Below are 1,153,433 nucleotides of genomic sequence, written 5' to 3' on the forward strand. Positions count from 1 at the left end.
TTGGCTGTAAAATTATAGCACAAATACTTTTCATTGATCGCAATTTAACAGCCAATCAAGGCACAGCTTTATCCCCATGATTTCACTGTGCCTTTACAATTGAGAAGAATAGCGACTATAATGGGTACTATTATGGCCATTGTGTTTCTTCCAGATGAACTCTGGGACGAAGCTGAAGCTGGACAAGTTATATAAACGTCTGCAGCTAGGACGTTACGGAAAGCATTATATAACCTCACAGGATATAAAGATTTTCCATAACTTTGCACTGCCTGGAATCCCCTCTAGCCCATAAAACCTGTTGTACCCACAGAAGACTCTTTGTAACAGAATACTTCTTATCATGATCCTAGTTTTCAGAGCCAAGAAATAAAGTCTGAGAAAAGGGAGAAAATGAGGTCTTGAGATTAGAAGTTGGAATAGTTTATTTTTGAATAACTAGGTTTGAGTTCGAAAGTGCATTTCAACTTTTCCATGATTAAAACCATGAAACTAACTCTGGACATTTTTTGAGACCCCATCTTGATGCATTTTTCCCCCAGGAGTCTGCATTGTTAGTTAAGCACTGGCACTTTGTTGATCCTTTTCATCTTTCAGATTTAACCGTCCGTTTCTACCTTTGTGAGTAGTCAAGTGATTTAGTTATCTGTTTTTATCATTTGAACTCTCAACAGTTCTGTTGGGAGAAAACACCAAGTTCCCTGAGGATTCAAAAATATAATATATAAACCTCACATTCCATATGCAGGGAGCATTGAGGTATTACTTTTTAAATTTTTATTGAAATATGATTGATTTATGATGTATTTGTTTCAGGTGTACAGTTTTACATATATAAAAGCATATGTGTATGTATTCTTCTTTTTGCATTTTCTTCCATTGCAGGTTATTACAATATATTGAACATATTTCTCTGTGCTATATAGTAGTTGCATGCAGGTTATCTATTCATATATGTGTGCTTAGTCACTCAGTCATGTCTGACTCTTTGCAACCCCATGGACTGTAGCCCGCCAGGCTCCTCTGTCTGTGGCAATTCTCCAGCAAGAAAACTGGACTGTGTTTCCATGCCCTCCTCCAGGGAATCTTCCCAATCCAGGGATCATGGCAGGCAGACTCTTTACCATCTGAGCCACCAGAGAATAGTAGTATGTGTATTTTAACCCCAAATTCTTAATTTGTCCCTCTCCTCTTCCCCTTTCGTAAACACAAATTTGTTTTGTCTGTGAGTCTATTTCTGTTTTCTAAGTATGTTCATTTGTATCATTTTTTTAGATTCCACATATAAATGATATCATAGGAAATTTGTCTTTCTCTGTATGGCTTACTTCACTTAGGATGATAATCCCTGGGTTTACCCATGTTGCTGCGAATCACATTATTTCATTGTTTCTAAGATTGAATAATGTTCCCTTGTATATATGTGTGTGTGTGTGTATGTATATATCACACCTTCTTATCCATTCATCTGTTGATGGACACTTATGTTGCTTCCATGTCTTGGCTGCTAGTGCTGCAATGAACATTGGCATACATATATCTTTTCAAATTAGACTTTTCTCCAGGTATATGCCCAGGAGTGAATGGCATTACAGGATCATATGATATTAAGTTAATTAAACAAGGAGGTCATTGGATGGAGGTGGTTCAAATACTTTAGCAGCCTAGTAATCAAATCTAAACCTCAGGCCCCCATGCCTCAAGGTTAAGAAATCAAAGCCTAAGGATAACTCATCACAAAGAGCCAACTCGGCTTTTCCAAATAAGACAAACACTTCATCCACAGCCAGTCAAGTAATTTCCCTGCTTTACTCTCAAATCTGCTCTTTAAAAGATTCCGCCCCCCGCCATGTCCTGTGGACAGAGCCCTCCTAACCACTTCCAATTTGGCCCTGCCTGATCTGGATCTATTTTTGCCCAAGTTAACTCTTAAAATTTTGATGCTTCAGTTTATCTTTTAACAGAAGCAAATGTGCTTAATACATAGCAATGTCAAATAAATTACTTTAATACTTTCTGGTAGTTTACTTCATTTTGGGGAGTTTTATTTTTACTTTTCTCATCCAACAATGGTTGGTGTTACATTCCAGCCATTTGGATGAGCATATCATTGAAAGTGAGGTGCTTTTATAACACTGGCACACAAGAAATTAAGAGTGTTCTGTTCTTATTTCCTCGTTACAGATATGTGTTAGGAAAAACTCCAAACCGTCAAGCTCCCATCACTAAAACCAGTGAATGTATGCTCTGGCACCAGATTCCAACTGCTAAACAACACCAGGTGGGCAATCCATGCTAACTCTACGCAACCAAATTGTCTGTAAGACAGGCTCCGCCAGTCAGAATCCAACTGTCTCCTCCACGCTTACTGCAGATATCCAAAAAGTTACAAAGCAACCTGCGCTAATTGAATCAAAGACGTCTCCAGCCTCTGTTCTTCCTCACATGTTTCTTTACATTGGAAATTGACATTTAGACTAAGGACAAAGATGTCCTATAAGATTTCTGCCCTTGTGCCTCCCTCTCTTTCCTAAAAGACACCACCATTCACATAATGATCTTAAAGTGAATATTTGACAAACTTTACTTCAGACACATAACCAATCAGTCCTGGGTTAAGTAATTTAGCACTATGTTGTTGATTAGACTTTGTTAAATTCAGAAGAGATTTCATAGGCCAGTGTCCCAAACTAATGAAAACTGAAGTAGGTGTAATGAACAGAGGAAGGGAGAAATTACTTCAAATTACATGAGATATCATGGTGGAAGTGACACTTGATCTGGGACTTAATAAAATTTTAAATGCAGATATCAAGGGGAAGGCAATTCCAGGGGAGTTGAAACAAATACAGGAAAGGTGGAGACATGGAGAATGTTGGGTGTAGTTGTAACAAATTAAGACCAGGTTAACTGCTCTTTGGGGTAAAGAGAAGTAAAAAATGAATTCCAGGCTGTATTTGGGGAGCTGGTGACAATGCTTCTGAAAAGATTTTTCTCACCCCTCCCCAGTCACCATTACCCTTGGCTAGAATTTTGTCCTTTAATTATGAGCTTACACTCTTCCACCCAGTCTCTTATGTAACATCCAAAGGATGCTTCTAATTCTGCTGCTATCATTCAGCCTAAACCTGGACCTGCAGGAGCCTCCTACAGGCTCTTCCTGTGTCCCTACTTTCTCCATGTTCATATGTGTGTGTGTGTGCTGAGTTGTGTCAGACTTTGTGACCCCATGGATTGCAGCCCACCAGGCTCCTCTATCCTTGGAATTCTCCAGGCAAGAATTCTGGAGTAGGTTCCCATTTCTACCTCCAGGGGATCTTCCCGACCCAGGGATCAAATCCATGTCTCCTGCATTGGCAGGTGGATTCTTTACCAATGAGTCACCTGGGAGGACCCCTTCTCCACAATTATCTGCAAACAGACTACTGATCATATCAACTCCTCTTCTCCCACCCCATAAAAACCATCATTGACTCAATGGTTTTCCCTTGCTCTTAAGATAAAGACCTAAATCCATTCATCCTCCACATAAATCTTCTTCTCCCCACCTTACCACTACCACCCTTGACTCAACATGCTGTGTTCTACTCTTAAAGGGCAGACCACACTGGCTGCTTTACTTCCCTGAAATGGAAGCCTCTTGCCACAGATTTTACCCTACTTATAGTCCCCAGCCTGGAAGTCTCCTCTGTAGCCCTTCCCCACAACCTTCCATTCCTCTGCTTTCATTCAAATGTCGACTGAAAGGTCACGTCCACATGGAAGATTTCTCTGATCCCCAGACTGGCTCTGGGGGTATGGTTCCCTTCAGAGGTTCTGTACTCTGAGGGTTTAATTGATCCTCGCAAACAAAGAAACACTGTCTGTGTGTGTGTGTGTGTGTGTGTGTGTGTGTGTGTGTGTGTGTTAACTTCCCACTCTGAGGGCTGCAAGGATAAATATCTCATTGTGCAGATGTAATCCATCAAAGCAGACCCTTGGGGAAGCCCTGCTATGGAGGTTGATGGAATTGGGGCTTAATTCTCAAGCAATATGGAGTCAGAACTTTCCATTTTTAAATCCTCTCACATCTGGTTTCCCTTCTCCAGTTTTCACTGATGACATTTGCAATGATGTAAAATTATATGAATAAAGTTTCTAATCCTGACTCTATACCTATCCAGCTCTTCATCTTTGGGGGGAAAAAAATAGCCTAATCTCTTTACAGCTCTTTTTTCAGACTCCACCCAGATTTAGATTCCTCCCACAATGTACCTCTAATGTTTCCAGTGGAACCACTGCATACCTACAGTATAATTTTAAGGACATCATTCAACCTTTTAAATCCTTACTTCTCTCATCTGTAAAGTAAGACCATTGCATATTAAATGAGGTAATGTGTGTCAAGAACCTGATATAAGACTTAGCCTGTAGCTGGTAACCAGTCCATTTTCCCCTTTTCTGCCTAACCTTCCAGATGCGTGCACTACTGTGGCTAGTCATGAATCCCATGATTCAGCAAAGCTCCAGAGAGCTGGGTTTACGGTGATCATGGCAGTCATATCTGTCCATGTGTCTTGGGACAAACTGGACCCAAATCTGCCCATCTTTTCCTCCCCTCCTTCACCACCAACCTCTTTTTCCTATGGCTATCTTGGCACCCAATACTAATACATACTTAGAGAATCCTTCTGTTAGGGTTCATCAGCCCTGTGCTTCCTCATAGACACCATTTGTTGTTGTTGTTTAGTTGCTAAGTTGTGTCCAACTCTTTTGAGGCCCTGTGGACTGTAGCCTGCCAGGCTCCTCTGTCCATGAGATTTCCCAGCCAAGAATACTGGAGTGGGTTGCCATTTCCTTCTCCAGGGGATCTTCCTGATCAAACTCAAATCTCCTGCATTGCCAGGCAGGTTCTTTACCACTGAGCCACCAGGGAAGCCCTCATACCTATAATTCACTGATTTTAGTATAAAATCCTTCCTACCCTGCTGGACTCTTTTATCCATTACTGCAAAACACACGGTATAGGGATTTAGTCAACAATTATTGAGTGTTTACTTATTTCATCACAGACAGCCCTCCTTTATGACACCTTCTCTGATTACCTGTCTTTCACTGATGTTGTCCCATCTCAGATAACTGATAGTTCTTTATTAACAATTTGCTATTTTCTGCTCTGCATTAGCATTATAGTTATCTGTGGCGTGTCCTCCCTCTTACTTGATAAACCATGAAGTCCCCATCAGGACAGAATATCACTCCTTTGTCTTCACACTGCTTCAACTATGTTTAAACAATAGCATATTCTCAATAAATGTGGATCATTGAGTAAGCAAAATGAAAAATAAATAACTTGTCAAATGTAACAGTTCCTTACCTAAGGCATGTCATCAATCCTGGGAACACTCCTATCATATATTCCAGTAAAGAAATGTTTCTGTTCTTAATCATCCAAAGAGCATTGTTGGGATTACTGATTGATATCAAATTAGAATTCAAGTACTATTCAAGTTTGAAGTCATAGGTCCCTATGAATTGAGTCATGTGGGAGAAGGATGTCCGGGAAAGAGAGGGGAGCTATATACCGTAATCCCCCAAGCGCAGTGACTCTATGAGACAGGATGCGCTGTGGCTAGCAGGATGCAAAGAGCCGATTTTTCACTTCCGAATGTAAACAGGTGCAATCCAGGTATAGTTATTTCCCATGGGAGCTCCCTAACTATTTTAACAAGAGAACTGGAACACTGAGGACAGAAAATCCAACACTGACTTCCAGGGCCTAACTACAGATAAAAAATTGATTACATTTTTGTTGGTATGAGAGGTTTCCAGATAACAATTTTTTAATTTCTAAACTGCAGAAGGCCATTGAAATTGTAAGCTGCTATAATGCCACCTACATGGCAGCAAAGGAACAGAGCAAAAATCAATAGGCTCCATCTCTTCATTCACATGGGTCTGAGCATGTAGATAATGAAGTGTATTCATTCAGGTATAAACGGCTGCCAATAAATAATGGGTCTCAAATAAGTTTGCACTGCCCAATAGTTTGATGATATATGACATTTTAGATAGGTCATTATATTGCCAATTATGGAGCAGAGCTGTATTTAAATAGTAAAAAATAAATAAATAATAGAAGTATTCAGATTGGGAGGCATAGTGCAGAATATTGCGTCCTATAATCTATCTTTAGCAATAATGCTTCACTGGTAGTCTGAAATGCCTACTTATACATTTTGCCCTGTGTCCACAGCAAGGTATGTGCTCAAAATATATAAATTTATTTTCTTAAACAGCTAGATGCCTGCCTACATCTTCCCTTCAATTCATACAGAAATTGCATGTGGAAATGGGATACATATCAGCAAGCAAGTGAGCAGCTAGGAAGCTGAATGTATATTGGTATGAAATTTGAAAACACACGTAGATGGGCTCAAGAGCACTTCTTTTTCCACAAACCGCAAAATGGAATTCTATTATAGTCACCTACCGGATATGCACAAGTGGGTGTATTTGCTTCTCAAGGCTGATGATTGTTCATCAGCAACAGGGTAACATGCCCCGTCATCTTTCTTCACTAACAGGGGAAGGATCTTCTAGATGAGATGTGTGAACACAGACCAGGGAGTTTGTACGAGCATGTAAGCAATTTCTACGTTATGGAGGGGGAAAAAGAATCCACGCCAAAGATTTGACATACAGCGGAGAACTATTCAATCTGAAAGTTACTGTTGATGTGACTGACAAAAACATCTTGACATTTGAGTCTTTTAACTGCCCGTCTATCACAGGATGGCTCTAGTGATTAGTTCACTTGAAGAAGCTAGCAAGTAAAGTTAAAGAGCCATTTTACCATTCACATGGCTCAGAGACAAAGTTAGAAACACAATACATGTACTTAGAAGAAAGGTGAGCTTTTAAGTGGGGAATTTTGACCATAGAACATTTATTTAAATTCAAAAACACCACTACACAGCAAAGTGGATTATTTTTTTTTCTTTTGTCTATGCTGGGTCTTCACTGCTACACAGGCTTCTCTAGTTGCGGTGAACGGGGGCTACTCTCTAGTTTCTGTGCATAGGTTTCCCATTGCAGTGGCCTCTCTCGTTGCATAACACAGGCTCTAGAGCCCACAGGCTTCAGTAGTTGGGACGCATGGGCTTAGTTGCTCCCCCGCATGGGGAATCCTCCCAATCCAGGGATCAAACCCATGTATTGTGCACTGGCCAGTGGACTCTACTACTGAGCCACCAGGGAAGCCCCAAAGTGGATTAAATAACATACGTTTTACTTCCTAAAGCAAAACAACTTTTTTCTTTTCTTTTTTTTTTTTTAACCAATTATTTGCCACATGTAACCTCAGGTTGGTTTTGATTTTGTACAGTCCATAGTACTTAGATATGTTTCACAGTTATCCAGGGTTCAGGTGTCTGTTAGTGTTCAGGAATCTGCTTGTGTCTGTATTTGTGGCCAATTGGCTCAATTGTGCTGCACTAGGCTCCTTACAGAGTTAGAAATTCCTGGTTCAACCCCATCATTGACCAATTAGCTTCCTGCGCTGCTACTGAAGAAAGATCTTATTTTACTAATACCTATTTCAGTTATAAAGATCTGGCAGAGTGAAAAATGACCCCCAGAGGTGTCGATTCTTTCATTCCCTGGGATCTATAATTGTTATCTTATATGGAAAAAGGACCTTTGCAGACATGGTTCAACTAAGAATATAGAGATGAGGAGACTTTCCTGGATTATCTGGGTGGGCACAATGTAATCACAAGGATTCTTACAAGAGGGAGACAAGAAAGTCGAGGACAGGGAGGCCCTATGATGACAGAGGAGTGACTACAGTGATGTTGCCATGAGCCTCCAGGACCTGGAGGCTGAAGGAACAGAATGTCCCCTGGAGCCTCCAGAAGGAGCCAGCCTTGCTGACGCCTTGATTTTAGCCCCTTAGAACTCCATTTGGGCTTCTGACCTTTAGTGCTATAAGAGGGCAAATGCGTGTTATTTTCAGCCACTAAAGTAGTGGCAATTGGTTACAGCAGCAATAGAAAACTAATACAAAGGGGGATGAAGAAAATGTTAATAAGTGAGTCACAGGGATTCCTAACCCCCTCCAAGGAGAGAAATAGTAGGGTAATTCATATACAAGGGAACGAACACAGGATCCATGGGAGAAGAGCAATGTGCTTTAAAATCAAACAGAAGCAAGTTCAAAAATCACTTTCCTTGGTCACTAGTTATTTGACCTTTGCAGAGTTAACCTCCGAAACTCAGTATCTGCAACTATGAAGTGGCAACAACAATGGAAGCTATGCAAGAGTATTGCAAAACAACAACAAAGGCAATTTCTGGCACATCTGGCACTTCGTAAACAAGAGCAAATCTAAGTCATCTTCCCACTCTATATTTTTTTGGCTTTTCTGGGTCTTAGTTGTGGCACACAGGGATCTTTAGTTGTGGCATGTGGAATCTAATTCCTTGACTAGGGATCAAACCCAGGCCTCCTGCATTGGGAGTGTGGAGTCAGCAACAGGACCACCACTCTGTTTTAAAAATCCAGAACTATCAGCCTTCTCACTCAAAGATCCTGGATTTCGGGAGGAAAAAAAAACTATGCTATTATAGTAGATTTATAATCAATACATATTTTTGTTGATTATTATATTAGTCATAGAAGACCCTCCACTTGGACCTTGACAATAATGAGATCATTGAGAGGAAAACTCCCAGCTTATGAACCCATAAGACGAACATGTACATGTAAATGAACAAGACATAGTAATAAAGTGATATAACATGTAACTGAGAATCCATGAAAGCACAGAGGGCAAAATTATCGATTCTGATTAGGGAACTCAAGGATACCAACCCAGGAGCAGTGGCATTGGAAGTAAGCTTTGAAGAAGGAGCAGTATTTCCTCAAGTAAAATGTATTTGGAAAGGTCTTAGATTAAAGGAAGAGACTATGTAAATCTAGGAACCTAGGATATTCAGGAGCAGGCAAATAGTCCCGTGTGGTAGGAATTAAGAAATTTAGGAAGTCAAGGTACAGCTCCAGTTTTCTCAGCTAGAATGACCAGATAGAAATATCACCAGAGAGACTGCTAGAGGAGGGATGAGTTATGAGGAAAGAGAGGATAGAAGAAAATGTGTCCAAATTTGGATGATTGGATTTTGGGAGGCTGGCAGAAACACCATATGGGGATATGCAGCAAGCAGTGAAGAATCTGGAGTAGGTTGAATTATTTTGACTCAAGCTATTTGTCTGCCAAACCAAATGTCCTTCCTATAACCATATGAATATGCACTACAGAATATTTTAAGATAACAGCCTTCAAAATTGAAAGAATCACTTGACAGGCTATTTTTCTACCCAAAGAGTTGAATACCTTCTTCTGTAACTATTCTTATTTATGTCTCTTGTGAATATTTCACAAGCTTTTACTATTACATTTGGTGTACATACCTGTTTCAGCATTGAAAAATTCATCATATAGTTCTCAATTATGCCCCACAAAAGTGATAATTAAGGCTCTTTCTAGATACACTGGTTCCAACATTTTGGCCAAAAAGCTCTTTTGGAATGAACTTATGCAAGAATTATGTAAGTACTTTCCACATCAAGAAAATGAGTTATGAGTTAAGTAGACCTGCAAAATAGTGTGGATTTTATTGTCCTGAACATCTGAACTGTGGATTTCCTGATCCTCAGAAAATTAGATTGAGACTGGTTGCATACGAATGTTTAATGTTGAAGGCAAACATTATCTTTAAATGATGGTTGATTCCTCTACCCTTAAAAATATTTATTTATATTCTGCTGAGTGAACATATTATTTGTTTGTTTCTTTTTTCCTATTCATTCTAACCCCTAGGAACTAAGAGACCTAAGTCAAAATGATACAAAACAGACCAGCCAGTTTGGCTAAATAAGTGTCCTAAAAATTTCTTCATAGAACTGTTAGCTTTTTTTAAAGCTTTGAGATATAAAAACTAGAAACGCTAACCTTTTTTTACCAACATCTTTTCAATATTTATAGAGAATTTCAGGTCATTGTTCTAGAAATGAGAAAACTAACATGAATACAATATTATGAGTTTTTTTTTTAATAATTGCTGCTTTTAACTCTAGGAAAAAAATTGTCATAATTTATAGCTGCCTAAGACTGCTTCAGGACATACATGCTAAAGCATAGCAGAGAGATGAACCTAAAATAAGTTCCTTTGGAAAGATGAAACTTTTGTGCATATTTTAAAAAGCATGAAATAGAATGGACTCTTGGAGGTAGTGGCTTTTCACTTTCTTTCCACTCTGAATGCCAACTTATCTGTCTTTGCTGTGTCCAGCAGATTCTGGGCTTGTAGGCACATGGGTCTCATTAAGGCTTGTTTCTCCAGATGAGGGTGCAGCTGGGGTCTTGGTCCAAAAAGGTCAGGTCAGAGGCTGGAGACCACTGTCGGTGTGCCTTTAGCACAGATCAGAACAGGGGCAAGCAGAGGAGCTTGACTCACCATGATGAGCCTACATAGACAAGCCACATTAAATAGTCTTCCTGATCCCAACAAACCAAGGAAGTGACCACTGCACCCTCCCAAAGCAAGGAAGTAAAATGCTAGCATGGGAATAGTGACTGCTCCAAGCCCACCATGATAGAGAATGTTCCAACTTCCTTCTCTTGCAAGACAGGCACTACCAAGTCACATCAAACTGACAAATTAAAATATCAGTCATGTACTCTGTCTATTGGAGACAGTGGGGCACATGCGGCCAAAGAAAACAACAAGCCTCCACAACTGTCTAGAAAAACAAAGCTCTTGGAGGAGACAGACCACAACTTAAGAACTTAAGAAAAATATGAATAATCACAAAATCAAGCACAGTACCCAAACACGAGACAAACTGACAACAAAACTAAACAGTAAACACACATGAATTTTGTGCCTTACAAATCTAGTAGATTGATTGAAGATAGGCAGCTTTGAGGTCTAAACTAGATCTCAAGTTTTTTTTATTTGAAACCCAAATCCAACATCAGTTCAGTTCAGTCTCTCAGTAGTGCCTGACTCTCTGTGACCCCATAGACTGCAGCACACCAGGCTTCCTTGTTCATCACCAACTCCTGGAGTTTGCTCAAATTCATGTCCATCAAGTCAGTGATGCCATCCAACTATCTCATCCTCTGTCATCCCCTTCTCCTCCTGCATTCAATCTTTCCCAGCATCAGGGTCTTTTCCAATGAGTCAATTCTTTGCATCAAGTGGCCAAAGTATGGGAGTTTCAACTTCAGCATCAGTCCTTCCAATGAATATTCAGGACTGATTTCCTTCAGGATTGACTGGTTGGATCTCCTTGCAGTCCAAGGGACTCTCAAGAGTCTTCTCTAACACCACAGGTCAAAAGCATCAATTCTTTGGCACTCAGCTTTCTTTATAGTCCAACTCTCACATCCATACATGACTACTGGTAAAACCATAGCTTTGACTAACCAGACCTTTGTTGGCAAAGTAATGTCTCTGCCTTTTAATACGCTGTCTACGTTGGTCATACTTTTCTTCCAAGGAGCAAGCGTCTTTTAATTTCATGGCTGCAGTCACCATCTGCAATGATGTTGGAGCCCCCAAAAATAAAATCTCTCATTGTTTCCATTGTTTCCCCGTCTATTTCCATGAAGTACGGGGCTGGATGCCATGATCTTAGTTTTCTGAATGTTGTTTTAAGCCAGCTCTTTCACCCTCCTCTTTCACTTTCATCAAGAGGCTCTTTAGTTCTTCTTTGCTTTCTACCATAAGGGTGGTATCATCTGCATATCTGAGGTTATTGATACTTCTCCCAGCAATCTTGATTCCAGCTTGTGCTTCATCCAGCCTGGCATTTTGCTTGATGTACTCTGCATATAAGGTAAATAAGCAGGGTGACAATATACAGCCTTGACGTATTTCTTTCCTGATTTGGAACCGGTCTGTTGTTCCATGGCCAGTTTTAACTGCTACTTCTTGACCTGCATACAGATTTCTCAGGAGGAAGGTAAAGTGGTCTGGTATTCCCATCTCTTTAAGAATTTTCCACAGTTTGTTGTGATCCACACAGTCAAAGGTATTGGCATAGTCCATAAAGCAGAAATAGATGTTTTTCTGGAACTCTCTTGCTTTTTTGATGATCCAAGGGATGTTGGCAATTTGATCTCTGGTTCCTCTGCCTTTTCTAAATCCAGCTTGAACATCTGGAAGTTCATGGTTCACATACTGTTGAAGCCTGGCTTGGAGAATTTTGAGCATTACTTTGCTAATGTGTGAAATGAGTGCAAATCCAACATACATACATGGAAACATGAGGAAAAAGTTAAAAGAGTAGAATGTGAGATCCCGAGTATCAAATGCCAGTGTTCCAAAGAAGGAAAAGGAAATCAGTGTGAGAGAGAACTATGAAATATATATACACAGATTTTTACATATACATTTTAAGTGGGTATATGTGTATACATAAAAAAATTCCAAACATGCATACTTTATTTGAGAAAAAATACAAATAGCAAAAAATACCTTAATACTTATTTTAGAGTTGAGAATTTTGCAGGATATTTTCTTTGGTCATAAATAAAATTATAAGATGATTTATAAAAGATGACACCCCCCCAAAAAAAATTGGCCCTTTTCCCATATAAAACATTTGAGATTCAGTAGCATTGATAATCAGAGAGAAAGAAAGGAAAGGAAAGAAAGAAAAAAGGAAAGAAAGAGTGGGGGAGGATAAATGCAGAAAGGAAGGGACAGAAAAGAAAGAAGGTAGAGAGGAGGAATTTAAAAATAGACAGAATACAAAAATTTAGAAAGGACCAAAGTACAAAGAAAAAAAAATCTAAGAAAATTTGGCAAAGTTAAAAACTGATTCTAGAAATATGAAAAAAAAAAGGAATAAAAAGCATCTTAAGAATATGCATAAAATAGAGACATTCCTCAAGAATCTGATTAAAGAAAATAAGGAAAGAAAGAGAAACATACCTGTTAAAGGTTAAATATTATTGAGGCACAACCAGGGATGCAAAAGGGATGGGATTAAAATAATATCATTGTTTTGTTGTTGTTGTTTAGTCACTAAGTTGTGTCTGACTATTTGGTGATCCCATGGACTGTAGCCCACGAGGTTCCTCTGTCCACAGGATTTCCCAGGCAGGAATACTGGAGCAGGTTGCCATTTCCTTCTCCAGGGGATCGTCCATATCCAGAGAACAAACCTGCGTCTCCTACATTGGCAGGCAGATTCTTTACCACTGAGCCACCAGGAACCCCTCAAATAATATAAAAGGAATGTAAATTCTACTACGGCAGTAATACGAAAGCATAGGGGAAATGAATAATATACTAGCAAAATGAAAGTTACTTATATGACCTCCCCAAAATGCAGTCCACTTGAAAAGTGAAGATATTAGAAGAATACAGAAGATTATTAGAAATATAATCCACCTCTTCTTTGAAGATGGACTTGAGGTCTTAAAACTCCAGCTCTCTCCAGGACAGAGAGCTTCTCTGACCCCACGCCTGAGATACCAAAGGCTGTTTTTCTCCCAGAAACTGCAGATACACTAGGGGATGCTTAAATGAAAATTTCAGAAATTCAGATTTAGAACATCTACATTGAAAACCAAATTTGTCTCTTGAGTGCACTTTTGAATATGTGTCTCACGGCCAAAATTAAGTCTTGAGAAACATTACAACTGTGAAAAACAAACCTGTGAAAACCCAGCCTTTTCAGAGCTCTTCCTCAGAACAGCATGCTTTACGTTGCTATTGGAAGGAAATAACATCAATGTTCCGAGATAAAATGTGTCTCAGTAAATGTGTTCCTAAAAATTATGGGTAAATCAAAATTTGTTCATTCATATCTTTCCATTGATTTGCATTATCGCTTCACAGATGACTTATTTTCATTGCAAATTTTTTTTTTTTAATTGGCAAGGCCTGTTAATATTTTTGTTTCAAGTTTCTCTCAGCCCCTTTGTTCGTGTGGGTAACAATCTATAAAACATTTCCACTGGCAGGAGACTTGCTGATCTATTGTATGCCCTGACTTTTCAAAGCAGTTGGTTGGTCCCATCCTCAGAGCCCTGCTGGAAGCTCCACCCTTCCCAACAGCGGGTCAAACCCTACACAGATAAATCACCAAAAGCAAACCCTTATTCCTCCACTCACTTGCCACTTGCCACACTGGCATTTTCTTTGTTTAAATCCTCTTTTACTTAGATTTGGAGTCAAAGCAAACCTCCGCTATGTATGTCTTTGTGCTCTTGAATAATCCACTTAGCCTCTCTGAGTCTCAGTTTCCTCATCTAAGAAATATGGGTTATGAAGCCTGTCCCTCACCAGATAAAATGAGATAACATTTTATCAGAAATATTTTTATTGAAATATAGTTGATTTACAATGCTATGTTAATTTCTGCTATACAGCAAAGTGATTCAGTTGTATATATTCTCTTTTATATTCTTTTCCATTGTGGTTTATTGTAGGATACTGAATATAGTTTCTGTGCTATGAAGTAGAATCTTGTTTATTCATTCTTTGTATAAAAGCTTGCATCTGCTAACCCCAACCTCCCACTCCTTCCCTCCCCCAACCCCCTTCCCCTTGGCAACCACAAGTCTATTCTCTGTGTCTGTGACTGTTTCTTGTTTCATAGATAGGTTCATTTGTGTCTTATTTTAGATTTCACATATAAGTGATACCATATGTATTTGTCTTTCTCTGACTTCACTTAGTATGGTAATCTCTAGATCCATCCATATTGCTGTAGATGGCATTATTTCATCCTTCTTATGTCTGAGTACTATTCTATTGTGTGTATGTACCACATCTTCTTTATCCATTCATCTGTCAATGAACATTTAGATTTTTTTCATATCTTGGCTATTGTGAATAGTACTGCTATGAACATAGGGGTGCATGTGTCTTTTTAGGTTAAGTTTTGTTTGGATATATGCCCAGGAGTGTGATTACTATATCATATGATAATTCTACTTTTAGTTTTCTGAGGAACTTTCATCCTCTTTTCCATAGTGGCTGCACCAACTTACATGCCCACCAACAGTGCAGGAGAGTTCCCTTTTCTCCATGTCCTCTCCAGCATGTGTTATTTGTAGCATTTTTAAGGGTTTCCCAGGTGGTGCCAGTGGTAAAGCACCCGCCTGCCAATGCAGGAGACTTAAGAGATGTGGGTTTGATCCCTGAGTGGGGAAGATCCCCTGGAGGAGGAAACAGCAACCCACTGCACTCTTCTTGCCTGGATAATCCCATAGACAGAGGAGCCTAGGGGGCTGCAGTCCATGTGGTTGCAAAGAGATGGGCATGACTGAAGAGCTTTTAATGATGCCATTCTGACCACTGTGAGGTGTAATCTCATCGTAGTTTTGATTTACATATCACTAATAATTAGCAGTATTGAGCATCTTTTCATATTCCTATTGGCCTTTTGTATTTCTTCTTTGGAGAAATGTCTGTTTAGGTCTTTTGCCCATTTTTTGATTGGGTTGTTTGGGTTTGTTGCTGAGTTGTATGAGTGAGAGCCATCTAGTAAAGAAGGCTGAGACAGCTCCTAAGTCTGAAATCACTACCCTTAATTATGCTTTCTTGATAGAATAGTTAGGGCAGAGTCTCCCACACTGGTCAAATAATTTGTGTCCTAGAACAAGTCAACATTTTCTTTTCTTTCTTTTTTTTTTTACTAACAGGAAAAACAAATTTTACTCTTCTTAAGAAGCAAAAAACTCCAATAATTTGGGATATTTTTATTTCATCATACACTTTCACACTAGACTAAGTATTAAAAAAAGAAAATTCTCCTTTGTCACCATAACTAGGGGTAATAGGCACATTTAACTGTAAATGTTCTAAAAACAGTAGTTTGGGACAATGTACCCCTCAATATCAGCCTTAATCATACTGTTTTCTTTAAACCAGGTGCCATTGCTCACAAAAGCATAAGTTAAATATTTGCAAGAAAAATCTAGCAATCCCACAGTGAAAACACCGCTGCTATAAATATTTTCATGTCTAATGGGGACCTTGGGGTCTTGTTCAACAAAACAATATCCCTTTCTTATGTACCAGAGATAGAAAACAGGGGGTTTGGACCTTTTTTTATTGGTTTAGCTTTTTCTTGAATGCCAATGTCAGCACATGTGTTTCAGTGGATCATGTTTTTCCCTTAAGTATTTTATATCATTGCTTTTTTTTTTTTGACTCTCCCCTCCTGTCGAATTTTATACCTATTCAACACAACCTAAATTTCAAAGGTGGTCAGATATAAGTGCATATGTTAAAACTTTCAAGAAAAATGGAATATAAATAGCCATTGCACTGTCATCTTGTTTCAGGTTTCCTGCTTGGGCAGTACTGTCAATCATATAGAATAGACAGGCCTTCCCCCATATTCTCTCTGAAGTACCTGGATAAAAGTATTTGATGCAAATTTGCTGAGTTGTTTTGCAGACCTGAAAACCTCCCCCCGTGGAAGATGGTAACTATTTGATTACCGTGAGCACATAGCCCCAGGCTTCCTGGAACCTTGTTGTTCAGTTGCTAAGGTGTGTCCACTCTTTGTGACCCTGTGGACTGCAGCATGCCAGACTCCCTGTCCTTCACTATCTCCAGGAGTTTGCTCAAGTTCATGGCCTTTGAGTTGGTGATGGTATCTAACCATCTCATCCTCTGCCACCCCTTTCTCCTTTTGCCTTCAATCTTTCCCAGCCTCAGAGTCTTTTCCAGTGAGTTGGCTCTTCACATCAGGTGGTCAAAGTATTGGCGCTTCAGCATCAGTTCTTCCAATGAATATTCAGGGTTGATTTCCTTTAGGATCGACTGGTTTGATCTCCTTGTAGTCCTAGAACCCAAGGATTGATAAAGTTAACTGCTAGTTCACCACCTTGTTCCTTCATTATTGGGCAATCAGAGAATTGTTCATGATCTGATCATGTACCCTGTGACCCTCCCTCCCTCACCTGGCTTTTTAAAATGCTTTGCTGAAACCCTTTGGGGAGCTCATGGCTTTTTAGGATACAAACTACCCATCTTGCCTGGCTTTGTAATAAACTGTTCTCTGCTCAGTATATGTAGAATATTCCTGGAGGACGCTAGGATAGACCCACTCCAGCCACTTATAGGTGGCAGTGTTCAGGGTGCTGGAGAGAGCCTCGTCTGACAATTTCCTTTTTCTCATTTCACAGGTGGGCCTCACTGGGCATCCTTCTATTCTTTGAGCAAGTTCTGTGCTTTCTCCCTTCAGTGTATTTACTCAGCACATCTCAACTAGCTGATATTTGAGGATTCCCCTTCCTCTTCCATCCTTCCAGCCTGGCTGAAATGCCACTCACTCCTCAGAACTCTTCAAGTTCCCCAAGGAAGAAATCATCTCCCCTCCTTTTGAATACACTCTGGCATCTTGGCCCAGTTCTCATTTTATATTCTACCTTAGAACCCTCTGTCTGTAATTAGATTCCTTGAAGACACAACTCTGTCTTAATTAGTCCTTAAAATGCCATAGCACCTAGCCCGGTGCTCAGTACCAAGGAACACGGAGTAAATATTTACAAATTGAATGAATAAATACATTTGTAAGCTCCACTTACCTGTTTGCAGCAGTCTTGTTAAATTTGCCAGGAACTGGTTAGGCATGAGAGATGTTTATACAGCTGCTGCATGAAGAACTTAAATGGAGTAGCAGATGTATGTTGCCATAAAAATAACTCATAGAGACTGCAGGAAGCGACCAACTTAATGAAATGAATCTCTTGAGGGCCTACTAGGTGTAGATTACTCAGAAGATTTGGTCCAAGCACCAACAGATAACGATAGTAACTCACGTTGATAGCCCTTCCCAGTTTCTACAGAGGTTACTCAGACCTGCAGATCTTTTCTGATTCTCTGCATACTCAGTTACACAGCAGTGGTATGATCAGGAGTGTTTTTGAAAGCAGAGGGTAACAATAGATAATGTTTTTACCATTGAAGTGAAATGTTTGTTCAGAATTCTTTTTATACATTTTAATGAAAATTATTTTGGTTAGAATTCTTCTATACATCTCCTTATATGAGAGCTGAAAACCAAGAGAACTTTACTTTGGTAAATGAACAGGAAACTAGAGAAGGTGTATTATTTTTGAAACCACAAATGTCACCCCATTAGGTTTTTTTTCCAGGTCTTTGATATCTTAGGAGATCTTTCTCCCTTCCCCACAGCCCTTACTTCTGGCTGTTCTCCAAAAATGACTTGTCAGTGAAAATTTGCTCACACAGTGAAATAAAAACCCTAAGCAGATAAAGAAAAAGAGATAAATCACTTGCCAAGCTAAATGCCTTAATAGTGAGTTTATTACCTCTTGGTTTTCTTTAATACCTTAAAAATTCTCAAACTTTGCAATAGAGACTGCATAATTGATTGGACTTCTTTTTCTTTTTTTTTGAAAAAGTATTTTAATTTAGAGACCAAAAAATGGAGGATTTTGCACTCTTAAATTTTAAAGGGAAGAGATTTATTAACAGAAGAGATCATCACTAATATTTGTAATCTTTATATTTTTGTAATTTCAAAGCACAGTGCATTTCTTGAATTGGGCTCCTCCAAAAACTAATTTAAGACATAAGTAAAAGCTTTTTGTATCCAATTAGTCTATTCATTATCCATATTGTTCAGAATGGTAGTTTAATGTATGTTTTCAGTTTTCCACTGATGCTATGTAAGTCAAGAAATCCAGCTTCCAGTCTTGACCACGCAGCTTAATGTATAAGCAGCATGTATAACACTTGCAGAATGCCCTTTGAGGAGAAGGGAGTAATTTTTTTTTTCAATGCACTTTTGAATTTAAGGCATCTACTTTTGGCAATTTTGAAAGTTAACTGTGGTAGCTCTTAGGAAGTTCGAGGTTATCCAAGTCTGATTTCAGGAAATAAAAGGGGAGTTCTATTTATCATTTCTTGACTATGTCAAAGTCTTTGACTGTATGGATCACAACAAACTGTGGAAAATTATTAAAGAGATGGGAATACCAGATTACCTGACATGCAAAAATCTGTATGCAGTTCAAGAAGCAGCAGTTAGAACCAGACATGGAATAATGGACTGGTTCCAAATTGGGAAAGGAGTACATCAAGACTGTATATTGTCACCCTGCTTATTTAACTTATATGCAGAGTACGTCATGAGAAATGCCGGGCTGGATGAGGCACAAGCTGGAATCAAGATTGCTGGGAGAAATATCAATAACCTCAGCTATGCAGATGACACCACCCTTATGGTAGAAAGCAAAGAGGAACTAAAGAGCCTCTTGATGAAAGTGAAAGAGGAGAGTGAAAAAGCTGGCTTAAAACTCAACATTCAGAAAACTAAGATCGTGGCATCCAGTCTCATCACTTCATGGAAATAGATGGGGAAACAATGGAAACAATGAGAGCCCGTATTTTGGGGGGCTCCAAAATCACTGCAGATGGTGACTGCAGCCATGAAATTAAAAGATGCTTGCTCCTTGCAAGGAAAGTTACAACCAACCTAGACAGTGTATTAAAAGGCAGAGACATTACTTTGCCAACAAAGGTCTGTCTGGTCAAGGCTATGGTTTTTCCAGTAGTCATGTATGGGTGTGAGAGCTGAACCACGAAGAAAGCTGAGTACCAAAGAACTGATGCTTTTGACCTGTGGTGTTGGAGAAGATTCTTGAGAGTCCCTTGGACTGCAAGGAGATCCAACCAATCAATCCTAAAGGAAATCAATCCTGAATATTCATTGGAAGGACTGATGCTGAAGCTGAAACTCCCATACTTTGGCCACTTGATGCAAAGAACCAACTCACTGGAAGAGACCCTGATGCTGGGAAAGATTGAATGCAGGAGGAGAAGGGGATGACAGAGGATGAGATGGTTGGATGGCATCACCAACTCAATGGACATGAGTTTGAGCAAGCTCCTGGAGTTGATTATGGACAGGGAAGCCCGGTGTGCTGTAGCCCATGGTATCACAAAGAGTCAGACACAACCGAGTGACTAAACTGAACTGAACTAGCTGTCCTGGCAACCCACTCCAGTATTCTTGCATGGAAACTTCCAGGGCCAGAGGAGCCTGGCCGTCCATGCGGTCGCAAAGAGTCAAACACATCTGAGCAACTGAGTTATAGCAGTCCTACGTAATTCAAGAAAATATATTTTTCAGTATTCTATCTAAAATGAGTTATTCTATGATTATTAGCTTTCATTAAAGGATGATATATATGTAAAGAGTAAGTAAAAGGCATACCATCTAAGAAAATAGAAAAAAAATAAAATTTTCAAAATGCAGTGTAAGGATTCTCTGAAGCAGATGAGAAGGGATTCACATTTTGTTTCTTACATGTGATATTCAAAGTCTGAATCCAAGCGAGATGGCGACTCTGTTTCCTTGACAGGGAGTAAATGTTCCCATTGGAAGGCATGAGCAAACTGTCTATGAAATGATAGTGTTTGGGTAACAAATTATTCACCAGTGATCATTCTCTTTAGCCAGAGCTGGAATAAGTAGGAAGCATCAAATTTATGAATCTTCTTTCCAGGACAGACCTTAATTACCTGTCTTGCCTTCTCCCTTACTCCTCTGTTTGTTGCTATTTTGGTGTTTTTCTCTGCCTCTCCTCTGTAAAGTTGTCATGAGAGAGTTATTGTTCAAGTATGTGAACCATTCATATTGAGATCCTCCTCCCATCCAAAAGCATGGCCTTTTTAAAGTAACTTCAGAAATATTCTATCAATCAGAAATTTGCTTTTTGAGTAGGAGTTGCAAAGGCATCAAGAGGAAAATAGTCACTTAGATCTCTGTTTTGATTGGCTGAACCCCTCTAAATAATTTATATATGACTTGTAATCACAATATTTCTTGCCTGATGAGCTTCTATCTTTGAATCAGTGATGGGGAAAAAAACCAATACACTAAGTTATTGAGAGTAACCCCTGAGGAAAAGATTTCTCTATGAAAGCATTCTTACTGTAACTATTGGAAATCTGGAAATATAACAAAAAAATTGAAATTATGAAACCACTGAAGGAAGCTATTGCTTGTAATCGCAGTTGTCTCCCTCACAGCTTGACTCGATGACAGCTTCAGAGTTTATTGCAGTTGGCATTGGATTGTTTTGGCTCACTAAATGGCAGGGATCTCGTCTGCCCTTCATTGTGTTCAAATTAATCAAAGGCTTTTGAAGAGACGGCTTCTGCGTATGGGGGAAGCCACCTCACTGTGAAGACAGTTGCATCTTAAAAGGATGCAGATGTATGAGGACATTTTAAGATACAGATGTATGAGGACATTTAAACAGAGTTCCTGCTGAGTGTGCTGCTTAGCCTTTCTTACAAAGGGACTTCTGTCTGGGACTTTTTCTCCTTTTTTTTTTTTTCTGATAACATAATCTATTAATAGTGCTGCAAATTTATTAGCCCAATATACACACTGCTAAGAGAGTTCTCTCAGCCAACATTTTCGGGGTACCATAAAACACAATGTAAAATAACAACCCTAACAGTCTGTTTCTAAAACTAGAAAAGGATATATACTTCTGCATACCGGCTTTCCATTTTTATGTCATGAGGGGAAAAGTGAAAAGTAGTTATATCATAACAGCATGAGTTGCTGATCAGGGCAAGTCTTAATATTCAAGGCACTTGTAACAAGTGGAAATGAATCAAAATTACTGAAAAGCGATCCTCTAACTCACTGAACTCACTTATGCTCAGTGCCCTAACCATGCTTTGACAGGAAGTAGATGGATAAGAGAGGTACATTAGTTATTTCAGGCTACGAGGTTACAACACGCTAAGACCACTGGGCGTTAATTGACATTTGAGGACGAACTGAGTCACTTAGCATATAGAGTCCATTTGATTGATAATTATGTAAAGTTATGGGTTACCTGTCACATTTTTAATTCAATTCTCAGAAATGACTCTAAAGGCCTGAATAGTATATGTTCCTGTGTGTTAGAGCATAAGAACCTGTGGTTTCTACTAGCAATAGGAAGATACTATCAAAAAAAAACAGATTCAGGGTAGTTAATACTTACATTTTTCCTTCAGAATATAGTGGGAAAAACTCTATCAGCTATCTATCCACCGTTTCATTGGTACACAAATGGATATACAGTGTTGTGAAAAGGCATTTGAAGTTGTAGTAATAATCAAGTGAAAAAACTGGAAGAGGGATTATTAGAGTTGAGATATTAGGTAAACTTCAGAAAAGAAATCTAATTCAGCAAATGTAATATCATATTTTATTGATAGTAAAATACAAAACATACAGTTAACATAATAAGTGTTTTCAAAAAAATCCAAAATGATTCATGAAATTACATTTTATTTTTTTGCATGAAATGTGGAAAACATATGCCTTAGAACTCAGTGAATATGGTGATTTGGAAACTCAAGACCAATGTATTTTTTACTAAGAAATGTTTTACACAGACTCAATTAAAAAAAAATCAATTTCCTCCTTGAAGTCTGTCTTCTTCTCTCCTACTTTTTTATATCTGTACCATAGTTTTTCTCATAAAGAAGGGTCCACAGCATATGCCTCTCTGTGATTCCAAAACCAAGCACAAAGATTGGCACAGAGATAAGCTTGCCAATTAACACATATTTTAATGAGTTTCATACAAGAAAAACAAGGTATTGTAAGATAATTTTTAAATACTAAGCACAGATTTGTCAATAGTAGGTTAATTTTTAAAGAAATATAAAAGCATTCCACTTATGTATACTTATTCCTATCAAAGTGTAACTAAATAATTCCCCCAATGAATGGGATATATACAAAAGCTAATTACTAAGTTAACCTTAAAATGAATAAAGCTATCCATAATTGTTTGAAGAAAAATATAAGCAGGGGAAAACCAACCATAGCTACTTAACAAAGGAAATCAGTGATTACGTGTTGATAGCAAAGATACATGTTAATTTCCTGGTCATCAATAGTAAAATGATTAAGGTAACATAATTAAAAGGTGTGAAGGGATCAGACTGCAATTTCTTTACCTTACACAAGGTCTGGATTGATAGCTCTGCTGTCGGTAGAAGCGTTCTCTGCAGGCAGTAGAGGTGTTTCTTTACCATCTCATCTGCCAGTCAATCTCTACATAAACACGAATTTCCACTAAGGACCAAGGCCAGGGCCTCTCTTCCAAAGCTGCCAGCCAAGTTGCTATTAGGATTTTTCATTGTTACACTCCCAAAGTGGTTTAAAAGTGGAAAAATGCAATCAGTGTTCTGTGGATTATTACTCTAAGGCAGTGAATTTTAACCCTAGCCACACATTAGAATCATCCAGGGAGCTTTTGAAAAATACAGATGCCTAGGTCCACTCCAAGAGACTTAGATTTAATTGGCTTGGGGTAAAGTCCCAGAAAAGATATCGTTTAAAAGCTCCCCAGATGATTTTAATGTGCAACCAGGGTTAAGAACCACTGCCCTAAAGGAAGATAAAATTCACAAATTCCTGTGTTCACCCCAACGGGAAAGGGAGGACTCCAGCCACTCAGACAATCTTCGTCTCTCCCAGGATGGAAGTGTGATGTCAAAATGGCATAAAATTGGGAATCAGGAGACCTGGCTCTGATCTCGTGTCTGTCATTTCCTGGCTGAGTAATTAACATTGGACAGACGAGTCCTGTATAGAGAGGAATCATAGTGATGCCTCTCTGCCTTACCTTCCAGGATTTGGGGCAGAATTAAACAAGACAAGCAAGGTCATGTCGAAGAAAGCCTGAGGAAATGGCACAGCTGTGATTAGCGTACCAGGCTGGCCATGCCTAGTCGGTCCTTGCAAATAGAATATCACTTCAGCCATCACTGGCTCTAATTGGCAGGTGTATGTATTAGGACCCGGGGAGACCAGGATAACCTTGGAAAGTCAGTAGTTAGTGACTCTTGAAATACAGTATTTTGTCACATCTTCGCACCCTCTGCCTATTAATTCAGGGCACACTTGTTTGCAAAAGAGAAAGAAAGTGTGTTGAGTTCAAGTTCAGATCCAGCCTTCTCTGCAAACAGCTGGGAGGTCTCAGCAGAGACAGAAGCAAACACTGCTCCTGAACGTCTAGAGGTGTCAAAAAGTATCCTGCCCAGAGGCGTCTCTGGCCCTGGACTAGCACTTTTTCCGTGTGAGATGTTCACTTAGCACAACCAAGCTCTGCTGATGCTCCTTCCTCCACAGAGAATACTCCAGCAGATCAAGCAGTGCTTCCCAAAGCTCTTGTGTCTCTAACAATCACGACCACACACAGAAGGTCACTTCCATTCTCAGCTATTTAGAGAGGACTTCCAGGGTGACCCATACCAGGCTGGGCTCTGCGGCTGAAGGAGGGACCGCCGAGGTCCAGTGTATCACCCCAGGGGTGGGGAAATCCCATCCAGGAAATGAGAGCAACCCCAATAAAACAATTCAAGAGCAGGACAAGGCCTACCAAGGCAATAAAGTCTTCTGCAGAGAGAGGAAATGTGAGAGTGGTCACAAAGAAGACCAGCTGTTTTCACATTGCTTTTTCTCAGGCACAAACACAGGGAAAACAGAAAGATGGAGCTGACGTCTGGAACAGTAATTAGAACCTACTTGTTCTGAAATAATGATGAGACCTCTTCCTCTGACTTCCCTGGAAAAGATATTTGCTGTGGTCTTGATGCCTCCAATTAGGCCTCCAGAAGGAGAGTACTACTTGCTTTTAGGAACCTAGGTCTCTGCCTTAAACCTTTCTATGAAGGAAAAGGGACAGGGCCATTTGTCTCACTAAACTGAATGTTTACAGTCTCCTTGATTTCCAGAGAGAAAGTGAAAGGTAGGCTTCTCCTGACGTCACATGCCTTTGATGTGCTCTTTTAATAAATCCCTGATTTGCAGTCCTGTCCACCCATTGTGATGAAGGGACTTCCTGGATGGTCCAGGCCAGAGGCTCCCACACCAGGGAAGCCCATTTGGTTTTGGTATCCTGAGAATATTCAATGGCATCCATACTATGTCTTCCAATACTAATGGTATTTGAATAGCACTTTTGTGTTGTTGTTGTTCAGTCACTAAGTCATGTGTGATTCTTTGTGACCCCATGGACTGCAGCACAGCAGACTTCCTTGTCCATCACCAACTCCCAGAGTTTGCTCAAACTCATGTCCATTGAGTCAGTGATGCCATCCAGCCATCTCATCCTCTCTCGTCCTCTGCCTTCAATCTTTCCCAGCATCAGGGTCTTTTCCTATGAATCAGCTCTTCACATCAGGTGGCCAAACAATTGGAGTTTCAGCTTCAGCATCAGTCCTTCCAATGAATATTCAGGGTCTGTTTCTTTAGGATTGACTGGTTTGATCTCCTTGCTGTCCAAGGAACTCTCAACAGTCTTCTCCAACACCACAATTTGAAAGCATCATTTCTTTGGCACTCAGCTTTCTTTATGGTCTAATTTTCACTTCCAAACATGATTACTGGAGAAACCATAACTTTAACTAGATGGACTTACTGAAGAAACCATAGCTTTGACTGGACAGACCTTTGTCAGAAAAGTTATATTTCTGCTTGTTAACATGCTGTCTAGGTTTGTAATAGCTTTTCTTCCAAGGAGCAAGTGTCTTTTAATTTCATTGCTGCAGTCACCATTTGCAGTGATTTTGGAGCCCAAGAAAATCAAGTCTGCCACTGTTTCCACTTTTTCCCCATCTATTAGGCATGAAGTGATCAGATCAGATGCCATGATCCTAGTTTTTTTAATGTTGCGTGAATCCTCAAGAGATCCCAATGAAGACTTTGGCTCCCAGAGTTTCCCCAGCATTGGAAGCTCTGGGCATTTGTGGTGATAGCTGGTTTGTTAACATGCCTCTAATGTTTGTATTCTGTTCCTTTCTTTCTGATGATTCTTTCATCTCCCATGTAAAGCACTTAAACTTGAATTGTTGTCTTAAGGTGTGCTTTAAGGGGGCCAAGACAGAGTCATTTCCTTCAGGGACCTAGTGGGAAAGAGAACAGCACCAAGATAATTTAGATGCCAGGGACAAGATCTCACACATGTGAGCAGAGGGTCCTATTTGATGTTAAATAGCATCTTGGTCTTCGGAGAATGCTGTTTATATGAACTTTCCAGGAGTCTACGCTTACATAGTGGGTTTCTTCATTATAGATATTTTCTATAGGAACAGAGGCATCTAGCTTACATCCTGTTCTCTCATTCTCTCTAACCTCAGTTCTTTCACCTATAAATTATGGAAAATAACATTACCTTAGAGAAAAGAGATAAGGATGGGATTGTTGTTAAGTCACTAAATTATGTCCAACTCTTTGTGACCCCATAGACTGTCGCCTGCCAGGCTCCTCTGTCCATGGGATTTCTCAGGCAAGAATATTGGAGTGGGTTGTCATTTCCTCTCCAGGGGATCTTCCCAACCCATGAATTGAACCCACATCTCATGCATTACAGGTAGATTCTTTACCACTGAGCCCCCTGGGAAGACTGAGGATGTGATTAGATCATGTTGTATAAATTGCCTTGCATAGTACCTGGCACATAGTAAACACATAACAAATGTTTAATAACTATACCCTTCCCAAATAGACTCAAGTCTCTAAATTAATTTTATTGTCCTGGAAAGATTCCTGGGACATGTGGCCCTATAACCTTGCCCCAGGCAAGGCCACTCCTGCAGATGTTAAGCTTGGATAGTTCACTAATTGGAATTGTTACTATTTTCAGTTTCAGAATGACAGTTCCCTAATTACCTAAATTCTGGGGGACTATTTTGTTTAACTTCTCATATACATATAATCTCAATTAGACATCAGCCTCCTGGGAATAAAAACTATTCTTAAAAATCATCTTAAAAATGTTCCTCTGGACTTCCCTGGTGGCCCAGGGGTTAAGATTGCCTTCCAGTGCTGAGGGTGTGGGTTCAACCCCTGGTCAGGGATCGCACATGCTTCATGGCCAAAAAACAGAACATAAACAACAGAAGTAATATTGTAACACAGTCAATAAAGACTGAAAAAAATTTTTTTAATTCCTCTTCCTCCCCCAAACTCATTTTTCATAATCTATGAAAACATTTGTTTTTCTGATTAAATATTACATTGGCCAAAAAGTTCGCTCACTTTTTCCATGTTACAGAAAAATCCGAACAGAATTTTTGACCAACCCAATATATATGCCATAAAAATAAACAATAAACATTTTCCTTTTTTACATTTAAAAATAGATTGTGGCCTAAAGACAACTCTCTTTCTTATCCTTTGCTCTCCACAAATTTAAAATATTTATGATTAAAAGTCTCTACTTTTTTTCCAACTTAACTAAAGGGTAGCAAAAATTGAAAGGTCATTTTGTAATCTGTAGGTGTAACTCTAGTAAGTCCATTTTTGATAGTTATTTCTGCCATTTGATTTTCTGCTATGCAAGTGAGAAAAGCCAAATGGTGTATTATTTAATATTATTACATCAGTTATTTGACCCTTAAAGCATTAACCCATAATTTTAATTACATATATTTAATGTGCAGTAAAGCTGATTTTTGAGATTTGAAAAAAACCAGATATAAAGGAATATTGTCTCTACTATAAAATTAAAAAAAAAAAAAAAACTAAAATCAGATAGCCCATTTTCAAAGATCACTGAACTTAATTTCCATATTTTTTCAAAATATGTGGAAATGTCATAAAATCTGCTTTCAAGTACATCAATCACAGAATATTGGGGAAGAAAGAACAAAGCTTGTAGAGAACAGAATCTGTGATGTTGGTTAAATTTATCAAGGAAGTTTGTTTGTCTTGAAACCAGCCAATATTTAATCAGTTACACAAGGGATAAAATAGAGGTTGTGTGTGTGAGCTCAGTCCAGTCTGACTCTCTGACCCCATGGACTGTATCCTGCCAGGCTCCTATGTCCGTGGAATTCTCCAGTGAAGAATATGGGAGTGGGCTGCCCTTTCCTTCTCCAGGCTTAGGCTTCCCGACCCAGGTCTCAAGCCCGTATGTCCTGCAGCTCCTGCTTTGGCAGGCAGGCCTTTACTGCTGTACCACCTGGGACACCCACAATAGGGGCTACTCAGAGGATAGTGCAGTGAGTGAGAAGTTACTCACTGGAAGCAAGAAACTAACAGGTCAAAGGATTTCCAGGGTGGATTCAGCATGTTCTATGCTGACTCTGTATGAAGTATGAGTGATATATATTAATGTTCAGATATAAATAAAGGTGACCGACACATACCTGCTCTTGGGTCATTCATGGTATGGAGGCCTTTGGTGAAATAATAGGAAATAATTGACAATTTTGCAGAAGACTTTGTGTACCTTTCCTATACTCTCTGGATACACAATGCCTGAACCTCTCTGCCTCGCTTTCAGGACCCTCAATCTTATTTCTGATGCACCCTCCCACCCCCAGGTGGTAGATGCTGCTTCAGATAAGCCCACCTTCTAACTGCCTCAAAAGCATAATATGCCTCTTGTTTCTCTCCCTCCCTCCACTGTAAATGTTTTCCAGTGTCTCCAAGGTCAGTCCCACTTCGCTAACCAGTGTGACTGATTAGCCTCAGTAACATTCCTCTGTAACACTTCCTCAGTAACATTCTGATTAGCCTCAGTAACATTCCTCAGTACTGATTAGTGTCAGTAACATTTCCTCCACTGGAAATGTTATCCGGTATCTCCAAGGTCAGTCCCACTTTGCTGACCAGTATCTCCAAGGTCAGTCCCACTCCCAGGTCAGTTGCACCCAGCATCCCAAGGTCAGTCCAACTTTGCTAACCCTGTCCCTCTCTGAACAGCCATGAACTGTCCTACGTTGTTTGCAAAGTCTAGAGGGTATATTGTGTGTGCTTCTTGTCTTCCAAACTACACTATGAATTCAGAGTAGACCAATGCATTTCTCCTTCATTTATGTTCTCAGGAGTGGGTGTCAGAGTGCTGAGTGTATGGCAGATTAAAATGTATCTGTAAAGAACCTGAAGTAATGAAATAGGAGACTTAAAATATGGTCTTTGCTTTAAAAAAAATAAAAAAAGAAGCCTGACATCATTGTGTTCATGAGAATACAGTATGCAAGGATGTGGTTCCTTCGTGACAGAAAGTGTAAGTCTAACAAATCTGAAGCATGAGAAGATGAGTTGGTTCACCAAAATGGCAACAGGGAAGTGATCCGTTGACTGCCGTTTTTCTCCCGACTCCCCTTGCCCCTCATGGTCTGAGCCCTGCATCACTAGCTCTGTCCATTCAAATGCTAAGTCCCTTTCCTCTCCCTCCCCTGGTGGTTCTTCATCTCCACGGCTGCTGCTTTCACTCAGGTTTCCATGTATTCTTGTTCAGCTGGGGCTGCTGTTTTGACTTCCAACTGGACTCTGCCTCCAAGCTCCCCACATCACCCTAAAATGTGGAGTTATCTTATTGGAAGAAAAACCAGATCTGAACCTTGGCTCCATTTCTCACTGTTCTTCAGGATCAAATCCGAACTCATGGGCACGCTTGCCAGGTCCTTCAAGGATGGCCCCAGCTTCCCCTGCTCTCTCGTCTCTTTCACATTCAAGTGTGATGCATTCACACTTTGAACAGGGAGGGGAAATCTTTGCTTTTACACCTCCACGCATTTCATTTTTCTCTCCTTGCTGTTCTTCCTTGCCCCTCTACTGCTTCTGGAAACTTTCTTCTTCACCATGACACATTCAGTGACATTCTTAACAACTAGCAGTGACCTGTGGATTAAATTAGATTGGAATCACTTGGTTAGATGCCTCCTTCATGTCTAGGCTGTTGCTTCTCAAGGGCAAGGGGCATCCCTCTCTATTTGACTCCAAACACAACACTTGGCACCTGGTTGAGAACTTATTAAATCTTGGTTTTAAAGTTAACTCATTAATTAAGGCAACTCCAACTTGGAGAGTATTTAAGTACAGGAACTTTTTTGAAAGTCTGCTTTGAAAGTCTGCAAGCCAATTGCACTTAGAGTCATGCAGGCTGGAGGAACAAAACTAAACTTGTAAGAAAAAATAAATTTGCTAAAACAAACGGAGGAAGAAGGGAAGGGGATTTTGATTGCCCATAGCATCTGCCCCTACTGCCTCATTCCTGGTCACTGCTCGACAAATTCTTATTGAATCAAACCTTTTATTCTCCGACTCAGACATATGGCATTTTCAATAACATATCCCTGTGTCATGTTTATTTGTTGTAGAATGAAAAGAGATGCCCAACTCATTCAACTAAATCTGCTGCTATTTCAAACATATTGTTTCCTGTTCTGTCAGTCACAGACCGTTTTAAATATGGACCTCATCACCGGTATTCCAGGGGGCTTGCCACAACAGGGAGTTGGGATGCAGGAAGGTTCAGAATCTCAGCAAGTGTGGATCTGGACTCAGAGGCACCAACTGGCTTTCGAGCAGCCTCCAGCTGGCATGCAGCTGCACCTGGGATGCAGGCTCCCCAAGACAAGCTCAAGTTCCTGCCCTTGGCCTTGTCACGGGTCGGGGAATAGCTGGCCTCGTAGCCAACTTGTGAATGATCTTGTCAGGTATTCAGGTACCAATCACTCTTTGTGAGGTGGACTAAGTATCAGGCAGGTGGTTATCTTTCCATCAGAGAAAAAAGGCGCATGCCCTCCCTCAGGTAGCCTGTTGGGGACAGATTTGGGAGGCTGGTTTCAACTGGATTGTTTTTCAAAATAAGATCTCTAAAACAAAGGATTTCTTATTCCTTTTATTACTTTTCCAGTGTCACTTTTCAATTCTAGGATGTTCAGATAAACTAAAAATTTGGCATGTACCTATATAGAAATCAATGTAGAAAGTTCTTTAACTTAAAAAAAAAAAAAAAAAAAGCGTCCTTTTTGACCGAGCACTCTGCTTTGGGAAGGACAGATACAGAACTGCAAGGGAGAAAGGGGACACCCAGCAAGCCAGTAAGATCAGTTAAAAAAAACACTGGTGATCAGTGGGGTGGCTTGTCACCACCAGGGTCACCCTCAAATTCTAAAATGTGTCAACCATTAGGTCACCTTTATGAATTAATTTATTTTGGACTCAAGAAACTGAACTAGATTTTCCAATTTAGTTCATAAGAGAAAATTTACATGTAGTCTACATATTCACTTCTATATGGTTAATTATAACTAAATTTATCTAACCATGGACACAGTATGGTTACAGTCACTGCTCATGTGTGTGCTGTACTGATATTCTAATCTAGGTACTAATTTCCTACTTTTAACAGAGAATGAGTTTCATTTTCCATTTTCTATACTGTCCTTTCATGGATGCATATTTACACTTGTTAGTGAATTAATTTCACATATTTAGACTTCAACAGTCATTAGTGTCATAATGATTACAGTAATTATGTGAATAATGAAGCTCAAGTGATCAGAGAGAGATAACTTACTGTACATGATGGACAAAGTCAGCCGACTTTGGCGACCAGTGTAATCAACTCCAGGTTGCTTAGCATGAATTTAAAGATGTTTTCCTGTAATTCAGGAAAGTATATTGTTTATTCACCTAAAATTTGACAGATCTAATACTCCACTTATTTAATGAAGAACGTGATGAGGCTTGCATGTTTACTAAACCTTGTTATTTTCTAGTTATCAGTAGTAAAACCATTAAGGTACATAATTAAAAGAATTAAAAGGATGTGTATGTAATTAATATAAATGCCACAAGTTATCTTATTAAGTAGCCAGACTTGGTTAATTGTCTGATTAAAAATTCAGAACAATGGATACTATTATTTGCTTCAAAAATGATGCCATGTGAAGTTATATCTTCAGGGATACATTCTAGGTGATCCCAAATCCTTTGTCTTTTTGATCTTTGTATCTGTAGTTCACTTTCTCTGGAGTCCTTTCTATATAGCTTTCGACTGTAGGAAAGCAGTGATGGCAAAAATAAGCAATTAAGTCCCATGAATATTATCTGATGGACGGTGAACTCCTTGAGGACAAAATTGATTCTCATTCATCTTTTTCTTCCCAGAGTCTTTTCCAAGTAATGTTTGTTACACTGTTTTCATACACACATACCCTACCTCCTCTTTAAAAATTGTCTGAGTAAGAGGGAGGGGACACATGTATGCTTATGGCTGATTCATCTTGTTTGTGGCAGAAACCAACAGAATATTGTAATGCAATTATTCTCCAGTTAAAAATAAATAAACAAATAAATTTATAAATTCCTTTAATGTTAATTCTAGTCTACAGTACTCATATTCTTATTGGCTGACTTGATATGTTGTTGTTAACTTGAAATATTTATCTATTTATAAAGTGAAATAGCCATTTATATTTTAAACATATATACCACTCCTCACTTCTTCCATAGTTCAAGGTCTGTTATTATGCACCACAGGAATTTAAATTTTTAAAATAATATATGTCATTTATGCATTTAGGTCTTTCAACAATCTGGGATGGGTGTCTGCTGTGTCTAAGGGAGGAGTTCAATTCTTTTTTCCATAAGAATCATATGAATGCTTCATCATGGCATCACTTATTGAAAGTCCATCCTTGTCTCATTCATTTCCAATATCACCTTGACATTTATCAGGTGTTCATCTATACATGGCTCTGATTCTTGGATATAATTGTGTTCCATTGTCCAGTGTGTGCAAATATCAAAATATATCAATACTCCAGCTCATGATATCTAATATCTGGTAAACCCAGTGCCCCGCCTGTTTTTTTGTAAGATTTCTTAGCTATTCTTGGATTGTTATTCCATGTACATTTGGATTTGGTCCATTGAGTTATAACATTTTTTTAAAAAATGTCTTTCTTTGGGAAAAGGGAGTTTAAACTAAATCCATAGTCCAACTTGAAGGAAAATTGACATCTTTAAGTCACCGATTTTACTAATCTTTAAATATGGTCTGTCTGTACCTTCATTGAGGATGATTTCAATGTCAACAAAGTTTTATAATTTTTTCATAACAATCTTACACACATTTTGTTTATAACAGGAGGTTTTGGATGCTGCTATGACTGGCATATTTTAAATTTATCTTCTGTTTACTGTAACATAAAAAAGCAAATTATCTTATATAATAATTAACTTTCTGAGAACCTTACCAAAATCTCTTGCTCATTCTAACAGTTTGTCTTTATATTGGAAAATATGTAGACCGGCATAATATTTATTAACAGGAACAGTTTTGTCTGTTGCTTTCCAGTTTTTAAACTAGTTTGTCTCTTGTCTTATTGGACTGTCTACAGCTTCTAAAATAATGTTGAATAGAGGTCATATTAGCAGCCACTCTTAAAGAGTGATCTTAAAAAGAGTATCTTCAGTGTTTCACTATTTTGTATGATAATATCCTTTTTAAAATGTACTTCAATTAATATTTCAAATTTTTAAGAGTTTTTATCATGAATGTATATTTTATCACATCTATTTTCACATATATTTAGTTTCTTTTTCTCCTTAATCTGTGAACGCGGCAAACTTCATTTAAAGATTTTTCTAATTTTAAAACCATGTTATTAGTCAGTGTAGGTTAAGCTGTGCTGAATTAGTAAGCATGCCCTCAAATCTCAGTTAAAACCAATAATTGTTACATGTCCAGCAAGAGACTTATGCTTATTTTAGTCACTCCAGGACCTGAGCTAATGGATGAACCATCTAAACGCATGCTTTCATGATCACTGTAACACAGGAGCAGAGCATCAAAAGGCCTTTCTTTGGCAGTGAAATGCTCTAACCCAGATGTGGCTCGTGTCTCCTCTGTCCACAGCCCTTTTGCCTGAACTACTTATATGGATGTGGAGAGATGAAACTCTGCCATGTGCCCAACAGAAGTGGAGATTCTGAAATGGGGGTACATTAGGAGCCTCTGCTACACTTGCATTTCTAAAGCAACTTAACTCTGTCCTAAGAGTTATATTTCTCTGCATTACTGGATTTCTTTTGCAGCTATGTTCCTTAGTGAAACTGTTATGATATTATACTTTTTTTTCATATTTTCACTGATGTGTTTCAGAGATGAAGTTTTAAAATGTACATACATTTGGAAATCTTCATTTACAATTGTTAAACTCATCAACTGAATTTTTCATTTCAGTTATTATATGTTTGATATTGAGTTCTTTCTTCATAGTTTTCTTTTTTATTTCTTGAGACATTTTAGGCATACATATTTTATATTCTGAGGCTGATAATTCTAGTATCTGAACATTTGATAGACTTACTGCTGTTGCTTCTACTGACTCTTGCTTGTGATGTCTTATTTTCCTTGTATGTTTTGTATTTGTTTATTGTTTTTACTTTCTGGATTGCAAACTATTTTTATATAAATGTGGAGAACCTTTAAACAAGACTAGAATTAGATTATTTTTATGTTATGTAGACATGTTTACTTAGCAGCTGAAGTCTATGTATTTTCAGTTTAGAGTCTTTGTCTCTATAATTACTTTCAGCTATTTGACACTGTATGTCTTAAAAAGGGAGACTCTTTTTGCTATTAGTGAGCAAGAATATTGTGCACCTTAAAAACAAGTTAAAATTCAAGAGACAGGAGCGTGCAATAACTTTTAAAAAACTCTATAAATTCACATTCTGAAATTGCATTTCTCAAAGTGCATTCAAGGGTCAGCTGCAACAGGGCATCTAAGAAAGGTAATTGAAAATAGGTATTTTTAGGCATCTCCTCAGACCTGTTGAATCAGAATCCCTTTAGTAATAGCAATAATCTCCATTTTCAAATAAAGAGTGCTCATAATTCTCATATATCAAAGAGTTTGAAAATCACATGCTAAAGTTTGTTTTAGAAATACAGATTTGGTTTTATATATTTGTTTTTCTAGCACTTATGTTCATCCCACACTGTAGAGCATTTCTCTGCTGTTTCAATTCTTTTATATTTTTTGTTTTTTAAGTATTCTTTAATACTATTTCATCTGAAATTGAGTTCTTAAGTGTTATTTAAAGCAATAATAATATACTCCTGACATTTCCTCTGTCCATTTGTTTTGTATATACAGAAAATGTAGCATAAAGCTAATTTGGAGACTTCCTTCTTTAGAGAGCCAAAAAACTCTATTAATTTATCAGTTAAGTTTATACACCACTCACCAAAGAAAAAAATAAAAAAGTTGACATCTATAAAAATAAGGGTTCTTGAATGTTAGCAGCAATCAGAGTTTATTAACTGTTGAAATCTAAGGTTCAAAATCAACTTTAAGAGAATTTCTATAAAGTAATGTTGACTTTCAATGCATTAAATACAAATTTAGTGATATATGTGAATTTTTTCTTCATTTTTCATATCTAAATATATGTTTACTAATCTCTGTAACTTTTTTTTTTTCTGAGTTGGAGACTACTGATCACAAGCGACATTAAGAGAATATGTTCTGCTGATAACATTTATAAAAATTTGTTACTAAATAAATAAAAAACCTTGTCAACAATAAACCTTGTAATAATTTAAAAATTGCAAAAGTAATCAGATAGTAGATAATAAGATTGGTAAAATCTGTTATCTACTACAATAGAAAGACAACGGAAATGAATTTTAAGTATCATTTTTCTGTTTATTACCTATAAAAATCAAGTCAGAAACAAGCTACTTTTACCTGTTTATCAGTGGTCATATTATACTTTTATTTCATTAATTTCTATTTTATCCTAGGCCTCAATTCTATTTTAAGCATCTAATTCTCCATCAATCTGTTTAACCCATTCTCTTGTTTTATTTTTATAATAAGTTTTCTGATTAATAGGACTTAAGTGCATAATTAACCAATTCCTCATATATGAATTTTATAATAATCTCTGAAACAAAATATTTGTACCACATCATAAATATTTCTCTGCAACTCCTTCTTGGCTAATCCATTTACCGTTTAATGCTCAGTAGCAAATCATATGCATGAAGCAGGTGTGCTCTGACTGAGCATCCCATAGTTTGTTCAATTAGTCTAAGATATTAAGAGGTCATCTGAGCATTATCACAATTGTTTTATGACACACCATGTCCAGACATCTCCAAGGTGAATCACATGGTATATAGTATTAAGTATTCTTCAAATTCTCTTTTTTGAGGAAATGTTAACATTAAAATTGTTTATATTGATGGTATTGATCACTAATGTATCACGAACAATATGATGGATGGACACGGAATACTGGTTGTATTTTTCCTGAGTGAGCTGATGGGATCAGAATTCAAAAGGAAGCTCATAGATGAACCAATGAGGATAGAAATAAGTGAAGGACAAAGCTCTATTTTTACTCACTCTACATCCCCAGAGTGTTCTGTTACAAACAGATTCCATCTTCTCTAAGTTCCTTTGACTAAAATCTTCTCTTCACTTTTAGGGACTATATTAGATGAACTCGTTATTCTATTCCCTATTGTATTAGCTAAGCTTCTCCTTCAGTAGCAAAATTTATTTTTATCTCAAAATTAGTAGCAGCTTTATGACTTTTGACAACTTCATATCACCTTCAAACTCTCATCCTTACACTCACCTTTAGATACAAAATGTTCAAATTCAAACTATTTTCTCTTTTGAAATACCAATTAAATCTAGAGGTGATATTAAGGTAAAAATGAAAGTAGAAAACACCTGAGCTTTACTTAATAATGTTATCATCAATCTCTATGCCTGGGGACCAACTTTTGGTTGGAACATAGTCCTAACAAGTTCCTTCTAATGTGTTCATAACTTATTTCCCTTGAATGGAATCCAAGATGTCCCTTCCATATACTAGCTTCTTGATGATATTGAATCTTGTCAGGATGGAGCTCCAGTATACTAAGAACTTAAGTCTCATCTTTTAGAATATTTTCAGCTTTCATTACATTACAGGTGCTATCTATAGAGTGAAGGAAGGGATTTTTAATTATAGCACTTAGAGCTTGAATACCAAATAGAAGTATGCCACACAGGAAAATTCCAGATCAAATGACCATTGTTCTGGTGATTTCATGGAAACGCCTCAAAATAATTTTATTTTTTTCAACTCATAAAACTGGTGTAAAGAATACAGGTTATCTAAACAATATAAGTTTCAGAAGCAGATGAAAAATCATGACCATCTCCCAAGATGCTCTTCAGAGTAAGTGGAATCTTCTCAGGAACCACTTTGCAGATCAATCCGTCCTGTCCATAAAAACACATTTAAATTGCCCTCTCTGAGCCTGCTGCTCATATTTGTGCTCTTACATTATGTATGAGTCTTTGCTTGTTGCACAAACTGCATTGTGCTCCATTAGTGATTTTCCATTTCATGCTAAGCTTTGCAATTTATTAGTGTTATTTAGGCTAATGTGCTATTATTTTGCATATTTTATATCATTTGTTATTCATGCAATGTGATACTTAAGTATTGGGGATCAATGAGTCTTTTACACAGTTTATAAATTTGTATGATTAAGGAGTAAATCAATTAAATACATTACTGCGTTGAATCTGTTTTGAGAGTTGTTTTCTAAGAAATGTAGCCTATCCTTTTCAAAACTTATGACTATTTTTTTGAGTAGCAGAATTTTTAAATATATTAACACAAGTATTTGGATGGCTGCATTTAAGCTCTTAGTAATAAAATATAATTTGCTTTTGAATTATGAAATGCTAGTGATGAGAGTGAGCTAATTTGGTCCAAATTTTGCTATTAATCAGGAAATCTATAGAACACATGTACTTTGTATTTCCTTATCATTCTAGTGCTTGTCTTAAATGTTGGAATGTAAAATTGGCTAGATAGATCTCTGTATTTTTTAGACTACAATGCAGTGGATAGAGAAGGGAATATCGATCATATATTACTACCTGTTATATATATATATATATTTATATACACACATATATATATTAATATAGAAATAAACACAATGTTGTAACATAAAACCAAGTGTTTGAGAAACATTCCTGTCTAGCAAACTTAACTTGCCTTTCTTCTGTATCAAGTATGTGGAAGGGTACATAGATCTAGTTATAGAATCTGTAACTGTAACTTGGTCTTAGGACCAAGATTTATGCATTTATTAATACTCTGTCCCTAAAAATAGGACTTGTTTCAGCAAGAAATTGTGTTAGTACCACATTAATGATAAACCATTCCCTGAGTTTACTGCAAAGAACATTAATCATTACTACAGGTTTCATTTTGTGTTCTTGATCCCTAATCACTGCTGCTGCTGCTGCTAAGTCGCTTCACTCATGTCCGACTCTGTGCGACCCCATAGACGGCAGCCCACCAGCCTTCCCCGTCCCTGGGGTTCTCCAGGCAAGAGCACTGGAGTGGACTGCCATTTCCTTCTCCAGTGCATGAAAGTGAAAAGTGAAAGTGAAGTCACTCAGTCGTGTCCAACTCTTAGCGATCCCATGGACTGCAGCCTACCAGGCTCCTCCGTTTATGGGATTTTCCAGGCAAGAGTACTGGAGGGTGCCATTGCCTTCTCCGTCCTTAATCACTAGAAAAGGACAAATCTTCACTCAGGGAAGAATTATTTAGTGGCTGGAGCCTCTTGGTCTGTCCTCCTGGGATACTGTTGCTTTCTTCTTTTCCTTGCTTACAAACTTTCAGAGTCTGCTGATTACTATTCATAGTAAGCCTTCCTATCATTTCTGAAAAATCCTCATAAACTCTCTACCTTATATGCACACTCTCTTTCACCACTGTGCTTTTTATTTTTGGGCATTTAACATCAGTTTTCTATATTATTTTTACTACATTTCAGTTTTTCTTTCCTGTTTTTACTGTTTCCCTATGTGATTTTCTATAGATAATTTTAACATGTTATAACTACTTCAGTTCAGTTCAGTTCAGTCGCTCAGTCATGTCTGACTCTTTGCAACCCCATGGACTGCAGCACGCCAGGCCTCCCTGTCCATCACCAACTCCCGGAGTTTACTCAAACTCATTTCCATCAAGTCAGTGATGCCATCCAACCATCTCATCCTCTGTCATCCCCTTCTCCTCCTGCCCCCAATCCCTTCCAGCATCAGGGTCTTTTCCAGTGAGTAAACTACTTATTGTACAAAATTCCTGAGTCACTTGGAGTTCGTCTATAAACAATTAAAAAATAACCATATATCCAAAAATTTTTTAAAAATTTAAATGCTTTCAACTTTTTTTTTTTAATCTAGCTTTGGGAAGTTATAGAATATGGCTAAAAATTTAAACTTCTCTGTGGGAACATTGCAGAAAAAACTTCTAGATTGTTTAATAGAATATATCTTTGTAAGACTGTCTCCAGGACACATTACTATCAAATAAATTTAATTTTCCCATTGACTCAGCTTAAAGATTTATTAGGAATTTCCTTTGAATTATTTTAGTCCAATTTTTTGAAGATGACTAATAATAGAAGGACCATTTTACCTGGGCTTTCATTTTTTCGGTAGTGTTTCCCTTTTATTCCAGAGTAATGGATCTTATTTTCTAGTGTTCATTAATTTTTCTTCTGAACAACTATCTATTGACTGACCACTGTGTTTAAGACTCAGACCAGATGCTATGGACATGACGAGGGAAAACCTCACACAAGGTCTCTGCTTTCAGCATAGCTTGGAGCCCAGGAATCTCTTTACAACCACCACCACAGGTGACAGTGATGCTTATGGAACATGGACCACATATTAGCAAACAATATGATAGTGTACAATCCCAGTTATGTATAGAACTGGTCAGTTGTGCAATGAATGAATGAATCCTTTAAAGAACAGTCACTATATGAACCAAAATGACAGTTAAGATGAAAACTGTTTTGTTCACAGCAGTATAAATAACCACTGTTCTCCCCGCCCACACGTCCCGTGTCCCAGGGTGCAGCCCAGGTGGGGTTTGCAGGGTCCTTGCTATCCTGTGGTGAGACAAGGCTGCTTTCAGAACACCAGCAGCTGGAAGCTTAGTGGCTACATTGGGAGGAAAGTCATGGCTCCAGAATCTCCATATGGATCTCTTTTAGATATGAAAATCCTATCCATATGGAAGGCATTATAACAGAGACTACAAGTGAATTAGTAATTTCACAGCTTTACATACCTAAACCTTTAGCATTAAGGTAATTTTCACTGGTTACATTTAGAAAAAAGTAAACCTGCCTTGTTATTGAGGTTCAATATCTCCTTTTAAGCAAAAATGGGCATTGTGCCATAATCAAATGAAAGGTTAAGGGATAATCTGAGTAGGTATTATTTGCACCAGTTTCTCTTCAATCTGTCCCCAACCCTAACCTTCACATTGGCATTATGTGACCCATACTTTTTTTTAAAGAAAAAGCTAAATATCCTTAGTAACCAACATCTTTGTATTTGTTTCTTATCTTTTCACCTCTATTTTGGTTGAATTAATTCATTAGTATTGATTATGGCATATACATTAATGTATTATAGTCAGACCTTAAAGATATCACAGGTTCAATTCTTAAAGACCATATTAATAAAGCAAATATCACAAAAAAGCAAATCACATGGCTTTTTTGCTTTCCCAGTGCATATAGAAGTTATGCTTACGCTACACTACAGTCTGTTGAGTGTGCAATAGCATTATGTCTGAAAAAAGTATATACCTTAATTTTAAAATGTATTTAATTACTTTATTGGTGAAAAATGATAATCATCATTTGAGCCTTCAGCAAGTCTTAATCTTTTTGCAGTAGTAACCTCAAAGATCACAGACACAAAGTCAACATACTCTATTGGAAAAATGGCACCAATAGACTGGCTTGATGCAAAGCTGACACAAGCCTCCAGTCTGTAAAAAACATAGTATCTGTGAAGTGTAATAAAGAAAATCACAATAAAATATGGTATGCCTATGCATATATAGAATATAAACATGTAAACAAGTTGTATATATGGTTATATGCTGACTGTATAACATATACTAATAATTATTTTTGATAGATATATTGATATTATACTATAGATATATTTTACATACATATATATGAGGAGGGCATGGCAAACCACTCCAGTATTCTTGCCTGGAGAATCCCATGGACAGAGGGGCATAGTGGGCCACAGTCCATGGGGTCATAAAGAGTTGGACATGACTGAACAACTATCATTCTCATTTTCATACATATATATATTGGTTCAGTTCAGTCACTCATTCATGTCTGACTCTTTGCAACCCCATGGACTGCAGTACGCCAGGCTTCCCTGTTTATCACCAACTCCCAGAGCTTGCTCAAATTCATATCTATTGAGTCAGTGATGCCATCCAACCATCTCATCCTCTGCCATCCCCTTCTCTTTCTGCCCTCAATCTTTCCCAGCATCAAGGTTTTTTCCAATGAGTCAGCTCTTTGCATCAGGTGTCAAAGCATTGGAGCTTCAGCTTCAGCATCAGTCCTTCCAATGAATATTCAGGACTGATTTCCTTCAGGATGGACTGGTTGAATCTCCTTGCAGTCCAAGGGACTATCAAGAGTCTTCTCCAACACCACAGTTCAAAAGCATCAATTCTTCGGCACTCAGCTTTCTTTATAGTCCAACTCTCACATCCATACATGACTACTGGAAAAGCTATAGCTTTGACTAGATGGACCTTTGTTGGCAAAGTAATGTCTCTGCTATTTAATATGCTGTCTAGGTTGGTCATATATATATATATATATATATATATATATATATAGAGAGAGAGAGAGAGAGAGAGAGAGAGAGAGAGAGAGAGAGATGATATTTACATATGCAAAACAATGACTTCTAGGACCTTAAATAATACAAGGGATCCTGACCGTCTTGGATACAAGAATGTCAGTAGAGAGTAGGGCTGTCATTAGGGAAACTGTGAGCTAATGAGACAATTCCAAGAGTATGCCTGCAGATTCCCTATAGCCAACAGATTGGAACATATAGAACAACGCACACATCTAGTTGTGTGAGCCCCAGATGGAGAAGCGGAAAATAACCCTTTGGCAGTAAAATTTACATTTCACTCCTAAACTGTGCAACCAGGGGAGGCCTCCGAGCTAATTATTAATAAATCAGCACTAAAACTATCATGAGGGGGAAAAATAGGTTAATATCTGAGTCCATAACTAAAGGGGACACATTATTCCCCTAATCCATGAATGGAAAAGAAATGAATGTAATCAAAATTCCTGATAAATCAAAATCTTATTTTAAAAGATGAAACCACAATGACTATCTTAAAGATGTGAGAGTTCACAACCATATCAGTTAGGCTGTTAATTTCTTTTGTAAATTTTGAGAACAGAACTAATTAAAGTGTGTACACATTTTCACAAAATTATACTGTTGCCTCAACTGAAATATTTTCAGTGGTGACAAGCAAAGTCATGTCTCTATTGTTGTCACAATAGTTGTCTTTAAAAAAAATAAATCTCTAGAGAAAATGATTAATTAGATTTCAATTATGCTGCAGGAAAAAACTGTACTTTACATACTCAACACACTAAAAAGCATTATAGTGTTTCTTTAATGTGTTTAAAAATTCAAAAATGTTTTTAAAAGCCACTTAAAAAGTCAAAGCAAAAGCAAGCTAATGGAATATGGTGTCATCCTTCAAGTTGACATCTGTTGAGTTTACCCAGGTCCTTTTGTGTGACATTATGCAGACATTATTGGAATTTTTCTGAATTATCTTTGAAAATTCTGAAATACCCATTATGATCTGTTGACAGACACAAAGATAATCCCTCTAAATTTTGCCTTGACTTGCAGGAAACTGAAATAATGTTACACCTATTTAAGAAGAAGGTATATTAGCAAGACATAGCTGCTGGTTTTCGTTTGCTTGCATTTTGAAATTAAAAGTACCTGTCCTTCTCCCTCTCTTATCATTTCATTAATGAAGTGTGTGTTCTCAAATTTCACTCCCATTTCTCCTTTCATGCCTTTTTCTCTCCCTCCCCCTTCCTCTCCCCTCCCCTGCCTTCTCCTTTCCATATTTCCCTTTTTTGGCTTTTTTCCCCTGCCTTTATGACCTCTTCTCATCTTTATTTTTAGCTTACTCTTTTGTATTCCCCTCTTAGTCCTGATTCTCATTGTGTCTTTTCTCTCAGTAATCCTTTCCTCATCTAAGTAGAAATTACAAATGTTTCTAACAGCTTTAACTGTATTATGTTAGTCAGTATGCCTTGATTAAAAAGAGATTTTTTTTAATAGCACAGACTAAATCATCTTACATGCTTTTGATAGAAACTTGATACATTTTTGCATCAAATGTGTCTAGAAATAAATTTTGATATTTACTTTTTTCAAGTGACATTTAAAATATTTTTAAATGGCATTTGTTTGAAAAGCTACATAGGAAGCTTACATTTCTCAAAATTTGTTTTCAAAGTTTAACAAAAATCCATATTTCTCCAGTTTAGTAATACTTGTTATATTAAGAGATTTTTAAAAATTATAATGCTTACCAATCTGTAAATCATATTACTGTTATTTTTTATATATTATTTGATGAATGCATATACTCTACCTAATTTTCAATAGGTAAGTTATTGCTGCTTTTGTGAAATGTATATTCTACATCTTAAATGTTAGTATCAAAATATTCAAAAGTACAACAGGTGAAATATTTTTCTTGGAACATTTTCCCTATTACCCTAAAAAAATCCTTTGTTTTTTAATGTGTGTAAGAATGGCCCAGGTTACCTTTCTTTTGATACAATTTTTGAGTATATCAAATTCATTGCCTGTTATTTTCAATTTTCTCCTTCACTCCATTCCACACAGCCAAAATTATTTAGTTTCCAAATTATATTGCCACTGGCAGTGAAAGAGTTTCATTTCAAATGGCCTGGTTAGCTAGAGAGAAGAGACAGGCTGAACCCAAAGTCAGAACCACTACTAGGAGTAAGGCAAACTGTATTTCCAATCTTGCCTCATTCTGGTGCCAGTGATCCATGGACTACTGAGATGTTCCTGGACCCCTTAAAGAGACACAGGTGAGACCCAAGTGTCAGCCTCCTTCCCCACTTCAAGGGTTCCCTTAGATCAGCTCTCCTCTCAATGTATGGCAAAAACCACCACAATATTGTAATTAGCCTCCAATTAAAATAAATAGATTAACTTTTTTTTTAAGTACTTCCTTTTACAAACTACCGTAATGTGACATTCTAATGCCCCCTACTATCCAGTGAGTCTAATTTATTTTAACATTCATGCTCTATACCCTCCCAACACCCAGCAGCGCAACCCACAGAACACCATCAACCACAGTGGTCATGTCCCAAAGCCCAGGTTATCCCATCTGGAAATGTGCCTTGAGAGCATGGGGTGGGGCGTTTCCCTTTCCCAAAGAGAAAGAGTGAATCTCAAAGAATTAAAAGAAGCAAGAGCCCGCAGTCAGTCCTGGAGGATCTTAGCAAACCGGAATGCTGAATAAAGGCTTCAGATAAGCAAGTCAGGTGACAAAGCAGTCCCTGTTCTGTGTTTGGAGTAGTGGAGAACTTGAGGTCAAAATTCTAGTATTTTAATTCATCCATTTATTTACAGACATTTATAATTTCATACCTCCTGAGTGCTAAGCGCTATGTTCAGTTTATAACTCTGCTTTTCGACTGTGGGACCTGGGATAAGTGACTTAACAAGCTTTCAGAGATTCACTTTTCTCATCTGTACAATCAGAAAACAGAACCGTGTTTTATTTGTTACCTGAGATTTTATGGTGAGATTCTAGGGTGATATTTGTGGAAGCATTTGTAACACTAGAATTTATTAGAAAATCAATTTAAATTATTCTATTGTGAGGTTCTGGTAAGGATTTTTGCCCTCAAAAGAGTTAATGTCAACATTAGAATAAAACAGTCCAAGCTTGGAGTATGTAGCTTAGCATTTCAAGTATACCAGGCAGGCTTTACAAATATCATAGCATCTAATTTATTTCTAACAAAAACAATGTGAAGTTGCTACTGTAATTATCACCTTTTTTCTTTTATAGGTGACAGATAGTAAATAAGAAACAGCTTAAAAGTAATGAAACTGGACATAATGGTGAGGGTTGAAGAACATTATGAATTCACTGAATGCTATTATACACTTAAAAATGGTCAACACAGTGTATTTTATGTTCACAGTAAAAAGAAATCAATAATAAGGTAATGAAGCCAGGAACCCAGATTAGACAGTACAAAGACAGCACAAGTTGAGATAATTGAATGGTAGTGTAGACTAGTAAGATAGTATTACTTCAGAAAGAAATGGAAGTTTGTAGATAACAATTATAGTTTTAGCTACATGAAACAAATATCTGAAATATTCTATTTCTGATTCTAATCAAAGTACTTTGCTTTATGTTAACTTTGTTAAACTCTCAAGATGCCAAGCTAGAATTATTTGTGAAATTCTTTCAACTGTATTTGGTTGTATGTATTTAAACCTTATTCTAAGAAAATATAAGTGATGCTATAGCATTTGCAATCTAATCGTAATTCATTTTACAATGGCAATCTCAAAACACATTTGTTAATTTTATTAAATATATCACTGTTGTTGACCTTCTCAGCTCACTTTCACTTTTGGTGAAGAGATACTTATGACATTTAGTGTTTAATGTCATTAGCTTTTTTTCTGACTTAGGATGAGAATATTGTTCATCAATTTTGTGTCTAATAGGAGTAAGGGCAGGATGTGAATGTACCTGTTGACCATACATGAGCTGAAAATCATGGTCATAAATAAGTAACTGTGATCTAAAAGGGAAAGCAAGTATTCCAGGGGAAAATGGTCCAGAAGGGTTAAGGGGAGGTTCTTTGGCAGATTTCTTTGCCCAGTGTGCTGTAATATCTCTTTCCAAAGCATATTGGCAAACTACACTGAACAATCTTGATAAGAAGGATTTAATTAAAATGCTGTAAGCATAAAATCTTTGCCTTCATGCTATAGAAGATTTTGTCAAAAGAATTTTATTACAAACCTAGCAGGATTGTTTCAATGTTTTATTCACTTTCAGCCATCCCACTGATTACGGCTGGAAGTATAACAAAATCAGTCGGTTCTTAATAAGGGCTTTTAAAAATCACAGCATGCTTTTCAGTCCTTCAGTGTAGGATGAATGTGACATCGGGGACACAAATATCATTACCTTGATAAATTACAGACAGCGTAATGATTATGGAAATCATCATCGACTGATCATCAGTCACAATTTATTTCAAATCAATGTCTACAATTTGTAGTCTGGATGGAAATTTTCTCCAAACCCCCTCTGGTATACTACAGTTCTTCTCAGCTAACTTCCTCCTATGAGCCTTACAGCTTTGTCATGCATCGTGGGCTGTTCATGAATGGAGCCCCCTCACTGGTTCCATGGCCACAAGCAATCCAAATTAGTCAGGAGAACATTGGGCCACCACATACTCAGAGACAAACTTGTTCAGAAAAGCAGTTTAATTTAAGAATCAGCAAATGTGCCAAACTACAGAATCCCTCCCCAGACACAGAGCTTTCCATTTTTTTCCTTCTTTCCAATTGGCAATAAATGGTAATGTTTGACTTTACTATGCTGTTAAATTGCAAATAAATTGTTGCAGATTCATGACACAATAGGCATTTGCATCTTTTAAAACAACTTTGTAACAGGAAACATCATTTGCATGCCTTTGTCTGAGTCAGTATTTTTCTGTTATTCTTCTTCCAATACATTTAGCATTTCAAGTAATTTTATGTTGGTGGGACCCAATGAATCAATTCCTGTTGTCTCATTACATAATATTTCTCTAATTTTTAGGTTAGTCATCACTCATCAAGGATTGCAAGATGGTTAAATGTCAATGCTAGTTGATGATGAACTTATACAAGGAAAACTTTGTCCCCAAAAGACTGTTTTCTCAGATAGACATAGGCTATAGACTATACTTTTACTAGAATGGAGGTTTGATTTGAACATAGACAGGACTTCACTGATAGCTCGGTCAGTAAAGAATCCGCCTGCAGTGTAGGAAACCCTGGTTCGATTCCTGGGTCGGGAAGATCCGCTGGAGAAGGGATGGGCTGCCCTTTCTGGTATTCTTGGGTTTCCCTGGTGGCTCAGCTGGTGAGGAACCTGTGAGCAATACAGGAGACCTGGCTTTGATCCCTGGGTTAGGAAGATCCCCTGGAGAAGGGAAAGGCTACCCACTCCAGTATTTTGGCCTGGAAAATTCCATGGGCTATATAGTCCATGGGGTCGCAAAGAGTCAGACACTACTGACTCTCACTTTCACTTTCATAGACAAGACTGGATATTTTAAATTTATTTTTCAGTTGAAGTATAGTTGCTTTACAATGTGTTAACTTCTACTGTACTGCAAAGTGATTCAGCTATACGTATATAAGCATTCTTTTTTTCTTATATTCATTTCCATTATGGTTTGTCATAGGGTATTGAATATAGTTCCCTGTGCTATACAGTAGGATCTTGTTATCTGATCTATATATAATAGTTTGCATCTACTAACTCCAAAGACCTACTCCACCATTCCCAAATCAACCAGCTTTATGACTTTACTGTTTCCTTTCTTGCTTTCCTCAATATCTAACAAATGAGTGTATATTGTTAATCTGTTTTTATAGTGAACCACATGTAGCTGTTTCCCTTTCCAGACATTCCCTTCATTTTCCATACACATTGGGCATAAATGCTGAGTTGCATCTAACAAATGTATAAGTGTCCCCATCAATAAGATGTGATTGTCCCTCCAGCTGATTCTTCGGCAATACATTTCCCCATGTAGGATGAGGTCTGAGTGACAGGCTACACTCCCTGGATAGACAGGTCTATTGACTTTCTGTGGTGTCTTCATCTTGGATCTAAGATTCCGTGTCTGTAACTGCTGGGTCAGCTAGCACTCAGCCCCAGGATGGTGAATGCGGAAGCTTGTGGCACCATCAGCTCTGGACAGGGTGGGTGGCGGCACCAACTGGTCACAGAGATGGATGTACTTGGGTCGGGACTAGTTCTGTCCCTTCCTAGCTATGTAACTCTAGGCAAGTTTATTAATCTGACAAATATTTATTGATCACATGCTCTATACCAAGCAGTTTTCTGATGACAATAATACAACAGTGATCAAAACAGACAAGATCCTCAGCTGAATGGTATTTACTTCTAGGGAAAAGAGATAGACATAAGGCAAGTAAACAACTAAATAAAGATTATTTCAGATGCTAGTAGGGGCTGTTTTGTTTTGTTTTTTAATAAGGTGATGTAATAGAGATTATGGTGAGGGAGGGGGAACTACTGAATTTAGATGTCGTCACAAGAAAGATCTAACTGAGGACCGGTATTTGAGAATGGTTGTAAGAAGCCTGCCAGGCACAGATCAAAGGTGGAGTGTTTGGGCTGGAGAAACAGTGAATGCAAAGACAGAGGACCAGGAGGAAGACCAGGGCAGCTGGAGGGTGGTGAGTGAGGGGAGACTATGGAGGATGAATTTAAGCAATAGACCTTATAACTCATGAAAAGATAGTGCACTTTATTCAGACGTGATGGGGAAGCCATAGGCAAGGTTGAAGCAGGGTAGGGACCTGATCTGATTTTCATTAGAAAACTATGGCTCAGTCTGCTGGGAGAAGAATTGCTGGCAGAACAGAAGAGGAAGCAATGAACCCAGTTAGGTAGGTGTAACTAGAGTCCTTTTCTTCAGCCAAGCCATCACACCAAGAGCCACAACTGGATCCAATAATTCTGACTGCATCCTACATTCAGCTGTGTTTGCATATCTAAAGCAGTTATTATTTACATATATGAGAATTATTTAATTTTGCCACACATTTGAAAATATAAGTTAGATTATGGATTTGAATTTTTTACAAAGTCAACCCAAATACTTTGAAAAATGTATGTGTTTTACTCTCTGCCTTACTCTCACCTTGGGGATAGTTACAGAGAAATTTGGAGTGGGAGGGACATCTTTTTTTTTGGTAATGGACCAGCTATTTCTAAATGACACTGGTGAGACAGATACTAGGCTATTACCTTGTGTATTGTAGTAACAATTGTTCTATCAATCGGTACCTCTTTATCCCGTTGTCTCCATCCTGTGCTAACAATAGTGGGAGATGCAAAGGAGAGACACAGTAGTGTAATATACACCTGCCTGGCCTTCCCAGCTGGAGTTAGTGGTAAAGAACCCACCTGCCAATGCAGGAGACACAGGTTTGATCCCTGGGTTGAGAAGATCCCGTGAAGGAGGGCATGGCAACCCATTCCAGTGTTCTTGCAGGGAGAATCCCATGGACAGAGGAGCCCAGTGGGCTGCAGTTCATGGGGTCACAAAAAGTCAGACACGACTGAGGCAAATGAGCATGCATGCACTGCTTGCATGGAGCTTGCACTCTCACACAGAGCTGAGTTGCATTTGCTGAACAGGTAACCCTACCTGGCCATGTATGCTGTGATCCAAAGAAGTGCTTCAGGATGTGGCTGAGTAGAGCAAAGGAATGGCGGAGCACCCGGGCCAGTGAACAGCTTGAGAAAAGAACAAGAAAAGAAAAAAGCAGGGAGTCTTTTCAAAGGCATTGTGTAGACTGGAGTAGAGAATTCACAGGGACCACTGTGTTGTAAGAGAAGAGTGGGAAATGAATCAAGAGAAGAAAATTGCAACCAGATTGTAGAGAGGGCTTAATGCCTGGGCCAAGGAATGTGGACTCTGTGCTATTGGTATTGAGCAGCTATTGAAGGATTTTGAGCAAAGGAGTGACATGATAAAAAGGTATTTGGGAAGATTAATTTGACAGCTGTGAGTGGGGAGGGAGGTCAGTCTAGAAGCAGCTGATATAGGTGATCTGCTATTGAGCCACATTTTGGTTTCCTTGGTTCTGAGTTTTCAAACTAAATAACTTTACTAATGGGTCATAAAGCCCCCTCATTTTTGCTTAGATGTCTGCACTCTCTGATGATGTGCTGATTTTATCCGGAGGTATGCTTTCTGGGTCATTAAAATGAATATTCCACTTCTTGAAGAATTATTTGCCCTTTTCTCCATTCCCTTCCAGATTAATAGTGACAAGCTAACTTAAAAAGTGACAGGGAAATAGAGAAAAAGTAGGAAATAATGAAAACAAGTGAATGTTTTGCTAAGGAAATGTTTATTACTGTGGTTCTCATCATTATGAGTTAATTACAGGCTCTCAGCAAATATCCCATTGTGAACTCAGAGGTGCAATATGTTTTATTTGAAAAAGTGAAATAGTGTTTTCCTTTCCAGTATTCAGTTGTATTTCCTGCTATTTTAAGACTACTCAGTGGTACCAATGTACTTTGACAACCAATTATCCCAGCATGCCTGTGCTATGTATTTTAACTATAATGCTTCTTAAAAGCTTGAATTGCAAAAACAAAATTCTATCTTAATTGATCAGATGTACATCGAGAGTTGTCTGAACACTATCTGTATAATGTCTGAATAACCCAGCTGACTTACAGGAGCAGACAGAAACACCTGTTGGAATAACACATGCTTTCTTCAAGGTTCATATTTTACAATTTTCCCTCCAGATTTTCTTTTCTCTAACATTTTCACTCTTGAGGAAGGATGACATGTCATACCTGAATTCTGGCCATGCTAAGAATAAAATACCATAGTCCATCTCTAGGAGTTCATATCCTGATTTATCGAGGATAGTAGCGATCTGACTATCACAGTTACAAGTATTGCCAATCTCCAGCTTTGCTCACATCATCTTATTCTGGCAAACCTGGTTTGAAGCATGGTGTGGTCTCCATTCTACAAGCAAAAGGCGGCTTTGCAGAGTAAGAATTCTCCATGTTAATGTTGCCCTAGCCTGTTAACTACAATTCACTGTTGAAAAGCTGATGTCTGTGATTGATTCAGGCATAGCGCCATTGTTTAATTTACTTTGGTTTGATTTTTTTTCCTTCACCCTCCCAACTGGCTGCTCTAGAGGAGGAAAGTCAGACAGTAGTTACTGCTTGGGAAAGAAAAGATAAGCTGAACACTTTGGAATGCATTTTTCTAATGCTCCTTCTCCAAGTGTTACATGACTGTATCAAATTTCTTTTAGACTTTGATAATGAGAAACAGACAATTCAGTAGAAAATACAACTGAGAGATTTGCAGTAATAGAGGATTTTAGAAATGCACATGGTTCTAAATGGCACTGAGATTATGTGCTTTAGAGTTCTGAATCTTTTATTTTTTCCATGTTTGAGTAGGCACTATGGTTGATTATCAGGTTGAGGAAGGGCAGAGGGCTTGTCTGCTCATTATAAATGTGCATGTGTGTAAAATTTTCACACATAATATAATATTTCAAAGTTATTTTTATGGAGACTCAGGGGTCTCAGAACTTAAACAAAACTGCTGATCATTGGCTCCAAGAAATACTTAGAAGGAATTATAGTTTTTGTTTTCTTTTCTTTTTTTTTTTTTTTTTTACATCTTATGGAGTCATTTGCAGACTTTTGGACTACAGATCGCATAATGTTTATTTATTCAGCTGGCTTTGGAGATTTAAGCAATATTTGGAAACACACAAGTCTTTGCCTTGCTTAATAAAAAGAATACTCAATGGTATAGGTACAACATTTTTATATACAAAATGTCCTTGCAAACAGAGGTTAATATTGACAAAAATGTAATTTTGAAATTAAAAATAAACAAAACAGTCCCAGAAAAAATTTGTCTGGTATCATCTTTCTTAAGGAAATTTTAGCAAGCCTTAGGTTTCCTTTACTATAATGCTTGAAAATACATTATTAGGTTTTCAAAGAATACTGTAAGCAATGCTTGCATTATTCTACTCTGATCAACTACAACAAACAAGGTCTGGGTCACCTTCTAAGAATAATCACTTACCAGAAGTAGTGTTATTTTTTTGGTATTATTAGTAAAGATTTATATCACAGAGTCAACTCATTCTTGTCTATGAGAGAAGGTGGAATAAATATTTCATACCTGCAGCTTTTGAGGAACATTCTGCCTTTCAATCCTGAGGCAGGCTTTCAACATAGATGCCAATCAGAAGTCTTTAACAGATGTAAAATGCATCTTGCTTTCTTGTCTTTGAAAAATATAAGGATCTCAAGATGCACCTGAAATATTCATTATGTGGACAATATTCCAAGCAGAGCTGGAACTTGCTGAGTGTTTCAGTCACTGTTTATTTATTCAGGTTTTTCTGTCTTTTTCCCGCATATTGCTAATACTTCCTAAGTCTATGACTTGTCAAAATGTCTTTCCTTTATAGTATACTTACATGACTAAATTTATTGATAGCATTTAACATCACAAACAGTTTCGTTTGGTTAGCTTAACAACAGTTTAATTGAAGAATATATTTGTGCCATGAATCATTTCCTTTTACTTCTATTTCTCTCTTCCTTTTTGCCTGCCTCCTCCATCAGTTTAATAAAGCAGAGGCTTTATTGAAAAATCAACCTTTCTATGAGTTTCTTTGTTAACGTCTGATTAGTAGAGATGAATTTCATTGTCAGTAAGATGACAAATTTGTACAGTTTTCTCAGTGGAATTTCTATATATGTTACTACAATAAAAGAGCTTAGAATCATAGAAGACCACACACATACCATTTTGCCCTATACTGGCTTCCCTTGCAGCTCAGTCAGTAAAGAATCTGCCTGCAGTGCAGGAGACCCGGGTTTGATCCCTGGGTTGGGAAGATCCCCTGGAGAAGGAAATGGCAACCCACTCCAGTATCCTTGCCTGGAAAATCTCATGGACAGAGGAGCCTAATGGGCTGCGGTCCATGGGGTCGCAGAGAGTCGGGCACAACTGAGCAACTAACACTTACTTACTATATTTCTTATGAAGTCCTCATTGGAAGGACTGATGTTAAAGCTGAAACTCCAATACTTGGTCACCTCATGCAACAAGTTGACTCATTGAAAAAGACCCTAATGCTGGGAAGAATTGGGGGCAGGAGGAGAAGGGGACGAGAGAGGATGAGGTGACTGGATGGCATCACTGACTCCATGGACATGGGTTTGGGTAGACTCTGGGACTCAGTGATGGACAGGGAGGCCTGGCGTGCTGCAGTTCATGGGGTTGCAAAGAGTCAGACATGACTGAGTGACTGAGCTGAACTGAACTGAACTGAAAACATTTAAATTTACAGTGTATCATTTCCATTTATCAGATGATGTACTAAAACATATTTTCAATTCCCCTTTTCCATCACCTTTTACCAATATCACTGTTTTCTTTTTATTTCAATCCAAGTTTTTTTTAAACTTTATAAATGCCTTCCTTCAAGAAAAAATACTATACATACAAGTGTATATTGGATTGGCCAAAATATTCATTCAGGCTTTTCCATAACATCCTACAGAAGATGTTATGTGCCATATATATATGCCAAGCCTCCTGTCACAGTAAAAATGATGGCAAAATGAGTTTTTCAGGACTTATTATGTTCCAGGCACAGTAGTAGATAGCTTCCTTTTTACATGTTTTCTCAGTTTAAATGGAATAAAAAAATATGTGTTTTTTATTAATTGCTGCTTCATTATATTATATGTAAAACTGTACTGTTTCCTTTCTTTTTGTTACTTGATGATTTTGATGACTGAACAGTCATATCCAGTTTAGATCAATAGATCTCTGTGTCCAGAGGAATAAAATATATGAAAACATCAAATAGATTTATTTTGTCTGTAAAATAGTATATCCCATTAGAAGTAAAGATGATCTCAGGTCCCACTGCAGTTGTCATTGGGACTAAGTAGAGATACAATCAATACATTTTTAAGCTCAGACATTAGGAAGAATTTTCATGTGAACAATATGTTTCAGAAATATGAAAAATGTTGGCAAGTTTCTGAAATCTTTATAGAAAATTGTAAAAGTGTATCTATGGGCTGATTTGTATATATTCTCACCTACATGACTTTTTAAAATATACTACTGTGAGCCTAGTTTCATAATTTAGGAACCTGAAAAGAATGGAGGTCAGAAAAAAATTAACAGTTCAGCTAAATATGTTAATTTAAGCAGTACAAAGATGAATTAGAGTGTGTCTATGACAGTGTTCCTTTATTTGATTCTTTTTAGCTGAGCATTCATACTTCTTCAAAGAACTCTAAGCAATGCATTTTTAACAAAATCAGAATGACTTTGTTACTTTCATGAAGATTTATTAATACTGACTACTAGATAAAAATGTCAAAGACAGTAAATATCATGCATAAAAAGCATAAAGAAATGCTACATTGGTTTGAGGACAAATAGGAAATGTAATTTACAGTCTGAGTAGAAAATGAATTTCTAGTAATGTTAGGCAAAAAGCAAATTAAGGGCAAAAAAAGTGAATGGTTCTCGTGATACCTGGATAAAAAGGCAAAATTGAAACAAATTTGGATTCTCCGTGATATACAAACAAGGCTGACCCTGAGCAAGACTGTGAAGTGACTGCCTATTCTTGACTTTGTGTCCTAGGTACCTAGCCCCCCAGAGCCTTTCTCCTGGATCCAGGCATCTCTGAGTACCTGGCCACAGACAAGAATTATTATTTTAGGTTCCTACTCATGAAACCTTTTCTTTCCTGACTTCCATTCTTTAATGGCAAAGGTTCTCAAACCACTTTATCATGCTTCTCTTAAGGATTTATATATCCCATTCTATTTTTACTTTCCAGTTGAAAAAGACCCCATGGTATTTAATAAAAAGTGCTTGAGGAAGAACAAAATACTAATTAAAGTATTACTAACATAGCAATTATACACCAAGTCGAGTAGTGAACGATTATAAAATCTAATAGTAATGTTACAGATACATTCATTCATATACATTTGTCTGCAATCATGATCAATTCAAAGCAGCAATAATAACCATGTGCCCTTCCCCAGATTTCAGCAATTCTAACAGTTTCCATGTGACTCTGAATAGCAGGAGCATTGCAAAGCTCCCAAGTGTTGAGTAGCTGTCAGATGTCTTTGTAGAATACGGATTTAGAGTTTTCAGTTAATTCTGGTAACATGCTAATATTAGTTTATGAATAGCACCTTCCAGCAACTCAGCAAAACTAGTGAGTATCCATTAACCTCTAGAAATTGCATATTATTCAACTGTAAGAGTCAAAGATGAGTTTTCTGTCCATCAGGCTGAACTTTGAAGTTCCACAGAAGTCCATAGGGCATGCTTTGAGCTGTAGGGACCCAGCACAGCTCACTGATAATGAGCTGATAGGGTCTGAGGCTGTTCCCAGATCGAAATTACATTTTCACCCTTGTTCTTTTGGGTGCTAATGACTATAAAGTTGAAAACCCCAGGCTAGCAAGAAAAAAAGAAAAAGAGAGAGTTATATCTCAGTAAGTTGCAGAGATCTGTCTGACCTTGCAAAAAATCACCTTTTAATCAGGCCCTTGTGTGTGCATGTGTGCGTGCTAAGTCACTTCAGTCTTGTGTGATTCTTTGCAACCTTTTTGACTGTAAAGCCCACCAGGCTCCTCTGTTCATGGTATTCTCCAGGCAAGAATACTGGAGTGGGTTGCCATGCCCTCCTCCAGGGGATCTTCCCAACCCAGGGATCAAACCCAGGTCTCCCGCATGGCAGGTAGATTCGTTACTGACTGAGCCACCAGGGAAGCCCAATATTCCAATTACTTTGCACAGATGGTTTGACATGTTCAGACAAGTAGATGTCATCAGAGCCCTAAATGAGTCATAGAATTGACTCGCTACAGAGCAAGTGACAGAAATAAATGGAAGATGCTGCCCACTAATGTGACACTGATAATTCAAAGTCTTGGGGAATAGGAGGAATACTGGGGAATCCTCAATGCTCAGAAATCCCTTAAGTGGAGCTTTCTGTGATTAAATGGCTCTCAGCCACCTCAGTCAGCATTTTCCAAAGGATATCCACCATTTTTCCAAGACTTTGAATGGTGGTGCTATAAGTGGTGCTTATAGATAAGAATGATTACATCAACTTCACCTGAGCAATGAGATGGACTCTTCTGGCTGTTGACTAGTGATGAGCTGTTTAGGTATCTGCTTGGACCACGGGACTTAAATCTTACTAGCTATTGTGGGGAGTTAACCGTTATTCCGTTGATAAATACTTCAAGGAAAAGCTTTGCCCTGAACCATTTAGATGGTCTTTCCAGGGAAGCCAAGGACAGGTGGGAATGTGGTTACTGGTTCTTTTCTCTTTCCTTCTTTCCTATTTTCTTTTGTGGCTCTCTTTGATGACGCTGGTCATCCTGAAGGAGACAAGCAGGCAGGAAGACATAAAATGCATTTTTCACAGTGGGTTTTAGACACTAGGTTTTCTGATAAAAATTCTAGTCTGGTTGACCTTCCATACTCTTTGTGTTTGATCATGGACACCCTGACAGTAGGGTCATCCACATGCCTACACAGAGGATGGTAAAAATGAGGGGGTGAAGCCTTGCTGAAGCACTTTCCTCATTGATAAAATTGGCAGTGACCTTAATCAGTGACTCTCTAAGCTTTTTAGCACTGACAGAAATAACTCCTTTTTTTCCACTCTATTTCCATCAAACGCTTTTTTCCTCTGATCTTCAGATAGGATATGTGTCCCTGGGTTTGTTGAGCTTTAGAAATCTAGTCACTTCACTCTTCTTTCATTTGTATTATGATTCTTATCAGAATCCTCCCAAATACATCTTTAAGGAGACTTGATTGGAGAAACCTCAAAATTGTAGAGATTTATTTATCTATAAACATAGAAATTCCTCAGTGTAAGGCCATTTTAGATGATCAGTTACCACTGTTCATAAACCTGAAAAGAATATAAATTGCTGTTATACACTGTATCCATTTTCTGTAAATCTTAGTTATTTTCTAAATATTTCCAAGAAGTATCACATTACCACAAGCTGAAAATAGTTTTTGCAAGAGTGGAGTTAATAGCAAATGATTATTTTAATTCACTTAGTATTTGGAAAACATAATGTTGATTGCATGGCTAAACTCAGTAGCCCCCTCAAGTAATCACTTTCTATAAATTAACATGCTATTTCTCTCTTCTGTAATTTTCGAGAAATCAAGCTATGAACTATAGCTAGATCACCCAAGTCACAGTCATTCTAGAAGTTTCTAACATGCTTGTGTTTAACTATAATGTGATCAGCTGTGTGCCAGTCTAATTCATAGTTAGGATGGACTGAACAAACAAACCTCTTTACTTTTGGGGTGTTTATCTTCTCTAGATGCTGCCTTGGGTTGTTTTGTTCGCATAAAATTACGCTTTAATGAAAGTCCTACAATTTTGAAAGATTGAGAAGTCACTGACAATGCACATTTACAACTGATAACTTTAGGAAGGATTATTGTTCTAATAATTTACTCTAATGTTTGACACCCAGGAAGGTTGAGTCCTGAATCATTGCTTAATATTAAAGATCTCTTAGATAGAGGGCTGCTTTTTAGGAAAGAGAAATATAGTTCACCAGGGACATTAACTGCTATGAATTTTTAAGCAAATATTTAGTGTATTCTCTAAAAGCATATAATTATAAGCAATGAAGGACAGTTGTTATCATTATATCAGGGCTAAACAATTACAATCAAAAGCTATTGTGTTTACTTTGATATTGGCAGGCCTCTGAACTGATAATTCTTTATTATGGTGTTTGGTTAATTAAAATAACAAATGGAAAACTAATGGCAATCACAATTAATATTAAAATATACGTGTTTATATCCCCCAGAGGTTATAGCAACTACAAACAGTAAAATCTTCTTCAAACATGATTAGCCAATGACATCTTTGGCCATATGATGGTGCTGGCCATTAATTATAAAGACCCACTGATACTCATTGGGAATAATGAAAGAATCTTGATGAGAAAGGAAACTGACAGAGGTAACGGAATAGTACTCAAGGTTGCAAAATGTTTTGTGCAGAGCTGCAGACAAGAATTCTCATCTCTGAAGAGGCAGCATGGTGGTCTGGTACAGAAAACATGTTTCTCAAGAGTCAACCAAACGGGGCTCCCATTCCCCTCATCCATGGTGACTTGCAAAATATCTAGCTGCTGGTCTGTGCACACGCACAGATACAGATGCTGGCTGTAAAACTCCATGCTGATGGTCATGTGTGATGGGCAGATTTCAGGTCAGCCCCACCATCCCACAAATTTTTCTGTCATCATCTTTGCGTCTAAGTCAACAAACAAATAACACTTTTCTACTAACCCTACTTGAATTTCAATGGATTCCACTCTTGATCACAGCCTCCTCCATATACCTTTGATCTCTTGTCTTTCCCTAGACACTTCTGAGCCTCCTTCCTCCTCTCTGACCTACCCCCTCGCTTGCTTTTCCCTTTCCCGTGACTGTGAGGCTGACCCCTGTCCCTCCCTCTTTATATTCCACACTTGCTCCCTTGGCCATCACATATGACTCCATTGCTTTAAAATGATCATGTCTCACAGCCTCTAGCTTCTTTTGCCTTTGATCCTTGGACCAGACGGGCTCTTCTGCTACAGATCCCCAAAGTAAAGTCTGCTCCTTATCACAGATTAATATGACCTTTTGTATTGGTTTGTCCTGATAAACTGGGAACTTCACAAGGACTGAGCTCCTGTTTTCCATATTTTGTGCTGAGCCCCTGGGTCTAGCATAGAGCTGGGAAAATTTGCAAGTGACTCAACTTCTAGCCCACAGGTTGCACCAGAATTCCAAATCCTCTGAAACTGTTCTATAATGAAACTGAAATGTATCCATCGCCCCCCTCCCCTTTTCCACTGTGTTCAATGTTTGTACTGTGGTTACTTGTTGCATTTACTTGGATCACCCTCTGCATCCCACCCACCATTTTTAAGAAATCATACTCTTCATTCTCACCTGAAGTCCATCCTTGCCCATAAAGCTTCACCCAGTCTTCTTGTTCAAAGTAACCCACCTCCCGATTCCCGTAATATTTGATCTACACCTCCTCCATGGCACTCAGCAATTTGGGATGTTTACTACACTTAACTTACCTAATTTCCTTAGGGAAAATGTAGTGAATTATACGTTACCTGTCTCCTGTACCACCTGGTAGATGCAAGGATACTTAGCAATCGTTTGTTATATGAAGGATTAAGTGAATGTTATCATTTTATAATTATGTAGATAAATGCATCATAGTACAGTGAATATAGACAGTTATAGTAAAATAAATACAATAAAACAAATTTCACTGTAAAACAGTTTTTCTATTTTGTACTGTTTCTCCAGGCTTGGACCGCAACCAATAGCTTCATTTGACTACGCTAAAGCACAAACTGCCACAAAATTGAGGGAGAAGACAGCTTTTTGGTAAGTTGCATGTACGTTTTAAACTCTGATTATAATCAAAAAGTCTCCATTTTGTTTCAAGCCCTATTTCATAATTTTTTTTGATGTCCTACTATGTTTTCTTAGAGATTAGAGGGAGTAGATGGAAAGAAGTTTTCAAGAAAATGATTATTTCTTATAGACATTATCATGAAACCTTTCAATTTTTGACACAGTGCTGAGGTAGTTGTATATGTTTCTGAAATGAATTTATATCTTGTGTATGTTTTATTGAATATAACATTCAGGAAAATGTGTAAGTTTTAATTGCACAGAGCTCAATGCGTTTTCACTGAATGAGCACACTTCTGTAACTAGGACCCAGTTAAGAAACAAAGTATTACCAGTCCCCCCACTCATTCCCCCAACCGCTGTGACCCATCTAGTCCCACTCCCTCCCCATCACCCTTTTCCACCCCATCAGTATCAGTTACAGCAATGACCTTCAAAACTACAAATTACTTTCCCCTACTTTCAAGTTTTATGTGAATGGAAGGACTATCTTTTTAAATGGCTTTAAACTAAAGACAAATTTGGAAAAGTGAACAGGAAAACCAAGTGATGTTCTATTTATGTAACAGCTGTTTTGCCCGATAATTTGACAGCTAATTGGAGTCGTATTGCTTGTATTCTTAAGCCCAGAAAATATCACCTGTTTTAATTGGAGGTCACTGCTGATTAAGCACTAGACTTGGATTTTTTCCCCTCATTTTTGTGCTTAATAAATTATAGCCTGCCCAAGATCAGGAAAGGTATTCATCATGTCAAATGTTTATAGCAACTGTCTTTTATAATTAGAGCAAAAGATTTTCTTTTAGCATTGACTGATTAAATTGGTAATTAACATAAGATGAAAATTTTGCATGGTTTCTCAAACAAACCAAGAAAATAGATACGGGTACCCATAGATCAGGTAAGGCTTAATAATACATTTGTTAGAGGCTTTATTGTATTTAGCTTAGTAAATGAGTAAAGAGATCACAATCTTTATTTCAAGATGAAACTGTCTTTCCAGTTATCTATTCCAGAGAAAGCCTTACTAAGAGCTTCTTAATTTCTGTTAATTTTTTAGGCATCTTCCCAAGAAATAGCAATTAAGCCCTTACACTTCAAATGCTAACTTAATGATTCAGATAGTATCTTATTGATCGAGATCCTGGGGAGAAAGATATTAGAGTTTCTATTTATTCTCAATTTCCAAAATAATTGTTGCTGCCCAACTCCTTTTATACTGTTATTAAGTGTTATGACTTCTTACCCTACTTTATTAATTTTCATTTTGAGATAATTGGCACCTTTCTTAAAAATAATTTATTTTATCCAAATCATCTCTTTACATCTAGTGTAGTTAATGATCTGCAAATCACAGGGTAATATTTTATCTGATCTTGTCCATTATTATTCATCTATTACCCAGAGAAACTTCTTGACTTAGCTCCTAAATTTTAGGATACAATCCACTTTAGAGACCCACAGCCCTCTCTATATATTGCATCACTCCAATACATTCCTGAACTTGTAGTCAATCATCTTTAATTATGTGAATTTTATATACAAGGAAAACAAAGTAATATTTCCTAATCAAGTTATATTTAAAACTACTCAGTGGGATTCTATTTATCATAAAGAATATGATGTTTTAAAGCATTTACTGAATTGGAAGATTAAAATTCGTATTAAAACATATAATGCAACAATATTCCACTTCTTTCAAATGTTAGGAATTACAAAATAGCTACTTGGAATATATTCCATCCCACTATTAATATGTGTCAGTGTGAAAAACAAGGAGTTTTTTCTATAACAAATTGTGTCAACCCCTAATGACCCATGCGCCTTACCCAATAGACAGCCACTGTTCTAATTTCTACCACAGTGATTTGTTTTACTTATCCTTGCACTTCATTTAAATAGAGCTCCTTAAATGCAGTGTGTCCCATTTTTGCTTCTGGCTTTATTCATTCAATATAATGTTTTTGAGTCTCATCCTATTCTTGACTACAACAGAAATTAACCTTGTAACAAATCGACATTGCTTCAGAGTCTGTGGTCCACTTTAACTCAAACCAGAAATGTATGAATGTTCCATTTGTCCCAAATCTTCACCAGCATTTGATGTTACTACTCTCCTGGGTTTTAGCTTTTCTTATGGACCTCTCTGTGACTTTAACTGGCATTACCCTTATGATTAATGATTCAAGCATATTTTCTTGTGCCATTCACATATCTCCTTTTTTGGAAGGTGTCGATTTAAGTTGTTTGCCCTTTAAGTGTGTTTGCCTGATTTGTGGGAGCTTTCAAAATATATTTTGGTTATAAGATCTTTGTCAGATTTTATGGCTTATGAATATTTTAGTTTAGTCTGTGGCCTGTTTATTTTAACTATGTCTTTTTTTAAACCAGTGCTTTTATTTTGATGAACTCTAATTGGTTGATTTTTCTTTTATGGTTAGCGTTTTCAATATCCTCTCTAAGAAATATTTGCCAACAACAAGTATGAAAACTTCTATAGTTTTGATTTTTGCATTTGGCTCTATTGTGATCTGGAGTGAATTTTTGTACATGGTTTGATGTCAGGTTGAGATGCATTTTCTTTACATTTTATGCAATTATTCTACCATAATTTATTGAAAAAAGATTTCTTTCCAAGTTGAGTTGCTTTGGCATATTAGTGAAAATAATTGCTCTTGTAGAGCTATTCCTGAATTGCTTTTTTCTATTTGATGGATCTATTTGATTATCCCTATACCAGTACCAGTCTAGCCTGGCTATGGTAGTCTTGAGATCCAGATAATGTACATCCTTGATCTGTGTTCTTTTTCATTATCGTTTTAGCTAGTTCAGATCCTTTACATTTCCATACATATTTTAGAATTCACTAGTCACTTTATACCAGAAAAAAAAAACAAAATCCTGTTGGGATTTTGACTGATATGGCACTGAGCCTATAGTTGAATTTGAAGGACTGTTTTAACAATTTTGAGTCTTCCAGTCCATGAACATGGGAGCTTCCTCCTTTCATTTAGATTTTTTCCCCATATTTTGTCCTTTTCAGTGTAGAGCTTTTGTACATCAATTAAGCTTATTCTGAAATATTTTACCTTTTTATGCCTTTATAAAATGAATGAAAATTTATCCATTTCCCATTTCATAGTTTGCTGCCAGTAGTAGAAATACAATGGATTTTTAAAACATTGACCTTGTATCCTGCAATCATTCAGATATACTTACTACTTCTAGGACTTTTTTTGTTTCCATAGGTTCCCTTGAATTTTTATGCAAAAGGTAATTTTGCCTATAAGTACAGAATTTCACTTCATCTTCTCCCATTTTCATGCCTTTTCGGTATTTCTCTTTCCTGTTGTACAAACTTGGACTACCTGATTAATGTGGAATTTCTACAAAATATCTGGGGTGGGAACAGATATTTTGCTTTGTTCCCAATCTCAGAAGAAAGTGTTCACTGTTTTATCATTAAATTGATGTTAAACTCTAGGTGTTTTGTAGATGTCTTTTCAAACTAAGGAAGTTCTGTCTATTCCTAGTTTAAGTGAGTTTTTGTTTTCTTCTTTAATAATGAATAGGTGTTGAATTTTGTCAAAAGCTTTTCTTCCTGCCCATATTGAAATGATTATATGGTCTTTCTTCCTTTTCTGATAATATGATGGATTAAGTTGATCTTTTAAGTGCTAAACCTATCTTTCATTCCTGGGATAAATCCCCATTTGGTTGTAATGTATGACCATTTTATGTAATCCTGGATTTGACTTGGTAATATTTTCTTAATGAAACTTACTTAAGTCTATATTCTGGAGTAACACTGGTCTCTGACTTTCTTTTCTTAAAAATTTTCTGTCAGGTTTTTATTATCAGGATATTGCTGGCATCTTTAAATGAGCTGGAAAGTGTCTAAGTATTTCTTCCTCCTTTCCTTTCTTAAATAACTATGTAGATTTATGTATCTATAAACTTTTGATGGAATCCACCAGAGACTCCATCTTGGCTTGGACTTTTCTTGGTTGGGAGTTTTTAATTACAAATTCAATTTTTTAAGAGAGTTATTCACAATTTTTTTTCATTTTTTCTTATGTCAATTCTGGTAAATTGAATTCTTCAACATATTTACTTCATCTGAGTTGGCAAGCATTTTCACACAGATGTTCATAATGTTCCTTTATTATCCTTTAAATTTCTATATGAACTATGGTCATATCCCCTCTGTCAATCCTTATATTGGCAATTTGTTTTTTAAATTTTTTTTCTTGATCATTTTTGCTGAGGTTCACTACATTTATTAGTCTTTTCATATTACTAACTTTTGAATTGTCTTTTTTTTCCTGTATTTTTTATCTGTTTCTAGCTTGAATTTTGCTCTTATTTTTCACTATTTCGTTTTTCTTTCTTCAGTTTTAATTTGATCTTCTTTTTTAAGATACTTAAGGCAGTAACATAGATTATTAACTTTAAAATGTTCTTCTTTCCCAAATATTTTTAATACTACAAATTTCCCTTGAATCACTGCTTTAGCTGTATTTCTCAAATTTTCATTCACATTTGCATTGTAATTAACTTGAAAATATTTTCTAGTTTACTTGAAAATAAATTATGATTTATTCTTTTACATTGAATTATTTAGAGGTGTAGGCATATACTGTTTTAATTCCAAATACTTGAGAATTTTTCTAGAACTCTTATTCTTATGATTTCTAATTTAATTCTACTGTCATTAGAGACATACTTTGTGAGATTTCTGTTTTTTGAAATTTATTGAGACATTTTATTTTTTAGTCCAGCATCAGCAAATATATCTTGGTGAATGTTCCAAATGCTATGAAAAGAAATGTATACTGTGAAATTATTGGATGTGGTATTATACAAATATTAATTTATTCAGTTTATTTAACCATGTCATTGAAACTTTATCCTAACAATTTTTATCTACGTATTTTACAAAACACTGAAAGAGAGGTGTTAAAAGTCTCAAGCTATACGTGGGTGTATCATGTTCATTTGTTCTGTCCATATTTGCTTTACACATTTTTCAATTTCTGTTATTAGGTAGGTACATACACATATACCTGTGTTAGAGTTAATATAAATTCCTAATGAAATAACCACTTTATCATTGTGAAATATTCCTCTTTTAATCTAGCAAGAATCCTTGTCTTCATATCTGCTTTGTCTGATATTAACAGCAGCACATGACCTAACTTTCACCTCTTGTTTTCATGGTATATCATTTGCTAGTCTTTTGCTTTCAGTATGCCTGTATTTCATGATGAAGTTGAATTTCTTGAGACAGTGTGTATTTAATTCTTCAATTTTTTCCGGTCTTCCTTACAATCAGAATTTTTAGCTCATTGCATTTAATAGAATTAATATTGCAGTTGAAGTCTGTAAGTTTGCTATTTATTGGATTTGATTTGATTCCTCTATTTTCCATTTCTGGCTTTGTTTTGGGGTTCATCAAATTTGGTTTCAATATACATGCTAATTCTTCCATTCAGTCTCTTTAGTTGTACCTAATATAATGGTTACAGTATGAATTCTTATCACAATTTACTATGCGTCCCATAATATTTTAAAACCATATATGAGTATAAATTACAATTGTTTCCTCTCTCCTGTGCTAATTTTATCATACATTTTAATTCTATACACATTAAGACACTGAAATATTATAGTATTATGTTTCCTTAACAGTCATTAAAAAAAAAAACAGGGTATATTAGTTAGCCACTATTGCTGTAAGAAAGTACTTGCTGAGTGTATTGTGTGTGTAACTCTGTGCAACCCTATGAACTGAAGCCCACCAGTCTCCTCTGTCCATGGAATTCTCCAGACAAGAATACTGGAGTGGGTTGCCATGCCCTCCTCCAGGAGATCTTCCCAACCCAGGGATTAAACCTGCATCTCTTATGTCTCCTCCATTGGCAGACAGCATCTTTAAGGTGGGTTCCTTACCACTAGCACCACCTAAGAAGCCTCCTGAGTGGCTTAATAAATGGAAATTTATTTTCTCACAGTTCTAGAGATCTGAAGTCCCAGATCAAGATGTCATCAAGTTATGCCCCCTCTGTAGTAAATGCTAAAGAAGTCTCTGATCTGGGCCTGTCTCCTAATTTCTCATGTTTCCTTGGCTTCTGACAACATAACTCCAGTTTTCGTATAGCACTCTCCCTGTTTACATGTCTCTGTGTCCAAATACCCCCTTTTTTATAAGGACATTGAGCATATTCAACTGGGATCCACCAGATGATCTCATCTTAACATGACGGCATCTGCACAGACACTGTTTTCAAATAAGGTCACATCACAGGTCCTGAGGATAAGGACTTGACCGGATGAATTTTGGAGAAGCAAATGGCAACCCACTTCAATATTCTTGCTTGGAGAATCCCCATGGACAGAGGAGCCTGGCGGGCTACAGTTTATGGGAGTCACAAAGATTCGGACACGACTGAGTGACTGAATGAACATATGAATTTTGGGAGACACAATTCAACCCATAATACTAAGAAAAGGAGGGGAGGAGTTTATATATATCCCTGTATATTTACAATTTCCCATGTTCTTCATTCCTTCCCATAGATCAAGTTTCCATCTGGTATCATTTCCCTTCAGCCTGAAGATATTTTTGTAGCATTTCTGGCAGTGCAGGTTTGCTAGTGACAAATTTTCTCAGCTTTCATTTATCTGAAAATCTTTACTTTAGGTCTATTTAAAGGATATTTTATACTGGACACAGAAGTCTGACTTGATAAATTTTTTTCCCTATCACTTTGAAAGTGCCACTTAATTGTCTCCTGGCCTCCATTGTTTCTGATGGGAAGTAAGCCATCATTCGTATTGTTATTCTTTCATATCAAGATGTCAGCTTAACACTTTTTTATATCTCAAGCCATGTAATTCTTTGCTGTGAGTGACTTTCCTATGCATCATAGCATGTTTGGCAGCAACTTTGGCTTCTACCAACTAGTTGCCTTTGGCACCCCACACCTACCTCCACTGTGAGAATCAAAAGTGTCTCCAGTTGTCTCAGATACTCTGTTCAGGGTTATCATTGCTAATGGTGGGAGAGCCTGGATATTTCCAGTTATTCCCTTGGCCACGTGTGGAATGTTTTCTGATTTGCCATAATGTTTAATGACAGACAAAATAATTGCAATGAATCTATGTTTTCATTTTTGGTATTAATAGAATTGAAGGACATGCCATCATCTTCAATTCTATTAATACAAAAAATGAAAACAAGATAAAGAAAATATACCCCTATCTCTTATGAAGTAAACACATCTCCTGGATTCTCTATCATAGTATCAGCTAATACCTATTATTGAGAGCTTCTCATTTCGCTTTCAAAAACCTTCTAGTTTTTACACAACATCATGAATCAACTACATGTCAATTAAAAAAATAAAACATTCTAGTTTTGGACATAATTTCCCTGCTTGCCCTATTTATACATATTAATAATAATGATTTTTGGTGGGAGAATCCTATATAACCCAATGTAATCATTATGTGATAATTTTTAGTATTAATTTTGTACTTTCCAAACTTAATATCTTTATTTCTTTTCATTAATAACATTTTATTTTACCAGTATGTAAGTCTGCATACAACCAACCTCTACATTTGCTAGTGCTTTGAAATAAGTTTAAATGTGGTCAAAATGTGATTTAAGAAATAAGCTGCATAACACAGAATAGACTTTTAATAGGATATTTCTCATATAGGAAAAGAAATATATCCTATTTGCTCATAGATTGCTCTTTGCTTAAAAGATTTTTTTTTTTAATTGTCAAGAGACAGCAAATTGCTCTCATGGTTGATTGAATTAACTCTATGGTCTCTGCAACCGGACTCCTGGCTTGCTACAAGTGTGGTGATGTGACAGGAGGCATTGATGTATGACTGGGAGGAGGAATTAAGACATGTTCTTAGGTTTTGAAGCTCTCTTAGTTCCTCTGACAGTCATGCACGTTTTAGCTATCATGACCTTCCAAAAAACACCCTTTAGAAAAAACTATTTATGCAGAGAAAAATGTCTATTTCCTCACATTTGGAAAAGCATGAGTTCTTTAAAGAAAACAGTATTTGAGAGTATATGTTGTATCTCTGGCCATCAATATGACTCTGCTGGTTTAAGGGCATTGTATTCTCTGAATATTATTTCAGGCCAGGTACTCAATGCCTTGGTCACTTAGTAAACATAATGTAAGGCAGATCCACTTGTTTATTATTTATTTCCTTTGAATGTATACCTAGTTAATGCAAACTGACAACTTGAATAGTTAGTTATTTTTCAATCACCCAGTGGTATATCATGTTGAAGATAGTAATGTATTGAACTTTCAAGTCTTATGCAAATATGTTGTATTTCTATCTTTCTCCTGTTTAACAATTTATTATTTTTAGGTTTTCATACTGAAAATTATTCATAACCTACTTAATGTCAGACTTGTACCTACAATGAAATACAGAGAACACCTTTCATTAAGTAGAAGCTTTTCTTTTATGATAGTCCTTATAGAAGATTCAAATTGTTAGTCAGAGGTACTTATTTGGAGAGAATAGCAGCTTGGGGGCTATAATATGTTTCTTCTGTTTTAAAACATCCCAAAGAATGCTGTCAGCTCTAAGTTTCTATACCTAGTATCTTCTAAATCAGATCAGACCATTTTTATATAATGGTTGCAAATGTGGTTTTTTTTTGAATGTTAAATCTGCTTCTATTTTTCAATCAATTTAAAATGTGTAGGAAAAAAAGTGTTCTGATTGTATATTATCCAATTTTCATCAGCTGCCGGAAGGAAATGCTGTGAAAATCTGTGATTTAAAACCCTTAAAACTTCTGCTTGAAATGCATGTTTTGTTAACAACATTAGAGATGCAAAGTATCTTAAACAGAATTTTGATGTCTTTATTAATAGCATTTAAAAGTTTTAGGATTTCAGATATTTGTAGATTTGATTCTCCTTTATTTACAAGGACATGTATTGTGACCTTTCTATTTCTCCTTTTGGAAATCATTGGAACTATGAAGGAAAATGGTAAAAGAAAGAAAAAGAATTGCATTATTAGAAAAACTACTATCCTTTCTAAGATTTGATGGAAAAACATATTTTACATAAGATATATAAATGACCATAAATAACAATAAATACTCAAAACCCATTGTGTATAAATCACTTGCCTGTGAGCTGAGTGAAATACAAAGATCTTGTCTTCCATGAGTTTGTAATCTAGTTAAATAAATAAAAATAGAGCATGCCAGAGAAGTAGTAGACTTAAGTGGTATAGGGATTTAGAAGAGCATAAATTCTTTTTCCTTCCTCTAAGACATCATGGCTGAAGTGGGATTTGAGTTAAGGAATGGAAGTAATGTCTAATAGTAATTCATGATGAAAATACTATTGAATACTAACAAATTTAAATGCAACATGTTTTTATTAAACCTCAGCAACCTATATTGAATATGAAAAATAGTGAAAATATGATATCAGATAGAACAGTTGATTTTCTTTTTAATAACTTTCTTTGGTTTCAAACTAATTAATAAGAACAGAAGTTCTGAAACTTGGTGTTAATCTGTATTTTATTTAGTTTTTCATTTTTGGTTTTACCTGGGCTTCCCTGGTGGCTCAGAGGTAAGGAATCTGCCTGCACTGCTGGAGCCACAGGAAGACGTGGGTCTGATCCCTGGGTTGGAAAGATCCCCTGGAGAAGAGCATGGCAACCCACTCCAGTATACTTGCCTGGAGAATCCCAGGGATGGAGGAGCCTGGCGGGCTAGTCCATGGGTCGGCAAAGAGTTGGCCACAACTGGAACACCTTAGCACGCACATGAGTCAGTGTTTATGTTCACCCAGAAGTAAGAAGTAGCCCAAAACTATGATACAAACACACACACACACACACACACACACACACACACACACACACAGAAATGCATTTTCTCACTTAAAACAATCCAAAGATTATGATAACTCCATAATAGTCATTAGGGATTTTCCTCATCATTCACTATTCCACCCCTGTGGTATTCGATCAGGTCCAATAGACCTGCTGGAGTTCCAATCATCACTTCCCTCTTCCAGGCCTACAGAGAGTAGAATGGATTAAAAAAAGATGCCAACCCTTCCTTTAAAGAGGCTTCAAGGAAGCATCACATTTCACTTTGTTTATATATCAGTGGCCAAAATGTAGTCAAATAAGCAAATCTACTGTAAAGAATTTAGGAAATGTAGTTAACATGACTACCTAGACTAAAGTTAGGGATTTTTGTTGTTGTTGTTATGTGATTGTTATAGAGAGGAAGGAGACATCAAAGACTGGGATAGGCAAATACCAGTTTCTATCATTCCTACTAAACATTTTTTCATGTCCATGGTGCAAAATCATGATATTACTAAGTTGAAATGAGCCTGACTAACATCACATTCTTACATAAAGGATATTGTTTACTGGGCTGATATTCTAGGCAGCCCCCGTGCTGGTTGCCAATTATATGAAGATCATGAAAAACTTCATCAAAAATGTCTAAACCTCGAATGAGAGTGATGAATCTCTGGCTGTGTGGTTAATATTTGCAAGCATGTGTGTATGTGTCATATTGGATAGATGGATGGATGGATGGATAGACGGGGATGTATACAGGTAACAGGTTGTGTCGTTAGGTTGACAGAAAACTGTAAAGAGGAAAGAAACTGATGAGGCTGGAGAGACATGAGGAGAAGAGGAGAGGAACAAAACTAAACTAATGAATGGAAGAGCATTCTTAACCATACTCTAAAGATAGTCTGGGCTTTCCTGGTGGCTCTGCGGTAAAGAATCCACCTGCCAATGCAGGAGATGTGGGTTCAATCAATGGATCGGGAAGGTCCCCTAGAGAAGGAAATGGCTACCCACTCTAATATTCTTGCCTAGAGAATTCCATGGACAGAGGAGCCTAGCAGACTACAGTCTATAGGGTTGCAAAGAGTTGGACACAACTTAGAGATTAAATAGCAACAAGGATAGTCTAGTCTAACCAAAATGTACATCTGTCTGTGTTGACCCATTCTGTGGGTCATCTTCTTTGTGCTTCAGGACTTTCTGCTCTGGGGTACTGTTTTAAGATCCTTGTTATTATTTGCAGATATTCTTTATTTCCACACTTATAAATGTGAGTAGTGTACTTCAGTTATAGTCCTGAGGAAACTTTTTTCTTCTATGTTGATATCCTGATGTATTTCTTAATGAGGGAGTAGCTCTATCCACGTATCTCCTCTGAGTGCTTCCTCCTCTGGGTCTGCCTTCTAAGTCACCTCCAGTGTTGCCTCTGTCATCTGCAGGCTATCTTTCCCATCAGGTGGAAGTTTACTGCCTTAGCACAGTTAACAGCTCCTCACATAATCTTAGATGAAAACAGGACAGGTGTATTGGGAAGCTTTGTGATACTGTGTATGCTATCCCATTAAACATCTCTCTGCACTCAAGACATTGTTTCACTATGACGCATTCAGAAACATGTGGGCCAAGCTAGAGAAATCAACACTGCTTAGTGACCTAAATTCAAAAAAACAACAATCAGTACAATTTGAACAATGAGCCCCTGTCTTGATACATCGCAGGCAAAAAAGAAAGAAAGAAAAAAAAAAAAAAATCCCCAAGGAATTTTCAGGTGAAAGAGATTACCTCCAACCACATTAAAATTGCTTACAATGACTCTCTTCACTGAGTTAGAGGAATGTAAATGCCCCGTCTCTCCCAGCAATATGACAGTCTCCTAGAAATTAGGTAGAATCAAAAGAAGGTGGAGCAGTAGTAAAGAAAATCTGCTGCCAACTTAGAAAACAAGATGCTGAGTGACCAAAACGGCTTGTAATCTATTCTCATGGGAGCACATCTATAATAATACCTGCAGTACCATTTACACTTGTGAAGACATTATTTTGAAATTTCAGTGTATAGCAATAACAATAGTTAAGAAGACACACTTTGGTTTTTCTTTAAAATACCTATGCTCATCTAAGGGCTTCCCAGGTGGCTGGGTGGTAAAGAATCTGCCTGCCAATGCAGAAGATGTGGATTTGATCCCTGGGTCAGGAAGATCCCCTGGGGGAGGGAATGGCAACCCACTCCAGTATTCTTGCCTGGAAATCCCATGGACAGAGGAGCCTTGTGGGCCACAGTCCATGGGCTCGCAAAGAGTCAGACTTGACTTACCAAGTAAACAACTACAACATGTTCATCTAATTCATTTGGCATCAGAGATCACTGTGTGGAAACTCAGATGTGCTTCTGATGCTATTTAGCAGAGGCCTTTAAGTTTTAATCCCTCTTATAAAATTAGTAGACTCACTTGTAGCACTTGGTTGATTGCACACTCCAAAGTAATCTGTCAATTATTGGCACCTGCAGCGTGCCTTCATGCACATTCTAAAGTTAAGGGGAAAAAAATATGGTTTTTTTTTCATGTTCAGATTGGATTTTAAAAATAAAATAGGTGAACTGCTTTTTAGTGTGTCTAAGTTAATTTTTCAAATTCAAGTCTTGCATAGTCAATGGGGAGGGGATAAATAGGATGGGATTTTCATTTGCATTGCCCTTCCTCTTCTCTGAAATAATTTATTATAATTTTCATGAGACTTGATAATATTATTCATTCACTTCATAATTGAAACGTTAAACGCTGCCTCCTGTTGATTCCTGACCTATACCAGCCAAAGGCACCTTCCTCTCCTGCTCTCCTTTCCGACAAAGGAAGTTAGCAGGTTTGATATGCAAGTGTAACCTACACTGATGATTCTGGACTCATTTGTTTATAAAATGGAGGTGAAATTCCTGGCTTCTTAGAAATAGGTGGTAGATCGATTGAAATGATTTGAAATTTCAAATTTTACACAAATATTAAAAATTGTTACTGAAAATGTGTGTATAAACAACAAAAGATACTGGATAATTAAAATGTGATCTTAATTTTATCAGTAAAATTTATCATTCTGATTGGCATGAAAGATTATTTAAAAATAAACAATGACAACTTCACGTATTCAAGTTTAATATCCAATTTTTAATAAGGAGTGAAAAAGGAAGAAGAAAAATGAATGATACAAGGTCATTGAATGTCAGGGACATTGTCAGCAACTAGAGCAGTGCCTGGTACTTAGTAGGTGCTAAGTAAAAATGTATTTAGTGAGATCTCTAGACTTTGAAAGCAGATTATGAAAAATAAATTTCTCTTGCTTTAGTAAAGTTTCATATAAACTCAGAAAAGAGTTCTAGTTTGCCTGGTATTTGGACAAAATCAGTAAAATCTATAAAGCATTGCTCACATCTCCTACAATGGACAAATTCCAGTGCCAGCCTAAATGAGATTATAAAGACTAGAGTCAGGTCAATACTTCTGTCCCTAAAATATGAGACATGTTTTATTTCATCTTATCGTTCTGTTGTTTTATTCAGGCTAAGTTGGGTTGTAATGAGAATAACTCATTGAGCTGAAGTGAAAAGTGAAAGCCACCCAATTGAGTCCAACTCTTTGGGAGCCCATGGACTGTAGCCTGCCAGGTTCCTCTGTCCATGGAATTCTCCAGACCAGAACACTAGAGTGGGTAGCCATTCCTTTCTCCAGGGGATCTTCCCAAACCAGGGATCGAACCCAGATTTCCTGCATTGCCGGCAGATTCTTTACCCTCTGAGCCACCAGGGAAGCCCAAGAATATGGGAGTGGATAGCCTATCCCTTTTCCAGAGGATATTCCCAACTCAGGAATCCAACTGGCGTCTCCTGCATTGCAGGTGGATTCTTTACCAGTTGAGCTACCAGGAAACTAGTATATGATAACAATCACCTTGAACTAGAAGCTAGGATTCTAGGGGAAATCCTATGTGTGTAAGTTCTCATCCATACTCTTCCAGTTTAGGGACAATCTGACTACTTCTGCTCCATATTCCCAGAAGGAGCTATTTCCTGACCACTGCTTTAAAAGGGTAGCACAATTTAGAATACTGTTTTGGGAAATGAAAGCTAAAAACTCATTCATAGAGGCAGGTGTAATGATTCAACTGGTTATGTTATTTCTCAATAGTTTTCTAAATTAGACACCAGTAAGATCAAGGAGACTTAGTGGAAGTAATTAACAGAGGAAAGTTAAAGGAAAGGAGTATTTTAACAGACTAAGTTTAAACACGTTAGTTCAAAAGGCAGTTAAGAGGGACACAAATAAATATATCATTCCAGGGAAAAGTAAGATTGGAAACCAGAAAAAGAGGGTGATATTATTGATCACATACTATGTATGAAGCATCATTCTAAGTCCTGAAATATATCCACTTGGTCTTAAATTTTTACTTCTCTTATTAGCATTAGTAGCACATACTAAGATGGCCCCAAGTCAATGAAACAGAACAAAACTGTGTATCCTGGAAACTCTTAGAGTTACAGTCCATACAATGCCAAAAACTTACTATCAGATGTCCACCTTTGGGCTGCCTAGGTTTTCTAAATTTGGCAGCCAAGTGAAGTGCTTGCAGGAACTGTAACATATAAACCAAATAACCAATATATTTCTCTCCTTGACGGGCATATGGACCATAAAATTAGCCTCATTTTTTAGCTTCAGGCTCTTGATGATATTCTTCCCAATTAGAATGATTATCTTTCAAATGACTCCTCACATTCATGTAACTTCTATGATTCTGTAGACTTTTGCTTGAGAGGAAAATAGGCACACAGGACAGAAAGTCAAAAATTGCAGGGTAAAAATACCCTCGTGTAATTTTGAGTTAATTCTGGAAGTTCAAGGTTTTCATTGGAAGAACATATGTTTCAAGGACTTCCACAGTCCCCCCCATTCACCCGCAGAGTTGAGGCTGCAACACCCTGGCTCTCCAGGCTCCAACTTCATTAGGAGGAAAACCCTTTGTAAAGGGCATCTGCTCAATGCTAATAATACATTTTAAGGGAGGGACAGAATCAAAATGAGAAGCAAATGGATTAATTATTCCTCTACGTGGGACCTGGGAATTCATTCATTACGTTTGTTCCTCGTCGCGTTGTGTGCTCTTGGGCTTCTGCAGAAAAGAAATGTTAAATGAGAAATGAAAGGAGGGAGCTTTTTTTTTTTTTTTTAGTCAGAGTTGAAATTTCAATGTAAGTATTCCAGAACAGAGAGCTATTCCTAACACTGGGACCAGTACATAGTCTGTCACATATGGCTTTCTCTTGGAATTGGAGTTTGAAGACTGATTAACTCTGGTGTCCATTCTCAAGAATATCATTGTCCAAGTGAGAAAACAAAGCTGGGGGGAAACACCCGGGTTTTAATCCTGATGTTGGCTCTAGATAATTATTATCACTTTGGACAAGTAACGTCAGAGACCTCATTTGCAAAACTGGAGGTTTAGAGCCAATTATTTCTAAATTCTCCTCCACTCTGAAAATTTTATTATAGGTTATTAGAGATTTCTATTGTTGGAAAAGACTTAGAGATAATTTAGAAATTCACTCACCTCATCCAACACTTTCTTCCAAATTGGTCTGATAGGTAGGTGAAAGCTAAAAATGGCAGATGTGGTAAACATAGAGCTGATTACTTAAAATATCAAAATGAATGAGCTCTCAAACAATATGATTAAGGGAAACAGAGAAAGGGTACAAAATGATTTCAAAACAACCACCCATGTCAAATCAACCACCTTGTAAATTGTTAACAAATTTTTTGATCTTGGATCTTTAAATATATGTATATATTTATTAATACATATAAATATGTATATATTTATTAATATGTATTAATATATATACACACACACATTCCTGGGGATTTGGACCCTGTTCAAGGTTTATGGCTCATGTGGTATTTCATTGGTATTTGTAAGCTATTGTGCTTATTGTATTCTTTTTTTTTGCAACTAATTTTTTGTTTATCACACTTCTAGTTCATCTAACATTTCAAATGGTGGGTACAAAGCCTGTTTCTCTAATCAGATTGTAAGTTCCCCAGAGGTAGAACTTTGTGCTAAGAACATGTGTGTCTATTTCTTTGAGTGGAAGCAAGGTGCATCAGTTCCCACTAATCATTCATGTTTAGCATGTTCTGAAAATTTAATGAGAACATCTCCAATATTGGATTCCATGCCATTGATCAAAATATTTTTACATTGTGATTTTTTATAAAGAATTTGAGACACTATTCAATTTTTCCTAAAACCTATAGAGGAATAATAAAACTATAAATAGAGATAGATTAGGACCAGGGACAAGGACATAAATATGCCAGTCACATGAGTCTAGTTGCTGAGCATCGTATTTTGTTTGAGATTTCTGGTAGCCAGAGGAAATAAATAGAAACATGTTCAGTTATCAGGTTCTCATTAATGGTTAGGAGGAAGCATGCAGCTCCCTCAGGGGAAATAACACATTTTGATAAACACATTAAACAATTGTATTCTTCAGACAAAATCCTGTGGAACTCTTCTCATTATATATACTGAATTCCAAATGAATTTATTTTTCATGGCATGCGGACAGGTTGATCTACCAATTGGACTTCATAAGAAACTTTGCTTCCCAGATAACCAACTAGTTACTAGGCTACCATGGTTAATTCAAAGTCTCCTTTAACTTGAATATAGGAAGAACAAGGTTAAACTTACTGACTACAACTCCTCAGTTTTCCCTTTCTTTTATTTAAAAATGTATTTTTTATTATGGTTCAGTTCAGTTCAGTCGCTCACTTGTGTCTGACTCTTTGCAACCCCATGAACCGCACCACGCCAGGCCTCCCTGTCCATCACCAACTCCCGGAGTCCACCCAAACTCATTTCCATTGAGTCGTAATGCCATCCAACAATCTCATCCTCTGGCATCCCCTTCTCCTCCTGCCCTCAATCTTTCCCAGCATCAGGGTCTTTTCCAATGAGTCAACTCTTCACATGAGGTGGCCAAAGTACTGGAGTTTCAGCTTCAACATCAGTCCTTCCAATGAACACCCTGGACTGATCTCCTTTAGGATGGACTGGTTGAATCTCCCTGCAGTCCAAGGGACTCTCAAGAGTTTTCCCCAACACTATAGGTCAAAAGCATCAATTCTTTGGCGCTCAGCTTTCTTTATAGTTCAACTCTCACAGCCATACATGACTACTGGAAAAACCATAGCCTTGACTAGATGGACATTTGTTGGCAAAGTAATGTCTCTGCTTTTTAATACACTGTCTAGGTTGGTCATAACTTTCCTTCCAAGGAGTAAGCGTCTTTTAATTTCATGGCTGCAATCACCATCTGCAGTGATTTTGGAGCCCACAAAAATAGTCAGCCACCGTTTCCCCATCTAATTTCCATGAAGTGATGGGACCAGATGCCATGATCTTTCAAGCCAGCTTTTTCACTCTCTTCTTTCACTTTCATCAAGAGGCTCTTTAATTCTTTGCTTTCTGCCATAAGGGTGGTGTTATCTGCATATCTGAGGTTATTGATATTTCTCCGGGCAATTAAATTCCAGCTTGTGCTTCAGCCAGCCCAGCATTTCTCATGATGTACTCTACATATAATTTAAATAAGCAGGGTGACAATATACAGCCTTGACGTACTCCTTTTCCTATTTGGAACCAGCCTGTTGTTCCATGTCCAGTTCTAACTATTGCTTCCTGACCTGCATATAGGTTTCTCAAGAGGCAGGTCAGGTGGTCTGGTATTCCCATCTCTTTCAGAATTTTCCACAGTCTGTTGTGATCCACATAGCCGAAGGCTTTGGCATAGTCAATAAAGCAGAAATAGATGTTTTTTCTGGAACTCTCTTGCTTTTTCGACGATCCAGCGGATATTGGCAATTTGATCTCTGGTTCCTCTGCCTTTTCTAAATCCAGCTTAAACATCTGGAAGTTCACAGTTCACGTGTTGCTGAAGCCTGACTTGGAGAATTTTGAGCATCACTTTGCTAGCGTGTGAGATGTGTGCGATTGTGTGGTGTTTGAGCATTCTTTGGCATTGCCTTTCTTTGGGATTAGAATGAAAACTGACCTTTTCCAGTCCTGTGGCCACTGCTGAGTTTTCCAAATTTGCTGGCATATTGAGTGCAGCACTTTCACAGCATCATCTTTCAGGATTTGAAATAGCTCAACTGGAATTCCATCACCTCCACTAGCTTTGTTCATAGTGATGCTTTCTAAGGCCTACTTGACTTCACATTCCAGGATGTCTGGCTCTAGGTGAGTGTTCACACCATCATGATTATCTGGGTCACAGCTATTTGTAAGGCCTCCTCAGACAGCCATTTTGCTTTTTTGCATTTCTTTTTCTTGGGGATTGTCTTGATCCCTGTCTCCTGTACAGTGTCATGAACCTCCATCCATCATTCATCAAGCACTCTGTCTATCAGATCTAGTCCCTTAAATCTGTTTCTCACTTCCACTATATAATAAGGGATTTGATTTAGGTCATACTTGAGTGGTCTAGTGGTTTTCCCCACTTTCTTCAATTTAAGTCTGAATTTGGCAATAAGGAGATCATGATCTGAGCCACAGTCAGCTCCTGGTCTTCTTTTTGCTGACTGTATAGAACTTCTCCATCTTTGGCTGCAAAGAATATAATCAGTCTGATTTTGGTGTTGGCCATCTGTGATGTCCACGTGTAGAGCCTTCTCTTGTGTTGTTGGAAGAGGTTGTTTGCTATGACCAGTGCGTTGTCTTGGCAAAACTCTATTAGCCTTTGCCCTGCTTCATTCTGTACTCCAAGGCCAAGTTTGCCTGTTACTCCAGGTGTTTCTTGACTTCCTACTTTTGCATTCCAGTCCCCTATAATGAAAAGGACCTCTTTTTTGGATTTTAGTTCTAAAAGGTCTTGTAGGTCTTCATAAAACTGTTCAACTTCAGCTTCGTCAGCATTACTGTTCGGGGCATAGACTTGGATTACTGTGATTTGAGTGGTTTGCCTTGGAAATAAACAGAGATCATTCTGTCATTTTTGAGATTGCATCCAAGGACTGCATTTCAGACTCTTTTGTTGACTCTGATGGCTACTCCATTTCTTCTAAGGGATTCCTGCCCACAGTAGTAGATATAATGGTCGTCTGAGTTAAATTCACCCATTCCAGTCCTTCTTAGTTCACTGATTCCTAGAATGTCTACATTCACTCTTGCCATCTCCTGTTTGACCACTTCCTATTTGCCTTGATTCATGAACCTAACATTCCAGGTTCCTATGCAATATTGCTCTTTACATAATGCAAAACATACCATGTTAACCATTTTAAAGTGTGCAATAAATGGCATTAAGCACTTTTACAGCATTGTAACCTTCTTTACTATTGCCAGAATTTTTCATCATCCCCAAAGAAACTCTGTACCCATTAAACTATAATTCCCACTTCCCTCCCTCCCCCCTACTCCACTAACCTGTATTCTACTTTCCTTCTCTATGAATTCCCTATTCTGTGTACCTCATATAAATGGAATCATGTGATATTTGTTCATATGCATCAAGCTTATTTAACTTATAATTTTTTCAAAGTTCAACCATGTTGTAGGGCATATCATAATAGAATTTCATTTCTTTTCAGCTGAATATTTCATTGTATCTTTTCCTTTTTAAAATATAATTTTACATTTTCACTTAAGAGTTTTTTGACCATTCTCTGAGTTCTCAAAATACTAGCAAATTCTAAAATATCAATTAATCTTTTGGGACAAGGTGGTATCACAGGGGTTAATGTTATCAGTCCTTAGGCTCCAGGAGGCCTGGGGGTGTATGCTCAGGGTCCTCAAGTAGCTAACATCCTCCATTTGGGGGTGGTGGTTTCCCATCTGCAAAACAACTTAGGAAGTATGTATCAAATACTATTATCTAGGTACTTCTGAGAGGAGCTAAAGCAGAGGATATGGGGGAAGGCCTGTCCCAGGAAGGCCCCATAGGGTCCTGCTTGGTTACAGCTTTCATTGACATTAATTCTTATCTATTATATTTTGGCTTTAAAAGAAAATATTGTTTTTCTCTTTATAACATTTTTGGCACCACATGTGTGGGTTTTCCATGCCAAGCAGTTCTCTATATCTCTGCAGACACCAACAGGGTGTCCTACAATTTAACTCAATTCTGATGCTACCTACCTAGAATTATAGTACAGACCCCACAAGTTAAGAGTTCAGTTCCATAAACATCCCTCCATTTCAGATGTCAGTGGGTCCCCAGGTTACCCACACGTCTACAAATCAGGGTTTCCCATGACCCTTTTCCAGATTTGATACTTTGCTACCAAGACTCACAGAACTCAGGGTAAATCTTTACTTACTATTATCAGTTTATTATAAAGGATATCATAAAGGACACAAGTGAACAACAAGATGAAGATGTTGATCAGGTGAGATCCAGGAGAGTCCTAAGTGCAGGAACCTCCATCCCTGGAGTGTTTAGGGTATGCCACCCTTCCAGCACATATATACCTCACCAACCTGGGAGCTCTCTGAACCCCACTGTTTTGGGGTTTTATGAAGGTTCCATTACAGAGGTGTGATTGATAAAATCATTGACTGTTGGTGATTAACTCAATCTCCTGCCCCCCAATCCTCTCCCTAGAGGTCAAGGGTTGGACCTCAAAATTCCAATCCTCTATTCACGTGGTTGGTTCCTCTGGCCACCAGCCCCCATCCTGAAGCTCTCCAGCGACTTTAGCAACCAGTCACCTAATTAACATAAACTTACAGAGAGTTGAGTGGACTTATAAATCACAAAAGATGTTCCCCTCACCCTCCTCACTCAGGAAATTACAAAGGTTTTAAAAGCTCTGTGCCCAGAACTAGGGACCAAAACCGAATCCATATTTCTTGTTATATCACCATATCACATACTCAGATATTCTATTGCAAGGAAATCTCTCTATAGTTTTTCATGGACAAAATTTTAAATCCTAGTTTTATTTGCTTATTTTTAAAAATTTCAAAATTTCTAGATCTTTGTATCAAAGGTGTTCTATGTGACATTTTTCTTAGTACTCTTCTTCAGTCAGTATTATCAAAATTTTTATGTTGCCCTTTGTATAATTTATACCCATGCATGCATGCATGCTCAGCTACTCAGTCATGTTCCGCTCTTTGCGACCCTTTGGACTGTAGCCCATCAAGCTCCTCTGTCCTGGGATTTTTCAGCCAAGAATACCGGATGGGTTGCCATTTCCTCCTCCAGGGGTCTTCCTGACCCAGGGATCAAGCCCTGGACTCTTGCATTGCAGGAGTATTCTTTAACTGCTGATCCATCAGGAGGGTCCTGTATAATTTATAGGCAGTGTATTATAGGTTGTATTTCTTTCCCCCTTGAACTGGATATGGAGAAGGCAGTGGCACCCCACTCTAGTACTCTTGCCTGGAAAATCCCATGGGCGGAGGAGCCTGGTAGGCTGCAGTCCATGGGGTGGCAAAGAGTCGGACATGACTGAGTGACTTCACTTTCAGTTTTCACTTTTATGCATTGGAGAAGGAAATGGCAACCCACTCCAATGTTCTTGCCTGGAGAATCCCAGGGATGGGGTCGCACAGAGTCAGACATGACTGAAGTGATTTAGCAGCAGTAGCAGTGAACTGGATAACTACTTTCTCCCCAAGAATGTCTGCTTGTTTTGGACATTGAATGCTTCTGTCTCATTCCTACAGTCTAAGAAGAAAGTCTACAAAGTACAAAGAACCTGGAAGTTCAAGATTTTTAAGCCATCGATCAAAATTTAAGCAATACAACCTCAACATGGGCATGAAAAAAAAAAAATTCAGTCCTATAGCTATGCCCCTATTTTATTTGCATCTTGTAAAACTAATGCATAGGGACCAAGATGTATCAAATAACAATGTTTAACCAAGTTGCAACTATAAAATGCACACTGAGGAACTATATGTAACTTTGTTCTATATTTTCCAAGTATTCTATAAATGTATTATCATACTTCCATAATTTAAAAAAATAGAAAAGAAAGAGAAAAAAACACATTGAATCCAAATTAAAAAATCAAATACTGCCTGTGAAATATTTTTTCTTCTTAGGTATTTTTTATAGCATGCTAGCATGTGATATATATTTTCACTGAACCCTTCTTAGAGATAAAATATTTGAAGGGCAGACTTATTGAAGACTAGCTTATTGTTCTAAATATGGATTTGAAATTCTTTATATATATTTTTGAGCCAAGTCTTCTTTAACCTGAATTCTACAGTGGATAGAGAAATCTGCTGGGGAAATCTCTTGCTGTATCTTCCTCCTATAACTTTGGCTTCATTATGGTTTGCCAATAATTTTGGAAGTAACTAGAAAGTAAATAAAATGTATTCTAATTTTGAAGCAAACTTTTGAAAGAATTATTAGTCCAATATACATGAAAATGCATTAATTGAATACAGTTATTTAAATCTTGGATTTATTTCTGGATTCTTGGATTTTTCCTGGATTTTTTCATTTACAGGAGTAATACTTTAGTTTCTATGTGATCTATATATATATATAACTAATACATATGATACAAATAAAGTACATTCTGAACATGTACTTAACATAATATTTAGCTATCCATTACCATTGTTAAGGAATCTCTTAGATGTATTATCTGATTTCACATGCCTTAATTTCATATTCAAATTAAATCTTTAGCATAATCAAAAAATCTGGCTTAAAAATCTTACATTATTACTGGCTTAATTTTGATATTACACCTTGCTAATAAACTTTTGGTTGGTGATCAGTTTTAATTCAGTTTAATTCAATTTTAATTCAGTGATATTTCTAAATTGGGTAATTAATATCTGACATTATTCTTAGTGCCTGACACCTGCTTGAATGTCCTTTACCATGAGGAAAGTTTTCCATTGAGCCAACATAAATAAAATCTGGTAGCTAGAGAAAATAGCTACCTTAAAGAAATTTGGCATGTAAGAATCCAGAAAATACTTGAAATACTTCCCTGTTTCATTTCATCAGTCCTTATACAGTACTTTAAAAGTTTTTCTTCCTGCTCACCTTATTTACCCTAATGCCAGTCTAATAGATTCAGTTATAATCTCTGTTCTGGACACTAGACTCTAAGCCTCAGTTACGGTTGGGTCTACCCAATTTAAATAACTATCTTTACATGTATCTAAGTGACTTAAATAAGCACAGAACATTTTACAGCCAGAAAAAGAACTTAATATATACAAGATGGATTAATACCTAAGTCTGGTTCACAAGGTTGTAAACCTAAGCATAGTGATACACTCAACAAAACACAGTATGTTTCTAATGAGTGTTTTCAGTTTCTCATCATTACCCTTAATATACCCTTTAATCTAGATAGATACATATCTACCCTACTTCTGTACAGGCTCTCTCTTTTTTTATTTTACTTTTCGTCTTTCCTCTTCTCATTCTATGCCCTTCTATCAAATCTGCACTGAAAAGGAAATTTCCTTGAATCCTGCTTTAAATCATGCCTGCAATGGCTTAAAATATTTCGAAGAATATTTGCTTTCCTCCAGTATACTTCACTCCCAAATCCCAAGTCCAGTGCTTAACACCCAGAATGACGTGTCTACTTTGCCCACTCTCTGATCATCCTCTCAGACTCCAGGGTGCGCTCGGTTTTATACTCCTTGACTTTCTGAAGGTCAGATGCCACTTCAAAGTTGGGAACAACTTGAAATAGGCTACCACGTGGTGCAGAAGTCCTGAATTCAAGTCGTTCTTTCTCTTTTAAACTATCGAGCACCATCCATTGATTGGAGGCCCTCAGGGATCTGACTTTCATGCCTATGATATATACACTGCATCGGTGCAAGCGAGGAAAAGGCAAGCTATCAAAATCACACAATAATCCTAAACAGCCAAGGTTGAACTTTAGTTTGTCGTTTTTCAGTCTTGCTCTCTGACAGAGCTCAGGCTTGTCAGATATTTCAATAGATAACCCATAAAAGGAACAAGTTCAAATCAAATCAAATTCACTGCCTTTTCATGGTATGTATTTGGGGCATTTGCTAGCATCCAATCAATGCTATTTAATCATGGTAGTAGTGATGGTAGAGAACAGGTATGAACAATTGACTTAAATAGGTAATAATTGGAAATTTATCCTAAAATTAGTGATGTTGCCTTTGACTCTGCCAGCTATTGAACAACAAAGACACATAAATCTATCCCTTTTGAGGCTGTGATCCCCATTGTCGTATTTTCTGGCTGCACTTCTGAAGGACGCTAAAATCCTTCACTTCTTTTACTCCAACGGAATCTATGTATACAAATGTTAAAATTACACTCCGGTAATGATAGTAATTTGCTTTTATTTTTCTTCTTCATTATTTTAATTAATTTGGATTTTCCATATAAACCAGAAATCTGAACTCCAGTGGCTCTTAATGAATGATACAGGAAAATATAATTTCTACTCGAATGTTAGGTTGATTGTAAAATGTCATCCTCTGACCTTCTCAGCCTTGCTAATCAAGGGAAGACCTCAGAGGGACTCTTTGTTAGATTAAACAGGCTAGGATCCATTCGCTATCCCCTTTTATTTGTTTAAATTACAGTTTTTGTCAGGCATCAGGTTTAGCGTATCTTAGGAAAGCCACACCACATGGTTGAGAGTGTCTACAGCCATGTCACTTGTAATTGGATAGTGTGCTGAGATTCACCTTATGCTGTTTTGAATTAATGCAAGACATCAGCCACTGGCTTTAGGTGGTTTAATTATCAGAATTGTCACATTTTAGTGATCAGCCCAAAGGGTGCATGCTGGGGTTGATTGTGAACATGTGGTACTACCTGATACAGGTTACCCGATGGCCAGATATGGGTCACTTCAGGAACAGTCTTAATTTAAAGGTGCACTCTCCCTTGATTTTAGAAATCTTTATGGATGGGAATCAAATTTCCAAAGAAAATGGAAAGACCAGTTAAATACAAAACTGTTCAATGGGAATAAGAAAAAATCAGATACAATCTCAGTTTCTTATATATAGGGTATATGTTGATATTGAGAGGTTTCTAAATGTCATATTCAATGCAGGGTGTTTTGCTTTTGTAGTTTTGCATTTAAGTTTGTTAAACTCCAGCCACATATTCTAATGTGTAAAACTAACCCATGCTCTAGTCTATTATTAGGAAAAAAAAACAAACAAAAAACAATTCTTTTCAAAAGTCTCTACTCTAAACCAAGTAGAATATAGTCCTGCCCATTATTCTTACTTAAAGAAACCTGAACCATTTATCTGGAAAATCTTCAGTGTCTAAAGAGTTGGTGCAGTTTTCAGTTCTATGTGTTTAACTGCATTTTCAGTGAAATTCTATAGTGAGGACTACAGAGCTCAGTATCCCAATGACCATCACAAAACTCTCAATTCTATTGTTTCCCTGGATGCTATTGCTTTCCTGAAGCATCAGTAAAATATTGGAACTAATTCTTCTGAATCACTGCACCCTTATCCCAGTTCAGTTCTAATAGTATTGACTACAATCTAAGCATTTTTGCTTCACTCAACACAGCTCTTAAAGGGCTTTCCCTTTTGAAGGCATACTCTCTGTGGGTGGTCAATACCCTTATGAAATTGTCAGACTTGAAAGTAAGATGGATTGTTACTGGAACATTAAGTAGGACAGAGAGCAGATGAAATTTAAATACAAGGTTGCAGCTGTTCATAAGCTCAAAAACTTAAATTAGTTCAGCCGTACTGCTAAATTCCAGTAAGAAACAAACTGAGAAGTGAGTTGGTTTACTTATTTCCCTAATAGGAGAAAAATGCATTGAAAATATAAATTGAAACCTTGCCATCTTAAAAGATTAACATTTGTGCTAAATGATCTCTTCCCCAATCAACCCTTTTAAGCTATTTTTTTTTTTTTTTACAATCTCTCAAGGACAAATAAGGAACCTTAAATCCAGACAGCGTTTCTTTATATTCCCCATCCTTGCAACTTCTGACAAAATGACCATCTTGTTCTTAGCTATCTCTTCCTTGGCACCCCTTAGCTCTTCAAATATCTTTCTTGTTTTTCTCTTTCTTTATCTCCAATTTTGCTTGTCTTTCTACTAGTTCTCTCTTTTTTTCCTTCTGATTTATTTTATTGAAGTATAGTTGATTTACAACGCTGTGTTAATTACTGCTATACAACAGGGTGATTCAGTTTTTATATATATATATATAATGTTATTTTTAAATATTCTTTTACATTATGGTTTATCACAGGATATTGAATATAGTTCCGTGTCATACAGCAGGACCTGTTGTTTACCCATTCTGTATCTACTGTAAAATTCCTAAAGGTTAGATTGATCAGCTATTCTTGCCACTTATGGTGGCTTATGTGGTCACTTATGTGCTCCTACTCAAACTTTTACCCTTAACTTATTTTCAGTTATTCACAGAATGTGTCCAATCAGGTGGTCAGGTTTGTGAAGTCAAGCTTGAGAGTATGCGATCATCAGAAACAAGTCCCTGGTCAGCTTCTCATTTCTGTTCATGGCTCCCATGTTACCCCGCTTCCCTGAGTGACATCATTTGCAGTCACCTCTATCGCATCTCTTTCTCACCCCACACCTGTTTAGCTACTAAGACCTAATATGCATTCTCCATAAAGGTCCTGTTGGTTTCTCTGTTCCCACATTATCTGAGCACCACTCTACTCTTGCATTTTCTTGAATTTATCTAATTATAATCATAAACTGTTCACTGTTTTTTCTTCTGACTTCTTTTGTTAATAAGTATTTAAGATTCATCAGTGATGCATAGAAGTAACTCATCTCTTTTCTTATTTTTGGATGTGCCACTTTTAGTTTTTTCGTTCAGCTTTTTTCTGAGTGTTTAGGTTCTTTCTGGGTTTTCACTGTTGAAAACAAAGCAGCTACCAACAAACAAAAAAACTTTGGACCATCACCACTTCATTTCTCATTTTTAACATTTGACCACCTGGTTCCTGAATGTCACCATTTTATCTCATGCTGGTATCCAGGTTCGCAATGCAGTCCTGTTTACTATTAATATTTATTCTCTTTGCTAACCATCTATATTGGCTTCTTTTTACATCTGGAACAAATTTAAAACCCTCCATCCAGCCTTGGGGCTTCCCGAATGGCTCAGGGGTAAAGAATCCGCTTGCCAGTGTAGGAGACGCGGGCTCAATCCTTGGGTTGGGCGGAAAAGGCAGCCTCCTCTAGGATTCGTGCCTGGGAAACCCCATGAGGAGCTGGTGGGCTACAGTCCACTGGGTGTCAAAGAGCGGGACAACACTGAGCTGAACAGAGCATCCAGCCTCAAGGACCTGTGTGAATAGGCTCCATTTACACTTTCAATCTCAGAGTGTTCAACAGAGAGCGCTTTGCCTCTGCTCAACGCTCATGGCCAGGTTCGCCCTCTGATAAGCTGACATTTATCTTGACTTCTGGTCTTCTTCTTCCTGTCTCTACTAATGACAGTCCTACTCATCCTTAACACTCACAAAATATGCCCCCTCCATGGAGTTTGCCTGAACCAACACCAGCTCGCAACGATTTTGCTCAGGTTCCAAATTGCCTCAGAATGACACCTACATCCTTCAGCTCTCAATAAATTATATAGATTGCTTCCAAATTGTTTTCTAATTTATCATGAATATATGAATTTCCTCTCAAACAAGATTTAACATTCCTGAAGAGGAGGAACTGTGAATTGTACCATTTAAAAAGTGTGAATTCTACCATTTAATTTAAAAATAACTATTCCTCATTTCTGGGATGTTTCCTCAATTCAGTTATTTCTAATCCCTGTGTGAGTATCAGAGGAACTAGATCTTTAATGGCATAATCAGATCCCATGTCAAATAAATGACATTAAGAGTGTTATTAATATAATTCCGTATTCCCAGAGATGTTCTGGAAGGTTTATATGTACTCTCATTTATTATAAATACATTGAAGCATGCTAAAATGAAAAGGTTGAATAAAAATGAATTTCAAATGACAAAAAAAAATGTTCTATAAATGTAAGAATTGATGTCTACATTCTCATGTAACTCAAAGTAAATACATAGAGCAACTCTAATCCTATTGATTAAATCACACTTTGAACTCATTTTGTGTTTTTCTGTCCCCAACAATTGTATATCTGAAGGCAATGGCACCCCACTCCAGTACTCTTGCAGGGAAAATCCCATGGACGGAGGAGGCTAGTAGGCTATAGTCCATGGGGTCGCTAAGAGTCGGACACAACTGAGCAACTTCACTTTCACTTTTCACTTTCATGCATTGCAGAAGGAAATGGCAACCCACTCCAGTGTTCTTGCCTGGAGAACCCCAGGGACGGGGGAGCCTGGGGCTCCATCTATGGGGTCACACAGAGTCGGACATGACTGAAGCAACTTAGCAGCAGCAGCAAAAAAGACTTGAACATTTCCCCACAATAATATCGCTAATGAATTTTAGACATCTAGAACACATTTGGAAAAATATGAAAGCAGACATTATTTACCTCTTGTTTCTCTTGGGACCCATCAGTTATTTGGAGGTTCCAAATTAAATGCCAATGTATGCAAAAATGTTTGCCACTAGCAGTTTCATTTTTGTGTGTGTGTTTTCAGTTGTATCCAGCTCTTTGCAACCCCATGGACTGTAGCCCACTAGGCTATTCTGTCCATGAAATGTTCCAGGCAAAAACACTGAAGTGGGTTGCTATTTCCTACTCCAGGGGATCTTCGTAACCCAGGTATCACACCTGTGTCTCCTGTAACTCCTGCATTGGCAGGCAGATTCTTTACCACTGAGCCACCTAGGAAGCCCACAATCTGCATCATATAAAATTCATTGACATTTATATTTGTGATTTTATGAAACTAATAACCCTACATGAAGTGGTTTTGTGAACACAAAAGGGAAAAGCTTTGGTTCATATTTGGTCTTACTTCTACAATTGATTTGTATTAGGCTTGATAAATGCTTAATCAGAATAAGAAAGCAGGCTATAGGTTAAAATAGTTTAGCAACACAAGTCAGTCCCACATAATGCAAACCTCTCCCTGATGTTTCATTAAAACTTTTGAAATACTTTATCATTTTTTACTCCTTTAAAAAATATGTAATGTACATAGAGGAAAGCATGTTTATTGCTTATAAAATGCCAATAAAGAAGCATAAAATGTAACATATTTTAAATGTAGCAAGGAAAAAAGGCTCATTAGTCCTGCATACATTTTTGAGAAGTTAAAACAATAGATTTTAGCAGATTGCAAGAAAGTTTTTAAACTAGAGATCCTACAAAGTAAATGCCACCAACTATAAATGTCTTAACACTTTTGGCTAATGAGATGATCTCAGTTAATCAAACATGAGCATTGGTCTCATTACCAATTTCAAAGCTCCTGATGACATAGTAACATCACCCTTTAAGCTTAAAAATGGACTGGTCATCAGATTAAGAAGTAACACATCGCACCCTAAGTATGTAAGGGCTGAGGAGTTCAGGAGCTAAGTCATGTTCGACTCTTTGGGACAAAAGCATCAGGGTGGCTCCAATTCTGTCAAATGTCAGTGCCATGGAGACCTCCCTGTGACATGCTCAGGCTCCACACACGCAGATGTTCATTTACAGGCCTGGCATGACTGGCTTCACCAAAATAGTTATCCGCTATTTGCTGGCAGCCGATAAACCCATCAAAAGGTAACCAATAAGTAAGAACTTATTTGAAGAGTGACATTATCTTACTTCTGTCAGAGAGTATGAGCCAAATAGTCATGGGTTTATCGTATTTACAAAGAGAAGGGGGTTTGGAAGTAGAACTTTTTTTTAAGGTTAAAATCCTTAATCCAAAGCTGCAGAAGAAGATTTGATGTTTCGTAAATGGGTGGTTTTTATCTGGGATCTGGTTAGGAGCTTTGCCAAGTCAACAGTCACCAAGTCAGTGGCAGTTTCAAAAAAGAGGAAAATTAGAACTTTCCCCAGTTGAAGATAGAATGATCTGTCAGAATTCACAGATGCCGAAGACTAGGTAACTGAGGATTATTTGCATCTAATTACAGGCATCTCTCGTTTGTAAGGCATGAATCTTTATACCCTCAGTTGCAAACAGGGCTGATGTCCACAAACGTGAAACCAATTAGAAAATTCATTCATTAGGGTCATTTGTACAATTCCATTGTCAACTTTAATCACTTGTTTCAATTGATATCTCCTTTAGAAATTCAATCCACAAATATTTATTTACTCAGCAAGAATATTGTATGGGGCTCTATTCTGCTTGACCTATAGTGTAATTTCTAATAACACACTCATTTCATCCTAATAAGTGGGAGGTTAGGTTTCACATAGTAACATAAGCTGTTAAATTAATAAATGCTTATTAACTGTGTTAGATTTCATTCCCTGTCAGTGGAGTCCGTGGAAATAAGGTGGATGCATTTTACAAGTGGGTGTCAATCTGGCTACTCTGTGACCTTCAGGGAGAGCCTGAACAAAATGAGCATTTTTACAAATTTTGACATTTAAAAAGGTTTAAGTCATTCCCAAAAAGAAAATAATAAATGTCTTTACTGAATCAAACTATAAATAGGATCCCAATTAATTAATTTATTATTGTCTATTCTGCTTGGAAATAACTCAGCACACACAGCCATGCAGCAAAGTCTAAACAACATCATTTACTACACACTCATCTTCCCAGACACCCAGTATTTTGTTCCTGCCTGTGTGACATTCCCTATCAGACTATATTCTTTATATCTGCTCTCGTGGGCAGGCTGTGTGTGTGTGTCAGTGCCTACCTCAAACTCTGATTTATTTAATCATGACCCCATTAGCAAAATCTGTTACATACCCCTGCTTTCTTTGGCTTGTTTATAGGTAGTTTTTTCTTCATAAGCTCACTCCTTGACCTTCTCACTGCAAAATTGTATTTCTGTCATTATTCCTGCTGTGTTGAAAATGTAAGCAGCATGGAAAGGAGTATACTCTTCACTAGACTCCCCTCCCCCTTCTCCTTAGAGCCAAATTCTGGATCAAGGGGATATGGAGCAGGAAAGACAGCAAGCTTTGAACTTGGGGAGATGAAGTGAGTGATTTGTTAGAAAGTGAATTTTAAAAAACTAGTCTTCTTTTTTTTTTCTTAATTTCACTCAATCTAAAATCTAGAGAATTAGTTCAGGACTTTTTTTTTTTTCCACTTTTATGAAAATGACCTAAGGCAAGTCACTTAATCCCTCTAGACCTCGATTTCATTGCCTATAAAATGAAAGTATTGAATAAGCTCATTGTGATCCCTTTTAAAATTAAAATTCGTCTTTCTGAACTATCACATGAGGATTTTTAAAAGAACAGAAAAGTTTCACTGACATGGAGAACAGTGTTCTCAAAAACACCCTGATATTTCTGATAATTAAAATTTAGCTTCTGTTTTTCATCTCAAAAAAAATGGCAAGTTCCAACTTTGCCCCAGATGTATCTCAGAACCAGATGGGAAAATATTGCGTGAACATTCTGGAGCCCTAGAACATGTGAAATACACACATGAAGAGTGAAGGTCCTTTCAAAGGGCAGAGAGGCCTGTGTTGTCTCAAGTTAACTGGAAGCTGAAATGAGTGGAAGACTAAGATTTATGGTTTCCAGCTCCTATTCGCTGCCACAGCAGCTGAGTTTGGCTTTCTAGAGGAGTGCAGTCTCTAAACAGACACCAGCTGATCAGGTCCTCTGCTAGAGTCAGCCTGCACGTCTTCTCTCCTCCATGCCGAAGGACCCTGCCTGGCGGTAATAATTTGTGGGTCACAGACCTGTTGGATGATGAGTTCCAACTGTTAAACACCAGCATAAGAGACCCCACATCCATGGCCATAATGGGGGAAACACTCTTCCTGGAAGTAATCTTTCAGAAATGCAAATTCCTGCTAGTGCACCTTGGGCAGCTTTTGTTCTTCTCCAGGACTCCTTCTTTCACCCTGATATCCTCCTCCTGAACAGTTCTCATTCTTCCAGAGGGTTTCACTTTAAGTTCATAGTTCCTTCTCTCTTTCTGCCTGGCAGTGTCAAAGCTGGTTAACTATTTTTAACTAGTTCTGTTCCCACATCTGTAGCCTAGGATTTCAGTGTACAGAATTCAGCATTTCAAACAAATTATTTTGACACACATGAAATGTTTAAGTGGAATGGTTCTTCCCAGCATCTCCCAATATTCTCCCCATTTTCCCCATAGATCTCTGTTTCAGCTTTGACACAAATATTAGTTCAGTTCAGTTCAGCCGCTCAGTCATATCTGACTCTTTGGAACCCCATGGACTGCAGCATGCCAGGCTTCCCTGTCCATCACCAACTCCCAGAGCTTCCTCAAACTCAAGTCCATTGATTCAGTGATGCCATCCAACCATCTCATCCTCTGTTGTCTCCTTCTCCTCCTGCCTTCAATCTTTCTCAGCATCAGGGTCTTTTCCAGTGAGTCAGTTCTTCACATCAGGTGGCCGAAGTATTAGTAGGAAGATACTAAAGAACAGGGGATGCACTATTAGTCAAAAGAAGAGCTCCTCCATCATTATTCTTAGCTAAGTGAATCCAGGAACATACTCATAAGCAACTATGTCCTATTAGTCTCTTCTGAGCTAATTCATAGGAACCAAACATATATCACATCCATGTTTCAACTTAGCATTCCTATGATACTGATTCTTTTTTAAAATTCAGAAGCATCTTAGTTTTCTCATGGCTTTGCTTGTGCTTCAAGAACAAAATTCATAACTTTGATTGAGGACTTTGATTCTTAGAGCTGATCATCTAAATCTGAAAATAGCAAGGTCACTGGAGACATTAAGTATTACCTTCTTTCAAGTGTTTGAAGAAGCACTACTGGACAAGGAAAACTGTGCTAGTCAAATATTGGCCACACTTTTATGCTACACAGATATCACTACATTTTTGTAAAGAACATATTTAGTAACCATATTGATTTTGGCATATTCTAATGCTTTAATGTGTGCATGCTCAGACATGTCCAACTGTTTTGTGACCCCGTGGACTGTAGCCCACCAGGCTACTCTGTCCATGGGATTTCCCTGGCAAGAATACTGGCGCAGGATGCCATTTCTTCCTCCAGGGGATCTTCCTGACCCAGTAATCAAAACCATGTCTCCTGCATCTCCTTCATTGGCAAGTGGAGTCTTTACCACTAAACCACTTGGGACACTCTAATGCTTTCAGCATTATCCCAATGATGAAATTTATTCATTCTTTCCCCCACTTTCATCTTTTATCTTACCTTAGTCAATAAGCATATGGTTATACTTTCATCAAAAATGGGCTTACAAGACTTTCCCTGACCTTGCACACACTTCCGTCAAAATACTTACCAAAATTATCATTATATTAGAGCTACTTGGTGGCCTTATGACTCACCAACAATTCTATTTCTCTAAAAGTGCAGTCAATGACTGAGGATCCGTTAAAAATTTGTCCTTCCTCTGCTTCCAGCTGATAAAATCAAGTAAAGCAACTTCATTTTCTTCATGCGATCCAACTTCACTGAAAGGAGAAAATGGAAAAGGAAGTTGATATGAAAAATATTCAGTGATACAGCATCACTTGTTTTTAAATATAATCTTTGAAAAAGCAGTGGAGGATAAGCCAATTTGTCTATGGTTAACCACCCCCCCCCACACACACACATACATGCAGTTTTATCAATGGCTAATATAATTGCTACCCAATTCCAATGCCTCAATTGAGGTTTTTCACTGGGTTTTTTTTTTTTTTTTTTTTTTACATTTTTCTCATCTCTGCAATATTTTATATAAAGAAAAGAAAGAAATAAAGTGAAATCGCTCAGTCGTGTCTGACTCTTTGCGACCCCATGGACTGTAGCCCACCAGGCTCCTCCATCCATGGAATTTTCTAAGCAAGAGTACTGGAGTGGGTTGCCATTTCCCTCCCCAGGGGATCTTCCTGACCCCAGGATTGAATCTGGGTCTCCCGCTTTGTGGGCAGAGGCTTTACCATCTGAGCCACCAGGGAATCCCTAATTTTATCTAAAGCCTGTTGATATTTTTTTTTCCACCCATTAAACTTCTTTGTATTAACAAGAAAAGAATGGGAAAGGCTTGTGACATATCATCTTTTCTAATACAAGTCTTCATAACTGGTAAAATATTTTCTAGTCACATAGAAATCTATCTTGTTATAGGTTCCAATCAGGAAACTCAAAACTTCCAACTTATTCAGCTTGTTGGCAATCTTCTTTCTTAATTGAGAGGTCTAAAGGTTTTCATATAACCCAAATGATATCAGAACAAACTTACTACTAAATTTCTGTTGGGGAAGTAAATATTCTTTGTGGTGCAGTTGTGCTGTTTAGTTGCTCAGTCGTGTCTGACTCTTTGCGATCTCATGGACTGCAGCCCAACCGGCTCCTCTGTTCATGGGGATTCTGCAGGCAAAAATAGTGGAGTGGGTTGCCATGCCTTCCTCCAGGGGATTTTCCCAACCCAGGGATCGAACCTGGGTCTCCTGCATTGCAGGTGGATTCTTTACAGACTGAGCCATCAAGTAAGCCAACTCTTTGTGGTAATCCTACTTTAATGTTTTTCATAGGTCCTGTGTATACGGTTCCAAGTGCCAAAACTTGGCTTATAATATTTCAAAATAGTCACCACTAAATATATTTTATTTGCATATGTCCAATACAAGTAGTGTTTTGAAGACACTGAAATGACTTATTTTGTTGTTTACTGATTCAAAGGAATGAACATTCAGCTGAGAAGATGAAGCAGTCACTAAGTGATCAGACGCTCTTTAATGTGTCATTTAACTTTTATTCCTTAATCAAAAAGAAATCTCTTCTGTGAGGTTACATTGCCAAAAAAGTGATGTAGCAACTTATTACTTTCACAGTATTTATTGTAAGTGAGACTTGGTTTTCTACATGTTTAAATATTTATGCTGAATAGTTTCAAAGGTTTGATATAAAAATAATGCAAGTTATGGGGCTATTATTTTTCTAAGAAAATAATTAGAAATTTGTGAAGTTTTTGTAAGTTACTTTTTATACTGTTTCTATTCACCTCATAATAATTTTTTATTATTTTTGTTTAATTGAAATACAGTTGATTTACAATACTATATTAGTTTCAATTGTCTTACATAGTAATTCAATGTTTTAGTGATTATTCTCCAGTTATTACAAATAATAGATATATTTCCCTGTGCTGTACAATATATCCTTGTAGCTCATTAATTTTATATGTAGTAGTTTGTGTGTCTTAATCTCCTACCCTCTCTTGCCGCTACCCATCCCTCTCCCTACTGGTAACCACTGATTTGTTCTCAGGAGCTATAGGTCTATTTCTGTTTTAAAATATACATTCCTTTGTTTTATTTTTTTTATTTCATATATAAGATAACATAGACTACTTGTCTTTTTGTCTGACTGACTTCACTAAACATAGTACTTTAAGTTCATCCATGTTATTGCAACTGGTCCCAGGCTTTTATTTCCTAGGAGTACTTTTATTACAAATTCAATTTTACTACTAGTGATCAGTCTGTTCAAATTGCGTTTCTTCTTGATTCGGTCTTGGTAGGTTGTATCTTTCTATAAATTTGTTCATTTCTTCTAGGTTGTTCAGTCTGTTGGCATATAACTGTTGGTAGTAGTCTCTTCTGATTATTTGTGTCTCTGTGGTATCAGTTGTTATTTCTCCTCTTTTATTTATTACTCTGTTTAATTGGATCCTCTACCTTTTATTTTTGATAAGCCTGACTAAAGGTTTATGAATTTTGTTTATCTTTTTTAAAAATCGGGTATTAGTTTCATTGATCTTTATTCTATTGTTTTGGGAGAGGGGGTCCTCTATTTTATATATCTCCTCTGTGATTTCTATTGTTCCCTTCCTTCTGTTGGCTTTGGATTTTGTTTATTCTTATTTTTCTAATTCCCTTAGATGGTAGGTTGAGTTGTTTATTTGAGATTTTCCTCATTTGTCAAGGTAGGACTGTATCACTAAAAACTTCCCTCTCTGAATCACTTTTGCCATATCCGGTAGATTTTGGACAGTTATGTTTCCATTTTCATTTATTACAAAGTATTTTATGATTTCCTCTTTGATTTCTTGTTGATCCCTGGTTTGTTTTTAATAGCACATTGTTTAGTAATGACATGTTTGTGGTTTCCAAATTTTTATTTTATTTGAACTGAAATTACTAGATTTATTAAAAGACAAATCCTAGATCTGCGTGATATCTGAGAAGTGAGAAATTAGGTATGGAGGAACATATATGTGTCTTTAAAACAAGTAGAAAAATTCTATTTCCCCTTTAGTAGTCATTTGCTTACAGATTCAAAAACAGCATTTAATAGCTATCAGAATTAGAGAAATACATAAAGAAAAATATAGGGTAAAGTGTATAAGACAAAAATAACAAAATTCTTTAAACAAATTTTATTTAATTCCTTTTCTTTGTATGTAGGGTTCTAATGGTATTTCATCAATGACCCTGCATATTTTGTTATAATAAAATCTTATTTTTCCCCACTGACCTTTTAAAAAATTTAGAGCAAGTTTTCCAGTATTTCATTTTATATTGGTTATAGTATTTATTCCTATAATTAATTTAGCTAAGAGATGTCCTTACACACTCACAGTTTTATGAAAATAACAACTATCATGTTGAAATTTTTCATATTTTATCACAACCTAAATATGTTAATCTTCAAAATCTGAGAAAGATTCTAATCATCATAGATTTATGGGAACATTTTAAAGAAGCCTCTATTTTACCAGTGCAAAATTATTTGGGCATTTTAAATTAATTCAAATTTAAATTTATTGGATAAAATTTTCCCATTAGGAGTCATAAATGATTAAAAATACATACCATTTTCTATCATTTTTCCTAGTTCTCATCTTTCCAAACTTCATAAAAATCTAAAGGAAAATAAATTTGGGCCCAAGGTGTGTTATAATAGTGTCATGGTTAGAAACTAGCATTTTCTTTCAAACATCATATATAAATGGTTCATGGTATTTCACTGAGCAAACCAAATGTTCAGCAGTTCCAATAGGTGTATTTGTTATTTGTTTCTCATTCAAGATATGTATCTCCATTGCCCAACAGACAAATCCAGAGATTAAAATTTTAGTCTCTGCTTGAAACCAAACCTCTTGCAGTATACTCTTGAAGGCTCCAAGTCCCTTGAGTCCTCTTTTCCCTTCAGAGCAATTCAATAAATTCAATTCCACAGGCATTAATTGGGCTTCTGCTCTGTGTAAAGCACTCAGTGTGAAGCACAGCCAGGAATCAGCTTCAGTCCTTCTCCTCCAATATTTTAGCACACGAGAGGTGTGCTCCCTTTTTTCCCCTGGAGAACCAAAGCTGCCAGTAGTATCACTGGGAACAGAATTACAACATCTGGATGTTGCTAGCTTTTTTTATTCTCTTTCAAGTGGAAAATCACCTCCCTGAGTGTGCATCTATTTCTGCCTGAGTTTTTGTGCACCTGCCCATGTATACACATACACAGTTGTTTCATCAGATGCTCCAAGGCAAGTGGGCTTTTAGAAAATGTTCTTTCAAATAGTTCTCTTCTTTTAGTTCACCAGATATTTCTCATTTCTCTGGTCGTGAAGATTCATTTGAAACACTCTCCTCACAAGTTGGGATTAATACATACACACTACTATATATAAAATAGATAACCAAAAAGGTCCTACTGTATAGCACAGGGAACTCTACTCAATATTCTGTAATACTCTACAAGGGAAAATAACTCTAAAACAAATATATGCATAACAGAATCGCTGTTCTGTATGCCTGAAACTAACACAACCTTGTAAATCAGCTGTGCTTCAGTAAGAAAAAAAATATTAAACAAAACACTTTCCTAATATATCAGCACAATGAAAAGCAACTTTCAATAGTTTGGAAAAACAACCCACAAACACTCTATATACGATGACTAGTTGGACTAAAGAAGAAAAAAGAGTAAAAATTAAAAGTATCAGATGCCCTCAAAGAAATACTAGGGTTGACATTCTTACAGCCTGAAAATTAAGATGTTTTCTATATATTATTATTGCTCAGTAGCATAGTAGAAAACCAATTTGAGTTAAGCTTGCCATAACTGTGTCAATTTTGCCCATGTTTTTATTTAGGGGCTTCCGGGTGGCTCAGTGGTAAAGAATCTGACTGCTAATGCAGGAGATGCAGGAGACGTGGGTTGGATCCCTGGATCAGAAAGATCCCTTCAAGGAGGAAATGGCAACCCACTCCAGTATTCTTGCCTGGAAAATTCCATGGCTAGAGGAGCTTGGTGGGCTACAGTCCATAGGGTCACCAAGAGTCGGCATGACTAAGCATGCACGTGGGCATGGTATTATTTAGGGTACATAAGATGCACGGTGCCAACAGAATCTTTTATATCCCACTTGGCTGAGTGCAGCTCAGGGCATTCACTTGAAATATAAAGAGGGTTTGATTCTGATAATATCCCAAAATGGTGGACAGGTAGCTCATGACCAAGGCATTGCCTTTCGGGCACGGACACTGTTCGGGGAGGGAGGCTTTGCCAGGAGAACCGGGCAGCAGCTCACGTCTGAGTACTGAGAGGACCAGGGAGGCTGAGTAGAAGCATACATACCTTCCCAACCAAGACTAGGGCAGGAAGCATTGGACACTCAGCTTCCCTTCCAGTCACAGCCCTTCTTTAACCAAGGAACTTGTACCGTGGTGACAGGTCACCTATATATTCTCCCTCTGTGCCAAAACTATATAAATCTGCCTGTAACAGTGACTCAAAATTGTGAGCTGGGACAGAATGCCTGGCTGCAGTGACCTGGTGAGCTTGTTCATTTAGTGACCCCCATCTGCCATGGGCACCATCCTACTAAGAATCTGGGAACAAATTTTAGAATTCCTTGGCTGCCAAGAAAATAAAATGAAAAAAAAAAAAAACAACCTCTTCAGCTTTTTCCCTGGGGCCACCCAGAATATGATCTACTTTTGAGGCTAAATCCAATATTTGATTTCCCAAATGAAAGGAAGAGGAATCAGTGTTAGCCAAAACAGTTCTTTAGATGAGCCACCCGTGCTGTCTATGAGAATTATTTTCGAGATTCCCCATGAAATTCACCCATTAGGTGGTGAGAGCCTACAGCTTTATGGTCTGTCTCCCACAGTATGTGCACTATACGGTTTGCAGATAGTTAGCAAAAATACTCACAGCTGAATGCTCCTCACACACCCCTCACGTCAGCACACACATTTGCACTCTCTTTCCAGCTGCCCGCTATATTTAAAATCAAGGAATTTTACCACAATGTTTTCCCACTTTGGGATCTTGTTTAGTGTAAAGTCATGAATTAAAATATAAAATACCACCAAAAATACTGGTTATGTCAGAGCCATCCAGTTATTACTATGACGTGAATTTTTGTGTGTTTCCACCAAGTTTTCACATCCTTCACTCCCCCAAAACAAACTGCAAGGGGATCATTATAGCATTTCTTTTTTTCCTCCTTAAGCTAATGGGAATTCTCACTCATAGGAGTTAGATAATATGTAACAAAGAAGCACACCACAAGACTGGATAGTTTTCATCAAATGTGAGCCATATGATGCCAGACAGAAACGTATGGCTTGGCATAAAAATCTGCAAGTCCATATGTTCTAGATAAAGAGGTAAATGTATGTATGTGCCTATGTGAGTGAGTGTGTGTGTGTATACATATACACACGCGCACAACACACACACATATATTTAATTTGAATATGCTGTCATTCCTTAAAGTCCCAAATGTTTTACTTCTTCCTTCATTTTTGACAGTTTAGATCTGCTTGATGTTTAGGGACTAACATAGATTTTTATGACCACATGTATAAAGTCATTCTCCACTGTGAAAGAGAAGCAGTCCCTGTGAGTCATAACTAAAAATTGAATGGACTTTAAAAAGCAGCTGTGGCCAAAAAATTTAAAAAAAAAAAATTAAAGGAAAGAAGGGATGGAGGAGGGAAAGGACGGGGGAAAAAAATAAAAAAATTAAAATAGTGATTATTAACTATTAAAAAGTGATCCTCAAATGTAGCCATCCTCAGTTTCTGTCAATGTCATTGGCTTCCAAGCCCAGCGCCCTTGCTGTATTATTCAGGTACACTTGCATTTAGGGACTTGAAGCATGTGCTCCAAGAGGACAGAGAGGTCTTCACATGATATGGTGTGATAGAATGAAGATTAATTAAAAGTCGTCATTCATATCGCATATTTAAGAGCATTTTGCTTTACAATAGGTATTAATCTTAGCATCACCTGCATGAATGTAGCTTCTCAATTTGAAATTCTTGGAAAAGTTCTATGTCTTTTCAGTTTGGTTGCTTTATCCCATTAGTGGTCTCTTACTGAGAGCAAGCAGAGCACCTAAACCACTATGGATCTGAAAATGCATAACCTCAGAGAACAAGGGCCTTCCTCGCCTAAGAGGATGTGAACACAATCCTTGGCCTGATGGCCACGCTCTTGGCTTTCTTCCTTCTGCACCTGCCACTCTTTCTTCCCTTGCTGAAGACTCATGCCCACCCCTGTTTTTTTCATTCTATACTCAAGTCCTTGATGATTTCAACCAACTCCTTGACCTTAAATGCCATGTCTATAAGATGTACATGCTAAGTTGCTTCAGTTGTGTCCAATTCTTTGCGACCTCAGGGACTGTAGCCCCTCAAGCTCCCCTGTCCATGGGCAAGAATACTAGAGTGGGCTGCCATTTCCCCCTCCAGGGATCTTCCTGACTGAGGGATTGAATCTGTGTCTCCTGTGGCTCCTGCACTGCAGGCTGATTCTTTACCGTTGAGCCATAAGGATTTCCAAATTTTCATCTCTAGTTGCAATCAATGCCTTGAACACCAGACTTACATGTGCTTCTGTGCACTGCGCTCAGTCTATCTGACTCTTTGCAACCCCATGGACCATAGCCTGCCAGGCACCTTTGTCCACGGAATTCTCCAGGCAAGAATACTGGAGTGGGTTGCCATTTCCTCCTCCAGGAGCTAGACTTACACAGAACTGTCTTTTCAACATGTCCTCACAATGCTTTTCGAGCATCTAAAACTTACTATGTCTAGAACTGAACTCTTGCTATCCATTCCTACCCTCCCTCCAAGCTCCTGACACTCATCCAGTGTTCTAAATCTCAATCAATCTTACTGTTATCCAGCCAGCTTCTTCAGTCAAAACCTGAGAGTCATCATTTGCTCTTTTCATTTGCATACACCCCACACCCACCAGCAAAGCCTGCTGCTCTAATAATGTGACCTTCTCACCCCCTCCACTGCTACCAACTCTAGTCCCTCACATGGTCAATGGAAACACCCTCCTGATGGGTCTCCTGCTTGCCTGGCCTCTGTACCATGGAGCAGCCTTTCAGGACAAGGGACATCATGTAAATTATGTGATTAAAATATTCTAGGATTTTCTGATCACATCAGAGACCTAAGTGCTCATAGATGACCTCCAAGGCCCAGCATGCTGTGACCGCCCCCTGGTAAACTCTCCCCCTCCCCATCTCCCCTCACTGGTGGTGGTGGTAATGATTTGGTCACTAAGTTCTTGTGACCCCGTGGACTGTAGGCCGCCAGGCTCCTCTGTCCATGGGATTCTCCAGGCAAGAATGCTGGAGCGGCTTGGAATCCTTGGCCACTTGTCAGAGCACTGGGCCAGCTTTCCTGCAGGGCCCACCCATGCTGCCAGCAGTTCTCCCCATCACGAGCTTTCTTAGCTCTCTCCCTCACTTCATTCAAGTCCCTCCTTGAATCACATTTCTTTACTTTACCATATATAAAGTAGCACATGCCTCCATTTTTTCTTGAGCCCTTTGCCTAGCCTTATCACATATATCATCCCTGAAATAACATTGTACATTTATTTTTTTAGTATTTATTTGTTTCCTCCACTGGTATGTAAACTCCATTAGAGCAAAGAACTAGGTTTGCTTTGTTTGCATTATAAATACCAAATATTGAGAATAGTGCCAGGTACAGAGTAGGTGTCTAATAAATATGTATTAAGTCAATGACTTGCAGTTTTCATTCATGCCTTCCACCCAGCTGGGCAAATCCAACCTGAGCCACTGAGGCCATCATATGTGAGAGCTCAGTTCAAAAGAATTTCTTAACTTTAAACATGGGAGGGATAGTAATAATATTTATCATTTACTATGGGCTCACTATGTAGCAGATAATGTGCTAAGTGTTTATTATTTATTTACTTTTCTTAATCCTCAAAAGAAAACTATCTGGGATTACTTCCACTTTTGCGATAAGAGATCAGAAGTATGGGCTTCACAGTTAATAAGTGACAAAGCAGAGATCAAATCTCAAGGCTTCCCAAGGCTGCACAGACAATGTGCTCTTAAGTTTCATACTTCTCCTCGAAGTCTAAACTCAAATGTCTGCAAAGGCCAATCCATATTGAGAATTAGGGTTACAGGTTGGAAGCCATTCAATGACCTCCTTGCTTTCTTTTGTCAACTCACTTGTGATGGAGATCTGGGTACAGATAAATAGTCTTCTGCCGTTTAAAAAAAAAAAAAAAAAAAACGGCAGTCAAGGGACGTCCCTGGCGGTCCAGTGGCTGATTCCACTGCAGGAGGCATGGGTCCGACCCCTGGTCAGGGACTAAGATCCTACATAACGTAATACAGCCAAAAAACTTAAAGCAAAAACAAAAACAAAAAAAAAACCTCAGTGAATTCCTGATGATGCTTCAAAGTAGAAGTGTATCAGAAATAAAATTTTAAAATAAAATTAAAAAAAAAAAGAAGTGCATCAGAGAGCAGGAGGACAGCTCCCATTGGAGCACCTGTGCGCATCCTAAAATGAGAAGCCACTCTCCACCCCAGCCAACTTTTGCCATGAAGGAGTATGAATCCAGAGTCATCAGATCTTCTAGTTCATCTAAAGAAACTAGAAATTCCAAGTTTTAAGTGAAATTTCCCAAAGTTTGAAATGTTAGGTAAACGCTGTCATCTTCTGTCACCCCCTTCTCCTCCTGCCCTCAGTCTTTTCCAGCATCAGGGCTCGGCAGAGGATGAGGTGGTTGGATGGCATCACCAACTCAATTGGCATGAGTCTGAGCAAACTCCAGGAGGCAGTGAGGACAGGGGAGCCTGTTGTGCTGCAGTCCACGGGGTCGCAAAGAGTCAGACAAAACTTGGCAGCTGAACAACAAGCACTGTCAAGCACTAGGAACCATACAAAGCGTGTCCTGAAGAGAAGTTCAGACCACAGCCATCCTTGTAAATCCTGACCAAAGTCCCATGCCAGGTGTCATAGCTGAGGGGTGAAAGGTGGGTCAGGGGAGAGGGGAGGGGATGAAGGAAGATACAGCTCAGAGATACATCCTGAAAGGAAAGAAAACCTCACACGAGGCAATGCCATCGCCGTATGAGATAATTAACCCCATAAGCTTTCAGAAAAAAGGGAATTACACCCATCTGGGGCAGTCACAGAAGGAATCACAGAACAAGTGGAATTTGAGCAGACTCTGAAAGCTGCTTTGTGTAAAGAGATACTTCTACACCAAAGTGAAAAGGTACTTGCATCAGTGTTGTGAAGTACAGATAAATAATGAATTCCATGTAATGCTCTGGAAAGCATGAGGCATGCTACACATTTAAATAAATTTTTCTTAACTACTAGTAGAACTGACATCGTATGAAACAATTTATATAAAATCAAATTCTTGCCCAGAATGTTTCTGTGACCATCTTATAAGGGTAACATGTATTTTCAGGTTCTTAGTTTTATCTGTATTTTAAAACTGGGGCATTAAGCCACACAAGTTCGCTTTTTAAATAAAATTGTCATGAGTTTATATTTTATACCTGGGGTGAAAGAGACTAATTTGCCTTATTCCTCCCTTCCTTGATTTATTTACAGGTTTTTTTAGCATTTAAAAATAATATCAGTTGATTCTTGTTTTGTTGGTGACACGGAGGCAGCTTTGAAAATTCAATGTGTCCATATTTTTGAAAGTTACTTTCAGGGATTAAGAACTGATTTGAAATGTTCAGAAATGATAGTTTTGCCCTGGTTTTCAGCAACTTTCCTATCCTCAGTCTGATTGCTGAAGGTTTGGGGGTTTGTGGCTTTTAAAGTGATATGAGAACACATATTTCTGCCTGTGAACATCTATTCACCCCCATAGCCCAACTACACTATGCTCATGCAATTATAAATTAAATAATAATTTAATTTTAAAATATTTAAACTTAATATTTACATTCCATATTGCGCAATAGATTTTGAAGACAGCCATTTTCTGATGGATGTTTTTAATTTTAAGGCCTCTGATATAAGAAATAATAAAAATGACATTTTAGACTATTCTGAATTTAGGAGCATAAATAGGAAATCTCAGAACCTCGTTTTCAAGAGTAGATGCTAACAGGCTAAACAAAATTAAACCTGTCATTATGCAAAAATGTTTTGCACCCTGAGCATGATGTTTTAATATGCATTTTATGGGGTTTGCGGAGAGTTTAATCTTCAGGTTAGAATAAAAGATTGTTACACAGTACAGGTGATAAATCAGGTTATCACAGTTATGTGTATGACCCTTAAAAGGTGAGCAAACTAAGTACACCTCAAAGGCAGAGCAATTAACCTTAAAGTGGATCCCAGAGTTGATACGTGGGGCAAGGTTCAAGCAAGGTGTAGAGGTGTGTGTTAACACTCCCACTGTTTGGTTAGGACTACTATTAGAATATTTGAACATAATGCATATGGGCTTGCTCAATAGAGTATGTGGAAAAATTTTATCTCAATACTTTTTCAACTCAGTTTCTGCCTTTCCATCCTGAATTTGTTTGCTACTGTCTTACTGCTAATACCTAGAAGACTTGATTTCAACTGCCTCCACAAGCTTTCAGCCAGTTGTTTCCTACACACACCTTATTAATTCCCACTTAAGGATCTTTGCTCCTATTATTGAGATTATGAATAACGGGGTGAGTCAGATATGAGTTTAAATTCCATTTCTGCTGTATATATAAATTGTATCTTTGTGCAAATGATTTAATCTCTGAGTTTCAGCATCCTTATTTGTAATACCAAATATAATATATATAGTTACTGCAGGAACTGAACCAGGTAGGTATTAATAACATCATAACAGCAAACACATAATTCATACCATAGCTCATTAAGGTTGATACCTTCTTTAATGACGCAACTCAAAGCTTAACTTCTCAAAAATCCGCTGGTGAGTCTGCTTGACCACAGAACATAGACTGCTATAGACAAGACATCACACTACACTGGGACAATCAGACACATAGTCAGTGCTCAGTCCATCTAGGTCATTCTGGAAAAATCATCGAAATGCCCTGGGTCTAGCCACATTAACTGACGGCTCCAGGGGCAGACTCGGAGGCCTCCTTCAGGTTCCAGAGTCCGCTGACTCTGTTCCAGTTACTCTGCATTTCATGAATATTTCAGCCCAGCTGGAGAGAATATTCCCGTATTACACTGTATCACCTCGTAGTGATTTTCAGATTTTAAAAAAATAACAAAATGCAGTGAACAATGAGATGCCTTCTAAACCTTTTTGTGCCTGAAAATTAGGCATGTGAGAACAAAGAGGGGGAAAGTAGGTGCTCAATAAAAAGGAGTTGTAAAAAACTCCCCCCACTTTCAGTTAATGGCATTAACCTGGCCGATGCCACATTCCTGAAAGCAGCATATCTCGTAAACTTAATTTATTTGAGTCTGCTACTGAATTTTTATATCCTTTGTGTGATAAAACAGTATTTTATATCAATAAGGCCACTGGAATTTTATTATTTTTTATAATTCATTTGTAGATAATAGGCATTTGTTGCTTTAACAATCATATACAAAAGAAAATCAAAAAGTTCCATTATTATATTGTTCATGTAACATTCACTGTTATTTTACAAAGAAAATAAAACATGGACAGGAGTAGAGAAGTATAACACACAGTGATGACACCACCCTCAATTATTTTACCCCAAATTGATCATTTTTTCAGCTTTTTTGTTTCGGTCCAAAATGCTGATGTGTATACCAGCTACATGTATGTGTTTTCTTTTATAATTTACACCATGTAATGTATTGTACAAGGACTCTCTCTGTTTTTACTCTTAAAGCTACTTCTTAGAAATATTTCCTTATGAGTCATGCAAAACTATGTGACTTTTTAAAAGTGACTCTATATTATTCCATTATATGGATATTTCATAATTTACATTTCAACACCCTGTTAATAGACTCCTTTCATTTTTTCCAGTTCTTTGCTACTAAGAACAATGCTGCAGTGAACTTTGCTTTATAAATATTTCTATTTGTACCAACTTCTTTGAGTATATCCTCAGCTCTGTGATTGAATTCAAAATGTATATGAGTTCACTCGCAACTTGTTTTAAAAGATTCCTTATTTTTCATCTTTAACCCTCTCAAAATCACTGCCCATTTTACAGATAAGGGAAAATGGGGAATTCATTCGGAACACTTGATTCGTAAGTGTAGAGACAAAATTAGAATGTATATCTCCTTGCATTCTTCATCTCTTTCTGTCACCTCAAGCTGAATTTTCTATGAATTTCAAAGAAAAGGACATTTGGAAAATTGAGTATCTTCAGCAAATGGATTAAGGTGGTGGTTGATAAACCTTTGAAGAACTACATAGAAAGAGATGCAAAGAAAGACATGCTGGGGTTTCCCCCCCAAACACAGACTGAGCTCTTTGGAGTTACAATAAAGCCAAGCTTTTCTCTTTCCTTGTTTACCAGGTTCTCTAAAAGAGAATAAAGAGAAAGATATTCCTGTTGATGAAAATGATGACAGATAAAATGTGTTTGAAAGCTATAAAAGCTTCTTACATCTGGAGCAGCTGGCAGCCTGGGATTGGACTCTGAGGGGAGCTCATAGATATCTAATTTGAGCAATGGTTAAAAGTAAACTTGGGAACAGCTGATTCAGTGCAGTTATCTCTGGCTGTGATGTTCAGAGACTGGCACATAAAAATCCACATGACACATATTTGCTAAGTCTAATACCTGTATGAAAATGAACATGGGTGATTTACAGGAATATATTAGACACAGCTGTTCTTGTATAAACCAGGATATAGCATGCTATAACAGGTAATGAGCCACTAAAAAGGGGAGAAAAACCTGGCTAATGGTTCAACAATTACATGTATTAAAATGTACACATGCCAGTGGCATAGAAGTCAGTCAGATTAGATAGGTTGATGGTCACTTAGCAAATATCAATGTTTATGATCCACCAAGAATAAGGCATTTTGCCAAAACCCCAAAAGATAAAGTCATTGTACCTCAGTTTTGGGGGTCGCACACCAGAGATACTGTCTCCCAAATGAAACAACTTAGTACTGTAAAGGGACAGAATAGATGGAGGGGCCATCTCTGTATCAAGGTCGTCTAGTCACAAAGTTATCTTTTTTCCACCTGAGCTGTACATTAGGTTCTTATTCGGTATCATTTTATGCAGAGTGTGTGTGTGTGGCAGTCCCATCTCCCAGTGTATCCCCCCTTCCCCTCTAGTCATACATCAGCTTGTTTCCACCTAGTTATAATGCACGCCTCTCTAGCCCTCCTGCCTCTGGATTTTAGCATATTCTGTTCCCTCTCAATGACTCTCAATAATTCTTCCATTGAGAATGCCTGCCTCTCACTCTCTTTCAAATCTCATCTTACACATCACTTTCTTAAAAGAGATTCTTCCCTAAGATTCTAGACAACATTCATAGCCTTAGTTATAGTTCAGGGCAAACTATCTTTTCCAACATCAGATTTCAACTGTAATTCTATATAGAGAGAATTACAAGCAGTGTCAAACAAGTAGTTAGATCAATGCAATTCAGTCACTGAGTCATGTCCGACTCTTTGCGACCCCATGGACTGCAGCATGCCAGGCCTCCCTGTCCATCACCAACTCCAAGAGTTTACTCAAACTCGTGTCCATTGTGTCAGTGATGCCATCCAACCATCTCATCCTCTGCCGTCCCCTTCTCCTCCTGCCTTCAATCTTTCCCAACATCATGTTCTTTTCAAATGAGTCAACTCTTCGCATCAGGTGGCCAAAGTATTGGAGTTTCACTTCAGCATCAGTCCTTCCAATGAACACCCAGGACTGATCTCCTTTAGGATGGACTGGTTGGATTTCCTTGCAGTCCAAGGTACTCTCAAGAGTCTTCTCCAACACCACAGTTCAAAAGCATCAATTCTTTGGCGCTCAGCTTTCTTTATAGTCCAACTCTTACATCCATACATGACTACTGGGAAAACCATAGCTTTGACTAGACAGACCTTTGTTGGCAAAGTAATATCTCTGCTTTTTAATATGCTGTTTAGGTTGGTCATAACTTTTCTTCCAAGGAGTAACCATCTTTTAATTTCATGGCTGCAATCACCATCTGCAGTGATTTTGGAGCCCAAGAAAATAAAGTCTGTCACTGTTTCTACTCTTTTCCCATGTATATGCCATGAAGTGGTGGGACCAGATGCCATGATCTTAGTTTTCTGAATGTTGAGTTTTAAGCCAACTTTTTCACTCTCCTCTTTCACTTTCATCAAGAGGCTCTTTAGTTATATCACAACTTGTTTAATGCCTGTATCCAAAATTGAATTATAAATGCCATGAAAGCAGGAACCATGTAAAACCCTCAAATCTAGTGCACACCAAAAAAGTAATACATTAAATGGTTCATGGCTATAAATTATTGGAGATGATTTATTTGATGTAAAAGACTAGAAATGAAAAGACAAGGACATTTTTTAAATGTCTAGGAAAAGGGTTGCTAGAGATGTGATACTAATAGAAAATGAGAGATATGGTTAAGAGATGTTTGAAGAGTAGAAGCAATAGGTCTTGGAGATTTATTGGATGGGTTATGTTTAAGTAATTTAAGAGTCTTCATAAAATATATTTAACGGTTCAATTATATCCCCTGATTTTGAAGCAGTCTTTTCTCAAGTCTTCTACAATATCTTTCAATATTGCAGTCACTTTTTTCCTACATATTCTTTAGAGGAAATTCTACAAATATTTATTGAGTACCTACTATATACCAGGCACTCTTCTGGGTACTTGATGAGCATGTGAGGAAGCAAAGATTCCCTACATTCATAGAGCCTACATTATTTTGCAGAAAATGATAAGTAAACAGTATATACCAATATATTATATCGTATGGGAAATGGAAAAGTAGATCAGGGTAAGAGGACATCAATAGAAATGGCCCAACTGGTACTAGACCAGTTATCTATAGCACATAACATATAATAATTTTTAAAACTTTTTTCTTTTTTTTACTTTTAATGAAACCCAGAAGCTTTTCATGAGTTATAATTGTTCTTTCTTTTTTTTTTTTTTTTTTAATCTATATCCTGGAGATAAAATGTTCAGTTAGGGAGAAAGTTGGCCAAATGCTAACTTTGGCATTCCCATAACATTCCTGTGGCAATAGGAAGATAGCCTCTTTGTCAGTGCTGAGGGTGGGGAGAGGGCTTTGGGTGGTGAGGAGTCCTCTGCCTGCCCCTCCCCTGCCCTTAGGAAAGGAAGAGCCCCCAGCAAGTCCCTACTTTTAGCATCTTCTCTCACACTTCTGAAAGACTCCTTTATTTTGCCATCCTGAAAATGCTAAATATTTTCTTGGGCTTCTATTTATTGCATTCTTCAGTTCCTTCTCTCTAAAATCTATTATGGCTTTATTTACTCACGGACAATGTATTTTATTTGTGGATTAAAATTTTTTTCAAATAACTAGCTTGTTAACATTTAATTTTTCATTCATGAATTATAATTTTTTTCATGGCTTTCTGAATAACATTAATAAAATTTGCATATTCATCATAACAGTAAATAACACAATATAAGATGATAAATATTTAATAGCCTTTCTTCAACTTTTAGAGAACAGTTGGGACAATTCAAACTGTTGAACACTGTTTATTTAGAAACTGATCTTCTTGAAACAGAAGGTAAACATTTTAATTTTTTTTCATAAGTTAAACAGTAATAAAAGAATAAATTAACCCCTTCATTAAGGTAGTCCACCAAAAGACTTTTTTTCTGCTGAAAAAAGCAATTTGATAAGTAGATTCCAATTATTTAAATCAATTAAAGCTTAACCACAACAAATGCAAAAGTGAAACATCTAATTATTTAGAAAGATTAATTATTAAATAGGCATATTCCCATTATTCCTATTCATGGAGTGATTTTTTTTCATGTTAAATGTGCTGTTTGTTTTGGTTTTTTTATTTGTGCAGATATGATTTTAATGTATCTATATGCCTTCAGTTAATAAATCTATCAGTTGCATAAAATTTGAGACTTCTGGCTTCTCCTTAAAAAATAAAGAAAAGGAACCTCAATATTCCTTATTTCCTTCTATTTGTATTACTTGTTACTATAATCCTATCACCCCTCTGTCCTGAGGGCATGTAAATTGATAACTCCAATCCATTGATTAAAAAAAAAAAAGTATAGGTGGTCTCTACTTTCTCAAAAAGTTTATAACATAGTAAGAAAAAAATTAATAAACTCAAAAATAATTAAATTCAATAAGACAATTTTCATAGGATTAGAAACTGTTTCTGCTGCTTATATCAAAGTTTCAGAAGAGACACCTCCCCTCCAAAAAAGTTTCAAAAATAAATAAACCAAAAAAATAAAAACTGAAATCAATGATACAGGTGCCCAACTACCTCCAGAGTATAAAAGGGAAATTGAAGATTGATCAGATTAGAGAAGGTAGGTTTCTTTTCGGAACTTGATGACCATGGTACTATGACACTGGGTAGGAGTGTATTTTCCATAAACATTACGCAATTGAGGAGAACTTCAAGACAGTCACCTAAAACTTTAGCATGTCTCTCCTGGGGGTTGAGTAATCCAGAAAACACTGTCTGACTTTTTTGAGAAGTCTAAAACCAAAGGGCAGTGAGAGTGACCAAGCAGTAGGCCAACCCAAGGAGAAAATAGCTGAATTGGGAATGCCCTGCCTACCCATCAGAGAAGACTTTCCCAGCCAGCAAGGAGCTGGAGAGACAGATGCTGAGCAAAGAACCCCATCATACTTCTTCACCACCTTAGCTTTTCCAGTTTAAAATAGTCCCTAGTGTGTGTGTGTGCATGTGTGTGTGTGTGTGTGTGTGTGTGTGTGTACACATATACGCACACCAGTGTGTTGAGAAGAATAAGTTAGATGTAAAGTTTTGGTTTTACATTGAATTTACCTTTTAAATCCACACCTAATTTTTTTAACCCTAGAGTCATTATTAAAGATGACTTGAGATCCTACCCCGCAGCCCAGAAGCACAGTTTATTGAAAGTAAGTTGAAAGACAGCAGGAGAGGGATATAATAAGGCTGTTTTCTTTAGGGGTCCTTCCCGATGAAGTTACATTGCATCCAATTTGGCACAGGGGACCACCACAGCTGCTCATCCTGAGCACAGAAAATCAATTCAAAGAAAGCAATCAGTGTGCCTTGCAGAAGGACAACAAAATTTTCATGAAAGAGGTGAAAGGGTTGGAAAAGAGTTGGGCACTGATTATATATATCGTTTGAGTTTGGACATTATGAAGGCTCTGGCCACATCAAATGGTGCCGCGTGGCCTAAAGATGTCAATGGATCGCTCTGCCTGATTTACGATAAGCTTGTTGTTGCTTATTTGCTAAGTTGTGTCTGACTCTTTTGTGACCCCATGGACTATAGCCCACAAGGTTCCTTTGTCTTTGTGATACACCAGACAAGAATATTGAAGTGGGTTGCCATTCCATTCTCCAAGGGATCTTCCCAGCACAGGGATCAGACCTGAGTCTCCTGCATTGGCAGGCATATTTTTTTTTTTCACCACTGAGCTAACAGGGAAGCCCAACGATAAGCTGGAGATGATCATTAGGTGCTTCTACAATCCCTCTACCTTACAATATACTTATATCAAGTAAATCAAGATGTGAACAGACAGGTGAAACTACCATTTCAGTAGTTCTAAAGTGAAATTAATAAGGTCAGGTGAACTGAAGACAGGAAAGGAACTGACATGATTAAATAGTTCAGTGGAAGTGACAGACTAGAAGCAGGTCATTTGCAGAGTGAATGCAACCCATTCAGAGTGCATTCAGAGATGCGATCCATCAAAGGGGGAACTGTCCCCAGAAGTTTCTTATGCCATTTTTAATAATATTTAACTAAACATACAGAGGTAAGCATGGTCCTGGGAAGAGTTTTGAACTTGAAGCCAATGGACAAAGGTTGTCTTTTTATCTCATTGTACACCAAACTCCTGAAGATGTTTATACTGCATGTTGGGAAAGAAAATCCTCTGCAGGTCTCGTGGACTTCTTCATGTCTTGCTAGGTTTGTCAAGAATGCAGAGCCCTGACTGCATTGAGGAATGACCATTCCTCAGGATCATGTTGACAGAGAGCAACTTTGAGAGATGATGCAATGTCTACCTCTGAAACAAAGGGCAGATTTGCTCAGTGCTTGCTATAAAAACGATGGCCTCCTCAAGTTGAATGTTCCTCAGCTGCAGGATGAACCCACCATGTGTAGAGCAACCATCTGCACCCTTCTGTATCACCCCCATGCAGGGATGAGGGAAGCCAACACTCACACACATGACGATGCTCATGATACTTGTTGTGCTTTAAGTGACAGAGTCCTTTGCCTCTGACCTAAGAGTCTTATGATTTCTGCCGGCTTTCATGAAAATTAACAGGCTAACTTAGTTTGCAAGTCAGATAAGATCTGTGACCAGATAATCATGACTAACATGTGTAACCTCTACCTAGTACATAACTTTCCCTTCTAGGGTATTCTCTGTACTATATTTGACATGGTTTCCCAGGTGGTAAAGAATCCCCCTGCCAGTGCAGGAGATGCTAGAGACATGGGTTCAATCCCTGGGTCAGGAAGATCTCCTGGAGTATGAAATGGCTACCCATTATAGTATTCTTGCCTGGGAAATCCCATGGACAGAGGAACCTGGAGGACTATAGTCCATGGGGTCACAAAGAGTTGGACACAAATGATCACACATGAATATTTGGCATGCTGTTATGTTACTAATGTAGGCATTCCTTAATTTTTAGAGAACTTTGTTAATGCCTCAAGACAAATTAATAAATGTATATACCTGGATAGGTCAGAATACTTTTCTTGTTTTTTTAGTACTCATCTTTATATACTTATCTTTATGATAAGTTTCAACATATTTTAAGTTCAGGTCAGCAAGTTCTTGTCATCTTAACCTTCCAATTCTTCCCCATCTGACCAACTTTTGCTACTTCTCTTTCTACTCCAGAGACCTGTTTGCATGCGTTTGCACAAACACACACAATTTGAATTAAGGGCAGGAAGGTGGTCTTTTGATGTCTCCTATGTCAATTTTGTGACATTGATTGTAACCTGGATATGTCAAAGCATTACCTCAACATTATAACAATATAGAATATAATAAACAGATATGGCAATACATAAACTATTGTTATCATCTTTAAATGGCAGGCTGCAGTCAGATAATTATGAGGAGGAATAGTATTACTAATGTCAAATACAATAGTATTTTCAATAAACTTGTGACAAAGCAGCTTCTATTCCTTTGCAACCAATATTGAAGACTTGTGCAGATATGAACTTTTTCTCAGATTCATAAAGGCTTAATAAGAGATAGTGACATAATTATAATTATATTAAGAAGCATGGTTGATTGACTGTCAGCACACTTTACATTTAACAGTCCTGGGTGTTTTTACATGATAATGGCAGAATGACAGTAATGAACTTGGAAGTTATTCCTAGCAGAGTATCACGGCAGAGTGCAATCGATTTCCACACAAGCTATAAATGCAATCCCCAACCTTATAGGTTATTGTAAATGCAAAGCACAAATTCTCATTCATAACTACTTAATTAAAGAACATTATTGGTTTACCTGTAATTGCTTTAATTTATCACAGTGTTACAATTTATAAGTAATGTGTATTATTCTTCAGTAGTTTTATTGTAATTACACATAATTTACAATTCACACTACTGGATTTCTAATTAGCCCCTAAATATTCTTGATTATAAAAATGAAAATACTATTTTAAGGAGAATAAGATAATTAACAATGTATTAAATCTATTGGCTATCAAGCATTTACCAAACAATAAAGTCAACTAATTCAGGCTATTTAGTTGACAAGTTATAAAATTTTATAAAGTTATGGAACATGACTTAGTCACTCCTTGATGTGCTAACAGTAATAAGTCTCTGTTTCAAATTAATCTTGGTAGCAATTTGGGTCACATTCTATTTAACAAAGCAACATACTTACCACCTACTTGTGTGCTGGGGTGGCTGGCACTGGGGAGATGCACAGGATACTCACCTATCATAATCTCCAAGTTACGAGATTAGTAAATTGAACACTGAACAGTCCAATCAGTGGAATGTTTTGTGTTTCTGAGGTTCAGGAAAGATAATGTGGTAGTTTAGTAAAATCACTGTTTTGAATTTTGGTTGAAGCTTTTTTTATAAGCCTTGTGATGGCACAAGGTAATTATAAACCAAAGTCACATGACCTGGCCCTTTTTCTTAAAGATGGTTAATGAAAGACATATGACTGGCTCTAAACATTATATAAAGCGTGCAGCCACCTGTATGGTTTGTTTTGAAAGTTCTTCAGATTTCAATACCTCCTCTAAATGAACCAGAAATTTCTACCATTAAAGACAGTACTTTGGATTAGGCATTTTTCCAGAAACCTTCTGTAAATGAACATATACTATGTGGCACAGATGAAGCATTAATCTTTGGTCCTTATTATTGAATTCATAGGAATTTATTTTTTAAACGAGATAGTATCAGGCAGAAGAAGGGACTAAGAAAATACTAAATTGGGAAAAGAAGAGAAGAGTAATAATAAATTCTGTTGAAGACTAAAGCCTGGACAAAATAACATAAAAAGAGTATGTATGGGAATGAAAGGAGGGGAGGGAATATATATTCAAGCACCCAAAGGGCCCTGGGAAGCTTCAGTGGCCAGGATAGGATAGAAGATCACTGAAAAGAACTGGGACTGGCATCCAAGACAAACATCCCTTGCTGGATAATTTTTGCCTAAGGCCAACCATAAAATCACCCTGCTAAGATTTTTTTTCATCTCAGCCCTTGAAGCTATTGTACTTCCTTACCTTTAATGAAAATGAAGCCTTCCATAATTCAGAATAAAAGTAATTGATTATAACTTTGTAAATGGGATCAAAAGATAAAGTCCTATAAATATAAATTTCACTTATAATTCAAGGCACATCATCATAACTATCAATCATCTACTAAATTCATCTGCATTGAAACTTGGTTGTCATGAATAAAACGGGTCCCCTTTCAAAATACTACCCCAATTATACTTTCAGCCAAAGGCAGACATGAACTGTTAATAGGACAAGTTTAGTCTCTGGATTTTTGTCTTGTGACATTGAAAATACCCATGTTCCCACCCAGCATCATTCTATATTCAGAGACCTAACCAAAGATCCAAAACATTGTGGCCATTTCAGGCGCACAGAGTTAAAAGTCTGTCTGGGCTCTTACATTAGTGGTGTCATTGTGATGAAATCAACAAAGCCCCATTCTGAAAACTTCCAGGACCAGCTTGGAAGCCTTTGGTGATAATGATGCTCATTGTAACTGGATTTGACCTGTGGTTAACTCATAGTAGCAACTAAAAATTTGTGCATTTAACCAGAGAGTGTAATTCTAGCCCAAACCAAGGTTTTACTCAGCCTACTAATGTCACCAAAAAAGTACTGTGGATCGCTAGTTGCGTTCAATTCACTCAATATATATTTTTGTGTATATTTTAGGCAAGAAATGTGCAATTATGATGTGTGGGCCATGTTTCCTTCTCTTCCAGACTGTCTCTATATGCTCAAATTAGTCATTAGCTTAGATTATAAGTGGGTCTCAATTTTTCCTAGAAAGAGGTTGATGAAGTTGATTTTTCAACAGTAAAATTCTCCTTTCTTTCTAAGTGCATGTATGTGTGGTTTTAAATCATCCTTTGGACATATATAGGACTATCATGTTGGAAGTCTACGCTAATCGAAGCCAAGAGTTTAATGGGCTCCTAGAGGTAAGGACATGCCATGCCCCAGTTGATTGCTTCTCAATTAGGACGCAGGACGTTGCCCCATTCTTCCTTTTGGGTACGACTTGAGTCTATGTGGTGCAATCCATAAATGATTTTCCATGACTTTTTAAAAGACTGTGCATATTAATATTTTAAACTGAAGTAATTGCTTCTTGCTCAGCAATGGTTTTCATTTATGAGTGTTTATCCTCAGCAAATGGAAAGTATGGTTAATCTAAGTTAAAAATGGGTTCTTTAAATAGCTCTAATTACATTCTGTTTATATTTGTATGTATAAGACACTTAAGATTTAATCGGTAGCAGTTCTAACAAACCATAATGTTTATTAGCTGGTTTTAAATTATTGTTATCGATGGCAATGGAACGAGAAAATAAATGACTTATCTACTATAAAACACAGTAAATAAAAGATGGATCACAGTTTAAAATGATGAATTTTTACCATATCTTCAAATTTTAAATGAATTTATTCCAAAGAGGTTACATAGGCAAATTCTTTCTAATCTTTCCTTTTCATTTAAACTTTAAAGGTACAGAAGAAAGGTAGTCTCTAATATCAAGCGAGTTGGATTTTTATTTTCAAAAATTATTAAGAATCACTGTTCGAGTGTCAGAACAGAAGGGACTCAATTTTACATTTTAATTCATGTTTATTTTACTAAGATAGTCAAGAAAAAAGATAGAGTTCTTTGTTCTTTATAAAAAGAAAATTTTACTAAGAAGAAAGATAAACATCAGAAATAATAGGTTGATTTTTCTTAAATGTTAAAACCCATTTGTTTTAGGTTGATGTCATGCTAGCTTAAATCAATTTAATTTGCTTATACTCTGCATTTTGATCAAGCAGAAAAGGCTTGCTTGGATAATGCCTCCTTTCTCTGAAATCTGTGAAAGGTCTTCACTTATCTTTAGGGAAAACTTCTGAATTACACATGAGTTTTACTGAGTGAATTAAGAGACTCACAGGCACTTTATTGACATTTTATTTCCTATTCATTTTATGGGGATTTTTAAGATCTGGAAAATAAAGTACAAAAGACAATTTATTAATAACAACACCTTTATCTCTGTGGAATTATTAGTATAAGCATTTATATTATTTAATTACCAGAAATTTGTGAAATTATTAGTGTTATTTTATAAATAAGGAAGTAGTGACAGAAATATTATGACTGCCCTCCATGGTCTACAAGTACTATAAAGAAGGGAAAACACAGTTTACACCACGCTTTCTCACTGTTGTTCCGTCGCTGTCATGTCCAGCTCTCTGGCATCCCCGTGGACTGCAGCACACCAGGCTTCCCTGTCCTTCACTGTCTCCTAGAGTTTGCTCAAATTGATGTCCATTTGAGTTTGCTCAAATTCATGTCCATTGAGTCACTGATGCCCTCCAAGTATCTCATCCTCTGTCGTCCCCTTCTCCTCCTGCCCTCAATCTTTCCCAGCATCAGGGTTTTTCCAGTGAGTCAGCTCTTCACATCACACAGCCAAAATATTGGAGTTTCAGCTTCAGCATCAGTTCTTCCGATGAATATTCAGGGTTGATCTCCTTTAGGATTGACTGGTTTGATCTGATCTCCTTGCTGCCCAAGGGACTCTCAAGAGTCTTCTCCAGCACCACTATGAGAAAGCACCAATTCTTCAGCACTCAGTCTGCTTGATGGTCCAACTCTCATATCCGTACATGACTACAGGAAAAACCATAGCTCTGACTGTATGCACCTTTGTCAGCAAAGTGATGTTTCTGCTTTTGAATACGCTGTTTAGGTTTGTCATAACTTTTCTTCCAAGGAGCAAGCATCTTTTAATTTCATGGCTGCAATCACCATCTGCAGTGATTTTAGAGCCCAAGAAAATAAAATCTGTCACTGTTTCCACTTTTTCACCTTCTATTTGCTGTGAAATGATGGGACAAGATATCATGATCTTAGTTTTTTGAATGTTGAGTTTAAAGCCAGCATTTTCACTCTTCTCGTTCACCCTTATCAAGAGGCTCTTTAGTTCCTCTTCACTTCTGCCATTAGAGTGGTATCATCAGATGATACCACACTTTCTTACTAGCAAAAGTTTAATTAGAAAACAATGTGGGGACTTCCCTGGTGGTCCAGTGATTAAGACTCCAAGTGTCCACTGCAGGGGGCACCAGGTTGAGAAACTAAGTCCTGAATGCCACACAGTGTGGCCAAAAAATACATAAATAAATAAAAATTTAAAAAGAAAGCAGTGTGGCTTCCCTATCAGTATAAGTGGAGTAATAGGAGTACCTACCTTATAAAGTTAGCAGAAGTCAAATAGAGTCAGGTAGGAAAGCACACGGAGCATGCTGCCCTATACACATCATGTATTCATAGTGTATTCACTTCATCATTCCCTCTAGCTCTGAGCTCTGTCCCAAGAGCTATCCGCCACCCTAGTCTTCCAGTTCTTTCCTTGCACAGTCTCTTATTCTTTCTTTCTTTTCCATCCTGATTGCTTCTTTCTTGAGCTTGCTCTGGAGACCTCATGCCTGAATATTAAACTTCTCAATTGCAATCCAGTCTCTCTCCCTAGCCAGCTTCAGGGCTCCTGTCCTGTATTTGTCTCCTAAAGCACCCACAGTCAGGCCACCCCTCAACCTCAAACCTGCTAAAAGATTCCTCTCCATTGAATACAGCCCCACATTCTCACCTCTTGTCTGTGCGGGGAACCCCAAACTCTGGGCCCATCACCTTCCCCTCCTCTCTTATTATCTCCCAGGGAGCTGCAAAACTCCCACATCCCAGCCAGTGCTCACTGCTCAGCTCAGCTTTTCCTTCCTCTCCCCTGATATCTTTACGTTGTCCTCCCCATCCTTCAAGACTGAGGACAGTCCCTTTCCAAATCTGCCCAAGTCTGGGTTCTAAACATTTCTTTTTTAACATTCATATGCTACTTACCCTGTTGCCTCCTAGCATAAACATTCATAAATCTGCCTCCTCTCTTCTGTTATATCATATTCTTATTCATATCTTCAGCATGTAACTCAGGCCTGGTGCACAGTAGGTTCTCAATAAATATGTGTAAATGAATATTTTTGCATGACTAAGTGAAAGCTGCTCATGCTGGATGCTGTATTGTATCTTCCACAACTAAGCATCGGGGTGGGAGGGACCACAACGGGTAATACATGTATTAATTCATTCATCTGTCAGTCAATTACTCTATAAAAATTGTGAATGCTTTATCTCTTTGGCCCACCCCACATTCTTTCTCAATGACTATTTCCCTCTATAAACCATTTCCTGATTTCTTACTACATGTCATGCATGATGTTGGTGCCCATGATGTCAGGGTGAACAAGACAGCAAATGTCACAACCAATAAGAGTCTTCGATAATAACAGGGAGGCCAAGCACAGGCAATCAGCACAGTGAGGTGTGAAGGTGTTACAGCAGGGATTGTGTAGAGGGTTATGGAAACAAAGAACAGGGGGTCTGACTTAGGCTGGGGGTCACAGAAGAGCTCCCTGAGGATGAAAATTTTAAACCAAGCCCCAAGCCCAGGGTAAGCCCGGCAGAAGGGAAGGTTGGTAAGCCAGTATCATTACTGGGGACCTTGCTGGGCTTTAGATACAAAGAGAAGAGAGGAAAAAATTCCCTCCCCCAGCAGAGCTCATAAATAATAAAACGATCTGGGAGCAGTACTATGCAGAAAGTGAGCAGTTGTTATAAAAAGGTAACCCGTGGAAGCAATGGCATCTAACTAAGCATGGTGGCTGGAGCTTACCTTTCCAAGGAGGTACCATTTAACACGAGATTTGTAGGATGTGAAGGAAGCAGACTTGGGAGCATTTGACGCAGAGGGGCCAGTCTGTGCAGTGCTCTGGGGGTGGAAGAACTTGGACTATGCAAAGAACAGAAAGAAAAGTCTCCATGGCTGGAAAAAAGTGGCATGATAAGAGGTCACCAAGGTGGACTCCTCACACTACAGAGGGCCTTATAAGCCAAGAGAAAGAGTTTGCTTTTCATTCTAAGTGCACTGGGCATCCACTCATGGTCTATAAGCAAGAGCGTGGTGTGACCCAATTTATATCTTAAAGAGGTACTTTGCTCTCTGCACGAAGATGGTTGCTAGGATGGGAAGAAAAGAAACAGGACATTCAGGGTGATGGTGACTTAGACCAGGGTAGTTCTGGTGGAGATCAGAGTGAAAGAAATCTCTTAGAAAAACAGTGAAACAAGATGTGTGGATTAGATGTGGGGACTACGGAAAGAGGAATAAAGAACGTAAGGGCAGGAATGGTTGCTATTGTGTGAAGTCCTTTCTGCTAATTCCATCCTCCTGGGTCTTTTTCTTTGGATTTGGAGTCATTTCTCTTATATTGTGGCTCTACTACAGAACAGAGAAGTTTCTTGGATTCTTTATTATATGTTTAGCTCTTAAGACCTTAAAACAATCTTGAAGGAAAAGGATGTGAACTTGGATCAATCTCAATGTGAACTTCAGTCTTGAACCTGACTTCTCAGTTACCCCAGTCCCCTTTCTCCCAAAGTGGAAATATAAAGGCGCCTCTTCAACCTGCCTCCATCCCAGTAAAAAGACCATGACCCCACTTAAGACGTGGTCCTCAGGTGAGCGTGAAGAGTGCCTTTGAATTATCTCTTCTGTGTTCCATCCAGATCTCCTTCAAACCCTTCCTCTGTTATGCAGCAGCCAAGGACAGCATCTGGGCTGCATTTCACAGTCTTGCCTTGTTAACTGTCAGTCCCTACCACGGTTTCAATCTGGTTGTGTAAATAAGAAGATCTAAGTGACTTCTGATGGGACTAAGCTAGCTTTCCTTGTGTGCTGCTGCACGAAGCTATGCTTGTATTCTAGACTTCCTAACATTTTATAGCTAGGAGGTCGTGTTACTTATTGCCTTCATTATATAGATGGGAAAACAAAGATATAGAAAATTAAAATAACTGGAAGGATACTATGCTACTCCAAAAAATCATAACCTTTAGAACCAGAAAAATCTGGAGTCTAATTCTAACCATATCTCTTTAGCTGAGCAAATTAATCAATCTCTGAATCTTCTTTCAATGTCCTCATTTTTAAAAAGGGATAAAAATTTCTATTTTGAAGAATCATCACAGGGGTTAGAACAAATGTACATAAAACTCGTAAGTATTTGATAAATAGTGTCTATTTTAATATATTCACTTTCTCTTGTCCATGGCTAAAGAGCCGATAGAAGCCTAGAATTCATGTTTCCCTACTTAATGATCTTTCTCTACACAGTGTACAACCTGATAAAACTTTTCATGGGTCCATGGATTCTCACCAGGTCTATTTGGAAATAACGAACAAACATATCCCCCTCATACCCACTTCAGGCCCTTTGAGACTTTTCCATGCCCTGAAGAATCAGGTACACAATTTGTAATTTTATTCAGCAGTGAAATGCCACTGTGGTAACACACACACACACACACACACACACACACACACACACAAAGCTAAAGCAATATTTCAGCTCTAAGCACCAGGTCTGGCACCCAGAATAAAAGACTCTTTTAATAGGAAGAATAATCTATCAATTTTGTGAAAGGGCTGTTGGAAAAGGCTGAAGCCCTGCTGCAATAGAAAACATAAATGGTACGTTGTCCTAGTTTTTTGCTGAAAATTGTATGTTAGCACTAAAGAACAAAATTTCTTTTGCCTCAGCCTGCATTTCTGGAATATGCCCTACAGACAACTCTGTGTTCTAAGGGTTAATAAATGAAATCAGAAAGACAGAGAGTGTGGAGCAAATGAAGATAACACTAATAATTATACTAACAGTCTTATGCATTTTCACATTTAAAATACAGAACAAAACAAAATAAAAATCTGTTTCTGCCCATGAAAGAAAAACCTCTCTCCTTATTTTTATTGCTTTATGAACTTTATGGTGTTTTATTATTCTAAGATATGGTTACAGTCCTAGTCCTGTAGTAGTGAAGTCATGTCTCACCGGATGGAGGTCCAAGGAGATCATTTCTGGTATCAGCCACTTGAGTGTGCTCTAGAATAGGCATGAAGCCAGTCTGTTCACCAAAAACATAGCAGAATTCTAGGAAAAGCTCCTGGAGGTTTTTAAGTGATATCCTCCGTGGAGAGCAAGCCAGGAAGACGTAAGAATTCCAGAGCAATCTTTCAGCCCAGAGTATAGTCACGGCTGCCTGTAAGCCAAGAGGAGAGTTAAAATGGAAAGACTGGAAAGTTGCACTCTAACAGCAAAATCGTTTTGCGCTTCTTATGTGTTCCATTTATTTCCCCCATTTTCTTTCCCTGCTATATAAGAGCTCCAGCCATCTCAGCTAAGCTAAGAGGGCGCTGGTATCTATTCTCAGGCCAGATATGTAAGGGCTGGATCTCTGGTGTGAGTGGAGATTCAGCTTAACTAGAGAACCTGCAGGCAGACGGGTACCTGCTGCTTCCTTAGTGATGAATTTTTGAGAGTCTTGGTTTAATTTTATTAATTTGTTCATGTAATGTTCTTCAACAACTGGTATTTCACTTCAGTGATCTAAGCTATATTCTAAATATTCCTTCATTTTGCCTTGACCTTAATAATAAAAGCTTTCAAAACAAAATAGCAAGCAATTGACCAGGTAGATAAGTGTAGATTATTGTTAGGAATCAAAGCAGAGCAGAGTATCTTATGCAGATATTCTTTAAGTTCTAGTTTAGACTTCCTAGAGATTTTCGTTGTACTCTTTTGAAAAGAAGCCACCAATAAAAAATAAAAATTATAATAATTTTTAAATACAATTAAAAGATAACACCCCTGAATATATAATTTTTTTTAATAATATAAAGTTTGGTGTGTTCTTTATAAGAACATAAAATAAATGGTGTCTGTCCCTCTCTTACTCATAACCTTAGTGTTAGGATTATTTTTTAACTTATGAAATTTAAATTAGCTTTCCTAATGAACTATTTCAAATATATGGGAAATACAGATGTCCTCTCAACTAGCTCATTCCATGAGCACATAGTTAGCTTTTCTAGAATTACTGATTCAATCAGTTATCTTTTGAGTGTTTATTATATACTAAATCCCGCCTTCCTGAACAAAAAAAAAATTCTGTCCAGTACAGCATATATTCTGATAGGGAAAGCCAGATAATAAATAATAATCATAATAAACTATAGTATCTTTAAAAATTTGATAGGCACTATAGAAAAATAAGGCCAATTATAGGAAAGTATAGGGGCTTCCCTAGTGACTCAGATGGTAAAGTATCTGCCTGCAATACAGGAGACCTGACTTCGATCCCTGGGTTGGGAAGATCCCCTGGAGGAGGGGGCTCTTGTTTTAAAATATTCACTTGAGCTGCTTGTGTTGAAAATAAGGTAGAATCTATGATGAGGGTATTAGCATAACCCAGGCAAAAGTTGATGGGTGTCTTAAAACAGGGGGTATAGCAGTATTTCTGTTGGAAGAGGTCGAAGTCTGGAGGTATTTTGAAAACAGACCCATCCAAATTTCCACATGGATTGGATATGGGGTTTGAGAAAAGAGAAATCAACTATGACTTAATAGTTATTGGCCTAAAACTAGGAGAATGGAATTACCATTGCTGAGATTCAAAAAACTACATGATTGGGAGTGGGAGGCAGAATCAGAAGTTTAGATGTCGCAAATAACCTCTCAACGGGATTCCAAAAAATTTACACGCCCACCAGGCACGCGTGACACTGTGCCTTGTGTATATCCTTGCATCAGTGTTAACTCCTGTGGTCCAAGAATTTGTTTGATTCAATTCTGGGGTATCTGTAACTGTAACCACTATGACTCAACTACCTATTCCCCATTCTCTCCTCTTTTTTTTCCCCCAGAACTTTTATTGGAAATTTCTATATCTATTAAGCTCTAGTTCATCTTTTATCTCTTTTAACTTCTCTATGCTGTGTTTTGAGCATCATTTCATTAAATACATCTTTTAAATTTCATTAAATGTGTCTTTTAAATTATAGTTCTCTTTACCTGTTGCCTGATCTGCTATTAAACTCATTTAGTTTTTATATCAATGACTATAATTTTCACTTAGAAAGATTTTATTTGGTGCTTTAGATCCAAGCACTCTTTTCTGTATTGTAGTAGAATAACAAATTCTACTATTTGTTATTATGATGGCTATTTTAAGCAAAATTATTTTCTAATTTCTTTGCATTCCATTCTCTTGATTACTTGAGGTGCTGATTCTTCTTTTCCTTATATCGGCTTACTCTTGCTCACTGTGAATGATTCCCTTTGGAATTTTCTAAGTTTTTGCTATTGCTGTGAGGTTATCAAAAAGACAGATGTCCCCAGTGCCCGGGTTGTTGAAATGATTCTACAGATTTGGTTGGCCTTTGTTTCACTGAAGGCTCTGGTGGCTTCACAGGTCTGAGATGAGTGTTGGAATTTCTGTACCCTGAGTAAATATCTTAAACCTCCACACCTGCCCTTTGAGGAGGCTCAGAGTCAGAATTTCTCACTGGAGCCTTTTCCACTAGAGCACCAAAAAAACAACAGACTTCCTTGCCTCTTTCCTGGAGACTGCGCACCATTTGTCTCAGCTCTTTTTCACGAAGTTGCAGTCCTTCCAGTGCCCTGCTTTAGGCTGTGCCTTTGGCTCCCTTCCCCTTCCTGTGTGAGGACACAGACTGTAGATTTGTGTCCTTCAATAGACAGTCACCTCTTCATCTCTAGGTACCCATCTGCCTTCAAAACTCCCCAGAGGACTTTGGCATCAGTTCTGTTTCTTTTGTCTAGTGATTCTCCGTTCTTTATTTTGAGCTCCATGTTTTTTGTTTTTCGATATATTTTTTTTAATTTATAAATTTATTTTTGGCAGTGCTGGGTCTTTGTTACTGCATGTCTTTTTCTCAAGTCGCCGTGAGTGGAGGCTACTCTCTCATTGCGGTGCTCAGACTTCTCATGGCAGTGGCCTCTCTTCTGTAGAGCATGGGCTCTAGGGAGTGGTCTTCAGCAGTTGTGGCTGGTGGGCTCTAGAACACAGGCTCAGTAGTTATGGCACATGGGCTTAATTGTTCCATGACATGTGGGACCTTCCCGACCCAGGGATCGAACGTGCATCTCCTGCATTGGCAGGCAGATTCTTTACGGTTGAGCCACCAGTGTAGCCCCTTGAGTTCTATGCAAATGTGGTGTCTTTTTAAAATTTCTTCTTATTTTTTCTCCAGAATTCCTATCTGTTCGGAGTTAGAAGTCACTAAATAGGATTCATGCAGTCAGTGGTGATATTTAACAGTCTGTAGGACACATAAGGTCCTTCAGGGCTCCTAAATGTGTCAAGCATTAGTGTATAACACACCCCTTAGTTTCTAGATCATGGAGAAGCCTGGCATCCTGGGGAGGGACCAGGGTGATGGTTAACTACTAACTCATCCCCTAAAACTTTTAGTATTTCAGACATCAATACAGCTAAATGGGTGTGTATCTGCAAATATCAAATAGCATATAACTGAATGTTTTCATTGTTCTCTACACATAATTCATATTGTCATTTATAGCAATTAGATAATGAGCTCAAAGGAAAAACAGTACTCCAAGGGACAGAAGACTTGGAAAAATATTTGGTCATTAAATTATTCAAAACTATATGGAACTATCTTTAAGTCTATTTGATTGCTTTGTTTCTTGAAATAACACAGAATGGGAAAAATAAAAAACTATTTTAAGTCTGAAAGTCAATTTCATGGACTCATTCTGATGCAAAACGAAATACACAATTATAAAGGTATTTAGGATTATAGTTGCTTGCATTTTAATTAGTTCAGGCACTTCAAAATTTAATCACAATAAAAGAGTTATTAAGTCCAGACTTTTGAAAATAGGTTAATAATGTTGATAGTGGTGCTAAATTTTTTTTAGAAATTATAAAGGCAGTTTTAGTATGTTCGAAGAATCACATGGATTGTACTTGTAAGAACTGTCAAGCAATTTGGGAGAAAAACATCTCAGATAAATTTTTGTTTAATGTCAACAAATATAATTTGTAGGACAAAGTAAAGATTTTGGTGTGCAGGCTCTTCTACATACAGAAAGTTGTGTAGTACCTGGGTCCTGAGTAAGCTGTTAGACCCTGTATATATAGGCATAAAGGCTTTAAAGGTCAATGCCAGTGTTCTTGGTGATACCTAGAGGTGGGCACTGTGTTTGCCTTGCCTTAGAAATCCATTAAAAGAAAAGCCTGGCCTGTACAAAATTTCAGTTCTAAGCTCTGAGAATCTCATATATAGTATGGTAACTATAGATCCGTATTGTGTGTTTGAAATTTGCCGAGAGTAGATCTTAAGCATTCTCTCTGTCTCACACACACACACACACACACACGGTGATGGGTGTGTTAATTGTTATCAACTTTGTGAAAATCATTTCACATTGTGTATGTATATCAAATCACCATGTTGTGCACTTCAAATATATTACAATTTTATTTGTCAATCAAACCTCAGGAAAGATAGGAATTTTTCATTTTAATCTGTCCTGAATCGTTCCTGCTCTTCAATGATTTCCAGCCCTCAGCCAACCAGGCATTAGACCAGAAGGTTGGGTTCATTCAGAAATTGCCTGACTCCGACGATTATTCTTCTAGCATTAACTGTATATAAAAACAATCAGGGGCAGAGATTTTCTATGAATTCAGTAATTATGATGGGTAAATTTTTACTTCAGTGCAAATTCAATATATATTTGAAAAGTAGTGGCATTTGCAAGCCATTATTAATTAAACCTATTTAATTAATCTATTTCTTTGGTGCATAAACAGATTCTGGAGATTCCGTGCATTAACTCTTTGCCTTCCAGAACCTGGAGTGAAATGTTGAAAACTCCTCTTTCATAGCATGTAGAAAAAAGCTGAACAAGTTATGTAAGGGCTTTGTAATTGATAGTTATCTGTGGTTCAACTTCATGGTAGCCTGATCAACTGACACTCTGCAAGAGCCATCACCCCAATGATTCAATTATTTGGTATAGCAAGTTTCTCCAGGGCCCACAGCCTGTGGCTATGTATGAAATAATGACAGCCATAGTGACTCAAATTAGAGCTCCTTCCTCATTCTCATCTCACAGAACCTCAGCCTCCTGTACAGTGCTCCCCAAGTTTCTGGGAGTCTCAAGTTGGGCCTCTCTTATGCCCACTAAGCAGCCCCAACCCACAGAACTTTGTCCAGTTCTGTCCACTGGCTGTGCCCTCTCTAGGAATAGGGGGTATCTCATTCCTCATCAGTTCTGCCCTATGAAAGGCCAAGCTGATGGCTGATATACTAGGCCTGCCAAGTTTCCAATTTCCTCATCTCTAAAATGGGCTTAATCATAGCTGTGCTACCTGCAAGATAATCATTTATTTTCACAATTTTTACTAGTTGTCTAAGCTTTCCAGGTGGCTCAGTGGTAAAGAATCTGCCTGCTAATGCAGGAGACACAGGAGAGGCAGTTTCAATCCCTGGGTCAGGAACATCCTCTAGAGAAGGAAATGGCAACTCGCTCCAGTATTCTTGCCTGTCAAATCCCATGGACAGTGAGAGGAGCTTGGAGGGCTACTGTCCATGGAGTCAAAAGAGGCGGACACAGCTGAGCATGTACACATTACATTACATTAAAATGGGCTTAATTATAGCTGCTACCTGCAGAATAATTTATTTTCACAATTTTTACTAGTTGTCTACACCTAGTAAAGTCAGGTACAGAGGAAATAAATATTAGCACATTGTGGGAATTATATGAGACAGTGTATATGACTATGCTTTTAGAATAATAAATTTAATTTTTTATTGATGTATAGTTGATTTATTGACTTCCCTGGTGACTCAGAGATAAAAAAAAAAAAAAAATCTGCCTGCAATACAGGAGACCAGGGTTTCATCCCTAGGTTTGATCCCTAGGATCTTCCCAGGGAAGATCCCTGGAGAAGGGAATGGCTACCCACTCCAGTATTCTTGCCTGGAGAACTCTATGGACAGAGGAGCCTGGTGGGCTACAATCCATGGGGTAGCAAATTTTCATAGTTGGTTTACAAGGTTGTGTTAGCTTCAGGTGTGCAGCTAAGTAATGCATTGCATATATGTGTATATATATATATATATATATATATATATGTACTCATGTATATATTCTGTTCATATAAAATAATAAATTGATGTATACACATAGGGAAGTATTCTTATACATTTGTGGTAGTTTGTGCACCTTAAAAATAAGGATTTAAATACATGTTTTTACTGAAAAATTGTATTCCACTCAGTTCAGTTGCTCAGTCGTGTCCAACTCTTTGCAACCCCATGAATCACAGCACGCCAGGCCTCCCTGTCCAACACCAACTCCCAGAGTCCACCCAAACCCATGTCCATTGAGTCAGTAATGCCATCCAACCATCTCATCCTCTGTTGTCACCTTCTCCTGGGCTCAATCTTTCCCAGCATCAGGGTCTTTTCAAATGAGTCAGCTCTTCACATCAGGGGGCCAAAGTATTGGAGTTTCAGCTTCAGCATCAGTTCTTCCAATGAATATTCAGGACTGATCTCCTTTAGGATAGCCTGGTTGGATCTCTTTGCAGTCCAGGGGACTCTCAAGAGTCTCCTCCAACACCACAGTTCAAAAGCATTAGTTCTTCAGTGCTCAGCCTTCTTCACAGTCTAACTCTCACATCCATACATGACCACCAGAAAAACCATAGCCTTGACCAGATGGACCTTTGTTGGCAAAGTAATATCTCTGCTTTTTAATATGCTATCTAGGTTAGTGATCACTTTTCTTCCAAGAAGCATCTTTTAATTTCATGGCTGCAGTCACCATCTGCAGTGATTTTGGAGCCCAAGAAAATGAAGTCTGTCACTGTTTCCACATCTATTTGCCATAAAGTGATGGGACAAGATGCATGATCTTAGTTTTCTGAATGTTGAGTTTTAAGCCAACTATTTCACTCTCTTCTTTCACTTTTATCAAGAGGGTCTTTAGCTGTTCTTCACTTTCTGCCGTAAGTGCTTGTCACCTGCACATCCGAGGTTATTGATATTTCTCCCGGCATTCTTGATTCCAGCTTTTGCTTCATCCAGTCCAGCGTTTCTCATGATATACTCTGCATATAAGTTAAATAAGCAGGGTGACAATATACAGCCTTGACATACTCCTTTCCTATTTGGAACCAGTCTGTTGTTCCATGCTAGAAAAGACAAAATTTTTCTTTTTGTATTACTAGCCAAGTTTTACAATGCACAAACTAGGTATTATCCATGAGTGTTTTTGGTTCAGGGACCTATATGAGCACAGGTACTTCTACAATCTGTTTGTGTTGGTGCCATTTACTTTTTTAATTAAGTCATTCATATTTTAAAGATTGTTGATAAAGCAATAAAACTGGTACATGGTATTACCATTTTCTTCTTTATATATTTAACATTTCCCTATATATTTGGAAAATTTTATTTATAAAGTTACAGCAATACAAAGTTAACAAAAAAATAGAGAAGAAGATCTGAGAGATATTTGTACCCATTTTATTAGGGGAGTCTTTGCTTTTAAAGTTCTCAAGGGAAAAAAATGCCCTTTTCACTCTAACGTGTTGACCTTTGAGTCTGAATTAGTGCAGTATCAGTGGCATAATCTGAACTGTAAAATGAATCTGTGAGGATTAAGGGTTTAGCTGTTGCATGGCTAAATGGGTCAAGCTCTCTTAACTGATGGATTTAACCGATGCCACCCAAAAGATGAAAAGTTTAGATTCAGACAAACCTGCCAGCTTTCAGTATCTCTACTATATCACACTTTTTCACACAAGACTCACAACCTCTCAAGTTTTGGAAAGAAAAATAAATAAATAAATTCACACTTGCAACTTCTCTGTGAAGTCAGACTTATTAAAAGAAAGTGAGCCCTTATTCTCATAATACCAATCAGTTCAAGCAGGCACAATTTTATTGGGTAACCAAAGTTTGAAAAATATTTAATATAATCAGTACCACTAATCTGCCTTCCACCATAGAACAATTGATTCCAACTTCTAGGAATGCTCCAACATAGGCTTAACTTGTAAGGAGAGTATGAAGTTCTTCCTTTGCCAAATTTGATTCACAGGGGGGAATAAGAAGTAGAGACCACAGTGCTTCTATTAATCATAAGCAGAACATTTTAATAGGATAAACAAGGATAAAGTGAATTCAATTTCTTGTAGCCTTAAGACTAAAGAAATGCTTAGACACATTTATCAGCTGATGTAAGATCTTAAAAAAGCAAATCTCAGACTCAAGTTTTATTTCTAGAGCTTACACGACTGCCTATATAATTCCAGTAGCTGCTTCACAGATTTGTCATCAGTCTCACTCTTCTCTTAATTGTAACTGCAAAGCCTAAGAAGTCACCCCAGTCTTATTGATACACCCTTCAGTTCTCTACTGACGTGCTTACAGTGAAAACTAGAATGAGATGTAATGAACACCATCAGTTTTTCTAAACAACCATAGGTAAGCATATAACTCTGAATAGACTGGGAAAACTACCTTTGTAAAAGCTCTGCTCTCAAGAGAACTGGCTTCTCTGGTGGCTATGATGTAATCCCACCCTCCACCCCTTGCCCACCACCATAATGTAAGTGAAAGTGTGGATGAATGCAGATTTTTCCAGTTAATTTCCACAGAGTGTGTGTTCTCCTGCCTGGGTTTACATTGCCGCCTAATGAAATAATCAGCTAGTACGAGGTGGGGGAGTGGTAGTGCAAGAGGGGAGGAACCATCCTAAAAGGTCTATTATCCTGTCAATATGTACACAGAACTCTCATTAATGTTAATTAGATTTACCCGCCTGTATGAAGGGGAGGCTAGACCTTAAACAGCAAGTTTGAAAAAAAAAAACCTATCGAGTAATGCAAAACAAAGGGGAAAAAAAATTAGAAATCATTCCTGCCTCCAAGCAACCTTAACTCGTGTAAAAGACATTTATGTGGTCATTAACCCAAGAAGAAATTGAACTTGTCAGCATCACACGCAGAATATATATAAGGGTAACTGTTCATGAACAATTTCTCAAATGAATTAAATACAAACTGGATTTGTTTCTACACAGTAGATGTAGCCTGTCCATCATCTTCTCAATAGAACAACTGCAAGAGGTTTAGACTTTCTAGCTCTTTTTTTTTTCCCCATGCTTGCCTTTAAGGTAGAAGATGAGACATCAAAGAAAGAACTGCTGTTTAAGATTTGACTAATGAACAAAACCAAAGATCTAGGGTTATCCCTGTCTTCTCTCTTTGTCACATCACCCATTTCCAATCCATCAGCCAACCCTGACATTTTCCTTAAAATAAATTGATAGAATACTTTTCTTCACCTATGCCTCAACCACATCAGCCCAGGGCAACATATATCTCACTCTGATTATAGTAATAACCGTAACTTGGACCCTAACCCATCACGTGAAGGCCAGAATATCCCTTTTAATATGAAAGTCAAAGGTTATCCTTATCTGTTTATGCCCTTCAATGGCTGACTGTCCCATTCAGAGTGAAAGCCTTACAGTGGTCCTGAAGGTGGGCACTCATCCCTCTCTGAACCCCCCATCCTTCAGCCTGCCTTATTAACCACATGTCTCAAGTGGCGCTGCCTCCTTGGAGTTCTGTAGACATGCCAGGTCATCTCTGGACTCAGAATCTTTCTACTCACCATCTCCTTGACCATCCTGTATGAAATAGCCACCTCTATCCCCATCTCCTCCTCGGCCTTCCTCTGTCTTATTCTGCCCCATGGGTTATATATCACCATAATTGCACACATTTGTTAATGTATCTGTCTGCAACTGTCTGATCTGTTGAATGTAAGCTCCATGAGGGAGCATCATCTGGGTTTCTGCTATTGACCCAGCACCCCCCGACAATGCCCCAAACACAATAGACACTCAACAGAAATTTCTTGGGGAAATAAAGCTGTATGTTGTCATATTAATTAAGAAGACATATTCATTCTCAGTTACTAATAGAAAATAAACTAATTTTTTTTGAAGCATCTGAAAATTCCTCCATGCTGCATAAGAGATTATGCAAGAAAATAAAGCCATAGGTCAGCTTTGGGTACCCTAATTTGAGTAACACTCCTTTTTCAGATTTTGGATTTCAGATTCACATGGATGCTTGAAAATATCATAAGTACTCAATGCCTTTCATTCTTGAATATCTTACTGGAAGCCCACATGCATTTTTTTTTTTTTCCATTCTAAGTTCATGGAACAGAAAACTACATATAGCTGATGGCCTCTTTTCTTTGTTTTTGTTAACCCTGGACGAGTTCAGAATCAGAGCTGCAAAGAGAAAAGAACCCATATCTTACCCATATCTTACCCATAATCAGAAGTGCTGGAAACGGGATCTTTAGCAGGAATGTACAGACTTGAATTATGCAACCTACCAGGTTTTGTGTGTGACATGTTGACAGAGGTTGACACTTAGTGGGTGAGTACTGTGTAGTTGTCAGCTGGCATTAAGACTTGCAGTGCATTCTGCAGTCAAAATAAAGGAGGAATGACAAAGTCCGTATCTGAAATCTACACTCCAGCACAGTGGCAGCCTAAAGCATTGTTGATTGTGCTGTAGAACCCAGTCTCTCTCTGGTTTGCAGAGCACGAAGCTGGACGCATTTAAGCTTAAACTGGCTACCTACTAACTAGTCACTCCTAACTGCATTTGGTGGTAATAAAAAATACATTTCATCATCAAAGTTTTATGTACTTTAGTTGATTACACTCATATATACCAGAAAATATGAGAGAGGAAATCAGAGGAAAAAGATAGCCAAAACAAGAGAGGCTACCCATTATTATTTTAGTAGTTCAGAGAAACATAACAGAAACCTGTAACACTAGGGTAAAAGAGTTCAAGGAGTAGGAAATTATCTTTATATTATTGAGGGCTTTTCACAGCTTGCTACTTGCCTAGTAGGATATACTCTGTGTTTTTAAAGATATATATTTAAAAGTCTACAATATTACCCTATTATACTGCATGGTGTTATAGTTACAGAATTAGACTTTAGTAAAAAAAAAAAAAAAAAAAAAAGCTGTGATTCATTCCATCCTTGTCATAGTGCCTGTTGTGTGTAAAGCAAGCTTTTAAGCTCATAAATGTAATTAGGGATGTGATCAGTGGAAATACTTTTATATTGTTATAAAGCTATTTGTGTTGCCTTTCTTTGGGAACTGAATTACTATGTGTTTCTAAATTGGGATTTCCTCCTTCTTCCTCCTCGTCTTCTAAATTGTAGAGGTTGTACTTTCTTTGTGTGATGAATAAGAGCCTTATCTGAAAACTGTTGCATAAGCCACACACCATTTTAGGTAGACTTAGAAATTCAGTTTCTTCTTTCTCTTCTAATTGAATGAATAGACTGAGGACATCTTCTACCTGTCTGACAGTGGTAATTGAATTACTGTACAACACATTAAGTAAAGAAAACGCAAAGCAGCAGCAATTAAATTATGTTCTCATGTTCCAGAGACGAAGCTCTTTACAGACAGAGAATGAGGAGAGAAAATGATGTAAAATGATGTACATTAATATCAGGAAGGGAAGAAAGCAGACATTTCACTAGGCTTTGAGCTAATCCCACAAAGGACTAAAAAGAAATAACGACTCAGACTTGGCTTAATTTGTTTCCGCCTTGGGGTACTTCCAACTCAGCCGACACACAGTACACAGGATACTTAAGATCAAGATATACATGTGTGGAGGTGGTTTTGTAGGTTTTCCTAAAGAAGGACCTGAAGTTTGGAACTCAGGAGTTTGCAAAAAGTGAGCAGTCAGCCAGGCAGGGCAGTTCAGAGCACTTAGGGTCTTTACCTGGACCTCTCAGCTCATCAGCACTCTAGAGCCTTCGGGAAAGGCCTTTTTGTTCTGGGCTACAGCTGCATTTGTTTACACTGGCCATGGCCTGACGGCGCTCCTCATGCTCCTGATTTCACATAAATAGCTCAACTGAATTCATTTGACTCACACAGGGATCTTGAAAGGTAGACTTTGTTTTTATCTTGATTTTACATATAAATTTATGTGAAATACAATGGGTGATGTTGGATCAATAATGGCAGTACCACAGATTATGTATTGGCTAGTTGGTAGTTACTGTCCTAAGCACGCTCCATATGCTATCCAATTTCATTCTCAATGTAACCCCAAGAAGTGGATGCTCTTAACATTCTGTGTGGTTTGGATGGTGATGAAAATGATGATGATGCTGACAACCTTTGCAAAGGTCAAGATACCATACATAAGCACCTGAACACAGAATGAAGATATTTTATACCCACACTCCTTATATACATGTATGATCATGCATGCACGTGCAAACATCACACACATACACAAATACACACACACACACCCCTCCCCCACCACTATTATATCTTCTTGCCCAGGCTGTCCTCCCAGGTCCATGAATATGGTGAAATAGCCAACAAAGTCATACCTATTTATACCTAGACCTGCATGCATAAGGTAGCAAATAGTGTACATGAAGGAATTTTATAAACCATGAATGGCAATATAAACTTTGTACCTTTTTCAACTTTTTAATCAAGGTTATTAAGGTGTGACTTACCTATAATCAATTCATTCAAGTGTATATTTCAGTGAATTTTGACAATTTATACACCATTTAACCACTATTACAATCAAGGTAGAGAACATTTTCACCACCCCCAAAAGTTTTCTTATAAGCCTTCCCAGTCAGTCCTACCCAACCATTCTCCAAGGCAACCAGTGATCTGCATTCTGTCCGAAGAGATTAGCCTTTTCTGGAATATCATGTAAACAGACCTGTACTGTGTATACACTTTTGTGTCCATGTGGTTGCATATGTCAGTAGCATGTACCATTTTATTACTGAGTAATAGTCCATTGAATACATAAAACACAGATTATCCCTTTATGTGTTAGTGGGTATATCAGTTGTTTCCAACTTAAGCTACTGTGAGTTGCTTTGATCACTTGTGTACAAGTCCTGGTAAGGATGTAAGTTTTCATTTCTTTGGGACAAATACCTAGAGAGGAAATTTTTGAGTTGTATGGTAAGCATATGGTAATTTTCTTTAAAAAACTAGAAAACAGTTTTTTTAAGAGGTTGTACCACTTTATCTTTCTGGTAGCAATTGATGAGAATTCTAATTGTTCCGCATCCTCACCAATACTTGATATGGTTAATACTTTTAATTTAGACATTGCAGTGATATTCACTATGGTTTTAATTTGCTCTTCACTGATTGCTAATGATATTGAGCAATCTCATGTGCTTATTGGCCATTGGTTTATCTTAATTTGCAAGTGTCCCTTCACATGTTTTGCCCTTTTTAGTTGTTTGCCTTTTATTTGTGAGTTAAAAGCATTAATTAATATCTTAAATACTAATCCTTGGCCAGTGACTTCACTTTCATGTTCTTTTTTTTTTTTTTTTTCGTTTATTTTTATTAGTTGAAGGCTAATTACTTTACAATATTGTAGTGGTTTTTGCCATGCATTGACATGAATCAGCCATGGATTTACATGTGTTCCCCATCCCAATCCCCCCTCCCACCTCCCTGCCCATCCTGTACCTCTGGGTCTTCCCAGTGCACCAGCCCTGAGCACTTGTCTCACGCATCCAACCTGGGCTGGTGATCTGTTTCACTACAGATAACATACATGTTTCGATGCTGTTCTCTCGAAACATCCCACCCTTGCCTTCTCCCACAGAGTCCAAAAGTCTGTTCTGTATTTCTGTGTCTCTTTTTTCTGTTTTGCCTATAGGGTTATCATTACCATCTTTCTAAATTCCATATATATGTGTTAGTATACTGTATTGGTCTTTATCTTTCTGGCTTACTTCACTCTGTATAATGGGCTCCAGTTTCATCTAGCTCATTAGAACTGATTCAAATGAATTCTTTTTAATGGCTGAGTAATATTCCATTGTGTATATATACCATAGCTTCCTTATCCATTCATCTGCTGATGGGCATCTAGGTTGCTTCCATGTCCTGACAATTATAAACAGTGCTGCGATGAACTTTCATGTTCTTAATGGTTAATTTTGACAAATGTTTGTTTTGATAAAGTTCAGTTTCTTTTATGCTTTCTTCTTTTTCTGTCCTAAGAAATATTTACCTGTGCCAAAGTCCTGAGGATTTTCTATGTTTTCTTCCAGAAGTTTTATAATTTGAGTTTTTGTATTTATGTAGTCTGTTTTGAGTTAATTTTTCTTTATAGTCCTGGCTAGCATTCAGAACATTTTATTTTCCATATGAATATATAGTTTTTCTAGCATCCTATTAAAAAGAGTATTCTTTCCCTCTTGAATTACCTAGGCACCTTTTCGAAAATCAATAGATTTCTTATGTATAGTTCTACTTCTTAGGCTGATATTTTTAGGTAAACATCATACATAAATATTGGACAAGATTTTTGTTTTTTAATCTCTTTAACCATTAACCAAGAACTTTATCTCATAGGTTATGAGAAGGCTAAACTCAGCCATGAAATTAAAAGATGCTTACTCCTTGGAAGGAAAGTTATGACCAACCCAGATAGCATATTAAAAAGCAGAGACATTACTTTGCCAACAAAGGTCCATCTAGTCAAGGCTATGGTTTTTCCAGTGGTCATGTATGGATGTGAGAGTTGGACTATAAAGAAAGCTGAGCACTGAAGAATTAATGCTTTTGACTGTGGTGTTGGAGAAGACTCTTGAGAGTCCCTTGGACTGCAAGGTATCCAACCAGTCCATCCTAAAGGAAATCAGTTCTGGGTGTTCATTGGAAGGACTGATGCTGAAGCTGAAACTCCAGTACTTTGGCCACTTCATGCAAAGAGTTGACTCATTGGAAAAGACCCTGATGCTGGGAGGGATTGGGGGCAGGAGGAGAAGGGGACAACAGAGGATGAGATGGCTGGATGGCATCACCGACTCAATGGGCATGAGTTTGAGTAAACTCTGGGAGTTTGTGATGGACAGGGAGGCCTGGCATGCTGTGATTCATGGGGTCGCAAAGAGTCTGACACGACTGAGCCACTGAACTCTCTGAACTGAACTGAAACTAAAAAGCCACCACCATTTTCTTATCTTAGGACATTAATAAGTACAAGATTAGGAGGAATTCTTATTATCCACACTTGCAGATAAGCAGAATTCTGCTGATTATCTCACTGGGGAGGGGAGGGCAGAATTTAGCACGGACTTGGAAGCATTTCTACTTTCCCTTCTCACATTCTTCTGTGGTCCCTATCACAGAGGGTGTAGCTATTGAACTGATTGAGCCTGATGCCGAATCCTCTCTGAACAAGTGACATCTGGGTCCACACTTAAAAGGAGAGACTGAGCCTGGAAATTGTCTGGAAGGCCCAGTCCCAGGCAGAAGGACAGAAAGTCTTATCAGCCTCAGAGGGTTTCTGCCATGTGATTAATAGCAGTGAGACTAAGCCTGATAGAAAGAGGCTGATGACATAAGGGATTGTCTGTGTATAAAACAGGACATGGGGAGAGACAGAACAAATGTTTGGAAAGACCCTGTGGAGGCAGATTATGAAGAAGCTTGACTACTAGACTCAGCAGACTAGCTTAAATTGGCAGGCATTGAGAACCACTTAACTAAGGGACACCATGATAGGAAGGGTATTTTACAGACAGTAGTTCAAAGTTATCTTACCTATGTTCACCACTCAACAATTAACTCTTTAATTAAGTTAATTTTCAAAGTGAATTTGAGTCAAGACTTGGGTGGTACCACCTCAGGCGATTATGACAGTAATGCAGAATAAAATGGTCTCCATAGAGACAAAATGAAAGGAATCAAACAAGGCGGTATTATTGGGTTGCCCAAAAAGTTTGTTTCAGTTTTCCCATTATATCTTACAGAAAAACCCAAATGAACTTACTGGTCAACCCAGTATATACATTCAGCATCTTGGTAACTAAAATATAGAAGCAGTTCATATCATCATAATATCCCACATGTCTTCTTCAATGGACACCCATGACAAAGTTTGTATGCCCATCTCTCCTGTGTATCTATATCCTTCTAATGTATGGTCCATGAGGGCAGGGTGTTTGTTTGTTTGTTTTATTTGGTTCACTGTTATATGCCCGAAAACATCTATTTCTGCTTTATTGACTACGCCAAAGCCTTCAACTGTGTGGATCACAATAAACTGTGGAAAATTCTTAGGGAGATGGGAATACCAGACCACCTGACCTGCCTCTTGAGAAACCTATATGCATGTCAGGAAGCAACAGTTAGAACTGGATATGGAACAACAGACTGGTTCCAAATAGGAAAAGGAGTACGTCAAGGCTGTATATTGTCACCCTGCTTATTTAACTTATATGCAGAGTACATCATGAGAAACGCTGGGCTGGAAGAAGCACAAGCTGGAATTAAGATTGCCGGGAGAAATATCAATAACCTCAGATATGCAGATGACACCACCCTTATGGCAGAGAGTGAAGAGGAACTAAAGAGCCTCTTGATGAAAGTGAAAGAGGAGAGTGAAAAAGTTGGCTTAAAGCTCAACATTCAGAAAACTAAGATCATGGCATCTGGTCCCATCACCTCATGGGAAATAGATGGGGAGACAGTGGAAACAGTGTCAGACTTTATTTTTTGGGGCTCCAAAATCACTGCAGATGGTGATTGCAGCCATGAAATTAAAAGATGCTTACTCCTTGGAAGGAAAGTTATGACCAACCTAGATAGCATATGAAAAAGCAGAGACATTACTTTGTCAACAAAGGTCTGCCTAGTCAAGGCTATGGTTTTTCCAGTGATCATGTATGGATGTGAGAGTTGGACTGTGAAGAAAGCTGAGCACTGAAAAATTGATGCTTTTGAACTGTGGTGTTGGAGAAGACTCTTGAGAGTTCCTTGGACTGCAAGGAGATCCAACCAGTCCATCCTAAAGGAGATAAGTCCTGGGTGTTCATTGGAAGGACTGATGCTGAAGCTGAAACTCCAATACTTTGCTCATCTCATGCGAAGAGTTGACTCATTGGAAAGGACCCTGATGCTGGGAAGGATTGGGGGCAGGAGGAGAAGGGGACGACAGAGGATGAGATTGCTGGATGGCATCACCAACTCAATGGGCATGAGTTTGAGTAAACTCAGGGAGTTTGTGATGGACAGGGAGGCCTGGCGTGCTGCGATTCATGGGGTCTCAAAGAGGCGGACACGACTGAGCGACTGAACTGAACTGAACTGAACTATATTCCAAATATCTAGAAGAATACAAAGCACATAGTAGGTATTCAGTACATGTTAGATGAATGAAAATATTCAGAAGATTCATCTGGAATCAGAAAAGGATACTAAAAACTGTAGAATCTTCATCACTGTGTCAGAGGGTTATAGTATGTTTCTTAGATCATTTATAAACAACCAAAGAAATCATCACTTGGCATCCCTCAGGTTCCCAAAGTTAAAAACATATTGAGGAAGTGCCTGATGTCCAAGCAAAAAAAAAAAAACAAACCAAAAGCCACATTGCATAATAGATCTCAGATGTTCCAGGCCTTTGTTTTATGAATAGTCCCACAGATGTGTTGTATTTATCTGGACCACATACATTTCAGATCAACAGGCCACAAATGTTTATTAATTTAAACATTTTCTTGTTTGAAGAAAGCAAGTCAAGTTGTGTCAGTAAAGAGAGCTACTGCTCTAGGATAATATCTAAAACAGCAGAAAGAGATGGTGAGTTTCTTTTAAATGTTAAGTGTTTGTGTAACTGTAAATCATTCTTACTAAAATACTGGTATTTGAAAAGTGATATTTTTTTTTGCTTACCAGCTTCAGTTGGCATTGCTGGAATGAGCAACCTCCTGTGTAATCTGACACGGCAGTTCTGGATGCCAACGTCCACACTGCATTATGAATGTTTCAGATCGTTTGCTCTAGTGTGAATCCATGTAGACTGTGTAAAGATGCTGTTCTGCATAGTTTATTTTGTCTCTCGGCTGTAGAGCACTAAGCCCTGGACATTACTGTGTACAATGGGTTTTGAATTCCATGCCTGTGGACCACGGCCAGCATCACACACAGAAGTTAATGACCGATTGTTATCTTAGTCCATAGCTTGCATTCCTTTTGATAAGACTATTTCAGCAAGGGGGTGGATCACAAAGTACAGGATTAATTAAGGTCAAATCCCAATGAAACGTGCAATCTATTTTCTCAAGGAAAAGAACTTGGAAGAATCACAGGGTGAATTTTATATACCAAAACCCAATTTTTAAAATAATGTTTAATTAAACTTGAAGCTTAATTTCCTTCTTGTTTAAAGAGATGGCATAGTAATGCAACATAATTTAAATGTGCCCATAGATCAGCAGACGGGGAAACATTTATCATTGCTGTGAACTACTGTCATTTACAATGGTGATGGACCACTCTCAACATCCTAACAATCCAAGCACATCTAAATCATCTAACTACGCTGACACTAGTTTATTAGCATCTGACAGTAAAAATTGGTCTCTGGGAAACCATTGAATTTAGGTCCAGTGGTGTACTGTTATTTAAAAATGTGGATTTTGATAGAGAATGATCAAGGAAGTCAGCCTTGTGGCTCAGTGCACTAATCATTCCAGTTTTAATGCACTGCAAAAATTCCAGTCCCTACTGGGATTCTAACCCTAGATAAGATTGTGCTGAATTTCCAGATCTCCTGTAAGATGTGCTTTTCTTCCCAGGCTGTAATGCCATTTTTTTCTTAATTGTCTCCTGATAATTTTTCCTATCATACTATGAAGTCCTTTAGAAGAAATTAGCTTTCTTTGTTGGAACTCATAAGTAAGTTCTGCTGAGTTAAAGTCCTTTGTATATTTCAAACTTTCTCTTAGACTATTAGAAAAGGTAAATTATACTTAAAGACTATACTTAAAATAAGAACATTATGATGAAAGTTGTCTTCTTTCCTTCCTGAATATAGTCTCATAATCTTTCCTGCTCTGAATCTGTCTTTCCCAATATGAGTAGCTGCAAGGATGATTAAGCATCCCTGCCCAGAAAGTTGAGTGTGGAAGAAGTTCGAAGATAAATTAAATGACAGGTCTACAGGTCTTTCTTCTTCTTTTTGTTTTTTAGGGCTCTGTCATCAAGCAATAGGCATTAGTCTTTCTAGTTGGTGGGTGGTTTGTAAAACTATGTAAACTGTTTGGAACATAAATATTATTCTAAATTAAAGTTGGATTAATTATATCAATAATACAATAATGATCTAAATAAATAAACTCATTCTCTTCTGCTTCAAATATGATTTTTAAATAACTTGATGAAATTTTCAACTTTTTTGAAGTTGGGAAAGTTTTTTTTAGCATTTATCGGCTTCAGTTTCTGCTCCTGAGGATTCAGTGTGCTGGTAACTGTCTCACTGTCACCTCTGCTGACCTCAAGCCAAGAACGCATGGCCCTCCCTCCCTTGTGTGCCAAGCTACCCCGAGTTTACCCCCAAGAGAAAATTTAGCACAGAGATAGTCATCCTCCTTGTGTGTCTACTAGATCGTATGTTCTAGAAGCCAGCAACAGATGCTCCTTAATATCATATTCCCAGAAACTAGCAGAATACATGTTATGACACAGAGAAGAAAATCAATCAATATTTATTAAACAGAGGAATTAGCTCGGCAGAGCACAAAGTTAATAAATGATTCACTAGGAGAATGTATATGCAGGTGTTTGTTTATAGAAACAGTGCATTAAATTTGTTAACACAATTATAAAATTTTATTCAAAATACAGTCATACAAGTATAAGGATCCTTTGGGGTAAGAATCAGAGCTGTGGAGGTTTTGCTTTGTTTTCGGATTTGAGGTTTTGTTTTGTTTTTTGGTTATGGTTATCAATTTTTACTTCAGAACTAAGCATAGAATCCTCCACATATTATATCTTCCAAAAAAAGTGTCACTGTTGTTGTTTGGTAATCGTTGTTGATGTTTAGTCACTAAGCCGCAGCTGGCTCTTTTTGCAACCCCACAGACTGCAGCCAGAAAGGCTCCTCTGTCCATGGGACTTCCCAGGCAAAAATAGTGTGGGTTGCTATTTCCTTCTCCAGGGCATCTTCCCAACCCAGGAGTTGAACCCAGGTCTGCTACATTGGCAGACTGATTCTTTACTACTGAGCCACCAGGGTTGCTGCTGCTAAGTCACTTCAGTCGTGTCCGACTCTGTGTGACCCCATGGATGGCAGCCCATCAGGCTCCTCCATCCAGGGGATTTTCCAGGCAAGAGTACTGGAATGGGGTGCCATTGCCTTCTTCGGAGACACCAGGGTTAGCCTTGGTAATTGTTGTTGCTTAGTCACTCAGTCGTGTCTGATTGTTTACAGCCCCATGGGGTATAACCCACCAGGCTCCTCTGTCAATGGAATTTTCCAGGCAAGAATACTAGAGTGGGTTGCCATTTCCAACTCCAGGTGATCTTCCCAACCCAGGGATCGAACCCATGTCTCTTACATTTCCTGTATTAGCAGGCAGATTCTTTACCACTGCGTCACCAGGGAAGCCCCTGGTGATAATCATGCACTAAACTAAATACAAATGTCATTTCTTCAAAGACTTCCTCGACTTTTCATCTAAATTGTTTCCTAGTGTACTCACTCATGGTCCCAGTGGGTTTTGTCCTGGCTCTTATCTTATCACACTTGGTAATGATGAGAATTTGTGTCTGTTGAGCATGGATCTTTCTCACTGAATGACTAGTTCCTGAAGATGGGGACAGCCTCTGTGTTAATAACCCCAAGGTCCAGCTTCTGAGACAGTTCCTGTTACAACAGGAGCTGCTCAATACCTTTGAAAAAAGAAGGAAGGAGAGAAGATAAGGGAGAGAGCAACAAAGGAAAGAGAAAGGAATAAAAGTAAGTGCTTAATTTTAAGTTCAGTTAATAAACTTAATAAATCCAAGGTTCTATGAAAGCAACAAAGGGCATCCAGCTTTTTTAGTACATCACCTGTATATCAGCTGCCTCTCATGATTTTCTTCTTTTTCTCTCTTTTCATGTGCTAGTGTGGGTAACTTACATACCATGAAAAAGTTGAAAGAAAAAAAATTAATACATATTACAGATTTTGTATCTTTGGTAATATATTCTCATGTGAAATAATCCAAATAGAATTGCTTAAAAGGCTTCAGAATTTAAAATATATGGAATTTGTGTAGGTAATAGATGTGAGCCCCATACAACTTAAATTGACCCTGAAACTGTCTGTATAAAGTGGGCATTAAAAATAATAAATGCCTAGCTCCTAAAAATGCAAAAACAAAAATAAAACCTATTGCTTATATCCTTTAAACTGTAATCTTGGACTTTATATTGCAAAAGCAAATAAGAAGTATCCAATAAAGTTCAAGGGCAAGTTATGCAAATAGAAAATTAATGGCTTTATTTTTCTCTGTGTTAAGCATCATTTCCTAAATATTTGAAGCAAAGTGTATATTTAAACCACAGTTAGATTTGTCTTTGACATATTTTTTAAAGAAAAATAGGAATTAAAATGCAATTTGTGTATATTCTTGTACTTAACATTTTTCCCATCTATTTAGCATTAATGTAGGGAGAGCTATTCTTTTAGAAAATGTCAAAAAGAACAAATTACTCAAAATGGTACTGTTGATTATAAGTAGGCTGTTTTGCCATATTCTAATGTAATGAATTCTATCAATAACAGGACTTATTTTTCCCAATTTTTCAAGATAATTTTAGTGACTCATGATTGAAAAAAAAACTGAAGGATAAGGAGAAAGCGATCTCAATGGAGAATATTTCAGTACCCTTATATACCAGCCAGCTATTTCTCGAGGGCAATTTTAAATCTAAGTCAAGTCACAAATGGATTGAGACTGGTGATCTCACTCTCCCCTTTGGAAAACTATGCATATCACAAAATCGCTATACATTTTGACATAGTCGGCAGCCGTTGCTTGAAATAGGCCCTGAATCAACTGAGCATGGAAACTCAATTTGCCTGAGGATATACTGGCCTTTAAATAAAGAGGGTTGTTATCAACTTCTGATAGAACAATGGAGAAATCTCCCAGCATCTATAATTTTGTGTATACTGTAACTGTAACAGACAGCCTTGGTTTCAAGTCATCAACTGCTCATAAAATGATTATATATACTTTTTAGGCTAGAAGTATAATAAATGGGCTTTTAAACTGACTTGAACACATATTTTTTTTTAAGAGTACTGATTTCATTAAATATTTTCTTTTATTTCTCCCAGAAGGTTATTTTGGCATTATCTCTCCAGCAACCCTGGTCATGCAGAATACCCCCTGCTGATCACAGAGCTCTGTGACAACCTTTGCATATTGCTAATGGTAACAGCCCATATGTGAATAGATGACTTTGGATGCTTGATTTAGCCCAGGGGTGCAAAGGGCCTGCTTAGAGGGGTATGATGAAGCTACTTAGGAACAGTGAGACCCAAATTAGGAATAAGTAAATGTGTAACCAATTATCCATGAGCACATATTACCTTAAAATAATTGGAGCCACTGTGTCCATTGCTCAAAGCTTCCTGATGCTTGCTTTCAACTTCTATCCTTGCTTCTGTGCTGGCACTGAGCAAAATTCAGGAGAAAAGGTGAAGCTCCACCACATGTGTAAGCCAGACGTCCATTGGAATGTATGACTATTTTCAGCACATTTTTTTTCCTTTAAAAAAAAATATTTAGTTGGAGGATAATTGCTTTATGATGTTAGCTTCTGCCACTGTTGTTGTTCAGTCACTAAGTTGTGTCCCAATCTTTACGACCTCATGGACTACAGCACCTCAGACTTCCCTGTCCTTCACTATCTCCTGGAGTTTGCTCAGATTCATGGTCCACTGAGTTGGTGATGCCATCCAACCATCTCATCCTTGGTCAATCCCTTCTCCTTCTGCCCTCAATCTTTCCCAGCATCAGGGTCTTTCTGAATAAATCGGCTCTTCGCATCAGGTGGCCAAAGTATTGGAGCTTCAGCTACAGTCCTTCCAGTGAATATTCAGAGTTGATTTCCTTTAGAATTGACTGGTTTGGTCTCCTTGCTGTCCAAGGGACTCTCGAGAATCTTCTCCAACACCACAGTTTGAAAGCATCAATTCTTTGGTGCTCCGTCTTCTTTACGGTCCAGCTCTCACATTTATACATGACTACTGTTGAAACCATAGCTTTGACTAGATGGACCTTTGTTGGCAAAGTGATGTCTCTGCTTTCTAATACACTGTGTAGGTTTGTCATAGTTTTCCTTCCAAGGAACAAGCATCTTTTAATTTCATGGCTGCAGTCACTATTTGCAGTTATTTTAGAGCCGCAGAAAATAAAGGCTGTCACTGTTTCCACTGCTTCCCCATCTATTTGCCATAAGTACACATATGTCCCCTCGCTCCTAAACCTCCACCCACCCTGACCCCATCTCACTCCTTTAGGCTATCACAGAGTACAGTGTATTTTATTATTTCTACCAGTTAAAATTGAGTTGGATCATTGCACTCAAAGTTGGATGGAGAAAAAAAAGAATTAGTTTTTCAAGTTTTCAAACATAATTTTTTTTAAAAATTGTTTTTCAGGTATTTGAACCATGATTTTCTAAAAAAAAAAAAAAAAAAATCTTTTATTTTCTCCAGGATTTTCTTTTTAAAAATCCATTATTTGGGATATTTCAAAAGATTGGTTCATACAACTTTGAAAGAGTAAAAATCTTGCTTGCTCCATTCTTGGCCTCCTGCTGGTATATTAAATGGTTACCTATGAATATTGGTGTGGAAAGATAAAATTTAAATTTTAAGCCAAAATCCTTATTAAAAAAAAAAAATTAAAGCCCAGAACAGATTAAGAGAGAAACAGTGAGATTGAGGAATAGCATAAAGAAGGAAGAAATAGGAGACAGCAGTGGGGTTGGGTGTGGAGATAAATGAGGAATTTGGAGTTAACAGATACACACTACTGTATATAAAATAGGTAAACAGTAAGGTCCTACTGTTCAGCACAGGGAAATATATCCCGTATCTTTTAATAACCTAAAATATAAAAGAATCTGAAAATATATATATGTGCATAACTGAATCCCCTTGCCATACACTTAAGACCAACACTACATTGTAATTAACTATACTTCAATACAAAAAGTAAGAATGAAAGAAAGGAAGAAAGACACTAGTTTACTGACATGGTCAGAGTATAATTTTCACAATAACTATGTTATCACTCAGTTTAGAGGCAGGTTAAACTATATTAAGGTGATACTCCAATATATATATAGCTAACATAAATTAGACACAAGCAAGGCACCTAAAATACTCATACTGTATTTTAAGTTATTCTAATTGCCTCTCCCACTCTAATTTTAATGCATCCAAATCGTTTTAATCATATAAATGAAGTTTGAAAATGTCAGCCAAAATCCGAATTCCAGAATTTTCTTAACAGCAAATAGTTGAGTAAAATACTTGTAAGATGGGTAAGCAGAGCTGAAGCCCCTACTCTCTATACTGTGACTTTGTATCTGCCTTATTATCTACGTTATGCGATCACATCCAATAGGTGGCAGCCTGTTGAGTGACTGGGGGTTGTTGTATGTGTTCCGTGTAGTGGACAGCATGCAGGAAAGTCTGTTCCCCAGCTGAAGGGATTAAGGAAAGGAATGTTGTTTAGATAAAACAGGTTGTATCCATGCCAAACAATATCCAGCTGTACAACCTAAGAGCCCATTATCTTACATGTGATAAAACAAACCAGCCTAAGTTGCATAGCATGATGATTGCCTTTAAACACACACACACATTAGCTGCTTGCTCTCTGCCTTCAACGTAAAGCTTACAGTCACAGCTAACGGTATAGAAGATAGTCAAAAGATGCTTAAAATAAGTGACACTTTTTTTCTTGCCAGGTTTTTAGCATCTCAAAATTCAAATGCCAGTGCTCAAATACCAATTTCCTGATCAACCTGTAGACTAAAGGAAACGAAATAAAACTAAATAAATGATATATACAGATTTTTAAATGAATCTACATCTATCTATGGAGTGATTAGTGATTTTCTTTGATATTGAACTGTGATGTTTACTCCAATGAGTGCATTTCTACCTTTTTAATCTCAACCCTTGATTTCAAATGTATCTCAAGACTTTCCAGACAGGGAACTTTATTTTATTGACTGCTTCAACGTGGATTGTGAGCTGGTTTCTTTGAATATGTTTTAGAATCGATTTCTTCTGAAGATACAGCATATTACCACTGTAGCAAGAGAAATAATCAGATTTGGCCATAGCAGTTGTACGAGAGCTGTCTCAAACAGACGGGGAGCTCAATTCTTCAATAGCTCTAAACAAATAAAATTCTAAACAATGCTATATTTCAGGAAGACAAGAAATACATTAAAATAAATCAATGACTAGTTGAATATAAAGAAGATTCTAATTGCATATTTTGTTTTCTAAACTTCCCTCTTACTCTCATTCTCTCTCTCTCTCTCTTAGTCTGTTGTATAATCCTTTAAAGCCAGTGCCTGCATAAGGCAATATATTTTTGTTGTTGATAAATTTCAAAGCTGAATTTGTTCAGAACAAAGAAAGCTGTTTTTAAACTTTGATATCATCAAGTTCCCATTCTAGAAGGTATATGGACACTGCAGGCCAAATTTGGCTCTGGTTCCCTAAGACAATATAATAATTGGAATTCAGAGAGAATTGGAATTTTTGCATGTAAAAAGAGTGTGTTTGCCTCATAGCTTCAGTCAACAAGCTCTGAATCTGTATGGGTCAAAGTAAGTCCTTCAATCAACTGTGTATATTAAATCTGACTCTGTCTTCCAAGGCCCCTGGCAGTGGGCAGAACACAAAGATGAAAGGCTTGGTTAGAAGAGATAATTAAAACTTAATGGGTGCTTGTTGTATGAGTAGGTGCAAAGAAAAATGATCACTTTAGGTATTCACAAGGAATTTATAAAGAGTTCTGTGTGTCATGAGTAATTCATTTTGGATCGTTAACACTAGGAAGATGACCCCTAAAAGACACGGGTCAATGCTAAATGCCTGACTCTCTCTTCTGTTATGTTTTATAGGGTGTTTTACAGTCAATGTAAGAGAAAAACACTACATCTAAGACAGCCAGGGAAAATCCAAGAGCTCTGACCTCTAGAAATTTTGTATTGAAGCAGATTAAAGCAATGACCTTTTGACTTTATGATGTCTCCCCTAAAAGGCCTCTAAAGATTGAAGGGTAGGATATGTACCTTGGGTTGGGGGTGGGGGGATAGATTGATTAGACTGATTTGGGCCTTTGGCCAGTGGTTTCAGGAAATCGAAGTCTCTCTTGCCTGAACTGGTGGCCACAGAGGCATTTGCTCCATGACACCCGGCCACAGTCTCTCAGGAAATGATGGAGTCACCAACAAGTAAGACATGGACTTGGGCTGTCAGAAAGATGGGAACTAGTTTTGCAAAGCTTTCAGAACCTCCATCTCCGGTAAGCAACAGTGTCTACCCCGTGGCAACAACTTTTGTGTGTGTGTCAGATGACTCTAGCTTGAATGAGCTTTTTCATACACATTCTGTTTGAAGAGCAGTCTTGCTGTGTTCTTTGCTTTTGTCATTCATGTGTCTGTACAGGACTGTAGCCCTGCTTTCTCCCAATGCCGCCCATCCCTCCTTGATTCTGTTCTTCCTTTCATCATCTCTTTCCCAAGCCCCCCAGAACTCTAAGTTTCCTAATGTGGTTAGGGGGGAAAAAAAAAAGCATCATTCAGATACCAAATTGTGAGTATGTAGATGGAGTTAGTCTCTCCTTCTCTATCTGATGTTATTTGTTTATTGCACACACTGCTGAATATTGTCAACATATGACAAGTACCAGCAGGAACTCAACTAGAAAACATGCATTTGCCACAGGTGAGAGAGTAAACAGAGATACAGGGGCAAACATTGCAGAAAACAAACATGATAATTAAAATGGAAAGGAAAAGAGAATGTGGGATAAGATTTACTTTGATTGGTTGAGTTTGAGGAGTCTCTGTTTGGAAAGCAAGACCTCTTTCATTAAAAATGTTCAATGTGGTGTTTGTATAAATGGCCTTTGGGGTTTTGTTTTTGTTTTTGTTTCTTGACAGCCTGAAGTCTATAAGCCAATGAAACCTATGAAGAGGTCTTAGAAGATTTATAGTCAGAACATAAAGTTAAGAGTAAAATTCTCAAACTTAAAAAAGCTTACCTCTTCTGTTAAATATTTAAAATATATCCTGATACAATTTGGTTTTTTAAAAAATGTAATTATGAAACTATGAAAATAAATTCACTTCCAAAGGTAGACACAGGTCATAGTCGTTGCTTGCAATTGGAGGAAAAAGTGAAATGTTACTTTTTACTAAAAAAGAGGAAAAAGCAATCACAGAAGTCACCTTCTGATCTCTTGATCCTTTGTCTTCCCTCTTCTCTCCATGGATAAGAGGCCCCAGGACTTCTTACTTAGAGGGGTGGGTACTTTGAACAAGATGATAAAAGGCATGAAAGTTTTAAAGTTTATTATAGACATTCTCAGGTATAAACAAAAGTAGTGAGTACATTTTGCCCATCTTGTTTCATTTATTCCCTCTACATTATTTGTTACGTATTTATTGCTAAAGAACTTTAAAGCAAGTAATTCCATCTGCATATACTTTTAAATAAAGTGTTAAGGACTTATCACTTTGTTTTTATAATACCACCATGCCATTATCACACCTCACAGAAAATACATGCCTAACATCAGCTAACATTCAGTCCGTAGTGAAATGTATCTAACTGTCTCAAAAATGTTTTTTTCTATAGTTCAAGTCAGAATCCAAACAAAGGTTAAGCAGTTTTGTTCTTCTCTATCTTGTGTATCCTATAATAATATCCTTCCCTTTTATTTGTTGGTGAGATCCAAAACTTTTTTTTAAAGGCAAGAAATTCCATACAGATGGTGCTATATAATCTCTGTGGCATCTGATCCCTTGTCTCTGTGAGGCTAACACTGGTTGGTGGGTTCAGGTATTATCTGCCTTGTTTTCAGTGCTAAGTCTGGTCCCTCCCTTTTAAAGTTCCCTGTCCTTCCACCTAAAGCCTTAGCATCCTGAGATCATCATTGCCTAGAAATATTCTACAAGGGGTGACAGAATAGTGACCTTTTGAATCTATCCTTCTTTTTCATTAAAATGCCTGCCTGTCAATTTGACTGTAAAGCAGCAGCCATGTCACTCTTTCCAAAGTTAACAACATAGACTACAAATGAAGCCAGAGACCTCATGAGAGGTCACAGCACACAATCATCAGAAGGGTTGAGACCAGACATTGAGGAGAGTGAGGTAGGCAAGGGGATTTCTTCAATAGATACCAAAAATGATCTCTGTGTCATTCAATTTTGGGTGGTGGGGACAGGAAAAAAAATGATGCCCCAGTCATGAGTCTATCGTTTAGACAGTTGGCAGAGGGCCACGTGGTGGGGTTTCTTTACATAATATTATAAAGCTGTGGGCCAAGCCTTTCACAGCTCTTCTCTATTTGATTCTCTCAGAAGGCCCCAGCTGACGTTGAGCAGATTTCTCACTTTACACAGAAGTCAAGCAGGCAGAGCCTGAAAAATCCATCAAGATTTTACTTGATGTCTTCTGTCTTGTCCAAATCAAGCTGATCCAGGAGACTAAAAAGGGAACTGAAATAAGGTTGTCTCTCAGAAGGCTGGAGGGCAAAGGGTAGGTCCTCCAAAGAATTAGTAAATGCTCAGAGAAGGAAATGCCCATTACAGACATAATTTGAAGGCATTGTGAGCCCACACCAACCTCATCCCTGAGAAAATAAAAACAAGTCCATCTTTGAAATGTGCATCTTCTCCACAAAGGCGAGGAAATTGACTCTCAGTCCCACTGTGCCTGGAGACACAAAAGTGGAAGAACATTATTTTGAGCTGACTGATGGAGTCTCTTCTCTGACCCACGTGTGTCACCTGAGCATTTGAGGAACACAGAATTGTTTCTCTGGCTCCTGCAAAAATGACTGTGAAGACTGAATTTCTTTCTTCTCTCCCCCTCCCTCCCTCCATCATTTCTTCTCCTCCAGCTCATGTTCCCTTGCCACACCAACCGTTTTTTTTTTTTTAAAGGATTGTGGTTTTTCTTAAAGATTTTTTTTTTTTTAATGTGGACCATTTTTCAGAAAATCTTTATTGAATTTGTTACAATACTGCTTCTGTTTTTTTTATGCTTGTGGTTTCTTTTGGCCACGAGGCATATGGTATCTTAGCTCCCAGATCAGGGATCCAACTCACACCCCCCTGCCTTGAAAACCAGTCTTAACCACTGGGCTGCCAGAGAAGTCCCCACACCAACCGTTTTAAAATGTTTTTAATGCAGCTGTTTCAGTAGCAGACACTTGGAATGAAAAGCTTCCTTCCGTACCTGGTTTGTCCAGTAGTTATAATTACAGAGGTGATTTGGATATTTGGGCATACCATGCTCTTCCTAACTTTGGGATCTCATTTGAGATACTCGAAGCATAGCAACAGGCAGCATAGGCTTTGGAAACAGGAAGAGTGAGTTTTCAGTACGGGTCCAGCCGGCCACCTGCCAGTCATGGACCTTACCCAGTTTCCTTTTCTATAAGATTGAGATGGTAGTATTTGCTTTTCAGGGTGATTGTGGGGGCTCTCAATTCTGTATATGCTGTACCTAGAGCAGTGCCTAGAGCGTGGAGGAAGCCCAACAGATGTTAGTTTCTGTTTTCTAAGTCATGTTACTCTAAGTCATGTCCAACCCTTAGTTTTTCCATAGATGTTAGTTACTACTATTACTTTTAGAGGCTGTTTCATTTCTAGAACCAATTTAAAACCTATCAAGTTTCTTTTCACCATAAAGAAAATCTAATCTTTAAACAGGACCTTCTGCCTTCTCCATGCTCACTTTCCAGGAATACGGTCAGCTGCCTGTTCGTCATCCCTTTTCCTACTGCCTTGGACCTTGTCACATGCTCATGACTTCTCCCTAAGAGTAATAAGAGAGCCAGGTTAAATTCTCCCACAATATAGCACAAACACAAACCTGAGAAACACTTCACTGCTGCTCAGTAAATAAGGGGAGGTAGCATTCTGTCTACTCAGAGGTGTTGAAAAGCCTAAGCCTGCTCAACTCTGGACTAGGACCAACATGATTTAACCAGTCTGGGCTTCCAGCCTGCCTTAGTCCCAGCACATCCCTTGATGTAAGTGGAATTTTGCTGTGTTTTAAAGCCCAGATTCATCCTTTCCAGAGACAGAGACTCTACCTTATCCTCTCCTGCCCCTTTGCAAAGACTAGGGCTCTCCTCCTTAGCGCTAGTCCCTGGGTTTGTGCCTTGCTACATACCGACAGATTCCCCTCAGGCCCTGGTATTCTGGGTACCAGAGGACCGCTCTGGTCCTTCTGCCTCGCAGGCCGTAAGAATGGTTGGAGGACATCCAGCCACCTCACCCCCATCGTGTGTTTGTTCACTTAGATGGAGACCTCTAGCTGCCATACTTTGGAGAGATCTCTCCTGGGCTGAAATATCCTTTGGCACCTATCAGCAAGTAAGAGTGGTTGCCCAGAGCCTGTACCACCCTTCTGGGCTGGCAAGTACCAGGCTTGGCCCTCCCCAGTAGGTCCTGTCCAGTCATACCTGGGTTTGTCTTGGCTATTGCCACAGGTGAAGGTCAAGTTGAGGTATGGTGGAGACCTCTGAGTTAGGAATCTCTTAATGCAAGGTGGCTCCTCTGCCAATGGCAAGAAGCAAAGACAGAGCCTCTCTCGTTCCTTTCTTCTTTGCTTTCCCTCAAATATTTTTATCTTGGCTCGTGCAACAAAAGCTCATTGATGAAAAGCATCTAGACTCTTAATAGTGCAGTTTAACCAAAAAGAAAACCACAGATGATACAGAAATTATGTTTTAATGAAAGGAAAAATGGCTAATAATCACACCACCAAGAGGTAATCTGAAGTTACTACTTCAGAATATTTTTTTTCAATTCAACAAGTGTAAAATTTCAGATACATTTAATGATAAGTCCTAGACATCTGCGAAACAACTTTGTGCCTATAGTTAAGAATACTGTTTTATATACACTTACAAAGTTGTTAAGAGGCTAGATCTCCTGATAACTGTTCTTACTGCAATTTAAAAAAACGTTTAGAATCATTACCTACACACACAACACAAACACACACATGCATATTTATTTCTTTATAAAACTTGGTATTAGCTTATATATTTCTAACTTCAAAACAAGGAATAAGTTACACACCCAGAAAATCCAATTACACATATTTTTCCTCTGCTAATATTAAAAGCAATGGCTAAAATTGATATTTATTGATAATTTCTTGGAAACTATACCTTGATTACTAGTAAAAATCAGCAAAGTCCTTTATGTTTTATAACAATTCTTGCTAATATTTGATTCTTTGAAAGCTCTTATAGTTAAGGTTAGAAACTTCTGGTTTACTCCTTTCTATGTCATATGACCTGAGTCAAATTATTTAATGTTTCTGAATTGCTCTTTAAAATTGGGATGTTGATATATACTGACAGGCAATGGCACCCCACTCCAGTACTCTTGCCTGGAAAATCCCATGGACGGAGGAGCCTGGGAGGCTGTGGCTCATGGGGCTGCTAGGAGTCGGACACGACTGAGCAACTTCACTTTCACTTTTCGCTTGCATGCAGTGGAGAAGGAAATGGCAACCCACTCCAGTGTTCTTGCCTGGAGAATCCCAGGGACGGCGGGGCCTGGTGGGCTGCCGTCTATGGGGTCGCACAGAGTCAGACACGACTGAAGCGACTTGGCAGCAGCAGCAGTAGTATAAGGTGGTTTTATCAGTCTTTCTCAACTTGTTGCCGGGTAAAAAGCATGACATATAACATTTTTTTCATGTATGACACATACCATGAGGATTAGCCGTAATACCTATCTTGTCACTCTCACATAAGACTTTACAATGCAAATAAATTCAGGATACTTAGGTATGTAAAATAAGTAATATTTTCTGTTAAATCTACCAGTGTTTCACAACAAAGATACTGTTATCTATTGTGCTAAAATACACAATGAATTTGTAAGCACCAAACTAAATAAGGTGCTATTATTTCAGTAACTACATTAAAATGGAAGGTATATTTCTCACTTTGCAGAAATCTCACCCAGGTGGGTAAACATTTTGCAAGTTTGAATACCACCTGACAAGAAACAATTAAGAAACTCAGTACTTAATTTGTTAATTTGTTACCTGATTTAAATAAAAGATAAATTAAGCTGTGTTCTTTATTTATAAGCAAGAGTCAATAAACAAGGTTTAGAGAAATAAATAGAATTGAGCTTCTTTGTGCCTGATTTTAATTATAAAATAACTTTCAAAAACAGCTCTTCAGTTGTTCCACTTAGAATAATTTCAGACAGCATATCTCTGAGTTACAATTGATAGCTTTCAGTTAGCACCTTTATCTCAAACACTTGCTTATTATAAAAACGAAATAGTATTCTTCTAGACATTTATTCTGACTTTCTTTGATTCTAAAATCTAAATTACCATTAGTCATTTAAATAATAATGAGCGTTAAAATGTGTGTATAAATAATTGCTATAACGGAGATTTCCAATATATGTAAAACCAATTTATAATGAATGGGAATGCATGTCACTGTCTGTGGCATATTTATTAAAAGGCTACACAACAGTATAATTAAGCTTTTGAACTACCTAAAATTATTTTCATCATTGCTCACCTTAGAATTTTTTGACAGAAACTTTATCCCAACTATCAAGATAAAAGAAAAAAAATACTCTTTTGTCTATCATCTTAAAACTTTCACTTCCTAGGGTTCAAACCAAAAGATAATGCATCTGCTTAACATCAAGCAGTTTTTAGAACTCTCCTTGAGAATTTTTTTCCACCATCAGTGATTCGTAACCACCTCCTTTATGTGGTCGTATGATATATCTTTTAAAGTCTACATTTTAAAGTTATTTCAGGGGCCCACTTAATCAGAGTCACAGAGGCCCTGTGGGTTGCCTTTATCTGCTCCCCGCTTGCATTTTGTCTCAGCATTTCTAGGCCTTGTCTGCTGCTGGCAGCTCAAATCATGGTTTGCCAACATGCCTCTGACCAAAAGAATAGCTCTGGGTTTGCTCCATGCCATGGTACTTGGATAATTTAAAGTAAATAAAAATAAACTTTATTTTTTGTTAGCTGCAAATACATACCTTACAAGAAATGCTCAAAAAAATTGGACTGGTGAGGTGAAGTATTAAAGATTTTTTTTTTAATGCCAGTTTCATTCTTTTTCATTTTTAAGGAGCCTAAAATAATTGCCATAGAATAAGCATTTATTATGCACCATAGCAGGTAGTATCTTTAGATAGGAATGGAATTCTAAAGAAAAAAAATCAAGCCCTGTAAGAACAGAAATTAGGTCTGTTCTGTTTGCAGCTTTGTTCCCTCTACCTAGCACAGTGCCTGGCATGTAATAGGCACTCAAAATATATTGATTAAATAAATAAACACATAGGGATGAGGGGAGGAAGAGGAGAGAGTGGGAAATAGCAAGAAAATCAGAAAATTTTATCCTCATCCAAAGTGATGAGGCAGCCAATCTGGAAGAATTCAAGGCTGTTTGCATCAATTATGGTCATAAATATCTGGTGGTCTTAGCAGAGGATAAGGAAAGATAGGATTTTTTTTTCAACATTATTAATAATTGCATCATCACCACATCCTCCTTGGGCTTCCCAGGTGGAGCTAATTGTAGAGAACCTACCTGCCAATGAGGAGACGTAAGAAACGTGGGTTCAATCCTTGGGTCAGGAAGATCCCCTGGAAAAGGGCATGCAACCCACTCCATTATTTCCTAGAGAATCCCAAGGACAAAGGATCCTGAGGGGGCTACAGTCCACAGGGACGCAGAGAGTTGGGCACGACGGAAGTAACTTAGCACACATACGCATCCTCCTATTGTGTTATTTACTTTTCCAGCCAACCTGATATCTCCGCCAAGCAAGGTCCCATGCAGAAATCCTAAAACCAAGAAGGAAGAAGTGGCCTACCTGTCAGAACCCCAATATAAAATTCAACTGTGAAAGTCACTGGGGCAGGAGGTGTCTGGGAACACACCCTAGTAGCTGTAATAGTAGTTTTATACCTAGTAGTCTGTACCTCTTAATCCCCTAATACTCAATGAAATAAACCAAAGACAAATACCAGATATTTTCACATATAGGTGAAATCTAAAATATAAAACACAGGAATAAATATAACAAAAGAAAAACAGACTCACTGATACAGGGAACAAAGTAGTGGTCACCAGGCTTCCTTAATTTTAAAACTGGAAATAAACATTTTAGGGGATTATGTCCTGCTATTGACCTGCAGTGGAGATCCAACCAGTCCATCCTAAAGGAAATCAGTCCTGAATGTTCATTGGAAGGACTGATGTTGGAGCTGAAACTCCAATACTTTGGCCACCTGATGTGAAGAGCTGACTCATTTGAAAAGACCCTGATGCTGGGAAAGATTAAAGGTGGGAGGAGAAGGGGACGACAGAGGATGAGATGGTTGGATGGCATCACCGACTCGATGGACATGGGCTTGGGTGGACTTCGGGAGTTGGTGATGGACAGGGAGGCCTGGCGTGCTGCGGTTCATGGGGTCGCAAAGAGTTGGACATGACTGAGTGACTGCACTGAACTGAACTGACTGATTGATCCAAGAACCAAAACCAAAAGCAATCACTACTAGGATAGGTGGCATCTCAGATGTAAACATAAGATGGTTTAGGGAACATTGGTTTAAGATCTTCTGGGGCTAGTATCTTGGAAGGCAGAAGGTGTGTGGCATCGCTGGGAGAGGTGCAGCAAGGCAGACTCTAGGCTAGTGGAATCTGCTTATTACAGGTACTGTGTGTGATGTTTGAAATCTGGCATCTTTTGGTTTGGGTTTCCCTAGAAATAGTCCCTGAGGCAAGCTTTAAAGGGTTTAATTGGAAAGGGCTGCCAGAAAGACCTTGGAGAGAAGTGGAAAAAGTGAAGCAGAAGGGAAGAAGGAAGCAGAAAGTTCAATAAAGAGGTGTTAGTTTGTGGACCTTCAGAGGCTTCCATGGAATCTAGCCTCTGAGAGACTGCATGGAACAGTCCAGAGTCGTTCTCACCCAAGGGGCAAGGAAGCTGGAGTGCTCGTCCCCCACCTCCCCTCTGTCACTGGTTCAGGGTTCCCCGGGTGCCTCAGCTTCGTGGTGTTTTGGGCCTGTCCTGCCGGTTTTCCTGCCTCACCTCTCCAGCCAGGCACCCGCCTCGGGCAAACGGGAAGGGGCAGGTGAGGTGAGAAACCGTGGAAAACAGCAAGTGCCCAGGAGCGTGTGGGCAGAGCAGAGGCCCTGCTGGCGCTTCCAGCAGTGTCGTTTTTCCACTTTTTACACCTGCGCTTGGTGTATAATTTCCTCGGCTTAAATCAGCAAACCTTTGGTCACAGAGCAACATTAATAACAACAAGCCCCATGTGCACATCTGTAGGGGCTGCTTCTCTGACAAAGTGATTGCCACATGCTACTCTTCACGCCTATGTCTGGGCACCCTCCTTTCTCCTGCCTGGCCCTCCTTGCTGCTTATGCTCATCTCTTTTCTTTAATTTCCTGTTTTACTCTGCTCGTGGCTCTCCGATCCGCCCTTTATCTTCAGGCGGTGCTCACTTTCACCTGGATTGATTGTAGTCACCTACCCGTGGTCGGTCGTCAGGCTTGCACCAACCCCGAGCACAGCCCGCCTCAGTGCAGGGTCAGCCTTCTGAAAGCTCAAGGACAATCACGTACCCTTTTCCTCCCCCGGCATGTACAGGGCTTTCTTGTGGCCTATGAATTAGCACGAACGTCTCTGGCTGGCATTCAAGGTCCCCCAGCCCCTACCAGCTTCCCTTTCTTACCTCGGCTTCTTCCGCAGGCCATCTCCTGCGAGCCAGGAACCACGGAGAGACCCCTCACCATGCCTCACTCAGAGTCGTTTCTCCATCTCTGCTTCCCCAACCAGGCCCGGGATGCCTCCCAAGTTCTCCCCCTGTACCTGCTGAGAGAAACTGTATTATACTGGTTTTTAAACTGAGTTTGGTTTCCTAAGTTTTAGCCATATCCTTTTATTAAAACAGACCTTGTGTCTCCCTTTAGTACAGTCCTTTTAACAAGAAGCTAGGTGAAAACAAGGTTGGAAATGTTCAACGAGAGAGCTGGTACTTGCTGACTTAAAATGAGCAGCTCACAAGAAAAAGGACCTGCCCTCTGAAGAGTGCGCAGGTCCGAGGAGTTGGCCTAGCTGCTGAGAAGCTCGTAAGCCGGATCTGATTGGAGTAGTTTGATCATGGCCATAGCAGCAACTTCTCTGCTACCGTATGGGTAAATGACTTATGGTTCCATTCAGAAAGATCACTTAGCAAACTGGCATCATTCTTTTTTCTCTTCATGCTACAGAGGAAATGGAGATAAAAGGTATGGGAAGTACTTCCTAGAGACATAGCAGAAAAAGAAAACAGCATCATCCCTCCTTTCTATAATAAAGAAACTCATTACTCCATCATTAGAAGGAGAATCAATTATTGAAATGTCAACATTGAAATATTACTTTGTGGGCTTCCCTGGTGGTTCAGAGGGTAAAGAATCTGCCTGCAATGCAGGAAACCCGAGTTCAATGCCTGGGTCAGGAAGATCTTCGAACAATGAACTCGTCTCCCTAAAAATTCTCAAACTCCATGTCACAGAGACCTGAAACCTAAGACCGTGTGGCCTGGGGTTGTATCATAGACATGTGTCCAGTGGTGGTAGGGACCTCCCCAGAACCTTCTTGCGATACTTTGACCTCAGGCTTCAACACAATCTTGGCTGAGATAGAATCCCCTGACCACAAGGATAGCACATTTTGAATTCAGAATTAGGCTGATATGCAGAAAACAAGGAAATGCAGTTTCCTATCCTCAGTGGAGTCTGTGGATTGATTTATATTCATTACACATGATCATACACATTGACTGATTCACCTGCTCTCTACAAAAAAAAGAGAAGTTGGTTCTGCCAAAAAGCTTCTCTGACTGGATGGGAATGTGTTGGTACAAATCCAGCCCATTAGTGACCCAAGTGGAGTAACATTTTTATGGACCAAACTATAATCAAAAGCTATAAATGGGCTATAAGAAAGGCAGTCTAGGCTGTTGTGTGTTGCAATATCAACAGTAATGGTGCAACATCAAAATTAAGAGCCTGACATAACTGATAAAATAGCAGTTTATTTTTAGATCCCTCCTCCTACAGCATATGCAGTAGTGTTCTAAACATATGTGCAAATCACTGGAATATACCAATTTAAAAATGTTGTTAACTTGCCAGCATGGGTCTAGGTACTGGGACACGTCAGCAACAAAAAAAAAAAAAAAGAAGAAGAAGAAGAAGAAATTTTCCACATGATTCTGGAAGGTAGAGAAAACAAACCATAAACATAAGAAATAAGTAAATCATAACAAGTTAGAAAGAAAAAAGTGGGAAACAATTACAAGCAGAATGGAATTACAGGATCAGAACAAGTATGATGGAGGCAGAATGCTGTTTCAATGGAGGTCGGGAGCTTCACCAAGAAAGTGACGTGTAAACAAAGATGTGAAGATGAAGATGGAGTCAGCCTAGTGGGTACCTGGAAGACAAGCATTCTGGGAAGAGGAAAGAGCAAGAACAAATGGGGAAATGCCTATGGGGAATAGAAGTGAAGCCAGGTGGTGCAATGGTAAAGAATCCGCCTGCCAGTGCAGGAGACACAAGAGATGGGGGTTTGATCCCTGGATCAGGAAGATCCCTCGGAGAAGGAAATGGCAACCCACTGTGGTATTCTTGCCTGGAAAATCCCATGGACAGAGGAGCCTGGTGGGCTACAGTTTATGAGGTCGCGAAGAGTCAGACACCACTGAGTGACTGACACGCAGGCAGGAGGAAGAGGGAAGACTCCAAATAACAGTGCTGACCTGACTCCTGTGAAAGGAGAGAGGGAAGGATGGGTTCACAAGAGCCTCACGCTGTCCTGTACATCTGAGCACTTTTCAGACAGACTCATGGGAAGCTTGTGAGCAAAACCTCTCAGGGGAGGAGTTGAGACGCAGAAGGAGGGACTTCCCTGGCAGTCCAGAGGTTAAGACACTGCGCTTCTACTGCGAGGAGCTCAGCTCCATCCCTGGTTGGGGAACTAAGAACTCACTGCATGCCATGCAGCACAGCCTAAAAAAAAAAGAAAGATGCAGAAAAAAAGATGCCTGGCTTGAACACACCTGCCTTGCACAGTCCTTGACTGGGTGGGAGTGTAAGACACAGCTGGGAGCTGGGAGACAGGTTCTTTTGAAGGGCAAAAGGCATATGTGGTGTGTGCAAATGATGAACAGGAGTTGCTGGGACTACAGCAGAGTGAGTAAGAGCGGCGATCAGACACATGCCGGAGTCAGACCATCTAGGGTCTCTTGAGTTATTGTAAGGGCTTCAGCATTTTAATCTGAGTGGAATAAATTAATGAGTGGAAAATACTGAGTGGTTTTGAGCAGAAGTAAGTGACATGGAGAGTTGGACCATAAAGAAGACTGAGCACCAAATAATTGATGCTTTTGAACTGTGGTCCTGGAGAAGACTCTCGAGACACCCTTGGGCAGCAAGGAGACCAAAGCAGTCAATCCTAAAGGAAATCAACCCTGAATATTCATTGGAAGTACTGATGCTGAAGCTCCAATACTTTGGCCTCCTGATGCAAAGAGCTGACTCACTGGAAAAGACACTGATGCTAGGAAAGATTGAAAGCAAAAGGAAAAGGGGGTGGCAGAGAATGAGATGGTTAGATAGCATCACAGACTAGTTTGAACAAAGTTTGGGAGAGGGTGAAGGACAGGAAAGCCTGGTGTGCTGCAGTCCATGGAGTTGCAAAGAGTCAGAAAAGGTTTCAAGACTGAACAACAGGTAGCACGAACTCACTTCTATTTTGAGAGCATCACTCTGTCCTATAGAGAAGATCGGTAGGAAAGGGATGGGATAAGAGCAGGGAGATTAGGTAGGAGGCTACTGCAGGGACCCAGGGAAAGGTGAGAGAGGCCAGGCACTGTGGTATCAAAGGAGGTGGTGAGAAGTCCAGTTGTGGATGTGTGGGGAAGGTAGAACCAAGGAGATGTGCTGTAAGATTGTCTACGGAATTAAGACAGAGGGAAGACGGAGGCTATGCTCCTTTCCTAGGGCTGCTGTCACAAAGTGCAGCCAACTGGGTACTTTAGAGATTTGAAGGCTGAAAGCCTGAGATCAAGGTGTTGTCAGCATTGGTCCCTTCTGCTGGCTGTGCCGGAGAATCTGCTCCACATCACCCTCCTAGCTTCTGGGGGCCTCGGGGTTTCCTGGGCTTGTAGATAGCACCCTACCTGTGCACCGGTGTCTTCACATTGTCTTCCCTCTGTTCATGTCACTCTGTGTCCAAATTTCCATTTTCATGAGGATGCTGGGCATAGTGGACTAGGACTCACTCCAGTGGCCTCGTTTTAACTTGATCATCTGCGGAGAGCTTACATCCAAAGAAGGTCACACGGATAGGTACTAGGAATTAGGGCTTCAATATCAGTGAGGGTTGGACAGGAGACACACCTCTACTGTAACAGAGGATAAATTCAAGAGGTTTACAGTAAATAACTGAAAAGCTGGAATTACTATTGATTGAGAAGGGGGAGGCTGTGGGCCGAACAGATTTGGATAGAGTCAGTTGGAGATGTTTATTAGAAATCGAGTGGTAATGTCAAGGAGGCAATTATATCAATATGAAGCAAAGCTCAGGAGACGAGGCTGGGCTAAAGATGAATTTTGGAGTCGTCCCCATACAGATGGATAGGATTGAAAGTCGTGATCCTGGGTGAGACGAAGGCTGGGCTAGGCACCAAGTCCTCTGGCGCCTCAAAGTCTGAAGAGGAGAGAAGAGAATTAGCAAAGATGACTGACAGGGGTTGAGCCAGAAGAGAGTGAACAAGGGAGCTACCATTTGCCATGGATTGGAAGCTGATTAGGGAACAGACACTGTGCTCCATGTTGCAGACACATTATCTCTAATTCCTACAACAACACTACAAAGAAAATGTCATCCTCACTTGTGCCGATTATCCAGCTCAAACTCAGAGAGAATTACTTAGAGGCAGAATGGGATTGTGCTTTAGGACAGTGGTCCCCAACCATTTTGGCATCAGGGACCTGTTTCGTGGAAGACAATTTTTCCACAGACAGAGTCAGGGGATGGTTTCAGGATGATTCAAGCACATTTATTGTGCACTTTATTTCTATTATTATCAACTCTGCCTCAGTTCATCAGGCATTAGATCCCAGAGATTGGGGACCCTTGCTTTAGGGCATGAACTGCATGGTCTGGCTTTGAATTCCCATTCTGCTGCTTAAATAGCTCTGCAGTCTCCTACAGGTATTCTGCTTCTCTGTTCCTCAGATTCCTCAGCTGTTAAATGGCAGAAGTATCTGTCCCTAGGATGGTTATAAAGGTTAGATAAATTAAGACTCTTAAAAAAAGTTAATGAATTATTTTTCAGGTTTTGTGACAACCTTGGTAGGTAACACTCTAACCTTACCTGTTAATTCAGTAAACTGGCTACAAGTCACACTTCTCCAAGCAGCAGAGAGAGGATTTGAACCTAAAGATGTTCTGCATTCAAAGCCCATCCTGTTTCTATCAGATCACAGTGAATGTGACTCTTTCCTGATCATTAGCACAGATTAATTCATTCAATTAGAGGAATTGATCATTTGGAAAAAATGGAGAGACAGTTTTGAAAGGCTGCATTAAATATGTTTTACTAAAAGAAAACGAAGTTTTGAGAGGATAAAGTATTTAACTGTGAAAAAAAAATACAAGAGAATCCTCAGAGGGCCCAAGGCACCTGAGTCTAGGGTGGGACAGGCTGGCTTTATTAGGGTCTATTTCTCAGAAAAGAGAGTACTTGATATAAGTGTTCCAGGGCAACTAAGAAGAGAAAGGATTTTCTTTTTCTCCTGTCTCTCCTAAGCCTGATCCTTTCCTTCTGGACTCTTCCCATCAAGGGTAGGATGCCCAGGAATATCCGTTTAAAGTTCACATTGAAATAAGTAATCAGAATTAGGACAGTATAATGTCCATAAGACTGTAGCCATGAAATTAAAAGGACACTTGCTCCTTGGAAGGAAAGCTATGACAGACCTAAACAACATTAAAAAGGGAAGACATCACTTTGCCAAGATCTGTGAGCACAGATGACATCAGTGTAGACTGGAGGAGTAATCTGGCAGAGTGGAGGGCGTGAGTCTTTTTAGAGCAGCTGAAAGTGAAAATGAAACCAATGAAAACAAACTTATAAATGTTTGGGGCTGGAAGGGCCCTGTGGCATTATCTCCTTGAATTGTTTCAATACAAGAAAGAAACCCAGGCTAGAGAAGGCCAATGACATGCCCAAGTTCTCCCAATGAGTTATTGGAAGAACCAGGATTTGAAAGAGCTAGATCAGAAATGAAGGATCAATTTTGACAGGTGTTTTTAAAGAGGGAAAGGAAATTTACTGACCACTTTGTCTTTTTAAAAGAGAAGAAAGAATGGAAAGCCTATATGGAGGGGTCCAGTGGGAATTAAAAAGCAAAAGGATACCTCCTATCTGAACATAGGAAAGTGGGAAATAAAGGACCAGAAATAGCAGATGGAAGCAGGAGTCGTGTTCCCTCTTTCTGTGTAAAAGGACCTAAGACCTATGAGAAGAATACCATGAGTGAAGGGTTACAAAATTTAATATTTGGCAGTGGGGAGACTTTGAAAACTGTAGATTACTTCAGCAAGTTAAAAAAAAAAAAGACATATGATAGTTACCTTATTTGCAAAAAGAGAAATAGTGCAAATATTTTCTTAAGCTTAACTATCCCACATTTTTTGTTGAAGAAGCAAAATATACACTAAATTAAGCCTGATTTTATAAAAAAAATTCCTTGGATGTCTACCATGGTAGGGACTAGGGAATTCAGCATGAAATTTATAGCACTTATATAGAGTTTTTTCCTCCGTATTTCTTATGTTTGTATTGCAGTAATGAAGAAATATGAAAGCCATCTGGTGACCAAATAATATCTGTAAATTCCCATGGATAAAGCCTCACCTTTATATTTCAAAGTTATTAAGTTCAAGTCCTGTTATGGTTCTACTTTTATTAGTTTTTTCCCCATCAATGCAATTATTGATTGATTAATTCTTATTGGCTTTCTAAAGTAGAAAAAAATTATGGCTGAAGTAAAACCCTTTATAGAAAGGAAAAAGTCAAGAATATAGAGAGTGGAAATCCAAGCAGGGTGGTAAAAGCTTTATCCTAGCCAGGTAGCTCTCTCAGAGTCCAGAGAGGTTTGGACGGACTAGAGATGCTTGTGTGGGGCCCGGTGTTGTTTCTCAGGCTCTGGGCCATGTGATGATGGTCAGCGTTGGCACAACCCCTGAGCGATGTACAGTGTACACAGAGCTCTCACACCTCTGCTGTCAGCCCTGCCACCTGTGAGACAGACATGATGGATGGTACCTTCTAAGAAAGCAGGCTCAGTGATGTCAGCTGACTTGTTTTATGTGCATATACATCTGTTTAGTCACTCAGTCTTATCCTACCCTTTGCGACCCCACGGACTGTAGTAGCCAGGCTCCTCTGTGGAAGTCACCAGGCAAGAATACTGGAGTGGGTTGCTATTCCCTTCTCCAGGGGAATCTTCCCGACCCAGGGATCAAACCCGGGTCTCCTGCATTGCAGGCAGATTCCTTACCATCTGAGCCACCAGGGAAACCCTGACTTGTTCTGTACCACGCGGCTGAACGTGACTGATGCAGAATTCAAGCTGAAAGGGTCAATGTCTCCTTTTTCTCTTCTTTTTCCATTTTGGGCACAGCCCACATGATGAGTTTACTGATAGGTAAGCTTGAGGTTCTCTGGGAATATGTGTGTGTGTGTGTGGGTGCGCTCCATAGCGCCCAACTCTTTGTGACACCATGGACTGTAGCCAGCCAGGCTCCTCTGTCCATGGAATTTCCCAGGTAAAAATACTGTAATGGGTTGCCATTTCCTACTCCAGGGGATCTTCTCAACCCAGGGACCAAACTCTCATCTCTTGCATGTCCTGCCTGATCTGGCAAATTCTGTATCTCAGGCAAATTCTTTACCACTGAGCCACCTAGGAAGCTGCTGTGGGGATAGCCAGTCCACTAGTTACCATGAAAGTCGGGTAGATTGAAAACTTCTTGAAGAAAGTTGCTTGGCCACAAACACAAGCTAGAAAGCATTTTCCTGGAGGTCCCAGGTCTGACTTACTAGCTTCACCCTAAAGGCTGCCAATTTTTTGGCTTTAAGAACTAACTCTTGCATTTAACAATGGGGGATGTGGGGGTGTCAGTTTCCCAACATAAAAGGCAATGTTTTAATCTCCAGCATAACTTGGTATCTGTGTATGTTGATCAGGTTCTTTCTCAGATGGTGGTCTTCTCCAGGGGCACGCATACCTCCTCGAAAGCTGTGGTTGTGTCCTGGGTAACTCATCTTTCTCTCACATGGAAACTTCCTCCTCCAAGGCCCTAGGTCACCTGGGAAATGGGGTCTGGAAGGGCAGCCCAGGCCAAAGCTGGAAGAAAGCTGCAGCTATAAAATAAGTACCCAGCATGTTTATTTGAAATGGCTAGGCTGAACCATATGAAATTACAGTTTGGAGGAGATCAAAAATGGTTGAATCGTGGCAATTTCATGTGTTCAGCCTAATAGTACCATGCACCGTCATCTCATGTAGGATGTTTAATAAATGGTAAAGTTGGGCCAAATCACCTTATTTACATTGTCTTGTAATCTTAAAAATCACAGCTCTTTGTCCAGATATCAAGTTTCTAATTTTTAAATCCAAAATACCCACCTGCCATTTAACAATAACTAGAACACAAACGAACATGTTGACATTGAATTAACAAATGAGCATGTTGACATTGAATTAAGTAGGGTAATTCCTTTACTGTGATGTAAGGCAACATTGGATTTGGGCTCTCTTCTTCAAAAAATCCTGAAACTTACCCTTATCTTTTTTCTTTCAAAATTATTTCTCCTCTAAGGAATTATATATACTCAAGAGAAATCTACTAAACTAAGCATTAAATGGTTATTTCAAGAAACATGGAGAAACAAGATAAGAATTGACAGATGCTGAGCATGTCCCATCATTGTATAGAGGAAGCCCATGGCCCCAGTGCTCTGGGGTGTGCAAGACTAATTTCACTCCATTCCTTTCCTCCTCAGACTGCTCTTGTCTCCTTTAATGATCTCTGCTGCCCATCCAAATCTCATTCATAAGTCCCAAATCTCTTCATGAAGTGTTCTTTTATTATTAGAGCTGATACACTGTGCTGTCTTCCTCAAAGTCTCTGTATACAGTTTAGCACCAGCTTCTCCCTAGGTAAACTAACTGCTTTAGGCTTTCTACTGCCCCTAATGGGCTTCTCCAGTTGCTCAGAGGTAAAGAATCTGCCTACAACGCAGGAGACATAGGTTCAGTCCTTGGTCAGGAAGATCTCCTGGAGAAGGAAAATGGCAACCCACTCCAGTATTTTTGCCAGGGAAATTCCATTGACAGAGGAGCCTGGCAGGCTACATATTCCATGGAGTCACCAAAGAGTTATTTAGCAATTATACAATAGCAGCAGATACTATCTCTGTACCTTAAAAATTTGTATAATACTGGTCAACATAACTATTCAAATCTATCAATACCAAAACATACAAGTATTAAAAACAAAAGGCCATAGGTAGGCTATGTGAATATTATATTTGATTTTTTAAAAATATATTTCTGGGGACTTCCCAGATGGTCCAGTGGTTAAGAATATGTCTTCCAGTACTGGGGCCATGGGTTCAATCCCTTGACAGGGAACTAGGACCCCACACGCCTCAGAGCAACTAAGCCTGCTCTCTGTAAGTACTGAGCCCATGCCCCAAAGAAAGATCCCTCATGCAGCAATTAAGACTCAAGGCAGCCAAATAAATAAGAAAATATTAAATATATGTATATGTGTGTGTCTGTGTGTGTGTTCAGAGTAGATGTGTAGAGAAACGAGTTTTTCATCTAAAAAGAAGAAGTACTAAATGACTTTCATGTAGTCAGGTGGAAGTTGGGCTTTGGTAGGTTTTTGGAAAAATGGGTAAGCAAAATAAGAATTTATCATCAGGCATAAAAGGAGAGTTAATAAAAACAGTCCATAGTGACACAGAATAAAAAGGAGTAGGAGCATTCACAAGAGACTATCACAAAGATAGGCGAAGAAAAAAAGGGAAAAAAGGAATGCATCATAAACCCCCTGGCTTTATGAGGAATGGAAAGTTTTCATATTATCATCAGAGTGGTAGCTACTCCAGGCTGCTGACTGACGCCCTGTGGCTGGAGAAGAAAAGATGTCATGAGTTGATCCAGGAGATGGGCTTCATATGTTTTCATTATGTCCCAAACTGGTGGTGAAACACCGCACTTCAGATAACCTATAGACTCGGATTGAATTTGAGGTGGTATAAAGAGGGAGGTGGTATAAAGAGGGAGGTGGCCGGCTATCTGGAGGTCATACCCACAGGAGATCATGAACTGGGAGAGATCGATCAAGCCCTGTGGTCATTTAGATGTCACATCAATGGGAGCAGACAGGAAAATAATAGGAATGAAAGAAGGCAGCTATCAGAGAAGTAATAGGAAAAGCAGTAAGGGATGACTTCAGAAAAGCGATTAAGCAGAATGAAGTCAATTGCTCCAACATAACAAAAAGACCACGTTAAACAAGAACTAATAGCTACTGTGATTTTTTTTTTTCCCGCCCAGAGAAAAGGGTCAGTGAAAACTTTTCCAAAAATAAACCTTTTCTCCAATAGAGAAGAAAAAAGAATCCCAGGTTCTTAGCATATACTGTACATTTTGGGGACGGAATGTGCAATATTGAAAAGGCAGGTAACTTTAAAGAAATTCAAAGAATAGCTCCTTTTACAGAGAAGGATGAGGCACAAGCCCTTCCCTTCAGTCAGATGCTCTCCCCAAGAGGAACTTTGGCACTTCTAGAACTACATTAATCTTTTTCAGTCCCCAGAGCACCATTAAGTACAGGCAGCAGTAATTTAGTAAATTGCATACTCGAAGCCTGAAAGAGTTAACGCGGCTCCAGAAGTGCCTAACATTTACCCTGGGAGTAATTTACACACTGGAAGCATCTGGCTGAATATGGATTCAATTGTTTACTGTACTGCGGGTCTCCCAGAAAGGAGGTCACATGCTTTCTCTTATTGAAAAGTTCTGGGGAACAATTTCTTTCATTTAAAAAAATATGCACCTACTGCCGCATTTTCCTTTGGTAATCTGTTTTCCAGGTCCTGAAAGGAAAGATGGTTGCAGGAAATAAACTGAGATCCTTTGATTTGCCAAAGCAAATGACTTTATTTTAGTTTCACCTTTTTTACCCAAAGGTTTGAGGGCTATAGGGTTGGAGTGATGGCGAGAAACTTGTAGATTTGGAAATCAGTCTTTATTTCATCTCTGGAATAGGTCATGCTGTAGATTTGTACGAATGTTTGTATTTTACCTCTCAGCATGCCAGAACACTTTAGCACAGTACTGTTTAATGAAGAATAGAAGAATAGGAAGATATTCACACATGAATCAATGCCAAATTATTTTCAGCCAGCGTGTCAGTATACGTGTTCAGGAATACTCTAATGTCGACAGAAGCATCTGAGTAGGTATTCATTTTTGTTGTTGTTCCTTCTGAATGTTACATCCTCAGCACCGTGGACAGTACATTATAGAGAGGGAACTCTCACATGAAAAGATCTTATGACCTACGGGCGGGGATACTAATAAACAATGATAGAATTTGAGATTGTATAGGATACACATGGAAGATAGTTCTAACTGCCAGGATAATCATATCCTTTCCCAGAATGACTGAAATCTAAGGTTTAGTGTATAATTGCTTATACATCTCAAGTGGTTATATCCACAATCAACATCTTCTGTCTCCACAACAGGAATGTGTGGGCAACTTTATTAATATCGTATCCATTTGCTTAAAATCTCTGGGGTTGCTAAGTCATATAAATTTTCCATATTTATATATTTATATATATATAAATTCCATATTAAATTTTGGCTCCCTATTTAGGTCAAAGTTTATTAGACCTTTTCAAAAGACTAAGTACAGTTATGAATATAAGCAGAGGTAATGTTAGAAGATTCCATTTTTTTAACCATTTTCTGTTACGTGTCAACTATATTTCCTACACAATATTCTGTTTCCATGTACTAGTCTGATATCAACTGGGATTGATTTTTTTCCAGCTAAGATAATGTTGATTCTTTAAATCTACTTTAAAATAAAATGTTACGCAGAAATACAACACAGTTGAATTCGGTTTTAACATAATGAACTCTCAAAATCCTAAATCTTTGTACTCTGTATCTGTGCAGTCAAAAAAAGAAAAAGACAACAAAGTGTTTTTAAAATGTGATAAGACGCGCCCTTGACCTCTCCCTCTTGAAAAGAGAAATCATATTTTCACTCTGATTATCGTCGTCCTTATGAGAATAAATTCTTACATATATTGTGAGTGGGATTCTGTTTTTTTGGCAATGGAATAGTGCTTCCCATTGCTACTTTCATTCTTCCCACCCCCACTTCTCTCTCTGTCCCTTTTTTCTAAGGGACTCCTAAAGCTTCCTGGAGTGTCTTTAATCCTCCTCGGTTCTTTGCATTTTCCTCTGATCTCAGAACAGTTACACAGCACCACTTCACTCCTGACAGCCCCTGGGCCACCATTCTCTCATCTGTGGCTCACATGTTGTATTTAACACAGACACGAGTAAATAAATGTATGCACCAAAATTACTGGAGCCCGAATCATATTTGCATGTTCCTTTGGCCATGAAATCCAAAGCAATTTATAGGAAACATATGCCTATAATAACCCTTGAAAGTAAATAAGGGCAGGGATGCTGTTATTTTGTTTTATGGATTTTTAGAAATTTGCATCCAAAAAGAAAAAGTGACTTCCTTTTTCCTCCCTAAAAGTCTTGAGTTGTTCTAGCTTGCTTTGAATCATGAATTCAGAGTTATTTGTTCACATTGTGTATATACATGTGTTCCAGTTTATTGGGTATTTGAAAAGAAAAAGAACTTTTTGCAAAGGATTGTGAACTGTATATTTGCCTGTTAACCTGAAGTCAAAAGGCTCAGAGTAGCATGTCCTATAGCCAAGTAATCTCTAATAAATTGTGGAGTAACAATATTTGGCATCACTATTATATTAATACACTGAGGCATAAATTTAAAAGAAATGCCAAAATCTCATAGGCTTTTTATGCTTGCTTTCTGGTTTGTTTTTTTTTTTAAGTGGTATGTGGCTGCCTTTAAAGCAAAGAAATAATTTTGACTTTAAATGTATACACTGCTGTGTGAAAGTAAAAATAATTCACTAGAGATAATGATTAAGGAAAAGCCTTATAAACAGTACAGAGAAATAGAATTATTCTGGGGGAAAAAAAATGAAAAGATCACTCAATAATTGTTGCACTGGCCAATAGTAACTGCTGCTAATGGGAAGACATCAGATACAATCTTTAAAAAAAAAAAAAAAAAGGAAAGAGAGAAAAGAAAGGAGAAATGCTCATTCATTCTTATGTGTCTTGATTTTTCACTCATATTGTGGCTCATTTCTTTCACAAGTGTAGCATCTTAATACACGAAACATGTACTTTGCTGCTTTGAAAATTTTTCACTATAGTAAAAGAATCTTTATAATTGCATCGTTTTACATGGTAGCATTCATAAAAGAAAAAAAAATCAAGCATGCTATAAAATTCCATGCCCCTAGTATATCACATACCCTCTGGAAACATCCCAAGCTTTTATTGGAGCAAATAAGCTAAGGTTCCCATGGAGGAAAAACAATGCACTAATATGGGAATCTCAGGACACGTACTTTTTATCTGCAAGAAGCTGAGACTGATTTACTGATATCAGGTCATTAATCATCACTAGGTAAAATAATCTCCATCTCTGAAATAAGCACAGATTATTCTCTTGGTTTTATGAATGAGGAGAATAGATCAAGGTTTAAACAGCTCACAGAAAACCACATGTGCAGAGCCGGCAAAGAAACTGATGATCAACTAAGTCCTAAATATATGCATGATACACTCTTGCTTTAATTTGTACATAAACAGAACAATAGGAGAGGTCTGTCTCAGAAAAATGCTTGCAAATTGAATTTTTTTCCAGACAATTGTATTTTATTTTAAATAAACAATGAGGATAAGAGAGAAAACAGGGTTGGATTTTTCCATAACGCAAAGAATCTTTTTATTCTGTAATGCAAATAACGTACATGCATGCATATGTACGTGTGCATGCATGCTCAGTTACTAAGTAGTGTCCAACTCTTTGTGACCTCATGGACTGTAGCCCTCCTCTATGGGATTTCCCAGGCAAGAATACTGGAGTGGGTTGTCATTTCCTTCTCCAGAGGATCTTCCTGACTCAGTGATCCAACCACATCTCCTACATTGGCAGATGGGATCTTTACCACTGAGCCACCTGGGAAGTCCAATGTGAATAATACTTCATCATTTATCTGTTTACACCTTTTGAGTTTGATATCATGGTTGCTTTTAAAGCAAGTGCATCCTATAATTCAATACTTTTATTGTTCTTCTAGTTAAGGTCACCTTTTCTCTTTCCTCACCTATTTCTAATTACCTGCTTTTCTCCTTTATGCATTTTTCATATGCCTCAATCTAAGGCAAAGCCCATAGTTCTGACTCTACCCAAATACCTGGCAAAAGCCACTTGTGTGTGTGTGTGTGTGTGCGAGCGCGCACACGCACGCATGTACACTGCACACTCACTTAGTCATGTCATACTTTGTGACCCCATGGACTGTAGCCCACCAGGCTCCTCTGTCCATGGAACTGTCCAGCCAAGGATACTAGAGTGGGTTGCCATTTCCTTCTCCAAGGGATCTTCCCTCTAGTCAAAGCCAGAATGCACCAATTAGATGGGTTACAAATTCACATCCTTCTATATGGACTCTGATTGGCTGGATGACCACTGGTTTGGATTTCTGTTGATTGCCTAAAATGTTTTCCAATGTGGCTCTTCCACTCAGCCAATCTCTGTCAGCCTCTTCTGTTCACTGACAAGATAAAGGCACCAGATTTCCTTCATCTTGCCTCTGCTGTGCTTCGAAAATTGTTTCAGCTCACTTCTTCCTTTCTCTCTCAAAGGACAGAATATCCCCACTGCTTCCAGAGGCCAACTTTTCCATTTCATCTTCCACCCTGCTTCATCCTGCAACCCTCACTATGTTGCTTCATCCATATCCCGCTTCTCTAGCAAGTTTAGTCTCTTCCAAGAGTTTCAGCTCTGTTTTATGACTTGCCAACATTTTAGGAGCTCATTTGTTCCCAGCCCCAACCTCATCTGTTTCCTGGGAAACACCCTCATCTCAAAATCCAGTGGAGGTTTTCTATGGCATGAGTCCCTGTAATCCCAAACTTCCATTTGTCAAATCTACAACAAACACCATGGGATGTTCACTTTCCCATCTTGTTCCAAACACCTCTTCTTCCCACCCTCCTCCACATTCCCTCTCCTTTCTCCTATCACACATGTCCTCCCTCTGTATGCTTTCTTGGGAATCATACTCACCAAAGGATTAATAGAGAACCTGAGGTATATGCAATCATTAAATGATGGCATAGATATATTGATATATCTGTAGACACAAAAATGTGTTCATTACATATTATTTAGTGGGAAATATGGAATAGATGCTATAAAGATATTCACTGAAATATGAACAGCAGTTATGGTGCAAAGATGAAAAAATGAATATATGTCATTTCTTCCAAAGTTTTTGCAATGCTCATAAATTCTCTAAATTCATGTCTCTGATTACAATACATCTTCCTTGAAGTCCCAACAGAATTTCAAAACCAACTCATCTCAAAACAAAACTTGTCAGATTCTGGCCAAAACCTGGTTCCCTTCTGGTGTTGACTATTTTGCTCTTGACCTCAATCTACTCCTCTGACCATGTCCCCATCTTTCCAAGGTCATGGAGTCAGTAAATGGCAAAGATGGGAGTGGAATCTAGGCTGTGTGACTCCAACTGTCCTGCTCTTTGCAATGTCCCAAACCCCTGGCAATCAGGAAACATGAACAAAGCTTCCTTTGCAATTGTGTAAGGCAATCTGATGAGAGAAAAAATTTAAAAAAAACCAACAAGCACCCCTGAGGGAGACATGAAAGGCCACCCCCGCTCTGCATCATGCACTTCACCTGACTGTGGGGCTAAACAATCTTTTTCTCAGTTTCACACAAATCCAAAGAAATTGTGCTTCCCAGTTTCTCTGGTTGAAAATCCTTTTACACAGCCTTGACCATTATTCACTGGATCCACTTGGTCCCCGGTTGCAACTGAAACCTAAAGAATTAGAAACCCACTCTATAAATATGCATCCAGCACGCTGTCCTTCAGCTTGCCATTTAAAATGCAGAACTCTGGCAGAATCACCTTTTGGTTTAGTTATTTTTCTAAATTTCTGTCAGACAACAGCATAAGGAAAATGTCATAGCTGAAGTACACATTTCCACTTCCCTTTGGCTTAATGGTGCTGAGCAAAATATATATATGTTTATATAAATAAATAAATATACATATATATATTTCCCTCAGGATGAGTGACAGTGTTCAAGCAAATGTAATAAGGAGGAGGAGCTCTTGGGTTAAGGCATTGGTACCCAAATGTGGGAGGAGAGCAGAGTGATATCATTGGAGAGACTAGAGAAGGATGCTGAGCTGGAGGAAGACAAAGGGGAGAGCTAGAAATGGAAACATGAGTAGGTTAGTAATTAAATGGGGTAGGGGGTTAAACAAGGAAATGGATTTTTAAAAAATGAGAGTCAAAAGAAATTAAAACTCCCAGCCCAATTTCCAAAAGAAATAGGATCTCTCCCTTGCTTCTTGTCCTCATGCCCCGGGTATCTCTGCAGCCTTCCTATCTCATTTCATCAAATGCCTTCCTTCACTATCATATCTTTTTACTTCTTGAACTTCCTAATGTTCTCTAATTCCTTTTGCTTTATTTTATTTTGCCTGTATCATATTTCCTGCTGTGCCATCATTATGATAGCCTAGTTCTCTCCACACAATATAACATATCACCTTTAATCCTTCCATTTTTAATCATCATCCTCTCCTAGTAACTAACCCCTTTCCTATCACTTTTGCTGATCCTCCACTAAGCTGCAGTTATTCACCCATTTGGGGCTTTAATTCAGTGTCAACAGCCTTTCTGCTTCCCTCTGACTTTGCTTAATGCCGTCTTCAACGACCAGTTGGTAAAGATGCAAGCCAGGACTAATGCAGTTGTCTTTATGAGCACCATTTCTCTTACAGTTGATGACGATGAGAATGATGATGGTGGTGGTGGTGGTGATGGGATAATGATAATAGTATCAAACATTAATCTAATCTGATTAAGTACCAAGCACTCTTCTAGATATTTTGCATAATGTATTAGATATAGTCACTTAAACCTCAGAATCTCCTTCTAAAATAGTATCCTAATTACTCCCAGCTGATGAAGAATCTGAAATACAGATGAGTTAACTAACTTGCCCAAGGTCACACAACTCTGTTTTTATTACCATAAATATAATTATTTATTAAGCACCCGAAAGGGAGTCTGCTCTTATTGTTTTTAGTGCCCACTCTTGAGGAAGTTGGGGTAAGTTGATCAGTACTAAATCAAAGTACCAGACACACCTCTCCATGCCCCAGGGTATCAGTATCCTAGGACTGGACATATCACTAGTCATCATTTCCTGCTCAATGAAGACCTCCCCTGTAGTGATTAGGACATCTTTGCTTTACTTTCTTTTTTTGAGATTCTAAATCCAAATCCTGACCTAAAGATCACGGATCTCACTCATTTGTTTGTTAATTTAATAGAATTTACTGGAAGCTATTTATGTCCTGGTCCCTGTGCTGACTTGCAGAGATTATGACCGTGCTCTCAAGGAGATCAGAGTGAAGAAGACCATTGAGGGGAGTGGGCACTGCCCCAAGAAGACAGTTTCCAAGGAAAGGCAACTGTCCTGAAACCCAGAGAAAACAGCTCTGTGTCCTAAGGCACAAAAAGAAATGGAAGGAGGGTGCAGATGGCATTTTCATGAAACTATATTTGGAGGAAAGTTTGCTTCAGCTGTTGGCCAAAAGGTGTACCTCTCAGCCTAGGCATAAAGACTGAAGTAGTAAGAATGAAGTACCTATTAGCAAGTGTGGATTGGTTTACAAGCTGCTGACAGATCTTTAGACTTTTTCTCTAACGTGTCTATAACGCCACCTAGACTAAGAGTTTTCAAAAGGATGATTCCAACATGCCAGTAGTATGTGCGAATCTTAAAATCACTTATGGCATCTCACTTTAATCAACTTTCTTTCTTTTAATTTCCCCTGACTAAGTTTTAGATGATTGTGGACATAAATAGATTAATGTTGAGTCCAACTGGTTGTCTGTGAACATTACATGAGAGGACTACCACGCCATCAATCAGTTCATGTTAGCTTATTCTGCTTATTAGCAATAATCAGTCTACTTGAATTCAGCTATTGGTATTAAGCTGCCAGAATGTTCTGAGACCTAAGGCATACATGATCTGTCCCATCAAGGTTTATCTTGTAGTGCATACATCTGAAAAAAAAATCAACAAATAAGTGATTGGAATAATTGAGGAGCAGGTTGGACTTAATTAGATGTAATATGATACAGAGATAAACAGTATTTGTGAAACATTATTAGTTTCAATTATAGTAGTGCACTTGCTAAAACTAGGCTAGCTGAGTCATATGGAGGAATATTTTTGCTTTATTATATGTATAAAAATAATTCATTGCCAAATTATCAGTATTTTCAGAGTCTAATCAGGGGTTTTGTAACCTCTACTTATTACACATGCAAATATCTTCTTTAGTATGAAGTGCACAGTGGTAAACAACCACAAAAAGGCAGATCCTTCTAAGCTTATACACATTTCCTCTATAATAGTGTATATTCTATTAAAGATACTTTTAAAGTATATTCTTTAGGCTTCATCCAACCTCATCATACATTATAAATGATAAAGAAACCTAAGGATTCTTGGATGTACAGCCATGGGCCCACTGGCACAATACAAGCAAATTCAGAGTGACCGTGAATAAACCACATGTATACAATTATTTAATAAATATATATCTTAGAATTCTTAAAAATCTTAGAAATACTCTTAAACTGTGTATGTCATTCTGAGTTTCCCTGACTTGAGTTATTTTTTTTTTTTTAATTCCTTGAATAGCAATCCAGTATCCTCAATCAGGTCTCACAGATGAACAGCATATTCCAGCCAACAGATTTACAGAAACCGGAGCCATATGTCTTTGAACCTGAAAAGATTACTGTTCTGAGTCAAGATATTTGATTCTACAGGAGTGACGCAGAACCACTCTAAAGCCACAGGGGAGAATTGCATGTAAAATCCCACTGAACTGGATTTCCCCTTTGTATAATCATAAGCAGCAGGCAAGGAGCCATTATGAATAGATTGCTACTGCTCACAGAAGCCCACCCACAGCCTACTCCCTGAAGTTTACAGCTAAAGGAACCTGAAAATTAAAAACTCATAATAATAAATAAACATCAGTATTCAGCCTTGCCATAGACAGCCAATCAGACAGTTTGAAAGAACGGAAGGAAAGAAAGCAAAATATCTGAATTATGGCATAGCATTATTGAAAGAAAACAGGTTCACAAAATATTTTCTAAACAGACAACAGAGCAGTAGAAAGCGACTGATTCCATGAGGTAGAGTGCATATAAATGAACAAAAAGGATATTCAGCTGACTGTTAACAGTAGTTTATTATCTCTGTGGTGGAATTATAAGTTATTAGGGAGATTTCTCTGTAATTTCTAAGAATGTAGCATTTAGCATGATTTACTTTCATGATTAATAAATAATTTTAAGGCAAAAGGACATATATATTGAATGAACTATTCCACAAATTTTTTTTCACGTTAAAAAACTCCTGCTCTAATTTCTTCTTTAAAAAAATTGAGATGCTATTTTCTTCCTATCTTTCAGTGTAGACTGATCCTTTTCCTCTTTTCCTAGTAAATGGGAGTGTTGACTCTCGGCTTCAATATTGATTCCCCTAGCTTGCTTTTTCCATTTCAGTGATCACGGTGAGCAGAGCAGTGGAAATAAGTTATGTAAAAGGTTTCCGCCTAGTTGTTGTTTTAATTAATCGGGGTCCGTGAATGACACACAGGCCTAATCGGGTGGTATGGAAGCTGTCGCAGTTAAGTAATTGGTTTGAACCCAAACGCAGGTTGTGATCAAAAGTTGTCACCATCCAATGGCTACTCATTGGCCCATGCGAAATGGGTTGGTGGTCTCAGTCTAATTCCTTATGGACCAGTGTCAGTCTCATGAAAAGCATTACATAAAGTAGCACTAATTGGTTGACATTCTCAGCGTGAAAGGGTGAATAAAGAGACTGAACTCTAGAATAGCCTTCAAAGTTAGGCCAAGGATAGCAAGGGACAGGGCAGTGTTGAAGGTATGACTGTTTGCAGCCATGATGCTGTGACGGAAAGACAGATGTCTCTTTCCAGAAATCTCAGCCCAAGCTCTATTTTCACAGACAATGGATGCCGAACCTAAGGAAATCGAAACTTTTGTAGACTTCTAGAATTCTGTCTTTTCCCCTCACAATCCTGCCTTTTACTTAGTTATCTCTAGGGAGATCTGAGCAAAGATATTTTACCAAAAGGCGACAGGCTGAAACTGACTTTGCTAAACCTTTAAAAAATTCTCAAAAGGAGATCTAGCTTCATTATTACCAAACAGTGTGTGTTCATCACTTTAATTATAGGAAAAATCAATAGGGCATATAAAAGTACATGGCATATTTTACCTGACATTTGTGCTCGTTCACTTTATTAACCATGCCTTTCTGAGCAGAAATAACAGGCTAGAGTTTACCAAAAGTCTCAGTATCTAAAAGCAAAGATTTCTCTTGCACTCAATTGCCCTCCTGTATGGTGTTTTTACCATTTCCAATGGTGTGTTTTTAGTCAACGAACATGAAAACAAATTGAAACAGCAATAATAGATGCATTCTTCCATTAGGGCATCCAGGCAGATTACTAATTCACAAATATTGAAACTAGCACTGATTGAGATGAATGAATTTCTCATAATTTAATAATGCAAATCACACTAACAGCAGAGACCTCCGGTAACTAGTAGTGCTAGAAGAATTACTACAAATGCCAACTGATAAATGTAATGTTGATAGAGCTATGTATCTTGTTGCTTTATTCAAAAATGCTTCTGCCTTTTATGATATTTATTATTTACTCTGTGTCTCTTTACCTTTTATATGCTATAAATGACTACTTTCTTCTGAAACAGATTAGATGCCTGGAATGATGGCAGCTAAATTTTGCAAGCTAATAATTTTGAATTTTTTTTAATCAGATGTGTTTAAATACCTAATGCATTGGAGAGTCAGCAGCTGTTTTAAATGTGTAGTAAACATTACTCAAAGCTTTTTTTTCAAAAATTACCTTACAGAAAAAAAACAAAAAACTGGCACATCACTTTATCACACACACTCAAAAAAAGCATGAGAAAAGCAAACCTGTTTTTGAAGGAAAAATATCCAGTGAATGTTTTTATATCTAGAACTTCTTGACAGATAAAATGTACTATTTAAGACATAGTTTAAGTAGCTCTATAATTCCAAACTTCTACCATGAAGCTTCATTAAAGTATATAAATTAGCACTACTGTCAGAAATGGCATTAAGTATTCAATAAGGCTAGACTTAATGCAATTAATAGCAATTAAAATTATACTTTTATGATGTCAGCCACCAGCATTGTAAAGACATAATTGCCTGTAAGGACTTTTGTACCATATTTATCCTCTAAAACTGTCCAATTTATATGAAAAATGCCAAAAACATATCCCATATGGGTACCATTATCTTCTCGGATTTTTAGAAGTAATCTGTCTTATCCAGCCTGTGCACATTAGGCTAATTTGCTTTAATTAGATTTTTTCTCATTTTGTTAATAGGCATGTTGATGTTACATTTTTATTTTGGAGGTACAGATGCTAACTTTGCTCATTATGTTCCTATTAAAGGGTCAGTATACTTTGCAATAAGCTTGGACTTACCCACTTAAATAGCATCTTTCTTTGAAATATTAGATGATGTAGCTTATTGAACATAAAAACTATATTGCTCTTCTAGTAATAGTGAGCAACTTGAATTCCCACTAATTAATTAGTAGTTAAATATGAAAGAACAGCTTTGCTGTTTCTGCTGTGGCAAGGCATTTCTGGATGGACATAATAAATTAGATAAACTAAAGAACTGATTTCAGAAACACAGCCGTTTGTGACTCCTCAAAGCAGTCATAAGAATTACCATGAATCTATACCTGTGTCTTGCATTTGAGCCAGGAGGCATTAAAAATAATAAACTCTTTTACTTCCTATACTTCATTGTGTCTCACGCCACAAACTTTGAAGGCGTTTATTTAAAGTTGATCTAGTCTAATAATTTTCTTGTCATTACTTATCTGTAAAATTTTCTAACTGAACTCCTATAAAGAAAACTAATTACTTATATGCAAAGAGCAAAACATATAATTAAAAGTTTTGTCTGTTGGCTCTCAGAGGACAGAATTTTTTTTAATATAAGTAATTTAGAAGGTTCAGCGGAGTCCCCAGATGAAATTTAGAAAACTTAGAAATATTCATAGTGGGTTTGCTTTTTTCCTCCACTTGATAAATAGATTTAGCTCCAAGTTTGATATGTATTTATATCATGAAAGAGACTCATTATAGTCACATGATCATTTTCTGTTCTTAGCTTATGCTTCAATTTTTTAATAAGTTTATGCTGTCTTCATGAAATAAACTATGCAAAACCCTATAATTGGACAATTGTAAGATTGTAATAAGATCATAGGGTTTATTTCAAATCAAAAGTACACTGTGTTACAGTAAGCCATAAAATAATTATTAGGTTAGTTCAGATAAATTTCTTTCAGGAAATCTCCCATGTAAAGAGTGCAAGCTGGGTGGTAGAAGAGTTCATCAAGGGACTAGAAGGTAAATTATTTAGCTACTCTGATTAAGAAGGAAATACAATAACAGTTTTGTTAAAACATTATTATTTTAAATGTCATATGGTAGACATATTTTATTCTCAATATAAAGAAATATATTTATTCACATATATGTCAGTAAAAAGACATGCTCTCTGAATAGTATGACAAAATAGAATCTTCCTGAGAAAACACCTTCTGTTAGGATTTTTGTTTTCCTTTTTGCTTTGTTTTTTGGTAAACTCAATTTGCACTCTATTGGCCTTGAATTGTCTTCTTGAGGCAGCCAATAATTGTATTGATAAGATCTATGCTTTGAACATTTTCATGTAACTAAAAGAAATAATTAAGAAATCAAAATCGTAAAAAGGAAAAATTCAATTGCATGCTTCATCCTTTTTAACTGTTTGTCTCCAAGATTAAAGCAGCTTTCACAGGCAAGAACGTCTCACTAACAAAAAACAGAGTCAATAGCAGAAGTAGAATAAATGAGGATGTAATGGTCCTTCACAGCCTATCACATAAGCCTTTCAGATACAATTTGAATGTAACAAGTTCTTCTGTATTCCCTTTTGTCTCTGTTGTATTATAAAGCATAGTGATTACTATTCATCAGAATTGAATTACTCTTGTTTATATTTAGTTTCTTGTTTCTAAGAAAAATAGAATAAATTACACATCTGCCTTTGTCCCATTTGTACAGTGAACATACACTCCAAGTCAATTGTTCTTTAACAATGGGATGAGTGCTAGAAAAATAGGACCTTGAGAAAATGTATACATAGAAGCAGCCTGGTAACAAAACATAAGCACAAATACTTTTCATGACAAGTAATTCTCAAAGTGCAACCAGGTTGTATTCCAAAAGGCATTTATATGGAAGTCGGATGTTTAGGTATATAATTTCCTATAGAAACTATTTTAAATGGTGGTTCTGAGCTTAATTAACCTTGAATATAATTGAATTCAAAAGCAATCATCTGTGTGTGGGATGGGGAAGGGGAAGAGTATAGGAGTTTCTTAATTGAGGACATGCTAGAAATTAGCCTCTGTATTGAGTATTTTATTGTTGTTGTTGTTGTTCAGTCACTCAGTCATGTCCCACTCTTTACCACCCCATGGACTGCAGCATACCAGGCTTCCCTGTGCTTCACCATCTCCCAGAGTTTGCTCAAAATCAGGTCCATTGAGTCCACTATGCCATGCAACCATCTCATCCTCTGTCACCCACTTCTCCTTTTGCTTTTAATCTTTCCCAGCATCAGGGTCTTTTCCAATGAGTCGGCTCTTTGCATTAGATGGCCAAAGTATTGGAGCTTCAGCTTCAGCATCAGTCCTTCCAATGAATATTCAGAGTTGGTTTCCTTTAGGATTGACTGGTTTAATCTCCTTGCTGTCCAAGGGACTCTCAAAGTCTTCTCCAGCACCCCAGTTCAAAAGCATCAATTCTTTGGTACTCAGCCTTCTTTATGATCCAGCTCTCACATCCATACGTGACTACTGGAAAAACCATAGCTTTGACTAGATGGACCTTTGTCAGCAAAGTGATGTCTCTGCTTTTTAATATGCTGTCTAGGTTGTCATAGCTTTTCTACCCATTTACAATCCTATGAGATAACATAATCACACCCACTTTACAGATGAAGAAATTGTCATCTATTTCAGGATTCAAAACCAGATCCATCATCCTTAACCCAGATATTACCCAGACTTTAAAAATAAGTAGGATTCTAGGAGGAAGCTGCTGTCTCTTCTGGCAGGTCACAGATGACCCTGTAGACACATACAGTTTTTGGTCCCCACCGTGACACCTCATTATACCTTCCTCTCCTCCACTAAGAAGGAAGGCTCACCCTAAAGTGGGCTCCCTTCTTCATCAGGTGAACTTTATCACCCAGAGCAGCTGACCATAGCTGGGTGTTCAGAGGAAAGCACTGTGGTGGTGGATGAACACTGTTTATGGAGCACCTCCTTACTATAGAACATCTGCTTACCATGTACCAGCTTCCACTGGAGAAAACACTGTGTTAAAACAGAAGATTCCTGTCTTCAAGTTTACCTCCTCCCATGGGAAGAAAGACATGGACAGAAACAAATAAGCTGACAGTGACTGGTCAGAATTATGCTGAAAAGAAAAGGGTGAGGTGACTGGTGGGGATGGAGAGGGTCCCAGGAGAAGTAGGAAATCCAGGTTAGCTGGTAGAGTTGGGAAAACCTCCCAAAGAGCTGAGTTAGAGCTGAGACTGAGTAATGGAGAGAGACATCTTCTAGGATTCAGGGAGGGGCTTACAAGCTGAAAGCGTCAAGCACAGAGGTCCTAAGAGCAGAAGAGCGTATCACCAGTGCAGCTGAAGCAGAGAGGGAAAGGAGAAAAGGAGAGGGAACCTGGTGGGGAGAGGAGCCCTGGTCCCCATGGGAGCATTTTTTAGGAAAGAGATGCTGACTTGATTGGATTCAATTTTCTTCCCCACCATTCTGTCTGCTGAATGGAGAATGAACTGGAAGGGCACGTGGTTCAGAAAAGGGTAGAAGAGATAGAAGTCAAGCTGAGAAACAACTGTGGCAAGTTTATTGCAATGGTACCTAGGAGAAGTGTTCAGGTCTGAATGTTTTGGGGGGAAGAATTGCTGTTTAGTCGCTAAGTCATGTCTGAATCTTTTTCAACCCCATGGACTATAGCCCACCAGGCTCCTCTGTCCATGGGATTATCCAGGCAAGAAATACTGACGTTGATTGCCATTTCCTCTTCCACGGTATCTTCTCAACCGAGAGATTGAACCTGCGTCTCCTGCATTGCAGGCGGATGCCCTGAGCCCCCAGGGAAGCCCAGGGGAAGAATAAACAGGGATCAGCAGTATTTGAGACTGCACTGGGTAAGGGATCAAACCCAGGCCACTGGGTTTGTAGTCTGAGAAACAGGATTCTGAAGGCGGCACTGACAGAGACAAGATCTGGGGAGGGGCCAGTCTGGACTGGCTCTTCTGAGGGTAACACACAGGGAGTGGATGACTGATGATTCTGGAAGTCTCCTTTGCAACCAGAAAGTTTTGATGGACAGAAATGATTTTTGATAGATTTTAGCCATTATGACTGCAAAGTAAAAACTATAGCATAGCAATTTGGGGGAAAGGCCAAGGAAAATGTTGGGTGAGTCACATTTGCTATGTACATCAACCCTGCCATTCTTTTCCAATTGTTTTTACTTGTTTTCTTCAAACAACATGAATTGTCTAACATCTCCATCTGATTTTTAAATAGCCAGCTTTTATTGGTGTCCAGTGGAGCAAAGGGATCAGTGGCTATTTCATCTTGATGGCTTATTTTGTAATTCAGACCTCAGTAGGTGAGTTGCAGGTTGCCTATGCAAAGGTGATGCCTTCCCAGTGAGACAAGAAACATGGACTACCCGAATGAAGTGGGCGGGTGTGTGCGTGCACGTACTTGCTTAATGTTCCTGGAGTGCTATCAAGATGAAAGTTTCTGGTTACTATCATGAGATTATTCCTGGTCTTTTGTTCTCTGAAGGAGAGCAGAGATGCCTAGGAGTCTCTGTGGAGGATCTCTCTCATTTCAGGGAAGGCCGTATCAAAATGCCAGGCAGGAGATAAGTAGAATTGATGCATGTTTGCCAAGAGTATGGAGGTAAAGTCAGTGACAGAGCAGCTCCCCGAGATAATCCACAGCCCAAAGAATGCATTACTGGGGATTTTGGTACCAGCTACAGTGGAGATGTAGTAAGTGATAATGTAAGTCATGAACTCCAAGTCCCTCAGTTTGTTTATCTGTGAAATGGAAACATTAAGACTCCCCTGTTGCTTTGCTGTTCAGTTGCTCATTCATATCTGACTCTTTGCGACTAAGTCATAGGAATTCATATTTAAAACTAATTAATTAAAAGAAACTAATATATTTCAAGTGTATCTGTACTCTGATGACCTAAAGGGGTGGGGCGGGTGTGGGGTGGGAGAGAGGTTCAAGAGGAAGGAGATAAATGTGTGCATATGGCCGATTCACTTCTTTGCACAGCAGAACCTAACCCAACTATATTCCAATTTATTTTTTTAAGAGATTAAACTAAAACCCCTGTTATTGCTGCAAGAATCAGGTTTAGGGACTTCCCTGATGGTCCAGTGGTTAGGACCCTGTATTTCCAATGTACGGGGTGTTGGTTCTACCCCCTGGTTGGGGAAATAAGATCCCACATGCCGTGTGGTGTGGCCAAAAAGAAATTTCAAACTAATATATTTTTTAAAAAAGAAAAAGGCTTATAATCTGGTTTAAACAATTAGCTTAATTTTCACAGGAATTCTTCTTTGCCTTTTACTTGAAAAGTTATGTAAGATTTCACATCAGGGCAAGAAGATCTGTATAGATTCTCATAGTTAAAGGAATTGGTAGCCAAAATAATAGACAACTGGTTTCTACAAGTTTTTTAAGTATTATTATTTGCCACTAAAATTCTTTAATTCACTGAAGTGCTCTGGAACATGTGATCGTTTTCTTTTCTTATGAACATCTGATGAGAGTCACTGTCATTTCCAAATTATGGTCCTTTCTAAAATCATGCACAAAATGCAAAAGTTTTTATTAGCTGATGATTGCCTACTGACCCGTGTGTTAATTGGGAGTGACTTGTGCTCTGCTGGCAATAACTTTGCCAACCTACAAGGGATCACTGGTACAGGTAGGATTTATATTAACATCATCTGCAGAAGCTAGTATTGAACAAATTGAAAGAATTAGAGTAGGAAGCTCAAAAAGCTGAAAAGGTAGGCTTTGTTCTCACCCCTACCCGAATCCATTCCTGACCCCAGGATATCCAAGAGAGATACATGATTTTCCCCATATCCTAGCTAGGAATTGAGACTAAACCGTACTTAAAGAGCCTAACTGGATAGCGTTTCTCCTAATCATGTGTGATAAGCTGCCTGGTTCCGTCCTCAGTAATTCCTCCACTGCCAAGGTTCTGGGAGACTATTTTAAGCCAGACCTGGTGACCCAATTCCACCTCATGGTGAGACCCATTCCGCCACATAATCTCAGGGGACTCACTCAGAACTCACCAGACCCTCCTTCATCATTAACTGCCTCGTGTTAGAACTTCCTACCCTCATTCCACATAACTATATTTTTGCCTTCTTTGTTGTGCAAAGTCTTAGGCCGTCTAGAGGTATCTAGAGGCAGCATAACATACTGCTTAGAATATAGGCTTGTTGATCAGATTGACTTAGTTAGATTCCTAGCTCCAAAAATCACTAGTTCTATGAGCTTGGGAAAGATATATTAATAGAAACTTTCTAAACTTCAGTTTTTTCAAATGTGAAATAGTCACAAAAACTATCCTTCATTCACTTCTGGAAGAATTAGAAATACTCTGTGGAAAGCAGCTAGCAGACCTCTCTCTTCATAGTTCATTGCTAGTTGCTATTTCAGTTCTTTTGGCAGGATGTGTGTATGTGTGTGTGTGAGGATGAACTTTATTTATTTATGTTTTAAACTTTTTATTTTGTATTGGGGTATAGTCAATTAACAATGTTGTGGTAGTTCCAGGTGAACAGTGAAGGGACTCAGCCATACATACCTATGTATCCATTTCCCCCCAAACCCCCTCCCATCCAGGCTGCCACATAACATTGAGCAGAGATCCCTATGCTATACTGTAGGTCCTTGTTGGTTATCCATTTTAAATACAGTATGTACATGACCGTCCTGAACTCCATAACCATCCCTTCCCCTCTGAAACCATAACTAGGGACTTCGTTTTGATTTCCTGAGTCCTTCCCTTTAACCCAAAATTTTGAGCCCCTATAACACTGGTCAGATTTTCCTAGCACCAGCAGTCTTGTTTCTCATCTTGTTACAGGATAGGATTGGTTTCATTGAATATTCTGTAGTTCCCGTCTACTGAAAAGAGACTTTACAATTGCTTAGATGAGCGTGAAAAGAAAAATCAGAATTTAAAGACTAAGGAGGTACTTCAGGGCACCATGGCAGGTTGTTCTGGACTGTCCAGTAGGTAGATGGGACAAAAGAACCAGAACAGACAGGCAAAGTTCTGAAGTCAGCCTAATGTATTATTTGCTGATTCACTTGGGCCAACTACCTCCTGGATGAAGACAGTCTGCTCACCAGTGAGTCTTCAGGTGACTCTGCAAAGATGATAAAGAATGTTACATGTGTGCACAACTTGTGAAGCAATGAGAACATGGTGTTTCCATGGAATACAGTCAGTGACGTAACATTTCTGAAAGGAGTTTTCATTATTAGCATGTGAAAGTGACAGTATGGCATAAGCTCCCAACCAAATGTCATACGGAACCTCAGAAGTAGAATGGGAAAAAACCTCCAGGTTCTTCAGTATAAAAACAGCTTATGTCCCTCCTCAGATTACAAGCCATTCACACTTCTTATTGTTATTATTAGTCATGAAGTCATGTCTGACTCTTTGTGACTCATGGACCGTAGCCTGACAGGCTCCTCTGTCCATAGGATTTCCCAGGTGAAAATACTGGAGTGGGTAGCCATTTCCTTCTCCAGGTAGTCTTCCCAGACCAGGAATTGAACACACGTCTCCTGCATCTCCTGCATTGGCAGGTGGATTCTTTTATCACTGAGCCACTTGGGAAGCCTTCCAGATGACAAGAAAATCTAAAAAGATGTTTTGTTATTATAGAAACACTCGTAGAACAATGCTTTATTCAGGACAGGACATAATGAGGGATTCATTTTCAACCTCAAACTGGCTCGTCCAATTTGATATAAATTCATTATGGAAAAGAGCAGCAGTTCATTAACTCCTAGAAACTTTCCGCTTATTAAGTAATTAATGAGTTTAACCTTTATGTTAAATATAAAATAATAAGAAATGCCATACCTTCAAAACCTGCAATAATCCATAGTTAGTTTCATCCATTTGATGGAAATTATCACCTATAAACATCAGAGATATTAATTTGTTGAAAATCTAGTCTGTGCTCTGGTTGTGGGCTGTCCAGTGGCTTGATTGTTTCTCTTCAATTAGATGGGATTATTTCATTTCCAAAGACTTTTACACAGGTGGTGTAGCTGTTCAGTGAAATATAATCCAACTCAGCCCCTTCTGTATCCAATAAAATCGTCAGTCAGTGCTGGGGGAGCAATCATGGAAATGATGAAATAGCAGTAGTCCTGAAAATAAGCAATGGAAAATTCTGCAAAAGCTAAAATTATACCACCGGGACTGCCTTGATCACCACAGCCCTTGTCTGGCCGAAAATCAGTTCTCCCTAAGAATTGAGAACCTGTCCTTAGAAAGGAAAGTGTGCTCGTGTGGTAAAAAATCACCTTCCTGGAGAATATTCCCTTAGTATGACTCTGTCTGGTGTTTATAAGGCAGGCTCTACTTATCTCATTCACATTATCAAGTGTTTGCTCTTGCTTTTGTGGTGTGATTGCTGTCAGAAGTATTGGGTTCTATGGGTTATTTATCTAAGGCACTAGGGTCTGCTTGATCATAGGCCATTCTTAAAATGTCTAAACCAGTACAAATGAGGCATTAGAATAAATACATAAGAAGCAATATATTCTAAAAGTCTGAAGTATTTCTTGCTTCATCAAAGAGAGTCTACAGCCAATTTGGGAAGAGTGGAAAAGGTTATCATTTGCTGTACTGGGAAAAAAAATAAAGGAAAATCAGCAAAAGTTAGACTCTGCTAGAGCTAGCTATTAAGTCCAAAAGACCACTATCTTGACTCAATTAGGGAAAAGAAGTTGAAGGGTGACTGTGTAACAAGAAAGCCTAAAGTAATAATTTTGAAAATGGGAGTTCAAACAAGTTGAAAAAAAAAAGAGCAACATCAGGAATGTTTTGAAGAATTAATTAAAAGTAGTCTGAGCACTGACCAAAGCAGAGGACAGGAGTTTCCTCTCTTCCTTCCTTTTTATTTTTTAAAATAATCCCTGCAGAAGAACCAACCAGAAACTCTTGTTTGTTCTAAAGCTTCAGAACTACCATCACCACCACCACCCACCAAGTTATTTTAATTTAAACTTCTGTCTGAAATGTCTTGCTTTCATCCTGTTATATAACCTATTTGTGGTCAACCAGTTCAGCATTAGGTAGTTCAAATATAAGATCTGTTCCCTAGCTTAATGGTGTATTTAAATATATATTGTTTTTAAACTATAACATTGGCTGCACAGAGAAGAAGCAAAATAACACAGCAAGTATGGGTGGTCTTTTGAAACTGTCATTTGTCTTGGCATAAGAAGTGGGCTCTGTCTCTCGCTCTGAATGTGCCCCGACGCTGAATGGAAGTGAACTTCTCTGGGCTTCTGTTTCCCTGTCTACTAACCAGAAGCCACCTCAGCTTGAACACAGTCTCTCACACCAAGTTATTGCTCAGGAACTAACCACACAGGATGAGAAGCTGAAACTCCTGTGAGAAGGTTGTTTCTTTTAGGAGCTAGAATTTTTCTTTCAAACCAATGGAATAACACTTGGTACATTAGAGCTCTGTCAGCTACAATTTTTGCCATTTGCCTCCTTTGAACGAAAATAAGTTCACCATGGTGCTCCCTAAGCTCTTAGAGAATGCAGCCGTGTGTCTCTAAAGCGTGCTGAGTTCCTTAAAAGAATGTTAGCGTGTATATTTATATTCATTAAAAATTCAGGGAGAGAAGCAACATGTAAACATTTAGAGAAAGAAAAACAACCTTTTAAAAAAGGCCATTTAGGTAGATTTTATTCTATATGCAGGGCCTGGAGGGTTTCTCAAATGAAGGCAAAAAAGAGACTAGTTAGATCAAGCCAATTGGCTTCATGATTGTAACTTCGTAAATTCCATAAATCATTCAGCCCAGAACTCTGAGTTAACAACCTATACCAGTAGAGGAAGTTTTCAAATAGACTTTTAAGTGTCACTAATGTTTTCCCAAATTCCAGTTGAACTTGTTGTCTTGTCTGTCTTGGTTTCGGGTTTACTGACCTCACTATCAGTAATGGTCCTTGCATTGGGGCTTTTCACTCTTCATATCTATGGGTCTCAGGCCACCTGTTCTTTCCAAGGACATACCCCTGCATCTGTGCTCTTATATGCTTTTCCTTAAAGCAACTGAAACTCGACTTTATTATCATCTCCTACTTAGCCTTCTTCCAAAAGCTCATGTTGGTCCTGACATTTGACTTATGTCCTAGAGCATTATATTAAGCCTGATACCAGTATCAGTAGACCACTTTTTTTTTAATATAAACTTTGTCACTGGATCAATTGACATATTATATTTGTTAAAGTGAGATATGTTGGTTATTTTTTTTTTTAATTGGATGGCCACTAGTGATTTGAATAATGGGTATTTTTGGAAATACAAATGGTAGAAGCACAGCATGCAGGTAAGTTAAATACAAACTCTACCTGAGGATCAGCAGGTATTCTTGATGACTAAGTATCCACATTTACTTTCTGGTAGTTCAGCATCTCTCTAATTACAAGTATATTTCATGCCCATCTTATCAGGATTCTTAGAAGAGAATCCTACATACAAATTAGTGTAAGCAGGAGCTACCAACATTTTCTTGTAGTTCAGAATACTATGATCTAAGCATACAACCTGCACTTCCTCCCAGTGCTCCTGAAGTTAGACAATTCAGTATAAAGGCTTGGAAATAAAATTAGGCCTAATATATTATACTCATGGGTTGCTGGCTTAAAACTCCCTAAACATGCTTCTACTGCTGCTAAGTCATTTCAGTCATGTCCGACTCTGTGTGATCCCATAGATGGCAACCCACCAGGCTCCCCCGTCCCTGGGATTCTCCAGGCAAGAACACTGGAGTAGGTTGCCATTTCCTTCTCCAATGTGTGAAAGTGAAAAGTGAAAGTGAAGTCGCTCAGCTGTGTCCGACCACAGCCTACCAGGCTCCTCCATCCATGGGATTTTCCAGGCAAGAGTACTGGAGTGGGGTGCCATTGCCTTCTCCGTACATATTAATCATTTTGACAAAGTAACTTATGTTTCATTATAAGAATACATTTGAAATAAGTAAAATTTGGTTTTCCCATAATTATTTGATTTTTTTTTTAATTTTTCTTTGGGAGTTGACATATTACTGTTATATGCACAATGACATGCTGACTTTGTTATCTTGTTATTTAGTCCATTGTATCCTTGAGGTTGATGAGGACAATTGTATGTCACTAATATTTATCAGTCACTACATTTGCCAACTGCCCCAACTTTTTATAAAGCTGTGATTAGATTTACAGTCCTACACCCTTTCTTGGCCATGTGCATGCAATTCTTTTGAAACTACTTTAGCTTATAGGTCTTTGACTTGGAAAAATATTTCTCAATGCATGCTGTTCCACTAAGCATTTTAAATATAACATATGGTTTCATTTAGTCAAACCATTCATGAATATTGAAAAAAATGAATCAGACCTTTTAAGACTTAACCTATTTTCTTACTCTCATTATTTTAAGGCCAGTGGAAAAGCACATTCATTTTGCAAGTAAATAGATATGAGGAATATTGGATTTGTAACCATATTGTGGTTGGCTTATGTTAAAACTATTCTAGTCTTGATAAATAGGGCTCTTTATAAAAGTATAATGAAGTATTACTTTGTTCCCTTTAATTTAGAATCATTGAATTCAATTTCATTCTGAAAAGGAAAACATTCATGTAGTGCTTAATAGTCTCTCTGCATGCATACAAAAATACATGCATACCCATATATATGTAAATGTCTTAAAAATTGACCAACTGGACATGGAAATATGCTTTAGAGAAATAATCAGAATATGGTTGAAGAATACTTTATATGTTCATGTATTTTAAGCATGCATATTCTAATACCTACAGGAGTTTCTAGTTTAGAAATAATTTTCAGCTGATGTGTTATAAAAAGTGCTATAGGTGAAAGTAAAGTAATTAAAATTTGACTTTTTAAAGAAAAAAAGTAGTATTAATATGGAATATGTTCCTGAGGAAAGCTTTGATATTCGATACTCGACATTGAAACATTCTCTCTCTTATTTTCTGATGCCTTTAGTGAAATAAGTAATACTATACTTCATATAGCAGAGTATTATATTATGTTTTATGAAATGCGTACCCCCTTTATATTTTTAGTGTGAAATATTAAAAAATTATAAACAAAACTTTTTAGTTCATTAAGCAGGATCCTATATCTCATGGTAAGAAGTTGTCTTATCCAGAATGAGCATGTTTAGACCTCATCTGATGTAAACTCTTATTCTATGCAATTGGTAACTATGGGTCTTTTCTTTTGGCTCCTCAGAGACCACTCTCTTCAGTTTCCCTCTAATTTCTCTGCAGCACCTTCCCTAGTCACTGTGCAGAACTGCCTTTCTATTTTCAATCAACACTCGGTATCAAGTGTTTGCATCCTCCCAAGAAAATCCTATCTCTGATAGCAGCTATAGCTACCACCTGTGCTTAGATGACTCAAATCCAGATTTCCAGCCTGGCCTCTCCTTGGACACCCAGCCTATGATTCCCACTGCCCACCAGAACATGCCCAGTCATCTCTCTCTCTGAAGCTCAAAGCGGAGCTCAGGCTCTTCCCCCCAAACCCTGACGACCTTCTGGTGCTCCCTACTGGGGCGACACCCACCCCTATCCTCACAGCGGCACAGCAGACGATGGGAGTCATTTTTCCCACCAGCCTCTCTCACTCTTCATATCCAGGTCCGTTTGATTTTGCCTCATGTATTTCTTAAATTCGTTCTGGTCTCTCTATCTCTTGCCAAATCCCTGGTCCAAACCCACCTACATCCTGCTTTGTTCATCACCCTGGTTTCTTAATTAGACCCTTCACATCGAATGTTGCAACTTTCCCGTCCATTCTCTGTGCTGTAGCAAACCAGAGTGTCCTATTCCCATATGTAAACTTCCTGATGACTTCTCATGTGCTTCAGGGGGGAAAAAAGACCAATATTCTTTTTCTAACTTTTTATTTTATATTGGAGTGTAGCCAGTTAACGCTGGGATGGTTTCAGGTGGACAGGAAAGGGACTCAGCCATACATGTACATATATCCAATCTCCCCCAGACTCCCCTCCCATCCAGGCCACCACACCACGTGGAGCAGAGTCCTGTGCTGTCCAGGATGTCCTTGTTGGTTATCCCTCTTAAATATAGCAGTGTGTACATGTCAGCCCCAAACTTCCTACCTCATCCCCCTACTCTTCCCCACTAGCAGCTGTGTTTGTTCTCTAAGTCTGTGAAGGACCAATATTCTTAATGTAACATCTAATATTATGAATAGGCTTGATCCCTGCCTACCTCACCACCTTCGTTTTGAGCCACTTTCCCACTGGTTCCTGCCCTTCAATTACTGCGGCATTGTATTTTCTTGAAATAGCCACATTTCTATCTCTAGACTCATGCTGTTCTAGAACTTCAGTGTTGACCATTTTCCATCAAGAAGTGGAGTCTGTTCATCTAGCCTTTGAACTCAAGCAGGCTGATGACTGCTGTAACCAATAGAGATTAAGGCAGAAGTGATGCTGTGTGACTTCTGAGGCCAGGACATTTTAGAGGAATATAGCTCCCTCCTGGCTCCTTGCTCAGATAGTCCTACTTTGGAAGATGAACCACAAAGTTGTGAGGAAGTCCACACCTCACTTATCCAAAGAGACCTTGTGGAGAGGCCAGGATAGGGATGAACCGAGGCCCTCAACCAATAGCCTATGAATGACCGGCCTTCTGACTATTCCAACCTCTAGCCTTTATGTTTACCAGTCAGATCCCCAGAGCTCATGAAGCAGAGACAAGCCCCCCACGCTGTGTCCTGTCCAAATTCTTGACCCTTAGAATCTGTGAGCAGCCAATGGTGGTTTTATGCTGTTAATTTATGGGGTGATTTGTTTTACAGAGTTAATCAGAACCATCACCCTGGCCTTTTTCAGGCCCTTGCTCTTAGACGCCATCTCCTGTTTTAACTTTTCCTTCTCCTTTTCTACACAAATCTTCACTAACCACTCAATAATTAATTTTTCCTTATCCTTCAGAAATTAGCTCATATTTCAGCAAAGGGCAATATAGTTATAAAGAATACATGACCAGAAGCCCATGTATCCTGTACCAAAGGAAAGAATGGTAGAATTATCTGACTTGTCATGACCATCAGACACATGGCCTCAGGCATCCTGGAAGCTAAAAAGTTTACTAAAATCTACAAAAAACAAGAAGGAGGTCAACCCATATTTCATGCCCAGTATTATGTGCAGGATAACACATTTTCTATCATTTTTAAGTTTTTAGTAATTTCTTAGCTCTTGGTAAGAAATTCTCACTCACTTCAGGTCAAGGTTAGAATAACTACTGTCAAAATGGCTACAACTGTGTTTCTCTCACCATAGTCTAGGGAATATTCTACTAGGATGACAGAACATGGCAGAGCTGTGTTAGTTTTAAAGAAAATTGGGAATAAACTGTGAGGAGACACAGGACCACTTTAAAAGTTTTTATGTAATTTCTAGATAGTCTGTTTTAGTCCTAGTTTTGCTTTCACAAATGTTTCCATAAGCATGCACTGTTTCTTCTTTCAGGGCCAATAATTCATCAGAGCACTTTGCCCTTATACCTTTATGATATTTTAGGCATTCCAGACTCTCAAATAACCCTCCCACCAATTTACTGGTTCATTATATCATAAACTCTCCACTTTTATTTGAATGAAGGGTAGGCTGGCAAAGAGACAAATGGGTATGTTTGATCTTGCAACTGCATCCAAAGACACTGTCTCAGCTTGAGCCCAGCAGTTTGTCTTATTACAGATTATTGTGGTTATGAAAATGAAGCTTTGGGGTTTGTTTTGTTTAGTTTTTATTTCTTTTTTATTGAGGTAAAATTGGCATATAGGATTATATTAATTTCAAGTATACAGCATCATGATTCACTGTTTGTATATATTATGAAATGTTCACCACAAGTCTATTTAACATTCATCACAGCGCATGGTTATGTTTTTCTCCTTGTGATGAGAACTTTTAGATCTTTCAAATATGCATTACAGTATTATTAACTTTAGTCATAGTGCTGCACATTATATCCCCATGACTTATTTATTTTACAACTGGAAGTTTGTATCACCTTTTCACTCCTGCACCCATTTCACCTACCCCACATCTCCCACCTCTGGCAACCACCAACATGTTCTCTAAATCTATGCGTTTGGGATGTTTGTTTGTTTGTTTGTTTGTTTTAGATTCTATGGTAAATGAGATCATATGGTATTTATCTAATTTATTTCATTTAGCATAATGCTTTCAAGGTACATCCATGTTGTTACAAATGGCAAGATTTCATTCCTCTTTATGCCTTTGTAATATTCTATCGGTAAATACACAGCATCTTTTATAACCATTCATCCATCAGCAAACACTTAGGTTGTTTCCACACCTCTGCTATTGTAAATAATCCTGCAATGAACACAAGGATGCATTTGTCTTTTGAGTTAGTATTTCATTTTCTTCAGAAATGAAGAATGTCTTCCCAGAAGTGGAATTGCTGCATCATACGGTGGTTCTATTTTTAATTTTCTGAGGAACCTCCATACTTGTTCCCGTGGTGGCTGCACCAATTTACATTCCCAGCAGCAGTGCACAGGGCTTCCCTATTCTCCACATCCTAGCCAGCACTTAATATCTCTTGTCTTTTTGACAATAGTCATTCTGACAGGTGTGAGGTAATATCTCATTGTGGTTTTGGCGTGTGTTTCTCTGATGATGAGTGACATTGAGCATTTTCATATACCTATTGGCCATGATCTGTATGTCTTTTCAGATACAGAGTTTGCAGGTTCTCATTTCTTTTTGCAATTACATGAGTAGATACACTAAAGCTTATACCATCAAACAAGTGTGCGCCTCTAAACTAGTTCCCTTGAGAGGCCCCTGTCTTATCAGCCCTGTTTACCCTGATTCAATGTGAGTTGCAGTGGCCACCAGAGAGGACCTTCTGGTCAAAGAAAAATATCAGTTTCATTACTTTGGGTCCGTTGGCCACTTTTCCTTGTGCCAGCATATTTTCCTTTCCTACTATTTCCCCTTGATCCCACTTTAATCTGTGCCTCTCTTCCTTCTATTGCTAAAGTCAGCAGCTCAAGAAATTGTAGGGACCAGTCTAGAGCTGAGGAAACTCCTCTAGAAAGAAAAGCTATACTGTTGAATTAGTATCTAAGAATGCCAAGGATACTCTGAATATGACCAGAAAAAGTCAAATTTTGCCCAAAATTATATTTGCATTTTAGTGAGAGACCTAGGCTTTCTCTGTGAGCATTCTGTGTGTAATTCTGAGAATTTTGGTTACCGTAAGTTAGTAAAATCTACACACAGACACCACAGGCCGCCGTGCCGGCTTGTGCCTCGTCATTCAGTCCTGCACGACTCTTTGTGACACCATTGCTTGTAGCCTGCCAGGCTCCTCTGGGGATTCTCCAGGCAAGAATACTGGGCTGCCATGCCCTCCTCCAGGGTTTCTTCCCAACGCAGGGATCGAACCCAGGTCTCCCACATTGCAAACAGATTCTTTACCATCTGAGCTACCAGCAAAGACCAGCAGGCAGCTACCTACCATTAAGCTCCTGCTCTATGAAATAGAGGCAAAGACAGCAAATATGGGGCCATTTTTGACCCCGGGGGGGGTGGGGGGGTGGGGGGGGACATCACTAATCAATCATAAACCCTTTCCCACGACCTAGAGTAGACTTCTCTATCCTCACCAGAGCCATGGAGGCAGCTACTACCAACCATCTAAGTTGAATCAGAAAATGCAATTTATGTACCATTTCACAAATAGAAGAGAGCCCATTTTATCCAGAAATTTGTTATGAAAATTGAGATCTCATGAGGAACAGACGATGCCAGCAGGAGAAAGAAAGAGGGACCTAGAGGTAACCCCAGGACACCCCTCAAGTCTGCTCACAGCAGCATGAGACTAAATTAGACTGATGGAGTTCGTTAACTGTCATGTTGGAAGGCACAGGCAAGCTGATCCTGCGATGAGAAATAAATCAAGTAAGTTGCAGCAAGGACAGATGGGATGCAGGACAGTATTCAGCCTCACTAAACTTCAGGCCACTGGTGCTAATGAGGTACACTGTGGTGGCAGTCCGGACAGAAATCTCTGAGCTCCTGAGCGCAGACCTGGGGGACAGAGACCCACCCTGAAGGGTCAGCCTTTCCAACTGATGTATAACAGAGATGAACGGAATCTGTAATCAACGGTAAAGTTCATTAAGTCAATTAAGCCAATCCCAGCTGTATTAGCTATAAAAACAAAGTCTAGCTTGAGTGGAAATACCTATTCTTACAAATAATCAAGATGAGACATGGGGTTTTAATTTAAAGGACATAAGACATGACCCATTTTCCCAAAGGAATTAAACTGCACTCTACTTTTTCTCTCTACTTTGTCACGACAACCAGTGTTCTGGGCCAACTTTCCAGTGGTAGCTGGTGCCAGCCGCTGTCCAGGGGCTTCTGTGAGAGCCTAGGCCTCCTCCAGGACCACCCACCACTGCCCCCACCCTTCAGCGAAGGCCATTTCATTGTTAAGGATGGCTGAGGCCTCAGCTCTGCATAATGGCAGACAGGTGGTCTTGCAAGTCCTTAAATCCCCTTCCTCTTGTTAGAATGTTCTTAGCAGGGAGAAGAGAAAAGTCACACTTAAAAATAGCGTCCTGAACATCTTTGTTTTTCTCCATTTGGGCTTCCTTCTAGATTTCACAGAACGGCAGCTATCACCAAATACAGTCATTCCTTGTGCAGGTGTTCAAAAACCCGAGTAATTTCATTGTTTCATGGTTTCTAATTCATAATTTTCCAATTTCAAGGTGACCATTTTAATCACACTTTGTCTCTGGTGTCTTAGAGATAACCTTCATTACCTTAGAAACACAGAGTTTGTTCTTGAAAAATTTGGGGAATTTCTAGGCTTGTATCAATGAACTATTTCATAAATCAATCAATCTTTACTGGTTATTTTGGAGACCTGATATTTTCAGCCAGTTAAAATACCAGAGTGATTAAAGATCCGACTCTGATGATTCAATTTAATGTGGGGTGAGTGGTTCTTTTTCCTGCTTCAGAGACATTTATCCTTCAAGGTGGTATTACACAGATGACTGAGATAAATAAAGCACTTTGCAGAAATGTGCTCAATAAAGCAAAATTGTATTATATCCATTTTTCTATTTTTCTTTCTTTATAACCTTGAATTTCTCAAGTTTTTGTTGCTATCAAGGCACTTGAGGTTATCTGACCCACAGAAGTTTTCCAAGCAGTGAAACTTTTTGCCCCATTTACAAAAATATGCTTAATTCTAAATCTCAAGTAGGAACACAGTTTGCTTTCACTTCCTTGTTAGCATGACGTGTTTTTGGTTTTAGGTTTTTACCTAACATCTTGTTTGTAAAAGCAGGTTTCACAACAGCTTTGTCCTCCTCTCCACAGATGTCCCCCACGAAGGTCTCTGAGAAAATCCTTGTTCTGTGGGACCTCTGAGTGCAGAGCAGTTACAGAATTAAGATGTAAATAGAAAATGTGATGCGATCCATTGGCCAAGCTATGTCTCTAACATTATCCACAAGCAAAATATATTTGCTTAACAGAGTATTGGAAATATGTGCTTAGGTTCAATATATACTCATAATATCATTAGATAGTCACATCATAAACTAAAAATTATTTCTGTGCCAATGAACACAGGCCATTAACATATGCAATTTAGATATTTTCTCTTTTTTTGTAGTTTCTTAAAATGTGTTATTAGTATACATTTTAGACTTTTTCCAGCATTGATTTGTTTTATGTACACAATAAGGGGCTTCCCTGGTGGCTCAGATGGTAAAGAGTCTGCTTGCAATGCAGGAGAGCTGGGTTCAATCCCTGGTCAGGAAGGAAGATCCCCTGGAGAAGGGAATAGCAACCCACTCCAGTACTTTTGCCTGGACTTTTGCATGGACAGAGGAGCCTGGCAGGCTACAGTCCCTAGCGTTACAAAGAGTAAGACCAACTGAGTGATTAACACATTCACTTTCACAAAATAATAGTGACAGTCACTTTTAATATCAACATATGAATTAACTGACAAATACAGCAGCTCTCGCCAGCTATCCACTTTACTCATGGTAGTGTTTATATGTTGATGTTACTTTCTCCATTGCCCCACTGTCTCCTTCCCCCACTGTGTCCACAAGTCCATTCTCTACATCTGAGAGTCCATTCCATCCCTGCAAATAGGTTCACTGAGTTTTGCAGTCATTAAGATTAGCATTGTAGTGAAAGAGGTATCATTGTTTATCCTTACATGCAATATTTAGCCTGTTCTACTTTGAAAGGAGAATGATTTTTGAGAATCATTTTTTCCCTACAAACTCTTTATTAATAAGTTTAATTGTGTCAACATTATAAAATTCAGATACACATGTGAGGTGGGAGAGAGTTTCAAGAGGGAGGCATATGTATACCTATGGCTAATTCATGTTGATGTATGGCTGAAACCAACACAATATTGTAAAACAATTATTCTTCAATTAAAAATAAATACACAGACACATACATACAATTCATTTGGTTACAAACCTAAGAAATATAGTACCATGGGGTAAAATAATGATATGTGCTTTTTAAACATTTTTTCCTTCTAGTTTTTAAACATTATTTTCCTTCTAGTTATTACTTGCCTTACATGAGGACCATATGATGGAATGATAGAATCCTATAAATTGTCACAGCATTAATTTGCATGCCAAACTTATATCAGTACTTACAAATGGAGCGTGTTATGAGCTCGTGAGCATGTTCAGAGAGATTGACTAATATGACTTTCTCTTGCTCTTTTACAAACTTAAGGGATCACTTTAAGATTTATTTGTGATGTCTTCAGAGGGAAAATAAAGAGAAAAGATGTCTTAAAACTTCTGAGCAATGTAAGGAGCTTATGATATATCAAATGATAAAGCAAACCATGAAAAGTTTATGGTGAGGCAGGAAAATATGTTGCATGTTTGCCTAGAGCTGGAAATGTTGTGGATATTTGGAGTTAGGGAACATCTAATTCTGAATGTGTAGTTATTTTGCTTGTACCCCTAGATAAATTACTGTTTATTTCTATGGGAGTAATGATTTTGTTTGTTTGTTTTGTTTTGTTGTGGTGGTAGTGGTTTTTGTTTGGCTCTGCCCATGGCATGTGGGATCTTAGTTCCCCAATCAAGGATCAAATCTGTGCCCCCTGTAGTGAAAGCATGAGTCTTAACCATTGGCTGGTTGTTCAGGCGCTTCAGTCATGTCTGACTCTTTGCAGCCCCATGGACTGCAGCATGCCAGGCTTCCCTGTCCTTCACCATCTCCCACAGTTTGCTGACACTCAAGTCCAGTGAATCGGTGATGCCATCAACCTTCTCATACTCTGCTGTCCCCTTCTCCTTTTGCCTTCAATCTTTCCCAGCATCAGGATCTTTTTCAATGAGTCAACTCACCTCAGATGCCCAAAGTATTGGAGCTTCAGCTTCAGCATTAGTCCTTCCAATGAATATTCAGGGTTGATATCCTTTAGGATTGACTGGTTTGATCTCCTTGTTGTCCAAGGGACTCTTAAGATCTTCTCCAACACCACAGCTCCAAAGCATCAATTCTTTGGCACTCAGCCTTCTTTATGGTCCCACTCTCACATCCTTGCTTGACTACTGCAAAAAGTCCGTAGCTTTGACTATATACAGACCTTTGTTCGCAAAGTGATGTCTGTGCTTTTTACTACACTGTCTAGGTTTGTCATAGTTTTTCTTCCAAGGAGCTGACATCTTTTAATTTCATGGCTGCAATCAATGTTCACAGTGATTTTGGAGCCCAAGCAAATAAAGTCTATCACTGTTTCCATTGTTTCCCCATCTATTTGTTATGAAGTGATGGGACCAAATGCCATGACCTTAGTTTTTTGAATGTTGAGTTTTAAACCAGCTTTTTCACTCTCTTTCACCCTCATCAAGAGGCTCTTTAGTTCCTCCTTGCTTTCTGCCTTTAGGGTGGTGTCATCTGCATATCTGAGGTTATTGATATTTCTCCCGGCAATCTTGATTCCAGCTTGAGTTTCATCCATCCCAGCATATCGCATGATGTCCTCTGCATATAAGTTAAATAAGCAGTAAATTAACCCCTGGACTACCGGTGAGGTCCCTCTTTTGGTTTTCTTTTTTTTTTTTTTCCAGTGGGTTTTGTCATACATTGATATGAATCAGCCATGGATTTACATGTATTCCCAATCCCGATCGTGCTGTGGTACATATACACCATGGAATATTACTCAGCCATTAAAAAGAATTCATTTGAACCTCTTTTGGTTTTCAATGTTAATTCATTGAGATTGAATTGTTAACTTCCTCCTGGTTGTCTTGTAAATTTCTGTAAGAGAATTCTCAGCCGGTCCTTCTCTGCAGCCATTTGCCCTGATTAGCCAATGCCAGAATGGCACAGACTTGTGCTTGTGTGTTTGTTTGTTTGTTTGTTTTCATTAACTATTTACTTAATTTGGAGATGTGACCCGAATGGAGAAAACCAAGAACAAAAAACGAATTGGCTGAGTTGTCATCATTTGGCATGGCTGAAATGATTTAAATGGATGGGGATTTTTTTGCTTCAGAGAACTTTTGTCTAACAGTTTTCATAGGAGCCAGGAGAGCCAGAATTGTAATCTCAAATGCTGACATTCCTTGACAAGTTACTTTAGTTCCCTGCATCCCTCTGACCTTTATATAATGAGGATAATAATATTTATCTAGCTTAGATGAAATCTTCCATTGCATTTTTCAGAATCCTTCACATTGATAAAGTGATATTCCCTTTAAGACTCTTTGCATGCTTCACAAATATGAGTCATCTAACAGTTGTGCATGCGTGCTAAGTCACTTCAGTCACATCCAACTCTATGTGGCTGTATGGACTGTAGTCTCCCAGGCTCCTCCGTCCATGGGATTCTCCAGGCAAGAACACTGGGGTGGGTTGCCATTTCCTCCTCCAGGGGACCTTCCCGACCCAGGGATTGAACCTGTGTCTCTTATGTCTCCTGCATTGGCAAGTGGGTTCTTTACCACTAGTGCCACCTGGGAAGCTCCTACTTAACAGTCCGTGCTTCCTGTTATTAATACAAATATACATGTATCAACCAAAAAAAAAAAGAGAGAGAAATTGCATTTCACCACATTTAAATACAATAATAAATAATATTTGTAAGCAGTCACCTTGCATCAGACATTGTACATTATCCCATTTAATTCAAGAGTAATCCTGTGCAACATTTTCTTCCTATTTTATTGTAGAAGATTACTATTGTAATAGTGCTACTTCAGTGGTTAAGAATCTACCAGCCAATACTGGGGACATGGATTCAATCCCTGGCCTAGGATTAAGTTAATTAAGTTAATTAAGTTCTCCCATGCCATGGGACAACTAAGCCTGGGCACCACAACTAGAGAAAGCTGCAACGAAGACCTAGAGCAGCCAAAAGTTAGAAAAGAAAATATAAAGACTGCTTAAAAATAATAAAGTGGGAGTGTCCAGACCATGGTACAAACATCTACAACTTCCCAGGATTACCAGAAGCAAGCCATGTGAAAGTCATATCCCATTGACATATACATGAAACTAGCTCATGGACACCCCAAAGCAGAATTCAGTTGTCCTCTTGCCTGAGCTCATTACCTGGTTTAAGTGTAGTCCCTTTAGTGAATATTTGGTGTTTCTCGGCTCCCCGTGTTGCACGCTGGGAGCAACCTCTCCTCCCAGTTTGTGGAGATCTGCCCTCCCTCTCTCCAGATTGGAGTGGAACTGAAGTAAAATTGCAAATCTCCTCCCAGGTGGTACCAGTGGTAAAGAACCCCTCTGCCAGTGCAGCAGACATAAGAAACGTGTGGTTCAATCCCTGGGTCGGGAAAATCCCCTGGAGAGGGGACTGGCAACCCACTCCAGTCATCTTGCCTGGGGAATCCCATGGACAGAGGAGCCTGGCGGGCTACAGCCCTTGGGGTCTCGAAGAGCTGCTGCTGCTAAGTCGCTTCAGTCGTGTCCAACTCTGTGCGACCCCATAGACGGCAGCCCACCAGGCTCCGCCGTCCCTGGGATTCTCCAGGCAAGAACACTGGAGTGGGTTGCCATTTTCTTCTCCAATGCATGAAAGTGAAAAGTGAGAGTGAAGTCGCTCAGTCGTGTCCGACTCTTAGTGACCCCATGGACTGCAGCCTACCAGGCTCCTCCGTCCATGGGATTTTCCAGGCAAGAGGACTGGAGTGGGGTGCCATTGCCTTCGTGCGAAGAGCTGGACAAGACTGAAGTGGCAGCACGCATGCTCACTGAGTCATCTAAGCCGTATCCTGCCGCCTCACACGAACTGGCTTCAGCACCTCTGACCAAGCTCCCTCTGGCCTTCTGCTTCTTGCATGTCCCACCTGAGGACTGAGATGAGATATTGTGGACCGGCTGTCGTTCCTTATGTGTACACAGAATGTCTGCCCTTCCCCAATTCAGCTACCTAGATTCATTTGCACAGTATTTTTTGCTGAATGGTCTTGTTTGTATGTACCAACGCTGATATGAAAGGATAAAACCAAAGTAAAACTTCAAACATACTAGACATTTTTCCTCCCGACCAAAACTGACCTGTAGTCTTGATTTCATTTCTCTTGGAAATGTTATGCTAGAAAAAAAGATTGAGTTGAGCTTTTTCTCTTTTGTTACGTAAGGCTCAGCGGACTAAAGGAAGCCAATAAATTGCTCTGTTTTTATCACTGCCCGGAGCCAAGAATCTCTAGCCAGCTCCATTTTAGGAGTATCCATTACTTCCACTGGCCATTAAATGTCTGTCTCCTGACGCTTTAGGAATATCTTAATTTTATCTTAATGTGCCGTAAAAGTAATCATTGAAAGTGACTATTTGAATTGAATCATGTCACTTCCCAACCTAAAAACTCTAGTGGTTTTGCATCACTAGTAAACACAAATCATCGTCACCGTGGGTTTCAGGCAGCGTGGGATCCAGCTGCTGCCCTGCTCTGCTGCCCCGCCTGGCACCGTGTCCTCTTTGGCGGTCAGTCCTGCTGCATCTTGACCCATCAGCAGCCTGCCTTCCCAAGCTTTTGCACATCCTTTCCTCTCCTTCTGTTTCCTACTCCACCTAATACCTCTACTATTTGTCCTGTTTCCTACAGGAAAGCTTTCACATACACCCAAGGCTAGAACTGACCCACTATTAAAAAAATTAAAAAATAACAAAAAAAATAGATTGGCCCTTTGTTGTATTCTTCCAAAATACCAGTTTTGTTTTTGTTTTTGTTTTAATAACACAACTTATCAACAACAGAAACAGACTCACCAACATAGGGAATAAAATGTATGGTTACTAAAGGGTAAGAGGGGAGGTGGGGGAAGGATAAATTAGGAATTTGGGATTAGCAAATGCAAACTATTAAATATAAAATAAATAAACAGTAATATCCTATCATATACATAGGAAACTATACTTAATATCTGGTAATAAGCTATAATGGAAAAGAATATAAAAAAGAATATATATATAAATATATATCAGCAACCCACTGTAGTATTCTTGCCTGGAGAATCCCATGGACAGAGGAGCCTGGAAGGCTGCAGTCCATAGGGTTGCTAAGACTTTAGTCATAACTGAAGCAATTCAGCAGCAGCAGCAGCAGCATGCTTGTGTATATATATATATAACTGAGTCATTTTGCTGTATAACAGAAATTAATACAACATTGTAGATAAACTATACCTCAATTAATTTTTAAATTTTTTTAAAAAGTGTCTGATTTGTCATTATAATGCATTTATCACTTGTGTAAAGGTCTTCTAGACTTCTCACCCTATGAGGGCAAGAGTGGAGCTTGCTTTGTTAACCACTGTGTCCCTTATTATCTAGGAATATTCAACTAGGCAAAAGTTGAACAATGAATATTTGCTGAATAAATAAATGTAAGTGGGAAAATGTTATTTTAAAATGTCAACAGTAGTCAATCTCTTACTTTCTCCTTTAAATGTTTACTTACTGAAAAGAATGTGTACCATCTTTCTAACCAGGGGAAAAAAAAGTTTCCAAAGGAAAAGAAAGAAAAAAAGAAAGAGCTATTTACTGATTTGATAAAATCTTGACTCCAAGAAAAATAAAAATACTCTAAAAATTCATTTCTGCTAATGAATTCATATTTTAACATATATGAATAAATGTAAATATGAATATAACTTCTACCATGGTTTTCTCAATTCATTTTTTTCCTTTGTATTTCAGTGTCTAGCTTATTCACAAAGCATTCCAAAGAAGGGAAAAAATTATATCGCTTTCTATTTCTTAAATATCATCATAAAATGTCTAAATTTGGGCTCAAAGTCTGAATCAGAAAATTTTAAACACCCTTTAAGAAAGTATAATAATAATAACAATAACCCTTTTTTAGTTTAAAATTTTATAGCATTTCTGTCCCAAAATGGATAGTGGGTAAGACTTGGGTAGGGAGAACCTCTTCCAGTTTTTTTTTTTTTTTAATCAAATATAAAAACATCTCCAGCCTTTTTTTTTTTCTCCAAATAAAAAACTTGTCCTAAGCAGATACATTTTTCACAGTGCTGTCAAAGGCAGGTCTAATTGCTTTTCATGTAAATTAAGAATGTGCACCTTTGTTTAAACAGTAATCTAGGTCAAAATGAGGGAGTGGTTTATTTGTTTTAGCTTATTTGGAGCTTTGAAATAGCACTGAAAGCATGGCAATAAAGTTCTTCTCTCCTTCTATTTATTTAAGTAAGAAAACACTCCTCTTTAAACTTTTTCCTCCTACTTTCCACTTACCAGTAACAACAATCCACTGCACTCGAAGGCATTTGAAGATATTCATCAGCTTGGTTATTTTAAACACTTTGAATTTGGGTTTGCTGTTGTTTATTTTTAGATCTTTTATATTTGTTAAAACTTGATGAATCTGAGACTATGTGTAGAGTGGAAATATGGCTTTTGAGTTTATCTCAGTAAGAATTATAATAGGTTTCTCTTTCCCTCCTGTATACAGACACATTTGGGGGTTTCATCAAAAAAGATACAGACCTACCATGATTATCAGACAAGGTTTGAACATAGATTATATCACAGGGAGGAATTTCTGACTGGCCTTTTCTGGTTTATGGCACCAGTGAATTTAAGTGTGTGCCACCCATCACTGGCCACCTGTGTGGGGAAAAATTGTATCTCAGCAGGCTTTGCCTCGAACCTGGTGAAAAGGCTGTTCATTTGTTTATGTATTTATTTTAAACATTTCCTGACAGGAGAGAATTTTGTAGACAATATGCACACAGAGGAAGCTTATTTTTAAAGATCAAAGAAATGTTTCTTCTCATTTATAAAATTTGTAGTATTAGCATAAGGTATTGTCTCTATGAAAATCTACTGTATGTGCTTTCCTGGTGGCTCAGTGATGAGGAATCCACCCACCAGTGCAGGAGACACGAGTTCTGTCCTTGACCCTGGAAGATCCCACATGCTGCAGAGGAACTAAGCCCCTGTGCCTTAACAATGGAGCCCATGCTCTAGAGCCCAGGAGCTGCAACTACTGAAGCCCAAGCGTCCTAGAGCCAAAGACAAACCCTCGCACCAGAACTAGAAAGTAGCCTCCACTTGCCATAACTAGAGAAAAGCCTGTGCACAGCAAAGAAGATTCAGCCAACCCAAAATAAATAAATAAATAATTTACAAATCCACTGTAATTGCAATGCCTTGGTTGTCATACTCTCAAGCCCATGATGCATAAATGATAAAATAATTTAGAAGCAATCCAGGCCTGTAAAGGTCATAGAGCTCCATGCATTTAAAATGTAGGCACTTTCTATAGAGGGACCAATTCCTTACTGCCAGTGTACTGTCAAGCTATTTTATTCCACTGTAAGAGTAGATTACAGTAATGCACTCATGATTATACATTTCATTTTTTAAATGTGTCGTTACTAATGCAAAGATATTGAAAGTAAACTATGCATTGAGGGGGGAGAGCAACATTTAGAGTATTAACTATTGGTCAGAAAAAAGCAAAGGCAGGATTCTAAGAGTAATATTTTCCCTTAAATAGCTAAAACACTTCTTTACAAAAATAAGCATCAATAACTAAGGCAGGTATTGTATTTTGTATTTGTTTTGATTACAAGAAAGTGGACTTTTCAAAATGTCTATACTAAATCCATCTATCCATCAAGAGTTAAATAGTGAAGTTGGGGGGAAAGAGAGTGAAACTAAAATGCTGTAGCAATTTATGTAGATTATAAAAATATAAAATGTTTACTACCTGTTGGGTAGGTGGGGTAGATCCTAGTGGTTGTTTGTTCATGAAATATTTACACATGTATTATTCACTGATACTCTAACTTCTTTCAAAAATGATTTAAGGCGACTGAATCTTGGTTTAAGGCAGTTAAATTTATAAAATGAACTGTTATTTATGTTAGTAAATCTGTGAGATACATATGGACCATTTAAATAGTCTTCATATTATCCTTATATTGATATGAAAAGGAGACCTATAAAAAGAAAATATATTGCACTTGGATATTTTTAACTTTTGAAATTCAAATAAATTAAGAGAATTGTAGAGATGAGTCATAGAATATTGAGATTTAGTTGGATTGGTCATAATATCCAACCTCTCACATGCTTTTTATTGGATAAATATTCAGATTGGAGGAAGTTGGTTCACAGACTCCCCACACCATTTAAATTTTAACTTCGTATTTGGCAGAAAACACCTTTCAAAAACATCTTGTGACATCATGAGATATTCTATAATGATATTTTCCAAAGTCTTCACTATCAAAAGAACTGAAGAGCTGTTACTATCAGAAATGACTCAGCTTGTTATTTATATTATTTCATTTTGTATGTTGAGTCCAAAGTTGAAATTGCATTACTGCTGCTTTCATGCAATTGAAAGTATGATAACAACAACTCAAATGAGTGGCTTGAGCTTGTTATCAAAAAAAAATAAAAAAAGATAAAGAAATTATCTATTTAATGAGGTCATGACTGAAAAATATGTAAACCATGTTATTTTGATCAGCAAAATCAGTAGCATTTTTTGGTCTTGCTTTCCATTTTAATACTAAAAGACCCTCAGGACAGGCAGAAAACTTATATGTATTTGAAACTTTAGAATTTATGAGAACATAAATTCTGGAACTCACCAGCAGTAGAATTTGCAGAGCTCTGAAATGTCATGATTATGATATTTTCTATTGACTAATACTATCATTTGTTGCTGTTCAGACGCTGTCACATCCAACCCTTTGTGACCCCATGAACTGCAGCATACCCTCCTAAATCTCACTCGAATCCTCTGAATGTTCTTCAGCTACCTGGGTGCCTCTCACTGGAGTGTTTCTCTTGCTTCTGCTACACCTATTACCATAGTTCCTGATGAATCTCTGAGCTCTAGTCACGGTACTCAACACACAAAACACGACCACTCCATGTCTCCTGCTTGAGTCCCTTTGAAGCTGTCCCTCTTGGCCTTAGGATAACTGTTAACATCCTTAACACGCCCCACTGTGCGCTGTGCAGGCCGGTCCCTTCTTGACAACCCAGCCTCCTCTGCACCCCTGAGCCCGTGCCCAGGATTCTGAGCCCCTGGTGCCTCTCCAGTCTCCAAGTTCACCAGTCTCCCTTCCACCCCAGGGCCTCTGGCCGAGCTCTTCCCCCAGTCTGGAAGCTGCTCCACTCCTACGTCTCTACGTCTCATGCTTGCTCCACTGAGCCCAGATAAATCACATCATCTCCTCAAAGAGCCTGCTCTGGACCTCTCAGGTCTTTCTGTGTGCAGTCTTGAGGCGCTTACCATTGTCCAATGTGTACAGCTCTGTTTGTGTGATAATTTGATTAATATCTGTCCCAGCTATATGAGGACAAAGGCTGACTCTGTCTTTGCTCATCTTTATCCCTAAAACCTTAACAGTGCCTGATGCATAATCATAATATGCACGTAATTATATTTGCTGAGCAAATGAATATACGTATAACTAAGAAGCTGGTGTTCCCAGTAGCAAGTTTTATCTTCTCATCACCCAAAGACAGCTTGAATGAATTTTTTAAGTTCTTTGTATAAAAACCACTACTCTTGCTTTTCTCGTGAGTTTCTAATGTTAAAATGGCAAGTGAGACCCCAAAAATGCTATTAATTTTGCTGATTAGAAAAAAATTGCTTAGATATTTCTCAGCTATAACTTTATAGAACTAGTTTTTCATGCTGAGATTTTTCATAACAAGCTCCATTTGCTTTTTGAAATGGTTTCAACATCCACAGACCTCTGTCTTTTGTTGTCAGCTTATCTCTTGTTGTGTTAAAAACCACTCTCTTCTCCTAAAGTGTCTTCTTGTACATTATGTATTTTCATAGTCTTATGATACTTATATGTAATTACAGGATATAAAAATAAAGCATAAAAGGGCTCTATATATCTATACTCTGCTTCTGTTGAATTGTAAATAATTATAAATAATAATTGTAAATAATTCAAACTATCTTCATCTCCAAATTTAACTCTAATCTGTACCTTCTTCTGTGGACTCTATTACCAAACTTTTCTATCAGTCATATTTTCGTGGTAGGTAATTGCCTGGTATCAGCAAAATTGGGTTTAATAATTTTTCCACATGAGTCAACTGCCACCTCAAGAGCAAGGCAGTAACTTTTTTTGAATGATGTTGTTTGCCTGCTTCCATTGGCATATTTAAATTTTGTTGGCATACATTTTTTTTTCCTATGGTGTTAAGCTAATCAATTTACACAGAAAGAATCTGCATCTTATTGTTTTGCACACTGCGCTTTGTTTCCAGATAAAATTGAAACTTGGTGGGGAGTATAGGATATATTCACTACAAAAAACACACTGAGGATTTATGAAAATTTTAATCACCCTAAAAGATGAAATCTAGTGACAAGAAATTATCACCATGCTTTCTCTGCTTTGCCTGATTTTACATGAGCATGTTCAGCAGTTGTTCCCTCCCGTATTGGTTGTTTCGGGGTGGTCGATACTAACTGAAAAGTTAGCTGATTCTAGAAGAATGTCACTATTTTCTTTCTAAAACCAATCAATCCAACATCCCTTGAAAAACATCTATTTATTTATTTTTTAATTGGGGTATAATTGCTTCCCAGTGTTGTGTTAGTTTCTGCTGTATGATGAAGTGAATCAGCCATGAAGGTAAACCTTCAGTCGTGTCCGACTCTTTGCGACCCCACGGACTGTAGTCCACCAGGCTCCTCTGTCCCTGGGATTCTCCGGGCAAGGATACTGGAGTGGGTGACCAGTCCTTCTCCAGGGGATCTTCCCGACTTGGGGATTGAACCAGGCAGCTTCTTTACTGTCTGAGCCACCAGAGTAATGTACACATATAAATAATAATTATAATTTAGACTTAAACAGCATTTTAAAGTATTAGCGAGCACTCTAACTGCTTGCAAATATTAATTCATGTCATCCTGATAAATGTGTGGGAAGGTTTCATTTTCTTCTCACATTTTTAAAGGCGAGGTGATGAAGGCACAGAGAGACTGTGTGTCTCCCTCAAGGTTATACAGACACAGTGTTACGTGGTGTAGCTGGAGTTCATTCACAGGCAGTTGGTCTTCAAAACCTGCCCTTTCGGCATCTTATGAATGTGGCTAGCACAAGTAACACCAAGTGGAACAGTAACCCTAAGGGTGCTGCGAGAGCGTGCAGGGTTGGTGTCAGAGCTACTCTGAGCCCAGCCTGGGCTTTCCCGAACCCGTAATGTGCTATCGCGGGGCTCACCCATCCACAATTACATAAAGAAACATCCACACAAACTAGAGTTCAAAACCAAAGCAGAGCTATAAACTCCTCAAATATCTGCAAGAAACTGAAATATGCATTTTACAAGATGAAATTCAAATCCTTTCAGGGAACTCTGGAACACCCTCTCAAAATCTGGGGTTTCCAGGAGCGGTGTGAAGTCCCCTGGCCCCTTTGGTAGCTCATCTGGAGTGGAGGACTGTTCCCTGAACTTCAGAGCCCCAAGCATTCACCCCACCACTCATTTGCTCTTCAGTGCACAGTGGCTCCCATGCAGAGTCCATCAGATGTTCAAATCCTGTTCTTTTGGTTAAAAAATGCTTTTTTTTTCTTTCAGTAAAGAAATACTGATCAGTCAGCATAGATTGCCACATAGCACAGTTGATTTACTTTTTAAAATATATATATATATATATATATATATATATTTTATTGATTTGGCTGCACTTGGTCTTGGTTGCAGCATGCAAATTCTTAGTTGTGGCATGTGGGATCTATTAATAGTTCCCTGACCAGGGATCCAACCTGGCCCCCCACCCTGGGAGCTCAGAGTCTTCACCACTGAACCACCAGGGAAGTCCCTGAATTACTTTTTATTCCCAACACTCTGTGCATAGATATTTGCTCCAGTATAAACCAGCTTCTCTGTATCTCTTAGAGAATGACATCCATTCCTTGACTCCCCACACTGTAACTCAATACTTTCAATAGACCTTCATCTGGCCCCTTGAGAACAAATGCAATAGCTTTCTTTCCCTTCACTTTCCTTTTTCTAATGATTATATCAATTATCTCTTCAACCAGGTTCAAAGCCTAAAAGTGATCTCTGATCTATCTTTGTCTATCTTATATCCTCCATGTATTTTTGTTTCTTTTTTATTTTCATTTTTTGGTAAGAAAAAAAAGAAAAAGAAAAGGGAGGAACAGAGAGAATCAGACTCATAGTTTGACAACTGGAAACCATTGCAAAGGTTTATAGTGCTAAAATGAAAGCTAAATGCTAAAGCTCAAGGAATGGATTCAATTGATTAATGGATGTGATTGCTGCTTAAAATTACTAAGTAAAATGCAAAAACAAAGAACCCGTGCATTTTTTCCCCTTCAACAGAACCAGAAACAAGTATTTGTAAATTTACAAAATGGTAAACATAATTGTGGGCTCTGGAAATACGGTGTGGCCTAAATTTGTCCTACCCTTAATCTGATTATTGTCATTTGTGATCTTGGAATTAGCAACAGGGAACAAGTGGAAGGAGCTTTAAACAAGACGGAAAGATGGCAAATCTTAGATAAATTCACAAACATTTCACTCTTCATAAAGATGGATATAAGTTTTTTGCTTTTACTACTAGAATAAGTAGCAAAAAGACCCTAAGTGGACTCATCAAATAAAGTTCAGCTTAACACACTGCTGGGGTAGACTTTTATGATCATTAAGATTTTTTTTCCATGTAATTGTTTTAGATCAGCAGTAATCCCTTGGCCCGGTGCATCTCAATTTTTTTAGAGTTTCAGAATTAAAATTATACACAAAAAATATCAGATCAAGTTTTTTTTCCAGTTTACATATCTCATTTATTTTGTTTTAGGGTTCCTACTCGTCTAAGACAAAGTGATTTCAAACTTCTGTGCATCCAAGAAAACTGAGGAACTCTCCAAAGAAGAGAAGGTAAGTCCTAGGGACAACACTGTCTCCAGATCTATCAAATAAGACAAAAAGGGCTTCTTAAAGTGTATAACTTGTTCATCTTGACAAAATACGACACCTGTGCTAAGCTGCAGTGTACTTGGTTGTTGTTGTTGTTCAGTTGCTAAGTCATGTCTGCCTCTTTGAGACCCCATGGACTGCAGCACCCCAGGCTTCCCTGTCCATCACCATCTCATGGAGTTTGCTCAAATTCATGTGCATTGAGTCAGTGATGCCATCCAACCGTCTCATCCTCTGTCCTCCCCTTCTCCTCCCGCCTTCAATCTTTCCCAGCATCAGGGTCTTTTCCAATGAGTTGGCTCTTTGCATCCGGTGGCCAAAGTATTGGAGCTTCAGCACCAGTCCTCCCGGTGAATATTCAGAATTGATTTCCTTTAGGATTGACTGGTTTGATCTCCCTGCAGTCCAGGGACTCTCAAGAGTCTTCTCCAATACCACAGTTCAAAAGCACCAAGTAATGTGTACTTGGAAGCACGTTACGAATTCTGCTATCCTCCATGAAGTCACTGTCAGCAATGATTCCAAAAAGTGGAGTTAAGCTAGTTTTATGCTGTTTCTGATTAAATGAAAGCAATGGCATTTCTACAGGTTTTTTTTTTTTAATTAGCTGGATGAGGACATCCTAAAATATATAGAATCTCTGCTTTTTTAACTAGAATTTCCTCTCAGAATGGAATAGACCAAACACAATGGATTATAGTGTGTGTGTGTTTCCTCACTTCATAAGTGATTTGGAAGCTCTCTTGTTCTCAGAAAGTCTTAATCCTTTCTGAGCAGCACTTACATGGCAACCTTAGAGAATTAAACTTGTACCTGGTTATTTTTGTTCTCTTCTGGATATAGCTCAGTGCGTTTTCTCAATGGTAACCATGGTCGAGTAATTTAAAGCTTTTGAACCTTGCTAACAGTTTCATTTAAAACCATATTCTGAGGGATTTCCTCAAAATGAAAAGTGTTTTCTACTAGAAAGCTATAAAAGAATTTACAATAGAAAACCTGATAAGTGTCCTGCTCAGGATGTGTATACAGTGGCATGCCTAAAAGATCCGGTTTCCTAGAGTAAATCACTCAAAAAGTGCCTGACTGTTTGCCTTACTGGGTTGAGTTCTTTGAGTTTCTTTGACTTCACTTGATTGATGGCTTGTTTCTTCTTATAATACAAAGCTCAGTAAAATTTTCCTTTGGAGAAAGGGATTTTCAAGATTATGAAATAATTATAAAACACAAATATGTAAGAAAGACAACATATTTACGTTGGAAAACTTGAATTACTTGCACATATTTGATACTCTCTTCAGTCAATGATAATATATGTTCTTTTTTAAAATGAAAAAAGAATCATTGAAAAAATTTAGAGGTTAAGTGCCTACATCTTGAATCTATGACAATAACTGCAGTTGTGTCACTGATAATTTTATATCTAGGTTGCTAGATTTGAATTAATTTTATATCCAAAACAAGCAATCTTTTTTTTCCCCCCTCCATTAAAACTGACACAAATTTAGTACTCACAGAAGAGTTTTTTTCTTTTCAGCTTAGAGAAGGGCAAATAGAAAACAGAAGGGATATTTTTTAACATGAAGTTATGGTCTAATTAGTTATATGTGTTGCATATAATAGTAGCACATACTGTTGTTTTCTTTTAATATTCCTTTCAGGCATTTATTTTTTTGCTTTTCGGGTAAGGATATCTCAAAGAACGGTGCCACAAGAGTCCTTTAATGAAAGTTCTTGTGGACGCACATACACATTTACATACTCAGTAATTAACCAAAGCGGAAATAAACTCTGGAGTAAGTAGCTGTTGTGTTCCACCTCTTGCATGCAGGATAATTTTCTCCCTTGATCTCAGTTTAAATAGTGGTGAGATTCCTCTGTTAAGATAAAATATACATATTTATATGTCTAATGCAAAATAAATGGACATATTTATGTGTCTAATACAAAATAATTTATATGTCTAATGATATAAAATAGACATAATTTCGCATCGTGCATTTTCCTCAGTAGCTGTTAAGATTCTCTCTAAGAATTTTAGCAGTATATTTTGCACAATCCATGAAAACAAAGACCCTTGGAATATATGTGCGATAGATAGACAGACAGACAGATTAGACAAGAAGTGTTTTATCTAAGTTGCTTTGCTGACATCTTCCTCAAATTTTCCTCCTGACTTTTCATTCACATGTGAACCATGACAAAGGCTGTGAAGAACTCCCCTGCAGTTTGATAACAGACTTCAAGTAAGTTACATTTTTAGGATAAATTGTCATGGAAGTATTCTGGAATTAGGTGCTTAGCTCTCCTTGTTATGAATGGGAGCTACACCCTTAGTTTCAGACACCTTAAGCTGAAATGTAATCATCTATGTATTTTTTCCTATAAAAAGATAACTCAATATTCAGGGCAAAAGCAATACTTGTTTCTCTGAAACCCACCATCGATGAGATTCCTTCAGATCTTCCACATTTCACCCTAGAAAAAGCTGTTTCTATGGATGCCTCTATCATAAAGCAGGTCAACCTCCCCTTGTCTTATAAGTACCCTCTCTTCAAACCCTTCTCTTATTTCATGTAAAGCACTTTTCCCATTTCAGGAGGTTCTCAACAACAACCATTTAGTCTTTAGTAGCTAACATATAAACTCCAATGTTTAGTGCTCCTCTGAGATTCACAGTGAATGAGAACTTTTCAAGGAGATAGTTGCTGCTATGGAGATAGGCCGTTGCCTTAAAAACACATGTATAAGCATGTATCTTGATGAAGAAACAAAAGGTGTCTTGTACATACTCCCAAAATCTTCCTAAATCAGGCAAACCAACTACCTATTTTCTAACCTGGGAAAGACACCCAAACCAAACCAAAACAAAACAATTCTAAAAGAGTCTTTCTAAACTATATTCACCAGAAAGAGTTTTTCTGTTCTGATTTAGACAAGATATCATGACTATGCTTTAAGGCATAGATTTTAGCTAATATTTTTCAGTGTGATTATAAATGTACTTAAATGTCCTTAGGTTCCCCAGATATTTTTTATGAAACCCAACAAGGATGCATAAACATTTCCTAAATTTAAAAAATTAAAAAGCAATGTTTTGCAAAAAGAGGACACGTAAATATCACATAATTTCCCCATGCAGAATCATGCTGTTAATTAAAAGTTGGTAAGAAGGATGGAAAGCGTGTAAGATGTTAAGTGGTCCATTTTAGAAGTGGAAACAAGGCATATCATAAAAAAAATTGAAATCCAGTTGATAAGCCAAAGTTTATCATTTTTTAGGCAGTAAACTCCACCCTTTTCCATGGCTTTAGAAAACTGAACTCAAAATTCTAAAACCTTGGACTTGTATAAAATTTTTATTATAATTTTTTTGTGCTCCATCAATATTGACCAAAAGAGAATGAGGAAAAACCAAGAACCCACATTATATTCAAATTGAATATTCCATCACTGTCCCAACTGGGATGGGCCTCAGGTTATATCACCATTTGGCAGATAATCTAAGAATTCAATGGAATGAAAGAAACAGCATAAATTAACAATGTCCAAAAAAATCGTCGTAAGCTTTTTAGAAGATTGTAAGTATCTCTGTGCGCATTGTTTTTTGGAACAAAGGTCATCATGGCTGACTGCAGGTTTTACTTTTCATCTGAGTGGTTTGGTATTTTGCAGACACAGCATTTGATGCAAGAGAAATGTTAGGGCTTAAAATTTGTGAGATACTGGTAACTTTTCACCATGCTTCTTGGTCCCTTGCTCCTACATAAGAAGGCTTATCCCAAGCCTTGACCCCAGCAGTGTGGTTCAAGCTGTCCTGGTTAGCCCAAGACTTGGGAAAGAATGATAGAGCTTTCTGAAGCTGCCAGTCTGATTTGAAAATCTGGGCAGGTCTGTACCCAAGGGAGCATTCAAGCTTATTGAGTTCTTTGACCATTCGTGTTTGCATCTGACTTTATATATGCCAAGTACAATGTGCTTGTCTGTCTTCTGTGATATTGCCAAGGTGACACTTGGCTTCAATCTAAAAAAAGGGGGGGCATAAACAAATTTTCTTGTTAAAATGTATAACCTATGGGGGAAAAAGAACAAAAGACAAAGTGGTTAGAAAAAAATTTTCCATTTATTTAGGTCACTATCTTTTTTAAACCGTGAACTAAAATTGAATAGTAATTTATTCTATTACAGAGAAAGAGCAAAAACGGGTTTTGGGGGGCTGTCCCAGGGCTAGTGAAAAAACAGAAATAGCTAATAAAGAAAATACTTTGGCAGACTCACTTGAAAACTGGCTAGAGAGCACCATTCTGAAGTTGGTTATTTCAGTTTCATCCTATATCAGCTATAAAGCATTGCTCTCACAAAGTTAAGGTTGCTGGATATTTCAGGGCCCTTAAAAATATCACAGTGTAATTATTTTTGTACCTAGATAGGGGCCATAAGGTACGCTGATGTCACACATCACTTTCTCCACAAATGTGTGGCCTGGTCATTGTGTCCTGAGTTTGCATTTACATAGGTTTGTACCAACAGGGTTTCCCTAGTGTCTCAGGTGGTAAAGAATCTGCCTGCAATGGGGGAGAGCAGGGTTCTATGCCAGGGTTGGGAAGATCCCCTGGAGGAGGACATGGCAATCCCGCTCCAGTATTCTTGCCTGGAGAATCCACATGGACAGAGGAGCCTGGCGAGCTACAGTCCATGGGGTCACAAAGAGCTGGACATGACTGAGCAACGGAGGCCACACAGCATGACAGAATGCTGGATCCCTGGAGAACACCAGGGCGTGTCTGTGCCGGTGCTGAGACATGTCTTCATCCCCAAGAGGGTTCATTCTTGTCCCAGTTTCTCCTACCACCAAAGTCTTGGCCCCACAGGATTCTGAGTATCCTCTGCCTGTGGTAAAGCCATGGTTGTGGAAATGCACAGCCTCGTATAAAGAGATGACCCTCTGCTGAGACCAGACCACTCGCATCACAGCTTGTGGACCAACCCACAGGGATCCACCCAACAAACTCGTCACATCAATAGACAACACTTAGGAGGGAGCCCAAGCCAGATGACTAACGGCAGAGGAGCAAATCTTCTGTTTATTAACTCAGGAATCAGAAAATATCTCCCCAGGGATTACATGGATATTGTTTTGCTAATAGGTGGTGCCTTCAGTTTTACAATCAGGATAAATAAATAAATAAATAAATACAGTGCTACAGAGGATGCAGTTTGATGTAATGATAGACCTTAGAACTGATTAACTTAGGTTAATTTAGATTAACTTAGGTAAATTTTTATTCTATTCCTTCTGACCTTGAAAACTTGGCAGTGAAAATTCACTTCGCAGTTTCTTAATCTGTAAAATGGAAATAATAACCGCCCCCCCACCGTTATTTTTGGGCTTCCCGGGTGGCTCAGTGGTAAAGAATCCGCCTGCCATTGCAGGAGACACAGGGTCGATACCTGGGTCAGGAAGATCCCCAAGAGGAGGAAATGGCAACCCACTCCAGGGTTCTTGCCTGGGAAATCCCATGGACAGAGAACCTGGTGAGCTACAGTCCATGGGGATGCAAAGAGTCAGACTCGACTGAATGACTGAGAGCAAGCGAGTGACTATTATTTTATGATGAGAAAATGTGGCTAACATATCAAGGTAGTACCTATATATACATACATATATATAATGCTCAATAAGTTATCTGTTCCTATTATTTAAGGTAATTAGTTTACAAAAGCCATGTGTTCTAGAACAAGTTTCTGTTTTGAACTTCCTCTTCTAAGATCCATTAGTTAAGGGATAGACTGCAGATATTTTCGACCTTCTCATATTTTTATCATATTTATTGACAGAGAAGAGATGAAATCTAAACTTAACAAGTAGCAGAAAGAATAGAAATAGGCGATGCTGAGAATATTTTTTTACTAGAGCAGCCACATTCAGGCAAGTCTCATCCCACCTCTCGAATCAGACTGCAAAGGGAAGATTTAGGGAGGTGCAATGAATGTTGAAGGTTTTACCTCAGGAAATGTAGCCAATTGCCAGTGTTCGCTCGGGGCATATCTTTCTTGTTAGGTTCTGAACAGAAGGCTCTGCTGTATGGAAGACTGCCAGGAGTAAATAAGCTTGACAAAGAGGAGTGTTAGAACAGCTAGCCAAAAAACCTAAGTGTCCGTATCTAGCTTCAGAGAGCTCCACCACAAAAAAAGGCGGGTATCATTCTGCGTGCCGCTCTGTCCCTCACACTGGCCAAATACTCTGTGTCGATACATAGTGAAGGTTCCATAAGTATGTGTTGAATGGATGAATAAATGAACAATTTTCCTGGGAAATAATATTCTAGGTGGTCTCTCTTCTAGGAGCTCAGAGATGACTTCCAGCGATCACAGCATAGTCCTAACCTTGTGTGGAAGCATCCACTCGGCATATTTTGACCTTGACTGTCCATGATTATAGTTCTAACTTTGGACACAGCCACTCAGCACGCTTTGACTATGACTATTAATGCCTTTGTTCTCCATGCTCTCGCTGTGTGTGTCTATCTCCAGACTGAGCCTGATTAGAATAAATGTACTTTGAGATCTTTCGATGGACGTCCTTTACAACTATGAAGTTATTTATAAGGGGTAGTTTTCCATAGCTAATGCACTTCTTAATTTGTGAGCCTGACCACGTAAGAAATGTCATAGCAATGATTCCAGCAATCCATGAAGCCAGCAGTGGCCCTAAGGAATAGTCTATGTGAGATTGTGGTTGCCACTCAGATATGACATAAATAAACTTCTTCAAGGCACCTTATAAGTCACCAAAAGTTTCTCATATCAGAATTTATTTAATCATGTTGGATGTTATAAGCTAAAAGTAACTTCTCATAGATGTTCCCCCAATTTTAGCAACTTTTTATTGTACAAATTTAGATATTCAAGAGTTTAAATGGTAATAACTATTAAACAGTGATAAAATATGATTGTTCCAGAAAGGGATTGTTACCCAATATCAAAATATTTTTAACTAGTAACTATTACAAGTATAGGTGAATAATCAAAGAACAATACCGATGTCATAAATGTCTACCTATTTCTATACCTTCTTTTTTTCTTTTTGTTCATTCCCCTGAGAATAGTATTTCCCTAGTTCCAGATTTTGTGATGTTTGCTTTATTCAAATACATAGATATCACCAGATAATCACCTTCTTTGTTGATATGCAATACCTAAATGATACTAATAGTGATAAATTGTTTCAATACAGCAATTTTCTACAAGAGTCAGATGTCAAAAAAAAAATCTGACTTGTGAACATAATAAAACTTAGCTGAATTAACAAAGGTGACTTCAGTTGAATAACATGTTCAGGGTAAAAGATATTTTTTGTACCTCTATAAAGGGAGCTTTTATCTTTTCACACGTATATCATTTAAGCACCAAAGGGAAAAAAAATCCCTCTCAGACACTGTTTATTGAAGAAAAAATTTCATGAGAGCCAATCTAATTTTTCCAGCAGTGACAGCAACCTACCATTCTAAAAGGGGAGCAGGTGATACTTTTGAAAATACTGCCTGCATGTTGCAACACGTTTATTTAAAAATACTGTTTCTATTATTCTTGAACACCTCAAGTAAAACCTCATTGTCAATGGTGTGATCACCAGGCATGGTAAGTTGTTTTCATGCAAGCAGTTCAAACCCTCCTCTGATGTGGTCAATTAGGGGAGCTTTATATAACTCCTTAAGACCAACTAGGGAGACTTTTGCTGTGATTTTTTTTTTTTTATATATAATTGCGTTCTCATTCCTCCTGACCTACTTAGCATGGGGGAGTCAGCCCTCAGCTGGTGTTTCTCACATTCGCTCAAGGAGACTTGAGCAGTGCAGACTGGCAATTTGTGTGCCGGCCTCTGTGTTCATCTATTTAAAAGTCCAGGTATAGATCTACCCATCATCCACTCTCTGTTCAGTTACTCACCATCGACACACTTCTCAAACAAAAGTTCTTTGGTGCAAGCATGATCTTAGACTAGATTTATACAAAGTGCCATAGCCCTTGATCTGAAGAATAAGGTGTGTAAAGAGAACCCTGGATCAGCACTCTATCTTCTATATCAGACTTGACCTCGAGACCTACCTTAATATAATTTGTAGCCAGTTTGAAGAGCTCCTTTCCTCTCTCCTGGAAAGGGACCATGGGAGGCAAGCAGAGAAAATGCTCTGGCTATTCTCTTCAGAGTGGTCAGCAGCCACAGTGTTTCTTGGAATCGTCCCATCATCCTCCACTCCTGTTCCAACACCACCCATCAGAGTCAGCCAGAAGTTCAGCATGCAAAGTGTGAGCATACAAAGTATCTTACGTATGTGAGTTGTATGGCTGCTCTTGATGGATTTTTAAGGTCACAATTATATTAAATGCCACATCTCAAAATCAAGGTAGAGTGGCACTCAGAGAGAAATCTGATGACTACTTAAGAGAAAAAAGGAAACTCTGAGAAGGATTTGAGTGTCAGTAAGAGATGACTGCATCTTAGTTTGAATTGTGTTTATTTATCTTTCCTCTGTGTGTGAGATAGGTGAGTATATATAAATATCTCTTGGGGAGTAACGTGGGTAGATCATGGGACAACAGAGAAATGGTATTGGTCCTTTTAGACTAATAACATTAAAACTCAGACATTGAAGAGAGTGGCATTTTTATTAAAAATTAATTGAAGTACTTTTGATTTACAATATTGTGTTAATTTCTGCTATATGGCAAAGTGAGTCAGTTAAACACATGCGTATTGTTTCCATGTTCTTTTCCATTATGGTTTACCATAGGATATTGAATATATTTCCAGGTGCTAAACAGTAGGACCTTGTTGTTTATCCATCTTAGATATGATAGTTTGTATCTGCTCCTCCCAAACTCTCAATATTTCCCTCACCCATCCCAGAGTGAAGGTTTTGTCTGGGGGGCTTTTAAGAACATTTTCTTAGAGGAGAAATTGAGTCTTGAAAAGGCCAGGGCACACCCTTAAAAGCAAGTTGATTTATTGTCCCATGGCATTGCCCTGTGTCCTTGAAGGGATACAGAAAACGCATCAAGCAGTAGCAGTGTCAGTCACTTAGTCATGTCCAACTCTTTGCAACCTGCCAGGCTCCTCTGTCCATGGGATTCTCCAGGCAAGGATACTGGAGTGGATTGCCATTCCCTTCTCCAGGGCATCTTCCTGACCCAGGATCCAACCCAAGTCTCCTGCATTGTAAGGCAGATTCTTTACCATCTGAGCCACAGGGAAGGTCTAAATGCATCAAACAGGTATCCAACCTGAACTGTCACGAGCTTTCAATCTGTTAAGGGAAGTAATTCATAAGCAAAATATACCAAATAAAGTGATTCATTGACACAGTAGAGGTTCACCTGACATGACATGGGGATTAAGAGGAAGAGGGGATCAGTGTAGAAAGAGAGTTCTGTTATTGAAAGCATTTGCCACAGGGATGTTGAAACAGTCTGCAGAGATGACCTTCAGCCACCAGAGGTCACAGTGGCTGATGGAGGGAGCTAAAATGCCCACATTTTGTTGTGGGCTTAGTTCATGTCTGTGCTTGGCACACCAACTGGTGTCACAGAGAGAGGTATATTGGAAGACTCATGAGGCCAGAGTTAAAAGCAAATGAAGCATTTTTTTCTGTTCTTAAAAAGCATCATTTAGAGAAAATTGTAATTCCAAAAGATACGTGCACCCCAGTGTTCATTGCAGCACTGTTTGTAATAGCCAGGGCGTGGAAGCAACCTAAATGTCCATCAGAAGATAAATGATGAAGAAGATGTGGTACATACATACAGTATATCAGTTCAGTTCTATCACTCAGTCGTGTCAAACTGTTTGCGACCCAATGACTGCAGCGCACCAGACTTCCCTGTCCATCACCAACTCCCGGAACTTGCACAAACTCATGTCCATCAAGTCAATGATGCCATACAACCATCTCATCTTCTGTCATCCCCTTCTCCTCCTGCCTTCAATCTTTCCCAGCATCAGGGTCCCTTCTAAGGAGTCAGTTCGACTGGTTGGATCTCCTTGCAGTCCAAGGGACTCTCGAGACTCTTCTCCAACACCACAGTTCAAAAGCATCAATTCTTCGGCACTCAGCTTTCTTTATAGTCCAACTCTCACATCCATACATGACTACTGGAAAAACCATAGCTTTTACTAGATGGACCTTTGTCAGTAAAGTAACGTCTCTGCTTTCTAATATGTTGGCTAGGTTGGTCATAGCATTTTTTCCAAGGAGCAAGCGTCTTTTAATTTCATGGCTGCAGTCACCTCCTGCAGTGATTTTGGAGCCCAAGAAAATAAAGTCTGTCACTATATCCATTGTTTCCCCATCTATATACTCAGCATTTTTTTTAAATGTCATTTGCAGAAACATGGATGGGCCTAGAGAGTGGTCAGACACAAGAAGATAAATCATATATTGCTTATATATGGAATCTAAAAAAAAAAGTGGTACAGATGAACTTGTTTACAACACAGAAGCAGAGTCACAGATATAAAAAACAAACATGGTTACCAGGGGATCAAGGGTGGGGGCAATAAATTGGGAGGTTGGGACTGATGTATACACACAACTATATATATAATGGGGTCTTCCTTGATGCCTCATACGGTAAAAAGTCTATCTGCAATTCTGGAGACCCAGGTTCTATCCCTGGGTCAGGAAGATCCCCTGGAGGAGGGCATGGTGACCCCCTCCAGTATTCTTGCCTGGGAAATCCCATGGACAGAGGAGCCTAGTGGGCTGCAGTCCACGGGGTTGCAAAAGACAGACATGACTAAGCGATCAACACTTTCACTTTTTTTTTTTTTCATATATAAAATAGATAAGTAATAAGAATCTCCTTAGAGCCCACAGAATTCTACTTTGGCCTATATGGGAAAATAATCTTTTTTTAAAAAGAGTGGATATACATGTGTGTGTGTGTATATATATATATATATATATATATATATATATATATATATATATATACTTATTCACTTTGCTTATCCACCTTAAACTAACACAACATTGTTAATCAACTATACTCCAATCTTTTTTTTTTTAAGAGACAATTAGGGAACTTTGAGCACTGAATACAGATTTGATAATAGTAAAAAAATTGCTAATTTCATGATATTTTACATTATATCATTACTAGGTATTACAATACCATGGAAAATGTATTTAAAAGTTTAAAGATCTAAATCTTTATTTTAAAAAAGTCATTTATTCACTCAAGTATTTTCTAAAGTACCTACTTCTGAGACATGTCAAATAAATATGTTATTGTTTAGGCAAATAATTTATAGTTATAATAAAGGTCAACCTGAATAGTACAATTCGATCATTTAAGATTTTAAAGTTTCAAACTTTGAGTACTGAAGATTATTGGGATAATTTTGTTACCTCTTCAGAAAGTCATGTCAGAGGTAAAGCACCAAGTGAGTGAATTTACTCAGTCGTGTCCGACTCTTTGCAACCCCATGGACTGCAGCCTACCGTGCTCCTCCATCCATGGGATTTTCCAGGCAAGAGTACTGGAGTGGGGTGCCATTGCCATCTCCAGAGGATCTTCCCGACTCAGGGATCGAACCCGGGCCTCCCACATTGTAGGCAGACGCTTTACCGTCTGAGCCACCAGGGGAGTTTAGCCAAGGGTTTGGCCAAAGCACCAGTGGTTATCCTAAAATGTCAGCCTGTGTATTCGCTCGGGTCATTGGTCCCCAGTGGGGACAGTTTCGCCCCTCTGGAGACAGTTGATAATTTCAGGATACATTTTTGGGTGTCACGGTCTGGGGGGTGGGGTAGGGTGGAAAGTGATGTTGGCATTTACTGGGTAGAGGCCAGGGATGCTGCTAAACATTTTTTAATGCATAGGACACCCTTTAGGATCACAAATTAGTCAGCCTCAAATGTCAATTCTACAAGGTTGAAAAACCCGGACTTAACTCCTCCTTAAGTCATTAATTTCAAGCCCCAGAAACAATGAATGTTCTGCATGGAGAGACTTGATATTCATCTGCCCCCTATAAAGGAACAGGTACCCCAGAAAGATAATCAGGGGACCTGGCTAGATTTCAATCATGTCATTGGAAGCAAGAGGAAGTTGTCCAAAAGTTGGAGGCAAGAAGGAGGAGATAAGCCAGAATGTAGACTCCACTGGCTGGAGCAGTGGGGAAGCTGAGACCCCAGTCAGCCAGCTTGATGTGGGCTCCCAGACATCAGCGGGCACATGAGAGCTGCATTCGAAGCATCATTTCTCAAGGGGCAGCTGTGCTGGTAGTGGCTTGCCACCCATTGCCGCCTGTTCATTTGCAGCAAAGACTGAGAGTGTCTTCTTTTCCAAGCTGCCAAGCACGCTTCTTTGACACTTCATGCTTTCACTCAGACCTGCACCCCAGAGCCCATGCTCTGAGGTCTACCCATTGGTCCTGACCCCAAGGCCCCATGCACCATATTTTCTACCCTGCTTGGCCTTCCCCCAGCCGAGATCTCTGCTCTGGGCCACTGAGTCACCATACGGTCACAGGTCTTATTACCAGCGGTGCATTGGGAGCACTGAGCTTCTGTAAACCAATGATGGGGATGTTTTCCCACACCCATGTTTGTATTCACAGTGATCAGACTCTGGTTCCACTAGGACGTGTGTGCATGCGTGCTAAGTCGGTTCAGTTGTGTCCGACTCTGGGCGTTAGGACATTATAACACAAATAGGCTTCTATAAAGTATCCTGGAAATATAAATGAGTCCTTGTGTTTGTACATTTCATTGTATTTTTAAGTCTCAAAGACCAGGTTTAAAGGTGGCATTTTACAGAATTCCTTGGCAGTGCAGTGGTTGGGACATTATGCTCTCACTGTCAGATGCCCAGGTTTGATCCCTGGTTGGGGAACTTCAAGCCACATGTTGCAGCCAAAAAATGAAATAAAGATGGCATTTTAACGAGATTTCCTATAACCACATGATACAAAACACCCCCAGGCCGCCTCAGGCAGTGTTATGGGCTCTCCTACCAATGAAAAGGTAAAGGGATTTATGATGAAGAACACATTTCCCTCTCGTTAGCTCATTTGTTTCTCATATGAGCCCAGGAAAGTGGGGGCTCTTTCATCACAGAGCCTGGCATTGAGTGGATATATAATGGAGTTGATAAATGAACAAATACCCAATGTTTTCAAAAATGATAAAGCATTCAGATTATTAAAATGACTTCACCCATGAGTCACGGTTTCTTAGTGATGGATCCAGAGCCCTGGGCAGCTGATTCCTCATCTGGGGCTCTTTCATGTGACATCTCTGGACCTGTCTCAAGAAGGACAGACACACAATCATAGTATCTACACTGGGGACGAAACTGTTTCCTGGATTCCAGAGTGACCAAGTCACTTCACAGAGAGCACTCTCTAAGAAGTGGTTCTGGATACCTGAGTTTGCTTGATTGCCTTGCACACCTTCAAGTGGGGAGGTCGTTTAAGAGCAACTCCATCAGAGACAGCTCTCCTGCTCTTCAAGGCAGGGGGATCCTGCCTTTGATTTATTTTGTGTCTCACCACAGCGCTGAGCACACCCTAGGGGCATTTAATCTGTTGACTTGAATTGTTCTTGGATGCTGGGCTTGGCCTGATGTGAACTTTCACACTGTAGGACTCAGCAGGTCATTGGAACTGATTTTGGTTGAAATCCAAGGCCTCTGACAGCTCGAAGCACCTCTCTCTGAGGTCCGTGGGTCTGGTCAAAAGATCATAGCTTTGACACTAGAGGCTGTTAAAGCAAAGACATGCTCTTCCTTCAAAGTTTGTGGGTTGAAGACACAAGATGATCTAGTGGCAGTTACATTGATCTGCTTGAAAAACAGTGTTACCTAAAGAGTAAAGTGCAAAGTCTATAGCCCAGTATTCTGATCCTAAAATTTACCTGTTTAATTTTTCTCTTAACACTCATCTTCATCTTCCGTGTGCTTCAAGCCAAGCTGAACCATTTACGTGACTCTTTGTAAGAAACTCTTAGCATTTGCTCTCCCAAAAATAGCCTGTCTCTCTCTCTCCCTCCCTCCTGCATCCATCCATCCCATCCTTTCTCTCCTCCTTCCCCTGCTCCCCAGCCATCCCTATATAACCCACTCCATCTGATTCATTCACTCTCCTGCTCAACAAATATTTATTATGTATCTACTATGTATCAAGCAATAGACACAGTTCTGGGCATACAGGACTGATCAAGAGTCAAGGTCACTTATGGAGTTTAAATGCTTCATCAGCAGCTTATATGAAACAAATTAATTAATTAAATACTTACAAAAGTGTGATGTATTGTTAGGAGGGACATTCACAGGATCCTATGACAAAATAACAGGAGACCGTTAGAATCACGGGCAACTCTGAGAGATGCCATTCAAGCTGAGAGCTAGGAAAGAGCAAAAGGCAGCAAATATGACTCCGGGGAGGGGCGGGGGGAACTCCACCTTTCAGGATGTTTCCATGAACAGCCTGAACAGGTGGGCTATTTTCCCACTACCAAGCTGCCCACTCTAGCCTTCAGTTGGAAATAGCACTTCCTTCCTTGAATTCCAATGGACCATGTCTGTTCTTCCCTTGTGATATGTCTACTTTCATTTGTCTCATGCCCCGAGGGCAGCATGCATGTCAAATTCACACTAAAAGTCCCCCATGACAGAACCACGATGACCCTCACCTCTTTATGTCCACTTTGCCACACACATCAATATTCTCAAAGCTGATTCAATAGAATGGAAGCTCAACACTCAACAGAGGCTGAAGAACTTTCTTTGTGGGGCTGGCAGGTAACATGATCCATACTCTATTCTTTCATAGACAACAGTCCTAATTGCCTTATCATTTGGTCAACTGTCTTGGTCAAGTAGGAAATGACATAATACTGGGATGTTTTATAGAATTGAAAAGTGATAAGCCATTTGCCACTCTGGTAATCAAAAGGACATAATTCTAGGGGTGTGTGGGCAAGGGTTATAAACCCATATGATCTAAGTTGGAATGCTGAAATGTGTGTATATAATATATGTGATTAATGAAAGCAGAAAGTATTGAAGGAAGACAAATAGAACAAGTGTGTTTAAAAATTCATGCACAGGATAAGAAGGCAGGCTTTGTGAAGCCATTCGAAGTTACTGGTAACTAAAAGAGTTAAAAATCATAGCATGAAAATTGGTTTCATAAAAGCACAATTGCCTCATTATGATACTGAATTCTACTTGAGTAAATTAGGAGTGGTGTTCTCTTGTTTAGCTGTCATTAAAGAACTCAGTGGTAAATGTCAGTCTCCCCACCAAGATCCCACTGAGTTTTGTGAAATTCTCCAAAAACCTCTCCAACAGGAGAATTTATAAGCTCTGCATGTTCGACCATCTTAATGTGTGAAGCTGACTGAGAGATCTAAGACTAACTGTACGCAGCTCAATTCCAATTTGTTTGTTTTTTAACAATGTCTTTGACACGTTACATTATGTCACGTTCCAATCAGAGGGAAAATTACTTCCTGTGTCCAACAAGAAATACATTTTAGGAAGCGTGCCAACTACACTGTCATTTTCCTTGCTGTTTTCAATGGCAGGCACTTTGCCACATCTTCTGTCTCCAGAAGATCATTTATCAGAAACAGAGGTTGTTCCTAGTAAAACATCCTGGCTTAGGCTGGCATCCTTACCTGCCCACCTCTGTTCGCAGATCAAAGTGTTTTGCATTTTGCATTATATTATCAGCCTTAGAAACACCCCACAACATGAGACCCAAGAGTGATATTGGAAAGTTTGCAAATATTCTTTTGAAGAAAGGGACATGATCCTTCTCTGAGCTAAATGCAGGTAACTTCATGCCACATCCTCTCAAAGCAGCGAATATCCTGGTGTTTCATTTGTGCCCCTCCGTGGGGTTATTCACAGTTAATTTTTAGCAGCCTACTGCAGTCTTGCAGGAGCAGAGAAACTTTGTTCACCTCAATCAGTGAGCTGACAGGGGAGGAGGAAGAAGGGCTGCGAGGAAGAATAGAAATTCTTTACAGAAGTTTGGTAATATCTAAAAGGGAGTTGGGGTCCTAGTGGGATTCCTCCCTCTTTCAACAACAAAGTGTGGAGTAAAAGAATATGCTCGGCTTTCTTTGTCTTCCTATTTTCTTTGATCGGAAAGAACAATCATATTTGGCTGATTTCTGAAGACTGCTCAGAATAGAGAGATCTCAGGTGCCCCCGCCATGGCCATCCTTGTCAACAGGAAGCATCCTGGTACTGACACCAATACCTGAGAACACTCAGATGCTTGATGCTTTCTCTTTCATTTTAAAATCCACTGCTGGGAATTCTCTTTACACAATACATTGGATGATAAGTGTTTAGAGTTCAGGAATGGATCCTGAAGGAGGATAAAGCATGAACCTCAGAGGCTGTGAACAGACATGGGAGGAATCAAATATTTTAAGTTTAAAGTCGAGCAGTTTATCCAGGGTGTGGAGAGAGATGTTGAGAGGAGCTGCAGAAAGAAAGAAAGTACCTTCTGTCCACCTGAGTCCACATCTCTCCTTTGACCTCTGGTTGATCCCGTGGCCTCTCCCTACCAGCTAGATTCACTAGGTAATCAGATAGTTGGACAATAAAAGACAATATCATTAGAAGAACTCATCACCTCAAAGGATTCCAGGACAAGCTGCAAATCCTCTTGAAGTATTCTGCTGAGAAACTTAGCACCTTTGTATCCCAGATAAAGGCCTCAAGTTTTATGGGATAGTCCAGATTAATCGTTTTTTAAAAATCCGTTTTTAAAGATACTAATGTCACTGACTATGTTAAATATTTATAAGAGCCGTCTTAACTAAAGCGCAGGATGGATTGCATGCATAATAAAGTCATAGAACAGGTTATAAGGACTTCAGACTTTGCAAATTCTTAATTTAGTGGGAAAGTAATATCTTAAAAGTTACCTCCGTGGGTCTTTTGATAATATGGTAAGATGGGTTTGTTTTATTTTTAAGCAAAAACACAATTCCATTGGAATACATTTGATTTTATCTCCAAATAGGGTGAGTTCTAGGGTTGTAGAGTGTTGTGTGGTTACCAGTTAATTGCATGTGAAAAGCAAGATATGGTATATTTCCAATTTAGAGCTGTATTTAGTGAAATATAAACTGCATTTTTTGAAATGCAAAAACTAAATTAGAAAAGGATCGAAAAGCCAATAAGATTTTAGGTCTTACAATGACCGTACTTTATTTTACTCAATTCAGCAACTTACTGAATATATTTAATGAAATTCAGGTTTGGTTTTTGAGAGACTTGCTAGGAAAACAGTAAAACTGGCCCCAGATAGAGGAAAAAAAAGTCACTATACTTTGAATATTAAGTAAATTGGTCACTAGCAAATGTGCTCTTGTATTATTTTATAAAGAGAGCACTATAGTAAAAATGATAAATATATACTACTTCTAGTATCTTTTTTATATCTGTGATTCAACTCTTCAATTATGTCTAAAGAAATAAATCAGTCCAGTTTTGAGTTGGTGTTTTCATTCTCTAAGAAACTAGTTAAAGTTCCTAATCTTTGATTATTAAAATTTTCCTTTCCATTTATGAATGGCAACATTTAAATCTTTGAAGTAGCAGAATGATTCTATGATTAAAAAGCAGATGATGGAAATTTGAAATCATTTTTTCCCAGCTTTGAAGGAGCAAAAACAAATTCATTTATTTATTTATTTTTAACTGGAGGATAATTGTTTTACAATATTGTGTTGATTTCTGCCATACATCAACATAAGTTGGCCACAGGTATACATATAGCCCCTCCCTCATGAACCTCCCTCCCATCTCCCATCCCATTCCACCACTCTAGGTTGTTACAGAGCACCAGTCTGAGCCCCCTGCATCATAGAGCAAATTCCCACTGGCTATCTATTTTACATATGGTAATTTATATATGTCCATGCTACTCTCTCAGTTCTCCCTCCCCTCCTTCCCCCACAGTGTCCACAAGTTGCTTCTCTATGTTTGTGTCTGCACTGCTGCCCTGCAAATAGGTTCGCCAGTACCCACCTTTCTAAATTCCATATATGTGCATATTTATATGATATTTGCAAAAAACAAAAATTTTGAGGAAGAAGTTGTAGCACTTCCTTGCTTTTTTTTGGAAGCTTGAGTCAGCTATATGAAATCAGAAATAGTATCCAGAATCCGATGCCGAGTGTCTGGGGCAAGATTAAGGCAAAAAGAATTGTGAAGAAGTAGGATAAAAAAGGATGAAAATGGAAAATTTAGTCCATTTTATAGGCAACTCAATGTACTCTTCATGCTACAGATGCAATTTTAACTAGTATGACTTCAATTTATGATCTCCTGGATTGTTAAGAACAACAAACTTGATTACACTTTTTACCATATGATTTCTATAAGCTTTGTTCTGCCCTTACCCAAAAATTTTGAATCATTACAGTATTTGAGAAGCACTGTGTCACCAAAAGGAAGTCCATGTCAAAATTCCTAACTAGTTTTACCAGAATGCACATGAGGAATCACAATATTTTTTGTTATTGCTGAGGTTGCTTTTTTATTTCAGTAACATTTCTGAAACAGATATTGAGTTAATTTTACATAAAGAGGAACAAAGGTTTTGGCACCCAAGTGGAAGGCAAGTTCAACTAAAAGTATAAGTTACTGCACACAAGTGCAACTATTCATTTTGAGGAAAATATTCTGATACAATACTATGGTATTTTTTAGGAGTAGCCTGTGGGTTACCTGGGCTTCCCTGGTGGCCCAGCAGTAAAGAATCACCTGCCATGCAGGAAATGCTGATTTGATCCCTGGGTTGGGAAGATATCCTGGAGAAGGAAATGAAAACCCACTCCATTATTCTTGCCTGGAAAAATCCCACAAAAAGAGGAGCTTGGCGTGCTACAGTCCATGGGGTCACAAAGAGTCAGACATGACTGAGCAACTAAACAACAATAACAAATGGGTTGCCCAGAACCATCACCTAAATACATTTTCTATAGCAAATCCCATGTTTTCAAAGTTCAACTTGCTACACACACACAGAAAAACTAAAGGTGAATTTTAAGATATCATACAGCTAAAATTGCTGATGTCAGTCAACCAAATGTTGCTGATGCTCACTTGCTATGGAATTAAAATCTCCAGAAATGGCCTTGAAATATTAGAGGTCATATATACCTAAACATTAAGAAGCATCTGCTGCATAGACACATGTATGCATTACCTCTGCTTGTGACACCTGCAATTTATGGCATTTAAACACATGTTAACTCACTAGCTGAGGGTCAGATATCCATGTTCCAACTCTGAAAGCTCAGGATATAGTTCAAAATGTGTTTCTGAGGTAAAACTCACCAAATCAGAATTTCACTTGCATAATTCAATAAAATAGTCATTTTCTACAAGATGCCTTATTTGGGTTGCTCTGAGTTGCAGACCAGATCTCTTTCAAGGAAAGAGCAAGGCAGCCGTTGGAGATGGTATTGGAGCTGATTTTGTCCTTTGGCTTATTCTGGTCACCCCTGGTTCCTTACACAGCTTTCAGATCACTACTGATGGGGAACTGGGTTCCCAGTGAAAAGCAATGGCTAAATGGTGAAGGTTGGTCCCTTCTGATGATGTGCATGACTTTGGTGGCAGATACAGCGATGGGCTAGGGATACTCGGGCATCTGGCTGCTCACTTTTTCATCTTGGTGCACTTCTGCCTTCCATCATCTGAAATTTAAAAAAAAAAAAAAAAAAGAAACAGCAAAGTTATTTAAAAATTTCTAAGTTGTTGGCTTCTTTTTCTTTCTCTCGGGCTATCGCTTTAGACCTTGTGTGAATTTCACACATCAGCTTCAATTACCCTCCATACTGTACCATAGGTCAATAAGTCATATCGCCGTACTTGATGAGTATGTTTCAATTGTATTTTTAAAATACTTGTATTTTATACTTGCATTTTTTAAAAATTTTTATCAGAGTGTGGTTGCATTACAGTTTTGTGTTAGTTTCTACTGTACAACTAAGTGAAACAGCTATACTTACACGTATGTCCCCTCTTTTTTGGATTCCCTTCCCATTTTGGTCACGACAGAGCACTGAGTTGAGTTCCCTGCGCTATGCAGTAGGTGCTCAATAGTGATCTTGTTTATCCGTAGTATCACTAGTGTATATATGTCAGTCCCAATCCATGGTTCTATTTATTTAGTAATTGGCATAGGATTATGTGAAATCTTTAAAATCAGCCTCTTAGATTCTTGCATACCTTTAAAGTAAAAAAATTAATAATAATTATAAAATAAAATATACATAGTTGATTGTAACTAATCAACAATACTGTGTGGTATACTAGACTGCACATTATATGGTATGCAATACAATAGTATACAGTATTGCATGGAAGTGTACACGATATGGTACAATTTGTTAAGAAGGTGGATCTCATGATAAGTGTTCTAACTATAATAGAATGAAATTTTTAAAAATATTTGCAATGTTGGAGATTTTGTTAGCTGATTTCTAAAAAGGATACATATCCCTGGGTACACAATTATGGGGTTACCATTTCAATTCACTTCACTGAGATTCTCAGCATGTATTTGCTTTTGTGTCCTAATTTATGCCAGGCTTTTAGGCTAACATGCATTTTGCAAAATACATATCACATAGTCAGGAACTTAATCTAACCTAATGATATCTGAACACCTAAAAGAGGACAAGCTCAGCTTTTGTAAATGAGACCCCTTCCCAATTTGGTGTTTGTGTACACAGGTTAATGGTATGGCCAAAAACATCTATGTCAAAACAGAGCTGTCAAATTTACATCTACTTTCTATTTTAGCCATAAAGTCAGTCAATACATGTCCATGCTGATTCCTTGGGAATGACATTGATTTACAGGCTGTCTTGTTTATTTTTCACACGATGACTAAAATATCTATGCATAGTATTACTTTTATATGTAAAGTAATACCGCGTTGATGGATTTTGTAGTCTTTTTATGACAAGGCAGTATAAAAAAACCTTTCTTTCCCTGACTACCAAAGAAAGCATTGGGGTTAAATGACAGCTCTCCCCTAGCTATTTGTCTGTCACAGAGAACAGTAAATTGCAGCCTGTCTCAAAGTTGGTGTTTAGACACACTTTGAGATTAATGGTTTTGCATAGACATATGGGACTCCAAGTGATTTTGAGATCAGCTCTATCAAGACTATCCTCTGGTCCAAACTAGGCAGAAAGGCTTTTTGAAGTTTAGTACCATCAGCTCCATGTATATGAAATTTTATTGGTAATCAGACTACACCAATGTTTAAAATTCCATAATGTTCTTTATAACCAAAACAAAACAAAAAAAAAAAATGAAGAAAGATCTTTAGCTAAGCCCATGGTAACTGACCCCATTAATATCCTGCTTTTATAAATCCAGACCAGAAAGCTATTTTCTTTTTCTACTGAACATTTTCATCAAGCCTGTGCTTTTGTACTCAAAGAAGCAGATGTCCAAAGAAACTTTTGATATGATAAATGAACAATCACAAAGAAAAAGTTCGTTAAGTAGTGTGAGTCACATGAGAAAACAATTCTGCTAAGAATGTGCTGATTCATTTATTTTCAGTAACATCAGTTTATGTTTAGTGCTGCATTCCAACCTGATAAGTGTTCTTACAGCTGGTGAATTTGAACACCTTAAAGGTGATGAACTGAATATTGAAATATGCAGAAGTCACACAAAGGAAAAAGTGCATAGTAGTTTTAGGCTTGCAATTTTTAGCGGTTATGCTGACTACTTCTATAAATTAATTTCTCTATATGGACCTATCATGAAACTCTGGAGAATAAGAGGTTTAAAGTAACAGATTTACAAAGAGTAATTTCTTTTCCCTTTAGTCTCAATGTTGGTTCAAGTAAGCACTTGGATAAAAATAAGTTTTAGCACTTAATATTTTAAGCACTTTAGTCATATGTTAAAATTAGGAATACTTTACTAATGCTCACTCTATTTGTTTGGCATTCCCAAAATATAAAAAAAAAAAAAAAAAAATTACATTTTTGTAAAAGAGTGAAGAGGTAAAATCCAATTTTATGAAGAACTTTTAACAAACAATTCCATAAAAAATATTTACCTGGCAGGTAATCTATGAGAATTATTGAACAAATAAATAGTTATTGAACACCTATTGTGAACCAGGCATTGTGCTAGACAAAGTCAGATACAAGTATTAAACATGGTCCCTACCCTCCTTAGCACTGTCACATTAGAACAATGGAGAGAAACATGACAGAGAAAGCAACAGACAGAAAATATTTGCTGTCCTATGTGAGTTCAAATGCGAAGAAGGACCCTTCCAGCCTTCAGAGTCAGGAACATTGATTGGCTCATTAGAGAAAAGCAGCAGAAGACAGTGGAGCTGGCATTAGAGATAGAATATAGGAATCCAAGACAGGAAAGATAGGAAAACAGAAAAGTAGAAAGCAGACTCAAGACCTAAAACCATGGGCTTGGACACCGAACAGACCTGGATTCAAATCCCAGTTCTGACCTTCATCAGTTGTGTTATTGACTGACTCTCTCCAGCTTATTTTCCTCGCACAGTACCTGGCTTTTTACATGCATGTGTGCATGCTCAGTAGTGTCTGATTCTTTGTGATTCCATGGACTGTAGCCCACCAGGCTCCTCTGACTGTGGGATTCTCCGGGCAAGAATACTGGAGTGGGTTGCCATTTCCTTCTCAGGGAATCAAACCAATCCAGGGATTGAACTCACATCTCCTGTGTCTCCTGCGTTGGTGGTGGATTTTTTACCACTGAGCTACCTGGGAAGCCTGAACGTGGCTTGCTGGGCACTGTCAAATATAAATGAGATAATGTATGTAGAGCACTGAGCCTTCAACAAATATGTAATAATCCTTTAGTAAATGTTATGCTTTAGCTAAAAGTATTAATTTTATTAAGTAGCAAAGAGTCGAATTTGGCCTCACAAAGAGATATCATGGGAAATATGTCTAAAATTTGACTTCATTGGCTCACCATCTATTAGCAACCCATTCAAAAAAATTTTAATAGGGAGGAGACATCACAGAAGCAGTATTTAGAAACCCTAGTAATGAATCAGGCTGCAGTTTTTTTGCCTGAAGTGGTGGTGGGGGAGAAGACTGGACAAGAGAAGCTATTCTAGACACAAAGTGAGGTGGTTCTGATGTAGGGCATGGGAGTGGGGCTGGAACAAGAGTGTTTGGGGAAGAAATCGTGCATTGTGGATTGAGTTAGAGAGAACTCCCTAGGACGAATTCTACTTACTAAAGGCTTGCTCTGCCTATTATTGATGTAGCAATCACTGCAGAAAAATTGTACCTTGATGGTGTGCCTTTTTTGAGATACATGTTGTCAGATGAGGAGAGGTGGGGAAAGCTAATGGGAGTTGAGCTTCTCAGACCCATTTGTTCAGAAATTTCCCTCAAAATTTCCTTCCCCGGGTTTTTTCCCTTCATTTCTCACATCTAACATCCCTCTGAAACTGAATACTGGTGGAAGATTCTATAACTCAGAGAAGGATGAAGCAGACAGATCTTAGCTGTTTTGCCCACTCTGTTACTGAATCATTTTTCTTACTGGCTAATTCACTACTGACTGATAAGCAGATGGTCTCCTACCCTGCTGGTTAGGACTGTGATTCCATCTGATATGTTAATGGCTAAGGGCTCTTGGTAGCAAGTATCTGCCAGCTAAATCTGACCAATGTGTATTGGTCATTTTATGCCTTCCTCAAAAGGTACATTCCTAGATTTTCCATCATTTATAAAGTTCCATTCTGAATATAATACCACATTTCTTCTGCTAAAAATAATATCTACTTCAATGGAAATAATACTTGAATCATCTGAAAAATGGGAGAAATCATGCCCACATCATAGGTTTATCATAGAGATTAAATGATTTCAAGTAGATTTTAATTGAGATAAAATTCACAGTAACACAACAATAACCATTTTAAAATGAACAGATCAGCGTCACTTGGGACATTCACAACATACAATCACCAGTTCTATCTAGTTCCAAAACATTTTCACAAGCCGAAAAGAGAACTCAGTCTCCAGTAAGGCATCAATCTCCATTCCTCCCTCCCCCAGCCACTGGTAGCCTAAAATCGAGTTTCCGTTTCTATGAATTGAGCTATCCTGGTTATTTTATATAAATCACACATTATTTGATCCTTGCGTCCACCTTCTTTCACTTAGCATAATGTTTTTGAACTCCATCCACATTGTAGCATGCATCAGTATTTCAGTCCTTTCATGACTAAATAATATTCTGTTGAATGTATATACCATATTTTGTTTACACGTCATGTATTAATAAGCATTCAGGTTGTTTGTGAATAACACCACTATGAATATTTGTGTACAAGTATTTGTTTCAGGACTTGTTTCAATTGGGGGGGGTTATTATATTTAGGAGTAGAATTGCTGTGTCATACATTAATTCTATGTTTAACTTGCTGGGGAGCAGCTAAACTGTCTCTAACAAGGGTGTATGTCATTTTATACTCCCACCAATGATGCACCAGGGTTTCAATTTCTTCAAATCCATGCCAATACATCTTTCCCCCATTTTTTGTATCATAGCCACTGTAGTGGGTATAAGCTGATTTCTCACTATGGTTTTTATTTGCATTTTCTTAATAACTAGTGGTGGTGAGCATCTTTCCAGTGCTTCTTGGCCATTTGTATATCCTCTTTAGAGAAATATCTATTCAAGTTAAGTCAAATAGTTTTATGTATACAAAATAGTAAGCATACTGCAAAGGAAAACAATAAGCAGTTTATAAATTGTTGTTATTCAGTCACTAAGTCGTGTCCGACTCTTTGCGACCCCATGGCCTGCAGCACAATAGGCTGCTCTGTTCTCCAGAAGTTTGCTCAATTTCATGTCCATTGAGTTAGCGGTGCTATCTAACCATCTCATCCTCTGTCTTCCCTTTCTCCTTTTGCCTTCAGTCTTTCCCAGCATCAGGGTCTTTTCCAACATGTCAGCTCTTAGCATCAGGTGGCTGATATACTGGAGCTTCATCCTTAGCATCAGTCCTTCCAATGAATATTCAGGGTTGATTTCCTTTAGGATTGACTGGTTTGATCTCCTTGCCATCCAATGGCCTCTCAAGAGTCTTCTCCAGCACCACAATTTGAAAGCATCAATTCTTCTATGCTCAGCCTTCTATAAATAGCAGTAGTCTATAAATAGCAACTGGTAATAATAAGGTTAATATTAGCAAGAACAACAATAATAATAAATTTGGATTTTACTGTAGGTTCCATCACAGCCAAAGTTTGTAACTTTAGCTGAGTCCATTAGGAAATAAATATACAAAAAGAGACAGAGGAAAGTCTTGACTCCCTGACTTGGGCTCTTTTAATTTTGTCGACTTTTAGCATACATCAAGATAAAGATTATAGTAAAAATATAAGCTTGAATACAGAGGACACATTCACAGAGCCAGACACATTTTTCAGTGGCACTGTGGAAGCCCCCCTTTCATGGATCAAGGCTCTGCTGGGACCTGCTGTGGCTATCTCTGCCCTGGGAGCCTCCTTATCTCCAATCCACGCAAAGGGTCCTTTCTGTCTTTCTTCCTCTGACGTCCATCCCCCCTTCACATCTGCAGCCCCTCAGACCTGAAAGGAGAGTCAGAGTCCAGGGATGAGTGGCCGGCAGCCTTCCATCTAGGAGCTTTCAGAGATATTACCTTATCTGTTCATTGCTGAGTGATGCTGAAATACAACTGCAGAAACTAGATATGACATCTGTTGCAGAGAACTGTCTTAGATGAATGGAGTGTTCATTAAAGGACCCGATGATGCTGTCTTGGACTTCAGCAGCTGATTCATGGCCACAAATGAGTCCTCCCCCCTCTCTTCCTAGTGAAGGCTATAAAGACATGATTGCATGGATTTAGTGTGAGTGTGAGGCTGAAATAAAAGCCACAATGGCTGTATCACTGCCTTACAGTGCACTTGACCAAAGCTTTGGAAGATACAACCCAAAGCAATAATTAAAAAAGAATCTTCCTGTCTATATTCAATCCCAGGAGTTGCAGAGGATAGAGGAAACCCCTGGTGGGCTTTTAAGAGCTCTGCGTTACCTGGAAAAACTCCTCCTGAGATGGAGCCAGCTCCGTTTTGGAATCTTGGTGATTTCTCCAAGGCCCTGCCGATGGAGTGAGATTCCCTCGCTTTGCTGAGGGACTCACTGTGGCTGGTCTCTGCAGTATAGGACAAGTTTAATCTACTTACTTTCAAACATGTTTTAATTATGTTTTAAAAGTTTGTGCTTCCATTAACTGACAGTCTGATTTCTCTATCTAGGAGTGCTTTTTAGGGTTATTTTTACCATGATTTTAGCCATCATTATAAACATGACATTTGTTGTTGTTCAGTCACTCAGTTGTGGCTGACTCTTTGCAACCCCATGGACTGCAGCACTCCAGGCTGCCCTGCCCTTCACTATCTCCCAGATCTTGCTAAGATTCATGTCCATTGATTTGCTGATGCCATCCAACCATCTCATCCTCTGTCAGCCCCTTCTCTTCCTGCCCTCAGTCTTTCCCAGCATCGGGGTCTTTTCCAATAAGTTGGCTCTTTGATTAGGTAGCCAAAGTATTAGAGCTTCAGCTTCAACATCAGCCCTTCCAATGAATATTCAGGACTGATTTCCTTTAGGACTGACTGGTTTGATCTTGTAGTCCAAGGGACTCCCAGGGTCTTCTCCATGGCACTAGGGAACTTGTGATCTCTGCCAGGGAAGGGAAGCAGACATTTCTGGGACGCCTTCTGTGTGACAGGCCATGCTGAGTATATTGTTCCCGAGACAAATCCCTGAGATCGGCGGTACCATCACCCCCACTGTCTGTGAACGCGAAGGCTCAGAGAGTCCCCGGAGCTCTGCAGTCAGCGGGTAGACGAGTGGGCTTATGAAGGGACCTCTGTCTCACACGAGCCTCTGTTCTTGCCACCACACTCTGTGCAGTAGAACCGGAACACGTTTCTAAAGGACTTGCCGTGAGAGCCAGCTGGGCAGAGACGCCCATATTTGTTTTTACCCACTTGTAAAGGTCTGAAAAGTAAAGAGTTGAAAAAGACAGTGCAACCTGGTAAAAAGCTTCTCATTCTTGAGAATAATGAGAATAGAGAATCTTTATCTTTAAAAATTAAAAAGGAAACACTACCTCTATGTGGAGTTTCATTACCATCCACACTTTTTTTAAACCTAGATTGCTTATACCATGCAATAAACACCTTTTGGTCCCTAGAATGAGAATTAAGGAAATTTTTCATTTTAGCAATTAAACTGTCTAAATGCAACTGATAAATGGGGGAAAAAAGGCAGAAATGTAATATATTTCCATACTTGATGAAAAGAGCTTCAAATATTATATTCTCAAATGAATACTTAATTAACTTTTGGATAGGCCTATGAACCTTACTTTTCTTTTTATTCTAAGTTTTCCTAAAATATTTTGGTAGTAGGTCTTTCCTACCTACACACATGCACGGTGGTGGTATAAATAAAAACACATTGCTTGTGATGTGTTTTAATGAATCCTGCAAAACATTTGACTAATGATCTATAAACATGAAGAACTTTGGTAGTGAAAGATGAAAAAATGTATTTGTGATTGGCATTAAAACTTCATGATATGCATTATCTATGAGTACAAATATTAAAAATGAACAGTTTCCAGTATACTGAAATAAATGTAATATATAAATCCACACAAATTAATAGGTGTTAGATTTTATACAAACCTCATGGAAAATGGATTTAAAGATTAGAAGACTATGAGAGGAAAAAAGTAAGACAAAATAAAACAAAATACAAAATTAGAAAACCTTCTAAACTTGTAATTCAGTGCAAGAAGAAACAAAAGTGCTTTGAGAGTGGGGTTAAAGGTGATGAAGCAAAGATGAAGTTCCATGTCAGTAAGAGACCCAGTAATAGGCAGCAAAGTAAAAAATGGATTTAAAGACTTTGTAGAGGTAACTTTGAAAAAAAGAGTATAATAAATGAGGCTGCAAAACTATAATTTGTTTCACAGGGAGCCGAATATTCCAATTTCATTTATGACATTAAAATACCAGCATCCCATTGTACAGGATTTTGATATTATATTACACTGCTTTGTATCATAACATCATAAAATGAATTCAACCATTTCCAGTACATTCTTTCTCAGGCCTTTTGCTTGCTCATTATAATTGGAGGAGACTCAGGAAAGACCTGATTAAACCAAAGCTCCAGGAATTCCTCCCAGCTCCCTTCTGTGTTAGATCACTGATGCCTCCTTTTGGAGCTCTAAACTTGAATATTCACCTTGTATTTGTTTATTTGTCCTTTTATCAGACTTAGTCCAGTGTGTAAACTTTATATTCAAGATTTGCCAGATGTCTTATACACCAGGTAGATGTTAATTATTTCTTCCTATTTCCAAAACCTGGGACATCCTCTGGGAAATACTATGTCATGCATGTAAACAACTCACACACACAGACACACACACACACACACATGGCACTGACACTTAAAAGATCAGAGAATCAGAGCATGACAGCCCCCCCTCTGCTCAGAAAACGTGAAAGACCTCCCAACTTGAAAGACCTTGAGAGGGTCTAGTATCTGCAGACGCTAGGACTACAGATAAAGACCAAGTTTCTGCCCCTTTATCATGAAGACAGACCATTGGAATGCAAGGCATTATAATAATACAGAATGAGAGTTGAGATCATTGACATCCAACTAGGATGTCAGTGAAGGGTTCCCAGAGGTTATACTTGAGGTGAGTGTTAAGTAAAGTTTATTAAGACAAGGAAGAAGCCAGGAGTGTTTCCACACAGAGGTTTCAGACTGTGTGGAGATACAGAAACACAACGTGGCCAATATCTCGTGGACTGCCAGGCGTTCGGGATGAAGGTGCCGCAGGCCGCAGCTGTGGGCAGGGAAAATCTGCTGTTATTACTTACGCTCATAGCCATCCTCCCGTGACTCTAAATGCTTTTTGCATAAACATAACATCCTATTTGTTTCTGCGAGCTCTGCAGTCTCAGATAATGCCTTACAAAACAGAAGGAATTGAATTGAAGATTAAGAATGTACATACACAGGCTAAAAATATAGAATGAGGAAAATACTTTAAAGCAGTGAAAGATATCAGTCATACAAAAATCTAAGATCCAAGGATGGAGAAGAATCAAGATTAATAAAGTACAGTTGGTATTCAGTTACTTCTAAGTGAAAGTGAAAGTCGCTCAGTCTTGTCCAACTCTTTGTGACCCCATGGACTATACAGTCTATGGATTCTCCAGGCCAGAATACTGGAGTAGGTAGCCAATCCCTTATCCAGGGGATCTTCCCAATTCAGGGATCAAACCCATGTCTCATTGCAGCTGAATTGTTTGCCATCTGAGTCATCAGGGAAGGCCAAGAATACTAGAGTGAGTGACCTATCCCTTCTCCAGGGGATCTTGCTGACCCAGGGATTGAATTTAGGTGTTCTGCATTGCAGGCCAATTCTTTTATCAGCTGAGCTACCAGGAGAGATGGTACCTATTTCTCATGATTCCAATAATTGTGGAAGGTGCTCTCCAAAAGATCAACTGTGATCATGGACTGAGAATATGCTCCCACAATAAGCTCCCCTTCTATGACTGGAGGGTACCTTTCCACTGTTTCTATTCAGCACCTCCCCAAACTGCTCTGGGTTCCTTTGAGACAATCCCATAACCCTTGGTTCTGCTGGAATGGTTTGCTCTCTGCTTCTTGCAAGAATCTGAACCTCAGACCTCCTTTCCCTTTCATTCCAATTCATGCTCTGACTTCCCCTTGATGGTGAAACCAGAATCCTCAGGACCCACTTTCAAAGTCTACTACTGACACATCAACTGGGAAAAGCATTGATTCCTTTCTCCCAAGAGAATAAAAAACCTGTAGAAATATAAATTCAGGAAGAGTATTCTATTCAAAGAGTCTTGATATATTAAGGTACATGGCTATTTTACCCTCAAAGCATGTTCTTCTTTTACCCAGTGCTAGACACATTGATTGGCACTAATCAAGCTACTCTGAACATTGGTGGTTTTGAATCATTTCAGGAAAAGCTCTAGGTATCACCAAAGGTGAACAATTGTGTTTTGTCTAATACCTACCTAGTTACAGGCTTCCCTTGTGGCTCAACTGGTAAAGAATCCGCCTGCTGTGCAGGAAACCTGAATTCGATCCCTGGGTTAGTAATATCCCCTGGAGAAGGGAGAGACTACCTACTCCAGTATTCTGGCCTAGAGAATTCCATGGACTGTATAGTCCATGTGGTCTCAAGGAGTTGGACATGACTGAGCAAATTTCACTCACTCACTGCTTAGCTACTGCCTGAAAGTGTGAAAGTTGCTCAGTGGTGTTCAACTCTTTGTAACCCCATGGGCTATACAGTCCATGGAATTCTCCAGGCCAGAATACTGGAGTGGGTAACCGTTCCCTTCTCCAGAGGATCTTCTCAACCCAGAGATCGAACTCAGGTCTCCCACATTGCAGGAAGATTTTTTATCAGCTGAGCCACCAGGGAAGCCCTGGGTCCTGCCTAACCATGTGTGTAGATTGCAGTTAAGAGTGTGCCTAGATCTTCTGTCTGTCCATTCCTGTTATCCAAGACTTAAATAGTGAACACCCCTGATGTTTCTTCGTAATCACTTCTCTTTTTCCGACAAGTGTCATATTTCAGGCCTTTTCAAAGGTGGTTTCATAGATGCAGAAACCTTAAGTCACATTCAAAAAAAAATTGTAATTAATTAGAAGCCTAAAGAATATAAATGTTTTAGCCAGTGTCAAATCATAGGAACGTATCCTTACTCATCGGGAGCTGATTTCAGCAAAAATGATAGATAATGTTATCAATGTCTGATTATCCATATACAACTCAAGGACATTTCTGGCCACCCAGTTGTCCTGTCTTCTTTCTGTGAAGATATTTCCTGGGGGTATTTTATCTATTTTCAACAGATCTCAATCTGTCTCTGTCTCTCAGTCTCTGTCCCTTTCAGTCTTTCTGTTTCTCTTTATATAGATACAGGTATAGGTGTTAGTATCAATGTAGATTTAGCCATAGATATATGCTGATTGGCAATATATTTATATACATATACAATATAAGTACATGCATGCAATATAAATATATTGCAATATATGTATGTGTATGTGTGCTTGGTTGCTCTGTTTTGTCCGACTCTGCAACCACTGGGGATTCTCCAGGCAAGAATACTGGAGTGGGTTGCCGTGGCCTCCTCCAGGATGTATGTGTATATATATATATGTACCTATGTTTCTAATATTTCTCCCAGAATACAGTAGCACAGACATTGCTCATCAAATCAGTTAGCAGGCCTCAGATGAGCTCTACACTTTCCAATGCTGTGCCAAGCTATGGGTCGGAACCTGCCTGTGGAGCACGAGCTATAGGGCAGATGCAGCCCATCAAGAAGGGGTACCACTGCGCAGCATCCTCGGTTACCCCATGTGGGATCCAGCTGCTCGCCACTGGAAAGCCAGTACTCCAGAGGCCAGGTTGGTGGAAAGGAAAGTTTGCTTTATTTTGGAGGCTGACAGCTGGGGTCAGGGGGCAGACTCGTGTCCAGAGGCCAACTCCCCACTGACAAGTAATGGGCAGACACTTTTAAAGGTAAGTTTCAGGGGTACACAGGCGGAGGGAGGGGGCTCCATGCAGAAACAGCACTGTTGGCTCTGACAGTCATCGTGAAATTGGTCATGAGTTGCCTGACAGTGTCATCTTGATTGTATTAAGTACAGTTAAGCTTCAGTTCCAAAATGGATCAGCTTGTTCCCATTTCTCTGAGTCCAACTCTTGGAATTGTAATGGCTTATGTCATGGCTACAGCCTGTGGTCATCACATTCTCCACCCAGTAGGGGTTACAGTGTCTACAAGACAGCTCACAGGATATAGCTCAGAATATTTCCTATAGCCCTTGAGAAGGAACTAAAAGTCCTCAATTCTACTTTATAACTAAACTATTATTATTTTTCTCTGTTTGACTATTTGCATTACTTCTGCATTGTCTCACTTCTCTGATTCAACTTAATCTTTGGCTATAGGTTTTCTACAAACAAAACGCAGGTGGAGGACACGGCGGGGAGGACCAGAGGGTCCTGCTCCATTTCACATTTCACCTCTACCCAATTCATTTTGCTTGACCTAGAAAAGCAAAGGAAGTCTAGAATCCAAATACATTTCTAATTATTGATAACAAAGAAGTAAATGATTTAAACAATATTTAGAGAAATATACACACTACTGTAGGCACAATCAAGTCTTTTACAGAGCAAATGTCATATTTATCAACTGCTGCATAATCGTCTCCTTACGGGACTATATGATGCGTAAGGAGTCTTCCTTAAGGGAATCCATTCTTTGGGTTGCAAATGTGGTTCCAGATGGGGCTCTGAAGTGGGCCTCGAACTTTTTGTTGGTGTTTTGCTGTGTCATTTCATTTTATTCTGTTTCTTCTTCACAGCAGCCCTTTAAGGGAGATGTTATGGACTGAATTGTGCTCTCCAAAATTCATATGTTGAAGCCAAAGCCCCCAGTGTGACTATATTTAAAGCTGAGACTTTTAGGTAGTCATTAAGTTTAAATGAAGTCATAAGGGTGGGGCCCTAACCCCATAACACTGGTGTCCTTATAGGAAGAAGAAGAGACGCCAGAGGAAAGTCCACATGAGGCACACATTGAGAAAGTGGTCATCTCAAAGCCAGATAGGAAGACCTCACCAGAAACCAGCCCTGATGGTACTTTGATCTTGCACTTCCAGCCTTCAGGACCATCAGAATATAAACTGCTGTGGGTTAAGCTCTCCCAATCTGTGACTTTGGTTGGAGCAGCCCAAGCAAACAAATCAAATAGGTGCCAGCCTCTTTAGTAGAAGAGGAAACCTAAAGGCAGAAGAACTGAGTAAACAATATGGGGTTGAAGAACTCAAATGGGGACCTTAGTCTGTCTGAAGTCAAAGTCCACACTTTTCCCCTTCATCACACAGGCTTTCTGTGAATGCACTCAGTCTTGCCCCTTCTCAGTCCTTACCCCAGGGAGAAGTCGGGGCTTTCAGCACCTTCTTGGTCCATGCAATTTGGCTCGAGCATCATGAAAACCTAGCTTCTCGATGGGCAGGCACAGCTCCACCAGCCATCTCTTAACACACAGGTCAGCACAGAAGCGCCTAAGGATGATCATCTATTCTAACCTCTTTCCTTAGGCAGAGGGGAAGTGAAGGTCATGGAATTAGGTTTGTGCCTGGCCTTTCCAACTAGGGATAAGATCTTGACTTACATTTCTGGTATTTAATAGCGTAGACATGCTATTCTATGCATTTCTTAGAAAATACTAAAAAATTAGTTATTAAGTCTTCTGGCAGGATCCCAGCTGTTGCAGCCTGATTTTGACACAGATTTCTGGCCCAAACTGCTTTTCAAGGACCAAATCATTTTTCTTAAAACATAAAACACATGTAACCAGATCAAAACCAGGCTGTAGACATGGATGTGTATTGACACTTGCTCAGCAGAATCCCGGATGGGTCTGCTCCCTACATACGGAACAGGGCAACAACAGTGTGTTCAGAGTCCTGGGAAGGGGCAACAGGGAGGCACCCCAGCTTGGCAGAAGTGCTAACAGATTAACTGCCATATATAGCATTTCTCTCGCTTGGAATCACATAGCATCAGGAATTACATTGAAATGCATTGTAGCCTATTTTTAACATCTAGGCAAAACTAGAAAAGCATTGTATGAAGGATTTTAAAGAACCCTCTTGGGACTATAACACAAGCTACCCTTTTAAAAAAAAAAAAAAAAAAACCTTCTTGGGAGAAACAGCTTTTGTTTGAGGAAGAATTAAAAATAAACTCTAGTCAAAAGCCCCAGCCAAAGCTGTTGTGGTTCTTGAAGTAAGAAGGAATAGATGGAAACTATAGTATTGGGAAATGGGACTAGAGGGCCAGGATGTTTGCTTTGCAGGTGAGACATGGGCTCTGAGAAGTTATTGAGGGAGAAAAAAGAAAGACATGCCATGATGGAATTTAATCAGAGGTCCTAACCCCGAAGCAGAGGTTCACCTGTGAGATCTATGATACTCTAAGAATCTAAAGCACACAGACACACACACAATCTCCAGTGTTCAAAAAGAAAACAGGTGGATCTTCAGAAAGCTTCAGAAAGAACAATCAGTATAGCCAGACACTCTGATTTTTAAAGAAACCAAAGCAATCGAAGATTTTTATGCAAAATATCCTTTCATAAATGCAAACAGCTAGTTTTTTGAGATGTTCAAATACCACGTGGACAAAGAAAGACTTTTCTGTGGGCTAAATGTTCTCTCAGATCTACAATTTCTTCCACCCTCTTCAACAGACTGCCTTAGTTCGTTCCCCAGATTCTCTTCAGTTCCAAGTCATCAGGCTCAGCATCTACACATCAATGCCCTTTTTCATGGTTTTTCTCTTGGACAAGAGCCTTCCGAGTCTTCCCATAGCCTCCACGGTGAATTCTGAATGTCTCAGCCTTATGTTCAAGGCTCTCTGTATAGTTACCCTGGCCTCATTCAATCAAGTTTTCACCTTGTGCTCCTCAGTGGGAATCTGTGGTTCCAACTGGAAGTTCTCTCTGCTTGAGAGCTAAGTCACTTTAGTCGTGACTGATTCTTTGTGATTTTATAGACTGTAACCCACCAGGCTCCTCTGATCATGAGATTCTCCAGGCAAGAATACTGGAGTGGGTTGCCATGCCCTCCTCCAGGGCATCTTCCCGACTCAGGGATCAAACCTGAGTCTCTTACAGCTCCTGCATTGGGAAGTGGGTTCTTTACTACCAGCACCACCTGGGAAGCCCCCAGAAGTTCAGTATATTTTCCCCCAAATAAGATTTGCACATTCCTGCATTCTTACCTTAGTTTTTAATGTATCCTCTTTTTCCTTCTTATATTGCTTTATGATCAGATTCTTCCTGATCATCTGGTCCTTCAAGGCATCGCTCACATGTCCTTTCTTCTGGGCTCCCTTTCCTGACTAATTGAGCACTTCCTCTTTCTCAACTCTTCCATGAAGCTTCCAACATGTCTTTTCTAAGTCCATATACTGTGGAATTTGTATGTTTTATAGCTGTCTCCCCCACTCAAGCCTGAGAGTTTAACTCAACAGTTAGCAAACCTTTTCTATAGAAGGCCAAGTAATAAATATTTTGCATATGATCTCTGTTGTAACTACTCAGCTGTGCTGTTGTAGTTAAAAAAAAAAAAACAGCTATAAACAAAATGTAAATAAATGTGGGTGACTATGTTCCCACAAAGCTTTATTTTCAAAACCACATGCCAACTTTGGCCTGAGGATTATAGCTTGCCAACCCTCAATCTGCGTGTGCAAGGATTGCCTTATTCTTGTTATTTTATAATAAAAAGTTAACAAATAATTTGTTAGAGAATGAATTCCTCAAAACTCAATTGCAGTTTACTTCTTCCATCATCTCTCCTTGACTCTCAAGGACACAGCAGTATCTTTCACCTCTGAACTTCTGTAAGTGCCTGTTATCCAGACACCTCGTGGGACTGCCACCATCACTGTGTGATAGTCACTTAATGCCACTATGCTGAGTTAGGGTTGATCTATATAATTTCTAGGCTTCTTTGTTCTCAAATTCTGAGTCAATCCATCATCTTGTACTGCCACCTGCTTGTATATTCTGGCCTTTTCTTTCCTTCTGATAAAGCATATGCTTCTAGAGAATAAGACATACCTAGTTTTTCTTTAGAACTGCTAAAACGCCTAACATGTTGTTATTGGCATTATACACTTAATCAGTGCCTATTTTAGAGCAGTATGGTATGTGATGCAGACTCAGAAATAAACAGAATGGAAAGGGTTCTTGTTCCCATTAAAGACAAAGTCTATTGAACCAATGACTGTATGATCCAAAATTGAGATAAATGCTCTGAAAGAGATTCATGGTTTTATAACAACATTTCATAAAGAACAAATCCTGGAGAAAAGTGAGGCGGGGAGGGACAGGGACATCTTCCCTGAGGAAGTAATTTTTGAGTCAAAGTTCACTTATTCAAACTATTATGTATAAAATAAGCTACAAAGATATATTTTGCAATGCAGGGTATATAGTCAGTATTTTATAATAATTATAAATGGAGTATAACCTTTACAGTGATTGTGAATCACTATATTGTACACCTATAACTTACTTAGTATGGTACATCACTATACTTATTTTTTTTTAATGGTTAAAAAAAAAAGATTCACTTATTCAGCCAATATTTATTCAGTGCCTATTATGTGTTAGACACAATTCTGAACTTGGAATGTAGCCGTAATCTAAACAGACAGAAATCCTGCCTTCATAGAACTTGTTTTCTAGTGGGATCTGCAGAATGAATAGAAATTAGATAGAAGGAAAAGAGGATTTTAAAAAAGTATAGCTGGAAAAGAGGAAAAGCATAAACAAGGATCCTAGGTGGGAGAGAACATGCATGACACACCCCAGGAACTGCGACCACAGGAAAGATCCAGCTACAGAGGTAGATGGGGCCAGTTGAGAAAAGGTAATATGACCATTTAAGTTTTTTTTTCTTTAGAACAGAACACTCTTGAGAGTGACAGGAGCATTATTAATCATTACAACAAGCAGAAACTGGCTGTTCCAAAAAACCAGATTGTATGGATAGCCTACTTATAGGTCACATAAACTTCTTCCCTGACTACACCAACACTTTTTAAAAAGATCACTTTGATTACAGTGAATACTTGCTTTGGGGAGGAACCATGTCAAGGGTAGGAGGCCAGTGGCTATGCTATTGCAGAAATCAAACCATAAGTGAGCGCACCCTCACCCAGGGGGTGGGTAGCAGTAGACACGCAGAGAGAGAACTAGATTCTGTTGGTGTTCAGGAGGCAGCTTTAAGAGGGCTCAGTTCAGTTGACTTGCTCAGTCGTGTCCAACTCTTTGCAACCCCATGAACTGCAGCACGCCAGGCCTCCCTGTCCCTCACCAACTCCTGGAGTTTACCCAAACTCATGTCCATTGAGTCGGTGATGCCATCTAACCATCTCATCCTCTGTCGTGCCCTTCTCCTCCCACCTTCAATCTTTCCCAGCATCAGGGTCTTTTCAAATGAGTCAGCTCTTCGCATGAGGTGGCCAAAGTATTGGAGTTTCAGCTTCAGCATCAGTCCTTCCAGTTCTCAGTTGACAGTATTTGTTGTAGAAATGAATGAAAGAAAGGATGGGAGTGGGGAGGAATGGGAAAATTATACGGGAGGAAGGGCAGTGTTTAAAAAGAAATTCAGACGCCAAGACCGACTCTTGGCATCAGCAGCAGCATCCCAAGGGAGTGTTTTGAATGCTGATCCTGATGAATCTGAAGATTGCCATGAGGACCACAGCTTCCATTACTGGTTATTAGTGAGAGTATAGTGGAGGCTTTGATCCTGGAGAAAGGTTGACAGAGTTAAGTGTTCTCCACTGGAAAATGAGTGCCAATTTGTGCTTTCGTCAAAATTGCAGACAGAGTTTGTGGACTTTGAGGAAAATTGGCGATCTTGGCAGCCTTCACAGCACAAGACAGAGAGGGAAGACTAAGCTGGTGGAGGGTGGTTTAATATTGACAGTTCAATATTGGGCACCAGCACACCCTGGTCCAGAATAAAATATAATAGGAAATGACAACCAGACCTGGCAAATTAGCAAGAGCCGTGATTTGTGGATGTTGATGTTTCAGAGATATTTAGCTGAAATACTCAACCCAAACTATTATATATTTGGAAGCTGAACTTAATACATAATTCAGAAACCACCTTCACTCACTGAAGTTTTAAATGAGATGTTGAAAGGGTCGTCCAGTCCCAGCTCAGAGTGACTCTTCATCAGTCATTTCTCTGGCCATCGTGGGCGGCTCAGGTAGGAGAACTGTATTTAGTTCTCTGAAAGCTGTCAGTCAATCTGATTGCATCTGACCAGGGAGACCTCGGTAAAGATGTCACTTCACATTTTACCCTCGGGCAAATCAGGGAGGCAAGCAAAAGAAACTTGGGTGACCAAGGCTTTCCACTAAAGGTCAAGAATCCTTTACCCCTTCCTCCTAAGGCTTCACACCAACCTCATTGTTAGCGAATTATTTTACCCCTTTACCTGGGGGCACCTATTTACAAAACTGTTGTATGTATATTTGCTTGTCTTTACCATGCAAAGATACTGAAGAGAAAAAGGCAGCATAAAGAGTGAGTCTCCATGTGTGCATGCGCTACCCATGTTCTTGATATTATATATAACCTGATGACCTCTCACCTTTGCATAACCCCCACTTTGAAACCCTCTAGAAATAAATCTGTGGCAATCATTCCACCTGAGATAAGATGTGAAATTCAGATGTGAATTTCTGGGTACTGTGAAATGTTGTACCTTGACTTCTCGCAGAATTTCTCTCAAAATATTCAAGTATGCGCCCATTCAAAGAGATGTTATAGAAATGCATTGCAAGACTCTGGAAGATGTTTATGACAAATTGTTAGATCAAATATTTGTTGTAAAAGAACATGCTCAATAGAAGTGAATGAATTCTTATTCTTCAAACAGGTATAGAAAAATGACTATAAAGACTATAAAGAACATCTTAAAAGTAGTCATCACTAGGTAGTGAAATTAGTATCAATTTTTTTACTGTTATTCCTTTTTTATCACGTTGTGTTAGTTTCAAGTATAAAGCAAAATTGTTCAGTTTCCCACCTGTATATAGATATATATATTTTTCAGATTCTTTCCCATCATAGGTGATTGCAAGATATTAAATTTCCTGTGCTATATAGTAGGTTTTTGCTGTTTACCTATTTCCTATTAAGTGAAGTGAGTCAGACAAAGACAAATATCATATGATATCACTTATATGTGGAATCTAATAAAAAATGATACAATGACCTTATCTACAAAACAGAAATAGACTCACAGGTAAAGCAAACAAACGTACAGTTACCAAAGGGGAAAGCAGGGCAAGGAGAGATAAATTAGGAGTTTAGGATTAACAGAAACACACTTCTGTATGTAAATTAGTAACAGTTTTCATTTTATTCCTTTGGATTATTTTTATCATCTAAATTGTTAACAATTGCCCACTACTTGTGTTGCATCTTGAGGTCTTAACGTCCAGCAGTCAGTATTCATCAGAGTGCGTGGGCATCTCACTATTACGCCACCCAGTGGGGAGACAGGCCGTTTCAGCGTGTCAGGTGTGACAAGGCCAGTTGAGTGTACTGGTTGAGAACATTAACTCCAAAAACTGAGCAGCCTTGCTTGCCACCTTTGGACATTTACTGAATCGCGCTGTGCCTTGGAGTCCCCTTTATAAAATGGGGATCCGATAGTTGCTAACTTTAGAGTCATACAAATAGATGAAAAACATATCTATGAATTGTTTAGCATATAGTAAGCTCCCAATATATATTAGCTAACCTTACTGTTACTGTACTCAACCTTATACCAGTCTTGAATAGGTGCCAGGAAGGTTCAACAGTGGAGCGCTACATTTTGTGGACAAAAAGTGCTTTAAAGAGAGTTATTTCCAGTGACTGATGCCAAACAGATTGTAAGTACAGTGGTTTCTGTGAAGCTGTGAGCCACAGGGCCTGACATTCTTTGCCCCTTGCATGCAATTATCTTGCAGCCTCTGTGATATTTTTAAGCAGCTCTGGCTGCCTGCAGATTCCTAGTCTATCAAGTGCAGAAATCCCAGCACTGAACCTGAGGAACAGACTTGATACCATTCCAGGGTTTTTAAGGTCACTCCAGACACTAAACCGAGGCCTCTATTTCTAGACTGTCTAGACTTTTTTAAGGACAGTGATTGGCAGTAACAGAACATTTTTGAGAGTGCCATTTTATCAGCACTAAAGAGAATTTGGGGTAACTATGTATTCCTGGGAAGACAATTTCATGTTTTGGGGAACTGTGTTCAAAAACAAATGTATTCAGTGAAAAACAATTATACAACTTACCCCCTTTAGTTGAGAAAGTATAGGAGATTCATCAGTCTTCCCACATGGTGCTAGTGGTAAAGAGCTCACCTGCCAATGCAGAAGTCCTAAGAGCCACAGGTTCAATCCCTGGTGGGGAACCCTGGAGGAAGAAATGGCAACCCACTCCAGTATTCTTGCCTGGAGAATCCCTTGGACAGAGGATCCTGGTGGGCTATAGTCCATGGGGTCACAAAGAGTCGGTCATGACGGAAGTGGCTTAGCACACACAGACACACAGGAGATGCATCTGGGTTTAGCCTGTTTGGCTGAGTCTTATCTTTGACCTCTTTGAAGTATAACAGCAGTTGCTTGCCTATATTCCTACTGTGGGCTCCTGAATACTGACAAACTCATTAACTACACATTACATTAAGTCGCTTCAGAGGTGTCTGATTCTGTGTGACCCCATGGACCACCAGGCTCTTCTTGTCTATGGCGTTCTCTAGGCAAGAACACCGGAGTGGTTTGCCATGCCCTCCTCCAGGGGCTCTTCCCAACCCAGGGATGGAACCTACTTCTCTTAAGTCTCCTGCACTGGCAGGCGGGTTCTTTACCTCTAACACCACCTGGGAACTACACATTAAGAGCCACCAAATACACAGCGTTTAGATGGGAACATGACATCATACATTATTTTTAATACCAAGGGCACACAGTAGCCAACCTTTACAAGAAATTCTACAGCATAAACATGTCTGTGAATATTCAATTCTCAACCCACTTCATTCTGTGTAACCTTAACAGCCTTTTTAAAGGTGTATCTTATGTGGATTTTATGTGATAGAGGGAAAAAAGAAAAGAAGAGTTCCACTTCTTGACAATGTAATATGCTAGACCAGCTCTCTTTTTTGAGATGTCAAATATCTACTTTATTATAGTGAGAAAGTGACAGTCAATTTAAATCAAAATTTATGGAGAACATTAGGAGCTGGAAGGACTTTGGCTAATCACTGTAATGTCCCCAACAAATGGTAAATGAAAGCATAAGGAAATTGAGTTAACACAAGTTAAAAGTTCACATACTTACGGAATTATATGAGAAGACCTACAACTTAATTAAATTATCTGAAACTGCTCATTTAGCTTCTATTGTGCTAGTGAACATTTATGCAATTTTACTGTTAGATATATATTAAGTAATAGGTTTGGATTGGGTCAAATTGGGAGAACCCTAATGAGACAGAACAGGGGAAAGGTTAATCCATCATGAAACATCATTCTGAATCTTTATCTTGTATATTATTAGGCAGAGATTTCCCTGGTTAGTTGGTTAGTCTCTTGTATCTATCATTCTGACATTTTGAATAATTGAGAAATCAAACAAGAATTTTATACATGGGAAAGATAATCTGATGGAGAAGAAACAATTACCTCATCTTTGATTTTTTTTAAACTCATATTTGCTTTATCAACTGTAGAAGCTCAAGTGGTAAACGTACAGAATTTTAAAAATTAAAGACAATGTCAATAGATTTTACACAAAGGACAATTTCATGAGATGCAAAAGATAAATTTTACATATACAGTCTCACAGTTAGTATTTGTATCTCTGTTTTGAATTCACTTAAGGTCAGTGAGTTGTTAAATCCAAGATACCATGCTATAGAATTACTTTCAAAATCCTTCTAACTCATACTGCCAGGTACTCGATACTTGAATGTATGTGACATTTCTTTCTTGTATGGTTATCAATTTAACTGTGTTGAGAAGAGTAGAAAGGCTTCAGAACTGAGGTCTGCCACAAATTACACGCGGATAACTCTTTCTGGGGTAAGCCCAGATGAATCTGCAATCTCATAAAGAAAATGCCAAAGCAACTGGAAAACTTGTGTGCAATGAAAAAAATGGAGCCTTTTAATTCACTCCTTCATATACAACTTAGATGTAGAACTAAAATGATTTCTAAAGTCATAAAACCTTTGGGGAAATTCTGCCATTTTTTTTTTTCATTCTGATGGAACTACATGTAAAGAATAAATTAATTTCTGGAATACTTGGTAACATAGACATGCACACACTAAGAAATAAATGAGAAGAAATATGGCCTCCTGCAGACTTGTTTCTAGCTGCTTGCTGGGGGAAAAAAAATAAGCTGCCTCCTCTCCACTGCATTTAGAGAATTAATTCTCATATGAAATGAAAGGTCCCGTCCAATCCTATTTCACGGTAGCTTTGAGTGCTTGACTGTACCCAAGCAAGAGACTCCCCTTGATTGTTTCCTGTTGACATCACTTTACACCAGAAGGTGACAATTGTTTTAATAATCACACTAACAAATCTGTTTTGCCATCAGATCAGATTTTTAGAGATAGTGTTCATTTGGTTCTTGTCAAGAAGATGCCTTTTAAAATTAGTAGCATTCCCTCGTAGATTTCTTTCTCAAGATGGTTTTACCACTCCCGTTAGCTGGCTGAAATAGTGTATCTCTTCTAGGATAAATGTAATCTGCACTTTTTCTCTGTTTCTCCATACTAACACCTTGTTCTTTCACCTAAGACAAAGAACAGGATGCCATGTAAGGGGTCAACTCTAGTGATGGGATATCATGATAAAGTATAAGTACATAATATCATGACAATTATGAAGAATGCACTTATTTTCTTCCTTACAAAGGAAACTGGTGAAGAATTTCTTCAGTTGACTATAATAGCTAAGAAGTGTAGTGTGCTCATAAGATTCATGTCAATACACAATGAAAAAACTGTTCACATATAAATCACAAGGCATTTTACGTCTAACTTACCTTTTGAGGTGGCAGAATTCCATCAATTCCTCAATTAAAACTGAGTGGAAGGTTAGAGCCTTCTTGAGTCTCAGCAATTCACCAAAAAGCCTATCCGCCTCCTTAGCCATGTAACAAAATGCACAGAAACCTCCAAATCACCAACACACTGGAACTGCCTGAGGATTTATCTCCTGAGACAGTTTTCCCAAATCTGTCATCTGAACAGTTTGCCATCCATAAATAGAGAGGAAGAGGAAGGGGCAGAGAATACTGTCGTCTCTGGGAAATCACAGCATTCGTTCCAGATGGTCTCTTTTTTTCACAGCTTAGGTTACCTACATGACAAAAGGCGGAGAGGCCAGGGGTGAGCACTCTTTTTTTTTTTGTAAAACTGAGAACTCCAGACATTTGTCATCCAGAAAAAATGCCTGCCTCTCAGCAGGATAGATTTTTTAAAATTTTTCTCAGTGCCTGTCTCTAATTGGGCTTCGTCAACTTTCCACACATTCTCTCCCCTACAAGTCCACAGAAGCCAAAGTTCTCCCACACCTCATCACCAGTAGCAGGACCATAAATCTCACAGAATTGTCAAGAATTGTTTTTCACATTATGCAATTAACACCCAGAACACAGCAAAACATTATATAGTATAAAACATATTAAAGCCATAGGAAACAGCATGTCAGATTTCTTGTTAGTAAATTCTAATAATGACTAACATAAAAATGGAGATATCTATTAATATTTGTTCTTCAATTCACATTTAAGAGAAAAATATTACAGTGTCTTTCAGTATCCGTGCAATGCTCATGTCGGAATTTATTATACCAAAGTGATCTGGCATGCCTAAACGAGCGTGAGCAGTATGAAAATTTAAAGATCGCTGAATGCCCATTCTTTAATTTTACTAAAATAATGAAAATCATATATTATTTGGGCTCACTAAACATGTAAATACTAACTCAAATGAAGCATCTATTTTGTATGTATATATTGCGTTTTTCTACTCAGTATTAAAAACCATTTCTCTTGTAATGCTTTGCTCGCTTATAGCCCCTAAATGTAAAAAGAAATAGGAATCTTGAAAATCATCTGCCAACCTGTCACTTTTAGCAAACTTTTCTCTTTAACTTTGAGGATTGCTAGAAGTTTAAATGTGTAATCTCAGGCGTAGCTTGTAAATTTTAATAGCATAAGTAGAGTAGCAATAAGTGCTGTTCCTTTGTAATGGGTTGGCATTAATGTTCGGGTTGTCGTGGGACTTTTTTATTTTTCAGAAAAAATTAGATAAAAATATTAGACCATACAAATGGGACTTCAAGCTTTTGCCTGCCAGTTCCTGGCCTCACTCTGGCTTGGGCCTCTCAGCAAAGCCTACTCTGGAGTTTCTTCCAAATTGTAACACACCCAGGTGGGCCATCTCCCAGGTATGGCAGAAATTAACACTCCATCCTCAAAGCCTCAGCCCTGCAAGAAGCTAGTGAAAACACCTCTGAGCAAGGATTAGCATTTGCAAATTCTAAAAATCTCCTACTACAAAAAAAAGAAAGAAAACTTGTCTACCTTCCATGTGTCTGTCCACCTCTTGCCGCATCCCTCTATCTGCCGTGGTGCACAGGCCCTGAATATTGCATGACAAACAGGGAAGCGAACTATGGCTGAGAAAGAGAGAAGGAGAGAGCTCTGAAACAGACGTGTCAGTTTTCTTTCAAATTCATTTTGTGGGCTTTTTATAGGAAAGTGTTTTTCTCTTCATTTTTTTGCTTTATTTTTGGCATCAACTATGTTGGAGTTTGCTTTCGAGTGAGAAAGATTGAATGGAAGATTAAGGGTAAGATGCAGCAGTAAACTGCAGTGAAATTAGGTTATGGTTGTGAAAACCTCTATCCTCTTTTGTTTTGTTTTGGGGTTGAGCACGCTCCAAGATAAAAAATGGGTCTCTAAATCACAGATTATGGCTCTGGGGAATTGAAATAATATAAACAATCCTACACTATGAGGCAGAGGACTTAGAAGGTACCATTGTTGCCAGTTACTCACTGAGTATTTTTTAACAAGTCATATAACCTCTGCGGGCCTCAATTTCTTATTTCTAAGATTATTCTAACACCATCAGTGACTATTTTGAGTTCTCCCAAAGTGTATTCACTACAAAGAAGAAATACAACACATTTTTTTTTCTTTAACTTGTGTTTCACAAAGAAATTCATAACAGAATATTTCTTCAAGTCCATGGGCTGCCTAGTGCTGATGGGTTTATGGTTCCCATGATTGAACTCAGAGAATACAAATTATAATGGACTAATTAAAAGAAATGCTTATTTTATGCAGATTTACACAATAAGTTCATTTCTACACGCTAAGTTGTTTTCATTTAGGGTTATTGCAGGTCCATAGATATGAAAAGATGCTTAAAAGTTAAAAGCATATACTTTTAATACTATATTATTTATTTGCAAATTGCTATGAGAGTAGGTCTTAAATGCTCTTATCACAAAAAGGAAATGGAAATATGTGACATAAGGCAGGTGTTAACTACCAATATCGTGGTAATCATTTTTCAGTATTGAGTAAGTCAAATCAGCATGTACACCTTAAACTTACACAATGTTAATATTCAATTATATCTCAGTATAGCTGGAAAAAATAATTAATTTTAGTTTTCATCACCAAAAAAATTAAAAAGCACACTTTTGAGGGAAACACATGAAATCATGATCGAATAACTCTGAAAGGAAATTCCTCTTCATTGGATAAAAGTGAAGGCACATGACATAATATGAGACCATTTGGTGCATGATGTCAGTGAATATATGATAAGGAACCATCCGAACTATTTCTCTTGTATTAAGCTTTCAGGCTGCGTCGTGCCAACATGCGCTGGTTGAAGACAGTATTAATATTAATGAAGGGTGGAAGTCTGAGACCTAGGGACTTCCACTTCCCGACCCCCACCTCACTTCCTTTCATGCTAAATCCATTAGTATAGACGGATAGACATTAATAAACAAGAAGGACCAAATAGCTCTCCATCCAGGGACAGTTCTGCATGACCCGTGGTCCACCCTGCCTATACACAGCTGCAAGATGTCTGACCTATTTGGTGGCATTTGTTTATTGATTTATTTATTCTTTGTGCTTCAAACCAATTTTTCCTTAGGTAGGTCACATTTCTTACACTCCAAATGTATTAAAAAGTTACAATCTCTGACAGGGAAGACTTCAAGAATAAATTGAGGGGAGAGTTTGTCATTCATGTTTGGAACTCTTGGGAGATACAGACAGTTTGGCACCGTGACCTTCACACAGTAGGTGCTCCATAAACATTCAGTGGAACCGAATTGAATTGTATTATCAGATTCTGAACTGTTTCACATGATCTTATTATCACCTTTCCATCCCTCTGTAGTTATAGAAACATACCTGAAGACATAGATGTACATATATATTTCTGAACATAATTTTACACCAGTGAATCCAGATAGAACTTATAGCAAATGTTTTCATAGTGAGTTGATATTGAATAATTTAAGCCTTATATTTACAAATTATTTTTGTTATAAATATGAAAAGAATCATAGGGTTTTCTGGATTGTAAAAGAACTGGAGGTTAAAACTATCTTATAATTGGAAAGTAGCATCATATAGGTCATCTGACCTTATGGTCTTCAAAGGGTATCCCTTGTCACCCAAGGGTTTCTTCAAGTACCCTAAGTGCTCACAATAGGCAGGATGGCTGATAAAAGGACACAGACCATCCCATCCCTTTAACCGAAAAGTCCACTTGCGTGTGTTTATTACAGTAATACATTGGGCTTCTCTGTGAGAACGCATTTGAACAACATGCCTTGCAAAAAAAACTACAGCTACTAATCTTTAGCATAAAAAGAGTGAGAGGAAAAGAACTTTTTTGCAAACAGGAAAGATTAGGCACAGAGACCTTTGTCAAGGTCATATCACATAACTATGGAGTACATTCATGAGTCATGACCAGAAAACAGGTCTGCTGACTCCCACTGCAGTCACAGCTTACATGGGTAACAGAAAAATGGAAAGAGGAAAATAGATTAGTCTGGGTCACCCCAACATGGATCTCTACAGCAGCAACCACAGGAAGTCAAAAGGAACTGAAAATCAACCAACAATCAACTAAGACACTAACATTGACCTACACTCCCCACTAGTCACAATAATTTGCAAGAGGCTAATGCCTGGTGAGGCTTTATTGACTTTTAAAAACTAGCAGACTCTCTCTTCTACTGCAGAAGACAAAAATTTCTCTGCTTGTTACCCGCATGGCTACTAAAAAATAAATATAATGATTTGTTTACTTTGGGGTGCTAAGATCCTGGTTTTAGTTCATTCCCATGATACCCCAAATACACATATTTGCTTAATTTGTAACTGAGCCCTTCAATTTCATGTTACTTTTATATGAGGTTTTACTTTCAAAAATCAGTATTACACTTACCTATTTATCTAGTGCTATACTAATTGCTAAGAGTTTTTAGCCAATGCTACTAAATATAAATTACACTATATAGTATTAGCTATAAATATTTTTGAGGAAAAGATATGGTTTATTATTTCATAGCATAGTTTAATACTTTTAATACACTACCATATTCATAAAGGCAATATTGACTCAGTCCAACTGGTTCTGTGCTCCAAAAACAAAACAAAGCAAAAAATCATTTTCATTATTAACCAACTGAAATCTCATTAGACTTTAAGACTTTAAGTATCTGGAGAATTATTTCTTTGATGATCAGCCTCGTGCTTTTAAACTCAGAACCACTCAGTGGTAGCAAATTCTAAGTTTTCTATATAACATCTAAGGTTAACTAAGCTATACCTCCTGATTGCTCGAGGTGACATTATTTTAAAGACAACGAAGAAATACCTTTTAAGTAAAACATTCCCTCGATATCTGGGAATATGTAGGATGTACTTTTGCGAAGGACAAGCAAAAGCAATAATGTTTAGCAACAGACCACCCCATAGTGGGAACTGCTTTTCAGCCTGGTTTTTGTCAGACCAACAGCTGTTCCATCAGTCAATTAATGACCAGGGACAAAATGCATTTTTTTAAATCAATTAGCAGCCCCTCCAACTGAATAAAGATCCCTGGGTATGCTTTTCAACAAGAAAACAAGAGCTAGGACTGAGTAAAGCTAAGAAGATCATAAATTCTTGGAAGTAGAGTTCTAAAAGCCAAAAAAAAAAAAAAGTATTGGGGTTAGTAGGTCATACCATGCCCTTGGCAGGACTCCAATAATTCATCCTAGGAAGACAAGAAATATATATATATACATTTTTCAGTACATCTATATTTATGTGTGTATGTGTATATCTAGTGTGTTTGTACATATGCAAAGAATAAGATTCCCATTATTTCTTATTAACTGATTTTACTAACAACCTTCCCTGCAAACAATCTATTGTTATCCAGCCTCTATTCTGCATTCAGTGGCAGAAACATAGTCACGTGTCATCCCAAAATGGGTATTCAGTTCAGTTCAGTTGCTCAGTCATCTCCAACTCTTTGCGACCCCATCAACCACAGAACGCCAGGCCTCGCTGTCCATCACAAACTCCCGGATTCCACCCAAACCCATTCCATCGAGTTGGTGATGCCATCCAACCATCTCATCCTCTGTCGTCCCCTTCTTCTCCTGCCCTCAATCTTTCCCAGCATCAAGGTCTTTTCAAATGAGTCAGCTCTTCACATCAGGTGGCCAAAGTATTGGAGTTTCAGCTTCAACATCAGTCCTTCCAATGAACGCCCAGGACTTATCTCCTTTAGGATGGACTGGTTGGATCTCCTTTCAGTCCAAGGGACTCTCAAGAGTCTTCTCCAACACCACAGTTCAAAAGCATCAATTCTTTGACGCTCAGCTTTCTTTATAGTCCAACTCTCACATCCATGCCTGACTACTGGAAAAACCATAGCCTTGACTAGATGGACCTTTGTTGGCAAAGTAATGTCTCTGCTTTTTAATATGCTGTCTAGGTTGGTCATAGAATATCTATTCATTATCTCCCATAAAATCAGTCATAATTTTAGTATTAAACATCCTTTTCTGGCCTCCTTAGAGAAATAATAACAGTTTACTCAATCTGCCTTCATAGGCTATATCTTCCAATCTCTTTGTCCTACTTCTAAAATATCATTGTTACCCTAAATATAATTTTCCTAGCATAATGGTTTGAGTACATTAGATGGTGGAATCGGGTGGAGAGGGAGGTGGGAGGGGGGATCGGGATTGGGAATACATGTAAATCCATGGCTGATTCATATCAATGTATGACAAAACCCACTGGGAAAAAAAAAATAATAATAATAAAAATTAAAAAAAAAACAATATTGAGTTATTACAAGAGGAATTAATAATTTCCCCTTATAATAATAAATTTAGTATTCAGATATAGGTATTTAAATACTTTTGTTAAGTACATATCAGTTAACCAAGTTCCAGTATATGTGAAAATGAAAACCATAATTCCCACTGAAAAAAAAAAAAGGAAAGGCATGCACCCTCCCTTAAAGCCAACATACCAGCATACATTCACTTAAAAAAATGTGGAGCAGACCAATTTGAGAAAAGCAGCTGAAAAATAAGTAGAACTTGCAAAACAATTTCAAATAACGAGTCAAAAAAACAAAAATTATACTAGGTATATAGAATGGAACAAACTTCATACCAGGCATTACTTGGAAGGATGAAAGAGTAAAGAAATAAAGGGATGCTGACATAACCTGGGTATCAGTAATCGCTAGAAACACCTCCAGCCCCTAGGGCTGGGATCACCCAGGTGTTATAACAGTAATTGTAGAAAGGAGCTTGCAGCCCTACCTCAGGGGAGTAGAGCTGAGATTTCTTCAGCCTGGGAGCTGGAAGGAGGGTCCCTGTGTAGTTGGTACTGAAGCCTCTGAGGTCAACAGTGCATGGTGCTTTGATGATGTCTGGGGGCATCATCAGACAGGGCATGATGTCTGTTGATGGTACCTGAGGGGCATGGCATAGCTGGTGCTGACAGTGCTAGCTTCCAGTGTAGGCTGGCACTTAACTCTCTTCTTCTATTGGAGTACTGCCAACAGGATCTCGGAACAAAAATTAAGCTTTTATTTTCCTTCCTCCTGCCTTCCAGTTGCAGAATGTTACAAGATGCCACATGCAAGGGAGTGTGGGAGATGTAGTTTGCAGTCTCCCAGCTCTAGCTGTGTGAAGCAGACTGCCGCAGGATGGACTGGAAACCTAGAGACAAACTTAAATAACCAAAGCACCGTTATGCCTAGACTAGCTTGTTGAGACCTGATTTTGTTCTTCAAAAGACAGGTCATAGGACGTTTCCAGTTCTGCATCGCTCGTTTGGCCTGGCAGTGGTTAGAGTGAAATAGTTGACTGCATTTTTGAGGCTACACAAGAATGTCAAGAATCAGCTGGCATCTGCACATCATGAGACTTTATCTGCCCACTAAGTGTTTTAGGCAACCACCCTTCCAACCCCCAGGGGTGGAAATGCAATCTTCATTCAGTACAAAATACAATTCACTACAACTCAAGGTTAAAGTGGAAACCCTTTGGTTGACACAAAGGCTTTTCAAGTATGTAGGACACTCTGAAGTTTGGCCAAATTCAAAATTTATGATGTCTGGTTCATTCAAGCCTTCCTAAGAGTCCCGCCTTGTCCGCTGTATACTTGGAAACTCGATCTCCTTCAGATGTCCCAGCTTCAAAATCACCTATCTCCACCTCTCCCTCATCTCTTGATGCCACTCAATGGTAAGCCAAGTTCTCTGAAAACCATTCATTCCAATGTATGAATAGCTACTTACTATCCTGTAACCATTTCAGAGATAACCTGTAGCTTAAACATTGCTGGTCATCTCCAAATCAATCCTCTACTGTTAGAATTTTAGGAAGAAGAGTATGTTGGGAAGCAATAGCATCTCACCTTGGATTTTTCTGGCAAGTGAGGAGGCCCTCCTGAATTATTGAGTATGGAAGTGTATTAAAAGCCCAGAGAAAGAAAGATGGCAGCCACAGCAGCACAGTTTTTCTGTCTCTAAATCCACACATAAAAACAGACAGAACTCATAGAAAGCAAGACCGAAACTCCCTGGACAGTATTTACAACAAAGCTGGATGACATGCACACCAAAACAAAGCAGGTAGAGATGAGCCACCAGCAGTCAAAGAGTCACACAGTATCCATGTATGTGTAGGAGGATGGTACCCGGGGAGTGTGAGAAGCCCACAGTGTCTGAAAGGGATTGGAGCAGTGGAGCCACTAAGATGCTCACAAATGACCCTGGGAACACTCTTCCAGGACGGGACCCCTCCAGCGTGAAGCTATCCCTGGGCATACTAGCCACAGTGCCTGGGGCCTGTTGGTCTTTGGTGGACCCATGGAATGCTTACATTTCTTCTGAAATCAGAAGGAAAAATGCACTCTTAGGTCAAGGAAAATGTCTTAATATATTCATTTTAATATCAACACAGTCATAAAGTATAATTTTTAACATTTTGAATGGAGGAAGGGACCCTCAAGAGCCTAGGACTCACAGATGCCATGATATAACCTGGGGTCCCTGCAAAGTGGAAACAGCCGGGGGTGGAAGCAACCATGAGCAGGATGATGCGGACAACAGCGACAAAGTCAAGGGGAAATCCAGAGTCAGCAAAAGAGGGGAAGACAGCCAGGAGATCCAGGAAAGCAAGTCACTGCACTTTCACGAAAAGCAACAGAAGAGGGAGCCCTGTGAAATTAGAAAGGCTACCCAGAATCCAGCCTCATTCTTAAAGTTCAAGGAAACTAATTTCATATAGAAAGGAACAACAGAAAAGTATTGAGGTCAAATCTAGACAATGTTATGATGAGAAAAAGAGGAAACCAAGCAGAAGAATAACATCCCAACAGACAATGGAAGCACACCAGAAAGACGTGTCCTCAGAAAAGACCGAGCCACCAGCCTGCGATTCTAAAACAAGCTAAGAAACATCAAGAAAATATTCAGAAAATGATACAATACCTGAAAGTGCAACATAAATCTGTTAGAAAATCTCAGAGACAAAGTGACAGACTTCAGGAAAGAATAATAAATTAAAAATCACTTTATTTAAAGTAAAAATCACTTTAGCAATGAAGACTAAACCAGAAGGAATACCAGTGCTTACAGACACAGTAGGTAATGTCTCAAGTGAAATAGAAAGCAAAAAGGAGAAATTTTTAAACATCCAAAAGAAATGAAGAAATAGGCAAAAGGGATTCGAGAGAAAATGATCAATATTGAAGGAAAGAATAGGAAATCAAACCAATGATGAATAGGAGTTTCTGCTGATGAAAACCCAAATAAGAGAACAGAATAAATACTAAGAACAACAGCTCAAAATTCTGAGTTCCCTGAACTAAGGATTTAGAGCTACAAATTGAAAGTGTGCACTGCATTCTTGAGAATCCAGAGCAACCAGCATTAACACTAGTAAAAATTACTGGACTCTAAATGTAAAGGATAAGTTGGGGAGCATCGTAAGAAAAAAATTCATGACCTCTAAGAAAAAGGAAGTTCGATTATCATCAGACTTTTCAACAGCCATGCTTTATGCCAAAAGAAAGTAGAGTAGCAAACATATAGAAAATGTTAGCCCAGGATTTGCTATCTAACAAAACTGACTTTCAAGAATAGGGGGCACAGGTAAACTGTTATCAACATTAAGAATATTGTTCCCATGAACCCTTTCTAGTAGAGACTGAATTTATGCCTAGAAAGACATTAAGGTAAGGACTGGTAATAATAAATTAAGGACTGGTTTAATACAGTAAGGACCCATAATAATAAATAAGGACTGGTTTAATAAATTATATTTACCTGTAAAAGTAAGAGAAAATGAGGGTTAAATGGCAGAGAGTACGTTATATAATGGTTATCAGCTCTGACAATGTAGTTATAACTATTTAAAAAATGAGAGGAGAGGGGGGAGAACATATATAAAAAGCTGTTTTTGAAAGTTTTCAGCTATCATATTGGTAGTAATATTTGTACTTTTATTATGAGACTGTTGTGTGTGTGATATGAGATAAAAAAAAAGATGTATCATTATGGGATTTTCTTATTTTATCATTTTTGTTCCTTAAGAATTAAAATTCAGTGTTTTAAAAAGTAGGGGGGGATAAGGTACAATAGAGATGGAACTATGGAAGGCAGGAAGAGATAGTGATGAAACAGAGAAATTAAGTAAAAGCTTTTATAATCTCAAGCTTGAATTAGAATATAAACAGGAATTCATGAAATAGTTTATCTTTAAATGTATATATATATTTCTGAGCTTTGTGCATTTAAAAGGACTAGAAACAATGACCAACCTTTTTTCTCACTAAAAGAAACAAGAATTTCTGGGAGAAATGGCTAATTCTATTTCTAGGGCAAAAAATATGCAAGAGGAATCTGGAACATCTGATATTATAATAGAATGTGGCAAAGAAGCTATCAAAAACTAAAGTCACGTCATGTCAAAATGATTCAGTAGCCAGCAAAGAGGCTCTACCAGCCAAAGACTAGACAAATCCAACTCCATAATGATAATCATTGCAATAGGTTGTCTGCAAACCAATGGTTGTTTGCAAACCATTGCAATTGTCTGCAAACCCAGACAATTTGTTTAAGTTCATGAGTTCATAATGATACTGTTTTTTAAATAAGCATTGATGACCATCACAAGATAAGGAATCAATTCATTATCTCCATGAGTGGAAAATAAAGAACCCACTGAGGAGCCAACTAGCAGATGAAGGAGATGTCTATTTATATAAGTATTTCACCTAATATGGAAAAAGGAAACACTAGAATTAGAGCATCACTGTGTTTGCAGCCTTCATAAAGGAGCAGACGTGGGCATTTTGTATCAGTGGCTGGTAAGAGAGAGAATGAGACACTATGCTTAGTCGCTCAGTCATGTCTCACTCTTTGTGACCCCATGGACTGTAGCCCACCAGGCTCCTCTGTCTATGGGGATTCTCCAGAAATACTGGAGTCGGTTGCCATATCCACGTAAGTATTTCACCTAATATGTAAAAAGGAAACAATAGAATTAAAGCATCACTGTTTTCTTCATAAATGAGTAAATGTGGGCATTTTGTATCAATGGCTGGTAAGATCACAGAAAGTGAGAGAACGAGATGCTGTGTGCTTCAAATAGTCCTGCCAATGCCAAAAAGCATTGTGGAAATGATGACTAAACTCGGAGGAGCACTAGGTTGTATAAAGATAACTTGCATGTCTCCGAAGGGATCAAACCTGGATTGGATCCAGTCTTTGGATTCAGCTGTCACTTTGCAGGAAATTCAAAAAACAGAGGAACATATTGATCTGCACTGAGAGCATCACGTTTGCAGGATACAGAGAATCGGAAAAGCTACAGTCCAGGTGAAACCACCCAAGCTCTTCAGTAAAATGGAAAGAAATGAAAGGGATCTGGGAAAAACCTACAAATTAAAAGGGACTTTAAAAACAAATCAATTTTTTTTTAATGGGCAAAACTAAGCTGCCATTTTTAGGAATGCACATTAGGGGGATGAGACTATCAGAAGAAAAACTCAAAGAAGAGATTACTCTAAAAGTTAGGATAATTGTTAAGACCAGAGGGAGGGGTTATGCCTGTGATGGGTCAGTGGAAACGGCTTCTGTTAGGCAGTGTTCTCTTTCCTGACCTGGGAGGTGGTTGCCTTATAATAACTTACTGAGCCACACATTTGCTTTAATTTTCTGTGTCTCTGGTTTACAATGAAAAGATTTGAAATCTAACAAGCCCGGAGAGCAGCTTTGTCCCTGTCACTTCTCTTCCTGAAACAACTTGTTTCTCTCATTGTCCTTGCCTCTAATCCTCCCTAGGCTCCATCCTCTCACTTGTTTTTTCTTTCTTCCTTGTTATAGTAGATGATCAATGAATATTAGTCATGATTACAGACCAGAACATGGTGATTTGACAGCTTGCCCTGCCCACATACCCCTTCTGAGTGAGCAAAAACCTGGAATTCCTTATATCTAGGTCACTGTGCTTTGTCACATGGTTTTCATCTAACCCCACCCACAGGTGATAAAACTAAGGGTCTATGAAAGTGAAAGTTGCTCGGTCCTATCCAGCTCTTTGCAACCCCATGGGCTATAGAGTCCATGGAATTCTCCAGGCCAGAATCCTGGAGTGGGTAGCCATTTCCTTATCCAGGGGATCTTCCCAAGCAAGGGATTGAATAGATCTCCTACATTGCAGGCAAATTCTTTACCAGCTCAGCCACCAGGAAAGTCCTATGTAAGGGTCTATAGATTCATGCAACATATACTTGCCGCAGTTTATGCCACTTATAAGTGCTGGAATCTGGAATGTAAACTCAAGCCATTCAGTGTCAGAGCCCAAGACCCTAAACATAACAACTAGCTAGACCAATACATTCCTCCCTGTTGGAAAGTATGAATAACTTTCATATGAATTTGAATTAAGAGAAGGATCCAGATCAAGGATGGACAGACAGCCTTCAGGCCCTATGCAGCCACACCATCTATTTTCACATGGCCCAAAAACAAAAAATATCTTTTTACATTTTTAAATGGTTGGAAAAAAGTAGGAAAATACTTTGTGACATGAGAAACTTACATGAAATTCACATTTCCATTTTCATTAATAAAGTTTTATTGGCACAAAGTCACACCCATCCATTTATACATTGTCTATGTTTAGACTTCCCTGGTGGCTCAGCTGGTAAAGAATCCAGCTGCATTGCAGGAGACCTGGGTTCTACCCCTGGGTTGGGAAGATCCCCTAGAGAAAGGAAAGGCTACCCACTCCAGTATTCTGGCCTGGAGAATTCCATGGACTGTACAGTCCATGGGGTCACAAAGAGTCGGACACGACTGAGTGACTTTCACTTCACTGGTTGCTTTTGTGCTCCAGTAGCAGAACTAAATAGCAGAGACTGTGTTGCCTACAAAGCTTAAAATATATACTATCTGGCCATTTAGAGAAAAAGTTGAGTGACTTCTGAGCTAGAGAAGAAATGAGTGAACTTCAAGAGAGAAAGGAGAAAACAGCAGTAATCCGAAGCCCCAAGGCAGTGGAAATCCATGAGCAAACAGGAGCTGTGAGCTGAAGAAGAGAGCAGAGGCAAGCTGCCTGGGAGTTGTAGAAGCAGGAGGCAAAGCCAGAGTGACTGAGATACGGTGATGTGAGAGGAACACACGGCACTTCCAACGCTGGTCCCAGGAGACGTGTTCTATGCTCGTCCCACAGTGGTGCCCTGTCTGAGCTAGTGTTCTGCCTTATTTCTTTATGTTCCCGTGTGATAAACACCCATCACCTGGGTGTGAGTAGAGCACAGCTCTGCTTCGGCTAGCCTGAAAAGGTCTAACACACAGCTTGGCTTTCATTCTCTTCTCTGACCCCAGGTTCCCCTCAATCTGCCACCATGACCACCAACAGCAACAAATGACTTGAGCTCATGATTGCAGAGCTTAATGAAATGCTTACAAATTCTCTAAACTCTAAAATCACAAGTCAACTTTTCCATTCCAATGCTTTTACCAGAGAGGAGACGTTACCACCTCAGTTTAAATTATCTAAACATCCGCTTCTTCTTGTATCTCCGCACTCAGGTCCCTACTCAGGGGATCTTCCTGACCCAGGGATCAAACCCAAGTCTCCTGCAGCTCCTACATTCCAGGTGGATTCTCTACCACTTCAACACCAGGGAAGCCCCCTCTAAGCAGCAGTGATTAGTAGACAAAGCTTGATGGTTTGACTATTTCAGATTCCTTTCAACACCATGGCCAAGACTCAAAATGCTCTTTTTAGGAATTTCATCTCATTTTATCAAGTGATACAAAACAGCTCTCTCCCAGGAACTCCTCAAACTGTGCTACAGTTATTTCAGAATCACGTGTATATGGTGAATCAATTCTGGGATCATTCCTTGCTGTGTCTTGTCTGAAATCTTAAGACCAAATAGGAAGAGAGTTAAGGAGCACAGCCTTGGGTAAGAGACCATATAGGTTGGCCCTGCCTCTGCCTCTTAGAATCTGTTGACCTTGGTCAGTTTCTTAGCCCTTTTAAACTGCAAGTCTTCTTATCTGCAAACTAGGATCAGATTTGTGCTTATCTCCTAGGGATAATGGAGGATTAAATGAGATAAAGTACATCAAGTACTTAGAAGAGCCTCTGGCACTCAGTAAATGCTCAATAAATGTTCCTTCACCTCTCAACTGCATTATCTTCTGAACCAGAAAACCCTATTAGCAGAGGTGATTTAAGAAAACAGTATTAAAGTGAATTAGCTTTATGAGAAATTGTGACCATTTTTGTTCTTTCAGTTAAAAATAGAGAATTTCCAAAATAAATCTTTTTACTAGACTAAAAGTTGACCCCCTTCAAAAAATGTTTCACCATGGATGAGAGGCTTACACAGAATTATACTAAACTGATATTTACAAAATGTCTATAAATATATATATATATATATATATATATTAATCTGAACAATTTATAAAATTAGACTCACCATCTAAAAAGTCTCTGGACATATACCTAGTGACTTCTTTCTAGAGAATTAAAAAGTTAACCCAACTAAGACACACTTCTAATAATGCCCAAGGTATTGGATAAATATTTTAAAAATGAAAATCTGTTAAGAATAAAAGTAGAAATCAATTTTTCATTCATTTCACCTATAAGACTTTAATAATTAAGTGCAAAAAAGTTGAATTTTACATTTTCTGACAGCGTTAGTTTGAATTCAATCAACTGACCCAATAATGAAATTTCTTAACTCAAATTTTTAAATTACAATGAAAGATAAAGTAGAATGGAATGCCAGTGAATGTACAACACATGGCTCGCTTACATCTTCACTATTAGATGAATCCCAGCTCACAAAGAGCTGCCATCCAAAGCTACCCATCACTTGTCACGGTCCCTTTTTTCCACTGACAGCAAAACCAAAGAAAAGGAATTCTCTTCAGTCAACTTCAGAAAAACCCCCTGTTTTGAAATCAAAGCCTGGCTGTTATGGCTCTTTTTAAACCAGTATAGATGTACCATTCTCATAATGGTTATGTGAATACGGGCTGACAAATAACACTTGATCTCCAGATGACCCCTTCCAAGTTTTCTGTAATGGCACTCATAAAATTAAGATGAACCCTGCCTTTCACAGATTGACACAGATATGCAAATGACCTTTATGGTATCAGGTGTCCTTTTTGTTTTGTTTGCAGATACTATACTCTGCATTCTTCTGGAGTCGGATCCAGGTTTTTGAATGTCAATCACAGCTCTCTCAGTCAATGCAGGTACAATAAAAGGATGAGAAAATATCACCATCTCCCTTCGGTACCAGCCCAGGCTGGCACCAGTGAAGTGCCGGTAAATACTTAACAACCAGTGGGGCTGGGACCGCGTTTGAATAATGTGCCCATTTCTGTGGTGTAAATTGACCCAATACTGAGCACCTTGACGGTTGGCACATGAGTGCCATGTAAAAGTCTGCTAATATTAGTATTGTAAGTATTAGCATCAGCTGTACAAAACTGCCAGAGCTGGTCTACCATATGTGGAAGTAAAACCAGCACCATAACCCAGCTCAACTGACACCAAGGGTGAGATAATACCCCAAGATGAAAGCTGAGAGTAGGGAAAAGCTAAAACTGAGGTCCCTGCTGTAATACAGTCTCAGTATGGTGAGATTTGCTCACACTGAGCAGCGACTCGGACCGTCCTTCTTAGCTCACTTCCAATTCTTGCCCCATTTCATCTAGTCTGCTGTTGTCTGAAATACACGCTACATCCAGTTGTCTGTATCTTTCCCTGTTGAAGCGTCACTGCCCCTTTGCAGAGACTCAGCTTATATTCCAGTGAAGGCTAAAACACATCCATGGAATCAGCAATCTCACAGCCTTGTAAAGGAGGGCAGGCACCCAAAAAATTTTCCTTTTTTTTCCCATTAATGACACTTTCTGAGTGAGTTGATGAAAATCTGATCGGAAGCTGCTTGATTTGCTGAGTACTCAGGCTTCGCTTTTCTTTCTTAGAATGCTTAACTTCAAGAGACAGGTTCAGTTAGAGCCACTGGATATCTAAAGGGCTTATTTCCAAATAGTTTCACAGTCCTTAGAATATTTAAGTCATTACTTTACCCATTTTTTAGATAGGTAAGTGCAATACAATAAAATGCTTAGCATTTTCAAGGAGCATAAATCAAGGTTCTTAAAATCACTCTAAGTTTGTTTTGACACTTTCTGTACTTTGTCACAGTCAGAGAAGCGCCACATATGTGGTATTAATAAAACAAATGACATAACCTTGTACGCCCTGATTTAACCCCTACAGCAGCTTGAGTCTCCATTCAGACCAGTTGGTACCCAGCTCACTTTGTAGCATCAGCAAATGTCCAGCCTGTGCGGGTAACGCTACCATTGCCCAAGACCTCAGTGATGCACATCTTTGCCCTCACCCAGGGCTTCCCTCATAGCTCAGTTGGTAAAGAATCCGCCTGCAGTGCAGGAGACTCCAGTTCGATTCCTGGGTCAGGAAGATCCACTGGAGAAGTAATAGGTTACCCACTCCAATATTCTTGGACTTCCCTTGTGACTCAGCTGGTAAAGAACCCGCCTGCAATGCAGGAGACCTGGGTTCGATCCCTGGGTTGGGAAGATCCCCTGGAGAAGGGAACGGCGACCCACTCCAGTATTCTGGCCTGGAGAATTCCATGGACTGTATAGCCCATGAGCTCACAAAGAGTCGGACACGACTGAGCGACTTTCACTTTCACTTTCACAGGATCATAAGAAGTCACAGAAAATCTTTCTTATCTGCTGTTAAAATATCCGAGGCTGTGGCAATCCACATTTAGATCTTTAAAACGTCTACATTATGACGTCTTGATGGTAAGGCTCTAATAAGGGAACTTCAGATATATGAGGTTTTTTCCTTTGTTTCCTAGAAGCTCTCAGGCCAAGGCAACTGAAACAGAATCACCATTTCCTGTCTATAAAGATAGAATAGGGAAACAAATGTTTCCCTAAACAGATGAGATGTCTTTTTGTAATTAATCCAAACAAGTTGATTCACAAGATAATGCAATGCACTCATTCTACAAAAATGCATTAAGCATTTACATGGCTGTAGTAGGCATTTTGCTCATAACTGGGGAGTATGAAATGAACAGGACACATTCCCTCATTTCTAAGAGCTAGGATGCTAATATGGGGTGGAGTGGTGGGACCGTGGATGCAAATAATTCCAAAGGTATTGGACAATTGCTATACAAGTGAGTTAAAGAGAAAACCAGGGAAGCACACAGGGTGGAAATTATAACTCAGAAGATTATCTCCAAGGTCTTACTGTTTTTGTTCCCCTTATTAAGCAACTTGGGGCTTCCATTATTAATTATTTAAACTAAGGCATATTCTTACTTTATAGTGGCATAATAAAATAGAAAATTTATCATCAAAAAAGCCTATGAATAGTCCTGTTTAACTCAACTTCTTATGCCTAAAGTATCTTACTATCTACTGTGCTCAGTTGCTCTGTCATGTCCAACTCTTTGCAGCCTCACGGACTGTAGACCGCAGGACTCCTCTGCCCATAGAATATTCCAGGCAAGAATACTGGATTGGTTGCCACTTCCTACTCCAGGGGATCGTCCCAAGCCAGGGATCGAACTTCCATCTCTCGCATCTTCTGCATTGGCAGGCAGATTCTTTATCACTAGCACCACCTGGGAAGCCCCTTATTGTCTACTAAGATTTCTAAATCATTAGCATGCCAATTATATCAATTTTAGAATCTGAAGTTAATTTACATAGCCAACATAGTAGGCCCCATTCTACAACCTACCTATTTAGGAAACAGAATTTTGTATGATTACACCAATGTTTTGATAAAACATTCATATCAAGTTCATGCAAATATTGTGATTATGCTATACTCTATATAGAATCAGTGAGAGTTGGATAATATAGACAAATAGTTTCAGATACTGATTCATTCTCACCATGACAGGAAGAAAAATATTACACTTAACTTTACACAGAACAACCGAAGTGATTAAAATGTTCGAAAAAAGAACTTATAAGAAAATCAATGCCTTTCAGCATAAAGACAAGGTGAGCAGGACACACCATTGCTTCCCAGGTATGTCTACAGCAGTGCCGTCCAGAACAATTCCTGTCCACACATCTCAGCTATCCTGGTTTTGTGGCTGAAACTGGGATGCCATACTGATATCTGGTTTTCACTTCCCCTCTTTGTCCTCCAGGCCTGGTTACAGAAAGTATCTTATGAAATGTGCTGATGATTGATAAAAGAAAGTGAACTAAAATTAACTCTCTCCCCTATAATAATATAGGTGGAGGAAGCATCCTTACAACAGCATCTTCCAGAACAGAGGTTGGCAAACTAGGGCTTGTGTGCTAAATGCAGCCTGCCGCCTGTTTTCTGTACAGTCCATGAGATAAGAATGGATTCTACATTTTTAAATGGTGGAGGAAAAAAGAGAAGAATATTTCCTGACCTGTAAAAATTATAGGAAATTCAAATTTCAGTGTCCGTGAATAAAATTTTGTTGGAATCCAGCTATGTTCACTCATTTATATCTGATCTATAACAGCTTTCATGCCGCTATGGCAGAGCTAAACAGTTGCTATAGAGACCCTATGGCCTGCAAAGCCAAAACTGTTTACTATCTGGTGCTTTAGAGAAAACATTTGCCAAACCCTGTTCAAGAATATAGGTATTTGAGCTGCTCTTTTAAGGATCTTGATGGAGAAGGAAATGGCAACCCACTCCAGTATTCTTGCCTGGAAAATCCCATGGACTGAGGATCCTGGTAGGCTATAGTCCATGGGGTCGCAAAGAGTCGGACACAACTGAGTGACTTCACTTCACTTTTAAGGATCTTCAAAGCCTAATCCAGAATTAGGGACCAGGGTTTTCAATTTTGGCAGGGGGGTTGATAGTAATAAGAAAAATCTTCCCATATGTGATGGCACTATGACACCTGATGTGCTTTCAAACTAAAATAGTGGAATTCTCTAAAGATGTAAAAAGATTGAATAGACTCTCAGCAATTTGGCATAATTTAGATTTAGGCGTGCTTGAAGAGATGGGGCTGAATCTGAGGACCAGATAGATCATCCGGAAGAGAGCAACTCTAAGGCCAATATAACTTATTTAGAGTAAGTAACTTTTAGACTATGATTTTGTGAAAACGTATTATCCAATTTCAGGGCCCTTGAACCAGCTAAGAAGCAAAAGTGATATTGTTAGCATTTTGAAAGCTTCCACATCATTTTTTTGTGGGTATTCTCAATGTCTTTGTAATCTAAACCAAAAGATGTCAACCCATAATGGAACACAATTGGTTATGTATAATTTTCCTCATAGTTTCATATGAAAATGATTTAGACTTTTATTAAGATGTTTGGGATAAAAGGACTCAATCTTTATATAAGTTTTCTTTTTGTAATTAGCATTCTTTCAGAGCCAGTTTAGTCTGTCAGGTAAATCAGGATTTAGGGACTTTTATTGCTCAGACGCTAATGCCAGCTTCTCTTCACATACACTGTAGTATTCACTCCCAGAAGCAATAAACCATAATGGTCTCACTCACCAAGGCCTTTTAATTCATGCATCATAGACGTGATAAATCATAAGAACTCCTCTGGTGCCCTCTTGTCTAGAATGGCCTGATTCTTGCAAGCCAAATGCAGAACACCTTTTCAGAGGGCATCTACTCAATTGAATAAGAATATTCACATTCAAGAAGAGAGATCAAGTGTTTATGTGTAATAGAAGGATAATACACTTTGAAGTGAATGTTGACCCCTAGTTTGCTATGCTTCTATGGATGACAAAGGAGCTTTTTCCTAACATACCTTTGAGATTCCACTATTCATCTCCTAAAGCCAGTTTCTGCATTTCAAGGAGGCAACTGCAGGAGACTAATTTTCTTCCTTTGATAGAAGATGTTTTGTTGTTGTTGTTTTCCCACCTTTTCTTGAGATATAATTGACATATAATATTGTACAGTTTTATGGCGTATAGTGTGATGACTTGTATGTATAATTGCAAAATTATTATCACAGTAAGTTTAGTTAACACCTCACTTTATCCATCACCTCACATAATTATCTTTTGTGTCTGTGTGTGTGTGTGTGTGCATGGTGAGAACTTTTAAGATCTCTTAGCAATTTTCAAATATATAATACAGTATCATAACCTATCATCACTGTGTTGTACATTGCATTTTGAACACTTAGTCACCTTGTAACTAGAAGAGTGTATGCTTAGATCATGGTCACCCATTTCCCCTTCCCTCCTGGCAACCACCAGTCTGCTCTCTATTTTTATGAGTTAAGTGTTTTTAGTTAGTTCAGTCGCTCAGTCATGTCTGACTCTTTGCAACCCCATGAATTGCAGCACGCCAGGCCTCCCTGTCCATCACCAACTCTCGGAGTTTACTCAAACTCATGTCCATTGAGTCGGTGATGCCATCCAGCCATCTCATCCTCTGTCATCCCCTTCTCCTGCCCTCAATCTTTCCAAGCATCAGGGTCTTTTCCAATGAGTCACCTCTTCGCATGAGGTGGCCAAAGTATTGGAGTTTCAGCTTCAGCATCAGTCCTTCCAATTTTTTAAGAGTCCACATATGAGTGAGATCATACATCAGTATGATGTATTTGTATTTCTCTGACTTATTTCACTTAGCCTAATGCCCATGCTTTCACAAATGGCAAGATTTTCTTCTTTTAATGGCTGCATAATATTCCACTGTGTATATTTGTCATATTTTCCTTACTATTCACTCATTGAAGGACACAGGTTGTTTCCATATCTTGGCTATTATAAAAAATGCTGTAATGAACATGGGGGTGCATATACATTTGGAGTTTAATGTTTTTATTTCCTTACCCAGAAGTAGAATTGCTGGATTATATAGAAGTTCAGATCTAGATGCTTTTTATTTATTTTTCTTGGCTAACTTCTCTGGCTACAAGTTCCAGGACTATATGGAACAGGAGTGATAAGAGTGGACACCCTTGTTTTGTTCCTCGGAGGAAAAGCTTTTCAACTTTTCTTCATTGAATATGTTAGTTGTGGGCTTATCATATCTGGTCTTTATTATGTTGAGGTATGATCCTATAGTCAATTTGAGAGTTTTTATCAAAAAAGGATTGAATTTTGTCAAATGCTTTTTCCGCATCTATTGAGATAATCATAGACTTTTAATAATTCATTCCATTAGTGTTTCACATTTATTGGATCACATTTATTGACTTGTATATGTTGAACCATCCTTGCATCCCAGGTGGATGATCATGGTATACAGAACTTTTAATGTGCTGTTGAATTATGTTTGCTAGTATTTTATTGAGAATTTTTATATTTATATTTATCAGGAATATTGGCCTATAGTTTTGTTTTCTTGCACTGTCTTTATTTGGTGTTGATATCAGGATAATGTAAACCTTATAAAATGAGTCTGGAAATGTTCCCAATGGAAAATATCTTGGGGAAAATATCATGGCATAACTTAGGACAGGGCAGAATTTCCAAGTTCTCTTTGTTGTAATAAACAGCCCCAGGAAGGCTGGAGTCATAGAGGAAGGACCAGCTGAAAAAACTACTGTCAATAGAATTAACATTTAATTCAGCTTATCTTCTAGAGCACACAGACCCCAGGTTGGGCCAAAAGTAACACACATTGTCTCGATGCTCAGAGTTCTGTCTATAAATTTAGAAAAATTCTAGCTATCACGTACAATGCCATACTTCTTTTTCCTTCTTCTAGTCTTACACTAATAAAACTCCTGTCTTTTTCTCCTTCCTTCCAAGTAACTGACCATCTATTGACATGACTGTCAATTGAACTCATCCCAGAAAAGCTGCCTTAGCCTCTTCTGGAGCAGCTTCTTGGAGCCATATTCATCACCTGATGCCTCTTCCCTCCTTCATCACCACGTGGGGATCACAGATTTTTGTACACAACATGCATCTGACAAGGTTCTTCAGATGAATAAAAAAAACAATAGCCACATCAGTAATAGTGTTTTAAAATATTCTGACCCTTTGTAGCATCAAAGTTAATGTTCAGTTCAGTTCAGTTCAGTCACTCAGTTGTGTCTGACTCTTTGTGACCCCATGAATTGTAATGCTCAAGGCCTCCCTGTTCATCACCAACTCCCGGAGTTCACTCAAACTCATGTCCATCGAGTCGGTGATGCCATCCAGCCATCTCATCCTCTGTTGTCCCCTTCTCCTCCTGCCCCCAATCCCTCCCAGCATCAGGGTCTTTTCCAATGAGTCAACACTTCGCATGAGATGAACAAAGTATTGGAGTCTCAGCTTCAGCATCAGTCCTTCCAATGAACATCCAGGACTTATCTCCTTTAGGATGGACTGGTTGGATCTCCTTGCAGTCCAAGGAACTCTCAAGAGTCTTCTCCAACACCACAGTTCAAAAGCATCAGTTCTTCCATGCTCAGCTTTCTTCACAGTCCAACTCTCACATCCATACATGACCACTGGAAAAACCATAGCCTTGACTAGATGGACCTTTGTTGGCAAAGTAATGTCTCTGCTTTTTAATATGCTGTCTAGGTTGGTCATAACTTTCCTTCCAAAGAATAAGCGTCTTTTAATTTCATGGCTGCAATCACCATCTGCAGTGATTTTGGAGCCTAAAAAAATAAAGTCTTACACTGTTTCCACTGTTTCCCCATCTGTTTCCCCATGAAGTGACGGGACCAGATGCCATGATCTTAGTTTTCCGAATGTTGAGTTTTAAGCCAACTTTTTCACTCTCCTCTTTTACTTTCATCAAGAGGCTCTTTAGTTCTTCTTCACTTTCTGCCATAAGGGTGGTGTCATCTCCATATCTGAGGTTATTGATATTTCTCCCGGCAATCTTGATTCCAGCTTGTGCTTCTTCCAGCCCAGCGTTCTCATGATGTACTCTGCATATAAGTTAAATAAGCAGGGTGACAAGATACAGCCTTGACAAACTCCTTTTCCTATTTGGAACCAGTCTGTTGTTTCATGTCCAGTTCTAACTGTTGCTTCCTGACCTGCATACAGGTTTCTCAAGAGGCAAGTCAAGTGATCTGGTATGCCCATCTCCTTCAGAATTTTCCACAGTTTGTTGTGATCCACACAGTCAAAGGCTTTGGCATAGTCAATAAAGCAGAAATAGATGTTTTTCTGGAACTCTCTTGCTTTTTCGATGATCTAGTGGATGTTGGCAATTTGATCTCTGGTCCCTCTGCCTTTTCTAAAACCAGCTTGAACATCTGGAATTTCACAGTTCACGTATTGCTGAAGCCTAGCTTGTTAGTTTTTAGAATTTCATTGGGTCTTCAAAAAGAAAGTAATCAATGACTATTGACATCCTACAGCACAATAGGTGTTAGATTATAGTGTACTGTTGTGTGTCTGAAAGGATTTAATTTTACTCTTTTTGAAGGGGAAAAAAATCATCCTTCAAGTTCTGGTTCCCACTTTTTTCAGTGTTCAATAAATATCAAATATAAAACTGTATATGAATTTGAACACATTTGTTTACATGATCTTTTCATTTTTGTGTTTATGCTAATTAACATCCCAGAATCTCCACTCAGTGAGTTCTTTAGAATTAGCTGGTAAGACCTCGGAGTTTCAGTTCAATATTGATTTCTTTTTGAATAAATGCTATTCACACTTAGTAAAAAGGTCAATATTATTGCTAGTTAAGGAACGGCTAGGAAGCCTGTTCTGATGCTGAGAATCTGTATCCAATCTGACATAACATGTTTGCAAGACTTTGTTAATTCTGTATTTAACAGTGTTGTGAAATAAAGCCTTGCTTGTCTTCCTCATCTGCAGAGGAAATGTGTAAGACAAAATGTGTAAAGATATTCAGATTTTAAAATCTGCTCTTACGAAGTTTAAGACATATGTACGCTTATCTTTAAAAAGTCATAAAAATGATTAAATGATGTGCAAAATAGTTGGTGCACTTTAATAAAGGACAATCGACTGTTTTATGTAAGTGACCCACACTTGCAGAGACAATATTTGAAAAATCATCCAGTTTGCTTTCTTTGATAAGTCATTAGAGATTTTATCTGTTGTCTTAGTTTTAGCAGAGGATTTAAGATCATCCTGTGCTTTGCTTTTTTTTCCCTTTCTCCTGGGTTATTTTTCTTAAGGTCAGTCCACAATGGAAATGAGCCTACAAGAAGGGAAAGGAAGCATTGCTTTCTTGTAAAGAACTCAGAGTGGAGATTGAAAGTTGTGTTTTGGGACTAGGAATAGATTTCATATGTTCATTCTGTCCTTACTCTCTATTACCAGAGATAATTGAGAGTTGACTGGACTTAAATGAATAATGAGCATACACCCAGTGCATCTTTTAATATATCTAAGAAAATGTTAGATTACTTTTAAGGAACTAACATCTCTTTGTATCTGTATTTTCTTAAATATAAGCCCACCATTGTTAGCAAAGTTAGTCTGAAACAAATCAGACACCAAAGAAGTATTACAAATAAAAGTAAAGTGTGTGTGTGTGTGTGTGTGTGTGTGCGCGTGCATGTGTGTTTAAGGGAAAGGAGGGAGGAGGGAGAGAATGAGTGAAAGGTACATTTCTAGACTCTGGAAACATCAGGAAGTGATTCATTCTTGTAACTTTTAACCATGGTGATGAAGTATTACCTGAATGAACTGTTTCCAGATTTCTTAACCAGAATATGTTGAGGATATACACATAATTTGCCCTTCTCCTAATGATGCAGGTCCATCATTATAACTATTGCACGGTGACTTTCTTCGACCATCAGTTCAGTTCAATTCAGTTCAGTTCATTTCAGTTGCTCAATCGTGTCCAACTCTTTGCAACCCCATGGACTGCAGCACACCAGGCTTCTCTGTCCATCACTACTCCTGGAGCTTACTCAAATCATGCCCATTGTGACCATTCCATCCTCTGTCATCACCTTCTCCTCCCACCTTCAATCTTTCCCAGCATCAGGGTCTTTTGAAATGAGTCAGTTCTTCACATCACGTGGCCAAAGTATTGGAGTTTCAGCTTCAACATCAGTACTTCCAATGAATATTCAGGACAGATTTCCTTTAGGATTGACTGGTTGGATCTCCTTGCAGTTCAAGGGACTCTCAAGAGTCTTCTCCAACACCACAGTTCAAAAGCATCCATTCTTCAGTGCTCAGCCTTCTTTATGATCCAACTCTCACATCCATACATGACTACTGGTAAAACCATATCTTTGACTAACAGGACCTTTGTTGGCAAAGTAATGTCTCTGCTTTTTAATATGCTATCTAGTTTGGTCACAGCTTTTCTTCCAAGGAGCAAGCATCTTTTAATTTTATGGCTGCAGTCACCATCTGCAGTGATCTTGGAGCCCCCCCCCCCCCCACAAAAAAAAAGTCTGTCACTGTTTCCATTGTTTCCCCATCTATTTGCCATGAAGTGATGGGATGGGATGCCATCATCTTAGTTTTCTGAATGTTGAGTTTTAAGCCAACTTTTTCATTTTCACTCTCCTCTTTCACTTTCATTAAGAGGCTCTTTTGTTCTTTTTCATCTTCTTCACATCTGAGGTTATTGATATTTCTCCTGGCAATCTTGATTCCAGCTTGTGCTTCATTCATGCAGTCCGACATTTCACACAATGTACTCTGCATATAAGTTAAACAAGCAGGGTGACTATATAAAGCCTTGACATACTCCTTTCCGGATTTGGAACCAGTCTGTTGTTCCACATCCAATTCTAACTGTTGCTTCTTGACCTTCATACAGATTTCTCAGAAGGCAGGTAAGATGGTCTAATATTCCCATCTCTTTAAGAATTTTCCAGTTTGTGGTGATCACACAGTCAAAGGCTTTGGTATAGTCAATAAAGCAGAAGTAGATATTTTTCTGGAATTCTTTTGCTTTTTTGGTGATCCAGTTGGATGTTGGCAATTTGATCTCTGGTTCCTCTGCCTTTTCTAAATCCAGCTTGAATATCTGGAAGTTTACAGTTCACTTATTGTTGAAGCCTGGCTTGGAGAATTTTGAGCATTACTTTGCTAGCGTGTGAGATGAGTGCAAGTGTGTGGTAGTTTGAACATTGTTTGGCATTGCCTTTCTTTGGGATTGGAATGAAAGCTGACCTTTTCCAGTCCTGTGCTGTTTTCCAAATTTGCTGGCATATTGAGTGCAGCACTTTCACAGCATCATTTTTAAGGATTTGAAACAGCTCAACTGGAATTCCATTACATTCACCAGCTTTATTCATAGTGATGCTTCCTAAGGCCCACTTGACTTCACATTCCAGGATGTCTGGCTCTAGGTGAGTGATCACACCCTACTTCCCCTTTATATCAACTGAAGCCAGACAACCCAGCTTTTTTGAGTACCTCTCTCTACTTTTAATATTTTTTCAGTCAGCATTTTGCTTTTCATGCCTACATATAGACTCTGATATTCTGTGTCTAAACCACTACACATTTCAAAGCCATATAGTCAAGTTTGTTAGAATTATATACAAAGTAATAGTTGCTGAGAAAGAACTTAGACGTCCCTACAGGTCAAACCTGTAAACTTTAGCCTGAGGACTTTTGATTAGTTATTTACACCACTCAAAACAATTCTTCTTTTTTTTCTTTTTTTCTCCTTCCATTCTTTTCTTGATCATAGTCAAAAATGGCCATACCACTGAATTCCATATAAGAAGGTGTAAATTAAGGACAGAATTGAGAAATTTGAGTGAAGATTGCTTGCATAACATGTGCATATATAAAATAATTTCCCTTGGAAAAGGTATTTCTATATATACATGTATACATGTATAGTGTATAACTGGTATATAAAAACATTTTCTATTAGGTAAAATTAGTAATGATGAGAATGAGAATAAATGAGAGTTCCTGTTGCTTCACATCCTCACCTGCATTTGGTGTTGTCCACACTTTGGATTTTGATCTGTGTAGTCATATCTTGTTTTAGTTTACATTCCTTAATGACATATGATTTGGAACATCCCTTCATATATTTGCTTGCCACCTGTGTATTTTCTTTGGTGAGATGTCTGTTCAGGTTTTTGCCCATTTTTTAATCTGGTGGTTAATTTTCACATTATGAGTTTTAAGTATTCTTTGCATATTTTAAATAACAGTTTCTTTTTAGACTTATCTTTTGCAAATATTTTCTTCATGTCTGTGGCTGCACTTCTCATTTTCTTGATATTGTCTTTCACAGAGTGGAAGTTTTTCATTTCATTTACTCCCTTTGTAGATCACGGTTTTGTTGTTGCATCTAAAAAGTCACCACTACATCCTAGAATATTAGGTTTATTGCGATGTTACCTTTTAGGAGTTTTCTAGTACTGTGTTTTGCATTTAGGTCTATGGTCAGTTTTGAGAACATTATTTTTGAGAAAAGTGTAAACACTGTTTCTAGATTCACATTTTTGCATGTGGATGTTCAGTTGTTCCAGCACCAGTTGGTGAAAAGACCGTCTTTGATTTCCTGTACTGCCTTTGCTCCTTCGTTGAGGATGAGATACCTACATTTACGTGGACCTATTTCTGAACTCTCTATCCTGTCCCACTGAGCAATTTCTCTGCTCTCTCTAAAGCCACGCTGTGTTGATGGCTGGAGCTTTATGGTAAGTTTTGAAGTTGGGTGGTGTTTGTCCTCCATCTTTGTTCTTCTCCTCAATATCATGTTGGATATTTGAGGCCTTTTGCTTCTCCACGTAAACTCTAGAAACAGTCCATCAGTATCCATAAATAACTTGTTGGGATTTTGATTGAGATTGTTCTGAATCTATAGATCATGTTGAGAACTGACATCTTGACATTGAGTCTTCCTGTGTATCAGCATGGATTGTCTCTCCATTTATTCATTTACTTTTTCTTTATAGTCTTTCACCAGTTTAGAATTTCCCCTCCTATACACACAGATTTTTTTTAATATTTATGTAGACTTAAACCTAATTTTGAAAATAGAATAGAATATACAATAGAGCAGGGTAAAGGAGATCGGAAGTTACAGTGGATGGGGCAAGAGTCATTTTCAGTTTTATTTATTTATTTGGCTGTACCAGATCTTTAGTTGCAGCATGTGGGATCTAGTTCCCTGACAAGGGATGGAACCCTAGCCAACCCGGCCCCTGCATTGGGAGCACAGAGTCTCAGCCACTGGACCACCAGGGAAGTGCCTCATTTGCAATTTTAAATAGGTCTATCAAATGAAACCTCACTGAGAAAAAGAAATTTGAATGAAGACTTAAAGTAAATTTATCTGGTGTATTTAAGGAACAGCAAGAAGTTTGCAGAGTGGAATGAAAAGGGAGAATTCCAGAAGTTGAGGTCAAAGATCCTGCAGGACCTCAGAAATCATTATAGGGACCATGGCTCTTGTGCTGAGTGACAGGTGGAACTATTGAAGGATTTCCAGCAAAGGCGTGATTTTATCTAACTTGTATTTTGAAAGGTTCAGTTTGTCCGCTGGGTTGAGAATACACAGTTAGGGGTGGATGAGTGCAGATCTGATGGCTCAGCAGTAAGGAATCCACCTGCAATACTGGAGACCCAGGTTCTATCCCTGGGTCAGGAAGATCCCCTGGAGGAGGGCGTGGCTACCCACTCCAATGTTCTTGTCTGGGAATCCCATGGACAGAGGAGCCTGGTGGGCTACAGTTCATGGGGTCACAAAGAGACAATTGAAGCCACTGAGTTCACATGGATGAGTACAGATAAAGAGCATAACTGGGAGGCTATTGCAATAATACAGCAAAAGATGGTTGTAGCTCAACACAAGAGCAATTAAAGTGGAGAAAAGGTCAGAATCTGGATGTATCTTTAAGCTAGAGCTAAAGAAGGGTATCTTCTGATAGATCAGAAGAGGGAGATGAGAGAAAGAGGGGTCAAATATGACCACCATGGATTTTGGCAAGAGTAACTGAAAGCGTTGACACCACCATTGACTGAGATGGAAAAGATTGCAGAAGGATTTTAAAATTCAGAAGCTCTGGGTCACACATATTAATTTGAAATTGTCTCTTTATACAGTCATGTAGACATGTCAAGTAGATTATTTCCTATATGAATTTGAATTTAAGGAGTGGGAAAAATAGATCTGAGGTGGAAATATAAATATGGAAAATGCCAGCACATAAGTGGTTCTGAAGCTATGAGACTGGAGAGTTCACCAAGGGATGAATCCAGAAAGAGAAAGAGGAGAAAGGACTGGTCCTGGGGTCCAGTCATCAAAAGGCTGGGGATAAGAATCCGTGAAGGGCCAGAAAAGAAGTGGTGAGTGAAGTAGGAGGAAAATCAGAATACAGTGTCCTGAAAGCCAAGTGAAGGAAAGGGTATCCTGGAGGAGGAAGTGATCACTGTGTCAAATGATGCTGCTGGAAACAAGTGAAATGAAGACTGAGGTGGACCTTGGGATTTAGCAACATGGAGAGATCTTGGTCTGCCTTGACAAGAGAGGTTTCTGTGGATGAAAGCTTGATTAGATTTAAGGAAGATGGGAGTAAAGTGTTTGAGTACATCAAGTATGGGTGATCCTTTAAGGATTTTTTCTGCAGGGAAGGTAAAAATAATTAATTAAATTAAAAGAGTCAGCAGGTGGCAGAGAAGTTAAGATAAAGCTTTCTCTTTCTCTCTCTCTCTCTCCTTTTTTTTTTTTTTTTTTTTAAGATGAAAGAAATAGCTATGTGCTTGGGGTAATGGCCAAAAAAAATAACCAGTGTGATAATATAGATGAAGAGTAAAATTATTGATAGCAAATGTGATAACATATTTTAGGGGGATTTGAAAGGCCATGTATAAAATACATATGTAAATTAACAAGTAACAAGTAATATCTAGTCTTTAAATTCACCCTTTTGCATCTCATTCAAAATTCTGACCCACTGTACAATGATACAGGCCTATCTTGATGTCTTATCTGATTAAAGTAACTAGTACTAGCCTATGTATTAGGTTTAACATCCTATCTAAAGCCAATTATATACCAAAGAATTGCAATAAAATGAATCTCTAACTGGAGGTATGTTGGGTGACTTTTTTTTTTAACCACTTGTTTAGTTCAGTTCAGTTGCTCAGTCATGTCTGACTCTTTGCAACCCCATGAACCAAAGCACGCCAGGCCTCCCTGTCCATCACAAACTCCCAGAGTCCACCCAAACCCATGTCCATCGAGTCAGTGATGCCATCCAACCATCTCATCCTCTGTCATCCCCTTCTCCTCCTGCCCCCAGTCCATCCCAGCATCAGGGTTCTTTTCCAGTGAGTCAGCTCTTCACATCAGGTGGCCAAAGTATTGGAGTTTCAGCTTCAACATCAGTCGTTTCAATGAACATGCAGGACTTATCTCCTTTAGGATGGACTGGTTGGATCTCCTTGCATCCAAGGGACACTCAAGAGTCTTCTCCAACACCACAGTTCAAAAGCATCAGTTCTTCCACGCTCAGCTTTCTTCACAGTCCAACTCTCACATCCATACATGACCACTGGAAAAACCATAGCCTTGACTAGACGGACCTTTGTTGACAAAGTAATGTCTCTGCTTTTTAATATGCTGTCTAGGTTGGTCATAACTTTCCTTCCAAGGAGTAAGCGTCTTTTAATTTCATGGCTGCAGTCACCATCTGCAGTGATTTTGGAGCCCAGAAAAATAAAATCAGCCACTGTTTCCACTGTTTCCCCATCTATTTCCCATGAAGTGATGGGACAGATGCCATGATCTTAGTTTTCTGAATGTTGAGCTTTAAGCCAACTTTTTCACTCTCCTCTTTTACTTTCATCAAGAGGCTTTTTAGTTCTTCTTCACTTTCTGCCATAAGGGTGGTGTCATCTGCATATCTGAGGTTACTGATAATTCTCCCCGCAATCTTGATTCCAGCTTGTGCTTCCTCCAGCCCAGCATTTCTCATGATGTACTCTGCATATAAGTTAAATAAGTAAGGTTATTATTTAACCCTGGACAGAGGTTCGTGACATTGTACAGGAGACAGGAATCAAGACCATCCCCAAGAAAAAGAAATGCAAAAAAAGCAAAATGGCTTACTGAGGAGGCCTTACAAATAGCTATGAAAAGAAGGGAAGCGAAAAGCAAAGGGGAAAAGGAAAGATATACTCATTTGAATGCAGAGTTCCAAACAATAGCAAGGAGAGATAAGAAAGCCTTCCTCAGGGATCAATGCAAATAAATAGAGGAAAACAATAGAATGGGAAAACTAGAGATCTCTTCAAGAAAATTAGAGATACCAAGGGAATATTTTATGCAAAGATGGGCTCAATAAAGGACAGAAACGGTAGGGACCTAACAGAAGCAGAAGATATTAAGAAGAGGTGGCAAGAATACACAGCAGAACTGTACAAAACAGATCTTCACAACCCAGATAATCACGATGGTGTGATCACTCACCTAGAGCCAGACATCCTGGAATGTGAAGTCAAGTGGGCCTTAGGAAGCATCACTAGGAACAAAGCTAGTGGAGGTGATGGAAAGCCAGTTGAGCTGTTTCAAATGCTAAAAGATGATGCTATGAAAGTGCTGCACTCAGTATGCCAGCAAATTTGCAAAACTCAGCAGTGGCCACAGGACTGGAAAAGGTCAGCTTTCATTCCAATCCCGAAGAAAGGCAATGCCAAAGAATGCTCAAACTACTGCACAATTGCATTCATCTCATACGCTAGTAAAGTAATGCTTAAAATTCTCCAAGCCAGGCTTCAACAGTACATGAACCAAGAACTTCCAGATGTTCAAGCTGGTTTTAGAAAAGGCAGAGGGACCAGAGATCAAATTGCCAATACCCACTGGATCATCAAAAAAGCAAGAGAATGCCCATCAGCAGATGAATGGATAAGGAAGCTGTGGTACATATACACCATGGAATATTACTCAGCCATTAAAAAGAATTCATTTGAACCAGTCCTAATGAGATGGATGAAGCTGGAGCCCATTATACAGAGTGAAGTAAGCCAGAAAGATAAAGAACATTACAGCATACTAACACATATATATGGAATTTAGAAAGGTGATAACGATAACCCTATATGCAAAACAGAAAAAGAGACACAGAAATACAGAACAGACTTTTGAACTTTGTGGGAGAATGTGAGGGTGGGATATTTCAAAAGAACAGCATGTATACTATCTATGGTGAAACAGATCACCAGCCCAGGTGGGATGCATGAGACAAGTGCTCCGGCCTGGTGCACTGGGAAGACCCAGAGGAATCGGGTGGAGAGGGAGGTGGGAGGGGGGATCGGGATTGGGAATACATGTAAATCCATGGCTGATTCATATCAATGTATGACAAAACCCACTGGAAAAAAAAAAATAATAATAATAATAATAAAAAGTAAAAAAAAAAATAAAACAGGGATATAATTTAGTGATGTGCTGCAGCTGGCTTGAAAAAAAAAAAAGCAAGAGAGTTCCAGAAAAACATCTATTTCTGCTTTATTGACTATGCCAAAGTCTTTGACTGTGTGGATCACAATAAACTGTGGAAAATTCTTAAAGAGGTGGGAATACTTGACCACCTGACCTGCCTCCTGAGAAATCTGTATGCAGGTCAGGAAGCAACAGTTAGAACTGGACATGGAACAACAGACTGGTTCCAAATAGGAAAAGGAGTACACCAAGGCTGTATATTGTCACCTTACTTATTTAACCACTTGAGACCTTACTTATTACATATTTTCATTTTCAGAGAATAAAATAAGTTGAATTAGTATTGTTATCCAGAAACAAAATGCTCGGAACAGAATCCTAGATCCAAGAAATGGACAAAAGTCTTTATAAAGTAGAAACATTGTTCACACCTCTTCCTCACCACCCTCAGTTAAACCCATACTCACCATAAGTGACAAAGAACAGGTTCTCTCCAGAGTCCAAAACCACAAAAGCAGGGTCTATTTGTAACACTGGTGAGTCAGACTGGAAATCGAAATTGAGTGGTCTATAGTGAAGAATGCGCTAGCTGGGAGCCGACTTAGGCAGCTAGATTCAGAAAGCTTCTTATTAAGCTCTCCAACAGAGAATAAAGCATCTTCAGTCCAAAAATATGTTTGTCCTCGAAGTTATCTTCCGCTGGAGAAGGAGATGGCAGTCCCCTCCAGGATTCTTGCCTGGGAAATCCTCTGGTCAGAGGACCCTGGCAGGCTGTGGTTCGTAGGGTGCAAGGAGTTGGACACAACTTGGCACAAAGTTATCTTCTTGCTTTACCCTTGAATACCTGTTGGATTCCAAACCTGATTTGACTGAGCCTGAAGCAATATGCACTTATATAAAATGGTGACCCTTTCCTCTCTCATCTGAAATCACGTTGTTTTAGTGCTTGTTGACTAAATTAACCATACCTGCTGATGGTGCTAAATCTGAAAAAAGATCTCCAAATAAAACTTTGCTGGGGGACCATGCCTATGACCCATGGATCCCATGGATCCCATGGGGTAAGAGCAGAAGCTCTAACTCAGGACTTGACACTCCCAAGTTCAGACAAAGCCAAGAATTACCAACTCTCACCTTATTCTTGGGCTTCCCAGGTGGTTAGTAGTGGTAAAGAACCCACTTGCCAATGCAGGAGACCTAAGAGACACAGGTTTGCTCCCTGGGTTGGGAAGATCCCCTGGAGAAGGAAATGGCAACCCACTCCAGTATTCTTGCCTGGAGAATCCCACTGACAAAGGACCTGATGGGCTGCAGCTCACAGGGATCCAGAGAATCAGACCTGACTGAAGCAACTTAGCGTGCATGCACCGTATTCTCAGCTCAGACACTCTGAAAGAGAACGTTCTCCTGGACAGAGTAGCAATAGCATGGCATTTTAAATTTCAGAGCCCAAATCCATCTTTGCAAAGGGTGGCTTTTTAGACAAGGAGTAGCATACATACGTTTAAACGCACATGTGGACTTAAATGCATGATAGGATGAGTTCAAGTGAATTTATTTGTAGGACACCATATGCTCCAATTATGCTTAAAGTCATGAAAAATCAGGGACTTAGCATATCAATAACTAAGTAAAAATGATTTTTTAAATATTTGCAGAATTTTTAAAATATTTTTAAAATATTTCTGTTTCTTAAGGGGGTGTGCGTAAAGGGTTAATATCATATATAAGGTAGACGTCTAATGGATAAATTTAAAAGCAGCTAAGAACATAGCATCCTGTGTATAACTTTCATAATTGTGCGTTCCTCCAGAGATAATGGATATCATTATCAGCAGCGCCTGTCCTAGGAAACTTGGCAAGGTTATGATTGTTTGTTACAGCTTTGGTTATATTAACATACACATTAATATTTATAAATATTTGATGTCATGTTAATTTTTCATATAAAATGATTTATGTAATGTTGCTGTGCCCTGTTAGAGGGCATTTGCAATATGCTTCAAAAGGGAGCTGAATTGATGCATGTTCTTTAAGGGGACTTGCCTGTATATCACTGTTCTTACAGTGCATTATTCTGAACAAAAGTGTTTCCAAATAAATTATGTGAATTGTGGATTTACTCCATTAACATTTTAAATAAAACATAAAGGAAAAGATCATGCTGAAACTATTTGCTGCATTTTTAAAAGGAGCTCTGTTCTCTTGAAGCAGGACAAAGTTTACTGAAACACTCTTTTTCAAAAATGAAGTCAGCAAGTAAGCAATCCTTTTAAAATTTTGTTTTAAATTTTATTTAGTCTACATAGCATGCAAACTAGGATATTTAGAAAAGGATATTAACTTGGGATGAGGAAAAATTGAAACTCTCTTGTTTATCTTTGTCAAATTTCTTTTGCTGATGTATATTTTATTGTGATCAAATTTGAATATTAAGGAAATTGAATATAAATTAGGCCAGGTATGTATTATAAATCAAATATAAGTTACTAAATGAATATTTGCTTTGGGTGAAAAAATTAATTTGTTTTTAGAAAGCTTAAGCTGCTTTAAGCAGAAATTTAGTTTATATATATATTTTATAGTGACTTAAAGCTAATAATATGGAGTATAAGGAATTATAGGTTTGTTTAGTAATTAGAGTTGACTTTTCTATGTAGTTCATCAGTCTACATTACCAAATACTATTGTTATAATGCTCTACTTTTTCATTTTGGATCAAAAGAGCCACAGAATAAAATCTGAAAAAAAACTCAAAAGCCCTATTTTATATGGTAATTCATCTCTCTGTTATGATAGATGTTACCTTTTAAAACTTTTTTTCTGTGTAGAAACTTTTTAGTGTAGTCTGTAGTTATGCTATTAGCAAAAGAACTATTAATAAAATTTGAGTTTTGGTGTACTTTTTTCTTTTTCAACAGTTTAAAATATCCGTTTAATTGTTCCTTTTTCCCTATTAAAAGAAACTTGAGATTCACATTTTCTTTAAGGAGAACAATTCAGTATTAACTTATATTTATCTTCCTAGATATCCAAAATGAGATGCCACCCTATGGTATAACAATTAGAATCTACCCTGTAAATTTTAGAATTTTGGAAATCCTCATTTAAAGTATATCTATATAAGCCTTGAATTAAATATCTGTTCTTGCAATTTATCATCAAATCATAATTGTTACTTTTTAATTCATCCCTTACACTAAATTAAGCCCTTAAAAAATTAAAAAATCAACTCAAGAAAGTAGCTTTTATTTGACATTCTAAATTTTAGTCTGCTCGATATCCACTTTCACAAAACTAACAATTAATTTGAGTTTAAATGTAATGACTTTTTCCCTCATATTTTCATATTCAAATTAATTCTGTCATCACAATTATTCATATTACAAAAAAAATTACACCAGGTCATGAGGGAGGAAAATGCCTTAATTTAAGGTTACAGGGAAAGATCTGTGGCAACAAAGCATGTGGAAAAAATGAGAATAAGAGTTGCATTCCCAAATGATAGCTAGCATTCCACAGAGTATATCACCGTCAAGTCATTTTGAATTCACATAATAAATACCATGTGAAAAGGAAAGTTGCTAAGGCAAATAGTTTTTAAAAAGCAGTAAGTAGTAGATAAACTGTGTTAAGCATACATAATATGAGCTAGCACCTAAATATGCTGAGCTTAGAATATTTGTATTACAGATGTCGAAATCTACTTCTATTCCATAATGTACAATATTAGACAAAGCAAAGGAAAATATGCACATAGGTATGTTTACAAATAGACAAACTTATATCATCCAATTTTAATCAGAATTCAGCCTTCAAAATTCTTGCTTCCTAAAGAAGTATTAAAAATTTTTGAGGTATAATATTGTTTATGATCAAAAAGTTACAAAATAAAGTAACTGAAATTGTCAAATGCATCAGCAGAACTACTTTGTTTGAAAGAGTATGATGTATCACCAATCAGGGAAAACCCAGAAAAAAAAAGAGGGGGGGCTCTAGGTATAAAAAGATAATCTGAAAAGGATAATCAGAGAATGAATCCCACATAAAAAATGGTATTATACTTTATACTGCTGAAATAAGCCTTTTGACAACTGAGATTTGTAGATTAATCAGACTGAAAGTTTTCTATGATGCACTGATTCTTTTATAGATATAAACATGTATTAAGAAAATAGTAAATTAAGAAAAATAAGGTAGATTCTTATTTGTATTATTTTTTAATCATCCGGCAGTGTATGCTGCCAAGTGACTGTCTTAACTTAGTTTACTTTAAAGCAAAGGCAAACCATAAAGCTATAATAAGAAATTTAGATATAAAATGTAGACATCTATCTATCATCTATCTATTCATCCATATACATAAGTAAACACACACACCAATATGCAGATATATCTGTGGGCATCTCCAAATATACAACTCTATATTGAGTTAGCTAATAATTTTCCTACTGTAAAGTTTCTAATCTAGTCATAATATTGCAAAGAAACAGAACCATAATCAGAATAGCTCACCACTCCAAATTAGATTGTATTATTTTTCTAAATTTAGGCAGAGCAAATGTAAGTATGCTTTTTTCTTAAGTATGATTCAGAGAGAGAGAGTAGCCTATGAAATCATGATTACAAAAATAGGGTACAATTTAATTGAAATCTAGGATTTTATATTTGGGTCCAGTGTAAGTTATCAAAATTAAAGAATCGATGACCCTTCCAGATAAACATTTAACTGAATTGAAATACTAACCTGAAAAGCAGTTTGTCTAGATAAACATAATTCCACTCGTGGTATTCTCACCAAAATTTGATATCAGAAAAAGATAATTATAGAAAATCAACACTAGTAAGATGAAATGGATTAAGCTCATACACATACAAATCACATTTCTTTTTATACCTGATTAATCCTCAGTCACATAGTGTTTGGTAGTTTAGTCGATCAGTCATGTCCTACTCTTTGTGACACCATGGGCCATAGCCCACCAGGCTTCTCTGTTCATGGGATTCTCCAGGCAAGAGTACTGGAGTGGGTTGCCATTTCCTTCTCCAGGGGATCTTCCCAACTCAGGGGTTGAACCCAGGTCACCTGTGTTGTAGGCAGATTCTTTACCAACTGAGCTACGAGAGTGTTAACAGTCACCAGATTACTCCACCATGGGTTTGAGGAGCAGTGTAATAAATTAGGGCTTTACATCAACCACCTCAGAGGGCACTTTTTGAGAAATCTGCTTCCCCCATCTGATACAGTGAACTTGGTCAATTTGCACATTTTCTTCACTATTTAGAAGTAGTTATTGAATGGGCTCAATATAATGTATCACTGCAACAAAAGAGAACCCCTTTAGCAATCCTGTATACCTTTCTTTCATCTTTGGATCTGTGCAGATAGTATTAAATAAATGTTTAAAATTAAGATAAAGTTAGAAGACTTACAGCATCACTTCACAGAAATGATCACATTAAGCCTAGGACTAAAATACTTCATAATTCATTTTGGTTTTTACTACATAAGTTGAAGTGTAAGAACAATAATTGGTTAGATAGATGAAAGATATTAATTATAAACTCTATGGAAAACTTTAGAATTTTTAGATGCTATCTCATTTGATTCTCACAATATTATTATTGGGACATAATAATAGATAATGCAAAGATTTTCTATTCCTTCTTGTGTGGAATTTAACCCAAAGGAAGAAATGAAATTGTTACTTGACAAGCAGTTCAGTGTGTTGGCGATGACAGGGCTCTTTAGTGTATGAGGTGTATTCTTGGCCAAGGCCATCTTTGTAAACTAACTAATTCTTTCAATAACTCTCTATGACATGAACTGTTTTGACATAAATGTAAAATCTAAAGGTGGTGGGAATTGGTGGCAACAAAGAAAATGTTTCCTGTAACTTAACACTCAACATATGGCCTGTCCATACATGTGAAATTAATGCACCCAGTACAGTCAACCATATAATAGTTTATTGGTCATTATAGAGCACAACAAAATATATTTTATCTGTACTCATATGCATACATTGTAAAGTAAACCAAAATTATAAAAGTGAGATCAGGCCAAGTTCACTTTTTTAAATTTATGAATATGAGTCTGTTCTTTCATTAAGTCCTTTCTAAAATAACTTTTCCATCATAATATAGCCATAAAGAAGCAAAGATAATGGGTTTATTTTTCTACCCCAGTTTCTGTTATTTATTTTAAATTCTGTCTTTGGGAAGAGCTATGGGTAATAATTTAGGGTTGATCTGCCACTGCATGATTAAGTATAAAAGAAAACCATTCAAAAATCCCAAGAGTGAAAAGTAACAGGACACACGAAGAGTCGATAAGGATGTGTATTTCTTCCTTCCACTGTGATCTACTGCTATTCAGAACAATTGATTATACAGGTTCATTATTGTTTTGCAACCACACATAAACCATTATTATCCATATCTGCTCCCCAAGGTGTTCTCATGGACAAGTTTTCAATGATTTGTAATTTTAAGTAGCAGCAAGCTTACAACTTGCCTGGCTTAACTTTCCTGGTCCTCTAAAGAGAATTACCAACGTCTACAAGCTCAAGGCCACTGGAACAGTTACAGCCTTCCCAGAAATTTTTCATCAGAGTCACAAATGTTTATCATTCAAAATGTTCACTATATCTAGACCTTAGACTAGTGACTTAACTCTACCCTGCAGAGATTATTTATTGAAGAGAGAATCATCATTCTGGAACTGAAATCTTCTGCAAGTGTAACCTTAAGCCATCATATTTTTTAATGTTTATTTTTATTTAATTATTTGGCTGTGCCAGATCTTGGCTTCAACACGAGAACACAAGGGATCTTTGGTTGTGGCTTGTGGGGTCTAGTTCCCTGACCAGGGATCAAACCCATGCCCCATACACTGGGAGCGTGGAAGCTTAGCTCCTGGACCATCAAGGAAGTCCCTTAAGCCATTATTTTAATAGAGTAATATGTGCCAATGGTCCCAGTAACTTTAACTCAGATGAAGGAATGACATTATAAAATATGTTATATTGGGGGCAGTTTTTATTGTAAATCTGTTTATACATAAGGAAAGATGAATAATCTTATTTTGGAACAGGACTTAGAAAGTCTTGTCAAGTTCATTTTTTTCACATCATAAAATAGTTAACTTTTTGCAAAAAACAGAATCAAGCAACAGAAAGTGGTGTTTTCTTTCTGGCATTCTCATTCGGGTTGTCTTTCTTTTAAGAGACATGTCTCTCTTTTAAGAGACATTTCTTTCACTAAGCTTGACTTTGTATTTCTGTGTGTACATGATTTTGTCTTTGTATAAAAGCTAAACTAACTTATGGTTCTATTCCTCCTGTTTCTAGTAAGGAGGAAATACGTGTCATCGTTAAGTGTTCGGGCTTTGGAATCAGAGTTATCAGTCCTGGTTCTTCCACTTACCTTGGACAAATGACTTACTTTTCAATGAACTCATCTTTAAAATAGGAGAAATAACAGTAATTATTTTTGAAGTTGTTAATGATGATTACAGGAGATAATGCATGTTAGGTACATTATCTGCAAGAAAGAGGTTATATAGGCAAGGGGAAGGGGGTGGGAGGGGAAGTGGGTACAGGAAGGGCTGAATTTGAGCCAGGTATATTCATGATACTTAATGAGTAGTTAACACAATATAAAAACAGTTATTTGAATGTTTCCCCCACTATTCACAATAAGGACTTTAAATATGAAAGGTAAGAGAAAACAAGATCACATCCTCATGTTTAACAATAGTACTTTGTTGAAAGTCACATCCCTCAGAGACAAGTAATTGCAAAAGAAGGAAGTGATGATAGGGTAAAGAGAATGATTTATGTTAAAAATTTAAGGGCTTTTGACTTGAGTGCTACTTCTGAAAAACCATTATCCTGGAAATAGCCTGGGATGCTGATCTATAAAATGCCTGGCTTCCAAAGACAGCTCATAATTTTTTGGATATACTTACTCTTGATTTCTGTTAAAAGTATACATGTTGAATGAGTCCCATTCCATCTCACACAAAGAATTCTTTAATTTTTTATAATAAATTGAACTAATACATATTTAAAGGTTCATTCAAACTCTATATAATTTTAGAATCATACATGTACTATCAAACAATGTGTTCAACCAAAATTTGTACTCAGTAATCCAACCATTAACATATATAGAAAATATTATCTTAATTTATAACTTACTGACTTTACTAGTCTTAAAAAATGATTCAAAATCCAACTTTGATGTTTTACTGAATTTTCAGCTAGAATTTCTTCAGACATTCTCACCTTCTTCATTTTGTGAATTTGGGTTTGTTCCTTAAACAGGAATGTGTCATTTTTGAAACTACTTCCACTAGATTTACTTGCAATAACTTCTCTTGACAAGTGAAGTCTCTCAGTCATGTCTGAATCTTTGGGACCCCATGGACTGTAAGCCTGTCACACTCCTCTGTCCATGGGATTTTCCAGGCAAGAATACTAGTTGCCATTTCCTTCTCCTCTCTTGAATAGGCTAATGATAAAAACTGAAATACCTAGTTGCATTATGTAAAGCATTTAGCCCAGGGCAACACTTTTCAGACACCCCTGTGCACTGGAATGCTCTGGAAGTCTTATTAAAAATGCTAATTTATTGGTTCCATCCTTGGAGATTCTGATTCCATAGAGCTAAGACAGGGCTCAGGAATGTGCATTTTATTAAGAACTCTCAGGTGATTCTGATACACGTGGTCTAGTGGTCACAATCAGAAAAGCATTGGTCTAGGACTACTACCGATTTTGTCAGCCTGTTTATCAAATTTTAATATGGAACCTCTTCATTATCCAAATCTTTGAAATACTATAAAGGTTGATTTCTTTTTAAAAAGAATTTTGTTGAAGTATAGTTGATGTGCAATGTTGTGTCAATTTCTTTTATATAGCAAAGTGACAAATACATATATTCTTTTTCATAGTATTTTCTATTATGGTTTAATCACAAGATGTTGAATATAGTTGTCTCTTCCTTCCAGCATCCTCCAGGTTTATCTTCAGTTTAAGCTCATTGTTCCTTCTCTTTCCCCTAACTCAGATTCTCCCTCTGCCAATTTCCTCTCTCTTTATAGACTCTTAGCTCATAATCTTCTCATGGCCTACTTTTTTTCCTCCTAGATATCTTATCCAAGGATAAAGGAAGGGAAAGGTACATCTTGGTCTTTCATAGATTTGGGGGATAAAAGTGCTGGATTTGGAGGCAAGGGCTAGCAAAGAAGTGACCAGTAAACAGGACATTTACTCTGCCCAGGCCAGATTCTTCTTTCTCCCAATCTTCTCTAGAAATGCCAGGCTTCTTCCATTTTCTCCTAAAACCCAACAAAACTCAGAGCTCCATCTTCATCAGAGAAATGAAAACTTAGATCATGTAGCCTGTCAGAAGTTGCTTGATTCCAACCTGAGTCCTTTAGTCTTTTCATGGCCTTCCTCTACCACTCCCCTCTCTTAGGAATTTATTACCCTCCAGAGCAAGCCAGGGTCTGCTGTCCTCATGCAGTGAAGCAAAGCGCACCAAAGTTTCAGTCAAGAGACTACCTAAGATGTTAGAAATACTTTTCCACGTCCCACAAGGGCAGCTTGTACTCTGAGAGTAGCACTGTTGAAAACCAACTATTCCACAGCCCATGAAGATGATGGCTGAGCCTCTCAGAACAACTTCATGCAACTGTGATTGAATTTACCTCTGAAATCCAGATTTATGAATGATCCAGTTTCAGAAAGAAGTCAGCTGGAATCAAACACAGGCTTGGAGTGAAAGCACAGAGTAAAAGATCAAAATCCCGCATGGCTCTGAAATTTTCTAAAGTCTTGAGGAAGTCAGTTTTCTCACCATCTCCATTTCAGATGGGTGCAATGGTCCTGTGACGCGCTTGGCTATTTTGAGGAAATAGTATATGAGCATGAATTAGAACACATGTGTTGATTGCAATGGTCTTGTTGATGTAAACAGCTCTTCTCTCCTGGCATTTGCAGACAAAATTTTGACTTCTTCTCAAATCAGCCTCACACACACCACACACACTTGTGGGCAAGATGTGAAATCCCCCCTCTGCCTCCCTGTCTTTAGTTGATATTTCACAGACAAGAAGTTTTCTGTGACTGAACCCTAAATGATCTGTTAATGATTTGGGATTTTAAACAGTTCACTCTGAAACCTGGTTCTTGTAATCAAGTTTGACATGAAAATAGTACTATCATTAAATTCAAGGAAATACCATCGTTTAATGCTTAATCACATTAAATTTAAGATAATTTGTATGTCATGAAGTGCTATTTTGGAAACATGAATTTGAACTTCAGTACTCAGCAGACCATATATCTACACAGATGTCAGACTCAGAGTGCTCTGGTACTGAGTTGTAGTTTCGGGAAGTTGGTATAAAAAAATACCTAATTATTAATTATACTTCAACACTTTAGAGAATACACACATGTAATTAAAATGCCAGTGATGACAAACATATCATGATTAATTTCTTATAGAAACACTGTTTCTTTCAAGGGGAAAACTCTTACCCTTTCACCTGTCTCATGAGTTCCTAGGAATATTCCTAGCCTCCAATATGAAGCGCGTTATTGTTGTTTGTTGTTTTTTCCCCAAGCAGTTCTGATTGTTTGTCCTACACGTTTTTGTGTGTAGATGTTGTCTGGTTGATGGAGGGGTAGGCATTGCTTTGGATTTCTTACAAGGTCGGTTTACAAAGTAAATTCTGAAAAGGCTAAGCAGAAGATTTACATTTTTAAGCTACATCATTCAAATTATATGGTGAGTAATATGTATTATAAGGGATATTAACATGTACCTAACAGGTCACCCACACCCACACGGGAGTTTTAGTCCTTTTTAGTAAAGTAAAGTAAATTCCATTTACTTGACACAAATGATTTTGTATGACTGCTGTAACCTATCACAATACCTTGAGCAAAACCACTGATGTCATTCAACAAGGAGTTAGGATCCATTAAAGAGAACCCCATTATAACATTTTATACAATCTACAATGCAAATGAGAACAGTGTTTCAACATAAAATGGAAAATCTGAACGAAGCTAAAATATTTTTTAAATCAGAAAGACCTTAGACTTCACTCCTCAGGTTTCTTAAATATGCTTCCAAGTATCCACTCAAAATTGTGGGATACATCTCTCTCTTCCCAGCCTCCGGATTCAAACTTCTCATAATGCAGAGAAAGATCTTCCAGGAGGATCACCTCCCCCAGTGTTGCAAGGGTGTGTTAAACTCCATCCAACTGCACAGCTCATTCTTATGCTTCTTCAATTTTACTGGATATGATGTTTTTATTGGGGTTCAGGGAAGCATGGCTAATGGCATCAGCAAGCTTTGTAATTTCTCACTGCCAGTTTTCTACACAACTTACACTTTTTGTCAGTCAAACTGCACCAAATTGCTCCAACAATTAATCTTAAAGCGCAGGAGTAGGGGGACTTTTAAATGGACCCCTTCTTGGGATTTTGTGTTTAAAAACAGAAAAGTTCCCATGGGTGAAGAGGGTAAGTTAGCTTGTCCAGGCTCTGCCTCTGCTTCACTCTTGGCTCCCGCTCCCCCCACCCACCCAAAAGGAATGAATTACATTTCTCTTCTTGTCCTTTAAATGAATAGCATAGTTTGGGTGAAATTATCGGGCAATTGCATGCCTTTTATGCAGATAATGCTATTTGATGAAAGCGGTGTTTTGATCTGCTAAGGATAATACAGATCCAGGGTTGGATTCATTGGTAAGAGTAAAGCTGTCTTCTGTGATAACTTCATCTCAGCATGAGGTCAGACGGGGGAAAACTGGGATGGGGGATTAAAAAATGACACAGTCGGAGCAGAATTCAGTTCCCTGCTGCGCCCCTCGCTGCACACTATAGCTTATGTTTCTGATCTGTTATGGTATTGTCTGCCTTTCTCTCTCCGAGCAGAAAGAGATTGCTTAAAACTTTTCTTTTTTCAGCTACAGGGATTAGTTCTGTGCAGCTTTTTTAATTAAAGAAACTGTATCTTTTTCAAGGCAATTTAAAGCAGTTAGGAAAGGACCATCAACATCTATAACTTGGTACTATTATCTATAACAAAGTGGAGGCTGTAAATTTTATATTCAGAAGGAGGCAAGGGGAAGCCTTAGAGTTCTGTTGTGTTTTTAACCTTCCGTGATGGCTCGGATCCCTAAACGAAGACTAGTAAATAAATTATTTTATAAAAGTCCTGAATCTGTTTCCGTAAAAAGTAACTTCCAGCCGCTTTGCTTTTTAGCTTAGCTGAGCTTGCTTAATTAAATCTCCCCGATGAGAGCGAAGTGCACTTGAAAAGAGGTAAGAGGAAACAGATTTGCCTCTATATCCTTTTCTTTACCCAGAGATCATTTTTAAACATTTCCATTCGGCTGCAAGTGATAACAGTAGAAAATGTCTGCTTAATATGGGTAATTTGCATTTAAACAGTGCAAAGTACAACATTATGGCACTTTATCACCACGAACCTTTGCATTTGTGATAAGCGGTCATCATCTTTATTAATCTGAGGGGAGCATGGATTGAATCTCTCTTCAAGTGATGATGAATTTGTCAAGATGTATACATTTGAGTAGAATTTATAGCTCAATTTAACCCAGGGTAATGTTGAAAATCCTCAAATGTTTCAAATAAGGCCCGTATGGTTATCAGTTTACAAAGCATACAGGATCTCTGCTTCAGTTGCAACATACGCATCTCCAACTAAATTCCATGCCAGATCAATTAGAAACACTCCCCCTGAGAAGACAGGAACAAACAGAGATTGTTTCCCCAATACCAGCTGAACCCTTGTCTAGAAGAAATGAGAAGCAGTCATCTCAGGCTCCTCACTTCTTACCAGTAAAAATCCAAAGGAAATTCAGAAGACAATAAAGGGTTCATACATCGTGCCACATTTTATAGAAAATTCTTAAGAGCATCTGCATATAATAGGTTCTTACTACGTTGTTCCCCACATTTCAATAAATGCTGCATCTTACTGAAAAAGAAGAAAATCAAATTGGCCTCTGCTTTTCCCTATTATTTTTGCCTTTACTACTACTTATGTTTCCGAGCTAAGTCCATTAAGTTCAGAGCTAAATTCATGTGACTTGCTCTCATGACTCAAATGGTTAAACTATGTGCCATTACAAAACAGATGGGCAGGAAAATAGACAAGCATACTTAGTAAATATATTTTCAAAGTCAATTTTTTATCGGACATTTTTTTAAAAAAGAAAGTCAGGATGAGTGAATACAAGGAACATATTTTACCCATGCGCTCACTCATTCATTCAACAACCATTTCTTGAGCATCTTCCACACGACAGCGCTTTGTGCTGGACCCTGTGGGTTTGAGGAGGAATAAAGCCCATGACTGATGCTCCAGGAGCTCTCTACTGCTGGGAAAGGCCCTTAGCAAAGGACAGGGCCATCACTTATTACATACATACCGAGGAAGAGCTCCTTAGAGAGGAGGGCATCATTAATCGGTGCTTTCAGCTTTCATAAGTAGATGTGCCAGCGGGCTGACAGTACAGTACATTCCAGAATTAGGAAGTCAGCTAAGGGAGCGGAGGGGAGACCACTGCTGGAAAAGGAGATTTCCAGGGGGTCTGATACTGAATTATAACCATGTGATTGCTCATTGTTTTTAGCCTATGAAAAAGTGAAAGTGAAAGTCGCTCAGTCCTGTCGGACTCTTTGCGACCTCATGGAACTCTCCAGGCCAGAATAATGGCATGGGGTGGTCTATCCCTTCTCCAGGGGATCTTCCCAACCCAGAAATCAAACCAGGGTCTCCTACATTGCAGGATTCTTTACCAGCTGAGCTACCAGGGAAGCCCTTTTTAACCTATGCTTACAAGTTAACTCACAGACTGGATTCTGAAATAGCTAACGAACATTGTATCATGAACAAAATTATCCTGTGTTGCTAATTTGTGATAAATCTTGCTAGAGCCTACCTTAAATACCCTATATACTTAAACCTCGAATACACTATATACTATATGTATACCTTAAATACAGTACATATACTACTTAATAAAAAGTTTATAGAAAACATGACAAATCCATGGAATGACAAGGCGTTCCAGGATAACTATTAATGATAAAGGACGCATCTTTTAGTGTGGAATGATGTGCATGCTTAGTCACTCAGTTGTGTCCAACTCTTTGTGACCCCATGGACTGTAGTCCACCAGGCTCCTCTCTCCGTGGGGTTCTCCAGGCAAGCATACTGGAGTGGGTTGCCAGGCCCTCCTCCAGGGGATTTTCCTGACCAGGGATTGAACCGGGGTCTCCTGTGCTACAGGCAGATTCTTTACCATCTGAGCTACCAGGGAAGCCTGTGGAAAAATGTAGAAGGCTGTAAACCCATACATGGAGTTAACCCAAAATGTGAAAAGATGCCTCTGTGTTCCAAGTCCTTCATAGAACCAGATCTTTTAGGTGGCTCAAGCAAAACCAAGTCAGCAGTTGGATTTCATTCCACAGCTGTGTTCCCACCGAAGGTCACAGGCACTTGCAGGCTTGGTTTATGCAGTGGAACATAAACTAATGTCCCAGAAAAACAGGGTCCCATTTAAAGTTTGGTTTGTCTGGTCACCAGGTCACTCAGTGGCTCCAAAAGGCATGCGCCTTAAGAGAGGCCTATCTTACTTAAATGAAAGGTAATGAGCATATTTTCCACTACAAACAGTCATTTAATTTTATGACTTTGTCACTGATCAAGTTAGAGTATTTGTGTTGTGGTTTCCCTCAATCCAGCAATCAAGGGACTAGGTCATTTATTTTTGCAAAGGGGGGAAAACAGAACACCTGATGAGAACGTTAGCACTACCTGACACTTCTGTGTGCAAGTCCAGTCCTGGTGATGTAGATTGTTCCAGATTAATTGCTTGCTACATGCAAAGTGATTTGTTTTCCTCAGTGACTAGCAGCCCCAGCCTCTGTTTCAAGGGAGTCGTCACTTACTTGTTCTCAGTTGAGACATGTGAAGTATGTTAGTCGCTCAGTTGTGTCTGACTCTTGGGACCCCATCAACTGTAGGTCACCAGGCTCCTCTGTCCATGGGATTCTCCAGGCAAGAATACTGGAGTGGGTTGTCATTTCCTCCTCCAAAGGATCTTCCTGAACCAGGGATGGAAGCTGGGTCTCCTGCATTGCAGGCGGATTCTGAACCGTTCAAGCCACCAGGGGAAGCCCCAGTTGGGACCTAACCTTCCTATGCATTATTGACTTTCCTGATCTATTCAAAGAGGAGCTGGAAGGTCAGGTGCGCAGGCATTTCCTCCCCTTCTCATCATCCTTTGGAGTCTGATCAGTGAGAGAGAATGCAACCCAGGCAACTCCCCCATCTGAGCACCCTGATCAGGCCTCTTCTGCCTCAGCTCACTAGAGCAGCTATAGTGATCCACAGAATACCTCCAGACCAGTGGTATTCACAAGCCTCGGTGGAGAGCCTCCTACCTGCCTGTCCAGCGCTCTCGTTCTGCACGCCTGAAAGCCCCCCTGTCAAAGGAGGAAGTGGCTTGCAGGGGGACCGTCTGCTCCCCACGGGAGGGAGGCAGGAACAGCTGCCACCCAGGCCCTATGCTCCAGGCTGGAGCTTTAGGACAGAAGGAGGAAACTGACAGCCCCCAAACAGCAGCCTCCCTCCTGGGAAGGTTCTGTGAAGCTTGTCATGATGGACAAGCATCACCTTCGGGTGGGAAGTGGCTGGGGCCTCAGAGCAGGTGCTGGCAACCCTGCCTCAGCAGAGGGGCAAGAGACGGTTCCCCCACCCCCACCCCCACCCCAGACCCAAGGGCACGGTCAGACCCTTCCTCACGGAAAAAAGAGCTGGAGGATCTGCCCACTGGCTTCCTCCCCCAGCTCTTTTCAGAGGCTTGCAAGGGCCAAAGGCCTGCATTTCCAGGGGAGACAGTAGGGGCTAAGAGGAGGGGAGCGTGGCAACATTTTTTTCTTCCGGAGAGCTGCGTATCAGTGTGACAAGGGGGCCCCATGGGAGGGCGATGCCGCCAGCTCCGTCGCATTATCCCCCGCACGACCGGCTGTGTTAACCCGGCAAAGTCACCCGCAGCAGCTCGCCAGAGTTTGCAGTGAGCGACCAGAGGTTTGCAAAACAGACAGCGCCGTCCTGCATTTCTCCTCCTCGCTCGCTAGAGTTTTTATTGCAGCCGAGGGCACCGCAGTGAGCAGGGGCCCCGTCCTGGCCCTCCCCCGACAACCGCTCAGCGAGGCAAAACGCCTGATGGTCACGTAGCAAGCTGCCTGCTTTCCAGGGATTCATTTGGAGGAGAAAGCGTGCGCTGGAGTTTGGCAGCGCACAGCACCAGCTTTTCCTAAGGGCCTCAAACGACGGAACTTCTTTGTTAGGGAGGGAAAAATAAAGGAAGAAAAGGCGAAGCCCGAAACTTAACACGCTGGATTGCAGGCTGCGCTTCCTTCCTCAGGCTCGAGTTCGTTGCTCAAGACACCTGCCTGCTTTGTCCACCAGGACTCCTGGCAGAGAGTGCAAGGGGCCCGTATTAATGAGTTCTAGAGTCTTCTGTCTGCATCCAATTAGTGTGAACGTTCAGCATCACCTACTGAAAAACTCTGAATATCCTGTATCAGGGAGCTGAACTACGGACAGGCTCCAAGATTTATTGCCATTTCTAAATTTTATGAGTTCTGTTGTTTCCTGCGCTTATTATCAGCATTAGCTCTAATGAGGGTTCTGGGGGTGGGGGGAAGAGCTGAAAAGGAGAAACACTTACCCCAGCTCCCACCTGTCCTACCAGTAATTTAGCTCTTCTAACCCCTTTGGGATGGGTCCAGGTGTCTTTTCCATGTCTGTGTCTGTTCTGTGTGTGTGTGTGTGTGTCTGTATTCCCAGATAACAAGGCATGAAAGAACTAGGGTGGGTGTAACCTGGATACCCTAGGAAAGTTTTGAACACTTAATGGAACTGGACTACAAACAGTGATTTATGGGTCAACTTGCCAGTTTCCTTCTGATCTCGTCAGGGATGCAAATTTTATGTTTGCGCGGTTGTCAGTCACATCTCCAGTGTACCTTCTTAACTGACAAGTTTTCTTAAGAAAAGGAGAATGGCGAGAACGAACGGCTAGTGATCTGCTCCCACCACCTTGTCGTTGCTATTTTGTTTTTTCAAATGTGAAACACACGTGGCAGGAAGGAGGCTGATCCACCCCCAGAGTGACTGCAGATTCTTCCCTCAAAGATGTGTTTGTGGTGCTTAGCATCACTGGTGCCCGGGGAGGCCCGGGAGCCAGTCCGGTTGCTCAAGAATGATTGCTACTTCTTAACGCAATGCGTGGCAGTGCGCGTGGTCACTTAACAACTTCGGGAACTCAGACTGGGGGACTCGATACACTAATTCAAGTTCACATATTCTTCTTGTCACTTGGATCCCCAAACTTGGGCGAAACTTTATCCTAAAGGTTCAGGCTTTTCTAGGAGGCATTGTTCTTGTTTTCCGAGGGCTAGTCTGTGTCTGATTCTGCACGTGGTTACAAATGTAAGTATGTTTCCTCTGGCCCAAGGAGGGTTAGATGCAGGTCGGTGGAATTCTCTGCTCTGAAGTTGAGCGCGTAGGTGGAAGGACAAGGCTCCGGGGCCCCTCTGCCGCGTTTCTAAGAAGACATCTGGGTGGCGCGGGACACTATTCCTCAGCAGCGCCTCGCCCCCCATCCCCAATACGCTAGCGCGCCCCAAGAGGAGCCACGCACGCTCCTGTCCTCCCGGAGCAACACGTCCAGATTTGGCCACCGCCGGTCCGGAAACCAAAAGGTGCCCGCCGATTCTCGGGCGAAGAGCCTGCGGTCTGCTCTGCTACGGTCTCGGGCTGGCTGTTCCAAAACTCCGGAGCAGACTGAACTTCAAGCTACCCCGGGAGAGAGCCCTGTCTTCCTGCTAGGGAAGACTGGGGCGGAGAAGCCTTGAGTTTCCCGGGGAACTTGAGTGAGTAGAAAGTGACAGTGCCTAGTGCACCGCAGTAAACTTTTTTTATTTCTTCCCAGAGCAAGCATCGTTAAGGCAGGGGTGGCCTTCGGTTGCTAATTTGAGGGGAGAAGAGGGAGAGAGAGAGAGAGAATGATTGCGGATTGTGCAGCCTCTGGAGGACTCCAGAATCCGTGCCCGGACCGGGGCGCGTTTGCAGCAAGTCCTAGAGCCTAAACCCCAGGATGGACACTTGTTCTCCGGCAGAGCCGCGTCGGGGATGCTGATGAAACCTGAGTATTTAGAGACTCAGACTTTCCCTGCCCGAAGGTCATTTACACTTCTCAGCCTCGGACGAGAGGACACTCGAGAAGGGAAGGCGCAGGTCATTTTCAGAGGCTCTGTGAAGGACGGGCCGCCTACGGGGGGTGGAAATCCTTAATTACACCCTTCTGCCTCGAAATCTATCTTCCCGGCAGTGTCTTGCACTCCCACCTCCTCGGGTGACTCAGCTGACCTGAAATGCCCACCCTACGAAAGATCAAGAAAAGTAGTTTTAGAAGAAGGTTAGAAGTTTGATTACACAGAGAAGCGTTTACACTTAGGTCCAAAGCAATTACCGCCCCCTCCCCCTGCTCCTCCTCCGGGCCCCTCGGGGAGGAGAAGGACAGACCCCCACTCCCTCCCCACGCGCATACCCCGAGCAGTTTGCTGGTGCGTGTGAATTTCAGTGGGCGCTGTTTAAGTTCGTTAGTGTTTGCAATCAGCGGCCGGCAGACCCCTCGTCGGAGCCGCAGAGCCGGCCAGAGCCATTCATCAGCGTGAAGTGTTATTCATGGATGACCCCTAAATCACGGCCGGAGTAGTAGATGCCCTGATTGGTCGCAGCATGGGAGCCTCGGTGCTTTCCCGAACCCGACGCGGCCGGGAGGAGGGCGGGAGGAAGGGAGGGGCGGCGAACGTGGTTCAGTCCGGCAAATCCCATTTGACAGAAAAAGGCAGTAAACGGGGGATCTCTCTTTCCGAATAAAGGAGAAGGAGAAGAAATTAAGTACCTGTCATCTTGACAAGTGGCGGCGCGGAGGAGTCCGGGATTATAAATGATCGCGGCCGGTCCGGCTCGCCCCGCGATTGGGCTCTCCCGCGAATCCGCACGGGGAAGCGCATGGTAGGCTTCTCGGTTCGGCTCTTGCACTCTCTCTCGCGCACACACACACACACACACACACACGGACACGTGTACGCGCCTGGGGCCCGGGCACTCTCGGCCCGGCGCGTCTCCCACGTCACCCCGTTCAGGGCCTGGTTGCCGCTCCCGGGCCCTGCGCCCGCCCGGCTGGCGGGCTCACCTCGCCCGCTTCTCCGTTCTCCGGCTCCCCCGGGGGTGCCGAGGACCGAAAAACTCCGGTCCGGGCCTCGCCGGCCGAGGAGGAGGAGGCTGGAGGGGGCCGGCGGGAAGGGAGAGAGGGAGAGCGCGGGGGAGAAAAAGAAAGTGAACTCATTGGCGCTCCGCGCGCGCTGCCCTCCCCTCGCCGCGTCCCTCGCTCGCCGCGGCCGGGCGGTGCGCAGGGAAGGAAGTTGTAACACTTGCCGAGCCCCCCTCCCCGCCCCGCTCTCCCGGCGGGGCCCCCTCCCCCGCGCCCGGCTCCTTTGAATTTGGCCAAGTGCGGGGTGTGTGTGTGTGTGTGTGTGAGAGAGAGAGAGAGAGGGAGAGAGTGTGTGTGTGTGCGCGCGCGCGCGCTGCTCGGGTGGACGCGGCGGCGGCGGCGGCGGCGGCGGCCGGGCAGCGAGCGGGCGGCGCGGCGAGCCGAGCGCGGTAAGTGCGGCGCCGCCGCCGGCGCGCCCTCCTTCCTTTCGGGGGTCCTAGTGCCCGGGCCGTGGCGCCCGAGCCGGAGGGAAGGCTGGCGGGAGGCCGGCCCGGCCGGCGGCGCGGTTCCCCGAGCCGCGCTGGGTGGCGCCGCCAAGTTGGCCAGCCCCGGGGGCCCCGGAGCATCTCGGCAGCGGGCAGGCTCTCCCCTGGGCTGGCCTCCCCGGTCCCGGCCTCCCCGTGCCCGCCCCTCCCCTCCCGCCTGACACCTCGGGCTGTCAGCTCAGGTGGGAACTTCGCGGGTTGCCTATCGCCCGAGGATCTGGGCGCCGCGCCCCCCTAGATCGGGGAGCCCCGGGCTGCTTGATTCCCCGGGAAAGGCAGCCGGGCCGGGGCGCTCGGTGAGGGCAGGAAGCCCAGCCCGCCCTGCTCTGGTCGGGGCGATCCCCAGTTTCGTGGTGCGGCCCCGGGTCTTCTGTCTGAGTAGGAAGGAGTCTCGCAAGATCCAGTGGGGCTTCCAGCGAGTGGGGAGCCTGGGATGTCACCCCTCTTCCGGGGAAGTGGGACATTGGCTTCTCCAACTCTCGGGGAGCCAAGTTGGGAAGAAGTGGAGGCAGAAAGGGACTGGGGTCGTGTAGGGAATGGTGGGTCTAGACTGCAACTTGAGCTGTTTGAAACTCCGGATGAGGCTGCAGGCAAACAACCAAATATCCCGAACTGGGCATTTAAATGAGCACAGATTTCTGAGTCTGCAACTCGGTCTCAAGTCTGTATCGTGTTTTACAACAGAGTAGAATATTTTTACAATAGCTTCAACTATCTTAGATGGAGGTGGGTTCGTGTTCGTCCGATCTCTGCTGAACACCTCATGCAGTTTGAATTCCATGACTGCCTCGCCTTTAAGGTGGTTGCAGTGGTAACCTGCTGCTAATTCTTATTGCGGAGGAAGGGTAAGGAGTAATTTTACCTTGTGCTCCAGCAAATACTTTTTTGTTTACTGAAGTCATTGTAATTTAAAGCTAGAGGAAAGTTTCCGGGGGACTTTGGGGTAAGTGCAGTGGAAGTGGAGAGCGAGCGCTGTCCAAACACTTTTACAGGGCCCCAGACAGCCGCGATAGCGAGGACAGGACTGTCTCTTCATAATACTCTATTTCTTATCTCCTGACAATGTATTTGTCAAACATTTGCAGGCTCTGGCAGAATCCACTGGGTGGTCTTTTCACTCGAAATAGAAATATGTTCAGGCATTACCTTTCCCTTCTGTTGTCAGAAGGGGGAGAAAAAAAAAAAAGGCAGGACTGGCGTCTTTCGAGAGCTTGGAAGAGTATCCCAAAAGATGGTATTGCAACCGAACAGAACTTGGTGATTTGATTTCTTTCGGGAGTTTGTTTAAAATGCCATGCACACACACACCCCACCTCCAAGTTGCCTACCTGGAGAAGTACTTGTAGTCTTTTTAGTGTATTAGGAACAGAGTTTAGAATTAAGACTGTGTAATTAAAATTCATGATAGATTTTCATATTTCAGTTGAAACAAAAGATTTCACAAATATGCCAACAGTCTTGCTTTGTGCATTCCTTAATGCATTCTTAATCATCTAAAACTTGTAGCTTGTATTTCTTAGTATATGAAATTCTTGGAAGAGCCTTGAAACTTTCGATTTGTGATTCTAAATGCAGAGCAAATATTTAATTCTTGCTCTAAGAGTGACAGGTTAGTTCAGTAATAAGACTTGCTAATCCCACTTTAAAATGTCATGGCATTCACAAATTATTCCTAAATTCTTTAAGTGGGGTGGAGTTATAATGAGTTAGTTATTCTTTTATGTATTTCAGGATTACGTGTATCACTCTTTCCTGTTGCATTTTTCTTAACAATCTTTTCTCTTTCCTTACATGAATTTTAGTATTCCTCTTACTCCAAGGTACTATTTTTTGTTAGGAGTAAGTATTTTTAATTTTTAAACAATGTATTATGAGGGAAAGTAGTTTCTTTGAGTAAGACAAATTTATTATACACATACTACACAGTTTTAATGAAAAATGGGCTTATATACTAATAACTATAGCAGTGCTCATATATTTGGAAAATCTGTTAGCATCCTGTGCCAAGAGCATCAGTGTTAGCAACCCATAGATAGTGAACATCGACCCTAATGAGGACTGCTTGGTTATTTGAGATAACCCAGATAACTTTGTAGTAGAATTCTGACTATTTATTTTTTGAAATTGAATCATTTTGCATGGCTGTGTTTATTTTCTAGAAAGACATGTTTTAGGTAAATTATAGAGGCTTTTCTTACTGTGATCTTGGAGGCGTGTCATGAGTTTGTTGGGTTAGAAAAGAGAACCTGCTTTATTAGGCTGAAGACAAAGGGAGATAAGGATGCTTACCTCTGAATAGATGAAAGCACTTAAATAGAGTGAAAAGTTGTAAATTTATTTGGAAAGAGAACCTAGCTAAACAATAATAATCCAGTTAGCAAGTTCAAGCTGGTCCTTCTTATCTTTGCTTCTGGGAGCCAAGAGTAATTATTCTCTTTGTAAAAGAGTCGAGCAAATAAGAATCCAGACAAAAGTGTGTGCCTATCATTGTGAGTTGAATGAGCTATCAGAAATACCTGATCAACTTTCAGCTGGATTTACAAGAAATTATATTTTTGCAGTAACTGTGAAAGTGTGCTTGTAAATGCTGAAGTTTATCCTTTTAATGACAGTACTGGTAAATAAGTCCTGAGGATGATCAAAGTCTGATTGAAAACCACTAGAAAGACAACTTTATTAGTTTACTAATATTGGTTATATAAATATATTTACCTCCTTTCTGTTAAGCTTTATTTTTCACTTAAAAAGACCTGGTCTCTAGGTGGCTGAGGAATGTCATCCAGGTATTACACTTATGTGAATCAGTGTCTTCAGCAGCATTAATGAATCATCTGCCCTTTTCTTGAAGATGTGCTGTAGAAATCTGTTAAGCATGTTCAGTTATGCATTACTTATCTACCAGTGTTTTGATAGTCAAATGTCCATTTTGACTCTTAGGACAACCCATGTAGATGGAGAATAGCCGGAAAGAATACAGTAATTTGCTATCAAACTTTTACTCTGATCTGCAACCAATTATACATTCCTTTGAATTTTCCATTACAGTTATATTTGTTTTATAAAGTGGGATGAGAGTGGAGAAGAATTTAACATGCATTCAGAATAAAGAAGTGCATTGCAAAGCTAGTATAATAATACCACGCTACTGAAAACTTTCAGCAACTGAGTCTTAGAAATTATCTCATGGAAGCTTCTTTGAGGACACATTCAGAACCTGATTTTGGTGATACCAGCTATTTTAAGAGTCCTGATGGAACTTTTGTGCGTAACAAAAGAAAAAAATTCTTACTTTCAAAACTGATTAATTGTTGTGTCTTATAAAAACTGATTTATTTCGTACTTTTTTATACCGAACATTACCATTATGAAGCTCTCCTTCTAATTGAGATTAATGTTTCTGAGCAAAGAAGTGGTTTGGAGGGCTGCATTCATTTTGAGTGCTGTTGTAATCAATTTTAGATACAGCATTCCACAATGGATCAGTTTGCATCCAAACCTGCCTTATTATATAGAATTAACTTGTTGGTGATTGATAGTAATACTTCTATATCCTGAGAAGTCATTTGTTTCCAAACAAGTGTGATGGCTTGTACAAGTCTCAAAATACTGCTTTTCATAATTAAAACATCCTTTGAGGGAGCTAATTTGAACTTTTCTCTAAGAACTAGGTAAAGCATAAAGAAGCAATTCATTAATATGTTTTCAAATAAAATAGCCTCTCCCCAATACAGTATGCCTCAAGGTGTGTTTTCTTGCTCATCAAAAGGTTTTATCACTTTTGGGGTGTAAGTGGCAAACATACATTTAGGTTATTTCCTTTTTTGTTTATTATCAATATTCTAGTTGAGTTTTTGAAGAATTTCTTAGAATTATAGATCTATGTCTCATGCATGTGTTATAACTTATTTCACAAGGCGGTAGGTATAATCCTGACAATGAAAGGTAATGCATGTGGAGGTAATTCTTTATCCTCTTTGGAAACCTGAAAAGATGGTGAATGGTATTGTCCCTACTGTGATATTTGCATTTGTTTCTTAGTTGTGTCTAGCCAGTCTCAGCTTTGTCAGCTTTTCATTCTTTTCTGAAAGACCACATTAAGATTTTCTTGGGCTTTGGTCCATGTTGCATTGCTTACTGTGCTACATGCTTGTGGTCTCAATAAAATAAAATATTAAAAGCATAGACTATAAGATTAACACAGATAAGAATTCTAATATAGCCAGAGTGTGCACGATTTTTAAATAAAAGTGGAACTGCTTTATAGTTTCATATGAAGTTCTATAGTGGCATAGTCCTTGGTTTTGAGGGGAAAAATACTTGGTAGGAAATATGTTTGTTGTATTTTCATTTTCTTCTCTGTATTAATGGATTATTTACATTGCATCAGTGTTTTTCCAGTTAAGGACATTCATTAAAAACAATTTTAACACTAAACTAATGCCCTTAAATAGCCATTTTCAAAACATTCTTCTAGCTAGTCATTAGAACATAGACTATCAAAATGCAGAAACATGCTCTAAGATGTAGAGATGTTTCGTATACCAAAACCACAATAGGATTCATTCACTGAAAGAATTTTGTTGAAATTGTTTTGCTAGTTTTGATTCAATAACTTATGACTGGCTAGCTAGAGCAAGCTACATAGTAGTCTCATAAAAGGCAGCATCCATTCAAACCTGTTTGTTTCTACTTTAAATAAACCTCTGTACAAATAATGTCAGTATCATAGAATGTACTCTTAAACCGTGTGAGTAAAGAGCTGAAACTGTATCAGATATCAGATGATGATGATAATGTTGAAGAGACTTTTACTGCCCTGTTGATACTTTTGCAGTCTTGGAAGGGCTACTCCTGACTTTTCAAACAAATCTGTGATAGGTGGCAGTCTTAACTGAGTTCCATGACTTCAGTGATGACTCTAATGCAATAAAGAGCATGTGTAGGATGAAATGTATCATTCTATCAAACTATACTATAGTTGTGTTCTTTATTGTAGATTAGGAGTTGATAACCACTTATGGGGATATGGCAGTTTAAAAGTCCTTTTCTGCACATTTGTAGTCCTCTGGCTTACCCTAGGGCATGCAAAACAGAGAGCATCCTTTTTGAAAATGAGGTGTTTTGAGAAAAATCGGTGCATATATTCCCACTTGGATATACATGTTCAATTATAGAAAAGTTTATGTGAGATGCTATTTACTGAGAAAGTATTTTTCAAGTATTGTACAATACTTTTCACTTATATTAGAGACACTGGGGAGAAGGGGGGATGATGTGATTTGGGTTTCCAGGGGAGAAAATCATATTACTTAATAGTAATCATATTATCACATTGTTTTATAATAATAATTTTATAACTGGGTCTACTGGATCTCTGCCTCAAAACCAAAAGAATATGCAGAAAGAGACCCGAGGGGAAAATGGGGGTTGAGGGGGGAGGGAGGGAGGAAGGGAGAAGGGAGGAGAGGAAGAGGAGGCAATATGATTATGAAAATCTGTTACAAAAAGTGACGGTCTTTTGAGCACTGTCTGTGTTTAGCAGCATATTTGACAGGAAAAACAGTCTATAAAGGGCATATTTGGTTATTTAAGTTAATTGGGTAAGTACAAGAGAAAATTAACTTCTAGCTTTTTTTTTCACTTTTAAGTATGTGCATTTTAAGTCCCTGCATGGGAATATGAACTTCATTGTCTTTTTAAAAAAATTCATTCAAGAAATTCTAAATATTGTATGTGGTTCTTCATATTGTTGAGGAAAGGAAGTGTATTAACAGCTCTGTTTTATAAGGATACTTTCTTTGTATATGGGACTTATCAGTAACTTATAATTTAATAATTATAAATTTTATGTAGAGATGTATAAGAAACATTCCGATTATTTTAAAGGCTCATTTAGGAGGCAACTAATGAGATCACTTATCTTTGAAGATCAGGCTCATAACCAATACATTTCCATCATACTGCCATTTCTTCGGTGATCAGTTACACTTGCCAGAATTGTTGTGATAATTCCTCTTGAGATGGCCATAATTTATACAGAAATAACGGCGTGGTGACGACTGTCTGCCTTCAGTCCCATTCTAAGCACCTCTGAATAGTGGGATGATGTGAATTTGTGGTCCCTGCTTCGCCCAGGAAAAAAAGAAAAAGAGAAAAGCTATTCTCTTCTTAGAATGGATGATTTCACCTCAGGTTAAGCTTGACGAATCTTTTATGATTAGAACTGTGGACCCCTATCGGTGTGGGGGGTGCGGTATCTTGATCACAGGGGCGTTTCTAAGGAAGAGGTCCTTCTTTCCTCAAGAGCATGTTAGCACCTGCGCTGTGCTCAGCGTCTGGCTTCTCTACTGGAGAGGCATCTTAGGACAGCTCATGAACTTGGATCACACACTGGAAGGTATGTTCTACAGTCATAGGACAGGATTGAAATGACCTTCGTGTAAGTTTTAATTTTTCATGCAACATGAAATTCATGAAGTATTTTAATGTATTGGCAGGAAGCACATGCAGATACATTCATGTTGGGATGTGTTTACTTCGGTAATTATCATAGTGAACCTATTGAAAAGTATACTTATGGTTTATTCTCATCTGCCAAATGCTCTTTTGAAGTATAGCATCTCTGTTAATACTTGTATCAGAGAATTTGGAATTTGTCAACATAGAAGTAGGAAAAATTGGCGAGGAACTGGTACTTTTAAATAGCTCAAAAAAGAAAAAAAAAAGCTGGCACAGGGCTTGTCATTTAAAAGAATTATGAAAACCAGGAGAAGACAGATGTAAACTTTATTTCTTCAGAATTTATAATAACTTCCAGCTAAAGGAAGCTGTCAGTCCTATAGTTCTAGAAGAACAAACATGACTCTTTTTTTCCCTCTGAAGAACAAAAAAAAAGTATCTTGAACAGCATTATTACATTTTTATAAGCAAAAAATGAAATGAATGTTTGAAAATGTAAACTCTTTCCTCTTGCGTTTTGTATAATAACCAGAATAATAAAGGTAGGAAAAAACTGCAAATAGTAACTAATCTAGTAATTCAAATGAATGGAGAAAAGTGACTCACTGTAATATCATAAAGGAATAAAATCTATAGTGTAACCAACCATATTTTGTCTCTTGATTGGCACAAATTTAAGGCATTCTTCTTACAGGAATGTTCCTAAATTTTATGATAGCATCAGTAGTAGTTGGAGAAAAATTTGATATAATCAAAGATAACTAAATCTTCACTAATACTTTAAGAAATATCCCTAAAGAATTAGAATGCTTTTGAAAATAACCATACCTTCTAGTAAAAATAGAATATGTTAGTTATCTTACAAAGCTGTTGATGACTTTGGGTTCAGCAAGGGGTGAAGGCTGAAGTGAACTTCTTGCCTGATATAATTTTTTTTTTGCCTGATATTATTATTCAAATTAAAACAGACATTTTCCATCTGTAATATATTTCTATGTTTATATTTCTACTTTGAGTTCATTTTCAACTTCTCTTTCTCCTGTGAAGCTGCTAGTATATTTCACATTTAAAATAAATTTTCATTTAAACAAAAATGAAAGTTCTGACACATAGGTAAGATATACCTGTCCGTTGTTGTTGTTTAGTCACTAAGTCATGTCTGACCAGAATTCAGTCCTCACTTGGAGTAACTTTTATATTTCTACTTAACTTTTTCTAGCCAAATATGCATAGAATAGCCTGTTCTATATTTTCCGTGATTAAAAAATTAAATAGAGCAAACTTCTTATTTAGTGATTACTTTTGCCCCACAATGTTCAGTCTCTGAATGAGAAGATTCTTGCATCACAAAAATTTTGTCAACAGTGTTGGCTTCTTGATTTGCCAACAAAATCCTGTTTCTTTGTAACCAACTTTAAAAACTACATGTGTGGCAGGGCCTTTGAATCAATACTTTGCTAAAGATTAAAATACTTTAATATTTGTTGTGCTGTGTTTTGATGGTGGTACAATTTTTTATATTGTTCTAATGTGTATATTAGGTGATGGAGTATATGTATAGTGTTATTACTTTCAAGGCAAATATATCATTGCAAACAATGAAATTTTACAACTAGATTTATTTTAAAAGTTATTTATGTAAAGATTTGAAGCATAATAAATTGCAGTTTAAAATACAGCCTCAAACAGAAAAGTCCTCATTTTATACTTTTTCAAATTCAGATATTGTTTTACTAATGTATGTGTGTGTAAATGAACCTTAAATTTAAACTATTTAAACTTATGGCTTTTATCTTTTATGTATTTCCACTAATCAGAACCTCAGATTTGTGCTTATATGGGTATTATGCTCTATAGTCTATAATTAAGAAATTTTAAAATATTAGGAATCAAAACCTTCACTAGCTCCAGACTAAGTTCTTAAAGAAACCTCAAAGGAATTAAGATGACCAGATAAATCTGGTGTTCACGAAATCATTAAAATACTTTGATTTAACAAATACCTCATTTTACATAATCTGGACACTTGAAGACTATTTGTTAATACATATATGTGCAATGTCCACACAGATAATGAAAAAAGTTACTTATTACAAAAATGAAAGATGATTGATGTGTTTGTATTATTGTCCTTCAGTTGCCCAGCATGAATTTGTAAAATAAATGGTATATTTTAAGATATATCATTTACTGATAGTCTGGTTTCAAGTTGTTTGCAGTAAGATTCATATAATCCTGCATTTCATTTAAGCATGATGTCAGTGAATTGGATCAACCTTGACTCAGTATAGCCAGTACAGAAGTCTAATCTCTTTTTCTGGACGTTTTCTATAAAATCTGCACCTTCCAACAAATAGTCCTGTTGCACTGTGCCAGTGTTTGAGATCTTTGACGAACGAAAGATATATAGGGGAGGATGAGCGCTTGGTTTGTAAGGGGCCATCGATTAATTTCACATCTTCTGATGAAAGTAGCTTTTAAAAACTGCATTGTGTTTCAGATAGGAATTGTCACAGATCAAGGTTGGTGAATTTTCTATTTAGCTGTTAGCAAAGGATAATGTGAGTTACTTAAGACAGATCATTAATGTATCACATCTTAAATATATTTATCACATTTAAGGTATATGAATTAGTTGTGTAATTACTGCTTGAGCTTTGCAAAGTCTGTAACTCACTTTGGAAATTTTAAATGTTGACAAAAAGCAAAATATTAGCTCTTAGTCTTGGCGATTGTTACTAATATCTTTGGGGGACTGTTTTATTGTTTATTGTTTTGTTTTTCTTTTTTTAGAAAACAGTCATGTCATACCTTCTAGGGTATTTCTTATTTAATTTTAAAACTGAAACATAAGCATGTTTTATTTAGAGATAGATATAAATTATTTGTGCACATTAGACTTTATCTCAGTGTGTTCTGGGTGAAGTTTTGGTTCTTTTAGGATTAAGATTCATTGGTATAAATGGCTAATTTCGGTTGAGGAGTGTTACATAGTTTTTAAGTCCTCGTTATTACTTTTAAAAGAATATCCCATCAGGAAGAGGAAGCTTTGGGATAAGCTGCCAGTCTTTGATGAAGGATTATACATTCTCCCCTAATTCTGTGATCCCAGAGTCTATTACATAGTGGTTCTATCAAGTAGCACTAGACTAGCCTGGCCAGCATTTCATTTCCTTTAAAAAGTTAATTGGTTCCTTTCCTAAATCTAATATTTATGTAGAACTGTAGTCTAAACATGTGTTTTAGGCATTGACAGATTCAACTCCTAAAATCCAAAGGTTCATAACCTGATGCAAGATAATGAAGCCCCAGAAGTTTGGGAAGGTGCCTTTCCCTTCTACCAGATGACCGGTGAACTGATTATTGCCTGGTCCTCAGTCCTGTAAGTGGTTTGCCTCCTCAGTGAAGTTTTCTGGGTCTGTGACCAGATTGAAGTTCTTTGTAAGCTTTCTCCTTGTAAGTAATAGTGAGGGCGACTTGAGAAAGAAGTAAATGCATATAAAAATGAAGCTGTCACATATTACAAAGGTTATAGTTAATTTTTTCTGAATGTTTATGTAAAAAGTGAGCATGTTTTGGTCAGAGATTTTTTTTAAAGAAAGAATTATCCTCTTATTTTATTATATTCCCATTTAGAATGAACAATTCTAAAGATAATTGTGAGAGAAGGGTGTCATGTTCAAAGGAGACCTTTTTTGGTCATAGAATACATTAAATTGAGTAGTCAGGCAGGACAATTAGTTGTATTTATATCTGTATTAGTTTTTACTCAGTGTCAATCATAGAAGACCATTTCATCCTGTTCAAGAATCAAATATGAGTTAAGACATTTTCGTTGTAAAACATAAGTGATGCCACCAAAAAGGCACAATTTATTATAGACAATTAATTTACCTTAATAAATAGGTTCATATTTCTGAGCCTTATAGCTTCTAAACATTTAATAAGAGTAGCAAAGTTTACTGTAAAAATTGAAAAGTAAAGAAGCAACTTTTTTTTTTGCAATTAAAATAATTCTGGTTTTTCTATACTTATTTAAACATATTGTATAAACTTCAGATAACTTTATAATGTTCATATCCTATTCTGAGTTATTATCCTTATAAGATTTTATGTGTAGATAAGTATATATCCATTCTGAAAGATATATGACTCAAATATTTTCTATTTTTAGATATTAAATTGAAAGTATTTGTAAGGAAACTAATAATTATCTTTCATGATCACTTTAATATGACAATTGCTTTTTCAAGCCTTTATAAAAGATTCTAGACTTTTATAATTGGAATAAATATGATGTTAAAAAATAAATACTACCTAAAACTAGCAAGAGGTAAAGAAGTTTCAGTTAATAAGATTTTTAGAAGAACAAGAATTTAAATAAAATTATAAACTATTTTATATAAATATTGTCCACATGTCCAATTTGTTATCAGTAAGGCACAGGTTTAATATATTTTTAAATTAATAGCCTGTTTGAAAAAGAATCTTCAAGTTTACCATTTCTGATTCTTACAGAGTATTTCTGTTTTCATTTTGCGTATAAAGTAGTACAGATTAAGGATTTTAAAGAGCAGGCTTTCTTTCTATCTTTCATCAGCTCTGTAGCTGAACCCTGACAATCCCCTTCTTCATTATTCTAAGCCACTATCAGATTCTAATCTTTGCTGTCTCCACAGCTGTTTGAGGATTTTTTTTTTGCAAATGTAATTACAAATGCATGTGTTTTGTGCACCTCACTTCCTATCAATGTGGATAAAGAGAGTAGGACAGTGGTGTGTGTAGGTTCATGAATGATTCTGTTCCTTTTCAGATCTTTATGTTAATGGTTATTAGAAAGAATTGCAAGAATTAGAACACAATGACTTTGACTTCACTGATACTGAACAATAAAATAAAAATCACTGAAAATTTAATAATTTCTCCAGAACAAGTATATTTTTATGGACTTATGCGCCACTAAATCAAGTGGTTACACATTTCCACGGGTCATTTTTCTAAAGTGATGGTCACAATTTAAGCAAAACACTATAGTTCTTTTTCACTTTTTAAAAACCCATTAAAACCAATTAAAATATGACATTGTAGAAAGAAATTTATTAATCTCTTGCATTTATTTTGATGTACACAGTTGGGGAATGATTGATGTCACATGAGCACTTAAGAAATGTACAGTGATTTACCCACGTAGATATTAGAGAGAGTGCTTTTTGAAAGAAAATTCAACATATTTGCTTGCATTAATATTATTTATAGAACAAAATTGGAAACTGTAGCTATATATAGCCTTAAGTCATGTTAAATTTAGCATCTTTAGAGGACAGGCTGTTTTTATCTGTAATCTCTCTCTGTTATATAATATCAGAATTATTTCCCATCTCTGAGTATAGCAGGATCGCTGATCTCTAGGAATATGTACAGGTACTTAACTGAGATTAGAAAAGTGTAGAAAGTCATTGAGGTCACTATCTACAGAGATGTTGTGTATATACATAATTACTTTTGTTTCTTTCTTATTGGGGATTATAGAGAATATCTGTTGCCTGGTGAAAATTCTTTGGGGTACAAGGAAGGCAGGATGAGGTATGGGTAAGTCAGGCATCTTTTGGAGAAGATAGACGTCGTGTGTGATCCATCATTTTTCAATTTCTTTTCTTGTATGCCTCCTGAGTGTGGAAAAAGGTATTAAAATCATGAGGCCAAAATACGGAAAATGCCTTGTTTCATGTTTAGTTTACCCTCAAGGAAGCTTTTAATAATAGTTCAAGGAAAGAATTGTACTATTTACTGCTCAAAATGTAAAAAAATTTCCCCTTTTATATTTAGTATATTAGAAAGCAATAATGAACCACTGCCATCATACCTATAAAAATTACGAGGGTATATAAACTCCATAAAGCTCTTCCTAAATTTGAATATCTCTCTTCACTTTTAGATTCTGCACAGGGGCATTTTTCCACTGCCAGTTCATTTAAATCAAACCCCCTGTGATTTGTGAGTGTTCTGTGTCCAAGCGACTATGTTCTAGGGAAGGTTAAAGGACATAAGACATGATCTTAGATCCCTAGAAAGTTTTCACTTCGGGTTGGGCATGATATAAAAGGCAACAGTCATTAAGGTTGTTAAGGTTGTTAAGAAAGCCAAAGGAAGTGATGAAAAGATTACTACTTTGGTCAAATTGTACCATGAAAGTTTGAGATGCCAGAGAACTTAAGGGAATACCGAAACTTAAGAGTTTCTAGCACGGGAAAGACCGTACAGACCTTAGCAGTACCTTGAAACTTTGTGGGACATTAGAAAGGACCCCGGGAGATAACCACTAGCACACATCAGAAGTGCCAAGGGGCTCACAGATTCTGAAAGGAATAGACAGATGAGTGAATCAGAACAGAAACATTCTCCACCCCACACACGCATGGCCACCGATGCCCCAAAAGAGGGGGTTTCGGGAGCCAGTGACCTGGGAACAGCAGAGGTTGGCCATCTGCTGCCTTCCCTGTGGAATCATCTGGCAAATTGTTTGTCGCACACTTGCCCACACCAATCCCATGAAGACGGAGACCCCCTGTCCTGGGCTCAGCACAGCCGCAGCTTGGAGCACAGCGCCCGGCCCTGAGGAGGCCTTCAGTAAATAATTGATACGGGATTGGAATCTGCCCTCACTCCACATCAGTGTCAAATGTCCTCACTAGCGAATCACTCCCGTTTCCGAAAGGCTTGTGGCCTCTAAACTCAGGTCACCCTTATCTGGGACCACTCAAGTCCCGAAAGGGCACGATTCTCTTATTTTCAGATTGCCTGCGATTCCTCTTTAACCTGTAGTGCCAATGAAGAGGGGTCAGCCTTGAGGTGGGAACAGTAGAAGTGGCTGCGGCCGGTAGAACTCCAGAAAAAGACAGGCGTTGATGTACAGAAGTCAGGGGACTCCAGGAGAGGGATCCAGAAGAGCAAAGAGAGATCAAGAGATCAACACCCTCCAGTGCCGGCAGGTAACCCGGATGAGTGCCATGGACCGGGTTATTTGCATATTAAATTGTCAGGTCCCCACAGATTCCTTCTAGTATACTCTCTTCTATTCCTTAACGTATGTAGTTCTCTGTGTTTTTTTTTTTTTTTTTTCCACTTTGCAACGAGATGGAGGGACAGTGGAATGTTTCATTAGTATGAGAAAAGGCAGCAGAGTGAGTTTGATAATAAATGGTATTGACACAGCCCCAGACTCAGAGACGCTGGGGGTGATGGACTCTGTGCGCTGCAGGGCGCGGGCTTCCTCGGAGGGGGGACACCCCGGTGTACCTCTCGACTCATTGCTGCTGCCGTGTGGAGGTGAAACAATGTTGCCAGATTGTGAGATTTTTCAAGAAATGCCAAAATATGAATTATATGCAATCTCTAGATTTTTGAATGCTGGCTCATAAAAAAAAAAAAGAAAAAACAAACCACAAAACACACAGATAAAACACAACATGGCTGAGGCTGGGTTTGACAGTTGGGCCACCGTTTTGCAACCTGTGATGTGGAGGCAGCACTCTGTATATGTATCTGTTGGGGGGGGCGGGTACCATGGGTGAGCAGAGGGTCTCCCCGTGGAGAAATCTGCCATGAGTTTGGAGAGAGAGCTGGGGTCCAGATTGTGGATTATCTTAAATGTCATCCTCTTCTCCCCACTTTGGAGTAGAACACGTTTTCAGTTTGCAGTACACTTTTCCCTGCTTTAAAACAGAAACCCGGGCTGCCAGCAAGCCTTCTGCAAGTGTTTCTTCTGCCGAGGCAGCAAAGGGTGGAGTGACAGGAACCAGTTAGGCTTGGACCCTGTCTACCCACTACTTCACACCCTTCTCTCCTGCATCTAGTCTTCTTCCCATCAGGAACAGGATAGTCTAGGTCGTGACACCCTTAACACACCTATACTTTGGGGAGAACTCCAGGAGCCAGCTATAGCAAATGTGTTGATGTTCAGTCGCTCAGTCATGTCCAACTCTTTGCGACCCTGTGGACTGCAGCACTCCAGACTCACCTGTCCTTCATTATCTCCCAGAGTTTGCTCAAACTCATGTCCATTGAGTGGGTGGTACCATCCAACTATCTCATCCTCTGTCACCCTCTTTTTCTCCTGCCCTCAATCTTTCCCAGCATCAGGGTCTTTTCCAATGAGTTGGCCCCTCGCATCAGGTGGCCAAAGTGTTGGAGCTTCAGCATCAGTCCTTCCAATGAATATTAAGAGTTGGTTTCCTCTGGGATTGATCCTAAAGGTAATCCTAAAGGAAATCAACCCTGATTAGCTAATCCTAAAGAAAGTAGCTAATGTCATTTTTTTTGTATTAAATTTGAATATGGCTTGAATCCAGATTCTAAAATCTGTAGGAAAAGGAAAATCCAAAGTTGGCATGGTATCTTGGGTTAGGTGGTGTCCATAGTCTTCCCTGAATAAAAAGAACACTTAAGATTCCTATGGCATGGTGTTTTTTTTTGTCTTGTGGTTTCTGAGTTGGGCTCTGGCCCTATGCAGTTTGCTTAGATCTCTTTTCTGTCATTTATTTGCTCTGTGGTCTCGGCTCCCTCCCCTCCATCTCTGAGCTTCACGTCCCCACCTGACCAACAGGTTGGTAAGAAGGGCTGATGACATTTCCGTCATAAGGAGCCTGGCAGGTGCCCTGCACTCAGACCATGCCAAGCGGTGGTGACTTCAGTCATTGGAGTGGTTTTGGAGCCAGATTTGGAGACCACAATTCAAGCCCCAACTGTGCTGCTGAGCTAGTTTCACCTTCATGAAGCCGAGATGCTAACAGCATGCCCACGTGCAGGCTGGTCGTGAGGATGAAGTGAGACCAGCCCGTGGAGAGGGCTCACGCAGCGTCTGATATGTTGTGAGCCCTGAATAGCCCGTGGGAGTGTGTGTGTGTCTCAGGAGAGGGCCACGCCCTTCTCCAGCAGCCAGACTGGGCCAGCGTTAGCTCTAAATTAGGTAAAAAGTAACAACAGAAGCAGTCATGGGCTACTTCTGTTTACTTGGCCCCTAGAATCCTACTGTGAATTAATGAATAACTTGATGGTGACAATTCTGACCTGCCAAGTTACCAAGGAGATGTTGTGTGTTTAAGGGGAGGGCACTGGCCTGTGGATGCCCAGAGAAGAGACAGCATGCGTGTCTTACCCAGGGGGTGACATACCCAGCGCTGATGAGAGCCGTGGTCCAGAGTCACTGAGGGAAGGAAAGGGGACAATGCACGTGCCACATTTTGCAGATACTTACCGAAACAGGTGAAGAGATTTTTGACATTTCAAGGAGTGTAGGGTTCATCTTTAAAATTTACACGTCTCCTAATAATGGCAGACAATTGGGATATTTTATGGTGGAAAATAACTGTCTTGACAGGGTCAGCATTTTAAGTATATTCTGGTTCATTTTTTTAAAAAATGCAACTTTATGATCACCTTTTCCACCTTACCTTTGGGATGACCTAAGTATCTACTGTGTTAACCACAATCTTTTGAAGATTTCAGGAAATTTTTCCTTGGAAATTGGTGGCCAGCAGGACTTCCCTGGGGGCCCAGTGGTTAGGGCTGCACCCTCCAGCGCAGGGGGTGTGGGTTTGATCCCTGCTCGGAGAGCTGAGCCGCTCGTGTCCTTTTTCAGCTCTTAATCTCTTCGTTGAGTTCTGTTTATTAAGCATCTCTACGAGTCCAGTGTCAGTTTAGGCTGAGAAAAGAGTGCAAAAATATAGAAGGCGTATATTTTAGGAGTCCCAAAGGAATGCATAATAATTAGACAGTAGTACTAACAACATGGAGCTGTATTAAATTGGAGGATGTAACACAGTCTCTATACTCCACAGGAAGACAAGGAAGAGAGAGCAACACGGAGGGTGGGGTTAGTTCAATGGCACCTCAACTCCATCATTTCCAAGACAGTATTCCTGATCTCAGGCTCGAGGAGCCAGGCTGCCCCTGCTGTATTTGCACCCTCTTGAGCACAGATGATAAGTGTAAGAACCATCTCCTGACAACCCTGTTCTTCACTGCTCACGTGCGATCCGTCAGCAGCTCCTGCCGATTCTCCCTCCTCTGGGTTTCTGAAGCCGCCCTGCTTTCCCCCCTCCCCACCAGCTCCCTCGTTCGGCTCTCATCATTCCTCATCTTGATGGCACAGATAGGTGTCTTCTAGCTGGGCTTCCCGCCACCAGTCTCTCTAGTCCGTTTTCCTAGATTGCCCCGGAGAGGATTCTTCCTAATCTTCTGATCTAAGCGTGTCACTCTCCTGATCTCACACTGGCTCCTCTTTACCTGCAGGAGGAAGCCCAGATTTCTCAGCATGGTCCTTGGGGTACACTCTGCATGCTGTGGCCAGGACCCTGCTGACCCCACCTCCCAGTGGGTCTCTGGTGCCCAGTGGGCTGCACAGAAGTCCACTTGCTCTCTTCCCAAGCACAGGACAAGCCTTCCCCCTTCTTTAGGTACCAGGCGAAACATTCTCTGTGAAACTGTCCCACGACTCTCAGCAGAATTCCTCGTTCATCTCTCTCTTTCTCTGCCCCTACAGTATGGCATTTGTAGATAAATGCTATTTATCACTTACCTCATTCTACACTTTCAGTTTATTAGATTGAAAGGGTTCTAAGGAAGGAATGTAGAGATCATACAGGGAAGCATCTTATTTTAAAATGGGACAAAACCAAGGCTGAGATAAATAAGTAGCCAGGTAGCTCAGTGGTTAAGAGTCCATCTGCAAAGCAGAACACTCAGGTCCAACCCCTGAGAAGGATCAGGAAGACCCCCTGGAGAAGGAAATGGCAACCCACTCCAGTATGCTTGCCTGGAGAATCCCATGGACGGAGAAGCCTGGTGGGCTACAGTCCATGGTGTCGCACAAAATTGGGCATGGCTGAAGTGCCTGAGCACAGCAGACTGGCCATGCATGCCTTTCAGTCATCCTTGCACTTGATCTCTGCAGCATCCTCCATGAAGGGCTGGCTTCCCTTTGCCCTGTGACACCTTCCCCTACCTCTCCCTGCATCTTAGCTGCTCCTTCTCTGCTGCAGTAGTGTCCTGGCCTCTTCTAGTTGGCCCGCAAATACCAGAGTTCCCCAGAAACTAGCCCTTAGCCCTGCTTTCCCACTGTGTCGGTTCTCCAAACCACCATGGTCATTGATTCCCGTGGTTTCAGTGCTGACCCACAGGTGGACAGTTTACAGTGATTCCACTCAAAACATCTCCTAGTCAAAGATCTGTGTGTCTAGGAGACCTTATAATTTATCATCTGAATGTAGATAATTTGCGGGTGAAAGTGGGCTGGAAATGGTAAGATGCCAGCAGAGTGGGCACACACTGAGGCAGTCCTGGGCCAGCACATCCCTGGTCATGCTGGGCACACGGAACCACTCGGCATAGGCTCTTGGGGGTGTCAAGTGCTCCCAAAACGAACATTGAGAGCTGAACTTGGGATCTTCCCCTGAAAACCTCAGCCTCTCCCACTGACCCCAAATGCCGGGGATGATACGACTGTCTGCCTAGTTATCAGAGCAGAAACCTTGGCCATTTCCTTCTCTACACTCTCTATTCCAGTTCATCACAGTGTCTAGTTTATTCTTACACGACTTTCTAAATGCTTCATGAAACGATATGCTGCTTTTGTCTCTACCACCTTGCTAATCTGGGGTCCTGTGACATCTGGATGGGAGCCCTTCAGCAGCTTCCTGATTGGTTCGTTGGCAGTCAGTCTGGACCCCTCTCCAGCTCACTGTCTACATCACAGCCAGAGCGCTCTTTTAAGCATGCAGAGAGGATGCTATCATCCCTTGCTTAAGAGAACGCATAACACAGCCCTCATTCTGTCTTTCTTTCCCGCTTGATTGTGAAGCCCATAAAACCAGGGACCTTGCCGCTTTGCTTTCCCTGCTTTATCAGTCACATGACGTGGCACGTCATACATAGTCCTTGATAGACACTTACTGCTTAAATGGATAAATGAATGAAAGACCCCGCATTCTAGAACCCGACTTCAGACTGCTAGTTGTAGAGTCTCTATATTCTCCGCGCCGCCCCCCCTCACCGCCGAAGATTTTAACAATCTTGAATGTGGAGGCTGGGTCATTCTATTATTTACTATTTTATTCTTTCTCATTTTGGAAAATGGAACCTTCCTGTCTACCCTGTGTTTATTCAGTAATTTTTAACCATAACTACACCCAAGAATCAGCTGGGGAGCTCTCAAAACACACCAGTGCCAGGATTTCACCCCAGACTGATTAATGAGACTCTCTAGAGCTGGGACCTGGTCATAATCAGTAAGTTTAAAGAGTTTCCCAGGTGTCTCTAAAGCCCAGTCAGGATTGAGAAATCATTGATTTAAATCTATTCAGCCTTCAAGTTCCATCTCAAACACGATCTCCTCCAGGGAAACAGGGGTCTCTGATTTTTTTCTAAAGACTTACTAGTGTGTAGTGGAGCAATTAAATGGTCAAGACTTAACTATTTTAAGATTTCTCTTCCTACCTGAAGCTGAGATTATGCATATATCTAGGAAGCATCTGATGTGGGAGAAGTTACTTTATAATTTCCTTTTATTTGATACATGTGCACTTGTCATTTTGCAAAAAGACTTAGGAGTCATAAGATCAGTCTTTATAAACTGATTTGGGATTCAGGGCTGCCACTGTGACTGGACATGACAGCATGTTTTCTACATATTCCATCTGATTCCTGACCCTCTGGTCAGGTGTCTTGAGTCACGTGGTCAACTGAGGCCCAGATACACGTGGTCCATGTTCATTTTGGAGGAGCAAGCTAAGCAGATGTCTTCTTAAACTACTTAGAACACCAGCTTTCTGTCAGGATCTCCGAGACCTTTAGGAAACGTTCTTACAGCTGCTTGATTCTATTCTGTGTTTGCAGCGTGCCGCAAGTTGAATAGAAACCTAAAAGCAGGCTGAGTGAGTCATCTTTCTCTCATCCTTTGTGGGTGGGGCAGGGGCAGGTGGAAAGGCAAATTCTTACACTTATGCCTGTGGTCATTAATCTGGTGATTCCACTGACCCCACATTTAGCACTGCTAAAGGATCTTACATATATCGCCGCTGCTTTGCAAGAATGTTTTCCCACAGGCATAATACAATAGCAGGTTTTTAAAACACAGCTTCTTCAGGTTCAGCAGCAACTTTCTACAGGAAACTAAAAAGGCAGCTAACTTCACAGCACCTTTTCTTAAACTTGTTCTCTTCAGCTTTGGTGCTGCTGTTAGAACCGAAGGTAGAGGAAAGAGACCCCAGAGTCAGCAGCCTTTCAGCACCAATGAATCTCGAAGCATCCTTTTTAGGGGCATCATCCCGTGGAGCCAATTTTGCCATCATTTTGCAGCTTCCTAGGGAATCTTTGCGACAAGTCACCCCCAAACCATAAAACAGTTAGTAAAAATGCCCAGACTATGAAAGTAATTTTGAGTAGTTTTCTGGGGAACTTTGAAATTTATTTCTAATTACTGCTGCCTTTAAAAAAAAAAACCCAGATGTTTACAGAGGTGTCATTGTTTATTTAATTGCTAATTTAAAACAAAATATCAACAAGGTAGAGAGAAGCATATTTTGAACTAAGTTGGTTTAGTGGATGGCATTCCATGTTGGCTTTAGAATGGGATATTAAAATGAATTATCTATTAAATGGAGCTAATCAAATGTGGGCTTTGGGGTGCTCTGTATGCTTAGCGATGGATCCACAGAAGCTAAGTGGACTTCAAGTTCAGTATTTATGTAAAACCACCAAGATAACATCTCACTGTGTCATCTTTGCTGGGGCTCAAGCTGACTGACTACAATGGCTGGCATTTTCACTGTTCTCACACTTATAAAAATAAAATCAGAAAGCAGGAGAGGATACAGAAAGACATCTGGTAGTACAAAATGAAGGCATTTATCAGAAAGGATGCCTTTTTTCCTCTTGAAAACTACAGAAAGTTTGTTTCATCCAATTATGCTTAGAAGTATAGATTTCACATAATTAGGAGAAAGTTGAATGAATAACGGGAAGTTGAAATACATGGTTTGTCTTGGATAAAATAAGAGTTTAACTTTATTTCTCTGTTAAATAGCTTGCCTCGATATATTGATTATGCTAATTCACAATCTAAGTGTATAATTAGCTTCAGGAAGTATATCACAGGGGTAGAATTTGATAAAGAATAGAGGGACACACAGAATAAAGAATTCTTGTGCTTACCTAGGGAAATGACTTATTACTTCCCTTGTAGAGCTACACTTGTTTTATGATATGGGTTATCAGTACGCGCATTAAATTTGGATAATAATATAACGATATTTAGTAAAATGGACAACCTTGATTTTTCCACTCATACTTCATACCTTTCAGAGCTAGGTGAGTTATAGATAATTATAAATTAAAGAGACTAGATTCAGAAGCTGCACATGAAATTAACCACAGCATCATCTTACTGTCCTCTTTCAGTATTTGTAAGTCACTGTTGTGAGTATATTGTTGTGACTAACCACTGCCCTCTCCCCCAAATAAAGTCATCGTCATAAAGGCAGTATGCCATATATACAAGTTTGGAATGTAGCTTTAAATGTAACACAGAGTGTATGTGTATGAGCTTGTTCTCTTTTGGGTAATTTGTGCTGAATTTTCTTCTCTAAGCTGATGCCTTTTAGTGCCTCAGTCAATCTTCTGATTTTATCTTTTCATTTGTGTGGACAATTTTCCACTTATTATGTGTTCTGAAGAAAGAATACACTATGTACAATTACTCATGACATTTGTCTGATTTAAAAAATATTTCTTTGTATGTGTATTCACAAGCTTAAAAATTATTCATATAGTTCATAGTGATTATGGTTTAAAATGATAATTATATGGGGGAAACCCATATGTATTTATATGTATAATATACAATATATATATTTATAATATATAAAAATACATTTATAAATATATATAAATGTATATATGTGTGTACATGTATGCATATTATATATGTATATTTTCATACTATATATAAGTATGTAGCATACATATGTACACATATGTACATGTACACACATATACATACTTTTGTGTTGATGAATTTCACCTCCAAATGTCTGTACATTTGACTACCATTAATCAATGCTTCTTGAAGATTAATTAGATTAGATTAATTCATAAATCAAGTGATTGAAGCCTGAAGTCTAGCTAGTTAGGTTGGTTAATTCTTTTCCCTCAGATAGATTAACTGAATACAAAATTTGCAATGCACCATTTCAGATGACCCTGCCGATTCTATCATCAGCTTTAGACATTTATTGTAAAGATTATTTTAAAGTCTAATGGAAGAGACATGAGGACTGTCCCCGAAATTCAAACCTGGGTGCAGTTCAAATCTGCATCAGGAAAAAAAGTCTCTTGAGACAGCCTTAATTCTTTTGAAGAAAAAAATATATAATTTACTAACATCTAAAATATTGATGAAGATATATGTGAGGGTTTTTAGAAGAGATTTTATCCTACATTTAGGATATGAAATGTATGAAATACAGCATCAGAAAATGCTGTATATTAAAATCTTTCTTTTGCCCAAATCAAATAGAATTTCCAGTAATGATGAAAAACTTATGATTTTGGACCATCTTGTTTACCAAATGTCTAGTGTGAGATATCTCTGATGGAATAATCACTTCCAGTGTAATTTACTATAGGTTTGTTAACAGCAAAAGACTTCTCTGTTGGGGGTTAAGAATATTTAATCCTTTAAAGCTGACATATATAACATGTAGCTATGTCAGCTACAGCTGTTTCTAAACATCAGTAACAAAATTATAGACAGGTTTTGAAGCTTCTGTGGTGGGAATGAATACATCTGAGGATTCAACTTGCTGACAGTGTTTATGTAATTTAATCTTACCATCTGGTAGAAAGTAAACATTTTTTTTATAAAATTAAAGTTTATAAAGTGAATCTCTTATACTTTCCAATGGTTGTGAGTGACACATTTAAATGTAGTTTCTGGAAAAATGAATGGAGATTCCATATCCACTATTTTGAGATGAATACTGGATTGCAGTTAGTGTTGCACTTTCATCTGCATTAGCTCCTTAAACGGTAAACAAATGGGTACTTCAGCTAAAAAGCCTGTTTCATGCTACGTGCATTCCTCTAAGATAGCGTGCATGTTTTTCTTCTTTCCATTTCACACAAAAGAAACCAAGATTCAGCAGTGTTTCTGAGATTGTGTCAGTGATCTCAGAAAAACTGATGCCACAAATAAAATACATTGCTAAACTTAAATGATTTCTTCTCAGCCTTCCCTGATTTTTCCCATTACAGAGTAATAGTTATATAGTATGCATTTAGCCATGATGTGAGTGGCATAATCCAGTATGTTCACTTTGCAAGTAACCCCTTTCCCCTTTTGTAGAATTCGGCAAATTAGGAGATTTGTGAAACTAACAAATTAGTCTACCAACCCTGCCAAGTTCAAACTTTATAAATCTGACCTAGACATTTTCCTTGAAAGAAATACATAGGCTGATGGACTTTTGTGTTTATAGTTGCACCCTGTGTTAAATTGAAAGTCTATACTCTATGTTGATGTAATAAAATTTAATTAGTTGTAAGTCAGGTTTTGGTTTAGTGGTAATTAGTTTAGTGTATAATTATTACATCTAATAGCAATCTGAAATCTGCAAGCATTTTGATCTTTTTCCAAGTTAAGGGAAAAAACCCTGAAAGATTTATAACAGAAATAGCAATAATGAAATCACATTAGCTAATTTCATTAGACCAATTATGGACAATGTTAACTGGCAACGTAAAATTTTGGTGATGACATACATGTATCATGCTGAGCTAGTACATAAAATATTTTTAAATGAATTTTTTTCTTATTAAACAAATCAATCTAATGTGACTTTTGATGTTTCTTAATTTTTAAAATGCATTACCTATAATTTTACATAACAGAATTTAATGTTATTCATGTAAAAACTATAGTATTATGATTGTCAGGCTTTACAAATCAAGGAAGTTTTATTAAAAAACTTGAAAATCATCTTTAATTTATTGAGTTCTGACAAATATTCCCAATTTTACTTGGACGTATTGCTTACTTTCAACAGGATACAAAGTAGTTTGCAGCGGACAAAATAATTACACAAAAGTACACTATTTAAATAAATCTTCACAAACTTTTTAAGTTAGTAAGTTAAATAAAGTTAAAAATGTAATAATGTCTCTCTGAATTACATAGGTAGTATTATATTTAACTGATCTATTTGTAGCAAAGACTAAATGGAGGCCAATAATATTTACTTTTGCCATTTTCTTACCTTTTTCAATCCCTTTCTCCAATAGGAGCACCATTTTTTCATATATGATCCAAGTACCATCTCATTTCAATTTTTTAATCATGTTTAAAACCTTTTTTTTCCTGCAAATTTATTGTTACTTTTAAAATTTACAACCCAGATAAATCTGTTGTAATCCACAACGCAGTTCAGTACCAAGTGTGTTTTCCACATCAAAGATCATGTGTCTCATTGTTAATCTGTTTGAATTTAAAATGTTTAGCTTAAAGATGAGAAATTCAATAAATAGCGTGTATTGTGAAGAGTGCCACCTCTATACAAGTGGCTGAGTTGGTATCAAAAGGCTATTATATATATAGTTTTAAATGAATTTTTATAGCTCACTAACTGATTTTTATAGACAGAACTGAGGTTTACTACAAGTGTATGGAAAAGAAATTTTCGATTTCTTTGATAATATTTCTTTCTTCTTCATTCTACTTTATTAGTAAAGGGTCTATTTTGACTTCAAAAGAGGTCTTATGATCATTTCCATTTGGCAAGGAGAAAGAAGTGATTTGAAATAAAATATTCATGAACTGACATAATTAAAAATATTAACGGAGACATCTAAATTGGCTTTACAGTACACCATTATAAATATTTATTTAGATCATTGCAAAATGTCTGTCGTGATATACACGTTTTACATAGGCTATCATTTCAGTTTTTTTAAATTTGATTTTATATTTACTTAAGTTGAGCTTATATGAACACATGCTCTTGTGGCATTAATGCTGAGTCTTTATACAAGAAGTATTTAAGGCAGACCTAGAAGGTGAACACCCTGGAAGAGGAAATGACAGCCCACTCCAGTATTCTTGCCTGGAGAATTCCATGGACAGAGGAGGCTGTCCATGGCAGGCTCAGTCTATGGGGTTGCAGGAGTCAGACACAACCGAGCAACTAACACACACAGTTAGCGAACAACATAGAACCGAGGTGGGTAGAAAGGATGCTAAGAGGAGACCCCCCACCCCAACCAGCAGACAGTCTTCAGTGTGAGATACATGCTCATTGAAGTTAGCAGTACAAAATATTATATAATCAGGGGCCAAGTGAGAGGGATTTAATAAAAGATGAAGTTGGATTGTTGCTTGAGGCTATTTCTCAAGAGGTACCATCCATTCTTAGCTTGATAATCAACCTTATAGAAATTTGACTTCCTCCTTTCTCTGGCTGTGGAACCAAATACACAAGGTCATCCTTAATAAATCCATGATCTGTTTACTAATTTACACTGGGGAATAACCTTGTGTCCAAAACGTTTTTATTGATTACTTTGAGAATCTGGCAATCAGAGCACCCAAAAAAACTGAAAAAACTCTAGTCATAAAGTTACTGGGTAAATTTAAAACTTATTCCTTTGTCAGTTCAACAATAAGTTACTGGTTGATTCCTACTATGTGCGAAGATTCATGTTAAGTTCAGTGAGAAATGGAATACCTTGGTGGCTGCTGCCATCTAGAAACATGCAGAGTATTAAGATATATCTGTAGAGTCCAGACTCAAAGTAATAAACCTGATGTTTTAGTGAATATCTTACCTGAGCCATACCAGAACTTGGAGAATCCTTCCTGTGATATTATAAACTGGATGTGCCTGATGCGCAATGTATTTTAAAATTCTGTTCTGTGTACCCATGTGAATAAACACCAAAGAGTTGACTTTGTAACCATGTGAATATGAATGAAAATAAGAATCCAGAGAAGATTCTTACATTTTTTTTGTCCTGGGTCTTGAGAGTAAATGTTTAAAAAAGAAAGAAAAAAAAAAAAAAAAACCCAGCCATTTCTGTTTCCAGTCTGACTCTCTAACGCTTATGATTCTATCAAGAGACAGTGGAGAATGACAAGCAGGTTTGGTTTTGGTTTGTTTTTAATTTTTTATTTGAATATAGTTGTTTTACAATGTTGTGTTAGTTTCTACTATAGAGCAGTGTGAATCAGCTATATGTATATACATACATATATATGTGTATATATGCACACACACACACATATATATATATCCCCTCTTTTATTGGAGTGGTTTTTAAAATATATGTTTAGTCAACAAATCTTTATGATGTGCCCTGAGATCAGAATTCAGCACCTAGGAAACAGTCCTGGAGGGTCAGGGGTGACCTGGCTCCTGCCCTCATATGCGGTCGGTGGCAGTGGAACAGCAGAGGAAAAGTTCAGGAGGAGCTGAGAATTCAGGGCAAAAGGCTGGGGAAAATATGCATTCAGTGACATGCATTTAAAAATAAGTCTTAGTTAAACCCTAACGATTAAGTTGTCGCTGGAAATACTGGCTTCCTTGGTGGCTCAGTTGGTAGAGTCTGCATGCAATGCAGGAGACCTGGGTTTCATTCCCAGGTTGGGAAGATCCCCTGGAGAAGGAAATGGCAACCCACTCCAGTATTCCTGCCTCGAGAATCCCACAGATGAGCCTAGTGGGCTACAGTCCATGGGGTCACAAACAGTCGGACTCGACTAAGTAACTATCTTTCTTTCTGGAAATACTTGGAAGAGGGAGGGTCAGAGGCCTCCGATTTAGCAAAGTGTTCAATATGGGAGCAATGAAATGATCAGAAACCAGTCCTGGGAATGGAAGTTACCATTAGGAAGTTTGTAAAATTGTCAAGGCCGTGTGCAGAGACATTGGCTGGTGTGACCAGTAGTTTCAAAGAAGAAAGAGTGGCAGATTATATGGGAAGACTCTGAAGAATGACGTTTGAAGGAGAGCCAAAATTGATTAGGAGATGAGTATCATTTGCCTGTAGACGCAAGGACATGGTGGTGGGAAATGAGACCTGACATGTGGGAGACATACAATTTGTTACACAAATCTAACACAAGAGGAATTCCTACAGGAGGTTTAAAAACAATCTGTGGGTGAATATTAGACCAGTGCCTCTCCCGTGTAAGTCCTCCTCAGCTGTATCTGACCAAGATTTTTAATGTACCTTATAAATGTGGACTCTGGGATTACTTCTTTGTTGGTATCAAACAGAAAAGTTGCTATTTTTTTTAATTAAGACTATGTTATAATATATAGCATAAAGAATATAGTTACTTTTTTGTAAATCATAAACCATCATTTAAAAAACAGACTTATATACATTGATTACTAAAACATTACTTTTTTTTTTTCCAGAAATTAAGATTCATTTACTCAAAGATTGTGATTTAGGTATCTAATTTAACTTGATGGTCCAAGTATGTTGTCTCAGGAAGTTTCTCTTTATCCATTAACTAAATAAATTTTGATGCTAGGAGTTAGATTGGTTAGACTAAGAATTGTTTCCTAAATTGATAGTTTCATGTAAATAAAAGCAAACATACATCATCTATTAGGAATTTAATTTACTTACAATATAAAGTCAGAATTGATTCCTTATTTTTCCTCCTTATTCTTTTGGGATTCTGGAAACACATATGTAAGTGTCTGTGGATGCAAAGCAGCTCTGGATAATTGCCTATTTTCATTTCATAGCTGGCATTGTTTTTGTGTTTTTGTTTTTTTTCCCCCTGCTGCTACTGATTTCATCTGAAGAAAGGCTTCTTAGCTAATTCTCTCTCTCTCACACACAGTCACACACACAGTCACACACACATACACACACATATTTTAACAAGGAGGTTGTACCCTCAAGATCAGATTAACTGAGTAACCCATGATAGTGGAAAAAGTCAGTTAAATACTTAAGGGGAGTAGGAGTCAGATTAAGTCCCACCAGGGAAGGAGGGACAGTTGAACTAATATTAGGAAGTAGAGAAAATAATTGAAACTGGAGAACTCTAGTCCATTAATCTGGAGGTTCCTTGTATAACCAATGAGCTTTAATATCCAATTTAATGAAAGATGCTTATTTCACTTGCCAGAGCAGAAAAATTAATTGGTAGCTATAATTTAAGTTTGGTCTCCTTTCTAATTGAAAGAATGTCTAAAGGGAGGGGAAAAAAAAGAAAAACATTTTCATTCCACTCATTTTCAATTTTTAATTTCTTTTTTTTTTTGAAAAGTTTTATTACAAGTATTGACATTTTCATTATTTCAGTTGGATATTTAATTTGTTATACACTGTCAGTAAGTAGGAAAAGAAAAACCTCTTGAAAGACAGCAGACAGTTTAATGAACATGAAGTCTATTCTCTGAGTTTGCAGGGTGTGAGAAATCCACCTGTCCAGAAAGAACCAGGCATGTGACAATGTTTTGGGAAGTACACGTTAAAGCAGATACACGGTCATATATAGTTTATCTTTTTATCATGTTAGAAATTAATTTTATTAGTGACTCCTCACAACCTACATTTTTTTTTTAAGAACATCATTGGCAGCTGGCTAAACCCTGGTGCTGTATTGAGTGACTGATGCTCATATTTTGGGCTGTTTCTCATTTACCTGTATCACCTCAGGCCTCTGGCCCTCCTAATTTAAATATAATTATATTAATAAATATAAGTATAAAGTATTTGCAAACCACAAAGTCTGCGTGTTAGTGAACACAGAAATATTTCACAGTTTTTATGTCTTTCTTTTCGTTACTACTCTGCATAATTCTAAAATCAAGACAAAATTCCTCCGAGTGAATGCACAGAAGAGCCACCAGAATAAAGAGGCCCAGAGGAGTGTGGCCTATTTAACACATCTGAAAATAACTTAAAGAAGACCCTCCTACTTTTTTTCCTCTGCTGAAGAGACAGGGGCAGCATGGGAAAGCTGACGGCTGAGTAGGAAAAGCCAGCAGAGCTGGGAAGCCCTCCATCAGCTTCCAGGTCAAGCCCACATGCTTTTGCCTGTTTTATGCAGGTGGGGTCCCATGGATGTTTATGGAATGCTGAGGCGATGCCTCTGTGACCCTGGGAGTAGAGATTGGTCTACACCATTGACATGACCCATTGTCCGACAGTGAATGAACTGCTCCATGGTAAATTCAACCATTATGTGTCATGTGGTGAATGACTTATGTGATCAAACCTAACTGTGCAAAATTTAAATATCTTAGTGAATGAACTAGGTCTTATGAAAGGTACAGGATAAATACCTGCGTCCATGTAGAGACCAGCATCTTGACACAATAGCCATGATGCTTAGCAGAACAACTGGTTTCCAGTTGACATGTAGCGGATGACATTCAGACAATGGAGGATGACTTAAATGACACAGTTAGAAAATAATCTAGCATAGTGGTTAAGAGTGTGGGCTTCAAAATGAAACTACCTTGTTGACTTAGGCTCTACCACGTACTGCCTTTTGATGTGGGGCAAATTATCTACTCTCTATATAGATAATTTGGATTGCATCATCCACTCAATGGACATGAGTTTGAGTAAGCTCTGAAAGTTAGTGATGGACAGGGAAGTCTGGTGTGCTGCAGTCCATGGGGTCAAAAAGAGCTGGACATGACTGAGCAACTGAACTGAACTGATCTACTCTCTGTGGTTCACTGTTCTCATCTTCGAAGTGAAGATAATAATAACATGTACCTCATATGTTTGTAGTGAGGCTGAAAGACTCAAGTAAAGATATTAGACTCATGCCTGACACATATTAGCACTCAGTAAGTGTCTTTTATTAGTAGCAGTATTCAATAAGTGAACGCATAGGATATCCTTCAGTTTGGAAGTGAATATTCTTCTAGAATCACAAGTTCTAAAGTAAGCTGCTGCAATTATCTTTTAAAATAATCCCTGACATTCAAATAATGTTTTAGATTTGGCAGGACTGTTTTCATGTAGATCTGTAAGATTTGATTCACTGTTTTGTCCAAGCCTTAGGAGATGGGCAGGAGAGATGTTGGAATTTTAGAGATGGTTGGTTTGAAGTGACCCTTAAGACAAGATGACCTATGAGTCAATGATAAGTGAGATGAGGCCTGGATGGCCATTGCTGGTAGTCAGGCAGCACTTAATAAAGGATCCTAGTTTCCCTTTGCCTCATATTTACCATTCATCATCAAACTGTCATCATCAGAGACACAATCACAAGCTAAATTCTTTTTAATGAGCAGTTAGGATGATCCAACATTGAGCCAGATGAAGTACTCCCAAACACTTTCAGTCTCTCAATCTGAAAAATACCTGGAGTTCCTGTCAGCATCACACTCCAAGCCCTTCACAAGAACCATGTCTCCAGGCCCTGGTTCAGCTATGGTTCTTTGGATTCATCAAAATTATGCTTCTGAATCACACTATTTGGGGAAAATTTCTGCTATGGACTTCAGTTCAGTCTCTCAGTCGTGTCCAACTCTTTGTGACCCCATGAACTGCAGCACGCCAGGCCTCCCTGTCCATCACCAACTCCCAGAGTTTACTCAAATTCATGTCCATTGAGTCAGTGATGCCATCCAACCATCTCATCTTCTGTCGTCCCCTTCTCCTCCTGCCCTCAATCTTTCCAAGCATCAGGCTCTTTTCAAATGAGTCAGCTCTTCACATCAGGTGGCCAAAGTATTGGAGTTTCAGCTTCAACATCAGTCCTTCCAATGAACACCCAGGACTGATCTCCTTTAGGGTGGTCAGTCCTGGGTGTTCATCCACTCTGAAAATTCCCAAATGAGGTGGTTACAGAATTATCTTGGAATCCAGATGGAAATAAAAGAGAATTTTATTTCATTTAAGTTATCAGGGCTTCCCTGGTGGCTCAGTGGTAAAGAATCTGCCTGCCAATGCAGGAGACGTGTGTTCGATCACAGACGTGGGAAGATCCCATGTACCACGGAGCAACTAAGCCCCTGTGCCGCAACTGTTGAGCCTGTGCTGGAAGCCTGGGAGCCACAGCTACTGAGCCCATGTCCTAGAGCCCACGCGTCACAAGACAAGCCACTGCAATAAGAAGCCCGTGTGCTGCGATTAAAGAGCAGCCCCGGCTTGCGGCAACTAGAGAAAAGCCAACACAGCAACGAGACCCAGCATAGCCAAAAATAATAATCAAAAATATTTTAAAATGATCAAATATTTGACATGTTTTCTTTTGTCTACTCTCAAAACTACTGAAATGCATGTTGCTTACTGAAAGTTTCAAGGTTCAGATGAGCGGACAGTTAAACTGCTCGACAGAAGTCATAGGATTTAATGTCTGAGCAAAAGTTACAGATGTCTGTACAACGTTTTATACATTTTGACATGAAGCATTTGCTCCCGTAAAAGTTAGCTCCTGTTCAAACACTGTGTGTTTGATGTATGCAGAATGTTTGTATCTTCTTAGTAGAATCTAAGCACCCCAAGGGCAGGAATGGTGTTTTGTAATTCTGTTACATCCTACAAACCAGAGCATCACATTTAATACCTATCACCTAGACAAAAGATAGATGATTGCATTGTACATCCATAACTTAAACTTCTTTGCCTTTAATAACCCCGGATGTCTCCAAGATTTGTGGCAGCTGAGAGCATTCAGATAACTAAATTGCCCACTTTTATTCTTTTAGATAGATGGCATCAATTTCTACTGCCTCACCAAAAAATTATGTAGGCCAAGGATAGAACTTTCCTTATAAATTTTACAGCCAGCTCCTGAGAGGCTAGAGAAAGATCGTTGCCTTCACAGCACTGTTGATCTTCTCTGTGGCTTTTGTCGTGATTCAAACAATGTGACAGAAGCCGTCCCCCAAGGAGGAGTTTAATAGAATTCAAGAGAGATGAACCTACAAATATACATACTAACTCTCCATAAAATCCATGTCTTGCATGTTCAGGAATTCTTTTTTTTTTAGGCCTTATGATTTCTCATAATATGTGTTTCCCTTCAAAATGGAACAGCAAATTTTGTTAGTTGTGGAATATTTTAGTTAAATGGTTTTAAAAATTAACAAGTTGAACTCATTACTTAATTATTTCTTAGGGAAAAAATAAAACAACTTCATAATCATTTTCCTATAATATCTGTGAGGCTTCCAACTTTTCCCAAACAATTATCATTCTGTATTTTACCCTGGGACCAATTAAGCTTTCTAAAAATTTTTTTCTAGTTAATTCCTTTATATCAGCTTCTTAAACAGGTGATGTTGTTATTAGACTTCATCTATACATCCCTGTGAATTTTCAACCCAAATATTTCAAAGCAAAAGTCAGTATTGGAATGAAGGAAACCAGAGTCTGTATTTTAGAGCAGGAAGTGAAATCATTTGTTTTTAGTCCTTTCCATGATTTTAACTCTTAACTATTCACTGATTGGTTTTGTGTCTTCAAGGTGAGAATTTTTTTATATTAATAATCAAAATAAACTTTTAAACTTGCAAAGCAAAAACGTTATCTAAATCTCACATTTAAGTTAGATTTAATTTTGAAATGCTTTTAGGGACCCCCGTTACTCATTCTCTTGGTGGTCTTTCAAAAGCCAGGTGTCTGGGATTGTCTCCAGGCTGCTCTAAAAGCACCCCGGGATTTGGATTAATACACGAGAGCTGCCTTTTATTTCAAGATGCCTATTTACATAATGCCTGTTCATTTAGACTCACTCGGAATGTGTGACCAGGATGAACCCAAACCAGAGTGGGTCAGCAGTGCACAGTCTTGTTTTTTCATTGAATTAATTTTAAAATATTTCTCTCTTCCAAAGCTGGAATGGGAAAAAAAAAAAGTTACCATGGAGGCATTTGTTAATTCAACTGCTATATATCTCAGTTTCAGAATAAACCCTGGATACTTTATCACAATACATAATAGAACAGCAATTTTAAAAACTCAGTGTCTATTATTAAACCCTTCAGTTACTATAACGTGTTAGAACTTATATACAGTACAACAGAACATATATATTGCAAACCTCACTTCTTTTGCAGAAAATACATTTCCTTAGTCCTTTGATTCAACTTTCAAGTTCAAAAAGCATCTTGGTGTGTGGAATGTGGCTGTGTGGAATATGAAGATTTTTCATGTAACTTTTGTCTTCTAAATATTATTTTTAAATACAGTAAGTCAAATGTAATATTATGGGATAAGATGCTTCTTTAATATTAGACTTTGACATGAATTTTGAATATGTTAGGAGCTTAGTTAAAAAAGTCTTAACCTTTGTCATTTTGTTCAGACCTCACATTCAAATCCACTTTTGTGTTCTTTCTCCGGAAGGTTAGGCGGTATCAGCCTTGTGTTATGGGCAGGGATCCACTTCACTAAATTGCAGCCTGGTTTAAGTATTTACTTAAGTATTTGGGAGACTGAGGGCCTTAATAGTTGCAGTTGCACGCACACCAGAAATATAAATAAAGCCTGCTTTCAGAGTAAAAAAAAATTTTTTTGAAGGATTTTCTTCTTAAAATAACGTGAACTTTGAATTAGGAGAATGCTGCTTTAAGAAGTTTATTTTCATTTGCAACATTTTAATGCTTGTTTTTCCTTGTCTTTTACCAAATGACTTGAGCTTGAAAATGTTGATGTTTAGTTACATATTTATAGAGGATGCTAATCTCCCCCGTGTGTCTGGATTGCTTGCTTCTGTGTTTCTCCCCTAGAGCAGAGTTAATGTGATGTTTATCTGCTGTTACACTTTCGCTATCTTTTTGAAATCCTACTTTGACATCTTTCTTTAGCATATATTTATGCAGTGATTAAATCTCATCTTCCTTTATAGCATCTCCAGATGTTGTATAGTAAAAAGAGCATTTTTTTTTAATTCTTTAAGTTGGATAAGTTTCAGAAAGTCATTCAATGTGAATAAATGGCTAGGCCTTTTCTATTTCAATACTATTCAGTATGCATGTAACCTATAAATTAGTTTTATTATGCTTCTGGATAAAAGTTACTGGTTTCTTGGTAACAGCATTTTTATTGGGAACCATATTTGTTAAATAACACTTTATTTAGCTTTATTTTAATAGTTTCTCATTGTTCTTCCCCTTCACAAATCACATCCATTCATTAATTTTAATTTTATTTCATTTATTAGATGATTATTATTATTATTTCTGGCTATCATCTGGCCCCATAAGACTTCTTAATGAAATTTTGAAATTTTTAGCAAAGATGAGTTCATTTTTTTGTTAATAGCTGTATGAATGAGCCAGCTCTGTGATGTTTAAAACAGATCAAAACCCAGCAACCAAATAAAGGAACAAGACAATTAAGATTTTGAAAGAATGAAACAACTTGCTCGAGAATTGCAATCAAGTAGTCTATATACATAAACTCATCAGGGCTGTTTCCTTTCTTGCTTTCCTATCCCCCTTGAACCTTGAACCTAACAATAGGAAATAATGGAAAACCAAAGCCGCGCTATGGCTCACTGACACCCTTAAAAGGCATCTGACTATGACTGGATGTGAATGAGTGTTCCCCAAATCTTTTGCTGAAAGATGGGGCCTCCTGCGGGAGTCTTTAATTGTTTTCCCCTTTTTTCTCTGCAGGAGCCACAAAGCTCAGATTAACAAAACCAGTATTAGTGAGGAGATCAAAACCAAACCTCTAATGTGGTCAGTATTTGACCACCTTTTTATAAACTTAATCAAACCTGTTAAGAGAAAAAATGTAAAGTAGCAGAATGTAATATTCTGAAAGGAAATTCCAGAGTATAAAATTCTAGCAATTTGACCCTGTAGCAGGTACTTAAAGAAAAAAAAAAAGGCCAACTGATTTTTTTCAGCGAAGCCAATTGGTCAGTTGAGATAAAAGGGTTACTTCATCTACATGTAGATCTGCTTTATAAATCCAAGTCAACTGTTTACAAGATTTGTATCAGATTGTGTCAGATTATTTATATTCAGTGTTGCTTTCCTTTCATATCCCATTTGGCAAGTGTAAAAAGATAGTGGGATGCATTATCAATCACCAATAATATTTCATTAAAAATGAATCAGTTGTAAGTATCCCATTATAATTTTGGCTGATGTTTTGCTAGCTTGTTTAATTTGATTGTAAAAAGGATTTTTTTTAAAAAGCTTTAACAGTGTGTCCTTTGACTTTAAAATATAAATCAGTGGTCACAAGTCTGTATGATCACATGTAAACTCTTATCTGACTGATGTAAGGAAATCCTAATATAAATGTGTAAAATTAATTTTCTCCTTTTGTTGAATCATTGCTGATGGAAAACACTGCACCATCCAATTAGATACTTTTAACCCCCTTAGGTCATTGATGAAAAAGGGTAGGAAATTTTTAGACTTGGCTCTAACAAAGGGCAGGTTGTTTTGGATGTCATATCATTGAAGGGCAAGCCCTTGCTTCAAGGATCACTTCTGTTATTCCGCAATCCCTAAATGATCCCAATCGTATTTCATTTCTATTTGCCATGAATGAACTACTCCCTATTAAAATGTTAATATCTCCTGGTCATTTATATATCATAACTTCTGGTCACTTATTTCTAAGCTTGAACTTTTACATATCCAAATTTGTCCTGTATGAAGGAGAGAACACGTTCAGAGTGATGAAGTCCAAACAACAGGACAGCCCGGATTTCCCGGTGTTGGTGTAGAAGCTCCAGGAGGTGGGGGAAGGGTACTAGATGGAAAAGTGAACGGTCTCTAGATTGCCCTGAGAGAAAACTGTAATTCGTGAAGCCCTTGAAAAGCGTCAGGGACAGGCACAGTGGATTTCCACACGGGCAGGATTATATACATCTCTTGGTGATCTGGTTCTTCCAAATGGCAATGTTATGAGCTCACCTGCTGACACAGTGATGTCCAGGAGCATGACTCTGACCCCCAACTCCTGGTTCTAAGCTCAGCTCCACTCTTTCCTAGTGTGTGTTCTCAGGCAGGTAACTGCTATGAGCCTTGGTCTCCTCCTCGGTAAAATTCCTCCCTGCTAGAACTTTTGGGAGGATGAGGTGGTAAGATTGAGTGTGTAAAAACAACCCACTGGCCCATGGTTTGTTCTTTTAAATCACCGACTTTTAAAAGTATCCAAATGTTGCAAACAAGCAAGCAATTTATAATCAAAACCCAACATACCACTAATCTGTTATGATTAGCTAAGGAAGACTCAGGACAAATCCCTTGTCACCCTTTTTCATTAAATTATTCTAATTAGGAAAAAAAAAGATTAAACTCAAAAAGAAATCAAATAAGTGTGATTCAAAGTGAAATAACTTAAAATCACAATCATATATTGTGATACATTATGCTGAAATATTAGATTTCAGAATATCTTAATGGACAAACTAGCTCTCTGGTTTCAGCCCTCTGGGAGTTGCTAACCAGAGGTTACTGTGTTTAGTTAGCTTCGTTTCAATTTGTAGCAGTTTTCTTACTCCCATGTAGATCAGGATTCATTGCAGAAGTAGATGCTGTCGTCTTCATTTTTATTAGTTAGAATCTATTTTCTTTCCTGATTGTTCATCTAAGTATCATTATATACATTTTGATGGGTTAAATAAAGTAAAAAAAGAAATCAGTGGCACAGTCACATTTCTAAACTGTACATATTTAACCAAAACCCTCCTAGAAGCAATTTACTTCTTGATGTTTGACTTACTGTTTCCTCCAAAATGTTTGTCTATGTCAAGAGACTAACAAAGAAATAGTAGTAATTGCTATAGTGGAAATGTCAAAAGGCTGTGGAATTTCGACTAAAACTTGGATGGTTAATTTTTGTTGTATTTGGGAAAATGAGATAAAATGAATAAAACATGATTTATTCTGAATCTTCATTCCAATTAAAAGGCATATGCATCAGTTTGATAAGAATATTAGATGAGACTTGAACAATTAACATTTTGACAAGGGAAAAAATATGGGATTGCAGAAAATTAAGGGTGAAATTAAGTTTTTCAAAGATGAGAACTGGAGTTTAGAGGTTTCTGGGAAATACTGAAAGCTACCTCCGACACCACAAACCCACCTAGTGGATACTGCGTTGTTTTTATCAAGTCCATGCTCAATTGCTTCAGTCTTGTCCGACTCTTTGTGACCCTGTGGACTGCAGCCTGCCAGGCTCTTCTGTCCATGGGGATTCTCCAGGCAAGAATACTGGAGTGGGTTACCATGCCCTCCTCTAGGGAATCTTCCTGACCCAGGGGTCAAACCCATGTCTCTTATGTCTACTGCATGGGCAGGCACGTTCTTTACCACTAGCGCTGCCTGGGAAGCCTGCATTGCTTCTAACTGATCATTTCAGCTTTTTTAAGCCTTCATGCTCAAAAAGAATCGAGATAGAGGTTTTGTCCTTATTTCTTGCTTGTGGAAAGGACCTTGATTATAGTTCATTAATATGCACTTATAGAACCAAGGATAACTTTGGTAGAAATAATTTCTATTCGCATGAACTCAGGGGAAGTCTCTAAGAACGATAAGGAATGGATTGGGAAAGGATAATTTCCTTACCTTCTTTTCTAGTTATTTCAGCTGAAATTTAACATAGTGAGAGACCAGATAACACGTGTCCATTTTTTATCAGCATTTTCATTTTTACCATGTCCTGAACCAAGTGCCTATTTACCAAACCGTCCTGAGCATGCCAAGCTTGTAGGAGTTATTTCTGAAAAAGCAGCAAACCTTATCTAGATCATATTATATTAACACAACATGCATTTATTTTACATGTTTGTTTTCTATTTTTTCTCATTCAGGTATTCTAATTTACTTGATCTTTAGTGGAGGAAAAAAAAAAAAAAAAACATGTTTCTTCCAGTACCTAATTTAGTAAAGTTGAAAATATATTCCATATTAAATTTAAAAATGTAGTTTACTACATTTATATAAAATTCAGCCTTGATATACAGAGTGGTAGTTCTATTATTCAAAAGTAAATGTTTTATGTATTTTATAAAATGCTGACCAGCAGTTTGATTCCTCAACTTCGAAAAGTTCAATATTATAAGAAATGATTTGAAATGACAACAAGAGTGCTTCAGGTTAGACAAGCAGAATATTTTGGTACAACAAAGATTTTTAAACAGCCTCTGTGACAAGGTTATTACATTCATTCCCAGTAGATCTCTAGATTTCTAAGACTGAAATTTCTGGGATAGAAGTTAATCAAATCCTTTGACTGAGTGTGCAAATCACTTTCCTGTGCCTCTGGGGAGTTACATAGGATGTTTCTTTCCTTAAAGAGTTTACAATTAGATGAAGAAGCAAGATAAAATTATAATCATAACCAAATCTCTAAAATAACCATTGTCTCAAAAGACTTAACCACTTAATAAAATATATTTCATGATGCTGAAAATATAATTGCAACTATAAAGGGATGCCTGATTATTTTTTAGATAAGGAGTGGATTTCCCATGGCTTGGATGCAAATTTTTAGTTTCTGAAAGAATTAAAGCATCTTTTTAAAATTTAAACAAACATTTTCAAAATAAAGAGAGCCAGTCTATTTCTATTAGTTGTCACATATAACTCAGTATTCCTGGTCTTATTTGGGGGGAAATATAAACTGAAAAACTAGCTAATCCTCACAGAGATGGAATGGTGTGTGGTCTTGTGAATGGAAGGATGGATCTCTTCCTTCTTGATTTAAAGTGTTTTGTTATAATCCCATGAAAGTCATCTATTTTATATAGAGTTTGGGTAGTAGCACAGAAGCTGTCCAATGCACGTTCTCAGTATGGTTTGGGTATCATCCATCAGTCCTAAAATCATTTCATTGGCTCTTTATTATGTCAGTTTAATCATCCAAGCAATATAACCTGTTTTCCCATCCCCACTAACTTCAGTGCCATTGTTGGCTTCTGATCAGCTGTTGAACAAAGTTCTCGGTTGATGGCACCGTAGCATAAACAGAGAGTTCTTTTCAAACACTTTAACTCTGATTGAACAGAGACTGTTTTACATATTCTTTACAGTGATCTGTTATTTTGACTATATTGGAAACCTGATCAAAGCCAGTGTGAGTCACACTGAATCTTTGACTTTTCTGAATTTGAGGTCAATATTGGAGTGAAGAACTCAGGGGGAAAAAAAAAAAAAAACACCTTTCATTCTTACCTAGACAACAAAGGCCTTCTAGCCATTGCTATCTCGTTAGTCTTTTCCGAGTAGTCTCACCAGACAGAGAGCTAGTCGGTTATAATTCCATCATTACTCTTTCTAACAGCCCTTCAAGCCTTCTGCTCTTCAAAGTGGTACAGAAGAGCACAGAGCACTGTAGGCATTTGGACTCAGCACTCAGAGCAGGGAGCTGAAGCAAAATGATGCCAACTGACTTTAAGGCAATTTCCTTCCCTCTGTGGAAATTTCTGCTTCTCATATTGAATCGATTCAGTGAGTGAAACTTGACCTCTTGTTAGAGTGCATACACTTTGCAATGTGCTCAAGTAATTCAAAATGAAATACCAGTTGTATACAGAAAATACAGGAACCTGACTATAGTGTGTCCAGCTTATTTCGAAAATGAGCATGTCTTTAAAAATCTGCTTTTCTATTAAGAGAGCTACATTTACCACACATTAGATTTTTCTGCTCATTGTAAGATAATTAAAGTAATGGATTCTAGCCTGAATTATCATTGTAAGCACACAGTTAAGCTTTCTTTATATATGGAAGCTGAAAAAGGAAAATAGCACAATTAATTAAAAGGAAAAAACAAGACTCTCTTTGTTAAGTGGGTATGTTTGACCTCAAATATTATGATGATCAATTTCCTACATGTGTGTGCACACCCATGTTTGTGCATGCATGTGTGTGTGTGCATGTGTAGATGGTCCATGGGAGATGAAACACTCATATTCATTTTTCGTCAGTATCAAAAGGTAGGGAAAATTAGTAGATTTATGAGTGCAAAAGATACTATTTGGATGAAATTGGTATGTAATCACTTCTGAAATGTGTAACTGTTTAAATTATTCCTCTTACAAAATTTGCCTTTGTCAAACATAACTTCTGGTATTTATTGATCAATGCCATTGAATTTATACTGAAGGAAAATGGACTTATGTTGTTAATAACAGAAGCCCCCTTGCTTGTTTTTAATAACAGCTCACTTATTTCACTGGAACTTGTTACATTAATTACATATTCTTAGTGGGGAGTAAAGTTAAGCCACGTCTACATGCACAGAATGAATATATTCCAAAACAGCCGATTTTTTGACTTCTTGATTGATACTGATGACTGCATTTGTCTTAACTGAGTGCCAATTTATGGCAGTGACATGATTTTTTTTTAATATGTTTATATGAACTCAAATAGCTTGGGGTAAGAAATATACTAACATATCTTATAAATATTATATGTATATGTATATAATTCTATTTTGTTGAATAATTTGTGTTAGGCATCTCATTTCTCCAGATTTTCTAATATTCAGGCAGTTGGTGTGAGGGTGGAAGTAGGAGGTATTGGCAGAGATACTAGTGCTTCTTCAGATCTTTAATAAATGTAATTAGTTGAGTTTTATGCCTTGCCTTTTCTTTTTAATAGTGAAGCAATTGCAGTGTAAAAAAGAGCAGTTGTTTGACTATATTATTTAATTAAACAGACTTTCCTCCCTCATTCTTTCAAAAGAAAAGCAGATATTCAAAGCATAAAGAGGAAAAAAAAGAGATTAAAAATAATGGCCTGTAAATTTTGCAAAGTATATAAGGAAACCTCATTAATTCTGGATATTTAAAATATAAACAAAATCAAAAATAGATATGAGAAAAATATAAGAAGAGAAATCTTTTGAAGAAAAACATGTAAAATTCATTCTAGTTCTTTTTCTAAAACACTTTAAATAATAAGGATAAACAAAAGCAAGACTATTATCAGAATTCATTAGTAAACTAATAGCAGATGATTCCCTGTGGGACCAAGTTTGTGAAACTGTGAATATCTTTTAGAGGTTATATTTCTCTGTTTATGTACACTCGCCATCTTTGAGTAGCAGAAGATTTAAGTTTTTGTAGGGACTAGTAATTATCTGTCAACTCTCCTTAAATGAAGAATAACACCTAAAGTATCCTTTTTAGAAACACTTTTGTCTTTCCAGCCCCTATTTTTTGAAGAGCAGAGCTCAGAAATGGGCTTGCTCATTGCATGAAGGCTTTGCTCTGGTAGCAGAAGCCATTAAAGGAAAGAATTCTTTGGTTGAACAGAAATTAATTAGGAAAAAATGGGGATGAAAAGGAAAGCTCTTAAGTCAGTGCCTTAAAAAAAAAAAAAAGGTTCTAACAGCTGTAATATGAGAGAACATACGAACACATTTTTTAATATAATTATATGAAAAAGACATTTTTATATTTCCCTCTTCTGGCATAAAAAGAGTTTTTTGTCAAGCACTAACAATTTATTCCTTATGGAAACTGCTGTATTATTGTCTGATGGCCGTTTTAGATCCATAAAACGAAATGGATTAAAGAAAATTAAACAGTATTTTTAAGTGTCTACAGCTTGTGGCATGTTAACAACAATCTATGTGAAACAGCACCAAATATGAAGCTTGTGTTTCCAAGACTTTTTTGTACTGTAATACTGATACAGTCCTTATATATTTAACTCTGAAAGTTTGTTTCAAAATATAACTGTGAAAAATCTCAATAATTTGGAGGAAGTAAAATGAGATATGACCAAATGTAAGCAAATGTATGTTAATTGTGTATATTATATGTATATATATATATATTTTTCATTCTGTGACACAGAATTATTTGTATAGGTATTTTCAAGCTTAGATAAATGAAATGAGTACTTTCTGAGAGTGAGTAAAATTGCATTCTAACTCAGAATTGTCATTGAATGTGTGATTTTTAGCTAAGCCCACTAAACTCACCAGCCTCAGTTTCCCTGTTTGTAGATGAGATTGGATACCTCTTTTAAAACACTCAGGAAATCTCATGATCCTGTAGTCCTCAGATCATCCTCTGACATTAAGTTAAACACCCAGAAGTGGCTCAGTATCGCTCAGCCCTAGCAAAAGCTGTGTGGTGTTCCCTATCGGTGTGAAACCTGCTATTGGTGGGCCTTACTTCTGGACTGCAGAGTGGCCAGAGGTCCTTTTTTTGAACTGGATTGAGTATGAGTTGGTGAGCTACTGTGCTTTTGCATATAATTAAATGAGTGAAGACAAACAAAACTGACAAGGAATGAAGGATAAGGCTTGGCAGGATCAAATGGCCAGGGTGTCAAAGCTCTAAGTAATTGCAAAGAGGGAAGCGTGATTCCTCTAATAATTGGAGCCCCTTGGAGCCAGGCCAGCAGCCTTCTCCAAAGGATCCTGACCTGCCGAGCGCTTTAGATGTGCAATGAATGTTTGCTGATGGACTCATGTCCACCTTGGCGGTTGCAATCTCTGTGTCCCCTCAATGTGAAACTTCAACTTCATTGCTTATAATTCAGCATCTTTTAAAAACCTGTATGCTAGAGTTGAGAAAGGATTATGTTAAATATTTATACAGTAAAGCCTACTTCAGGGAGAGCTATAAGACGGAGGGAATGAAAGTTAAGTGGAGAATTTTTCAAAATTAAAAAAAAAAGCAGAATATTAAAATGAATCCAGTTCTGTGATGGAGGTGTACACCCACTGAAATTTATGGTGAGATATCAGCGTTGTTCCTCTCGTGTGTCACCTGGTAGAGTGTGACAGGTGACGTTGAGGTCTGATTCTTGGTGGCCCTCTTTCTCCCTGTGCTGGAAGACAGTCGTATAACTTGAGCTCAGTGAGACAGCTTTTCTGGATTAAGTGGGCATGACCGATCAAACGGTACCCCTTCATCCATGCTTTGCACCTGGGTCTCATACCAAAATAAAATTCTGATGCATGATTCAGTAATGAGTGGGGGATTTTAACTCTAGTCTGCTTGTTATGGTACAGCCAGACACACTAAGGTGTACACTTTTTAGATGTGTTAACGTCTGCGTCAGAAAGTTCAAAGTTGGACCAAAGACCCTTTAGGAAGCCAGACCTTGAAACCATGTAGCATGGCCCCTTGAGATGAGAAGACTGGTTTCGTGGGTGGCATGTCGTCTCGGGCCTGTCCCAGCTTCATTCTGGAGGATTTCCTAGGCGTCCATCTGGGTAAACATGGTTTCAGTTCACCCCCATGTGTCCCAAAAGTTGTTGCATTTGGTGGTCTGGAATATTTCCAAAATGGTGTGGACTGCAGTTTTTGAAGAAGCATAATTAGTCTTGCCTATAAATCACTAAGCACCTGTGTGTGTGTGTGTGTGTGTGTGTGTGTGTGTGTGTGTGCGCGCGCGCACCAGCCTGAATGAGTGTCCACATATAGCCTACACTTATGTAGGCCCATAAGAGGGACTTACCAATTCATGCTTAAGTCCTCGCTGTCTAGAATCATCTCATCTGCTTAGAGCCAGATTCATGGGTAGGGAAGGCAGGTATCTGCATCTTTGGGTACAGTTTGCTGTATCTTACCATTAGAATACTTTCTTTTTTTTTTTTTTTAAGGACTTTAATTATTCTTAGAGCTGTTTTGTGGTTTCCCTTTTGAAAAATCTAAAATGACTAAAACTAAAAATTAAAAATGACTAATGAGTTGGGAAGATTAACAAGTGTTCTGAGTTTTATAGCACATTTGTTTTCTATAAATACATCATTATATGCATATGCTTTTATTAATAAAAATTGAGTGTAGTTGCAAATTTAAAGAAAAAGAAATGTATCATTTCCTCATTTGGATACTTAAAAATTTTCCCCTAAACATTAATTCCATGGACCCTTAGAATGAGCTGAACAAATACTTTCTGAATTAATTTGCTCCAACAGTACAGACATTCTTAAGTATTTCTGGTATGGCTCTGACTATGTCAGTAATTTTGATAACTACAGAAAACAGTGTGAAAAGTCACACAAATATTCAAACAAACATTCATCTTTCTTTGTGTGCACCTGACCTCTGAAAGCTTGCTCAAACACCTGGACACAAGGAGACTTTCTAGCCCCTCATTTGATGGTCTTACAATTGGACATCCTCTAACGTACCTCATTTCATGTTTGTAACAGCGCCTTGCTGTGCCAAGGTTCATAGGGCACTTGAAGCCAATTGTCCATTTATAACTATACCCTGATGAAAATTAGCATTCCAGTGAATGTTTGAGAACTTACCTGGAGGTGTCAAGTTTAAATGTCAGGATTGTTTTTTATTTTTTTCTCATGTGCCATGTCTTACAAACTGAAATTTTTTATTGAAAAAAAGTGTATCATCAGCAATATAACCCTAGTATAATTCCAGTTTTGCCCCCACAAATAATACATTGAAAAGGGGAGCGGGAGAATGTATTGGAGGCTTCCGAGTTTTCCTATAATACTGAAGAAAAAAAAAATTCCTTTAGTGTTGCTTTAACTTCGGAATCCAACTTGATCTCATTTGCCTGACATTGGCATAGATCCACAAGGTAACATAAAATTATTTACCTATTTATTGAGCTCCTGCTCTGAGTGGGGCTCTATCCTATGCGACCATGTTAACCCAGTGTTATAAAAGTCACATTGATTTTTATTCAGAGCAGTGGCAGAAGGATTTTAGAAAGAAATGTAAGGTCTGAAATGATTTTATGAAAATTTTCATTTTGTGATTAGAGTATTATTGAACTTGAGTTATAAAGATTTCAGCTTTGCTAAAATTTCATTTGTATAATAAGAGCTTGAAATTCTTGGCCTTCATCTGCATAAAAATTAAGTCCCAATTTTTCAAGCCACATTCAAAGCCCTCTTTAATATGACTCAATCCTTATTTCTTTTCTGCTACCCCCTCATCCCTCTGAGGTTTTCTGAAGTCTCCTTGACCTCTGGAAACTGTATACTTCCCACTCCTGCCCCTCTCCCAAGCTCTGTCCTCCTCTTAGAATGTCCCCTTTTTGCCATTTTCACTCAAGTGCATGCCTGAGATTAGCAAACCATCCCAAAGGCTGCCTCTCTTAAAATATCATGACAGATCATCCATTGGAAATTCTCCTTCCCCACCACATGTTATATCACACTTGGGACACTCAGTGCAGTTGGTTTTATCTAGAATTCTTGCAATGACTGTCTGTTTAACCTTTTAGGATCATTAGGTCCTAGATATTAGGAACAGTGTCTGCTAGTTGCCCCTTACATCCTATTTACCAATAAATGCCTCAACATTTTAGTTGAAACCAACATGGATTTCTGGCCTCCTGGACTGAAGTTTGTCCTTCTGAATACTCCTACTCCAGGGATTCTGCTGTACATCAGAGATCCGGGCCTTTTTTTTTTTTTTTTTTTTTGTATCAGGATTTCCTTCCAACATTGCTGCTGGAATAATTGTTTTGTTTTCAAATAGATTAGAATTCTGTTTTAGATTGGAAACTCTAGTCTACTTTGGCACCCCTGATTGGTTACAGTTTGTGCTTCCTGATTGTACAAGTAGAAATTATTATAGTCATTATTACATAATTATTTTAGAGGAAGATTTAGCAAACTGGCCCACAGACCAAGTCAGGGCCCCCTATCTGTTTGTTTGGCCTGGGTTCTAAGAATTTTTCTTTTTTTTTTTTTTACATTTTTAAGTAGATGAAAAGAAATGGTAAGAATATTACTGAATGACACGGGACAATTATGTGAAATTGTCCCATCTTTGGTGTCCATTAATAATTGTATTGGAACTCAGCCTCCTGGGTTTGTTTACATCCTGCTGGTGGCTGCCCTATGTCCTGATGACAGAGCTAGACAGTTGTGCCTAGGACATGTGACCGGCCCCAGAGCCTAATTCCCATCTGGCTCTTTACAGAAGACGTTTTTCAACTTTATTTGAGAGTAGCTGAAAACATATTTTTTGTAAAGATTGTCAGCTCTTTGAAGACAAAGTCCATCTTTGTGTCTCCTCCTCACCCTCCAAATGTATGGCTCTTTGGCACTTCTCTAAATATTTGTTTATTGTTTGGTTTGTTGCTATTTGCCGGGAGTCGGGTTAGAGCATCATGAAACAGCAGACAGGGCGATTTACATCAGTAAGATTTGTGCCTTTCATTAGTGACTGGCATGCAGTGAAAGTCAGCAGAGACTCCAGTCATTTTTGGCCGGCTACGTGTTGATTATTATTTGGCTACTTCGGCCCGTTTCCTGACATGTCGTTCTTTCATGTTTTACAGAAAACACGAGTTCTGCCTTTACAGTGTGGTTTCCATTTATTCCCAAGGGTGTTTCTGCATTAGTTTTTGATTAATGGAATGTTTTCTCCTTTCCCAAGATAAGTGAGGGGGGGAGTGCAAACTATCTAAATTGCATCTGGTGTGTGGATAAGGGCTGGACAACTCCTTTGTGAGCTAAGCACAGTTAAGTCCATGGATTTAGGTTTAAAAAAATAAGTAAATAAACAAAAAGGCACTGGCTCTTTTTTCTTTATGCCAGCCCCAGAGCTCTCTTAAAACTTTTCGCTGTCGCTGAAAAAATAAAGACCGAATTCTTGTGAAATCTTGTTCTATTTCGGCATATGTGCTGAACCAGGAATTACTCACCCAATCCTTCTATCATTATCATATTTTGTTTGCTTGCTGAACTTTAGCGATGGGGTTTCTGATGCTTCTTTCATCCTGACCTGAAGGTAAGCATTGTTGGTTCCTGTGAGAGTATTATTCAGCATTAAGGACACCATCACGGGTTTGAAATTTAAGGGCCCTAGGAGAAGACTCTTTTTGAGAAGTGCATTTCATTGATAAACAAGGGTCTGAAAAATGAATGGGGGAAAAAATGTCAGGAGTATAAAAAAAAGAGAAAAGTGCATAACATTCATTAAAGTGTTTGTTAAATAATGTATTCAGTCTGACTATGTTTCCCAGCCTCTCCTTGGCCCATTATATGTTCTAGTAAATTAAAGCTCGGAAATCTTTGTCAGAGTTATAATACTCAAACTGACATCTAATTCCCCCAGACAATAGGTACAAGCCTGCCAGCCTCTCTAATTCTTTCTAGTCTTTACATTTATTGATTCTTTTGTAGACCTGTTTCATTCAATCTATTACAAACACACTGGTTAAAAAGTGTGAAGTTTACCACATTTGACTGGAGGCATATTAAAAAACAATCGAGTCCCAACATACGTGCCACCCGTCCCGGGGGTGTAGCTCTTAATCTCAGCAACATTTTTATCTATAATTACTACATTAGATTTCAAGTGGCCAGCTTGATTAAAAAGATTGGCATGTTTATTTTTTGGCTAACCTCTTTGGGTAGATGTGGATTTGATTTCTCTATTGTGTGTGACCCTGTATTACAAATATTTTATTAGTTGAACAAGAGCCTTTTTTTTTTTTTGGAAGTTACCATATTTGATCAGAGTCCCCTCATTACAATTAAGCAGGAGCTTGTGTGTGCCTGGATTTTCACTAACCTAGAAATTATAAATTGGTTTGTATTTCGGAATGCTTTTTAGAGTTTATGATTATTGAGATTGTTGTTGAAATATTTATAAATACTGCTTCAGATGGCCTCCACGTCTTGATGGTTCATGTTAAGCTTTTACAGAATTAACATAATATGCTTCTTACTGTGTGCCATTCTTCAGGATTATGCCTCTTCTACACATCTGATGTTGTAAAACATACTGTGTAAATAATTGATAATAAACAAACAAATTCTACTTTTGCCCTGGTGTACTTCACCAGTTTCAAGACTTTGAAGTCCTGTAAATAATTTATGGCCCTTATTAGTGCAGGCAAATCAAACGGTACCCTTGATCCGAGCTGCTTTTTGTCCTCGTCGTTTCTGAGCAGAATTGTTAAGCGATGCTTCTGATTGGTAACTAAACGGAACACCCCTGAAAATCACTGTGGCATGCCTGCTGATATATACTGATGCACACAGCGTTGCCAAGCCATTGGTATTTACACTAATGGAATTTGTAGACTTACCAGAATATATTCTGAAACCAGGCCTTGCTATATCTTTTCAGCGTGCTTTTCGTTTACCTATGACTTCTTCCCCGGTGCATGTTAAGAAGTGGATTTTCGCTCAATATGCATTCTTTGGCAAAGATACAAGTATGCTGAAAAACATGAACTGAAATATCAAAAGACAGATTATATAATCTTTTTTTAACTCCTAAAAGCTTAGGCAGTATGCCAACTAGCCAGACTAAATAATCCACAATGGTACAATAGTCTTTCTTGGGTGTGGAAAATGCAAGCATGTAAGAGTGAAAAGTGAAGTTTCAGAAGTTATGAAAGATTTATGACTTAAACATTTTGTTCTCCTCGTGGTCTGTGTTATTTATAATTACATGAATCTTAACCAAAAGTTCCATTGATTTCATAATGAATTCAAATAAAGATTTTAGTTTCTGAGTGACCTTTAAAGGTTAGACTGGTTCTTCATGTTTTTTCTTCTAAAAGTTTTCTGTTGTGATGAATTTTTTTTTCCCCACCCTGGAAGTATTCAGACATAACAGATAGGATTACTTCAGACTGTGGTTATAACTGCAAGGCAGATGAAATAAAATGTAACTAATACAGTTGCAGACACACACATTTATATATTCAGGACTTCTTTATAATTGTTTCACTCAAGCTGTGTAAGGAGAAATTTTGTCCCCTTTTAAGGGGACATAACAAGAGCAATGTATGCTGTGTCCTCTTTTATGATATTTCCCATCTCTTAGAGGGGTTTCATTTGCAAGAAAGTCCCATAGAAAGTGTTTTTCCTACACACCACCGTGCCTGAGGTGTCTCCCCTCTGTGATGGGGATTTGATTACTGGCGGGGGTCAGCTGGTCAGGCTCTCCTTTTGAAGTGGATAACAGAGAGTATTTTAAGGCATGGGTCCCTGACCTCTGGGATCTAATGCCTGATGATCTAAGGTGGAGCTGATGTCGTAATAATTGAAATAAAGTGCAGAATAGATGTAATACATTGAACCGTCCCAAAACCATTCCCAACCCCCCATCCTCCGACCCGCCGACCCCAGTCCGTGGAAAAATTGTCTTCCATCAAACTGGTCCCTTGTACCAAAAAGTTTGGAGACTGCTGTTTTAAAGTACAATGCCACACTGAGAGGTAGCTTTTAAAATGTATCTTTTAAAACTCTTAAAAAGCAGCATAAATACAGCCTGTTGTGTGCTCAGTCACTCAGCTGTGTCCAGCCCTTTGCGACCCCACAGGCTGCAGCCCGCCAGGCTCCTCTGTCCATGGGATTTCCCAGGCAAGAATACTGGAGCAGGTTGCCACGCCCGCCTCCAGGGGATCCTCCCAACCCAGGGATGGAACTCTTGTCTCCTGCATCTCCTGCATTGCAGGCAGATTCTTTGCCACTGCACCACCTGGGAAGCCCAAAACACAGCCTTACTGCATTCTGAATATTAATTCATAATCATGCTGAATATCAATTACACTCATACAAATTTTGAATTATAATTACTAACCATAACCCTAAATTATCATGTCAATATGCTGTGCATGACATTTAAAACGAAATGCAAATGTCACAAAAATAAAAGATTTGCCTCCATTGTAAACGTTAACTCAAGTTAACTTCAAGCACTCATTATGACTTTTTATGAAGGAAACCACAGCTCTCCATTAGATTCTCAGAAAAAAAAAAAAAAAAACTCTAACCTTGAAAACCTACCCGAGGCCCTGGCTAGACCTCAACTCCTGCAAGCAGCTTGTCGCTTCGAAATCAATAACCCTTCTGGCAACTTCTTTTCAGGGCCAAGATTAACTGCCCTGGAAAGAGAGCTTATCTTGGATTGAACTCCAGGAAAGAGCCCACAATCCTCTTTGGGTTCTACTTGCTTGTGTCTGTCTGCTTGGAGTCTTCTAAGAATTGCCCCTGAATTTCAGCACTGGAGAACAGTGCTTTCACTCCAATGCCATCCCCTAGGTCCTAGCGCCCAGGAGGAGGGAATTTACTTGGACTGTGCTAGTTGGTGGCGCTACTGGTAAAGAATCTGCCTGCCAACGCAGGAGACACAAGAGGTGTGGGTTTGATCTGTGGGTCGGGTAGATCCCCTGCAGGAGGAAATGGCAACCCACTCCAGTATTCTTGCCTGGAGAATTCCATGGACTGAGGAGCCTGGCGGACTACAGTCCACAGGGTCACAAAGAGCTGGCCACGACTGAGCTCAAGCACAGCTCTGACTGGATTAACTAGAGCCACGCCACTGCTTTCCCAAGCCAAGGCCGAGGATCAGAGCTTAATGAAAGGAGTTCCTGTAGATCCTCTGATTTTTAAGCGGTTGAGGATGAATTGTCTGTCACGTGTCTCGGGGCAGAACGCATTGGCAATAGAGAATTCAGGAAATCAGTGTGGGGTTGCCAGTTATCAAGGTCAGCAACTCCCCAGGGCCAGATGAAATACACCACATGGGAAAAAGGAGCCTCTTCTCAACGATCAGTCTGAGCAAGTTCTGGGGTGGCAGGAGGTGAACCTGGTCCTTGATGCCAGCTTCTTGGCCTTCATCTATGTTCATTGTCATCACACCATCCAGGTGGAAAGCTGATGGTGGAAAAGGAATAGAGGGCCTGTCCCTGCTTCCGCGGAAGATTTCCAGTCATTCTTTTAGCTATAGCATCACTTTTGTAACGAAAGTTCTGATCATTGAAGACATTTTTTTTTTCTTTGTTGTATCATCTTGTACACATTTCAAGGGAGCATGTGAGGAAGTTTTAAGACAGGCACACCTTGCTAGCCCCACTTCTCTGTACCCAAACCAAAGACCTGTAGAGCAACCCTGCTCTCAAATGAAGCACCATACTTGCCCCAGGCCTTTGTACGTCCCCTCCTCTCCCCGTGAAATGTTATTTATCACTCTGGTCATTCTGACAGTGACAAGGGGACTCAACACCTGACTCATAAGAATTCCTCTTTTAACCTTCCTTCACTCTCTTTTCCATCCTCAAACCCCCGACTGTAACTTTATTGACCTATTATAAATTTAACAATATAAGCTCCTTCCAGCAGCTTTCTGTGTCTACCTATTACTTTATTTGTGAATCTATTTCCTATACAAATGGCAAGCCCCATTTAAAACTTTTGGCTATCTTTTGAATTTCACTGTCTTGATTCTTTTTTATTGATGTATAAGCATTAGTCGCTCAGTTGTGTCCAACTCTTTGCGATCCGTGGACTGTAGCCCACCAAGCTCTTCTGTCCAGGCAAGAATACTGAAGTGGGTTGCCATCTCCGTCTCAGTTACTGATGTATAGTTGATTTATAATACTATATTAGTTTCAGCTCTATAACCTAGTGATTCAATATTTTTATAGATTATACTCTAAAGTTATTTACAAAATAGTGGCTACATTTCCCTGTGCCGTACAGTACATCCTTGCTACTTATTTTAGACCTAGTAGTTTGTATCTCTCAACCCTCTACTCCTATCTTGTCCCTCCCTCTCTCCATCTCCCCCTTAGTAGCTACTAGTTTATTCTCTGTATCTGTGAGTTTGTTTCTATTTTGTTATATACATTCCTTTGTTTTAATTTTAGATTTTACATGTAAGTGATAACTTAGAGTGTTAGTCTTTCTCTGTCTGACTTATTTCACTAAGTATAATACCCTCCAGGTCCATCTATATTGCTACAAATGGGAGAATTTTATTCCTTTTCATGGCAGTAATATTTCATTGTATATATGTACCACATCTTCTTTATCCATTCATCTGTTAATGGGCACTTGGATTGCTTCCATGTCTTGGCTCCTGTAAATAATACTGCTATGAACTTTGAGTTTGCATGTATCTTTTTCAATGAGTGCTTTCATTTTCTTTGGATATATACCCAGCAGTGAAATTGATGGATTATATGATAGTTCTATTTTTAGGTATTTGAGGATGATTATCCTAGTCTCCTACAAGATTTTGAAAGAGAATTACACTGAAGAAGCAGACATTCAGTGTTTCACTTTTGTTAGGTTGGTTTCCCTAATTGTTCGCATCTGAAGTCTAGGCCTGTGGTTAATCCCCTTACTACTCCACATCTCCTAGCAGTGGGTTAAAAATGGCGCCATCACAACCCTCTCCATCACAGGGGGAGCCTGGCCCAGGGAATAGCCAGTTTCATCCCGGAGGCTGCATTCGCAGCTCAACAAGTGCAGTTCTGTTCCTCCCTCTGAGGGTTAATTTCACCAAAGGACACTATCCACAGGATAAGGAAGTTCCTCACCACTGTTTTGATGGCTTAATAAAAATTCAGTAAATAATTATTCCACTATGGAATGGGCTTCCCTGGTGGCTCAGAGGTTAAAGCGCCTGTCTGCAATGCGGGAGACCTGGGTTTGATCCCTGGGTCGGGAAGATTCCCTGGAGAAGGAAATGGCAACCCACTCCAGTATTCTTGCCTGGAGAATCCCATGGACAGAGGAGCCTGGTGGGCTACAGTCCATGGGGTCGCAAAGGGCTGGACACGACTGAGCGACTTCACTCACTCACTCACTCATGGTATAATTTAGGGAAATAAGAAGTTGTAGCTCAGGAATACAAAAAAGGTATAAAATGCCATAAACATGTACTGTGTTGAGAGTAAGCAGCTTTTGCTTATAAATGGTTGAAATATAGTGACAATAAATTTATTTAATCCAAGAGATTTAGAGCAGATGCTTGCTTGTGCATAACCTGGAGTGGCCTTCGAATAGGGATTCAGAGCTGCTCAGAAATGCACTGCTGGTTTGGGGAGCTTGCTCTCCTGTTTGACAGGGAAATAAAAGCTCACTGGGAAGGCCTCGAGTAGATTCCTGACCCAGAAGGCTTACCCTGTTCCATAGCAAGCCTGCAGATTAGGGATTCACTTGCACTAATGAACTCCTCACGTTCCCATCACTTAGTTGTCAGTCGTTTACACTTTAGTGTGTCCTGCTTTCCTCAGGAAATCAGATTACCGTTGCTGAGGGAAGAGGGGTGTGGACTGAAGGTGCGGCAAGGTGAGCGCCATGGGAACTCGGGGCAGTAGGACGGCGGCACCGCTGGGAGGAGCGCCAGGGTCAGAGAGGCTGCCACGTGGGCCCCGGGGGCCTCGAAGACCCAGCCGGTCCTCTTAGACACTGGGCTGGGCCTGGCAGCATGTTGCTGACAGCCTGCCACTTCGGTGAGAGGGGAAAGGACAGATGGCACAGGCCTTAAACGGCCGGGGGTCATGCATGAGGGGCAGTTCGAATGAAGCCAGCAAGCAAAGTCAGGGCGGTGGGAAAGGGTGGGAAAGGCAGGCCAGGGTCAGGCGGCGTGGGTCGGATGGGGGGTCAAGGCTGGCTGCCTGGAGACTGAAGACTCCGTGACGAGGGACAGAGAAATGGGAAGAAAGGAGTAGTGATAAAAGTGTCAGATGAGATCCACAACTGTGATCTGGGAAGTGCTGGAAAGTCACAAACGGGAGCGGGCGAGGCGCTGGCTGGGGTAAGATGGATGGGAAGAAGCCAAAGCAAACTGTGACCACAGAAAGCTCTTAACTCGTAAAGGAAGGTGACGGGCCTGCCTACTTCGCTTTCATCTTGTTCTCCAAACCATACGAAAGTATGTATCAGTGAGATTCGTACAGAAGTGTAAGTGTATAGTGAGTGTTGGGACACACAGCAGAAAGCCAGGCAGTAGAAACGGGGCTGTAAGCCTAGGCGGAGCCAGCGTGTTTAACGGTGGTCGACCAGGGCTGTGTGTGAAGAAGCATTGCAGGGTCTTCCCTGGTGGTCCAGTCGTTAAGACTCTGCACCTCCACTGCAGAGGACAAAGCTTTGATCCCTGGTGGGGGAGCCAAGATCCCACAGGCAGCGGAGTGTGTCAAAAAAAAACAACAACAAAGCTTTGCATTTGCACATTTCATCATTCAAAATCTTAGAAGCAAAAAGTAACTGGTGGTTAGTGAGGAAAATTAAACTTGCAAGGACAAAATTTTAAATGAGTTCAAAACTGACTGACGCAGAAGTGTTTGTGTGTGATTATATTTGTTTGTTTCTTTGTAAAAAATAATACCGATAATAGCTTAGTATCCACATTTACTACAGGTGTGAAAATCCAGGTGCAAATCTCAAATCACTGGATGTGTAGTACTAGTGTCTGTGTACCTGCATACAGAGACAGCTTTTATAGAATAACACTGCATATTTTAACATATCCCTTGCTTGTGTTTTACCAGGAGGCAATGAGTCATTTAGTTTATGAAAAAAAAATCACATTAAATGGACAAAGGTTTCACAGGAAGAGTTATAAAAGGTCCAGAAATGGTACATATGGAACAGAACAATGTAAGAAAATATCAACATATCTTGTGTAATCATAGAAAAAGGATCAGTTCAAATGGACCAATTTTTTTTGGTTGGAAATACATAGTACAGAAATAGAAACTTTAAGTATTAGAAATAGTGTTATTGAGCTCTATTCATCTTGAAAACTTATTCCACTAACTCCGAATCAAACACTGAGAATAAAGGGTTTAAAGTAAAAGAAAATATATCCAATTCACACTTGAGGAAAATGAAAATACTACAGACCAAGAGAACATTCTTATAGAGCTTTTTTTTTTTTCTTTTTTTTCCCCAATGCTCTCATTTTAACCAGCTGGAATTATTTTTAAAGTACATCCAATTCAACCTTTTAAAATGACAGATTTGCCTTTTAATGGGAAATGTGTATTTCATCATAAAGATGGAGCACAGTGTCCTTGGCTAAGTTATTCTCTGCAGAAGGATGCTCTCTTTTCCTGCTCTTACGCTCAGCCTATAAGGAAGAGCACATATTATAGAAAATTTGCTCCTGGTGTGGGAGATTAGAAGGATACAGACAGACTGATAAATACGCATTCTCCTCTCCACATCCTGACTTCCTTGTGGTCATGTGGATAGTTATGTAATGAACAGTCAGTGGGAACTGAAACCAGGGGAAGAGCAACCTTAGAAACCAGAGTTCTTTTTTATGTTTAAAGAAGTGACAACAGCAACTTGAAAGAACCAAACAGTACCTTAGGAAAGGTGTCTCCCAAGATCCTTTATTTGGAGGTGTTACTTTCCTACTCCAGGACATCGTCAAGCTATACTCATTACAATTTTTTTTTTTTTTTTTTTTGGTAAAAAAAAAAAGCATCTCCATTTTCTGAGGAAAAACAAACAGCTGATAACAGTGGAGCGGAATTAAGCTATCTCGGGGTTTATGTTAGCAAAACTGACACATTTTCAATGAAGATTGACATCCCTGAGACGTGAGCATGACTGATGCTGTTTGACAGAATGGGATCCTTGAGAGGAGGGTAAATATTCCAGGACTGTGGACACAGAGAGGGCTGAGGTCAACCAGAGATGCTTGTCCAGAGGAGGACAAAGGGGCTGGGGTCGGGGACAAGGGCTGTGCAGCTGAAACGGGGGGCTGGCGAGGTCCAGCAGCAGGAGGGTGTCTGACATCACCCCAAGGGAGGGTCAGAGGTCTGGAGGGGAGTGCAGTGCCCTGAAAGCCTCCTGCCCACTGGAAACAAAGAGGTAACCGGTCTCATCATAGGGCCCTTAATAAGGGGCTTATTTCACTGCCTCGAACCACCAAACATGGAATTAGGATTTTTAGCATTAGGCATACTGTCTTATTAATTTAAGTACTAAAATTCTGTGGAAGGAAGTAACTCAAGGGTCATTTAGGAAATTGAATGATAACTATGCATTTAAAGGTATTTTGGCCGAAACGCCAGCCTGAAATATTCTATTTGCACTGTCTCCAATGCTCTGGTACAATCATAGAAAATAAACTGCATCACTACTTACAAAGGTAAACAAAGACACTTGGTTTGTGTGTAAGTCATTCATTCATTCGTCAAACAAAGCAATTGTTGCTCCTTGTGCCAGTGCTAAAGGTGGTAGGTCAAAAGTGAAATCAGACCCAGAGCCTGATCTAACTAAAGGATTTGGTGGAATTTGACGGCATGGCACCTTTGCAAGCTCCACTGGATGGCAACATGCATACCTGAAGCAACTCACTTTTTAAAAGGGACTGGGAGTTCCTGGTGAAATTCTGGATGCCCAGCCAGAGTGTGTGTTGCGTACTTCTCTAAAAAAATCCAAGAGCCCAGGTTTTCCTTCTCAGGGCCCCGAACCCTGCTGGGCAGTGGGGCATAGAGGCTGACCGTGCCTGGGAGAGAGTGTTGATGGACTCAGTCAAACTCACAGCCAGGCAGGTGAACGGGAAGCCCAGGGGGCAGATTCAGGGAGTCGGGGCTGATGGAACCAGGCAGTGAGGTCAAAGGCCAAGATGATGTGATGAAGAGGGTGTCTGGAAAGCCTGCATGACCTTCCTAAGCCAAGGGAGACGGTGGCATCATTATTAAAGTGGGACCAAATATAAGGGCTGGTTCCTTTTCCTGCTTGCACTTAACCATCCCATCAACTCACACCTCAAGTTCAAGGTGAGAGGTAGCTTTCCCTGAGTGTGCTTCATGCTTAGGGTGTTGATGAGAAAGAGATGCTGTGTGCTTCCTCCAGCCGCTCTCCCAACCTTGAACACTGGTAGGAGAAAAGACATTGGAAGGGAACTTCCGTGGCGGTCCAGTGGTTGGATTCCCCTTCCAACGCCGGGGGCGAGGGTCCCATCCCTGGTCAGGGTGCTCAGATCCCATATGCCTCGGGGACAAAAAAACCAAAACATGGAACAGAAACAGTATTGTAAAAAAAAAAATACTCAGTAAAGACTTTTTAAAAAAAGACATTGGAAGGAAATGTCCTGAAGAAGAGAGAGCAAAGAACGCCTCGTGGTTTCCTAAGGCCCGAGCACTGCCTTAAGATCTTCGATAAATGACAAGGGGGTTGGGAGACTCGAGCTCCTGTTTCCGGCCAGGCCTTGGAGCCAAGAGACTTGGCTCTGTACTCCCACTCTGCAGCTCTGCCCTGCCCCCTCCCCTCTTTCCAGCCACCCCCTCCCCAGCCCTCGAGCAGGGGCTTCGGTGGCTGCCCTGGAGGAATCCGCTGCAGTTCTTGTTCCAGTGGAGCCTCTTTGGCAGGTGGCCTCCCGTCCTGGGCACAGCCGACAGCCCCTCCAGAAGGACATCTGCTGCTCAATTTCACCATTGCCCAGGCATATGGCCTGCAGTCCCCCACCCCAACACGGTAGAAGCCCAGAAGACCTCCTGAGGTCATGAAAAGTTTTAGAGCCCAGGAATAACAGGGAAAAAAAAAAAATAAGAGCCATGTTTCAAGAAAATGAATTTCATCCACAGTGCAAAATGGATTCAGGGAGGTGGTCCAGAAGCCATTGCTATCGGAGTTAAACACTAATGAGGCATCAGAGCCCTGATAGTGATGAGTGGAGGGCAGAGATAGTGACGCATCAGAGCCTTAACGGTGATGGGAGGGGAGCAGAGATATGAAGGAAAGTCAACTGGACTCAGTAATTAGTGGGCTGTGGGGACAATAGAAAGAAAAGCGTCAAAGCTGAGGTTTTGAGCCTCAGGATTCCAAAAAATTAAGGAATACAGAGACAGCTGGATAGAGTCTGAGAGTGACAAGGGGTTCATTCTGACACAGATTTCAGGTGGTGTTATTCTCATGCCGACTGTCAGGGTGTTATCTTTAGGCCCAGGTAAGAGTTCAAATGGGCTTCCCAGATGACTCAGTGGTAAAGAATCTGCCTGCTAATGCAGGAAACTAGGGTTCAATCCCTGGGTGGGGAAGATCACCTGGAGAAATGGCAACCCACTCCAGTACTCTTGTCTGGAGAATCCTGGAGAATCCCACGGACAGAGGAGCCTGGGCTACAGTCCATGGGGTCGCAGAGTCAGACACGACTGAGTGACTGAGCGTGCACACACATAAGAGTTCAAATATTTTCAGAATGTGTAAGAATGTTATTTTAAGTGTGTGTGGTACAGTAAATTGAAAATGTGTAAAACCGTTTAGTCCAAACTAATTCACAATAGGCTTTACCTTCTTCCTTCATATTTATTTATATTTTCTTTGAAAGAGTGAATGATTCATAATGAGTATATCTTGAAAATACACTTGAAATAAATAAGTGATCACACACATTTGAGTTTCCTCACAGGAGTCTGTTAGATGCTCTGCACACAGCTCTGTTTGCAATTCACCATTTCTATTCAAGTCGGGTTATCTTAATCATTGTGTCACAGGCTCTGTTCTGCTCAACGACTCCACATAATCAACACACTACAATCTTTGCATTCACACATTTACTTTCCTGGTCATTATTTTAATGAGACGCAGGAAATGGCTCTGGCAGATTCCTGAAAACATTCTCCTACAAGGCTTATACAGAAGTCCAGTGTTAAACTCACTTTCATAGAAAATAATATTTAAATGCAAATAGAAAGCATTAAAAAAAAAAAGAAGCACATTTTTCTGTTCAATTAAAATTACTGCCTTTCTCCTCCTTGGTACAAAGCGAGATGTCTGCGTTAAATGATCTGGTGAGAGATGTGTCTATAAAGTACATTTTCACATAAGCTCTTCAGGAACACTGAGTCTGACTGGTTCCCACTCCCCAGGAAGCTTTGGGACTTTCCAATTTCAGCTTCTTTCTCCAATAAGATTCCCCCTCTTGTTCATTCTCTCCAGCTTTCTTGGATTGAAAATCATCCCATCTACAGCAAAACACAGTCTACAAACAATTCTCTTAACGCTCATTGGGTCATTTAATTCCCACTTCAGTGGTAACTCTGAAAACACAATGTGGCCGCGGCTTAAAAATACAAATGTTAACACTTTCACTCCTTTTTGGCTCACACCCTCCTTCCAATCCTGCCCTTTTCACAACTCTCCTTCTCTTTGTGCATATCGCTCTCCTAACTAAAACAATTCACCTCAGCGAAATAGTCCTTTACATTTAATTAAGAAATCATCGAATCCTAAACTGAGCTCTTTGCATCATCACGTATGGAAAGGCGGACCTCCAAAAGGCTAACGCGCCACTCCGGGTCCTGCGGCCTGCCTCACACCTCTCACGAGTGCCTCTGATAGACCCCGCCTCTCGATGGGACTGGCCCCAGGACCCTGGCGCCCTGGCACGCAGGATTCCCCCGGAATAAATTTCTTCCCAGCTGCAGTGGAGTATTTCTATGACTGACTTACACCCAGTCTTTTCCCTCGTGGGTGCCCCCCCCCCCCCAAATCAGCAGGCAACATCTGGCAGCCTAGCTCATTCCAAAGCTTCACTTTCGTTCATTGTGCCCTTGGCGCGTCATTTTCCTGTAGATGACGCCGTGAACCTTTTATTTATTTGTGTATTTATTTATTTGCAGATTCCTCTTCTCACACTCGAATGCTGTCTTCCCCCTGTGTAAATTTCTTTCTCGGAAGCTCAGGGGAGCGTCCGCAAGGAGTCCATGTGGCTGCTTTCCATTCACGTCAGGTTCCGAAGCCCCCTTCTTGCTCTTGCACACCCTTAAAGTGGATTAGGCAGAATATGAAAACGTTCAGCAAACCTGCGATTAATTCTGAGAAGTCACGCTTCTCAGCTTTGAAATGTGGACGGGCCTCTCGTCCACCACTGGGTACTCTGTCCTCCCAGGCAGGCCAAAGGATGTCAAAGCAACTTGGTAATTTAAACAGTTTGCCGAAAGAAGGAATATTTAAAATGAAAACAAAAAGTCAGCTAAACTAATTTTGGCATCAAATAAAAATTGTTGCTTTGCTTTTTCCTCATTTAAAATGTCCACACTCGAGAGCCTTCCCTGGTGGCCCAATGGTTATAACCCTGTTCTTCCAATGCTGGAAGTGTGCTAACTCGCCTCAGTCGTGTCTAACTCTTTGTGACCCCATGGACTGTACCCCCCAGGCTCCTCTTTGTATGGGATTTTCCAGGCGAGAATACTGGAGTGGGTTGCCATTCCCTTCCCCAGGGATCTTCCCCACCCAGGGATCGATCCAGCATCTCTCATGTCTCCTGCATTGGCAGGCAGGTTCTTTACCTCCAATGCCACCAGGGAGCACGGGTTCAATTCCTGGTCAGGGAACTAGGATCCCCCATGTCCTATGGCCAAAAGATATAAATAAATCAATAAAGTATGTATTAAGCTTTCAAATAAAATGTCCACATTCCTGTTTAGAAAGGAGACTTCAGAAAATAGAGCACAGATTAACTATAAGGTAAAGTGATGAGTAAATTACCCTCCATCCTCAGAATAGGCTTTCTGAGCCCTTGCTCCACTATAAGTCTGGTTTTTCTCCTTTTCTGTGGATGGCCTGCCTCACAGAACCTCAGGACTGCTCTCCTTCTTAAAATGGTAAATGCTACTGCCACCCTGATCTTCCCCACTTAGAAGCATCTCAGATTCAATCGTGGCCCAGTGCTGTGAGAAGAAAGCCAGGGGACTGCTTACTACCTGTGATTCGAGAGAAAGTCTCCCTCTCCCCACGTTCGAGGCTGGAAGTCTTGACACTAGTGAGCGATTCCTTTATGAATGCCTCTCTCCCGTTCCTAACCCCTGCTATTTTTTGAGAATTCTGCCAACATTCTTTATGATGGCTCTATTTCCCATATGTGTCATGGACTTGGATTCATTCATCCAACAAATATTTGTTGAGAACCTTTCATTTTCCATCCTTGCTAAATGTCAGTTGCTCCCAAACCTAGTGATTTCTGCTCTTTTCTTCCTTCCTTGCAACTCAATTCCAGATTCTTTTGTCCTGCCTCCCTTCCCAAGAAGTCAATTTCAGGTTATTTGCTCAAGGAATAAAAAATTAGCAGGAGTGGCTGAGGATTCAAATTTGGGGAGTTTCTGTTAGAAAAAGAATTTGGCATATCTGTCTGAATTCTCTAGAGCTCAAAATTCTGAATCCTTAAAAAAAAAAAAAAATTCTTAAAACACCACTCTACTATTATTATCTCTAACTCCCTGCGTGTTTTCTTATGTGATGCATTCAACCTACGTGTGAGCCTCTCAGAAATTTGTTTGCTAAATCATCTGGCAAATGGTCTTGTTGATGTCTGCTGAGCGGCTCAGAGCCTACAGTTGTTAAGTACTTATTACAGGAATCCAGCCGGGCAAATTAAGAAAGCTACGTGTTTGCTTATTATTTTAGGACTATTATGCTATCTTCTGAGGGGACTCCATCTTGGACCTTCTGACCTGAAAGGACTCACTGTTCTTTAGCCAGAGGTTGCTGCGTGGAATCTGAATCTTTGACCTGGTGACAATAAAAATAATTATCTTTATTCAAGGAGGGGAAATCTCCTCTTGTTCTTTTCATAGTTCAGCCTGCTGGAAAACACTTATTTAAGCAGCTCGAGGTTCACTTGGCGTGTCATAACTAAGCTGGAAACGTTTTCTACTTACAAATGAAGCTGTTTACTTCGTTTTTGAAATTAAGTACCTTGTATAAAGAGTACTCCACACATGTGCTCTTTGTTCAAGGTGACCATCTCTCCCAACCTGTATAAAAAGATCTACACAGAGTGGCAGAGCTGTTTTGAAAAGTATAGCTGATATTTCTGGTGCTTATTCGGAAAGTCCAGATTACAAATTGAAGCTGCCACATAAGTAACTTACACATCTCATAAAAAATAACAAGGAAGAAGCTTTTTCGAGGACCATTATTAAAGCAGATGTGTGTGTGTGGGGGGGGGCATGTCTGAAAAGTTTCCCTTTATGTTAAAGATTGGAAAATATGATCAGAAATCCTTTAAGTAAATGAACTGTAGGGTCCCTACATATGCCAGATTTCTAAGGCCCAGGCATCTGTATTATGGTCTACCCAAAGCTTTGCCTTTGGTACCCGCTTCCTGTGTCAGAGGCATCACAGCTGTTGTCGAAATGCCTCCCCAGCAGTGTCAGTGTTGCTCTTACGCTCTTCCTAAATGTTCATCTGGTTAAAGATGCTGATGCTGACATGGTTGGGAAGAAAATACCTGTGTCGTAGGAGATTAGTGTGTTTCCCCAACCATTGCAGTCAGTTTCACCAGCTTTAAAAATGTAAGTGATGCGAAAGAAAGTTGTCCTTTCCTTGTCTACTGGAGGTATTTTTTTTAATAATGCAAGCTGCTTAAGCACAGAGTTAATGTCTAACATGCCTTTTCTAGCAACAGACTTTGTACTTTATAAATGCTTTATGATGTTAAATATTTGTGAGGAGTAAAGGAACTTGCCTGTTCAAAATAAAAAGCATTGGACCATCTTGCAGCAATCACATCGTTAAGAAGTCAGATGCCAAATCTAGACGTACCCGAACACACCGTTTTCTGTGAATCTGCCTGTGGTTCTCTGGTCTGGGCAATAAAAGTTACTTCTTAATCAAGATGCTAAGGCAGGAATCAACAGACTGATTCTGTAAAGGCTGCTACTGCTGCTGCTAAGTCGCTTCAGTTGTGTCCGACTCTGTGCGACCCCATAGATAGCAGCCCACCAGGCTCCGCCATCCCTGGGACTTTCCAGGCAAGAGTGCTGGAGTGGGGTGCCATTGCTTTCCCCATCTGTAAAGGGACAAATACTAAATATTTTAGGCTTTGTGGGTCAAGAGTCTAGATCAGGTGCTCAATAAGAAAGAAAACAAACTTCTACAGGTTTTTTTTTTTGCAAGACGGTAGTGTGCCTCTCTTATAAATTGGATTTTCCTCAAGTGTGGTCTTGGGGCCATCTGATGTCACATCACCGAGTTGGTTTATTAAATGATCAGATTCTTGGGGCTTCCTCGCATATTCTTAAGCTTGTCTGATTAGCCTTACCCTGCTGTTCTTACAACCTTGGTTTAGCTGGCAAAGTGCATCCCCTTTCTTTAGGAAATCCAGCACTTTCCTGGACTTTTTCCCTCCAGCCTTCAGATAGGCTCAGCTCCCTCCTTTTAAAAGTAAACATTATTTTGACTCTGCTCTGCTCCCACCAACCCCCCATTACCTGCTTCAAAGTCAGGCTCTTCAAATGCGCCCCCTTGCCTCCACCGCCACCAAGCTTTCACATCCTTCTACAATTTCGTGCTTGTTCTCACCATCTGTCCAGGGTACACCCCCCAGATTGCCATGATACTCTTTCAGATCCTCAGTCTTTGTTATCTTAAACACCTACCTGTCATTTGTCACAACTGGCAGCTCCTGTTCCCCAAATACCTCCACTTTGTTTTATGAACAAAGTGGGATCTGGGGAAGGTCCTAGAGAGAATCGTTACCTGGTCCAGTAGATAATTTCTTCAGATGCTGTTAGTCATTTTGCAACTTCATCTTATACCATCAGAAGCAAGTATTAACTAGGCTTAGGAGTCCAGGAGGTAAATGGGTCCTTACCTGGGTCCGGAATCTATGGCTGTGAGCGGGCCTGAAGGCTCTGCAGGTACAAACGAATCAGCCTGCCTGTACGTGTGGTGTTGAGTACTGAGAAGATGGGACGCTCCGAGCTAGGGCTCCGTTTCTCATGGTGAGATGCTGGGGGGGTGAGGTCACCTGAGGAGCAGGGGGAGATCTGGCTGACTTGCGTCTCCATCTGTACCTGCTCCACACCCCGCTGGCCTGAGACCGAGTGTGAGGTTGTTCAGCAGCTGCGGTGCCCGCGACGCCCTGACTTCGCTCGCCTCCACCCTCCACCAGCAGCCCTCCTGTTCCCTTGGGGCGTCTCCCCCTCCCCAGCCCCAGGCTGCAGGTGCCGCCAGTAGGCGGCTGTGTCTGCCCGTGGCCTTCTGGCTGCCGGCTCCTCCGACCTGTGCGCCCACCCTGCGTCTGCCCTCAGGGCTCACCTTTTGAGTTTACTGCTGTGTCTACAACTGCAGTCCCGACCGCTCATGCTCAAAAAAAAAAAAAACATACAAACCTCATTCTCAGTGGTCTGAGATGCTAACCAACTAACTTCACTTGGATTCCCAGCAGTTATCTCATTCGACTTATCAAAATTGAAAATAAAAAAAATTCCTTCTAAATATGCTTCTCTTCATCCATTTCTCTGAACCCATTTTATTCAGCTGCTTTCCTATGAGCCCATCTCAAAGCTACAAGCCTTGTAATCACGCTTTATTCCCCTTTCACTGTATCCCAGTCCTTCAAATATTTTATTGTTATTTTAATTATTTTACTTGTATTCCCATATGTGTTTATTTTATAATCATGGGGTTCATCTGGCTCCTATGACGTGGTGGGTGTATACACAACTTTTTAAAGTAGTCTTTCTGCCTCCCATTTCTTCTCCAGCTTTATTTTGTGTATCGTTGTCACAGTCTTCTTAAAACTCCTGGTTCATCGAGCTCTCGGCCCTACTAAGGCTCCCTACTAGCTGGTTGGTAACAGAACCTGTTTTTAAGCTTATTTCCTGCACTCTTTATTCCACCAAGCAGATCTTCTGACTCGTCCCCTTCCGTTTTCTGCACTTTCCCCACACCTCTGATGTCACTCATGCTCTTTCCTCAGTCTGGATACCCTCCCTCCATAGATGGTTCCTAGCAGAAACAGTGACCTTCCTAAGAGAGAAGAACTGAGTTTTCACCTAGGAAGTCTCATGCGTGCATCCTTAGTCGCTCAGTCATGTCCAACTCTTTGCGGCCCCATGGACTGCAGCCCGCCAGGCTCCTCTGTTCACGGCATTCTCCAGGCAAGAATACTGGAGTGTGTTGCCATTTCCATCCTCCAGGGGATCTTCCCAACTCATGGACTGAACCCAGGTCTCCTGACCTGTAGGCAGATTCTTTACTGTCTGTGCCCCCAGGGAAGCCCAAGGATGTCTCACCTAATTGTAAATGCTTATTGAACTCTACATGATCTCAGGAATAGGGCTTCCCAGGAGACGCTAGTGGTAAAGAGATCCACCTGGCACGCAGGAGACACAAGAGGCATCAGTTGGGGTTGGATCCCTGGGTCAGGAAGATCCCCTAGAGTAGGAAATGGCAATCCACTCCAGTATTCTTGCCTGGGAAATCCCAAGGCTACAGTCCATGGGGTTTTAAGAGCTGAACTCAGCTGAGCGACTGAGCACACAAGACGTCAGGAATGCCATCACCCGCTGTCTTTACTCCTTCCCCTCCCCCACAGGTGACCTCTGAGAAGTGGGGTGACGGGGTGAATCAGGACCAACCATAGTCATCACAGGCCCTGCCACTATCACTGCCCCTCAAATCCCATCCTTAGAGGAAATGTCAAAACAAGCCACAAGGCATAGTAGCAGGCCTCCTCTGAAAGTTTGTTTCTCCCTGGAACAAGGACTAGAACCAGAATTCTTCTGAAAACTAAAGATAATACTCATCGAGCTCAAACCCATGAACAAAGGATGTGGTACTTGTTTACAAGCATTATAAATACAGTGCCCACATTGTTTATTATACTTTTGTCTTTTTTTCTGGTTGAAATTAAAGATGGCATTTTGGGGGAGAGCACACATAAATGAGATTCATATGAGCTCCTATGATTAATTATGCCATAATTAAATATTAACCACTCCAGTATGTCTTATATTTATGCTGTGTCTCCCTTTTCTATTTGAAAATCACTTAATTACATAAAGAAATATGTCAGAAATATAGGCTATATTCTGATTCTGAATTTGAAAAGAAATTTAGTGTGTACATGAAAAGAAATCCACAATGTTAACCACTTAAGACTTGGTAGATTATTCAGATAGTAAGTCTACTGCTACCTATAAAAAATCATAATCAAATAATTCAGCTTATTAATTTGCTTAAAGGGTCCTAATTCCTTGCATCAGGAAAATATCCTGAAATTAATTTTTTTTTCAATGCTTTCAGCATTGAATCTCATCACCGTGAGGCATACTGTGGTTCATGCTACTGAAATACTTTCTGATTTACAAAAAAATATATATTTTAAATACATATTGTTGTGGTTTTTAATTCTTTGAAAATTGCTGCTTTACTCATCATGTGACTTTGCACAGATTCCTCAATCCATGCAGGGCCCTTATTTCATTCATCTGTAAATCAGAGACATTATAATTCCTGGCAGGTTTGTCACTAGGATTAAAAAGGTTCTAATATGTCAAACATGTAGCACAGCTCCTGGCACACGTGAAATACAGCAAATGGTTGTGCTAATGTCTATTTAGTAAGTTGATTAAAATGTACAATCCATATCTCTCAATGGCTGTGAATGCATATTCCTTTCTTCTCATTATTAGACTACTTTTAGACATGGAATGGGAGATATAAATGCATAGGGATTCCCTTATCTCTTTCATAAGGTTTATACAAGGTTTTTACATTTTGCAAGCAAAGCTGAGATGCATAGTGAGTTGTGCCTGGCTCCCTGGGAGCCCGCTGTGATGTGCTCCTTTGCAGTTAAAATCCAGACTTGACCCCCACCCCCTCTTCAGGGCCTCCGCATGGTTTCCAGAGCTGGAAATCAGACACCAGGCACATCGGGAAGCAAGTGGAACAAACAAGTGGAAGGGGAGGCGGCAGCTGCAAATATTACACAGCAGCTAAGAGCATGCTTGGGGTCCCCGCAGGCGCCCCTAGGCCGCCTCTGCTCAAGTGTTTGGGGCTCCAAGTAATAATAAAAGGTCAGCCATCAGAGACTCTCTTTATCTCAACTATTTGAAAAAAAAAAAAAAAAAACTTATGTCAAGTGAGCACTTTACATGTTGTTCACCCACTTAGCCCGTGCTCCGTCTGAAGCTGAAATAGATTGCCTCCACTGTCTTCTCACAGTGCTAGCTCCCCTTAAAGCTGCCGCTGCCTAATCCTTTGATCCCTGTACCACTGAACTCTTGGAGAGTGTGTAACCGAAAGGACGGAGTTGAGATTTCAGTGTGACAAGTGGAAGAAAATCAATTTCGACTTCCCAAAGATAGACCTAGTGGTGCAAAAGATCACCAGTCACAAATAGATGTTGATCGTGGTCCTGGGTAACTGGAGATGCTGGACGGGCCAGATGCAGTGCCAACCGGAGGAGGCAGGTTTTTTCTTTACTTAAAAATTGAAAGAAATAAAGTCTGATGTGGAGACCACACCATGAACATTAGAACCCTATCCATCCTATGATTCCTTGTCTTTTTGCTTGATGTTACAGATCTGAAGCACGCAGGCATTCCACTAGAGGATTTACACATTGATTTAGCAGTTAAAAGCATTTGTCTGTAAGTTTAGTTGGAAAACTGTTTCCTACTCCAGGAAAACTAGACCTTCTCTGTAATTGGCAGTCCTGTTATAAGTGGATATTCTGTTAAGCTTCCAAAGAACTTCTAAGAACTTATTAAGTAATTGAATAAAGCAGAGTGCATTTAGTACTATAGTTGCACCATATTTCAGAATATCATATAACCTATGAGTCAGTTCAAATGTTATATGGAAGTGATAAAACATGGGATAAAAAGCAAACCGAAAAAAAAAAAATGACATGAATTACCATACCACCCACTAATACATTCCAGAGCCATTTAGTCATCTTTTTCTCTAATTATACTGTTAAAGATTTGGCTACAACTATTTTTATCCTCAGAATGAAGCTATTATACCCCAAAAAAGTGTAAAGAAATTAAGATAGGCTTTTCATAATTCATAACGAACATGGTTGTTTTGAATGGGCTTAATTATTATCTCGATTCAATTCAATACAATGGTGATTTATTGCCTTCTGAGAGCTGTTTGTGAATGTCTCATTAGGAAGAGTTACTAAACGATACAGTACAATCCATATGAAGGCATATTTAATGTCATCTCAGTAATAGAAACATTGCTTCTTAAACTCTATTTGCATGCCAAAAATTCTAATCAGCAAACAAACCCTACTATGATAATAGCATTTAAAAATTAGTCTCTCTCTCTCTCTCTCTATATATATATATATTTTGGCTATTGTCTAGAGAGAAGAAATATAGCTTTTCTTAGATGAGAGGGAGAAATATGTGCCATATAGGTAACTAGGGTTTAAATCTACACAGAAATTTGAGTGTATTAGGGAAGCATAGTAGATCACTTGTTGGAAATAAGAGAGATAATTCTTGTTTCTCGACTCCTAGTGTTTCTTAGATATGTGCGTATTCTGGGGTCCCCAGTTCAGTTCAGTTCAGTCTGTCATGTCCAACTCTTCACGACCCCATGGACCACAGCACACCAGATCTCCCTGTCCATCACCAACTCCCCGAGTCTGCTCAAACTCATCTCCATTGAGTCAGTGATGCCATTCAGCCATCTCATCCTCTGTCCTCCGCTTCTCCTCCTGGCTTCAATCTTTCCCAGCATCAGTGTCTTTTCAAATGAGTCAGCTCTTCGCATCAGGTGGCCAAAGAAAGTGAAATAAATTTAACTATAGTATAACCAGTAGATTTCTTTGGCCCAACATCTGGTCTGTAGGTTAGCCATATCCTTTGAAAATTTGAAGAACTGGATTGATATCATATTGTAATATATGAAGATCTTTAAATATGATCTCTTTAATCATATGATCTCATTCAATCATTATAGAAGCTATCAACAGCATTATCTTTCCCACTTTACAGATAAGGAAGATATGGCATAAATATGCCATAAGATAGGAAGATTTAATTTCATTCCCTTCTTGGTGAGAAACACGTATTTTGGGGTGTCCATAATAAACATTCATTTCAGGAGCTTAAATTCTATTTATCATATTTATTTTTTAAAACACCCCTCACGAGCTCTAGGTAATCTTCTCTAAATGTATATAAAGTGTAGCAGAAATAGCATAAACAAGGCGCTTAAACTTGGACCGTGATTGTATTGTTAACATCATAATGTTTATGAATAAAAGGCAGTCTTACTTACAATTAACTTGATCTGTAGAGTTAGAGATTTGAGGGTAATGAGGGTTGTAGATGTCATCAGTCTGTAAGAATGCATTGTAGATTTTTCTAAGTTATCCACATTCTTGAAAACAAAACAAATACATTAATTTTCTATTGTATCACCCTTTCACTAAATCATGGTACACAAATGAAATTCCAGCTAGAGATAAGGAAGGTGTCTGCAAGAGTGTAATCATTTATCTTGATAGCAGGCGTGAAACTCTGCTGGTGAAAGGACACATCAGAAACTTTTGAAGAAGTAGCTCTGAACTAGAGTGCAAATGAAGTGCAAAGAGCTGCCTTGTCACATGGGCAGCGGGGTTGTAAATGGTATTTTCAAGAGCTTTCCTAGTCGACAAGAACAGGCACTTAGTCTGGTTGACTTCTGAGAACAAATGTCATTAAAGCAAAGTGTGGTGCAAGTGACTGACTCAATCTTTATTAATGAAAAAAAGAAAATATGATGCCTCCAAAATGAGGAGTTGAATTGTGTTGAATTGTGGCAAGCTCCATCTTCACTAAATGACCACTTGTCTAGCTTTTTTAAAAAGATGCAGAGAAAAAAAAAAGGTCAGATAGAGATTTCTGTTGAGTCCTCCTTGTACTACTGTTTTGCTTTTTAAAAAAGGTTCTGTGTTTTAATCTATGTGATTAAAAAAAAAAAAAAGAGTTTCCCAATTTCCTAGAGCCAATCAAAATTTATCAAAAAGATCATTGTATATTCTTTTTATAATGGTAGCAGAGTCATGGAGTAGAAAATTTGAATCAAGTTGTCTGTAGACGGTAGGGTCACGGAAATCTATGGATTCTATAGGCTTCAGGTACCAAAGTAGCTTTTCCTTGATTCTCTAGGATATTGATTTTCACAAGCAGATCTTGTTTTTCATACCCTGAATACACAACAGAGTAATCTTGACTGCAAAGGACACTAGTTCACTTTTCGCTTCTCACTCTCAGTCAGATCTCAGATTCCATTGATCTCTAGATACTTTTCTAAGACTGGGGGTCTTTCTTCAGAAATCCCCTCTAAAAACTCACCTTTGAAAGTAATAAAACATTCACTGGAAATGAACACTTAATTGTGAATGAGGGAAGGAAAGCTAGAGCTGGAGGTGAGGATGCAGCTTCAATCCCTTCAAGCCTTTGGGTGGTCTGAGTCTATGAAGTTTCTCTTCTCTGCTGAAAATCCCTTCTTTGATTTTTTTCCCCTAGTTTTTTCTTTCTCAATTACTGTTGAGTTCTGAGCTTCTGGTTCTGTGTCTGGCGTGTAGTTGGTGTTCAATAAATGTTGAACTAAGTGGTGATTCCTATTAATAGCATTTAGCCATCTTGTTCAGACAGTGCTGCCATACTTAAATTCCTGTAAACAATCCAGATCTTTTCTAGAACAATGACAGACTTGCATCCTATTAAAGAACTCCACTGATCATCTTTGTAGCCAAAATCCTTTTGCAATGAAAATGGGTGTGGTTCAAACACCTATTTTTTTGTGTATATACATAATCGATGTTTCAGTGCATTTTTAAATTTCATTGTCATCTCAATCCATAACTTTTCTGCAAAGTGATTATCTGAATGTCACTGCCAAAGCAAAGACATGGCCTGTGCGAGATTCACCGTATAAGATAAAGTACCATAAAGTAAGATTATGGCACGTGTCTTGGTATTCTTAAAGTGACATATTTAATGTGATTGTCTAACTTACTGGGCTTACTATGTGTTAAGTACTTGTCCAAAGCATTTTACATGCATTAACTCTTTTAAACTTTATAATCCTTCTATAAGACAGGTGACATTATTATACCCATTTTACAGATGAGGAATCTGGGGCTCAGAGATACTAAATAATTCCCCAAGGCTACAGAGGCAAGATGTGGTAGAACTGAGACTTAGATCCAGATAGTCTGGCCTAATTTTTGTGCTTTTATTCAATCCATAATATAATTAGCTATTATTTTGTGATATTATTTGGAATAGCCCTTTTAAATCATTCTTTATATATCTGTGGCAGAAAAAAAATTTAATAATGTGATAGGTATTAAAAGTCCCATAAAGAAGAAAGTATTCTGCCTAAGAAAAATATTTTTAATTAAATATGGAAAATATGTCAGGGGTGATAAAATTGTTTCCTTGGAGTTGAGTCAAAAAATAAAGAACTTGAGTAAGAGAACCGTCACAGTAACAGTGAGTAACAGGGTAGCATTTGCGTGATGTATTCTATATGGACAGCAATGTTTTAAGTGCTTTCATTGCATTTTCTTACATGTATTCAGTCTTATTTTATGGACGACCAACTTACTTGTGCAAAGTTACGTATATTAAAAGAAGCAGAGTAGGGGTCCTAACCCAAGTAAATCTGACATCCAAATCTATTTCAAACAATATCCTCTGATTATGGCTATCATCTTGGATATATGGAAGAAAGAACATATTTGGTGTTCAGATGAACCCTTTAGTCTTTGAAAGGTGTTTTAACTGAAATTCCAATTGAATGTGTTATATAAGCTACTATAGCACTTCCAGTTTTTGCAGTAATTTCTGACAGCTTCCTGGGTGTAGGTCATTGTGCAAATTCATACATTATCTCACTTAACTGCCTGCTGACCCTAATGAGTAAGTATTATTATTATTCCTATTTTCTAAAGGAGAGAATTGAGGCTTAGAGAGGATAAATTGTTTAAAGTCAGGCAGTAGGTGACTTCAAAGCCCATGACTTTTGCTGCCCCATAGAGAGTATTCTACCAAAATAGATTAAGCCATTTTGGTAGGTCAAAAAATGGTCCCCTATTGGCAATTTCACATTACACAGTCTAACTAGTGAATGACAGTTGATTTATCATTTATCATTGAACAATTCTAATTGTTAAATGCATAGAGGGAACACCTCATATGTTTGCAAACATAGTGTTGTTAGTAACTGTGCATAAGGAAAAAAAAACATGAAAACTTAACAGTAACAGTGCCTTGATTAGTGTAGGTTATTTTAAAATTCATTTTCTTCATTCATGTAAACTATCTGGCATTGTATTTTTTAAACTAAGATATATTTTGAATAGAAAGTAGTTGAAAATGAGGAAACAATTCATTTCTATTAATCTGAATATTGTCAACAAATGCATTTGTCAAAACCATATTGTGAAAGTTAAAATCGGAAAGCTTCGAATGGTGGCAGTTGAAATCCAACCTAAGAAAACACATATGATCGTGCTTCTCCAAAATCCATTTTTAAAATATCCAAGTGATGGTTTAAAATAATTGTTTCAGTTTACATTGCAAACTCATGCAAATTGACATTTATCAAGTTCTACTGTCACTCAGTCTAACAGTAAAGTCTGCTCACTCTCCTAAAAAAAAAAGAGAGAGAGAGAGAAAGAAAAGAAAAAGAAACCCCTGATTTGAAAAATCTCGTTTGTATTATTTGTCAAGATTTTTGCTACTTTAAATGGAATACTCAATATACCTCTGGACAGACTGGGTTGTTCTATTTCCTGAAACACATTTTAGAGAGCTCGAGTTGAAATGTGACTGGATTAAATGAAAACGAGAACTCAGAACCCACGTCTTCTGGCCTTTAGGAGCATCTTTCATTTTGGTGGCTTGCGAAAAGTCAGCTTGATAGAGAAGAGCAGTGGCTGGGCTCAGTTCTTTGCTGCTGGAACAGTTTAGGGCTCTGACAGCCGGATCTTTTCCTTGCTCTTCCCTTCTTCCTGCAGTCTCTTCTGGGATCACTCAGAGCGCAGCCATTCCAAGCAGTTTCCCAATGTGGGAATATTGCCCTGGAGCCAGAGCCCCCTTAGATGGACAGTAAACTGCGTCGGAAAAGGTTCACGCTAGCTGCTAGCCAGAGACCATTTGACAGGTAGAAACGTTTACTTCCAAGTCAAAAGGTTAGGTAAAAATCGTAGCTTTATGATCACATTATGTGATATTTTTTGTAATTACCTAATAGCTAGCAGATGGTGCAATGTACATTCTATGAGTATACCAAGACCATAATTTCCCCCATTTTTAGTTTTCCTTTAAGTAACTGGTAATGAATAGTGTGTGATAGAAAATAGTAATCTGTGGCTCTATGTGGGGTATCACATGAAGAATGTTTTTCTTCTTTTTATTCTTGGGAAATTATTCTTATATGGTGTTATTTAGGATAAGTTTTGAGCTCCCATGTGAGAGACTGGGAGAGACCTCTCTTTAGTGAATAGAAAAATTATATCAGTGGATTTTATCTCCCAGAACCATCAGAATGACAATGCTTCAGAGTGAGTTAGCTTCACTCTCTCTGCGTATCTTTTGGCAGAATTTTGTTTTACCCCTTCACTTAATCAAAAATAATGAAGATTTATGGGTGTCCAGTTACTTAGCATTCTCAGTGAAAGGCACAGTTGTTCTGTACCTAAGTACCTTAGCTCAAATCCAGTTACACTGCTGCAGAAACATGTTAACATTTTTAAGCAGTTCTTGATTTCATTTGCACAGATCTTTATCAAAATAAGGTGGAATGGGGGAAAGACACTATGCCTTTGTTCCATGTAGTAGACAAGCAGTTTTCTCTTTAAATTTTCTTTTTCAAGAACAAATTTTCATTTTTTCTATTCGCTGCTAAAAGTTAGCCAACTTTAAGCTCAGAGAATCAGGTGAATAATATTAGAATATTTGATCTTTTAAAGGATTTGCCATGACATTTATTTTTTAAAGACCAGATATTTTATTGAAATTGAACTTTAGCAAAGTGGGCTTCGAACTGTGTTTCTGTCCCCAAGATGAAGAAATAATCTAGGAATTAATATAAGGTGGCCATAACCCAAAATCTGGTGGTGGGCCACATGGGAGAACATTTTAGAATAAAAATACCAGAACTAAATTCATAAAGATTCTGGCAACCTAACAGTTGAAACTATATTGGTAGCTATATTTCCAACATAGGCTGTGTAATTAGCAAATACTGGTCCAACCACTATCCTATACATGCTCCATCCTTGTTCAGAGGTCATAAATTTAAAATTCTAAGAATTTGCTAATAGGTGAATATTTAAATTAATTAGAGAAAGACATCAAGAAATATTTTTCCATCTAAAATTTTCAATCTTTTTTTTTTCCTGGCGTTTGATGTCATATAGACTCAATCTACAAGCAAGACATTTTCAGCATATCATCCGTTGTCAGCACATATTGTATGCAAATGTCATCCTCGCTTTGAAAACACCTTTTGTGTTTTAAGCAAGATCCTATTTTGACAGTTCTTTATGCTTTTGGGGGAGAGTGCTTCTGGAGAGTTTAAAAAAAAAAATCTTGATTTTTTCGCCTTGACATATTCATTTTAATGTTCTCATTTCTGTTCCATCACAGTTAACCCCTCACTTAGGTCACCTGGAAGCCCTTGTTAAAGTTCAAGGCTTCCACCAGCCCCCATCAGTGATTCCAAGCCGGAGGTTTATACCTGTTAAAGCACCAGCATGTAAGTTCTTCTTCAGGATTGCCCTGGGGAGTTTCCTACTGCATTTTTGCCAATTGAATTATGATATGAGATGGCATGAATATTGATCACATTTCCAAACTGAATTTCCCAATTTTAAGACTGTGGTGTAAACGAACCCACAGGCTGTCATAACCAATTCAGTATGTTTTTAACAATAGTCACTGAAGCATGGGGGTCTTTAAAACTCAACAAAATGTACAAAATTATCTGCACATAGGCTTTCAACAAACCTCCCTTAACTCCTTCCTGTCTGCGTTTCAAACCAACAACAAAATTCGTAGCCAGGAAATGAATTGGTTAGTGTTTCCGTGTGTCTGTGGCTTGTATGTGTATTTTGCTTTTTGCTTGTGGCTTTGTCTTTCCTTCTCTCAGTCATATATATATATATATATATATATATATATATATATATATATATATATATATGGAAATATGATGACACTGGGGAGAAATGCATTTATATACTTTGTGAACACAGACGCATCCTCCAGTATATGAGTAAAGAAACTAGTATTGTACCTCAAATGGTATTTCATCTTTGCAATGTGAGTGTGTTTCCTCTAAAGAGAAAAGAAATCATATGTCATGATGAGGTTTCATTTTAAGGGGCAGATTACATATTTTACATTTCTGAAAAGTTTCTGAGTTTTTCCCATTGTTCTAATGTTTAGTTCTTTACTTTTTAGATTAGTGGTTTTAAATTTATAGGCAGGGGTGGAAGGAGCATCTTCCACAGTTTCTGCAACCACTCTAGAGAAATTTCTTGAAATCAAAGCATGGATTTGGGTTTCTTTCGAGTCATGATTAAGGGGCCTGGTCCTCGTCTAGCCTGCTGTGACCTCAAGCCCACCCCTGAGAGAGCTTTTGGAAAGCCATGCTCTGGAGAGGGTCCAGCCTTATTTATCTTCCAGACCTCCTCCCACTGGTTGATCCAGAACAGCTTGGCCTCCAGAAATGGGAAAGGAATTTGGACTCTTTGGGTGGTTTTTCTGTGCATTCAGCACCTTGGCAATCAACAGGAAAGAGAAAAAGAGAAAGAGAGATGGGAAAAAACATTTTTGAGCGGATAGTAGGGGAAAATAAGATGGAAAAGATGTAATGCCTTCCTTGTTAGTAAATGGGGTAAAGAGTCCACCTGCAATGCAGGAGACTCAGATTCCATCCCTTGGAGAAGAATGGCAACCCACTCCAGCATTCTTGCCTGGAGAAGCCCACAGACAGGGGAGCCTGGCGGACTGTAGTCCATGGGGTTGCAAAAGAGTCAGGCATGAATGGAAGACTAAACAGCATCCTTTTTCCTGCCCATACATGATTCTGCTCTTGTCTTCCTCATTGACTTTCATCTTTTCTTCTCAGACTTGATTTGGGAAAGAGAATAGCACAAGATGTTAAATGTATGCAAAAAAATAGTCAATACTAGATTATATTCTAAAACAACAAACATATGTTAGAGATTTTTAAATTATATGGTACTGTTAATGATGCTGCTCTGCTAGGCACGTCTATGCTGGCATAGAAAACAGGATTGAAACCAGTTTAATAATAATAATGTATGTTTTATAACATGCTCACACCTTCCACTTTATAACATGCTTTAGGACACCTGGCAGGACTGCAATGGTTCCTAAAATCAAAAGCCCTTTTAAGAAGTCAGCAAGTATTATCTCCATTATATAAATGAGAAAACTGAGGTTCAGAGAGGTTAAGTGCCATGAATAAATCTTCATAGTTGCCTTTGTACTGTTTCTGTATATTGAGTGTGTATGCTTGGGCATGTGCATGTGAATATAATCATAGGACCTGACAACAAATGGAGAGAGATTGGTAAAAGAAAGAAATTGAATCAACTGGTAAATTATTAGGACTTCTCTATATGACTTGGCAGCTAAGGGATTACCCTCAGTGCGTTAATATAAGCAGGCAAATGTCTAACAGATCATTTCAATCCAATTAAAGTGATCTGTTGTGACTGTATTTGACTGGAGACAATGGAAGAAAGATGGCGAAAGCATCCTTCCAAGATTATCCTCCTTTCAAACCTAAAACATGGATTTCCATCTGAAAACTGAGGATAGCATGACTTCTCTTATGTACTTCACAATATAAAAATGATCATCTCATAAACGAAGCTGCTTTCTGAAAGACTTTAATTTTTCAGTTAAGTAAATTTCTTTAACGTTTTAACTGAAAAATGAAGCAACCATTTCTCACAGCTTTTATTTCTGATAGACCCATGAGATCCCTTAAATAGTGAATCTGTTCTTTTTCTTGCTGAATATTCTCGTGAACAAGAGTAAAAGCAGCAAAATTAGACAACGTATGGAAAAGGAACTCCTGGCTTGCTAGTTTTACCAGGGAGAGTAGCCAGATCCTATATTTCTGGCTGGAATCCTCAAATGGGAGAAAAAAAAATTTTTTTTTTCCTGGCATGAATTGTATAACAGTTGTTTATGTACCTTGTAGCCTGGAAAACTCTGTCCAAGGTAGTTTTCCCAGTGAAATAATCCTCTCCTTTCAAAGGTGAAAATTATGGATATCAATTTTTGCATTTTATTTTTTCAATTTTTAAATAATTTTTGTCAAAAATACATATATTACATTTTTATATTATATAATTAGGCATATACACACACCACTTCCTGGGCCAGGTGAGACAAGGGGAGATATTAGCAGCTGTGTACACAGCTCGTAATAAGCCACATCCTGCTAGGCTTATTTCTGTAGGAAGCCATCAGAGCACAAAAATTAAAGAATTTTGGAGGCAGACAGGCTTACTAGTTTTGAGACCTTGGGCAAGTTGTTTTACCTGTCTATCCTGACTTCCTTCTTAGGTTAAATGAAGATGTCTTGATGGATTTAAATGAATCATCCATCATTTAATCCAATCCATCAGCAAATGTCTTGAGGATTAACTGAAACACACTCTGAATATCATGGAGCTCCGTGCCTTGTACATCCTCTTTCCATACGCAGTGACAGCAGTTATGGTTGTTTTTAGTCTCAGGATGTATCTAGCATTTAAGTTTTGAAACAGACCCTGAGAATGGGTCTTACTTGGATTTGGCATGGAGATAGGGGCTAATAGACATGGGAAAGCTTAGTGTGCTGGGGAGATGAAATGTGGCTTCATCTCTGGATGCTGGAATGTGAGCTGCAGGCTGTTAGAGGTTTGCTTTCAAGACAGAGTGATCATGAAGTCCACAGAGGACAGCAGGCAGGACAGCCAAGCTCACTGAGCGAACCTGCCCCCATGACCGGTCCCCGAGATTTCCAAAGGTGAATGATGCAGTAACCAGGGAGCTGGGGCTATGGTATGTGGACTGTTAGAACCTTCTGGGGTTGGAGCCATAGGCAGTCAGAGAAGAGTGGACGCCTTGTAGAGATTTACACAAGGTGTTTTAAGGCCCAGGGAAGGAATCTTGGGATGGTCCTTTGAAGGGAAGAGTGTCCTTCTACAAAGAGGGAACATGGGTAATCACTGGATTTAAAAGGACCAACTAGGGAGATGTGAGATGTTTCTCCAGAGTCAATGAAGAGCTGTTTGTTCCTCAAGGGAAAAGCTCTAGGGGTCAGGAAAGAGAAAGGCTTTCTTGCCTCTGACATCCATGCGTCTGACAAATGGGTGGACTGGGTCTGGAGTGAAGGTTAGAGCACAGTGTCTCACAGGGCACAGAATTTGCTAGTTTGCAGCAGTGGTGCCTTCTAATCCACCATCACAGACCTAAAACAGCTCAGCTCAGTAACAGGCACCATTTAACAGAGACCTTGAAATATCTTCCAAGGAAGGGACTTTCAGGAAATATAGACCAAGGACAATTATGCTGAGTATTCTGTAATACACTAGAACCTTTATAACTTACACTGTTGGTGGGGTTTGTTGTTTTATCCCTCTGCTTGTTGATGAATACAGTCCTCATATGAAGAAAGACGTGTGCCTGTTTTCAGAGACAACAAAGACAAAACCTGGGTAGAATGTCTTACTCCATAACTGGGCCAAGAGACAGGAATATGGGAAATTGTAGAAGCTAGAGACCTAGAAAGGAAAAGATAAGAATAAGACCGAGTTTCTGGGAGACTTGTCTAAGGATGAGAGGAATGCACAGACACCCAGCCCTTGAAGGAGTCGTTGAGTCCAAGGGCAGATCTATTTGATTCTTGATTGCCTCAATCTAGGCACCAAACTTGGACAAGAAAGATGACTAATGCAATTCAATGCGTTTCTATTTCAACAATGCCCAAATAGGCTCCTTTAACTCGGTTCATCAAAAACAAAAATATTAGTTCAGGAAAACAAAAGTAACATGAAAATCACTGGAATCAAGCCACCGATTCTGAGCAAGCTTAGATATGTATGTGTAAATAACTGCATTGTATAAAAATGCAGCTGTGGATCTTGAGAACTGTCAAGCCCTATTTGATGACTAAAGGGTGGACAGGCCGTGTCTCCAGCCTTCTATCTTGAGCAGAGCCGCAGGCCACCTTGATTCTGTGCTAGCCTGCTCTACTGCAGTGGCCGGGTGCAGGCTGTGGTCATGATGTATCTCTGCAAGTTACCAGCATCTTCCTGAGTTACTTCATGGTAGTTTAAAGCTTTCTGTCTTAACTCATCCTTTCAACCATAATTCTTGCTAATGCTGTTCTTTTCTATTGATCTTCGAATTTGTACATTTGAATATTGCACTAGAGGGCTTAAGTGGTAGACCCTTTTTTCTATGGAATAGGGACATAATTACATAATGACCTTTTCTATGTAAAAGGGACAATGGTCCCTTTTCCTGTAATAGGGACTTTTTCTTTAAACTTCCCCACTTTGCCTCTGATGAGCTTGGTTTCACTCCTGCAGCCTCAAAGGGCGGGCAGTATAGTCCTCATTGTCTGGTTTTCCCTCTGGTTTCTCAGAGCAGCCCTTTTCTGGTCTGAGAGTGTAGGTCTGCCTTATCCCGAGGCCCTGGAGGCCCACTTAGAGTCATGTGACCACAGCATCCTGTCCACAACTTTCAAGGCCTGAGGCCCTTCCCTGATCGCAGGGATCAGCTGTGGGCCACAATTAGACCCCTTCCTGAAAGTGTCCCTGATCCCTCCAGCTCATGCTCTTAGCACCTGATCTTTGAGTGAGAAGCAGTGGTTTCTGTGAAACTAACTACTCAGAAATCTAGCTTCAGTCTAACTTTTTTCCTTTGTGCATATGTGTGCAGTTTTTTTTTTAATCTTTTTTTTTTTTTTTTCAATTTTGTTTCCTTTCAAAATATTCCTTGTTTCATGGCTTCAGGGCAAAGAAAAAAAGTCATGCATCCAGACCACTCCTGTGGACAGAAAGTTCTTTTTCAGCACTTTGAAATCTACTTTTTCTTGTTACACTAGCCCTGAGGTTTAAAGCTTTCGAAATGTTCTTTAAAGGAAAGCATATTAAGGGGAAGGGGAATATCCCAGTACTCTGGAAGAATAAGTGGAGAAGCAAAAGGGGACCTTCTAACTTTGAGAAAATCACTTTACTTGCAACACTGCATTTAGGTTTTCTTATGAATAAAATGAGGGTGGACCTGTTGTTTAAGACCCATCGCAGCTCTAAAATCTTTAACTCAAAGTTTGCAAGGTCAAAATTGGACAACTGAGTCTTTAAGATTAGAGATTTCCATTCACATCCCTTTCTATTGATTTCTCTCCTGGTGACTCCGCAACGACCAGCCAGGTCCTAGCGTCTCCAGGATGAGCATGAGCAACGGAGTCAGCCTTGTCACTGCTAATTGGTGTCTTCTACAGATACATTATCTAGTTATCAGGTGTCTCTTCGCTAGATGACAACACAGCGTCAAGAACATTTGTTAACGAACACATAGACAATGTGTTCTTATACACGTTCTTATACACTTTTAGGAGGAACTCTCAAGCTTTAGAGGCATAGGAGCAGATTTCAGACACATAGCATTGTGGTAGGGTTTCTATCTTTGTCTATTCTGTGAGGTGAAATGCCTTTGTCGACTTGAGCAAGAAGGTATCCATCGCTCCTTCTTTGTAGTTCAGAGGCTTCCAGTTTTGTTGCAGAGACACGTCACAGTGGTGCACGTTCAGAGATCATAAATGAGCTGTGCTCAGGTGGACTGGGGGGTAACCCTCACTGTCCTGATCTCCGACTAGCTTGAGACTTGCCCCATTCCATGGGGCAGGTTGTGTAAAGATGTTTCTAATAATGTTGATGGTGACTTCAACACCCACATCTCTTTGCTTTCTATTGTTGCCTTGTGCTTCAGAAAATACGCTGTGCAGAGCAGCTTGATGGAATTTCATTGAGACTTCCTTGACATTACACCAGCAGCATTTTTATTTCAGCTTTAGCCTACTTAGTCACTTTTTTTTTTTCCCCTTTTTGGTAAACAAATACAGTGCCTTATGTTGAGGCGAGGATTTGGGAGGAGTTTCAGGAAAATCATTCTTCACATTTTAGAGGTTGTTTGTAATAACTTTGCTTATGCTATAAAAATGTTAATAGCTTTTGAAGAATAAAAACCTGGTAATAATTGCCCATCTATAAGCAGAGTCTTATGGTTTCGGCTGCAAACCATGTTCCCGAGTGGTGAAAGAGTAACATAATACCTTCTATTTATGCATGGTTTATGAGCTGAATTGCACAAGGGGCTTTGTATTTATGAAAATGCATCTCACTTTGTATGCATCTTAACCATTTAATATTTGATTTGCCAAGAGGGCAAAATTTTGTTTTTAAAGTGCAGCAATATGACCTTAGACTATGTGAATACCATTAAGCACATCTTCAAAGAGTTTTAAAAGATGACTTTGTAAGAAGATCAGACCTAAACTATAGGTCCTCAGACACTTTAGGAATTCGTATAGCTTAATTTCCATTTCTCTTGCTGATACATAAGTCATAATCTGGTTAACAAAGAATTTCCTTAATGAATTGGTTGACTGTAGTACACAGAGCACTGAAGAATGTTTCCAGTTCTAAAATTTGAAAGGATGGTGTTTAAAGGCACTGTAGTTAGTTATCTCAACAGGTGGTAGCTGGTAATTGATGATTATATTTAAAGTATGTGCATTCATTGTGGTTACTAGTAATATAGCATTTTTATCCACAGATCTCAAAGCATGTGTGAATAAATATGCATTATTTCCCTATTTTAAATAGCCAGAGACACAGTGAACGTTAATTGGATATAAGCAGACAGAGAAATTTTATGTCCCCTGCTTGCTTGGAGCTTCTAAAGAAAAAATTCTTCCCAGAAACTGGGATAAAGAACACAATGTACCTGATCTCTAAATAACTGCTGTTCAGAGGCATGGTTCCAGCTCTAAACACATCCCCATGGAGTGTACCACATCCCCCGTGTACATCCTCTGTCCTGCTCCTCAGTCCAGGTGGGCACAGAGTCCTAGGTCAGAGGAAACCTCAGTCACCCTCCTTCTGTACCCTGGGTGACCACATCTAGCCATGCCGCAGGTGAACCACGGACTAGGGGTGGGGGTGTGTGTGACAACATTTGTTCCATCATTCACAGGACTTCCTTCTGAACCCCGAGTCACCTCTGGATTAGGAAAACGTGGATTACAATACCCACTATGCAGCAAGCTCTTTTCTTTGCAACAGAACAGTGACCCAAACACAGTCTCTTGCAGAAGGAGCCGGCGTTCCAGGAAAGATGATTTGTGCTGAGCTCCGTTCTACTTATAGCTTTAACACTTCTCTCCACACCCAGCCTCCGCTTTTGGGGGTATCCCACCCTCTTTAACGAAGGCTTTTCTTTTCCATCCTGTTTTCAGTATAGCCTTATCAAAGAGGGAAATATTTTTGAGCTTTATTTTCTGTCGTTTGTATTATTTTAATTTGTAAAATGTGTGTTATGCAAACACCAGCTAGCTGAAACATGGTTTCTCAGACTAGACATCCCTGCTCTGCCTCCTGCGATCTCATCACGGTGGCGAGTGACGAGGCAGCTTTCTCAGCCAAGGAGAGGGGGCCGTCCCGCCTTATGGAGGAGGCCCTGACCAACCTGTGTCTTTCCTGGACCAGACCCGGGGTCCATCACAGTCACTGGCTGCCGTCTGCCAGACCCAACACTGTCCTGTGCTGGAGGAAGGGGAGAGGGGCGAGGGTTGGCCACGGGGACTCCTTGTGTTACAGGGTCAAAGAACCCCTGAATCTCTTCCTGTTTCCTTCTCATACTTCTTTCTCCCCAGAAGATCCCAGAAATGTCTTTCTGATTTCCATCCCCCAACCTCCATCTTCTTTCTTTGTTCTCGGTGTTGTTTGGCTCACTGAATATGTGTGTCTCCAGACCATTGCCCAAAGAGAGGGCTGAACCTGTTCTGGTCACGTCCTTACTGACCCACATTGTATTGACCTATGAAGCCAGACTGGATGCTCCACTGAGATGACCCCTGGGGAAAAGGATAGACTACAAGGGGAAGTTCGCTTGGGCCCCATAAGCTCTTTTCATATTCCTAACTATTGTTTTTGTGGCTTAGTTGCTAAGCCCTGTCCAACTCTTTCCGACCCCATGAACTGTAGCCCCCCAGGCTCCTCTGTTCATGGGATTCTCCAGCCAAGAATACTGGAGTGGGTTTCCATGTCCTTCTCCAGGGGATATTCCAGACCCTGGGATCAAGTGCCTGTGATTAAATATGATCACCTCAACTCTGTGACCTGCCTTCATGACCTGCTTTCACTTGAGTACCTTCAACTCCGGACCTCTGTGTCCAGTTGCTCAGGTTTATGTTTCACGGGCAGCTGCTCGCAACCTTAAAGTGGAGAGAACTAGGGCCGAGCAGTGCAAGGACGTTCTGGCCGAAGGGTGGTGCCCAGGGCAGGAATGTTCCTGGCTCTCGCTCTGTGAGGACCTCTCAGCTGTCACAGGAGGGGCTCTTCTCCTAGAATAGCAGCGAGGTTGCCACCAGCCTCGTGTTCTTTGTACGCGGACTGCACTCCTGGGACAGCTGGTCCAATCGCACATCACGGACATTCCAAGCCCGGGGTGCCCTGGGCCTCAGGGCACCAGCAGACTCTCGGAGAACTACTGAGCGATACTCAGCCTCCCCCCACAGTTTCTAAAGATCTGGGTGTGAGATGAATCTGCAAGAGAAAAAAATAGTAACTGGAAAGCACCTTAGAGATTAAATTGGCCAGAGTCCTGCCTGGTTTGCATATTTTTTTGTGTGTGTGTCTGTGATATGCATTTAAAATTGCTTTCCTCAACTTTCCACTAAGTCTTCTGGAGAATTCAGGATTTTCATTTCCCACACTATGGGCATCTCTGGAGTTTTATTGTCATAGCTTGTTCTTGTTGGTCTGAGGTCTTCCAGAAATCAATGGTAATTTACATGCAAATGTCCATTCCGGATGGGCTTCCTGACTCTTCTGCCCTACTTATACGGTTGAAAGAGCCTAAAATTCTACTTTCATTCAGAACCCTAGATCTGTCTTCTTAGCTGGCCCCAGTGTTGGCTCTAGGAAGAGAGACCCTCCTTCATTACAGGCCGAGAAAGTCAAGGAAGATAGGGAAGAAAAAAATTACCCCAGGACCTGCTGCCACCATTATCAGACCAGATAGGAATACTAACCAACAGTCTGGGGACTTCCTTGGAGGTCCAGTGGTTAAGACTCCACGCTTCCATTGCAGGGAGTATGTGTTAAATCCCTAGTTAGGGAACTCAGATCCCACATGCCACTCAGAATTGCCAAAAAAGAAAACAAAGAATAAGAATAAGCATAATAAATAGTCTGTTGTGTGCCTGTTCTTTTCGTCTAGTAAACTCCTGCTGGTCAGTCATTACAGTCTTGTATAAACAGAATGGGCTTCCCAGAGGGTACTAGTGGTAAAGAACCTGCCTGCCAGTGCAAGAGATCTAAGGACTCAGGTTCAATCCCTGGGTCGGGAAGATCCCCTGGAGGAGGGCATGGCAACCCACTCCAGCATTCTTCTCTGGGGAATCCCATGGACAGAGGAGCCTGGCAGGCTACAGTCCATAGGGGTGCAAAGAGTCGGACACAACTGAAGCGACTTAGCCCCGCAGCACATGGGCAGTATACTCTCAGAAATGTACAGGAGGGGGGCATCTCCTTGTGCCACAATTACAGCTCCTAGAGATGGCTTTAGCAAGCTGAGGTGAGGCACCCCTACTTTTTTTTTTTTTTAGGGAAACAGGATTTTATGTTATACTGCACTTTTCTCAGTGGTCTTAAGAAACCGAAAGAAATCTCCGTTTACTAAGGTTAATTTTTATATTTCCATTTTATATTTTACATGTTTTCATGTATTATGTTGGGTTCACCTCATGGAAGCTGAGAAGGTCATTTCCTCCTGCTCCCATTGGCAGGATAGCAACATGACAATTGTTTCTCAATTACAGAAACCGTACACAGAATACTATTTAAGCACTATCTACCAAAACAAAATGGCTTATTATTTGGCATCCCTACTTTTACTGCTTGGCCAAAACAGGAGAAATCAGGAGAAACTGGACCCCAAGCAGAAGCAAGGAAATCCCCTGATGCCTCTACAAGTATTTTAGCAGGAGGAAGTGTGGGCACCCTAGGGGGGGACCCACACCTGCACCCCACAGCAGCAGGGCTCTGCCCTGGCTGGCCCCCGGCTCACTGCTCACACCCCACTCTCTGTGCACAGTGGGGACCCCTTGCCCTCGGGAAAGGGACTGAGATGTACGGGATGGTTTCAGTGGGAAATGCACGCTGCAGATTCTCACATGACTGCCTCAAAAACAAACTCCCGAAATACAACCGTTCGTTAAGTTGTGGACTGTCTGTATTTAACACTTTTTGGCAGTGTGACACGCTTTGGAAATTGTATGCTTCTTATGGAAGAGGACATTCTGGAAACTGCTTAAAATTCACAAGATGTTGGATTCTCTCTCTAGCATAGATTTCATCTATTCTTTGGCTTTATATTGGACACAGAGACAGGTCACCACCACAGGTTTTATTTTTTCCCCCAGAGATATTCTAGGAATGCCATCTTCCCCACTCCCCAAGATGGGTTTGGGTCAATTCTTTGGCCAAAGGACGATATTCTAGGTAACAAGATACTTCCAATTCCCTGCCCCCCTCCACCCCCTGCCATAGCAAAGAATCTCTTTAAGAGGGACAGTCATCTTCCTCTTCAGAAAAAGCTGCAGGAACCAGTCACATGGTAGAAATCTCACACGATGTCTGGGATGGGTAAGTGCAGGCTTTTACTGCAGATATCTGGGATCGTTTCATCTTGGTTCAGTTGCTCTTTACACTTTTCAGCTCTTCCAGCTCCCCAGGCCTCTGATTTTTTTCATCCCTGTTTCCCTTTTCACGTGGGAATCTCTACCGCGGGTGGTTGACTCCTCTGACTGGTCTGAGTTGTCAGAGGGGCTTCCCAGGTGGCACTAGTGGTAAAAGAACCTGCTTCCCGACGCAGGAGACTTAGGAGGGTTCAATCCCTGGGTCAGGAAGATCCCCTGGAGGAGGGCATGGCAACCCACTCCTGTATTCTTGCCTGGAGAATCCCATGGACAGAGGAGTCTGGCAGGCTACAGTCCTTAGGGTTGTAAGGAGTTGGACAGGACTGAAGCAACTGACCATGCACGCACATCCCAGGGGAGTCCTGACTCAGGGTTTCTGACAAAGGCAGAAACGCCCGAGTTCACTGGGAAGGACTACCTCTTTCTTCATTAGACCTGCCACTGCTTTCTGCACTAACAGCCTTGCAGTTCCCAGTCCAGTCTCTCTCCGACCTCCGTCTTAGGTGTGAGAAGCCAGGCTCACCGTCCACAAAGGTCTGTCCACCCACTCGGAGAGAGTGGCCCACCTCTGATGAGGGAACACCCTGAGAGCAAGTTCCACCCCCCGCCCCCGACCTTCAGCACAACCCCTGCCACTTGCCTCGGTGCCAGGAGTTATTTTCCTGAGAAGGAAATTTAGCAAGAAAATTCTCTCCTTTCCACCACCAAACCTCCTGCCACATACCATGCTAAACGCTGGAGTCAGAAATACACATCAGACACAGTCTGTGTTCTCAAGAGCACGCGAACAAGAGAGATCATTGTAATAAAGTCTCCTAAGAGTACTGACAGGCTTACACACCAGAGGGTCGTGGGGACTGAGTAGGAGAAGCTAGTTTGCAGGAAGATGGGAACAGGAAGGCTTCCTGGAGGAGATGAACTTAGCCTGTGTTGACTTTCAAAGGATGCATAAAAATCAAGCACATGAAGGACATTCCTCCGAGCCCAAAGGTCATGACGAGCAAAGCGGAGAATCCATGAGGGCACTGGTGTGGAGCATGATGAAGACAGTTCAGTGGCTGATTCACAAAACCCCTCCTTGCTTTCCCCCTCCTTCTCCCCCTCAACCCCGTATTTCTTTTTTTTTCAACCCCCTATTTCATGACCTCACTGGAGGCCAGTGGCCCTCGTTTTATGAATATCCCTGGGGCAGGTACCACACTCCTTGGCACACAAGCACCTGTGCTTATTATGACTCTAAAGTGCCTCTGGGATATAGTAATAATTTGGGATTAAAAGCATATGGGCATTTATAGGAGAAAAATGATAATAGGTTAAAAATGTTCTCCGTGTCTGTGATCTCAAATATCTCAACATGGATGTGGTTACGCATGGTCTTTATAAGGATCTCGCAGCCAGAACCTGCCTCCTTCGCGGTGGTTCTTGTGGGAGACTGTTACATGTTAACCACCAGTGTTCATGCAGACAGGTTGTCTGGTGAGTCGGACAAAGATGCAGATGCTGTGCTTTTTGCAATTTCTAAAGAGAGAAAAAACTGGCTTCAACGTGCCCCAGGGTTTGGGGTAAGAGTAACAAAGAGCAAACTTGCGGAGAGAGTGTGGCTGCTCTGAAACTAAGCAGGCATGTCACCAGGAGCTGTCTCATGGGCAAACAGAAAGAACACTTCTTGCAGGCAGGGACATGAGTCCTGGCCCTGGAAAACGAGAACAAGGCTTATCCGTGCTTCATTTAGTCGGCACTTGTTTATCGAGGTCCTAAGATGCCCTGGAGAAGAAAATGGCAACCCACTCTACTATTCTGTCCTGGGAAATCCCATGGACAGAGGAGCTTGGCAGGCTATCCAGTCCATGGGGTCGCGGAAGAGTCAGACACAACTGATCAGCTAAGCAACGACTACGTGCTGAGAGACCGGAGACGACGAGTTCGCCGTGGTCCTGTCCTCATGAAACTTACAGTTATGTAGGGTAGTCAGATATTGAATAAGTCAATGCAAGTGACATGAACGTTTCATGTCAGGGAAGGTATAGAACAGAGCAAAAAACGGTAACACCGAAAGTTAACCTGGTTTGGGGTTTCAAGGAAGACCTCAGTGACCAGTAGGGAGACAAAGATGATGGAGAAAAAAGGAAAGATGTTGGGAGAAAGGTGTTCTAGGCAAAGAAAGACAATCAGGACCCCACCACCAGGCAGGGGGACAGGTGGCTAGGGATGCACGTGGGCTCTATCATGGACTGACCCTTCTAGAATAATTGTTGAATATACAAGCAAGCACTGCTGTGGTCCCTAATGATAGAGCAGTGAATAGAAACAGTCTGAAAGAATCCCTACCCTCCCACAGCTTACCTATTAGGGGAACTTATCCCAAAGGCAAAGAGAAGCATCAGTGGTTTGATAGAGGGAAGTGACATGATCAAATTTGAGTTTACCTTGGGTCATTGTATTAATAAATCTTGGGGCAGGATCATTTGTGAGTAGACAGAATGGAGAAAACAGCAACAGAATCCCTTTTAATCCAGCACTTTAGCCAAGCTATAAGCTTCCACATGTTATCTACTGCTTTCTCTGAGAACAAAAATGTACTGAGATTTTGTAGCTGTTGTTTAAAGATGCCAAGCAAGTAATGTATAATGATCTAAGGCTTCCAAGCTTTACACTGCATAAGATGTCATATTTCTGAAATTAACACTGCTGGAATAGCATGTTTAAGGAATGCTCCTGATAGACACTTGCCTGCAAATCTGCCTGCAGTTACTCTTCTTACTCCCAAATCAGTTCAGTTGATAAGGAATGACAAACTAGAATATGTTTGGTTAAATAGACCATCTGCCTGTTCATAATATGGACATTAATTCTCATAAACAGTTACTTCAGCCATGTGAAATGCCTGATTGGCCTTCATGATATGGTTATTCATAGGCAGTTACTTCTCTTTCATGTGATTTTATAATGGACTTTACAAAGTTTTTTTTTTCCCCCACAGCATAGCTCTTAAATAATTTTATGTGATATTTACATGTAAAATGTTTATGTGTTAAATCATTTATCTGTGAAAATGTTTTAACAAGGTCGGTTTGGTATGAAGTGAGAAACCTTTTTGATGAAGTAAAGCGTGGAGTCTAGAAGAGTTTGAAATGGTAACAGATGACCACAGGTCTCCAAACATGAAGCCGTATAATTTTAATAGTCATCAGTAAAGCAGTGGCCATGCCCAGAGACCTGGCTGAGAATTCTGGATATGACATTAAGCCCAGTAGCGTCTTATAGAATCCTTTAGCCAAAATTCAGGATTTTTGGATTTTAGGAAGGTAGTAGGGTGGATGTGTTGTCTCTTATATGACACAGTTCACGGGGTCTAGGGCCATGTTGAAAATTAAACCCTTTAACGTTTCTTCCACAAAACTCATGAATATTCAAATGTAGTGAGATAAATAAAGAGTGCGAGGCAACACTGGTTGTTTTGCTATCAAATGAGTTTCCTTTATTCTGTCTTCAGAACTTTGCAGGGTGTAGAATATAGATAAGAGATTGTGGACCTGTAATCAGATCCCAAAGGAGTTTTGGGGATTTCCCAAGTCCAGCCTCTGGTATTCTGATGAAAAAAATGGCAAATGTGTCTGGAAGTACTAGTTAACCACAATTAAAACATACAAGTTTCTTTTGTTTTCTGTAAGACTATGGGTGACTTTCCTTTTAAATGAGTTGGGGAAATGAATTAATGAAGGCACAGTCCACAAGACCCCAAATTACAAACACCCATCTCTTCTTTCTTAGCTGCTTTATCCTCAAAATGAGAGTCTGGGGGCAAATGTGTGTGTTAGTTGCTCAGTTGCAGCCGACTCTGCGAACCCATGGACTGTAGCCCTTCAGGTTCCTCTGTCCATGAAATTCTCCAGGCAAGAATACTGGAGTAGGTAGCCATTCCCTTCTCCATGGAATGTTCCCAACCCAGGGATTGAACCCCGGCCTCCTGCATTGCAGGCAGATTCTATACCTTCTGAGCCACTGCGGGTCAGATGAGCCCTGGATCCTCCAGCCATATAAGCATTCTATATCAGAACAACTTCCCAAGAGTTTTCCAGTAGCTGAGTTCTCTTAAAAGGACAAATTTTGAGAACTGGAACAAGTCAAGGTCTTTGGTTACTCTTCCCTCTGGCTAGAATGTCACCCCCCCCCCCACCAATTTCTCCTGCTGGGCTCCTGGCCGTCTCTTAGGTCTCAGCTCAGAGGCAGTCCTCAGGGCTCTCCCCTGCCGGCCACCAGCAGTGCCCCTTCGCGTGTGGCTCTCTGGGCTTCTTGTGTGTTCACTCCGTGTTGATCTGAGCCCCTCTCCAGCGTGAGCTCCCCTGGGGCCAGTGCCTTCTATTCTCTGCTGAATCCATCAGGCCCTAGGACAGTGACCAACAGACCACAGGTCCCCCGGTGTAGAAGTGAATCAATAAACAAATGAACATTTCCATTATTGTTGGCCCGTAAGAGACCTGACCGATGTGTAAGGACTGATTCATCTCTTTGTCGCTTACAACTATTATAATTTTAGACAATGGGGATGACAGTCTTAGGAAAATTATTTTTAAAACATTTTTAATGCAAACACATATAATTTTTCTTCTCTTTTTTATTTGCTTACCCACTCTAGTGGCTCACACTAACATCTGAGGCTTTTTATGCCAGAAACAAACAAGAGAAATGAGAGATTGAGATAAAGGGCTGAGATCATAATTTTTGAACAGCTCTTTCTTCTAGAAAAACTCTCTGAAAAAGAAAAATCTCTGAGAATAGTGTAAAATATATGTCATTTAAAAAATCTTGATTATAGTTTTGTGTAATATTAAAACTGTTGCTTCTTTCAGCATACAATTTGTTGAATTCTTTCCATTATTAGTAAATTATATTTTGTTAGTTTGTAAAAATCAGCAAAGGCTTATTATAATACTACAGGCTAACATTTAGCAAAATCTTTGCTATTTGTGTCATACAAATAAGTGGTTTCTTCAAGAGTTAAGTTTATCTGGGAGGAAAAAAAAAAACAGATGATTGACTTTGTGAAGTTTTCTCCTGGAAAGAGATCTAGTTGAAAATTAGATTGAAAAGATTTAAAACCAAATAGAAATAGAGACAGAGACAAGAGAGGAAAAAAATAGTATGGCTGACACTAAATAAGGAAAGACAATCATGTCTAATTTTTTGTTTGTTGTTTATAGTAATATTATAAATAACTACAGAATGGCTTCAATAGAAAACGTAATTCCATATAGCTGATTATAAAGAAGCCCCTCCCCGATTGATGAACAGTTCAGTCAATCTAAAATCAGTTACCCTATTTTTAGATTGCTTGACACATTTGGGCTTTCTGAAATGAAACTTCTCAGAAAAATAGGCTCAGAAGAAATTTCACATTTATTTCACAAAAAATAACATTAATTGAAATGGTTGGGGGGAAAAGAAAAACAGTAGGGTGATAACAATTGGGGAAAATGCAACTGAAGAAAACTAGGGTAGCATTTCCTGCTCTGCTGATAGCTTCATTGAGAGAAAGTTCACAGAGAAAAGAAAAAGGATACTGGCCTCTGCCTTAAACACCTTATTTAATAAAACCCTGGTTGGGGACAGCCACCACGAAATTCCAAACTGAGAGTCACTTGGTATACAGTCACTGACCCTAAGATTGGAACTATACATAGCCCTCTGGTTCTGGGCCTGTCCTGTCATGGACATCAACTGGGATCAGCCAAGATGCCAGAAGTAACCGTGGATTAAAAGCTATGTTCCTACAAGAGACACAGACGCACGCTCGCCACATTCCTTAAATATTTGCTCCGTACTCTCATCATAACCTCTGTCTTATCTGGATTAATCCTTTTCTGGCTCACTTTGATCCCCATCCCCGATGGGGCCCCTCTGATGCTGAATAAATTGTGAAATTGTGGTGTCAGGATTAGAGATAAAAGGGGAGATGGAGACTGTGTGTCATCAGCATACTGATCTCAGGGTGAAAATGCCTTCACTTTTCTCCGAGTTATCTCATGCGAACTCGGAACAGGTGGGTGATTACCAGCAGATCCAGCAGCGGGGTGGAGCCAGGGCTCTGCCTTTGTGCCATTCCCCTGGAGACAGCGTGAGGGGTTTCCCTCTATAGAAACAGAGCCTGGAGTGGAGGTGCAATAAATACCGAATTTAACGCAACTCGAGCACCTAATAGTTTGCCTGTTAGTCATATGGGTACCACGTTCCATGTCTTTGAAACCAGACCCGTTTATATCCCCTCAGATTTGGCCCCCGGGGCCCTGTAAATAGGATTGCATTTTTACTGCCCTTTTACACTGTTATTCTGTGAGCTTTCATTCGATGTTTCCTCCATTGAAGCCCACTTGCCATCATCATTTACCTCCCTCTAGATCATCCCCTTGAATTCTTTGAGGCTTTGGGCATCTGGTTTGAAGATTTCCTTTCCACGGGGTTCCCTTTATCTTTTGCCATCCTTGGCGATTCAATACGGAAGCTGAAATCTCATCCGTGGAGGCTTGGAATCTTTATGAGACTTGCGGTGGCTCCTTTCTAATTGACTACTGTATTTTCGGTGCCCGCTCATAGGAGACACTCAATAAATATTTGTTGAATCAGTTAAGTATCCAAACACTTTGATCTCTTTTAACAGCTTTCTTTTCCATTTCTGATAATGCTTCCTTCTAATTCACTAAGAATTGCGAGCTTCATCACACCTGAATTCTGTTTCTTTCTTCTTTACCAAAAAGAAGTTACCTTCACCTGTTTTTCTGTTTAGTGGGCTCCATCTTCCTCTGCCCTGCATGGGGTTCCTTTTCCTTCCTCTGAATCCTTGCTTTGCCAATCCTACCTCCACTCTGGTATCTTCAGGGGTTTCCTTTTCCCTTTGTTTTCCTGGTCAAGTTGTAAACTGCACAAATCTCAGCTATCTTTTTTTTTTTTTTTTAATTGAAGTTCAGTTGATTTACAATATTGAGCCAATCTCTTGTACAGCAGAGAGACTTGGTTTTCCACGTATATACAGTGTGGGGAAACAGCGAATTGGCCAAGATGACGGTGGTCAGGCCATCTCGCCCAGGCCTCTCGCCCCTCGTTAGGTAAATATGTGGTTATGTAACAGCTGAGATTGTTTCTAGCACTGCACAGGTGTGACGTCCTCTATAAGCTCCACCTGAAATGCTCCTAGGAGCAACTCAAATTGAGTCCAGGCGAGTCGAGGTGTGTTGAGTCAAGTTGCTGCCATCGCTGCTACATCAGCCACTAGAGAGAGAAGCCCGTTGGCTGCTGCGCCAGCCCAGAAAGAATAAGCACGTCTGCAGTTCCTGTGGCTCAGGTTTTCTTAAGCCTCCCCACTCGCACCTTACCTACCCTGGGTTCAGCAAACAGTGTGAACAGCGAGACAATCGGTGGAGTCGTCAGAACACAGCAAGACACACAGGTACATTCTTTTTAAAAATATTCTTTTCCATATGGTTTATCGCAAGAGACTGGATATAGTTCCTTATGCTATCCAATAGGATTTTGTTGTTTATCCATTCTAAATGTAATAGTTTGCATCCGACAAACCAAATCAACCATTCTTTTAAAAACACGCCTTCAACAATGCCTCCCCCTGCAGCAATAGTCTCGTACTCTTTATAGCAGCATTCTATAAAGAATAGTATACACTTCATTACTGGGTGATCCTTTTAAAACCACACCTCCACCTCTACTGAAATGACTCTCAAAGGTCAATGGTAACTTCCCATTTTCTAAACACAGCGGTCTCTTTTCAGCCCCAATCTAATAGTTTGGTGTTTTGTTTTGTTTTGTTTCCATTGTTGGCCACTTGCTCTTTCCATCAGTTTACCTTCTGGAAACTTTCTTGGTTCTCCTGTCTGAACACTCTGTCTGAATCCAACCCTGGATCTTCCCACCCGTCATCTGGGTGAGTGATGACGGTGGTTTGTATTGGGGTAGTAGTTACCCAGAATGGAGAGAAGTGGCTGGTTGAAGAACTATTCAGGTGATAAAATTGACTAGAGTTGATTATGTATTAGAAGTGAAGAGTGAGAGAGATAACACAAGGAAACCCCTTGGGTTTCTGACATGCATAACTGGGTGATGGTATTTCAATGAGACAGGAAATATTCCAGGCAGATTGTGTGAAGGAAGGCTACCGTGAATTCATGTCGACATATGCTGAGTTTGAGATTTCTTGGAAGTGACCAGGACTGTATGTGAAGAAGGCCCTTAACGAGATCTGCAGTTAGGAGAAGCATCTTGAACTAAGGATAAATCTAATTGCCAAGTCATCTGTGCAGAGGTGGGCCCTGAAGACGTGGCTGAGACAGTCCAGAGTAGAGGAGAGGATGAAAAGAGAGGAGAATTGAGCCTTGAAAACTGGAATGCCAGGAGGGTGAGACAAAGCTCGAAAGGAGACTGAGAAGTAATCAAAGGTGGGTTGTATTGGGGCTTGGAAGCCAAGGAAAACAATGGTTCAGGATGGTTTCAAATGGAGGACACATCCAAAGTATTGTTGACTACCTCAGCAGGTCATAGTATTCCCTGGTGTAAAAATGTAAAGTTGATACTCACATCAGTCAAATAATTTAAAATATATGCCTGTTGACTTCAAATATTGTGTTTCTTTTTATTACTGCGGTTCCAGAACTTAGATAAAGAAATCAGAAAAAGGCAGGCCACTTATGGCTGACTGTCTTCCTCCACATGCAAGCTAAAAAACCACTTCAGGAAGGAAATCTTACGGCTACTGTAATACATAACCACGAGCATTACAGCATTGTGGTGATCAAGACAATCAAAGCATAATTTGAGTTGGTTTGCTTTGGGCTGACTTAACTTTAAAATTTTTTAAATTGTATGATCTTGACTGATGGAATTGTTTGGATCAGCTGTACATGTCGGGACAGTTCACAGCTCCTCATTATAAGGGCTTTACTGGAGTTGAGGCAGCATGCAAGCCAGTATTCTTTACATGTGGGTGCCTCTTATTTATGTGGCCTCCAAGTTAGCTTATTTTCATGTGCTTCCTGTTCTGTGATTGTAAAATATGTAAGCTTTGGGCACTGGCCTGGCTCCCAGACTGATGGAGAAAGGAGGAGGTGGAGAGGAGACATTGTCTGCTGGAATCCTCGGTTCACACGGCTCCTCCCTCCAGTGGTCCAGGAACCCATGGTCCCTGTAGTGGATGTTAATAACTCCCATGGTGCTAACATATGCAGAGAAGACCAATTTCAGTGTAGCCTAATGATATATAAACTGTTTAGGAAAACTTTACTACTTCACAGTTTTCTGAATGGTTGTAAGTATCACTTTGCTTCTCACATTAATGTACCTTCTTGCAAATCAAGTCATATTCAACTTTATTAACTGTGCTTGATGTCATTTGTGTTTGAATTAAATTAACGGGCATCTTGCATTTCTTCACAAAATTAAATTTCTAGAATCTTTCTATTTTAATATCAGCCTTGTATAATACACAAATGCCTTTAATCCCCTTAAATGATATGATACTCTCGAGTTTGAGGAATCAGGGAAAAGCTTCAGAACCATTAAAAAAAAAAAAAAATAAGCCATCAGCTTTTACACTATTGTTCATTTGATGAGCAGAGGTCAATTGCTCCGGGGATATTAGCAGTCTGTGACATGCTGAAATCCTTCTCTTTTTACCCAGAAATGGATCATGGGATGAGATTACTTAATCTGTGGACTTTGTTTCTAAAAACTGTTTCAAGGAACCAGTGTGATTGTTTCCAGCAGCAGAGTTCTCTTGAGAAATGACGCCCGGGTGACTCTGCTCCACCTCAAGTGATAGAGCGTCTTCCAGCTTGTTTGTTCAGAAAAGTGAAAGAGCCGTGGGAAGGAATCGATCTGGTCTTCCTTCCTTTGTCATTGTTCGTGTCGCATGTTGCTTTTCAGATGGTCCTGAGAGTAGATCACAGTTTTATCAAGGTTGTAAAATTTTGTTTTGATTTTCTGTTGCTCTCCAGCAGTACTTTTCTTTAGTTCTGTCGCAACTTCCAAAGGAAAGCGGGAGTGGCCCACCTTATTTCTTTGTTTAGCAAGTGTGGTTTTTCAAACTGTGGCCATGTAGATGTTCGTTAGACTTTTAGATGAATGTGGCAACTTCGGTCCCTGCTGGAATCTGTCAGGAGCAGGTATCCAAGCACGTTGGTTTGTGACACAGTCATAGGACAGGAAACACAGTATTCGGGGGCCAGCCAGGCACGGGAGACAGGACGCGGGAGATTGCTGTTGTGAGGTCAATGCTAAATTGGCTTTAGGCTCTGAGATGGTTTCTTTCTTTCTTGGTTTTTGATTGGGACCATTTTTAAAGTCTTTTTTTCTTTTAATGTACCTTTTAGAGTTTATTTTTATTTTAACACCAAAAACATTTTGTTTTGGGATATAGCCAATTAACAATGTTGTGACAGTTTCAGATGAACAGCAAAGGGACTCAGCCATACATATACACGTATCCATTCTCCCCCAAACCCCACTCCCATCCAGGCTGCCACATGATATTGAGCAGAGTTCCATGTGCCATGCAGTAGGTCCTTGTTGGTTATTCATTTTAAAGATGGCAGTGTGTACATGACCTTCCCAAAGTCCCTAACTATCCCTTCCCCACCCCACCCCTGCAACCATAAGTTCGTTTTGGAAGTCTGTGGCTTTCTTTCTGTTTTGTAAGTAGGTTCATTTGTATCATTTCTTTTTAGATTCCACATACAAGGGAGGTCATATGAAATTTCTCCTTCTCTGTCTGACTGAGTTCACTCAGTATGACAGTCTCTAGGCCCATCCATATTTCTGCAAATGGCCTTATTTCATTCTTTTCAATGGCTGAGTAATATTCCGTTGCATATATGTTCCATATCTTCTTTTGAATTTATTACAGTATTGCCCATTTTATGTCTTGGTTTTTGGCTGTGAGGCATGTAGGATCCCAGCTTCCAGACTGGGGTTCAAACTGGCTCCCCTTGCATTGAAAGGCAAATTCCTAACCACTGGCCCACCAGGGAAGTCCGTGAGCTGGTTTCTTAATGTTTCTGTTGTTGATCAATAAAACCAGTAGAATAATAACTGTCCTCACTGATTTTAATGCGCTTGTGATAATTCATAAATCCAATAATTTGGGGAAAGCAATTTCTAATTATGTCTAGTACCAGGATAACATTTATGGTGGGAGCACCTGCTGGGTATTCACTCTGTTGTAGTTAGCAGAAAATGACTCCTTTCTCTGTGTGCCCTCCCTGGTTCTCCTGTAAATATCACGAGAGCTAACTTGTCTCGTGTTGAGCAGAGGCACTTAGAGCTGCGGGAGAGGCAGGATCTGTGGGCCTGTGTTTTTCATCAACAGCCTGAAATCCGAGAAGTTGTCTCATCAACACAAGGCACAGATCTAGGTGTCAGCAAATTATTTAACCTCAGGATCATCACCACCAGGGGCAGCCCTAAAGCACAGGAAGAGAAAGAATCAGGGAAGGAGTAGGAAGAGGAGCGGGGCGAGGTGGGGGACAGGGAAAAGGAAATGAAAGATAGGGGAAAGCAAAATAGCACTTATGGATCAGACTCAAGTTATAACTCAATAATATGTGTTGTGTGTATGTGCGTGCATGCATGCTCAGTCACGTCCGACTCTTTGTGATTGCATGGATTGTAGCCTGCCATGCTCCTCTGTCTATGGGATTTCCCAGGCAAGAATACTGGAGTGGGTTGCCAATTCCTCCTCCAGGGATCTTCCCAACCCAGGGATCGAACCCTCATCTATTGTTACTTCTAGAGCTACCTGGGAAGAACTTAGAATAGCATGTTGGATATAGTTAATCTTTGTCAACAGAGGTCGACACAGTACATGCCCAACTTGTGAAAGTGTACATGAGGTAGAAATGGATTTGTTTTCCAGGACTTTGGTGGTGTGATTACTAAAGTCCTTATTAACAAGAGATAGTTAAAGAGAACAGTGCTGGATAATTAGGATCAGAATCGAACTAGAAATGTGGGCTGAATCCAGGGATCCCAGTCCTCCTTCTGAAATTCAGCAAAATCATATCATGTAAGAATCTATCTCATCCATATGCAAAAAAGATATGGTGGCGCAGATCCATGTAGCATCCAAAACAAGGACAGTTTCCACCTGCTCTTTCTTCCTTCCGTTTGCCATGCCCTGGTCTAGGCTCTAAAAATGTGAGAATGAGCTTACTTTCTAGGGAGGAAACCGCCAACAAGTAAGTAAGTAAATAAGCAGCCTACATTCAGATACTGGTGTGAAACTGAAAATAAAACAGAGATATAAGATAGTGACCGGAAGGAGGGGAGAAATCAGTTTAGTTAGGATCATGAGGGTTGCCTCTTAGAGAGGTTGATTTGAAGATTGATGGATGGGAAGGAACTAGATATTCAAGAGGCTCTGAGAAGACACAGAGATGGACAAATTAAGACACTAATTAAAAAAAAAAAGTAGTGTTTTAAGAGAGAAATGTATCAGCTGGAATCTGGTGAATAAGGAGACTGTGGTTAGATATGGTGTTGGAAAAAGAGGAAGGACGGGGCTTGTCACTGTGTGCTGATCAGAACTGAAGTAGTTCAGCGAGAATTGACACAGAAAGTTGAACACAAAAATGGTGATGGGTTTTTAAAGCCATATGGAAATAGCAAACGGGATTGGGAGATAATTATTTTGAACAATGAGGGCTGAGGGGAGGAGAGTCTTGGGCCACGGGGTGGGCGCCATTGTAAGGCAGAAGCCACAGCGCTTAGAAGGAAGGACCTTACCCAGCAGCCTTGCACAGAAGTGGAACAAGTAGCTTCCCAAAGCTGTTAATGTCCCATCACAAAGCAGTCAGGCAGGACTAGAGAGTTGATTTTTAAGGTTGGAGACTGTTATTTTGTGTTATTACTCTAGCACAGCACCTGGTAGGTGCTTCAGTATATATTTACTAAAAGAATGAATGAATAAAATGCAGCAGAAATGGGTCCAAGGATTTATCCCGGTGACCTCCAGGAACATACCTAATTCTAGAATTTTATAACTCTGTGGCATGAATAAAATCACAATGATCTTCAATACTAAAAACATTTTTTTCTTTATTTGGGACAAATATTGTTAACTTTGGTGAAAAGCCTTAAAAATAACTTCTCAAACTGTTGCAAATGCATTATTGCTCTTTCAGCTCTTAAAGCTACCTGTGGCAAACACCCCTGTGATTCCTAAACCACTAGGGACAGTTAACACCACTGCTGTTTGGTAATAGCAAAGAAAATATTTAACTTACAGGGGATCTTTCTGTTTAACTTACAGGGAATTTTTCTGGAGTTTCCATGTGGCGTTTTGAAAGTTGATCTGAAATGTATCATTCCTAATTTCCTTTAGACTTTCAAGCACATATGAAACAAATTTCAGTATTTTCTTATTTCAGTTGACATTTGCTTTTAAATTTACTGTCACCTCTTTTTTAAAAAAGTATAATTTTCATAGTTTGAGCCTTAATGTCAAAGGAAAAAAACTTGAAATTCTTAGGTGAGTTTCATAATTCAGGGTATAAAAAATGTCAACTTGTAGCTCTACTTACTATGTATTGACCAAAGACATTATTAGAGGTTATTTTTTAATTTAAGGCAACTCTTCTAAATTGTAGCCCCAATCTTTCTGATGTCTGCTGAGAAGTGATGACATGTGATATTTTTATTTAACATAGATCTAGTAAGTTGGACCATTTAAGTACACAGTTAAATATACTCAGGACCTGAAATAAGCTTATGTATACAAAACCTAGATTTATAAAAGTGGCTGAGACTCGACCAGTAAAAATATAATTTAAAAATAGTATCTGCATCCAGTGATTACAACGGAAATTGTGGTGCTTGGGGCAGGTAGAGCTTGAGGGCTTGGTATAGAACAGAGAGCACGGCAGATGAACATCTCTGCCCTTACAGAATTCCTTGTAACTACTCCAGGCTGCAAATGAGATACTGAATGAGTTATTCATTATGATCATAGGTAGCTGTTAGCACTTTATAGTTGACTAGGTACCTTCACAAACCATATTACATTTAAGCTCCACCGCCCAAAAAAAAGCTCAAGGAAGAATTACAATGAAATACTAGTAATACAGTAATGAGATTAATGCATACTGTTTACCATGTGCTAGACACTCCTCTAAAGACCTGACGTGCATTAACCCCTTTGATGTTTCCAACCACCGTGGAGTCAGTATTATCATCCCCATTTTGCAGATGAAGACACTGAGACCCAGAGAGATGAAATCACTAGCCCATAACTACACAGCTAGTCACTGGTGGATTCTGTGCCCTGACCCCCTCCCTACGCTGCGGCCAGGGAATGGGAGAGGTGAGGACATGTTCTGTGCCTGGGTCACACAGCCGTATGGAAGTTGAATCTAGGTTTTCTGAATTCAAGGCTGTGCTTTTCTCAGCATGCTGCAGCTGCCTGGCACCAAGCGATAACATTGTTGTGTTAATTAGTGAGCTTTTGGTGAGTTATGCTGTGATAACAAACAACACCACCATCTTGTGGCTTACAACCACAGAGTTTTGTGATTTTACTCACATGGCATAAATTGCTGTGGATGGCTGTGGCTCTTGTCTCTGTTGTTTTCATGCCTGAAGGAGAAACCATTATCTCTGACATGGCTGCTCTTACGCCAGCTAGAAAGACAAATGGTGGGCCATGCCATGGCTCCCAAAGCTTTCCCATGGACACAGACTGCACCACTTCTGCTCACATCTTGGCCAAAGCAAGTCATGAAACCAATGGGGCAAGAAGTGTCCACCTGCCCCTATGACGGCACCAAGGAGGGGCCCTGGAGGATGAGCCTGATAGAAAAGAGTTGCAAGTATTTTGAGCAACTGTGATCCTTTTTAGTTAGCTCTTAGAAATAATTTGCAGACTGCTGTGTGCCTGATACTGCTCTGGTCCCTTTTAACTGTTACATCTATTGTTTTATCCAGCCGTGTTGGCTTTATCATCCCCATTTTATGAAGGAGGAAATGGAGTAGAAAGAAGAGTGGGAAAGTTGCATAACTTGCCTGACAGTGACAGGTTAGTCGCTCAGCTGTGACTGACTGTTTTACATCCCCATGGATTGTAGCCCGTTAGGCTTCTCTGTCCATGAAATTCTTCAGGCAGGAATACTGGAGTGGGTAGCCACTCTCTTCTCCAAGGGATCATCCCAACCCAGGGATTGAGCCTGGGTCTTCTGCATTGCAGGTAGCTTCTTTACAGTCTGAGCCACTAGGGAAGCCTGAGATGATACAATTCTTAAAGGACAGAGTCAGGTTTTTAAACCTAGGTTTTCCTTTTCCAAATCCCACTTTCCAATTCTATATGCTGCCTCTTGGTAGGGAAATTGCTGATGAATTTGGTTCAGGTTTGGACAATCAAAGTGACTCTTGTAAATTTGAAAAAAGTCTTGTCTGGGAGGGATTACCAGCTAGCAAGTAGAGTAAAACCTTTGTGGCACCATGGACTGTAGACCACCTTCTCCTGCATTGACAGGTGGATTCTTTACCACTGAGCCACCTGGGAAGCCCTTCCCACCCTCTGTGGACCTTCCTTCCTGGATAATTAGTCACATTTTTATCACTCTGAACTGAAAATATGAAAACAAGGTGGTTGACAATAAGGACCTACTTTATGACCCAGGGAACTCTGTTCAATGTTATGTGGCAGCCTGGATAGGAGCAGAGTTTGGGGGAGAATGAATACATGTATATGTATGGCTGATTCCCTTTGCTATCCACCTGAAACTGTAACCTTCTTAATCAGCTATACTTCAATACGAAATAAAAAGTTTAAAATGCAATAAGATAGTTGATTGTTTAGTAATCACTAGAATTCTATTTCCCTTCCAAGGCATAAGTTTTATCTTCCTTAATGGCAGAATTCTGTTTCTGCTCATGATTTATGCCAACATTGTTTGTATCTCACATGTAAAGATGCTCTTTCAAACGTTGAGTTCGCATGTATACTGAACATAAAATTCTTGGTCCCTGTGAATGAGATCTAGCAATTACAGTGACTTACTTTGTTCATATCAGTCCCTTAATCTGAATACCAGTCTTTGAATTAAAATATGTGATCACCTTTGAATTAAAATATGTGATTGCTGATATTGTCACATGCCCAGATGGGTCCACTGCCCTTAATTCTTTAAGTATAGACACAACTTGCCTTTATTATGCTCCTTGTAAGTCAAATATGGAGTGCAAAGCTTTTAAGACCTCTAAAATCTCTCCATCCCATCAGATATATACTGCTGTGAAAGTAGAAATTGCTTTCATGGAAATTTGGAAAGGAAAAAAAAATTAAATAACGATGTGATTTAGTGTGCAGTTGGCAAATCAGCATACTTAAGATCCATGAATATTAAAATAAAGAATGCAGTAAACAGGACTACTGACTTTCTATTTATCCAGCAGCTTACTTTTAAATAAGATATTTTTCCACTAACACTTTCTTCGTAAAGCTTCAGAGCTCCTTCTATTGTTATTTTTCAAGATCCCTGTTAGGTAGAGGCTTATGCTACTCATTCACCTGCATATTTAAATAGACATAATTACCATAAAGAGGCTCTGGGATAGCTTTGGGCTGAGTCCTTTAGTTGAGACATTTTATCCATAAAATGACACCTGGCTAATAAAGAGAAGCAAAATGGCATTTATTCAGCCTCTACTGAGTGCCAGGAGCTTTACTCCCTGTCGCATTTAAACACACTGCAAAGGTCTTTTCAACTGGGAACAATAGTTGATGTTTTGTTTGAAAGACAAGGAAGCCCAGGTTCTTATAGGTTAGATGTCTGCCCCAAGTCACAGAACTGAGAGGCTAAGAATTTGGACCCAGATTCCATGCATCAAAAGCCTTGGCTCTATTCCATGATCAACACTGCCTCCAGACACCACATCACCTTAGGAAAGATAAAGTGATCTTTTTTTAATGGATAAAGACTTTGATCTTTCTTGTAACATGTATATTACTGTATGTTTTAATACAGCCTGTGGACAGCCCCAAACACTATCTTCTTGTGGACCCGTTATTCCCAGTTACAGTGATACAGAGAAGTTCATGGATTTCTCATGTTTCAGGCAGAGTAGACGACTCTATGTTGAAAGCATAATTCCAGTATCTTAGACAAAGACATATTTTCTTTGTAATAAAAAATCTTGAGGTTCTCCTTGGAATGTTTGTTTTCTTAAGTTACCTTCCCTTCTTTTTTCCCTGCCACCTCAGGCTCTCTGAAAAGTAAATGATATTATCTTTTTCAATTGCAGCAAGCTTTTAATTTTTTAAGATTAGTCACTATTATCTAATCTATTTTGCTTGAGCAGAGTTAATACAAGATGGAGTAAAAATGGCATGACATTTGCCTCAAAACTGATATAGTAGATGTCACAAACTGAGTCACTGGTTTAAAAAAATGTATATATACATACATATATATATATATATATATATATATATATATATATATATAGTTCTTAGCAAGGAGTAAACTTTTCTGAGGAAAAAAGCAAACATTTTTATTGATATGACAGTTCACTTAGCTAACTTTCATGCAGATGTGTAAAGTTTGTACATTTATCTTTGCTTCTAGTCCATTTACCTCTGTTTCCATGAGTCCAACTACAATCTCTTTGCTATGAGCCCCACCCTCCCGCCGCCATTACTCTTTTTTGAACTGTTCTCTCTCATTCTGATCCTATCTGGAAAAAAAAAAAACAGGTTTGCATTATTGGATTGTGGTGGATATCAGTCTTTTCAGGCCAAACTCTGTTCTTCGTGGTGTAGCATGTTTTCTCAATGAGATAAAAAACCCAAGATTTAATGCCTTTATGTAAAGTTTACATGTATATCGTAAAACAAAGGATTGTGCTTAAAAAAAAAAAAATCAAGCCTGTGCAGGCTGAGTAGAGACAACGCTAGATTTTGGAGGGCTTGTTACTGCTCTCAGATGACCCTATGAGTCATGCCGCCTTCAGCTTTTCCGTGATTCTCTCTCTTTTGAGAACCATTTTTTTTTAATTGAACCTTCCCTGGTGGCTCAGTTGGTGAAGAATCTGCCTACAATGCAGAAGACACAGGTTCAATCCCTGGGTCAGGAAGATCCCCTGGAGAAGGAAATGGCAACCCACTTTAGGATTCTTGCCTGGAGAATTCCTTGGACAGAGGCGCTGGGCAGGCTACAGTTCATGGGGTCACAAAGAGTCAGACACAACTGTGCGACTTTCACTTAAAAAAAAAAAAAAGATAGAAATTTTCATTTAAACTTTTTAAAAGAGTGAGATAAGAATTTTCACAAGAGTGTCAGCTGACTTAAAAACTGAATTGGAAAGCCATTCTTCCAGTGTTTGGTGCTCTTTGACCGAGGGTGCCTTCGAGAAGACTTAGCTATTTCTAATCGTTTGGGGTCTTTATAAGCAGCAGGAAGCTTTGGTTACCAGAGCAGAATCTCCTTTATTTCAGGAGATGTTCCACTGCAAGTCATCCCCCGTTTGAAGTGCAAATTTTTTTTTCATTTTAACATATTAAACTGGAGGAATTCAGACGTGTGTAAAAAGGCTTTTATTTCTTTGGTCACAACGTGTTATTTTCTTGAACTTTTGGATTTCAGTTATCATCTCATGTTTGCGTCCTCCATTTCAGATTTCCCAAGACGGTATGTAAGTAAAATATCCAACCAGTAGTGAAGATAATATACCAAGACACCAGTACTCATTGCTATGATGATACAAGAGTGAGGCTGTTACAGTCAGGAAAAAATCAGTGAGCTATGGGCTTGGGGATTGTTTTCACACTGTATATGTATATTTCAGTTTGTACAGAGACACAGTTTGTCTCTAAGGCAATTCAATCAGTACTCACTGAATGGAAGATTGAGTACTTTCTGAAGACTGAAAACTATCTCAAAATTTTAATGCAGGGCAAAGGAACCAGTTTTCACCCTACGCTTCGAGAGTTGTATATGATTTATAAGAGAGCTTAATTTTTGTGTCATTTGTCAAGGATGACAGTCCTCTGGGACTCTGTTGCTTTCCCCATCTGCGTGTCACCCAGATCTGTGTGCCTTTTGTTGGGAAGGTCTCCTAAGACAGTTTGCATCTATAGGAGCTCTGTCAGCCCACCGTCAGAGAGCATCCCCAAAGCACAAACCGCATAAACATCTTCAGACATTTCTTAGAAGAGGTCATTAACTTTATTTAGGAAGAACCCTGATCAACGGTGAAAGAAAACAGCTTATCATTATAAGGTAATTAACCTCCTTGGACCTACACAAGGACCTGTCCCGTCTTTATGTCATTCACCTGGCATAATACATATTGGAAAAGAGATCAAAGCGTGCAGAGAATGGTGTATTTTATACTTTTCACCAGACATCCAGATTGCATGCATCTCAGGCAAAGGTCTTTGGAAAGTGCCTGGCTGTTGGCAGGTCTGGGTCTGAGTCAGGGATTAGTGGGGAGTTCTCCTGTCACCCCAGAAAGCAAGTCTTCTAAGGGGCAGCGGCGAGTGTGTCCTGAGAACAAGGGGCAGCAGCCAGAGGGACTTCTTCCCTTGGAGCTGGCAGGCCCTGCCCGAACTGGGCTTCTGTGCTTGTGGGAGAGGATGGGCCCAGAGAATTGGACTGATCAAACTCTTCTTTCACTGCCAGTTCTAAAGTCTGGGTTTTGTTTGTTTGTTACTACTGTTAAACCCCAACTGATGAGACTGAAATATTGCACGGTTTCATTCTAAAAAGGTAGCTTTATTTAACCTACGCTACAGCATGTCTTGACTCCTACATCCTCCGAAGTCCTTTATGGGTTCCTCTTTTCTGTTACTTCTATACCATTCTACTACTTAATTGATTCCATTAGAGCTCATGAGTTTTGGGGGGTCATGCAGTCCCCATTAAAGGCATATGGAGTGCTCCGGGGCACCACCCCACGGCCCTGGCCAAACTCTGCACATCACGTGGACAAAGGAGTCAGTTGCAGCTTTCTTGTAAATGGTGAGGAAACCAGTGCTTCTTCCCTTGTAGGGGCTTCTCCAGGTTATCTGATGACTGTAAATTATTCCAGCCCCAAAAGTTATAAGAATAAAGCACACGAGATAACTGTCCTTTCCCCCTTTGGCCATAGCTGTAAAGATGAATGGATTAATACAGATATAGAATAAATTGTGGGTTCCATTTCAGCTCGTCTTAAGTATTGGGCTATTTTCACATAAGGTGTGAATGGCACAGGATGTCCTACTCAGGAACAGTGTAATAAATTAAGAAAGACTACCTGCCTAACCTGGAGAAGGAAATGGTAACCCACTCTAGTATATTTGCCTGGAGAATTCCATGGACAGAGGGGCCTGGCGGACAGCAGTCCATGGGGTCACAGAGTCGGACACAACTGAGTGACTAACACACACACACCTGCCCAATCCTGTACTGAAGCTGGTGACCACACGCTAAACTATGTATATTAGCAGTTAAACTTCTTTGAGTGTACTTTTGTTGCTATGTCCTGTAGATTAAACTTCAAAATGAAAATGCATTCATCTTCTCTGTAAGAGCCTTTAACTCTGAAAATTTTAACTTATTGCCTATGAAGAACCTCAACACCATTTTTCGAAAGGGAACATTGGTTTATAACAGTATGTAAGTTTCATATGTGCAAATTATATTTCTACTTCTGTTTACACTACCGCATGCTCACCACTAAGAATTTAGTTTCTACCCGCCAGCACACAGTTGACCCGTTCTCCTGCCCCACCCCGGTGCCCCGTCAGGTCACCACTATTGTTTCTGTATCTGTGTGTTTTTTCAGCACCAGTATTTACTGGTTAGCAGCATAATCTCCTATCATTTTGTTTTCTGACTTCTCTCTTGTAAAGTGGGCTCTGGCCTTTAATTCACTTGTCTGAGGAAAGACCACAGCACTGCAACGATAGACTTTATTTCAGATGTTTATTTATGAATTTTGATGAATTTTTATATTCTTGTTTCCATATAAAATATGATTTTAGTGGTGATTGGAACATTTCCATTTGTAATATAGCCCAATAGAGAGCCAAATGAAATGGAAATAGTTGTAGGCCAAATTCTGTTAGATCGTTATTTTTAGCTTACTCTCTTCTTTTATGTGCCCACCCCCATGCCATTTTCTTCTCTCTGCTTCACACAGAACTCACTTAGAGTAGAAATGGTGTCAAAATGGGTTTGGAATATATTATATATTTACAGAATACTTGTAGTCTGTACCTTCCGTCAGGGTCTTGGCTACTATATTTGGCAGCAGCTATCAAACCTTAGTCAACAGCAGAATGACCAGAAGGGCTGGTTGAGAATATTGGGTCCCACTTCAGACCCTGATTAGTAGGTGGGGACTGGGGCTCAAGAATTTGATTTCTAACATGTTCCCTTGAGATGGTGAGCCTTTTTTGAGATGTAATTGTTGTTGTTCGATCACTCAATTGTGTCCAACTCTTGCATCGCCATGGACTGCAGCACACCAGGCTTCCTTGTCCTTCATTATGTCCAGGAGTAATGTCTACATTTAAATGTAATGTATGCGTGTTCGGCATAAGGCACACACATGGATCTTATCATGATTGTCTTCCAAACCTTAGAGGATGCCTTGGATGAGTGTTCAGAAGGGGCCATGCCAGTAATGTCTCTGAGACAAGCAGTCTGTTGGGAAAAAGCAAATTGCTGAAAGAAAATTCAGAGAACCTAGTATCTGAGGTGCGGAAAGTGGGAGCATCAAGAGAACCCAGTGTACTCCCCAGCAACACGGGCCAAGGGCACGCTTCTGTGCCTTTGAATGACTTGCAGGAGCACAGGTTGAGTTGTGATTGGTGAAGAAAGGGTGTCCAGCCAGCAGGACAGAAAGGAGCAGGGCTGATCTCCAGGGGAGTCTGTCTCATCCAATTGCAGCACTTGGAGATGGGCGTTACTACCCTCATTATATGCAGGAGAGATTAAGATTCCAAGAAAGTGCATAATTGCATACGATCATAAGACAATTATATGATAGAAATGAGATGCAGAACTATTCATCTGGTGCCCAACCTGCTCCTCTTTATACAATGCCACATTTAGTGGACAAGGAACAAGCATATGATACTCCATGCCCCCAACCAGCAATAAATTTTATGTCAACTTTATTTTATTGTTTTCCCTACATAAGCAACCTAATATATCCTGGCTATAGAATATTTGCAGAATTCAGGAGCATATAGTATAAACATATAAAGAATAAATTACATGGTATATCATACATTGTTGTTGTTGTTTAGCCACTAAGTCGTGTCCAACTCTTGCGACCCCATAGACTGTGGCCCTCCAGGCGCCTCTGTCTATTGGATTTCCCAGGCAAGACTACTGGAGTGCGTTGCCATTTCCTTCTCCAGGGGATCTTCCCGTTCAATTCCCCCAGGGGTTGAACTCGTCTCTTCATTGCAGACAGATTCTTTATTACTAAGCTACCTGGGAAGCCCTATGTAGTACATACATATACTTATATATAGATATAACATATATATATTATATATGATATAGTTTTATATAAGATATATATATATGATATATTTATATATAAACTATAGATATAGTTTTATATAATATATATAAAACTATAAATATTATAATACATTAAAGATATTTTCATTGTTTTCTGATATAGTTTAATATATATTGTATATATAAAAGTTATAGTCTATAAACAAATGTATAAAATATAGAGAATAATGTATATAGAGTGTAGCATATGCTTCCAGTCGTTTCTGTGCATATACAAACGTGTGCGGACGTGTGTATTTTTTAAGCAAAATTCTCCTCCATGTGTTATTCTGGTTTCTGAGCCTATTACTGAATTTAACGGTGAATTTATTGGTTGCTAAAGCTCACCAAGTACTTTATATGAAATATTTTAAGTGATTTATATGAACTTCATTAGACAATCAATAACTTGTATCCAATAGGGATGCTCATGGGAAAAACTAATTTGACTTTCATATCTCACGACTATGTGAGCTCAGTGCCAGTGCAAATGCTCTTGGCACACTTCATCTACATACCCAGTGACTGCGTACTTTCAATGGCTCAGTGTGTGTGAGAAAGTCGTTTTCCCCCTTAAAAATAGAGGGGAGAGAGAAAAACTGGCCACGGGCTAATTTGCAATTCAAAGAAAAGGGTATTGTTATGTAAGTAGATAGAAGAAGATACTTTCATTGCTCTCTGATTTTCAGCTTGTTCCTTGTAACTGTACATGTGTTACACACTGCAGTCCCACCATGGAAAAAGCCCATTTTTGAATTTTACAACCATCTTTTTTTGTAAAAGGCCATGTAGCAACTGACAACCTATTAAACTAATGTCAGGATTCTGGAGCGGTTGTTCTAACAGAGATGCCCATCCCTCACCTCTTAAGACTGAGCGTTTGTGACATAAACGTCAGTGTGCGAGGGACAAAGCTTTGGGTGGTCTGGAAGGGACTCCAGAAGCTCACGGCTGAGACATTCGATAACTTCACGGTTATATTGAAGAGGCTGTATTTTCACAGGACTGTGAGTTTTCTTTAGTTGGCTCTGGATTTGTTTTGGAGAATAGCAAGCAGCTTTGAAATGTCTTAGTATTTAGATAAGGCAGATATCTTTGTGTATAAAGCTAGTTATATTCTGTGCATTGCAGTAGCACTCAATGCTGCTGCTACTGCTAAGTCACTTCAGTCATGTCTGACTCTGTGCGACTCCATCCCTGGGATTCTCCAGGCAAGAACACTGGAGTGGGTTGCTGTTTCCTTCTCCAATGCATAAAAGTGAAAAGTGAAAGTGAAGTCGCTCAGTCGTGTCTGACTCTTCGCGACCCCATGGACTGCAGCCTACCAGGCTCCTCCGTCCATGGGATTTTCCAGGCAAGAGGACTGGAGTGGGGTGCCATTGCCTTCTCCGGCACTCAATGCTAGAAGATGGCAAAGAAACATTTGAGAAGAATAAAGCTCATTAACAGCAGAGCTGCCTATGTAGCGGGTGTGTATGCTCAGATTCTGGAGATCCTGGCTATAGGTTGAGGTCATCAGATCTGTGATACTTTCTTCTACAGATAATTTACTGAACATTTCAGGGAGCTACTTCCAAATTTTCAGAAGTTACTTTTAGGAAATACTTTAAGAAAGTTATTTTTTGAGAGTTCCCCTTTACCTACTACATTGACTGGTAGCATGAAAAAAAGCAGGTAAAGCAGTGTTAAAAGAAGCAGCTTCACAGAGTCAATCTCATATCCCAGTGTAATAAATTATATAGCCTACTAAAGAGTGTTAAGATACTATAGGAATCCTGTAATTGGGGCAACTGTCTGTAATAACAGCTGTTTAAAAGTACTTTGGTTTGGTTGGTTGTTTGTTTTTTGAAATTTATCCCCAACTCTGAAATGGCTCTGTTAAAAAAAAAAAAAAATCACCTACTTTTCAAATAAATGTTATTTGTTATCCACAGGGCTGCTCTTTGAGTGTAGCTTTCACACTAACAAATGAGCAAATTATTCTTACATATTATCTATAACATAGAAAAGCAAATCAAGATGCTGAACTCAAAATATAATATTGATAACCCTAAAAAATTATCAGTTACTGGATCATAATGGTTATCCTAATGCTGGGAAATAGTGAATAAAATGTGTTATCTAGAGCTTAATTCATGTATTTTTAAAATAGTCACTTATTCAATAATGAATAAATAAGTGTATCCAAGTCTGTGCCAAAGTTTTAGGCACTGATCTGGATATTCAATATTGTAAGCTAGTGAGTTGTACTGTAAAAAGCTGAGTATTTTTCAAACAAAACCTTCCAGAAATTTATTTCCAGCATGGAAATAAATGTTGCCCTTCAGAGAATCATCACCTTTGTGAGGAGTGGGCTGTTCCAGCAATCTTCTCTGTCAAAGCCAGGTTAGGTAACATGCAGAACCCCCTCTAATGGGTGTAATCACCCAACGTTTGCATCTCAGCATTTTCAGTTAGACATTGTCTTAATTTTAACTCTAAAACTTTTAGGTTTTTTGAACAACACGTTTACTTCTTTTGGTCTTTTCATCTTTATTTTCATTTGAGAAAATAATTTTTTCCGAAGATATTTGGCTATGAAAAGTATCTTTATAATTTTTCCTGAAGATAATTGGCTATTAAAAGTATCTTTTAATAATTTTTTTTTTTTACTTTTTTCTAAACCTCCTTTACTCATAAAAAAAAAAACTAATTGAATTATGGTATGCCTGCATTAATGTCCAGCTATAATTAGTTTCCCATTCATTGGATTTTCTCAAACTAAACATGCTGTGTAACCAGCTCTGAGACCCAGAAGTAGATCATACAAGCATTTCAAGCCCTTTATGCTCCTTTTCAACCAGTATCTCTCATATTCAAAGTCACTGTTTTCTTGATTTCAGTGTCATTAGATTGGTTTCATCTAATCTGTATTTTATATATAAGGGAAGATAAGTGCATAGGCTTTTTTGTATTTAATTTTTTTTTTTTTAATTTCTTTTGGAGTATAGTTGAGAAAGCAATAAAGAATCTGCCTCTTAGTGCAGAAGACACGGGAGACGTGGGTTCAATCCCTGGGTCAGGAAAATCCCCTGGAGGAGGAAATGACAGCCCACTCCAGTATTCTTGCCTGGAAAATCCAATGGACAGAAGAGCCTGGCGGGCTACAGTCCTTGATGTCATAAGTCAGGACAACTGAACGACTGAGCACACAAACATTCATCATGTCACATATTCTAACTCTCCTGCATGCACGCTTCCTGATCATGGTCGTTGTTTCAGCCAGCCCGCCATCAAAGCCAGAGGGAAGGCTCCACTGAAAACCTCCACAGTTGATTTTGAGGATCCCCAAATTGCTCCAGTCACTAAATTTTTTTTTCTGAATAAAGACTGCCAACATAACAATACAATCACCTGCTGTTATTTTGGAATCAGTGCATTCTTTGTAAGATAAGGGATTAGGCACCAACACCCTGCTTCCAGATGATGGATATGTGTGAAGATAAATAATGAAGAATTGCATTTTTATAGCAATTAAGTGCCATACCTGACAACCTCATGGCAACATGGAATTTTTAATAACTAAATGATACTAAATGAAATAATGTGTAATTAGAAAATTCTATTAAAATGTCACGAGCTGTTTACTTAACTCTACAGAGACAGTGCATATACTCAGACATTACTGTCCTTTTTTTTTAATTCAAAGAATTCACAATATCAATGTGGACGTCTTGAAATAGACACAGTTTGGTGATGCTCATTGTTTTTACAGGCTTGAGAGGTTAATATTACCCTCATGTGTGTGAGTATAGGGAAGTATTTGTGTTTTTCTGTGAGTAAGTGGTCAGAGCATTGCTGAGCCCCATTGAATTGGCATGTCATAGTGGTGACCCCTAAATCCTGAAGAGGTTTCAGACATGGGGAGGGGTCAGGAAAGAAAAAAACAGAGAGGAAGGGGAAGTGGAAGGAAATGAGCTATTTTCACAAAGTATAAATGGGAAAGTACTGGGACAGCTAAAACAGGAAAATTGAAGAAAATTGGTGCCTGGCAGTAACTCTTCTACATGCTGTTGAGGGACTTCCCTGGAGGTCCAGTGGTTAAGATTTCACCTTCCAATGTAGGGGATGTGGGTTCGATCCCCAGTCGGGGAGCTAAGACCCCCACAAACCTTGTGTCCAAAAAACCAAACCATAAAACAGAAGCAATATTGTAACCTATTCAATAAAGACTTTAAAAAAATGATCCACATAAAAAAAAAATCTTTTAAAAAATAATGTTGTTAAATGATTGAAGGAATGGGTAAGTGAATGAAGTTGAGGTTCACTGAGGGAAAATGTCAGCAGGGATACCAGGACATCTGCAATCTCAGGCCTTCTCGCCTCTGAAACAGGTGTCTCACCAGCTCCTGTTTGTCTTCTGCTCTTTCACTACCTAAGGTATAAAACTAAGGGAGACTGAATCTTGAAAAACAAAGTTGAAGGGAAATCTCGGAGATTATCTAATCCGTACCATTTCTCTAAGGAAAAACACGTGCAGACTGTCCTAATTAAGTTTAAATAAATAAATGGATGAAAGAATGAAAGAATGACCTGGAGGACCAGGGTAGAAGGACACCCACAGTAGCATAAGCCTCACACTCAGGAAAATATTCATATGGAGTCCAATCTGTTAAGTTCAGCCCTGCTTACCATCTAGATCCTCTAAAACAGAGATTCTATACTCTGAACAGTGGTAATTCTTCATTTTCTTGGAGCCACTTCAAAACTGCCCTCTATGAAACCCCTCTGAAAATTGTGTTCTCTTTATTTTCAACCTCTTGGGTTGACTGGCATCTCAGTAAAAAAAAAAAAAAAATAAGCTTCACACAAACACACATCTTAGTTTTGCATTCTGTTGCGTTATTTTGATTTAGGGACAAAATCATGTCCCTATCTCCCTTAATCCTTACAAGGTCTTATCTCTCTTATCTCTGGTCATTTGGAAACTGTAATTCAACCTATAGAAAGTCCTCATGCTACGGCAGCCAGAATCTTATGGGCTGTTAGTGTTTATTAAAACCGATCAGGTTTCCTTAAAACAAGCCTCAATCTTTAAAACCAGTTAGTTATCACCTTACAGCAAGGCTGGTTCTTTTTTTTTCTTGACAGTTCAAAGTCTAACCAGCCCCTTCCTCGGTGCTGCAGAAAAGCTCTTTCTCTGAAATTTAGTCTTTAGGGCATCCATTGATTCACCGAGATCCTGGTTCAAGGTCAAAAGAAGTGCATAGGAAACCAAAGCCCTTCTTCTTCCCCCTTGCAGTTCTTGTAAATAAGCCCTTCCCATCCGTCCACCGTAAGCTGGGGGAGGCACAGGTGGGTCCACTGGTGCATTTCAGTTCTCATCACAGAAGAAGGGGACATGTCCTTGAAAACTGTTTTGCCTACTTTTCACCTGAGTTTAAGAAGGAAGACACTGGGAGAGGGGGAATCAGTAGGGACTGGAGACGCTTTGATTTCCTTGGTGCACATGATACCTTTGTCTTTGCACCTCAATCCTATAAGCAGTAGCAATATTTTTACGGAACTTCTCATCTTCAATAAATTGTATAACAGTAATTAATTCTCACAGCATCCATTTGACTAAAGCATTATTATCCCTGTATTATAGAGGAGAAAACTGATTTGCCAAACCCCACAAAGAAAGTCAATGTCGGAGGAAGGATTACTGCTCAGGAGGGTCTAGAAATCTAATCTCAGCTCCAAGATGCTTTTTTTATTTTTAATTTTTTTTCCTGTAGGAGCAGATGCAGTGGGGATTTATCAGGTAAATTCACCAAGGGTATGTGAATGTGGAAGGCAGCTCTGTCCTAGCTGTGTCTTTGTGACCATCTGACCAGTTTAAGCTGATTAGATGTAGTGAGTTTTCACAGAATCCTGTCAACAAAGATATAAAAATATGGGATGAATTATTACATGGTGAACATAACCAAAAATGTTGGTCTACCCATGGCCACGTAAATCCATTCAAGGTGTAGGCTTATTATTTATTGAATAGACTCATTGTTTTGCAAAGACTGGGCAGACTAAGATATTTAATTCACATTCTTTCCCATAATAACAATTCATTTATCTGTAGGCCATTAATCTCAGAATTCAACACTGTAATTCAGCCAAGAGTCAGGAAATTAGCAAAAGCAAAGTCCCAGCAGTCTAAAAATGTTTTCCCAAATTCCGTAACCCAAAAATGCCTTGTCGATGTGCGCTGCTCATTAAAAAACTCTGCAAAGTTGATTTGCCACAGGGCTAAGACGTGGTGATAACAGACTTGCACCAGATTCACAGGTAAAGAATCAGATAAAATGAGACTAGGGCAGAGCTGCTGAAGGGCAGCGCACAGAACTCCACGGCTGACCCCTGCAGCTCAAGGACAGAAACGAGAACTCTAACACACACACTGAAAGCTCAAAAATCTAGTCAGTCTCAGACCAATAGTCTCCTACACAAACAAGCCATTTAAACACTGTTTGTAGTAGTGTTGCCTGGATAATCCAATGGACAGAGACCTGGTTGGCAATAGATCATGGGGTCGCAAGAGTCAGAGACAACTTAGCGACTGAGCACTCATGCATGTAATCTTTGAGGACAACACTGCACGGTAACTACTTTAATGATGACTGTTACCATGGTAAACCTCAATGTTTGTTGGGTGAATATTTATTGAACCCCTGGGACTGTGACAGTGAATAAGACAATAAACCTTGCTCTCATGGGGTTTGTAGTCTAGAGAGGAGAAAGGTCAGTATAGAAGAATGTGCACTATCACATGATTTCAGCCTGAGATAAGGGCTGGGGGTGAGATCGACAGAGAATGACTAGGGGGTGTCCTTTCAGATGCAGGGGTTGAAAGTGTCAGGTTTGTAGGTACTGTGATGAAGGGTGGGATGGAGCCAGCCATGCCACGAACCCGGGGGAGAGCATCCCGTACCTGGAGGGAGGCTCCCTGGGAGGTTTGTTCCCAAGCAGTGAGGAGGGGATGGGAAGAATGAATTCAGGGGCAGCAGTCAGCTCCCATGGGGACTGGAAAGGTTTTGAAGCTGGGGAGGGACCAGGTCTGATTTAAACTTGTAAAAAAGGATTAATTGTGAGCTGGGAGGGTTGAGGAGGGCCATGATCAGCTGAGAGAGGCAGTGACTTGAAGCAGGGTGGAGCTGGAGTTCAGTATCCTGATAAAAACAGAACAGTCTTTCTGACAATAAGAGCAGCTGAACTGAAGCACCCCACCCCCACCCCAAGCACGGAGCATGTGCCAGGACCCTGTCCCCTGTCCATCCCCCTGCACCCTGAGAGAGAGAGAAGCCCCACCATCATCATCCCATCGAGCAGCTCAGGGAGACGTAGCTGAGGGACGTTCAGATTTCCACCCGGGGTCTCACTGCTAGTACATGATATAGCTGGGTCTTGGAGCAGAGCTGATTTGCTCCAGAGTTCACGTTTTTAGACATGATATGATTTTCAGAAAATGAGCATTTCCCATTTCCCAACTCCACCTGGCAGACTTTTTTGAAAATTAGACAATTTAGTCAGAGGAATTAGCCCCAAGAAGTCCAACCAGAGAGCACCATTCTTTACTCTTGTGAGGGAATCAATAACATGATATGGGTACAAGTCCTGGCTTTGTTTCTTTTAAATTGAATATCTTTATTCTCTTAAACATCTTCCAGGAGAGTGTTATTGATTGTACCGCATTTCAATAGTACATGTTGATTGTAAGGAGGAAAAAATGTGTACATTCTGTTAGAAGGCAGGTGCAAAACAATTAAAGAAAATTTGGGACAAAAGCACTCCAAGAGCTTGGCTTACCCCATTCAGACTCGAGGAGGAGGCCACATTCAACACAAGGCAATTTAAAGCAGTGAATAGCCTGTTTTCCAGTGACAAAGCGACTGTGTAAATTGAGAAATGTGAAGAAATGCCATTTCGGAAATTTGAGCTTTACAAAAATATTTTGGCTTAAATTTAATTAAGGAGCTTTGTAGTCTAAAGATGAAAGCATAAAAGTAGTTATCTTTCCAGGAAGGATGTTTCTCCTGTTAATGCTTTAAGGAAGAATAGCATCTTCTCAGGTATACATACAGGTGTTCTTTCCTTCAAAGATGGACCTGTTAGAGCAAGTGAAAAGGCAGCATGGTGGAAACAAGTTTATCGGAAACACCTGCCAGAGGCCAGAAGGAGAGAGAAGGACAATCTGAAGGGAAAAACTATATAGAAACAGGCCCCAAAGAAAGTAGAAAATGCTAACATAATAATGTTAGAAGCACGAGAAGAAATTTCTGGGGAAAGCTTGACTAAGAAAATGTTTTGAGTTGGTGGGTATGTAATTCACATAGCAACGCTTGGTGTCTATTTTTTCTTTAAATCTTTTTAATTGAAGTATCGTTGATTTACAGTATAGCGTTAGTTGCAAGCATACAGCAAATGATTCATTTATGCATATATGTGTACATTGTTGTTGTTTAGGTTCTAAGTCGTGTCCAACTCTTTTGTGACTCCATGAACTGTAGCCCCCCCCAGACCCCTCTGTCCACAGGATTTCCCAGGCAAGGAGACTGGAGTGGGTTGCCATCTCCTCCTCCAGGGGAATCTTGGAGATTGAATCTCCAGTTCAGTCTTCCCGACCCAGGGATTGAACTCATGTTTCCTGCATTGGTAGGTGGATTCTTTACCACTGAGTCATCAGGGAAGCCCATATGTATACATACATACATACATATTATTTTTCAGATTCTGTTCCATTATAGGTTATTGCAAGGTATTGAATATAGTTCCTTGTGTTATATAAATAGGTCTTCGCTGTTTGTCTATTTTATATATAGTAGTGTGTATCTGTTAATCCCATACTGCCAATTTATCCCCCCTTCCCTCTTTGGGAACCATAAGATTGTTTTCTGTAAGTCTGTTTCTGTTTTATAAATACATAATTTCATGTGCATGATTTTTTTAGATTCCACATACAAAGGATATCATGATATTTGTCTTTCTCTGTCTGACTTCATTTACATCATTTCCTTAGTGTGATCATCTCTAGGTCCATCCATATTCCTACAAATAGCATTATTTCATTATTTTTTGAGGCTGAGTAATATTCCTGTGTGTGTGTGTCTGTGTGTGTGTGTGTGTGTGTATAGACACAGAGTTTGCTTCTATGTCGTAGCTGTTATAAATAGTGATGCTGTGAGCATTGAGGTGCATACATCTTTTTGAATTAGTGTTTTCCTCTTTCTGGATATATGCCCAGGAATGGGATTGCTGGATCACATGGTAACTCTATTTTTAGCATTTTATGGAACCTCCATACTGTTCTCCCTAGTGGCTGCACCAATTTATATTCCCATCAATTATGTGGGGGTAGTTCTCTTTTCTCCACAAATAACTGTATTTGTTACTTGCAAACTTTTTGATGATGGCCATTCTGACCGGTGAAAGGTGATACCTCATTGTAGTTTTGACTTTCATTTATCTAATAATTAGTGATGTTGAGTGTCTTTTCATATGCCTGTTAGCCATCTGTATAACCAACAGAAAATGTTTATTTAGATCTTCTGCCCATTTTCTGATTAGGTTGTTTATTGTTTTGATATTAAGTCAAACAAGCTCTTGGTGAATTTAGGAAATTAAGTCTTTGTTGGTCGCATCGTGTGCAATACTTTCTTGCAGTCTGTAGGTTGTCTTTTTGTTTATGGTTTCCTTTGTTCTGCAGAAGCTTATAGGTTTGACTGGGTCCCATTTGTTTATTTTTGCCTTTATTTCCATTTCCTGGGGAGACTGACCTAAGAGAACATCACTATGATTTATGTCAGACAGTGTTTTGCCTCTGTTCTCTTCTAGAAGTTTTATGATGATGTGTCTTACATTGAAGCCTTTAAGCCATTTTGAGTTTATTTTTGTGTATTATGTGAGGATGTGTTCTAACTTCATTGATTTACATGCGCTGCCCAGCTTTCCGAGCACCCCTCGCTGAAGAAACTGTCTTTTTTTTCCGTTACACGTTCCTGCCTCCTTTGCTGAAAATTTGCCACAGGTGTGTGAAGACTTGGTTTGTAAGTTGTAGTCTACTTACTTTTATTCCATGTTATAAAGAAAGCATCTAGGGGTGAGGACCAGAGGCGTCATTTGCACCCAAGACCTCCTCAGAAAGGAGAAAGGAGTCAATCCTGAGAATCTAGAATCCCTATATGTACTGATCCCTAAAAACGAAGTGATATCGTCCATGATATCCAACCGAGAAGGTGATCTCAGCACATGCGCCACCTTCAGTGCTGGTGATATAGCGGTAAGGTGCAGAGAGGACCCGTTTGGGGAGAGAAAGAAGGCAAGCTAGGAGAATGAGTTTGACTGGGGTCCTTTATTCTCCTCTTACCCCCCAGGTCACTTAAGGCAGGCCTGCTTAACTGGAGCATTTTGTGCATGGAACTGTTGATTTTGAAATGTAAATCGACTTTGATCCATAGAGGCAACATATTTTTGACCTGTACTTGGGTTCTGAAACTTTCAAAACAATGATTGCTTTTAGAGGACATGTACTCTGCAAGCTATCTTGAGATTAAAGGACTATTTCAGAGTTGAAGTCAAGTGGTCCATTACTGAAGTGTTCTTTGTTTTCTGTTTATTTGACTGTTGATTAGTTGGGTTGGTTGATTAGTTGCTTCCCATTGTTGCCGTGTGTAATGGCAGAGTTCCCCTGGGTGCCACCTGCCTGGAACCTGCTGTGAGGGGACAGAGACTGCACTCGCTATATTGTAATTGCATCCCCACCCAAGGTCTGTGGGACTATTACCAGACTTTCAACATCATGCATGTTTTCATTCACAGATTTTGACTGCCCATCAACAAGATAGCAAAATGTTCTAAACCCCTAGAAATAAAGTGGCAATAAGGTTCTTGTTCCCATGAAATTTAAATTTCATGCATGTAATAAAGAGGTGAACAGATAAGAGGACAAGATAATTTAAAGCTATTTTTGAAAAGGTGATAATGTGTTAGAGTAATAAGGAAGCTGCTTAAATTGGTTGGCCAAGCAAAGTCTCTCTGAGGAGGTGGGTGTATACAGAGGCCAGAATAACAAGAAGTCTCCAGCCATGCAGGAGTTTTTTGGGAGGGAACCAAGGGGCTTCCCAGGTGACCCAGTGGTAAAGAATCCAACTGCCAGTGCAGGAGACTTAGTTTCGATCGCTGGGTCAAGAAGATCCCTTGAAATAGAAAACAGCAAACCACTCCAGTATTCTTGCTTGGAGAATTCCATGGACAGAGGAGCCTGGCAGGCTACAGTCCATGGGGTCGCAAAGAGTCAGACACGACCAAGCACGCACAGAAGCATGCTGCACGCTTCAAGCACGCATAGAAGCATGCTGCACGCTTCTAGGCAGAGCGCACAGACCCCAAGAGAGAACGTCTTTGTTGAGCTCCTGGAACAGAAAGGCCCCTGTCATCAGCTGGACACATCCTTTCCTGTTTAAGCCCAGGACATGAGGCTGGTTTGCCCTTTATGGTCAAAACCAGATGCACTTCACTGACCTTTTATCAAGTCAAAAGAGCTGCATTCAGGTAAACTTAAATACTTATCAGGTAACCATACGTGACTTCTTGTTTTAGTGTTTAAAAGGGTAGAGCATTCTTCGGGGTATCTGCCCCTCCAGCATTCTCTAAGATAAACATTTGTGATAAGTGTGTTTTAAAAGAGCATAAGGTTTTGAAAGTCCTTTCACCAGGGCAGGACAGGCCATGTCTCAATTGTTTAAATGCCAAGAATCAGTAAATATTATTATAAATATTTTTTCAATTAAATCATCAAAGGTATTTTCCCACAAAAGTGAGTTAACCATTGCCATCTTTTTAAACACTGCTGTCCAATTATTTTAAATAATGGATAGCATTTAACTATGTTATTACTTGAAAATTGCTTCAGTGAAAACTGTCAGCTAAATTTTCTTAGGTTATCTGGCATTCCACTGTTTCTCTTATTATTTTTTGAAGTGACAATTTATTATCACGGTCAATAGGTACATATAGACCTTATTGTCACGGTCAATAGGTACATATAGACCTTACCACTTGGTAAATTTTGATCACTCTCTGCTATGTCTAATATCTCCTAAATACAATGAAATGAATGAAATTCTGTGTTGTTTACAGCACCACCTTATTAAACAGAAAGAGTTGTGTTCATTTCATTTTCGTTATTATGAAGAATAATCTGGAAGGAGCAAGAAATGCTTATCACAGATGCACTTAGTGGTAGCCTTTTATGTCTATGTCTAAACGAAATGACCTGACTTGAAAAATAAAATGGAAATATTAAAACATGGCTTTTCTGTGAGGTCAGATGCTACCACTTGGGAATGTTTAAAGAGAAAGCATAAACCAGGCAATAATAGATTTAGGATTTCTGCAATGTGGTCAGAATAAGATCGAATTTGGTGGAATAAGTTTATGTTGAATATTCAGAGCAAGATTAGATAGCAATGTTAACCAAATCCACAGATTTTCCTGGGGTGAAAATATCTCATTTCAGAGAAACCTTATGTTAGGCAAGTATGTTCTTAGAGGTAGAGAGGGTTTTTTTGTTGTTGTTTTTTCTTCTTTAATTTTTTTTTTATTGTTTTCTTTTCCATCTGTCGCAGGGAAATGGGGTATTTTTGAGCACTCTTTAATATGACAACTGTTAAAAAGCAAAATTACACATTACATTTTGGGTTGTGGGTGGCTTAAAGATAGACAGAATAATAAACTTCCTGTTCAGGAAAAAGGAGTGTTGTTGTTATTGTTTATTTTTATAGCTTCTCTTTACTCATAATAGTTCAGACCCTTCTGGCTGAGTCACTTAGCTAGATGTGTCCTAGGGGACAAAGGAGTTCTCAAAACAGTAGGACGTTGCCTTATGAAGGGAGGACAGCATAGGGTAAAGGCCCAGTTTTATAACACGGCCAGCCACTGAAGGGAACACTTGATCCAGTTGCCAGTAAAATCACTATTGTTTTCTTTCTTTTACCAAGTGGCCCAGCTCTATCAATAAATGCTACTCAGCAGGCCATTTTAAATTCTAGGCACCTGAGGAACTTTCTCGACGAAGCCCTCTCTTTAAACAGTAGTGCAAAATTACTTAAATGACGTGTACACCGGCGGGAGAGGACATGCAGGTAGCCGACAGGACCCCGTCTGCCTCCGCCCCTGCTACCGTGTCTCCCCTCCGCCTGGCCATCTCGTTCATTCTCTTTTGCCACTGATGTGTTTTCCACGCAGACCAGAACTGAAGGATAATTAATCGCCCATGAGAAACTCGTACGGTCCGGGTGACTGTGCAACTTAACCTTTTGAGTTTCTGTTTCCTCGTTGGTAACATGGCGATCCTGCTAAGAAGCATCTCTTGGGGTTGCGGTGTAAACGTTAGCTCTTGTTAAGATGAGGATATCGGAAAAGCTGATGAAGCTAGGGGCCTAATTCTGCCGCCGGATGGATTATTCTGCAACCCCCGCCGGTGCCCGAGGCCCCTAGCGTGCAAAAAAGACGGAGCCAGGTATAAGCTGCGTCCCTCTGTGACATTTCATGATTTGATTAATTTAATGCAACAAGCTCGTTCAGCAGACCTGGCATGTCATCAACAGGGATGAAACTGTAGAGCATTGACTGCAGCCCGGACTGGCGTAGGTTTGGGGGATGAAATGAGATTGAAGACAAACCCCTGTATCATGCCCTGGGTGCTCTGCGTTTTGTGCTGAAACGCAGCACTGTTGGGAAGCACCCCGGGGGTGGGGTGGGGGGCTGTGAACAAGCCCCAAGGTCACCAAGTACAGAGGACTGGACTTGAAGAAGGGACATCGCATGGGGGCTGGAAGGTGTGGGAGGGGGGCGATGCTCGGATCTCATACAAGACCTCAGAACAGGAGAGCATCACTCCCCGCATTGCACGGACCAACAATTTAGAGATGCGTAGCTGAGCTAAGAAAACCCACATCAGTAACTAAAATTACTGCCTTGTCTTTAATGATCTACAGTTTACTTATTTGCTTCAGTTCTTTCATCAGAGCCACATCTTTGTTTTGGGGGGAGTTGTTTTTTTCTGGGTTGAACATAACAGATTATACATATATGTGTGTATATACATAGACACATAGATATAGTAAGAGAAGGAAAGTGTTATTGCTTGTAAACATGAGAGTTGAGATTATTATTAGTATCATCTTCAGGGTGAAATATGTATCAGGCCTCTTCATACCCTAGAAATGCAATGGAACACATTATATGATATTTTGATGACTTTGCTTGTTTCCCTACATGCAATGCAGGATGTTGTGCCATGAGACTGGATAAATGAATAAGCCATCATTGAAGACTTGCTTCAAAAAACCAGCTGTCTTTAGACAGATACTCATGTTTACATAAATATTAAATACACGGAAGAGAAGGAGAGCAGAAAACAAGGATGTATGTAATGTTTATGAGCCATTTACATAGTCTCTGTTTTCTTTCTTTATTTTGCTCTTCTTTATTCTCTTTGAGATGCTTCTATTCTTCCGTAGTTCTCAGAGTGTGATTTCTGCCCATCATGGATCCTCTGAGCCATCATTTTCCCCACATGCTTTATAATTGTTTGCTGGGAACACATCTTCGGCTGGAGCCCACGCACTCCAGTCTGCCTGCAGTGTCCCTGTGGAATGCTTTCCCTCTGCTGGGCCCTACGGGTGTCATATCTGTTTTTATTTAATCTCCCAGCCCACATTCACAAGGTTGAAATAATGTCACCTTGACCCCCGCGTATGGCAGAAACCTCAGGTTCTGCCCTCTTCCAAAACCTGAGACCTGAGCACCTCTATGCCCAGACCAAGGACCCATGGGCAGAATTTTTCCTAGTCATTTTCCTAGTCAATTAATTTTATACATTCATATTTTGTATATTAGTATTATGCCATACTAATATATAAAATATTATGTCATACTAATACATAAAATATACATTTATGTATTCTAAAATGTATTGGAAACAATGTAAAACAGGTGAGTGTGCGTAGTCTCTCAGCTATGTCCAACTCTGCGACCCCCATCAACTCCAGGCTCCTCTGTCCATGGGATTTTCCAGGCAAGAATACTGGAGTGGGTTGCCATTTCCTCCTCCAGGGGATCTTCCTGACTCAGAGACTGAACCCACGTCTCCTGCATTGCAGTGGATTCTTTACCCACTGAGCCACCAGGGAAGTCCCAAAGAGATGAGAATGGAGAGGATTTCCTTCATGAGAGTGAAAGCCCTTCCTCTTTACCCAGTAACTTCTAAGGCACCTCCCAGAAATCCTCCAGGGAACCCAAGGAGCAGAGTTTATGAACCACTAGACCAGATACCAGAGAAGGCAATGGCACCCCACTCCAGTACTCTTGCCTGGAAAATCCCTTGGACAGAGGAGCCTGGTAGGCTGCAGCCCATGGGGTCACTAAGAGTCGGACACGACTGAGCGACTTCACTTTCACGTTTCACTTTCATGCATTGGAGAAGGAAATGGCAACCCACTCCAGTGTTCTTGCCTGGAGAATCCCAGGGATGGGGAAACCTGGTGGGCTGCCGTCTGTGGGGTCGCACAGAGTCGGACACGACTGAAGCGACTTAGCAGCAGCAGCAGCAGCAGCAGGCCAGACACCTCTTTTGTGTCTAAACTTAGATGGTTCTGGGAGAAAGTAGGCATCACCATCTGATGGTTGCCAGCTGCTCATCTCTCTTGGGTAATTTCTCCCATATACTCTTCCTGTTCCTTTTTAATAAAGTGAAAAAACTCATTGAGTGTGAGATTGCCTCTGAGTCTCTTTGTATCTTTAAGTTACAAAACTCTCATTTATTTCTTTAATAGGGACCATCTTAGGCAAATTGGCACATATGGTCACCCTGTCTTTAATGATTAAGTGGGACAGTTTTGGTAGGGTTTCTTGCAATTTAGAAATATTTAATACTATAATAAGATGCATTTTGTTACCATTTATCTATGTAATTGTCATCTTAATAACAGATATATTTAAAGATATTCCCATAAATTGCACGTGAACAAAAATAAGACTTCCTTTTTTTTCCCCAAAGATCTTACAATTATAAACTCCTTTAATATTAGATTGAATGTAGCACAACATTAAAGGGAAAAAATACTATTAGATTCTCCTTTCACCTTAAAATATTTTCCTACACAGATACAGATTCTAGCATATGTAATTATAAGTCTGACGTGCCAAATTTCCAAAATGCTATAATAATATATTGTCACTGAAAATTAATTATTATTAGGAATACATTCATTATTATTCAGCAACCAAGTTTTTATTATTTCCAGCTCTTAAAAATTTGACACAAAATATGACTTTTAAAGCAACATGTATAAAATGCTCCAAATAATTTGGATATCTGTAGACTAGGATAAGAAGTTGAGAGGTCTTCAATGCAGCGTCCTTCCAATGGGCATGTCCATTCCTGAACTGTTTAGGGGAGAGATGCATTTTCAAGGTTGCTGCTAAGTTAGTTCAAGCAGAATCCTTAGGTTTTGTTGCTTTTTTTTTTTTAATTTGAGTTTAATACAAACTACATCATATCACCGAATCTTTTAAGATCTGCCAGGCTCCTCTGTCCATGGAATTTTCCAGGCAAGAATACTGGACTGGGTTGCCATTTCCTACTCCAGGATTTGTATTTTTATATTGAGTTGTCTGACTTCTCCATTATATTAGTATGTTCTTTGTCTTCCTGTGCTGTAATAAAAGGCAAAGATAAAATTTTCATTATCCTTCTTTTCTGAGGTTTGCATTCTTTTTTCCAAGAGTAGTTTCAGTGTGTTAATAGCATGTAAATATGACAATCGAAAGTGCTTATCTGTCATCAGGAAGTGAAAGTGGGTGTGGAGTACCAATGTTCCTTTCTTTGTCTGCAACCTGAAATTTTTGTCATGGAACTATAAAAGAAGCTGGGTGAAAATTCATAGTCAAATATCTCCTAGCATATTACCCCGGTAATATGTTTCGTGAACTATTATTTTAAACAAAGAATACGGTAGAATTGCTTCCACTTTGACAGTCTGCTGACAGTTTATAACAATGAAGATGCTGTCTGGTATTTAGATATATGAGAAACTGGTAGGTTTCCAATTTTGATAGGTTTGGATATTGTGTTTTAAGAAATTAAATAGCAACAGCAAATCTTCTTTATCTTTTTTAAAGTTTATTTTTAATTGCATAATAATTATACATATCCATTATTATAAAAAATAAATAATGTAAATTAATCACATTATTTGATCTGCACTTTTAATTGAGTTTTAATTTTATTTTAATGCACTATATATTAAGTTGAATGGATTTAAGGTGGTGATTAATAAAGGGGGAGCTTTTTCCCCATGTCATACATACCTTATTCTGTTGCAGTTATTTGTCATTGTTATGTTGTTATGAATGACCTAATTTTACTCGTTCTTTGTTGTCTCAAGCCAGATGACATGAAAACAGTCGAGGCTGTACTGTATGAACATATTTTTTGAATTAATTTAGATGTCGTTGGCCTTTATCAAATCATCCTTGATTCTCAATAGACTTTGCAGGATAAAGATATATATGTAAACATTTCGGGTTTGCTTCCAAAATGAAGGATTAGAACTAATCTGGAGATGTTCCTTCTAATTTACGGATGCTTTGAAATAAGAAATTTCCTTAGCCAATTTGGATTTTCCAAAATGTACAAGATTTAAGAAAAGCAAATAAATGCTTTAATGCTGAGGTACAGGGGGTAAAATGAAAGACTGAGATTTGCTCTGAAATAATTCAAAAAATGGGAAAATAATTTTTGAACATAGGTGATGGTTAAATGGTTACTGTCCTGTTTTTCCCTATTTGTGAGTATGTTTGAAACTTTTCACAATAAAAAAGAAAACAGGAGTTATTTTCAAGCAATATAAGTAGTAACTCAGAGACTTCTTTGAACATAGGTCTTTTGACAGAGTTGGTGAAACTGCAGCCTTGAAATGAGCCATGTGCCTTACCTCAACATTACTTTGTAATAGTACTTTTTTTCTGCCTAAGGAAGAGTTTATTATAAGACTTTTACCCTTTAAAAACTTTAAACATGTTTCCTTTTTATAAAGATTGAATTTATAAGACATGAGAGTTTAATTAAAGTTAAAAACAAAATTGAACACTTAAGATTAGAGATTTATTTCAGGCTTACAAACACATGCCTCTCTCCTGGCTGGTATCACTTTCAGATAAAAATGAATGAATGAAATTTGAGTATTGGCAGCTTGCTGCTCTTCTCCATGATTCTAAGTTGATGACTCTAAGTTTGCAAGGTTTTCCAGATGACCCCAGAGGGGCATATTCACAGATGTTGATCTCTCATAAACAGTTTATGATGGTTTGGATTTTTTTAAAAATATGTGTTATATGTAAAATACCATTAAAAGTCCAGGCAGCCTGGTATCGTATACATGTTTGTGAATTTATATTGGTCAACATCACAATAAAACAGCATGCTAGGTTGTTTCAAGTGTCTTGAAGTAAAATGAAGGGGCAAACACTGAACCTGTATTTACTACTGTGAAAGAAATCTGACACCCCACTGCATCCTTATTATTTTTCATACCCTAAGGTAAATAGACTAACGGCTGTTAAGAAGCTGTCAGGGGAAGCGTGTCAAACACTAGGTGGATCATGCAATCAGACTGGTGTCGGGTTGGAAAAGCCAGTAGTTGGAAAGAGAAAAAAAAGTGACCTTGTACTCTCAACATTGTCTTTACTCTGAGTAGAGCAGATGAGATTGTGAATTATTCAGAGCACTGAAAGCTTATAATTGTTAGCAGTGGTGGCGGCAATAGAGGAGAGAGACGAGACTGTTTTAGTCCAAATGTCTGATTCTATTAAACATCAAAGGAGTCTTCCCTTAAAACCATCTTTGGGAATTTGGATGGCATGGACCCCATGAAGAATTCCTTCCCCTGTTTGATAGGTTTTTGGGAATCTGGGTCAAAGAAGCACAAGTTAATATTTAGCGTAGATTTTTGGAAATACAGAGTAAAAGAACAAAGACACTCTAGGGAGAGGATTTGCTGTTTCAGCAGGTAACTGTCTAAGGAGCCAGTTGACTGTCTGCTCGCCAAGTGACAGAGCAGAACCTCTGAACTCCGAGGGGGTTGCACATTTTATGTAAATGATCTTATCTTATTAATAACAGGTTGAATAAGATTTTAGAGCTGAAAGAAAGTGTTCACCACCTAGTTATTAATTGCAATTTTTAAAATGAGATTTGTAAGATAATAGTCATTTTACGTTTCTAGCAATTTCAGATAAAAACTGGTTTGCCTTTGTCAGACTTATTCATGTACCTAGAATGTGGAGTGGTACCTTTATTGAAAACTAGTTATAATATTTAGTTCTGATTTTATTTTAAAGTTTGCCATGGATTTTTAACTTTATGAGCTTAAATTGTATTTTTTAGGAGTTATTTTATAGTGCGTTTTGGATTTTTCTCTCCAAACTGAAAAATATTTATATTTTTCTCTTGAAAAGTCATAATAATATTGATGGCATTTTGAAATTTCCATGACATATTTAAGGAACTGTGTGATGCCTGTGTATGGAATTAAAATTTAACATCAGAATTACTTTTAAATGTCAAACTTGAAGAAAGACATTTTAATAATATTTACTGGATATTATAAAATGTCATTTTTTTTCTATTTTAATGCTTTTTTATAAAGATTGACTTATAATGTCAAAAATAATTTTACATATGAAATAAATGGCTAAAATATTTATGCATTGCCTCAGTACTGCCAAAACATCACTTGGCTTGGTCCTGAATCTTATATGTCTACCAATAATAATCAGAATAAGCATTTAAATAAACCATATGATGCCCCTATGTTCCAAATTCTCTTCTAAATTTAGAGTTGCATGTTTTTTGGTACAGAGACTATTTTAAACTATGTGTCTTTCTTTCTAGAGAGTCCTTTTATTGGGATAAATGGAAGAGGTTGAAAATGACAGTGTTTCATTGTAGAAAAACAGATCAAACCTTCCCTTACAAAATAATCTTGATCACTGTTTTCATCCATTTCGATGATAGTTTCCCCCTCATTCTCTGGATTCACCAGGTACTTGTCATCATTTTATATATCAGATTCCAACAAGGTTGAATTTCAAACTAAGGTTACCACTTGTTTGTGCTAAAGAAAACCCTCTAACCAAGTGGGGAAAAAGTCTTCTCTGAATCCACTGAACCATATAATTTAGACCATTTTTATATCAGACAGAAAATATAATTGGGGGTTATAAAGAGTTTTCTGAGAAACTAGTTTTTGAACTTTACACTTAGCAGATCCAAATAGGACTCCCAGTCTTTAAATAACTTCCATAGATTTGAATATAGTGACTTATTTTTTCCTCCAGTTTTATTGAGACATAACTGACAGCACTATATAAGTTTCAGGTGTACAACAGAATGCTCTGACTTACGTACGTCATGAACTGAGCTGGAGGACAGGAGGAGGGAGAAGTGGATGAATGCAGTCCAAAGGTGCAGAGTTCCAGTTATGAGATAAATAAGTACTGGGGATGTAATGACAATATGGTAAATATAATCAACACTGTTGGATGTTATATATGAAAGTTGTTAAGAGAGTACATCCTGAGTTCTCATCACAGAGAAAAATTTTTTATTTCTTTAATTTTGTGTCTATATGAGATGAAGGATGTTTACTAAATTATTGCTAAATATAATAACCTATTTTTTAATGAAAGAGATACTCAGGAAATGATAGGTATTTTTCTCATCTTAAACCTCAGGTTCCTAATTTGTCAACCGTTGCTGCAACATATATTAATATATATTTAATTTGGGGGCTTCTAAAGAATTACAGTCACACTGTTACTTCCATATCAGGGATTCGTTTTGGGTCCGTAGTTTCTATTTCTCCAATACAGTTGTATCTCTCCCTTATATTTTAAATACAGGTTTTGAGTTAAGCATATATATTGTTTGATTGTTAACTAGAGGAAAATTAATTCTACCTAGGTTATTTGTTGTTGTTCAATCAATAAATTGTCCATGGACGCAATTTGTCACCCCATGGATGGCAGCACACCAGGCTCCTTTGTCCTCCACTATCCCCAGAGCGTGCTCAAATTCATGTCCTTGGAGTCGGTGATGCTATCCAACCACCTCATCCTCTGCCACCCCCTTCTCCTCCTGCCTTCAATCTTTCCCAGCATCAGGGTCTTTTCCAATGTGTCAGTTCTTCGCATCAGGTGGCCACAGTATTGGAGCTTCAGCTTCAGCTGAATATTCAGGGTTGCTTTCCTTTAGGATTGACTGGTCCGATCTCCTTGCAGTCCAAGGGACTCTCAAGAGTCTTCTTCAGTGCCACAGCTTAGAAGCATCAATTAACCTAGGTTAACACGTGTTTGTAAATATTTGCGAAGTTTGGTGAGCTTGTGTATTCATGATAGAAATGGGCTCAAGGAATTAATCTTTGTATCAATTTTCACCATAATTTTTCTGTGTATGTTTCTTATTTAGTTGGTATATTTTTGTTTTGCAAAGACATAAATGTTCAGCACTTATATTCCATATATATTTATTGAGGATCTGCACTGTGCCTGGTACACTGGAGTACCTGAGTGACAATTTAAGACCAGGTTCTTAAAAGTTATCAGCTACGTTTTAAAGCAACATATGATTACAGGGAGATGTGTTACAGAACGCACATACTCCGCGTGATTGAGAAGGAATGAATCATGTTAAGCCTAAGCAGCTGGTAAAGGCTGCCTTAAGAGAAGCAGCAGGCCTGTTTTTAGAGAAAAGGAAAGTTCAGATGAAGACCAGTGACACGCGCAGCCTGGGCATAACATGGAATTGGAAGGGACGTGAACGCGGACCCGCCAGGGAAGCTCCGCCTCTCTTCTCAGAGAAGATGATGTTCTCAGGCCAAGGCTGGGCCACAGCCACGCCCCATTTTTTTTTTTTTTTTTTTAAGGGCTTTTCAGTACCAAGTTGCAGAGGTTAAAATTTAGTAAATTCTCCTTTGCTCTCTTGAGTTTTTCTGAAATGGGTGAAATTCCTTATCTTCTTGGAGGGGTTTTGGTTTTTCTCTTGCTAAGAGCAGCCGACAGTTGACGGTCTCCCTGAGGCAGGAGACTTCCCAGGCTTTGCTGGCCAGCACCCCCACCCCCTGCCGCCCCCAGCCTGGTCCTCTGATATGGGTGATCCATCTCCCTTCAGGTGCTCACCCAGACCCCGTCTCAGCTCTTCTAATTGGCAGGTGGCCTCAGCATCCCCTCTTTTAGGGATCCCTGAACTGAAGGGCAGGTGTCTTTCCTCAAAGCTAGTCATGCGTTTGGGCTTTCCGGGTGGCTCAGTGGTAAAGAGTCCACCTGCCAGTGCAGGAGATTCGAGAGACGCCAGTTTGATCCCTGGATCGGGAAGAACCCCTGGAGTAGGAAGTGGCAAGCCACTCTATATTCTCACCTGGAGAATCCCATGGACAGAGGAGCCTGGCAAGCTACAGTCCATAGCATCACAAAAGAGATGGATTTGACTTGAGCGCACATGCAAATCATGTATGTATCTCCCTGCATTGATCATGAACTAAACAGGAACAAGGGTGTCTTATTCATCTATGGACTCTCAGATCCAAGGATTCTTGTTGAATGAATGAATGAGCAACTAGCTGTTGCTTTCCAGAGCAGCTCCAGAAACCTGGCTGCAGCAGCGGAGCTGGATTTCTGAATCCTGAAATGTAGGGCAGATGCTTTAATATTCACACCCTTGGGACAACTCAGCCATTCACTTTGTCTTTAAAATTCCCAGAACCACTACTAGAAGCAATATTATATCATGTAGTGTACTGAAAGTTACTCAGTGGTGTCCGACTCTTTGTGACCTCATGGACTATACAGTCCGTGGAATTTTCCAGGGCAGAATACTGAAGTGGATAGCCTTCATGAGTCCAAACTAAAATTAGAAAAAAATTTTTTTTTCTAGTTTTAAATCCAGAAAAGCCTTTTAAAGAGGAGTCTGCCTTCACAGGAGCTTTGACTGGTCAGTAAGCATTATCAAGGTGAATTATATATTTATACATGTAATCAAGATGAGTCCATGAGCATGTGGATGCGCTCTTCACACACACTGCCTCCCTCTCTGACAGTCTCCCACTGGGTGAACACGAGTAGGTATGTCCTAAACACCACTTGCCCCCATCTCCAGCTGATTTTACAGAACCTTCCAGTAGAGGGACTCCAAAGAGAACTCTGAGGCCAGGGGACAAAGCCTGAGGGAGCCTGGTTGTATTGGGAGATCAAGGCCCAAGGTGCCTTTGAGACTTGGCCACATTTTCACTTCCCTCACCTTGTGTTCCTGTCGGGGAAAGCAGCCCCAGGGTGTGTGTGTAACCTGCCCCAGGTCACACAGCTACTTAATTGCCCAAATCATTATTGAAAACGAGGCCACTCTTGACTTGAGAGCTTAGATCCTTCCTTCGTGGCGGGGTCTTCCCTGGAGATGTGATGAATGAACACAGACCTGGCCACCCAGGAGGAGGGCATAGGACACAGAGACGGCACCGCACGCAGAGGTAACCCGAGTGGCCGTGTTCACGTGGCAGATTCTCACCAGGCTCCTTTTAGTCCCAAACTCAACTGTTATACGAGGCTTAGAAGACGAGAGGAGACTCTAAATTTATTCCATGAGTCACATTTACATTATTCTTCCCTAGAATGATTTTCTTAGGAGTCTTATTAAAACTTGGACGTCTCAGATAAGGGCCCATGAAAAAAAAATTTTTCCCCAAACATTTTTTCTGCTCTTTTCCTTTTTCAGCCCATGAAAAAGCTGTTTTTGCCATCTGAGTGCCTTCTGTTGTTTATGGAACAAACTACAATGCTAAAGAACAATTTGGCCCTGTTCAGTTTCTTTTAATGAGAAAAATATGAGGCTATAAAAATTTTTTATAGGAATAAAGGCTATTAGAAAGAGAGGGGGGTCATATTGATACCTGCAACTAAGCTGATCGAAAAACAAAACCAAAACCACTTCCAAGAGGCGCAGGGGTTCAGCTTGGTTTTGTAGAAGCCTTCTGTCTGTCCATAGCATTCCATTCTTAGATGCGTTAGGGAATATTTTCTATGTAAAATTCACCTTTAAAAAATGAAAAGTGCACATCTTGGTAATAGAACCGCGTGTCCCACGGAGCTACATTTTGGTCCCTCCAGATCCAGCCAAGTAGTGGAGATGTTTTCCTAAAATATTTTTTTGTTATATTTTTCCAGTGTTAGAAAATGTTAGTGTTCTGTGGCTATTATCCGTATTGTTAGAAAAGGATTGTATCTACATCAGCCACCGATTCAAACAGACATGTTTCTGTCACAGCGCCTTGGAGATCACAGATCTGCTCAGCCCTGTGGGTAACTGCTTCGGGCTTTGATCCTTTCTCCCTTTCTCTGTCTCCAAAAATAGATATTGAGCGTGTGCTCTGAGCTAGGTGTGGGGGATGAACTGCACAGGTGATTTGCTCTCTGCCCTTAAAGAGCCGACAGTGAACCTGAGGATACAGATGAAGAAAGGATGGCTTGCCTGCACTCAAGCTGCACACGCTAAGAGCGCTTGTTGCAGGCCCAGAAGGGCTTGGGGGTATTGCTCTCAAGTTTCCCAAAGAAGGGCCGCTGAAGCCCCTAGCTCAGCGATAACTAAGAAGAGGCAACTCTGGGGAGCGGTGAGACCATGTTCCATTCTGGGGCCTATGGGTTCCTTGGAACTTGAGTAATTTTCTTAGCATCTCGTCACAAGCAGAGTCCATGGTCAGGACATAAACTGGGTTTGTTAACCACTGGACTCTGCTTCTTCATGGCCATCTTTGAGGGGATCAGTCCTAGGGGATCCAGCAGCAACCTCTGGCCAAGCCAGACTTGGTAAACAGTGGCAGCGGTGAGGAGAGTGGGCCGTGTGTCAGGTTGCGTGTGGCTGTGGGAGCTGGGTGGGTGAAAGGTCTCTTCCACCCGAGGATATTTGGAGACTGTGGTTTGGGACCCAAAGAGGGGTGAAAATTCACCTCCCTTTTCCTCTTTCTCTTCTGCCTACTCTTTTTTTTCCTTTCTTGAGATCTGAAAGTTGGCCAGACCCAATCAGTTCCAACTGGGGCAAGGTTTTCAGCCTTTGAATGTATCCTGATGACTTTATTAACCACGGGGCAAGAATGGGGGTGATTTGCGGTGGCGTTTCTGGTGCCCTAAGACTCCAGGCAAAGCGGAAGAGGAGCCACAGGTTGCCTTTGGCAGCCTCACCCCTCCCCTCCTGCACTCCCTCACCCCAGTACCCCACTGCCCTCCCTTCGCCTTAGAGTTCTTCAGAGGCCTCCACCCCCGTCCCTTCCAAAAGTCTCCTCCCTTTGGCCCACCTCAATCAAAACTCTCTTTCCCTGAGCCCTCAATTAATTAGATCTGATTATCTAATTAAACTAATTCACACAGAGGTATGAATGAGGCTTAACCCTCCTGGGGGCATTTGCATTTTAAAAGAAGAGCTTCTTAACCCAAATGCCTCTGACAATTAGTGGAAGACATGGGGAGATATTTGGGAGGCTTGGGGTTGTCCTGGGCTCCCTGCTTTCTGGGCCCTCGGTGTCCTGGGTTAAGTCAGGATTCCCTCCACCAAGGAGTTCAAACATTGGGAGGCAGCATTTCATACACCCACCCTGTGTGTACCACCCTCTCTGCCTTTGACAGGTGGCGAAGTTTAAAAAAATATCATCACTTAAGAAGAGGGTTTCTACTAATACTATAAAGCTTGAGTCCTGGTTGTGAAGTGCTTTCTTTTCTTAGGACCAACCTTTGACTCCTGAAGCAGAGGTCTAAGGATGTTGTTGTTCAGTGACCAAGTCATGTCCAACTCTTCTAGACCCCATGGACTGCAGCACGCCAGGTTTCTTTGTCCTCCACCATCTCACAGAGTTTGCTCAAGCTCATGTCCATTGAGTCAGTGATGCCATCCAACCACCTCATCCTCTGTCATCCCCTTCTCCTCCCACCTTCAATCTTTCCCAGCATCGGGGTCTTTTCCAATGAGTCAGTTCTTTGCATTAGTTGGCCAAAGTATTGGAGCTTCAGCTTCAGCATCAGTCCTTCCAATGAATATTCAGGGTTGATCTCCTTTAGGATGGACTGGTTTGATCTCCTTGCAGTCCAAGGGACTCTCAAGAGTCTTCTCCAACACCACAGTTCGAAAGGTCTAAGGATTTCTAGAGGCAAAATAAGATTTCTAGACAGCACCGCCCCCCCTCCCCCCCAACCACACACACATGCGCAGCAGCCACCGTGGTCATCCTGAAACAGTCAAAACCAGTTCACTCTGATGTTTTTCCCCTAATTTTAAATCCAGGAACAGATTCTGCTTTCTCAAACGGGAGAGAGAGAAGCATTTGTGTTCCAGCTCTGAATTGACATGATGAGGCTGAAGTTGACTGGAACAGAAGGGACTCTGGGTTAGAAGCAACTTTGAAAGTCCCCTCGGTCGTATCTGACTGTGCCCTTCTCTGTAAAGAGATATAAAGGCCATTTTGTTTTCTAATGCCCTCGAGCTTAAATGACGTAGTGCATTCCAGCAAGATCCAAATTACAAAAATGCTCTGGGAGTCCAACCCCAAAGCCATATGACTGACCACTGGCCTTCTTTGTCCAGAACTGCCAAATGCTGTGATCACTTCCCAGAAAACATTGGATTCCCATGTATAGATGCAACCTTAAAATGTATGGCCTGGTCTTTTTTTTGAAGATACAACTCAGCATTCCTGAAAATAAGAATATGGACAAACATAATTTAGATGCTCATTATTGATCATTTTGCTCAAGATCTCTTCTTGAGGCAACACTTATTTTTGCTGTAATTTTCCTATGCTTCTTCATACTTTTGCCTCTTTTCTTGTCTTTGAATGTATTTAAAGGTCTCATGGGGCTTCCCTGGTGGCTCAGTGGTAAAGAATCTGTCTGCCAGTTCAGGAGACTTGGGTTCCATCCCTGGGTTGGGAAGATCCCCTGGAGGAGGAAATGGCAACCTGCTCCAATATTCTTGTCTGGGAAATCCTATAGACAAAGGAGCCTGGTAGGCTATAGTCCATGGGGTTGCAAAAGAATTGGGCACAACTAACCAACAACAATGGAAGTTCCCATAATTTCAACAAGTTGAGGTGAGTTGGGAGCAGGGGCTACAGTTTGATATGGTTAGCCAAGAATTGGCATTTTCATTCTGTATTGAGCAATGGAGTAACAGGATTATTCTCATGTGAGTGCCAACTGATTTTGCATACATTCTTGTAATATTTCAATTAATTAAATCCCCTAGAATGATAATGAAAAATGCTGTTTTTTTTTACTGATGATATGAAAAATAGTGTTGGATTCACTCAGGAATGCATGTGGAGACAGTGGAGGGAGTCCTTTCCTGGCTTTTATTGTAACTTATTGTAACTCTGGCTGCAAAAACAGCCCTATTAATATAGTAAGGCTTCAAAAATCAGAGCTTACGTGCAAGAGCAAACAAACACAAATAATACAATGGGAAGCAGTAAAAAATGTGATTAAACCTCTCATCCGATTATTTTTCATTTCTCATACTATTTGAGTTTTCATCTTTATGTTTTGCTTCATGGAAGGAATAAGTATGACATCTGGACAAGGCATTCACATGGGAGGACAGAACTGTTGTTTTCCTGTGGATAGTTTAGCTGTCAGGGCCTGAAAATTAAAGAGAACTGACCAGCTAGGAAATACTAAAGAGAGCTATATGTCTTCAGTGATTTGGGTTCATGCCTACATACAATGTACTTTTTAATTATTATGGAATTATTGCTAGCCTATTATATTTTATTTCACCCCCAATATTTGTTTACTGTTAAATACATGACGGCTCTTTTTTAATTTTATTTTGACATGTAGTTGGTATACAATGTTGTGTTAGTTTCAGGCGTATAGCGAAGTGATTCAGTTGTACATATATATATTCTTTTTCAGATTCTTTTCCATTATAGATTATTACAAGATATTGAATATCGTTCTCTGTGCTGTATAGTATGTTCTTGTTGTTTATCTGTTATCTATATAGTGATGTGTATCTGTCAACCCCAAACACCTAATTTATCCCCCTCTCTCCCTCTCCCCTTTGGTAGCCATAAGTCTCTGGTCTCTGTCTGTGAATCTATTTCATAGATAAGTTCTCTGGTGTCATATTTTAGATCCCACATATAAATGGGACAATATGGTGCTTGTCTTTCTCTACCTTCTCTTTATGATCGTTTCTAAATCCAGCCATGTTGCTGCGAATGGCATTGTTTTGTTCTTTTTTATGACTGAGCAATATTCCATTGTATTTGTATGCCACATATTCTTCATTCATCTTTGATGGACATTTAGGTTGTGTCCATGCATGCTAGCTCTTTTAGTATGGAATCAAAGTTGACTTTTCTTGATAAAGATGCAAATAAATCATTGGAGAAGGAAATGGCAACCCACTCCAATATTCTTGCCTGGAAAACTTCGTGGACAGAGGAGCCTGACAGGCTACAGTCCATGGAGTTGCAAAAGAGTCGGACATGACTGAGCAGGCACACAAATCATTAAGGGATTATTTTTTTCCAATTGTACTTAAAGCCTACAGGTTATTTTGGTTTATGTGCAAGCTATATAACGTGCAAGGAATTTCTGAGGCACAGATGTTTGTAGTCAGAGCGATCTTTCATCTATTAGATTTGCTGAATGCTCAGTGTCTGTAAGTAGTGTTTTTCAGAGGAGAAGGAGACACAGCATTTCGGGATTACATAATTTACCATTCACGTCCACACCTCCTGTTCTGGATCACTTCATGTCCTTGGCACAGCTGGGCACCCAAGGAGTCTACATATATAAATTTCTGCCTTTGATGATGATGTCTTACTCAGTCTGTACCAAAATTATTTCTTAAAAAACATTATGGGATTAAGACAAAAGATCTCATTTTTCAGACAGACATTGCTTGTGCTAATTTGCTCTTAATTTCTTATGCAGTATTTCATTGTTTCAGTTCAGTAACTCAGCCATGTCCAACTCTTTGCCACCCCGTGGACTGCAGCACGCCAGGACTCCCTGTCCATCACCAACTCCCAGAGCTTGTTCAGACTCATGTCCATTGAGTCAATGATGCCATCCAACCATCTCATCCTCTGTCGTCCCCTTCTCCTCCTGTCTTCAATCTTTCCCAGCATCAGGGTCTTTTCAAATGAGTCAGTTCTTCACATCAGGTAGCCAAAGTATTGGAGCTTCAGCCTCAATGTCAGTCCTTCCAATGAAAATTCAGGATTGGTTTGCTTTAGGATTGACTGGTTTCATCTCCTTGCAATCCAAGGAACTCTCAACAGTCTTCTCCAACACCACAGTTCAAAAGCATCAATTCTTCGGTGCTGAGCTTTCTTTATAGTCCAACTCTCACATCCATACATGACTACTGGAAAAACCATAGCTTGGTTTTTTCCAGTTTTTTCCAGAAAAACCATAGCTTTGACTAGACGGACCTTTGTCACCAAAGTAATATCTCAGCTAGTCACCTCTTTATGAGGCATAAATAAAATGATGTATGGAGCGCTCATAACATCAGGCTTGACAGGTGGTGACAGTCCATACATTCTAGATTCCTTTTTATTCTCCTCTCCCCTGGTGAAAAACTCAAATTTAGAGGATCCATATTCTTCCCTGGGCTTCCCTGGTGACTCAGATGGTAAAAAATCTGCCTATAATATAATAAAATATTATATAAAGTATAATATATATTATAAAATGCAGGAGATATTATATAAATTATGTGTGATATATGTATATGCCATATATATATATGTTCAAAAAGTGCAGGAGACCCGGGTTCTATCCCTGGGTATAGCAGGGAATGGCAGCCCACTCCAGTATTCTTGCCTGGAGAATTCTATGGACAGAGAAGCCTGTTGGGCTACATTCCATGGGGTCGCAAAGAGTTGGACATGACTGAGTGGCTAACACTTTATTTCTCCTGATGAGAAGCTCAAATTTAGAGAATCCACATAGAGCAGAAACCAAAAAGCACATCATGTTTATCAAAGATGGGCTATTAGTTTGTTGGCATAACTCTTTGTCGAACTGTGTAGCATTGCCATCCTTATACATCAAAAAGCAATATAATATTGGCAGTTTCCTGTGATTTGACCCAATCCTGAGACACAGAATTTACACAACCATTCAAGTCATACAGATCATATAGATAAATTCTTTTTCTGAACTGTCTTAATCTTTGAAGTAAAGGTGCTGCTTTTACATGAACAGATTATTTTATTTCTGTACTTCCTTTCCACAATACAGAATAAAAATAGTAGTTCAACATCCTACGGTTTCTGAACTCTTCTTCATTATCTCTTCCATGAAAAGACCCAAAGCCTCCCTCATCTTCAGTGTCCCAGCCCTGCAAGGCTGCTTTGGCTTCCGTATAGCAGCCTGTGAATTCCCAAGACTGCATATTAACCTTCTCCAACAATAGCTCCTTGTAGTGTTAAAGTTCTCTATTTGCATCATTTAGGTTCTTTTAGGCAGCAAATTCAGATAGGGCCAGATTGTCTCATTAATTGTGGCTTGTTATGTGATGCCAGGGAGTAAAGAAAACCAGAGGACAGCCAGGCCTCAGAGAAAACTGGGAGGTCCTTTGTGCATTTCCCAGATACCCGGAAGGCATTACTCACCCATCCGGGCCTGGGACTCAGGACCAGTTTAACACCCTCCCTCCGCACCTACAGCCCCTTCCTTCTCACAGTGAAGGGCTCTCTCGGGCCTTCTCTCTGTCTGCGGCCCAGGCTGCTGGCACATGGGGCTGGTGTAACAGCTTTCCCTGGCGCCCTAGATCACTCAGCTTTCTTCGGGGGAGCACTTCCTCTGTGCCTCTCAGGTTAAACATCACCTCCATCCGAGGGGATGACCCCCGCTCCGCCACACACACTCAGCTCATTCTTCTCCATCTCAGCAGCCTGATGTCTTCATAGCACCCACTGCAATCTGCAATTGTTATTGGCTTGTTTATTTGTCTGTGTCCCCCACAGAACTAAAAGCTCCGTGAGGACCAGGTATCTGCGCCCTCCCATCCTAGCCCTGGTACCCAGCACAGTGCTAGTCCTTGAAACATCGTTGTTGAATGCATAAATACATGAAGCAGCAGGAAACCCCTCAGAAGTGCTGTGACACCCCAGGCTTCAGCCCAGTGGGTTCCGTCTTCACGCGCATACACTGGAACTCGGTGCCTCTCGCTCGTTTTGTGAGATCGCGTTTCGTGATGTCGAGGCACTTCTGTCCGTGAAGCCAGGATGTGTGCTGTCACAGAGCTTTGGCTCCTGTAGGAAGGAAGTTGATAGGACACAGGAACAAAACTCTCCATGAAACAGGACGTGAAGATGGGCCTCAGAGAGAGAGAGGTTTAAAGATTGTTCGGGGAAGTGTTGTCTTAGAATTAAATCTCAAGGGGGAAAGATGTGTGGGAATCAAAGAATTGAAAGGGAGAAATATCCAAGTGAAGAGTGGAAAAAATAAGCCCCAGTGATTGAAGCACATCAAAGAAAAAGACGGTGGAGTGGCCAACTGCAGGGTAGACTTTTGGAGTTTGAGAAGTGAAGCTGGGAATGGTTGGAAAACCCTGGCCAGTGATTATTCAGGACTAAAGGACAACAGGGCATTAGTAACCCCGGATTATCTAATAATCTGTGCAGATTTTCCACTAAACTAGTTTCTCCTCATTATTAACAACCACTTGGTTGAAAAATGAAAATGATTCAAGCAGGGGCATTTGAATATCTCTTTGTAAGACTAGATTTGAAACTCAAAAGCATCTTCTTTATCAACTCCTGAAATGCTGACCAACAGTTTTGCCTCTTTCAACTTCATGAAATCAATGTAGAACTGAGGAGGGGTGGGGAGGAAGAGGAAGCCTGGGTTATTCTGCTTGAAGAACCGCTCGGGTTTGTAATTATTTTAAAGTATGAGATAAGGAGACAAAAAATGTTTTAAGAGAAAAATGGATGATGACACATAAGGCTGCTTATCTTTGCTCACGTTACAAGGAAGGTTGACATTTTACTGTGTCTCAAGGTCATGGAAATTAGGAAGGAGCACTCTGAGAAATCTCTAAATTATAGATCTTTGAGTTAGCAGGAACCTCGGGATAATTTCAACCAACCCTTTACTTCCAGAAAGGAAAAGATGTTATTATCCCCTATTTTAGGGAAGAGACGAGGAAATTAAAGTTACCTGCTGAGGTCACATGGCTGAGAAATGACTGATGACTGAGGATGCAGAGAGGACTGGGGTGCAGGTGGGTTGTGGAGAGGCAGACGGCAGCGTGCCGTCGGGGTGTGTCCCCCCCACACCACCAGCAGTGTGATTCTCCCCCATGTAGGTGTGGACCCAGGAGCAGACTTGCTGTATTCAAGTGGGCCCTGGACCATTGCTTACCATAATAGTTTCTTTCCTTTCTGAAAGAAGGGAGGAAAGAAAAAGAAGTGGGGGAAGGATGGAGGGATGGAGACAGGAGAGGCGGGGTAGGGAAGAGAAACCTCTACTAAAAGAAAGTGTCCATTGACTCTAGGTCCATGTGGTTGAAGAGGGGAGAGAGGTTACCTTGACTGGATCTTTCCTGTAGTTTGAATTATGGTATCTGATGCCCCACATTTGAACAAATAAAGTAATAAATGTTGGGCCTTTATTACCAGGTCATGGCTGGGACAGTAAAATTGAACACCTTGAAAATTTTAATATGGACAGTGATGTGCATACATAGTAAAGGCTAGAACCTACCTTTGGTCTTGAAGATGGGAGGTTAGGACCAACTCTCCCATCTTGCATTTGCTGTATGCACATAGGTAAATTATATCACTAATTTTATAGCTTTGTAATCAGGCATAGGGCCATGTGTACACCTACCCAAAAGAAATCCTGATCTTTCACTTTATATCATCTTTATATATGACAGAATTCTTTATATATGAAAAGAATTTTCCAGCTGACTTGTATTTGCCATCTTGAATTCTAGAGCTTCCATTCTGGAAAGCTGAAGTTTCTCTGTGATCCACAGGCTCTCCCCAGACTTCTGCAAAACAGTGAAATTCTTAAAAAGGATAGGAACATGACAACAGACTTTCCCTTTCTAAAACAATTCAATTTAATGGTGGATCCCCAAACAATTGACTCCCGTTTGTACTGAGACGACCTGTGATCGCTCTTAGCCCGGCATTTCTATCCCAGCTTTGTTTCCCAGAGAAAAGAAGTATTCCCTTTATTAGTTCTGTGTTGCTTTTGAAGTTATAAAGCTACCCCTGATAAAGAAAAAGAAAACAGACATCTGAAAGAAAAATGAAGAGGACAGCATCCTGTGCATATTAAACCACAGGGGCGAGGATGATTAATCGGCCACGTACTCGTTTCCTGTCACTGTTTCTCATATTTCTAAGGTTCCTCACTTTGACAGGAACGTCTCCATCAGGTGGGGCTGAGTCATGTGCAGCTAAGGCATATACCACTCCCCGTGGGTCCTCCAACTTTCTCTCTTCCTTTTTGTAGAATTGCAACCAAGCTAGGAATTTTTCCGGGCTTTGTCTGTATGAAATGGCTTTCATTTTAAACATAATATCTATTTTAAAAAGACACTTCGAACTGATTGCTTATGATATCTCTAGCCATCCTTTCCCCCGATGCAGCACCAAGTACCGTTCTGACAGGCTGCATGACGAGATTTAGAAGGGAGGCTGAAGTTAATTGAGGTTAGCAAGAAAAATATTACTGTCAATTTCAGATTTTTTTTCTTTAATTATTTTTAACTCATGAATAATCAATGAAATGAAAAAGAAATGTACATTTGAGAGCATCTTGAAAATCCCCACTTTTGGAAGCATCAGAGGAGGGTCATCCTTGTGACACTCTATGAAAGGACATCCCACTAGCTTTTGGAAGATGCAATAGCTTTTTGGGGTTTTTTTTGTTTTTGGTAAAGATGCTTTTTTTGAAGTGACAGAATGATACACTGGGAAGAGGATTTTGAGCAGATACAGCCATAAAATGCAATTTGCCTTTTTCAGTGACAACCTGACTGCGCGGGAGCATCTAGAATAAGCGTAGCAAACAGCTCTAAAGGCTGGGTGGTGTTGGGTCTATACTGAGAAAGATAAACAGCCAGAAGGTAAGCTCTGCATCACTTTGTAAGCTTCAAAATCAGTGGGTTTCCATGAGGCACAATAATGGACCTGCTGGGCTTCCATAGACATGGGAAAGAGGGGGTTTTGTCAACACTGCTCTCCAACTATCTTAGACTGCCTAGACCATTGAATTACTTTTACTGGAAAAAAAAAATCTTTTTTCTTATTTTGCCCAAAATTCAGCAAAGAAGAATATCCATTAAAAAGTTCTTCCACAGCCTGTTTCCTTGCACTTTTCTCAAGTTCATGCCTTGCCCCCCTCCTATCTTGGCATGTGTGATTTGAATACTCTTTCCTTTATAACATGAGAGGTAGCATTTTAGTTTCGTGTTGAGGCCTCTGGAGGGGGGCTGTTGTGTTAAAAATGTTTCTGTGATCCGGACATGAAAGTGGTCGCTCCCCGTGGGTCACTCTTTGTAGGGTCACTCACGCAGCCCCATGTTTATTCACCAAACGTTTATGGAGCACCTGTCACCGTTAGAGTGGCAGTTCTGCTGAGAGTTTTCTGAGAGCTAACGATGTAACTGTTTTTAAAAGTAAGATACATGGGATAGGATGCTTGATCATCTGTGACCCCCACTCTCCCTTTTATCTCTGCACTGTTGTCCCGTTAACAAGGCTGGATGTCTTTTCCTTAAAAAGTTAAATGGGAAAATCATTAATTAAGTTTGGTTCAAAGCAGTGGTTAAAGAAGCTCTGAAACTTGAAGCCAAGAAACTGGTGCTGAAAACAATATTTAAAGAGCGTGTGATAAATGTGTACTTTATCTAATTCTAAAATGGAAGGCTAGCCATGGCTTTCTTAAGATTCAGATGGAGAGCTGTTCATCTGACAAGTCATTTTCCTTGAAAGTGCTGCATTTGGAAGCATCCTTTCTAGTTTCTATGTGAGAAGACAGACTTGTATCATTTAAGACCTGAGCTTCCAGGTATGAGGATGTGAAATATCCATGTATTGGGAGTCATCACTTTGACTAATGGAGGATCCTGAGCACATATCACTGTAAGCACCTCTTCACACTGTGTCATTTTTCCAGCTCAGTTGATTTCTGATATATCTCACTTTATCAGTCATTGAGGTGGAAATTTCATCACTCTTCTATGCTTTTTGAGTTTTTCTTAGTGTTTGTTTGTAATAGGTTTTATGGGTGATTAGTTATGTGAACTGTCGCATTCTTGGTGACAGGAACCTATCTTAATTTCACTCATGAAACCTGCTTCTCTCATAAACTCTGCCATAAACCAAGGGTAGGATTTGTTTCTCATTTGAACATGCCCTGTGGAAATTAGTACTTTTCATCATTACGTAGTGTGAAAATTAATAGCTGAATTATTATTGGCTATTATTACTAATGTTTGAGCACTGGCCTTTGTGGTTCTGTGATTTCACATATCAGTTACTATGCTAGGACACACCGGTGACTAACCAATTAATTGGTCAGTCTGTGCTCCACCGGGCATTACCAAAACCCCACTGAACAATATTATGACATGATAGTGATATTTCTGTTACTTCTGTAGATGAGCATTTCTTCCTTAAAAGCATTCACAGTGAAACACAAGAATTAGTATTACCCACCATTTCATTTTCACCTGATGTTGACTGCCGTATCTGCCCTAATGATCAACCCAACGTCATGGTTCAGTGCACTGATTTTATGTCACAGAAATCTGGGTTGGACTCCTAGCCCTGCTACTTAGCAACTGTGTGACCTTGAGTGAGTTACCTAATTTCTCTCAGCCTAGGTTTCCTTATCAGTAAAAGAAGGTTTAATAAAAGAACCTACCTCATGTGTGTGTTGTGGAAACTAAATGAGATAAATAAATGTTAGCTGTGTATGTTAACTTCTTTTAGTCTCTATTTGGCAACTTTTGGGGCATATCAGGACTGTAGAATCCTCAGATTCACTGTATATTGTCATTTATAATGGTTTGATTTTTTAGTTTGAGGGTCTTTCCCTTTGTTTTAATATTGCATGATTATAATGAGAATATTCCACACAACCATTATTTTTCGAGATATAAATTTTACCATATTAAGACTCATGAAGACATTTGAATGTTTGGCATGATTTTGTTATAATAGCTTCCTTGCTAGATGATCACGTTCCTATTATTCAAGAGGAAGATTCTAAATAGAGTATGAAGACTCTATAGGGGATAGTGAAAAAATTACACAAAAGCAAATGAACTAAATCTGATAGTGGCAAGTGAGAAATGCCCTGAAGACAATATCATATTATCTTTTCTCTTTTGAGGTAATTTATTTTTCTATTACAACCAGCTTTGTTGTCTCATTTGGGTTTTCCGGGATACCACATTCATGTGAATTGGGAAACTATTGAAGACTTACTATGTGTGAGACAACAGTGGGTAACATCAGAAAGAGTCTTTTGGATGGGCTCATTGTGAACTTTTTTCTTTATGTTATGCATTGCATAAAGACATTTGCCCTGAGAAAAGGGCACTGCTTTTTTTTTCCTTTAAAAAATTTTTCTATTTTATATAGTTGATTTGCAATCCTTTATTTCAGGTGTATAGCAAAGTGATTCAGTTATATATATACATATACATATACCTATTCTTTTTCAGATTATTTTCCTATATCAATTATTACAGAATATTGAGTAGAGTTCCCAGTGCTATATAGTGGGTCCTTGTTGATTATTATATATAAATATTAGTGCATATTAATCCCAACCTCCTAATTTATCTCCCCCACCTTTCCCGTTTGGTAATCATAAGTTTGTTTTATAAGTCTGTGAGTTTGTTTCTGTTTTGTAAATAAGTTCATTTGGATCATACTTTAGATTCCACATATAAGTGATGTATATTTGTCTTTGTCTGATTTACTTCACTTAGTAGGATAATCTCTGGATCCATCCATGTTGCTACAAATGGCATTATTTCATTCTTTTTTATAGCTGAGTAATATTCCAGTGTATATATGTACCACATCTTCTTTATCCATTTGTCTGCCAATGGACACTTAGGGGTGATGTGAATTTTGAAGTTGAGAAGCATGTGGAATGGTTAAATAGAAAATGAAAGTACAGTGGAATTTCTGTGACAATTGGTGCCCTTCCCCTTCTCAGCAGTTGTAACCAAAATAGTATTCAATCTGGAGCAAGAATTATATACCTCAAAACTGGTTTGCATGGACACAAACCAGAGAATGTGTTATTGTATAGATCTTTTATCATTCTGCAATTTTCAGCCACTTTCCTTTGGCTTATTTGTGTGCTGCCAATAAATAAGAGGTACCACCAAATGGATATCAATTTGTTAAGGTTTTTTTTTGGGGGGGGGGGTGCACCAAGAAGACACAGGTGGACTGGGTCTAACATCTAGAAAGTTGAGCTGTGCTGCTTTGTGAGTATGGCACGCTTGACCACTACTGTGTGTTACTTTTTCAAGCCAGCTCCAGGAAGTATTACATTTTTACTGAAGCATGTAAGCATTCTGCCCTAAAAGTACAGAAGAGGATGTGGTCAGGGCAATAAACAGCTCTATTCCAAAACATTAGCAAAGAATAAGTCCTGAAGGGTCAGGGGGTGAAGAGTGTGATTAACCAGGAATGCTTGATTCCTTAACAGAGACTGTAAGCATTGATTTACTACAGAAATAGTTGCATTATGATTGTGGATGATTTTCCAGTGTTGTTTTGAGTCTTTTATTCTTTTCAATAAGCCACCAAAACAGGTAATATTTCAAAGTATGCCATGAATAGTGTTGTGGAGAATTTGCTGAACTAAAAAATTAGGTGTGATCAGACTGGTAAAATGGTTTCAGTGAGCCATCCGTGGGGATGTGGAAGGACGTGATTATTCAGAATCCGTATTCTGACAGTATTCTGCTTATGGTTATTTTAGCCATAATTTAGCCTCTTTTGCTACAATTTCTTAATGAGATAGTTCAGATCTGTGCCCTGGTTTTACTCTTTCGCTTCTGCAGAAGCTGCCCTTTTCTGCCTCTCTGCCTTGGCTTGAGATGGAAGGATAACCCTCATCAGAGTACTCATTTCCACAGTGAATCATGGTGTGTATGGCCTGGTATGAAACACCCACTGCCAGGTTGATGAGTAGTGTTTAGGTCACAGAGACTGAAAAGAAAGTGAAGTCACTCAGTCACGTCCAACTCTTTGCGCCCCCGTGGACTGTAGCCTGCCAGGCTTCTTCGTCCATGGGATTCTCCAGGATTCTCCAATGACAACTGGAGTGGGTTGTCATTTCTTTCTCCAGGGGATCTTCCTGACCCAGGGATCGAACCCAGGTCTTGCGCATTGCAGGCAGACTCTACCATTTGAGCTACCAGGGAATCCCTGTCACAGAGATTATTTCATGTCTTTTGTTGCCGGGCTTCAAAGGAAGTGTTTGTTATCCAAGATGTTCTGCAGTTCACTAATGGTAGCTGGGAAGATATTCTTATAACATTGTGATTCACTCTACAAGTTCTGCAGATCCAACCGAAATGAGTATTATCTAGCCATTTGGGAGATCTAACGCAAAACCAGTGACAACCTTGGGCATATCTATTGCCCTCTTGGTGGCGGGTTCTGCATTGTCTTGCTCAGAAACATCCTGAGGGGTGGCGGGACAGGGGTGGGGTGGGAGCCTGTGTCAGACTCAAGCTAGTCAGGAAGAAGAATCTGGTCCACCTTCTTATTTTCAGCCCCAGGAAGTTATATAGACTGGTACTTCATGTCCCAGGAAGAAGAAACAGGAGCCTCTGGTCCACTCCCTTGTATGACAGTAAGCCTTACTTCCATCTAAGATACATTCTATCTTTGGGGGGTTTCTCTGGTGGCGCAGATGGTAAAGTGAAAGTGAAAGTCGCTCAGTAATGTCTGACTTTTTGCGACCGCATGGACTATACAGTTCATAGAATTCTCCAGGCCAGAATAGTGGAGTGGGTAACCATTCCCTTCCCCAGGGGATCTTCCCAACCCAGGGATCAAACCCAGGTCTCCTGCATTGCAGGCAGATTCTTTACCAGCTGAGCCCCTAGGGAAGCCCAAGAATACTGGAGTGGGCAGTCTATCCCTTCTCCAGCAAATCTTCCCGACCCAGGAATCAAACCAGGGTCTTCTGCATTGCAGGCAGATTCTTTACCGACTGTTCGATCTTTGGGTTGTGAAGACCCCCTGGAGAAGGGAATGGCAACCCACTTCAGTATCCTTGCCTGCGAAATCCCATGGACAGAGGGGCCTGGCGCACTGTAGTCCGTGGGTTGCAAAGAGTCAGACACGCTGAGTGACTAACCTTATCACTTTAACTTTGTCTTTCTAGTGGCTCATACTGAAGTTCCCAGGTTTTCACAGCCAACTTAACTATCGGAGCATATATGAAAATGTTTATAAAGTGTAAAACACTTTCTAAGCATCCTAGCCTCTCAAGTTGATCTTCTAGATATTTACCACTTGAATTGTTCTTGGATTGAGTTATCTGGATGCATTTCTTGTGTGTTATTTTTAAAATTTTAATGGGAAACTAAATTCTAATAATTTGGGCATCTTCTGTGTATTTCTATTTATTGTTATTGGGCCAATATTTTGATACTCATGGTTTTCTGGAGCCCATCTGAGTCCGGTCCTTTGTACCTGACACCTTTTGCCAATAACATAGCGGTAAATTGTCTCGCTTATGTAGCTCTTCATCTGCCTCGTGTTTCATGGTTTTTGAGTTGTACATACTGGAGAGGTTCTGTAGATAAAGTATGAGAGGGAAAAAGCATTATGTACATTAGTTGAAATTGGCATCATGTTGCCAAACTGTAATAAGCCTTAGGGGAGCTGAGTGTTGAGACTACTCAATTGAATGCTGCAATTTCCCATAACAATTTAAAAGGCCTGCAGGCATGCTAAAGTCCTAGCTGGATCTTTCAGTTAACACTCTGTAACATGACCCCAAAGCCTCATTTACATCACAGCAATTAAAATATATTCCACATTACATGTTTACTACCCCAGACTGTAGAGGCAATCCAATGAAATGCGGCTATTTGCCAAAAATAATCACGGAAATCTTTCTGTTCCTGATTTCTTCTCTTCAAAGTGGTCTCACCATTTCATATGCTCAGAGGGGAATGGCAGTTGTGAAGTGAGAAAAGGTTGGGGGTGGGGATAAATGCAAATCTAGACTAATGATAACTAGTAGTCATTACTACTTGGTTACTCACATGAAGTCAGATTAGTAGGCTAGGTGACAGGTGCCCATTATGCAAAATAATTACTGTTATCAGTGCTAATTGGCCCCCCTATTGAGAGTTAGAAGCGGAAGGATCAGAAATTAAATGAGTGTTGAAATAATCCACTTTCTGGTTGTAGAAATGCTGCCCCTGCAGCAGGACAGAAACACCAGTGCCCAGGTAGGAAGGTGATGGACCAGTAGACTCACCCTGGGAAGGTGCTTCCTCAAAATAGAGTCCTTTCCTTCATTCTCCATCCAAATTAATTTTAAACTCCTCCTGGCATATGGATTAGAACTATAACTATTAACTGATATCTTAACTCTTTCGTAATGAGATGAATAGCAAGCTCAATTATTTTAAAGCAAAGAAAGCGTCAGCAGTCAAAATTAGATCATATTTTCTCAACAGTGAATATCACATTTTAGTCATGCCTTTCTTTCAAGCACAGAGCAAATGGACTTACTCCAAATTGTTGTGGTGGCTTAATATTTATTGAGTAGCCACAATTTGCTGGCTTACCCTGAAAGTGCAGTTTTTTGCAATTGTCTGGAATACATCATCAAGGTATGAAACACAGTGGCAGAAGTCCAGCTTCTCCACTTGGCAGGCAGTCAACGGGAAACCAAGGAAACAGAATTTCTCATCTCTGTGCCTGTTGGAACACTCTCGCTTGCACTGCCCTTTCGTGGTCGGGAAGAGCGTTGAAAGACTCCTGTTCAGCAGATATCTGAGAAAGCAACCGTCTCATCTGCTTCATAGATGCATTTTCATCTGTGCCTTGACTCATAACTAGTAACAGCAAAAAAAACATTTTTCTGATTGGGCTGTTTATACCAGGGCCTTTGTGCCGATTATTAAAAGGGGCCCTCCTGAAGCAGACAGAGCTCCATCCCTGGGTGGTAACCCCCCGGGACCCCTCAGCAGGTGTCCCTGACAAGGTCAGCCTGGGTCAGGCCATCTGTCCCCAACTCATTCCATTTTTTACAGACATTATAAATTATCTATGTATTTGTCTTTATGATAGAAAACATTCAGGAAATCTAGAAGGGTTGACTAACTGGATATACTTTTCCTATTTTTGCTTGACGATTTGGCTGTGTTTATACAGTCATAATATTTGAGTCTGTTATACATATATACTTTAAGGTGTATGATTAAACTTGAGATATCAAAACAGTGCATTCCTATATGAGCCTTGACTGAGGCAAGCATCTTTATGTATCCTGATAGAGCTGGATGAAAATTTACTTAAAAACAAACAATAAATACCAGAGAAGAGAAATAGTAAAGAGAATTGAATCCTCCTGATGAGGCTGACAATTTACTTGCCAGTCTGGTGATAAAGATGTTGGTCCTTTTCCCCACACTCACGGAGACTGAGTCCACAGCCAAAGGGTTGGACGTAGTCCATAAGAGAGTTTCCATAGTTCTTTAGGCACATCAAACAATAGGACTGAACCAAAGGCATTTTGAAGCCCTAAAGCAGCTCTGGAGTGGCTCTGTCCCCCGAGCTTCACCGCTTCAAGGAGAAGCGCGGTTTGGGAATCTCTCTGTCCACGGCTCTGCAGGAAGACACGAGTTGAACGAGACCCTCACCTCCAGCTCGGAACCAGCATTTCCTGCTCTCCGGGGGTCTGTAAAGAAGGTGCCATTTGGGTGGTTTGGTACTTTTCAGACTGAGATGAAAACTATCTGGTGGGCAGGAGACAGAGGATATGTTTATTATAGTAATTTTGCCTGTGGGTTAGAGAGGCATGAAAAACTGCAGTTATCTTTATTCTCCAAGTTCTTGTGGGTAGTTATCAGGTCTCCACCTAGTTGTTACTAAAATAAAACCTCACATAGTTCTTTCAATCTAGAGACTTTTAATCAGTTTCATTGCTTCTCCTGAAAGTTTTTTCCTGGTGTTTGCTGACTTCGCTTTTTACTACCAAGACATAAATATTTGGATGTCATTAGAGATGAAATCATTTTGAAATTATTCAATGTGGGGACTATTTGTTTCTTTTTTTAATAACATAGTATTTCCGAATAAGCTTGTAAAAATTCAAACCCCAAATCCCATTCAAACATTTTAGCAAAATGTTTCACTACAGATGTAGAATCTCTTACTCTCAACCTTGTAGAACTGAGCTTTTAGACATTTTTCTCCATCCCAGCTTCCTCAGATAAGCCCAGTGATGCTGGATGTTATTTTTGGATACCGAACAATGTTTTTGAATTTAATTATAATAACTGGTCCTTATCAAGTCAACATTAGGTTATATGCCAATCACTGGGCAAAAATGCTGTTAAAACTATATCTCATCTAATCAGCATAATATCTCTATAAGATATCTCTATATGAAAGATATTGTTGGAAGCATTTTAGAAAATGAAAAGTAGAAAACCAAATCTCAGGGAGTTTACATAACTTGTCCGAGGTTATAAGCCATATAAATTGTAAATAGCAGAGCTGGGCTTTTAGCCTCATTTGTCTGATCAAAACCTGATTTTCCACCCCAGTTGTATTAGTTTAGATTTTTTTTTTTTTTTAACCTGAAAAATTAGAGAACTTGCTGGTTCTCTTTCTGAGGTCTCTTTTCTTCTATTTAGACTCCAGTGGCACGAAGGCCTTCACATAGTGGCAAAAATGTAGACAAGCTTTAGGTCTTCATCTTCTCAGATTAGCAACTTTACATTGGCTGGTTTTTAGTAGGTACATTCCCAGTCGCTTTGTCACATGTCCTGGAGCTGATCTTATTGGTCAGAGTTAGATCACATGTCCGTTCCTGAACCAATCACTGAGATTCTGTGCAGGCAATTCCTTGACCCTAGGATGAGGGTCTGTTCTACATGAACCCCTGTTCGGGGGTAGAGGAGCATTTATTCAGGGAAATACGGGGCATTTGAATAAAAAAAAACAAACTCCTATGACCACAATGGGGCTTCCCAGGTGGCACTAGTGGTAAATATCCTGCCTGCCAAAGCAGGAGACATAAGACATGCAGGTTTGATCCCTGGGTCGGGAAGATCCCCTAGAGGAGGGCATAGCTGCCCTCTCCAGTATTCTTGCCCGGAGAATCCCATGGACAGAGGAGCCTGGCAGGTTAAGGTCCAATCCATAGGGTTGCAAAGAGTCAGACACGACCGAAGCGACTTAGCAGCAGCAGCACGACCACAATGGCTGTGATGTATGAGAGACTTTCTCTTCTAGTGACTAAACCACATGGGAGGGGAGATAAGCAAAAGGAATTATGACGGGGTTCTCCTCTGAAATATGTAATATCAGAATGCGGTATTGTTTATTTCTTCCTAAATTGTCTTTTCCTCAAAGAAGAAGCTTGGAAATACTCCCAATATATTTGGCCTTTTTAACTGGTCTTGAATTTTCCACCTTTCTTACTCCTCAGGTGAATTTCACCTGGCTCTTCCTTTTGCATCCCTAGTACCATGATCTCTGCAAATTTCATTTTTGTGGTATCTTCAATGTGACAGCCTTCATTTACTGGAGCCATTGATGTCCTGGCACAGTTTGTCAAACTCTTTACTGTTGCTCCTCCCTCTCCACCCCTCCCCACTTAAAAAAAATTTGCTTGAAGGACTTTCTGGCTGTCCAGTGATTAAGACTCTGCTTCCAGGGAAGGGTATATGGGTTCGATCCCTTATGGGGGAACTAAGATTCTACATGCTGAGTGGGGCAGCCATTTAAAAAAAAAATGTGCTTGGCTTTTGTTTTTGTTTATGGCTTAAATCCCCTCTTGTTCTAAGGTTGGAAAGGAGAGCTAATGTTATGAGGACAGATTTGGAATTAACTGAAATGTGTTCAAATTCCACTCAGCTACTTCCTGACTATGTCCTTGGACGAATCAGTTCGTCTTTCCGGGTCTTCGTTCTCGCCTGTGAAAATGGAATTTATAATTCTTACCTTGCAAGCTTGCTGTGAGGATTAAGTGAGGTCATATATGTAAAGCACCGGGCATAGTTTAAGCACTCAATAAATAATCAAGATTGAAATTAATAATTCATCAAGGAGCTTTTATGTCCACTCTTCAAGAGAGGAATATGCCCAGCACTTAGGGAAATAGTCCAAGCTCTTCATTTTAGAAGTCCCTCCAGTGGCATGCGGGTCCCTAACTGTCACCAGGTCAGTAATACCCACAGGTCACTTTTCTGATACAGAAGCTGTAGGTGTCTTTCAACCATCCAAAAGACTTGCATCTTTTCTTGCATTATGGCTAGAGGTTTGAATTTTGAGTCAATGCCCCACAGGCCTTCCAGTTTGGCAACTGTTTAGAGACTTAAATGAGAGAACGCTGTGTGGCCATGTGATTCCCTGTCTGGCCACGCCCTGTGTGTCTGACTTCAAAGTTTTGTATCAGTTTCTCGTATTTCCTTACCTGTAAAACTGGCAAATATCAAAAACTTGATGAGCTCTTGTTAGAAATTGTAATGAAACGGGCAACCTAGCATGAAAAAGTGTTTAAAGAGTGGAGGTTATTGTTATGGTTATGTATTTGACTGTGGGTAGCTGGCATGTCCGCTGGGATAGACACGTATGTTTGAAGGTGGCATGACAGTCGATGACCCAGTTCAATCAGAACAATACATGGAGTGATATCAAAGTTGTCGATTTGGTTGCTTTATATCTAGCGTGGGCTTCCCTAGTAGCTCAGCTGGTAAAGAATCCACCTGTAATGTAGGTGACCTGGGTTGGATCCCTGGGTTGGGAAGATCCCCTAGAGAAGGGAAAGGCTACCCACTCCAGTATTCTGGCCTGGAGAATTCCATGGACTCTATAGTCCATGGGGTCTCAAAGAGTCAGACATGACTGAGCAACTTAAAAAAAAAAACTAGTTTGTATTGGAGGCTATTTGAATAACACAGTCTGATGACAGTCTCATAACAGTTTAATTTTTCCTCTGACTCTGATAGCATTACTATCAATGTTTTCAAAGGAATGGCATTTTGAAACATGGGTGAATATAGTGGTGGCATCTAGATTCAGGGTTCTGGCTTAAACCATCATAAAAACATTTAAATATATATGATGGATATTGGTTGATCCAAGCAGGCAGACAAATTGAGAGATATGATTTACACTTTGCCCTAAAGGTCTGGGAGATAGCAAAACTGCATTTGACTTAGCTACTTTCGATTCTAGAGGGCCTCTTCCCAAATTATTCCAAGAGTGGAGATTATGACATTTTCTTGCAGTTTTTCAAGCCTTTGCAGCTATAGCCCACATAACCGTATTAATATATTTTACTATTATATTACTATTGTCCATTATTTTTATTGGGAAAAATACAATCACTTTTAATTTCAAATTATGCAAGTGGATTGCTTTATTTGTTTTTAAATCACAGGTAGTATATTCCCATTTTATATTACTGGGTAAATTAGCCTCATTATCTGTGTGTTTTTTTCTTTTTTGATCATTTCCAAGTTTCTGTTTCTCTCTACATATAAAAAATTTTGAAAGAATTTTTAATGATTTGATCAGACTCAAGCCACTTTTCTTATAGCCCCAGGCACTGTTCTATATATTTTCCAATTAAAAATTTCCCAGTATTCACACTTATTCAGTAGCTATTTTAGTATATTGCTCCTATTTGTTTCATTTCCTAAGTTTGCATATTTGCTATGCCTGAAGAATAATTTTCAATTTTAAATGAATAAGCTTCCAATTTATCATTTTTAAAATAATGACATAAATATATTTTACTTCAATGAAGCTGTTCATAATATATCAGGTAGAAATGGGTTGCAAGATCATTTATATTAAATTATAAATTATATATTTCACACATATATTTATAAAGACACATGCATATAAAAATCTGAAAAGGTGCAACTAAAATATTGAGTAATTATTTTAATTTTTTTGCTCTTTTCTGTATTTTCTAGTTTCTACAAGGAATAAAGATTACTGCCTAATGGTGTCTGTTTTAAATGAAAGGAACGTTAAGAACTGGGAGTGTATACTAAATGATTTTGTGGGGGTTGCCCCCGCCCCCTCTGTCCTGATAGATGTCCCTCCTCCCCAGTCGGCTCCAGCCAGCAGCTGGAGGTCATCCCCAATGCTTTCCTTCTCTTCCCCCTCGTTTCAGCCCATCACAGTCTTCCTGGTGCCGTGCCTGTCTCTCCCATCCATCCACCTCTCTAAACGCCCGATGCCATCTCAGGTCCCATAGTCTAAGCACTCATCGTCTTGCCTGGACTCCTGCAAAACACCAGCAACTCTTCCCATTTCTGCTCCGGACCTCCATCTTCCCTTTCTCCACGCTTTCGCCCGAGGAATCTTTCCACAGTGTCAGTCTGATGGATCGTGTCAAACGCTCTCCAGTGGTCACCCATTGCTGGTGATACGGGGCTGAAGCCACTTAGTCAGTCCTCTGGGCCCCGGTGCCCTCTGTACTCATCCATGCCTCTCCTCCCTCCCTCTCTCTCTGCCCCAGCCCTGCTGGTGTTTGTCCAGCAAGCGCCGCCCCCTCCCCCGGTGTGCTGTTGGAATACAGTCTCTCTGCCTGCTCTGTTCTACCTCTTCTTCTGAGTCACCTACTTGTGATCAGGCTAAATCCTTTCTCCAATAGCTCTTAGTCTAAATGTCATGTAAGATCACTCCTCCTTTTGGCTTTCAGTCTCCATCCAACCCTACCTTCTATTCTCTCTCTAAGCAACTTGCAATTTTTTGCAGCATTTGCTACATTTTCATTTGTAGATTTACTTGTGTGGCATTATTTAAAATCTGTCTCTTCTTTCAGAACGAAGGGGAGTAGAGACTAGGTCTTGTTTATCTCTCCATTCCCAGCACCTATTGTCATGCCTGACATGCTTGGTGAATGAATAAAAAAAATGAACACTCTGCTTCCCTGGTGGCTCAGTTGGTAAAGAATCCACCTGCAGTGCAGGAGACATGGGTTTGATCCCTGGGTCGGGAAGATCCCCTGGAGAAGGAAATGGCAACCTACTCCAGTATTCTTGCCTGGAGAATTTCACGGACAGAGGAGCGTGGTGGGCTACAGTCCATGGGGTCGCAAAGAGTTGGACACAACTTAGCAACTAACACCTATACTTACCAGACTGCCATGTGCATAGGTCCACGTCAATGCATGTAAATAGATCCATTGCATTCTTTTCAATCGCTGCAGAGTGTTTCTCCAGCTGGTCTTGTCTTGCTCTTTCATCCAATCTGACTGTCTCTGGCTTTTAATTGTTTTGATCATTTATATTTGTGTTTAATGCAATTATTGATATGGTTAGTTTTCTCTTTTCCTTCCATTTGCTCTTAACCTATTTGTATCTTTGTATCTAAGTATATTTCTTGGAAGCAGCATATAATTGGGTCTTATTTCTTCTTTTTTAAAAGAAAAGTACAACAGCTTTATTGAGGTGTGATGCACATACCATACAACTCGCCCATTTAAAGTACAAAATTCAACAGTTTTTAATATAAAAAATGGTTGCTGAGTTGTGCAACCATCACCACAGTCAATTTGAGAATATTTCCATCATCCCCAAAAGAAACCCTCAACTAGCATTCACTTCCCATTTCCCCTCAAGCCCCAGCTTTAGGCAACCACTAGTCTGCTTTCTTTTGGACTCTATAGTTTTGCTTAATCTGGACATTTCACTTTAATGAACTGATATCATCTATTATGAATGGCCTCTTTCTCAAAGTGGATTGTTTTAAAGTATATGCCACCCTGGCTGAGAGCCCACCTGATTTGTGGTCTGCTCTTTGTTTACCTTTTTTTTATAGTATTCCAATCTGAAAATCTCTGCCTTGTGTGGAGTGTTTAGATCATTTACATCTAATGTGATTATAGGCTTAGTTAGGTTTAAGTCTATCATCTTGCTACTTGTATTCCATTTGCCCCAAGTGTTCCCTGTTCCTCTTCTACTTTCTTTGGAAAGAATGCTTCCATTTCTTATGATTCCATTATTTCTTTTGTTAACTTATTGGTGATGATTCTCAGTTTTGTTATTTTAGTGGTTACATTGGGGTTTAAAGTGTACATCTTGAGTATAACAGCCTACCTTGAGGTTGGATTATGCTGCTTCACATATTGTATAAAAAACTTGCAATATTATACTCCTGTTTATTCACTCCTTCTTCCTCTGTGCTACTGTTGCAATAAATTTTACTTACACATGTTATAAAATCCACAGTACCTTATGATTTTTGTTTAAATAGTCATCTATTTTTTAAAGAGATTTAATAAGAAAATATCTTATGTATTTAACCATATAACTACCATTTCCAAAGGCTATTTATTCCTTTTGTAGATCTATATTTCTGCCTGATGTCACTTTCTGCCTGGAGGACTTCCATTATATTTCTTATAATGAGAGTCTACTAGTGATTAACTTTAGTATGTCTGAAATGGTAGTTATTCTGCCTTCATTTTTAAGAGATATTTTCATGGCTTATAGAATTCTACAGTGACAGTGTTTTTTTTGTTTGTTTGTTTGTTTCATTTTGTTTTTGTTTTTTTCCTTTCAGTACTTAAAATGTTTCTCTAATGTCTTCTTGCTTACATTATTTACAAGAAGAAACTCTGTATTGAATGTGCCCTTTTCCTGTCTGCTTTCAGACTTATTCCTTATTATTGAGTTTGAAAAATTTTAATCATAATCAAATGTGTTGGTATACTTTTTTTTTTTATTTCTTGTGCTTAGGCTTCACTGAGTTTCTGAGATCTGTGAGTTTTTATAGCATTTGCCAAATTGGAGAACTGTTGGGTTGCTATTTCTTCAGGACTTTTTCTGTTTTATCCTCTGTCTCTTCTCCTTCATGGATTCCAATTACATCTATTGACATATTGGCCTTTTGAAGTAGTCTCACATCTTACTGATGATTACTTAATTTTTTTTAATCTTTCTCAGTGCTTCGTTTCATATAGTTTCTATTACTATAAATGTAGTTTGTTAATCTTTTCTTCCACAATATCTAATCTGCTATCCATCTTACCCATTGTATGTTGCACCTCAGACATGGTAGCTCCATCTCTAGAAGTTTGATTTGGTTCTTTTTTTTAATTTATCTTTTATGTCTCCATATAATTTTTTGAACATATGGAATACAGTTCTAATAACTGTTTTCATGTCCTTGTCTTTTCATTCTAACACCTATGTCATTTCTGGGTCAGTTTCAATTGCTTGATTTTTCTCCTCATTATTTTCCCATTCCTTTGCATACCAGGTACTCTTTGATCGAATGACAGACGTTGTGAATTTTTACTTTGTTGAGTCCTGGTTATTTTTCTATTCCTTTAATATTCTTAAGCTTTGTTATGGGACAGTTAAGCTGCTTGGAAACACTTTGATCCTTTCTGGTCTTGCTTTTAAAAATTTTTTTTATTGAGACCAGAACTATGTTTAGTCTAGTGCTAATTATTCCCCACAACTGAGCAAGACTTTTTTGTGAGTACACTGCCTAATAAATTATGAGCTTTTTCTAGTCTGGCAAAACTCTACACTATTCTTGGCCCTGTTGGAGCTCTGAGTACTGTTCCCTATAATTCAGTGCTCCTTTAGAGGAGCAGTTTGCCCCAGGGAGACATTTGGTAATGTCTGAGAACATTTTTTATTGTCACAGCTAGGGGTGCTACTGGTATCTAATGGATAGAGGCTAGGAATGCTGCTAAACAACCGAGGATAGCCCTCAACAAAAAGGAATTTTTCCATCTAAAATGTCAGTAACACCAAGGTTGAATAACTCTGCTATAATCCTTTCAAATCATTCCTTCTCTGGCCTCCAGTGGTCCCCTCACATGCATGTCAGTACTCTGTTGAATTCTCAAGAAGTACCCTCTACAGATCTGCAGAGTTCTTGCCCATGCAACTCCTTTTCTCCAAGACTTTGTTATGCAAATTCTTTACCATCTGTTCTACCAAATTTTCAGCTCTCTCTCTCTCTCTTTTTTTTTTGCGAACCTCATTGCATATGGGATCTCAGTTTCCCAACCAGGAATGGAACTGGGCCCCCTGCATTGCAAGCACAGAGTCTTAACTGCTGCCTCACTAGAAAAGTCCCTCAGCACTCTCTCTGTAGCTTAGGAAGTCAGCTAAGCTCTTCATGGGCACCTCCTTCCTGTGTTACAGACTGGAAGCTCTTTCAAGGCAGTGAGCAAGGGTAATCGGGGGCTCACCTATCTGTCTCCCTTTCTCAAAGTTCACTATCCTTCATTTCTTCATGTCCATGTCTTGAAAAGTTCATTTCATGTATTTTGTCTATTTTATTGTTGTTGCTATTTTATGTTTAGGCCATGCTATTTTATGTTGTGGCATGTAGGATCTTAGTTCTCCCATCAGGGATTAAACTCATCCCCCTTGCTTTGGGAGCATGGAGTCTTAACCACTAGACTGGAAGAGTAGCCCCTGTTGCTGTTTTAGACAAGACAGTAAATCTAGTTCTAGTTACTGCATGTTGGCTGGAAGCAGAAGTTGACTTCTTATTTATTATTGCTATCAAATATTCTCTTTATCCCCTGTCTTGTGTCAAGAAAGCAACTTTTCTTGTTTCTAATCTTCTCAACCACTAATCATTTGCTATATTCATTTCTCCCTGTGCCTATACCTTCTCAATAAGCACTACTTTTGTTACTCATGATACACTCTCCATTCCCTATATTTTTCAGTTTGGTTTGTGTTTTAATTTTGTGTCTCAAACATGAGGTCCGCTTGTGTTCTTCTATTTGAAACTGTAAGCTCAAATTTTAGTTGTGCTTGAATTTAGCATTATTTTAAAAATCACATAACATGATTTTATTTTTGTACTTAATTATTTTGATTTTTTGATTTATAAATTTGTCTCAGGAAGCAAAATTTCCTCTGAAATGAACAATAGCAGTTGATTTCATCTTGTATTCAATTAACAGTAATCTAGTTATTCAATAAAGGAAACATTTTGAAGTTCTTGTGGTGTACAAAGTTGTATTTACTGTTGGATTAACATAACTGGTTATAAATCATAAATACTCATTTATTAGGGAAAATATGAGTCATGAATAATAAAAGGCAAAATTTTCTTGGTATTGTGTACAAATAACTTGGGCTTCCCTGATGGCTCAGAGGGTAAAGCATCTGCCTGCAATGCGGGAGAACTGGGTTCAATCCCTGGGTCAGGAAGATCCCCTGGAGAAGAAAATGGCAACCCACTCCAGTATTCTTGCCTGGAAAATCCCATGGATAGAGAAGCCTGGTGGGCTATAGTCCATGGGGGTCGCAAAGAGTCGGACACAACTGAGCGACTTCACTTTCATCTTTCACAATTAACTTAATTTGGATCATTAACCTCAAATGTGCTGGGTAAATGAGCATTAAAATCTAAAATCTGCTCATCCCTTTAGGTGAGCTTTTCCAAACTATTATTAAGTGAGGAGGCAGTCTGTGCAGAAGATATTCAGGGCAATATTCAGGAATTTGTAATCCTTACAGATAATAAATAACAATGGAAGCAAGAGTGAGTTTGACCAAAAGGTTGCTTAATCCTTTGGGTTTGGACATTTGCTTCTATTTCAGTTGCTGTATCAACATAGAAGCTTACAGAAGTTTAGACGCACAGATGATTTTGTCACCCGCCTGAGAGATTCTAATCATTGGCAGCAAGGGTTTTAAAAATATAGGAAGTCCAGTTAAAATCAGATTACTTCCTAAAGGTAACAATTTTACAATATTTCTTTGGAGTTAGGAACACGTAACAATACAATGTGATAATGTCCTAAATTCTGTGGCCAAGTTTCAAATAATGTTGAAATAATGTATCTAAAATAGAGGATTTGATACCTAGAGTCCCTAAATCAGGACTATCTGCCCATTGATTTAATCCTTCAAATACTTTGCAAGATATTGAGGAAAAACAAATAGCCAAGTAATGATGTTTGCTTAAGGCCAGCTGTGTTTTTCAGAGCAGTGCTATGTGTAGTAACTGAGTGGTTTTTCAAAGCACTAATGAAAATTAACCAGATCAGTTTGATATTGGCATATACTTGCCAGTATATAGCCAGTTCAACAAAAAAATTTTGGTCCCCTTTCTCTCCATAGTTTTCCTTCCCTTTCAAAGCTCCCACCCACTGATGAAGCAAAGGTCCTGTCCATTAACCTCTGTATGCTGAACATGCTCACGGCACCCCTCTTCCTTGGGTAGGACTGTGCAATCGCCATCAAAGTGCTTTAACAATTTAGCGCCACTTAAGCAGCGGCATTTTTTTAACCTTCTCATCTTCAGCTTTGAGTGCTGGAGATAATGCAGAAAACTGCCTTTTGAAGTTTTATTGAACTCACTGACTTCCATCAGAAGCGTATCAGTAGTTGCAAATGTTACAGTGTAAATTAAATCCTTGAAGAGTCTGAGCCATTTGCAACACTGGAAACCGAGATGCTAAGGATTTTTTATTGCTTGGAATCCCTAAGCTCGAAATGTCTTTGTCTTTGATGTGTATTTGAATACTCTATCTTGATTTTCCATGACACGTTAGAATTGCTTCACAAATAGAGAAAAGTCAGATATTTAGTGCTGGAGATATTCTATAAAACTCAAGAATACCTAAAATTATCTAGTACTAATTTATTAATGTTTAATTAGAATTGATTTATAACATGGGTAGCATTGCTACAAGGATGCATCTTTGCCACTGTCGATAACTGTTCATATTACTACTTTAAAGAACTTACCAATTTTTGATTTATCTGATTTGGGAGACTGAAAAAAAAATTGTATCATGGACTCTATAGTAAAGAAAAACTTTTACATTCAAAGATCCAAAGGGACAAAGAAAAAGATAGATTGGAAACGTGTATGGTCTAACTTAGACATTGGCAATTTTTCTCTATAAACGGCCAGACAGCAAATACTTTAGACTTTATGGGGTCATCAGATCTCTGTGTTAGTTTCGTAGGGTTCCAGTAACAAAATATCCCAAATCTGGTGGCTTAAACCAACAGAAATTCATTCTTTTTATTCTGGAGGCAAGAAGTATGGAATTAAGGTGTTAGAAGGGCCGTGCTCCCTCTGAGGTTCTAGGGAGAATCTGTTCCATGCATCTGTCCGGCTTCTGCTGGTTGCTGGCAGCACTTGGCATCACTAGGCTTGTTTCAATCTCTGCCTCCATCCTCACCTGGCCTCTTTTCTCCTTTGTTTGTAATTCTTTGTATCCAAATGCCCCTCTTCTCTCTGTATAAAGAAACCAGTCATTGAAGTTGAAGCCCATGCGAATTTAGTATGACCTCATTCTAACTCTATTATAACTATTAATATATAGACTATATTTCTAGGTAAGGTCGCATTCACGGGTACCAGGGGTTAGGACTTGAGCATATATTTTGGGAAACCACAATTTAATTCACTACAGTCTCTGTTGTAACCACTCAATTCTGTCTTTGCAGCAGGAACACAGTCCAGGAAAATACATAAACAAACATATGTGCTGCATTCCAGTAAAACTGTATTTACAAAAGCGGGTCATAGGTCAGATTTAGTCAAGGGACTAGTTTTCCAATGCCTCGTCTAATTGAAACAAAACTGCAGCAGAGAAAGAAACTAGTTTTCCCTGGCATTCAGTTCAGTTCCGTTCAGTTGCTCAGTCGTGTCTGACTCTTTACGACCCCATGAATCTCAGCACGCCAGGCCTCCCTGTCCATCACCAACTCCTGGAGTTTACCCAAACTTATGTTCATCGAGTCAGTGATGCCATCCAGCCATCTCATCCTCTGTCATCCCCTTCTCCTCCTGCCCCCAGTCCCTCCCAGCATCAGGGTCTTTTCCAATGAGTCAACTCTTCGCATGAGGTGGCCAAAGTATTGGAGTTTCAGCTTCAGCATCAGTCCTTCCAATGAACACCCAGGACTGATCTCCTTTAGGATGGACTGGTTGGATCTCCTTGCAGTCCAAGGGACTCTCAAGAGTCTTCTCCAACACCACAGTCCAAAGGCATCAATTCTTCGGTGCTCAGCTTTCTTCACAGTCCAACTCTCAACATCCATACATGACCACAGGAAAAACCATAGCCTTGACTAGACAGACCTTTGTTGATTAGTCAGCTTATTTTTAAAGTATAAAAATGCACATATATTTGTATAAATAGCAACGTGTATGCATGCTCAGTCGCTCAGTTGTGCTTACCCTTTGTGACCCCACAGACTGTAGCCCGCCAGATTCCCCTGTCCATGGAATTCTCCAGCAAGATTATTGGAGTGGGTTGTCATTTCCTACTCCAGGAGATCTTCCTAACCCCAGGGTCAAACCCGCATCTCCTACATTGGCAGGCATATTCTTTAGCACTGCACTACATGGGAAGTCCTATATATTGCAATACTTATTTTTTAAAAGTTGTCAATTTAGGGCAAGAGATGGAACCTTTATAATGACTTCAAATCCCAAAATTCTGTTACCAAAGATGCTTAAGTCACAGTTTTTTCTGGTCAATGAAATGCTTTTTGATGATTGTACAGTTATGAGAGTTTACATAAACCTTTCCTCCAAAGAGAGCAAGACTGTTTTGGAAACAAGATTTTCCTTTAACTCAGGGATATTTATTCACTGCATTACAAAAAATGTATTTGTTTCCCTCACTATGCATGTGTTCCCTGAGGGCAGGGACATTGTTTGATTCAGTGGTGTGTTCTCAGCATATTAGTCATTCAATAAATATTTATCTAAAGTAACTTTTGTTTGTTGGAATAACAACAGTGAGTTGGTGGGTTGCTGTTTTAATCCTATTGTATAAAAATACTCCTGTCACCATACTTGGAAATTATTTATTGTCTTAAATAGAAAGGAAAGCTACATTAAGGGAAATCCAATTTCTATTAAAAGCTATTGGAAGGATTGGTAAAGAGAAAAATTGAGTAATAAATCAGCAGGGGTCAGTGAAAAAGATTCATCTTTTTAAAATAGGATCCATCAAAAAGAAGACAAAGGTAGGGATGTCAAGATACATTTCAACAACCAAGCTAAAATATTAGCAACTGCTTTTAAGTGCCCAGCTCAAATCATAGCAGAGACATATGAAACCCCATGTGGGGTAGCTGTCAGTACGGGAGGGGTAGGATTTAGTTCAGTTGGCGAGATGGCAGGAGGAATATCCAAATTTTTCACACAGAGGCTCTGGAACTCAGGTCATTCCAGCTCAGAGTTTTCCCCATTTCCTCATCACTGGAAAGAAGGCAGAAGTGAGAAAGTGAAAAGTATTAGGAGTTGTAATTTTGCTCAGAAGGAATCAAGACTTGTTGACAGTCAGCACAGATGTCAGCTGAGCCACTGTCAGCAAATCAGAGTCAGCTATGAGACTCCACGTTGGAAGCACAAGAAAAAGCAGGGTAATGTACATCCTGATGGCTGAGGTTGAAGAGACAGAGAGAGACTCCTTGGAAGAAGGGCTTTATAAGTGGAAGAAAGTAGCTATCTATGAGTCCCAGCACTAAGGACGTGGAACCCCAGAGAAAGACCGGGGGCCACTGGGAATCGATTGTTTCAAGTTGATTATGGAATTAGCCAAGTCAAGTTTAGGAAAGGAATGGGGGTAGGGAAAGGCACGAGAGCTGAAGACAAGACCTTTGGGGGCCTTCAGATGAAAAGGAGAGACAAAATGAGAAAGAATAAAGACAAAAGAGGACCAATTAAAATGTGGATCAACCCTGGGTCACCCTCCGTCTCCTGGGCTTTTCTACCCACCCTAACCCACGTCAGGAAATGTAAGAAAAAGAGTAGGTAGGCAAAGAAACACTATTCACCCTGCTTCTTCTCACTCATTCTTGCTACTGGCCCTTGCAAGAAACTACCCCATCAAATTAGCTACTCAAATTGCCTTAAATATCAAGATAGTGCTGCTTCAATTCATTTTCTCAAGAGGAAAATGCTTTTGAAGGAGAGGAATTAGGAGAGAAGGATCCACTTTTGCCACCAGTCAAGACATTTAGGTCCTGAAAACATGATACCTGTGGCCTCTGAACGAAATGTCTTTGTTAAAAAAGCAATAAAATAAATGTTCGGTGCACTTAACAAAGTTTCACTTCTAAGAAGCTCCCAATTTTCTCTTGCTCTTTAAAAAAAGATTAAAGAAATAAAAGTAGTATTTTTTTTTTTTAAGAAAAAGAAAGAAAATTTTTTCATGAATAAAGAAAATGCAGCAGGAGAAAACTTTTCCATTGTGGAAAATTCAGAAAACATTGAGGCCAGTTTTTAGCTAGCTTCTGGACCAAGATTTGAGCTTGAGCTTATTTTGTGTGTGTGTGTGTGTGTGTGTATTAAGGTGATGGAGAAGGAAATGGCAACCCACTCCAGTATTCTTGCCTGGAGAATCCCATGGGCAGAGGAGCCTGGTGGGCTACAGTCTATAGGGTCGCAAGAGTCAGATATGACTTAGCAACTAGATCATCATTAAAGTGAAGATTCGATCTAGTAGCTTCAACAAGGACTCATAATACTCATTACCAGAGGGTGCACCTCACCTGCTGATGAGACAGGATACCTTAAGCTGATTTCACCAGTGTTCATTTCTTGGGGAAAGTGAGTTTCCACCATATGCAATAACACCCTTCCCTCCCATCGTTCTCCAGGTTAAGGAGGCCTGTTGGTTTTTAGATGAATGTAATGCTGACAGAGGATGAGATGGTTGGATAGCATCACCAACTCAATGGACATGAGTTTGAGTAAGCTCCGGGAGTTGGTGATGGACAGGGAAGCCTGGCGTGCTGCAGTCCATGGGGTCGCAAAGAGTCGGACAGGACTGAGCCACTGAACTGAACATCATGGCAACCTTTTATCTCCACAGGCAGACCACTGAGGATGGACCCCTGAGCCGACCCGGCCACAGCCAGGACTGATGTGCCCCGGGAAGGAATGAAGTATGGATGTGAAGGAACGGCGGCCCTACTGCTCGCTGACCAAGAACCGCCGGGAGAAGGAGCGGCGCTACACCAACTCCTCGGCGGACAACGAGGAGTGCCGGGTTCCCACGCAGAAGTCTTACAGCTCCAGCGAAACCCTGAAAGCCTTTGATCACGATTCCTCACGGCTGCTTTACGGAAACAGAGTGAAGGATTTGGTTCACAGGGAAGCGGATGAGTTCTCCAGGCAAGGTAGGTAGGTCCTCGTCCCAGTGACACGGTGGGCACGCTCAGTTCGCGCTAACTTGCTGGTGTCAGGATGCCATGATTATCTTCTTAGATTGATGTTCTAGCCTCTGATTCAGACTTTGAGATAATTAGGTGATCCCACAGTCTTCCGCATGAGAGGTGGAAAGCCACCCATGGGCATATGGAGCCCCAGACACAAGTCTTTCTTGCACACAGTCAGTGTTGGAGCTTAAACTCTCTGGGCTCCCTTCCATGCTCAGGAAGATGCTCACAGTGTTTTCTAATTAGAGTTGGTGTAAGGAGGTCAGAACTGTCGGTGAGGAAACCCATCTTTATTCTTCCTCTGCATCATCTCCTGATCCATCCAGTCCAGCTGTTTCTGACTATTTATAGGAGAACCTGCTTCAGAAGAGTTCCATTTTCTCCCTCAAAGGCAATCTAGGGTATTAAGGTTACAACACCCTAGTTTCCCTAATATAACCTGTTATGGTTTGATCATTCACATTTATTTGTTGAACATTTTTACACTCTTGTTTTCTGCCTGCATGTTCAACCAGTGACACAGTGACTGCTATAACTTGACCTCACAATCCTAACCCTTCTGATGTCCACCCATTAAAGACAGTAGCTTCTTTAAAGTTAGCATAAGTGTTAGTTGCTCAGTTGCTGACTCTGTTGGACCCCACGGACTGTAGCCCACCAGGCTCCTCTGTCCATGGAATTCTCCAGGCAAGGATACTGGGGTGGGCTGCCATTTCTGAACAGGGAACTCTTCCTGACCCATGGAACAAATCCAGGTCTCCTGCACTGCAGGCAGATTCTTTACCATCTGAGCCCAGGAAGTGAACATAGAGACATTTTGTTTCTTCTAACATAGTCCTGAGATGTGTGCAACGTTACTGCTAATAAAATCTCCTTTCTCCTGCATTGTGCATTTACCCATAGCTTAGCCTCACTTAGCAAATTGCATCAAGAAATTAGGAAAAATAAACTTAAAGAATATATTCATTCTTTTCCAGTCACCTTACAGAAAGTGTGACTCAGTTTGATCCTGAGCAGGAACAAATTTCAGAAAAAGTAATAATGCAACAAATCATTCAAAAATTTGAAAATTTTCCACATTTCTTTTCCTTCTCTGCATTGTGGAAAGAGCCATCCTAACTAGATTGAAATAATGTTCCCTCAACTAAAACCAGTTTATGTCAGGAAGACTCATCGGATTTACCAAAAGGAGATTTCCACCCCGCCCCCCCGCCCCGACTTACTGCCTTACTAAGTTTATTCCCCCCACCTGCCTTACTAATTACACATATCAAATTACATGAAAGAGGACAAAATTGCCTAACAGTTTTAATCCAGTATTTGAGGGAAATACGGAACACATATTTGAGATAGGTACTCTTGCTAAATTAAGGGTCTTGAGCTCGTTGTCCAACGGGCGATCATTCTAAGCCCAATTTTTTGTTTCATGTTGTCTATACAGCTGCCGTAGATTATCAGGGTATATTTTTCACCAATTGCAAAAATAGATATTGTAGACATACAGGCAATGGGAACCTGGTAAAGTCTTGCCTTTTATAACAAAAATAACTATTTAGTGACCTATTGGGAAAAAAATACCTTGTGGAATACTATTAGAGAAAACAGTTTCACATGTGGCATGATGCACCCAGGAAACACATCCCCACCCCAAGCAACCGTTTAGTTTTGGCACAAACAAGGATGCTTAACAGGTTAATTTCACCTCCCAGGCAGCATTAATCCAGTGCAGACTGTTGTTGATGACATGGTGAGACCATCTGTGGAAACCCCGGGACCTTAGACTTAGTGGACCAGGCAGACCTATTACCCGGCGCCTGGCCAGCCAAGGACTAGAGCGGGAAGGGGCTGGAGGAAAGAGACAGAGCACCAGGCAAGCCGACAGAGGCCTCCTGTCAGGAGAGACTGAAGTAAGAGCAATGAGAGGAGGCTTAGGAGCAGAAGTGAAAGGAAAAGCAAAAGTGCAGCGCATGCTGGTGCTACAGTGCACTCCACCTGTTCATAAATCAGATCGTATTAAAAACGTAAACGGAATGCACCGCTCTTTATAGCCAAGGCGTGCTGACTCCTTACCTCGATGCTGGCTGTGTGCTGGGAGGTGTGTGCACCGTCACTGGAGTCTCCCAGCGCCTTGGGAGCTGCAGCCTGAGAGCAGGATCCTTTCTCAAGTTGAGACAGGCAAGCCTGGAGCCTGAGATCCCATGGTCTGTGAGGGCCCCGCAGGGACTTGAACCCAGGGCCGTCTACCTCCAGTGCTCAGGCTTCTAACCTGTGTGCATTTGCTAAAGCAGAAAGCAGACAATTTAGTGTCATCCTTGCCCTACAGTTTTGTGGAGTCAGTTTTAGCCAATTTTGATGGTACCAAAAGGAGGAGACTGAAGACATATGTAAAAAAGAAAACTAATGTGATTTTGTGATTGGGTGGATAAGGATGGGGGGAGAACTATTGCAAATGCTTTTTCTTTCCTGTGGTTTGATAGAGGGAATGTTTGTAGCAGGAGCAGTAGATGAGGAAAGGAACAAGTCAAATCTGCTCTCAGATTATGTGTTTCCTGAGCAAGAGTAATGAAACCTCCTTCCCAGCTTTCATTTTCTTTGAACCTGACAAATGTCAGTTTTTCCTCCCTGACTATTATGCTGTGGGATTAATTATTTAATTGACAAAATGTGCTTCCTGCCACAGCTCTTGACATCATACACATAATAAAAATGAAAGATTAAAAATATTAATAGTAGCCAAAGATCACTGAATCCCTTCCAAAGAACTATGCTAATTGAGCTTGTCCATGGAATTTTAAAACACCTTGTCAGTCCAAACCCACTTCTTTGAATGACACGGGAAAATGTGCCTTCAGCTGGAGGAAGGGATAAAGAGAGAACCCACCTCCACCCGCAGAGGCTCAGTGGTAAAGAATTCATCTTGTCAATGCAGGAGATGCAGTTTCGATCCCTGGGTTGGGAAGAACCCCTGGAGAAGGAAATGGCAACTCACTCCAGCATTCTTGCCTGGGAAATCCATGGACAGAGGAGACTGGTGGACTACAGCCTATGGGGTCACACAGAGTCAGATACGACTTAGCGACTAAACAACAACAACCCATTAATTCAATGACATAGAAAAATCAAAACTAGAAATACAATAATTTTAATCAACTGTAAAAAAAAACAAATATAATTTCCTTATTTTTATCAACCAATTTTATGGTCAATTCTCAAACTTGGTTTTAATCATTTTTATAGCGTTACTGACTGGCAGCTGACTATTTTAAGTTATATGTTCTATTTAGATACTGTAAAGCTGAGGATGGCTTCCTTTTCACAGTAATGTGTGATCTGACTGGATCTTACACAGGCCTCTTTCTGTCTCTCCTTTTAAATCTCTCCATGTGGTTTATTGGGTGATGGAAAGAGTTGTCCTTTTAGGAGCTGTGGAGCTCACTGTAGGTGTGTTGGAGTTTGGCTAACAGTGGATTCTTTGGCATCTTGGATACTATTTTCTTTGATTCATCTTTGAAGGGAATTTATCCCATCAGATGTGAGACATGTTTCTTATGAAACAGCTGCATAAGATCATCCCCAGTTTTTAGAGAAGTGATAAAATATCTTCTTTTCAGCACTATATACATTGCCTGTAATGTTCTTGACCACACGAGAAAGCTCATCAATCCAACGAGGAATGTTGGCCCTGAAGGTGAATTTTGAAATGAGGTGGCATCTGGAAATGGGAACACTTTTGTTCCACAGAACTATAAGCCTGAAAAAACAAAAGGAAAAAGAAAAACACCTCTAGGATAATCTTAACCCAAAGTGTTTATCTGTTAGTCAGGCATCCGGGTTGAGGTTGTGAATCTCAGGATTTTAAAATGAAAAGACTACCATTTACTCTTCTTTTATACAATGTCAGCGGGAAGGAAGGCTATCTGTTCTTACATCTGAAAAGCAGACACCATTATGTCTGTGTTTGTACCACACCTGAAATCAAAATAGAGAATCCACTTACAGTGTAGGGAAGGGAAGGATGGAGGTAGATGGAAAGACCAACACTCTCTGACTTCTGAGAGTGGCTCACATGCTTTCCTGACCACTCGCTTCTGGTCCCGGAAACTTTCCAGTCTCCTCACTGCTGCTTCGGGATTTGCCTTCTCTTCCTGCTCATCATCAGCAAGGGTGCCCAGCAGCCCCCAGCTCCCACGAGGTGAGAAGTCATGTCCATGGATGACTGCTCACCTCGTAGCATGGCTGGTCCAAGGCCAGTAGGTAGGTCCCGCAAAGCCCCAAAGCCTCCCGCTGCACTTCCTTGGAGGGTTGCATCCTGAGTCCCAGTCCATCTTTTATAGAAGATTCCAGACGCTAGCCCCTTCCGTGACCAAACAGAATGCTCTTCTGTGAAACAAAAGCACCTTAGAGGGGCAGTGTGAGTCTCCCTGTAAATATGCATCCAGGATTCTGGAATAAGCCTGGCTCGGATGGTGCCTCATCCTCCCATCTCCAGCCAGCTCTTTACCTCCCCTGGGCTGAGCAGTGATATGGGTGCAGATGAGGTCTAGAACCTTCTTCAGCTCCTGATCGTCAGAGCTGATGCAGGTGCTTTGCTAGTGGGGCCAGATGAAAGCTCCAAAGGGGCTGCAGCAATTTCAACAGATAGAGAGCAGAAAGACAACCCAGTGGGAAATGGCTTGAAGAGACAATTCACAGAAGGACAAATTCAAGTGGTCAGTGAACATATGAAGAAGTCACCAGTTTTCCTATTAGTCTGAGAAAGGCAATAGCCCGTCCTGAGTCCCCCTCTTTCAGGTCCCAAATGATGATAGAACAAATGTGAAATGTACAAGAACCACTATAATGGAAACCTTTAAAAAAAGACTAGAAATAAAACTCCTTCCCTATCAGCAAAATCCAGTAGCTGGAAGAAACTAGTAGGGGAATTAAGTGATCCAAAAATCCCATCCGAAGAGAGAGGGGAGGAACAGTTACAGAATAGAGCTTTAGTGGAGGGAATAATTTGCATTCTTGCGTTCATACAAGAATGCTGTCTTGCATTCGTGTAATAATGAAAAATAAGTATTTGAATATGAATGTCAGGAAAGGGAAGATAGTCATTAGTGAAATGAAGAAAAGTACAATAGACTATCTAATTAGCAGGGGGAAAAGGAAATAATAGCAATCTGATCACTTTAGCAAAAACAGCTCCAAGGAAAAAGAAGAAACGAGTAAAATCAGGAAAAAACCATAAAACAAGATGGAAAAAGGGAACTCTATATATGACATATTACATGAAATGAAAATACACTGAATTTTGACAGACACTATCCAGCTAATTTATAAGTGTTACTGGTACTTATACAAAACAGACTTGAGAGGGTAAAAAGTGGTTGAGAATGAAGAGATAGATAAATAGAGATATTAGGTAAATACAAACAAAAAAATAAAGTAGGAATGGCAGTATTAATATCGGGAAAGGTGGAAATGACAAATAAAAATACTAAACAGGATAAAGAGGATCAGTAAGTAAAAGATAAGAGACAAGAGGATGGGCATTCTTAAATGCATACATTAAACAACATAGTAGCTAAATTTACAAAGCAAAAGCTTTTGGGAGAAAGAAGTTTATTAAAACATACTTATTGTGGAATATTATAGTTAACCTTCTTCAGAAACAGATCTAAAAAGACCAGCAAATAGAAACTTACTATGTTTCTTTACTACGTACCTTAAGAAAGACGTAAGATATCTGGAAAAAAAAAAAGAAACCAAAGGAAAATAGGAAGAAGTAGATGATCATGATAAATTAGAGACAAACAAAAAGTTGATTATTTTAAAAGGCAAAGAAACCAGAAAGCATCTGATGGTCCTGGTTACAGATTAACAAGATCAAAAATAAGGAGAGATACTGAAGACATTGTAACAATTAAAAGGATCACCTCCAAACAACACATTTTTTTAAATCTAGAGAAATTTATTTTTTCTTAATAAAATATGATTGACCCCAAGTTATTTCAAAACAGGGAGAAAACTCGTCAGAATTGATCATCTCAGAAGCGATTAGAAAGGTGATTAAAAGGGACATCATTAAAAAGTACCAGAGAGCTTCCTGTGGCTTCCCTGGTGGCTCAGTCTGCAAAGAGTCTGCCTGCGATGCCAGAGACCTGGGTTCAATCCCTGCGAGAAGATCCCCTGGAGAAGGAAATGGCAACCCACTCTAGTATTCTTGCCTGGAGAATCCCATGGCCAGAGGAGCCTAGTTGGCTACAGTCCATGGGGTCACAGAGAGGCGGATTGAACTGAAGGACTCACTTTCACCAGCTAGGTTCCTAGTTGAATTTTATGTAATCTTCAAACTACAGGCAAGTGCAAAGTTCAGAAAGCTATTCAACACCAAAAAAAGAAAGAAAAGAAAGATGGAAAGCACTCAAATTCATATTGTGATATTGACACAACTTAATAACAAAACTTAACTTAGTACAAAAAGAAGCTATCTAGACCAAAATTGCTTCTCAATATGTATGTAAAAATTCTAAATATTTGTATGTAAGAATCTAGAAATGAATAAAAGGATAATAGTCTGGACTAGGTTAATAACCAAGTGCTTACTAATCCTTGGTGGTGATGCAAGGATTTTTTTCAATGTTAGGAAATCTATTAACATAATTAGATTAATAAATCAATGTAGAAAAGCATGATCTTATCACTAGATGATGAAATGGTTTGGGGTAAAAATTTTAAAGCTATTCCTTCTTAAAATAAAGCTCACTAAGTAAACAAGAAGAAAAAACACATAAATATGTTAGTTGTATAAGATAATCTATCAAAAAAATTGAACAGCATTTTAAAGGTAAGATCCTAGGACCATTTCCATTAAAGTCAGTAACACAAGAAAGGCTCATCTACCCTCACAATTACTATGCAAAACTGTTTAGACTTTTTAGCAATTGTATAAGAAAAGAAAATGAAACAATTAATATATATTTTGGGAAACATTGAAACTAGCACTTTTGTTGATTGACTTTGTATGTGCAAAAAACCATTTGAAATAAAAAACATTAAATAATATTTGAAGCAAATTGGTACTTGGGTAAATAGAAAATAAATATATAGACCCCACTGGTAGTGTATATATAGCATAATAGTTAAGAACATAGATTCTGGATCTAGATGATAAAGGTTTCATACCCACACCTTCCATTCATTAATTGCATGGCAAGTTACCCAATTTTGGCCAAGTAACTTGCTTGAATGAATTACTTAGTTTCTCTGTACTTCAGTTTTCTTCTATGCAGATTGTGCTTTAGCTTTCAATCTATGGCTTATTGAGGATGAAATGAGTTAATATATATAAACTACTTAATAATAGAATAATTGCCTGATGCATGTTATATACCACTTCTAAATATTTATTAAACAATCATTAGCTAAATTTGGAAGTCAGAAAAACTATCTTACCACAATGTCAACAAACACTATAAAGTTCTTTGAAATAAATTTTACAAGAGGTGTATGGGACCTAATAAGAACAGATCCATAAATATTATTGTGAGACATAAAACAAGATCTGACTAAATGAAAAGAGAGTCAGTGTTTTCAGATGGGAAGATAGACATCATAAAAATATCAATGCTACCAAAATAAATGCATAGAAGTCAAGGTTTATGTTTAATGTGAAAATGTGATCTTAAAATTTGTGTGGAAAAATAAATGTCAAAAATAGCCAAAAATATATTCAAAAGTGAGAATAAAATGCCCTTACCATGCATTTAAAAACATTCTAGGAAGCCATGTAATCACATCTATAAGATACTGGCATAAATAAAAACAAGTTGATCAGTGAAGTAGACTAAAATTTCAGAAATAGATCCTAGTATATAGAGAAATTTAGCATAAAACAAAAAATGGCTTTTCTATTCAGTGTAATTTGATAAATGGTGCTGGCACAACTGGCTATCCATCTGGAAGAATATAAAATTGGACCCATATCTTTCAGCATATTCAAAAATAAGATGGATTAAAGACAAATGTAAAAAATAAAGCAGTAAGAATTCTAGAAGTTCATTTGAGAGACTGAATACAGTAGGAATTACTTGATCCATTAGTAGCAGAAAGCTCGAAAAACAATGATTTAAACTCCTAACAGAATTATTTTCTAACAAAGCAAGAAGTCCGAAGGTAGATTGTCCAGGGTTCAAAGATGCCATCGAGGACCCAGATTATTTCTGCTTTTTTTTTTTTTGCTCAGTCATCCTTAGCATGTGGCCTTTGTCCCACGGATCCCCAGATGTTTGCTGTGTTTTCATATTCCTGTTGAAATAGAATAAAAGCAAAGATGAGAAGCACTTCTCTCCATTGGACTATTTCTTTTTACTCCCCAGAGACATCTTCCCACATCTCTTTTTTCAGAACTGTTATACTTGGCTACACTTAGCTGCATGAGAAGAGGGAACATTTACTATTTTTGCCTTCCAGCTTCTTTAACAGAGGCAGGCAAGGAAAAAGTGGTTGTGAATCTATACAGCCCGCCCCAGGGACTTTGTATACATCCCGAGCATAGAGGAGACCATTCTCATAGAAATAAAAAGTCCAGAAGAAAAGCCTTATATGATTATTTTTTATTTAAAATATTGCATATAAAATATAAATACAAGTAAAATACCATGAACAAAATTATTATGTTGGGAAATATGTTTTTAATCCATGTGACAGATAAAAGGTATATACACACATATATATATAATAAACGAACAGTAACTTTGCAAACTGAAAACAGAAAGACCACCCAAGGGGAAATGGCTTGAACAGACAATTCACAGAAGAGCAAATTCAAGCGGTCAGTGAACGTATGAAGAGGTCATCGGTTTTCCTATTAGTCTGAGAAGGGCAATAGCTCATCCCACGTCCCCCCACACAGCTCGTGTCCTGGCTCCAATCCTTGAGCATTCATGAACCAGGTGACCACCGGTGATTTGCTCGGGACATTCCTCCCAGCTTGGTAAGCAGAAAGTGAACGGGAGAAGCAACTGTCGTGACAGGTGTTCCTGTTTGGAATTCTGAACACATTGGGGTTTTTTTTTGTTTTGTTTTTTCCAAAAAGGTAGGCTTGTACATTGAAGTCACACACTAGAGTGTTCTTCCATCCAGATGACTTAATACACTTGCATGTTTTATCTGGGCTTCCTCCATATTGTTTTCATGGAAAAGTATATACTGATCCATTATCAACTTCTAAACGCCATACATGGATTCCTTAAGCAAGAACTTGCTGCACAACTGAAGTTTTGGCTTAGGAAGAAAGTAAAAAAAAAAAATTAGAGTTTGTATTTCAGTGGGGTTATGAAAGGAAACCTGCCAGTTTTACATCATCAAAGATCAAAGGCAAAGATCATCCTTGTGTTGGACCCACAGGAGTGGGAGGAAAAGCACCTTCCTAGACAGGCAGACGCTGTTGTTTATGTTCACTCTGTCCTGATGGTTGGTTTTCAATTCAGGATGAATTCAAGGCATGCTAGGAGCATGGCACGGTGTTTCCAATTTAGTTTAGGGATGAAATATAAACCACATTTCCTGGTGCTAAAGGAAACTTTAATAGCCTGTGACCTATACTTTTTTGGGGAGTTTCCCTGGTGGCCCAGATGGTAAAGAATCTGCATGTAATGCTGGAGACCCAGGTTCAATCCCTGGGTCAGGAAGATCCCTTGGAGAAGGAAATGGCAACCCACTCCAGTATTCTTGCCTGGAGAATCCCATGGACAGAGGCTACAGGGGTCCGTGGGGTCATGAAGAGTCGGACACGACTGAGCTAGTAACAAACATACCCCCATACTTTTACTAATGTTTAACTCTTCCTTTTCCTCCTTCTTGGACTCATGACACTGTTGTTCTCAGCGTTGTTTCATAGTCCACTCTGTTGCCTTCTTTCTGCCTCTGTGTAACCTTATGGTTGGGAGATTTCTGAGATCCTCCAAGTCTGTTTTATAGATGAGGAAGACAGAGATCTAGGCTTGTAAAAATGCTCACTCAGTCAATAGCTGGTGAGTTCCAGAGCCAGAAATTGTTGTCATTCAGTCACCAAGTTGTGTCTGACTCTTTGCGAACCCATGTTACCAAGCTTCCCTGTTCCTCACCATCTCCCGAAGTTTGCCCAAGTTCCTGTCCATTGAGTTGGTGATGCGATCCAACCATCTCACCCTCTATCACCCCTTCTGTCTTCAATCTTTCCCAGCATCACGGTCTTATTAATGAGTCAGCTCTTTGCATCAGGTGGCCAAAGTATTGGAGCTTCAGCTTTAGCATCAGTCCTTTCAAGGAATATTCAGGGTTGATTTCCTTTAAGATTGACTGGTTTGATCTCTTTGCTTTCCAAGGGACTCTCAAGAGTCTTCTCCAGCACCACAGTTTGAAAGCATCGATTCTTCAGTGCCTTCTTTATTGTCCAGCTCTCACATCCGTAGATGACTACTAGAAAGACCATAGACTTGACTACATGGGTCTTTGTTGGCAATGTGATGTCTCTGCTTTTTAACACACTGTCTAGGTGTGTCACAGCTCTCCTTCCAAGAAGCAATCATCATCTAATTTCACATCTGTGGTCACCGTCCGCAGTGATTTTAGAGCTCAAGAAGAGGATATCTGTCACTGCTTCTACCTTTTCCCCATCTATTTGCATGAAATGAAGGGAGAGGATGCCATGATCTGTTGTGGTTTTTTTTTTTTTTTTTCAATATTGAGTTTTAAGCCAGCTTTTTCACTCTCCTCCTTTACCCTCATCATGAGGCTCTTTAGTTCCTCTTTGCTTTCTGCCATTAGAGTGGTACATCTGCATATCTGAGGTTGTTGATACTTCTCCCGGCAATCTTGATTACAGCTTGTAACTAATCCACCCTGGCATTTCACATGATGTGCTCTGCATATAAGTTAAATAAACAGGGCAACAATAAACAGCCCTGGTGTACTCCTTTCTCAATCCTTAACCAGTCAGTTGTTCCATTCAGGGTTCTAACTGTTGCTTCTTGACCCACATACAGGTTTCTCAGGAGACAGGTAAGATGGTCTGGTATTCCCATCTCTTTTAGAGTTTTCCACAGTTTGCTATGATTCACACAGTCAGAGGCTTTAGCGTAGTCAATGAAAGAGAGATAGATGTTTTTCTGGAATTCTCTTACTTTATTTATGATCAAGAGAATGCTGGACATTTGATCTCTGGTTCCTCTGCTTTTTATTTTTATTTATTTTTTATTTTTATTTTTTTCCTCTGCTTTTTAAAATCCAATTTGAACATCTGGAATTTCTTGGTTCATGTAATAGTGAAGCCTAACTTGGAGGATTTTACTTACTAGCATGGGAGATGAGTGCAATTGTCTTGTGATTTGAACATTCTTTTAATACTGCCCCTCTTGGGAACTGGGATGAAGATTGACCTTTTCCAGTCCTGTGGCCACTGCTGAGTTTTCCAAATTTGTCAACATATTGAGTGCAGCACTTTAATAGCATCATCTTTTAGGATCTGAAATAGCTCTGATGGAATCCCATCACCTCACAGCTTTACTGTCAGCAGTGCTTCCTAAGGCCTACTTGACTTCATCCTCCGCAATGTCTGGCTCTGAGTGAGAGACCACACTATCGAGGTTATCCAGGTCATTAAGACCTTTCTGTGCAGCTCTTCTGTGCGTCCTTCCCATCTCTTCTTGATCACTTTGGCATCTGCATCTATCAGGTTCTTTACCATTTCTGTCCTTTATTGTGCCCATCTTTGGAAGAAATGTTCCTTTGATGTTTCCAATTTCCTTAAAGAGATCTCTACCCTTATCCTTTCTGTTTTGCAAGAAACAGAGTCAAATCCTGTCATTTATCTACTCTACTCTTTCACCTTCTAGCTTTCATGAATAAACCAAACCATCCTAGGAAAACCATAGTAAAAGCCTTGAATGTGCTTGAAACCTTGAAGTAAACATAGATAGGTTAGAGAGGTCATAAAAGGACAAAACATAAAAGAAAAAAAATTGGATTTCATCAAAATCAAAACTTCTACTTATGAAAAAAATACCTGTCAGAAAATGAAAAGGCAAGCTGCATTTTACATAGTTTTACATATTTATGTATGTATGCATGTGACAAATATATGTACCATTATATATATATGTATATTGACATATGCATACATATATGCCTATATATGTTGTATATGTCAAATGACTCATATCTAGAATATATAAAGAGCTTCTATAAATCAGTAACAAGATTAGCAATGCAATTTAAAAATGGACAAAATTCTTATAACAGAAACTATGCAGATGATATACAAATGTCTAATGAACACATGAAAAAGTGTTCAACATCATTAAGCCATCAGGGAACTGAAAATTAAAACTACAATGAAATACTACCACTCACCCACTAGAATGGCTAAAATTAAAAAGATTCATAGCACCAAATATCAGTGAAGATGTGGAACAAATGAATTCTCATACATTGTTGATGGGAATGTAAAATGTAAAATGGCAAGATTTATTTAGAAACTGGCAATTTCTTACATAAAGTTAATAACATCTTCCCTTTTTCCCAACAATTCATTTCCTAAGTATTTACATAAAACAAATGAAACTTTATTTTCACAATGACTTTATTCATAATGAGCCCAAACTAGAATGACCAAGTGAAATTATGTGACAAATTGTAGTATATTTATGCAATAGATGGATCTTCCTGGTAGATCAGCTGGTAAAGAATCTGCCTGCAATGCAGGAGACCCCAGTTCGATTCCTGAGTTGGGAAGATCCACTGGAGGAGGAATAGGCTACCCACTCCAGTATTCTAGGGCTTCCCTTGTGGCTCAGCTGTAAAGGATCCATCTGCAATGTGGGAGACCCGGGTTCGATCCGTGGGTTGGGAAGATCCCCTGGAGAAGGGAATGGTTACCCACTCCAATATTCTGGCCTGGAGAATTCCCTGGACTATATAATCCATGGTATTGCAGCACTGGACATGACTGAGCTACTTTCACATGTAATAGGACACAGCTTGGTAATACCAAAAATGAATTACTGGTACAAGCAACAGTGAGGAAGAACCTCAAAAATATTCCATTAAGTGAAAGGATTCAGAGCAGATACTGCATGACTCTGTTTATATTAAGAGTAAGAACACACAAAACTCAAACTCATCTGTAGCAAAAAGAAATCAGAACAGTGGTTGCCTGTGAAGATGGGGATTGATGCAGGAAGGATGCAGGAAGGAACATTGTGGGCTCGAGGGAGACCTGCGGTGTTTGGTTTGGGTTCGTGGTAGATACATCTGTTGAAACTCACTGAAGTATCCATTTGAAATTTGTGTATTTCACTGCATGTAGAATTTACCCAAGCAGTGACAATTTTTAAATTGTTGTTGTTGCTGTCCAGGAGCTAAGTCATGTCCATCTCTTTGCGACCACATGGACTGTAGCACCCCAGGCCTCCCTGCCCCTCACTATCTCCTGGGCTTTCCCCAAGTTCATTGCACTGAATGGGTGATGCTATCCAACCATCTCATCCTCTGCCACCCTCTTCTCCTGCCTTCACTCTCAAAATCCAAAACTAGACATTTCAAACACCTGTAGTTGCATGTGGGAAGTTTGGGTTTGCGTTCTCCTTTCATCCTGCTTCATCCATTTCATTTGACCCTGGGACTGTCATATTGTCCCCACTGAGCCACAAGCACAGTCCTCTTAAAAAACACCTCTGCTGCCAATCCGCCGCAGTGTTTTGCTGAATAAAGACATTTTGGTCACTAAGATTATAGCATTCCCAACCTATCCAGGCTTCCCTGGTAGCTCAATCGGTAAAGAACCCACCCGCCAATGCAGAAGACTCAGGTTTGATCCTTGGGTTTGGAAGACCTCCTGGAGAAGAAAACAGCAACCCACTCCAGTATTCTTGCCTGAAGAATCCCAGGGACAGAGGAGCCTGGTGGGCTATTGTCCACAGGGTTGCAAAGAGCCAGGCATGACTGGGCGACTAACACTAATCTCTAACACACACCTATCCAGGACTGTGCTGAGGGAGAAAATGAAGAGTTGGTAGCACGTGGTTAGAACCACGCCTTTCAAATGTTTTCATCCATTTCTAAATAGAAAGAAGAAAGCCCAATTTTAGTGCTTGGATGTAGATTGCAATTTTTGACAGTTTTATTGTTGGAATTCACTAAAATGATAAATAACTTTAAAGTATCTCCCCATATTTTGTGTTCCAGATAGGTCAAAAGAATTAAATTCATATTTCTTCAATGTAGGTCATGAAATATGCACATATTATTTTAGAGTATCACTAATAGCATTGAAAAGATGTAAAAGCAGTATTAATAACTCTGCTGATTGCAATACTAATTGTGTGTCTCTCTGTACTATTTTATCCTGCTCTCAAAGTGAAAAGAAATACATCCATTTTTTCCTACTCTTCTTATTTTTATTTTGTTTATTTGTATTTTTTTGCATTTTGAAAATCAATTAACAGTCAAGCATGTTGGAAATTGTGAAAGAGGAGAATTTGAGAGCCAAGAGCAAAACGCTTTTAAAGACTGAGATTTCGTTTAGTCTTGGATGCCATTATAGTGAATAATGGGAACTGATCCTAGACTTCAAAAGAAATATGACCATATGGTCTTACCATTCAGCACTTAATGCTGCTATGAATTTCCAGTTCTACCCCAACTTTTCATTTCCCCAGTGTTCCCCCTCACCTCTGTCATCTTACAAAAACGAAAGGAATCTGAAACCCTTTTTCACGTTTTCTGAAATACTTCCTGGTGCTCAGAAAAACCCTTTTCTTTCTGAGAGTAGGGTTTCATAAAGAAGGACAAAAACCTGAAACATTCATCAGATCCCTTAGGCTAATCACCGCGTCTCCAAAGTTTTTCTTCCTTTTAAATATGAACTCCTTAAAATGATTCGTTTAGAGATCAACATGATTAATCCTTCTCAGTCACTACAAATGTCAGCAGCGGGATTAAAGGATTTAGATGGCCATGTTTACTCAACCTTAAATTTCTGTGTTTAAAGACATGAGTTAAATAGCTCTAGTTTATCACTGTTTCATGTGAGCATTGTCTTCTTTAGTTCCCTCCTTTAGCTCCCCTGCCTAACTGATTGTTAACTAATTTTGGCTGTTAAGTAGGTAAATGCCTCTTTCAGGCTTGGCAACCAACCTGCTTTGTAGATTACCTGCCAGAAGGTGTGAGTAGATAGACATAGCTTATAGCCCTCCTCCGGACACAGTGGGGGTAATCCTCTCCCCCTGCCTCAGCCTTTATTGGTCTGATGTCCTGAGCCCCAGATGACTGCTAAACTTGTATCCGGTTCCTTGCCACGTTGCCAATTTTGGATCCACATGTGAGTCAGCATGGTGCCAGTTCAGTCACAATTATTAAACACCTGCTGCTTCATGCCAAACCGCACACATATTTATACCAACACCTACTGCCGTCTGATCATCAGATACCAGCAGATATGTTGTAGGCGTATTATCATTCATCGTTGGGTCTTGAGTTGTTCTAAAGAAATAATTACTAAGTGTAAAATAAAAAGCAAATTCATTTTCAGAACACTTTTGAGAAAAAAATTAAGTTTACAGTTATCGACCTCATTCCAAATGGTTGCTAATGTCAGAATTGCACTGTTTTGCAGTTGGGAATCTAAATCCTTCACGGTACATGCTTAAGAAGATGCTCTTTCTTTGTTAAGTCAGCAAACACACAACCTAATTTTTCTCCTTTGAGCCACTAAACCTTCTCTTCAGCATCCATATGTTTGTCCTCCCCTGGAGGCTTCACAAATCTTATCTTGAAGAAAATGTGTATTCTCTGGGGCCCTTCGTGCTAATCCTGCTTTCCCTGCTTGCAAGTACGCTTGGGGTTTTCCCTTCTCAGCGTCTCAAGTTCCCTGTCCAGGCTCAGCCGCACACTCCCAGTGACTGTGCCGTTCACAGCTGAGTTGTGGATGAATGCTGATGGGGTAGCCTGCCAGGGCTTCCGTTAGACCCGTGCTCTGAGTAATAGATTGGGCTATAAACAGGCTGTGTCACGGTCATTTCCTCTGTCCCCTAGAAATTCGAGACTACTGTTACCTGTTCTAGGTGTTAATATCTTCTGAATAGGTAAATTGAGAAAGTGATGAATACCATTGAAGATATTTATGTTTTATAGTCAGTAAAATAGGGAGGGAAAGTTAAAATATTTAGTGGGATTTTAAGTTCATTCTTCAAATGTGTTCATCGTTTTGGGTAGGGTTTTGTAAGTAAAGGTTTATACCCTCGTTGAAATCTCTATTGCATGTTCAAGGATGGGTATTCTGTTCAAATAGTGACAAATTTAACAGAAGGAAGCTTGGAGTGTCCTGTAAAATATGCATTAGAACTTAAAAGGGAAAAAAGTTCCATGCGTTTATTTTATTCTGTGACCTTAACAGTTTACAAACACAGCTTGGGAACTCCAGATAAGATGGTGGTAACACACGTCCACCTGTTTCAAATACAAAATGTTTGTCCAATTTGTAGATTTGTGTCATGGCTCCACTCTTGAGGATGGTCGCTCCATATCTGAGAACAGATAATTCTGTCCAAACTGACAACAACCAAGGAAAATAGTTAAAGACAGTTATAGGTTATTGTATCCCTGTGTATTACATTTGTATTGATTCTTCTCTCCATTTCCTATGCTCAGTTTGGGGGCTTGTTACTACAGAAAAAAAAAAAAAATAGATGCCTATTCTCCTTTAAAAAAAAGCCTATCTATGATGAAGGGAAGAATTGAAGTAAAAGAAAAACATTGCTCCCATATTTCTTATACAGCTTCATTTCTTTACAGTAAATGAGGAAGGATTTTTAAAACCCAGTTTCTCCAAGAGAAGATAGCTGATTAATTTCTAATTATTGAATAAGAGCTGTTAAACAGAAAATCAAGAAAATATGTCTTTTTTAAGAAAATACTTTCATTTTTCTTTCTTGTAGTTAATACAAATTATCAGGCGAAGTAAAAATTCAAAACTATAAAATAGAAAATTACTGATTTCCTTTACAGCTCCTTCTGTATGATCCAACATCGAAGTTATACAACCTCCTCACCTTCATTCATGCTCCAAACTGTACACATTTATTTAATTTGTTGATTCTCTTTCTTAGTTTCCAAAAATGAGATCATATTTATACACACTACTTTGCAACTTGTACTTTTTTACTTAAAATATATATAATAGGCTTCCCTCCCAGAACAGAAGATATAGGTCCAAACCCACTCTTTTCTGCTAGCCACGTAGTCTTCCATGAAAGGAATATATAACTTATTTAGCCATTCCCTTTCTGGTAAACATTCCAGTTATTTTAGTTTTTGCAGCAATGTCATAATGAAAATTATTTGTATGTATATGTTTAAGATTAGCTGATTTTATTTCTCTAGGATATAGTCTCAGAGGCAGACTTTATGAGCTAAGGAGTATTTTAACTTTAATAGAAAAATGCATTTGAAAATTAAACCGGTATATTAGAAGATAAAGAAAAAAATAATAGAATAATGTAATAATGAATTTGTGTAGCAAACCCACAGAATCCATTGCTTTTTAAGAGAACATGATGCTTGGTTCCAGCACAAATTTTATTACCAATGACCTATAGTCCATCCCCTCATTGCAGGTTTGCTGTATGGTATACACACTTGCAGTGTGGTATAAAAGAAAACCAACAGGTTAAAACAAGTGTTGGTGAAGTTATATAGAAACTGGAACCCTCACACATTGGTGTTGGACAGTAACATGGTGCTGCCACTGTGGAGAACAGTCTAGAAGTTCCTGAAAAGGCTCAACATACAACTGCATACAAGATGACCAGCAGGGCCTCTCACAGGTGTAGACACAGAGGAATGAAAACGTGGTATTCCATAGTAGCATTTCCTAATAGCCAAAAAAATGGAAACAACTCAAATCTCCATTCACTGATGAACAGAGAAAGAGAACGTGATGTATTCATACAATGAGATATTATTTGGCCATAAGAAGAAATGAGTACTGATACATGCTATAATGTGTGTGGATCTTGAAAACAATACGTTAAGTGAAAACAGCCAGTCGCAAAAGTCTACATATTATAGGGCCCCTCTTCTTTAAAATGTCTAGAATAGTCACTTCTGTGGTGAGAGACAGTGTTTTAGTACTTGCCTAGGGCTGGAGGGGTTGGAAGGGTAAGAGGAAAAATAGGTGACTGATAATTGGTACAAAGGGTGATAAAAATATTATAAAATTGATCGTGATGATAGTTGCACACCACCATGTACTTACTAAAAACTATTGACTTGGACACTTTACATAGGTTTATTGTATGGTTTGTGAGTTCGTATATCAGTAAAGCAGTTTTGGAAAAAAGAACAAGCAGGTGAAAGAGAGAAAAGGGACAGCTCTAGACATTCGCGCATCTAGACATAAGCAGGGAGAGAAGACACGAGTTCCCAAGTTAGGGCACCCTCCCCCCGGCTTCTGCAGTCACCGCGGATGACTGAGGCTAGCTCCTCGTGTAGAGCTGTTTTCTTGTCAGCTCACTCAGACACAGCAGATGTCTTGGCTATTGATGACCATCCCTGCATTGCAGCTTTGAAAAATGCCTTCTTGGGCTTCCCTGGTGGCTCAATGGTAAAGAATCTGCCTGCCAGTGCAAGAATCATGGGTTCGATCCCTGGCCCAGGAAGATCCCACACACCACAGAACAACTAAGCCCATGCACCCCAACTCTTGAGCCTCTGCTCTAGAGTCCAGGGGCTGCAACTGCTAAAGCCTGGATGCCTAGAGCGTGTGCTCGGCAACAAGAGAAGCCAGCGCAGTGAGAAGCCTGCACACCGCAACTAGAGAGGAGCCCCCACTCACCACAACTAGGGAAAAGCCCGCGTAGCCACAAAAACCCAGCATAGTCAAAAACAAATAAATAAATGAATGCATTTTTAAAAAAAAGAAAAACCCCCTCTTGCTCAGATTAGGTTCTAGACACCGGTTAAGAAAAGGCCATTTTGCAAGCCCCTGTCCTTTTACTAAAGAGATGCCTATGCTTGGGTGCCAGCCTCATCTGAAGTTATTTGTTTTCACACAGTTCTTTCTACTTTGTCACATGCCCTCATTCATTTTTCAAAGTGTGAACCCTTTTTTTTTAAATGATGCAACTTGCCTAGACTGTTTATTCAGTTTTTCTTTTATAGATTTTTCAAATTTATGAGTGTCATAAAACAAAAGTGCCTAATCTAGTCCAAGCTAACCTCGCCTTTTAATCACAAGAAATTTCATCCTCAGGTACACTTTATTCTTGCTGCAATTTATTATTTTGGGACTGTTTCAAATTGTAATGGGAAACTCTGTGGTTGGCCTTGCTGATCAAGGTTATCAAAATTCAATGTGCAGGAGATAAATACTGATTTCATCGGACTCAGCCAAAAAGAATTAATATAAAGACTCAGAGGGCAAAGAAAGAAATTAAAGTAATGGTATTAGAACCATTGCAAAGAACACAATCTGAAAAAACAAAAAAGCATGGACAATAAGAATAAAGGTATCCTTGTTTCTTTAAGGTTATTTGAAGCCAAAGTTGACTTTAAGCAAGATGGTCATGTTTTTAGTCTGGTTCCAGAGCATCTTTGCTGCCTTTCTCTGCCTGTCTCTTTCCACTTCTCCACATTGACTTAAAGTCTTGCCTGAACGACTGCACCCGAGCCCCAAACTCCCAGCTCCATGGTACCTCAGCCAACTGCCTCTTCTCCCGATCAGGAATCCTTCTTTCCCTCCATCTTCCTTCTGTTTGTCGAAAGTGGCTGTGCTTTCCATTAGTATATCCCATCTTGCTAAACATTGCTCACCTGCAGGAAAAAAAAAAAACAACCTTAATTTATTCTACTTTAATAACTAGAACTCCCCAGATATGTTTGCATTAAAATGAGGGATCCTACAAGCAAGACTCCTTAACCTAAAGGAGAATCAACAATAATGGAATTTGAAGTACTGGGTACAAAGAGTTTTGATTGAAGGAAAAGTCAACTTTAGTGGTGATGTGGCTCTTCTAAAATTATTTGAAAGCACTCTTCTCCCTCCCTTCAAATTATACATTTCTCTATCATTATTACATTTGTCCAGATGTTTACTTTTTGTCATTTTTCATTCTGCTCCCCTTTATGCTGGTCTCATTTACATAAAGCATCACTTTTAAATATTTAACATTTTTTTAATATTTAACATTTTTAATTTTTAGAATTTTTTAAATTGAATGAAAGATTCTTTAATTCCATAATGCTTGACAATTTTTCAAAATATTCACATATGCAATTCCATAATAACCCTTTTTTGTCCCCTCTTCCTTATGTTGTCTCTCCCCTCTTTCCCTCTTCCCACTGGTAACCACTAGTTTGTATTCTATAGCGGTGAATCTGCTGCTTTTTTGCCTTATTCACCAGTTTGTTGAATTTTGTAGATTCCACATGTGATGTCATACAGCATTTGTCTTTCTCTTTTTGACTTATTTCACTTAGTATAATGCCCTTCCAATCCATCCATGTTGCTGCATATGGCGAAATTTCCTTCTTTTTTATGGTTGAATATTATTCCATTGCATATATGTGTATATGTATGTGTCTGTGTGTGTGTGTGTGTGTGTGTGTGTATATATATATATATGTTTATACTGCAGCTTCTTTAGTCATTCATCTGTTAATAGACACTTAGGTTGCTTCACACTTTGGCAATTGTAAATACATTGCTATGAACATTGAGATGCATGTATATTTTTGAATTAGTATTTTTTCTTAATATATACCCAGGAGTAGGATTGCCGGGTCATATGGAGTTCTATTTGTTGTTTATTGAAAAATCTCTGTATTATTTTCCACAGTGGCTGTGCCAATGTACATTCCCACCAACGACATAGGAGAGGCTTTTTTTCCCTCCCACGTCCTAACATTTGTTATTTGTGTTATTTGTGATGATAGCCATTCTGACAGGTGTGAGGCAGTATCTCACTGTAGTTTTGGTTTGCATTTCCCTGATGTTTAGCAAGGTTAAACATCTTTGGCCATCTGCATTTCCTCGTTGTAAAAAAATGACTGTTCAGTTCTTCTGCCCATTTTTAAATCAGGTTGTTTGTTTTTTTGATGTCAAATTGCATGAGCTGTTTATATATGTTGGAAATTAATTCCTTGTTGGTCATATTATTTGCAAGGAACTTCTCCCACTCATTAGGTTGTCTTTGTTTTGTGGATGGATTCCTTTGCTCTACAAAAGCGTAAAAAGCATCTCCTAAACCGAGTCATGACGGCCCTGGAAAATGAAGAAAAGGAGTGGTAAATGATAAAGTCCATAAGTGGCTTAAACTTAGGTTCATTGGATTTCAAGTTTAGTGTTCTCTCCCAAGAAAGCAAAAGCAGACTTAATTTAGTAAGGAATCTAACACCTTACTTTCTAACTTGCATTTCAGAAACAGCCCTTAGGAATTTGAATCATTGCGAGACATTGGTTTCAGAGGGTTGGATGTTTAAGGAGTTTGGGATGCACATATCAGTTCATAAGGATGATGCCCTAGATATTTATCTGCAAAGTGAACTGTGTTTGTATACCCAGATAACAAATAACCAAGATTGCCGTTTTCTGCTTTCCTTCACTCCATAGATTTTTGCATGAAGATGGCAATAGTGTGAAAAGTCAATAATGTGGGGAATTTTTCGAGTTACATTTCAGAGATTAGAAACAGAGTTCTCACTGTCTTTTAACTTGTCTCTGATTTTTATTTTCCAATGTGGGAACCTCCCACAGGAAAGATGCACAGGATCTTATCATTCATTCTCACACTTGAAAAATTATTTTGGAAACTCAACATGTTTGATGGTGATCTTTAACTGTCTTACACCCTTTCCTCCCTCTCCATTTTAAAGCTGATATAATAGGAATGGATAAGCTCATTCACATTAACCATCCATTACATTCCTTTAACTCTCCATGACATTGACCTTTTTTTGGATTTACTTTCATAAGTACAGTCCACACTAATTCTTTGAAAAATACTGGCCATACTGTGTCTTACCTCATTAAGCTTGCCCACTTTCTCACTGTTCAGTGGGTTCTTATTCCCTCCTGTTTATTTTTGCTGTTTTCTTTTTGGCATACTTTTTGGTACAGATGCCTATTCATGTCTCTCTGAGATAATTTGTAGCTAATTGTAGCAACAGATTTTCATTATTTATGAGTGTCATTGTCAGAATCCATTTGGAAGTCTGACCGAGATAAGGCAGATTTCTCCTTCTGATCTGACCATGGTCATAAAGCAGTGAACCACTCTGGTTAAAATGGGCTGAGTGCTGGAGGGTGCTAATATTTTTACAACCAAATATTTACTATCGTGTGCATTATGTTTGATTCATTTCCTGAAAGAGTCAAGACATTATTTTATTACAAATAATTTATGACCCACTCTTTTAAAAAATGTAATGTATGTTATTTCTCATACCAGCCAATTAACTTTAAAGTGTTCGTGGATAGGTAAGAGAGGGAAGTGGGAAAATGAAAAGGATGAGTAAAATAAATGCTTAATATTCTTAAAAGGTTGGTATTATAGGGTAGCATTGAAATCAGTCTTGATATACTGTTATTCTTTTCCTGTATTTTGATTCTAGTTGATATCTAAATCTCAGATTCTACCATGCCAATGAGACAGGCAATAGAAGGCCCATATGCACGCATCATCTAAGCAAAGAGTTTTCTCTCTCTTCTCACCCCTGGTATCATAAAACATAGGTGAAATTTCAAGAGTAAACACAGGATTGGAAAAGCCGTTAATAATGGCAGTCATTTTAAAGTGTCACCTAATTTAAACACTTTTGCTTTAAGTTATTGCAGTGTCATGAGTTTTATTATGCTCAATTTATTAGTGAAAACCTTCAGGGTTCACAACCATTTATTTTTCAGGGAACTTGATTTTATCATTAATTTTTAAATACATAATACTTCTGCTTTATTTTTTAGAGTGCACTTTATTTGCACGAATTGGTTTACTTCGATCAATACAGATGTTTCTAGGTGTTTATTAAAGCAGAAGTCAGATGTCTGCACGCTTTCAAGGCTTTACACTCGAAAAGTTAGCATATGTTTGTACACAAACACACAATAATTTTTATTGGTTGTTAAGTGTTAAGTGGAAAAGTATAATAAAGACTGCCCAAACCCCTGTTTCTAATTGGCAGGTAACTTATTCTAGAGGGCAATCTTTTCTCTTCCTAAGGGGTGACTTCTGGGTGGAAAACTCCTAATGTTTGGGATAAGAGCTAGGACCAGGAAAATACTTCTGACAATTTCTATCAATGGTAACTAAGGCTTTCTCCGGGTTGAGTTTTCATGGTCTGGACCACTTTACCTGCCCAGCATTCTGGAGGTGCTTATGGGCTAAAATAAGCAGCTCTGAGCTGGGGTGGGTGGAAAGTCAGAGGTGGAGCCCCCCTCACACCCAATCCTCCCCTAGCTGGACCTTCCTAGATCACATGTCATGTAAAGCTAATGCCAATACCTAGTGCTGAGAGTGCAAATATCTGGATGCTTAAGTGTTTATTTTAGGGAGATTTTATTTAAAAAAATAAAATCTAAAACGAAATGTATACTCACTAGTTGTTATCTCTTTTTCCCCTCTAATTAGGACAAAATTTTACCCTAAGGCAGTTAGGCGTTTGTGAACCAGCAACTCGAAGAGGACTGGCATTTTGTGCGGAAATGGGGCTCCCCCACAGAGGTTACTCGATCAGTGCAGGGTCAGACGCTGATACTGAGAATGAAGCAGTGATGTCCCCAGAGCATGCCATGAGACTGTGGGGCCGGGGGGTCAAGTCAGGCCGCAGCTCCTGCCTGTCAAGCCGGTCCAACTCAGCGCTCACCCTGACAGATACGGAGCATGAAAACAAATCCGACAGTGAAACCGGTAAGTTCCTTTTTGTTTTGGCTTTATAATGTTGGCGTTCAGTGCTTCTGTCTGTCTTGGTTGACTCTGGAGGAATGGCTTTCTTCCTTCTTCTCATCTTTCCTTCTCTTTTTTTCTTCTTCCTTTCCTTTGCATTGCAACACAGTAGCACTCAAAACTGTCCTCAATATTGCATTATTTTTCCTAGGGGAAAAAAATTCAAATTCAACATCAGAGTGTTAAGTTGTATTATACAAGCATTCTCTGTTGTGTGTTAGCTATAGTTTTGAAAAACAGTCTAATCATGTGCAGGGGGGAAAAAAAGGTTGGCTTTGACTTATCTTGAACCATGTCACCTGTTATCCTCCATGGAGTAGCAGAGCAAGTGGTGATAAAATTTACCCCAGAGCCAGCTTGTAATCAGAGATGTCTTTGTAGATTCCTCTTAAAAATATCTCAAAGAAGTTCCAGAATCTCAGAATGGATGAGTGAGCACACAGAATGGTTTATTAACAGGGCTCAAGTGATTGAAGAACAAATTTGATCATGCTTTTAACTTACTGGTTGATGAGAGCAATTGAAATCTTGATAAAGAGAAGGGAGTGTGGTCTTTGATGTGCTTTAGAGACTGGATTACTCTGCAATTAAATCCATACACAAAAATTGGATTTTTGGGGTATCCAAATAGCAGATTTACATACTTTAAGAAAAATATCTTTATAAATTATTTTGATCTTTCCCTATTGCCAATGCAAAATGATAAAGAAGCTGTTAGTGTATATGCGATAATAGATTTAAAAGGAAATTTAATTTTTAGTCAGTGCAGCTTCTAGGAAAAATTGGAGCTTCAGCACCAATGCACCAGACAACAAAATGACATTTCTTCTTTAGCATTTAATATTATCAGTGCACTTGCTGCTTTAACCTGGTTATTAATGCTGTGTGTATATGATGCATCAAAAAGCAAAGAGAAAATTAAAATGGAAGAATTGCGTGACTTGTGAAAAGAAAGATAGTGTTTTACCAATGGTATTTCATTTTTATTCTTTATGGAGCAACTTTGTCAGCTTTGCTTTGTGATGGGAAAACAGGTCCATTGTCAGCGTTCAATCTCAGCCAGGTCACTGAATGAAGGGTTAGCTAGTGCATCATACTGTTTGCTCCTTGTTTTCTTACTATTAGAAAAAAAAAATCTGCTTTAAACCAATGAAAACAATATCTTATGGAGAGTATTTTATTGCATTAAAACAAAGTCATAATCGATTAATAATAGAAACTCATATATTCATTTTGGAAGCGTGAGTTACTGGTGGAGGCTAGCTTCATCCCAACCCAAAATAGGAAACAAGGACAGTTCTGCTCAACACGAGTCTTAGAATCCGACTGCAGTGTTTTCCTGAACCAAACCGTCCACCTCAGTGAAACCTGGGTTTATACCACTTTTCACTGTGGATTCAGAAGTCATTCACCTTTTAAGTAAATAAGATTTGGCATAAAGTTTGCTTCCTGTCCATCTGTATCTTTCCATAACCCTCTTCAAGCAATTTTAGGTACTGTGGTTATATTCAAATATATGATTTGATGTTTGATTTTCCTAAAATATGTGTCAAATTTTGTGATGGTTGGAAAAGAGCAGAGGAGAATGCAGGAGAACAATGCAAATCAGTTCTGATTTTCTGCATCATGGGCTGTTCATCTGCATATCCGTTAAGTATCGTCCCACATTGGTGTGTGTTGGCACACACAACCTGTGAGGCATCTCTCTCTCTAACAAGTATATCTTGTTATTGTGTCTGTATTGCTAAAACATAATTTAATTTTTATTATTTTTTAAATTGTATGTCTGCTAAAATGGTCGCACAATGAATTCCCAAACACATGCTGTTTTGTTCTTTTCAGAAAACATAAAACTTAGAAATTTTGCCACCTTTAGTTAACAGTGTCTATTATCCAAATGACTGGAAGGGGAAGCCTGTTGAGTTTCTCACATCACTGCCCTCTCCCTCTGCATGGATTATTATGGACTAGGGGAGAAACTCGTTGCCCCAGGAATCTCTTTGTCTCTGTTGTGACATAAAGGCAAGATTGAATGCTTAGACTCATCCATTTCTCCATTGGTCATTCTGAACCAGAATGAAGACAGACATGGACAGGGTGTCAAGGGCCTTGCCTTGAGATTCAGAACATTTGGTAGCATTTGTTGAGAGTAAATAGGTCAGTCAGGAGTATAAAGTGTCAAAAACAATGTTTGTTGAGCTGGGCAAGTGATGACTTCAACTTATGTTTACTCTTTCCCCAAGGTTTGGCTGGGGTTGTTTTTTTAAACAACATTTTGATGGTCTAAGAACTCCCAGTGAGTCAGCTCGGGGAAGAAAATAAAAGAAGAAATAAAATAGATATGACCTCTTATTGAACACTGAATCTTTCATAGATTTCATATGTGCTCTGTAGGAACATTTCAGATCATTTATTCTGAATTTTCAATGATTGTTCAGAAAGAGCATAAGATTCATTGCAATAAGATCTGGGGAACATAATCTTGTGGAATTGTGGAATTAATGAGAATATTGAGGCTTTTTTTCTGATATAAAAAAGATTTTTGTTAGGCTGGGTTATAGTAAAATCTAAAATTTGTAATCATACCCAGGGTCTTCTAACATCTTTTTAAACAATATCCTCAAAACCTTTACCAATTTTTACTATTATTACTACTGTTCAAATATTGGGCTTCCCTGGCGGCTCAGATGGTAAAGACTCTGCCTGCAATGCTGGAGACCTAGGTTTGATTCCAGGGTTGGGAAGATTCGCTGGGGGAGGGCCTGGCAACCCACTCCTTGCCTGTAGAATCCCCATGGACAGAGGAACCTGGCAGGCTACAGTTCATGGGGTCACAAAGACTCAAATAGACTTTCTAAAATAATTCATTTTGGCATTCTTAATTGCTCTCACACTGAAAGGTTATTGATTTTCCAGCTGTATTTTCCTTTGACTTTCAATTATTTAAATTTTCTAGTTGTATTCACTTTCGTGTGAGCTTGCAGTGTGTTCTGAGGAGCCCTGTTGTATCACTAGAAGTTGAAACAAGAAGGATGTTCATGAAATAACTCACCAAAGTGAAACTAACTTAGAAACTGTACACTGTCTTATTTCTCCCCTCAGTTTAGAAGGGGAGTTTGGGTTGACTGTTTTCATCATTTGAAGTTAACTATGAATAAGGAAAGGCTGTTTTCCCCAGAAAACAAAATAGTATTCAACATTTGTGAAATCACATAAGCCAAGTGACTAATGTTCTAGTTGTAACTTCAAAGAAAAGTTTAGTCACTAAAATGGATTAGATTTCACTTATTTATTGATAAATAGGCCAACAGTTCAAGTTAAGAAGGCACTGGGACTGCATGAGGCTAATGAAATTTTGATGGCCTGAGCATCCCACAGGAGTCAAGGAACACTCGGACCATGTCACATGTCTCCGTGTTAGCAGAGATTCTAAACAAGTGATAAAATAGATTCTTTTGCAAAGCTAACTCTTCACCAACCATGAGGAGTTGAAGCTAAAAAGCATTTTGAGACAAAAAAAAATTGTTACAGTAGATTGAATTTCATTTCAAATTCCAAATGTTAATATTGTTCCGAATTAAGGACATGGGAGAAGACCTTTCCTGACATGTATTGACAACTTTCTGAGTCAACCGCCATGCTCCGAGGCAAATACTGGAGGGTCAGTGGTTTGTGACCACCTATAAGCAGTAGTTCTAGTAAGCTGTTGAGAGGTTACAAAATAAATGTGATGAGATGCTGTAATCAGAGGGAAAATTGCCAGTATGTTCTGGATGGTTCGAGGCATCTTTCCTGTCTCTGATGGATTGTTAAAAGACCCCTGACTGAATGCCCACTCTCCAGCCTTGCAAGTAATTGGATTTAAATTCCAAATATCTATTTAAATGTCAGGAACAAAGGACTTTTTTTCTCTCAAAACATCAAGCTTTAAGCTTTAAAAATGTTTTATTTGTGCATCTTTTCCCAGAAGAAGACTAGCATGCATTCAGTGTTATTAGCCTTTGTCAGCCAGCAGCTCAGCGCTATGAAAAATGCCTGGATTCAGAAGCATGGTGCCCAGGGTGTTGATCCTTCAGTGAGCCCCCAAGACAGTTTGCTCTTGAGACCCTCAGAGCTTAAGCTCCCAACATCCCCATCTCTGCCTGGCCACTGCGTCAGCTGTATGGCTGGCACCAGAAATGTGGAGGTCTTTACCTGGCTCCTTCTGCCTGTCTCCCTGAAAAAGCGATGACCTTTGACATTAGACAGACCAAGAGGAGCTGGCTCTCTTCTTCTATCTTGTTGAGACTGGGAAACTTGAGAGCCTTCATTGAGAGCAATAGATGAGGCGGTGTTATTGAGGGCAGACTTCCTGGGTTGGTATTGGCTCTACTGTCTCCCAGCTGTGTGACTTTGGACAAGTGACCTAACCTTTCTGTGGTTTACGGAAGATCACCAACGGCATACAGTCCTTACAGGCTATGGTGAGGATTAAATGGACTCTCGAATAGACAATGCTTAGGATGACAGTGCCTGGTGTCGAGTGAGTTCCAAATAAGGGGTGGCGGGATACTCTTTCTGTTCATTGTAAATGGTGGAAAATTATGTCTTCTTATTAAGTGTGGAGATTAAGTTAGGTAAACAGTATCAAGTACCGACACAGTTTGGGCCCACAGTCAATGTCCCCTCCCTCTTACCAAGCTCCCTTTGTCTGCGTTAGTCGAGTATCTGTGCATTTGGTGAAATGAGGAAGAAAGAATGGTCTCCTCCAGAAGGCGCACTGCCAATTTGCATAGCCTGGAATCTCTGTCACCATTTATTGACTCTCTTATTTTTCTCTAAAATCCCACATACTTTTAAATTCACTGTAATTAAATGAACGAACGTTAAGTGGGGCTGATAATTAGTCTGATGGCTATAGACTTCAAAGAGACCAGACTGTTCCTTCCCCTCCTGGTCAAAGGAAATTTCAAAAGTGGTGCTTCCCTCCAAGGCATGTCACTTAGACAGCCAGTCAATTAAAAGGCGATTCAAGTGATGCTCATCAGTTCACATAATAAAGTAAATCATTCCTGGAAGACTCTATTTCTCACCTAGGATCGTAGCAATATACCTGTGATAGGACCTCACTTTTGCCACAATGATTGTGCAGTTACTAAAGTATCCAGGGCTGATGTGGCTGATAATGAGGGAAGAGCATTATTGTGCAATATTTTGAGGTGTAATAGAGACTTGATTTGCTGGACTAAAACACTTTTAAAAACCAAGGTACTTGTGCCTTGAAATAATATTTTTAAAGTCTGCTTTCTATATGGATGTGTGTGAATGTGGTCAGTCGTGCCCAACTCTTTGCATCCCCATGGACTGTAGCCCACCAGGCTCCTATGTCCATGAATGATCTAGGCAAGAATACTGGAGTGGGTTGCAATTTCCTCCTCCAGGGGATCTTCTGGACCCAGGGATCGAGCTCACATCTCCTTTACCATCCATTACCACTGCACCATCTTTATGGATAGATAGATTCTAAAAGTTGAGCTACTGTACTTTAAAAAAGAGATGTACCCCTTAAACCAGTTTGACAAACTGTTGTAATGATGTTTACATCACTCTCACAACAGAGTATTTTGCAATCCACATTACGTTGTTGGGAAAAACACGTTCTCTGAAAAAGTGTTTGGTGGTGTTGTGTATCACTCAGTTGTGTCCAACTCTTTTGTGACCCCATGGACTGCAGTCCACAGGCTCCTCTGTCCATGGGATTTTCCAGGCAAGAATACCTGAGGCGGGTTACCATTCCCTTCTTCAGGGCATCTTCTAGACCCAGGACTCGAACCTGCATCTCTTGTGTCTCCTGCATTGGCAGGCGGAGCCACCGGGAATATCCCCGAAAAAGTGGGCAAGGAGGATTTTTCCTCTGAGCAACTGAATATAGGTGAGAGAAAAGAAATGAAAGGATTTGTAACTATTCTATCACCAGTTAAGATCTAGACTATTTTGGGAGAAACTGCTGTGACCTTGGAGTACCCTGTCATGTCGTATACTTGTAATGCTTCTCGCCACCACACAGGTGTCATTTCTTTCCTGGCTCTTTTTACAAAAGGAGACTATTTGAGTTTTCCACAAATAATTTGAAGAGAGGTGTATAATTTCACCTAACTAGCCTAATTTCATTCCTTCAACTTGATCTTTATCAACTCTCAGCCTACTTTGAAAATTGATTGCAAGAATAAAGGTGGAATTCCACTGCTGTGAGAAATAAATTTCACGAGATTCTACCACACATGCTGAACCATAACTTGAATATAAATTCCATCTTGGGCCCTCTTCTGGCATGTAATGGTCAATTCTGGCATGTTCTACTGTTGTAAATTATATTTTATGTTTTAGGTGCTCTATGATGTCAAAAATAGCAAAAGTAATATGTTGCATGCTTACTAAATCAAGGTCAGAATGAAAGTGCAGCTTTGCAATGTACAAATAGTTCCCAATATATAAAAATAATTACATCACCGTGATGTATGTTTATAGTTTAAATAGCAACTTGTACCATTCTTTAAGCAAAAGCTTCTATATTTCATTTGGATGAAATATATTCACTTCATGTATATGTTACAAGTCACTTAAGCGCAATAAGTGATGATTTAAATAAACTTTTTAAAAAATTTAGTACTATGAAACTAGAATTAAGAATACCATAAAGTCCACAAACATGATTGTTATCACTTAAGTATTTACATACATTTATATTTTCTATTCTAAGAGGATTTTTTGAATTCTTGACAGTTTGCTATTCTTTATACAAATATTGCCATTTCTACAAAACAACTTGCATTTTAAGTATTTTTGTTCAAAGTATATAGAATATATGCTTTTTCTGTTTAAAAGCCTAATGCTCTTTTAATTGTGGAGTTGAAATCAAAAGAAAGCATACAAACACATAGCAAAACTGATGATGTATGCTGTTTTGATTTTTGAATGTGTTTTGATATCCTTGAAAAATCACAGCAGTAGCAGTAAAATTGTTTTAATTAATGAATTGAATAGCAGCAAATGCTGAATCAGGTTTATTGATGTAATTATCACTGAAATAGAAAAGATAAGTGTTAAAGCCATAGAACCTTAGTTTATTTGCCATTTCAAGGGTATTCAAGTGTTTGAAGAGGAGCTAACTGATTTGGGGGGTGTGTTATTTATAGAATATTCTTCTCAGGTCATAACAATTCTGTTAATGAACATCACATCCACATACGAGTTTAAATGGGAAAAATCTACATTATTTACTAAATAGCTTGAATGAAGGTTTCACTATATTGGAATTTTCTTCTCTTTATTATTTAACTTGAGATAGTTTTCCATACTGATTAGATTATAAACTAAATCTAAAAGCTTTTTAAATTCATATTAAAATGGATACAAATGCATATAAACTTGAGAAAGGAACAATTTTAAATGTCTTATGAATTGTACCTTGACTGTAAACATTAAGTCACACAGAAGCTGAAAACTGAAAAAAGTTGGGACATGACTTTTTGAATTGATTTCTTGTTTAGCATAGCAACTACATTTTCATTCAATGAGTAGTCAGTGTTAGGTATTGTATCAGGGGCTGAGGAAAAAAAATGAGTAAGATATAGTCTCTGATTGTAAAAATTTGCAGGCTGGTTGGGCAAATAGTCAAGTAAATATAACATTGTAATTTTAATGTGCTAAGTAATACTACAGCACAGAGTGCAGAGTTGATGTCAGCATAGAGCAGATTCTTGCCACAGAGACAGAAGAGGTAACAGAAGAAAAATGGTCTCATAAAGGAGGAAGGAAGTAACATTGGTTATTGTTGTTGTCGCCATCCGGTTCAGTCCTCCAACTCTGCGGCCCCACCGACTGCAGAGCCCCAGGCCTCCCTGTCCCTCACCATCTCCTGAAGATTCCCCAAGTTCGTGTCCATTGCATCAGTGATGCCATCCAGCCATCTCATCCTCTGACACGCACTTCTCCTTCTGCCCTCAATCTTTCCCAGCATCAGCAACTTTTCCAATGAGTCAGCTGTTGGCATCAGATCACCAAAACACTGGTACACAGGCTCAAAGGATGTGCAAAAATGCAAGATGCATACAAAGCAACCGAGGAGAGGGTGTAAAATCCCCATGAACTGTTGCAAGAGTTGCAGGCAGCAACTGTTGGTGCCTGGAAGACAGCTTGTGTGTGGATGAGCAATGAGTGTTTGGTCTACAGATAGCCCCAGACCAGACTGCAAAACACCTTCATGGCCATGCTAAGGAATTTGTACTTCTTCCTGTAGGTAATGGGAGTCTCTGAAACGTTTTCATGCAAAAGACTGTTACAGTCATATTTACAGTTTACAGAGTACTCTGAGAGCGGTGTAGGGTGTTGGCTGTCTTTCCCACAAAGGGAGTAAGCTCTGTAGGGGCATGGTCCTGTTCACACTTGTGTCTCTGTGCTCCCCTCACGCAGTGCCGGATCCTGGAGCCAGAATTGTGGCTGAGCAGTCCCATAATTGGAGGTCAAACTTGAGAGGAGACTAGCCAATCAGGTAGTGTTATTATTAGCAAAGTGAGAAAATACAAACATTTGAACCAAGAATTGGAAAGGAAAGAGAGACAGATTAAAATCTGACAGAATGAAAATTTAGACTAACTGATTGCATTGGGGTTAGGGAAGAAGAAGACATTTAAATGACTGTCTCACCTGGAAGTGATAGTATAAATCCAAGTGGGAGCTTAAAGCGTGTTGTTTAATAAAGTTGGTAATTCAGACAAAGCCAGGTTGTATTTGAGGTGTCTGTGGGATATCAAAATTCAGAATAGATTAAGCAATTATATATATATATATATATATGTGCTTTTGCTGATAGCTCAGATAGGGAAGAACCTGCCTGTCAATGCAGGAGATGCAAGGTTCATTTCCAGGGTGAGGAAGATCCTCTGGAGGAGGGCATGGCTACCCACTCCGGTATTGTTGCCTAAAGAATTCCATGGACAGAGGAGTCTGGCAGGCTGCAGTCCATGCGGTTGCAAAGAGTCAGATATGACTAAGTGACTAACACCTTCACTTTTCATATATATAAAATTCAGTTAGATTTTGTTCAGAAAGGCTTACCTTATGATCTGTACAATTGCTGTGAAAGCCATGGGTCATAATCAAACCTCTACCCAAAAGCAAATAAAATGAGAAAAGAAGAGGAATGAAGGTAAAATACTGAGGTCACCAACATTTAACATAAAGTTGTAGAAGAAGCACCAATGAAAGAAACAAAGAGGGACTTTCCATACAAAAGGAAGTATCAGTTCACATAGACCACAGAGGTAGGAAATGATTAGCAGTCAGGCATTTCCAGAAGTGTAGTAAGTGAAGGACTACAAGTGTAGAAGTGATAGCCTGTGGATTGCATGGAGGATATGAATTTCTGAGCAGTGCGTGTGGTCACCAAGTGGCAGTGGGTGGAGAGATGAACAGAAACTATGGCATCAGCAAGTGCAGATTTTTCTCTCCAAACCTGAACTAAGGAAAGAGTTAGGTGTAACTCCTAGGAACACAAGGGCAGGGGTATTTATATACCAGAGGACATTTCAACATCATTCCTAGGAAATGGAAGGGGAGGTATAATAACGAGAAGATCGAAGTGAAGATTAAAGGGGAAATGAGGCCTGGCCTCTGAGGGGTCAGGAGCAGAGAGATCTTGGAATATAAACTTAGGTAACTGAATTCCTCAATACTTTTTATCTTCTAAAGTACTTTTCATCTTACAGATTTGTGTACATCAGTAGCTTAGAGTTTGCTGTAAGAGAGAGATACTTTTAAAAGGTACCTTTCTGGAACTTCCCTGTGGTCCAGTGGTTAACATTTCTCCTTCCAATGGGGGTGTGGGTTGGATCCCTGGTCAGCAAGCTAAGATACCACGCGCCTAGTGAACCAAAAAACCAAAACATTGAGAAAGAAGAAGCAGCCGCAATATTGTAACAAGTTTAATGAGGACTTTAAAAATGATCCACATCAATAAAAAAATTTAAAAAATAAATACAAAGTACATTTGTATCTACACTAATTAAAGTCATAGCAGTGTTGCAAAACATATCCAGGCAGTGTTGCAAAATTCGATCATATTCGATGGAGTTAAAAGTTCATATCATCAAAAGGTTTGGGGGAAAGTATACTTTTATTCAAAATTGATATTTTATTTAAAATAGCTTTATAAAACTATTAAATAAAGCACATCTAGAGTTCAGTGATTGGAGAAGGACATGGCAACCCACTCCAGTGTTCTTGCCTGGAGAATCCCAGGGACGGCGGAGCCTGGTGGGCTGCCGTCTATGGGGTCGCAGAGTCAGACACGGCTGAAATGACTTAGCAGCAGCAGCAGCAGAGTTCAGTGAAAATCAGATAGTTATCAATTCCAGATCCTGAAATAACAGGATTGCTCTCAGGACAGAACTCCCCATACAGACACATAGATAACTTCTTATATCCTTTCCTTGATCATTGATATGTATGTGTGTGTATATGATCTATTAAAATATATAGATATATAATAAAATAGACATATAGATACATAAAATGAAAGTAAAAGTTTCTCAGTCATTCCTGACTCTTTGCGACCCCATGAACTATACAGTCCATGGAATTCTCCAGGCCAGAATACTGGAGTAGGCAGATTCCCTTCCCCAGGGGATCTTCCCAACCCAGGGATCAAACCCAGATCTCCTACATTGCAGGCAGATTCTTTACCAGCTGAGGCCCCAGGGAAGCCCAAGTATACAAAAAAGTATGCTAAATCAAAAATAGATATATATTTATATATGGATCATACACACGCCTATATACATACAAAAGTGGTTTGTATAATCTTTATCCCGTGGTTTAAATTACTAGCTTAAAAATGAGTCTGGGGATTTCCCTGGCAGTTCAGTGATTAAGAATCCAAGCTTCTGCCACAGGGAGCACAGGTTTGAGACCTCACTGAAGAAGTAAGCTCCCACAGGTAGCGCAGTATGGCCAGAAAAATTAAAATAAATCTTTGCACCTTAGCAACTCCTGCATGGTTTTGCACTAGTTATACTGTCTTTGTTTGCATAAAAACAAGATGCATATTTATCAACATGAAATTATACAACCAGATTTGATTATTAGCAAACAGTCAAGGAATTACCCAACATTCATTTTTTAAAAATACACAAAAGGGAGTCAAAAAACAGACCACAAGTGACAACGTCTGAGAAATAGAAATAGGCTATAAAAAGCCAGAATGGTAGTTATTATTTGCTTATGCCTGTTTGCATATGGAAAACTATGACTCTGTGAAATGATTATTCAGACTAAACTGAATAATTGATTTGCTTTAACTGGTTAATATCAAAATAATCAGTCGGAAGTAGGCTTGCTCCTCCAACTGATTTTTATAGAAGTGTTAAAGTTCACAAAGAGAAATCTTAAAATTTTGACATACAGCAGCTGGAGATTCCTGGGGGACTGGAAAGTGTTTGAATGAAATGTCAGTTGCTACAGAAAACAAGCATAAAACATTCCCTTATAATGGACTGTGTCTCATTTCCTGTGAGTGGAGCACCATTGTCTAGATTGTACAAAATGTGCTTAAAGGTAACTTAAATTTTTTAAATGAACCTATTTAGGAAGTTTAAAGGCTTCAGATAATCATTAGAATTTTTTAAGCATTTAATCATTATTTGTATTGTATGGTATCAATAACACAAGTAAAATGATAGGTGATGATAGAAATTAAAAAAATGAAACTTTAAACCAATTTTAAGTATAAAATATTATGTGTTTATATACATGCCCTGAATTTATTTTAGTTACTTAGCATTACATATCATTGGAAGACACAGAGAAGTATATGGATAATATTCACTAGTTTCTATTTTGGTATTTATGCTTTTATTTTTTATCCCTGTGTATATTTTTTTATTAAAATTGCAATTTCTGGGAGTTCCCTCGTGGTCTAGTGGCTAGAATTCAGTGCTTTCACTGCCATGGCCTGGGTTCAAATGATCAGGGAACTGAAATCCCACAAGCCTCATGTGTGGCCAAAAAAAATGCAATTTCTGTTTTGACCTAAGTTTCTCCACATTATTAGACTTTCTTCTTCAACATAATTCTCTTCCATGCTTTGATTTATCATAATTTGTTTTAACATATTCACTATTGGACATCTAGATTGTTTGAATTTTCAGTTTCATAAATTGTGTTGTGATAACAATTCTAGTGGATAAATCTTTGCCCCTAGTTCTGTATCCCTTAATGCCTTAGGATAAATTTTTGGAAGTGAAATATCAGAGGCAAAGGGTATGAAGGGTATGTACAGGTTAAAGCATTTGATAGACCCTGTCAAAATACCCTGAAAAAAAAAGAAGTCGTATCAATTTACACTCTGACTAGAAATATTAATAAGTATCTTTTCCCATAAGCCATTGACAAGGAATGTTGCCATGCTTAAAATTTTGGCAACTAGATGGAAACATAGTATCTTACTGTTGTATATTCATTTGAGTAACAGGTTAAATATAGTCTCATATGTGTGTGTGTACTCTTTGTATTTCTTTTGTGAATTGTCAGTTTATACCCTTTGCACATTATTCTATTCCGGGTGGAGAAATGGGTCTTCCAGAACATCAGGAAACTGAAGGAGGAGACAGCAATCAAGGACATTAGGACACTGCTTTTTTCCTCCTTGTGTACATCTGGCCTTGATGAGACAGGTTTGGTTGCGGGAGGACCTGATATAAATAAACACCTCCTTAAATGCAGGCCTTCTGCTTATAGACATATGTGTAAGTTCCCCAGTAGTGATGAATAATGACATGAACTCCAGCTATGAGAGAGCTAGGGCACAGCACAGATGTAACGTCCTCCACTCTATCAGGATTCCACCTTGCTAAAACAGCTGCACACTCCTTACTAGAGATTCTAGGTGCCAAGAAAATCTGTACTGACTCCAGCTTGGAGAAGCGAATTCGTTGCCACAAAGTTTCTGTATCCTTATTAAATAAATGAAAAACTTAAAGCAGGTGATAGTAACAGTGGGAGGTAAATCTCTTTCCATCAATCAATAGGCTTTTGGAAAAAATAAAGATATAGTTACACACGTACATATACATATTTTTTTCTTATTGAATTGCATAGGTTTCATGAAGCAAGAATCTTAATAACCCCTTGCCTCTTTTAAAATGTCTAAATGTTAATATGCCATTAAGTGTTTCCCTTGGTTTAATTTTGTATTTGTTCATTTATTTGGCATCCCTGGGTGGGCTTGAACCATTTCATTTTTTAAAGAATTTTTTAGAAACTTTAAAATATAGTTATCAATTATTATTTTCCTTGTGGCTTTTTTATGCCTAGAAATGTTGAGTTTACCCCAGAACAAATAATCAGTTCTATTTTCTTCACTTTCGTATGTTTCTTTTTTTTTACATTTAATCTATCTGAATTTTTAGCTATAGTCTGTGGTGTACAAGGGCTTCCCTGGCGGCTCAACTGGTAAAGAATCCGCCTGCAATGCTGGAGACCTGGGTTCAATCCCTGGATTGGATACACCTGGGTTGGGTGGTGTACAAATTTAAATTAATTTCATTCACATAGTTTGCTTTTATAAATGTCATTTAATTTAATTAGGGATTGCTTCATAATGTCCAATGAATACATGCTAATCTACTTAAATTTTGGCAATAAGACATCAATAAAAATTAGTACTATTAATTCTTTGCAAAGAAATGGGGTAAGATTTATGGGATATTTTATACAATAGTAGTAGATACTAAATTCAGGTTTGGTAGTCTCTGAGAGATCTAGAATGTTAACTAAAAGTAAACATTTTCAGGAATGCACAATTAACCAGTAACAGTATAATATGTAACTCTTAGGCATTGCAAAAAAAATATAGTAGAAAAACAGACTCACATAGGTTTGTGGATGTCACATATAATATCAGCAGCAGTTATGAAATCTATTTTTCTATTAAAAAATAAAGCATGAAACCTACAAAAGTCAGGTTGCATTATGCACTTATTTTGTGGACCTCCTTGCCTTAAATAGTTTGACAGATATTTTTAAAGAATAAGATTGGACCTTTTGCTCTCAGGCCTACAGACTTGAAGATACAGGGCATTACAAAGAGAAAACAGTCACAAGACAAAGCAACTGGATGAAATGGTTTAGCAATATGGCTAAATTGCACCCTGAAAAGAAAAAAGTAATAAAGGTTTAGAAAAGGAAAGATTCTGAAGAATTTGTAGAATTCCAGCAAGATTTTGAAGGTAGTAAAATACGTTGAAATATGGCAGAAAAACAGTAAATGCTTACAGTTGGAAAAACTTAAATGCTTGGAAGCACCAATGGAAGCAATGGTAGCCTCCTTAGGTCACCCTTAGATTCTGGAAGAATCCTCTCGGGGAATACTGAAAGCTAAAGTTGACAGTTAAGTGGAATCCACTTGTGAAGAACTGTCAATGTCATGGTGAAAGAGCCAAGATTGTTTCTGCAGGCCAGTTCTGTCCAGTCCATCTCCTAAAACAAGAGTAGAGACACGATGAATGGACTGTGTGAAGGCCAACTTGGAATGGATGAGCCACAGTTCCATATACTATAAATAGAAAGGCATTATGCTGAATCGAGAGGACAGGTGTAGTGGGATTTTCAAGACTTTGTCATGTGAGAAAGACAGGAGTTAAAGATGAGTGCAGAACCTGGAAAAATGTGGCTGTAGTAAGAAAATAAATAACGAAAAGCCACAGAGAGCTGAAATAGACTGTCGTCCGCACAATTACACAAAGCCATCGTGCAGAAGAGTGCATATTGCAGTTTATGAAGCAGTAAACAGTATGAAAAAGATGTTATCAAAAACTAAAAATAGATGTGGATTTAAGGGAATATACAATGATTTTATTCAAAAACGAGATGGACAGTGAATAACAGCAGATCTAATACAGACTCAAAAGAGATGCTTATTTCTCCCATTTTTTCCTGAAAGATCCCTTAGAACAAGACACTTAGTTATCATACAATATCAGTAAGAATCCTATCTATTCTATTCCAGTGCACTAATTTGCTACTAGAGTAAGAGCTTCAGTGACTGAAAAGCACAGTCTGAGAATATTTTATCCCCATGCATTTTAGTTGTGTCCTGCCAGATCTCAAAGCAATCACTACATAAAATTGATTTCCTGTGTCTTGACTTTGTATTTGTCTTCACCATGGCTATAATGAGCGTTTGCAACTAACATATTTTCCATGGGAACCACCAGAAAAACCATGATGGTACAAGGAGGGAGGCTGCAAAATTATTAGTAGTAAACCTTATTCCACTTCCACCAGTGGGTCTCAATCCTGATTAAGATTTTATGTCAGTACGATTGAATTCTGTAGATGGTTTGATAAAGGCAAAGGGGTTCCCTAACACTGGGCCAGTGGGGTCTTCAATGCTCTAAAGACAAAGGATTTAAATTCTAGTAGCTCTTATGGTCCATATTTGCATTTCTAAGGATCTAGGTGTAAACTTTGTGGTTTCACCATTGGTACAGTGAGTTTATTATTCTTTATCTCAAAATCTTAAGAGATCAGTGCAGAGGGTCAGAAGAGGAGCAGTGTTTCTTTAAAGTATTGCAATAATTTTACCTCTCTATTCCTGTTGCTAAAGGGATAAAAAGGGATCTATTTGGTGGTGAAAAGTTTGTCCTTTAAGAGATAAGAATATTGCATATCTACCCATGATGTGAAAATTGCCATATATACCCATGAGTTACTTCTGCCGTGTTTCAAGTGGTTTGTACTAAGTATATAGCTCATTAATAGTTGACAGCTCTCAGGCAAGATTTTGCTTCCTGAAGAAATATTAGGAAGGCTCAGTACTTAGACTGACCTTTCACATGAGATATATTTCTTATCTTATCTTAATTAGGAAATATTACACACAAAAATCCTCTTACTCCAACCAATTCTGATTCTGCTGTGATGACATCATTCCTTTATGGAACAGTTTGTATTCTTTCCAAAATCCTTTCAAGATTCTTTCAAAATCCTTTGTCATCCTATGGAAAGTGTCACTGCTCTGCAGAAGGATTTTGAAAATAGTTGCTTTGTAACAATGATAACTCATAAGGACTTTGGATGTGAATGTTGTTATTGTTCTTTAGAAAAATCATTGTATGAAAATCCAAATGGCAGAGTATAAGTTGACAGAGATAGAGGCAGAAACAGAGATAGATATTTGTATTGTATTGAATACCTATCGTATTCAATCTGCTACCTTCTGAGGTTTAGTAGTAGTATCCCTATTTAACCAAGGAAAGAAAATTAAGGCTGAAAGAATCTAAATATCTCGATATGGTTCCACTGGTACTGAATGACAAGGCTGGGATTGAAAGCCACTGTGTAATTCCCAAACCCACTATCCGATTTTAAATCCCACTGTACGACACAGTCACTCTTGCATGGGATCTTCTGGTACCTGGGCAACAGTACAGCAAACGCCCCCTCAAATCTCCTGCTTTTCAGAGAAGGAGCAAGCCTTGTGAATTTAAATGTCTTCCATGTCACCTTGACCTTCGGCGTAGTTGGATTTGTTTCATACTTCTTAGTCTAAGATATAATCCTCCTATTTTAAGAAATCAGTTTCACTGGCACAATGCTAAGGACACTTGATTATAAATGGAAAGATCTAGGTTCCCTATGCTGGTTGTATCATTAACTTGTTTATCTTGTTTATCACCCAATGTCTTTGTGTCTGAATTCTCATTCTGCTTATTAAACTGTGCCTGCTTATTAAACCATTTTAAAGAATATGCATGTTTATATTTTTGGTTAACCTTCCATGGCTAATGTTGAAAAGTTGTTTTCTTGAGGATTTACCTCAAAGGAGGAAAGTCACACTGGGTTAGGATAAGTCCATCAAAGTGAAGAGAGAATCTAATAAACTACCTAAAGTAGCAAGAAAAATTAGATTCATTATTTGCATCAATCAAGTATAATCCAAGTTTCCTTTGCTTCTGTGTATGTCCAGTAATACATTGATAAGGAATGGAATTATGATCTTTAAATGAATTCAAGATATGTTATTGCCTACAAAATTTTGTTATCTGTTGTTTTCACTAATATTTCTATGTTACCCAATCATTTCAGATTCCTAATATAAATTTTTTCAGTGCTAAGAGTTTTATCTATGTAAACATTGAGTATTGTATGGTATTTCATTAAAGTTTAGGAAATTTGCTTTTAGTGATATTCAGGAAGAAATTTTGGGTGACTGGTTTGCCATATTTGGCAAGTAGGTCCTGAATGTTTAACAGATGAATGAAAAAAATAACTTTATGTCTGGCTTGCTTCACTTAGCAAAATACTCTGTAGGTTCATGCATGTTGTCACAAATGACAAGATCTCAGTCTTTTTTTCCTTTTACAGCTAATATGCCTCTGTGTGTGTGTGTGTGTAAAACATCATTTCCATTCATCTGTCAGTGGACACTTAGTTTGCTTCTGTATCTTGGCTATTGTAAATAATGCTTCAGTGAACATAGGGATACATAAATCTTTTTGAATTAGTGTTTTTATTTTCTTCAGATTAATACCCAGGGGGTGGGATTGCTAGATCATATGGTAATTCTATTTTCAGTTTTTTGAAAGTGAAAGTGAAGTTGCTCAGTCGTGTCTGACTCTTTGCGACCCCAACGACTGTAGCCTACAAGCCTCCTCCATCCATGGGATTTCCCAGGCAAGAGTACTGAAGTGGCTTGCCATTTCCTTCTCCAGGGCATCTTCCCGACCGAGGGATCGAACCCGGGTCTCCCGCATTGTAAGCAGACGCTTTACCGTCTGAGCCACAGTTTTTTGAGGACCCTCCATACTGTTTTCCACAGTGACTGCACCAATTTACATTCCTACAACAGTGCAGGAAGGTTCCCTTTTCTCTACATCTTCGAAAACACTGTATATTTTCACTTGTTTGTGGAATATAAAAACAAAACAAACGAACAAATAAAACAGAAACAGACTCACAGATTCAGAGAACAAATTAGATGCTGCCGGAGGGGAGGGAGTGGGGGATGGTGACGTGGTAGAAAGGACCTATTTCCTGTGGGATGAAAAGGGACAAACTACCAGTTATCAAATAAGCAAGTCACATATTTATTTTATAACTGGTAATAATATACAGCACAGGGAACATAGTCAATGATATCTTAATAACTTTGTATGTTATGTAATCTACAAAACTATCAAATCACTATGTTATGCATCTGAAGCTAATATAATATTGTAAATCAACTATACTTCAACTAAAAAACAAAAATAACTGACATCACATAAATATTTCGATCTTTTAAAAAAGGTGATCAAACCAGTTTTAACAAACGAAAAATGGTGACGCTGCCTCGTCCTCTTTCGTGCACTTGATGTGGAACTTAGTGCTTTGTTTTGACCATGATAATACTTGATTTCCATACATGAATCATTTCTACCCCAAACTTCCCCATGCATTGTTATCTCTGTCTTTCTTGAAATAGTGCAGCCTCTCAAAACACAATCTGGTTCAGGTTATTATTTCACTGAAAGAATATTCATGTGATCATCAGCTTGTTTCTAGAGGAAATGATCTCTAGGAATCAATTCTTTAGCTTTGTGTGGCTAGAGAATCTGCCAGATGACGGAATATCATAATCTGTAAGTCTGATGGAGACCTTGAGAGATACCAGTTTCACTCTCTGTTAGGAAGCCTGAGACAACTGAACTAGATGCCGTGATTCTTCTGAGTTTGCCTTTATCTGTGTTTAATTAGAAATTTTTATATGACTTTTATTCTAAGTTCTTGGCATGAAATGGAGCAATTTTGGTCCTCATCTTCATGTCATAATCCTTCCTATACTTGAGTAGCAAGACTTAGCTTTCTTTTCTCAAAGCTAATTAGGCTCAAATAGTCATTCTTTGATAAACTGATCCTACCTCCTAGACCTAATCGTTTTCATTATTCACTGAGCATCTTCCCAATTCATTATGTCTCTTTAGTTTCTGGGAACCTCAAAACACTCACACACACACATGCACTGTCTCTTGCCATTTTAATGACAGTAATATCACATTTCTGCTTAAATTATCTTTAGTGCCTACGACATGTATCAGCAGTATGTTTAAAAGCATGGAGTTTGTCCTCAAAATATGTTTTCAATGGTTAATTTCTCCTTTATGGCCCTTGAATTCAATTCTGATCTGTGTGACGTTACTAGAACCACTCAGAAGGTTCTTTGCTTGTTACTTTTCCCTTCCTCTTGCTTTTTCATAAATTTCTTTGTAATTTCAACCTTGGATTTCTTTGGAATCTTCCATAAAAATATCTTATTTCCCAGATCATATTTCCTATAGATTAAGAGACCAGAATTTTCATGTGGCTCTCTTCCCACAACCTTTTATCCTACCAATTTTGTCCAGTTGTATTGTAATGTTTAGTTTACATTTAAAAGGGAATACAATATGTTAGTTGTGGAAAGCCTGCACTATAAATGTGATATTTCAGTTATTTCTGTTTTAAAAATATACCTTAGAGTAAGTACCTTATTTTAGATTGTCACTTACCGTGTTATATAGGTAAATTATGCAAACTCTCATTAACAAAAATAACTTGTTATCCTTTGCAAACACACTTCCAGTTTAAAATAAAAAAACTGCTGTTGGGGAACAGACTGGTAGCTGTCTTTCAGTAGCCTGCTTTTTTTTTGTTTCCTAATGGATATAACTCATTAGAAATAAATTGTACTCTGTCATTGTAGCCGGTAATTGGTGACATTTTCTTGTCACCATGGGATTATAAATAACAGCAATATACATACTGTCAGAAGATTCGTTATGTTCCGAAAACATAAACCAGTAGTCTGTTCCTTTTAACTATACTTTGCATATTTTCTATGTTAAGTGTGACACTAATACTTTCACCAATTTTTAAGGAATACTCAACAGCACAGACTTTGTCATTAATGACTTCAGATTGCTTCATTATGCTTTAAATGTATTTTAATTATTTCTATTTCTTCTATAGTCTACCTAGGAAATATATTCTTCAGAGAGTGTTTTGTTTGCAAACAGATATTTGATCGACAAAACAGATAGTGTTTTTTTTTAAGTGGTAAAACATATAAGACATACAAAAAACTGTAAGCATTCATTTTAAAATGGGTCATGTTATAAGAATAAAAGTAGAAGGACCTCAAATTTTTGCTTGTGCAATGAGTAGTGATAATCTGTCCTCAGGCCAAAGAAACAATAATCCATTTGGAAGGAAAATTCATGTGAAGCAAATCTCTAATTAACTTGCTTCATTAATTATTAAATTAGCACACAAAATACAACTTTCCAATTTGGCTGTCCTGGCAATGTCACATACCTAGCACCTCTTAGACCACCACACCCCGTAGAAGAAGATAGTATCTCTGTTCTCACTTTCAGTAGCTTCCATTGCTTCCTGAAAAGAAGTTTTTATTTTTCTTTGCTTTCTCAAAACTAAGACAGAACAGTTTCTGCTGGGTTATGGAGAGGGCTCAACAGACAAGCCCATTACAGCTTTTATTTGACCTCTGTCTTTCTGGACAAGTTTATCTATCTGCCTCTCCCTGGAAGTCTCTGAAGCAAGACTTGAAGGGCATTATTTCCTGCCAGCTCTCTGGACTCATATTGGGGAACTCTTGGCTTCACGACTTCCCCATTGAGATGATGTGTTCTAAACTTCTCCCTTTGATTTTCTCTTTCCACTTATGCAGCATTTTTGAAGTTTATCTCAGATTCCTTCACTTTGAGAAAAAACATTAGTAATGCTCAAAATTCTCCAAACTAGGCTTCAACAGTATGTGAACCAAGAACTTCCAGGTGTTCAAGCTGGATTTAGAAAAGGCAGAGGGACCAGAGATCAAATTGCCAACATCCGTCGGATCATAGAAAAAGAATTCCAGAAAAATATATACTCTGCGTCATTGACTATGCTAAAGCCTTTGACCGTGTGAATCACAACACACTGTGGAAAATTCTTCAAGAAATGGGAATACCAGATCACCTTATCTGCCTCCTGAGAAACCTTTATGCAGGTCAAGAAGCAACAGTTAGAATCAGACATGGAACAACGGACTAGTTCCAAATAGGGAAAGGAGTATGTCAAGGCTGTATGTTGTCACCCTGCTTATTTAACTCATATGCAGAGTACATCATGTGAAATGCCGGGCTGCATGAAGCACAAGCTGGAATCAAGATTGCTGGGAGAAATAGCAATAACCTCAGATACACAGATGACCCCACCCTTATGGCAGAAAGCAAAGAGGAACTAAAGAGCCTCTTGATGAAAGAGGAGAGTGAAAAAGATGGCTTAAAACTCAACATTCAAAAAACAAAGATCATGGCATCTGGTCCCATCACTTCATGGCAAATAGATGGGGAAACAATGGAAACAATGATGGACTTTATTTTCTTGGTCTCCAAAATTCACTGTGGACAGTGATTGCAGCCATGAGATTAAAAGACACTTGCTCCTTGGAAGAAAAGCTATGACAAACCTAGACAGCATATTAAAAAGCAGAGATGTTACTTTGCCAACAAAGGTCCCTATAGTCAAAGCTATGGTTTTTCCAGCAACCATGAATGGATTTAAGAGTTGGACCATAAAGAAGGCTGAGTGCCGAAGGGTTGATGCTTTTGAGTTGTGGTGTTGGAGAAGACTCTTGAGAGTCCCTTGGACTGCAAGGAGATCAATCCAGTCAACTGTAAAGGAAATCAATCTGAATATTCATTGGAAGGACTGATGCTGAAGCTGAAGCTCCAACCCTTTGGCCGCCTAAGGGAAGAACTGCCTCATTAGAAAAGACCCTGATGATGCTGGGAAAGACTGAAGGCAGGAGGAGAAGGGGACGACAGAGGCTGAGATGGTTGGATGGCATCACTGACTCAATGGACATGAGATTGAGCAAGCTCTGGGAGCTGGTGATGGACAGGGAAGCCTGGTATGCTGCAGTCCGTGGGGTTGCAAAGAGTCGAACACAACTGAATGACTGAACAACAACCAAAAGGTTTTCCTTACTTTGTTTTGCAATTATTCATTCAACAAACACAGCCAAGGTGTTGCATCTTTCTCTTCAGGGGCTGCAAAACTGAAAGCCAAGACCTTCCAGGGTTGGTAGTGAAGAAGCTTAGTAATAACTTTAATAGAGCTCCGGATACTTGTAATTTCAGAGCTCTTCATCACATTTTTGTCTCTTTCAGTATTTTTGCATTAACTTCTTGTTATTTTGGGCACTACAGCATTCATCTGTCCCTTTTTTCCTCTAAAGTTTAGCCCTTTAGCAAAGTGATCCTTTTACTAATAAAGTCACCAAATCTTTTTTGTTTCCTGGACTGCATCTAAGTTATGCTTGATTTTGAATTCTGCTTTTTCTTTGTTGGCCTCCTGATGCTTCTTTGATTTCCATTCTTCTTCCTACTTAAAATCATATTGCCATGAAAAGCTGTAAAATGAGTCTCTTTCACATTGGATATTTTTTAAAGATATTTTCCAAACATAAACTGCTATAACATTTTGTCAAAAAATGAACTCGCATGACTTACATTATATATTTTTCACCATGGCAGTCAAAACTATTAGCCAAAGTGGAACTCAATTTTCTACTTTTTATTCCCACTTAACATTTCCAAATCACTTCCAAAATTTCAGCATGATTATTGAGTACTTTGTCTTACTTTCCTACTTGAAATCTTTTCACTGCTCTATACTTTCATCAAATTCAAACTATTTATTTATTTCAAAGCTACTCTTGGTCCCTAGAATACAGGGAACATATATATTACTTCATTCACATTTCTGCATTTCTTTTGTCCTTTCCTTACATCAAGAAATTTTTATTTCTTTCCTCCAATTCTTTTGATTCCTGGCTCTGTAAAATGTCTGTTCACCAAAACCAAGAAAGAAGTTGAATCAGTCTTCTTATGAAGACTTCAATCCTCTAAGCTTATCTTTCCCTGGTCGCTTAGACGGTAAAGTGTCTGCCTGCAGTTCAGGAGGCCTGGGTTCAATCCTTGGGTCAGGAAGATCCCCTGGAGAAGGAAATGGTAACCCACTCCAGTACTCTTGCCTGAAAAATCCCATGGACAGAGGAGGCTGGTAGGCTACATACAGTCCATGCAGTTGCAAAGAGTCAGATCACTTTCACTTTCAAGCTTATCTTTCTTGTTATTTAAACACCAAAGAATCTTATCTTCCTTTCTTTACCTGAGATTCCTTTGAAGACACCATAATAGACTCTTTATTGGCTGCCATTCTGTGAATCAACCATGTACTTTCTTGACACTTGGCTTGATCATGCTCAGCTGGCAATCTGCATTACCTTCCTAGCTACTGTTTATGGGTAATCCTGCCAGCTTTTGTGGCTTCACTTAAGTACATCTTCATTTTTATTGTCCCAAAGTGCAACTAGCTGACTTACCTCCAAATTCCCATGGTGTCTTTCACTCTAGTTCTTCCATGACATTTAGCATCTACTACATGGTTGTTGTTCAGTCGCTAAGTTGTGTCCAACTCTTTGTGACCCCTTGGACTGTAGCATTCCAGGCTCCCATCTTCCACACTCTCCTGGAGTTTGCTCTAATTCATGTCTATTGAATGGGTGATGCTATCTAACCATCTGATTTTCTGCTGCCCCCTTCTCCTTTTGCCTTCAATCTTTCCCAGCGTCAGCATCTTTTCTAATGAATCAGCTTTTTGCATCAGGAGGTCAAAGTATTGCAGCTTCAGCAACAGTCCTTCCAATGAATATTCAGGGTTTTCTACATTATATTGAAGTTATCTGTGTATCTGTCTTTTTGTCTCCCCTCTATCTTAAAAGCCTAGAAAAGAGGTGCTAGGCCTTAAAAGCAAAAAAACAGAGGAGTCACCCCCAAAACAAGTGCCCAGTTACATCTTTCAACAACCAAATGAAGAAATGTTCATTGAACTACGCATAATGTCAGCAAATTGGTGGGAGGAAGAAAGAGAAAAACTTAGTTCTTTGGAGATGAACATTTTGGTCTTCTTGGTGGGGAAATAGATATTTGTATACTCCAACCTGTAAAAATATGTTATAAAGAGCTTTATATTGTGGAAGTGTTTTTAAAGCTACATTTGTAAAAAGGAGAATGAATACATTGGCTTCCATGACATACAGTTTTAATTAGAATTCAGACCATTTGTGCAGCCCTTATTATAGTTTCTTCTTATTTGCATTCACTGGATTTTCTTTCCTAAATGATTTATACACTTGCATAACTTGAAATTTTAAGCATTGAATTTATTGCACATTGTCATTATACATTAAAATTATTTTTATAATCTTGAGTACTTTAATAGATCATATGTTCTTATGCATATAATTTATGTTAGGAATTTTTTTCTAGCAAGCTTTACACTGTCATTTGGAGCACTTTAGAAATCAATATCATAGAATCCTATAAGGAGAAAAAAATATTTCCAAAAGTACTCCCCTGTGTTCCCATTAATTTGTGTATTATCAAGATCTTTATTAGGAATATAGTTGCTAATGTAAGCCTATAATAAACAGAGTATAATTGAATTTTCAATATTTTGTCACCTGGGAGTAATTTCCATACAAGACCTCTGCTCCATCTTCTGACTAATTGTCGGCAGTTACTCAGTATCACCACATTAATGTCACCAAACATTGGAAAAATATCTACCTGATTGCATTATATTTAAAGATATTCATTTCAAGCTCTTGGTATTTTCTCTTTAAATTATTTACCTCAATTTTAAATATCATTTCGAATGCAATAAATGTAATGAGCCGACATGTTTTGAAAATACAAATTCAGACGTGAGTGCAGATTTGTTGGGTAGACAATAAAGACAGTCATGTTGGGAGTCCCAGAGCATCGGAACAGCCTGGTGGTGGAGCGGGGGACTGGCTGAACCAGTCAGGGCTCCTGCTTAGATGGTGGGCATCAGACCCTCTCCTTCACTGGGTTTAGCTTGCTTTTTGGTCTGTTACTTTTTTTTTTTCCCCTATGATCCTCATCTGGGTGAATCAGATATTATGATGCTATTATGCCAAATGATATCCTACATATTATCAAATCTAAAGGCAATAACAGTTGAACATGCTAGACACAGGTGCATTGGTGGGAAAGAGGGAAAAACTTTATTGTTGGTGGTGCCATACGGTTAGAATTGAATCTTTTTCTAATCCAGAATGCAAGACAGCATCCCTGGGACAATTCGGGTTTCTCTGTTGTTCCAATATAATCAATACTGTCTCCTTTCACTCTTACACATGTCTTGATTTGGTCATTAAATTAAATGGTCACTCAACCTGTAACACATTTTTAGTTTAGCACTTCTTTTATTTCCCAGACGGCTTGCTAATGACCTGTACAGTTAGATTAAAATGATTGTGTTCCTACTCAGGAATCCTACATTTGACCTATTCTGCAAAAACTCAGACTCTTTGTCCAACAGTCAAATACTGTTCAACAATTTAATTTTGACTGTGGAGATGAGCATGGTCGATTTTTTTAATCCTAACATTTTCATCGTTTGCTTGTCAGTGACACAATATGTGTATAAAATACAGCACATAAATATATGATGATATGCATATGATTTAAAATTTTTAATTTGGAAGAAAATTTTCCAAGGGGGAGTCTTCACAGTGTATGAAAGCCGGAGAGCCTGGTGACGCTAGCCTAATACTGTACACGCTTATGTGTGGTCTCAGTTAACTTCATTGCAATGACAAAGTTTGAGGGGATATTTTATCATGTGATCATGGAGAAAGACATCTCTGTGTGTAGGTCAAATCACCACATTTGGCAAAGATGAAAAGTTGTCATTTCATATGGCATAGTGAATTCAGCTAAAGCAAACATCGACAGGTGCCCACGATGCCCAAAGCCCTGTGCTCAGCGGTGGGAAGATTCAGAGAGAAGGCAGCTTCCTTGAGGGGATTGTGGCTCAGAAGTGGAAGTGGACGGCTCCCAGTGAACAGTCAGCTTCTCCCTGCAGACTGTGCTCAGCTTCTCAAAGGCAGTGAGGGTAGGTTATTGTTACTCCTATTTTATAAATGAGGAAAGTGAGGAATAGAGAGATGTATCTCTTTGTCTGTCTTGAGCATCTCCTTGTGCCATTGTGGGGAACTAGACAGATACATCCTGCCTTCATGGGAGTTTGCAAGTCTAGTGAGAAAAACAGAGCTTCCACAAGCTCATGAAATCACTCCATGTCTAAGGAAAGGAGCTAGCTTAGGTGAGAGGGAGTTTCAGGGTGAATGAGGGATGGAGGTCTTTGAAGTGGGGGGGTCAAGGAAGTCTTTTCTGAAACATGACAAGTTTAAACCTGAGACTTTAAAGATCAGAATGAGTGAGTCAAGAGAGGCAGTGGGAGAGGTTACAGGTAGAAGGAAAGCTCCACGAAGGCCTGAGGAATGCAACAGCTTGCAGGAGCATTTGAGAACCTAAAGGCAGAACACTAAAGTGTAACTTAACCATCAAGACTGGTGTGACTTATGAAATAAGGTTGGTCAAGAAAGCTGGGCTTGGTGGAGTTTGGGTTTTAAAGGCACGTGAACTTGCAGCAAATATATGTTGGGCCCCAGAAGTCTTTCCCCAGCCCCAAATTGCAGTGGGAAGCCATGAGAGGGTTTTGAGCTGGGAAGGATGTGATCTAATTTACCCAAGATCCCAGAGCTAAAAATTCCAAGAGCTGGACTCAGTCACGAGCCAAGCTGATTTCAGAGCCCCACTCCACATTCTAACACACCATTTCCCCAGACTCGACAATGACTGGGAATGCAGCAGAAGGTACGTGCATAAAGAGGCACGCACAAAGCATGTGATGATTCTAAGCAAGAAGAAATCACATCCACTTGGGCTTTTGTTTAAAAAAGTCCAAGGGAGGAGGAGGTGGCATATGTCTGGAGGCTGAAAGGGCAGTTCAGGAAAAGGGAAGAACATAAAATTGGGCAGACATGGAGCCCATGGAAAAGTAAATAGTTCAGCTCCACTGACATGTGCCACCCCTTGGGGTGGCCACGGAATTGCAAAGGTTGGTTGAAGAAAGACTGAATGGGGCTTTACATGCTCATCTGGGACTCTGGGACCTTCGTGTATAATTCAGGAACTATCAAAGAGTCAGGGTAGGTATCTGAGTCAAATAATATGACTAGAGCTGTGCTTTAAAAATAATACCATAATGAAAAAGAATTTGTATAACCGAATCACTTGACTGTATAGTAGAAATTAACACAATATTGTAAATCAACTAGACTTTAATGAAATAAAATTTTTAAAAATAAAATAAATTTCTTAAAATGAGGGAATTCCCTGGTGCTCCAGTAGTTAGGAATCGGCACTTTCTCTGTCCTGGGATAGGTTCAGTCTCTGGTGGAGGATCTAAGATCCTGCACGCCATGCCGTGAGGCCAAAAATAATTTTTAAAATAAACATTAAAAATATTTGTGTATATATATATATATACACACACACACATATATATGTAGATAAGCTCTATTGTGTCCAACTCTTTGTGACCCCATGGACTGCAGCCTACCAGGCTTCTCTGTCCATGGGATTATCCCGGCAAGAATACTGGAGTGGGTTGCCATTTCCTCCTCCAGGAGACCTATCCAATCCAGGGACTGGACCTGTCTCTCTTGCATTGCAGAATTCTTTACTGCTGAGCCGCTTGGGAAGCCCAGTACCTGTGTATATCTACACCTATATCCAGAGTATAAAGGCTGGCTCTAGAGTCAGACTGCCTGATCCCATGTTCAAGTTACACCACTAACTAGTTCTGCGGCCTTAGATAGTTTGCTTCATCTCTTGATGTCTCCATGTCCTCAAGTTTAAGTGGGGTTAATCATAGTAGTGAAGTTTGCTGCCACGACCTGCCTGCCGTCTGCCCCACACCGTGGGGGTTGCTCCAAGATGTTGCTTCGTATATGATGGCCCGCACTCTGGAACCACTGCAAAGAAGATTTTTAAAGGCAATTTAGTAGCTGAATTTGTGGACCATTTGGGAGCACATTTTTTTGTTTAAAAAGGTGAACACTAGCCAAGATTTCAGGCAAACAATGAGCAAGAAATTTCCCTTCATCATGGAAGTTTATTACAAATCTATTGAACACTCTAGAATGTACACAGTCAGAAAACAAGGTCAAGAAAAATGGCTGAACAGCAGACATTAGAAATTACCATCGATCAAGGTTTGCCCTACTTCATAGTAGCAGGCAAGATTAAAATTCCATAGTTGACATGGATGATTTTTTAAATATTTAAGGCCAAATGTAAATTCTAATTAAGTCAGAGGTTTTATTCTTTGGGCTAACTGTGAAGAAATTGATGGAAGGTTTATGTTATGAATGGAGTTGTGTTTATACTACTCAGAATAAAGTGGTTCTCAAAAATAATAATAATAGCGCCAACTTCACAATGCTGTTGAACAGAGTAAATTAGATGGTCATTGTAGAGAGTTCCCAGGGCGCCTAACTTCGAGTCAGTACTCAATGCCTATTCACTACTTCAGAAAAAGAACTGGTGCAGGAACTCCTGCCGGAGCTAGTTAAGATTCAGCTAGAGTGAAAGGAGAGGGAAAGTTAAGGGATGGAGTGCAAGGACGAATCACCACGTTAGACCAGAAACTCGTGAGAGTAGGAGCCATGTCCACTTGGCTTCCCGTCATATCCCCCCATGGCTCACCTGGGGCCTGGTGTGAAGGACGCATGTGATGAATGTGCATGGATTCGAACTGAACTCACCCATGATGTGCTCAATAAATGCACGTGTTCTGCTGTGGATCCGTTTTGCTCCTGGGTAGCACAGGCATATGCTGCTGATGATATGGATCCATTTTGATAATATCAAGACAAACATCTTGAACTCCACATAAAAAATAAACTAACAGAGGGAGAGATACTCAACATTTATTATTTCAAATGTCTCCCAACTGTGAGGGTTTATGTTAGCTCGCAAAACTCACCCATTTCCAGAAATTTTAACCAAGGCCACATCTCACTTTGCCAATTCAGCAGGCCGGCCATTCCTTCACCGGTGACGCAGCTGAGGTTAACCCAGGCTTTGGCTGACATCCCAGAATAATCAAGGGACATCTTCTTGAAAGTCTCTGCCACGTGCCCTCTCTGCCTTCCTGACCCGGAACCTCCTCTTGATGGGCCCCCCCACCACGTGTGGGGGAAGTGGATGAGTTTGTGGGATGGAGGACTGCTCTCACTGCCTCTGTGTTTGGCCGAGGACCCACGTGCACCGGAAACTTTCCTGTGTTGGAGCCTTTCTGCTGACCTGGTCCCTGCGGGAGGTGTGCGCTCTGATCAGGGATGAGATGGACAGCTGAACTGGGGCCTGACCGACGCGGAACCCAGGCATGAGGACAGGTGCTTTTGACAGCTAGGAAAGAATTGGCCTGAGAATCCCCCTGACAAAGGGAAATCAGAGAAATTAGAGACAGGAGAAAACCTATTAGTCAATTCCCCTGCCGAAGATAAATGGATCCCTAGCGTGTCTTCCTAGTTTCCTATCCTCCGCAGTTATATCTGTATCAACGTGTAAGGATGAGGGGCCCTGGGGGTGTGGACGAAAGAGGCAGGACTCCAGGCTGGGTTAGGTACTGGGATGAAAACAGATCTGTAGGCATTAAAGGAAAAGGAATGATATGGTGGAAGAAGAGGAACAGTGGACCTTTTTTTAGGGCTGGAGATTTGAAGAGAGAGAGAAAATTCCATGCAAGATTCTGTGGTTATTGCTTTCTGAATGAAGAGCTGAGTATTTATCCAAAGGGAAAAAGAGTTCTTATTCAGCGCTGGCTCATTTTTTGCCACAAAGTAAAGGTGCTGAGTAAATATTTTTGACATCACAAGATTAGAATATGTGTTTTGCTTTGGATCCCAGTGACAGAGAAGCCTCCTGGGATAATGCGCTCATACAATCTATTGAAGAGGGAATTGTATGATAATTAGCTAAAATGTGGATTTAATTGACTATCTATAGTCACTTAAGCATGCCAAAGAATTCTGTTGCTAAAGATAAGAGAATTCAAGCAGGTAGATTCAAGCAGGTAGAGAATGAAATCTGAATGCGTTCTTATTTGCTTAGACCATTTTTCTCATCTTTTGTAAGAAGAAAAATGGAGATGATTCTCAAAGAAGCTGTGCATTAGGCATTTGTCTTGCTTTTAATCACATTAAACTAGATGGCTGATTAATTGAATTGACTTAGTTTGTCTGACATTTTTACACTGCTTTGTGTTTTTTGAGTGTTTTCAAATTGTACGCAGACATTTTGTTGCATGTCTCACATTCACAATGACAGGTGAGCAGCGTCACTCCCAGCCAGGCTCAGCCCCTGTCTCATTCATGGTGCGAGTGAAGAACTTGGACAGGAAGCATTAAGAGTGACTTTCCTTCTCTTGTAATATATTCATTTTCCAAACTCATCATCAGGGTACACTCTCCTTGATGCTGTTTTCTTCTTAGATTTCAAGTCTTTGGTGCTAAGACTGCCGCTCAAATTCCAGCCACCCGTGACCCCAGAACTGGCCTGATCTTCAGCCAGATCCACTCTGAGCTCAAAAGACAGGCCCAGAGTGAGGCCACAAGCCCCCAGTTCATCTGATCTTTAAAAACCTCTTTTCATGAGCCCGTTGTCTTGATCCCACTTCCGGCTTGTGAGCTCATGTGGTTCAGGGCACCTGATGCCGGGCCCAGGTGGCATCTTGACCCCCTGATGTTCAGGTCACGGCTTCCCCCATGCCTGTCACCCTCTATGCTTCTCACCGTCCCAGATCCTTATCTGAAACCCACAGGCTGGGACCACACACAGCGGATCCTCCTAAAGGACAACTGATGTGACGCTTGTTGAAACAGTAAGGGAGGCTTCACTCAGGACAGCTGGCAGCGATGCCCGATGATCGCAGTGTTACTAGAGCTGAACACTCGAGTAGATGGGGGACTTACCACCAAGGAGTAGGCTGGGGGGACTCGTGGACGTAACAGTATCACAAGGGGATGTCCGGTGTGGCGGAGTTCTTGTGACACTGACTTAAACGGACGGTTCTTGCTGAAGGCAGGCCGAGGTCCTATGCAACAAAGCTGGGGGAGTGAGGATGTATTCAGTTGTGGCGGGAGAGGGGTTCTCTCTGGACAGACATGGCCGGAGTCTTGTTAAAACTGGGCTGTGCCGGCCCCACAGGAGGGCTGAGCTCTCAGAAGGGTGTTTATGCGGTAATGTTTGCTTGAAAGTTGCTTCCGTGGTGGCTCAGTGGTAGAGAACCCGCCTGCCAATGCAGGAGACGCAGAAGAGGAAGGTTCGATCCCTGGGTTGGGAAGGTCCCCTGGAAAAGGGAATGGCAACCCACTCCAGTGTTCTTGCCTGAAAATTCCCATGGACAGAGGAGCCTGGCGGGCTGCAGTCCCTCAGGTGACAAAAGAGTCAGACACACAACATGCAACAGTATTTGAAAGTTGCTAAGAGAGTAGATCTTACAAAAGTTGTCTTCCCAAGAAAAAAAATTTGTTACTATATATGGTTATTGTTTGTTGTTTAGTCACTTAGTCATGTCTGACTCGTTTGCAGCCCCATGGACCGTACCCACCAGGCTCCTCTGTCCTTGGGATTTCCCAAGCAGAAATACTGGAGTGCGTAGCCATTTCCTTCTCCAGGGGATCTTCCCGACCCAAGGATCAAACCCAGGTCTCCCGCATTGCAGGCAGATCCTTTACCTCTGAGCCACCTGGTGATGGATGCTAACCCGACTTAACAGTGGTGGTCATTTTGCATATATACAAATAGCAAATCATTGTATTGTAACCTTGAAGTGAATATAGTGCTGTATGTCCATTATACCTAAATAAAAAGAGATAAGTAAAAGAGAAAGTTAGGGTTTAAAAAAATGGTCAAGGAGAGAGCATTTGTCAGTATGAAAAGCAACAGTTTTGTCCTCAAACCTTGTATAAAAAGTCAGGTCATTATGGCTGTACAGTGGCAGGACTGTTTCCATGGACAGACCGTGCTTGCATTTAAACTTATTTCACCACGGGCATCCTCAGACAGAGGGTCATTTTTTTAACTTGGGGTATAATTGCTTTACAATGCTGTGTTAGTTCTGCTCTAAAGCAACACTCATCATCTGAATGCACGCAGATATCCCTTCCCTTTCGGAGCCCCTTCACACTCCCATCCGCCCACCCCACACCCACCCATCTAGGTCACCACAGGGCTCCCTGTGCTGCTCAGGAGAAGGTCATCTTTGTCTGCGCCCTTCTGCCACCCACATTGGGCTGGGAGATCGGGCCCGAAGCTTCCACTCAAGGCGGATCCTGGGATTCGAGGAGAGCCTGGGAAGATGGCTCTGCAGCAATGCTCCCATCTTTCACACTTACCCTGCGAAGTAGATTTGATCAAATGAAGAAATGCATGCGACTCACATGTGACATTTTATTCAGAGCCAAAATTATAAGGGAAGCGAGTTCATGTGTTTATACTCAGAGAAATTGGCCAAGTTTTCTTTCTAAACGTCTTGTGCCGCTCAGTTTATTTTTTCTTGAAAGTATCAACTGTTCTTCGTTTAGTACCAGGACTCAGAGAGAAGACTAGAGTGAAGGCAGGTCGGAGTCGCTGAAGAATTTTCCAGTTGTGCGTGTTGACAAACCAAGAGTACAAAGAAAGAAAGGCATTTGGTTTATTAATGGCCTTCCCCTTCCCCAAAATTTGTACTTAAGTAGCCCTTGAACAAGTTAGAAAATAAGTACAGTGAATGGGCTGTTTCAGCTCCTTTCCATTGGCATTTCAAAATGCCCCCAATATTGAAATATTTGTGTTAGCTTGGCTGGCAGAGCAGATACTCAAGGTTCTTTAAAAATGCAACTCTCTTCTTCTGGCAACTTGAACCTTCACACTGGCCTTCCTCTTGTCTCCACAATTTCCTGCTTACTCCCTCCTCTAATTACTCTTCCTTTTTTCAGAGTCTTTTCATGACTTTTTTAACATTCTCCTTTATTCCCTCTTGCCTGCATTCCACATTTCTTTTCCACCCCCGGCTTTTTTTGGCTACAAGTGCCAAAGATGTGTGTTGAGTCTCAAGGCTGAATAATAAGCACCATCTCCCACAAAACAATTGTATGGATTTTCTATTGAAAAGAGCATTCTCCTGGCCTCAGTGCAAGGGAATTTAAAAGCTAGATTGACAGCCCCCCAAAGAAGAGCTTCGTGAGACAGCTTAGCAAAGTGTTCTTCAGCTCTTGACTCATTTTTCCGTATATGAAATGTTTTACCACAAATGCATCATCACACATCCCAAAAAGAAACCTCCTTCTGCTTGTCAAAGTCAAATTCAGACTTCATCCAGACGTTAAATCAAGGGAAGGGTGAGCTTGAATGTGTCTATACAAGCAAGGATTCTTATAAGGTAGATCTGGCAAATGGACCTTTTACTGTGTGTCTTGTATAACAGGTTACCAGGACTCTGTCCCACAAAGATTCATTACAATACTTGGTACTTATTTGGTAGAATAACTTATCTGTGCAAAGTTATTTTTTAAATAGATAAAAATAAAATGACTGGAAAGTGAAATGTAAAAAAAAAAAAAGGAATTTTTATGGTCTGTTTATCCTTTTATCTGTCCCTAAGATAAATTATTTCAACAAGCAACTGATATAAACTTGAGAGTTTCTTTAAGTGGTTAGAAGATGACAGTTGTATGTATTTTAATTCTTTCAAGAGATACAGTGTTTACAGAATAAGTTATCTTTCATATTATTTTCCAATAGCATTCTTATAAAGTAACTAGATGGACATCTAAATTGCATTTTAAAAATTGTGTCACCTTTGATCCTGTTTCTAGGAAAAGTAATGTTTACCTTAAAAAGATGAAAACTCTACTGAGGATATTATAAATTAACATCACGTTATTATGTCATAAGTAGCAGAATCTCACTACTTATTGACTTTAAATGTAAGAAAGAGAAAGTGAATCCTGAACAGAATAGTGAGTGACTGTTTAGAGAAAATCAATCGTCCAATCAATCAGAATTCACAAAAGAATCTTTGTGGCTTTGGCTTAAAATTTTTAGTAAACACATCACAGCATGATTAGGAACCCTAAAAATTGTGAACAGCCAATAACTTATCCCAAGAATGGGTTCTTGTGAAAGAGAACCTCTCAAGAAAGTTTGGGGACTGTTAACTCAGAAGGATTTTTAACATTATATATTTTTTAAAGTGTTTGTCCTTTGAAGAGAAAGAATGATATACAAAATGGAATTCTTAAACTCTAAGGGACAGTAATTAGAAATTTTAAAAAATAATTTAGTCTTGCTTTGGGATTGCTTTTCTCCATATGGGTAAGTAAATATGTAAGCATACATCTGTTCCCTTGAATGGAGAATGGGCTTTCACAAATTATGAAGAGCTTAGGAACTCTTGGGAATTGTGGGGTTTTCTCCAACCATCTGGATATCGTGGGTTGCTTTTCTTTTCTCGGTGGCTCTCTCTTCTGCGTTCCAGTTCTTCCCATCCTAGCTCAGAGATACATCACCACTTCTCTGGGATTCACCTCCTACCTGCTCCCCCTAACCTGTCAGTCTTCTGTCTCCACTCTCTGCCATGACTAAAGCAAGCTTCCCAAACACTGTTTCTTTTGTGTCACTTTGTTGAAAAGCAAACTTTTGATGATGATGATGATAACAATAATAATGTACTAAATACTTACTGAGTGGTCCTACACACTAAACTGTGTTTAATCTTTTGGTATGTTTTCTCATTTAGTCTTCAAAGCAACCTTACAAGATGTGTTTGAGTATTAACCATGTTTAGTAGATAAAAGTTTGAGGCTTCAGCATTTAGGCACTTTGCTGGAGCTTCCACAACTTAAACCCATTCCGTGTCCTCTCACCCTGTAAATGTGAAATATTCTGCCTGACTTCCAGTCGCCTACAGAATCTACACTCCTCCTCCTAACTGAGCAACACACTTCTTGTTTCCAATGTAATTTTTTTCTCTGAAACATTTGGTAGAAGGTTAACTTCATGGAACATCTGGAAATTGACTGCTATTTTGTTGCATTTTCTTGCTTTTGCATCTGAAGTTCAGTTCTTAAATGAAATTGAATGTGAGACTCTCTAGCTATCCCAGTTTCTTGGAAACGTTTATCTGTATTTATGAACCCCAGAACCATTTTGAAAGGGTCAGGGGCCAATGACCAGAAGGAGCTGACCCTGCTCCAAAATAAGAGGCTGGTAACCAGCATGCAGACAGATGAAGGGCTGATGCTCTAGGCAGAGGCTGCTGAAGCCCTTCTTTTGCGCTGCCTTCCCTAGTCAGGGTTTCAAGTCTGGTCCCTTTCATAACTGAAACTTTAAACATCAATTATACGGTACAGTCCCTATAGAAACGTCTAAAGTCATTAAGGAGGGAAAAAGGAAGATGCTGTTCTCCATACATCCCACATCATTAACATGTCAAACGTCCCTTCCCATTTAAATGAAACTGGGATGTTTTCCAACTTTTCATCTTGACTGTGAGTCTAGTTGCCTGTGTCGGGGAAGCAAGGGAGGCTCAGATGAAAGTACTAGTTTTGTGTTTCGACTCATCTGATCCCCCCAACCAGCTGGCCTTCCCACCTGCCCCACCAACTCTGCTCAGATATTACACGTTCAAACAACTTATCAAAACCAGATCCCCGTTGTAGCCATTTCTGCCAAGTGAGCCAATTTGGGTTTCAGGGAGGAAATAAAGAGATTAAGGAACTACGCCCAGGCCAGAGAAATTAGGCTTCAAAATGGAGCGAATGGAATTTTGTAGCCATTTTACCTGTTGGGGGTGGGGGGTGGGGTGGGGAATGATGTGTAATCATTTTAAAAGTGAGTGATTTTAGCTCAGTGGATCTGACCCAAGTAAAGAAATCTGAAATGTAGCTATTTAACAAAGACTATGCAAAGCAGAAATTTGTGCAACTGAGCATCGTATTCTAAACAAGTCGCTGACATCAATTATTATTTCTGGGCAAGCATAAGGCTGCAGTTTCAAAGCCATGTTTTAGTAGATGACTCTTTAAAGGTCATTTTATGAAGCATAAGAGAATTCCTTCGAGGGCGCCCGGAGCCCACCTCCCTCGGTCGGGTTTTATGTTTCATTGACTGTATTAGCATTGAACTCTTTAAGAGTGACAGGCTGCAGGCAGAGGATCCCAGGTGGGCCATGGGATCCAAGGGGCCAGCTGCTCCTTAGCTCAGATAATTCTTCTTTTTGAGATTTACAGATCCGTTTGCATTTGACAGACCCTGGCATGTCTTTGTACTGCCCAGTCCTGATGTTTTTAAAGGAAAGCAGTTTAATAATTTATTAACTGCTACATTTCCTCTGGGCTTCATCTGTGTGATGCTAAGTTGAGTCCCAGAACATGATAAATCGGAAGAATTTTGCAGAAGCCCATTCTCGAAGAGAGCCAGGGCCTCTTTGTTATTGCGGTTGTTGCCGACGACCCCTCAGAGGGCTCTTGTTGGGTCACCTGGGTGGACGGCGCAGGAAACAATCAGCTCTGCGAAGTGGGACTGCCACGTCGGGGCTGAGGTTGCCGACACTGTGCCCTGATCTGTGAGTCAGCAGTGTAATGACAGTGAAATGCGGCCGCAGCGTGTTTTGAGGCATTCCTGAATTGTCTGGATGCGCCTGCAACACTATGCCATCTCAGCTGTGTGCCTTCCCTTTGGGATCCTCTCAGCCCAAAGCACCCTGCTGTCCCCACGCCTCTACTTCTTCAAAACCTTGGCCATGTTTTGTTTTATTAATTTTTATTATATTTTAGAGTACAGTTGATTTGCCATGTTGTTCGTTTCAGGTGTATGCCTAAGTGATTCAGTTTTTATACACACACACACACACACCCCTCCACTGTTTTTCAGATTCTTTTCCCATATAGGTTCTTACTGAATTCTTACAGTTGTCCATGTTTATAGCTGCTCTCAACAATGGCTTTGTTACCAGTCACTTTTATTGATCCTCTTCAAAATGGCTCTCACCTTGGCCTTCTTTGACTTGTTTACAACACTGGCCAATCCAACTTTACATGAGGATGACTGTTAGCTTTTCCCAGTACTGGGTCGAAAGGCCACGTCTCTGTGGCCTTATTATCTTGGTAATTCCTGTCCAGCCCCGTGCAGTATCCTGCCTATGGTAGATGCTTATTCACTGAATACAATTTTAGAGAACAGTTTTTAATTCTCTGCCCTAATCCTTGCCCGTGTTTCTTGTCCCTTTTCTAACTGCATGTTATGCTTTACCAATGCTTGGGAAACTTATTTTAGCGCTGCTGTTGTTATTCAGCCACTGAGTTGTGTCCAACTCTTTGAGACCCCATGGACTGCAGGACTCCAGGCTTCCCTATCCTTTGCTATTTCCCAGAGTTTGCTCAAACTCGTGTCCACTGAGTCAGTGATGCCATCCAACCGTCTCAACCTCTGTCAAAATAAATTACTTTTAGAGACTTTAGTGTTTAAAGTGACAGTGTTAGTCACCTAGTCATGTCTGACTCTTTGTGACCCTCATGGACTATAGCCTACCAGGCTCCTCTATCCATGGGATTCTCCAGGCAAGAATACTGGAGTAGGTTGCCATTCCTTTCTCCAGGGGATCTTCCCGACCTAGGGATTGAACCCAGGTCTCCTGCATTGCAGGCGAATTCTTTAGCATCTGAGAGACTTTCATGTTAAACTAATAATAAAAATCATATCTGCCTCTGTGAGCTGTTCCTCCATTTTCAGAGATTTGCGTGTGTATAATCTGACCATCCCATGAAGTCATGACCACGCCTGTGAGTGAGGAAGGGGAGAGTCCTCCTCTATAGTTTAGGAACCAAGTCCTGGAGAAGTTAATTAACTTGTACAAAGTTGCACATCTATTAAATCTCAGAAGTTAAAATCAAATTCCGGTGTCCTGACAATTCCAATAGGACTTGCTCTGCTCATACATTTTTCTCACCAAAAGGTTGTTGAGTGCCCACTGTCATGCCCTGTAGTTAGTCAAACAAGACACTAGCTTCTGCCCTCAGGAGGCCTCCGTCGTGACAACAGAGCTGCAGAGCTCTTAGAAATGGTGCTGCCATGTTGTCTCACTCCTCAGACTGGTGCACAATTAAAAGGCAACATTCGTTTTCTGTAACTGAGCAGATTCAATAAATATAATGGCATTTAATGATTATTTAGCTGGTAGCATCTTTTATTTAGAGGTCAATTCTAACGTGCTGTATTCCCCACTTACTCTGTTTATTAATTACAGGGTTAATGAATAGGAAACTCTCCACATTAAAGAGATGATTGGCACCATTCTGGTGCAGTTGGCACCTCATAAATGTTTGTTAGATAATGCAGTAGGAATGTCCTCTATGTTTCTGGACTTATCCTTTTTTATAATTGGCTTCTTCCTCTGCAAAATTGAGTAAAAACTAACTTTAGAAATGCAGTGGGAATAAATGGCATACTATTTAGTTTAAAGCAGTTTCAGGCATAAGTTGAACACATTGCTTAAACATTTTGTCCCTTAATTTTAAAAGAGATGCTCCAGAGACTAGGATCTGACTAGCATTTCTTCCTGCTTTTTTGTTCACTTCACTCATAATTCAACCACAAGTATTCTCAAGTTACTGATATACCAAATTGAATGACTATTTTACTATTATGTTCTTCCAGCTCAAGTTTCTAAAAAATCACATTTTCAGCAAAAGGGCTATGGGATTTCAATAGTTAAGGGTAATTCTTCCTCAAGGCTGTTCTCCGTCATCATTATGGCCACCTGCTCTCCCATACAGAGTTGCGGTAATTAATAAGAGGCATTAACACATCTGGTATCACTGGGGAGAGGGAAAAACTGAAATCTGTAGAATAGCTTTAACTGTGAAACAATAAATGTTGATGCAGTCACCATCTTTCACTGTACCACCCAACTTGAGATCATTTCCACGAGATGAAATAAATGGTACGCTCACACTCCAGTGTAACTTTCATAGATTTAATTACATGTCTCTGGAAATACGTGTTTGGCTACATGGTCAAGCCACTAATCCATAACCAGCAATTCTGGGGGAAAAGAAGAGCTGGTGCTCAGCACAGAGGTGGGGATGGGAAATGCAGACCTGGAGTGGTGGATGAAGACATGAAGCCATGAGTTATTGCTCTATGGGGAATATGGCGAGGCTAGAGAAGGAGACAGAGGAGAAAGCCATCAGCTCTAGAGGGAGAGCTACATGTGGAGATGGGACTGGAAACAGACAAGACAGGTGAGGAAGAGCGGAGAAACGGGGACAGGCTAGAGAGAGCATGTCATCACGCCAATTAAGAGAGACGTTAATTTCCTGAGGAAGTGGGTCTTCCAAATGCAGGAGGTAAGCGAGAAATCATTGAGAAGCCAGAACAAGCTGTCTTGGCTATTTTTAAATGAAGTTTAATAGTAAATGAGAAGAGCTATCTAGGGGTACAAAATCAAAAGGAGAGGAACTAAATAAGGACGGATATTTATTTTAAGGATGGATGAGATTTGTGTCTGTGTAGCCTGAAGTTAAAGATCCAATGGGGAAAGAGACAGTAAAGAATAATAAATGGCAGTTTGTCTTCGTGGGATAAAAGATACCATCAGAGTATTTTTCCTGTTAATGAGATCCATTTCCATCACCATCTCTACACAGCTCATCATTAAAAATAACTAACAGGAAATGTCTTTTTAAGCGACACATTACTACACTTAAGTCCTTACATCTGAATCCCGTTGCTACTTATTTTCCTGCACTTGTTGACAAGTCATTAGGAAAGAGAGTGTTTACTTCAATATTACCTGTCATCTAATAGAGTTCTAGTACTTCAGTAAAAACTTGATGGATTAATACTATTTTAAAAACAAAGAAGCAAAATGCTATGAACGGTCCCACCTCTATTCACAAGCCATAAATATAAGCATCTTTAGACATACATAAAAGTAAAATGAAAAGCAAGAAAATAATAGCATAGAAAACTGGAGTTAAAGAAAATGAGGTGGTTAGGAATGTATGCAAATATTATATAATCAAAAAATAGAAATGATCATCATAAAAGTCTAATTTATTTAACATATGTATACTGCCCAGAAGATACTTTTTTATCTTATTTCACAATTTCATAATAAATACAATAATTAAATTATACAGTGTAGACATTGATAAACATAGCTAATGGACTTTGCAGTTATCATTTTTTAAGATACAGGATTCCTTTCACTTGATCCCTTGCTTAATATTATTTTTAAATACCATCTAATATCCTGTTATAGATTTTTTTCAGTAGACTGGTTAACAAAATGTCACCAATCCATGAGAGCTGGCAGGAAGTCAATGGCACTTTATCACAGAGGATCACTGGCATGTTCATAATAATAATGATACTTCTCATATGCATTAACAATTTCCTTCCATATCTCAAAACCATTGGCTTTAATAGATACCAACTGAAACGTGGCCAGCTTGATACTATGACACAGCAGTCATTTAGAATTCTCATTCACTGACCAGAAACCACAGGGTAGGGTAGAGAATATTTGCAGTTTTATTGTTGCAAACCCAGGGAAGAACCTTTTGTAGATAGCACATGGTGATTCAAAACAAAATTTAGCTAGTAGAATAAAATAAATACCAGCCTTAGGCTATTTTGAAAACCTGCAGTGTAGTTACTTAGGAAAGTCACCAGTATACCTAGGATCTCTCCAAGAGGCATGCTTGACCTGTAACTTCTTATGAAACAACTCATTGGTTTCACCTGCTGTCTAGTTTATATTTGTTTCTCTGATAAAGAAATCTGAGTATGCTTTTTTAAATTAATTAATCTATTTTTAATTGGAGGATAATTGCTTTCCCATATTGTGTTGGTTTCTGCCATACATTAACATGAGTCAGCCATAAGTATATATATGTCCCCTCCCTCTTGAACCTTCCTCCCACCTCCCACCCCATGAGTATGCTTTTTTATTACAGGAAGGTTTTCTTAGCAGGAGGAGAAGGGGACAACAGAGGATGAGATGGTTGGATGGCATCACCAACTCGATGAACACGAGTTTGAGCAAGCTCTGGGGGTTGGTGATGGACAGGGAGCCTGGCGTGCTGCAGTCCATGAGGTCACAAAGAGGCACACAGGACTGAGTGACTGAACTGAACTGAACTTTATTAGCAGCAGAGAAGAGTACATTTATCTATCCTGTCTCTACTCCCTTCCATCACTTGACTATAAAAACAAAATTATCCTTGTAAAACTGAAAGGTATGTATGTATAGAAGAAATTGTTGTTCAGTCACTAAGTCCTATCTGACTCTTTGTGACCCCATGGACTGTAGCCCACTGGACTCCTCTTTCCATGGGGTTTTCCAGGCAAGAATATTGGAGTGGGTTGCCAATTCCTTCTTCAGGGAATCTTCCCCACCTAGGGATGGAACCCATCTCTCCTGCCTCTCCTACATTAACAGGCAGATTCTTTACCCCCGAGCCAGGGAAGACGTGAGCACTGACCACATATACATCAAGTTGACATCACTTAGCTTGGGAAAAACATAAGATCACGTGCCAAAGTGACGTGGTAATGATCAATGAACCAATGAATCGGGGTGGAATTTATTCTCTTAATAACTGAAGTCCAGTTTTATTGCATTTGAGAGCTGTATAATTTCAAAGAATTCTATGTGAGCTCTGAGGCATGAAGTTCTATGTTTTCTGTTTTCATCGTTTATCTCTTTCATTTTTCATAGACACTGGATTATTTTCTGTCATCCTTCCCACAGTTGCTTGAAAATGTAGTCTAGAGAATTAAATTGATTTGGAATCACAAGTTCGTGATTTTAGACTTCAGATAAACTAAATTGAACCAGAATATTCCTAAAGCATAAACAATAGATTGCCTAAATTCCCAGCTCTCGTTTTAAGTATTTGCTAATGTAGCATTGATCAATCTACAATTCCCAGACTGAGGAGAAGTGATAGGAATATTGGATTAAAAAAAAAAATGCCATACAGGCCAGAAAGATAAATTGTTTGGGTTGTCTTTTTGCAAGTTTGAGGTCACGATTCATTCATCTTGTTACTTTTCTATATCCCTTTAGTGGCTTCAATTGCAGGATTAAATATTGAATGGTGGCAGATCATTCAATACACAGGCTCTCATAGTTTGGCATTAGAAGGTTTTTCATGCTTAAAATGGAACTGGGTGCACACAGAATGCCAAAGATAATCGTGCTGGTGATCTAGTCTGTGAGATTAATCCCTCAACAATATTATCAAACACTTTTAACACATTGATTTGTCCCTGATATGACATTTCTGAAACAAATGGATAACCTAAGCATCTTAAGAATAACATTGAGCTTCCTGTACAGTCTGGTTTTCTTTCAGAAAATTAACCCATTAGCAGATTTGGCTAGAAACTTCCAACCCATTATCACAACCAATGTTCGTTACCACAAAAAGAAAAGTAAAATTTAAAAGATTCATAATCCTGTGGGGGGAGTATTAATTAAAGAGGATTAAAAAATAAAAATCTCCCTCATGGCTAAATATGCAGAATAAAAGTACTAAATAAATGCACTGTCTAATAAGTCTAATTAGACCAAGAATATTCAAACCTCGGTTTAGTCTGAGATAGTATGCTTAGATATTTAGTTTAGTTGTTGTTTTCTTTATGCATTTCAGGCGTTGCTTACTTACTAAATCCATTTAAAAGGGAAATGAAAATATTAAAGGTTCAAAATGTGTTGTTTAGCCAGGAGACGCAAAAGGCTTAAAGAATAAATGCATATACATTGTAAAAATAAAATGTTTTATTTATAAAATATAAAAATTAAAGTTTGACAAGAACCAAGAGGTCATTCACTTTCTCTCTGCCTGTGCAAAATTATTTTATTTCACATTTGTCCGGATTGTCTGAAATGCCCCCAGGTGATAATTTTTCACTCCTTTCTGAAGTTACTAAAACCCAGAAGTTCTTCAGGGTAAAATTGTTTTGGAGTGGTTAGGAAAGATTTTGCCTAAAATTTTCTTTCCATAGAATCAGCTCATTTCTCTCTCCTTGGATTATGCTATTTTAAGCCATTATAATAATTCCATATTGCTCCATAAACAGTTATGTCATATTTCACTTTTTTCTTCAACCTAAGCACATTTGGAATTTTTCTCATTTTCTCATAACTCATTCCTTCTATGCCCTTCATCACCTGGATTTATCTCTGGCTCCCATCCAATTTATCCACATCTTTGTGGAGCGTGAGGGTCGAAGTGAAATTTCACTGTTCTGATTAAGCCTTCTTTTAGAGGCAGTAAAAGTATATAGTCTTTAGAGTCAAACAAACCGGAGTTTGAATTCTATCTCTGCCACTTATGGCTATGAGACTTTCATCTGCTTATTAATCTGTACCTCTGTTTCTTTACCCCTTAAATGGGACTAATAATATCTATTTCACAGGTTAGCTGTGATTCTTAAATAAAATAACAGTGGCTGGCACCAGGTAAACCAGCAAAATTAGGGATCACCATAATTACTATGCAGTTTTTCGTTAACATAAATAGTTTCAGATTGATTATGGATTTCCTATAAAAATCCTTCATTTAGATTTTTTTAACAAAAAGATTTTGTATTTGTCTATGGCTCAGCAGTAAAGAATCCTCCTGCCAATGCAGGAGACTCGGGTTCGAGCCCTGGGTCAGGAAGATCCCCTGGAGAAGGAAATGGCAACCCGCTCCAGTATTCCTGCCTGGGAAATCCCATGGACAGAGGAGCCTGGTGGGCTATAGTCCACAGGGTTGCAAAATGTCAGACATGACTTAGCGACTTAACAACAATGACTTCTTTTGGATCCAATGTACTTTAGGTTGGGTTTTATAAATGAAGTAAATCCTCCCAGTCAATATAGAAATGAAAAACCATGAGATGAGTAATAAAGGAATCCTGAAATCCCATGTAAAGTCAGATACAGTACATGTCATTCATTGTATGTTCAGAATTAAAGACAGTTAACTGTGTAAGGAACAGGAAAACCTAGATGGATCCGGACTGAAAATGGGACCCCACTGAGACCCTGACTCAATCTCAGAGAAAAACGTGAGCAGACTGTGAAGCCTGAGCAAGTTGTTTTGACATTAAAAATTTTAAAGAAGAGGTGATGAGGGGCGAGCAGAACAAGTTAATGAGCAGAGAGTCTAGGAGTGGACAGCATAGTTGAGCACTCACTGTGTCCTGGGGACCACATGAAGCATTTCTTCTAACCCTAAGATGTATATTTTATCTCCTCTTCTTAGATGACTTACGCAAGGCTACAGAAAGATTTTAGAAGAGTGCTTGCCCAGGGTAATATAGTAGCAAGTGGTGAGGCTAGAGATCAAACACAGGCAAAATCTTTCCCTAGACAATGTTCTCAAACTTCAGTGAGCTTGTGAAGGCCCTGGAGGGATGTTAAGGCTGTGTCCATCCCCGACCCACCCCCCTACCCCAGCCTCAATTCAGTAGGTCGAAGCTGGGGCTGGAGCATTGGCTGCTGCTGCCCTGAGAACCACTCTTTGAGAACCATTGTTGGAGACTTGTACTCTACTTCCTCTGCAGGTTAATAATTATCAGGTGGAACTGCATACTGGACCCACCTGTGATTTCATTTAGGTGCTTACCCACGTGAACAGGCTTTAGGAAGCGTGAGATTCAATATGGAGAAGGACTTTTAGTCCTGGAGAAACTAGAGCAATGGACAGTCTGTGAAAATAGCAATCTGATTTCTATTTTCTATATCTATAGTGATTCTGATTGCAAGGACCTTTGTCTCAGGAGCAAGGCGCAAGCCCATTTACAGGCAGACCTCGAAGATATTATGGGTTCGGTTCCAAGACCACTCCATAAAACGAGCATGGCAATGAAGCAAGTCAGACGAATTTTTTTTTTCACAGTACTTATATTAAGAATTTATTTGTTTTAATTGGAGGATAATTACTATACAATATTGTAATGGTTTTTGCCATACATCAGTATGAATCAGCCATAGGTATGCATGTAGCCTCTCCATCCTGAGCCTCCTTCCAACCTCCCTCCCCACCCCATCCTTCCAAGTTGTCCCAGAGCACTGGCTCTGGGTGCCCTGCTTATAAAAGTTACGTTTCTGCTACACTGTAGTCTATTAAGTGTGCAGTATATAGCTTTATGTCTAAAAAAAAGTACATACTTTAATTTCAAAACACAGTATTACTGAAAATGCCACAACTACGACAATTGTAACATCAAAGATCACTGAGCACAGATCACCATAACAAATAGAGTAATGAAAAGGTTTGAAACGTTGCGAGAATTATCCCAATGTGACAGAGAGAGATGCAGTGAGCCGATGCTGTTGGAAAAATGGCACCAATAGAGTTGCTCCTTGCCAGGTGGCCACAAGCCTTCCATTTATGAAAAATGCAATAAAGAGAAGTGCAATAAAACAAGATCCACCTGTATTACTATAAAGCGAAACACAAGGTTGGCGTGGCATGGAGGTCACTTGTCACTGAATCCTCCATGTATGAAACTATAGTGCATTGAGGTTGGGGTGGAGGGGCGTTGGTTTTTGTTTTTTTGCTAACAGATTGATTCTAAATCTTGGACAGGTAATAGGCTCTGGGTCAAATGCTCATTGTTCTGGAGAGAAGGAAGGCAGAGATAGGGGTAGGGAGTCTCACGCACACAACACCTCTCTTGGGTTATGGACGTGATCTGACGTGACCTTTGTATTCCTCTCTCTCAGTGGTGCTATCATATATACTGGGCATAATAGAAATTTCATAGTTGTTGACTACCTACCCGGTTAGTATTAGGTGACTTAAACCTGAATGACTGTGAGAGGGGAAGGAGCAAAGGAAAGTGAAAACTGTCTTATATGCAGTTATGTCTCACTGTCCTGAATTTCTGGTTGTGAAGCACACGCAAAGAGGAGTTAATAAAGTCTGCGTACTTGGCTGGTGTGGACCTGAAATGTGGTTATCAAAGCTGTGGAAAGTTGGAGCAAAGGTAAAATGTTACATTTTCAGCTTGTATTTAGCTAATAACTAATACATCTATGGTGAGAGCTGGCTTGCTTTCTTTAGGGTAGGAAGACATCATTACATTAGCATCAGAAAGCATTCAGGAAATTCTTCTCAGAACATGGCAACACCTTGGGTCTTATAGAAAGTCCAAAGACTTGGTTTCTCATTTGGGAGTTAAAATGGAGAGTTGCCCACACTTCAGTTCAATTCGGTTCAGTTCACTTAGCATCATCCAGCATTTATTGATTGCCTACTTATGTTTACAGGGGCTTTCGAGGTGGCTCAGCAGTAAAGAATCTGAATGGCAGCCCACTCCACTTCAGTATTCTTGCCGGGAGAATCCTATGGACAGGGGAGCCTGGCAGGCTAGAGTCCATGGGGTCACAGAGAGCTGGACACGACTGAGCATGCATGCGCTTATGTTTACACCATGCACAGCCTTGGACTTGGTTTTCTGATAGATAAATACAGGCCTTTACAGGCTGGCGTACTTTAGGAAGACCATCTCAAAGTTCGCATGCATTGACTTATAAAACATTACATTCAACCTGAAATAGCTAGGGAAAGTTGCTCAGTCGTGTCTGACTCTTTGTGACCTCATGGATTATACAGTTCATGGGATTCTCCAGCCAGAATACTGGAGTGGGTAGCCTTTCCCTTCTCCAGGGCATCTTCCCAACCCAGGGATCGAACCTGGGTCTCCCGCTCTACAGGCAGATTCTTTACCAGCTGAGCCACCAGGAAATCTTACCTAAAAGGAATGAGTAAACCTAAAATGCCAAATTCACACCCTGGTTAAAATGCGAGTTATATGAATAAATGTTTTGGGTAAAATATTTTGAATGGGAATGGGTGGAGACACCATTTCAGAATACTTAAGCTGGTGGGTTTTTTTTCTTTTTTTTTTTTCTCTGTCTTTAAAGTAGTCAGGACTTTGTTTCCTCAGAGAATCTCCTAACTGAATTCTCAACACATTAAGCATTTCCTTAGCATGAAAACAACGGGGCAGAAACTGGTAGCAGTGATTCCCTTTGAATTAGCATTTTCCTGTGACAGTCAGCAGGGTGCTCCCATAACTGGTACAATTTGCTCACAAGGATCTATTTTTGCATGTGAAAATTAGCTATGCATTTTCTTGGCATCAGAGATTGGTGATATTTCAACTACCTGGTCAGAAGAAAAATTGGCGGATCTGCTTGCTCCTACAGACTAAGACAAAACAAGTTTTCCCCCGCAATCTCTGTATTACACCATGGCCCATTTGAGCTGTAAAACGCACTACTTGTTCAGTTTTTGTTATAACCTTCATAGAAGATGGAAAATGCACCCCAAACTGCTCTGCAATAAGATCATGGCTCGCCTGCCAGTTTGCAGTTTTATATACAACGTGTTATTGTCGTGAAGGTGAGGTTTATGGCGAGTGAGTCTCTGACAGTCTGTCACTTCACCTGAGTGCGGTAAAAGGGCCTGCAGATAGTCTGTGTTTGCAGCTACTGTAAATATTCCTCCATGAGTAACATCTTGGTAGCAAAATGTCTGAATTAACCAGCGTTCCTTCTTTGCTGTTTTAAAAACCGAAGTTTGATTTCAAAGGGCATTACCTATTTTACTTGTGTGTCTTGGGGGAAAGAGGAGACAGCTGTTAAGATATTGAAAATATTTTCTTTTATTTTCTGTCTCAAAATTTTTTTTTGTTTTACATTAGAGATCTTATGTAATGTTTAATGTTTCAATTTACTGTATGCATTTCAGTTTTCATATTTGTCATCTTGTTCCAATTTAATGAAAGCTTATTTGGCTATGGTTTTCATTGGAAAGCAGAACACACGTACAACTTTCAGCAATAATATATATTTTTCCCTTTCTTTGGATTTGAACAGCCTTCTAAAATTTTCTCTACTGAAATTCTGGCAGAGTTATTTCTTCAACATTTGGCTGAGGGTTTGGAATGTTTTAAACATTTGAAGTGACTGGGATCAATTACTGTAACCTAAAATGGGTAACCTTTAAGACACAAAGCTCATGTGTTTCTTAATCATCTCGTTTCCTGACATTTTTCTGTTTGTATATCGATAAAGCCCTGTATGTTGGCTAAATAAGGCACATTTCATTTATTTCCAAGTACTGTTGATATTGTAAAGCTAGCATATTACATATAACATTAAAGTTATTTTTAAAATATAACATCTTTGTGGATGAGAAAAATAAAATTCAGTAGATGGATAAACTTGTAACAATTTAGCAGTCTCACAAAGTATAATAAATAGCAAAGTCATGTATTTGAAGTGAATCTTAAAAAAATTCACAATACAAACATTTTTTAAGGGAGCTGTTTTTCTAATTAAGGGAGCTCCAAGCATTTTCAGATTCATTCTTACTAGCATTATTTCATTACTGAAAGTTTTTCTTTTTTCTGCCATAAAGTCACAGCTTCCTCTGAGAGTTGTTGACTTAGAAGGGGTTATATGGTAATATCCTGTTATTTCTATTTATCAGATTAATTTAGGACTCACATTGCACTTTCAAGGTAGACAGAAAGCAAGGCATTACCAGCCTCAAGATTTGACTTTTGATAAATATAAATGCGGAGCAGCTCTCTGCTGATGGTACGTAGTGAATGTGACCCATGACGGGCAGATGGCTGTAGCGATGGAGAGAAAAATTACAGCCAGAACATTCCTGCTTCTGCTCCAGTGGACTCAGAATACATTAACGGGGTCCTCTCTCAGCTTAGAGTTTTTTCCCTGATGATGGATTAGTGATAAACTCATATGCGAGTTATTCCAACGTTCCTTTGAGACCTTAGCTTTTCATGAATGAAAAGGTCATTTGTAAACGTTCTACATTCTTTCATTTCCGCCCCCCCTGCATGGAACCAGATTGCTTTGTGTAATTTTACATTACCATATTTTCTTTGAAATAGTAGCTCATAGTTCACTTTAAATGTCCTAATTATTTGGTTGGTGGTTTCGAGAAACTTGCTGTACAGTCAAGAAGTAAATAATATTTAGTAAAGAGAAAATTTTAAATTGAAATCATCCTATAAACTCCAAGCTCAGACTTTTCATGAGGCCGGAAGTCTCCTTGCTCATTTTGTCCTAAATGACTTTTGATTTAAGGCCAAACTTTGTACCAGATGTGTGGTATTTTATAATAATTACATGGTGCAAGCCTTCAATCATTTTCCACTGAGACCATTCAACATCTGTTTTATCAAAATGGTTTTCCATCTCTTTTTAGGACCACAGATGAGTAAGAATATTAAGTGAGACATTGAGTCACACACTTTTTTACTATATAATATGAATTTCTCTTGCATTTATCTCTTATAAATGACCACAGACCTCAAGACCTCTTTCAGTGACAAGCATAGCAGAGTTGGTTTCTCCGATATTTGGGGATTAACCTTTTCTTAATGTTCTTTATTCTTTATCCATTTTCTGATCTTTTATAGTTCCAAATGGAGATGAAAATATATCAAGGAAGAGATAAGGGAGTGAATGGGAACTGGATGGCATGCTCCATTTCTTGTTCCCACTTAGAGATGTTCCTTTATCTATTTACCAACAACTTCACTATACCTCTTCTTATTTTCCTTTCTTTTCTTGAAGTATAGTTGAGTTATAATGTTGTGTTAATTTCTGCTATCTAGCAAAATGGTTCAGTTATGCATATATATAAATATATATTCTTTTTCATATTCTTTTCCATGATGGTTTATCATAGGATATTGAATGTAGTACCCTCTTCTATACAGCAGGACCTTTCTGTTTATCTGTTCTCTATATAATAGTTTGCATCTGCTAACCCCAGACTCATAGTCCATCCTATCCCCAGTCTGTGAGTCTGTTTCAAGATAAGTTCATTTGTGTCCTATTTTAGATTCCACATAGTAAGTGATGTCGTATGGTGTTTGTCTTCTCTTTCTGACTTACTTCACTTGGTATGATCATCTCTAGGTCCATCCAAGTTGCAACGGCATTGTTTCATTCTTTTTATGGCCAGGTAGTATTCCGTTGTATATCCATGTTGCATCTTCTCTTTCCATTCATCAGTCAATGGACCGTACGTTGTTTCCATATCTTGATTTTTGTGAATAGTGCTACTAAGAACATAGGGGCGTATACATCCTTTTGACTTACACTAAAGCTCTTCTTATCTGTGCTAAACAAGGTTCACAGATACTGATTAACAAAGACAAGTGTCAGAGGTCATAAACAAAAGAGATGCTGGAACCGTGTAATTGCGTGGAACCCTGGTTCTCATATATGTATTAGCATCTCCTACCTTCCGTCAAGGGCAGTTCCGGGACTGCCCTTGGTTCAGGTGATAGGCCAGTCTCTAGCTCTGAACTTAGTAGCTGCTCCCTTCACTTATTTTATTGAAATAACAAAACACAGGAATCCTTTCCTTTGCTATTCTTGAGCATTTCATTAAAAACTATAGGGGGAAAGGCCTTTATTTTAATTGTTACTGGACAAAATACCATCTTTACAGAAATGTGTTCCCGATCAGGGTACAGTTTCTCTATACAGCTGCTCCACCTGCCTTCTAGTCTTGTAACTGGCTGCCCTTAGAGTAAAAACAGAGTTGGAGCAGCTCTTCAAAGCCTTATGCTTTCACACTGATGTTAGTTCAGTAGTCTGCTTTCTGGGCCAACGTAGACATAACCAACCATAACAATAAACATGTGCACATCCATGGCCCAAAATAAATCAAAGTGGACATAATGGAAATTTTCCAGTGAGCTTAGAAGAAAATTTAATATACTTCACCTCTTCGGGGGGCATGAGGGAGTTGGTTTGGTTTTCATCGGAATTTTTATGTGGGTAAAACTTGCTGTTTGCTAGGATTTTCTTATCCCACAATTATGGTGAACCTTTAAAGAAGTAGGAGAGAAATCATATCGATAAATTTTGGTAGGCCAAATGAGTGAGTGTTTCATAAGACAACTCAAATTTTGTGAACTGTATAACACTTGAATATCATTTTAAAGCATAAAACTTATTTAAGATATAATGTCTTCTTCAGTGGAAGGATTTTTTTAGTCATTTCTCTGACAAAGTCAACTTGAGAAGGAAAGAAAAGATAAAACTATGATGGAAATGTGTTTAGGTAGCAGAGCTGGTTTTTTTCTCTTAGATATCTTTGTTCACAGTTTAATTATCTCAAAATACTTTTAGATTTTTTCTTTGGTCACTTACATATTTTGTGGCTAAAATAGGCCTGAAGTGTCAGCCCAAGTATTTCCAAAGCTAGGCTGTTCAATATTCCTATCATTCAGATAGAGTTTGGCAAAGACGGCAGTTCAGTCAAGTGAAATGTACTTAGAAGTCCTAAGGTTGATCAGTCAAGAATAAGATTTCTCCAGAAAGATACTATTACAAGGCCGTGGTGACTATCCTTTCATAGTTCAAACAAACAGAGCATAAGTAATTATTTTGAAATATAATGATGGTACAGCTGTAACAATAAAAAGGTCTGTAATAAATAAAAGATTGTGCATCTGTTTTAGAAGACTTCTGACGTCTCTTCCTTGTAACTTGCCACAGGCATGATGCCCTTCACTTTGAGTATAAATACAAGAATAGCGTATACCCCAGATTATGTGTCATGCTGAAGAATTTTGGGCAGTTACAGGCATGCTATCTGATGACTGGGAGAGTAAAAGAGGGTTGGGACATCAGATTAAGTTAAGTTTAAATAGTATCTGTTCTTCAGAGAAGAAGATTAGTTTTTTCATCTACTTTTCTAGAAGTGGTAGTAGGTCTTTGCTAAGACAGGCATATTCTGACCCCCATGGGACCATAGGATACCTTTGCAAAGAAGGATGCAGTTTAGTAGCAGGTTCTTTCTGTATTGTGATTATTTTCCTCATTTGGTAATAAAAATTTCAGCTTATCATTGTGCAGCAGAAGTTACCAATTCATTTTGCAGTCACCATCAGCCTGATGTTTTTAAAATCCTAAAATTTTGCTTCCCTGTCTAGTTCAGTAAAATATGAATAACCAGAACTCTTCCATTATTCGGTGCAGTAAGATGTCATGAGGCTGATTAAAGTTCTTAATAGTTTTTGAGTGTGTAACCTAAAAGCGAAAATCTATGGATGGTGAGCAAAGAGTATTCAGTCTACATCTTTCCCAAGGTCAGAAATATTATTTTGGAATATGAAAAACTACACCTGCAAAGTGAAGTCATTCATCACTTTAAGAAAAATAAATTTGAGTTTTTAATAGAAGCCAAATGAACTCAGACATGTAAGCCATCAATAAAGCTTGCCAGAATTTGAAGAGAATATCACGATGCAACTCTTTTTATGGATCAAGTACAAATGGAGCTGACAGTGTATGCCTAATCAGAGCGTGGAGAACTGGAAGCTGCAGAGACAGTATTTTCACTTTCTCGTGTTGACACCTCATGTGCTCAGGCAGTGCAGTTGGGCTGATTAAAAATGTCAAGTCTGTGCTCGCGTGAAGCGCGTGCCTCCTAAAGAATCCTGAGTTCTAGAGACCCCAAACCGCAGCGTGTCAATAAAGCACGTTTATTAATTACTGTGTTCTATTATATTGTATTCAAATGGATGACACTTAGGAAATCCCATCAGTGTAAGCCTATTGTGGGTATAAAGCCCCCATCAAGGGAGCCTGAGGAGTGTAACCACGTGCCGTGGGCTGAGGACAAGCCCAAGGTGAAGGCGCCTCATCCCTGACTGTCCTTGAACGTCTCTAGCCTCAGGACTCACACTTTGCCATGGAAGGCAGGTCTCTTCCTACATGGATTAGGGGGTGTCAGGAAGGCAGCTGAAAGGTGCTTTAAGGTGACACTCTGGTCACGAACTTCTGGCCTGGCTTTTTGGTAGATGTTTGAGGAATCAAGGGGCTTCCCAAGCGGCTCAGTGGTAAAGAATCAGCCTGCCAGTGCAGGAGATGCATGTTCAATCCCTGGATCGGGAAGATCCCCTGGAGAAGGAAATGGCAACCCACTCCAGTATTCTTGCCTGGAGAATCCCATGGACAGAGGAGCCTATCAGGTTAAGTTCAAGAGGTCACAATGAGTCGGACACAACTTAGTCACTAAACAACAACAATGAAGAATCAAACCCAGCAGCCAGCCCTGAAAAAGGTGATAGGCATATTCCTCACTACTTCCCACCAAAAAGGGTCCCTCTGCCTGCATTCCCCTCTGACGTCACCTGGCCCCCCATAAGGTAAAACTGGCCCCCAGCCTCCCTCCTGGAGCCTTCCCCAGTCTTCCTCCCACACTCCGCTTGGTTCCCCGGAGTGTCTCCTTTTATGCTCAGACTTGAGGTTGGATAGTTAAGGTGTCAGGAGCAGACCCAGCATCCTCACCTCCCTCCTCACCCTCCCCTTGGATCCTCATGTTTCTGGAAGTCGTGTGACTAGCAGGGATACAGTGAAAGCATGTTGAGTTCATGGTACCATGCGGGACACCTAATGTGATGGCAAAGGAAAACAGCACCCCCCCCCCCCACACACACACACACAGGGAACTTGACACCCGCCAGAGGTGGAAGCTGTCCTAGGTCATGATTATCGCTCCTCAGTTTCTTCACCTGTAAGCATTTTCAAATCTTTAATAAGGACCACTCTTACTCTTAAAGTGATGCTTTCATGGTTACTTGCTCTTGTTTTCTGAATATCAGATGCTCTGTAACTTCCTTAAGAGCCTGTGGAAGCAAGAATGTCAGATGGTGTTTCAATGTTAAAAAGTAAATTTGCAAAAGCACGTTTTAATTTTTGCCTCCATTTCCACTAACAAAAATAGACTGAAATGATGTTTGATTAATTACATTTCAGATCTTTAATTCCCATTCTGTACGTGACAAGAAGATTTGCCATCGTTAAAATTTTAGGACAAAGGAAGGCAGTGAGACAAACTTAGATATACAGTGCGAAGCAAAAGAACAATCACCTTTACATCAAGAATGCTGTTTGCTTTCATTCCATTTGTACTGATTAGAATTATAAAGAGGTGATTTGAAGAACTTTCTGGCCACTGTGTAACTGTAAAATAAGAGGATTGGTTTTTGATGTGTGGCGTCTGGAAGTCAGTTTTATTGCTTTATACTCATTCCCTGAATATTTCAATCTAGTTCTGGTGGGCAGAGTTCAAACATAAAAACCAATCTCACATGAAATAAGTTCAATAATATAAGAAGGAATAAACTTTTGTTTATCAATTTAGAAAACTAATGTTTTTACTTCTAGGTGGGGTCTTAGCCATTTAGGTTGAATTTTAATACAGCCAAGATCTACTCATTTAAAGATAAATAGATATCCTCAGGGTCAGCTCCCTCATTTCACAGCAACTAAATTTATCAAAATATGTCAAAATAATGTATTATAGGTAAGAGTGACCCTCGAAACCTCTATGAAGAAAAGCTAGTAGTAAGTAGTTCCGATCTTTTAAATAATGTCATTCCAACAGGAAAGGAAATGTCACATTGTTTGTTACTTTTTATGACATCGTAACCTGAATGACGTGGGTGTTGGGACCTGGGACCTTAAGCCTTTGTTGAGTGAATGAGGGAGTGAATGTTGTTATATACTGACCTTCAATAAGAAGAAAAACTTGGGGCTGAACATATTAAAGCTATAAAGAATGACTCTGAATTTTAAAAGTCTCAATAATGAAATTGACATTTGTTCAAAATATATTGCATCATTTAAAAAAGACATCCCATTAGATCGTTAGCAAATGACCTGGTTTTCCTTAATACCTTTGCTAAGGTAATTCAGTCTTCAGTCCCAGATCCTCCTTGTATACACTAATAATACTATGTATAAAATAGATCACTAATAAGAACCTACTGTATACACTGGGAACTCCACTTAGTGCTCCGTGGTAACCTAAATGGGAAGGAAATCCGAAAAGAGGGATGTATGTAAACATATAGCTGATTCACTTTGCTGGTACAGCAAAATAACACAACATGGTCAAGCAACTACACTCCAATTAAAAATTAATTTAAAAATATTATTAGCAAGCACTGGAATGGCAATGCCAAAGCATTAAAAATCCCTTTCAGAATTGATGTATACAAAATTGTTACAAGTAACCTTGACCTTTTTTTCAAGCATTTTTAGCAAACTCCTGCCCATTTTTATAAACCTGAACTACTGAGGACAAATGTACCTTTCATTTCTTTCTTCAGAGATGAGCTCACCTTGAATCTTGGCTCTCTATCTTTGTAAGAGTCATCTAGAAGTATAATCATAAACTCACCATGGGAGAAAAAACAACCAGGGCAGTAAGCTAATACCCCGGTGTGCAGTGGGAGAGATATTGACCAGAGAGTTTCTTTTTTCAGATCCTCTTGTTAGTAAATCATTAAGAATAGAGATAAGTATTAACTTAGTTGTATTTAAACCTTTTCTCCCAGATTCCGCAAAAAAAAAAAAAAAGACACTGATTTATCAATCATTCCTCCCTGAAGTCCTTGCATCCAAATGCCTTAATAGACATTTCCTTCTGTGACAATAAAAGCTAAATAAAATGCAGGCAGAAATATAAATTGGGTTCCTGGAAAATGGGGTAAGGCTTGGAAAACTGACTGACTGGAAAGATCATGTTCTTCCAGAGAAAACCTTAGGATCAATTGCAAATGTTTATCTTCTGTGGACTAGCCTGGTGCTGGTGGTTTAGTCACTCAGTTGTGTCCGACTGTTTGTGACCCCGTGGACTGTTGCCCGCCAGGCTCCTCTGTCCATGGGATTCTCCAGGCAAGAATACCAGAGTGGGTTGCCATTTCCTCCTGCAGGCGATCTTCTAGACCCAGGGATCAAACCCGTGTCTCCGGCATTGCAAGTGGATTCTTTACCAACTTAGCCACCAGGGAAGCCCTTCTGTGGACTAAAAGGGCTCCGATCTTGAAAAGGAGAAAATAAAAAGAATTCTTGACTTGAGTGTGCTACAAAGGTGGGACGGCAAGGAATTAGAGATAAGGCCACCCGCTATGGTTGGTTAGCCTCACCAAACACTATGGCTCTTTTTTAAAAATCAAATTGAACTTGCCCAGTTGAAAAGTCTAAAATAAAAAGTCATCTTTTATATTGCACTCTTTTCCCATTTTTAAAGTTCAGTGGATTCAGTGTGGGTGAAATTTATGAAATAGAATTTATGCATCCATTCAGGAAGCATTCTTCTTCAAGAAACCAGGTCTTCTGGCCAGTGATGAAATACTCACCAGATCATGATGAAATACTCACCAGAGGATCACTTGAGGTGGTCTGTGGGTCTTTCAGCAACCTCTTTCCTGTTAAGTTAGCAGAGTGGGCATTATTTAAAGATGGGAAACCTCAGGCTTGGTTTCCCAGATAACCGGGGCCAGTCAAGAATTCAGATAACCGTGGCGGGCAAAGGTTTCAAATTACTTGCTTCGTCTGTGCTATGACACTCTGACAAATGAGGTAAACACCCCAAATGAGGGAAAGAATAACTGAAGAGTCAGGGTAAATACATGCGACTCCTAGCAACATCCACTTTCAGCATTGCAGGGAGGTTTCTAGAGACCCTTTCTCACCAGGGAAGGGCCATGCCAGATTGCCCCAGTGAACATTTTTGGTCTTGCCTCCCAGCCACAAAGCAGGCGTTTATCTGATTGGGGCAGCTGGCATCTCTCTGGCAGCAGGGTCCTAGGAAGATAAAATGCCATAGCTCTGTTATATCGCAATTTCTATAAGAAATACAGTTCCTATTCCAGTTTGAGTTACAAAGTGGCATGTTTCCTTTCATCCCAGCAGCCTGAGCAAAGGCCCCCTGGTCTCATATTAAGTGAACTAGCCCAGTGAGCTCTGATGCAGTTTTCCCTTCTGGGCACAGACCCAGTGCCAGAGCTGGGTGTTCCCCAACACAGATAATGGCACCCTTCCCACAGTTGCACTGCTGTGGGCTCTCCCCCTCACCCTCCTCCAGCCACTTCTAGTCCTTCAGAACTGGATGGTAAGGACTCTACACCTTACGTCCACTCATGTGGGTTATTTGTCCGATAGATGTTAACCTGCAGAGAGCTTGTTTGTCTTATATAATATACTTAAATCCATCCTGAGGACCATACCTTAGTGATATGAGCACACCAAAAAAGCACATTTTCTTTGGGTATTACTGCTGCTGCTGCTAAGTCACTTCAGTCGTGTCCGACTCTTGTGACCCCATGGACTGCAGCCCACCAGGCTCCTCCATCCATGGGATTTTCCAGGCAAGAGGACTGGAGTGGGGTGCCATTGCCTTCTCCCCTGGGCATTGGCAGGTCTTCAAAAAAGTCTGTATGATTACTATATTGCAAGGGTATGCTAAGTTGCTTCAGTTGAGTACAACTCTTTGCCAACCCCATGGACTGCAGCCCACTAGGCCCCTCTGTCCATGGGATTCTCCAGGTAAGAATACTGGAGTGGGTTGCCATGCCCTCCTCCAGGGGATCTTCCCAATCCAGGGATCAAACTTGTGTCTCTAACATCTCCTGCATTGGCAGGCAGGTTCTTTACCACTCAAACCACCTGGGAGGCCCATGATTACTGGATTACATTTTATGATTTTAAGTTCACAAGGATCATGTCCTTCTATTCAAAATCCCAACAAAACAACAACAGTGTCTAATACAGAACATGAAAGATATGCTGGGGAAATGTCAGTAATAAAGAAGACGATTATGATGATGTAGTCATGTGTATAATCACTCATCAAGCGACATTCTGATTTTCTTGTTCTGGAAATGGTGTAGCACACTCAGAAAGACTTTTAACCCTGCAGGGTGTGTGGTCTTGACAGTTCTCATATCTGGATGTCACAGTAGGTATGAAAGAAGGCCACGGAACCTTAAGATGCAAGAGTCAGCTTCCCCTCTGTCTTTAGAGAAGCACAGTAATTCTCTTTGCTGGGCCTCGCTAATGATTCATTCTCAGCTAATTTTTTTTAATGATTTTTTTTTCCCCATGTAAAATAATTTTGCGACTCTACAGTTACAACACATTGCTATAATTAATGGGACTTGCTTTCTACTTGGATGCTCAAGAAGCCTCAATGCCACATGGAAATTAAGAAGCGGTGAGGCGGGGCTAACAGCAGAGCAAGGACAAAGATGAGAAGTTGTCTTCAAACTGAGGACTACAAACGGCGAGCACATGAACAAAAAGAAAAAAAAGAAAAGTTTTCCCAGGTTATGGAAATATTTGGGCAGAAGCGTCGCCCTTTAGTTTTGATTTACCATATTGCATTGCTAATGGGAGAGATGAAAGCATTTTTTTTTCATTTGCTCTATTTGAACTAAAGTATATTTTGAATATTTTCTCCTTTTTTTCCCCTCAAGATGCATTCTCCTTGTCCATTAATGTGCATGGGAGAAGCATTTGTTATCATTTTTCATTATTTGACTCACGTTTCTTCCCCTGTCATTGCTTCAGTGTGCTTTATGGGAAGTCTCAGAGAGAGTTCAAACCAGGCATTACCCTGCTGTGACGCCCCATCAGCTGTGATGGTTTGATATGTGGACTTATCCCTAAGCCCTGCCCAGTGGTCAAGGGCAGTTATCTAAAGCCTGTCCCTGATAGCTCTCTTCACTTCTGAGCTTTGAGATGGCTTGAACTTGTCTCTTGGTGGTAACTAGTAAGAGAATGCTTTTTGCATGCCTTCTTGCTTTTAAGATACTTCCTGAAGGGCTTTGGATGACAAGTGTTTCCTGTAGAGTATCTGAAGTTGCTGGTTATGTTCAAAGCCTTCACTGTTCCTCCTGGGATCACAGGAGAGAACCTGGGAGAGTCTCAGAAACAGGATCTGACAACTAGGAGGTTGTTGGAGAGGCACTGATTCTTTAGACTTGTTTGCAGAAAACGGGCTCAAGTGCAGTTAAAAATGCAAACTCCTGGGCTCCCAACCTCAGATAGTCCCACACGGTAAATCTGGAGAGAGGCCCAAGTATGTGTATTTTTAAATGAGGGTTTCAGATGAGTCTAATTCAAGTACTCCAGAGTGCTTGGTTTAGCTGTTGGGGTAGAGGACGTACCACGGAGCTGTCTCTTCTCCTAAATTGAGGTTCCAAGAGAAGATGTCATCCCTTGGGTGTGTTTGTTCATAGGCTGGCGATGTAGTTCAGAAAACAATGAAGATTCCCTGTGAACATGGTGTCGTGTGCTTACACTTTCATCTCCACCCTGTCCGCACACAGACGTCCCCTCCCTCCCTCCTTGGTTCTAAATACCAAAGCTGATAGATAAGATATTAAAGTAATAGAAAAGAAACAAGATAAATATCTCTGTGGCTGAAAAATGAAACAGAAATATACCAGTTAAGTGAAGCGGAAGTGAGGACCTACTGAAGTTTGGTAGGAAAGCAGTCAGGAGCAGGCAGGAATCTGTCTCCGGCTGGATGCCCAGGGCTAACAGTGATCCATCAAAGGCTTGGACCTGAGCCAGTCTCTGAGCTTGAAACCAGGGACTGCAGAGTAGCAAAAGGAAGCTGGGAAAAAAGGTCTCCCTAGAAAACTGAGTATGGGACGTGGTCGGATGAAGCAGACTCAGCCTGCTAGCCAAGACCTGAGCCCACATACTCCCTGACTTGGAGTTTGGATGTGTAATGTTCCCAGCTTTGTGACAGAACAAGAGCTCCACGCTACTGATCTGATTCTGGACTGGGCTTGTTGGGGGCTGGGTGAAGGCAGCAAAACACTTCAAAACAGGGAGATATGAATGAAAAAAGAATATATATGGAATACTATTCAAAATGAATATGCAAATCAAAATCCCAAGATAGATAAGTAACATTAATGCTGAGTAAGTCAGTAAAAACAGTGTTTGGGAGATGAATTTACTGCACATGAAGTAAAAATAATTAGTTTTAAATAAGCATGTTAGTTATCCTCAAAGTGATGAGGGAAGGGATATCATTCGTAAAGAATAAGAAGCTATGAAAACAAATTTGACAGAGGAGAGCAAAGTATGTGAAAAAGTACTGTTAAAAATTCTGAAAAGTATGGTCCGGAAAAACATAATAAGTAAGATAAATCTCTAAATTCAACATAGTTGGAGAAAAATAGGGGACTGGAAGTTAGGCTTAAGAAATTCAAAGAGAGCATAAAGAAATAGAGGTTGAAAAAAATATTAAAAATATGGAGAATAAAATAATTGCCTACAACTTACAGGTTTGGAGAATATCAGAAAGAGAAAGAAATAGAGAAAAGCAGCCTTCAAAGGGATTAGAACTAAGGATTTTCCAGAACTGAAGGATGACATGTGTAGAGCAGGGAAAAAGATACTTTTGGCAAGAAAATTTGAAATGTTAAGAATAGAGAGAAAAATGCTAAAGTAACCTGAGAGAACAGATTACCTCCAGAGAATCACCTCTCAAACAGAAGTCTTCTAAGAGTATAAACAGAAAACAAAAGATTTTTTTTTTTCAAAATGCTTTTGATGTGCAGAGGAAAAATAAGTGATTTCTATTCCCAACTAAACTGTCATTCAGAGTATTTCATTCAAGCTCCTAATGGAAGGAGGTAAATAATCACTAAACACTTTGAAGTGTAGATCCAAGACAGTTTCTGTCCTTGGAGGAGCTTTCAACCAACATGTGGACTCAATCCTGTCAACACTAATTATAGTAAATCTCTTAAATCAAGAGGGCATAATATCAATGAGAACATAACTTAATCCAGTAGCACAAAATTGTCCTAAGGTTGGAATATATTGGCATAGTGAGACAGTTATAGAAGTTGTAAGATCATAGTTGAAGATTGTGTTTGTTATCTTATATAATATATTCCTTCCTGAGTTTAGTTCCTGGAAAAATTTATTCTTGCCAATAAATTTGATTTCTTCTTTCAGCAAGTGGAAACTATGTAACTTAACATTTTCATTTTTGTTATAGTTGCTAAGAAACTACAGTCAAATTTTGTGCCTATTTGTGGTGATTGGACTTTTTTTGATATCAGATCAGACCAAACCGGGGTTTATTTCCCTAATAGTTCATGCTCTCTGCTCCTGGTTGTTCTGTCAAAATTTATCCCTATTGTGGATGTTGCTTAATTTTGTAAAGTACTTGAAAACTATTCAGAAATGTATACTGACATTAATTTCTTTTAAAAGAATTGTTAAGTGAAATCAACCATTTTTATAACCAATATGGAAAAATACTATGGTTTAAGAAAAATTAGTTTTTTAGCAATCTAGTTATTTTATGATATGTCTGCATGGGAAAGACAAATGAGCTTTCTTTTTTAAAAGCATCAACTACATTTCCAAAATCTACCTTAACCCTTTGGGTTTGAAGTAATTCTTTAAAATAGGAATTCTGATTCTGCACTTGCCTAGAAATGTGGTTCACTCAGAACATGTGTAATACTGAACTAACCTGAAGAAATGTGCAAAATAAATCCTTATAAAATTTCCCAGAGAATTTTATTATGGGACTGTGTAAAAGCTTTGCTGTTGGGACTTCCTTGGCAGTCCAGTAGTTAAGACTCTGCACTTTCAATTCAGGGGGCACAGGTTCTATCCCTAGCTGGGGAGATAAGATCCCACATGCAGTGCAGTGAGATAAATAGATTAAAAAAAAAAAAAAACTTTGCTGTTTACATCATATATGAAATAATTGTTCAGAACACACATAGATAGAGACCAAAATCACTTAGAAGAGAGAAAGGTACAAAATAGATATCAGCTTTGCATTTATTTTTTAAAAATCTACTATTACTGTAACTGAAAGATTAAAACAATTTTCAGCTTTCCAGTGATTTCATTTGTGCCACTTCACTAGATCTCAACCTTTGATGTTGGCTAAACCGGTGGATAATTTTCTTGTTTTGAATACTAATTGGTGACACACTATTCATCGACATACCATTTCAAAATATTTAAATATCTGTTAAGTCCATTTTTTCCATAAGCCTATGGATTTCAGCTGGATCTTTCACAGGAGAGAGAAGGAAGGCCAACTTTTCCTTGCTTCTGTAACTGTATTTTCTGACCACAAAGATTTTCAAGCCTCATGGCATATTTGAATGGTCTCATCATTCTGTCACTGTTGTCTTTGATTCCAAAAGAGAATGTAGCATTTCAAATGTCGGAAATGTGCTATAGATTTTTTGGCAGCAGAAAGGAAGTCAGTTTAACTTTCGTGTCTTTAAGAAATATATAATGTTATAACCAAAATTAGTACTCTGAAATTATTTTGCTCTGAAATTGGAAAGAACTAATATACATCTATTATGTTATACATGAACCCTTTGACTGGGAGCCAGGTTTGAACATTTCTTTTTACTAGAAATCGACTTTCATATATTCATTTATTCACTTGGCATGAAAAGAGAAACAGGCAAAGATGGAGCAAAAAAGTTGCATATAGAAATGTTAAGTTAATATAAAGTAAGGTTCATTAGCAGAGAGGTATCATTTACCTGTTTGCATATACAACAGTGAATAAACAGCTGTGTGCAAGTATTTTAATTATCCTAAGTTGCCAATCTATCTAAAAACAGAAAAACTTAAAATATATCAACATAAAATAAATGCTTATTAAAATTTTAAACAATGATCTCGAAGTGAAAATTGACCTAATTTAAATATAGATTTTTTTTTTAGTCGTGATCTGATATGCTTTTTTTTTTCTTCTTCACATCATAAAGTGCACTTATAATAAGCTACTTATAGTCATTTAAAAGGAGTTGTTTGGCATGCTTGTCATCCTGAGACACCTTGTAATAAATCCAATCCCCACCTCCCCAACATACCATATGTTTAATTAATTAAAAATAAAACTTTTAACCAAACTTGTAAAAGCACCAAGAAATTGTCTCAAGTAAAGAGCACCTGGAGCCTATATTTTAGAATCCCTATGGTTAGTTGCTATAATATAGGTGAAAATTTGAATATTATAGGAAATAAGTAGTCTTAATGCACACCCCAGGAGAAATTGCTTTTCTCTCACTGGTGTCTCTTTTCAAATATCTATAATGCCTTTTTATTTTCAACAGCTGCTTAATATGTTATATAAGTTAAAGTATGGTGAAGCTTAGTCATATAAAACCTTTTGAGACATCAGGAAATGTGATATTTCTGACCAGCTGCAAAAATGGTAACTTCTTAGGAAAAAAAAATGAGCATCATAAAACAAAAAGTAGGCAGGGAGAATATTAATCTTTTCCTTCCTTGTATTTTCTCTCTCATATTGCTTTCTGTCTTTTAAACCTCTAACAGAGCTCTAACCTTTAAAAGTTCTTCGAATCAAGCAATTTTTCATGATCTGGCTGTCTCCTGATTGTTTTTATTTCAGTTTAACATTTCTTCTGATACACTACATTTTTTCAAGGTATTTATAAGATTTTATTCCTGAGTTCAGCTGAGGTTAATAACTCATGACTTAAATCAGGTCATGTGCATGTGACTTTTCTGAGGGTCGCAAGTGATTTCCCAAAGTAACTGTAATAATATTATTCCTTGATAGAATTTGTTTTAAGATAATAAATCTGTCTATACAGTTATACAAACGATACCCTAATAAGTGGTCTTCCCTATTAATGACATGGAAATGATCTTACTGATCGAAAAAACGATCTAAACCTGCAATGCAGGGTCTTTACCGGTGTCTTACAGGGTCTTTACAGCAGCTTTACAAATTCTGACAGTAATGTCTACATGACTGTCTGTGTCCTTTCTGTGTCTTCATCATAATTGTGTCACTGAGTATGTTGTGAGTAAATATGAATGACAAAATACTTAATTCTAAGGTAGTGAATTTCCATTTCCAATCTAATATGCAGAATGGAAAACAATAATAGGGAATAAATCTTCAATTTTGTTTCTCATTGATCTGTGCTATGTAAGATTTGAATGTTTATTAGTTTCTCAATAATCAAATATAAAAATCATTATCACCAATGCAAAAAATTATCCAACCCTGTTACTTTGTGAACAATATACCCCTATCTTGCATATTCTTTTACATTTTGCTTGCATTCATGTTTTATGGGTTGCTAACATCAATGTGTAGAACAATGATAGAAAAAGTATTCCTAAAATATAGTCTCCTATAGCTAAAATAGTCAATGCCAGAAATGACTTATTATCCAATAAAAGCTTAAAAATCGCTTTGAGGGGGAAAAATAAATATTACATTGGCATATTCAAGTGTCAAGAAGTAAAGACAAAAATAGGTATCAGGACAAAAAAGAGATTTATATTTTTCTAAATGATAGTTATATTTCATGTAAATTTGGCAGAGTTAAAAATCCGTGTTCTTAGGACAGAGCCAAAAACAAAAAAGAAAAAAAGCCAAGAAGAGTCCATCATTTTGATGATTTATGTTTCTAACATACTCTTTGAAAATATAGATGATCAAGGACATTTTTCATGTTTTAACTAAATGTTTGATATCTACACATCTCTCCAAAAGAAGATTTACATTTCAAAATTTGAATTTATACATAAAGACATGTTTCAGGTATATGGTTTTTTAATATCCCTAATTTTGAAAAAAAAAAACCTCTAATTTGGCCTTAAATTAAAATATAAAATGAATTATTATATTATTATTTCCAAAGTATTTATCTCTGTAGGTGCTCTATGATTTGCCTTGGGAACAAATGTTTTTGAAAATATTGGGGAACAAAGAAAATCAGGCCGGAAAAGTAGAATATTTCAACCGAAAGGTATAGTGTGTTGAATTGCAGTAGACAGCGATGCTGATGGAGAAGCTGGACAGTCCTGTTAGGTATGGCTTCACTTTTATTTTCAGATAACAAGTCAAGGAAACAAGTCAGAAATAGAGAACATATACAACAGGTTCTCCAGGAGCAACGTCTGTTTAACTGTAGAATTCATAATGTGCTTTACTTATTTGGAAAGAGGGTTTCTGGGTCGACTAGGGGTTCACAGACACAGAACTGGGACCCGTGAGGAGATTCAGGAACCAAGGACATAAGAACTGAAAGGAGGAAATCTGAGACAAGCCCTTAGAGTGATGTGACTGGCCCCTCTCTTCTGAATCACATTCTGCCTTTGCGGTTATGCACGAAAGTCACAGGAGATTATATATAGAAGACATAGAAGTCACAAGGAGATTATATATAGAAGGTGATTTTTAAAATAGTTTTGGAGAATTAATCTTCAGATCAATGCTGACAATTCTGAGTTGCCAGGACCTTCTGTTTATTTATTCATTTAAAGATTTTAATTATTAATCACCATAACAAGTGCTTCCTGAGTGTATTATGCTGGCTCTTTGCTAAATGTACGTTACTCATGATCTTATTTAACTTTTTATATAAACCCTATAAAGCAAATCCTATTATTATCCCCATTTTTCAGATGAGGAAACTGAGGTTAAGAAAAGTTAAGAAATGTGTCTGATTGTATCCAGTAAGGGGCAGAAGTGGGATTTGAGCAAATCTCTCTGATTTTTATAATGTTGCCCAATTCGCAGGCAACCTTATATTTTGAATGAATTTCTGACTCTCACAAATATAGATGTGTTTTAAGAGGCAAATATTGTGCAGTTCTAAGGTGGATGAAATCTTGCTTTAAATTAATCTATTTGTAGTTACAAAATGAATTAATGCTGAACAGTTGACATGGCTCAAGCACTGTCACTTGGATTACTACATGATTGGTCCCAGTCACCCAGAGAGAATAATCTATTGTGCCTCTCTCTCTCTCTCTGTCTCTCTCTCAAACACACACAGACACACATGCACATACTGTACTATCCTGGTGAGGATTTATTATTCCTGCATATGGCCAATAATTTGAGAGGTATGGCCTCTGGGATTCTTCTGTGAAATGATGAGTTTTGTCTGGAAGTTTCCAGAGCCCTTATAAAATTTAAAAGTGGAGCACAGGTACAGTTGCTCATAGAAATTAAAGGAAAATTTTAGTTTAACTATGGTCTCTTTGGAGGCAAAACCTTTTGAATATGATTGTATATTGTGAACATTCATGTTAGGATTGATAAATGGATATATACCAAACTATAGGCATGTCTAAAGTAATGGTTGTTATAAAGATATTCTAGGTTGGAGCCATGATAGCAAACCAATAATAAATCAACAGTTTGGAATTCTGGATTTTATTTAACTCCCTTAGAAGTCATATCTCCACGTGGAGAGGCAAGTTTTCTTACGTCCTATGTACATCTCCATTTTGGAAGCCACTTGCTTCTAGCATATACGTTGTCTGGATGACCAGGAGTTCACATAAGTGCAAGGGAAAAAGGTTGAGTGCTGTAGAAATAAATCTAGTTCTTCCAGGGACTAGCAAGGTTTCATCACTGGACAGCTTGCAGAACAGCTTGGGGAAGGTAATTCTGAAATGCGTGCAATGTCACCCGAGAAGTGACATTTTGGAATAAAACTTTCCCTGTTATTCTGTTTCTGTTTTGTAGATAAGTTCATTTGTGTCATAGAAACTAACATAACATTGTAAATCAACTATACTGCAATTTGGAAAAAAAAAAACTTTCCCTTAGACTGGTTGAAACCCAGATTTCTGTGAGCCCTTGTATATATCTTCATCAACTTACCCATCTTTATCTTCACGTCCATTACCATCATCCTTTGTTATCTTCTGGCCCTCTCACTGCCAGTCATGCTGAGAAAAAGGCGATAGAAAAGATACCATCCCCAAAGTGACAGCTTAGAAACACTAATGATTATGTGGTGTCGCTTCCCTAAGCCAGTGGCCAAGCGAGGAATAAACTTAAGCCCTGGCACAATGTACCCATCCTTCTAGATCAGAGTTTCTGCCCTTATTACATGCTGTATGTATGACTTTGAAAGATAAAATAAATAGGAGGTGTATTATCTTAATTCCCATTTGTTGCTGGGTGCTCTCCTGAGAATTCCCAAAAGAATCCAGAAGAGAGAACTTCTGTTAGTCAATGTTTAGCCTCTGGCCATAACTATCTTCAGATTCAGAGCAGTAAGGATGAGCAAGAAAGTGAAATGTGAGAATCAAAGAGAACTGAGATGTCTGCTCTCGCATTCATATGGATCTGTTCTATATTTATGCTTATTAGGATTCTTTTAAAACAAAAGAAAATAAAATGAAGTGAGCTATGAAGAAAAGAAACACTCAAAGCTGTTTCTAATCAGCAGGGAATATTCATATTCTTGATTTGCAGCTTATGGAGGTCTGAATCAGCTAGCGAAGGTCCTCCCGACTGTGACCTCAGGGGCTGTAATGGCCCTTCAGAATTCCCAGGTTCCCACTGAAGTTCATCATCCTGGATTACCATTGGTTGAAGGTCAGATTTAAATGCCAGCTTTGCAATTTTCTTCTTAGGCAATTGCCCTGGGAGATGAATCCCACTGCGGTTAAGAGGAAACTGTCTTAAGATAACTTCCTAAATTCTTTCTGGTAAAATATCCCTCATCTCCAAGCCCAGTCTTCTCTTTTTTGTCTATATAAAAACTATTTGTAATGCAAATGCAGCCCTCTGTCATAAAGCACTTCTGAAGCCATGCAAAATTCTTTAAATGTAGTAAAGGTGCCTACTTATCAATGGGTAGCTATAGTTTTTTTAAAAATTCCTTTTACAAGAGTGTAAGCTGTGACATTAGAAGCTGCTAAGGCCAAGTAAGCAGTGGGCTGTAGTTCTTTGCAAATGGCATCATGAAGTGAAGTTGCATCTTTTGACACCAAAACACATGAATTCTGTGGTGGCCTGGAAGGCGTCCCTGCGTTACTTTGACCTGTTGTCACGTTGATATCGCCGCTTCTGTTGTTGGCTTCGGGTAACCTCATAATCAAGTCCCTGCTGCCTTAAAAATTAATTATGATAAGAATTTCTTTTCAGTTCAGACTGTTCAACAATGCCTCACGTGCAGGCTGCAAATTATGAAGTGTAAATTAGGGCATCACTGAGCAGGAAAGATCCCAAGGAACCAATTTAAGAATTCTCTCTGGATTTGGTGGAGACCTGGAAATCATCCCTTCTGGAGGAATCACTTGAAATTAGAATCTTAGAATCGACTTGCCATTCAGGTTCACTGTGTATTGGGCTGAACTTTCTTGGGGGAGAAAAATGTGCTAAATGTATGAGAACAAATTTTTTAATTTTGCCTCTCATACTACAATTCCTTATTTAAAAAAATTTGCGCACAACCGCCATGCACAATTCTCAGCAAGCCACTTACATATTAACTCATTTAATACTTATAGCAACTCTATGAGGTCGGTGGTATTGGTGCCCCATTTTACAGATGATGCTACTGAGGCTCAGAAAGTAAGAAATGGGGAGGTCACAGGCCTAGTGTCAGCCAGTCTTGCTCCATAGTCCCTGCTTCCAATCTCAAAATAATGCTGCCTCAACAATTTGGCTGAGTTCCTGAACTCTCCTTTATTAAATGTACAAAATAGGCAGTAAATAGTTTCTAAGGTGTGGTGAATAAGATTACTTTAAAAATTAATTTTCCACACATCAGACTTCAGGAACACCAGTCATCTGTTTCCCATGACTTTCTGAGGTCTGAAGGAAAGACTCAGCTTGCCCTTGGTGGGTTTTCCTTCCTAATGGCCCTTGGGCTTTAACCCCTTCCCTCTGCTTCACCATTATCACCATTTTGTTTGTTTTCCATCTTCCAAAATTTGTCAACATCCTTTTCTGCTGTCATTGCATTTCCCCTTCCCTTTGTTCATGTGTGTATGAATTTAAAAATTTTCTTTACTATCATTTTATTTTCAGAGTTCTGGTAGGGTTGTATGAAGTATTTACAGAAGAAGAGGTGGGGAGAGGGTTGTAAAGAAGATATTAGTTATTTCTTCACATCCTTAAAACCCTTTCTTCCAGATCACCCTTTATTTGCAGAAGTTAAAGTTTAGTCCCAAATAGCTCTGAATATGAAACCCATAATGTAAAAGTTTTCACAGCTGTGGTCAATATGGCCGCATTATTCTTTCAAACTGCTTGGCGATGTCCAGTGTTAAGAAGGCAGTGTTCTGAAAAACTGCTCACTCCAAAGGCTTTAAAAATGGAGTTAATGAAGTTCAGTGAAATAAACTGAAAGTTAAAAATCAGCAGTGGGCAAGGGAACAATACCACTACAAAATACTCGTGTTTCCTAAAATGTATGCAAAGCTTCATATGTTAATACTGCAAATTCCAAGATGGCCAATTTATTTTTAAAATAAGGAACACCTGTTTATCATCAACCATAACAATAAGATGTTTAATTTTGAGAGAATGTTTTTGGCAGTTGCTAATAAGCCATACTTTAAGATTTAAAATAGTTTTAATATATTCTGATGAGCTACTTATAAGGCATGAGGAAGAACATTTAGATATTGCTTGACTTTCACTTATATTCAGTGACTTAAACCTATACTTTACATTAACTTTAGTCATTCTTTTCCCATATTATAGTTAGTGGAAAAAAGGTACTTAAGAGTTCTGTTACTTTTATCTTACTGTGTTGTATTACTCAAGGAAAAATTAAGGCAGGATTATCAGTGTCCCACAAATATGTTCTTAAAAAAGCATTTTTACTTGTAAAAGTATATAAGAATTAAAATGAAGTGTATGAAAAACCCTACAGTAAGTAAGCTAAGACTGTCATTCAATTATATTTTGAATTGTTGACTGGTCCAATATTTCCTACTTTTTGTGTTTGCAATTGGTAATAGTCTACAGTTAATGGAAAAAGTTAAAAATTTTTAGAAATATTAAAAGTGGCAAAAAAAAAAAAGTGGCAATTTAACTAGCAGCTCTTTCTGAAAAAGTGAAAAAGCAAAAATGTAAATAAATGGAATGTTTCTTATAAATTTCAGTGTAAAAATATCTTAATAAATCTTTAATGGCAAGTTGCATTTTCATTTCTTAGATTTGAAGCTTTCAGTAAAGTCTTTTTCTCTAGCACTTTATTATCCCTGTTGATTTATATTTTTTACACAATTTTGTTCATTTGTGTTCAATTTGTTTAACACAATTGTTAAGCATATTGTGTTCAATTTGTTTAATTGCTGTTGTCTCTGATTTAGGCCTGAATTTTTTTAAATGTACATGACCAAAAATTTTCAATGTAAGAATGTCCAAAATAAGTGTTTAATTTGAGGATTTTGCACAAATTTTACCATGTTACTACCCTTAAAAGAAACAATGAATGGACAAAATTAACATAATCTGCTTAAAATGAGCTAAATTGACCTATTTTTAAGTTAATTCTATAGGGAAGTGAGTATGTTTGCTAGAGGCAGGATCAGCTATCAACATCCTCCTCCCTCCAACCACAGACTTGCTTTTTTTGTTTGTTTTCTTTTTAACAATCAAGGTTAAGAGGAATTTAAAAGGAGAGAATAATAATACAGAAGAGTGCCATTTTTATGAGTTAAATTTTTGCTGACTTTATCTCCTAAAATTATATCTAACCTCATCAGTTATGACTGAAATCAAAGAACAGATGCATGCATAACTAAATCACTTGGCTATACACCTGAAACCAACACAACAACATTGTTAATCAACTATACCCCAATATCTGGAGAAGGGAATGGCAACCCACTCCAGTATTCTTGCCTGGAAAATCCTATAGACAGAGAAGCCTGGCAGGATACAGTCCATGGAGTTTCAAAGAGTTGGACGTGACTGAACGACTAATGACCCCAATAGAAAATAAAAGGTTTTAAAAATAAAAAAACAAAAAATACTGGAAATTTATTTACTCAAGAATTTTATGTTATTCTCAAAGTAATGGTTACTGGCACAATAGAGTTTTCACTTTAATCTGTGTTATTGACATTTTGTCCATCATTTTCTTAACTTGAAACAATCAACAGAACAGTGAAACAAGGTATAATGTGTTAAGAAAAATATATTATGTAAAAACTGTATCATTTTGATGATGTGGCATAACATAGATAGGAAAGATGTCTGAGATGTTATATCAAAATTTAGTGCTTGCACATTGATTCTTATTTTTAGATTTTTTTGAGAATATTCACTTGCTACATTATTTTGCTTTTAATAATGAAGATAATCATCTAAGGAAATAAACACTTGACTCATTCACTCTTTATTTTTCTTTCCACACTAGCCGTTGCACTTTTAAGTAATGGCTTCAGAAAATAAATGTTATATAATTTAGGGGACTATGTGAACTGAATTACAGTCTCTGGAGTGATCAAGGAAGATGTTTATTGTTTTTTATTGTTTTAAATTTCTTTAAAAAAAAAAAGTCAAGCAATCCATATTATTACGCTTGCCTAAGACAACTACTGAAAACATTTGTACTTCTTACATATCCTGAAGGCTGATCTTGTCTAACTCATATTAACCTACTCTGTAAGGATCACAAATCTTCAGACAATCTCCTATATCTTAGTAATTTATTTTCTGTCAAACATATAAAACAAATCTTGGTAAAACATTCCATTAGAAAGGGAGAGAGTTTGGAGGAGACTTTTCCGTGGTGGTATGCACTGCGTTTTCAGGAGTGTCTGATGAAACACAGATGTTTCCAAGTGCCCCAAGGATGGTTAGTCAAGACCAGATTGATCCCTGGTTAATCTCCGAAACCTCGTGCTTCCATTCTTTCTATCAAAATATATTGCTTTCTTTTGCTGAATGAACTCCACTGAGTTGGCCACAAAAGAGTTGAATCAAAAACGCTCAAAGTGGAAATTGAACATGTTAGGATTTCTGCAATGGTATATTATGCATTTCTTTCCGAAATGTTCCAAATGTAATTTGGTTTGGGAGTAAATGTCTCTTTTACTTTAAGCAGTGCCAGTATTTACACATGGACCATCAGTTCAGTTCTCATGGATATTTTGCAGTATTCTGACAAATAATGGATTTACCGGAGAAAGTAATTGGTTGCATGGGTAGCTTAGCTCCTTCCACACTCCAATATTGGAGAACCACGGAGAATGTAGTATTTTATCTAGTTTTTAATCTTTGACTTAAAAAAACTAATGAAAGCAGACACACTGCCGTAGAAAAAATTTTAAATCAAATAAGCGGCCTGAAGATAGTTAATACAACTACCAAGGTAATGACGAAGGACTGTCACACCATCATTGACACTTAGGTAAATCTCTTTTCAGAAATATAAAGAAAAACATGAGTGGATGCTTTTTCCATCATTTTCATTGTGTTGTCAATTTCCTTTGTACAACTAGAACCCTACTTTTACCAGAAGCTAAAATAAAATAGGGATTAATTTAGTCATTAATGTACTTTGCAGTAAACTAATTGTATTTCAGAATATTTAGACCTTATTTCAATGTCTTAATATCTTTTGGGCCCAGATCACTTTCCTTAATATGAAACAAAAACCTGTTATTATCTCATTACTTGATCTGACAAGTATTTTAAAACTCCATGTGATTTTGAACCTAGGCTTAATACTTTGACAAATATAATTTAAAATATTAAGATTAATTGTTAAATTTATAGAACAATTCACAATCTTCTAAATAGAAAATAAAATCCCTCCATGTTCATTATCTGTTGAAAATTATTGAATTTCTAAACATGTTTCCAAAATATTTGCCTTTCAGTTTTGCATATTTGTATTTCTAATTTCTTTCATGCTGAGGCATCTGTTCATGATTTCTAGCTTATTTTCAAAATCTTTTTGTGTTACTGTTCAGATTTGATATTTAAATTCTTTATGTGCTGAATGACTTCTAGGGACTCAGTCAGTAAGACTTTTCAGATTCATAAATTTTTAAAAACATCATCGTGGGTTTTTTCACTTGGGAAAATATTCCACTTTTTACTTATACTCGTTGAACAGAATCTGTGTTATAACTTTTGTTTTGATGTTTGGACATTCAGATGTTTTTGTGACGGAGATCACATTTCTGAAAAATTATTTTTTCAAATACAGCCTTAATTCCAGAATATAGAAGTGAAACCTTAAACATGCAAAAGGGAGTTTCCGTTTGCTTTGAGGGAGGGGTGGCCATATTTTGAGAGGAACTTCTCCTTTGGGAGAGAAAGGAAGCCGGGTTCCCCAGGATGGAACTTGCCTGGCTCTCTTTTCAGCAATGGAATTGTTACTCATTAAGGTAAAAGCCAGGCTGTGGTTTGGGTTATATGTGTTTTCTGTTAATTCACTTAAAAAATGCTTTCCTTCCCTACATATTCCTTGTAAACGATAAGTCTACAGGATAATATATATACCCATCTTTATATATAGCCTTAGAAAATGACATAGATAAATATCACTTTGTGCTAAAAATAAGCCCATAGTAATAAAGAGGTCAGTCCGGAGTCACAGGGTACATAAAACAGACTGGATTTTGAGTCATGACATCTACACAGACTGCAATACTGCTGAATTTTCATATTAAGAGATTTTGGCTGAAGGAATTCAGACACATACACAGTATGGCCCCAGAAATCTTGCCAAGAAAAGTTGAGTTTAAAATGTAGGGGAACTGATCCAAGAATAGGCCTCAAACATGTTGCATTCATTACACGCAGCTGCGTACATGAGAAGTGACTTTTTATCCCCACCTACCAAAACCCTATCCAGAGCTGTCATTTTTTTTTTTTTTTTTTGCCAACTTGCTGACCTTTCTCTTCCCACAAAAGGGAAATGTGATTGACAGATGATTATTCAAAACATTTTGGCAATAAAAAAAAAAAGCATGCTAATGTATTTGCTCTAAATACAACACATTTTTTTAAATTTTTTTCTTATTTTTTTTTTAATACAACACATTTTTAAAGAGACATTTCTTAGAAGCTCAGTTTTTGTGAGTAAATATTAACTAACCAACGTTATGGAGAAACCCAGCCTGGAGTCAGAATGCTGGTGGAGGCTGCGTTGGGTGCTTTTGGAGTATAAGGATTTAGAGGTACTCGGGTTACCTGGGCGGTAAAGAAGTATGATCAGGGAACTTGGCAAAGAAAGAGAGAAACACAGAAACCCATGTCCATAGGCCTGGAAAAAACAAATGTCAATCGCGACACATGAGCAATGGTTGAGCCAGGTTTTAGGGGGATGGAGGGAGCATTGAGAAATACCCATCGCTACCGAGGTACAGTTCTCTGCTTCTGCTTCTCACACCACTGCTGGTAGATGTTCCCCCATTTTATCTGCAGACCTAGCTTCTCCAAAGCAGGATCTGGTCAATGGAGTCTAGTCTCCATCTAGAACAGAGTGCAGCCCATGTTGGTCTTAGCAACCCTGACAGACGTTTACTGGATGCTGGCCCTGCCAATAGTTGGTTTTCTTTGGGTCAACTTTTAATTCCATCAATCACTTGGAGACAGGGTTCCAGGAATGATGCCATGAAGCCAAAAACAGGGATCTTTGGGAAGCTTTGTGTGACTTGTGCAGCCCATATATTTTGTCATAACTGTGTACATTAAAATAACAAAGATTTTAAAAAAATATATGATGCCTTTAAAAAATATTTCACTCTGCTAAATTTTCCAAGGAGAATATTTTAATTTCTCCAAGAGGAAGTACATAATACTAAAGAAAATAATAAGGGGAATGATTTGCATCATTCGTTTTCCTGTCTCTGATGGAAACTAATTCTTATTAAGGGCATTGGACTGATATAAGTGCTTCCCTGTTCCAGTAAGCACAGTGGATAAATACTGTTTAGTCTGGGTGCAAATATGTCTGGCACACAGGGAGTAAAGTCTAATATTTCCCAGTGCTAGGAAATATAGTCTATCTTTTGACCCAACAGATCCTGAGACAACTTCTTGCAAAGACTCTAACCAACTCCATCTTTTTTTTTTGGGGGGGGGGGTGAAATATATTTGGCATTTTGTGACTATTGATATTCCAGAAACAGGAGGCTAATCTTTGTATCTTCCAGACTCAAAGAGTTTTTGCCAATTAACATACAACCAAATGCATGTCAGAAACAATGACACTGCCTCCGTTTCTAAATTCTACTCCAATTCCATAATACTATAGGACTGTTAAGCAATGCTTGGCAATGTTGGACGTTAATAACCTACTCTAATTTTTATTTGTGTCCATGAAAATTGTTTATTTTTAGCTTTTAAATCAGTGATTGAGTGCTATGTTTGATTATGAAATTTATTTCCATGTACATATATAAATTGCATGAGCAATTTCTTCATGTGATATAAATGAGTATGATGAAAATAGAAATGCTTAAATACTTGTTTTCACTTATATCACACCTACATTTTAAATTCTTTAGATCCAGTATTTTAGTTTTTTAAATAATTTATTGCCTACAATGATTAATTGAATTAATGTTTCTCTTAGTGCCAAGGAGTAGAACTGTTTTGCCTTACAAATACGGATCAAATTCAAATGATTGGCCTTGACATTTGGCAAATTTATAAACCTTTATTACAGTAGGATCAAATAATTATCTAACAGCTACAGTTGGTAATTAATCCGTAGTTCAAAATCTGCCACAAATTCAATTCAGGTAGGCCAACTTTATTCAGTGTCTACACACAGCTAATACTATTAGGGATTGAATGTTGAATGAAATATGAACCCTGCTTTTGTTTTGTTTTTTGTTTTTTGTTTTTTTTCAGAGGAGTTTTTTTTTTTTTTTTTTTTTTTTTTTTATTAGTTGGAGGCTAATTACTTCACAACATTTCAGTGGGTTTTGTCATACATTGATATGAATCAGCCATAGATTTACACGTATTCCCCATCCCGATCCCCCCTCCCACCTCCCTCTCCACCCGATTCCTCTGGGTCTTCCCAGTGCACCAGGCCCGAGCACTTGTCTCATGCATCCCACCTGGGCTGGTGATCTGTTTCACCATAGATAATATACATGCTGTTCTTTCAAAACATCCCACCCTCACCTTCTCCCACAGAGTTCAAAAGTCTGTTCTGTATTTCTGTGTCTCTTTTTCTGTTTTTCATATAGGGTTATCGTTACCATCTTTCTAAATTCCATATATATGTGTTAGTATGCTGTAATGTTCTTTATCTTTCTGGCTTACTTCACTCTGTATAAGGGGCTCCAGTTTCATCCATCTCATTAGGACTGATTCAAATGAATTCTTTTTAACAGCTGGGTAATATTCCATGGTGTATATGTACCACAGCTTCCTTATCCATTCATCTGCTGATGGGCATCTAGGTTGCTTCCATGTCCTGGCTATTATAAACAGTGCTGCGATGAACATTGGGGTGCACGTGTCCCTTTCAGATCTGGTTTCCTCAGTGTGTGTGCCCAGGAGTGGGATTGCTGGGTCATATGGCAGTTCTATTTCCAGTTTTTTAAGAAATCTCCACACTGTTTTCCATAGCGGCTGTACTAGTTTGCATTCCCACCAACAGTGTAAGAGGGTTCCCTTTTCTCCACACCCTCTCCAGCATTTATTGCTTGTAGACTTTTGGATAGCAGCCATCCTGACTGGCGTGTAATGGTACCTCATTGTGGTTTTGATTTGCATTTCTCTGATAATGAGTGATGTTGAGCATCTTTTCATGTGTTTGTTAGCCATCTGTATGTCTTCTTTGGAGAAATGTCTGTTTAGTTCTTTGGCCCATTTTTTGATTGGGTCATTTATTTTTCTGGAATTGAGCTGCAGGAGTTGCTTGTATATTTTTGAGATTAATCCTTTGTCTGTTTCTTCATTTGCTATTATTTTCTCCCAATCTGGGGGCTGTCTTTTCACCTTATTTATAGTTTCCTTTGTAGTGCAAAAGCTTTTAAGTTTCATTAGGTCCCATTTGTTTAGTTTTGCTTTTATTTCCAATATTCTGGGGGGTGGGTCATAGAGGATCTTGCTGTGATTTATGTCGGAGAGTGTTTTGCCTATGTTCTCCTCTAGGAGTTTTATAGTTTCTGGTCTTACATTTAGATCTTTAATCCATTTTGAGTTTATTTTTGTGTATGGTGTTAGAAAGTGTTCTAGTTTCATTCTTTTACAAGTGGTTGACCAGTTTTCCCAGCACCACTTGTTAAAGAGGTTGTCTTTTTTCCATTGTATATCCTTGCCTCCTTTGTCAAAGATAAGGTGTCCATAGGTTCGTGGATTTATCTCTGGGCTTTCTATTCTGTTCCATTGATCTATATTTCTGTCTTTGTGCCAGTACCATACTGTCTTGATGACTGTGGCTTTGTAGTAGAGTCTGAAGTCAGGCAGGTTGATTCCTCCAGTTCCATTCTTCTTTCTCAAGATTACTTTGGCTATTCGAGGTTTTTTGTATTTCCATACAAATTGTGAAATTATTTCTTCTAGTTCTGTGAAAAATACCGTTGGTAGCTTGATAGGGATTGCATTGAATCTATAGATTGCTTTGGGTAGAATAGCCATTTTGACAATATTGATTCTTCCAATCCATGAACACGGTATGTTTCTCCATCTGTTTGTGTCCTCTTTGATTTCTTTCATGAGTGTTTTATAGTTTTCTATGTATAGGTCTTTTGTTTCTTTAGGTAGATATACTCCTAAGTATTTTATTCTTTTTGTTGCAATGGTGAATGGTATTGTTTCCTTAATTTCTCTTTCTGTTTTTTCATTGTTAGTATATAGGAATGCAAGGGATTTCTGTGTGTTAATTTTATATCCTGCAACTTTACTACATTTGTTGATTAGCTCTAGTAATTTTCTGGTAGAGTCTTTAGGGTTTTCTATGTAGAGGATCATGTCATCTGCAAACAGCGAGAGTTTCACTTCTTCTTTTCCTATCTGGATTCCTTTTACTTCTTTTTCTGCTCTGATTGCTGTGGCCAGAACTTCCAACACTATGTTGAATAGTAGTGGTGAGAGTGGGCACCCTTGTCTTGTTCCTGATTTCGGGGGAAATGCCTTCAATTTTTCACCATTGAGGGTGATGCTTGCTGTGGGTTTGTCATATATAGCTTTTATTATGTTGAGGTATGTTCCTTCTATTCCTGCTTTTTGGAGAGTTTTAATCATAAATGAGTGTTGAATTTTGTCAAAGGCTTTCTCTGCCTCTATTGAGATAATCATATGGTTTTTATCTTTCAATTTGTTAATGTGGTGTATTACATTGATTGATTTGTGGATATTAAAGAATCCTTGCATTCCTGGGATAAAGCCCACTTGTTCATGGTGTATGATTTTTTTAATATGTTGTTGGATTCTGTTTGCTAGAATTTTGTTAAGGATTTTTGCATCTATGTTCATCAGTGATATTGGCCTGTAGTTTTCTTTTTTTGTGGCATCTTTGTCTGGTTTTGGAATTAGGGTGATGGTGGCCTCATAGAATGAGTTTGGAAGCTTACCTTCATCTGCAATTTTCTCGAAGAGTTTGAGTAAGATAGGTGTTAGCTCTTCTCTAAATTTTTGGTAGAATTCAGCTGTGAAGCCATCTGGTCCTGGGCTTTTGTTTGCTGGAAGATTTTTGATTACAGTTTCGATTTCCTTGCTTGTGATGGGTCTGTTAAGATCTTCTATTTCTTCCTGGTTCAGTTTTGGGAAGTTATACTTTTCTAAGAATTTGTCCATTTCATCCAAGTTGTCCATTCTATTGGCATAGAGCTGCTGGTAGTAGTCTCTTATGATCCTTTGTATTTCAGTGTTGTCTGTTGTGATCTCTCCATTTTCATTTCTAATTTTGTTAATTTGGTTCTTCTCTCTTTGCTTCTTAATGAGTCTTGCTAATGGTTTGTCAATTTTGTTTATTTTTTCAAAAAACCAGCTTTTAGCTTTGTTGATTTTTGCTATGGTCTCTTTAGTTTCTTTTGCATTTATTTCTGCCCTGATTTTTAAGATTTCTTTCCTTCTGCTAACCCTGGGGTTCTTCATTTCTTCCTTCTCTAATTGCTTTAGGTGTAGAGTTAGGTTATTTATTTGGTTTTTTTCTTGTTTCTTGATGTAAGTCTGTAATGCTATGGACCTTCCCCTTAGCACTGCTTTTACAGTGTCCCATAGTGAACCCTGCTTTTGAATTTCTAGTATATTTAAGCCCTATGATACATATGTTTCACAGATTATCTCATTTAACTTTAACAAAAATCCAGTGACATAGGTATTATTCCTAATGTGCATTCATACACAAGGCTTAAAAATGTCAAGCAATTTACTCAAGATCACACATCTAGTAAGTGGACGAGGCAGGATATTTTTTTTTCCTCAATGTGTGTCTTGCAAGATCTTAGCTCCCCAGGGATCAAACCCCTGCCCTCTGCACTGGGAGCACAGACTCTCAACCACTGGACCACCGGGGAAGTCCCAAGAGACAGAATTTGAACTCAGGTATGAATGTACTTGAGGACTTTATGACTGTTCATATTCCACAAACGGGAGGATAATCTTTGCATCTTTCAGACTCACAAGAATTTTTACAAATTAACATGCAGCCAGTGCCTATCAGAAATAATGATGCTGCCTCTGTTTCCATATTCTTCTCCAATTCTGTAGCTTTAAGGCAATACGTAGAATGTAATAAGTGTTGTGATTGTTATGTTTTCTTAATTTGGTGACTATGCAATAATCAACTGACATCTAGCCACCAGGAGACAGGAAAGCTTTCGAGCCAGGCAGAGGAGACATCTAAGATGAGACTGAAAGAAAAATAGGGAAGCTATTAGCTATTAGCTAATTCTATTAGCTGTTAGCTAAGGGAAGATGGATGCTAGTCCAAAGATTAGGAATATCCTATGCACGGTGCCAGCAACTGTCACTGTGGTTGAAAGTGCAAGGACATGTGAGGTCTCAGAATATCTCATCAGCTCTACTTAGGAATTGGGATGTTATCATCATGGCAGTGGGGAGTCATTCAGAATTTTTCAGTCAGGAAATTGGTATGATGATTTGCACCTTTTGGAAAGATTTTTCTGAATGGAGTGTGAAGAATATGAGAGGAAGGTAAGGATAGAGGCAGGTATGATGTTACATCCAAGTGAAAAATGATGGTTGCATCAACAGAGGTAGACATGGTAGTAATGAAAATTGTGAAAGTGGTGGAGGGCCTACGGGTAGATTCAGTGTAGAGAATGGGGAAGGCGGTGCTGATAAAAGAAACCGCTTCCAAGTTTCTTGAACGTTTGGATGGACACAGATTTTTTTGTTCACTGACTCCAGGAATCCAGGAAGAGATGGAAGTTTGTGGCAGATGATTATTTTATTTCATTTCATTTTTTTAAAGGAAAACTACTCAAAGTCAGGGTTTTGGTTCAACTGTGATGAGGTCTTTATTTTTATATTATTTTATTGTTTAGGCCACATTGGGCAGCTTACAGGATCTTAGTTCCCTGACCAGAACTTGAACCTGGGCCCTCAGCAGTAAAAGTGTGGAGTCCTAACCACTGGACCACCAGGAAATTCCTAAAAGATGATTATATTAGCTTTGAACATGTTGCATTTTAGATGCCTGTAGACATCCTATTGAAGCCATTAAGTGATTGGCTATGAGCCTGGTGAAAGTGAAAGTGAAGTCGCTCAGTCATGTCTGACTCTTTGCGACCCCATGGACTGTAGCCTACCATAGACTGTAGCCTACCATAGACTGTAGCTTACAGGCTTCTCCATCCATGGGATTTTCTAGGCAAGAGTACCGGAGTGGGTTGCCATTTTCTTCTCCAGGGGATCTTCCTAACCCAGGGATCAAACCCGAGTCTCCCGCATTGCGGGCAGACGCTTTACCCTCTGAGCCACCAAGGAAGCCTGGTGAGGCAATTGAAATTAAAGGAACAGCATCCAATATTCTAGCTTGGAAAATCCCACAAATGGAGGAGCCTGGTGGGCTACAGTCCATGGGGTCCCCAAGAGTCGGACGTGACTGAGCAACTGGCGCTTTCATACTTGGTCAGTTAGGCCTTGTGAGGTGGCAGTGGTTATGGGAATCAGAGAGAAATAAAAGGAGGGGGTACGGAGAGTGAGAAAGGAAGGATGGAGTGGGGGGCGGGACCTAAGAAGGACATCTAGGCAGAGGGAGTGATGTGACAAAGTGGCAGGAAAGGGGGAGAGGTGTATTTGAGAAAAATCCTATGTCAAGTGCGAGATAAGACTAAGATGGTTCTCCTGGATAATAGTTGGTGATGGGGGTTATTCTGTAGTCAATAGGGAACCAGTGAAGCTTTGAGCCTGGGAGGAGCATTTGCAAATAAGTCATTGGAAGGTCTGACCTGAATGTGGATTGGAGTAGGGATGCAAGGACCGTGGCACAGGCTATTGATGCATCTATGGTAGATGTGATGAGATTCCGAAGTTGGAAATTTAAATAAAATGAAATTTTTAAAAAAATAAAATAAAAAAATAAAATGAAATTTAAAGAAAAAGCATGGATGCAGGAGGTACTTCTGAAAACAGAGGTCTTCCCACTATTTCTGACCCAGGGACAGGAATGACTATTCTAATGGTAACAACTTGGAGTAAAAAAAAAAAAGAGAAATCAGAAGAGGGATCTGGTTTATGGAAATGTGTATGTTGTACGTTATTTAGAACTTAATGATCATACTTCTTAGAATTAAAACTAGAAGAATAGTGTATCAGTATATTTTATTTTTAAACTGGCCTTTTCTCCCTGTTTTCTTAGAGCTTATAAGACTCTATTCCAGAGATTAGACCAGATGATGTTTTTCTTTTCCTGTGCACTATAAGAAAAAATAAGAAGGACTTAGAAATCCATTTGGAAAGAAAGTCAAATGAGAGAACTCAGTAATCCTTACCAAGAATGACAGTCCTTCGTCCTAGCTGGGCTGGACCACTGTGGGGCAGGGGAAGAAGGGGGTGGCGAGAGCAGCCACAGGAGCTGAATCAAAGGTCTGAGCACATCAGTTCAGCAGGAATCAGTACAACAATGGATAGAGAAAAGATGGGGGGCATTTCCATGGGAAGCGCTAGGACACAAGCTGTTCTTTCCTTGGGATCTCTGAAGTCTATAAAAATATAATTCTGGATGTATACCAAGGAGCATCTGATGCAAAGTCAAACACATCAGGGCTAAATGCCATTTTCACTGAAGTAGCTGTCTGTGCTGGGGGGCAAGAGGAGGTCTTTTTTGTGGTTTTTGCCGGTGGCCCTCATCAGTTCCATGGTTTTATGGAAGTTCTGGTGTTGTTCAGGAGAGTCCTTGCAAGACTGAAAGCTATTTCTCTTCAGCTGTATTGCTTCAGACAGTCGACAAATACAGTGTTTATGACATGACTTCTTCCATCCTCTGTCTTTACACTGCAGGTGAATTTTTTTTTTTTCGTTTAGTGACTTGACTTATGGGTTGGTTATTATGACTGTTTCTCTTTTTTTCCAGAAGTCTTCTTTCAAAGAACAGAAAGGTTTTAATTCCCCCTGAAAAGAAAGACAGGGGACCCCAGCCTGTGGACCCGTGTTAGATGCTTTTGAAGATGGGGGCAATTGGAAGCTGCTAACAATATGGAGATCAGACATTCTGTCTCCAGCCTGGGAACAGGACCGACATCAAGTGAACAGGCAACTGCTTGCCTGCCTGTCTTCCTCCCGCCAGATAAAGGCCCAGAAGGGGCAGCTGCCAGCCGAGAGGAATGTGAGAAAATAGGAAATTGATTTGAAATAGGATAGGGAAAAAGGCAGAAGAGAATATTTAAGAATTTTCAAATCTTCCCTTTCTAGGCATGAGTAGATACTGTCTCTGCAGAGAAAGGTCATCTTCACATACTCTCTCAGGAGAGCCGAAAGGCACCAAAGTCACTGTTGAACAGGTATTAGAAAGCCCTGAAGTTGGTTTATTTCTTCATAATTGGAGGAAAATTGGATATGGATATATATTTAACTCTTTGACAAATCTCAATCCTTTTGAAATAGAAAAAAAAAAGGAAATAGAAAATTATAAACGTTCTAATTCTAGGCTCAGGAAAAGTAGATTGTTTTTTTCCTGCTAGTTACAATGATAATTAATTAAATTTCACATTCATCAGAGGGGGCGGGGCAGTGGTGTTTGACTGTGAAGGTTGAGGGCATTCTAATTTTCTATTGACAGCGCTTCTTTCACTTTGATAGATGCCTTTAGGCAGATTATAACGCCTCTCTCTACTTTTTGCTTAACGAAATATGAGGAGGCGGTCATGTTAGCGATATTTAGAATTGCTAGTAAATAGAGGAGATGTTTGTCTTTGGGGTCATACTCACTGGCTTCACTGTAGGAAGGCAAGAGGGCTGCACAAGGAGCTGTAAGTTTCTTTTGGGCCCTAACGTTTGGTGATGCTCTGTGATCTCTTCAATGCAGGAAACCAGTGATGTGCTTTCAGGCAGTGGCCCCCAACCTTTTTGGCACCAGGGACCATTTTCGTGAAGGATAATTTTTTCACTGACTGGGGTGGAGCATGGTTTCGGGATGATTCAGACACGTTACTTTTATTGTATTCTCTTATTGTTGATGTTCAGTTGTTCAGTGGTATCTGTCTCTGTGACCCCATGGACTGCGGCACACCAGGCCTCCCTGTCCTTCACCATCTCCCAGAGTTTGCTCAAACTCGTGTCCATTGTAGGCGATGCCATCCAACCATCTCATCCTCACTTGCCCCCTTCTCCTCCTGCCCTCAATCTTTCCCAGCATCAGGGTCGTTAATTGTGTACTTTATTGCAGGTATTATTTTTATTATAGCAGCTCCACCTCAGATCATCAAGCATTAGATCCTGGAGGTAGGGGACCCCTGCTCTAACCTATACTTTCCCAGAGACTCCTCTTTGTAGCCCACCTTCCTTGAAGTTGTCGATAGGATACAGAGGCAATGAAAGACAAGAGACCTTGCAACAGATGTAAATCTTAGCTGAGAAGAATAAATAGATGTGATTGCCACCAACGATATAATAACAAACCATATGATAACAAACACATAATAATAGGGCTCGTGCGTACCTCACTACTTCTCTTGGCTTCATTAATCATCAGTGCTATTCTTATGAAAGAGAACCTCTCACCTCTAACAGACAGTAAATTGAGGCTGGTATCTCAACACATGGAAGGTTAAAATATGGAGTAGAATAAAGCTGAGAACAGCTGTTTTCTAAATCACATCTGCCTTAAAATGTCAACATATGGAAATGACTGACCCCTTTTACTCTTTCTTTACTCTTTACTCATTCTTCAAAGTAAACAAAATTTGATCTTTATACTGTGAGTAGATGGACAGACAAACAAACAATCAGGCCAATGGAAAATCAAGATGGATAAAAGAAAAACGTGAAGAAAACGAGAAATGAATAGAAATATCTATGAACTGAAAACTGTTATCCTAGAACATTAAAGGAGTAGGAAGAAATTCTTGCATGGCCATTTAAAGGATTCAGAAGACCCGAGAGATATTCCCCTTTTTAGAGGGAAAAATTGAAGCCCAGATAAACTAAGATTTAGCAAGATTACACAGCCCATCAGAAGAGCTATGTCCAGAACCTGAATTTCCCAATTCTCAGAGAAATTGTAGACAAGTGGAGAAATCCCTGAAGGGCGGACTGTGATGTGTTTTCACTGGTTTCAGTCTGCAAACTATCAAAGCTGCTTTGTTCTTTATAGGTTCTTTTCTTTTGCACTGAGCCCATTTTATCATCCATTTCAGCGGTGTCTCTTCACATCACCTAAGGCGTGGGCAAAAAGATGCCTGCTTATCTGAATCACAGCCACAGATTTTCCTATTGCTGATTATGACACTACATTTTTTTTTATGAAAGTTGCTAGAAAAAATCAGCAAGCAATGGAATAAGCTTTTTATGGAGTGAATATGTTGCTATAATTTAGGACCTTGCTCACTAATCATAAATTGTTTTTAGTCACTACTAATCTAGCTGCCTTTTTTTCCAGTTAGAAAAGTCCTCATTATAACTATCCTTCTGAAACCCTACCAGAAATTTCTTGAAGAGAAATTTACCCACCATCGATTCTAGAACACAGACAAGAAGGGTACAGTTATTCAACCTAGACTTGCACCTAAATATTAGAGCCTTTCTACTAATTCTAGACACCTATATCATCTGGTTGAAAGCTATATTGGACTCTGTAGTTAAAATGACACTGTGATATATTGATCTAATGAGTAATATTATGAAATTAATTCAAAAATACTCTAACTTGTTCTGCCTTAATCTTTAAAATTCATGTGAAGGAAATTATTGTACAAACCCTTTTTGGAAGATCTTGCAAAGGCCTTTGGCCAAAAATAACATAGAGTTCTACATATTTTCACAGTGGTTTCTATTTTGGAGTCAAATTGTCATCAAGGAAGCTAGACTCTGAAACACCTATGCAGTCTTGGGTCAAACTCTTCACCTGGACACTTGCCTTAATGGGTCAGGATCTTCAGACTGCGGTGGGATGGCCTTGGGGGGTTAGAGTCACCTTGGTTTGCATCAAATAAATAGATGCCCTTATTTTGCCTTTCAATTCCTCTCTGTCTTCTGAAAGACCTAATTCCCTTTGTGCCAATTCTAAAAGAGACAGCCCCTGAAGCTTGCTGTCACCCAGAAACTGCAAGCCCACAGGACTAGATAGACTGTAACTGGAGATTTCCTTACCTGTCAGCCTGTCTCTACCTGTTTTTCTCTTTATTCTCCGTCACCTCCCCATTTCTAGAGAATTCATTTCTTCTCAGGCAGTCCTTAAGGTGTACCTTTGTATGATCCCCTGTAAACTCCTACATTGCCCCAGCAGGCCCCTCAGCACACTTGTTTGTTTGTTTTTATGAACCAAGGCAGATACCAGATAGAAATTTGCCCACAGTGTGTTTTCCCCTACAGAGTATTTTAAACAATGGAAGTATAGTTTTCTACATTAATTTTAAACTAGTCTTGCCCTGTGAAGCTTATAAATGGCATTTCAAGCCAAAGTATTTAAGGTGTTTCAGGCACATAATAGGCATTCAATAAATGAAGTTGAATTCACATCTATCAAAGTGAAAGAACCACTGTCAATAGTAAATTAGAATCCCTGCCACCTTTACAGCCAAAGACAGAACTGTCCCGCCCCTCTGGTGAGGGTGAAATTTAATTATCCTTGTGACTAGCAGGGGGGAAAAAATCTACTTTCCTGAGCAAAAAATTTAGAAAAAACATTTTAATTAAAACTTTAAAAAATTAATATTATTGATTATCCAGATTTGTTTGTCAATAAAGACCTGATCAACTATTTGCAAAAATGATCTTAATACCTATGGGTTCTTTGGAAATTTTTTGATATAAATTTTGAAGAGTGACTCTAGAAGTTTAGCCAGTAGGGCTTCCCAGGTGGCACAGTGGGAAAAAACCCACCTGCCAATATAGGAGATGCAAAAGATGTGGGTTTGATCCCTGGATTGTGAAGATCCCCTGGAGGAGGAAATGGCAACCCACTCCAGTATTCTTGCCTGGGAAACCCCATGAACAGAGGAACCTGGCGGGCTACAGTCCATGGGATCGCAAAGGGTCTGAGTAACTGAGCACTAGGCGTTTGTGTGATTCTGTCTTCTCTCCACTGCAAGAGGAATTTGACCTGCAGGTAGCTAGTGCCTTTACAGACAACTACCCACCTGACCACATCACTTCATCACTAGCCATCAATGAATGACTAAATTCTAGCATCTGAACAAAGAAAACAAATTGTTTTTGTATATTTAATTTGAAAGATCTATGGCCTAGCTTTTTGACATCTAAGTTAGTTGTTAGTTTTTGAGAACTAACACAAAAATATGCTTTGGAGTTGAGTGAGTAGAATGATGGCTGGAAACAAATAGTCCAGATTGAAGGATTTAAAACAATTCAATCATTTTTATTTATCACATATCTATGTACTTTCAAAGCAACCCCCCCCCCCAATGCATTCATATTGTCAAAAGCTACAAATAAGTTGAACCCCAATAAATTGCCAGCATGGACAAACACTGCCATCCCCGGGTGAGCCTGGGAATTCGTCTTGCTGTTTTTGGACCTTGTGTCCAACCTGCCAAGGATGAGTGACACTCCCTCTTTCTTGGCCACTCCTGTACATCTCCATGTGGAGGTTGACTCATATACAACTAGGGTTCCACACACTGCTACACACCCACTTGTAACATTGCCTTTGGACATTTGGTGGCTTGATTGGGCCCTCAGCTCTTGCTATGTACCCAGTTCCTGGCATCCCTACCCCCATCCGACCTCTTTTTTTGGGGGGGGATAGGGGTGATAGAAAATAACAGTTTTATTGCTTTGTCATGCAAAGGGGGCCACAGTGGGGCTAATGACCTCGAAACTGTGTCCCAACCCAGTGGGATTTGGTGAGGAGTTTAGAACAAGGATCAGGGTGTGTGCGGGGCCTACAGTTTTTAATCTGGCCTCAAGTGGTCTCTTGATGAGTTTCTTGAGATTATCAAATTGTGATCTTCTCTGGAATGAAGAATGCTAACTTCTTCCACTTGTTGTGGGTTTCAGTATTGTTCATGAGTCTCCAGTGTCCTTAGTCTCTCTCCACTGGACATGGCAGCATCTCTGAGTCACAGATCACCATGTGCTGCTCTGCATGATTGAATCGCTTCTGGTTTCAGGACCTAATAAAACTCAGGTTCTTGATGTCTCATTGCAGAAAGAACTCAGTATGAGACAAAGTGATAGGTAAGATGTGGATTTATTCAGAGAGAAACACACTCCACAGAGTGTGGGCCATCGTCATCCGACCTCTTGCTGGCTGTCTGGATTTCTCTCAAAGCTCTGTGCCCCTGGGCCTGTCCTGCTCTCACCCCTAGAGAGGAATGACCTCTCTTCCTTATCCACATCCCTCCCACTTGGGTATCTGCTGGCACACAGCTCAAGCCCGCTAAGCCTTCTGGATACAGTGTATTGCTTGATTGCCCCCCTGCAAGGCGTCCAGACCTCATTCTACACATCGACATCCTATTCCCCTCCTTCCTGCCTGCCTGGGCTGTGGAGGACCCAGCATGCTCCTGCCCAAGGTCATCCCCCACCCAAGGTCATCCGCCTTAAGACAGAAATCAGACCCAGTGCTTTGGACACACAACACATGTGACTGATGGGAGATGAAGTGTCATAAGTCTTCATCATGGATCAGATTTCAGAAGCCATTTGTGATTTTGGTGAAATAACATAATGCTTCTAAAAATAAAGAAGAAAACTTACCTTTTAGAAATGAATTTGGATGTGGGTCATTTCAAACAGTTGTGAAATAAATAGCTATATTGTGGGTGGATTTTTCTGTAGTTTGGATCAAAGCATCACCTACATATTATACTAGCCTTTTAGATTTACTGTAGACATCTGTGAAAAATTATGAATTGGCCTTTAGTATGTCTTTTTTTCAAACCTTTATTTCTGTTCCAGTGTAAATGATAAGTGAACTTTACTGGAAAAAGGACCTGGAAATATGATTTAAAATAAAGTGTATGTCAGCTTAAAAAAGAGCCCACATAGCTGTCGGGATTTTTGTGCTCCCGACAAAATAACACTTTACAAAACAGAAGATAAAGTCTAAAATTTTATTTACAGCATGTAACTAAACTAATTGTACACTTATTATGTACCAATTGATGTCAGTGTACTGTAATTTCAGTGACACAGTTTCTTTGATATACTGGTTATTTTAAAAAGAACAATTATATATAAGTGTGTGTGTGCATGCTCAGTCACTAAGTTGTGTCTGAGACGTTGAGAACCCATGGACTGTAACCTGCCAGGCTCCTCTGTCCATGGGATTTTCCAGGCAAAAATACTGGAGTGGGTTGCCATTTACTCCTCCAGGGGATCTTCCCAACCCAGGAATTGAACCCACGCCTCCAAAGTCTCTTGCATTGCAGACGGATTCTTTACCAACTGTGCCACCTGGGAAGTCTATATTAATAGAAATATCAGTAAAAGTGGAAGTAACCTGACCAGTTTTTCAGAACAACTGTTGAAAATATTTATTTAGAAAGTAACTTTAGTTGGAAAACAAAAACAAAAAATGAAGTATCACATTTCATACATGTATTACTAATAGAATACAATGCTGAGTTTAGTTTCATAATAAATTGTATAGTTTTTAACAAAGCCTGTTTAGAGAAACTAAATTCTAGATTGACAGATACATATTGACCTGTTGTTATTTAATTGCTCAGTCATGTCCAACTCTTTGTGACTCCATGGACTGTAGCCCACCAGTCTCCTCTGTTCATGGACTTTTCCAGGTAAGAATACTGAAGGGGGTTGCCAGTTCCTTCTCCAGGGTATCTTACCACCCCAGGGACTGAACCTGTGTCTCCTGCATTGACAGGCACATTCTTTACCTCTGAGCCACAGGGAAACCTGTATTACTTGTTCCCTTAACTCTAAAAGCTGCTTCAAAACATAGGAGGAATCAGATGTGGCGCCTCTTCTTTTTTTCCGCTCCCAAATCCACAAATGATCAGTTTTTAAAATTGACTATCATATTTTCAAATCCTTGGTGTGGATTATCCTGACGAATCTTATTTCGAAAGTGAACTACATTGTTATTGCCAGTTTTTACTAATGAGTCGATACTAAGTGTTTGTGAAATGAGTTGAGGACCTGGGGCTGGGTTTCGTCTCTGACACTCGGTGTGGGCTCTTTGAGCTCTGGTTTCCTCATCTATAAAATGGATAATAATATTACTTTCTTGCTGGGGCTTTAGAAAATTAATAAAAATGGTATATGTCAAATGTTCAGTATAGTGACAGTCATACAAAGTGCTCAATGTTAGTTTTTATCATATTCACATATATAACACAGCTAAAAGTGTTTGATTATGATTTTTTATGAGCATCTCTGAAAATATGGATTTGGTGCTTAACCATTAACAAGAAGATAATCATCCCAATTTTGGTTAAACTCTACTTTTTCTTCAAGGCTTTGGGCCTATGTAGCAAGAGGTCAGAAGAGCTCTTAATATTAAAGCTAAGTTGGTGCCCATTTGAAGTAACAGCTCACGCATGGACTTTTTTTTTCTAAAACACAATTTGCTTTGATTTGATTTGGTTCATGCATTTTTAAAAATCTTTTTCATGGTGTGCAGTCATTAGGCTTTTATGCCTAAAGAACTAAATTCAGTTATAAGTAAAATTCATTTAACAGCACAAGTATGATTCCATGTGGTTATTTATTCACAACATAAAATAGCCACATAATTCAACATATTTGATAGTGTCTGCTCATGGAACTGCAGGGAATTCTGCAGATCTCAGACAAGAAATGCTTAAGTTATAAAAGGCAGTATCCATAAGGCTAATTATTCCTGACAGCAGCAATATGGCAAACAATAGGAAATGAAAATACACATTCAATGTGTGCCTTATTATGTGTCTGGGTATGGGATTCTTCAGTGGACCCCAATATTGAAAAGATGGCAGTGATTTAATGCAGGGATGGGTGTGGCCAGAAAACCTTGTATCTTTTCTTAGGAAGATATATATGGAAACCATCCTTCACTTTTTAGCAATAGAAACTGTTTAAAATCCCATCTCTCCCTTTCTTTCCCCATGGGCGGCTGCTGCTGCTGCTGCTCAGCTGTGTTCAACGTCAGCCCTTGATCATTCTCAAGGGATAATGTCTTGGTCCAATTTGAAAATAATTAGTTTTGTATTCAGAAAAGGTAGAATTAGATATACATGTAGAAGATTCCAATGTAGTCCCATAAAAAAATTTACCTAACCTGTATCTGATATTTATAGATGGGCATGGCTTAATTAGCATGTTAAATTGGAATTTTAATAAATGCTATCCATCAGTGACCAATTTACATAGTATTTATCTGGGGAAATGAGCGTGCCAAATATCAGTCTTCTTGAGATTCATCTTGACCCAAGCGATGATTTAAGATTTAAAAACCTTTCATTCCTCAGAGTGCTCATCTTCCTGTCTCCTAATGTTCTAGTCCAAATCCAGATCTGATAATTGGTGTCATCAAAAACACAGGGTATATATCGGAAGCATTCACAAGCCCACCGGTCTGGGGAAATTCTCAAGCCGCAATGTTGTACCTGTATAATTCTTCTTAGATTCCAACTGAAGGTGTTTTCTTCATATTACAGGACCTATAACCGTTCTAAAGTGTTTATTTGCAATTACTTCAGGCAGTCCCCACCCTCCCATCACCACCAAGAGTCACATACATTACACTCATTCGTGTAAAGATCCTTTTCAAAATATTATGACTTAGGAAGATATTTGCTTAAGAACTTAGAAGTCTTTCAGTGCCCCACAAAATACCTATTGTTCTATTTTTTGACCCAATTTTACTAAGGAGAATTTCAAAACCTTGAGATAACTTCGAAATTTTGACTGTGCCAAAGGAATGTTTAAATACTTTCTCTGATATCTTAATGATGGCCTCATTAAAGACTGGATATATTGATCACTCAGGGAAGAGTAAGCAGGATACTTGCGATAATCATGTATTAGAATGTGTGTGTGAGTCGCGATTGGAGAAGAGTCATTGTTACTGAAAGAAAAGAACGCTGAGGTGCAGAGACGTTGCTTCCACACCGAGAGACATCAGACATTTCCATGAATGACAATGGATGTTAGATGGTAATGAAACCTGGACAGGAGAGGTATCCATAAGAGGCAGGTGAGCCGTGGTCACAGGGCTGCAGCTTTACCTTTAAAAAGCGACCAGAGTTAAGGTCAGGAAAACCTAAAGAGGGAAAAGAAATTACAGTTGTCGGATCATGGAGATGAGGAAAGAATATAATCTTTCTTGGGTCTTATTCACAAATGAAGGAAAAACACAGATCCTTTCCTAAGTAGTCCTTTTCTCGGTGTACTATTTTTAGATGAGAGTTAAGATGTGGAATGATGGCTAATGAGGTAACGTTATGTTGATTGATCCCGGTATTGTAAATGCTGCTTATCTTTGTTTCTTTATTCATAATAATACTTGAGGGGTTTGGAGGGACTGGAAGAAAACACGGGTGAATCTATGGACATTTAGTCATCCCCTTCTTAGTTAAATGGAGGAAGAGGCTGAAGGGGATGGAATGTTCTAGAAGAAAGAGAAATTAAAGGGAGGAGGGACGCTGTCCCAGAGGCAATGCAAAAATCAGGATAAAAGTGGATCTAGAGGGAGAAAAGGGCAATTAAAAAAATTAAAATGTAAGATCTTGCTGTATCAAGTGTCTTGCATTTAAAAGTAAAGGAAGCCACATTAGGTATTCCAGATACGGGTTGTCCAGCCCTGGTGCATCATTCAGAGTTAGCTCAGACCACTTGAGCACATGCTTCCAACCCCGGGGACCTCCTCCCCTCCCCGGGGTGCGGGTCTGGCCCCCCAGTTGGCGTGGATGGGGTCCGAGACCCGGGGGAGCACCATAGGGTCGCGAAGCAGCCCCGCCGTCCCCCCGCCCGGGGGCCCCCAAGGCCGACCTGAGTGGCCGAGCGCCAGCAGCCCAGGCCGAGGGGCGATCCGGGCCGAGTCGGTCCCCGCTGCAGTTCCCAAGCGACACACACACACACACACACACACACGCCGCGCCTGCCGCCACCGCCGCTGGACTCCAGGCCCCGCCGGCGACCCCTCCCGCCACCTGGACCCCCGCCGCCCACCTTCCCCGAGCGGCGCGTCCCGCCAGCTCCAGGACTTAGTTTGGCCGCGACGAGGGGGGCGCGCGGCCACCGCTCGCATCCGGATGAAGTCCACGCCGCCGCCGTGTGAGGTTTACCGGGTGGCGGCTCAGGGGGGTCGAGATTCATTCCTGAGCTGGGGAAAGAGGTTCTTTTGTGAGCACAGCAAAGTCGCGCTTCTGGAGAAAAAGCGATTTGGAAAAAAATCTACTGCAACCTGCAAAAGCCCAGGAGGGAATATTGATGTTTGAGAGTCTGCGTGTGCGGGTCCGCGCGTGTGTGTGTGTGTGTGTGTGTTGTGTGTGCAATACCTCCAGTCGGGGTCTTAAGAGCATGCCTGGAACCAGTTTGGGATGCAGTTTTCACTCGGCGTGGGGCATGGCCGTGGAGATGGCCCGGGCCGCGCGTGCATGCATGCGTGCATGCGTGTGTGTGTGTGTGTGTGTGTGTAGAAGGGGAGGGTCAGGGAGCGGCGACCGGGAGCGCGGGCGGCGGGGCGCTGGGCCAGCGGGGGGCGGCGGCGGCGGCCCGGCCCGGCGCGAAGGGGTTAAGCGCCGCCGCCGCCCCCTCGGCGGCCGGGTGTAAACAGAGGAGCCTCAGCCTATCATGTCTGGCTGCCGCTCGCAGCCGGAGCCCCGAGCCCGGCGCTGTAACATGATACGCTCCAGACCGAGGCAACTTGGCAGCGCTGGGCTCGGCTCCGCACGGCCACAGCGAGGGCGCGCCGCGGCAAGGTGGGTGAGCGGCGGCCCGGCGGCCTGGGCGGCTCCTCGCGCGGCTTTCCGCGCGGCTGGATCGCGCGGCTCGATCGCTCGTTCGCGCCCGGGGACCGCGGCGGCGGCGCCCGTAGCGGCGGCCGCGATCTCCTCCCCGGTGGGGTCGGGAGGGGAGGAGGCTCTCCGCGCGGGTGGGAATCGGGGCCGAGGCCACATTAGCATCCGAAATGAGGTGGCATTTTAACCCCTGAGGGGCCACCTTTTGGGAGGGTGGCGAGAGGAGATGGAGGCTGAACTTTCTCCTGGACTCCTGGGCACTCGGAGCGGTTGCAGGTAGAGCCGCGGGGAGCATGGAGTCTTTTGTTCCCGGGGATTTTTAATTAGGTGGCCGTTTTATGAGTAGTATCCCGCGCTCACCCGGGAGGGGAAGCTGGCGTTTTTCCTGCCTTCGGTGACTTTTGCGGTGTGCGGTGTTGAATTCGTGGGGGCGCGCATCTTGAGCTCGAGTGGTTTTGGATAATTTATGTCTGTTGGGTTTTAAAATCTGCATTGAGCCGAAATCAGTCAGCCCTTTGGTTTCCTGAACTAAAATCCATCATGCCAGTGGTTTCATGGGAGGGGTGGAAAGGCTAGTAATGAAAAGAGCAGTTTTTCTTCTGCGAAATACTTAGCGTGTGAATTTTGCCACGAGAGGGTTTCTGCAGGGCAGCCTTTAAAACAAATCCAACTTTACCGTTGTGCTTCAGTGCAGGTTACTCCCATGGAAGAACTAGTTGGGAATGATTTCTGGGGGGAGGGGGAAAGCTTGCACACCGTCTGTTGAAGTAAAATTCATTGCCCCATTTATGTATGTGTTTTACTCTGTGGCAGCTTTCAGAATGATAAGTCGGATTTCCAACCTTGCCCTGTGCTGGTATCTTTTCCCCCTCTGGAATATCTCCTAAATGATATGTACAGAAAATGTGTGCCTGTGTCACAAACTCATTCTATCTTCTGAAAGCATAGTATAATCAAATTCAGTGCCTTAAGATGGTGTAGTTGAAGATTTGATCCCCTTCCACTGAAGTGGAAATACTTTCAGTAATTGAAAGCAGATTCACGTCTGGAGTTGTACAAGCCAAGGTTTTCATTTTTAAAATAAACCTTTTGTTCTCTGGTTTTCAGTGTTTCAGAAAGCCATCCAGAGACCTCTGTGTGCTAATTGTTAAAGTAGCCCTTAAGAAAAGGATTGAAATTATCCAGAGAAGGCAATTGAGAAATACAGCTAACTTACTAAGCCTCCCTCCTGGTAGGAGACTATTTTAGTGCAGCCTATATTGTGCCACACATTTTGTTCTTTCTGAGGGTTCCCAGACATTAAGAGGCAACTGTACTGTTCAAAACCCCAGAACCCCAAGTAAGAGTCTGTCAGTTTTAAGAGGTTAAAAAACTTGAGAAATGTTGGTGTTATCCCATTGTATGCTGTGGTTTACACAGTTTGATGGTAAATTTGAAATCAAGTGTGAAGTATGTTTCATTTAAAAGGAAGCTGATTAACCGGTAGAATGAAACTTACAAAATATGATCGCAGATTATTAACCAGGTTCCTTTCTCAGCTTTGGAGGCTAAGTGTTAAAGGCTTTTAAAAATTGACCACTGAAGACTGAAATTAGGATACATTGTAGACAAAGAGAGCCTCACTTGCTGTCTTACTAGCTGTAAAAATTGAAGAGGATGGTGGTGTATAAGATTGATACCTTCCTTCTTTAGGATAAGAAATTTGAAATGAATTGTGGAATTTTGAGGAAAAAGTTAGAAGAGTTGTACTTTTAACAATGATAATTGAGATCTAAAAAAAAGTAGAAAGTCATATTCCAAGTGTTTTTAATTACTACATTCTTAAACTATTTTGGTGATTATTAATAAGATGTGAATGGGTGTATTTACAGAGGGTAACCTGGCAGTTTGATTTCTTAAAAATACTTGGTAAATCTGGATTTTACCTGATTTCCTTGTCTTCTCGATTGTTAATCCTTTGAGCACGTTAAAATAAATAGGATGTGAATAACTTGGTCATGATTTAAATAATGTTCTTTGTGAACATGTCTCATGTTAGAGTCCTCTTTTATAAAATCAGTATTTAAAAGACTCAGCAAATCTTTATCAAATAAAATCTTAGCTACATTTCCGTTGTGTCGCATCACATTCCAGTGGCCTAGTGCGTGGCATAATAGAATTTAATTTTCCTCAAAGATCGAGAAAGAGGAACTCAATTTCCTATGCACCTTTGCAGATGTCTGAACACTGATTTTCAGTGTAGGATCCTTGTCTAAACATCTCAACTCACCCTTTCTGTGACTTCTCTTTACTGTTAGTTTTTATGTCCTTATGTATTTTTACTTGCTAAGGGATGTGCACTGGATCTTCTGTCATCTGAAATAACATATTCAATTTATTACAGGATTCCTTTCTTTCATAATGTAGGGAAGTGGCAAAGGAGGCTTGTCTAAATGCAGTGATCTTGATAATTAATGCCATAAAATAGATTAAAATGCTGTATTCCAGGTATTCATTTCCTTAAAAGGGCCACCAGAACAGCGTTGCTAAGCACCCGTCACTATTGCAAGTAACAGAAAATGACCCAAATTAAAGAACCTGTTCTAAGCTGTATTCTTGCATTTTCTGAAGTGTATTTCAAAAGGTTTAACCAGACTCATTCAATTAGTGGAGGAAAAAAGATCTATTTTCAGTTCTGATCAGCAATTAAGAGATTGGGCTTTGGAGCATCAGCCCCTTTATAATTTATTTTATCTTCTAAACTTTAAACAATTGTGGATAAGAGTTTTTAACAAGCCACCTTTCTGACAATCTAAACCTAAATGCTAAATGTAGAGCAGAATATTTCTTTTAAATTTTTGTCTAACAGTAGTTTTTATTAACTTTTCCCTCTTTTTATAAAAGTTTAGATTTTACGCTAATGTGGTATGCTACTGCTTTGCCCTGGATTTCTTACTCTTTGTGCAAATATGTAAATGCAGACACACATGAGTATATACCTGTGTAGTTTAAAGTATAAGTGGAATTATTTGATCTTATCCTATATATGCGTGCTTTTGCACCAAACACTTGAGAAATAAAATATTTAGATATTGTGCATTTGGTACCATGAAGGAGACAGAGTGATATGTCGAAGTGAGGACGTAAGTAAGTAAATCAGGGGCGGTAGGATTTTTTTTCTAAGCATGATGTTAGTTGTACTCTTCTGGGTTAGCCCACAGCTTCTACACACTTAGAGCTAAGCCACAACTATTGGAGTGTTTAATGAGTTAGATCTTCCAGTGACCTGGTTCTTAGCTGATCCAATAGCAATCATAAATATAAGTTGAGGAACTTCCCCAAAAGGATTTGATGGATAAGGGCTGTTAGAGGAATGGGAGAGATGAGCAAGGGGTTTCCAAAGGTTTAGATTAGGGTTATCAGCAAGGTTTTTGCTCTTACATTGATTTGGACAAATCCAAAGCATATAAACATAAACATTGTTATCGATCTTAAGTGATTATATATAAAGTGATTCCATATCCTCAAATATAGAATATTTTTCAGCCAAAATGACACTTGATTCTGTTTTCTGAAAGAGGTGTTTTCTAGTAAATACTCACGATAATTTAGTTTTATCAACTTGCTTGGCATTACAGATTTCTGTAGTAATATATAAAATAGATGAGATTTGTATGACTTTTGTTGTAGTTTTCTCTAAAATGAAAATTTATTATAATATTTATGTCTAAGGCTTTTCAACATGAAGTCTCAGTTTAGATATTTGGTAGGTGGTCTTTGTTTTTTGACATGTCAAAATTGGTTTTCCGCCTAGAGATCAACATTTTGATGTGTTGAAATGATTAGATTATGTATATTTTTAGTAAACCTTGCAATTGTATATATTTTAAGACTTAGAAGAAACCACTTGTTTGAAAATTAGTGTTTTTATGTTGATTTTAGTTAGAATACCTAGCTGCTTAGTTACCAATCCTGTATATGTAAGTTTTGAATTATCTACTCTTACTTTTTTACTACAAAAGGATGGAAACAGCGACATCTTTGGTATCACAGAAACAATTTATGCATGGATATTACTGATGGGAAATTCATTTCCCAAGGGAAGAATAATAATTGAAAAGTGTATACAAATATTCGAGGGCTCATCACATTTAAATAATAGTTGAGTTTGGGAAACCACATGCTATGCTATTTTAAAAAGTTTCCCTGTTAAATGTTATTATTCCCCTCTCTGAAAATTAAATAAGTTTCACATAAAAGTCTCGTTTTGTACATTTAGAAGCCAGGATGTATTATAGAGTATTCCAAAATGACTAACAAAAACTGATGTAGAGCAGTGTTTGCATTTTTTATTTCAGACATCTTGACCTGAAATTTTAAAAAATTAAAATAATGTGTGGGCGTTTCCATGACACTTTGTCATGTTAGTTCCAGCACAGCCCCTTTTTTCCATATTAAACTTTCCAGCTGGGAGAGAGGGAACCTGCTGTCTTGAGACCGCTAAGATAGAGCCTGGAACTCTTTTTAAGCTTCTTATTTGAAATCAAAACCACCGTACATAAGAAACGTAACACTGTTAACCTTTTCTAATTATTTAACCACTATTTCATTTTACCTCCCGCTTAAAAATTGTACCTTAGTGGAGCCGACACCTGGCACTGTTCTTAAAAGTTATTTGTCTTTCAGTTCTTGTAGTAGAGGGGGTAGTACCATCTCCTTAATTATCTTTGTCCAGGGAAACGCTGAAAGGCCAGGGTAGTTAAACAGGGCCATTTGGATTTGTGAGGTCGAAGTCAGATGGAAGGAAAGCAGTTAAATGCATTATCATCTTATTGAGTCCACCATCAGTAGAGTGACCTTGATGGAGGGAGAAAGAGCCATTGGCTTTTTATGACGGCCACCCCTGCTTGTTTTATCACGGACACAGCGTCACATCCCACTTTTCCTGTTTCCTTCTTGTGTTTTCAAATATTGTTTCCTCTCACCATAGGCAGTCTGAGGGGAGAGGAATATTAAAAATTCACTTCTTTTTTATTGATAGTAAATTTTCCTTCATACGTTCATCTCATCCGTTGATAGGTATGGAGATATTCCTTCATTAAAAATTAAGGTGATCGGGCTGACTGACCGTTCTGTATTTGCTTTTAAGGATCTTTTAATGGTGATGATTAGTCTCTTTGCAAAGAAGCTGCCATTCTGCTACTTTAAAACTGTTTCTCAGCTATTAAAAGGAGAGACTTGCCAACCTCAGTTTCAGCAGTGGGAATCATGTTCGCTTTAACAAGTGCCTCAGTATGTTGACTTGACCCGTCTGCAGGTTCAGTAGTTCTCTTGCTGCTGTTCTGGACTCGTCACTTCCCTTAAAAAAGGCAAAACCAAACCGGAAGATTTATAGTTTAGATTAGTTCGCTTTATGGCCAAGATTTTCCTTGTGATGTCTTTTATGTCAACTCCATTAAAATGGAATTCTAGCATCAGTATTTGAACAGGTTTTGTTCACTAATAGGAAGAGTTTTATTAAATGCAGTACAAGATCTAACATTTCTGGAAATGCCAGTTAAAGCAATTAAGTGCAGCATACAAGATTGTTTTCCTAGGCAAAGCCCTCAAACATACTGATTGGAGTTCATGCTTTACTTTTTGCTGTTTAGTAAGTTAATCAGAACTAAGTATAAATCTTATCATAAAGAAGAAAAAGGTGGGCCCATTAGCAAAATTCCTACTAGAATACTATTTCAAACTTGGGTTAGAGTTATCACCCTACCATCATGCTATGAATTAGATAACACTAAAAATCACCAAAAATAGTACTATCAGGCAAGTCACATTTTCTTGATCGCAAAGGATTATGTCTTTGAGGATTTTTTTAATTTTGCAAATGAACATGCTGAATTGAAATATGTTTAAAATGAACCCCCACCCCCACCCCAAACTTCTTTTTACTCTGATCTCACAGTCAGGACCTGAATTCAGGCTCTTTTCCTTTCATGTGTAGACTTTTCATCAGCCTTCTAACCTGGTTTCCCTGCCTTCTCTCTTTTAATCCACCCTCCACACTATGATCAGAGTTGTCAGTTTGAATCATGCTTCCAAGCCTGGCACATCCCTGCCTAAAAATCTTTGTTATGCCCTTCGGATTGGATCCAAATTTCCTTAGTGTGTTTAATCAGGCCTTTCTCGTCATCCCTCCCCTGTGCCTTTTCCACTTGCCTTTCCATCCATGCTTCAGCATCTTCACTTGGTCAGTGCCGCTTACACCTCTTCCTGCCTTCTCGTGGATCTTTCACAGTCCTACTTGCTGGACACGTCTTCTCTGAAGCCTTTGCTCTTTGCCCCAGGTAAAGCTGGCTGCTGCTTGTAGACTTCCGCGGGACCTGGGGCAGGCTTCTGTTACTACGGACACAGGGTGCTGTGATGGTTTGTTTACAGTTCTCTCTCCTCCACTAGGGGGACATGCTCTTTCAGGTCGCAACTGTGTCTCTCTCATGGATACCCACCTGCAGCTGGAAGCTGAGAAAATAGTAGTCGTTCAGTAAATGTCGCTGAATGCTTATTGAACGAGTATTTTAAATACAACCTCACTTCTTGGTAATGGAAGGTCATCATTATGTACATCAGTTGTCTTGTTCTCTGTGATGATAATGGTTTTGTCTGAAGTTGTTGAGGGTTAAGTATCCATAGTCTAAAGCCCCACATGACAGTGTTTACTCTTACTTTTAGCTATCATTTTTGAGTCCTTGATCTATGCAGAATGCTTTATACGTATCGTTTCACTTTATTCTCACAAAATCCCTCTTAGAAGGGATTTCTGCCTTGTACTGACGGGCAGACTCTTACATAGAAAAGTTAAATAAATTCAGCGTTAACACAGATTAAAAATGGTGAGACAGAAGTCTGAACGTAGGACTGTGTGAGCTCTGTGATTGCAGACCTAGTCCAGATATTACACTGCTGAGAATTTTTAATGACCTGTGTGGCTCGAGTGTAATTGTTTAGGTAGGTTTTTCATTTTCTTCCCTTATCATGCTGTCAGCCTTTGCTTCTGGTGGTTCAGCTAGTAAAGAACCCACCTGCAGTGCAGGAGACCCGGGTTCGATCCCTGGCTTAGGAAGATCGTGTGCAGAAGAGAACGGCTACCCACTCCAGTATTCTGGCCTGGAGAATTCCATGGACTGTATAGTCCATGGGGTCGCAAAGAATCGGATATGACTGAGCGACTTTCACTTTCATTCTGTTTGTCAAGAAGCAGCCAAAGTTATTCTGTTTTTATAATTTTTACATAAATTAGCAATGGCAAGGTTCTGAGCCAAGACTATTCTCAGAGCTAATTTTATTAGCTTTATGAGTTTTGGCCTTTCAGAAGCCTTTTTGGTCTAATACCTCCATTTCTGTGCATTTCTGGTCAGATGAGAATTTGGGGTAGCTAAATTCCAATTAGGTATTAGGTGTTTGAGTGAAGCAGAATATTAATTTCCATAGTTAAGGACTTTTAAAAGAAGCCAGTAGTTCAATGAATCATAACACTAAATTAGAGTAAGGAAAAAATTTTGCTGACATTTCGTGCATGAATACATGTGGAACTTAAGCACACTGATAAAATATTTGTGTTTCTGATTTTTTAAACTGGTAAACATATCTAATGGCATTCTGTTTTAGATGGGTAAAACAAGGAAGATATATTCTTTGGAATATATATTTGGAGCAATAGCTAGTACACACTTCATTGGTTTTGTTACCAAAAAGTTAACAGGTAAGGCATGCCAGAAGGACCAAAAAGAGACTCCATATTTCTACTCTTTCACCCCACCTTAATCAACCTTAAGAACAACAGCAAAAAAACCCTCGTAAAATTAAACAATTTTACTAGCCTCCTGTGAAATTGAACAGAATTAGAAATTTTTGGAACTGAAGAGAATCTTCAAGATTAACTCTACCTAATCTGGACTACATATTTTATAAGTGGAGAAGCAAGTCTAATATTTGATTTCTTGGGTACTTTGTCCTTGTCTCTGTGCTAAACCTTTTCTGTGGATGTTCTTTTTATCTCACCTTCAGAATGAGAATGCTCTTACAAGCTCCATTTCAAAGAGGGGAGACTTGAGGCCTAGAGGAGTTAAGTACATTGCTAGCCCCTGATGGTGGGAAAGATTAAAGGCGAAAGGAGAAGAGGGTGGCAGAGGATGAAAAGGTTAGATAGCATCACCGACTCAGTGGACATGAACTTGAGCAAACTTCAGGAGACTGGGGGACAGGGAAGCCTGGTGTGCTGCAGTCCATGGGGTCACAAAGAGTCGGACAGAACATAGCAACTGAACAATGACGACAGTTAGACGTGGTGCATGTGCCTACGAGGAGCTCCCGCTCTCCCTTGAGGGTGATCACCCCATCCCTCCACTAGAAGGAGCTGGAACCCGGAATCCCTCCAGTCCGCACTGGCATTAACAGAAATTGCTACAACCCCTCAGAACACCTGAAATATAGCAGATGGCTTATGAAATAGTAATATTCTTGCAGGCTCAGTCCCTCAGGTGTATCTGACTCTTGAGACCACCCCATGGACTATAGCCCACCAGGCTTCTCTGTCCATGGGATTTTCCAAGAATACTGGAGTGGGATGCCAGTTCCTTCTCCAGGGGCTCTTCCTGACCCAGGATTTGAACCCACATCTCCTGCATTGGCAGGAAAGCCCCAATAAATATTCTTACTCCCTATTTTATAGATGAGAAAATTGAGGCTTAAAGAGATTAAGTGATTTGCACAAGGTTATTTAGCTACTGAAGAATAAAGGCAGGTTGCTTCTAATCTCAAATTTTATATCCTCCTTTATTACTGAATTCTGCTTTCACTTTAAATGTCAAATTAGATTTTGTTACGACTTTGATCCTAACTTTGCTTTATATGTAGCTTCCTTTACTGTTATAGAATAGAATTTTGCCACTGTACAATGGTTCCTAAATATGGTCACCATTGAATGTTACTATTTCCATATCTGTTCAAGGCAAATCATGTAATTTATCAGCAAATACTTATTGAGAGAGTATGTGTTTAGCGTTGTACTGTTTTTAATCTTCCTTAGTTTTTTTTTTTTTTTTTTAGTGAACCATGATCATAGATGATCATCTGTGATATAGGTAATGTTCACACCTTGGTTAATAGCCAGCGATGATTAGCATCATTGATTAGAAAATTAGTAATTATGCCTTTATTGACAATTCTACTCCCCATTTAATGGTTTGTTTATTTAATTGATGACTAATGCCTTTACTATTAAAGGCTATTAACACATCAAAATGGTAATTATTGAACCTGGCAAAATGATAAATTATGTTTGTGTTGATTTATTTGTGCCCAAGGCTACTCTGGTGTTTTCTTTTCTTTTCTTTTCTTTCTTTCTTTTTTTTTAAGTTTTGATCTGCTAAGAACTTCTGCTTAGGAAGTCAGATAAATTAGCATTGAAACCTTTATCTGGTGTTGTGACCTTGGAAAAGTTGTGAAAAGAGGGAAATAAACCAGATCAGGGGCTTCAGGTGGTGTGGATTGTTGCAGAGGTCCTGTAGAATTTCTTCAGTTGATTCAACATTCTTTAAAAAAAAGAAAATCAGACAAATGGTTATAAAACACATTATGTACAGTAAAATATACAATAAATATTTGCATTGTGTGCTCATGAGTTGGCCTATTTTCATATATTTGTCCTGCTTCTATGCGAATATTTGCATTTCTGTGAGGGTGTCATTGATGAGGGAAGTTGGGGCTTTATGCTGGCTTTTTTGTTAATTTGACTTGCCTAAGGAATAGGAAGAGAAAACCTCCCCTGCAGAGCTAATCTGGGAAAGGAGAATCCTTTCTCACCAGCTTCCAGGGAAACTGTGGATGTGCTGTGGACCATGTATGCTTGCTACACCTGTCTCTGGTGGTAATAGAGGTTGTGAAAATGAAGGTGGTTGTACTCATTATGAATAGATAATTACTGTTCTCAAATTTCATCATAGTACCATGACCAAAACTTTCTTGAAGCTATTCTTGAAATTGAGTTTATTTGCAAGGCACAGACAAAATTAGTTCTTGTTATTACAGGTATGTCTCATTTTGACCAAATACCAACTTAGCTAGTTTGATTGTATACCTTTCTTCACGGGCTTGACAAACCAAAGTTTGTCTATTTCATAATATTAGATTTCAGAAAGAGAGTATTTACTACAGATAAATATATTCCATGAGGCCTTTTCAAAGGAGGAATATCCATGTTATATTGAGAAGTGATTGCACTCGCTGAAAAAGGTGTAAAGCCTGAGGTGGCCTGTAGAAGGCAATGATTTTCATGTGGATAAATTCTAGTATTTTTTAAGATTTGAGCAGCATTACATTCAAGATAAAGAACTGAACCTTTAATGGGCAGAACAATTAAATATAGAAATTGAGAAGCTAAAACTTTATAGTTGTTTCTAATGCATAATTGTTCATTTTAAACAGTTCTTAGACTTTTTTAAACTACTAAAGCCTATAAATATGTGATAATAAGTTTGATTTCTTTAAAGTATATTTAAGTTTCATGCATATTACTTCTCATACAGAAAGCTGAACTCAGTCTTTACTTTTATGCTTCCAGTTGGAAATAGGGACTCAAGGTACCAGATCTTTCATAAACTGAAGGAAAATTATTTACTGTCATGCTCGAATATCAGTAAAAGCACCTGGTTTATTTAAATGCTGATTTGTGATATTTATTTATTTCAGTATGCCTCAGTTTCTCAAGACTAGGCATTAGAATTGTAAATGTACAATATCTTTCCACCTCAGTAAAGGCAGAACATGGATAGAGTTAATATTAAAGATTTTTACAGTATATCTATGGAGAAAGTAAGTTGGTAGTATCTTTTCATATAAGAAGCATCTACCTGTATGTATTTTATAAATTGCATCTCCAGCCCCTATTTCTGAGAATATCTCAATTAACAATAACAAGATATCTACCTCTAAGTGCCTAGGGTCCAGTTTAGACTCTAATGAGAGGCCTCAATGGAAGCAGACCACTTGAAGATTTTATTAATCTCTGCAGTGTGGAAATGGAAACACTCTGAAACAGAGATAACTGGTTCTAAGGTCTGATAAAACCATCATGACCCTAGTACAGAGGACCTTAAAACAGTAAAGTTAAATTTGAGACAGATATTAAATTATTTCTCTGTTCTTAAATTCACCAAGAGTAAAATTCTGTATATATTAAGTAGTTCCATTTAGGAGAATTCTTTTACACGTATTTTTTGACAGTTTGGTCACTCATAACCCAATTAAAGGCAGTATCTGAGAGTCTGATGCACATTGTCAAAATATATGTCAGCCATGAAAATCAGCCTGCTTTTACTTTAGGCTAAACTATTTGAGGTGGCAAGCTTAAATACACAGTAAAACACTGAAGTTCTGTTCCTGAGAAGGATGTATATCAAATACGCATCAGTGGTTGCTTAGGGTCTGGAGGAAGGGAGACAGGAGAAGGATGGGAGGAGCGGTGGAGGGGTTCATCGCTACCTCTGTTACATTTTATTTCTTTAAAATAAAGATGAGATCTAAAATTAACAGCCTATTGTGATACCCTTCTATACATGCTATTTATCATACAACCCCAAACCCCCTTCAGTACAAGGGGGTTGTATATTTTTTTTATACAACTGTATATTGTATAATATTTTTGTATATTTTTCTGTATATTTTTATTAAATTGTTAATTAATGTTAACCTGGTTTCTTTTTAATTGACTTAAAAAAAAAAAAAAAAAAAAACAGTGATCATTCAGTTTGTGGTACCCTGTCCTTATTGCTATAGCAAATTATTTTCTCTCTCAATAAAATTAGAAATCAATATGTGGTATTTAACTATAACACATTTGGGGAATTGACGTGGTTTCTTAAGGTAAATCAATACATCAGTTTTAAAAAGTCAATTTACTCAGCATTTATTGAAAACGTACTGTGTACCACCTGGCATGGTCTTTACCATCCTGTTGATAAATCATATAATTTTGAGTCCATCTAGTCTGATTTCTTTCCTTGTAGGTATATACTCAATCAGTAGTTGTAAAGCGCTGATTCCGTAAGCCAGATATTCTGGGGGGCTCTCATGCAAATATGATTGCACTCAACCGTGTTTGATAGTGTGATTCTCACTAGCCTCCCTGGCTGTAACTTTGCTCTTCAGTCCCCCAAAAGCAAATCATCTTTCTTGGGGATCTCCTTGATCTTATTTCTCTCCTACTCAGAAAAATCAGAGTGTTGTATCAAGAAAATATTTGAGCCTGATGGAAGGAATGACAGAGAAGACATTCCAGGCTGAAGGAGGCAGGTGGGCAGAGCTGTAAAAGTTGGAATGTGTGACATGTATTTGAGAAAATAATAACCTACTTGGAGCATGAAGTTCATGAAAGAGACATTTGGAAGATAAGGCTAGAGAAGTTGGTTGAAGCCAGGACATGGAGGACCTTGAATCTTAGAGGAAAGGGTTTATTTCGATGTTCATTTGGGATCAGTTGGGAATTTTGGCATAGAACACCTGTGACAGTATATTTGGGAGATCTCTCTGGTGGATAAATTGTAAAAGAGAGGTAGTAGGAAGAAAGAAATCAACCATGAACTTTTCCTGTTGCTGTTCTTAATTCTTGACTTCCTCTTAAATTTTACATTTTATCAATATAAGCTTCACAAAGGCAGGAACTTCTGTTGAAACTGGTATTCTCGAGTGAGAACAGTGCCTGGCACTTGGCGGTGCTCAGTGAATACTTGTCGAATTGAATGAATGAGAACATCAAGATCCAAAAAGATTAAGTGACTTGTTTGCATTTACAGAGATAATCAATCGTGACAGACCCAGAATTGAAAATTGCAGCTGATTTCCAGATTGGTGTTCTTTTGACTGTGAGACGTGATGGTGTCCTACAGGTCGTTTCCACCAGCACACCTTCTTCTTTCTTTCTCGTCTACTCCTTTCTTCCAACAAATGGTTGCAGAGTATCTCATCTCTTACATACCCATTACAGCCTTCACGGAGCTCTTAATATGTTACTTTCATCAGATATAGTTGGTTAAACTATTTATTCTACTGCTTTTTTATTTTGGATGGTAAACTCAAGGTCAAAGACCCATGTCTTCTGTTCAGGGTCTTGTTTGTTTCCTTGGTTTATTTTCCAGCAGCCCTCCTCTCCCAGAACACTTGTACTCAGAACACTTTCTTCTGATCTTGGAAGCTCGATGACTGACTACCCAACCTTCACATCTGTCTTTTAGTGCAAGTTATTGAGAAGTTATAAGCATACAGTTGAAATTATTTTTGTCATATTGGAAAAGGGCCACCTAAAATTTACTGGATGTTTTGTAATAGTTGAAGCAAGTAGTGAAATGAAATTTTTAAGGATTTTCTTGCTCTCCACTCAAAGCCATAGCCTTGTGAATTTAAATAACTAGTTTATCATTTTGCAACTTGAAAAAATTCAAAGATATTCTGTCTGATTCTGTGAGACCACCTTGAAAGAAGATGCCACAAAAAGAGAATTATTGTATGGAACCATTGTAGAGACTAATGAGAAGGCCTGCTACTGCTGCCTGACTTTTACTCAGTAATAGTGAAAAGCCATTGCCTCTGTAGTCAATGTATTGCTTTATTTTAGTAGAATAGTATAATTGGTGGACTACTTCAGTCTAAGTATCTCTTACTTGTGTAAGTACTTTGCTATAATGTCTTTCCCTGAAAAAAAGTGTTACTCATTAAGTGTAATAGAGGCTCTTACTATGATTAATAAAATGTTAAGGGATAAATGTTCTTAAATAGACCAAGAAATTGCTGCACTTTTATAAACATATATAATTGTCAGTGAATCATTAACCTTTAGATATAGAGATGTTTCCCTCACAGTTGAGAGGAAAGAAGGTAGAAATACTGTATTCGTGAAATGTGAGTTTCTCCAAAATGTGAAATATTCATTATGATTCAAAGACATCCTGAAATTATGTAACTTCCCAGATTTAAAACTTTCTGGAGAAAATTTCACAATTCATTTCAAAAACGAATTAAAAGTACTAAAATATGAACCAGGCTTATGCTGAATATGGCAGTAATATGTAGTTCTACAGTGTATTAATTTAGAATTTTTAAAGTTGAAAAAAATTCCAGAGTAAAAACACTCAGGCTTTTTATGCTACTGAAAGATGATTTTAGGGGAAATGTGTGCTTTGAGACAGGTTTTGTGAGAGAACTGTAAGTCTGTATGATATTTATTAGTTGATATCTTATAATCTTATTACCTTATAACCACTTCATGTTATTTTGTATGTAAATAAGATTAATATATTTGTATTTTTGTTTGTTGATGTAGCTTTTTGAATATTCTTCTCCTCCTCCTCTCATTACTCAATACTACCTGCCTGGATGTGTTTATTCTTTTGATGCTTACTCTCTGAATTAACTAGGTTTCAGTCTTTGAAAGTCCTTTGACAGATTTTAGAGACAAACTTTCTGAGATAATGTCACTGAGGTTTTTTGGGGGGTTGGGGCAGGGGAAGGGCATATTGATTCATAACTCTTAGGAGAGTTGAGTTAAATGATCTACATAAGCCATTAAAGTTATTTTATAATAATTAAGTCTTTCTTAAGGAAAGAGCTTGAGCAGAGTGAAATAAATGTTCACAGTGGTTTTATACAAATTTACTAAAGTAAGACACTAAAATGTTTGGGAGGCAAATAAATATTTGCTGAAATCATAGAGAATTGGGCATTACTCTTCTGGCTTTTTAATTGTAACAGTACCCTGCTAGAGTATTCAGCTTAATTTACTAAATGTGTATTTAGTAAATATATATGTATTTAGTAAAACCTCTGTGTTTGACATCAGTGATTTACTAATATAAGATGCAAAAAGCTCACTAATAATAAATATGCAGGATGGAAAGAAAGAAATAAAACACTAAGTAGTTCTTGTAACACTTTAGTGTTTATAACACGTCAATAAATATTGACCTTTTAAAATATTGTTCCTTTTAAAATAATTTTTTGTTTGTTTTAAATTAGAGGCCAAAGTTAGATCCAGGTCTCAATCTGTATTAAACTTTACTAAACAGAGACAAAGCTAAATCATTGCCGAAGGTTGGATCCAAAATATAATATTGTTTTTGAGGAGTGGTATTAGGCTGCTGGGCTGATGGTTTAGTTCATTTTTTAATGTAAATCACCAAAGAAGAGATCAAAACAAAGCACTAGCCCAAGAAAGAAGTAATTCTTCATTAGCTGTGTTTTTAGGCATTTGAGGATGAATTAATTTCCTAGGGCTACTATGAAAAGTTATTGCAGACTGAGTGACTGAGAACAACAGAAATATATTGTCTCGTAATTTTGGAGGCTAGAAGTCCTAAATCTAAATGTGGGTGAGCCATACTTCATCTATAGGCACCGATGACAGGTGCTTCTGTTTCTCTTCCAGCTTCTGGTGGCCCAGACATCCTTTGGCTGGTACCCGATCCCTGTCATCTCATCTTCATCTGCCAGTCTTTCCTCTATATCTCTGCACATCGTTTCCTCATCTTATTATTTATGGTTCTTATATAAGGGCATCAATCATTGAATTTAGGCCCACCCTAATCCAGTATGACCTCATATTAACTAATTTTATCTGCAAAGACCTAATTTCCAAATAAGGTCACATTCTGAGGTTCCAGGTAGCCATGAATTTTGAAGATGCTATTTAACCCACTACAGAGGAAAAGGAAGAGGAGCATAGAAGAAGGAGGTTAAAAAATGATTTTCTTTGCTGTTCTCAGCTTTTTGCTTTCCTTCATGGGTTTGGGTAAGTTAGAATGGAGCACTCATACCTTCACACTCCGATTCCTTTGAAGATATCTTATCTGCCAAAACTGACTGATACTTCTTTTCTCCTGAGTCTTACATTACTGCAAATGCCAGTGAGAGAGCCCTGGAATTTTGAATGTTTGCTAGTCAGTCATAAGGGGAAATCAAAATTTAGTTTTTATACTTCTGTTTTTATTTTCAGAATTTTAAAAACTAGAAAGAAACAGCAGCAACAAAATGATTGTGACTGCCATACTATAGGTATAGCACTCTGGGGATGTAGTTACAGACTGTATACTTGTAAATTAAGTGTCCTACAAGATCCTGTAGTCATTGGTTGATAAGCTGTACGTGGGTATGGTCTCTTGCCTCTCAGTTTCCCTATACATTTAAACTTAGAAGCTGTTTTTTAATGAGAAAAGAAGCAATTTGATAAACGAACTTTATGATTTTCAAAAAGCCTATTTGTAATTTATTTTAAAAATTACCCTTGACTTTCAATTTAAGTTGCCATATTGAAATATCCATACATACCAGAAAATAGTTTCTAAAAGTCAACTATTTTTTTAATAAACATGTGAAATACCACCCTACGAGAATGAATGGCTATCTAGGTCAGGAATTTCTAGAGGTTTGTCTTCATCTTTCAAGACAATAAGTGATGCACTGAAGTGTAAAGTATTAAATTCCCAAGGAGTGATGGATGAGATCCTTCCCTGAGAGCAGCTATTGGCTAATTAGATGTGGGAACGGTCTTTTCTGGGGAGTGCAGGTGGGCTGCAGACAAGGGGAAAACCTCAGTGTTCACACAGTACGTGACTCTGCATTCTGCTTTGGGTCACCACTGCAGGAAGAGATTTCTATGTGGGATGTAATACTACGAAATAGTTTAAACCTGTCTCCTAAGCATCCACCTTGTAAATATTTAATCTTATAATTAGAGTGTGAGGACAGTTTGTGCCTTTTCGGGTTTAGGGGCTGGAGAATGGTTTGTTGTTATTCAGTTGCTCAGCCGTGTCTAATGCTTTGTGACCCCATGGACTGCAGCACATAAGGCTTCTCTGTCCTTCAGTATCTTCCCGAGTTTACTGAGATTCATGTCCATTGAGTCGGTGATCCCATCCAACCATCTCATCCTCTGCTGCCCCCTCCTTCTGCCCTCAATCTTTCCCAGCATCAGGGTGTTTTCCAATGAGTCGGCTCTTCATGCCACGTGGCCAAAGTGTTGGAGCTTCAGCTTCATCATTGGTCCTTCCAATGACTACTGAGGGTTGATTGCCTTCAGGAATGACTGGTTTTATCTCCTGGCAGTCCAAGGGACTCTCAAGAGTCTTCTCCAACACCACAGTTCAAAAGCGTCCATTCCTGGGTGCTCAGCCTTCTTCATGGACCATCTCTCACATGGGAAGGGGTTCTAAATCTGGGACTTTATACCAGTTATCTATTTTACAGGGTTTATAGGTGGGGGTCTCCTCCTCAGGGGCTTCCCTAGTGGCTCAGATGGTTAAAAAAAAAATCCGCCTGCAATGCAGAAGACTCGGGTTCCATCCCTGGGTCAGGAAGATCACATGGAGAAGGAAATGGCAACCCACTGTAGTATTCTCGCCTGGGAAATCCCATGGACAGAGGAGCCTGGTGGGCTGTAGTCCATGGCGTCACAAAGAGTCAGACATGACTAAGTGACTTTCAGTTATTCTTACTCAGATTTCTCAGTCAGACATAAGAGAATATCCACTTATATTTTTGGCTCATCATCCAGGCTTCTCTTCAACTGGTGGGATATTTTTGCCACATGAAGAAAGCAGGCGTCTCACCCACCACCCTTCTGAGCACTTGTTCTCCCACATGTCATTTATCCGCAATTTCAGTCCAGGGCCTCATTAGAGGAGGGGATATATTTTCAATTACAAACGTTTTCCTTCTTCTTTACATGTCATTCACAATTAGAATGGATTTCAATTAAAAATAGGCATTTGAACAAATATCTGCTAGATCTTCCAAAAAGAATGTATTTTGTTATATGAAAGTTTATCTTAATCTTATCACTAAAGAATATTTGTCCATGCAAAATATTCTAGAAATGACCAACCTGGGAGAATTTGGGTTGGTTGCTCCTTTCTCACCTCCGCCCCCGGTTTGCTTCCTCTGTACTCTGGATTTATACCATTTTCACAATGAACTTGAAGTATGCTGCTTTCTAAGGAAAACAGGGAGACCCAAGTCTTAGCTCTGGGATTCCTCCAATCACCCAGGAGAAAGAAGATGGGTTTAAATTCCAAATACTATTCATAATCATTAAATTTATTTTAAAAATGTTTGCTAGTTTAAAAGTATTTTAAGGGACATCCCTGATGGTCCAGTAGTTAAGACTTCTTCCTTCTAATGCAGGGGACTTGAGTTTGATCCCTGGTCAGGGAACTAGATCGTGCAACTAAAGATCCTGCTTGCCCCAGCTACAACCTGGAGCACTCAAATAAATCAAACTAAAATAAAAATAAACAAAATATTTTAAGCTCAGATGCAACAGATACAAGGTGTACAAATGTTTCATGGTCATCGATTTATTAAATACCTAGTTTCTCATACTTGTTTTGAAAACACCAGTTACTTTGTTCACTTGTTTTCCTGTGGAATTTAGGTCCCCAGTGTATTTGACAGTAGTCAGATTTCTGCTTTATCTGGGGCCGTGGAGCATAATGACACAGCCTATTTACTGCTTTGGGTGTCACAGAGATGTGGGTGTTGCTCTTTGATATGCTGCCAACCACCTGACTTGGGTTGGGTAATAAAATCCTGATAATGACACCAAAGACTTGAAATCCTCTGAAATTCCTCCATCATATTTTTTTTTACAACTGGCACATAATGTCTCTCTTTTCAAGTGTACATCATCATTGACCAGAACTGTGTTCTCTGTCTATACCTACTTGGAAATTTTCCTGATAAAATGAACATTCCTTTTTTATGATCAGCTTTTTTAGTTATCTTGATTTATGAATAAATAGCACAACTTGACATATTATTTTTAGTAGATCCCCCTTCCAATACTTTATTAAGCTCTGTACGCTCAAGTTCTTTAATTATGTGCCAAGGCCTTTGCATGCTAAGTCACTTCAGTCATGTCTGACTCTTTGAGACCCCATAGACTGTGTAGCCTGCCAGGCTCCTCTGTCCATGGGATTCTCCATGCAGGAAGACTGGAGTGGGTTGCCAGTTCCTTTTCCAGGGGATCTTTCCAACCTAGGGATCGAACCTGCGTCTCTTCTGTTTCTTGCATTGGCAAATGGGCTCTTTACCACTAGTGCCACCTGGGAAAGGTAAATTGAAAAAAAAAAATCATGTGTGTGTGTGTGTGTGTGTTTTAATTAGCCTGTTAGCATTTTTGTCTTCTTTGTTTCCGGTAATAGTAGTCACTAATTTATTTTTGTTTAAAACTATTGCCCAATTATTTTGAGGTTAAAAAAAAGTAATATCAATATGGATGTCTCCAGTAAGTGATTTAAAACAAAGATCACTATATCAATGATGATGAGAAGATTTTAGTAATCTTTGACATAGCAAGAAGAGCCGTCAACTGATTTTTAACAGTTTATCTTTACAAATCTCTAATGGAAGCACTGTATCCAATAAGTAATTTTTTATTCTTGAATATTGTTGATAAGCATCTGAGTGTGTGCATAAATGGATTGTCAAAAGCAGAATAAAGAAACAAGCTGACATTTCATATCTCTCTTTTGTTTAGTGTTAAGCTCAACTACCATATGCCCCAGTTTCATAATTTTACAGTAGTAAAATAAAGCTAAAGCCTTACTTGCCACATTTTCAGTTCACCTAATTCACGTTTTATATGGTAAAGTTCAAAAGAATTTTATAACTCTAGAGAGTAAAGGTCTTGAGAGATCACGAGGAAAGCAAGACCCCAAGAATTTAAGCAATTTGACTGTGTTCGTGTGTAAGTATTGGTAGAAAGAGAGCTAGAAGCTATTGCTGGATTCCTACCCAGTATCCTCTCCATTATACTAATATTTTGTTAAAATAATGACATCTGCTGTGGAGAAAATAAAACAGCTATCTTTTTAGTCTGTAATACATATGCAAAATGCTGCTTTATGACATTAATATAAAGGAGTGACTTTAGTGTTTTTTCTCTGTTATGTCAGATATCCCAGAACATTTGGAAGAGTTCCTATAAATTTAAATTTTTTAATTACAATATATCCACCTGGGACCAGGCCACTTTCAGAAGTGAGTAATAAAATCATAGAGCTGGAAAGCGTCTCAAGTGGCCGCCGATACTAACTTACCTCTTGGGTAAGGTCATCGTTAAAAAGTATGGATGTTGTTTATAGGCTGTTGGAATTAGCTTTGTGCTGGATCCCTGAAGTCATTTATATGACTATACCATCTTAAGTGAGCTTTTTATTAGCTAATGAGAGTAATATGTAAAAGCTGTGTTATAAATTTGATGATCAAAAATTGTTTTAAGCAAACAGATAAAGCCCCCTCACATTTATGTAAATCTGTATTTTAAGAGTCTGTTTGAAACTCAAAAAGTGTTTCCTCACCTTGGCTTAGTTTCCTGCAGTAATCCACAAAATTTTGTTGAATCCACAGTTTAACATAAAAAAAATGATACTCATAACACTCATTCTCAGTTCTGAACACCAGGAAGACAGCTCTTTGGTTAAGTTTCTGGACTCCGATCTTACCACTTCCTACACTACTATAGAATAACGTGTATGTGTGTGCTCAATAGCTCAGCCGTGTCCGACTCTTTGCGACTACGTGGACTGTAGCCCCCAGGCTCCCCTGTCCTTGGAATTCTCCAGGCAAGAATACTGGAGAGGGTTGTCATGCCCTCCTCCAGGGAATCGTCTCAACCCAGGGATCGAACCCAGGCCTCCTGCATTGCAGACAGATACTTTACCATCTGAGCCACCAGGGAAGTTTATAGAATAATGTGTATAGATGATTTCAAAGTGGGAAAAGGAAAGGGAACAATAAACCTTACTGGCTGCTGAGAGGAGGGAGAAGGGACTTAGGAAATTGATCCTCAGTTACTTTTTGCCAGAAGTGAGAATAAAATACATCAGTCAGGACTACCATGCTTTGGAGCTTCTGCAAACACCAGGCCGGCGTTTCACATTAGATATTTGCTCGGGTGTGTGTTATCCAATATACAACATGTATTGTCCACTGGAATGGGTCAGTTCTGAGGCTTTGTGAAGCTTGCAGATCATGAGAGAAAAGCAACATTTCCCATGATCCCCAGCTAAGTTGCAACACGTTGTATAGCATGGAAACCTTTCCATTCGAATAAGACAATTACAGGGTTTTAAATAAATTAGTTTTGGGACGCTATTTTAAGGAATCATAGTGAAAATTGGTATTGTTTTTCTAGTACAGAAATCCTCCAGTAACAGAACTTACCATATCTGTCAATAAGAATAAAATTATACTTGCCTTGAGTTTTATTTGCATTTGTTTCCCTGACAATTTTCTTGTGGAAATTTTAATGAGCAGTGAAATGACCAAAAGATGGACAGCCAGGGGGAAGAAACTAAAGATAATCTAAAACATGCTTAATTATCCTCAGTATAATAAAAGCTTAACACTAATAGGGATAATGCAAGAACATTCATATTATCTAAAAACATTTTAAAGTGGTCTTCCACTGTTAGGGGAGTGCATGTGCTGCCATTAATATATATTATATCTATACGATGATCTTTCTCATATACATGAACGTATATTATCTAGGGCTCCCCTGGTGTCTCGGTGGTAAAGAATCTGCCTGCAGCACAGGAGATGCAAGTTCAATCTCTAGGTCAGGACGATCCCCTGGAGAAGGAAATGGCTACCAACTCTGGTGTTGGTATTCTTGTCTGGGAAATCCCATGGATGGAGGAGCCTGGTGGGCTATAGTCCATGGGGTTGCAGAGTCAGACATGACAGGGCACACATACAAGAAGTAAAAATGTATTCGTAATTGAAATAGTCATAAATGAGTAGATATTTAAGCAGAACAGTTATCACTTATACAATGAACTTATTTACAAATTAGAAATAGACTCACAGACATAGAAAGCAAACTTATGGTTATCAAAGGGACTATCACTATTTTCAATTAAACTTTCTCTAAAAGTTAAAAGAATGCTTCATTTTAATTACTAAAGATCTTCAGGATGGGAGTGGGAAGTGAGCAGTGGATTTCTTGAGTGGACTTTCTAGGAATTTTAAGGTGCATTTTTTTTTTTATTTTGTAGTAAATTATAGAGTGGAAGCTACTACCAAGTTCTCCATTCTGTCTAGCACCTTGAACTTCTTATATTATTCTGCCTAAAAGTAACTATAACTGCCTTTTTCTTATCCTCAAGTTTCTATATTTGTGTTGTCTTTTTTTTCCCTTTATTAAACGAGCAGTAAGTCTCTGTGTTGTGTGTCTTTTCAAACCTTACCTCCTCATTTTTTTTTCTTTTCCCTCTCTTGTAATTAGCAGTCTCTATTCTAATTAACGCCCCTTTGCTTGTCATTCCTGGACATAATCATGACTATTAATATGCTGCTGATTACAGCTTTGTCCCCATTCCATGTGTGGGTGCACTTTTCTTAACCAATATTTTGTGTACAGTTTTTGACTGCAGAATTTATTTTTCTAGGTTTAATCCATTGATATCATATAATTTTTTAACCTGAAGAATGTTAGCTTTTTTAAGGATTTATTGGGATTTTCTTTGCCTTTTTTAGTGGTCTTTAAACTCTGTTTACAGTCTCATTAAAAGAATTTTAATTAATGGTACTCCCTCACACATTTTTTAGTTGAAATCTGAACTTTTTCATCACAAGTAAAAATAGTTGCAGAGGATTCATTTCCCATGTATAACAAATATTGACATTTTAAATAAAACTGTTGAATCACAGTTATTTAAATGTCTGTTAATAACAATAAATTATGAAAGTCTGAATAATTTTATGCTTGTAGGTGATAGTCATTCAGTTGTGTACGACTGTTTTGCGATCCCATGGACCGTAGCCTACCAGATGCCTCTGTCCATGAAATTCTTCAGGCAGGAATACTGGAGTAGTTTGTCATTTCCTTCGCAACTGGAAGCCTCAATCCAAGGGACCCCCCAGGACATGTTGATTATCCGAGTGTCCCTCTCCTTTGTAAAGAGATTCTGACTGCCAGATTGTTTAATTATGAGCTATTTGAGGGGCCTTTGCTCTTCTGATCTTAACATATCTAATATGCTCCCCAAAGATCCTTCCTTCAGAATAGATAATTTTATACTTAAAATCATTTATTTACAAATGTAAAACTTTCTCTTGATTGAATATTTTGCATTATTTCATGTTCTCTTTGAGACTTGTATTTTCATTTCACTTTCCCAAGAGTATTTTGTTTTCATGCAGTTTACCTTTGTTCTTGAAAGTGCTTTTATTCATAGTCATAGATAAATAAAAATTTTAATTAAAAACATTTTCTATGGCCACAGGATTCTAAGAGCTATTAACAAAATTTCTGCTTTGAGTTTTTAATGTAGTTATAATAATCAGTACACACTTGATCCAAAACTAAATATGTACATTCTAATAAAAAAAAATATTGGCCATAAAAAATAAAATTCCATTGGAAACACATATCTCAATGAAATGCAGTGGGGTGGTGCTTGTCGTGTCTTACTGAGGAATAATTTGTTCACAGTTCTTTGGTATGCCGCCCTACAGTGTTTAGGTTGGGACAGTGCCCCACGGATAGTTCTCTTTCGTTTTTAGATCGAAAGTCAGAAAGGAAAATCTTCACTGCAGATACTTCCTCAGGCAAGTCATTATCAAGGCATAAAATTGATTCCTTTGCAAGTATTCAGGCATGCATACCCTTTAGAAATTTTTTTTCTTACTCCCAGAATGGCGCGTACCACAACTTGGAGACCACTTGTTGAGCACGTCACATTTTTGTGATCATGAGTATTTCTTTAAAAGAATATTTTGTCAGTATCAGCATTTGCTCTGTATATATTAACCCAAAACAAATTTATTAATTATTTATAGATGACTGAGTATAATTCATCTGGGGCAGGAACTTGTGTTTTAGAATACCTAGTACTCCTGACTCTTGTCCTTGGACAGTAAACAGACTTTGTGGAAACCCCATTTCCAGACATTCTCAGGCAAGTTAGGCTTGTCCCTAATTGAGGATCACTGATTGAAATTGCCACTATCCTTTCTAAGCCTCTTGGCTTTTTCATGTATTTTAAGGACCTGTTAAATTTTAAAGACTTCTGTTGTTTCTATTCTTTTTTAAATAAGTTTCTTGCCATTTTTTAAATATGATAACAGTTCCTGCCTCCTGAATCTTCACTGTAGACTGCAGTCTTAATAGACCAATTTTCATCCACATTGATGCACTTTTATATCACGCTGGTAGTTTAGTGGCCAAGTTGTGTCCTACTCTTGCAACCCCACGGACTGTGGCCCACCAGGTTCCTCTGTTCATGGGATTTCCCAGGCAAGAATACTGGAGTGGGTCACCATTTCCTTCTCCAGGAGACCTTCCCAACCCAGGGATTGGACCCATGCCTCCTGCATTGCAGGTGGATTCTTAACCAACTGAGCCACCAGGGTAACCTTTTTGTATCATAAACACTGCCTTTTCTCATATTAATATTGTGTCCCCTACTTGCTTTCCAGTTGAACTTTCCCAGTTTATCTGTACTTGCAGCTTTACATTTAATCTTTCCATTGTATCTGCTTCCTGATACTGTTGATCACCCTGTGCATGGTTGGTTGCAAGTCATGTTGTCTCATTTCTCCTAAGTCTACTACCCCCATCTACACACCTCAGCTCTTCACAAAAGTTGATGTGAGCCATGTTTCATGACGATTTCCCTAAATAAGTCCTCTGAGTTTGCAGAAATCTCATGATGGCCAGTGCAGTTTCCTTGGAAGTCTCCCTTTTCCGGTCACAGTTACCTGGAGCCAGCTGGAATTCCTACAGTGCCTTTAGAATGGGATGGGCTCCTTTTATAATGTGATGGGTTCCTTATAACGTGCTGTGTTATCTCCTGGTTTGACATCCTTTGGTCATTTCAGTTCTTATTAGGAGAGGGAGATGCAGATACCTATGCTTAAGTTACCATTTTATTCCAGAGCTAATTTACAGATTATGTTCTTTTGAAAACTGTATCAGTGATTTTCAAATTGTGTAACTACAAAATCCTGGCACACGGGACTGAGAATATGTTTATCTACTATTTATGTATATTGCTTTTTAAAAACTAGCTTGGTTTTGCTCTGGGCTTCCCTGGTGCCTCAGCTGGTAAAGAATCTGCCTGCAATGTGGGAGACATGAGCTCAATCCCTGAGTTGGGAAGATCTCCTGGAGAAGGAAATGGTGACCCACTCCAGTATTCTGGCCTGGAGAAATCCATGGGCTGTGTAGTCCGTGGGGTCACAGAGTCAGACACGACTGCACGACTTTCACTTCACTCGGAAAGCTTCAATTTTCAATGAAATTACTCAACCGAAGTATTAGAGAACAAATGGTATTTATGATGGAGGGGATGTTTAACATTAGACAGAAATGCCTTAAGTACCAAAGGAAATTTAGAAACTATTTTGTGGTTCTTAAAAAATTGATACTTCAGTGCCTTAAATTGTTAGAAACCCTTACCTCTCTTCTCCATACTTCTCTATTCTGTTTGTAAATTCAACTTGTGTAAATGACAGGTGGTAGCAAGCCCACACTCTGGGATTTCATCTTCACTAGTTAATTCATCAGATGTTTTACCTTTTCTGTAGTCACAGATGGTTTTCATATCTGTCTCTATTGTGTTACTCAGATGTGTCCATCTCCATCTTTCCTGGGTAAATAATAATTCATCATCCCTCAAGTGACTATGATAATTGGATTCCAAAAGAGGATTCAAGATCTGTAGGCACTGTCCTATTCAAAATTTGCACTCTGTGTTCCTGTCTCTTCTGTATTTGAGTAGATTCCAGCTTAAGTGCAATTCATGGCACAGTTTTTTTTTTTTTTTTTTCTTTAAGTTACTTAGAATAGATCTTGTGGGGAAGCCCTAAGTGTAACCTCTTTGCTTTCTAAAAATGGCATTTACCATTCCATAAAAAGTCCCTGATGGTATCACTTGACTCATTTCAAAGTGACCTGTTCTTGATTAAGTGAAGTCTCATCTAATAACTGAAACTCCTCAGAGATTTTCAGTGGGTGTTTAAAATGAATATTTTTATCTAAAGCCATTTTAGTCTTTACCAAACCTTTACTTTCCCCCTATTTTCCGATTTAGAAAATAGGTTTATTTCTTTTTTCGATCTCCTTTCAGTAAAAACAAAATAAATGATGTAGCAGTGGTTCATGGGTATGATTTTAAGTTTATTTGGGTGTGGTGAGGAGGGAAAAAGGGTGAAGAAATAAAGTCTTTAAGAGTGACTTGCTGATTTCTTTGATGCTGGAAGAGTATGTTTTTCAGAATAAATCTTTTTAAGTTAGAAAATATTGATTTTTAAGGTGAAGAATGGTACGTTGATCAGGGCATAAAATTTTAGCAGCTTGTTGTATTCCTTCAAGATTTTTAAACTACACACATGGCACGTATGTGTGTATATTGTATAGTTCAATTTAAGTGTTCACTGTCTGGTTTAAAACTCCAAATTTACTCATGCTTTTAAATAATTCCTCTATCACAACCACAGAAGTGAACTTTCAGGTCTGACACTTCCCAGGATGGAGTGCGTGGACTTGAAGATCAGATGTTTTAAATGTTAGAAGAATGTCCTGTTGAAAGAAGAAGCTATAGAATACCAGCTCTGCCATCCTCTCCCAGGAGGGCACTAATGACGCTGTTTCTGCCACTTGCTTGAGTCTTCAGAAAGGTTACTGACGTCCACTTCTTAAAGTTTAAGCTTTCAGATAGACACTCTTTCAAGCCATGTTTCTTCAAATATCACATCTATGAGTTCATGCATTTAATTAGTGTAAGATTTAGGGGGAAATATATCAGCAAAATTTACTATGTATATTTTTTATGTTTCTGATTCTGAGGCCCACTGAAGGCCTCTTAGGCTAATTAATCCATCTCCGTGATAGTTTGAACACTTAACTTTTCTTCCTCACTCTTAAATTCTTTTAAAATTTGATACAGACTCATCTTAGAAAGCGACCTTAGGGTTGAAGTTAAATTTTTTTTGCCAGAATTTATGTAAAGAGAGCAAAATTGTCATTGATGTGTCTTTGTTCTTTCAGGTACTTATTCTTAATTTCTTTTTTTTTTTGGTCATTAGTCTCTCTTGCAGTTCAGTTCAGTTCAGTTGCTCAGTCATGTCCAACTCTTTGTGACCCCATGGACTGTAGCACACCAGGCTTCCCTGTCCATCACCAGCCCCCGGAGCTTGCTCAAACTCAGGTCCATTGAGTCGGTGATCCCATCCATCCTTTCTTTGCTTTCTTTGCTGTCTGGATTTGACTGACAACCGATTTCTGATGTTTCTTCTCAAAGACAAACTGTAAATAACTCAGTTGCCGTAGAGCTATCATTTCTTAATTCTGGCAAACTTCGTAGAGAACTTGGCAACCAGAGAATAATCTGTTTTTTGGAAGCAGTTTTGTTCCATCTCTAACCATGTGTCTAAAGTTAACAGGATGATTCTGTATTAAACTTTCAGAAAGTTCCCTACAGCAGAGCATAAGTGCAAGATGGAGATGAGACAAAAATATTTCTGTGAAATATTTTTTATATCTATTTCAAGGATCGTACCATATAGTTAATAGTCTTTACAAAATTTTAGTATTGTCCTTATCTGCTTGTATTTATCAGTGGAATTGCTAAGGGCAGGGCTTTCAGAATGTTCTTTCTCATTCAGAATCTTCCATTTGATGAAAACCTTTAAATACTCTTGAACTTCTGAAATTGCTAACTGTGTAAGGACTGGGCCATCTTGTGTGTAGGAAGATCTTAGAGAACATCCCAGCTGATTTTATGTGTTTGGACCCATAGTTTCCTTCTGCCTTTTGACATAATCAGTCTTCCACATGTATTGAGTTCCCTAGAAAGAAGTGCGTGGTGGCCATGGTTTGCAGGCGCTGATTACACCCTGGAAAGCAAATAAAAATAATCAAGCCTGTAATTTATTTCCCGTGGTCACAGAGTTCCTAAAAGTTAGCAACTGAGAAGAAGGGTCTTTCCTGCCTGCCTCTTCTCTCTCCTATAGTTGCCTTTTATCAAGGTTTAGAATTTTTCCTCTTTATTGAGTAATTCCTCTGTTGCATTCTATGATATTCCTTTAAGATGAGTTATGTGTGTAATCTATGTACATTTCCTAAATACAGCAAAGCAGTCTAGTAAATTTTATACCTAGATACAAAAGATCAGAGTTCATTCACTATATTTTTCATTACTTATTTTCATTACTTATTTCATTACTTATTCATAAAGAGTGTCTTATGTCCTCCTAAAATTATTATTTCTGGTAAAGGAAATGAATATTGAAAAACAAAGCAAAAATAATGAATACAATTATGGAGATGCTCTGGAAGATACTCGGAAAGATCTAGTTTGGTAAAAAGAAAAAGAATGAAAAATTAATTTACTTTGACATTATATGTATCTTTATATTGGACTTCCCTGGTGGTTCAGATGGTGAAGAATCTGCCTGCAATGCTGGAAACCCAGGTTCAGTCCCTGGATTGGAAAGATCCCCTGGAGAAGGGAATGGCAACCCACTCCAATATCCTTGCCTGGAGAATTCCATTCCCAGAGGAGCCTGGCGGGCTACAATCACAGAGGTCGCAGAGTCAGACACGACTAAGCAGCTGAGCACACACACCCACACACTTACTTTTGTATTATGCCAGTGTTTATTATATATTATATTTAATATTGTTCCAGTATACAAGAGAACTATTTCTAAAAATTTGCTTTTGAAAAATGTCTTTCATGAACAGATCTGAATGTTAATTTAGTTTATGTCATTTTGTGGACTTTAAGTACATTTTCATTTGTTGAAAGTTTATAACTTTAGAGAACATTAACAATAACTTTTGTGAACTTGCCTCTATCTGAAAGAAACCAGTCCAGTAAAATTAAGAAATTAGCCAAATATTGTCTATAAAGTCATGTGGAAGAAATTTACTGAACTAAAAGTTTTTTAAACTGCTATTTTAGCGCCATTTAAACACTGACTTTATTTAATGGTTGATGTATTGTTCATGCAGCTCCTATAATTCTAATTTTTTTTAGCAAATAAAATTTGACTTTCGCATATAGAGTTTTCTTTTGTTTAAGAATTTAATCTCCTGGAAAAAGTATGACATATGGCATAAAATTTTAGTTCCATTTTTCAGGATCTTTTTGTAACCCCCATCATGCAGTCTTTCATACAGTGACGTGACTCTTGGCCACTAGAGGGCAGTAAAAAAATTGATGTTAATAAATGTCATTGTAACATTTTTTTAAGCTTTTGTACCACTGTTCTAGATTATCAACCCCCAGAAGTTATCTAGATGTCTGCTTTTATTTTTTTTTTTAAGAAAAATAATTTTTAATGCAAATTATTTTAATATATGCATTTGAAATCTTTTTCATCTCTTGACATAAGGTTGTATTTGACTGAAGAATGGAACAAAAAGAAGTCTTCTGATTTAGTAGTGAATCCTTTTCCGGATCACTTAGGGTTTGGCCAAATGAAAACTCTTCTTTTTTTTTTTTCATTTAGGTAACATTGTTTCTATTTTTATTTTTTTCCCAATTATTTTTATTAGTTGGAGGTTAATTACTTTACATTATTGTAGTGGTTTTTGCCATACATTGACATGAATCAGCCCTGGATTTACATGTGTTCCCCATCCTGATCCCCCCTCCCGACTCCCTCCCCATCCCATCCCTCTGGGTCTTCCCAGTGCACCAGCCCCAAGCACTTGTCTCATGCATCCAACCTGGGCTGGCGATCTGTTTCACACTTGATAATATGCATGTTTCGATGCTGTGCTCTCAGATCATCCCACCCTCGCCTTCTCCCTTAGAGTCCAAAAGTCTGTTCTATATAGATGTCTGCTTTTAAACCAGAAAAGTAGTGTACAAATCTGAAAAAAAAATTACCTTCATATCTTCATAGATTGTAATTTAAAATCTTCCCTTTTTTGTCAGTGGTAATAAATGAGTTATGAATCCAGATAAAATGTTATTTAATCATGTAGAGTTTGAGGAATTTATGGATTAAAATGCTCTTTTGTTTTACTAATGTTGAGGTTTATTCTTGGGATTGAAAAATCTTTATGATTGATGGCTGTTGACTAAATTTTATTGGATAGATTTTTATTTGACACATTTTATTTACCAGCTTATTTTCCTCCAGGGAATATTTGTCTTATAAGGTGTTTTCCAATTTTATTGGAAATTGGAACTAGAAAGTAAAAGGTTTCATATGTAAAATCATTTGGAGCTCAATACATACCCACAGTTTTCAATAACTTAATACAATAAGTGTCCAGTTTAGTTTCTTGTTACACATGAAAATGTACTCTTAGCTTGAGAAGCTTAAAGTCTCTGTAATTTTGACTGTTACTGCTTTCCTAGTTTAGAAGTAGATAGAATTACTGAGTGAAATAAATGTTAAAGTTCTCCAGTGGTACAACACACATTTATGATTTATTTTGTCCTGTGACGAAATGCCAAAGACCACTTTTAAGGGTTAATCAGCCTATGCTTTTATATTATTTTAACTTATCTTCTTATTTATTTTATGTATCTAAATTCATTAGTTTGAAAGTTATAAATATATTTATCATAGTCAGCCCATCACCCCCAGAACACTGCTGCCTAAACTCAGGCTTATGAATACTTAATTACTGACTTTGAGAGTGTTAGTGTCTTGTTGAGAAAGCAAAGCTTATAATATTGAATGTGCAATTTTGAAGAAATGAGGAATGCCATTTGTTTTTATTAAGCTGGGATTTGAATGTTTGAGAAAAGCATTGAGGGAGGCATTTCCTTAGAAATTGAGATAATAATCCTCATTTGTGGTGTTGAAAATATTATTTTTACAGTACCCTCATTCTGTATAAATAAACAGAAGTTAGTGCCTGAAAGAAATAGGTTTACTTTATGTGTCTACTGATAAATTGCTTTCTGTCATTTTTCATTCTATGGAGAATTCTGTATAACTTCAAAATGAGAAATAGATGTTTTTGATCTCTAAATGGGGTATCACTTTCCTCTGATGGAAATACCAATATATTGATTTAGGATTTCCAAAACATGAAGAACTGTTTTATGATGGCATTGATATCCATTGTTTAAAGATAAATAAGTAGATTGAATTATAAAGAAGTCTTTTCCCCTGAAGTTTTGCATACATGTTTAGAAAATAAACATAAAGACCAAAGATAAAAGAAGAGGAATAGTGATTTGTTTAATGGAATCTATATTGCACTCTTCTTTGCATGTGATTTACAGTAACAGGAAGTATTTGAGTATAATTTCAAAATTTGTGTCAACAATATCTTTGAGAAATTATACTGCGTATTACTGCAGAATTTTCACTGCAAAATTTTTTTTCAAGCCATCCCATTTTTATTCTATCTTAAACTGTGTAGAAAATTCACTTGTTTTCATCATGCTAAGCTTGTTTGAGAAATTGGTACTAAATATAAAACAAAACCCAATAAGAATTTAATTTCACAAATCTTAAGTGGATTCCTGAGTTTTACAGTATTTTAACCATCATCCTAAATTTCACTCTCCCTGTCTCTCAAAATGAAGCTTTTCACCAAGGAAGTTATAGGAAGTTGTTGGCACAGTTAACTGCTGAAATTTCCTGAAAGTCCAGCAGGCTAGTTTCCTAATGGTATTTTTCAAAATTGCAAATTCCCTTCTGTCAAAGTGTGAGAGAAGCATTTTTGAAATACAGTTTTGGAGTTTATTTGTAGATCTTAAAAAAATGTAACTAATATAGTAATAATTCACTTTAAAATTATTTCTTAATTTAAAAGGCTGTGTTAGTACAGATGAAAAGTTAAAATGTGGATTCCAAGTATATTTGGATATTTGTAATTTTGAAAAACATCGAATAATGAACAATGCTGCTACTACTGCTAAGTCGCTTCATTCGTGTCCGACTCTGTGTGACCCCGCAGATGGCAGCCCACCAGGCTCCCCCGTCCCTGGGATTCTCCAGGCAAGAACACTGGAGTGGGTTGCCATTTCCTTCTCCAAAGCATGAAAGTGAAAAGTGAAAGTGAAGTCGCTCAGTCATGTCCGACTCTTAGCAACCCCCGTGGACTGCAGCCTACCAGGATCCTTTGTCCATGGAATTTTCCAGGCACGAGTGCTGGAGTGGGTTGCCATTGCCTTCTCTGAATGAACAATGAATTGTGTCATTTTAATTTTTCTTTCAAATTTAAAAAAAGGGACACACATATTTTGTGAAGTTTTCTTAGGCATCTTATCTTAACTCTAGGTTTGTGTGGTTGATTTCCAGATGTAAAATGAATTTTTAATCAGTGACTAAACTATGGTTTTAATATGTCAAATCTCAGCTGGCATCTTTTTTTATGTCATTATTTCAGAGAGGGGAGAACTGAGCATTTATAGAGTAATTTTGAGATGTATGCTGAGCCATTTTGTTGATTTTGAAAGACAAATAGTTAGAAAAGTTCCTTTTCTTATTAAAGATTGATTGAGCTAAAGATTCATTAAAGATTGAGCTAATGATTCATTATACTTTGTAAATCCTCATCTTTGGATTTATGTTGAATATTTTAAAATGACAGTTCATTCTGTTTTTAAATGTAAGTATATATATTTACTTCTAACAATCATTCAGTCATCTTTTATAACTTTATAGCAAATTTTAAGAGGTAATATTTGCTTTTGTGGTTCATTGTCTTTCCTCCCTGGTTATTTTGATGAGACGCAAAATACAGGATACCAAAGAAGCAAATTTTCTTGAACATTCATTGAAAAATACATTGGGAGGACAATTTTTGTTTTAAGATGAATGCACATTTTTTGTTACACTGATGCTTTTGAGTTTATAGTTTCTTTTCTTTCAAAATAATGATACGGTAATTATTAATAGGCTTAAATCCATATTGTAGATTTATTCTATATTCCTATGACCCTAATAATACAGATTGATTTTATTTTCCTTCCAGTGTCATGAACAGAATATAATTTGACAGTTGCATCACTAGCTATAATTTTAACAAATATTACCCTTAAATCTAATCCTGCAGCTATGACTGTTGAATATATTAGTATAATTAAATGTTGACATGGCAGAATAGACTCTTCACTGCATTTTAGATTACAAAAGAGAAAATAAAGCTTCTTTCTTTCTTAACCTTTTGTAATTTTAGTATGATTTTCATTGCTAACCTGTGAAAATACCTACGTATAGGCCATTATCTGGTACGTGGCAAGATAGCATTGCCTCAGAGAGATTTGCATTATTTGAGAAGTGCACGTTCATGTCAGTTCCTTTCAGAAACTACAAGTAGTTATTACACAGGAATATGATCTATTTTTATGGATCTTCTCCCATAGGATACCTTCTTTGTAACATGTTACAATGTACTTAAAAGAGGTCATTATACTGAAATAAAAAAGATCCGAGGAAGCAGATAGGAGTGCAGACTTTCAACAGATAAGTTACATTGGGATTCAAGAAGTCACCTCTAAAGTCAAGATTTTACATTTGTTTTAGCTTCCTATATATCATATACTTAGCTTCCTGGTGGCTCAGATGGTAAAGAATCTACCTGCAATGCGAGAGACTCGGGTTTGATCCCTGGGTCAGGAACATCTCCAGAGAAGGGCATGGCAACCCACTCCAGTATTCTTGCTTGGAGAATTCCATACACAGAGGAGCCTGGCTGGCTACAGTCCATGGGGTTGCAAACAGTTGGACATGACTGAGCGACTGACACTTTCACTTCGTCATATACTTAAAGTGTTCATTGAAGCTAATAATATCCAAATTCATAATTAAGAATACATGCAGAAAAAAGGTACTTGTTTGTCCTTCAGATAATTTTTCTTTATGACTGAGTATTGTTGTTTTTGTTGTTTTTAGTTGCTAAGTCATGTCTCACTCATTTGCGACTCTATGGACTATAGCCCACCAGGCTCATCTGCCCATGGGATTTCCCAGGCAAGAATACTGGAGTCGGTTGCCATTTCCTTCTCCAGGGAATCTTCCCAACTGAGGGATTGAACCCACATCTCCTGCATTGAAGGTAGATTCTTTACCACTGAGCCACCTGGGAATACATATACCTCACCATAATTTCATAGTCAGGCTTCAAAGCAAGACTCATAAATGAATGTTTTATATATGATTTCTCCAAACTACAAAATTGTTTACTTGCATTATCGAGCAGTGACATTTTTAAGTGAAGTAACAGCATTGTGGTGGTTTCCATGAAGCATTAGAGATATGTCTTGGTAGTAGAAATAGTATATGGTAGGAATAAATAGTAGAAGTAGACTGCAGTGTGTGTGTGTGTGTGTGTAAAACAGTGCAATTTTTCAGAGCTTTTCTTAAATACCAGCACTTTATTCCATCCTGAAAGCAATTGCAAACTAGCCACTTAAGGCCAGTATATAGCCAAATATATAATGTAAGAAGTCTGAGGGTACGAGCAACTCAGTTTCTTTGACGTTAAGGCTGTTTGGACCCCCTATTACTCACAGAGGTGATAGGACCATTGTTTCTAGAATTAAAGATTGAATTACTAGTAACCCAGGGAGCAGTGTGTCTTATTCCCTTCTCAGTCACATCCCATCTACCTGGAGCAGCACAGCACCATAAAAAAGACTGCCACGTGCCCATTAGAATTAAGGACATAGAGAGAGTAGCAATTGCTTGCAATTTATTTCTAGCATTTAGCGCAATGCCTGAGATATGGTAGAAAAGAAGGGATGATAATAGGAAATACATTATGTGCCAGTTCTAAGTACTCTCCATAGATGAATATGTTTAATCTTTACATCACCTCTGTAAAGGTATTATTTTCATCACCTATGTTACAGGAAACTAAGGTGCAAAGAGATTCAGTAACTGGTGTAAAGCCACGCCATCAGTCAGTTGTGGAGCTGGGATTGGAACACAGGCCAGTGTGGTTTAAGGAAGGGCAGGAGGAGAAGGGGACGACAGAGGATGAGATGGCTGGATGGCATCACTGACTCCATGGACATGAGTTTGAATGAACTCTGGGAGATGGAGATGGAGATGGACAGGGAGGCCTGGCGTGCTGCGATTCATGGGGTCTCAAAGAGTCGGACATGACTGAGCGACTGAACTGAACTGAACTGAACTATGCTCTTTCGTATTTCCTTATGCCTTATACTTAAAGGCTTTGTTTACTTGCTTTTCCTTTCACACAACTGATAATATAATATTTTACCTTATTTTTACATGATTATTTTTCACACATACAGGGAATAAAAGTTTCAGAAATTAGTTGGTATAAGTTAATGCTTGAACAGAATTTGATTTAACTGATTGTGTACCTACATATGAGAATGTTTGTTAGAATTTTTTAGAGCATGAAGATTTAGAAAATGCCAATTTTTAAAAGGAAATAATGATAAATTAAAATTATCATGTATTATTTCAGGGTATGGTAGTCATTTAAAAATGTATTTAAAAATTTGCAAATTTCTTCTCATTAGAGTTATAGGTAATTGTGCCATTTAGTGTTAATGATCCTAAATGCCACTGGAGTTTGTATTATCTTTGAAATACTTATTTTAAGAAATTACAAGACAAAATTGACTTTTTCTTCAGTACAGTTGATACTGGTCCAATTATTGTCATTTAATAATATGTAGTGATAAAGTTATCTAACTGCCACAGATAGCCAATTTTTAGACATAAATTAGAAGTTGTGTTTCATTTTAACTTAGATAAGTAATACCTTTATTTTAAATACTCTGTATTTTCTTAATGCTCTATACTAGTAATTCATATACTTGCAAGAACATATTTTATTTTACATGTGCTATAAATAAAAGAGTAACTATTTTCCTTTCAAGCTCAAAAAAAATGTTGATATAGTATGGTGATCAGTATTTTCTGGTAATGGATACGCAAATAGCTTTCACAGCACTGTTCACACTTACTTTTTAGGAGCAACATAAGTATAAATGCCATTGTGGTTGTTCAGAATCTAAGTCGTGTCTGACTCTTTGTGACCCTGTGAACTGCAGCATTTCAGGCTTCCCTGTCCTTTGCTATCTTCCAGAGTTTGCTCAAACTCATATCCATTGACTCGATGATGCCATCCAACCATCTCATCCTCTGTTGCCGCTTTCTCCTCCTGCCTTTAATCTTTCGCAGCATTGAGATCTTTTCCAATGTGTCAGCCCTTCGCACCAGGTGGTCAAAGTATTGGAGTTTCAGCTTCAACATCAGTTCTTCCAATGAATATCCAGGGTTGATTTCCTCTGGGGTTGACTGGTTTGATCTCCTTGCAGTCCAAGGGACTCTCAAGGGTCTTCCCGAGCATCACAGTTTGAAAGCATCAATTCTTCGGCACTCAGCCTTCTTTATGGTCCAAATCTCATATACGTACCTGACTATTGGAAAAACCGTAGCTTTGACTCTACAAAGCTTTGTCGGCAAAGTGGTGTCTCTACTTTTTAATACTGTTTTTCCTTAATTACAGATATATCACCAAAGCTACTAATATTGAACTTTTAAGAGGTATTCCTTCATGTTTCACTTGTGTCCTCAGCAGTATTCACTGGTTAATTTTTAAAATGAGAGTGATAGAGGTCCTCATGCCTTACTGGTAGCTCTTTGGAAATGAACATTTCAGTCAACTTCAGAAATTGTTTTTCTTCAATACCTTGAAACAACCAAAAAGTAACATGCGTAAATCCAGAAAATCTGTCCAATAGCATATGTAGTCATACCCAATTTCAGTCCTAACCAAGCAATCAATGAATTTAACCAAATTAACCACAAATAAAGATTGCACTAGAATCTTACCAGTTTTCAATATTTGATCATTGGCTGTAGAGGTAAACAGTGAACATAAGAGGCCAAACAGTGAGATAGAGTTTGATGTGTTATTTTCTGGAAATAAACTTAACCAACAGTATTTTAGCATATCAAGTATTTATTGAGTAATCACTGGTGGGAGGTGCCGTGTGAGCCACTGGGTATATTGCTGAAGAAGACAGAATTCCTGTTCTCAAGGTCTTCACACCTGTTCTTAAGTGTGGTCAGGTAAACAGGGACTTTTCAGAGAGTTTCACGAGTTATGACACTGTAGAGCACAAGATCTGTGGGAATGCAGAAGGTGGGCTTCATAGGACTCTATGCAGCCTCGCTGGAGGAAATCATATTTAAGCTGGCTGGACATGCGTTTTTTACAAAGTGTGAAATACGATTTCCTCTGGCCTCAAGTTGTTAATATAGGTAACATACTCACATAGTAAAGGCTCGAGGTACTTTTTTATCTGAGACCTTAATAAAATTCAGGGAATTATTCAAATATTTGTACTCAGGTAATAGTAGGTACACAGAGTAGATTCCATAATATTTATTAAGTGCAGTCGTGTAATTTATTGTAGCAAATAGTGCCTTTAAATTTGTTGGACAAAATAGAACAGGAATTCTAGAATATAGTAGATTGAAGTAGGAAATTATATATGGCAGTGATGACTTTTAAGCTAGGTCATTTTTAAAATGATTTTTTATTGGAGTGTAGTTGATTTACAATGTTGTGTTAGTTTTAGGTGTACAGCAAAGTGAATTAGTTATACATATACATATATCCACTCTTTTTTAGATTCTATTCCCATAGGGCTCATTACAGAGAATTTACTCAATTCCTAAGTCTTGAGGGGAGTGGAGGTAGAGATTTGTATGGATGCTGAGGAGGTGAGTGTATTTTGGATAAAATGCAAAAGGAAGAGCATAAAAATAATAATGACCAATCCATCTCCTGTGATGACAAACAGATTTGTGGATAATCCACACATGTGGATAATGATGATTCAATTATTAATAGTTCCCGGTTTCAAATACACATATCTGTTTTGTATAGTGGAAAGAATTCCACCTTTAAGTTAAAAAATTTTATTTTGAAAGAGTGCAGGCTTACCAAAGTTAGTGCATTTTATCATGTGTTCTAAAACATAGAGGGAGAATGTATCCTTACAGAATAATTTAATTCATTCTCTAATTGTTTATGCTTCCATGATCTCCAAAGCTATAGTTGCATGATTATTCTTACCAGATAGGTATTACGACTTAAAATGGTGTGAAGTAGAAATTTCCAAATCTGTATTGTGTCTTTTCATGAGCTGTGAAATCGCCTTTGGTTATTTTAGTAGTAAACTGAGCTTTCAGGGTTTGTATGGATTCACAGTGTGGGAAGAACATGCCAAGTCTCATAGTAGGCATGTGTAAAACATTTTGACTTTAATAGAAAGAAAAACCAAACTTTACCGAGTTAAGTGTGAGTAAGAACACTATGCTGTTGAAGTGATTGATGGTTTTCTTGTCACGTGAAAGAGACTAACATAATTTCACAAAACCTTTGCTTACCACTTACAAATTATCCAAAATTCTTTTGCAGTAAAGATAAGAGTTTATGCTCCCTAAGGCAAAACACTGCCTCACCCCTTCCAAATTCACCCTTCCTTCCTTCCTTTCCTTCTGATTTTGGAGTTTAATATTTTTTTAATTTTTTATTTTTTAAATAAAAAAAGTTTAAATACAATTTGATAAATATTTTCAGTGATTAAGCATTTTATTAGAAAAGAGACTACACATAATAGAAAATTAACTGTAATAAGTGAAAGTGAAGTCGCTTAGTCGTGTCCGACTGTTTGCTACCCCGTGGACTGTAGCCTACCAGGTTCCTCAGTCCATGGGATTTCCCAGGCAAGAATACTGGAGTGGGTTGCCATTTCCTTCTCCAGGGGATCTTCCCAACCCAGAGACCAAACCCGGGTCTCTTGCATTGTAGGCAGACGCTTTACCGTCTGAGCTACCTGTAATAGAAGGTTAGTAAACTAGAGTAATTGACTCACTTCTTCCTTTGTCTTCCTTCCTTCTGTCCTTTTACAAATATTTTCAGCGCTGATATAGATGAAGCACAACACCAAGAGTGGTGAGAGATGATGAGAAAAAGTCATTAATTCATTGATTCAGCACACAGTCTCTGAGTTCCTGCTCTGTACTGGTTATGGCAATTTATCATTGAACCAGACAGGGTAAATTCCTGCCATAATGGAACTGGTATTGCAGTTCTGCAGTTAGATATCATAGAAGTAATACTCCATGGAGGCATGAGACAATGAAGACATTGAGCAAATGATGCCATAGAAAAACTGAGAGTGATCTCAGGATGGGGCGGTCGGGGAATGCCTCTGTGAGGATGACACCTGAGAGGTGAGCTTAGACCAGCCACGGCGATATCTGGGCAAGGGCGTTCAGAGCAGGAGGGAGGAACGTACAGTAAAGCCTAGAGTGAGAAAGATGGGCGAGGAGGCCAGTGAGGCTGCAGAGTAGTGAAAGAGAAAGAGGCTGGTGTGGAGCCAGGTAGGAAACTCAGAAGATCACGTGGGCTCTGAAGGCTTTTGTAAGTGCTTTGGGTTTAAACAGGGAATGACAAGGTGTGAGATTATATATATAGATATAGATATATAAAAGATCACCCTGACTGATGGGTTGAGATTAATAAATATTGTCTTAACAGAATATAGTAGTAATAAGGAAGCACAAAACATGTATGTAATATAATACAAAGTAGAAAATGGTAAATTCTCTAAGAGAGGTAAAGACCAAATGCTGTTTGAGGCAGCAGGAGGCTTAGCTAGGAAGGTCAGGAAAGACTTCAGTGGAGACATGCTTCAAAGGGTGAATGATGTGGACCTCAAGGAAAGGAGAAAGAAAGTAAAGTCACTAAGTCATGTCCGACTCTTTGTGACCCCATGGACAGTAGCCTACCAGACTCCTCCATCCATGGGATTTTCAAGGCAACAGTACTGGAGTGGGTTGCCATTTCCTTCTCCAGGGGATCTTCCCAACCCAGGGATCGAACCCAGATCTCCTGCATTGTAGGTAGATGCTTTACCATCTCAGCTACAAGGAAGTCAAGAAAAGGAGAAGGCTATTCCAAAAATGAGATACCCTTAGGGAGCTAGTGAGTAGCTCCATTGGACTTGGACTTAGTGGAAAGTGACTTTGGGACCAGATCATGGAGGATCTTGAACTCAGGATCAAGAATTTACACTTTCTTGTTAGCATGATGCCACTGAAGAAATTAATTGTGGTAGTACATCACAAAACGTAGTTAATTTGGGATCAGTTCAGTTCAGTCGCTCAGTCGTGTCCGACTCTTTGCGACCCCATGCAATGCAGCACATCAGGCTTCCCTGTCCATCACCAACTCCCAGAGCTTGCTCAAACTCATGTCCATCGGGTCAGTGATGCCATCCAACCATCTCATCCTCTGTCGTCCCCTTCTCTTCCCGCCTTTAATCTTTGCCAGCATCAGGGTCTTTCTAATGAGTCAGTTCTTTGCATCAGGTGGCCAAAGTATTGGAGCTTAAGCTTCAGCTTCAGTCCTTGCAATGAATATTCAGGACTGATTTCCTTTCTCATTGAGTGGTTTGATCTCCTTGCAGTCCAAGGATTCTCAAGAGTCTTCTCCAACACCACAATTAAAAAGCATTAATTCTTTGGCTCTCAGCTTTCTCTATGGTCCAACTCTCACATCCATACATGACTACTGGAAAAACTGTAGCTTCGACTAGATGTGTGTAAAATATACTAGGTGGGGGAAGAGGTGATGGTCAGCTAACTTTGCCACTGACTAGCTCTGTCGCCTTGGGTCTTGGTTCGCTTTGTCTTTAACATCCCTGAAATGTGAAAGTTAAATTAGCTGCTTTCAAACTTCCCCATTATTTTAAAAACACTATGATTTTTAATGCAGTAAACACCAGGAATATTTTTAAGGTATAAGGCCTTTAAATTCATTCATTCATTTAAGAAATTAGTTTATGTAGACAGTCTGCAGACAGCATTAGCAGATGAGTATCTTTATTGCCTTTCTCCCCAGGTTTTTATGTCCTTATTTGTTGGACAACAAATCTATGATGCTACCGGGGCAGAAAGTCCAAATATTTTTTTTTTCCCTCACTACAGAGTACACAATATTGGACACAATAATTTTCCTCTACTATAACATTTCTTTTTTTCCCTACTTATATTACCTAGGAGGATCTATATAAGATGCTCATTAACCCAAGTACTCATGCCAGAATGTAATGTTCTGGGGTTGTTTGGTTTTGCTTTTGGTTCTCATTCATTTGACCTCATTGGAGGTCACGTACCGTCACCCTCTCCTGTTTCACCTAGAAACAGGTAAACCATCTGTCCACTTCTGTTCTTACAAGCGGACTGAAGCCACTTAGAAACAGGTAAACTCTTCATCCACTTGTGTTCTTACAAGCAGACTGAAGCCATAGAAACAGGTAAACCATTTGTCCACTTCTCGTCTTTCAAGCGAACTGAAGCCACCATCTCCCACACATTCCTTTAATTCTCATTCTATCGCATTAGAAATTTCTGATCATCAGACTGACAGAGCAGCTATTAATACATTGTTAATATCTTGAGGTCTTTATTATAATGTTATATAAAATAGTTGACCTTTTGAATAGTTATAAATATTCAACTATTTCATTAATACACACATTCATTAAAAATGTATCTTGATTTTTGTCATGTTTAAATAACCTGATATTGATGAGTTGCTTCGGATACTCTGTGATTCATTTTTGCATCTTTGCTCTTATAAGGTGCCTTGTATTATCTTTCAAATGCTGTCCTCTTATCTTTTTTTTTTTGCACTGGGGAGGGATGGTGCTGAATGACAGCATCCTCTGTTATTCAGAGGATAACTCTCCTCTGAGCTTTGTGAGTCAAGAGCTCCCCGGGGACTTCCCTGGCAGTCCAGAGGTTAGGACTCCGCACTTCCCCTGCAGCAGGGGACATGGGTTTGATCCCTGGTCAGGGAACTAAGATCCTACACGACTCATTGGTTTTTTGGTGAAACCCAAGAAGTAACAACTATAAAAAGAGCTCCCCAAATGATAAGTCATACTGTAGTTGGTATCTAAAGATGTCAGATTATGGGGAAAACTGTTGTATTCTAAGTGGTTATACTTTTTGATTTCATGGAAAGGTAAATGGGATGGATGGTTGGTCTGAGAACATTCTATGAAGTTAAACATCTCTATTATATATTTTAGTTATACCAAAGAGTTGCTCAAAAAGTACATTGAAAGTGATTTTGTGAATGATGGGGTGTCTGAGATTGTTCCTAGGCACATTTAGTACCAAATGGAAGGACTCCTTGGCAGCTCTGGTGTTGCCTTGGGCCTCCTATTAAGCTTGAACTTGCTAGCCAATGACCTTGCAGCAGCAACACTTAAAATTGACGCTGAACTGTTCTCATATAGTTTCCTGAATCTTTTCCACCCACTCTGGTCTCAGCTTTATGCCTGCTTGTCTTTTTCTCACCTTTCCTGGAGACTTCCCGGTATAGTGCCCATAAGAGACACTCGAACAATTTTGAAGAAAAAAAGAGACAGAATTTAACATATACAGACATATGTGGAACTTTGTATATACTACTTCAAAACACTTCAGTGAATCCACAAGAACTTCTCACTCTCCTGACCTCACCTGTGAGGTTGGGAAGCATACTCAGGGTTTTTACCATTTCACAAAGAAAGATTTATAATGAGGATTTTTTTTGAATGACATGTGGTCAGTATGTTTTTTAAATTAATGAAGTAACAACTGTTTGCGACCCCATGGACTGCAGCCCGCCAAGCTCCTCTGTCCGTGGAATTTTCCAGGCAAGAGTAAAGAAGTGGGTTGCCATTTCCTTCTCGAGGGGATCCTCCTGACCCAGGGACTGAACCCATGTCTCCTGTGTATCCTGCATTGCAGGCAGATTCTTCACCCATTGAGTCATTAGAGAAGCCTCTAATGAAGTACACTCTAAGGCAAAAAACTACCTTCAAAAATAATTACAGGTCAAATATTCAGATGTCAGCTTTGGGAGTATTTCTTCATTCTTTTTTCAAAGATTTTTTAAATGTGGACCATTTTTTTAAGTTTTTAATGAATATGTTGCAACATTGCTTCTGTTTTATGTTTTGGACTTTGGCCACAAGGCATGTGGGATTATAATTCCCCCACCAGGAATCAAATCCACACCACCTGCATTAGAAAGTGAAGGCTTAACCAGTGGGCAGTCCCTGGGAGATATTTCTTTATCATAGTTCAGTTTGGGACACATAGGATGTTTGTCAGATGAGTGAATGAATTTCTCTACATGTGTGTCACCAAATATAGGTAAACAACACTATTTGCCTAATTTCATAGCATTAAAAATTTGCAGAGCAATTTATATATATATATGTGTGTGTGTATATTCCATGTATTATATATATATGTGAAAAAGTTATTTCATATATAATTATAAGCACTTTGATGACCTGTTATTTTTCTCTCTTAGTTTGATTCTTTTTCACACCCTGGTACATGCCTCTAATCTAATCTGAAATTTGCATTTCTTTTAAAATTAATTTGCACAACATGATACTCTGTTAGGTTTTGTTATGTAGAATATTCATATATATTTTTGCATCAGTGTGTTCTGTTCATGTTCAAGTGGTAGTTAGTGTTTTCAAGTTGTTCAAGGATTCCATTGAAATTTGTGAAACATGTTAGGGAAAACTGTGTTATCTGCCCCCCCAGTCTTTTTTTTTTTTTTTTTTTAAGTGAATTATATTTAGTTGATTATAAGAAATGTCGGGGGAGCACTTTCAGTAGGCTGGAATCGTTTACCGTAGATGTTAACACAGGACACCTACAGAATCCACTTTTGACAAGGCGAAGTTTTCAGGAGTATTGCATTACAGTGTCAGCAGGTGCTGCCATGGACATTGGTGAAAAGTAAGAAGGAAGGGATTGGGATGCAGAACAGTAATTAGAAAGAGAGAAATAAATCCTCCCCTTTCAGTTGCTTCACTGATTCCCAATGTTCCAGGTAAAGTGTGCCTGCTGGGTGGCTGAGAACAGGTACATGCTAGCATCCCATTAATCTCAGAGGCGTGTCAGTGGACTGCATCTTCCCCGCAGGTGTGATGAGCTGAAGGAAGACGATGAATTGGGGAAACAGGACGGAGGTGATAAGAGGTAGCCCAGTTAACGTGGTTCTCGAATGACATGATGTGTGGGACATCTCCTCATCAGCTGTATTTCTAATCATCCTCCTGTAATTCCTAATGTTACTGTGAATTTTTGTAGATTGAAAACCACATTAGAATTATGTTAAAATGGTGCAGTAACATAAAGCTGGCATCTACTGAAATGATTTTAAAATCTAGCAGACAGGGAAGTTATCCTGATAAGGAACTTGGTTTGGATGACAATAATGAGATATACAGTATGGTGTCAAGAACTGTCTTCTAGTTGACACAACAATCCATACTTTATAGATTGCCTTAAAAATTAAAAGACAAAGTCAATTATAACTAATTATAATGCTACATTTGCTTGAGACGTTATTATATCCTTTGGGATGAAGGAAGTAAGATTCATGTCAGTCAGGAATCTCTAGCTGCAGCTTCCTGGTTCTATCTTTAAGAATTTTTCAGTTTCGTTTCGTGTCGTGAGAAACCAAAGCCATTGAAAGCCTGAAACCACTATTTTTAGAAATAACTCTAGTAGCTGCTGTACATCATTGCGCCTTTGTTCCTATTCTCAACTTCTTATCAGTGCCAAATCTTCAGAGAGGCTACCGGAAATTTTGCTCGATGATGGCTGAATCAGTCAAAAATGAATTTTAAATTATTCTGGAAAAGATAATAATAACCTGAGTTACAGCATCAAGATATTCTGATGGCTACGGATTTCAATTACTCAATAGAAAATAGAAGTCCTGTTGCTAATGGTTACAAGTACTCAGTAGAAAATAAAAATCCAGAATGTTACATGTTTATTAAATCTTTGTTTCAGAGTGGTCAGCATTTTTTAACAAGCAAAAGCCAAACTCTCTGCAAATGATGTTATAAGACTGTTTTAGCATCTTGTAAAGAGGTGACAAGGAGTGGTTTATGTTTTCCTGTAATTTTATGTCATAATGAGAAGAGCTATGGCATTCTTCCTTCATAAGCAGGACATGATCAGGAGAAAAGAAAATTGATCTTTGTATAAACTTCCTGGAAAATGTAAAGACTTTACAAATTAACAGCTGCATGTCAAGTTATGGGTGAGCCTTCTTTTGTGCATGCTTTGAACATCAAGCTGTTTGTACATGTAGGTGAGGCATGTGTGTTTTATGTTGTGGAATCGACTGCAATGCATGTATGTAGCATAGGCTTCTTTCCTTGTCTAGGGGAAAAAAGAGAACTTTCTAGAGTAACATTGGAGGAATAAGTACTCAAATAAGACACACTACAACAAACTAGCTGTTTGAGTAATGCTGTAAGTTGTTATCCTTTTCATTTTAGGGTATCACGTTGAAAAGCTTTCAGAGGGTGACCTAGTACATGTGCCAATGACAAAAGCTCCTTGTAACAATTCAGAGCATGCTTTATGCTTTCTGAAATGGGATTGTAAAAATCCTCTCAAAAAATGACATCCGAAATAGCATTAAAACACAATTTCCTTTGATAAGGCTTTAAGGCACTCACATGAAAAGTGATACCACTTTGAGTGAGACTGTGTCCGCATTATGTGATGTTGTGTTGCTCATAACTGACATTAATCCATTAAGGGTGTGAGGGTCATTTATTTTCCTCATGAAGTCATTAAATACCATTATTGATTTCTGTTCAGTCAGATTGTACCTTCCTTTTATGATCATTATATACATTAATGCTAAGTCTTCATTTCATGTACTTTAAATAATAAATATTATCATATTTAAAGTTAGAGCTTAAAATAAAATTAAAATAATAACAGTAATGAGAAAGAAATACTATAATTGGCTCACTAACCAAGATCATGTCTACTAGAATTATAAAAATGACACTGATATTTAAAAATTTACCTCCATCTTCAGTGTATTATTTGCTAAATAGTATAAACAGATAACTTTTAATTCACTTGTAAATTAGTAGAATAAAATTAATAAAACTGGAATGGGGTCTTGATAATATTCTTTTACTGCTATCATTTTTATAACTAGTTATACTACTGTCTACTGACTTGCAAATGTGTCTATTGCTCTTCCATTTTCAAATTTCCTCCTTTTTGCTGTGTAAATGAAAACAAAGAGTAAATACTTAGCCAGATTTGGTTCTTCAGTGTGTTAAGTGGCCAAATGTAGAAGGAAAAGGAAAAGACACTAATATATGGTACTCTGTTCTAGAAACACAGATGGATAATACTACATGGTTTTGTTATAAAAGTCATTTGGCCTTAAATTGTTCATTTAGTTGAAATGATGTAGGGTTGATATTTCTTTACAGTCCGTTGAAACAATTAAGTCAAGAGAAAAGGCAAAATGGGGAATTCTGTTCTTTCCAATTTCTTGTTTTTTAAGACCAGTAATTTTGTCGTTAACTTCATACATTTATGTTTTACTACAAGGAAACTGCAGTACTACTAGGAACTTTTAAACATTCCTGCTTTGAGGATATTTGAAATATTTCTTTCCCCTTTGCTTTTGAAATTTGATCTAGAAATGATTGGCTTGTGCAGTCATGAGATGGTGTTTCTGTAATCTCCTTTCTCCTGGGAGGTACTATGGAAGGTCTTTAGCCTCTAGCGCGGGCGGACCAAGTGGTACCAAGTCCATTGCAGCAGCTTGTTCGGCAAAGTTGTGTGCTCAGCACTTTTTCATAGGCTTCTTGCCTGGCTCATTGAAGGAAACCTGAGCAAAGCTAGGATATTAATGGATTATGACAAGCCTTTTGCCTGTCAGGCAGAGGTACCCGCCTTCTTCCTTTAAGACAGAAACTTAATGGAAGATGCTCAGATGGGCAAGCTCTCTGATGATACCCCTTAAGTGCTCAGCCCTTCTCTGATGTGAATATTCAGAGAGCCGTGAAGCTGCAAGTGGCAGCGTTTAATATCGTCTTTCTCATAATGCCTGAATAATTTTCCAAAGAGTGATCGCTGCAGCTGCTGCGAACGTGGTTATTTGTTTATTTTTCACCTTGGTCCTGGTGGAATGCTGACCCAGCTAATCTTCAGGACTCACGGGGAAAATGGTTTCATATTCATAGCTCTTCGTCTGGGCTCTCAAATAAGCACAGAACCGGAGCTGATGACCAGCCACTTTAAATAAGAGAGAAAATAGGAGAACGGGATCTTTAGTTTCCTTTAAAAGTGAAAAAAAAAAAAAAATTTGACTGTTAGTGAAGAATCTGGTGAAAAATGAAGAAAATCTTGCATATTTTTAATGGATGTTTGTGCGAGGAAAGGAGAAAGCATAGGCTGTCGTGGTGAGTTATAGAACGTTCCCGCGATTTCCCTCTGGTCGTCCTGTTCATTATGTTAAACAGCGGAGCTTTTAAGCTACTGTAGTTTTCGTTTTATGTGTATTGGCCTTCATTTGCGGGAATGCTTGAAGTTCACAGTAGTCAAGTCATTTTGAAAACGGGGTGTAATTACAAAGGTATCTTATGCTTACCAACAGCTTTTTTGGATCAATTTAATTATCATTACTTGTGGATACTGTAAATTGAATATCCCTTCCCTAATTACATTAAACTCAGGGGTTAGCTGCTTAAACATCTAAATGAGAAAAGTTCATCCTTTGCTATAAGTAGGAGAATTGTTCTCTTATTTAGGCTGACCTTAAAAGCTAAGCATTTTACATGATATTGTCAGGTGAGCATTATAAAGACAGTCTGTAATGAGATCTGTAATGAGGAACTAAGGTATAATGACTCTTTGAAAAAGTTAATTTATTCAACATTTTCTTACTGCATGATGGAATTAAAGTTTGTGTGTATGTCCAGACCCTTTTTTTTTCAGGGGCCAGTCACATTGTTCTTGGTTTACTTCTATTCTGCCAGTAGTTTGAAGTGGTTTTAACATTATTATTCCAGCTTAATGGAAGCCACCATAAACGCAATGAATTAGTCTTGCCCTTTTAAACAGAGCTAATTTATTTAGGGACCAGGAATACTCTTTTTGTCTGCTTTTATACAAATGATGCACAAGATTTTATTCAAGCCACAGAAAGGGTGTTTTTCTCAGAGGGGAGAAGATGCCTTTAGACACCTATAAACGGGAATTGTTTTTTCCTGTTGTGGAAAATCAGCCTTTAATTAGTTGCTACGTGTGTATTCAGTTAGTATTTGTTGTCTGTTCAGCTCAAGTGATTTTTGTGCTTTGTAAAAAAAAAACAGAGATTGTTCTAGTGAGAGATCTGATTGATTTCTGCTTGTTATTGTAAATTTTAGTGCATGCATAGCGACTTGCTTTTATTTACTTTATTTTCTTTCTCAATCATAGCTTCATTAAAAATCTGACTATTATAGCTGAAACCCTTAAAAATGTAAACCTGACTACTTATTTTCACAGAACAGTTCCTGCTGAGCGTGCTTTATGATTTATCATAAAGTCTTGTAAGATACAACAATTGGGGCTATGTGTGTTAGCATCTGAAGCAATTCCTGGGATAACTAGAAGAGATTTTTGTTATGCAAACAAGTAGCTAAGATCATTAATAGGTAATGACCAAAACATGTCCTGAATGTGTTCTGGATTTTCTGATGAGATGTATTGTAGAATACAACAGAATCAAGAAAAAAATAAAGACTTAGTGACAGTAAAGAATTAGCAAGTGCTGTGGGTTTCCCAAAAGTTCCATGTTATATGGAAGTATACCAGAAGCAGTGTATTTACAGCTGTTTTAAGTATTTTCCACCATATTAAATTCTAGAAATTATTGGTGGGATACTAAATACTGCAGTGAAAATACTTTGAATTTAGGTGTACCTTTTAATATGTTTTTAAAGCTAGTATCTTAAAAATATGGAGTCTCACAGAGCAGTTTAGTGGTTTAAGGTATGAAATTGAATGTTCGTACAAGTGGCAATTTTCCTAATCAATTCAAACAGGCACTGAACTCTGGAATTACATTTCTAATATTAGAAGATTAACCATAGGCAACCTAACTTTAACATAGGCAGCAATTTTATGCTTCTGCTACAATTAGACACAGTTACCAGTTCTATCAGTCCATTAGTTTATTCTTCTTCCTAAAAAACAGAGGTAGACATTTAAGCGTATTTGTGTACAGATAAGGCAGGAATTTCTAAAACTCTTCCAGAAAAAGAATCTTGGTAAAGACAGTGTGTAACAGTAGTTGAGTCACAAAAACTCAGTATCACGTAAAGAAAAGAGGGATGGTTCGAAGCTGTTTTAGGCTTCAGTGCCTATGATGCTTTTCCTGTTCAAAGTTAAATAGAGGTGGCTGTTTGTTGGCATGTTTTGTCCGCATCAGCACATGACATGTTATAGTCATAAAATTTGAGGTTCTCAGTCCAGAGTTCATGGGACCAAATATATCTTAATACATCAGCTTCTTAGGAAGATGCTCACTCATGGAGTCTCTTTCTGCAATATCTAGAAAAGCACCAGATATCAGTGTCTGACGTTGATAGTAATAATCAACACATTAAATTTAGCTCAGAAGTTAAGGGCTGTTGGGAAAGCTGCTCTTCATCATTTATCCCCACTTCTTGGGAAATTCTTATACATTGTGGAATATTCATGCTGTTCTTCATGCTCCGTTCACAGTGTCATGTTCCCTTCTGAGACTCTCATTGTGTTTCACTGAGATGGCATCAAATTGGGCAAAATCTCGTGGAAATTTCTCTCCTATTAGCTTTTTCAGTAGCTTCATATGCGCTCTCATGTTCTATGAAAAATCATTCTGGGACTTTATTAAAAGACCTTTTTAAAAATTCTAAAAAATTTAAAAAATACATAGGATGGGTTATCAAGCAGTATATAAACTTTGGGCTTCCCTGGTGTCTCCGTAGTAAAGAGCTCACCTGCCAATGCAGGAGACATGGGTTCAATCCCCAGGTCAGGAAGTTCCCCTGAAGAAGGAAATGGCAACCCACTCCAGTATTCTTGCCTGGGAAATCGCATGGACAGAGGAACCCAGCAGGCTACAGTCGACGGGATTGCAAAAAGTCCGACATGACTTAGTGACTCAACAACAACAAATATAAACTTTGCCATAGGCAAGTTTCCTCGAAGAACTAAGTGGTTTTGCCTTAAGTAATATGAAGCATTTACCAGAATGTGTAGGTGCTTTGTATTGAATGTTATAATTCTTATAGAAGCTTGACAATGAAAGTACAGAGTCCATGGTCACTCAATGTACATAAACAGTGTCAAGTATCTGAAATGACTTGACCTGGAACTAAAATCATTCATCTGGGGATGAAGAAGTGTACAGAGGACTGAGTTTACTTAAACAAAGATGATCTGAAGAGTGCCACTCAAAGTTGAAGTTTAAAGAGTTCACTGCTAACATGTAGTAAAGAAGAACATGTATTAGAGCCTCAGCTGAAAAAGATACCTTGATAGTTTTCACAACTAGCCTCTGAGATGTTGATCCCACTTTTCAGATGGTATAACTGAGTCTCACAGGAGTTAAACGATTTGCCCAACATCACAGAACTAGTTAAGAGACTGGTATTTGGACCCAGATGTATGTCACTCCAAGGTCTTTCAGTGAGAAGCTGCCCACCGTAGGCTGTGGCCCGTGGACTGGGTTGTCGGTATAAACACAGCACTAAGAAGGAGAACCCTGCCCCCCCTTCTGTTTCCTTTTTGTTGATCCTCTGATCACAGCTCACCGCCATATTCTTCTCCCATAATCTTTCTTACCTGACCCCAATTCATGACAAATAAATAAGCCTAAGGGAAAAAAAATAATAAGTTTGCGATGCGGATGCATAGTCAGGCTACTCCTTAAGCCTCCACTGTTAAGAGGTTGGAGAATTCTTACTGCTCATAGCACTTAGGAACCAAAGAAATAGGCATCCAATGGCAGATATATAATTTAATAGGACTTACTAATTGAGAATTGGATAAACCCAACCATAGGCCAAATTCCCAACTACTAAAAATCTCTTCCTACCTTCTCCCAAGGTATGTTATTTTCTTCTTTAAAACTTTTACCGACTATAATAGTGCAGGTACATAAACCTTGGGTAACAAATGTCATCATAAAGTATATCTGTGTTTTTAAAAGGGAGTGTGAGAAAAGGTCTTTCCACCATGCACCTCTGAAATAACAACAGGGCCAGATTCCAAAAGAGTGAAAAGTAATTTTTAAATAAGCTAGTTATGTGACTTCTGGTTTATATAACCATCAAAATATTGTCCCTAAGTGTCAGAAATAGTTCTGGTCTATGTCTGAAGCTTGGAATTCAGGAAGTAAATACTCAAGGAACTGAACATTAATAAAGTGAATCCAAGTAAGTGTCTGGAGTTTATCAATGAATTCTTGAATTATTACAAATAATTATTAGGTAACATGTTCCAAAGACCATCTTAGAAGTATATATATATATAACCAATTGTATTAAATGTTAAAGGAGATTTTTATGTGATTCTAACTTATTTTCATCTTATTTATACTATAAACTCAGCATGCATTATTTTGATCCTTCCTTTCTTATGATCCATTTCTCCTTCTTCCCCTCAATTGTATCTGTATCTATTTTTTTTTTTATAAACCTGGATGCCAAGGAGTAAGTTAGTACAAACTTAAATAATTATTTTTGTGTCAGTCCTGACAATTATTTTTCATTTTTACTCCTAAAGCTAGATTGAGTGTTTACTTCATTTTTTCATTTTCCCTTTCTGGTCCCTAAATTATGGTTTATGCTGAAAATCTTGGGCCAAATATGTTTGTCAACTAGGAAAAAATGGGCATCCAATGGCAGAGAACTGATGGTGATTGGCTGATGTCTTCCTGGCACCTTTATACAGGCACGTCAGCAGACCTCAGGTTAATGTAACAGCCGTACTCAGCCGTATGTTTCACTTGCTCATCATCAAAGGCACCGCTCAATGGTACCTGACTTCACACTATTGAGAACAGTTCTATGTACTGACAGGAAGGCATTAAACTTTCGTCATCTGCTGCCCATCCAGAGACTGAAAGTGAAAAGAAGCTTTAGAAAGAGGCAAATAAATGAGTTAATGATTTACAAATATGACAGAAGGTTGATAATCTTAACATGCAAAGAGCTTTTACAAGTCAATTTGTAAAAGAGACAATAGAAAAATGGGAAATTTATATTAAGTGACATATGGATAGCTACGAACTGTAGAAAATATTCAGCATTATTAATGATCAGTGAAGTTGAAAGAAACAGCACTGAGATATCATTTCATTTCTCACGTAGGTAAAATTTTAAAAGCTTACTGACGTCAGTGTCACACACTTCTGGTGGGAGTGTTTCCTGGTGAACTGTTTAAGGAGCACAGTTAGCAATTTGTATTAAAATTTTTGAATGTAAATATCATTTGATTTGCACATTTATATTTGGAAATCTAAGAAAGTAAATTAGAAAAGCATGTGTGTGTATAAGAAGATTTATCAGCCCTGTTTGCAGTGTCAAGAAAAAAACCCTCAATGGCCTAAAACAGGGAATTGCTTAAAGTACACAGTTTAACATCTCATAGTCTTTGAAAGTATTTGGATTTAGAACTAGATTACCTCTAATGATTATTGAAAGAATTTATGCTGTATTAGGTAGAAAAAATAGTTTATGGAAGAGCACAAATAATCTGTTCCTATTTAATATATATACAGTGTATATGTGAATGAGAAAAGCCTGGAATAGTATACCCTAAATGATAGTCATATATATTTCTGGGTGGAGAGAGTTGGGAAGATTTTATTTATTCATTTTGTCTTTTCGTTTCCTCGACTGTTCTAACTTCTTTAGAATGATGAGCATCACTGTTTTATATGCAAAAAAGCGAAGAGGAAACCATGAGGCTCTGACCCGAAAATGATTTAATCCATTCTTATCATCTCAAAAAAGTTATGCCAGCCAAATATTTTGTCTTGCTTGGGTAACAGGAGCCAAGGAACAGATTTCATTAGTTCAAGAGTGTTACCTGCTACACTTAGTAAAATGCCTAGCCCAACCATACTGATAATCAATGTTAAATCAGTCAATAAACAGACTGAAGGAAAAGGAAAATGAGGAGAGAAAATTCAGTTTGAAAGAGATAACTGAGTTAAAAAAATTAAATTTAAAATTACATCTACAGGTAAAGAATTGCTGTTGAACACCATACATAATTAACCTTTGCAATTTATCTAATTATGTGGCATCCTAGGCACATTAGCAGGGTGATTTACCCAAACTTTATAAATATCCAATAGTTAATATTAATATTATTAATGGGGCTTTTGCAAGAGGGATTTGAGTCATATATTATAGTATTTGTTCTTTCATAAATTATTTTTTAACTAATTTAGGTACATAGTTAAAAATTCAACAGTATTGAGCCATCATGAATAATGGCAGTCCCTCATCTCATTCCACCCCATTTCCACATCCAGAAGCAGCTACTCTTTTTTTTTTTTTTTTTGCCTGTACCCCATGACATGTGGGGTTTTAATTCCCCAACCAGGGATTGAACCCGTCCCCACAAAGTGGAAGCGCAGGGTCTTAACCATTGGACCACCAGGAAAATCCCTGGGGAAGCAGCTACTCTTGATGCTTTGAGCTGTTTATTTGGTGGTTAAATCCATGTTACTAAAGAATACACCATTGTTTCTTAATTGTAGATGTTATCTATTGACATCTTACAAAGTGAGGATCCATCTTTCTTGCAGTTTGTCTACTTATTTTTTCCTCCATTTTTCCAATATAGTTATATGACTTTTTAAAATGCATTTATACATATACAAGTCATACATACAAGTATATACTGTTAACTGTAGGACCATAGATTGTAATAGAATTATAGTTATTCTCCTGTACAGCTCTCTCTTTTTTTTTTTTTCCTTTCCTAGAGCAGGTTCTTATGGTCCTAAGGCTCAGGACAGGAGAGCAAATTTTCTGAATCCTTACATACCTAAACACGTCCTCTCTGCATTCATATTTATTTGATAGTTTGGGGATTTTTTAAAGTAAAAGTCACACGAAATGATGTCCTCTCTCTCTAAATGCTATCGTTTAAGTAAATTGCTTAACAAAATAACTATGACAAGGTCTAGTTTGGTTTTTGGTTGGTGATGCCAGGCTTCAATAACAGCTTTAATCTTATTTGTTCTTCATTAAAAAAAAAAAAAAAAAAAACACGATAGGATAGTCAGCCTACTTGAAAGTAGATTTGTTCTTTGCACAGGTGTGAATGAAGAGGCCTGTGTCTGATCGTGAGCATTTTTATACTCAGTGCATATGACATTTGGAATTTGTATTCAGAGGACCTGTTTGCTATTTTTGGCATGCCTTCTAACCTTCTAAATGCAAAAAGCAGCTCCAGTCCTCGCAGCTATAGGCCAGCCCGTCTGTCAGCTGCAGTTACTTCCCATCAGTTATTCATCATTGCTTTTGACTCTGTTTCAGTGAATTGCTCCTGCATTGTTTTCTGCCCTCACTGCTTGTAATTTCCCCAGCCTGGGTCAGAGTACAACAGATATTTGGGTTTCATGCTGTTATATATTCTTTTCCAGTCTAGCATAGTGATATTGTGATGGTGATCTTCTTCCTGTTACTCATAGGTGAGATTAATGAAACTTTTTTCAGTTGTTTTGGTAACATCATAATACTCATTTATTGACTGTCAAGGCAACCATAAACTTACATCAATATCATCAATATAGATTAAAAGATTTTGCAACTCCTCCTATAGCATTACCTTTAGAGTTAGCTTAAAGGTCATATTTTAAGTCTTGTTATTATCTTCTAGCCTCTTATCTCTAATGAGTCAGTGTTAACTCAGTGTGAACATCTGCGTTCTGTAGCATTTTTATAACTCCAAATAGTGTGTTTATTTCCAAAAAGAGAATCCTTTCTGCAAAGATGAAAATCTGTATCACGTCTAAAATCATACGATGCAAATCTCAAATCTCCCTGATAGCATTCCAGAGCGTTTACTTTGAAAGGAAAATAATTGCTTTAAATATCTAAATTTTTATAAGGTGAGCCTTTTTCAGAAAATCTCTTTACCTTATGGCTGTACCTCTGAGTGCTTCTTGTGCTTCATTTTTATACTCCAGTTCCTCATGACATCATCTCTGACTCTACATAAATCATTCCTTTGTTGGCCTGTCACCCCGTGCTTACTGAAACATGCCTACCTAACACGGCAGAAGAAGGCAGCTTTCAGGCTTCATCTTAAGCCAAAGCATCACGTTTCTCTGGAAGAGGTACATGTTGAGTATGAAATGAACCGGAAAGGCAATGTCTCCCGTTGTAAAAGCCCAGGGTTTTACAAACGAAAGAGACTTGAGATGGTTGCTGATGATAATGGCATAGCTCTCTGGTCTAGGAAGGGGCAGGAATTGCTGGAGGTCTCTGGAGGATAGAGACACGAAAATTCCTGATTGAGTTTTCTTACCACATTCCTTAATAGTTAGCATTTGCTTGACTTCAGCCTGAAGTAGAGGCATGTGATCCTGAAACTGTGTTGATCACCCCAAGGCCCTTCAGTTGTTTTGCTTTTAGGTACCTAGTACATCTGAAGTGCTTTCAGTGTTTAGAGGTCAGACGGTGGGGTTGAAAGAATGCATGTTTGGGAGTCAGAAAACCTGGAGTATAATCTTGTCTTCACTTTAGGCTAAATTTCCCCATCTGTAGAATGGATTTCGTAATAACAGAGATAAATAGTAACAAGTAGAAACAGTGCATGTAAAGATTCAAAAGATTTAAGCACTGGCCTGACACATGGTGGATGCTTAAAAATGTTAGGCTGGTTCCTCTCTGCCTTCTGTATTATTTAATAAGGTTTGTCTGATGTGTGTGTGTGCATATGTGTGTTCTGCATATCTCTGTCTTATATGCTGTATTAAAATGAAAAATAATCAAAAACTAAATTTCTCGTCTCAAATATTTTAAATTCTGGTTGAACCATAAAATAAGTGCAGGTACTCCAAGTGTGTTTACAAAGTAGATTTTATTAAATGAACTGTTACTTTTGTACATAAAGATTAAAGTAAAAAATGATCACAGTTTTTAGGAAGTATGGAGGGAAGTAAGTTAGGAGCTTCATTCCAGACCTTCCCCAGAAGAGCCCCAAGACATGTTTTTGAATTTCCTTAACTGCGATCGACAGTATTTAATCAGTCAGTTGGATGGTTCTTTGTCCCTTAAAGATGGCTGGCCATTATTATCCTGATAGTAGCGACTCTGGGCTGGTTAAGGTTATGTGTGTTTAATCTTCGTAGGCAAATGCTATGGAACATCTTTATCTGTCACATTCAGGTTCCATAAAACCCCTTTTGAAGGTTGCATATTGCAAAAAGTAGAGCTCCAAAGTAGGTCACAGTCCTAAGAGACCCACTGGAATCAACATCTGAAATTGAAAAGCTATTCTCCATCCGTATTAAGTTTTTAGGTTACCACTAAGAAAAAAAGCATACTAAAATTAGATGAAATAAAGGAAAACTGACTCATTCAAAATGTAAAGAACTGTAGAATTTACGCTAAAAAGTTTTCTTTTGTCTTTTCTTCCTTCTATCATTATGTCTAAAAATTGAGGTTAGTCTGGGGAACAGCCCTCAGAGCTCTGAGAATTGATCAACTTGGCCGTGTTCTTGTCGCTTCTGAGTCCTGGCAGTTGGGCCTGTGTGACTTTTCTCTGTTCCAGAAACTCATTGCCAAGCAAGGATCTTTACAAATCAGTTACTGTGGACTTAAATATTTCAGAACAGAATCAACTCTCTGCTTTGATTTTTCAGAGGTCATTCTTTCATAGGTAGTTGCATTGGCTTTGTCTATAAATCAATGTGTAAGCAGTGGGTTTTCTTAATTCAGTCTTGTTCAGAAAGCTACCAAAGCGTGACAAGAGAATATTTTTCCATAAGAAGAAGAACAAAGTAAATTACCAATAGGTACTCTTTTTATGGGAGAAGTTTGGAAACAAAGGTTAATAAGTTTTCAGTTTTGAGAAGGAGATTCTTTACAAAACATTTAAACAAGTATCTGAGAAATTTTCTCAGAAATATAGTACCTACAAACCTATTTCTTTAAATATTTTCTGGATAGTTATTGTCTTTTTCTTTGGCTGATGATGGCAAATAGAGAGAAATGTGAGAAATTTATCTTGGAAGCATAATGCTATAGTATTAATATGTTTATGTTATCTTCTTATGTGTTGTCCATGGGTTGCTTCATATACTTAAATGTGACTATAATTTGGGTCTTAAATTCCAGGTTGGTCACAGACACTTGTGCTTTTATGTGCCCTAGACCAGGTGGTTCCTTTCCACAGAGTGGTAATATTCAGGCTCTGGAATCCTGATTCGGTCACTCAGTGACTGGGCGATTAGAACAGATTATTTAACTGCACTCGATGTGAGTTTTCTGTCGGTAAATGGCAGTGAATGCCGATTACCCCACTGAGTTACCATGAGGATGATACATGTATGATGCTGACTTTGGCTAGCTCACAGTAAATGTACAAGAAATGGCAGCCACCATTACTGAGGTGGTTATTGTAGGTGACTTTTGGAGCACTAGTTTGCATTTTCTAGGTTATAAATATCTTGTAGGGTAGGAACTGTGGAGCTTGGTTTCAGATATTTATAAGGAATGGCTTCTTTCATTTAGGGATTTTCAAACTAGTATATAGGTTTCATTAAAATAGCAATTCCTTGTTAAACCATAATGGAAAAGAATATTTTAGAGAGGAATATAAAACTTCCTAGGGGTCCAGTGGTTAAGACTCCACGCCTCTACGGCAGGGGACATGAGTTCGATTCCTGGTTGGGGAAGTTCTGCATGCCATGAGTGTGGCCAAGAAGAAATAATAAAAGTGAATAAAAACATCTATATGTGTCTAACTGAGTCACTGGCACAACATTGTGTGAATCAGCTGTACTTCAGTAAATAAATAGCATTTTGGAAAAAAAAAAAATTCCTCGAAGAGTTTTCTTTGGTGTGATTTTGGTGATAGAAATCTCGTTTGGCAATTAAGCACTAATAATATGCTCGTCAGAGAGTAATTGTAGCTACCTGAACTCTGACATGCTGTCAACAACTGCTGAAAGAATATTTTGTAAATATTAGCACTATCATTATTACTTGAACTTCATGAAATTTTGAATCTTTCTCAATAGCTAATCACTATAGTTATAGATATCACAGAGTGTGTGAGCTCAGATGCTCAGTCATATCTGACTCTTTTGCAACGCCATCAACTGTAGCCTGTCAGGCTCCTCTGTCCATGGGATTCTCCAGGCAAGAATACTGAAGTGGGCTGCCGTTTCCTTCTCCAGGGGATCTTCCCAACCCAGGGATTCAACCTGGGTCTCCTGTGTTGGCAGACAGATTATTTACTACTAGCGCCACCTGGGAAGCCCAAGATATCACAGAGGAAATAATAAATAATAAATGAGATCCTTTTCTCCTCATATTTTGCACATTAGTATATTCTGGTATACTGTGTACTAATGAGTGTGCAGTCAGCTGTCCAATTTTGTGCAGGTAAATAAGAAATGATGAACCAGGATTATTTCTTTTCTTCTTGGAATCAAAGTGACAACCTAACTTAGACTTTCAATTAAGCTTTCCAGCTTCCTACCTGTGTTCTTGTATTGGTTTCTTAGGTAGGAACATTTTCTCTGCATGGACAGAAACAGTTGATAAACTCAACTCCAACAGAGAAATAAATTACATGCCAGCTATAATGAGACATCAACGTCTAGTAAATTTTCTTTTTGCTTGTAAAAAAAAGTGGCAGTATGAAGTAAGAGTCAATAATTATTTATTGTTAATTCCCTAATGTTGGCTTCTGATGTGCATGTAAATTGTGATGTGACTAAATTGGACAGAATTATCAGTTATTTAACATATTCACTCTAGTGCACCTGGATGAAAGTGACTGATGTTCTAGCAGGGATCCTTTGTGTTCCACTGAAGCATGTGGGGACCCATCCTGCAGTCCAGTACAAATGTATTGCTCACTGAATTTAATGAAAATTACCTTGGTTCACAGCAAGCCAAGCACTCAGTTCAAGGAATCGTCACTATATTCTCAGATGTGTTAAACTCCATTTCCATGTTTCCACCTTTTAGGGGGAGCTTATACTTTCTAGTTATAGATTCTTGTGGGAGGTCCAAGGCCTGCTTCTGTTTCGTCTGAGAATAATACAATAGCCACTATATACTACTTGCCTTGTTTCATTGATATTTCTTCATTAGCTTTCTCTTTGCACATTATTTCATTCTCTGGTGATAAGGGACAGACCACACTTGTAAATAATTATACCCTTTTTCTAAGATATCTTGAGGAGAATGCTATATAGAATTTTATTTTCACATATATAATTCCTTTCAGTAATCACTATCAGAAAAATTGAGTGTCTTTGTTGAATGAATACCATGTCTAAAAACAAGAAGGATACAATTACATCAATGAGTAGGTGGGAAATACTTAGGTAGGTACAGAAATATAGGCTGTACTTCAGATCGAAGATCATTTCTGCATCTGAATCAGAAACCATAAACATTTGATACAAAAACACAAGTGGGCCAGTAAAGTCTTGGTTGTGTTTTTGCCAAACCCTGTTAAATTTTCTTGGAATTATCTCTCCCAGCAAGCTTTTATTCTCTAGGTCACTGCTATCTCCAAAGTCCAGTCTCTTTCGCTGATTTATTTTTAATGTTTGCTAGTGAAGAGTTCATATCAATCTAGACTAAATATCACTTTATCATTCACTGTCACAGAAAATTGCCAAAGTGTCCTCTTCTTCGCCATCATTACTAAACAATTCCGTCAGTCCAATATTTTCTTGATTCAGTTCCTCTCCTGCTCTCCAACCTTATTTTCTTTACTCTGAAGACAAACCCCTTTGAGTCAGCTCATCCTGTGCCCAGTATGGTTATGTCACATCCCACTTGCCTCAAAGATGATCAGGTTTAGCCATAATCCTCAATTTTGAAATGCTCCTTATTCTTTAAAGATCAGCATTGAGGACTGATTGCTTTTCTGATTATTCCAACTCTTGTTGCTAATCCTATCCTCTTAAGTTCTCTCGCACATGTTGCATCCATTTAGCATTTAATTATTATACTTAATTTAAATTATGGATAATGTGTCTTACAGTCAATGACATTTCCCTATTTGTTCTTACCACTAGGAAGCACAGGGCTGGATTACTGGCCGATCTTTAGTCATTGCAGAGAATCTTTGTTATCCATTCCTACATATTAACTTTTCTACAGCATCCTCTTCATTGTACTCCTTCTCCTTTGCAATAATGTCTTCTAATTTTTTAATCTCATATATTCTGTCTTCTTGTAAGCCATCTCAAAGCCTAGTTTAGTTTCTACATCGTGTCCAATTCCTTTGCAACCTCATGCTTTTGCAACCCACCAGGCTCCTCTCTGTCCATGAGATTTTCCAGGCAGGAAGACTGGAGTGAGTTGCCGTTTCTTTCTCCAAAGCCTTGTGGGGAGAGGCAATCTTCCGCGGGTGCTGAGCAGCCTTGCCTTGTCCTGACTGCCCTTCGCCCAGACCATTCCTCAGGCTTGTGTTTATGGCAAGAAGCCTTGAGGGGCGAAATGTCCAGCAGGAGCAGGCTTGCTCCCTGGTTACTGAAAGCAGTGGGCTCCCCAGCTCAGCGTCTCTCAGTGGTGATGCTCACCCACTGTGTGCCCAGCGTCCATTCACGCCCCTGGGACTTGGGGGCCGAGGGACCAGTACATATACTGATGCTCGTGCTGTTTGCTGAGCTGTAAGCCGTGAAGTATTTTGCCTCGGACCCAGGAGTCTCCTGTCTTTACCAGTGCTCATGACAGCAACAGGCTAACTTACGAGGTACTCATCCACATAAAACAAAATCCTAGACCAAACCATGCTTTATAGAAACATAGAAACTATTCTGTCCATTCATACAAAGGATGTGTTTGAGGCTTTAAGACCAACCCACTGTGCTTACCAGTGTCCTTAACATGCTGACCATGTAATTCAGTTCAGTTCAGTCGCTTAGTCGTGTCCGACTCTTTGCGACCCCATGAACTGCAGGATGCCAGGTTTCCCTGTCCATCACCAACTCCTGAAGTTTACCCAAACTCATGTCCATTGAGTCGGTGATGCCATCCAGCCATCTCATCCTCTGTCGTCCCCTTCTCCTCCTGCCCTCAATCTTTCCCAGCATCAGGTCTTTTCAAATGAGTTAGCTCTTCGCTCAGGTGGCCAAAGTATTGGAGTTTCAGCTTCAGCATCAGTCCTTCCAGTGAACACCCAAGACTGATCTCCTTTAGGATGGACCAGTTGGATCTCCTTGCAGTCCAAGGGACTCTCAAGAGTCTCCTCCAACACCATAGTTCAAAAGCATCAATTCTCTGGTGCTCAGCTTTCTTTATAGTCCAGCTCTCACATTCATACCTGACTGCTGGAAAAACCATAGCTTTGACTAGATGTACCTTTGTGGGCAAAGTAATGTGTCTGCTTTTTAATATGCTCTCTAGGTTGGTCATAACTTTCCTTCCAAGGAGAAAGTGTCTTTTCATTTCATGGCTGCAGTCACCATCTGCAGTAATTTTGGAGTCCAAAAAAAATAAAGTCTGCCACTGTTTCCACTGTTTCCCCATCTATTTGCCATGAAGTGATGGGCAGATGCCATGATCTTTGTTTTCTGAATACTGAGCTTTACGCCAACTTTTTCACTCTCTCTCACTTTCATCAAGAGGCTCTTTAGTTCTTCTTCACTTTCTGCCATAAGGGTGGTGTCATCTGCATATCTGAGATTATTGATATTTCTCCCAGCAATCTTGATTCCAGCTTGTGCTTCATCCAGCCCTGTGTTTCTCATGATGTACTCTGTAGGGTGACAATATACAGCCTTGACGTACTCCTTTTCCTATTTGGAACCAGTCTGTTGTTCCATGCCTAATTCTAACTGTTGCTTCCTGACCTGCATACAGATTTCTCAAGAGGCAGGTCAGGTGGTCTGGTATTCCCATCTCTTTCAGAATTTTTCACAGTTTATTATGATCCACACAGTCAAAGGCTTTGGCATAGTCAATAAAGCAGAAATAGATGTTTTTCTGGAACTCTTGCTTTTTTCATGATCCAGCAGATGTTGGCAGTTTGATCTCTGGTTCTCCTGCCATTTCTAAATCCAGCTTGAACATCTGGAAGTTCACGGTTCATGTACTGTTGAAGCCTGGCTTGGAGAATTTTGAGCATTACTTTGCTAGTGTGTGAAATGAGTGCAATTGTGTGGTAGTTTGAGTACTCTTTGGCATTGCGTTTCTTAGGGATTGGAATGAAACCTGACCTTTTCCAGTCCTGTGGCCACTGCTGAGTTTTCCAAATTTGCTGGCATATTGAGTACAGCACTTTCACAGCATCATCTTTCAGGATTTGAAATTGCTCGACTGGAATTCTATATCTACTCTACTAGCTTTGTTTGTAGTGATGCTTCCTAAGGCCCACTTGACTTCACCTTCCAGGATGTCTGGTTCTAGGTGAATGATCATACTATCGTGATTATCCGGGTCATGAAGATCTTTTTTGTACAGTTCTTCTGTGTATTCTTGCCACCTCTTCTTAATAACTTCTGCTTCTGTTAGGTCCATACCATTTCTGTCCTTTATTGAGCCCATCTTTGCATGAAATACTCCCTTGGTATCTCTAATTTTCTTGAAGAGATCTCTGGTCTTTCCCATTCTGTTGTTTTTCTCTATTTCTTTGCACTGATCACTGAGGAAGGCTTCCTTATCTCCCCTTGCTATTCTTTGGAACTCTTCATTCAAATGGGAATATGTTTCCTTTTCTCCTTTGCTTTTCACTTCTCTTCTTTTCACAGCTGTTTGAATCATGTAATTAGATGTAAGTAAATATACTAACTATGCTTGCTTGGCAGAACTTACCTTTCATAAGATCATGGCAGCTGTAACAGTGATTCAATCAGTCATTTTGTACAATTATGTTGAGAGTCCTCAAGCTATTAAAATTGCTTGACTTTTCTGCTTCAAATAAATTCAAAAATTTATTAAAATTTTCTTGACTTTTCTGCTTCAACTAAAAAAATGAGTAGAGAATATGTTTACCTTCAGCTTTCCTACGGGGAGGTTTCTGAAGAGCACATCTGTATAGAATTAGCAGTTTTATTTAGTTATCTACCTCAGCTCTGTGCTCTCCCTCAATTTATCCACGTTCTTCCTTTTTTCTTCCTTTAATTTTTATTCTTGTTGAGAACGCAGCACCTCTGTATGGACCAGAAGCAGTAACATATATTTTTAAATTGTTAAGAGCTTTTTTTTTTAACTCCAGCCTTAAGAGATAAAAGGAAGTCATGAGCTTAGGAATCAATGACATATGACCACTGAAGTATTGGGGTAGAAAAAAGTTAATATTTATTGATCAGTTAGCAAGTGTCAGGTCCTTTGAAAGTGCTTTACGTGCATTATATCATTAAATCTCCCAATTATCTAAGAGTTAAGTATTATTGAGGGAGAAGCTAGACTGTTAGAAAAGGAAATTGAGTAGGTTTAGGGAACCAGCCCAAGTGCCTGGCAAAACACGATCCCTACCCAGACGGGCCAGCCGTTTACACCAAAGGCACTTAACCACGAACTCGTGGTCCAGGGATAGTTAGAGGATAGGGAGAGATGGCCGTGTGCCCATCAGAACCTATTTTCCCATCCTCCAGGGAAAAAGACTACATTTCCCAGCCCTCCTCCACCCCCTTGCATGGAGGCTTGAACCCATGGGTAGTTCTGTCTCTATAATGGAATGTGAGCAGAGATAATAGACCAGCCACAAGTGTGCCTTCTGCAGGATCTCTCTCCATCTACTTGCTAAAAGCAGAGGACTTCTAGGATCATAGCAAGGAGTGGAAGGAGCCCAGGTGTCTGAGACATCATGCAGAAGACTCCCCCTGAGCACCAGCAGTGGGCTGATACTAGAAGGGAAAAGAAAAGCTTTTGTTACGTGGCAGCACTAATATTTCAAGTTTATCTTACTACAGCAGCTCCCATTACCTTACTCATTTGGGTGGGAATGACCAGAATATTCCCGTTAAGAGCCCTTGAACATGTTTAATTTTTTTTTCATTTATTTTTATTATTTGGAGGCTAATTACTTTACAAGATTGTAGTGGTTTTTGCCATACATTGACATGAATCAGCCATGGATTTACATGTGTTCCCCATCCTGATCCCCCCTCCCGCCTCCCTCCCCATATGTTTAAATATTTGATTAAACCATGATGACATTATTTGGTGGGGGGCGGGGTTCTAAAATCTTTGATTATTACCTTGCAAATGTGAAAGAGCAGATATTGTTATTAATATTACCCTTATAAGAAGAAAATGCTCTGAAAAAAATGAATATGTTAGGCGTGGTGTAATAGTTGGTTATCACCTGGTGAGTGAACTGCGTCTTTTTAGTTGGGCACTTAGGGGGCTTCCCTGGGGATCGAGTGGCTACAGCTCCACGCTCCCAATGCCTGGGTTCAATCCCTGGTCAGGGAACTAGATCCCACATGCTGCATCTAAGACCCGGCACAGTCAAACAAACAAATAAAATAAATATTAGTTAGGCAAGTAATTGAATTTCTGCGAACCCCAGTTCTCTTGCCGGTAGAATTAAACAACCCAGCCTCTTGAGGGTTACTCTCACATTTCTGTACTGACAGTGTGCAGTCCTCGAGGACAGAAATAGTGTCCAGTTTATCTGTGTGTCTTATTAGCCTTATTGTAGCAGGTAGGGTGTGTCAGTATATATTGAATGAATTTCTGATGGAAGAGAACATGATATCCTTTTAGAAAGCACTTTGAGTCAAAAGCCATAAATGTATCTATTCTGGTTGGCCCAGTATTAACATGCAGCATTATTTATGAATAATCCAAGTGAAAAAAGAGATGAGATTGCATAGAGTTGCAGAAGCCTAATTTCAGCCTTTGGAAATAGTCTGTGTATCCAGCTGTAGCTGAGTGATTTGGTGAAGTGTGGTGCAGTTTTCCTGCTTTTAAAAGGTAAATAACTCCTGGTGACTATAGTTAATAATACTGTATTGTGTATTAGAAAGTAGTTCAGAGAGAAAAAATAGTTGTGACTATGTTTGATGATGGATGTAACTGGAATAATGGTGGTGATCATTTTGCAATATATATAAACATCAAGTCATTACATGGTCACTTGAAACTGGCATTAGCATTATGTCAATTATACCACAGTTAATAAGTACATAAATAAAAGATAAATAACATAAACCACATTAATATCATGCAAGTTTATGCTAGGTAACTAACGGAAACAGAAATGGAACTGTATCTTTATGAAAATTATTGAAAAATGAAATTTCCCCTTAGGAAAGACTTAGAAGGGAAGGTACACAGGAAGTGGAAAACATTTTTGCTATGTTAGTGATAGAACTATAGAATAACTTTTTTTCCTTTTCAATTGATTTATATGGTGAGATGGGAGAAAAGTCTGGAAAAGGATGTATGGGACTAGCTATTTAAGGCTGTTGAATGGAAAAAAGCACCTTTGTAATTCATTCTGTGTGTACTGGGTGGGTATGCATCATGTCACATTATTATATAGATCTGTGACTGAGTCTAGTTTTTAGAAAGATGATTTGTGGTGGGAGAATGTGGTAATAGGGAGATGGGTCAGACAGTTTCTGCAACAGTTCAGGTGATGGTCGGGCAAATGTGAATTAACCATGTCTTTCTCTTTTCTGATGCTTTCACATCTGGGTCCTTGCTTACCCAGAGAGATGGCTCCTCCCAGGGTTGGCCAATTTCTAGAGATTAGAAACAACTGGCTCAGGAGGATGTTTTTTCAGATGCAAACCAACCAATCCAGAGCCTCTCTGGGTCATTATCCACAAGCCCTAATCACCCCCAGGCCAGACCCCGGACAGCTAGGGAGAAGGCCTGTACCGGGAGCCTACCGCAGTCATTCACACTAGAAGTCAGAAGTCTGTCTGCCTGCTTCGCCCCCTCCTTCCTGCAGAAACCACAGCAGAGGCCGTCACTCACAGCCCCCCCTTGATCTCCTGCCTCCTGACCCACCCGATGCTTCCTTGGGGTGACGAGGAGGGGGCCCTGCATGGTGCAGCTGCCCCGTCCACCTGGGGACTGGGATCTGTTGGCCTTACCATAAGTCAGGTTTTCTATTCGTGTTCTGTATTTTAAAACAAGAAGTTGTGGACCTAAATGAAAGCAGTGAAAGTGAGGACAGAGAAAAGGATGGAGAGAAGTTTAGGTGTCAGAATTACAGGGCTTTTAAAAAATGTATCTTTAATTGGAGTATAATTGCTTTAAAAGGTTGTGTTGGTTTCTGCTGTTGGTATAGCAGGTGAATCAGCCACATGTGTGTGTATATATCACCTCCCTCTTGAGCCTGCCTCCTGCTCCCCCAGCCCCACCCCTCTAGATGATCACAGAGCCCCGAGCTGGACTCCAGCTCCCCACTAGCTGTCTATCTGTGTTACACACGCTCCTCGCTCAACCCGTCTCGCCCTCTCCTCGCCCCCGTGTCCACAAGTCCATTCTCTGCGTCTGTGTGTCTGCTTCTGATCTGCAAATAGGTTTGCAGTGAGATGGATGAGCCTTACATCTGTCATACAGAGTGAAGTAAGTCAGAAACAGAAAAACAGATATCGTATATTAATGCACAGTCGTGGAATCTAGAAAGGCGGTACTGATGAACTGTTTGTGGGGCAGAGTTTTGATGGTGACATCATGTGGGAATAAACGGGAGAGGGGAGCAGCTGATTACTGACAGCTTTCTAGTGTAAGGACGCTGTGGAAAGTGATAAACTCGAAGAGGTTTTGAGGGAAAAGAAACACCTCTGGTTTGGAGCTTGTAGCGTTTCAGTTCATTTCAGTCCCTCAGTCGTGTCTGACTCTTTGCAACCCCATGGACCACACCATGCCAGGCTTCCCTGTTCATCACCAACTCCCGGAGCTTGCTCAAACTCATGTCCACCGAGTCAATGATGCCTCCAACCATCTCATCCTTTGTTGTCCCCTTCTCCTGCCTTCAATATTTCCCAGCGTCAGGGTTTTTCCAGTGAGTCAGTTCTTCGCATCAAATGGCCAAAGTATTGGGGTTTCAGCTTCAGCATCAGTCCTTCCAATGAATATTCAGGACTCATTTCCTTTAGGATGGACTGGTTTGATCTCCTTGCAGTCCAAGGGACTCAAGAGTCTTCTCCAACACCACAGTTCAAAAGCATCAGTTCTTCAGCACTCAGCTTTCTTTATAGGTCAACGCTCACATCCATACATGGCTACTGGAAAAACCATAGCTTTACTAGATGAACCTTTGTTGGTAAAATAATGTCTCTGCTTTCTTTTGTAGGGTTTAGGGCCCTGAAAGACATCCACATAGAAATATCTAGGAGGCAGTTATAAAGATGTATCCTGCACAGTGGTTTTGTATCTTTTATCACCATGACCCACAGTATCAAATATATTTTACATTTGACCCTACACATGGATGCAATTTCTTCTCTGTAATGTTACAGTTTATTTGTTCTTTTATTATTTTGTTTTTAAAAATTTTTACAATGTTGTATTGGGGTTGTCTGCCAACCTGTTGTCTGCCATACAACAGGGCTAATCAGTTATAATTATACATCTCTCCCCTCCCTCTTGAGCCTCCCTCCCTTCCCCCCGTCCCACCCCTCTTGGTCATCACAGAGCACCAGACTGGGCTCCCTGTGTTATATGCCAGCTTCTCACCAGCTGCCCACTTTACACACGATGGTGTATGTATGCTGATGCTACTTTCTCCATCCGTCTCACTCCTCTCTCCCCCACTGTGTGCACAAGTCCCTTCTCTACATCTGCTGAGATGAACCTCTTTGCACGAATACACTTTATTTCGCAGAACAATACCCCTCTCTTTTGTGATGCTCTCTGGGAGTTTCTGTCTCTGCCATCCATTGTGTTTCATTTTTAAATGTGAGTTGTAAGCTACTAAATTGAATTCATGAACTGCTACAGAGTTATAGGCCATCCTTTGGAAAACGCTGGTCTGGAGCATTAAAAAAAAAAAAAAAAACTTAGACTGAAAAGATTTTAACATCTTAAACATATTGATATTAGGTGAAGCTGTGGGACGTTTTCTAAGGTCAAGGGTGGAGAGTAACAACATTTCCCAGATTATAACTCTATAGAATACCACACATTTAAAAATTTTAAAGTGAACAGAGGAAGGGGAGTCAGCTCTTGCTGGGAAGGAATAATAAATCTTAGTGGTAGAATCACCAATGTTGAGAAACCAAGAAGTGAAGATTTTACAGGTGGGCCGTAATCACAGATACTGATGATATCAAATAATAGAAGAATAACAAGACTGGATTTGTAATCGAAGCTGTCACGGGTGGTAAATGAAGAGTAGGTAAGAAGGTAGGCTGCAGTGGCTGGAGAAATGAATGGAAGGTAAATGAAGAGAAGCAAAAAGGTCCTACTTATTTTTCAGAGAGCTCTTTAAAGAAAAAAAAGATGTAAAGATCTATCTGTCTGTCTTTCTAAATGACAGTAACTAGGAGGGGTAGAAAAAGCATTCAAGCAAATTCCTTGAAACAGGCTGTTGTGTTTGCTAAGGATACATGTTAAAGACTGAATCAATGTTTGCTGACTTTTTTTGAAAAGAGAATTTAAAGAGTTAAGAGGAAATAGATGAAAGTGACCAATAAGTGGAAAAATAATAGAAACAATTAAAATTACAACCACTGAATTTTTTCACTTGGAAATGGACAGCCTAGAAACTAATAGCAAGAATCATCTAGTAAATAGGGCCCCAGATTAAGAAAGATGAGAAATAATCTGGTTAAATTACTATGTATTTGAATAACATGCATACACAAATATGCACATGTATATATTTTATTAATAACATGTATGTAATTTCTTAAATGTAAATTGGTTTGGAGAGAATTAATGCACATAAGCTTTGTTAAGCCTAGGAATGAGGTTTAATGGAGATTGGGTCAGTTTTCTTGTTATTAATACCTATTTTGGATGATTTAGAGTCATTCACCTAGAAGAAATGGTAAATTACTACTGGAAGCTCTTTACAATTCTGTGAGTTTGTGATCTTATCTGTGTTCCAGTAAAAGTCCAATCTAATATTGGTTAAAAAATTTTCACTAGAAGCTGCTAAATAAATTTGTCCTCATTTTAAAAAAAGCATTGTGATTCCACACACAGCTTTAAGAAGTGATTCTGTAGTGATCACTCTGGCACCCTGTGTTAGAGACTCCAATTCAGAGGCTCACCGTGGTCCTACAGGACCAAAGCGTTGGTTGTTGTTGACTCAAGAAGTAAAGCTTGTGGATGCAGAAATTAACATGGTGCTGTTCTGTGTGTGTGCTCGGCTGCTCATTCATCTCCCAGTCTTGGCTACCTGGAAATCTCCTGATAGTGTAGGCTATCTCAAGAGTGCTAATCCACTCTGATCGCAGATCTCATTCACTCATGCTCATGGGGAGAAGTTGATGCAGAGCTTGTGCGTGTACACCAAGGGATGGGAATTTTGAAGATCAAAAGGGATTTTGCAGATATAACTAAGGTTCCTAATTTAGAAATCCCATGGACAAAGGAGCCTGGTAGGCCTGAGTCCATAGGGTTGCAAGAATCAGATACGACTTAGCGACTAAACCACCAGGAATTAGTTGTGTATTTTGCTGTGCTTAGTCAGTCGTGTCTGACTCTGCAACCCCAGGGACTGTAGCCCACCAGGCTCTTCTGTCCGTGCAGTTTCCCAGGCAAGAATGCTGGAGCAGGTTGCCATTTCTCCAGGAGATCCTCCCCACCCGGGGATTGAACCCACGTCTTCTGCGTTGCAGGCAGACTCTTTACCGACTGAGCCGCTGGGGAAGTTCACCTGGGGCCGGTAGCCGCAGGGAACTAAATCCTGCCGCCAACCTAGACGAGCTGGAATAGACACCTCGGCTGAGCTCCTGATGAGAACAGCAGCTTGGCTGACACCTGGTGACAATCTGATGAGATCCTGAGCAGAGAACCCAGTTAACATGAGCCCGGATCTTCCTTATCCGCAGAAACTGTGACATAATAAATTTGTTGTAAACAGCTTAGATTAACTGGAAAATTGTTACTCAGCAACAGAAAACTAATATAGGAACACAGAGAGGAAACTCAAAGACTGCACGGGCATCCCAAACCTATTCAGAGGAACTCTTCACTGCCCAGTGTGGTGTTCATGCGTCATGTTTGTTAGCAGAGTACTTGCGATGTGGCTGGGCTGAGCTGAGATAAACTGTGCTTGAATAAACACTGGATTCTAAAGCCTTAGTGACAAAAAAAAAGAACATAAAATCTATGACTTATATGTCTATTCCATGATGAAATGGTATTTTTTGAATACATTAGACTAAATTAACTGTATTATTAAATACATTCAACCTGTTTCTTTTTTTTTTTTTTCATTTATTTTCATTAGTTGGAGGCTAATTACTTTACAATATTGTAGTGGTTTTTGTCATACATTGACATGAATCAGCCATGGATTTACATGTATTCCCCATCCCGATCCCCCCTCCCACCTCCCTCTCCACTCGATTCCTCTGGGTCTTCCCAGTGCACCAGGCCCGAGCACTTGTCTCATGCATCCAGCCTGGGCTGGTGATCTGTTTAACCCTAGATAATATACATGTTTCAATGCTGTTCTCAAATTAACTGTATTATTAAATACATTCAACCTGTTTCTTTTTCCTTTTTTTAAATGTGATTGCTTAAACATTAAAAGGACAGAGGAGAAGTTGAAAGATAAGAAAGAAGACAAAAATTCCATTCCACTACCCAGAAATAGCCGTTGTTTGTATTTTTATGTAGTTCCTTTCTGTTATTTTTAAGGCATAAGTTTTTCTTTCCCTCCACTGTTTATTCCATGACATCAAGAAATAATTACAGGGCAAGAGAAAGACAGCCCAGGTGAGCTCAAAGTGTTTGCCTGAGATGTCGCATTTGTTAAGGAAATGAGCTGACCCCATGTCTTTCTGGCTCCAAATCATCCTCTAAAACCTATATTTTTCTACACATACCACAATACCTTTCCTGAAAAATCTTTACAAAAAAAAAAAAAAAGACTCAGTATTGTATTATAAAAGTATTAAACACAGAAAACTCAGCAAGACCTGAAATTTTACATTATTATGGAAGTTTTTTTTTTTTTTTTTGTAATTTCTAAGGAGTTACCAAAATGTTTACAGAGTTAGTGGTTAATTTTTTTTCTAGAATATATTCAGGAGGTATGGACTTCCCAGATAGCACTAGTGGTAAAGAATAATCTGCCTGACGGTGCAGGAGCCACAGGAGAGGCAGGTTCTCTCTCTGGGTCGGGAAGATCCCGTGGAGGAGGAAATGGCAACCCACTCTGGAACTCTTGCCTGGGAAATCCCATGGACAGAGGAGCCTGGTGGGCTATGATCCATAGGGTCATTACTCTGAGCAACTGAGCAGATTCAAGAGATATAGATGGGCATAGGATGGTGGGTGCAATTGCTTTTAGCTGCTAATGCTAGCAACTATTACTAGGTATGTATAGAACTGAGTAAATAAACTGGGAAAGATTGAAAGCAGGAGGAGAAGGGGACGACAGAGGATGAGATGGTTGGATGACATCACCAACTCAATAAATATGAGTTTGAGCAAGCTCCTGGAGTTGGTGATGGACAGGGAAGCCCGGCGTGCTGCAGTCCATGGGGTCACAAACAGTCGGATACGACTGAACTGAACTGAAATAAACTGCTTTAGAGAGGATTCTTTTAAAATGAAGTGTACAAGAAAAAGAAATGATAGACATACAAGAAAGAGAGAAATTAAAACTTAGCAGAGTATATGATCTTGTGTATAGAAAATCTTAAGGAAAATCTTAAAAATTCTTCTAGAATAAGAATTGAGCAAGACACAAGACCAATATACAAAAATCAATTCTATTTCTGTAGTCTGGCAACAAACAGTCTGAAAATGAAATTAAGAAAACCATCAGTCATAGTAGTAAATCCAGCCTGGGGACCGGCAGGGTTTTTTCACCACAGGTAGATACAGTTCTTTGGTATGTGAATAATACCAGAGGTGTACATTTGGGATATTTTGCCCTTAAATGGAAACCTTTCATGTTGTTTTAATTCCAGAATATATACTGCTAAGTTTGAGCGTTCATTTCTGAATTTAGCTGAGAGTAGCTTATTTCACATCCTAGCTTTTTCAAAAAGCAAATATGAAAAAGTTACACATTAAATTATTCCCGCTAAATGTATGAGCCGGTAGGAGAGTTTGCTGCTGCTTTTTATTGCACAACAGATGTTGGCATTTCAAAAATAAACATAGTTTTTTCCCTAGGAGTGAATTTCCTTCTTTATGAATCAGTTTTGAACAAGTTAGTGTAGGCTTATATCTTCTGGAGAGTATGTGATTTATTATTTTGTAACAAAATGGCTTAAAAGAAAAATAATTATTGTACCATGAATTCATACATCAGCTCTTGCCTTCTCTCCTGGGCCATAGTTCTAATTATTTTTTCTAATGGTAATTGATAACCAGGTGAATTCCCTTGCTGTTACAGCTTTATAGAATTTTTTTTTTTTTTTTTGCTCTTAACTTTCTTGGGAATAATAGAAAATCTCCAAGTTCAAATATATGTCAAAGTGATGTACTCCTTCTCTACATAAATAATAACTGGAGAGGGGCCTCTTAAAGGTAGCTTTCATTTTTTATTTCAGATTTGCATCAAAAAAGTAATGACAGTTCATTAGCACTTGAAGTATCTAAAACTTCGAAAATATATTTCACAATTCAAGGTTAAGTGGGTCATCATCAGTTATGAAAAGAAGGATCACGCCCTGTGTAGAATGTTTCACATATTTCAAAGTGTTATCTCTTGCGGGGAAACACAAGTCACCATCCTTCTTCAGAGAAGTGACATGCCAATAGAAAGATCTATACAGGCTTACCCTTTAATATATGTATAAAGGAGAGGCTTTGCAGACTTTTCCTCGGGGAAAGTTTCCCACTGACTCGAGTAGTTGTCGTCGGTATTAAAACATTAGATGAAAAGGATTGTCTGGTTATAAATTACCATGCTTTGTATGTGCTTTTGCCACGGCACTTTTTAATACTGCTATATTTGCATGGAGAGTTTTAATTAAGAGATAACTGTCACCACAGGTTGGCTGCAGAAGGCTACAGACTCCAGCAGCGAGAGACACGCCGCTGCCAAGGCTTGCAGGTTGGGTAGCAAATGGGGGGTCGGAAACATGAAATTAGGCTATAATTAAAGGCATAACAGTCACTTCTTTCTAATTGAATGAATAATATAAAAACAGTTTAAATACATTCACTTATTTTTTTAAATCATTTCTTATTCCTTTTAATGCCTTTTAAAGGACTACGAACATTCCTGCCCCAGTAGGCACTTTTTTTTTTTTTTTCATTTTCAAAACAAATTTTATTAATTTTTATTGGAGCATGGTTGCTTTGCAGTGTTGTGTTGGCTTCTGCTGTGACAGAAGAGTGAATCAGCTGTCTGTATGTGTACACCCCTTTTTCTGGGTTTCTCTCCCATTGAGGCCATCAGCCATGAGTAGCGTTCCCTGTGCTGTCCAGGAGGTTCTCACCAGTGATCTCTTTATACGTAGTAATACGTGTATGTCAATCCCAGCCTCCCAATCCATCCCACCCTGCCTTCCTCTCTTGGTATAAATATGTCTGTTCTGTCCATCTGTGTCTCTCTTTCTGCTTTGCAAGTAGGTTCCTCTGTATCATTTTTTTGATTCCACATATAAGCGATATTATACGACATTTGTTTTTGTCTTTATGACTTACTTCACTCTGTATAACAGTCTGTAGAGCCACCCACATCTCTGCAAATTACGCAATTTCAAGGAACTTTAAAAAAAAATTTCAACACATGGTTTGTTTTCTCAACTGGATAGTACAGATTCTTAAACATGAAAGCTCCAATCCAAGATTTCATGTTTTCCTGTTGTTTCTCTAATAGGTTAGAGTCAGGATTGTCCTTGCATGTTCAGAAAAGAATTTTTCTTGCAAAGTGGCTTATAACAAAGCAAAGGATTGTTTTACTTATTGTCTAGGAAAATGACTCAGAAGAGAGGCTCCTATGAAGTTCTATCAAGAACCAGCAGCTAGGAATATTTTATACATAAAGGTGGGAAATGAAGTTGAAATAATTCTGTATTATTTATTCATGGACCCTTTTTTGTCCCATTTTAACATGCATTTTGAGTAAGCCATAATTGCGATTTCCAATCTTAATCCAGACTATGCACGCATGGGTCACAGAAAGAATGCTCTAGCCTCAAGGTTGTAATTCTGATCAGGGCTCACTATTTTCCCTTTCTGCTTTCACCATGTCAACCAGGTAATTACTTCTGCTTTGTCTTCAGTTATCTGAACCAACTCTAACCTGTTTGGAACAGGTAGGGTTTCTTTACACACAAAAATGTGGGTGGGACAACCTTCCACGCCCTGTTTTCATAGTAAATTAGCAGGTACTGAGAAGGGAACATAATTGCTGTGCCATAATATAACTTGAACTTAACATAATCTATTGTTTCTTAACTAAAGTATTTTGAATTATGGCAAATTTTAGTCCCCGAGAGGAAGTTTTGGACCATCTGAAAATGTTTGTGTTTAGTAAGAGCATGTCTTCTGATATCTCTAATGATTGGCTTTGGGTTTTGGTCAAAAGTTATATACAGCCCATTTGGATTAGAAGGGGTTGTAAAATGGGCCAACCCACCCTCCTTTTTCATTTAAAAATAATTTTTAAGAGTTAGAGATAAGTTGAATAATCGGAGACAATAGAAACAAAGCATTCTACTTTATCGCTCTATTTTATGATATCCTACATGTATTCTGTAGGGTGTTTACTTAGCTCATATGTATGATAACATACTGCAAAGGCAAGTATCCAGTTTAGAGGAAAGAATTTGCCATGGAAATAAAAGGGCTTGCCTACAGTTCATTTCATATCCTTTCCTCCTCCTACTTTTGTTATCCATCACTTTCCTGTAACTGGGATGAAGCTGTCGTCTTTTTACATTTACAAATCCAGTTGACTAAGAAGCAGTAGTTACTTAGGTTTATTTGAACAAGAAGAAAGAAAATATGTTCACAACAGGGACACGAAAAATTATGAAATGTATTGTTTTGCCAAATACTTGAATGTGTTGTCATTTCAAAAGGTGACATGTTCAAAATCTTGCATTGAGAACCAAAATAACATCTTTCAGCTCACTCAGAATAATTGACTTAATATACTTCCGTATTAGTGAAACTCTTAAAACCTGACCAGCTTTGTGAATCCAGACTTAGAGTCATTGCTTTTTTTAAATGAGAGGGAATCGAATTATATGCAAACAAAACAAAACAAGGACCAGGAGAGGTTCTATAGTTTACATAACCATATAGTAGTTAGGTATTAATGGCCATGAGTTTTGGATCCTACCTCTTGGATCCTGACCCTACCTTCCGTTGCTCCACTCTACCTCTGACTTTCAAGTAAAGAAAAATGTGATGGTTGTGAAAATTTACCAAAAACCTGACCACGGGGATGCTTTACAAAGCAGCCTCCCGAAGAGTATATTGAAGATGTAATTTTCAAATTGAAAACAAAAATAGGAACTAGTTTCAGACACAAAGTTCATCTTTACAACCGTGCTGTTGGATATTCATTGTTATGTCCAGTGTTACAGATTAAAATATGGAGACTTGGAGAGGTTCGTTAGATGATTTGTTCAAGGTCAGACAATAATAGCTGCCAGAACGTAGCATTCACAGCTGGTCTGATTTCAAACACCAACCGCTTTCCATTACACTGTGCTTTCTCTCCTTTGTACTTTATACTTTTAACACAAAATCAATTTCTTATGAAGTAAAACATCTGTTTGAGTAAGAATGAATACTGCTATGGAGTGTTAATATTCTTGAACTGTGTCTGTGTCCACCCATCCCACATATGTCCGCCTTGTATCCAGAGTTATATTAAGGAATTTCTGTTGCCCATAAGAGTCCCACTTCATCTGAGTCTCCTATGCCTCCATGCTTTTAGTTCACTGTCCTTCACATCATCCTTCAAAAGTGTATAGGTGTGATAGGAAGGAACAAAATTGTGCCATTCAGAGACATAGATGGTAGATGGCTCTAGAAACTTCCACATAGTACAGTAAGTCAGAAAGAGAAAAAAATACTGTATAATATTGCTTATATGTGGAACCTAGAAAAAATGGCACAAATGATCTTATTTGCAAAGCAGAAGTAGAGACACAGACGTAGAGAACAACGTATGGATCCAAAGTGGGGGAAGGGACAGTAAGAAGGATTGGGAGATTGGGATGGATGTGTTTACACTACTGTGTGTAGAATGAGGACTTCTCTGGTGACTCAGCAGTCAAGAATCCACCTATAATGCAGGAGACGCAGGTTTGATGCCTGGGTCACAAAGACCCCCGAAGAAGGAAGTGGCAACCCACTCCAACATTCTTGAGTTGGAAATCCCATGGACAGAGGAGCCTGGCAGGCTACAGTCCATGGGCTTGCAAGAGTCAGACACATTTAGTGACTAAACCACCCCATGTATAAAATAACTAATGAGAGCCTTCCATATAGCACAGGAAACTCTACTCAGCGCTCTGTGGTGACCTATTTGGGAAGGAAATCCAGCAGACAGGATAGATGTGTATGGATAGCTGACTCACTTGGCTGTAGAGTAGAAACTAACACAACATTGTAAATAAAGCAACTATACTCCAATAAAAGTTAATAATAAAGTGTGAAGGTCTAAAATCACTCAGCTCTTTGTCAGTTAGCAGTGTTAATTGTTCACTTGGGTGGCATGCCATGTTCAAAACGAAGCCAGCAAGGTCTCCAAATAAATGAGTCATTTTGATAAGAACCAAGCAAGGGGACATAATGAGGAAAACCACTGATTGATCACAATTGATTTGGTTTATTTTTTACTATTTTTGGCGCCTGACACTGCTTTTCCTATCACATTTCCTTCCTTCTGGGCCATCTCTACCCTAGGCAGAGGCAATCTCTGACTATCTCTTTCAGCATGAACTACCCCTCCCTCTTCCCCAGTGTGTTTAGAATTCTCCCAGCAGCTCACTACCTTTAGTTTAGTTGCTGGGCATTCTCCCTTCTCTCTCCACTTTCCTTTTGCCCAGATCAAACACATGACTCTTCTTCTTTGAGTAGAGCTACATAGCTAGTATGGTTGTTAATGCGTTCAAGTTACAGGAAATAAGGTAATGGAAATAGTGGGAAGGATGGATATCATTTGTTTGTGTCTGCATCCTCTCTAGGATGTTAACTCTGTGAAGGTAGAACTGTATCTGTCTCATTCACCTCTCTATCCCCAGAGCCTCAAACAGTGAACATGAATGGATGAAAGGATAAATGAATGGCACCTGTTTACTGGGAAGCCCCATAGCTGCTCATTGCTCTTAGCCATTTTACTGTCAAACCTTCACCAGGGCAGCACATCTTTATTAACATAACAAGTAGTTACCATTCTTGTGCTGACTCCCAACTACATTTGATTCACCATCAGACTGTGAATCTATCTGATGAGCATCCTAACTTGATCATTACAACTGTGTGTGACATTGTTGAAGTGGTCACTTGTCTGTCTTGTAGCTTTTTGACACTAATTATCAGCCCCTCTCCCCTCCTTGAGTTCTTGGACTTTTTCTGAGCTCCTAATAATATCTGACATCTCCTGGTGTGTATAATACATTCTGACAAATGAAATTTGGATAATTATATTGTTTTTCTTTAGAGATACTGTGTGTTATCAGTAGTGTTAGATTTGAAAGCAAGTATTTCAATTAAAAGAGTCAAACGTAGTTAACAGTCAAAAGAGGTGATCCAGTGGAAAAGTAAGTTAAGAAACAGGCTCTGGCCAGATGTTTTTTCATTACCTACATTTTTTCCTTCAGTCTTGAAACATCCTTCTGTTTTAACTTTCTGAAATTTGAATGTATTTTTTAATTGGTGTCAAAAGAAACTTGCTTGCTGTTGGATGGAGAAGTAAATGGTAATATGGTTGTCACCATGATGCTCTGCCTAATTACGAATGATCAAAAGCGGTTTATTAGACTTCAAATGAGGTTTGTGACCTTGTTACCAATGGGGAAAAAAAAGGTATATAATTGTATGGATCAAGGAGTATTAATACCTATTGGTATTAAAAAAAAGCAAGCAACAACAAAAATTTGTGAACATTTAACGTCAATTTTTACCCCATACAGGAAGTAATTAAAATGGAAGGTTGATGTTAAAATCCATGATATCATGCATAAGAGGAAATATAGTTGTTGTGTGAATTTGAATAGGTCGTTTAACTTCTCTAAGTGTTTGTATCTTCACCTATGTATAAGGAATTAGGCCAAGTGTGTTTTGAGATCCTTTCTAACTCTAATTTCCTGTATTCTTACACTGAAAATGAATCCTCAAAGCTTAGCGAGATTTAAAACTTGAAGTAGTCTTCTAATGTCACATTCTTTGTAGCCTGCAAGGATTTCTCCAGTGCCGTCTCCTGAAATTGTTTCAATAAAGGAAATTATAGAAATGGTAGTCTTTTCATGAAATCACAAAATTCTGAAGAAAAGAAGACTTTTTCTCTGGTCCTTTTTTGTATCTAGGGGAAAAAGAACTATTTATCAGCAAAGACCATTACCCAGAGGCTAAGGACGAATTGGGGCTCTATGTATTCAGACCAAAATGTTTCTTTTTTTACAGTAGTGGTTTATTATGTTAAATTCTGTGTTAGGTGGCGGCCTGGATGGGAGGGGAGTTTGGGGGAGAAGGGATACCCATGTATGTATGGCTGAGTCACGCTGCCGTGTACCCAAAACTGTTACAACTTTATTAATCACCTATGCACCAACATACAATAAAAAGTTTTAAAGAACTGGTGTGTGAGTTCTAAGGCCAGCCGATTTTACAGCGCTGTGAATGACTCAGGCGGTGAGTCCTGATGGCTTCCCGTCTTCTACCTCGATCGCAGCTGCCAGCCCTCACCTTCACTCTGTACCCTGAGTACCCTCTGTGCCTGGTCGTGTGCTGTTTCACTGTGTCTGTGTTTCGCTTCAGTGACAAATTTTTGTGATTGCTGTGCTTGCAACTAAAACTCACCTTGGCTCCTGAGCTTGCCAATTTCCATTCCTGTAATTTTGAAGCAATTTCAGGGTAGATTCTAGCTTCTGGTATCATCATGTGGGAGGGGGAAGAAGCTTTTGACGTATTGGGGTCAGTGAAGTAACTGAACTTGAAAGGGGTCGGGAGAGATGGAAATAAGCCCCAGGAAGGTTGCTCTTCTAGAAGGGAACCCAAGACTCAATATCACTTGGTCTTAGAAAGACTATCTCATGGCGTATTTTGTATATTATGGATAAATGGGGTGCACTTCCAGGTATATAAAGATGGACGACATGAGAACACCATGGAGAGAGTGTAGATACAGAAGGAAACGGTGATCTCACAGTCAAGCTGAGTGGTCAGAGGAGGGCTGATGGGTGAAGGAGATGGGGCGAGGAGAAACCAGGAGTCTGTGGTGTCAGGGAAACCCAGGGAGGAAAGTATGTGGAGGATATGTGCTAGAGTCAAAGGCTTCCGAGATACTCGGTACAAAATGCTAGCAATTATTTTATTATTGTTGTTGTTTGGTCGCTAAGTCGTGTCTGACTCTTTGCGGCCCCATGAACCATAGCCCACCGGGCTCCTCTGTCCATGGGATTCTCCAGGCAAGAATACTGGAGTGGGTTATCATTTCCTCCTCCGGGGGATTTTCCCAACCCAAGGATCTAACCTGCCTCTCCTGCCTTGGCAGGCAGAATCTTGACCATTATTATTATAAATAACAAATCATTTTTAGTTATCCAAAAATTAGGTCCCAAAGCAAATAAAGAGTAAGTAGCAGAGACATAAAATGGACTACGAAATGATGTTAAAATGCTAATGTGCTGAACATTCTAACACCCTTTATGAAAGGTGGTATTATTTACTTATATTCACAGTGACCACAGAGTAAAACGGACCGTATCAGGGTCCTCAAGACCACCCCCAGGTTAGAGGAGCTGCTGCGAGGACTCGCTGGACTCAGTATATAGTCTTACTAAGATTTCTTTCAGTGAAAGGACCCAAAGCAAAATGAGCAAAGGGAAAAGGCACAGGGTGACGTCCAGAGGAAACCAGACGCAGACTGCCTAGTCTCCCAAGCTAGTGGAGTCACGCATGGCCAACTTAAAGTCCTGGGAATGAGTGATGACCACCCATGTGAAGTACTGTCTAACAGGGAAATTCATGAGAGACTCAGCACACAGGGTTTTTCACCTGTAGGCCGATTATGAAATCGTCCTCTGCCTTGCATGTGCCAAAATTCCAGACTCACAGAAGGAAAACGTGTATTCAGCATAAACCACACCATTGATATGAAAGACTGTGAGCATGGTGAATCACTTTTATCATTTTGGGGAATGATGGGAACTCTCCCAAAAATCTGAGCTCCCAAATGCCAGCCAAAGGCCAGCCCTGCCAGCAGGACTTTCTAAGGAGAGCCCTCTCAGGCCTGCTGTGTTAACTCTTTTTTTGTACACAGGCCAATGCCCAGGAAAAATGAAAGCATTGTTGGCAGTGAGACTGGTTAGAATTTCTCTGGAATGGCTATTTGATTAATAAACTCTTTCCAACATATTCCAGGTCATTTGGCTAGCTAGTAAGCTAAAAATGTTGTCGCTGTGTATTGGGAGGCAGTCTAGCAGATAATAAAATAATCATAGATTGTGAGATCCGAAAAACCTGGCTTTTGGTCAAGACTCAGCTACTTATTTCCTCTCTGAACCTCCGTTTCTGGTCATAAAACCTACCATTTCGAAGATTCCATGAGATATGTATAATACAACTCCTGGAATAGTGACTGGCACACGAGACGTTCAAAAATAGGGGGTGGCATTGGTATGGTGTTAATAATTGCAGTAATAGCTGTTGCTTTATTATTGTCTTTTGGTGGTTAGATGTGCCATTACTTTTCTTGGATTAATCGGTTGTAATATCCACCCTACCGTATTTTCAGCTAAATGGCTTTCAGTTTTTCAATTAAAATTTCAGTTGAACAGTATCAGAGGCATTTTAATAAAAATTTTAGTGAGCTTGATTAGTTGATGAGAAGTAAATTGCTCATTTTTGATTACCACATTAACTCTTTCTGCCCATTTGGGTACCATTTAGTAAATTACCTCTTTTAGGATGGTGCTCAAAATGTTACCCAAGTGACCAGAAAGAGTTAATAATGTACCGACAGACTGAGTGGTTTACTGCCTTCCGACAGTCAGATCTGTCCCATTGTATTAAATGTTTCCCTCCCTATAATTGTCATTTTCTTTAAAAATGAAATATTAGATAGAATTAGTTATCTTTAATAGGTGGTACAGAAGCTTAATGAAAAGTAGGGTGAGTTTACTCGCAAGCTTTCTAAGGGGGCTTAAGGTGTTGGTGTTCACTATATAATGTAGAAAATAAATCTGGTGGGGATAATACATGCATCTTAGTGCACGAGAAGAGGATCATGTTCCAGGGGCACAAGTGATTCCCTGATTATGATCTGAGTACTGGGCAGTCATGTTCATGTGTCTCCCTAAGGGTGGGAGCCCTGAAGAGAATTCTTCCTCATAGTATGGTATTTAGCAGGTAAACTTTTGCATGGGCGGGAATCCTGCCTTTCTGTAATGTACACATTATCTGTCCTCTATGGATGCATTTTTACCATTCATTCTAATACAACGTTTAATTATTCAGGAGTGACCCTTGCTTTCTCATGAATAGGCACCTGCAATCAGTTCTTCAAAATTGCATCTCTAACTCAAATATTTTTCCAGACAGACTGGAAAAATCATTACCACTCACTTGGAAAAATTACTTGACTCCTGAAGTACTAGTTTTTTCACATAATAGGCTGTCTTCTCATTGATGTGTTGCAGTCTGTAATCTATGAGCCACCAGGTATTTACTGAGTCGTCACTGTATGTGTAACATTATGTTAAGTGCTTTGAGTGAGAGGAAAGTACAGGATGACTGGCTCACTCAGCCATTTATTCAATAGATACTCACTGGGCCAGCTGTGTGCTTTGACTCTAAGAATACAAAGATGAAGAAAAAGCGACAAAGAACTCGAAGTTGGGTTGAGGATATGATTAACGCTAACATATTCAAATAGTGTTGCACCTATAAAAGTGCAGTTAACAGGAGTATACCCAGCTACTCAAGGAGGTCAGTGAGCGAGACCTAACCCAGCTTGGAAGGAATCTGGGGAAATTACCTGCAGAAGGTGAAGGCGGAATCTTACAGCTTGAATAGGAATCATCTGAGAGCAATGAGCTTTTCCCCCAGAGAGAACAATACAAGGGCACAAAGTTGAGGGAAAAGAGAAGTGATGAGGGGCAGAGGGCTGGCGGTACTTCAGTGATTTGTTTTGCTGAACGTCACATGGAAAGAAACAAGGCTGAAAAGCAGGGAGATCATGATATACTATGGTTTAAATTTGCTGAGGTTTTAAACCTAATTAGAGAGAGGAAACTAATGTATGCATGTGCTGTAGATAGTATTACACGTGGTTGGCGGTTGGTTACTGCAGTTCATTACTGTATACATTCACCCCCCCTCAAAACCCATTAGGGAGCTACTGTTATTTCCTGCCAATTCATAGATGAAATACGTATTGTTTAGAAATATGAAGTAAATTACCCAAGGATGCAGAGAAAATAAGCAAGGGAGATAGAATTCAATTCTACAAGATTCCAGAACACAAGAACGCAGAGAGACTGAATAATTTGTGCAGGAATACCAAGTAAGTGGTTGAGCAACTATTCCAGATATTTTTTTCCTTGCATGAGGTGGGGAGTGAACATGAGTTCCACTTATGTGGAAGGCAGGAAGGAACAGTAAAAACTCAGAGTACATCTGGGAGTTGGAGAAGGGCAAGGATGTGTAAGCTTCTTATTATGATTATTTTAATAATATTATGATTATTAGATTCTTCTCATAGACTCTATAGCAAAGACAGAATACTTCTAAGGCTAGAATTGGGACAGAGGGAAGAATCTTATCCCATTTCAACGTTCTCTCAAGTTACTGTCATTTGTCATTGTTTCTATTTTACTTTAGGAGATATTTCTTCAAATATATAGGCCAAAAATTAATGCCTACAAATCTTTACATTTTTATTTAACAAGGACTTTTTTCTGATGGTATTTGATCCATAATGAATTAGGTTACCTATTATTATATGTTAATAATAGTACCTACCTGTCAAAACTAATGTGAGAATTAAATGAGTTAAAATAGGCTAACTGTGTGTGAAACACTTGATATAGTGGCTGTACCAACCACCGCGCTATACAAGTATTTATTATTTTATCAGTTTTTCCAAAACAGCAGGTAGACATCACAGCAATGAGATATTCTTTCCAATATGTAGATAATTGTTGCACACACAGAGCGTATTTTTGTTGACATTAGATTTCCATGTATCAGCTATTGTTTCTATCATTAGTATTTCTACAGCATTTCTTATTGACATCAAGCTTTTCTTCTGGCCAGATCAAATTTGTAACTTGTAATTATGCTGGGGCAACAGTGTCAAGTGGCACTGTCCAGGGAAAAATTGGTTGAGGTTTATAAGCCATTCTTACAAAATTAACATCCCAATAGCTTCTCGAGTCTTTCTTCTAGCCCTCTGGCCCTGCTAAACAGACGGGCCCAAGGCCAGTGAAGAGGAATGTCATAGCCAGTGCCTCAACTGGCAGCTGAGCAAAAGGGCTGCCAATATACACGCCACGCTTTTTTAGCGTCAGTGAAATTCCAGCTAGAAATTTGGCATGGTTTCCTAGTGGCTGATGACAGCTCACAAGTGGGTCAGAGGATCAAATCTTGGCTGCCAGGACAAGTATACGCTTTTCTATTCTTTCCTTCTGCCGAGGAAAGAAAACAACAACAACTTGCTGAAGAAATAAGCAGAAATGACTGCTCTTCTGCAAGTCATCTGACTTAGAAGACCCTTATGTTGCACATAAGCTTTTCCTGTTACTTTAAGCATTCTTCCTGAGCACAGAGCCCATCTCAGCTCTGTAAGCTCACAGTGGAAAGTTTCTGTAAAGCCACTGTTTGTTATCTCAGATGTTTGAAAATTTCACTGTTACCTGTCCTGGTCTCAGAAAGCTCAAGTTTAGCTCAAGTAACTATTAGCTATTTCCCTTGCTTGTTCAGTGGGATGTCTTAACTATGTTTTCACTGTGTATCAGAGACCCTCTTTTTTCCCCTGCTTGTTTACTTTTTATACATTCAATGATTATTCACTAAAAGCCTGAGATTTGGCAAGGTTTCAGTGTGCTGGATACTGTGAAGCAGTGTTCAGGAAAATGAAAGATATAAATATAGTTAACAGGGTGTTCGATTGGAAAGAAGCAGAATTATGAGGGGCTTCTCCTGCAGTCCAGGGTTTAAGACTCAGCTTTCACGGCAGGGCGGGCAGGGCACGGGTTCAGTCCCTGGTCAGGGAGCTAAGACCCCACATGCCATGCTGCTCAGCCAAAAAGAGAAAAGAAAAATAGGATTATGAGACAGCACAGTGTGGATAAACTGACACAGAAGCTCCGATCCCTAACCGCCGCTTCTTTTAAAGTATCCTGATTTATTTCTGGACCTTCTCTGTCTCATCCTTCATTCTCTCAGCGTCATGTGGAACTCTTTCGTAAACCGAAGTGTGTCAGAGGTGGTTTCTTACATCAGTTTTCAGAAGGACCAGCCCACCCAGTTCACTGTGTGCCACACCTTTAACTGCAAGATGTGAGTTCTCACCATGTAAATATCCCTGGCTTCTGTCTCCTGTGTAAGACTCTCTCTCCTCTAGCTTCATCTTCTAATAATTACGTTGAAGCCTTTCACCCATTCTTGCACCAGCCACCATATCTTTCTGCTCTCATGGTCCTTTCCTGCTCCCAGCCAGATTCTCAGCTTCGGACAAGTCAATCCTTTATTACCATTTCCTACTCAGGCACTTGGCTTTCTTCTCCCTCTCGGCCTCTGCTCTTGCCATCTCTTCCCACTCACAGGCTGAATGCCTTCCCTTCTTCTCAACGTGAGACCACTTTTTTGCCTTTGTTCAACACTTTTCTTCCCTATGAGGCTGTGTGTGCATAATCCCATTGCGTCCATCCATTCTAAGCTTCGCACTTGTGTTTAATTATATCGCTAGACCTTGTTCCTTAGTGTTGATGTTGTGTGGCGTCTGTGTCTGACTGTATACCCCTCTCTGTGGGGCTGTGTGCTGGCTCTTAGCTTCAGTCTCTTGGTATCCAGCAGAGTTCTGTGAATGTGAGCAGATGCAACCTGACATATTTGTGGTGGAAGGGAGGACTCATCTTACTGCTCACCGACCACTGTTTTTGGGGAAAAAACAGCCAGTCTTTGCCATCTTCCCAGTGGCTTATGTGTGCACTGTCTGTTGGCCTTTTAATATTTTTTATTTATTTTAATTTTTATTGCAGTATGCACTTTATTGAGGGGATCTGGAACCAAACTCACAATATCTCCAAGGCAATATAAAACTAATTGGTTCAATATAAATTTCTCGATAGTATTTTTTTTAATTCACTTGACAGACAGGTAGATGTATATTCATCACTGGGCAGGTTAGAGCAGTGGGCAGGAAGGGGCCAGAATACTGCTGTTTGGCCAAAGGTCGACTCAGGAAGCATTTGACAAAACCATTTTATTAACAAGTGTTTCTTGAGTGTCTAAAAGCATGAAGCATATTTCTACGTACTGAGAAGACAGAAGTTAGCTAATCCAAACAGGGGTCTCATGCCCTTGAGGACTTCCAGTCTAACAGAGCATGCCAGTGAGATGGTCACACAAATAATGTCCCCACGGAGATCGGGCTCACCCAGGAACTCTTACCTATGCTGAGATTTGAAGGGCGGGTGAGATACAGATGGGAATGGAGGAGGGGGGAGAAGGAAGGCAATTGCAAGTGAGGAGTAGGACAGTGGTCCCCAGCCTCTGGGATGTCATGCCTGATGATCTGAGGTGGAGCTGTGTGTGCACATGTGCATGCGTGCTGAGTTGTGTCCTCCTCTCTGGGATGCCATGGGCTGTCACCCGCCAGGCTCCTCTGCCATGGAATTATCCTGGCAAAGAATACTGGAGTGGCTTGCCATGCCCTCCTCCAGGGGATCTTCTGATCCAGGCATCAAGCCCACATCTCCTGCACCGGCAGGTGGCTACCCTGGGAAGCCAACATAGACCTGATGTAATAATGATAATAGAAATAAAGTGCACAATACATGTAATGCACCTGAATCTTTGCGAAACCTTCCTTCCCCTGGTCCGTGGAAAAAATGTCTTCTACAAACATGGTCCCCAGTGCCAGAAAAGTTGGGGAGCACTGATGTGTAGAGTACATGCGATGGTAGCAGGAGGGAATATGACATATTTAAGGAATTGAGAAGCAATCGTTGTGACTGCAACACGGCAAAGAGCGTAAGGCAATGGTGAGCTGGGTGTAAGGACTTGCTCTTGTAGCCAAAGAGCAAAAAGCCTGCTCAGACTCAGAAGGATGTGACGATGTAAGCATCTTTTTGACAGTTATTATATGTTACTTTGGGCTTTCCTGATAGCTCAGTGGTAAAGAATCTGCCTGAAGTGCAGGAGCCACAAGAGACATGGGTTCGATCCCTGGGTCAGGAAGATCCCCTAGAGGAGGTCATGGCAACCCATTCCAGTATTCTTGCCTTGAGGATCCCATGGACAGAGGAGCCTGGCAGGCTGTAGTTCATGGGGTTGCAAAGAGTTGGACACGACTGAAGTGACTTTTTATGAGCACAATATATTAATTTAGCTCTCATATAGAAGAAAAAATTGGAGACTGCACGGAGGTAGTAGTGGAGATGAAGAAAGTAGGTGGAGTTTGGAAGATATTTATGAGACAATATCAGAGCAGATTGAACATAGTGAGGGACAGGAGGTTTGCAGGATGACGCCTACGTTAATGATTAACATGGAAGGATGGACGGCAGTGGTATCTTCTGACGCGGAGTACATTAGGAGAGCACAGCGTTTGGGGGTGCGGGAAGGTCATGAGTTTTGTTTGGAACATCCCAAGTTTGAGGAGGTTTGCAGTATCCGAGCAGAGATATCAACTAAGCTGTTAGATGCATTGCTGAGTAGCTCAAGAAAAATGTCAGGGGTATAGATACAAGTTTTAAAGTGATTGTTATGTGGATGGGCGTTGACACTGTGGGCATAAATGAGATTGCTTTTGATTAGCATATGATTATTTCTTCTCTGGGTAGTTGTCAGCAAATCTCTAAACATCTTGGCATCAATTTTCTTACTTAAACAAGAGTTGGAGTAGATCATGAATCCTGAACAAGGACATCAGCCTCTGACAGGAGGTGCTGAAAAGTTAACCTGCCAGCGCTCTTTTGATTGAGTTCCCCTCGAGGGTTAATACTTGCTTCACAATCTCTGAAGAAATAAAAAGTAATGGAAAGTTGTTGCATCTCATAAAATAAATGTGACTTTTAGCCAAGATGATATCTCAGATGCCGTCCAGTTGAGTTTTACAGTTACCAAGCTGTGATTCTATCATATGATTCAAAATTGAGAAAATAACATGAATACAACAGCAACCCAAAAAAATCAGTTTAATTATTTTATGTGCCTGTGGTTTGCATGGAAATACCCCATTAGGGTTTGTAGTAATTTATTAATGTGCTGTGCTGAGTCGCTTCAGTCATGTCCGACTCTTTGCTACCCCATGGACTGTAACCCACCAGGCTCCTCTGTCCATGGGATTCTCCAGCAAGAATATAAGAGTGGGTTGCCATGCCCTCCTCCAGGGGATCTTCCCGACTCAGGGATAGAACCATGTCTCCTGTGTCTCCTGCATTGCAGGCAGATTCTTCACCAGTGAGCCACCAGAGAAGCCCTCAATTCATTAACAGATGCATTTTTAAAAATTTTTTATTATTATTTTTTTTTTGCTACACTGGGTCTTTGTTGCTACGCATGGTCTTTCTTTAGTTGTGGAGAGCACGGACTACTCTCGAGTGTGATGTACAGGCCTCTCACTGCAATAGCTTCTCTTGTAGGACACAGGCTCTGTGGTTCGTGGGCTTCAGCAGTCCGGCATGTGGGCTCAGTAGTTGGCAGCTCTCGGGCTCTAGAGCACGGGCTCTGTAGTCATGATGCACTGGCTTAGTTGCTCCACGGCATGTGGGATCTTCCCTGACCAGGGCTCGAACCTATTCCCTCTGCATTATAAGGCAGATTTTAGCTCACTGGGCCACCAGGAAAGCCTAGACGCATGTTTTTTGATAGGTGAGACATCAACAATGTCTAGCATCTCTGGTAGCGTATCTCAGAGCTACCAGATCGTCTTCAGCCCCAGGCAGGTCTCGTTGTCTGGACCACTGCAGTGGACTCCTGGCTTGGTTTCTAGAGCACAAGATATTTTTAAAATCCAAAGTCACTTCCTGGTTCTATTGCTCAGAAGCTCCCATGGTCTACCAGGCCCTGCATGAGCTGGCCTCTGCCTGCCTTCCCGTCTTGTCTTGTTCTGCTTCTGCCCCCACCCTCTGCTCTCCCTTTGATTTTAAAGCTTCCCCAGCTCTGTTGCACAGTCGGTTCCCTCTCCCTGGAAGACTGCTCTCTGGCCTGCCATAAGGTCTCATCCTCTGTATGGATCTGGGCTCCACAGAGTAACCCTCCCTCACCACCCTATCCCTCCCTCACTCCATTTCTTTGTCTGGGTTGTTTCTTTTTGTAACAGTTACATTAATTTTTTTTCCTTTTTATCATTTGTTTTTCTTTCTAGAAAAATCGAAAGCTTCTGCTCACAGAGGCCATGTCTGTTTCATTCACTACCGTACACTAACCACTGGGTACCATGTTGGGAACACAGTGGGTGCCTTACAAGTATTCATTGAATCCTTGAACAAATCAAACACTGACCTTCCTGTTTGCATTTTGCTTCAGTTACTTAAAATAAGTTTTTAATCTCTGAAAACCTACACCATCGGGCAGCTGAAATAGAGGGTGTGGAAATGTGCAAAGAAATAGGGAAGCCTACTAGAGATATAATTTGTCCACAGATCATCCAGAAAACGGTTGCATTACTGACTGACAATCAAAAGAATGTCCAAGAGGTGTCTGTTTTTGAGAAGGTTCTACACATGCCTTTCCCCCTCGTTAGCAGTGATCGCCTCAAAAGGAATCTGAATGCATATTGGAATCTGAATGCATATGACTAAATACGTATCTGAATACATGTGATTTTATGATTTCAAGTCTTCGTAAATGTGCAGCATGTTTACATTTGTAAAATCTGATCTGTATGATCTCTGCTGAATTAATCCTGTGTGTGAGTTTTCCAGATCTTGACTGTGCACGGTTTTATAAAATAAACATCTTTTCCATTCCCTGGTCTACTTTCTGTGATTAGTTCTCATGAGCAAGGAGAGATCTTGACCTGTAGCTACTTGTATCTGCCTATTTGTTTAACAGAGCAGAGAATGATAGGAAAGCAGAGGGAGGGGTCAGGTATTCATGTTTGCTTTGCAGACACCTCTTCTTCCGTGGCCCAGAATCTGCTTGTTTTGGGGAAATGATCAGGGTTTGTTTTTTTTTTTTTAACTTGTGAACTAACATTTCATCCATTTAAAAAAAATTATGGGAGTATAATTGCTCTACGGTGTTGTATTTCTGCTGTAGAGCAAAGTGAATCAGCTGTACATATGTGTACATCCCCTCTGTTTTGGATTTCCTTCTTAATTTTAGATTTTCTTGGGTTTGCCATTGATAGAAAGTGGAGTACAGTGTTATAGATTTATTTCGAAGCTATGTTATAGTTACTTTTTCTCCTTGTGCTTTTTAACTGTTTAATAACTTGTTTATATGTGATCACGAATGTGGTTCTGTCACTCTTTCATGTTCATGAATAACATTCCTTCAGAATAATGTGGTGAGCCTGTACACTTCCCCTGATGCAATCTCCTAGTCCCCCTATTCTAGTGTTTTCGTTTTTCTTTTCACCTAGTTCCTTCCATGTCATCTTCTTTATCTGGCCCATCAGTTATTGAACATATACATTCCCCTCCTCCAGTATCCAATCTCCATGACAACCAGAGGTGGTTGCTAAGTGCTGGTTTTACCCAGGCCTTTTTGATGCCAATACTGAGTACATTACCGCCCCTACCTAGCATGGATTGGCATGGCTTCCATTGGAATTCCACTCCATGGAAGAAGATGACAGCTTGTTGATAGTTTCACTCAATTCTCTGTTTTTCACATCATGTAAGGAACCAAACACTTATTTTAAACTGTTACTTGGTATCTCTTTATATCCAATTTCCTAGATATATTTTGTGGTTATAGATGTTAAGGGTCTGAGAAGAAATAAATGCCTTATAGCAGCCACAGAAGCAGGTTTTTTTAACCCATCTCTGGAGTAGAACATCTAAGTCAGGTGTTTGCCATCTCCTTCCAAAAAAAAAAGTTTCCTTCCTGTATCTGGTTGAAATAGAAAAACAGACCGACGTTGACTCAGCATCTAGAATTCCTCTAGGCCAAACCCAGATTTTCCTCTTGTTTTAGGAAAATATGAGATGCTTTCAATTGTAAAATATTCACAGTAGACAAAAGAGTTTTAGGAATGTAAAGAATGTCCATATGTATACAAAAGTTGGTATACTGGAAGAGTAGAATTGGGATTAAAATTCCCCAATTACTTCTGTTTTATCTACTAAGCCCTGAAAGTAATAATGAACAATTACTGTGCATAAGAAAATTGCAAGACTTAGTACAGTTTGAATTATGCGTGTTTAAATTTTCATGGGTGTCACTAAAATAGATGGCTGTCAAGATGCTGTGTTCTCAAATATTACCTACTATAATCCAATTTTAGATGAATATTTGATAAAGTTTGGTGCAGATTAATAATTATTGCCATATTGCCCATTGTAAAAGATCTTCACTGGATTATTATTTGTATCAAGAATTTAACTTGTTTAGCATGTCATTACGATACTTATTTTTTCTTGTAAAAAAAAAAGAATGTCCTTATGTATAACACAGACCCTTCACAACTCCAGCACAGGTTGCTGATCCTTTGGAGTGGAGAACACGAAGGACAGGGACCTCTAGGCTTCGGTCTCTCTCCTGGAGAAGGGACACTCAAGCCCTCGGTGGGTGGCCTCTTGATCCTGGTTCTCCTCCAGAGATGGAAAATGTGTGGCATGATTGTTAACACTCCCAACCCCTAATGCTTCTAGCAGATACCAGTCACAGATCATGGCGGTCTTCCCTAGGCGGGCTTGGAATTTTTCTTAACACGGCAGTTGCCAACCTTATTTTAAAAAGGAAGCATCAGAACTCCCTGAAATCCTTCTAAGTTATTCTTCTTCTGTCTCCTCTTTTCACACCACCGTTGTCCCCACCATGGCAACTAGACGCCTATTTTCATGATGGCTTTATGATATTTTCTAAAGGACCTGTCATCTGCTTTTACAAAATGAAAGCCAGAGATGATATGATTTTTTCCCCCTTTTTTACATGGTAACCCAGCAATCACTTACCTAAATGAGCAGCAGAGTAGGTAAGATGAGGTGGAAGTTTAATAAATCTGTCCCAGATACAGTTCTAATGTATCCAGTGTGCAATTCTAATTGCAGAAAATTTTAATTCTCCCAGAACTATGTATTATCCTGGTTTGTGTGTGTGCATATGTATGTAAGTGTGTATGCCTGTTTGTGTTTGTGTGTGAGAGAGAGAGAGAAAATGGGAATGGTATATGTCTGTGTAAGTTACAATCAATTAAAATATGAGCATAGTAATTGTAGGCCAAAAAAAGGTCACTTTGAAGAACTTATTCTGCTCAAAGGCAGGTTCATGAATTGGAAACTGGTGGTTAAAAAATAAAGCCTTTTCCTTTAGTTCTTTTCCAGTAAAAGATGGATGGAGTATCATAGTTACCATTCTAAGATGAAGTCTGTAATAGCATAAAAATCCCTTTGGATAAGGAAGAGTGTGTTGTTTGAGTTTTCCAGCTCATCTTGTGGGATTTCAGGACTCTTTAAGTGCTTAGCTTCTAGTGTCTTTCGGATTAGAGGTATGTGTTAGGTGATCTCTTGCAGAGAATTGGAAGGCAAATGTTAGGCTTGTAAGCATCTCAGAAGCACAGAAGCAGCCCCATCATTGTTTGAGTCACGCTTCCAGAACTCAGCAGTTTTCACTGACTAGTGAGCTTTTGAAGTGTTTTCTTTGCTTCATTTTCACCTTTGAGATCCTTTCAGAAGTATTTTCTTTTTAAAATATCATGCATTCTTCTTGAGGAGAATTAGTCTTTCAGAGAGTATAAAGAAGCATGGGGTACTTGTAATCTGTCAAGTATGGCTGAAAACCTTAGGGCATTAGGAACAGATAGAATGAGGGTTGAAAAAGAAGAAGCTTTGTGGTCTAATTAAAAGTCTGCTTTCCTCCTCCTTTTACTTTAGTCTGACTGTACTGAAATCTACATAGGTGGAGAAAATAAGAAATGTGGGGTGCATTTAGGAATTGCAATTTCTTTTTTTATAGATGTAGTGGGAAATAGTGGGAATCCTTCTTTGGGGCTGTAATTGTGTATTGAAGTCTGACTTGTATATGAAAACAATTAAAAGATCTTATAAAAATTCTACTCAAATCCAACAGTTATTAGTTTACAAAGAATAACTTGAACATTATCCAAGATGACCATAAAATGATTTAGAGGTTTTAATTTTAAACGAAGTTGGCATAAACTGTAAACATGGGTTTTATAGCAGAAAATAGGAATTCCTAGAAAGCTCAAGTGGTCCTATGTATGTATGTATGAAAATGGGTTTATACATTTAAAGAGAGTTTGAGAATTTGAGTATACTTTGATCCATAAATAAACAAAAAGTAGCTGTATTTCCAGGCCTGTGGATTGACAGCTAATCCCCAGAATTATATATTGCTAAACAATAGCTTCATTATTTGCTGAAGCTAAAACAGTGGGGTCACAGTCCCTGAAATAATTTCGAGTTTCTTGATCTCTCCTGCACTAATTAATCTGTGTCGTTTCTCTCTGATGGGAGCATCTTTTGCAGATGCTAATAATTTCAACATCTGGCAGATTTGTTTTTTATTTTGCTCTGTGAAACCTTGTTCTAGCTTTAATTGTTTGCCTCTGAAGGCTTGCTTGCTTGCTTAAAATGTTTACAGTCCCTGGATTTTCATCACCGGAAGTAGGTTATTAATACCCCCTAACACTAGGGTAGATGGTGGCTCTTATATTTCTATAAATCCTCCCTCCCTTCTTGTGAACCATTAGAAGTTAAGACAAGTGTGTCTATTTTATGTAGCTCCAATACCTAATACAGGGCTTACCATAGAGTAGTGACTGAGTAAAGTGTTTATTGGCTGAAAATGTCCTGAGGACCTGGGACTGGGAAGAGAAGATGTTTATTTCAACATTTACTGCAGGGATTGAGCAGGGTTTCAGAGAGTAAGCCAGTTGGGGGAATTAATTAAAGGAATTTCTGTTAAAAAAACTTTATATATAATTGTACCTCCCTCCCCCCTCTGTAGACAGAGATGGTAAACTGTTCGTTTGAATAATCATTTGTATAAAAATGTAAAAGTAAAGGTTATAGGGTAACTCCATGAACCATACAAATATAAACTCAGCTAAGTGATTTTCTCTTTTTTGGCCCTACTGTGTGGCGTGTGGGATCTTAGTTCCCTGACCAGGGATCAAACCTGCACCCCCTGCATTGGGAGCACAAAGTCTTAACCACTGGCCCTCCAGGGAAGTCCATAAGTGAGTTCTCATGAAGAAATAACTTTTCAAACTCTGGTGATTAGTAATGGTACTGATAGACTGCATTGAACCCATTATAAAGTGTACTGAAGGAGGGGAATAATATTCCTACTGTAAGGGTTAGATTAATAATATAAATATAATTTAATGACATTCAAAATAACGTCACTCTTGTAACTGACTTAATGCGTCATTATGCAGACTAGTAAAATTTGATAATCATGCAGCAGTATTCTAAGGTTTCATCCTTTACTGTGTTTAAAGTTAAACAATATATGACATTTAGGAGGGACAAGACTGTTCATCTGCTTGCATCTTGGCAGAAAGTCTTCTAGCATTAGCATTTTTCCTTTCCCCCACCATTTAGTAAAAATAACAACAAAAAGGTAACTCTTGATTTATTTTTCAGTAGTGGGTAACACAATTTGAGCTCTGATGATTGCTGATCCATTACTTCATCATTTTTTGAATACCTGGTATGTTTCAAATACTACAAAGGTGTACAAGGGATTGCTCAGACTAGCCATGTGATATTTGAACTATTTGATTTTTGCATTGGTTGGATCTTTACCAAAATTCAGTTTTGCTGCACCTCTTCTGAAACTTGAAGAGTGTTCTGAGAGCCACCACGCTAATTAGAAGCATAGAAAATGAGACTCTTATGGGGGAAAAAAAAAAAAAAACACCTCAAGAATTGAATGATTTAGCAGAGAGGCGAGAAAGCTAAAGGGAGATGTATTAATTGTTTTGAAGACGTATGGATGGTGACAGTCCGGTTCTAGTGTTGACCAAAGGTGGGAGAAAAAAAGTGGATTAAACTATAGAATGAGATAATATTTAGGTTAGACTTGAAAACTTAAGACCAAGTGAGTTATTTTAATGGGGGTTTCCCCGATGGCTCAGTCGTGAAGAACATGCCTGCCAGTGCAGGAGACTCAGGTTCCATCCCTGGGTCGGGAAGATCCCCTGGAGAAGGAAATGGCAACCCACTCCAGTATTCTTGCCTGGAAAATCCCATGGACAGAGGAGCCTGGAGGGCTACAGTCCATGGGATTGCAAAAGAATAGGACATGACTTCTCGACTGAGCTCACATGTACCAGTTATTTTAATATGGATCCTATTAATGAATGTAATCCAGACGAATTTTGAAGTATCTTAGCAAATCATTTAGAAAACTACAGAAGAAGGTTCAACATTCTCCATCATCTTTCAGAAACTTGTAGGGCTTGACTAGAGAGAAAGCCAGCACCTGATCGCGGGATGTACATGACATTGAGTCAACAGCAAACAACTGTTCCCAGCAAGGGCAGCCCTTAATAAGAAGTCTATCGTGATTCATTTTTATTATCTTAACAAATCATTTGGAAAACTGAGGCTCTTTTTACTGTGACTGAACTTAAGGGTAGGATCTTGATCCTTTTAATGATTGCTCTTTAATTTTGTTTATTTTTGAAATCACTGTATTACTCTTACTGTTACTTTATTTATTTTACTTTTTGGCTGTGCCGTGAGACGTGTGGGATCTCAGTTCCCGACCAGGGATCAAACCTGCACCCCTGACTTTGGAAACATGGTGTCTTAAACCACTGAACCACCAGGAAGTCTCTCTTTTGTTTCAGAGTCTCTGATTTTTAAATCCCTTCATTTCAGGTGTCTCAAAGCACAAGACCCCTTAACTCAATCTTTTCTCTTTGCCAAACAACAGCTTTATGTCGACTGTCTTACCATACAGGCCCTGAAGTCTAGTATTCAGTAATATGATTAGGAAGGTATTTCTGTTTTGTCCTGGTGAAAACCATCTGTATCACGTTACGTGCAGCCAGCCAGTCCTATCATGAGTGTATGTGCCTCTGTGTACCTAACCAAAAGATTAGCCTGGGAAAGTGAATATCCCTTAAGTCAAAAACTATTCATTTTTTTCCTTCATGCTTTGGGTGAGCAGAGAAACATTTTAAACATGACAAAGGATTTCTGGTGACTGGTCATTTATTTTACGCTTTTGATCTCAGGTTTAATTAATCTTTTGTATTTTTATTCCTTGGTTGCAATGCCAAAGCAACTTGTACTATTCTTCTAACATGCAAAAAATTTACTTTTGCTCACTTTAAGCATTCCAGTTTTTTGCCAAAAGGTAATTACTATACTCATCACATCTAACCATTGACCATTTTTATGATGTAGTTGCACAATTAGTTGGACCACCTTGTTCTTGTTATTCACATTTCTTCTAAGAATTATCGTTTTCTAGTTTTTTTTTTCTTAATGATTGAGACAGGACAAATTGTATCTCCTCTGAATGTGGGCTTCTCCACTTTCAGGGAAAAGTATCCTCTACATCTTTAACATTAACTGCATATCTTTCATAAAAAAAATGATTTCCGCCTATTCACAGATCAAGAGGTTTGGAATGACAAATAATTCCTTCCACAGGGAGACTGTCTTCCAGAATGGGTCAACTGCAGAAAGTGTAACATGCTATAGACAGGAAACAGTGACAGATTTTATTTTCTTGGACTCCAAAATCACTGCGGATGGTGATTGCAGCCACAAAATTAAAAGACCCTTGTTCCTTGGAAGAAAAGCTATGCCAAACCCAGATAGTGTATTCACAAGCAGAGACATCACTTTGCTGACAAAGGTCCGTCTAGTCAAAGCTATGGTTTTTCCAGTAGTCGTGTACAGATGTGAGAGTTGGACCATAAAGAGGGCTGAGCGCTGAAGAATTGATGCTTATGAACTATGGTGTTGGAGAAGACTTTTGAGAGTCCCTTGGACTGCAAGGAGATCCAACCAGTCCATCCTAAAGAAAGTCAACCCTGAATATTCATTGGAAGGACTGATGCTGAAGCTGAAGCTCCAATACTTTGGCCATCTGATGCGAAGAACTGACTCTTTGGGAAAGACCCTGATGCTGGGAAAGATTGAGGGCAGGAGGAGAAGGGGGCGACAGAAGATGAGATAGTTGGATGGTATCACTGATTGAATGGGCATGAGTTTGAGCAAACTCTGGGAGATAGTGAAGGACAGAGAAGCCTGGTGTGTTCCATCCAGTCCATGGGGTCGCAGAGTCAGGTGTGACTTAGCAACTGAACAACAATAGTCCCAATGACCTATGATAAGAAAATGTGAGATCCAACAGGATCTGGAAAGGCCATCATTGATTCTGTAGTAGACATGATGTCCACTCAAAATTCCAAAAAGCAACACTTAAGCCAAAGGACGAAACTGTCTCCTCATATAAACTGGATTATCTTTCATTGTCTCATGCATGGTAGCCCACCAGGCTCCTCTGTCTATGGGATTTTCCAGGCAAGAATACTGGAGTGGGTTGCTATTTCCATCTCCAGAGGATCTTCCCACCTCGGGTATTGAAACCACGTCTCCTGCATTGGCTGGCAAATTCTTTACCACTGAACCACCAGGAAACTAGGTATCTAGTAACTTGGCCTCAGATAGCTTTACATGGACAGTTGAAGTTAAATGCTTATCTGTACTGTTCTTGCCCAGTCATATTTTATTTATGCTATTCTGAAATGTGCAGTTTAAAAAAGCACATGCAGGAAAAATATAATTCAGAAACCTCCAGTATTAGAGAGGTCATCAGGAAGACCAGCTTAATTTTTCATCTAACCCAAAAACATGTTTCTTGAGTCTTTCAAATAAGAGTATTTTAAAAACATTATTGACTTGAGAAATGGAATGCTTGCTATTTTATATGTGTGCATGTGTATATAGATGTCTTTAACATTTATTGGGTACCTGCTATGAGAAAGTCAGAATGCCAGATAATTTATGTGTTATGTGTGTGTGTGTGTGTGTGTGTGTGTGTGTTTAATTTAATGTTCACAGCCCTGAGGAACTGGTATCATTATCCCTGTTTTACAGATGAAGAATCTGAGGTTAAAAACTTGCCCAAGGTCATAGGATTATTAAGTGGAAGTTAAAATGCAGATCTATCTAAAAGCCATGGAGAAAAATGTCATCAAAAAAAATTTTGAAACAAAGACCTCTTCATCCTATCATGAGTACTTGGGGGACAGAATGGGATCTGATTTGCCTTTTTTGTAGCCTGAATTCTGTTTCCTCTTCACTGCTTTTCCTTCTAAGCTTCCTTTTCCCTCTCTCTTGATTTCCATTTCTCTTTTTCTTCGGTTTTTTGAAAGCCAAAGCAGTGAACAGCTTTAAAAGGTTAAGGAAAAGAGAGAATAGAGAGGTGGAACTATTGTGGTCTCTTTATTTGTTATGCCTCAAGCGTAGGATGCTGTAATATTCCCAGTCTTTCCCAAAAAGCAGCGAATGTGGTTACTTACTTAGTTCACATGCACATTAGTGAGTGCATGCTGAAAATGTATGGTTAATACAAAGTAAGGGTGTGAGTAACTTAATAATCTACCCTAATAGAATTAGTTTCTGCCTAAATGAGGCAAGGAGTGCCAAATCATTGTGTATTATTCACTGCAATTCATTTTTTTTACTACAGTTCTTTTTTGATGTTATATGTAAACTTAACTGTGTGTTGTAACCACCGACAACCTATCATAAAGGTTTTTTTAAGCAAGAAATATAGCTTGACTCTTGCTCCCCCCATTAACTTGTAATGCTGTTTCCTGTTGTTTTGTTGCTTAATTTTTCTTGGGGTATAGTTGCTTTACGATGTGTTAATTTCTGCTGTGCAGCAGAGGGAATCAGCTACACATACACAAATGTCCCTTCATTTTTGGATTTCCTTCCCATTTAGGTCACCACAGAGCATAATACTTGTTTAAAATGCCATGCTTATGTAGTAGACATTACATAGTAGAATTCTGAAAAGAAAAAATTTAGTTTCCTGGTAGCAGCAATAGTAGCAATGGAAGCTTTTTTAAAACTATTTTCAGTAATTTTAAGGGAAGAATTTTCTGTATAAATAGTCCTAAACATAGTCCTAAACATAGATTTGGGACTTAAAATGCACTTCAAAGTGCAACATTAGAAATGAAATTCCATGGCTGATTCATATTAGGTGCTCAAAAAATGAGGCTTGAATGAATGTCCTAATGAATAAACTTGGTATAAGCTCAACAGGCATGCAAGTAGAGAACATGTCAAGGAAAATTCAGTGTCTCAAAAAAGCACAAATGCAGACACTAACTTACATGCATGACATGAATTTTAAATTGTTACACTGCAAAATTCAAGAACATATTTATTGGTCTTGATTTTAGGACATATGAAGTATAATATTTTATAATTTTCTGAAAACTAAATTTTAAAATTAATTCATAAATCCAGTACGCTCTCAAATTATTATTTTCTTTCTTTTTTTTTTTTTTTTTACAAATGCTGAAAAGTTGTTCTGAAAGAACAGCTTTCCAGGTCCGAATGCTTAATGCCAAAAATAATAGCAGTGTGGGTTTTTTCTGTTGAGTCTCTTTCTCCAGCCAGAGGCACCCACCACCACCTCGAGTGTCCTTGTCCCCAGTCCATTAGGAGCAGCTGCAGCTTTACCCCACTTCACCCTCTTCTCAGCAATGTAAAAATCTGGCTAGAAGGCACAGCAGCCTCCCTCCTTCCTAGTAGGCCAAGGATTCCTCTTGTTGGATGCAGTGGGCATGAAAGCAGCAATTTACAGCACAAAAGCTCCAATAACATTTACTGCGGTTGGCTGAGATTGAAATGCACACAGGCACTGCTCAGTCTGGGTTGCTTAAGCACCAGCTTCCCCTGGCTTCTTGCCATTTTGTGCATTTCAGAGAGACAAATCCTTTAAGGAAAAAGAGTGTTCCTTGTAACGTGCAGTGGAGTAAACAGACCATTCAGGCATAGTTTATTGCGTTACAGACTCAACTATGCAAACTAGTCCAAATTGAATGCAGCAAAGTAATTAGTGAAATCATTCGGTCATTAGAATTCATAAGCTTGAATTGTCCTATTTAAAAAGGAGAGTTTTTCTTTTCTAAAGAATCACTTTCTATTTAGAGAGCGACAGTGTATCTCTAAAAGTTTTTCCTTACTCAGGTACTGAGGTTTAAGGGCCTCCATTTACAAATATATCTCTTTTCCCTTCCCACTCCCTGTAGCCTTCATTGAATTAATTTGGCAAATCATAAGCATGCATATTGCATCACAGGCAAACACTGAAGCGAGGATGAACCGCTGCTCCGGGTTGAAGTGGTGGTCACTGCAGCCCCTTGTTATTATATAGGCAGAGTGTGATGTAACTGGGAGACAGACAAAAATATTTAGTTATCCTGACTCATGCTGAGCTCAGTAAAATTGCTTACCCACTGTGTTTCTTTACTTCATCAGAGTCCCTGGAAGTAGGCAAAGAAAGACTAGAGGGCTGACTGTTACCTCAACCTGGAATCTGTATGAATGCATCAATGAATCAATAATTCATTCATTCCTGTAGCCAGATTTTATCCCACATGTAATGTATGCTAAGAATGAGTTACTACATATGGTTACCAGTCATTATCTCCTTCCTACAGGATTCCTGTAGGTCTGAATCTTTTTCTGTGGGTTTTAGGGAAGAATCTTAAAATTATAACATCTCACCTAAAGTGGAAAGTGAAATGACTTTTCTCATTTCCAATCAACATTCTAATTATCTGTTTATAAATCAATTGTATTAGTCAGGTTCAGCCTGTATTAGTCAGATCCTATCAAAACTGTACGAAATGATTACCACACTTATTAATGGGGAGTCTATTTACTGTTCACTTGCCAACTCTGGTCACTTATTTTTGTGTCCTTGGCACTCTGAGCTTCATTAAAATTATTGTCTATGAGTAAATTATAACATGTATTTGAATTTCTGCGTGTCTATCTATTTTTCACATTTCTCTTACATAAGTCAGGGCTCAGCTCTTAACCAATGTTTTCAAATACTCATTTAATAAAGGACTGGCATCTTACTTAAGCTAACAAATGAGGCTTCATTCACAGTGAATCTAAAGCAAGGGGCTTAATTTATTAATCCATGTGTTAACAGTCTTCTTCACTGATGGACTGGCCCCCTGCTCTATTTAATCTCCTTGTAGTCTCCGGCCAGCGATACTCGAAGAGAAGCCACCGGACACCATGTCATGAGGCTTGTAGTTCAAACTGCAGTCTCCCCATTTCCTACCCTCTAGATTCTAATCACAGCCAGGGGCAGAGAGATGCAAGCCCACTCTTTCCCGCCTCTGCGCCCACCTCTCTTCTCCCCACCAGCCTCCAGTGGCTGCACCGTCACCCGGCCCACCACCCGGCTGAGACGCTAAGTCACTTCTGAATTAATGGTGTCCGTCACATGTGCTTGGGCATAACAGACTTCGTGGACATCAGAAACCCTTCTACCCAGGGGCTGTGCCATTCATACATAGTTTCCCTCATTTCTTTCTGGATAAACACAGGTAACTATCAGAGTTTCCAGTAGAGTTACCTGCCCGTTGCACAGTTGCAATCCTCATTTCCTTCTTGCCCTGGGACCGATTCCATTTCTTCAGAGTAAATCACTAGAAAGAGAGGGAACTTGCCTGTGGGCTTCCTAGGTGTATCCTCTCTACCTCACCCCGCTTTCATCCATAGCCACAGTCTGACTTCCCTTTAACATATTAGTGAAGTGAAAGTCGTTCAGTCGTGTCTGGCTCTTTGCGACCCCATGGACTAGATAGTCTATGGAATTCTCTGGGCCAGAATACTGGAGTGAGTAGCCTTTCCCTTCTCCAGGTATCTTCCCAACCCAGGGATCAAACCCAGGTCTCCCTCATTTCAGGCGGATTCTTTACCAGCTGAGCCCCCAGGGAAGCCCAAGAATACTGGAGTGGGTAGCCTATGCCTTCTCCAGCAGATCTTCCTGACCCAGGAATTGAACTGGGGTCTTCTGCATTGCAGGCGGATTCTTTACCAACTGAGCTATCAGGGAAGCCCTCATAGCTTAAGGTATTAGAGAAGGATCTGAGTTATTAAGGAAGATTAAAAGGCATCTGAGGTCGTCTTGAGTTTCTGGGTTACTCTTCAGTAGTTTGCCCTCAGTGGCTGCAGACGAGAGAGGAATGGTGATGACCTACCGTGTCAGTGCACGCCCATGGCAGAAACACTTCAGGAAACAAGGGAAGCGCTGCTAATGAATTGTGCCTTTGCTTCTTTGAATCTGCACAGCAACTCCATCAGGTTTTTACAGCTGGACTCTAGCTGTAATTGCTACTGGGATGAGATGCGCGATAGGGGGTGTTGAAGCTAAGTACTTGCAGTGTTTTAGTGGCCAAAAATATATGACATGGAAGGAGCATCCGGCTTCGTGCAATTCACACTTGTATATCTTCATGTTCCTCACCCATTTCTGACACGCTGCTGACTTGCCAGCAGGCACCCGAGATGAAGGTGATAAAAATGGCATAGCTGAAAGATGTTGTTTCTTTAAAGATACTGTACATCAATTGAGAAAGCGGAAGTAGATTGCAGATGGAAACACTTAAAAAGCCACAGTAGCCTTGTTAGTTCTTCAGTTCAGACCGTTGATATGAATCTCATCAGTGCAAACAAAACGCATAAGTGAACAGTTTTAATCTAATAGTAATACGGTACAGAATGGTACACTGAAATTGAAGTATTTTCCTAAAGTAAACAATAGTTCTCTGTTTCCGTAGCATGAACTCTTAGACCCCTTGTCTGGATTTATTACATGTAAATCAGTCTTCAGACTTCTTCCGGGGAAGTTTTAAAACCTAATGTTTCTTTTTTGGAGACGTTATAATTCTGAGGGTAAAACTGATAGTTTCGCTAGAGAAAATCATATCCAAAATTATACTAAGAATAATCCACATGTCCAATACTGATCCATCCTTATGGTTATTGAAGGCATAATCAACAAGGCTTTGAACTTCAGGCAATTCAGTTGGCATCGTAATTCTCCACGGTGTCAGTTGTGACCACTGAGTCTCCAATCAAGTTAGATTACTCTTTATTTATCATTATTCTTGGCATTTTCTAATTTATTCTCTTTCTTTTCTCTCTCCTTCCCTTCATATCTTATTTTTGTTTTTCGAAAATCTTTACCCCTCCTTATGTCAATCCTGCGAAAAGATTTTGTGGTACTTACATTTAATAATATCCTAAAGCAGTTTCCATATATCAATTAATCCTGAGAATAATACAGTACACAGAATTGAATTATTTGAACTAAATTTGTCAAAAGTGGTATAATGCAAAGAGTTCCCGAAAACCTCTGAAAGGAGTAATTTTCCTTGTTGCCATAGAAATGAGGAGTTCCTTGTTCTCTGGTCCTCACTCAGATCTCGCTACTTTTGTTTAATTACAATAAAATAGTAACCACTAATCAAAAGACCCTTTGTTCTATTTAGAATTCAAATTTTTGTTCTCTTGAACAGATTTACCTGCCTTTCTAGGATTACTTTGTAATAGCAAAGCCAGAAACTGGCAACACGATAGCCTGAATTGAGAAGAAAAATGTGTTCTGTATGGCGAGAAGCCTATAATAAAACTTTAAGATTTTCTATTGATTTTTTTTAAATGTCCCAGCTTTGCCATATTCATTTCATACATTTTTTTTCACTCCACTGGTCACTGTAAGCTTGATTTTATTCAGAATTACTTGAAAGCCCATGCTTTCATTGAAATTTAATTTGCGAGAGGTAAGATTGGGAATGCTTGTACATTCTATCAAGAGAAACTATCCCCACAATACAATACATTGTACTGTACAAACACACACACTCATTATTCTAGCAACATTGCAGTGCACAGCAGTAAGTTATTAGAATTAAACTTTCCGAAGTATGGTAATGCAGACACTCACAATTACAGACACACACTTCTGTTCATTAAAAACCAAAAGAGAAAGGTTAAAAAAAAAAAAAAACCCTGAAAAACAGAAAGGGTAATTGGAATAATAATACATATGCCACAGTTTTTTGTCAGATTTTTTTCTTTTAACATTCAGTTGAGAATCACCCAGTGAGGGTGATTCAACTATTTAATAATTTCAAAACTTTGGTTGTTCCCTAGAGTTCGCTTCCTTTGCTGCTTCTCCTGCAGAGGATGATTTCCTAGCAATTCCAGGAGAAGCAGCAGAGTGAGGCTAATGCTGTCCCTATGCTGGGGAAGTGGGATGTTCAAGGCAAGCCGGGGTGGTTTAGCTTGTTCCTTCCTGCCGGTTAATGCCATCGGTGGGTGGTCATGCCTGCTCTGTTCTTGAACAAAGGAGTTGCTTCTCTGGAGCAGCAGGAATAAAACTGACAAGTATCACATCTGTTTCCTGCTGTTTCCCCAATTCCCCAGGGCTCACAGCACGTTTAGAGCGGTAGTTCTGGTGGTACCAGGAGCAGACCAGGCAGTAGGGCCTCATAAATGAACATAGCCTGCTCAAGGGAGAGGGGAAAAGAAAATATCCAATGACATCCGTATGAAAAAAGGCATTGCAGAGGGAAAAGAAGTGGGCAAAGATGCAACTTGTCAGAGAAGACAGTGTTTTAGAAATAGTCTCTCTCCATTTGGAATAAAATCTGAGTGTTGAGATATGTGTGTGTGTGTGTGTGTGTGTGTGCATGTACATATATATTTTTTTAAGTAGTGTAGAATATCATACCTAAACTATCTCTCCATTTGGTATGGCATTAATGGGAGTGTTCTAACACTGGATTGGCTGATATATGTAAAATTCTCTAGATTTACTAAAAAATTGTTGAATATATGAATCCAGATTTCAAAATGATAAACTTTATAAGTGATATCTAAATAAGGGTGTTTAAAATTTAGCTTGTATCTTCCTAGTTCTTTACAGTTTAAAAAATTCTTTCAGATACTTAATGACATAGGGGAATGTTCATGACATGATAATACATGAAAAATAGCAAAACAGAACAATACAGTATGATTGTTGATGATCTCAAGTGTGACTAGATTTGTATTAAAAAAAAAAAAAAGCCAGGAAAGAAAGAAACCAGAATTCCCCTTGGTATATGGATTATGAATAGTTTGGGTTTTCTCTTTTTTCTAGTTTTCCTTATTTTTGTGTAGTTCTGTTTTTCTCAACTTTTATGCAGTTATGATGAAAGAATTAAAATTTTTAAAGAGAAAAGTTTTGGTTAGTATGTTTTAAAATTGCTTATGTGGATGAGCTGTGACCCAGTATCTCATTTCTCTGGATGGATCCTGTAGAAATAGTTATATAAGTGACTGGAAGTATCAGTACACAGACATTAGAAGCAAAGTAAATGCCCATCAGAAGGGAATTTATACTATATGACAGTACTATTCAGTTATTACTTTAAAAGTATACCTAAACTATATTGTATATATATGTATATAAACAGGAGTATGTATATATGGGTGCACACGCACGTGTATATAGATACATACACACTAGCTCGAAAAGACACCTATGCTCTGTTGTGAAGTGGATAAAAAAAGTACTCTGCCAAACTAAATAGGAAGATTGATTTCATTCGCTAAAAATATATATGTATGTGTCTACACAAACTTATATACATTTATAACGGTCTTTATTCTTTTATTTTGAGCCCCCATTTCACCAGGTAGCAGAAAGTCTTCAGATGGATATAGTCAAATCAGGGTCTCCTATCAATTTCCTAATCACTTTCTAGGAATATGATTATATTAATAGCATATTATGGGTGAGTGCTATGGATTGAATTACTCCCTCAAAATCCCATATGTTGGAGACCTATTCCCACTGCGATGGCATTTGGAGATGAAGCTTTGGAGAGAGATTGGGTTAGACAGGCTTGTGAGGGTAGCGCTCTCTTGATCATATCAGTGCCCTTGTAAGGAGAAGGAGAAAGAGAAACCCCAGAACTCTGTCTGCCATTGTGGAGACACAGCTGTCTGCAAGACGGGCCAGGAGGAGGGTCCTCACCAAAATCCCAGCCAGCTGGCACTTTGATCTTGGACTTCCTGGCCTCCATAACTGTGAGAAACAACCATCTGTCATTCAGCCACCCAGTCTATGGTGTTTTGCTGTAACAACCCAGTAGAGATTTTGGTCTCAAGAGATAGGGTACAGGTTGTGACAAACATCTAAACGTGAGGAAGCGGCTTTGGTGTGAGTATTGGGTAGACGCTGGAGGAGTTTTGAGTTTCATGCTAGAAATATGAATGCTGAAGTCGATCGTAGTATGGTCTCACATGGAAGTGAGAAGCGTGTTTGTGGAAACTGGAGGGGAGGTGATCCTTGTTATGGAGTGGCAGAACGCTTGGCGGAACTGTATTCTCAGGTTTTATGGAAAGTACATCTTCTGGATGATTAAACTGGATATCTAACTAAGGAGACTTCTAAGCAAAGTGTTGAAGTATCAGCTGGGTTCTTTCTCAGTGCTCAGAGGAAAGAGTGTGATGAATTGTTGGGCAAAAAACAATCAAACCTTGGACACCTTTTCCACCAGGTAGGAACACAGTGAGAAGGTGACCACCTCTAAGCCAGGAAGAAGGACTTCATCAGGAACCAAATTGGCTGGCACTATCGCCTTGGACTTCCAGCCTCTAGAACTGAAACAGATGTCTATTGTTTAAGCTAACCCCCTCTGTGATATTTTGTTATAACAGTCTGAGCTGACCGATACAAAAAACATCTGGTTTTCTTTCTTGCTTTGCCCCTGGAAACCTATAAGTATCTTTATTTATGAGTTTGTTACAGTCACTGTGGCCTCATAAGTCCGTCCTAACCACAGACCTTTAAAATTCTAGTCCTCTTTCAGTGATTTTCGTGACCCTTTGATTTACTGAGACCGTATGGCTGCCACAAAAGACACCCTGGGTGTTGTGGGAATTGGAGGTCTGAATCTGTTTCTTCAAAGGGGTCTCAGTCCCATCTGCCTAAACACCCTCTCCCTATGCATCCCTAGTCTAACCCTACGTCACCATGCTGGGGAAAGGGTGAAATTTTGCTGCTTTGGGTTCACTTTTTGTTTCTGTTCTTGTATCCAGTTGGTGCGCTTCCCTGGTGTCTCAGTGGTAAAGAATCTGCATGCAATGCGGGAGACTTTGGTTCAGTCTCTGGGTCAGGGCGATCCCCTGGAGAAGGAAATGGCAACTGCAGTAACTTGCCTGGAAAATCCCATGGACAGAGGAGCCTGGTAGGCTACAGTCCATGGGGTCGCAAAAGAGTCGGACTTAGCAACCAAACAACAATTCGGTTGGTAGGGGGCAGCGTTGAGCAAAGTGTCTTACACAATCAAGTCTTTGCCTGGATTTTCATCTCTGGTTAGTCAGCAGTTGGCAGTGGCATGGTTGGTGGGTGGGGAGGGTGCTAGAAAAACCAGCTCTGAATACTCAAGGATTCTTCTGGAACCTTTCTGCTTCTTGCATAAGTTTAAGCTGTTGAAACTCAAAAGATCGAGCATTTATTTGTTTATGCTTTACTTCTGTGTTAGCAACTTTTCCCCAGGGTACTGTGAACTAATAAAATATGGGAAAAAAACACAAGAGAAAAGACAATGGTGGTAACGGCTAGAAGCCTTGATTAATAGTTCAACACATGACTCTTGTATACAACTGGTTATCTTCATAATTTAGTATTAGAGAAGAGAAAGGAATAACTTTATTTAATTCTATAATTTTAAAAAATAATAATAATCCCTTTTAAATAAAAATATTAACCACTTCTATCAGTTTCATGCCAAATGATCTTCAGTTTAGTACCATGATGGAGCCAAGGTAGTTACTGTTCTCCCCGTTTTAACAGATAAAGAAATGAAGTCATTCGCACAAATGATAAGCATCTTTGATCTTGGACAAGTCAGAAAAATGGGAGACAGGCATGTAATGAGCGTCTTCAGCATGTAAGGCGTATGCTGGGGAGGAAACTGTTAAAACGTTCCAATAATTCTCTAAACCCTTATTAATGAAGCATTGCCAGGCTTACTTTTTGATGGGCTTTTCCACTGAGAATCTTGAGTCCATCCTTTCCTTTCTAGAGGTCTCTCCTTCATTCTGGTCTTCATGGCTTCATATTTCAATGACTACCTTGTCCGTCCCAGCTGTTCTTCATTCCTGCTCCGGTACACTCTTTTTAACACCAATTAATTTTAGTAAAACATTGCTTAGATCATATAATCATAAGGGCCTTAGGATTGCAAGAGCTGCACAGACCTCAGGAATCTCTTCTAAGGGGTCCCTGGCATATGATTTTCCAGCCTTTCCTTGAACTGTTGGATGAGGGATTAACTGCTTCACAAAGCAGCTTGTCTTATTTTTGGCCAGCATAAAATGCTGCCAAGGGCTTTCCTCGTGGCTCAGATGGTAAAGAATCTGCCTGCAATGCAGGAGACCTACGTTTGATCCCTGGGTCTAGAAGATCCCCTGGAGAAGGGAATGACTCCCCACTCCAGTATTCTTGGAGAGAGGAGAATTCTTGGAGAATTCCATGGACGGAGGAGCCTCGGGGACTGCAGAACATGGGGTTGCAAAGAGTCGGACACAACTAACACTTTCCCTGCAAAGTGCTGAAAAGTTCCTTATTGCTCTACTGAATGCCTCCCTTTAACTTCTGTTAACATGAGTCCATACCTTCTTGTAAATGACAGTCTTTCCACAAAAATAAGAACGTCTGTCTTCCCGCCTCAATCCTCCTCTTCACCAGGCTGATCAACCCCTTCCTGGTTTTATTTGTTCCTTTGTCCCTGAGATGATGACAGTTCTTGACACATAGTAAGCAGCCAACACCTGTTTGTTTCCTGAGTTAAGGAATGGTTAAAATGCCCCAACATTACAGTATTGCTTTGGTTCCAGTTTCATAATCTGTAGAGGAAGGCATCAGTACACACCCTCCATCTGGTAGGTGATCTGTAGTAACTCCTGCAATGATGAAACATCTGTTTCTCTCCTCTTTTAGCTTCACAGAAATGTCAAATAAGTCTCTGCCAGGGTAATTTTTAACTCTATAAGCTCATCCCCTCCTTTTGCTTTTGTATCTCTTGTTTTTGAACAGCACACTCCAGCATTACAGTATAAATGTCTTCAGTGAATATGTGCCGTCTTATCTCCCGTGTTGGAAGCATTTTCTGTGGAGTTTGTTTTTCCCCACAGTGTGCGAAAAGTTACAGTATTCATTAGTGTTCAGATATAATTAGTCCATCAGTAAGATGAAGCAATAAGGCTTTATTAATATGTTCAGTTATAGTATTAGTAAGGATACTCAATTACACAATTTATAAAGTAAGTGCATGTACTAAAAGAGTAGACTAGAATTAAAAGAGACATTCCTGATGAAATCAGTCTTGATTGCTACCTACTTTTATTTGTTTACCTTACTGTCTAGACTGTTTTTTAACCTCCAGGATGATAAAACCAAAAAAAAATAAAATAAAAAGCTGAGAAAGTAATGTCAGTTAATTTCTTCCCTGGTAAAAAGGTATATTGGCTGTGAAGATTAAACCTACAAACTACCAATTATATGTGACTTTTAATTCCTATCCATACCCGGTTATCGCAAACAATGAAGAATTTTCTGTCATTGAATTTCCTACAATTACAGTTCAGAGGCAGCCATTTCAGATTCTCTGTAAATACTTCATGGAGTTTTGCAACTATGTTGGTTATTCAACAACAGGATTTTTAAAAGAAAAAAAAACTCAAATGTCTGAGAAAAGTGTTTTAAATTATTAAACACCTTTGGTATCAGTTTCCCTCCTATCAATTGTCATTATTAGTTTGTTTTCACACTTTCTGTTTTAAATCAGTGTCCATTTTTATAACGCCCTTTTGGGCATCCAGAAGACTCTTTCAAATAAAAAGCACTGAGAAAACACATTTCCTGCTTGCAGACAAAAATGGATTAAACATCTAAAGTATTCTGCTTAAAGAAAATTCTTCCTGGTGTTATTTAAGAAGGAAGGAAGAGAGAGAATAGTGGGATTTTCACATCTGTTAAATAATCACTAGTATGTGGGATTGAATTCTGTCTTCTTTTTAAATTTAAGACCAGCTGTTGAAGTAAACTTGAAGGGCCCCTTAATTATTGCATATTTTCAGTCGCTTGTGGAGGATTCAGTTACCTAGTTTCCACCACTCTGATCAAAGGAACTCCTTCACTTTGTACACCATTGTTGTTGAAAGCATTCCTCATTTGATTGTTGTGCTTCTGAAATGTTCTGTGAGAGGTCAGATGGGGTGTCTTTCTCTGATTTCATCATGCTTCTGAGAATAACCTCTGCTACCAATTACGTGTTGCTGGGGTGGGTGCTAAGATACCCCAGGGCCTCTTTCCTTTGGTCTTAGGACGCGTTTGCTTTTGTCCCTTATATTGCTGAGTCAAAGATGTTTCGGTGTCCACACGATATCTGGAGCCAGTGGAAAACAAAGTCAGAGAAGCAAACTGATTTTCTCTGTCTGAAACACGATTTGCCCCGAGTTGTGCATCCCAATCAAAGGCTTTAATTATGTGGAAGGTTTTGCCATTGTTGTTGTGCTTCCTGGCTTTTTGTAACCATGGAATAAAGGCTAAACCTGGCATAACACCCAGCTCAGGAAATGAACGAAATGAAGCCAATGCAGGGAACACTGGCCCTTCCACAGGAAACATCGTATGAATGATTGAAGATGAAAGTCAAATCTTGACTACTTCGGAATAGATCGCAGAACTAAGTTTCTGTGCTGCTGTTGTATATATTGTTTATTTCCCCTAGACCATAATGGACTGTATCAAATTGGCAGACAATTTTCCAATTTTAGGGAGCCCGTGAGCTCTTGAATTTTGCCAAGTGGGTGCTCTCCATTTGTAGGTGGCCTGTCCATTGACTATCAGTGTAGAGTGACAACGATGACATATTCTGTCTGGAATATGTTCTCATGTTTGCACAGTTATCAGATTTTGGATCTAAAGCTGTTTTTCTGAAATAGTGAATGTCAAAATTTTTTGAACTCTTTTTATATCGGATGCACAGTAAACTGCTTACCTGGACACTGTTCTTTTCTACCGTATTTTGCTACTTTCAAGATTAAATTTATTGGTATATACAGTGACATGTTTTAAGACTTAAAAAGACCATATTCTTCTTTACTGTGATGAAAGGGTTTTTTCTTTTTTCCCTCTAAAGAGGTATAAAAGAAATGAAGCATAAATTACTCCATACCACAAAGAGTTTGTAGGAAGGGAAATAAAAAATAACTGTTAAATAAAGAGGTAAATATAAGAGACACAATCTAGTCTCTACCATTCAGATCTAACGTTGGCTGGTAGAGCTCCAAATGGAGGTTTCTTATAAAGATTTTTTTTTTTCCTTTTTTGTGTGATGGAATGACTTGTAAATTAAAACTTTGAGTAGATTGTCTCTGTGGTCAAAATAGGATGAGAATCCAGTAATCTCCTATGGGCTCTACTGCTGACATGTTAGCCCCCAGCATCTCTCACCTGTGTTGTGGTCTGGGCGCAGGTTGGAAAAGAATTTCCAGACATGAGACAGAATGAGAGGAAAATAAAGTTTATTAGAGTGGGAGACGCTGTTATAACAGCGAGCCAGCTCAAGGGAGAACCGATGATGAACAGGAGTCCTTAGTCCACTTTTATACCCAGGGTACGAGGAGTGGGATAGGGGTCTTGCGGGTCATTTGCTGACTGGATGAGGCACATATACTGGGTAGGGGAAGAGTAGGGAACGTACCTTCTCCCTCTGGGGTCGGAGGGGAGACAGGTTGTTCTGTTCCATTAATAGTTACAACATGGGGCAGGGAAGGACGATAAGGGTCTTTCCATTCCTGCAAATTCCAAGACCCTCCTTGGTTTTATCTGCTCTTTCGTCCCTGGGTAACCACAACCTGGATTCTGCAGAAGATTCCTATCTGGGCTGTCTGCTTTCACCCTTGACACACGCTCCCTATCAGTAATCAACACAGTAGCCCGAGAGCTTCTATTAAAATGTAACTTGGGTTAGGTCACTTAGCTGCTCAATCCACTCCGAGTAAAGTCTCATCTTGATCATGGCTTATGACGTCCCAGGTGGTCTGGCTCCTGCTATTGCTGACCTCCTCCCCGGCTCCCCTCCCCCCGTGGTTGTACCCCTCCAAGCACCTTGACCCCCTTCCTGCTCCTGGAGGATACCAGGCATGCCTTTGTACCAGTTTGACCTTCCCTGAAACACTCTTCAACCAGACTTCTCCCTGTTGAACGCTCCCATCTCCTTCATTCAGTCTTTGCTCAAAGAGGCTTACCCAAACATCTCTACCCTACCCTCCTTTTTTTCCCTAAAGCATATATTGCCTATTGAGTTACCATATGCTTTCCTTTGTAATTACATTTATTTGCTGTTTTCCCCCCAAAGACTGGAATCCTCAAAAAGAGATTTACTTGGTTTTGTTCACAGAGGTAATCCAAATGCCTATGATCTTATTTTGCACTGAGAAAAAGATGGCCAACTATAAGCCAAGCCAAGGAGAATGGCCCTCAGAAGGAATCAATCCTCTGACACCTTGATCATGGACTTCTAGCGTGTGTGTGTGTGTGTGTGTGTGTGTGTGTGTGTGTGTGTGTGTGTTAGTCACTCAGTCATATCTTACTCTTTGCAATCCATGTATTCCATCAGGCTCCTCTGTCCATGGAATTTTCCAGGCAAGAGTACTAGAGTGAGTAGCCATTCCCTTCTCCATCTAGCCTCTCTAACTATGAAAAAATAAAGTTCTGTTGTTTAAGCCTCACCAAAAAAAAAAAAACACACATACTTAAAAGTATGTATCTTATTTTGGGTGATATTTAGATGGGTATATACGATTGATCGCCAAATTCATCAAACAGAACACTTAAGATCTATGTACTTTATTGTATATTAACTATACCTCAATTAAAACACACCTAATATAATGATGTCTGAGCATATATTACAAGACTCTTGAGATAAACAGGAAGGAAAGTGCAAGAATTCAAACGCATTGACTCAAACCTTGGAAAAGTAAGACACTTCAGTCATTTCCTGAGCTTGATGCATGAGTGATTTGAGTGGAAGATTAGAAGGAGCTTAGAGCAGCCACGTTAAGGAATGTGATGGGAAATGAAAAGATAAAACAAAAGTCTTGGTGAACAAGAGAGAGGGCCAGGCGGCAGCAGGCAGTGTGACCGTGCCGCCGTGGAAGCAGTCAACATGATTTTGTGATGAAGGGAGAATAAATTTGATAACTGCCAGTTAGGAAGTCGGGGGAGAAAATTGGAGCCTAGGGTACTTGTGTCTTTCTGAAAGTCTTCTCAGGAGAGGTGAGGTTTGAACTTTGCCTCAAAGGGTAAAGTGGGAATTTAGCAGACAGAGAAAGTGCAGGTAGAATATATTGGGATGAACAGAATGTACTATTGGCATTAACTCCACCTGTTTCTTTACTTTCTTGAATTTGATTTCTAGAAAATTTTTAATTCTCTATAGCTCACATTATATTTCTTTGGACAGTGCTGGCCTTAAAGCGTGGAGGGGAGTTAAACTAATTGCCATAATTGAGGCAAAAATAATGAAAGCCTGGACTAGCACAGTGGCAGGAAAGAAAAGGAGTATTAAAATTCAAGAGCTATTTCTTAGAACAGAGTTGACTGGCCTGGGGGAGTGGTTACATTTGGCAGGGCGAGGATTATGGAGTGAGCCACATTGGAGAATGTTCTAAGATTTCTAACTTGGATAATATGGGTTGAGATTGGATACCATGTATTGGTTTAAAACCTCCTTAGAGAAAAACAAAGGAAAAAAGAAACAGATTTGTAAGGGGTTTAGGAAAAAAAAAAGAGTACTACCACATCTTGAGTTTTGGGCACTTGATTTTAATGTCTGCAAACATGTAAGAAATTAAGACCCAGAGAGGTTATTAACTTGATCAAGGGTCAGTCAGCTACAAAATATTAGAACTAGAATTTAAACCCACACCAGTGATGGTTCTAAATGATTTAAAACTTTGGGAAGGGCCAATGAGCAAATGATAGTTTAGGTTCTATAAGTAGTGACGGGTGTGCTTATTCTCATTCACATTTCAAGAATGCTGTATATGTAATTATAGTGTGCTATAAGAACTGACAGACTGGCCAGGAATACAATAATCAGAAATGGCAGGATTCATTTTGGGAGGGGTGGGTGATGATTCTTAAGTGTATGATCACAAAATAAGTACCACTTTGTACAAACAGCTCCAAATAAGTATGTGTAAATGACAGTGTCTATAGTAAACACTCAGTAATAACTCTTGTTTTGTTTCTCATCTTAGAGGTATAAAGACTGGGATTGGGAATACATGTAAATCCATGGCTGATTCATATCAATGTATGACAAAACCCACTGGGAAAAAAAAATAATAATAATAAAAAAAATAAAATAAAATAAAGACTGTGAGGATAAATCTGTATTATAACAAGGATAAGCCCTATGCTTTTTTAAATACTTATAAATCACACTTTTTCTTTTCATTGTCTTCTCTCTTAAAATTTGAAGGATAGGGGAAAGTTCCAGTTAACTGAGAATTCTAGTTATTCAGGTTGGATTTTCCTGATAATACATTTTGCTGGTATGATCTATGTTTCAGACAGTATAAATTTCCATTGAAAAGTAACTATTTAAGAAATCATTCATGTGAGCATTTTAAGAATTAAGTCTTTTCTTCCTGTGTATGTAATTAACATACAAGATTGCAAAATTTCAAGCTGTATGATATCATTATAAATTGCTATGAATAAAAAACCAAAGAGGCTTGTGGCGCACAGTAACTGGAAATGATATGAGCTGTTTTAAAACAAAGACTTAACTGACTCTGAAGTGAGCGTCAGATTTGCACACAGCAGCATATTTTATAAACAGCCACAAACTAAAGGTTAGTCTTAAAAGGAGAACTTTGTTGTAAAGACAGTTTGCTTATCTATCAAATTGGCCTTTTCACACACACATAAGCAGCTGTCAGTCTAGAGGAACATATATTTTAAATGCGAAAGATAGCAATAGAATGTGCACTAAGTCACTTATTACAGCCCTCTATAGGTAATCTTAGGCACAGGTCTATATTTAATTAGTAAATTCATAGTATCTTCAGAATCACAATGCCATGAATAAATCCAACAGTACAGCTGACCTTAGTGACACTGTCGTTGTTGAGAAACCCTACTTATTTGCAGAGGAGTGTACCTATTTGCAGTGACCTGTCTCCTCCTCAGTTTTATTAAACTGATATTTCAGTCACTTCTATTTAGAGTTAAGTAGAAAAAACAAAATTAGAAGTACTCGGGTTAAAGGAACTTCTCTCAGTGACTTATAAGATGGTAGAAATAGTTGCCCGTAGGTTTGATCCAGGGGCAACTACTAACTTAAATGCATTGTTGGTAACTGCCTGATTCAGAGATTTGAGAAATTTGTAGGCCTTATTGGTGGCCAAGAGTGCTGTATACATTAATAATAGCTGTTAAGGTCATAGACTTAGGGTAGGCATAAGGAGATAAGAAGAAAAGTATTGAGGGATGCATATAGTCCATCTCTGTTCTAAGGCATGGCTTTGCTGATTCTGCCTCAGTCAGTCATTTAAAAAAAAAAAAAGCAACTATCATTTATTGATCATCAACTATCAATTACAGATTGTGCCAGGTATTATTTCATTGAATTTCATTCTTCTTGAAACTCCAGAGGTAGTAACTATTAACCACATTTTCTCCATTAGAAAAGTGAGACTCAGAGATTCAAATCCAACTTGACTAGACTCCAAGGACATTGCTTAGTTTTTGTATCTTAGTATTGAGTAGGGAGACTCTCTTGAATAATGAGACATTTTGGAATACAGTTGACCCTTGTAGCTGAGATGGTAAAGCGAGTGTATGCAGTGCAGGAGATCCGGGTTCCATCCCTGGGTTGGGAAGATCCCCTGGAGAAAGTAATGGCAACCCACTCCAGCACTCTTACCTGGAAAATTCCATGGACAGAGGAGCCTGGTAGGCTGCAGTCTGTGGGGTTGCAGAGTTGGACACGACTGAGCAACTTCGCTTTCCTTTCCTTTTGAGCAAGGAAAGGGTTAATTTGAGTATGATTATGATTTATAGTCAGCCCTGTATCTCCGAGGTTCCTCCCCATCCGGGGAGTCAGCAACCACTGACCATGTAGTACTGTGGTACTGACTACTGAAAAGTATATGCAAATAAATGGACCACATAGTTCAAACCCCTGTTGTTCAAGAGTCAACTGCATAGCCAATAATGTATGTTATACTAATGAGAACTAAAAACTTAGTTCTGATATTTACAACAGAATTGTATCAAATCAGTTTGAAATATTAGTTTTGAAGAAATTTCTGTTAAGTGTTTTGAAAAGTTTTCAACTGTATACCTTCAAATAAACATTTAAATAGGTTTTCTTGATGTGGGAATCAAGTCAATCGTAATTTTAGGAGAATATCACAATAAACAATGATGAAATTTTGTTTGACACCATTGGAAACAATTGTTTATAAAAAGAAACAGGGATATAATAAAAGAGAAAAGAAACAATGAAAATCCAGTAAATGTGTGTTTTAGCCTAGTTTCCCATATCGAATGAATGCCATAAATATGACTTCAACACAGTTTATTTGTTAAAATTTCTGAAGATTTTTCTCAAGGATTTGAGATGGAAACTAGAGAAACAGCTATAGGAAAAAGGAGTGCTGAGTTGAATTGTTTGTGTGATTTAATATTTAAAAGAAAGTTTATTTATAACTTATTTCCAGATAGTCCCAAATGTTATAATGTTTTATTTATTAATAAGGAAAAATATTGAGATTCATATTTCACACATCATTGGAATGATTGTACTTAAGCAGCAGTGCTTTTCACATTTGTCATTATTTATTTCTCCTTATATTTTAGAGCTGAAAGCATCTTGTTTTGGGGGAATAAAAATAGATTAGCTATAATAAAATATCAACAGCTAAAATGAATTCTCCTTAAGGACTTTTAACTCAATATATTTTCCATTTTATTTCAAGCACATAAAAGTATTTTAATTTACAAAAAGACTTCTTGAACATCCTTCTCTATGCATGGCTCGAAATACTTTCTCACAATTTATCCAAAGTCCCATATTTTTTTCACTACAACAAACTTGACAGTTCAGTTTGGTTATCTGAGGTTAGAAATTTACGTTCTTTTATATGCCTCTTATAAATCTTTCAAAGTGGCTCGTCATGTCAAATTGATTCCCATAACATGTAGATTTCTACTCTTATCAGAATTGCAATTTGCCACAGCTTTATTATTTATTATTTATTTATTCATTAATTTATTCTCCACTTTATTCCAAAAAGGATACTCACAGGAAGGGTTTACTTAAGGATTGTTTTCATTTGATATGCATTACTTCATGCATTTATTTATTGCTTTCTCTACTAAACTGTATTTATGAAACTTTTGTTTTATTAGTTTATTTATTTAGTTCCTTGCTTTAGAAATGAAGGAAGCATCTTTAAGAGAGTGAATTCTCCCAAGCCACTCTATAAAGAATTATTTAAAATGCTAAAACCATTTCATTGAGCCATTTATAGATGCTATCTATTCTGTATTTTAACTCAAATTAAATACACAGTAAAAAATATATATATTTTTTGCCTTTCTGATACTAATTTCAAATGACTCATACAGATAGAATTTTGTGACAAATAATTGTTGATCCATCTAAATTTGGTTGCATTTTTGTTCCTTTCTCTCTTTCTCCCTACTCTCACTGCCCTGATAACCCTGGCTTTCCACAAGATTTGGTAGTAAGAAAGTAAACTTTTCAGTAAATCTTATTTCAAAAAGAAAAATCTTCACAATGCAATTGCAGATGGTAAAACTGTTTATTCTTTTCACAGACATAGAGCATATGTTTCCTTTTTAAAAATGACTTTCAGATAGGCCCTAAATCTGGCTGCCTTTACCCCAGGTAATCTCCCCAACTTCTGCTGAACTTGAAATAATGTGAACTTTATAATTTTTGGTTTTAGAACTGCAATTTTTACCTTCTAAACAAATCTAAAACAAATCAAAAGCCCTGATTATTAAGGAAATAATTAACAAGTTTATGTTTAAAACTAATCAACTTGGACATTTGCTAAAATCATACTGAACAAATACACATACACTCACACACACAAAACCAGGAATAAAAGGTAAAACCTGGCAAGTCTGAAAAAGAAAGGGGGATGTATTAGTTTTCCTAGATGTCGTCATTGGGGAAAACTAAGTAAAGGGTACATGGATCCTCTCTGTACTATTTCCTAAAACTGCATGAGAATCTGTAATTGTCTCAATAAAATTTTCACTGACCAAAAAACAGAAAACTAATTGACAAACTTTTTTTTAAAGGGGCATGGTAAATATTTTAGGCCTTTAGGGGGACTGGAGGTGGCAGCTGCTCAAATCCGTTGTTATAGTAAAAAAGCCATTGAATACAAAGGAATGGGCATGGCCGTGTGCCTTTGAAACTATTTATAGAAACAGGCTCTGCAGACTTGCTATTTACTGATCTCTGGTTTAAAGAGACATTAGCTTTTTGCTTATAATATTTTATCTGCTACTCCCTTCCAGGGGAAAAAATGGTAACAAATGCTAATTATATATTTGTTAATTATTATTTTTCTTTTTTTTTATTGAAGTCTAGTTTCTTTGTGTATTAATATGTGTACAACATAGTGATTCAGTATTTTTATAGATTGTACTCTGTTTAAAGTTATAACAAAATAATAGCTGTATTTCCCCTGTGTTGTACAATATATCCTTGTTGCTTATTTATTTTATTCACAGTAGTGGTGCTTCTATTACCTGTGTCTTCACTCTCCCCACTGGTAACCACTAGTTTGTTTTCTATATCTGTGAGTTGTTTCTGTTTTATTACACGTAATGCTGTAATTTGCAGCTGATCTCTTTATAATTTTCTTTAATTGTGTAAGTATGTATCTATAAAGTATACATATACACTTTCATTTATTTTAAATATCCTGTAAGCATGGTTTTGGTTTCATGTTTCTCGATATTGGGAAAACAAAATAAGAAAGCAAGAAATTCTTTTTAGACCAAGCACTGTAAGAAAGGAAAAACTAAGAGTTTTCCCCTGAAATCCTTATCTCTAACCATGAATAGTAATCAGTTAAAAGAGTAAAATTCTTAAGCTGAAAAATCATCATTTTCTTGACTTTCTCTTGTGTTTATCCCTTGTGGCCAAGAGTTGAACTTCCTCTGGAAGAGTTTAGGCTGTGTCTGATTACCCTCCCTTTCAGCGTGTGATAAGGCATTACTGTAAGTGGAATTAAGAGTGCACTGAGGCTCATGTTTCAGTGTTAAGAAAATCCACTGTACGGGGTGTTTGTTCAGTAGATGTATTTACTCGGTAGGGTTTTGGGTTAACTTTGCTTTCTCCCCATCAGGTCATATCCTGAGTGTAGTTTTACGCATTCAGGTTCAGTTTCCCCTCATACCAGATTTCTTTCTCCCAGTCTGTTTCTTTTTCCTTCTGCCTCTTCATCTGTTTTTAATGTGAGTTAGCTTGTGTGAAAAAAATACTTTGAATGCAGGATTAAAAAAAAAAGAATCGACTTTAGAAAGACATGTGTATTAAGTTTCACTTACTGCTGTGGAGTGTTTCAGAGACAGACAATAATATTAATACAAGCACTACCCTGCCCTGGTGTATAGAAAAGAAATGTTTCCGTAACCACAGTTTAACAGAAACATAAGCCAGTCCTGTGTAGATTTCCAGAACGATTAGAGTGGTTAGAACCAAATACGGTTAATATGATGAGATCTTGTGATTTTTAAGTGGTTTTAAAAGATGAAAGATATTGCTCAAAATATTCTAAAAATTGTATGCATATCCCTCTTGTTTATCCTGCCATTCATTTAATGTGTTACTGAAGGTAATCAATTTATTCACCTCTTAATTATCTCTTGAGTCTGACCCAGCATCTTTATCCATATTTCCAGAGGGTTCATTTATGTACTCAATACAAATATTTACTGCAGATCCCTGCTAACTTGCATCACCTGTCACTCAGCCAACACCACACACACACACACACACACACACACACACACACACACACGCTATCACATCATCCCTCCAAGCTGCTGCCAGAGTAATCTTCATAAATTCATCTCTGTGCTTGTCAATTGCTTAAAATCATTCAGCAGCTCCCTATTGCTAATACAACAATATGCAAATTTCTGTAGTCAGTATAGAAGGCAAAGCCCATCAAAACCTTTTTCCTCCCTGCTTTCCCACTTTATTTTCTGTCTCATTTGCCGTTCCCCTGCCTGATCCCAGCGTCCACTCACACCCTTGATGCTCTAGCCAATCTGAAGGAATACTGCCTTCTGCTTCTTCTCACCTGCATGCGTTTGCATTTTTCCGTTTTCCTGTAGGCTTCTTTGCCTGAAATTTGCATTTCTCAGGACAACTCAAGCATTATGTTATTAGAAAAGCATTGTGTGACCCTGTCAGAATTGCGCGTATTTCATCTCCTATTTGGGCTTCCCTGGTGGCTCAGACGGTAAAGCTTCTGCCTGCAATGCGGGAGACCCGGGTTCGATCCCTGGGTCGGGAAGATCCCCTGGAGAAGGAAATGGCAACCCACTCTAGTACTCTTGCCTGGAAAATTCCATGGACAGAGGAGCCTTGTAGGCTACAGTCATTGTGTCGCAAAGAGTCGGACATGACTGAGCGACTTCACTTACTCATCTCTTATTTACCAGGTGACATTTGATCTCTTTCAATGTTTGTATACTCAAGAGGGCAGTACAAGGTAGTAGGAAAGAAAACTTTGGAGTCAGACACAGTGGAAGCTTCAAAAGGACTGAAAAGTACTTAACGCATCATTGAATTACTAGTACCAGGGAGCTACCTGAAATGTTGCAGGAGTTGTTTATTGTATTTATGTGGAAGTAGGGAAGGAGAAAGGGAAGGAGAGAAGGAAGGAGGTGACTGCGTCTTACTGGTTGAAACTGGGTGAGATAATAGTCCAAGATGCATTTCTAAAGACATTAAGGGTGTAAACCCCTTCTGGGGTATTGCTGAATTGAAGGAATGAATATCTAAAGGGAATTCCTAACCATTCACTAAGTTACATAGGAAACTATGAGTTAATTTCAGAAATAGCAGTGGAGTCATCATCAAGTGGATCTGTTATGTTGTATGTTTGTGTGTGTTCAGTCACTCATTCGTGTCCAACTCTCTTGTGACCCCATGAATTATAGTCCACCAGGCTCCTCTGTCCATGAGCTTCTCCCAGGCAAGAATACTGGAGCCAGTTGTGATTTCCTTCTCCAGGGGATCCCCTGAACCAGGGATCAAACCCAGTGATCTGCTGGGTTGGCAAGTGGATTCTTTACCACTGGCGCCACCTGGGAAACCCTCTATTATATTAAAAGCATAGAAAATTTAGTGAATTTGAAAGAGAATATATAAACTTGAAAGTGAAAGTCAAAGTCTCTCAGTCGTGTCTGACTCTTTGTGACCCCGTGGACTATACAGTCCATGGAATTCTCCAGGCCAGAATACTGGAGTGGGTAGCCTTTCCCTTCTTGGGGATTATATTTTGGATTAACTTCAATAGATATGATTATCATGCATATAAATAATAGCACTTATTTTTTCAGTTCCTCAACAATCTGCAAGATATCTCACCAAAATAGTCTAACCTGTAATCGTCTCTAAACCATTATCAACATGGCTAAAACCTAATTCACTGTTTTTTAACTGATGTATCCCTCATGCAGTGGGAGGTGCTCAATAAGTATGTGTGGCATGAATGAATGAACCGTGACCAATGGATATACTCAGCTCCAGACATAAAAAGAGGGCCATCACTTCACAGGCACAAAGCTGCTACAAGCTCCTTGTACCTTATAAGAACATCCAGGTTACCCTTCCTCCAGCCTCTTTTCTCATAATAAATCCCTTCCTTGGGACCTCTGCATGGCCTCCCAAATCAAGAACAAATTCTCCCACTTGGCGTTTAAAGTCATCTCTTGGCCCCACATGATCACCTTGACTTTCCTAAATGTTTGCTTCTCCCTTCAAGTTTAGCTAAAGCTGAACCTTCACTTGAAGGTTTCCAAACTAACCCCTGAAGGAAGCAATTTGTTTTCTTCTTCCCTTTCCTCATAATTTGAATGTATTTGTTTGTTTCTTTTTTTGCACTTGTCTGATATTTGTGTTCTTACTGCATCTGGTATGCAAGTTTCAGCTCCAAAAAGATGCATCAACTCCTTTAGGCCGATAAACTTGTCTTCTTCTGTATCTCCACAGTTCTTGAACATTATTGGGGAAATAAAATGTGGGCTTGTAACTTGGCAACAGCAAAACAGTCTTGGTTCAAGAAGGAAAATAAATGTATAAAACTGAAGCTGTCAGTTGTATGTAGAAGGGACTGGAATAGAGAGTCAATATGCAAAGATGTCAACACACAGGTTTTCAAGGGCCTATACCTAATCTATAGGCAAGGATTTTTATTGAATAATTGAGAGATAAGGAGGAACAGTAATAATGGTCTAGGTAGGGTGATACAGTGGCGTTTCTGGGGTCAATACAAAACCAAGGTACATTTTGAATGAACTAACAACCAACTTGATGATTAAGTATAAAGTAAGAGTCAAAAATATCACCACATTTTTTAGGAGAAAATGGTGATTTTGGTGGAAGAATGAAAAGGTTGAGAATGAGGATTTGGGTTGGGCAAGGTATGTAGAAGGATGAACTTAGCTGTGCACAGATGACAATGCATACTGAGAAGGCAAGAAATAGGTTTTCCAAATTCAAAAGTTCTTTTCCTGTTTAGGTTGTTATATAACATTGAGCAGAGTTCCCTGTGCTATACATTAGGTCCTTGTTGGTTATCTGTTGTAAAGTTTTTTCATGAGATTTTTTTTTTTTTTTTTTTTTGACGTGAACCATTTTTAAAGTCTTTATTGAATTTGTGGCAATATTGTTTCTGTTTTATGTTTTGGTATTTTGGCCAGGAGGCATGTGAGACCTTTGTTCCTCAACCAGGGATCAAACCTGCCCCGCCTGCATTGGAAGGCAAAGTCTTAACCACTGGACCACCAGCGAGGTCCAGGTTATCCACTTAGAATATAGCAGTGTTGCATGTCTGTCCCAAGAATTTGAAGAATAGATAGGTGTCTATGTATCCCTGAATCACTTGGTTGTACACCTGAAGCTAACATAGCATTATTAATCAACAATACTCCATTATAAAATAAAATGTCTAAAAAGTAAAGAAATAGGTTTCCCTTTAAGATGTTTTGGAATAAGAGTAATGACGATACACTGGTTACAATGGATTTTTGATTTGAGAACTTTTTCTCCCAGTATGAATGTGACATCAAGACTAATTTTCAAAGATCGTACTTCATACTGGTCTTTTAAAATCACATTAGTTTATAAAAGCAAGGTTGTTATGGAACTCTGCTATAAAGAAAGATAATTGAAACATTCATACTAGTATAATTTTGTTGTAACTCTCATTTCAAATTTAATGAATCGGTGCCTGCTACAAAGGAAGAGACACACTGGGAGCTAATTTACCTGTGAAAAGACAGGGGCAGAGGATGAAATCTTGGTTCTTTTGAGAAAATTGCTTGCTGTTGAGGTTTGTTTTTGCAGTGACTGTTTCTATTGCTTTCAATAGGACCTAACTATGCTTGAAGGCCATTAGAGGACAGAAATCAAATCTTAATCAGCCTGGATGTATTTTTTCTGTTTAAAAAAAATAGAGATCCCACTTCACTTTAAGGCTTAGGGTGTTTAATTAAAGTAAGCAGAGACAAAAGCACTCTTTTGAGAACTGTCATTTCTCATCGTGTGACACTATTAATAATGTAGTGTAATGCTATTTTGGAAGTTTGGTTCTTTCCTTGTCTTTTGTCTTGCTCTGACTCTTTTCTCTCTTCTAAATGAAAGAGGAATAAAGCACTTAAAGGAAGGTGCTATCCTAAATCCACTGTCTCCTTGTGCACCATATTATCTGTGACCTCAACTAGAATTGTTTGAAGAAATAACCCTCCCAAGCTCTCTTTTTTTTCCCTCCCCTTTCTCTTTTATTGTGAGTCTCTTTTCACAACAACATTTGCAGGCTTCTTCACAAAGAATTGTTTTGTTTTGTTTTTTTCCAATTAGGATGAAAACTAGATCACGATGTGAGCCTTTCGTTGTGAGTGTAACTTCCCTTTTTGACAGCTCCATTAGATCTGCCCAGTTATAAATCTTCATAGTTCTGACTTGCCTTGCAATCAGAAAGTGTTCATTCTGCTTGTTTTCAGTGAGCAGCAAGCATGAAGGGAAGCATGGTAGATCAGAGTCTCTTCCACCAACCTTCTTGCCTTAACCCAGCGCCAGGGCAAAATGTCACCAAACCTGATGCTTCTGCTTTGATGGCTAATTATGGGTGGTACATTTTTGAACTGAAAGAATGACTCTGAAGTCACTTTCCATTTTTACATGTGCAGTAACGTGCAATGTAAAGCTTGAATTTCACACTACTCATTGTTTGAAAGTTAATTAGTATTCTTTGCTAGAATACCTGCTTCTTTGCTCGAGTAATCATTTAATTGTATCTGTCTGTTTCACTTGATTTTGGTGGGTGCTTTTTAAGTCAAATTATGTATTTTAAGCATGCCACCTCTAATTGCATTGACATGCGAAAAGCCGCTTACTAAGTGTGTTCATATAAATCATACTTTTATTCTATTCTAATACTCGATTTATATAGCATGCCTTCTGTGAAAAAATTGAAATTATCCGTTATTTAAAAGTAACAGGGAAGAAGTGTTGTAATGGAAGCAGATATTATTTTGTTTTGAGGATAATTGGAAGCTGTTTGACCCTACTCTAATGCCCTCACAAAAATATAAACATGGAAGTATATGATCAAAGTAAGGAATTAAAAGAGTTAACATTTCTTTAAAAACAAGAGGGCCATTAACTTTTAATAATGCTGTCTCAAATATTTGTCTGTAAATTGTGGTGATAATCAAAGATGAGCCTATGGGATTGTGCTTTGTAGTTCTGTTTGATTTGATAATTCTAGTAATCCCTTAAGAACGTTAGAAAAAATAGTTTATGCTTACATTAGCAACTACTGTGAGATTGTAAAAATAACCTGGCAATCCCAAGATATAGTATAAGGATGGGGGGGGCATGTGGTATCTAGAATCTTGTATGTGTTTAAATCATTTCTTTTAGAGATATTTTTAAACCTAATATATTTTTCTTTCTTAGCATGAGGAAGAAATAAACTGGCTTCAGAAAGTTTAAAAATGAGATAAAACATTGCCTGCCCACTACAAAATGTTATGCAGCATCGTTTTCTTATTTAAAAAGAATGCTTCTGGACTTCCTTGGCAGTCCAGCGGTTAAGACTCTGAGCTTCCACTGCAGGAACATGGTTTGATCCCTGGTCAGGGAAGTTCCCGTGCCACGCACGGTGCGGCCAAAAAAAAAAAAAAGAGAGGGAGAAAAATGCTTCTCTTCTTGCTCCTAGGCTTCAATCTCCACACTAGCCTTTACTAGATGGCATCCTGACCCCACACTCAAAGCAAATGTTTTTTCCATCTAAAGTTGAATTTCTACAGGCCTCTTTTAAAGCTCATGTTTCCTTTTCATTCTTCATTTTCTTCCTGACAACATGCCTGAAACAAAACTGACAAAAATGATTATTCCCATGTAAATTAGGGTGGAAAGCTTTGGAATCATACTCTGTGACCGTTGCCAGAGTTCTCAGTTTCTCGGAACTTTTCCCCCCATCTTGTGAAATATTAATAAATACTGACAGTTTAAGGTGGCAATGAGATTAAAGGAAATAATTTCTATTGAACTCATAGCATAATGACTTTTAATAAGCTTTACTGAGTGTAAAGCTTTACTGAGTGTAAAGCTTTACTTTGTGGATTTTCCCCTTCACTGTGCAACCCCTCTTTTGCATTTAAGATCTATAAATTTACATTTGAACTTAGATTTTTAGTAACTCCTTCTTGGAATTATTGGGTAAACCTAATATACTTATAGCTAGCCAAAAAAAAAAAGCTCCATAAAATAGGGGGAAAATGTGTAGTTTCCTTTTTCTTTTCTTAACATGAAGAGCATTATCTTTTGAGCACACAGTATTTTTGACTATCAGCTGTAAAGGAATTGTTATAGAGTATATATGGATGTGTTGGAATGCTTTAAAAAATCGATCCTAGCTAATGGAGGGAATATTTTCAAAGTGAACTGTTGCCATTCTTTCAGTCAACCACATACAGCAGAAAAAATCCAAGTAAACATGTAGAAGAGGCAAGCTCTTCCTTATAGAATGAATGAGGTGCAGTGGTCTTCCATGGGGAATCAAAATTTGAAAACACTTTTCCAGACTAGCATTTTTCCCTCATGTCTAGAATCAGATAAGGAGACTAACTTTAGATGCACAATATCCAAACAAGATGAATGTCCTGGGCACTGCTGGATAAGAATGTCCATCTTACCGTGAATATTTCCATTCTCCTTTGTAAAGACATATAGTTGGCAAGAGCCATGTCTATGAGATCCACGAAGACCACAGCTCACTCAGGAGAGATGTAGCCAGCTTTCTCTTACATCAACTGTCCAAGGGAGACACATCCCAGAATAAGCCCCTCGCTATTGTCCTTCGTAATGTTTTAGATGAGTTGTTTTATCTTGAGTAGATTTGTATTTTGTAAAACTCCAAGTGGTAAAGTATAACAGCATCAAGACTTTAGCAACTCTGTGTGTATATGTACACACCACATTCACTATTCATATACATATATATATATGATATAAGATTTTTACCTCTATCCTTATAATCTATATATAAGTAAGATTCTGTCATGAGTCTGGGTATTTAATAAATGAAATTGACTTGTCTTTGATGTGCTTGAATTCAGAAATTTTAAATTATTTTTCAGGACACTAAAGTCAGTAATCGGTAATTATATTTAAAATAAATCAGTAATTATATTTAAAAAAAATAAAACACACTTTTGCAGCACAATCCCAGTCAACATTCAGTAATTATTGTATACTGTAGCTCTTTAATACCTACAACCATGTTTTCCTTATTAGGCAGATAATATACTTGCTTACTGATGAAGGTTTTGTGAGCTGTGTGTATTTGGCATATATTTTGCATATATTATAACAATGATTTACAAAAAGATTTAGGTGAAAGAAAATGTATTCAAGATTAGGTGCAAATGGCAACACACCAGATTCAGGTAGAAGTTTTTTGTACCGACAAGTAAATTTTAATCATCTACGTTTAACCTCACTTTTAAGAATCATTCGGATTTTCAGCAGAAGGACATATTTATGGTAAACCCAAAGCAGTCTTTGTGAAACCTGAAAAAGATTTGTGAAAACAGCCTGCAATAAAAATCACAAATGCTTCATATAGCGCTCCTTGATAGATATCACTTGCACCATTAAGAACTAAACAACAAAGGATGTAATTTCAGCCCTGGCATGCAATATTAATCGAAAGCCTTTAAAGCATCTTGCTGATGGGAACTATGACAACGTGACATTGAAGAATTATGAGCTAAAGACATCCATCTTAATCAGATTTTCAAAGTAAATGCCATAAAACATAAAGTTGTTCCATTCATCTTTACATTTTCACATGTTTCGGTGGGAACCTTATTTCCTAGTGTGTTGTCCTAAATGCAAAGAATACAATTCAGTACTTAAAAGTATGGATTCAGTCTGGAGGATTGAAATACGTTTTAACCAGCCACCCTGTAAACTCAGGGAATTATTTCTCTAATAATGTACATTTCTATCTGTCTTTTATGCTACTGATATATTATCCTAGGTAAACAGTTTAATTAAATGATAGTAAGAGACACTTTTGAAAAATAATTAGATGTATATTTGCCTTTATAAATTTAGATATGAGAAGAGAAATGTTTTCAAAGACATACCTGTAGAAAGAAATTACGTTGTGGGCATACTCAAACCAAACATCTTCTCTAGTCACCCCCCACCCCCGTAAATTATTACTTTATTTGAGTAAATGGGAAAAGTCTAAAAATTAAGACCTCACATTAAAATAGCACATCATAGTTTATGAAAGTCCTGTATTATACATTATCTCTTTTAATTCTCACATTTTACCCACATTTTACAGATGAGGATTCAGACAATTTGGAATATGACATTGATTTGCTCGAAGTTCCACAGCTACTAGATTTCAGACAGGGAGCTTGAACCCCAGATTCATATTTCCCGAACCCTAAGTCCTCACATGACTATATTTGGAGCTAGGACCTCTAATGAAGGTAGTTAAGGTTAAATGAGATCATAAGGGTGAGGCCTTGTCTGATAGGATTAGTGTTCAGATCCAAGAGACCCCAGAGAACTCTGCTGGGCCCTGCAAGGATTCATGGAGAAGGCAGCTACCTCAGCCCAGGTGGAGAACCTGTGCTGGAAACTGACTCTGCCAGACCTCAGTCCGGGACTTCAAGCCTCCACACCTGTGAGAAGGTCAATTCTTGTTGCTTAGATCACCTCGTGTGTAGTTTTTCTTGCAGCAGACGTAGCAGAACTAATATTCCCGGTCTTCCTTTTTCTTCTCTGCCATAAATCTAGTGTTTATTTCCCTCTTCTATGGAAAATTTTAATCAATTGTCATTAAAATATTTATAGACTCCTGAAATAAAAGTTCAGAAGATCTGGGTGAGAATACCTCAGTCACCAGCTTCTTTTTGAACCTCTAGTTTGAGAGGAAGGCTTCTAAAGGCGATTAGCATCCTGTGGAAAGATGCAGGCTTCCAGCCTCAACAAAGCATGCTTACCATTTTAAAAGGTGCAACCTAGACTCAGAAGATACCTATCATTAATCTCCCAAACAATGACAGCACCTCACTTTTCTATAGTACTTTACAGTTTGTGAAATGCTTTCCTATGCATGATCTCATTTTGATACTGGTCTTCATGATATCTTCCAGATTTAGTGTTCTTTTCACTGCATCATCCTGCTCTTCATTGGTGTTCAGCCATTAACGCAACCGAAAAACACATGTTGGAAAGAGGCATTTAGTGTTAACATACACACACACACATTATACCCAAGTTAATAATGACAGAGAAGGGAGTTCAGCAAACATGCATGTGTCAGCTTAAACTGTGACTCTATTTCCTTTTTAATCAGAGAACATCACAATTTGGTTTCCACTTAACAGATCACCCTCGTTGCAAATGCCAAGAATGGGAAGGGGACCATGGGTTCGATGAAGTCTGTGTTGCATCTACATAATATTTAATGTTTCTGATAACACCATCTCTGTTTAGAGGCCATGATGTGATTGGAAGGAAACTAAAAATTTGATTCTATTTTAATGTTAAACATTGGCAGACAATGCAGACTCAAAATGCAGATAACAAATATGATATCAAATAATATGTTCATATAAAATGACTTTGTATCAAATTTAAATTTACTTCAGATTTCAGTAGGTAAAGTTGCTTGTGAAAACAACTACATAAAAGCCAGAAAAGAACTTTCAAACTTAAATAAAACAGACCTGTTTTTTAAAAGTTAGGATGACAGTTACTAGCACATTCAAAAAATTACAGCTAGTTAATCAGTTTTAGGGAAAAGATATCCAACCTATTTTATCTGAACCTTTTTCTAATTTCCATCTTTTAAAATATTTGAAGAATGGTAGAAAAAAATAAGTGATAAGAGAATACATAGAAAGTATACACCCACCCTGCTCATCTGGTTCTCCCCAGATGTTAACTCTGCCATTGATCTTTTTCCTTAGCATATTACATGACATCATATTTGTTTACTAGGGGGCTTCTCAGGTGGCTCAGTGGAGCCACAGGAGATGGGAAGTTGATCCCTGAGTTGAGAAGATCCCATGGAGAAGGAAATGGCAACCCACTCCTTCATCTGGGAAATCCCATGGACAGAGGAGCCTGGCAGGTTACAGTCCATGGGGTTGCAAAGAGTCGGACACAACTGAATCAGCTTTCACTTTCTCATCATAAGGCAGCTTTTGGAAGAGGGCTCTGCCTCTGTGCTTCAGCTGGTAAAGAATCTGCCTGCAATATGGGAGACCTGAGTTTGACCCCTAGGTTGGGAAGATTCCCTGGAGAAGGGAATTCCCACACCAGTATTCTTGCCTGGAAAATCCCATGGACAGAGGAGTCTGGTGGGCTACAGTCCATGGGGTCATGACTGAGCGACTGAACACACACGATTTTTACTGCACATATCTTAAGATGTCACTAGTTAAAATATTAGGCAACATAGAGTGGTTTATTTAGAAAATAAATACTGTTTTTAATATTTATAGCATAAGATAATGTGGTAGAGTAGTTGTGATATGAATTAATTTAGTAGCATTTTCATAATATTTATATTTGAAGTAGTTTTTTTAACTATATGTCCCATAAACATTTATAGGTATAGCTTGAGATACTAGGTTAAGATTTTTAAAGTACCTTAAGTTTTTAATAAAGGAAGTTGATGGCTCAGAGGTAAAGAATCCACCTGCAATGCAAGAGACACACGAGATGACAGTTTGATCCCTGGGTCTGGAGGATTCCCTGGTGAAAGAAATGGCAACCCTCTCTAGTACTCTTGCCTGGAAAATGCCATGGACGGAGGAGCTGGAGAGCTACACAGTCCATAGGGCTGCAAACAGTCAGACATGACTGTAATGTAACATACACCAATGTATTTCAAGAAAATATTGTAAAGTACATGAAATAAAGAGAATTTTAAAGCTAAAACACTTTAGAATTTATTGTATAATCCCACTATACCCACCCACAACCACGATCATTCTTTGACAAAGGAGAAAAGCTTGAGGCTCAAAAGTTAGTTGGTTTATATGCAGTTATGTTTAGTTAGTTAAAGTAAGTACTCAATGTATATTTCCTGTTTCCTCTTCAGGGGTACTTTTTCTTCTATACTAGACATTTTCTTTGTGATAGAGAATATGTTGTCTGAAAAGCATAACAAGTTCTGTGTTATTTGGAATATTCAATTTGCTTTTTTTATTCTTTATAAGCCACTTATCACATAGTTATAAATTTTAGTTGCCTTCCAGCCTCTTCTTATCCATATTACAAATATGTGCTTTATTTATATCGTATCATATACTCCATTTAAGGTCAATAAAATTTAACTGCACTAAAATCAAATGCCCATTAGGAAATCAGAGGGGAGAGAAAAGTGTTTATTGATTGTATGTCAGCAGCTCTTCCTTGTCACAATTGGGACAGGTTCTTCCTTTTTCACTTGCTCTCAGGTAAATTATTTTTAAATGGGCAGAAGAATATCCTGAAACGTATACTGAGACAGTTACAAGATACTTAGATCCATTTTTCTACTCATGTGTAGGTTTTACGTACTTTTCTGTAAACAATGATTACGGAAAACAAAGAATTCTGTAGAGGATAATGTGTTGGAGGCATTATTGGTGGTTTAGTCGCTAAGTTGTGTCCAACTCTTGTAACCCCATGGACTGTAGCCTGTCAGACTCCTCTGTCCATGGGATTCTCCCATGGACAAGAATACTGGAGTGGGTTGCCATTTCCTTCTCCAGGGGATCTTCCCGACCCAGGGGTCAAACCCAGGTCTCCTGCATTGCAGGCAGATTCTTTGTTGACTGAGCTATGAGGGAAGCCCTAGTGTTAAGTATATTGAAAGAGGAACTACTTTAACAAGTGGAAGGTATTGTTTCCAAGCACTGACATAGAATGCTTGACATTTTAGATTCAGTACACACTTTTGAGCAGTATAGAAGCCAGAATATCTTCAGAGAAAAGTTCTTGCCATTCAAGAGAACTTACCTTTAAAATGAAACAGCACCCCCAAAGGTTGCTTTCCAATAACCAAAAAGAGCATAGCGGAGGTAATTCATATGAAATTAACAGGAGATGAAAAAGTTTAAATTCTGTATAATTTGACAGCTATGATGCTTGCTCCTTGGAACAAAAGCTATGAGAAACCTAGACAGCATATTAAAAAGCAGAGACATTTCTTTGCCAACCAAGTTACGTCTGGTCAAAGCTATGGTTTTTCCAGTAGTCCTGTATGGATGTTGGACAATAAAGAAAGCCGGATGCCGAAGCACTGATGCTTTTGAACTGTGGTGTTGGAGAAGACTCTTGAGAGTCCCTTGGACTACAAGGAGATCCAACCAGTGAATCCTAAAGGAAATCAGTCCTAAATATTCATTGGAGGAACTGATGCTGAAGCTGAAGCTCTAATACTTTGGCTACCTGTTGCGAAGAACTGACTCATTGAAAAAGACCCTGATGCTTGGAAAGATTGAAAGCAGGAGGAGAAGGGGATGACAGAGGATGAGATGGTTGGATGGCATCACTGACTTGATGGACATGAATTTGAGCAAGCTCTGAGAGTTGGTGGTGGACAGGGAAGCCTGGCGTGCTATAGTCCATGGGGTCACAAAGAGTCGGATATGACTGAGCAACTGAACTGATTGATGAGTATGGTATTATGAACTGTATAGAAAGCTGTTTATGTAGCTCCAAATAAAACTCTATTCCTGCTTTCTGGAACTCTCACTGAATGTATATTGACCTTTCTTCCATTCTGCTTTTTGTCTGTCAATTACTCTTTTTTACTTAGACAGTCTTTGTCTTTCTGATGTCATCTGGGTGATTTTCCCAGATCTCTTTTCCAACTCACTGGTACTCTCTACAGTTACCTAAAAAATTGTTTAAACTGCCCAGTGAGTTTCTAACTTAAGTGTCTGATACACATTGTACCTTTTTTTATATAACTTTTTTTTAAATAACACCTTTTCTTTTTTCATGGTGTCTTATTCATATGTTCTTAATTCCTTTTAAATCTGTAAACATTCTAAACATGCATGTCACTGTCTAATGGCTGCATTATCTGAAATTTGGGGGAGAAAAATTCTTGCTTTTTGTTTGTAGAGTTTGACCCAAGGTAGATTGTTTTCTCTTATGTTAAGTAATTTTAGACTATAAATTCATTAAAAGTAGGGTTTTATCTGCAGGGTGGGAAGGAGAGGAGAAGAAAGCACTTTGATTGTATAAATATTTTTGTTTAATTTGGGCTCTGTTGAATTGTGGTATGGCTAAGAACACATATATTATTGACTCAAATTTTTCCTATTTATAAGGAAAATTCTTGCTACTTAATTTTTATCTTCATAGGGAAGTAATGTCAATTAAATGTCTGTAATATATATGATATTTTCTAAGCAATGGAGATATTTTTAAATATGATTTATTATTTTCAGGGTCATAAAATACTTTGTAATATACCTTTGCATATAGGTCCTGAAATGTAGTCAGATGAGGGAGGTATTGTTTCCTAAGCTTACCATTAGAAAATCAAGGGAAAGCAACTTCCATAAGGCCACTGAGTTAGTTGACGATGGAACAAAAGATTAAGCTAAGTCCAAGAATTACACTAGAATTTTCAAACACAAAAGCTAACTGTGATTCAATCCTTGTACACTTAGATCGTCCACTCCAAACTCTGGTCACTAGCAGCCCTATTTACAGTAGCCGAGACCTGGAAACAACCTAAGTGATCATTGACAGTTGGTTGGTTGAAGAATATGTGATATATATTGACAATGGAATATTACTCAGCCTTAAAAAAGAATGAAATATTGCCATTTGCAGCAACATGGATGGATCTAGAGAATTTTATGCTTAGTAAACTGTGTCACAAAGAAAGACCAATGCTATGTGATACCATTTCTATGTGGAAAGTCTAAAAATAATTCATACAAGTGAATCTATATTGTTGCTGCTGTTCAGCCCCTCAGTCATGTCCAACTCTTTGTGACCCCATGGACTGTAGCACGCCAGACTCCTCTGTCCTCCACTGTCTCCCAGAGTTTGCTCAAATTCATGTCCATTAAGTCAGTGACGCTGTCTAACCTTCTCATCCTCTACCATCTGCTTCTCCTATTGCCTTCAGTTTTTCCCAGCATCAGGGTCTCTTCCAATGAATGAATCTGAATATAAAATAGAAACAGACTCACAGACATAGAAAACACACTTATGCTTACCAAAGGGGAGAGGGAGGAAGGAAGAGACAAATTAAAGACTATTGAATTAACAGATATAAGCTGCTACACACAAAATAGATAAGCAACTAAGTTTTATTGTATAGCACAAGGAATTATACTCAATATCTTATAATAACTTGTAATACTATGTGAAAAAAAAAACCCTGAATCATTGTTCTGTATACCTGAAGTAATTATTGTAAATCAACTATAATAAAAAATTAGTAGGATTTTATATATATACATATATAATATCAAAGTATTTTATGTGCTTTGGTGATCTGTTTTAAGAAAGAGGTCACCCAGAGGGATGGGATTGGGGAGGGAGGTGGGAGGGGGGATCAGGATGGGGAACACATGTAAATCCATGGCTGATTCATGTTCATGTATGGCAAAAACCACTACAATACTGTAAAGTAATTAGCCTCCAACTAATAAAAAATAAATGAAAAAATAAATAAAAAAAAGAAAGAGATCAGTTTTGCAGAAAACTTCAGTTTTGTTTGAGACAGCTGGGAGCAAGTAGTTACAGCCTGTAAGTCAAGTGAGAAAGAATGAATTTTGTGGTAAAGAAACAAAGTCTTTAACCTCACCATTGCTAATCCCCAGTAAATGGACATAGGCCCTCCTGAATGTGTGTCCAGGTCAGCACGGTCGGTGTATCTTTTTGTAAACTCTGGGGGATAGGAGGGGGGTAGAAGCAGAGTTTATTCATATATTCAAGTTGCTGTCTTTGGTGTCCAGGAGTTCTCAAGCCACAGGAAGGAGGCTGCTTCTCCAGTACCGTTCCATGTTTCTCTCCCCTTCCCCAGCCTCAACCCCTCCCTCTCATCCCTCTGCTTCCTCCCCCCTCCACCTCCCTGTCTTCATCCCTTCATCCTCACCACCCCACTTGTCCTTTGCTAACAGCCTCCACTCAGCCTGCAAAGTTATTTGAAAGCAGCATGGCTGTCAACCCCTAGCTTCTACATCTCTTCCACGATAGAGGGTGTCTTCCCTGGAGGTCTTTGCAGCAAGCCCGCCACTCCGAGTTGCTGGGGAGGAAGACCAGGGCAGAATAGGGGAGGAAGGCAGTGGGGCCAGCCCTACGGGCAGCCAGTCACAGCAAGCTCTTCCTCCTCACCTCTCCCGTCACCCCCACCTTTCAGCCTTTCCCACCTGGGCAGGGGCACACCTGTGGACAGACACCCACAGAGAGGTATTTCTGTCTCCCAGGAGCTAGTCTTTTCTCTCCCCACTTGCCTTTTTGAAAGTCCATTTCCACTCAGGTCTGTGAAGACCACAGCCCAAGGCTATGAACCAGAGCGAGCTAGACTGAACTGCACTTTACTGTCTGGAACTTGTCTGCAGTGGCTTTTAATTAAAAAAAAAAAAAAAATCAAATAGCAAATATTCCCAAATAGGCTAAAAAAAAAAGTGTTGCTTTTTTTTTTTTTTTTAATTCTTGACACGATGGTCTGGTCATAGTAGATGGGAAAAAGAGATGCCGCCAAACTTCACGAGTGAGAGATCAGATTCCCTCTTCTCTGGGAACTGCCGAGGCAGTAGTTTATTTTTGATTCCTCCTGTGACATTTCTGAGTCTTGCTTTGTTGGCTGTGAAAGGAAAAGCATTTCCTCTTCAGAGATATTGGATAGCATGTTCTTCCTTCTTGTGATAATAGTATTAGCTGCCGGCAAGGCTGTTGAGTTCCTTTGTTTTCCCTCAAGATGTTCTGCCCTGAAGCTGGTTATTTCTTCCATTAATAAGTTGCCTTTTAGCTCTTCCTGTATATGTCAGGCACTGTATCTTTTAGGTTCCTTCAAATAGGCACTATAAAATAAATGAAGCTAAGAGAGAAATATAACTTATTCAAGAAAATATCCCATGAAAAATAAATTGTCATGTGTCTCTCCCATGTGTCATGGCCCTTCCACCTCACTGGTTCACACAGCAGAGTTGCTGTTGAGGAAAGTGGGCAAGTTTCCTTTCTTCCTCCTCTGGAGCTCAGGGACTATACCTTAACATTTGCTTGGAACTGGGTTTTATAGGTTGATTAAACTGAAGTCTAGTCTACTATCAGATAGCTTTTTGTGGTCTTATAGTCAGCACGCCTTATTGCCTTACCGATCTTTCACCTTTCTGTTTATCTTACCCCAGGCTGATAGGTTTAATGGGACAGCCTTCAATGCTCTGTCAAAGACCTGGCAAGGAGCTGAGCAAAATGAGCGAAGTCTAAGTCTATCTAATATTTATTAATGTAATGTGAATTTGAACAGATATTGGCTATCATCTGTGTTCAGTTTATCAAATAAAAATCAGAAACTGTTAGGCTATCATGAAAGATATATGACCTGTAGGAACTTGGACAAAGAAAGATGGGCTGAAAGAAACAACACTAGTTGGGTATAGTATATAATTTCTAGAAACACAGTGCCAAAAATTTTATTTTTTAAAAAAAAGTAGGGAAGACTGTTTGGAAAAATTAACCTACATCTTTTCTAAAATATCTAATTTGGAGCATTTCTAATCATAAACTTTAAAATATAAGGAAAACATAACTATATTTGGCAAGCTATAATATATATTTTTTATGTATTGCTCATATCATATATTTATATATTCTTATGTATTTTATGTAATCGTTCCATTATTTGCACCTCTTAAAAGGTAAATTTTAAATATTGGGACATCTGCCATGGTTCAAAAGAAATATTCCAGAAATCCAATTTTTGGAGCGAGGTGCATGCTACTCTGCTTGGATGAGATGACAACCCCTCCCCCCCACCGCCGCCTGCCAAGGTCCTGTTAATGCGTAAATATCACCAACCATTCAACATGTTTTTAGGAGTCTTTGAATAAGGCTTAGTAAAGGTACTGATAAATCCAAAGGACTTTGTGAGTCCTGCCGTTCAGGATCTAAGAATTTAGTTGGAAAAACAAGACATGTTTGCAAATTGCCTGACAGTTAAAAGCAATACAAGATGTATAACTGAATTATTGTGCGTACACCCGAGACTCACATAGCCCTGACATCAACTATACGTCAGTAATAAAAGTGGATGGCAATGTGAGAAGGCGCCGCTTCTACTGTAACTCACCCTGCATTGACTTCTTCACAAATAATCATTCATTCAACAAGTATCCGTTAAGTATTTATGCTTGTGTGGTCCTTAGGGGTTCTCTCCACAGAGAGTCTAACGGGGAACATGAGACCTCTAAAATTAGTTGTGATACAGAGAGGAAAAGGAGAAGGGCCATGGGAAAGAGAGATAAAAACCTAAGACTCAGAGAAGAAATAACTGATTTCTGTTTGAAGAAAGCAGAAGTAGTGTCGTGTCATCATCGTTAGAGCTTGAAATACACAGGGTTTGGATACAGAAAGGTGGAGGAAAATGTCTTTCAGATAGAAGCCACTCTACAGAAATGAAAAGGTGTGGGGGATGTACTGGGTACAGCAAGCCTGATGAGGACAAGGATACATTAAGAGAATTCATGGAAGAAACATTTGCAGAAATATCTGGGGGACTATCTTGGACAAGGATCACATTGACCTTTAGAGTTCATTATAAGTTTTATAGGCACTAGGAAGCCATTTGGGTTTTCCAGGAATAAAATGACGTGTTCAGAGCTATGTTTCAGGAACATTGAACTTGGTGACTCTGTGAGGTCCCATCTAAAACTTTTTCTCAAGTCTATGTAAAGCCTGTATCAGTGGATTCGCTTAAAGCAAAGTCTATAGTAGATGTTTTGGCTGTTCTCGTGTAGACCTGCCCACTTATATTAGATTCTTATTGCTGTAAGTCTAAACCCTAGTGCCCACTTCGAACCTCGGTCATAGAACTTTGCCCTGGATATTCGTATGTCTTCCTATGAGGTTAAATGAGAATGTTCTCTTCTATCCTCAATACTTTTCTTAAGCAAGTTTTTTGAGCCTAAAAACACCCCAAATCATGTAATTGATCATGTTTCCCTCTTTGTGCTTGCAACAAGGTAATTTAGAGCCAGATGTATACCCTGCTTTAAAAATGTGTAGGGACTTCCGTGATGGTCCAGCGGTTAAGAATCTGCCTTCCAGCACAGGGACAAGAGTTCAGGCCTTGGTCAGGGCAGTAAGACCCCACATGCAGTGAGGCAGCTGAGCCCACATGCCACAGCGAGAGAAAAGCCCCCACACCCAGCAGAAGGTCCTGCATGCTACTGTGAAGACCTGGCACTGCCAAACAAATAAATACTTTTTAAATAAAATAAGAGAAAGATCCTTTTAAAAACTAAAAAAAAAAAAAAAAAAAAATGTGTAAAACCATGGAGCAGGAATTCATCCACTCATCTCATATTTGGCTTTATCTTTCCCACTTTCAGTTTTCTTTTATTCTGTTGTCTTCTCTGACAATGTTAAATTTTATTTTATCCCATTATGCTTTATAAACATAATCGATCTAAAAGAAGTTGGTACAGATAAATATGTGCTCCAGCTACTTCTCACGTCCTGTAAGCTGGAGTCTTTAGAACTAGCATTGACCTCCAATCGCATCCTCAGATTTTGCTTCTGTTTGTGATCTGCTGCAGAATTTAAATGTCTGGCCATCCATTCCGTCTCGCTCAGACTCTGTACTTAGCCTGTTCCATCACATTTTGAATTGAACCTAGCTTTCATTATCTGGGTTTGTTTCATTGATAATGAGGTTTCTGTGGTGGTTCGGTGCAGGAAACGTGGGTTCAATCCCTATGTTGGGAAGATCCTCTGGGGAAGGAAATGGCAACCCACTCTGGTATCCTTGCCTTGAGAATTCCATGGACATAGGAGCCTAGTGAACACCTACTGTTTATATTTTTATTTAAGTATATTAAGTGTATTTTTAAGTATATTAAGCCTCTAGAAACTAAGATAATATTGTAACCCAACAATACTTTTATGAAAAATTTAAAATTATTTTAAAATTTAAAAAGAATAAGAATATTAAATTCAACATATTGAAATATATGATGATAATCGATCTTAAATCTTTTCATTTTTCAATAACAATATTAATAATAATTTACCATTAACACGGTGCTTTTACCTATTACTGGTTTAGCAGATCCTTGAAACACAAAAGCTTGATAAATGTCTATGGATGAATGACTAAGTGTGTGAATAAGTGGATGAATGCGTATATTTCACTGAATCCTTAGATTGTACTAATACCTCTGTGGGGCAGTATTATTTCCCACATTACAGATGAGGAGACGGAGACTCACTATCATGATGCCTGACAGAGTTAGGAAGTCAAATTGTTATCCTGACCTCTTTCTCAGCATAGTATAATATCTGATGTATCATTTATCCTGTGTAACCCATCTATAATATAATTCCATTCTTTCACAAAGCTGTACTTAAAAACACGGAGTCATTTGCCCTGTTCCTCTACTTCTTTTTAGGCACAATCTTAATACTTTTCTTTTGAAAAGTATTTCATTATGAGGCCAACCTAGTTTAGGCTCCCATACTGTAGCTTATTATATCATCCTATAAGCATTTTCTTGAAATGTTCCTTGAAGACCTCTGTAGCCATTCTGATCATACGCATTGATGCTAGGAACAGCAAAGCTAATTAGTTAAATGATGTGCTTACGAGCATGCTAAGTCCCTTCAGCCGTGTCCGACTCTCTGCGAGTCCATGGACTGTAGCCCACCAGGCTCCTCTGTCCATGGGATTCTCCAGGCAAGAATACTGGAGTGGGTTGTTGTGCCTGCTCCAGGGGATCTTCCTGACACAGGGATCAAACCCACATCTCTCTTACGTCTCCTGCATTGGCAGGCAGGTTCTTTACCACTAGCACCACCTACCTGAATGGTAAATCTTCCAGGAATTGTAAACCGTCCGTTTCTTTTTCTTACCCCATTAAAACCATGTTTGTATTGTAACCCTGCCATTCCTTCAAAGGTTGATTCACTTTAACTGATATTTGAACACCCATAATTTTTCATGAGCAGCAGACCAATGGGCCAAGTAAGATTTCTGTAGTTTCTAGTATTGGAATCTTTAAGAAGACTGCAAGGAAGCGGCTCTGTTTCACGGATTTAGGTGTGATTTCTGTCCTTCAAGAGTAAGAAATTATTAGTTGTTAAATGGTATGATATGTATTATTAGGGACCACTGGAAACATGCAGTAATTACTGATATTATGTACTATGGGAGGAGTTATTTTAATTGTCGTACCCTGTAAAGAGATTTGATAATATATATTCACACTTTTAACATGTCATGTATTCATTCCATGCAACCAGAATTATAATGTTTGACTATGTTATTTGGCTTAGCAGTCTCTGCTGGAGTTCACATTGTAGATGAAAGATAGTCCCTACGTTTCCTATTCTCTTTTAATACGTGCATTTATATTAATAGCATGATTTAATACATCACTTCAAAATTATATTGCACTTTGAACTGCATTTAGTCAAAAATTGACATCTTATGTGCGCAGAACCATAATAAGTTTAGCATTAAATTAAGGAGTCATCTGTCTGTTGGCTAAAATGTAGTGTTTGTGAATTCTGGCATGTCCAAAGCTAGGTAATGAGATTGAGATGTGGGTCTCAGATGTTGCATTCATTTGTGCATTTTAACTTATGGCTTATTAGCTTGAGGGAGTTTTTTGCCCAGCGACAGCCTACTGTTGTATTTATATTTTGAAGTTGCTGGATCCGTTAGGATTCTGGTTGGTAACAAAATATTCGTACCACTGACATAGTGACATGAATCATTGTGGTCACCTATGACTTACTCCAAAATGTACTTCTACTGCGTACTGTGAAATTGGAAAATCTGTTCTGTGTGTGTTCTAATGGATGTAACGGTCATTAAGTATATGAGTCTTCTGACGTTGTAATCAGCTGTGATTCAGTCTGTTAAATATCCATGAAACAACATCTGCTTCACAGAGTGACCTTCTGCTAAAGAATACTTAGCGTCTATTAGTAGATCACAGTGCAGATCTGCCTTATTTGAAATGCACTAAACTAGAGTAGTCGACTACTGTTTAGCAATGAGCTTGTAATAATTTATCGCAGTTAAATAAAGCTTAAAAAAACTCCATTAAATAATTATAGGGATTATATGCATTTCCAAACCTTTGTGTTCTACTGAAATTACCCATTTAATTTCAGGGTTGGTTTGTTTAAAAAAAAAAAGCTGAAATGTAAAGGCGCATTAGGGGAGCTGTCAGATGCTGTTTTCTGTAGGTGTTAATAAAACCAGATGAAAAAAAAAAAATCTGAAACAAATTGAAACCAAAAGCAATTTTACCATCTGTTGTAGATTAATTAGAACTTTGCGTATCAAGGGTAAACTTGCTCTTAGAGAATGTCACTGAACACCCGCCTAATAGAATAATATGCAAATATATTAGGTAATGGATTTCTATGCCTTTTTTAATGCTAATGGATCTATGGTGGGTCCCTAAGAAATTGGTAGTGTGTATAAATGTGTATGTACACATACACATATATATAATGAGTTTCCTTTTCTTTTTTTCAGAGCAACCTGCAAACAACCAAGGCCAGTCCACCCTCCAGCCTTTGCCACCTTCCCATAAGCAGCACTCCGCACAGCATCATCCATCCATCACTTCTCTCAATAGGAATTCCCTGACCAATAGAAGGAACCAGAGTCCGGCCCCGCCGGCTGCTTTGCCCGCCGAGCTGCAAACCACACCCGAGTCCGTCCAGCTGCAGGACAGCTGGGTCCTTGGCAGTAATGTACCACTGGAAAGCAGGTGAGTCCTGAAGGGGAGACTTGCGGAGGATTTGTTCAGACCACGCAGTGTACCTGCTTGGAGAATGCATGTTTGACAGCAGTCAACAAACCGTGTTTTTTTAGAATCTGAAATGGGAAGATAGCTGGTCCAACCCTTTCCTCAGTAAGAGAGATTTACTTTTTTTTTTTTAATTGGGGTACAGTTGCTTACAGTATTGTGTTAATTTCCACTGTACAGTGAAGTCCATCAGGTGTATGTATGTGTGTATTTGTGTACATCCCCTCCCTCTTGAGCCTTCCTGCCCACCCCCGTCCCACCCCGCTAGGTCACCACAGAGCCCCAGGCTGAGCTCCCCGTGCCATAGAGCAGGTTCCCACTTGCTGTCTGGTTTACACACTAGTGTATACATGTCAGCCTAACCTCCGAATTCATCCCTCCCTCCTTCTCTCCCCCCGTTATGTCCACATGTCCGTTCTCTGTGTCTGCGTCTCTATTCCTACCCTGCTGTTAGGATCATCTGTACCATTTTTCCAGATTCCGCATATATGAGTTAATATACAATATTTGCTTTTCTCTTTCAGACTTCACTCTGTATGACAGACTCTAGGTCCATCTACATCACTACAAACACCCAATTTCATTCCTTTTTAGGGCTGAGTAATATTCCTTTCTGTGACATCTTCTTTATCCATTCATTTGTCAATGGACATTTAGGTCGCTATTATAAATAGCGCTGTGGTGATCACCAGCGTGCAGCATTATTGGGTTATGGTCTTCTCAGGGTATATGCCCTTAGTGGGATTGCTGGATCATATGGTAGGTCTATATTTAGTTTGTTAAGGAGCCTCCGTACTGTTCTGCAGAGTGGCTGTACCAATTTAAAAACAGTGTGAGAGGGTTTCCTTTTCTCCACACTGTTTGTCTTCTCTAGAAACAGGGCCACATTATTGGTGCTCTTTTGGTTGTTGGGGCAGTGCACTTTGCCATCCTTTTCCTACTTTGTAGTCTATGAGAGATAAGTAAAAAGGGCTTCAGTGAAACTTCTCCTTGCTAACATTATTTTTCTTATCTACAGATTCTCAGATCCTCAGGCATGTGGGGAAGAAGGGATAGAGATACAAGGGTGATTATTCTCAGTCCCAGGATGCAGTGATTATATTGTGCATCTACTGGGTTCTAGATGCCCCTGATTCTCATAGGCCCCATTATGTCCACTGCGTCCTAAAATCATAGTGGACTCCCACAGATGATGCTTCAGCATGAGTCAGATGACCATTTGCTAAGGATATTTTAGTTTCTTACAATGTGAGGGAGATTTCAAGTTCCTTCCAGCATTATTCCCGTTCGTGCCTAGACCATGCTATTAGGAAAAGCTTCCTTATGATGAACTGAAGTTCTGTTCCTGAAACTCCCTTCCTCCGGTAGTCATCGTGCAGTTGGGAATGTGTAATTCCACAAAATGTTTTGCCCCATCTATATATCACGGCCCATGGGCCCCTCTCGGTCTTCCCTTCCAGAACTTCACCAGCTTGGTGCTTTTTCTCCAGCACATGCTGATGTTTCCATGAGGTTCTTAACAAGCACGAGTTCTAGCACAGCTTGGCCCGCAGTTAGCAACCTGCTCACACAAGAATATAGACCAGCCAGAGCTATTTCGAGCTAATCCATTTCATTTTTCAAATATCTCCAAGTACAAAAAATCTTATCTTCTTCCTTTGGTCAGGACCTCAACAGTCAGCATCTCCTTAGAACTGTGTATCACACAAGCAAAGGCGGTGGTGTCTTACCTCACGGGTCTCCTACTGGCAGCTTTGCAGCGCAGTTCCCCTAAAACTCCTGTTAGTGTTTATTTTTTCCCAGCCCTAAGCTTCTAGTAGCATCAGAGAAAAAACTCATCTCCACATAGAGCCAGAAACCAGAGGATGCTGAACCTCCTGGGAGAATGTTCCCCCAAGTGTCCTGCCCTGTGGAGCCCCTAGCTAATGTCAGCTTAAAAAACACACACACACACACACACACAAATAATGATTTACTTATTTATTTTTGGTCGCACTGGAAACTGGTTGTTGTCCCAGGGCTTCCTCTGGTTGTGGTACATGGGCTTCTCATCACAGCAGCATCTCTCATTGCAGAACACTGGTTCTAGGGTGTGTGGGCTTCAATAGTTGGTGCATGTGGGTAAATAGCTGTGGCTCCCAGGCACATCTAGAGCTGTGTCTCTTAGGCTCAGCTGCTCTGAGGCATGTGGGATCTTCCCGGATCAGGGATGACCCTGTGTCCCCTGCATTGGCATGTGGATTCTTAAGCACTGGACTACCAGGGAAACCCTAAAAGTCAGCATTTGCATTAGCTCCTGAATGAAAAAGTGGGTCTCACAGTGAATAAACTGCTGTTTTTTGCCATTAATTGTGTGACCTAAAGCAGTTCTACCCTGAGGATGAGCAAGCAGGAGGTGCTCACAGTTAGTTGTCAACAATACAAATCTTTCTGCTTTTTCCTTTTACTCTTGAACTAAGAACAGGTTCAAAAAGAGCCCTTTTTGTCTGTAGTGTCAGCCAAGAGTAGCTGGGTTTTATCATTTATTTTGTATTATTGAGCACTCTTCCTGGAGCAATTAGGAAGAGAGTACAGAAGAAGTAGGCAAGCGGCAGATTTCTTCACTTAAAGACAAAAAGTCATGTGCACATATTTTTTTCTTCCTGAGGTTATTAGCACAGTGTCATTTAAATTTACCCAGTGTCATTAATTAGCACATACTAAACAACTAATCAACACTGATTCACTGTTGTCATTTGGAAAAAAATAATTTATTAGGAAAAAAGTAATTTTCTAGCTGAGACATCAAATTGAATATGGATAATTGCATTGTAGTTGACAATAAGTGTCTTGACAAATATTTATGAAATGTGACAAGTTAGGTCATCAGAAATGTGTTTAATTGGGGGGATGTGGTAGTTAGCACAAAAGCCTCAAAAACTGGTGATAGGAAAGATGGTATTCCTTGAAGCCATACCTTTTTTATTTTTTTCCAGTTAATTAGTTTGTTTATTTTTGGCTACTCTGTACTTCGTTGCTGTGCTTGGGCTTTTTCTGGTTGTGGTGTGTGAGCGTCTCAATTGCCGTGGCTTCTCTTGTTGCAGAGCACAGTCTCTGGAACATGAGCCTCAGTCACTGCAGCTCCTGGGCTCCAGAGAACCAGCTGAGTAGTGTGGTCCACGGGCTTAGTTGCTCTGCAACATGTGAGATCTTCCTGGATGAGGGACTGAACCCATGTCCCTTGCATTGGCAGGCATGTTCTTAATCCCTGACCTCCAGGGAAGTCCTGAAGGCTTAATTTGAAGTACAGATATTTGGGGTCATTGGAGGGAAATATACGGTGTGTTCTTGTTATTCCTCATATTGTACTAATGAATATTTGTTGTTGGTGAGGGAGAAAAGTGGCTCTTTAGAAGAGAACCCTTGGTTGCTATATGTGAAATTGTAACTGATTTCTCCAAATTCAGGCCATATAAGAAATCACTCTCAGAGCAATTTCAAAGCCTATGCCATTTGAAATTCCATTTCAAAGCAGCACTGCTCATGAACCATCAATGGAATTACATTTTATAGTTTATGAATTGACAAAGGAAGAAAATCTACTAGTTGGTATTCTCAGACACATATATAGAAAGTATAATGAATCTAGACAGTGTACATCATGCTAAAATATTTTAATCTGTAGTAGGGTTTTGTTCGCTTCTTCTCCTTTTCCAGTGTTCACACCTTATAATATTACTGATCAAAAAAAATGGCATTTCAACTTGGAGGCACTCAGTGAATCCACCTAAGCGGTGGTGAGGAAATTTCACACCATACTGACACAGGGCCACTGTGGTTTCTTTAATAGTCTCACTTGCTTGGAACTCTTGAGGTGAAGAACCAGGCTTATTTATCATTGATTTTTCCTTTTTTAGTTAAGGTTCCCTATTGAGTATGATTCTCAGTTTCAACTATATTAACAACTTCATCCAGACTTGTGTCTGCCTTTAACTATTTTTTTAATCTAGTGTAGAGTTTCATCTGTGGCAATTATTGCCACTTATGCATAGACTTATCTTACTGATTGTCACTTTCCTGAAACTGTCATTTAAAAGATATTAGCTATAAAGATTGAAATTCAGTTCTGTGTAGATTAAGAACCTCTATTTTTTTCTCTTTGTCTCTTCCCTTTTTCTCCTTTCATCACATACTGATAATAGTTGGCAACAAGTGGCATGTAATAATCCATTAAAATCTCAGTAATTCACATCTAAGCTTGATACAGAAGACATACAAGACATGTCCTGTCTGTTTCAATATAGCTTTCATTTTGATTTATTAAAAAGCATTTTTTCCACCAGCAGTTTCTTGCTTCCGTAAAAGTGTTTCTTTCCTCTTGCTAATGAATTTAACATTTGCTGCTGCTGAAGACAATCAATAGTATTGTGTCCTGTACATTTCTACCCAATAAACGGAATAGCTCTGGTCTCCCATCTCCAGTGAGTTTTCAGATCTAGAGTCATATCAAGATGCAAACAATTATTTGCCATTTATGCGTCTATTCTTCTTACGTTATCATCACCTAGAAATAACAGTCGGGGCGTGGATAGAACACCAATACTTGCTTAGATTTTTCCTGACGACTCTTTTCCTTGGAGCTCAGTATTTCTTGTCTTTTGTATAATTCATTTTTAGGGCATCTGATAGCCTGTAGCTCATCCTTTATTTATTTTATACTTCAGCTGCTTCAGTACATAATAATAGCTGCTACCAGAATATAGAGCAGCTGAAGAAAAGCTTGCACTTGACTCTGGATAGCAGGGGTACTTAAAGGTGCAGTACAGAGACACTCACTGAGAAGCCTGACCTTTAGCAGTTGTAAAGTTAATTGCCTGCAAGTTCCTCATTTATATATGTGAATTAAGTAGCTTAGTAGTTACCTATTAGATGGTAACCAAGTGGTTCATGTGTAGCTATTTAATAAAAGATTTATTAAAGTCTTCTTTTATTATGAAATCTACTTTGGCATGGATAGCTCATTAGTTATGTTCCCATAGCTTTTTACCTTGTAGCTCAGTAATGTTTTGCTAATTATTAATGTATGAAAACGCATATTCAATTACCTTTTTATTACTGCATTTTTAATTTAAATATCGAGATGTCTTGGGCTGCTTAAATGGGAAATCAATGGGTATATCTTTAAAAAAAAAAAAATGTAAACAGAAGTATGGTGTACTAAAGTAAGATATTTTCCTTTTTTATCTTCACTGTAAGTGGTTCTAAGGAAAAGGGAAGACAACCAGGTCTGAGTTAGCCTTGGCTATTAGAAATCTAGGCAACAGCACACATACTGTCTGTTCAGTGCCAGGGGAAAGCCTTCCCAGTTGAAAAATTGTACCTCCACCTACAAGCTGATAACCAGCTACCTTTAACAAGATAGTAGGTAGTAAGATTCTGCTTCATTAAAGACACAGCTTTAAGTGAAATATGGCTGGGAAGGTAATCCATTGACTTAATTTTACTAATTGACGCCATATCCTTTTTTTAATTGCAATTTTTTGTTTACTTTCTAATCCTATTTTTTATTGGAGTCTAACTGTTAAAGATATTTTGAGGAAACCCAAGAACACCTGTGGGAAAAGAGAAAACCACAAAATATGGTAACAAGAGGTAACAATGAAAAAGCTCAGGTTTCAGAACATAAACTTCAAAATCAGAGGTGGGCCTCCGCTAAGAAATTCTTTGAGAGTCTCACCATCTCTTGTTTTTTTTTTTTTATTATTATTATTGTTTTGTTTGTTTTTACAAACACCCTGCAAACTCATCTAAAGTTGCATATTAGTGAGTAGTCAAAATCAAAGGGATTCCAAGATCTCTTGAAGTACTTTATCTTTAATAACTTTTGTTATTTGCTAAAAGGCCCATAGAGGGATGTGTGTGTCCAGTTGTAAGAGTCGTAGAAAGACAGAGGCGGACAGAGGTGTGATACTAGAAGATTTCCTAGGAGGTGTTTGTATTTAAGACTTGTCTCGATGTACCAGAAGTGGGGTCTGGCTGCTCACAGCTCAAAAGCCATTGAAGAGGCCAGGTTCATGGAAAGGAAGGTTTGCTTTATTTTGGATGCCAGCCACCGAGGTGAGGGCAATCTCCTGTCCAAAGTCCCCCTCCTCCTGTCAATCAATGGGCAAGAGCTTTTATAGGCTGAGGGAGGGGGCTGCATGCAGAATAGCGCAGTCATCTCTGACCACCATCTTGAGATTGGTCATCAGTGGGCTGGTCAGTGTCATCTTGATTATTTTAGGTACAGCTAGTCTTCAGTTCCCTGGAGAAGGAAATGGCAACCCATTCCAGTGTTCTTGCCTGGAGAATCCCATGGACGGAGGAGCCTGGTAGGCTGCAGTCCATGGGGTCACGAAGAATCGGACACGACTGAGCAACTTCACTTTCACTTTTCACCTTCATGCATTGGAGAAGGAAATGGCAACCCACTCCAGTGTTCTTGCCTGGAGAATCCCAGGGGCGGGGGAGCCTGGTGGGCTGCTGTCTATGGGGTCGCACAGAGTCGGACACGGCTGAAGCGACTTAGCAGCGGCAGCAGCAGCAATCTTCAGTTCCATGGGTGGTTTGTTTCCATTTCCTTGAAGCCAGTTCTCAGAATTGTGGCAGCTTATGTCATGGTTACTGCCTGGCCATCATGTCATTACCTTCTCCATCTGGTTAGGGTTTCAGCATCTATAAGACAGCTCACAGGATATGGCTCAGCATATAATCTATAGCCCTTGAGGAGGAACTAAAGGTCCTTGACTCTGTTTATTGACTAAACTATTATTATTTGGTCTCCTTTGGCTGTTTTCCTTTGTTTCTGCATGTTCTCAGTTCTCCGATTAAACTTATTCTTTGGCTAAAGTTTTTCCACAGACAAATGGCAGGCTGAGGACCTGGGACATTTCATCCATTTGTAGCTTAAAAATGTGTCTCAATGAGAGGAGGATAACTCCAGAAGCTGCTATACTCTTAGTTAAGTGCCTGTGTTCTATCATAACCATATAATTTATCATCCAGTCAGGACAGTATAAGAGTGACAGGAGACACAAGAACGACAGGCATAAACTGAGGCTGCTCTTGGCAAAGAGGCATATGGTACCCTGACTAAGTTTTATTCCCAAGAGTAAAGTTCCTTTTTAAGTTCAAGTTATTTTATACATAAGGTAAATAGTAACACAGGAAGTAAAAGAGGCAGTAAGAAGGCGGCCATTAGTTGAATACATGTGTGATTCCTACTTTGAGATTCTCTAGTTTTTATTGCCAATTTGTAGCAAATATTTAACCCTTCCCAGAAAAAACTTCTGTTGGCCTCTAAAATCTGTAATTCCTAGAATGATATGTAAAATAGTCGTCTTTCTTTTCTTCTTGCAATATCCAGAGAACAAGAGGGGACATATATTAAATCAGTGTACTGAATGGCTTTATTGTCCAAAAAGTTCAAATTTAATTTCTTAAATGTCAGATGTTAAAGGTAAATCCTATTAACTAAAAATATTAAAGAGAAACTTTGATCCTGAATTTAGTCAAAGTATGGACATCCGTGTCTCTCCAGTAGCATTATAATTTGGTTTCTGAAACTATTCTGTTATGTTGAAGGAGATCTTATTCTAAAGTGTGAGATAAAGATTCATAGATGACTTCTAAGATAAGTGAAAGTGAAAGCATAATTTTTAAATGTGAGATTACTACTAACCAGTTGTAATGCCATAGCCTCAACTAGGTTGTTTAGCAGGCATCATGCCAATAATTAAAATGAGAAAGTAGGCTGTGGAATAATTATAGCTTTAAAATTTTGACTCTCAGGAGGGCTTATTGATATATATTTAAAGATCTAGTAGATATATAAACGCAGTTTAGCATCATGAGACAAACACGAGCTTTGCAGTCAGACCTTATTTTTAATCCTAGATCCATTATTTAAACTAACTACATAATAATCTATAAATTATTTAAATCCGAGGTCAGTTTCCAATGCAATAATAATATCACCTCAAAAATCTTGTATTAAATGAAATAATGTAAGCAAAGTCCCTAGAACATGATAGGTGCTTCATAAATGCTTTTTAATTTGACCAGATAATAACAACCATTGCATAGGATAAGATAACCTTATTGGTTAAGAGTTGAGCAAATATCGTTTATCATTAAGTAGCTCTCTTCTCTCCAGAAACGAGAAACATATGTTTTAACTGGAATATTTACATCTAATTTATCTTTATGTGTGAGGTAGTCTAAGCTTAAACCATAGTTTTACCAGAATAAAATCTCTTGGGTTTTTTCACTATTCCTGTCATTCAGCAAAAAGAAGGTAAATTTATGCAGATAGGAACCCCAAGTCTGTTCACTTTGTTCTTGAGAAGAAAAAAGAAATCTTCAAATTATAATGAAAGGCAACTATTCATATCCCTGAAACATTTAATTAACTAAAGTAATAAATGTTTGGAATGAATCCATAAAAACCTTGATAGTTGCATTGTCTTCACATCAGTCAGAAGTGAGACCCCAGTTGTGTTTTAAAGCTTTTAAAGCTTTAGGTATCTTTTGAGTATGATGAAGTTACTGTACAATAGAGTAGGAGTGTTATTTTGTTTAACTGAGGTGAACCAGTTTTTTTTAATAGCAATTAAGATACCAAGAAAGTACGCATTAATCATTTGCTAAAGCCCTTAAATGACTTTTTGAAAGCATAATTCCCTCCATTTGCAAATATTGTGTACTCTTGATAATGTCTGGTTTTGGATAACCAGCAATCTGTATAAAATATTCATATATGATAACCTTAATTTCCACGGTACCTAGGGATATGAATTGTTAATTACTTCTAACATGTTTCTAGTCGCTTCTCTGAGCATGATCAAAGTAAAAGGTCAACTGTGCTGTTACTCTGGTCACAGCTAATGACTGTGATTTTGTCATTACCTTTTTTCTGTATTTGACCTATTCATTGTAAGGTGCCTCTCTTCTTCCTCAGCAACTGGTTTTGGAAGTTTTAAAAAATTCTTTTACTCTTCACTGAGATTGTCTGTGAAAATATATTTCAGTCCTCTTTCCTTGATTGCGAGAGTATGTACCTGTGTGTGTCATCTCTACTTAGCATCATCACGTCATGCTGATTTTATCTTTTTCTAGAATACATTGTCCAATTTTAAAACTATTTTTTCTCTCTAAAATTTCATCCTCTGGTTTCACCACCAATGAGCAATACCCTGTCAAAGACAATTGCTTTTCCTTTCCTGTGTTTCTTCATTTTGCCTTGACTTACTTTTGCCTATTTTATTTCTTTCTCCTCTCATTTCAAGCCTGAGTCTGTGTCCTATCACCCCATTCTCAGAATGCTTTCTTTTTAGCCCATAAGATTAAAATCTTGAATATACAGTTAGCCAAATAAGTTTAATACATTCTATTTGGTAACCCCTCTGATTCTGCTGTGACCTTCTTTATGAGTTCTTAGTATCTCACCTCATATTCTGAGCCACTTAAAATACTACTAACCTAGGAATTCTCTGGCAGTCCAGTGGTTAAAACTCCACACTCCCAACGCAGGGGCTCGGGTTCAATCCCTGTTTGGGGAACTAAGATCCCACATGCTGCATAATGCAGCCCTAAAAAAAAAAGTAGATTTTATAATACACACAGAGTGGGGATTTTATGAAGTTTAAATTACATAATGTTTTCTCTACACACTTTCAATAAGTCCTCAATAAGCTTTACTTAGAACACTCACCACTCTTTGGACTGATTGCTTTCTGTTCTGTTTTATTAAATACTTCTTGCTCACCATCACACATCTGATTGACAAGGATACCTTCCACATCCCTTAAAACCCTGGGATGCTTTTATTCTTCATCAGCTTACATCAACACCTGAAATTCTTATTTTCCTAGATCACACTTCCTTCTCAAATTTATAGAAAGAGCTTTGCTGAACAATTTTAAGTCATCAATAATTAAATGAATTAATAATTAAATAGATTAAATCTTGTTCAAATAGCACATAGGAATTTTAAGATCTCCTTTTTCATTTCTATTTTAATTTTAATATATTTAGTATGTAATAACTCCCAACAGTAGTGTAATTGATATCTTAAAACATGTAGGAAAATATCTAATGTAGATTTGGGTCTTTGATATTATGGCTACACAATTAAAAACAGCTAAAATGTAACAAAGACTAGTAAGCTATTTTAGCCATTTTGATAATAGTTTTAAAAATTGTACATATTTAATCCAGTTGTTCAGTTCTTAATGCTCCCAAGCAAACTCTGCAGCATGATTTGTCACTTGATTATAGACATGTTTAAGTTAAACAAGTCATAGTAAAAATATTTTTCTTCCTATTGTAGCCTTATTTATTTTTTACAAATGTGATTATACTTAAAATTTGCATTGTATGTCTCTCACTTATTTAAAACTGAAAAGTAAATGTAAGACAGTAAAAAGTTCCCTAAAATACATTTCCCGCAAATCACCTTAATACTATCCAGAATTCTGCCTCCCAGTTTTCAAAGATCAATTAACACATAATGCTGTATTTGCCAAGTACATGTTTGTGTATTCAGTATGGTTACAGATGATACAAGGGCAGTTGCCAGAATGTACAGTTATCAATACATTCATATTGCAATTTTTTTGTAAAATATTATAAAACAATTTTTTGTCTCAGTCCTCTTTTTGTAAACCACTAATAGCTCATATTAATTCAGGTAATAGCAATGAAATGTATCTTGTTTATAAGCTTTTCATTTAAGACATTTTTCTTGTTGGGATCACCTCCTAGTGTGAAAGTTGTCCAAAGATAATAGCACATCAATTCAAAAGTGTAATAGATTTGAGACCACAACATGCTATCAGCATGAAATAGTTTATCAGTCTCACTAACTCACTGTGTCACAGCTAGAATCATTACATATTTGTTCTTTTGTTTTCATGTCAAAATATGTGATTTACATTCTAATGCTGATTTCTCACGTGGCGGATGTTTAATTTTCTTATTTAAAATATTTTTAAAATGCATACCACAATTAATTCAAAGGTAATAAAAGAACAGGCATTTTAATTAGTGGGAGTCTAAAATATTTCCTTCTTTGCACAATATATTACTTAATATAAAATATTTTCAATTGTTTATAGTGGTAATACCTTTACATCAGAAGCAAAATAATCTATTCTGAACAAGCCCTATCCAGTTCTTAGAAAATTTGCCCACACACCCACACGCATCACCTTTTCTAGACTCATTCTATTTAGAAATTAGCAGAAATCAATTTTTTAAATTCATTTGGCGGCACTGGGTACTTTGGTTGTGGCATGCAAACTCTCATTTGCAGCATGTGGGATCTGGTTCCCTGACCAGGCATCAAGCCCGGGCCCTCTGCCTCGGAAGCACAAAGTCTTAGCCACTGGACCACCAGGAAGTCCCCAAAATTAGCAAAAATTAAAAGTATCAAAATGCAATGTGAAAAATATTGAGGTTTATCAGTGACTGTAGGTAAATTTTGTTTTTTCTCAACTGTTTCACCGTTTCATCGATCCTTGAGACAACCAAAAAGATATTCAGTTTTAATATCCCATTTGATAATTTTTTATTCTTAGTTTTACCTTTTGGCAAGTGCTGCTTCAGCACAGTGGTTGCTGAAGAAGTTAATTAAACACTAGTTCTCCAAATACTTTTTACTTTCCTCCTACCAGTTAAGTAACTCTTCACTGATTCTCTTACTCTCACCCTTGAAATCATGTTCTAAAATAATATCTAGAGGATGAAAGAAAAAACTTCAACTGTAATAATGAGGATTCAGTGTAGGATTTCTTTTTTCAAATGTACTAGAATTCTGCTCCCTCTGAACCTCAGTGAGAGAATTTTTTTTTTCATTATGTAGTTTTCATGGTTCAGAAGCTCCTAGTGCTGCAACCTTTCGTCAGAATGTGTATGAGTGCACACGCCATGGTCAGTGCTGGGAAAGTCACCCCAATTGTCACTACTTTGTCCCAAGCTGCTTCAGAGGGGAAAAGTCAGGGAGAACTAACGTTCTACAGGAAAATACTCATTTTGTTTCTTTTGCCTCACAGTGACAGATGTGTAAGGAGGTTACATTTGTGTGTGTGTGTGTGTGTATCCAGTGCTTTAAAAATGTTTAGAATTGACTTTTCCAGAAGTATTTCCTAATAGAAAGAGAATGAGTAGAGATAACTCTTTCTTTTAATTCAGGTAATACATGGAAGCAAAATATTTAGAGAAAAAAAGGAGAATATATAAAGACTATTCTAGCCAGAAAGCTTAAGAGTGGAGAAATAGCATTATCTGCATGAACAAAAAGTAGTGAAACCTTTTGGGAAGTTGTAAATACCCAAGATGGATTATCAGGTAGCCTTCTACATGACTCCCAAATCCAAGTATTAAGTTCAATATAAAAAGGAAAGAACTCTCTAAAAAAGAGGTCCTGATGGAATAAGGTGGTTTGTTGGGGAATATCTGATAAGCACATAGAAATACAGATACTCTGGGAAACAAAGAACCAAGGCCGAATGGACACCGGTGTCTCATTTAGAGATAAGTAAGAGTCAGTAAATGTGGTAGACATTTAAAGTAGCAATGAAATTAGAAAGGATGCAGGAACCAGTTTCTTAACAAATAGGCGAAATTGAAGGGGAAGAACAATAAAGGAAGGTGTTATCGCAAGTAAAGAATAAAGAGTGAGATAACATAATACGGTGAAAAATGGTTAAGCCTTTGGATCCTGAGGTCGGATGGATCAAACCTCATGTCCTACACATTCCATTTGCTCTAAACTACTTGAAGAGAGCTAGCAGCAGTGACTGTTTAAGCAAGAGTCTTTGGGTTGATTTTCTGTTTTGTTACACAATCTGGATGGGAGTCTTGAAGCTAAACCCAAGCTAAGAAGCTAACACACCAGTTCCATTACTGCAGTGGTTCTCAAAAGTATGGTCCCTGGAGCAGCAGCATGAGCTGTTGGTGTTCTACCCCAGACCTTCTATGTCTTAACAAGCCTTGCAAGGGATTCTGTTGCAAGCTATAGTTTGAGAACCACTGCTTTAACATATTTAATAGTCTCAAAGCACATTTCTGCTCCTGTTGGTGGCCTAACCCTTGACTATGTAAATTCTCAAGGTTCTACCAAAACCTGTGGGTCCAAAATCAATCTCATGGAAGGCTCCATGAGAAAGATAGCTGACTGCAGAATACTCTATGCAGTCTTATGCAGATGTTAGTGTGGGTGGGCTTCTCCCTGAAAATTCATAGCAGCATCTACAGTCTCTTAGTTCTGGAATCTTCACAGAACTGCTGAGTGCCATCATCCTCGACTGATGGAGATTCCTTCCAAACAGTTAGGTATTTAAGAACAGTAAGTAATTCCCCAGGTGTCTCTGGGTATCTGTTGAGCATCAGTTGCTGAAAGGTAAGGAAAACTAACAGGAACCCAGCCCTGAATAGAGATAACTAATTTTCTACATGGACTTGCTTTCTTTAGGTTTCTGTTTGATAGCTGCCCCCCAAAATTTGTATTTGCTTGGATCATTATCCTGAAGCCCATCACTTCAGCAAACTGCTTTTTTAGGTCTTTTAATCAGTTACAAACACATTGTTAAAAATATATTTAGCAGATAATCCAGTTGGCCTTAAGATTGAAAAATCAGAATTTGATAGTGAAAATGCTCAATAATGAAGCACAGGTTTTAAGGTTCAAAGTTCTTAGATAATAGTTCATATCATCTTTCAGTTTTATCATTTCTTATATACTGACAAATATTTGGGGCTCTTTTAACTCCTGCAATGTTTAATATATATACTCTCCATGATAGACCACAAGTAATTAAGTCAGGGTAATTGGCAATATGGAAGACAACATACAATAATGAATTTTTTTATATTTTGAAAAAAATTTTAAGTATTTTATCTTAAGATGAATTCCAGGGAAACCATCCATTGTTTCAGCATTATCAAGTGACTAAAACTATCTGAACTCTGTAGTTAATTTTAGCCTTCATATATTACCCGGTAAATTTAATCCACAAGTGTGGGATTCATTTGCTTTAAATCTGAAAATGTCATTTCGGAAGAGTCGTTTGAAGTTGAGGCAATCTTATGAGACCTTTAATAAGCCTCTTAAATCTAGAAAGTTATATTTTGCCAGAAGGAAAAAGAACCTGTACCTTCAAATTTCCTGAGCTCTTAAGTGAGAACTTTGGATTCTGAAAAGGTTGTAAATTTGGCCAAATAGAGCCAATCTTTCTTCTTACCGGCGCGTTGTCTTTGAAATCAGAGCATCCAATTTGAAGCAAGCAATCTATATTCTGGGTAAGTTTTTTTTTATTGATTTGCCTAGAAACATAAAAAGCAAGGCATCAAGACATTTAAACAGTTCACATTTAGCTTGATGTAAATTACTCTCTCTGTTCAACAGAGACTGTAAGAAGAGGAAGAAAGTATCAATAATTCCTGTGCAATAGAGCCTTTCTTCCCGTTAGATGGAACAGGCTTTGGACAATAGGAATGTTTCTCCAGGTGCCTGTATCTCACCAGTGAAGGTTTCAGCTGTGCCTTAGGGACTGAAGCTGAGCACTGACTATTATTCTCTTTTTCATTCTAATCATTGGCTTTGTTTGCTCATCTCTCAAAAGGTTTTTAACACTAAATAAAACTGAAAGAGAAGGGAAAAACTCTTTTTCTATGAAGATAACCAATTATGAAGTTAATCTATTAAAATTTCATCCAGTGGTTACACACTTTCTTGTTGACTTTTATCTTCCATCCCAGTGGTCCATTGAGGAAATCATTCACATAGCTTTAAATGATACTGTAACACATTTTTCTGGGGTGCTTCTCCTCATCTGGTTCCTATAATTTCCAACTTACTAAGCCATGTTCTTTGATTTTAGAGGAACATCATGATTATATTAACCTCCTGAACAAAAGACTGGTTTTAACCTGTTTATTTCCTGGTGACGCTTGTACAATTAGAATTTAATTATACCCTATAACTTGTTCAATTTTGTACATGATGTTAGGATCTTATAAAATGAGCGCTGAATGAATTGATATTACATATAACATAATATAGAAAAGCATATTTAAAATAACTCAAAAAGCCCTATTATTTCTCCACTAAAAATTTTAATGATAGTTAAGTTTTTTCAAAGTAATTACTTTGAAAGACTAACTCCATCAAAAGTGAAGAGTTAGCAAGGAACAAAGCGTACCTGCTGAGAGATTGAGTAAAAGAGCAAAATAAATGACTGGAAGCAGTTGTAAGTGGCCTGAGGTAAGGGTAGATAGACATTATGAGTGGGCATATAGAGGTAATTGTATTAACTACTGTAAATGTATTGTGAGGGTTCAGTATTAAAAACATGGCATTTCACTTGAGAGTAAAAGAAAATTTGAAATGAAAATGTTACTTGTGCCCGTTCTTGGCTTTGGCCAAACAAATTAAAATGAGGACGTTGAGCTGTGAGAACTCAGAAGAACTGCTCCACCCTGGCAGTGAAGCAAAATGCATGAAATGAAGAATAAAAGCAAGGGAGAAATGCTGTGGAGGAAAGAGAGCAAGATTCTCTGACAGTTCAATGCTAGTGGGAGGAGGGGGCAGGCAGAAGAGAAGAGTCATTGAAAATTAACTCTGCGTCTGTCAGGTAGACGTCAAGGACAGAGGAACCATCAGTGGCAAAAAGGTGAGAATGGGGACAGCGAGAAAGACAAGGCGATTCAGCCTCTTCCCCGACTGATTTTCTCAATTTTTATTTTATATTGGAGTATAGTTAATTGACAATATTGTGTTCATTTCAGGTATACAGTAAAGTGATTCAATTATACATATACCTGTATCTATTCTTTTTCGTATTCTTTTCCCAGAAAACCTATTACAGAGTACTGAGCAGTTCCCTGGTCCTTACTGATGGTCTGTTGTGTATATAGTTCTGTGTGTGCATTAATCCCAACCTCCTTATTTATCCCTCCCCGCCCCACCTTTCCCCTTTGTAACCCTAAGTTTGTTTTCTAAGTCTCTGAGTCTTTTCCTGTTCTGTCAATAAGCTCATTTGTATCCTTTTATAGATAGTAATATTTAATTTGTGACATGTCCCAGGACAAGACCCATCACAGCATCAGAAATTAGAAGCTAGAACCGAAGGCAGAAAGCTGAAATGAAAAGGTTGGTCTGAAGGCAGATCAACAAAGAAACAGATCTTTCAACTTCAGAAGAAAAACGAGCAGCTATTAATTGTGCTTAATACCGGGTGATCCTCCCCACGTATGTTTTCGCTGCTCCTCGGCCTCACAGTTAATGATGCCACGCGATTCCACGGTGCTTGTCTGTTTGTTGTTCTTAATAGAATCCCCCTCAAGATTCCAAAGCCACAAAGCAGCGTTAATGTTCGGTGACCTTCTGTACCGGCTGTCTTTGGGGCTTTGAAATTGATTTTCCTCATCCCAGTCTCTGATAGTCTCTCTTCAAGTGTGCATCCCGAGTTCATCGCCAGAGTGAAAATGGTGGCGCAAATAGCAGAGGACCTGGAGGCAGGCACCACGCCGGGCATCATTAGAAACATCAGAAAAAAACCAGCCGCTTACAGAGAGGCTGCCGCTGCAGCTTCTGCTTTATTGCCGAATACAATGGGGAACATTCTCCCCGGATCCTCTGGTTTCATTCCCAAATATGGGCTGAGAAGGAAACCGCATCTCTCCCTTTATTCTCCAAATCTCGCATGGATGCCGGGTCAGAATGCTTTTGAGAGTAATTTTTGCCGAATTTTTGATATATGAGAAGCATATTCCCAAGGCTGTATGACCTGGCAGAGTGTCACAGGGTGGGAAAGACTGTCATGACATACACAGGAGTAAGCGCCTTAAAATTAGGTGATAAAAGAATGTTCTGGAAACTCCTTGTGTGCTTTTCATGTAGCTGCATTCCAGTTTCCCCTTTACCTGTTCATTTCTTAGGTATTTGTGGAGCTCCAGACGTAAACTGAGCATTGTGTTCGACCTTGAAACAGTTTTTTTTAAAACTCCTGGGCTTAAAGTCACAAAATCCGCTTGCCAGTGTTCTGTGTTTTCTGTATTGCAGTGGAAACGACACTGCTGACTTTGGAAAGACGGCATCCTGCCTGAACCTAAAAATGGACAGATTCCTACCAAATCTGAAACCAAATGTTCTCTATAGAAAGTATGTTGACACAGAACTTTTCTACCAGTCTAGTTAATGTCTAAGAGATTTTTGCATGTGTGTTTTAACCTGTTTTGAAGCCTTAAAGATTCCTAAAGGCATCATCCTCGCATGAACAATACCATTTGTAAATGCTTTCAAAATGCATCAATTTAAGCAGTCTTTACAAATTCTTTCTGTACTTACATACTAAGAAGCCTTCCAAAACTATTGAAGACCCGTCATTCTAGAATAAAATTCATGGGTGATTTTATTTCTCTTTCAATGTTTTTATAATGTTTCTTTATTTACTATGCAAATCTCTAAGGTACTAATTGGAGGATCCCCTGACGTAGAAAGTCATTTACACAGAGGAAGAGGAAATGCACTTCTGAGGTTTAAAGACAGTGTCAATAAATACATAAAAATTCTATTTTCTCTTGCAGAAACAAAAGTAACCTTATGTATTAAATAACTTAGAAACTCCTTGAAAGTTAAGAGTCTTCAGTTCCACTCACATTGATAAGCAATGTATTTTTGAGTAATATATCTTTGTTTTCAACAATGTCTCAAAGTTACATTTTACTCTAAGAAAAATAATAATTTCATAGTGGCTCAAGCCTAGTTCTTGAAATAATTCTTTTCCAGGATCAGCAGAGCAGGTGGACATCAGGTACTGATACCACAAATTTTAGAAACTGAAGCAAAGGTGTCTAATTTGAGGTCAACATGTGTCTAACACCTTGTCTTGATCCATGTTTTCCGTGTTAAAGGCTTAGAGTCAAATCCCATTTTCTATTCAGAAATGACCCAACCACTTGGAATAAACCTTTAACACATTTTCCAGGTTGAGGTTTGCGATCATTTCCAACTTTTATTTATTTTTTATCATTTGTTTATTAGCCGTGAGTCTTTGTCCCAGGTACTTTTTTCTGAGACTCACTTTCCACATTGGCATAATAGTCACCATTTTCTTTATCTCACAATATCTGTGGAGCAACAAGTCTGTGCCAAGAACTTTGCAAGTCCTGAAAAGACAGGGGCGAATGAGACTTTGTGGAGTTTACGTTCTAACCAGAGAAGACAGGCTGCCAACTTACTCCATGGATATACCATTTGTATCCATCCACATTCGTATGCCAGATAAATGACCTTTTCTTTTAATATCTCTGTCTGTATTTTACTTGAAACCCTCAACCCTAGGGACTTCCCTTGGGTAATTTGGGTCTTTGCCCCACCCCCGACCCCTGACTTGATGCTGTGAGCAGAGCGAGCTGCCCCTCAGGCTTTGAGTCTTCACCCAGATACCGGTCTTCTGTCTGTCCCCTCAGCATCAGTCACTGTGTGACTGCTGTGACGGCCTGCATCCCTGTCTGCACGGCCTCTTTGCAGTGACAGCAACACCCTCTCTCTTTTTTCTGCTGCTCTGGAAGCCACAGAAGTCATTCTGCTTCCCACACATGGCGCTGAGCTGCAGGAATCTCAGGAGGGTCTCTTCAGTGTGTGTTGGACACCTAACCTGGTGCCGGATGTAAACATGTCATGTACGTTACTCATTTAATCCTCATAAGATGCCTTCATAATAGGTCATGTTTTATTGCCGTTTTATAGGTGATAAAACCAACACACAGAGAATTTGAGCAATTTAGAAACATTATCCAGCTAATTATAGGTGAAGTCTGAATTTGAACCCAGGCATGGGCTTCCCTGGTGGTTCAGACGGTAAAGAATCTGCCTACAGTGCAGGAGACCTGGATTCGATCCTTGGGTCAGGAAGATCCCCTGGAGAAGGGAATGGCAACCCAGTCCAGTATTCTTGCCTGGGAAATCTCATGGACAGAGGAACCTGGTGGGATACAGTCCATGGGGTCTCAGAGAGTCGGACACAACTGAACTACTAACACATTCACCTTCAGTCTGGCGCCAGAGCCCACGTACTTAATGATTAGGCTGAATATCAATACGGTAGCAGGTGCCAAAACACTGCTTCCAACATACCGTTTAATTCAGGTTGTAAACTTCAAAGTTTGCTTTATAAAGTAGTTCTCTGGGGGGAAATGGACCTCATAATATGGTCATTAGTATAATTTATAGAAGTGGTTACTTGTCATCTGCATGTGTTCTAATTTTGTGGTTGACAAAGCCTTTTTAGACGCATTAACTTCTTTACAGCTTTGTAAGGTAAGTAAATCATTAGCTTCATTTTACACATGAAAACAGGATCCTAAATTTAGGAAATGTTAGATCAGGAACTTAAACCTAGCCCTTCTGATTTCTAATCTAGAATTCTTCCCACTATACCTGTGAGGCAAATTTTCATGACTTTTACCATATCTGTACATCAGCTACACAGTTAATTCACTTAATAATTTTCCTGGAAATGGGTTCTTTGTAACATAAATCCCTGGTCAGCCTTGCCTAAGCAATAATATGTTGTTAAATCATAAGCTTGTTTCTTCTTTCATTTCTCAACACTTACATTGTCCTGGCGGTTGTTGCTGTTTCGTCACTAAGCCCTGTCCCATTCTTTTGCACCCCCATGGGCTGTTGCCCACCAGGCTCCTCTGTCCAAAGGATTTCCCAGGCAAGAATGCTTCAGTGGGTGGTCATTTCCTTCTCCAGGGCTCTTCCTGACCCAGGGATCCAACCCATGTCTCCTGCGTTGGCAGGTGGATTCTTTACCACCGGGCACCCGGGAAGCCCTATATTGTGCTTACTGTATTCCAGGTACTTTACTGTAAGAACATTAACTCATTTAAGCCTAATAACAACGCTGATGGATAGATACTATTCTTGTTTTCCATACTGAGAAACCAAAACACAGAGAGAGGTTAAATACCTTCCCCAAGGACACAAACCTAGTGTAGTAAACCAGGATTTGAACCTGAGCCATCTACCTTCTAGGTTCTGTTCTTTAACCCCTTGTTTGCGCTGAGTCGCTTCAGTCGTGTCCGACTCTGTATGCACCAGGCTCCTCTGTCCATGGGATTCTCCAGGCCAGAATACTGGAGTGGGTTGCCATGCCTCCTCCAGGGGAATCTTCCTGACCCAGGGATCAAACCTCTGTCTCTTTTGTCTCCAGCCTTGGCAGGCCGGTTCTTTACCACTTTAGTGCCACCTGGGAAGCCCCTTTAACCCCCTTAACTTGTTTGGTATATTCAGTCTATTTTCTAATAGCCACTAAAACAAATTCATTTGTATTACAATTTAAAATATTCAACTGTATCCCATCTAAAATCACCCTTTGCATCCAGGCTGTTTTGTACCATGATGGAATACTCCAGATTATTTCCTATAGTCTCCTGCATATGAAAGAGAGCAGAGTCTGTTGACCTCACTGGACATGTTATTAGGGAAAATAATAGAAAAGGTTAGGACACAAAGTAAAAACACAGTAAGATACTCACATACTATGAAATTTCAAACATGATGCTTTTTTCTCAATTTGAGGACATTTAATGTGGCTCAGAGGTTAAAGCTTCTGCCTGCAATGCGGGAGACCCGGGTTCGATCCCTGGGTTGGGAAGATCCCATGGAGAAGGAAATGGCAACCCACTCCAGTATTCTTGCCTGGAGAATCCCATGGACGGAGGAGCCTGGTGGGCTACAGGCCACGGGGTCGCAAAGAGTCAGACACAACTGAGCGACTTAACTAACTAACTAATATTCATAGGAATCTTAAAACTAGTCATCTTTTGTAAAGAATTCCCAGTCACTCCTTTCATGTGATCACTCAATTTCTGCTTAGACATTTTCAAAGTAAGAGAGCAGAGAACTTTCAGAGGCAATTTGCCCCACTGTCATTCAGCTCTAATCATTAGGGAATCTTTCTGTGTGTGTCTGTGTGTCCTCAACTGCTCAGTCGTGTCCGACTCTTTGCAGCGCTGTGGACTGTAGCCCTCCAGGCTCCTCTCTCCATGGGATTTTTCAGACAAGAATACTGGAGTGGGTTGCTGTTTCCTACTCCAGGGATCGAACCCGAATCTCTTGCATCTCCTGCACTGGCAGGCAGATTCTTTACCATTGCACCACCTGGGAAGTTGATCTAAAAACTTGCTTCACTAGCCTCTTCATTCATTGAGGCTGATTTTAGAAAGTGTTCTGTGTTTGCTTCCCTTTCTCCATCCCTCACCCCAGCAGACTTACTTTGCTAGTTATGTTTGACATAAGCAAAAGATAAAATTGGTTTGCCTCCCTTGAAAACTGGCCAACCACCTGTGGCCAAGCTTGGCAGTACTTGATATGGGTGGTGGGAGGTGGGGGACAGGTGAGAATTTTCCAAGCATGCCCAGGAAAGAAAGCAGCATGTTCCACGTGATCATGCGTGCTTCTGTATGTAGGCGTACATATCCTAACATGGAGCACGGCCACATGTGGCTGCAAAGTCATGTCAGTGCTTTCCTTCAGCAACATGTGAGGTGTTCTGAAGGCAGTCCATAAAGGAAACTTCCAGAATGCTTTTGTACAGGAAAATGGTGTGATTAGAACTCCTCAGCCGTTTCTCCAGACGCCTACTGGAAGAGACAGGCGTCATTTGTGTGTGTTACTCCTCCTCATCTGTTCATGATAAATCAGTCTCTTCAAAGTCATGTTTCCGAGTTGGGTTTTTAGGTTAAAACATTTTCTTAATGTCTCTCTTTTTTTTCATTCTATGTAGTAAATGATTGTAAAGCCAGAGAGAGACAGGACAAGAGGTGAATCCATGCCTCGCCGTCTCTGTCTCTCTGATCACAGTATATTTGCATCTTACAATGATTTTCTCCTGTCCTGCAGGCATTTCCTATTCAAAACGGGAACAGGGACCACGCCACTGTTCAGCACTGCCACGCCAGGATACACGATGGCCTCTGGCTCTGTTTACTCGCCACCTACTCGGCCACTACCTAGAAACACCCTATCAAGAAGTGCTTTTAAATTCAAGAAGTCTTCTAAGTACTGTAGCTGGAAATGTACCGCCCTGTGCGCTGTAGGGGTCTCAGTGCTCCTGGCAATACTGCTGTCGTATTTTATAGGTAAGAGCCCGTTTCTAGAACTCTTTTGTCTATACCTGGGGACGTTGCCTGATTGTTCAGTTGGTTTTATGTGTTTATTTGGGCAGGGCTTGTATTCAGAGGTTGTACGACATGGGGGAGAAGTTGGTCCTGATGTATGATAAATGGTCATTCTCGTTATGTAGATAAATGGAGAAGCTCTGTCTGCGTGAAGTGCGAGGGCTGCCTTGGACACTCACTGGAGCATCCATCTGTGTTGCATTTGTCTCTCGTGAGTGTGGACACTTCTGTGACATTTCATGTCCAGGAAGTAGTTCATGCGCTTGCAGGAATGGGCTCTGTGTAGGAATCCCCTTCAGGGCGGCCTCGGTAGGGAGCTCTCTGCTCCTCCTCGTGATGGTGCTTGTCTTTCAGCCAAGTCTGCGGTCTAAATGTAAAACCCATCACTCAGGGCCATCCTCGGGCACTCAGGAACTTCTCTCCAGAGAGCTGTGCATCCATAAAACAAGGGCTGGATGATGTACACGTCCCTCTATGTGGGTTTTCCACCTTTTCGGATTGTGGTTTTTTGTCACCTGATTGGAGCTGCTAAGAGAAGTTGCAAATGTGTCTTTTCTTTAACTATTTCAGAACATAGATGAGCATTTAAGCTATTGGCAAATGGCTTATTCAAATGTCACAAATGACCATATTCAATCTTGATCTAAGTGTGTAGAGAAAGGCATACGGCATCGAAAAGCAAATCATGTCCTCTGAGATAAATCACAAGCTATGTGTTTCACCAAGAACAGCCAGTGATGCTTCCTCAGGTTTGCAGAGCTATTTGTGATGCCCAGTGAAATCCCATAAATGAGTAAGTGTCACAGGGCTGTCTGTAGAATAGGAGGACCCTTTTGTGGTGAACCGGTTTCTGTCTTTAGCTATAATACTCCTTAAAATGAATTATGTCCTTTGGAAGTGAAGTGACCATCTTGAGTCACATCATTGAAGAGGAAAGTAGGATTTTAGAGCATGAAGGAACTTGAGAGATAGTTGAGTCGGGGGGAGCAGTGCGGTGGCATGTTACCCACTGTGACTTCTGATTCTATGACGGTGGCTGACGTCACTCATGGACCTGGCACCCTTCCCTCTCAACCTGCACACAGCCTGATCACCCTCATCACAGGGCTTGGTACAGCCGCTGTCCGTCAGAGGTGAGAACAAGATGAGGCCTTTCTGTCATCTTTCAATCGTCCGAGTTAACTCCCTCCTTGTGAAGGTGGCCGAACCGGGTACCGAAAGGGTTGTCATTCGCTGAGATCACACGCTGGTGATACATTTCTGTGCCGTTTTGTAACACTTGTGGTACAGGATTGTCACAACGACAACAGTCAGCCTTCACAAACAGATTGCTAGTATTTAGCTAGAAAATATCCAGCCTTGAAGAGCGTCTCTTTTGGTTAACTATTTGTTCATTATTTGTTTCTCAAATGTAACAGTCATAAGTGGGATGTAATAAATTAAGCATATTAGTAGGGGATTTTTTTTTTTTACTGTAGTGCATGCTAAACCGATAAATAAGTACTACGCAGGGTTGGAATTCAGTGTCTGTTTTGTTGATGTGTTGTCAGACATCATTCCTGATCTTAAGTGCCTGTGTCCTATTAAATATTTATTTAATAGACTGTTAAATGTTTTGTGTATCAGCTCTGCTACTATTTAGTTTTATTTACCCTGTGTGATTAGGAAGAAAAATAGCATTTTAATGTGAGATCAGATCACTATTCTTTGTAAACCTTTCCTCCTTTCAAGGATCTGTCAATGAATATAATTGAATATCAGACTCCTAAATACAAACTCAAAGTGTTCCTTTTTTTCAAATTATCAGTTTTTACTCTTTCATGGTTAGCATCCTACTTTAAACATCTCCCTTTGATTTTATCTTTATCTGCATGGAAGTCATACAAATTATATTTTTAAAATACTCACATACTCTTGTCAGTTCAACAGATATTTGTTGAACGTTTGTTGTGATTTAGTTACTGTGCTGGAAATTAAGGTGATACAATCCAAGTGTTATCTGACACAATTACTTTTTTTTTTCCTTGGAGTATAATTGCTTTACAGTGTTGTATTAATTTCTGCTGTACAATGAAGGCAATCAGCTGTATATATACACATATGTATGTGTATGTATACATATGTATGTTTATATATACATGTTTTCCCTCCCTCCCCCATCCCACCCATCTATACAGAGCACCAGTCTGAGCTCCCCGTGCTGTCCATCAGGTTCCCACTAGCCCTCTGTTTTATACATAATACTGTATGTTTATCAGCGCTCCTCCCCCAAGTCGTCCCACCCTCTCCTTTCGACCTCCGGGTCCACAAGTCCTTTCTCTATGTCTGCTTCTCTATTCCTGCCCTGCAGAAGGATCAGCAGCACCATATATATGGAATCTAGAAAAATTACTTTTATCATCAAAGAATGAAGCCATCCTCTTATTGCTTTACATAAGCACACAAATATACTTGGAATTTTCACTGGTCTTTCTGTGCTTAAATAACTTGCATTCTTAACACAGTGATTTCTTTGCTGCTGTTTAGGTCGGGTAAAGAATTTCACTTCTTCATCAGTTAGCATGATAAATCTTCTTGAGAGTGAAGATACTGCCTTTACCCTTGAAAAACAGAGGAGGACACTTTTCTCTCCGGGAGGGCTGTCCTTTTCTATTGAGTGGTGGAGAGCTTGTCCAGGCAGATCAGCCTGATAAACCCTAGAATCAATGGGGAGACCAATGTCATCATCAGATTGACCTTACCACCTTTCACAAAAGCACAGCTATCCTTAAATTGTTTCCATTCCCTTAGAGGTCCCCTTCCCTCGTATTGACTGTCAATATAAAGTCAAAGCCTTAAAGAAATAAAGGGCCTGAGGGATTATTTGTCTCCTAGAATTTTCTTTCTCACCTTCCAGTAAGGTCAAGAGAAGTTATGAGAATGTAGCATTTACCAGTCTCTTCTCTAAGGTAGAATTATCTCAGAATAGTCAGAAAAGAAGGGAGAGAGGAGACTGGCTTTGTGTTTGGTGGTTTTTCCTATCTCAGAGACAAAGTGAAAGTCAATCAGTCATGGCCAACTCATTACGACCCTATGGACTGTAGCCTGCCAGGCTCCTCTGTCCATGGGATTTCCCAGGCAAGAATATTGGAGTGGATTCCTATTTCCTTCTCCAGGGAATCTTCCTAACCCAGGGATTAGATCCAGGTTTCCTGCGTTACATTCAGATTCCTATTCCTAACCAAAATGTCAGAGACAGAAGCCGAAAAGAAAGTGAAAATTAATTCCCACAGGTCAATGTTATATCTTTGCATAGGTAACTGCTGTTAACTTTCTGGTGTCCACCCTTTCAGATATTTGTCCATGCACATAGACACCTAGGCTTCCCTGCTAGTTCAGATGGTAAAGAATCTGCCTGCAATGCAGGAGACCTGGGTTCAATCTCTGGATCAGGAAGATCCCCTGGAGAAGTAAATGGCAACCTACTCCAGTATTCTTGCCTGGAAAATCCCATAGACAGAGGAGCCAGGTGGGCCACAGTCCATGGGGTCGCAAAGAGTCAGACACGACTGAGCCACTAACACACATAACACACACACATATATACACCTAGAAGTCCATATTTTTAATGCATTTTGTACCAGATTTTTCTCACTCACTAACCTATCATTTTGGAGAAGGGAATGGCAACCCACTCCAGTATTCTTGCCTGGAAAATTCCATGGACAGAGGAGCCTGGTGGATTACAATCCGTAAGGTTGCAAAGAGTCAGACATGACTGAGTGACTAACAGACACACACAAACTATCGTTTAGCACCTATTTTTAATTAACCAATTTCCAAAAATACATGACCATTTTCTTATGCATTTGTGTGTGTGTTTGTGTGTGCAGGGTGTCTTCCATCGATGAAATTTTTGATCAGAATAAATTCTTTGAAAGAAATTTTCTGTGCCAAAGTGTAGGCGTGTCTTAAATTTAGCAAACCAGGTCCAAGTTACCCTCAGTTTATACAGCTATCAGTGCTGTGTATAATCAATATTTTTAATTCTTAGCAATCTCTTAGGTTAAAATATTTTATTGTCATTTTCAATTTTTACTAGTAGGGCTGAATATCTTTTCAAACGCTTATTGACCATTTGTAATTTTTCTGTATGTGTTTGAATAGCCTAGTTTCCTGTATTTTTCTCTTGGGGTTTTTATTTTTTTAGGCGGTAATTGTACATGTTGATTAAGAATATGAATCATTTGTCATATGTTATATATTCTTCCAATTTATTCTGAACTTTGTTTTTGGTTGCCCTGCCATATACTATATGGAATTTTTTAAGTAATCAAAGTTATCAATTTTTTCTTGTCATTTCTAGTGTTCATGTTATACCTATAAAATTCTTATTTATTCCAAGTATTGTTTTTTAAAGGTCACTTAAAAACTTTCTTCTGGTACTTCTATGGCTTTTTAGTAACCATTTTTAGGTCAGCATTTTTCTCGTCACTCCACTGCATTAGAGGTTCAAATTAGCCCTTTCTTCTAGAAGCTGCCAGTCAAGTGATAAAGATGTGTGCAAATGTCTGTATACTGTGCACTTTTAACAGAACATGCTTTCATAACATCTTTTTCCAAATGAGATAAAAGAGAGAGAGAGAAAGAAAAGGAAAGACAGAAACACCTGCCCCTGGCTGAAGATGTTGGGAAAAGACTTGATGTAGGAATAGCAGATGATGTTTGAGAGATGCAGAGGAATTCATTTCACTGGGCTTGACATCACTATGGTTGGTGGGAGATCACCGTGAGACAAGGTCATCCAAGGCGGGGAAGGAAAAAGCATGAATGGTCCAGAACAGTGCCTATGGAGGCTCACGATGTGCCACCACTGTGTTCGAAGCTGCGTATGAATTTCCTCCTTTCATTTTCCCAGCAGCCCCGTGAGTTATCATCTCTGCTTAACAAATAGGATAGTCTTAGAAAGGCACTTCACCTAAGCCAGAAAGATAAAGACCAATACAGTATACTAACGCATATATATGGAATTTAGAAAGATGGTAACGATAACCCTCTATGCAAAACAGAAAAAGAGACAAAGATGTACAGAACAGACTTTTGGACTCTGTGGGAGAAGGCGAGGGTGGGATGTTTAGAGAGAACAGCATCGAAACATGTATATTATCTAGGGTGAAACAGATCACCAGCCCAGGCTGGATGCATGAGACAAGTGCTCGGGCCTGGTGCACTGGGAAGACCCAGAGGAATCAGGTGGAGAGGGAGGTTGGGGGGGGATCGGGATGGGGAATACATGTAAATCCATGGCTGATTCATGTCAATGTATGACAAAAACCACTACAATATTGTAAAGTAATTAGCCTCCAACTAATAAAAATAAATGGAAAAAAAAAACTAAAAAAAAAAAAAGAAAGGCACTTCACCTTAAAGTCACACAGGCCAGTAAATGATGGAAGCTGGACTGGAAACTACCAAGGATCCCAGGACATTATCTATGGGGCCTCCCATGAGGTTTTTGAAGAACTGAAAAGAGGGAAGAAACTGAAGAAATGGAAGCATTGTAGTGAAAAAGCATCACATTTATGTTTTGAAAAATTGCTCTAGTGGCATTCCAAAATATGTAATTCTAAGACAGAAAGTCGAAACTTGGGCTTTTCAGACTTAACGGCTTCTAGGAATCACCTGGGGATCTTGTTAACATGCACATTCTGATTGAGCAGGTCCAGTGTGAGAACAGTCTGTGTTTCAAACAGGCTCCCTGGTGATGGTATTGTGATCCACCGCAGCACGGTCAGATGTGGTACTTGATGAAGGAAACATTTCTAGCGTCCTAGTCATAGCCACTAGACACACGTGACTAGAGAGCCCTTGAAAAGTGGCTGGTGTAACTAAGAGCCTGGAGTTTAGCTTTTATTATTGTTAATTAATTTGAGGGGCCTCCCAGATGGCACAGTGGTAAAGAATCTGCCTGCCAGTGCAAGAGACACAAGAGACGCAGGTTCGATCCCTGGGTGCGGAAGATCCCCTGGAGTAGGAAATGGCAACCCACTCCAGTCTGCTAGCCTAGAAAATCCCATGAACAGAAGAGCCTGGCAAGGAGGTCGCAAAGAGTCAGACACAGCTAAGTGACTCAGCACACACACATGCACACAAATAATCTGAACTCAGCTACATATTTGACTGGTGGCTGCCGTCTGGACAGTACAAAGGTAGATACCACTGTTAGAAAACTAGTCTACGTGGGAGATCATGAAGCCATGTTGTGACAGAGAAGTGAGCAGAATTGAGAACCATGAAGAACCGAGAAACTATGCTGAAGCTGATTCATCATAGAATAGATGGGCCATGATTTATCATATCCCAGTTCTTAAAAATCAAATGTCCAGGTCTATACATGCGGCACACCTCTTTTCAACAGAGTCATGTGTGGTTTTCTTTAGATCACTGAGCTCCCAATTAAGATCCTTCTCTAATGCATTATCTTTATGTTGATATGCCTTTCCACAGTGAAAATTCTCCTGATTACTAAACATAAAGGTTAGGTTCAATGATAGTGGTTAGTGATACAGCCCTATCCAAAAAAATAGCTGTCCCACTTTTTCTGGGCCCTGATTTACTCCATTTTGTAGAGACATTACTTTGCTGACAAAGGTCCGTCCAGTCAAAGCTATGGTTTTTCCAGTAGTCATGTATGGATATTGGACTGTAAAGAAAGCTGAGCGCTGAATAATTGATGCTTTTGAACTGCGGTGTTGTAGAAGACTCTTGAGAGTCCCTTGGACTGCAAGGAGATCAAACCAATTCATCCTAAAGGAAATTAACCCTGAATATTCATGGAAGGACTGATGCCTGAAGCTGAAACTCTAATACTTTGGCCACCTGATGCAAAGAACTGACTCACTGGAAAAGACCCTGATGCTGGGAAAGATTAAAGGCAGGAGGAGAAAGGGATGACAGAGGATGAGATGGTTGGATGGCATCACTGACTCGATGGACATGAGTTTGAGCAAACTCCGGGAGTTGGTGATGGACAGGGGATCCTGACATGCTGTAGTCCGTGGGGTCACAAAGAGTCAGAGGCAACTGAGCAGCTGAACTGAGCTGAACTGTTTTTCTAAAATCTGAAAATTATGAAGATGGGCAATAGTCAGCAATTGTTCACCAGAGAATGAATCGAAAGGAGATAGTCTTCTGCTTACCATTGCTTCTGTTTTTGCTCACATTTATGGGATGAGTTGGCATCTTGATTATTGTTCTTTACTCACAGAAGTTCTTTTTCCTAGGTGGGAGATACCCTGAAATTTTAACTTTTTACACATTGAAATATGCCCACAAATCTTATCATAAAGTGTAAATATCATTGAAACGTTAGGAAATACTGGTCAAAATATGTTGAAATTACTGTGTTAACACCAGTGAAAACTGCAACAAATCAAGACAAACTTCAAATAGCACCATTATGGACACAACCTCATTAACGTGACCATATACTGCTAGGCAGAGTCTGAAAATCCACAGAATTATCATGGGAAATACCATGTAGAGTAGCACCAAAAGAGTTTGCACATATTATTTATTTATTTGCAATGCAGTTCTTTATTGAGCAAAATGAGTACAAAATAGGAACATGGATTTGGTTTACTTTTCTCATTAATCTTAAGAACATCATGTTAAGATGGGAATATTTCTTTCAAAGCAGTCAAATCCCTGATTTAGCTGTTTCTATATTCTACTGTATTATGTTGTTATCAATTATTGCATTCATTTTATAATTATATAGCTATTGCAGTAGACCAAGTAAGATATTATGAGAGTGAGAGGTGATTGGATTAAGAGGAATGGTGATTGGATTAAGAATATTTCAATAAGATAAAAGTTTGCACATATAATTTAAACTTAAGGGAAACTCAAGAAAACAAAAGTCTTATCAAAATACATTATGCTTGGGACTTCCCTAGTTGTCCAGTGGTTAAGACTTCACCTTTCAATCAGAGGGTGTGGGTTCAGTCCTTGATCAGGAGCTAAGATTCCACATGCCTTTTGGCCAAAAAAACCAAACCATAAAACAGAGGTAATATTATAACAAATTCAATTAAAGCTTTAAAAATGGTTTACATCAAAAATTATTTTCAAAAAATTACACATGTTAGCATAGTTTCTCAATTTTTGGCCCTTTAGACCAAGTTTATCACAACCCAGTAATCCCCATGACTAATTTTTTTTATAACAGCTTAAAAGTATTGACTCTGTGCTCAATTGTGTCTGAGCCTTTGCAATCCCATGGTCTGTAGCCCACCAGGCTCTTCTGTCCGTTGGATTTTCCAGACAAGAATACAGGAGTGGATTGCCATTTCCTACTTCAGGGGATCTTCCCCACCTGGGGATTGAACCAATGTCTCTTGTGTCTCCTGCATTGGCAGGTGGATTCTTTGCAACTAGCTCCACCTGGGAAGTCCATTATAACAGTTTATTAAGATATAATCCAAATACCATATAGTTCACCCACTTAAAGTATACATGTCAATGGCGATTCGTATATTCATACAGCTTTGCAGTCATCACCACAACCAATTTTAGAGTACTTCTATCACCCACACACAAAAAAACAACCCTGTATCCCTAAACAGACACTTCCTATTGCCTCCCAAACCTTCAATAATCTTTTTTTCCCATGAAAGTCTGAACTTGTAAGGGGCTGCTTTATGGATTCATTTTCAATGACAAATAACTCAACATTGTTTTTCTCATGAACTTCTGACATAGGCTGCTAACCAAAGAACTACTCACATTTTCAATATTCCTTTTCATTTAGGAAAAAATACTATGTAGTTATTTATTTCCTTTGAACAGCTGCTACCAACTGATTCCTAAAATAGATGTTGTCATACATCTGCTAAAAAGGCTGTTTAACAACATAAGCATTCCCTCGATCAAGCAAAACATAACCTGTCGGATCCAGGTTCGTGGTGGTGATGATTCCTTAGCAGTTATCTGTCCTACTTCTGTGTCTATTTGCATTTTATGAATATCTTTACCTCTCTGTATACCTTGAAATTGATTACGGTACTAGCTATATATATTCAACTCAGGGTCAGGGGGGAAAATAAGCCAGCCCTTTATGCTTTGTGAAAAAATCAGCCACTTAAATACAGATGGCAAAATAAAATGTGTTGTGACATTCTTTTGTTTTGGACGTGTCTTTGTCATAAAAGTGCTATTTTATAAGGTTCTTGAACACAGCCGAATGATGAATTATATACCGTATTTCACGACAGCTTCTTCCCTTAGCTCTTAATTGTATTACGCTCAGTAAAATGCATTTTGTCTGAGATGGAATGGTGGCATTTTTAATACTAATGTGTTGTCACCACAATATAAGGAAAAAAATGTATTGCTCGTATTTTAGTGGGTTGAAAATTGTAAACTGAAAATTTTAAATAATAGATCAGTATTTTATTTCATTTATCTTCTACATGATCTAACGTATCATTTAGAAACCTAGAAAAGATTGAGAGATCACTTAAAATTCAGTTCTTTCTCTAGCCACCTCTGTATAATCATTTCAGTGACTTCTGAATTGAACCTATAGTGGGGGAAAATCAATATATTGTGCACTTAGAGTTTTTTGATGTTATAGATTTTTTGCTGCTGTTTATTAGCAAAACATAAAAATGTTTAGTTTTAGGTTGATTCTAGTATTACTCTAGAAAAAAAGAGATTACTACCAAAATCAAGTAATTATACAAATGCAGAAAGTATGCTCGTCCTCTCCTCACCAAAAATTACTTATTTACTCTTAGTTTGGTGGGCTTCCCTCGTGACCTAGATGGCAAAGAACCTGCCTACAAAGCAGGAGTTGCAGGTTCGATCCCTGGGTCAGGAAGATCCCCTGGAGAAGCGAATGGCTGTCTACTCCAGTATTCTTGCCTGGAGAATTCCGTGGACAGAAGAGCCTGACGGGTTACAGTCCATAGGATCGCAAAGAATCAGACACGACTGAGCGACTAACACTTTAACTTTTCAAAGTGAATAATATATGGGAAATAGTATAAGCAGGCTGTTTTTTTACCATTCAAATATAAGACTCTCCCTGACTTGAAAAATGTCCAAGGACAGCAGCAATAAGAAATACCTTTAAAGTCATCGAAACTCTAGTTTGTGCTATAGATAAATATTTTGCCTGTGAAATACAGGGCTGTCTTCTTTGTGTTAGGCTATCATTTTTGCAGAGTGTAGCAACAACTCCCGACTAATGACAAGTGGAAAGCATAATACAATATTTACCATTTCAGTGCTACATTGCATAAATATTTAATCGGTGTTGCATATGTCATTTGCTTCAACATTAGTGTTACGGAGAACAGTGTGTACCGAGAGAAATAGCTACATACCGAGGAGTGAAAGGAAAAGTAACTGGCATATATGAGGTTAAAAAAAAAAGAGCTTGATGGATTGCTAGGAATCTTAGGAATGAATTCAGCAGAAAACCTCTATGTTCCATTGAATCTATGTTCCAACAAAGATTTCATCCTTAAATAAAACAGATCAAAGAAAATGCACATGTGTAGTGACTCTTTTTAGTTTATTGTTCCTGTGTCATCTTAGAATGTCTTCAGACTACTCACATCTTGTCCTTCCTTAACAATAAGATGCCACCATTTCTTTAGTGGCCTAATAAAATAACATCAGAAAAGGAAGTAACCGTTCATTCATCCATCCATCTATCATTCTTTGGACATTTATTTATTGAGACATTATCACAGATAGTGCAGTGAGCAACCTTACACAGTCCTTGCCCTCTTAGAGATTATGTCTTAGACTGTGAACACTGAGCGCCTAATTTTCATCAGGATGTCTATTTTAAAAGGAGAAATAAAATGTGGAAGGCTAGAGCAGTGCATAAAATGCAGTATTTACTGAATTTGAGCATTAGAGAAAGGTTTTCCTGCTAAAACCAGAATAATAAGTAGTAGTATGTGTTTTGGCAAATGCTGACATAAGGACAAATTTTAAGCATTACCACATAAACCTAAATGTGGCCCCAAAAATCAATTCTCAGGAATATTAAAACCAATGCATTGTGATATAATAAAAATAAATTTGGAAGTATCTGAGGGGGGGGAAGTTATGATATTTTTTATTTGTTGAGTTTGTTTAGCTAGAACCCTCTTTGTAGTTAATATCTAGAAGTGGAAAGAAATCTTTCTTTGGAGATTTGGGGTAATTAGATTTAAAATTTCCACAAGAATTTATAGCCTGTTTCTGTTTGTTCCTTTCCTTTAATTTTAGATAACACACTTTTATGCTTTAAGAATTTTCTCTATAGAGTATACCCAGAAAATAATTTTAAAAGCTGTTAAATCATGTTTCCGCATTCGTTTCCAAGCATTCCTGAGTTCTATATTAACCTATTTTGAAGATATTTCTAAAACATGTGTTTCCTGTATTTCAAAAGTTGCTTGGAGATAGAGATCATTGTTCTGCATTTGAGAACCAAAGAGGTCTACCTGTCCAATTTCCATTATTGAGTTGGGCCTAGAAAGGGAAAGAACATTACCTTGAGATGCTTCCATGGTGCATTTTAAGCACATATACAATGAATCAAAGAACAATTATATTTTTTTTAGCTAGAGCCACTTTTGTGTACTACTAACTTGTTTTGGGAGAAAATACTCAGTATTTCTGAAGATAAGAACTTCCCGTCTCTTTCTTGAACTGCTGCGTTTCATCACTGGTGACTTATCCAGGCTTCCAGAGAGGCTCGTCCGGGGACTGCCGTGTCTGTCTAATGACTAGGACTTCTTCCAGGGGCAGTGCTGGGGGCATAGGTTTGATCCCTGGTTGGGGAGGTAAGATCCCACATGCCTCGCAGCCAAAAAGCAAAACAAATTCCCCTCCCCCCACCCATGAAACAGAAGCAATATAGAACCATATTCGATAAAGACTTTAAAATGGCCTACATCAAAAAAAAAAGAGGATCATCCTTGTGGCTTTTCCCGTCGGCCAGCCTGACTTGGTGTTGATGGACTCCACTGGAATTGTCTTTTCTCCCTAATGTTATAGCCACAGCCTGACCCTTTCAGTCTCCTCCACTAGTGAACTCTTTCTCCTCTTATCGCTTCTGCCCCTAAAAGAGAGGAAGCCTTCTGCATTATCATCCTACATTTCCTGTGGTTTTCCATGGCTGTAGAAGGACACTCAAGGCTACCTAACATGGTATTACTGTATGCGAAGCTAGGATATGAGGCCCTTTGCTCTGAGGAAAAAAAAAATGATACAGTACTTCTGCATCTTGGACATGTTTATTTGTTTTTCCCAGGCATTTCCTTTTAATTATTTCCAAGATCACAGTCAATTTAATCCCATTAAATTTACCAAGTATTGAATATCCTTCCTAAACACTGAATTCACAGAAAGGCATAACCTTTACAACAGTGATCTTCTGTGGGAAAATATGGTGTCACACTTGAATATCCCGTTACAATGTATTTTTAGAATGCTGTTTATAAGCACAGAGCCTCAAAGCAGTAAGAGTTGAATTTGTAATCCCACCTGTGTCACTTATCGGCTATGTCATCTTGAGCAGGGTAGTTAACCTCCATAAACCTGGGTTTCCTTGTCATTGTAAACAGGATTACTAATAGTAGAGATCTTTGGAATATTTCACAAAATAATTATTAAAAGACCTACTGTGTTGCACAGGGAACTATTTTCAATATCTTATAATAACCTATAGAAAAATAGGTTATTTTTTATGATAGAAAAGAATCTAAACAAGAATAGATATGCATATATGTTTAACTGAATCCCTTTCCTTTACAATTGAAACTAATGCAACACTGTAAATTAATTATATTTCAATTTTAATGATAAAAAGAAAAATAATAATCACTGTGCCTATAAAATGTAAGTGCCCAATTAATTTTAGCTGCTATTATTTCACAACCTGGTGAATCAAATATCAGTATCCACAATTTTTTAGAAAGAAAAATCTTAGGCCCAGAGAATCAGTGACCTGACTAGCATTAAAGCCAGTCAATGTTTAAGTGGCAACCCTCTCCAGTATTCTTTCATGGGAAATCCCATGAAGAGATGACCCAGGCAGGCTATAACCTGCTTTGAGACCGTGAGGTCTCAGAGAATCAGACATGACTTAGGGAATGAACATGATAAGCATATTATCTAGGTTTTCTTATTTTGAGTCCAGAATACTCCACTATATCAGAGGGCATTGTTTCTCATAAGACTTAAGAATTTACTTAAAAATTGCAGTTTGTTATAAAAAAAAATAAAAATGTGTTTAAAATTTTGCCAGTAAGTTTTTCACAAGGAAAAACTAAATTGAATATGTAAATATAAAAATATTTATATATAACAATCATTTGTGTCCAAAAAAAAATATTTATATATAATATAACAATACCATAGAAGGTTCACAATTACATGATAAAGGTGAAGAGCATATTAAAGAAATGTACAGGGATCCCTGCTGAGAGGACTGAAAATGCTGTAGGTCTTTACCATGGGATCTTTTAATTTTGTTCTGGATGCTTCATCTGTTCCTTAACCCCACTTGTAGTTTTTACAAGCTAGCTTCATGATGTAGCTCCTGAGACACTGAGTTACATAGAATTTATACATAAAATCTAACCATATTGTTTCAGTCATTTCAAGTCATCACAGATTTTACCATTATTTATTTTAAGACTAAAGCTGTTTTTAGATGCATTTTACTTCTTCAAAGATATTCCTTATGATCTCAGAAGAGAATCACATAGAGAGAAGCACTGCATGTTGAAAGTGGGAAAGTGGGTCATTTATTTTTAGGAAAGGAGCCTGAGACCCCCAAACACAGAAGCAGGTGGACGGCGAGAGCCATCTCCACGGTATCAGAGACGACTTCCTCGGTATTTTGCTTTGAAAAAAATTTCCACAACAGCTTCATAAATATCATTCATTATAGTTAAGTTCATAACTGAGGAAAGCTGCTCTCCACGTGAGCCCAGATGAATGGGGAACAGCTGGAAAACTGGCTTCCCAAGCTGTTTTTCAGCCCTGCCTGATGAGATGACGTGAGCGGTCAAGGCAGGCTGATGGGACGTGTGGAATTTATGGTTCCCTACGAGGTGTCAGAAGTGGTGACGTGGTCTCCACATCATTCAGCTTTCATAGGCAACAGAACTTGATAAGGGAGACACTGACTAAATCTTTGTTGACAAATGAATCCTAAACAGCAAACTACTTGAGCTGGTTGTGCCTGTGTTCCTGAAGGGTCTTTGATTTTGTTATTAATGAAATTTATCACTTGACAATCACACACACACACATACACTTTCACACACTCACAAATCATGTTCTTTCTCTCAAATGTAGCTTCTCAGGGAAGAAATGGACTAATTATTTCATAATTATTATTATGAAAGGGACATTTTGAAGAGGCTATTTTTCCGGATTTTACCTTTTTTTATTTTTTCACATTAACTGTCCTTTATTGATTCATTGGAGCAGAAATGTAGATCTTTCTAAAAGCAAATGAAGTGTTGGAGAAACAAACCACCTAAAGGAAGACAAAGAATATTTTTATGTGTACCTACAACAATTGTACTGTAAGAGATGTTTTCTCAAATGTATGCAATAAGTATGTCCTATATCACAGTATTCCTAAGTTGACATGTTAAAATGAACAATAGAAACCTAAATTTTTAAACTGGAAAGGTCTTAAAAATATACTCATTTAAGGATTTCAAACTGATACCACCAGATAAATAGTTTGGCCTATACAGAGGTGGTTTTTTTTTTAACTTTTTATTTCATATTGGGATATAGCCAATTAACAATATTGTTATAGTTTCTTGTGAATGGTGATGGGGCCTCAGCCATACATGTTTGGGTTTTTGACATATTTTAATCTACCAGCCTTCCTCCAAGAATCTCCATATCCCTAATAGTTAGGTCTTTTAATAATGATGATTAAAGTGTCTTAAAATTTCAAAGAATTATCATTTTCAGGTCTATTGCACTCTTCTTCCAAAAAGTTAAAACAAGTGAAGGAAATATTATGTGCTTAAGTAGGTCACTAACATCTATACACATTTATTTGCATAAAAGTAGGATATAGGTCTTAAATAACGTTTTGAGGAGAAAGGAATCTAGATTCCTTTTAATATTATTATTTCTAAAATTGAGTCAGTACAACAAGCCTTTGAATAATGAGTAGATCCTTGGGATTTCAATGGTGAAGCTGCTACTAACTGTCACCAATGAATCCTCTGAAACAAACATTTCAGGATAACGGCAAACTCAGTATTTTGGCAAGCAAGGCATGGTCTATAAATCATGTAAATGATTTCATTCTGTATTTTGAATGTTCTTGGAATGGGTCCTCATACCATATTCTTTAACGCTGACAACTGTTACTTCAAAGATTCTCTGGCTTATTGATAATGACTGGCCACTCTGGGCAGTCAGTCATGAGGGTGAACACTTTTAGTCTTTCTATTTGGTTGGAGAAGGAATATTTTCTTTCATTTCTAGAACAGAACCTGGAAACAAGAGAAAAACTAATGAAACACTAGGAAAACAATCTGTTGTAGAAATCCCAACTTAATTCTCTTCGTGACAGAAACAACAGCTTGATTTTCATAAGCCTCTGTCAGCTTCAGCCCTGGCTGTCAGTGGGCAGCTGGAATTGCTGTTTTACTAAGCGGCATCCTTCAACACAGTATACTGAATCTCCATAGGGGAGAAAGAAAAAAGGCTATGAAATTTAAAAGTATAATTTTTAATATAATTATTTCTAAAAGAACAGGTGTCTAATATTCTGGCAGAAACAAACCTACAGAGCTGAATCATAGCCATGGTTTTACACGCCCATTAATGACACAGGCCAAGAAAGGATTGAAAAGCAAAATACACAGTATAGGAATATAAAATATCAGCAGTCGTTCCTTACTTCCCTCCCCTTCTCCCCTTCAAAACTATTTGTTCATGAAGCTCGTGATTTCTAGTAGATTATAATGCTCAGAGAACCTTGCTACATCAAGTGTTAATTCCTTTGAATATCAAAATATCTTATAGTTGGGATATCTTTTTAATAGCAATTTGAGCACATACTAATATTTAAGCTTTCAAAAGAAATATTGATTTTCAAATAACCATGTTTGGGTCAGCAAGGTATAAACTTTTGAAATAACGTTAGCCTTAAAAGTTAATAACAAATAATAATGGATTTGAATGCCAAAATATTGCCTAACACATTCCGTCAACATGTATATGAACACAGCAGGAAATCCAAAACAAAAGCTAATTTATGGAAAACTATGTATTCCTAATGACAGTTTAGACCAGTAGGGGTCCAAGTTACAAACTGCAATCTTTACATGAGATACTTTCATTTTGCATTGAAACCTTGGTTGCATTCTGGAAACATGAATCAAATCAAATCATTGCCCTATATTTAAGAGTATTCTTCTCATTTTCTCTGTAAAATCTAATCATTGCACATGTGCATCATGTATATTTATGTATTCATGAAATTTAAACACAAAATGAAGAAATTTTGCTTTCAAAATGCAAGATACCCAAGGAATAGTATGCATAAAATGATAGTTTGAGCCCATGCAATTTTACTTTATTTTAAAATGAAGACAAAGGAACCACAACACTGGTATTCTAATATGTTGATATTTTATTGATGCCAGATGTTTTGTATCCCTTATGCTCAATGATTTAGCCTAAATATTTATATTTTAAAACATTATATTGACATACCATAGAATATAAATCTGGAAGAAACCTTAAAGATCAGTGAGTGCAAGCTTCAGATTTTTACATAAATAAGATATCTAAGCCTCAGAGAGGCCCAGGGACTTGCCAGGCTTCCAGAACTCGATAGAGCCAGAATTGAGACTTGGACCCAGGTCTCTTTAAATGTCAAGTAAGGGCTCCCCAGGATGCCACACGGCCTGTGCCGAAAACTGCATTCATGACTATAAATGATCAGATTCTGATTTGCTTTTCCTGCAGCTTCTGATAACATGTTCTTAATGATTCTTTCTCAGAAAGATTATTTTGGGGAAAAACATACCATGGTGGATGTGAAATGAATTTCAAGACAGGAAAGCTTTCAACCTTAGCTTGCTGAGATGAACTTGGAAGGTTTTGGAGGCTAAACCAACTGGATTGCAAACACTTTCAGGATATCGTTTAGCTTAGTTTTTTGTTTTTGTTTGTTTTACCAGAATCTGGTTCTCATATTATCTCTTACTTTTTTTGTCTTTGTGAGAATGCGTGCTTGATCTTGTAATATTAACTAGCATTTAGCCAATAATGCCAGGCATGCTAAGAACTAGATTTTAAGTTGCCAAAACCTCAGAGTGTACTCTTCAGGGTTCTGGTGACATAAGCTGGGTTCAGGCTTCTGATGGCAAGGGTGCTTGCTCCTGTGTTCGCTTCGCAACATCCCCTGTAATTTACTCTAAGGTTCTGGCAGATTGCTGGACCATGTCACCAGCTGTCACCACCCCTCCTTCCCGTCCCTGTTTGGCAGTATCTGAGAACACAGGCACGCCAGTAGAAATAATAGTAGCTGTGATAACAACTTCAGTGGCATGGTCCCCAGAGACAAGATCAAAATTTGGCACCATTTCTCTCAACATGGAACTAAAAATGGCACTGAATTTGCTCCTTGGTGGCATGTAATTTTCCTTAATGACACATTTTGGTTTCAAGTCTTCTACATGCTGGCTTTTAAATATCAAACCAACATATATTGGTTAAAAACAATGGCATGCGTGATTTTTTATGGGGAGGAGGTGAAATAAATATATTACCACACATTCCTTTCATCTCCATCAGCCTTGAAAAATAAGGGGAACGGATGCTATAATTTCTCTCCCTTCAGTGGTATTTCAGAGCCTGAAATTTTCTTCATAAAATTTCACTGGTAGATTTTCACCGGCATAGTGTCTCAAAATTATCTCAATTAATGAGATCTTTTTCTTGGCATTTCAACAAAGAAAAAAACTAAGGAATTAGAGAATATTTTTTGAGTGACACAAGAAATATTTTAATTTTAAGCATCTTGAATTCAGTTACAATCTAAGAATACCAGGCAAAACCCTTCAGATGTAGTGTAGAGCAGACTATTGGGCTATAAGTAACATAGGTTGCAAAGGTGATTGACAGTTTAGCACTGAGTTATTTCTAAAGTTGATATCTTTGTAATTCTTTTATCATTGACTAAGGTGGTAGTATAAAAAGTATGCTCATGAATTTTGTAGATGACAAATGTCAGATACTACAACTAATTTAAAAGAGTTCTGACTGGGGATCATCTTGAAAATCTGTATTCTCCCGCTGTGCAAAAACAGGAATTATACTAGGTAATTTCTAGCACATTATTAACTGGGGCATTTTTGCAGAAACTAACGTCTATGGTGTTTATGCATCTCCAATCAATAATGTGCTAAGGCTGCTTCTCACTGTTACCAGTCTCAGATTCTCTGTTATCACCCTTATTTCTCAGGAACCAAGCTATGGAGAGCCTGCCCTCTAAGATCAACTCTAAGCAAAATATTGAAAAAGCTCAATTACATATTAAACTTTTTTCCTGTAACTATCCTCTCCCATTTTACCATAGCTAACATCCTATGCATTATTCCCTTACCCCACCCCAAACTCATCATTTTCCATCAGAGTACCTATTTTTAACCCCCATCTGCAAAAATCCATTTGTGCTTCTCCTATGACCCCCCCTACTTCCCACACAAGAAACAGTTACAAATTTATTCAAATATAAGGTAGGCTGTTCAAGATAAAATAATATAAATTGCTATGGCAGTATAGAGTGCAAACTAATTCTAGTAAGACTTCATGACGAAATGTTGTGTGGACTAGATGTTAAGGTGTTTGTGAGATTTCATCAGGCAGAGTTTGGGGAAGGCACCCCAGGCACCAGGAATTATAAGGAACAATGTCATGGAAACAGGGAAGTTAAGGACACTATCTAAATGGTAGACAGGCAAATCTGGCCAGCTAATGGGGTCTGTGATGTATTCACCTTGTTGTGCAACAGAGCTCTAGAACTTTCTCATCTTGTAAAATAGAAACTCACTATTCACTAAACAACTCCCCATATCCCTCCATTTCAGCCCTTAGCACCATTCACCTGTCTGCTCCTTCGAGCCTGACTATTTTAGATGCCCATGTAAGTGAAATCAAGCAGTATTTGTCTTGTGTATTTATATAACGGGCTTCCCTGTGGCTCAGTGGTATATAAATTACCTACCTGCCAATGCAGGAGACACAGGTTTAATCCCTGGATTGGCAACCTGCTCCAGTATTCTTGCCTGGGAAATCCCATGGACAGAGGAGCCTGGCAAGCTACAGTCCATAGGGTCATAGTCAGATGTGGCTTAGCAACTAAACAACAACAACATATGTATATGATACCTTCTTTATCCATTCATCAGTGGACATGTGGGTTTCTTCTGTCTCTTGACCGTTGTCTCACTCTTCCCTTTTCCTCTTACCTGGTGGAGTCGCTTACCATCCTTCTACACTGGGTCTTCGCTCTGTGTGTTCATTTATTCCATTTATCTCAGCGGGGCCAGGGGGTCGGGGTGGTGTTGCTGTAACAGGCTGTCCTCATTGTCTCGCCCACAACCTCATGGGCAGGAATGCCTGGGAGCTTTGCAGAGAAAAACACCTGCCGGAAAGGTTCAGGGAAGGTAAAAACATACATTCTTTAGCTATGCTCTGTGTCAGATGGACTACTTTAAATAAAGTATTTTAGTATGTAGTTAGAAAAGTATACAGAACCTAAGTGAACAACCCAGTGGAACCACTTCCCAGGGAGAAAGAATATTACCCGCTCTCCGGAAGCCCCCATGGGCTCTCCTAGTCACCGCCTCCCCGCTTCTCCCTGCAGAGAGTCACTCCGGGGACTTTCACCTGCTTTGAATGTTATTCACGTGGACTTACACAGTATTCACGTCTTTTGTGAATGGGTTCCCTTGCTCAGTATTCTATTTGTGAAGTTTTTCCATATTGTGGCATCTGGAGGTGGTTCACTCATTCACATTGCTGTGTGGAATTCCATGGTATGATGATCCTATAATCTGTTTATCCATCCCACTGCCAGCAGACATCTGAGTTCTTTCGAGTTTGGGGCTATAACAAATATTTCTGTGAACATTCTTGTTCATGCCTTTTGGTGCTATGTGGATACATGTTTCTATTGGATATGCAGGCAGAATTTTGTACATCTATGGGGACTTACCCACTGTATCTAAGATTTTTTAATATGGAGAAAATATATTCTAATTCCCAACAAGCAACCTTTAAATGATCTTGCAAAAATACAACTATTTATAGTTGGTAAACATCTTGTATTTACAAGACAATTTAAAGAAATGTCAGCTTATGTATTTAAAGAAATACAGCTTCTGAGTATGTCTGCTACTGTCAAAAGAGACATGAATTAGCAATTTGTGTTCGACTTTTTATAATTCCTTTGAGGTGAATGCTCAGTTTTGATTCAGATAAGTAGGAAAACAGCACAGTGCAGAAAAAGGAATCCTGAAATAGCATGAGGAGATCTGTTACATACTTTGAAAATGTTGGTGTTTGGTGATGAGTAAAGCTCTTGACAGTTAATATGTGTAACTTAAGATCTCTGTGCAAATACAGAGACTGATCCCAAAGTTAATGAGAGACAGACACACACAGAGATACATATCATGAGTCTTCTTCTAACTGGGTAAATCACTGACCACCGCCCCCCCTCGCCCCCCGGCCCGTCTGCCTGTTACATCCTCCTACATCAGGGGTAACGATCCTGTCACACAGTACATTTGTTAGGAGATAATAGCTATCAAGGTATTTTAAAATGCAAAGAAAACGCACTGAACTGATTATATCTACATGAGTATTTCTATAACTTTAAAATACACACCTCTACTGTTTACTTATGTAGTTTTTAAATTGTTTTTAAGACTCTTGGAGTTAATCAGAACAGCCTGTTATTAATTTAATCACCGTCATAACATTACTGTAAAGCTTTCCTTTTGCAACAATATCTTGCGATGGAAAAGTCTTCGTGTGGCAGGACGGTGCCTGGAGTGCACAAGTGTTACCGGTTACAGGTTTTTTCCTTCCTTCCCCTCCGAATTCTGTCTTTGCCTTCAGTCTCCTAGGTGTGGTGCAGAATCGTGTCTCTAGCCTACGACCCCCACAGAGGTTAGTCAGCTTCCTTCTGTGTGGATCTTCACACTCCGCCGCCCTCGGGTAGGTTATAGGTGGTGTGTGTCTGGGTGGTCAGAAGGTCTGGGTCTGAGGTCACAGTCCACAACTTACTTGTTTGGAACCTTACACTCAGAAAGTCTCAGTTTTCACAGATTTACAATTAAAGAAAATAGTAACTACCTAATGGAGTCTTTGGGAAGATTAAATGAGATGATAGGCTAAAGCGCGAGCAAAACCCTTGACACATAGTTCAGTGTTCAGTGAATGTTTTATTTTTAAAAAATACTGCATCCCCCTGTTCCCACACCAACACAGAGGACCCTGTCTGCGGCTGAGAGAATGCCTGGTCTTGCTGCCAGTCTGTACCACCTCTCCTAAGCCGTCCTTGTTAGCTAAGCAGTCCACCCAGGGGGTCAAGGGCCCGTCGGTCTCTCCTCTGACTCTCTGCCCATGCCCTCCCTCAGGTCCTGTGCAAACAGGACCCATCACAGCATCGTGAAGAGTGGCAGCAACTTCTCGTGGAATCAACTCTGCTTTCCAGCCTGGGCATTAAAGAATTAAGATCATTCTTCCTTCTTTATAGATGTATTTTATTTCTCTAATTCTCCCTTTATCTGTCTGCCAAGATAGCTCATTACACCAGTGCTGAGTAATTTCAGTAGCATTCTGACTTTGAGTTTGTTGCCTCCTTTTTCTCTCTCTCTCTCTTTGTATCTCTCTCTCTGTCCCTCTCTCTCTCTGTGTCTCTGTCTCTCATTAACTTTGCAATCAGTTTCTTTATTTGCATGAAATTCTTAAGTTATACATCAGTGTCGAGAGCTTCACTCAACATCAAACACCAACATTTGCAAAGTATGTAACATCCTAAGACCAAACAACTGTTTGGTGTCTGTTTTCAAAGCAGGGTTTAACAAGATACAATACCATTTGGTATGTTTCTCATTATATGACATCTTAAGTAGAACCAAAATCCCACTTTACTGAGATTTTCTATAATAAAAAATATATGTAATAAAGCTGTGGCCCATCTGGCAAAAAGTAAAATAGCTCTCCAAACACAAACATAACATTGCTTTTTAACATTTGATATCTGTGCATGACCCAGGGACTGTTCCTCCTCTTCAGAGTCTGTTAAAACCAGTAATATAAGCAAATCTATCATTCAAGAAGGCTTTTTATGTTACATAAAAGCTCACAATGCTGATACATTATTTTGTGTAGAGACTATGGCTCTTTTGGAATATTATTGCTAAGCCAGGGTATGTCCGTCAGAACTTTTACTGTATGCAAAACTACAGCATTTTATTCACACATTGCTGAACTATCTAAAACCTTGAAAAATGTCTGAAGTGATACATGTTTAGAAAGCTTCTGATATTTTGCCACTTAAAAACTACATACTTTAATGCAAAATGACATGAAATTATACTTCTTTATGAGCTGACAGTTTGTATATTGGAGAATTGTAAACCTGTGTCTTAATCCTTGAAAAAAATTAGTGTTTAAAGGAAATTGCTGAAAAACTATAATTTAAACAGGGAGTATAAGCCTATATATTTGTTACAAATTTTCCTGGGTGGATATGGCTATGTTCCTGTCTATGTTTGGTGTGTTTCTTTGCTAAAGGATGATTTTTATATAAGGAACTGTTAACAAAAGAATGTGAGACTGTTAATAGAATGTCCCCAAACTGTTGAATCTTTTTAAAAAATTGATCAATTATATACCATGCTAATAGACTTTGACTCAGCTATTATACTTTTCCTATAGCATTATGCTAAGGTCAGTCATTAATTCATCATTAATAATGTAACACTCCATTCTTAGCCATTTATATTTTTATTTGGTAATTATTAACTTTGCCTTAAATTGCTATACTTGTGTCCACAAAAGTGTTGTCTGAAATTTTAAAACCTCAGAAAATGGAGTTTATTTCTTTGACAGATGCTTACTGAGATCTGGTCGGTAGCAGACACTGTATGAGGCAAATGAGATACATGAATGATCTAAGACAATCTTGGGAGATACTTCACGCAGTCAGGGAGGTCTCCCCAAGAAGCTGATGCCGACTATCAGAGGGAAGAATAGGTAGTTTGCAGTGGGTAGAGAGCACTGCAGATATGAGGGCTGAGGTGGGTATTTATTGAGAGACTCTCTGGTCTGGTCAGGTGACTACAAATGGTTCAATAACCTGGAGTACAGAATAAGTAGATGAAAGACCTACATACTACAGGCTGTGCCAGTGGGTACCAGCTATCCTTCATATATATGGTCTAGAAAATTCCTGGAGAAGGGAATCGCAACCCACTCCAGTATTCTTACCTGGAGAATCCCCTGGACAGAGGAGCCTGGAGGGCTACAGTCCATCGGGTCGTAAAAGAGTCAGACACAACTTAGCGACTAAACAATAACAACAAATTCTAGACTGAGATTGAACCCACGTCTAACTAACTGCTCTTTACACTCTGTAACAGCTTAGTTTTGTTAATATATATTTGATATTTAATAAGGGCTTTTAGCAGTAGTCGTTATCACACTGTCTCTGACAGTACTTTCTAAACTCTTACATCTCTCTTTGGTAAATTCCAATATGTATAATGAATATATACTGTCAAATAATGTTGAAAAATTCTCCTTTGTGACATAGTAATATGACAATCACCAGATTTCCCCATGGATATTTAGCCTTCCTTAGGGATTAATTCCTAAACTCTATTTTATGGAGCACAAATGACGTTCAGTGTTAATGGTTAATGTGACAGTGAGTGTTATTCTAAATATTTTTAAAGAATAAAGTAAAAATATGTAAAATAATAAATTATATTACCTTTCTCTTTCTAATTACTTGGTCTTCTAGTTAGCTATTTGCTAAGGTATTTACATAAAGAAAATTAGTAAATATATAAAATTTATGTATGAATTTATACATAAATTTATAAGATTATCAATCCTACATCAAAAACTTTATGTGACGTTACCTGACACTTTGGAAAAGACCCTGATGCTGGGAAAGATTGGAGGCAGGAAGAGAAGGGGACGACAGAGGATAAGATGGTTGGATGGCATCACCAACTCGATGGACGTGAGTTTGGGTAAACTCCGGGAGTTGGTGATGAATAGGGAGGCCTGGTGAGCTGCAGTCCATGGAGTTGCAAAGAGTCGGACAAGATTGAGTGACTGAACTGAATTGAACTGAATCTGACACATATGCATATTGCTTAATCTATGCTAGTGCTGAATTGTAAGTCAGAGTTTTGAAGATTATTCATCTTAAATTAAGAATATTCAAATATTACTGTATGTTGTGCATCTGAATCCATGCTGAGCTTTTCATGCACCATATTGATCTGTGAGACCACTTGTTACCTTAGTCCAAGTGAAGAGCGCCATGTCTCTTCGATTCAGTTCAGTCGCTCAGTCATGTCCAACTCTTTACGACTGCAGCATACCAGGCCTCCCTGTCCATCGCCAACTCTTAAGAACCTATAAATGTTAGAACCAAGTATTGTACGTGTCCAAGGGGCCTGTGGTCCTGTCCTGCCACTCACTTAAATGATGGTGAATGGTAGAATCTGAACACAGCAGAGCAAAGAGTGATTCATTCTAAGAGTTTCCCAGTACTAATTAGCTGAGTAATAGCAAATCTTTGTTAAAGTGTTGCCTTGCACTGCTGCCTAAATTGCCTTTGTGTGAGGAACTGTTTTCTAATTTTTATCAGGCAGTTAATCCTTGGCATTTCAGAACAGGGAAATTTTCACTTTACATGTGACACTTGTTACTCAGAGTATGGACAGTCTAACTTTCCATGTGACTCTTGCTATTCAGAACATGGAAATTCTAACTTTACACGTGACTCTTGTTGTGAACAGATGTACCATTTGCTGTTGTAGCTGGGAGCAGCAGACCTTTAAACAGCGTGTGTTTTTTGCCCCCAGCAATGCATCTCTTTGGCCTCAACTGGCAGTTACAGCAGACCGAAAATGACACGTTTGAGAATGGAAAAGTGAATTCTGATACCATGCCAACCAACACCGTATCGTTACCTTCTGGCGACAATGGTAAGAGAAAGAATCACGTGTCCTGTGTTGTTCTTCTTTTCCATAAATTTATTTTTACCCATGTTAGAGCCAGTTCGGTATGGGAGAAGGAAGAGGTTTTAGAATTACAAATATTATCTTTGAATGAGTGGCTTTCATTCAGTTACTTGAAGCATTGAACATTCACATTTTTATTATAGGACTAATACAGTGTTCTGCCTTCTGAGTCGATGGCTAGGCTTTTCTGCCTTTCCTTCACAAGTGTGAATTTTGTTTTATTTTTAGTCTGTAAATAGATTCTAATTCAGTGTGTCATCTCTTATATCACCTTGGGTTTATTGAGCTTTCTTCATTCAGCTAGTATATGAAGTTGGAATACTATCTTCATTTTGTTTTAGAAGCCTTTACATACAAAACACATTAAAGGATTATCATTTATTGACCTTTCCTCAGCTTGCCCTTTCTCTAAACTTTCAAAAGTTTACACTTTAAGCTAACAGACTTTCAAATCAGTTGGTTCCGAGTTTAAAAATTGGTATTTAAGAGGTTAGAGAATGCTGTATTTCTTTTTTTTTTTGATATAAACACCCAGAAAAATATGTACATGTGTAAGTATATTTATATGATGTACCTATTATTATTATCTGTGTGTACATGCTTGTATTTATGTTTGGCATTTGGCATTCTGTGACTTTTTGCAAAATGTCATAGTACTTTATATCTCAAAGCTACTGGATAAAGACACCTTTTTCCATCACATGAGAAACAGGCTCTTTGCCTTTCAGCATTTGCCTGGCTCACCTTCCTTTGTTTCTAATCTAGAATATTTTTCTTCTGCTTTGGCATCAGTTATTTTCATCCTCATGTGGCTGATTTCTTTGCAAGACTAAAAAGAAGCTATTATATATCTATATAGTATATTTATTTGTATTTTATATATGCTGCTACTTTACATGCACCCACTGGCTATGACTAATGCTTTTACCGTATTTTTTTGTTCTTTGCTTTTCCATCTTCTGTTTTAATAATAATATTTCGTGACACCCCTCTTCTTTCTTAGGAAGGATGATGGATTTTAGAAGATGTTAGATTTTCACAGTAATAATAAATACCACCACTCCTGCCCCTGTATAGAGTGTTTAATATCAAGTGCTATATATTCACCCTTCTTCTTTCTTAGGGAGGCTGAGGGATTTTAGAAGATGTTTCTAAACATTAGATTTTCACAGTAATAATAATAATACCACCACCGCTGCCCCTGTGTAGAGTGTTTGATACCAAGTGCTATATATTTCAAATAAACTATAATCTAATGGTTGATGACCGTGACAGTGGAAATTAGCACACAGTGGATTAAAGAGGAGTGAAGAAAAGCTGGCCTAATTAAAACTGTTGGTGGGAAATTTCAATTAAGTGAAATATAATTACTTTAAACAACTGTTTAATCTTTTATGCACTGATAACACACATATGAACAGATCCAGTAACTATACAGAAATTAAAAGTATTTATTTTGGGTTTATGTAGATTGAAATTTAGACTGTCTCTTAAAGTGGATGGTTCCTATGAATGATCAAATGGCACTTGTCAACCACACATGTAGGGTACTTTTTTACAGACAGAAGAGAAAAATGCTTATTGTACACTTTTTTTTTATTTGTTTATACATCCTAACGTTTTATGGGGCTCTCCCCAATGGCTCGGCAGTAAAGAATCTGCCTGCCAATGCAGGGGATGTAAATTTGATCCTTGGATCAGGAAGATCTCCTGGAGAAGGAAATGGCAACCCACTTCAGTATTCTTGCCTGGAGAATTCCATGGACAGAGGAGCCAGACGGGCTACAGTCCATGGGGTCGCACAGAGTCAGACATGACCAAGGGTCTGAGGACAGCACATTAATTAATATAAGACAAAATGAAGGCCATCAGTTTTGGTTAGTGTAACTCTGGCAAATGACTTCTCCAAGTTAAAAAAAAAAATCTTTTATAGAAACTTCCAGTTTTATAATAAATAAGTCATGGAATATAATATACAACATGGTGACTTTAGTTAGTCACCATGAGGATGAGGTGGGGGCCCCCACTCTTTCCCTCCTGCAGTCCCATGGCTGGGGCTTCCTTCTCAGGGTCTCCTTAGCCCAGCCCTCCTTCCCCCATCCCACACGGGGCTGTTGGATAGGGGCCCTGCCACGAACTGACCAGCTCAGCGATGGAGCCATAGTGTGTATGTTCACACGAGCAGGGACAGAGGGGCGCATGGGAGGTGTGCCCAGGCATCACCCCCTCACCTCTGGGGAAAGTGAGACAGGGCAGGGACAGTCTCTGAGGTCAGTCCCCAGAGGGGTGGTTACCTCCCCTTCCTTCACTGGTCTCATATGTTTGAAAGTTGTGAAAAAGTAGATCTTAAAAGTTCTCATCACATACAGAGAAAATTGTGACTATGCATGTTAGAAGTATTGTGGGGATTGTTTGACTATATATACAGTTATCAAGTCGTTATACATCAGAAACCAATATAATGTTGCATGTCAATTACATGTCAACAAATAATTAAAAACTCCTTTTGTATGAGGACAAATTGAAAAACTATGTGATTCCTCCTCTTTAAACAAAAAAAGGTTCAGATTGCTTTTAAATTTTACATTATTATTCATCATGTATGAATTTCCTCAAATACAAGCCAGTTTCAAAGAATTAGATTTTAGAGCAAGTTAAAAATGGCCTGTGAATTGAAGAAATGGGGCTAACAGTGCTTCAAGAGTATTGAGTTTTATTCAATATTGCATATAGTATTTATGTTGTTGCATTGTATAATAGCTCCTTAATTAGATGCTACATTGATTTTGTCCATTAAACTACGTTTGCAAGGTAATGTTTTAATTCACTTAGCTTGTGATGTAACACTCTGTATACATAATGTTAAGTTATGGCATGTGGTTGTTTATAAAAAGATACTTTCTCTCAGAGATCTCAAAGTCAGAGTATGAATCCAAGGTTAGGTCATAGAATTGGAGGGTGGGCTATTGATTTTCTATAAATGCCCAACCTTGCTTCCTGATGTCTTAATTATTAGTGCCTCTGTGGGACCTAAGATGATATTTATTATCATTTACCTTCCTTGACAATTATTAGACCTTCAGAGTTGGATGTATTTTCTGCCTTTTCATTTTAATCAGTATAGGCCAGTTCACTCACATGATATGCAGGCAGCAAGCTCATGATATCTATCACCCCAAAGAGTAGTATTTTTTTAACTTTGAGTGGTTTTCTGCTGTCATAGAGTAATTCTCAAACAGATACCAAGCCCCCTAAATTACCGACAGGATTTTTAAGTACCACTCTGTTTTGTCCTTATGATATCTGGGGGTTATAAACTATTATTCATAAAATATCTCAGAGTACAAAGTCCTTTATTTAATGGAGTTATCTGAGAAATGCCACTTTACTGATGTGTTTCTATATAAACTGGGAATCACATAAGAAGGAGAGGAATAATAATAGCCATGTGTACTCAACCTCTTTATATTTTCACACTCTGACAACTGTATTTTAAGATATTAAGACTGTTGTGACACACACTTACTGATGAAAGGAAAAGTCACATTTAGCAGGTGAAAAGACAGCTAGTGGCTCCCACATTGAGGCTCAACAGGACAGGTTGGGGGAAAAAACCTTCAAGATGATGCTTTATTGTGTCTGAAGATGTGGTACATCTCACTCTAACTGTGAAGGCTCTAATTGGTTTGATTCCTAACCCACACGCTTTGAGTTTAGAATAACTACAAGGCAATCTGTTGCCCTGTCTATTTTTCCCTCCATCTGTCCTCCTTTTTCTCTTGGTAAAACCTACAGACCACCTTAGTATTTCCTGTGATCGTTCCCAGGTTCAGACTCTGGGGGCTTAAGGATGGCGTGATCTCAGTGAGGAGGATGGAGAGCACTAAAACTAGCCCTCCTTTCATTTCCTCTGAAGCCAAAGTTTTCTGGAATTCAGGACATGATGAAAGACATCTGTTTCCAGGCTTTTATCTGGGAGGGCTGACGAGCTTCAGAGGAAAAGGTTGTCCAAGTATTTACAAGTTTATCAAACGGTGTCAATGGCACAACTGACTTCCAGGTGTGTTTACAATCAATAAAGAGCATTTGAAAATGCTAACAGCAATGACCACGCTTGACCTGGAGGAATGAGAGGAGGGCTGTGACTTGAAAAGCAACAGTGCAGAATTTAAAGACAGAGCACCTGCACAAAACTCTAGTCTCCTGACATTCAGATAGAGGCTTTTTAGCAGGAATGGTGTACTAATATTAGCTGCCAGTCCCATGGATTTAAGCAGAGAGAAATCTGTGATGTCCTTATCTCTGTGCATCACTGATTATAGTGAGAGGGTCAGGGCAGCATCTACCTTTTAGGAAAGAGACATTTTGAGACCTCAATTCAAAATAAATCCTAGATTCTAAATAGTGGAATAATTTAAAGCAGATAGACATTGATAGGCACTTAAAAATGAGCACATTTCCTAGGATAAGCTAGATCAGTGATCTTAAAACTATTTTGTTCTTGTGCGTCTAAAATATGTGTACTAATTTGAGTTGTATTTCCTGCAACCATAGTACTCTTAAGTATTTGGTTGTTTTTTTTTAAATCTGTTTCATTCTATACTGAATTTTGTTTCTGTTTATCAGTTGTACATATTTGGCTGAAATCAACCTAATTATGATATACATAATGTTAAGCATTTTGATAATTATTAAATATAAAAAGTGAAAATGTATTAAAAAAATACCTCTCTGAATGAGATGGAGACTTTTCAGACAGTTTATGTATTCACCGATGAATATTACTTGTTACAAGAGCAAAGCAAATTTCAATATCAATTCTATGCCTGTTTTTCCTTTTTTATACGTGTAAACATAAGAACTGTCCCTACAAAATAAGCAGATGGGAATGGAAGAATAGTTTTAGGAAGATGTCTCATTCAATTATTTGAAGTCCTTGTTAGTCCTTTGTTAAAAATCACATAGTGATCTATTTCCAAAAAGTATATTTAGTGGTCTACAAGTGTCAACTCCACCACATTTCTTCTTCAGTTTTATTGAAAGCAAAGAATTGGCAGCTATCTGATTTCAAAAAGATTCTGTACGCAGTTTTCCAAATCAATCCAGTTTCTCAATTTCCATGGAGTACACCAGAAAAGGCTTCACCAAGGTTTAGCAAAATGCATACCACTAATGATGTGTCTTATTCTTTTACTTAGTGGCACTTTATTTTATCTGATATATCCTGAATGGAGTGGAAAATGGAACCATTGTTCATTTTCATTTACCTTTGTTATAATCTCTTTTGAATGCTTTTATCATATTATATACTTTCAGTATCTCTAATTAGCTCATCAAATGTATGGGAAATACTCACTATTTAATTTACCGGTAAAGCTAGTTTTCAATAAAATCAAACTTACTTTCTGCCATAAAAAGTCTGGCTTGTTTTTTTCAGTTCAAATAAATTAATATAAATTTTGTCACAACCATCTCAGCTCAGAATTCCTATGCTAGGCAGGCAGTAGAGAGATGGATAAAACTCAGAGCCTTGCCAGGAGTTTGACAATTGGATTAAATAAGGCATCATTGCCTTGAATACTTCTTACTTTATTGACATTCTCTTTGCAATCATGAAACTCTTCTGCAGATGAAAAGCATTCATAGACAATGGGTGAGTGGGTGATGGGGGCACAAAACAAAGATTTCTCTCTCCCTCTTGATGCATCGGATTTTAAAACCTGCCAGCAGTCTCAAATAGTTCATTTCTTAACTTCATTGCACTTTGCCTTTGCTAGAAATACGTGTATGGCAGGAAAAACAAAAAGAGCCCTTCCTTGGGTTTATGGTGTCTTGGTTAAAGAATGTTTATCAACAAAAATACTTTCAATTTTGCCTGCTTGACACACTGGAGACTTTATGTTCTAAGAGAGTGTATCAAAGAAAGATTCTGGATATGTGAGAAGTATGCTTGTCCATTGTAATGGAAGTCTAAATATGGGAACTGTTGAGGTTCTAGAAATTAATTCCCATAAAATAATGTACCCCTTTTTCCTACATTGAAAAATCCTCATGTTCCATAGGGCTATGAACTACTCTTGTTTGAAGAATCCTGGACCAAATAACCTCCAAGGGCACTGAAACTCTGAGATTCTAGGAAGATTTTCCATTACAGGTAGACAAAAAAGAAACAGTAATCAGAGCTACTGTTGCCCCATTCAAGCACATCCACTCAACCTTGGTTCTTTTTTATTACAATTAAAAATAACCTTCTTTCTGAAAAAGCCACCTGTTAAATTAACTATGGGACTAACTGTATAAGTCGATACACTTCTCGACGCAGAAGTGGGTACACATATCATTGCAGTGAGAAAGATTTTAGCACCTCAAAATCAGGATATAGAGAAAGCAATAAAGCAAAACCTGAAACCCTAGAAATCAGAACATGATTCGTTTCCAAAGCTAATGCCCTTGGGCAAAGATGATGTTTTGGAAAACAGTTCTGGGGTTAGCACCAGCTAATGCTGACCAGCTCTCAAAGCATGGGTACATCTACAAGCCATTTCTAGCAGCAGTAGATAGGATCAAAACCAGAGAGCAGATTAAATCACATAAGCTTCAGATAGTAACAATAGAACTTGTTAATGGCAATAATGTATAATAATAGTGTTAGAAATCTGTGAACATAATGAATGAGTTTAAATATGAAAGATCTCATGTATAAATACATGTACTAACAGATCTTAGTGGGATAAAGGACTACTATTCTACTCAGTATTTTAAAAAATAGTATATGTAGAAATCAACCAAAACTTACTAGGAATTTATAATAAATTATAATACAAAGAATTTAAGAATCTGCCTCCTCCAATGCAGGAGACCCAGGTTCCATCCCTAGGTCAGGAAGATCCCCTGGAGAAGGGAATGGCAATCCACTCCAGTATTCTTGCCTGGAAAATCCAATGGACAGAGGAGCCTGGCAGGCTACAGTCCATAGGATAGCAAAGAGTTAGACATGACTGAGCAAATAACACATATAATATGAAGAATATTAGGTCATAGTAACCATGGCACACAAGCCTGTCATTCCCTCCAAATAAAAATAAGTACAATTTTATGTCCTAAAAACTGAAAGCTAAGCAGTTTCTCTGATGTCTTTCAGTGGGAAATATACCTGATTTTATATGGAATAGACAGATAAATTTAAAACCTAATAATTTGAAATGAGTATTTGTTTTTAATAAAAAGCATGGATTATGTAGGTGATTCTATAAAACACATAGTTTTGGAATTATGCAGACTTCTATTTGAACCTTGACTCAACCCTCCCTTCGGGTTATAATTTACTTCTCTGAGCCTTAAATTCCTCATCTCAAAATAGTATCAATCTCACAGAGTTGTTTTGAAATTTAAAACACATAATATAGATGAAACTACCTAGCATGTTATAGATTCTCACTAAAGGTTAATTCCCTTTTCCCCCCTCCTTAATCTTCTCAGTAAAAACTACTTTATGACAAATGTAGGTTCTTGTGCAAAAGCTTCCAAAATGAAAAGCAGACATTGATCTCAGGTATTTAAAAATTTCTGTAAATAAAGATGTTTGGTTCGCTAGCAAGCAAAAATAATCTCTGGGTGTAGGGTTATATTTTTTATCTTTTTATCTATATATTCTAGTTTTGCTAAAAATTAATATTAATATCATAAGATAAATATTTTAAAATTCAGTAAGTGATGCACAGTTGATAGTCTTGAGTTGATACATGAAAAATTACATGGATCTCTGTTTAACTGTAGCTGTCCTTTAACCTGATGGTCATGTATCATTGCAGGATACAATAGTCCAGGTAGAAAAGAATCCCAACACTTAATAGTAACACACTTTCCCTCAGACTTCATACTCGTCCATAAGTGTGATTTGTTGTGAGTTACTCTAGACCCTGATGGCCTGGCTATCTACCTTAAACATTTGTGGTGGAAAGGTGCCTTCATGACTAATCTTGAATTTAGTTTCTCCTGGTCTCATACACACACACACATAAGACTTTGGAACAAAAAACTGCCTTTGTGGCACTTAAGTGTAATTTACCCATATTAAAGCTATTTCAAGTATCTGGGTTTTTTTGAAATTTTTTGACATGAAAATACTGACTTTTTTTTAACATATGTATGTATCCATTCTCCCCCAAACCCCCTTCATCCAGGCTGCCACATAACATTGAGCAGCGTTCCCTGTGCTCTACAAGTGTCTATTTTTAAAATGTGCCATAAATTATATGCAATGTAATGCAACGCTTTACACACACACACACACACACACACACACACACACACTGTTGTTGTTAAGTCACTCAGTCATGTCTGACTCTTTGCAACCCCATGGACTGCAGCACGCCAGTCTTCCCTGTCCCTCACCATCTCCCAGAGCCTGCTCAAACTCATGTCCATTGAGTCAGTGATGCCATCCAACCATCTCATCCTCTGTCCCCTTCTCCTCCTGCCCTTAATCTTTCCCAGCATCAGGGTCTTTTTTAAAGAGTCAGCTCTTCACATCATGTGGCCGAAGTATTGGAGCTTCATTTTCAGCATCGGTCCTTCCAATGAATATTCAGGACTGACTGGTTTGATCTCCTTGCACGCACACACACACACAAAACACATATATAACTACTTCCAGAAAAGGGGTGGAATAATGCCATTTGATAGAACTGAAAATACAAAAATCTACGAATATGAGAAGACCAAATTCTTTAACCTGGCATTCAGGGGCCTCCACCATCTGATACCATTTTTGCTTTTCAAGTTTTATCTTCTGTTTCTCCCATGACAAACCCATTGATGTCTTCCATTTATTTGATATCTTCTGAGAGCCAAGTGCTTTATATAGAATACCTCATGTAATGCTTAGAGGAGTCCTGTGATTGCATGGTTACTTTTACAGATGAGGTTTAGTATAAGAAGCTTAGTATATACCTTCAGGTCACATAGCTAGTTAGCCAGTAGAGTCAGGGTTCAAACTCTGGTTTATTTGACTCCAGAACAAGTTTTCTAGCCAAGTGGGTCTCTCTGCTTACCATTACCCAACATGTGTTCAGTTCCAGTGCCATGTTTTTAATTACAAAATTTCCCTCTACTAAGAAACCTTATCCTACTTGTCCTGCAAAGTCGAGCTCAGTACCTGTCCCTCTGTGACTTCTTTCCAGCTCCAGCCTTCAGTGATATTACTGCGCTCTGACCTTTAACAATATGTTGCTTAATATAGTCATTTATTAGTTTGTAGGTGTTGTCTTTCCAACCAGGTAATTACTTGCTTGATGACAGAAGCCATCAAGGCCAGAGTCCGTCATCTGTAAGATTCTGTTCTCTAGTTTGTGTTTCTTCTTAATACCTACAATTCTGTGTCCCTAGTAAATGCTCCAAAATGAACTCAATGTTAAATTAATAGTCCTTTGTAGACAGAAGACTCTCTCTGTCATTAAAATAATTTACAGCTACTTGAAGTCATCTGAATTTTGAATTTGATTGATTTGGAAATCTTCATAATCCATTCTGCCTTAATTTACACTTTGCAAGGTTATGGTATGTTTAGAATGACTGATAAGTACCAGATTTAATCTCTCCCAAGAAATAACACCACATATAATTTGTGAGATAATTACGTTTCAAATGATCAAGAAAGACTGTAAGTGTGAAAACAGTTGCAGTAATAGGTGTACCTTGGGGGAAAGTAAAAGGATTTTGACTTAAATATCTTAAAGAACGTGCTAAATCAGGATTACTTAACAATATCTTAACAGAGAAAAACCTTTTAAAGGGAAAATTAGAACTAAAGAGCATTTCATTTATCAGAAGGAAATGAAATTTCTGAGCATTTCAGTGAAAAAAATTTGGGGAAAGTCAGAAGGCTGTTTTGGTTTTGGTTCTGTTTCTTTTTAATTTTCCCTACTTTTTCAATGAATCTCTTACATTCAGGAAAATTAGGTGGATTTACACAGGAAAATAATACCATAGATTCTGGAGAACTTGATATTGGCCGAAGAGCGATACAAGAGGTGCCTCCTGGTATCTTCTGGAGATCACAACTTTTTATAGATCAGCCACAGTTTCTTAAATTCAACATCTCTCTTCAGAAAGATGCTCTGATTGGAGTATATGGCCGAAAAGGCTTACCGCCCTCCCACACTCAGGTAGGCTCTATTACCAGTAAATTGAAAACTGCTCGTTTGCATTTTTAAAGTCATTCCATTTCTTAAGTGCTTGTTTAACTTGTTTAACTCTTTGACCACTTTTGTATTGGTGTGTTACAGCGAAGAGAGTTTTGAATGTAGGTGACACTTATCTTGAGACTTTTGAATTAGTAGGAAGAACAGCTTTTTCTTTCTGATTTGCTTTAATCGGTACTGATTGATTAAAATGTACAGAATTTGTGAGTAACCTGATGAATATTAAACATCATCTAGGTAGTAAAGCATCATGGATTTTCCAAGTGTTTTAGAACAATTCTGTGATCATTTCCAAAGACCACACAACTTTCATGCATGAAATTTTCATCCCAAACACCTTCATTCTGTTGAAAATACATAGTTTTTACTTTAAGTCAGATTTACTCTTTGTAAAGAAATTATGGGACCATAAACAGATATATAGTATGAACTTTTATCAACTCAAGCCACAATTCCTCATCTAAATATGATAAACACTAAAATGCCAAGGCAAAAGCTTTCATAGATCATCAAGGATGATCACATTATTTAAAACAATTCAAATACTCCTATATTATAGGTTCAAAGAACTTTAAAGTCAGTTTGCTTTCATGAAAATCATTTCACAACTGTTGCAGATTAATAATCCTATAGACTTTTTCATGATCCAGTACTGACTCACAGAATGTCAATTGGAAATTGTGGTTTAAAGATATTCCATTATGTCTCAGAGAAATTATGTAAATTACCTACCACAAAACTGAAGCCTAGACTTTCCCCAAAAACAGGAATTCCAAAAATGTGATAGATGGTTAATTAAAATGGACAATTAGATGAGCCTAAAGTTATGCCTGAAAATCAGTTATTTACCCATGGAATTTCATGCTGACTAATTTGATGTATAAAATGAAGACCAGATGCTTTATATTACGTACATTTGTGAGAAATGCTTTTTCTATAACCTCAGAATATAAATTTTAAGAAAAATTGATCCATATACTAATAAAACTACTTTTTAAAAAAAGATGAGTAAGAAAAATTTGAACATGCTTTCTCTAATGTCATGGATTAAGGAAAGTTTCATATACATATATAATTCATACAACTTGAATTTTTTGAATGCCATGCTTTGGTGTATTCATTTTTCTGAGTTAACATTTTTCGTATCTACATTGTTAAAGTAATGCCTTTAATGCTCACATATCGAAATACCTCTTATTATGTACTAGGTAGGGTCCAATTGTAGATTATAGTTACATCTGACGCTTGTTCATGTTACAGGTGATACTAAGATGTAATGACAATGTTTTCTTAAGTAGAAATGGCTGTCCATGACTTCAGTTATAGAAGATAGATTGCATTTAGTAGAACAATATTCCAGTGAAACAGGAAAAAAAAAACTTTTTTCCATCAGAATCATGTATGATTAAATTATTTTTATAACTCAAGAAACATGCCTCTAAGTACAACAGCAAGCTTGTAACCTGTAAATTCCAAAAATTAATTTCAAGGAAAAAAATTAATGCATTGAGCACTTTAGAAGTTTATTTAAAGATTTAGAATTGACTTTTTGCAAGTTATATATACCATAAAAGACTAGGGAATAAAAGGTGTAGTTCAGGTTTTCTCATAATTCTTCTGATATTTAAACGCAATATATGTGATTTTCACTTTTCTTTTCTCCCACAATGTATGTGTTTAAGTAGGTTATGCATTTTCTTAAGCTCCACAGTTATTAGAGTTCCTTCCTCTGGTTTATTCAGGATCAGCAGAGCAAACAGCTGTTTCCGAGTTCAGTGTTTAAACATGAAATATGCTATGTAGCAGCCCAAATTGAACATTTCTCTGTTTCTGGGGAACGTTAAATAAATCAACCCAAAATAATTAAAATTGGCCAACCATTCAAAATAATCACTTGAGTTTTGAAAGTTTTTGTGACCCTTTATAAAACTGTCCATGTGACTGTTGCCAAGAATCAATTGACTTTCTTCCCCAATGCCTGATTCATTCTCCTGGACAGTTAGAAGCCTAAGGAAGCAATTTAACGCTTTATACAGTTAATAGCATACTGTATCCTTTGAGTGCATTTGCATGAAGCTGTTTTAGAATGGGAGTCAGAAACCTGGGTCGCCATTGTTTGACCTTGTGACCTTGAACAAGTCTAACTTGCTGGTGACTCAGTGTCTGTCTGTAAAATGAAAGAGTTGAATCAGGTGATCTCTAAAATCGCCTCCTCCTCTATTGTCAGTGGTTTACAGTGAGACTAAACCACCACCAAAAAGTGGAAAGCACAGTTAGGTATTCATAGATTCTGAGTTCTCATGATTTTAGTAGCTGAACTGAGTAAAGAATAGGGATAATCTGTTCAGAAACGAACCATCAAGATAGCTTCAGTATAAGCTTTGTCTCTTGATCGCTCCCCCACTGTGGTGAGACTGAATTTTGTCCTAAAAATAACAAGATTCTAAGACTTGCTGCACAAAAAATCCATAAGAATCTTATGAATAGGTATTACAGAACAAAACTCAGGTTGCCCATAAGTGATTACAGTACACCCAAAGAACAAAGGTTACTAAATTTCTATTCCATATAACTTGCTTCTTTTTTGTAGCAATAGCTGTAGTGTTAAATAAGGAACTTATCTTTAGGTACTGGAATATCCTCCTGAAGTTGTGTGTGAAACGTCCCCAGAGAAGAGCCTAGAGCTGGGTAGATACTTACTCCACAATCGTCAGCTACTCCTCACCACAAGCATCATGCCTACCACTCCAGCTTTAGTTTATTGTTCAAAGTGTGATGCAAAATAGTGATTTCTTGATAAAAGGTGACACTCATAGCGCTTGAAAGACCTGCTAAAATTCAGATTTTCCTCCCTTTCACTTTTTCAGTTACTGTGTCTATGCTAGGGGAGAAAAAATGTTTATATGCAATGGGACCATCAAAAGAAACTTTTCCTGGTCTTTTTCCCATGCTCATGCAACTATTTAAAATTGGTAAGAAAATAAATGGTTTATTTGAGACAGAGGCACCGTTCAGAAGTGCTGAGTTAATTTCCTCTGATAATTTTGGAATATAATTCCAGTGAAATTTTTGTAGTTAAAGTGTCCACACCAGTTATTTTCCTCATCCTTGTAAGATATAAATTAAGAAAAATGTTTGAATGCTAATCACACTATGACTTTTTCTATATTCCTCACAGCTGAATGATGTTATCGTGTTATAGTACAGTTCAACTGCACAAAAAAAATAACAAAAAATGCTTTTATACTCACATTTAAAATTTAGTATGTTGGAAGCTGAATTAGATATTCTAAATTCTGTCCAGTAGTAACAGGAAAAGGTCTATGTACAGTGGCAATGAATTAAACGTGGTTCTCTGAGTCCCAACAACTGATTTTTTTTTTCCAATTTGATTATATTAAGGGATTCATTATAAATAAGTTTTCCTTAAATAGACCGCTGATGAAATTCCATTTAAGGAGTCTATCAGAAAGTAGAATATTAATGATTCACATGTGCAGTGCTTTAACATTAATGATTTATATAGATAATGCTGTAGTGTACTTTTCACCATCAATACATACCTCAGGAATAAAGTGAAACTGGGTAAGAGTCTATAGACACTGAATAATTACTTGTAAGAAACTGTTGTCGAACAAGTTTATTGAAACTGTGTTGGAAAAGTCTTTGCAGTGTCTTCCAAATTCACTGAATTACCTCTGACTACAAAATATTATCCCACTATTACCAGCCACATCACATTTTTAAAAAATTACCTTTGAATTCTCTGGTTGAATTCTTCCAGCTGCCCAGTGTTCATGATTAATCTTACTAGAATAAATATTGTTTAATGATGATTGACTTCATGATAATAATTGGCTCATCCTTTCAGAACCCCTCTGGAAGAGGAAATGGCAACCCACTCTAGTATTCTTGCTAGGAAAATTCCATGGACAGAAGAGCTGATCAAAGATGTAAAGGCATCTTATTATATGTTTCTAATCTAACTGCAACTAAGTAAAACTCCATGGCTGGCTTTCTCCATGGTGTTTGCAGTGGTTATATCAGGGTCATAGAGAGGCAGGTAATAGGAACAGCCCAAGCTTTGGAGCAAAGCTCACTGCAGTTCACAAACCACCTACGCCACTGACCAGCTATCTGACCCTGCTGAGGCTTCTTGGGTTTCAGTTTCCTTCATCTTTAAAGTGTAAACAATAAGGTCTTCCTAGAAATGTTGCTAATGATGATTAAAAATAATCCTGGCACAGAATAAGTATTCAGTAGCAGTGGTTACTACTTAAGTATTAATTAGGAGAAAACCTTAAGAGATCATCTAATGTCTAAAAATGATGGAGGTTTATGGTTGTAGCCCCAAATTGCCTAGACTCACAAATTTTGTAAAAAAAAATTTTTATAGTTTATTGACGTGTAGTTGGTTAAACAACTTTGTATTAATTTCTGCTGTACTGAAAAAGGATTCAGTTATACATACATTTTCCATGTTATCGTGGGGTACTGAGTATAGTTCCCTGTGCTATACAGTAAAGCCTTATTTATCCATCCTACATACAATAGTTGCACATGCTAGTCCCAACCGCCCACTCCACCCCTCCCCTACCCTGCCCCTTGGCAAACCCCAGGTCTGTTCTCTATAGCTTAAACTCACAAACTTCTCATCAGTCGGAAGAATTAAATAAAACTAGAGGAAGAAATGGTCCGTGATGTTAAATACAACAATGGTATGCAGGAGGTACCCTCCATCACCCCTGTGAATACGATGCCTAGAAGACCTGTCAATCAGGAACTTCACCCTGCCGTTGTAGTATTTCTGTCTGCTAACCAGTTTTCCTTGTCCTCGTCCTCAGTATGACTTTGTGGAGCTCCTAGATGGCAGCAGGTTGATCGCAAGAGAGCAGCGGAACCTGCTAGAGTCCGAAAGGGCTGGGCGGCAGGCGAGGTCCGTCAGTCTCCATGAGGCCGGCTTTATCCAGTACTTGGACTCTGGAATCTGGCATCTGGCTTTTTATAACGATGGGAAAAATGCAGAGCAGGTGTCCTTCAACACCATTGTGATAGGTAAGGACCATCTTCCAAGTATCACTTCCAGGCGCCCAGCCTCAACACTGTGTTAAATAGAAACTAAATTACCTTCACCAGTTCTGAGTGAGTCCTAGGATGTTAAGGCCTGAAGTAATTATGAGAAGTATTTTTTAAATTGTTTGTTTATGAATATATGACAAACCATGAAGCACGGAAGGAGTGTTATTCGGAAGTAGCTTGGAGGGGACAGTGCATCACAAAAACAGTTAAAAATACCTGTGTTTGAAATTAGCAGTGTTTTGCTTTACTATTCGAATAATCTGGTATTAGGGGCTTCCCAGGTGGCGCTGGTGATAACTTGCCTGCCCCTGAAGGAGACATCAGAGATGCAGGTGGCTTAGTTGTCAAGAATGTGCCTGCCAGTGGAGGAGACTCAGGTTCAATCCCTGGGTCAGGAATATCCCCTGGAGTAGGAAATGGCAACTGTCTCACTTCCCACACTGTTCGCTGAACCCAGGGTAGGTAAGGCACGAGCGGGCAAGCTGGAAGGAAATTCGAGGAGCCCTAGGAACTGGGGACATGTTTATTCTCTCCAGACTGGCGCAGCAGCGAAAGGGGTTTCTCAGGTGGAGCTTGTATACATTTACAGAACCCACGTGGCCCGTGGCCAGGCAGGTACACTGTGATACGCATGCTCAGTGCTGTAAGTGATCTCAGCTGTTCATAGCCATACAGAGTCACCCTTTACAGGATGTGGGGCGAGCGGGCGTGAGAGCTTGACTTTTGCCATCTTGGCTACGTGCTGTTTCCCCACTGCAGCCCGCTCCAGCACTCTTGCCTGGAGAATGCCACGGACAGAGGAGCCTGGCAGGCCGCGGTCCATGGGGTCGCACAGAGCCTGAAGCCACTTAGCTCGTACACGACCTGGTATAAATGAGTCCTTTCTGGGGTTATGGAGCCAGCCAGCCATACGTCCTTCAAGATGTAGCTAAAATGATCAAAGTGACACGGTTTACCTCGCAGAGGAGGCAGGGTGCTCAGCAAGGATCGCTTCTTTTTCTCTTCTTCAGAGTCTGTGGTGGAGTGCCCCAGAAATTGCCATGGAAATGGAGAGTGTGTTTCTGGAACCTGCCATTGTTTTCCAGGATTTCTGGGTCCGGATTGTTCAAGAGGTATGCGACTTAGATTCTTTTCTTCAGCCAAGATAAATAAGCTGTGTAGAAACTCTAGTCATTCAGCAAACTCCCAAGACAGGAAGGGAGGTGGAGGGCTGGGGGCGCAGAAATGGCATATAGCGCTTGTTCTGACGACGTGCTGCTGCTTTGAGCGAATCTCGGTGGGAAGCATGGCTGATAAGCCCCTGTCGTGTTTTATTTCATAGCAGCCTGTCCGGTGCTGTGTAGCGGCAACGGCCAGTACTCCAAGGGCCGCTGCCTCTGTTTCAGCGGCTGGAAGGGCACAGAATGCGATGTGCCCACGACGCAGTGTATCGACCCGCAGTGCGGGGGTCGTGGGATTTGTATCATGGGCTCTTGTGCTTGCAACTCCGGATACAAAGGAGAAAACTGCGAAGAAGGTAAACATGTCAATATCTGCGGAAGTCTGTTCTTAGATATTCATAAAGAAAAAAAACAGGTGATATGTGTAACCTTTAGTTTGGCAATGAATCTTTTTATATGCCTCCTTCTGAAGGTAATTTTGATTTCCATATTCATGGAGGTGTTACTTCATGAACATCTTACCTAATAAAAAGAAAAAATACCAAGGAGTCCCTTTGCTCTTTCTCAATTGTGTGAATAATTTTTTTTTTCACTCTGAGAAAATAAGCAAAAACTTGTGTCTTGGACCCAACAGTGGACTGTTTGTTTATTTTTTGCCATTTTTCACCTTGATGCCAGTCTCTAAATCTGTTGGCATTTGGTATCTCTAGAAAGATGAATATTGAATATAATAGACTGATGGAAAAAGATACATCATGGGTTTGCTCCATAACTATATATAATGATGATAGTTAGGATACTATACTGTAAAATGCATTTGAGCTAGTTTTTTCAAAAAGCAGAAAAGCACCATTTCCATTCTTCAATCAAATTGATTTTATTGATCTGCACACACAAAGTAATGCAATTAAGTCTCTGGAATTAAATTTTCAGGCCATTGACCCTACAAGTGTAAAGTTTTATTGAGTCAAATTGCTAAATTAAATCTCGTCATCTAAAGCACATTAACGTGAATTAAGAAGGATAGAGGGTGTGCAACTCATTTATTTCTCAAACATGTGAGGGTCCCACACAGCTGTCAGTGTTCAGTGGTTATGGATAGGCCAGCTGATTCAGATTTTGTCATAGCGAAGCCAATACTTATTATTCTCTGACTGGGCAGAATGGAAAGCAGTCATCTCAAGAGCAGAAGTGAGAATTATGAATCCTTATAAGAGTCTCCATTACCTAAATGGCATGTCTCTTAATGCTTTACTGCATAAATTCTCTGCATTTTTCAGAAACAGGTTCTTACAAATGGTAGGTAAATATCTGAGTTGCCAAAATGTTCAGGTCAATGGGGATTTAATTCTTCGTTCTGTGTGTACTGTGTATATCTTCTAGATTTAATGGTAAGCTGGTTCTCTTTTCTTCTCACTAGCTGACTGTCTAGACCCTGGCTGTTCTAACCACGGTGTGTGTATCCATGGGGAATGTCACTGCAATCCTGGATGGGGTGGTAACAACTGTGAAATACTCAAGACCATGTGTCCTGACCAGTGCTCTGGCCATGGGACGTATCTTCAGGAAAGCGGCTCCTGTGCTTGTGACCCTAATTGGACTGGCCCAGACTGCTCCAACGGTGAGGATCATACATCTGAGTACTTAGTATTGTTGAGCTAAAGTTTACCATGGGCTTCGCAGGTGACGCAGTGTTAGAGAATCCGCCTGCCGATGCAGGGGACCCAAGAGACAAGAGTTCAATCCCTTAGTTGGGAAGATTCCCTGGAGGAGGAAATGGCAACCCACTCCAGTATGCTTGCCTGAAAATTCCCAGGAACAGAGGAGCCTGCTGGGCTACAGTCCATGGAGTTGCAAAGAGACAGACATGACTGAGCACACGTACACACAAAGGTTACCGTAGTTTATTAGGTTGGCTGAAAAGTTCATTTGGATTTTTCCATAGTGTCTTACAGAAAAACCCAAAGGAACTTTCTGACCAACCCAATAATTTTTAAAACACTTTTATTACACTTAATATAGATTTTATTAAAGTGACCATTTATAGAAAGAAATATTAAAAGTAGTGAGATTTGTTCTCTTTTAATATGGAAAGAAACAGGCTTCATCATTTGTCATTAAAATTTCTCCTTTAGTATTAAAAAATTTTTTTCTCCTTTAGTCTTATTGTAAAGAAAAAATATTTCAGTTCAGTAAAGCTCTCTTTCTGCTTAACTCTGAAGGCCTATGTACAACTTGGAGATTAGCACACATTATCTCATAAACAGAGAAGCCTCAATTAAAAAATTATGTGACAACAGAAGAATTTTAATATCACAATAAAGAGTATACACATAGATATTATGGTGTATGTAATAGTTCAACACTGAGTTTTTAATTGTCATTGTATGATGATAATAGAAATGGCAAGTAGTAGTTTTATTCAGTCAGTCATGTTTTTACGCACCAACTCTTGAGTATGGCTTTGTGACAGGCCCCAAAGGGATAAAAGAGGAATCAATCGTTCCTGCCCTCTAGAATAGTGGCTTTCAAGGTTTTGACCATGACCTTGACATGACCTTTGACATTCTGAGCTCATATTTTGTGTGCATTTACTCACATCACTGAAATGACAGCTTTACAAAGTGATGTATAGTGATACTTTCTCTCAAGTCTGTTCTACTTTTTTATTGCCATTTGCAACCCATGAATGAATTCTGTGACCATTCGCTGGTCACACAGTATGGAAAGATGCTATTCTAATCTGTGTGCTCAATCCCTCAGTCGTGGCTGACTCTCTGCAACCCTGTGGACCGTAGCCCACCAAGCTTCTCCGTCCAGGGAATTTTCCAGGCAAGAATACTGGAATGGAGATTATAGTTTCATTGGGAAGATAAGATAAACACATATGAAATACTTAGAAACCAATATGCTCCAGTTTAATATTCTATTGAGTGTTACATGGACTAATGCACTAAATTAAGTCAATATTTAGATCCTGCCTTGATGCATGTTGAAAGTTTACAAGATTTTTAATATTTCTTTCCTTTTTTTCAAGATTGCAGTTAGTGTGGAGGTTGAAAGAATATTTTTTGACTAGGGGAATAGTATTAGAAAGTACTTAAGACCATGAGCTCTGAACTCACCCTTTCCTGGCCTTTTTGAGGAATTTGGGTAATATGTCTGCTGCCCTAGGAGTCAATATTGGCATAAAAGATTAACCGACCACTCTTCACCTGTTACAAATTGAATCTCGGAAGCCCAAACTAGAGAAAGTCTTATATAGGTTAATTTGTGGTATTGATGGAAAACTTCTGTTGAACCCATAAGTAGATATCCTAGTTAAAGAAGCAACTTAGGAGTTTTCCTTCTTGCTCGCTCTTTCTTTCTCCTTCTTTTTCTTCCCCTTTCCCTTCTCTTCTCCTTTCCTTCCTTCAATCTTTCTTCCTGGCCTCCTTATCCTCTGCTTCCCTCATCTTGTGGGCCATAGAGTGTGAAGGGAGACGGTCTCTATAATATGCCCATCACTGCTTCATAGACACACGAGTTGATTCAGAGGTGAACCAGAGACTTTGGTTAGAAGATTCATGACTGTCAGAGCAGGCAAGGTGTATAGGATAAATAAGAGTGAAAAAACCTAAATTGGGGGCTGAATTACAGAGGACCTTGAATGTCTCAGTAATGAGTTTTAAAAAATCATCACCAGCCAAGGTTTATCAAGCATGGATGCATGGCATTATTTTCAATAACACGTTAGCTCATTTTGTCCTCCACTTTAAAAATATATAATTACAAGAACAATATAGGCATTTAGCTCTTTCTTTGGGGTTTTTATTTACATTTTCAGCTTCTATACTAAAAATGTAAAAATCCAATTAAAGTTTATAGATACAATTGCTAGTATAATGCTATTTGATTCAGGCCTCTCTGCCTCCATTAGTGAAATAGGCATAATAATAGTAGTTATAAAATAATACCTGTTTGAAATATTGTCATTTTAATTTGTTTCCCACAGTTTTCCAAGTCTGAAAGAAACAAAACAATGGCCCCTTTTTTGTTTCATGTAAAGTTATTTAGTACATTACCAGGATTGTTTTATAAAGGATGGTTTGTAATTGATATTAAATAGCTCAAAAAGTAATTTGATCTTCATAAAATGGTAAAAATGGTATTGTTATGAATAGCCAAAAAAAGGATATCAGTGTTAGTTAAAAAATTAAACTGGCTGCCAAAATTACATGTCATTATTTTACATATTTAGACTGATTTTTTTCATACTGCTGTTACTGTTTTGCTAGCTGAAAATCTAATTTTACTTGTATATCTGACTGTTTAGACATAATCAGTGAAGGTCTTTATCCTATTCATCTTTAAATCCTTAATGCAAAATGCACACTTATTAAATTCTCAGTATAGAGAGTTGACTAATAAGCACAGTATACTTCTTTGGGAGAAAGTAGTTAAGCACATAGCAAAACTTTATTAAACTTTACTATTAGCTGCCGAAAGACAGAAAACTCACTTAGAGTTGTTAGTAAAGATCTCAAGTACACAGAGGGCTATCCTGTGGAAACATCTGGATTCATATGCCTCCAATTAGTCTGCATATTGCACAGATCTCATTGAAAGTTTAGGAAGACACCTTTGTTAATCTACATTCCTGACCTAAAAGCCAGTAGCATTTCTAATTTCTAACCTATTGAATTCTAAAGCAGAGCACTACCAGCTGCCTCTATTGTTGTTGTGGAAATGACCTTCAGAGATCTAAATTCAATAAGAGAGTAGGTTTTACACCTGAAGAAACATTTGGTTAAGCTGCTAAAAGAGAAGAAAGGAATTATTTCCATCAGAAAGTTTATAGATTTGAAAGCAACAGAGCTCTCCTCTCTCTTCAGCAGCAGTTTGTCCATTAATTAGCCCTTCAATTCCACTTCAATTAAATTAACTCTAATTAATAAGTTCATTACAAAGATTGACGCACCTTGCTCAAAGCAAGTGTGCTAAACGCTGATAAACACCTTCACCCTAATGAAAAATTGATTAGATTGAATAAAAAAGGGAACCTCAGAAAGAAACCTCGCTCTTCTGAAGCTCAGGTGACAGTTCTGTTCCTCTGAAGTTAATCAAAACATCTTGGCTCCTTTAATCAAAAATTTAATTCAAAGGAGTTAGAAAATGTGGCGTGAAAAACCACGTACCACTCTCCTCCAGCTCATAGCCCTGACTGTTGTTTATAAGAAATGCTTCCCACTGTCACAGAGCCTGGATCAAGTTGTTAAAAATTCTGCAGCCCTGTGAAGTCCACTGTCTGAGAAATATTATTTGGCCAATGACTGGGGAACTGTGGGATCATGCAGGTGACTACCTAAACAGGGACTGGCTATTTTTTATTTTAAAATTCAGCTAGTCCATTTCCTGTTTGTTAGAAATGATCTCTTTTATTGTTCATTATGTTTATTGTTGAAAGAAAACCAAAACTAAACAAAATAGTCTTCCAATCTTAAGAAAAAAAAATAGTTCATTTTATTTAACTTTATATGTAAAAAGCAAAAAATAAAATGCCCTCAGAGTTCTGTCTGTCTCTCTTAACTGGATCTCGTCAAAAAAAAAAAAACAAAAACTTTTTTTTAAGAAAAAACATGTCAGATGCCTGAATTCTGTTCTAATGACCTAACTTCTTGTTCCCATTTTTAAAGTCCTTTGGTGACTCCTGCCCTTTTCAGTAATTCTAGTAATTGGAAAACCTTACTTTTCAAATGTTAGAGTTCATGGTTATACATATTGTTAAACTGGTTTTCTATTATTGTTTTGCTCAGCAACTTCTGTCAGCAGTACAAATATACTGTTGAGGAAAAAAAACAACAATTTGCTTTATTTAACCAGTGTGTTTGTGTGTCAGACCCAAGTTAATATGCATACTATAATAGATTCTTTTTTTTTTTACTTTTTTTAATAACAGATTCTTTCTAATGAAAGTTTCTGAATATTTTAAAAATGTAAACCATAAGATTAAAAATAACTCCTTTTCAATTTTTGCTACCCAGGTGAAACCCAACTCCTGTTAAATACCTGACATACATAGACATAAAAATATTCCATAAATTTTATATCAATTTGATGTATATGTTCATGTGTTCCTGGCTGTCAAAAACATACTCCGAGAAACATATAAGTGTGTGTGCACATATTTTCTTCTCATTATGAATCATATGTTCTGTTTTGTTAGCAGTGCGTGTGTACACGCATATATAAATATAGGAAATTGTTTATAGCATAATTATCATGTGCATTTTATGCCCGATACGGCAGCATGTAAAATTAAAAAAAGCAAAACTATGTTTATCGTTCTTAGCCGCCGATACTGAAATTTACTTAGTGGGTAAATTGACCTAGTAGGTAAATACTTTGGTGCTTATGTACAAGGATTTTGCTTTTCACTGTCACAGGTTAGCGCTGAAGACGAAGCACTGCTTATTAACTCCTCTTCTCACTCCCGTCTGTCTACTCTGCTCTCTTGACCTGCTTCCTCTGTTTTACATCTAGAAATCTGTTCTGTGGACTGTGGCTCACACGGTGTTTGCATGGGGGGCTCCTGTCGCTGTGAAGAAGGCTGGACGGGCCCAGCGTGCAATCAGAGAGCCTGCCACCCGCGCTGTGCCGAGCATGGGACCTGCAAGGATGGCAAGTGTGAATGCAGCCAGGGCTGGAACGGAGAACACTGCACCATCGGTAGGCCCGCCCCCTGCCCTGGCCCCGCCCCCTGCCCTGGCCCCGCCCCACCCCCGGCCCTGGCCCGCCCCGGGCCCCGAGTACCCTAACAGAGCTCGCAAGGTGCTGCGTTTCACCTTGGAAACACTCTTCTAATTATTGATAGTTTGTCCTCTTTCTTCCAAAGGAATCACTTCATTTTAAAATAAGGTCCTCATTGTCCAATTGCAATCCAGTTCTTTTTATTTTTCTAATTTTTTAAAATTCTTATTGGAATATAATTGCTTTACAGGGTTGTGTGAGTTTCTGCTATACAGAGATGAGAATTTGTTATAATCCAGTTCTTTTTAAAACCGCTGTATCAAGTATGAAGTATAAGGATATTTTTCTTCATTGTTTTGGGGGATGGCCACCAAAATTGACTCACATAAGGAGGACTTCATTTCTTATAAACCAACTCTCATTGAATATTCCTTTTGTGTGTTACATATTGCCACCATGGAACAGCAGTATTTTTTACTTGAAAAAAAGATTCCCAGTATATAGCCTTTTCAACTCCTATAGATTCCAGAATCACACATCTTAGCCCTTGTCCGTCTATTTGAGTCTCGAAAAAAGAAGTCTGAGTTCTTATGATTTTATTTTGTAGTACTGTGAGAAGGAAGAGTAAAATACACAATTCTAGCTCTTCTTAGATTTATATGCTTCACACTTCTTAAAATATGATGAGATTCTGGCACACGTGTTGGTTAAATAAGACAATCAAATAGGTGTTTAAGATCAAAATGTTACTATGTAAGTTCTATTTAGCCTGGATACAAAAGTATCCAGAATACATATACTAGTGCTATATTTTCAGGGTGTTCAGTGCCTTTGCCTTTACTATTTTAGTCACTGAAAGTAAAACATTTATTTAAAGAAAATGCAACAGAAGTTAAGTAATACATTTCTACCTCACTTCAGTGAAAGTGTACAATATTCATTATAAATGGCATGATCCTACAAAAAATTTGTAATTTGAGAAATGATGTTTCTCTGAAGATCAGACCTTTATGGTAACTCTTATCTTTGAACGTGCTTACAGGGTCACCTGTTAAAGGTGAGCTACTGCCAACAACTGGGGAGCCTGTAGTCTTACTGGCTACAACATGCACATGCAGGACACTTGCAGAGAGCTCACCCCTAACATCATTCCCACATGAGGCTCTGCCCTCCTCTACTCTTTAAGGGAGGCTCCACAGGGAAGGGGCTGCGTGTTGTTCACTTGAGCCCCACTTATGAGCTACAGCAAGGCAGAAAATAGTTGACAACCATGATTTGCGACTTTTCTGAGGATGTACAAGGGACAGTGTAGTATCCCTATGATCAGGCAGCTCCATGCCCCAGTTCCAGAATGGGTGCACGCTAGAAGCAGGGCAGGAAGAGTGTGCTTCTAATCCTACTCCATTGTATTTTTTGACCCCACCACCCCCATCATAAGTGAATTGAATCTAGCTAGAAGGAAAATGTTATATACTGGACTATTTGTATCCTGGGAAGTACAACCAACACATGTATATATAGCTTGGACTATGAGGAAGTGTACTGTAAAGTTATCCATGGGCAGTTTTAACTTGTCAACCAACAGCCACCAAACAAATCATTCTCTGAGTATCCTTACTGACCTTGGTAATGTTACATGGTTAGTTTCCCACAAAGGACCTGTTCTTGAACAACTTTCCTGGTGTCTGGGAAGAAAGGGGATTTTTGTTAGTAGCAGGTCTGTTTTTTATAATTTAACATGTCTTGCAGTGGTTAACAATTCCACTTTCTATTGTTTCATTTTATTTTGTTGCTTTTATACTCCATATGAGTGACAGTATAGAAGGAAAGGACCTGCTTCATTTAAAAATAAATCTTCGAAATGAACCTTTTAAAAGATGCAGAGAACCTTTAAATCATTGTTTTACTCTTTTATACTCTCAGAAGTAGTTATTCCAAATTTTTGCATACAAAGATCCAATTGCTTTTCCCTATCTACTTCCTACCTTGTATATATGTCCAAAGTGAAGTCTCAGGGGTCCTTTAAAAGGAGGCCTTTGTGAGCCACTGATTAAACAGCCCAGGAAACTACAGTATGTTTTCTCATTCAGAAGAGTTACTGTTCTGTTCATTTCCTCTTGATTTCAACACTTAGACGTCTGGCTGAAAAGAGCTTTCACTTTATGAAAGAAGACTCATAAATTAGCGAGATTTTTTTTCCTTTCTCCATATTATGTGCCATCTCATTGAATACAAACAGGGAGGTTAATTGAAAGAGAGATGGAGGAGAAATTAAACAGTTAGAAGCAAACAAAAGTTCCCAATAGAAAGCAAAGAATATTCTTCATTAGTCATCTTACTGTCTTCATAAACTCTTCATGCTTCCGTAAAACCATAGGCATTTTGACAGTAAAATAGGTTCTGAATTTAGAGTATTCACAGAACACCCAACTACCTGAAGGGATTGATTGCATTCTGATATTTTTATTAGTGTGTTCACACTTTGCTCTCATTATGAATCATGTATTCAGCAAATTCATCCTCAGGTCTGTTGTCCCAAGTCCTTCTCCTTTCTTGGGTTAGACTTTGATTAGTGATGTATCCAGATTAAAAAAAAAAAAATGAAACAAAGAGAAATCTACTTTTAGAAACACTATCATTAAAATGAATATATCTCCCTTCCTCCCCTCAAAACCACTTAAGATCATTGGACCCTTTCATAAATAAAGAGTTATATGACTGAATCACATCGAAGAAGTGCCAGCAATGATTACTGGCACAGTTCACTGCTAATAGCACTGGTGGAGATGCTCAACTACCATAAATGTCTTCCTTTGTAAGCAAACATTCCATAATTGGTCAAAAGATTATCATACTTGTGTTTCTGCCTTTGTTTTTCATAAGATTGGAAAGATAACTATTTAGAGGATACAGAAATTAATTTTAAAATATTAAATATAACTACATGGTTTATAAGTAATAGTTGACAGAATATTATTATAACTATATGACAAAACTTAAACAGTTCTGTAGTGTGAGAATTGAGATGTATCAAAGTCATATCTGTGAACCGGAAGATGCTTGGCCTAACTCAGTAGGTTCACTATCTGTAATGTATTTAATTGGAACCAGAATCTGTAACCATGCAGAGGCAACTCGGTTTGGCGCTCTCTTTTCTTCTTGCTTAGGAAAGAGAGGCTAGTCACCCAATTGCCCTATGGCTGGAGTGAATGGGACAGAGAAGCGCACAAATACCATGACAGCCTCTACTTGAATAGATGTTTGGAGACAGAATCCATAAAAGTGTCACACTAGCTAACTATCTTGGCCAATGATGCATCCTAAGTACCAAATTTTAAGTATTATTAACCTGTACTTTCCCCCAAGAAATATTCTTTTCAGCAATGGCTGGAAGGAATTTGCTCCTAGAGCCATCCATTTATATCTGAGAGCACTGGAGGCTGTAGATGAGGCTGTGACCTGAAGGATGGGGAGGAGGGAGATTGAATGATGCAACTGATAGTTATCAGAGGGTTGTTACGAAGGTGAGGAAGGCTCAGATCTCTGTCTGTTCATGGCAAATCCCCTACTGGACACTGATTTCCCCACAGACACAAATGGAGAAAATGGGCTTAAATTGCCTAAAAAGTGATTAGACTTAATGAAGGTTGGAAACTTATTTAAATCCTGGAACAAGATTCCAAGCAAACTTCTGAATCTCCACTCCAATAAGCATTAACAATATCATAATTATTTAAGTGCGAAACTTTGGACATTTTGGTTTTCATCTTTGTTAGATAGAGGAGTGTTTCTAGGAGAGAAGAGTTTTTTAATTTCTTTGTAGTCTATTGAACAGTATCCCATTGTGATGGACCCCTTGGGGGCTCTTGATATTCGAAAATGTATTGATAATTTCTGCTTAATTTGAAAAATTGCTAGTTTTAAGCACAGGGTTCCCTTTTTATTCTCAATTTCATTTAACTTCCATTTTCATTTTTCTTGTGGCATTTGTGTGCCTCAGTTACATTTCATTTGTTAATTTATGCATTTTTATCCATTAAGCAATTATTGATCAGCTCATCTGTGAAAATTGAAAACTATTTCTTAATGAAAGTCAGTGTAACATAATAAGAAAAGGCATGGGCTTTGAAATTTTAAAAAAGATGTTTCCCAACCAATCCTGTGATTTATTCACTGACTTAACTGTTCTTAGCCTCCATTAGTGTTTTTTTTTTTTTTTTTGCAAATGTGAAGTGGCTCTAATGGTCCTATTATATGAGATTTTGAAGCAGAGTGTCTGATGTTTTAGAGCTTTTGGAATTTGAATCTTTGCTAAATCGTTTGCTTGCTCTGTGACTTTAGGCAAATCATTTAACTTCTCTGCGTATGTTGTCACCATAAATTTTATTTATCTCATAGGGTCATTGGATCATATGAAATACCAGAATGTAAATCACTTATTAAAGTGCCTAGCAATGTTTACCAAATTAGAGTTTTTTATTTCATTGTTAAGTATAAATGAGTCAAAGTATAACACAGACAACATTTTGAGTGCTAAAATTGTTTTAAAAAGATAAAACAAATGGCTATCCAGCAAATTTGCTCTAATGAGTTAATATAATTTCCATTTCATTGTTATAAAGTGTGACCTAGTCTCAAACTGGATGTGGCTTAAGAAAAAGTTAATATGTTTGGGATGGGAGTTAGGGAGGTGTTGCTTTTTAAAATCACAGTGATGAAAGACAGGTAGAGTCTGATGTGATATTTTTCTTCTAGTTATGTCTCAAACACAGAGCTGTTTATTGAGCTACATTGATTTTCATGTACTTTCAGGCAATTCAAATGGAAATTTGGCCTAGGGGAAATCCTAATTCCTTTAAGCTACAAAAGACTGGCTATTTGTTTTTATTCTAATTCTTTAGCACATTGGGAAACAAGATCCTTAATGATCACAAAGACATGCTTTGTTTGTTCAGACAAAACTTAGATGTAGAGTGCTCAGCACACCTCTCATAAATACCACAGTGCTCTGGGCTTAGGGGTGCTGGAGATGAGAAATTGAAACTGAAATATACACAGCTGGGGAGTTATCTATTAAGCAGTATGGGGGTAAAAGAAAGAGTGGAACTGTACCATGTATGGGCATGGCTTAGGCTTGTTATTCTAATTCTCATCTCAGAATAACGGTGAAAGCATAGTGTTTTAATTGTTAAATTAAAACATTTAGGTGACAAATTTGAAAACAAAATGACCTCGCTGATATATACTTCACTGAGATGACAAGATCAATATTCTCTGTGGCTTTTGTCAGCTCTCCCAAATTGAGAATCACATTCATAATGGCATGAAATATGGAAATTCTAAAACTATCTTTTTATATTTTAAACTCTATGATTTCTCCCTTAACAAGTGGTTATAAGGACCACATTACACCACCAAGTGATTGCTCTGAGACCAGGCTTCACGTCTATCAGCGTCATGTTAAGAAAGGGGTCTCTGATGGGGCCACTGACATCCTTGCTGTGAAGCTGGTGAAGCTCAAGCATCAGGGCCCCTCACTTGCATGGGCCCCTCCTCGGATCTTACAAGGGGACCATGGATGTATATGGTCACATGTTGCAGATCAGTTAGGACCTCGGTCTCTTTCCACTGCCAACTTCTCCATCACTCTTTTCCGTTGCACTTGAGTGGCTGTGGGCACTTTGAGGATTCAGCTAAAGAGAATTTGAGCCTAGTTTCCATTTAATTGGATATTCTTCTGAGACATGACGTCATCGCCATCTGTGATTCTTAGTGCTAGTCATCGGGAATATTCCTCCCACCCACTGACTCGCCTAGGGACATCAGAGGAACAGAGTCAAAGGTTAAAGGAAGAAACAAATTTGTCCTGTGGAGCCCCGAACTACAGGAAAATAGGTTGTTGCTGTTGTTGTTTAGTTGCTCAGTTGTATCTGACTCTTTGTAACCCCATGGAATGTAGACCGCCAGGCTTCTCTGTCCATGGGATTTCCCAGACAAAGAATACTGGGGTGGGTAGCCATTTCCTTCTGCAGGGGATCTTCCTAACCCAAGGATTGAGGCCTAGTCTCCTGCATTGGAAGGAGGATTCTTTACTACTGACCCACCTGAGAAGCCCAGGAAAATAAGTAGTGGAGTACAGAAATAAGGTTTGAAATGTATGGAAACCAAAGCTTATCTATGGAAAATCCTTCCTGTCATCAGATGTGTTACAAAACACCCAATCATAACAGAAGTTTTCTCTTGTCAGCAGCGTGTTTGATGATGGAACTTACACAGTTATAGTTCAGTTCAGTTCAGTCACTCAGTCGTGTCCAACTCTTTGCGACTCCATGAATCGCAGCACACCAGGCCTCCCTGTCCATCACCAACTCCTGGAATTTACTCAAACTCAGGTCCAACGAGTTGGTGATGCCATCCAACCATCTCATCCTCTGTCGTCCCCTTCTCGTGTCCCCAATCCCTCCCAGCATCAGGGCTTTTTCCAATGAGTCAACTCTTCGCATGAGGTGGCCAAAGTACTGGAGTTTCAGCTTCAGCATCAGTCCTTCCAATGAACACCCAGGACTTATCTCCTTCAGGATGGACTGGTTGGATCTCCTTGCAGTCCAAGGGACTCTCAAGAGTCTTCTACAACACCACAGTTCAAAAGCATCAATTTCAGAGCTCAGCTTTCTTTCCAGTCCAACTCTCACATCCATACATGACCACTGGAAAAACCATAGCCTTGACCAGACAGACCTTTGTTGGCAAAGTAATGTCTCTGCTTTTCAATATGCTATCTAGGTTGGTCATCACTTTCCTTCCAAGGAGTAAGCGTCTTTTAATTTCATGGCTGCAGTCACCATCTGCAGTGATTTTGGAACCCAAAAAAATGAAGTCTGACACTATTTCCCCTGTCTCCCCGTCTATTTCCCATGAAGTGATGGGACCAGATGCCATGATCTTAGTTTTCTGAATGTTAAGCTTTAAACCAACTTTTTCACTCTCCTCTTTCACTTTCCTCAAGAGGCTTTTTAGTTCACCTTCACTTTCTGCCATGGTGCCGAGGGTGGTGTCATCTGCATATCTGAGGTTATTGATATTTCTCCCGGCAATCTTGATTCCAGCTTGTGCTTCTTCCAGCCCAGCATTTCTCATGATGTACTCTGCATAGAAGTTAAATAAGCAGGATGACAATATACAGCCTTGACGTACTCCTTTTCCTATTTGGAACCAGTCTGTTGTTCCATGTCCAGTTCTAACTGTTGCTTCCTGACCTGCATACAGGTTTCTCAAGACACAGGTCAGGTGGTCTGGTATTCCCATCTCTTTCAGAATTTTCCACAGTTTATTGTGATCCACACAGTTAAAGGCTTTGGTGTAGTCATTAAATCAGAAATAGATGTTTTTCTGGAACTCTCTTGCTTTTTTGATGATCCAGAGGATGTTGGCAATTTGATCTCTGGTTCCTCTGCCTTTTCTAAAACCAGCTTGAACATCTGGAAGTTCACAGTTCACGTATTGCTGAAGCCTGGCTTGGAGAATTTTGAGCAGTGCTTTACTACGTGTGAGATGAGTGCAATTGTGAGGTAGCTTGAGCATTCTTTGGGATTGCCTTTCTTAGGGATTGGGATGAAAACTGACCTTTTCCAGTCCTGTGGCTACTGCTGAGTTTTCCAAATTTGCTGGCATATTGAGTGCAGCACTTTGACAGCGTCATCTTTCAGGATTTGAAATAGCTCAACTGGAATTCCATCATATCTACTAGCTTCGTTCGTAGTGATGCTTTCTAAGGCCCACTTGACTTCACATTCCAGGATGTCTGGCTCTAGGTGAGTGATCACAGTATCATGATTATCTGGGTCGTGAAGATCTTTTCTGTACAGTTCTTCTGTGTATTCTTGCCACCTCTTCTTGATATCTTCTGCTTCTATTAGGTCCATACCATTTCTGTCCTTTATCAAAGCCATCTTTGCATGAAATATTCCCTTGGTATCTCAAATTTTCTTGAAGAGATCTCTAGTCTTTCCCATTCTGTTGTTTTCCTCTATTTCTTTGCACTGATCGCTGAGGAAGGCTTTCTTATCTCTCCTGGCTATTCTTTGGAACTCTGCATTCAAATGGGAATATCTTTCCTTTTCTTCTTTGCTTTTCACTTCTCTTCTTTTCACAGCTATTTGTAAGGCCTCCTCAGACAACCATTTTCCATTTTGCATTTCTTTTCCATGGGGATGTCCTTGATCCCTGTCTCCTGTACAGTGTCACGAACCTCCATGAAGCAGGGCAAAGGCTAATAGAGTTTTGCCAAGAGAACGCACTGGTCATAGCAAACACCGTCTTCCAACAACACAAGAGAAGACTCTACACATGGACATCACCAGATGGTCAACACTGAAATCCGATTGATTATATTCTTTGCAGCCAAAGATGGAAAAGCTCTATACGGTCAGCAAAAACAAGACCGGGAGCTGACTGTGGCTCAGATCATGAACTCCTTATTGCCAAATTCAGACTTAAACTGAAGAAAGTAGGGAAAACCACTAGACCATTCAGGTATGACCTAAATCAAATCTGTTATGACTATACAGTGGAAGTGAGAAATAGATTTAAGGGACTAGATCTGATAGACAGAGAGCCTGATGAATGACACAGTTATAACCCTGCCCTGATTTTCACTTTCAGTGATTGTTTTTTGGTTGTTTTGTTTTGTTTTGGCCATGCAGCATTCCTGGTCTTAGTTCCCAACCTGTGCCTCCTGCAGTGGAAACATGATATTCCAACCACTGGACTGCCGAGAGAGTCCCTGATGAGTATTTCTTTGTTGAGGAATTGGTCAGGATGCTTGTGTTTTTAAATCATGAACCTATAGCATGCTGGTCCCAAGAACAACCTCTCCCCTGCAGTTTGCAGCACACTGATGGTGTGGACAGAGATGCTTGGTGATCTGTTGTGTAGGGTGGAGGTGGACCATCAGGATGTACCAGGTGCGGAGTTGAGGGGAGGAGATTCCCCTTGGTTGGCAGTAAAAATCCAGACAGGCTAAAAAGTGTCCCATGGAATGTGCAGAAAAGGAGACCTTAAGTTTCTTCTTGCCCTGAAGTCTCAGTTGACTCTTAAGTAATTTCATGTGACCGAGAGCCTGGCAATTCCTAAGAGAACCCGGGAAAGCCTCCTTCACAACTCACTGAGAATCACCCATATCCTGAAAACCAGGCTGGTTTTTTAGATGTCTGTTTCTTCCTTTGAGATAACACATCCACTGGGGGCCTCTGGATATTATTTTCTTTCTCTGAGTCTGATTTATTCAGTTAACAATTTTATATACAGTGCTTGATCCTCTGTAATCCCCTCAGAATTGGTTTTTTTTTTTTTAATGAGGTCGCTTAATCTCCTCTCTTCTGAAAAATGCAAAACTAGTTTCTCTGACCTTTCTGAATAATGGAGGCCCCATTTTGCTAGGTTGTCAGCCCTCCGTCTACATGGTTTCAGTATTTTTAAACCATCACAGAGGTCGTGTTTGTTTCACTAGTCAGTGTCACCGTATTGCATTTATTTTCATTTTTTATGAAGAAGTGCTTGGATAATCAGAGAAGTTGTTAAAGATAATGGTCGCTCGCTATCCATTTTGAAGTTTGATTTCAACTCTTCTTTAAGTGCTTTTTCTCTTCACTGGGTAACTTGTTCTTTTCTATCAGTCTGTTTTTCTTTGTACCAATTTCAGCCTCACGGGATGTGAATGAAGCCAGGTTTCCGTTTAACTGAAGCCAGCATTGCTAGCAATGGGAGATCTGCACTTAAAGCTAAATTAGTCATCTCACTCAGGGTTCAGTAGCCTTTGAGGAAGAGAGGAATTAACAACAACAAAAAAGTTCACTGTCTTAAATTTGAAACTTTAGTTAAGTCTTTGCTTCCATCATGTATGTGTGCATGCATGCTCAGTCATGCCCAGCTCCTTGCAACCCAATGCACTGTAGCCCACCAGGCTCCTCTGTCCATGGTGTTCTCTAGGCAGGAATACTAGAGAGGATTGCCAGGCCCTCCTCCAGGGAATCTTCCCGACCCATGGATCAAACCCACATCTCCTGCACTGCAGGCAGATTCTTTACCCACTGAACCACCTGGGAAGCCCTGTGCTGCCATCATATATAAGGTATAAGGTGGTATGTCTAGATTTTTTAATCACTCTGAATCTCTAATAACTTTGCCAATCTGTATCTTCTAAAACTTCAGAGTGGTTTTTAGTGTTGACTCTTCTTTCTGGGAACTGCCTTGCAACCTTGACTTTGAGCATCCTTAACATGTTAACCTCAACTCCTTAATTTGTTAACTCCCTTAACTTGTCAACCTGCCTGCACAGGTAATATCGGGTCTCAAGACCATCGGGAGAATTACTGCCTCAAATCAGACAAATGCTGGGGAAAGTCTGGGTTAGAATCGTCACATAACTTTGCTCCTGATTTGCTGGGTGACCATCAGTAAAATCCACAGTCCCCAGAGCCATCATGATAAATGTTCATTCATTGTTGTGACGATTTATTTGCCCCAGCTTCAGTTTATTTACCCCTGACAATATGAGTAAATGTACCTAACCACCCTTTGCTGTGTTGTTCAGTCACTCAGTTGTGTTGGAGTCTTTGTGATCTCATGGACTGCAGCATACCAGGCTTTCCTGTCCTTCACTATCTCCCAGAGTTTGCTCAAACTCATGTCCATTGAGTCAGTGATGCCATCCAACCATCTCAGCCTCTATTGTCCCCTTCTTCTCCTGTCTTCAGTCTTTCCCAGCACCAGGATCTTTTCCAATGAGTCAGTTCTTCACATCAGTAGCTAAAGTAATACACCTTCAGCTTCAGCATCAGTCCATCCAGTGAATATTCAGGACTGATTTCCTTTAGGATTGACTGGTTTGATCTCCTTGCTCTCCAAGGAACTCTGAAGAGTCTTCTCCAAAACCACAGTTTGAAAGCATCAATTCTTCAGCACTCAGCTTTCTTTGTGGTCCAACTCTCACATCTGTGCATGACTACTGGAAAAACCACAGCTTTGATTAGATGGACCTTTGTCGGCAAGTAGTGTCTTTGCTTTTTAATACACTGTCTAGACTCATCAAAACTTTTCTTCCAAAGAGCAAGCGTCTTTGAATTTCATGGCTGCAGTCACCGTCCGCGGTGATTTTGGAACCCAAGAAAATAAAGTCTGTCACTGTTTGCTTTTTTTCCCCACCTCTTTGCCATGAAATGATGGGACTGATGCCATGATCTGAGTTTTTTGAATGTTGAGCTTTAAGCCAGCTTTTTCACTCTCCTCTTTCACTTTCATCAAGAAGCTCTTTAGTCCCCCATCACTTTCTGCCATTATGGTGGTGTCATCGGCATATCTGAGGTTATTAATATTTCTCCTGGCAATTTTAATTCCAGCTTGAGCTTCATCCAGCCCTGCATTTCTTATGATGTACTTGGCATATAAGTTAAATAAGCAGGGTGACAGTATATAGCTTTGTTGTACTCCTTTTCCAATTTGAAACCAGTCCTTTGTTCCATGTCTGGTTCTAACTGTTACTTCTTGACCTGCATACAAGTTTCTCAGGAGGCAGGTAAGGTGGTCTGGTATTCCCATCTCTTGAAGAATTTTCCACAGTTTGTTATGGTAACACACTCAAAGGCTTTAACATAGTCAATGAAACAGAAGTAGATGTTTTTCTAGAATTCTTTGCTTTTTCTGTGATCCAAGAGATGTTGGCAATTTGATCTCTGGTTCCTCTGCCTTTCCTAAATCCAGCTTGAACATCTGGAAGTTCTCGGTTTATGTACTGTTGAAGCCTAGATTGAAGGATTTTGAGCATTACTTTACTAGCATGTGAAATGAGTACCGTTGTCCAGTAGTTTGAACATTCTTCGGCATTGCCCTTCTTTGGGATTGGAATAAAAATCGACCTTTTCCAGTCCTGTGGCCACTGCTGAGTTTTCCAAATTTGCTGGCATATTGAGTGCAGCACTTTCACAGCATCATGTTTTAGGATTTGAAATAGTGCATCTGGATTCCATCACCTCCACTAGCTTTGTTCATAGTGATGCTTCCTGAGGCCCTTAACGTCACACCCTTCACACCCTTCGCTATGAACCTCAGATATCTGAGTTCCACTGTTCTCTGTCTGGACCTTCCCAGGTGGCTCAGCTGTAAATGGTCCCCCCTGCCAATGCAGGAGATGTGGGTTCTATCCCTGGGTGGAGAAGATCCCCTGGAGGAGGAAATGGCAACCCACTCCAATATTCTTGCCTGGAGAATCCCATGGACAGAGGAGCCTGGAGGGCCACAGTCTATGGGGTCACAAAGAGTCGGACTCAACTGAGCAACTGAGCACACGCTCTCTGTCGGGTCCTTCTTGCTGTATTTACCCTCAGAGGCGGCAGCCTGAGGCTGAGACTCTGTCCTCACACGGCAGCAGTGCTCCTCATAAATCCCAGTGACAGTAGCATCGTTTTGGGAAATGTCGCACGTGTTTCTATACTTTAGGAAAGGGGCATTTTTAGGACTTCTAAAAGTCAGCTCTGAATGTAGGTAATTGTGGTTAAGTGTATCTGGAATTAACCTAGATCTTTCCATTTAGATGATTTACACGTAGCCTATAAGGATGAGAGTTTTGAGTTCTTTAGAAGAAATATGCTTGACATTCTTTATAGTCGACTGTATGATAAAGAATTCTGTCCTGTGGTGGTTCTTTGTACACAAATTTTCCTCCTGTCTGTTTCCTGTGGTGTAGCTTGAGTCTCAAGAGCTGCTATAAATTAACCTTACTCCTACTCAGCTTACTGTGAGGGCCCCTGGATTTAGAGGTAGTGTGTGTTTGGGGGGAAAAAAATGGAGGGTTAAATCCATTGTTCTTTTTCTCTAATAAGAGCAGTAGAAGAAAATAGTGATTATTTGTACTGTATTATGATCATTTAGGTGTCATTGAAATATGCCTGACAAACCTTGAAATATACCTTGACAAACCACTTCCCTCCTTTCTTACTGTCTTCTGTTTATTCCCACTATGAACTTAGAGGTTTTCTAGCTAGTTTTTTTAAGTGTCTCAAAATAAATTATTGTGTAAGTGCTCTGTGTCTTGGGGAAACAGTTTATAAATTATCGTTTTTATTGCAAAGAAAATGTTTAATCTGTTCATTTGAATTAAAATGTTGTATGCTATAGTTTTAAAAGTTTATGAAGGGATAGGATATGAGGATAAAAACCACTTAAGTAGTACATCAAATGTATTTCATAATATTTTATTATGCCATTATGTTCCTTCGCTAATATACTAAAAGATCTTTTTTAGTTTGGAATACTACATCAATTTGCATCTTTTAAAAATCATCTAATACCTTACTTTCCACTACATGTAGTGTAGAAGTCTGAAAGCACCATTGACTGGATATACACTTGAACCAGAAATAAAGATGAAAGATGCTCCTTTAAATTCTTAGCAGGTTCATCAGAAGCTTTTATTGAGAAGTTTAGTTCCAAGGCATTTGGGAGTGAAACCAAGTGCAACATAATATGTTATCAGTTGATATTTTCATAGTATCAGTGAGAAAGAGAAAGATTACAATAGAGCCAGATTATGAATATGTCACCGTCTTCAGTAAACTGAAGACAGATAACCACAGACTACCAGTCAGCTAATGAAGTGTTCGTGTAGATTTTAAGTAATTCTCGTTATCTACAAAGATCCTGTTACCTTAATGGAGTAAACAAAAAATCAGAACTTTGCATTTAGTGTCATGTAAGGGTGGAAGATTAAGCCCACAATTTTAAGGGACATGATTATCTCTTCCTGCAGTGATACCTCAGTGTCCTTTGAATGGTGGAATTTCTCTCTGTCGTTTCTTGAATGTGACAAATTGAAAATAGCCTCTTTTCATCTTGAAACCATTCCTTTTCCACCTACCTGTTTCTCAAATACAAGTTCAGTTACGGTGTTAGTCGGTGCAAAAGCCATGGCCTTTCTCCCTTTTCATATTTAACATATTATTTTCACAGATTACTGTGTGACTCGAGCCAATTTTTTTCTATTGCTCTTCTTCATGACGGGTTCATTGACCCTCTCTTCTTTGAGTACTCTTTAGTGGTGCTGGAAAACAGCTGCCTGAAATATGGCTATTATTTCTGGGGTTTAACAGACATGTGCCTTGGATAAATTAAGGAGCAGTCAGAGGAGGTCCATAAATATGAATACTTTGCCAGCTGCTTTTCCATTAAACGCTGTTGGTTGAATGAAATTAGTAAATAATTATGTTGGTGGGGAATCTGTTATATCCAAATGGAATATAATGTCTTCCTTTAACAACAGAGCTTAATTTTTTTCCTATACACCAAATTAGTTTTTAGAGTAATCTCCATTGCAAATGGGCCGATTTGCATTAAAACTATGCCTCCTTGTTCTGATTTGTCAACACCTCTTTTTTTTAAAAGTCTGTAACATTAAGCATGGGTGGGTAAGACCATCTGCTTCTGGAGCTTGCCTGTAGCTCCATGACTTAACACATGAGACAGGTTACAGCTGTTTAATTGTTATGATGCTGAATGATTATCGTTCTATCCAAAATTAATATTTATATATGTATGCACAGAAAGCGTGTGGTTAAACATAAGTGATCTAATTGTGAATTAATGGCGTTAGGTATTCATTCATTAGTCCCCACATGAACAATGAAGTGTAAAATAATGCTTTTCACATACACTTCCACTCTTGGCTTTTAAGATGAGTCCCCAGTAGTGTTTATTATGCATGCGAGAAACCCACTCCAAATACATTGGCATATGCAGGGGAAAAAAACCCACCATACATAAAAAAAAAAAATAACCATCATAAGAAGCAAAGACAAAACTCCCCATGTGGTTACTGCACATACCCTAACTCTTTCCTGCCACCAAAAGCTTTATTCTCTGATCTGTGACCAGTGTAGGTACAAGCCACATAGTAAAAGTCTAGATGGACCGTTACCATTGGGTATACCCGCATAACGCCCATGGTAACTACCACAAACTATTGGGAACACTTTTCTAAGCCAAGTGACAGTGAATTTCCTCCTGTTTGTAGGAATGGTGATACACAAACTCCCATCATTCTCTTTGAAAAGTTAGCAATGTATATTCTGTCAGGCCTGCTCAGTACATTCCATAATGAAGAACAGAATGAAAATTTTTCAGCAAAATTGTAGTCTGGGGATTGTGATATGCATGTAAAATAGAATATATAGATGTCTTACTTCCCAAGTAGTTACTGTAAAAGTGTCTTGCATTTCCGATTTTATGAGCAGATTGTACGAAGATTTATAGCCCTGTAGAAAATATTAATGTGTGTTGCTCAAGTAGAGTCACTAATGAGGGAACACAAAATATATAAGGACAAGTGGTGGTGTGTTCTTTATTCCAAAAAGCTGATTTGGAATTTGGTTAGGAACTGTGTATCTATACTATCTGAGGGTTTATGTGAGACAATAAGAAAACTTGTTAATATAAAAGTAGAGTTGTCTGCACTTTGGGATCTAGCCTGTTCAGATGGAGGATGGTCCCATTAAAGGGAGTATATCATGAGGAGGTGGAACATGCGGCAGCCGATCCTATCCTGACATTACTGGGGCAGAGTGGACCTCCTGGTTTATGAAAACAGATCATTGGCAGTCCTGAGGTGCTTTGCTTAAAGTCAGGTTCCTTTCTTTCTGGTGTCTCTGAAAAGATACCAGTCACTTTGTAATTTTGTCCTTTTTATATTCTTTATTTAAATGATTGACTAATAGTACCTATTATGTATCAAGTGTTTACTATGTGCTAAGGCACAATGTAAAGTTCTCAGTGTACATTAGTCTTTATCTCAGTGTACATTATCTTATCTTATTAAGTAGAAGCTATTAAAATCTCCATTGACAGAACCCAGGCTCAGAGAGGTTCTAAAATTTTCTGTGGATGCACAGCTACTAAGTAATAGAACCAAGACTCAAATCCACACGAATCATTCCCAAGCCCATCCTCTTAAGCACCAGACTATGCTGTCTCCTAAATTACTGTTGGTTTTACCTTGTATGTTTATAGTGGAATATGTGAAAATGAACTTTTTTCTGTGATAAAGATACATTATTATCTATGAGCCTATCACATAAGATTGAATTGTCATAGAAACAGATGCAGTGATAACAATGTCAGTAATGTATTAATAGTAAACTGTCACTTTCTATTCAGAAAACTATCACTGGTAATAGGCTCCACAGCTTGCCAAAATAAAAATAACAATCCCAGCAACAAAAAACAGTTTAGGTAAAATCAGTTTCTACTGTAGAGGATTTAAGAAAGTTGTAAACTATTTACTGGAAACTCAACACTCTTCCCTTTTTTTTAAGGTTTTAGTATTTTTAAGTCTTTATTGAATTTGTACAGTATTGCGTCTGTTTTATGTTTTGGAGTCGCTCCCTGACAGGGGATCGAGCCCCCTTCGCTGGAAGGCAAAGTCTTAAACAGTGGACCACCAGGGAACTCCCACTACACACTTCCTTTTAAAAGTTAAATTTATTTCCTGTGTTTCAGTAGACTGAATACTATGTATAGACGCTGACCACTGAAAAACACTCATACAAAGTGAGTAGATGACTTGTGTCACCAGTATCAGCTCATGAAAAAGGTCTCAGAAAAGTTTAATACCCAAAATACAAATGCACACACTCTCACAGCTACAGATAAAGAAAAAATACCCTCTCTGTAAATCACATTTGAAAAGAGCCATTTATCCACCGTTTTCTCCAAATAAATTAGTTTATCTTCAGCAAATTAAACAGATTATCCAACTTTGTTTTTTTCCTGATATAGTTTTAAAAATTGGCAAGAGAAAGACCTAATTATTTTACATACTCATTTACACTTTATTCTATAAATTCCTTAAATATTAAATTTTATAAGTAGGCAAAAGTAATAATGGTAGATAAGAAATGAAAACTCATTGATACTGACCAAATCAGTAGATGATTTTCGTGGTTTTCCTGCCACAAGACTTGGAACTACCAGCAAGACATCACTTTGGTAATTATAGGAAGAGCTTCCCTGGTGGCTGAGATGGTAAAGGATCTGCCTGCAATGCAGGAGACCCAAGTTTGATCCCTGGATTGGTAAGATCCTCCGGAGAAGGAAATGGCAACCCACTCCAGTATTCTTGCCTGGTGTGGGACAAAGGAGTCTGGTGGGCTAGAGTCCATGGGGTCGCAAAGAGTTAGGCACAGAGTGACTGCTGCTGCTGCTGCTAAGTCGCTTCAGTCGTGTCCGACTCTGCGCGACCCCACAGACGGCAGCCCACCAGGCTCCCCCGTCCCTGGGATTCTCCAGGCAAGAACACTGGAGTGGGTTGCCATTTCCTTCTCCAATGCATGTAAGTGAAAAGTGAAAGTGAAGTTGCTCAGTCGTGTCCGACTCCTTGCGACCCCATGGACTATAGCCCACCAGGCTCCCCTGTCCATGTGATTTTCCAGGCAAGAGTACCAGAGTGGGGTTGCCATTGCCTTCTAACACTTGGTAATTGCAATAACCAAGTTAATTGTGTCAGGATGTTAGAGATCCAAATATTCATTTAGTGTGCAATACATTTGTATCCTGATTTTCATATATTAACATGAAGAACTTTTCTGAATAGCTTAATTTCCAATCAAGGTACTAAAATATACCTGATTTTTTTAAATCTAGGAAATCATCAGGAAATGTGGGTTTGCTTCCGTCATTCACTGAACTCAAACAAGGAGCACAAATCTGAAGGAGACATGTGTTACTCCATGTTTATGTATGTGGTCCCGTAGATGAAATCATGCCGTGTGTAGAGACTGCACCAGAAATCCCGTATCACACGCCAAACAACAGTCATCCCTTTTGAAGTGTGTGTGCGTGCCAGCATCAGTGGTGCTGTCTGTCTCTGCCTGCTTCTCTGTAACTTCTGTCATGTAGATGTCCTCTACAGTAAGACATGGAACTCTAAACTGAAGGAAGATAACAAATATTATTCTCCCAGTTGTCTGTACAAAATTCTGCAGCTTGTCTTGGCACTTTTTCAGCAGTGCTGACTTGAAAAATTCGGTTCATCTCAAAGCACCTTTTCCATAGAATCTAGATTTTTTTTTTTTCCTGGGCAGACTTAAATCAGGAAAAATACTATTTCACTTTCTTGGAATGTCTTGGCATAAATAGTGTTCCTAACTGAAGGATGGTATTTTGCTTAGGTCGGTGCATGCAAGAAGCGATGTATTGTACAGGTAATTGTTTCACCAAATTTCCAATCTATAAAAAGAATGAAATATGCAAACTTTCAAAAACTATTTATTTAAAGCAGGTTTTCAGAAATATGCTGCCAATTTTATAGGAGCAAAAGCTCTTTCAAGAACAAGTGCATATGTGTGTGTGTGCTCACAGGTATGTGCTCACACACACACAAACTGTTTTTCTCTACTGGCACAACCTAGTTGTTAAAACTCACTTGCTAGTTGTTAAAATTCAAGTTAATCGATGCTCCTAAATAGAATAAAGTATTTGCAATGTTTTTTCTCAGTCTTAGAATGAGAGTTAAGTGGTGAGGGAACACATGTTTTTAAGGAGCCTGAGTAAATTGTTTTGCAATTTACGTTTAAACACAATACGTTTAAAATTATGTCAGTGTTGTAATTCTTTATGACAGGGTAATCAGTAATAAAACAGTGCAGTGGGTACCAATTAAGGAACATCAGATCAATGGGTATGCAGGTTGCACGCTGATTTAAACAGTTGCTGATTGGAATAAATGGATTTGATATGTACTTATTTGCAAACTGTAGCTCTTCTGGCATCCTACAGAAACTGGTATATGACTAATCTGAAAGAATGATACCTACGTACAACTTTTAATGACATACTAATGTGAATTATTCTTTAAGACTGTATTGTTTTAAGTATTAACAAAACACACAATGCTGAATAAACATCTGTCCTTGACTCCAAGGCCTTTGCAGTATTCACCATAGTCAAGGATATGTCTGTATTTTATTATGGATTCATCGATTGGATTACCCTCTTTCAGAGATGGGCCCCTAAGATTTTAGTGTTGTAATCAAGCTGAGAAATATTCCCAGCATTCTAGATTCTGTGTTCTTTCCCTGTACCTGGGCTATCCCCAGGAGTGAATTCAATAGCCCAGTGAAAATACTGTCCTATTTAGTATGCTCCAACCGGGCATATTGTTGACAGCAGAAACAGTGAATAGATCATAACTACACACATCAGCCACAAATACAAATATACACAAACTCTTTGTACTTTTCCCTTGTGAACTGCCTAATAGAGATATGTCAGCAACTTGGTTTGCCTTTGTTTCTTCTGTGTTTTGAAGAATCAGTTTGATGGTGAGAGGAAAACAAAGTCAGAATCAATCTTATTCCAGGAAGACCTCCAGATATCCCAGTTCCCCCACAAACAGGCACATACCCTCCTCCGACCTCTGTTTTAAAGGAGCAGTCGTCTTTGCAGCTATCACTCAGCTGATTTTGTTCTTTTTCTAATAACAGGCATCCACTGAACTGCTTCTGTTCTTTAATTTTTCAAGCTCATTTGTTTTCAGTTTCCCTGGTTTTATCCCTCAGTTTTAATAACCTGCCAATCAGTCTCCCAAACTTGGGATTTTTAGAACAGGTTATACAGTTCTCATTATAAAGGTTTCTTAACTACGTAAAGTACCCTCATGTATGAGACTGTGTTCACAAATGAACATTTCAAGTTGTTTGGATTTTAATCTTACTTCCCCATTTCTCCTTTTGATTGTTGATGTTGAAGTGAGGATTTCCACTTTTTTTTTCATCTTATTTTTTCATTCAAGTGAGTTCACTGATAATCCAAAAGCAGGTGTGCTTATGGTCTGCCTTACCCAGGTACATGGTTCTCCATATGCCGAGTTGTATATAGAGATTCTTCGTTAAGTGTTACGGACTTGGACATTTTGGCCACTTGCTAGCATTTTGACCTTGAGGAAGTTATTTAATTTCCTGTGTCTCAGTTTCCTCATTTGAGAAATAGGGAAGATAATAAAGAGGTGGTGAAATTAAATCAGCCAATTCATGTTAAGTGCTTAGCATAGTTTTCAACACATAGTAACAGCCAGTCAAGGCTAGTGATTGTTAATAGCACTGTACATAATTAGGATGGATGGATTGGGCAAGGGGAGAGGAGCAGATGGAGAAGGAGAGGGGAAGGATGTTGAAAATGAGGTATTGTTCACATATGCTTCTTTCACAAAAGGTAGTCTTTGTATTGTTCAGAGAATTTCTTCAAAAGCTGCATACACATGTAGGACATAGTAGGAATACCATAATAAGTACCTTTAATCATTTTACTCAGCAGATATTAAGAATCCCTTATGAGCAATGGGAGTACAGTGATTCGCATGGCCATAGAGTTTGCATTTCTAATGGGAAAGGTTTACAGAGTAAGTCACACATGTCTGCGTATCGTTAAAGGCTTGTGATTTCCTGGACTGTCTTAACTGACATGAATTGATCTTGGCTAGCTCTGGATGTTTTCTCTTCTTTTACATTTAGCCTGCTGTTTGTACTCCTAGACTTCATCCATGAGACATATTCGGAGGGAAATAAGAACAATCAGTTAGCTAGAGGAAATGGAGGGAGGAGGGCTGCCCATGATTTTTTTTTTTTTTTTTTTGCGAGGGGCCACACCATGCAGCATGTAAGGTCTTAGTTCCCCAACCAAGGATCAAACCCATGCTCCCTCATTGGAAGCGCAGAGTCTTAACCACTGGACTATCAGGGAAGTCCACATAATTTTGACAGATAAGCAAATGGGGCAACAACATGTAGGTAGAAGTTCTTAAAAGGTGCTGTTCTTCCTTACCCTCCATGTTGGGAATGCAAAATGGTACAGGTCTATGAGCAGGCTTCTTCCTAAGGGTCTGTGGAATCCATGTCCTTTGCTAAGTGGTACAGACAAGCGCAAATCATTCTGTGTTCAACCCCACCCCACTTCCCCAAAAGTAAAGGAAGAAATGTGGTAAACAGGGACCTTGAAAAGAGAAAGCACTCTTTTGAAAAAGAAGCACCTCAAGGGGAATATGTGAAGAGGATATAGTGCTAGTCATTTGGTTTGGTGATGCTGGAGGTTTATGAGCTAATTGTATAATAACAATTTTTTTGCCGAGCCACACCTATCTCCCACGTCTCATATTTCACTGAGCCCTTGCCAAGTAAGCCATGTAGATGTCAAAAACGTGGTAGTACCACCCTGTGACTTTGGGAAACAATTATCTGCTGAGATTCACGCTAGGTCAGGAAAGATTGCACAGTACTTCTGAGCTTCTTTCATCCATTTCTTCTACTGAAGAAAAAATTTTTGTTAGTTTCTAAACGTCTAAGACTGCAGGGAAATCAAACCAGTCCATCCTAAAGGAAATCAGTCCTGAATATTCATTGGAAGGACTGATGCTGAAGCTGAAGCCCCAATATTTTGGCCACCTGATGCAAAGAACTGACTCATTGGAAAAGGCCCTGATGCTGGGAAAGATTGAAGGTGGGAGGAGAAGGGGACGGCAGAGGATGAGATGGTTGGATGGCATTGGGGACTCAATGGACATGAGTTTGCGTAAACTCCGGGAGTTGGTGTTGGGCAGGGAGGCCTGGCGTGCTGCAGTCCATGGGGTTGCAAAGAGTCAGGCACGACCGAGCGACTGAACTGACTGAACTGAAATGTCTAAGAGGAGGCATTGTGACAGTGGTCACGTGCACCTTCCGGAGCCAGGCAGCCTGGCCGGCTAGCCTGTGACCTCACACGGACTGCCTCACTCTTCCTGTCTTCATCTGTATTTACTGTGTCAGCTGTATTTACATCCTAGGGTTGTGGTGGAGATTAAATGAGAGAATGATATGAAGTGCTTAGAGCTAGAAATTCAGGCATCATTAATGCCTCAGCCAGGTGTTCATAATTTGCAAGTTAGGAAACCAGAGCTCCAGAAATGCTCAAGTCATAAGCAGCACTTTGTGAGCATGTGTGCATTTTTTCGGGGGGCAGGGAGAGAAACCGGAGATTATGGAGAATCCATAACTCCCAGCACTTTTCTCAGAGAAATAAAACCGTGTAAAGATTAAAAACCACTATCTTACGGAAAATACGGTAATACTCATCCACTTATACCCCATTTGGTCTTCTTAAAAGATAAATAATCAAAACTCCAGGGAAAGTGTTTTATGAATACAACATTTTACCAGGGAACAGTTTTTTTCCAAGGGCTCCATTTTATATGTCAAGCACTCATATTTATAAATAGAGTTTTCTTCTATAAAACAAATTTAAAACTTCTTAGTAGATCTAATAGGAACAACTTTCCTTCAGTGTCAGAATACACTTACTCATTTTCAAAGTGATTTTTTTTGCAACTTAATGTGCAGTTCAGCAATTATTAGGTGTATTAATTTTTAAATATACTGTATTATTTTTTATGATTATTGTTCCTAATGGCTTTTTACAACATGCCTGCATTTTTCTGATAATTTCCTGTATTGACTTATCTAATGATGTTTTCATTGTTGCAATTATTACTTTTAATAATTCTTTGAACCTCATATATGGACATCTTCTTTTAACTTCGTTATTTAGAGCCAGGCTTTTGTGGTATTGTTGGAAATTTTACTCTTCAAGGCCAAAAGGTAGAAGGTGGTTTTTTTTTCTTTTTACCTCCTTCCTCTCTTAGTTTTAAACTATCAGCCTAACAACTATTCCCTATGATATAAAATGCAAATGACAGATCTTGGTATTTTTTCCTCAGTGCAGATATTTTTCTTATGGTTGGTTTGCAAAATGTGTCTTAAACATTTTTAATATTTAAATCTTCGTAAAATTTGACCTGCTGTGTATTTTAAATCTGTTGTCTAATTTCAGCTCCACTTTTGACATTCTCTTGGTCCAATGACAAACCTTCCTTTACCTGTAATTCCTTGTTTTGCATAATCGAGTCTGTTTGCAAAAGTAATAGGATTGGCTAGATTCTGATTTATTCTTCCTTTAAAACTTCTACTCCAGATCAGGATTAATTATATTCCTTACTGTTGTGTATTAATTGAAGTGGACCTGATATAAAAGCCAAAAGCTTATTCTCCATCTCTGATAAGTGATATTAATAATTCCCTCAAACCTGGCTGAACCAGAAACTCCAGAATGTTTTAAGGCACTTTGTTTATCCTCCGTATCAAATGAGCGCTCATGGGACTCTACTGGATTATATAATGTTTGGAAGGAATTATTAAGAAATTATATGAATGATGTTATATAGTAATACAGTTTTATTTTAATGCTTGAAAAACAATTATTTTATGAAATTATAATTGCAGGTTAGTGCCTGACACTGCTTCTCGAACCCCCCCCTTCACTTCCCCCGCAATATATTGTCAATTAGCTATAAACATGCTTATTTTTAAATGCAATTCAGAAGCCTCTAATGGAATCCTGTGGCAAAGTGAAGCATCCTTTCATATAAACGGTGCAGATGGGTCTGAACCATTTATGGTTTTGTTTATGCACGTGACAGAACTGCCAGGCTTTAGTAGCTCAACTGAAAGTTATAGTTTAAATCATTCTGTTAAGAGTTCCGCGACCACTTGCATATGTCAGTAATGAAAAATAATCAACATAAGCGTCTTTGAAAAGCAATTTTAGATCATTAAAGATGCATGAATTTTGACAAAGCAAGAAGATTTGAGGCTTATTAAGAATATATTAGGTCTCTCTGTTGAGTGAAGAGAGAGGGATTTTTATGCTTCTGTTCAAGAGGAAAGGTGTAGGCTAATTGTAACCTCATGAAAGATTAAATGGACAGGTACAGTAAGAGACTTCAGTCTTCATCCTGACTCTTCCTGCAAAGCTTTTGTGAGAAACAGAACCTATTCCTGTATGAATCCTGAAAGGAAAAAAGATCTTAGAACAGTCTGTATTTCCTAATGGACTACACACAGGTTACATCATTGTCCATCTGACAAGTAGTCAAGGGCTGCTGGGTAAATCATGTAGAACTTAACGCATGCCTTTTTCATAATACTATATTACGTTTGCTTTTTTGTTTTATTATTAATAATTAAAGTTTGATTTTTTTGTAAATATGCAAGCGACTCGAGAGAGAAGGTGAATGAAGTAGAATTTCTGTGGATGTATGTCACAGATTGAAGAAAGCATCTGAAAATGCATCAAGGTTCCCCCAGGGCTGCTGTGTGTTCTTTCTGCCCTTCCACCATGTAACCCGTAACCCTTATGAAGCTACTTTGTTCAAAACAAACTGAAAGAGAATTATTTTGTCACCCCCTCCAAAAGTTTGATATTTGTAAATCTCATAGTTGTAAATTTCTGAAATTCTCTAATGACAAAAATTTATTCCATTTGTTCTACTTAGCTAGGAAAGTGTGATCTTAGGAAGAATCGGAGTGGGTCCGTCCCAAATAATCTGCAAAAGGAAGTGTTAGTTTACCTGAACACTTCCCCTTAAAGTGCTGAGTATTTCCTGGAATCGTGACTGCATTTGCTAAAATGGGAATATACTGCATTTGTAGAAGATATGAAGTGCATCTCTGTCGTGTGATGTCTAATGTCAGCTGCAGCTGCTCAATTTGCATGTAAATTCTGAAAATTTCCTTGTCCCATGTGACACTTCTGAAATGTCTGTCTGTTCTTTTTTCCTTTTTAATTTCTCAAGCTCACTATTTGGATAAGATAGTTAAAGGTACTGTATACTTGCTCTTTGTTGACATATCTCCATATATATCTCTATATAACCATGTTTAGCTTGTACTAGGTATGAAAATAGATTGTTTTCCTGCATATTTTTGTAAATGATAAATCAGGCCTACATTATGTGAAATCCTTTGGATTTAAAGTATTGAGACTTCAGTGTCTGTGTCTCATTTTTATAATTTTGGGTTATCACAGATTTCATTCCTATGTAAAAGCATTAGTCTTCACTGGAACCAAAAACTGAAGATAACAGTATATTTGCTGTTTTTTGTTTATGGAGGTTTTTTTTTTTTTTTTTTTTTTTTTTTTGGCTTTAAGATCTTCATTGTTGGCAATTCAGCTCATAAGCTTTAAATTCTAAATCAAAGAATCATGAACACTCACTCTTATCACAGAATAAGAAATTGTCAATCTAAAGAAGATTCTGGTTAACATATGTTGAGAGAAATCTCATTTATCCTCATATGGAAACCTCTTTGGCTGTATCTCAATGTTTCAAAATATATGTGATATCATAATTTATGTTTTGTGATTTTCTTTTAAAAAAAAATCTACAAAATACTGTGCATTTTAGAGAATGAAATAATAACACTGCTCAGCAGAAAACAGCAGATTCTTTGTCTTCAGTTATCATAGAAATAAGTGAAAACCATATCTTTCAGAAGAGAAGATTCCCTTTCCCTTGCTCCTCAGATTACCTTTTTCAATTCTTTGTTTGTGCTTTTCATTAGAATATGAAAATATTCATGGCAGTATCCAGGCTTTCATGTAATAACTTCTTGTGTGCACGCAGTCAGCTGCTGCACCCCTTTGTCACTGGGGCAATTAAACCTTTTTTTTTTTTTTTCCATTAAAAACAAAACAGAGACATCCATAAGGAAAATTTACCTTTTAGGCATTGAATAATCCATAAATACAGACGGTAATTGTCTGAAAGAAAAGAAGCAGCAAAATTAATATTCTCCTGACTTGATGGCGTCCGTAAGTCTAATTTCATCATACCCGGCCTCAAGGGACTGTCACAACAGTCTTCTTTCTGTTAACTCTAATCTGAAGAGACAGAAGGTCTCTTTGAGATCTTTTCAAGTTCCACAGTGAAGGAGAGAAAGCCAGTTATATGAATAATTCTTTTAATACAGACCTAAAATAAACATCCTTGAAGAGATGGTTCCCTTAAATTTTGTCACCGAAACAAGCATTGTAGTTATATAAGAGGCTAGAACAAACCCCCAACTGCTAGAGCAGGCATTAACTAAGATATATATATATATATATTTTATACCAAATTATAAATTAATTCTTTCCAAAGAGGTCTGGTTAGCAGCCCATCACTCTTGCCATCTTAGAGCGTTTATACCCTCGTTTCTGTCGGTGTCACGTCACACTCATAGAGGAGAGCACCAGAACCTACCCTAGTATCATTCCCATAAACAGACCATGTTGGCTGCATGCCAGGTACCATCTGTAGGAAGTGGCAAAATTTGTTTTTTTTTTTTCTTTTTAATGTCATGTTAGACTGAAACAATTATAGCTTTCGGATATATTAAATTATTTTCATTGTTTCCCAAATTTTCCCTCCTTGCCCATAAAAGCAGACAAGATAGGATATAAAGGTAACAGCACAAAAGCTTTAGGGAGATTGTCACAAACTCTCACTCTCTTGCGCTCTGTCTTGAAGCACGTCACTATCGTGTTTTTGTTCAGTCTCTCGATGTTTTACTGTGGTCCTTATGGTATTTCATTTTGTCCGTCCTGAGTAATCAGATATGCACAGCTATTACATTTAGTTGGAAATCCTGTCAGTCCCGTCCCATCCGTATGCAGCCTGAATCCTGATGTTTGTTAGAATAGATGCTAAGCTGCTTCACTATTTCCTGGGCTTTGCTTATTCTGTGAAAAGGAATGTATTCTCGGCATAAAGTATAGTCATTGATACTGGCCTATACTTTGTGCAATTACTTAATACACTGTAATTTCACATGAATATACGGCAACTCTGAGGCCAGATAAAATTAACGTTCTCTTTTGAACATCCTTCATAGCCACATACCCACGTGTTCATGCTTTTAAATTTAGAGGGAATGTTTTAAAGCAACAAGGCACTTTTAAGAAGACGTGGCCTAACCAGTGACCAGTAATGTTTACAGCAGATTAAAAATCGATTCTAGGGCTTCTGAAATGATCTCGCTGTGACGCTTTTTTCACACCTTATGATCAACCTTGTTGCTTTGCTAAAGGAAAAAAAATTAAGTTAATTTTGTCTGGCCTGCAGCAATTTTAGTGGGTCATTGCAGATATTTCTGTCCTGCACAGGTAAGTGGTGTCTCAAGGGTAAGGCCAATCAAAGATGCCACTTGGATAAGAATCAGATTCCTTAGATTACGTTGCTCTTTCTATCCATGTGCAATTACAGTATTTGTGCTGTTTCGAAAGGCCTGTTCCCACTAAGTGTCCCTCATCTGTTTATTTGAGATGCAAAAACCTTAAATACTCAAATCACTTGTGTTGTCCTTCTTTGTCTCTCTTGACAGAGGGGTGTCCCGGTCTGTGCAACAGCAATGGAAGGTGCACTCTGGACCAAAACGGCTGGCACTGTGTTTGCCAGCCAGGGTGGCGAGGAGCAGGATGCGACGTAGCCATGGAGACCCTCTGCACTGACAGCAAGGACAATGAGGGAGGTAAGAGATGCTGAGCAGGAGAGCGAGCCTGTGCCAGAACTCAGGTCTACAAGTTCTCGTGGGTCCATGGTTATCTGCTGCCAAAAAAAAATTTTGATCCCCACAGGTTAGATTGATTGAAAAATGTCTGAGTGCTGATAGAGTGATTTTGCTCCCTGTTTTCCCTGAAACAAATGCAAGATTATTATCACTCAGGGAAAAGGTAACCAAGCTACTGTATAATGTACATTGTTCTCCATTTCTTGTCCTAATCTCCAGGTGATGATTCTCCTCGATGCAGTTTTTAGGGCCCTGTGAATTGGGAGCTCAAGAGCAGTATTTTAATAATGGAACAGTCCAAAAGATGCAAGGCAGTTCCCAAACTCTTTTGTTGAAAGGCTGGGATGAAAAAAAAAAAAAAACAGGAAGAGAAAGCAATCCCCTTGAAGCTGTATTTCCAGTGTCTTTTTATCCTTAACTTTACAGCCTGTGAAAAGAATTATGATATTCTCCCCCCCCCCCCCCCCGCCGCCACGTAAGCCCAGAGTGGAGAAGTAATTATTTTTTTCCCATTGCGCCCATCCTCTGTGCTGCTGTGTTTCAATCTCAGAGAGTAGAAAGTGAGAGTTAGCATTTGTGTCTCCAGCAATGGAGCTGTTCGCTTTTGGTGTCCCTTTGGGACTGAGTTTTTCAGAAGGAGTGGTTATTGTTTCTATCTGGACCTCTCTAGTCACCCGATCCGCGTGTGACCTTCTAGTGTGTGAGTCCCTTCCTCCACCATCACTGCACCTGCCCTTCTGGGAGTGTCCAGGTGGGCAGGTTGGTGACGGTTACGAGTGCAGGTTTGGAGTCAGGTCTTCACTCCACCAGGAAATGGCAGCCCCACTCCAGGATTCTTGTCTGGGAAATCCCGTGGTCAGATGAGCCTGGTGGGCTGCAGTCCATGGGGTCGCAGAGAGTCAGACATGACTTAGCTCCTGAGCACACATGCATCCCTCCACCTCGTGGTGCTTATGGGACCATAGACAAGATCATGATTGTGTTACACTTCAAGTGTTTCACAGGTAAAATAGGCATAAAGGAGTTTGTGGAAGCGTTGAAAGAATGTTTGTGTATTGCCAGGGATATGGTTACATTGTAAGGAGAACCTCTCATTATCCAGTTTTCCTTCTTTTGCTTTTCAAAGTGCTCACCTTGACTAGGTGAACTTCATAAAAGGTTGTCAGAGAAGATTGAATTGTCTCTTTCCTTTTCGAATAGAGCCAACTGAACATCAGACAGTTCTTGCCCGCAGTAAAGCAAGTGTCATGAAAAAGCAAGTCATGTGAATTTCGAGGGGGGTGGGTTCCCAGTGCATATAAAAGTTATGTCTATCTTATACTGTCAAGTTACCCTGTGCCGTAGCATGATAAGTATGTGATAGCGTTATGTCTAAAAATAACATATACACCTTAATATAGAAATACTTTATTGCCAAAAAATGTTAACTGTCATCTGAGCCTTAAGCAAGTTGTAGTAGTGAAGTCAAAGGTCACAGATCACCATCAGAAATATAATAATAATGAAAACACTTTGAAATATTGCAAGAATTACCAAACCAGGAGACAGAGACAAGTCTGTTGGAAAAATGGCACATTGGGCTTGCTCCACTTCGAGTTGCCACACACCTTGGAATTGTGAAAAATGCAATATCTTCCCAACAATAAAGGGAAGCACAGTAAAACAAGGCCTGCCCTGTACTGTTCTCTAGGAAGCGGAGTGGTCAGAACCAACTCTCAGCTCTCCTCCTTGCCCCCAACACACACACACACACACACACACACAGTCATTCTCAAACCAGATGTTACTTGTTTCCCATCTTCCTGACTACGAGTTGCAGTTCTCCCCGTTCATAGCTCTCTGTTCACTCTTCCATTTCTATCTAACTGTTTACTGTTTTCCCTGTGCTTCTTTAACGTGGACTGTCAAGAAAGTTGAGCCACAAATTCTGAGCTCTGCTCTCTGTCCTGACAGATGTAGGTGTTTGGTCCTTAGCCCTCAAAGCTTTTTCTGCCTGATAATACAGTTGCCTCTCTCGCCTCCCTGCACTCCGGTGTTGTCATAGAAACCACAGCATCAGTCCTCTGCAAGCCCATACGGCAGCTTTCCCCTCCGTCCCAGGAAGCCCCTACCCGTGGGACGAAGGCTAGCTTGCCTTCCTCCTTGATCAGATGTTCCACCCTCGTGTTCTAAGAGATTACACTGAGGAGGTTACGGCTCTGGCAGAGAGAAGGGAACTGCAAGACCCAGTCTGCAGAGCCGCTGCAGAGTAATTTAGGGGCTAATCAACTCTTTAGTGTCCTTATCGGCTAAGGCGGTTTCTCTCTTTCCTCAGAATTTATCAGCTGTGAATTGGCCTGTTCCCTCTTTGTTTATTCTTATTAGCGTGAAGCTCTGCTATCTCTAGACTTCCCGCTCCAAGGGGAAATCGGACCTGATAGAAGACTCCTGTGGCTTCTCTGCTTATCGCATATAATTTGTATTCCTGTCCCTAACCTAATTTTGTTGATCTTCTGAGAAGGAACCTCAGCGCCAGCTTTGTTACACCCTAGGATTATAACTTGGGTGCCTTATAACCCAAGTTAGAGGATTCCTTGAACTTAAACATGGGTTGTATGTATACAGACAATATTTTTCACACCAAACCCCAACTCAAGACACATAATCTGGTGATTAAGGCTATTATTACCATTACCATTAGATGAGGACAGTAAAACAGAGCATTTAAAATAAGGACTATAGTTGAAATTCTGTGACTTGTGGGAGCTGTGCCATTAAAGATACGTTGTCTAAGTTTGGTGTCAAAAATGGTGAATTAGCCAGAAAGTTGCTAAGTGGTTTCATTTAACACATTCAGTCAGTTCAGTTCAGTTTAGTTGCTCAGTCGTGTCTGACTCTTTGTGACCCCATGAATTGCAGCATGCCAGGCATCCCTGTCCATCACCAACTCCCGGAGTTTACTCAAACTCATGAAAAGAAGAAGATGAAGAGGTTGATTTGGCTTGAATCAAAAATCAAATGCATCATATGAATCACTACCAGTCTAGTCTGAGCAAATTTGTAGAGCACAGCTTTAAGAACTTTGCAGATAACACATGCACACAGAGTTGCTTACTAGTGCCAGAAAAGTCTATCTCCAGGTAAGGATGATAGAAGCTTCCGTGGTGGCTCAGATGGTAAAGAATCTGCCTGTGATGCAGGAGACCCAGGTTCGATCCCCAGGTAGGAAAGATCCCCTGAAGAAGGAAATGGTTACCCACTCCAGTATTCTGGCCTGGAGAATTCCATGGACAGAAGAGCCTGGAGGGCTACAGTCTGTGGGTCGCAACGAGTTCGACACAACTGAGTGACTAACACTTTTACTTTCACTTTCTTTTTCAAGGATGGTGGGTAGGCCAATAAACAGATTATGCTATCAGAATGTGACTAGTCATCAATAGCATTTAGTTTTACTATGACCATATAATATACTTCAGTAACCATTTCGTATGGCTAGTAGAGTTCTTTTACTTTCCAGAGGAGTCTTCTCTTCTCTCTCCTTCCTTCCCTCCAAATTCCAGCCCTCTTACTTTGTCACTGTTCAGCCGCTAACTTGTATTCCACTCTCTGCGACCCCGAGGACTGTAGCCCACCAGCACTGCCTCCCAGAGTTTGCTCCCCTCTTACTTGAGAACAAGAAAATCAGTGCTGGAGTCTCTGGCGTGCTTTCCATGTCCCAGACCGACAAGGCAAGTCTCCAGTTCCCCCAACACTTCTGTAAGCACCATTGCTTTCACCTGGTCACGCTGCTAAGACTCGCATTCGATAGGGAGTGTCGTGACTTTCAATAGCTCCCCATACGGTGGTCCCACAGTGCAAGCATCAAAATGCAACAGCTTGCCAGAAACAACTCTTACCTTTATAGAAACTCAAGGTAGATACTCATGAATGAGCTGCTTTCTCCAAAATATGTTATCTGTGGCAGTGGCTTCCATATTCCTATTCTTCTCATTAGGGAGATGTAGTCAGAGCTCCCTTTTCTCATCTTGCTTCCCTGTCTGGTCTTCAAGTATCCATAGCTCCCCTGTGGATACCTGAGGCATAGGAGGCAAGTCTTCTTATACTGATTGGATGGTGGAAGGCCCAAGAATGACTTAAACCTCTTACTAAATTCTGTGCAAGATGGTAGAATGTCAGAATATAAATCCTGCCAGGAATGATACCTTTTACTTTTAAGTAGATGGAGTTATTCTTTGTCCTTCAAAGTTATTAATATTACTTTGTGGGGATATGCCAGGAAGATATACCTCAAACAGGTTTTTTTAAATGCCTTTAGAGTCTGATGATAGTAGAAAAAAGAAGCACAATTCAACTGAGGTTATTTAGAATTTAAAAAGAAACAGCAATGAGAGAGGAAGGAAGAAAAATCCAAGCAGAAGATTCAAACTGCAGAAGCAAGCAGGTGTGTGTGCTAGAAATGACAAAAAGGAGGGAAATGATGAATGATATTTTAATGTAAGCGTCAGAATGAATGTGATGAATGGACAGAGGCGGTCTGTTTGGAGATTCCCAAATGAAAATAAGGAAACATTTGAAAATACATTTTTTAAAAGTTCTAGCAGGAGGATGAGATGGTTGTGTTCTCCAGAATATATTTAAAAAAAAAAAAAAAGAAAAGTTAAATAAAATAGAAAACAATCAGAAGGGGGGTGGTTTAAAAAAGAACAAAAAAAAGGAAGGAAGAGAGGGGGGAAATTATAAGAGTTCCTAAAGTGACAGTGAAAATCGCTGTTGTATCTGACTCTTTGCAACCCCATGGACTATACAGTCCAATGGAATTGTCCAGGCCAGAATACTGGAGTGGGTAGCCTTTCCCTTTTCCAGGGGATCTTCCTGACCCAGGGATCGAACCCAGGTCTCCCTCACTGCAATCAGATTGTTTACCAGCCGAGCCACAAGGGAAGCCCATAAGAGTTCCTAAGCACTTCTTAAAAAGAATCCAGATGTCAGAATGAAGAGTGGCACTCAGTCTCAGAGCCTTAAAATACATTATCCTGGCAGATGATTTGGGGGGAAATTACTTTTTTTTTAAAGACTCCGTGAGATCCTACTGCAGGGGAGAGGGGCTTCCCAGGTGGCTCAGCAGTAAAGAATCCCCCTGCAGCGCAGGAGACACAGATTCGATCCCTGGGTCAAGAAGATCCCCTGGAGGAGGGCGTGGCAATCCACGCCAGTATTCTTGCCTGAAGAATCACATGGGCAGAGGAGCCTGGAGGACGAGTCCATAGGGTCATAAAGAGTCAGACACGACTGAAATGAGTTAGCATGCATGCAGGGGAGAGATTTAGGTTACTCTGAACCCTTTTATTATCCACAGAAGTTTTAGATCCCAGGAGAATCCCATTCTAGAAAAGAGAAGTCCAGCTTTGCTTTCAGAAGCATGGGGTTTGGCCACTGTTTTTGAATGAGTTTTAGAAGAGGAAAAATATTCACACAGGCTGGAACTAACAGTCTTCCGTATATTTTACACCCATTACCATTCACTGCCACTGCAAGCTTTAGAACAACAAAGGGCATCACCCAGAACCTCTTTAGACAGTGTCCCCTTTCTCCAGGTTAAGAACCTCTGCATTCTTAGGCAGGAGTATTACTAGCAGTCATACACAATGTTGGGAAAGATTGAGGGCAGGAGGAGAAGGAGGCAACAGAGGACAAGATGGTTGGATGGCATCACTGACTCAATGGACATGAGTTTGAACAAACTCCAGCAGATGGTGAAGGACAGGAAAGCCTGGTGTGCTGCAGACCGTGGGGTCGCAAAGAGTTGGGCGTGACTTAGCAGCTGAACAACAACAAATTGTCAAGATAACCACTGTCAACAACTCAGAGTGCATGTTTCTACGCCTCCTCAGTGAGTTTAGATGCACATTTATGTTTTTAAACGAAAACAGGATAGGTACTGTTCTAAATTTGATTTTGCCAAAGAGATTTTTTCATGTCAGTACATGTAGGTCTATCTCATACTTTATAACAGAAGCACAGATGTCCTTCCTGATTAATTTTACCACTAGTCCATTAATAATAATTTAGTTGTTTCTTATTTTTTTGCTCTTGGTATAAAGGCAGATCTGTAGTGAATCTGTGTGTGGGTGTGTGTGTTTATCTGCATATAAATCTTTGTGTAAATGTACACATATTTCTTTGGAACAGATTTGTAGAAATGAAATTGCTGGGTCACAGGGTGCTTTAAATGTGATTATGGTAGCTACTGCCAAATTGCCTCACAGTAAGTTTCACCATTGTACACTTCATCAGTAGGAGAGTGTTTATTTTCCCCATGTTCATAGTCTGTACATAATCATTGTACATAAACAAAATTGTCCAACAAAATGAAAAATATGAATTTTGTCTGCTGGGTGGAAATGATTCCATTTTTATTGTTTTCATTTGCATTTCCCTAATTACGAGTTAGATTGATGATCTTTATATATGTTCCTTGACTGTGTTTCTTCTTTTGCTGGTTGCTTATTTATTTCTCTTGACCATTTTTTTTCTCTGGAGTTTTTTGACTTTTCCTTTTTAAGGAGTTGTTTATATACTCTATTTATCAGCTCTTTATGAAGTGTGTTGTAGATAATTTACCGCAAGTTTTCATTATCTTTTAACCTTGTTTATGGCATCTTTCATCATGCAGAAGTCTTCAGATGATAAATTTCTACAAGGCAAATGTTTATAAGGTTTAACTTTTCCTTCCTGAATTTGGGATTATCTGTCTTTATGAGTACATAAGGCCTTGCCCTTTTTAGCTTATATGTAGTATTTCATATAATTTCTTATAATGCTTTTTACAATTTTATTGATTGCCTAATGTCCAATTTATCAAGAACATGTAAAAGTACCTGTTAGAGTGAAAAAGAAAAAGGAATTCAAAGATTAGCATGGTATCTGAGGACAGGAAAATGGTGATAAAAGAAAGCAGTGTGTGTCTCTGTTGTAGAAAAAGATTCTTTAACTTTTTATGTTAGAGTATAGCCGATGAACAATGTAGTTATAGTTTCAGATGTACAACAAAGCGACTCAGCCATACATGTACGTCTGTCCATTTACCCCCAAACTCCTAGGCTGCCACATAACATGGAGCAGAGTTTCCTATGCTATACAGTGGGTCCTTGTTGGTTATCTGTTTTAAAGAATGGCCATGATCAAAAAATCTCCAAGCAATAGATTCTGGAGAGGGTGTGGAGAGAAGGGAGCCCTCCTACACTGATGGGATTGTAAATTGGTCCAGCCACAATGGAGGACAGTATGGTGGTTCCTGGGGGAGAAAAAAAAAAAAAAACTACTGTGCTTTTAAGACATGCTTTTGGCCTGTTTCGATCTCATAATCTCTAGGAACTGAATTTATTCTTCACTTTGTTCAGCAAAATTTTTGTATGCGTGCTCAGTGCCAAAAAGAATATGTCCTAAATTCTGGGAGCTACAACAGTGGACTAGATTAGCCCTCAAGGAACTTGGTGAGACCATTGTCTGAGCTGATTGCTAAAGGAATTGGGGAGGGAGCCAGGATAAGAGCAGTGAGAGGTCTCCAGCGGAGGAAATAATAATCACAAAGGTCTCATAAGCCATGTTAAGGAGTTCTAACTACTCAGAAAGCAGCAGGGACCAATTAAAGGAAGTATTTTACCTAGAGAAGTGAAATAATCACGTTTGATTTCTGCTAAGAGTACTCTGACTGAAGTGTCGAGAATGAATAGCTGGGACAAGACTGGAGCCTGGGAAACCAAGCTCTTGTTGAGATCTTGTCAAGAGGTGGCCGTGGTGGCCTGAAGGGTCTTTTCAATGAAATAAAAAGAAAGCTGACTCAGGACATGTTTGGGGTGGGGAAAACGAGGAGCTGGCCATTGATTAGGTGCAGAGAAAAAGGGAGGAAAGGAGTGAAGGATGACGCTCAGGTTTCTACTTGGAGAACCTGGGTGAGTGGATAGCGGAGACGTTTGTTGAAGTAAGAAATGCAGAGAAAGTGGTCTGTTCAGAGAAGATCATGTATGTTGCGTTTTCCACATGTCAAGTTTTCAATGCCTGTGTAATATCCAAGTGGAAATATCTAGAAGGAAGGTTATAGATCGGGAGTTCAGGAGAATAAACAGCCTGGAGTCATTACGATTGAAATGATGTAAACATAGACTAAAGCCATGAGGAAAACTCTGTTAATCAGACAAACCAGGAAGATACACAAAATCAAACATGATCCAAATTCAGTAATAAGCAAATGAATTTCATGTATGTTACAGAATGGTGACCCAAAAGAGAAACAAAAGGTATACCCGTACCCTTTGAAGATTCTAAAATCCACAGATAAAATACTGCATCAGAAATCCTACCTCGGGAATTCACTGGCGGTCCAGTGGTCAGGACTGTGCTTCCACTCCAGGGGGCTGAGGCTCCATACCTGTTCAGGGAACTGAGATCCCACAAACCACGCTGCGCAGCCAAAAAGAAACTTAGAGATATATTTGGGGGAGGGGAGGTGCTTCCCAGGTAGTGTTTGTGGTAAAGAGTCCACCTGCCAGTCCTGGAAACACAAGAGATGTGGATTTGATCCCTGGGTCCAGAAGGTCCCCTGGAGAAGGAAATGGCAACCCACTCCAGTGTTCTTGCCTGAGAAATTCCATGGGCAGAGAAGCCTGGTAGGCAACAGTGCATGGGATCACAAAAAGTCTGACACAGCTGAGCAGCCATGACACTTTTTAAAAATAAAATTAAATATATATTTTTTTAATTTTTTAAACAATTTCTACCTCTACCTCCAGCTTGGAATGAGGGAGAAAGACTTCCAAAATACTGTGGGTAAGGGCTTTAATTACCTTTAGAGTGAAGATGAAAATTCATTCAAAGGAAATTCATGACTTTTTATCCAGTTAGTGTATCAAGGTTTTGAAAAAACTGTTAAACTATCCATAGCTGCTTAAAAGACAAAAGTGAGACTTTTGACAAGCAGGTCAAAGTCAGACCTACATAAAGTGTAAATTAGGAAATGATGGAGTCAGACATTTTAATGATCTAGTAAAATGTGTATTGTTTACCTTTAGCAGGAAAAAAAAATTATCTAAAGACAAAGGAAACAGGGCAGGGTAGAAAGTTAAAAGCAAGACTAAAGATTGACAAACTATGACCTCTGGGCCGAGGCTTGTTTTTGTAAATAAAGTTTTATTGAGACACAGTTACACCCACTTATTTACATATTGTCTCTGGCTGCTTTCGAGTTATCAAGGCAGAGTTAAATACTTGTAGCAGGGATTATATGTCCCATAAAACCTGAAATATTTTTTATCTGGTACTTTACAAAGTAAGTTTGCCAACCACTGTTACAAACCAGTGAAAGTCCTAGGAAAGATGAAAGCATATTTTTAAATAACTAGAGCAATAATACTGAGGATTAAGTGGACGGAAGCATAAACTATATTGTCTACTTTATATCAAAATACCACTTATATTGCAAAGCCTAACCTGGAGAAAGAAAGGCTCTTAACTGATCATTGAAGTTTTTATTCAGTGGGTTTTGAACATTTCTGATTTTCTTTAGATCTTTTTTATGATTAATTCTATTAGATATGGCTTCTACACCAATACCAATTTAAGCCAACCTCATATTCCTGAGACTAAAATGGAATGTCAATGATTTTAAGAAGCTCATTTACGAAGTCAGTTTTACTACAATAGACATTTGGGCAAGTGGATAATCAACTTTAGTGGTACTAGATAGCCCTAGCTATGTGAATATAGGCAAAGAATGAAAAATGTTTTCTCAAGTTATAGGAAGCCAGATTCATAAGCATCCGTCACTTGCTTGGGCAAGTTACTGATAAACTCTGCAGAAAAATAACAAACCATGCGTCCCTGCATCTTGGCTGTTGAAAATGAGATTCTGTCTCTGATTGATGTTAGCAGAGAGGCTTGTAAAAATGCATTTCCAACTGATTAGTTCAGAAGGTGTCAATCTCATGCAGTTTTATGACCTGCAGACCACATGCCAGATGCACGTTTGGTTTTTATAAACTAACAAAGATGAATGATGAGATTTGAGCATTCCTGTTTGGCAACTGTACCATATAGTGCCTAAAGGAAGGCATTCAGGGAGTATTATGGGGGACCAAAGGAGGGGGGGATTTAACCTTTAACTTATCAGGTTAATGGAGATAAAATGTAACCTTTGGAGGTTTCACTACTAAGTAGTTTCTAGTTATGCTTTAAAAATGAATGTAAGGGAAAAACTTGCAAGAATATCAAATATTTATATGGAATTACTCTCCCAAGCATACTCGTTCTAAATCCATGGGGTAAGAACTCTTAAATACACACACACACACACACACACACACACACACACACACATACACACACGTGTATATGTATATACATGTGTGTGCGTGCTCAGTCGTGTCCGACTCTTTGCAACCCCATGCACTGTAGACCATCGGGTTCCTCTGTCCATGGAATTTTCCAGGCAAGAATACTGGAGTAGGTTTGCATTTCCTTCTCCAAGGGATCTTCCCAACCCAGTGACTGAACCCACGTCTCTTGTGTCTCCTTCATTGGCAAGTGGTTTCTTTACTAGCTGAGCCACCAGGGAAGCTTAAATTATAAAACATACTAAAGATTCCTCATGAAGTCTCAACCGTCATGAGGTTGAGATTATAAATCATGAATTGTTATTAAAAGAATTTTTTAATTGTTTTTTTGAAGCTAAAGTGATTTGGGTGCAATAGGTCAATCATCTGCTACTTTAAAAATCTGAGTCTTAATAACTTACACTTCTGTGTCTTTGAGACAGATGGAGAAAAAATGCAGTATATTGCATATTATAACATATCCTTGTGAAAAATAAGCTTCTGGCATAGTTTCATCTTTCTTCCACTAGAAATATTGAGAAATATTTAGACATTTTTCATCTTTGTGGCCTTTTGGTTAAAAAAGCAATATTTTGATAAATTTCTCTGAAATTTCAAAGCTCAGTTTCATTTGATTTTCTTAAAACATGGTTTTGAATTTTTGTCACAGAATAGATATGTGCTTTCAAATAATTAACAATCCATTTTTTAGAAGTATAACAGACATACACATGAAAATGTAGCTATAATAAAGAAACTATAAGATCTGCTTATCAGAAATTCTGACTCATACATTTTCATGTATATAAAAATGATGGTGTCAAAAAGTTAAAATAGTCATGCAAAAGAGTTCAGCATCATACATTTAATTCTAATACTCATTAAGCTCTTTTTTTTCAACTGTATGGGCAATAGTGAAATTTTTAGTTAATATCTCTGAATAAGCTACATCTCTTTCAGTTTTAAGTGACAGAAAAGCCAGCCCAAACAGGCTTGAGAAAGAAGGCAGTGCTTTGACTTCTAGAACTGAAAAGCCCAGGTCAGATGCAGCTTATTGCAAAAGCCCCAAAGATGTCGCTGTGACATGCTTTTTTCCTCCAGCTCTTGACTTTGACTCTTCTGGGAAGGCTCCATTCCCAGATAGGTTCTAACATAGTGGCAGCCGGGGAGATGGGGTAACCCCAACTTCACGGCCTTACAGCTCCAAGCCTGGAGGGATGGGGATGGGATGGGATGGCCTTTTAGATAGTTCCTGAAGTTCAGTCCAGTTTGACAGATTAGGTCCCATGTCCATTTCTGAACCAAACACATGGGGAGATATGCACATAGACCGAAAGTTGGGGAGGACTGGCTATGCAAATGAAAATTCAGAGTAGCTACCCAAAGAAGGGAAATGAGTGTTAGGAGAAACCACGAGTGCCCGCAGCATTCTTTTTCAGGTGGGCAAAATGGCTGAAGGACACAGCCAGGCTGCTCGTCTCTGTTTCTTACCTTATCTGTGTTGTGTTGACCTGCTTATTGACTGGGCAATATGATTCAATTGAGTCTGCTTTATGTTGTCTCAGTTTGCTGTCAAATAATGAATGGGCAAGCATATGTTCTATCAATAAGAGTAGCCTAAAGCAAAAAAAAGAAAAAAAAAAAGGCTATTTTTTAAAAAATAAAAGTTGTTTCAAAACACCTGTGTAAATAAAACATTGTTCAACCAGATATTTTCAGCTGAGTTTGCCATAATAGGATCATGCTGAGACCTGAAACTTAGGTTTTAAGATTTTATAATGATTTTGTCCAGTCTCCCAATGGTGATTAAAGTCTGCAGAAACAAATGTTTTTATTAATCTGTACTGAGAAATGCAGTAGCCAAACAGATCAAAATTCATGTATCAACTGGTCACTGAAAAAGGACCTTAAAGAAGAATGTCATGGAACCATTATCCTAACACTCTTACCTGCTAATGGGGTGGTTTATGTGCTTCAAACAAAATTCTTACATGGCCCATTGAATATAGTTTCCTTTTGATGTTCCTGGAGAAGGCTCAGGAGGAGTCTAACCTTTATTCTTTTTAATGTCGCCAACAGTGTAGGTCAACTGTTAGTGATAGATTTCTTACCATTTTCAATATTATAGCTTATTTTCATTAGCCGTATTTTTATTAACATCTTCATTTTAGAGGAGGCATATTAATAGAGCTCAGGTTCCTCTTTAAATTTTGAGAAATGACTTAATTATATTTGGGATATTCTTTACCATCCTTGGGCTTCCCTGGTGACTCAGACGGTAAAGAATCTACCTGCAATGCAAGAGACCCAGGTTCGATCCCTGGGTCAGGAAGATCCCCTGGAGAAGGAAATGGCTGCCACTCCAGTAATTCTTGCCTGGAGAATCCCCATGGACAGAAGAGTCTGGCGGGATACAGTCCATGGGGTCGCCAAGAGTAGGGTACAACTGAGCAACTAACGCTTACCATCCTTGGGAAAATGATTTCCTTGAAAGGTGACTGGCTCATCTCATCTATTATATGTTAATTTGTGTTAGTATTTCACAGACTTCCATTTTCTGACCTTTTCCCGAATTTTAGGTGGGAGAACAGCCAGTCAGTGGAGTGGTTTGCACACACACAGTAGTTTTCAGTCGGTGGAAGGGTTTGCACACAGACAGTAGTTATCATTCGGTGGAGTGGTTTGCACACACACAGTAATTGTCACACACAGTAGTTGTCCAAGTGCGACGTTGTATTCGGGCGCAGTCGGTGGCACCTTAAAGCAAATAAAACAGTAACACCAGAGTTCACCAATCACCATCACAAATACAACAATAATGCACAAGTGGAATATCACAAGAATTACCAGAATGTAACAGAGACACAAAGTGAGCAGGTGCTATTTGAAAAAATGGCACCGATAGACTTGTTCCATGCAGTGTTGCCACAAACCTCTGATTTGTTAAAAAAAAGAAACAAGCTCAACATCTGCAAAGGGCAATAAAATGAGATCTACCTGTAATACATTGTTCTAAACTGTGGTTTTTTATTTTTTATTCAGAACCAACATTATATAATTCTTTTCAGTCATCTCCAATGCAAACATTTACTGTCTGTGAAAGCAACTGCAGCTATTGTATTTGATTTCAAAAAGGATGCCAGGAATTACTGTTAGATGGGAGGAACAAATCGTTGGATGTGAAAAAAAAAAGCCAGCCAACAAACAAAACTTATTCTGCATCATGACCAAAAAAGGAATTTTCTAACTGGTTTACATCTCTCTCTGCAGATGGACTCATTGACTGCATGGATCCTGATTGCTGTTTACAGAGTTCGTGCCAAAATCAGCCTTACTGTCGTGGACTGCCCGACCCCCAGGATATCATTAGCCAAAGCTTACAGTCACCATCTCAGCAAGCTGCCAAATCCTTCTACGACCGCATCAGTTTTCTCATAGGATCTGATAGCACCCATGTCATACCTGGAGAAAGTCCTTTCAATAAGAGGTTAATACACTTTTCCTTACATAGATTTGTAATGATATTATCAATAGTTATAAGCCCTTAATATGAAATGCTGATGACTGCAAATTTGAGGAAAGTGCCTTTTTTAAAATGTAGTTTTTCATCATTTGGCACATCCTTCACCAAACTTCATGTTTCAAGCATTTTTGACACAGTTCACATACTTTGTCAGTTTCAGTACCGGAAGCATAACAGGACATCCCATTAAGGAGTCAATAAATCCTCATTTAACTAGTTGATTTTCTTAGCACAGTTGGAAGTGTTTCAAAAGAAGCAATGAAAAGACCCCAAAAGGCAAAACAGAAGTGCACTTTTTTTTTAAGCTGAGCTCACTAAATAATATAAATTATGAATTAATGTAATGGAACTGCTAACAGCATGGCAGTAAGATTGCATGAGCTGTTGGCCTGGAGCTTTGTAGAGCAGTAATGACCTGAAAATAAACCAGTAAGTGAAAGCAGGTGTCTTGTGTCTCACTGAGCAAAAGAAGATGATTTACACCAGAACTCCTGAGTCTGCGGCAATGTAACAGCATTAATGCAGTTAGACCCAGCAGTTGATTAAAAGTTGTTGCACAAATGTTCCTCATTGCACCCTTAAATCTTGTACTTCTCGTTCCCCGCGGGTTTCCGGATTGCCTTGGAATTAATTGGAAAGTGTACTTTCCTTCATGCAAGCACCAGATATATGACTTACGAAAAAACGCACAGTTTATAATTTAAAAAATTCATCTCTAAATTATTGGTCTTGATAACTCTCCAAAACCCAGATTGCAATGAATTAAAACCCAGGGTAAACACCAGGTATTTCAAGAATGTGGATTGCAGTGAATTATAAGGAACACTGTCTGGGGAGTGTTTCCAGTCTGGTTTTTGTGAATACAAGTGCCTTATGATACTGCTATTTTATCCTTAGGTTGAATTATCTCCACATCATGATAATGTTTGTCTGAGGAGATAAATGTTCAGTCTAATTCCTCTACTTTTCTCACAGCCTCGCGTCCGTCATCAGAGGCCAAGTGCTGACTGCTGATGGAACCCCACTTATTGGAGTGAATGTCTCATTTTTCCATTACCCAGAGTACGGATATACTATTACCCGCCAGGATGGAATGTAAGCTAGTTCCAGCACCCTATCTTTCTTCAAAGTATTTTAAGTATAAAAACTAGGCTTTTTTTTTTTAAATCACCAGGCATGATGCCTTAATTTCCCTTTTAGTTTGACAATGCAACAACTTTTAGACCAGAGATCTGTGACAGTATGTGGTGGCAAAAATTTAAAGTTATATATTCATGTAGGTTTTTAAAAGCTGATCTCATTTTCTAAGGCATAATAAAAGTATTATGGTTTTATAGGAGAATGTTCTTTCTTTGTCTTAGAAGATTCGTTTTGAAAAAAACTTTTTTAATTTTTGGTCACACCCCACAGCATGTGGGACCTCAGTTCTCAGAACAGGGATTGAACAAGTGCCCCCCTGCATTGGAAGGCAGAGTCTTAACCACTGGACCGCCAGGGAAGCCCCCATGTTGAAATATTTGAGAGTGGGACTTTGTAATATCTACAACCTAAGTTCAGATAGTTCTAGAAAAGGTGTGGATGGATAAAGCAAAACTTGTACAAATGTTAATAAGTTAGTAAATATAGGTTGAGGATATATGCATGAGTTGGAATAAACTCCAAGAGTTGGTGATGGACAGGGAGGCCTGGCGTGCTGCTGTCCATGGGGTCACAGAGTCGGACACGACTGAGCAACTGAACTGAAGGATATATGGATGGTCGTTGTATAATTCTTTTAATATTATCATAGATTTTAAACTATTTCATGTAAAAGTTGGGAGAAAAAAAGGTCTTTCTTATAAAGCATATTGATTTAAGCAGGCGAGTGTTGAAAGTCACACGAGATTTGGGTAATTCACTAAATACGTTTTTGTATTTTCACAGGTTTGACCTGGTGGCAAATGGCGGGGCTTCTCTGACGCTGGTGTTTGAACGATCCCCATTCCTCACTCAGTATCACACTGTGTGGATCCCGTGGAATGTCTTTTATGTGATGGATACCCTCGTCATGAAGAAAGAAGAAAACGACATTCCCAGCTGTGACCTGAGTGGCTTTGTGAGGCCCAATCCTATCATCGTGTCCTCGCCTTTATCCACCTTTTTTAGATCATCTCCTGAAGACAGTCCCATTATTCCCGAGACACAGGTAGAATATTCTAACCAGCAGTGCTTTTCAGTAAACCATTTTCAGATCACGTGGTTTCCAAAGAATTTTTTTAAAGGATTGCAGAATTCCAGTGCTATCCTAAGTAATTCTCTGGAATGACATGTAGAATGTAGGGTGTGTATGTGTGTGTGTAGTAAATAAGAGTTATTATATTAGGATATCTAACTATTTCTTAAAGATCTATTCAAAATACTTTTTCTTCAAGATATATCTGTGTCTATTTATTAGCTGTAGCCAGTTGGGAAAACAGCTTTAAGTGCAACAACTAGTAATGTCTTTGCTCATTGATTCATTCATTGGAAAAGGCTTTTAGTGCCTGCATGTATCTGACCTCCTAACTGACATTATACCAAGTGCTACTATACATGGTCATTACTCTTAATGTTTTACTGTTTAATTATTATTGTGAGCAGAAGATATGTTAGAAAAGATGAATCTCCATAGGAAATGTTCATTAATTTTCTCACAGTATTTTTAAAACACGGCATCATGTCTTAAACCCTAATAATATAGGGTTAATGATGTAGTTCGTAAAGCCATATTTTTCACAGGGAAAAAAATTATTATATAAGTTTTAAAAAGATAACCATGTTTTCACTATTCATTTTTATCTACTGAAGTATCGGGGGATCGTTTTCCTTCCTGTATGGTTCCAATTAGAAATAACTTTCAGATCTTAAAGGCAGGACATTAAGTACAGCAATAATGGACTTCATATGTAAACAGCTGAGTAAAAACATGTGGTCTTTAAAACATGCTGTCTAACAACAGCACTGAAGAGCTTGGCTGCATTTATTCTTCAAATATTTATTGAAATACCTCTTCTGCACCAGGTGCTCTTATAAGGAGACAAAGCAGTACACGGATCAGAGGAAGTACCTGCTTCCAAGAAGTTTGCCAGTTTACACAGAGAGACTGAAAACAAACAAATATATGTCAAGTTGTGAATAAGACTTCATTAAAATAATAAAGCAGGGTAAAGCAGATGGAATTGCAGTTTTATATAGCATGGTCCCAGAAGATCTCTTCGATAAGATTACATTTCAGCAGAAACTTTGAGAAGAGAAAGAATAAACCTGGAAAATAGAAGGTCATTCCAAGCAGAGCAAAGAGCAAGTTCAAAAGCTCCAAGGGAAGAACAGGCTTCCCTGCTGGCTCAGTGGTAAAGAATCTGCCTGCAAAGCAGGAGACATTGGGTTCGATCCCTGGGCTGGGAAGATCCAGTATCAGAGGAAATGCCAACCCACTTTGGTATTCTTGCCTGGGAAATCCCATGGACAGAGTAGCCTAGCGGACTTTGTAGTCCATGGGGTCCCAAAAGAGTCAGACACAGCTTAGCAACTGGACCAACAGAAGGGGAAGAACAAGAAATGGGCCTGTTCACAGAGCTGCAGAGAAGCTGGCACGTGTGGCTGAAATGAAGGAGGTGATGTCACAGATCACTGAAGACCATGGCAAGGATGAGGCTTTTCCTGTGATCATTGAGTAATTAGAAGCTGTGAGAGGATTTCAGGCGGATCAAATACAGTTTCTTATTTGCTTCTTTAAAAGATCATTGCAGTTGCTGTCCTGAGAATATTGTATTTAGGGCAAGGGTTGAAACAAAGAGACCAGTCAGGAGGCGGTCTCAGTAGTAGGAGAAATGATGGTGTCTTGGATAAACGTGATTGTGGGTAGAAGGGGTAAGAAGCATACAGTGAAGCTTAATGGTTGGTTTTTCCTCTCTGGCTTGATTTGCTTTTCCACTAGTGCAAAATAGTATGGTCAAATTAAATTACCTAGGAGAAACACATTTTAATGAGTTAAATTACAGATTATTTGTTCCCGTGAAGTAAGCTAATGATGACAAAGACAGAAATCAGTTATTTAAAATTAAGAATAGCATGATATTTTGAAATAGAGATATAACTCCTGGAAGATCACAGTATATATTCATGAAGGTATCTATAGGAAACCTATCAAATTTATGTGAAATTATTTTGAAAATAAATTAAGAGGAAATAAATGATATGCTTTAAGTTATAATCACTTACATTTTCAGGGCCATCCAAGTCACCGAATCTGTTTTTCAAACTAAGCCACCGGTATTTCACCCCCAATGATACGGAACAGTGAGTTCTGTTCAGATGATTCACCCTGAACCCAAGGGTCCTACTTAAGTTATTAACATCTGTATGACAGACATACATCATTCCTAACTGTTTCATGTGAGAGGAGTTGGGAGGAAGAAAAACACTACTGAACACTGAATCACTGTTTTAAGATTTTTCCAACACGAAAAGGTAGTCCTTTAAGTCTGAGTAATGAATATTCCTAGGGCAATCTGAGGAAACCTTTAAGAATGCTATTTAATTCTTAGTAGAGAAAGTGGTGCACTCCTAGGGTGGATTCTTAAGCATAGACAGCATTGTACATTACACAAGATGTAGTAAGCCCAAGTGAAAGTGAAAGCGTGTCTCTCAGTCATATCCGACTCTTTGCGACCTTGTGGGCTGTACCCCACCAGGCTCCTCTGTCCATGGAATTCTCCAGGCAAGAATGCTGGAGTGGACAGCCATTCGCTTCTCCAGGGGATCTTCCTGACCCAGGAATCAAACCCGGGTCTCCTGCATTATAAGTGGATTCTTTACCATCTGAGCCACCAGGGAAGCCTGAACCTAAGAAGAGCTAGTATTATTAACCAAACTAATAGCACTGTTAGCAAGTAGAATCTGAATTATTTGGATTTATTTTATATACACCATAACAGATTTTTTTTCAAAACATTGAAATCCTGTTTCAACATAATGTATTTTGCATATGTCAGGATAAATTTCCTGGCATTCATTGAGCATATCACACTGATGGGTACATTGTGGGGTTAGGAATATGATTTTTAAAATTTGTAACATGATTTTTATGCAGGTAATTATATTAACTCTTTACACTCATTTCAATGTGTATATCGAGTATCTTTTGCAGACATTCAACAGCATGTTAATTGTTCTCTGGGGGGAAATTTATGCAACTTGAAAATATTAGTTCATGTACCATCATATCAAAAATCAGCCATGAGTGCAAGCTCAATGTTTAAATAATTATGGGAGTGTGCTGTTGTTATATTACCTTCCAAGGTGAATATGGAATTTGCTACAATTTAACCCAAGTGAATTGGTCTGTTTTGTTACCATTCCTGTCTTTCTAGGCTGTGACCAGTCAGCTGATGAGGCCATAGATGTAGGTTTAACTCCTAAATGAGCCAGCTGGCATGGGCCAGATCTTTGGCCTGGGCCATATTTCTGTGCTGAGCAAACCATCTTACAAATGTCTGCTCTAATTCTCCAGGGCAACGGGGGTGAAAGATGGGTTAGTGAGAATCCACTGTGACTATAAACTAACAAGTCAGTGCATGTCAGCCTGATGGAGCAGTCACAAAATTTCCTGTATGAGAAGTAACACCTGAACTGTGATTAATTCAAGATAAATGACAGGAAGCTTTTAGGAGGAGAAAAATTGAGCTGGCAGCAGCGTTATTTTTAATCATTGAATAAGATAACATCTCAAATGTGTTTTTGTGGATACTGACTCTTTAGGATCTTATCTTATAGTTAATTGCTTTGCTGCATTCTTTTAAATGTATTTTACCTAATAGTCATACACGATCCCCGTTTGAAACTTCTGCTTTCTCTTTAAACCTAGGTCCTCCACGAAGAAACCACAATTCCAGGAACAGACTTAAAACTTTCCTATCTAAGTTCCAGAGCTGCCGGGTATAAGTCAGTACTTAAGATCACAATGACCCAGTCCGTTATCCCATTTAATTTAATGAAGGTGCATCTGATGGTGGCTGTCGTAGGAAGACTCTTTCAAAAGTGGTTTCCTGCATCACCGAACTTAGCCTATACTTTTATATGGGATAAAACAGATGCATATAATCAAAAGGTCTATGGTCTGTCTGAAGCTGTTGGTAAGTCCCTTGTAAATGTATTATATTCTGCACCAAAACCACTGTGTTGAACTCAGAATTAACATGAAATTCATTGTAACCCAAGGAAATCCATGGATAAGCAGAGAGGATGTCAGTAAGGTTGCCTAGAAAGGTTGTAAATGGTTGGTTTAGATCTACAATAGGAAAAAGTTGTGTATTCCATATGATGAAAGGGAATGTGAAATTTCAGGTTTTAACATCCTTTTTTTCATGTTTTCTTCCTCATCATGTCCCTTCCTTTTTTCATTTTCTTCTTTCCTTTATAATTTAATCTCAATTTTCATTAACCTTTTTTACATTTCAGTATCTAACAACATGTAGTTTCAAGTCAAAATGATATTTTAACATGACATCAGACAACGTTTGTGTCCAAAAATTATTTCAGCTCTTCTGACTGGAAGGACTGGTCAGTTCAGCAGAATGATATTCATAAACCGTCAAACCAGTTGTTTCACTGCATAACGGGACGATGCAATCAGAGTTTGATCTGTTGATATATGCATAGTGTGGCTCCAGGCTCAGGCTCAGAATACCCAGGAAAACATGTTACCTGAAAATATAGTAGGCATTTTATCCTGAAATTAATATGTAGTTTGGACTGGAATTTTTTCAGATCAGATAATTGCCCCTTCTCCCTTCACTTTGTTCTAAATTTTAAAACCTATGTTCCTTTGTGAACTCTGAAGTTTTCCTTTTGAGACTTGTTCCTATCAATCTGCTGCTAGTTCTATTGTTTATTCCTGATAAGAGCATGTGAATATAATGTTGTAACCTGGCTATCTGTGTTTGCTCTATTAAACCTTACTTAGCGTTAATATTTTCCATAACTTAATACTCCTGGAGCCCAAGCATCTCTGATTATTCAGATAGTAAATGGTACTTTTTGTTGTTATTGTCTGGTCCCCATTTGGGGCCGATTTATCCAATCTAACTAATGACTTCCCCAGTTGCTCAACCTGAGCTTCATTTTGTACTATGGACCCTTTGTGAAAAAGTGGTGTAGGGAAAAATACTAGTTTTCTATTAAGTCAATACAAAAATAATATTTGGAGATCTTTTTTTTTTTTTTAGAAAACCACCTTTTATATGATCAAATCTTCTCATATAAAAAATGACTCTGTTCACAAATAAGTGGAAATGTGGTCTCAGAGCACATCTGTGAAAAAAGCAGTTTTATCAAGATAATAAAATAAATTGCATTTCTGCCTGTGGTTGGGAAGATGAACCATGATTTGTTCTGATTCTAGTGTCAGTAGGATATGAATATGAGTCGTGTTTGGACCTGACTCTCTGGGAGAAGAGGACTGCCATTTTGCAAGGCTACGAATTGGATGCTTCCAACATGGGCGGTTGGACATTAAATAAACATCATGTGTTGGATGTTCAGAATGGTAAGAGCTTGTCCACAGATAGTTAATATTATTCACTTTCAAATCAGTTAAATTGGAGCAAGATTTTATCCCATGCATGCTATAGGATCAGAATTAGCAGGGGGTCAAAAAGTATATTTTTAAAGACTTCAGGGAATTCCCTGGTGGTCCAGAGGTTAAGACTCCATGCTTCCACTGCAGGGGACATGGGTTTGATCCCTGGTTGGGAAACAAAGTTCCCACATGCCACATTGTATGACCAAAAAAATAAGTAGATTAAAGACTATGAAAGCTTAAAATGGAAACTATGTAATATACTTCACAGTGTTCATAGTCTCATCACCAACATAGTTTTCCTAGAAAGTACTTGAGTTGATCCAGAGTGCTTTAGGTAGGTTTATGAAAAATGGAGGGAGGGGGATTTTTTAAGTAAAGAAAAAACTAAAATTCCAAGTGGCTTTACAAAAATATTTCTAATAGATCTTAATCTTTAAAAAAGTAGTCCGTTCTCAGTATCTAGAATTTTTCAGTTCTTCTTAGATTGCATTTGGGGGAAAAAAAAACTTCTCCCACTCAACCTGGGTTACATTAGCTGTTTTTTGACTTTACAAATATTAGGAAAAAATACTCTGGGAAAAGGAAAGCAAGAATCAAAAAGTATTACTTGTTGTAGATCTGATAGATAAATATGCTCTGAGGAGCACATGTCAGATCTCATAAACCAAAAGATATAAATTTCTTGCAAAATGTGACCAACTTCATGTCATAAAGAACATTAATTGCATTAAACAAATTCTATTGTCTTTGCTGTATTTCTAACATTTACCCACATCCTGGCTAGCTTCCCTGGTAGCTCAGCTGGTAAAGAATCCACCTGCAATGCAGGAGACCAGGGCTCCATCCCAGGGTTGGGAAGATCCCCTGGAGAAGGGAACAGTTACCCACTCCAGTATTCTGACCTGAAGAATTCCATAGACAGCATAGTCCATGGGGTTGCAAAGAGTCCGACACAACTGAGCAACTATCACTTTTACTTTCTTTGGCTACATCTCAGGTAATATACAGGTACATTCCCATAGAGAGAGGAGCCTGGTGGGCTACAGTTCATGGGGTTGCAAAGTAACACAACTTGGCGACTCAACAACTTTGCTAGAAAGACAGAACCCTAAGGTAACTTGCTCTAAAATAAGAGATACCAAGGGAACATTTCATGCAAAGATGGGCACAGTAAAGGACAGAAATGGTATGGACCTAAAAGAAGCAGAAGATATTAAGAAGAGATAGCACGAATACACAGAAGAACTTAATGATCATACAAAAAAGATCTTAATGACCCAGATAACCACGATGGTGTGATCACTCACCTAGAGCCATACATCCTGGAATGAAAAGTCAAGTGGGCTTTAGGAAGCACCACTACAAACAATGCTAGTGGAGGTGATGGAATTCCAGTTGAGCTATTTCAAATCCTAAAGGATGATGCTGTGAAAGTGCTGCACTCAATATGCCAGCAAATTTGGAAAACTCAGCAGTGGCCACAGGACTGGAAAAGGTCAGTTTTCATTCCAGTCCCAAAGAAAGGCAATGCCGAAGAAAATGTTCAAACTACTGCACAATTGCACTCATCTCATGCAAGCAAAGTAATGCTCAAAATTCTCTAAGCCAGGCTTCAACAGAACGTGAACCAAGAACTTCCAGATGTTCAAACTGGATTTAGAAAAGATAGAGGAACCAGAGATCGAATTGCCAACATCCACTGAATCATAGAAAGAGCAAGAGAGTTCCAGAAAAACATCTGCTTCATTGACTATGCCAAAATCTTTGACAGTATAGGTCACAACAAACTATGGAAAATGCTTAGAGATGGGAATATCAGACCACCTGACCTGCCTCCTGAGAAATCTGTATGCAGGTCAAAAAATAACAGTTAGATCCGGACATGGAACAATGGACTGGTTCCAAATTAGGAAAAGAGTACGTCAAGGCTGTATATTGTAACCCTTCTTATTTAACTTGAATGCTTAGTTCAGTTCAGTTCAGTCGCTCAGTCATGTCCGACTCTTCGTGACCCCATGGACTCCACCACGCCAGGCTTCCCTGTCCATCACCAACTCCCAGAGCTTGCTCAACCTCATGTCCATTGAGTCAGATGTATGCACACTACATCATGAGAAATGCTGGGCTGAGTGAAGCACAAGCTGGAATCAAGATTGGCAGGAGAAATATCAGTAACCTTAGATATGTAGATGACACCACTCTTAGGGCAGAAAGCGAAGAAGAACTAAAGAGCCTCTTGATGAAAGTGAAAGAGGAGAGTGAAAAAGCTTGCTTAAGACTCAACATTGAAAAACCAAAGATCATGGCATCTGGTCCCATCTTGATGGCAAACAGATGGGGAAACAATGGAAACAGTGACAGACTTGATTTTCTTGGGTTCCAAAATCACTGCAGATGGTGACTGCAGCCATGAAATTAAAAGACGCTTGCTTCTTAGAAGAAAAGCTAAGACCAACCTAGTCAGCATATTAAAAAGCAGAGACAGCACTTTGCCAACAAAGGTCCGTCTAGTCAAAGCTATGGTTTTTCCAAATAGTCATGTGTGGATGTGAGAGTTGGACCATAAAGAAAGCTAAGCATCGAAAACCTGATGCTTTTGAACTGTGGTGTTGAAGACTCTTGAGAGTCCCTTGGACTGCAAAGAGATCAAACCAGTCAATCCTAAAGGAAATCAACCCTAAATATTCACTGGAAGACTGATGCTGAAGCTGAATTTCAAATACTTTGGCCATCTGATGCGAAGAACCAACTGATTGGAAAAGACCCTGATGCTGGGAAAGATTGAAGGCAGGAGGAGAAGGGGATGACAGAGGATGAGATGGTTGGATGGCATTATGGACTTGATGGACATGAGTTTGAGCAAGCTGTGGGAGTTGGTGATGGACGGGGAAGCCTGGCATATGCTGCAGTCCATGGGGTCGCAGAGTCAGACATGATTGAGCTACTGAACTAAACTGAAATTAAGTCTTACCATGCTAGTAACTCTCTGCTCTTCTCTTACAAATAGCCAAAGAAGGAGATTTCATAATCTTGTCAAAATTAGCTTTTGTCTCATGAGAGGTTTTCAGAGGTACAGAATGTTGAGTCAAGCATCCAATACAACTAAATAAATATTTAACTATGATTGAAGGCTACTTTTTCTGATTAATGTTGCTTTGATACTGGTTCTTTTTGTTTAAAAAGAAAATGATCATTGGAGTTGAAGAGGATACATTTTAAACTTCTAAATGTGCTAAATCTAAATAGTTTCCATCCAGGACTTGAACATTCTCTTCTCCAGAAGAGAATTGAATGAGATAATCAGTAGTAAGAAAAGGACAAATCAGCAAAACCCCTCACATCTTTTCTGGCGCATAGCGGTGCTAATGTTCTCCTTCCCTTCCAGCTGTGTCCTGGACGTCAGGTTCGGTTCACTTTGCACCCCCTAAGGTTAGGGACAGAGCATATAACTAGTGCCATGTGTGATACAGACTTTGAAAAAGTGGGGTGTTCCAACCAAGGAGGTTGTCCCACATGTCCTGTCCGATCATCAGCAGTGTCTAAAGCAGTGGTGGTTTCCGCCTCTGATGTCAGCCACACAAGGCTTAACCTCATTCTTTCAAAATGCAACGCCGTGTGCCAGCCATGCCAGTGGCCACTCTTGATTAAATTCTCTACTGTTGTGACTTCCCTGGTGGTCCAGCAGTTAAGACTGTGCTGCGATGCAGAGAATGTGGGTTCAGTCCCTGTCAGGGAACTAAGATCCCACATGCCATATGGCACAGCCAAAAAATTGAAATAAATAAAGGATACGTTTTGATAGTCTCTCCAATTATAGTTCACATAGTTTGACATATTGCTATATTCCTCCTATTGCTGTGAAAGTTGCTCAGTCATGTCCAATTCTTTGCAACTCCATGGACGGTAGCCCACCAGGCTCCTGTCGATGGGACCGTCCAGGCAAGACTGCTGGAGCGGGTAGCCATTCCCTTCTCCAGGGGATCTTCCCAACCCAGGGATCGAACCCAGGTCTCCATTGCAGGACTGATTCTTTACCATCTGAGCCGCCAGGAAAGCTTCCAGAAGTTCTTTATAAACAAACCCAGAGGAAAACCTCTCCGTGTGTTTTCATTATTATGAGATTTTAGGGTAAAGTTCATAACCAGTTAGCCACAGGATTTCACCCAAGAAATTATGAACCAGTAAAAAGACTACAAGCCGAGAGCTTCAGGGAAAACCGTATGTGTGATATTCAGCTCTCAGTGTAATATTCAGGAAGAGTAAGAAACTCATAAATATTCTGTGTGTGGATACATTTAATAAAAATACACACGCATTCTTCCAGAGAATAATAGATGGTTAAATTTTATTAAAATAACAGGTCAGATGTAAAAACTGACCCCAAATTCCATCCTCCCAAAAAAGTTATAAATGATAAAATATATATTATTTTAAAAGGTGAGGAAACCTACTTCACAGACTGAACTGAATATGATTTCAAGTGTTATCCCAGAGCAGTGTGACAGGTAGTGGCTTTTCAAAGTGACGTGTGTCTAATTGAATAAGCAAAGTGATTTGTAATCATGACAAGGTGGACGAGCAATGGAAATACAGTAAGGAAGACAAGAAGGCAAAAACATAGACAGTGACAGGTGTTTGCGCAAGCACCCTGGAACATGGAAATAAATATTCTAATGTTCATCTTTCTATTCTATCATAATAGAGGAGAATCATGAAAGACCAATCGTTCTAAGTAATGACTGAATGAATCAGATGCAGGCGAGCCATAGGCTGACTAGCAGGAGTTTCTGATGAAAATTACAGAACTGGCTGTTCTAGGAAATTATAGTTCCATCACTGTCAAATAATGCAATCACAGAAAGATCTTAGGGATCATTAATGTATTCTTTGAATATTCAAGGCAAAATGCTTTTTGTCTGTTGTTATGATCAAGCCTTATTTAGATGATTTTCCCTAAATTTGAATAAACTTGTTTTTTCAGTCCTGGTTTCTTTATGTAAATTGGCCATGATTCTTACATCACCCATGTAGCAGAGCATTAGAAAAGTAATGACAGAATTCACCTAAAATGTGCTGAGCTATAAGAGGAACACCATTATTCTGCTTTCTTCTTCACTTTCAAATTATCCCCAAATGGGAAGAAAAAACACTTTCTCAAGCTTCCTGTTGGTACTTTCTTGGGATTGATTCTTTTAACAGTATATCTGTTTAAAAAAAATGTATAAACAGCAGGTGGTTTACAGATAATAACATATTGAGAAGTGTCTTGAACGTGTGGAACAATAACGGCTGACCATCCGGTTACATCATAGCAAAATGCAACCAGTGGACTATGTTTAATAATGGTAAATGAGTAAAATTAGAATCTCCACTCACATCTAGTTTCTCACTTTGAAAATATTTATTTAAGATTTTTTTCTCAGCTTTTCGTTGAAGACCAAAATGGAGCAGACTGGCATCTTGCCTTAAAATTATTGGTATTTTCATGTCTAAAAGCAAAATTCACTTTAAATGATAAACTGCCCTTCCCTATTTTGTAATGTCTGAAATTTTGAATAATTACATGTGCATGCATTTTCATATCAAGTTGAAGTATAAGCAAGAAAAATACTCTTTCACAGTATAGTCATATGTTAGAGGTTTGATATATATTTTCTAGCTTTGTTTTCTGTAAAGTGTATTTAATTTTTTACAAATCAGTGATAAACTCCTAAAGAAGAAAGTCATATTGTTGGTGCATATTTTTATTAGTTGGATTCATATGGAGTGTTTTCAACATCATTTAACAATTAGGCAAACTTGCTGCCCCCTAAAGAACATTGTGGGAGACCTGGGTTCGATCCGTGGGTTGGGAAGATCCCCTGGAAAAGGGAAAGGCTACCCACTCCAATATTCTGGCCTGGAGAATTCCATGGACTGTATAGTCCAGGAGGTCGCAAAGAGTCGGACACAACTGAGCGACTTTCACTTTCAAAGAACATTGTGTAGAGATGGTTGTCAAACTTGGCTACATGCACATTAAGATCATCTGGAGAATTTTTAAAAATCTCAATGCAAGGCTGCCCTCCTCACCCCTCGCCCCCGGATCAATTACATCAAAATCCCTCAGGGTGAGATCCCAGCATGAGTAGTTTATACAACTTCCCTTCAGTTCCAACATGTAGCCAAGTTTGAGAGTCACTGATGTCCAGAAGTCAGTTTCTAATTTTTCTTGTTAGGCCTTTGTTTCTTTCACCAGACATTCTTTAAACCCATAATGGATAGCATTTTTTGCTCTCTCCTATATATCTTATTATATAATATTTTACACTGGGTCATTGAATGGAGCGTTTTCTGATAGAACTTTGGATAAAAGTTTTCCCAGTCCAAATCGAAAAGGCACCAAACTGTGGCTTCTGTACTGAACCTGTTGACTTTTCATCTTTACTCCTTTTATGATAAGAAAAACCCATTTTATCTCTTCCAGGTATCCTGTACAAGGGAAACGGGGAGAATCAGTTTATCTCCCAGCAGCCCCCTGTGGTCAGCAGTATCATGGGCAATGGAAGAAGGCGCAGCATCTCGTGCCCGAGTTGCAACGGTCAAGCCGATGGTAATAAACTCTTGGCCCCGGTGGCGTTAGCGTGTGGGATCGACGGCAGTCTGTATGTGGGGGATTTCAACTATGTTCGGCGGATATTCCCTTCTGGAAATGTAACAAGCGTTTTAGAGCTAAGGTATGTCTCTCCTTATTTTGGGGTTTTGATCATAGCGAAACATGCTTTTATTTTAAAATAATGTTGCATATGGTGTACTAATTTATTTACTTAAACATACCTTTCTAGTGTTTAAAATTCTCCTTAGAAAGCAGTGAAATTCTTGGTTCAAATTTGGAAAAGCCCAACACGTGTATATTGTGCCCTAAATGTATGAAAGAGTATAAAATAACCTAGTATATAAAATCTCACTGATTCCAGTGAATTTTCTGTACTCCAGTAAGCTAGAACTATGGATTTTAAATTTCTTTAGTTATCTTTCGAAAAACCTTGTGATATAGGGTTTCAACCTTCAACTTTGGTTGAAATTAAAGCATAAAGTATTTTCCTACAGTATTAGAACATAACAGTAAACAAACAAAGCCTATAACTTTCAACTGGAATATCAAATCTTCAAGTCGGGTTAACTCGTTAACCATAATGCCAGTAGTTAGAGTAACAAATTGTTACTTTTGCTTTGTTCATTTAAGTGTGTTTATCAAAATCATTCTGTTCTATAAATTGTTTTGATAAGCCTTGACCTACAAAATTCATTTCCAGTGTTAGTTCTGCTTAAGTTAGCAATTTTCCATAAAATAATTAAAATCTCAGTATTCAGTTCATTATATAGAAACCTTTTCTAACTATGCTTTTTTTCTCCACCCTTTTTATCTGCTTCCACCAAGAAATAAAGATTTTAGACATAGGTAAGCATCTTGCTTAAAGGTTATTGTGTATTTTTGAATGTCCTTTGTATGTGTCAACATGACTCTCTGACATTGTTTTCTAAGAACAATTTATCATGAGAGAGGAAATTCAGCAGCAGAGAACATCTGAGGAATGAAAATTGCACAAATGAACTATTATGATACAGCATATTGCAAAGCCCATATTGTGCATTATAATTTGAAAAATATTTTTGAGTTGACTAGCATTAAATTTTGTCGCAGAAAACCATTATAATGAGCATCTCTGTGTAACAAGAAACCTGTAAATTTCAGGTACTGACTATAAGCCATTTTGAACAGAACAACGTTTGAAGCACAGTTGAGACTTTGAGGAGAGTTCAGTTTGACCAATAGCCCGGGCAGATCTGCTTTATGGGGCCCAAAGCTCATTCAGTTAGGGGGACTCAGTTAAAGAAAAAGAACCTAAAGATGGTTTACATTGGCAAATTTTTTAAAACATAAGATCCCATGAACATGCTGCCTGGGGCCCTTGCACTTGGAAGGAACTCATACAAGTGGAGGAGACCTAAAGGTTAAGCTTTACTGACTTCCTGGTAAATTCATGACTGCTGTAGTTTAAACTGTGTATTTAAACCCCATTTAAACTGTATATTTTCCTAAGTTGAGAGAATTAATAGATTTGAGTTTTAAGAAGTAGTGTTTCCACTTACATTATTATGGAGGAAAAGACTTTCTTCAGGGCTCAGAATGAATGTCATTGAAGCAAAAATATAGGCTCCAAAGTTTCCAGATTCTATTTGCTCTGTGCACTTAGCTAAGAAGGTACAGGAAAGTTTGTATGATGTATGGGCACTTTTAACTGAGAAACTTTCCCTGAGGACAGCAAAAAAAAAAAAAAAAAGTCGGGGTTGGGGGGGATATGTTTGAAAGGAAAACTAGCAAAAAGAAAAAAAGGCAAGATATATTGGACATGATCAATCTGGTTTGGCCATTAAAATAGCTAATACAATGATATTGGATAGAAATCAATCCAACTATCACTAACATGATAGTTAACGTGAAGTCCTTGAGACGAATAAATCCATGTGATTTAATTAAACCTTTGTGCAGAGATTGACAGCTAGGAAATAAAAAACAAAGGTCAGCTGAAAGGTGTGTAGCTGTCACATATCCATACGACCCATATCCACAGTCCCAAGACCTTCACCTGGGCTCCCCTGTTGATCTCACGCTATCAACTAGTAGCCCAGCCACATGCAGAAACTAGCACGGAATTTCTCCAGACTTCTGAGCATGAAAAGCTCTGCTGTTAGAAACCACAGCTGAATATCAAAATTGTTCTGGCCTGGGCTTTTTAGTAACTGTGGAGAAGAGAAGACGAGCTGGTGTGTACACCAACTACATGCAGAAACGCTGGAGACGAATACAGAAAAAATGATCAAAACAGCCACCTTTTTAACAGGCTGGGCTGTTCACACCAGGCACAGTGCCAGACACACAGCAGCCCTGCAAGGTTACACAGAAACTAAGAGGGGCTCGAGGAGGTTATGCCTCTTCCCCCAAGGTACACAACTAAGAAATGGGGGACAGAGATTTGAACCAGTCTGGAAAAGCATGTTCTTTACACTACACCACATCAGTTCAGTCCAGTTAAGTTGCTCAGTCATGTCCGACTCTTTGCAACCCCATGGACTGCAGCCCGCCAGGCCTCCCTGTCCATCACCAGCTCCCGGAGTTTACTCAAATGCATGTCCATTGAATCAGTAATGCCATCCAACCATCTCATCCTCTGTCATCCCCTTCTCCTCTGGCCTTCAGTCTTTCCCAGCATCAGGGTCTTTTCAAATGAGTCAGTTCTTCACATCAGGTGGCCAAAGTATTGGAGCTTCAGCTTCAACATCAGTCCCTCCAATGAATATTCAGGACTGATTTCCTTTAGGATGGACTGGTTAGATCTCCTTGTAGTCCAAGAGACTCTCAAGAGTCTTCTCCAACACCACAGTTCAAAAGCATCAATTCTTCAGCACTCAGCTTTCTTGAGAGTCCAACTCTCACATCCATACATGACTACTGGAAAAACCATAGCCTTGACTAGACAGACCTTTGTGGGTAAAGTAATGTCTCTGCTTTTTAATATGCTGTCTAGGTTGGTCATAACTTTTCTTCCAAGGAGTAAGCATCTTTTAATTTCTTTACACTATACCACATAGTCAGTTTTCATCTGTCCAAGTGGCCAGGTTTCTATAGGCTAATTCCCTGGATTTATAAAAAGCTAGATTTATTTCACAATCATTGGATAAATTATGTAGAATTGTCATCTCTCTAGAAAAAAAGCTGTGAGATTAGAGCTACATTATTAACAATACTTTGTACAATGAACTCCTTCTGTACTAGCACGTGATGTTTGGCAATGATGCTCATTGTAACCCCTCTCTCATGATCCTTCTCTGTACGCTGTCCCTGCTAAACATGGACTCTTGCATTTGCTTTATGTGCCATCCGTGTAAAATACAATGGTTTAGGTTTTAACTTGATGTCCATCTTCATTAAGTCTGTGTTGACTGATCACTTACCATGTGCTGGGTTCTTGGACAGATTGTAGTTATTGAGACAAAGTCGACGCTCCCAGAACTCACAATGCAGTAGGGAGAGCAAGATGGACATGTAATAGACTAAATAACATCATCAATATCACTCTTTGACACCTAATCACATGGCTTGTGTTTTGAGAGTAAATGTGTGGAGGCTTCCCTGGTGGCTCAGATGGTAAAGAATCTGCCTGCAGTGTGAGAGACCCAGGTTCGATCCCTGGGTCAGGAAGATCCCGTGGAGAAGGGAATGGCAAATCACTCCAGTATTCTGGCCTAGAGAATTCCATGGACAGAGAAGCCTGGCAGTCCATAGGGTTGCAAAGAGTCAGATACAACTGAGTAACACTTTGTCACTCTCTGTGAAGGGAGAGATTAGGGGGAGATAGGAGTGTATTTAGGAAAAGTTTCCTGGAAGGTTGATACTTAACGCAGGTCTAAAATGAAATCTGCTGACACAGAACTACCAGGAGAACGGAGAGCAGTCATGAGGAAAGAATATAGAACAAGTCAAGTTACTTGCTCAGAAAAGATGAGTGGAACACGTTCTAAGAGAAACGCAATCCAGTTAAAAATTATGATAACATCAAAATGACCATGTTGGTAGTAATTGAGAGATCAGTAGGAAGGCAGGTTAAGGTCAGAGAGCTCAGGGCCTTGATGGCTCTAAGGAGTTACTCTCTGGTCCTGCAGAGTAGCAGACAGTGGGGAACCGTGGTCTGATGTTGAACAAGATAGCATCATCTCAGAGTGGCCTTTTAGCAAGATGAATCTGGTGTCAGTGTCCAGGATGACTTGAAGATCAGTTAGGAAGCTATTATGTGAAACCATGAGATGCTAGGTACCTGAAATAGTCTGAGGAATCATGAAGGAATCAGCTGATAAGAGAAAGGAAGGCAGTGAATGGACACAGTGTGTGAGTGATGAGAAAGGGAAAGATGTAGGAAAAATTAAAAAACAAGGCTTTTAAGTCCACATCATCAAACAGATGATAATAATCATTGAAAAAATTAGGGATTCATTTGCTGAGTAACTAATTTATCAACATTGATGAAACCAAGGTATTTCGGCTCATCAGAGCTTCTTCATTTAGCTTAAAAAATGAAAATTCTATACAGATGCTTCTTCCTGTTTACCTACCAATATCATCTTCCTTCTATCAGATGATAGAATCCTACCTAGGCTTCCCTGGTGACCCAGCAGTAAAGAATCCGCCTGTCCATGCAGGAGACACTGGTTCAATCCCTGGGTCAAGAAGACCCCCTGGAGAAGGAAATGGCAACCCACTCCAGTATTCTTGCCTGGAGAATCCCACGGACAGAGGAGCCTGGCGGGCTGCAGTCCGTGGAGTCACAAAGAGTTGGACACGACTTAGCGACTGAACAGCAACAAAAGGATCCTACCTGGCTTTCTCCTTTCCCCACTTTCCTGGCTAGCATAAAAGTCAGGAAAGGCTCAGGAATAGGTGGTAGGAAGAAAAAGGAAAAATATGTCTAAATATGTAAAAATGAACAGGGAAGTCAGTTGTTAATGATGAGGTAAAGTAGAAAAATGAATGTTTTCCTTTTCCTATGCTTCATAGCATATCAGCAGTCTCATTAATTGGACTGATGGGGCAAATAATATGTTGAATAATAAAATAAATATAAAAGCATTCTTAATATTTTAAAATTCAGAGTATTCTGTCATACCCAAATGTATTAAGTATTTGTCAGGATATTGTATCAAATCACATTGTCTAGCTATACTTTTATGAATTGATATAAATACTACCCAACATATTAAATTTTTTACATAAATGAGAGCTTCCAAAATGCTTAGAAAATAAGTTTTTTTATATATGTTCAACATTTCCCCCTATGATGTTGCTAGTATGTTTGCTAACAAACCCCATTTGTAGGTAGTAAATTTTAGCTCATTCCTGATCCAATTCGTTAAAATTCCAAAAATAAAGGAAACTAAATTCATTAATTAATACCAGCCAAGGGGCATTTAAGCATGTAATTCTAAAAATCAACTTTGTGAATTTTATATTACCAATTAAAAGATCAAAGAAGTGTCAGTCACAGGTCTGTGAAATTTAACAGATTAACGTTTAGATACAAAACTCTAAAAATTTGATTCAGAGCTTCTCATTGACTTAATAGTTAAAAATTAAGCAGGCACAAAAATACCACATCCCAAACCCAAAGCCTTGCTTGCAATAATATAAACAATCTTTTGTTAGCCAGAAAATCATAGTTTTATACATTAATATAATTTATACTCCTTCAAACACTCTGTGTTCCAAGGGCCGTGGTACAGTTTCCAACGGAGAAGTTTTAAAGTGTAAATATCTATGCTATAGCTTGGGCTCCCCTGGTGTCTCAGATGGTAAAGAATCTGCCTGCAGTGCAGGAGACCCAGGTTCAATTCTTAAGTCGGGAAGATCTCCTGGAGGAGGGGATGGCTACCCAAACCAGTATTGCTGGCTGGAGAATCCCATGAACAGAGGAACCTGGCAGACCCATGGGGGTTGCGAAAGAGTCGGACACAACTGAGCGACCAACATTCTACAGCTTGTCCTTTGCAAATAATTCTCTAGTCTAAGAAGGCTGAATTACGACAAAATAAATGAGCAAACCTAGTCTGCATTTACCACTGGATCTGTCTAAATCTATAATCTAATTGAGTAAGACGTAGAGAAGACAGCTTGGATCTAGACAGTTCAAGGTGAGTTAAGAGTCCAGGCACAGTACAGTATAGCACAGGTTCTTAACTTGGTCTCAGCCTCTTTGGTTTTGATGCTGTTGGTCAAGGTCTCAATGTTATCGTAAACCTTTCTGAAATAAAAAGATCAGCCAGTCACCCAAGAAGGTTATTGTATATGGTTCTGCTAAATAGAGATTCCCCCAGTCTGTGCTTTTGGGAAATTTCCTGCACCCTAGTTGCCAGCATCTGACAGTTGGCAGTCATCATAGCCTCACATTTTCTTCTTTTTTTTTTTTTTCTTTTTAGGATATCAGCATCTTTATTTTTTTTTCTTTTTTTCATTTATTTTTATTAGTTGGAGGCTAATTACTTTACAATATTGCAGTGGTTCCTGCCATACATTGACATGAATCAGCCATGGATTTACATGTGTTCCCCATCCTGATCCCCCCTTCCGACTCCCTCCCCATCCCATCCCTCTGAGTGTTCCCAGTGCACCAGCCCTGAGCACTTGTCTCATGCATCCAACCTGGGCTGGTGATCTGTTTCACCCTTGATAGTATTCTTGTTTCAATGCTGTTCTCTCAGATCATCCCACCCTCGCCTTCTCCCACAGAGTCTAAAAGTCTGTTCTGTACATCTGTGTCTCTTTTTCTGTTTTGCATATAGGGTTGTCGTTACCATCTTTCTAAATTCCATATATATGCGTTAGTATACAGTATTGGTCTTTTTTTTCATTTATTATTATTAGTTGGAGGCTAATTACTTTACAATATTATAGTGGTTTTTGTCATACATTGACATGAATCAGCCATGGATTTACATGCATTCCCCATCCCGATCCCCCCTCCCACCTCCCTCTCCACCCGATTCCTCTGGGTCTTCCCAGTGCACCAGGCCCGAGCACTTGTCTCATGCATCCAGCCTGGGCTGGTGATCTGTTTCACCCTAGATAATACACATGTTTCGATGCTGTTCTCTCGAAACATCCCATCCTCACCTTCTCCCACAGAGTCCAAAAGTCTGTTCTGTACATCTGTGTCTCTTTTTCTATTTTGCATATAGGGTTGTCGTTACCATCTTTCTAAATTCCATATATATGCGTTAGTATACTGTATTGGTCTTTATCTTACTGGCTTACTTCACTGTGTATAATGGGCTCCAGTTTCACCCATCTCATTAGAACTGATTCAAATGAATTCTTTTTAATGGCTGAGTAATATTCCATGGTGTATATGTACCACAGCTTCCTTATCCATTCATCTGCTGATGGGCATCTAGGTTGCTTCCATGTCCTGGTGATTATAAACAGTGCTGCGATGAACATTGGGGTGCATGTGTCTCTTTCAGATCTAGTTTCCTTGGTGTGTATGCCCAGAAGTGGGATTGCTGGGTCATATGGCAGTTCTATTTCTAGTTTTTTAAGGAATCTCCACACTGTTCTCCATAGCGGCTGTACTAGTTTGCATTCCCACCAACAGTGTAAGAGGGTTCCCTTTTCTCCACACCCTCTCCAGCATTTATTGCTTGTAGACTTTTGGATAGCAGCCATCCTGACTGGCGTGTAATGGTACCTCATTGTGGTTTTGATTTGCATTTCTCTGATAATGAGTGATGTTGAGCATCTTTTCATGTGTTTGTTAGCCATCTGTATGTCTTCTTTGGAGAAATGTCTGTTTAGTTCTTTATAGCCTCACATTTTCACAGGAGATAGATCACTGATGGAAAAGCTCATCACCCATTTGTACCACCACCCCAGCCTCTCCAGTGCTTTGGCTTTGCAGGAACTTGGAAGGGCAGGAACCAACACCCCCTTCAGAAAACTCTCTGCTTAAATCAGGTGTCCTTGAATCCCAAACACATCATTCACGCTACTCAGAGCTTCTTGCCACCAGCCTGTCAACTGAAAATTTCCACACTCACTTTTTTTTCTTTGAGGGTTTCAGTACAGATCCCCCTTTTTTTTCATTTAAGGGAAACTGGGACCCAAGAAGCAGCTCTAATTTGCCTTGGCAGGGAAAGGAGCCACTGTAGGGAAAGGAGCACGCTGTCATTTCCTGCTGTTCTGTGGGGAATATTTCCAGAGGCGAATGCTCTTCTCCAGGGCTGCATACGCCTCCACATTTGTTCTTCTGGACAATAGACTTCTGTGCAAAATTAGAGCCTTCACTTGATGGACATTTTTAAAGCCATTGGCAGATAGTGCTCGATTTAGAAATTTCTGTGTCTTCAAGGAAGGAGATGCTTCAGGACAGAAAATATAAAGCATCACATTGGACCTTGTCTTTTTACCATTCCACTGGAATAAAAGTGATGCCAATAGATGCAAAGCTTATGACCCGAATGTCTATTATTTTTGGACCAAGAAAACTCATGCCCTATAGCTAAAGAGTATATTGCTGCTACTCAAGCAGGCGTCTCAGAAATCTGTTGTTTTCTGCTCAAAATGAGGGGCATCATGAAAAAGTCTGCATTTTTCATTTACCTTTAGCCTCATTCCATTAGAAACAATTCAAACTGGATATTTTAAGAAGGATCTGCAGTGTTTTGATAGTTTTGACTTTACAGAATAATAGCAGGACTGAAGAAACAAATTGAACCTATTCAAGTTTAGAGAATTCTTTTTTCCTTATTTACTTTTTCAGAAGGCAAGTTTTAGTGTAGTTAACAATTATTACACTTCTACAGGGGCTTGAGTGACAAGGCAAAAGACAGTGCAGTGTGAGAGGGGACAGGACGCACGTCAGTATTAAGAGCAGCTACTGCTTCCTAAGTAGGTACTGTGTGGTCAGCACTGTTGTAAGGATTTTCCTTGTACTAGTTCATGCAACTCTCTCAACAGCCTAGGAAATCTGCATTATTATCACGTTTACAGATAAGGGAGCTGAGGCAAAGTTAGCTGGCTTGCTCAAGGTCACACAGTTTAGTGATGAAGCGGATGATCAAACACGGGCAACGTGGTCCAGAGGTTATGCTCACATATACACAGCTGACAGGAAGATAAAATGTGTATGTATATGTTTACAACCAACTGTGTGATAATTAGTGTATAATCGGGGAGATAGGAAAGACTTGAGAATCTCACCAATGTCATGCCTTCCAAAATAGACCCAGCTTGATTGAGTTACGACTGTGTCACCGCTGTAAATACACATATCTGGAAGAGCGACTCTGCCAATATCAGACTGATTATTGGAGGGGGAAGAAAAAAACCTCTACAAAATTTTTCTGAATGTTGTAATAATATGTAACTTTTCACCTCAGTACAAAGTAATAAACTACCACATTAAGGAACACAGTATGTCTTAGTGCATTTAAGATTTCAGGCATCGGGATGTCTCTGGAGGTGGTTAAGACTCCCAGCTCCCAAAACAGGGGGCAATGGTTTGATCCCTGGTTGGGAAACTAGGATCCCACATGCCCTAAAACATGAGCAAAAAGAAAGGAATTTTTTTTTTTTTTTTTTTCATTTTTGAAGCCAGGTGTTTTTGGTTTGATTGCCAGAGAAAGTCAGAGATTTCCCTACAGTGAGATGCAAGTAGAATCACTAGAATGTCATACTTCACTGAAGAGTTTGTTAGAGACCCCCTTTCCCTGGAATAATCCTTAAGCCTGTCACTCAAGGGGTGTGTATTAATGGCTTTGCATTGAACCAAAAATATTTTGAGAGCTTGCTTCTTTGTTTTAGGCTGGAAGCATATCGCCTTCTGAAGGTAATTACTTTTAAGATGGCTGTTTAATAAATTGTTACATCCTCAAGAACAGACAAGGAAAAGAGTCATGTCAGAGATTGGCACCAGTTCTTTTAAATCATTGTGTACGGTGCTGTTCACTTTCTAGTCATTGATGAGGAGTCTCAGTTTATCACTAGTTTCTCATCATCTGTTTTATTTTGCTTTTAACTTCTCTGTTTTAGGAGTAACTTTTTTTGTGATGTTTTTGTATGGTCTTTTCTTACAGCAGCAACCCAGCTCACAGGTACTACCTCGCAACTGACCCAGTCACAGGAGACTTGTATGTTTCTGACACTAACACCCGCAGGATTTACCGCCCAAAGTCACTCACGGGTGCCAAAGACTTGACTAAGAATGCCGAAGTGGTGGCAGGAACAGGGGAGCAGTGCCTTCCTTTCGATGAAGCCAGATGTGGGGACGGCGGGAAGGCTGTGGAAGCAACGCTCATGAGTCCCAAAGGTACCAACCGGCATTTACCAACTGGAGGATTTCTTTTCATTAAAAAATTAAAAGGTGGAAAATCCAGTTAGGGCCTGGTTGTGTTTAATGCTGAGTTAACATTTTCCTCTCAGCTGTGTTCTGGACAGCCATTTCACATCTAGTATTTTGAAAAGCCATTTAGTGTGAAATGGCTAAAATCCTAAGGTTGATTGTACAGTAAAATCAGCTGTAGGTTGATTTTACGTGCTTGGCATTTTTTATTATCATACCACTTTTCTCAACTTTTCAAGGAATCAAGCAACTACTCAGTATCATTCAGGTCACATCCTTTTCAGCTTCAGGGAAGTGTCCACATTCTTTCATTGTCCTGGAATTTCTTTGTCATGAATGAGTCCCAGGCCTCTCTGAGAACCATCACTAAGTGACCCTATTAGCCCTCACCCAGTTTGGAGCTACTAAACTTTTGTTTCTATGCCATGGGAAAAAAATGCTTGCTGTGATGAATTTCTGGAGGTAACAGGGGCTAAAAATTCTATGTGACAGGGGCCTCTAGCTTTTAAGTTAGTCGGAACTGACTCCTCCTTCATGTATTATGCCATTCATTACAGTGTTTTTCAGTTTGAGCCTTTTTTTTTTTTTTTTTCATTATAGCTAGAGACTGTTATGTGAACATGGACTGGAGAGAAGTATTTGTTGTGCTGAATTATTCATCCTAGCAGATTTCATTCTAACAAGGTCAACAAGTTCAACAAAACACTAACCTTGGCTTAGATCTATTTTTGTTAGAATAGAGTTACTCTAAGTTCAGCATAACAGAATTTGACCTGTTTCCATAATTTATAGACAGCAACACTATATGGTGTTTATATTTTAAACACACGTACTACCCATATGATCCACATGCTAAGTACAGATTCTTACAAATTTTGGTTCTTTATTACATTTTACATTGATTTGTAATGTTTTAAAAAAAAATGCCTGTGTTGGATTTTTTTCTAATGTGTTGGCAATCTGCAGTCTTACCTCCTGTCTACTGCCCACATATGTTATTGATGTTAAATGTTGAGTTTAATGAGGGGTGTGAGCGTTTAATTAAATCATTTTTGAAAGATTACTAACAGGTCCTCTCTTGGATACAGGAATGGCAGTTGATAAAAATGGATTAATCTACTTTGTTGATGGAACAATGATCAGAAAAGTTGATCAGAATGGAATCATATCAACTCTCCTGGGCTCTAACGATCTGACTTCAGCCAGACCTTTAACCTGTGATACCAGCATGCACATCAGCCAGGTAGTGAAAACGTTGCCCACAGTGTCTGTTTTTCTTCTGAGTGACTTGATTTAGTGTCCATACACTGATAACACCATCGTAAACCACGTGCGTCATGGCCGCCGACCTTGTGATAAAGAGCGTGCATTGATAATGTGTCTCCGGAGCTAATACAAAGTTATTTTCTTCGCCAGTTCTGCATTTGAAGAATTCAATGCAATACAGGACAATTATCACTAAGAAATGCTAATCATTTGTAATAAAATACCATTAAAGCAGCAGCATGCAGATATTCCAAGAAGAACAAAACCGCTTAAATCTCTAAGCTTGTGATTGCGTGAGGTCCTTAAGTAGTAGAGAGAACCCCCCTAAGATTAGTCCTCAGGGACTTCTGTTAAGAATTAGAAACTTTACTATTGGCCTGATTGAAAACACAGGAGAACACTAATGTATTCATAACCTAGAAAGCCCCAGCATTTGGTGATTATTACTGCTGAAAGGAACTGTGTTCATATCTCACTGATATCTATTAACTCACTACTTAGAGGTTCATTTGCTACTTAGCTATAATCTGCAAAATCTTTCAGTGAGCTGCATTTTTAAATAAAATGTTATTTCTTCCATTTGTCTCCACTCCAAATGTTTACATTTATTTCACTCTATATGTTTTAAAAACAATTTTAAAACTGTTTATCAAAGTAACGGTCATTTCCCTAAACAGTCTAATTTACTTTCCTGGCAAATGACCCGCATCTCAGCAACTGACTAACCAGACCATTTCTTTTTGTTTTTTTTTTTAACTCAGGTACGTCTGGAATGGCCCACTGACCTCGCCATTAACCCAATGGACAACTCCATTTATGTCCTGGATAATAATGTAGTTTTACAGATCACTGAGAACCGGCAAGTGCGCATTGCCGCTGGGCGGCCCATGCACTGCCAGGTGCCAGGGGTGGAATATTCCGTGGGCAAGCACGCGGTGCAGACGACCCTGGAGTCCGCCACTGCCATTGCTGTGTCCTACAGTGGGGTCCTGTACATCACAGAAACCGACGAAAAGAAAATTAACCGGATTCGGCAAGTCACCACCGATGGGGAGATCTCCCTGGTCGCCGGGATACCGTCGGAGTGTGACTGCAAAAACGATGCCAACTGTGACTGCTACCAGAGCGGAGATGGCTATGCCAAAGATGCCAAACTGAGCGCTCCGTCCTCCCTCGCCGCCTCCCCGGATGGTACCCTGTACATCGCAGACCTGGGGAACATTCGGATCCGGGCGGTGTCAAAGAACAAGCCTTTGCTTAACTCTATGAACTTCTACGAAGTTGCCTCTCCAACTGATCAAGAACTCTACATCTTTGACATCAATGGCACTCACCAGTATACTGTCAGTTTGGTCACTGGCGATTACCTGTTCAACTTTAGCTACAGCAACGACAACGACATCACCGCTGTGACCGACAGTAACGGCAACACCCTTAGGATTAGACGGGACCCGAATCGCATGCCAGTCCGAGTGGTGTCTCCAGATAACCAGGTGATATGGTTGACCATAGGGACAAATGGATGTTTGAAAAGCATGACCGCTCAAGGACTAGAACTAGTTTTGTTTACTTACCATGGCAACAGCGGCCTTTTAGCCACTAAAAGCGATGAAACTGGATGGACAACATTTTTTGAGTAAGTATATCAAAATTCTACTCTGATTATAAATACTGTGATATAATAATATAATGTAAGATAATAACAGTATGATCCTTTTTCTGCCCTTTTTGCGGGGTTGGGGGTTATTGAAGTATAGTTGGTTTACAATGTGTGTTTCAGGGCAAAGTGATTCAGTTGTGTGCATATATACACACACACACATATATTCCTTTTCAGATTCTTCTCCATTATAGGTTATTACAAGATACTGAATATAGTTTCCTGTACTACACAGTAGGTCCTTGTTTATCTGTTTTATATACAGTACAATGTATAATAATAGTATAAGCTTAAGGGCAAGTGAGATCCAGGTTTTGGGAGGACCTGAAACTTCTATAAGTTGGGGATCCCTTTTTCTGGAGAAAGAAGACAAAATTAGGGTCAGGGCCTTGGAAGGGACTCAGGCAAGTGGGGAGCCCTGAAGCTTAAGTTTCATGACCATCAAGGTCAATCTACCTCTGCTTAAAGATTAATATTTTGCTTCATATAGACCTAATATTTTATTAGCAGCAAACTTTCATGGAAACATACTTCAGTCTTGGTTTTAGGCATACACTTTTGGGGTTTATATTTACCCATGTGCTAAAGCTGGCTATGTTAGCTGTCACTGAAGGAAAACTTTTTTTTTTTTTTTTTTCAAACTTTTAACTTTTCATTTTGTGTTGAGTAAGGGCTTCCTTGATAGTTCAGTTGGTAAAGAATCCACCTGCAATGCAGGAGATTCCCAGTTCAATTCCTGGGCCAGGAAGATCTGCTAGAGAAGGGATAGGCTACCTACTCCAGTATTCTTGGGCTTCCCTTGTGGCTCAGCTGGTAAAGAATCCGCCTGCAATGCAGGAGACCTGGGTTCAATCCCTGGGTTGGAAAGATCCCCTGGAGAAGGGAAAGGTTACCCACTCCAGTATTCTGGCCTGGAGAAGTCCATGGACTGTAGTCCATGCGGTCACAAAGAGTCTGACACAACTGAGCAACTTTCACTCATAGCCGGTTAACAATGTTGTGGGAGTGTTCCAAGTGAACCGTGAAGGGACTCAGCCATGCGTATACATGCATCCATGCATGCATGCTAAGTCGCTTCAGTGGTGTCTGACTCTTTGCGACCCTATGTATTGTCGCCCACCAGGCTCATCCATTCTCCCCCAAACTGCCCTCCCATCCAGGCTGGCACATAACATTGAGCAGAGTTGCTTATACAGTAGGTCCTTGTTGGTCATCCATTTTGAATGTAGCAGTATGCACATGATCTTCCCAAACTCCCTTGAAGGGAAACTTTAAAAACATTTGCAATGAACTTGGCTGATTCCATCAGTACCACATATAGAAAGGCTTAACTTTTTTTAAACGTTTCATTTTGTATTGACGTAGAGCCAGTTAGCATTGTTGTGACAGTGTCAGGTGAATAGCCGGGTTCTATGGCTGAGGGATTCAGCCATACATAGACATGTATCGATTCTCCCCCAAACACCCCTCCCATTCAGACTGAGACAGGCTGAACTTCTCACCATTGGTTATTGGAGAATCTGAACTCCACTGAAAAGAGCCTTACCACTAAATGCATATCAGAAATAGCTGGTCACTCTAAAAGCATAAAAGGCGCATCCAGCCAGGCTATTCTACTAAATTTGTGGAGGAATGGCCCAGCCAATGTGCTCTTTGAACAGTCACATTTCATGGGCTTTGTAAAATCACTTTCCATTACTTGTTCATTCCACTGACATTGCACAAAGCATAAGGGGAAATTAGACGTGCAGAGATGGCATATTGACAAATGCAAAATAGTCCTAGAAATGAATATCAAGGTCCTTAGTATGACTTCTACAATGAAATGCTGGAGCAAATGTACTTTCTGTAGGAACACACCTCTAAAATTATAATAAAAGTCAGTAGAAAAAAATGACCCAATATACAAATATTTTCCATGCAACTTTTCTGGAATAGAACCTGCACATTAGGCTTAGTTCTCCTGTAGCTTGGATCGCTTTTCTTTTTTGACAGATTCCCTTTTAATAAAATGAATGTTCCCCAGCAGCCTGATTTTGTCAGAGGAACAAACCTTTTCAATTGAATTACATTAAAATTCTGTTCTTAACATTCCTTTTGCTCATTTTGGGATCGCAATAGGAAAGGAATAAATTGGAAGTTAATGGCAAGCACTTCCTTTGCAGCGTTTTCAAAGTGATAGCAGGCTGTATTGCCAAAGAGACGAAAGAAGAGTATGCTAAAAGTGCCCCCATCGGATGAGACTGGGCGGGAGAGCTGCTCTGATGATAAGATCTTCAGGAAATGATGGTGGCATTGGTAGGGTTTTGGTTTAGTTAAAAGCGGGGGGGAAAATAGAGAAATAAGTTTTTAGTACAGTCTAGGACTCAGCCTCTGCCCTGTGGGCCATTTTTGAATGTGTTCTTATTTGTTCCTGGGAATTGACAATGCACAGAAGTTCGCCACATGGGTTACTGCTGACTGAACTTCTGCAACACATATACAGGCTCACCAATGACCTAGGCTGAGAAATGGGTATACTCCATTTGTGGAGTTGATGTGGGATAGGATAAACAAATTTGGAGGGACTTCTTGGTAGTCTAGTGCTTAAGATTGCAGACTTCCAATGTAGGGGGTGTGTGGGTTCGATCCCCGGTCAGGAAACTAGCATCCCACATGCTGCGTGGCATGGTCAAAAAATAAATCAAAAGCAGTGTTTCTATTAATTTTCCTCTAGATGTTTACAGCAAAGACAAGATTAAAACATTTTCAAGAAATATTTATGCAGCCTGCAAAACAGTGTTATTACCATACAAGACAGGAAAAAAAATAGCACTTAACCTAAATAATTCAGAACCATTATATCAGAATGAAAAAGGATTTTTTTCTTATATATAATTATAATAATATAATCATAATTATATAGTCTTATAATTTAGCTGTGAATGAGGAAGGGCCCACCCTTTTAAATGTGAGAAACTGTAAAACACATTTCTCCGATACTTTAGAGGATTCCTTGGTATTTGTCATTATTAGTGAGCTGGCAGATTCCAGAATCCTAGTTCATGTCTGTAATACTTCCCCTCATATTCTGATAGTACCGCAAGTCTAATTTAGACCTTATAAGGGATGTGGTTGTTCAGTAGCTAAGTCATGTCTGACTCTACAACCCCACGTGCATACCAGGTTTCTCTGTCCTTCACTATCTCCTGTCCATTGGGTCAGTGATGCCATCCAACCATCTCATCCTCAGTTGCCCCCTTCTTCTCCTTCCCCCATTCTTTCCCAGCATCAGGGTCTTTTCCAGTGAGTTGGCTCTTCGCATCAGATGGCCAAAATCTTAGAGCTTCAGCATCAGTCCTCCCAATCAATATTCAGGGTTGATTTCTTTTAGGACTGACTGGTTTGATCTCCTTGCAGTCGAAGGGACTCTCAAGAGCCTTCTTGGGCACCACAGTTCAAGAGCATCTGTTCTTCGGTTCTCAGCCTTCTTTATGGTCCACCTCTCACATCCATATATGACTACTGGAAAAAACATAGCTTTGACTATATAGACTTTTGTCAGCAAAGTGATGTCTCTGCTTTTTAATACACTGTCTTGGTTTGTCATAGTTTTTCTTCCAAGGAGCAAGTGTCTTCTAATTTCATGGCTGCAGTCACTGTCCACAGTGATTTTGGAGCCTAAGAAAATAAAAAATAAATGTCATTGTTTCCATTTTTTCTCCATCTATTTACCATGAAGTGATGGGACTAGATGGCATGATCTTGGTTTTTGAATGTTGAGTTTTAAGCCAGCTTTTCCACTCTCATCTTTCACCTTTATCAAGAGGCTCTTTAGTTCCTCTTCACTTTCTGCCACAAGGGTGGTATCATCTCCATATCTGAGGTTATTGATATTTCTCCCAGTGGCCTTGATTCCAGCTTGAGCTTCATCCAGCCCAGCATTTCACATGATGCACTCTGCATAGAATTTAAATAAGCAGGGTGACAATATACAACCTTGACGTACTCCTTTCCCAATTTGGAAACAGTTCATTGTTCCATGTCCAGTTCTAACTGTTGTTAAAGATGTGGTTGGTGAGCATTTCTTTATAGAGAAGAGTCTGATAAAACCTATACCTGGCCCCGTTGGAAGTGCATGTGTGTGTGCTAAGTTGCTTCAGTGGTGTCCGACTCTTCGCAACCCCATGGACTCCTCTGTCCATGGGATTTTCCAGGTAAAAATACTGGAGTAGTTTGCTATGCCCTCTTCCAGGGAATCTTATTGACCCAGGGATGGAACCTGCATCTCTTAAGTCGCGTGCATTGGCAGGCAAGTTCGTTACCACTAGTGCTACCAGGGAAGCCCTCCATTGGAAGAGTATCATGTAAATGTTTGCTTTCTGAAATAGTTCAGACCTTTCCATACCAATAGTTAATGCTGAAAATATTAACACTTCTCCCTTTTGTTGATTTTTTAAGAATGTATTTACCTATTATTACATATTTACTGTCTTTTGTTTTATAAAATAAGGACTTCCTCAGTTGACCTCGTTATTAAATAATTAACAAAAAATTAAGACTCCATATTGATAGCACTTTCTTCTGAAATGTTGGGGGTGAAGAGTTGAAAACAGAGAATGTTTCCCATGCAAATACTGTTAAAGTATACTGCTGCACCTGATACAGGAAGAATGGCTTCAGGAAAATAAAACCCAATTCTAAACTTGAAATTCTTCACCAGTATAATAGAGTGACTTTTTAGGGTTCACAGGGACTTTCCAAAGCAAAAGAACTTTCATTTCAGAAACTGGAGGTACCGTCTTCTTCTGGGCAGCAGTTTCTCTCCATGCTATTTGTTCTTTTTGTATCCCTAACATGATTCCTTACAGAAGTGGCCAGTATTCTTAGACACAGTACAGATGGTCTGGTAGGAAGACAACAGCAGGTGTCAGGTCATTGATAATCCAGCTCTGAGATCCCTGAATTAGACTAATATGTGTCATGAACAGAAGACTTCTTCATTGCTGATGAATAAACCCTCTTTCCTCAGACCTCCTCTTCTGTTGACTTGCTGTCCATCTAGCTTTGGGTTCTCCTTGTCTGGTGACCCTGTGATAAGCCTGGTTACCCCTTCACTTAGTATTAGGGATTCTCCTATACTGTTCTTCATATGATTTTAAAACAATTATCCCATGTTATATTTCCTTAGCTGGAGTAATTCCAGGGAGACCCAAAAGATCTTACCTACTGGAAATGTATTATTTAAAAAGTTCATAGCCAGAGCGAGACCTCACTTCTTACACTCGAATGCACACAAAAGCAGACCCAGTGTATTGAGTTGGGCAATAGAATAAATTATTTAATAGCTAATGGCATTTCACAGCTCTCTGCTTGCTTACGCCATAAAACACAAACCGTGTGGGTATATCTGGAGGCACTCTGTCAGGTTAGAGAAGACAACGTGGGGGAAAAAACTCTGAGTTCTGGCTGATACATACATGCACACCGCCAAGTTGGTGGCAGTTTTCTGTCTTGGGACTTTGAATATTTGGAGCTTTAAATATGAGGGGTTGACTCTGTGGTCTGTCGTGAGTTCTACTCAGATTGAAGGAGCAAATAAATGAGTCTCCACTCTTCCACGTTTATGTAGGTATATATGGGTCTCCAGCCTCTCATTCAGGTGCTTTATCATCCCTCTTTCAAGCTTAGCAATTTCAGAACGAGCGTCTCAGCTCATTTCTTTATAATGAACGTAACTCTGCTCATGCAGACCCACGGCTGCCACTGACATCAGTTCTGATCGTCCCGGAGAAGTTGGAGAAGGGAATCTCAGAGGAGAGAGAGGCGGTGTAAATAATACCTGGACTTCATGTCCAAAGTAGTGTCCAGACAGCGCAGATAACCTAGGAAAACTTGCGGGTGATTATTCCAGATCAGAAAGGATGAATCCGGTCTCATTGACAGCGTTGTTGTTGTTCAGTCGCTGAGTTGCGTCTGACTCTTTGTGACCCCGTGGACTGCAGCACGCCAGGCTTCCCTGTCCTTCATCATCTCCCGGGGTTTGCTCAAACTCATCTCCATTGAGTCAGTGATGCCATCCAACCATCTCATCCTCTTTTGTCCCCTCCTCCTCCTGCCTTCAATCTTTCCCAGCCTCAGGGTCTCTTCCAGTAAGTCGGCTCTTCACATCAGGTGGCCAGAGTATTGGAGCTTCAGCATCAGTCCTTCCAGTGAACATTCAGGATTGATTTCCTTTAGGATTGACTGGTTTGATCTCCTTGCAGTCCAAGGGATTCTCAAGAGTCTTCTCCAACACCATAGTTCAAAAGCATCAATTCTTCCATGTTCAGCCTTCTTTATGGTCCAACTCTCGCCCCCATGCATGACTGTGGGAAAAACCACAGCTTTGACTAGATGGACCTGTGTCAGCAAAGTAATGTCTCTGCTTTTAAATATACTGTCTAGGTTGGTCATAGCTTTTCTTCCAAAGAGCAAGTGTCTTTTAATTTCATGGCTGCAATCACTGTCCACAGTGATTTTGGAGCCCAAGAAAATAAAGTCTGTAAACTGTTTCCATTGTTTCCCCATCTATTTGCCATGAACTGATGGGACCAGATGCCATGATCTTGATTTTTGAATGTTGAGTTTTAAGCCAGTTTTTTCACTCTCCTCTTTCACTTTCATCAAGAGGCTCTTTAGTTCTTTGCTTTCTGCCATAAGGGAGGTGTCCTCTGTGTATCTGAAGTTATTGATATTTCTCCCAGCATTGACAGTGAATCACATCTAAATAGCCAGACATCTGCGTCAGTCTGTATTCTCCTGATGTGTGTGTGTGTGTGACAGTAATAGCTCATGATGTTAGAAGAATTACAGAGCCATCTTCCTTGAAACAAACTGAGAGAATAACCTTTCCCTTGGTAGGCGTCTTGACTTCCAACCCTAAAAACTCAAACACTGAAACCACATTTCATTGCTATTTCTGTCCAAAACTGCATGAGCAACAAAGCTGCCCCCTTTACAAACACATCTCTAAAAATGGTACCCAATTCCTTTTCTTTATTTTCCTTTTTCTTACTTTCCTCATGGAAAAAAGCATTTACTGCATTAAGTGTGATTTTAAGAGATTTAATCAGCAGATCACTTAAATTCATGGGGAAATGTTATGGTTGATTTCCATTTTTTGCTATTTTAATTGTTTAATAATTTTACTTTAAATTTTTAACCAGAATGGTTAGTCCCAGTAACATCAGTAAAAAAAAAAAAAGAAAAAGAAAATGTGTAGACAATTGAATAATTGTACAGTTTTGTACATTTCAAACTTTAACCCTTTAAATCTTTGTCCATTTCAAACATTAACCCAAACACTACTATTGCTACAAAGGCAATACCTTTTAGTAACACTTGATTCAGTATTAGTCTTCAGCAGTCTAGTTTAAATAAATTATTCATTCTGTCCAGGTTTCAAAGCAGAAAGAGAAATGGAGAAATTGTGTGTTATTCAGATTATTTGAGAAAATCCTAGAAAAATTAAAAAACAGATTAATCTGTCAGATTTTTTTCAGCCTAGCTCACAATATATATAATAATAGAAAAAATGTTCCATATTTTCTCACTATAATTTGCAGTGTGTCGATAGGGGCAAGCCTACATTAACTCTTTTGGTACATTTTATCTAGGCAGTTAATGTTCAGTTGCTCCATAATGGTTCAGGTAAATCAGTTCAATTCAGTTCAGTCGCTCAGTCATGTCCAACTCCTTGCGACCCCATGAATCGCAGCACGCCAGGCCTCCCTGTCCATCACAAACTCTCAGAGTTTACTCAAACTCATGCCCATTGAGTCGGTGATGCCATCCAGCCATCTCATCCTCTGTCATCCCCTTCTCCTCCTGCCCTCAATCCCTCCCAGCATCAGGGTCTTTTCCAACGAGTCAACTCTTTGCATGACGTGGCCAAAGTATTGGAGTTTCAGCTTCAACATCAGTCCTTCCGATGAATACTCAGGACTGATCTCCTTTAGGATGGACCGGTTGGATCTCTTTGCAGTCCAAGAGACTCTCAAGAGTCTTCTCCAACACCACAGTTCAAAAGCATTAATTTTTCAGAGCTCAGCTTTCTTCACAGTCCAACTCTCACATCCATACATGACCACTGGAAAAACCATAGCCTTGACCAGACGGACCTTTGTTGGCAAAGTAATGTCTCTGCTTTTTAATATGCTGTCTAGGTTGGTCATAACTTTCCTTCCAAGGAGTAAGCGTCTTTTAATTTCATGGCTGCAGTCACCATCTGCAGTGATTTTGGAGCCCAAAAAAATAAAGTCTGACACTGTTTGCACTGTCTCCCCATCTATTTCCCATGAGGTGATGGGACCAGATGCCATGATCTTAGTTTTCTGAATGTTAAGCTTTAAACCAACTTTTTCACTCTCCTCTTTCACTTTCATCAAGAGGCTTTTTAGGTCCTCTTCACTTTCTGCCATAAGGGTGGTGTCATCTACATATCTGAGGTTATTGATATTTCTCCCGGCAATCTTGATTCCAGCTTGTGCTTCATCCAGCCCAGCGTTTCTCATGATGTACTCTGCATGTAAGTTAAAAAAGCAGGGTGACAATATACAGCCTTGACGTATTCCTTTTCCTATTTGGAACCAGTCTGTTGTTCCATGTCCAGTTCTAACTGTTGCTTCCTGACCTGCATACAGGTTTCTCAAGACACAGGTCAGGTGGTCTGGTATTCCCATCTCTTTCGGAATTTTCCACAGTTTATTGTGATTCACACAGTCAAAGGCTTTGGCGTAGTCAATAAAGCAGAAATAGATGTTTTTCTGGAACTCTCTTGCCAGGTAAATACAGCTTCTCAAAAGTGTCGAATTCCTTCCTTAAACTAATTACATAGCTGTCTAAACTGGATGATCCGATAGCATCCTATCTGGGTATGTCAGCAACTTCCCTTATAGGGTGATCGTCAGATGATTTACTCTCAGACCAAGTTACATACTCCAGCCATTTTAAAGCTGTTGTTTGATAACAGGGCAAAAAACCTACACAGTGACAACCAGTGAAAGGAAACTTCATTATTTTATAACCCCAGAACTGAAGATGGACAGTTGGTGTTTTCCAGAGACGGTCCGGCATCTCTGACTCATTCCGAGGATATCAAAATAAAAGCAAGCTCAGCCTCCCTCCCTCCTGGCTCCCCTCACTTCTCAGCCTCCCAGAGGAGGCCCCTTGCCTGGGTTCCAGGATCTTGGTTTCAGAATGTCTCGAGGCATCAAAGCAAGCTAATTGGACACTGTTCTCTTCTGTGCTCTGCCCCAGGGTTGGGGGAGGAGACCTAGGAAGGAGATAAGATGATTGGGGGATAGCATCATCTCTGACTCCTCTTAGCATCCCTCTCTTAAAAACACACATACTTCCAAACAGATTTCCTGGACCTCAGTCCATCCCAAGATTCAGCCAGTTTAGTGGTTCTTAAAGTTGCTATTGTTCAGTAGTGTCTGACTCTTTGCAACCCCGTGGACTGCAGTACGCCAGGATTCCCTGTCCTTCACTGTCTCCCAGAGTTTGCTCAGACTCATGTCCATGGAGCCGATCATGCCATTGACTTAAAGTGAGACCCTCAGAGGTACGAAGCAAGGTGAGCAAGCCAAGGTGGAGTGTTCCAGGCCAGAGTCAAACATTTACTCGGGAGGCAGAGCGTGGCAGGCTTTAGAAAGAACTTGCAGCTCAGAGTAACAGGAGCACAGAGGATGTGTGGAAGTAGAGAGATGAGTAGAGGGAGATCCTAGTTCTGATGCGGCAGGGCTTATACTAACCACCTGGCAGTCCCAGTTAGACAGGACTCCCATAGAGGAGTTTTCCCCAGGGAAGCACAGTGCTCCATCTGACAACAACATAAGGATGGACTGAACGTAGAAAAGTAGGAGGCTGAAAAAAAGGGGGAGAGGGGAGTTAGGAGACAGTAAATCTAATTGAGTGGTGAAGCTCTGACCCACAGTTGGGCACAGAAATTTCAGAGAAAGAGGTAGGTTAGTCATCAGGAAATGAAATACAGCTTGAGGACTTAATGCATGAGGGGAGGGAAAAGAAAATCCTCTAACCTGGTGAGCAAGTGGGTAGGACATACAGAGAAGATGCAGGATGGTAGAGAAAGATGAGCTCTGATTTGGAAATTATGATTTGAGGAACCGTAGTCCAACCCTGCGTGTGGTCAGAAATGGCCGGTGAGAACTCAGGGTGAGGGACTTCCCTGGTGGCCCAGTGGCTGGGACCCCGAGCTCCCAATGCAGGGGCCCGGGTTTGATCCTAGGTCAGGGAACTAGATCCTGCATGTTCCAACTAAGACCCGGTGCAGCCAACTAAATAATAAAGAAAGAAAAGGAACTCTGGGTGAGTCAGTTGTAGAGATGTGGGCACAGGGGCTGTGGGGAAAACGGAGCAACAAGTGTGAATGAAATCCCACTGGGAAGATCTGGTTAGGGCGGGAAAAGTATGAATATATGAATTTACAGACATGATCCTCCTAGCACTTGAGACAAAATTCATGTGAAATAATCTCTTTTGGTGTTTTTCTTATCTTGCGTCTTCCCCGTTATTTTTGGCAATCTGCATATAGTTAGGTTACCAGATGAACCCATGATTTAGAAGCTAGTTGATTGTTCTGCTTCCCATGATAATGGGAGCATTTTGCATTTTCTCTTCAAAACCTGATTTTTCGAGGATTGCTCACTGACAACATTTGCTCTTGAATTCAAAGAAATTATCACTTGCCTGTGAGATCATTGGTAAAATATATAAACCTCAAGTTCATTCCCAGAATACTGAAATGTGAATTCTTCGGGATGTGCATGTTATAAATCACAGGATGGCTGTTAGGATTCAGTCCACCATGAGAAGTTTAAATGAGGTTCTGGTTTTGCTGTTTGCCTATATCCTTCATCAAAAATGCAGATCCAGGAATGATTTGTATATATGCTTTTGTTATGATACGTACGGTTGATAATTGTGTTCTCCTTTAGTGCAGTGACAGAGAAGTTATTACAGATTAGCACTGTGAAAAAAGAATTGCCATATAGATGGCAAGACTGGAGGGATTTTTTGTTTTGTTTTACTGGCTGTTAAATGATGAAAGGAAACTGAAACCAAAGGAACTCTGATAGATGGGAGGAAAAAATTCTTCCTCTGTGTCATGGGGACAGTGGAAAAGACAGGTTGATTAAGTCCTTCTTGGAAGTCCTTTCTGTGACTGGTGGCTCAGAATTTTGAGCAAGTGGCAAAGAATCCGCCTGCAATGCAGGAGATGCAAGTTTGATCCCTGAGTCACGAAGATCCCCTGGAGGAGGGTATGGCTACCCACTCCAGTATTCTTGTCTGGAGAATCCCATGGACAGAGGAGTCTAAAGGGCTACAGTCCATAGGGTTGCAAAGAGTTGGACACAACTGAAGCTTCTTAGCACACTCACATGGGGCTTCATGCCCTGGGCATGCAGGATCTTAGTTCCCTGAGCAGGGATTGAACCCTTGCCCCTTACATTGGAAGCACAGAGTCTTAACCACTGGATTACCAGGGAAGTTGCCCCCACACCCAAACACCTTTTTGTTTGTGTGTGTGGTTTTTTTTTAATGTTGATTTTTGTTTGTTTAAGTTTTTGAGAACTTTGTTTCCACCTGAATGTATATGCAGTATTAACAGTCTATGGGTCTTAGTTGGTGACAGTCTTAGTCAATGTCTGGCTCAGCTGAAGAACCACTAAGGATGTTTGAGCAGAGAAGTGTTACCCTCGGGAGCAGGGGCATGGCACAGCTTAGAAGGTGGATTTGGTAGCCATGGGTGTGGGGAGAGGCAGCAAAACCAACTTTTGCAATCTAGGGCGGCTGTGGGAGTGGAAAGATACGTGCAGGGCATTATGAAGGCAAAGGAAAGTGTCGGGAATTTCTCGTCTATAAGGGGGTATGAGAGAGAGGATTTCACATCAGGATGGAAGTCAGCATCTTCAACTGAGATGGTCTGAGCCTCTGGCTTTCCAGGGCATTTATTGAGAATCCTGCTGTTAAGGAAACTTAAAAAGAGATTTAAAAATATACCACAAAGGCTAAAACAGCAAGTCTAGGCAAAAACGCAATCAAAATTAAAGATGAACAAATAGAGAAGCCTCAACGCAGGGCAGCCCATCAGTGAAGGAGCAGGAGGTCATGGGGAGCCTGAGGGAGTTTGTCTTTTCCAGCGAGGGGCTGTTGTCAAGAGGGGTCAACCAGGAGCAAAAAGGAATGTGCTGTGTGATGAATCTGAAGCTACGAGGTTGCAGCCAAGAGTGGAAGGGGTGCGGGGCATGAAAGTGATGTTCCAGTCAGATTCCCTGGAGCCTGTAGCATTGCGATTTCAAAAGCTCATAAAAGAAAACCGTGTCTCAAATCTACAAGCAAGGCAGGCTAGCTCACGAGCAAGGCCAGGCAGCATTCCGGAGCGCCACAACGCTGCACAGGGCAGAGACTGTGTCCAGAGGCATGTATTTGATGAGAAGGCCCCCTTAGAACCTGGGATCAAAGCTTTTTGGAGGATGGCCGGACATCGGCTGTTGCATTGATTTTCTGCTTTTGCTAAAGATGGGATCAGCTGCCCCATCTGACAGGTGTCTCATTCTCCCTCCCTCCCTCATCCAGGGTCCCCTGGTAATTCCAATGTCTGCCATCCATCTTGTTTCACTTCTGTTGTCCTAGCTGCAAATCCGTGCAAAAATTCTCACGGATCCACAGTGAAATGGGGAAAAAAATACATAATGAGGGAGAGAATGTGTTCATAAAGCTTTACTTTTCCTTGTCAAGAATGGTCTCCCCCTGAAGTTAGGTCTTTTCTCCCTGCGTTGTGGCTAAATGGCCTCTCTTTATGAAAGGATGCTGGGAACAGGTGAAGAATTTTCAAAACCCTCTGTTGGTCCCCAATCTTATTTTTTTGTCTTGATTTGTGAAATCGTCGAGTCTGGGGAGGAGTCCCTGAGTGACCTGTCACCCCACCCCTGGGCTCCTTTAAGCTTGATTAAAGCCTTGCTTCATCGCAGTCCCCAGTGGTGACACCTGTCCAGGGCCTGCCTCCATCATCTCATGGCCCCTGCCTGGACCCTCTACTTCAGCGGGCTCTTCCATGCCCCTGACTTCAGAGCCTGTCCTTCCTCACGCCTCCACACTCTCTCCCTGGCTGTTTTCTTGGCTGGTCTATGTCCCGTGCCTTCGTTATCTTCCCATCTAAATCCGCGTCTATTTCAAGGCCCAGCATAGGTCTCCACCTTGACGTGGCGCTTGCCTGCCACTCCAGCAGGACCTCACACCATCACCTGCTTCTGATGCGCTTTGTACCCACAGATCCCTCACGCTGTAACTTGCCTACAAGCTTATTTGGAAACTGGTAGGTGACCAGCGGGGTAGATGCTCTAAGGGTCCTTCAGGAATGGCAGCTTTCCTGGCCGGCCCCGTGCGAGCCCTTCAGCCCTCTGAGTGCCTCACTTTTTACGTGCAGCCCCTCGTCTGAAAGCACAAACTCAGGGCTTCCGGGGCTACACTGTGGAGCTGGGCCACTGAGATACCAGCTTAACCCTCTGCCCTTCTAACCGCACTGCCTACAAAGGCTACTTGTGATTTTATTTCCCAAAGAACCAGAGGCAAACAGGTAAGCGTCTGAACACGCAGCGCCCCATGCTCGAAGACGGCACGCTCAGCATCCTGTGATTGGAAATGCCTGCCCAGCAGGACGGGGACCGCGGGGTTGGCCAGTGAAAGAGCAGTGGCGAGGATGGGAGAAATGCTTTCCGCAGGAGAAAGGTGACGGGCCCACTGTAGATTGAATGGAGCTAGAAAACAAACCAGCAAAGGGCGGGTGAGTGACAGCGGCGGGAATGAACCAGCAGAGTGCTGGCAGCTGGCATCATCTGTATGAAGCTATCGTTCTCCACTCCGTCAAGCACTGTGATTTACAGACGGGCTCGGGGACCTGGGTCCAGTGCTTGGAAGCTCCAGGCATGGGCCCGTCGTGAGATGTAGAGAGAGAGCCTGATCAAATCACCTGACCACATCAGATTTTCATTTGTCCTTCTGTAAAATGGGAAGGGAGGCAAGGGCTGATGAAGTACTGAATTGCCTTTTATATAGGAGGATGCAAAAGGATGTCCATTTCTTTTTAAATCTTTTCTGTGGCTTTTTCCTTCCTGTTTTATTGACACATAATGGACAGACAGCACTGTTTAAGGTATATAGCACAGTGATTTGACTTACGTACGTCATGAAATGAATATCACAGTTTGGTGAACATTCATCATCTCTTATAGATAAAACGTTAAAGAAATAGAAAAATTTTGGCTTGTGATGAGAACTCTTGGGATGTACTCTCTTTATATATTTTATATATATATATATGTTTTATATATATAACATGTATTTTTATATATGTTATATATATAACATGTTTCAAACATGTTTGTGTTATATGTTATAAACATGTTATAAACATGTTTTATATGTTTATATGTTATGTGTTTTATAAACATATATATATATATATATGTTTTATATATATAACATACAGCAGTTTAATTATTGGAGAAGGAAATGACAACCCAGTCCAGTATTCTTGAAATCCCACGGACAGAGGAGCCTGGCAGGGTACAGTCCATGGAGTCGTGAAAGAGTCAGACATGACTTAGCAACTAAATAACAATAGTGTTCATTGTATTTATCTGGTTGTACACTGCATCCCTGGTACTTATTTACCTTAGGGTGTTAATTTCTATAAAAACACAGTAACTTTTTCTCCATCTTATCCTGTGAGAAATATAAAGCAATGCAAGAATTATGTCCTGGTTAACATTGCACTTTAGGCTGGTATGGTCAGTAATTCTATAAACCTAGGCTTATTTGTTTCTTCAGAAGTAATAATGTCTTCAAAAAAAAAAAGTAATGACAGCAATAAGCCCTGTTGAGTTTCTTTCATTGATGCCTTAATCTGCTAGGGGCATTTGGGTTGCTGGGGAAGAGAAGGAGTCTCGTTTTTTATTTCAGCTCTGCCTTTTGTGGGTCCAAACAATGATTACACTTAATGGTGCATTTTCTTTCTCTCTGTCTCTCCATCGCCTGCCTCCTCTCCTGAGTGCCCGTTCCTGCCGCTGGCGAAGCAGCAAGGCAGATTGTCAGATCAAGTCAGTCAAACCCCTGATCTGACTGATATTGTCCCCACAGAATTAATAGGGCCTGAACGGACGTCCCTCTCTCTCCTCCCAACTTTCCACCTTCCTGTCTCCACCATGACACTGTCCTTGCTGAATGCTCTCCCTCAAATACCTAGATGCTGCTCCTAATTCCCAACTGCATTTCTTGAAGTGATACTATCAAAACCCACTATCCTTTTATTCCAAAATGACATTTAGTACTTTTTATCTACCCCCCTCTCCTGTTGCCCCATGCTTACACCTTTTACTATTATGTCTTCACTTTTCCCCTCTCCTGGTGACTTCTGTCTCTCACTATTAAGATTCTTTCATCTCCTAGTTCTGCATCCGGTCTTATTTTCAGTAGGGCGTGGTTCAGCACTCCATTTCTTAGATCTTTTGTTAATGAAGCAACTTTAGTGTAAATAAGAAATCCTATCATAAATGCATTTTTGTCCCAGGGAAGTCCCTGTTTTCTCATTCAGTATTTGCTCCCCCCTCCCCCCCCCCCCCCACCCCGCTCCCGCCTTTCTTTAAAGCACATTGTCATTTTTGAAATTTTCTCTGGTGCTGCCACCAGTAGAAAAGTCACCTCCCAAAATCAATATGTTAGTAAAATGTTATATCTCTAATGCATAGTTGTGATTATAGGATAGCTTTTTAAGGTACATCCTAACATTTAAATTATAAGCTCCTCCTTATATATATGCTAAGAAAGAGTTAGTGTATAATAAATAGTCATTAAATGTCAGGAAGTATCACATCTCATTTCAGTAAACATAATGAATCATCATTCAAAACACCACCATTCCTGTAATGTCAGTATAGACTAGATTATCACCACCCCCGCCGACATTTAAGTCTCAGTGTACCATTATGAAGTATGTCAATCACTGAAAAATAAAGTCTTTTTTAAAATCTTTATTATACTGATCTGTTAAAGGTGTCTCAAGGTACTGAAGGAATATCTTTACATATGCAAATACATAACATGAATGTATATATACTGTTTTACAAAGTTATAGATATAATTTTTTTCATATCGCAGTGCCATGGACTGCATAAGTTAGTAAAACCTTCAAACAGGATATAACATCGAATTAAATCTACTTTGTAGAAAATATGGAGGAATACTAAGAAATGTAATATCACCAAACATGTTCCCTTTGAAACAGCAAATTAGATGTGCAGGAGAATTTTGGTCACACTTCAAAGAAAAATGTGCTGAGGTGGAGAGCTGTTTACTCTCCCTCTCACCAGCATGGCTTTTGTATGTTAAACAGGCTTCTGATGACTTCAAAGCACGTTTGAAGTCCTCACTCAGCACAGGTCTTGCACAAAGACAAATGTGCTTCCAAACGTGTGCAGCTAATATTGCCGCCAAGTCTCATGTGAGTAAGAAGCATCTGCAGTTGCCCGTTTACCACCCAGTTCATTCCTCTCTCATTCAGCTACGACAGCGAAGGTCGTCTGACCAATGTGACATTTCCAACCGGCGTGGTCACCAACCTCCATGGAGACATGGACAAGGCGATCACAGTGGACATCGAGTCGTCCAGCCGAGAAGAAGATGTCAGCATCACTTCAAATCTGTCCTCCATTGACTCGTTCTACACCATGGTTCAAGGTAAGCATGAAAGCAGAGCTTTCAACGGCCCTGTTCAAAACACCGCTGGCACCGAAGTAGCATGTGGCTGTCCCCCTCCCTCCCCGCGCTTTTTCTAAGATGAACTTAGGAAAGGGAAGGTGGACATGTAAACCTCTAGAGATAAGGAGAGAAGCCTCATATCTACAGGTAATGTTTATTTAGTGACATAAGGGCTTCCCAGGTAGAGCAATGAAAGAACCTGCCTTCCAATGCAGGGATGCAAAAGACCCAGGTTCGATCCCAGGGTCAGGAAGATCCCCTGGAGAAGGAAACCACAACCCCCTCTAGTATTCTTGTCTGGAAAAACCCATGGACAGAGTAGCCTGGTGGGCTACGGTCAGTCCAGTTCAGTTCAGTCTGTCAGTCATGTCCAACTCTTTGCGACCCCATGAACCACAGTACACCAGGCCTCCCTGTCTATCACCAGCTCCCGGAGTTTACCCAAACTCATGTCCATTGAGTCGGTGATGCCATCCAGCCATCTCATCCTCTGTCGTCCCCTTCTCCTCCTGCCCTCAGTCTTTCCCAGCATCAGGGTCTTTTCAAATGAGTCAGCTCTTCGAATCAGGTGGCCAAAGTATTGGAGTTTCAGCTTCAGCATTAGTCCTTCCAATGAACATTCAGGACTGATTTCCTTTAGGATGAACTGGTTGGACCTCCTTGCAGTCCATGGGACCCTCAAGAGTCTTCTCCAACACTGCAATTCAAAAGCATCAATTCTTCAGCACTCAGCTTTCTTTACAGTCCAACTCTCACATCCATACATGACTACTGGAAAAACCATAGCCTTGACTAGACGGACTTTTTTGGGCAAAGTAATGTGTCTGCTTTTTAATATGCTGTCTAGGTTGGTCATAACTTTCCTTCCAAGGAGTAAGCGTCTTTTAATTTCATTGTTGCAGTCACCATCTGCAGTGATTTTGGAGCCCAAAAATATAAAGTCAGCCACTGTTTCCACCATTTCCCCATCTATTTGCCATGAAGTGATGGGACTGGATGCCATGATCTTAGTTTAATGAATGTTGAGCTTTAAGCCAACTTTTTCACTTTCCTCTTTCACTTTCATCAAGAGGCTCTTTAGCTCTTCTTCACTTTCTGCCATAAGGGTGGTGTCATCTGCATATCTGAGGTTATTGATATTTCTCCTGGCAATCTTGATTCCAGCTTGTGCTTCCTCCAGCCCAGCGTTTCTCATGATGTACTCTGCATAGAAGTTAAATAAGCAGGGTGACAAGATACAGCCTTGACGTACTCCTTTTCCTATGCAGAACCAGTCTGTTGTTACATGTCCAGTTCTAACTGTTGCTTCCTGACCTGCATACAGATTTCTCAAGAGGCAAGTCAGGTGGACTGGTATTCCTACCTCTTTCAGGATTTTCCACAGTTTATTGTGGTCCACGCAGTCAAAGGGTTTGGCATAGTCAATAAAGCAGAAATAGATGTTTTTCTGGAACTCTCTTGCTTTTTCGATGATCCAACAGATGTTGGTAATTTGATGTCTGGTTCCTCTGCCTTTTCTAAAAGCAGCTTCAACATCTGGAGATTCATGGTTCACGTATTGCTGAAGCCTACCTTGGAGAATTTTGAGCATTATTTTCCTAGTGTGTGAGATGAGTGCAACTATGCGGTAGTTTGAGCATTCTTTGGCATTGCCTTTCTTTGGGATTGGAATGAAACTGACCTTTTCCAGTCCCAGGGCCACTGCTGAGTTCTTCAAATTTGCTGGCATATTGAGGGCAGCACTTTCACAGCATCATCTTTTAGGATTTGAAATAGTTCAACTGGAATTACATCACCTCCACTAACTTTATTCACAGTGATGCTTCCTAAGGCCCACTTGACTTCACATTCCAGGATGTCTGGCTCTAGGTGAGTGATCACACCATCGTGATTATCTGGGTCATGAAGATCTTTTTTGTACAGCTCTTCTGTGTATTCTTGCCACCTCTTCCTAACATCTTCTGCTTCTGTTAGGCCCATACAATTTCCATACTTTATTGAGCCCATCTTTGCCTTAAATGTTCCCTTGGTATCTCTAATTTTCTTGAAGAGATCTCTAGTCTTTCCCATTCTATTGTTTTCCTCTATTTCTTTGCACTGATCACTGAGGAAGGCTTTCTTATCTCCCCTTGGTATTCTTTGGAACTCTGCATTCAAATGGATATATCTTTCCTTTTCTCCTTTGCCTTTGGGCTTCCTTTTCACAGCTATTTGTAAGGCCTCCTCAGACAGCCATTTTGCTTTTTTGCATTTCTTTTTCTTGGGGATGGTCTTGATCCCTGCCTCCTATACAATGTCATGAACCTCCATCCATAGTTCATCAGACACTCTGTCTGATCTGGTCTGTCAGATCTAGTCCCTTAAATCTATTTCTCACTTCCATTGTATAGTCATAAGGGATTTGATTTAGGTCATACCTGAATGGTCTAGTGGTTTTCCCCATTTTCTTCAACTTAAGTCTGAATTTGGCAATAAGGAGTTCATGATCTGAGCCCCAGTCGGCTCCCAGTCTTGTTTTTGCCGACTGTATAGAGCTTCTCTATCTTTGGCTGCAAAGAATATAATCAGTCTGACTTTGGTGTTGGTCATCTGGTGATGTCCGTGTGTAGAGTCTTCTCTTGTGTTGGAAGAGGGTGTTTGCTATGACCAGTGCATTCTCTTCGCAAAACTCTGTTAGCCTTTGCCCTGCTTCATTCTGTACTCAAGCCCAAATTTGCCTGTCACTCCAGGTGTTTCTTGACTTCCTACTTTTGTATTCCAGTCCTCTATAATGAAAAGGACATCTTTCGTGGGTGTTAGTTCTAAAAGGTCTTGTAGGTCTTCATAGAACCATTCAACTTCAGCTTTTTCACTATTACTGGTCGGGACACAGACTTGGATTACCATGATATTGAATGGTTTGCCTTGGAAATGAACAGAGATCATTCTGTCATTTTTGAGATTGCATCCAAGTACTGTATTTCAGACTCTCTTGTTGACTATGATGGCTATTCCATTTCTTCTAAGGGATTCTTGCCCACAGTAGTAGATATAATGGTCATCTGAGTTAAATTCACCCATTCCCGTCCATTTTAGTTCACTGAGTCCTAAAATGTCGATGTTCACTCTTGCCATCTCCTGTTTGACCACTTCCAATTAGCCTTTATTCATGGACCTAACATTCCAGGTTCCTATGCAATATTGCTCTTTACAGCATCAGACCTTGCTTCTGTCACCAGTCACATCCACAACTGGGTGGTGTTTTTACTTTGGCTCCATCCACAGTCTTGTCTAACTCAGTGAAACTAAGCCATGCTGTGTGGGGCCACCCAAGACGGACGGGTCATGGTGGAGAGGTCTGACACAATGTGGTCCACTGGAGAAGGGAATGGCAAACCACTTCAGAATTCTTGCCTTGAGAACTCCATGAACAGTATGAAAAGGCAAAAAATAGGACACTGAAAGATCAACTCCCCAGGTCGGTAGGTGCCCAATATGCTACAGTCAGTCCACGGGGTTACAGAGAGTCCATGGAGGAATACTAAGAAATCTAATTTAAAAGAGTCAGACATGATTGAGCACACACACACATGTATTTAAAATCTTATGCTATCTAAATATTTCTGTTAACCTAGAAATAGTCTTGTTTCTTTCCCACTTAATAAGTTAATTCTCACTCTCCACTTGTCTCATCAATCCCTTTTTGCATCAGCGTCACTAGCCATGGAAGGACAGCAGCGTAAGGCCAAGCACTTTCTGAATCCATGCGTGATGCAGTCTTTGAATCCATTTCTCATGCCATCACTGGAAATTTATACCAAATTCCAAGTATTTATGTAACACCTGGGCGTTCCATGTTTTCATTCACTGTATGGGCTTCCCTGGGGGCTCAGATGGTAAAGAATCTGCCTGCAGTGCAGGAGACATGGGTTTAATCCCTGGGTCAGGAGGATCCCCTGGAGAAGGAAATGGCAACCCACTCCAGTATTCTTGCCTGGAGAATCCCATGGACAGAGGAGCCTGGTGGGCTTCAGTCCGTGGGGTCACAGAGTCAGACACGACTGAGCGACTAACACTTATTACTTTCATGTAGGCATAAACATTCAATATCTCCATGATAGAGCCTCCCACCATATTCCTTTTTGATGTAATCTTCAGGAAGCCCATTTACAATGACCGCTGCAACTGTGAGGTCATTGCTCTAAGACTAATTGTTGAATCTGAGTTACACTTCAGATTATGGCTAGATTTACTTCCAGCTTGGGAAGATTCCCCTGGAGAAGGAAATGGCAACCCACTCCAGTATCCTTGCCTGGAAAATCTCATGGACAGAGGAGCCTGGTAGGCTGCAGTCCATGGGGGTCACAAAGACTTGGACACAACACGTACATAATATTTTATAGACTTGTGTTGTTGCTGTTTTTTTCTTTAACCACACCTCCTGGTTTTTAGGATCTTACTCTCTCCACCAGGGATCAAACCCAGGCGCCTTGCAATGGAAACACAGTGTCCTAAACCACTGGACCACCAGGGAGTTTGAGTTAAACGTCTTTGACTTTTTTTTTTTTTAACCAGTTCTGTCAGGTAATCTCTACAGTCATCTAAAATTACTGTTGCTTGAATTTATTGCTTCCCCAAATGGTCCTATATTATTAAAATTCTTTAGTTAAGGTCCATAACCTATAATATGAGAGAGTGTTTTATACAAAATATAAGCTGACTGCCTTTTTTTAAGTCAGTTTCAGGGGGAAATAGCTCCTTATATATTTTTGGTGTGGAAAGCATAGATATTAAATCTTTTCAAAATATCTTTAACAAAGGATAGATATAAAGATGGATGTAGGAAGGGGTGTCTCATAAGACCCTGAAGGTGACACATAGACTCCTAAAAGAACCCGTATTATTTGGTTCTTTACAAAACATTTGCTGCACATTCCATAGAGGTTGAACCTTCCTCTATTTTGTCAGGCACATGAGAAAAAGAAATCTGTTAAAGTGGAGAAGGAAACCTGTTACATCCGGAGTTCCCAGGTTTTTTGGCACCAGAGACCAGTTTTCGTGGAAGACAGTTTTTTCCCCAGACTGAGGGTGGGGGATGGTTCGGGGATGATTCAAGAGCACTACATTTATTGTACACTTGACTTCTATTATTACATCAGCTCCACCTCAGATCATCACGCATTAGGTCCTGGAGGTTGGGGAACCCCTGCATTACAGCATGAGATGCCAGAAATCAAAGTTGTTATTTTCTACAAGAATATCATTAAGTACTTTTTATTCCTTATAAATGGAGTCCAGCCAGTGTTTTAGACATGTATATCACTCTTAACCCCACAACCAACCAAGTGCTCCGTCCACACCTGTAGTTCACATCTTCTGCCTTTTTTTTCTAGATCAGTTAAGAAACAGCTACCAGATCGGCTATGACGGCTCCCTTCGCATCATCTATGCCAGCGGTCTGGACTCGCACTACCAGACCGAGCCCCATGTTCTGGCCGGCACCGCTAACCCAACAGTGGCCAAAAGAAACATGACTCTGCCTGGCGAAAACGGTCAGAACTTGGTGGAATGGAGATTCCGGAAAGAGCAGGCTCAAGGCAAAGTCAATGTCTTCGGTCGAAAGCTCAGGGTAAGTCAGCGTCAGGGGTGGTGATGGCCGGCCGGTCGTCCGCATCATTCAATGGCCTGTCCACGAGGTGGGCCTGGGACTCAACCTGCTCGTGCTCAGGGGAACACCTTACCTTAGAGCGCGACTTACGGCCGGCCCTCAAGCCATCACATTGCTCATAGTAAGAGCCGACTATTTGAGAAAAGGGTTCTCTCAATATAGCTTTGATTAAAAATCCATTCTTTCCTAGGAAATGAGGATTTTGCATGTAAAATGTGTGAGTCACTCAGTCGTGTCCAACTCTTTGTGACCCGATGAACTGTAGCCCACCAGGCTCCTCTGTCCATGAGATTCTCTAGCAAGAATACTGGAGGGGGTCATCATTTCCTTCTCCAGTGTGTCTCCCAACTCAGGGATTAAACCCAGGTCTCTGGCATTGCAGGCAGAGTCTTTACCGTCTGAGCCACCAGGGAAGATTTTGCATGTAGGACAATCCCAAATAGCCTGGATAACAACTGATCTTGTTTTACTAATAGTACCTTAATAATCTTATGCTTTTCCTTCACCCACTCAGGAGAGGTGACTTCGTAATGGCATAGGGATGAGTAAGCATTGGCTGAAACATTGCAAGTATTAAACATCCTAAATATGTATATTGAAAGACATGGGCTGGTCTTTGGAAGATGGAGTCTGCCTTTGCATTCTCAATATTTTTAAAGTACAGTGTGGGCTTGGGACTTCTCTAGTGGTAGAGTGGTTGGGAATTTGCCTTCCAATGCAGGGGATGTGGGTTCTATCCCTGGTCAGAAGACTAAAATCCCACATGCCTCGCAGGGAAAAAACCAAAACATAAAAACAGAAGCAACATTTTAACAAAACTTCAACAGGCTTTAAAAAATGGTCCACATCCAAAAAAAAAAAAAGCATAATGTGGGCACATAGGAGATAACCAATGTCAGAACCTATCTCCTCGCTATTGATAAAAAACCCAGACTTACCTTTTTTTTTTTTTAAATTTATGTATGTTTGACTGTGCTGGATCATTGCTGCTGCGCAGGCTTTTCTCTGTCGAAGTGCACGGACTTCCACGGTGGTGGCTTTTCTTGTTGCGGAGCACAGGCTCTACGGCGTACAGGCTTTAGTAGTGACGGCATATGGGCTCAGTAGTTGTGGTGCACAGGTTTAGTTGCTCCGTGACATGTGGGATCTTCCTGGATTAGGGATCGAACTCATGTCCCCTGCATTGGCAAGTGCATTCATAACCATACAGCCACCAGGGAAGTCCCAGGATTACCTTATTTCTATGAGACACACGATGACATTGCTGATTGCTAGTGTAAATTGATCTTTGCAGAATGTTCTCTGTGTTGCCTTGTTAGGTGTTTTTATTCCTCCTTTTCATGCTGTGGGCCAGATACAACTAGAAAGCAAGCTGTGATTTATGACAGCTGTTTAGTAAAGACAACATAGATTAAGGACTAAAACACAGGCTACAAGGAACCCCCTTCAGGCCACTATAAACTAAACCTGCTTCATTCTTTCTACTAGTGAACAGATTTTCATTTATCAGATAAATGCAGATAACCACTCCCAAAATTATTTCCCTTGCCTTTGAAAAAAAAAAGTCACTCAAAATCAAGGAGAGATAAGAAAACATGGGAGTGTACCATTCATGTTCTATTCATGGCACCAAAAAGTGGTTAAGTTATTAGTATAACTGGCTAACATTATTCACCAGGCCAATCCTTCACAGTTAAGAAATAGCTAATACATATTGGCTATTTCCAAGAAATAGAAATGAAGTAGAAAAAAGAATCAGTGATCAGATACAGGCCATTCAACTCACAGGTTATATTCCAGTTCTACTTCCATTGCAAGGCAGGGGTTTGGGACTCTAAATACATAATCTTCTGGAACCAAAGCTGTGTTCCTGTCTTACCATCCCCCAGATGCCCCAGCCCCAGGGCCCTAGACCCGGAGCTCTGATGCACAGAAGCTGGGGAGGCTCGAAGGGGGTTATCCTGAGAGAGAGGGAAGAAGACAAAACAGAACTTCAGAAAGAAGAACAAGATTAGTGGGAAGGCAACATGATTGAAGGCAAAAGGAGAAGGGGGAGGCAGAGGATGAGATGGTTAGATGGCATCCCTGACTCACTGGACATGAATCTGAGCAAACCCCGGGAGACGGTGGAGGACAGAGCCGCCCGGTGTGCTGCCGTCCATGGGGTCGCAGAGTTGGATGGGACTTGGTGACTGAACAGCCACAACAACGTGATGGGCAAGAAAGCCAGCTCCAGGCTCGTTTCAGGGTCACTTGCAGAGGGCCTGGGTCAGTGACCAGAGCCAGCTTCAGCTCCAGCATTTTCTTCCACTGAAGCAAGGCCTCGAGCTGCCTGCGTGTCTGTCTGCTGCCACCACTGACCACTGCCCCAGCCCTGCTTCCCTGGGCCGCTGCACACTGGCAGCTAGGTCCCAAGCTTTGTCTTATTCAGCCACCCCTAAGGCAGGCGCAGTGTGCCTGTACACAAACACACGACTTACTTCATCGAAAGACATAAAGGTCCTGCTCACATCTGTGCTCAAAACGTATGAGTTCTAGATCAGGCTCCACTCCTTACTCTAATGATAAACTCTACAGGAAAATTCTAACATCTAACAGACCTAACATCATTTTTCCTTATCTATATGACTCTGTATTATGATAGCAATAATATAATATCAGAATATTCTAACATTATGATGTAGACATGGTCCAACCCTTTGTGTCCAACTCTTTGTGACCCCACGGACTGTAGCCCACCAGGCTCTTCTGTCAATGGGATTTCCCAGGCAAGAATACTGGAGTGGGTTGCCGCTTCCTCCTCCAGGGATCTTCCTGACCCTGGAGATGGAACCAGTGTCTCTTGCATGTCCTGCATTGGCTGGTGGATTTTTTATCACTGCTCCACCTGGGAAGCCCATAGACATGATACAGATTATATTATGGATAAATATAATTGACTGCCTTACCCTGCCACAGTCTCACCCAATTGCTACAGAATCAAGTGAGATGATGTGAAAGTCCTTTGAAAACAAAAGGCATGATTACATATTCTGTAACCCTGACCCAGAGAATCTGAACCACAGGCACAAATAGTGGGCATATAGACAGACCCACACGACAGACACACAGAAAAGAGCTGGTTAACGCGCTGGTGAGGGAAACAGCTGCAAAAGAGGGAAAACCAGGGAAATGCTTTGCCCTGAAAGTGACCACAGAACACGTGGCCCACTGTTCTTTGAGACAAGCTAGCCTAAGTGCATCCTTTTCTTTCCCTTGTAGCACTGCTTTTCTAGACAGAAAAAGAAATTAAGAAGAGCAGAGGAAAAATCTGATTATGTCTCTGGTTCTCAGCCCGATTCTAAGTGAACCCTCTTTTGGGGAGGAAGAGACCAGTGCACACAGGCATGGGTGTTAGTTTCTTTCTAAACAGCTGAACGACAGTGCCTCGGCAGGTTGTTTCAGAAAACCCAGTATTTAAGAACGGCCTGGTCAGTCACACTGAAAGGAGACCTCCAGCTGATCCGTGGGATGGCTCACGTGGAGACGGAGCCAGGATCACAAGGGAGGGTTTCTTATTTTCAAGATAAGCCTGGATGTGCCAGCCGTGCCTGGTCATTCCACCCCTCTGTGCATCCTAAGAGAGGAATTCCAGGGAGAAAGTGATGCTGTGAAAATCTGGTTGGAGGACCGGACCTGGAGTCTGCAGATTAGGGCACAGAGCGGAGGAAGGAGGGGATGACGAAGGGCCAGCAGGGCCTCTGAATCAGGAAGCAGAGTCGAAATCAGTCCAAAAATGCAACCCTGTGGACTGTAGCCCACCATGCTCCTCTGTCTATGGGATTCTCCAGACACAACGTTACTGGAGTGGGTTGCCACGCCCTCCTTCAGGGGATCTTACCAACCCAGGGATTAAACCCGCATCTCTTACGTCTCCTGCATTGGCAGGCGGGTTCTTTACCACTTGGGCCGCTCAGGAGGGCGTCTCCTCTCTTACCTTTCCTTATCTTCTAGCAGAAAGTGCTTTTTTTTTTTTTTTTGAAGTTATGGGCCTGACCCATGGGTGAGCACTCAAATATTTATTCAATAAATGAAGGAATGAGAAAGAGCCAGGCTTAAAATATGGATTATGTTATTGCCTTTAGGGCTTCCTGAGAGAGAAGCTGTAGGAATAGCACATCCTTGCCAATGTCTGACCGCAGGAAGCAAATCTATCTCTAGATTGAACAGATTACATGGATATAATAGGTAGAAGACTGGATGCAGTGGCTCTTTAAAAAAGAAAAGGCCAAAGAGTAGAAAAGGAAAAATTATAAAAGAAATGAGCGACATGAAAAGCATTTTCTGTGAAACTCTATTAAGAGGAAAAGGGTTTGGATATATAGGAATAACTAGCAGAGGAAATCATGGAAAAACAGAACAAAGATTTGACAGTTTTTCTTAGCTTACTTGTTTGTACCTGCATATTTGTTTTTAAAAAAAGACATGCATAATAGTTGCTTGTCTTTAATAGTCCTGATTTTTGTCAGTGGTTGAATTTGGAATCAGCCTTTGATCAATTCTCCAAAATTATAATGGCATCTGAATAATAAAAAGTCACCTTCTAAGGGGTTTCCCTGGTGGTCCAGTGGTTAAGACGTCACCTTTCAATGCAGGGGCTGTTGGTTTGATCCCTGGTCGGGGAGGTAAGATCCTACATGCCTGTGGCCATAAAACCAAAACACAAAGCAGAAACAATATTGTAACAAATTCAGTAGACCTTAAAAATGGTCCATGTCAAAAAAAAAAAAAAAAAAGGTAATCTAAACTTACCCAGAATTCTTATCCTTAAAGGAAAACATTTAGTGAACTGTTTGAAAAAGAAATTCTCGACACTTGAAAGCCAAAGCGGTATTTCGAGGCATACCTAGATATGATAGCTCCGAAGACTGTCGTTTAACTCTTACTATGCCCGTCACATGTGTGTGACATCCTTGTGTCTCACTGTATAATCTGAACAGTGGGGCCTGGAGGGGGCCATGCAGAGCAGTTAGCACTTATGACCTGTGGAGGGGACACAAAGCCATCTGCAGACAGTTGACGTTCTAACAAGGACACCAGGGAGGCGAGATACCGTCACCCACGTGGCAGATACCTGCATATGGTCTGATCTAACTCTGTGGTGTCAGACAGACAGACACTGTTTAACTTGTTTGAGCCTCAGTTTTTCAAGCCTTCCAGAGGGAACATAACTCCCTCCCTCCCGATATCAAAGGAACATTGTGATTAACTGCCACCATGCTGGACCTGATCTTTGAAAATGGAGATTTTTCCATGCTTAACTCAAAGAAACACTGTACATCACAAAAGAGTTCATGGTGGCCTCTTACCTAGTCACATTTGGATTCATTTTCATGTAGCTGAAGGTATTTTAACAACTACACAGGAGGTTTTTCATCTTAGGTGAAGTATATACGATGTAACCATGTTTTTTAATATTGTTTATTAAAAGGCCTCTGGGGCATGGAACAATGCTAGCCCTTTATGACTGTCAAAACAAGTTTGCAGAATTGCCATGATTCATACAGGTATAGTTAAGTGGGATTGTGTCCCTGATGAAAATACCCTTGACTTGTGCACTGTGTCTGCAACTGCCAAAGGAGAACATTAGGGCCTTGGGGGAGGGGGCGGAGATCTCTGTTTGTCTAATAGTTAGTGATGCTGAGCATCTTTTCTTGAGGCTCTTGACTATCTGTGTGTCTTCTTTGGAGAGATGTCTATTTAGGTCTTCCACCCATTTTTTTTTTTTTTTTTTGGATTGGGTTGTTTGCTTTTTTTGACATTGAGCACCATAAGCTGTTTGTGTATTTTGGAGATTAATCCTTTGTCTGTTGTTAGTATCTTCTGAAAGGTTACATATTGAATAACAGTGGTTGGTTGTCTGGAAATAGTAAGAACAGTAAAAACTTTGGCTTGTGTTGGAATGTGGAGAAAAACAGCCACATTCTAATTCTTTCCTCATTTCTTCAGTTGGAGGACCCAAGAAAGGCATTTGTCGGGATAGGAGGAAAATGTTAAATGCTTTCCAGATGTTTGGTCTCGTGGTGTTTCGAGGTGTTTCCATTTGTGATGTGCTCGGTGTGGCGGCTCACAGGACGGCAGTGGTAGACCTTCTGGACGCTTCAGTGTGGCGCAGTCATAGTCCCAAACCAGGGAGACGGATCGGAAGCCCAGTAGCGGGGTGCAGGCCTGCAAAGAAGGGGTCCCAGACCTGTCTTTTGGCCCTTCTACCGTTGCTAGTCCAATGGTCCTACCAGATCTGCAGGGCAGATGTTCTGTTACGCTCTCTACAGAGGAAACACTGTGGAGACAGGGAGGAATCAGGAAGGCGATAAAGATCCGAGATACAAATGAAGATGAATGCACGTCAAACACAAAACGGTGGGCAAGGCCATGGGCCACGCCGTCCACAGACACTCCTACAAAGGCGGTCTCGCTTGGCCGTTCGCAGCCTGGAATAACCCTGAGGAAGGGCAAAGGAGGGCAAACCTAAACATTCTGGGGCTCATGTTTCCCTCTTTAATCACCATGTGAGAAACACAAGAGCCCTCGGAAGCCGTTTAAATTCTTCAGGCATCACCTGTGTGCTCAGTCGTGTCCGACCCTTCGTGATCACATGGACTGTAGCCCGCCAGGCTCCTCTGTCCATGGGATTCTCCAGGCAAGAGTACTGGAGTGGGTTGCATGCCCTTCTCCAGGGGATCTTCCCACCCAGGGATCAAACCCCAGTCCCCCTCATTGCAGGCAGATTCTTTACCATCTGAGAAGCTCAGGCATCATAAGTGTGCAAATAAAAGCTGAAGAACTGAATTCTGCCAGTCCACTATTGAGCTAATTTGACATCAAATCAAATCTGTAAATTTGCAGACTTCAAAATATATCTTTGTAGCATTAGCCAGTAGCTTCCTTCCAGGGTACACAAAGCAAACGGTGCCTTCATCAGGCTTTTTCCAAGACAAACTTGTAATGTCTCACAGAATTCACAGAAGGCTGAGCTACTAATCTGTAGACACTTCCACTTGGGAAAACAGAAGCCCAGAAAGCCTTCGGCTGGCGGGTCAGAACCATATAAAATGACGATAGCTCTGAGAGACTGTTCCAAAGAGATTAGTGGGAAGGGTCAGTATATATGTGACTTTGGAGAAGGGAGAATACAATATGTGCAGTTAAGCACATATTTTTCCAGAAGGTTTCTTTTAGTCACAAGAAGCAGACATCACCATGAAGGAATTTAGTGCTTTTCTAGATGTGAGGAGATGCAAGAATTGGGTTCATAAAATCAGCTCCTGAGAGTATCTTTCTGAAGACCTGTCCTGCCAGTTTTTTCCAGAGTGTCTCCTTTCTGCTCTCCACCCTGAACTCCTTTCAGGAGATGTTGAAGGTCAGAAGCTGCAGTAGCACGTGATTTAATCCTTGTAAGAGGTAGACTGCAAGTGCCCAGGGTTTCCCTGGGGTCTCAGACCATAAAGGATATGACTGCAACGTGGGAGACCAAGGTTCAGTCCCTGGGCTGGGACGATCCCCTGGAGAAGGGGATGGCAAGCTGCTCCAGTATTCTTGCCTGGAGAATCCCATGTCCACGGGGTCACAATGAGTCGGACACAACCGAGCAACTAACCACATACACATGGCAAGTGCTAATTTGTAGCTGACACTCCATTCCGACCTCTTTATTTACAGAGAGATGAAACAGACACTGAGAGCCATGAGCCCAGAGTCATGCAGCTCCCAGACCCTGAGGGTGTGGAGATAGGGCTTTCAGGTGCTTGGGTTCCTCCTCCAACGCACACACATGCCCACACCAACGTGTACCGGTTGCTCTGTGGTCCAGGGCTGTTTTCTTTTTCCTACATCATGCGTGCGTGCTAAGTGGCTTCAGACGTGTCCGACTCTGTGTGATCCTAGGGACCGTAGCCCACCAGACTCCTCTGTCCAAGGGATTCTCCAGAATACTGGAGTTGCCACTCCAGTGGCCCCTCCTCTAGGGGCTCTTCCCAACCTAGGGATCTCCAATGACGGGACTGAAAAATCAAGATCTCCTCACTCCATCTGGGCCCCGCTTTCTCATGTGCTGTGACTCATCTCTCTGGATATTTTTCCCCCAAAATCACTTTGCCTTTTAGGCATAAACTTCTTTTCAGCTGGTATCTTTACCTTTTTGTGGACTTACAATACTCCCCTTGAAGAGTTCATTGGAAGAGTTCAAATAAAAGCTTAGGGAGTATTTTTTCATAGGTCTTGTTTAATGGCCATGATAGAAGACACAAATGTTTCTCCCAGATTTTACATAAATATACATGTATTTTACTTTTACATGTATTGGTGTGGTGTGTATATGTGGTTGTGTTCATTCGCTTGGTCGTGTCCGACTTTTTGACCCCATGGACTGTAGCCCACCAGGCTCCACTGTCCATGGGATTTCCCAAGCAAGAATACTGGTGTGGGTTGTCATATCCTTCTACAGGGGAGGTGTGTGTGTGTGTAAATGATCAACTGGAGTTGTCTACTTTGAAGGTTCTAGCTAGGACATGGTCAATAAAGGTTAGGATTTTCCCATGTAACTTGTAACAGTCCGAACAGTTGAGGAGCATTTTGTTATGGACAAGCCACCACTGTCACAAAGGTGTAGCAGAAAATCAAAGAATGGACTGGCCCTGGCCTTCTGCAGACACAGTAGACCGTCTATAAAGCAGAATTAAACCAAGGCCACATGTCCACGATAGCAACAAACGCCGGCTGGTGTGCACCTTGGATCGCAGACAGTAACAGCCAGACGTAGTCGTGGATTCTGAGGATGGCACAGAGCCCCATGGAGTCCCTAGGACAACGTGGGGCTCGATTTGTAAATTAAGCACGGTGGTCAGACTGTGTAGATGTGGGAGTGAAGGATCTGAAGTCCTTGCCAGTTAACCAGATGTTATCAAAGAAAAAGGCATTCCAAAAAATTGTGACATTTCAGCACTCAGCCCAAAGCGAGGATCGTGTTTGTAACCTCCTGCTATTTAAACTGATTAATAATTTACAGTAATGTGGGCTCCAGCTTCTACTTAACTGTTCTTCAAAGAGCTGGAATCACATTTACCACCGTTTTATTTAATGTAGCCATGATTAATCTAGTGAGCAGTTATTTCCCAGTGTCTTCTGGGAGGGCGGGGCTTTGAGTAATTTGCAGCGATGTCAGGCTTACCACCTTCCTATCTTCTGAGCAAACTTGAAAGCAAATACATCTCGGCATTTTTCTTATCAGTTGCTTAAGTTTACAAAATTTAATTGAAAGGGTTTTGAACAAACGCCAGGCTGTCTCTCTGCTTAATGAAACCTTTTAAAAGAGCAGTTAATCTACTGCCTTGCACTTGTACCCAAGAAGTTGCTAAATTAATTTACTGACAAAGAGAATCAATCATCATAAATGGTGTTTAAACAATAGTGGGGACCCTGAAGAGTAATAAGGGGCTGCTATTGGAACAGCGTGATTTATTTTATCATCTTGTTTGTGTTGAACCAGGTTAATGGCAGAAACCTCCTTTCAGTTGACTTTGATCGAACAACAAAGACAGAGAAGATCTATGATGACCACCGTAAATTTCTCCTGAGGATCGCCTATGACACGTCAGGGCATCCGACTCTCTGGCTGCCGAGTAGCAAGCTGATGGCCGTCAATGTCACCTATTCGTCCACGGGTCAAATTGCCAGCATCCAGCGAGGAACCACCAGCGAGAAAGTCGATTATGACGGACAGGGGAGGATTGTGTCCCGGGTTTTTGCTGACGGTAAAACCTGGAGTTACACATACTTGGAAAAGGTACGCTGCACCCAAAGGGGGAACAGAGGGAAGCAATGATTGGTCTTTCCCAGCGTGCAAATTGCCCGAACGCACTGTGGGGATGGGCGGGGCAGGGGGTGGGGCCACCGGTGCTTGACCCACTTCCATTTATCATCCTGAGCATCCGTATGTAAGGCACAGCCATAGAGCACTGAGGCATCTGCGCCTCAGCCACGGTGTTTCTTAGTGAAGTTAGCTCTCTGAGACCCTTTTCCCTGACTTATGCTGTCAACAACCACCACCACCGCCCACCTGCCAAGCTCATCCGTCGACAACATTCATGCATTAGACCTTGAGCTTGGAAGTCATTTGTAAATCATCTCAGTGCGAGCTTGTTCATTTCAGAAAGCGCCTTAGACGTTCGGACAAAGCTGTCAGGTGTGTGTCGTTCCTGGCAGAGCTTCAACATAACCGTAAAAAGCCCATAGATCCTGTTTACGTGTCAGTTACCAAAAGAAGCTGTTTTTTAAGCAAGCCACACTTCCGGGCCTCCAGGCCCTCTCCCCTTTCGTCTGCACTGATAGGGAACCCATGCCTGAGACAGTAACACGCTGCCAGAAAAGATGCAGTTACTCATGTGCAGGGCGCCAGGTTTCAGGTAGTGACCGGGCTTAAAAGGTAATGAAAGTGAAAGGAGGAAAGGGGAGGACCACCTCCTTGTAATTCCTTTCTGAAAGACAGAGAATCCTGCATCTTATGAGACGTTTCATTCCCCTTTGAGATGAATGTTTGCCCTGGTATTGAGTTCTGTGCCTCTCATCACTCCCAGCCCATCTTCTCCGCCAGCAGCCACAGGGCCGCTGAGACACAAGTGCAGCTCGTGAGCTCAGCCTGCCCTTCCTCGACTGCACGGAGTGACTTCTGTCCTCCACACACGCACGTCCGCACCGTTGCCCCCTCACACACCCCATCTTGCTCTCCCCCAGAGGTGCTCTGGACCAGCCTCGTGCATGTAAGTCAGCTCATCTAATTCCAGACGGACTGAAGATACACGGACTCCTCTTCCTAAAGACCTGGTCGGGGAACTAAGATCCCTTGGCCAAAAATAAATTAATAAAATTAACTCCCAGACCCCCAACATTGAGAGTAGTGACCGTAATGTGACTGAAAAATCTTTAAAGGGAGCCAAGGGGCATACCATTGATAAGAGCCTCTGTCAAAATGACCCCAGCCGTAAGAGATCACCTTCACATATCAACAGGGATCAGAAAAGCCAACGAGCATGTTCTCAGCATCTCTCCCAAATCCCTAAAACCCACCCAAACTATTTCCATTTCCTCGCCAGCACAGGCACCCTAAGCCAAAGTGTATTCATGGCAAAGCAAGTAATATGTTACTACCTATGTGATTCTAAGTGACTGCAAACAGGGTCCTGTAAAGTCAGCAATGGTCCAAGCCTTCCTTGGAAGAATGCAGACCATTAGCAACAAGTCTCAAGACCTTGGTCACACAGCCTGCACACAAAAATCCCCCCCAGATGTGTCCATGGAGGAGATCCTGCAGAAGCCTGAGTCAGGCAAGCTGCATTTGCAAAGTGGTGGATGATAAAGAGGAAAAGGAGTAAGCCTAGACAAGGGGTTATGTGCTTTTATGTCAAAAGCAAAGAGTACGTCCCGGTGTAGGGGTGGGGGGCGGGGTGGGTGGTAGAGGGGGAGGGTTAGGTTATCAGCTCCTAATCTGACTGTCCACCCAGCTTGGCCATCACTCCATTTGGTCTAACCGGGTTTAGAGGGAGCCTCCCAGAGGAAAGAACTGCCCGCGCTCTACCACTGCAGAGCTCCCAAACCAGCCTCCAGGTTGACTTTCTCTCCCTTGGCCTAATAAACTGTCTTTTGTCTTTCTGAAATCACTTGAAGAATGAGCCAAGCTTACTTTGACTCATATATTTATTCACCTCATAATTTAGCACCCAAGCAGTGTATAGCCCAGAAACCATCCTTACTGCACCTAAGGGACAAGTCAGATTTGGTTCTTAGGAAACTTCAGAATGCAGATTTCATTGTCATTTCAGATGTCATGTAAAGAATTTGTAAACAAAACACCATCTCTGGACCCATATTCCTAATAAGGGCATTGACAGCTCCTATTCACCAAGATTAACCTAGCGATGTTGCTGTTGATGCTTTGTGCACACACAATCCCTTTAGGGGCTAATTTTATGTCTCTTCTTTATAAAATAAATAATTTGAATGCTTTGCTCCTCCTCCCAGTGCACTGGAAATTCAAGCACGATTTGAATGGCTCTTCCATGAAATGTTTGGGGAAAAGCCACCTTACTAAATAATTGCTAATTATGGACAGGACTGCACTTCCCATATGCTGTTTTCCCCGTGAAATATTGTCTTTGAAGCAGCTTTGCTCATGCCTGTATTATGACTTATCCAGATCCATTGACAATCTGCTGCTTGGCTGTGAATGCCTGATAACCAAAAAAAAAAAAAAAACAGTCCGATTCTGACAAGTAGCCCATTATGAGAGTTGAGGCACTCAGTGCGAAACCACTGGCAATTAAGCATCCAGGCAAATTAGGCAGGAAATCATTAAGGACAGGGAAGGTCAAGGAGAACTCAATTAAAACGAAAATCATTTTCTCAGGCGGACTATTTTTGTGTCTTTGTGGTCACTACATCTACTTTTACTTCCCCCACCCCATTCGCAAATATCAGCTAATGGCATGCTCCCTCTTTGCAGTCCATGGTGCTTCTGCTGCACAGCCAGCGGCAGTATATCTTTGAATACGATATGTGGGACCAGCTCTCTGCCATCACCATGCCCAGCGTGGCTCGCCACACCATGCAGACCATCCGCTCCATCGGCTACTATCGCAACATATACAACCCCCCGGAGAGCAACGCCTCGGTCATCACCGACTACAATGAGGAGGGGCTGCTTCTGCAGACGGCTTTCCTGGGGACCAGCAGGAGGGTCTTATTCAAGTATCGAAGGCAGACCAGGCTCTCGGAGATCTTATACGACAGCACACGAGTCAGTTTCACCTACGATGAGACAGCGGGAGTCCTCAAGACGGTAAACCTCCAGAGCGATGGTTTCATCTGCACCATTAGATACAGGCAGATCGGCCCCCTGATTGACAGGCAGATCTTCCGCTTCAGCGAAGACGGGATGGTGAACGCGAGATTCGACTACAGCTATGACAACAGTTTTCGGGTGACCAGCATGCAGGGTGTCATCAATGAGACGCCCCTGCCCATCGACCTCTATCAGTTTGACGACATTTCGGGCAAAGTGGAGCAGTTTGGAAAATTTGGCGTCATCTATTACGATATTAACCAGATCATTTCCACAGCTGTCATGACTTACACGAAGCACTTTGATGCCCATGGCCGCATCAAGGAGATTCAGTATGAGATATTCAGGTCGCTCATGTACTGGATTACAATTCAGTATGACAACATGGGTCGGGTAACCAAGAGAGAGATTAAAATAGGGCCCTTCGCCAACACCACCAAGTATGCTTACGAGTATGACGTCGATGGACAGCTCCAGACCGTCTACCTGAATGAGAAAATCATGTGGCGTTACAACTACGACCTGAATGGCAACCTCCATTTACTGAACCCGAGTAGCAGTGCGCGGCTGACCCCGCTCCGCTACGACCTGCGAGACAGGATCACCCGGCTGGGTGACGTTCAGTACCGGCTGGATGAGGATGGCTTCCTGCGCCAGAGAGGCACCGAGATCTTCGAGTACAGCTCCAAGGGGCTTCTGACCCGAGTCTACAGTAAAGGCAGCGGCTGGACTGTGATCTATCGTTACGATGGCCTGGGGAGGCGCGTGTCCAGCAAGACCAGTCTGGGACAGCACCTGCAGTTTTTCTACGCGGACCTCACTTACCCCACCAGAATTACTCACGTCTACAACCACTCGAGTTCAGAGATCACCTCCCTCTATTACGATCTCCAAGGACATCTCTTTGCCATGGAAATCAGCAGCGGGGATGAATTCTACATCGCATCGGACAACACAGGGACGCCGCTGGCTGTTTTCAGTAGCAACGGGCTTATGCTCAAACAGATTCAGTACACCGCCTATGGTGAGATCTATTTTGACTCCAATATTGACTTCCAGCTGGTAATTGGATTTCACGGTGGCTTATATGACCCACTCACAAAATTAATCCATTTTGGAGAAAGGGATTATGACATTTTGGCAGGACGGTGGACAACGCCTGACATAGAAATCTGGAAAAGAATTGGGAAGGACCCAGCTCCCTTTAACCTGTATATGTTTAGGAATAACAACCCAGCAAGCAAAATCCATGATGTGAAAGACTACATCACAGGTAAGCAGAATTGTTTTTCCTTGCCAAGTACTGAGTTAATCATTGAATCCATAAAATAACTGCTGGGGGTTTAACTTGATGCCTTCCTCCTGCAAAATCAAATGTCTTTAAAAAAAAAAAATTAAATGTCTAATCTTTTCAATGAAACCAAGGAGAAACCAACAGAGGAACACCGGGACATAGTTTGTTACTTCCTATTCTGCCAGCCAGTGCCCAAGACCACAGTTTTTCTGAAATGACATGGAATCTAGGCATGCCATTTGAAAGGAAGGGACATGGGGGGCTGAACTTGAAGCCCCCAAACTGGAGCCCCAATCTGAACGCCTCTCCAAGAACAGGTCGTGACTTTATAGACAAGTCACATGCCTTTATGAGTCTGTTTCCTTAACAATAAAATGGGGATGGCAATGCCTACTTTGTGGTATAAAATACAATAACATGCAATTCTGCTTTAAGTAGTAGTGAAAAAAAGTGAAAGTCACTCAATGGTGTCCAACTCTTTGTGACCCCATGGACTGTAGCCCACCAGGTTCCTCTGTCCGTGGAATCCTCCAGGCAAGAATATTGGAGTGAGTAGCCATTCCCTTCCCCAGGAAATCTTCCTGACCCAGGGACTGAACCCAGGTCTCCTGCATTGCAGGCAAATTCTTTACCGTCTGAGCCACCAGGGAAACCCAAGCACAACTGTGGTTCTCTGTAATAATCTTCATTACTCTTTACGGAGGTAACACTGCTTTATAACATTGTATGTTTCATGTGTACACCATCCTGTTTCTACTTCTGTGTACACTGCAGTGTACCATTCAAAACTTACTCAACATCTGTCCCCAGAGAGCGGATGCCCTTAATCCACCTTGTCCCTCCCCGCATCTCCTTCCCATACTCCCTTCTCTCTGGCATGCTTGGTTCGATCGTTTGTTTCATGGGAGTTAGGGGAGTACCCTGGGGGTCCAGTGGTTAAGACTCTACACTTTCACTGCTGGTGGCCTGGGGCTGTATCCCTGGTTGGGAAACTAAGATCCCACACACCATGTGGTGCAGCCAAAAAAAAAAAAAGAAGAAGAAGAAAATTGTTCTAGGAGTGAAATCACACAGGATTGGTCTTTCTCCTCTGACTCACTTCACTTTACGTAATACCCTCAAGATCTACCCATGTTGTTACAAATGGCAAGGTTTCATTTTTCACGACTAACATTCCACCGTGTGTGCATGTACATATATACATACACCGTATCTTCCTTACGCATTCATCTATGGATAAGCACTTAGGTCGTTTCCTTATCTTGACTATTGTTAAGAATGCTGCAGTGAACATAGAGAGCATGTATCTTTTCAACTTAGTGTTTTTGCATTTGGGGGATAACTAGCCAGAAGGGAGACTGCTGGCTCACATGGTAATTCTGTTCTTAGCTTTCTGAGGAGCCTCCATCCTGCTTTCCTTGGTGGTTGCACAAGTTTACGCTCCCCAGTCCACGGGGCGCCCCTTCAGCGAGCAGGGATCTCCACTCATCCTCGGCCCCGGGGACGCTGAGCCCTTCTGGTTCCACTTTGCTCCTGTGTCACACTGCCATAATTAACCCCCTTGATTATGCTTCCTAGAGGAAGGTTACTCCCTGTTTTCTTTTTCTGTGTTTGGTTTGGTTTGGGGTTTTCTGGTTTGTTTTGCCTTGTGTTAGATGCTCCGTCTGGCTGCCTCTCCCCTTGTTCAATATTTGAAGCATGCCAGGATGTTCTGTCTTCTCAGTTCTCAAAGGTACAGCTCTCAAAATACTGCCCCCTGTTCATTTCACATCTGCTTCCCTCTTCCCCAGACTGTCTCAAGCTTCGCCTAGCTCTTTGCCACATGAACCTGCTCCAAATCTCTGCTCTCAGCATCCTGACTCAGCAACACCCAAATGGGTGTTCTCCTTTAGGCTTCCCCAGCACACGTCTGCATTCACGTCCCAGTTTCTGGGCAGTAATCTTCAACATGTTAAGAGCCTCTGATTTTTCACTGCTTCACAGACATCGTTCATAGTAGGAGTAGCTCTGCCCCCATTCAAAAGTTTTCTCTAAAACATAAACCACACCCCCCCCCAATCTCATGCACGTGCATGCATGCGCACACACACGTATATCACTTTCTCTCCTATGCAATAAACTTGGGGTTTTTCTCTCTCCACCACCACCACCAGCCCCCCATTTAAAAGAGGGATGGGACATCCCGCTGTTTCAGCGGTTTAGAATTTGCCTCGCAGTGCAGGCAACTGGTTCGATCCCTGGTCGGGGAACCAGGATCCCACATGCTGTGGCACAGCTAAGCCCTCTTGCCATAACTAGACAGCTCAGGCCACAGTGAAGGAGCTTGAGTGCCACAACTAAGACCCGATGTGGCCAAAGACATAAATTTTTTTTAATTGGAAAAAAAAAAAGAGGGAGCAGACCACTGAGTTTATAGCCTATATGATGCCTGCAGAAAGGGACCTGACAGCCTGACAGAGAGGTGCGAGCTGGTGCCCTGGAGAAGGAATCGGGGAGCAGGTGGCCTCCATCATTCCAACAAGCAGTTCCCCATGGCTTATTTAAGAGGTGTTGACGGTGCTGCCCGAGAGGCTGGCAACCCACCGCTCTTGAATTCATGCTCTCCCAGCAACATGGACGCCAGGGAATGCCACAGCAGCATTTTTTGAAAAACATCAAAAGAGAGATGGAACAGCATAAAATATATTAGGTCAAATGCAATTTCAAATTTTCCAGCAATGTGCTTAATATATAAAATAATCTACACCCAACTGTACTCATAAAGCTGCAAGCCTGCTGAGTAGTTCTGTAATAGTATAACCTCCAGAATAGAATAAAAGCTTTATTCTCAGCGTAATAGCTTTTGGACTCACATGGCAATATTTTAAAATACCATCTTAAAGGTTTCCAGCTTCTCTCCCTCCAAAGTTTGTCTCCACCTGTGCGCAGTGAGCCTTTGAAGTCAGAACTGATGGGAATCAGAACTTCTGTGCCCCCGGCCAGCTCAGCCAGCTTTTGGCATTCATCTTTGATTACGAGTTGACTGTTGATTTTCATACACTCGATGCGGGGGTTTTTATTAATAGAAAATGGGTGGTGGAAACTTGCATATCCTTGGCTAGCCACTCTGGAAAGCTAATAACACACGACTTCTAGTTAAGACCAGCCTTCACTAACTACAGATGTCATTTGTGTTCAACAACCATGTCTCTTTCACGCTGCTAGGCCTTGTTATTCGACTTTTTTTTTAAAACACTATTACCGGCACGGGTTGCAACTTCCCACGTGGGACCGGGTACCCATCGGTCTAAGTGAGTCTCCATTATCCACACTGTCTGTAGCCCTTGCCTCACTGCCTTCTGCTACTGAAGTTATTTTTACCGTGTCTGAAAAGAGTCAGTTTTTCATTGTAGGGCAGAGGCAAACCTGAGCTTTTTCAGGTTATCATGTGTGAAGGTGGGGTTTTCAGGTAAGGCTTTCGGTGTCGGAAATCACAAAGTAAACTCGGAAGTCTCTGATTCTGGACCTTCTTTTCCCAGATGTTAACAGTTGGCTGGTGACCTTTGGATTCCATCTGCACAATGCTATTCCTGGATTCCCTGTCCCCAAATTTGATTTAACAGAGCCTTCTTACGAACTCGTGAAGAGTCAGCAGTGGGATGATGTCCCGGTAAGAGACAAAAAGCGAACTATGAAAGGTGACAAGGGGCTTGCTTGTGCCGTATGGTCCCCTGCCCTGTTTAATCAGACTCCCTGGGTACCAAAGACCTTTTATTTATTTTATTTTATTTGATTCCGGAAAGAAAGCACCACTTCTCTCTTGCATTTCTGTTCAGCAGACCAGGGGCCTGTGAAACAGGCTTCAGTCTGCTTTTAGTGATGCTAATAAAAACAGAAAGACATTATCAAACAGTAATAAAATATGAAAGCTCATTGTTGAGTGCAGGGTTTCTACAGAGAACCCCAGGAATGCACATTTATAAGACTTGAGACCTTAAGGCAAAGATACAATAAACAGGAGGGCAGGGAATTCATGTTACAAATTAGCAGCTCACAAACAATCCCACAAAGTTCCACTTCTTTAAAATGTTAGCCATGTTTTCAAGGGAAAAAGATTAAAAATAAAATGGCCTCTGGTAAAGCTCCACCTACCACTAGGTGTTTATGGAATTTTCCTGAAACAAACAGACCAGGAGGCCTGGAACCGTTCTGAGAAATAAAAGGAGAAAGAATGGAAAATTGCAAAATCAAAACTGCCATTTCACAAAATGACACTTTTTAATTCCCACCATTCAGAGATCAGAAAGGAACCCAACAACAAAATATCGGAATTTCTAGCTTAAAGCAACAATAATTAAAGATCAAGAAATTGGGTTACCCCATAATGATAAGAAGGGAGCAAGATTAATTTCCCCCCTTGAGCAATTTCCTATAATCTCAATAAACACAAAAAGAAAAGGCAATCCTGGCTAAAACACACATACACATAGAGTTACACACAACGCCAGTACCTCTGCTTTCTGGTCCATGTTTCACACTTAACATAAAAGCTATTCCTTTTTCAGATGTCACCTTTACATTTAAAAGGCAAAACCCATTCCGTTTCCGGGATCTGGGAGCCATTTTAACATTTCTAATTGCAAATATACCTGCGCTGATCAACTGCCATGAAGACATCCCTAAGTTTGTTAATGCCTTTGAGCACATAATAATTGCAGATGACTTTCCAACATGTCTGAAAACACTTAAGTCATACTGTACAAAATGGACTTGCCAACTTTTTTCCTAGGCAGCCCTTTCCATACAGCTCAGATTCTCTGTCATGAGAAGTGCACCGTAAGGACAGCTTAGGGAATCGCCAGCAAAGACATCAAGGATGCCTGGAGAGCAGAAAAACAAATGTGTCTTTCACCGCTGCAAACGAAACACATGCTTCCAGTTGGGGAAAATGCTGGCCAGACGAACATCTGGTAGTCTGAGAGATGCCTGAGTTAAGATGCCCCCAATTTAAAACCCTTGTGAATGCAGAAGGCCCACTGTCCCTCAGTCTGCAAAAAATAAATGTTTTCCTAAAGCGATAAACACTCGTTGACAGCTGTCCCCACTGTGCGCTCATCCTGGCCCATTTCAGTCCGTCAGTTATATGGTCAAATTCAGCTGAAAGCTCTGTTCACCAGGAGACGGTACAGAGTTTACCTAAATTAAAGCACATGCCTGTAAGTAAATTAAAGGCATGTGCTTTAAAGTGGGACTTTAGCTTAAAGTGGGACTGGGTGATGCAACTGGAGCACCCCCAGGCTTTCCAACCTTCCTCTGCGTTTTGGCACTTTCCCACCAGCCTCCCATGGAGAAAGCTGCTGGGATGGACCATCTGGTAAGCTGGTTCCCCAAATGGGGCGAGCCTGGGAAAAGGGCATCTAGAATGGAAAGAGAAAAGGCAAAAACCTGAATATTTCACCCATGTTCAGGCATGCCTGCGGGCTAAGTCGCTTCAGTCTTGTAGGCGGCTTTGCGACCCTTCGGACTGTAGCCCGCCAGGTTCCTCTGTCCATGGGATTCTCCAGGCAAGAACACTGGAGTGGGTTCCCATGCCCTCCTTCGGGGAATCTTCCTGACACACGGATCTAACCCATGTCTCCTGTAAATCCTGCGTTGCCAGCGAATTCCCTACCACCGAGCCACCAGGGAACCCCATTTTACCTTTCAAAACACATTGGGATAAACTTGAGGGGAGTGGCGTCTTGAGTGCATTCCTCCCCCCAGGGTTTTTTAAGACTTTTCATTTCTAAAGAACCTACTGAAGTTTTAATCAACAACTCCACCCCCCCCCCCAACTCCCCCATGTTTCATTTCTGCCCAGAACCGGAACACCGCCCGCAAGCCTGGCTCCCTGGGGCCAGAAGAGCCCGACTGTTCTCTAACCCATCCTCCGGGTCTGTTTCTCTCTGCAGCCCATTTTCGGAGTCCAGCAGCAAGTGGCGAGGCAGGCCAAGGCCTTCCTGTCCCTGGGGAAGATGGCCGAGGTGCAGGTGAGCAGGCGCAAAGGCAGCGGCGCGCCGTCGTGGCTGTGGTTCGCCACTGTCAAGTCGTTGATCGGCAAGGGCGTCATGCTGGCCGTGAGCCAGGGCCGCGTGCAGACCAACGTGCTGAACATCGCCAACGAGGACTGCATCAAGGTGGCGGCCGTGCTCAACAACGCCTTCTACCTGGAGAACCTGCACTTCACCATCGAGGGCAAGGACACGCACTACTTCATCAAGACCAGCACGCCGGAGAGCGACCTGGGCACCCTGCGGCTGACCAGCGGCCGCAAGGCGCTGGAGAACGGCATCAACGTGACCGTGTCGCAGTCCACCACCGTGGTCAACGGCAGGACTCGCAGGTTCGCCGACGTGGAGATGCAGTTCGGCGCGCTGGCCCTGCACGTGCGCTACGGCATGACCCTGGACGAGGAGAAGGCGCGCATTCTGGAGCAGGCGCGGCAGCGCGCGCTCGCCCGGGCCTGGGCGCGCGAGCAGCAGCGCGTGCGTGACGGCGAGGAGGGCGCGCGCCTCTGGACGGAAGGCGAGAAGCGGCAGCTGCTGAGCGCCGGCAAGGTGCAGGGCTACGACGGGTACTACGTACTCTCGGTGGAACAGTACCCGGAGCTGGCCGACAGCGCCAACAACATCCAGTTCCTCCGCCAGAGCGAGATCGGGAAGAGGTAACCCCCGGGCCGGCGGCAGGGAGGCGCGCGCGCCGCCGCCACCGCCCCTGCGGGGACCCGAGCCGGCGGGGCGCCGCTTGCCCCTCCAGCCCCAGCACCCCCCTACTCCCCCACCTCTGCTCAGATCTGTCTGTAGCACAATCCGAGGGGGACTCTCCGGCACCGAAGAGCCTTCCGGGAGAACTAGACTGCTATTTTAAAAAATCCACACACACAGAAATCAAATGAAAACAAAAGACTTCCTTCTGAATGACCTTAAAAGGTGATCGGCTTTAAAGAATATGTTTACATATGCATATCGCTGCACTCAGTTGGACTGGAAGTATTCCAAGGAAAAACAGATCATTAAAGAAAAGAGGCCCAAACCTTTTGCTTCCGGGCCATCTTGTTCCGTGAGGCACTGTAACGAAGGTAGAAATGCATACAGTGTTCCCAGGTATTACCGTTGTCGACCTTTGCTTACAAGTAGTCTCTCTGCATAGGATGTGATATATATCTGTTAATTTTAAAATGTGGGGCAAAGTTACTGTTTCTAGACAACCCGACTGCTTTCCCAGTGCTGGTTTGTAAAAGGACATTGGCACACGTGACTTCTGCTGCCAGGGCGGGGATTTCTAAGGAATTTTACAATGCTCCTGTGGTTTGCCTTGGGGGGGAAGAAAACTGGCAAATAGAATCCTTGTCACTGATAAGCAAAGGAAACCCTGATTTTTTTGTAAATTATGTGAGACAAGTTGTTTATGGATTTTTATATGAATTACAATTTACTGTACATCAGATATTAGTCTCAGAGGAGTTAATTTATGTAAAGTGTTTAAAAAGTTTATACTTAAAAAATAAAATGATAAAAACATGTGAACTGTGTGATTTTTTTAAAAGGATTGCACCTTTTGTTATCTGTTATAGCTGTACAGTATAAATTATTATATTGTAGAGATATAACGACTTATGCCTATAATGTCCAGAAGTGTTAATATTTTTGTATTAGGTTGAAAAACAAACAAAAAACGTGCAACTTTCTATCACTAGATGGATAGGACTGTGCGATTCTCCGTGGGTGGCTAATCAGAGACCTTCTCCTTTCTCTTCCTTCTCTTTTTCATCAGGCCAGTGTCCTCAACCATTATCAGCTAAGAGGCACGGTAGAAAACTAAGGCTGGTGGAATGTAACGGAAGCCACGAAACCCAAACCCAAAAATACATAAAATAGGGCAGGAGGCATTGTCCCTCCCTCCGCCCCTAAAATGTCTGTGGGGGAGTTGATACCATTAACCCCAGGGTTTTCCTGTTACCTCCCTTGAAGCTTCTTTTCATGATGGAGGTGCAAGACCCCCATCAGATGCTTTGTGAGCAGGAAAGGAACTGATGTAGTCAGTCATCACCCTAAACATGTCTTAAGATCTCGGCAAGCTAGCAGAAACCGAGCAACAGTGAGACACCCAGACAGGGAAGGTCGGGGTCACTCAGCTAGTCTCGAGTTTGGACCCTCAGGTCACACAGAGGGACATAAAGGGGAGATCAAAAGCTCCTGTAAGCCCAGACGACCCAGCCAGCTCAGAGCTGGTTTGAATGGCAGCCTCCGCTGTGTCTCGGGGAAGCTGGATCCGCTGGAAGTGAACTGAGAGCCTGCCCTCCTGCCGCCCGCGTGCCGGCGCGCTGAGCATCTGCACTTCCTTGCGGCTCAGCCGCTCTGGCACGTCTCTCTCGTGAGCACTAAATTCAGCCACAAAAATATTTTTAGAAAACCTTTCTCAGTTCATTGAGCTATAGTACACACTGTTTTCCTCTATGTATAATGGTGATAAAACATAGCAAGTGAACATGTCGTAAATATAAAGGTTCAAGTGATGTATTGAAAATTAATTTTCTAACTGCTTTGTATGTATCACATACTCTAAACTGCACAGTAGGCGTGTTTATTAAACAGATGATGGGCTGGGAAAGTTTCAAAATAGCTACTGAATTTACAGTATCAGTGCTATTACTGTCTTTGTGTATTTGGTAGCGCATACCGAAGTAATTAATCTTCTAATGAATGCTGATATTTTATTAGAATGAAAGCACAGATTAGCAGTAATATTTTTTATCCTGGAAATCCTCTGGCGAGTATTATGAAGCCCCAGTTTAGACAACTCTGAGATTTCAAACCACATAAACATGGCTCTGATTTACATTTTATTTTCTAACTGTTAACTTAGGTGTTTGCAGTTCTGTTCCATTGCATTTCTGCAGGGTTGTATTTAGCATGCTGTAAGTACTTTTGGTTGAAATAGGCTCTGAGTCTAAATTCTCAGAAATATTTCAGATGTATTGACCATGAAAAAAGCTTGTACCACATGACGGAAGTGAAATCATAACCTTACCCTCCTCTTGACATGGACTGGTCCTTCACACTGGCACCGATAAATAACAGATTTGGAGTCTTCTCCTGGTGCTTATTTTAGGTGAGGTCAAATCAACCCAATTAGTGTCTTGTTAGTGGGTATAATGAGCCTATTTCTTTCTAAAAAGACTTGTGATCTGGACATGCTTTTACAAGAAATAGTGACCTTGGGGAATATGTAAACAAAAGACCTTTTTCTAAGAGTTGGGAGGGTGGGAAGGGGGCTGTATAATGAAAAGAATTAGCTTACAAAAAAGAAATTGATATTCAAAGTATTTTAGGCAAAGCCAGTCAAAATGCTTTCATGATATTTTGAGATGTAAATTTTGTCTGATTTGTATTGTTCTTTTCATTTGCCTTCTTAACTTTATATGTGACCTGAATTTTCCATAACTTGATGACTATAGATTGCATCTAGGCATTCCAATAAAAGCCAACCCAATGTGTGTGTGTTTTATATATATATTTTTAAAAATATCTTGGGCCAGCCAGGATTCCTTTTGTGTTTTGGGGGTGGAAGATGCAAATAGATGCAGTTGTTGGGGTATTGCAACCCAGTTGATCATACCTTTTATTTTCTTTTCTAACTGTGGTGTCCGCCAGCCAGACAGCCTGTTCATCGGTGTGTAATTCACAGGAAACTCTTTCCATGGCCTACTTTAGAAAAAACATTAAATATACCCTTACAAAGCCAAACCTTATCACTGTGAAGAAGAAGAAGGAAAAAGATGCTGCCCATTACTCCTTGAGAGCAGGCCCCATTCCTGTGATCCTGGCAATAGTGCTTAATTAAAACACTTGATTAGAATAATCAGTTTGGGCCTGATAGTCTCCTAGCCTCCTGGAGATGTCTAAATCTACATATAGACCGCCTGATTAGGGGATGCTTAGATCAGCAGTTTCAGCCTGGCCGGCCAAGGCTTTGATTTTAGTCTGAAAAGGCAGGCTTCATCATACTTGCTTTGTAGTGACAACCTCAACCTGATAACATGTTGATCCAGGAAGAATCAGGTCACTCCACTCAGCCAAAGGGTCTATTTTTTTTTTTTCTCCTCTTATTAGAGATTAACCCTCAAATGGGGGGGGGGCGGGGGGAAGGCAGAAAAACACATGCGAATTGCTGCTTTCATTTTTCACACTGCCTTCCCCAGAGGTCATGTCTGAATGAATGCAGAGAAAAATGTAGGTGAAAATTGTTTCTTTGTAGCAGAATTTTCTGGGCATGGGATACGCAGCTGCCGCCTCCTGTGAGATGCTCCTTCAGATGTTAACGTGCCGCACACATGACATAATCATGGGAAGTGGTTTTAAGTGATGGACCCGCACATACGTACGACGCCTGCTCTAAACACCAGTCCCCAAGCACTTTAAAGATGATGGGAGGTTTCTGTCTTTGATGCCGCCCTAACCATGCCCACCACCCTCTCTGTGGACCACCTTTTCTTTCTCCTCCTGTCTTGGCCTGCTCCCAAATGAAGCTGCTTCTCTCCCCCGCTGAGCAGGAAATCTGTTTTGCGAGATGCTCTAGAAATGGAGGACTCCAAAAGAGGCAGCGGGAGGGCGCTGTCTGTGGCCAAAGCCACCTGAGCATTGCCCACAGCAGCACGCTTGCCCGCGTTCAGAGGAGGAGGAGGTCCCCTTGGGCCAGAATCTGGCCCTCTGCCCGCCTGGGGCGCTATCTGCGCTCCTGCAGGGTAAAGGCAACCCACCCACGGGCGGCCCTGAAGGGCCATAGAGCTCTTCCCAGTCCTCCGGTACCCGGATTCCACCCCACTTTCCTTCCAAGGGGAGAGCTGACTCCAGCACCCTGCGAAATGCGTCAAATTCCAGAAGCGGGAGCCGGAAGGCACTTAGAGACGTGTGAGCGAGTTGCCCAAGTTCACAGAGGTGGCTCAAACCCAGGTGAACAGAGATGCCCTGTCAGCTAGTACCCCCCCCCCCCCCACTGTATCCCACAGACTCCCAGTACTGTGCGCGTGCTAAGTCGCTTCAGGTGTCCGACTCTTTACGACCCTATGGACCATAACCCTCCAGGCTCCTCTGTCCATGGGATTCTCCAGGCAAGAATACTAGAGGGTTGCCATGCCCTCCTCCAGGGGATCTTCTCAACTCAGGGATCAAGGCCGTGTCTCCTGTCTCCTGCATCGGCAGGCACATCTTTACCAGTGGTGCCACCTAGGATGCCCCCTGCCGGTACCACGACCCAGGAAATACTAGGGACAGGCCTTGCCACCCCAGTCCCTCAGGGCATGGGTCTTCCCAAAGCTGCCATAATTCAGAGTCCTGACAAGCGTTTTTCAATATATAAAGATGCCCCAGGCCCTCCAACATGGCACATGTCTTAAGTTCCCCTCCAACTGCCCATATTTCCAGCTCCTCAGCTTGCCTCACCTTCGATGAGAAAGTCTGTCATGCAATGTTAATGAGTTCCTCACTTCTAAAAAGATTTATCAAAGAAAGACCATCGATTTGCATACATGCACATGTTTATTTAACTATGTTTTCCCTAAGTGATTTATAAATTCAGCTTTGGTCATCCTAACAAGACAATGAAAAAATTAAAAATTAGTTATAAGTCATTATTACCCACTTGCAGTACAGAGTTAAGCCAGAGTCCCATAGACAGTGATAAGCCATTAGAGTTTCCTGCCTTGTAATTTAAGCCACGTGACCAACATCCTCTCTCGCTAGAGTTCTCGTTTGCTATTCACCACCTCTGCAAGCATGGTCTCTTGATGTCAGTTAATTATGAATCACTTTTAGGTAAATTGAGTAAACCTTTTCATGTATGCACAGACTTAAAACTCCGTCATGGAGGAATAGAAGATTCTTAGAGTCTTGTATGTAGCAAATTTGCTATAAACGGATCATAAGCCTAGAGTAACATCATTATTCAGTTTAGAGTTAATGGGTTCCACAAAGCGAATTTAATAAATCCTTCTGGGACCTAAGCTAAGGAAAATTAAAAATTAGAAGCATAAATTGTGATTTCTGGGGCAAGGCGGTGGAGGAACATTCCAGGCTTCCTGCTCCTAAGGTGAATCGTGACCTGGGCCCTAACCACAGCGTTCAGCCTGCACTGGGAAGGGAAATCACCTTCTTTTTACATGAGTGCAGAGAATTCCTGAATTCCCCCCACAATGGCTCTTTCTGTCCGGCCTAACTTGCTGCCTAGAACTGACAGGATTTACGAGCCATCCACAGGGTCACAATGAATTCTGTAAAATTTTCACGTTACTTTATCAGTGAGCCGTGAGGGGAGGGCAGAAATACCCAAGGAGTTAAAATGACACATTCTCTGACGTGACTGAAAGGCTGAAAATGGAACAGTGGAGAATATAAGGAACACACCAAAGGCTCTGGTAGACCTGGAATTCTATCACAAAAGTGATTAACGACCACAGCGGTGAAGAAACGGCCCTACCCAAATTTTCCTCCACAGTGAATGTGAGGGAGATTTTAGAATACCTGCTCCACAGAACATCAGGAAAACCATCCCCAGGACTCATCCATGATGCTCTTCCAGGGAAGGCAATTTCTCTCTCTCTCCTTCTCCTCCTCCCCTCCTCCTCCCCTTCTTTTTTCCTCTCCCCACCATTTCTCTCTCTCTCTCATTCACTGGATTTACCCTTTACCTCCTGGTAGAACCTAAGTTGCAACCACTTAGGCTGTATCTAACGAAATATCTAAGGCTTAGAAAGTGTTAGTCACTCAGTCATGTCCAACTCTGCAACCCCACGGACTGTAGCCCGCCAGCCTCCTCTGTCCATGGAATTCTCCAGGCAAGAATACTAGAGTGGGTTGCCATTCCCTTCTCCAGGGGGATCTTCCCAACCCAGGGGTCGAACCTGGGTCTCCTGCATTGCAGGCAGATTCTTTACTATCTGAGCCAGCTAAGGAAGGCTTAGAAGGAAACCCATATGTCTCCCTTTGTAGACCTGATGGACTTTAAATAATAACCCAGGACATCACATAGGAAACTAGAGTTCTTTGTCCCCAGCTTACTTACAAAAGGTTACTAACAAGCAGATTTTAAAACCTCCCCACTTCAGCTACGGCATGATTTCTAGTGTCGACGCTACAGCAAAAAGAAAGAAAAGAGCAGGAGGCCCTGGGGTGGGGTGGGGGGGTATGCTCTGGGGACAAGCGTGGACACGCACCAGTGCCGAACAGAGAGCAGAGGCGGAGATGACGCAAGAGGAGAGGCTGGTGCAGGCGCCAGCTCGCAGGGACGCGGCACCCTTCGCTAAGTTCGCCCCGCCCCATCGAGGGTTGCCCTCTTGGCTTCACTTCAAAACCAGGGCTCTGGTCCTGCAGGAATGGAAAGCCACCCCAACATATGGGCAAGGACCCTTCAGCAAGGACCCCTCCTCCTCCTCCTCCTGAAACCCCAAGGAGGGACCAGGTTAGGGAGGGCTTGGGGACCCCCGGGCTCTTCCCGGACCACCCTCCAGGTGATGGCTTTCTCCCAGGTACTTTCGGAGAAGGTTGCAGCGCCCCCTAGTGACGGGCATCACAGCGAGGACCGGGAGGGATGCGCCCGCGCATCCTGGGGACCGGAAACCACCAGCCCGACCCCTCTCCCGGGTGAGGCCAGTTCCAATTAGCCTCTATTTTCCCATCTTTGCTCTGCGCACGGAGTTTCACACATAAAACGATTTCTTCTGCTTCACGCACCACCTCACTGAGGCCCGGTCCTCGCAAAAAATCGCTCCCGCAAGATTTCCCTTCCCGTCAAGCAGAAACTTTGTCAAACAATGTTCCTCTCGCTTCGCAGATCAAAATAAGGCCCTTCCTCCCAGGAATTGTCCGCGGGCTGTTTGAGTTTTGCAGCCCCCTCGAAAACAGTGGTTTCTGAACTAGCACATTGTTTCCTTTTTACTTTTCATGTTTGAGCAGTCCTGTCGCTCTGAAGGATTTCCCAGAAGGGCAGATCCTTTAAATGCAGAGTGGCGTTTTTATTTGCAAGGGAGCCAGGCTCTCGTGGAATGACAGCCTGGAAGGGTGAAGCCCTTCGGCAGAGGTCTGAGCTGGGCGCACCCCGCGTTCTTGGCCGCCCCCAGGGGGGACCGTCCACCTCCCCCACCTGCCGGCCCCACGGTGAGCGCTGGGGGAGAGAACCCAGGGTTCAACCTTCTTGTCCCACGTTGTCCCCGCAGAGGAGCCGATGGACGCTGCTTTCACCCGGCAGCCAGGACTGGTGTCCTGGCTTCAGAAACAGTCCTTGGCTGGAGCCCACTGTCATTCCTGGAGGCCTGCGGGGACCCAATACATAAGCAACGCTTTCTTTTCCCTCCCTAAGCGCTCGCAGACATGAGAAAGACGATTAAAGCTGGCATGTGAAAACCACAGGATCACCTTAGATAAACACCAAGACGGAGGACGGAGTTTCATATGAAAAGCCAGATGGATACGAAACTAGGGAAAGACGACCCGCGCTTTGCTGCCTGTACTGACCGGGGCAGCCCCCGCCATGGGGGTGGGGGGCAGTGAGGCCCAGGTCTCCCCACTAGTGCCCGTCACCCTCCCCAACTCGCCAGGAAGGGTGAGGCACCCCCAGGGGCCTGGAGTGACCGGGAGAGAGCAGCCAGGCATGAGCTCTCACTCACACACACACGCACACACTCACACACGCAGGAACGGAGCAGGGAGGACCCCGCGCTGCCTGCAGCCGCCTGGCCCCCAGCCACAGCGCTTCACCCCTCCGGGCCTCCATCCAGCACCCCCTTCCTGCTCTGACACCCGCGGGGGGTTGTGGTGGCTGCTTCGGAAACAAGTCCTAAAACACAAGTCCTCGCCTGTCAGCAGACTGGCAGCCGTCCAGATGAGGAGGGTCTGTTTCATAAATCTGCCCCCCAACCCCAAACCCCCACCCCCCTGCAGGAGTGAACGGGTCAGAGCCAGAACTCTGGACTCTGGGACGGCGGCCCCTTCCCATTCTTCTGTGGCTTGTTAAGATGCTCTTGTAAATCACCAGGATGCAGGCCTCCCCACAACGCAGGCTCTTTCTGCAGCCTCGCCAGTTAGTGCTCGCGGTCTTCAGCGAGGCCCTGGCTGGGGTGAGGGGGCTTGGGGGGCAGCAAAGCTGGGGGGAGCCCTAGAGCAGCAGACAATACCAGATAGTCCCAAGTTGCCTGACCCCCTGCTGTGTCTGTGCCTCAGTTTCTCCATCTTTAAAATGGGCCCAGCCCTCTGCCCCTGAGCAGATCCTTCTCAGGCTCCCCTGCTCAAAAGGGGCGTGCGTGCATGCGTGTGTGTGTGTGTGTGTGTGTGTGTGTGTGTGTATGCGCCCATGTAACAAAGCAAAAGTAATTTTTTTTTACTTTGGGTAAAAGCCCTCGTGGCTCAGTCAGTAAAGAATCTGCTGCAATGCAGGAGACCTGGGCTCAATCCCTCGGTTGGGAAGATGCCCTGGAGGAGGGCATGGCAACCCACTCCAGTATTCTTGCCTGGAGAATCCCTGAGGACAGAGGAGCCTGGTGGACTGCAGCCCATAACTTCTCAAAGAGTCAGACACGACTGAGCGACTAAGCACTGCATGGTGATTTTAAGGTTATTACCCAGACATCTTTCAACTGGCTCAGACGGTAAAGAATCTGCCTGAAATGCAGGGGACCCGGGTTCAATCTCTGGGTCGGGAAGATCCCCTGCAGAAGGGCACAGCAATCCACTCCAGTGTTCTTGCCTGGGAAATCCCATGGACAGAGGAGCCTGGTGGGGTACACAGTCCATGGGGTCCACAAGGAGTCAGACACAACTGAGTGACTCACACTTTCACCCAGACATCCTCCAACATCTCTCTGTCCAGGCTGCATCAGGAGGCACCTCCAAAGGGAAGGGGAGTGGGGGGCTCCCTTCCCAGAGGGGAGGGGACTGCCATCTTTGCTGAGGCCCAACCCTTTTACCTTCAGGAGGGAGCTGAGAATGAAGCCCCTTTCCACCCAGGCTCTCCGTTCACCCTAAGGTGATGGAAACTAGTGGGTGTTAATATGTGTAATCACATACAGAAAAATATTGAATAATATGGAATATACATGGTTGGATGGCATCACCAGTTCAATAGACATCAACTTGGGCAAACTCTAGGAGATGGTGAGGGACAGGGAGGCTTAGCATGCTAAAGTCTTGGGGTCGCAAAGAGTCGGACACGACTTGACAACTGAACACCACCACCAGCTTTGGGATACTGCCCACAGCCAGCGTCCGGGCGCGGCATTCTGGAAAGGGAACTCTGTTCAGGTGTCCTGCACCCTGGCCAAGCTGCCTGCCAGCTTGCTTTCCCTTGCCTTTGCCTTCGAATCCCACACAACCTGGCCAGCTGGCCTCCTGTCCGCTCCTGAGTCCCCCTGATTCACTCCCCACACCCCACCCCAGGCCCCCTCCCCATTATCTTCTCCCTTCCCCAGGAGGGAAACTGCAGACAGCTTAAAATAGAACAAATTAAAGTGCAGAGATGGGTGCGCAGCAGGAACCATGGGGCGCCCTCCTCCTCCCCACAAACATCCACCCCCAGGCAGGCGTCAGGCTCCCCTCTGTGCCTCCTCCTGTCTCTTCCAACCCTCCCAGACTTGCACCCAGCTGGCGGAGAGGATGTTCAGACTGCAGGCTGCTGGCAGGGCTCACGGAGCCCCGAGTGGGGAGTGCCAGGGGCTTTGAGCTGCCCTGCCAGGCTCGCCGGCCGCCCCCCTGACCATCCCCGCACTCGGGTCAGAGCAGGCCCTCTGGGAGTCAAGGGCTGGAGGCTAGGAATGTCAGATGAGGGGCAGGACTCCCACTTAAGATTGAAATTCAGCTTAGCAGTGAATCATTTGTCAATATAAGTAAGTCCCATATAGTATTAGGAACATATACTAAAAAGGTGTATTTGTTATTGATCTGAAATTCAGATTTAAGTGGGCATCCTGTTGGTTTTGTTTGTGCTAAACCTGGCAGCCCTGACCTACCGGAAAGCCTGATGGTGTTTATGCCTCAGCACCGGGCAGGCACAGAGACACGGGCAGGGCGGGCGGTGAGGGTGTGTTGGATCCTAAGACTGTGGGAACACAGTACGGAGGATGGGGTGGCTGAAACGACGGGCATTTATCACATCCCAGTTCTGGAAGCCAGAAGTCCAACTCGAGGTGTTGGCAGAGCCATGCCCTCTGAAGGCCCCCAGGGAGGACCCCTGCTTCCTCCAGCTCCTGGTGGCTGCCGCCCACCTTGGGGATGCTTAGGGTCCCTTGTCCCTCCTCTGCCTCAGCATTGCACAGAGTTTACCCTGCGGGTCTCTGGCCTCTCTCTCCTCTGCTTATAAGGACACCAGTCATTGGAGGGCCACCTCCTCCCGACTCCAGGACAGTCTCATCTTAATCCAGTCACATCTGCAAAGAACTCTATTTGCCAAATAAGGTCCCACTCTGAAGCCCTGGTGGACATGACTTTGGGGGCACCCTTTGCACCAGGGGAGAATCCACTCTGCTTTCAGACACCTAATACTGACAGATGCCATTGTCTGGGTGGCCAGAATAAACCGTGATGGAGTGGAGAGTGGTCCCTGACTTGTTGCATTAAAACTACCCCCCCCACACACACACATACAACACGCCTTGCCCACCAGAGCAAGAAGATCCAGGTTTTCGCACAACCAGTCCCTCCGATCAGGAAGCTTCACAAGCGTCTGATCCTCATCCATCAGAGGGCAGGCAGAATGTAAATCACAATTACAGAAAACTAACCAAAATGATCACATGGACCACAGCCCTGTCTAACTCAATGAAACTATGAGCCATGACGTGTAGGATCACCCAAGATGTCTGGGTCATGGTGGGAGAGTTCTGACAAAACATGGTCCATTGGAGAACGGGAAGGCAAACCACTTCAGCATCCTTGGCTTGAGAAACCCATGAACGGTAAGAAAATGCAAAAAGTTATGACACTGAAAGATGAACCCCTCCAGGTCAGTAGGTGTCCAATATGCTCCTGGAGAAGAGCAGAGAAATAGCTCCAGAAGGAAGGAAGAGGCTGAGCCAAAGCAGAAATGACGCCCAGTTGTGGATGTGTCTGGTGGTGAAAGGAAAGCCCCATGCACTAAAGAACAATATTGCCATGACCAGTGTGTTCTCTTGGAAACACTCTGCTAGGCTTGACCTCTTAACACCAAAAAAAAAAAAAAAAAAAAAGATGTCCTTTGCATCATAGAGGACTGGAATGCAAAAGTAGGAAGTCAGGAGCTATCTGGAGTAACAGGCAAATCTGGCCTTGGACTACAGAATGAAGCAGGGCAAAGGCTAATAGAGTTTTGCCAAGAGAACACACTGGTCATAGCAAACACCTTCTTCCAACCACATAAGAGACGATGCTACACATGGACATCACCATGGTCAATAGTCAATATGGTCAATAGTGAAATGGTCAATAGTGAAATCAGACTGATTATATTCTTTGCAGCCAAAGATGGAAAAGCTCTATACGGTCAGCAAAAACAAGATTTGGAGCTGACTGTGGCTCAGATCATAAACTCCTTATTGCAAAATTCAGACTTAAATGGAAGTAAGCGGGGAAAACCACTAGGCCATTCTGGTATGACCTAAATCAAGTCCCTTACAATGATACAGAGGAAGTGACAAATAGATTCAAGGGATTAGATCTGATAGAGTGCCAGAAGAACTATGGATGGAGGTTTGTAACACTTGGACTACAAGGAGATCCATCCAGTCCATCCTGAAGGAGATCAGTCCTGGGTGTTCATTGGAAGGACTGATGCTGAAGCCGAAACTCCAATACTTTGGCCACCTCATGCGAAGAGTTGACTCATTGGAAAAGACCCTGATGCTGGGAGGGATTGGGGGCAGGAGGAGAAGGGGACAACAGAAGATGAAACGGCTGGGTGGCATCACCGATTCGGTGGACATGAGTTCGAGTAAACTCCAGGAGTTGGTGATGGACAGGGAGGCCTAGCGTGCTGCAATTCATGGGGTCGCAAAGAGTCGGATACAACTGAGGGACTGAACTGAACTGAACTGAACTGAACAGGAGGCAGTGATCAAAACCAACCCCAAGAAAAAGAAATGGAAAAAGGCAAAATGGTTATCTCAGGAGACCTTACAAATATCTGAGAAAAGAAGAGAAGTGAAAGGCTAAGGAGAAAAGGAAAGATATACCTATCTGAATGCAGAATTCCAAAGAACAGCAAGGAGAGATAAGAAAGCCTTCCTAGGTGATCAGTGCAAAGAAATAGAGGAGAACAATAGAATGGGAAAGACCAGCGATCTCTTCAAGAAAGTTAGAGATACCAAGGGAACATTTCATGCAAAGATGGGCACAATAAAGGACAAAATGGTATGGACCTATCAGAAGCAGAAGATATTAAGAAGATGTGGCAAAAATACACAGAAGAACTATACAAATAAGGTCTTAATGACCTGGATAGCAACAATGGTGTGATCACTCACTTAGAGCCAGACATCCTGGAAAGCGAAGTCAAGTGGGCCTGAGGAAGCATCACTACAAACAAAGCTAGCGGAGGTGATGGAATTCCAGATGAGCCATTTCAAATCCTAAAAGATGATGCTGTTAAAGTGCTGAACTCAATAGGCCAGCAAATTTGGAAAACTCAGCAGTAGCCACAAACTGGAAAAGGTCAGTTTTCATTGCAGTCCCAACAAATGTTCAAACAACCACACAATTGCACTCATTTCACATAATAGCAAAGTAATGCTCAAAATCCTCCAAGCTAGGCTTCAGTAGTACATGAACTGAGAATGTCTGGATGTACAAACTGGATTTAGAAAAGGCAGAGAAACCAGAGGTCAAATTACCAACATCCATTGTATCATAGAAAAAGTAAGGGAATTCTAGAAAAACATCTACTTCTGCTTCATTGACCATACTAAAGCCTTTGACTGTGTGGATCACAACAAACTGAAAAACTCTTCAAGAGATGGGACTATCAGACCAGCTTACCTGCCTCCTGAGAAACTTGTATGCAGGTCAAGAAGCAACTTTTAGAACCAGACATGGAACAGCAGGCTGGTTCAAAATAAGGAAAGGAGTATATATACATCAAAGCTATATATGTCACCTGCTTATTTAACTTCTATGCAGAGTACATCATGCGAAATGCCAGGCTAGAGGGAAACACAAGCTGGAATCAAGATTGCCGGGAGAAATATCAATAACCTCAGATATGCAGATGACACCACCCTTATGGCAGAAAGTGAAGAGGAACTAAAGAGCCTCTTGATGAAGGTGAAAGTGGAGAGAAAGCTGGCTTAAAACTCAACATTAAAAAAAATGGTAATTAAAAAAAATGAAGATAATGGCATCCAGTCCCATCTTCATAGCAAATAGATGGGGAAACAATGAAAACAGTGACAGACTTTATTTTCTTGGGCTCTGTGGACAGTGACTGCAGCCAAAAAATTAAAAGACACTTGCTCCTTGGAAGAAAAGCTATGACAAAGCTAGACAGCGTATTAAAAAGCAAGACATCACTATGCTGACAAAGGTCCATATAGTTCAAGCTATGGTTTTTCCAGTGGTCATGTATGGATGTGATAGTTGGACTATAAAGAAAGCTAAGCATCAAAGAATTGATGCTTTTGAACGGCAGTGTTGGGGAGGACTCTTGAGAATCCCTTGGACTGCAAGGAGATCTAACCAGTCCATCCTAAAGGAAATCAATCCTGAATATCCATTGGAAGGACTGATGCTAAAACTCCAATAAATTGGCCACCTGATGTGAAGAACTGACTCATTGGAAAAGACCCTGATGCTGGGAAAGATTGAAGACAGAAGGAGAAGGAGATAACAGAGGATGAGATGCTTGGATGGCATCACCGACTCAATGGACATGAGTTTGAGCAAGCTCCGAGAGTTGGTGATGGACAGGGAGGCCTGGCGTGCTGCAGTCCATGGGGTCGCAAAGAGTTGGACATGACTGAACGACTGAACAACAATGCAACACATATACACACAGACCCATGCAAAGGACAGAAGCAACTTTGGGGGTGTGCTGGATAGAAATGGAAGTATTCTTGGGCTTCCCAGCTGGCTCAGTGGTGAAGAATTCACCTGCCAATGCAGGAGACATGGGTTTGAGCCCTGGTCTGGGAAGATCCCACAAGCCAAAGAGCAATTGAGCCCGTGTACCGCAAGTATAGAGTCTACGCTCGAGAGCCCCAGAACCACACCTGCTGAGCCCACAGGCCACGTAGAACCTGTGCTTGGCAACAAGAGGAGCCACCACGATGAGAAGCCCGCACACGGCAACTGGGGGGCATCCTCCACTCTCTCCAACTAATGAGAAAGTCCACACAGCAGTGAAGAGCCAGCACAGCCAAAAATAAATAAATAAAATAAAATAATAATTAAAAACAAGAAATGGAAGGATTCTTGAGATTCTCAAGTTCCCCGTCCTCAGGCCAAGAGAAGCAATGTCACAAAGGAGGCTGGCATCGCCTGATATGCTAAGTCACTTCAGTCATGCCGGACTCTCTGTGACCCCATGGACTGTAGGCCGCCAGGCTCCTCTGTCCATGGATTTCTCCAGGCAAGAATACTGGAGTGGGTTGCCATTTCCTTCTCCAGGGGATCTTCCCAACCCAGGGATTGAACCTCTTTTATGTCTCCTGCATTGGCAGGCAGGTTCTTTACCATTGGCACCACCTGGGAAGCTATGGCATTGCCTGATGTCAAGGAGATGCCAAATCACAGGTGCCCAGAAAGAAGCCTGGTCACAAGGCAAATAGGAGCGGGAGAGCATTGGGGAGAGACGGCTCTGGGTCTGTCACTCAGCGAGCCTCTGCACGGGTCCTCCCGGGCATCGAGGACAAGCCACGTGAGCAACGTGTGCCTGAATGCTGAGCTTACGAAGCCTGAGATAGAGGAGAATTTATTGTTGTCATCAAATAAAGCCTTGCAATCAACTTCATCTGACACGTGTATAATGATAGGCAGAATCATGACTGCAGTTGGCACTTAGGCCTAAGTGGTAATCAATTTGCCCAAATGACTGCAATTAGCATGGCTTTCCCACGACACATGGAGCATTTCTGGGCTCTGCTGAAGGGCACTCGGTCCAGAAGATCCCTCCCATCTCGAGACCCACGAGGCCCCGACCTCCCCGCTCCTGAGCACAGGGTCCCCCAGGACTAACACGAAAAGCTACTAGCTCTCCTTTCTTGGCTTCCCCTTCGGGATGTCCCTGAGCAGGAAGCAAGTAAGTGTCATTTAAGGGAAGGCCATCTGCGCACCAGCCAAAACCAGTCCACTGTCCTCAGCGATGCTATTTAAGCAGATGGCCTGCCCAGCACCCAGGGCAGAGCCCAGAAAGGCTGCAGGTGGGCGCCATCCCCTCCTTCCCCGGGGCCATGTGGTCGTGGAGGAATACTGATGGGGCACAGCAGGAAATGTGTGGTGGAAATTAGTTTACATCTGGACTTCTTAAAAACTTTATTGAAAAAAAAAAAGATCTATTAGATCCAGAAGCAGAGTGTAACACCCTAGCAAAATTTCAAAGTCAGGTTGTTCTTAGATTCTTCTTCCCCAACATCCAGACCTCCTCCAACTTTGCCCTTCTCTTCCTTCTGCTTCTCAGGAATTCAGAGCCTCTGTGTTGCCCTCTGTCTCCACTCCCCTCCCGAGCATCCATCTGCCTCCTGCACAGAGCCTATGACCCCTAATTACTTTTTCTTTCTCTCCCTTAAAAAAAAAAAAATTTTTGTTTATTATATATTTGGTTGCATTGGGTCTTAGCTGCGGCACACAAGACTTTCTGTTATGGCACAAGGGCTTCATAGTTGCCTTTCGAGGGCTTTGTTCCCAGACCAGGGATTCAACCCACATTCCCTGCATTGGAAGGCAGAGTCTTAACCCCTGAACTACCAGGGAAGTCCCTCTCTCCCTTTCTCTTAAAGGTGATCCTGAGCCAGGACGTATCCCAAAATTTGACTTTGCTTGTCCCATCACTTCATGGAAAATAGATGGGGAAAAAGTAAAAACAGTGACAGACTTTATTTTTGGGGGCTCCAAAATCACTGCAGATGGTGACTGCAGCCATGAAATTAAAAGACGCTTACTCCTTGGAAGGAAAGTTATGACCAACCTAGACAACTTATTAAAAAGCAGAGACATTACTTTGCCAATAAAGTCCATCTAGTTAAAGCTATGGTTTTTCTAGTAGTCATGTATGGATGTGAGAGTTGGACTGTCAAAAAAGCTGAGCGCCAAAGAATTGATGCTTTTGAACTGTGGTGTTGGAGAAGACTCTTGAAAGTCCCTTGGACTGCAAGGAGATCCAACCAGTCCATCCTAAAGGAAATCAGTCCTGAATGTTCACTGGAAGGACTGATGCTGAAGCTCCAATACTTTGGCCACCTGATGCAAAGAACTGACTCATTTGAAAATACCCTGATGCTGGGAAAGATTGAAGGCAGGAGGAGAAGGGGACGACAGAGGATGAGATGGTTGGACGGCATCACCAACTCAATGGACATGAGGTTGAGTAAACCCCAAAAGTTGGTGATGGACCGGGAGGCCTGGTTTGCTGCAGTCCATGGGGTCACAAAGAGTCAGACACAACTGAGCAACTGAATTGATAATGATATTGAGAAGAAAGAAAAGAAAGGTTTGCTTGTAAAGATACATTACCATCTCTTCCTTTTCTTTCTTTTACTTGTTTTCATCTTTTTCTTCACGTGAAAAATAATGAACATTGTTTGGGAAATAAGAGTTGTGCCATCTTTAAAATTGGTCCTGGCATCCCAGTTAGGGCATTTGTACCACTTACTCACTCTCTACCTCTGGACAGAATTACAAAACTAAACAGAGCCTGTCTGTGGGCACTTCACTCCCCACAGAACCTCCTCTGTTCCATCCACTCATCACTTTTGTAATCCTCCACATGCCCAACACCTCCTCCTGACCTCAGACAGGGAGCCCTGGGGTCAACCGCTTCCATGTACAAGCGTCAAAGCCACAGCAGCTCCCATAGAACAGTTATTCCAACAGAGGGAACTGGTCACATAGGGAATGGAAAGCTGAAAGAGGTAAAAAAAAAAAAAAAAAAACACAGGGTGGGGAGGGTACTTCCTAGGGCACTAGTGATAAAGGATCTGCCTGCCAATGCAGGAGACTTAAATGAAGTGGGTCCATCCCTGGATCAGGAAGATCCCCTGGAGGAGGGCATGGCAACCCACTCCAGTGTTCTTGCCTGGAGAATCCCATGGACAGAGGAGCCTGGCGGGCTACAGTCCTTGGAGTCGCAGAAAGTCAGACACAACTGAAGCAATTTGGCCAGAAAGCATGGGACATCAACATACAAAAAATGATTACAACAGAAAACAGATACTATTCCCAGTGCAAGGAGGACAGTGGGAAGGGCTGGGTGCATTTAAAGCTAGAACCTCGGAAGAGCGCCTTCCACCACGGAGCTGGGACACAGCCCTCTGAACTGTCCTCTGATGCTGCTGGCTGGTACCTCCGAGAAAGCGCTATGAGGCTGGTTCTGGGCATGGAGACAGAAGCCAGCAGCTGCCACCAGGACAGGAGGAGCAGCAATGACAGAACAGTAAACAAACAGGGAACATTTTGGCTGAAACAACAGGAGTCAGCCTGCAGAGGAGAAATGGCCCTTGCCACGTCCCAGCCCCAGCATCACAGAACTGGGAGCAGGAAACTGGGTTTCAGGGTGGCAGAGGTAAATGCCTCGAGCATTCACAGCGTGGACAACAGCTCCAAACTCTAATATTTGGCATCATCCACCAGAGAACAGAGTACTTCCTGCCAAAAGCTTGCAAAACGCCCTCACCCGAAAAGATATTTCATAGGAAACCCGTGTTTCACATCAAACCTGTAGACTGAGGTCACTGCAACATCCTGCGGTCTCTAGGTGTCCACTCTGAGCACCCTACTCATTCAGATGTGAGGGACAGGGCAGAAGAGGCTTAGAAAGCCCAGAGGAATCCCGTCTCCAGAGACCCGCCCACATGCCTGCAAGATGAGTCCCTCAGCGGCTGCCAGCTGGTTCTGCAAGTGCCCGGGATCCCCAGGACATCCCATCCACCAACACCACCCTCTCCTCCCGCGGCTCCTCTTCATTGTCATTCATTCTGTGGGAGGACAATGTGCCTTCCCGCCCCCCACCCCCAAACCCCCAGGACCCGGAGGCAGAAACTGGGCCAGCGCTCCCCCTAGTGGCGGTTAACAGAACTCCTAAAATGACCTCCCTGGAGAGAAGATCGCAGTCAACATGAAGCCCTCAGAGCTTATTTCTGGGACGCATGTTGTAGTAAGGCACTGTATTCTCCCTGCCTTGCTTAAAGCTCATAACAGCCCTATAAAGGATGTTTTCTTATAAGTTCCTATTTACAGGTGAGGATACTGAGGCTGGGTACACACCAAGGTCTTAGTTGGCAGAATCAAGACCGGGAGCTGACTGTGTCTCAGATCATGAACCCCTTATTGCAAAATTCAGACTTCGGTGGAAGAAAGTAGAGATTTAGGCCATTCAGGTATGAGCTAAGACAAATCCCTTCTGACTATATAGTGCAAGTAACAAATAGATTCAAGGGAGTAGATCTGATAGACTGCCAGAAGAGCTATGGATGGAGGTTCATAACATTGGACAGGAGGCGGTGATCAAAACCATCCCCGAGAACCACAAATGCAAAAAGTAAAAAGAGTTGTCTGAGGAGGCCTTCCAAATAGCTGAGGAAATAAGAGAAGCGAACGGCAAAGGAAAAAAGGATAGATATACCCATCTAAATGCAGAGCTCCAAAGAATAGCAGGGAGAGATAAGAAAGCCTTCCTCGGTGATCAATGAAAAGAAATAGAGGAAAAGAACAGAATGGGAAGGACTAGAGATCTCTTCAAGAAAATTAGAGATACCAAGGGAACATTTCATGCAAAGATGAGTTCGATAAAGGACAGAAATGGTATGGACCTAACAGAAGCAGAAGATATTAAGAAGAAGTGGCAGGAATACACAGAAGAACTATACAGAAAATGTCTTAATGACCCTGATAACCACGATAGTGTGCTTGTTCACCTAGAGGCAGACATCTTGAAGTGTGAATTCAAGTGGGCCTCAAGAACCATTACAACAAATGAAGCCACTGGAGGTGTGGAATTCCAGCTGAACTATTTCAAATTCTAAAAGGTGATACTGTTAAAGTGCTGCACTCAGTATGCTGGCAAATTGGGAAAATCAGCAGTGGCCACACAGTATTGGAAAAGGTCAGCTTTCATTCCAATCCCAACAAAGAGCAATGGCAAAGAATGTTCAAACTACCACACAATTGCACTCATTTCACATGCTAGCAAGGTAATGCTCAAAGTCTTTCAAGCTAGGCTTCAACAGTATGTGCATCAAGAACGTCCAGGTGTACAAGCTGGATTTAGAAAAGGCAGAGGAACCAGAGATCAAATTGCCAACATCTGCTGGATCATAGAAAAAGCAAGGGAATACAGAAAAACATCTACTTTTGCTTCATTGACTACACTAAGCCTTTGACTGTGTGGATCACAACAAACTGTGGAAAATTCTTAAAGAGATAAGAATATGAGATGACCTTACTTGCCTTCTGAGAAACCTGTATGCAGGTCAAGAAGCAACACTTAGATCCAGACATGGAGCAACAGACTGGTTCCAAATTGGGAAAGGAGTACATCAAGGCTGAAAATTGTCACCCTGCTTCCTTAACTTATAATCAAAGTACATCCTGCAAAATGCCAAGCTGGCTGAAGCTCAATCTGGAATCAATATTGCTGGGCGAAATTCATAACCTCACATATGCAGATGACACCACCCTTATGGCAGAAAGCGAAGAGGAACTAAAGAGCCTCTTGATGAAGGTGAAGGAGAAGAGTGGAAAAGCTAGCTTAAAACTCAACATTCAAAAAACTAAGATCATGGCATCTGGTCCCATCACTTCATGCAAATAGATGGCAGAAATGTGAAAACAATGATAAACCGTTTTGGGGGGGCGCAAAATCACTGAGAATGGTAACTGCAGCTGTGAAAGCTATGACAGACCTAGACAGTGTATTAAAAAGCCCAGACATCACTTTCCTGACCAAGTCAAAGCTATGGTTTTTCCAGTAGTCATATACAGATGTGAGAGTTGGACCATAAAGAAGACTGAGCCCTGAAGAATTGATGCTTTCAAACTTTGGTGCCAGAGCAGACTCTTGAGAGTCCCTTGGACAGCAAGGAGTTCAAACCAGTTAACCCTCCTGCTGCTGCTGTTGCTAAGTCGATGCAGCCACGTCCGACTCTGAACGACCCCGTGGACAGCAGCCCACCAGGCTCCTCTGTCCACAGGAGTCTCCAGGCAAGAACAGTGGAGGGGGTTGCCCTTTCCTTCTCTGCCAGTCAATCCTAAAGGAAATCAGCTCTGTACATTCATTGGAAGGGCTGATGCTGACACTCCAATACTTTGGCCACCTGATGGGAAGAGCCGACTCACTGGAAAAGACCCTTGTGCTTGGAAAGACTGAGGGCAGAAAGAGAAGGGGGTGACAGAGGATGAGATGGTTGGATGGCATCACCCATTCAATGGACATGAGTTTGAGTAGTCTCTGGGAGACAGTGAAGGACACTGAAGCCTGGCATGCTTCAGTTCATGGGGTCACAAAGAGTCGGACATGCCTGAGGAACTGAACAACAAGAAAAACACCAAGGACACCCAGCTTTTCGGACTTGGGGGAAATAACATGCTAATGGCTCAGGGTCTGTCCTAGACAATGCCTTTAGCGCCACACCTGCAGCTCTCAAAGCACCTGAATCCTTCAGGGTTGATGGCAAAGAAGCGACACCACTGCAAACTCAGCCTGGGCCAGGCTGTCGTGCTCCAAGTGCCGGATCTGAGTTCCAAAGCCGTGGGTTTTTAAATCCTTAACCACTGATGTGAAGGAGAACTTCATTTTCCTCCTTACAAATCTGTTCTCTCAGCTCAGACCCCCAAATTGCCCCACCCTCTTTCTCCAAAGCCAAATTCTCAGAATACTCAATCCTGAAAATTCTTTAATTGGAGAGATGTAAACCCATGTGTTTTCCCATCACCTCATGGGAAATAGATGGGAGACAGTGGAAACAGTGTCAGACTTTATTTTGGGGGGCTCCAAAATCACTGCAGCTATGAAATTAAAAGACGCTTACGCCTTGAAAGTGATGACCAACCTAGATAGCATATTAAAAAGCAGAGACATTACTTTGCCAACAAAGGTCCGTCTGGTCAAGGCTGTGGTTTTTCCAGTGCTCATGTATGGATGTGAGAGTTGGACTGTGAAGAAGGCTGAGCACTGAAGAATTGATGCTTTTGAACTGTAGTGTTGGAGGAGACTCTTGAGAGTCCCCTGGACTGCAAAGAGATCCAACCAGTCCATCCTAAAGGAGATCAGTCCTGAATATTCATTGGAAGGACTGATGTTGAAGCTGAAACTCCAATGCTTTGGCCACCTGATGCGAAGAGCTGACACATTTGAAAAGACCCTGATGCTGGGAAAGATTGAAGGCAGGAGGAGAAGGGGACGACAGAGGATGAGATGGCTGGATGGCATCACCGACTCAATGGACATGAGTTTGGGTAAACTTCAGGAGTTGGTGATGGGCAGGGAAGCCTGGCGTGCTGCGGTTTATGGGGTCACAAAGAGTCGGACATGACTGAGCGACTGAACTGAACTGAAACCCATGTGTAAAAGAGCCTCCCCTTTCAGAGTCAGATAGCTGTTCTTCTAAAACAGTTTGTTCATTGAAATAAGAAACAAATAAAAGGAAGGAGGAGGGAAGAGAAGGGGGTGCGAAGGGAGAAAGAGAGGTGAGATTTCTGATTGTCTTCTGGAGAAGGAAATGGCTCTGCACTCCAGTACTCTTGCCTGGAAAATTCCATGGTCGGAGGAGCCTGGTAGGCTACAGTCCATGGGGTCACAGAGTCAGACACGACTGAGCGACTTCAATGTCAGTGTCAATGTCAGTTTCCTTGTCTGACTTGCCTGGTTTCCCAGGAAACAGAAACACAGGATGGCTGCAAACATTGTTCCCTGTGCCCCTGTGCCTGCAATCAGAAACTGGTGCTCTTGGTCCAAGGTTCAAGGAGACCTCCTCTGAAGACAGGGCCAGCTGATGGGACTCCAGCTGAATTATGCTTCAAGAGACCGCCTTAGATGCAGAGATCCCCTCTCCTCATCCCAGCCAGGGTGGTACCTGCTTGGATGCCCCAGTGACAAGGCACTCTCAACCTCATGAGGTCTCCTAGTCCACCGCTGGGCAGTTCCACTGGATAGGAACAACTAGCTTGTACTGGCCCCCCCAAATATTTTTAACTATTTTTAATTTTATTAAAATTTATTTATTTACGTTTTGGGGGGCACACCATGCAGCATGTGGGATCTTAGTTCCCCAGCCAGAGATTAAATCCAGGCCCCCTGCCCTGGAAGCTCAATGTCCCAACGAGTAGACCACCAGGGAAGTCCCAACACTTGTGACTTCTAACCTCTGGTCCTCACTCGGCTTCCTGGATCCTTGAGGAATTACGTCTAAACGTTCCCCCCTCCTTCCATAAGTGGCTGGGTTATCCTGGCTGCCCACTACCGCCTGCACTGCCCACCAACTTCATCAAGTTTCTGCCCTTCTCCTGCTCCGCATCCAGCTGCTCCGCAGGGTACCTAGCCCTCTAAAAAAGGTCACAAATCTCTGTTAAGCTTGGGCCCGGCACTTCAGTGTGGCGACACCTGTTCAGTGCTGAAGACCAGGCTCAGAGTGTGTTCTGAGATGCCCCATCCAGCAGGCAGTGAAACAGTCCCACCTGGGACGCAGGTGTCCAAGCCTGAGAGGGAAAGACCAGGCCATTTCCTCAATCAGCTGCTAAGAAGCCTTTAAAAAAAAAAAAGGAAAAGAGGTTCTGGACGTTTGACTTGTTGCCTTGTTCCTCTGATTAAAAATAAGAACAGGCTTTTTGGTTTGTTTTTTTTTTTCATTCTGTGAGGTCCCCATCAGGGGAATTCACCCCATCAAAGGATGAGTGAGACAATGACGAGTGGAACCTGAGAAGACCGGCATGGACCGAGCGTTCCAGGCAGCCGCCCTTGCTTTGCCGGATATCGATCAGATGTACCCACACCCATCTCCTTCTACCTCAATGATTCATAGTTCAGACTCGTCCTGGGATGGACACAGACGCTCAGACACACCTATTATTTAGCTTCGGTGCTCAAGCAGGTCCTGCGCCTCTTTGCGCATCACCGCCAGCATCCCGTGAGTTCAGGAGTGGAGGGAGAGCTAACAGCCTCTGTATCAGGGGACTGGGTCAGGAGAGAGGGAGAGGCCCTGTCTCCGGGGACAGAAGGCCCGGAAACTACTAGAACGGTGAGCAGATGAGTCCCCCGCCCGCAGCTGGAGGACAGCCCGCCTCCCCGACGGCCCCCTCCAGCCCCCTCCTCCCCGCGCGCATCGCAGCCCCTGCTTCAGACGGTCCTACAGGGAATGGTGTTAATAACGGCGGTTGTGGGCCCTTCTCCTCGGCACTTATTACACAGGGCTGCGTGAGCACTTATTATTAATAATAATAATTTAGTGCTGACTTGACCACTTTCGTGTAACAGTGAGTACCTGGATTCTAATTATCTTATTTTAATATTTATGGAATTAATCAAACTTTTTAATGGAAAGCCCCACAATGAAATTACCGAGAGAGCATGCTTCAGTGAAGACAGATACAGCGCGCTGGGGGAGAAGCCTGGGCGGCCTGATTAACGTTGCGGGGGGGCAGCCCCCAGCGCACCCCCAGCGCATGGAGCAGGCCCTGCAGCGCCTCCGCCTCCAGGCAGGGAGCATCCCCTCTGTGGGCCTGCAGAAAGGGGGTCTCCGGAGCTCTGTCACCCCTATGCTTACGGGGGTGAGAGCCGAGCTACTCGCCGAGGCCAAAATGTCCAGCAACAGAGGAAGACCTGGTAAGACTCATTGGGTCCCGGGGCCTCTGCAAGGGGCCTCATTAAACACACTGGATGCTCTTCACTAAAAGTTTATACCTTGCAGGTTCTGTGCCCGTGTGCTCAGGCCTATCAGCCTCTTTGCGACCCTATGGACTGTCCTCTGTCCACCGGGCTCCTCTGTCCATGCACGGAGCCAACTGCTTTCTGTGAAATTTTTTTTTAAGTATTTATAAGCCTGTGAAGTAGACGCTACAACTGTTGTCTTGTTGTTTAGTTGCTCAGTCGTATCTGACTCTTCTGCGAGCCCATGGACTGTAGTCAGCCAGGCTCCTCTGTCCACGGGATTTCCCAGGCAAGAATACTGGAGTGGGTTGCCATTTCCTTCTCCAGGGGATCTTCCCGACCCAGGGATCCAGCTCACATCTCCTGCATTGTCAGGCAGGTTTTGTTTTTTTTTTTAACTGCTGAGCCACTAGGGAAGCAGATGCTATGATTACTCTCATTTTATAAAGCAGTAGCTAGGGTTTAGAAGTGAAGTCAGATGCCAGAGGGTGGATATCACAGAAGCGGTCAAGTGGAAGTGACCCCAGGGCGTGGGACTTAAACACTCCATGCTTTCCAAGGAGGGGCCCCCGGCCCCTTGGCCTCCACACTGGACACACCCCCAGAGGGCAGGCTGAGAAAGCCAGCCCCTCACTCAGAAAGGTTGGCAGTCTTGGCTTTGACAAAGGAAGATTTCTCCAAATTCCTCTTCTCTCAACACTTTTTTTCTCAATCTCCCTTCCAATCAGTCCTGGAATTAGAACCAGAGAGGTAATTTATCAAAGGCCCTGGAGCCTTCTGAAAGATCACCTCTAGAGGACAAGTCCAAATTAGAAATGTTTATCTTGTTTCAGATGACTTTGCATTTCAGCTCTTCCTCGAAAAGACTTTGTTATGGGGTAGAGAAGTGGGCAGAACAACCTCCACTAATATCTCAGGTGGGGGAAGTGCCACAAAGGAATCATGGTTTTTTTTTAATTTTTATTTTGGAAAAGGTGGGGAACATTATCCCCCATCCCCACCCCTGCCCCCAGTGAAGGAGGTAAATCTGATTCTAGCAGATCTTTCCACAAGGATCTCAGGAACCCAGGAGAGTCTGCAAGCCCAAGTCAGCTCTGTCTGAAAATTCCGAACAAGGACCTGTTGATTCTCCTTTCTGATGATGATCGGAGATGCTGCTAAGTCGTGTGTCTTGTGATTTTCCTTCACCACCCTGCTAAATTATTCTGACATCTTTCTCTTCTTCTCTGCTGGAATCTAGTTTTATTTTTCAGTAACAAATCAATCATCCCCTGTTTGTTTCCCCTCCAAAACATGTTCATCACCAGAGCCGCATTTGTCCTAAGTGACAGTTATAAACTGTAATCCATAGCTACACAGGCAGGGACCCTGGAGACTCAGACGGTTCCAGCGGTCACGGCAATGCCCTGATCCTTCCTGTCTCATCACCAGCCCCTCCTCTCTTGCAAGGCTGCACCGGACCAAGGTCAGGGACCAACTCCATCCAATTCTTTAGTCTTTTAACTGAGTAAAGATTGACAATTAAGGAAAAGAAGATAGGACAGTAAAAGTAAAGGCAACCACAGGAAGAGTGAGCAAGGGAATTCAGAGGAGAGGAAGGAAACAGATTTGGAAACCACAGAAACTTCTCTTCTTAGTAAGATCACAGGGAATTCTTGTCCCAGGAAAATCAGAGTCGGAGAGGTTGAATGGATAAGGAGCATGGGATATGTATGTACAATGGAATATTATTTGCTCAAGAGAAAGGAGACTATCCTACCATTTGCCACCAACATGTATGGCCATTGAAGGGATGATGTTATGTGAGCTAAGTCAGACAGAGAAAGACAAATACTGTATGATCTCATCTATATGTGGAATCTTAAAAACCAAACTCATAATAACAGAGAGTAGAATGGTGGTTACCAGGTGCTGGGGAGGGTGGGAATTGGGGAGACGTGGTTGAGGGAGCACAAACTTGCAACCAGTAGATAAGGAAGACCCGGAAATCGAATGCAGAGCGGAAAGATGACAGATAAACTGCGTGATAAACTTCAACGTTGTTGTTGTTGCTGGTTAGCTACTCAGTCTCATCCTGTTCTTTGTGACCCCATGGACTGCAGCCCGCCAGGCTCCTCTGTCCATGGGAAGGTTCCCCAGGCAAGAATACGGAAATGGGTTGTGATGCCCTCCTTCAGGGGATCTTCCCGACACGATGGAGGCATTCACTAGTGCTAGGGTCACAATCACACTGCAGTCTGTAGTTGTATTAAGTCACACCTGGGAGCTCTCTGACACTCTCCAGATCAGAGAACCAGTCCCTCCGCTTCTGAACATCCTTTCCTCGCTTCCCACTGCCCTCAGGAGGTGTACTGGTCTCCTGGGGCTGCAGTGACAAAGTGTCACACAGTGGGGAGCTTAGAACAACAGAGGATTGGATTTACACCGCAAGGAACATCAGAGGTGACTAGCAAGCCCCCCACCCCCAAACTAGGAAGAGGCCAGAGAGGATGCCACTCCAGGTTTCAGAGGGAACGTGGCCTACCCACACCTTGATTTCAGACTTCCAGACTGCAGAACCGTGAGACCATTTCCATTGTTTTAAGCCAGTAACAATAACAACATCCCTTCCTAGGGAAACTCTAGAACTGACCAAAGGAGACGATGTGGCTTTCCCATTTGTAAGGAAACAGCCACGTGAATGACACACAGTTCCTTTTTTCTGTCCGGTTATTCCATTGCTCTAAATTTCTGATGAATCACTCGGCCTCAGGGGATGCTACAGGGCCTGGGGTCACACACCATGGCCTGCCCAGGGCCAAAGCCAGCCCGTCTGTCTGAGCCATGTCCCACCATTCTGCCACCTTTGAGCCAAAGAGAAGAAATCCAAAATGCGCTGCTGTCCCCGGGAGGCTGAGGATCTCCTGCCCTCATTTCGGCTTGGTCCCCTCTTTCTTCCCCCGAGAAAAGCCCACTTCCACGGAGAATGCCCTCCACAGGGAAAGTCACCTGATCAGACTCTCTGCACAGTGTCTATGTGATTAGGGCACATTTTGAAAGTAACTAAAGTGTTGTGGTGAACGTTAGGACTTCTGCCTGTCCACCAGGGAGAAGCCGTAATTGGGCCCTTGGAAAGCTTCATTTAGTGGCGGCTTCAGTGATAGAAAGCAGGCCCCTGAAGGCAGGGATGCCCCACAGGTTTCTCATCTCTACCCCTCTCCGCGGAAGAGGACCTCTGCTGATCGGCGCACCACACACCTTTCCAGGCGATCGCTCTGACTTGGGTCATGGCAACCTCCTCCAAATGGACTTAAGGCCGCAGTCTGTGCCTCCCAGGACAGCTGCCGTCGGGGTCTCTGACCCCACGGCGGGCCACTGTCAACGGGCACCTCCACCAGAGACTCCCAAACCCTCACAGGAGAAGATGAGCTCGCGTCCTTCTACTCTGCCATCTTTGCTACACTAACCAAAATGATCACATGGATCACAGCTTTGTGTAACTTAATGAAACTCTGAGCCATGCCGTGTAGGGCCACCCAGGACAGATGGGTCATGGTGGAAGAGTTCTCACAAAACATGGTCCACTGGAGAAGAGAATGGAAAACCACTTCAGCATTCTTACCTTGAGAACCCCATGAACAGGATGAAAAGGCAAAAGGATATGACAGTGAAAGAGACCCCCAGGTTGGTAGGTATTCAATATGCTACTGGGAAAGGGTGGAGAAATTGCTCCAGAAGGAATGAGGAGGCTGAGCCAAAGCAGAACCGACACCCACGAGTGGATGTCTCTGGTGGGGAGTAGAGCCCAGTGCTGAAAGAACAACATTGGGTAGTAACCTGGAATGTTAGGTCCATAAATCAATGTAAATTGGAAGTGGTGTGAAAACAGGAGATAGCAAGAGGGAACATTGACATTTTAGGAATCACTGAACTAAAAAGGATGGGAATGAGCGAATTTAATTCAGATAACCATTATATCTACCACCTTTGGCAAAAATCCTTTAGAAGAAATGGAATAGCCCTCATAGTCAATGAGAGTCTGAAATGCAATACTTGGTTGCAATCTCAAAAACAACAGAATTATCTCGGTTTGTATCCAAGGCAAACCATTCAATATCACAGTAATCGAAGTCTGTGCCCCAACTACTCACACTGAAGAAGTTGAGGTTGAACAATTATATGAAGGCCTAAAGACTTTCTAGAACAAACATCAAAAAAGATGTCCTTTCATCATAGTAACTGGAATGCAAAAGAAGAAAGTCAAAAGATAGCCGGAGTAACAGGGAAGTTTGGGCTTGGAGTACGGAATGAAGCAGGGCAAAGGCTAACAGAGTTTTGCCAAGAGAATGCACTGGTCATAGCAAACACCCTCTTTCAACAACACGGGAGAAGACTCTACACATGGACATCACCAGATGGTCAATAGCAAAATCAGATTGATTATATTCTTTGCAGCCAAAGAAGGAGAAGCAATATACAGTCAGCAAAACAAGACCAGGAGTTGACAGTGGCTCAGATCAAGAACTCCTTATTGCAAAATTCAGACTTAAATTGAAGAAAGTAGGGGAAACCACTAGGCCATTCAGGTATGATCTAAATCACATCAGCTACAATTATATAGTGAAGTGACAAATAGATTCAAGGGATTAGATCTGACAGACAGGTGCCAAAAGAACTACGGACAGAGGTTCGTAACATTGGACAGGAGGTGGTGATCAAAAGGTGATCAAAACCATCCCCAAGAAAAAGAAGTGCAAAAATGCAAAATGGTTGTCTGAGGAGGCCTTATAAATAGCTGAAGAAAGAAGTGAAACACACAGGAGAAAAGGAAAGATATACCTGTCTGAATGCAGAGTTTCAGAGAAAAACAAGGAGAGGTAAGAAAGCTTTTTTACGTAAATAATACAAAGAAATAGAGGAAAACAATAGAATGGGAAAGACTGGAGATCTCTTCAAGGAAATTAAAGATATCAAGGGAACATTTCATGCAAAGATGGGTATAGTAAAGGACAGAAACAGTATGGACGTAATAGAAGCAGAAGAGATTAAGAAGCAGTATTAAGAATACACAGAAATATACAAATAAGGTCTTAATGACCTGGATAACCACAATGGTGTGATCACTCACGTAGAGCCAGACATCCTGGAATGTGAAGTCAAGTGGGCCTTAGGAAGCATTACTACGAACAAAGCTAGTGGAGGTGATGGAATTCCAGCTGAGCTATTTCAAATCCTAAAAGATGCTGCTGTGAAAGTGCTACACTCATTATGCCAGCAACATTGAAAACATCAGCAGTGACCACAGGACTGGAAAAAGTCAGTTTTCATTCCAATCCCAAAAAGGGATATGTCAGAGAATGTTTAAACTACTGCACAATTGCACTCAATTCACATGCTAGCAAGGTAATGCTCAAAATCCTTCAAACAAGGCTTCAACAGTATGTGAACTGAGAACTTCAAGATGTACAAGCTGGATTTAGAAAAGGCAGAGAAACCAGAGATCAAATTGGCAACATCTGTTAGATCATAGAAAAAGGAAGAGAATTCCAGAAAAACATCTACTTCTGATTCATTGACTGTGCTAAAGCCTTTGACTGTGTGGATTACAACAAACTTTGGAAAGTTATTAAAGAGACGGAAATACCAGACCACCTTACCTGCCTCCTGAGAAATCTGTATGCAGGTCAAGAAGCAATACCTGGAAGTGGACATGGAACAACAGACTGGTTCCACATTAGGAAAGGAGTACATCAAGGCTGTATATTGTCACCTGCTGTTTAACTTATATGCAAAGTACATCATGCAAAATTCCAGGCTTCTGAAGATCAAGCTGCAATCAAGATTGCCGGGAGAAATATCAATAACTTCAGATATGCAGATGACACCACCTAATGGCAAAAAGTGAAGAGGAACTAAAGAGCCTTTTGATGAAGGAGCAAAGGAGACTGGAAAAGCTGGTTTGAAACTCAATATTCAAAAAATTAAGATCATGGTATCCAGTCCCATCTTGATGGCAAGTAGATGGGGGAACCAATGGAAATGGTGAGAGACTTTATTTTCTTAGGCTCCAAAATCACTGCAAATGGTGACTGCAGATATCCTGGAGTGTGACATCAAGCAGGATTAGGAAGCATTACTATGACCAAAGCTAGTGGAGGTGATAGAATTCCAGCTGAGCTATTTCAAATCCTAAAAGAGATGCTGTTAAAGTGCTGCACTCGGTATGCCAGCAACACTGAAAAAATCAGCAGTGACCACAGGACTGGAAAAAGTCAGTTTTCATTCCAATCCCAAAGAAGGGCAAAGCCAAAGAATGTTCAAACTATCACATTCATTTCACATGCTAGCAAGGTAATGCTCAAAATTCTTCAAGCTAGGCTTCAACAATGTGTGAACCAAGAACTCCCAGGTATACAAGCTGGATTTAGAAAAGGCAGAGGAACCAGAGAACAACTTGCCAACGTCTGCTGGATCATAGAAAAAGCAAGGGAATACAGGAAAAACATCTACTTCTGCTTCATTGACTATGCTAAAGCTATTGACTGTGTGGATCACAAAAAATCTGTGGAAAATTCTTAAAGAGATGGGAATACCAGACTATCTTACCTGCCTCATGAGAAATGAATGTGCACGTCAAGAAGCAACAGTTACAAATGGTGTGGAACTGGTTCCAAATTGGAAAAGGAGTACGTCAAGGCTGTATATTGTCACCTTGTTTATTTAACCTCTATGCAGAGTACATCATGTGAACTGCCTGGCTGGATGAAGCTCAAACTGGAATCAAGATTGCCAGGAGAAATATCAATAACATCAGATATGCAGATGATACCACCCTCATGGCAGAAAATGAAGAGGAACTAAAGAACGTCTTGATGAAGGTGAAAGACAAGAGTAGAAATGCTGGCTTAAAACTGAACAATCAGAAAACTAATATACTGACATCCAGTCCCATCACTTCATGGAAAATAGATGGGGGGTGGGGCGGAGGGGGGAATGAAAACAATAACAGACTTTATTTTCTTGGGCTCCAAAATCACTGTGGACGATGACTTCAGGTGTGAAATTAAAAGACGCTTTCTCCTTGGAAGAAAACCTTTGACAAACCCAGACAGTATATTCAAAAGCAGACACATCACTTCGCCAAGAAAAGTCTGTATACTGCAAGCTATGGTATTTCCAGTAGTCATTTATGGATGTAAGAGTTGTACTATAAAGAAGGGTAAGTGCCAAAGAATTGAGGTTTTTGAACTGTGATGCTGGAGAAGATGGTTGAGAGTCCTTTAGACAGCAAGGAGATCAAACCAGTCAATCCTAAAGGAAATCAGCCCTGAATGTACATTGGAAGGACTGATGCTGAAGCTCTGAAACTTTGGCCGCCTGATGTGAAGAGCTGACTCATTGGAAAAGAGGCTGACACTGGGCAAGACTGAAGGCAGGAGAAGAAGGGAACAACAGAGGATGAGTGGGTTGGACGTCAGCACCGATTCAGTGGAAACGAGTTTGAGCAAATTATCGGAGATAGTGATGAACAGGGAAGCCTGTTGTGCTGCAGTCCATGGGGTCCCTAAGAGTCAGACATGACTGAGCAACTGAACAGCGAAAACAAATCCTTGCTTCTCCTTGTATCTAACAGCACTACATCCCTTCATGATGACGTCAGGTCCTCTTGAGTAGCAGAAAACCTTCTGTAAAATGAGCACTTAACTGTCCTGAACTCCCCCTTCACCAAAATCTTATATATTGACCTTCCCCACTCCCTCTTTGGGGCAGTCTCTCAGAGCTCTCTGAGGTGCTGCCTCCCAGGCTGCAGACCTCATTTTGCCCCAAATAAAACCTAACTCGCCTCTCTCAAGCTGTGCGTCTGTTTCACTCCACAGTGATGGCAACCGACGAAGCAACCCAGAGTGGACTTCCATCCTTCGCCTGAAATCCACAAGGACCCGGAGCTTTGGGACCAGCAGAGGCCCCTTGCACCCAGCTTCCTCCTCGGAGAGTGCAGAGGAATTTGGGTAAGTCTCTCCTGGTTCTCTCTCCTGGTTCGTAAATCTCCAGATTGATTGTGATTCTGAGTTTTATGTGGCAGTGGTTCAGTTTACCTGCCCCTTCCCAACTGGAAAGATGCTGGGGGTAGGGGGTGGGGGATGAAATATCCGGGGCATACCCAGTCATGGTCTAGAGACTGAGTGGGGCTTGACTGAAAGATACCGAGAAATTCCCACCCAGGTGAAAGATACTGGGTGGGGGGCTGCCTGAAAGATGCCAGGGAATACCCACCCAGTGGAAAGGTATGGGTGAGGGGTGGAGCTCAACTGAAAAAAATAGAGGAATACCCAAGGATTGGCTGAAAGATGCTGAGGTTCCTCCATTGTTGGGGACTGAGTGGCCTTGGCTGAGTGGTTAGGTAAGAGGCTGATCCGACACTGTTCCTCAATTCGACTGCCTTTATAGAAGTTGTCGGGAGAAAAGTGAGAATATATGAAGGTTTTGCTCTGAATAAAGGGACAAGACCCCTCCAGGGAGGTTATGGGTTTCTCAGGTGACTGAGATATTTACGAGAGTGCCGGAGGTCTAGTCCTCACACGGGCAGTGTCCTGAAATGGAGCAGACTATGGTCCTCGCTGCCGCCTACCATGTCCTCTGCCAGCCTTTGATCTGTGGAAAACTTTAGACAAAGAATATGTGTAATCAGAAAAATGAGAACATGTGAATACAAAGGAAAACAGTCAGAGAAGACCAAACAATAATAATAATGTAGCCATTAAGCATAGTTAAGGACCTTTAGTTTCTTCTCAAGGACTACAGGTAATACTCTGAGTCACAGCCTGTGAGCTGTCTTATAGATACTGAACCCTCAGCTGGAAGAAGTTACCTACATGATCAGACTGTATCCTGGACATGAGCTGCCACAATTCCGAGAATTGACCACAAAGATACAGGATCCAATGGACCCTGGAACTGAAGATTAACTGTAGCTAGCCAAGATGATGGTGATCAAACCATCGATGATCAGTTTGAAGCTGATTGTTAGAGATGGCGGTGCTGTTTCTGCATGTAGCACTCCCCCATCTATAAAAGCTCTCACCCCTGCTTGTGGTGGAAAGGGGTGGGGGGGAGGTGTCCTTTGGACACATGTCTATCACCCTCCCACCCACACCCCCAGTTGCCAGGATCTGAAATAAGGCAAATTTTCCTTTCCACCCATTTGGCCCGTTTATTGGCTTTTGAGCAGCGAGCAGCCAGACCCCCCAGTCTTCTGCTGACAGTCGCATAGGGAAAACCACTCATTAATTAAAATATTTGCTCGTCGCTACAGGGGTCACACATAACAACTGGCCATTCAGCAACCTGAGCACCCACGGTCTTCTTAGACCACCAAAGCGAGAGTCCAAGGCACGTAAGATGGGCTTGAATGACTCTGGGGTGACTGCTGGAGGTGTTCAGCTCGCAACCAGCACACAGGCCCACCACACAATTTCACTAGTGGTTATTATCCCCGAAATTCCACTTAAAGTGGGAAACAGAATCTCAAAAACAGAGACAGAGGAGCATTAGAGCATCAACCTCTTACTCAGCTCCGGCTAGATTTATGTATACTATGTACGGAGCCCATATCTGCAAGTACCTAGTGAATTGGGGAAATAATACTAAGAGATCTGAACCTAATATGGTTAAATTGGAGCTCTTTTGACATTTCAAAGTTGATATTTTTGCTCCCAGAAAAGGTTGGGCATGCTTACTATGATTGGTATCTAGAAGCTTCGAAAAAAGAAAACAACAGTAACTTCTTTGCAGGAAATCAACAAGAAATTGCTTGAAAATATGTCAGAACTAAAAGAGGCTGCTAGCACTGACTCTGCCCGGTCACATGTCTAGTGGGACTGGGAAGTCACATTTGGCGTTTATGCCACTTGGCTTTTGATTTCTGGGCATCTCTTGGCCTTTTGTTTGATTTGGAGTGTGACTCCCCACAGGTGAGGTTCTGGTTTGGTTGGCTTGGTTTGAGCACACAGACATCTGGTACACTGCTCGAGCTAAAATAGGAAGCACTTCCTCTAAGGTTCCATACCCCAGGTGGGAACCCCTTCAAAAAAATGTTTTAAATGACTGGTCAGCCTATAGCTATGATCCAACAAAAAGAAAAATGGCCTAAAAATATCAGATCTTTATTGACACAGAACAGGAAAATTGACTGAAGTTCCTTTATGTCCAGGACTTTCTCCTGTTAATCAATAGCCTGGGGATGATCAAACTAAGGCCCCACTTCCCTAGAGGGACAATCCCTGCTGCGACAAATCTACCTTGTTATCAGAGCCAATTTGAGCACTATCTGGTCTAAATTATGGCTATAAAACTATGACCACAGAAAAATAAAGATGATTTTTGACAACGTGGTCACAATATTCTTTAGACTCCAGAGAAAGTTCAAAGGAAAAAAAAAAGTCTCTTCAGAATTCTTGCCCTGAGGAAATAACTCCTCCAATGACTTGAGACCATAGCTCTCTGGATCAATTATATTATCTAGACAATCTCTAATTCCTGAAACCAAAAGAAAAAAAGTGTGTGTGTAGGGGGGAGCAAAGCCTTTTAAAAATTTTTGTATTCCAACTGTTATTTACAATTAGTGAGTTTTATATTGTGATATCTGATTCATAACTAAGTTTGGAAAACAATGCTATGAGATCTGTTGTTGTGCCTTTTTTCACATATGTTTTAATATGTCTCATACTTTGAGAACCCCATGAACAGTATGAAGGAAAAAAGATATGACTGAAAGATGAACCCCCTAGGTCAGTAGGTATCCAAAATGCTACTGGAGATAGCTCCAGAGGGAATAAAGAGGCTGAGCAAAAGCAGAAACGACACCCAGCTGTGGATATGTCTGGTGGTGAAATGAAAGTCCCATATGGTAAAGAACAGTACTGCATAGGAACCTGGAATGTTAGGTCCGGAATCAAGGTAAATTGGAAGTGATCAAACAGGAGATGACAAGACTGAACATTGACATTTTAGGAATCAGTGAACTAAAATGGACAGGAATGGGAGAATTTAATTCAGAAGACCATTATATCCACTACTGTGGGCAAGAATCCCTTAGAAGAAATGGAGTAGCCATCATAGGACCAAAATGCAGTACTTGGTGTGACCTCAAAAACGACAGAAGGATCTTGGTTCCTTTCCGAGGCAAACCATTCATTGTCACAGTAACAAGTCAAAGCCCCAACTACCACTGCTGAAAAAGCAGAAATAGAACAGTTACATAAAGACTTACAAGACCTTCTAGAAACAACACACACACAAAAAAAGATGTCATCTTCATAATAGGGGACTGGAATGCAAAAGAAGGAAGTCAGGAGATACCTGGAGTAACAGGCAAATTTAGCCTCGGAGTACAGAATGAAGCAGGGCAAAGGCCAACAGAGTGTTGCCAAGTGAACGCCCTGATCATAGCAAACTCCCCCTTCCAACAACACAGGAGAAGACTCTACACATGGACGTCACCAGATGGTCAACACCGAAATCAGATTGATTATATTCATTGTAGCCAAAGATGGAGAAGTTCTATACAGTCAGCAAAAACAAGACTGGGAGATGACTGTGGCTCAGATTATGAACTTATTATTGCAAAATTCAGACCTACATGGAAGAAATTAGGGAAAACCAGTAGGCCATTCAGGTATGACCTAAACCAAATCCCTTATGAGTATACAGTGGAAGTGACAAATAGATTCAAGGGATTAGAACTGATAGACACAGTGCCAGAAGAACTATGGACAGAGGTTCCTAACATTGAACAGGAGGGATTGATCAAAATCATCTGAGAAAAAAAAAAATACAAAGGCCAAATGGTTGTCTGAGGAGGCCTAACAAATAGCTGAGAAGAGAAAAGAAATGAAAGGCAAAGGAGAAAGGGAAAGATGATTCCATCTGAATGCAGAGTTATAATAGAGAGGAGAGATAAGAAAGCCTCTGAAGTGAACAGAGTAAAGAAATTGAGGAAAACAATAGAATGGAAAAGACTAGAGATCACTTAAAGAAAAATAGATATACCAAGGGAACATTTCATGCAAAGATGTACACAATAAAGTACAGAAATGGTATGGGTCTAATAGAAGGAGAAGACATTAAGAAGAGGTGGCAAAAATACACAGAAGAATTATACAGAAAGATCTCAAGGACCAGGACAATCACAATGGTGTGAGCACTCACCTAGAGCCAGACATCCTAGAGAGTCAAATCAAGTGGGCCTTAGGAAGCATTACTATGAATAAAGCTAGTAGAGGCAATGGAATTCCAGTTGAGCTATTTCAAATACTAAAAGATGATGCTGTGAAAGTGCTGCACTCAATATGCCAGTAAATTTGGAAAACTCAGCAGTGGCCACAGGACTGGAAAAGGTCAGTTTTCATTCAAATCCCAAAAAAGGGGCAATGCCCAAGGATGTTCAAACTACAACACACTTACACTCATCTCACATGCTAGAAAGGTAATATTCAAAATCCTTCAAGCGAGGCTTCAACAGTACATGAACTGAGAACTTCCATATGTACAAGCTGGATTTAGAAAAGGCAGAGGAACCAGAGATCAAATTGCCAACATCTGATGGATCATAGAAAAAACAAAGGAATTCCAGATAAACATCTATTTCTGCTTCATTGACTACACTAAAGCCTTTGACTGTGTGGATCACTGTGGAAAATTCTTAAAGAAATGGTAATACCAGACCATGTTACCTGCCTCCTGAGAAACATGTATGCAGATCAAGAAGCAACAGTTAGAATCACAGGAAAAAAAAAAAAAAATCACACACGGAACAACGAACCGGTTCCAAACTGGGAAAGGAGTACATCAAGGCTGTATATTGTTATCCTACTTATTTAACTTATATGCAGATTACATCATGCAAAATGCCAGGCTGGATGAAGCTCAAGCTGAAATCAAGATTGCCAGGAGAAATATCAATAACCTCAGATATGCAGATGACACTACGCTAATGGCAGGAAGGGAAGAGGAACTAAAGAGATTCCTGATGAAGGTAAAAGAGAGTGAAAAGACTGGTTTAAAACTCAACATTCAAAAAACTAAGATGATAGCTTCCAGTCCCAACATTTCGTGGCAAATATATGGGGAAAAAATGGAGACAGTGACAAACTTTATTTTCTTGGTCACCAAAATCACTGCGGATGGTGAAGACTGCAGCCATGAAATTAAAAGGTGGCTTGCTCCTTGGAAGAAAACCTATGACAAACCTAGACAGCGTATTAAAAAGCAAAACATCACTTGGCTGACAAAGATCCATATAGTCCAAGCTACGGTTTTTCCAGTAGTCATGTATGGATATGAGAGTTGGACCATAAAGAAGGCTGAGGGCCAAAGAATCGAGGCTTTTGAACTGTGGTGCTGGAGAAGACGCTTGACAGTCCCTTGGACTGCAATGAGATCAAACTAGAAAATCCTAAAGGAAACCAATCCTGAATATACATTGTAAGAGCTGAAACTGAATGTTGAAACTGAAATGTTGATACTGAAACTCCAGTACTTTGGCCACCTCCTGTGAGGAGCTGACTCATTGGAAAAGACCCTGATGCTGGGGAAGATTGAAGGCAGGAGGCGAAGTGGACAATAAAGGATGAAATGGTTGGATGTCTTCATAGATTCAATGGACATGAGTTTGAGCAAACTCCAGGAGATAGTGAGGAACATGGAAGCCTAGCATGTGGCAGTCCATGGGGTCTCAAAGAGTCGGACATGACTGAATAACAACAGCTGTTACTGGGCTAAATGGTGTTCCGCCTATGGCCCCAGGATTGTATGTTGAAGTCCTAACCCCCAAGAATCAGAAAGTGACCCAATTAGGACAGAGCGTCTTCACAGAGGCAATCAAGTTACAATGAGATCCTAAGGGTGGGCTCTAGTCCAATAGGACTGTGTCTTTATAAGAAGAGGAAAATTAGACAGAGAGATGGGCAGAGAGGGAAGAGGATGGGAAGAGACACGGGGGAAAGATGGTCATTTGCCAGCTAGAGAGAAAAGTCAGCAGCAGATCTTTTCCACTCAGCCCTCAGGAAGAATCAACACTCCCCGTACCTTGAGTTTTTAACTTCCAGCCTCCAGAACTGTGAGGCAATGAATATATGTTGTTTAAGCTACCCAGAGGGGGTAGTTTGTTATAGCAGCCTGTATGCAAGGAATGTCCCCTGCCATATCAGTAAACAAAGGATGTTGTGGCCATTAAATCATGAACCACTGCAGAGACACACACGCCTCCACTGGGTTCACCCTGAGGGATTCAGGATGGAGAAAAACATGACATTGGTCCTTGATAGTCAAGATGCATATCAAAGGAGTAACTCCAATAAGACCAGACTCTTGTATCTTCCCATAAATAGAAGCGCACTAAATTCATTAACTTGGGATATCTGGTTTTCACTAATCAGCAGTAATCTTTTGATGTTACCTCTACCTGAGTTTTTGCTTTTATTTATTTATTTATTTTTTGGATGGTGGGGAAGGGGGGGGGGGCATTGGACTTTTTATTTATGGTGTTGCTTTTTTGCCAAAACTCCTATATATCCTTTCTGCCCTCTTACTATTCAGAACAGTCCCTCAGAGCTATCTGAGAGCTGTGTCCTCCAACTACAAATTGGCACATGCCAAGAGCATTGCCAACAACTGAACAACAGGACATTTGCCACCTGCATCTGTGGAAACTGAACCTGTGCTTCTGTAGCTGTTGACCTTCAACACCCCTGGAGGGAGGTCAGGGTGGAGTGAGGCACTTGTGCTCCAGGGAATCTGGTGGAACAGGTCTTTACATAGTTGGGTATTTTCATAAACAGATTTTATGATCCCGATCCTTGTATAACAGAAGAACTACACAAAAATGTCTTAATGACCCAGATAATCAACATGGTATGGTCACTCACCTAGATCCAGACATCCTGAAGTGAGAAGTCAAGTGGACCTTAAGAAGAATTCCTAGGAACAAAGCTAGTGGAGGTGATGGAATTCCAGCTGAGGTATTTCAAATCCTAAAAGAGGATGCTGTTAAACTGCTGTACTCAATATGCCAGCAAATTTGGAAAACTCAGCAGTGGTCACAGAAATGGAAAAGGTCAGTTTTCATTCCAATCCCAAAGAAAGGCAATGCCAAAGAATGTTCAAACTACAGCACACTTGCACTCATATCACATGCTAGGAAGGTAATGCTCAAAATCCTTCAAGCTAGGATTCAACAGTACGTGAACCAAGAACTTTTAGATGTACAAGTTGAATTTTGAAAAGGCAGAAGAAACAGAGATCAAAATGTCAGCTTCCGTTGGATCACAGAAAAACCAAGAGAATTTCAGGAAAACATCTACTTCTGCTTCATTGACTACACTAATTCTTTGACTGTGTGGATCACAACAAACTGGAAAATTCTTCAAGAGATGGGAATATGAGACCACCTGACCTGCCTCCTGAGAAACCTGTATGCAGGTCAAGAAGCAACACTTTGTACCGGACAGAAGACAATAGACTGCTCTCTAACTGATAAAGCAGTGTGTCAAGTATATTGTCACCCTGATTATTTAATTTATATGCAGAGTACATCCTGCAAAAAGTCAGATTGAATGAAGCTCAAGCTGAAATCAAGATTACCAGGAAAATATCAATAACCTCTGCTATGCACATGAAACCATCCTAATGGCAGAAAGTGAAGAGGAACTAACGAGCCTCTTGATGAAGATGAAAGAAGAGAGTCAAAAAGTTTGCTTAAAACTCAGTATTAAAAAAATATAATCATAGCATCCAGTCCCATTCCTTTATGGCAAATAGGAAAAAAAGAAAAAAACTTTATTTTGGGGGGCTCCAAAATCACTGCAGATGGTAAGTGCAGCCATGAAATTAAAAGACGCTTGCTCCTTAGAAGAAAACTATGACAAACCTAGACAGCATATTTTAAAAGAGATGTCACTTAGCCTACAAAGGTCTGTATAGTTCAAGCTATGGCTTTTCCAGGAGTCATGTACAGATGTGAGAGTTGGACCATAAAGAAGGTTGAAGGCTGAAGAATTGGTGCTTTCCAACTGGGATGCTGAAGGAGATTCTTAAGAGTCCCTTGGACAGTAAGGAGATCAAACTAGCCAATATTAAATGAAATCAACCCTGAATATTCGTTGGAGGGACTGATGATGAAGCTGAAGCTCCAGTACTTTGAGTACTTGCAAATGCAAAGAGCCAACTAAATAGAGAAGACCCTGATGCTGGGAACGATTGAGGGTGGGAGGAGAAGGGGTCGACAGAGGATGAGATGGTTGGATGACATCACCAATTCAATGGACATGAGTTTGAGCGAACTCTAGGAGATGGCGAAGGACAGGGAAGCTGTTGTGCGGCTGTCCACGGGGCCCCAAAGAGTTGACATGACTGAGGGGCTAAACAAAAACTCCAGATCCTTGCATCTCTCATATCTAGAGAATCAATACTTCCCTTCATGATGACATCAGATCCTCTTGACTAGAAGGAAACCTTTGGTAAAATGAGTGCTTAATGGTACTGAACTCCCCCTTCACCAAAATCTTATATATTGACCTTCCCCCACTGCCTCTTTGGAGCAGTCTCCCAGAGCTATCTGAGGTGCTGCCTCCCGGGCTGCAATCTTTATTTTGCCCCCAAATAAAACTTAACTTGCCACTCTCTTGCCACAGAAAAAAGTTGTGCATCTTTTTAGTAGACAGTTACGGTGTCCAATGAAGGGACCCACAGTGGACTTACCTCCTTCTCATGAACTCCACAAGGAACCAGAGCTTTGGTACCAGCAGTGGTCTTCTCAGGGAGTGCAGACAAATTTGGGTAAGTCTCTCCTGGTTTTCGAATATCCTGTATTGGTTGAGATTTTTATTTTATTTGGTGGTGAGCAGGTTACTGCCCACTCCCGGTTGGAAAGAAACTGGGGGTGGGGCCTGTGTGATATATCCGGGGCAGATCCACTCATGGTCTAGACACTGAGTGGGGCTTGGTTGAAAAATACCAAGAAATTCCCACCCAGGTGAAAGATACTGGGTGAGGGGCTGCCTGAAAGATGCCAGGAATACCCACCCAGCGGAAAGGTGCTGGAGGGGGAGTGGCTCAACAGAAAAAAATTCGATGATTACCGGGAGTTCAGCTGAAAAATGCTGCGGTCACTCCGATGGATGGAACTGAGTGATCTTGGATGAGTGGTTAGGCAAGAGGCTGATCTGACACTTTTCCTCAATTTGACTGCCTTTATAGAATTTGTCGGGATGAAAGTGAGAAGAATATCTGAGAGATTTGCTCCAAAGGAAAGGGACAAGACATGTCCTGGCTGGTTATGGTTTTATCAGGTGACTGAGGAATTGACAGTAGTGGTGGAGGCCTGGTCCTCATACTGTGCACTGGTCTCATAAGGAAATCCACTCGTTAGTTAAAATATTTGAACTTCTGGGGGTCACACATAGAAGTGGCCATTCGAGACCTGAGCATTCACAGTAGTCTTAGATGATGGAGGGAGAATCCTAGACATGGAAGAGGAGCTGAAAGGACTCTGGGGTGACTCCTGGAGGAGTCCAGCTCCCAAGCAGCACACATGCCCAGCACACAATTTCATTAGTAATTATGATCCCTGACAAATTCAAGCTAAACTGGGAAGTAGAATCTCAAAAACAGAATCAGAGGGGTGTCAGAAAGCCAAACTCCAACTAACACTCCAGCCAGATTCATGCACAATATGTACAGAACTCATACATGCAAGTACCTAGTGAATTGGGGAAATTATACTAAAAGAGATCGCAAATGAAAATGGCCCAATTGAGGCTTTTTTTATTTTCCAAAATTGATTTTGTCAGGTGACTTTTGTCAGATTGATTTTCCCCCCACACAATTAGAAAAGGCCAGCCGTGCTTACTTTGATTGGTATCTAGAAGCTTCTAAGACAGGAAATGATAGAGTAACTTCTTTGCAGGAAACCAACAAAAAAAATTGCTTGAAATGGTATCAGAACTAAAAAAGGCTGCTAGCGCTGATTCTGCCAGGTTGCAGGTCTAGTAGGATTGGAAACTCACATGTGGCATTGATGCCAGGTGGTTTTGATTTCTGGGCATCACTTTGCCATTTTGGGGGGCATTCTTGCCACTTGGCTTTTGATTTCTGGGCATCTCCAGGGCCTTTTGCTTGAATTGGAGTGTGACTCCCAGCTGGTGAGGTTCTGGTTTGGTTTGGTTTTGTTGGCTTGGTTTGAGCACAGAGACATCTGGTATACTGCTCGAGATAAAATGGGAAGCACTTCCTCTAAGGTTCCACACCCAACCTGGGAAGCCCTTGGAAAAAAATGTTTAAATGACCTGTCAACCTATAGCTATGATCCAATGACAAGAAAAATATTAAATCTATATTGACACAGAATAGGACTGAAGTTCCCTTATGTCCAGCACTTTCTCCTATAATCAACAGGCTGAGACTGATCAAACTAAGGCCCCCACTTCCCCAGAGGAACAGTCCCTGCTGGGACCAACCTGCCCTTGTTCTCAGGGCCAATTTCACCACTATCTGATCTAAATTTTGGCTATAAAACTATGACAACACAAAAATTAAGATTATTTTTGACAATGTGGTCACAATATTCTTTAGACTACAGAGAAAGCTGAAGAGAGAAAAAAAAAAAAAAAGATCTCTTAGAATACTTGCCCTGAGGAAATAACTGCTCCTCTAACTTATGACCAGAACTCTCCGGATCGCTTATCTTACCTAGACCATCTCTAGTTCTGAAACCACAAAAGAAGGAGGGGGAACAAAGCCATTTTAAAATTTTCTCTTTCCAACTGTTATTTACAATTCGTGAGTTTTATATTGTGTTAGCTGAATCATAACTAAGTTTGGAAAACAAAGCTATGAGATCACCTGTTGTGTCTATTTGGACATATGTGTGTCTCAGTATGTCTCATGCCTTGAGAATCCCATGGACAGTATGAAAAGGAAAAAAGCTGTGACATTGAAAGATGAGCCCCCCAGGTCAGTAAGTGTCTAATATGCTCCTGGAGAATAACAGAGAAATAGCTCCAGAAGGAATGAAGAGGCTGAGCCAAAGCGGAAATGACACCCAGTTGTGGATATGTCTGGTGGTGAAAGGCAAGTCCCACGCAGTAAAGAACAACATTGCATAGGAACCTGGAATGTTAGGTCCATGAATCAAGATAAATTGGAAGAGGTCACACAGGTGATGGCAAGAGTGAACATCAATATTTTGGAAATCAGTGAACTAAAATGGACAGGAATGGACAAATTTAGTTCAAATGATAGTTATGCTTATTATGTGGGCAAGAATCACTTAGAAGAAATGGAGTAGCCCTCATAATCAACAAGAGAGTGTGAAATGCAGTACTTGGGTTCAATCTCAAAAACGGCAGAATGATCTCTGTTTCTTTCTAAGGCAAACAATTCAATATCACAGTAATCCAAGTCTACGTCCCAACCACTCATGTCGAAGAAACTGAAGTTGAATGGTGCTATGAAGACCTCTGAGACCTTCTAGAACTAACATCAAAAAAAGATTTCCTTTTCCTCACAGGGGACTGGAAGGCAAACTTGGGAAGTCAAGAGATGCCAGAGTAATAGGTAAGTTTGGCCTTGAATTACAAAACGAAGCAGGCCAGAGACTAGCAGTGTTTTGCCAAGAGAACGCACTATCATGGCAAACACTCTATCCCAATAACAGAAGAGATGATACATGGATGGCACCAGATTGTCAATACCAAAATCAGGTTGATTATATTCTTTGCAGTTGAAGATGGAGAAGTTCTATACAGTCAGCTAACACCATACCTGAAGCTGACTGTGGCTCAGATCGTAAACTCCTTATTGCAAAATTGAGACTTAAATTGAAGAAAATAGAGAAAATGACTAGGCCATTGAGGTATGTCCTAATAAATTCCCTTATGACTATACAGTGGAAGTGAAAAATACATTCAAGGGATTCGATCTGATAGACACAGTGCCAGAAGAACTATGGACACAGGTTCAAAACACTGTACAAGAGGCATTGATCAAAATCACCCCTGAAAAAAAATGCGAAAGGGAAAATGGTTGTCTGAGGAGTCTTTACAAATAGCTGAAGAAAGAACAGAAACAAAGGGCAAAGGAGAAAAGGAAAGATAAGTTCATCTTAATGGAGATTTCAACAGAATAGCAAGGAGAGATAAGGAAGCCTTTGTAAGAGAAAAATGCAAAGAAATAGAGGAAAATAATAGAATGGGAAAGACTAGAGATCTCTTCAAGAAAACTGGAGACACCAAGAAAACATTTCATGCACAGATGAGCACAATAAAGGACAGAAATGGTATGGACCTAACAGAAGCAGAAGAGATTATGAAGTGGTGGCAGGAATAAACAGAAGGACTATACAAAAATGGTCTTAATGACCTTGATAACCATGATGGTGTGAACACTCACTCAGAGCCACGCACTGAAGTGTGAAGTCAAGTGGGCCTTACGAAGCATCACTGCAAACAAAGCTAGTGGAGGTGATGGAATTCCAGTTGAGCTATTTCAAATCCTAAAAGACAACGCTTTTAAAGTGCTGCACTCAATATGCCAGCAAATTTGGAAAACTCAGCAGTGGCCACAGGACTGGAAAAGGTCAGTTTTCATTCCAATCCCAAAGAGGGGAAATGTCAAGGAATGTTCAAACTACCACACAATTGCACTCATTTCACATAAAATGAATTGAAGTCACACAGTCGTGTCTGACTCTTTGCAACCCCATGGACTGTCGCCTAATGCTCAAAATCCTTCAAGCTAGATTTCAACACGTGAACCTAGAACTTCCAGATATACAAGCTGGATTTAGAAAAGGCAGAGGAACCAGAGATCAATTTGGCAACATCCAATAAACCATAGAAAAAGAAAGGGAATTCCAGGAAAACACCTACTTTTGCTTCATTGACTATGCTAAAGCCTTTGACTGTGTGGATTTTAACAAGCTATGAAAAATTCTTAAAGAGATGGGAATACCAGACCATCTTACCTGCTTCCTGAGAAACCTGTATGCAGGTCAAGAAGCAACAGTTTGAACTGGACATGGAAAAACAGATAGGTTCCAAACTGGGAAAGGAGTACATCAAGGCTGTATTCTGTCACCCTGCTTATTTAACTTATATGGCGAATACATCATGTGAAATGCCTGGCTGGATGAAGCACAAACTGGAATCAAGATTACCAGGAGAAATATCGGTAACCTCAGATATGCAGATGATACCACCCTTATAGCAGAAAGTAAAGAGGAAATAAAGAGACTCTCGATGAAGGTAAAAGAAGAGAATGGAAAAGCTAGCTTAAAACTCAATATTCAAAAAATTAAGGTCATGGAATCTAGTCCCATCACATCATGGTAAACAGATAGGGAAAAAATGGAATCAGTGACAGACTTTATTTTCTTGGTCTCCAAAATCACTGAGGATGGTGACCACAGCCAGGAAATTAAAAGATGCTTGTTCTTTGGAAGAAAAGCTATAACAATCCTAGATAGCATATTCAAAAGCAGAGACATCACATAGCTGACAAAGGTACGTCTAGACCAAGCTATGGTTTTTCCAGTAGTCATGTATGGATGTGAGAATTGGACCATAAAGAATGCTGAGGACCAAAGAATTGATGCTTTCGAACTATGGTGCTGGAGAAGACTCTTGACAGTCCCTAAGACAGCAAAGAGATCAAACCAGTCAAAGGAAATCAGCCCTGAATATTCATTGGAAGGACTGATGCTAAAGCTGAAGCTCCAGTACTTTGTCCAGCTGATGGGAAGAGCTGACTCACTGGAAATGACCCTGATGCTGGGAAAGATTGAGGGCAGAAGTAGAAGGGGATGACAGAGGATGAGATGGTTGGATGGCATCACCAATTTAATGGGCATGATTATGAGGAAACTCTGGGAGACAGTGAAGGACAGGAAAGCGTGGCCTGCTGCAGACCATGGGGTCACAAAATGTCAGACACACCTGAGTGCCTGAACAACAACAGAAATAACAACTGTTACTGGGCTAAATGATGTTCTGCCCCCAGCCCCAGAATTGTGTGTTGAAGTCCTAAAGCCCAGGATCTCAGAAGGTTATCCTACTAGGAGAGAGGGTCTTCACAGAGGCAATCAAGGTACAATGAGGTCCTAAGGGTGGGCTCTAGCCCAATAGGACTGTGTCTTTATAAGAAGAGGAAAATTAGAGAGATGGGCAGAAAGGGAAGGGGATGGGAAGAGACACAGGGGAAAGATGGCCTTTTGCCAACTAAAGAGAAAAGTCTGGAGCAGATCTTTCCCACTCAGCCCTCAGGAAGTATCAGCACTCCTCATACCTTGATTTTTTCACTTCCAGCCTCCAGAACTGTGAGGCAACAACGGATTTCTGTTGTTTTAACCACCCAGTCTGGGTACTTTGTTGTTTTTGTTGTTTTGTCTGTTTACAAAGAATGTCTCCTGCTATATCAGTAAACAAAGGATGTTGTAGCCATTAAACCATGAACCACTGCAGCCACACACACACACACACACACACACACACCCCTCCACTGGGTTCACCCTGAGGGATTCAGGATGGAAAAAATAAGATACTGGTCATTGATAGTCAAGAAGCATATCAAAGGAATAACTTCAATAAGCCCAGACTCTTGCATCTTTCCCTAAACAGAAGTGTGCTAAATTCATTAATTTCAGATGTCTGTTTTTTTTAAATCAGCAGTAATCTTTTGATATTACCATTACCTGGCTTTGTTTGGGGATGGTTAGGGTTTTTTGTTTGTTTGTTGCCAAAACTCCTATCTATCCTGGCTCCTCCTAACCTATTCAGAACAGTCCTTCAGAGCTAGCTGAGAGGCTTTCTCCTGTCAGCTACAAATTGGCACTTGCCAGGAGCATTGCCATCAAGTGAACAACACGGGAATTTACCATCTACCTCTGCAGAGACTGAACCCTGTGCTTTGCAGCTGGTGACCTTCAACGCCCCCTGAGGGAGGTCAGGCTGGAGTGAGGCACTTGTGCTCCGGGGAATCTGGTGGGACAGGTCTTTAGATAGTTAAATATTTTCAGGAACAGATTTTATGATCCCAATCCTTGCACCTCCTCATATCTAGAAAAGCATTAAATCCCTTTATGATGACGTTAGATCATCTTGACTAGCAGAAAACCTTTTGTAAAATGAGTGCTTAATTGTATTGAAATCCCCCTTCACCAAAATCCTACGTATTGACCTTCCCGACTGCCTTTTTGGAGCAGTCTCTCAGAGCTATCTGAGGTGCTATCTCCTGGGCTGAAGTCCTCTTTTTGCTCCAAATCAACGTTAACTTGCCACTCTCAAGCTGTGCTTCCGTTTTAGTTGACAGTTATGGTGACCGATGAAGTGACCCAGAGTGGACTTCCCTCCTTTGGTTGAACTCCACAAGGAAGTACAGCTTTGGTACCAGCAGCGGCCCTCCGCCTCTTCGGAGAGTTCAAATCTGGGGAAGTGTCTCCTGGTTTTCAAAATCTCCCATACTGGCTGAGATTCTGAGTTTTATTTGGTAGTGGAACAGGTTACCTGCCCCCTCCCAGTTGAAAACACATAGGGCGGGCAGCACGGATGAAATATCCAGGGCATACCCACTCATGGTCTAGACACTGAGTGGGACTCGGTTGAATGATACAAAGAAATCCCCACCCAGTCAAAAGATATTGGATGGGAGGCTGTCTGAAAAACGCCAGGGAATACCCACATAATGAAAAGTTACTGGGATGCGGGGGTGGGGGGTCCTCAATTGAAAAAAATGGAGGAATACCCAGGGCTCAGCTCAAAGATGCCAAGGTCACTTCAGTGTTCAATATAGGGGACTGAGTGGCTTTGGCTGAGTGCTTACTTAAGAGGCTGATCTGACACTTTTCCTCAGTTCGACTGCCTTTACAGAATTTGTCAGGATAAAAGTGTAGAGAATATATGAGAGCTTAGCTACAAAGAAAAGGGAGAAGACTCCTCCTAGCTGGTTACCATTGTCTCACATGACTGAGAAATATACGGGAGTTTTAGGGCCTAGTCCTTATACCATGCAGTGGTCCCATAGGGAAACCCACTCATTATTTTAAAATCCTTGTTCCTCCAGGGGTCACACAGAACTGGCCATTCAGTGACCAGAGCACCCAAGGTGGTCTTAGACTGTCAGAAGGAAAACCCCAGGCACAGATTAGGAGATGAAACGAATCTGGGGTGATTCCTGGAGGAGTGATTTTTATCCCTGATGAATTCAACTTAAAGTGGGAAACAGAATCTCAAAAACAGAAACAGTGGGATATCAGGAAGCCAAACTCTGACTAACACTTCAGCCAGATTCATGTGCCATACATATGGAGCTCACACTTGCAAGTACCTAGTGAACTGTGGAAATTATACTAAGAGATCTCAAATGAACATGGCCAAATTGGGGCTCTTTTGATCCTCCAAAACTGATATTTTTGCACGCACAATTAGAAAAGGCCAGTCATGCTTACTTTGATTGGTATCTAGAAACTTCTAAAAGAGGAAACAATAAAGTAACTTCTTTGCAGGAAACCAACAAGAAATTGCCTGAAACTATATCAGGACTAAAAAATTCTGCTAGCACTGATTCTACCAGGTAGCAGCTCTAGTGGGACTGGGAATTCACGTTCAGCCTTTATTCCATTTCGCTTTTACTTTCTGGGCATCACTTTGCCATCTTTTGGGGGGAGCCACTTGGATTTTGATTTCCGAGCATCACTTTGCTTTTTGTTTGAACTGGAGCTTGACTCCCAGTTGGTGAGGTTCTGGTTTGGTTTCATTTTGTTGACTTGGTTTGAATGTGAGGATATCTGGTACAAACTGCTCGAGCTAAAACGGACAGGAACAGGTGAATTTAATTCAAATGACTATTATATCTACTACTGCGGATAGATGTAGAATCCCTTAGAAGAAATGGAGTAGTCATCATAGTCAGCAGAAGAGTCCAAAATGCAGTACTTGGTGTGATCTCAAAAACGACAGAATGGTCTCTGTTAGTTTCTAAGGCAAACCAAGCATTCAACATCACAGCAATTGACTCTATGCCCCAACCACTCATGCCAAAGAAGCTGAACTGTTCTATGAAGATCTACACCTTCTAGAACTAACACCAAAAAGGATGTCATTTTCATCATAGAGGACTGAAAGGCAAAAGTAAGAAGTCAAGAGATACCTGGAGTAACAGGCAAGTTTGGCCCTGGAGTACAGAATGAAGCAGGGCAAAGGCCAGAGTTTTACCAAGAGAATGCACTGGTCATAGCAAATACCCTCTTCCAACAACACAAGAAATAACTATACATATGGACATCACAAGATGGTCAATACAAACGTCAGATTGATTATATTTCTTTGCAGCCAAAGATGGAGAAGCTTTGTAAAAATAAGACCAGGAGCTGACTGCGGCTCAGATCATGAACTCCTTATTGCAAAATTCAGACTTAAATTGAAGAAAGTAGGGAAAACCACTAGACCATTCAGGTATGACCTATATCAAATCCCTTATGATTAAACAGTGGAAGTGACAAATAGATTCAAGAGAGTAGATCTGATAGAATGCCTGAAGAACTATGGACAGAGGTTTGTGATATTGTATAGGAGGCAGTGATCCAAACCGTCCCCAGGAAAGAAATCCAAAATGGTTGTCTGGGAAGGCTTTACAAATAAGAAGTGAAAGGCAAAGGAGGAAAAGAAAGATATACCCTTCTAAGTGCAGAGTTCCAAAGAATAGCAAGGAGAGATAAGAAACCATTGTTATGTGAACAATGCAGAGAAATAGAGGAAAACAATAGAATGGGAAAGACTAGAGATCTCTTCAAGAAAATTAGAGATAGCAAGGGAATATTCCATGCAGAGATGGGAACAACAAAGGACAGAAACAGTATGGACCTTAGAGAAGTAGAAGAGATAGAGAAAAGGAGCAAGAATACAGAAAAGAACTATACAAAAAATATCTTATTGACCTGGACAACCAGGATGGTGTGATCACTCACCTGGAGCCAGACATCCTGGAGTGTGAAGTCAAGTGAGTCTTAGGAAGCATTACTACGAAAAAAGCTAGTGGAGGTGATGGAATTTCAGCTGTCCCATTTCAAATGCTAAAAGATGATGCTGTTAAAGTGCTGAACTCAATATGCCAGCAAATTTGGAAAGTTCAGCAGTGATACAGGACTGGAAAAGGTCATTTTCATTCCAATCCCAAGGAAGGGCAATGCCACAAAATATTCAAACTACCACACAATTGCACTCATTTCACACGCTAGCAAGATTATGCTCAAAATCCTTCAAGCTAGGCTTCGACAGTACATGAACCGAGAAATTCCAGATGTACAAGCTGGATACAAAAAAGGCAGAAGAATCAGAGATCAAATTGCCACCATCTGTTAGATTATAGAAAAAGCAAAACAATTCCAGAAAAACATCTACTTCTGCTTCATTAATTATGCAAAAGCCTTTGACTGTGTGGAATCACAACAAACTGTAAAAAAATTCTTAAAGAGATGGGAACACCAGACCATCTTACCTGCCTCCTGAGAAACCTGTGTGCAGGTCAAGAAACAACAGTTAGAACCTGACATAGAGTGCTCACTTCAGCAGCACATATACTAAAATTGGAAAGAACCTGACATAGAACAATGCACAGATTCAAAATTGGGGAAGGATAACATCAAGGAGGGATATTGTCACCCTGCTTATTTAACTTCTATGCAGAGTACATCATGTGAAATGCTGGGCTGGATGAAGCTCAAGCTGGAATCAAGATGGCTGGGAGAAATATCAATAACTTCAGATATGCAGATAACACCACCCTCATGGCAGAAGGTGAAGAGGAACTAAAGAGCCTCATGATGAGTGTGAAAGAGGAGAGTGAAAAAGCTGGGTTAAAACTGAACATTCAAAAAACTAAGATCATGGCATTGAGTCCCATCACTTCATGGCAAACAGATGGGAAATATGTGAAAACAATAACAGACATTATTTTACTGGTCTCCAAAATCACTGCAGATGGTGGCAGCAGTCATGAAATTAAAAGGTGTTTGCTCCTTGGAAGAAAAGCTATGACAAACCTAGACAGCATATTAGAAGCAGAGACATTACTTTGCCAACAAAGGTCCAAATAGTCCAAGTTATTGTTTTTCCAGTAGTCACGTATGGATGTGAGATTTGGATCATAAAGAAGGCTGAGTGCCAAGAATTGAGGCTTTCGAATGATTGTGCTAGAGAAGACTCCTGAGAGTCTCTTGGACTGCAAGGAGATCAAATCAGTCAATACTTAAGGAAATCAGCTCTGAATATTCATTGGAAGGACTGATGCTGAAGCTGAAGCTCCAGTACCTTGGCTACCTGATGCAAAGAATTGACTCATTGAAAAAGATCCTGATCTGGGAAGGACTGAGGGCAGGAGGAGAAGGAATGACAGAGGATGAGGTGGTTGGATGATGGCATCACCAACTCGATGGACGTGAGTTTGAGCAAACTCTGGGAGATAGTGATGGACAGGGAATCCTGGCGTGCTGCAGTCCAGGGACTGGAACGAGTCAGACCTGACTGAGTGACTGAACAGCAACAAATCCTTGCATTTCCTCAGATCTACTAACCCCTTATGGTGACATCAGATCCTCTTGACTAGCAGAAAAACTTTTGTAAAATAAGTGCTAAATTGTACTGAATGCCCTCTTCAGCAAACTCTTCTACATTGACCTTGTCCCACTGCCTCCGGAGCAGTCTCTCAGAGCTATCTGAGGTGCTGCTCCCAGGCTGCTGTCCTCATTTTGCCCCAAATAAAAGTTAACACTTTCAAGTTGTGTATCTTTTTTAGCCCAGAGTTACGGTGACCGAGGAAGCAGCCCAGAGTGGACTGCCTTCCTTCTCCTGAATTCCACAAGGAACCAGAGCTTTGGTACCAGCAGCGGCCACTTGCACCATCCACCTCCTCCGGGAGTGAAGGTGAGTTTGGGTAAGTCTCTCCTGGCTCTCGAATCTCCCATACTGCTTGAGAGTCTGAGTTTGATTTGGAAGTGGAGCAGGTTACCAGCCCCCTCCCAGGTGGAAAGATACTGGGGTGGGGCGGGTGAAATATCGGGGACAGACCCACTCATGGTCTAGACACTGAGTGGGACTCGGTTGAAAGATACTGAGAAATTCCCACCCAGTCGAAAGATACTGGGTGGGGGGCTACCTGAAAGATGCCAGGGAATACCCACCCAGTGGAAAGGTACTCAGCGGGGGAGGGTGTTCTAGTGAAAAAAATCCAGGAACACTGGTGGCTCGGCTGAAAGATGCTGAGGTCGCTCTGTCTTAGGAGACTAAGTGGTCTTGGCTGAGTGGTTAGGTAAGAGGCCAATCCTACACTTTTCCTCAGTTAGACTGCCTTTATGGAATTTGTTGAGATAAAAGTGAGGAGAATATATGAGAGCTTTGCTCCAAGGAAAAGGGACAAGACTCCACCCAGTCACAGTTTTCTCAGGTGACTAAGAAAATTTCAGGAGTGGTAGAGGCCTGGTCCTCATTCGGTATAGCGGTCCCATAGGGAAACCCACTCCATAATTAAAATACTTGCTCCTCTGGGGGTCACACCTAAGTATTGGCCATTCAGCAACCTGAGCACACACAGTGGTCTTGGACTGCTGGAGGGAGAATCCAAGGCATGAAGAGGACCTGAAACAACTCTGGGTGACTCCCGGAGGAGTTCAGCTCACAACAGCACACAGGTCCACCACGCAATTTCATTAGTGATTTTTATCCCTGAAATCCAACTTAAAGTGAGAAACAGAATCTCAAAAATAGAAACAGAGGGGTTTCAGAAAGCCAGCCTCTGTCTAACACTCCAGCCATATTCATGTACAATACGTGCAGAGCTCATACTTGCAAGTACCTAGTGAGTTGGGGAAGTTATACTAAAGAGATCGCAACTGAAAATGGCCAAGTTGGGGCTCTTTTGATTTTCCAAAATTGATATTTTTGCACCCACCTTTAGAAAAGTCCGGCCGTGCTTACTTTGATTGGTATCTAGAAGCCTCTAAAAGAGGAAACGATAGAATAACTCCTTTGCAGGAAACAAAATTTCAAGAAATTTCTTGAAACTATGTGGAAGTCACCAAACGTGGCTTCCTAGTCCCACTAGACCTGCAACCTGGAAGAGTCAGTGATAGCAGCCTTTTTTAGCTTGAAAGGATATCAAAAGGTTCTGATATCCAGGTTGGACATTTACAATCAGCCAGCCTCTTCTTTGCATTTCCTGAGATAAGAGATAGGTGGATTCCAGTTGAAGATTTTATAACCAGCCCCCAATTTGCACTTACATTTGGAAGTAACAAGAAAAACACAGTAACTAGCTAGTCTCTGTCTCTTGTTAACACCTCAAGGCAATAATCACGGCACGGTCAAAGAGAAGAAAAAACCCTGAGTGAAAGATAAGGTAGACACTACACATGAACAGAAAGGAGTCAAAAGTCAGAGGATAATTCCAGGCCATAATGAGTCTTGCTCCTCCCAGAAGCCTTCACTTTGAGATCCATCTTGGCTAAGGTGTGTGTCCACACCCCAGGGGAAGGTACTGAGACAAATTAACCAGGGGGGAACAAAGCAAGGTCATTGGCCTGAGGGAAGACAAAGACCCAGAGAACCGCCCCCTTATAAAGGATTTGAACTTCCCAAAGGCAAGACTCTCTTTGAGCTCACCCATGCACCTTTCCACATGTACTTTTCCTTTCAATAAACTTTTGACTTTTTACTCTTTATCTTCTGCCTCCTTGCCTGAATTCATTCTTGACTAGGCAGGCAAGACTAGGGACCTCAGCCCCAACTGCTGGCTCCTGTGGTCCAGTGGTTAGGACTCCGGGTCTGGGAAACTAAGACCCTGCTTCCAGCTGCCACTTACTGTTGTGTGTGTCCAAAATCATCCGGTGCCAAAACCTGGGAGTGAAGGTTACTCAAGGTGGGAGGATCTCCTTCCAGGCCTGAAGAAACACTTAAGAACTGGAAATTATTTAAAATCAAAGGGTTAAAAAAGGAGAAAACTTAAAGTCATATTGCAGCAGTGTCTGGCCTTTGTATAAGTTGGGAAATGGAGAAAAATGGCCTGAGAACGGGGCTCTAAATTACAACACCATTCTGAACCTGGATCTTTATTACCACAGAATGGAAAACGGGAGGGAGATTGCCTATCTTGAGGCTTTCACGGTCCTTTACCAAAACCCCGCCCTATATGACTCTTGTAATTTAAAACCTGGAGAACCAGAAAACTCTCCTGACATTTTGGATGACCCCCTCCTAAGCTCTGCCATCTCTCGGCGCGGAGACTAAGCTCTCCCTGCTCGCAATAGTATTTCTACTTCTCCCGACTAAGCTCTGCCATCTCTCGGCGGGGAGACTAAGCTCTCCCTGCTCGCAATAGTATTTCTACTTCTCCCGACTAAGCTCTGCCATCTCTCGGCGGGGAGACTAAGCTCTCCCTGCTCGCAATAGTATTTCTACTTCTCCCGACTAAGCTCTGCCATCTCTCGGCGCGGAGACTAAGCTCTCCCTGCTCGCAATAGTATTTCTACTTCTCCCGACTAAGCTCTGCCATCTCTCGGCGCGGAGACTAAGCTCTCCCTGCTCGCAATAGTATTTCTACTTCTCCCGACTAAGCTCTGCCATCTCTCGGCGGGGAGACTAAGCTCTCCCTGCTCGCAATAGTATTTCTACTTCTCCCGACTAAGCTCTGCCATCTCTCGGCGCGGAGACTAAGCTCTCCCTGCTCGCAATAGTATTTCTACTTCTCCCGACTAAGCTCTGCCATCTCTCGGCGGGGAGACTAAGCTCTCCCTGCTCGCAATAGTATTTCTACTTCTCCCGACTAAGCTCTGCCATCTCTCGGCGCGGAGACTAAGCTCTCCCTGCTCGCAATAGTATTTCTACTTCTCCCGACTAAGCTCTGCCATCTCTCGGCGGGGAGACTAAGCTCTCCCTGCTCGCAATAGTATTTCTACTTCTCCCGACTAAGCTCTGCCATCTCTCGGCGCGGAGACTAAGCTCTCCCTGCTCGCAATAGTATTTCTACTTCTCCCGAGCCGCCTTCTCCTCCTAAGTCATTCACTTCTCCTGCATCATCTCTTTCTCCTGGCTTCTCTCCTTCATCCCAAACTTCACCTCCTTATTCCCCTCCATGCGCTTCTGTTACCCCAAGAAACAGAGACTAGTCCCTCTGGGGTAACTCTCAGTAGGAGCTTCCTATTACCCAGAACCAGAGAGGTTATGTCCTCTTGCGGAGGTGGCAAATGGAGAAGGGACAATCGCATACACGTGCCCTTCTCTTTAACTGACTTGGCCCACTGTAGACAGAAACTGGGCCAACTTTCTGAAGAACCCAGTAAATTTCTTGAAGAGTTTCATGCCCTCACTCTGGTCTCTGATCTAACTTGGATGGATGTGCAAGTGGTTCTGTCTGCCTGCTGTACTCCTAAGGAAAAACAGGGAATCCGGACAGCAGCCGGGGGCATGCTGACCAGCTTGCTGACCAGCCCAAACATTATACTGTGACTGGAGCTGTGTTTAGTCACTCGGTCATGTCCGACTCTTTGCGACCCCATGGACTATAGCCCGCCAGGCACCTCTGTCCGTGGGATTCTCCAGGCAAGAATACTGGAGCGGGTTCCCATGCGCTCCTCCAGGGGATCCTCCTAACCCAGGGGTTGAACCCAGGTCTCCCACATTGCAGGTAGATTTTTTTACCATCTGAGCCCCCAGGGAAGCCCAAGAATACTGGAGTGGGTAGCCTATCCCTTCTCCAGGGGATCTCCCCGATTCAGGAATTAAACCGGGTTCTCCTGTATTGCAGGCGGATTATTTACCAGCTGAGCTACCAAGTGAAAATGTTAAGTCACTCAGTCGCGTTTGATTCTCCGCGACCCCATGGACTGTAGCCCACCAGGCCATCCATCCATGGGATTTCCCAGACGAGAATGTTGGAGTGGGCTGCCATTTCCTTCTCCAGGGGATCTTCTTGACCCAGGGATCGAACCCAGGTCTCCTGCATTGCAGGCAGACTCTTTATCATCTGAACCATCAGGGAAGCCCCAAGATGCAGTCTCAAAGCAGGAACTCTCTTGGAATTATAATACCCAGGAGGGAACAGAAGCCAGGAAGCACATGATCCAATGTGTATTAGAAGGGATGAAAAAGTGCATCAAGAAGTCAGTTAACTACGAGAAGGTTAAAAGAGTGACCCAGGAAGAAAAGGAAAATCCTGCCCTCTTTCACGGGCAACTTGTGGAGGTATTTAGGAAGTATACCAGCATAGATCCCTCCACGTCCGAAGGTCAGTCCCTACTGGGACAGTACTTTATTAGCCAGCCGCCCCCCCTGATATTAGGCAGAAACTCCAAAAGTTACAATCTGGCCCACAGATGCCTATGGCCCAGCTCCTAGATGTGGCCTTTGGGTGTATTTAATAATCGAGACCAAACTCAGGAGGAAAAGAGAACCCAACCTGAGAAAAGGAAGGCCAGGGTTAATGCATACCTGATAATCATTGCTGTCAGCCATGCCTTGCCATCTCAGGACAACACAAGGGGGCCGAGAAAGTCCAGCTATCTGTCTGGCGGCAAGACCAGCAAGGGGCAATGCTACAAATTCAAGTCAACTGGCTACTGGGCCCAAGATTACCAGAAAGAGCCCCCCGCCCCGCCCCGCCCAGGCTATGTCTTGCCTACAAACAAACAGGTCATTGGAAGAGGGACTGCCCTCAGTCCTGAAGGGGAAGTGGAGGACTCCCGTTCCCGAGATGGCCATCATGCTGGATGACAGGTGGCCTGGGGACTCTGGCGGCTCCCCCCAATGAGATGTCTATCTCCATCAAGGCACCCCAGGTAGTCCTTGACATGGCAGGTCAAAAAATCAATTTCTTAACTGATACAAGAGCCACTTATTCGGTCTTAATTTGTCATGCGGGACCTCACGCCTCCAAAAGCTGTACTGTGACTGGTGTCAATGGAAAGCCTCAAGCCCATTCTTTCCCTTCACCTCTCACTGGCCAATTTGAGCTGTGGTTGATTTCTCCTGCCTTTCCAACTGTGCCTCAGTGTCTTAGCTCTGTCTTTGGGAGGGGCCTTTTGGGCTCCCCTGGGGACATATTCCAGTTAAGAGTCCCCAAGGAGCCCCTTATTTTAACTCTAAGACAGACAAGCCAGAAGAGCAAGATTCTATTCCTAGCCATATTCTACAAGCAGTAGACCCTTCAGCATGGGACAAGGGAATCCCTGGAAGGCCATAAACGCCCAACCAGTGAGAACTAGCCTTAGACTAGAAACCTGTTATCCTACAAAGAAAAACTATCCTATGAAGTTGGAAGCACAAGAAGGCTTTGCAACCCCTCATGGATAAATTCCCAAGGAATGGCCTCTTGGTGTCCTGCCAGTCTCCATGCAATACTCCTATTCTGCCCGTTGTTAAGCCAAATGGGAAATGTAGGATGGCTCGAGCCCTTAGGGCAATAAACAAGACTGTGATCCCTACACATCCCCTTGTGGTCAATCCTTACAAGATACTTGCCCAGGTCCCTGAAAATGCTAACGGGTTTACTGTTCTCGATCCCAAGGATGCCTTTTTCTGCATCCCAGTTCATCCTTTGTCACAGTAACTATTTGCACTCGAGTGGACTGACCCGGACTCAGACATACCTGGATGGCATTGCCTCAAGGGGTATCGGGACAGCCTGCACTTGTTCACCCAGGCCCTAGGAAAGGAGCTAAAGGAAATACCTAAGAGAAGGTGCTGTTATACAATATGTGGATGATATATTAATATGTCGCCCCACAAGGGAGACCTCAGGTCAAAATACCCATGAAGCTCTTAATTTCTTTGGAACCCACGCTTACAGAGTATCTCAGAAAAAAGGCACAGATTTCAAAGCAACAGGTTAAAGATCTGGGATATATTATAAACCTGGGGAGTAGACAGCTATCTCCAGACAGAAAACTAGCTATATTGAGCCTAAGTACCCCCAAAGACTAAGAAACATCTCTGTACCATTCTAGACATGGCAGGATTCTGCAGAATTGGGATCCCAGGATTTGGGCTAGTGGCCAAGCCCCTGTCTGAAGCCATCAGAGGCCCAGATACAGAGACTTTACTCTGGAATGGGAAGCAAGAACAAGCAGGCCCTAACTGGAGCCCCTGCTCTGGGTCTCGCCAATTTAAACAAGCCATTCTTCTTGTAAGTAGCTGAAAAACAGGGACAGCTCTGGGGGTTAGGACAACAGCTAGGGGAAGTTCCCCAGCCCATAGGCTACTTCTCCAAGTAACTAGACTCCATGACCAAGGCTGGCCTGACTGCCTCCAAGCAGTAGCTGCCATCATCTAATTGGTCGAAGAAGCTAACAAGCTTACCTTTGGGCAGTCACTGCAAGCCCAGACCCCTCATCAAGTACAGGGGATCCTAGAGATAAAAGGCCATCACTGGCTAACAGGAGGCTGTCTTACTAAATACCAGGCTTTACTTCTTGATTCTCCAGAAGGGACTCTCAAAACTTGTCACACCCTTAACCCAGCTACGTTGATGCCTGCTAAGGAAACAGAGCTAATACATTCATGCCTTGAAACCTTGGACCAAGTCTATTCCTGTAGGTCCGATCTAACAAATCAAGCCAAAGAAAACCCTGAGGAGGAATGTTTTACTGACGGTAGTGGTTTGATTAGATATAGAATCAGAAGGGCAGGGTATGCTATTGTGAGCACACAAGGCATCAGAGAAGCAAAACCTTTGCCAACTAACGCCTCAGCCCAAAAGGCTGAACTGCTAGCTCTAACCTGAGCCTTAACCCTAGGAGAAGGAAAGGTTGTCAATATATACACAGACTCAAATTATGCCTTCCTTGTTCTACAAGCCCTTGCAGCTATCTAGAGAGAGCACATGTGTGTGTTAATCGCTCAGTCATGTTCAACTCTTTGCGACCCATGGACTGTAGCCCCCCAGGCTCCAGGCTCCTCAGTGCACGGAATTCTCCAGGCAAGAATACTAGAGTGGATTGCCATTCCCTCCTCCAGGGGATCTTCCCAACCCAGGGATCAAATGCAGGTCTCCCACATTACAGGCAGATTCTTTACCATCTGAGCCACCAGGGAAGTCCCTGGAGAGAGAGAGGACTTCTAAATGCAAAAAAATCTCTCCTATAAAGTGTGAGACTGAAATCTTACACCTCATAGAAGTGTTCCTAAAACCAAAGCAGGTAGCAGTCATCCACTGCCATGGGCACCAAAAGGAAATTTCCTAAGTTATCCAGGGAGACGACAGAGCAGATCCAGAAGCTAAGAAAACAGCCCAGATGCCCATAAACGAAATGGCTCTAATCCCACCCCTTACCCGTTCTAATCTTATACTACCAGGTCCTCAACTTCCGAAGAGAACTAGGCATGAGACAGAGGGGGAATGAAGGGAACAGATGGCTGGTGGCGCATATCAGAAATTGCTCATACCTCTGTGTGATCAGTGGAACATTATTAAAGGGCTACCGATTCTTTGCATCTGGGGAGAGATGCAACGTCCATGATAGTTTTCCAACTTTTTACAGGGAAAGGGCTCCCGGAAACGATTAGAAGAGTCACTTGAGCCTGTGCCCTTTGCACCACCCACAACCCAGGAGGCAACATCAAGCCTCCCCCAGCCCAGAGTCGAGTGATTCACCCAGGAGAGGAATGGCAAAGAGATGTCACTCAGATGCCCTTCCAGGGCTTCAAACATTTATTAGTCTTTATAGATACACTTATTAGTCTTTATAGATACCTTTACTGGATGGATAGAAGCCTTTGCTACTAGAGCAGAGAAGGCAATGGAAGTACTGAGGCACTCCTTGCCACCTTCAGAGTGACAATGGACCTTTGTTTGTAGCAAAGGTGTCACATGACAATGTTTGCAGGCTTTAGGAATTAAATGCCATTTCTATTCATCCTGAAGACCTCAGTCCTCCGGAAAAGTGCAACAGGCTAATCATACGCTAAAGAAAACCTTGGACAAACTGTCAGGGAACATCAAGAGTCGTGGTATCGCCTTCTGCCAGTAGCCCTCTTAAGGGTCAGGGCAGCTCCTAAAACAACCACTAAGTTAAGCCGTTTCGAAATGACATATGGAAGGCCATTCCTCACTACTCTGGACATGCTAACTGACCCAGAAATCCAGGCTCATCTTGCATACATTATAAATCTGGGCCAGTTCCAGAAAGCTATACAGGAATATAGCAACAGAGTGCGGCCCTCTCCAGATGCCAGTCCCCCTTATCCTGCAGCAAAACCTGGACACTGGGTACTTTTAAAGGCTGGGAAGAATGAGTCCCCCAGCAACTAGCTTCTACCCAAATGGAAGGGCCCTTACCAAGTTCTGCTGAGCACCCCGAGGGCAGTCAAACTCCAGGGGGTCGCCAGTTAGGTTCATCTGTCCAGGTTTAAAGTTGTCCCCACTGATATGTCACAGGAACCTGAGGACCCACCTTCTGGCCATCCCTGTGAATCCATCCCCTCCTCCAAGTCTCCACAGGATGCAGAGGACCCAGGACAGCCTGAAAATCCCAGGTGGATAAGTGAGCCTCCAGAAGACCTGAAGCTGCTATTCAAAAAGGCCAAAAATCTTCTCAGACCCTAAGCTAAGTACCCATAGCAACTACCTTCTTTATGCTTCCCAGCACTCAATCCACTCAGAGTAATATTGTGCTGTATTTTGCTTAGTCGCTCAGTCATGTCCAACTCTTTGCGATCCCATGGACTGTAGCCCACCAGGCACCTCTGTCCATGGGGATTCTCCAGGCAAGAATACTGGAGTGGGTTGCCATGCCCTCCTCCAGGGGATCTTCCCATCGAGGGATTGAACCCAGGTCTCCCCGATTGCAGGCACATTCTTTACCATCTGAGCCGCCAGGAAAGCCCACAGAGTAATGCTCTGGTAAATGTAGATAACTACTGTCTTCTTTGCTCTCATCCTTGCTCTTGGAATTCAGTGAACTCTGCTTATGCTGGGTGATTTAAATATGACCCTGACTGGTGCTACTATGAAGTAGTCCATTGCCTTAGCTTTTCTATGCCTATTTCCCTTATCTACAGAATGGACGGACAACTCTCTGGTCTGCATCGGACAAACTCTTGCTTCCTCTACTCAGCTGACAGAATGTTTCTCAATTTTGAACCAGCCCATTTTTCCATGTCCAGTTCTGTTGCTTCTTGACCTGCATACAGGTTTCACAGGAAGCAGGTAAGGTGGTCAGGTATTCCCACTCTTTAAGAATTTTCCAGTTTGTTGTAATCCATACAGTTAAAGTCTTTAGCATAGTCAATGAAGCAGAAGTAGATATTTTTCATATTGTAATATCTGATTCATAACTAGGTTTGGAAAACAAAAGCTATGAGATCTCTTGGTGTGTCTATTTGGATATATGTATGTCTCAATATGTGTTTTTGGATAATATTGCTGATTGCTGAGACTGGTTTGTAAAAGAGCTCTAAAAGTGTCTGAAATGCAGTACTTGGGTGTGATCTCAAAAATGACAGAATGATCTTGGTTATTTCCATTCAATATCACAGTAATCCAAGCCTATGCCCCAACCACTAATGCCAAAGAAGTTGAAGTTAAACAATTTTATAAAGACCTACAAGACCTCCTAGAACTAACACCAAAAAAAGATGTCCTTTTCATCATAGGGGACTGTAATGCAAAAGTAGGAAGTCAAGAGATACCTGGAGTAACAGGGAAGTTTGGCCTTGGAGTATGAAATGAAGCAGGGCAAAGGCTAACAGAGTTTTGCCAAGAGAATGCACTGGTCATAGCAAACACCCTCTTCCAACAACACAAGTGATGACTCTATACATGGACATCACCAGACAGTCAATACCAAAATCAAATTGATTATATTCTTTGATGCCAAAGATGGAGAAGCTCTATACAGTCAGCAAAAATAAGACCAGGAGCTGACTGTGGCTCAGATCATCAGCTCCTTATTACAAAATTCAGGCTCAAATTGAAGAAAGTTTGGAAAACCACTAGACCATTCAGGTATGACCCAAATCAAACCCCGTATGATTATACAGTGGAGGTGATTAATAGATTCAAAGGACTAGCTCTAGTGGACAGAGTGCATGAAAAACTATGGACAGAGGTTCATAACACTGTACAAGAGGTGGTGACCAAAACCATCCCCATGAAGAGAAATGCAAGAAGGCAAAGTGGCTGTCTGAGGAGGCCTTACAAATAGCTAAGAGGAGAAGTGAAAGGCAAAGGAGAAGGAGAAATATATATCCATCTGAATGCAGAGTTCCAGAGAATAGCAAGGAGAGATAAGAAAGCATTCTTTTTTTTTTTTTTTTTTTCACAGTGGATTTTATTTATTTATTTATTTTTTTATTAGTTGGAGGCTAATTACTTCACAACATTTCAGTGGGTTTTGTCATACACTGATATGAATCAGCCATAGATTTACACGTATTCCCAATCCCGATCCCCCCTCCCACCTCCCTCTCCACCTGATTCCTCTGAGTCTTCCCAGTGCACCAGGCCCGAGCACCTGTCTCATGCATCCCACCTGGGCTGGTGATCTGTTTCATCATAGATAATATACATGCTGTTCTTTCGAAACATCCCACCCTCACCTTCTCCCACAGAGTTCAAAAGTCTGTTCTGTACATCTGTGTCTCTTTTTCTGTTTTGCATATAGGGTTATCGTTACCATCTTTCTAAATTCCACATATATGTGTTAGTATGCTGTAATGATCTTTATCTTTCTGGCTTACTTCACTCTGTATAAGGGGCTCCAGTTTCATCCATCTCATTAGGACTGATTCAAATGAATTCTTTTTAACGGCTGAGTAATATTCCATGGTGTATATGTACCACAGCTTCCTTATCCATTCATCTGCTGATGGGCATCTAGGTTGCTTCCATGTCCTGGCTATTTTAAACAGTGCTGCGATGAACATTGGGGTGCACGTGTCTCTTTCAGATCTGGTTTCCTCAGTGTGTATGCCCAGGAGTGGGATTGCTGGGTCATATGGCAGTTTTATTTCCAGTTTTTTAAGAAATCTCCACACTGTTTTCCATAGTGGCTGTACTAAGAAAGCATTCTTAACTGATCAATGCAAACAAAGGAAAACAATCGAATGGGAAAGATCTCTTTAAGAAAATTGGAGATACCAAGGGAACACTTCATGCAAAGATAGGTGCAATAAAGGACAGAAATGGAAAGGACCTAAGAGAAGCAGAGGAGATTGAGAAGAGGTAGAAGAATACACGGAAGAACTGGACAAAAAACACTCTTAATGACCCCAGTAACCATGATGGTGTAGTCACTCACCTAGAGCCAGACGTCTTGGAGTGTGAGGTCAAGTGGGCCTTAGGAAGCAGTACTGTGAACAAAGCTAGTGGAAGTGATGGATTTCTAACTGTTTTATCAAATCCTAAAAGATGATGCTGTTAAAATGCTGAACTCATTGTGCCAGCAAATTTGGAAAACTCAGCAGTGGCCACAGGACTGGAAAAGGTCAGTTTTCATTCCAATCCCAAAGAAAGTCAATGCCAAAGAATGCTCAAATTACCATAAAATTGCACTCATTTCACATCCTAGCAATATCATGCTCAAAATCCTTCAAGCAAGGCTTCAACAGTACATGAACCGAGAACTCCCAGATGTCCAAACTGGATTTAAAAAAGACAGAGGAACCAGAGATCAAATTGACAACAGCTGCTGGACCATAGAAAAAGCAAGAGAATTCCAGAAAAAGATCTACTGCTGCTTCATTGACTATGCTAAAGTCTTTGCTGTTTGGATCATAGCAAACTGTGGAATAAAGACATGGCAATACCAGGCCACATTACCAGCCTCCTGAGAAACCTGTATGCAGGACAAGAAGCAACAGTTAGAACCTGGCATGGACAACAGACTGATTCCAAAATAGGAAAGGAGTACATTAAGACTGTATATTGTCACCTGCTTATTTAATTCCTATGCAGAGTACATGATACAAAATGCTGGCCTGGATGACTCACAAGCTAGAATCAAGATTGCCAGGAGAAATAACAACCTCAGATATGCAGATGATACCATTTTAATGGCAAAAAGTGAAGAGGAACTAAAGAATCTCTTAATGAAGGTAAAAGAGGAGAGTGAAAAAGTTGGCTTGAAAGTCAATATTCAAAAAATTAAGATTATGTCATCTGGTCCCATCACTTCATGGCAAATAGATGGGGGAAAAGTGGAAACAGTGACAGACTATTTTCTTGGGCTCAAAAATCACTGTGGACAGTGACTGCAGCCACAAAATTAAAAGATGCTTGCTCCTTGGAAGAAAAGCTAAGACAAAACTAAACAGTGTATTAAAAAGCAGAGACATCACTTTGTAGACAAAGGGTCTGTCTAGTTCAACCTATGGTTTTTCTAGTCATCATGTATGGATGTAAGAATTGGACCATTAAGAAGGCTGAGAGCCAAAGAACTGAGGCTTCTGGTACTGCAGAAGACTCTTGAACATCCCTTGGACTGCAAGGAGATTAAACCAGTCAATACTAAAGGAAATCAACCCTAAATATTCATTGTAAGGACAGATGCTGAAGCTCCAATACTTTGTCCACCTGATGCGAAGATCAGGTGAAAAGACCCTGAAGCTGGGAAAGATTGAAGGCAGGAGGAGAAGGGGGCAACAGAGGGTGAGATGGTCGGATGGCATCACTGACTCAATGGACATGAGTTTAATCAAATTCTGGGAAATAGCAAAGGACAGGGAAGCCCATGGTGTCCCAAAGAGTTGGATACAACTTAGGGACTGAACAACAATAACAAAGAAAAGTAAGTGCTTATAAATCAAAGAATTCTAAATACAAGAGAATAAATCTAAATGAATTTCAGGTTTACTTGAACTGGGAAATATTCAGTATTAAATACCTGGTATTAGTGTTTGTTTGTTGATCTAACAAATATAGACTTGTCTAAGAGTCATTAACATTAAGCAGAATATTTTCATTGTTCCTAGGTTTAATATAAATTAAATATTGTTATATCTGTTACAAGTTTGTCAGCAAGGAAAGTTCCTCAAGTTAAGAAACTTTCAAAAAATGTAAATGAAATATGAGATTTTAGATAAACGCTATTAAGAGTAATTATGCTTTAGAAATGTCTGTCTAAAATAGTCTCTCCAGATTTTGGTAACCTGAATTTCTAGAGTTATGCTAAACTAAGTGATGAAAGTTTAAGAACAGCTAGATCATTTCCAAATAAAATAAGATTCTGAAACACTGACTACTGAAAACTAATTTCTTCTTACAAAGAAACTAAAGAGATTTTGGACTATTAATGAATAATTTTGGTGCCATCCTGACATGTTTTCTATTTTAAAAGTTTCTTCAGAATTATTACTGGTATTATGTTCACCAGTCTATAGAATGCTAATATAAAGGTCAGTTCCTGGTTGCTTAAGGAAAGTAGGACATGTGTTTTTGATAAAGAAGATATGAGGAAAGGAATTACATTTTATGAAGGGAAAAGGAAGTAGGTCTAACTTACAGGTGGCTGTTTAAGGATGGGAGAACAAAGTAATGCGTACAGAAAGTGATTAGGTTTGTGGAAAGTGAACCCTGAGAAAAGTTTTGTATATGGTTGCTGCTGCTGCTAAGTCACTTTAGTCGTGTCCGACTCTGTACAACCCCATAGATGGCAGCCCACCAGGCTCCCCCATCCCTGGGATTCTCCAGGCAAGAACACTAGAGTGGGTTGCCATGTCCTTCTCCAGCACATGAAAGTGAAAAGTGAAAGTGAAGTCGTTCAGTCATGTCCGACTCTCAGCGACCCCATGGACTGCAGCCTACCAGGCTCCTCTGTCCATGGGATTTTCCAGGCAAGAGTACTGGAGTGGGGTGCCATTGTCTTCTCTGTTGAATGTGGTTAGGGCCAAGTTTAAAAACAAATTTAATTAAGTTTACTTTTAAATAGATAGCCAATGGGAATGTGCTGGATGGGGAGGCAGTGGGAGGGATGTTCAAGTGGAAGGGGGCATGGGTAAGCCTATTGATGGTTGATAGAAACCAACATTTCCCAGAGAGCTTCCTGGGTGGCTGTGATGGTAAAGAGTCGGCCTTCAGTGCAGGAGAGCCAGGTTCAATCCCTGGGTCAGGAAGATCTCCTGGAGAAGGAAATGGCAACCCACTCCAGTATTCTTGCCTGAGAATCCCATGGATAGAAAAGCCTGGCAAGCCCTGGTCCACGGGGTCACAGAGAGTTGGACACGACTGAGAGACTAACACTTCACTTCAGAAACCAGTGCAATGCTGTATCCTTCCATTAAAAATAAATAAATCCAAAATAATAATAATAAAAGAGAGAGAAAAGATTTATAGAGAGGACTTGGGATAAATACCAGTTTCTGAACTGGAAGAAATTAAAGAATTCTAATGGGAAACCTGATGCCTTCACAAAGGTTAACAAAAGGACTGAATGAACTGGTAAATATGCTTTCAACTTTTATGGTTTCTATCTGAAACATCACTGGTTTGAATCCGTGTTTTCCAGATGTAAGGAAAACCTTCCTCTCAAACTAATTATAGTAATTTGGTGAATACTGAAACATTTATCTTTTCTCTCTATCTGACCCCTCCAGAGATTGGAAACTCTTAAATTTCCAGTAACTTTATCAGGTAAGTTAGAAACATTATCTCACTAACAGATACAAAAATTGCAAGAAATTTTGGAGACCTTGAGAAGGAAGGAATTCACCTAGATCCGTTAGGCAAAATCTGTGGTAAGCCTTTTGCATGACTTTCCTTGCCCTGAAAGATTTTATTTTAAAAGTTCTGTCTGAGACCCGATAAAAGTTCCAGCAAAGCAAAAAAAGTCTATGATCAATTATGATTAAATAAATCATCATGCCAAGTTTATTGAGACTAGACATATTTCGCAAACTAGTCTCAATTTGGTTATTTTGGTAAAAACAAGGGTAATTTTAGAGAGAAAAAGATGTTTCAGTGAATGTTAAATCCCAGTTTGTTAATAGACATCTGTATCTACTAAGACTCATTTCCTGGAAAGTTCTTTGCTGTTATGTTATAGTAATGTAAAATTTAATTGAATTATTAAAGGACATTCAAAGTTTCTTTCTGAAGCTTATCTCAGTAATCTATCTTTGGATAAAGATCAGATGCCTCATGACCTGCAACCAAGACAGGAAAAACACATAATTTAAGGAACTGTCTCTAACCTGGATGGAAGGACCTTTTTATCGGGTACTCTTAACTAGCTCAGGCACAGTGAGCTGTGAGCTGGCCTATACAGAGGACTGCTGACCTCAAACTCACCCTAAAACAAGGTTCAAACTGAGGAAACTGTAGTATATTAGGATGAGAAGCAGACGATATCAGAAGTAGACAGCTTGCCCAAGATGCTGGACCTGATTCATATGATCATTTATAACGCTTTCTTGACTTTCTGGACCTTAGCATATAAACCAAATGTTTTCTATCATGGACATGATCCCATGCTAGTTTAAGATTCAGCCCAATTGTTGGGTTTGTGGGCAGTTTCCTGTGTCTAGTACTTTGGGTTACCTTGGTGGATTTCTCCCCTCAGGGCTCTGACAGCACACCCCTTAGGAAGTTTATTGGGCTTACCTTGTAGCCCAGGTGGGAAAGAATCTGCCTGCAATGCGGGAGACCTGGGTTCAATCCCTGGTTCAGAAAGATCCCCCTGGAGAAGGGAATGGCACTTTCCCACTCCAGTATTCTTGCCTAGAGAATTCCATGGACAGACCATGGGGTCACAAAGAGTCACATGACTGAGTGACTAACACAGGAAGTGCATTTTAGAAGAGAGTTCAGTCCTGTTCTGTCTATTCATGATATTGCTAGATGGGATCCTCTCACCTGGCCAATTAATAATAACTGCTCTGACCCTGGCAATATATTTAAGTTTGCTTTTCAGTTCAGTTCAGTTCAGTCGCTCAGTCATGTCCGAACGGACTCTTTGCGACCCCATGAATCACAGCACACCAGGCCTCCCTGTCCATCACAAACTCCTGTAGTTTACTCAAACTCATGTCCATTGAGTCGGTGATGCCATCCAGCCATCTCATCCTCTGTCATCCCCTTCTCCTCCTGCCCCCAATCCCTCCCAGCATCAGGGTCTTTTCCAACGAGTCAACTCTTCACATGATGTGGCGAAAGTATTGGAGTTTCAGCTTCAACATCAGTCCTTCCAATGAACACCCAGGACTGATCTCCTTTAGGATGGACTGGTTGGATCTCCTTGCAGTCCAAGGGACTCTCAAGAGTCTTCTCCAACACCATAGTTCAAAAGCATCAATTTTTTGGCGCTCAGCTTTCTTCACAGTCCAGCTCTCACATCCATACTTGACCACTGGAAAAACCATAGCCTTGACCAGATGGACCTTTGTTGGCAAAGTATGTCTCTGCTTTTCAATATGCTATCTAGGTTGGTCATAACTTTCCTTCCAAGGAGTAAGCGTCTTTTAATTTCATGGCTGCAGTCACCATCTGCAGTGATTTTGGAGCCCAAAAAAATAAAGTCTGACACTGTTTCCACTGTCTCCCCATCTATTTCCCATGAGGTGATGGGACCAGATGCCATGATCTTAGTTTTCTGAATGTTGAGTTTTAAGCCAACTTTCTCACTCCCCTCTTTCACTTTCATCAGGAGGCTTTTTAGTTCCTCTTCACTTTCTGCCATAAGGGTGGTGTCATCTGCATATCTGAGGTTATTGATATTTCTCCTGGCAATCTTAATTCCAGCTTGTGCTTCATCCAGCCCAGCGTTTCTCATGATGTACTCTGCATATAAGTTAAAAAAGCAGGGTGACAATATACAGCCTTGACGTACTCCTTTTCCTATTTGGAACCAGTCTGTTGTTCCATGTCCAGTTCTAACTGTTGCTTCCTGACCTGCATACAGGTTTTTCAAGAGGCAGGTCCTTATTGCCAAATTCAGACTTAAACTGGAGAAAGTAGGGATAACCACTAGACCATTCAGGTATGATCTAAATCAAATCCCTTATGACTATACAGCGGAAGTGAGAAATAGATTTAAGAGACTAGATCTGATAGACAGAGAGCCTGATGAACTATGGATGGAGTTTCGTGACATTGTACAGGAGACAGGGATCAAGACCATCCCCATGGAAAAGAAATGCAAAAAGGCAAAATGGTTGTCTGAGGAAGCCTTACAAGTTTACTTTTAGGGACACTCAAACTCAGAGTGATGAACCAAGGCTCAGTCAAAAACTGTAACCTCTTGTCTACTAAAAGGAAAACTCCCACATTTATGGGATGGCTCTATAATCCATGGTTAACAACAGGTTATGGTCATTCAAATTTAAAAGTTCCTCTATGTTGGGAACAATTAAATCATACTAAAATAATCAACCTGTGTGCTTAGTCACTCAGTCATGTCCAACTCTCTGCGACCCTGTGGACTGTAGCCCACCAAGCTCCTCTGTCCATGAGATTCTCCAGGCAAGAATACTGGAGTGGGTTGCCATGATCTCCTCCAGGTGATCTTCCCAACTCGGGATCAAACTCAGGTCTCCTACATTGCAAGTGGATTCTTTACCATCTGAGCCACCACGGAAGCCCAAATGATCAACCTAGTAATATTATAAAACTAGGCTGGGTGCCTTATTAACTATGCCTACTATTACCCTTAGAGAGTGATTGGTATGGAACTCAGCTGATTTGCGGTACTAATTTATGGCTTGGCTTCTAGCAGGATGAATAGGAAGGTGCAACCTGGGATTCCCATGAACTCAAGGTCATATATGTAATAAATTAGAGGCAACTTGAGCCAATCTAACATTGTGTGAGCTCAATGAGTCAAGAGATCTATATTCTACTGGTATGACCATTTAGCAGCTATTTTTTTGTGTGTGTGCTTTCAACAGGATTGGAGGATGTAACTGTTCATATTGAAGCCTTAAGAACTTTCACTCAATAAGCTTTAAATGATAGTAACCAGGCTATTAGTCTACTGAACTCTGAGGTCTCTATGATGAGGAAGGTGGTGCTACAAAACTGCATGGCCCTTGACATCCTTATAGCATCTCAAGGAAGCACCTGGGCCATAATTCAAACTGCATGTTTTCTCATACCTGATGAATCCTCTAATATAACTCATTTGTTGGACCATATGAAAAATTAGATTTCTGCCTTAAGTGATTCATTCCATACTCTTGACAATCTTTTATTAAAAACCAAAACAAAAAACTGGTATGGTATGGGAGGCTCATGGCTGAAATATTAACTTATAATTCCACTAATGTTATTAGCTATATTATTTGTATATTGCCTGTTGTTCAAGATTATTGTCTCTTTTATTACCAAGTGTATGACTTGAGCCTCCAGTGAAATGAGCTTCTCCCCGGAATGTGCAGAAAACAATGATAACTAGACTTGAAGCTATTGATCAAATGTATGTGATCAATGATTGTAATAGTGTAACTCTAGATATGGGGAGATGCAACGAGAGGGAATATTTTCCTGGGACATAACTACAAGACAGGTGTCCGGAGATCTTTGACTATCAAGACCTAGTCCAGTAATAGCACATTGAGTGGTCTACCAGCAAAAAAAAAACCCTTCAGAACTGGGAGTGAGTCTTCCTAGCAACACGGGACAAGATGGCCATGAAAAGGCTCCCCACGTATGGTTGAATTCATGACCACAAGGGGGCCCTGTCAACTACAGATTGGCACTTGCCAAGCGCATTGCCAAGGACTGAACAAGGGCATTTGCCACCTGCCTCTGTGGAGACTGAACCCTGCGCAGCGGCAGCTGCTGACCTTCAATACCTGCAGAATCCAGGGTGGAGTGAGGCAGTCTGTGCTCCAAGGAATCTGGTGGACAGGTCATTACATAGTTGGATTGTTTTTTTTTTCTTCAGAAACAGATTTTATGATCCCAATCCTTGCACCTCCTCATGTCTAGAAAAGCACTAAATCCCTTCATGATGACATCAGATCCTCTTGACTAGCAAAAATCCTTTTGTAAAATGAGTGCATAATTGTATTGAGCTCCCCCTTCACCATAATTTTATATATTGACCTTCCCCGCTGCCTCTTTGGAGCAGTCTCCCAGAACTCTCTCAGGCCCTGTATCCCAGGCTGCAGTCCTCATTTTGCCTCAAACAAAACTTAACTCGCCTCTCTCGACTTGTGTATCTCTTTTAGTTCATACCCCCAGGCTTCGGTCCTCAGTTTGTCTGCTGAACAAAACAAAATTCTCAACTTTTAGGTTATGCCTTTTTTTTTTTTTCCCCAGTCGACAAGCCCTGGCAGGCTCATAGAGGAAGTCAGCCCTGCTCTCCACTAAAATTTCAGGCAAAGACCATATTTCAATCAGTGTTCTTGTGCACGCAAGTACACACACAGTCAAATAATAATAGCAAGAGAAGAGGATGAGGAGAAGGGGCAGGAACGACGGTTCAGACGTGTCGGGTCCCAAGACAGCCTCACAACAGGGGACATCCCCAGGAAAGCCAGCAAGAGACATCAAGGCCCCCGACCTTCGTGGTCCCCAAATCAAAGCCCTCATAACAGCAGTGTCGGGTGATCTGAATCTGAATAATACATGGGCTGAAACCAGAGGGATGCAAAAGTTTGAAATTCCCGAATTGTCCTGTCTGCACAGGGGCTCTGACCACACCTGTTTTATTTACACCCCAGCATCAAACAAACATGTTTATCCCACAAATTCCTGGGAAGTGGCTTCTCCACAGCACCCCCCCCCCCCAAGACCCCCATCCCCACCCTCACCCAACCCACAAGGGCTGATGCTAATGTACTTTCTGCCCCACCAGCCACTGTTTTGGAAGGCATTCTCAGTCTTTGACAGGTAGGGAATTTGCATTTCCATTAGCGAGGCCTTTGTCAATTGTGAGTCATAAAAGCCCGGGAAGAATAGGGTTGGGGGAAACGAATTGTACTTTAAAAAAGGAGACTTTATTACACAGTTCCACAGAAGGTACCAAAAGAGATAAAGGCTGTGAACGGGACTCGGGCGGATGAGAAACCTCACAATAAGGCAAGCGTATTAATGCACGCGCCTGGTACCGGGCAACCAGAGGGGGCTGACTGTGACTTTACTAGTTTGCAATTTACTGCGTTTAACATTAAAATAATAACGCTCTCCGAGGTGATAAGGGGTATTTGGTGCCGCCAGCCCGGGACAAGTGTTTCTCGCTCCTGCTCCATTAGCCGTGACTATAATCTTCTCATTTAAAATCGCTCCCGTTTGGCCGCAGCGGCTCTGGCAGGGCTTGGTGGGGGCGGGCGGGGAGGGCGGGTTGTGATTTGTGTATGTGATTTGTTTTACTCTTTCTGTTGGGAAAGTCAAGATGCCCAAGAAAAATAAAAGCTCCCGAATCCCCGGCAGCAGAAAGAATGATGCCACAGCATTGCTTCATTTGTTATCTTATTTGCCCTTCAAACGCGGTCCCCCGAACACTCACGCAGTTAAATAATTCAGCAGCTGCCATTAAATACTAAAAGGAGCACGCAGGGGGAAAGATAGTAACAGTCCGGGGGCCAGGAAAACACGCATTTCCTAAGAAGCAAGAGACTCCTCTGAAAGGACCTCAGGCCTTTGCAAGAGGCTCCCAACGCAGAGAGTGAATCCTCCTTGTTTTAGAGAGATGAAAGGGTGGGGGTGGGGGGGGGGAGGAAATCAAAGGTAAGTGGCAAGCACACAGCTGCTAGTGGCGAAGAGCGGGGTGTGAAGCCTGTTTCTCTTGGCTCCTGGCACAGTGGTCCTGTGGGTGGCACGGCTTCTGGCCGGCCCCTCCCTCCTACATTCAGTGCTCACATTATTTATGGAGTGACTACTCTGCCAGGTATGAAATGGTGCGGCCATAGATGGGGAAATAGTGGCTGACTTTATTTTTCTGGGCTCCAAAATCACTGCAGATGGTGACTGCAGCCAGGAAATTAAGATGCTTACTCCTTGGAAGGAAAGTTATGACCAGTCTAGACAGCATATTAAAAAGCAAAGACATTACTTTGTCAACAAAGGTCCATCTAGTCAGGGCTATGGTTTTTCCAGTGGTCATGTACGGATGTGAGAGTTGGACTATAAAGAAAGCTGAGCCCCAAAGAATTGATGCTTTTGAACTGTGGTGTTGGAGAAGACTCTTGAGAGTCCCTTGGACTGCAAGGAGATCCAACCAGTCCATCCTAAAGGAGACCAGTCCTGGGCGTTCATTGGAAGGACTGATGTTGAAGCTGAAACTCCAATACTTCGGCTACCTGATGTGAAGAGCTGACTCATTTGAAAAGACCCTGATGCTGGGAAAGATTGAGGGCAGGAGGAGAAGGGGATGACAGAGGATGAGATGGTTGCATGGCATCATCAACTCAATGGACGTGGGTTTGAGTGGACTCTGGGAGTTGGTGATGGACAGGAAGGCCTGGCATGCTGCGGTTCATGGGGTCACAAAGAGTCGGACACGACTGAGTGACTGAACTGAACTGAACTCTGCCAGGTACTGAGGGTGTGAAGCAAAATGGGAAGGACACTATCCTTGCTCTACAAGGAAGGTTCTGCACCTCCGTGATGGAGAGAGTGAATAAATGTGAGTCAACAAAAGAAGAGTCAACAAGTACACACCATTATGTCATTAGTTGTTGTTTAGTCAAAGTGAAGTCACGTCCAACTCTTTGCAGCCCCATGGACTGTATCCTGCCAGTCTCCTCTGTCCATGAGATTTCTGAAGCAAGACTACTGTAGCGGGTTGTCATTTCCTTCTCCAGGGCATCTTCCTGATCCAGGGGTGGAACTCAAGTCCCCTGCATTTGCAGATGGATTCTTTACCACTAGCACCACCGGGGAAGCCCTTAATGTTGAGAAAACTAGGTGTAAGAGCCCAGAGGGCTTCCTATATTGACACTCCTCTCCCTCCCCCCACTATGGGCCAGCACTACACCCCATGAAGAGATGAGCTGGTAGCCCTCGTAGCATCAGCAACCTTGCCGGTAGTACTCCCAAACTGAAGACGGCAAAGCTGAGCAAACATGCCCAGTCCAGGCTTCCCAGAGCTGCCAACCAGTGCCGCGATCCAGGGGGTCAAAGGTGGAGAGAGGTCGGGAGATTATGGGGACCAAGCTTCCTCAACAAGAAAGGATGTACCAGTTGCAAAGGAGACTCGTCCTGCCAACCCAGGTGAGAGGCGATGGAAGGTGAGAGTGAGGTGTTGGTGAGAGAAGTGGAGGGCATCCAGTCACATGTGGGCTCAAAGGTTTCTTGCTGGGCCCCTGCCCCTGGGGAGCCTATCGCATCAACGCCCCCCAGGAGATACTTATCAATGAAAACATTAGCCATCGGTGGTGCCCTTCCGCACACAGGCCCGCTCCAGCATGAACGAAGCTCACCCCAGCCGGTTCCAGGAGAAACTCTGGTGTCCTTGACACAGCTTCTCTGGGCGCCTGAGAATAAGACTCTGTATTGTGCGTGCCTCACATTTCTCTTTTTACAAGTGGAACAGCTTCTAGCCCCTCTGTAACCTTTGCTCATCACTGCTGTTGATTTGCTGCAGTTTTATACTTTATTGCTCTTAAAATTCAGAGAGCAGAGCCCGGCGCGAAGGCCTGTCACCACGCCTGACCTCCGCTGTGTCTGCTCGGTGACACTGGCTTGCCCCCTGCCCCTCCCGGCCCCTCTGTCAATACTGGCGCGGCGCTGGCCGTCGCTTTCTGCCTCTGAGACCCAGTAATCCCCGAGGTTTTGTCAGCTGTGCTGTCTCCCACCTGGATATGCATAAAATACCTTGTATTCAGCCCTTAGAAGCATGTTATCCATGTTATTACTCAAAGACACCTTATTATTCATCAAACGTCTGCCTAGATCAAACTTAACTAGATTGCGGGGACTCCTCTTCTGTCTTCTGAACTTCGCCAATTTGGAGGCGTTTGCAGGAGCATGAGGAAGGGGTCCCAGGGCCTCACCGGCTCCTCCAGCCTCACCCAGGGCCCTTCATGGCAGCTCTTCTGGGCCTTCAGGAAGCAACGACCAGCCAGGCCCATTCCTCTCCACACCCCACACCCCCACCATTCTGCTCTGGGGCCAGTGTTTCCCAAACTGAAGGTTCTGGGGACATTTCCAGAGCACCACCCATCATGATGAGTGAATGGCTTCTCAGAAGTGGGCTGTTGAGATGAACATAAGCTCCAAGGTCACCTGGTCTGTCACCCACCGCTTTAGTCTGGTGGGTACAGCCCACCTCAAGCAGCCCTCCTTGGTTTCCTCCTAGATCTCTGAACCCAACACACCACTTGAATGCCGCTGGAACTCAAGGCTACCTGCGGCCCTTCCACCTCCTTTCAACCCATTTCCATCTGTCTCCCAGTCCACATTTCTGCCTTTCTCAACCACATTTTTCTGATGCAACCCTCTGGACTGGTTCTGTCCAACAGAACTCTCTGTGATGCTAGAAATGTTCTGTACCCTCAATGTTCCGAAGGGGTAACCACAGGCCACCCTTGAGATCCGACTAGTGAGACTGGTGAACTGAATTTTCCATTTTATTTCATTTCAACAGCTATCTACACGAGGTGAAGTAGAAGAAAATGGATTCATGCTAGGATGTCACTCAGCCAAAAGCAGAGTCTCAGGAATGGATGAATGAGCACGCGGAGGTGGGCCCACTCTGACGCTGCTGCTCTGCACGGCCGTCCCTTCCTCTCCCACCTCCTTTCCATCTCCCTCCCTTCCCTCCCCACCTCTTCACAGGCAGTTGCCCCTTGGATGCTTCTGTCTTCCTTTCTCGAGGCTGGAAAAGCTCTCTTGTGAGCTGAATTGTGCCCCATTCCCCACTCCCGGGTTTATATGTTTATATGAGGTCCTAACCCCCAGGACCTCAGAATGTGATCTCATTTGGAAATAAGATCATAAGAATGAGTTCAGCTGATACATGGCCATACTGGGTGGTCGTGGGAGGGGGTGGTGGAGCTGGCCCCATCTGACTGCTACTCTTATAAAAAAGAGAGAAATTTAGGACTTCCCTGGTGGTCCAGTGGTTAAGAGTCCACCCGCCAATACAGGGCACATGGGTTCAGTCCTGGTCCAGGAAGATCCCGCATGCCATGGGGCAGCTGAGCCTCTGTTCCACAACTACCGGAGCTCAGCAAGGGAAGCAGCCTGCGCACCACAGCTGGAGAAAGCCCGTGTGCACCAACGAAGGCCCAGCGCAGCCAAAAATCAGTAATACATTTTTTTTTAAAGGGAGAAATTGAAACACAGACTTACACAGAGGAAGGACGCCATGTGGAGAGCCTGGGTCGACACCTCTACGAGCCAAGAAGCACCAAGGCCAGCAAACCACGTGAGGTCAGGGGAAGGAGAAACTCAAACTTCTGACCCCTGTGAGCTTATAAATTCCTGCTGCATAACCACCGCACTCTCATTCCACCCCACCTGCGGCATTTTGTGGTGGCAACCTAGGAAAATAATAGATATTCCAGCTTTTTTTTTTTTTTTTTGCTATAAAGAAATAAACTGGGGCTGAGAAAGAAACGTCATATGTCACACAGGGGCTCTTCAGGTTGAAGGATCTATGAGATTGAGCTTGTATATTGGGCTTCTGCGGTGGCTCAATGGTAAAGAACCATCTCCTGCCGCAATGCAGATGCGGCAGGAGCCACAGGTTTGATTTCTGGGTCTGGTAGACCCCCTGAAGAAGTAACAGGCAACCCACTTCAGTATTCTTGCCTGGGAAATCCCCTGGAGAGCCCATGGGGTCACAAAAGAGTTGGACACGACTTAAGGAGGCAACAACAACATTTTCCAGGATACTCTAATTTCAAATTTTCTGTTGCCATTTTCCTTATAAATACACATGATTCGGACTTCACAAGCTCCATTATTTTTGAGATCAGAGAACACAGATACAGTATTAATAATCACCATCAAACGTACTAGCAGATCCCTACTGCAGGAAGCCAGGGGCTCACAGAGCCTATGAGAAAGCCATGACCCTTACTTTCTGGGACACTGAGTCCAAGGCCAGCATATTGATAATACACTACCATTTATTTCAATTTGCTAACCAAAGCAAGGAATTATTGAGCAACCACTCTTCATTGTGTAGGATGAGATGTTTAGTCAAAGCCTTAAAAATTAGCAAAGAGAGCGGCGCCAAAGGGAGCTTCATGGTAGTGTTTCATTTCAGGACCTGCCTGTCTCCTGGGGCCCTGGGTAAAGCGCCAGATGCTGGCACACCCCAGGGACCAACCAAGGGCAGACAAGAGGCGGGGGAGCCCCATCCATCCCTCTTCCCAGCCAGGCTCACGCCTGCCCCAGCTCTGTGCTGTGGCCTCGCTGACACACTGCAGGTGGCCCACCTCTGCCAGGCTGCCGCCCAGAGGTCAGCCCGCTCTGCTACAACTCGGAACCACAGGAAGACCAAATGCCTCTTTCAGCAAAAGGATGCCTCTCACCAGGCCCCCGAGGCAAGCACCACATTCTGGCAGAGCGTGGCCCTGACTGCCACAGGCAGATGAGCTCGGCCACTAGGAGTGGGCAAGTTCTCAGCCTCCGCCTCGTCCAAAAGGCAGCTGCTGCTGCAACCCCGAAGTTAAAGACAATGCCTGCTGTGTGCCAGCTGACAGCCTTTACGAGACAAAATGGCAAAAGCCACGGCCCCTGCTTGAGCCCTGAGACCTTCCGTTCAAATACACAGCTTTCCAGGCATCCTCAGCGCCTCCCCTACCCCTGCCCAGCCGACCCCCTGCAGTCCCCACCTACCTGTGTCCTTGACCGAAGGCCTGGGCGCCCTCCCTGGTGGTGACTGGTCGGCTCTCTCCCTGCCTCCTCAGCAAGGTCTGGGCCCTCCTATCTTTCTGGAGAAGATGAATCCCACCTGTGGGAGTTCCACTTATCTCTGTGAAAAGGAAAAAAAAAAAAAAAAAGTAAAGCAGGGCACATTTAAAACAAAAGCCTCAGCCTCCCCAGGTGGAGCTAGTTGTAAAGAATCTGCCTGCAATGTGGGAGCCTGGAGTTCGACCCCTGGGTCAGGAAGATCCCCTGGAGGAGGACATGGTGACCCACTCCAGGATTCTTGCCTAGAGAATCCCCATGGACAGAAGAGCCTGGCGGGCTACAGTCATTGGGGTTGCAAAGAGTGAAACAAGTTGGCACGCCACGCAAAAAAGCTTAACCTCCTCTTGGGAAAGTGTTCTCCTCCTGGGACTGGCTTTGCTGTGCCAAGTTCGGCAAGCAAAAGCCAAGGCAGGGAACAAAAGCTCTGGACTGGGGCCTCTGCATGATGGGCAGGTGGCTGGCAGGACAGGGCCAGGCCCATCCTCCTCCCAGAGCCGCACCTGGGGACCCTATTAGGACCCGAGACGGGGGCGGAGAGGTGTGCCCACAGTCACCACGGAGAAGCAGAAATCCCAGGTCCCCGACAGCGGGCTGCAGCCAATCTGAGGCAGAATGGAGAGTTTTGTTGGACCAGTTCGCACCCGCTCTCAACCACAGGTTATTCCACTTTGCACTGATGCATCTTTAGAGGCTTAATTAATTGACATCGAGTAACTGCCTGGAGGGCTTCCCAGGTGGGTCTAGTGGTAAAGAAGCTGCCTGCCGATGCACAAGATGCAAGAGACTCAGGGTTCGATCCCTGGGTCAGAAAGATGCTGTGGAGCCCAGCACAGCAACCCACTCCAGTATTCTTGCCTGGGAAATTCCATGGACAGCCCACAGAGTCACAAGAGAGTCGGACACAACTCAACAATAACAATATTTTCCAGGATACTCCTGATGTCAAATTATCTGTCCCAATTTTCCTTATAAACACCCGCAAGCTCCATTATTTTTTAGACCAGAGAACACAGATACAGTATTAATAATCACCATCAAAAGTACTAGCAGATCCCTACTGCAGGAAGCCAGGGGCTCACAGAGCCTATGAGAAAGCCATGACCCTTACTTTCCGGGACACTGAGTCCAAGGCCAGCGTATTGATAATACACTACCATTTATTTCAATTTGCTAACCCAAGCAAGAAGTTATTGAGCACCCACTCTTCGCTGTGTGGAGTGAGATGTTTAGGCAAAGCCTTAAAAATTAGCAAAGAGAGCGGCGCCAAAGGGAGCTTCATGGTAGTGTTTCATTTCAGGACCTGCCTGTCTCCTGGGGCCCTGGGTAAAGCGCCAGATGCTGGCACACCCCAGGGACCAACCAAGGGCAGACAAGAGGTGGGGGAGCCCCATCCATCCCTCTTCCCAGCCAGGCTCACGCCTGCCCCAGCTCTGTGCTGTGGCCTCGCTGACACACTGCAGGTGGCCCACCTCTGCCAGGCTGCCGCCCAGAGGTCAGCCCGCTCTGCTACAACTCGGAACCACAGGAAGACCAAATGCCTCTTTCAGCAAAAGGATGCCTCTCACCAGGCCCCCGAGGCAAGCACCACATTCTGGCAGAGCGTGGCCCTGACTGCCACAGGCAGATGAGCTCGGCCACTAGGAGTGGGCAAGTTCTCAGCCTCTGCCTCGTCCAAAAGGCAGCTGCTGCTGCAACCCCGAAGTTAAAGACAATGCCTGCTGCGTGCCAGCTGACAGCCTTTACGAGACAAAATGGCAAAAGCCACGGCCCCTGCTTGAGCCCTGAGACCTTCCGTTCAAATACACAGCTTTCCAGGCATCCTCAGCGCCTCCCCCACCCCCGCCCAGCCGACCCCCAGCCGTCCCCACGTACCTGTGTCCTTGACCGACGGCCTGGGCGACCTCCCTGATGGTGACTGACTACCTGGTCAGCTCCTGCACTGCCTCTTTGGCAAGATTCGGGCCCTCCTATCTTTCTGGAGAAGTTCAGTCCCACCTGTGAGATTTCCACTTATCCCTGTAAAAAGGAAAAAAAAAAAAAAAAGCAGGGTGTATTTAAAAGGAAAGCCTTATCCTTCCCATGTAGAGCTAGTTGTAAAAAATCTGCCTGCAATGCAGGAGACCCCGGTTTGACCCCTGGGTCGGGAAGATCCCCTGGAGTAGGAAATGGCAGCCCACTCCAGTATTCTTGCCTGGGAGATCACATGGGCGGAGGAGCCTGGTGGGCTGCAGTCCATGGGTCACAAAGAGTTGGACACAGCTGAGCATGCTCTCGCAGTTAGTTGTAAAAGGGATGTTATACGACATTTCTCCATCTCTGACTTACTTCACTCAGTATGACAATGTCTATGTTCATTCATGTTGCTGCAAATGATAAACCACTTCTTTTATTTCATGAGTCTCCAAAGAAACCAAAGCCCACACAGGCTTTCCAGTGGACCGGGGTAGCTTTCCAGGAATCCATTTCCAGGTTCTCAACTGCCTAAAGTTGATGGGTCCAAAAACATGCCAGCATTGTGCAGTGCTTAACCTCCACTGCATCCCCTTGTGCAATTGTCTTTTCAGTAAGACCTTCCTTATACTGTATCTATATGAGATGACGTCTGTCCACTAACATTTTTGTGGTCATCATTTCATGATGTATGCAAGTCAAATCATTATGCTCTACACCTTAAGTGTATACAGTGCTGTGATGTCAATTATATTTCAATGAAACTGGAGGTGAGAAACAGGAAGACCTTACTGTCCAACACTCATCCTGAGTCGCTCTGGAGTGTGACCACCTCTCAAAGTGTTAGTCGCTCAGTCGTGTCTGACTCTTTGTGACCCCATGGACTGTAGCCCACCAGGCTCCTCTGTCCATTTTCCAGACAAGAATACTGGAGTGGGTTGCTATTTCCTCTTCCAAGGGATCTTCCGAACCAGGGATCAAACCCAAGTCTCCTGCATTGCAGGCAGACTCTTTACCGTCTGAGCCACCTCCATCTCTAGGACATCCGAAAAGTGATAATTCAAGGAAGCATTGTTGCTGAGGAGGCCCTGAGGTTGAGGCAAGGAGAGTTTCAGACAGACTTTGACGGGAGCAGTTGATCTGCACAAGGAACCCAGGCATCAGCTCATCCTTCCACCCACCTCTGTGCCCACCAGCTACCTGTCTCCAGCTGAGGCCACATCCTGGCCCATGTCAGGATTCAGGTTCAGAACTGAGGTGGTCGTCATGGGAACTGATATATCTTCTACCAAAAGATGTCTGATTTCACTGACTGATGTGAGAACAAAGACTGGTCTTGTCATTCCCATCACATGAACTGGATAAGCTAAAATCTGCAGCTCCAAGATTTTAATACAATATGTGGGCAATACAAAGTACGCAGGAAAATAAATCTTTTAAAATGACTTAAACATATCATTAAAATTTTGAGCCGTTTACCTAAAAATGGATACACAGTGTTTTAAAATTCTTCTAGGGGGCTATACAGGCAAAAAGGTTGGGGCCACTGCCTGATTCATGGGTAAGGGGCACAAGAGGGAGGAGGACCCCAGACTCCAGAGGAGGGAAAACCCTCAAATCTAGAGGAGGGTGGACCCCAGATTGCAGAGATGGGAGGACCTCAGACTTCAGAGGACAGAGGAGTAATAATAAAAGGATTTTTTTAAAAAGAAAGTAAAGGTGTTCAAAAGACCAAGGAAGGGATTCTGAGCATGCAGGGAGGATGAACAAGAGTAATCAAGACACTGGGAAATTAAGAGAACTAAAAAACGGGGGGAACAACAACAATAATAAACTAGTTATTTCTCTAAAAAGTCTTGAGGGAAGAAAGCTAGGCTTTTTTCCAGGAGCTCAGTGAATTCAGGGGGATCCTCAAGTTGCATAAGAAAACAATTACATCTTCATTTTCACTAACCTCTAGCTGAAATTTAGCATTTCCTTTCATTATAAAAATGTGGGCACTGAACCACGGCAGTATTAACAGTTCCTGTGGCTTGTTCCCAATAGAAATCACAGATATTTTCATATCTCAGTGCTAGGGGCTGCAAATATCTTGAAATACTATTTACCCTTATCACTACTTCAAAATTATGGTGGTTATTAAACCCCAGCTAGATCTCATTATTTAAGTCATTAATAAAAAAAATGTATTTTTCTCTATCACAAGTTTTAAAAACTATTTCGATAACTGTATATCAATATAACTAGTTTCCATGGTAACTAGTATCTTAGGTAACTCAGTATCTTATTTTATGCACTTAAAAAGTATTGCTCTGAAAAGGGACCCATAGATGGCCAAAGGGGTCCTTGGCCCCCCAAAGTTTAAGAATCCCTGCATTAAAACCACAGTCTAGAAAACTTCCCACGTGTTTCTGGTGACAGCACGTTGCAGTGGCCACACTGGAGAAGTGGAACGGGGTGAGGCTGAGGACACCCCAACACTTGCTGATCAGCCTCTGGGTCTCAATGAAGGAGCAGCCTCCAGCATTTACAGAACAGACCAGCCTCAAAGCTGGCGACTAAGCCACAGCCCCACCATGTTCCAACACAGGCTGGGGCCCTGGAATCCCAGCTCCCCACATTTCTCATGAAAATCTCAACCACACAGAACTACACTGTGTTCTAATCCAGCCAGTCCCATTCCACAGCCTCACTTCAATTTTTGCTGGGTTCAGTCTCTGAGATAATCAGGAACAAAGCGCACCATCTTTACTCTTCACTTGCACCAGAAAATAAGCCATAAATAAGAGCCTCCGGAAGTCAGAAAGCCTGGACCTATCAAAATCATTCTGTACAGCCAGCAGCATAAATTACCTATGAACACAAAGTAATTTTATTCCCACCATTTCCCCCCAGAGGAAACAAGGGAAGCTCATTTTTCTTGGATGAGGGGGAGCAGGGGAAGTTGTTTTTCTCTGGAGGTCGTGGGAAGTGATGGAAAGACCATGAACTTGAAGGTCAGGGCTGGGTTTGGATTCCAGCCCAGGGAGAGTTAATAAACCTCTCCACACCCCATCCTCCCCGTCTGTAAAATGCTGCTGACCCACCAGAGGTAGCAGGATGGAAAAGTTTACCATGGAAAAGTGCTCTTCCCTTCCTTCATGATAAAATAGAGGAATCCTTCCCCAAGAAAGGCAGCAGGAGACGTTGTCTCAAGAAAACAGACCACAGAACTAATAAAATCAGATGCTTATTAGCGTGGTCTTCCCTGGGGGCTAAGATGGTAAAGACCCTGCCTACAATGTGGGAGACCCAGGTTCTAGACCTGGGTCGGGAAGATGCCCTGGAGGAGGAACTGGCAATCCACTCCAGTATTCTTGCCTGGGAAATCCCACAGATGGGAGGAGCCTGGCGGGCCTCAGTCCATAGAGTCACAGAGAGCTGGACATGACTGAGCAACCAACACACAACACACACATGCTTGTTAGCAGCCAAGTTCGTTTTGTATTTCACCAAACTTGAAATTCCCTGTTGGTACTGCATGCCTCTCTCTTCTATCAGAAACCTTCCAGGTTTTTGGTCCAGAATCAGTCAGACAGACCTTGGTGAGCACCTATGACTTGATCATGCCACCAAGCAGAACGTCTGATCCATAGACCTGTCTTCCAACAGGGGGTCTGCGCTGGGCTTCAGAATCCAGGGTCCCCCAGGACTGCCCAGGGTTGGGGCAGGGGGTATAGAGGATCTCAGAGCTCTTACAGTGGGGGTTAAGAGGTCTGAGATTCATTGACTGGGGACTAGCAGAGGCCCCCCCCCCCCGATGAAATTACCACAATTTTATTAGCTTTTGATCTCTGCTGGCAAATAATGGTATATTTTTAATTAGCCATATGGAGAAGCCAGGCATTGGTTCTTGCATACCTGGCTTTTATTTAAGTGGTCTTCTGAAGTGAAGTGAAGTTGCTTAGTCGTGTCCGACCCTTTGCGATCCCATGGACTGTAGCCTACCAGGCTCATCCGTCCATGGGATTTTCCAGGCAAGAACACTGAAGTGGTTTGCCATTTCCTTCTCCAGGAGATCTTCCCTGCCCAGGGATTGAAGCCGGGTCTCCCGCATTGCAGGCAGACATTTTACCATCTGAGCCACCAAGGAAGCCACCAGGTCTTCTGAATGGAACAGTATAACCCCCTCACTCTTCTTCTGTTAAAAAATTATTTTTTGGCCACACCAAGAAGCATTCAGGATCTTAGTTCCCTGACCAGGGATGGGACCTGCTCCCCGCTGCGGTGGAAGTGCAGAGTCTTAACTGCTGGACCACCAGGGAAATCCCCCCTCACTCTTCCTGGTAGGACTGCCCATGAATGGCTTCTCTGCCTCTGCAACAGTGAGGACTGTTGACCCAAAGTAGACCATGTTAATCCTTCTCAGAGACTGACAGACCCTGAGGCTGGGGTCCTGACAGGTGGTTGTTGCGACCCCTGGACTGTAGCATGCCAGGCTTCTCTGTCCTTCATGATCTCCCGGAGCTTGCTCAAACTCATGTCCATTGAGTCAGTGACGCCATTCAACCATCTCATCCTGTATTCCCCTTCTCCTCCTGCCTTCAATCTTTCCCAGCATCAGAGTCTTTTCTAATGACTTGGCTCTTCACATTAAGTGGCCAAAGTATTGGAGCTTCAGCTTCAGCATCAGTCCTTCTAATGAATATTCAGGATTGATTTCCTTTAGGATGGACTGGTTGGATCTCCTTGCAGTCCAAGGGACTCTCAAGAGTCTTCTCCAACACCACAGTTCAAAAGCATCAATTCTTAGGCACTCAGCCTTCTTTATGGTCCAACTCTCACATCGACACATGACTACTGGAAAAACCATAGCTTTGACTATACTGACCTTTGTTGGCAAAGTAACATCTCTGCTTTTTAATATGCTGTCTAGGTTGGTCATAGCTTTTCTTCCAAAAAGCAAGCATCCTTTAATTTTGTGGCTGCAGTCACCACCTGCAGTGATCTTGGAGCCCAAGAAAATCAAGTCTCTCACTGTTTCCATTGTTTCCCCATCTATTTGCCATGAAATGATGGGACTGCATGCCATGATCTTTGTTTTTTGAATGCTGAGTTTTAAGCCAGCTTTTCCACCCTCCTCTTTCACCTTCATCAATAGGCTCTTCAGTTCCTCTTCGCTTTCTGTCATAAAGGTGGCATCATCTGCACATCTGAGGTTATTGATATTTCTCCTGGCAATCTTGATTCTAGCTTGTGCTTCGTCTAGCCTGGCGTTTTGCATGATGTACTCTGCGTAGAAGTTAAGTAAGCAGGATGACAATATACAGCTTTGATGTACTCCTTTCCCAATTTGGAACCAGTCCATTGTTCCATGTCTGGTTCTAACTGTTGCTTCTTGACCTGCATATAGGTATCGCAGGAGGCAGGAGCAGGTGATGTCTATTCCTTTTTTTTTTTAACAGATTTTTTTTTAATGTGGATCATTTTTTAAGTCTTTATTGAATTTGTTATAGCTTTGTTTCTGTTTTACGTTTTGGTTTTTTGGCCTCAAGGCATGTGGGATCTTAGCTTCCTGACCCAGGATTGAACCCACATCCCCTGCATTGGAAGGTGAAGTCTTAACCACTGGACCACTAGCGAAGTCCCCTCAATTCCGAGTGGTTCTGGGATCCCTCCGCTTTGACTCTGATTTGCTCTATATCCTCACAACAAAGCCCTGCTTAAATATGTCAGACTTATTTCTTAAGGCATCTGCGACAAAGACTCCTAATCAATATTCTACCCAATGCAGAAACCTGGATTCTAACAGATCTTCCAACTTCTGCATTCAAGGTGTACCGCCTCTCCATCTTGCATACGTAGCTCAGATCTGTTTTCTTTCTGATATAACCTCGGTGGCTATAGTTCAGGTTCCTGCCATTGTTTGCCTGAACTTCACACAACCCCTTAACTACCACCTACCTTCCAGTCCCCATGGAAACTTTTCTAAAATGCAAATAGGGGTTTTAAAAAATTACAGTACCACCATTGATGCAGTGAAATTATGCACTCACATATTGCTGGTGGGGTTATAATTTTTACAATCTTTTTGAAAGGCAATTTGGCCATATGTGTTGAGAGTCATTAAAAAAAAATACAGCCTTTGACCCAACACTGTGACTTACAAGAATCATTTTCCTAAAGAAGCAATCAGAGATACACAGAAAGATTTATTCATGAAATGTTCTCTAAATCACTCACTCATTCACTTATTCCACAAATCTTGATGCTTACCATATGCTAGGCACTGCTATTATTACTTTTTGAAAATGAAGTATTGCGGGGATAAAATAATTGTCAGGTTAGAGGGATTGGTTAAGTAAATTTAGTTATGTAATTAATATGATAGAATACTATGTAGTCATTAAATACCATGGTTTTAGAAGAATGGTTAACAACATGGAGAAATCCACATTAAGGGGGAAAAGCCAGTTTCAAAGTAGTACCTAAAGTATAACCCCAATTTTGAAAGGAGAAATACACACACACTCCCACTCAAATGGTGACAGTGGCTGTCTCTAGGAAATGAGATTATGAGTGATTTTTGTTTTTCAGCTATGTTTGTATATATTCCCAATTTTAAACAATAAACCAGGGAAAATACTTTTAAAAATTACTTAAAAAGCAATAAGCAAATACGATCATGCCTCCATTCTACATAAAACCCATCAAGAGTTCTTCCTCACTCACAGAACAAATGCCCCAGCATCAGTTCCCTCCAGCCTCTCCAAACCCTGCCCCTCCCCGAATCCTGCAGCTCATCAACCACACCAAACTGCTATTCTAGAGAACACCATGATCTTTCATTCCCTGGGATGCCTCTCCCCAAACCATCCCTCTTCCTGCGCTGACTCTCTCTGTCTTGGTTAATTCAACAAATACTTATGGGGCTACTCGACAAAACTGTGCCAGCAAGGATACAAGAATCAAGACGTAGAGAAAGTCCCTGGAGTTCATGGAGTTCATCTTCTAGTGAGGAAGACAGATGATAAACATACAGCCAGTACACAGGTGGTGTATTAGCTTCCTATTGCTGCTGTAACAAATTCCTACACACTGATGGCTTGAACCAACACAAATGTATTCAATGTATTCTCCTACAGTTCTGCAGGTCAGAAATCCAGAATGAGACTTACAGGACTAAAACCGAGGTGTCAACAGACTGGCTCCTTTCAGAGGCTCCGGGGAGAATTCACATCATTGCCTTTTTCAGCATCTAATTGTAACTCGTGGCTTCTCATGGTCTAGAAGCTTCCTCCATCTTCAAGGTGAGGTGAGGAGTATCTTCTCTCCTCCGATCTCCCACCTCCCTCTTAGAAGGACTCGTGATTCCATCAGGTCCCCCTGGATAATGCAGGATAATCTCCCCTATCTCAGGATCTTTAACATAATCATATCTGCCCTTTTGCCATGTAAGCTAACATATTCACAGTTTCCGAGGATAAGAATGCGGGTATTTGAGGGGGACCAGTATTCAGCCTGATGGCATGTGGCACGTTGTATGTATGGAGTGCTGTGGGAAAAGGAATAAAACAGGTCAAGGCTGCTGTGAATGAATAGGAGTGAGTTTGCTCTTAAAAAATATGGGGGAGTCAGGGGCACCCTCTCAAACGTCTCAGGTGATGTTTGAGCAGAGACCTTAGACCTGCCTTGGCATTACTGTGGCTGTCCTAGCAAAAAGATTTCTTTCTCCAAGAACGAGGTCAAATTCTCCTCCTCTGGGAAACCTTAGTCTATCCACCACCTCCCCTGGCCAAGAGACTTTCCATATATCCCATACCATAAATGGTTGGCATCCTATTCAGTCTTGTTTTGGTTTTGTTTTGCTTTTTGCTTACAAAGGGCTTTGCCTAATAGTTGATGAGCTTCTGGAGGGCAGAAGCAATGTATTGTGACCTCCCCCCAACCCTCCTCAGCACCGTGCCAGCCACAAATGTCTAGTCAATACTTGCTCGCTGGGCTTGGAATCCAATGTGAACTCAAATCCCTCTCCTGCATGGCAGTTACATGTCAATAGGCAAGTTATTAAATCTCCCCACAGCTACTTGCTCATTTGTGAATGAGATGATGGTGATGATATCAGGTGCTTCCCAGGAGTAACTTGGGGATCCAAGGAGGACAAAAGTATGTAACAGCTCCTAGCAACTAGCTGAAGGGTTTTTATTAAATTATATAAAGTTGTGTTCTGATACTGAGGGTGGAGGGCAGTTGGTAGAAAAGTAAATGTTGAAAACTTGTCATGAGTCACAAAGTTTTTAAGGAAAATTCTGCTATCATATTTTTTAAAATATTTATTTATTTATCAGGCTGCACCGGGTCTTAGTTACGGCAGGTGGGATCTTCGGTTGCGGCATGCAGGATCCAGTTCTCTGACCAGGGATAGAACCCAGGCCCTCTGCATCGGGAGCACGGAGTCTTAACCACTGGACCACCAGACAAGACCCTAGTCACTCAGACTGAAGCCGAGGACCTGAGTTGGGTGTCTACTGGGTGTAGACACCACCTACCTTGGCCGACCCTTGTCTCACACATGTTGCATCTTCCTCGGCGTCTAGAACATACATGTTTAGCTCAGCAAGGATGCACTGAGCACCTTCTATGTGTGAGGAACGGTGCCGGATGCCAGGGGTACACAGTTGACCAGAGAGACCCATGTTTTAGCTTCATAGAGACCACAGGAACTAAATAGAGAAGTGACCAGACTCTGAGGCTGGTGAGACCCACAGGGCTGGAACGGGGCTGTGTTTCCGGCGGTTTGGGGATGCTCTTTGCCTCAGAAAACACCTGGCCCAGAACGCCTGCATTTCGGTTTTGGTATGATTTTGAAAGAAGACGGTCCTTTCTTAAGATACCCCTGATTTTCCATGCAGGCTTCTGTTGACAGCAAAAAGCTTCCCATCTGTGAAATTCGCTAATGCACAACTCCGCTCTGACGCTTTGTAAGGCATTTTATGACATCCGTGCAGCTCTGTTAAAGAAGACACTTACAGCTAGGAGGAGACAACAGCAGCAGCCCAGGAACAGAGCCGTGTAAGCGCTCGGGAAATTTCCATTTTCTCCTCGCTCAGAATTGTTACCCATCACGCTCGGCGTTTCCCTGACTCGAAGATGCCGTCTCGGCCCTGAGGTGGATGTCGACAGGATGGACGCCTGCTTTCTCTGCCCTCCCCGCCAGGCAGGTGGCCCCAGCTTCCGTCCTCTGGGGAAGGTGCCCGCGAGAAAGCCTCAGCGGACGCAGGTGCGCGCGCAGCCCCTGGTCCTGCGGCCGCGGGTGCTCCCTGCCCGTCTCTGCGGAGGCGACCGCAGCGGCTCCGCGTCTGGGTCAGGGGGCCAAAGTGACCAACGTGGACGCCAGGGGCACACGCGGACGGGTCCGCGCCCCGGCCCGGCCCTGGCCCTGCCCAGAAGGGGCTGGGGAGAAGGGGCGCTATTTCAACCTGCCTGATGCTCTTGAACTCAGATTTCCCCTTACTCTCCAACCTCAGGCTCCCACGCGCTATGTCCTCTTTCCCTAGATCGGCATCTTACCTCCGAGTCACTGCTTAGATTTTCCTTCCTGCCCGTGTGTCCTGGACACCGTAGGGGCTCAAGAACGATAGCAAAGGGCGACGTGGCCATGGGGTCCGGGAGGACCGGATTTGGCCCATTTCGAAATGTAAATTTGCTTTTAAGTCATAAAAGGGCTATAAAAACCTTACGCTAAATAAGGAAACCTATCCCATTCGGGGGCCTAATTCCGGCCCCGTTCTGCCCGGCTTGCCTCCCTCATTATACTTGTATAATACAGTATGGTTTCTATTCAGCCTTCCCTTCCTGTTTTTACACTTATTCCTGCTTCACTGACTTTATTATCGGCAGAATTTTGCAGCGTTTTTTTTTAACACAGCCATAAATACTATTCAATTCAACAAATGCATACAAATGGTTTCCATTAGAATTTTAATCTACTCTCAAAATGAAAGAAAAGCTTAATATAAATCTTTTTAAATTACCAGAACATAAATGCAGACAGGGACAGCTCGAGACGACGCACAAGGGGTCGCACCCCACTGTCCTCGCTCATAAATTAATTGAGGTCTCTCGCGGCCCATCAACGAACAGTGCATCCCGGAAAGATCATATCTGTCAAGATTTCAGATTGGTTTCCCTCAGACTTTGTAAAAGTCACAGCTTACAATACCTTCATTATGCCGATGAGAATGGCTGTCTCCCCAACTGGAAAGAAATAGGTGTTTTTGTTCTGTTGGACCAAGATTTACAGAAAGCAATTTCCCTCCATGCAGGAGATATGACAAACCTGCTGGAAAAAAAAAAAAATGTCATTTCACAACTTCTTTCATTTCATCCTTTTTTTTCCTTTTTTTTAACGGCAAGATGTAGATTCCATCCCCGGTGCGAATGGGCTGCCGTGACATTTAATGGCTGAGTGGAGGTGCTGAGGGACAACCTCTGAGAGGTGGTCTGGAAATGCCCCAGTGTCTGCCGGCCCCAGGGAGCGATAACCCTCCAGCCCTGGGACCAACTTGAACTTGAGAACTCCCTTGACCCCTGACAGCCTTCGGCCGGCCGCTGAACTGGCCTGCGTCTCTCCTGCCGGCGGAGCCCCGGCATGGCCGCTCCGTCCTTGGGCAACGGCCGGGCAGGCTCAGGAGGACGACTGAAGGGCAGCGTGTGGGCTTAGGTTGCTTTTTTTCTTTTTTTTCCATCTCCTCATGTCACAACCTAATGCCGTTCTAGCAGAGCTCCTGCATATTAAATTGCCTTTTAGCCACTGGGAACGGGGTGGCTGTGCTCTGCGGAGAAGAGGCCCCTCATGTCAATGGAAGCCGGGCCTGACACTCCTCCCCGGAGGAGAAAGGGCAAGACGAGCCCGGAGACCAGGGGTCAGCACACCCTGGGAAACGTCACTCGGTACAGCCACTTCCCTCTCCTGGGGTCAAGAGCCGCCATTCGGGGCTCCTCGCCCGTGGGACCCCATCCCAGGCCTGTCACTGCCTGTTCTCTGGGCCGCGGGGGGTGACATGGCTGAGGGAGCCTGGGCAGGGCTCTGGGCCCTCAGAGCTTCTCTGAGGTTTGGGTACCAGACAGACAGCAAGTGACAGAAAGTCGCTCAGTCGTGTCCGACTCTTTTCGACCCTGCATAGAATTCTCCGGGCCAGAATTACTGAAGTGGGTTGCCTTTCCCTTCTCCAGGGGATCTTCCCAACCCAGGGATAGAACCCAGATCTCCCGCCTTGCAGGCAGATTCTTTACCAGCTGAGCCACAAGGGAAGCCCATTGGCTTGGGTACCAGATAGAGAGCAAAGATAATACTAAATCTCTCCGCTCCCCAGGAGGTGCGCCGGGCCCTGGGCAGCCAGCCTTGCCAGAGACGAGGGCTTCCCACCTGGGCGGCCACTAAGCTGCTCCCAGCGGGCAGGGCAGGGCCGCTGGACTGCCTAGTGGGGCTTTGTGTCTCTGAGGTGGTGAGGGGTTTTGCAAATCTTGCTACAAATGATGATCCCTATCCACATAAAGTGCCATAATAGCCTCTTCGCTTATACTGAGTGGCACTGGCTGCTCAAGTGCTTATTTCTTGATTCTTAGCCCATTTGCTTTCCATTAGCAGTAATCCCGAGCCTGTGAAACTCCAATTACTGAGTGATAATAGAAATTCGGCTCTGCCTCGAATTCTTGGGAACACGGGGTCCAGAGCAAGCACAGGTTCCCCCACACAGTTGTGTTACAACCGCATTTATGTCACGAGGGCGAGAAATCTGCCCGAGCCTGGGGTGAAAGGGTCATTCCCCGGGACAGTGGTCTGCATTGCAGGGTCCTAGTGAGCTGGGTGAGGCGGGATCATCCTCCTGAGAGAGTCTGAGATCCTCAGGCAGAGAAATCCAGACATAAGACAGGAAGCTGAGTGTGTGCTTCCTTGGATTCTTGAGTTGAGAGTAAGGATGGCTGGGCACCACGTGGTTGCTGAGAGACGCAAGGTGGTGCGGGGGGTGGGGGGCAGCTCAGAAGTTCACCCCAAACGATGAGCACATTCACGATGTGGCCCTGGTGAGCACTCCGGGGGTGCGACAGCTGTTTTGCTTTTATTTTTCATTGTGGTAGAACACGAGTACCATAAAACTGACCATCTTGATCATGGCTAAGTGCTCAGTTCAGTGGTGTGAAGTATATTCACACGGATGTGCAGCCAGCATGCTCCAGAACTTTCTCATCTTGCAAAACTGAGACTCTGTGTCCACTGAACAACCTCCCTACACTCCGGGCCCTCAGCCCCTGGTATATACGTGCTTGTCAGTCAGTCATGTACCAACTCAGTCGTGTCCCATGGACTGCAGCCCACCAGGCTCCTCTGTCCATGGGGATTCTCCAGGCAAGAATACTGGAGTGGGTTGCCATGCCCACGTCCAGGGGAATCTTCCCAACCCAGGGATCGAACCCAGGTCTCGCACATTGCAGACAGATTCTTTACTCTCTGAGCCTCCAACCACTGTTCTATTTTCTGTCTCTATTTTAACTACCCTGGGTAGTTAAATTCTCTCCCCTGACAACACACAGGCACAAACTCAGCTAGTATTGTCATGCATTAGTGTGACACATCCTCCATAAATGATAATCCAATATTGATATATGATTATGAATTCATGTCTATGGTTTACATTTGGGAAGCCTGCATTCTCATCCGGGGTGTCTACCTCTAAAGCTGCAGAAGCCGGGCTAGGTGGACGGTTGGAGAACAGATGACTGTAAAGGCTAATGTTCTTTAGCAACAGCTGTGGGAGGCTGCTAACCCACAGGAGGCGGATTCACAGGGCGCCCCGGGGATCCAAGCGCACGGGCACCGCGCCGGCGTTTCAAGAGTCTGAGCTCTTCCCTTGGAAAGCCGCTGCGGCCCGTGCGAGAGTGGAAGGGTGCCAACCGCAGCCCGGGGACACTAACAACTCACTTGGCCCGTGAGCAATGTCGCGGCCGTGTCCAAGAGAGGACAGGCTGGACGAGAGAGCGGGAGCAGGCAGGGCGCCCGCTCCCAGACAATGAGGCTCGCAAGGGTTCCTGACTGAGCGGGAGTCTAAATTGAAACATCATCCCAGTTCAGCGGTGTGATCGCGCGGAAGCCAGTTGGAAAAGGTTGGAAAAGCACCAGACGGCTCGGACCAGGGCTGCCTGCGTCCGAGGCTCCGCCTGGTGTCCTAATTGGGCGCGTCCAGTGTTCAGAAGCTCCAGGTTCACGCGCGCATCACCGCGGGAGACTCAGTCAATCCTTGACTCAACTAAAGCAGGTTCCCCAGGCGGCATGGAGGGGTCGGGGACTGACTCTCCTGATACAGCGTCCCAGCTACAGAGCCCGGAGCTCACGCCCAGGCCCCCACCTCGGTGGCTCCTCCCCGCCTACGACACAACAGACCATAACCCAAAGGTTTCCTGATGGGAGAGTCGCACCCGCTGGAATCCTAATCGTGCCAGGTACCTATTACTCAGCGAGAACACGCGGTGATGCTTTTAAATCAGGGCGCTGTTGCTGTTGGGTAAAGAGCTCCCTGGGTTATTTTTGGGGGGGGGACAGGCACATGTCACAGTGCTGCTCCACACCTCTTTTCTCTGAATTTCACAAGCTGGACCTGCATTGTGGAACTTTCTCTCCAGATAGCTGCTTAATCTAAGCGTGCAGTAAAGGCTGACACTCATATTTGGCAGGGAAGTGTTGGATTTATTTACAGGCGCTGTTTTTTTCTTTTTAATTGGAGAATAATTGCTTTACAAGGTTGTATCTGTTGTTGTTTAGTCGCTCAGTCGTGCCTGACTCTTTTGCGACCCCACAGACTGTAGTCCACCGGGCTCCGCTGTCCATGGAATTTCCCAGGCAAGAATACTGGAGTGGGTAGCCATTTCCTTCTCCAGGGGACCTTCCCGACCCAGGGATCAAACACGTCTCCTGCATTTGCAGGTTGATGCTTTATACCACTGAGCCACCAGGCGAGTCCTATGTTAGTTTACGGGTGCATTTTTGTCGAGCATGTTTCTGAAGCCAGTTTGCACCTTCCTCCCGCTTGTCCTGGTGTGATGTGGGGTCAGCCTGAGCATCACCCCGGATACAGTGGAGAAGAGAGGTGAGGGGACACCGCGAGCTATGGCATTAGTCTGTGATATCTGTGAGCCACGTGAAAACTCCGTCCTCTCACCCCACCCTTCGATCTTAGAAGCCAGCTGGTGGAGGAACTACAATCAGCTTCATCTTCCCCTCCATTTCTGGCTAACAAAACAAATCCAGGTCACAACATATGCAGAGAGCCTGCTCACAGTATGTAGTGTCTCCTAAACAATACTTTTCGCATTCATTTTATTAAGAAAATTAAATTGCTGATCCATATGAACTCTCATTAATAGATATTAAATGCTGCTTATTATCAGAATGCTAATAAATCATCGGGTTTTTAAAAAATTAACCACCCAATGGCTAACAAATTAAATGTAAATAATTAAGTCTGATATTCCTAGAGAGGGATCACAGGGGGTGGTACATTAGAGACCCTGCTTTTATTTTGCTTGGTTTTAAACAAAAGGAGCCCTTGCTGGCTGCTGGCTGGCATCTCCCTGGCCCTGATCCAGAAGGCGGGGAGCATCTGCAAGGCAGATGACCGGCCGAGGGGGGCAGTTTGGAGGTAGCCTGGCTACCTGGGCTTCAGGACCAAGTCCATGACCTTGGCCTCATTAGTCCTGGCTCTAACCAGCCGCAATTATCAGTGCCAGCCAACATGTGCTGTCCAAGAGGTGATGCCCTGTCACTGATCCCCTCCTCAAGGGCTGCTGCAGGTGATAAAAAGCTCCAGCTCCACCAAGAAGATGGCTAGCCAGCCTGATCAGGGGCTAGACAGAACCACCACGTCCTCACTCAGTGAAAAAGAAGTGAGAAACAAGCTTCCAGAAGGTGGTTCCGGTCATCACTAGAACTCAGGTCATCAAGGAAAACGAAAAGATAAAAGTTTCAGCCGAAGAACTGATGCTTTTGAACTGTGGTGCTGGAGAAGCCTCTTGAGAGTCCCTTGGACTGCATGGAGATCCAACCAGTCCATCCTAACGGAGATCAGTCCTGAATATTCATTGGAAGGACTGATGCTGAAGCTGAAGCTCCAATACTTTGGCTACCTGATTCAAAGAGGCGACTCATTAGAAAAGACCCTGATGCTGGGAAAGATTGAAGGCGGGAGGAGAAGGGGACAACAGAGGACAAGATGGTTGGATGGCATCACCAACTTGATGCACATGAGTTTGAGCAAACTCCGGGAGTTGGGGAAGGACAGAGAAGCCTGGCGTACTGCAGTCCATGGGGTCGTAAAGAGCTGGACATGACTGAGCGACTGAACAACAACAAAAACTTGTTATCTGGCACTGTGAGTTTGACAACTTCCCAATACTTAGAATCTTTCTCATGAGATCAGTTGTAATATGTACAAACTTGATTCTGGATACTGTATCATAGACACACATGTGGAAGATCTTCATAATTCAGTGAACCAGCATTTTCTCAGGGACCAAGGTATGTTATGATAGCACACATGAGTAAAACATCAATTCAAAGTACCAGACAGACACATGGATTTCAATGTAAGATGACAGGGAATGTTCACTGTTATGGTTTCAGATTGTACACAAAAGCTATGCTTTAGGAAGCTATCACTCATCAAGTTGTGGTGTGGTATCAAAGAAGAGTATTTGTAGTTTTTTTTAAAAGGCTACTAAAAGAGTCTTCCTTTTTCTTTTTTTAATTAAAAAACAATTTGGCCTGCTGTGCAGCAAGTGGGAACTTAGTTCCCTAACCAGGGATCAAATCCATGCTCCCTGCATTGGAAGTGCAGAGTCTTAACTGCTGGACCACCAGGGAAGTCCGCCTGCCCTTTTCTAACTACCTACCTGCATGTAGCCTGATTTCCTTCATACATTTCCATCAAAGTAATGTATCACAACAAATAAAGAGCACTCACAGAACTGACAATCTGTTTCCTTTTAAGCCAGATATTTAAAAGAGTTGCAAAAATATTTTTTTAAAAAGAGCTGCAAAAATGTAAGACCATGTTAGTCTTTTCACAAAGTATTTTTTGTTCTGGAAAAGAGTTATTTTCACAAAAGCATGTTATTTATGTTAGCAGGTAAAGAGATCGCTGTTATTTTAAATGAATTAAAACATTTAAAAATTTGTTTTAATGTCTAATGTGGTATCATTATATTTCTAAAGGATCAACTGCAATAACAAAACAGGAATGGAAGTACCCAGACTGACTCCCTTTATTTTAAATTAATTAAAACTTTTTTAAAATTTGTTTTAATTTCTAATGTGGTATAATTATATTTCTAAAGGATCAACTGCAATAATGAAACAGGAATGGAAGTATCCAGACAGTCTCCCTTGGCACCTAAGGGAGCCCTGAGTCACACTTGTGGCCGGTGAGATAGAAGGGAGTATCTGCTGGGAGCTTTGGGGGAAGTTTCTGCTTTCCTGATAAAAAGGACAGGCAAGAAAGGAGAAGTCCCTTGTTCACTCCTCCTCCCATCTTCTCATCTTGTACTTAATGGGGATGCTTGGAGCTTGACAAAACAAGCTTTAAGACATAATGCTGAAGTTAGCCAACTAAAACACAAAGAAGAAAGCCCAGATCTTTGAGCAGCTGAATCCACTCCAGCAGATACAGTTATTATGTGAGAAAAAGAAATTATTTGTTTAAGCCATTGAGAGTCGGGTGTCTGTTCCTTATAGCTTCGTATGTTACTGATGCCTGCTTATTCAGGAAAAATGAGGGAAAGGCAGGAGAATAAACACAAAAGGCTGCATGTCATGCATCGGTGTGCAGAGGAAGCCATTAAAAACCAAAACACCCACCTAAAACCTGGACCAAATGCAATTTTTAACAATACCAAAGATGTAACAGTCTTCATTAACAAAAAGTAAAATAATGCATTCCCTCACCAGTAAGGATCCTGTAGTGACTTAAGACCCGATAAGGTCAAGGCATCCTCTAATCAGATGGGTTTACATGGAAACATCATCTCTGAGGTCCTGCCAAAAGCATACATTACTGCCAGCTTCCTAATCCAAAACCATATATAAGAATGCTTTAACTGAAACTCAGAAGTTAAAAATAAGACATTTAAATTGTTATCTCCCTTCTCTCTCAAAGACAAATGTGCCCATTAACCCCGGACACTAACAGGAAGATTTCCTTCTCTTGCATTCTGTGTGATCATATTTTTTCAAGATGTTCACGAGGAAATCGGCGTGGCAAAACTAATTTAGGAAGTTGGCTTCTGATCAGCTCCTTCACTGAATTAAAGTGCAATCAGGGTTGTAACTTTTAAATGGAAATGTTAAACATTTATTAAATACATCTGTGTCAGGTACAATGCAAAGACGTGGGTGGGACGGGAGGCAGTGTGTACAAAGAAACAAGACAAGCTCTGGTGGAGTTAATCATCTAGTTAGAACAGGAAGAGATCACTGTGAAAAGTTAAATGAAATGTCTCAATAGCAGTTCTAGACAGTAGAAGAGATGTCATAAAACAGTGCACGATTCACTGCCAAAAAGATTGTTGCTGACAATAAGTGCTGTAGGATTGCAGAGAAGACACAGATTGCTCCCAGCTGGGGAAGGCCAGGGGAGACTTTACAGACAATGCAGGATTCCTGCGCAGTCTTGAAAGAGACATAGAAAGTTGTGTGTGCATGAAAAGATGCTCAACATCACTCATTATTAGAGAAATGCAAATCAAAACCACAATGAGGTACCATTACACGCCAGTCAGGATGGCTGCTATCCAAAAGTCTACAAGCAATAAATGCTGGAGAGGGTGTGGAGAAAAGGGAACCCTCTTACACTGTTGGTGGGAATGCAAACTAGTACAGCCGCTATGGAAAACAGTGTGGAGATTTCTTAAAAAACTGGAAATAGAACTGCCATATGACCCAGCAATCCCACTTCTGGGCATACACACTGAGGAAACAAGATCTGAAAGAGACACGTGCACCCCAATGTTCATCGCAGCACTGTTTATAATAGCCAGGACATGGAAGCAACCTAGATGCCCATCAGCAGATGAATGGATAAGGAAGCTGTGGTACATATACACCATGGAATATTACTCAGCCATTAAAAAGAATTCATTTGAACCAGTCCTAATGAGATGGATGAAGCTGGAGCCCATTATACAGAGTGAAGTAAGCCAGAAAGATAAAGAACATTACAGCATACTGACACATGTATATGGAATTTAGAAAGATGGTAACGATAACCCTATATGCAAAACAGAAAAAGAGACACAGAAATACAAAACAGACTTTTGAACTCTGTGGGAGAATGTGAGGGTGGGATATTTCAAAAGAACAGCATGTATACTATCTATGGTGAAACAGATCACCAGCCCAGGTGGGAATGCATGAGACAAGTGCTCGGGCCTGGTGCACTGGGAAGACCCAGAGGAATCGGGTGGAGAGGGAGGTGGGAGGGGGGATCGGGATGGGGAATACGTGTAAATCTATGGCTGATTCATATCAATGTATGACAAAACCCACTGAAATGTTGTGAAGTAATTAGCCTCCAACTAATAAAAAAAAAAAAAAAAAGAAAGTTGTGTGTGGGCAGAGGATGCAGAGTAAGAGCCTCTTAGAAAGGCTGGTTTAGGGTGGTCCGGTGGTTACAACTTCAAGCTTCCACTGCAGAGAGCCTCGGGTTCGATCCCTGGTCACAGAATTAAGATCCAGCATGCCTCAGAATGTGGCCAAAAAAAAAAAAGGCAGGCTTATAGAAAAAAATAAAAATATATATATATATATATATGAGGAATATTCCAGGATGTCTGGGTGACCTGTGTAGGAAGGGAGGCAGGCCGGGACCCATGTGGATGATGCCAGGTTGTAGAGGAACATCAGACGTTCAAAAGAAGGTGGCAGAAAAGGTGGGAACAATCTAAAATTCCATCAGCAGACACGGAGAAACACAACGTGGTGTGCAATGGAGTATTATTCAGCTTTCAAGAGGAAGGAAGTTCTGACACGTGCTGCAGTATGGATAAACCTTGGCTACTACGCTTGGTGAAATAAGCCAGTCACGAGGAAAAAATTCTGTATGATCCCACTTCTAGGAGGTTACCTGCAGTAGTCAAATCCAGAGACAGAAAGTAGAATGCTGGTTGCCAGGGACTGAGGGGAGAGGGGAGTGGGGAGTCACTATTCAATGGGCACAAGAGTTTCAGGTTTTTGTTTTAATACTGACATTTTATTTGGCTGCACCGGGTCTGAGCTGCAGCACCAGGGATCTTCTATCTTCTCTGCGGCATGTGGGATCTAGTTCCTTGACCAGGCATCGATCCTGGGTACCCTGCATTGGGAGTGCAGAGTCTCAGCCACTGGACCACCAGGGAAGTCCCAAGTTTCCGTTTTGTAAATAAAAAGACTTCTGGGGCTGGATGGTGGCGATGGGCACTCAAAAAAATGTGAATGTTTTTAGTTATCACTGAATTGTATGCTTGAAGATGGTTAAGATAATAAATTTTATGTTATGGATATTTTACATTGTAAAATGTACTTAAAAACAGAAAAGACTAGCAGCTGGCAGGTAATGATATGGCCTGGGCTTCAGGAGGGAGCACAGGATGGGTAGGAAGGATTCACTTGGCTGCTGGCCTCCAAAAATAAGAGCAGCATCGTTTTCAGGGAACAGGCCTAGAGCTGTGGGTTCCACCTAGTAATTGCTGAGAGGGGAGCAGGTGGTGTACAGAACTCCACTCCAATTTTCTTTGGAAATACTGAACACAATTTAAATTAATGAAGGACCTTAAAAATCTTTAAAAATATCTGACTTTGGAAGTGCAGTTAGAGCCAGGAACCTGCAGACACTCACTTGTGACCCCGGCCATCTCCCCACCGGCCTTACTCACATGGATGTGGACACTTCAGACAACTCGATTCAAAGAAATTAAACCGCAGGTTGCGTTTGCATAGCTCCGGCAGGTGGAGAGTGTTATTTAGCCTGAGATCGGCAGAGCTGGGCTTCATCTAACAAGCCTGTATCTTCTCTGACTCTAAACGAGGAAGCACTGGAGAACCCACCTGATACTTGGTTGCGCGCTCAGCTACATCAACTCTTTGTGACCCCATGGACTGCAGCCAGGGAATCTTCCTGACCCAGGGATCGAACCTGAGTCTACTGCATTGGTAGGATTCTTTCAATTGAGCTACCTGGTAAGCCCTGATATCTGGTTAGGCACTCAACAGAGATTTGGAGATTGATCTAGTCTCACAAATCAATGGGCTTTTAGCCCCGCTCCAACAATCTGAAAAATGAACCAGCTCCAGATCTTTCCAGAATTCTTGGGCACCCTTCATCTAAATGGGATAAACGTGATCCCAGCTCCCAAAGCCCCTGGCCCAGGGTTGCTTTGCCAGCTTCGGCCAATGCTAACCTCTCATCACCATGGTTCCTGGAACTAAGCAGAGCACAGACCTTCTCATGGAGAGCCTGGTCCTCCCATGGAGCTTAAAGGTCGCCCTCCTGACTGAGGACTTGCAGAATCTACCACTTTCAGAGTGAAGTGAATGAAGTCACTCAGTCGTGTCCGACTCTTTGCGACCCCATGAACTGTAGCCTACCAGGCTCCTCCCTCCATGGGATTTCTCAGGCAAGAATCCTGGAGTGGGTTGCCATTTCCTTCTCCAGGGGATCTTCCCAGCTCAGGGATCGAACCAGGGTCTCCTGCATTCCAGGCAGACACTTTAACCTCTGAGCCACCAGGGAAGCCAAACTTTTAAAAAAAAAAAAACAAACCAAGTGAACTATGAGTGTGAAAACGTCTCACCAGCATCACCCAGAGGAAAACTACCTGCCCTGCACTCTCAGGCTCTCCTCTGACAACAGTTGATTCTCCAACCTAAATATTTTTAATCCTCAGGTGGATATGGATGTTGGAAGATCAAAACTTATGCCTCGGGACTTCCCTGGCGGTCCAGTGGTTAAGGCTCCCTGCTTCCATTGCAAAAGATGCAGATTCAATTCCTGGTCAGGGAACTATGATCCTGCATGCTGCATGGCTTGGCCAAAAAAAAAGTTTAATTAATTAATTAAATAAAAGAAATAAGCATATTAAAAAAAACAGCAAAAGAACCCCCACAAAACCCCACTTCCTCTAGAGGCACAGAGGAAGTATAGATACTGGTCATACAAGCCTACATTTTTATTCAAGCTCTTTTCAGCCTTTCTTTTTATGCTTGTTTCCTTATTTTGCTTCATTTTTAATTAAGGAGGAAATGGCTAATATCTCTGATCACTTCCACTGCTGGATCTTGCTGGGCTTCATAAGTCTCTAAGGACAGACCCTTTGAAAAAGGAAGAGAGAGCACAAAATGTGTCAGGGAAATGGAGTTCCTATCATTTCCCTGAGAAATTTTGCCTTTTAAATGGAGTTCTCCTACCATCGGTTCCGTGAAAGATGGTTTCCTTATTGTCATTTATTACCCATGACAGGCAGCAACACTGCCTCCGAATCAGCCTCCATTCACCACAATTATCCAGCCGAGCCTGAAAGGCAAGAGAAGGCTCAAAACGCCTTCCTTCTGGAGTGCTGTTCCCAAAGGCAACAGTTCAAAGCAAACCTCTATTAACTGGAACGCTGACATCTACCGAGTTCTCTGGACAGAAGATTCTACGGCTCCTACAGTGATACAGGAAACTAACACAGAATTACGTGCAGTCCAGCCACTAGGAAGTTCAGCAACATGGTCTATACGCGGACACTTTATATGCCCACCCATGTGGGATCACCACCACACACACAACCCACCAGACGATCAAAAGACGTGCTTCCTTTCTAGCAAGGATCCCCCCTGTTAACCTCCTCCCAACAAGGAAATGAAAAAATTAAAAACTACCTTCACTAAAAATGTAATAAAATGGGACAAAATATAAGACATTATCAAAATTAAGTAAGTTAGATGCACTACAGTCATTCCTTGGTATCCTACGGGATTGGCCCCAGGACCCCCGTGGATACCCAAATCCATGGGTGTTCAAGTCCCTTAGATAAAATGGCGCAGTATTTGCATATAATCCATGAATATCCTCTGTATAGCTTAAGTCCTCTCTAGATCACTTATCATACCTAAGTAAATAGTTGTAAATGTATTTACAAAATAAACCTATGTATGGGCAAGACCTCGGAGGTATTTAGGGTTCGGTCCCACACCAGTGAAGCAAGTATCACAATAAATTGAGGCATGTGCTTTTGGCTTCTAAGTGCACACAGAAATTATGTTTACACTATACTACAGTCTATTAAGTGTGCAACAGCATTATGTCAAAAAATGCATATCTTAATCAAAAAATACTTAACTGCTAAAAAAGGCTAACCATTATCAGAACCTTCAGTGAGTCATCTTTTTTTTTTAATTAATTAATTAATTTATTTGGCCACACTGGGGCTTAGTTGTGGCACGTGGGATCTAGTTCCCTGACTAGGGATCAAACCCAGGGACTCCTGCATTGGGAGCATGGAGTCTTAGCCACTGGACCATCAGGGAAGTCCCCATATTCTTCTTGCAACAGTAAACTCAAAGATCATGGATCACCACAATAAACATTAATAAAGAAGCTTAATATACTGTGAGAATGATCCAAACGTGACACAGAAGTATGAAGTCAGCAGATGTCAGTGAAAAAACGGTGCTGACAGACTTGCTCCAACAAGGGTCGCCCCAAACCTTCCATATATAAGAAACGCAGTATCTGCAGAACACAGCAAATAGAGATCTGCCTGGAAATAAATGGACATGGCAAATTCAAGTGTTGCTTTTAAGAACTTTCTGGATTATTTTTTCCCGAATATGTTTGATCTGAGGTTGGTTAAACCTGCATATGTGGAAGCTGTGATCACCGAGGGCTGATTGCACCGGATACTAACCCCCAGGCCCATTCACAGATGTGACTTAACAATGACACGTGCGTATGTGGTCAGTTGAGTCCGTCGTGCCTGACTCTGACTCTATGGACTGTAGCCCGCCAGGCTCCTCTGTCCGTGAGATCCTCCAGGCAAGAATACTGGAGTGGGTTGCCGTGCCCTCCTTCAGGGGATCTTCCCAACCCAGGGATCGAACCCATGCCTCTTACATCTCCTTGCCTTGACAGGCGGGTTCTTTACCACTGACACCATCCTTGCCAAGAGGGCTCACAATTCATTTACAGCAACATAAAAATCTTAACCTAATTGTCCATCTTTAACTATCTGTACTGATTTTTTTGTCTACATACTTTTTGTTTCATGCATTTTACAGCAGAGGGCGGGGGTTCGGAAGAGATAATAGAAGAAGAAAAAAAGAAAACTGAGGAAAGTAAAGGAGATTTAGAGAAAGAATGCGATACGGGAACAGCAGGAAAAGCCAGACTGGACACTGGAGGATTCTGGGAGGGAGGAGGCCCTGGGACTGGTCAGCTGGCTGAGATGACCTGTCGGCAGCCACACCTGAGATGGGGGCGGGGCGTGCTGGGGGACAGACGGGGAAGAGAGCCGGCCTGGGCATCTTCAGTTTCTGGTCCATGGAGACGCATCACCCATCAGCCCCGGGGAAGGCACAGGGCATTGGTGCTTCAATCTGTTCTCTGAACATGAAAATACATGCAGTGTGCTTCACAGACAACCCGGATTTGACAGAAACGGAGTCGATCACATCATTATAATATAAAAATGAACATACCTCGGCGTGGTGGATTCTAATACGATTTTAATAACGTTGACAAGGAGCCAAATTACAAATGCCCCAGAATTTGGCGTACAGAACCTCAGAGACAAAATAAAAACTCATAAGAGGAGAGTCTTTTTAAACGATCACAATCTTTAGGATGAAGAAACCATTTTCTCGACGAAGGTACTGAGCACATTTACTAAGAATTAAATGAGATTAAAGACAAGGTGCACTGTGACCCGTTCCCCAAACGGCGGTGATTAGGAAGGCGAGAGTCGGGCCGATGATGAAGGCAGGGCGCCAGGCGCACATTCGAGCTCGCATCACCAACAGACCTGAACGAAACGGAAACCTGCTCCCGTTTCACTGATGGGCGAGGAGGGCAGCCTTGGAAATGAATCGTGGTGGTACACGGGGCAGCAGGTGTGTGCCCGCCCTTCCATCCACACAACCCCTCACCCCGCAGGGCGTGGACCAGGGGCGAGGCAGGGAGACAGGCGGCCTCCTCCAGGAGCAACTCGTTACTCAGAGACGCTAACGTAAGAGCTCCGCATTCCCCACAAACCAAGAGTGAGGAGCTGGAACAACAGGGGTCCCCAGCCCCTAGAGGGACAGGGTGCCACCACCCCGGGGGTGGCAGGACCGCAGAAGTGAAGAAAGAAACCCCTGCCTCAGCGACACTCATCACCCGTCAAGATGAAGGTGCACCCCCTCCAGGACTTCTGGGTTGGGGGGGTCCCCTCAACTCTCCAGAGCACATGCCTAAATGCTACTGTTCTATGGGGCTCTCTCTTCCCCCCGAGGGCATCACATGGTTTGCTTCATCTGGGCCAGATGTTCAGGTCAGGGTGTCTGCTCATCTCGGAAGGAACACAACCGCAGTTATTTGTTTCTTGCCAGCACACGTGGTGTTGAAGAGTGGCGGTGAAACAGTGGAGGACACACGGCTGACCCCCTTCTGCAGAGCCACCGGTGAACCAGGAGACAGGAGGGGGCGGCGCCTTTACTTTAAACCCTAAATCAAGAGTTTCAACAGATGCAGATTCCATGAGACAGGAGGGTGAGTCGGGAAGACTTGAGGTTTTATACTCTTTAGATGTCGACTTTGGCCGTCCCGGCTATTAAAAAGTTACGTGTAACTTCAAGATGAGACGCATTAGCAGCTTCTTAGAAGAGGATAATCCCAATCTTCGGGAGATTTAATGAGATGGCGCTCACTGCAGCTTCTGATTCGGCCTGCTGTTAATTGAATCAAAGTCAATGACAATCTGGCTGCACTTTGGTGTGAATTTCCTAAAGGTAAGAAACAAAACATAGAAAGACATTATCCAGTGAGGACTTAGAGCCATTTGTTTACTTTGGCTTAACCTACATTTTCTGCAGGGAGGGGAAAAAAAAAAAATTGCCTGGGACTCACTTGATATTTTGTCTCTATAGGAGCCAATTAGAGTGCACCATACAGAGAGAAACAGGGACAGGAAAAGACTAAAGACAAAAAAAGCTGCATGGGGTGGCTTGGTTTGTGTGTTCGTCAGCTGGCTGAGTTCACGAATTACTGAGGAATCAGAGGATTTCTAACAACTTAGCTGCACGGCATGACATCCGATGACTAGTTTCCCCACCAGATTTATCTTATTGTTTAGGAAATTTCTGCAGCCAACCTGCAATCGCTCTAAAGCAAAAAAAAAAGAGTACATTTTCTTTTGCTCTTGTGCATAGCCAAAGTCAGCCAGCTCTAATGAAGAGTCATTTTAAAAATCATGTTCTATAAATGCAGAAGTAAAATAAACTCATGGTTTTTTTTTTAACTCATTAATGTATCTTCTCAAAAAGGTAAAAAGAACATACTTGAGGGCTAAACATATTCTTAAAAAAATCAGTAGACAGTAAATATCTAATTATTGTTGTTTAGTCGCTAAGTCGTATCTGGTTCTTTTGCAACCCCATGGACTATAGCCCGCCAGGCTCCTCTGTCCAAGGAATTCTCCAGGCAAGAATACTGAAGAGGGTTGCCATTTTCTTCTCCAGGGGATGTTCTCATCCCAGAGATCAAATCTGTGTCTCCCGCACTGGCAGGCAGATTCTTTGCTGCTGCTGCTGTTGCTTATTTAGTCATGTCCAACTGTGCAACCCCATGGACTATAGCCCTCCAGGCTCCTCTGTCCATGGCATTCTCCAGGCAAGATACTGGAGTGGGCTGCCATGCCCTCCTCCAGGGGATCTTCCCAACCCAGTTAGATTCTTTACTACTTGTAAATAATTTGTGTCTCATAGGCACAATAGTCCAAGAGATTCATTACATATAACCTATATCCCTAAAGAATCCAAAAGGCTAGCCATGTTACCAATTATAAGGACCCCAGTTGTGGACCACAGATATATAAAGGAACATCTTCAAGAGTTTTCAGTCTAAAAGAAGTTTCTACCAGAAACCAAAAGTGGTTGGACTAACTCGCAAGTAACATGTACCTCCCAATATCTGCATAGCAAAGAAAAGCATACAAATCTCAACAACTTTAAATCCCAACTTAAACTATTACTGTAAAAAGAATTCCCAGTGTTCCAACCTAGCAGGTTACTTTCACCTTAAATTTTTTATGCCAGAGTTGTTATGTTACATCTGCAAAATTTAGAAAGGTTTAATGCTAATATAATAAAAACATGTGAATTTTAAAATTTCTCACTACCAGAATAATTAGTTCAAGCCCTGGGAAGCCATTAATATTAAAGTGTAATCATTACACAGTCTTCCGATACTTCTGTCACGACCCATTAAAATAGACCCTGAGGATAATCTTTAGAGCTGTAACTCATCGTATTTAAAAAGATGCTTCCTGTATCCAGACAAAACTCTAACCCCAAAAGAGACACATACCCCTATGTTCACAGCAGTGCTATTCACAACAGGCAGCACATGGGGACAACCTGAATGTCGATCGAGAGGGGAATGAATAAAGAAGATGGGGTAGACATACACGATGGAATACTACTAAGCCACAAAAAAGAATGACATGATGTTACATGGATGCAACTAGAGATCATCCAACTATGTGAAGCAAGTCAGAAAAGAGAAAGACAAATACCATATGATATCACTTACACATGCAACCTAAACTATGACACAAATATCCATGAAAGAGAAACAGATCCACAAACATAGACAACAGTCTTGTAGTTGCCAAGGGGGATGGCGCTGGGGGAGAGACAGCCTGGGAGGTTGGGTTAGCAGATGTAAGCTTTTATATATGGAACGGATAAACAACAAGGTCCTACTGCGTGGCACAGAGAACCATATTCAGCATCCTATGATAAACCATAAGGGAATATTAAAGAAAAGAATGTGTGTATATAGATATGCATAACTAAATCACTTTGCTGTATAGCGGATATTAGCACAGCATTGTAAGTCAACTACGCTTCAGTTAAAAAAATAAAAGATGCCCCCAAGTGTGGCAGTCAGGCCTCCCAGGCAGAAATTAAACATCAGACAAGGTCCAACGTGCAGTCTTCATCAGGCTCTTCCCGGTACCTTCTCCCCCAGCGTCTCCCACTCACCTGAAGGAGACCCCGGCCATTTCAAACATGAGCCTTGCAGCTGTGGTCTCATTGCTGTCGTGGTATTTATCAGACATGAAAATGACTTCTTTTATACCTTCAAAGGCAACGATGGAAGAAATCTCATTATGGGCACGCAGAGACACTGCAACAGGCATGCAGACAGGAGCCCCGGGCGAGTCTGGCGAGCCACGCTTCCTGAGTGGACCCGCACACGCCATCCGGTTATGACACCTGTGTCTGCTGCTTTCAAATACAGCCTCGGACGGATTAGATGTCATCTGCCCTCCAGTCTTTATGGATTTTTTTTTTTTAATAAATGCAAAGTGAAAACATGTCAAATAGTCAAGCCTTGATCCGATTAACAAATTTTCTTTACTGCAGGCAATCGAATATTCTTTTTTCACAAGGCAATGACTCCTTAACTCAACAGGCTAGTGGGGGTGGAAGAGAAGGCTGGCACAAGCAGAGATGAGGACCAGCGTGCTGCCAAGTAAGACTCTGCAGACCAGTTCAAGCCAGCAGACCAGTCCAAGGCAAAGGGCCCACCTGGTTTCCTTCCCTGTCTCACCGGGCACTTCGAGCATAAGGGCCAAGAGTCTGGAGGGCACGTGACACGTCACCCGCTCCCCCACCAGCCTCAGAAGGGACACCGGAAGCGGCTCTTTCCACGCACCCGCCATCACCTCTGTGCTTGAGGATGGCGAGGAAAACTCACAGAGGACCGTGCACCGCCAGTGAGGAAGCCCACAACATTCCTTAACAGAGACTCTCGATCCTGAACCCCCCAGACCCCTTCTGCTCAGACATCCACGGGCTTGTGATAAACAGCCCCGTTAAAGCACACATCTGGCTAACATGATAAGTCTTTAAATCTCAAGCCGAGAGCTTTATGGAGATAAAGTGTAGCTGAATCTGAGATGTGACAGTTTGAAAAAGGTGAAATATTCAGCACACAATGGTACAGATTTATGGTAACCGTAACGTGGGAAAAACCTGAAGTCGGACCATTTGAGTCTTAACAACGTTTATATGTAGAAAGATGTTTAGGTCCCAAGCATCTACCACATATTAGAGACAAATTAAAATTTCATATAGAGACTCCCAGTTGACCTTGTTTCTGACAGAAGTTCACTTCTCTCCCTCCCCCTAATCTATGCACAATATGTCGGAAAATGGTAACTTGACAGTAATTATATGCAACGCCTGTGTTGTTTTTCGGCAGCTTGCAGTTTAAGAAGTTGCAAACTAAATTAAAAACATGCTAAGAATCACAGAGGATGCAATTAGTCTTAGAATATCTGGCACCGTTCAAAAACAAAACACGGGAAATACCTTGCAAAGTTGATAGTGCAATTAATTTAGATCGAAACAATGGTGATTTAAGATCAAACACATCTGCGTTGAGCAGGCAGAGATGCAAACGCGACAAATGGGACGGCCCGGGTCCTACCTGCCTGGATGATGAGCTTAGCACATTCATTACACGGGAACAAGGCGACATACATGCTACAGCCTTTCACGTCTGCTGAGTTTTTGTTCATAATGGCATTCAGCTCCGCGTGGCACACTGCGGATTGGAAGGAGAAAGAAAAACTTAAGACGGCACGCTCACGAGGAACTTGCTGATGGTGTTGAGGCATCCCACTTGCCCCTCTGAAATAACACCGACGACAGACTCAGTTTTTCAAAACCTGATTAGAGACGGAAAGCACTGAAAAACGAGCGCCACGTGGGCTGATGGGATGGCGATGAGCAGTGAAAACCGTTGACCGCAGCAGCTCTGGGCCTGTGGGCACCCAGAGCAGCCAGGAGGGGCCAAGGTCAAGTGTCTTCGCCCACCCCACGCAGAGCAGGAGCTCACGGCTCCAAGAGACCCTGGGGATGGAACTGCCAGCATCATTTGTGTGTTGATAAGCACACACTCCGGATACTTGCCGGAGCCATTAAAAGGGCAAAGAGCAATTTTAAGAGCAAGAGAATCAGGAAGTGAAGCTAAGCATTTCTGTCCCCAGGGATCTGCTGCCCCATATGGTTCTCAGTCCACACACCCTCAAGAAAAAGATCAGCAGATAACCAGCAGTTTGTCACCTGAACGAAAAACATCCAACCACTTAACGACCATGGAACGTCAAGTTCTTGCTATACAGGTCACTGACCCCAATCCGTGATCTAAGGGCATCCCCAGGCTTGACTGAGTCCAGGGTTTAGGAGGCCCCCTCCTCTCCTGTCCTGCACCTGTTGCAGCCCCCCCAACTTCCCAGCTACTTGATGAGCTCTTCCCATCACCTAACCCACAGGGCTTAGCAGAATTCACCACTGCAGTCTTCACGCCAGAATCCTCAACCTGCTTTGTCAGGCTGCTGTATTGCTTTCTAATAACATCACTTAGGTTTCTGGCTGCATTATCTAAAATTCTTCTCCTTCTGGTTGTGATTTGCAGACTTGCCTGCCCACTGGAATCCCCCAGGGAGGACACACCCACGTCTGTGTCCCACACCTGGACACTGTGATGGTCTGGGCTTTGGAATTTTTGAGATTCTCTCTGCAGACACGTTGAGGAAGCATTGCCTTAAATAATCCTCTCGTATCTGCAGGTGGACCTAACACATTCCAGGCACACCAGTGCTAGATAAATGTTTTGCTGAATGAATTACCATCCGGCCCTGGTTCAAATCATACAAAAATCCTAATTCTTAATATGGGGCCTTCCAAGGTCTCCCCCTCCGTCTCCAACTCATCCACCTTCTGCCCCGAGCACCTTCTTCCAGGAGCCCTGAGGCTATAAAACTAAGAATGCTGCTTACCAGTAGGTTCTACAAGATCAGGTCAACAGCCGCTGGAGTCACTGACCTGCCGTGCACCCTGAAAGGAACTCAGGACAGAGCACAGGCGCAGGCAGTCTGCTCTGGGAAAGCAGGCAGCGCAGGCCCTTAGACAGTCTGAGACATCTCTCGGGAAAAAATCAGGTACCGATTCAAGAAAATATTTTGATGAACCCGGATTCATGAATCTTCCCATACTTCAGTTCAGTTCATTTCAGTTCAGTTCAGTTAATTTCAGCTCAGTCATGTCAAACTCTTTGCGACCCCACGGACTGCAGCAGGCCAGGCCTCCCTGTCCATCACCAACTCCCGGAGTTTACTCAAACTCTTGTCCATTGAGTTGGTGATGCCATCCAGCCATCTCACCCTCTGTCGTCCGCTTCTCCTCCTGCCCTCAATCTCTTCCAGCATCAGGGTCTTTTCCAATGAGTCAGGTCTTCGAATGAGTGGCCAAAGTATTGGAGTTTCAGCTTCAGCATCAGTCCTTCCAATAAATATTCAGGACTTAGGAAAGCACTAAACTCATTAACTGAGATACCTGTTCCTCATGACTGGCTTATACCGTATGCTGATGGCACAAACTCCTTAGCCAAAATCACGTATACCCAGACCTCCTTCGCTACCTCTTCAGAGCTGCTCCTCAACCTACCTGAGAGGCTGAATCCTGGGATACAGTCCTCAGTAAGACCCTGAATAAGATTCAACTCACAGCTCTTACATTCTGTGTTTTCCTCTCAGCCAACAAGGCCTTAAAACAAGAGAGGCCTGTGTTTTTGAGCTCTAGTGTATTTGAGCCAGGGCATGCTCGTTCAGTCAGTGCACTTTTTTTTTTTAAATCAGTGCACTTTTACTGAGAGTCCACTCTGGTGGCTCAGACAAGACACAGACCCCGCTCCACTTCCTCCCCAGGCCTCCTGTTTTCGGGGGACATCCTCAGTGTCCCTGCAAACCCTGCAGCAGCTCTGCAATGCTGCAGGCAGAAAGCTGGCCAGGGGCCTCTCGGGAGATGTTGAGGGGCGCTCATTTTAGCCTATGAATACCACGATTTAGCCGCGTGTGGAAATGAACAGTCTCTGGCATTGTTAAGAAAATCTAAAGGGGCAAAAAAAAAAAAAAGCTGTGCTTCATCAGATCACAGCCGGTCAGAAAACAATCCTGGCTGACTGCAGAGGGACGGGAGCCTGGCTCCCCGAGGCTCTGTGCTGAAAACCCCAGGGTGGGGGGACACTCAGGGCTCTCAGGGCATCGGCCTGGGAGGGGCCCCCTTAGCCCCATTTCCCTCCTGGGTGACCGAGATGTTCCCAAGCTGGTATTAACACTTTTCAGTGTTAAAAACAATTAGATGCAATTGTTTCTTTTACTTCCCCCTTGAGGGCAGAGCCCAGTCTTTCAGGTTCTCTGGTAACTCCCCTAGAGCCCAATGTTATGCCATGAACATAATGGGTGTTAAATATTTACTGAATGAATAAAGGAGGGAGTTCAGATTCCAATTATTGATGGGGACGTTGGGGAAAATACAGAAGGTCCTCTTAAATTCAAATATCAAAAATATGCTTTCCCCTCTAATGACTGTTTTTTGATGGCGCTGGTATTAATATTCAGAACTGCAGTTTCTGAATCTGTTAGGAAACACTAGGATATGGTCTTCTTTTGCCTCTCTTAGAAACAGTCACATTGAAACTACCTTCTTCTAATTCTTTGGAGGCAGTCTGGGGCAAAATTTGACATTATGTCTGGACTCATTAATGAAAATTATCACATGAAACAGATTCTCTTGGGCGGCATCCGACATCCCTGTATCAAGGGTAGTTTATAGAAGTAACACACAGGACTATAAAACAGACTTCCTGTCTCTTAACTACAAAAATCACAGAATGGAGAATACAGAGCTTCTTGTTAGAGAAACAAGAGGTCTCCCGGGCATTTAAGCGGCTGAGTGCTGGGCACACGTGAGTAAGGAACAAGTCACAATCCACCATCCTGCGTGTTCAAAACCAGACAAGACAAAAATGAACCCCACACGTCCCACCCACGCTTCGCTGCCCTTGCTCACCCATGCACCACTCCAATTCCAGATGCATCCAACACCCGCCCCAGCCACTGATCTCTAACACCTGCTTCTCCAGCCTGCATCTGAGGGTTGAGGGGAGAAGCCCCCCATCCCCGCTCCCGGAAGCGCCTGACACTCAGGGGCCCCCCTGTGCTGTCAGCCTGGGTCCCCGGGTCTGAAAGTCTCCAGGCCTGGCTGACCTCTCAGCTCCGCCGCCTCCAGGCTCAGTGGCCCGGCCCCTCGCTTCCCCTCCAAAACTGCCCTGGCAAAGTTAAGGAAGTTCCTAAAAACGGTTCTGGGTATAACCTTTATTTGCTGGGTTGCCATGTAAAAAGTTTAAGAAATACTAGTTCATGGAAACCTGTTGACCTCTGTAACGTGGTAGTGCATGTTCAGTTCAGTCGCTCAGTCGTGTCCGACTCTTTGTGACCCCATGGACTGCAGCCCGCCAGGCCTCCCTGTCCATCACCAGCTCCCAGAGCTTGCTCAAACTCATGTCCATTGAGTCAGTGATGCCATCCAACCATCTCATCCTCTGTCATCCCCTTCTCCCTGCTGCCTTCAATCTTTCCCAGCATCAGGGTCTTTTCAAATGAGTCAGTTCTTCGCATCAGGTGGCCAAAGTGGAGTTTCAGTTTCAGCATCAGTCCTTCCAAAGAATATTCAGGACTGATTTCCTTTAGGATTGACTGGTTGGATCTCTTTGCAATCCAAGGGACATGTATATAACCAACTATTTAAAAAAAAAAACCAAAAGCTAAGCCCTAGTGTATAGTACCTGCCGATTCCTGTGGTACAAATACTCCCCCAGGGCCACTTCCAAGCTCCCAATGTGATTATTGTTTGGGAGAGATGCATAGGGGAGGCTGCGCCTACACCCCACCAGGCAGCCTCCTGCTTACCTGAATCCAGTCCCTTTCTGGCTGCAGTCTCCGGGTTCCCTGCTCCCCTGGCCCCTGATTCTCGATCCCTCTCCACACCCCCCACCAGCCCCCTCAGCAGCACCAGACCCGGTCTCTGTGGGCCTCTGCCCTGCTCTCAGGTTTCTGGGCATTTCCCAAGGTGCAAGCCTGCTCTTTGGTTTTCCTCCCACAATGATCGACTTTGAGAATTCATCCATTCATAGATTCTCGGAGAGCAGATCTACTTGCAAAACCCTGAAATCTGCATTTCTAACCCCAATTTCCCATATTCTCCGCGGGCTTCTTCTTTGGGGGGCGGGTTGGGGGGCTGAGTCCACTATGATAAACACTCTGCAGATATCTGATGGCACTGTTAAAGGATGCCTTTATCTTTTCGAGTGTTAGCGATTTTATGATGTAGCTCAGGAACAGCTTCAGCTGGAACTACAAACAGGCCTGAGTACAAAAACCAAGCGAGGAGGATGGTTCTGCTACTGATCTCAAGATGAGCCTGGTCTCCACATTCACTGCACGAATCAGGACCAAGTATTCCAAAGAGACACAGTGTCCAGGAAGTATTCAGAAGACAGTTAAATTGTTACACACACACAAGAAGACTCATTTTCTGTTTACCCAGAATTACTCACCTATGGCTGAGCAATAAGCAAAAGAAGTCTCCAAATACTACATGTGTATTCATTAAGTACAAACAGTGACACAGAAACCTTCAATGATTCTCAACACTGTTAAAAAGGAAAAGAATCAAATGCTGGAAATATCAGATTGATGCTTCCAAAAGTTCTTGATTGCTAGAAGGAGAACCTCTGTTTCAGGTAATTATAAGACAATTCATAAGCTTTGGTCTTTTTTCTTTTATATTACTGACTGTCAGAATTCAGAACGCATTAACCTTGGCCCACGGAGAAGAGACTGTGTAATTAGAAAACTGTATTTTTCAAATTCCTTCTTACTAGGGCTTGATTAATCCTTACTGTCTCGTGTAGGCGTTTCTCTGGAAGTTTGACAAATTAACAGGATATATTCCATCCTTCGTTAGATTTAAGAGACTCAACATTTTATAGATTTAACTTTCATCTCTTTTGATGTAAGACTAATACAATATCTATTTTAGACAGTAGCATTCTTAAGGTTTACTTAAATAGGTCTTCAAAAAATAAAAAGAAGAAGAAGCCTCAGAATAAAGGCTAAACAACTGCCAATCGCTGCACAAATAATTTAATAATGTGATTCTAGCCCAAACCAATCATCACGTGGCTGCTAGGACGTGAGGGGAGCTACTGGGGCCTGATACAATTTGGGGTCAGGAAAATGAAGTTTCTATTCCAGTTAAACTCTCCAGGTTATTTAAGATTCCTTCTCGTTAGTAGTACAAGATTTTACTTGAAGAAAATGACTTTCGAGGGCCTGAGGGCTATTCTGCCGAGGCTGACCTAGAAAGCGGGACAGGCTGGTGAGCAAGCAGTGTCGGGGCGAGGGGAAGGTCCAGACGCAGGGCACCTGTTGGACTCAGCCTGGCCCGCCCCGCCTTCTGCCAGCGCTGCCCAGGCTGCACTGGACCAGCCTCGGCATCTCTGGGGACACTCCTGTGCCCCTGACTGATGGTTGTGACGTTTCTTGGGGTGGGGAGGCCACCCGGGTTCAAAGTAGGGACAGTTTATCTCGCTGCTGAGACAGGGGGTCAGGACTCGGAGCCAAGAAGGGTGTGCTCGGGGCTGGAAATAGGTGAAAGCTTCACACTGCAATTAATAACTGACACAAAACGGGTGCCAGAGTCCAGGGTTGATCCGTGCATTTAAAAAAACAACTCAACGTTAATTCTTTCAAGATACTCCGCTTCTTTTTCTTCTGATGACAGAGCTTTTTTGGCACTCCTTCTGGAAAGCAGGGTCTGCGATTTTACCACTGGCGTCATACAGGGAAGCGAGGGGTTCACCTGGGTTGATCTCTTGGAGCATGAGCACCCAGTACCCACCTCAGACACCTGATGGGGGGCTTCTGCTGAGGGGTGGGGTGTGTGTCCACTCCTCCAACAGATCCATGCAGGGGCCCGCTTCCCTGCTTCAGGAGTTAAGACGGAATTTCAACTACCTGTTTCTTAATTATTGAAGGCTATCCTGACAGCGCTTCATCCATCACCACCAGGCTCCAAAGGACCCGTCCTTCAAGTCAGTAATTGAACAGCAGGGGAGCCTCCAAAGTGAAGCCCTCCCTTGGACAGGTTCACTCTGCTGTATTTAAAACGGAGCGCCAAGGACCTACTGGATAGCACAGGGAACTCTGCTCAATGTGATGTAGCAGCCTGGATGGGAGGGGAGTTTAGGGGAGAGTGGATACCTGTGAATGTATGGCTGAGTTCCTTCTCGGGCCACCTGAAACCATCACAGCATTGTTCATCGGCTCTACTCCAATACAAAACAAAAAGTAAAAAAAACAAAAACAAAAAGTGAATCCCTCCCCACCTGACCACCCCCCGGCACCCCCACAAAGGTTATAAACTGTCCATTATCCCCCAGATCCACAGCAAACATCGCTACAATTTGGCTCTCAACAACATCACTCCTCATCACTCTTCTGTCTCATCTCCCGTCCCTGAAGTTCCCACATCTGCAAAGTAGCAACTGGATTCGTTATAAGAGTTTTAAAGGACTGGAGGTTAAGGTGGATAGGGGAAGGGGAGAACCAACTTAGAAGCCCGCAGTTATATTGCTTCTCTAGAAGAAGTCTCTTCCCCCCACCCCGACCAGAGTTCTATGACCCTCTGCATCCCGTGAAGCGCAGCCTCCTGGCCTACAAAACTGAAAGAAAAGGACCCGCCTCTGAGACCCACTATGCGTGCAGCCCCAAAGGTGGACTTGGTAAACGTCGGGGCCTGCTGACCCCTCCTGAGACCCGGCGCTGCCCACCTGAGACCCTGTGGCCCCCAGCTGCTCAGCGGGGCGGGCAGGAGGGGAGACATCTCTTCCCCCTCCGTCCCCTGCCCTGGTCCCCGTCCCCTGCCCCCTTCCTCTTGCTGAGGCTGCTGGCGAGCAGCGCAGGGCACCCAGGGGAGCCACTTAGCCCCAGTGGTAGTGCTTAGGGCTAAAGAGACTTCTGACTGCGGTGTTTCCATTACTGATAACACAGCCCCCGGAACTCTAGTTACGCCGCCTCCCTGTGTGCTAAGGGCACACAATCAGGTCAGAGGGAGGAGGAGCGGGAAACACTGCATTTCACCGCAGGGCGAGCCAGGCCCAGCTCCCCTCCCACCATGCACGTGCGATGCAGATGCAGACAGTCTGATGCTGAAAAGTTACCCAAGCGGCGCAGCGGGCAGGGGGATGCACACCACCACTGGACAGCCTTGGGTGTGAACACACAGTCAAGCTCCCCGCTCCCCTCCAGGGCTAACAGCTTTTAAGGGTGAACTGGGACCGACCAGTGGGCACTGGGCCAGGAGTCAGGACGTGGCTTCTGACTGACTCTAGCTCCATCAGGCACGCCTCCTCGGGTGACATGCCGACCCCGACTCGGCGGGAGGAAAGGGGGCTGAACTGATAATTCAGGATTCCCGGGTGAGACCCAAGCTCCTGTCCCTGCCCCACACTTCCCGGGCAGCTCTCAGCACTTCCCGACGCCCCTCCCGACACAACCACCCCCCTTCCTCCTCCCCCGTATCCGTGCCACTCCTGTGCCTCCTCCTTCTCCTTTCTGCCACCGACCTGCCCCATCCTTCACCAAAATCAGCAATTGATCGCCGCTGTTGAACAACAATTTGTTGTTGAACAACAACAAATCGCTGTTGTTCAGTTGCTCAGTCGTGTCCGGCTCTTCGCGACCCCACGGACTGCAGCACTCCAGGCCTCTCTGTCCACCACAAACTCCCAGAGTTTACTCAAACTCATGTCCATTGAGTCGGTGATGCCATCCAACCATCTCATCCTCTATTGTCACCTTCTCCTCCCGACTTCAGTATTTCCCAGCATCGGAGTCTTTTCAAATGAGTCAGCTCTTCACAGCAAGTGGCAAAAGTATTGGAGTTTCAGCATCAGCATCACTCCTTCCAATGAATATTCAGGACTGATCTCCTTTAGGATGGACTGGTTGGCTCTCCTTGCAGTCGAAGGGACTCTCAAGAGTCTTCTCCAACAACACAGTTCAAAAAAGCATCAATTCTTCAGCGCTCAGCTTTCTTTAGAGTCCAACTCTCATATCCGTACATGACTGCTGGAAAAACCATTACGGCCTAGACTATATGGACCTTTGTTGGCAGAGTGATGTCTGTTTTTTAATACACTGTCTAGGTTAGTCATAGGTTTTCTTCCAAGGAGCAAGCATCTTTTAATTTCATGGCTGCAGGCACTGTCCACAGTGATTTCGGAGCCCAAGAAAATCACGTTCCCCCCTGTAACTCCAGGAACCGAAGGTCGGCTGTCACGGGCTCTGTCCCCACACAACGTCCTCCCCCCATCACTAAGTGATGAGCTTGGGGACCGGACCTCTCACATCCCTCATCAATCTCTCTCTCTCCTGGAGTATTTCCATCTGCAAGCAACTATGTGCTGCAAAAACAGACAGACAGACACCAGACGCTGCCCTTGGTCAGACAACATAAACCTCTCCCTCACCGACCCCCCAGCCCCCCAACTGGCTGTCATCCTGCTCTCTTCCCAGACATCTCAAAACCGGATCTCTGTCCACTCTGCCCACTGCCTCACCTCCTGTGCGTCCTTCACTTGCCTCCAGTGTACCTTCAGCCCTCCCCGCTGCCCGGAGCTGCTCTCTGCAGTGAGGGCATGACCCCCGTGGTGCTGAACCACACGGGCATTTTCCCACCTCCCTGGACCTCTCGGCAGCCTTTGCTTGGCCGCCCCTCGCTCCTTCTGGAAACATGCTCTGCATGCTCCCTGACGCACAGTCCTTCCCTGCAGCCCTGTCCGAGTCCATCAGCCTCTGTACCCGTGGCTCTCAGGGACACGGCCAGGGCCCGGCCTCTGCGTCCTCTCCGAGTCACCTCACCCATCCCCGTGAAGTCAGCCCAGGCCAACGGGCCACGCGGACATCACCCCCTGCTCTCACACCCAGCCTACAGACCTCACACCCTCCCTCAGAGCGCCCACAGACGCCTCCAACCTCAAGGCTCCAGATTTCCCTCGCTTTGACCGCAGACCGAGGTCCTGGGACTAGAGCTCTTCCCATCCCCCAGCACCTGCCACCACCCCATCCTTACCTGGTGGGGCCCGATGAATCCTTCAGACCTCCAGGTAACGCTCGCTTCCTCAAAAAGAACATTCAGCGACACCCGCTTATCCTAGACCTGTCCACCTACTCCACTACTAGTCCGCGAGCCCCTTGAACCAGAGACCATGGGCATTATTTACCGCCGTTGAGTGCCTGGCATAGAATATGTATCATAGATGTCCCGTAAGTATTTGCTGAGTAAATGAATGACTACAGGTGAACATACTCAGGAAACCATCATGTATTATAAAACGCAGTTACAATTTTTAAAAAAGGAAGCAAGACGCCTCAAGAACTCAGCAACAGGCCGCTCAACTTGATACAAGAATAGAGGGCTCATTAGTATTTATTTCAACTTCTAAAAAGTTATAATGCACTTGCAGAAGGAAAAAGGACACAGAGGAATTCTGCTTCTCTTTCCCACCTAAACTGAAAATTAATGGCATTTTGAACAAAGTCTTTTAATTGCAGAATTTAAAAATTCATGCTCGGTTATCTTATTCAATATTTTAAAGTTACTATGGCATCTATCATTTGAAAGAAGCACAGAGATGAGATTTACACCTCCACTAACTGTCCAGGACCTGTGCATCAGATGGTAGACGACATGAGCAGAGAGAAGACGGGCATGTTCTAATCCCCAAATTCTCCATTTATCATGGGATCTCCTGAAGCCGGGCCAGTATCCATGTTTCAATAAACACCACCAGATGGACTGACTCACAGAGGATTCCCCAGTCCTTTCTTTCTATTTGGTCTTAGAATCACCTCTTGACTAAGCATGTCTCCTCTCTTCATATATTTTCTTGTACTTCCAGATGGGCTGGAGTAGGAAATGACAAACCACTCCAGTATTCTTGCCTGGAGAATTCCATGGACAGAGGAGCCTGGCAGGCTACAGTCCATGGGGTCACAAAGAGTCAGACACGACTGAGCGACTCAAGCATGCACGCCCACGTGGGGTCTTCTTCATTGCTGTCCACCAACCTTTTTTCATCTGTTTGTGGATGAAACACTCTTCAAGTGTCCCCTCCTGCCTGTGTATACCGTCTCCATCTGGTTTATACATCTCAGAACTGGAGCAGATTTGAATTGCTGGAAGGAGGGGAAGGTATAAAGCCTGTTCTCTATTAATTTGTCCACACGCACAGATGCGTATTCTTTGTGTGTCGCTGCCATCAGCAGCCATTTGCTGTAGCTCTCACCCCAGATGCTTCCAGAAGGCCTTTTAAAAAAACCCCTAAGCAGAGAAACTGCACCCTGATTGAATACAATCGAAGCTATATTGTTTAATTTTTTCCGGAGAAGCCTAGAACTGGCGGAGTCGTCAGTAATCCCTTATTTCATAAAGATATTGGGACATGAAAGTCAAGTCGTGTATCTGACAGCCCCACAGTCCCTGGGTTTACACACAGCACACCTGGAGCCCAGGCCCTGGATGGTCAGTCTGGGAGGATTCTCTCGTTTGAACCTGGTAATTGTCATCTTAAGCTCTGTGCAGCTTTTCTTAGCCAATATGCATATTAAAGATTTGCACAGTCCTATCCAAATATAAGACAATAGTCCCTTAAGAAGCAGAAGCAAAAAACAATATAAATATTTGCAAAAATCTTCAGGAACCAAATTTTGGTGTGTATTTCTGGGAGAAAATATATATCAAATACAGCATTAACACAGCTTATGAAAGATGGAGTCTTGATGGAAAAAAAAAAAAACTCAAAACAAAACCTTAACAATTCAGGCCGGTTTCAGAACAGATCAAACAAAATTAGCACAAGTGACACAGAATAGATCGATAAAGACCCCAAGGTTCATCGGAGTCAGCTGCTCCCTGTCAGCACACTGCCCGGTAACACAGAGTTTCTAAGCAAAAGCTTATCAATGTAGAGAATTAAAGAAGTTATATTTATCATTCAGATAATTAATGGGCTGACATACTTGACACAACCTAAACGAGGCTGAATGTGGCCCTGAAGTTTTATAGAGGCTATTAATCTCTCAGCAAACCTTTTATTTAGAGACAGTACAAACTTCAGCCTGCTTCCTGGTCATCAATTTGGAAATCACTAACCTTGAGTTATTTTAAGTTTTATTATAAACTTCCATGAAGTAAACAGACTCTTTATAAGTAAAGGCCAATATGTGTATTTTCATGGGGAGGTTTGATCCCATAGATGAGCATTCCATCTGTTCCTACATTGCCTCTACAGAAGGAGGTGTTAGTATACATTGTTACTATACATCCTTTCTAGATACTCATGGTGAAATAGTAATCTCCTGCTCTTTGAAAATAATTAGCCCTGAATCTATAGATTAAAATGAGACTTTCCTGGCAGTCCTGTGGTTTAGACTTAGCCTTCCACTGCAGGGAGTTGCAGGTTCAATCCCTAGTGGAGGAGCTGAGATCTCACAGAAAACATAAAAACAGAAGCACCATTGCAACAAATTGTATGTAACAAATTCAATAAAGACTTTAAAAATGGCCCACATCAAAAAACTTTTAAAAAGTGTACAGATAAAAGTCAAATAAATGTATAAAATCATGATTTGTTCTTTCCTAAGGACTGTTTATAAACATTTATATCTGAAAATGAAATACACTTATGTTAAGCTGGTTAAATTTCAGGGGAAGCCTCATACATAAGCCGTTGTGTTTCCCTGTTTGTCTAAGACAGTACATAGTTGAAACCCAAGTTTGCCCCTCTTTTCATAAGAACAATCTCCTTTATTTCTTTTACTGTAAACTTGCTCCAAGGTTTTCCATTGATTACACTAGTTATTTTGTACAAAGTCCCTAATTAGACCCACTGTCAGGATAGAAGTGCCGGATGGCCGGGGGCAGGGAGGTTGGGGGCTGCCACCAGTGAAATTAGAATTCTGCAGGAAAAGAAACAGCAAGTCATCAAATCCATGGATCTGCCTAACAGAACCAGAGGGCATTCAATTTCAACCAGCTGAGGGAACAAATTTGATCTTAATTACTAAGAAGCTCTTACAAGTTGTGAGGAAGCCATAGCTTAAGAAGGATCAGCCTCCTAAGTTCTTGATAAATTAGTTTCTCAAGACTAACCTTTTGGATGCCAAAGAAATATATCACGTGCGTGGCAGTCAGGAAAATGTCAGTGTTCAAGGGAGTAAGGTAAACGGCTAAGGAAATCACGAAAACGACATCTATGCATGCTTAACGATATGCTAAATCTGAAAAATAAAGATTACATTTAAATATAAAATTGAAAGAAGAACTGCCACATACTGGCAAAACTGTTTCAAACCGCCATGTTCAACTCTTGCCTTAATTAATTCCAGCACTTTCCTTCCCAGCATTATACCCTTTTTAGAGTTTTTCTGCAGAAATATGAACTGATCTGGAAAAAGCCCCACGTCGCCATGTTTAGCTGATGCATCAGAGAAAAGGGGTACCACCCTCTTGGGACATCAAGACTATGGTCCCCCCCAAAAGAAAAAGACTATGGTCCCTTCCATGATGAAAAGGGCAAAGCAACAGGGAAAGCAATTCCGGCTTCGTGATTGACCGGGATGGAAGAGAAGGCCAAGCAAAGACATGTGCTTCCCCATGAATCCCTCCTCCAGTGGGAACCAGCGTGGCAGGAAAACCCAGGCAAGCTTGATATGCATGGGGAGCTCCTTTACAAACATGAAGTTTAACAACAGCTCCTGAGAAAGAAAGAAGTTGATTTCACGCCAACACTTGGTCTGTAAACCATGTCATCAAAATCGCTTATGAAAACCCACAGAAAGAGCGATCTCTGCATTACCATGAGTATTTCACCTCCATTTTATAAAATTGGTATTTTGATTAAATGTGCTTCACTCTGATGAATTCCACAAACAGAAACAAATGGAAAATGTCAGCTGAATTCTTCATCCTGGGGTTAGCAACCACCCCCTCATGAAAATCAAAGCCTCTGAAAGGTTTTTACCTGGTAAATTAGATAAATCTGCTCCTTCCTGGGTTTTTTTTTTTTCCATTGTCATTCATGTGAAAAGGTGTCACTATAATAATGCTGATTTCTTCCTAACACTGTTAACTGACATCATACTATCTTTTGGATTTTTCGGGAAAGAGATGAGATAAAAGGCAGTTTCCTTGGCAGGGGGAATTTTCATTTTCCATATTAATACTACATTACCATCAAATCGTTTCCTGAAGTTTTGATCCTAAGCCCAGAAGAACAGAAACACCCTTTAAAAATGCCTCTCCAGAGACCTGGCCCAGAAGAAGCCCCGTCTTCCTATTCTGACACATGTATTCTGTGCTTACCTCCTGTCCACAAAGTGTCAATCAAGACGAGTGACTTCCAAATTTACAGCAATAATAAGGAGGATTATTAAATTGTATAATTTACTGGTAAACTCAAACTTACACAATTCCCAAGCTCCCCTCTGGAGCACTGTGAAGGCAGGCCAGGTGTACATGGCTTTCTACCCTGTCCTAGGTACAGGCCACCACCACGTGAGCATTCCACCTCTGGCGGGTCGTTTCATGGAAATCTCTATTTGTTCAAGTGCATGGTGAGAAGACGAAAATGGGAGGCCCACTGTGCTGCGATCCACCCATTTCAGCAAAGCTGAGCGCCTGTGCCTCCCTGCAGGAAGCAGAGCGCCAGCCCAGAATCAGATGATGTCACCCGCCTGTGCGGCACTATATTAGTTACTTAGCATCTCTGGGCCTTCAGGTTCCTAACCATGGATGATGTGGGCAGTTTAGACCCTGTGGGCATGAACCCCCAAGGCGCCAGTGAGGTTCTCCCAGGGGCACAGGACCACAGACTGGCAAACAGACATCCAGCACTCACCTACACTTTTTCCAAACATGTACAAGTGCTGTTCAATAAAGTTCAGGTTAATGCAAAGTGTTACTGATAAACAACTCTTTGTCATCATGGATTTTCTAACTCAAAAGATACTACTAAAAAGTATGACCTCACTCATATATGGAATCGAAAAAATAAAAACAAGGTCACAGGTACACAGAACAGATGGATGGTTGCCAGAGATGGGAGATGGGGCAGAGAAACAGGCAAAGGGGGTCAAAGGTACAAACTTTCAGTTATAAAGTAAGTCCTGAGACTGTGATGTACAGCATGGTGACTGCAGTTAATACTACTGGACCGCGCAATTGAAAGTTGCTAAGAGAGCAGATCTTATAAGTCTTCATCATAAGAAAAAATAATTTTCTGTAAACATTATCAAATATTGGTATGTATGAATCATCATGTCATATACTTGCAACTAATGTAAGTGTGTATGTCAATTATACCTCGACTTTTTAAAAAAGATACTAATAGTTTAACTAGCATTATATAGCGGTCCTGGAAGTTCTTTTGACATTTAAAAGCGCGTCCCCTATAACCAGTTGTTGCTGTTCAGTTGCTGAGTCGTGTCTGACTCTTTGTGACCCCGTGGACTGCAGCATACCAGCCTCCTCTGTCCTTCACTACATAATCAGAAGAACTAGGAAATCAGTGGTCTAGAATCTAGATCATCTCTACAGCTCCTTTATAGGGATGGACACATCATCTATCCGTTCTGAAATAGCAGTCCATCCACCAGGTCAAGCTCACACAATTTCAGACATTGTCATTTATTTTGTCATTAATTTTTTAAAGTCATAAAATGGAAAAAAAGAATCTGCAGTTTAGTCAATTATCACCAAATATTTCTATTACATCCAAGGCTACCTAAACATTTACTTCTCTGTGGCCTGAAAACCCTTAAAAAGACAGGAACTGAGTGTACGGCTTCCAGCCAGTCATAGTTACTTAGACTTAAAGCCCATCTCCACCTGTATGATGATGGTAGTAATACTAAATGCCTCTTAAAAACCATTTAATACCTTCTCCAACTTTTATGGTACATCAAATTACAAGCTCGCTTTCCTGAAAGAAAATGGTCTACACTCTAACACAGCTCCATGTAAAAATGAATAATTGATAAGTTAGGGGCAAAGAGCTTTGAAAACCTAGAGGTATCACATGAATAGTAAAAAATAATGCAGACAGACAACCGGTGGGGAGTTTCAACTCAGCAATCATTCAATAAAAAGCAATCGGAGAAGCTGGACAAATGCCTGCATGGGTTCTCTTTCTTTCCAATTCCTTCTGGAAAGGAGCTCTGAACTTGGACAAAAGGCAAGTGTCTCAGAACAAACACAATCAGCTACTGGAGAGGTTCTGGAAGTGGGGAGTCGGGGGCAGGGGGCGGTAAGTGTGTTGCAAAGCCTCGGGCATTCTAGGTCACTGCCAGAAATGTGCCTGGGGCTCCGGGTGATTGAACGAGGGACAGGTTCCACTGGGAGAACCCATGAGGTTGCTCATAGTTTAACTAGCATTATATGGGGGTCCTGGAAGTTCTTTTGACATTTAAAAGTGGGTCCCATATAATCAGTTGTTGCTGTTCAGTTGCTGAGTCGTGTCTGACTCTTTGTGACCCTGTGGACTGCAGCATGCCAGGCTCCTCTGTGCTTCACTACATAATCAGAAGAACTAGGAAATCAGTGGTTTAGAATCTAGATCATCTGTACAGCTCCTTTATAGGGATGGACACATCATCTATCCATCCTGAAATAGCAGTCCGTCCACCAGGTCAAGCTCACACAATTTCAGACATTGTCACTTATTTTGTCATTAATTTTTTAAAGTCATAAAATGGAAAAAAAGAATCTGCATCTTAGGAAGTAACTGAGCTTTCTGTGAGGATGCTGAGCTCCTGAGTAACTGAGTCAGTAACCCACGAGCACCCATGCGACCACTGGCATCTCGTTGTGTAACCAGCCTCAGCACCAGACGCCTCCCAAGAACCCCTCTATCGGGAATTCAACACCAGGACCCACAGCCCACTGTCCTGACTCCGTGAATAAGGGCTGGGGTACTCACACCTTTCAGAGCCTACTCTGAATTCACTGACTCATTTCTGTGGTCTTTATATGGGACCTTGGACTGTCCCGTGAGAAATCGCCTTCGCATGTGCCTACAAGCAACGAACCATTTCCCTTCTTTCTTACTGAAAGCACACAGAAGCAAAAGCAAGAAGACCAAAAGTTTCTAAAACACATGGGCCCATCTTTTCCGCACTTCACTCCTCTCAGCTGAGGCGGAGAAGGCAGTTTTACCCTCTTTTCCCGGGATCCTGCCCTTTCTACTCCTCCTGGATGGGGAGTGAAATGGACTAGCCCGACTATGAAACCCCCTGCAGTACCAAACTGTCTGATTCCCTGAGAACCCAGAATGCTCCGTAGTTCTCCCCAGTCTCATTCCTCAATTCCTTCGCCACCTCCGGGCATGTTTTTCTTCTTTTTCTGTCAAAGATGAAGTCACTGCCCTGAAGCAGCTTAGACGAAAGTTATGGGGCTTATTTAACATGATTAAGGTCCAGGAACATGAGTAAAAACTACGTAAATTCGGCTAAATGGAGACTTGGAGCTCTTCGTGAGGAAAAACTCCAGAGGAAAACCTCACAGGCAAGAGCCAACTTTAAATGAAAGGGCTCACATCACACCTGAGCTCACTGCCTGCCTGAGCTCGTTTCCTGCAAGCACATCTTTCCCATTTGGGTGGCCCCCATCTACGTGACTCCCAGCAGAGGCGGTCTGTTCATAAACACAGGTCCACGCCTTAAGAGAAATTCAGCAGCAGATGAAGCCCAAGGCGCCTCTTCCCAGCATTAGCTGCATATTCTCTAGGGAATTCAAAGAAAAAAAGGAAGCTTGCTGGGCCCTCCCAGCTTATCTCTGAAAGGAGTCTCCCTGGGGCTTAGATGGGCCACAAGCATCCTTCCCTAATTTAACGATAAAAACCAGAGATGGCCAGGCCCAGGGTGGGCTCCAGGCATCTGGCTTGTGGTCTGGCCCCCATCTACCCTGGCAGTGCAGCGCCCTAGAAAACAGGAGAAGGTGACCGCGTCATCCCTCGACCGACACCCAGCTCACAGCCTGCATCCTGCTTCCCAGAGCCTGAGCCAGAGGTCCTCGGTAGGTGGAAATACACGCTGCTCCTCATCAGAGCGAAGCCCAGGCTGGGGCTTGGTTAACTGGCTCTGTTCACGAGTCGCCAAGACACAAAAGGCAGGGGCCACCGTGCCCACTTCACAGTCGCCGCCCCCAGGGCTGCGGCCCTCTGCAGAGAAGCCCGCCATCGGCAGCGTTGCCCAGCCCAGCCACCGCCACGCCACCACTCCTTGGCTCTCTTTGGAGGAAGGGGGTGGGAAGCTGAGCTAGTTCAACAGGACTTATTTTCTTAACTGGAAAGGAAGACGATGCTTTCTGATCATCCATGGTGTGTAAGCCCTCACCAAGGCCATGCCACCCGAGCAGGACAGACCACACAACGTGCCCTACCGTAAGGGTACTTGGTATCCAGGATGTTCTCCGCTGTCCTCCTCCAAGGCAAGAGGTCATCGCTGCACCCATTTGGCATCCCGTTGTACCCGATGCCCACGATTTTGTTTTCTGCATTCACGATGCAGGCACCGACCTGCGGGGAAACACGCCCAAAGGCTTGATGACTTCGACGGGCCCGTCTGCCACTGCAGAGGCAGCCAATGAGACCAGAGGCCTGCAGAGCTCCTGAATGGGCAGGCCGCCTCTGGAGGGGCCGAGAGCTCTGTCTCCTTGGGGTACAAGAGACAGTGAACAGGGGTGTGTGACAATTTACTCTCTCACAGGAAAATGTGAGCAGGCAGGAATGCTGTGCAAAAGATAGCAGATTGACTCTGCTTTTCTAAGTTGGCAGGGGTCCACGGAGCCTCTTCCTTTTGTAATCTGCTCACTGGTGGGCATCTCCGTGTCTGCTTTCCAGTGTCCAAACATTCTCCTGCAGAACTCGCTTACCTGGGAATTTGGATCTTTGCTCCTCTGTGCTGATAAGAAGGCCACTGCCATGAAATACTCAGGCCATTCAAGATAGTCATCACGTTTTCTGCAGGGAACTTCGCTCATGCTGGGTCTAGAAGGCAAACACACAACAAAACAGCAGTCGACAAACACATTTTGGTCAATCTGCTTTCCAGTTCGACCCAAGCACATGCCAGCTTTGGCTCTCCAAACTCAAAACAATTTCAATCGACATTTATCAATCAGACATCACAGCACATTAACCCTGGACATTCTGTGGCCTTAAGAAAAAAAAAAAAAATTAAGTTATCAAAAGTTTGCCTGTGTGGCTGCACCTTCCCAGATATTATACCTATTTACTAATTTCTCATAGGATTTTTTTTTTTTTTTGCAAGTTACTACACATGCCTGACCTACAAATCATTCTCATCTTTCACCTCTCTCCTTTATCAAATGATGTCAGCACAACAGGTCAGGGGGAAAGAGAACATTTTTTGACCATCTCATCTACCCTGCGTGCATGCTAAGTCGCTCCAGTTGTGTCCGACTCTTTGTGACTCTATGGACTGTAACCTGCCAGGCTCCTCTGTCCATGGGGATTCTCTAGGCAGGAACACCAGCGGGTTATCATTTCCTTCTCCAGGGGATCTTCCCAACCCAGGGATCGAACCCATGTCTCTTATGTCTCCTACATTGGCAGGCACGTTTCTTACCAAGAGGGCCACCCAGGAAGCCTGATCTACCCTAATCTATTTCAGATACTCTTAAAGGTTGTACACGTCAACTCAATGAAGTCTCCTTCTGAGTTAAGGTAACTCACACCCCTCTTACAGAGACTCAAAGAACTTAGGTATCTCACCCTAAACCAGGTGGGATTACTATCCACACCAGAAGGATTCCATATGACTCCGTCCTAGCTGTGATATTCATGTGTCCCTTTCCTTTCCCTTAGTTTCCCCAGCTGGGACAGAAATTATCCACCCTGAGTATTGACTCAAACGAAGAGAAACTATTTAGACTCTTGCTATGACTATGGCAAGATTTCAGTAACATTGGGCTACACTCAGGAGAAGGAACTAACTGTCTCCACAACGGGGACAGGGCCCCTGAAGTGGGCTAAAACTGCCAGTAAGGGAGAGGGGCCCTTTCAAGGGAGGGGAAACAAAAGCAAAGAAGCAGAGCAACACAGGGACCAACTCTCAGTGAATCTGGAGAAAGCCTAGACATCTGGGCTTAAGAAAGGTGAGAATTTCCCAGCAGCTCCGCTTGGGATCCAGCTGTGATGCTTACAGCTAGGAGCAGTGCCAGAGGGTGCCTACAACTGGGTACCATCCACTGGGAACCATCTGATTTGTTGTTGTTTAGTCACCAGTCTGGAAAAGGAAATAGCAACCCACTCCAGTACTCTTGCCTAAAGAATTGGGTGGACAGAGGAGCCTGGTGGGCTGCCGTCTACCGGGTCGCACAGAGTCGGACACGACTGAAACGACTTAGCATGCATGCATGCATCGGAGAAGGAAATGGCAACCCACTCCAGTATTCTTGCCTGGAGAATCCCAGGGACGGGGGAGCCTGGTGGGCTGCCGTCTATGGGGTCGCACAGAGTCGGACACGACTGAAACGACTCGGTCACCTCCGACTCTTTGCGACCTCGCGGGCTGCAGGGCCCCAGGCTCCTCTGTCCATGGAGTTTCCCAGGCAAGAACACTGGAGCGGGTTGCCATTTCCTTCTCCAGGGGATCTTCCCCACCCAGGGATCGAACCTGTGTCTCCTGCTTTACCACTGAGCCACCGGGGACGTCCCCGAACTGGTTCATTCAAAGTTTAAGGGTTAGCATCCAAACTCGCTGCGGGGACCCCAGGATGAGTGCTTGCCAAACAGGAAGGCGACGACGGGAAGGAGAGGGGAACTTACTACCCGGTTCGGTTTACCGCTCGCCGCCGGTACAGAAGCACAGGAAGACCCCAGGTCCGGAGAGATGCCGCTGTCAACCGGCAGGGTCACCACCCGCCTCCTCCCGCCCCGGTCTCGGGCCGGAGCCCGCCGCCCCGCCGCACACGTGGCCGCTGGAAGTGACTTCCAGAGCCCCCGCCCCCGGGGCCCCAGCGCGCGCCCTCGGCTCCCGCGGCGGGGAGAAGGCGTCTCGGAGGCCGCGGGGGCCGCCGCGAAAGGCACCGACCGCCGCCGACCCGGCGCGCGTTCCCCCGGCAGCCGGTGTAACCGGGAGGGGGCGTCCCCGGGGCTCCGCGCGCCCCGGCCGCGCCACGTGGCCCGCACCGCCGCCCCCGCGCCCCCTCCGGCCCGGCCCGCAACCTGCAGCCAGCGCCCGTCCCCGCCGTCCCGCCGCCGCCGCCGCCGACCCGCTGCGCTCCCGGGGAGGAAGTCGGCCGAGGGGGCGGGCCCGCCGCGCGGCCGGAAGGCGGCGGAGGCCCAGGCGGGCGCGCGGCGGGGGAGGGGTCCCGGGTGGGGTCGCGGGCGTCTCCGCGTCGCGCCGCGCTGGGAGCCCGGCCAGCCCACCCGAAGGTCCGGCCGGCGGCCTCCGGGCCCGGCGCAGGAACGACTCCTCCCGGGGCCCCTGTGCCCGCTTTGTTGTGGGGGGTGTGGTTTGGGGTGCGCCGTGACTTTGATCGGCTGGCGGCGACCTGCGCAGTCGCCCCGCCGCCCTGGGTCCTCCCGAGGGACCGCCGGCAGCCGCTCCCCGCCCCCGGGCTCCGACTTCAAGATAACCTCTGCTTTTTTTCGGATCTCTGGATCTGAGGCTAGTTTTTGTTGTTGATGTGCAGGTTTGGGGTGTTTCCCCACCACCATCGCTTGGATCTACCATCAGCTACTTAAAAGATCTCGCTGTAAAAGACCCGAAAGAGTCTATAGCAATCAAACCGAAAGGGGTAGGAAGAAAGAACTGGTTTTGGCCTCTGGAGTGGGCCTGCGGTGTCGCCGCAGCAGAAGGGTTCGTCTCAGGCAGCGCACAGAAGCTCTGCCTCGAGGCACAAATGCCTCGAAGCTGTATTTGCATAGGCGCTTTGCTTGGCCAGCTTCCAGTTCCTACTCAAATTGTGTGGAAGGGCCCGACACGTGTGCTGAACTACCCCTTTACGGGCCCCAGCCCTGTCCACACCCCCTCCTGCTATTCCCCGTAAGGTTTGCTGGCTATAAAATTGTGCGTATTTTGTTACAATTGTTAAAAAGATCAGCAACACACAGTACAGGTCAGTAGGAAAGCCCTTGGGTGACATTTCTGAAGTCATATGCTCCAAGGAACTAAATCTGATTTTAACTTTGGTATTCTGTTCAGACATCTAGCCCCTAAGTCTGGTGGAACTCTGGTTCCCCTGCAGAGAAGGACAAAAGAACCCGTTTCTGTCTCACATATGGGGCTTGAGGATACTGTCAGCACTCCATAAATAACAGCTAGTGTAGTAATCATGAGTTCTGATCAGCACCTCCCAGATCTGAGCCTCTAATCCAAACAAAAGCGTGTTAACTATATTAATTTAGCCTCACAGAGGAAGAATGATGAGAATAAAGAGTTGGTTCTATCTAATTTCTCACTACAGCAGACACATCATTCTTCATCTCCATGGTCCAGCCTGTAGATTCAATAATTAAATTATGTACTGCGTTCAGTGAATGCCGGGAAAGCGAAGGGGGAAAATACTTCATCATTAACTATAGATTTTTTTTTTTTTTTTGTATAAGACTCAGCCTGGAAAGAGCTCCATAGATTAAGATGATGATTTTTAATGTCAAGTTAACTTTACTCGGCTGTCTTGTTGCCACTAAAATATATTATATGCTGAGCCCCTGGTTCTCCTCCCCTCTCCCAAATCCACTGCTTGCTCTGTGTCACCCTCATCGATAGTCTTTGAGTCTTCATAGATCCATTTCTCTTCTTACCAACCTCCAACCTATACATCACCCATTGCACTGGTCTTTCAACCACAACATCATTAAGCTTTCTTCCTTCCTCTGCTCCGTAAAGACTGTCATACATAATTTAGTTACTTCTCATCATTCTCCATTTTGGTCAACTCTCACACTCCCCTCTGCAATAAATTCAGGATCCTGCTTGCTGCAAACACATTACCCTCAGTGTTCCTGCATTTCACTGAAAGTCTCTCATCTTATTAGATGACATCATTCATAATACAGGAAACTCTCCTGATTCATGGTTTCACAACCTGAGGTTTCAATTATTCTACACACACAGCGAACCCAGGCAGCCCAGGAGGAAAAAAAAAATGCCTTCCTTGGTTATCTTGCTCATTAACACCCTGTAACTTCAAGTGTGACGGTAGGTGTTAAAGCTCTCCTGTTAATACCTTGCATTTTGGTTTATAATTGAAGATCTTCCTCCGCAGTGTCTTCCACCGCAGACACAGGGGCTCACTCCGTTTTCAGCCACATCAAGTGTGAGGAGGTTTCACACAGGGTGAACACAATCAGCTGTTTGAAGGATTATGGTCACGGGCTTTGGCTCGGTGCCTCTGTTTACAGGCCTGTGGGTTATCTGTGTCTCATCTATAGCACAACCTGGAATATATCTCAGTACCTTGAAGGTGGTGGATCCAGGTTAAAAGGCAGCCTCAAATGGGGCTTGATGGCATTCATAGATGTCGGCTCTATCAAGACACCGCTCACCACTTCTCAGCTACCCAGGAAAGGAAGTGATTTGCAACCCAGAAACAGGCAGGAAGTGAGGAAAGTCACTGACCTAGGGGCATCAAGTTTGTCATGGGAAAAAGGGCACCTGCCTTGGCGTCTAGCCAGACTGTGACCTCCAATTCCACTTCTTACCATGTGATCTTCAAGAGTCTTTTGTTTCCTCATCTGTATAATCAACAACATTCATGCATTCAATCATTTCTAAGTAATTCTCTATGCATTAGGTGGAGTGAAAGTCACTCAGTCATGTCTGACTCTTTGCGACCCCCTGGACTATACAGTCCATGGAATTCTCCAGGCCAGAATACTGGAGTGGGTAGCCGTTCTGCTTCTCCAGGAGACTTTCCCAACCCAGGGATCAAACCCAGGTCTCCCGAATTGCAGGCAGATTCTTTACCAGCTGAGCCACCAGGGAAGCCCAAGAATACTGGAGTGGGTAGCCTATCCCTTCTCCAGGGGATCCTCCCAACCCGGGAATCAAACCAGGGTCTTCTGCATTGCAGGCAGATTCTTTACCAGCTGAGCCATCAGGGAAGCCCATGCATTAAGTGCTATGAATCTCAGTGATGAACAAGATAAACCCATTTTTGCCTCACAGAGCTTACCCCCCCAAAAAATAAATACTAAATAAATGACCTCATTGATGGCTCAGTTAATGCAACAAATGCTATTATTAGGTAACACGCCCGTCGGAATATCTTTGTTCTTAATCCAGTCATTGTCAGGACCAAAAACTTCTTTCCATAGCTCAACCACAACCCTCAGACACAAAGGACCACTAGAGAGAGCTGTTTAAACCTTAAGTAAGGGGATGCGTGGCCCAGAAGAGAGGCAATGTAAATATAGGAAACTAAAATTAACTACATGCTTTTGTCAATATATAATTTGTATACATGTGTTAGAGCAGGAAGTCAGTTGTTCATGGTTAGTGAAAGGCAGACAGACTGCAAATTGACTTCAAGATTCCTAAACAAGATGTGGGTTTATGAGTTGAGGTCCCCAATTATTTTTATCATGACAGAGCTTCAAAATGATAACAAAGATCAGTGAAGAAGTGTTAACTTGTCATGTGCACAAAGCTGGGTGCTTTGCTATTGGGTATCAGTAAATGTTTGTGGACTAAATAAAGGAATTTTGTTGTTTTGTTTAGTCACTTAGTCATGTCCGACTCTTTGCAACCCCCTGGACTATAGCCAGGCTCCTCTGTCCATGGGATTCTCCAGGCAAGAATACTGGAGTGGGTTGCCATTTCCTTCTCCAAGGGATCTTTCCGACCCAGAGATTAAACCCGCATCTCCTGCATTGGCAGGCAGATTCTTTACCACTGAGCCAAAGTGGGTAGCTGTTCCCTTACTCCAGGGGATCTTCCCAACCCAGGGATCGAACCCAGGTCTCCCACATTGCAGGCAGATTCTTTACCACCTGAGCCACAAAGGAAGCCCAAGAATACTGAAGTGGGTAGCCTATCCCTTCCCTTCTCCAGCAGATCTTCCCCACCTAGGAATTGAACCAGGGTCTCCTGCTTTGCAGGTTGATTCTTTGCCAGCTGAGCTACCAGGGAAACCCACTGAGCCACCAGGGAAGCCTAAATTAAGGAATTAATAGGCAATAATTGCTTTATGCCGAATTTTTTGGAGCATCCATCCCACGTGTCAAGAGAAGTATTCCTTGAGACTACCCTGGCAGTCCAGCGGCTAAGACACCATGCTCCTAGTGCAGGGGTCCCGAGTTCGATTGCTGGTCAGGGAACTAGATCTCATATGCCTCGAGTCAGAATTCGCATGCTGCAACTACAGATCCCACATGTTGCAACTAAGACCCAGCACAGCCTACATAAATAAATATTTAAAAAAGAAAGAAAGAAACGAGGAGGGTTTTGGTGCAACCCTGGGAGCCCAGGAAGACTTAGTAGCTTAAAAAAAGAAAAGTCTTCCTCTGTAAACTCTATCATATGCCTCTATCTGCTTCCTTTTTCTCCTTGTGCTTGGTGGACCTGGAAAGACATTTAATAAGTAATGGAGCATTTAATAATGGAGCGAGAGGTTGAGGAGTCAAAGGAGAGTTGAGTTGTCTTCAAGACTTGCAGTATCTCAGTATCTCTTAGGATACGAGTCTTGGCCTGTGAGTAACCAGCCATTTCCAGGGCCAGAGCCGCAGGCAGCTGGGAGGCTGTCTGTGGCATATCAGTTCTCCCCACGACTTGCTTTTCCTTCACAGAGCTGCACTTGCAGCCTCTTTCACACATAACTGGTTGAAGTCGATGGAAATTACATGTCTTATCACTTCTTAAAAGAAAAAAATATATATATAGAAAATGTAAATCTAAAAGAAATGGGCAATTTTCTTGTACCACTTTATATTTCTGTGTAAGTTACCAAGTGCCAATCATTCTTACTTTTTAAAATTCAAATTTGTCAAGCAGCACGCAGGCTTTCAATGTTGTACAAGAAAAGATAATGCTCCGTGTGGAACAGTCACTTATGTTAGTTCTGCAGACGTGCCTGCCTACCAAAAGAGAGTTTAGCAGATTGCTGGTTTGGAAGAAATATTAATGATCTCATTAAATGATCCCCTCAGCTCTGGGGTCACCATGGAAAGGTAATCAACAAGATATTACAGTTCTGGATGCAGAAATCTTTACTGACATCAAAGTCACCACTCATTTTGTAGTGTGTTTTTAACTGATGTAACAAGGCGAGTGCCCAAGAATCAGTATAAATGGGAGCCCCTGTTAAACTGTACTGGGAAGTTAATGGCTATCATAATCTGCATGTTGTGCCTTCCATCAGCTCACCAGAGCGCTCACTGTGTGGTAAACGTCTAAAATGAAAAAGCAAGAATCAAATTAATGCTTTAGTACTGCAGTTCACCTGTTGTTGTGTCTTTGGCATCCCGTGGACTGTAGCCCACCAGGCTGCTCCGTCCATGAGATTTCCCAGGCAAGAATATTGGAGTGAGTTGCCATTCCCTTCTCCAGGGGATCTTCCCCACCCAAGGATTGAACTCTAGTCTCCCGCATTGGCAGGGGGATTGTTGACCTCCAAGCCACCAGGGCAGCCCATTGCAGCTCCCTCCATATGTGTATATTGAGGGTAACATCTGTGGTCTTGCTATGACAACAACAATCAAGGCCATGAAGTGAAAAGTCAGCTTCTACAGGCATAAACAAGCGAAATAAACCAGGACGCCTATCCTGTCTGAGTTGCTACTGACACTGTTCACAGTAAGAAATTCTAAGCTTGGATGCAGGAGGTGATGGAGGACAATGTGGCAATGATGAGGTCAAAGTCTGTCCACGCCCCTTTGGGATCAACCTCTGTCTGCTTCAGCGTGTGACTGACAGCCCAGAGATGATGCATGGTGTCAGCCACGGAGCATTCTGAGACACTCTGCTAGTCATGCTATCTTCGAATTAGCCCTGGTTTGAGTTAAATATCCACCGAAAGGAGTGGAAGGATCCTCATGAAATCATCCTTATGAGAACAGGAGAGATTTAATAGTTTGGTGGTTACAGTAACCACTAGCCTGCTAGAAAAATCAATATCTCCACAGTGTTAGAATCACACCAAGGGGTCCTGGAGCTGAGCCCTGTCACTGAAGAAGAAACTCAGATTCATTAGAGCAGGAAGTCAGGATGTGCAGAGAGGTCAAGCACAAATACAACCTGGGCTCTTTTGTCCGCAAACCCAAGGAGATGCTCTTCTTTCAGGATCCAAGTTTTTTTTTTTTTTTTTTGAAAAGCACAGAATTTACAAAGCTGGAAGTGACCTCAGCAATCACCGAGTCCAGCCCCTTCTTTTTACAGATGAGGAAATAGTGGCCCAGAAAGATGACTTGCCTTGCTCCCCATTCACCCAGATGACCTGGTGAGATTTCCTCCAGGCGTCACAAGGCCCGTCCCCAGTCTTAGAGTCTATGAACAAAAGCGCACAGCTCTTCATTTAGAGCCTCGAAGGAAGGCACTCTGCTCAGCCTTCCAGGAGCATAAAGAAAGCGGAATCAGTTTCTCCCAACTCTGCACCTGAGAGAAGGTAAAACCACATGCCGGAGTAACCAACATTCGGTGGTTAGGTTGCAATGTAAGGTGACAATAAAAGAGGTGTCCAGAGGACTTCCCCGGCGGTCCAGTGGTTACGACACGTCCTAATGAAGGAGGTGCAGGTTTGATCCCTGGTCAGGGAAACTAAGATCCCACATTCAGCACAGCATGGCTAGGGGAAGAAAAAAAAAAGTCAATTTGAATGAGCTGTCCAGAGTAGAACATGATTTGTTGTGTGTGTCTTCTACAGAAAAATAGCCTTTTCTGCCCACCCAGGAAGTAGTTTATAGACATAGAGCTACCCCTGCTCTCTTTGTCATCACTGCCAGTAGGCACAATATTCTGTTTATAACCCAGTTCCTTTTTCAGAGGAAGTGCAAAATACACAAGATGCAGAGGATGAGAGCCTGTGCAAGACATAAGGATCACACGCATCTCAACCATCAGTACCAGAGGTTGCCCTAACTGTAGCCGTTCACAACCTGGGGACAAGATCCCATCTAAGGGAATCATCTTGTGTTTCTGTGTGAGTCGCTCAGTCGTGTCCGACTCTGTGTGACCCTATGGGCTGTAGCCAGCCAGGCTCCTCTGTCCATGGGATTCTCCAGGCAAGAGTAATGGAGTGGATTGCCACTCCCTTCTCCAGGGGATCTTCCCGACCTAGGGATCGAACCTGGGTCTCCAGCATTGCAGACAGATTCTTTCCAGTCTGAGCCACTAGACCTGTGCTTAAGCCCGGACAAGGAAGACTGCATGCCCTCTTCTTGTATTCACTGAATATTAAATGTTACTATGTCCCTAACATATTCACAGCCCCCTCCCTCCAGAACCATGGACTTTCAGATAAATAAGTATATAACACACATATATGAGGTCTTTCCGCTTTGTTCTATTTAATTCAAGCCTTGTTGAAATCCCAGGGATAACATTACTTTTTTAGATAGAGTCCCACTATCTTTGCACCTATACAAAAAGCATCATATGAAATACATAAATAAGAGCAGGCAGGGAGCACACCCTCGTGGATTGGAGAAGATGCCTGGCTCTGGCTTGGAGGCTGATAGCTAAAAAACTAAGTCTGGCTGCTGGAAACCAACAATATCTCCACAATAATGCAGAGACCCCCACGTAAACTCCTTATCTTTGCCTTCCACTCCTTTATGTTTTCATATGCATGGCTCCCTGTGAGACCCAGAGGAATTCCCTTTCTTGAAAGTCTTTGCTAACAGCCTATTCACTCCCTTGCTATTCTCATGTAACATCACAAATGCTATGTGCTGGCAAAAGGTGAGATAGCAAGTTTACGTTTTAGAGTGTAATTTCACTACGGAGCAATTCGTTTTGTTTGTAACAGCCTGCCACTGTTCCGGCCCGATGCAGTACGCCAGGCTCCGGGACAGAGCCTTACACAGTTATCTCATTTTCTAAAATTGGGGGCAAATTCTATCACTGATTTTAGTGGCACGTTAAGCCGGTTAGTACTAGACAGACCCAACATTTCACATGCAGACATATTCTCTACTTGAAAGTCAACTGTCCTTCAAAAGACCGAGAAATTATTTGGGATTTCTGAAAACATCAAAGGAATCCCCCGCAAACCGTCCCCATAAACGCCTCAATCAGTTTAGCAATCGGGGCCAGAGCCGATGGGTTTGATTTCTCTTTGATGCAAACCATAATATAAGATGGAATGGCTCTGGGAAATGCTCATAAGCAGTGGTCAGGAAAGTGGATTCTTCTATGTTCACAGCCAGACCCCCGCGCTGATGGGCTGAAGCCCAGTTGATGGTTGGCATTATTCATTCACAATGCGCACTACAAAGCACTTCCCCCGCTTGCTTCATCCAAACAGAATCGCATCCTCCTGCTGTATGTACAGAAATTGCAGCAGTAACCGAGATGCTTGAAGAGTTTTTTCACTGCGTATGCCTTTAGAGGTACACATTTGGCTCAGCAGAAGCTAAACATTTTTAAGAGCACAGTAAGAAATAGGCCAGAAAACATCAAAGCTTTATAGCTTTTGAGAAAACTTGATGGTCTTGCTGGTACAACTCCCTATGATATGGTTCAGTTGTAATAACAATGGAAACTGTATCAGTGCAAACTGCTGATGAAACATCAGAAAATGTAGCCAAGGGTCTTTTAAACCCATTTAAGAACTGTTCTTTTGAACTGCGACTCTTAGCCTTGGAAAACCTCTTCCAGATTTTAAGCAGGGCTCTGGATGAACTGCAGAGTGAGAACCTGAAATTATCTCGTGCTCTGGAATCAATATCAAGCGGTATTTTCTCTTTGAGAGAAATTCAATCCGACAGAAAAGAGAAGGAGCCGTAAGGAAACCGGGACCCTGGCTAAAACGCTCGCCTTAGAAAATACGCTGCAAAGCAGTCCAAATGAGGTGATGTCACCAGAAGCAGAAAATCGTAGTGACAGAATCAAATGTGATCTGGGCCTCAGAATACTTCATTATCACTCCCACAGGTCACTAAACTTCACACAACGCATCCATCAGCCTGGATAGCCATTTGGAAGCCGCCGCTGGTAGCTAGATGGCGCAGTGGCCAACCGCACACCCCGCGATCGCAGGCGAGCAGGGTTCAAACGGAGGCCTGGGTGCGCAGACCCGGGTTTGTTAGTCTCAAAGTGCTCTCTAGTGGCCAGAGGAACAGAAAATCATCTGACACTCGGAAAGCACTTCGGGGGACGATTGAGAACTAGGGAGAGGTCTTGGGACGGCAGGGTAGAGATGCTGTCTAATGCAGCCTGCATCCCCTAGGTCTGGAGTATTAGTCGCTCGATCGCATCCGACTCTTTGTGACCCCATGGACTGTAGCCCAGCGGGCTCCTCTATCCTGGGTCTGTGGGAATCTTTTATGAGCAAACTTGCCATTTCCAACGACGGTGTTGCTACCTGTAAAACACTGATGAATTATTAAGTTCAGCAGTATAATTTCTATACTGTGTGCTAGAGGCTTATCAAATTCATGGGGGAAGCATTTGGGTTTAAATGAATCCTTGTTCACTCGTAGGGGGCTCATTAGTGAAACAGATGTCTAAACAGAATACAAAGTACATTGAGCTTGTCCATTTATCTGACCATGCCGATGCTCTGGGCTCTCCTTCATAAGCTTAAGTCATTGTTCGGTGCTTCACTGTTTTAGGGAATGTGATGAGGTTAGGCGTCAGGCTTGGCTGAAAGAAAATCATTTCTCAAGCACCTGTATGTTCCAAGCACAGTCCTAGATTTTATCTCTGTGTGCATGCTTAGTGGCTCAGTTGTGTCTGACTCTTTGAGACCCCATGGACTGTAGCCTGCCAGGTTCCTCTGCTCATGGAATTTTCCAGGCAAGAATACTGGGGCATATTGCATTTCCTCCTCCAGGGGATCTTCCCAACCCTAGGATCAAACCCACGTCTCCTGTGTCTCCTGCATTGGCAGGTAGATTCTTTACCACTAGCAGCTGTGTTTAATCCTCACAAAGAATCCTCTGATGGAGGAATCACTGTATTTTTCTTTTTTCCAAATAAAGTAGAGGTTGACGAACTTTTCCTAGAAAGGACCAGTGAGTAAATATTTCAGGCTTTGAGGGCCATCTGGCCTCTGTCACATCTGTGTATCCACTGAACTCTGAAGTTACCGGCTGAACACAGTCAAGGACAATAGACAAACAAATGGGAGTGGCTGTATCCCAATAAAACTTGATTTGTGGGCCCTGAAATGTGAATTTCATGTAACTTTCACATATCTCCAAATATTGTTCTTCTTTTGGTTTTGTTTCAGCCATTTAACAATGTAAAAACCATTCCTGTCTCATGGGCCATACAAAAATAGGTAACAAAGCCGTACAAAAACAGTGGGCTGTATTGGCCACCAGCCAGAGTTTGCTGAGTCCTGCGATAAGAAAATGGAATTTCAGTCCACAATTCTGTAAGTAGTGGCATCGGCAGTCAGGCCAGCCTGACTGTGGTCCCGGCTGAATTGCGTGTCACGAGCTGGGCCTTCATTTCTAGTACATCAGCCCTCCTCCCGCTTCTGCCTTCAGCATCAGAGTAAATTTGGTTTTTGTTTGTTACAAAAGAGAAAATTCAAAAGAGAACTTCTCCAGAAAGAGCCAAGGCAAAGACAAGGAAAAGAAAACAAGCATTGAAGGTAGCCGGTTAAGCATTAAGAGTTACGCACAGCGCCCTTCCTGGAAGACCAAGATGTTATGGAGATGTCTAAATCAGATGGAAGGCACAGTCCTTGAATTCCAAAGACTTGGTATCATAGAAGGAACATATTAGGAAATCATCAAAACACATTTTAAAACTTGCATGTGTCTATCCAATCACCTTTAGCTGGAGGGCAATACACATAACAAGAGGGGATGCTAGCAGACAACCCTCCCAGCAGCCCAGCTCTCCTACTTTCAAAAGTGTCAGGCAGGTCTTCCCTGGTAGTCCAGGAGCTAGGCCTCCAAGCTCCCAATGCAGAAGGCCCAAGTTCGATTCCAGGTCAGGGAAATACAGCCCACAAGCCACAGCTAAGAGTTCTCATGCAGCAACTAAGATCCAGAGCAGACAAAAAAATTTTAAAAAGACTAGCAATTGTCTAAAAAAAGGCAGTGTCAGACATTAACTCACTTGTAGTCTGAAGAATTTCAAGTCACAATACCCAGACACAATAAAAAAAAAATTTCCTATCTTTTCTAGAGTTTAGATTTAACTTTTACTTTGGGCTGTAATGCTGTCTAGCAAAAGAAATGTAGACTTGGTCTTTTTAGGTTTAAAATCATACTTAAACAAGTAAGCCAATCACACTTTATCAGCACAAAGGTAGAGAAATATGTTACTGGGACAGAAAAGAGAATCCATAAACAAGCTCACTTATGAACAGAGACTTTATAAATTACCATGTTAGCAACTGCAGAGGAGTGGGGGGAAAATCCATAGTGCCAGAATAGTTGGAGGCCCATATGAACAAAGTTAAAACTTGACTACTACCAAACATGAACACAAAAATTAATTCCAGGCTGACTACAGATCCAAATGTGAAAAGTAAACAATAAAACTTGGAGATCAGTGCTGTCCAAGAGAACTTTCTATGATGGTAGAATGTTCTATAATTCTGCACTGCCCAATTCATTAGCCACTAGTTATGTGTGCTTACTGAGCCCCTGAAATGTGGCTAGTGCAACTGAGAAACTGTCTTTTAAATTAAATTAAATTGAGTTAATTTAAGTTTGAAAAGTGAAAGTGAAAGTCACTCGGCGTCCAACTCTTTGCAACCCCATGGCCTATACAGCCCATGTAATCCTCCAGGCCAGGATACTGGATTGGGTAGCCTTTTCCTTCTCTAGGGGATCTTCCCAACCCAGGGATCAAACCCAGGTCTCCCACATTGCAGGCAGATTCTTTACCAGCTGAGCCATAAATGGCCAATGGCTTTCCAGGTGGCGCTAGTGGTAAAAGAACATGTCTGCCAATGCGGGAGACTTAAGAGATCCAGGTTAGTTCCCTGGGTGGGGAAGATCCCTTGGAGGAGGGCATGGCAATCCATTCCAGTATTCTTGCCAAGGACAGAGGAGCCTGGAGGGGTCCATAGGGTCTCAAAGAGTCAGACACGACTGAAACGACCTAGCATGCATGCACGTCACGGATGGCCAGTGGCTACTACTTCATTGGCACAGATCTAGAGGAAAATTCAAGATAATACTTTCCTGACCATGTGTTAGGGAAAAAATTCTTAAAAATCAGACATGGAAGAGTACTTAATAAAAATTCAGGACTTCTGGGATATTATACTATGTGAAATAAGCCAGTCACAAAAGGATGAATACCATACAATTCCACTCATCTGAAACATCTGAACTAGACACAAATCCTTTCCATCAGTACTTCTGTCAAAAGACTGATCAGAGGAAAAATGAGAAAGGGTCATGACCCACGTTCCTCCCTTTAATTTGGCAACAGCATTTGGCTGGTAAACAGCAATTTTCAATATTTTCACTGGATTGTTCTTGGCCAGGTTCTACCTTCCAGGAGTTTTGATATTCTTAGGTTTGTGATTTTAATATTTTTTTTTTTAAAAGGTGGTTTACTTGAAAAAAGTTGGAATAATTTTTCTTTTAGTACAGTAGCGTTGTATTAATATAACCAAAGTTAATTGCTTCACACATGGAGCAGAAAATGAAGCAAACAGATCTCACACAGCTTCAAAAGAATTTGAGTTATATTTATGAATTCAGACTTGTATCATCAACTGAGATAATAACTGAAAATCTACCAGGATTCTTCTCTGACAATAGCAAATATTGCATGGAATTCATTAGTACTTGAGTTATCAAATAGAGGATGATAACTGGGGAAAATAATGAGTTTAGTGATTATATGAAAACCAGTATGACATATGCTAGGCATATTTTTAGTATCAAGGCTTGAAGCCAGACAGAATATTAATAGATGTGTGTGTACTTTTTATCATAAACTGATATCCAGTGACATAGTCACTAGGCTCACCAAAGCTTCCTATATCCAAAAGAGAGTAAGCATTCTAGCTGTAACTCAAAAATAACAAGACTGACTCTTGTGGAGTCCATTACATTATAATCAAATTACATGACCTCTTGAAGTGGCTGACCTTTTACTTTCATTCAACAGTTTTACTAAAAAAAAAAAAAAAAAAAAATGACATATTAGTTGTCACTGCACAAGTTTTATTTTATCAATACCTGCACTTTTCAGAATTTTGAAGAATTTGTCCAACCAGAGGCCAGATCTACACTTTCTGGTGAGCTCTACACTTTCAGTTAACCCACTTTCTAGAAATCATAAAAATAGTAATGCAGTCGACACCCTCTGGAAATGTGTTAAATGTTTGGAAATACCACTACCACCAGCAGCAGCACTAAAACTTACTGAGCATTCATGGAGAAATAGAATTATACCCATTTCACAGATTAGAAAACTGAGACCCCAGAAGCTGAGTAACTTACCCAATTCCACACAGATAGTAAGTGATGAAGCTGGGAGTCAGTTCCAAGCATTTGACTCTGGAGCCTGCCACTGTGCTATACTGTCCTTGTTTCTACATTGTGCCGTCATGAAAAAGGGATGGATATCGAGTTCACAAATATAATGGAATATGAACCAAGCAGAAAGAACCCTATATTTGAAAAAAAAAAATGTAATAGTTGAGAAATGTGCCTCATATCTTAAAGAAAAGAGAAACCTTTCTGGAGTACTTACTGTATGCCAGACGTTGCGGTTAAGTTGCTACATATACAGCTGTTTCTATTAATCCTATTAACTGCTAATAGAATTCATTCTACTATTAATACTAACTCCATTTTTAAAATGTGGAAATTGAGTCAGAGACTTAAGAATCTTGGCCGAGATCGCACAGCTAGTAGATGGCAAAGCCAGCGAACATTTGAACGTTGATTTCCTTTTTTTGTATTTATTCTCCAGATAAGACTCCACAGGTTAGCCTTTAATCACCTCGCCTGTCTTTCCCGCCATCACACCTGCCTGAACAGACCCACGCCTGCCCCCAGCAGTGAACCATTCCAGGTTCACACAACAGGGCAAACTGGCTTCACACTGAACTTCACTGGGCTTCCCCAGTGACTCAGGCAGTAGAGAACCTGCCTGCAATGCAGAAGACGTGGGTTCGACCCCTGGGTCGGGAAGATCCCCTGCAGAAGAGAATGGCTACCCGCTGCAGTATTGTTGCCTGGAGAATCCCATGGACAGAGAAGCCTGGTGGGCTACAGTCCACGGGGTCGCAAAGAGTCAGACACGACTGAATGACTAACAGCTGCACTTTTTACTTTGAACTTCACTATCCCACACCCCAGATGTGGGGTGTCATCACAACCCAGCGAGCCGAGGCTTGTCTGCTGGTAAGGTTACCGTCCTCGTCTCCAACAGAACTGTCTCTTCTCTCCTCTCAAACCTTCCGCCTATCCTAGTGCCTTCCTCACATCTTCCATTACTGATACTTTCCCTTTTACTTGATTGAGAAAAGAACACCTTCACACTATCTGATTTACAAATTTACCTTCACCTGTACTGTTGTCCGTTTTTCCCTTCCTTTGGCAGCTGAGCAAACAGCTTCCTTTCCTGTCAAGGGCGATCCTTCCTGTGTTTTCCGGATCTCATCCCTGCTTGAGACGGGATCCCTTCTCATGTAGTTCGCTCCTTAGTTTTCCCTTATTTCATCTTCAATTTTCCCTTCCCTCATTTCTTAAAAACAAGCAAAAACCATGACTCTTCCATCTTGTAACCTCTCAGCATCTCAGCATACAGGCAAGGTCAAGTTAGGGTGCGTGGTGGAACCACTTTTGATGAGAATCAATCAGCGAGTGTCACGATTAGTCCTCTAGGCTCAGAGGAGACTCAGCCGCGTCTGCTGCAGCCTGACCTCCTGCAAGGACCCCCTTCGTCCTGGAGTACTGACCTTGTTGGTCACCCGAGAGGACAGGAGTGGCACCTGCCTCACCTCTGCTGGAAACCAGGTGCTCTGGATGGACGATGTTTTCACGCTGAGGTAGGGTGCCCTGGCGTGGGGAACACTGGTGACGTGGGTGATCTCTTATACGCACTCTAAACCGTTCGCAATAGTTGCAGGGGACTCCAGTGTGACAAAGATGACCCCACTAGGGGCCAACTGTCACACATGTGTTCCTGAAACAGGTGAGAGCCGGGGTAGAGGCTGTGGTCCAGGTAACGACGGGAGACTGAATACCGACCATGCCCCTGGGCATTCACTCTCAGGACGCCTGCAGGTAATGACTGTTGTCCTTCAGCCTTTTGTGTATTACTGGGCAATGGACTAAAACACACTGTCTGGACAGTCACTTCCTGGAGAGGGTTTACAGAAGTAAACTATGTAGATCTTGAGGCTCTGAGTCTCTTCAAGGGTTCCAGGAATCTCTGGCAATCTCTCTGCCCTCCCACTTACCATTACAGATGGTGACGTTCCTGGCCCCGAGCTTTGTTTGACACGTTGCCAGTCTGACTGCCCGTGAGAGACTGCTATGAAGAAGGAGACCAGGGACGAGTTTCAGAAAAGTGAGATTGATCCCAGAGTCAAACATGGCAGGCTATCAATCTCAGCAAGAGAGAGAGGGGTCTGTCGCATAGATGCTCCAGCCAGAGGGATCTGAAACATCTAATCCTTCTAATCCAGACTACTAGCAGCTTCCCAAGACCCTCCAAGAAAAAAAACCAATTCTCCATGCCCTTGACCACTCAGGAAAGTCTGGTGGGATGAATGCCAACCGGAAGGCAGAGATACAGAAAAGGAGAGAGAGTAAGGGCGAAGAAGTTCTTCCAGACATAGAACTCAGCTGACCCTGGATGGAGCCAGTGAGAAAGGAAGGAAATGATTTACCTGCCCTCCTCGCCCCCCAGCCCCAGCCTTAACATTGTGAATCATAAGCACACAAAGGTCTGAGGGCTTTCTAGGGTCCCAGCGCCAGCTCGGCCTGCAAGCTGGGGAGGGCGGAAATTCCAGAGAACTGTGGTGCAGGAGAAGACTCTTGAGAGTCCAAGGGACGGCAAGGAGATCAAACCAGTCAGTCCTAAAGGAAATCAATGGAAGGACTGATGCTGAAGCTGAAGCTCCAATGTTCTGGCCACCTGATGCTAAGAGCTGACTCTTTGGAAAAGACCCTGATGCTGGGAAAGATTGAGGGCAGGAGGAGAAGGAGGCGACAGAGGATGAGATGGTTGGATGCCATCACCGACTCGATGGACGTGTGTTTGAGCAAACTCTGGGAGATAGTGAGGGACAGGAAGCCCTGGCGTGCTGCAGTCCATGGCGTTGAAAATAGTCGGACATGACTGTTGGCTGAACAGAGCAACTCAATCCCACCCCAGTGGTCCACAACCCAAGAGAGGGAAGGGTTCTTTCTACACTGGTTCCAAGTAGGGTTAAGCTCCATGACCACAGCTGTGGTTGGCTTGACGTCCACCCCATATAGGCTGCTTTCCTGCACTGCCTTGCTTTCCCCTCCACTACCTGTGCTTTTAGAAGAGTTTCCAAATAATGACTCACCTTAACTCCAGTCTCCACTTTGTTCCCACTCTCACAGACTACTTATTAATAACAAAAGAAATCTGGCAGACCACATCTTAACTCAATGGAAAAATTTAGCATCCTCAATGATAAGACAAACAGATTCACTGGGAAGTGAACACAACATCACCTGCAAAGTATTCTCGACAAAAAACTTCAAGCTCAATTCAATCATAAGGAAACAATCACACTGTTGGGTCGAATTGTGTCTCCCCCAAAATTTGCCTGTGCGGGGTCTTAGATGAGGCATGTGGGATCTAGTTCCCCGGCCAGGGATCGAACTCAGGCCCCCTGCATTGGGAGCAGGAGTCTTAGCCACTGGACAACCAAGGAAGTGCCAACATGAATATTTTTAAATAATCAAACTAGTTTTCCTGTAGAATATCCTACAAAATTCATACGTTGAAGGCCTTACCCCCAGTATCTCAGAAAGTGACCTTATTTGGAAATAGAGTCTTTGTAGTTGTAATTAGTTGGTCAAAATAAGGTCATGCTAGAGTAGGGTGGACCATAAATCCAATGAGTGGTATTTCTTCTAAGACCATCATATGAAGACAAAGGTAGAGATTGGAGTTATGTTGGCCAAGGCCAAGGGAAATCAGAAGCTGGCAGAGGCAAGAAAAAACACTTTCTTGGAGCCTTTTGAGGGAGTGTGGCCCTGCCAGCTCCTTGATCTTGAACCAACAGCCTCCAGAACTGTGAATCAACACATTCCTGTTGGTTCAAGCCACCTATTTGTGGTACTTTGTTACGGCAGCCCTAATAAACTGATAATACACAATACAGATTGTGGGATATTCTACAGGACAACTAGTTGGATTCTTTAAAAATATTCCTGTTGGCACTTCCTTGGTTGTCCAGTGGCTAAGACTCCAGCTCCCAATGTAGGGGGCCTGGGTTCGATCCCTGGCTGGGGAACTAGATCCTCCATGCCTCATCTAAGACCCTGCACAGGCAAATAAATAATTTTTTAAACATCCATGTTATAAACAACACCAACACACACACATACACACACACACACACACACACACACACACACGCACACAATGGGTGGGAGGCTGTTCTAGGGTGAAGGAGACTAAGGAGACATGATAATTAAACATAAAGTGTGACTTAATTAGGCCCTGGCTATTACAAGGGGCAACTGGGGAAATGTGAATATGGATAGATAAGATTATGTTTATGTGCTCAATCAGGTCCAACTCTTTGAGACCCCATGGACTGTAGCCCACCAGGCTCCTCTGTCCTTGGGGTTTTTTAGGCAAAAATACTGGAGTGGGGTGCCATTTCGTTCTCCAGGGGATCTTCCCAACCCAGGGATTCAACTTGAACCCGTGTCTCCTGTGTCTCCTGCATTGCAGGCAGATTTTTTGCAGGCTGAGCCATCACATTAAACTTCTTGGGTTTGCTAATGCTGCTATGGTTATACAGATTTCTTCATTTTGGGGGGAATATGTTTCTTGATGTCTACAACTTATTTTCAAATGGTTCAAATAAAACCATTAAACACACACACACACACACACACACACACACACACACGCGTCCCCACATAAAGACTAACCAAGCAAATGTGGCCAAATGTTACCAACTGGTGATTCTGGATGAAACGTAAATAAATGCACTACTCATTCAACTTTTCCTTAGTTTTGAAAATTTTCAAGGTGGTAAGTTGAAGGAATTATTGTATTTTTTGTTGGTGGTGGTTTATGGCAACCAATACTCTCACAGAGATGATGCCTACACTTCTTTTCTAACAAAGTAACTAGTTGTAAACAAACTGGTCAATTTTTATTCAGTCCACATCTTGGTTAAGCAGGCAGATATAAGGCACAAAAGACTGCATCCCGTTTGAGAAACCAGGAGAAAACTAAGCAGATGATCCGTCTAAAATTTGTATCCCTTCGGGACGTGTGCACCAGCTCCTCCTCATCTATGCCATCCCGCCTCTTAGGCAATATTGACTCTAGATGTGTCATTGCACAGACATCCCTTAAAACCAATGCACTGACTTTCAACTAACTTGTATTTTAGCCCTAAAGATAAGCATCCCAGATTTAGATTTCAGCATTCTTTTTTGAGAGTATTATAAACTGTTATGACCCTAACTCATGGAATAAACCTTATTAAATGTATTCTTCTCACTTAACTATTTAGGTTGAACATCTACGTGACAGTGTTGAGAACTCTGAGTACGTTTCCCTCATATTCAAAGTATTTCTATTCTCTGGACAAATCAGGGTAATTTCTGACATTATGACAAATATAAAAGCCTGAATGGTTGAACTTGCGAGTGCAAAGTAGTTACATTATGGCATTTATAAAGAATCTCTCAAAAGGATCCATTCAGCCGTATATTAGAGTTCATTTCTAGAACATAAAATTTCATTTTTACACTGGGGAATCTCAGGAAGAGTTGCTCTATATGGTTAAATGCTTGGCTTCAAGCACAATAAGAAATGACACCTCTGGCATAATCATAAGAATACAAGAGGGAAGATACACGGATCTGGCCATGATTGTTAGCTGTGATATCTATAATCTGACGTGTATATTTTAAGTAATTTATTTTTAAATTTCTAATATTTTTATTAATATATTTAGTATCTAGTATGAATAGAACGGCACAAGTGGTAAAGAACCTGCCTGCCAGTGCAGGAGACATGAGAGATGCGGGTTCGGTCCCTGGATCGGAAAGATGCCCCGGAGGAGGAAATGGCAACCTACTCCAGTATTCTTGCCTGGAGAATCCCATGGACAGAGGAGCCTGGCGGTCTACAGTCCATGGGGTCACAAACAATTGGACATGAATGAAGCAACTTAGCAAGAAACCTACTATGGGTTTCTCGACTTCAGTAACTCAGTACCAATAATATAAATTTTGAAACTACAAGCAAGGTGAAAAGACAGCCCTCAGAATGGGAGAAAATAATAGCAAACGAAGCAACAGACAAAGGATTAATCTCAAAAATATACAAGCAACTCCTGCAGCTCAATTCCAGAAAAATAAATGACCCAATCAAAAAATGGGCCAAAGAACTAAACAGACATTTCTCCAAAGACGACATACAGATGGCTAACAAACACATGAAAAGATGCTCAACATCACTCATTATCAGAGAAATGCAAATCAAAACCACAATGAGGTGCCATTACATGCCAGTCAGGATGGCTGCTATCCAAAAGTCTACAAGCAATAAATGCTGGAGAGGGTGTGGAGAAAAGGGAACCCTCTTACACTGTTGGTGGGAATGCAAACTAGTACAGCCGCTATGGAGAACAGTGTGGAGATTTCTTAAAAAACTGGAAATAGAACTGCCATATGACCCAGCAATCCCACTTCTGGGCATACACACTGAGGAAACCAGATCTGAAAGAGACACGTGTACCCCAATGTTCATTGCAGCACTGTTTATAATAGCCAGGACATGGAAGCAACCTAGATGCCCATCAGCAGATGAATGGATAAGGAAGCTGTGGTACATATACACCATGGAATATTACTCAGCCATTAAAAAGAATTCATTTGAATCAGTTCTAATGAGATGGATGAAACTGGAGCCCATTATACAGAGTGAAGTAAGCCAGAAAGATAAAGACCAATACAGTATACTAACGCATATATATGGAATTTAAGAAAGATGGTAAAGATAACCCTATATGCAAAACAGAAAAAGAGACACAGATGTACAGAACAGAATTTTGGACTCTGTGGCAGAAGGCGAGGGTGGGATGTTTCAAGAGAACATCATCGAAACATGTGTATTATCTAGGGTGAAACAGATCACCAGCCCAGGCTGGATGCATGAGACAAGTGCTTGGGCCTGGTGTACTGGGAAGACCCAGAGGAATCGGGTGGAGAGGGAGGTGGGAGGGGGGATCGGGATGGGAATACATGTAAATCCATGGCTGATTCATGTCAATGTATGACAAAAACCATTATAATATTGTAAAGTAATTAGCCTCCAACTAATAAAAATAAATGAAAAAAAAAAAAACTTTTAAAAAAAATGACCAATGAGGGTGAGTCACATAGAGACTTCAGTCTTACTCACTGTCTCCCCTGTTGGAAGTGCCCCTCCACTGTCTTCCATGATACACATTCTCCTTGTTTTCTTCTGACCTCTCCGCTTACTCAAATTTATTCTTCCTCGGATAGTTCCTCTTCCTTCAGTCACTACTTAAATATTATCTTTCCCTGCAGACTTTACCTGGCTTTCTCTTCACTCTACACACTCTGAGGATCCTACACGGAGTTTCACCTACCACTGATGGTTCTCAAATATCTCCTTTGAGCCAGCAATGCTCTTCGGAAATTCAAAATCAATTATATTTCTTCCTGCTGGACATCTCTCCCCTAGATATGTTCCTCCTTCTGTAACCCTGTGCTCAGCAAGGGACATCCTTTTCCTGCACGAAACAGCCTTTTCCCACACAACTTTGGGGTTATCTGTGACTCTTCTTTCTTTCTTTCCCTAAATGTAATTGCTCAATATGTCCTGTTGAAACTACAGCCTAAATATCTTTAAAACTTTCTCTTATTCTCCATCTTTACTTTCAATGACTGATGACTCAGTATTTCTGTCATATTCCAAAATCATCTCCCTCTTTTAGACACTACTTCTGAATCTACTCCTTACATTACTGTCAGAAGGACTTTATAAAATCTGAAAACAGCATCATGTCCCTTCACTGCTCAGAATCCTTTTTTCCTTTATCTCCCCTTTATTCTCAGGGAACATCTAAACTCCTTAGAATCCTCTACATAGCTCTTTCTGATCTTGTTTTTTGTCCATTCATATCCATTGTGCCACCATAGTGAGTGCATTTAATTTCAAAATCTTACTTGATTGCCTTGCACCTCTGCACACACTGCTTTCTTTCTCTGGAATGACTTTCTTCTGTTTGTTTTCCTAGCTGACTCCTACTGCCCTTGAAAGAGCGAGCTCAGGCATCATCTCATCTGGGAAGGCTGTCCCAGTCTGATTAGGAACTTCTCTGTGTGCTGACAGGCTATTCTGTTTATATATCTATCAAGAAATATAATACAGTGATATTAGTTTATCTTCTTGTCTGTGTCCTTCACTGGATCATTAAATTCCTAAGTATCAGTTCAGTTCAGTTCAGTCGCTCAGTCGTGTCTGATTCTTTGCGACCCCATGGGCTGCAGCACGCCAGGCTTCTCTGTCCATCACCAACTCCCAAAGCGTGCTCAAACTCATGTCCACCGACTCCGTGATGCCATCCAACCATCTCATCCTCTGTTGTCCTCTTCTCCTCCTGTCTTCAATCTTTCCCAGCATCAAGGTCTTTTCTAAAGTGTCAGTTCTTTGCATCAGATAGTCAAAGCACTGGAGTTTCAGCTTCAGCATCAGTCCTTCCAGTGACTATTCAGGACTGATTTCCTTTAGGATGGACTGGTTGGATCTCCTTGCAATCCAAGGGACTCTCAGTGGTCTTCTCCAACACCACACTTCAAAAGCATCAATTCTTCGGTGCTCAGCTTTCTTCACAGTCCAACTCTCACATCCATACATGACTACTGGAAAAACCATAGCTTTGACTAGACAGACCTTTCTGAAAAAGTAATGTCTCTGCTTTTTAATATGCTGTCTAGGTTTGTCATAGCTTTTCTTCAAAGGAGCAAGTGTTTTTTAATTTCATGGCTGCAGTCACCATCTGAAGTGATTATGGAGCCCAAGAAAATAAAGCCTCTCACTGTTTCCACTGTTTCCCCATCTATTTGTAAGGAAGTGATGGGACCAGATGCCATGATCTTAGTTTTTTGAGTATTGAGTTTTAAGCCAACTTTTTTACTCTCCTCTTTCACTTTCATCAAGAGGCTCTTTAGTTCTTCTTCACTTTCTGTCATAAGGGTGGTGTCATCTGCATATATGAGGTTATTGATATTTCTCCCAGGAATCTTGATTCCAGCTTGTGCTTCATTCGGCCAGAATTTTGCATGATGTCCTCTGCATAGAAGTTAAATAAGCAGGGTGATAATATACAGCCTTGACCTACTGCTTACTCAATTTGAAACCAGTCTGTTGTTTCATGTCTGGTTCTAACTGTTGCTTCTTGACCTGCATACAGATTTCTCAGGAGGCAGGTAAGGTGGTCTGGTATCCTAAATATCAGTCTCTTTTTAATCTCTATATCCACATGGTCTGGCACATAACATTCTCAAACAAATATTTATTAAATGGAAATATACATTTAAAACTTTCATCAAAAAAGATTTCAATGAATTGAGTCAGTCAAGTATTATAGTCAGTATTGAAGTCGAACATTGGTGGTGATATCCACACTCAAACACTAGTTTTTCTCATTATCAAGTGACCAGAGATTTGCTGCAATAGAAAGGAAAAAGTAAGTTTTAAAATGGTCTACTAGAAGTTGCTATAATGGTTATAAATTCTCTAGTGACATTACAGTAGAACCATTAATAACAGATATTGTTCTGTTTTTCTAATTTCTCAGTATATATTTACTTTGATGAGACCTAACTATTTTTCAACACTTTGGGTCTCTCTTAAGCTTTCTAATTTGCATTCAGCTGAACTGTAGCTAGCTGGAGATTTACAGAGGAAATACTCTTTCATCATTTATATAACAAGTGCTGCAGGTTCTATAATCTTTATGAGTTTCATATGAACCACTGATTTGTGACAACATCAGTTGACATTTTATAGATCATCAGAATCTTTCTCAAGGCAGAAATTTACAGTCTTGTTTCTAATAGCCAACAGTCACAGAAGTATTCATGTACCTGCTAACATTTATATTCTTGAGCCCCACTGTACAACTTCATTGTACTGTATAATCTTTGACAGCAACTCTTTCTCCTGTTTTCAATCATTCTCGGTTATGAAGCTATAAAATTAAGAAAACATCAGTATTAGAATCTTCTTTCAACATCTTCCTTGTCTTTGTTTTTTCAACAGAAAAGTGCAATTATTCAGCTAATATAGAGGCTTACTTAAACCCTCCATTTCTTTTTATTGTCAGTCTGCATCTTTCCAAGGAAAAAAATGATAACTCTGTTCCTTCAGTATGGAGGAAAGAGAATGTTTACTTTACTCCTCTGGAGTTTCATGTCAGGAACTAGAATCTTATTGAGATGATAGCCTATAACATTTCTTTTTGTTTCAAAAATAAGGGGGAAAATAGACAGGAATCCACAGTATCTGTAGGTCGAAAGATATATACAATTATGTGGTAGTTCGGAGAAGGCAATGGCAACCCACTCCAGTACTCTTGCCTGGAAAGTCCCATGGATGGAGGAGCCTGGTAAGCTGCAGTCCATGGGGTCGCGAAGAGTCAGACACGACTGAGCGACTTCACTTTCACTTTTCACTTTCATGCATTGGAGAAGGAAATGGCAACCCACTCCTGTGTTCTTGCCTGGAGAATCCCAGGGACGGGGGAGCCTGGTGGGCTGTCGTCTATGGGGTCGCACAGAGTCGGACACGACTGAAGCGACTTAGCAGCAGCAGCAGCGATCACAGTTCAGCACCACGGACAGTGGGACAGCACTCACTGCCCCATCTCTGATTTTTTAAAATATCCTACTTACACATTGTGTAAAGTGCAAAGTGAGTTGCACTCAATGTTCCTCTGGGATGCCAGGAGAAAAATATTAGAACTTCATTTCTAATTATTTTTATTTAAGAAATTGTAAAGTTAAGCTTAGTTAACATTAAGTAGATGAACAGACGTGAGTACTGATGTATAATTTATAAGTAAATATACATACATATGTATATATTTGGGGTGCATGCTCAAAATACCTTTACTAATATGTACACAATCAAATGAGTTTTGAGAGTGCTCCTAGAGATGATGGGGCACTACTGAAAATTTTGGCCAGGGGAATGACATGATGAAAGGGGGGTTGGGGGGAAAACAATCTAAGAGCACTATAGAGGTTAGATGGGAAAGAGTAGATGGAGTTAGGAAGACTGTTTAGGAGGCTATTGCAAGAATCTAAGTTTCAACTAGGATGGTGACACTGGGAAAGCAGAAAGCCATACTTGCAAGAGATGTTGTAAAAGAAGAATCTTCAATGTTAGGAGTGAAAAAATGTCAAAAACTAAGTGGAATTTTGATCTATACAGGGAAAAAGGGAATCAGTTTTGAGACATGAACCACACTGTAACTGCCACTGACAAAAAAGCCCACATAAATAATACATAATCTACAGTATTATCTTCTTGAACAGGAAAGTTAGGATCCTGAAAAGGTCCGCAGCAGAAGATACAAAGTTGAATAATTTAAAACCTTATGGGGAAAAAAAAAAAGAAGTGTGGAGGCAACAATTGTACCCAAACTTATGGAAGTCTTATGAATTTTTATGTTCAGAAAAAATAAAGCAATAAATACTGAGACCCCTCTGAGTAATTTTCTATCCATAAAATAATAAATATTAGGTAAGAAATAGCAATCAATTAAGGAAACATCATACACTGTACATACATATGTAACTAGTAATGATAATTACTATAAATTATTCTCATTTGCCAGCTATAACACACCGGGAATTTTTCAGGTACTTCCTCTTCCATTTTCAAGATGTGCTTTGGAATTTGTTTTTATTTTTTGTTAGACAAATGCATAATAAAGAATTTCCTGGCTGCTAGTGATACATTTGAAAAGACTCTGATGTTGGGAAAGATTGAAGGCAGGAGGAGAAGGGGACCACAGAGGGTGAGATGGTTGGATGGCATTACTGACTCAATGGACATGAGTTTGGGTAAACTCCAGCAGTTGGTGATGGACAGGGAGGCCTGGCGTGCTGTGGTTCATGGGGTCACAAAGAGTCAGACACGACTGATCGACTGAACTGAACTGAGTGACACTTATCCTCCAAATTTCTTTCTAATTTTTGACTTGGATGTGTTGCTTTGTTTCCCACTGTGACTCCAGAAGATACAAAGTAATTGGGATGTGAAAGATATAAAATCTTTTAACCTTCAAATCACCTTAACCTTGGCTCTGCCCTTGATAAAACAGGGCTGAATTCCATGACAACAGCACACCATAAACTTCTCCCAAGGGACCTCTGCAAGCTTTTGTGCAACTAGAAAAAGGTCCTCCCTTTGGGGAGAGGCAGCCCCCCAAATCAGTGTGCATTTCAGTCTCTAGCCTCACCATCGCCAGACACCAGTGGACAGCACACGACTTCTGCTGTTTTAAGCCGCTTGGTTTGCAATATTCTTTACAACAGCCCTAGAACATGAGCACATGTGCCATCAACTCTCTCTCACCTCCCACCTACGTCCAGTTCACTGAGAATTCCTTAAATGGCCCCCTGGTGGTCCAGTGGTTGAGAATTTGCCTTCCAGTGCAGGGGATGCGGCTTTGATCCCGGGATGGGAACTAAGATCCCACATGCTGCGGGGCAACTAAGCCCGAATGCCTCAACTACTGAATCCTCCCTCCAGAGCCCATGCTCCGCAACTAGAGAAAGCCCGGAGGCCTCAATGAAGACCCAGGGCAGCCAAAAAAAAAAAAAAAAAAAATGGCCTGGTTCAAAGATGAGTCAATGGGGCATGCTGAAGTGAGCTACAGTGGACTGCTCCTACCCTCCAAATCCACTCAGAGGCGCCCCTGGGTGCCAGCGACCGCACTGGCAAAGAAATGGGCACTGTACCTGGTGATCCCTCTATATTGAGAGAGAATTGGCTCAAGGTAAGTATGTATATGGACTCTTGGGCAGTGGTGAATGGTTTTGGCACATCTATTATGGGCATCAGAAAGGTAGGTCTGGAAGGGGACAAGGAGGTCTAGGGAAGAGACATATGGATGAACCTACGGAAGTGGAGGCAAAGTGCAAGAATCTTTCCACGGCACGATGGTGTCTATCAGAGAGCTTCTGCCACAAGCAAGGCATTAAACAAGCAGGCAGATGGTACAGCTCATCCAGCTGATGTTAGTCAGCCTCTATCCTTGCCACCCCAGTACTTGCAAAAGTGCTCGTGAACGGAACAGCCAGGCAGCACAGATGGAGACTGTTATGGAATTTGCTCTGGCTGTTTCCTCTTCCTGGAGCAGTCTTTTGCAGATTTCTATGTCCTTGGCTTATGCGCTCCCCTCCTTCAAGTCCTGGACAAATATTTTCTTCTCAGTTAGACACACCTGCAGAGGTGGAGTGATAGGTGAAGCTAGTGATGTTTAAGTCACCACGCATATCACTTGCACAATCCCCCACATGGGCTGGAAACTGCTGGTAGTATTTGAGTGTGGAGAAAAGGATGTGGGTTTACAGTTAGGTAGTATTTCTATGTCAACATTTCTGGTAATTGGCCTCATCAAGAGATAGGGACCTATAACTCCAATGTGCCTATAATTTCTTGTAACCTTTTCTCATTCCATAAATATTCACTTTGGGGACTAAGTTTTAATTCCCAATTTTGCATTTGTTTCTTAAGGTGGATCCCCCACTCCAACTTTAGAAGCTTTGGGTACCACAAAACCTGGCTGTCCCGGCCTCTTCCAACCACTGTTTTACTACTTTTTAAAAAAAACTGCATCTGCTTTTAAAATATATATATTTTATTTGTTTATTTGGCTGTGCCGGGTCTTAGCTGAGGGACACAGGATCTTTGTTCACTGTGGCCTGTGGGATGTAGTTCCAACCAGGGATTGAACCTGGGCCACCTGCATTGAGAACATGGAGTCTTAGTCACTGGATCACCAGAGAAGTCCCTATTTCACTTCTTCACTGCCCTTTCCCTCATCATGGTCTCATTTACCCTGCTTTAATTTTTCATTTCTCGTCCCCACTGCCCTCATCACCTTTGAAGGTTCTATTGATTCACTGCTTGTTGTTTATTGTCTGATCACCTCCACTAAAATGTAGGCTCCAAGGAATCAGGGGTCTTAATGTCATTCCTGGACTCCATGTGCCTAATGACTAGCTGCCTGACACACGGCAGGTACTCAACAAATACTCATGGAGGAGAAGACAGAAGGGAAAGAGGGAGGAAGGGAAAGAGGGAGCGAGGAGGGAGAAGGGCAGAAAGGAAGGAGAGAAGGGAGGCAGCGAAGGCAGGAGGAGTCATAGCATCAGTAACGGCAGGAAGATCGGAGGCAGGATTGAGGGAGCAGGGACCACAGGAGAAGAGACCTGCGCTCATCAATCACAGGGGTCATCAGGGACCACGGCCACGCGCAGGCAGCGGGCGATGGGGACGCCAACCCTGAAGTCAGCTCCGCACTCTCCGCGGGCAGCACAAGGACCTCAACTTGAGGACTTGAGGCCTCCTCTCCTGACCAGCACGAGGACACTGAAGCCTGTCTACATGCCCAACATCTGCAGGAGGAAAAAGCAAGGAGAAGTGCTCTGAACATTTGAGCCTCCGCCTGGAGAAGTGGACTTAAACCGGGAGAGAAAGCACGGATTGCCAAGCCCTTCCTCCTCTCTCTGAAGAGTCTGAAAGACTGAAGGTCTGAAACAAGACTCTATCAACTAGCGGAATGAACCATGTGTTTTTGGCACATCGGAGTAGGAGTACATAGCCTTTAAAAGACTAGGAAAAACTAGTGACCGAAATACACAGAATAACTGGCGGTGTTTGGACATGCTCTATTCTAAAAGGTCTGAGAGTACCCACAGCAAAGAGGTGTGCTGTCAATATTTTGGTCAGTTTTAGAAAACAGGTCTTTCTTAGAATTTTTCTTGCATGTGTGCTTACTTTTGACTAATGACAGCATCTACCCAACTAAGAGACACCAGCTGGTTTTTTCTGTGCTTGTGTTATTTTAACAAAACCTTGCTTTCAGTGAGTTATTATATCATTGATAGCATCTATGTCATGCAACATTATGGCTTGTAGCTTCTACTTTTAAAAATTAATTGGATTTTTAAAATATGTGTAAAGTGAATTAATGGAACAAGTAAGTACCTCTAATACACCTTTTATTTAGTTACATTTATATTCCAGTCACAAAATGAATGATTCATACCATGCAAACACAGACACACACACACACACACACACACACACACACAGAGTCTTAGCCTTTATGTGGAAAATCATCCTCTTGGCAAAAGAATGCATTTGCCTGGAATTTAAAGAAGCTAGAAATAAACAGTATTTGCTTTTCTGGAATAAATAAAAACCCACCTTGCCTTATGCATTTCCTTCTGGACATGGCAGGAAGCCTTTTCTCGGACAAAGCTAGTTGCTCAACAGAAAATGCCAGCGAAGCTCATTGTAATGGGATTCTATCCATCTGTAATTTCCATTCCCAGAACCAAATACTTTCATCTCTTCCCACGTCTTCCAAAAGATTAGGACCCTTGGTGGTAAAGGGAAACATCTACAGATTGTCATCTCATTTTTGAGAGCCATTCAGAGAGAAAGAGACGTACTACAAGCTGGGGACCAGAACAGATTGAATTCATAAAAAAGGCACAAGCCAAACTGTTCACTCTGGTTCATGAAAAATTATCACTGTTGTTAAAGCCATATGTTCTAGGTAAGAGGACAGGTTTTGTATTCACTGTGACATTTGTTCTGAGGAATGTTAATGTACTTAATGCTAGCATGTGCTTAGCAGCAATTTGCAAATTTGAAAAGTAACCCAGAGTTCAAAACATGAGGAAGAAAGATAAGAAACTTCATGTGAGATATTTCTCAATTATCATTGTGTTTGAATGTTAGAGCAGAAGTGGAGACCCTTGACATTTGTCATCATTTCATTGCTTTAAGTATGCAGATTCAACCTTCAAAAGTTGGTTCATTCCTAAAAAAATATATCTTTTAAAAAACCTTTAAATTTTTAAAGCTGCTGTGAGGTGAAATTAGTAGAGGCAAAAGAACATAAATTACATTATTTTACTTATATGAGTCACCTAGCGTATTCAAATACATTGAGAAAGCAGAATGGTAGTTGCCAGGGGTTAAAGGGAGGAAAGACAGGGGTTATTGTGTAATGGGCATGGAGCTTGTTTTGCAAGATGAGCAATGTTCTGGAGGTGTGCACAGTGATGGTTACATCATTGTACTGAGCTGTCCTCGGGGCACTGAACTGAACACTTACAAATGGTGTGAATGGTAAATTTCATGTTATGCATACTATACTGTTGTCTAGTGACTAAGTGGTGTCCAGTTCTTTTGCATCCTCATATACTGTAGCCTGCCAGGCTCCTCTGTCCATAGGATTTTCCAGGCAAGAATAGTGGAGTGGGTCCCCATTTCCTTTTCCAGAGGATCTTCCTGACCCAAGGATCATACACATGTCTCCTGCTTTGGTAGACAAGTTCTTTACCACTGAGCCACTTGGGAGGCCCATGCATACTATATTACAATTCAAAAAATAAACTTATAAAAAAGTATATTGTAAGAATTCTGCTTTCCAAACAGCAATGTGGAGAGCTCTACAGACCCATTTCTTAGTGAAACAAGCCTAACTGATGAAAATTATAAAATTGTAAAGTCTCTAAAACGTGTCCTAAAGGCATTCAGCAAGTGAAGAAAATTTAAGAAAAGTCTACCAAGATTCAGCAAGAACAGCAGGAGTCTATGGCATGTGAGCCACAGATCTCTTCCTGTGTCCTCATTTCCAGCTCAGCATTCAGAAATCTAACCCCAGATGAGTGCAGCTAAAAACACAGAGAAATGAAGAGTGCTATGGAAGTATGCAGAACAGCACCAAGTGTCCCAGGATACACACAATGGGAGCCCCAGAAGAAGAAAAAAGACAGGAAAGATCAGGAAAAGGTTCAAAGAAATAATGGCTGAAAAGTTTCCAAATTTAATGAAAAAATGTGAATCTGTTCATTCAGAAATCTCCATGAACTCGATGCAAGATCAAGGCAGAGAGGGCCACTCCCAGGTACAGTGTATTAAAAATGCTGGAAAAGACAAAGAGATTCTCTTCAAAGCAGCAATTGAAAAACAGCCTATCACAAGGGAATCTCAAAAAGATTAACAGCTACTTCTCATCAGAAACAACGGAAGCCAGAAGGCAGTGGGAAGACACATCCAAAGCGCTCAAAACCCCTCCTAACAAAAAAAAAATCCAAACCTTACCAAGCGACAATCCTATACACAGCAAAACTAGCCTCCAAACACGAGAGCAGAGTAACATCATTCCTAAATAAACAGAAACTGAGTGACTTCACTGCTAGATCTGCCTTTCAAGAAAGAAGTTCTTCAGACTGAAAGCAAGTGATCCAGGCAGTAATTCTAATCTATATGAAAAAAACAAAAAGCACCAGCAATGTATATATAATTATGAAAGATACTGTAAAAGCATTTTTCTTCTTTCTTCTCTTTTTTAAAAACTAATTTCAAAAACAATTTTATGAAACAAATGTATATAATTGTATTGTTGGGCCAAAAACATATAGAAATACAGTCTATTTCCCAATAAAGGCACAAAGGAGGGGTGTGAGCAAGGCTACATCAAAGTAAGAAAATGAGGTGTGTGCGTGCTAAGTCGCTTCAGCCATGTCCAACTCTTTGTGACCCCATGGACTACAGACCACCGGGCTCTTCTGTCCATAGGATTCTCCAGGCAAGAATACTAGAGTGGGTTGCCATGCCCTCCTCCAGGGGATCTTCCCCACCCAGGAATGGAACCTGCGTCTTTTATGTCTCCTGCAACGACAGGCAAGTTCTTTACCACCAGCATCACCAGGAAAGTGAAAGTCACTCAGTTGTGTCCAACTCTACACAACCTCACGGACTGTAGCATGCCAGGTTCCTTTGTCCATGGGAATCTCCAGGCCACAATACCAGGGTGGGTTACCATTTCCTTCTCCAGGGAATCTTCCTGACCCAAGGATTGAAGGCACGTCTCCCACACTGAAGGCAATGCCTTACCACTTGGGAAAACCCAAGGAAACGACACCAGATGGCAACTCAAATCCACAAAAACAAGTTGAGAGAATCAGGAATGATAACACGGAAGATGCTGTAAATACAAACTTGGTCTTCTTTCTTCCATCAACTTCTTTAAATATATACAGCTATATACATTAATAACTATAACCATGTATTGTTGGGGTTGTGATATCCATAAATATAATACATATAACAATAATTGTACAAAAAGGAGGAGATATGGCATTTCATGATGATATGCCTTGAAAGGTGTCTGAGTGTGTGCATAATACCTCAGACCTTTCAGTTTTAGAGTCAACCTTCCATAAACCCCTTCCATACACAAATCTAAGATGTAGTGTAGAGACTTTCTCCAAAGACTGTGTGAGACAGGGCCTGCCTTCTCTAGCCCTCCTAATCTAGTGTGCCCAAGCTCCTGCTGAAGAAATGAGCCCTGAGTACAGTTCTCTTCTCCCTTACCTAAGAGACAAGAACGTCTCTCACCTTGGACGTGGCATGCCATCATTCCCATCGGCTAAGACAGAAGAGTCTACCCTGACCCTGGAAGTCATCTCCTGAAGATGGTAGAGCTGCCGTCAGCCAGAATGCCCTAAGGACATACATGTAGAGGAGAGTCACCTGCCAACCCAGAACACGTGCCCTATGACATGAATGAAAATTAAACTGCTATCTTGTGTCACTCACCACGTTTTCCTGGGTGCGTGCTTTGCTATAGCAGGTACAAAAAAAGAGAAAGTATTAGTTGCACAGTTGTGTTCCGTTCAATGGCACTCCATGGACTGTAGCCCACCAGGCTCCTCTGTCCACGGAACTCTCCAGGCAAGAATACTGGCGTGGGTAGCTATTCCCTTCTCCAGCGGATCTTACCAATCCAGGGATCGAACCCGGGTCTCCTGCATTGGCAGGCAGATTCTTTACTAACCAGGGAAGCCCCACAGCAGGACCCAAGCTAATGTAGCAGCCTCTAGAATCACAAAGCCTGCTGTTCGGCCTTCTGACAGCCTCTCACCCCTGTGTGCAGTTCAAGAAGACAAATCCCTCACCTAAAGCTGTGACTCCCTGGGTTCATTAATCAGCAGGGAGATTCACCTCCGAACCCAGGAGAAATTGAAGCAGCTACTCAACCGGAAGAGGGCCTGGCTGGCTGGCACACTTTCAACGTTCTGTGCCAGCATCACATACACCTATGAAGGAAGAGTACGTTCCTCATATCTGTAACCTTATTATCTGTTCTCCCACAGAACTAAGAGTTACGAATTGTCACTCTTACTGTGATAACAAGGCTAAAGTTAATTTTTCAAGCAAATCTACTTTGTTAAGTAAATATTGATGCTAGTTCCCAGTATTTCTTCTGTTACTGTTTTATTTAATTCTGTGCGTCCATGGGCAGACTTGCACAAAGCTAGTTGAACTAATTCCTATGCCACCTGGACACTTAGCAAGTTTCCCTTGGCAAGAAGTCCTAATGTTCCTTTTTCTACCATCAAAAAGTAAAAGAACCTCCAATTTTCCCACTAGCATTTGCACATGCCCAAAGGCATTTTGGGAGAAGGCAATGGCACCCCACTCCAGTACCCTTGCCTGGACAATCCCATGGACGGAGGAGCCTGGTAGACTGCAGTCATTGGGGTTGCGAAGAGTTGGATATGACTGAGCGACTTCGCTTTCACTTTTCACTTTCATGCATTGGAGAAGGAAATGGCAACCCACTCCTGTGTTCTTGCCTGGAGAATCCCAGGGACGGGGGAGCCTGGTGGGCTGCCGTCTATGGGGTCGCACAGAGTCGGACACGACTGAAGTGACTTAGCAGCAGCAACAGCAAAGGCATTTTGAGGGCTTCCCCGGTGGTGCTAGTGGTAAAGAATCTACCTGTCAATGCAGAAGACATAGGAGATATAGGTTTAATCCCTGGGTCCAGAAGATTCCCTGGAGGAGGAAATGGCAACCCACTTACCATATTCTTGCCTGGAGAATCCCATGGATAGAGGAGCCTGGAGGGCTACAGTCCATGGGATTGCAGAGAGTCGGACACAACTAAGCATGCACCTAAACACACGTGCATGCACGCGCGCACACACACACACACACACACACAGGCATTTTGAAACCATCCAGGATTTTCATGGAGGACTATTTTTAAAATATCCAAGCACAGACAAAAAGTAGAGGTGCTTTCAAATATGTATTCTTATTACTAGAAAGTTCCCAAGATTGGTAAAATAATGTTACAGTCCTAAAATTCCTTTTATTTGTTTATGGACCAAAAAAAGCCTTAGATAGTCAGAACCCAACATAAAGCCATATGCAACACAAATGTATATGGCTGAGTCCCTTTGCTGCTCACCTGACACTATCACAACATTGCTAACAGACAGTCAAGAGATTCTCTCAGCCGTGTTTGACTCCCTGCAACCCCACAGACTGTAGCCGGCCAGGCTCCTCTGTCTGCGGATTCTCCAGGCAAGAATACTGGAGTGGGTTGCCACTCCCTTCTCAAGGGGATCTCCCTGTCTCAGGGATCGAACCTGGGTCGCCCACATTGCAGGCAGAATCCTTACAATCTGAGCCACCAGGGAACCCCAATACAAAATAAGATTTTTTTCAAAAGCCACATGCAACCATATTTCTTAATATTAATATTCTGTGAATAGGATGACATTAGAGAGGGATTAGTTCCTGCTAGATTCACATTTTTACATAAACGAATGCCTGACTCTATAATTTCACAGCAGAGCTTTATGGCTGCAAATCAAAAACACAGCAAAGATCCATCTTTCCTCCTCTTCCTGTGTGCCCTAAACAAACAGGAAATTTGAATCAGGAATTCGTTATCACAGACAGTAGAATTCCATCAAATATCTGTAACACCAAATATGTCAAAATTATGAAGGTAAACCAAATTCTCAATTTACCAGTTTCAGGCAATAATCTACAAATACAATTCAAGTTCTGAAAACTTAAACATATTCAACGCCTTAGAGCAAAAGGCATTTTCTAATGCTCATGTGTGAAGGAGGCACGTTTTGCTTTTTAGACGAAATTTTAGACTGAAATTCATAAATAATGGGGACTGTCAGTGAAAGCCAGAGAGTCATCTTTCCTTTCATCTAAACAAAAAGCCCTGGGAATGAGCCTCAGAAGAAAAATCCTCAAAGATGTGTGGAGAAGCCCGAGAAAATATATCTGTGCATCTCTATAAATATAGTTAAATCTACCTACAGCTATTGCATAAGCTGTACATTATATCACACTGGAGACTTTTTAAGAGGTGATTTTTCACATGCATATAAGTTTAAAACAAGACATTTTCTGTATTCAATAAGTTACTAGCCTCTGAGACCCATAAGAGAAATTCTGAATTGACAATTTTCCTCCAGAAGAGGTATGAAAGAAGAACCCTGGCAAGCAATAATTTAATAATTTTCTCTTCTATGTAACATTCAATAAATCCAGTTACTTTGTCTAACCAAGATCTATAAGCACAATAAAGGTAAATGATATTGTATCCACTGGACACATGTTACATCTATCCTGCCTAAAAACAAAACTCAATCTAGTTCCCACAATAAATGAAGAATAATTGGGAAAGTCATGCATCTTAAAGCTTTGTTGGTTTTCTTTTTAAGACTCATTTTTTGGCCATGCTGGTTCTTCATGGCTGCACACAGGCTTTTCCCTAGTTGCAGTAAGTGGGGGCTGCTGTCTCTGGTTGCAGGGCTGGGGCGTCTGATTGCAGCGGCTTCTCTAGTTGCGGATCACAGGCTCTGGGGTGCCCTTGGTTCAGCAGCTGCAGCATGTGGACTCACTAGTTTTGGCCCCTGGGCTCTAGAGCACAGACTTGATAGCTGCAGGACACAGGCTCAGCTGCTCTGCGCCATGTGACTTCTTCCCGGACCAGGGATCAAACCAGTGTCTCCTGCATTGGCAGGCAGGTTTTTAACCACTGAGCCACCAGGAGGCCCTAAGTTTTTTTTTTTTTTTTGGACACAAACCATTTTTAAGGCTTTGTTTAATTTGCTACAATATTGCTTTTATTTTTTACCTTTTGGTTTGTTAGCCAAGAGGCATGTGGGATCTTAGCTTCCTGACCAGGAATCGAACCTATATCCCCTGCACTGGAAGGCTAAGTCTCAACCACTAGACTGCCAGGGAAGTCCCCGCTTTGTTGGTTTTTATTGTAGGGATTAAAGGAAATTATGTATAGGAAATAATTTTCATAACATCTATCAACACTAACATTTTTCTTTTAAAATCTAGATTTGGTCTGAAATGTAATACGTGAAGTACAGGAACTGTAGAGATAGTCTTTTACTGGTAGGTAGTCACACCAGAAACCCACTGTTAAGTTAAAAATTAAGCCTGAGAAGAGAAAATTGAAAACAAATAAATATATAGCATCTTTAGGTCGAAGTAGGAGCGCCTTTGCTGTTGTTGTTTTTAGTCAGTAAGTCGTGTCAGACTCTTTTGCGATTCCATGGACTGTAGCCCGCCAGATCATGGAATGTCCACGGGATTCTCCAGGCAAGAATACTGGGATGGGTTGCCATTTCCTTCTCCAGGGGATCTTCCCGACCCAGGGACTGAACTCTCATTCCTGCATTAGCAGTTGGATTCTTTACCCCTGAGCCATGAGAGGCTAAAGTTGAATGATTTTGTAATCAGGGCTGCTTTGCTAATCATCAAAATCTTCACCATGATGTTCAGACAGGATCCTCTTAGCCCAGAGGCCACTGTATAACAAGATATTAGAGTCGTTCTACAACCTTATGATGTTATGAAAAGATTTGACAAGAATGACATAACCCTCACTCTGAAGTGAGAACTCCGTACACTTCCTATTAATCTGAGCATCAGTTCATATGACTAAGAAGGTTTAGTGAAGTCCTGTTATCCAACCGCTACTTACCCACACTGAAAACTCTAGAGTGGGTTTTCTGTTTATTTGACCCAACATCTATAAAAAATTACCACTAATAAACTTAATAGCAAAAGACTGAAGACTTTCCTCCTTTTTAGGAACCAGGCAAAAATGTCCTCTTTCACCACGTCTACTCATTCTGCTTGTGTGTGCTGAGTCGTTCGTTCAGTTGTGTCTGACTCTTTGCGACCCCATGGGCTGTAGCCCACCAGGTTCCTCTGTCCATGGGGTTTTCCAGGCTTTCTGCTCCAAGTCTGGCCAACATTTTAGCTAATAAGAAAGTGCACTCTAAGTTGGTATTGTCTGTCATTCTTGCAAATCAAAAACTTCTCTATCAGCGGGTTTTCCCAATGGCCCTAGACATTTTGGTCAGACTTCAAGCACTGTAATAACAAGAACTATAATACACAAGTAGTTTGTACTCGGAACCCCAGGCCCAATATTCAAATCACCTTTTCATGAAAACCTGGAAATCATGTTTATCTCACTGTAGCCTTTGAGAGGAAAATAACCTGTGACTCTGTACAGATAAAAAATCTTATTTTCTGCACTTTATTTTATTTCAACTGCAGGGAAATTGGTATCTTCGTACAGTCAATTACAGACACTCCCTGGCCTCAGGAGGCCCAGGTGTCTTCCTCTTTCCAATGGTGCTTTTCAGACCTCATAACGTTGAGCGAGGTGAACCCACAACTACTGAGCAAACAGGCAATGGAGCTGCTGAAATGCAGCTGCTACCAGAAATCCTCCATAACCAAGCAGGATGCTTTCGATAACCAGGAACAAAAAGTGAAGAATTATTACATATTTTCTGAAAATTATTGGATTCATTAAAGAAGGCAGATTCAAAAAGAGTCATCAGTGTTTGTTAATAAGCATAGTATCAGAGTAACTGTTATATCACAGGATTTAAAAACTCTAAGTAACAGGGATCCTTGAACTCAAATGCCTTCAGGGAAGCTATGGATCTGGGTATTTTTCAAGGTCAGATACTGTTTATGGCAGGATTTGAATGTATGTATGGATGTGGCACTTGGACTATAAACAAAGTTTAGTACCGAAGAATTGATGCTTTTGAACTGTGGTGTTGGAGAAGACTCTTAAGAATCCCTTGGACTGCAAGGAGATCCAACCAGTCCATCCTAAAGGAGATCAGTCCTGAGTATTCATTGGAAGGACTGATGTTGAAGCTGAAACTCCAATACTTTGGCCACCTGATGTGAAGAACCGACTCACTGGAAAAGACCTTGATGCTGGGAAAGATTGAAGGCAGGAGGAGAACGGGATGACAGAGGATGAGATGGTTGGATGACATCACCGACTTGATGGATAAAAGTTTGAGGAAGCTCCAGGAGTTGGTGATGGAGCCTGGTGTGCTGCAGCCCATGGGGTCGCAAAGACTCAGACACGACTGAACTGAACTGAGGATTAGAATGAGCACCCAGGTCTCCCAAATCTCCCTGAACAACTGCTACTCCGCGACTGGGGACTGGTGAGCTGAATTCAAAGCTCACGGCATTTCTTACGTGGCTGCAAACCCCAGGTCTCAAGTGGAGAATGGCTACCCCGGGTTAGTGATATCTACTCTTGTTGTTGACTTGACATTGAGGACTTGATCTCACTGAGATAGTGTCTCATGGGAAACCACGCTCCCTGGGTATCTCTCACTGGCTACCTGATGGTCCAGAGATCTACTGTCTGGAGACTATATACATGCCACCAATGCCACTGTGGAAAGTATAACCTATTTCAAACTATCTAGTGTATAGAACCATTTTACTATCATAAAACCCTTTCACTGAATGCCCAATAAATAAATAAACCTTAAACAGAGGCTTAAGGTGCAAAAAAAATGGAGACAGTGGAGAAAAACAGCATGGTAGTTCCTCAAAAAATTAAACAGAGAATTATCATGTGATCCAACTAGTCCACATCTGAGTTTACACGCAAAAGGACAAAAGCAGCGGCTCAGATACTTACACATCCATGTTCAGCAGCATTATTCACAATAGCCAAAGGATGGAAAGAATCCAAATGTCCATCAACAGATGACTGGATAAACAAAACGTGTTCTATACATACATCGGAATATTAATCACTCGTACAAAAAATGCAGGAACTTCCCTGCTGGTCATGGGCTAAGACTACACTCTCCCAATGCAGGGGGCTTGGGTTCAATCCTTGGTCAGGGAACTAGATCCCACATGCCACAACCAAGAGTTTGCATGCCCCAACTAAAGATCTTGTCTGCTGCAACTAAGACCCAGAGCAGCCAAATAAATAAATACATAAAAATAAATATTTTTTAAAAAGGGAATGCAATTCTGACACACGATACAAGATGGAGGAACCCAGAGGGCATTGTGCTAAGGGAAAAAAGCCAGACACAGCAGGGCACATGTTGCATGATTCCACTTTGATGAGATAAGTAGGTCAGTCAAATTTATAGAAATAGAAAGGAAGGTAGTGATCATCAGGGGCTGGGAGGTTATGAGGTGATGAGAGGAATGTGGAGTTGGCATTTAATGGGTACAAAGTTTCAGCTAAACACAATGAAAATTGCTTGAGATGGATGGTAGCAATGATTGCACAACAATGAGAATGTACTTGATACCGCTGAACTGTACTCTTACAAATGGTAAACTTTATGTTATGTATATTTTACCACCGTAAAAAAAAGCGGGGGGAGATTCCTACTTCAAAAATAGAGTTGGTGCCAAGGAAGATGTTAGTGAAACAATACATTATTAGCAAGAGCGCTCTTCTAAAGAAACAGGATCTTTCACTAAACCCTTAATTGTGTTTGCTCCTTCTCAAAAGATCAGAAAGAACTGATGTTGAAATTTAAAGCACCCCTTCCACCAAAGTGGTTGACTATTGCCAGGAAAGCACTGTTATCTCGATCTCTGTACATGAACAAATCTTCTTCTCATGTTTGTTGTCAGACTTTGATGTGTGCCCCCAGCCTGCAAGCTACCCTGCTTGGCCGCATAAACTCCCCGTCTTGCCCTCGACCTCGGGGATGACCCAGCGCGTTAGTGACTCCTGGCTGAGGTAAATAATACGGCAGCGTAGTAATCGCAACTGTCAGATCTGCCCCTTTTATCTGCCTCCATTCGTTGTGAAGTGTCTCTCCCCCACTCCCTCCTACCAGGTATCAAAAACCCAGATAAAGGGGAAAGGAGTTATCTGAAGCATTGTGTGCCCCCTGCAAGAAATCCAATTATTTATGGTCACTGGAGACATTTTCCTCTAAGTGTGTTAGTGAGTGACCTAAATGCATGGTTTTCCTGCTACCATTAACAGAGTCTTCCTTATCTTGCATTTTAAAACCCTGAAGAGTCCTTTCCCTTCCTCGAGACAAAGACAGAAGTTCATGGAAACACTCTGTGTTCCATCGCAATGCTGGGAATGCACAGGTACTGAAGCCCTGTTTTGTTTGCATGATTGGTTGGCTTGGTTTTCCTTTTTGGTCACACCGCGCGGCATGTGGAACTTCCCCGACCAGGGATCGAACCTGTGCCCCCTGCAGTGGAAGCCTGGAGTCTTAACCACTGGGCCACCAGGGAAGTCTGGAGCTGCTCTTTAGTTTTTATTTTTCACTTTTTTTTTTTTAAAGAAAAATGGATCCTAACACTGTCGCTTCAGTCGTATCTGACTCTTTGTGAACACTTCCTGCGGCAAAGATTCTGAGACCCGCCTGTTAAGTCACTTCAGTTGTGTCCGACTCTTTGGATCATAGTTCTCCAGGCTCCTCTGTCCATGGGATTCTCCAGACAAGAACTTTTTTGTTCTAATTATCCTCCTCCTTGAAATTTTAATCGGACATTCATGGAGTGAAAAAGTGAAAGTGTTAGTCACTCAGCTGTGTCTGACTCTTTGCGACCCCCATGGACTGTAGCCCGCCAGGCTCCTCTGTCCATGGGATTTTTCCAGGCAAGAATATTGGCGTGGGTCGCCATTTCCTTCTCCAGGGGGTCTTCCCAACCCAGGGATCGAACCTGGGTCTCCTGCATTGCAGGTGGATTCTTTATTGTCTGAGTCACCAAGGAAGCCCCAGGACATTTATACAGGTTATCTATTTCTGTTCCATGTGCATATTCATACTTTATCATAAAAACAAAGTTTCCACCCCTTCCCAAGAAGCAACTTCTGTTCCCTAGCGGGCAAGGTGGCCCCTGCAGAAGATGTGTGCCCTCACTCCTTTGGAGAACCAGTTGGACTAGCTGTGACTTGAAGACAGAGCCACGGTGGGCCGTCTTCTTGTGACCAGCCTGGCAGACTGGCAAAGCAAGCCAGCGATGGAGTGAAACTTACCAGGGTCTGCATGCAAGCTCCACGCTTCCCCAGTGAGACCAGCTGGCTGAAATTTAGGAAATTCCCATCTTTTCTCAAGGCTCAGCCTTCTCCTCTATGAAATGGGAATCCTCTCTACCTTCAGGGCTGCAGTGAAAATTACACAACATGTATTACGGCAGTGAGCGCCCATCATGTTACATGCTCAGCAAATCTTCAGTTCTCCTCTCTCCTTCTTCCCTTCAGTTTCTGTCAAAAACAATATTCTGCTTTATGAGAGCTATCAGCTGTTTGTTAGAGAATTTTACTCCCTTTACTGGAGATATACTAGATTAGAAACTAATTTGCAAATGAACTTAACATGTGTTGCTGCTACAGCTGGTGTGGAAATGTTAACGACCAAGAGCTAGTAAACCTGATCATACATTATGGGAAAATAAAAAGTTATACTCATGCTCAAACTTTACAGCTCACTGAAATTCCTCTGCACTTGAGCATTGAGGATATTCATCACTCTCTCCTCCCTTCTTTCCTTCCCCGATCAAGTTTCCCTCTTCTTTCCTTAAAGTTCCACGGAGAGGACACCAACAAAACAGAAAGCGTTCTCTCAGGGCAGCTAAGCCCGTGCACCACAATTATGGAGCTTGTGCCCCAGGGCCTGCGACTCACAACTACTGGGCCACGTGCTGCAACCACTGACAGGTCCAGGCGCCCCAGAGCCGATGCACCGCAACAAGAGAAGCCTCTGCAGTGGGAAGCCCATGAACCACAACGAGAGTAGCCCCCACTCACAGCTAGAGAAAGCTCATGCAGCAAGGAAGACCCAGTTACAGCCAAAAATAAACAATACAATAAAAATTTTAAAAGCAAGGAAGATACTGTTTCACACACACACACACACACACACACACAAAATAGAAAGCGCTCCTTCTTTCTTTCCAATAGTAAGCGCCATCAGGTACGCACTCAAAAGGATTTTCCAACAAGCAAGCCTCTCGTGACACTTTCAGAGAAGACTGGTTTACTCCCCTCTGCTCCACCTGCCCCTTACTATACACCCAAAAGTCAGAAGTAGTTTTAAAATTTGGCCCATTAAGACCGAAGGTACATGACGAAGGATGCTTTGGAAGTTCTGTGATGGGAGCTTTATGGTAATCTAATTTGGGAAGAAAATGAGGCATCTGAAACTACATCAGATGATGTCTTTCAAAAGATAGTAATCTGCCAACAAGTACAAAGTGTGCTTTCATGCGTACTTCAAACTAAGAAACCCACAGCTTTTTAAATAAGTAAACAGATAAATGACACTAGATACCAAACGCGAATTTGAGTTTCTGGCATCAGAGCCAAGCTTTCTCCACAAGAGTGGGTGTGGGTGACAGATAAATTCTTGAGTTGGATTGTCATCAGTCTTCAGAGTTTTGGGGGTCCTCGGGCACCCTTGGGAACGATGACTGGTGAGTCAGCATCCCAAGGAGAAACCACTATATTTCCTGGGGCAGGGGATCTCACTCTTAAGCGCCCTAACATGTCATTGGGCACAAGTACTTATGGATTTGTGGTTTTGTTTTAGAAAAAGATCAAAAGTCTACTTTTTCTTTCTTTTTTTTTGGCCATTCAGGCCTGCAGAATCTTAGTTCCCTGACCAGAGATGCAACCTGAGTCCTTAGCAGTGAAAGCTTAGAGTCCTGACCACTGGAACACCAGGGAATTTCCTTAACAGCCTACTGATGTTTGTAGGTAATGATAAACTTGGGTAACAAATAAATTCTGAAATCTCAGTGATGTAGGACTTCCTAAAGGTTCATTTTCCAGCTTCTACAAAGTCCACCATGGGCCTGGTGACTCTCCAGGGTGGCCTCCCATGTATCACTGAGCCAGGTCACTTCACACGATTGGCTTCTCCTACTCCACATCTTGAGAGTCCCTTGGACTGCAAGGAGATCCAACCAGTCCATCCTAAAGGAGATCAGTCCTGGGTGTTCTTTGGAAGGACTGATGTTGAAGCTGAAACTCCAATCCTTTGGCCACCTTATGCAAAGAGCTGACTCATTTGAAAAGACCCTGATGCTGGGAAAGATTGAGGGCAGGAGAAGGGGATGACAGAGGATGAGATGGTTGGATGGCATCACCGACTCAATGGACGTGAGTTTAGGTAAACTCCAGGAGTTGGTAATGGACAGGGAGGCCTGGCATGCTACAGTCCACGGGGTCGCAAAAGAGTCGGAAATGACTGAGCACCTGAACTGAAGTGAACTCCACATTTGGCTTCCAGCATCGCTATTCCGCCCCTCATCCAGAGGGGGCGCTCATCCTCCTCGCGTCTACCTTGAACGGGGCTGAGTTTGCAGGAGAGCACCAATGTCCCTTGCACAGCTACGCTTGGTCAAGTCTACCTTCAGCATCGTCGGGTGATGGTTTCCTTCTCACCGTGCCTCCTCTTGATTTTGTGTGTGTGCGCTGGGTGTAGGGCTAGGGGACTAACTACCTACTTCCCTCCTGAATACAGAAGCGCAGAGCGATCTGCACCTGCCTACTGCTGAGCGACAAAAGTTCAGCACACCTGACTCAACCAGCAGGGCTTAGCTCCTATGTAGTCCACCTGGGCAAGTCACAATTTGGGGAATCAATTTTAAGCTTAAGAGGTCAATCAGCATTGCTTGATAGAATAAATTACTCATCAGCTGACAGATTCAGCATCTTATTTACCAATGTCTATTTCCTTCCTCAATGTAATTCTGGAATCAAATGACTTTAGTCTCCCAAGACTGCGTTGCTTCCGGTAAAAGCCAATACCCAAACCCAAGAGTTTATCTGGAATGTCCAGATATCTGGGGCTGCAGACAGTGAAAAATGGGACTGTCCCCATCTGTGCAGATGGCTGGGAAACTTGTGGTACCGTGGACCGTGTTCAGGGATGAGATCAGTCACCATGAAGCCAAGTTCTTTTCTTTTATGAACTTTTAATGATTTTTGGCATACTTGTAAGGGGCAATAAAAATGAAAAAGTATTCGTCAGTATTAGTGTGTATCTCTGTGGTCCTCCTGATGCATGGCCGTATCATTAATTATGGATGGCTCCCGCAGGGCAGTGTGACTCAAGGTAGCAGAAGTTGAATGCAAAGTCTTTTATTCTTGTTTTCACTCCAACCCATCATTAGTTCCCCGAGCACATCCCCCCCAGTCCTTGCCCACTCACAGCATCTTGCTGGCAAGTCGATACACTATACCTTGAAGGGACTCTGTGGTTTCCCTCCATTTCCTGGCAGGTGAGCATTCCTATTTTAAGAAGTGGCTTGGTCTGAAATAGCCACTCTTTTCTCTGAGTGTCATCAGCACAATTGTATTTTGCATGTGACATTCTCGTTTAGCCTTTCCTCTTTGGGACCGTGTAACATTTTGGCTGCCTAGACACACTGCTATTTCTGATCCCCCTAGTTCCATGCCCAGAACAGAGACAGGCTTTCGAATGGATACCTAAGAGGAAAGACTTTCCTCCTCCATGGGAGACCAACAGTGCTCAGTTCTGGAGACTTAACTAGTTTTTTCCACCTCCTGTAGCTTTGTCACCACCTGCAGGCAAGAAATCACATCAGATCCCCTTGCAGGGCCATCTCTCTCCTGAAAACAGCAGAGTCTAAGCAGCTAAGTGCAGCCGCAATGGGACTAGGGGGTCCAATGAGCGCCTTTCCCAGCCACCAGGTCCCAAAATAAAAGGAAGTACTTGGGATTTCCCTGGTGATCCAGTGGTTAAGACTTCGCCTTCCAATACAGGGAAAAGGAGTTCAATCCCCTGATGCCTTGCAGCCAAAAAACCAAAACATAAAACAGAAGCAATATTGCAACAAATTCAATAGGGACTTTTAAAAAAAAAAAAAAAGAAAGAAAACTCCGGGAAGAAAAGTGAGCCAGAGCAGAGGGAAGCAAAGGGGAAAAGACTCCAGAGTAGAGACAGCAGTGAGGTCAGTACAAAGACGTTAGGATGATGAAGAGGAGAGGGGTGGAGGGCAGGACCAGCGCTGTGTCCTTCATCCCGGGATCCACAGCAGGAGGGGCCTAGGGTGCACCTGGCCTGCCAGGTCCCTACATCACAGCGTTATCGTGGTAGGACCGGTCCTGGAGGAAGTGGAGAGCTCAGAGCAGGCTGCTTCCATTAACACCTCCTGGGGAAATCCGTCCTTCCGGTTCTGACTCCCTTCCAACTGCAGGAGACTTCTCTGGGCTGGCCTTTCTGCCTTCTAATCAGACAGACTGAGCTATTGCATTTGAGGACACAGACTTCACAGCAAGGTAAAGGAGCTAGATGCCTCCTCCTCTGTGAAGCCTCCCCTGGTTTCCCCTCTCCCAGCACTCACCTCCATGCATCCCATTTCTACTCATCCACCTCTCCCAGCAGCTTGAGGACAGGAACTGTATCGTGCTCACTTTCATATCTTCAGCGCCTCCCACCCTCCTGGCCCCTAGCCTGGGACATGGTAGGAGATCAGTGAATGTTTGATACAACAATTAACACAATTAACAAATGAATGAACAGAACAAGCTAGTACTCAGAAGAACACAATGCTGAACTCTGTATTCTTCAACAGCAAAGACAGACTGAAAGCCTCGTGTATGAGTTTTTCCCCTGTTGAGTGATAAGTGTATTCAGCGCTTCTGGACACCTTGGAGGAAAGGTGTAGGGAGCACACGCAGTCCTATCTCCTTTCACTGACATCTCTGACCACACAGGGTCACTTAATCCTGTGAATCCTTTTAATTCATTTATTCTTTAAGTTAACATGGATATTCATTAACCATGACTGAGCTTTTTGAATCAAGTATGCGTCTCAAGATATTTGTTATCAGTGGAGCGCATCCCTGGGCAGCTTCTGGAACAGCTAGAATGGGTGTCAGGGGCCGAGCTGGGGGCAGGAATCCAAGCCAGTGACTTCAATAGGACTCCTGACGGTCAGGTTGTAGAGGACTCGAGTGCGGGTGTCCTTGGCAGATAAATCAACTTCCATCTAGATCATATTTTAAAAATAGTTAAGTGTGGTCTTATAGACCACAGTATATTTTGACCAAGGGCTTGACCAAGGGCAATATATACCACAGTATATATTGACCACTGATCATATACTTGACCAAGTATAATCATGACCAAGGGCTTCCCCAATGGGTCAGCAGTAAAAAATCCACATAAAATACAGGAGATCCAGATTCTGTCCTTAGGTCTGGAAGATCTCCTGGAGAAGGGAATGGCAACTCACTCCAGCATTCTTCCCTGGGAAATCCCATGGACAGAGGAGTCTGGTGGGCTACAGTCCATGAGGTCTACAACCCTGTGGGTTGCAAAAGAGTCAGACACGACTGAGCAACTAAACAGCAATAACAACTTACTATGACCGAGCCCAGACACTCTGGTATAACTATCACAGAAACGGAAACAAATATATAATCATTTTAATTTTTAAGGAAACCTAGCACTGTTTTTTATTTTTTCATTCTAAGCAACTCCTTGTCTGTGGATAAACTTGAGGATTTTCCTTTCTGGAAATGGAACTCTACTAAACTTTCCCTCACCATTCAATCCCTTTTCAAGAAATTGATTCACATTGATCATCTTTCAGAGAGGAAGAATAAGTGAAGGGTATGGTGCCTGACAGAATTCTTACCAGTTAGAAACACAATGGAGGAACCAGGCCAGTAGGACCAGATTAAATCTATAAAATTCCAAGCTGAGTGACTGAGTCTCCCAAAGACCTGTTTGGACATGACATGTTCCCAGTAGCTCAGACCCTCCCCACCCACACGGCCACATTCCCTGGTCCTTATTCTGCAGCTGTTCACTACCATTCTTCCACCAGAGGCCACCTCTGGCTATGATGGCCTGAATATGGCCCACAGACAATTTCTTTGGCTCCTTTTGCAGTTTGGAAAATTTGTGTTAGGCGCTAACATTTAAAATTAGAGACTTCATTTTTTCCTAAAAAAAATGTGGCAACACTGGGCATGGATTCCTGTGTGGCCACGTTGAGCTCAAATAGGGGCAACTGATTCTTTAATAACAATGGCAATAATAATAGAAGTTTTAGCTAACTGTGTAATAACAGCATTGTTATTCACCATACACTCTCTCTGAAGGGCTTTGCAATGCATTCAGCCCTTTAATCCTCACATCAACCCTATAAAGTAGGTGTCGTCATTATCGTCAATTTCTAAATGAAGAAAACAAGGCAAAAGGAGATCAAGTAATTTGTTCAAAGTCACACAGTTTAAATGGCAGAGCAAAGATTTGACTGAACCAAGCAGGCTGACTCCAAAGTCTAAACCGTTACGTACTGGTAATACATGGTCTCCCCAGAAATGCTAGATAGGAACAGACTGGTGTAGACATATGGATGCCTAGATGTGAAAGCTGCTGAAATGAATGCGTTAACAGTTAAAGGTAGTATGGGGTCCCATGTCAGACTGCCTCCATTTGAATTTCAGCTCTGCCACTGGGAGAACTTGGACCACTTGAACATTTTCAAGTTAATCTTATCTGTAAAATGGGAAAATAGTACCATCCCATGGATTGTTTAAACAATACAAAATCAAGAGAGGAACTCAATATATAGTCCTGACCATAGGTAAATGCTGAAACATGGTAAAGACTCAATTAATGTTCACTATTATTATTTTAGGGCTTCCCATGTGGTTCAGTGGTAAAGAATCTGCCTGCCAATTCAGGAGACAAAGAAGACGTGGGTTCGATTCCTGGGTTGGGAAGATCCCCTGGAGGCGGAAATGGCAACTTGTTCCTGTGTTCTTGCTTGGAAAATCCCACGGACAGAGGAGCCTGGAGAGCTACAGTCCATGGGGTTGCAAAGAGTCAGACACGACTGAGCATGCACACATCAACCCATCCACCACCATTATTATTATTTTATGTGGGTGAATCTTAGCTCCGAAAATTCTGTATGTGTTGGACTAAGAGAAGTTTTTAGTGCTTTCTCCAGTTTCTAACAATTTGTAGTTTAAACTGTTAAATGTTTATAGACAAAAATGATATGATTCTATGTCTAGGAAACGCAGTTGAAGTACTAGTTAGCTGAAGAGCATCACTATGTAAAATAAAATTGGCCTTTCATTTTTTTCAGCACACATTTATTAAGCCTCTACTACATCATATTCATTGTTGCAAATCTAATATTTTAGCCTAGCTCAGAGCAGAACTTCAATAAACACTTGTAAAATAAGTAAAAGTGAGAAGTCAAGAAAACTGTTCTTCTGAAAGGGAAGAAGCCAGGAAAAAAAATCCTGAGAATCGATTCACAAAGAATAAGCAAACAAACCAAAAAAGTGCAATGGCAGAAAATTTTTTCTTGTTGGGATCAGAAAGCATTGAACACTAAGGAAAACAGAACACAGACCTCTTCTGACGTATTTTATACTGTTTAAAGATAAACATTTGTGCGCTGCAAGCCGCAAATGGATTTAAACTCCAACGAGGACTTTATAAGCCATCTGCCGGTCTCCTAATGAGGCTGGTAACTAGCATTGTTTACAGTTAGGCAACAGGGGTCATGGATATTTGTTGTAATGAAAGCTGCGATGCATCACTGCAGAATCTAAAAGAGACTTCTTCACAAGGGCTAATTACAAATATAATAAAACAACATAAAAAAAAAGAAAAGAAAACCTCTTGTAGTCCACAGAGAAACCTAACTTGGCACAATGAATACAAACTGTAGTACCCGCTCTGTTTTCATTTCATGAATTCTGATTACAGAAGCCAAATCATATTTAACTACTAACAATACTAGGCCACCAATGGGTCTTTCGCTTCAGATCACTTAATCACAAGATGCTTCGTGGACCATCTGGATCTCTAAGATGTTTGCTGATGCTCTAGCAGACAGTAGGCACATGATTAGCAAGACCCACAGGTTTTTTGGTGTTTTTTTTTTTTTTTTTTAAATAAGGTGCTACTTTAAAGCTGTGCCTCCTTGGTGCCCAAATTGAACTTGCTGAGTTAGTTCATTTAAGAAGGCCGCAGGGGTTGAGGTCGGGGAGGGGAGTCTGGGAGAAATTTGATTGCTTAGGATCACAGAAACAAAGGTACTGATTGGCTGAGTGAATTTTTCACTTTTCAACTGGCTATTTTAGCTCCCCAGAGATGTAGTCTGAATCATAACTCTTTTGGTCCATATATTATAGCAGTATTTACATAAGTCACTGGGGGGAAAAGCCAGCATATTGCATTAGTGGATGAGATCCACATCAGTTTATTTCCTCAGCATCCCAGACTAGGGAAACTTAGAGTCACAATATGAAGGGGTGCTTACAAAATGTTTCACACTGGTAGCACGCTCAGCACCTGAGATGGTGAGGGTGAGGCAAGGCTTTTATCTTATTTAAACAGCCTGTTAATAGTCATGATGAAACTACTAGGAGAATATCCTGAATCTGCAGAATGAGTTCATAGCCAAGTACATAAAAATCAAAACTCAAATCAGAGACCACGAAGAAGGGACTTCCCTGGTGGGCCAGTGGTTAAGAATCCGCCTTCCAGTGCAGGGGACACAGTTTCATCCCTAGTCGGGGAATTAAGATCCCACATATGGGGGGGCAACTGAGCCCAGAGCCCCAGCTGCTGAGCCCACATCACAACTACCGAAGCCTGTGTGCGCCAGAGCCTGTGCTCCTCAAGGAAAAGCCCGAGCCACAACTAAGACGTGATGCAGCCAAATAAATAAATATATTTTTTTAAACCCTCTAAGTAATACACACATCCCTGGGGAAAGAATAGCCAGTTAAACTTTGACAGTAGGAGAAACATTAGGTGGATCTTACACTACCAAATACTGAAACATATTAAGCACAGATAAAGTCACCCGGTGGAACTCAGGCTTCCCTGGTGGTTCAGATAATAAAGAATTCGCCTGCAGAGCAGATGACTCGGGTTCCATCCCCGAGTCAGGAAGATCCCCTGGAGAAGGGAATGGCAACCCACTCCAGTATTCTGGCCTGGAGAATCCCATGGGCAGAGGAGCCTGGCGGGCTGCAGTCCATGGGGTCAAAGAGTCGGACGTGACTGAGTAACTAACAAAGTCCTCTGGTGCAGATGAAAGAAAAGAATGAGAAACCAGTAAGTGGGACGGAAAACGAAGATCCACAGGCAGATCCAATATGACTGGAGCCCCAGAAAGTTGTACCCAGGTTTATAAAAAAGTGTGAGCAAAAAATGTGGCATTTGAAATAAATGAAGACAACGAAGATTAGTCAATAAATAACACTAAGTAAGTAATAAGCTAATTTTTTGAAGGATGGGAAAGATACTCACATCTTTTCCTATGCCAAAATAAAGTCCAGAGATCCCACTACTGGGCAGATATCCTCAGAAAACAATAATTCAAAAATACATGTGTATCCCAGTGTTCACTGCAGCACTGTTTACAATAGCCAGGACATGGAAGCAACCTAAATGTCCGTCGACAGATGAATAAAGAAGATGTGGTACATATCTACAATGGAATATTATTCAGCCATAAAAAGGAATGAAAGGGGGTCATTTGCAGCGACAGAGATGAACCTAGAGTCTGTCATATAAAGTGAAGTAAGTCAGAGAAACAAATATCATATATTAGTGAATATATATGGAATCCAGAAAAACGGTTCAAATCAACCTATTTGCAGGGTAGGAATAGAGATGCAGATGTAGAGACCGGGCGTGTGGACCCAAGGAGGAAAGGGGAAGATGGGACGAATTGGGAGATTAGAGTTGACATATACACCACCATGAGTAAAACAGACAGCTAGCGGGAAGCTGCCGGATAGGACAGGGAGCTCAGCTCAGGGCTCTGTGATGACCTGGAGGGGTGGGACGGGGGGTGGGCAGAAGGAGGCTTAAGAAGGAAGAAATATCTGCATACCTATACAGCTGATTCATTTCATGGTACGGCAGAAACGAACACAACATTGTAAAGCAATTATACTCTGATCAATCAAATTTAACAAATAACGTCTAGAGAATTAAAGAAATAAATATAAAAAAAATGATACTTTTTGTTTAAACTTTTTTAAAATGTAGGCAGATATTTTTCTGAGCCCCGAAGGTGGGAAAGGCAGAAACCATCCATCAGTGGAGCTCACAAACCCTCTGCCCCCTCAGTCTATCAAGAAGCCTGCCGGCAAAAGGGGAAAAGCTGCAAACTGATTCTGTTCATACACGTGTCATACGTTTTAAATGCAGGACGAGCAATGATTTTCACAGAAATGCCCTGAAAGAACTAAAAATGTTACAAATTTAGGGGTTGCACAGAAGCTCCACACTGCGTTGATCATTTTGGAGGGCACACCATCCCGTGAATAAGATTTGCTACCTTCTGACTTCTGTGCTTTCAGATCACTCACTCGGTAGTGCTGGCTTAATTAACCATGCTAATAAAAATAAATTAAAAAACATTTATTTTTACTCCACGCTGAATTTTAGCTCCACTTCTCAAAGGTGCGTTAGTCGCCCACAGGGGTGGACTGTGAACCAAAAAACAAACTAAAAATAATAATAACATACATTCCACTCAGAAAAATATCATACACGTCTATAATAAACGAGTGTGTGCCTACATGCTAAGTTGTTTCGGTCATGTCTGACCTTTGCGATCCTATGGATTGTAACCAGCCAGGCTCCTCTGTCCATGGGATTCTCCAGGCAAGAATACTGGAGTGGGCTGCCATGCCCTCCTCCAGGGCGTCTTCCCTACCCAGGGATCGAACCTGCATGTGTTTCATCTAACTTGCATTGGCAGGAGGGTTCTTTCCCCCTAGTGCCACCTGAGAAGCTCATAATAAATGAGACCCCAGTGCAAATATAGAATGAATCCATGCATGCCAGGACAAGTGAGCCTCCAATGGTGGTGATTTCATATAAGAATTCAAAAAGAAAAGTGTGAATAAGGTGTCAGATAATGAATGTCTAAAAACTGGATTTTGTTCAACAAGGAATCCATGACTCCTTGTCGCTGGGCACCGCCTGTACTGAAATTTTGTCATAGGATAACACGAAGTCATCAAAACTTTTGCATCATCTTCAGGCCAGTCAGTGACCCTTCTGTCATCCATATAAGGTTTTCTGGAATGAAAGCAAAATGTTGCCTCCAAGTAAGACTCCGACTTATCCCTAAAGACAAAGAAGAGGTAGTGACAGGAACAGATGTTAGTGACAGACCATTACAATATATGAAGTGAAGTGAAGTGAAAGTCACTCAGTTGTGTCCGACTCTTTGTGACCACATGGACTATACAGTCCATGAAATTCTCCAGGCCAGAATACTGGAGTGGGTAGCCTTTCCCTTCTCCAAGGAATTTTCCCAACCCAGGGATCGAACCCAGGTCTCCTGCATTGCAAGCAAATTCTTTACCAGCTGAGCCCCCAGGAAAGCCCAAGAATACTGGAGTGGGTAGCCTATCCCTTCTCCAGCAGATCTTCCTGACCCAGGAATCGAACCAGGGTCTCCTGCATTGCAGGCAGATTCTTTACCAACTGAGCTATCAGGGAAGCCCATTATGATATATACATGTATCAAATTCACACATTGTCTACCTTAAATTCATGCAATGTTATGTGCCAAACATATTCACTGTTTAAAAGAGAAAAAAATATAAAACCAGTCCACAAGCTAAAGGCCAATATTATGCATAAAGAGAAAGCAGAACAGTTCTTGGCAAAATGCCTCTGGTCCAAGGTCAATGGTGGACATCATCCTAGGTTAATAGTGAACACCATCCTAGGTCCCCAGTGAACATCGACCTAGGCCAATGGCAGACGAAGTGAAGGAGTAATTGCTGCCATGTCCTCCTGCTGCCAGATATTTATTTCTGTTTCTTGTTGGACAAGAACACTGAGGAACAGAGGGCAGCTCTGCTCCCAGCATGTGTGTGCCATATGCACAAAGAAGACGTTCTCCGTGGCTTCTGATTCTGTTAATCTCTGAAAAGCCATGCTACATAAACAGGTATTTCCTTGCTTAGGTCATGATTATTTAATGAATCAAATGACGATTCCGTCAACCCACCCTCTCTTTATTCATGGAGAGCAGTTGGTGGCCAGAAAGATGCCTTTTGATGTTCATGAGTATTGAAAGAAATAGTGCAGTATGTAAATATCATCAAATCACCAGCACTATAAGTGTGCCTTGTGTAGGGGAAATGAATGACTAGGAGGGTTGACCTGTTTTTTTTTAATACCGAGGTTCCACTGGACAGGGAAGCCTGGCGTGCTGCAGTCCATGAGGTCACAAAGAGTCGGGACACAAGTGTGCAACTGAACTGAACTGAACTCTAGTCATTGGAGAAGGAAATGGCAACCCACTCCAGTATTCTTGCCTGGAAAGTTCCATGGACAGAGGAGCCTGGCGGGCTACAGTCCACGGAGTCGCAGAGAGCTGGACAAGACTGAGTGAGCACACTGGTCACTGAAGCAAAGAGATCACCCAAGACTTCAGTCTTTAGGTCATTTTTATCACCTCATTAGAACCCATAACAACCTTGGAATGATTTCCAGGGACTTGTAGCCCACAATTTAATAGAAATAGATTTACTCCTATCTCCCAAGTCAGAGCTATCAGTCTCACAGCTTTGACAGTGACAGGCTTCTTGGGTTAGCCTCCATAGAAGAGTGAACATAGACTTGAGCTGAAAAGCTCATCACAGTGTCTAGGTTTATGTCCCATCTTAGTAGGCAGAACTAGCAGACGTACATGCGTGCTAAGTGGCTTCAATTGCGTCCGACTGTTTAAGCCCCCAGGGACTGTAACCCGTGAGGCTCCTCTGTCCATGGGATTCTCCAGACAAGAATATTGCAGTGGGTTGCCATTCCCTCCTCCTCCAGCGTTCCAACCCACGAATTGAACTAGCATCTCTTCTGTCTCCTGCATTGGAAGGCAGGTTCTTTACCACTAGCGCCACCTGGGAAGCCAGAACTAGCTGACAAACTCTCTCAAATCCTTGCTGCCATTCCCGAAAATCTGAAATTTAATAGGAATACTCTGGAGCAGGAAAATAACGTCATTCTGGGGCAAGACAGTGAAAGGAAGTTCTCAAGTTCCTGGGCAATGAGAACCGACCCTCCTCCTGATAAGCTGGAAAAAATGTATTTTCCAGAATAGCAGTTGCCTACCATCTACCCAGACGCAGCTAATGTGCTCTACTAAAATACCGTATCCAGAACAGTAGCTAAAATTAAGGTACTGAATGCTAGGTTTGTGACCGCCTGCTGTCATCTAAATGATCCCTCCAGATTTTGCGAGAGGCCAGTCTGGCGCGTTAAAATGGGATCCTAAAGAAGACACCATTTGGAAGGATTTGGTCAAACTGAAAGATCTAAGTCTTTAGGGGTGGCACTAATCTCTGCGATCTTTCTGAAATGAGATATTTACTACCACAGTCAGAGAGGGTAGTTTATTGCTGTTTTTTTTTTTATATGTTCATTTTTATTTATTTGACTGTGCCTGGTCTTAGCTGCGGCATGCGGGATCTTCCGTTCTGGCAGGCGAACTCTTAACCGCAGTATGTGGAATCTACCTCCCTGACCAGGGACCGGACCAGGTTACATGGTCGTGAAACTGATCTCTTCTTGAAGCTTAAAACTGCACTGAGGCTTTTAGCATACTAAGTAAGACCTAGCTGACTGCCCATTTATTTCGCCCCAAGAAACTCCATGTCCTCTTACTCACTACCGACTCCTTAGAGACCCCACCATAGACTAGCCCCCTCCCCGACGTCAGTATAGACGTACTGTCCTCACCGCAGTCATGCCGTCCAGCTCCTGACAGTGATTAAGTGCTGCCGCTTGGCCTCTGCTAGCCTGGGGACCCCGTTATCCCCACCGGAGAGGCCAGTTCTGTAACCGCATCCCCACAGTCAGCCCCAGTCTGCAGGGGACGACGGGCACCAGAGAGCCTCTGGATGACGCTGGTGCCCCTTGCCGGGCGTTCCTCATCCCCAGGGGACACAGGGAGCAGGCGGTGCTTGGGGACCTATGCTCAGGCACCCATTTCTCTGAGCCTTTATTCTTTGCTCCAGAGTCTGCAATGGCCATCTTTACTTCATCTTTTACAGTCCTAAACAAAATCAACCCTGAATAATCACTGGAAGGACTGATGCTGAAGCTGAAGCTCCAATACTCTGGCCACCTGATGGGAAGAGCCGATTCACTGGAAAAGACCCTGATGTTGGGAAAGACTGAAGGTAGGAGAAGAGGGTGACAGAAGATGAGACGATTGGATGTTATCACCAACTCAATGGATGTGAATTTGAGTAAAGTCCGGGAGATGGTGAAGGACAGGGAGGCCTGGCGTGCTGCAGTCCATGGGGTCACAAAAAATTGGACCTGACTCAGTGATTGAACAGCAAGCACAAATACAGGCCGGCACTTTGTCCAAGATCCTAGGAGTCCTCTGAGGAGGGTGTCAGAGCCGACTGCTGGTACTCCTGCCTGGGAGTTAAACCCTGCAGGATGGGAGAGGGCCCCTCAGCTGTGAGCGGCACCCTCCTGCAGGCTATCGCTCGGGGTCCTGCCGGGATGTGTCAGCAGGTTCTGCAGCCACTCGGGTTCAGAACCGCTCTCCTCTCTTGCTGGCTCAGCTCTCCCCCAGGCAGATAGTGCTGACATATGACCCTAATTGTGGATCCCGTGGCCAGACCCAGAGGTGCAGGCAGACCCTTAGGAAGACAGGGTGTTGTCCTGCAAGGTACCCTCTTGCCACGTGGCCTCCAATCAGAGGGGTGCCCATCAACTTCCAACCAGGACTCAGGAATACAGCAGTTACATCCACCTAGAGAAACCCAGTGTAAGCTTCAGGGTCCCATTCCTTCACTGCCGAAGCCCTGAATTTGTCTTCCCACTGAATCAGCTCCTCTCGTTCACATCATGCTTGCTCAGTCACCCAATCACATCCAGCTCTTTGCGACCCTGTGGATGGTTAGCCCACCAGGCTTCTCTGTCCATGGAGTTTTCCAGGCAAGAACACTGGAGTGGGTTGCCATTTCCTCCTTGAGGGGATCCTCCTGACCCAAAGATTAAACCTGAGTCTCCCGCACTGGCAGGCGAATTCTTTATCACTGGCACCATAAAAAGCAGCATGCATGGAGAGCATTGGCTTGGATGTGAGAATGTAAGAGACATGCCTTCCTTGGTGGGGCTTCGGTGGATATTGGAAAGCAGGAAATGACATTGGGAAGCATTAATGCAGAGGGGTCAGTATTTACGCCCAATCTCTTGCGGTCACTGCCCCATCCTAAAACATACGCAGACATGTCCAGGCTTCACTGTGCAGAAGGCAGCTCTGTCCACAACCAGCAAATACAGAACGCAGGCTTTCGGTATATTCCCCGCTCACAGCATCACTGGAGGACTTCCGCTCCTCCCTCGCCCAAAACTCATTTCAGGTTTCTCGGTCACAGACTTTGCTGTTTATTCTCACATCTCCGTCCTTCCCTAAGCCCTCAGATTGGTCACACCCAGCGCCCTTGGCACGGGACCACCTTCAGTGAGACCCCTTCTGGTTAGACCCACCAGCCTGAGGCCATCACAGCTTCAACCGTGGCCCCCTCCCAGCTGAGCCGTGTGAGCCTGTGAACTCGGGGCCACACCAGCACCGTGGGAAGGCTGGCAACGAGTGAGTCTGCTCTGTTCAGAGCTCTGGATGCATTTGCCTGTGTTTAGCCAATAAGCTCGGAACCGGAGACAACAGCTCAGGCTAAAGAAGGGAACAGACACTCCGAAAAGCAAGTACAAACTCCAGGAAGACAAGAGACACCGCAGTTCCTGACACAACGCTCTCAATTCCCAACAGGGAGAGAAATCCCCGGCTGACTTAGGCAACCTCCTTGATGCTCCCACGAGATCCTCCTTGGCGCCCTGAGCCCTCACCCTCCCAGTTCTGTAACTAAGGCTTCGCTGTCTGTTTCTCTCACTGTGTTAAACACACCTCGAGAGTGGAAACCAAGTCTAAGCATCACCACCCCTCATCCACCTGGCCGCCCCTGGGAGCTGGATGGGAAAAGCGTCCATTCCACAGAAAGCAGGAAACACTTCTGACTCGAGGCGTCCATGACCCCAGCATATGTGAATCCGGGGTGAGCCAAGGAAACGGGCCAAACCGCAAGGAGCTGAGAACTGGAGGAAGCCAGAGCAGACAGAGGAAGCAGCCGGGACAGTGGCGTGCCAGGAGGACGGGGCAGGGGCCAGGAGCGCGGGGGAGAAAAGGGACGTGGTTGGGATCACAGCAGGACCCTAAAGGCCACAGGACATCACTGAGACCCAGAGGACTTCAGGATGCGGGCTTGGACTCGCTCCATCCCAAGATGACAAGAACAAGTGGAACTGGAATGCTAGGCAGAAGGGAAAGACTCAGGAAACTTGGAACGAGAAAGCTGGGTCCAAGCGGGGTCCAAGCTTGGCCTTAGTCACAAGGTACAAGGCAAGAATCTGACACCTAAACCAAACAAGAAGTCAGCGCAGATACTTACCAGATACATGACTAGGCAACTCGAAGAGACGCAGAGATGTTTCTCAAATGGATGGATGGATGGATGGAAATAAAAAGGGTTTACGATGCTAGACCATCTAGAGACCAGGCCAGGACTCCTTAGATTCCCACCTGCCAGGAGTCAGGTCGGGTCCAAATTTTGGATCAAGTACAAGCAGAGTGGCCACTGCTGTGGAGATTCTCCATGCCACAGGTCAAGGCGTCAGCCACCAGCACCCGTGTTTTGGCAGAGATGCAAGAACAGCAGGAGGGGGGAAGTTTCATAGAGGAAAACGCTGACGGCTTCAGGCGTGTCCTGAGTCAAGGCTGCTGGACTGAGGAAGCTGTAGATGGAGTGACTAGAATTGGGGTGTCCTGTGTGGGTAAGTCGGGCTCCCCAGGGGGCTCACTGGTAAAGAATTTACCTGCCAAGCAGGAGACGCAGGTTCGATGCCTGGATTGGGAAAATCCCCTGGAGAAGGAAATGGCAGTCCACTCCAGTATTCTTGCCTGGAGAATCCCACGGACAGAGCCTGGCGGGCTACAGTCCATGAGGTCACAAAGAGTCGGAGGCAATTGGGAGACAAAACAACAAATAACAACAACACGTGGTTAGTTACGGGTGTGTATTGCGGCTTTCTCTGGCTGGTCTTAGATTGGAAGCAGGGACAAAATTAAGAAGGCTGTCAGTTATTTTTCAAGTCCTGGCCATTGTGGACTGATTGATGGGGAGATTATTGTTGCGGTTTGGTTTCCTGCATCGCTCCCTGAGACCAGCCCGACATCCTGTGAGTCTGCCCCGCAGCAGGCTTAAGTCCTGGGCGAGCCGCTGCAGGCTTGTAGATCAACACTGTTTTTACGTATGGTTGGCCCACTGTCCGTGTGCATGTTCAGGGCCTCAATGGATGGACTCCTTTCCCAAACCTACATCAAGAGATAGACTTCTCGAGAACAGTCGGGAATTGTCTCTGTTGCTAAAACTTAAATAAAAATGTGTCTACTATTTTTAATGCCTGGAGACTGATTCAAATCCAACCTGGATTTGGAAACTCAAAACCAATCTGGGGTGATATTTCAGGCAAGCGCGAAAAAGAGAAAAACAACTTCACCCACCTCAACTACATAATAATTGGTTTGGATGCCGCACCAAGTGGTGAATGAAAGAAGCCAGAAAGGCATTTCTCAACCTGTGCAGTGTGCTCTGAGCTCTGCAGGAGACCCTGAAAAGTTAGTGAAGATTCAGACAGAAGGGACTTCCCTGGTGGCAGGGTGGTAAAGAATCTGCCTGCCGATGCGGGGGACACAGGTTCGATCCCAGGTCAGGGAAGACTCCACACGCGCCACAACTGCTGAGCCTGATCCCCACAAAACATAGCCACTGCAGTGAGAAGCCCACTCCACCACGTGGAAGAGGAGCTCCCGCTCGCCGCCACCTAAGAAAGCCCGCACAAAGCGACAAACACCCAGCGCAGCCAATAAATAAATGCAATTCGTAAAGGATGGAAGTCTTCCTTCTTGGGCAGAAATTCTGACAAATTAGTGATACATTTCACACCTTAAATAATGTCACCAGTATGGATATAACCTAAGTGCAACCACATACCCAGGGTTATAGGGTATATTTTGGGGCTGAATTTGACCTAAAAAGTGCACACAGAACCATTTTTTTTTTTAACAACAGAGGAATGAGATTCCAGGATAAGTTTAATCTTTGTAATAATTTCCCTTTAAAAAACCAGGCAGCTTATCGGTAAGAAAGCCTCCTATTAATCAGTCTGACAATGTTACAGCCACATTTTCACAGTATATGTTCATAAACTTTAATTACTGGAATTAAAAGACAGCGGCACATATGGTAAGACTATCTTAAAATGTAAAGTGACAGATGTCTATAAATATTAAAATTCTGTAATTATCAGTACAGTTCATTAATTATCTGTCTTTGGATCTTAAAAATAGGAATGATATTTATTCACAAACATTCAGCCATTTAATGAATAAGAATTCATCTGAGGAAAACAAGGTGTGGCAAGCTGAGGCCTTTTCAGGGTTAGTATTTACTTTTAACCATCATACAGTCAGAAGGGGTATGGTGACTTTTAACATGTTCTCATAGTGGGAGTACTGCAAACCAAAGCTTAATTTGGATTTAAATAGACTGAATTTCCTCCCTATTTTTTTCTGAGAACTAATGAAAAACAGTATAACTAGTTGGGTCATGGATACGGATGGGAAATAATTTAAGAGTATGACCTGACCTGTTTGATATCAACATTAATATCAGAGTATATAAAACAGTGACGTTTGGCTTTCTTTCCACTAGGGAACCTCATGGGATCTGAGCAGGGTTATTGATAGCTTCCTCTCAAGGCTCTCTAAGCCAGGATTTTTCAAAAAATGTACTGTTCATACTAAATGCCTGGGGATCTGGGTTCAAGGTAGGGCCGGGGTTCACATTTCTGCAGAGATGCTACGCTTCCAGTCCCAGGACTTGAGGATAACAAGGTCCGGACCACCAGACGCCAAAGATTTTAATGCATCTCATACCTATCAACGCCTTTATACACCTTGGCATGTAAAACACTTTGCAAGCATCTCTAAAGAATGTGTGCGTTACAATGTCTGCCCTTTCGCTCTGACTCCTTTGTATGAGTTGCTCAGTCATGTCCAGCTCTTTGTGACCCCATGAACTGTAGCCCACCAGGCTCCTCTCTCCATGGGATCTTCCAGGCAAGAATACTGGAGTGGGTGGGTTGCCATTCCCTTCTCCAGGGGATCTTCCCGACCCAGGGAGCGAACCCAGGTCTCCGGCACTGCAGGCAGATTCTTAATCTGTTCCTCAGGGCAAACTTCCCAGGGGAAATCTCTGTGAGCCCGGCAGGGGAAATTTCTGCTTGTCATTGACTACAATTATCCCAGCTCACAAAGAAACACCACCACTCAAAATGGTCATCCTAAGTGTGAATGTGGGAGGATATTATAATTCTGATGACTGAAATACAGGCGTTTTTCTATTATGAGATGTTCTGAAGTAGCCCAGTCAAAGATTTCTGCTTGCCTTTTCAAATTATTCACAAGTGAGTACCCTTGCTTTGGGCTATGGGAGGAGATTTGTTCAATTAGATTCATTCCTTTGAACAGGGGAACCGCATGGAGGTCCAATTCGACCCCGAAGGTGGACAGGCATCATTCCTCACTGGTTTCTGTTGACACAGTGCCAGAGGCTGGCTGAGAAGAAAGGGCAGTGGGCATCTGAGACTTGGAATACCAAGACTGTCCCAAGTCGAGGTACCGAAGCCAGAAACCTGCATACTATTTTCTCCTCCAGCTCATCCTAGGTGTCCAGGGACCCCCTAAGGGGTTTTTCATGCCAGACTTTGGGCTCCTCTTTCCTAACACAAATGTGTCTGACCTACGCTCGCCTCCAGTCACTGGGTGACTGGACAGTATCCAGTGTTGCATGAAAGGAAAGAGGACTGTTTGTCTGAGTCGTCTCTCCATCTTCTCACCTTCACGTGTCCCCTGAGTTTCAGGGTCCCGGCGGACGCCACCTCCTCCACGGAGCCTTCCAGGATGCCCACAGCTCACTGAGCTCTACCTCTGCATTACGAGGCTGTTGGATCTCAAGGCGCTCACCTCCGTCTGCCTGGTATTATACCTGAGCACCGGGTCTCTCCTGAAACACTGTGAGCTCACAAGGGCAGACTGTCTCGTGCATCTCAAGCAGGCACTCAGGGAAGATTTTGGAATGAACACATGAATAAAGGCTAGTATATCCTAATGCCTGTCAAGGTGTTATTACAGACTACAGTAAAGCTTGTCTTATCCCTATCACATGTGTTACCTTATCTTCCATAACTCTAAAGCCACTTACATAGCATGTAAGCATTTTCACACAGTATTTTTTTAACCAACGTACATTTCCAGTGTTGTACGATGCAGGTGATATTTGGGTGGCCAGTGTCCCTGTTCTCAAGCCCCCAGCGTATACCCAGCAGTTGTCTGCCTGCACCCCGATTAGAGACACACAGGGCTGACAGTGATCTGGTTGCACAAAAGATTCATGACGTGAGCACATCGTGACCACAGCTCTCTAGCCCAGGTGAGGAGAAAAACCCTCAGCTCTGAGAGTTCTACTTAACATATTAACAGAGTGAGTGGTGTTTTTTTTTTTCCCCTTTCCTCTCCTCTCCTCCTCTTTTTTGTTTTAAATGACCAGTCCTTGTCCCCACAAATGGTTTACTAGATTCAAATTGCCATTTTGTTTCCTTCTAACTTTTCATCTAGAGGAACTTCTATGGTGCTCATGAGTCCTTCTTTTTCTACTTCTTGTAGGTTTTCACCTCTTGTTGTCTGCTTCCCAGTTCTCCAAACTGTTTGTTTTTATTGCCTAACCATTTGCCACAGACTGAATATTTACAACCCTCGGAACTTCATCTGTTGAAACCAGACGCCCAGTGCAACGGTATTAGGAGGTGGAGCTTGGAGAGATGCAAAGCCCTGGCGATGGGGTCAGTGATGTTCTACAAGAGACCCCAGAAAGCCCCTCACCCCTTTCACTGCACGCATGCATGCTCACTCAGTTGTGTCTGACTCTGCGACCCCATGGGCTGTAGCCCACCACGCTCCTCTGTCCATGGGATTCTCCAGGCAAGAATACTGGAGTGGGTTGCCATGTCCTCCTCCAGGGGATCTTCCCGACTCAGGGATCGAACCCAGGTCTCCCGCATTGCGGGCGGATTCTTTAATGTCTGAGCCACCAGCGAAGCCCAGGCACACTAGAGTGGATTGCCATTCCCTTCTCCAGGGGATCTTCCCAGACCAGGGATGGAACCCGCGCCTCCTGCATTGGCAGGCAGATTCTGAGCCACCAGGGAATCCTTCCACTTTATGAGAACACAGTGAAAAGACAGCTGCCCAAGAGCCAGGAAGCAGGCCTCCCGCCCCGCTCCCAGCAGACACTGAGCCTGCCAGAGTCTTGATCTTGAACTTCCACCCTCCAGAACTGTCAAACTCCTATTATTTATAAGCCACGAGGTCAGTGACATTTTGTTAGAGCAACCTGAATGGACTAACATAGCATCTAAAGTACCAACCACAGTCCTCTTTTCTTCAACTTTATTTTTTAGTGATAATTTGTTTTCTGTTCTTTCATCAGTATCTTGATTTTATACATTTTCTGTATCATCACTTCCTCTGTTATCTCAATTATTTTTCCACTTAACGTCTAGATGATCCAAAACCAAAACAGAACAAATAAACAAATAACCAAGTTCAGAGGATTATACTGCAAATACCTATGGGCTCACTACTCCACCAAATTGGCTTCAGATTTTAATTTTTCTGGAAAATAAAAATAAAAGTAGGTTAAGCAAGTTTTTTTTTTCTATTCCTGTTTTAGTAAAAACAAAATGTTATCATGAATTGATGTTGAATTTTATCAAGTGCCATTTCTGGGTTTTCCAAGATGCTCTCATTTTTTTCTCTTTTAATCTGTTAGTGTGATAAATAATGTGAACATGATTTTCTAATTTTAAACCATTTTTGCACTCAGCAATTAACCCAATTTGTTCGTGAAGAATTCTTTTCTTTCTATATTGCCGAAGCTCAGTTTGCCAAATTTATTTAGGATTTTTTTAACGATGTTCGCAAATGAGTCTTTGTAACTTTCCTTTCACTGTGTGAGTTCGTGAAGTGAGTTAGAAACCTCGCCTTATCATCTATTTAAAAGAGTCCCGATCATTCAGATAATCATTGGGTATGCACTGAACATTTCTGGGGTTAGGTTTTGGGAGTGATTTTTAAGTACTGACAGAATTCTTCCATGATTTTTTATATTTAGCTTTTCTCTTCCTCTTCCAGTCCCTTGCGAAGTTATGTGTATTTGGGAAAACTGTCTATTTTATCTGTTTTCCCAGCATTGGTATTGTGTTGTGAACAGCACTCCCTCTTGGTTTTCAAAAATCTCCGCTCCATCTCTGGCAACGTGTCTCAGTCTTGGTGAATTTTTGTATGTGCTTTATCTCTCTTTTTTTGCTCCATCTTGCTTGCAGGTCTTACCATTTTATTAGTTTCTGCAGTGAATCAGCTTTGGGTTTTATAATCTCCTCTATTGTTTCTTTGTTTTCTATTTTACCAAATTTATGCTTTCTATTAATTTCATTGCATTTACTACTGTCGGGTTCATTCAGCTGAGTGTATAATTCAGCTATGGCATTTAAGATGATAAATACCCCAGTCATTACCACTTCTGATGCACCCTGCCTGTTTCTGTGTATTTTATTTTCGTGATCATTCAGTTACAGGCTTATTTTATAAGTGGAGAGGCAGTTCAGGGTTGTGATAAAAAAGATGGTCTGCCTCTTGGACGAGTTATTGAATCACTCTGTGCCTGAATTTCATTATCTATAAGCTAATAGAATATCTGTAATATCATTATCTGAAGACGGTAGTTCTTCTGTCATTGTTATGGGTTGTTATGAGCATTAAACTGGCTAAAACGTGTAAGATGCATTAACCAGTGCCTGGTATCTAGTCACTGCTCAAGTAACATTAGCAATTATTATTCCATTATAACTATTTTATTGTCTGTGCTTTAGATGTTTTTTCCTCATTTGCAAAAACATGAAACTCTGCTGTCTATTTATTATTAATTTCAAATTAATAGCAGTGAGGTAAGAAAAGGTGGCCAATATGATAAAAATGCTTTGGTATTTGTTGGTATTTCCTTTGTGACCTTAATTATGTTGCACATATGCCTAAAAATTACATCTATTCTCTATGGGGCATAGGGTTTTTTGTTTGTTTGTTTTTTTAATATAGCCATTAGGTCACACTTGTTGTATTACTAAAATCTTAGATGTCTTTGCTAAACCTTTACCTGCCTGATCCATCAACGACAGACAGTGTTATGGTTAAAAACTGCTCTTTGCATTGATGCTTTTGTTTACTTCTCGTTCTTTCCTGTCAACATTTGCACTTTACATGTAAGACTTTGCTATTAGGTACATGGGCTTCCCTGGTGGCTCAGATGGTAAAGCGTCTGCCTGCAATGGGGGAGACCTGGGTTCAATCCCTGGGTCGGGAAGATCCCCTGGAGAAGGAAATGGCAACCCACTCCAGTATTCTTGCCTGGAAAATTCCAGGGATAGAGGAGCTTTAGAGGCTACAGTCCATGGTGTCTCCAAGAGTCGGACAGGACTGAGCGACTTCACTCACTCACTATTAGGTACATACTATTTCAGAGTTATATTCTTAAGTGCATTTGTTCATTATTTAAGTTTTCATTATCCCCAGCAGTGCTTTTCGCTTCCAGCTCTGTGATGCCCAATATTGTTATGACTCACAAATTTGTTGGTTTTTGGTTCTGTTTTGGTTCTGGATCATATATGTTTGGTTTCAACTGTTTGATTCTTTACTTAACCTTTCTAAATCATTATGTTTTAAGTATGTCTCTTGCATACAGAATATAGCACAAATTTTTATCCAGTTATGTTTGCCAGGACTACTGATACACTGGATTTATTTCTACCAGTTTATTTTCATGCTACTTTCCATACTTTTCTTTTCTTCTTATTTCCGCTTGCCTATCCCCTAGTGATAGTGATAGTGATGATTTTCATCATCATTTCTCTCTTATTTTCAATTCATTTGTAAGTTATATGTTCTACTTTTATTCTTTTAGGAGTTACTCTTAATACTCATGATGAATATTTGACTTAAAGCCAAATTTAGTCAGTATCCTTACTCTCTTTTCAACTGACACTAGGATTTCAAAATGCATTTTTAAATGCCTATTACCTTATATGTTATATTCTCCAGTGGTTACAACCTTGTTTACACATTCTCAAGTCAGTCATTATTGTTGTTGCTATTAGTTTACATTCAGGTCAGTTCAGTTCAGTCGCTCAGTCGTGTCTGACTCTTTGCGACCCCATGAATCGCAGCACGCCAGGCCTCCCTGTCCATCACCAACTCCCGGAGTTTACTCAAACTCATGCCATTGAGTTGGTGATGCCATCCAGCCATCTCATCCTCTGTTATCCCCTTCTCCTCCTGCCTTCAATCTTTCCCAGCATCAGGGTCTTTTCAAATGAGTCAGCTCTCCGCATCAGATGGCCAAAGTATTGGAGTTTCAGCTTCAGCATCAGTCCTTCCAATAAACACCCAGGACTGATCTCCTTTAAGATGGACTGGTTGGATCTCCTTGCAGTCCAAGGGACTCTCAAGAGTCTTCTCCAACACCACAGTTCAAAAGCATCAATTTTTCAGCGCTTAGCTTTCTTCACAGTCCAACTCTCACATCCATACCTGACCACTGGAAAAACCATAACCTTGATTAGACAGACCATTGTTGGCAAAGTATTGTCTCTGCTTTTTAATATGCTGTCTAGGTTGGTCATAACTTTCTTTCCAAGAAGTAAGCGTCTTTTAATTTCATGGCTGCAATCACCATCTGCAGCGATTTTGGAGTCCAAAAAAATTAAGTCTGTCACTGTTCCCACTGTTTCCCGATCTATTTGCCATGAAGTAATGGGACCAGATGCCATGATCTTAGTTTTCTGAATGTTGAGCTTTAAGCCAACTTTTTCACTCTCCTCTTTCACTTTCATCAAGAGGCTCTTTAGTTCTTCTTCACTTTCTGCCATAAGGATGGTGTCATCTACATATCTGAGGTTATTGATATTTCTCCCGGCAATCTTGATTCCAGCTTGTGTTTCATCCAGTCCAGCATTTCTCATGATGTACTCTGCATACAAGTTAAATAAGCAGGGTGACAATATACAGCCCTGACTGTATATTATATGCATTAGTTTACATAGCTAGTGCTTTTTAAATTTAGCCACTATGTATATATCTGTTTGCTTTCTATTTTTTCTTGCAATTTGGTCTTTCCTTCTAAGCGTGGTTTTCTTATTCCTCCTCTGTCCATGGGATTCTCCAGGCAAGAATACTGGAGTGGGTTGCCACGCCCTCCTCCAGGCGATCTTCCCAACCCAGCGATCAAACCTGCGTGTCTTACATCTAACCTGCATTGGCGGGGGGGGGGGGGGGGGGGGGTGCGGTTCTTCACCACTAGTGCCTCCTGGGAAGCCCACTGTCAGGTCTAGTTACTCCCAAACCAAGAAATGACCATACACTGACACTCTTGGTCTGGAACCATGGGCTTTTCCTAAACTACTCATGGGCACCAGGGCGCAGTGGCTGCTGCCCCAACCATTCATCCTGTCAATCGACAAGGAGCCGAAAGGAACGTGACCACAGCCACCCCACAAACACCTCAGACACGGGGATTCTCAAGCATGCGATATCGAACAACTGCTTTGATGTATTAAGAAATAAAAAAAAATTAGCTTGAAAATATCTCCAGGAAACCAAAAACTATAAACATTACATTAACAAAGAAGCAAACAGAACTTCTAAAATTTAAAAACTCTATAACTGAGAAAATTACTCAAAAAGAGTTTACGAGCAGGTTAGACATAATAACTAAAGAGAACATTACTGAACTGAATGTTGATGCTGGTCAGAAGAAACTACCTAGAATGTAGCACAGAAGACAACAAATACAGAAAAGAGGATAAAATCATAGAAGGAAGAATTAAGAGGGCCTTATATACATTTATTGAGAGTCTGGAGAAGATAAAATAAGTAAATAAAAAACCATATTTAAAAGAGACAAATCCACAGATTTAAGAAGCTCATCAAAGTCAAAGCAGGAAAAAAGAAAATCCAGCTTTAGACACATCAAAGAAAATGAAAACAAAACAAATTTCAGAAAAGCCCTAAAAGAATATAAATTATTTTAAAATTCGAAGAGAAACATCTTAAAAGCAGCCAGAGGGGGAGAAAATGAATTACCTTGGAAAGAGGTATAGTCGGGCTTCCCCAATAACTCAGCAGGTAAAGAATCCACCTAAAATGCAGGAGACACAGAAGACATGGGTTCAGTCCCTGGGTTGGGAAGATCCCCTGGAGAAGGAAATGGTAACCCACTCCAGTCTTCTTGCCAGGGAAATTCCATGGACAAAGGAGACTGGAGGGCTACAGTCCATGGGGTCGCAAAGGCGTTGGACATGACTGAGCCACAGCAGCAGAAAGAATTACACTTAGTTAATTCCTAAGTCTTCAACAGCAACAAAGGAAGCTGAAAGGATGAGATTTTTCCAGGTGTTGCATGCTTAGTCACTAAGTCGAATTCAACTCTTTGTACCCAACGCACTATAGTCTGCCAGGCTCCTCTGTCCATGGGATTCTCCAGGCAAGAATACTGGAGTGGGTTACCATTGAAAGTGAAAGTGAAGTCGTTCAGTCATGTCTGACTCTTTGCGACCCCATGGACTATAGCCTACCAGGTTCTACTGTCCATGGGATTTTCCAGGCAAGAATACTGGAGTGGGTTGCCATTTTCTTCTCCAGGAGATCTTCTTGACCCAGGGATTGAACCCAGGTCTCCCGCATTGTAGGCAGACACTTTACCATCTGATCCACCAGGGAAGTCCAACCAGGGTTGCCATTCAGAGACCATAATTATCAACCTAGAATTATTTCAGGAAGGAGGGCAAATAAAGACATTTTCAGATAAACAAAACAGAATTTGCCACCAGCAGAAACTCACTACAGGAAATTCTGAAGGATATACATTTGACAGGAAAATGACCCTATATGAAATGCCAGAGATGAGAAAGGAAAGAATAGCAAAGGAAACCATAAATGTTTGGCTAAATCTAACACTGACTGTATAAACCAATAATAATGACGTCTTTGGGGATTCAAAAAATGATAACAACGTCACTGGCATAATCTCTGTGAAGGGAAATTTGGCAATATCTATCAAAATTACAAATGTATGTACCCTTTGATTTAGCAACCCCACCGTGAATTCTAGGAATTTATTTGAAAGTTACATAGTTCTCAAGATTAGTCATCCCAAATGTTTTGATTGCACATGAGAATATTTCAGAAAATATGTGCACACTTTGTAGAACTAGGAGAATTCTGAAATTATGTGATTCTTTCCAAATTCTTTGATTCTTACTGGTTCTGTGTTTATACCCACTGGATTTAGAGCAACTTCCATTTCTAAATGCTTTATAATTGAATCAAAATTTAAATGCATTCAGAAGATCATGTTATTTAGCGATTCCATGATAGTTGATCTATGAAGTAGTAAATCTTTTTAATATTGTAAACGAACTAGCCCCTAATTTATGACTCTTAACTGAAGAAAATTTTCCTGTTGACGTGGACTACATTTCAAAAGCTTTTAGCTTCTTTTTTTGGCTGAAATGAATTTTCCCTAAAAGCAGTTTAATCAATGGTGATTATGCTTACAAACAATCTCAGATAAGCTTATATAACCCACAATGAGCTGAAAGTAGTAAAAAGCAACACTTACTATGGCTAGAAATAGAAAATGGATGAGAAGAATTAGATATATTTTTCTTCAATGTTGGTGCCTCAGGAAAAGTAAGGAAAAAATAGTGTAGACGCAATTAGATGGGAAGACACAGTCCTTTGTGAAACTCCGGGGCCTCTCAAGGGCTTTAGAAGTTTGTGGGGAAATTATAAAATGTATGACTTCCCTTTTCCTTGGCACAATGTCTAACAGCATAACATTTTTGCTTTGAGTCATGGTTATCGTCATTGATGGTGCCCAAATGGAGGCTGAGAAAGAAGGAGAGAAGGGCTAACTGTTTCTAAAGGAGCCAAGCAAGAACTGAGAGGAGGCTGGGGCCAAGAGGGGGAAAGAGAATGAGTCTGTTACCAAGAAAGCAATTGCCTGAGACTAAGTAAATGGAATTGTAAATGGTAAAAAAAAAAAAAAAAAAAAGGAAGAAAAGTAGACAGGGATAGATATGTCCCCTAGGGATTATCACAATCCCCGGCCCTCATGTAAATTCAACAAATATTTACTGCGCAGAGCAGACCTGGAACTGAACAGGAGAGGAGAGTTTGGGGGTCAATGTTAGTTACCCCTATTGACCACCAGGTGGCATCATCATCTCATGACCTCTCTGGTGTCGCAGGTAAAACCTAGGGGGCAGGAAGGGGAGGCGTCAGTGTACAAACACTGGATTCGTGTGCGTGAATGTTCACCACCAAGGGTTCAGAAGTGGGTAAGAACCTGTACGAACGTTCTCAAATCAGGTGAAGTGTGTTGGAGTAGTCTTACTGCTGAAATTTAGGTCCCAAACGCCCTATAAATTTTAACCTAAACTCATTTTGTTCAAAAATTTGCTCCCCCACCCGGAACTACTACATTTGTACATTTCTAACCATTAATATCAAGCTTAAAACACATGGAATGGGTGACTGAGCAGCAGCTTTGATGATCCATATTCAGAAAGAACCACTGCTGCAAGATGCTACCTTTTTAGTGGCAGCTGTGAACTGACCTATTTCCCCAAAATACAATTATTCCAAGCTCCATTATTTCAGGCTGATTCATATATGAATATTCCTCTGGGTATTACTAAAATAAAAATCAAGTGAAACAGATTAAAAACTATATTTAATGGTCCCTAAAGAAGCACTTCAAAAAAAAAAAAAAATCTGCCCATGCTAGAGAATGATACCAAAGTAGTTTAAAAGTTTCAAGCAAGTAAAGTAGAAAGAAAAACAAAATGTTCTTATAATACATTAATGAAGATTTGGATAAATCCTGAAAAGAAGATAGAAAACATAACTGAGAGATATGTCTTTTCTCCCCCAGCCCTTTTTTTGACTACACCATGTGGCATGTAGGATCTTAGTTCCCCAGCTGGGAATAGAACCTGTACCCCCTGCATTGGAAGGGGGAAATCTTAACCACCGAATTGCCAGGAAAGTCCCCCACCTTTATCTCTTTTTTTTCCCCCATTTACCTAAGCAATGACTGCTGAGTTTTCCAAATTTGCTGGCATATTGAGTGCAGCACCTTCACAGCATCATCTTTTAGGATTTGAAATAGCTCAGCTGGAATTCCATCACCTCCACTAGCCTTGCTCCTAGTGATGCTTCCTAAGGCCCACTTGACTGCACTCCAGGATGTCTGGCTCTAGGTGAGTGATCACACCATCATGGTTATCTGGGTCATTAAGATCTTTTTTGTATAGTTCTTCTGTGTATTCTTGCCACCTCTTCTTAATATCTTCTGCTTCTGTTAGGTCCATACCACTTCTGTCCTTTATTGTGCCCATCTTTGCATGAAATTCTCCCTTGGTATCTCTAATTTTCTTCAAGAGATTTCTAGTCTTTCCCATTCTATTGTTTTCCTCTATTTCTTTGCATTGATCATTTAGGAAGACTTTCTTATCTCTCCTTGCTATTCTTTGGAACTCTGCATTCAGATGGGTATATCTTTCCTATTCTCCTTTGCCTTTTGCTTTTCTTCTTTTCTCAGCTATTTGTAAGGCCTCCTCAGACAACCATTTTGCCTTTTTGCATTTCTTTTTCTTCAGGATAGTTTTGATCACTGCCTCCTGTACAGTGTTATGAACCTCTGTCCATAGTTCTTCAGGCACTCTATCAGATCTAATCCCTTGAATCTATTTGTCACTTCCACTGTATAATTGTAAGGGATTTGATTTAAGTCATATCTGAATGGTCTAGTGGTTTTCCCTACTTTATTCAATTTAAGTCTGAATTTGGCAATAAGGAGTTCATGATCTGAGCCACAGTCAGCTCCTGGTCTTGTTTTTGCTGACTGTATAGAGCTTCTCTGTTTTGGGCTGCAAAGAATATAATCAATCTGATTTTGGTAATGACCATTTGGTGACATCCATGTGTAGAGTCATCTCTTGTGTTGCTGGAAGAGGTTGTTTGCTATAACCAGTATGTTCTCTTGGTAAAACTCTGGTAGCTTTTGCCCTGCTTCATTTTGTACTCCAAAGCTAAATTTGCTTGTTACTCTAGGTATCTCTTGACTTCCCACTTTTGCATTCCAGTCCTCTATAATGAAAAGGACATCTTTTTTTTTTTTTTTTTTTTTTTTTTTGGTGTTAGTTCTAGAAGGTCTTGTCTTCATAGAACCATTCAACTTAAGCTTCTTCGGCATTAGTGGTTGAGGCATAGACTTGGATTACTATGATATTGAATGGTTTGCCTTAGAAACAAGCAACTATCACTCTGTCATTTTTGAGACTGCACCCAAGTACTGCACTTTGGACTCTTTTTTGTTGACTATAAGGGCTACTCCATTTCTTCTAAGGGATTCTTGTCCACAGTAGTAGACATAACGGTCATCTGAATTAAACTTGGTCCATTTTAGTTCACTGATTCCTAAAATGTGGATGTTCACTCTTGCCATCTCCTGTTTGACCACTGCTAATTTACCTTGATTAGTGGACCTAACATTTCAGGTTCCTATGCAATACTGTTCTTTACTTCCATCACTGGTCACATTCACAACTGGGTGTTGTGTTCACTTTGGCTCAGCCTCTTCATGGGCTTCCCTTGTAGCTCAGTCAGTAAAGAATCTGCCTGCAATGCAGGAGACCCGGGTTCGATTCCTGAGTCGGGAAGATTCCCTGGAGAAGGAAATGGCAACCCACTCCAGTATTCTTGCCTGGAGAATCCCATAGACAGAGGAACCTGGCAGGCTACAGTCCATGGGGCCACAAGAGTGGCCAGCCTCTTCATTCTTTCTGGAGTTATTTCTCCACTCTTCTCTAGTAGCATATTGGGCACCTACCAACCCAGGGAGTTCATCTCTCAGTGTCCTATCTTTTTGCCTTTTCATATTGTTCACAAGGTTCTCAAGGCAAGAATACTGAAGTGGTTTGCCATTCCCTTCTCCAGTGGACCACATTTTGTCAGAACTCTCCACCATGACCCATCTGTCTTGGGTGGCCCTACTCAGCATGGCCCATTGATTGATAGAGTTAGACAAGGCTGTGATCCCTGTGATCAGTTTGGTTGCTCATCTGTGATTGTGGTTTTCATTCTGTCTGCCCTCTGATGGATGAGGATAAGAGGCTTGTGGAAGCTTCCTGATGGGAGGGACTGGCTTTGGGAGAATCTGGGTCTTGCTCCGGTGGGCGGGGCCATGCTCAGTAAATCTTTAATTCAATTTTCTGTTGATGGGTGGGGCTGTGTTCCCTGAGGAACCTGGTAGCCTTTGCCCTGCTTCATTTTGTACTCCAAGGCCAAAGCTGTGTGTTACTCCAGGTATCTCTTGACTTCCTACTTTCGCATCCCTGTCCTCTATGATGAAAAGGACATCTTTTCATCACCTGAGGCCTCACTATGGAAGGGGTAATGGCAACCACTTTCAAAAGGACTTATGCCAGCAGATCCAGGACTGTTGTGTTCAGTGCTGCTGACCCCGATGCAGGCCACTGCTGACCCACGCCTCCAGTGGAGACTCCTGGACACTCACGTGCATGTCCAGCTCAGTCTCTTGTGAGGTCCAGGCTCCTTTCTCCTGGGTCCTGGTGCACACAAGGTTTTGTTTGTGCCCTCCAAGAGTCTGTTTCCCCAGTCCTGTGGAAGTTCTGCCATCAAATCCCACTGGCCTCCAGAGTCAAATTCCCTGGGGGTTCTCAGTCCCTCTGCCAGATCTGCAGGTTGGGAAATCTGTTGTGGGCCCTAGAACTTTCCCAACAGTGTGAGAACTTCTTCGTATAATTCTACTCCAGTCTCTGGCTCATCTGCACAGTGGCTTTATGGTGGAAATAATGGTGACCTCCTCCAAGAGGTTTGATGCCACACATGGGGCCTCTGAGGTCTACTGCAGCCAGAGCTCCCGTTGGTGAGGCAGGCAACTGCTGCCCTGCACCCCCGCAGGAGACACTCAGACGCTCAAAGGCACGTCTGGCTCAGTCTCTTCTGGGGTTCCTGGGTCCTAGTGCACACAAGTTTTTGGGTGAGTCCTCTGAGCACTTCTGGTGGGTATGGAATTTGCTTCTAAACATGATTTCACCCTCCTACCATCTTGTTGGGGCTTCTCCTTTGCCCTTGGACACAGTCCTTCCACAGGACTGGAAAAGGTCAGTTTTCATTCCAATCCCCAAAAAAGGCAATGCCAAAGAATGTTCAAACTACCACACAATTCCACTCATCTCACACACTAGCAAAGTAATGCTCAAAATTCTCCAAGCTAGGCTTCAAAGTACGAAAACTGAGAACTTCCAGATGTTCAAGCTGGATTTAGAAAAGGCAGAGGAATCAGAGATCAAATTGCCAACATCCATTGGATCATCGAAAAAGTAAGAGAATTCCAGAATCATCTACCTCTGCTTCTTTGACTACGCCAAAGCCTTTGACTGTGTGGATCACAGTCACAAAAAAACTGTGGAAAATTCTTCAAGAGATGGGAATACCAGACTACCTTACCTGCCTCCTGAGAAATTTGTATTCAGGTCAAAAAGCAACAGTTAGAACCGGACAGACTGGTTCAAAATTGGGAAAGGAGTACATTAAGGCTGTATATTGTCACTTTGCTTATTTAACTTAGATGCAGAGTACATCATGAGAAATGCCGGGTTGGATGAAGCTCAAGCTGGAATCAAGATTGCAGGGAGAAATATCAACAACTTCATATATGCAGATAACACCACTTTTATGCCAGAAAGTGGAACTAAAAAGCCTCTGAATGAGAGTGAAAGAGGAGAGTGAAAATGCTGGCTTAAAACTCATGTTCAAAAAATGAAGTTCATGACATCTGGTCCCATCACTTCATGGCAAATAGATGGGGAAACAATAGAAACAGTGACATATGTAGGCTCCAAAATCACTGCAGATGGTGACTGCCGCCATGAAATTAAAAGACGTTGGCCCCTGAGAAGAAAAGCTATGACCAACCTAAGTAGCATATTAAAAAGCAGAGACATTACTTTGCCAAAAAAGGTCTGTAGAGCCAAAGCTATGGTTTTCCTAATAGCCATATACGGATGTGAGAGTTGGACTATAAAGAAAGCTGAGCAGTGAAGAATTTATGCTTTTGAACTGTGGTGTTGGAGAAGACTCTTGAGAGTCCCTTGGACTGTAAGAAGACCAAACCAGTCAATCCTAAAGGAAATCAGTCTTGAATATTCATTGGAAGGACTGAAGCTGAAGCTGAAGCTCCAATACTTTGGCCACTTGATGCAAAAAGCTGACTCACTAGAAAAGACCCTGATGCTGGGAAAGATTGAAGGCAGGAGGAGAAGGGGACGACAGAGGGTTAGAGGGTTGGATGACATCACTGACCCGATGGACATGAGTTTGAGCAAACTCTGGGAGATGGGGAAGGACAGAGAAGCCTGGCATGCTGCAGTCCATGGGGTCGCAAAGAATTGGACATGACTGAGCAACTGAACTGAAGTGTTGACTACTGGATCACTTTCCATGAATCTTCCTTCCTCCGTGTGCACACAGAAGATTCAGTTCCCGGTCTCCTTCTGCGCTCACTGGCTGGCGATCCATCCTTCAGCAAAGCTCGTTGATTTCCTGGGGAAAAGCTGCAAAGTTTCAGCCCTCACAGAGATCTCCTTCCCCCACCAAGTCTCACTTCTTTATCTGCTGAAGGCCTACCCTTGGGGGTCTGTGGACCTTGAACTGCCCCAAGAAGGAGAGTGAAGTGAGGTTCCATTTCCTTTTCTTTACTATGCAGGATTTCACATACCAATTCATGTAACATTTGCAGAAGAGGTCTTAGGAATATTTATGCAAGGCTCCCCAGGAAAGCATTTGACTGCCATGGACTTGAGTCATGGATTCCTGACACTTTCCAAGGAGTGCCTCTGATCCTTGACCATTTGCAACAGTGATGCAGGGCTGTGGTGTCCTTGAAGTTTTTTAAATAGGCCTGGGATGAATGAGGGGAGAAGGAAATGGCAACCCACTCCAGTGTTCTTGCCTGGAGAATCCCAGGGATGGGGTCGCACAGAGTTGGACACGACTGAAGTGACTTAGCAGTAGCAGTAGCAGGATGAATGAGGGATACGTGCACCCAAATTATTATCCTCAGTTCTACAGGTTAATGTGGATAAGATATGAGGAAATCAAAACCACAGTGAGATCTCTAACCTCATGCTTGTTAGAACTGCCATCACCAAGAAGCCAAGAGATAGCAGATGCTGGTGAGGATGAAGAGAAATGGTAACCCTTATGCCCTGTTGGAAAGGCTGGAAAATGGTGCAGTCAGTATGGAAAACAGTACAAATCTCTTCAAAACGTTCAAAATAGAAGTACCACATAATTCAGCAATTCCATGTCTCAGGATATATCTGAAAAAATGAAGACATTATGTCGAAGAGATATCTGTACCCCATGTTCATTGCAGCACTATCTGTAAGTGTCCAGTGACAGATGAACAGATAAAGAAGTTGTGGCATATATGTGTGTGTGTGTGTGTGTGTGTGTGTGTGTGTGTGTGTCTGTGTATAAATATATATGTTGTTGCTAAGTCGTGTCTGACTCTTCGCAGCCCCACAGACTGCAGAAAGCCGGGTTCCTCTGTCCTTCACTATTTCCTGTGTGTGCATGCGTGCTTAGTCGCTTCAGGCATGTCCGACTCTCTGGGACCCCATGGACCATGGCCCGGTCAGGCTCCTCTGTCCATGGGATTCTCCAGGCAAGAATACAGGAGTGGGTGGCCATTTCCTTCTCCAACTATCTCCTGGAATTTGCTCAAATTCATGTCCATTGAGTTGGTGATGCTATCCAACTATCTCCTATGTATATATACACATATATGCATACACACATACATACATATACAAAGGGGTTTCCCAGGTGGCACTAGTGGTAAAGAACCCGCCTGCCAATGATGTAAGAGACGCGGGTTCGATCCCTGGGTGGGGAAGATCCCCTGGAGAAGGAAATTGCTACCCACTCCCGTATCACGCCTGGAGAATCCCATGGACAGAGGAGCCTGGTGGGTTACACAGTCCAGAGGGTCGCAAAGAGTCAGACATGAGTGAGTGACTGAGCACACACACAGAAAAAACTGGGAGGAAGGAATACACACACGTCTCCACATTTATGCATACGTCTGTTATCTCCACCTTCACTGAAAAAGAAAGAAGCAAGCTGGGAGGAAACAGCAGATTCAGAAAAAGCAGTCAGATTCTCCCGTCTTCTTTCCACACGGCAGGATGCAGAGATGAAGAGTGTCACTCCACCTCGTGAGTGACAGTGTTTTTTCCTTTACAGATCTTTTTTCTGGCCATGGCACACAGCATGCAGGATCTTAGATCCCCCATCAGGAGTCCAACCTATGCCCCCTGCAAAGGACACGCCGAGTCCTAACCAGTGACCACCAGGGAAGTGCCCTCTTTCCAGTTCCACAGCAGGTCTTTTTAGCTGCACCTGTATGGTCCTGCTCACCCACCCCTTCCTGGATACTGTCAGAGACTTACAGCCAGGGGAGTGTCTGATTTTTACTGACGCCAGAGTAGCAAAGGCATTCACACCCCAGGAATGCTTGCACAGAGCCAAGAACAGGGCTTAATCAAATAGGTGGAAGATTGCTTCACCCATTTGTAAGGAGAGTCTCCCAGCTTGCACCTTGGACTTTTCAAAAGAGGCCAAGAGTGCTCTCTGCTAAAAAGAAAAGCCCCCTTTCTCAACACATGTTTTGCTGTCACTTGTCAACACATTTTTTTTTTAATTTTGCATTGAGAAACCAGAGCAAAACATAGGCGTGAACTTTGTAGCTATTTAACTCAAAAACCAAAGACCAGCCAGATGGTTCAGAAGCCAACAGTGGTTGGATGACCACGACTTTTAGCTATGTGTTTGCAAACACACATGTATGTTATGTTGTGTACACTCACATAGAAAGTCACTGTAGCACACACAACCTTTCTACGTTCAATGATAATCAATACTGGCCCTGTGATACATTTTTCTGCCTTCACAGAGTTAAATGGAAATCCACCAAGGGATTTAGCTAATAGGTGGCTCCAGTGAATATATTTAAGTAAAGAAATTCTCAATATGAGATTTCTCTGGGCATGGAGCCCAAATTAGTCTTATGGAGCTCAATCTCTCATATTTATTTTCAAGTAAATTCTTTATAAATTATCATTCTATTATCCATGATATAAACTTTGAAGGGTCAATATATAAGACAGAAAAAAGCAGAAGACTGTGCAACTTACAATCACAATGGCAGAAAAATGGAGTTTTCATGCCAGTTACAATATAAGAGCCAGAAGAGCAGGAGGATTTTCTGGGCTTTATGGCAGCTCAGAGTCCATCTGTTTCATCTGCTATTTGGCTGTCTGAACGGTTGGACTTTATTTCCTCTACATCATCCTGAACTTTTAAGAACAAACAAAAACTTTTAGCCAAGGATTGGGCACAGATGTGTTGCATTACATATTTAAATAGGCTTTACGTGCACCTCCTCTATAAATCTTAGATAATTTACTGTATGTGGGCTCCAGAAGCCTATTTCTCTGAGTCTTTAACCTGCCAGTTCAGTGTCCAGCACAAAACAGCTATTTAAGGCAAATATTGTTTATTAACACATATACATGGAATCTGGAAAGTTGGTACGGATGAACGAACCTATCTGTAGGGCTTCAGCGGACATAGAGGACATAGAGGACAGACTGCGGACGAGGGGTCGGGGCGGGAAGAAGAGGGTGGGATGAACGGAGAGAGTAGCGTTGAAACATATACACTATCACATGTAAAATTAGAGAGCCAGGGAAATTTACCGTATGACGCAAGGAGCTCAAACCTGGGGCTCTGTGACAACCTAGCGTGGTGGGAGGAGGGAGGGATGTTCAAGAGGGAGGGGACATATGTATTCCTATGGCTGATTCATGTGGATGTATGGCAGAAACTAACACAATATTGTAAAGCAATTATCCTCCAAATAAAAATAAATAAAATTTTAAAATAATGAAAGAATACTGGATATTTGAAAGTCACAATCTGGCCACATAAACTGCAAAAGCAAGCAAAAGTGTCTAGAAATAGTTCTTATTTAAAGATTTTTGTCCAGTGTTTTTAAAAGTTCTAATTATTCTTGTTTGTACTAAAAATATTACTTCACAGGTTTTGATTGTATCACACAGTAAACACTGTTACATAGGAAATATACAACATTTAAAAATTGTCCATAGGACATGTATTTCATGGCAATCATAGAGTACTAGCCCATGTTGCACGAACTGTGTTAAATTTCTATCAAGGTGGAATCATAGATCTGGAAGAAATCTCAAGTTAGCAAACGGTTCAGCCTGCCCCCATGCAGGTGGACCAACCAATCTCCTATAAGAGGCGATGGCGGTCTCTGCACATTTAGAGATCTCGCCACAAAGCATCCTCTGAAGGCCAGGGGAAGGGAGACTCCAACAGGGCAGCCGATGGCCCACTGTTGGCTTCAAGGCTGTTGAGTAGGTTGGACAGACACAGTCTCATTGGAGGAAGCCTGTCCTTGTTCCTTTTGTGGGAGAGTTTTTGCCTCATCCTAAACATCCTGGGGTCACTGCCTGGAACCTAGCTTTACTGAATGGGGGAAACCAGGTCTGGCCCAGTGGACCAAGCTGTCCAAAGTAAGGTGCCAACTGGGGAATCAGGGCAACTGCCAGACTAGACTTCAGCACCGAAGAATGAATGAGGTCGTCTGTGGAGGTGTGTGCCTCTGAGGTCCTCTTACAGTCTGGGTTAGAAGGTCGTGACGGCAGACACGGCATCAGGCAGAGACAGCAGAAGCGCATGGACCACAGCCGTGGGCACGCCTCCCGGACAGAACTGCTGTTGGGTGAACCCAGTTAGCAGGCCGAGAGCACCTAGAGGCCCGTCTACAGAACACAGAGACACCCTCTCATCGTGCCGACTGTGTTAGAACCTGTGGGATTCTAACTCACGGAGGTGACTCGGTGAACATGAGAGGTTAATGCCGTTGAAAGAAATTCTCACATGTTCCGAAGGAAGGGGGGTACACGGGAGCACGTGGAGAAGCACCAGGTTTGGTCAGAGCAGAAGCAGGAGTGGGGAGACTGCAGACCACAACTTTTACTGGGGCTTCCCTGGGAAAGGCAAGGTTTAGAGTTGGCTTGACTAATTCTAGCATGGCTTCAAAGCATAGGGGCTGTCCCTGGTGGTCTGGCATGCAGCCCTGGATTGATACAGAGCCGGGGAAATACTGGCTTGGTGTGTGAGTTAAATAAAGGAGGCGGTCGGGGATATGCATTTGGGACTGGGCGGGGGGTTTGTGGCATGAATTTCACACCCCCCCAAAAAAGTTGGATCACAGTGGAGATGGAAACAATTCTGGCTGTTCGTCTGGCTCTGGGATGGCTGAATGCCAAGTGGACAAACAGAATCTAAGCGAACATAATCACAACACTTTAATGTACCCCATTGTTTTGCCCTTTGGGAACCTCTGGTTTTTTTTTTTTTTCCTGTTTTTATATTTATGTATTTATTTGGCTGCACTGGGTCTTCGTTGCAGCATGCGGGATCTAGTTCCCTGACCAGGGGCCAAACTTGGGCCCCTTGAACTGGGAGCCTAGAGGATTAGCCACTGAACCACGAGGGAAGTCCGTTTGGGAACTTCTTTACTTTCTGGGCCTACGAGGTGATCCAGACACCTCTTGTATTTTCCCTGCTCTAACCCTAGAAGCAGCAGCCTCTTCAAGGATCCCTGGTTGCTTTTATTGGAACATGGTGTTGGAAACCAAGCGGCAAATGCTGGTCCTCAGTACTGCGTCAATGCCACTGAGGTGCCATTGTTTCCAGGTCCTCTGATGAGACAAGCCAGGAAATACATGTGTGTGCATAAACCCAAGGATATACGTGCATACTTCTTTTTTTTTTTTTTTTAATATTTATTCGGCTGTGTTGGATCTTGGCTGTGTTGAAGAATCTTCCGTCGTGATGCATGGATTCCCTAGTTGTGACGTGTGGGCTCGGGAGTTGCGGTGCCCAGGCTCCAGAGCACGTGGGTTTCAGTAGTCACGGTACACACGTTTAGTTGCTCTGCGGCATGTGGCATCCTAGCTTCCCAAACAGGGATCAAACCGTGCATTGCAAGGCAGATTCCTAACCACTGGGCCACCAGAGAAGCCCCACACGCATATGTCTAATTATCTGTATCTACCTATCATCTCTCTGCCTATATTAAACTAAACATGAATTCATACTGACGCCTCCAACACTATTTTAGAACAATGGGGTTCATTTCCCCCTTGCTTATCTGTAACTTCTTTTTTTTTCTTTGACAATGAGAAACCTGGCTCAGGTCTACCCGCTGATAATAATGAATCAATTTTGAATGAAGACAGAAAATAAAGAAGCAACGTGCTCTTCATAACAACTGTCCACACTAACCACCACTCTGCTGTGACGTGGTGGAGAACGTGGGTCCTGGGGTCAGCCCCCTGGGTGTGAGTTCCAGCTTCATCACTTAAGTGCTGTGTTGTCGGTGGACAAACCAGTTAAGCGATCCATGTCTCAGCTTCCTCCCCTCTCAAAAGGATTCATAAAAGGACATAGCTCACAGGGTTGATGGAAGAGAAAAGCAGCTAATAGAAGAAAAGTGCTTAGGATAGAACCCGGCTCATGATACATGCTCAATAATTAACTTTTTAAAAAAAGTATACACCAGAAGATTTATTTGACCAAAATCTCCAATAGCCAAGAGTGACCCGACGACTTCCAATTTTGAGCATTTTGTAAATACAATTCGTAAATCAATCTAATACCAAAAAAAAAAAAGTCACTTCAGTATGGAAAATTTTCAGCGGTTTAATATTTGTTCAAGATGAATCAATGCATTCCTCTGCAGCAAACTCTTTAACCATAAGTTCTCCAAATTACACATCATTCCTTTAGCATGCTGTCATGATATCTACTTTCAATCCTCTTTTATCATTATTACTGTTTTCCACTGGACTTATTTCCTTTTTGCTGAGAAAGTTGATTTTTTTTTTTATTTGAAGTCTGATCTTCCTTCAGGTCTGAAGTTTTTATTTTATTATGTGCTAGTCCATCACTTTAATATTCCCAATGAGAAAGCAGCACATGGGTATTAGTATGCAACCTTGACATTTTAGGAATATTTTAAATCTCTGCACTGGCAGTTTCTTTAAAAATGTAAAAAATATCTGAAATATTTAGCTTTTGCAAAGATATAAAAGACATGTCTTGAATTTATCATTCAGATATATCTTATTTGAGCATTATAGCTGCTCTGTAGATTGCCTGTACTTTTTCTTCTAAAGTTCACGGCTATTGGTTCATAATTAAACAAGGTCTTGTACAGTCAGGTGAAATCAAAATATTATAGAACTGGAGACAACATGCAAAGTCGATCACAGCAATACTTACAAAACTCAGTCTAAGGAGTAACCTGGATGGAACTTATTCAAGAGAAGCTCAGGATTCCTGTTAAACACACAGATTCCCCTACCCGCTTCTCCAGGACAGTCTTATGCAATAGCCCTGAGCCTGCAAATCGGAGTTTACATTTGGAAACACTTATTTTAATCCAAGATCCTGATTTTATAAGGAAACTGAGTCCCAGGGAAGAAGTTCCCTCCGCCCCACCTCCATCCACCCACCCAGCGTTTGGGAAGCGCCGCCTCCTATTTAGGGCTCTGTTGAAAGTTTGGGGACAGTGTGTTGCTGCTACGCATGGCTGGTGGAGTTGCACCTGGGTACAGACTTTCAGACAGACGGTTTGGCAATACATGTCAAAATATTAAATGCGCTTTACCTTTTGATCCTATGATTCCAGATGAAAACGGAATTTCTGAAATTGTCACTCAGACCACTTGCATCAGAAGCAGCTGTTGAGGTTGTGGATTTCATCATCTCGTGTCAATCGACTGAGTCATAACCTCTGGGAGTGGGACCCAGTAGTCTGCATTTTTAACAAGGTTACCAAGAGGTGAACAAGTCACCAAAGCTGGGAGAAATGCTGCCCTTACAGGCGTGAGGGTCAGAGTCCTGGGGGAGCAGGGGTGCGATGCGGGCATCCACACAGAGGGGCAGTTGCCCCCACCCCCGGTACGGGACAGGGAACATCGGAGGCCCAGGAGGGTAAGAGAAGTGTGTGCTTGCATGGGGAGGAAGACGGGCAACGCGAAAATGCTGTCCTCGGGGGGGGCCCCCCACCTGGTGTGGAAGCCCACCGAGCCGAAAGGCGTCTGGGAGGGGGTGGGCCAGGCATGAGGCATGCAGGCCGCCTGGGGGCGGGGAGGTACCATCAGGGAAGGCGCCTCTGCAGCCTTGTCGGTTACACTCCTGGGTGTTGATTACATACATAAATACAGTGAGGACAGGAGAGTCGGTTTTCTCCCAGGTAGAGAAGGGAGTGAACAAACACTAAAAGGAAAGAAGACTGGAGTGAATGCTGTGATGCTGGCTGTGACGGGAGGGAATTTCTGTGACCGAGAAAGAGATGGGCATGTAAATATGTTTACTAGGAGGGCTGGGGTGGCTCCCCGACAGCGATGAGTTCACCTAAGTGCCCAAATGCCAGTTTATAAATACTGTTCCTTGCCCACAAAAAGGAACTGGGTGGGGTCCCTGGAGAAATAGCGGAGTTGGGCGCTGGGGCTGAGAAAGGATGAAAGGAGCCTGGAAAGTCTTCTTGTGCCAGAAAACAAGGAAGTGCCCAAAGAAAGATGGAGCTACGTCAGAGGACACAGGAAACAGACGGCAGGAGCTCCCGTCCTCGGCCAAATCTAAGACAATTTGAGCATTAAAAAAAAAAAAAGATGGCGTAGTTGCCAGGAGCTCAGGGGAGGGGAGCATGGGTACAGAGTCTGAGGAAGATGGGGGTCCTGGAGATGGACGGTGTTGATGGCTGCAGAACAGTGTGAATGTTCTGAGGGCCCCTGAACTGTACATTTAAAAATGACTAAAATAGCAAGTGCTGTATTTATTTTGGCATAAACATGATGGAATGGAGTATAACACACAGAATAAAAAATAATCCATAGGTCCCTAATGATCAAAAATTTTTTTAAAAATGACAATAATAAGGGCAAAAAGAGATAGGGAAAGGTCTTCACATAAAATGCTGGCTGAGGGACTTTCTTAGTGGTCCAGTGGTTAAGAATCTGCCTTGCAATTTAGGGGACGCAGGTTCGAGCCCAAGTCGGGGCAACTCACCCCTCAACTAGAGAGGCCATTTGCCACAAACACTGCGCCCGAGCACTCTAGAACCCGTGCTCTGCAACTAGAGAAAAGCCCGTGCACCACAACAAAAAGCCAGTGCGAACATTCAAAAAATAAAATGAAAACAGAGCCAGATTTTAAAAGTTGGCTGATAAGTGGAAGGGAAACACACCCCATTTTGGAACCATCAATGTAATAACTGATGTATGTAAGCATGGAAAAAAGAAAGCTGAGCACCGAAGAATTGATGCTTTTGAACTGTGGCATTGGAGAAGACTCTTGAGAGTCCCTCCGACTGCAAGGAGATCCAACCAGTCCATCCTAAAGGAGATCAGTCCTGGGTGTTCACTGGAAGGACTGAAGCTGAAACTCCAGTACTTTGGCCACCTCACGCAAAGAACTGACCCACTGGAAGAGACCCTGATGCTGGGAAAGATTGAAGGCAGGAAGAGAAGGGGATGACAGAGGATGAGATGGTTGGATGGCATCACTGACTCAAAGGACATGAGTTTGGGTGGACTCCTGGAGTTGGTGATGGACAGGGAAGCCTGGCATGCCGCAGTCCATGTGGTTCCAAAGAGTTGGACATGACTGAGCGACTGAACTGAACTGACTGAAGCATGGATCTTGGATAAATGCCAAATCTAGCGGGTGAGTGGTTTGTTTGGGAAAAGGATATGCATGTAGTCTCCAAGTATCACCTCACAGATGGTTACGAGTTACCGAGGAGAAGAGGCCTTTACACAGGTATCATGTCCACACCTGTCAGACACCATCCTGGGTGACTGGGTCGCGCACGGGGACGTCAGAGGTCTCCTGATGTGATGAGGTGGGAAGTATGAACCTAACCGTGGCGTTTTCTTGACAAAACTTTTCATCTTGAAGAAGTCATCAAAAACCAGACTGGGGGATATTCTGCAAAACTGCTAGCCTTGACTCTTTGTCACTGTCATGGAAGAATTTTTAAAGAATAAAAACTCTTTGTCACTGTCATGGAAGAATTTTTAAAGAATAAAAAAGAATAAATAACCTGGCGGTCCAGTGGTTAGTCTTAACCACTCCCCTGATCCCTGAGCTAAGATCCCATGTGCCTTGGGGCCAAAAACCCAGAACATAAACAACAGAAACCATGTTGTAACAAATTCAATAAAGTCTTTAAAAATGGTCCACATCCAAAAAAAGAAAAAAAGAACCTCTAAAAAAAAAGAAAAAGCAGAAGGATGTTCAAGATTAAAGGAAATGAAAGAGACAGGACAATTCGGTGCTACATGACGTCCTTGACTGCATCCTGTTTTTTTCTTTAAAAAAAAAAAAAACAACACCCAAATAGCTATACAGGACATTTTAGGGTAACCAGGGAGATTTGGGTATCGACTGTATATTAACTAACCCTTATTATATCAATTTTAACTAGGGGGGTTGATAATAATGCTATGACTATAGCAGAGAATGTCCTTATTTTTACTTTTATTCATGGTTGAATAAAAAATAATCTTTATCTATAGACAGAGACATAAAAGTAATGTGGCAGCATGTTATTATCTCCTGGTGAATCTAGAAGACAGTTACATAGGTATTCATTTTATCATGCTCTCAATTTTTCTATAGTTTTCACGTTTTTCAAAATAAAAAGAATCCAACTGGGCATGTCTCAAGAAGTAAATGGCTCCAATTTCTTATTGTTTAAATATTAACATAACACTATTACAACAGTAATAACAATATTCCACATATTTAAAGACATAAAAACAGGAACTTCCCTGGAGGTCTTTATATGAATGAAATCTTTCTGAACAAATTCTTTTGTTTCTTGCTTCTTTTGTTGTGGTTGTTCAGTCACCCAGTCAGGTCCGTCTGTTTGCAACCCCATGGATGGGAGCATGCCAGGCCTCCCTGTCCCTCGCCATCTCCTGGAGTTTGCCCAAGTTCAAGTCCACTGCATCAGTGATGCCGTCCAGCCATCTCATCCTCTGATGCCCTCTTTTCCTTCTGCCCTCAATCTTTCCCAGCATCAGGGACTTTCCCAATAGTCAGCTATTCACAACGGGTGACCAAAATACAGGAGCCTTAGCTTCAGCAGCAATTCTTTTTTGTATAGCTATAGTTGATCCTTTTATCATCACTCTATTGTGTTGTTTAAACAAACCACATGATATATTTATCCACTACAGTCTATCAGACATTTGCATGCTTCACTTTTGAGCTATTGTAAATAATAAGCCCTAAACATTCTGGTACATGGATCTAACACATGTATGTGTGAATTTCTCTAAGGATACACCTGGGAACGGAATCAATAGGTCATAGGATGTGGATATCCTCCATTTTCTTAGATATGGCCAAAATGTGTCTGTACCAGTCTGCATTCCCACCCATCACTGATGACAATTCCTGTTGCTCCACATACTTACCAACACCTGACATTATTACATTTAAGTTTTTTGCCAAGGTAGTGGCCGCCTAGACAGAGGAGCCCGGTGGGCTGCATTCCATGGGGTCGCAAGAGTCGGACACGACTTAGCAACTAAACCACCAGCACCAGCAGCTGCATGAGTATTTCTCATTGTGGTTTTAGTTTTCATTTCACTGGTTCTTAATGATGTTGAGCACCTTTCCACATGTTTATTGGCAAAACCTATTTCTTTGAACATGCTTTATTACACAGACCATTTTCCCTCTTTATTCAATTTGAAAATCCACAAATCAAATGCATTTGGGAGATCATATTGTAGTTAATTTCTCAAAGCCAAATTTACAGCATTGAGTCAACATCAGGAAATCAAGAACTAAGAGGAAGAAAGAAGATGAAGAGGAGAAAGAGAGACTGATCAATAATAAGTAGGAAAGAAAGATTTTAGTGGAAAATCCGAGGGATAGGAAAGGAGATGTAAAATTGTTTTAAAAGATAGGGATGAGGGACTATAATCCCATCGTTTATTTTTTATTTCTTTATTTACTTATTGGCCCTGCTGTACACAACTTGTGATCTCAGTTCCCCAACCAGGATCGAACCTAAGCCCCCTGCATTGAAAGCGGGGGTCCCAGATTTCATCTTTTTTTTTTTTCCAGATTCCATCTTTTAAAGCTGTTTTTCATGGATTATAGAGTTGGAATGGGGGGAAAATGCAAATTAAAGATGGTAAAAGGAAAATGGAAACTTACATTATTTTATTATGTAAGGAAGAATATAAACGGATATTTATTCTAACAGTCTACCCCACAGAGCATATAAGAGGTCCCTTCTGAGCGCCTCACACATACAAACATGGCATTTGAACTTTTGTTCCTCTGCACTAATAAGACAGCTATTACATGTTGCCTATCCTTTTAGCAATCACGGGGTTTGCTCAATATGGCTCTCCACATGCAGTGAAACAGGTAAAATCTAACCTGTCTGAGGCTGCTTACTGCTGAACTGGAATGATGGTTGCTGCCTAAAGTGTTGTGATCGTAATTAAGTGGAAGGGAAGCGGCGTGGTAACGGAGCTTTCTGGTTTGGTCTGGCACTAGGAATTCTTAAAAGGTCATACGCCTCTCTTTTTTTTTTTCTTTTTTAAATTTTTATTTTTTTGGCTGCACTACTTGGCTTCCTGACCAGCGACTGAACCCACACCTCCTGCACTGGATCACCTGGGAAGTCCCTCATATGCCTGTCTTTTTAAGGACTGTCTAGACAATATCGTTTAGGAACTGTGGATTAGGGTTACCTATTCATAGTAACTAATAGAGGTAGAGATGTTGTTTAACACTTCAGATGCAGAAAAGCAAAAACAAAAAAGTCACTGTTCAATCTAGGGGAAAAAAAGTTCATTATTTAGAAGTTCCGGTTTATATAATCCCTGACTTCCTGGAGAGACAGGGGATATTAAAATATTAAAAACCAGTTCCTCTTGTCCTACACGTGAGTTGACTCAATAGCTTAACGATAAAGGTTATAACAATAATTCATTCAGAGATGTATTACACGCTAGTAATGAATTCTTACACATATCCTTGAAAATGGAGACCACATTTTACAAAGAAATAAACTAAATCATATCAAATTACTGAAGAGTTCTAGGCCAAACACAGGATTACAGATGGGTTATTTAATTCTATTAGACTTAGATATTTCCTTCCCAAGATTCAGTCCCAAATCCTTAGCCCTTTACAGAATTTTCGGATGGGTGACATTCAATGATATACTCACAATCCTGACCTTTTGAGTCTTGACCTTTAACTTTCTGCTGGGGTATCTCTAATTTCTAAAAATCAAAGCCCGTATCAGATCCCCTTTTGGACTTCCTCATTTATTTCAGCTCTTTGAGTCTCTCCTGATGGCCTAAAATCTTGGAATCGGACCAGGTTCCTCCTTCTGGTCTAGTCACCACTTAATCTAATCAGGAGCAAATTCTTGCCGGATCATTCCTTTCCATGCCCTCCTCACTTTATTTCTAATCCAGGCTTTTATCTCTCTCATACCTATACTATCACGCCAGCCTCCTAACTAGACGGCTCCAGCCAGTCTTGGGTTCTTGAATGCCAGATTCAGCCTGGAGTTTCCAGTACCCATGTCCTCCTGTAAGCCCACTGGCCCTGCTAGGCTGGTCCACTTTGGAATCAGGTCCTCACATCTCAACCCCATCCATTTGCCTTAGCGATCATTTTTGTCACGTATACTGCCTTGATGAGACCTTCCTTTGCGACAGCCCCCAATCTCTTCATTTACTGTCTGAATGCTCTCCCTTGACACTAAAGAAGCATACACAAGACTGTGTTCTTTAAATTTTATGACTGGCTCCATCTCCAATGAAGTTAGCAAGAAAAAAAATAAAAGCTGTTTTTCATGGATTATAAAGTTGGAATGGGGAAAAATGCAAACTAAAGATGGCGAACGGAGAATGGAACCTTATGTAAGAAAGAATGTAAATGAATTCCTTACAAGCAAGTGTCTTTTGCACCTTACTTTTTTCCCAGTATACATATATGTACTGGATTAAAAAGAATCCTGGGCATCCTTCCTTATCAGCAAACACATTTTTGCGCAAGGCTTTCTAAATGCCCGCTGAGTATGAATATTTCATTTGCTTAGTCCTTTAATGATGGACACTGGTGATTTTTTCAGCTTTATTATTATCAAGCATGCTACAATGAACATTCTTGCATATCTAGAGGAACTTTAATATCCATAGGTAAAGTAGTAGCCCTGAGGGACTTCACTGGTGGTCCTGTGGTTGAAGATTCACCTGCCAATATAAGGAATAGAGGTTCTCTCCCTGGTCTGGGAGGAGTCCACATGCCTCGGGGCAACTAAGCCTGTGTGCCATCACTACCGAGGCCTGCCTTCGCTGCACCAAGAGAAGCCGCCACAATGAGAAGAGCAGCAGAGAGTAGCCCCCACTCTCTGCAACTGGAGAAAGTCCTGGCTCAGCAAGGAAGACCCAGTGCAGCCAAAACTAAATAATTTTACATATTGTAGAACTAGGATTGCTAAATATGTATATATACTGGATTAAAAACATATATTTCAATTTGGACAGATATAACTAATTCTCTGTTGAAATAATTTTCACTCTCCACTCTCATTTTTGATACCAGTCAATTTCCGGCCACCCAGGATTTGACATGGGAGCTTTGTTTAATGGCAGCTCATCCCCACCGACCATCAGTATTGGAAAACATGGAAAGCTGGGAGACAAGGGAATTGAAGGCCAGAAAACTGGAATAATCTGGGATCCGAGGCAAGAGACAACATCATCCTTCTGAACTGGAGCCAAATGAAATCTAAATGTAGCATCTCTAAAATAGTGGATAATCTTCATGTTGATTTTATTTTTACAGATGTGAATATAAACAAAATGAAATGTCATCGTCTTAACCCCTAGGGATTCTCTGAAGGGGTGGTACTACGTAAACTGAGTGAACTCAGAACAGCAGAATGAAAACTCGATCGAGACAAAAACCCTGCAGAGGAGGGACTTTCCTTTCTATTATTTGAACTGCTTTTGTGTGGGAGACCTGGGTTCAATCCCTGGGTTGGGAAGATTCCCTGGAGAAGGGAACAACTATCCACTCCAGTATTCTGGCCTAGAGAATTCCATGGACTGTATAGTCAGTCCACTGGGGTGGCAAAGACTCGGACTAGACTGAGCAACTTTCACTTTCACTGAAGTCTTAGATTTATGGGACACTAAACAACCATTGACAGCTGTGTGCTATTTTGGATTCCTGATCGGTTTTAGGAGTTGGGTAAGGATACTGACTTATCTGAAAGTTTATCAAATTTGAAATTAACTGAGAAGTATCATGCAGCAGTTTATCCGCGTGAAACAAACTAAATTGTGGCCATGGCAAAGCATGTCACTTTTTTCTTTAGTAGCAGGATGCAGACATTTTAATATAAAACATGTTTTCTAACTGTTTAGGGGAGGGAAGCATATCGGAAGCAAGGTTTAAAGAATGGCTTGGCTGGGTTGCCAGACGATGTTATTATTAATAGTATACCATGACACAAATTTTGACCATGGTAATGGGCCAATTTAGAGCACTCCAAAACAAAGCTTCTCCTTCACTCAGTAGTGTGAGAGATAGGTTTTACTCTTATCTTTTCCCCAGCATTCAGAAGTACAACCTTAAGCTTACACTAGGATGGCCCATCTCACCTGGAACAGGGCGAGGCTTGCCCTGTGGCATCACTTCTTGATGAATGGAGTGAGGCTGAACAACGGAGCAAGGGGAAGGGGGCTTCCCTTAGTCACCGGTGAAGCCTGGCTTCCTGGGTGCACACGAGGAAGACCTAGAAAGATAAAGAAAGCGAATTCATCTTGGCTGGCTACCTTCCCAGCCTCCTGCGCCCTCGGGTAGCTCCTGAGTGCAACCCTCTGAGATCTCTAGAGTGTCTTGTGGTTAAAGTTTCTACTCAGATGCTCCAGGAACGGATACAACCCCTCTAAGGCCCTCGCCCGAGAAGACAGGTCCAGTCCTCACCACGAAGCTGTTCCAAGCCCCTGAGCCTCCATCCTTACTCGGCGGGACCAACATTCTCCTCGTAGATGGACCACAGACGCCCCGGAGGCCTGGAGGACCAAAGGCCGTCCCCACCTCCAGGGCGGCTGCTACACTAACGGCGGCAGCTCCGCGCCCTGGGAAACCTCAGTTCACTTGATTTCCTTAGGCGAATCCAGGAGGGAAGGCGGACGTGGCTGCAGACCCCCCTGAAAGCCCTTGTGGTGCGCTGTGTCCCGCGCAAGGTGGAGAAAAGTCTTTACTACGAGGCAACATTAAGCGAATTCACACCTAGAGGTTAAGGACTGATCCCCGGGGTCTTCCTCGATTTTTTTCGCCCACTATAAAAGCAGCTGCTCAGTAACCCGGAAGACTCTGAATGGTGGGGACGGTGGTGCAGACCTGGCTGGAGAGGAGCTGGGGGACTGGGAGGCTCCCTCCGAGACGGAAAGGCTGGGGGAGCGGAGGCAAGTGCTGTGGGTCCGGGCCCTGCCAGGCCTGCTGCCCGTGGCCCCGTTCGGGCCGACCACGACGTAGTAGCTGCTGAATAAATACTTGTGGAATGAGAGAAAGTCCGCGTTCCTTCCCGGACACGTCCAGGGGCCCGGCCGCCGCGGTTTCCTTCCAGCGCGCTCGCCCACACCTCCCCGGGCGGCGGCTGGGCGCTGGGCGGGGGACTTCCCGGGGCGGGGGCGGACGGAAGGGGCTGGATGCCCAGAGCGGGCACGTCCAGCGCGGGGCTCCGCGGGCCGAGCGGACGTGGACGACGACCAGGGTGGGGTGGTCAGCCGCTACTCCGGGTCTGGCCCGAGTCCTCCCAGCGGGGCCCCCCCCGGAGACAGGGCGGGACGCGGCGCTCTCGGACCTCGGGACTCGCCTTCGCTGTCCGCCGCGAGGCCCGCGGGGCCCCTCGGGGCTCGGAGGTCCCGGAGGGCCGGGCGCCCTTGCAGAGGCCCCCGGACGCGCTTCCCGGCGCCGGCGGGGCTTTTCATACTTTCTCCCCCACCCCTCGCCCCGGGAACCGCCCCGGGGTCCGAGACAGGGTGCGGAGCGCCGCACAGAGGGAACCTTTTGTGCCCTCGCTGTTCGCTGGGACCTTTTGCTTCCGAAGGGAGCCTCCCCACACCCCTTTCCTCTCGGGGAAAGTCTTGTGGTTTCCCTGGAAGTAGGAAAGAGGTGGAAGGAGAGGGCTGCGGAGCGCTCTCTTTAGTTTCCCGTTCCGAAACTCTTAAAACAACAACAACAACAAAAAAAAAACCCAACCGTTCGGCCGTAAGAAGACTTTGGGGGTCCAGTGGAAGCAGCGAGCCGTGCATTCCTCCGTCCGCCTCCCTCCCACCTGGCCCGCGGCCCCCCTCCCCCGCCGCCGCCCGGCTCGGGCCGGCGCCCAGGCCCGCGCTCGGAGCCGCGGGAGCGGCAGGGTTAAGCCCTGGAATGTGGCGGCGAGGAATGTGCATGCAGATGAGCCGGGCGGGGGGCGGGGCGATGGGCGGGCCAGGATCGGGGGCGTGGCGGGGGCGGGCCCGGGGCGTGGTGATGGGCGGGTCCATGCTAATAGCACGCAAATGAGGAGCCCCGTCGCCGCCTCGGCCGCCGCTCCGCCGAGCTTCCCGGATCCGAGCCCAGACGGCGGCGGCTCGGGCAGCCTGGGCGCCGCGACCCTCGGCGGCCGCAGGGGGACGGGGAGGAGGAGGAGGAAGAGGCGGAGGCTGCGGCGGCGATCGCGAGGAGGAGGAGGAGGCGGAGGAGGGTTCGCTCGCCCGCTCCGACGCAGACATGGTGGACTGATCCCCGGCGGGGCCGAGAGCAGGGTTTCCTGAGACGCCCCCAGTCCCCGCGCGTGGCCCCCGCCGCAGCCCCGCAGCCCCGCGGGCCCCCAGCCCCTCGCCGGCGCCGGGATCGGGGGTGCGGCGGCCGGGCCCGGGCAGTCGCGTTCCCGCCGCGTCCCGCGCCCGGGTCCCCTATGGAGGCGCCGCCCGCCGGCGAGGCCGCCGACCATGCCTAGGAGGGCCGGGAGCGGGCAGCTGCCGCTACCCCGGGGCTGGGAGGAGGCCAGAGACTACGACGGCAAGGTTTTCTACATCGATCACAACACCCGGAGGACCAGCTGGATCGACCCCCGGGACAGGTGGGCGGCCGGGCCGCGGGGCGGGCGCGGGGACCCGCCTCGGGAGCGCGGCGGCGGCTGTTGTCCGGGAGACCCGGCCGAGCGGCGGCGCCCGCGGCGCTGGGGGCGTGGGGCGCGCGGGGCGTCGCCGGCCCCCGGGGGGTGCTGCCGGGAGGGGTCCCGGGGAGGAGGCGCGGGGACGGTCCGCCCGAGCCGGGGCTGCGTCAGCCCGGCCAGGCGCCCTGGCCCGGGGGGGGCCGCGGAGAGCCGCCGCAACCAGGCCCCCCTTGGCCACCACCTTCCCGAGCGCCCCGGGACCTTGAGACGCTCGGGGCGCGGAGGCGAGGGTGGGATCGACGCCCTGGGCGGGCGCTGTGTCCAGTTAACGGACCCAGAAGGGCCACCTGAGCCCTGCTCGGAGCCCGCCTCCGCTCGCAGTTGACCAGATGGAGGCTGGAGGGCACATTCGGCCTTGGTGGCAGGGCAGGGCGGGGCCCGGGGCCTCCCGGAGGAAGAAGGCCCGTGCGCCAGGTGGGGGGTCACCCACTGGCCAGGCCACCTGTGGCATCTCTGAGGGCCGTCTTTGGCTTCCAGCCTCGAGTGCACTTTCTTGACCCGGGGCGCGCCCGCGGGCAGGCCGGAGGCCCCGGGCGTGGAGGGGGTCGGGGCGCTGGGCCCGGGTGGTGGGTGCAATTGACTTTGCCTCTCAGATTCTGGAGACGCTTGTTTGGGGGGTTGCTGCCTGGTGTTTATCTTCACCTGAATACTTGAACTGCCTCCCAGATCTTGAAAAGGCAGATTCTGTTTTGAAATAAGAAGTGGTGACATGAACCGTGGAACTGAACCTTGGTTATTGAGGAACTAGCGGACTTGAGCTTAGCATGTGTTCCTGTAAGTTTTTAACACACTTTTTATTCCTGCTCAGAAGCGAAGAGGAAAAACATGACATTCTAAGAAGTTTAGGAGCTGAAGTTTAGCTGAATGTTCACAAACATTGTTCCTCTCTTCCATCTTCCTTTTCACCCTGAAAAAGAAAATGTCTCATAGTTAGATTTTTAGAAGAATAATAGGAAAGATTTCTAATAGTAAATTTGTAAACTGTCTATTGAGGAAATACTCCTACTTATAAATTTAAATAATATACCATTAGGGAAAATTCCAAATCTTGGATGGTTGTCATTTCTGAAATTTCTTTTCCACTTTTGTGTGTTATTCATACTTTATGTTCTCAGTTACTTTTATCCTAAGAATATTGTTTTTGAATGCTATTAAAGAGCAATTATAAGAAAGTCACAAGTGGCATTATAAATTTATGGAGCAGTCCTTGTTAAATTATCCATGAAGGTATCAGTTTAGGTTTCCCTCTTGAAATGAGAAGACATCTGTGCTGAGGTCGCGTCTTGCTCCAGCCTGGCTGCCTGCTGCTGGCCTGATGAAAGTTATGACAAGCATCACACCTTCACAGTCTCTCCAGGCGTGTTAGTTGTTGTCATAAACTTCACGCTCCAAGCCAGTTATTGCACTTTGAAACTACTTAACAGATAGTAAATGTCAGTGATGATGGTATGCACCCAACAGTGGCTTTTAAGGCACCTGTATAAATACTTGACTTTAACAGTCGTAGGGTCATTCTTTCTGCTTTCTGATACTTGGAGTTTCAGGTTATTGAAACTTCAATGCATTCTTGAAATATTTAGGCATTTGAGATCTCCTCTGCTTCCGTTTACATGATTTGTTAATATCATCTCTCTTGTGTTTACCAATAAGGACTACAAGACTATGTAATGCCTGGGTAAAGCAAATAGAAAGTGAAGTAAAATTATATGGCTTGGCTTATCTTTATCACCACTTCTTAAACAAGTTAAGCATGTCTTTTATTTTAAATTGTTAATGGATTAACAATTATCATGAACTCTGTTTTCAGGAAATGTGTAACCACTTCATTTGATGGGGACAAACAGTTTTGATTAAGGTGATTTGTTATTATTCCAAATTTTCCTTGAAGCTGTTGTGTCTTTAAGTATTTATAGATCTGACTGGTTATAAATATTTCTGGATTTCAATAATAAGAGTTTTAAAGATATTCTGCAAGATCGGAGTCAGAGCTGATATACTTAGTTTAAATTTGGTTGTGTTTTCTTTTAGGGCGGTGAAGTGTCTATACAGTCTTGCTCACTAGTGTAGAAAATGATCGGAGAGGTTATTTGAAGGAACCTGTGGGCAGTTTTGTTACATACTTACCAAACATGTGGACAAAGAGTTGTCATACAGGTCAATTGGAGTGTGCCCCTTCTTTTTACAGGATCAAATGAGAAATCCTGAAAGAAAAGTAACTTGATAAACTGTGGGTCTGCACTACTTTTTAACTTTAAAGCCATTATGATTATTTACCCATATTTATGTTCAGAAAAATAATTTTGTATTTTTAATGGTCTGTCAGAATCTGCAAGGTATTTCTGATTGCATAGGTAATTATGCAGATGTCTTAGAGGAAGAATGGGGGATTTCACAGCAACATAATTTTATTCAATCAATGGTGATTTTAACATATTGAAGTATTATTTTAAAATGCTTTTAAGCTTTTTGGAGGTTGATGACACAATGCAGACTCTGCTGTGACATGATCAGAGCTCTCATTGCTCCACCTTTATTAGCTGAAAAAAAGCTCAGATGAGTGTCTGAACCCCTCTGAAGCTGCATTTTCACCTCTAAAATGAAGATCATACCACCTGCCCCATAGGGGTATCTTGGGTGCCCACGATGAGGGCCCAGCCAAAGAGGAGTAGTTGTAGTGTTGTCATTCCATTTCAGGAGCCCACTGGTCCTTCAGGGCAGCCCTGAAAAGAATAGATGTTTTAACATTCATTTTCTCAGTGTTTAGCGTGTGATAGCCTCTGCACTAAGCTCTTTAACTGTGATCTCATTGTATCCTGCCAGTAGTCCTGAGAGGTGGGTGTTGTTATTATCTTCCAGGTACAGTTGGGGAAATGAAATCACAGGGACCATTGCTGTTACATGTGAAGTGGGGATTGGAAGCCAGAGAATCCGACTGTAGAGTCTGTGTCCTCTGTCATCCCTCTAGACTTACTGGACATCTGGGCATGCTCAGGGGTCTTTGCGTGGAGGACAGCCTCTTTGCTTAGGGTTGATTTTTTTAGGCTGATTGACCAGTCTTTTTTCTTTTTTTTTTTTTACTTTTATATAATTTTTTTCCATTCTATACAGTTTTTAAATGTTGCTTCCATGTATAGTTAATACACAGTATTGCCTATATTCCCCGTGTTCTATAATACATCTGTCAGCCTGTCTTACACTCAGTAGTTTATACCTTTCACTCCCTCAGCTGTGTTGCCACCCCCTACACTGCTAACCACTAGTTTGTTTCTGAGTCTGCTTCTTTTATGTTGTAGTCACTAGTTGGTTGTATTTTTTTAGATCCCATGTATAAGTGATATCATATAGTATTTATCTTTCTCTATCTCACTTAGTGTAATACCCTCCAGGTTCGTCCACCTTGTTACAAATGGCAAAATTTTGTGTTTTTTTTTTTATGGCTGAGTAGTAGTTCATTGTGTGTGTGTGTGTGTATATACATATATATATATATATATACCACGTCTTCTTTATCTATTCGTCTGTTGATGGACACTTAGGTTGTTTTCACGTGACCCATCTTTCTTGGTCTTCAGACGATCCTGTCAACTATCTAGGATTCTCTGATGCCTGAGCTCGCCACACAGGGTGAATGCCTTGGGGGTGTGGGCTGGGACCCCTCAAGCTGACCCCACTGAACCACAGTGCTGGTCCAGCTAGAACTTGGCAGTTCAGTGTTCTCTTGAGCACATTAGAAGTTCAGTTTGGGGAAGAGTTAAGGGCTCCATATGAATGTGAATAGATTACAGTTTTACTGTAACAGCCTTGACTTTGCCTTTCCTCTCCCCGTCCCCGAGTCCTGGGGAAAACTTCTCCTCCGTGTCCAGGAGTCCTTGGCAACCCTTCCCACCCCAAGTGGACCAACTGTTCTTTTGCAACTCTGCTCCCTCACTCACCTCTTATTTTGCTCAACATAGGCCCCCTTTGACCACACCAAATGGTGTTTATGGTGGGCCATAGATCATGGCCAAATGGCCCAGTGCTTTAAAAAAAAAAAAGTCCATGTTTTCTCCTATTCAATGAAGGAGAAAAAGTTGGAGTGTTGGGTTTATTTGCCTCTTGGAGGAGTAGGTGGCTAAGGCAGACAGGCATCAGGGCCAGGGTGAGCGGTTTTACAAACTTCCAGTGGAATTCTCTTCATTTTCTGTCCTCAAATTGGATGTTACAATAACTTTGTCTCATTGAATTTAAAAGATATATCACCACATAAAGTGACTTGCTAAAGAGCCTGCCTGCCAATGCAGGAGAGACTAAGAACTCAGGTTCGATCCCTGGGTCGGGAAGATCCCCTGGAAGAGGGCATGGCAACCCACTCCAGTATTCTTGCCTGGAGAATCCCAGACAGAGGAGCCTGGTGGGCTACGGTCCATGGGGTCGCAAAGAGTCGGACACCAGTGAAGCGACTTAGCACACACACAGGCAAAGTTACTTTACATTAAAACAGGCAGATGGGCCGTAATCTCTGGCTTATGGCTTGCATCAGACGTTGAGCAACTTGTACTTTCTGACTGGTGGGAAAAAATCCTGGGGATTGGGGAGGAGGGATAGGAAGAGGATGTCAGCTGGGTATCACCGGTGTCTAAGTTAACTTTGGCTCTCCACACCCAGCTTGTGGCACCTGGTTAGGCTCTGTGGAAACTCTTATGTTATCTTTCTTTCAAAGTCAAAGCAAGTAATTTTGCTCAACGTACCGCTGGAATGTGAATTCTTCAGTATTGCTGCCTGTGTCCTCTGTATCTGGTAGGTGTTAAACGAACATTGGTTCTGTTGTTTAGTCGCTAAGTCGTGTCAGACTCTTTTGTGACCCCATGGACTGTAGTCTGCCAGGCCCCTCTGTCCATGGGATCTCAAGCAAGAATCCTGGAGTGGGTTGCCATGCCCTCCTCCAGGGGATCTTCCCAACCCAAGGCTCGAACCAGCATCGCCTGCGTTGCCAGGCAGATTCTTTACCACTGAGCCACCTGGGAGGCCCAAGGAGGAAAGTTTGTCAAGTTAATGAAAGAATACAAGTGGAGCTACTCTCGTTTCCAATTTCTTATTGTTGGGGGTTTCAAAAACTATACCCATAACCACCAACAACCAGAGACAATTGATTTTCCAGTTAGATTAAAAATAATGAGAGCATTAAGCCGCTGCATTTTGACTAACAGCATAAATATGTGAATTACTTATGAGAGCAAAGAACACAAAATCAACCCCAACTGTCTTGATCACAGTCGCCCTTGTCATAGATGGCTGGGGATTGTCCCTCTCCAGGCCCTGTCCAACCCTGAATGCCAAAATGCTTACTGTGATTTGAGTGATTATGGTATTTGAAGTGTGGAGAGGTTCTTAGAAGGTTTTTTTTTTTCATTTTTAATCTCTCTGGGAAGCCCTAATTTAAACATAACTGTGCTGTCCTCCAAAAGTTCCCAGCAGAAAATACTTCTTGTTTTCAACAGTTGGCTGTGATGCTTGCTGGAGTGAACTGTGGGTGCTGAGTACACGACTGAGATTTCTCCCCTGACTTTTACTGGTCCATAGATTGCAGTTTAATTTTGTTAGAACTCTCAGGACAAGCATTGCCTTTTCCAAGAAAGACTATTATTTATGAATAGGCAATTGATTGATTTTTAGCAGCAAATCACTTAAGTTGTGAGCTACATAATCAGATGCCGTGATGTGTGGCCTGCAAGCCCAGATCTCACTTTTCTCTGGGTGAGCCCTGCTGGGTCGTGCTCCGCCTGACTCTGGGGCTTGGACATGTTGCCCTGTGGATGGCACGTGGGTACTTTTTCTGCGTGGACGTCTAGGAAAACCACCGTAGAGGAGTGTAGCCAGCCTCACAGACCCGAGGAGGGACTTGAACCGCACTAGCCCTGATGCAGTGTAAATCCCAAAGACCGGGCCCTGGTCCTGTACAGCCCTAGTCCCATGAACTGGACTGAAATTGGTTGAACTGATTGCCTATTCGAATTTTGGGCTGATTTCTTCATCCATTTCTGAAGCTCCTTTAATTGGAAGAATCACCACAGAAATAAGAAGAAGAGGAAAGGGATTTTTAAAGCACGTTGTGTATGTAAGCTGTAGGTTAAAAATGATTCCCCAAATATATAGCTTCAGAATGTTTTCAGTGTCTTGAGTGTTTTTTTTCCCCCAGCTATTTATTTTTTACTGAGATTAAAACATCACATAAAATTGGCCATTTTAAAGTGCACAGTTCAGAGGTTTGTTTTTGTTTTTTTTTAGTATGTTCATAGTGTTGTGCAACTGTGATCGTTATGTGATTCCTGAACGTTTTTTATCACCTCCCAAAGAAACCTGGTACCCATTAAGATCTCACTGCCCATCCTTTCTCAATCCCTAATGCCTTTGGAAACCCCTGATCTACTTTCTGTCTCTATATTTTTGCCTAACTGGGCACTGTAAATGGAGTAATGAAATATATTTCCTATGTGTCTGGCTTCTCATATTTAGCATAAGGTTTTCAAGATTCATTCATGTTGTAGCCTGTACCAGCGTTTCATTCCTTTTTGTGACTGAATAATATTCCATTGTGTGGATACCACACTTGGTTTACCCATGTATCAGCTTTGGGCATTTGTATTGTTTCTAATTTCTGGCTACTATGAATAAATGCTGCCATGAACATTTGTGTATGATTTTTATATGACTATATGTCTTTAATTCTCTTGGATAAAATACCTAGACGTGGAGCTGCCGGGTCATATGTTAATTGTATGTTTAACTTTATGAGGAACTGCCAAACTTTTTTCACAGTGGCTGCATCATTTACATTTCTACCAGCAGTGTGTGAGTGTTCCAATTTCTCCACATCCTCGCCAATGCTTGTTTGTTTTTTTGGGTTTTTTTTGAGCATTTCTAGTTGGACATGAGCTAGTAGAGCTAGTATCTTACTGTGATTGGTTTTTTTTTTTTTTTGCCACACCTCACGGCATATGGGATCTTAGTTCCCCAACCAGGGATGAAACCCATGCTCCCTGCCTTGCAAGCATGGAATCTTAACCACTGGACCATCGGGGAATTCCCTTACTGAGGTTTTGATTTGCATTTCCCTCAGTGTTTTGATAGTCTCAATATGACCCAAGTTTTCTCCTTGTATCATAGCCTTTTAGCCTTTGCTCCTGTACCCACTTTTTGTGTCTCCCAACAGGCAGAAGAAGAAGAATTAGGGTGAACTGAAAGTAGAAAATACTGATAAGGTACATATTAATTATTGTCTTTATCTTGGATAAGATATTCTAAGAGGCATAGATGTGAATTGCATAGATAACGAATCATAATCTGTGTGTATGTAAACAGCCAGCTTATTCGATGATTTGATGTTTAAAAACTTTAAACTAGTAACATATGGTAAGAATTAAAATCATTAAAAAAAAAAAAAAGGCAGAAGAAGTGTGATGCCAAAGCTTCAGCCAGGCGATCGAGGTCAATGTCCATAGTGATAAGTCATGTTGAAGTACCGCTGATACGATGTGATGGCCACTTTTTCTGTGTGGTCTTTCTCCCAGAAAATCAGTCTAATCATGAGAAAAACACCCACCAATTCTCCATAGAGGGCATTTCCCAAACTGTCTGACTAGTATTCCTTAAAACTGACGTGGTCATTTTAAAACAAGGAGTGTCTGAGAAGCTGTCCCAGCCTAGGAAGGCAGGATGAGTATCAGTAGGGTGTCATGACAGGATCCTGGGACAGAAAAAGGGCACCACGTGAAAACTAAGGGAACCTGCATCTTAGGTAATAACACTGTATCAATATTGTTTCGTGGATTTGAAAAACCTTAACCATGGGGGAAACTGAGGGTGGGGTGTATGGAAACTCTGTACCAACTGTTTGCTTTCTGTAAATCTAAAACTGTTCTAAAAAATTTCAGTTTACTTTTTAAAAAAATTACAGAAAAACACGCAAAACAGTTGGAAGTGTTTTTCTTTCGTCAAAGTGTGACCATACTATATAATTATGGTTTTTTGGTATACTTGAAAAGCAGGGTGGGCCAACTATGGCCCAAGGGCCAAATCCCAGACCACAGTCTTCTTTTTGTGGACCCCTCTAGCTGAGAATGGGTCTTAACATCATTAAAGGATTATAAGAAGCAAAAACAAAGAAGAATATGTGTCCGAGATTGTACGTGGCCCACAGAGCCTTAAATATTTACTCTCTGGCCCTTTTTAGAAGAAGTTTGCCAACCTCTGATATCAAGTGAAATGAGAAAGCCTTTAAAATATTTTATGCGTGCATGCGTGCTCAGCTGTTCCAGTCCTGTCCAGCTCTTTGCGACCCCGTGGACTGTAGCCCGCCAGGCTCCTCTCTCCATGGGATTTCCCAGGCAAGAATACTGGAGTGGGTTGCCATTTCCTTCTCCAGGGGATCTTCTCGATCCAGGCATGGAACCCACGTCTCCTGCACTGGCGGGCAAATTCTTTACCACCACTGAGCCATTAGGAAAGCCCAAAATATTTTATACAAACACTTAAAAGAAATAGTAGCCTTTTATGATAGGATGGCATGTTTATCAGTGATCATTGACCACCGATTTCACAGTAATTTGGACTCTAGGCACTGTTGTATAAAAATAAATCAGACATGGATGCTGAATGGGAGGAGATGCCTTGTTTCTCTTACTGCTTTTCTTCTAATGACATACAGCACACTCCTGAAAGTTTCCCAGACCTGTTCTTGCCTGTCTTAGCTGGAATTGTACACAGGCAAAAGAGAATCAGGCAAAAGGAGAGAAACAGGCAAAAGAAAATCCCACAAGCTCTTGGAAGTACCATAGTTGTTTGTGTACAGTTTATTCTTGGAAGTATAAACATTACAGTGATCTGTGTTGATCATTGGAAGGGCTGACTTTCCCAGGGACATCTTGATAGTATTTGTAAAGCACCGAGTTGGTGATGATGATCAAACAGAAAATAATTCTGTGTATTCCCTTTACAAAGCAGTCACAAGGGCAGGTGTTGCAAAGATGCTTGAAGGGCTAAAATCATTTTCCTCTGCAAATAATTTTTCCTACCCTATTAACCCCGATGTCAGTAAAGAAATCACAGTTCTGAGAAGACAGCAGTGAGTAGCACTGGAATCAAGGCCCATTGGGAAGTGGACCAGGAGTGGGGTAACAGAGCTGAGTTCTGAGAGCTGTTCTTTCATTCCAGTAACTTGGGAGTAGTGAGTGTGGTTCCAGTGGAGAATCTGAGCAGAGATGTACACTTAACCAGCTTCAGTCTCACTGGGGGTGGAGGTAGATTTAATTTTAAAGAAATGTAGACATTATTTGGGGGGCTTCCCTGGTGGGTCAGAAAGCAAAGAATCTGCTTGCAAAGCAGAAGACCTGGGTTTGATCCCTGGGTCAGGAAGATCCCCTGCAGGAGGGCATGGCAATCCACTCCAGGATTCTTGCCCATGGACGGAGGAGCCTGGCGGGCTACAGTCCATGGAGTCGCAAAGAGTCAGACATGACCAAGTGACTCACACTTTCACACTTTCGGACATTATTTTGACTTAATAGTGACTTTGAGCCAGGTAAGCGTCCCTGTTTTTTTCTGGGGAAATGAGTGTGTCCGGAGTAGGCAGGCAGAGAGCCTTTGCTAGAGTCCATTTGTGCTGTGTTTTCTCACAGGCTCCATCGTGAGTACCGACGGTTTGCAGGCAAGGTTGACCTAGAGAGATTTGTGCTATAAATGCCTGATGAAAATTCTGACTTAGTGAGAGGCCAGGAATCACTTTACTGATACGGCTCCATTGTATGCGAGGGTGGTTTCGTTAAGTGGCACTGTTAATCAAATGTAAAACGTGGTAGATAATGTTTACTCTCAAAGGTTTGAAGAGCACACCATTTCATTTACTGCAAAACTTTACAATTTTCCTTTGTGTTGTGGTTTTAAATAGAAATGAATTGAAATGCCAATCTTTTTATTTTTTTTTTCTTTGAAATTATGACCTGAGGATAAGAGTGTGCCATCCCTGTGAAAATCCAGAGAAGAGTCAAAGCAGAGGGACAGGTTAGATTCCTAGCCCTTCTGCCCAGCACGATAGCTGCTAGGAATGTGTGGCTATTTAAATCAATCGGAATAAAATAAAGTTAAACATGTAGCTCCTCACTAAATATTTAATCTCACTAGCTGCATGCTAAGTGCCCAGTAGCCACGTGTACAGATATAGAGCATTTCTGCCAGTGCAGAAAGCTCTGTCGGACTGCACTGTCCTAAAGTACTAGGGAGGTTGTTGGATTCAGGGAACTGAAAGAGCCCGTGTGGCTGCAGTGCAGAGATGGAGAAAGAAGGGACTCATGAGAGGAGGCAGAGAGGTAAAAAGGGTGTCTGATCAGGGATGCCTTGTACACCTCACATTTTTAAAGGCATCTGGGAGCCATTGGAGAGTTTTCAGTTGAATGGAGCAGTGATGGAGCTTGTGTGTGTGGGGGGGTGGGTATGTGTGTGTCCTTGCCCATTTTTAAAAAAGAGATCATTACTCTATGGAGAAGGAATCATAGCAGCTATTGCAGTCACGTAATGCAGGTGAGAAACAATCAGATCTTGAACTGGAATGATGGCTTTGGCAATGGATGGGAGATTGTTTTTTCAGGTAAAAGTGAAAGAACTTACATGTACTGGTGGGGAAAGACCATGGAGGGCTTCCCTGGTGGCCCAGACAGTAAAGAATCTGCCTGCAACGCAGGAGACCCGGGTTCAGTCCCTGGTTCGGAAAGATCGCCTGGAGACCGGAATGGCTACCCACTCCAGTATTCTTGCCTGGAGAATCCCATGGACAGAGGAGCCTGGCGGGCTACAGTCCTTTGGGTCACACAAACTGAGCAACTAACACTAAAGACCAAGGAAGGAATATGGTTGGTTGGCATCAGTTACATCAGTGCTGCAGAGTTCTGTTGCAGATTTATCAGTCTGAGATGGTTGTTAAGACATGTACATGGAGACATCGAATAGGCAGCTGGATATAGAGTCTGGAGTTTGGGAGACAGCCCCAGAGCTGGAGGCTCTAAATTCAGGGATACATAGCTAGTGTTTTATTTTTTATTTATTTATTTATTTTTTTTTTTAGCTAGTGTTTTAAAATTGTGGGATGGAGTGAGGCTCTTGGGAATGCGGGAAAAGAAGAGGTCCCCGGACTGAGCCCTGAAGCATGGTAGTATTTAGAGGCGGGGCGGGGAGTGAATCCCTGTTCCAGCTGAGATGTTATATTCGTTCTCATGGGAGCATATCTTGTGCTTTCCACCACTGTGCTAAAGATGATGAAGACGGTGATGATAATGATCTAAGTACCATGCATGTCATTTCAGGCTCCAGGAGGGCAGGTCCTGCCTCTGTCTTGTTTACTGGGTTGTATTTCAATGTTCAGCTCTGGGCAAGGTCTTAATAAATATTTGTAGAGTAAATGAAACCTCTGACAGGAACCATTATCCTCCTGATTCTAGGAAGCTGAGGCTTAATAGGTGAAGTGTCTTGTCTAGGGCACAGAGGTGTTCAGCAGTGGTGATGGGACTTGCCCGTGTCCATCTCACGTCAAAGCTGTGCCTTTTGCGGAACCTCCAGGTGCTACAAACAAGGGCCCTCGGCTGAGGGTTTGGGGTCGGAGGCCATGGCCACCTTTCAAGATTCAGTTTCAACACTGGAAGCTTCCCTGGACCGCTCAGCCCCATGAGATCTTCCAGCGCCTTATTTCTCATGGTGCTTGTTTTCAGCATCAGTATCAAAATTAAACAAATACTTCATTGATTTTTGTAATTGAACTGTTACCTTTTTCAGAATTTACTTTTTATTTTCCCAAACGAGTTGGTAGGCTCCATTTGGTTAAACCGTGCACACTCTTCATTATATAATGCCCCCCTCACAGGACACCCAGCCCAATGTCTTGTGCATATTCGGTGCTCAGTTGAAGCCAGATCTGATTCTGTCACTGCTGCCTCATTCCAGGGCTTTGAGTTCTTTCAGAGGCTGAGATCTGATTGGCTGTATCCTACGTCTTGTCTTTCTGTTTCTAAAACCCTTCTGACCTTGTACCACAGCCTGCTCGCAATCTAGGCTTCCATAGAGCCATCCACAGTACCTGCACCCCCGTGTCCCCAGCCCAATCTGAGGACAGGTGAACTGATTATTAAAGGATGGAGACTTTTCAAAGCTGTAACGTTGAGCTCCAGATCTCCCAGATTCTTTGACAGAACTCGGTCTCTCGTATTGATTGAAACCCTGAAGAGCAGTCTGTTGTGAGAACGCCTTGGTTCCACAAGTGTGTTAAGTTACAGACCTTGATTGGAATTCTTTTTTTACCTTTGAGCCTAAGTCTTGGCGGGGGGCAATCATTTCTTTCTGTAAATTGCCCTGTTAGCGTTCGCTTTACTCTGCTTAGATTTGGATTCAGGCTCTGGCCTCGGTTAAGGGGAAGTGGCAGAAACCAAGAGGCACACTTCACAGAGCAGTGGATAAAATGATCTCTATGTGATGTGATTGGAAAAATCTTTGTACTTAATTAAAGATAATACCAAGTGATTAATAAAAAAAAAAAAAAAGAGGCACACTTCACCTATTAAGCCTCAGCTTCCTAAAATCAGGTCGCTAATGGTTCCTGTTAAAGGTTTCCTTTATTCAATAAATATTTATGAAGACCTTGCACAGAGCTAAATGCTGAAATACAACCCAGTAGGAAGTGGCAGAAACAAATAGGTGAAGCTGTGAAACTTACCTGGAAGAGTATGAACGTTTCACTAAAACCGTGGTTGTAAAGGAATCATTAAACTTGCACATTCCTTATCCCTAAAACAAGCTACGCTTTTTTTTTCTTTGTGAGAGCTGAAGCATATACTGTGTATCTGCTGCTATAGGGGAATCTAATATTCTTACATTTCCACTTTTGACTTGGTTTGAGATCTAAGTTTGTGAATTTCAATTAAATGCTTAGATTATGCATGTGAAAAATCTTTTGTTCCTGTGTTGCTATGAGCAACAGTTGTTAAAGTTAATCTTCCCTTTTAAAGGAATTGTGGGCAAATAAATATATGAATTTTAACAGGTTAAAAAAAAAGGTCGTCCTTGAATGTTGTGAATGTTCTGCCTATAAAGTAAATCGTTACTAGGACTGTAATGATCCTGGTGAAGGGAAGAATGCGGTAGAAGTGAATACTCATCCACACTTTGACAAAACATTCCTAAAATACTATTCAAATGAGGAAAGACGACGGGCTGCAGTCGAGTGTGGCCAAGCCTTGAGTCTGACTGCGTTTATTATTGTGGCCAAAAAGGAGCTGTGTGTAGTGGTTTGCGTAGGAAACCCATGATTTATCTGAAATTTCCCAACTTTCTGGCTTCTTTTTTTTTTTCTTTTTTTTAAAAAAATAAAAGACCTCGCCTCTCCTCCTCCCCACACCACACATTATCTCCTCCTTAAAGACTTCATTTGTCCTCATGTTTATCTCCTTGCTCTCGACCCTACTTCAGCCTAAATTTTCCTGACCGGGTGATGGCTTGCTGTTTGCTTCCGTCTGTCGTGTGATTGTCGAGCAGCGTTCACCTGGATCAGTGGCGGCAGTGAAGGCCCAGGTTGGGCCCTCAGAAGGGAAATCTAGAGCTGGCCCCATGGAGGCTGCTGGGCGGATTTCCGTGAACTGACTCTGCAGAAGGGCACCAGGGATGGGGCCGGCCTGACTGTTGCAGGGATGTATGCGTGCATGGGTGTGTGCTCAGCCACTCAGTCGTGTCTGACTCTTTGTGACCCTGTGGACTTTTAGCCCGCCAGGCTTCTCTGTCCATGGGGATTCTCCAGGCAAGAATCCTGGAGTGGGTTTCAGGGATGTATATCGATAATGTAATTCATTCTCCCTCGGAGAATACAGGACTCGGTGAAGAGACGCCCTTTGTCCTCATCCTACATTCTCGCCTCCTCCCCAGCTCACTCCTGAGAGCAAACCCTGAAGCACTAGCCCTTGACACAGTTTGTAGGAAGAAAACATAACTTTCTTCTGTAAATTTCAGAATAACCTGTGGAGCCCTCCACCTTCAGGAAGGGGTCAGACACCCACCTCCCAGCACCTCTGTGTAGCCATCCATACACCTTGTGTGTTGGAAAACAGTGATTTCTTTTTTGAAACAACAGTTTCATTTTAATTTTTAAAATTTAAATTGGATTTTTATATATTTTTTTAAAATGCCAGTTTTAAAAGCAAAGATATAATGTTCGGATGTTAATTCTAAAAGATATTCTGGGTTAAGAATGAGAGCTTAAATGAGCATATAGAGTTTGAGGTGGATATTCTCTTAACTCATCAAGTAATGTTTTTTATGTGTAATTCATAGAAAACCATGCCTCTTGTATGTAAAGTACATTTCCTTTCACTACTGTCAGTTGTTTTTCCAAGGTCAATATTTCACCCAGAAATTCTTTATTCCTATATTTATCTACAGCAATAATTATATAGTTCTTAAGCTGTTCATTCAAGGAACTTGAATTTGTTTGTTGATGACTTTTAAAGAAAGTCACAATGGAAAGAAGTCACCTAAACCTCTGATTTCATCAAGGTATCAGAAGCATTGTTCTAGTTATAGAGGTAAAAGTTACCTTTGCAAATATAGAAAGGATATTTTACCACTTTAAGATTAAATCCTTCTAAGTTAATAATTTGGGGATTCAAAAAAAGATAGGAAAACTGACTTTCCTTTTCTGGTCTTGAAGAGGAAAAAGAAAAGTCATGTTTGTTGAAAAGCCAGTTATTTTAGAATTTTCAAGGTCACGAAAACAGCTGCCCGAAGGGGTGTGTGTTTGTGTTGTAATATATAAATTTTATTGAAAAACATCTTTATTCATGTTAAATAATTAAGAAAGTGAAAGTATTAGTCACTCAGTCACGTCTGACTCTGCGACCCCATGGACTGTAGCCCACCAGCATGGAGTTCTCCAGACAAGAATACTGGAGTGGGTTGCCATTCCCTTCTCCAGGGAATCTTCCCAACCGAGGGATTGAACCCAGGTCTCCTCACGATGCATGGTTAATGAACGTGGTGAAAATCTCACTTTCACTATTAATAAAGGAAATGCAGAGGAAAATGCCACTGAAAAACCAGCTCATTTTTACCAGATTTACTAAAATTAATAAGCCTGATTGATAGCAATCAGGTGTGGAGCGGATGCAGAGAAATAGAAGCTTTCACCACTGCTGATAAAAATGTGAATTGATAAAACTTCTAAGATAGCAACTGGTAATGTATGTCAGTTTAAACATTTGCATTCCTGTAAGCCCAGAGTGCCACTTAGTATAGATATATGTAAGTATGTACAAGGAATTCATTGTGGCACAATTTATAAAAGCAGAAAATTGTCAGAAATCCAAATGTCCATCAATAGGGGATTGTATTAAGCAACTTTTGTGGTTTAGTCATATAATGGAATGCTATACAGTGGTTGAAACAAATGAATTAGAATATTCCTACATATATCAACATAGATAAATCTTGATAGTGTTTAGAGAACCAAGGAAGGTTTCAGAAGTACATGTATATCATTTAGTTAAATTATTTAAAAAAAAAACAAACCCAAATTAGAGTGTGTAGCATTTATGGATACACATGCTCAGGCTTCCCACGTGGCACTATTGGTAAAGAACCTGCCTGCCAGTGCAGGAGACATAAGAGATGCAGGTTCATTCCCCGGGTTGAGAAGCTCCCCTGGAGGAGGGCATGGCAGATCACTCCAGAATTCTTGCCTGGAGAATCCCATGGACAGAGGAACCTGGAGGGCTGACATGACTGAAGTGACTTAGCATGCATAATAAATTTTATTAATAGATATCCTAATTTTGAATTTTGGTATAAAGCCCACTTGGTCATTTAAAAAAAATGTATGGCTAGTATTAGGATTTGTACTTTAATATTCATGAGACTATGATATTAATATTCATAAGTCTGATTTTCTAATTTTTTTTCTTCCCCTCTTTTGATGCTCACTTGATTAGATTTTGGTTCTAATGTTCTGCTGACTTCCTGAAAAGAATTTGGAAGCTTTCACTGTTTTCCATGGAACAGTTCAACTTTCACTGAAATTGTGTGTTCCTTGCAGTTTAGTAGTGTTCCATTCATGACTTACTTGATCTTGTACTTTTTCTGGGGGATTAGTTCTCGTCTAACAGTTTTGGTGTCTATAGGATGGATTAGATATTTCCCTGTCCTCAGGAGCCAGTTTGGTATTAGTATTTTCATGGATAATCGTCAGTGTTTTCCAACTGATTGGACGAGGTAATCCCTTAACATACTTTACTTTCCTACTGTTCTCTGGTCGTTCCCCTGTTCTCATTTATTACTCAATTTGTGCTTTTTCATTCTTTCTTTTCAGTTTTTAGGTTATCTAATTGCTCAGCTGTTTTTCATATTTCTTTTTAAAGTAACCATCCCAAATTTATTGTTATTAGCTATTTTTTCCAATTCTGTTATTTTGACTTTTTATCTTTATTCCTTCCTTCATTCTGCTTTTTCGTTTTTTGTAACTTCTTGAGATTGTTTAATTTATTTTCTTTACTTGTTTAGTCATATTAGCAGCTAAAGCTGTGAATGTTCTTTTTCTCTGATGGTTTGGGGCGAACTTGAACCTGTCACGTTCTTCACGACCATCCCCTCTTCATCAGACTTAGCGTAAGAAGGACTCAGGCCTGACTGTTTCTTCAGATTTCTGTTTCTTTATGAAGGTTTCCCTGTCCCGTAAAGCTTATTAAATAAATTTGTGTTCTTCTCCTGTTATTGGTCTTTTGTCCATTTAATTTTTCAACCCTGCTAAGGACCCTAAGAGGGTTGAGGAAGGCTTTTTTCTCCCCTCCAGATCACTGATCCCTGCTGTAGTTGTATCAGAGCTTCTGAAATGTTAGCGATTTCATGGTTATTTGATACTTAATCACCAGTATTCAATTTTGAATTCCTCCTTATGTCAGAACTTTAAATCCATGATAGCTCAAACCTCTCCACAAAAGCTTAGATGTGCTAGACACACTACCTTTCTCTGATGCAGTGTGTGGCCAAAGAAATCATCTAGAGTGCAGAAAGCGTCCCCAATGCTGAACCATGGTGCTGCCCAGGTGACCCCGACAGTCCTCAGAGTAACTGAGAAGCCTCCGTCTTGGCCATTCAGGTGTTCGGGTAGCTTTCGTCCGCTGCAGGCCAGAACTGGGTGAGAATCAGTTACGTCTTGGATTCTTGAGCAATGACGGTGGTGTTGCTCTTTCAGGCTGACCTGTGCAGTAGTGAAGACCTGACCCTAAAAGCTTTGTCCTACGTCTGATCCCCTGGAATCCTCTTAGGGCAGAGAAGGGTATCAGATGCAGTGACCTTGATACCCTTCCCAACTCCGTGGGTATCCTGGGGCTCCTCTCAATATCCAGTACCTGGGAGATACAGGGCATAATGAATATGACTCCGTGGGAGATACGTGATGTTCTTCGTACCCACTCTTGTCATTTTCAAGGCAAATAGACCTGACATTTCTTAGGAATAGCAGAGAACTGTTGTAGATGAAATGGAAGCAGTTTCCTTATTCTTGTTGTGTGATCCAGCTGCAGCCCAAAAGCTTTCATTTGCAGCAGAAACCTCACCCTTGTCCCTCTGTGTGGTGTTGTGATTCTGGAACGTAGGCTTTGGAATCTTGATGGAATCAAAATGCTGGCTCTTCTGTCTGCTTGGTAGCGTCATGATCTCGTGCATTAACTTTGCCTTAAAGGGCTTCCCAGGGTGGCTCAGTGATAAAGAATCTGCTTACCAATGCAGGAGACATGGGTTCATTCTCTGAGTCAGAAAGATCCCCTGAAGAAGGAAATGGCAACCCTTTCCCGTATTCTTGCCTGGGAAATCCCATGGACAGAGGAGCCTGGCGGGCTACAGTCCATGAGGTCGCAAAAGAGTCGGACACGACTGAGTGACTAAAGATTGACAAGAGAGAGGCTTAACCTGGTTTTGGTGCCAACATAATTACGTCAGTTAATCCTTCTATATTACCACTTCCTAGATGAAGAAGATGGAGGTTGAGAGAAATTGAGCTTGTGAGTGAATAAGGACTGAAACCAAACAGGCCTTTTTTTTTTTTTTTTTTTTTTTAATTTTTTTTTTCCAGTGGGTTTTGTCATACATTGATATGAATCAGCCATGGATTTACATGTATTCCCAATCCCGATCCCCCCTCCCACCTCCCTCTCCACCCGATTCCTCTGGGTCTTCCCAGTGTACCAGGCCCGAGCACTTGTCTCATGCATCCCACCTGGGCTGGTGATCTGTTTCACCATAGATAGTATACATGCTGTTCTTTTGAAATATCCCACCCTCACATTCTCCCACAAAGTTCAAAAGTCTGTTCTGTATTTCTGTGTCTCTTTTTCTGTTTTGCATATAGGGTTATCGTTATCACCTTTCTAAATTCCATATATATGTGTTAGTATGCTGTAATGTTCTTTATCTTTCTGGCTTACTTCACTCTGTATAATGGGCTCCAGCTTCATCCATCTCATTAGGACTGATTCAAATGAATTCTTTTTAACGGCTGAGTAATATTCCATGGTGTATATGTACCACAGCTTCCTTATCCATTCATCTGCTGATGGGCATCTAGGTTGCTTCCATGTCCTGGCTATTATAAACAGTGCTGCGATGAACATTGGGGTGCAC

At 40.4% G+C, this 1,153,433-nt stretch overlaps 3 protein-coding genes and 1 non-coding gene across 9 annotated transcripts in view; 2 read left to right on the top strand and 2 right to left on the bottom strand.

Moving 5' to 3' along the window:
• Positions 1-211,041: 211,041 nt before the first annotated feature.
• TENM3 (teneurin transmembrane protein 3) lies at positions 211,042-912,894 on the top strand. The gene is made up of 30 exons (XM_061134549.1): positions 211,042-211,070; positions 470,934-471,240; positions 494,925-495,203; positions 729,841-730,078; positions 747,201-747,299; positions 752,052-752,290; positions 777,490-777,612; positions 787,600-787,814; positions 792,695-792,905; positions 793,940-794,041; positions 794,251-794,445; positions 795,510-795,710; positions 800,612-800,797; positions 828,088-828,234; positions 841,890-842,106; positions 843,118-843,237; positions 844,066-844,327; positions 848,027-848,294; positions 849,563-849,706; positions 856,209-856,458; positions 857,163-857,183; positions 866,405-866,637; positions 867,759-867,913; positions 868,698-869,572; positions 886,200-886,375; positions 891,769-892,004; positions 901,567-901,863; positions 904,576-906,187; positions 909,727-909,857; positions 912,139-912,894. Exons 2-30 carry the CDS (start codon positions 471,009-471,011, stop codon positions 912,892-912,894), a joined length of 8,220 nt encoding a protein of 2,739 aa, XP_060990532.1. The 5' UTR covers positions 211,042-211,070; positions 470,934-471,008.
• On the bottom strand, positions 575,426-575,498 carry TRNAK-UUU (transfer RNA lysine (anticodon UUU)). The gene has a single exon. It is a non-coding gene; the product is annotated as a tRNA-Lys (tRNA).
• A 103,872-nt stretch (positions 912,895-1,016,766) lies between the features above and the next one.
• On the bottom strand, positions 1,016,767-1,133,920 carry DCTD (dCMP deaminase). 5 transcript variants are annotated; one of them, XM_061134517.1, is made up of 7 exons: positions 1,133,798-1,133,920; positions 1,132,192-1,132,325; positions 1,040,163-1,040,277; positions 1,039,671-1,039,806; positions 1,021,753-1,021,869; positions 1,020,300-1,020,396; positions 1,016,767-1,018,037 (listed from the first exon to the last, which is right to left on the bottom strand). In XM_061134517.1, the coding sequence occupies exons 3-7, from the start codon at positions 1,040,268-1,040,270 to the stop codon at positions 1,017,959-1,017,961; spliced, it is 537 nt and encodes a 178-aa protein (XP_060990500.1). In that variant the 5' UTR covers positions 1,040,271-1,040,277; positions 1,132,192-1,132,325; positions 1,133,798-1,133,920; the 3' UTR covers positions 1,016,767-1,017,958. The 5 variants fall into 5 exon arrangements, with proteins under 5 accessions (XP_060990500.1, XP_060990499.1, XP_060990501.1 ...); XM_061134516.1 differs by lacking the exon at positions 1,133,798-1,133,920 and adding an exon at positions 1,132,937-1,133,077; XM_061134518.1 differs by lacking the exons at positions 1,132,192-1,132,325; positions 1,133,798-1,133,920 and adding an exon at positions 1,042,684-1,042,740.
• Positions 1,133,921-1,134,494: 574 nt separating this feature from the next.
• The window catches only part of WWC2 (WW and C2 domain containing 2), a 143,943-nt gene continuing 125,004 nt past the window's right edge, over positions 1,134,495-1,153,433 (top strand). The window contains exon 1 of one of the 2 annotated variants that reach the window (XM_061134867.1): positions 1,134,495-1,134,662. In XM_061134867.1, the coding sequence (XP_060990850.1) occupies positions 1,134,532-1,134,662 (131 nt within the window). In that variant the 5' untranslated portion in view covers positions 1,134,495-1,134,531. The remainder of the gene's footprint in view (positions 1,134,663-1,153,433) is intronic. The other variant, XM_061134868.1, reaches the window with a different exon arrangement.

The sequence above is a fragment of the Dama dama genome, chromosome 32 (assembly GCF_033118175.1).
Source record: "Dama dama isolate Ldn47 chromosome 32, ASM3311817v1, whole genome shotgun sequence".
NCBI classification, from domain to species: domain Eukaryota; kingdom Metazoa; phylum Chordata; class Mammalia; order Artiodactyla; family Cervidae; genus Dama; species Dama dama.

What these genes read in the sequence shown, in the direction of transcription:
- TENM3 (XM_061134549.1), top strand. Translation starts at nt 471,009, where the DNA reads ATGGATGTGAAGGAACGGCGGCCCTACTGCTCGCTGACCAAGAACCGC. An exon ending in AATGTACCACTGGAAAGCAG is followed by an intron (nt 730,079 to 747,200) that starts GTGAGTCCTGAA and finishes TCTGTATTGCAG; the next exon opens with TGGAAACGACACTGCTGACT. An exon ending in TACCGCCCTCCCACACTCAG is followed by an intron (nt 787,815 to 792,694) that starts GTAGGCTCTATT and finishes CCTCGTCCTCAG; the next exon opens with TATGACTTTGTGGAGCTCCT.
- DCTD (XM_061134517.1), bottom strand. Translation starts at nt 1,040,270, where the DNA reads ATGAGCGAAGTTCCCTGCAGAAAACGTGATGACTATCTTGAATGGCCT. An exon ending in GCAAAGATCCAAATTCCCAG is followed by an intron (nt 1,039,807 to 1,040,162) that starts GTAAGCGAGTTC and finishes GTTTCCCCGCAG; the next exon opens with GTCGGTGCCTGCATCGTGAA. An exon ending in TAAGCTCATCATCCAGGCAG is followed by an intron (nt 1,020,397 to 1,021,752) that starts GTAGGACCCGGG and finishes TTGCCTTTGAAG; the next exon opens with GTATAAAAGAAGTCATTTTC.